This window comes from Camelus dromedarius, chromosome 10 (genome assembly GCF_036321535.1).
Source record: "Camelus dromedarius isolate mCamDro1 chromosome 10, mCamDro1.pat, whole genome shotgun sequence".
Lineage (NCBI taxonomy): Eukaryota > Metazoa > Chordata > Mammalia > Artiodactyla > Camelidae > Camelus > Camelus dromedarius.
In genome coordinates this window covers 14,055,632-15,209,064 of record NC_087445.1, presented here as the reverse complement: position 1 = coordinate 15,209,064, position 1,153,433 = coordinate 14,055,632, and the positions used below count along the sequence as shown (strand labels likewise).

General features: G+C 39.4%; 11 protein-coding genes, 3 long non-coding RNA genes and 2 pseudogenes across 39 annotated transcripts; 7 read left to right on the top strand and 9 right to left on the bottom strand.

Annotated features, from left to right (window-relative positions):
- The first annotated feature begins 94,698 nt into the window (after nucleotides 1–94,698).
- On the top strand, nucleotides 94,699–95,077 carry LOC135322327 (cyclin-dependent kinases regulatory subunit 2-like; annotated as a pseudogene).
- A 135,763-nt stretch (nucleotides 95,078–230,840) lies between these two features.
- CAAP1 (caspase activity and apoptosis inhibitor 1) lies at nucleotides 230,841–275,169 on the bottom strand. The gene is made up of 6 exons (XM_010985506.3): nucleotides 274,765–275,169; nucleotides 270,630–270,830; nucleotides 269,709–269,793; nucleotides 268,800–268,875; nucleotides 250,104–250,177; nucleotides 230,841–232,084 (listed from the first exon to the last, which is right to left on the bottom strand). The coding sequence occupies exons 1-6, from the start codon at nucleotides 275,065–275,067 to the stop codon at nucleotides 231,738–231,740; spliced, it is 1,086 nt and encodes a 361-aa protein (XP_010983808.2). The 5' UTR covers nucleotides 275,068–275,169; the 3' UTR covers nucleotides 230,841–231,737.
- A 9,154-nt stretch (nucleotides 275,170–284,323) lies between these two features.
- Nucleotides 284,324–317,637, bottom strand: PLAA (phospholipase A2 activating protein). Its single transcript, XM_010985503.3, has 14 exons — nucleotides 317,099–317,637; nucleotides 311,934–312,127; nucleotides 304,730–304,830; nucleotides 304,524–304,644; nucleotides 302,741–302,908; nucleotides 302,139–302,274; nucleotides 299,833–300,002; nucleotides 296,214–296,371; nucleotides 295,311–295,530; nucleotides 293,389–293,460; nucleotides 290,512–290,580; nucleotides 287,811–287,912; nucleotides 286,092–286,256; nucleotides 284,324–285,059 (listed from the first exon to the last, which is right to left on the bottom strand). Exons 1-14 carry the CDS (start codon nucleotides 317,452–317,454, stop codon nucleotides 284,494–284,496), a joined length of 2,598 nt encoding a protein of 865 aa, XP_010983805.3. The 5' UTR covers nucleotides 317,455–317,637; the 3' UTR covers nucleotides 284,324–284,493.
- Nucleotides 317,638–319,590: 1,953 nt separating this feature from the next.
- Nucleotides 319,591–386,476, top strand: IFT74 (intraflagellar transport 74). Of its 5 annotated transcripts, none has more exons than XM_031449591.2 (20): nucleotides 319,591–319,675; nucleotides 324,640–324,778; nucleotides 327,964–328,096; nucleotides 329,749–329,797; nucleotides 331,261–331,359; nucleotides 331,521–331,581; nucleotides 333,490–333,549; nucleotides 334,733–334,794; nucleotides 350,107–350,245; nucleotides 351,637–351,699; nucleotides 355,129–355,272; nucleotides 356,596–356,636; nucleotides 358,880–358,959; nucleotides 371,502–371,546; nucleotides 372,908–373,005; nucleotides 373,506–373,632; nucleotides 379,590–379,753; nucleotides 380,288–380,413; nucleotides 383,920–383,980; nucleotides 385,280–386,476. In XM_031449591.2, exons 2-20 carry the CDS (start codon nucleotides 324,659–324,661, stop codon nucleotides 385,396–385,398), a joined length of 1,791 nt encoding a protein of 596 aa, XP_031305451.1. In that variant the 5' UTR covers nucleotides 319,591–319,675; nucleotides 324,640–324,658; the 3' UTR covers nucleotides 385,399–386,476. The 5 variants fall into 5 exon arrangements, with proteins under 5 accessions (XP_031305451.1, XP_031305448.1, XP_031305449.1 ...); XM_031449588.2 differs by having other exon boundaries at nucleotides 371,502–371,555; XM_031449589.2 differs by having other exon boundaries at nucleotides 319,593–319,699; nucleotides 371,502–371,555.
- LOC135322254 (uncharacterized) lies at nucleotides 327,753–336,808 on the bottom strand. The gene is made up of 2 exons (XR_010382622.1): nucleotides 336,718–336,808; nucleotides 327,753–328,051 (listed from the first exon to the last, which is right to left on the bottom strand). It is a non-coding gene; the product is annotated as an uncharacterized LOC135322254 (long non-coding RNA).
- LRRC19 (leucine rich repeat containing 19) lies at nucleotides 337,239–348,153 on the bottom strand. The gene is made up of 5 exons (XM_010985501.3): nucleotides 348,065–348,153; nucleotides 342,946–343,035; nucleotides 341,245–341,758; nucleotides 340,090–340,278; nucleotides 337,239–339,393 (listed from the first exon to the last, which is right to left on the bottom strand). Exons 1-5 carry the CDS (start codon nucleotides 348,146–348,148, stop codon nucleotides 339,065–339,067), a joined length of 1,206 nt encoding a protein of 401 aa, XP_010983803.2. The 5' UTR covers nucleotides 348,149–348,153; the 3' UTR covers nucleotides 337,239–339,064.
- A 22,139-nt stretch (nucleotides 386,477–408,615) lies between the features above and the next one.
- TEK (TEK receptor tyrosine kinase) lies at nucleotides 408,616–499,365 on the top strand. Of its 2 annotated transcripts, none has more exons than XM_031449587.2 (23): nucleotides 408,616–409,464; nucleotides 445,217–445,528; nucleotides 451,913–452,023; nucleotides 453,031–453,183; nucleotides 456,377–456,508; nucleotides 456,976–457,116; nucleotides 459,908–460,036; nucleotides 462,783–462,934; nucleotides 464,166–464,310; nucleotides 469,070–469,231; nucleotides 471,025–471,159; nucleotides 474,933–475,220; nucleotides 480,210–480,509; nucleotides 482,677–482,831; nucleotides 484,333–484,543; nucleotides 486,749–486,859; nucleotides 488,871–489,061; nucleotides 489,599–489,712; nucleotides 494,018–494,088; nucleotides 494,984–495,024; nucleotides 495,825–495,921; nucleotides 497,433–497,532; nucleotides 498,369–499,365. In XM_031449587.2, exons 1-23 carry the CDS (start codon nucleotides 409,413–409,415, stop codon nucleotides 498,441–498,443), a joined length of 3,378 nt encoding a protein of 1,125 aa, XP_031305447.1. In that variant the 5' UTR covers nucleotides 408,616–409,412; the 3' UTR covers nucleotides 498,444–499,365. The 2 variants fall into 2 exon arrangements, with proteins under 2 accessions (XP_031305447.1, XP_010983802.1); XM_010985500.3 differs by having other exon boundaries at nucleotides 408,619–409,464; nucleotides 482,677–482,828.
- Nucleotides 475,445–511,110, bottom strand: LOC116152590 (RNA exonuclease 1 homolog). Of its 3 annotated transcripts, none has more exons than XM_064490152.1 (7): nucleotides 510,967–511,110; nucleotides 508,268–508,341; nucleotides 507,971–508,078; nucleotides 506,414–506,529; nucleotides 505,126–505,263; nucleotides 499,650–499,813; nucleotides 475,445–476,126 (listed from the first exon to the last, which is right to left on the bottom strand). In XM_064490152.1, the coding sequence occupies exons 1-6, from the start codon at nucleotides 511,106–511,108 to the stop codon at nucleotides 499,792–499,794; spliced, it is 600 nt and encodes a 199-aa protein (XP_064346222.1). In that variant the 5' UTR covers nucleotides 511,109–511,110; the 3' UTR covers nucleotides 475,445–476,126; nucleotides 499,650–499,791. The 3 variants fall into 3 exon arrangements, with proteins under 3 accessions (XP_064346222.1, XP_064346223.1, XP_031305460.1); XM_064490153.1 differs by lacking the exon at nucleotides 475,445–476,126 and adding an exon at nucleotides 502,793–502,911 and having other exon boundaries at nucleotides 499,662–499,813; XM_031449600.2 differs by lacking the exon at nucleotides 475,445–476,126 and having other exon boundaries at nucleotides 499,662–502,911.
- A 495-nt stretch (nucleotides 511,111–511,605) lies between these two features.
- LOC105093611 (uncharacterized) lies at nucleotides 511,606–528,750 on the bottom strand. Its single transcript, XM_010985492.3, has 8 exons — nucleotides 528,653–528,750; nucleotides 528,126–528,215; nucleotides 525,834–526,035; nucleotides 525,256–525,374; nucleotides 516,705–516,801; nucleotides 514,782–514,841; nucleotides 513,012–513,161; nucleotides 511,606–511,775 (listed from the first exon to the last, which is right to left on the bottom strand). Exons 1-8 carry the CDS (start codon nucleotides 528,698–528,700, stop codon nucleotides 511,606–511,608), a joined length of 936 nt encoding a protein of 311 aa, XP_010983794.2. The 5' UTR covers nucleotides 528,701–528,750.
- A 952-nt stretch (nucleotides 528,751–529,702) lies between these two features.
- Nucleotides 529,703–738,207, bottom strand: MOB3B (MOB kinase activator 3B). Of its 12 annotated transcripts, XR_010382618.1 has the most exons (10): nucleotides 674,795–674,933; nucleotides 592,353–592,555; nucleotides 546,214–546,681; nucleotides 542,790–542,876; nucleotides 540,763–540,822; nucleotides 539,312–539,362; nucleotides 538,015–538,071; nucleotides 535,140–535,293; nucleotides 533,421–534,683; nucleotides 529,703–529,817 (listed from the first exon to the last, which is right to left on the bottom strand). XR_010382618.1 is itself a non-coding variant. In XM_010985484.3 (9 exons), exons 1-9 carry the CDS (start codon nucleotides 674,800–674,802, stop codon nucleotides 534,401–534,403), a joined length of 1,371 nt encoding a protein of 456 aa, XP_010983786.2. In that variant the 5' UTR covers nucleotides 674,803–674,933; the 3' UTR covers nucleotides 531,468–534,400. The 12 variants fall into 12 exon arrangements, 8 of the variants coding, with proteins under 8 accessions (XP_010983786.2, XP_010983793.1, XP_064346221.1 ...); XR_010382619.1 differs by lacking the exons at nucleotides 592,353–592,555; nucleotides 674,795–674,933 and adding an exon at nucleotides 546,918–547,162; XM_010985484.3 differs by lacking the exon at nucleotides 529,703–529,817 and having other exon boundaries at nucleotides 531,468–534,683.
- Nucleotides 694,889–695,863, top strand: LOC105093610 (glyceraldehyde-3-phosphate dehydrogenase-like; annotated as a pseudogene).
- IFNK (interferon kappa) lies at nucleotides 730,020–730,718 on the top strand. Its single transcript, XM_010985507.3, has one exon. It carries the CDS (start codon nucleotides 730,020–730,022, stop codon nucleotides 730,716–730,718), a length of 699 nt encoding a protein of 232 aa, XP_010983809.2.
- Nucleotides 736,098–771,481, top strand: LOC116152591 (uncharacterized). Of its 2 annotated transcripts, none has more exons than XR_004136121.2 (3): nucleotides 736,098–736,207; nucleotides 737,802–737,975; nucleotides 771,236–771,481. It is a non-coding gene; the product is annotated as an uncharacterized LOC116152591 (long non-coding RNA). The 2 variants fall into 2 exon arrangements; XR_004136120.2 differs by lacking the exon at nucleotides 771,236–771,481 and adding an exon at nucleotides 742,168–743,119.
- Nucleotides 750,910–772,929, bottom strand: C9orf72 (C9orf72-SMCR8 complex subunit). Of its 6 annotated transcripts, XM_031449593.2 has the most exons (12): nucleotides 772,468–772,874; nucleotides 770,851–770,951; nucleotides 767,678–768,165; nucleotides 766,484–766,543; nucleotides 763,300–763,395; nucleotides 762,476–762,540; nucleotides 760,980–761,052; nucleotides 759,074–759,190; nucleotides 756,999–757,234; nucleotides 753,935–753,992; nucleotides 752,821–752,930; nucleotides 750,910–752,714 (listed from the first exon to the last, which is right to left on the bottom strand). In XM_031449593.2, exons 3-12 carry the CDS (start codon nucleotides 768,119–768,121, stop codon nucleotides 752,528–752,530), a joined length of 1,446 nt encoding a protein of 481 aa, XP_031305453.1. In that variant the 5' UTR covers nucleotides 768,122–768,165; nucleotides 770,851–770,951; nucleotides 772,468–772,874; the 3' UTR covers nucleotides 750,910–752,527. The 6 variants fall into 6 exon arrangements, with proteins under 6 accessions (XP_031305453.1, XP_031305454.1, XP_064346213.1 ...); XM_031449594.2 differs by lacking the exons at nucleotides 770,851–770,951; nucleotides 772,468–772,874 and adding an exon at nucleotides 772,904–772,929; XM_064490143.1 differs by lacking the exon at nucleotides 772,468–772,874 and having other exon boundaries at nucleotides 770,851–771,024.
- A 29-nt stretch (nucleotides 772,930–772,958) lies between these two features.
- On the top strand, nucleotides 772,959–893,798 carry LOC116152588 (uncharacterized). 2 transcript variants are annotated; one of them, XR_010382621.1, is made up of 9 exons: nucleotides 772,959–773,335; nucleotides 776,717–776,867; nucleotides 841,089–841,199; nucleotides 841,427–841,474; nucleotides 849,918–849,998; nucleotides 850,725–850,815; nucleotides 890,094–890,188; nucleotides 893,287–893,393; nucleotides 893,499–893,798. It is a non-coding gene; the product is annotated as an uncharacterized LOC116152588 (long non-coding RNA). The 2 variants fall into 2 exon arrangements; XR_004136115.2 differs by lacking the exons at nucleotides 772,959–773,335; nucleotides 776,717–776,867 and adding an exon at nucleotides 838,348–839,515 and having other exon boundaries at nucleotides 893,287–893,798.
- Nucleotides 893,799–1,066,429: 172,631 nt separating this feature from the next.
- LINGO2 (leucine rich repeat and Ig domain containing 2) lies at nucleotides 1,066,430–1,068,757 on the bottom strand. The gene has a single exon (XM_064490142.1). The coding sequence runs from the start codon at nucleotides 1,068,755–1,068,757 to the stop codon at nucleotides 1,066,937–1,066,939; it is 1,821 nt and encodes a 606-aa protein (XP_064346212.1). The 3' UTR covers nucleotides 1,066,430–1,066,936.
- Between the last annotated feature and the right edge of the window lie 84,676 nt (nucleotides 1,068,758–1,153,433).

The window sequence follows — 1,153,433 nt, the reverse complement described above, 5'->3', positions numbered from 1 at the left end:
TGGTTGGCCAGTCTAGGTAGAGGAGATTTTTGAAGGACAACCTGAAATAGGGGAGGGGTGGTTCCTCAAATGAGAAGCAGGTTGCTATTGCCGGGTGCAAGGGGACGGAAGGCAAGCAATGAACAGCAATCAGTTTCGATGCACTAGAATTCAGTTTGGGGTCCAAAATGTGAAAGTGATTTTCAGACACGCCAAAGTCCAGTCCCAAGTAGAACTTTGCACAAATGTTTCTGAGCAATGGAGGCTTCATAGGAATAAGTGTGTAATTCCCAAGACATCTTTGGCTCAGGTAAGAATGCTCATTTGGAGGTAAGACTTCTTGTAACAATTGCAAGTGCAGCCTCAGTAGTATTTTCTCACTTGCTGTAAATATTACCAAGTTGAAAGCAATAGCTATTAGAGGACTGGAAGCATCTTCTCCAGCTTATTCCTCATTAGTCATTCATTTGGTGTAATCCTCCAGGAAAACCATCTTGACAGTGAAGGAAGCAGCTGTCCAGCCAACAGCCTGAATCACAGGGATGGGAGGTGAAAAATCTGCAGGAGTTCCTGTGCTCGTCCACTTACTCCGCTGACCGAGCCCAATGGAGTCATTGAATTTATGTCTACAACCCCGGGCAGGGCCACACTGAAGTTATTATTTAGCAAGTTTAGTCTCTTTGCTCTAAGCTGCTCTGCACTGAGATTGGAATGGAAAGAAGAAGGAAATGAGAAAACATAATTCTGGTATTCAGACTTTTTGACAGTCTCAAAGTTCAGAATAGGTGCCCTTTATCATTTACTTCCATCACATACAAGCCTTTTCAGATTACTTTTGCTGCAGCTTTGGGAGGGAGAGAGAGAGCGCGCGAGCGAGCGAGAGCAGATCAACCCGCTCGCTAAGCAAGGTTGCTCATACATTTCCAATAAAATAGAGACCTTCACTCCTTGTCGCTGGGGTCGTCTTCTTCTCCACTTGGATACCCATGCTCTGAGAAATGCCTACTTCCTGTGCCATGTCCGTATGTGAATTGGAGCTAAAGGAATACAATCAGAACTGAGTATTCTGTGTTTCTCCAGCCAGCATGCTCTGTTAACGGCTTTTCCTATCATCATCCATTTTCAATTCTTCCTACACAAGTTCCTCTAAATACCGTTACTCTTTTAACTTTGAATTTTGGTTGATTCAGTCTCTCCTTCAGAAAACATTTATTTTTTACTTTCTTTGCATCTGATCCCTGCTGGGCATTGAGAATAAACAATATGTTATTTAATTCAACCACTGTGTGTATGCCAGGCACAGCTTCAACATCCCAGGGAGTCTCCCAGTCTGGTAGGAAAACTAGGCAAACCAGAAGATATTTATAAGAGAGAGAGAAAGTGATGCTATCCTGAGCACAGTGTGTTTGGGAAACACAGAACGGATACAAGATCTGAGCAGACACAGAGACAGCCACCGAGAGAGCTGCATTCCTTTAATTTTGGCTGAGCCAAATCCATGGTATGGCTTTTTCCAAGCAGAGTGGAACAGAATATTTTATACTGGGATACTCTAGAGGGGGAGCCAACTCTATTTCCGAAGAAATCTGATCAACTCAAACCACACGGTGTTCTCTTCCACCTCGTCTCCATCACCCACCTCATCCAGCAACACTAGTACTCGTGGAGGGGTTTGTTTCCACTCCTGGATCACCTTCCTGATGACAATGTACAGCAGAATACTCAGAAAAAAATCAAATCACTTGGGTTGTTTTCAGGAAATCAGTTGAAATAAAATAGGAAAGCTAACAAAATCTCATCGCATCTGTCCCTGAGAGTAGTATTCACGGCTTATTCTGTGAGAAACTCAACATGGAAAGTCTGTTCCCCCTGCTCTGAGTTTTCATGCCACATGATTCTGGTCCAGTGCAGCTGCTGAAGCAGAGGCTGGTGCAAGTGTCTATCTACCTGCTGTGAATTTCTGATGGTTTACTTTTCTCCTGAGGACTGAGTCTTCGCTGGATGGAACTCGATGTTACCTACTCTTATTCAATATCCATACAATTTGGGAGCCTCAAAGCCCCACTAGGGAACAAGGACCTGCAGATTTAATGGTTTATAACTATGGCACACCCCTTTGCTACCTGGGCAAACTCGGGCCAGTGAATGAAATTCTCTGAGATTATTTCCTCTTCTATAAAATGTAAATTGTAGTGAGTCGAATGTGGCCCCCCAAAATATATGCCCTCACCCTAACCTCCAGAATCTGTGAATATGAATTTATACAGCCAAAAGATGTGCCTAAGTTAAAGATCCCAAGAGGGGAAGCTAACCCTGGGTAATCTGGGTGGGCTCTACACATCACTACATGCATCCTTATAACAGAGGCAGACAGAGTTCAGGGGACAGACACACGGAGAAGACACATAGAAGAGGAGTCAATGCGACCACAGAGGCAGAGATTGGAGTGATGTGGCCACAAGCCAAGGAACTCCTGGATCGACCAGAAGCTAGAAGAGGCAAGGAATAGATTCTCTCCTACAGCCTTCAGAGGGAGTACGGCCCTGTTGACACCTTAATTTTAAGTGGCCAAAACTATGAGAGAATAAATTTTGTTATTTTAAGCCATCAGGTTTGTGGTCCTTTGTGACAGCAGTCACAGGAAATGAACACAAGGACAACAGCCCCCCTGCAGGGTCAGCATGAGGAGCAAAGACAGTGTAGGTGCAGAACTTGGAACAAAGTGATCACTCAGTATATAGTGACTATACTCTTCTTGTTATTCTTATTTTCTAATCAGGTGGTACATATTCAAGTGTCCATGTTTTAAATACCAACAGAATAGGCCTAATTTTTTTCATGCTTCCAAGAGCTGAATAATTAGAAAATGACCCAATTCACCTTTCCAACTTCATTTTCTGTAACATACCTTGCAGTCAGGATAACTACACATCTGGCCTGTCCAACATGTCTTGGTTTATGCCTGCTGTCCCACTGTAATTATAGACAGCTCCCCTGCCCCCTCAAAGGAGCCTGAGTTGGCCAAGCTACATACCAAGTATGCTGGAATAGTAATACTATCAATCGTTGCACGTGTATCATGAACCAGGAACCATTCTAAGCATTTCACTTGTACGTGTTCTTTTAATTCTGACAAAGTTCTATGGATAAAAACACTAGCTTTAACCACAGTGGGCCCGAGGACACATAGCAAGTGAGCAGTAGAGTGGATGTCATTTCCAGAAAGTCAGAATTTAGACCTGTTCTCATAACCGTTCTGCTCTTCTGCCACTTTATTTCTTGACAATGCTCCAAAAAGCATTTACTTTCACACCTCTTTGCATTGACTGATGGGTTCTCAGCAGCAGTGTTAAGCCACTGCTCTTATCCAATCAATTATGAGAAATCCCATACACTGTTTTATTACTAACGATAGCATAAGTGTTAGGTTTTCAAATTATTTTCTAAATAAATCAGAGCAGGTTCAAGATTAGCCCTTCAGGACCACAGCACTCACTTGCCTGAGAGCTGAGTAAGAGAAGAAACTTCTTTCAAAGGGGGAAGAGCTACCTGACAATGGACACACCCATAGTGACATGTATGGAAACACCACTGAATCAGGTTAAGTTTCAGTGGGTAAAAAAAAAAGAAAATGCTGAGAAGTTTCCACATTCTGTTCCCTTTATCTGAAACATCCTCGTCCACCAATTTCCTGTTAGATGTTGATTGTTTCCTCCAGTCTCAATTCATAAGACCATAAACACATCATCAAATGCCAGTGAAGAACAAATAGTTCCCTCTTCAGAATGTTCATTGTTGATAAATCATTTTTGCTGTGCATCATACCACCCTATGTTGTACAGTGATCTACAGGCTGGTCTGTCTCCCCAGCTTCTCTGCAGGACTCTGTGAGCAGGGACTGTATCTTTCTCTTTTCTGTACCCCAAACATCAACCACAGTTCTCTGCATGCAGAATAGGCTTCCAAGCTGTGAGTTCGTGGGTCACACTGTGTCTTGCTACACCATGCACATTTCTTGAGCCTACACTGCCATTCTATAAACATTCTGCCCACGAAATGAACAGTCAGCATTCACTTGGTGAGAAGTGAGAATGCACTGAATACCCACTCTGTTTCAGATCGGGAGCTAGAACCTAAGAATAAAATGGCGAACCTTACTGTCTCTTCCCACTGGACAGAGCGTCGTCTAGAAATTCCGAGAAGAGATGTTACCTATATTCAGTGTGCAGGTTTAGAAGGAAAATACCAAGAGGAAGAAAAGGAAAAGGTGACTCTGGATCAGTGATCCTCGAAGTGTGGTCTGAAAATCAGCAGCATCAGCAACACGAAGATCTTGTCAGGAATGTGGAACGTCAGACCTCACCGCAGACTTACTGAATCAGACTGCAGCTTAATCAGGCCCCCAGGTGTGTCATAAGCACTTTACAGCTTGACAGACACTGACAGAGACAGTGAGACGGTGTGTGAAAAGGCAAGAAAGAATGATTACATGTGCCTTTGGGGCAGACAGCATAAGTTGCTCAGTGTAGCTGGAAAGAAGAGCACAAATTCAGGAGTGGGGGAAAGTGAGGCTGGAAAGGGAGGGAGGGAGGATCCTGAGGGCACTATCTGCCCTCCTGGGAGTTTAAAGTTTATGGATGCTGTGAGGGTTCATGGAGGATTATATGTAGGAGAGCAGCGTAATCACATGTGTTGTGGAAAGATCACCTGGACAGCTAAGGGGACAGTGCTTTGAAGGGTGCAGTCTACATGTAAAGGTTAATTCAGGAGCTGTTTAAAAACTTAGATTAATACAACTGCAGTTGTAGGGGGCTGAGAAAAAGAAGAAAGCTTCAATGTATATTAAGAGAGCTGGGGGGTTATATTTATGTTCAATTATTCTTTAGCCTTAAACATTTTAATGCTACAGCCTTTATTGGGATTGTTACTATGATGAGGAACTGTACTTAATTCCAGGGTAACAAAAATAGAGAAGCCAAAACCTCAGCCTGGGAAGTTTACACTCTTAGAGGAGAAGGTAGACAGAGAAATCATTAGCAGACCATCTATTAGGTGTGAACAAACACTACTGAATCACAGAGGCAAGCAAGAATGACTAAATCCCAACTGAGCCAACAAGGGAAAGCTTCAGAGAGGAGGTTACATATGGGCAGCTGAATAAAACACAGTAAGAGAGAGGCAATATAATGTCATGGTTCAGAGCACACAGTCTAGAGTCAGACTGCTTAAGTTTGAATAAACCATCTACTCATACCCGCTTATGTTGAATAAACCATCTATACAGACCTGCCCTATATGACCTCATGCAATGTCCTTAATCTTTCTTTGTTTCATCTTTAGAATGGAGATGATAACAAAAGGTCCATCTCATACAGTTGTCTCAAGGACTAAACAAGACATGACAAGCTTAAAACACAGCACCCAGAATCTGGTAATAAACACTCAGAAAAAAAAAGCTACCTTTTATTACTACAATATATGAGCTGAATATGAATGATAAGAGGGCGTTTTCCAGAGAGAGAAAAGCTGAAAATAATTTCTGGCAGTGGAAAGTGTCTGTGCACAGGCAGGGTGACATAAAAAAGAGGACAATGACACTGGGAATTGATAAAGTGGATAGAAGGTGGCCAGGGAAAGATGCTGGAGCAGTAAGTTTGAGCGGTAAATTTGAGGAATAGAGCAAAAAAACCTGAAATGACATTCTCAGAAGCTTCCATTTTATCTTGAGAATGAGTGTGGATACAGAAAAGTACTGTGATGATGTTAATGTGTTAGGAAGCCTTAAAGCTAGAATAAAATGAGAAGGGTCTGGAAACAGAGTGAACTCATAAGAGTGTGCTCCAGGAAACTTGACAACAGATGATGGTCAAAATAATAGTGTTAGTGACAGAGAAGAGTATGGCCAGATTCAAGGCACATCTCTGAAGAGAACCCCTAGGCTTCAGTGAGCAGTTAGGTACCAGGATGACTGAGTTTCCTGTGCAGGGAGACAAAAATGATGACGATGCAGAACTTCATCCTGTGTCTTAGCTTCAGGGGTGGCTACAAGTAAACAGAAAACCAAAAATAGCAGAAATGAGTGACAAAGCAGTTTGTTTCTCTCACAAGAACAGTCCAGAGCCAGCCAACTGAGGATTGAAATGATGCCCAACGGCGTCAGGGACCCAGGCTTCTTTTATCTTGTGGATCCAATGCAAAGACTATCTTCTCAAGGTCACCTCATGATTCAAGTAGCTGCACCAGCTCCAGCTTCAACCATCATTTCCTTCATTCCAGCCATCAGGAAAAAAGAAATGGATGAAGAAGGAGAGTGCTTTCAATGGCAGTCATTTAAAGGGGGAGCAAGGGAGGATCTCAGAAGCTGTCATGTGACCCTTTCACTTACATCATATTAGAAAGAATAAGCAAGGGAGGCAAGAAGGTGAATATTAGTGGGGGTACGTACCAGTTGATAGTTAGAGATTCCATCACTGTGTTATGTTGGAAGGATATGGTAGATCCTGGGAAATAAGAAGTAATCTCTGCCATAAGCAAATAGGAGATGGGGCAGGAAAGCAAGTTGAACTGAGGGGGAAAAAAATGAGCTGAAGGCAGCTCTGGGGACATTTAATGGGAAGCACACAGGAGGCAGCTGGAGGCATGTCTCTACAGATTAGGAGAAAGGTGTGAAGACATAGATAAGAAGCCTGCATTTCCTCCCTCCTGCTTCTGGTAGTCATGAAATAAATAAACCTCTGAGGCCCTGAAAGTGGTCTATTTATTCCACCCATGGAGAAATTTGTCAGCATGACAATAAACCCACAGCAGAAATGATTACATTATGATTGTCAAAAACACAGAGTAATTCACAGGGTTTACAGGTAAGAGCCTTCTCCCAGGACTGCTCAATAGCTCTGCTACGGATGCCTATGGGCTGGTCATATTGTTCCCCTGTCGGATTTTGGAGCTGACATTTGCTTCGCGATTGTGAGGCTATGAACATTTGAAATCCCTTACAGCAACTTCTTTAAAACAAACTTCATATCCCAGTGCGTATGCTCTGCCAGGAATAACAGTTGTTTTCATGACTCTAAAATTATAGAATTTCTTCTGAGAGACAGAATTCCTGGATTTCATGGTACCTGGAAAGTAGGGGCCCTGCCTCCAAGGGTGACACCCTTAGAACAAAGGTCAATATTGTCCTCGAGTTAACTTTATATTCCTGAGGGACTCCTCATGTATTTCTGTGAATAACTCGTATGGTGACAGGTCTGAAAATAAAGTGCACGTGGGGCACCCTGAGGACTCTTGAGAAGAGGAAAGCTTAGCAGGATAATAAGTTTCAAATATCAGGAACATAGGCAAGAAACACACTTGTCTATAAAATGGGACTGAAAGGAAGAAGTTACAAGGAATCAGACTGAGCCAAAGGTAGGCAACCTAACACTTGAAAATAACCCATCCTCTAGTTATCTGAGAAAAAAATTCTCTAGTAAAATAAGAAAATAGGAAGGCATGCCTGATGTAGTAAAGAGTATACAGCATCAACCCACACCCTATTTAACAATAAAACATGGAAGGCATTTCCATTCGAGTTACACATTAAGCCATGATGCTTAATGTTGACACTGTTGTCTGACATCATTCCCTAAATTCTAGAGATTTAAAGCCAGCAATAAAAAAATAAGATGTATAATCACTAGAAATGAGGTGACACAAAAAAGTCATGACTTGCAGGTAATATAATTTTTACCCAGAAATCCCAAGCAAATCAACTAAAAAGCCATTTAAATGAATAACAGTTTAGGAAGATAGCCAAGTCTAAAAAATGTAGAAAATCAATAGCCTGCCTATATATCAGCAGCAATGAATTAGGATACATAGCAGGAAGTGATCCCACCTGTAATGAACTGACAAATACCAATTTCTTGTGATATACCTAGTAATTTGTTGTTCTAAGTGCAAGGGCACGTAAGCAGAGTGAGCAGAACCCATCCGATTCCCCGAGCTCTCGTTATCCCAACGAGCACCATGCTTGCCGGGTTGAGCTCCAGGAGAGAGCTCCCGGCTCCACATCACTTCATTTACTTCTGTGGAGGAGGAGGGGCATAGGGAAATACCAAGTGACTTTGCAATGATGTGAAACAAATGTGTTTTGAAAAAGAGCCTTATTATAAAAGGCAAAGAACTGAGGCATCCTGAGTTCAGCCTGGAGATCTTGAAAATCAGCACTGTTTATTTCAGCCAGAGATACTGCTGTACTGTTGAGTCAGCACAGACCTGTTGCTAGCTCAGGGCAGAGCCACACCAGGCAGGGGAATGAGACTGCCTCCAACGCCACACAGGGGCCAGAACTTTTGTCCCTCCTCAAAGGTAAACTGCAATTCCCCTCTTAAAGAGAAGAATAAAATTTTATGTGAGGTATTACAGAATATTTCAAGAAATAGATTTATTCTATTTACTCATTCATTCACTGAAAAATGTGTTTTGAGAGTCTGCACTGATGCTCATTGTCACAAGTGCCAGGTATACAATGGAGAACATTCATGGAGCTTGTGGTCTAGTGGACAAGATAGTAAACAAGTAAACGAATAAATAAATTTATCATTAAAATTTACAATAAACATTGGAAATCAAATGAATAGAGGGAAGTGCTAAAGAATAACCCAGAGGATGGGACAGAGAGGTAGGCAATTTCAGTCAGGCTGGTCAGGCAAAGACAGGAAGAGAAGACAAAACTGATGGTGGGACTGGACATACGAGAAAGAGATGATCATCCGAAGAGCTGAGAAACAGTATTTCCAGAAGAAGAGATAACATGAGCGAGGCCCCGGGTCTGAAAAGAGCTAGAAGTGTTTGTTCCCAGAACAGAAACAAGGCTTGTGTTATCAGAGAAAAGTTGGCAAGAAGAATAGCAGTGCAAGATGAAACTGGAGAAGTAAATGAGTGTGGCCTTGGAGAACACATTAAATAGCTTGGATTTTTTAAATTTTATTTTCTATTGAAATGTAGTTGCTTAAAATGTTAGTTTCAGGCATAGAGCAAAGTGATTCAGTTATACATATACATAGTTATCTATCTTCAGATTATTTTCCATTGTATGTTACTACAAGAGAAATTGAATATAGCCCCCTGTGCTATACAGGAGGTCTTTGTTGTTTATCTACTTTGTGAACAGTTTGCTTTTTATTTGAAGTGCAATGAGATGTCCATGATGGGTAATAGACAGAAGAGTTATATTACCAGGTTTATGGTTTTTTAAAAATTACTTTGATTACAGCAGGCACAATGGATCAGAGATCATTAAGGACAGTGTGATTAGAAAACAAGAGAAATATTATCATCATCTAAAATAAAGGGCTAGCAATGGAGATAGAGAGAAGAGGATAAATTCAAGTAACATACTGGATATAGAATCAAAAGGAATTCTTTGGGATTACACATACGTGCAAAGTGAAAGAAGAAAAGAAATCAAGGAAGGCTCCCAGGCTTCTAGCTTGAATAACACAGGTCTTGGTGAAGCAGCTAAGATTGGACAAGGAAGAATTTAGGGGAAAGAAGCTCAAGAGTTCAGTTTTGAACATGATAAATGTAAGGGGGCTCTGAGATATCTAAGAGGAGCTGTCAAGTAAGCAGTCAGCTAAAAGAGCCTGAACTCCAAGGAGAGGATTCAGCTAAAGATATAAATGGAGCTGTCGGCATATCACAGCATATTAAGCCAGGAAGAGAATGAAATTGCCCAGGACGCTGGTTCCAAATGAGTCACAATATTTGCCATACCTGTGTAGAGCACATACATCTATGTACTTTATTTATATAATACTTTTTCTTGAAATCAACTGAAATGTTCGCTTAATTACCCACTTTAATCTCTTTCAAAGCTGTGATATCTGTGAAATACCCTGTTTAATACGACAGTTATATTCCAGTTTAACATGGATCTAAAATCAATTCTGATTCCATCGGGAGAACGCATAATTCAGGAAATACTGACTGAAGAAGACGAAACGTTGAGAGGGAATAGAAGAGAAATAAAGGGGAAAAAAACCCCACAAAAAGTCTGCAAAGATTGAGCAGCCAGAGAGGAAGGAGGTAAACCAGAAGAGTGGGGTGTAATGTACTACCCAGAGGCCCCTTCAGGACTTAATCCTTCCACTGAGGAAATTGCCCTTGGCTGGAGAAAACTACCTTACCAGGGTCATACCCCCTCCTCAGGGGACAGCCACATCCCATGACAGCCACATCCCATGACAGCCACATCCAATGGTTGTCCAGAGGGTCTAAAGGCTATGCCCCTCACCACAATTGAGGACAACTCTAAAGCATCAGTCCAGCTTCAGAACTTCCCTGAGGTTGGCCAAAGTCTTCCTGGCCCCTGCAGCTCTGTCCCATTTCCTTCCCTTCTTCACAGGTAGTAATTCTAAGAGCACTCCTTACTCAACTTCCCGCATACTCATTTCTGTCTCAGAGTCAGCCTCCTGGGAAATCCATTCTTCATTGTGTGGTATCTCAGGAGGCAAGAGGGAAAAAAGAAAGATACCGGAAAGTCAAATAAGAAGTTATAACATAATTCTAGGTGGGAAGTTGCAGTAATTCAAAAGACACAAATGTGCACCAGACTAATTTGGATATTGTTTAGAAGAGAGAAAAAAAAAAAGATTTTAAAATCCAACAGGAAAAGTAAGAAAGGAAGAGACATTTTAAAATGTTTTGAAAAGGAAAAATAACAGATTTGTTTCTCTAGAAACTAGATTATTAGTATGCACTAAAGAGCTCCAACGTCACAGAGAATGGGGATGATAACAAAACAGGTTAAGATGAGTAAGTGGAAAGCTCAAAATGGATCCAAACTAATAGACATATAAATACTTAAGGATAAGTAACAGTTATTCAGGCAAAAGTGAGAAAGTTTTCCAGCAAAGGAATTTCTATTTTCAAGACCCCAGAAGTTTGAAAGAAAAAAACAATTCAACAAAGACATTTTTTATTTCCAGAGCGAAAACAAAGAAGGAGGGTGTGGCATGAGATAAGACAAAAGGGATGGGCATTTCAAGAGCCTACCGCACCACGTAAAAGATTTTGGATTTTATCCTAAAATCAATGGGAAACCATTTAACACTGTGCTATCCAACATGGTAGCCACTAACACCGTGTGCCTATCTTGTATTTCAAATGCTGTTTGTGTGAATTGAGGGATAAAGTACCAGTGTAAAGTACCCATTACATTTTTAAAAGTTTTCATATGACAAAGTATGTAAAATACTGCATTAATAATTTTTATGTTGATTATGTTTTGAAATAATATTTCACTATATTGGGTTAAATATATTCTTAAAATTAATTTCATCTATCTTTTCTTTTACTTTTTTAACATGGCTACTAAAAAATTTGAAAGTACATATACGGCTTACATATACAGATCATATTATATTTCTTTCGGACAGGGCTGACATGAGGGCTTCAAGCCAGGAAGGGAGATAATTAACTTTGCATTTTTAAAAGATCTCTCTGGCTTCAGTGTTTCTTCACCCAGTCTCCCATCCACATGTGCACGCTGAGTTCTTGACCTACACTTCCTCCTCCCCATCCTGTTATTATCCCTGTGCAACACCTCCTTCCATTTACATTATCCTCTTCATAATGTAAAAGGTCTTAACCTAATATGCCATTTGCAAAGAATTTCAGGTAGTGGTGTTGCTGTTTAATTACAGAATGTAAGATTATATCCCTTCAGGAAAGAAAGGCAAGTATGGGGAAGCACAGAAGACAGACATACAACATAGCATGTGATATCACCTCAAGTCACTGAGGGCTGCCTCCCTATCCAGAAGACCATCACTGCACAATCGTCTTCCCATGTTGGGCAGTACCTCCTCTGACCCCAAAGGGTAGCCATTCCCTAGAGGCTGCCTGACACCAAATCAGCTCTTTACTCATCAATATCCTGGTTCTCTTTTTCAGTAGTGCTCTGGGCTCCCAAGGAGCTACAAAAATGTCTTGAATTATTAGATCTGATGTGTGTCTGTGGAAAGGCCTCCCCTTCCTCCATTAGTAGGGTACCTCTAGCTGTTAAATTCAGGGGCTCAAGGGTAACTTGAACCTGACCTTTACCAGCTCTGGCCATAGCTTTTCATTGTAAATATAAGCTTTTGGGGATTTGGGGGGTGGGGAGTTGACAACTGCTAGCAGTGGTAGTGGAAGGTCTATGTTAACCTCAAGTCTTATGAACACAGGATAAGATTTGCTCTCTCCTAGACAACTGAGTGTTCAGTAAGCTTGAGCTTGGATAAGTCAATGCATAAGAAAACTCAGTAACTGAACCATAGAATGCATTTGATAACTATTGTTGAATCTGATCTGCACTGCCTTCAAGGGCTTATTGCTAATAGAGAGCTATGATCATTACTAATGGGCTAGCGGCTGGAGGGAAGACCACATAGCAAGGGATCTTCAAAGTCAGGCAAGAGACCAGGGCTGCTGTTTTCTAGTTGGGAGTGGCAAATTGAAAAGCCTACCAGAACCAGGCAGAAAATGTAAATGAATGAAGCAGGCCAACCCTGAGAATGGAAAGCATACCCCCAAATGTTTGTAAATGAGACCACTACAATTCAATCCCATCAGTCTTGTCAGTTGGTGAAGAAGCTGGATGTAGAGACTGGCTTTATGTGAAATTACTCACTTTATAAAAGTTAGCAAGAAATTCACTAAATACACATATGCACCAACACACACACACACACACACACACACACACACACACACAACTATGCAGAACCAATGAAATCACCTGTGGACTCCTTTCTGGAGTTAACCCATCTCTGCATACTGGGGGGCAGATGAGGTAGTGTGGCTTAGCTTTAGATCAGTGATTTCTAACTTGTGGTCTTTAAATTGTTGGCTGCTGTTGTGTTTATGTGTTACGTTTGTTGAAAAGAATTAACCATAAAAAATAAGTTAGCATCAGTTTGATCTTTGATATTAGAATTGAAAAGCCAAATCAAAGCTGTTAGCAAGAGCAAGAGGACTTCAAGCACAGAGGATGAGAAGCAGAGGAACAAAGATGATAGAAAAATGACTCATAATAAATAAGAGTGTACCAGACAGATAAAGAAATTAACCTGTAAACTGGTTTTGCTTCAAGTCACAAAGCCTGTTGGGGTTGGCATTTATTTTTATGTAAATGGTTATCTCTATTGAGATCAACATACTGGGGCTGGTTAATTTGCATATGACACAGACAAGACCAAAGTCTTACAAAAGAGAGTAACTTGCCACGTTGATAGCTCACCAGAAGGGCTCTTCTGATTGAACTCATGCGTATCCCTTCTAGGAAAGAGAGGAGAGAGTGGCCCCAGCCTTGCACACCAAGACCTCACTTCCTCTTGTCCAGCTAGACAGGCAGATGGCAGGGCAGGGGCAACACGGAAGCATTCTGAGGACTCCAGAGCAACACGAACAGAGTCCAAGACATCTGCTTTTGCTTTTCCTTTGTGCTTCACTTAACAATGATCCTTCTGGCCATGATTATTATTAGTCATTTAGTATTTTACTCTTACTGGCTATTAATCCCAACCTTTTTGCTGGATATTTAAAATAGGTTTTAACCAGCTTAACAAACTTGTAATTGCCATTAAGTTAACTGGTTGTGAATTTGAAGGTGACCAAGGCAGCATAAAAGGACCTACTCAGCAGGTGCCAGGATGTACCAGATGCTGAATACCTGGAGATCCAAAAAGAATGAGGGCACTCCCTTTTCTAGAAGAGCTTACATTTTCGGGCAGAGTGCCCATTTAAGCATGCCAACAGGGAGATTTTCATCTCCCACCTCTTCCTTCCCGCAGTGGTTCTGTCCCTCCAATCAGAACATTCCATGGCACTCAGCCTGGTGTGAGTTATATGTTTGTAAATTTCAAACCCTGAAACCTGAAGGATAGTTAATTCAGGCTGTGCCTCCCCACTGTGCCCCAGAAGGCTTAGATTCCACAAGGGTACCAAAAAATCCATATTTAAAATAAAAATCCCCTGAAGGGTTTCTTGTGATCTCTCTGGCTAGAGCATCCTGGTTCTTACCCCTCACTTTCACTCCCCATCCCCAAAGCCCTGACTATCTCTGCTGGTTATTGAACTACCAGCCTCAGGGCCTGAAAAATCATAACCATGGCCCTGACACAAAGCTCTGTTCACAAAGACTGTTCAAAGCCATGGAATACTCTGGCTCTTTCATAATTGTAATAGATATTGAAATGAAGCACATTCTATTCTCTCCACAGGGAGAGGTTTTTTTTTTCTTTTTTCCCCTTCAGTTCAAAGACTCCTCCTGGTACCCTGACAGCATAATAATTTGCTTTTCTTTCCTATTTATGCATGCTTGTGGACACAAACTCCTCTGTTTTCATCCTATTTCAATAAAAATTATTGACACCAACTTTACAATGAATGACTCTGATATAACTGATTGTTCTCTCGTTGAGTAATAATACTCATAAAAAGAAATGGAAGGGCATAAGAAGAATCAGAGAGTGGGCAGAAATTGGAATCGTAGAGGGAAACTGTTTAGCATTTATAACTTCCATAAACTTAACCTTGTATTTGTGTCAGCTACTTTATAGTTTTCCAATTTACTTTTTAATTGAGTCCTTTTTTTTCAGCCATGTTTGGAAGCTATAACTCTAAGTCGTCTTTCAAAACGGACCACTTTAGTTCAGTTCAATTGATTGTTCCTTGTATTTATTTTCTTGTGCCCAACATATATCACTTACCATTTGGCCAACTGCAAATGCAATTTACCATGCATCAAGCCACTTACACTGCAGATCTGCATTAGTTAATATTTTATTTGGAGTGATCTCTTCCGTGTTTGCTGTTAGCCCTGATCCCTGCCACTGACCATATTGCTTAAGTTATAAAGACAGAAGGAACGACTCAAGTGAACTGATTTACTTGCTGTGTACTCTAACCATGCGGTAAGAGGTTGTTGTTAAAGGCACATAAATGTGAGTTCATTGAACCAACTTTCGTTCCAGACTCTCCAAAAACTCTACAGAAATGTAAAAATGGCCCCTTCTGGCTCCCTTTTCAGTGTGGTTTCCTGGAATGACCCTGGAGTTGAAAACTCTAAATAACTCTGTTACTCACACATTCTGTGACTTGAGGCTCTGTTCTCTAGCTTTGCTTTCTCCCTATTTCCTGACCCTGGAATACCCAGAGAATGCTTCCCAAAGGGAAGTTTCACTGTCATTTTCCAGAAAGGTGAATCAAGAGAAACCGGTCAATCCACAAGGAGGAGGACTGAATGAGAAGCAGAAAGGGAGACATGTGGAGCCAAGAATAGGGGGTCTTTAAAATCCAGGAAAGAACTGTTTAAGAAATTTAGAGGTGGGAGCAGGTAAACAGGAGGTGGCTTAATTCAGACACACAGGTTCTTAGCTCTATTTAAAGAGAACAGACATCAGTTGATGCTGGGTGTAACATTTGCCATTCTCAGTGCATTCAGAAAACAGGATGAAAGTTAAATAGGAAGGTGTTTTCTTTCAGTGTGTAGCTGAGTGCTGAGGATACGGAGAAGAACACCGCAAACATGCTTCCTGCCCTCTCAGTGCTCACGGTCAGAGACATTTTAATGCAAAGCACTATGGAGATGGAAGATGTCACCATTGTTGTTAGTGTTGTTGAAGTGAGATCAGTCCTGATTCTTCCTGCTACAAAAGACTAGATTATTTTTGAGGTTTTTTAAATAAATGCTACTAAAATAGTTTTTGCCACTAGGAAGGCAGCATGTCACAGTTTTGAGGGATTTTATTCAAGCATTCATTCAGCTCCTAATTCTAATTTTAACCCACTCACTCAGAACATGTAACCATTCAATCAGTTTCTAATTCTTAATTTCTATACAAATTAAGGAAATATATTTAAAAGATATTTATCTGAAGACAGCTGATTTATGTTTATATTGGCAAAGTCCCATTTAGATGTATGCCTTCTCCCTATATGCCTATAGCACTTGCCACGTGTATCTACTATAGAGATTATCTGATTGTATTAATTATTTCTACTAGCTCCTTGAGGACAACATTATGTCTTAATTGTTTTTGTGTCACTGGCACCAAATGCAAGTATCAAGAACCTACCACATGACAAGCACTGTGGAAACCACTGGAGATACATAGACACAGAGATGAGTCTTTTCCATAGCTTATAATCAATCGGGACAGACATATCTGTAAACAAATAAATGCAATAATGTACTGTGGGTTGCATCATTTAGCATGCTGTAGGCTGCAAGTAACAGAAAAGTCAATGCAGACTGACTTAAAAAAAAAAAGATTTTCCTACCCTTTTCACCTTTACTTCCCCTTCCAGCTTCCCTTTCACTCTTACATTCCTTTCACTTCCCATGCTGACATCTGAAGAAGCCGGCTCATGAGAAGGTATGGCATGGAAGCGGCAGAGGGAAGAGATGACTGGAATGCTTTGAAATTGAGCAAATCAGTTAACTGATAGATCAAGTAAGTATATATATAGAGAGAGGACAATACGAGCCAGGTTTCTCACTGTCCAAGAAGGTACATAATAAGTATGGAAAAGAGGAGAGTAGAAAGAGCCTTGAAGTATTAGACTGGAGGTTTAAGCCTCAGTATGAACTTGTAGGGTTTTTAATATACATATTCTGATAAACATGGAAATGGCTGCTGATGTAGATGGTATTTGTATACATACATACATAGAAACATACATATATACATTTCCTAACTCTATCCTCTGAGAGTGTCTAGATGCAGGGGCACCCTAGTAGCAACAATCACACTGAACACCTAGACAGTGGTTTCTAAATTACATCCTCCACTAGGGGCTGGTCGTGGAGAAACATCAGGCAGATCCAAATAAGGGTCATACTATAAGAGAAAAGACCTATACTCATTAAGACTATTAACCACGTGGGAGACAGGAAAAGATTGAAGAACTGTTCCAAATTGAAGGAAACTGATGAGACATGACAACTAAACGAAAACATGTTCTTGGATAGGATCCTGAATCAGAAAAGAACAAGAAACATCCCTGGGACAGTTGATAGATACTAAAGTTTGATCTTAATAAGTGCCTCTGAGTTGCTATTTAAAGATTCAAAACTATGAGACAATTAACTCAACCGCTTTTAGCACTTGCAAAAGTCCAGTTACAGAGCTTTCATTTTTCCTCATTTTCTTGCCTTCATATGGATGAATAGACAATAAAGGATTTTTAACTAACACATCTGATTTCAAAAAGATTGTTCTGTGAACATTATCCAAAATCTTCAATGCTAAAGGCAATAAAATGAGGTCACATTTATATTAACACCCAAATTACGTGGCTCAGCAACTCCACCAGCTACGCTGCAACTCAAAGTATACACCCAGTATTACTTCTGAGTCTATGCTCTTCCTGCTCTGTTCTTCAACAGACCCCCAGGCTACAGTCTCTGGACATGCTCCACTGCAGCCCACAGGACCACACAGGAGGTTTGGGAAATTGTGTTGGTCTCCCTGTGTCACTCAAGCCCAAGTCTGGAAAAAATTCTCTCGATTCTCTCCAGCATCAATGAGACTCAGCTTGAATTTTTTTAGAAAATACTGGAAGTTTATGCATAAGAGAGGGAAATAACATGATACCTAGTAATGTATTCCTGCTAAGAGATGTGGCACTCTGAGAGCCCCTGGGCTCAATGGGTGTCTCCTAGGGTGTCACGCTGAGCAGCGACTAGTCTGATTCCAAAAGACAACTCCTTATCCTCACAGCTATGTGCTCCGTACATTCCTACATCCCAAAGTCCAGGTCCACCTGCTCTGAAGCCCAGAAAGAAACAAGACTTTCCCTCCCTCCAATCCTTGGCTTGATTTCTCAATTTTCCTTTTTTTTTTTTTTTTTTTTTTTTTGGTCGGGGGGAGGTAATTAAGTTTATTTATTTATTTATTCTTAGAGGAGGTACTGGGGATTGAACCCAGAACCTCATGCATGCTAAGTATGTGCTCTACCACTTGAGCTATACCCTCCTCCCCCTCCCTCCTTCTTTTTTTTTGTCAATTTTCTTTTCTGTCTCTGGATCAGTCTTTTCCAGAACAGTAGGACTTGCTACAACAAAACCCTGATTATAGTCTTAACCTATGGCCCCAACAGAATAGTCGCAAAATAAGATGCTCTGAAATCTTTGTAAATTCCAGGTAACTATATCTGAAATAATGTGCAGGACATTGTTATGGGCTAAATCATATCCCCCTGAATATTCATACACTGAAGTCCTAATGACCTAGTATCTCAGGATGTGGCTGCATTCTGGAGAAAGATCTTAAAAGAGGTAGTTAAGTTAAAATGAGTCATTAGAGTAGGTCATAATCCAGTATGACTGGTGTCCTTACAAGAGGAGAAAATTTGGATACAGAAACATGCAGAGGGAAGATGATGTGAGGGCACAGAAAGGAGACAGCCATCTACACGCCAAGAAGAGAGACCTGGAACAGATTCCTCCTTCAAGGCCTTCAGAAGGAACCAACCCTGCTGACACCTTGATGTTGGACTTGTAGCCTCTGGAACTGTGAGAAACTATAATTCTGCTGTTTAAGACACCCAGCCCATGGCGCTTTGTCACAGAAGCCCTAGCAGACTAATACAGACGTCAAGTTTGACTTGAGTCAAGCTAAGTCCAGTTTCTTTTTGGTCTTTCTGCCACTGGTAGGTAGAAGATAAAACTTGGAGTCTTAGCAGTTTCACTTTTTTTTGCCTATGACTACTAATAGAAAAAAAATGGAATTCTCTACAGAAACAGTTCACAGACACAGGACATTCTAAAAATAGTTCACAGACACAAAATAGTCTAAATGTAAAATTTATATATAGAAAAAAAATCATTTTCTTAACCTCCTTATCCACCTCCACCAAGAAAATAAAAGCCAGCAAAATCTCCAAGATAGACTGCTGGCTCAACCATAAATAGCCATTTATATTTTTAGACAAAATATTAAGCTTCTCAGTACAAAAAATCTACCTTGTGATTTTCAACAAGTACCTTTACAGATATGTAAAACAGAACACAGGAATGATATGCCCAAAAGAAGAATACCAATCTCCATCTCTTAACAAAGAAAAATAGTTTAAAATTATGCTGATATTAGACTCACCAGAAAAGAACTGAAGTTGACTCAGGGAACCCCCATTCACTGCATGGTGTGTGAGTTGTATCCAAATTACTGATGAATAAAGTCAGTGAAATGAGATCGAAGAGGAGGGTATTTATTTAATTTTCTGCTAAGAAAGTAGTAGTTGCCCATGATCAGAGCCCAGCTTTGCTGAGGACCAGTTTATTTCTCTCCACCCAAGTCCATCCTTTTCCCTTGTGTCTTCCCTCCTATCTCACTTTGCATCATGTCTGTTTACTCAGTCCCTCACATCTTTCCCACTTCTTTCCTTTAGCTTTCCTCACTGCCTGTTCCTTCCCTGCTGCTATATGGACCATAGACCTCTGACTGGACATGGAATGCTCTGTTCCATGGATTCAAAAAGGACAGAAAGGCCATCAACACTAGAGCAGTGGCACTCACAGTGTGGTAGGTGGACCAATGGTGGCATCCGAGGTCATTTTAACAGATTTTTAATTGAATTTTTAATGTTTTAAGTGAATTTTTAAATGTTAACAGATTTTTTTAATTGAAATGTACATTCGAAAAAAATAGACCTGGCACATCAAATCTTTAAATCCTGACAGAAATGAGCAGCTGGAGGAAGAATTTTGAGGCTTAAGAGAGTTTTACAGGTGACCTTGGAATCAAAACACATTAGATTTTATAAACCTAAGTGCTTTTCCTGACACATTTAACCACTGAAATAGCGCAGGTCTCCTTGCTATAAAGTCTCAGAGCACCGTGTACCTCTCCCTTAGCACTTAGCCCAGTTATAACCCATTCTTCGTATCACTGTTTGTCAAGTGGTCATCTTATTACTAGACTGTTTGCTCTGAAAACGGCCCCATGACTGCTTATTTACTACTGTCTCCTTAGCTCTCATCACACTCTCTGGTATATATTAGCATTCCTCAAGTGTTTGTAGAATAAATGCGTGAAGAAATAAATGAGTAAGTAAATTAGATGATATACCCATCACTTTCCTAAGAAGATTTCTGAGCAAAAGAAGGAAACCATAATCTAAGAATTTGGCCCATCAAAAAAGTGAGTGGGTTAAGTGCATAGTGCAGGGAAAAGAACAGTGGGCTCAGAGTTTCAAGACCAGTCTGAGTGTTAACTCCTCCAGGAACTAACAGGTTGAGTGACCTCCTTTTTATCTCCCAAGTCATTCCACCTCTAGTGACCTTGTTTCCTCGTGTGCAGAATGACTGTATATTCTCTAAGACATGTCCCTATTTGGGGGCTATGCAGTCAAGTCAAAATAGTTCCAAGAAGAGTTTCCTTAAGGCTGTGCCTTTCTCTTCCTCTTTCTGTGTATGTATGGTTCAATGACTATTATTTAGGATTAAGGCTTCAATCAAACAAGGCCATTACCAGTGGAGAAGATATCAAATATCTGGCTAACCCAAAAAGCACTTCAAGTCCTATGGGTTCTGCTGGTGGGAATATAAATGGAGCAGCCAATGTGGAAAACAGTCTGACCCTTCCTCAAAGAGTTAAACATAAAATTAATCAGCATACGACCCAGCAATTCCACTCGTAGGTATACACCCAAAAGAACAGAAAGCCAGTGTTCAAACAAGAACTTCTACATGAATGTTCATAGTAGCATTGTTCACAATTGCCAAATGAGTAAACCATCCAAATGGATAAAGAAAATATGGTTATATCCATACAATGGCATATTATTCAGTCACAAAAAGGGATAAAGTACTGAGACATGCTACAACATGGATGGATGAACCTCAAAAACATGCTCAATGAAAACAGCCACACACACAAGGTCAATGTTGTATACTTTCATCTACATAGAATATCCAGAGAAGCTAAATGCATTGAGACAGAAAGCAGATTAGTACGGACAGAATGAGGAGTGACTGCTTTACAGGGTACATGGCTCCCTGCTAGGATGATGAAAATGTTTAAATACTAGATAGAGGTGATGGTTGCATAACACTGTGAATGTATTAAATGTCACTCAGTTGCACACTTTAAGTGGTTAATTTTACATTAAATTAACTTTATCTCAATTGTTAAAATCCTATGCATTCTATTTTTTTTAAATAGACAGTAATGTTTTCAAAAACAGTCACTCAATATCGAACAAAAGCTTTTATAAATCTATGAAAATTGATGTCAAGAATCTTAGGCAGGAATGAACAATCTTCCACCCATGACTGTCACCTTCTGAGCTTTCAGATATGGCCCTTGATATGATTACAGCCACCAAAATCTAAAAATATTCAAGTCTACTAGTAATAATACCTATCATGTACTCATACACATGCATTTAGAAAACCCTTTCAGAGCTGAATAAATTCTGTCAATTCTCCTCCATTAATTACAAATGCTGTATTCTATGAACGTGGCTAATGTTGATTTAGGATGAAAAACTAAGTTCAGATGACCCAAGAAATCCATTACTTCATTCACAAACACAATACATAAATATTTCAAAACTCCATCTTGGGCCCATATTCCTCTATTTGGACACACAAGCGATCTGCATGCAGAGCTCTAAAAAAGTACATGCAGTTTTAAAAACTCCAAACTGAGAAAAACCATGCTTCTGATTATGAAAGGAGTTATGCTTAAAAATAGTAGTATACTATTTTTAAGAGATTTTCCCCATTCTCCTCCCCTTTGACATTGCCACACAACTCTCTTAGGACCAGAGCAGCCATAATTTCCACATGGCCAGAAACTACACTGGTGGGAAGAGAGAGGCATCCATGAACAGACTCACTACCAGCTTACCAAGCACATCCACCCATGCCCTTCAAAACTGGTATCAAAGACAAGCTTTATACTTTCCAGAAACTGAAGACAAATCCTCTTCTGAACTTGTTTTCTAAATGCTTGGTAAAATGGCTCATTGGATGGCTTGAGAATGTCTTTGGAAAGAGCATCAGTGTTTTGCCACAGGACATATAATGTCACAATGTGACACTTAAAGGATGAGTCATGGTATGTCCGTTAAAGAATCGCCACCTGTCTTATTCTCCATATGTTTCTTTTTTCTCTTCCCCTCTTGCTTTCCTTTTTTTCCCCCCTAACTACAAAGCAATGCAGGTTCACGTCTGAAAATGTGGAGAAAACAGAAAGATAGAAAAAAGAAAAATCACTCAGAGTCTCACAGTCCATATGAATCACCATTAACATTTTAATTGCTAATTTCTAATCTCTGTCTAATGATTTAGGAAAGTTTTGATATGCATCTTCCATTTTACTGTCTTTCTCTGCAATTGAGGTTAGTCTCCTTGTGTAATAAATCAGAAGTGTTTTCATTACCAGACATTGGAGTTTCTGTCAAATGCTCAATAAAATATTTTTGGAACAGTGCAGGCCCTTTAGAGAAAAACAGCCTTTATCTTATAATCATCACCTCTTTGCAAATCCCAGTGTATATGTCACCTCCACAGGGAACCCTTCCTAATTCTCCAGATCAGGTTAGGCCCCCACTTACGTGCTCTCATTTCATCATTTGCTTTTCCCTCATAGCATCCATCACAGTTAACCATAGGGCTCAGCATCAGCTATCTCCCCCTGCTAGAGCATAGGCACCCAGAAGGAAGTCTACAGGCCTGTCTTACTCTCTGCTATTCTCCAACAACTGAGTTTTATTATATAAAAGAGATTTAGCTAATAGTAATGGATGGATGGATGGATGGATGACTGAATGGATGAATGGATTAATTAATGAGCCAAGGAACAAACCTTCTCAGGGATGCAATCTGGGACCATGACTGATTGAAGATACAGAACTGGTGTGGTAGTGTAACTCCATGAATAAGAGCTGAGTTTTTACTAGGATGAGTTATACCTCTTTGAACCTCCTTCTCAGATACCAGGATGCTGAGGAAAGACCTCTGTTTAGTGTAGAGATCCTGCTCAGGGAACTTACCTGCTGTCATACGCGAGGTAACGGGACTTTCGCTTCTGAACAAGATGGGAGTCACAGGGACTGGATTTACCTTTCCACTTGAAACAACTACAAAAGAAAAAAAAAGAGACAAAGTTTGATTTTCAGACATTGGACAGGCAGCATAAGACAGTGATTCCTGAGATAAGGAAACAGGTACGGTGAGCCCTATGAGTGCCCCACCTTACTGCCTCCAGGGAGTGTTCAGGCTGCAGTACAGGAAGGGAGAATGCAGGAGGTATTGATCTCCCTGAGTTCATTTGTTTGCAGCCTCTGGAGTTCCCTGGTGAAATGAAAAACTGGCCCCTGCACATGGAGGGCAAGACAAAACCAAAGAAAGAGGCAGACTACTTCAGATTGGTAGATGGCAGTTTTAATAAGCAGAGGACCTCATATATGAGGCTTGTCCTGGTAGGCTGCAAGGCGAGTAGATCTCCTCACCAGCTCTCCAGAATCTTAACAGTTCACATAGAGGCCTTAAAGGGGTTCTGTCACTACACATTCTAGATGGTCTCAACAATATCAGTGCTCACTCAAGGTTGCGTCCTTGAAGTGGCTCCTAGATATGAACAGCGGATGAAACGTCCGTTCCAAGAACAAGGGAGGGGATGAGAGTCTCAGACTGCCCCGGTCCAGCTCACAGATTAACTGGCAGCCACGTCCTTTCAATGACCTCCTCCAACAGAGCTGAGGAGATGGAGCTTGTTGTCTTGGAAGGTCACAAAGCCCGTGTTCTCAGGGCAGAATACCGGAGAAGAGAGAACTACACACAGAGAGAACTCCAGAGACCCGCAAAGGGTCCCCCTCAAGTCTTCAACTGAGTCCATGCAAGTGAAGAAACCACTGGAGGCCATGGAAACAATCACCTAAAGAGATCAGAACAATCCAGAGGGCTCATGGAGAACGATTCCTGTTCTCGCAGGTCAAGGTGGAAAATCTTCATAATTCACGGCCATTGGTCAACTGTTCAGCAGGGCAGAGACTCAGTAGTGACAGAAAATAGCCCTAGTCTACAGGGTGCCCTGGCCCCACCATACCCAAAGGCTCAAACCATTTCCAAGTAACATAGCTGTGTACTATAACAAAGCTCAACCATATTTATAGCACAAAAACATCTAGCAGCCAACAAGGTAAAATTCACAGTAGCAAGTCCAATAAAAAATGATGAGGAATGTAAAGAAGCAGGAATACATGACCCGTAATGAGGAGAAAATAGCAACGGGAGAGACAGTATCTGAGGAAGGAAACAACGTGAAATTCTAAGAGCATCTAACACTATCATTAGAGAGAAAATATGGTATTAACACCAGAACAAGCATCCAGATTTGCAAACCATCTCCACCATTTTTCCTAGGTAAATCTGACTCAGAACCCTATTTTTATTACCACTGGTTCATCTTCTGTTTATTTAAGGTCTTATAAGGATTGAAAGAATTGAGATGTGTGTAGGTACAGAATGCTTAAATAAAGGCAACCACAGATTTTCTATTCTGGACAGCCAAGCCATCGGCACCTCGAAGGCCCCCCAAGAATGCAAAAACGAACTCCCACCACTCGAAAAGAAGAGACTGATACTTTGAAAAAGTTGCTACAGCCTGATTAGGATTTGCCTCCAGAGCTTCCATCCATCTGTCCTGAATTTTGGACTCTTTTTTCTTTGCTAGCAGTTTTCATAACATGATTCAAAGAGGATGGATTTTTCATCAATTAAGTGACATATCGCATTGCCCTAACATGTCATAAATTTCAAGGATTTTTCAATATCTTGTCATGATGAACCCAAATTTAGCAATATTATCAGACTGTGGCTCTACATATCAAGATACTTAATGTTTATGCCAATAACCGAAATTTATCGTTTCTTGAATTGAATGGACCCAGTGCCGTAGCTTCTTTCAGATTGTTTCAGCAGGGACTAAACTTCTTGAAGTCAATAAACCATTTCCTGTCTTCAAAAGAAACTCCACTGTTCTCTCTTAGGTTGCGTTCATGGCCAAACTATTGCCCCTCATTGCCTGCAACCTGCTATTTGGACAGGGAATATTATTTGGATTTTACCCACTACGCCCTAGTTGAGTCTCTGAAATGGTCCTAAGTGTGATAAAAGAATTATTAAACCTGTGAGACCAAAAAAGAACACAACAATAGAAATACTCTTTGGTTAAATGAAAGATGCCCACACAAAGATGCAGCGTCTATTAATGGACCACTCTTTTGGGAGGGACAGACAATCCAAGAATTTGGTCAAAAGAAGTCATGCCTTTGACACTTGGTTCCTATCCAGCCCAGCTGAAAAGTCATTACAGTTATAGGCAGTACCAGCCGAACAGGAGCTGCAGCGTAGTGCAGGTGGGGATGATGAAGGAAGACTGAAATCAAGGGCCACAGACTCACAGACATAGAAAACAAACTTACAGTTAACAGGGGGAAAGTAGGGGGAGATATATTGGGAGTTTGGGATTTGTAGATACTAACTACTATATATAAAATAGATCAACAGCAAGGTCCTACTGTATAACACAGGGAAATATATTCAATACCTTGTAATATCCTATAATGAAAAAGAATATGATAAGGAATATATATATGTATGTATATAACTGAATCACTATGCTGTGCACCAGAAATTAACATGACATTGTAAATTGACTATACTTCAATTAAAAAACAAATTTTTTCAAAAAGAAATCAAAGGGCGATCAGTGAAGGAATGAGTAAGCCAAAAGTATGAGGCATTTTGGGAAAGTTACTAATACACACTCAAAATTACAGCATCAGTGAGAGAATGAGGAGACACAACAAAGTGTCAGGCAGAGTTATCTTTTGTGAATTTCTCATGTTTCTGAAGACCAACACAGCCAACAGAGTCCATAAAGAGGACTGAGCACATAGCTTAGTGTACAGTCCTAGCAATGAGTTAGGGACTTTGAGTGAGAAAATGGTCTTGACCATCATTCTGACAACATGTGGGTTGAAAATACCTCATTAGGAAAGCCATAAAAATGATTGAGGATCATTTAAAAGGCAATTAAAGAACAAATATGGATTTTAGCAGAGGCAGGAGGAAGCCAGAAACAAATCCTAACATCTGATGAATCACAATGGGAGCAAAGAAACCCAAACTGATGCATGTGCATACACACAAACCCCCTACTAGGACAGAAAGTCCTCAAGTTGAAGACCGATTGGCTGCTAAAATTGGCTTTCCTTGTAGGATTTTCTAAAGTCTTATGTGGAAAGAAGGTAGCCAGAGTCAGAAGAGTTCTTCTTTGGAAGGTCCTATGTGCCAATATTGCTTATATCTCAAGAAATGATGAAGTTATATGATCCCTTCCTCTGATTTTAAGACACAAAATGAATAAAATTTAATGGAGACAGAAAAAGAAAAAATTAATGGAGACAGGAGAGAAAAGAAGTAGCAAGAGTAGGAAATGAGAGATGATTTCTCACATTGTATTATGTCTCTTTCACTAAACTGTAAGCTCCCAATGGTAGAGACTATGTGTGTTTTGCTAACCACTGAATACATAGTGCCTAGGACAATGCCCGTTCTACAACAGGTAGTTAATGAACATTTATTAAATAAGCAAGGGTGTAATGCTATATAGAACAACAGAAGGACATGATAAAAAACCTAGATCTTCATGGTAGAAATAATGTTGGCGTCAGAATTAGTTAGAACTTGTTTGCCTCTAAAAGAGAAATCCAGAAATATGGGTGGCTTAAACAAGACAGAATTTTATTTCTCATTCACATTGTTTTTAAAATTCTGGATATTGGCAACGTTAGAGGAGGTATCCTATTTCTACAAAGTGGTCAGGGACCACTCCACACTCTCCTCGGCTATCCATTATGTCTGGTCCTTCTCAAGGTCCAAGGTGTCTGTTAGAGCTCCTGTCATTACATCTTCATTCCAGGCAGAGGCAGAAGGATAGAAGAAAGGGAAGGGACAAAAAGGGCACATCCCTTTATTTGATACCCCAAAACAATACTGTTAATTACATGAATTAGTCATAACTTAGTCCCACTTAACTACAAAGGGAGGCTGAGAAATTTAGTCTTTTAGCTGGAAAGCCACGTTCCAGTTTCAAATCTGTAATCTTTTATGAAGGAAAAGAGGGATGATGGATATTGGGCATTTTCTGCCATAATTTGAGTATCAATTAAAATCTCCAGAATATAGGGAGAGAAAATAGAAATTATTTGGCCTTTAGACTCCTTTCCCTTTGTTCAATATTTTTTGGGAAGCAAGTTCCCTTGAAATACTTAAGAGCTACAAAAATAATTAACCAAAATGACAGACCTCTCAGCTAACAAAAGACGGAAGAAAAGGAATAAATTTTTTTCCCCTTTGTTCCATTTTTTTTCAAATAAATTCTGAGCAAGGACTGCTTGAGCTCAGGGAATCGGCCATCTTCATGCTTTTGCCCCCAGCGATCTGGGGATCTTTCAGCGGGTGGAAGTGAGAACTAGACCATTCTGTGCCCCTACCAGCCCTCACCCATCCTCATATCCCCTCCAAATGACTCCATTTGCCCATCAGTACTGCCTACAGCTCAAGATGCTTTTCCACTGCTTCAGAGAGAGAGAAAAAAAAGGTAATTCCAGCTCACAGTAAGGCGGGCATCTCTGAATGCCACATTTATTACTACTGACTAATAAAAGACCAAACCAATTATTGTGATAAAAACATGAACTAGAAATCATAACAACAGGCTCTAACTACCATGTGTTTGTTTGTTTATTCATTTTTCCACAGAGGATTCTAGCTGATGATATCAAACTAAGTATTTGTTAGAAAATAAAATCACTACAAAGGAAAACCATGGAGTTAATACGTTGAGTCTGAAAATTTTCATTAATATCTGAGGGCTACTTGAAATGGGAAGTCATGAGTCAAAGAGAACTGAAAGGATTTTTCAAAAAATAAAAAATGCTGGTCAGAGACACTGTCTTTGAATTCCCCTGCTGATGCCTGGTGACGGGGATAGGTGGGATAAGATTTTAAAGTAAAGTTCTTCAAACTACTCCTCCTTACCCTTAGCTTAGTTTTAAGGGGAAACAGCAATCTTAGGTAGTCAATCAAATTTTTTCCCTGCTATAAAGATTGTAAAATCATAAGAGGCTTATAAAGGTCTCTACTCAGATTAAAATGCAAAACCTGATACTCTACCTACCAGGGTGTTTGGGTAGAATGACGGGAACAATGAACTTCCTAATTTGAGATACATAAAGTCAGAGGGTCAGGATGGAAGACCACGGTCTTAAAGATTCAGTCTTGGTGGGTCTCTTCCAGGAACAATATTCAACGCACTTAGCAAGCAGTATTACACAGGCAACAGCCCATCAGAAGTTGCACTGGCTAGCACCCTACCTCAGGGACCTAGAAGCTCTCTGATAAACCATGCATTAACTCTGGGTTGTTTCTGGATTGTGAAGAGGATCACAGGACAGGGGAAAGGCTTGGGTCATTAGATATCTGCCAATTGAAATTTTAACAGTGTGTAAGGCTGTCCTGGGCCAAATCAGCTGGTTATCAGCCCCGGTTCCTCTCTTCCAGGCACTAATGAAGCCAGGCCAGCCAACATCATTATGCCCACATTGCTGCTCTCCAGTATCATCCAACTTCAGAGGGTTGCTTACTTCTTGTTACTTTGTAGAAATGGCCACCCAGTCCTGGAGAGAGTATTCAGGAAGACAGAAACCTTATCTGTCTTTAAATCATTAACCATAGTCACACTGGAAACATCAGGTGGGGAACAGGAGTTTCCATTTAGTGCTTGCCCCCCCTCATATTCTTACAGGACTAAGCAAATATATAGCAATAATATTTGAAAAGAAACTCAGAAAATTGAAATGTTTACTCTTAGTTTAGTCATGTCCTTTTCTGATTATACCTTGGTCTCCTCTGGATAGGTAAATTAGATTGGAATATGCCCCATGTCCTCAACCCGCACATTTAAATCAGTGTCACTTTAATTCTTACTTCTGAATGTGTGTGAATAAGATTATGAAATTATTAAGAGGGGAAAAACACAACAAAAAGACAGGCTTATTGGTGACATCAATCACAGTGACCAAGATTTAGTGGCTTGTTTAATTATTTTAAGAAGCAGATTCTTTTTAACAATACCCGTCTATATTTAATGTTTTTCAATACACAGTAATTACTTATCTTTTTTTGCCTGTAGATTTTCATTTTTAATAGAAGTCTTATTTGAAGATTTTGAAAGGACAACAGCTAAAGAAATTTAGTTTTACTTCCTATTTTCTAATTAATGGGTCTACCACTATGTCCCTGGCTTGTTCTTTCATTCCTCATGTCACCCCTTCTTCTTTGACTTAAATGTCCATTATCTGAATGTGTTTCACATCAATCATTTGTTTTTTATTAAGGTAAATTTCACATAACATAAAATTCACCATTTTAGCCATTAAACTGTACAATTCAGTGGCATTTAGTGTTCTCACAATGTAGTGTATCACTAGCTAATTCCAAAATATTCTGATCATCGCAAAAAGATATCTTATACCCACTAAGCAGTTGCTACCTATTTCCCTTCCCCTACTCCCAGGCCTTAGCAACCACTAATCTGCTTTCTGCCTCTATGGATTTGCCTGTTCTGGACATTTCATATAAATGGAATCATACAAGATGCAGCTTTTTTTGTGTCTGCCTTCTTTCACTTAGCATGTTTACAAGATAACATCCATATATCAGGAACCTTTTGTAGCTCAGTAATACTCCACCATATGGATGTACCACATTGGTTTACCCATTCATCGGTTGTTAGACATTTGTGTGGTTGCTACTTTTTGGATGTTATGAATAATGCTGTCATGAAAACTTAGGCAGAAATTTTTGTTTGGACACTTGTTTTCAATTCTCGTGGGTCTATACCTAGAAGTAAAATTACTAGGTCATACAGTTATTCTATATTTAATTCTCTGAGGAATCAGCAAACTATTTGCCACAACTGCTGCACTATTTTACATTCCCACCAGCAATGTGTAAGTGTTCCAATTTCTCAGCATCCTCACCAACATTTGTTATTTTCCCTTTTTGTTGTTATTATAGCTATCCTGGTAGGTGTAAACTGGTATCCTACTGTGGTTTTGATTTGCATTTCCTTAATAACTAATTATTTTAAGCACCTTTTCACGTGTTTATTGTTCATTACTATACCTTCTTTGGAGAAATGTCTAAGTCCTTTGCTCGTTTTTACATTGGGTTGTTTGCCTTTATGTGCTGGAGTTTTACCTTCCAATCATTTTAAGCCGAAATGTTTGACATTGGCTTTTTAAAACAATGACAAAGTTGCAAAACGAACTATACAAAATAAACGAAGCAAACCTAGACTACTTGCACTAAAACACATACACATGAACAGAGTCAATTCGAATTTAGATTTGAATTCTAACATTCCCAGTCATACAACAGAAAAATAAGTTATTTCCAGGAAAAATGATCTTTTTTCTTCAAATTAACAGAAAGGAAAAGAATTTATTCATGCATATATTTATTGATCATTTTGCTAGACATTAGGATCACTGAAAACATTCACGGTAACACTCTGAGTCTTTGTACTTTCCACCCTTTGGGGAAGACGCATTATTAAGGGGGTTTGTATATGAAAATTATGTAGAGTGTGAAGAAAAGCAATTGTGGAAAAACTTAATTCACTTTGCCCAGAGTTTAAAAGAATGTGGAATTTCCAGACAGCCTAGAGATAGATGACCTGTGTTTTATCTTCACTTGGAAAAGACACAATGTTAAAGACGAATAATCTCTCCCACATCACACACAAGGATATATCATCCAAACTCACTCATAAAATGCCTTTGAATTAATAGGTATTAATAAGGAGGCATGAAATGTGTATCGTTCCCTTGTATTCTCTAGAGAGAATTTGTAGAAAGTTGGAATATCAAGAAAATTTTAAACTCAGATGGAGAATGTGATTCCAACTCACTCTTTTTGGGTGAAAGTCTAAGGAAGAAAGCTATGAAACAAAGGATGTGTCTCAAAAGGTGAAGACGGTGTATTGTGATTCCCAATGCCTGATTTGTGGAAAATTGAGGCATTCAACTTCTGAAGGGTAAGGGTATGTGGGACCTGATAATTAAGAGGTGGAATGTAAGCATAAAATTAGTAGTATAGAGTATTGGTTTAGAACACGAGCTTTAAAATCAGTCAGACCTGGATCTGAGAATATTGCCTCACTTACTAAGTTGTTGATCTCAGCTTCAGGTCCATCCTGCTGACTCAGCTTTGTGATGCTCAGGCTGGGACTGGGTCAATCAGCTTCTTGCATTGCCCTATGCTCTCTGTGAAATTCCACCAGCAGGAGGCACTAGAGGAAGACTGTAAACCTGGAGGAGAAAAAAGCCACCTGTCTGTTCCTGTCTGTTTCCTTCTGGTTTCCTGGTACTGTCAGTACCACCCTAGCAACACCTGTGACCCTCAGAAGCAGTTCCAGTAGCAGAAGTTGTATTCAGTTGAATCCAGTTTGTGGCTTTTTAAACCTTGCAGACTGGTCCTATCAAATTCTCCCAGAGACATAAGGACTAGCCATCTGCCCTCTGTCCTCAAAGGTGTGGGTCCCAGCCCCAGAAACAGTCTCCTCCAAATTACTGAGTTTTAATAATTCCTATATTTTCCTTTATTACCCAATCCAAGAGCTGGTATCTGACTCCTGTAGGTGCTCCCTTCTGTGATAGCTTAGTGCTCTTTGCTTTCTCAGTCCTCTAATTCCCCCTAACAATTGTTTACATTCAATTCTCTCTGTTAAAATACCCGAAGTGACTTCTGGCTCCTAATTGACTCCTGACTTTTTGGTTCCCCAGCTGGTTATCTGCTGGTCCTATTTCTCTCCACTAGGACCAGGAGTTTTGAGTTGCTGCCAAGAAGCTGGTTTCCATCACTGGAAAGCCAGCAGCCAACATGGTGTTAGTATACTAAGAACTCTAATCTCATGCAATCTCCCAACTCTTGTGTGAATCACAGTGACTAAAATCTTCAGAAAAGCCATCTTCTGAAAAAAGAAAATTGAAAAGACACAGAGTAGATTAGTGTCATCCTGGGGTGGGGGTAGGAGCAGAGATTGACTGCCAACAGGCATACAAGGGATGTTTCAGGAGTAACAGATATGTTCTAACTTAAATAGCACATTGTCATTTAAGATTGTATGAATTATGAAGTTAGAAATCTTTAAGATTGTGATGATGGTTCTATAAATTTACTAAAAGTCATCAGATTATACATTTTAAATGGATGAATTTAGGATATGTTAAAGCTCAATAAAGCTGTTGAAAAAAATCAACCTCTTAAAACTAACATAAAGGATCCTTGTGATCAGGGCCTTCAGAGAGCGAGTGAGAGGGTCATTTAGGCCAGAATTCTCATTCACGACAGACCTCAAATTCAGACTTCCAGTGTTATCTTCAAATGAGACATGACACAGAGTCACAGAGAAATGTTGAGGAAAATTCAAAGATGTTCACCCCAACATTAATTATTAGAATATAGCCACAGCTTTTGTGTCCCTGGGCCTCTCCACATTCAAGCTGTTTGTCTTCAACAGCTAGTAAACACATACTAAATGATGATGACTTCTCTCTTTGGCATCTGAGCTTATCTCTAAGATGTTCCAAGGCCAAAGACAGGACGGAGGTTAGGAGAGTTAACACTGACTCAGCATCTTCTAGGGAATAGGCACCAAATTCTTGGCTTTACACCATAAATTATGCTCATTTTTATAATAATGATACACATGTGACAGGCCTTCCAACCCAACCACTTTATAGACAAGAAAACTGAAGCACTTAAAGGTGAAATTATGTGCGTAAGGTGACATACTCAATTAAGTAGGATAGTTAGATTTAAAATCCAGCTTTTTTGCAAATGAAATGACATTTCCTTGAAAACCTTGGTGCCTCTTTCAGTGAGGCACTTCTGAGGGCTAAGAGAGACTTTACAGGGTTGTGCCTTTGAATGAACAAGAATATCAGTTAAATCAACTTAAAGAGCACCTTGCTGTTTAGAGTGTACGGATTGTGAAGTTAGAAATCTTTAAGGTCTCAACTGGTAGGTGCCCGCACTGCATTTTACATAAATACTGCATATTTACAAGGTAGGTATTTTCTTTCTGGTTTCTTTAGGTTGTTTTTGATTCAAATGCCTGGCAACACTTTGCATTACGCTGTTTTATAGTGTTCCATGGGGACAAGTGGTGAACTCTGAGAAAATACATTTCTTTTGTTCCAAACCTGTGAAGGCAACATTGTACATTTTTATCTTTGGTAGTCCCTGTGGTTATGACTACATGTTTAAATTTGAAGTTCCCCTGGGGTTGCCCAAGCCAATACTATCAACTTCAAAGTTACATCTCAAGACAAAATGCATCTTCTCAATTGAGAATACCAAGAGAAAGCAGAAATAGTCTATTTTAACAACCCACACACAATTTTTAAAAAATTATTAAGGGAATTAATCAGAGCTTATTTTGCCTTTATTTATTTATTTTTTTTTTTGCACTGAAATGAACTTTGCCATTTTTAAAAGAGAAAAAAATCAACTAAAATAATTTGTTGACGGTTCAAGTCCAGCCATGACAGAATTTTAAACAGAAATCTGAATATAGGTCCCCCAGCCAAGTATTTTACAGATAACACAAATACTTTTTAACATTTTACCACAGAAAAATATTTATTTTTTTAAGATGGATAGCTCATAATTTGATCAAAAACTGGTGTTAAAATTAAATCCCCATCCTGTGGCAAGAGCATAAAGGCCCAATCTGCTTGGTGCTTTGGTTCTTGAAAAGGTCATTGTGACCAAAATTGCAAAGGCATACAAAGGTTCACATTATTCACCTCAGGTGAGGAGCATAATGGCGCAACTGTAGTTGTGAGGTTCAACCAAGGCTATTTCCACTAAAAAATAAATAACTTTTTAAAAATGAAACTACTGTCAAAGGTTACCTCAGAGAAGTTGGCTAAGGAGTTGAAGGGCTAGATAAGGAATTTTTACTTTTCATATTATATTATTCTGTGCTTAAAATTTAATGAAAGTGCTGAAACTTTTATTTTATCGTGGGCATGCACTGCTTCATTAATGAAAGAAGTAATTACTTTTAAAAAGCATTATTTCAAAAGAAGAAACCAAAAAAAAAAAAAAAAAAAAAAAGACTTTGGAAAACTCACATAATTTTTCAAGAAATTTTCCATTACAGATGGATAATGCAACCCCAGGAGACACATGCTCCCTGGGGTAAAAATTGCAATTATCAATAAAAACTAAAATAAGAAGCAGTTTTGATGCCTAGAAGAAAAAATACAGAGTATGTGGCCTGGGGCCTTTGAGTAAACTCGTGATACTCAAAGTATCCACCACCATAACATGAAGAGCCGGTGCCAGAATATAAATGAATACACAGCTTCCTTCTATGAGAAAATCTTGCTATAGAAAACAAGTAAATAAATCAATTAAGGAGCTAAAAAATGTACTTAATGGCTAGGAGGATTTATATTCTGATGCAAATTGGTCACAAACAGCTGGGCAACGAGAGACCTCACTTTGAGTAGCACTGGAGCCTACAAACACCAAAAAAAAAAAAGAAATGGAAGCAGAAAGGTTTAGCTTGTGAGTCACTCAGGGCTCAATGGAGGAAACAGAAATCACTCCATGTATATCAAGCAGAAAAGGATGTAATACAGAGAAGTCAGCGCACACAGAGATATTAGAAAGCTAGATATTAGAAAGCATCAAGTCAAGAAGGCACTACCTGGCCAAGCTATGGAACTTCCACCATAACTACAACCCAGAGATCAGGAGCTTATAATTACTGCCACCGCTACCACTGCTTCTTAACATTCTTAGAGCTGGTGACTAGACAAAGGAATGCTGAGTCTGGTCAGTGCGATAGCCTCTAAGCCTCTGTGAACTAGCTCACCCAAGGGAAATGGTCTCCCCTCTCTTCTGCCTCCCAAATATCATACTAGTGCATCTAAATGAAATAATCTATCTTGCAACCAGAATCCTAGCTTCAAAGGACGTCTGGCACTAACATTCACCCAGTCTTCCAGGTCAAAAATCTTAAGAAACATCCTGAATCCTCTCTCTCCTCTCCCCTTTTACCCCCTCTATCACATTACTAGGTCCAACGAATTTCATTTCCTAAAAACTTTCAAGTCAGTTTCCTCCCCTCCATTTCTACTTGCCCTTGTCTTGGTCTGAACCCTCAGTATCCATTCAAAAGTAATTTATTGTAATAATACTTCAACTACTATACCCAATTTCAACTCCTTATGAGTGGACATCTTTGGCTTGGGGTTGTTTATTGTTTTATATTTATCTTCTTTTTCTCCTATATAACATCACTTACCTCTGCTTTTGTTAGTAGCATCCCAATTTTGCTGAATGAATTTAAGATGCCAGTGTGTCTTCTTTCTAAAAATTCTTTTCAATCAGTAATCTATGTTGTGTGATGTATACAGCAAGTTCCCAATGGCTGGAATATCTGAGTAACCAAAACTGTCTATTGCTTAATTTTGGTGGTGAACAATGAAATTACAGGATGCCTAAAGGGTCAGGGAATTAGAAAACAATGAAAGATTTCATAATAAAAATTAAATCCATCTAACGAGAGGACCAATAATTCTTTGCTTTCTTCTTCCTGGTTACCAGTAATGATTTAACATCCTCGGGGCGCAACTGTGTAGCTCCTGTGGGTTTTGTTTTAAGCTGCCGGGGTTCCTTTGAGCAGTACGGCATCTGTTAGAACATCCAAGGTAGTGAAACCCACTCCATAAGCTTATGCTACACAAATTGGCGCTTTCATCTCTGGAACTCTCCCTGAAACACTTTTCTATCAAAGTAACAGTTACCTCAGATGTGTTGAAACCCACCTAAACATAACGTATTCACTTTAGTCTGTCACACTCTGCTTCCCCCACCTTATACACTGGAAAGAAGTCCTTTGGTTTGAAAGCTCTGCCGGTGTTTGAGAAAGTAAATCACTTTCAAGTTCAGGGTGAATATTTTCAAAAGGATTTCACAAAGGGTTTTAATGACAACACTGTCTCTCTTCCCCTACCCTCAGCTCAAACCTGATTCTGAACTCTTTAAATTCAACACCAAGCTTAGATTTTTAGACTGTATGAGCTGGAAAGAATTTTTGTTTCCATCTCGATCCCACCTTCTCACTTTCCAGCCAAAGAGACACAGAGACCAGGAAAGAGCACAGCATTTGTTCAACATCTCGATGTATTTGACATTCCTGAGATTATTTCCCTAAGAATCTCAGGGTTCTGAACAGCAGGGATTTCTGTAAACCACAAACTACAGCACCTGTCTCTCCTGATGCCCTGGCCTCTGGCTTTAACTCAAGTGCCACTCATGATCTCCCATAAAAGGCCAACCTTGGCCTCTTTTCCTTAAACCTGAAGAGCCTGCTTCAAACCTTTTTCAGAAGGAGGAGCCATTGGGAGTGGGGCTGGGGAATTTCTGCTGAGGCTGAGCAGTGAGCTACCACTCCTGGTGGCTTATATCCCTTATCAGAAAGAACAGCCCTGGTGTAAACAGATGTTGCCAAAGTCACTGGCTCAGAGAGGCAGCTGGTATCCACGTGAAATACTAGAGATGACTCTGGTTGCCTAATATAGCTAGGGCAGGAAGAGCGGGGAATGGGAGTGTGGTAGCTGCAGAATTTCCTCCTGCACAATCACAGAAATAAAACGACTAAGGTCTCCCCTTCCTTTTTGCAAGCCCACTGAAAACACAGTAACAGCAGTAACCACTTACCTATCCTAACCAGTTATCCTTTTGTGGTTTTGCTGTATATTTACATTTGTTAATCTGAGGGTGAGGTGGGGAAACAAAGATACAGTGTAATTTCCTCCAGGTATTTTATTCCTATAGAATACCCCATATTTTATAACCTCTCTGAAGCCCAGATTTGAATTTTTCCACTTTTTCCAGAACCATCATCCTTACTTTGTACCCTAAAGTATAAAGAATACACATGAAACAGCTGAGATTCCAATAGTTAGCCTTCTATTTCCAGCAAACAGGAAGTACAAGTGTTAATTTTCCAATTTTTTTAAAGTCATCAAAGAAGAAGACAAGCAAAGGGTAGATTCCAACTCCAAATAAAGAAGAATGCCTATACTATTATACCATGAAATGTGCAATGGGATATATCTGAAAGGGATGATAGCCCCATCACTGGAAGTGTTCAAGCAGGGACTGAAGAAACAGTTGATCAAGATTTTGTTAAAAAGGGTTCAAGCATCTGGCTGAGGGTTGGAAAGGAGGGTCTTTCAGGTGCCTTCTAACGTTGAACTCTTGAGGCCCAGTTGTGGATACATGCTGAAAGCAGTTCAGCATTGATTAGAGAGTGGGTTGCAAATGGGAATAAAGGAGCAAGCCCTCGCCGGAAGCTAGTGAGGTAGATTTCAAGGAGACACTGGTTCTACAAATCAAAACATCAAGGCAATAAGTCCTTGCTTTAGTCAATATTTATCTTTCGGGTTAACCGGCCTGGAAGTTGAACAAAAACAAGAATTAAGGGCTCTGGCCGTCTCCCCCATATACATAATCACTTCAGCAATGACAAGTTAGATTGGTGTCTGGCTGCATAAAAATTGACAGTTGGAGATGTTCCTTTTCAAAGGACATTCCAAAGGCAAAATGGACTAAAGAGCTTGTAAAAAGTCATTACTTTCTCTCTGAGAATTGAGTACAATTGCAGTTAAAGCAAACAATTGTTGTCATTGAGCTTGGCAGCAGCCAATGGAAAGAACCCATTTGCACGTGTGAATTGACTGCTTAATACTCTTGCAAAGGGTCATTGATCCTAGACCCCGTGAAGGATAACCAGGCTGACTACTTTTACTTCTTTTCCTTTTCCCATCACAAACCAATAGTTTGGGAGTCAACTGATGTCATCATTCTGAGAGGTAGAAACTCCAGGTTATCTGAAAAGGATCCCTCTCACTGCACAGCCTCCTCTTTCAGAGAAAGACCGAGGCAGACAAAAACTGGTTCAGAATCAAGTGGCAGAAGAAAAACCCATGATCCAGGAGAGGAGGTCACTTAACACAACAAGGACAAACAGTATCGGTGTGGGGCAGGAACAAGAATTACATATTTGTAAAGCAGGCTGGGGTGAGTATTTTATCAGTGACATTGTTTAGAATTGCCGATGCATGGTGATAATACAGAGCAAACCAACTTTCAGTTGGCTTTATTATAGTTTTTCCATTTTATAGAGATAAGGCATCGCTTCATGGCTGCACTTGGGTAGAACCTGCCTCCCACGACCCGTGGTAAGGCACCACCTGTGAGCATTCTCTAGTGTTTCTCCCTCATAGTCTCTCTCCAACACACCTTGTTTTGGAGAAATAGCCCATGTTTGCCTGCTGGTTCTCGTGGCCTCTCATTTTGCTAATTAGGATAACAAAAAGATTTGAAAAATGGAAGGAGCCAAAGTAAGCCAAGGAATTTTTTTTTAAATGAAAAAAAAAAAAAGATATTTAGAGGAACAGAAAAGGAATGGGTGAGCCAAAAAGATGCAATGGGTAAGACTACTCCTCTTCCACCCTACCCCCACCACCATAACCACCACAGTGGAATTAAGGATGCACCTAGGATTCAAGCGCCAAGAATCTCTTAGGCTGAGCTCAAGAAGGGATAGGAATTGGAAGTGAGAAAAGTTTGGAAGTAACAGCTCAGAAGCCATTAAGCTTCAACAAGACTGCGGAGACAGCAAAAGGGAGATTATCAAGGAACAACCTGGCTTCGTGTGATCAATGAAACTGAAGACAGATTATTTTTGGCACAGAATAGTAATGGTCAAAACACTATCTTTATTCGTCACCTCTAACCTGAGACTGAGCAATGAGCTAACACTTCCGGTGGCTTATATCCCTTATCAGACTCTGAAAACAGGAATCTTTCTAGCTTCACTGAGAGTCATTTCTACCCATATTTAATACAGGGAAAATCAGGCACAGAGCCTTAAATTATTTACTTGAGGTCACACAGCAAGTGTAGATTGCAGCAGAAAGTAAAGCACAGGCTTCACAAATCCCATTTCACTATCCCCTCCACCAAGCACCCTCTTCCTTTTCTTTCCCTCTTGATGTCAATTTTCAAAGCCAAACAACTCCAGCCCACATATCATAAAATGTCACATCTCCATGGTCTAACTCTCTCAGAAAGATCATGATTTTATGAACATCCCTGAAGTGAGGGTAAGAATCCATGGGTTCTCTTTCTATTGTCCTTAGAATAGGACCACAGGACAAGGAACTTACCAGGGAAATGTTGGGCATGACTTCTCTATTCCTAACTCTTTTCTTTTCTTGCCAAACTTCTCCAATCAACTCATTTGCAGCCTATTTTTTTCCTTTTGGCAAAATGGATGAAAATATACTACCTTGGGGGATGGGCCAATACACACTTCAGATGAATGAGTATTAGGTAAAATTGCGTAATGAGGATGTACAATGTGTGTGTGTACTGAGATACAAACATGTGGATTTACTTACATATAGACAGACACAGACACACACAGACACACACACACACACTGCCTTTACTATTTGTTTTTGCCTCAAAAACTGGAAAATTATCTCCTTTATGTTCTGCCCTGGATAGTGTTCATTCCTGCTCAAGCCAGTTTTGAATTGTTCTGGAAACAACCTAAGGAAATTCCAGGTGTTGAGAGCCTGATTGGAAGTGTGGGATTTCTTGTTATTTCCAGCCTCACAATCAGACCACCAGGGTACAAAGTCTGAAAGATGTGGGTCAAAGTGCTGCTTCTCTCAAATGTTCACCGCCTGCCTTGGCTGATATCTCTGCGTGTATTTCACTTCCCACTACCAGCACCGGGAGGCATTGTTCAAGGGAACTGACAACCTCCGGAGGCACGTTCCTCATGTCTAACCATTAGTGATGGTCTCATCAGAGTCTCTCTTCTCTGTTTTCTGTTTCTTGTTTCTGTAGGGAAAGAAATGATTTTTCTCTTTGTTTCTCTGCTCTCCATGTCCTCAAATCATATCTCTCTGTACTTGTGAGGGAAATACTGTATGTCTGAAAAATCCATTTCATTTTGACAAAGAGAAGAAATAATTCTAAACTCTCAATGTGACATAGGAGGAATATGTCACCTTCAAGTCCACATTTCTAAACATGGCAGATCCCCAGCTCTTGTTTATTTCTCCAGCCTTATCCAATGCTGATCCCGGGATGAAAGCCACACCAAATTCTCAAGAAGCACCCTCTTATTTCTCACCTCCAGGTCTCCCATCACCCAAACGTTTGAGCTATCTTGAATACCATTTCCCGCCTCATCTGCCTCCTATGATTCCTACTCATTCCTCAAGAGTTAGCTCAGTGGCCTCCTCTGTGAAGGCTTTCCCAAAACCACCAGTGGAGTATTTGTCATATGTTCTTTTTGTGTGTAGTCTCTCACTGATATCATGTTGAAATTTTATGTCCATTTTTCCTGACCATGTCATGTATTCCCAATTATATTTTGTCTTGTTTTTTTAACTCCGGCCCCTACTACAACTTACATAATAGGCTTTCACTAAATGGGGATGAATGAATGAATGAATATGAGTCTATCTTTCCTTTGGACCCAGGTGACATTTAAAAATTACTTCAGGACTTTCTGATGAGACCTAGAAGCCAAGCAACTTGGCGTCATCATTATTGAAGGCACGTAGGCTGTCTGACACCATGCAGAGAAAATTAAAATAACAAAAACAAAGATCTTATCCATTAGGAAATGTGTGTACTGCCAGCAGTCTGATATTAATCTTACTCACTCCTAATTTCTTCAGATCCCTCACATCAGAGAAGTTAAGATCTTCCTTTTCTTATCTCTGAATAAATTAAATTTCTGATTAGAGCCAATGGACGGTTTTACATAAAGGAAGGTTTTTAAAATGAGAAAATTCTTGTGGGAGTGATTTCAGAGCTGAGTCCTCATCTGCAACAGGACAGTATGTCACTGACCTTTAAATTCAATAAAGGATCTATAGCCCAGACTCTTATTGTTCTTCTCGGGGTGAAGGGGTGAGTGTTCTGGGAGTCTCGCCAAATGTCCCATCTCTGAAGTCCAGGACAAATAAAAAAAGAATGTGATATTCTATCACTTTACCCATTTGAATTTTTATTACACATTCAGAACTGATCTTTTTGGTTCCTGATGACCCAGAATCTTAACCACTACTTCCATACTTTTGTAGTTACCTCACTTGTAACGGATCAGGGAAGAGATAAAAGATTTAAAAGAGACAATAATTTTATTTCTGGGATAACCGTAATTTGAGGGTGAGCTATAGGTTTGACACATGAAGTATATAGGTCTTCTAGTTTTCGGGATAAAGGGAAACTTTCCAACTATGGAACAAGAAAAGACAAAAGAAACATATCTTCAGAAAAATGGGCTTCCTACGGCACTTTGCCTAACCCGGTTTCTTTCTGCCTCAGTTGTCAAGGGCTAGACAAAAAAAATCCCTCCCCGGGTCCTGAAGCTGAGGGGTTGTCAATATCCAGATATCAAAAACAGCTTGCCCATGGATCTGTCTGGAGTGTAGTCAGGTGTCTATGAAGCAGTGTAGCCAACATAGTCAGAAAGTCTTAAAAAGTATTTTGGTAAATGGCAACAAATCCTTCCTGGAACAGTACAGATCCAAACAAGCAAATTTACAAAACACCAGACATAGTGATCAGTGATGCCCTTAACCCAATATTCATGTAGCCAAACAACACAGGCTTCCATAGACAACTGAGAATTCTGAGCAAATGGTCAATGCAATAGTGCAATCTTATCGAAGAAGATACAGAAAGTAGCACAAGAACGAATACAAAGATTAGAAAGCCCTTCCTGGGCAATTTGGCCTTCTAAGAAAGATTGTTGACACTGATATGTAAGGCAATATAGGAATGTGGAATCACAAAGAGTTGAAAAAGAACGAACAGGAAAATAAAGAGCCACATCACTAAAACAGCAAAAGATAAAGCAGATAAATTTCACATTTAAAAATTCATTCTAAATTTGTAGGGAATCTAATGAGCCTTTATACACTACTAGAGACTATGGACCAAGATTTTACCAGATTCTAATAAGGAAAACCAGTGGTTTAAGAGTCATGCCTCTAGATAGGCCTAAGTAAACTATTTAGAAAATCTGTTGCGAGGTCATCCTTTGTGCCATCCTAGCTTTGTTCGGTTAATTCCTTTGTGTCTATAGTCCCAAGTTAAAGGGTTTTATTCAGTTGTGAACATAGGCACATTAAAAACGAATCCATCCAAATATATGTGAGACTGGTTTTGGTGCTTGGCAACAATAAAGGAAACAAGGTCTTTGGTTAGCAGTTACACTGGTAAATGTCTAACTTCTGAACCAAAACCAGGGTTTCTCAACCTCAGTGCTGTTGACATCTTGGACCAGATAACTCTCGCCTTGGAGGGCTTCCCTGTGCATTGCAGGATGTTTAGCAGCATCTCTGGCCAATAGTGTGCACACACACAGACTCAACCAAAAGTGTCTCAGGAAGATTAGGGGTAGAAAGTGGAGGAGGACAGGAGGTAAAGTTGTCCCTGATTGAGAAACACTTAGACTAAATCTAAACCTAAATAGACTATTGCCTAGCAAGTAACGGTGATAATTGCTGTGCCACAGGACGGTCATGGAGCATTTCAAGTTTAAATTCTTGGGCTTATTAATCTCTTCAGATCAAATTTCCAAAGGGGGTTTTGATTTTTGTAAATGTCACTACATATTTGCGTGCAGGCAGTTAATTAAAATCAATTTTAAACTATCAATGTTGGACTAAAATCCCCAAATTTCCTTGCCACAAAATGAAAGTATGTGTGGGCACAAGAGAAAGAAATGTATGACTTTCATTTCTTTGTTTCTTTTTGAAAAAAATACATGTGCACATTTGGGGAAAAAAACCATTTCTGTTCACTTTTTAGGGCACATTACAATCTACCCTTGTCACACTGACAAATGTTTCCTCCACTGTTAGAAATAATTCAAACTAACAAAGGGAGAGATGGGCCTGAGCTCTTACAAGCACTTGGAATCTATGTAAAGTTGGGTTTAATCACTTATTGATTCATATGGGTTCTCCACATTACTTTTCCAGAGCCATTTCAATAGGGAGAAAAAAAGAAAAATACTGAAGTTACTGTCCTAGTGGCAGAGTCATTTGCAGTGATCAAAGACCAGTCACATGGTTTTGATGAAAAATGGCTTGTAAAGGGGGATTCCTACAAGAACACTGAATACCAGTAGTCACCTTTTGACATTTAGAAGAAAAGAATTGTGATTACACTTTCCTGAATGGCCAAGTCTGTGGAGGAAGCAGCCATTCACACTCCCTCTGGGGTTTCTCTGACACTACCTCTTTTCCAGGAGTTTTTGAAGAACATCTGAGTCGAAATGATTTCCAAGTTTATTTCAGCATTGCTCTTCAAGACCTATGTGGACACACATGTGAAGCTGTCTGTACCTTCCATTACATGAGAAAGTAACATTGTTTTACGATGTTGAAGACTGGGACCTCCAAAAACCCTTTAATTTGAATATCCTCGTCTATCTGACCTCTGACATAGCCACACATCATGTACTGACCAACTAATAAACCCTAAATTCTTTATTCTACAACTTAAGGTTGATGGTGCCCCCAAGTATTTGGAAATGGCATTTGTAATTGGTCTCATTGACATTTGACTGCCTTCTTTCCCAACTGCCTTTTGACTTGTCCTGCCCCACTTACTCTCCTCATCTTATAAGACCCTCAGGGAAAACCTTGACCATATTCTAGTTGTAAAGTCCAACCTTTATACTGACCACAAATCTTTACCTTTCCTTTGTGAAAAATAAAAACTGAGGCATCTGCTATCAATGATGAAGTCTACAGAGGTATGTGATCTAGACTGATTCAAAATTCTAAATCTTAAATCACCCTATTTTCAAAATACTTTCTGGAAGATATTATTTTCCAAAGTTAGCAGCAATATCTCTCATCTCACGTGCTCTTTTATAACACTGTCACTTCCCCCACCAGGAGGTTGAGTCTATATCCTCTCTTCTTAAACATGGGCAGGGCTTTGTGACTGCCTCACCAACAGAGTATAATGAAAGAGACACTTTGAGACTTTCAAGGTATGTCATAAAAATCCCATGCCCTCCTGCCTTGTTCTCTTTGGGCACTCACTCTTGGGAACCCAGCCACCATGTTATGAAGAAGCCCAAAACAGTCTATGGAAAGGGTCATTTGGAAAGAAACTAAGGACTCTTGTCCACAGACCCAGTAGAGCTCCCAGCTGACTCCCAACACCAACTGGACAGAGAAGTGACTGAGCCATCTTGAAAGTAAATACTTCATTCCCCGAGTAAACCTACTAAACAGACACCATACAGAGAAAAGCCCAAGAAGAGGCAACTTAAGCTTTACTCAGATTGTAGATTTGTGAGCAAAATAAATGATTTAGTGGCTTTATGCCACTAAATTTTGGGATAGTTTGTTATGTGGCAGTAGATAACTGATATATATTTTATTAATTCAAGAATGAGCAAGTATGTTTTAAACATAATGAATTCTAGGAATTTATCCAGATAAAAATTTCAGACAAGTGCCGAGGTAAATATTTTAAAATGGTGTTTACTACAAGACTATTTACATTAAAGAAAAATGTTTAGTCTAAATGCCCAATAATTTGGACTGTTAAACTAATAAATGGCATATTTGTATAGCTGTGTGATACTGGGCCATTATTGGGAAAGACGGCATTTGAAGTATATTGAGATTTTTTTAAATGTTCAATAATGGCTGAACAGCAGGGTTTTTTGGTTTTTGTTTTGTTTTGTTTTATCAAAGTATTAAGTGACATACATTATATTAGTATCAGGTGTACAACATAATGATTCAACATTCGTATACAGTGCAAAATAATCACCACAATAAGTCTAGTCACCATACAGAGTTGCAAGTTTTTTCTTGTGATGAGAACTTTGAAGATTTACTTTCTTACAATTTTCAGATTTGCAGTACAATATTACTGACTACAGCCAATAGTCCTCATGGCATTTTTTTTTAATAATCGGAAGCTTGTGCCTCTTGATCCCCTTCACCTATTTTGCCTATCCCCCACCCCTCTCCCCTCTGGCAACCACCAATTTATTCTCTGTATCTCTGAGTTTTGTTTCGTTCGTTTATTTATTTCTTAGATTCCACATGTAAGTGAAATTATGTTCTTTGTCTCTCTCTGTCTGACTTAATTCACTTAGCATAATACCCACAAGGTCCGTTCATGTTGTCACAAATAGGGGCTCAGAAATGCAGTTCCCCTGGTCTTCAGAGCCAGGCACCAGAGCCTGGCTTTGCTCGGATTGTGGGAATGGCACAGAGGTGGGGGCATGCCCACCAATGTCAGCAGATTAAAAGGAAAGTGAAAAAATAGTGCCTGCTAGTGCAATGCTAGCCAGGTAAAGAGGGAATACAAAATGGTACTCACCAGTGCTTCTGTCCCCAGAGAGTCCCAACAGACTCCTGCCCCTCTGACAGATACTTTAAGATTAGCAAATGAGTCTCTTTCACACATGGTCTGGGTGATTTTCAAATTGCGGCTTTTGGTCTGGGTTCTGGAGCAAGTGAGTCTGTGTTTGAGCCCTTTAAGAGCGGAATCTCCATTCACTCCAGCCCAATGGCTCTCCTGGATATAAGCCCTGCTGGTTTTTAAATCCAGATGTTTGGCAGTTGGAGGCAGAGAGGGTCATCTCTCCAGAGCAGGTCCCAAGAGCTGGGGTTCCTGATGTGGGGCACAGAACCCTCACTCCTCAGGGAAATGCTCCCTATGTATTATCTCTCTCCCAATTGTGAGTTGCCATGCTGGGGGTTGGATTTTTAGCAAGACCAAGTCACAGCCATGACTATGCAGTCAGTGTGACTCTTTTATCCTTTGTTGTGGAGGAGCTGTTCAGCTAGTTTTTAGGTCTTTTTGAGAGCGAATTGATCCATATGCAGCTGTAGAGATGTGTCCATTGGAGGAGGTGAGTTGAGCATCTCCAGTGCCACCATCTTGAACTGCCTCCCCCAAAACAGATTTTAAAACAGTATGCAGCGGGGTGGTGCCAAAGCAGTGGAGTAGAGAAAATCACAGCTTGCCCTCTCCCACAAATACACCAAGAATTACATCTACAAACCCACTGAATCGCATAGAACACCTACCGAACTCTGGCAGAGTGTCTCTCACTTGGAAATACAGGATTCTCACAAAATACAGTAAGAGGAAAAAAAAAAAAAAGTAAAACTCCGTGCAGGACCAGTCCTGCAGGGAGGGAGTGGTATACGAATAATGGCACCCCATGCTGGGATAACCCCTTTTATTGACTTTAAAGTCGCCTAAGTAATTACCCGGCAGAGGATTTACAAATTTCACCAGGAAGCTTTGAGTACTCCAGTCTAGGAGTTTTATTCTTGCTCTACCACTTATCAATGTGTAATTACATGATAAATACTTCTTTAATTCTTTCCCTGTGTTATGGTTAATTTTATATGTTAACTTCACTGGGAAACTGGGTGCCTCGACATCTGGTCAGATATTATCTTGGGTGTGCCTGTGAGGATGTTTCTGAATGAGATTGGTATTTGAATCACTTGACAGAGTACAGTAGACTGCCCTCCCTAATGTGAGTGGGCCTCACCCTATCATGTGGAGATCTGAACAGAACAAAAAGGATGTATAAGAAGGAACTCCTCCTGCCTGCCTACTTGAGCTGGGACATTGATCTTTTCCTCCCTTCAGACCTAAACTTATACCATTGGTTCTCCTGGTTCTCAGGGCTTTGGACTTGATCTAGAACCATACCATAAGCTCTCCTGGGTCTCCAGAGTGCCTTGTCAACTACAGATGTTGGTACTGCTCAGCATCCATAATAATCATGTGAGCCAATTCATTCATCATATATGATGAAAAATATAGATATAGATATAGATATAGATATGTACACAAATATTTTTTTCTGGAGAACCCTAAAACAACCTGCTTCCTCAACTATAATACGAGTGCAATGCTTATCTGGTAAGGTTTCTGCAAATGAAATGCAATACGCTGGGTGTGGTACACAGTAGGCACACACTACAGGGCTTTCTCCCTAACTCCTAGTTTCCTGCAGTAGGCTTTGCTCACAGGTTCTCTTCTTTTTATTAGTAAACCAATACTCCAAGAGAAGTTTATGCTGAGTTCATTGGGTATGTATCACAGTTCACAGACTCAGGTGTATAATAAACATCACTTTATTGCCTTTATAGCAACTTGATTCAGACCGCAGGCAGACATACCACCAGACTGAAGGCATAATTTCAAGTCAATCTTGAGATTTCCTCTCCCAGGGGAGGAATCTAGGACACTTGGTGGTGCCCAGAAAACAGGAAAAGGTAACAACTCATCTCTAGTCACAGCTGATATTCACATTGGCCAAGCCATTCCTTGAGGTCCAGACACGTCTGCTTCTTGGCCATGCACACTTCCCTGGAATCTAGGTAGAGACTGGACTCCCTGATGCCCAGGGCTCTATCAGCCTAGTCACCCTCCCCACCCTGCACAGCATCCACACGCCTGAGGACTCCTCAGGTGCTGTCACTGGAGGGGCGTACTCATAGGAAACCGCTCATACCTATATCATATTTCACTTGCTTTGAGAAAATATAAAGTGTATAAACCCACAATTTTGCTAAATAAGGACTACAGAGGGAAAAAGCACATCAGACCATCTGAAAAAGGGAAGGAGGAGTCATTTCTATTATCATCCTGGGTTTCTGGTAAAACTAATTCTCGGAGTCAACCCCCAGCAAAAGCCTGGAGTGGAACAAAATTATGCTCATTTTTGAAGTTTTAAATAAATGAGTACTTTATCATCCTACTCTTCATAGAGCAATGCCACTGAAAATGTATTTCACAGTTTTGAACTGCTGCAGGAATAACCAATCATTTTCTTCTGTCCTTGCCTCAGCCCATCCAAGAGTAGGACAGAGGGACACACTGAGTTGAGATCCCTTTACCAACTCTTTGATAGGATACATAGTATGGAGGAAATGAATGAACAGTTGACTTACAGGTTAGCTATTTATCCTTCTCTATGGTGAAAAGAATCTGATTTTTGGAAATGGTAGACTGCCCAAAATCTTACTGTGTTGTTTCATTTTGTGTCATAGGTTTGAGCAAAAGCCAGGAGTAGTGGGGGGAATCTTAAGCACCTCAGCTAGGTTCACCCTCACAACAGACACTGCAAGGCAGGCCCACTAATAACCTTGGGAGATAATTTATCCTAAAGGAAGAGTCAAGAAACACAGGGACAATAAGCCAGAAACCTAAGTGAAAGGAAATTTTGAGGAAAGCCTCCATCACTGAAGTCATTATCTAAGCCAGCTTAGCCCCCATGGGCTCTGTCCTGTGTCTTGGCAGAGAAAGCTGCCAAAAGGTAGTATCAAGTAAAACAGCAACATCTGGCTAAGATGGCATGACAGCTTTACAGTGTAAGTCTCCCCTCCCCATCATGTTTTGCGCCAAACAAATAGCAATGGTAGGTGACATGTTCAAAAAGAAAATCTAAAACCTTTGTAGAGGAAGAAGTAAACTAGAACACAAAGCAGTTAAGTGAGGCTGAAGGTACAGACCTTCTAGGCTCCCGATCTGAGGGCTGACAGGAGTTAGAATAAAAGCCCGTCTCCTCCACTAGAAATCAGCAACTATGGTGGGACTTTCTTGTCGTGAAAAGAGACTAAAAAAGCTTCACTGAGCCACGCCTTGCTGAGTTAGGCTATGTTCTACATCACATCCCTGCATAACTAAAAAGGATAGGGGAAGTTGAGGCAAATACAGCCTCTAAGACATGGTCTGGGCCAACTCACCTCCCGGTTCAGTGACTGTGTGAAGAAAAGAGTTAATTTAACAAAGCAGGTCTGAGGCTGCCAACCTTAGAAGGGTCTGCTTGCAAGGCTGGCTCTTGACAGGCCTCTAAGAATCTGGCACTCAAATCATTCCCTAATTGATAAGGAAGGCTCACTGTACTGAGGCTGTTTGCACAAACCGTGTGCTTTACGGTTAACATCTGCTTTCCTTCTGGGACTCTGGAACTTCGGTACATTCTAAGCATAAGATACTTACATGATTAGCCCCTAGTAAAAGTCTAGAACTCTGATTCTCTAACAGGCTATCCTGGGGAGAAATACTGGATACATGTTCTACATTTTTTGCTGTGGTTAAAAAAAAAAAAAAACACATCTGCTTTATCTCCTCATGAGAGGAAAAGAGTATAAGGAAGTCTGTGCATAGGTTTCTCCAGAATCTACCTGTGTCTTTTTCCCTTGATGAGCCTGTCACCTATCCTTCCACTGTAACAGACCTTAGTCATGAGTCCAACTATGAGCTGAGTTTCACAATTGTTCCTAAAGAATCGCCAAATGTGTGTGGCCCTGAGGATCCCCAAAGCAGTGCTAACCAAGGCATTCCCTAGAACAAGTCCAACTCACTAAAACAGAGCTACACTATTATTTGGGAAAGAAAGAAGAGCAGGGGTGGATGAAATCCTGGTGCTGGGTGATTATGGAGTTACCCAGAGTACAAAAGAGCAGCTGAATCACTATCTGTTGCAAGAAAAAAAAGTTACATATGGATTTTGAAGATAGATGCAAGCCCAGGAGACTGCTCATTGGATCTCCAGGCTTCTTTTGGCCACGCTCAATGGAATGAAGAGAAGAGAGAAGTTAGTTGATGCCTGTGCTTTCTCTGCTCTCCACCAGATGGGAGGGAAAAGGGATCAAATATTCACCCAAGTGGGCTTCTTTGGGAATGGCTCAAAGACAATAAAAATGAGCTGGTTAGGGGCTCTCTCCTTCAGGCAAAAGAAAAAAAGGTGGAGAGATGGAGCGGCAAACACTTAAGCCTTTTCTGCAGCCCCCCTCCCAGCACTACAGCTGGGATCTCCCAATAGCTGTAATTTTAACCCTGTAAATGCTGGATTTCCTGCTGGGGCTTGGAGCAAAACTTACAATGAAAAAAAAATTAATGGCTTTCTATTTTGTGGCTATTTCATCTAGATATGATTAAAATTTATTTTAAAACTATCATATGCTTATAATTTCCATAAATACTAGACAGAGATCATCATGACCAGGGAAAGCTACAAAGAAAAAAATGTTAGCGGTACACAACTCCTTTGCTTTTCGTCATGCGGAGGAGAACTGAAATTGAAACTCTGAATACTGAAAAAAGCAAATCTCCATAACCAATGATTTCTGTTACAACTTTTGCTTTCTTGGTGCCTCTTTAATAAAGGGAGACAACATGAAATAGAGGTATTATGGAAATACACTTTTTTTTCAGTTTTAAAAAGCAGTTTTTAGATTGCTAACAAGCTCCTATTGCAATCAAATGCTTGACCCTTAAAGACTGATGATTTTTCCTGCTTAAGTGCTTATTTTAGAGTGGGTCAATTTGGACACCAGACAAGGTAAAAAGGCCTTCAGAAAGCCTTATTATTTGGATTTGAGAACAACTGTCTGGCTCTGCAGTGTCTTAGGTTTGCTGCTGCAGAAGAGAACTGGTTGTTGGCATTTCTGGAATCTTGAATTCAAGATCCTAACTGCCTAGATCTGACTTTAAGCCAAAATCTTACACTGTCGGCTATGGGCTGTTTTAAGCCTTAGTACTAGCTGTGCTGAACTGGTATCAGATGAGATTTCTCCACTCAATGAACAGGACTCAGACTACGGGACTGTTGCAGGTTTAGAATGCCCCTGAGAGGGGCTATCAACTGTAAAATCATTGTGGGTGCTGGCTTGCCTGCCTGAATTACATACAGAAAGGGATTCATTCTCTGATGGGTCCATCTGAAATTCAGCTGATCGGCTTCATACTGTTGATACAGAGACTAATCGCATTCATAACTTGTGGTTCCTGCCAAAAGCTAACAGCTGCAGGAGGCACATCACTTGAAGAAACCACCAAGCTTTCTAAGACAGATCTCTATGGTTAATGGGTTGTTTTAACTGGCTAAATCTAGGACTCCTGTAGGACATGACTGAAGTCAATAGTGCAGGTTGGTCCCTGCATCATGAAGTCCTAATAATAATAATTTGCAGTGACGATGCCTTGCATAAGGGTAAAGAGACTGGACTGTACAGAAAAGAGCTAATACAACAGGGCTGAGGTTGTAGGTTTCTCCCACCATTGGAAAGTAAAGCACTCCTGTGAAACTTTCTATAAGCCAAATGGTGTAAAGCAAAGAAGCAATTACCTTAGGGATACGTCTTGCTAACAGATGCACAAATCAGGACACAGCACAGATGCTCACAGACACATTTCAAAGCTATGGTAGCTTGATGCTGAGATGCTGAGATGCTGAGATGCTGAGTGTAGTTCCCGAGGAAGACGCTTGGTGGGGCCACTCTCACCACTCGGGGTGCACCCTGCCTCTCTAATGGCTCACTGCAAAACAAATGCCGGACACTGTTTTTGCTTTTGCCTTTTTTTTTTTTTTTTTTTTTTGGTAAAAGTGAAAGTCCTCTTCACATTTCTTTCAGTTAGTGAAAACAGGTACTGATGTAGGTCTTTCGTAAAAGCAAAGCGGGGTAAAGGAAACTTTCAAAAAGTGGGCAATACCTGTATCTTTTGAAGGGCCTGCTTGCAAGTTTGGCCCTGAGCTGGGATCTGGAAACTTGGCACTCAAAACAGTTCCCTTACTGGTAAGAGAGTCTCACTGTGCCTAGACCATTCATACAAACACTGAACCCCTACTTTTCTTCTGGGAGTGCCTATGTGACCAGCCCCCAATAAAAACCTTGAGTATAATACTGAGTTGAATAGTGGCCCCCCCAAATTCATGTCCAAGTCCTAATCCCTGGAATATGATTATTCGGGGGCAGGAAAGGGTCTTTGCAGATGGAATTAAGTATCTTGAGATGAGATTATGCTAGATTTCAGGCAAGCCTTAAATCCAATGGCAGGTGTTATTATAAGAGAAGGGCAGAGAGAGATTTGAAACAAAGAGACAGAGAGAAGGCCATGTGAAGATGGAGGCAGAGACTGGGGTGACATAACTACAAGCCAAGGAACATTAACGCTTGCTGGCAGCCATTAGAAGCTAGGAGAGAGGCATGGAGTGGCTTCTCAGAGCCGTCATAAGGAACCAACCCTGCCAACAACTTTATTTCACATTTCTGGCCTTCATAACTATGACAGAACACATTTCTGCTGTTCTAAGCCAGAACTAACTTGCTATGGCAGCCTTAGAAAACAAATACAGGCAGAGTCTCTAACGGGTTTTCCTGGACAGAAATATCACAACGTCTTCCTGCAATTTTTACTGTTAGACAAACGTCAGGTGTGCCTCTTCACAAGAGAGAGGGGGTATAAGGAAGTCTGTGCGTGCATTTCTCCTGACTCCTCCCAAGCCTGTCCCTTGCCAATCCTGCTATGTATCCTTTGGCTATAACAAACCTTAGCCCCGGGTACAACCATATGCTGAGTCCCATGAAACCTTCTGGCAAATCACTGAATGTGTGGGCGGGTCATGGGGACTCACAAAACAGGCCAGGTATGTAACATCCTCAGTATCTGAACAGAACACAAGTGCTGCCCAATTAACATATGGCCTAGTGGTGAGCAGGAGACCCCTAGGTACCCGGTGGGAGAAACCATAAAAATCTCCCTTCAGGGTGTAATTAATACGGAGAGAAAGAGAAAGCACTAACTCAAGGAGAACCAGCAAATTAAGTTCCAAAACACATGAGGAAAGTTCTGCTGAGAAAAAGTGCCTAGAAAATCAGCAATAATAGGCTCTTTTAATTCCCTCCCCTTCCATAACAAATGAGAATAATGGAGCAATTACAAAATAATTTTAAAGTAAGATGTTACATTCTGAAAATATAAAAGAATAAATCCATTAAGAAGAAGACATGATAAAACAAAAACAAGCACAAAGGAAATAAATGTAGACTATTGTTTTTAAATCAGAAATGCTAAGTAAAATATTAGAGCTACTGGAATTTCAAAATTCAGATGAAATAAAGATCAGAGACAATTAAAGAGAGAAAACTAGTGAATTGGAAGACAGTAGGCAAAGGAAATCAACTCAAATCCTGCATAGTAAAAGAAGATAATAAAAATTTAAATATTCACAAGAGAAGATGTAGAGTAGATTAAAAGGATCCAACATGAATTTACATCTGTTGAATGAGAGCTCAAGAAGAAAAAGACAGAGTGAATGGCAGAGAAACAATATTGAAAGATTAAAAATCTGAGAGCTGAGCAGATAAATCCACATTAACACATCTAGTGATGATACAAAGTATTAAGGATAAGTTAAGAAATCTGTAGACACCACTGGAGGAAAAAATGACCTACAAACTAATGACAATTGGACAGAAAGTAGACTTCTAATCAGTATCAACAGACAATCAATCAATAGCAAAAGACAATGGAGAAACAACTTCAACAAAGTAAGAGGAAATAACTAAGGAAATAACCAAGAATTCTCTATGCAGTCATACTAGTATTCAGAAAATTAGATATTTTTATATACACAAAAACTAAGGGAATTGATACAGTCTCTTGCTTGAAAACTACTAAAGGAATTACTTGTGGAAAAAGAGAGTCCACAGAGAAAATGGAAGACAAATGAAACATGGCACACACAGAAATTAGTAAAATATGTCAATAAAATTTGTTAATTTGACTACTAAAAATCATACATTCTGTGTTAAAGTGACACTAAAACTCTAGACAAAAACAAAGAAGAAGTAGGAATGAATTAATTGGTACAGAAAGTATGCTGGAGTTGTATTATTAAGGAGCAGAGAGTAACATCGAATGATCTCCTATTTTTATAGAAAAATTACATAGTTAAGTATGTGTGTTAAAAATTTCAGAAAAACATATCAATAGAATATATGTTATAGATAATTCAAATTTATGTTTAATACAAGTAAATGCATTATGTATTAAAAACATATAATGTATATATATAACTTAATGCATATGTGTAATATATTGTATTATGCATTAAATGCATATATGTATATACAATTTAATGCATACATAATAAAATCCCTAACTTCTAACCCAGCAAAGACAAAGAAAACCAAAATAATAATAATAAAAAAATATTATTAATCCAAACAAGGCAGAAAAGTAGAATAATCAATAAAAAAATTGACTTAAAAGACTACATATAAGAAGACAATAGAAACAACTCTAAATATATCAGCTACATCAAAAATAAATGAAAATAAATTAAACTCACCAGTTAAAAATGAGCTCCTTGGATAAGTTAGATGAGAAACAATAATAGACAAAATAGAATTTAAAGAGGGAAACCATTAATATGTATCAAGCAAGACATTACGTAACAAAAAATTTGTCAAGAAGATGTAAAATTATGAAAGAATGTGCCTAACAGTATATCCCTAAATATATACTACAATAGATGACAAAATTGTAAGAAGAAAATGGCAAATCAATCATATCAGGAGATTTTAATGTATCCACTATAGAAACTGAAATAATATGCACAACTGATATATCATATAAAACATTTTTAAAAGTATAATTAACAAGCTCATTCTAAGAGTGATACACAGAACTCTACACCCAATAATTAAACATAATAAATTCATTTCCAGCACACATGAAAATTCACTATGTACTAGTTCTTAAGGAAATTCTCAAGAAACGTTAAAGAAGAAAATGCTCAATAAGCATTAAAGAAGGAAATTCTCAATACACGTTAAAGGATGAAGATCTCACTGCATTCACTGACCACAGCACAATTTTTAAAGTTATTTCTTAAAATAATTGGTCTATGTTTGGAAATTTGAAATCATGCTTCTAAACAACTTACAGGTGAAGACTGTAATTTCCAAACATTTAAAATTAAATGATAATTAATGGGCTGTGTATCAAGACTTCCAATTATAATTGGGGTAAGTAGTACTTAAGAGTTAAATTTACAGTAAAATTAATTGTTCACAAAAGAAAAGATTAATATTCAATTAATTCAATGTTTAACAAGCTAGAAAAGGAACAACAGAATAAAGTCAAAGAAAGCATTCAGTGAAAATACTAATAAAATAGACAAGCTAATGGTAAGAGTGATCACCAAAAACAAAATAAAACAAAACAAAAAACCCAAAGGATACAGGTAGCATAAATCAGTAATATTGGGACCAAAGAGGAAACATAACTAAAGACAGAGTATAGGTTTTTAAAAGCACCCAATTAATACAGCAAGCTTTATAGCAATACATTCTCTAGAAAAAAAAATTTAAATTATAAAAAATAGCTCAAGAAGAGGCTGAAAAGCTGAAGAAAAAAATAGCATTGTAATGATTGAATCAAGAGTCAAAAATAACCTCTCCCCCAAAATAATAGGCTCAAAAGTTTTGCAGATAAATAAGACCAAATTTACATGTTACAGATTATCCCTATCCCATACAAGCTATTTTGGAAAAAAATGAAAGATTTTTAGTAAGTTTACTTATGAAAATAGATGCAAAAATCTTAAATACTAACAAATCAATGGTGTTACAGGTTGAACTGTGTCCCCACAAAAAGACATGTTTAAGTCCTAATCCCAATGTTTAAGAATGACCTTATTTGGAAATAAGGTTGTTTGTAAATGTAATTAGTTAAGATGAGGTCATACTGGAGTAGAGTGATTCCTTAATTCAGTACCACTGGTATCCTTATAAGAATGGGATGTGAAGACAGGAGGAGAAAATGCCATGTGACGATGGAGACAGAGATTGGAGTTACGTAGCTGCAAGCCAAGGAATGCCAAGGACTGCCAGCAACACCAGAAGCCAAGAGAAAGCCAGAAACAGAAGTCCCCTAGAGTCTTCCAAAAGACATGGCCCTGATGACACCTGGACTTCAGACTTCTAGCCTCCAAAACTGTTAAGACAATAAATTTCAATTGTTTAAATTTAACTTACTTTGTGACACTTCATTACTGCAACCCTGTGACACACACAAATTGCAAAGTAGGAAAAGACAGAATTTGATAACCCGGGTGATAGGAACAGAGAACTGATGCATATTACAGGATTTTCTGCACTTTTAATTTTGAGATAGTTCATCGTGTTAAAAAAAAAAAAAAAAGTCAGCCCTCTAGATACTACATGAGGATGAGAGCACAAGGTGGCAGTGTTTGGAGGGGCAGACTAAAGGATACTTTTCCTACTTGGGGAAACTACAGCTACTCAGACAGGAAACAGGATCCTGAGAGATGAGCCAGACCCACAATGTATAAAATGAGAGAAGCAGATGAGGGCCTGATTCAAAGGGATTCATGGCACAGGGACATGTATCTATTACCCATAGCTACCATATGCTGCAAACAGCCAACCACAAAATACAGTGGTGTAAAACAATTAGCATTTATTTAGCTCAAGAGTCTGGGGGTGAGGGGGGTGGTGACTGAGCAGTTTCGCTGTTATGGGCCAGACTTGGCTGATTTTTAGCTGGGGTCATCTAAGCCATCTGCATTCTAGGATTTTGAGTGAGTCTCCAAAATGGCCTCAGCTTTGATGAATTGGTTTTGTTCCATATGGTCTCTAGTCCTCCAGGAGACTAACTTGAATATGTTCTCATGGCAGAGGCAGAGGAGCAAGAGAAGAAACAAAAACACTCAAGTGTTCTGCAGTCCCCATTTTCCCTTGACCAAAGCAAGATACATGGGCCAACCCCAGAGGCAGAGTGGGGAGAGCCTACAACGTTCCAGGGCAAAGGCCAGGGAGGCCATTAAATGAGGTCAGCAATGTAATCAATCCACCATGACAGCTTCCATGATATTAACATCAGTCAACCAGAACAAGAAAGGAGAAAAACTGCGTAAGTGTGGGAAATTGAAAAGATCATAATTGTGATCACCCAGAGATACCCTCAGGAACTTCCTGGGTAAGTTTAGAGAAACGTAGAAACAAGATTATCACAGAATTTGGGGACTGAGTGAGAGATCAGCACAATCAGAGAAATACTCATCTTCATTGTTGCAACCCTATTTGAATCCTGTTCCAGTGACTCTGAAAACACTAGTGACACTTCTTCTATTGAGTCCTACAAAAACGAAGGCCCAGATATCTCCCTTTCCAGTGTTAGGTTATAGGATTTCCCAAGGCTACCCAGAAAAATGAAGCATCTGCAGCTATGACCACCATCAATGCTTCTAGGCTATGACTGATGCACAGTCAGAGAAAAAGTTTAAACACACTTATCTAGTGCTTTCACTTCTTCCCATTTTAGCCACTACTGTGACTCTTCTGCCAAGTGTCAAGAAAATTCAGCACACAGAGGAAGCCTGCTACAGGACACTTCTCAAGGAAAAGTCTGCTTGGCAATTCATTTTCAAAAAAATGACAAAGTCATATCAAACTTAGCGTGCCAGCAAGCCTTGTTTACAATCCCAAAAGGGGATATGGATGGCAATTATTATTTTAATTAATGGCAATATTTAGAAATAGCTCACCCTGTCTCCAAGAAATCCCTTTGGAAAAATCTGTCCATCCAAATGCCCCTCCTTTACAGGAAAAGAAATCTAGCTTCTCATTCTCAGACACATAAATTGACCTACTGGAATTCTGGTGAGAGATACATTCTAACTGAGAAGGAGCAACAGTAGCTGATTGATATAGAGGTAGAATAACCCAGAATAATTTTAGTTATAAAATTTCACGGGGAATCATAGAGATAGGAATCCTACATGAATTACCTACTGAAAACTATTTATTCAATGACCTGCATTTGGTATTTGATGAGAAAGGTGCATAGAAACAAAAACAATAGAAATCCACTTTTATGGATAACTTAGACTCCCATCTAAAGATTGACTAGCTTAGACCCCATTCTTGCTCCCTTTGTCCACACATATTCTAACTTTTGGAAGTGGCTGATTTACTCTGTACTGTATTTATTCTGTAGTATATGTATGGACTTCCTAGGAAAACAGATGGGATCAATCTTTATTTTTTAAGTTAGACTCTCTATTAAATGCATAAAATAAAACACGCTGATTTCCCTTCCTTGTGTCTCCATTTTATACTTCCATAAACAAAAACTGGCAAGAGTTAATGGCAACCAACAATATTTATTGAGCAACTAATGAGTTCTGCTCTTATTGACCAGTTGGGATTAATGTAACTAAAGTAGTAAATAAATCTCTACAATGCAGTTAATTTCTAGCCCCTCCGAGATAGCTCATCTCTGTCTCCTATAACATTATAGACTCTTGAGGACATGCATCCACTTTGACCCATCTAATGGAGTAAAAGTTCCACTTACTCATGCAGACTGACCTGCTTTGCAAACAAGATCCATAATAAAAGATATTTTTGGAGGATTAATCTACACAAGGCACACAAACCTCAAGCATACAGTTCAATTGATTTTTGCATGTGTGCACACATGTACAGAGCAAATTATATCAAGATATAAAAAATTTTCAGCATCTCAGAAGGCATACGCGCACCCACCCCTATTAATATTCCCCAAGAGTAAATACTATTCTGACCTCTATCATGATAGATTAGCTTTGCCTAATTTGAGGACTTTTACATATCATCCATGTCTCTACTTAACATAGTCAATCTTTCCTCTATCTTCTTGAGCATATGGAACATGGTTATTAAGAACTGTTTTCATTTTTTGTCTACTAATTCTATCATCTGCATCCATTCTGAATCAGTTTCAATTGACTAGTTTTTCTTCTCATTACAGGTTATATTTTCCTGCTTCTTTGCATGCCTGATAATTTTTCATTAGGTGCTGAATTTGACTTTATTGGGTGTGGGATATTTTTGCTTTCCTATAAATATTTTTGAGCTTTGTTCTGGGACATGGTTAAGTTACTTGGAAACAGTTTGATTATTTGGGGTTTTCCTGTTAAGCTTTATTAGATGGGACCAGAGCAGTGTTTAGTTCAGGGCTAGTTTTTTCAACTCTGAATTAGTACCCAACCCAATGCCTGGTGAATTATGAGATTTTATATTCTGGGTGGTGGTGACAGGAACCAGTCCCACTAGTCCTTTCGGATGGTTCTTTCCTAAGGCGCACTAATTAGTACTCAGCTAAAGACTCAAAAGGGACTCTCAGCAAGTCTATGGATTTCTTTCTCTGTCCAGCCCTCTCTTTCTCACAATCAGCCCAAGAGCTCTAGCTACCCTGATATTCCAGATTCTCAACTCCATCTGCTCTACAGAGAGACTGTGGGCTTCACCTGCCATGCCCCTCCCAGCACTGCAATCTAGAAGCTCTCCTGCAGAAGACTGGGCTTCATCTATTTTCTTTCCCCAGCTTTCCAAAAATCACTGTCCTTTGTTGCCTGCTGTTTAATGTCTTGAAAACCATTGTTCCATATGTCTTGACTGGATTTTAGTTGTTTTTGGAAGCAGAGTAAACCTAGTCCCTGTTACTCCATCATAGCCAGAAGTGGAAATCTTTATTTTGCCTATTATTGAACTTCATTTACATGCAGTCACGTTGCATCTTCTCTTTAGTGTCCAACTTCACTGACTCAACATTATGTCTGCTCCATCCATGTTGCTGCATATATCAGTATTTTCTTCGCTTTTTTACTTTCATTTTGCTCTTGAGTGTTTCTACCAATTATACTTAAAAAAATTTTTTTTATTGAAGTATAGTTGATTTACAATGTTGTGTTAAGTTTCTGGTGTATGGCATAGTGAACTACATTCAATGTCTTATAATAAGCTACCAATAATATTTTTAATTGGTATGGAAATTAGTAATTACTCCCTGAGCCTTTTCTAAGGATGATGTCACTCACAGCCTTGATGTTCAGAAATTATGGATTTGAACTCTAAGTTTGACATTTCATAACTATGTTCCCTTGAACATGTCACTTAACCTCCCTACAGTTGTTGGGCCAAAATTAATGATTTGGTTAAAGTGCTTTATCAATTATAAAGTGCTTTCAAATATAAAGTGATTTTAACATAAAGAATCAACATTTCCTAGTATTTTCTTTACAACAAAACAAGAATTTGGCATTCACCCAAATAACTGTAATTCTCATAGAAGGTTTCACTGAGTGGCAAGTATTTATAAGTACTTTCCAAATACACAGTAGTAGGAAATTCTTTAAGAAAGACAATGATCACATGTAGCGGCCCAGATATTATTACTCAGCTATCACATAGTTAAGAGACTTACTTCGTCCCACGAGATAAATCAGGGTAAAAAACAGTATGCTAGATTATGAATATCTTTTAAGCTCAGATGTATACTGAGTAGATACAAGCAGGTTGATTTTCAGTGATATAATTGGACTTCAAAGGGCACCAAAAGCAGAGTTTATGTATTTTCCTACTTGGATATACCTTTCACTGTACTAACGAGGTAAGAAATTCCATTTTTATAAGAGATGAGTGTGCTCTGATAATACAGTTATAATGACATTTAGCTCAGTAAAGATAAATACACAGAATCTATTCTGCAAATAGAAATGCAATTTTCCTCAATGCTTCGGGTTTTTCTTTTTTTCTTAATTTAAGTTCCTGAACATTAATTATTCCAATATCAAATAACATACTTTCATTAGTTTGAGGACAAACTACTACCACACCAAACAAGTATTTTGAGAGAATTTCACTTAATTCAATATATTCTGTAAAAACAAACATATAAGGTCTTAGTTTTTCTTGTCAGTGAGAACCCCTCAAAATTTTCAAACACTGCTCTTCTAAAAGAAATATATTGCACATCTACCACTGTCAGGTCTTCCAGCTGGTAACTGATGTGGATGAGCTATAGATTTTTTTTGAGCATGGTGGATAATTTGAGACAATGGAATTAGATGCCTTCTGCCACTTCCTAGGCTCCATGATGCTGGGAAAGTTACCCAACCTCTGAGTTTGTTTTCCATTTGTAACAGCAGTAGCCTTATCTACTAACAGTTAAAATTCTGCACATAAGGCTTTGGTACCATGCCTACCATGTAGAGCTCAGTGTTAGCTGTGCTTGTTATCATGAGTCAACTTGCTTGGCACCTCCATGGGTCCTCCTTTCAGAGTTGCTGCCCAACTCCTGTGGCCAAGAATGGGATCTCACTGATACCCAGGTAACTCCAGCTGCTCACCCATATGTCCAACACACACTGAAAGGCTACTCAGAATGACAGTCTTCCTTCCAACAAAATATTCCTGGTTCTGAAGTTTGCATATTGCTGTGTGGCTTCTTCTGCAACCTACTTGTCTTGGTTTGTTTAATTTCTTGAATGTTCTCACACTGTAGTGATTTAGGAAAGTAAATTCTGAAATCCAGCTGCCTGAGTTTGATCTACATCGACCACTTAATATCTGTGGGACTTCGGAAAGTTATCCGCTTAACCTTTCCAACCCTGTTGCCCCATCTGTAAAATGGGAATAATGTAAGTACCATGTTAGGTTACTATGAAGACTAAGATTTTGCAGATGGTAGAGGTTCAGCACCAAGATGGCACTTGGTAAGCACTCATTAAATATTATCTTTTATTAATAGTTAAGACTCTATGTTACAACCACAGACGAGATTGTTTCCAGGTGGTCTAACATCTGCTGATAACAGTCGAATCCCCTCCTCCAAGGTCATAGAAACAAAAATTCATTAACCAAGAAAAGGTGACTTGAAGAGTAAGTTGCTCTTTGTTATACCTCGCCACTCAAAACATCCTGGTCCTCTTGGTCCTATGAAGACAATCTTCTACTAATGACACCTTCTATTAGGTCAATATAGATACTATATTTACATATATAGATATACATATCTACGTGTATTCAAAGCTCTATATGGTGGTGGTGATGAGAAAATTGTAACATGTCAATTAGATGAACAGAGTCTGTCCTGGAATGGTGCCTGTACCTATAAAAGGTTAACTACCTCAAAACTAAAAATTCAACTGGAAACAATCTTAGAGCCAGTCTTCCTTTGTAAAGGTATAGAAAAAACTGAAAAACTCTTCCGAGCATCCAACTTTGAGGAAGTGTGCATTGGTTTGATGCCATTAACAACTGAAACCAACTTAGACAAATCCTAGTACCCCACTGTGAGCCTTCTCCTAAGATCCCATCCACAGGGGCTTCCTAGGCAGTTAGGAACTGCTTTGGTATTTTAAAATTCGCTTTATCAGGGGGTGATGAGGAACCTCCCTCCCCCACCCAATGTCCTCTGGTCCTGATGCTCAGTATCTCATTAATCTTTGTGCCTATCCCCTAGATCCATTATTCTCTTCCAGAATAATCAGATTAGCATCTTTGGTCTTAGTTTAAAAGACATTCAGAGTGCCCTGAAGGTTGACTGTGATGGCTCCTCCCCACCCACTGACCCTATGTGGTTCATGCTTTGGGGGAGCAGGATCACAGGTGTACCTTCCTGTACAAATTAGCTTTCTCCTTCCCTATTGCCCTTATTACTCCCTCTCTTCTTATCCAGATGGCCTTTTGGGTAAATGACAGAAAACTCATAGCCTACAGGGAAAGGTACAGTTCCCCGGTCTTAATTCTGACTCTGCCAGAGACCTCTCACTTGTCAAAGGCTCTCTGCATCACCCAGGTTGCCACCCACCGCACCTCTGCCTCCATTCAGGATCTCAGTGCACTTTGGGTTGGGTGTCAGCCATGGGTCTGAGTGAATTACCCTCTTTCCTTGCCGGTACCCTCTTACTACCTCCTCACTCTCTCTCTCATCCTATCATCAAAGTTCAATTTACAATCTTAAATTGAACCAAATTTCTGTTCTCTCCCTCTCAGCCATATTACTATACACCACATGAACTTAAGTGATATGTGTGTTTATGGTTCTCAAAGATTTTGAAACTTTCAATAAAAATCAGTTATTTGAATATTAGATTTTTAATTTGGGAGAGAAATTGGCACAGGAATGAGACAAAGGCAGGAATGCTTGCTTCTGTAAACCGAATTGTTGAAAGGACTATTTCCAAAAAGCTAACAATGGAAGATAGTCAATAAAGGCATTTCCAAGGACTTCCTGCATACAGATGAAAGGTGGGTATTGTCTCAGACTAAACAGGGGACAGGAGAAGATGGCATATGGGGAAAATTCACTTCTCAGTCACCTTAATTCCATGGTTTGTGAACCAAAGTTTGCCTGTTTAGGAAAGAAACCATTTTGTTTTGACCATTTTGCTCCAGCCACCCACATTTTCTATCTTCCACTCAATTCCCCTAAATGGCCAGAGACATACTTAGAACTCTCGGCAATTGAAAAGGACAACAACAACAACAAAACAAAAAACAAAACAAAACAAAAAAAGATTTACCACTTGGGAAAAGAATTTAGGAAAATATTCCAAAGTTATAAAAATATTCATGCCCTCTGACCAAGTAATCTAACCTTAGGAAATACAGTCCAATGAAAAAGCACTATATACAAAAACATTTAACATTTTTTTATTGATTAATAGTCATTTTACAACATTGTTTCAAATTCTGGTGTAGAGCACAATTTTTCAGTTATATATGAACATATATATATATTCATTGTCACATTTTTTTTTTTTTGCTATGAGCTACCACAAGATCTTGTTTATATTTCCCTGTGCTATACAGTATAATCTTGTTTATCTATTCTACATTTTAAAATCCCAGTCTGTCCCTCCTCACCCCCCACCCCCTTGGCAACCACAAGTTTTTATTCTATGTCTATGAGTTTGTTTGTTTTGTATTTTTGTTTTGTTTTGTTTTTAGATTCCTCATATGAGCGATTTCATATGGTATTTTTCTTTCTCTTTCTGGCTTACTTCACTTAGAATGACATTCTACAGGAACATCCATGTTGCTGCTAATGGCATTATGTTGTCGGTTTTTATGGCCGAATAGTATTCCATCGTATCAATATACCACATCTTCTTTACTCAGTCGTCTGTTGATGGAAATTTAAGCTGTTTCCATGTCTTGGCTATTGTAAATAGTTATGAACATTGGGGTGCAGGTATCACTTTGAAGTAGGGTTCCTTCTGGATATAAGCCCAGGAGCAGGATTCCTGGGTCATATGGTAAATCTGTTCCTAGTCTTTTGAGGAATCTCCATACTGTTTTCCACAATGGATTTCCTTGCTTCCCTCTCCCACTCTTAATGATTTAGATTTCTTTTATAATAATTTTGTGCTTATTCTTTTTGTAATTCATGGCACTTATCTCCTTTCCAGTTACGAGTTTCTCATTCTTGTAGCATCCTGCTTCTTTTCTATTTAGAGTAGACCTGTCAATATTTCTTTTAGCATGGGTTTAGTGTTGCTAAACTCTTAGTTTTTGCTTGTCTGTGAAGTTCTTTATCACTCCTTCTATTCTAAAGGAAAGCCTTGCTGGATAGCGTATCCTAGGCTGCATCTTTTTTTCATTCAGGACTTTGAATATATCTTGCCACTCCCTTCTGGCCTGTAGTGTCTGTGTAGAGAAATCAGCTGAGAGCCTTATGGGGGTTCCCTTGTAACTCACTCTTTGTTTTCTCTTGCTGCCTTTAGAATCATTTCTTTATCCTTGACTCTGGCCATCTTGATTATGTCTTGGTGTGGGTCTGTTTGGGTTCTTCCTGTTTGGGACCCTCTGAGCCTCCTGTACTTGGATATCTGATTCCTTCTTTAGGTTAGGGAAGTTTTCAGTCATGATTTCTTCAAATACCTTTTCAATCCCCTTTGTTCTTTCTTCCCCTTCTGGAACTCCTATTATGTGTAGATTGGCACACTTTATATTATCCCATAGGTCCCTAATATTGTTTTCGCTGTTTTTTATTTGTTTTTCTTTCAGCTGTTCTGATTGGATGCTTTCTGTTGTCCTGTCTTCTAGGTCACTTATTCGTTCTTCTGCATTATCTAGCCTGCTTTGTACAGCCTTTAGGTCAGCTCTCATCTCAGCAGATGAGTTTACTAATTCTACTTGGTTCTTCTTTATAGCTTCTGTTTCATTTTTGACATATTTTATATCTCTAAACACTATTTCTTTTAGTTCCTTCAGTACTTTGATCACTCCTTTTTTGAAATCTTGATCTAGTAGGCCATTGATGTCTATTTCCTTGATCGTGCTTTCAGGGGATTTCTCTTGATCTTTTAATTGGGAGTGGTTCCTCTGCTTCTTTATATTGCTCCTATCTCTCTGGTACTGTGGCTTAAGGAGTATCAGTTATCTAGTTCTCCTGGAGACGCTGTGCTCTTAATGATTTTATTGAGAAGTCTTTGTGTCTTCGCCCTGTTTCGCAAACTCAGCTTGCTGTTTCCAGAGGCCCTCTGTTGGCGCCCTCATCTGCGCTGCTCCCAGTGGCTATCAGCCAGCAGATCGCGTCCCCTCCCAAAACTGGGTCAGGTGCTGAGCTCTTATCCGGTGGGCAGGCGGGCCACTCCCCCTCCCAATGCCACAATCAGATGCTGCACTTGGGGGAGGCAGGTGGGTGGATTGTGCCCCCTCCCAGCACCGTGGTCAGGTGCTGCATTCCTGCCAGGAAAGCGGGGTGCCGCCCACCCTCTCCCAGGGCCGGTCGCTCCGCTGCTCTGTGTAGCTGCCCGCTCCGCCTTGGGTTGATGTTCTGAAGGCGGGCTCAGGGAAGACCGCGGAACAGCCCCACCTCTGCTCCGTGCCGTATCTTAGCTCCTTGTTTGTCTTGTCAGTGCGAGTTCTCTGAGGTGCCAGGGCAGAAAGATCCTATCTGCCTCCAGCTGTAAACAAGTCTCAGCCTTGCCTAGGACGTTGCGGAGCCCCTGTGTGCGGATTCAGGTCTCAGCCCCACCCCCACCCAGGCACTGGGCACAGGAGAATATGGCAGCTGTGGCTAAGCCCCGCCTCTATTCTAGCGAGAAGTGCCAGTAACGGCGGCGCAGGTCTGAGGAGACAAAGGCTATGGCGCCCCTCCCCCCAGGGCACACCAGCCCTGTTGCTTTGCTTTTTTTGCAATTTATGGGGGACCGAGGTTGTTCTGCTCCGTACACCCTCCCAGCCACGGCGCACAGCACCCTGCAGTCCCCCAGGGCTGCCTCAGTGCAGTCGCCCCAGTCCTCCACCTGGCTCAGGCCGCCTGCCCCGGCCCCAGCTGCCGGCTCGCGTCTTGGGCTGGGTATCGCGGGGACCCTTTGTGCCCGTTTAACTCTGTTCTGTCGGTCAAGGGGTGCTCGGGGCAGATCTGAGCCTCGGAGGTTCCCCCTCCATCCCGCTGGCCTCTCCGTTGGAGAGGGAAGACCCAGCGAACAAGCGCTAGTCCTCCTTTGCCGCTCCCTCCCCAAGGGATCAGTCCCACACTGTTTTGCTTTTTCTTCTTTCTTTTTTCCTACCAGATTTTTGGCGTCTTTGTCTTTCGAAGAGGGCAATGTTCTGTCGGAGTTCGGCAGGTGCTCTGGTTGGCTGAGTGGGTCCGTAGATGTGAGTTTTGGTGTATTTGTGGGAGAGGATGAGCTACAAGCATCCTTCTACTCATCCATCTTGTTTCTCTGTGTTTATTTAACATTTATAATAGCAAAATTAAAAAGATAAAAAAACAAAGAAACCAAAAAATGTATACTCTGAAATCAATAAAATATTATACAGCCATTGGAAATGTTGATTAAAACACAGTAACAATACAGAGAATGTTCAATGAATTAGTTTCAAACAACAAATTCGTATCCACACTCTAATTATAACTACAGAAAGATCGTATCTACATGTGATCAAGTATCAGAAAAAGTTATGGAAAATTAAATAGAAACCTTTTCATGAGTTATTTTGCCTTTCTGTTTGTTTGTTTGTTTGTTTGTTTGTTTTGTAATGTTAGAATAGAAAAAGTTTAACGTTGGGAGGATATGAAATCAATGTTCATTCATGAACCTGGTGACCTACTAGGGTTCCTGAATGGGGATAAGCCCATCCTGGGCAATCACTTGCACCTCTTCTCTGACAAAAAAAAAGCTGGGACAGCATTAAAAGTAGGAAAATGACAGATGGCTCTTTCCAAAAGAAAAGAAGCCACTGGTTTCTAAACGCAGTTATATAAGGAACAATGTTTAAAATGGGCCATTGTGAGAGCTCTTCTTTGTGGGGAGAAAGGGAATATTGGGGAATCAATGAAGAAAGGAATTTATACTTCTGAGTTTACTCTGGAGCTCCAGAGAAGGATAAACACTCTTGAGAAAGAGCCAGCCAGGGGCTGCTGAAGCCAGAGGGGTCCTCCTGAGGGCTGCTGCTTCCCGGTTCAGGGAGAGGGGCTTCTCCTCCCTGGTGATTTATGGGGTTCATCTCAATGTCAACCGAGTGTCTGACCACCAAGAACACACCAACCAAAGAGACCAGAGCACCTGGTCTTGGCAGATCATCCCAAGATGCACTTGGTCCGAAACATGACGAGACATTTACAGCAGCATCTGAATCATAAGGAGATCCAAGAAACCGTCCAATAGGGTGAAGGAAGGCATGGAAAAGCAGGGATAACTAGATTGAGTTTCCCCTCCAGAGAAAACAGAGAATCCACAATTCCAGACTCCGAAGAACATGAAAGAGAGCAAAAAAGCCACCAAGAGCTGTGCTGCCATTCACCTTCAGGAGGGGATCAAATTGAGGAAGCACAGAACTCACAAGCGACTCTGTCCTAGCCACCAAGCTCAGCTCCCTGATGCTGCCTTCATCGGCAGTCCCTGCCTGTGCATACACGGTATGAATGACTCTTAGCAGAAATAAGAGCTGCGGCTTAGATAAGCGCCAATCAGAAGTACAAAGGTGGCTAATTAGATACCAATCAATATCATTTCCTTGTATTTAAAGAAGACAGCCTGAGGCACAGAAAGGGAAATTGCTTCTTGAGGAAGGAAACCGCTTCTCATCAGCACTGACTGGCCAGGTCTGAGGAGCAAGCACGGCCCAACAGCTGTCTACCTCTGGCAGAGGACTAAACAGTGTGACAGATTCCAGCAGCCTCTGCTAGTGCTAATTAGATTTCCTGATTTCATTTTTTTTTTTTTTAATTTTGGGAGGAAACAGAAAAGGGTTCATTTCCGTATCCAAAGTTCCCAATAGAACAGGACTAGGGAGAGGTCTGTCCTCTCACAAGGAAACTGTTCATTGTAGCTCCTCAGTGCCTAGCAGCCTTCTAGGTCCTTGATGCTGGGCGGAAAGCTGAGAATGCAGTGGGTGGGCACTAGGGAGACCAAGGAGGCAGGGGACACAGGACAGCAGAGCTGGGCGAGGCAGTGATAATGAAGACCAAGTAAGCCACTGCCACCCAGTGATCAGGAATGGAGATAAAAGAAATCAAGTAGGCTCCAAATTCCAGGGAGACTCCAACTCCAGGGACAAACTTAAACCCTTCCCTCAGGGAAATGGAAAAGGTAGAGCAGGAGAAGCAGAGCTCTATTCACAGGATCCTTTCGAGAAGTCAGGGGACATCATCAGAATAGGAGGTGGGTCATTTCTCTCATCCAGCAACCCTGGACATACTATGGCAGAAGGGAAGTCACCAGAGTCGAGATCAGCATGGGAAATCCCAAATCGCCAACTACATGAAAAGCACTCAGTTTTTTTTTTTTAACAATAAAAAAAAAAGTTAAAAAAAACTTTTTTTTAATCAATCCTTAGGGATCTTCAGGAAATAAAGATAGTTGCAGCCAAGACTCAGCGGGGACTAGAATTCAGAACCAGGATAGAAAGGAGAAATGTCCTAGGCTTCAGAAAGTTTTGATTTTCCTCCTAGAAGTCCTGGGGCTCACCTTTCCTCTGTCTCTTGAGATGGGAACAAAACAAGTATCGCATTCACCCACAAATAAAGAGGAGGGAAAACTGGAACAGGTATGGAAGAGGCTGTGGTAATTGATTTCACATTGACGAGGCCGTGGGGATTATTACTACCTGACTTCCCATCATCAGTGTGCCCACCACAGATTTCTGGACCAATAATGAAGACTGAAAGCTAATAAACAAGGGACAACCACAGAAGCCCCCTCAATGACCTAATAATGTGCCAAAGAGATCCACGGCCAGGACCTCCAACTCGCTAATCCCCAGTGACAATGGTCCTCTTAACAGGACCTACAAGCCTCTGTTCTCTAAACTATAGCCCAGGCCTTCCAGAGCACACAACACAAGGAAAGGTGAGGCTTAATATGTCAGATACCAGTTTGGGATGTGTCAGGACAAAGTGTACCATAGGGTCAAGAGCATGGTGAAGACAAGTAGAACAGCTCCATCCAAGAGACCAGTTCCCGGGAGAGTCTTCAGGAAGTGTCGCTGCTATGTGGTTGAGCCAACAGATAGCAGCCTAAGCAGCGGGAACCCTGAGATGAAGGGTGGCTCTTACAAACCAGCCACTCCAGTCCCCACAACACCCCCACCAATATCCAACAGCCACACTAGTCATACAAGGATTGAAATATCTCCATTCAGACCACCCACTGCCATCACAAAAGGTGAAAAACCAAAGTATCCTGGAGAGAAGCAAACCTTCAATGAGGTCATCTTTCATAAGAACCACAGTCACCATGTCCATCCCCCTTGTTGTGGGCAAGAAACAAAGGCACCAAGAGCAAGAAACTCTCCCCATGGGCCCCCAGGCCCCTCGAAGGAGCAAGCAGGAGAGGTCCATCAGCAGGGGGCTTCACTGAGGTTCTTCCAATATCTGGGTCACCACCACCCACCTGCCTTAAGGGCTAGCTGACTCTCATCCTGGGTCTGGAATCCTAGAGACCCGTGATTTCCTCTATAATCATAAAGGATATATACAAGCCCAAGAGGAAACACTCCACAAATGGATCAGAGTGGCCTTCAGAGATTTGGTTTCTACCTCTGTTCCTGGAGAAGGTTGGGATGCAGTTCACAAATAGAAAGAGATGTCTGTACATAGGGATCCAGGTAAGATGCCTCCTCAGAGGCGTTTTCTTCCCAGATACGCCCTTTTATGACATCTTTGGTGTATGTCACAGTCTCTCTGGCACAGAGCTGAATGTTGAATAAATGAAATCCACACCAAGTTTGCTCTGATGTCGATGTCCCCGCAAGATGATACAAACTAGACCCTTGGAAAGAGGGTTCAGACGAGGGGTTGAGAGGACACAATTTGGAGCATTTTTTTTAAAGCATTTTAAAGCAGGACAGAATATAGGTCCAAAAGTAACTACAATCTAGGCTCAGGAGATTCTGGGCCCCAGGAAAACCACACAATTATTTAGAACCACTCACATACCCAAAAGGCTTTGAGGACCCTGAACAAATCCCTCTAATTTCTCTTCCTACCAGGCCCAGCTCCATACCACTGGCACATCTGAAGCTGGGTTAATAGCTCAGACAGTCCCTAAAGGGAAAAGAACCCACAGGTTCTGAGAAGAGAGGTCCAATAGGAATGCCTCTTGGGTTTCAGTCCCAGGAATGACTGTGCTTCTCCTTAATCACAGGTCTGTGGTAATAATCACACTTCCCTATTTGACATGGGATAACTTAATGCTTAGTGCTAAACACATGGTTCCCCTCTACTAAATATATCACCAGGTAGTGGTAATCATTCTACACAGTAGTGTCTCTTGGTTTCAGGTTACTATGAACTTTTTTCCCCCTCCAGCACAGGTTCTTCACCTATTTGTTTTTTATTTCACATATTCTATTATAGCTTCTCATCTCTGTGTGACACTTCAAATCCTTTTTGGAACAAGACAATGGTTTTTGTTTGTTTGTTTTAAGAAGTCATTAAGCCCAATGTGCAGTCTGCAAACACCTGGAAAAGAGTGATGGCCATACCCATCTTTGTTCTGGTGATTTAGGGCTCATTGTTAGCTCTGTATGAGAGCCTCCTGCTTCTGCTAGCAACCACTGACATAACCTGCCCTGTTTCCCTTACTGGATGCATCCCTGACTCTAAATCTCTTTCCAACTGCCACAGATTGGGCTTGAAGCCAGGTGGCCATGAAGACGTCAGGTCTGGGATGGACCTAGAAGAGTTCTGAAGGGTAGCTGAAGGGCAGTGACTGTAGAAGGACATGTGGAAGTTACCCAAGGGTGGAAAAAGATACTGTGCAAGGGAACAGAAGGCACAAAAGTTTGGAGCCACTGTGTGGTTAAGTGTGGGTCCAAAGTTCAGGGAAAGAGGAGTGTTGGAGACAAGAGATAAGAAATGACAGTTGTGTGGGAGTCACATCATTAAAGGCTTTGCTAAGGAATCTGGACTCTTATCCTGTAAGCAGTGGGGAGCCAGTGAAGGGTTTAAAGCAGGGGGATGCCTCAACCATATTTACATTTAGGAAAAGGACTTTGACGGGGTGTGAAAGATTGATCATTTTGAGTAGGGGTGGAATCAAAGTCATCTGGGCAACATTTAAGGAACACCTCAACTAAGGCAATGAGAGAGGGATGTTGAGTAAACTCCAGAGATGTCTGTGACATAGAACTGGCAAAGCTTGATAGCCACATTGAAGCAAAAAGCATCAATCTGATTCTAGGAGCAGACTCAGGTCGATGTATCAACAACTTACCAGATGGTGATATAACTCATAACAGGAGGTGGGTAATGTTGAGAAGAGGGTGAATGGAGCAAGATACTGAATGCAGATAGTTTAAGTGAGGTTCCCAAGGCACCTTCCATGGAGAATGATAATGGTTGGATAAATGGCTCTGATCACGGTTCTACAGAACAGTATGGTTATGCGCACTAACAATCTGGAGAAATACCGTTCAAGAGAGAGGACAAGGGCTTAGAAGGATGTACACATGGATGTTAACAGTGACTGATTCCATGTCAGTATTCTTGTTGCTCATCTGTATTTTCTGATCTCTCTTTCAAGATGTTTTACTCTCATAATTAAAAAAAACTTCTTTGAATTAAACAAAGAAAAGTCATATTCCAATCTAAAGAAACAGACTTGAAGATACTGAACACAAAGTATGTAGAAGCCATTATGGTTGCATCTAAAGCAACCCAGAGAGAGTGTGCAGGGTGAGATGAGAGCTGTGAATAGATCTGTGGGCAACCGGAGGGACTGAGCAGAAGTGAGGACCTAAGAGAATGCCTGGAAGCAAGTAGTGTCCCAGAAACCAATGTTCTTGAAAACATTGATGCTGTAGCTTCTAAGTTCTTAATTGCGGGACAACTTCTTATTCATATTTGAACTCTATGCCACTGGCACTCTTCACCTTCTAGCCAGAACCTACAGAGTAGTGGCTGAATAAATGCTTTAAAATAAATGTGATACTAATTCTCTCTTAGCTTCTATTATTTGGACTCCTATAGAATATGCTCTCTGGAACATTTTCTCTTCGAATATAATTAGAAAGGGTTTGCAGAGTTCATAAAAGTGGAAGGAAAGCTCCTCTCCCTTTAGGAGACTGGTTCTCCCTGGAAGAGACCATCTAATAAAGCTTAAGAAAAACTCTGTCTCATTGATTTGTAACTGTGGTGGCCAAGCACCAAGAGCAGCAATACTGAGACCCAAAGACAGAATTTAAGAGGCAAGTATCACTTCCAGCCCTATTAAAAATAACCCCACCCAAGTGGCCATAAACAGAGAAACGCCATGTGTCCAATCATCAAAACTGACAACCCCTCAGCTCCCTCCCCCTGAAATTGACCCCAGATGCAGCTGATTCCACAGGACAATAAAAATTTTATGCAGGTATGAAAATTATATAAATATCCCATTCACTTATGAGGCAGGCAGGAAGAGAACATTTTTTTTAAATGAAAAGGAAAGATTCCTGGGCTGGTTGGATTTATCTTTTCACTTATAAAACAGATTTATTGTTATGCTGATGCAATAAAGAATTTTTTTCCCAAAAATTAAAAACACAGCAGTGGAAGGAAAGTAACTGCACCTTGGTAAATCTAAACTCCTGGGAGGCAAGAGTAAATGGGAAGAGCATCTGAACTGTGTGATACACACAACGTAGTTAATTAAAGGACTAGAGAGAAGACGGAGAGAAGAAGTCAAAGAGCTTTCTTTCCTAATTCCAGGAAGTTATTTGTGTATAGATTCAGCAACATCTCAGAACATGAAAAGTGCTCTCCCTAGGAGCTTTTCCTGTTGGTAAAAGGCAAATCTCCCCTGCCCACCTGACCCAGAACACAGGAAATTCATTTTCTTCAGTTGGCGCCACAAAATCCTCAGGACCCACCAGCGGGGACATAGAATCCTACAGAAGCCCTGGTGAACCTCAGAATGGAATGAGCTTTGAGAATTTCCCCCTCATTTCATTCCTGTGGAGACTGTTTAACTTGTGTGGCAGGCAAAAAAATCATCCCACTTGGAGGTAGATCAACACCAACAAATTGTCCTAAGGTCAAGAACTCACCAGCTATGGGGACAAGTGGACCCTCATATGAGGAGACTTCGCAGAAGCCATTCATGTCACTGCCTACAGAGCTTCAGCAAGGTGGAGAGCCCCTAGAAAGATGATGCTATGAAATAAGTTAAGCTACAAGCCAGAAAGGGGTGGTTAAGATATCTTTGAGCCAGGGAGCTGGATCATGTTTTCTAAGAAAAGGGTGAAGAAGGGAGATCTTGGTGTTCATAGTGGGATGGATGGGGCCATATGGATGACTACTATCTTTCAGAAAGATTCCAACTGGGCCTGTGGATTTACCGAGTCTACAAAGCCTCCAGGACCTGCTCCTTGAGGGCTTCTCTTCCAACACTGAACATGTTAGGCACTTATGCCTGACACCACGGCCAGCACAGTTCTGTCAACTAAGCAGAAACTAAGGTGCTGCTGCTGCTGCTGCTGCTTCCTTAAAGTCAGTCACTACCAGGAGCCAACTGGGAAGTAAACAGGGATAGAGATAATCACCTAAGTCTAGTCCTTCATTTTTTGCAAAGGATAAAACCAAGACCCATTGATTGGAAGCCCTGAAAGTTGAAAGAGGGGAGTAGAGAGTCCAAGAAAATGGTTTCTCTTTGACAGTGAAAACTCTCTGGGAGATTCTAGCTGGTGGTGATAGGTGCCACTAAATCTCACTGGCAGTTCCATGTTTCCTGATCTAAATGTAGGTTTTTATAGGGGATAATTACAGAAAATAGATGGATATGAGGCACTGGCCTTAAGAGTTCACGAGATCAATATTCTCTTGACAGAAAAGACTTCACTGAAGACTCTGGTTCGTGAATAGATGCCTGGGAGGATCCCAGGGTAAGTGGTGTAAGTGAGGATGGGCAAGAGAAAGAATGAGGCTATGAGAGATGAGGAAGAACCCAAGGATACGGGACAGTAGCTATTAAGAACGAAGGGTTAGAAGGCCTGGAGGACTCCCAAGGAACAGTGAAAGCACCTGTATTAAAACAAATGATCTACAACTGATGGTTGGAGAAGGAAGATGAAGGGGATGGGGAACTGATCTTGGGGCCAGAATGAAGGATACTGCAGGGCTCCTGCTGAATCCTGGTCTGGCCTTAGCTGGGGTCAGGCAATGGTAATACCAGGCTTGCCAAGGAGAGGGTTCCAGGCTCCCAGGGCAGAGAATCTCATAGTCAAAGGCAAAAGACAGAGAATGCTCCATCTCCCCAGTGATCGCTGAAATTCTAAAGCAGAACGTGGATCACCAGTCCACAAGTGAAATAACCAAACATGCTATCCAGTGCATGAGGCACTCAAAAAATAAGCACAGCTTATGGGTGCATATACAAATCAAAGACTATTTCCTTTCTCAGAAGCTTGGAGAGGGGGAGAAGGTGCTTAGATTGTCTAGGTAGTCAGCACGGACCCAGAATCCAAAAATTCAGAAAAGAAGAAGAACTCAGATTTCTGACTGTTACTGCTTCTCAAGTTATGGCCTCTGCAAATCCTTTCTAGTTATATTCCAAGAGAAAAAGACCCAGCGGTACGTTATGGATCAGGTGAGGCCTAGCATATATCAAGTCACTTTGTGAGGAGACTACCACAGCTTTCCTTCCCTGAAAGAAGGGAGATTCCACCACAAACTTCCTTAAAACCAGTGAGCCCCACAAGGAAGAGAAAGACATCGAGGTAAGAGCACCTGTGGAAACACAGCTCTGACTCTGACAGGCTGCCTTAGACAGTGACTCCCTCCTGCACGCTTGGCTGCCACCCATGGTTTTCCAGGCTGACGGCACTTCTGGTGCCCACCTCAGTCCCTAGTCAGTGAGGGCTTTGCCTTCTCTGTAACCCACTCCATCAAGTGACAGATCAATGGACCTGAAAGAATGGACCCTTCAAGATCAAGACCAGGAGGGCAGGAGGCCAGTGCCGCGGCGTGACCGCTGTGAGTGCTGGTCCTCTATGTATGACCCTGCCCAGGGTAGCTGGGAAGTGGAGGCAATACTGCCAGAGGATGGAGACCTGACTTTCTAGCCTCCTACTCCAGTTGCCACAGAACAATAAGCTTCCCTCCATCAAATGTGCAGACCATCCATACTAAGATTGTAATGGCTCTGTAGTCAGGCCACAATACTTTAAAGTCAAAAGAAAATGAAAAATGTCTGGAGTCAAGATCCTGGAGTGTGCTCTTCTTTTCCAAGACCACAGACACCCCTCTCCATCCCCAGTGGAGAGAAAAGAGAAAGCTGCCATTTTTGAGAGCAACAGGAGAGGATTCCAGTGGCAAGACTGCACTAGAGATGCCCTCCACGTCCTAAGCACCTGGGAGAGAGGCAGTCTCTGAGAAGGAGGAGCCAGAAGGACCCCTCCTCAGCTGAGTCTCCCCACTCCCTGAGCGGGGTGAAGTCCAACAAGAGTCAAGGCTTGGCCGACAGAGTTCAACCCAAGGATCTCTGTGGAGTGCCTATTTCGGGATGGACCCTAGCGCCACGAGTATCCATCATGACTTTGGTCATATTCTGTGGAAGTGCAAATTGTGGACAGAATCATTGTAGACAATATGCTGAAATATCAAGTCCCTGGATTTGTTCAAGAGGCTTGCGTCTGGAGGAAGGGAGGAGAGGAGCAATGAAGAGAAGGTAGAAAACAAACAGAAGGGGAGAGCAGTTCTCCAGCAGCTACACAGGCTCCGCGGGGAGGCAGAGATGCCACCCCAGCTCAAACTAGACTGCAACCTCCTGACCTTTCCAGGGTTGTGTGACAGAGCCCTCAGCTAATGCTCCCAAGCCAAGAATGGAAAGAGGATCAAAGGACCCCTTCGGGATGAGGAAGTGAGATTCTGGGCTTCTCTTTATGTAAGGGAGAATTTCCTCTGGGACAGGAAACCAAATAGTAGTGAATGAATGAATGATAATGTTTCTTTCCCAAACTCAAGACATGACATGACTGAAAAAGAGTGGGGAAGCAGACCTCTGCACAAGAGTTAAGAAAAGGATGAGAGAATACCATTTCCGAGGAAGGACATCATCCCTTGCAGAAGGGCCCTTCTCAGCCAGCTCTTGGGATGGGCCAGACAAAATCCTTACAGCATCACGGAGTGCCAGGAGAAACGAGTAAGCCCAGTGCAGCCCTTTCTCAGGTAATACTCCTGCGTGTGTGGTCTCGAAAAACCCATCTATTTAATAGAGGCTCCTCTTTCTGTAGACACTGACCCAGATATGGACTTGAACGCAACAATAGAAACTGGCTCCCCAGAAGTGCCAGCCATGGCTATACACATTGCCATACAAATTTCTTAAATCCCTTTTCCCCCTTGATATCAAAACCAGACATTCCAATTACATCATCTATGAGAGGAGAAACTAGAAAGCATTGTCTAGCATTGACTCATATGAGAGTTTGGCCCTAATTGCAAATAAAATAACCAAGGAAGGAAGAATTAAGAGCCACTTCCTTAGCATGGGGGTCAAACTAGGACATAAATCCTACTCTCTTCTTAAAGATGAAACCTGACTTGGGTAGTTATTCATGTGCAATAACCTTTAGGATTTGAGAGGTCAAAAGCTTGAAGGACTAAAATAAAAAAAAAAAAAATCACCCCCATCCTTCTTTTATCAAATCCCATTTCTTCTAAGTATCTGTGACCTGACAGAGAGCAGGGGAGGTCCAGAGATTCAATGTTGAATACAAGGGCAGAATCAGGGTCCTGACGCATGCCCAGAATTGGCCTCTAAAGTTGAGTTGTCACCCATTTTAGAGATTTTGTTTCCAATCTTGGCCCTCAAGACTACTAAAGTGTCTCCTTCCCGAGGAGCTGCTGCAACCCCAGCCCCTAAACCAGGTTACAATCAAAGACACACTAAGAAATACCAGAGCCAAGCCCTTCTACTCCTCCATCTCTCTTTTGAGATAATCAACCACCTCTAAGATCCTGGGCTACAGTGCAATGGGGACAGGTGCAGGGGGACCAGCTAATACATGACATCCCTGAAGCACCTGTTCTGGAATCCTATTTAGCTCTACTCTGGAAGTTTAGACTTTGGTCACAGCCAAGCCCATAACTGAGGATTCCTTGAATGTCCATCTATAATGGGGCTCCATTTTCTCCTTTTTCCCTGAGAAACTGATAGTGGAGAAAGACTTATTTCCACCCTGGGAGGGAGCTACAAGGAAGTAGGTTCTAGTTCAATATGTGAGAAGAGAATTTCTCATGGCCAGAGCTGTTTTACAAAATATTGAACACTGAGCAAGAAGGTCACGGGAACGGACTCAAGCAAGATGGGTACCCACCATCTGGGACACCAGAAAATGATTTCTACTTTAGGCTTCTGGCTTCTACCTCCAAGATCTGAAATGCTAAACCCTTATGGGCGTGGACCACTTCTTACTTGTCAGCTCCTAGTCAAGTCCTTTAAGTGTTTTCATTAATTAGCTTGAGTGCATGTCCAGAGCACAGGCCACTGAAAGTTGCTTATTAAAGGGGCCAGTCATCTCATGCCTAAGCCTAGCCTGTGAACACAAGCAGCCTTCAGTGAAAAGGCTCCAGAAAGTTTCTGATTCTTGCCGCACTGGTAGGAAATAGATTCCCCCCACAAATCCAAAGTTTCTACCTTGGAAGACAAAAAAGAGGGCAAATCCATTCTAAGAGCACACTGGTACTGGAAAGAGAAGGAGCAAGGAGTCCAGGTGAGGGGGTCATTCATGTGGAATAATTATTCATCTCTGAAAAAGGACACTGATCCATTAACAGCCCTGTTGCTTCAGATTTCCAGTGAGCAGCACTCCTTGACACATGACAAGGCTGGTTATTCTTCTGTGAGAGATCAAGCTTCTGGGACAACTGGTCCTTGGTTAAAACATATTAGTATCTGAGCAGAGGATCTATGTCCCTTTCAAGAGAGCAGGATGTGATGGGGAAGAGAAAAGTTGGGGCGTAACATTAAGACCCACCTGAAAAGAGATTTCAGAGAAGCGAGCCTGAGGAAAAGGAAATCTGGGTGCTTAGGAGACATTTCTTCCCAATTTCCTTCCCGTGGATGACAATTAAAATGTCACACAATAAGCTTTTTTTGGTTTGTCACGTTTTTAACACATACATTGAAACAAAAATCACCAAAGAGCAAAAATAATGATTATCCTGAAAAAAGGGACGTCGAATCAAAGTATCTTTGCAATAAGTAAATATTTTGTTTATAAAATGCTATGATCAGCCCACAGGATCCCTTTTCACACACCTACAAGGGATCCTAATTCGCAAGCCGCCAGGTCAAACTCCTGTGACTCCAGTCCCACTTACTCCCACTGTCCCTTGCTCTCCTCAAGCCTCCCACGTCTCTTTGCCTGCATATCTTTATCTTGCTGCTGAAGCAAAATAAACTTCCTCCCTTCCTTTTCGTCGCAAGCCAAACTCTTTCTTGCATTAGATCCAACTGAGGTCTTTTCCTCTCCCCAGGCCAACTCAGATTATCCCATGTCAGCATTCAACCTCCCCTCCACTGATTTCCCCCAAGCACTTCACTGACACCACCAAATTCAGTATGCAGTTTAGAGAGCCTGACTTCTGCTCTTTCTGCAGTGCAAGGAGGCCAACCCACAGCAAGGATGCTTAAGGGGACTTAAGATAAGAATGGGTGTGTTCAGTCTTTTCTTCACCTGCTTATCTTGTGCTCTGAATCTGTTCAAATGCTCTGGCAGGTATTGAACTCACTGCTGCACTTCAACGTGGGCTATGGAAAAGATGACCCTCCCAGGGATGCGCTGAATGGGTGGTACCAGCTACCCCCTTCACCCACAGCAGAAATGTCAATGTCTGCCATAGCGTGTTCCATTTTAAACATGGCTAAATCACAGTGGCTCCCCCAGAATAACATCACCCCAAAAGGGGCACGTGAAACCCAAGTGAGGGAAGAATGTCCCTGGTAATACTCCATCTGGTCATGGAAATCAGCACGCTCAATACAAAGGCTGGCTTTTGGCACCACGTGTTCTTGGGAACTGCCCTTCCTTGACACAAGCTTGTGTCTGAAACTTTGTTTTATTTAATAAGCCATTCAGTGGGTGCTGGGGATGAGAAGAGTTGGGGAAATGCTTTATCACCCAGCATCCCTTAGACCACCGATTTCCAAAACTGTGCTGGGAAGACCAAGAACAAATTAGTCCACATTTAACTGTACTACATTATTGGTCTCCCTCAAACAACCAAAATAAACCATTCCAATTTCCTTCACAGAGAAAACCTGTTAAAATTTCTAACTCAGAATGTCAACCAAAGGACCATGCTGTCCAGCAGTCTGGGAGGTTATCTTTCACAGTGAAAGTCCTCAAAACAATGCCACTACATCTCTATCCAGCTTTTAAGCACGTCCCCAAACAGATCTACATTCTACCTTTGTTATATTGACAACTGTTTTGCTACTACTTTGCTATTTGCCCTTTTTTATCACATGGGGCAAAAGTCTTGGATGCTACAACTGCAGAGTTCTGAGCTCTGTAATTCTACTGTCCCCCAACCCCTACCCCAGCCCCTACCAATCCTGGACAACAGGTGTAGCTATTTTTCATCTGATCTAAATTTAACAACGTTTTGTTTGGATTTTTCACAATAAATAATTATAGAGTGCCCTCAAGCTCGTGCATCAAAGAAGTGACCTTATGTGTCTCTAGGTTTAACAGGGTGATTTCTGCTTGTAATAATCTCCCCAGCAGGAAAGCTGCACAGGTCCCCTGGGAGGTAAGTCAGCAACAGTGGACCAATTAACCTTCCTGGGCAGCACGATTGCCATTACCTCCAACAGAGCAACAGCGATTTTGCATCTCAGTGATTACCCTGAAAGCCTAAAGTAGAAGGTCTACTTTCAGAGGGCCTAGAAAGCAACTTTTTCATCAACCAGACTTTCCCCTTTGGAAACAAAAATGAACTCCACATTTGTGGTTATCTTGTGATGTAAATGACAAGAAATAAAGCACATACAGGAAATGTGCAACTTCGGATACCTTAAGTAGCTAGTCTTTTAATACAGAAAAGGGTAGGAATTCTCAATTCAGGACTCTGAATATAGCGAAGACAGCTAAAGAAGAGAAGGGACACATTCACGCCAACCCTCCCACACAGACGCACTGACCCTTCCAATGCACAAATTCACACAAACATGCACATGCTTTATCTGTATTTTGGCAGTACCAATGGTAATTATAAATTACCTCCTGGATTTACTCAAAATACACTCTTTTGTCCTAGACATAAGAGTGGATAAAATACAGAGCAATTAATACCATCTCTTCTGCAACTCTATTTAAAATGCACATTTTAAAAATTTAAAAAATTCACTAGGGAAAAGCAATCCCAAAAGGTCAGCTGCAAAGTAATATTCATGTAGCTACTATCTGACACAAATTTAAGGTTAGGGAGAGTATCCAAATTCTGAGTTAACAAAATCAATTCCTTTCCATCTGTAAATGAAGTATATAGTAAATATGAACAATGTCCACCCTATTACAGGATAGCAAGTTTTAAAAATTCTGTGCCAATTTTTTTTTTGTAGATGCGCAGCACGCCACTCTGCAGGTCTGTTCATCAGACACCATATTACATTAACTTTGAACATTCCTATTTTTCTACTGCTAACAAGTTTTACCAGTCATGATGGCCATCATTTTTATTCTGACCTTGAGTTCACTAGGAGACCAAGAATGAAGGCCAGAAAAATATCACGTGGGAAAGATGGACCATCTAAATAACATGATATATGAGTGTTTCTTCACATAACTGCAGGATATGCCTATCCACCCCATTTCCTTCTCCTTGTTCTATTTAGTGACATACTTTTCAGAAAGCACTAAAAAGGGAGACTAGACTTTCTCTCTCGCGTGCACGCACACACATGCACAAAGTATACACAACATGGGCCCCTACCCAAGGACATGTGACTGCCACAAAGAGGCATATAGTCCCATATACAACCTTCAACTTCTTCCAAATACTAAAATTCCTGCCCCAATTTAGAATCAGTCTTTGAGAAAACAATATTTCTTCATGACCCAGAGTCAAGAGTGAAGTCAGCTTGAAAAAAGGACAGAGAGGCTTATGAGTAAGGATCTGGTAGAGACTCTAAAAGGAATGCAGAGGGCCAACAGGAAATAAGCTCTGTCTCAGAAATAAGACTCAGTCCACAGCAGCAGGGAGGGCCTGATCAGAGGCCAGGGTGTTGGGGGCCAGATCAGCTATGGGAAGAAAACACAAATCAGGAACTCCCCCAACATCAGCCGAGAGGCAGAGATATAACCACAGGAGAGGCCCAGCAGTCCTTGTAGGTGAGGGGGCAGAGCACTGCATCATGGGAGACTGGCAACCTGGGCAAGTATGTGGCAGCAGTATCACCTGGCAGCAAAAGGTGGACACTCAGCTGGGAGGACTGAGGCCCAGGGTCAGGACTCCCATATCCCAGAGTGTGAGAAGATTCTCGCAGATGTTATGGTGATGTGGAACATGAGGGATGCACGAGGATAAGGGAAAAAGACAGTGACCTGTTATGACCTGTGGGTACAAGGCCTGGGTGATGGGAGGAGCACTACAAGCCACCAGCTGTGAGCAGTAGCTGACCTGAGGCTGAGCTATTTATTAATATTGAACTCCAACAAAGAGTACTTCTGGGCTTAATCCTCAAGGTGGAGGGTGCAATAAAGGGGGTACTAAAATAATGACTGCATAATTAACAGCCCTGTCCACTGAAAATGCCCAGAGCACAGGAATAATACACAGAATCCCTCCCACTCGCCCCCATACACCTCTTTAATCTTTATATGCAACAAGTATTTATTGAAGGCCTGCTGTGTACCAGCTACTATGCTGGTGCTGGCTGGTCATTCAGTCCTGAACAAGACTTAAACCCTATTCTCAAGGTGTTGACGGCCTCATGGGTGGGGTGGGAGGGTGACTTCTCTTTTCCTGCCATGTCTCTGATGTGGCCTTCATAATACCAGCCCCCCAGTACCATTCCCGCTGCTGGAGAGATGGGACTGTTTCAGCCTGAGGATGCTTTACAGAGGAGGAATGGACCCTGACCTCAGTTTCTCCCTTGGAATAATACCTTTGAGAGGTTAAGGAAGTGGCAACTAACCCAAAGCTAAGGCCAGCATCACCTAGTCTCTGTCATCACTGGGGCAGCTCATGTACTGTCAGGATAAGGCATGTCTTCCCTGGTCCCCCAGGCGGAAGCTGGGCACAGGCTGTCAAGGGTCCACTGGGGAAAAAAGTTGCTACATCAAGACCCACAAAAGACCTGCCAGGACTGGGTCAAGAGAGTAGCCTACATGATCATCATCCTGAGAAGGATGGCTTCAAAGAGGATGATTGAGAGGCAAGAACGGCTCAAATATGATAAGCTTTTAAAAAAGGCAAAGCCAGGTGGAGGCTACACCAAGATCTTGGCAGTTGGCTTCTCTCCCCATGTGGAAACTCCTTCATCCTAAAAGTTCTAAATCAACTGCGTTAAGGCCCCTTAGGAGAGGGCCCTTCTCACCTGCCTCCACTGTCAATATCTGAGTTGGAAAACTGCCATCCCTGGGCAAATTAGTGGCTTGTGTGATCAGCTGGGTCCTCCCAGAGGGAGACTGAGGTTTAGGGATACAAAATACACCTCACATATATTCTGCTCCCAAATTGGCTGTTGGAAACTCAGAGAAGGACAGACTAAATACCTGGAGTAAACTGCACAGCCTCTAGCTGGAATCCCCAAGCAAGGATGCCACAAAAGGGAGCATTTCGGTCAGGTAGGGGGCAGGGGGTGGAAACCAGCCACATTCGCCCTGATCCCCACAGACGTTCACAAAAGCAGAAATTCAAAATACTGTCCCAACTCACTAAAACTACTTATGTTCTGTGCACATATATGTGTAGTGTAACTTAAAAGGCAATATATTTGTTAGTGTTTCCTTGGTTCTTTATTCCAAAGTTTCAAAAGGCAAATATTAAACCAAAATAAGATGTTTCATAAATTTTTTTATTTACTAAAATGTAATTTTCTGTTCTTTGCAATTTTTTTTGATTTGCTTTGTTTTTACTAATATAAATGCTTTCTAGATTATCCTGTTTAATTTTATGACATTGACTTAACGGTTTATCATTATTTTCAGGTAATGGTTCTAAGTCTCTTGTTTTACTGTTTGTCATCAACCAGGTCCCTTTTTGGCCAAAACATGCTTTTGGTCACAAAGGAGTTTATTAGCCAGTTAAAAAAAAAAAGGAAGGTTCTCTTTGTAAATACATTCAAAATCCTCCCAATGTATTTGATGTTTCTGGTTTCCTAAACTTGATGAAAATGCTTCTGAAGGTTAAAGTTATCCTAAAAACTGAAGTCATGTTAAGATACAAATCCGGTTCCTGTGCTCGAAGACTTGACAGTGGAATTCTCTCATGCCCCAGGTTCAATTCAGAGTCTGAAGTGAAGGAATGCCACAGCCCGGTGAGCTTTTTCTATCGGCTCTCCCCATTCAGAAAGAGGGCTGTTCTCTGCAATACGTTTCCACTCAATCCATGAAATCATGGGGTTTCATTCCAGGACACTCATAAAACCAGTACTTTAAGGGAAGGTTGTTTCCAACAAGAAAAACTGCATGAAATTTCTTCACATTTCACAGCACTATTGGTTCATTTCTACCCCAGTGCCTTTGTTGTTGGCTTCCAAGATACAGAATGGCCTGCACCCTGGGGTCTTCTGTTGACCAAATCCTATTCAACTTCCAAGGCCTAGCTTCAGATCTACCTTCCCTCCCACCCCCAAATTCTCTTGGTTTTCATCAACCAGCTCTTCCCCTCTGGCCTCCACCCCCAAACATACTCAAATACATTTCTTGCAGCAGGGGCTGCCCATGACCCGGCATTCAGTGCAGAAAAGCTCCAGAAGTACAGCGAGACAGCTTGACTAAGAAGGCCTCAGAATCCTGACAACAGAGGTAGCACAGTGCAGCTGAGTTCACATGCTTTAGGGCAAAAGAAACCTGGTCAGGACCAAATCCCCACTCTGACACTTACTAGCTATGCAGCCCTCAGCAGATTCCTTTCCCTCCCAGAGCCTCAGTTTTCCACTCAAAAAACTTCATGGAGTTGTTGCCAGGCTACTATTGGTTTTGGTGACAGTACCTTTCCTAAACACTGGAGCTACAAAGATGAGTAAGATAAAACCCCAATCTTGCAAAATCTCTCATTATGAAGGTAAATTATTTGCCATAGCTTTAGACGCTTGGGAGGGGGGGAGTCAACTGGAAATAGTAGGGGAGCAGTTGGAGGGGAAGAAACTGGAGTCAGAAGCAATTCCAGAATTGGAGACATGTGCCAAAGCCTGGAAAAGAGTGACAGCAGCAGGAATGCAGACGGAGGAAGATTTGAGAGCTATTCCAAGTGGAATAAAATGATAGGCCTTGGTTCACTTGAAACTTATGAGGACAGAGGCAATTGATGAAGAATCTTGACTCAAAGTTTCTAGCCAAGGATCCAGGGACAGGCACTGACAGAAAGAGGGTAACCGGGAAAAAAAAAGAGCTGGTTTGGGAAGTGGGAGAGATCACCCTCCACAGAGACTGTACAGGTATGTGCCTCCCAGACAATAATGCCTATCTCAAAGTCCAACAGCTTCTTCTTTCACAACCCCATTGAGTCTCTTCCTCTTTCTACCCTGTCCCTCTCGCTTTTATCTGTAGAAAGTTCTGTGGCGAGTTGAACAATCAAGCAGGTTTGCCAGACCTAGGCAAGCAGTGTGCACCACTAATAAGAAACACACTCTCCCAGGCATCTTTTTTTTCTTTTTTTGGCCTACTTGACTTTTAAAGTTAAAGTGATCTTAGCCTAAGGTAGCCCGTGTTTCTCTTGACCATGCCTCCAAGATTACAAGTACCCAACTGTCCTCTGAAGCTGCCCAAGCAAAGCCAGGCAGCCTGGTCTGTTACAGTTGGAGGGTGGTGCTTCCACATTCTGAGCCAGTAACTGCCACTCAGGTCCCACTGGAATCTGCCTTCTGTGGAACTCCCAGCCTCCATCCCCGCCCCCAGGACACTGAACATGCTCACTGCAGATTAAGAAGATGATTTCTTAACTAGTCCCTAGCTTAACACAGATCAGACAAATTTAATGCATGCCTTTCCTTTGATCCAACAACTCTAGAAATTCATACCAAGGAAATAATCAGAAGTGTATATAAGAATACAGCTACAAAGATATCTACTGAAACATCCCTTTAGTTTGTAAAAAAAAAAAAAAAAATTTAAATAGCAAAAGTACAAGGACATTCTGAATGCAAAACAATAAGGGAGTATTTAAATAAACTGCCACATATCCACATAATGGAATATTATACAGACATTTAAAATGTTGTCAAGATATTCTAATAGCATAGGGAAATCTTTGAGATACATTTCAATAAGTGAAAAAAGATAACAGGACTATATATAATTTTGTTCTCAATTCTGTAACATCCATATACACATACAGGCACACATACATCACACACATACATACACCTACCCAAAGAAAAATAACCTTGGAAGAGATAATTATTGTTATCTCTAGGCGGAATGATCAAAGATGATTTTTATTTTCTTCTTTCTACGTTTCTATATTTTCCAATTATCTTTGAAATATTTTGTAATCAGGTCAAAAATTACCAAAATAAAGGGAAACAGCCATGAAACACTTGGAGGGAAGAAATCTATGGTGATGGCAAATATGCCATGGAATATTTATTCCTTCAGTACCTTGAGGGATATTTTTTCTTGCCTGAACCCTGTCTTTCCATCTCTTATCATAAAGTACCTGAGAACTCAGATTTTGGAGCTTTTCTTTAAGCCTCAGAGCTTCTCTCAATAAAACCTATACTCTTCCATGTCTAGGCAACGAATGACCACAAAAATAGGTATTTGGATGCAATCATTTTTCTTTCCTTTATCTCACCGAGTTAACCTTTGCCAAAAGTTAGTGACTGGATCTACTCATTTTCTTACTTCAGTTTAATTAGGGATTAAAAGGTAATACCCTGGAAATAAATTCTCTTCATATTGACCTAAATTAACTTGACTTTTGCAATCTGGCATATCCTCAACAATTATCTAAAAGGGAATATATATATATATATATATTCTACATACAAAAATATATTTTATATATAAAATATATTATATATATGTAAATATATAAAATATATCACATCACATGTAGAAAACTGTAGCCAATCCTATCATTTAAACATATCTCATTAACACCACTTGTAATAAATCCCCCAAAGTCTTTGGCTCATGGAAGCCACTTTTGTCTGTAGGAGATGAGAGTAGGGAAATGCTGTGTGGTTGGATGGAGCTTCCTTTCCAAGAACTATTTTTGCCTAGGGTCTTGATAGCAAGATCATATGTTGGCCAAGTCTTGCTGTTTCTTATTTAACATATCTACATACCACCATGTGCCTCTCTCCTCTGCAATACAGCTTACACACAGGAATAGAAATACTCTCTCTAAAACACTCCAGTGGGCACAGTCATCTCTTTCACGACTTACATTTGTATAGCAAGTCATGATTCACCAAAGTCTTTCACATGAAGGATCTTCTGTGATCTTCATAAGAACTCTAGAAGATAGAATTTCACAAATGAAGAAACTAAGTTCAGAGAGATTAAGTTATTTGTCCAGATACTTTCACTAGTAAAGGGTGGTTGTCAGATGAAAACTGGAGTTTTCTAATTTGTGATTCAGTGTTCTATCAGCAGCCGTGATAATACCATAATTTTGACTTGATAACTTGAGTTTAAAAATATTTTTCCCATTCATATGCATTTAGTTACTTCCACATCATCTGTCATTAGTGAGGTATGTGCATGTTGTGTATCACCATTTCAAATTTATTCTGATGAACAGCATCCCTGGGTGATAACAGCACACATAGAGGACACTGCCCAAGACAAGTCAGCATGCAGACATTCAGCCCACGAGAGCCCTCTGGGTAGGATGCACTTCATTCACCAGAACTGTCGGTAACCTTGACACTCCTGACTTTGTCCTCTGACCCTGTGCCTCCTCTCCCAGTCCTTGGCTCTTTTTCTCAATTCTGACTCTGGCATTTCCCTTACTGAGATAGGTGATATGACCTCTAGTAGCAATGACCTTACTGACTTGAAATACTGCTGTTTTTAGATTTGTATTAATCATTCCCCTCTCCACTCACTCACATACACACAAAGACATGCCCTAGACTACAAGTGCCCTGAGAAGAGATACTGTGTCCTACATCTTTCTCTATCACTCCCATTGCCATCAGGTGCCTCAATTTTTTTTCCACATTAAATTGATCAATATATTTCTAAATTAATTATTTGAGTGTCTACTAGAAAGTACAGCTATGTAATTACAGTTATATGTTTTATGACTCACTTTTCCCCCACCTGCCTCTACTCTCATTTCTCTTGTGCCACAAATCCTTTCATTCTTTTTAATAGCTTTCAACAAATGACATTCCATTTTATTTTATGGAACAGTCATCATGAGGTCTCTAAGTTGTTTCAACCTAAGACTCCAAGATTCGAATTAGTCTGGGAAAAGTTTGGCCAATGACTATTAATTTATCCTGTGTTTTCCATTTAACTTTTCTAGGCAGAATAGTCTCTAGTCTTTAAAAAAATGTATTCACTGCTAAATGAGGATAAGAATTTCATTTCCCTAGGTCAACTAGCCGAATTCAGTATTTTTTGTTGCTAGGCTCAATTATAAAAGAGAAAAATTGGATGAAACCCCAATTTTACTATATAACATAGTCACATGAGCCAGGTTAGAAAATATTGTTTACATTTCTTTCTAATCATGTTGTTAAGACTTTTAAAAGTAACTTGACAGTACTGAATTTCATTAATAGAACATATTGTCTAGATTATTTCTTTCTTGAAATATAGATGGATTGGGTAGCTAAGGCATCTTAGAATGTAAATATTACATTTAAAGTTGTGATATAGGACTAGGGAAATAGAATCCCTTTGACAGAGAGCCCCAATATTTAGACATCACCCTACAAGGTTGGTTGAGGACAACTTCAAGAGGGATAGCAAGCCCGTGTGCCTCCCCCTCAAACACACACACATAGACTCACACATTCATATTTAGGTAGAGTGAGATTCTTTCATAAAATATGGATAAGGCACTTACTGCAAATTTTTTAAAGTTTAGCCTATAATTTTCTTTAATTACCATCTCTAATACACAGTACTGCTGGGAAATTAAAACATAAAAGCCATACTTTTTTTTTGTCTTGTATTTATGGGGCAAGAAAAGGAAATGAACGATAAAAGATACACCAAGGAAAAGTTCCCTGTTTTAAAGACATTTTTTGTTTGTTTATTTGGGGGTGGGGGGAGGTAATTAGGCTTATTTATTTTTTTATTGGACGTAGTGGGGATTGAACCCAGGGCCTCATGCATGCTAGGCAGGCACTCTACCACTGAGCTATACCCTCCCCTCAATAAAGACATTATTTTAAATGTGCTTTTTTGTTTCTCGTGGGCCAGCCCTTCCCCTGAACACAGAACAAGCACAGCCCACACTCCTATGAGCGTTCCCTGACTTTCACCAGCAGTCCTCCATGGAGCTAGGCCTGCTTTGCCACTACCTTTCTTTTAAAATAGCTAATTCATTCAGGATACAGGCAGGAAATCATGTCATATCGAGACAATGAAGTTTATGATTTCTAAAAATAAAATGAAGTAACAACAACAATGTGTTGCCAATGGAAATAAGGGTTATTTGGAATATGAGTTCTCCAAAGTTCTTGCTAGACAGCTATGAACTCTGTAATTATATTCTGATTTTCACCAAGGAAAATTCATATTTCCCCCCGTGTTTCACTTATACTCTAAAATAGAAGTTTTGTATGGATGCAATAAATACTAAGTTATACAAATTAAAGGCATGATATGATTAACAGCACTTGAGAAATTATAAATGTATCCTAACCTTTTCCAAAAGCACTTATGTCTTCTCCCAAATCCCTGATACCAGGCCCTTCTCTGCCCAGTTCACTATTTTTTCCTTTTGCAGTCTCTGAAATCTATTATTTCTTGTCTATATATATTTTTATAATGCTTCAGTTATACATATACATACATATATTCATTTTCATATTTTTTCATAAATTACTAAAGATATTGAATATAGTTCCCTGTGCTATACAGTATAAACTTGTTCATCTATTTTATATATAGTAGTTAGTACCTGCAAATCTCAAACTCTCAATTTATCCCTTCCCACCCCCTTCCCCCCTAGTAACCGTAAGTTTGTTTTCTATGTCTGTGAGTCTGTTTCTGTTTCGTAAATAAGTTAATTTGTCTTTTTTTTTTTAGATCCCACATACAAGTGGTATCATATGGTATTTTTCTTTCTCTTTCTGGCTTATTTCACTTAGAATGACAATCTCCAGTTCCATCCATGTTGCTGCAAGTGGCATTATTTTATTATTTTTTATGGCTGAGTAGTACTCCACTGTATAAATATACCACAGCTTCTTTATCCAGTCATCTGTCAATGGACATGTAGGTTGTTTCCACGTCTTGACTACTGTAAATAGTGCTGCTATGAACAGAACCCTCCTACACTGTTGGTGAGAATCTAGTTTGGTGCAGCCATTATGGAAAACAGCATAGAGATTCCTCAAAAGACTGAAAATAGACTTACCATATGATCCAGCAATCCCACTCCTGGGCATATATCCAGAGAACCATAATTCAAAAATATATATCCCAGTTCACTTCTGCATCTTTACAACTGCAGCTCCCATTTCCTAAACATCTCTGGCTAGTTTTTCCTCCCAGCCTTATGACCTAATATCCCCCAACTGATACTATTTTTTGCCCCTGAGGAAATTAACCATGTTACACATGACCTCAAATTTTTACACCATCTTTGGGCCCTAAAGTTTTATCAGAATCTCCAAGTTACCTTATATTCCTTGCCCAGTGACAAGTTCTCCCTAGGTTCAATATTTTTTCTGATTCTGCAGAGGAACCTGCCTCCTTCCTCAGAATCCACTTGCCAGTGTTTGTTTTCACTTGTTGGTAATAGTGCCTTTTGCTCAGCATCGCTTGAAAGTTCCTTGAGAAGAGAATACACACAGATCCCAGACAAGGGCCTTTGTTTTTTCCACAGATGATGAAGTAGTACAAATGGTTCGAGAACCTGAAAGGTCTGGATTCAGATCACAGTTGTATAGCAAAGTGAATAGGCCTTCTGAACCTCAGTGTTCTCATCTACAGAATGGGGGTCCCAATAAGTATCCCATAGTGCTGCTCCGAGGATTCAATGAGATTACACCTGTAAAGACACCTTTATACTTCCTGGCATCCCCTAAATGTGCCCTCTTAACCCTTCTTTTGCCCTCATTAAGTTTTTAATTAAATATCATTATTTCTTCTGACTATAGACTTCACAAGTTAACTCACTCATGCTTCCTTTAACTCTTTGGAAATTCCTTGGAATGTACTGTTTTGAGTCTCCCAACTTCATCTCACTTATCCATTTCACGTAGACAATAAATCTGTTCTAATTGCTGGTTAAAACTCAAGATCTTGTTCACCCTTTGCGAAACAAACTACAAGAAATGGCAAAGAAACAAAATCATGGTTTCTGGGTTTTAAATACCCTCTTCTTTTTCTTCTTTCTCAAAATTTTGGTCAAGTGCAAACATTTCAAACTTGAATTCCAAGTGAGGCAATCAACATACACCAATACCAATTTGGCATGCCCTTGCACAATGTGATATTCAATATAAAAGTGGGTTTATAAGAAGTAAAGAATCAGAAATTGTAATAAAGGAGAGGAGGGGAGAAAATTCTAATGGAGTTCAGGACCAAAATTGAGCTGTCCAAATCTATTGTTTATATGTGGATTTAATTTCACCAGAATTGCTTGCTCAGCTTAACATAAATCCAAGGGGGAAAGCCACTTCCACATGAAGAAATATGAACTGGAATTCATAGATACAGCAAGAAAAAAAGTTCAGCTCTCATCTGTCTACATAAGCAAAATTATTTCACTAATGTTCTTTCTGATTCATGGTTTCTACTTTGTGGCAGTTTTAGATGGAGACCACAAAAACTAAAAGGTGTCTTTTGTAGCAGAAGAAAACAAGCAATCTGCTCTTCATATTAGGCTGAGGGATGGCAACTAAGTCACTGGTGTTTCCAAAGATGGGATACTGCTGGGTTTGCAAGTTTGTCCCCTGAACCCTGGCCCTCTTAGGTTGAGGTGGAACCAATATATTCAGAGATCTCTCCAAAGAAAGCAAGGGGTGTGCAGATTCTGTCTCATATAAGTGCTGTGTATCATTCTACTTTAGATCCTTGAGTTCTCAGCTCAGGGAAAACCAATGTTACCCAGTGAGGCAAGGCATTCAATAAGGATGTTGGATATTATCCTCACCCCGTCCTACCCTCCACCTATCTTCTTTTAGAGGTCAAACTAAAAGAAAGAAGGAAGGAAGGAAGGAATAAGGCAGGAAAGAAAGAAAGAAAAGAGAAGAGGACAGGAAAGGAAGGAAAGGTGGGGGGAGAAAATTTAATACACTTCTAATTCTGTGGTAATCTTCCTTGAGCTGACTGCATATTCTTAGACTATGAAAGGCTACCTCAGACTATGGACAGATTTTCCTAGATGTTAACACTCGGTCAAATTCCCAGTTAAAGGAATGAAGAGATTATCTCTTCCCGGGGCCGCTATTCCCTTAGAATGTTCTATTGAAATGTCCTTTGTTACTGTGAGCTATCACCTGCTTATGATTTGGGCTACCAGTTTGGGTTTTGCCCTATTGAGTTGTAGAGACGTGTGTTTCTTCCCCATCATAGCTCTTAAACGTCTTAAGGATTCCTCTTAGATTTATTTTGTTCTTTATCAAACAGGACTTCATTTCTTGTACCCAATTCATTCCAAAAACATCACAGTTCTCCACAACTACAAAAATGTGGCACTGATATCTTCAGTAGCAGCAAGGAAATCTATTTGTAGCAGATAGACAGCCGTAATCCTTCCTACTCTATAAATATTGGTTTCCAGTGCAGCTGAAATGTAGACTCATTTGTAGATGTCCAACAAGAAACAAATGCTAGAAATATCTTCCGAAAGAATCAACTTTCATGGAGTTAAGCTTGGCAGATCTCCAAAAAGAAAACTTCCTGTCCTTATTTGACATCTCCATCTCCAGAATCCAAAGCTATTCTCAAGGCTAGTAAGTCAGTAGGTTAGTAGTCATGAGCTGCACTTCTAAGTGGAGTCTACAAGGAATTCAGTGCAGTAAGAAGGTCTATCAGTGGGGAGCTTAAACCGCAGAGCAATACATTCAATGTAACTATTGTAAATTAATGGTTTCCCATCAAAAATGATAAATTTTATTGAACAGCATCATAGATTCTGAAGCCAGATGTGCAGTGTATTCCTGTGATAACAGAGATGAATGTTTTCTGCATCTATCATCCTGAATTTGGTTCTTTGTAAAATATTGAACAAATTTTCCCTTTGCTTTTGAGTTTATCAAGGCCAAAATATCTAATCCATTCTTTAGGTGAAGAAATAGGTTTTGAGTTATTATTTACTGAAATTTTTTTTCTTTATTACAACTGCCCAGGCTTTTCCTTTCGTGTTCCCTAAGTCAAGATAGTCTTTAGTTTTACCTAAACTATAAAGGATAAAATGGAGATTTCAGATACTGGCATGTAGCTTCTAAAAAAGCAAAGGGAGGGTTTGCTTCTTGAAAACAATTTGATGCTTTAATTTTCCCCAAAGTTCCCATCAGATGTCATCAAATTCAACATACTGCGCAGATGGGGAAGACTGACTACTGAAACAATTAACTATTGTGAGTCATTTCCTCAATCTGCTTTTGTTTTAGCCAATATGTCATGTGGTGACAGACACTGTTAAATTTCACAAGCTCTACTGTCTTCTTGGAAACAGCATAACACAAGCGACACAGCTCAGCTTGATAAATCTGCCAAACTACTGGTGGGGCTGCTTCTACTTTTCAACGCCAAAATCTAAAGACATGATGTGATACAGAATCTATTCGACAAGAAATGCACAAAGTCTATTTTATTCTCTCTGAGTACTCCCACTTGATAGCCTGCTGCCTCTCAGTCTCCTAATTCCTTTGAATGCAGGTTAAAATGAATAGGGTAAAATTTTCATTTATCCAGTCTCCACCATCTCAGGAAAATGCTACCATGGAGCCTGGGTTTTCCTGAAAGTTGCCACTTGCTTCAGCTTGGTCTGAAAGTTTACTCCTTTAGGTGACCTAGGTGACCACTTTCCACTTTAGATGACTTTCAGGTGATCAAAAGCCACCTGCCCTAACTGAATATTTTCTAATCTTGGATGGATGACTTTACTATCCCACATACATCATGTCATTTGCATGTCTAAGGAATAGGGGGTAAAAAAAAAAAACCATGGTGTTGTCCTATTACATTTTATTTCCATCAGGAAAAGAGATTCCTAGGCAGCTTCTCGTGTACAAGCTTCTAACTCACTACCATCCCTTTATCACTCCTGCATTTGTATGGCACAAGGGCACACCACCTTCTAAAAGTCAGTTCTGACTGTCTCTAGAGGGAAGAACAGCGAGTCCTCAGAAACTCAGTAAGCCAGAAGCCAGGCCAATGCCCAGTTCCTAAGGACAAAGACATATTAGGAGATCTGAGCCAGCTGCAGAAGCCAGCTCCAGGAAGATGAGGCATTATTCAAAAGGAGGGACCAGTCAACTAATATTTGATAAGAGAGCCAAGAATATGAAATGGGGAAGGACAGTCTCTTCAATAAATGGTGTTGGGAAAACTAGATAACCACATGCAGAAAAATGAAACCAGACCTCTCTCTTACACTACCCACAAAAATTAACTTAAAATGGATGAAAGACTTAAACATAGACCTGAAACAGTAAAACTCCTAGAAGAAAACTCCTTGACATTGGTCTTGGCAATTATTTCTTGAATACACCATGAGAGGTACAAGGAAAAAAAGTAAAAATCAATACATGGTACTACAACAAACTGAAGCCTTCTGCACAGCAAAGCCTAATCCGCAAAATAAAAAGGAACCTCCAAAATGGGAGAAATGTTTGCAAACCACCTATCTGACAAAGGGTTGATATCCAAAATATATATAAAGAACTCATACAACTCAATAACAAAAGAAACCAAACAATTCAGTTAAAAAACAGGCAGAAGAACTGAACAGAATTTTTTCCAAATTTTTCCAAAGACATCCAAAAGGCCCACAAGTACACAAAAAGATGTTCAACATCACTAATCATCAGAGAATTGCAAATCAAAACCACAGTGAGGTAAGACCTCACACCTATCAGAATGGTTATCATCAAAAAGATAAGAGATAGGGTCGCAGTCAAGTCACGTGTTGCCTTGGACAGATGTGGATGTGCGGACTCCTGCGCCCGCTTTTTTCCTTCTGACCTCTGGTCCCTCGCTGCCCCACTGCCAGCCTGCAGAGTGGCACATAAGCGGATCTACTACTTGGACAAGTACTTCAATGAGCACTAAGAGTACTGGCATGTCCTGTTACCCAAAGAACTTTCCAAACATGTACCCAAAACCTCTCTGATGTCCGAAGAGGGGTGGAGGAGACTTGGTATCCAACAGAGTTTAGGCTGGGTTTATCACGATTCATGAATCAGAACCATATGTTCTTCTCTTTAGATAACTTCTTCCAAAAGATCACAAAAAATGAAGTCTATCTGGGGAACGTTAGTTAAATCTTTCAAATTTAACGTATATATATGTGTATATAAGGTAGTACTCAGTGAATGCTTAAAAATGTACAAATTGTTCATTCACACCTGTGTGTGAGCTGTATTCTTCACAGCAACAGAGCTCAGTTAAATGCAGCTGCAAGTAGGTTACTGTACAGTGTTTACTGCATGGTTACTGTAAGATAACATTTCTTCTAGTCAGTTTTTCTCTTAATATAAGTGCCTGTTTAACTTTACCTGTTGTTTTTGTTAAGTAAAGTTTATAGCATTTTTTTAAAAAGATAAGAGATAACGAATGTTGACTAGGATGTAGAGAAAAGGGAATTCTTGTGCACTGTTGGTGGGAATGTAAATTGGTGCAGCCAGTATGGAGGTTCCTCAAAAAATTAAAAATACAACTACCATGTGATACAGCAATTCCACTTCTGGGTGTATATTAAAAGAAAATGAAAATAGGATATCAAAAAATATATGTACCCTTCCATGTTTACTGCAGCATTATTCACAATAGCCAAGATATGGAAACGACCTAAGTTCCTGTCAATGGATGAACAGACAAAGATGGAGTGTATATATACAACAGAGCATTCTTCAATCATTAGAAAGAAGAAATTCCTGCCATTTGTGACAACATGGATGGGCCCTGAGGGCATTATGCTAAGTGAGATAAGCCAGACAGTAAAAGGTAAATACTGTACATCATTTACATGTCGAATCTGAAAAAAGCTTACTCATAGAAACAGAGTGTGGAATGGTTGATACCAGGGATGGGGGATTGGGGAGGAGAAAAGGGGAGGTGTTAAGTCAAAGAGTACAAACTTGCAGTTAGAATATGAGTAAGTTCTGAGGATCTAACATGTGGCATTGTGAATATAGTTAATGATACTGTATTATATACTTGAAAGTTGTTAAGAGAGTCATCTTAAATGCTCTCACCACAAGAAAGAAATGGAATCATGGGACATGATGAAGAGACTAGCTAATGCTATGGTGCAACACATAAAGGCATCAAATCAACATGTTGCACACCCTAAACTCACACAATGTTATGTCAATCATATTTCAATAAAGCTGGAGAAAACAGACCAAAGGAGGAATCATTCTAAATTGTACAAAGGCAACAAATGACCGAAGATTAGACAGAACATAGCAGATGTTCTGCAGGTAGAAACCAGCAGTTGGGATTCTGGAAGTCATCAGAAAACTGTTCCACACTTGGCACACTGACTGGTCTCATTTTAAACTCATAACCATCAACCTCAAATGCACCCTTAATATTTCTGGCAGTCACATTACATTTCTCTAGTACATTCACTCTCCACTCTCACAGATGACTTTTCATACCTTACCTCTTTCAAAACCTCCAACACCTCCTTTCCCCTCCATTCTGACGACCTTGCTTCTTCCTCATTTAGAAAAACTTAAGCAATCAGAAGAAAATCTTTTTGGATTTCTACCACTGTGTCTCAGTACCTCCCAAAATCTGCAGGTTTTCCACCTGTGAAAATACTCTCTGTTCACCTGTCTAAAGCTAATCCCACCACCTGAGCACTTGATCTTTTGCCTTCTCAAGGATATAGATCCAGGAATTCACCTTTTGTCTTCTGTATCATCAAACTCCCCTCTCAAATGGGTCTTTTCCTTTTTCATAAAAAGGTCATCTTAATTCTCCCATCCTAAGGTAAATTTATCTATCTATCTATCTATCTATCTATCTATCTATCTATCTATCTACCTATTTATCTAATTAGACTAAAGAATCCTTAGAGATCACCCAAGCCAATGGTTCTCAAACCCAAGTCAACATTAGAATCCCCCCTGGGGAGGTATAATAAGAGTCCCAATGCCAGATCTCTTACTCCTCCAGAGATTCTGACTCAGAGATTGATTTATTTGGTCTGGGCTATGACGTGGGCATCAGTATTTTATGCATTTCATGTGATTCTAAGGTACCTCCAAAGTTGATAAGCACTAATTTGCCCTAGATTTATCATTAAACAAGGTAACAAAAGTCAAGAGAGGTGAAGCAGCTCACTCAAGCCCCAACACATCATCAGTGGTGGAGCCAAGACAAAAATCCAGCAAAGCTGATTCCCAGTCCAGTGCTCTTTCTATAACATCAGGCAATCTGTCATACACACAAAGATAATCTTTGGCAAAGAGCTATGAATGCCACTGTAAGTAATGAACTTGCTAATTGTTCACTGCCACAGGATGTTGGCCTTTCAGTCTTCAGTCACAATAGGAGAGCTTAAATCCAGGATGCTGAGAAGGTGGGTGTAATAGGGAAGAAACCCCTGCCCTGGTGCCCACGGCAGATGTTTCAAAAGTTTCGAGATGGTGAGGGACCCAGGGGAGGGTGCCAAGGAGCAGCATGAAGTGAGGTGTGATAAATGGAGCTGTCTTTTTCCCATTACAGGAACATAGCAAGTTTCAAGAAACAAATCAGAAACCCAGAATGATTAATTGCGTGGTCCACCATGAGTCCTATTGTGTTTGTCTATGAATCCCTTTGCTCTGCAGATCAGACACACCAGGTGCAGAGAAACACCTGGCTATGATGAACCCTCTGAATTTCCTAGTAACCCAGTCCAGAAAAGGTGAACAGTGGTTTTTGTTTACAGGTGAACAGTAGGAAGGGAATCAAAGCTGGTGAGAAAACTGATACGGTAGAATAAGAACAAAAGCATCCCTTTAACATGAAGCCAAGCTGCTGTCATATCTCTGGCTCTGTTTCCTCTTTTTCTAGACCTACTTGGCATCAATGAGGAACAAAATACTTTAAGGAAGTCGTAACTTCAAACTTCTGTATCCCACCCACTGATTCAGCTGACTTAGCAGTCACCTTTGCGTTCTCCATAGGGAAGTTTCAGCTAAGCATCAGCAGTGAAGAGCATAGCAGTGGGCTCATGGGTTCCTGGGTTGAAATCCCATTTTATTATCCATATGACACATTATCTAAAGTTTCTGTGCTTCTCCATCTGTCCTCCTATAAAATTAGGCTAATAATATCTACCTTGGAATTCTTATGATGATTACATGAGACGTGGATGTAAGATGCCTGAAGCAAGCAATAAATGGTAGCCATTGCTAAACAAGATGGCAAGGAAGACTTCTGCTATTTCTCTTTAACGTGTCACAACATTTGAACAACACTGTTGGCATACCAAATGATTGTGTCAATTATACATAGTTGTTGCCCCTTCGTTAAAGCTGATGAAGTTTACTATTGTTCAGTTAGCTAATGGTGTTGAACTGTAGAGGCATCATGGCTTGGTAGGAAACTCTAGATTCAAATAACCAGTCCTATTGTTTACTAACTTCAAATCTTGGCAAAGTTGTTTAATCTCTCTGTGCCTCATGTGTTTTTTAAAAAGTGGGAAGGAAAATACCTCATTTGCAAGGTTTCTGTGAAAATTAAATGAGGTAATGCAAATGCCTCATACATAACAGGTATCTATAATAAAGGATAATTGACAAGATAGCACTAATAAAATTTACAGTAATAAAACAGCTCTCCATTTTTAATGCTCTCTAATTGTTTCCACTAATTCTTAGCAGCATTTCTCCAAATTAGTTTGAATTTGTTGTTTTGTCATATTATTTTATTCCAAGTAAAACTAGATGACAAGCGACCATCTCCAAAAGGCTTTTGGGGAGGGTATTATCTAAAACAGATTAATGTAGATGCAACTCTTTTAAAAACATCCAGGGGAAAAAAATCTAAAACACCTCTTTCAGTCAATCTCAAACCGTTACACAGAGAGGAAGTAGTTTTTACATTTATCTTCTCTATGGGTAAACAATGGGGTTAGATTAACTGAAATCAAGGAGGAAAAAAAAGAACACAGATTTATGTAAAACAGAGTGTATCTATGACAAATGTCTCCAAGTATGTGGTAAGAAAATTGATACATTAAATATCTCTAGCCTGTCTGGTTTCTCAAAAGCCAAGGAAGTTAAATTAGGTTGATTTACATCCTGAAGTGGTCATTTGGATTATGTTGCCAATAATGGGACCTCAGTATCTTTAGAAGCAAAAGACTTGAAATACATAAAGATGTTTTTATGGTCTGCCCAGCTGATTTCTAATATACTCTAAATCTGATACTGCCTTAGGCTGGGTTCCCTGGAAGTCACTGAGACAGAGATTCACGTGAAATGGTTTATTAAGGGAATGTATCCAGGAAAAGAACTGGTAAGAGACAGATAAGCAGAGAAAGACAAGAAGGCTTTTCCTATGGAGGGTAGCCTGGGTCCTGCAGGAGACTCTGGCGGGTTAATTACACCTCAGAGTGGTCCCAGCTTGAAGGGAGCTAGAGCTCTCCTACTGCCATGCTTGTCGCCACTGGTCAGGGCCAACCACGGAGATGAGACATAACTTTCCAGATTCGTCTGCTCAAGAACAATTCACCAAGAAGAGTCACAAGTTCTGGCCCGTGCAAGTAAAAGCACAAGAACGCTAGGGAAAGGCATCCTGAAACAGGAAAAGGTAACTTTTCGTGGAACAAGAAGGGGATGAGAGAAAGAAACAGAAACAGCACCCCCTCTCAATTATTTCAAAACATTTTTGTTTATTATACCCCAGTTTTTCTATTATCATTGTTATGAACATAAAATATAAAAACAGTTGAGATATACATTATCCCCTGTAAGTATTGTATCAGTCCAACCTAGATCAGGTAAATCAAGCACGAGGACAAGCTAGGGTGCTCAGATCAAATTTTTTTTTATATTATACACACAGTTAACTCAACATGTGCACATAGATTGCTTAATACGAGGAAACTGCTATTATTTAGTTATGCTTGTGAGACAACAAAAATTCACAAAGTACAATAGCAATTTCTTATATTAATATCCTATACACACACTTTTAAGAACATCCAGTTTTTGTAAATCTTTTTGCCCACAGTTATCTTGTTTTGATCCAATTTATTAAAATGTAATTTCATGCCTGTTGAAACTAAATGTATTAAGACAGAGCTTGTATTTTTGTATGCCTTCTTAATTTCGTTTTTCTATTTATTCATTTCTATTTTGTTTGATGATATTGTCAGCCCACGACGGCCTGGAAATTTTAACAAACTTGGCCCAGCACCACAGCTAGTTTGAGAAGCATTGCTCTACCCCAGACTGCTTCCCTGATGCCTGAAGGAGCAAGTTCAGCCTCAGAAGCAGAAGCAGAGCCAGAAGGAAAAGGGGAGGAAGAGGCACGCCCACTTTCACACTAGAGATAACCCCCGTAAAAACAGCTCTGTCTGAAACACGGCAACACGTGATCTGAGACAGGACACGACGTCAGCTTCATAAATTAAGACCCCTGAGTCAAGATGGTATGTGTCCTACGACAATTTGAACAAGTTTTGCCTCCAGACTGAAAGTGGCAGCAAAGATTAAAAAGTAGGGGTGCCATCTTGTGGAGAGAGCCACCAATACCAGGGCTTCCCCTCTCCATCCCCCAAAGCCAGCCTTTCCCTCCTCAAGGCCTCCGAATATTGTCTGAGAACTCCAGCCTTCTTTCTTTCAAAAACAGGACTCAAGACTAAGAACGACGCCCCTGCCTGCCCCATTTTCCTTCCCAGGAGAGCTGCATGTGGTGAAATGGGCTTTCTCATAGGCCTCTGTAATCGTGGGACATAGAGATTCTACCTGCTTGTGGCTGGAGGGAGCCCTCTGTGGAGCGAAACCCTTTTCTTCCCTCCCCCAACCCAGCTGGGTTTTTTTCATCTTTCACCTGTCACAGAAAGCCGATGAAGCAGGTAGAAACCCAGGGGCCAGCCCAGGATTAGCTTCACTGTGGGCAACAAATAGATGGTGTGTGGGAAGGGCTGTTAAGTCAAGTGCTGCCACAAACAGTCCAGTTTTCAGGAAATGATGGTTGTGACGGATTTCAGAAGTCATCTGTCACCTGCTTTCAAGCAACACCACACAAAGTAGGCTAGACTTAAGAATGGCAATCCCATTTCAATGCTTTTTTTCCAACCATTCCCTGAGACTCAATTTAATATATAATAACCATCTCTATCTAGAAACCTGTCCTTATATGGAACAGATATGTGTCAACCTCTGCTTTCTGCATGCAGAGGACATGAAGAGAAAAATATATAAAAAGAGTGATCTCTTTTTCATTTTCTTTTTTCTGGATTTCTGACTTTTCTACATTTTAGTCATAATTTAAGACCATTTCTCGAATGTCTTTGTAAAACTTTGGTTTGTGAATGACAGAAATACAACTCAAATCCCCTGAGAATAAGAGGGAAAAGAAAAGGAAATGGGTTGACTCTCACAACTTGAATTCTAGATAGGCTTCAGGCATGGCTGGATCCAGGGGTTTAAACTATGCACTGGGTATCTGTCTTTCTTCCTCTTTCTCAGCCACACTTTCTTTAAATGGGCCTTTATTTTAAAGACAGGCTATCTCCATATGGTGGGACTTTAAAAACACAAAATAGTCTTCCATCGTCTCTCACACAGAGCAGTTTCAGGGAAAACTACCTTGGCCTCATTTGTGTTATATGTCAACCCCCCAGCACCAGAAAATATTGACACAACAGAACCATACAGGGTGAAGGAGGGGTAGTTCAGGAGGGAAAAGACCTATAATTTGGGGTAGGACACTGAACACTCTCTACTATGTGCCTGGATTAGTCTAAGAGAATCACCTCCTGTTCCTGCATTCTTGGCCCCAGTCTCTACATCCAGACACCAGGTTTGTCAATGCAAGGTCACACTGGCACCCGTGGTGACCCACGGATCTCCAGTCTGAGCAGCAACATGATAAACAAAGTAAGAAGACCTTGCCTAATTGTCTGGGAAAAAACAGGGATGAGATGAGCCAAAATAGCACATATAATGGGGTTACAGGGTATAATCCAAAGGAAAGCAGAGTCTCTGACTGTTTCTATCACACACTCCATGATTTATCTCATATACAGCAGAGATTTAAAAAACGAGTTTTCATATTTTATAGGGAAGAACATCTGTGTAATATAATAACAATGATAAAAAGATTCCAGAATAAATTTTCCTCTAGCCCTGAATCTGTTCTCATCTTACTGAATATCTTTAAACAAATAATTTTAGCCTTTCTGGTTTAAAAATATATGTATGAAAAAGGAAAAAGGAAAATAAGAAAAAGCCACGGGCAAAATTCTTTCTGTATCAGGATGTCAAAAGGGATTTTTGTTGTTGTTGTTCTTATACTGTAAATAAAGCCCAAGGCCGAGGACCCCAGAACTGTCAGACCATCAACCACCACCCACAATCACCACCCCACCCTCCTTACAGGGCAGCAGGGGGAGGAAAGCAAACCCAGTGGGGAGTATGGGCTAGGGTGAGTGGTTACTCCCTCGCCCAAGGCAGGGGAGGGAAGCACCGAGAAGTGTTTCCAAAGTTTGGGGGCAGCCCCATCCCACCCCCACTCTCTGTTCCTTCCCAAGGTACAGAGGAGCATCTCCTTAATTTCACACAGAGGAGCCCAGGGGCTGGGAAAGGGGCGCGGCAGGAATATTAGGTCCATCCTGGGTGGCACTGGGCCAAGTGTGTATAGCCCATTAACATAAAGAGCTGCTACTAAACTCACAGTTGTTTGCTGTCTTGCACTGGTGACTAGGCAAATTATCAGTGGAATAGTGATTCCCCATATTAAGCCATCTATATACATACTTGTGAATGTGCACCTGTCTGTATCTATTTAAAAAAAAATCCGAGAAGAGGTGTGAGAAGTGCATCCCAAAAGGACACTGACTGCCCTCCAGAGGGGCTCCCTGGTGACAGCAAAGTCTAGGGTAGAACTGGAAACCCCCTCAGAGAAACCCTTAAACCCAGATGGATCACCATGACAACAGAGGCCAATAGCATTAGATGGAACTGGATGGAACTACTGAAGCCAGAGTCCTCTCAGACCAGGAACCCTGCCATGGGCATACTCAGCAGTCACCTGAAGGGAGATCTACCTCCCCTGCCTTCTTCTCTGTCCCTGAGCAGATGAGCCAGCACCACAGAGCTGGGCCAGGCTTCCTCCTCCTTCCCAGGCAGCCAGGATCATGGGACAGCCCACTTGCTGAGAACAGAAGGAAACCAGCTAGAAACTGAGATCTTTGAAAGGGCTGGGAGCTGTGGCACAAGAACCAGAAGAGTTGGCGTGATGGAGGTGAGGGTGGCGCCTAGCGCAGCAGGGCTGGGCTGAAGCCCAGGTGAAGAAACTGGACCCTAACTTGAGTCAGAACACAGTAAAGAAATTTCTGAAGCAGTCCTCAGGGTGGGACTTGCAGTTTGGCATCTTTTTTAACCAGTGGCAATCCTCTGTAAGTAGAGAGGCAGTACAGAAGACTGGCCCCTGGCCTGGCATGCCAGAGGTTAATCTTGCCTAGCTGTGTGTTCTTGGGCAAGCTGCTCAATCTCTCTAAGCCTCAGGTTCCCCAACATAAAATGGATTCATATCTAACTCGGAGGACAAATGTGAGAATTAAGTAAGTCAAATACTTAGAACTATGACTGGCACCCAGGAAGACTGTATTAGTACCAACTATTATCATTATCTGATACCCAGAGTGGTTACTCTCATAACTGAAAGAATATGATGATTCTAGAATAGATTTAGTTCATGATGACAAACATCTCAAATAAACAGAATGCAGGCAGCTCTCTGCAGCAGAAGAAACTCAAATCACTAAAGACTGAAGTATTATTTTGCTATATTCCTACTATATTAAATACATAGTTTGGTCTGAAGTTTTCCCAGATAAATTACTGAAACTTTAGTTCAGTTTTGAAAAATATGTTTGAAATATTTCAAGATTGGATAAGACAGAAAATAACACTATCTGTATTATCTAGTGTCTTGTCCAAAAAAATAGGAATGTCTTTCTTCCAGCATTTAAGAAAATGAACAGAACTGAATCAAAAGGCCTATTATACCACTCTCCACACAACAGCCAGAATGATCCTTTAAAACATAAATTAGATCTTATCAACCCCATACACAGTGAAATCCAAACTCCCTCCTATGACCCCCCAGGCCTTACCATATCTTGACCAGACTCCCCTCCAGAATATTCTCACCCTCACCTTCTACCTTCCAATCACAGTGGCCTTATTCCTCAAACCTGCCAAGCTCTTTCCCTCCTCAGACCATTACACCTGAACAGTTTTCTCCATGGCCTACTTCTTCCCCTCATTCAGGACACTACTCAGAACCCACCTCCTTCAAGAGACTCCCAGGATCATCCTTTTAAATATAGCTCCCCCATTTCTCCCATCACTGCACCCCCTCATCTGACTTTACAGCACTTATCAACAACCCAGTCCTTTTGTTTTGCTCAATTCCTGTCCCAGAAGAATATAAACTCCCACTAGAGCAGAACTTGGTGGATCTTATCTACTGCTAAACAACCAGGGCCCAGAAAAATACCTGGCACATAGAAGGGAATACAGAAATCTGTATGGAAGGAGGGAAAGAAGGAATGATGAGGAACTCACTTTCTACCAAGACAGCCCATCCATTCCATCCCTCAACTGATAACTGCCTGCCTAAGTTTTCATGCATTGTATCCTACTACTCCTAGTTCTGGAACAAATTATGGAACACAGCCACCCTCATTTGACATGAGCAATATTTGTTGAATAAATACATGGATGGATGGATGGATGAATGGATGAATGGGTGGGTGGGTGGATAGATGGGTGGATTCTGGTCACAATCTGTGATATATCAGAATCCTCACACACTGTTAAGTCATTTTTGTTTAAGTAAATAAGTATTCAAAAACAAGTACAATTCTTTTCATTCTTTTGCTCTTCATCAGTCATCTCTTTATGTCATCATTTATCAGTTAAAAGACATATATTTCAGGTGATCACTGAAGATTTTCTTGGCTAGAAGTCTCCCATCAGTGTCAGTCTTTAGAAAGACACACCTGGATATTTTCTATGTATAGAGAACTATTCCCTTGATGCCCTCTCCCCACAAGTCTATAATATATTTCACTTGTATCCAGTGAGCTTTCTAATTTCATCTCCCAAGTAATAGAACTGCACATCGTCTGCACAATATCCAGTCATTGTCCTTGGCAGTTCCAGCAAACAGTCCTTACTTTGACCCCTTCCTCGTTGTCAGATCTGATCCTCTCCCCTCTCCCAAAGTGGCGCCCTCCCACTCCTCATACACAGCCCCCATCCTCTGGCCCTTCCCTTGCCTCAGCCGTCATTTTTCCTCGCATGTGCCAAGTCCTTATCTTCTTTCACAGGTCCCACCCCCTTCAGAGGTTGCATCAGCAACATTCAAAGTGAGCAGAGCACTGCAGCCCAACTCCATCCATCAAAAGCCTATCCGCACACCCCAGCTCTGTGTGATGATCTGCAGACACTTTGGTTTTTCAAGAAAAGGAACCATGTAGAGCATCTGAGGTGAGATGAAAGAAGAATGAAAAACAGTTGCAGACTCAGTCTTGAAGTCTAATCAGGAGAGGTAAGGAACTCCTGCCAGAGAGGATATGACATTGCCCAGTGACTTTCTAGATGGAGGACAAAGACACTGCTCAAGATTGACACTCTTTACCCAAGGGAGAGTCCGTAGGGCTCAGAAATCAGGGCTTTACTCAAACGGTGGCCCCTGCACTGTGCTCTCAGCACATCCAAACATACCCCTGTTATACACACACCCGCGGGGACACGCACACACGTGACTCTTGCTCCCTTTCTAGTCCCTCTAGCCATTAGCATAATATCTGGTTCATCATCGTAATGGCCAACATTTTTCATCTTTCAGACCCTGTGCTAAGCGTTTCACAAAAAAAAAAAAAAGATCTTATTTAACCTTTCCAACCACACACTTAATTATAGGATAATAGTAGATGTTAATAATAGAACTATTATTGTCTCCAACTTAACAGAAGAGGATTCTTTCAGATTTCTCTCTTATTTATTTCTCTTATTTGACCAGCATCTATACAGAAGCTGTTACTGACCACATTCTTTTTAACAAGGAAACTAAGGGACAATGAAATTAAATAATTGAATAATCAAGGCCACCGTCTGGTAAGTGTTGCAGGATGGATTCAAAACCAGGACTCTCTAACTCTGCACCCCTAGGTTCCTCTTTTATAAGCTGCCTGCTTCCCAAAAGTAGCCTGCCGTAAAAACACAAAACCATGCAATTTAATGATCAAAAATACATCTTAACGAAAAGAGAAGCAGATGTATACAGAAAGCTGGGATGAGTTAGCTGCTACCACTGAGTATTAATTTAACTGTGAGTTTCTTTCTACCAGCCAGCTAGAGCAAAAATCATCAATACTGGCCTGGTCCTCTGAGGGAACCAGCACACAAAAGCTTCATTAGAGGATGAAACTTCTGTGCCTGGCAGATTCAGTTTTTAGATACCACAGGATAAATGTGTGATGTCCTGTGCTGATGTATTAGGAGGGACATATTTACCTTAAGTACATGTAAAGTTGCCAGAAGGAATAAATATGTAGAATTTAGGGTTGAGTTACAAGAATTTGCCCTTATCACAGGATGCCTCTGTCCTGCAGCGCACAACAGGGGTGGAATAGTGGAGAGAGAAAGAGATCATAGGGGAGGGAAATGAAGGGAAAAGAATCAGCGTTTGCTAAGGCATCCTGCCACCTACTCCCATCCAGCCGGCAGCCCTGTGAATGGGGTGGTTAATAGTCACCATTTTACAGCTGAGAGTGCTAAAAGCCAAAAAAGAACTAGACGAATATGATTTGAGACTAATTTGTGGCCCCATTTCTTTAGAATGAAAAGATCGGTGTCTTGTCCGGCTCCTAGCCCTTGCTAGTGGTGTGACCTGGGGCAAGTCACCAAAGCTCTCGTGACACCTGACTCATCATCTGTCACCTAGTGAAAGGAGTCATCGGTTTGTGGGAGAGTGAAAATGGAATAATGGGTAGAAAACCTCTTTGAAAAAGAACAGAGAACTCCATAAATTTTAGCCTCATTACTTCCTGTTCATCGTTCAAGCTAAGCACAAAGACGTGTCTGCAGGAACACCCTCCCTAACCTTCCTGACAGGACTAGAGGCCCACAGTCTACCTTCTTCGCATGCCTTAGAGTCACAATTTTACACTTAGGTGCTCACAGGCTAGTATGCCTGCCTGTCTAGTCCATATCTCCATGAAGGTAAAACCCACTTGGTTTTGCCCAGTATTTATCCTAGCTCCAGAGCTGAGCCCCGCATCTGCTGCTCAGTAGGAATGAAATAAAGATGAGTGCATTAAATGTATCAGTATATTAGTATGAATACAAAAGTAGACACTCCCTATAATCATCAAGCATACAATTACAATTTACAACATTTAGAATGACCAAAAGAAAAATTAACATCCAATGTGTTTCCTAGAAGCCACACTTCTAGTCATTCTAACCATCCAGAACTTAGAAGTGAAAAAGAAGAGAAAAAAATGTCTTCTGTGTAGAAAATGACTGTCATAAAGCCCACACACTTGACTCCTGAGGAGAGGTGGCTCCACCCTCAAGCCATCATTCTGACAATCGGACATAAAATAAGGCAGGGGGTGACGGCGGCTGGGACACCTGACAGCTGGTGAAATGACAGCCAAGAGCTGCGGGAAGAGGCGGCGTGGAAAGCGCAGGCTGGCTCTCTAGCAAAGCAGTCCGGAGGCACAGCCCACCCGCCTCCACCCTCCCCTGGAGACACCCCATCACCATACAGGGCGATGGCTGATGTTCAGGGCAGGGCACTGAGTCTTCAATAAAGGGAAATAAGGTCTGAGACATTCAGCGTAGAAAGGGGCATGGTCAGAGCTCCCAGCAACATCTGTGTTTGCTGAAGTGAAAAGAAATACTGTTTCAGCTGCAAATAAACTTCCTGGAAATGAAAAATATGTATGTCATCTTATGACTGCTTTGCAGAACTGAGGTGTCAGTGAGTAGGTGCTTTTCCTCAGACATAGATTAGGACCAATTATTTGTGTTGAATACCTCCTCTCTCAGAAGTCTTTACACCTCCTACAAAGGTCGTACAAGTGATTCCCCAGAACAAACCTCAGAGCGTCACAATATTTTCTTACATAAGTGACCTAAGTAAGAGAGAATTCAGAGTTCATCTCTTCTTATCAGCTAGGAAAACACGGAGCCTAATGTCAACTCACAATGCAGTGGGTGAGGAGGAGAGGGTGTAGGATGGAAGGCAGAGAAGAGGGCGGGGTGATAAAGATGAAACTATGATCATTTGCAGATTAAAACAGAGAAAAGTTCTTAATTGGTGCAAGGCAAGAAAGGCTCAGTAAAAGCCAAGATAGAAGAGAGGTTTGCTCTCATGGTTAGGATTCAGGCATCCATTCATCTATTTTAGCTTACTAGTTATCTAACCTTAGGCAACTCACTCAACTACTCTGCACTTAGTTTCTACATCTGTAATAGGGGGAAATGACAGTATCCATCTTACAGGATAAAACAGCTCATACAGGTAAAGAAGCATAGCTGACAATAGGAAGAGCTATGTAAGTGCAAACTATTGTTACTGTTAGTATCATTATTATTGTTAATAGACACCTACTCTGTATTGTGTACCAAGCTAAGCATGGTAGCTAGGGCAAGGAAGAAGACATGATTAAAAAAACAAAACCAATAACTATAGCTTAGAAAAGGGAGAAAATAAACAGAAAATGGTGGTGAGCAATACACCTTAGCAAGAATAATGGGGAACGGTCTCTACGAGGAGTTAATGTTTAAGATGAGAAGTCAGTTACTCTAAAACCAGGAAGAAACTTGCCTCAGGCATAAGAAATGATAAGTGTTAAGATCTTAGAGCAGAAACGATGGAACAGGGCATGTTCCAAGAACTTTAAGGAGACCTAATGTGGCTGGAGCTGAATAAACCAAAGGGAGAATGAAGCCCAAAAAGGCTGGAAAGCAGGCGAAGGAGAATGGAATAATAGTCTGAAGCTAGAGACTTCTTCCCAATACAGATACACCCCAATTACGTCACATGCCCTTAGGAGCATACTGAGAGGATCAGCAAAGAGCTCTCTCAGTTTCTTTCTCCCCACCCCCAACCCCTGTATTTTACATATGTATGAATGTAACAGCAATACCTACAATACAGGACCACATCCAGGAGAAATTATTAATTTAACTTCTCTCTAAGTATCCTAAATAAATAAATAATGCACTTTGAAAGGTAAATAGCCACTTATGACCAATTACTTAATATATTAAATTCTGATATGGAGAAGAGGTTACGGAAAAGAACCAACATTAATCCAACTCCTTCTGTGCATCAAGCACTGTTCCGGACACTGAACAGCTCCGTTGAGTCCTTTCATTCTCACAGCAGCTATATGAGGGAACTATCTCCATTTCACAGGAAAAGATATTGAGCTTAATATCAGAGATGTTAAGTGACTTGTCCAAGGTGGCCCAGCAAATGGCAGGATTTAGATTTGAACCTAGAACTCTCAGGCTCCACCATTCATTACAGCCACAGCTCTCCACTCAAGATGAAGCACTTCTCATGACAGATTTCATTTAGTTCAGGCCCATTTCCCTTTGACATTTGACATTTTTGACCTTTCTTGTGACCGGGAGCATAGCAGCTAAGAGACAAGATATCGGCAGACCCTGTGGAGAAAGGTTGATGCTAAATTAATTTGCTGTAAATAATAAAAGACACCAGGAGGAAGATCCATATGAGCTACTCTACTCGGGACTTCTTTAAGGATAGTGTTACACTATGAAAAGAGAAGTTTAGAGCTCTCAAGCATCTCACAAATAGAAAACTAATTTGCCTTATCAATTTTTGTCCACTGTGCTTGATCCTTGGGATAATATGTGAGCCACTGTATTAGCCTCACTTATATTGTAGTCCTTTATCATATGGATGCAAGATACATTTCTTGCTGTCAAAACTAATCAAAGCATCTAAAGAAACCAAAGCAACCTTATTTACTTCCTCAGAGATCACAGCAAATGTCCTATTGGTACTTTTTTTTTTTTAATATATAAGGTGATTTTTTTTTTGGCTGCACATCAAGGGACTTAAATTAAGAACAATATATCTTCATTTTAAATGTTGGTTGATATCCCTTAAATGTTTGCTTTTTCAAAAAAAAAGAAATGACTTCCAGTCTAAAGCTGGCAATAATGGGCACTGTATTATTAACAATTTAAATCAAAGTTTAATGCTTTTGACATCACAAAGACACAGGTCTCACGTTATAATAACCTTTGGCAAATGAACAGTAAACTAAACATAAGCTTCCCAGACAGCTAATCCTGAAAGGTATAATACAGATGAGAGTAGTTAAATAGAGCAATTATTGATATATGCTCTCATTCCAATACAGGAGAGGGATAGAGGTTGTTCAATTTTAATGTCCCCAGAGGTTGACTTTGCTCATCACATTTATAAAATATTGAAAGACAAGAAATGGTACAGATGTGAATCTCACAGCTGGGTGTTTTTTTGTTGTTGTTGTTGTTGTTTTCATTTGTCCTTGAAAGCAGCTCCCATAAATCTTGGATGAAGCCAAATAAGGCTGATGATTTTGATCTTCAATTCATTCTTTTCTATCCTTCAAAAGGTAAATGATTCTAATGGAATTAGAGCTAAGCAGAACGGCTTTCTCCTGTGATCTGCATAGCCAATGATGCACAATACCGTCATTAGCAACGTGGAGCGGGTCCTGGTCCCCTCTCGCGGTTTGGTGGTGCCTTTGCACTCAGGCTTGAAGGCGTTTTTTTTGGAGTGAGAAAGACACTTCCACATTGAGCTCAGAAGCTTTCCATTTCCCCTCCCCTCCCCACTTCCTCTGACTCCCCGCTTCTGTGTCGTCTCAGCAGAAAGCCAAAGTGTGAACCGAATGCCTGAGAATCAAGCACAGAACTCAGCCACCAATTCCAGGGTTGGTATTTGAAAAAGTCTCAGCCAAAGATTTTTTTCATTCAGTCTGGCTCTGAAAAGAGCACTACCAACGTTGTCGGAGAAGGAGGATTTAAGGCAGTCTGTGGCTTCCCTTACAGAAAATACTGGGGCCTCTCCAAATGAAACATGTAAATCAAACACATCCTTTTCCATCCTACAGTCAAACAAGGTCATTTTCTTAAGTCTGACTCCGTCACACAGAAGACGGTGTATCCTGTCATTAGGGATAGCGATAAATGTATTTGCGTGGGTTTGCAACTCTGCTTCAGACTGTAAGGCAAACCCAGTTAAAACAACCACAGCAAGAATCATCTATCTTCATAAATTCAGCTGCAAAGAGAAATTCATCACGTTTACTGTCTTTAAGAAAGGAGCAAGTCTTGTAATAAAATGTTCTCTAGTCCATACTCTTTGTATTTATAGGGTCCATTTCTTTATGCCTTTCACAGGGCATGGCACATTCTAAACTACGGGCTATACCTTCATTAACATACCATAATAAATAAGTTATGTGTCTTGAAATGAACAACATGGTTGGAGAGGGTGAGGAAGGGGTGTCCCTTCCCTGGGACGTGACATCCTTAAAAAGCTTCAAGCATAAGAAATTGCAGAGCTGAGCATTTTGAACCAAAAAGAAAAAAAAAAAAAAAAAAAAAAAAAAAAGACAAAGGACCTTTGTGAAGAAAGACTCCGCCCTTTCCTCCTTCCTCACTCCCAAATCATAGAGAATTGTTATGGAACTGTTGACTCATTCAACAAACATTTATTAAGCACTACTACTTGCCAGGCATTGCTAAAGTAAGAATATAAACATAGTAAAATGGCTCAGGAACAGATTTTTTTTGTTTTACTTTGAAACATGATGCTATTGCATGCACATGCACTTATACACTCACATGATAAGAAACTGATCACTTCTCCAGGAGAAATGTCCCAGAATGGGCTTTTAGGCTCATCGTGGTCTTTTTCTCCCTCCCTCCCTGGGCCATAGAAAAGTGATAACCAATGTTATAAGCCCATCTAGGAGCCACAGAAGTTCAAGGGCTGGAAGAATGTCTCTGAGCCATAGTGGTCTTTGAGCACTTTTATGGCCCATTTGTCAGAAGCTTTGTGGGGTGTCCCTTAGCTTTGTCCTTTAAATTGTGTAATTCCATCAATTCCTGCCAGTGCCCTAGAAAATTTATATTACCTTCATTTTATTGCCTAGCTTTAAATGATTTTCTAGGAGGAGGATTTCTGAACTCAGCTTCTTCCATTTCTATTTTTTTTTTTTTTTTGGTGTCACAGATTTCAAATGGGGAAACAACTAACTCCTGGAAATTAGTGGCACAGATTAAGGACTCTGAAGTCCAACTGCCAGGGTTTGAACTCTGTCTCAATCTTTTATTAGTTTCAAGACCTTGGGAAACTTACTTAACCTATGCTGGCTCACTTTTTCACCTGTAAATTGCAGTTCCAATCCCTACCCCACAGTTATAATGAGGATTAAATGAGATAAAACTTGTAAAACACTTGGACAAATGTTTAGTACAAATAGCACACAATAAACTGCAATTACAGATTGGTAAATTTAAATTTAGTTTGCAATAGGAAAAAGGAGTTGGACTATTTGAAAACATTTAGAAAAGTAAATGACTACTAGGAACAATGAACGGATTAAGAATAAATTTGGCAAATCAATTTCATTTGACTGTATGACAGAGCTAGTAAATTGGAGGGTCCAAGGAACCTATGAATACCATGTTTCTAGAGTTCCCTAAGTGGTTTGCTGTGACTCCTGACAATTAGAGTAAGCATAATACTCTTCAGCCAAACCAGAGGACTTCTGAGAGCAAAAGGAGGTACTACTTAACTGGGCTAAATAGCAAGTGTAAGCCCAGTACCAGGACACTCCTGGGTAAATCTACTTATAACACCTTTGGATGAGAAGGCAATGAGCTTTGGTGGTTAGGCTGACTCGTGTCTAGTTAGACAATCATACCCCAAAGGAGATGATCTGTAAAATCCCCTAGGGCTCTGTCCTCCCAGCTATCTCCTTACCATTTTTATAAATGATCTGGATAAAGACAAAGACAGCATGTGAATCAAGTTTACAGATAGCATAGACTGGGACAGAAGAGCTAATATGAGAGATGTCAGACTCAGGTTTGAAATGATCTTTAAACTGGAACATTAAAGCAAAGCTAAATCAATCAGATTTTAAAGAAATAAATGCAAAGTCCTACTGTTAGATTCAGAACAATCAATTGCACAAATGGGATGCAGAAAAGGTTTGCAACCCTCTGTATGAATTTTTAAAAATGCCTAGAGGTTTTGGTTGACTACAAGCTTAATAGGAACACTTAAAAGGCTGCTGGGTTAGAATATATTTGCCCCTGCCTTTTTCCTGAGAGTTACTACAGAACTAATAAACTAAAAAATAATAATAATAGTAAGCAAAGCTTGTAAGTCATAATAATAATGTCAAGACCACTGTCAAGGTGGCCACTGAAGGGATTCCTGCATTGAGGAGACCAGACTACATGATCCCTAGGGTCTCTTCCTATATTAAATTCCTCTGAATTTTAGAACTAAGCGCTTCCCAAAAGGGAGAGCCTAGCTTCTATGGGTACTTAATTGAAAAAAAAATGGTTGGATAAAAAAGCAAGTAATTAATGAATGAACATAAATCTATAGTCTCCCATCTTTTGTAGAAGATATTTCTGCCATCACTATTAGACAAAAGGCTTTCTTCATAAAAAGAAAAATGTTACAGGGGACTTCTGCAGGCTTCTGCTTAAAATGTCCCCTGAACCTGATATAATTCAATCTAAGTGTTCTTCTCTATGGAATCAAAAGTTCAATTCTCTCACAAATTACAAACTAATGCAACTATTTCCCCTCTATCTACAATCGCTTTTACCAAGTGAAACAAATGTCTGGCGATAGGAAAGCTTATGTTTCTGTTGTATTGCTTTTCAAAATTTAAAGCACTGATGACCAAACACACACTTTCCTTGGAATATCGGGAAAGGGTCACACATACACTTCCCCAGTGAGTTAGTTATTGTAGTTGTAAAAACCAAACCCTCTGCAGCCTACAGTAACACTGATTTAAGGCCCAATTCTCTGAGCACACAATATAAATCCTTCCAGCCAAATGTCCACTGATCTGGAACTAGAATCCACAAGACAATCATCTTCAAAGAATCTTATAGAGCAACTAATGTAATGCAATAAATTTAAAAGACCAGCTTGCTTTTCCCTTCTTCTGCCACAGTGGAAAAAAAAAAAAAACAACTACGAAAAGACATGAACTGATAATATTGTAAAATGCAGTTGGATCAGCAATATATGTATTTTTTAAATTCCACCAATTTTGATATCTGAATTTCACTTTTTTTCCTTCTCCAGTCGTTTTTCAAGAGTGTTGTAAAATTACGCAAGTTGCTAAGACACCCATATCCATTGTTCTATGATGTACAGAACAAAATTGATATCTGATAATATCAACTATCTATCACAGTGCAATTTCTTGGGTTTAGCTACCATTAAATGTTTGTTCAGCTCTGCATATGCCTCACTGACAAATGATGGATTTGATTTCAGTTGCTTAATTTTAACTAAGCATCAATGCAGTCCTTTTTTTCTACCTAATCTTTCTTTCCTTCTTTCTTTTCTTTCTCTCTTACTTTTCTTTCTCTTTTTTAAAATTCTGGCCAAGAAGAAAGAGAAGTGCTTTAATCCTTCACTTACCTGTAAATAAAATGTTCAGTGATCTCAGGCAAACAATAAGTCATAAAGTAGACACAGTGATTCAGGCAGTAATCTATGGGCACATAGATCATCCTGCAATGGTACATTAATCATTACACTTAAAGACAGGGAAAGTGGCATGACATTTTTTCAATTGTGTCTGTTGCAACTCAGCAACATTCAAGTATTTTTAATCTGGATCATTTTTGCAAACAGAAAGGAATGCATTTTAATCTAGAAATGTCTTCATAAACCACACCCTGCACAAGATGAAAGCAGCATCAGAAAAGTAGAACTATTCCTGCATACAAAAATTTATTTTTTAATAGTTAAAAAACTGATAGGAATAATGTTCCTTTCCAAAAAGATTCAGTCCTAAAAATAAAAGTGCTCCAGACAAAAACCAAGGTCAGCTTTCTGCAAACAATATGATCTTGACCAAGTTGCTTAACCTCCCCAGCCCTCAACCTACTTATCTGTTAAATGTGAGTTACTGGGTCAACCCCCTAACATGCTAGTAAAGGGTTACTGTTTATGTATGCAAAGTCCCCAGTAATGTGCATGCCACATAATTGGCACTCAAAATTAGTCCCAATTACTGTTGTTTCACATGTTTTTATCTTAGACGCCTCTTGTGCTTTTGATATGCTGAGAGAGGGTTCTGATTCAGCAAAGGACACTATATACAAAGACAGCTGTAAAGCTCCTTCATACCTGGGAGGGTGACTCTAGGTAACAGCCTCTATCCCCTCTCACTAAAGTAGCCTTGTCTTTTAATAGTGGAATCTAAGACTGACTTTCAGCACCTGCTACCTGCTCCAATCTGACTGATATCTTAAAGTCATCCAGGAAATAAAAAGTTCCTCCTCTCCATGGAAAGTTTGGGAACTCTTGATCCACTCTATGCCAAACAGGTTGTTTGTTGCAAACATCATGATGTTGGGACTCATGCAGCTCTGGCATGTCAATAAATGAGCACTCTCTTTGTATGGTATGGAGAGGTCCTATAATCGTGTAGACACAGCCTAAGATAAACATTCTATTAAAGATAATGAGGTTCCTTTAAATAGTTGAAAAATACTGATTCATTGCTTTAATGTCACCTTAGAGTGTAATGTTATACTTTTTAAAGTTGGTGAGTTCAGAAACTATAGGGCTTCCCCACCACATTCTGGCTAGAATCCCAGCTTTTGGGACCATCCCCAACACTTCGGTAAAATCTGAAAACTTTTGTAGCTCCTAATTCTATGGAACCATATTTCTCTCTTCTAAGTCTCACTTGTAACTAGTATGAGCCACCCAAGACTGAAAACGGGCCAGTCACTGACTTGTTGAAGCACATGCCATGTCATTTTTAAGTTGAAAGTCTAGAAGGGGTGGAAAGCACAGCCATACCCAGGATTTGGAGGACTCTAGAGCTATAAGTACTTAGCCACTGACCAAGAAAAGGCCTTGCAGATACTGAGAAGAGTTACTATTGAGAGAAGTGAGAACTGCTGGGTAGGGCTAAAGTAAACAAATAAAAGCTTACAGTGTCAGGATAAAAATGTGGGTGATTCTAAACAGAGGATCCAATGGTGAGGTGAAACGAAGTGAAATAACGTATGCAACATGGTTAGCACAATGCCTGACGAAGAGTAACTACTAGGAGAGGGTAGAGCTCAGTGGGAGAGCACGTGCTTAGCATGCACGAAGTCTTGGTTCAACCCCCAGAAACTCCATTTAAAAAAATTAAAAACAAATAAATGAACCTAATTACCTCCCCCCAAAATAAGCAAATAAATATATATATAATTTACATATATATATATATATATATAATTTTTTAAAGAGTAAGTACTCAACACAAACAACAGTGGTGATGATCTGGTGATGATGATGATGATGACACTATGCCTAATAAACTCTGTGGATCCAAAGACCTCCAAGTATAAAAGCTATATTTTATTTATTTCTATGTGCCTAACACCTAGCTCAGTGGTTCAGAGATAGAAGATGCTCCATTATCATTTGTTGAGCTGAATGGACTAGAACTGAGCAAAGACTTGGCACTGATAAGGAATTAAGAAAAGGGAAAGGCCAGAAGATGGAAAAAAAGGAGCTCAGAGTTGAAATCAACATATGTAAAAAGAAACGGGTGAACATCAGGCCACCACTGAGGAATGTTCTAGAAAAACACTGCCCACCAGGTAACTAAGCATTCCCTCCGCTGAGCTCCCCTGTCCACAGTCACCTCAAATCAACATGAAATGTCACCATTTAAAAACATGGACCTCTTTGCATTTCAAAGTTTAAAACTGAATTTTCTCAAGTAGGATGAGTCTTAGTATCTAAATAGAAATTTTTAAAAGGAAAGAGGGATGGGCATTCAGGAATGTCCAACCAAGTTTGTCTCTCTAAGGATGGCAATGGTAACTGACAAGCAAGGGATCAGAGGGTGCCCTACCTTAATCAATTCTGAGTAACACTCACCATTATTAACAACAGTGACAGTCACTAATTGTCTTTAGGGTTGATTATGTCCCAAGCCCTGTGCATATCTCAGCAACCCAGTGAGGTAGATGTTATTTTATCCTCCTTTTAATGAGGAAACTGAAACTTACACAAGTTAAATAATTTCTCACACAGCAAGGAAGTAGAAGACTCACATTTAGACTCGAGTCTGCCTAATTTGAGACTGAGTCTCAGTCATTCCTATAAACCAGCTGTCTGTTATTACTCTGCAACCCCATGTGCTCCTGGATCTCCTTTACACTTTAATTTCTCCACTGGACCATAGGCATTGGATTTGACCACAAGCTTTTAATCTAGGACCATGGACTCCAGAAAGCAATTGCTTTAGAGCATCTGTGAATTCCCTAAAATCAAAAGTAAGATAGCATGAGTGTATTGACACACGCATTTTTCTGGGGAGAGGAAGGTTTACTGTGACAGCAATTCTTAAGGGAGTTTGTGCCCCTAAAACATGTTAAGAGTGACTGCATTAAACTATGCATTCAATATAGAAGGCTTATTCTCTATCATTCTCTTATGATTATGTCTCTCTGGAAACAGTAAGGTTAGACAAACACTAAGTAGGTATGGGTGATGAATCTGAATAAATTTAAGTATGTCACCCCTGTTTTTATATCTCTGAATTTCATAGTACAGGTGAGCATCAGAAAGAGAAAGAAAAAAATGATAAAAAAAACAATTTTTTTTTCAAAGAAAAACAGATTCTATTCAAGAAAAGCCAGCTTTGTTAGCTATTCTTAAAATACTGTGAATATTCTGAGAAAAAGAGGGAAATAGTTGCATTTGGTTATTTCAATGCCCATTCCCAGGTACACAAAGAACTGTTTAACTACCAGACAAAGATAAAGATAGGGAGCTCTCTGGTGCTGCACCAATATCTTGAATCCCATCTCTCAGCACAGAGCCATAAAAGATCCAGCTCACAATAGCTGGCATACAGAGCTGCAGACCCACCGCATAGACCCACTCAGGGTTTCTACTGATAACATAGAGTGTAGGCAGTAAAAAGCTGTGAAGACAGTAATGGCAACAATCCTCCAACAAACCTTTGACATCTGCTCTCTCCCCAGTAAGATTCAACTACCCCACCCAATTACCCAGCTCACTCTCTCCAAAGATTAGCAGGCATAGGTCACTGAAGACATTTTTTTTCTCCCTGGACTTTTTGTCATATAGATATAATAATTTCCACTGTACTTTCTTGCTAGTATTTTTCAACTTTCCATTTCCCTTTGGTAAAAAGGGTTTCTGCACACACTCACACACATATACACTAGCAATCACACACAAATAGACACAGACCCAAACACACATGCACCCACAACACAGCTGTATACCACATTTGTGACTAGGGAATACGTTCTGAGGCTTAAATCCAATCCAGCCTCCCAATGGTACCCTGTCTTTCACTTGCTTTAACACATTTGCCTCTGTAGAAAAATTATTTTCCTTTAATGGAATCAAGAGTTTTCTCTGGAGGCACATAGTCAACTATGTCTAGTCTTTTTTTTTTTTTTTTAAGGAAAAAAAAGGCTAGGCATAAGCATTTTAGTTCTTATTTTATTCGGGATCAAGAGGGTTTTTTTTTCCATTGAAAAAATAAAATAAAGTGATTTGGCCTTTCCAATCTTACAACAACCCTGAGGTCCTGAGTTCAACCTTCCTCCAAAAAGAAAAATGTCAGGGCTGAAATGCACCCAATTTCACCTCATTTTCTGTGCCTCACTCTTCAAGAAGATGGATTGAGATGGTTCACTTTGGAAAATGGGCACCACTTCCTTGAGAAAATAAGAAATGTAAGCCCACAGTTTAAGTAACTGCACCATTCCAAGGAAGGTTCTAGGCCCACTGCACAATTCTCATTTTATAGCTTACCAAAGCCAATTGTGTAATTACACAGAACGCTCTTTCTATTGGCAAGACCCATTGATCCTCAGGTGTACATTTCCTGGCATCCAATAAACTAGGACGATGAGCGAGCAGTGTTTCTGCTCCTGGAACAGCGAAGGGCTAATTAGTTGCATTTGCAGATTAATGACTTTCAACTAGAAAGGGCGAATGCAAAGGGATTAGCCACAAGCACAGTGACAGAATGCAAATAAAAGTATTTATAAGGGCAGGAGGAGGGGTGGGGGCCAGGAAGGGCCATCGATTGCTTTTACCCTCTGCACCGTGACACATTCCAATGAGGGAGGGCATGCTGCCAGCCCGACGGGCTTCCGCAAGGCTAAGGCATAAACAGAATCTGGTGATAGATAGAGTAAGGGAAGGGAGACAGGGAAAGGAATTCTCTGCAGAAAGAGCAACCGGGATCAAGAAATCTTTCCCTCTTCTCACCTGAGCCGGCCTCCACCTTCTCTCTGTCAGAGCAGCTTTCAATTTCAACTCGCTCTCCTTCTGCCCTGTCTCTCACCCTCACCTATATAAAAGCTGACTTGATAGCTTGCTAGGAAACTTCCTAGCAAGTATAAAAAATAACATGCTTAAATTCTGTTTCTCCCCATTTCCTGAAATAACATTATGCTTCTGAGTTTGTTTGTCTTATTATTTTTAATCCTATCTCCCACATGAGTCCAAAGGTACTATCTTACTCCTTTGACTTATTAGGTTAGTCAAAGCAAAGGTCTTTCCTCTATTCATAAAATAAAAAGGAAGTATGGGGCTGGGAGTTGTAGCAGGAGAGAGAAAACTAGTTTCCAGGTTTGGGATTTCACTGACTAAAAATATTTTAAATAAAATTAGGGAGACGAGCAGGATTTGAAATTTTTAAGAGCCCCAACTAACTCACTGAAAAAAAAAATTTATTTACCATAACAACTATCGTATGAAAGAAAGGGTGTTTTAAAATCATAAATAAGGAAAGACTATCTCAGAAAATGAGAGAAATCTTTATTTCAAATACATTCAGCTTGATGAAAAACATACTACCATCTCATTATATTTTCCATTTCTCCATATATTACTCGGATAAGTCTTCTGACTAGAGGGTAGAGCCCACTGGTGTCGAACTCTTGCTCAACTAGGAGCCAGGACACCACACTGGGAAGGTGAATGTCACTTCTTTGAGCCAAGTTTCCTGATCCAAACCCCATCTCCAGACAAGGTTATCACCTTCATAAATTTTCACTGCAGTCTGCACTTGTCTTGTATTTGCACCTATCAAAACTGTCATAAACATATTTTTTGGTGGGGGAGGTAAGTGGATTTATTTATTTATGTTTGGAGCAGGTACTGGGGATTGAACCCAGGACCTCTTGAATGCTAAGCATGCACTCTACCACTTAACTATACCCTCCCCCCTTAAATATTTTTATTTGCTGTTCATTCCCTCTTTGTCTGTCCACAGTCTCCAAGATCTACTTTTGTTTACTCAAAATAGGCAACAGTAGATTTTTTTTTTTTAAAAAAGTAAATGTGCTAAAAATCTTATTCTAGTTTCTACTGCACCATTTATAGCCAGCTAACCTTTGGTAAATCATTTAATCAAGTTGTTTCTTGCCTTGTCAAGCTGGTTTGGGGATCAAATCAGATGATGCAAGTGTAAGAGTTACGTTAAGTGAAAAAACTCTATATAGCTGTAATTTACTAAAAGGGACAATGGATAAGCAAGAGTTTTCTCTTTCTTAAGTTATATTTCTCCATCTAAACAATTCTGTTAAACTTATGGTTACCAGAAGGTAAAGGGGGTAGGAAGGGACATATCACAATAAAGGTATTAAATAAAAATTAAATTAAAAAATTTTAAAAAAAAGTTAATTGTCTTTTGTATGAGTCTTGTCAGTGAAATTTCTCCTTCCAATTAAAATATAACACCAGAGTAGACCTAAAATTTCTAGAAGAGAATAAAACACACACACACACACCCCCCCCACAAGACTGGACATAAGGCAACCAGTGGTTTCCAGTTCCTGCTCTTCCACCAAATAACCCTGGCACCCTCTTTGTTTCTCAATTTCCTGATCAATAAAATGGAGGACATAGATCAGCCCCAAAAGTCTAGTCCATAGGAATGGTTTCATCGGAATGATTCTATAGGAAATAAGCACCACTCAGCAAAGACGTTACTCCTCACCACTTAATAAACATTCCTGAGCATTTCCAATTCTCTAGGCATTTCTATACAATGTCATTCACCTTAAGTTATTCTAAAGGAGGTAATTCAACTGTATAAACTTTTATTAAAGGAGAATATTATCCCACTCTTCAAACTACATTTGATTGTCTTTCTCATGTGGATATCTTGAGTAATCTATCAAATCATTTTGCTTTGTTTTATAACATTTTTTCTGCATTGGTATTCTTCATAAAGTCTTTTTTTTTTTTTTCTAAACTGATGTTCTACACGAGAATAAAAAGTTGAAGCTCTTCAAATTCAATTCAACAAATGTTGACTGAGTGAGTAAAGAAAAATAGCACCAAACTGGTTAAATAGGCAAGTAAGATTTTCCTCAAAATTATTGCAATAAGACAGAGACATTGAATTCAACTCCTCTAAAAAAGGTGGAGGGATTTTTAGAGCTGAGGTGAGTTAATGGAAAAATGCTAGAAAACAAGTTTTGAGGAGTAGTCAATGTGATTAGGCCATCTGTGTTTGCTAATTGTCCTTATCAATGTTAGGCTCCTAGCCCCGCCCCCAACACACACACACACACACACACACACGCACACACACACACACACACACACACACACACAAACACACACTCACACACTGGGAGATAGGGACCCTATCTTTCTTGACTTCTTGATGATTACATTTCAAAGGGATGGTTCCTGGGTCCTTGAGAAAGGCATTCCTGGATTGTAGAAGATTTACATCTCAAAAGGGCAGAGAAAGAAATTACAATTCCAAGTTTTCTAAAGAAAATGCAAATCAGAACTACAATGAGGTATCACTTCACACCAGTCAGAATGGCCATCATTAAAATGTCCACAAACAATAAATGCTGGAGAGGATGTGGAGAAAAGGGAACCCACCTACATTGTTGGTGGGACTATAGTTTGGCGCAGTATGGAAAACAGTATGAAGATTCCTTAAAAAAACTAAAAATAGTTACCATTATGATTCAGCAATCCCACTCCTGGGCATATATCCAAAGGAAACTCTAATTCAAAAAGATATATTCACTCCAATATTCATATCAGCACTATTTAAAATAGCCAAGACAAGGAAGCAACCTAAATGTCCATCAACAGATGACTGGATAAAGAAGATGTGGTGTGTGTATATATAAATATAAATATATATAATGGAATACTATTCAGCCATAAAAAAAGAATGAATAATGCCATTTGCAGCAACATGGGTGGGCCTGGAGATTGTCATACTAAGTGAAGTAAGCCAGAAAGAGAAAGGAAATACCATATGATATCACTTATGTGTGGAATCTAAAAAGAGACAAAAATGAACATATTTACAAAACAGAAACAGACACAGACACAGAAAAACAAACTTTTGATTACCGGGGGGTAAGGGGGTAGGGAGGGATAAATAGGGAGTTTGAAATTTGCAGATACTAACTACTATATATAAAATAGATAACAAGGTCCTACTGTATAGCTCAGGAAATTGTAATCAATATCTTGTAGTAACCTATAATGGAAAAGAATATGAAAAGGAATATATATATATATAAACTGAATCACTATGCTGTACACCAGAAATTAATGCAACATTGTAAATCAACTATACTTCAATTTAAAAAAGTTATTACAATAAAAAAAGTAAGTGCTGTAAGAAAAGGGAGGACAGGGAGCTGCAATCAAGAAGAAGCTTGTCTAAAGTTTAGCCAAGCTGAGGGGAATGTTAAAGACTATCTTGGTCAGTGCTCTCAGGGCTAGATAAGATACTTTGTAAAACAGACATGGTCCACTGCCTACACAAGGCTTACAGACTTTTTTGTGGGGGAGTGGTGGGGAGTTCTTTACGACTCATACCTAAAACATTCATTAGAAAGATTTGAGTAACAACTATTCCAGTAAACTGTGTGCTCATTCATCCGCATGGTCCAAATTTCAAAAGTGTCTAGTGAATCAAATGGTTTCCTGCTTCAGTTGGCCAATGGTCTACCTCTGGGTCATTCATATCCCTGACCATACGGTCCTTATCATGATTGTCTTAAACTGATAGAGACTGGATCTCAGGCTTGAGTTTAATCAAGTTTTTTGTAGATAATGATATTTTCTATTCCTCCCCAAATACAGTTAAATCATTTATCTGTTTTGCAGTGATGTATCATAACTTCTCGGTCTTCTCCATCCTCCCCAAATCCCTCTGCACCTATTACTAACCTTCACCCTTTTGAAATGTTTGCCCACCAATATTCCATCAAATTTATGAGTAGCATACTGTTTTAAGTGTCAGCTTCCTCCCGTGTTTTTATTTCTGTCACTTGCAAATCCAGTTCATCCTGGTCTCAGAATTCCTTGAGTTGTCACCTCTGACCAATGCACTCTCAGCTGCACTTTAAATGCCCCACTATCTCCTTTTCATTACATGTAATCACATGGCAAATTTAAACGATGAGTCCAGAGAAAGAAGGCTCGTTAACTTTAATGGGTCACTTTTTATATTTGGGTGAAAGGCCTTAAACCCTTGTAAATTAGGCTGGGATTTATAAACCATGACAAACGTGATGACAAATACTGATTTCCTAGTAAATTCCTTCAACACACTGTGTCCCCATGCATGATGAATTGGTAGTGCTCCCTTTTGTTATTATTTACACAAATGACTTTGACACTGTCTCGAGACGTGGGCAAACCCATGACAGATCTCACAGATTAGGGCAGAGCCATATATTTTCTTTATTTGACTTCTACTAAAATCAGAAAAACAAAAACACAACAACAACAACAACAGAAACTGACTACAATGTATTTATACATGCAGGCACAGAGAATTAAAAACATCCTTTATAACCCGTTTAAAAAAAAAAAAGTAAAAGCAGATCAATTTGAGACGGATTCAGAGTTTCCCACATAACTGCTCAAATTACTGAGGCTGCGTGGTTCTATTTCACAAATTATACCTCTGTGGTAAGATTCCTCTTCAAGAGAACTATAGAGATCAATCAGCTACAGCCATAATACCCTTAATCCCGCTGTTAGACTTTTATAAATTTCTGCTACCAGTGAGTTATCGCTTGACAAGTGCTTAAATATTACACATTGTGAAGTTTAAATAAAGAAATTATTTACACAGGAATATAAAAAAGTATATTACCAATTATATAGTTCCCTGAACATTTAATCATGCAGCCAAGTGGAAAACCCTTCAGGAAATCTGTCCTCGCCCTTTTCCCATAATGAAGGGTGCCTCAAGAAATACTCATTTAATCTCTGCAGCCACACTGCAAGCACCTAATCTCACTCTGCAGTGCACTCTGCCACTTCTTGTCATCCAAACAAAACGCAGGCAAATGACGGAGATGTTGAGTTTATACAACCTTTAAATATTTACCGGTGAGTCTACTCTTAGTAATACATGCTGTAGTGTTAGACTCAATTTCATCCTCGAGTGGTTGGCAGACAATTTGGACAGGCTTACTGAGAAGTGGAGGATCTTTCCTTGCTTTGCCTTTGAGGAGAAGCCATTCCCTTATCTTAAGTGAATTAGTTTAAGAACCTTCCCCACTGGTCCAGCGTTATCAGCACATCAGTCAGGCCTGCTGAATGGACGGCCGACTTAACCCAGCCCTGTTGGCTAATGGGAGAGAAGTCTGACGAGGCTGCCCCTGTGGAATGAGGGTCCCCTCCGCCCCACCAGGCCCTGAAGGATGTGAATCCTAGTCACAGCAGAGTTCCCTCACTTCCCAAAGTGAAGTGGGTGCAATTTGCTGGAGAGAAAACCAACTCGATTAAAGGATCATTTTCTTTCACAATGGGGGTCTGAGCCGGTGTGAACAGGAGACATGCTTCTTAACTATGCCTGAGGCCACCTTTAAAAACAGAACCATTTCCAAGGTCAGGTGGGTCAGAGGCAGAGGGCTCTAACTGCAGGTGGTGGTGAAGCCTTCCCCACTGTGCTCCTTGTCTGGGATTTTACTGACAGTCAGAAGGAGTTTAAAAGTCCCCTTGAAATGTGATTTTCATTCTTAAAAAGTGAGGTAAATCTATATATTCTAACATGAAAAGATATCAAAAATGTAAAATTAAAGAAAAAGAAAATCCATTTATATTTTTGAGCTATATATATGTGTGCATATGTATATGTGTATATATTTCTATGTACATGAGTGTGTATATTTTGAAATACATTTATATGTACATGAGTGCATGTATATTTTTATATATTTATATGTACGCATAAATGTGTCTGTATTTTTATATAATTATATGTACATATGTGTATGTGTGATATATTTCTTACATATTTACATGTACATATGAGTATGTGTGTGTGTACTTGTCTATACAAAGAAAAACTCTGAATGGATTCACTTTCAACTATTATCAATGATTACCTTGAGGAATGGGATTCAGAAAATAAGAAAGAGAAAACCAGGAATTTGCTATGAATTTTTGCACCACTAGCATCTTTACAACAAGCATATATTGCCATTATCATTTTTAAGTGTCAATGAAGAAGTAATTTTCCCGTTTACTTAATTTGATATCACCCTGGTGAACTTAAGCATTAGGGCTCAATGTTAAACTGCAGATGGGAATGGCAGAAGCTAATCTCCTTTCCTGTTTAAAGCCAACAGATAATCTGACCAAAGGAGCCACAGAACAGATTGCAGACATTCACAGGAGGCTCCACGTGGGATTTCTGAGATCTCATTCTGAATCTGTCCCCGAATGTCCTGATATCATTACAAACCTAGCTCTGCATGCTTTACGGCTAATGAATTAAATGCATTTAGAGCTTGATCTTATCCCACTCTTTTCAAAGCATCTTTTCTCAAATTCATCCCATGCTTTACTTGGTATTAGCCTCTTTAGGGCTTGGCGAAAAATATTTAAACAGTATTTTGTTGGTGTTTTTAAGGTATTTATGAATAAGAAAAGCAGATTAAACCCCCTAGTCCCAATTCTGCTTCCAACACGCAACCCCTCCAGACATCAGGAAGACCTGCCTGGTGCTTTTCTGAAAGCAAAGGAAGGCCCATCATTCCGTAATTACTTTCTTGTGCAGATTGGCACAATATCAGAGCTAACACAACAGAGTACATGAAAGACCAGGTTATAACATCTCTGCTGCTGTAAATTGAAATAATAAACTTTGGCAAACACGAAGGACAGCAAATTCAATTTGACAGTCCTCTCAAAGCAGACTAAGAACAACAGAGGGAAGCTGACTAAATAGGATTAGAATCTATTTTATTTGATTATTACATCATTGGAGGAGGCAACATGTAATGTAATTCCCCCAAATTGTTAATTCAGTGTTCACAAAATAATGGTAGAAATCCAATTATCATTATGTTCTACATTCAAAACCACTGATTTTCAAGATGGAAGGGAATTGTCTAACTTCCTTTGGCTTCAAGAACTCTTTCTTTAAGCAAATAGTAGGGTAAAAGTCCAATGTGTAAAACAGAGAAAGGGAGCTTGCTCTCTCCCCTGGGAGAGTAAGGGCTGTAGCTGTGCCCAGGTGGACCACTTCCCAGCCCCTCTGGAGAAGCCTCTGGGGAATCCCCAGGTCTCTACTATGGAGCATCATTTGGAAAATGACCAATCTAGGCCATCACCTTCATTTAAAAGATGCAAGTGTTAACTCTTACGATTTCTAGCTAAATGTAAAGTTAGGGAAGGGGGAAGAGAGGGAAATCACATTCAGACAAAGATGCCTACTGGGAGATCAGCAGTAAGTACATCTTGGAAAGGGATTAAGTGATAATGGTTTACTTTGACCCTCTGCTACATGCCAGAAATAGTACTAAGCGCTTTATGAGCATGCATTAGCACATTTGATTTTTACAAAATCCCCATCAGAAGGGTTAAATGACCAATTTAGGGCTGCACAGCTAAGAAGTGGTAGAGCTAATTCAAACCCAGGCAACCTGGCTTACGCAGCAGTGTGCCTGCCACTATGCTCTTCTAACTGTGCTGTACACCTGCCTTGCCATCACCACTTAATTTTTTTTTTGCCCCACTGCTTCACCCATAAAATGGTAGAAGAAGCCAACGTTTTAGTTATTTTCCCACACTCTGTGGACATAACTATGTACATCTCCTACGGTAGCTAGTATCCTCATCAATACATCTGTAAAGACTGCCAAGGCTACAGTTGCCATTCTAATCAATCCAGCCAATAAAGACTACTTGTAGTAAGAAAAAGATCCTGAAATCTGAAGACATGACCAAATGAGACTGAAGTGCAGACACTCTAAAAGATAAAAATAAAAGCCATGGTGGGCTTGAAAACCAGAATATACACCTCCTAAGAACAGAAAAAAGAAAAAAAAGGTCAGATCAAGCTGGAGTATTTGGGCACAAAATCAGACCTGGATAAATATAGGATGGGAAAAGAGAACCAAGGACCAAGTCACAAATAATCCTGACAGGAGTCAGAGTAGACAAATTGAGTGTGAGTCAGTAGAGAAGTACTGCCATCAGGAAAGAAAGGAAAATGATCACAGAATGTCCTGGGAGGAGTCTGACTCCCAAGGACTCCAAAATAATCCTTCCAATGTTCCATTCATCAGCTTATACTTCAAATGTGTTCTGTGTCTAGTACTGGTCATTACATTTTTTAAATAACAGAGAGAAAATAGATAAAGGCCAAAAAGGTACAGCAGAGTTGACAAGAAAGAGGAAAAAAGTTCTTTGGAGGAAGATAAAAAGATATAGTATTATTTAACATTACATGAGATAATAAAGATAAAATTTAAAGGGGCACGAGGAGATCCCAACTGCATAAAGTACCCCTACAGGAGAATGCTGACCCCTTGCTTTCCATTTACACAAAAGAATTCATTCATTGGTTCACTGAACAAACATTTATCAAGTACCTATCATGTCCTGGGGATATGAATGTAGAAAGCACATCGAATTTGTGCCCTGAAAAGAATTCACAGACTAGTGGAGAGCTAGACATGTAAATAAATAATTATCATTTCAGTGTGATAGACAATCAAAGAGGCAAAGAATGCAGGGATACAAAAGAGGGAGTGGTAAAAAAAAAAAAAAAAAAGCAGTGTGGTTGGAGGCAGGGGTGGCAACTGAGCAGTCCTAAAGGAAGGGTAGGAGATTTTTCATAAATCCAAGAAAGGGAGGAATATTCCACACAGAGAGAATAGTATGTACAAAGGCACAAAAAAGGGAAACCGTCAGACACATACAGGGAATTGCCATTAGTGCACCAAAGCTGGAGATTGTAGTATAAGAGAAGAAAAGCAGGAAGGAGGTAAGCCAGAGGCATAGGCTGGGGCTAGATAACAGAGATGCATTTATGTCAGCTAATAAACTGGGTTTACATCTAGCTCGTTAGAATGTCCTGCTATGAAATCAAAATACTTTTGTATCAATTGGAATGGGGTCCCTGGTTGTCACCCTCCACTCCAGACATCATCTCTGCACTGGGACTTTCAGAGCTCCTCACAATGAAAGGATAATGACTGAGTCTGGGACCTGCAATCTGTTTTCCAGCTCTACACCAGTGTCCATTCTGATGCCACAGTGGTTGTTTAAAATGTTCAGTATCACCCCTGCTAACATTTGGGGAATTTTTCCATAGGTGAAGGGGAACCACTGAAGAGTTTCAAACAAAGATGTCACATGATCAGAATGACATAACATTTTTTTTTAAAGATCCTTGATTGTCAAAGTAATAAAAAAAGAAGGAAGGTTCTCTCCATGTAGATATCTAAGAAGACACACAGTGTTCTCTGTTCAGAGGTTGAAAATTTCAATGCTGCTCATCCCGTGTCTGCACAACCTTTGACTCCGAAGGGTTTTCACTTCATTTATAAGACGATTCCATTATCGAACACTGTGAAAACACTGTCTGGGTAAGTCTTCCTCCCACCTCTTTAAGGGAGATGAGAAGGGTGGCTGGGGGTGGCCTCTTTGAGTGACAATCTCTTATCTCATAAGCTACAGAGGCGTAGGCAGTTTTGTGTTCAAATTCTTTTCCCCCTGGTGTGGCAGCGGCCTCTCCTCCAAGGGCACTCCACACCGTTGCCTTCTCCTCACCAGAGACAGCAGTCAGGCTGAAGCAGGGGGCCGACTTAACATTTCCCGAGTCATGAAGGTGAGCAGGCAGGGGCTGCCGAGGGGGTGGAAAGAACTTAAAGGTCACCCAGCAAAACAGGTAACTGCAGGGGGATCAGAATCCACATTTTAGCCCCTGAATGTCATCACTTCAGCTGTATCTTTCCAAATGCACTATATACTTCACCGAAATTCAATCATTTCCAAATGATATTGTAAAAAAAAAAAAAAAAGTTAGAACTCAGCTTTTCCTTTTTAAAAAATTTACATTTCTTGGTCAGCCCCATAACCCTAGTCCTGAATTTTCTCCCGCTCATTTGTCTCATCTTTAAATGACCTGCTGATCTACTACTGTGCAAGCATTTCTCTCCTCATTTACTGAGGATACCACTTTCTTTTTTTCCTTCTTTTTTTTTTCTCCTAATGCTCATCTAATTAACAGTCAAGCAGCTTTTCATACAAAATCTCAAAGCTTTAACATTTTCCTTCTGATGAAAAGTTTAAAGAAAGAGCTGTTGAGTTTCAAAAATCCTTTTTTCCAAGAGTTTTATCTGTTCATTCATCACATCCTCCATCCTGAACTAAGTCAGTGTAAGCAGTGGCCTCTAAAACTGCCAGAGATGGGGAGACCTCTGCTCCCCAAGATGATCACTGGACGTTTCAGGAGCAGGGTCCTTTAAGGCCATGCCATGACCATATGAGCTTGTTCATGAGTAACACACTGGAACCATCTTCAGAAAAAGCCCTATTCATTTAATCTATTTTTTATTGTGCTATCCTCAAGAGTTATTAAAAAGCCATGTTTTCAAACTTTCATTAATTCATCCAACAATCATTTATTGAGTACCTACTAGATTCTGGGCCCTGAATTTGGTGCTGGAATATTACGGTGAGCAGAAGATGTGGTCCTTTACCTAATAGAGTTTACAGTCTATAACAGCAGTTCTTAACCTTGGTTGCATCCTGGAACCATCCAGGGAGTTTTGAAAATTCCCAGTGCACAACCAACCCCAGACCAATAAAAATCAAAATCTCCTGAGGTGAGGCCCATAGGTGAATATTTTTTAAAGATCCCCAAGTGACTCCAAAGTGTAACCAAGGTTGAGAACTAAACATACCAGTCAATTAATCATACGAATAGATGTAAAATTACAATATTAATAAAGGCTACAAAAATTAGTCACACTTTGAGAAGGCTTCAACACCACTCATGTATACATGTAATCAAGACTTGCTGAGTCCCTGCTGCTTGTCAGAAACTACAAAGGTAACATAACTATGGGCCATACCCTGAAGAAACATTGGCCATCCTAGTCATCCTTGGCGGGAAGGGGTCAGAACTGATCACTGAGCACTAACTAGGGGATTTCTGGTCATTCCCGTCTGCTCCAGCGAGTAAGCCAATGTGATCCACACCAGGCAAGCCCACTGACCATGGGGCACAAGTAAAACTGAGAGCCTCCCCTTGTAAATGCTGGGAGGATATCTGAGCAATGCCAGCTGGTTGAAATTCAGTGCTTAGAGGACCAACCAGAGTTCAGGGAAGTGGTACGATATAATCAGGACTGATAATAGATGTGCAGGAGGAGGAAACAGGGAACCTGATCTATTAGGTCGGTTAGCAGATTTAAAAAGGAAAATAAGTTCTGTAAGGCTCAAAGCAAGATTGTCTCAGATTTGCTAAGGGCTATGTGTAGAATCCTTGTATAATGAGCTGCTTTAAATAAACAAACAGCATTCTGGCTTTACAAAAGCTTCTAGATACTGGAAAGGTTATTCAAAAATAAGATAAGTGATGATTCAGCCCCAACACTGCTGCCCAGAAAGGCCTCTCAGATTTAAATGCCCTCTTGCTCCTACTTGTTTGAAGGGTTGTCTCTCAAGGAGATGCAATTTTTTTCTTGTTTCATTTTGTGATTCTTTATCACTGTATCAGAAAGAAATACACCTTAAAAAGCTTTAATTTTTTTGTTATATTGTACTTTTTTTTATCTTTAGTCTGTCTTTAAGTTGTAAACTTGACTTCTGACAGGTCACTACAGCAACCATCTAATAGTCACAAAGCAGGTAACATTCAATATTAAGGATCAATGATACGTGGATATATACTAATCTTTAATGAGAATTAATTTTTAAAAAATCCTTCACCATCCAATTTTTAATTTCACAATGATGGTACCGTATTTGTTTTTTTTTTTTTCAAACAGGCAGTCAAAAACACTTTAAGAAGCAAGTGGGATGAGAATTTGCTGCGCTTCCTAAGATCCCATGAAGAGAGTAGCTAAGACTATTTTTGATTCTAAAGGGGAAGAGAGCTTCATTTTTAATAAGTACAGAAGATTTGGATTTAATTTAAACAGAGCACAAAATCCACACTGTGAACTTACCAGCTCTGTTCTGATGCCACGTCATTTGTCTGTCCCATGAAAGATTAGACTCTAAGTCAGATTTTCTCAAGAAAGGCACAAAAATGGAACCCAGAAGCTTTGTGTGAACATAGTGCTAGGAAAGACTCACCACTCATACAAATCCTCTCTTAATATAAAGTTTAATGAATAAATGTGGAAACAGGGGAAAAAGAAAAATAAGATGATTCTGTAAGGTTAGTACCAATATTCATGCCATGGTATTTTATACTAAAGGTAGAATCTCTGACCCAGAGATTTCTAGGAATTAGCCAAGTCCACAAGGTGACATTTGGCAGTTTCCTTAGGCTGTTCAAGCCCTATTTGATCTACTAAAGAGCTCAAAGAACTCTCCTGCTATGTCACTGAAAATGTCTCTACCATCACGAGCTCAATGCTCAGTATTGCCATCTTAAAAAAACCCAACCCAATGATCTCCCTTATAACATGTATTCAGCTAGACCATGAGCCAAATTATATGTTCCAGAATAGGATTATATACATTTTATGTGGTGTGGTTAACATTTACCACAAGCACCAAGACAATTTCCCAATCCTTTATGTTATAATAGGGTTCTATCTAATGATTTTAAGGTTGTCATAAAGAGAATTTGTTCCTCAGGCCATCTTTTGTAAAGCAATATCTGACCAATGTATATGGAATTTTTTTAAAACACAAGACCTGGTTAGGATTTCACTAAGGACTGTATCTCCAAAGTATAAATAAACTATAATAAAGCAACTCATTTTAACAGGACAAACTAGAACTATTTAACTAAACATATAAATGTCAAACTGCAAAACTTAGTATATATAAAATTTTCCTCAATTTTTCCTTTTATTTTTTTCAGAGAACATGGTTTTTATAACTTAGCCATATGTGGCAGTGTCACCTAAACTTAAATCTAAAATTTTCCTTCCTTCGTACGTATCACAATTTCATTTAAATTACAAGATTAATATTTTTAAGATCATTTTCTCCCCAAAGGACAAGGAGCTCACTATGCAGCCCAAGTACCCACAATCCTTGAAAAACCAAGTCAATAAAACGAGGTCAGGTTAGTTTAGGATGTAATGCCTGCAAAAATAAACATGCCATTAGCTTTTTCTCTTCCCCAACTGTCTTAATATTTGGCTTACAAGAAAACAAACTAAAGCAAACAAAAAACTTTTAGTGTAGTTAATAAAGCAAATCACTATGTGGAAAATTCTGACTCCGTGATACTTTGATAAAGTCAGACTAAAATTAAAACAAAATAATGTGCATTAAGACAGAGTTTTCAATTTAATTAAATTAAAAATAAATAAAGACAGAGTTGGACTTTTATAAAAGATTGAAGTCAAATATGCCAAGTCTTTTTATCTAAATATTTATTTGAAAAGTCTTGAAACCAAAAGAACCGAAAGAATTTCAGTCAGCATTTCTCAGGCAGGAGACATACACATCACAGAAGCGATAACCCTCATCTCTAGGGATCACTGAGAATGCTCTCTTCCTCCAAGTAAATTCAACTTTACCAAACCCTAGGAGGGTCTTATACAGCAACAGCATCCTGCCCAAAAGCGATTTTTCACTGAGACAGCTACTTTAGAAAGACGCTATGACACTGACCATCAGGAAGGAAGTACTGAGTATACAGATGAGGAAGCATAAAACTTCCCTGCTTAAAGTCAAGGTCCTACCTAGATCTCCAAATGACTTAAGATAATAATCAACATTTGTTCCATACTCCGAGCACTCTCTTTTGAGAAACAGTAATGAAAGAAAGGAACATAAATGTGCTTAGAATTTTGCACAAAAAAGCAAGAGTGAACAAAGGGTCGAAAGAATAATTCATTTCTGCATACCAGGCATTTTGCCCAATACACTAGATATCTTACACTTGCCTCTCCAGGTTATGATTCACCCTTTTCCAACCTGTTTAGTTACCTGGGAGGCTAATCCACATGGACTGCATCTATGAGCTCCCTTGATTTCTGGTTTCCAGGGGAGGTGGATCAATGGAAGTTAAGGTCAGATGATCAGGGACAGCAGAGTGGACGTAGGAAGCTGGGAGAGAAGATGAAACAACAAGGTGAGTAAGGACCAAATTAGAAAGATGGAAAGAACTGAGAAAGATGGAGAGACCCCAAACCAGAAAGAGGAATTAAATATGATGCAGCGAGCCTAAGGGAGGCAATAAAGCAAAGGATGAGAAACTCACGAAGGAGGTTTAGCTCTCCTGGAGAGGCAAGACCTCAGCAGACAGAACAGCTTAGCCTGCATTGCACAAGGGGTGGTGCTCTGCATGTGGATCTGTGTGTCTGAATGCCAACTGATAGTCTCAAAAGGAGTTGGCTGAGGTGCCTTTGTTTTCAAAACAAGGTCTTGATCAGCCTCTGAGAGCTGCTTTAGACACAGCCTAAGAAGCCTTGTTATATATGGGCCATAGTTGAAGAGAAATGCTTCTCTTTCCCTATTTCCAGGTGCAAAGAGAGAGCCAGAATAAATGGTTCATGAACCCACTGCATTGCCACACTTCAAGTATTCCATTTCACTATAATCTATTTAGAGATGAAGGGATCAGCAGGTTATGTCCAGAAAAACTGTAATGTTTTTAGATGACTGGAGATATATATCTGTACTGTACTCCCTGATTTCTTCCATTCACCCCAAACCATTCTTATGATTCAAAAGCACTCACCAAATTTTACTTCAGAAGGAAAATGTCAAGTGCCAAAGACTATTACATATTCCCAACATACTCCCCCAAACTTGAATGGTAAGCAGTTGTGTTCCCCCGGATGTGCATATGAAGTCTAGGAAATAAGAACATAAAATAATGACAGGAAGAAAACAAACCAAAAGCTAAAATTATCAGTGGAACTGATTAGCATATGTATAAGAGACATTTGTACAGATGCGGGATGCTTTCTTTAGAATGTAAGTTCTCAGAGCAGTGATTCTTAATCAATTTCAGAGTTGTGACATCTTATCATCACTTATTTGCCTTTTGTGATCATCAGCAACCCCTCCCATAAACCCCTCCCATCATAAAGCGTATGATTAAATAAGAGGGGAAATTTTTATTCTCAAGCGTTTGCTTTTATTTTTACTCTCCTTGGGCATCACCCTAGAGGACCACACTAGTCGATACAGTTATCAGTGGTTAAGAATGCAGAGGCTTCTGCTCTTTGCCTCTTTTCTTTCCTATTGTGGATACTGTAAAACACCCACTGCCACAGCAATGAGTTTGGATAGAAGGGATTTCTTTTGCTGCAGAGAGAGCTGTTACTACAAAAAAGCTTCAAGGTCCAGTTAGGATTCAAAATCTGGATAGCACCTTCTGAAACAGATCTAAATGAGGAAGGGGTAGACACTGACATACTTCTTCTATGTACATTTGTATATGATTCTTTTTAGGCAAATGTTATGAATCCTGAAAATCAATCTCCCTGGAGGTTACTTCAATGATCCACTCACTGCAAACTCCATCATGCTAAGCTGTTTTCATGGATCTCATTGATTATTTATGTGAATGGGAAAGAAAAGCAGCCCTATATGGAACCTTGGTTTTGCAATTTATTTACAGTATGGCTTAATTCTTTCTGTGAGATTTGAGTAGAAGCTCTCTGTATGGACTGAAATTCAAGACAGAATGCAGAGTAATTCAGCTTCTCCAGAGAAGGCAGGTCATCTTAAATAGGTTTCTTAGAATCAAAGCTGGAAGAGACCTCTTCTGCTGCATAGGAATACGCGTCCATAAATATATAACTTGAGACTGCATACTACACTGTGTTCCTTCCAGTGAATTTTAAATGCTTATTAATCTTCATGACCCTTTTGCCAGGTGTGTAGCCACCAGATGTTAACTGCAGTTACCAAACAAAAGTGCAGACAGAAGAAATGTTAAGTCCTAGATCATAAAATGAGCCAAGATACCCATTGCCTGATGGTTTCTCTCCATGCTCTCCAGTGATTCTTTCTCTCAGGAGTAGACGGATAGGTCTCCAAAAGGATCCTGGCAAAACTTTATCAGGAAAGTGAAGTCTCCAAGGGTGGTATCAGCATATAACACTGATGAAACCAACCAACTGTGAGGTCTGCCTTGGAGCTGGAGAAGGAACACAAGAGGCTTGTCCACACAAACACCACCCCACAGATGGCTGTCCACATCACAGTCCGAAGACTGGGAAACACTTGTCTACGCATTAACCAAAACAAGGGATCTGTTTGGCCCATTTAGGGGGAGAAACTTACGGGGAGAAAAGGCCTTTGAATTGCCTGGTTGTTTGCACAGCTCAGGTCTGACTGTCTCGTCGAAATTGTTGACTTTGTAATTCCAAATAGATGAAGAGCCACTTTAGTTTTTATCTACAAAATTATATATGCAACCAACACTTCCGCTTCTCTCCTAGGGGAAAAAAAATCTTGAAATTCTTTAAAATTCAACTTTGCATTTCAGTCAGAGCAAAACGCAAAGACAGACAAAGCATTATGATATCGCTGCGGAGCAAATGTTTCAACTCCATTTGGAGGAAATGTCATCACTGCATATCATGTTTCCTGTGGAAGGCTACATCAGGGTCGTCAGAATGATGCCACTGAGACAAAGAGCAAAGAGAAGGGTGGACCACAAGATGGAGAAGGAGGCTCGAGGCAGATATAATGAAAAAGGGAATAACCTCGCAGCTAAACAGTTGACTTTTCAAAGGCAGCACAAGGGCAAAATGCTTTGTGTAAAGAGAAAATTAGTTTCCAAAGTGTATGCATTCTACAAAGAGCCAAGTTAATTATTCAAAGCAGAGGCCCATGAATTCCCACAATTTAGTCATTCTCTTCTGACACATTCAGGCCCAGCGAGCTGCTTCTTATCACTAAGACTTTGATAATTGGCTTAGACATATCAAATAAACTTTCTGGAGAATTCAGTCGTAAGCAGGTATGACATCCTAATAGGGGTTTTATTAGGTCTTTCTCTGTGCAGTAATGTATTAGCAATCACTGTGACACTCTCTGCTCTGGGGGGTTTTGGCCTTGCACATTTTTTACACTTGCTAGAAAATAAATTTATTCACGGTAGAGATCTAATCCAATATACTACTCTGTTTACCCTGGTTTCTAAAGGACCAGGCCTCTCAGCATTAATGAAAAGTGACATATACATCATAGAAGAAAATGCACTGTCTTCAGCCAGGCATAACTGAATAGCAAGAATCCCTTCTGATTCTACAAACTTGGGAATTCACTCCGTACAGCTTTGATGTCCCTTTCCCTGCTCACACTTTTGCCTCTTATCCCATTTAGGGGGGTAAAAAAAAAAAAAAACCCATAACCAATAGCATGTGTGGATTAAATTCCTCCTCTTTAGCAACAACTGGAATTAAAAAAATTTTTTCCCTGAGAAAATGTCTACTGGATATTATCTAATTTATTGCAGTTTGCTCCTTTGCGTTTAATATTGCTGATAACAACAACAAAAAAAATTGAAGTCTTACAACTGTATATTTACTACTGAGAGTGAAGTTATCATTTGGGTGGCGATCACTGTGGAATAAAAATGGAGCCTACCTACCAGCAAGGCCAAACAGGGCAATCTGAATGATAAAATCCAGTTATCTTTCTACCTTCTTTCATTCTCTTCATTTGTGTGAGAACATTCCTGATGCGAAGACACATAAAGCACCAGCAAAGTATTAGCAGTTTGGTCAGAATGAAAAACATGTTGAGATAATATTAATGTACTTTTATCCCATAACAAAGGAGCATCTAGAGAAACCATCTTTATGAAATCTCTTGTCATTTAATCATAGACATTTTACCACCAACTCCCCATTTTCCACACTAATGAGGACAAAGGTCATGTAGAATAATACACAGGAAATCTAAGTAACCGTTGGTTTTCTGTCTCCTTCCTTATCTAAACTCTTTTTGACCTGATACATGTTCGAGCTCAGAAACATTGGCAAGGTCTAGTATCCCCTCAAAATATCTCCTCTACCTGCTGGCTGATGCTCGAAATTTCCAAATTAAACTTTTAACATGATGCTTTGTTCAGTGTTAAAGTTCAATTATTTCTGTGAAACCTATTATGTTAAAGTTTGATCAGTTATTTATGTCTTCATGAAGACCATCCAGCCCTCTCTTCTCATTCCAAAATCCTAACTCAGTAGACCTGAAGTAGAACCCAAAGAGTTGTATTTTAAACAAGTTTTCTAGATAATTCTGATGTGCACTAAAGTTTGAGAGCCACTGTCTTGGTGTGAATGAGTCGAAAAGCTCTCATGAGAACAGGCATAGAGGCAAGGAAGCGAACAGCGTTTAACTGATGACTCGTTATGCATCAGGAACTCTTCTAGGCAATCAATACATGCTATTTCATTTCATCATCACCTCCTCTATGAAGAAGCTTTTATCATTACCATTCTATAGATGAGAAAACTTAATCTCAGAAAAATTTAATAACCAGCTGAAGGTTACCTGGCTAGGAAGGCTATCATTAGAACCCATTCCTCTAGTAACAGAAACAACGGTTATATAATATTCAAGGGCTTTCAGAGATGAAAGAAACGGTGATGATGCTATCTTACTGATTATATATTCTGAGCTAGGCAATGTATTAGGCATTTTCCATATACAGCCTAACTAGATTCTTACAATTACTCTTTGAGATAATTAATATTAATACCATTTTATATGTAAAGAAACAAAATCTTGAAGATGTTATGTAACTTGTCCAAGTACACACTCCTGTATTATATAAGTAGGGAAGTTAAAATTCAAAGCCAGACGCTGTGCTCATTCCCATAGACACTGTCATGACAGTCCTTAGAATCTAAGGGGTGAAGATGGTATCTTTGGTAGGCGAAATAATTGCCCTTCAGAGATGTACCTAATCTTCAGAACCTGTGAATATGTTAGGTTTTATGGCAAAGGAGAATTAAGATTGCAGGTGGAATTCACGTTGCTAATCAGTTGACCTTCAGACAGAAGATTATCCAGGCTCATCCAAGCGGGGCCAATGTATCACAAAGTGTGACAGGGAAGCAGAGAGAGAGAACCAGACAGATGGCAGCATGAGAAGAACTCATGTTGGCTTTGAAGACAGCCAGGAGCCAAGGAGTGCAGCCTCTGAAAGCTGTAAAAGACAAGGAAATCAGTTCCCCTAGAGCCTCCAGAAGGAATACAGCCCTACTGACACCCTGATTTTAGCTCAGTGAGACTCATTTCAGATTTCTGACTTCCAGAACTGTGAGATAATAAATCTGTGCCATTTCAAGACACTAAGTTTGTGGTAGTCTGTTATATCAGCAACCGGAAACCAATATAGAATCCCTCCAAGTCAGAGAGAGAATGGAGACTTGCTCCACAATGGTGTTAAGATTCAGCCTTGCCAAATTTAATTGAGTGCCTGATACACGTATCATGGTCATTGTTGGTGGCAGATGCCCTCGGTTACCCACTGAACAGCCATCTCTTTTCTTCTCTTCTGCTTTACAGAACCTCAGTTCAGGTTGGCTCTCAGGCAGCCAGGTGCTTCAGGAGACACAGCCACATCCAAGGCTCAGTGGATGCTTTGATTAATCTTAGCTAATTGTGTTAGTTCTAAATTTTCTCTTACCAGTAAGTGATTTGGAAGAGGAACTACAATACAATCCTGACAAGAGGAAAAGGGAAAGTCTGAAGAAAGGCTTCTGGAAAAGTTTTCCTGTTCTTCAAAAGGTCCATGAGGAAAGACTGAACTTTCTCTTTCTGGACTTTGGATGCTGTTCTGGGGGCCTGAAGGTGTTGTAGAAAGCTGGCACAGATTAGGAGACAAGCCTGACGACAAAACACACTATGAGCGGAAGAGTGGAAAAATGGAAAGTATGTGGGGCTTTGGATGATACCTTTAAGCCATCACATTAGCCAACTCTGAAATCTGCCTAATTCTAAACTTCTTTTTTATCAGATAATAAGCGGACCCTAATCCCCAATATAAAATTCTTTGGCAAACTCAACAGAAACCCTTTGGGTTGGGTACAGGGGACCAAAGGGAATCTCCAAAGTTGAATCCCACCTCTATCCTTCTACTTGGGAAAAAAAGAATTCAGTGGTGCCAGGTACACACAGGTAGGAAGGAAGAGGCGAGTATTGGGTAGACTGGGCTTCTGCCAGCAGGAGGTGGCCTCCTGAAGTCACACAGGAGATGAAAACAGAAGAGAGACACATCTACGTGATGATCTTTTAATGCAGAGAGACTCACTGGCCTAACCAGTGTCATAAAATCTGAACAGTAAAATTAGCAACTCCTCTTCCAAAGGAAGGGACAACCAATGCAGAGAGAGAGCTGGGAGAGGAGTAGAAGAAAAGTTTCTTCTCAGAAGACCTCCGTATCTAGTCTTTGACCATCTAAGGCTTTCCTTTTATAAGGTGCTTAATACTGTACCACTCTTAAAACTTAACGCGAGTTTCATTCATAACTGATTTTTATTTTCCCCTGTGTCTCGGTTCTTCTCTTATGAACTCTTATATTTATAAGCATTTATTTCCCATGGCTCTGCTAAAAAATGAAAAATCATAATCACAACTAAGTCCAGACAACATGCAGAATAATAATGCAGTTTAAATCCTTACTAGAGTGCTACTTCATTATACACAGATGGTGTCTATGGAGTGGTTAGCATACTCATGGGAAGAAACTGCAGGTCTCACTGATTTTTTGGCAAAACTTCACTTTGGGGGATTCAGTGAGAACTTTTTGTCCTCCACAAATGCAGGTACCCCAGAGGTCACCAGTGTGTGGTTTGATCTCTATCCTAAACCACAAAAGAGGTCAAGAAGATTGTATGCTCCGAGAGATATCCAGGCTCCTCCCTCAGGTCTCACCAGCCATGTCCGGCTCTTTTCTCAATGTCCACGAAAGCTCATTTTCTTATTTCTACTTTCTTTTCATCACAATTTTCTCACAGGTGAATGGCTAAAACAAATAGTCACCAATCTTCCTCAGTCTTCTTCTAACTTCCCTTCGTAGAGTTAGACCATATTCCTGAGGACTTCACTTTAACCAAATGCTTTTTCTTAACACATTCTATTGTAACCCATTAAACAACCTCCGTGTTCTCACCTCTGTGCTTTCCCACTCTGTTCTTTGTAATGCCTAGCATATTAGGAATAAAAACATCCTTGCAGATGATCCAAAATTTACTCATTTTCACCTGTGGAAATTTAGTCCCAGAATTACTGGAACCAGAGAACACAGTGTGCAGTAAGCCTTTGCTATGTAACAAACCACCCCAAAACTTAATGACTTAGTATTTTTTTTTATGATTTTGTGGGTTAGTGGGGCAGTTCATCTGCTGATTTTCACCTCGGTCAGTTCCTCATTCAGCTGCAGGTTCAGCTGAACTAGGCAGTGTAAGAGGACCTCCCTCACACGTGGAAGTTGGTAGTGTTGTAGGCAGGGGTGCCTTGGTCTTCTCCAGGGGCTCACCCTCCAGCAGACTTCCTTATATGGTGGAAGTCTCATCTTCTCAGGACAGTGGTCCATGAAGATGAAAAGTGGGAGCTATAAGCCTTCATGTGGCCTAGACTCTGGAACTCAAACATTATTACTCTCACTGCATTCTACTAGTTAAAGCAAGTAACAAAGCCAGCCCAGGTTCAAGGGTGTGCTGAAATAGATTCCAACTCTGGGTGAGTGGAGCAACAAAGTCATGTTGCAAAGTGGAATGCATTCCAGGATGAGAAGAATTACGGCCACTACACAATCTTTCACACAAGACAAGAGCTAGATCAGTTATCAAGTGGTACTTATACAGAATCCATGGAATCCTGGACAAGGCTTCCTTAGAATACTTCTGCCTAGGGACAGCATAGGATCCATGTAGATGAATATATCAAGAAGCAGCCAAGCAGATCATCACAAAGCTGATTTAATAAGAGAAAGTTTCAGTGCACTTTCAAAGGGCAAAACAACATGACACACTACTCCTGAGGGAAAGGCAGGGAGATGGTTATACAGACAGCTCTACCCATGTTGGCAGTAACTCAGGGCAGTGCCCATGTTCCTGAGTCTGGTCATCTGCTTTTTACACCACCAAATTCAACTGTCAGTACGCCAAGAGATGATGAGAATCCTGGAGCCTGAATCATGCTAATCAGACCCATGCAAATCAGACCATGCTAATCAAAGGAACAGTTCTTGTATAAAGAAGATTGCCCTAATTTGTAAAGATAAAGAGTCCATTAGAGGATTTGGCTGCTTGAGTTCCTACTGTAAAGCAACAAGAAGGTCCAACCTGTATCTAAAACATAACTTAGTAAGAATAGGCTCCTAGTCAAGGGAGTCATGTGGCAGAATGAAAAGATGATGGGCTGAGTTCACATTGTCCTTGTCAACTACTAGCTCTGAGGCCTTTGGCAACCTCTCTCTTTAGAAAAACGTTCTCTATTTCCATTCCTGTTTTTTCATCTGTAAAATAAGCATAATTGTGTTTACCTCACAGAGTTGCTGTAAGAACAAGAAAAAGTCCTAGTAGCACACAATAAATAGTAATTATTCAAAATAACTATGAAGTGCTTAACACTGTAGTAACACATTGTTAAATACATGCTTTGTTTTGGATAACACCAAGATCTAATTGCTGGGTCAGACAGTGAAGATGTTCTATCCCCTGAACTCACAGGACACTGTTAACATGTAAAGAAATCCAGATGAACATTTAAAGCTTTGCATGAGTGCCACCTCCTTTATCAAACCTCCCTGGACATCTCCTATGTTCCCATTCTTATATTACTATACAGTTGTTTGTAAGGGACTTGGAAGCAGAGAGAGAAATGCACTACAGGTACAAATCAGTCTCACAATTTTCCATGGCCTGGATGGAACGTATTTCACCGAGGGCTGAGAAACAATTCAGCTGATCTCCCGAGGATGAAGATGTCACTAATGAGATTTTATTGTATAAAGCTACAATGACAGCCTTAATAACAACCACATTGGAGGCAATTTGCCCATCTTAACACTAACATATTGCAATTAAAAGTTTAGATTAATTTCCCACCATGATTTCAGAGAAGGCAGATCGATGCTCTGTGGAATAGAATGGCAGTACAAAGCTAGAGTGAGGTGGGAAAATGCATGCTTTTCTTAAAAATAAAAAAATGTTTAAAATAATAGTATTTCAACTCTAGTTCCTTCATTTCCCCCATTTTCCCCAAATAATTAACTAGATAATGTATTATTCCTTCTTTTATTCTCTTTCAACAGTTCCTCTCACTCATAATCTTGATGAAATAACAGACCACGTCAATCATTTTGATGATCCCTTACTGCAGGAAAGAGTTACTTAGAGTGCTCAGTCTTTACAGAGTTACTACTATCTGAGTATTGCAAATTCTTTCTCTCTTTAGCAAATGAGGAAAAGGAACCTCTTGTGCTCCAAGCCTCTAGGGGTTGAGAGACTAAATCATGATCACGTGGCTGGTAGATTGTAGCCTCAGTACAAATTATCCAGGATGTCTAACTCGCAGTCTGATCTCTTCATTTAAATTAACATTTTCTAAGTCAAGAGTAAAATGGATAATTTCTATATTGTTTTCATTCCTCCTGTAGAGCAATCTTTATTTTGCTCCAATAAATCCAGAACTTTTGAAAGAATAAATCTACTTGGTTTTCCAACTAGAAGAGAAAAAGTTGAACTAAATTCTACATTGGCAGAGATCTATAGGAAACACACCATAATGATTAAGAGCATGGGTACCAGCAAGCAGCTGGGTCCAAATCCTGGCTAAGCCATATACTAGTGTGACTCCCTAAGCCTCACTTTTCTCATCGGTAAGATGTGAAAGTATTAGAACATACCATGAGATAATCATAAAAAGTGCCAGCTGCTTAGCCAATATTCAATAATAACTTTAAACCATAGTTATTAAATGTGTTCTCTGTATCTGATATTCTCAAATATATCAAATAAGAAAACATATTTCAATTGTTTAAGCAGCAAATCTGTTAAGCAGAGTTCATGCTGGTCTCTAGAGTCAAGAGTGATCTTACTGCTGGAACAGTAAGTCACCTGTTGCCAGGCACAGGGAATTAGGCTTACTTTAAACAATGGAAAAGGAAAATGTTCCTCTGTGCATTTTTGTTTAATTTCAAATATACAGTCAGAGAGGCAAAGAAAATCCTATCTATCCAAAAAAAATCACATATTATATCTAGTAGAAGGTCAGCCTTGTAGTTTCAGTCATTCAATGTTATATGCATATGCTAATTTATGAAGGTACATTCTGTTGATTAAAATAAAATGATTTTTCTTGGCAGTCAAGTGCAGGAAGACAAATACCAAATCTCAGTGGCTACACTTCCAGCTGTTTTGCAAACAGAGATAAAAGATAATCCCTGACTAAATAGCATCACTTTCAAGATAAAAATCAACTTCCAAGTGCACTGTATTGAATAGGGGAAGCCAGGTTTACTCTAAAAGTGTCCAATAATTGGGGTTGAATAATATTTATTAGAAGAACTTGTGCATCACGTTGAAATTGACAAGAGTGGTGCTTTTTGGCACAGCATGATGCTAATATTTGTAATTAAGGAAAAACTTACAGAGCATCTGCAATGCGAGTGCTTAGTTTGGCTAATCTCTTTGCAAGTAAATTTACTGGGCTTCATCATTTTCGGTATCCAACCAAAGACACACAAAAAAAATTTTAAATGTCACATGGCATCACCTCACTTCATAAACCTTTAGGATTTCATCACTTTTGGAATTATCAGTATCATTACTACCACTTTCCCCATCTGCATTAACACCCTCACCTCTATCACCAGCTCTGCTCCCAACTCACCATCTTCACCTCTACAACTTTCATTTCTATTTCCCCCACCACAAACACCATCAGTTCTACCAACAATGTTGCCAACTCTACCACCACCATTCATCATCCCCACATCTATCTCCACATTTCCTTTACCATCACGACCAGGTGTGCTATCCCCTCTCCATAATCTGCTCTAGTACACTTGCCATCACATCCAGCACTCTCATGGTCACTAATACTGTTCTTCACAGATGTCTAGTTTATCAAATGCCATAGACTCTCACAGTTTCCCCTTCCTCAAGCCAAACTGTCAAACCGGGACAAGTGGCAATACTCCAACTTAGTCATTTAGCAGTTAATCCATTTATATACATACGGATTGACCAAGCTCAATTTCTGCTGAACTACTCACATCTTAGGGTAGAGAAAAATGTGCAAATAAGCAGACCCTTTTTATTTTTATTTTTTTATATAGCCACTTTACCACTGCCATTTTGACATCATGGATTTTTCAACATGGCCACCATTTTTTTAAAACTCACCCACTCCTCATCCCATCCCTGACCATCACTTTACAACATATCCCTGACAGTGGGATTCAGCAAGAGTGTGTTACTCAGGTATAGGATAAAACTAAAGAGTTTACACATTTGCTAATAGTTTTAATAAAAGCAGAAAGTTTAGTGATAAAAACATACTTCAATCAAAGGAGCCACATCAAAATCACAATGTCAAGAAATCTTTGGGATCAGAAGGCTTATATTGAAATGCCACTATGAAAAACCTTCATTCACATGTAGACCATTGACAATAAAATGTATTAAACATTATGACACCAATAATGCATTTTCCTGAAAAATATGTTATCCAAATTATTTTTTTCTGATGACAAAGTACACAGACTCACATATAAAATGTTCTCATGTCCAACTCCAATTTGGTAATGTGAAAAAAAAATGATCAACTAATATTTCTCAGGTCAATCACCATCCTCATGCATTATATCCAAAAACACTATAACTTAAAGAATCAAAAATAACTCAAAAATGTTGCAGTGTAAAAAGTTATTATCTGATGAGAAGCAGATGGAAGATTTAGAAAATCTGGGGGAAAAAAATCTTTGGTTGATGCTAAAGAACAATTAGACTGGATATCCCCTGGCTTTCCCTAACCCCAGTCTAGTCTCTACCTTTTTTTTGTTCTGTGTCCCAGGAGGTTGAACTTTGCTGATTACATCATCTGGCTTTCTTGCCAACTGGCTTCTTGTTGGATCCAGCCAATCAGAGACTGCAGAAAGAGAAGCTGAGGTCTCTCTCTCTCTACTCCTCAACAGCATCAGTCTCTGTTCCTCTGTCCTCCTGTAATCGAGCAGGACTCTGTCAGGCCTTTCAGGGTCAGACCCCTCCCCCATATCCTCTGCGGTAGCTCCTCTCTAAGGCACCCAGATAATAGTATCTCATATATATTTCCTGAGCTTTTCAGATGCTTAAAAATTACCACCAAAGGGAAAAAATGAACTACTCAGTGATAGAGAATGTGTGACCCCAGACCTTCTGGTGCATAGGGGTTGGTGTTGACTGCCCTGTTACCTCCACATCAACCAGTCAGAGAACTGTGCACGAGGTAATCTCGTACCCTGCGGCCCACCCCTTCCCCTTAACTGGTTTTTAACTATGTTTTGCTGAAACCATTTGGGGAGTTCAGAGTTTTCTTGGGCATGACCCACTTCGTCCTCCTTGCTGGGCGCTGCCATAAACCTTTCTCTGCTCCAAACTCACGTTTCAGTTTGTTTGGGCACAAGTTGCGGTGGGCATACAAACTTGCCTTCACTAACACTCCCACTACCACGGCTCTAGTCCAGCAGCCTCTCCTTGTGGTTCTAGTTGTTACTAGACTACACAACAATTTCCTTCCTTTGTTCTTTTGGTCCTTTGGTAACAATTTCCCATTGTTGCTAGCGTCTAAGTTCCTCAACTGTACTAAACCTGCCTACACATCTGAAAGTAACCACTCCATCAGGGTTCCCAAATATGAGCTATCTGGGATGAATCCTATCTCCTGATAGCAGCCTGATTGAAACAGTAGTAAAGAGAAGACATGATCCTTACTTATGCAGCTCTTTTAAATATCTTGAAAAGAGGTCATCACCAAAAACCTGGTAGGTAGGTAAAACAGCTCAATAGTCTGCCGAAAACCAGCACTAAGGAAAAGAAACAGGCAAGAGGTTTTTTCCAAGATGTATCTATTTCTGCACTTTCAGCTCCATCCCCTGACCCTGAGAATACAGAAGACAAATAAAGGGAAACTTAACATTACATTCTGATTTGCTCACCTTAAGCTACAGGGTAGGAGGCAAAGATTCCCGGCAGGGTTCTATTGAGGTGGAGAAGAGTGTGTAATTAGAAAATCCTTCATCAAATCTCTTGAGCATCTAGTAATGGCACAGAAGGTACAAAAAAGCATAGGTAATATCAATAATCTTTTCCATTTTTATAGTACTAGAGTTTCCAAAATGCTTTTATATCCTTTATATTATTTGACTTGAATATTGTATAATTAGGAAGTCAACCCCTAAGAGTCTGAATGGAGAAGGCAAACGTAAGAGGATAAAGAGAGCACTGAAAAACAGCTATATTATAAAAAGTAAATAACATTTGGAGAGCAGGTATACAGGGCAATCTCATCTAATGCAATTGTTTGAATTCTTTTTTAAAAATTGACCATAAAGCAATTTTCTTTTAATCAAAATATATTTTTCCATTGACTTACATTACAAAATCAAAGATGTGTTCCCCACAGGAAATATTTTAGCTCTAAGTCTAAATAAAAATCACATTTAACAATGCAACAAACCCCCTTAGAGTCAGTTATCTAAAGTAAAATCTGTAGTTTTCCGACAAAACAATTATCACACTCAAAATAATTCAGAAAATGCAAATAAAGTCCCCAGAACAGTATTACCTTAAGGATAGATCCACAGAGAGGCAAGGTAACAAACAGAGGCTTCAATATAAGGCAGCCTGTGATATTGTGATTTATAATAAGAAATACATATATTTGCTCTCCCTCCCATTCCTGGCACAGAATTCTTAAAACCCTTGGAATTTGTTGGCGGAGGTCATCGAGAGGAAGTGACCTCCACTTGAACTGTGACCTGGACATAGGCAATTGGAGGCTCCTTACCCACTTCACCTGTCCTTGGAATGTACGTTCCACTCACCATTCCCATAGCTGGAGTCATTTTCACAGATGCAGCCTTGACAGAGCCCTGTGTTACTGAGACCATCTGCATAGCATATGTGACTGAACCCTGTTAAGGCCCCTATATGAACTTTTAAGATTCTGGCAGGCTGCCCCAAAAATCTACTCAGCTTGAAGCAGCTTGAGACAAGCCTCGTTTGTAAATTTCCTTGCTTATTTCAACCACCACCTATCCTTCTGAAGTGGCCTGCCTCTTTCCTCCATCTTTCCTTGTGTACCAACAATTCCCTAAGCGATAAGAGCAATAGAGGTGAAAAGGAGCCCTTTTTTGTTATTTGTAACAAGCCCCTTTCAAACACAACTGAGTTTACTGTAATGAGGTGACTCTCAGAAACCAAAGGGGGCTGGTTGCCAAGGGAACAGCCACATGAACTTTCAGCCCCACCCCTACACGCCCCCACCCTTCACCCCTGATGTGGGGCATAGTTTGAAGGACCCTCAAAAGGTGCCACTCAAACCTTTCCTCCACTGCTATTCCAGATTAATAGAGTAATCGTGAAAGTTTCAGATTCTTTTTCTTTTCCCAGTGGAAATATTAAAAGATATTGAGGGTAGTCATTGAAATACATGTACTCACACCCTCTCCAGTGTACTTATTTTCTAACTTCACATAAAATCATTAATCTATGTTCACTATACAAAGTGAAATGTAAAGAATAAATTCGAATGATAGCAAAATTACCTATCCCAGTGTTGTAAGTAAACCTTGAAAACCTAACAGATTTAAGGATGTTACAGAATGATGGAATCTACATTATTTGAGAAAGTAATACTTTAGGTATTATTAATAATATAATTTGAATTGTATAAATAATTAATTGCAATTAATCCCAGGATTAAATTGTCACCATTAAAACTAGCAAATGTTCTTACCTAAAAAAAAAAAAAAAAACTTTCCTACGCTGCTGACTGGCATTTCATTCCTGGTTAACATTCCTTTAAGTTAAATACTCCTTTCTCTCAGAGTCTTCTTTTAAATAGTAAACAGCCTTCAAAAGGTGAACTTGTTATCCCATAGAAGCCATATTCTCCAAACTGTCATCTTTGGGCCATCTACATTAGAATCACCAAGGATGCTTATTTAAAAATATACATTCTTATCCCGACCCTAGGCCTTCCAAGTCAGTATACCAGAGATTGGTCTAGGAGCCTGAATCCTAACCAGTTCCCAGAGGCATGTTAACACTTGAAAACCACTACTTGGCATGAATGAGGTTATCAAACCCTTTCCCTCAGCCAAAAACGGGAAGACTGCTATCCTATCCTCACTGGCCTATCCTGTGTCTGTTTTGTTCTCTGGGTGCACAAGAGAACTTCTTTCTTCTTTGAGATGATGAAGCCCTACAAGGATGCAATCACTTTATCCTCCAGCTGTAAGGGCTTTACAGTTTGCAAAGCATGTTTTCATTCACTCTCTTTTTTCATCTTCACAGCAGTCCTGTAAGGATTATTTTTATACTGATTTCCTATGCGAAAAAAAGAGATGGATTTTCAGAGAAATTAAGTATCTTTCTCAAGGTTACACAGAACTGAGATTCAAACCGTATCTTCCAAGGCTAATTCTCATGTTCTGAGTCTGGCTTGTAACACTTGAAAAGTTAAACAGCCCTTAAAAGGGGGTGGAGGGAGAAGGTAAATGAGACTTAGACTGAAATCTCAAATAATCAAGAGATGAGAGCACAGAACAGGATTAAAAAATTCTTATGTTGGACATTTACAATTCAAAGTAAATTGCCCTGACTCTCCATAGCACAGTCAGATTGTAATACCACAAAAACACTTGACTCTAATCAAAGGCCAACAGAACACTGGTTGTTCTCAGTCATTTGATTTCACACTAAGCTCTAAGGATCTTTTCTCAGTCTAATGTGGAATTCTGTATGTTCTGCTGTGGACAGAGCACAGTGAAACAGGCTATATTCTGGCTCAGAGAAATATAATCTTTTTAATCTAACTTTTATTAAGCAAAATTGTAAGCATGCACAGGTGTTACTGAGTCCAACCTTGTTCTGCTCACCACACAACAGGCCAATAAAACAGGAGATGAGGTGTTGGGGCAAGGAATAATGACCTTTATTTGGACAGCCAGCAGACCTGAGAAGATGGGGAACTAATGCTCTGGAGAGCCATCTTACCCAAGTCAGAATCCAGGCTCCTTTCATACTAAGAACGGGAGGGGATGTGGTTGGTTGTTGCAAGCTTCTTGGTGTCGGAATCCTTTGTTCTTGCAACTGTCTATGTAGGTCAGGTCATGGTGTCCCTGTAAACCTTCTGTAAACCTCCAACAAGACAAGTGATATTTTCTGTTCTGCAACTTTTTATCTTTATATGAATGGGAAAGTGTTATACCCTTAAAGGTCAGAGTTTTGAGAATAGGCTGTCCTGTACATTTCAGGCTATAGGTGACATTCTTTTACAAAAGGTACAGAACTAGCATGACTAAGCACAGGAAACAGAGCTTAAAGGAACAGATGTAATATGGAGTCAGATTTGTTCTTTCCTATTACACAGGCAGAGGAATTAGTACAATGATCCCACAAGTATCCATCATCTGGCTTTAATAATTATCAAGACTCTGCCATTTTTGAAAAGAAAGTAGTCTTAAAAAACACCCTTTTAAAATCATATCACAATATACAAATTCAGAATTCCCCACTGCAAATCTCAAAAGATTTCTGAAATAAAGAAGTGAATATGTATATTAACAAATAAATGGACACACACACAATACATACTTTTAAAGGGAATAAATTGTTTCCCTCGTGGGGATGCATACAAAATGCCTGCTTATGGCTCAAAAATGTGTGCGTTTTCACAATCTGTTTGATGGCAGGCACTAATGGTCAGAAAAAATAAAATTTAGTCCTTACAGTCTGTCCTGTCTTTAAGCAAAATGTGTGCCATTTACTTGGGAGCTATATAACAGATGTGGATTTAAAAAGAAGAGACCAGTTACAAAGCACCAGGGGAAAGCTGTGCAGATGTCCCTGTTTTGAATGTGTTACTATGCCGGTCCAATTTGTCTCAATACAAGTGATCTAGGACTTAAGGAAACAGCTCCAGATTATAGATCACCCACATCCTTTAAAGGCCTTACATTACAAAAAGAAAAAGCACTCTTAAACCTAGCCATTAAGGCACATAGAGTGGTGTCCTGGACACATTAAATCTGATAAATAAGATGGAAGGAGGTGAATGCTTGCGGGACCTCCATGTAAAGATATATAATACAAAGGCAGGTGTGGACAGCCCTTAGCCCTTTGTGGGAAGCCAATTTCTAAGATCTCCTTGTGGAAAAAAGCATTAGGTAAGTTCATCACATCAGAAGCCTGAAAAAGCTTCATTGTTATGAAGATGAAAAAGCATTCATTTTTGCTTTCCTAGAGGTGTAGCTTTCAATACATCCACTAACTAGCACACATTAAGTGACTGTTTTGTGCCAAGCACTCTACTAGATCCCTTATATATGAAGATCATCTCAATGTATATAACCCTTTGTGATAAGTGTTGCTAATGGATTTCAGAGATGAGGAAGCTGAGATTCGGGTACCAGTAACTTGACATACAAAGTGGCTGATTCAGGATCTGCATTTAGTTCTTTCCGGTTGCAAAGTTTTTTTCTCTCATAAACAGTAGGTGTCAGTGTCACTGATATAATCCTTTTTAGGACAATCTAGCAATATGTATCTCCTTGCTAAAGCAAGTCCTTTTCTAGAAATTAGATCTGTGGGAAAAACTGACAAAGTTCCAAAGCAGTATATACAAAGAGATCCGCTGCAGTGTTATTTACAATATAAAAAAAAAACTGGCAACCATCAAAGTGTCCACTGAGACTGAAAAAATTCATTTTGATAAATCCATATGCTGAAATAGTATATATGTTCCAAAAATTCAAAGTAAGGTATATATTGATATATAATCTCTACTTAATTTGAGGTGAAAAAAGCAAATTATAAAAGATCATTATAATAGAATTATGCATGTGTGTATGTGTGGGTGTATGTGTAGGTATTAGAAAAATATGCAGCAAATTTTTCAGTGGTTTCTGTCTCTTTGAATTATTTAAAATTTAGAACAACTAAAGTATCAGATAAAAGGGCTAAAATGTTCCCATTTGAAATACTAAATCCCTGCTTTTTTCCTCTCAGAAGTCAAACTCCTGGTACAGTCCAGCTCAGATTTTGACAGTGGCATCAAACGATATTTTGTGGGAAAGGAATGATTTGTCTTTATTCAGATGTTACCTAATTTACAAAGCCTTCTCTGACCACTGGAGGCAGAAATAGATGCTCCCTCTCTGGGCTCCCAGGACATCCTGGGAGCATACATTCCTCATTAAAACAGTTATCTCACTCTGTAAACATTTGGGTTGTAATATGTACATCTGTCCCCCTCATTTGTCTCTGAGACCCTCAAAAGCAGAAACCACATTTCTTTTATCTGGCACATGATATACATTTTGCATATGTTTGATGAATGAGTGAGGGAAGGAAAGAAGGAAGGAAGAGAACGAAGAGGGAGGGAGGGAGGAAAGGAGGATTGATGGATGACTTTTAACTTCAAACATCTGGTGATGTGTTCAAAGCCCACACTGCTAAACCATGGTAGCCCATTATGAATTAATTCATCAAAGCCTGAGCTGAAGGTGTTGTGTTGAAAGCCCTGGGTCATGAAGAGAACAAGGGTTGGGAGTTAGACAATGGACATAAGTCCTGGATTTCCCATTTAGAAGTTTTGTGAGAAAGTCTCTTCATCTCTGAATCTTAGATTCACCACGAATGAAATGGGGGAGATAATACTGACTTTTCAGATTTGCTGTGAGGACAAAATTAGATAAAATATGCATAATGCCAACACACAGTAGACAGTCAATAAATATTTGCTGTCATCACTCTTACACAGCCTAAGTGAAGAGTATTTGCACTAAGAGTGGCTCATGGGAGCACAAGAGTATAAAATTAAGGATAATTTTTCATATCCTTAATGATATTCACTTAAGATCCAGCACTGATCAGTTCCTGGAACAGTAATGTCCCCAAATCCTCCAAGTGGTCAGATGGATCTCCTAAGTAATCTGTCTTATGCGGCACTGACCACTTTGACTTGTGGGCAAGGAAGAATGTCACAGATGTAAAGTGTACCCCAACGCCGAAAGCTGAAGTCTTTGGTGACCTCTTGGTTTCATGTAATCAAAGAAATTTTCTGACTTACAAAAACAAACAAACAAACAAACAAAAAATGAAGATATTAGGGACTCAGATACATTGTTGGTGAGAGTATTTCTTGGGGGAGGGAGGAAGGCAAAAGGACAGTATCTATTAAGGTGTCAAATATGCATTACCCTTTGACTCAACAATTTTTCATCTAAGAACCATCCTATAAAACACCTGCAAAAATGTGTAATTCTCCATGAACAGTGTGAAACACCGTTTGCAGTAGTAGAAAACCAGCAACAACCCAAATCAGTAGGGATATGGCTAAATAAATTATGATACATCCCTCCAGTGGTATATACTGCTGCTGTTAAAATGAAATTGATCTATGTATACTTCCATGCTAAAAATGTGTCCGGTATATAAACAAGTGAAAAAAAAATCAAATTGCAGGGCAATATGAACCCAATTCTGTTTAAAAAATTGTAATTTTTGTATATACATAAGAAAAACCTAGAAAAATGTGTTCAAAACTATTCCGTCTTAGGGTAATGAGGGGACTTTTAACTTTCTACTATATACAATGCCTTATTGTTTATATATTACAAATGAACATGTATTACTCTGATAATTAAAACATAAAAATGTTACTTTTTAAATATAAGCTATTAATGGGAAGGAAGGTAAAATATGGGACAAAATATGACTTTGTTAAGGTCTTAAACTACCCTTCTTGATGATTCTAGCCCCCAGTGCCCTTTGACCATTAGCCAGAGAATTGGCTGTGCCCTATAACTATGTTAGCTAACCTGATAGGTCTGACTGATGGTAAACGGGACAAGAGACCATCCAGAGTGATATTTTTTTCTTTTTTTCAAAATGAACAAAAGCCTAATATACAACCTGGCTGTGAAATATGTAATTGGAAAAAGTATTGCCCCTTGGTTAAAGAAGTGACCTCCAATGGGCAATAATTTCTCTAGATTGAACATTTTGTTACAATTGTCCACAGAAACTTAAAGAGGTTATTTCCTTGATCTGCAGGGCATTCGCTTTCTCCTGTAAGCATCCCACAGTGTGATGTATATACCCTACATATAGAAGATTAATAGTATTTCTCTAGTGCTTTTCCCCTGAACTTCTCAATACAAGTGGTGTTTGTGGAAATGATTTGATCTGGATCACTTTTGAGCACCAGCACTGAAGCATCCCTAGCTGTTCTTCCTGCTTCCTTCCACTACTGCTGCATATTCTTTCTTTAAAAAAAAAAAATCACCCCTACTCACTTACAATCAAAAATGCAAATAAAAAGTACTTCCCACCTACCAGATTGGTAAAGATTTAAGATATGGACAAAATCCAGGGTTGATGAGGACACACTCAGGCATTCTTTCGGGGGTGTAAATTAGTACACTTTTTCCAGGAGATAGTTTGACCACGTGTATCAAAATGGGAAATGTGAATCTCTTTGACCCAGCTGTCTCACACAGAAGTGAAAAGATGTATATTTAGTGAAAAATGGGATATAACCTGTTCTATTGTTAGCAAAGAATAAATTTAAAAACTGGAATATTCAGACAATAGAACATTAATTCTGATACTACAGTAGATGAAGCAGTGTCCCCCCCAACCCCCAATTTATGTCTACCTGGAATCACAGAATGTGACCTTATTTGGAGATAGGGTATTTGCAGATGTAATTATAAGTCTCAAGATGAAATCATCTTGGGTTTAAGGTGGGTTCCAAATCAATGACTGATGTCCTTGTAGGAAAAAGAGAGGACACTTGAGAAACACACAGACACACACACAGGGAAGAAGGCCACGTGGGAACAGGGGCAGAGATTGGATTGATGCAGCTACAAAGCCAAGAATGCCAAAGACGGTCAGCAACCATGACAAGCTAGAAGAGTAGAACGAAACAGACTCTCCCTCAAAGCCTCCAGAAGGAATGAGCCTTGTCCACATCTTGATGTCAGATGTCTAGTCTCCTGAATATAAGAAAATAAATTTCTTTTATTTTAAGCCACTCTGTTTGTAGTAATTTGTTATGGCAGCCCTAGGAATCTAATGCAAATATGATGTCTGGGATTTGTTTTAAAATGGTCCAGTGATGGGGAGATTGGGGAAGAGTCAGAGAGAGGTATAGATAAGACAAAATTAGATACTGGGTACATGGGCATTATATCATATTCTAAATGCTTTTGTAAATATATGAAATTTTCCAGAATGAAAAGTTAAAAAGAAATACTATGTAGATTGACTTATTGAACTGGAAAGGTATCTGTTGGACATACTGTTGGATAGAATAAAATAAGTCAACAAACTTGCTGGTATCATATGATTTATCCTAAGGACAGATTCCCAGAAGGATGTTCATCAAAATGTTATTATGCCTAGTCATTTCTGGGTAGCATAATTTGAGTAGACTTATTCATGATTTTTGTATTGTTGGAACTTTTTCACAGTAAGCATGATTGATTTTTAAAAATTAAGCCATTTTCAACAACGACGACAACAACAATAACAATATCTCCTTCAAATTACACCATAACAAAATTTCCTTCTTTACCTTCAATGTGCCTGTGACAAGTCTGATATTTCCATTCCCATTTTAAAGAAGAGGGAGGGTCAGGGAGATAAACTCTCAACATCGCTAAGGATTTTGGAGGAGAATTTTTAAATTAAGCTCAGGGTTTGCCAAAAGGGAAACTGTCATCATTGTCAGCTGTTATCTTAGACATTTCCTTCTCACTATCAGCCAGAGACTTTAGGAAGTTTGATCTTCACGCAGACATCACCAGAGCCTGACCTGGGGGGAAGGACAGGAATAGCCCCAGACCAGTGTTCTCTCCCCATGTATCAGGAGGGCCATCCTTTACTACAGTGACATTCAAGTTATGTGATAGGAAGGAATAAAATTCAAGGGGAGAGTCTCATCCTTCTAACCTCCCCCTACTCCAGCCAAAATTTGGAATGCCGGGAAACATCCAGAGAGGATTTAAATTCTAATGGATAAAAAAAATCACTCCAACACAAGGAGCAAATACATAACACACTTGCTCCCTGCTCCCAGGTCTATGACAGCCATCACTAATCAATGGCATTCTTTCAGACTACAGACTGGATGACAATCCCTACAGACTTAGTTCACGAGATGAAACCTATTTGCCATGCTAGGTCCTATTCTGAAACAAAATCTGACCAAAGGCCAAAGCAGCAGCTTGTCAGCAAAACAGCAAAGTAAAAGTGAGTAAAGTCTTAGAAAAAGAATGATAACAGTCATACGTTTGATTTAGCATCTACTAAGCACCTACTACTTGCCAGCTCTGGTGATATAAAGGAAATTAAGAGAGTCCCTGTCCTCGAGGAGTTTATAGGAAGAGACAGCAAACTGCTACAGAGATTAGAAGGGCAGACTTCAGAAAGTCCAAAAAATAAGAGACCCAAGATTCTGTGGAGGGCTTCTCCGTGGCTAGGACTACACCCACCCAAAGTAAGACTCAGAGTTTAGATTTCCCAGGGGCTGCTCTAGTCAAGGCACAGGCTTTATTCTTTGCTAAAACCAGAAAATGCAAGAAATGCAGGGAATCTTTCATCACAAGAAAAATAAAATGTTTAACTATGTATGGATGTTAACTAGACTTACTGTGCTGATCATTTCACAACATATACAAACATCAAATCATTATGTTATACACTTAAAACTAATATAATGTTATGTATCAATTACATCTAAGTAAAAAAAAAAAAAACTTGCCCTTGAAAATAAAAAAAAATTTAAAAGAAAGGCAGGAAATCCAAAGGTGCTGACTCTCTACTGATTACAGAAATACTCAGTGCTGTCATTTGCTGAGCAAGAGTCAAGTACTTTTATATACAGACTCCACTCCTCACAACAACAAGGTCAGGCAGGTATTAGTATTCACATTTTACTCATGAGGAAAATAAAGTTCAGAGAGATGAAGTAACATGATCATGAAATAGCCTTTAAATGGTGGAAATAAGATTTAAACTTAGGTCTTTCTGAGTCCATGTGCTTTACACAATGACACACCATCTTTGAGAAGGGAAAAAATATGTCTGTGAGTTCGTGTAAACAGGTACACTCACATCTATCTGTCTATCTGTCTGTCTGTCTATGTATCTATCTGGTATATACACGGTCATGTACCCAGCAAAGACCAAACAAAATTCATACAGTTGCTGACGAAAACATCTGCACTTCATTTTTTTTTTTTCTACAGAAGTATAGTCAGTTTACAATGTTGTGTCAATTTCTGGTGTACTGCATAATGTTTCAGTCATACATATATTCCTTTTCATGATAGGTTACTACAAGATATTGAGTATAGTTCCTCGTGCTATACAGTAGGACCTTATTGTTTATCTGTTTTATGTATAATAGTTATTATCCACAAATCTCAAACTCCCAATTTATCCCTTCCCCCTCTGTTAACCATAAGTTTGTTTTCTATGTGACTCTGTCTCTGTTTTGTAAATAAGTTCATATGCATCTTTATTTTAGATTCCACATATAAGTGATACCATACAGTGTTTTTCTTTCTCTTTCTGGCTTACTTCACTTAGTGTGATGATCTCCAGGTCTATCCATGTTGCTGCAAATGGCATTATTTTATTCTTTTTCATGGCTGAGTAGTATTCATATATATTGATATACTATTGATATATATAGTATCAATGAATACTATTGATATATATATATATATATATCTCAATTTCTTTATCGAGTCATCTGTCGATGGACATTAAGGTTGTTTCCTAAATTATGGTAAATAGTGCTGCTATGAACACTGGGGTGCATGTATCTTTTCAAATTAGCGTTCTCTCCAGATTTTTGCCCAGGAGTGGGATTGCTGGATCATAGGGTAAGTCTATTTACAGTTTTTAAAGGAATCGACATACTGTTTTCCATAGTGGCTGCACTAAACTACCTTCGAACCAACAGTGTAGGAGGGTTTCCTTTTCTCTACGCCCTCTCCAGCGTTTGTCGTTTGGAGAACACCTGCACTTCTATGAATTACCAGAACTGAACAGCAATGGATCCCATTAACCCACTGACTACAGACAAATAAATTGGAAAAAGTAGCTTTTGATCACAGGAAATGCTCTCTTCAGCATTTGATTCAAGGGACTCAAATCAGGAAGTTTCCCACTGTACACTTTCTCCAGCGCTTGTATAGCCACCAAGAGCCTAATCCTATTATCTGAAGATGACAGAATCTAAGGAAAGAGAGCAGGCAGTGTATGAAATCATTTCAACAGAACAGCAGCAGGAATAGTTCCACCGCCTTGGTCTTGGTTCTGCCACTACTTTCTTCTAAGTTATTGTGGGGCTGAGGGACTAGAAGTCAAAGTTGGAAAGATAGAAAGGAAACAAAGAGAATGAAACAGAACAGGCAGAATTTGGAGGACAGTGAGATGTGGGGCAAAAGACTCACTTCATCAGTCCAAAGTTCTAGTAGAAAAAAAAAAATCTAAGGAAACTAGACCAGTTTGATTCAAAAGTCCTTGTGCAAAATAATAAAATCATTTAAAATCTTTACATCAAATAAGAGCTTTCTTCACATGATAAATGCCTCAGATTAATCACCCAAAATTAAAACACACAGTTCTTGTATTTAGTATTTTTGTATTGCCAACATGTTCCAGCATTCGAGTTGAAGCCAAAGATTAAACGTCCTTATATTTTTGTTGTGATTTTGCTGCCAAATGCAAATATCCAAGTGTAAGTAAGTCATTACTCTCCCGCTGTTGTGGTCTGATTAATTCTCACAATATTAGCCAGCAATTCATTTTATCCCTTGGCATCACAAGTCCAGTTGAAGGAGATAAGTGGCTGATAAAGGATCTCTGAGAACAGTTATAAATGATTCCCTTTAAAAGAATAACAAAGCAACCACCGGAGAAGTGCAGCTGAGTAAACCTCCATACATTGCACAAAGCTAATTTAGTTTAAAAAACTTTGGCAAATTATAGTCAATAATCTTCACTGTCACCCTGCTGCTCACAAAACTTTTGAGAAGAAACTTAATGCTGAAATGCAAATATTTAATTAGATTTTAATGGTGAGGTTTATTTTTCCTAAATCTGGTCATCGGTCTCAATTAAGTTCTCCATTTTTTACAGTTAACCAGGAATTGTCATCCCCATGGGCTTTGGGGAATGTTTTCTCTTTTCTAATTCCTGTTTAGCACTTGCTTTTTCACAAGTGTAGTTCTTGTGGAAAAGGATTTGTTCTCTCCTCTTTTGGAAAAGAGAAACAATGAGGAAAAAAAATAAACACATGTTCTGAGCATTACTTTTAAAGCAAATCATCCTTCTGTCCTAATAACTGAGACTCTTCAGTAGCTAAACAATTAATTATTTTCCTATGTTACTACACAGGGCAATTAATACGTCTTTTTATTTATTTAAGTCCCAATTAAAGCAGTTTTGTGTATACTTGGAAAATTTTAAAGCTATCTGTCATCCAAATGTATTCTGCAGTTTACAGTTTACATTAATTTGCAGATATTAGTGAAATGTGGCTGCTCACGCCCCTTTCAACAAAACCAGTATTAAAATCGGTCATAAAACTCTTCAGAACTGAGGTGTTTTCTGAAGGGGGGGGGGGGGCGGATACTGCAACTGCCTTCCTGAGTGTCTCTTCTTTGTTCTGATCATCAGAACAAAGACCCACCCTCCTCTGCTGGGCTTTGTGATGCTGAGGCTGGAACTCTGAACCGCCTTTCTCTCCTTTGCCAGCAGCTGTTAGACTACTCCACCAGGGGGCACTAAGGGAGACTGGAGGTCCAGAGGAGAAAGAAAGGCTTTGCTCTTCCTCTCAGCCTCGGTTTCCTCTGAGTGTCAGCCTAGCAGCATCTCTTTACCGGCACAGGTGGGTGATTCCAGTCTGCAGCTTTTGCAACATTGGCAAAAGCAGCCTCATCTCACACTCTGAGACACCAACGTCAGCAAGTGGTGCGCCTCCCTTGCAAAGAGTGGGGTTCCAGCCCTAGGGGCCCATTCTTCCAGCATCTTGGCTTGATAATTCCATCCTCTTTCCTTGCTTCCCCCATCCCCATGACTGGTCACTGCCTCCTGCAGTTGCTACCTCTATAATACCTTAATGTTCACTTTTTGCATTTTCAGTTCTTTGATATATCTTTCATACACTATTTAATAGTGAACTCCGCAACTTAGTTGGTGTGGTTTCAGTCTCCTGATTGGACCCTGACTGATATACTTTGTTTATTCTGAAATCAGATAGACCTGGGTTGAAATACCAGCCTTACCACTTACCAGCTGTGTGCTCATGGCAAATTACTTAAAATTTCTGTTTTCCTTTCTCCTTTATACAAAATAGGTACAATATCCTAGAATCGTCAAGATTAATGAGATAATCTATGTCAAATGACATAACACAATAAAGACTAAAAAAGTTGATTCCTTCTCCCTTCACCTTCTATAGATTCAAGTTCTCCCATTTACAACAGGTAAGAGTTATTGCTCTTTCTCTGCTGAGAATAAATTCATTCCTTACCCTTCCTGACAACGTATAGTGTGCCAACGGTAGTTCTAAAAGCACCCCCTTGTTAGCTCTTCCAAGATGCCTTAATTCCAGGTGCAATCATCACAATAACTCTGTCGATCCTGTCAGTATGTTTTTATGTTAACCATACTCTCTTCCAGTGCTTTCTGGCAGTCTGTCTTCTCTTTGGGTTATTTTGCCGACGCTTGTGACATTTTTCTTTAAGTCTTTCCCGCATCTCTTCTCTCTCCATATGGTTTCTGGAGCGGTCCTCCCCCCCCCCCCCCATCTCACCCTCCCACACAGCCTCACCCTCACAGCTTACGCCCCACGTCCACTCCCCTGCTCCCTGGAAATGTCACATATTGGTAAAATCATTCCACATCACTTCAGACATGTCTTTCATAAACATGATATTCCTCTTTGTCCATTCACTTTTCCTTTGCGAAGGCTTTAGAGCATGGCTCATAAAAGGCCCCTGATAAGTATTCACTGAGGGAAAAAATTAATAAAATCTCAGTTGATCCCAATCATCAATCTTGTATGTTCCATGTTTTCCCAATGCCTTGGCTTTTACCTTTTGGAAGCTGGTATTTCCTCACTCTGAGCCAGGAAGAATAAACTCGGGCTATATTTCCCCCTTTCTATCCTACTTTCTCCATTATAATACAAAAACAAAACTTCAAAGACACAAAGAGATATAAAGTATTCAAAGATCTAAGGCAGTGTCCTTATGTCTAATCCACTTTCACTCATAAAACACTCTACTTTCAATCTTTTACTGTGTGATCTATTGTTTGATAAGGTACATCTCTGCATGGACAAGCCATACTGGGTAACTGGTATCCAATTATAGCTTCAGCGGCTGTGTGCATGTATGTGTATAAAAAATATTTGATAAGTTGCACTCATTTCTTTTAAAAAGCCTATTTTTTACTTTTTTATATATACTTTATTACCACCAAGGTTGTAAAGCAGGCATACACTGTTACAAATGGATCTTCTGTCCATATGAATATATTTTTAATTGGTCAGTGTGACTGATCTCTTTGCCTTTGGTTAGGTCATATGGAACATGAAGTTTCACAGTTTAGTATTTCTATATTAATATTGCTACTGAACTGTTATGACATCCTAGATGTCATATGGTTCCTAGAGTTTCACTCTCAGTCTCTCTTCTTAAAATAGAATCCTCTTATCAGTTTACCATTTGTTTTTTTCCACAAAACTCTATTTTTAAACCTCTGGCAAGGACTTCCTGAGACAGTGAACGAACTAGGCGTTGATCTTAATTGTTTCAGGACTGGAATGAGACAATGGAAACCATCTGTGTGATGCTCCTTCTTCACCTCCATTTTCTAGGAGATGGAACCAAGGCTCAGAGACCTGGTGCGAGTGGGCCAGATTACAAAGCAGGGATGGTAGAATTGGGAAGAACTAGAGATTCCCTGAATCTCAAACCAGCATTCTTCCTCTTCTGTTTTATCTTGTGACTTCTTTAGAAACCCCTTGGCTTCTTTCAAATCTTGACTATCTGGAGGGAACCATTTCATTATTTCTAGTCTCTCTTCATTCCACTTTGATGCATAATTTTTCTATTCTTCTTTCTACTTCATGATGTATATGTAAGAGTTTGATTGTGTCCATAACACCTTCTCAGCAACACACTGCCCTCTTAAGTGAGAGGCAACCCAAGTGAGAGAAAGAAAACTAAGATGTGGAAAACATTAGCAAGCCTGGGACTTACAGTTTCAAGATGGCAGACTGAACATACTTTCCTTTATGAACCAAAAGAATAAATGTTTTAAAAATAAACATAGAATTAATCCATTTAGGATGCTTGAAAATAAGAGGGGAACATTCGATGGACCACAAAAGAATGCAGGAAATCCCTGAACTATATAAAGCTTCTGGGAAGCTACAGAGAAATTCTATATACCCAGGACAATATTTCATTCATTACTTCATGACTAAGCCACAGCACACTCCTTCATTCTATTTGACTTTTAGCTTGGAGCTAAAAGGAGTGAGAAAGGAAATATTATTTATGTATTATTTCATTTAATCCTCAATATAACTATAAATTTGGTGTTATTATCCCCACTTTGCAGATGAGCTAGTTGAGTTCCAAAGAAGTTACCTAACTAAGGCCTCATAGCTAATAAGTGACAGAATACAAATAAAATAGGAACATGGGTGTTTTCTGGTTCTAAAGCCTGAGCAATTTCCACTACACATCTCCCCACATAGTGGAAGGACAAACTTACTACACACGACCATATGACAGGCATGGGACCAGATACAAAATTATTCCTGACGCTGTACTCACTGTGCAGGCAGTTTTGTTTGCTGAAGGATTTTCAAGGGAGAAGTGGAGTAAGACAAAGAAGGCTGACCTCACTTACAGTAAGAAAACCCGAGGCAGGCAGAGGACATATCAGCTGCCTAGGGTCACAGAAGTCCCAAACGCCATTCAACAATGGAATTCATCCCACAGCCAGTTAATGGTCACCACCCAGTCTCTCCTCTAGTCCCAATTTGGACCCAGGTGCACATTTGTGAGATGATCAGAGGGTAGGATGGCAGGTGATGGCACCAGCGAATCTGTGGTCCTCCTCTCAAGAGCACATTGCCCCTAACATCCTGGCTGGTCTCAGACATAAGCTACATTTTATCCCCTTCAAGGCTTGTAACTATCACTGAGGGAACTAGGGCAAGTTCCCAGGAAAAGCAAATCAAGAGGTAGAAATGCCAGGCAGACTCCCACCCATGGAAAATTTCACACCTTCCATAGAGGTTGTCTGTATGTCCATCAGTCATTGGCTTAGAGCCCACAGATCTCACAGGTGGGTCTTCAAGAGTGCTGGGGAAATTTCAATTAGTGTTTTTTTTTTTTAATTGAAGGATAGCTGATGGACAATTTTATATTAGTTTCAGGCCTATAACAAAGTGATTTGGTATTTTTATAGATTTTAATGCATTTAAAGTTATTATAAAATATTGGGCTATATTTCCTGTGCTGTACTCAGAGATTCAAAGAACAATTTAGTGGTTACCAGTGGGGAGGGGGTGGGGAAGGAGATTAAGAGGTGCAAACTACTAGGTATAAAATAAATGACACGATCAGCAGTTTTTGATCTCTATTGTGATTCATCTCGTGAGCTTGACGTTCTACACCAGCAACAGATTCTTATTTTAAGGTGCTCTCCTCAAAGAAAGAGCTCACCAACATGGAAAAAAGAAGGAAGAAATGAACTACCTTTATTAAATGTCTACTGTCCTGGACCCAGTGTGATGTACCTTAACTATGTCATCTCATTTAATTTGCACAAAAACTCTATCAAGTAAGGTGAACGTCTATTTTGACAGTTGGTAAAACTAAAGATTTCACCTTCAGCTTCTCTGAAGAAAGATAAAGAAATCTGCTCAAGTTCACAAGATTAGTAAGACTGTGAAGCTAAGATCCAAACCCGGGTCTATTTGACAATGAAATCCAAGCTTTTCACATTAAATCACCTTCTATAAAACAGAAAAAAAACTGTGAAAGCTTTTCATACAACAGCCTGGCTTCTTCATTCTTATTCTTTTGCTAACTTCCGCCTAGAAATAATTTGATAGAAAGTATCATTTTGCCTTTTTTGGGAAAGGCTGTCTAAACACAGAAAATATTGCACCATTACCTAGTAAATTGTTTTTTTACATCCCATAGTTTATTATCTGTGGATACTTTCAAGGCCTGATGTTTGAGTCATTATGCTTATGGGATTTAATTTTTAACGATGCAAAAATTATGCACAATGTACCATCATTCCTCTCCCCAACCCAGAATCTGATAGCTAATAATTGCTCCTTACTTAGTGCGCTAACACTCCGTGATATTAATTAGAATGCAACTGGAATCAGAAAAGTGACTCTCTGAAAATGGCCTTTATGGCTTTTGAGCTCATTTTCTTCCAATAACTTCAAGATTAAAGTTGTTGGATACACGCATCAACAGTTTTTTCCCTGACAGACTCTTCTACAAATGAGATATAAGGTCTGGAAAAGCTAGTTGATTACCTTTCCACTTCATGCAAATGCAAAGAACCCTGAAGTTGTACCAGATTAATACCAGTTAGGTTTGTTTGGTAAGAAACCCGTAAATGAAAACATTTTTAATATTGAATAATTGGTACAATAACAATGAATAAAGATGTGTTTTAATATTGAAGACTATTTGCCCTATAACAAATTGCTCTCCCATCACCCAGTCACAGGCTGCCCTTCTCTCCCATTTAACCATGGACAAACATGACAAAAGAGCCACTCAGACCACAAGAGAGGCTTGCCTTGGGTCACAGGCTAAAAGGCCCCACTCCAGAATCTTCTCTAGCTACAACTCTCCCCATTGGATGAGAAGTCTATATGACCAAGAAGACATGCCCATCCAATACCAATACCTTCTTTCTTCTAGACTAACTCTGGGTTCCAGAGACCCTGGAATACCCTGCCCAAATTTTCTCCAATTTGCACAGCCCTAGTCCCAAGGGAATAGAGAGAGAGGGTAACTGTTTGTGGAGCCTGTGGATGGACCTTGGACATATAGCCTGGGATGTGTTCATGAGTGCTTCTGGGGCCTCTTACAAAGCAGGAATACACAAGAGTGGGAGAGAAGGGGGGTGGGCTGCAGTTCAGGAACTGGGTCTGCAATTACTGTACATGTTCCAGGGTGGATCTCCAGGGAGTCCAGGAAATTTAAATGTGAACCTGGTCTTCCATGTCACTATAAAGGCACAGTTATAAAATAGGACGATAGAACATATTTAATAGTTTGCTGGCTTGATTTAAAATTTTAAATATTTAGATACATGGTATCTAGGCCTCTGTTTGTACTCGTATCCTGAGCCTCACAAATATTTGGGAAATCCTGCCAGACCAGAGAGAGGGATAAAAATAGAGGGGAAAATTTATTCCTTTATAGCTCATCAACAGTTTTTCTGTTCATAAATCTTTAAAGAAATAACTGGCATTCCTTAAATGTCTCCATCAAATGAATGATTTCCAAAAGGTGAAAACGGTTTCCTTTGCTGACAATATTTCAATATTTGCTTAGAGCAAGTAAACATTAACTCACCCCACATCTACCACCCAGAGTCTGGTGAGAGGGGCTTGGTGAAGCACACAAAAGCTCCAGAGTTCCTTTGATAGCCCGCCATTCTATGGTGTTCCATTCCAGGACCATGGTGCACTGGTCTTGCCAGAAACTGCTTCTGAGACAAACAGCTATGGTAACCACATTGCCTCTGTGGCATTGAAGCCCAGGTGAAAATAGAAGTGAAACTACAGCTCTTAAATCACGTTTCCAACGTTCATTTCCAAGGGTGCATTTTTGAGTAATTTTAAGAAGCAGTTTGAGGATGGTGAAGCCCACAAATTTTCACATCAGATTTAGAGTTGAACTTTGCTCTGAGTCATTAGAAACTTACTCATGTACACCAACCTTTCCAAACTCCAGATTCTTCACCTGTAAAATAACACAGCCTGGCTCATCACACTGTCATACGGGTCAAATGGGAAGATGGGTAATATGCCTATTGGAATCTCTGGCACAAGTAAGTACACAGTTAACAGCTGGTTCTCACTTTCTCCTTTTTTCTCTTCTGAGGCTGAGTCTTTGATTCTTACTTGGAGAATCTCTCTATCTTTGGCAAACAAATTGACTTTAATTCTTCAATCTGCAACTCATATCTGGTGCCTGAATATTTCTGTCCTCCAGCCTTTTGTGGATTGCATCACTTTTTTCTGATTCCCTCTCTGTGATGCATATCCACCCTCCCACAAACAGTGAGCAAAGCCAGAGGGGAAGAATAAAGAATGGGATAAAGGGTCGCTCATCCTTCATCACCGCCATGTTCAAATTGCCATCAAGAGTTCCTGATGACCCTTCAGATCAACACTTGTGTCCTTCCTCCCTCCCCGAATTTGGTACATGCTTGCAAATTCACATATGACAGGAGATCTATAAATTGTATTCTTCCGATAACCAAGATCATTTGCATAACAATTACAGCTACTCAGAGACATCTGAGTCTGCAACATGCACCATTTGCTGATCCCCACAATGGAGAATCACTTTTGCAGCTGATGGAAAGGGGAAGATGGGGGAGTTGGTCATTTACCATAATGACTTTTTCATGATAAGCAGCCAGCATTTGTGATTATCTCCAAAGGCAGTGAATAGATTCAAAGTCTTACATTATTGGGCTTTAATTAGGAGTCCAGTTTGCATTCATTTTAAATGTTAATCACCGTACAGTGAGACTGTGAACTCAGGTCGCCCACAACCTACTCTCTCCAGAAAGAACATATCCTCTTTTCCTTTTTGTTGAGCTGTAAAGTACCATGGGGCACACAAGATCTGATTTCTCAAAAGAAAATGGTGAAGGACAAGCAGAATTCAGAATGATGACTCAGAATCCTGGGATTTGCAAATCTTATTACTCTTGGCTGAATTCTTATAACACTCCTCCCTCCTCCCCAAAATGTGGAACGATATGTACTGCCTATAAATTTCATTGATCTTGAAGATGGTTTGGGAAGCTCTGAACATAACTCAAGGCACAGAAGCAAATGCAGAAGCAGAGTTGAATATTTGGGGACTAAATTAGTCTCAACTAGATTTGAACAGGTCACCTGAATAGAGAAATCCAAACCTGGTCCATGACACAATTTCATTTCCCTGCAAAATGAGACCAAGGACTAAGGCAACAATTCTATTTCCTCAGATAAAATTGTCCATTATTTTACAATTATGTTTGTCTTATTTTTCTGGCATTAAAATGTCCTTTCTTTTATAACGTTAGTTCTTAGGTAATCATGGGTTGTCTGTTTGGTTTTAAATAAGTCCTTCCTTGGTAACATTTAAAAGTTGGTGGGTCTCTTAAAGTTAGGAAAAACACAAATCTCTGGTAGATGGGTGAAATTCTCAAATCTGGGGAATGCCGAGGCAAGAAACCATGCTGTACAGATCTGCAAAAGACCAACACCCTGGCTTTGACTCTGCTGTTTTGTAATCTTTCTCTTCTGTCCAAGACAATGTTTAAAAGTCAATATTTCTCCATTTCCTGTCTCTCCTTTTAATGAGAATCCCCGGACAAACACTTGAAAACAAAAATGTACGCAAGGTGCTTGAGACAGAAATTATTACCTCAAAGTGCTTTAATCATGCTGTTGAAAACCACTTCCTCCAGTAGCCTAATCACATAAATCATAGTAAAAGGTTAAAGACGAAGTTCAATTGTGCCAAATTGCCTGCAATGGTTTCTCAGAAATGGATGACTGTCTATTAAAAGGTGAAATCATTCTGCCCCGTGCTGGTAGACTTAGATGGTCTCTGGGTTGTAACATCACATCCCCCATAGAGATCATGTACACAATGTTTGGAGGACTGCTGGTTTCACTTCTTGTCAACATTTGACTCAAACCTAGACATTGGGCAGAACTTCCATGAAGTTCAGGACTTCCACACGGTCAGCACCAGAGTGGCAGCAGCCAGGTTTTATAAGAGGATAATGGTGGTAACAGTCTAATTCCATGCCTTCTGCCTTGATAAATTCTTAAATATCCATATAAAGCAGTATTATTCCATCATTAGTCAGGATTCCCAGACACTAAGTATTGTGGATAGAATAATTCCTCAGAAACATGATTTATTTATTGAATAAATGTAGTTAGTTATGGAATGTGTTGCAACGATTCTTAAAGAACTTCAGAAGGATGGTGAAACAGAAAGAGTCCTGGATTTGGGAATCAGATGACCAAGTGCCTATTTTTCCCTCTGGTGCCAGCTTAGAGTTGCCTAATTCCCCTGAGCGTCACTTTCTTCATCAATAAAAGGATCTGGCCTGAAAAGACCCTTTTATCTATGTTTATTAAACATCTATTTTGCGTCAAGTATTGTGCCCAGTGCATCACAAATGTTATCTCCTTTAATCCCTACAGTAACTCTATGAGATGAATACTGTTATTAGTCCCACTCTGTCCAAGGTCCTTTACATGTTATCACTCCATTCTTCCCCAACAAAATATACTTAAGCTGCTTTGAGTAAGCACAACTGCTCTTTCCCCAAAGCTCATCTACAGACTCTGTGCGTGAAACAGTTCTGGTTTCCTGGTTTTACTTCTATTTTGTTTCTCTTTGGTTAACTGATTGGATTCACTTCCAGTGGCATTTCAATTTGCACCTCAGCTCCTTACAATCATAAGAGGAAAATTAGCAGCATTTATTAAGCACCAATTCAATGGCATATGCTTTCCAAATATTTTCTGTTATCCTAAACAACAACCCGTTGCCCCATTCTACAGGTAAGGTTTTGGTCTCAGGGATGACTTCCTATTAAATAAATTGCCCAAGACCACACAGGTAGGCTCTCTCTCTCTTGATCGGTCTAGCTTTCTTTCCCACTAAGTCCTACAGCCAGTGACACAGCTCTCTGAGCAAGCACATTAACTTCTACACCCTTTCCTTCTCTACAAGGATCACTCATTTCAGGGAAAGAAAACGTAAATTAGTTTACGCGAATATTCAAATCAAAGCTGTTTGGATTTGATCAGAAAGCTCACGTTTAGAAAAGAAAGAAAGCTAGTGTTTTCTCACTCTGTTCCTTAAATTGTATATGACCAATGATCTGCTGTTTAGCAAATCGAAGACCCCTCAGGGCAGTTGCTATTCTGTGAACAGCAAAGTTAAGTTATGATCATATGTTTTAAATATCTTCTCATTTAACCTGAGTTGAAAAACGAGAATTGTGTGTACAAAAATTTTCAGTTCATGACTGATGCATCACACTTCTGTGATTTTAAACAATGACCTCTTTTATTCTCTGTGGCTTTGAGCAAAGAGCTTCTTCATCTATGTTACACTTCAAATGGTACCCCAAATTCCAGCTAATTTATTACATTTTTATTACAAATCAAGACACAGAGTGTAAACTATATAAATCAATACATCTATTAGCTGTATAATTCAACCTGAGTATGTTCCACATAGCTTAGTTTCACACTTGCCCCTGATCCTACTACCAGAGTTTTCTTACCTATTTTGCATCACTATTCCTTATATATCCTACAGTCTCCTCTGTGATAAAATATCCACCAATTCTTTAGGCTCTGAGTATCCTTTCCATATCAGAATTTGACTTGTTTTCCTAAGGCACGTTTTATTGTCCCAGTTTTGGAGAGGAAGCTCAAAAAGCAGAGATTCTTTAATTGTCTCCAAGTTCTCTCACTGAACAGGCAATGAATATTCAAACCATATGATCTAGCAATCCTACTTCTGGGTATATATCCAAAGGAAATGAAAACAGGATATCAAAAGGTATCTGCACTCCCACATTCACTGCAGCATTATTCACAATAGCCAAGATATAGGAACAACCTAAATGTCCATCAACAGACTACTGGATAAAAAAGATGTGGTATATGTATGCAATGGACTATTATTCAGCCATGAGAAAGAAAGAAGGAAATCCTGCCGTTTGAGATAACATGGATGGAACTTGAGGGCATTTTGCTAGGTGAAATCAGCCAGATAGAGAAAGGCAACTACTGCATGGTATCACTTAAATGCAGAATCTAAATAAAAAGTCAAAAAGGTCAAACTCATGGAAACAGAGTAGAAAAGTGGTTGCCAGGGGCTGGGGAGTGGGGGAAACAGGAGGAGGTGGATAAGAGTGTACGAACTCTCAGCTATAAGATGAATAAGATATGTATAACTTAATCACTTTGCTGTACATGTGAAACTAACATTGTAAATCAACTACACTTCAACAAAAAAAAGATGTATTAAAAAAAGATGAATAAGATCTGAGTAGCTAACGTATAACATGGTGACTATAGTTAATAACACTGTATTGTATAACTGGAATTTGCTGAAGGTAAACTTAAATATTCTCACATACACACACAAAAAAGATAAATACCTGAGGTGATGAATGTGTTAGTTAAGTAATGGGAAGAATTCTTCTACAATGTCTATGTATATCATATCACATGATGTACACTTTAAATATCTTATCATTTTATTTGTTAATTATACCTCAAGGAGCCTGATAAACTACCTGCTTTATGTGAACCACCACATTAGGAATTGTAAATGATATTAAGATGTTAAAAAAAAAACAAAAAACGCTGCATGTGAAGGGCTTAAAATATTCCAAACAATTCCACCAGGTGCTCTGGTTTCTAGATGACCTATGGTTCTACAGAGTGGAAATTAACCACATTATTCTAAGAAGGGATTCTTCATTTACATAAAAATTCACTGCACATTTCCTAATGTACAACAGGACATTTAAAATATGAAGATGTAGAAAAAAGTTTGGAAAGGACCATTCAAATCAAACTGCATCAAAATGAAAATAAAGATACTTTCACCCTTAAAAAAAAATATGAGTTGATGTACACACAAATTTTGGGAGAACATATTCATCACTTTCACAATATTGGAAATAATCTGGTAGTGTTTTTCTGTTTTCCAACAGTAAGGGTTATTTTTTTGTTGCATAAATTCTTGAATGTTCTTTGTTTTTAGGCAAAAAGTGGCTTTGAAAGTAGGCAATTTATCTATTGTGAGCTTTTTGCTAACTAGTATCAAGAGTGATAACCACTTCTCCTTTTCCCAAAGCCTCTCTCCTTTTAATATGCTTTTTAAGTATATATTAAAAAATGCATTTGTTTTATAGACTATCAATTTAATGTGACCATTTCCATATAAGCTAAAAAACTACAAAACTGTTATCATAATCAATATGATATCAAGAAACAAAACTGAGATCTAATTACACTTTGCTGTAGTCATATATCCCCTTAATAACATTCACAAGTTACCAGTTACATAATTAAATGCCAGAGGTGTTATCAAAGATACATTTTAAGGTCTAATTAACTGATAATAATTATGGTTCAATGCTAAGTCTACATGATAATTAGTCAGACATTAGCAGAGAAAGTCTGCTAATCTGAAGATTATGAAGCTACTTCTCACCTGTTGCAGCATGGATAGAGTTGTGCCTGCAAAGAAATGGCCTCTGGTTCTCAGGTTGGACTCAGAAAGAAAAGATGTCGTTTTATAGGCAGCTAGAACAAAATATTATTCACTGCTCCTGGACTCTTCCTTTTTAAATTTTTTAAATTCTTAATTGTGGTAAAATACATAGAACATAAAATTGACCATCTTTATTTGTAACTGTATAGTTCAGTAGTGTTAAGTATATTCACATTATCAAATCAAGGAAAACTCTGCAGGGTAAATACAGTGATACAGCAACGTGCTTAAGGTTTGGGAACTTTTGTTTCTCCTGGAAACAAAAAAGCCCTATTAAGTACAATGTGATTTACCATTCTGCCCCCTTTTGTGAGAATTAGTGAGCACTCTTCAAATTCTATTTTCCATCTGCAAAGAAAACATCAAGGATTTCATAGAGGCTCCGTGGGTAGGAGGGTTGACGGAGTTTTATGCAATTACAGAGTGGGAAGAGACCTTGAAAGCTTCAAGTTCTGTCATCCCTCAAACCTAGCTGGTCATTCGAATTTGACACAACATTGTAAAATGACTATAACTCGATAAAAAAAATGTTAAAAAAAATACCTAGCTGGTCATCAAATCACCCTGAGTAGTTATTAAAAATATAGATTCTGAGGCCAGCTCCCAGAAGGATTCTGATTCAGTAGGTAAATGTGGGGTAGGCAGTTGTCCAACTACAACTGGACTCTAGATTCCTCCAACTATGACCCCTTTTACAGCTGGCTTCCACCTAATGCCAGGCTACAGCCACACCTTAAAGAGTAATTTTCTGAGCAATTCCACTTCCGGGTGTATACCCCAAAGAAGTGAAACCACTCACTCAAACAGGTATTTATACACCCACATTCAGTGCAGCATTACTCACAATAGCCAGAAGGTGTCCATCAACATCAACTCAAGCATCTTATCAACAGAAAACAAAACGTGGTAACTAAGTACAATGGAGGAAGTTCTGACACTTGTTATAATATGGATGAACCTTAAGGACATTATGCAAAGTGAAATAAGCCAGTCACAGAGAAACAAATATTGTATAGTTACACATATAAGGTCTCTAGATAGTCAAACTCATAGGAACAGAGAGTGGGACGGTGACGGTAGTTGCCAGAGACTGGGAGGAGGGGGAGTGGGTATGGGGTTTCACTTTGGGAAAATGAAAATGTTCTGGAGATGGACAGTGGTGATAGCTGCTCAACAATATGAACGTACTTAATGATACTAAACAGGACAATTAAAAAATATAGTTAAGATGGTAAATTTTATGTCCTACATATTATACCACAAAAAACTAAAAATAAAAATAGGGTGGTAGAAAACAAGTTTTCCGGCTGGGGGAAGGGAGAGATTTATGTTGAGCATTGGCCATAAACCAGTTTCTCTTCTAAGCACTGGGGAGATGACTCCTTTTCTCGGAGAACCCATGTACCTTCTGGGGAGAAGAGCCAGACTGTGCCACTAAATCCCACCTACAGTGGAAAAACTACTTTTTAAATTTTTTAAATTCTCACTCTGACAGCAGCCTGTGGAGTGAGAAAAGGGAGCAATCACCTCCAGGGAAGGCTCGTGGTGGGCACAGTGAGGGGCCATTGAAGGATTATCAGGAAAGTAACCTGGACGCTGAGTCTCCTCCACAGCTCTGGCTCCGCGCTTACTGCTTCCAACAGGAGGCGCTTTCAGAACCAACATTGCCTGCTCCTCCACTCCAGCTGCTGCCCCATCTCCTGTTTGCAGGTCCTTTGTCTCTTGTCCCAGTTTGAACTTCATGAACACCAAGTGACTGACATTTTACAGACGGCTGAGAAACTCTTCCTCAGCCAGCAGTTGGATTTTTAAGTAAAGTCATTTCTTATACCTAACATTCTGCAGGTATTTTTGTTTTGCTTTGCTTTTTTAGATGATCATCCACAGATCTACTGTAGAAAAATGTTAAAGTAGATAATAAAAAAAAGAAAAGAAAAAGAAAGATCACCTATAATCTCACCACCTACCTCTGGAAGTACTAATGTCACATGCGCGCACGTGCACACACACATACACACACACACACACACACACATACACACACACACACACGTTTTGTATGAATGGAGTAACACTCTGCATTATCATTTTTAATCTGCTTTCCCCACTTCACTCTGTTTTCTCTTGGGTGATGACTCCTCTAGATGTTTGTGGTCGGGAAGAACACTGAAATCAGACTCCAACATACGCCATCCCCCATGCAGACATGCAGTTCTCAAGCTCACGTTTTCTAAAGGGAAAGGTCCCTAAAGGGTAAAGCAGGGTGTGCTGATATAAGGGCCCAGGAGCATGAGATGGAGGACAACGCAAGAAAAAGCAGCTTCCTGCAGCTCTTGTCTTCCCAAGCCCACTGCCCGCCCCCCTACGCCATCCCTCCAAACACAACACCCTGAAACCGCAGCCCTTCGGACTACACCTGCCCTGCTGGGAATCAGGCATTGTGCCATCCCAGCAATGGGCTGGAGAATAGGTAGTCAGTGTTGATTTCCGTGGACAAATAGGAGTATCAAGTGTGGGTGTTGGAAACAGGACTCCGAGGTAAGAATTTATCCTTCAGCCCTCAAATCAAGACAGACATCATCAGAATTCTAGCCGAGGGACAAATTCACTCTGACCCAAGAGGAACAGCTGTCAAGTCTTGGGGAAAAAAATGCTTCCATGGAGAGAGGAGGTTGGCAGGGAGGCCAAGGAGCTCTCTGGCGGGTTCCCCTCTCATTCTGCAGAATCCATCTTCCAGCCAAAAGAAGCTTGCGCGGCCCAGCCAGCGCCTGGTTAAGCAGCCATTAGAATGCAGAGCCGCACTCGCGGGCTCTCCAGATACATAAAGAGTCCATCACATTTGGGCTGCAGCCCTGGCTCATTATTTGCTATGAAAGTTTATGCTGCCACAAAATTAAATGAGAAAAGCACATTAGGAAGGGTTTGAAACCTACTTAACTCATGCCTGACAACAGCAAAAGACCACAGTGTAGCTGTCAGCTTAGTGATTCTCCTTCCCAGCTGAAGTCACAGCTAGTCCTTCTGGGAAGTTCCCTACAAATGAGCCTCTCACACAGCTGAGGGATGCCCCCTGGGGCCTGGGATGCCCCCATGGAGTAAGCCAGCCCTGTCTGTAGCCAGGCACTCATGCAGGACCTGCTGGAGGCCTCTGCTCCAGCTGCTACTTGGCAGAAGTCTCAGGCCGATTTCTACAGGCTTCAATGGGTCATTTTAAATAGGGTCGACAAATAGCATATGATATGCCTTGGATGGGGAATCAAAAAAAAAAATGCTACAAATGAACGTATTTACAAAACAGAAACAGATTCAGAGACATAGAAAATAAACTTACGGTTATCAAAGGGGAAAGGGCAGGGGAGGGATCAATTAAGAGCTTGGGATTAACAGATACACACTACTATATATAAAACAGATAAACAACATGGTCCTACTGTATAGCACAGGGAACTATGTTCAATATCATGTAGTAACTTACAATGAAAAAGTATATATATACTTCATATATATAAAAATTAAAGTATATATACATAAAAGTATATATATTATGCTTCAATAATGAAAAATACATATATAGATATATACAACTGAATCACTATGCTGTATATCAGAAACTAACACAACACTGTGAATCCAATATACTTCAATTTAAAAAAAAAAAGGTCTGAAAATTCTCATTCAGCCACAGATTAGGATTTTCAATAAGAACTTTTCTTTTACTGAATCTTGGGTCAGTAAACTATGGCCCCAATGTCAAACCTAACACCCTACCTGGTTTTTAAAACAAAGTTTAATTGGAAGACAGCCACATTCTCATTTACATGTTCTTTGGGGTTACTTTTACTTTCACCCTGCTGGGCAGAGTTGCAAAGTTACAAGAGTTTGTAGGGCCAATAAATTCAAAAATATTCACTAATCTGCCCCTTGGCAGAAAAAGTTTGTCAACTCCTCTGCTAAACCATCATATGTATCAACTTTTATTTATTATTGTTATTTAATATTCTCTAGCATATTTTATCTCATTTTTAAATTTTTACTTATTTATTTAGTTTTGGTTTTTGGATGTTCTTTTTTGGGAGGGGAGGTAATTAGTTTTATTTATTTATATTAATTTGTTTTTTAAAGGAGGTACTGGGGATTGGACCCAGGACGTTGTGCATGCTAAGGACGTGCTCTACCACTGAGCTATACCCTCCCTTCATTTGGTGTATTTTAGAAAAGACATGAAAACAGTGGTGATTCAGGGATGGAGGGATTATAGAGAGTTTTGTTTACTTCTTCTTACATATGTGTTTTTTCTCCAAATGTTATGTGCTCTTTGTAATCTATAGGAAAAAAAACATTTTTAAGAAAAAGGTGAATGGATATCTCTGCCATAGAAAGAAGAATCTATGGGACAAGTCACAATTGTACATATGATGCTAAAACCAGACTGAATTTTCTATTTTCTTCCATGGAGGAAGGTGAATTTCTTACGATCCAAAATACAGGTTGTATGTGAGGCCAGGTCATCCAAGAAGCAGTACCTAAGACACAGAGGAACTTTTTAGGGGAAATGCCTGTGAGAGAAAATGGGGAGGAGCTGGGGGAGGCTGTGTTACGCTGGGCTCACCCCAAGTGAAAGAGAAAGAGAAGGAAGGAAGATTGGGTGGCATTTCTAAGGAGTTCTTGATCAAAAGCCATCCATCAGTGGAGTCCTGCCTCTCCCAGGGGTGGGTGTGCTTTATACCCTTGCCCTGTTCTGTCACTGACTGGCAGCAGCCTGTAGGAAACGTGGCCTCGTGGAAATGCAGGAGTGGATTTCGAGGCCAGCATCAGGGGCCTTGAGCAGTTACATTCCTTAGAGTCAGGGATCAGAGAGTGCATCATCATCACCGAAGAGGAAACCATAACGAATACACATACAAGAGTGTGCGACTCTATGAGGTCAATCATTTTAAAACCCCAAATCAGCATACAAATGAGATTCCAAAGAGACAATGCCTTTTTGAAATCAGAATGGACCACAGAGCTCACTAACTCAAAGTATTCATAGATAATAAGGTATTTCCAATTGCCCACCCTTTAGAAAATGGCCAATGTCCTATTTCTCAACAGAGTATATTTTATATTCTGAGCATCATTTAATTGAGAATTTGAGACTTTCTGACATTGGTTAAATCCATGGGGCCAGAGAAAAAGAGTTTGAGAGTAAAAACTGAGCCTCAAATGTTGGGATCAATCTTTGGGCCTGGGTCAAGATTCATCAATGGTAAGATTTTTCAGGCAGAAGTCAAGTGGAAAACCCCTACTTTATTTCTCAGAGGATATAAAATATCAGACCAAGTCTGGATTTTAGAGCTATCTAGTCTAAACTTTCAATTTACCAGATAAAGTCACTGAAGCTGATGAAGTAATAAAGTAGCATTTATTAAGCAACTACTATATGAAACACTACGACCAGCAGGGTCATGAGTGTGCAGGTGTTTTGAGAAGTTAGGTCTAGCAGCACAACAAAGGCTGGTTTGGAGGCAGAGACATCATTTAAAAGGTTACTATAACCATCCCAGCAATGGCAGGAACAGGAATGAGGGGAGACACGTCTCCTGGTCAAATAAGAAAGTGCAGAACCTAGGAATTAGAGAAACTAGTAAAGACAGACAAAGAGGTTTCCAGACTGAAGGAGTCAGAGGAAGGTGAGGCTTTCATCAAGAGAGTCAGTAAGGACAGAGTAGGTGAGGACAGAAGATGGAGCAAGAACAGACGCTGCTGAGCAACACTGGACTCGATCGGTTTGAGAGGCTGCTGGAACCTCCCCGAGGACCCATCAGGTGAGGGAGTGAAGATTAAAGTCTGAATCTCATTAGCAGGGACTGGGCTGGACCTGATACACACTCAGAAGTCATCAGGAAAGGTCTGGAAAGGAATTTGGAGGGGACAGTGTTTGGAGAGGGAATGGAGACAAAGGAGCCAGCAGAGCACAGTGGAGGAAGGGCAAGAAAAGAACCAGGAGAGGCTGGTGCTGAGGAAGCCAGAGGAGGGGAGAGCCTCCAGACGCCATGGCACTCGTGTTCCCGAAGACGACATCGAAGAGATCCTGGAGGCTGTCCCGAAATCAAGCCAGAAGAGTAACAGTCCTATTGCAGAGCCGGACGCCAACAGACAGTGAGGAAGTGGAGTCCAGCCAGGAAGGGACGGAGAGGGGGAATTAGTGGAACAATCATTTGAGAGATGAGGTTATAACTGGCCAACCTTGAGCTTTTCTCAAGTGATTCTGCTTTTGTCACGTGCTCAGATCCTTGGGTCTCATTTCCTTATTTCTGTATTCACTCTCATTCCTGACATTTAAGTTTACCTAATCTGGTCTCCAGGTAAGTGCACCCCATAGAATTCAGCTGCATTAAGGATTAAATAGGATTTTTGTGGGCAAGTCTCAGCACAAGTATTTGTAATAACCGGCTATAAAGGAAGCTAAACTATTCAGGATGTGGTCTGTCTCTGCCTCTGTTTGCAGAGGCTTAATTTATGTCTTTTCTGAGCCTGTGCCTTAGAGAAGGAAAGGGACAAGCATAATCATATTTTGGATCTGTCTCCTTGTCTCTCTGTCTCTGTCTGCCTGTCTCTCTCTCTTTTACACACACACGGAGTATATGTTAAAGGAAGTTACATGAGTTTTTCTGACTCTGGGATCATTATTATAAGTAGTAAAACTCCGGTGTTCAAAACATTTTTGTGTTGGCTCTATAGCAAATCTTAACTGTAAAGATGTTAAGCAGTAACCATTATATTACAAATAAAACTTACACCTGTCTCTGTCTAAACTGCTAGAGTTATTATTGTTGTTGTTATAGGAAAAGGAAAAAGCCACCCTATAGGTATAATCCTTCACGAAAGAAAAATATCATGCTGCCAACTCATTATTCCAGGTTGTTATTATGTTAGATGGTAGCTTCTAGGTGTATGGCACACACCTATAATGATCACATTAAGGCAGAACCTCATTAATAATAGATGAGATCTGAGTATATCCATTCCTGATGTTAGTTTAATAACCTGTGGCATTTTGCAACAAAAAATAATAATTTGAACCTTTTTCCTTTTATAAAAAACAGTCATTCTTGGCATATCTTGATGCCAAGCTGGAGAAAATAGGCTGCCTTTGAATCAAGGCGTAGTCCCTGGTATGTATCTTTCTGGTACCTTTTACCAGAAAGAATTGACATTTCAAAGAATAATAAGAATAATTTTAGACTGAATTTCTGGCCTTTAAGAGATTTGGGGAGAAAGGACTTGATCGCTTCGCATTGTTGTACGTCAGGATTTTGGTTTTTTAATAGCACACATCAGCTTCTGCATTTCCACCAAACCCAAATGCCTTGTATTCCCTGCCAGTGCACTTGGTCCGCTACAATTACAATCAGTCAGAATTGAACAGATAGACTGGTAGATTATGCTGGACTATTCGGCTATATCTGATGTAATTACAAGGGTCCTTACATGGGGAGAAGGTGATATGATAGTAGCAGAGACTGGAGAGATGTGTTTTGAATGTGAAGGGAAGAACCACAAGGCAAGGAATATGGGCAGCTACCAGAAATGGAAAAAGGCAAAGAAACAGATTTTACCTTCACAGTCCCCAATCGAACCAGCCCTGCCAATACCTTGATTTTAGCCCCATAAGATTCACTGCAGATTTCTGATCTCCAAAACCATGAGAATAAATTTGTGTTAAACTACTAAATTTGCAGTAATTTGTTACAGCAGCATTTGGAAACTAATACACCCCACATCTGTTTTCCTTTCAAAAGAGGAAGAGAAAAGGGTAGATTGTATGGAGCAAAGGAAAAGGAAATTCAATCGATACTATTATAACTCATGTGATCTTGAATAAAAAAGGTGTGCTTTTATAAATCATAATTTTCCTATTGAAATACAAAGCTTGCTTATAGTAGAAAGTTGAAAGTGCAGAACAAAGAAAGAGGAAAAATAAACAGCCATTTTTGACATTCTTTCTTTCTTCTTCCAGTCTCTTTTCTATGTGTATTTCATACACTTGAGTTTTTACTATCAGAGTGTTGGAAATAACCAGGGAAGAGAGATATTTGTTGCCCATCAGGTAGATAAGGAATTGGAGGACCAGAAAGGTTAAGGTCATTTTGCCCAGTCACACTGCTCAGGAAGGACAGAGCCTGGATTCCAACCTAGATCTCTCTTAACAACAAACCTCTTTTAACCACAGCATACTGTAAAGTTAGGAGATGGGAATAAAACTATGGGGGAGGATCCATCAATTTTGATAGAGGCTTTAAGATTCCCCTTTTACTCAAGTAAGTCCCCAAGGTTCCTGGATGCTTCGGAACAAGGTGTCGATGAGCCTCCCAGCAGAGCCATCTTCCTTTTTCCTAAGCAGACTCTCCATCTAATAGGCCAGTGAGGCCAGAGAGACATTAGACAGATGTAACTGATATTGAGATAAGATACATGAATGAAAATCTCCTTTCCTACCAGCTGCCAAACTGCTCCATCCATAGAGATGGCTTTTTTGTTTCATTTTTTTTGCACCTTGGAGTCCTCCAGATAAAAGCTTTCAAATCCATACATTCTGTTCATTGTGCTACCAATATTATGCTACTATTTTGTTCCACTTAAATGTATTTGCTTTGTGTTTTCAAAAAAAACTTAGAAAGGAAGAAAAGCAGAGATGGAGAGAAACAGGGAGGGAAGGAGAGAGAGAGAGAAAGTTTGTGAAGTCCTACACAACAAGAAATATTAACGTTTTCTCACAGTTTTGCACTTTGGATTCATCCATAGGCTCTTTTTTTATTATTATTCATTACACATTTCTATTTGTGTCGAGCAACTGGGAATTGCTTGCATTTAACAGTTTAATGCCTCGTGCAGTCAGTGATGTAGAGAAATTAATGTAAATGAAAATAAATTGGGTATTATGCCCAGTAGGAAAGTACCCCAGCCTGTATCCCTCATCTAATTCACTGCATCAGCCAGTGTAATTTCCTCTTCGTAAGGTGCAAAATACAGCCTCCGCTAATGGTCAATTTGAAGGATGTTCCATAAACAGGGAGAGTATCCGCATCTCCGGAGGTACCTGGGAGGCTGGTGTCCTCTATGTGGGTTCTGGTTGGGACATTCATCCTGAAGGCAATTTGGAGTGAGAGACAATAGGCAATAATGCTAAATCATTCAAGAGACATCAGAGGGCTCTCCTCTGCGCCTGGGTGGTGGAGCTGGGTTGTAGCCAAGGCTGTTCTATCTACTCAGACTGCAATTCTCCCTCCTTCAAGGTCATCCTCTCTAGTAAAAGGGACAGGGGAATGGGGTTGGAACTGAGATGAAAGCTCTGACCCCTTTTACATAGCACGTCTACAGCCACTGCGCTGCTCACACCTCTCTCTTTATGCCACGCCCCTGTTCCCCAGACTCGGGGCCTGACTGCTCCAGGTAATTTGACTGCATGGTTGTAACATGTGAGGATCCGCTGTGCTTATGTTAGGACCCAGACTCCAAGATGCTGCTGATGCTGCTGATGATGATAAAGACAATGACGATATGATGCAACGACAGACACCAGCCTTGATTTATCACTTACCTGGCACCAGGCACTATTTTAAAAGCCAACTCTATAATATATTTTCCTTATTTAACTTTTTTGATCAACCCTATGATGTAGGCACTGTTACCATCCCCATTCTCTACATGAAGAAACGGAGACGCAGAGTACAAATAACTTACGTGAGACAGCAGCCGCTCATCAGTGCAGGAGCTGGGATTTGAACCCTGGCCATCTGCCTCCAGAGTCTTTGGCCAGGATCTTTTCTGCCTCTTCTCCATTTATATTTACTGATTCTCACAGCAACCCTAGAACAGATAACATCATCTCTGTTTTATAGATGAGGAAACTTGGCCTTACTCAAGCTCACTCAGCTTCTCACAATTATTTATTATTCCATAGGGCACTGCTTGGCAAACACTTTTCTTCTGCTAAAGTCTTCCTAGAAGGGAAAATTTACTGGAAGCTTGAGGCCAAACAAAACTTTTCAGATTAGAATGAGAAGAGGGCCATTCTTCAGACCCCTATTTGCAGCAGGACAAGATCTTTTTGCTCTTTTCATAGGACTTGGCAGAATTTCCAATTATTTTACATTATCTGATCCTTATTCATTGTCTGTCCACATAACTTGCCTGTAAGTTCTCTGAGGACAGGAACTTGGTCTATCTCAGTCACCACTGTATGTCTAGCACCTGGCAACACTCCAGGCACACAGCAAGCATTCAGGAAATAGTTACTGAAATGTACACATTGAGTAATATTTTCCTCTCAATCCCAAGATGCGGCAAATCAAGACAAAACAGAACTTCCAACAACTGGAGAGTGAAGGAAAATGTTAAATGAGGTTTTCTATTCACTGAGGTTTTAGTCCATTTCTATTGCTGTAAATCACTGTGCAGGGCATTGCTGCTGCTGTGCGGGGAGCATGGTGACTGGGAGGCCACAGGCACAGGCTCCAGGAACGCAGGAACGGGAAGAGAAGATGAGCCCAGCAAGCATCTTGGAAGGCCAGCAACTACACTTACACATAAAGAGGTTGTTTTCTTCTTTTAATTTGAAAAGTGTACCCAGACCATACCTAGTAAATTTCCAAGAGAAACTGAAGTAGAATTTACTGAAACATTTCAGTGTCTCAAATGTTTCTATCAAGAAGGTCTACTAAAAATATTAAAGAGACCATGAAAGTAGTATCAATAAATCTGGCTAGACCAAATAAGTACATAAAGTATTCACCACTAAAATTAAAAGAGCTTTAGGAAACTATTTTTAGCAAGTATGACAGATAACTAAGAGTCACCCAAATTAACAGGAAAAATTCTCAGATTTAGTAGACAATTCTGCAACAGGATTAAATACAGTTCTCCAAATAATTCCAGTGGAACAAATTCTCCATTAAATGGTTAGTAAATATAAAGCTATTCAATGTTACTGGACAGCAAAAGAACTGTGACTTAAAACAACAGGCAATGTCATTTTTTTAAAGTTAAGTTTATTGAAGGATAATTTATATACAGTACAGTTCATCCTTTTCAAGTGTATAGTTCAGAGTTTTGACAAATATACACAGTCATGAAACCTCCATCAAAATCAAGATATAGAACACTTCCATCACCCCCAAAAAGTTCCCTTGGACCCCTTTCCTGTCGGTCCCTCTCCTCATCCCCAGACTCGGTTCCAGTTTTTTCCCTGTAAGTTTTCCTTTTTCCAGAATATCATATAAACAGAATCATAAAGTTAAGTAGCCTTCTGAGCCTGGCTCAATATTCTTTTTAGTCTATCAAATTACCAAAAGATGTAAAAAGTAATAATAATGCTTGTGCGTGTGCTCAGACACAGCTAGTATATGTATAAACCAGTATTAGTCCTCTTGGGTATGAACTGGTGATATGTACCAAGAACCTAAAAATGATATGCTTTGACCACTAATTCAATTTCTAGAAATTCCTATACCAACAGTTATTATTAAAGATGTACAAAAAAAAAAAAACCCTTATATATGCCCAAAATGTTCATTACAGTGTTATTTATCATGGTAAAAAAATTATAAACACCCTAAATATTCAATATAAGGGGAATGAATAAGTACCTTTATATAATAAACATATTCATCTATACACTAATTAGAATTAAGTTTACTAAAAGTTTTTGACGATGTGAAAAATACTTATATTAGAATAACATGAAAAAGCAACATCAGTGTTGATATATTTTGGTATTAGAGTAAAAACGAATAGAGAAAAGTCTGGAAGGAAAATTATTATCTCTGAATGATAAATGACTGTGAAAAGTGTATGTTCTTATGTCTGATCCTAATTTTCTTCAATGCACTTCTATTATTTTATAATTAGACAAATACCTCATAAAAGATTATATAGCTCTGCTTTCTATCTGGCCTGAATCACTTTTGCTCTACTCTAAACTCTTAGGAAAATTCAGATCAAATGACCAATCACTCATGCCTTTAACCAAGATTTACCAAGCACCTACTAAGCCTCAAGCACTCACCAGGTGCTAAGACTACAAAGAAGAACTAGACTCTGCCTGTATCTCAAAGGGATATTAGATCAATATGTAAACATGCAATATTGGTTACTTTAAATAATTTACTTTTCATCTTTACTTTATGCTAGATACTAACAGTTTTTCATATATTATCTCATTTTTTCATCTGCAAAATGGAGATAATACTAGTGTGGTTATGAACAGTCACCTTTAACCCACATAGCCAGTTCCTGACATAAAGGTAAGTCAACAGATATTTGTTCTACTCTAAAAGATGTTATATCAGAGGCTAAAACTAAATAAGCTAAGAAATAAATATTTTGGCACCCCAGAAAGGACAGCAGTCCCAAGTGGGTGTCCTGCCCCTGGCACACTGGCCCCTGGCGGGTGGCAGCTCTTGGATCCTGTCCAGCAGCCGCCTGAGCACCTCTGCCTCAGGGACAACCCCGAGTGTTTGCCACTAACCAGGCACTGCTGGCCCATGGCACTTTCAGTTCTGTGATGAAGGAAACAAGAGGCAGACAAAAAACATGGGGTGCACAATTCTACATAGAAAGAGAGATCAGAGACACTTGTGCTTTGCTTGACAGATGACCAGGTATTCCAGGCCGAGGGGCCAGCGTGCAGCCTCATCTCTTTGAAGATGACTTTTCCAGCACTTCTATAAGGAAACTGTCCCCTCTGTGATCTATACGCAGGAGTCTCTTAAAAGCAATGCTACATATGTTCATGAAACTGCCTCCAGCGTCATGACATCCCCTGACAAATGTCGAGATTCATCTTATAACTTGATTCTATAGAAAAGAAAAAGGAGAGAGAGAGAGCTCCATCCCATGCATTGGAAATGGCTCTTTTGTCTGCCTCTCTACACAGAGTAGGACCTTCACAGAAACTCACCAGAAAGCACACCAGCTCCTGGGTAAATGGAAACATCACCTAAACCTTTGGAGGCAGCAAAACAGCAATAGCACTTCTGACAACAAAGAGGAGTTGCTTTCTATGGTCCCCTCTTTACTCCTCCCTTGTCCTTTGTGCTACCTCCTGAGAGCCCTTCTAATGCCAGGGCAACATATAAATTCTAGACATCTTAGTGATCTTCTGGAAGAGGAAAAAAAGGGAAGAAAATTTTGTTTCATATCAAACTGTCCTTGTCTTTCTTCACAAACATTAGTCGTTAGCTGCACAGCGTGACCGGTTATATCACTGGCTTTAGCAACAGAAACTGCATGCACAAGTTCAGTGAAGACAGACAGCAAACATCCAGGTTAGTCAGTAACCATACTGAAGACAGCGCTGAAGAGAAACTCCGCGTCAAGGGAAGAGGAGGATGAGGCACCACACATATCCACATCATTCAGTTAGAAATGAGGTCCACGTCACTGCTTTTGGCAGGCGATGAAACAGTTCCTTCCCTTTCAATATACATATTCACTCTAGATAACCTTCAAGGTTTCTGAACTTTCCTTCAAGAATCCCAGTTATTTCAGCAATAATTCCTAAACACCACTGCTTCTGCTCACACTTTGACCCCAATTTAAGGAAACACTCCCGTTTAATTTAGAATCTAACTCCCATTCATCTTTGCATTTTTCTAATGAGCACAACTCACAAGAGGTTGACTTACAAATGAAGACAGAAAGTCACAACAGACTGACAAAGCCAGGGACATCCCTGGAAATGACTGAGCTCAGCAGAAGCTCTGACATTCCCGCTACAGTCCTTTCCTCTTCCTGATGACAGCGTGGGAAGTAGGAAATGTCATACGTGCTGGGAAACATTAGTCACAAGAGAGGCTGTGAAACAGCTGTTCTTAGAGACGTTAAGCGTATAAAGGAGGCCCATCCACCTTGCATTGCTTTGATGCTTTCCTGTTGTAACTGAAGGACTGACTCTCAGAGTTCACTCACTGCTACGATTTTGCAGAAGGAAAATTGAGTGACTGTAAAGAAGTTTTCCTAAGTAACCAATTAGACAATATGTCACTTTAATGTGATGGGATTATTCAATCCTAGAGACAATTGTCCATGTACGGTAGGAAGCCTATAAGGTGAGAAAAGGAAAAGAAAAAAATAAATAAAAGCAGCTTCCACTCCTGAACCTCCTTTCCCCAATACCTAGGACCACTGAACCTTCTGGATGAATACGTCCCATTTCATTTCAACTCAGCCAACCTACCCTGGCCCTGAGCAGAATCCATAAATCTACCTATAATTTATTAAAGACTCTCATGGCACTCTGTTCCACCAGTTCACACAGCATGCTCTGTGGAAAAAATGGTCCCATCACTGGAAATGAGAAAATACAAGTCAAGGCCCAAAAGGTTTAGAGTGAGTACATTTAAATGTTTCTAGACTGGAATTCCAAATACATCTTGTCTTGACGCTGATGAGGCAAATAGCTCTGCATTTAGCTACAACTGATGGAATATCTGTCCATGGACATTTCCCAAAGGATGGCTGAACATAATCTCATCCACAACTTTCCCTGCCTTCAAGGAGTCCTCAAATTCTAGAGCAAAATTGCAAATAATAAACACTCAGATTTCTGGTATAAGGGCAATCTTTTGTTAGCATCTTCTTTTTGCATTTTGAGTCCTGTTAGAAAGAAATGTTTCATAAGGACACCATGTGGAAACAATCCTACCATTAATGTATTATTTCTATTTTTACCCAGGGCCAGCAGAGAAAGAGAAATGAAGCACGGATTTCTTTAAGGGGAGTAGGAAGGGGGGAAACACTGAGAAGACACAAGTACACTACAAGAAAGGTCTCACCGAGGGATCTGGATAAGTCAGAAGAGCTGGTAAACAAGGAAAAGCCTGAGCCTTCAATGAACTTGGTGTCCCAGCCCTCTCAGGGCTGCCAGTGACAGAATGAGGGGAGCCTCTCAGATTCAGAGTCAACGCACGACGTACTTACGAGGTGTTGTGCTAGATGATATCACTTCCATGATGGCTCCTTCTGCTGGCCAGAGAATGCAACAGCACCTGAGGTAGGATGTTACCAGGACTGTGAGGCCAAGCGTAAGAGACCAAGTGGCCAACAGCGCACCTAATGCTGCTATGTTTAGAGCAATCAGTGATGTCCAAAAGAATTCCCAGTGGCTACCGACATTTAAAGTGATGAAACAAAAGCTCAAGATCAAGGAGAGCCTTCAAAGAAGGCTGTGTGTGGTCCCTAAGGTCTTCTCCCAAGATGCTTCCACAGTGTGTAAAACCAGAATACCAATTTATTTCTTCACAATGAGAAATTAGTATCAAAGGGAATATTTGAATTCCATTTAACCATTGTTTTCTGACTCTGTTCACAGACCTTTATGGATAAGCCATTAGAATGTACTTAAAAACAACAGAAAATCTAGTCCAAATTGGATTAAACAATAAACAGAATTTATTCACTCATATGAACTAAAAGGTCTATGGTAGGAAGTACTTCAGGCAAGGCTTGATCCAGGAGCTTAAGACTATCTCCAAGAATTAAATTTGTTTCCATATATTGGCTCTATTTTCCATCAAATTGGCACTCTCCTAGGACTACTACTTTTCATGGCTGGAAAATGGCTGTCAGCAATAGTAAGAAGATACACATTTCTCTATTCAACTTTAGTAAAAAAGGAATAGCTTCTTTCTGCCCAACCATCAGATAAAGGTTCTAAACCTCACTTTAATTGGATTAAATTAGACAAATACCTGTCCATGAACTAATAATCACTGTAGCCAGAGGATTGGTATAGGCCTAGGTTAGTTTTCATCCCTGAATCAGTCACTGTGACAAAAAATATGGATTTGTGAAAACTAGTTTATGACCAATCTCTGAAGTTAAGGGATGGCCCATCTACAATAAAATCTATATGGAGTAAACAGGGTAGGATAAATGCTTGGGAGGCAGTGACATGATTCTACCGTAAGAAGACACAGAGGGTTGCTTTGTAAACATGAGATCAGAAATAAAAATGTTTAACAGCATTAAAAAACATAGCAGCTTTCATCTAACTCTGTAGGAATTCCCTTGCCAAGGGTTCTAGGAAGTGACTGGCTTAACTCCTATCAATGTACCTCAAGAATAAATGGGAAAAAAGACAAATACTGTGTGATTCCACTTATGTGAGGTACCTGGAGTCAGTCAAATTCACAGAGACAGAAAGTGGGATGGTGGTTGCCAGGGGCTATGAGTCAGTGGGTAATGATATGGAGTTATTGTTTAATGGGTATAGAGTTTCAGTTTTGCAAGATGAAAAGAGTTGTGGTGATGGATGATAGTGAGGGTTACACAACAACAGTAGGAATGAACTCAATACCACTGAATTACACCCCTGAAAATAGCAAAGATGGTTAAGTTTTATATTATGTGTATTATACCACAATTTTTTAAAAAAAGGAATGAATGGGCTAATTTGATGAGTTATGGGCATACCTTACAGGTCCTGGAGTTGAATTTAGGTGTCTCCACTCTGAAGTGTTATGTGCTTGTTTTTAAAGTCAAATTATGGGGAGGGGGTGAACGTATTATTTTTCTGATGCAAAAGGTATAAGGGCAAAGGCCATAATGGCACATTAAGAAGAAATTATCAACATTTGGGCTCAAGGAGCAGAAAAGAGGCAGAGCCCTAAGCTCCCACCGTCATATGGCTTAAGCTGAGTACATCCTGCCTACGCTGCCACAGCTGGAGACCATTTCAGCTGTGGTCCAGGAGAGAGCCTCTCCAGTGCCCAGGACCTCACAGATTCATAGCTGGGAGGTGACAGAGGTCACCCGACCCTGCCACTCTAAAAACGAGGCACAGCCTTGCCAAGGTGAAAACACATTCTTCTCCCTGTGCACATCTCCTAGGAAGTTGGCGTATCAATGCCGGTGCCAACCAGTAGAACTTTCCACTCTCTCTGCCAGGCCAGCTCATCCCTGGACACCTGAGAGGAAGCTGCTGGAGTCATCCACAGAGAAACTGGCTTGTCTCTCCTCAAACTCTTACACCCAAGCGCTTGAAGGAAGCTTCACTCTGGTCCCCAAGTACTGACTGAAAACATTGACTGTATTTCAGAGAAAAGCCAGAGGAAAACACCTCTTTGGTAGCTAAAGTAGCATGTCCAGGGGGACTGGAAAAAGCTTGTGGAGCTGGAGCCGTTGAGGATGAAGGAAGTATACTGAGTGTGCACGCCTGATAAGGTTTATAAGCCACATGAAACTGCAGCTGGGCTTTGGTTATCTTAGCATGAGCAACGGTGCTCCACAGAGCTCTTTAGTACATTTACTTTGATTCTTTTACGCCATGTGATCCCTGCATATCTGATAATTGAACTCTAAAAGCTCTATGCAGACACTCAGCTGATGTGGCCTAAACATAGATATGCCCTCCAAAGAATGTCTAACGCTGACAACTAAACGATAAATATTTCACTGACTTCTTAATAATTCTTATAAAATCAATGCCATCATCTGTTGGTGGATTAGCAAGTCCTAAATGAAGAAGCAAGTCCCCAGAGGGATGCAAGACATCAGGCAGTGATGAGTTAGTGTTTCATGCAGACCTTGTAGTGAGTGAGAAGCTCAACACACCTATTCTTAGTGTGATTTTGCACATTATTATTTGTGACGTGGTAACAGTGTTTTGAGAATTTGTTACCTGCAGGACATTGTGGTAACCTATACACACAAGCTCCTCTAACCCTTCAAACACTGTAAGGTCAGTACCATTCCCAGTTTACAGATGAAGAAATCAAAGCTCAAAGTGTTCAGTAACTTGTCCAGGATCACACAGCTTAAAAATAGCAGATCTGAACTCACAGCGAAAAAAATGTGACAATGAATATATGCATGTTCATGTATAACTGAAAAATCGTGCTCTACACTGGAATTTGACACAACATTGTAAAATGACTATAACTCAATAAAAAAAGTTTAAAAAAATAGCAAATCTGTGGCTCAAACTCAGATCTATCTGAGCCAAACAACTCACATTCTTTTGTTGTTGTTTTTGCTGTTTTTTTTTTATCAAAGTATAATTGAATTACAATGTTGTGTTCACTTCTGGTGTTCAGCATAGTAATTCAGTTATTCATATATATATTTATACACTTTTTCATATTCTTTTTCATTATAGGTTATTACAAGCTATTGAATATGGCTCCTTGTGCAATAAGTAGGTCCCTGTTGTTTATCTATTTTATATATAGTAGTGTGTATATGTTAATCCCAAACTCTTAATTTATCCCTCCTCCCTTCTTTCCCCTTTGATAACCATAAGTTTGTTTTCCACGTCTGTGAGTTGTTTCTGTTTTGTAAATAAGTTCATTTGTGTCCTTTTTTAGATTCCACATATAAGTGATGTCATATATTTGTCTTTCTATGCCTGAATTACTTCACTTAGTATGATAATCTCTAGGTCCATCCATGTTACTGCAAATAGCATTATTTTATTATTTTTTAATGGATGAGTATTATTCCATTGTATAAATACACCACAGCTTCTTTACCCAGTCATTTGTCAATGGACATGTAGGTTGTTTCCATGTCCTGGCTACTGTAAATAGTGCTGCTCTGAACACTGGGATGCATGTGTATTTTTGAATTAAGGTTCCCTCTGGATATATGCCCATGAGTGGGATTGTTGGATCATATGGTAAGTCTATTTTTAGTTCCCTGAGGAATCTCCATACTGTGTTCCATAATGGCTGCACCAAACTACATTCCCACCAGCAGTGTAGGAGGGTTCCTTTCTCTCCACACCCTCTCCAGCATTCATCGTTTGTGGACTTTTTAATGATGGCCATTCTGACCAGTGTGAGGTGATACCTCATTATAGTTTTGATTTGCATTTCTCTGATAATTAGCAATATTGAGCATTTTTTTCATGTGCCTGTTGGTCATCTGTAAAAGTTAAATATACACCTACAGTATGATCCAACCTTTCGACTCCTAGGTTTTTACCCAAGCGAAATGAAAACGTGGGTCTAGATAAAGATTTGTGCTCGAATTTTCTATAGAAGCTTTATTGGTAATAGTCCCAAACTAGAAGCAACCCAAACGTCCATAAACAAGTAAATGGATAAACAAATTGTGGCACATCCATATAACAGAACATTATCAAAAAGGAATGAAGGACTTACAAATGCTACAACATGGACAAATCTCAAGATAATTACGCTGAGTGAAAGAAACCAGACAAGAAAGAGTACATACTGTATGATCACATTTATATACAGTTCTACAAAATGCAAATTAATCTATAGTGCAAGAAGGAAATCAGTCATTGCCTCAGGACAAGGGGTTTGGAGGGGTAGGAGGGACAGAATTCAAAGGGGCACAAGGAAACTTTCCGGAATGACAAATATATTCATTATTCAGTTTCCTGGATGCAGAGAGATAAAATGTATCAATTTGTATACTCTAAATATGTGCAGTTTATTAGTTCCCAACATCTCCCCTGTCCTGGGAATTGCCCCTGATACAAAGCAGGAGCCCCCAGCTGTCATGCCTGTACCATGTGACCCTGCCTTCCTGGCCAGAGTCAGTCCATCTGATGGCAGGTCACTGAAGATAAAAAATATGGATGTTAGTATTCTAGAAAAAAGGACCATAATTTTCTGCTTCTGGGGTCCCTGATTTTGCCTGGCTCCAGCCTATCCAAAGAGTGGTTGCTTTAACTCTTAGATTTCATGACCTGAGTGTCCTATCAATAAATTCCTTTTATCTGAACTAGCCAGAGTTGCTGTCTGTTGTCTGTCTCCCTGGGGAAGATGTGAAATTGGTATTTAACTAACTGCACTGATACTTCTTATGCTTTCTATCACAAATGGCCACACCCTTATTTTAAAAAATAGGGTGTTCAACCAGCTCTGTGAGTCATTCATCCATCCTCTCATTTAACAAGTTTTTAACCGATGGCACACTATATGCCAGGCACCGTACCAGACATTTTCACATCTCGGTCAAGTTATATGACTATGTAACAATTTCACTTTCACAGTTGAGAAAGCTCAGATTCAGAGGGGCTCAGTAATTGCTTAAAGTTGGAGTCCCTAATAGGTATTGTTGGATCCTACTTGCTAGGATTTGAGCCCAGTCCTGATAAGCTTCAGAAGCCACACTTTCTCTATTACCTATGCTCTGTTCCCTGGTAGTAGGAAGCCCCAACATGAACAGTGAGCTCCCAGTGTCTAGCCAAGCCACTGCGCTGGAAGCTTTGGAAGCTGGGGTCCCCAAGATGTTTCCTGGATATGCTCATGGCCAGCAACTGTCAGCTGAGGAGTTTGCCCCTACAAGACTTAGTGTCCTGGGAACAGATGAATTATCTATTCTCAAAGGCAGGGACAATCAGAGGATCTTTTTTCCTGATGGTGATGTCTGTTAGCTAATAATGAAACTGACTCCACAGTGACAAATGAGCAGCAAAGTCCTAAAAATAAAAATGATCAACCACCAAGCACAGGAAATGCCCAACCAATGCCACCCTTGGCCACAAATCAAAAGATAATGGGGCTGAAATAGTCTTCCTGAGAAATCACTGGAATTCTGACCACTGATAAAAAGCTGAGGGTTGAAGTGGCATTTCTGCATATGGTTACCAGAAACACCCCTAATAATTTCAGTTGCACAGGCTCCGGCTAAAGCCAGAGACCTCAAGGTACTTTCTTTCCCTCAGGAAAGTAAGTCTACCAGAGCAGGGGGAGATTTTCATGTTCAATTTTAGACATTTCAGTATAGTTTAAATGTGTTACTCCTGAATTTAAAAATAAAATAAAAGGAGAAATTCCATAGATCTTCACTTTATATATTCTTCCTTGTGATCAGCCTGCAGAAATATGAAAACTGCCCAGAGCTCATGCACACTGAAAATCATCCCCAAGTCATTTGTAAGAGGAAAGATCGAACCAAGCATTCAGTCATCTGGTAATGATACAATGCTACATGTCAATCTTATTCAATTAAAACATGTTTAAATAATTTGGTAATGTTAATTTAAACTATATCCATGTGATAAAAATTATGTACACATTAAACATTTTTCAAGTACTAATTAATAACATAGTGTAATATTTATGATTTGTTAAAGGATAAAAATAGGGTACAAAAATAAGTATGCCGTCTGACCCTGAAATGTATGTGGTATGTGTTTACACATGTGCCAGGAAGAGAATATACCAAAATATTAAGAGCAGTGATATCTGAGTACTGGTAAAATGCTTTCCCTCTTACTTTTATATCTTATCCATTATTAAAATACATATATGCTAAATGTAATGTTGTATCTCTGCAGATTGGATCCTGGAACAGAAAAAAAGGGTATTAATGGAAAAACTTGTGAAATCTGAATAAAGTCTGTTGCTTGGTTAGGAGTAAGGAACCAACGGTAGTATTCTTGTTTGATCATTGTTCCATTGGTTACATAAGATGCTAACACAGCAGGCACTCAGGAAGAACTTTTGTACAAATAAATAAATTGTAAGATTGTTTTATTAAGGAAAAAAAGCATTCTCTAATTTAAAAAAAAAGTTTAAAAAGCACTGCTTTAAATGATTATGACCATAAACCCAAAAGATATCCTACCAATATCAGGTTGCACATGGTTTTCAAATAACCTTTACGGCTAAATAGTTAAACAGACTCTTGTGTTCAGAATTTGGAACATGTAGCAGTTGCTAAGACTTTATAATCGTGGTTTTCCGCCTCCCTCTGTCTGCATATGCCCACAGCTGATGCTCTGTGGTTCCCTGAGTCCTGGCTGGTCCTGCACCTCTTTCTTCCTCACTCAAGAAACCATATTGGGAGTGACTGAGTGTTGAGTACGAGGCTATTGGAAGGATTACCTTGAATCTGTTCTAATTATATTGAAAGCAAAAGATCAACCAATTATAAATTTGGGACTTTTTTTAAAATAATGAATTCCCTGCGCATCTCACAACAAATAGAGACACATTGGTGTGTCGTGAGGTGATTTTTGAATTGGTGTTTTAGAAATTAGTCCTGAACCACTGGGGAGATCTCTATTGCCCATATAACTTTGGGGGAAAAAGAAAATGCATGAGTTGAGAATGCAAAATAGTAAACCCTGTAGGAGAGGAACTCATGGAAGTCATAACTGTTGTAAAGGGTATACTGTTACTTGTAAGGTATTGCCTCCAAAAGCCTGCCTCGATGATGAACATAAAATATATGTTTGCAAATGAATGCGAATATCTGACATCTTTGCCTAAAAATGCATTTCGTACAGTTCAAACTCTAATTAACTTGTTAATATCTTCTGTCATTCATCTAAAATGGAAAATGAGCCATAAGAGCTTGAAAAAAATGAGAAAAGTAACACAACAGATTTTTTTGATACAACAGATTTTGTTTTGGTGTCCCTTTTGGTGCCTTTCTCAGGACAAGTCAACCAAGTAAGGAAGCTGATGGTCTTGGCTGCACATCCTCAGCCCAGCACAGGTCTAAGTGCTCTCTGGGGAAGGCAGCAGAAGCCAGGGTAGCTCTGGCCCTAAGAAGTTACAATCCAGATGGAAGAGCAAGATGCATCTAGAAAATAAGTCAATACATGCTAAAGTATGCAGCCCTCACAAGTAAAGAAAAATGGCTTTTCTACCATTTCTTTTACTACTGTGGCTTGTCAGATATGTATTTTTAAGAACTTTTTATTTTGAAAAATAATTTTATCTTTATAGTGAGTTGCATCGGTAGTAGAGAGAGTTCCCATAGACCCTTATCCTCAGCTTCCCCTAATGTTAACATCTTATGTAACCATGTAACAGTGATCAAACTAGAATACTGCCATTGGTACCTTACTCTTAACCAAGCAACACGCTTTATTCAGATTCCACAAGTTTTTCCATTAACACCCTTTTTTCTGTTCCAGGATCCAACCTGCTGAGATACAACATTACATTTAGCATATATGTATTTTAATAATGGATAAGATACAAAAGTAAGAGGGAAATAAAAACAGATTAAAAAAAAACCAGTTTCTTCTGTATAGGAGAGGGAACTATATTCAATATCTTGTAATAAACGTTAATGAAAAAGAATATGAAAACGAATGTATGTATATGTATGACTGGTACATTACGCTGTACACCAGTAATTGACACATTGTAACTAATTGTACTTCAATAAAAAAAAAAAGGTGGTGGAAATGAAGGGGCTTTGAGAAATATGCAAATGTTAATATTCTGCAAGAGATCAGAGAGATCCAATATTTACCTATGCAGAACTTATTTTTATATTCTTCTGCCCTCCTTACCGAGATCTGAATGTTTCTGATCTGTTGCGGAGACATGGAGGCACTCAGAACTGTCGAGCAGATTTCACTAAATCCTGGAGATGTCTGGAATAAAAGTGAAAGTTCACATCATCAGGATTATATCATTTATTTCTTAGAAGACAGCCATCACCTATATATCTACAGACGGAGCCTAAGGCAGCACTTTCTGCAGTATATTTCTGAGATCCCATCCCCCAACTAAAGGAATATTGCAAAGACTGTGATAACTTGCCATGTCCCACTTATTATCCACCATTAACATAAATCAAGGTTTCATGTTTGTAATTTATGTTTCAGCACTTAGAGAATACCTTGCTAGTTATTTTAAATAGATAAATCAAATCAAAATTTTGTTAATAAAATATTAGAAATGTCATCAGACTTCTGATTTATTTAAAGATGTCTAACATTCTTGAGCTCCATTTATTTCAAGTTTTAGGAAGAAAAATGGTTAGCTGGATCATCCTGCTCTTATTTTTATTCCTTCATTTAGGAGATTACATCTCAGCTCCAAAACCATTTTTAATAATAAGATGTGCAATTTTTAAGTGTTGATATTTTTAAAAGAATAAACATGATTAAGATTAATTCATGCCACCCCAGATAACTCAAATAATGGATTAGTCTGCATAGCACATTTGATTTATGTCTGATAGTTAAGCTTTTTTAAATTTTAGCTTCATCCATATGTACAGAAATTTTACTCCTTTGTTTGCTTAAAAGCCAGAACTACTTATGCAACAGAAGGAAATGAATGTAGACTGAACACTGCTAGGTAGTACATACCAATTACCCAGCTTACAAATGCTATACATTCAAAGGGAACTGACTAGGTTAAAGCAAACTAACATTATAAAACAAAAAGCAAACGGTGTCCATGAATTGCAGAAAGGACCTTTTCAAACATACAGTGTCAGGAGAGAAAAATTAAATAATGAAATAAATGAGGGAAGCAGAAAACTTTTGGAGGTCATGGGTAAGTTTAAGGCACAGACTGTAGTGATGGTTTCATGGGTATATAAGCATCCCCAAACTCATCAAGTTGTAGACATTAAATATGTACAGCTTTTTGTATGTCAATCATACCTCAATAAAGCTATTTGAAAAACAAACAAACAAAAGAATTAAATAAATGGAAGACACTGAAAGGAAAAGACAAAATCCAGATAAGCACACAGAGGAGCAATGCAAGGGAGACTTTCCTTTTCTAGCAAAGAGTTAGTTCCATACCAGGTCTCAAGTCAGAAACTGATTCTTCATTGTAGGGGCTGCCTTATTTATATTTTCCATTGGAGAATCTGAGGGACAAAAGGTTTGTCACTGCCCTTGGATATAATTACCAGCAATCCTCATTTACTACTTGAATCACTTTTGTCCCCTCTGCATTGGTGAACATACATATTTTACATGCTGATGGACACTCAAGCACAACAACATAATGGAGTTCACTGTTCTTACAACTTCAGAATGGTCCTCAAAAGAATTCACAGTCTGACGGCATACTGAAGGAACATAACATATTGATTTTTTTTAGTATTCGCCAAATAACAATAAATAACAACATTGAACATCAAAGTAACATTTATTGTAGAAATGAGAAATAATTCACGATAGAGAAGTTTAAAAAATGCAAAAGGAAATGAGAAGTTCTTACAGTCACTCCTCTTCAGTGTTGACAGAACAAAGGGCTGTGATTGAGGGGGAAAACTTAACCAGGCTCAGCAACTGAGAAGCCGGGTGACCCAGAAAAGCTCAGGAGCTTCAGTTTCACTTTGTGCAAGGAAGGAGTATGAAACAGTATGACTTCTTAGGTCCTCTTCTAGCTGAAAAGTTCCATGACTGATCTAAGAGCCATGATCTGCTGCCTTTCCATCGTGTACAGAATCTTACACATTAGTTTCTGACTTTTAAGTACGTTCACTGACAAAATATTGGCTAATCTAATAAAACACTACAGTTTCCAGCTTAGGTCCTGCTACCCCTGAGAAATACTGGACAATAATACTGAAAGAGATCTTGAAAATTAGTTATTTGTATGAACTTCAGCCTGAAGCAACATACTCCTTTCAATTTCATTTCTATTCCTTACATGACTTGTTCACAAGCAAAAGAAGCCAGACACTGTTCTCTCCTCTCATTTATGGTACTCAGTACTCTGTTGCACACACGTTACTCCTTGTACTCACACTATGCCTTGCACACCCATCACCTACTTGCTACACACATATTACAGAATTATCAAAAGAGTAATCAGAATCATATGGTCAAAGACCAAATGATGCAAATAGTGAAGTTTGCCACAGTGGTAATTTAAAACCCTCTAAATACCATAAAGTTTAAATAAGAGAGAGAATTGCCTACTATGCCCAAAGAAGCATACCTGGAGACAATGAAGACAAAATAGTAGAGTAACAAGGATTCTCGGTAATACCTAATACCCACTAAAGCCATTTCTTAAGAAAAATAAAGAGGAAAAATGGTTAACACTTAAGCTTAAACTAGGAAAAATCAAGTTGCCAAAATTAATTTCAAACAGAGATTTATAGGATGAGACAACCTAATATTGAGTCTTTTTTTTTTCTATTTTCAGATTCACAGTTTTTGTGAGGTTCCTCTCTTCCAATGAGGTTGCCAATACCACACAATGGTAATGAATAAAACAAATGAGCAATCAGAAGCTGGAAGGATGAGGAAAGTCTCTGTATTCCTACCGCTCAAAGTTAAAATCCAATTTTGCCATTCCATAGCCTGTCCGATAAGTTAGAGAAAATTCAGACACTTGATTTAGTCCCAAAAGAAAAGTCATCCTGTTAAATAAAGTGCTTCATAGACATCCTCTCTGTGACGCTATTGTCATGAGCCCTTTCCATCCTGGTTCCCGTGAACACCACAGTGTAAATGCCTCTGGCACATAAGTGAAAAAAAATGCAATAGCACCACAATCTAGTATTCCCAGATACAGGGATGGAAGAGAAGGCTGCGGTGGGAACTTAATTCTTTTTAGGAAAAAACTTTTTTCGGGGGAGGAGGTAATTAGATTTTCTTTTTTAATGGAGGTACTGGGGATTGAAACCAGAACCTCACGCATGCTAGGCACTCACTCTACCACCAAGCTATACTCTTCCACCAGGGAACTTAGGTCTTGCCAAGTAATGTTGGGCTCTACCTGCATAATGTGAGTGTGTAGAGAGTGAAGATGTAGCAGTTCAGAATGGTCAGGCAAACCAGGATATAGAAGATCTGACTTTGCCTAAAGACTTGTAAGGAAAGCCATGTACACCCTGCACTTTCCTAGAACCAGAGAGAATTGAAACCAGAGAGAAAGGAGAATTGCTCTGCCTCTCCCAATTCTTGGGCATTCTGCGGGTCTCATATCCTGAACATTCCTTTGCTCTGCTGGTGGGACTTTAGGTATCATACGGCCCTGAAGGGTGTGTACGGTTTGGAGTGAATAAAATTTTAATGATGTAACAACCAATTGCAATTTGTAGATGATATTTGGATCCTAATTTGCACAAACCAAATATGAAAAGTCATCTGTGATAATCAGGGAAATTTAAACTAAACTGAGTATTACACTGCATCAGGGAAAAGTTTCAATCAGTTACAAGTCTATCCTAAAGTATTTAAAGGTGAAACGACAAGAGATTTGAAATTTTCTTTAATGGTCTCAAGAAAAAAATGGAGGAGTAGATTAAACAAGATGGGCAAAATGCTGATTGTTGTTGAAGCTAAGTGACAGGTAAATCCAGGTCCCTTCTCATCTCTTGTGAATATTTCAAAATTTTCACAATAAAAAAAGGTTTTAAAGGCCAATATATTACCATTAATGTAAAAAAAGTACGTAAGTATTATTATAACACAACTTATTGAAGCACAAAATGGAAATAATCTAGATGTTCTATGTAAGGAAAATAAATTTAATCTATGACAAACCAATCTGATGAAAATTAGGCAGCCATTAAAATGACAGTACAGAGAAGAGAAACAAAGAAAATGGTTATGGAATTATTATTTTCGGAATAAGGACTATAGCCACATTACAATCATAGCTTTGTAAAATATGTGAGTATAAACAAAGAGTAGACGAGTATATAAGAAAATAAAAAAGGAAGTTGATATGTCATAAAGTGGTGAAATGTTATTTTTTTTGGTGATACTGTTCCTGAAACAAATAAAAAGCTGACGTTAACAAAACAGTAAAAAATTTATATGGACTACATATGCTGAAATGGAGCATGATGTAGTGGAAATAGCACTGGTTTTGGAGTTGAACAATTTGGACAATTTATTTAAGTGATCTGAGAATCTGTTTCCTCATCTCTAAAATAAATACAAAATATCTGCCCTTTAGGGATGCTACAAGGATTAGAGATGTAAATAAGTATCTACCACCATATCTGGCATGTAGTAAACATTCTGTAAGCAATATTTACTACTATTGTCGTATGAAAGGTGGGAGAGTTCTGGGGGGAAAAAAAACAGAAAAAAGGGAGATGAGCTATGGTGACATGGTCACAGCTTTTTATGGCAGTATGGCTTTTACACACACATACAAAATGAAGATACAGCAAAATGCAAGGAGGTTTTAAAATCTTATCTGGGCCAGCTGAAGGTAAGGACTGGCTGGAGAGGGGCCAAGGCTAGGGGTGGGGGGCTGGTGTCATGAGGCAAAGGCAGGCAGTGGAGAGGTGAATCGGATCACCATACAGGAGGAATATAACCCTATGTATAATCCTATAGGAGCCACGTAACATCACACTATGTTCAAACTACCCTGCAGCTTCAAGGCAAAACTACAGCTCTAGAGGAAGGAGAAGGAAAGGAGGAAACAGAGAAAAAGTACCTAGAGGACCCCAGATTTGAACAAGGAACAAGACATGGTTAAATGCCTTTCTATGGGGCTTGCCAGATGGGGCGTCTTGGCAGTATCACACAATCCCCAGCTGGGATTATTAAGATAGATGATAGCATTTTAGGGCTTGAATGACCTGGAATTCTTGTAAAATTATCTCATCCTGTCTCTCCATTCTACAAGATGAGAAAATTAGATCCAGAAAAGGGAAGGCTCCAGGGATGATGGCAAGATTCTATGGCAAAGCTCTGCCCAGGACTTTGGCTTCTGAACCCTGAGACCAGTGTCCCTGACGTATCTCACTATGCCATCCTCCAGGGTGGTTCATCCCATAACCTCACCAAGCCAATTATTTTTTGCCCATATTTAACACATGTAGCTTTTCATGTCTTAAACAAACAGTAAAATACAAGCACTTATTCTTTTCATTAATATCTAGCACGTCAAAAGCTCCCTGGTAACTTCCAATTATTTTGTCTCATGAAACCAGAAAACTGACTGAATGTTTCCCATGCCATAGCTTATCAGTCATGTAATTCTTCTCCTAGGAGCCAGTTCCTTGGAATTCTTCTCAACACAGCTCTTTAGGGAGCTCCGAATAATTAGTCAAAGTAGATACATGAAGTAAGTAAGAAGTCTTTGCCATTCTTAATCCAGAAATTCTAAACCCAAGTGTTGAAACAGTCTTGGCACCCAAAGTGACTCAGCATAGTGTAGATATAAGTTAATACGTGCATTCTCTTCGATTTATGTTTTCAGATCTACTGGAGAACAGGAAGTAAGAGATAGCAGCGGTAGAAGCTTGGGGCTATAGAAAACAAGGGAGATATCATGGGGTAGGGAGGAACCAGGGGTGGCTGAGGACCTGTTAGTGATCAGAGTAAGTAGCCAACATGTGTTAAAGAGGTGCTGATGGAGCCACTGTTCCAACATTTACTATGTATCGGGCTTGTAAAAATGAATGGTCCAAACTCTGTCACCAAAGAGCTGACAATCCAGTGAAGACAAGCATGCCTGCCCGTAAGCACAATACTGCAGGTGCAAGTTATAATGTTCACTGTGCTGTGGAAATAAAGAAAATGCAGCTCATTAGACCTCAGAAGGGAAAGAAGGAAAAAAATGTCACTGACAGGTGATGCTGGAGCAGACCCTGAGGATGAAGAGCTGGTTAACAGGCAGGAACAAGAAGGTGGCTGCTTCCACGACGTGCCTAGCACAATAGTTTGGGGAAAGGTGATAAAGACTGAAGCTCTAAAAATGACCAGAAAATACAGCAAGCGTACATAGCAGTGGGCTTTGGGTGGGGCTCATGATGAGAAAAATCAGTCAGGCAAGCCGGCAGCAGAGTCGAGACCAAAGTCAAAACTAACCTCTTTTAAGTTGTAAGGAAATACAAAAAAGAAGGAGAAGAGAAGAAACATATTTCTTGTCTCTGAGCTCCAACTACAATCAGGTGATTAAAAATGAGTCATTGTCAGCTGACGTATAAGAAGATTCCAAGAGCAGAATTAATTCTGGGCTTGTACAGATTCCAGCAGCTGCCACCAAACCTACATCTGGGGGTGTTGGTCCTGCAGCACGCATACAAATTCTAACTTCTTGGCAAAAATCCCTTTGTGCTCTTTTTTCTGGAATCATGCCTCTTTTCTTTTGGATCCCCGACTTCTTGCTTTAGAGATAAGTTATGGTATTTAGCTTAGAAATTTCAACTGAAAAATATTTGGTCTCTGGGGTGTGATCTCTCCGGACCTGTATAACTTTCAAGAAATGATCCTTCAGAGCCACCCAAGGATGAGGCGCTGATGGACAGCCCTCGAAAGGCAGACCCTCCCTCTCTAAAGAACGATGTCCCTGGGCATCAAATTGCATGGACATATGATTACAAGAGGGAACTACTGGTGCATCCTCAAATCCATAGACTCCTCCAAGGAAGATTTGATGAGAGCTGCAGAATATACTGTGTGCCAAGAAAGGTGAAGAGAAGGTTCTTAAGGAAATGGGTCTCTTAGAGGCAAAAAAGAGGAGGAGCAACACTGCTACGTACCTTCTTTGTGCTGGGCCCCACCCTGGGTACTTTATTCAGGTTATTTAATGGTTTTCTTTCCTTCTTTCATTCAGATTTATTCTTTCAAGTATCTCTCAGTAGTTTATACACAGTATACCATTTCTACTAAGGATGAATTTGGAGATGATTAGAACAAGGAGACTGCCGGTGCTAAAATCAGAGAAAACCTCTTTACTCAAACTCCCATGTATATACATATATATATATCTTTGTAAGAGTGCCCACTATGTTTCAGATGACAGAGCATTTAAGGATACACACTGACAGGAACATTAGTGTTTCTTAAAATACATTGTGGGCATAAAGAGTGCTAAGTACTCTGTGGGTTTTGCCTTCTACTGGCACATCCTTCTGTTCAGAATCAGTACATTTTCTGAAACTGGTGCTGATTTAAGAATAAACCCAGGAAGAAGTTAAGAAGGCTTTCGGAGGACTTAGCTCTCTCACATGGCAGATGCTCTCGAGACGGTCTGGCAGCCCTGACCACTGATTTACATTCTTCTCTGCAGCATGCTTGCCTGGACCTATTAGACTATTAAAATATTAATAGGGTCTTGGTACCTGTCATTATTAATTTTAGAGAGTAACAAGGACATGTGGAGCCACAGTATTGATAGATTTGTAGAATATGTTAATCATAGCACTCATTACTCAGCTAAGTGACCGGTTTTTTTCGGATGGTTCTTCTCCACTAGTCATTTTTGATATTTAACAATTTGTCACTTCCAACGATGCACACTTGTTCCTTAGAAATCTATTTATATATGTATTCTGTAATGGCTTTAGAGCAACAATTTATTACACAACTGTTATGCCCCATCACATAATGAAAAAATCTTCTGACAAATACCTGGAGAATTTAGCTAAGAAATGAGTAGATGATGAAACATGGCATAAAAATAATATGCTACTGCTTTTGAAATGAGCAAGCTGAAGCAAAAAGCTAGACGAATTCCTAAGAACCGGCATGCATGAAGATCTAATCTCCCCTAAACCCAGAAGCTTGAAATGGACCAAGGTGAGATTTGGGGTGTGCCTTTAACAAAGACAAATTCAGATATTTCTCTTTGTCAGAGTAAACAACTCAAATATAACTGAAAACAGAACTAAGAAGTTATTTTTTTTACTACCTAAAATGCAGATTCTCTCTTCAGATGATTCTTACCCTTCTCGGTGGGTGAACATCATCACACTGATGTCTCCCCAAACTCTTTATTCTTCCCAATCTATTGCCACTATCACTTCTAAAAGATCAACATTTTACCTGCCCCAAAAAAGGGATGGTGGTAGCAAAATGTTTAAGCCACAGTCTTAAATCAGAAAGGCTTTTGCTTCATGCCCAATTCCAGACAGCACAGCCCATCCCTAAATACTCAGGATGGATCACTGTTCACGCTGTACTTCACGTAACTGGGTTACTGCTTCATTATTGCAGTAGCCTAGCTCTCCGGGAAGAGGGCTCTGATGAAAGGACGAGGAGTGCAGAGAACCAGAGAAGAATTGGTCTGTTGGCATTGTCACCATCACTATTTACAAAATACCCCTTAACGTGGCTTCAAGCAGAAACTGAAATGTTTCCAATTTGGAGGCTGAAATAGCCTCCACTGGGCTTTACCTAAGGTGGTCTCTATCACAAATCAGGTAGTGATACGTCTCCTTTTGGACATGGCCATGGCTCTTCATGGCCTAGACTCATAAAATGACAACTTAAAGTAATAATAGCCTGCTTTGCCTGTCCTCTTGAGCCATAGCTAAAATGCAAAAAAACAAACAAACAAAAACCCCACAAATTCAACCAACCCAAACAAAACAAACAAATCCTTGAGGGAAGATTTTCCATTTCCAATTCTGTATAGTTCATGTTTCAACTGACAACCCAGATCTCTTCTGATGACCTTGAAGAAGCTCACAGTTCTTCAACTGTAAAATGTAAGTCTCAGCCCACCTCCCCAAAGCATTGAATAATGAATTCAGTGAAGGAAAACATTATGTCAAATGGGATGCTCTAGAAATAGGGTGTTATAATCAACCCGTGACTCTCCACAAACTCCTTCCTACTTTTGACTCCTTGTCAATAGACATCTTCTGAAAATTAGTTCCCTTTCCATCCTTGGTACTCAGAAAATAACTGAAAACTGCTGGGTGAGTGAAGCTTCCCAGTGGGTTTATTTATCATTCTGAAATCAGTGATCAGTCCAGGGCGGACAGTATGATAGAAAATACAAGAGAATGTTGACATTATAAACATCCTGAAACTTGTGGCTTTTCTACTTCATTTCTAACACATTTCATTCCATTTCTCTTGTGATCTCTCTCCCTAAGAGTTGAAAGTGGGTGTGGCAGAGTTGGGTGAGTATGGGTGTGGGTGTGTGTGAGAAGAAAGGATAAATAATATGGCCATTGAAGTTTACAGTTAATTGATATTTGTTCCATCATGGACTGAACTGTTAATATTCTTCATTCCAGGCTTATTGGTCACACAGTGGCTCTGTCTGTCTCAGCCAGTTACTTTGCCACAATAATACAACTGGATGATGCTATGAACTGAACTGTATTCCCCTAGATTCACATGGTGAAGCTCTAGCCCCCAAGGTGCTGGTACTTGGAGATGGGGCCTTTAGGAGGTAAACAGGTTTAAATGAAGTCATGAGGGTGGGGCCCTCATGAAGGGAGTAGTGTCATTACAAGAAGAGACACCAGAGAGCTCTTTCTCTCCCCTGTAGGTGCACAAACACAAGGTCAAGTGAGCACACATGGAGATGGTTACAGCCTCAAGCCAGGAAGGGAGACCTCACCTCACCAGAACCCAACCACGATCTCAGAGTTCTAGCCTCCAAAACTATAAGATAATTAATTTCTGTTGTTTAAGCCACCCAGTCTGTGGTATTTTGTTATCACAGCCCCAGCTGATTAAACCAGGAGAAAGGAAAGAGACATTTTGGGAAGAGTGATTTCCATAAAAAGGAAGTTGTTCTAAATGCAACGGACAGTTATTTCATCTCCTTTGTACTCATATTTATGAAAGTTTCATTTAAATAGACACCCCTTGGCCAGTGCCCAGGGCTATCATCCTTAGAACAGCAAACAAAAGCGTAAGAATGGAGGAATAAGAAGGTGAATACAGCCCTTCTCAGAAGATGGAGCAGTTGATGCCACAGTCCATTTGCTGTCCTTAAGACATTCACGTCTTGGTCCAACTGCAGCAGCTAGGTGCAAAGCCACTACCTGATCCCTCCACAAAGGAGTTGAGGTCCTTTCACAGGAGGGGCAAACACCAGGGCAGACTGTGGGCTAAATAGCCCGTTGGCTCCTGCCCGACCCCAATCCTGCCTTTCACTCCCCACTGCCTCCATGGTTCCCAGTAGCTGAAGTGACAATGGAAGACATCACTGGCCTCCATCAAAGAGTAACTTAAAAAGGAAAAGAAAACTGTTCAATTCCACTATACAAACCAGGCTTGTTCAGTTCTGACTTTTGCAAATCTGAAGCTTTCTATTTGACCCCTTATGGCTCTGTTACATCAGGGCTCATCCAAGGCCAAGGTAGACAGAGAGGTTTACCAGCTGCCAAGGGTCAAAAGTGAAGAATCTCTCAGAGACAAATCAGTTTCTGATAAACTAAGTTTTCTCTCGCTTCAAAAAAAAAAAAAGAATAAAATGTCAACACCGCGCAAGCAAGTACAGAGATAGAAATAAAAGCTCTGCCTATCACCGCAAGCTTTATTTATTTTTTTTAATAAAACTGACTTGGATCAATTTGAGATAACTGCTGGGAGATGCCATGTTTTATTTTAGATACGTCACTGGTTTTTGTTTCTGATCTGGGCTCAGAAAGGAACATTGCTAGTGTTTTTCCTGTGGCACAATGCAGTTCTAGAAGAGTTAAAATAAAAAACCTACCTCCCTACCTGCTTAATCTGCCAGAAAACACAGGAGAGGAGCAATCAGCTCTGGGAAGAGTGCTCTGAATGAGGTATGCCTGGCTGCTTTAGGCCATGCTGTTTGTCAGTCTTTCAAAATTCAAGTCATTACCAGATGCTGATCTACTATAATATTGTGATATTTTATCTGATTACACTTACCTGATTGTGCCTTATCTGCTATTTGCCTTCCCATTCTTCCATGTATATTAAATGCAGGTGCTTTTATTATTCTGAGAGCTAGAAAGTGTTGACTGCTCTGAATATAAATGGGGATATTATATCATTAACTCGCTCCGAAAGCGGGGCCATTCACTGTGTAAATCACAGGCAAGGTACCTAGTGGAGACACAATAAACCATAATGTCTTGAGAAAGAAAGCAACGAGGAATGGATAAGGAGATAAAAATTTAAGGCATTGTTAAAGAAGGGTAATCTTCAAAATCCTATTTGGTTCTTTCAAACTAGCGTTTGTTGATAATACAAACTTTATATTAGAAACTTTTTAAAGTTCATTTAAAAAAAATCTTTGGGGAGAGGCATCATAACATAGAATGTTATTACTAACAGAACTGCATAAAAACACGATCCCTAACCTTCAATCGTTTGCCTAGGTTAGAAGAACCTTTTGGAAGTACCAGTCTCATCTTTCAGAGACATCTACTCTGCTTTGGCAAATATAGTGTTACCCTACCTGGGTGTCTGGCTTAAACAAGGTGAACAAATGACTAAATGCTTTAAGCATTTCCAGACGTTTAAAAGTGAGTAGTTGAGAATCTGGTTGCAAATTTTAAAGGAAGTAATATAGCACGAACTAAGGCAGAACCGTGACAATGGGTGACTTGCCCAACAGTCTGGGGTTATACGCCCTGCTTAGTTTCCACTCTGTTGGCCTCACGAAAAGTTAATCCACAGCTATTTAAGTGGAAAGTTTCAGAAAATCCATTTTCAGAGCAAATGTTATGTGAGAGTTTAAATGAGCCACTGCCCTCTGTCAGACAGAACATCACAGGTCCGGTTCATTTATCAGAGTCAGATTCCTCTAACACGTAAGAGCTGTGAGTCAGGCCTTGTAAAGGAACACAAGTGACACTTTGCCTGAAACAGGCTGGCCAGAGTCATCATCTGACTCTCAGATTTGAACGTGTGAGACAGGAAGACAAGTGGTGCGGATGCCTGGGGACACAAGATGTGAGCTTCTCTGTCCTGCGTCATTAGGGAGGATGTGGTTTCTACTGCCACTTTTCTCCCAAATTCCGCGTGGACTGACCAAAGCACAGAGTGTCTCTCCGGGGCTCACCAATCCTCATAAATGCACAGAACAGTCCATTTTCTTTTAACTAAACAAATATATAGTTAAAGCACCTCTTTTCAGTAAAGATTGCTCTTTAATCAGAGAACCCTTTACTCTTCTTAAGTTATGTGCTTGAAAACAAAGCATGAGTACGGAAGGTAGTCTGATCTTTTCAATAGTTCCATATCTACAGCTATTTTCTCCAGAAAGACACTATCATAGATTTCTCGTAATGTGATGTTGGGGCTCAGAGCAGGTCACCCCAAAATATGTCACAGCGGCACATTGATTATTTTGAACTGAAGTTGCTTAAGAAGCAGCAGACGCAAGAAGGAAACTGATGTTCCTCTCTGTCTCCCTGAAAAGCAGGAAACAAATCTCTCCTGTGAAAGGTGCACTCCCTGCATCTAGAGGTAGGACAGCCTTATCACCCGAGGCAGGGAATCAGAGCCGAGAAGCTTCTCTAAACAAAACTTGTTACTTCTGAAACTTACTACCCCAAGCCCAAACTCTGTTTAGATTCTTCAGTAATTAAGCACCCAAAAGCTAAGTTTCTTTGTCCTGTCAAATCCTCATAAATCCACTGTTTCGTTGTCTAAAAGGTACAAAAGCTGCCTGCTTTGGCCACTTCTTAGGTTTCATCTCTATGAGACCCTTATGAACATGAATTAATATTTGTTTCTCCTGTTAATGTGTCGTGTCCATTTTTTCACTAGTCCAGCCACAAGAACTCAAGTGAGACAGAGGGGGAACATTCCTCCTCCCTGATAATGAATAAAAATCATTTATTTGCTCATGAATAAAAGTACTTTAACTGAGTATTATTTTCCATAGTTTAAAATACTTATTCTCAAAAATTTGTGAAGATTAATTAAAAGGTAAAATAAATAGCTTACACATAAAAGCTAAAACTGTAAGGTTTTTACAAGAGAGTATAAGAGAATATTTCATGACTCATGGGTAACCAAGATTTCTTAGTTCACAGAAAGCATTAACCATAAAAGAAAAAAGAATCAGACTTCATCAAAATTAAAAACTTTTCCTCATCAAAAGACAACATTAAGAAAATGAATAGGCAGTGCACAGACTTGGAGGAAACATTGGCAAAACATTATCTGACAAAGGACTGTCATCCAGGATACACGAAGAACTGTGGCTCTTCAACAACAGAAAGACAAACAACCAATTAATAATGGGCAAACAGATGACTGGATAAAGAAGATGTGGTATATACATACAATAGAATATTACTCAGCTGTAAGAAAGTATGAAATAATGTCATTCCCAGCAGCATTGATGGAGCTGGAGATTGTCACACTAAGTGAAGTAAGCCAGAAAGAGAAAGAAAAATACCATATGATATCACTTATATGTGAAATCTAAAAAAAAAATGACACAAATGAACTTATCTACAAGACAGAAACAGACTCACAGATATGGTTACCAGGGGAGGAAAAGGGGGGATGGTAGGGTAAATTGGGAGTTCAGGATTTGCAGATACTAACTACTATGTACAAAACAGATAAACAACAAGGTCCTACTGTATAGCACAGGGAACAATATTAAATACCTTGTAATGGCCTGTAATGAAAAAGAGTATGAGAAGGAATATATATATATATACACACACACACACATACACATACACACAACTGAATCACTATGCTGTACACCAGGAATTAACAACATTGTAAACCGAGTATACTTCAATTCTTAAAAATGAGCAAAAGATTTGAAGAATCAAAAATATATACTTGAATGGCCAATAAGCATAGGAAAAAAGTGCTCAAAGTCACTTATTACCAAAAAAACACAAATTAAAACCTCAAGGAGACACGACTGCACACCCACCAGAGTGGCTGCAGTTAAAGAGACTGACACTAGCAATCAATGGAAGCAGTGCCAGAGCACGTGGGGCAATGCTGTCCATGGCGGGGTAAGATGACACAACCACACCGAGAAAAGACCAGGCAGTTTTGTCTGCAATGAAATACACAAGTGCCCTATGATCAGCAGTTCCACACAGTATAAATGAAGATATGTTCATGAAAAAGACTTGTGATGTTTATTGCAGTTTATTCATATTGCCCAGAACTACAAACAGTCATAGTATCCTTCAATAGAAAAACAGACAGACAAATGGTGGTAAGCAATGAAACCAGCAACACAAAAGAACAAATTACCAACACAGGAAAGAACATAGATCAATCTCACAAATATGCTGAGTGAGGAAGTCTTACACAAAAGAGTATATATTGTATGATTTCATTTACATGATGACAGAATATGCAAAACTAATCTAGAGTAGAAAAAATTCAGAACAGGGGTTGCCTCTGGGGTTTGGGAGGATTCATTAGGAAAGGGAATGGGAGAACTTTCTGTTTCCTATAGCTTGATAGCTTATATGTGTATACGTTTGTCAAAATTCAGCAGACGTGCTCTGAAGATGGTGCATTTCAGGGTAAATTTCACATCAAAGGAAAAATGTAAACAAATATTAAACTCTAATATTAATGATCTGCATCTGAAATATTCAGAGGAAGTATACTGATGTCTTCAATTGACTTTGAAGTACATCGCAAATAAGATAGTTTAATGAATTGAGAGCTATGTAGTAAGGCAAGTACAGTAAAACGTTAATAAATGTTAAGTGCTGGGTAGGTGGGTATCCACTGTAAAATTCTTATAATGTTGCTACTTGTTTGAAAATTTTCATAATGAAATGTTAGAAAACATGAAAAAATAAATATAAAGTTCAATATACATGGTCATAAACCTCCTGTTTGATCATTTACTATGTTTCAAATTATAATTACAGCAAAGGTTTATTTGCTCAGGTCTTAAAAACACATAAACAAGCTTAACCTTATTAAGCTCCATAAAGCAGGGAGTTTTGCCTGTTTAACTGATTAGAAGTACCTAGTATGGTGTCTGGCATATAGTAGGTACCAAATAAATATTTGTAGCATGAACTTTATCACATATAATTCTTATTCAGACTACTTCATGTCTTTCAGAAAGTAAGATGTGGCAAAAGCAATTCAAATGTCTTCTGCAGCCCAGCTCACGATCAAAAATATTCCTAAACTGAGTATAGATGATTCCAACATTGGTTAATATTAGTTGCCTAACTAAATTGATTTTTAAATGATGATGGGAGACAATAAAGTAGAAAGAATTTCAAGAGTTCATGTAGTTCATTGATCTAAAATTTAGTTTGGTATCAGAATTATCTGAGAGTTTTATAAAAATTATAGTTTTCTAGGCTACACTTTGGAGATTGGGATTTAATACTTAAGTAGTTTTTTAAAAAGTTCCCACATAATTTCAAAGCATATCTAGTTCCAGTAATCAATGATCTTGTTCATTTCTTTTCAACTACTTCAAACCTATCTTTCAAAAAGATGGCCAGGGAAATAACTTTTATTTAGCTGCTACTTCATATGAGGTACTGTTCATGTTACCCCATTTAGATCGCACAACAACCCCTCAAGGTGAGGACTATTAACTCCACTTTACAGTTGGGCAATCTACATGAGGTAAGTACCTTTGCACTCACTATGGCTAACCGTAGAGGACCCAAGATCAGAAGCCAGACATGTCTACAAAGCACAAAGCTTTTCAAAAAAGATAAGGGGAAAAGTTCCTGGAAAAGTTAAAGTTTCTCATTTGACATTTAGAGGCAGGAGTAACTGCAATATCACGCAGGAAGTTCTTAATTTATTACTTAAATGCTGGTATAATCTCAGCCTCTGTCTTATTCCAGTATCAATGGGAAAGAACAGCTGATGTGACTCTTTGTATAGAGCTTCCAGAAAAGCTGGGGGTGAGGGTGGAGGGGGAAAGAGAGATTGAGAATGAGAGAGACTTCTAGGTCTTTATTCTTCAGCTCTTTCTATACCTGGATTGCTCTACTTCAGATCCTCAGAGCTCTCTAAGTAAATGCCCCAAATTAAATATTGCTTTTTCCTCTCACTCACACACACACACAAATAATAGTCTTTAGCTCCTGATTGTGAAAACACATCTTAGGAAAACTCATCTGCCTAGCTGCTAGAATAAAGAATTCTTGGTCAAGGTCAACAGTAAACTGTACTTCCTTCCTGAATGGCTGAAGTGAGACTTGAGCTTTAGTTCTCTTACGCTTTTTCAGGTTTGGAGACAATCTAATTACAGGCAATACAGCTTCACACACAGACACAGACACAGACACACAGACACAGACACAGACACACATATTTTTATTAGGATGCTCATGTTCCCATACTGTATTGCACATTGTAAGTCAGAGTCTTAGGGACAATTGCGATCAGAAATCAGGAGCTCGGAGTAAAACCACACCCTTTGTTATATGGTTTCACAACAGGTGTGGAAGTCCCGAGGGCTCCATGTCTCAGGGCTCTCCTCCCTGCAGGGCGCTCAAGCCATCCTGCCGTTTATCCCTTTCAGAAGAGCCTTGTCTCAGCCATGCACACTCTATTGTCAAAAAGATCAAGCCTTCCTGTGTCCAGTTACTTTTTAGTTCCCAACTTTCCTCTTTTATCCTAAATATCTCCGTCTAAGGAAGCACCACTGCATACATAACAACTTCACATGATACATTAAAGACACAGAAACCCTAATCTGCTAATAACAGCCCATGATTCTTTCATTAGCAAGTAGGATAAATGCCTAAGTAACAAAAAGAGATGTTTCTTCAAACTTCCTGAGCTTCAGATTCTTCAACTATAAAATAAGGAAGTAGATTCCATGATCTCTATGACCCCTTCCAGTTATGTAACATTTTGATATTAGAACAAAACAGGATTGGTTGGTTCTGAGAGGGTTCTTGTTCACCTGGTCCTTAGAAAGGGTGATACCAAGTGAAAATCAAGATGGACTTTCATACACCAGAAATTGACACATTGTAACTGACTGTACTTTAATATAAATAAATAAAGAAATACAGAAATAAAAAAAAAAAAGATGCACTTTCAATAAATACTAGCCTAAACCGGGCAGAAGTTTAGGCCAGAGAGATTGCACAAAACTCAGGATGTGTCTATACATAATAGGTACTCAAACCATTTTTTAAATTAATAATCATTAACACTTTTGACCACTTATAATATGCCAGGCACTGAACTAGGAAATTTACTTGTATCAAGTTATTTAAACGAATAACTTTTTGAGATAAATACTGTTATTCCCATCTCATGGATGAGGACACTGAGGCATGTGGAAATTTGAGGCCAAAGGTCCCAAAGGTGGCAGAGCCAGGATTAGAAACCAAGCAGTCTGACATCAGAGCAGAATTAGTATTTGGTGATATTCTGAGAAAACTACCCAGTACCTCAGGGTCTTTCTGGAAGATATTTTAATGACCTAACAAGAAGTGGCAAACTGCACCTTCCCTGCACCTCTGGCAGACATCACTAATAGATCATGGCCCATGGGTGGGTTCTCAGAATCCTGTTTAATATAGTGCTCAGGGCAGGTCTTACTGTCACTTACAGCTGGCATGTGAGAAATCCACTATCCTTCACATAAAATAGACAAATGACTAAAAACGGGGTGTGTATATAGCTACCAATTCCCTGCCCTTTCTTTACTTCCCAATTAAACGAGAATACCCACTTGCAACTCTCTCAGGGACCATCTACAATTAGTGATGTCTGCGCACCTAGAAAACGTACAATGGCTCTACCATTGATAAATGATGCTCTTACCCACTGTGAGCAGCTACTCAAGTAGAGAGAGATGACTTCCCTGACTTCACAGAGGGCATCAGTGGCATGCAGGGACAAACAGGGGCCAAATGGTCACTGGCCCATGAGCGCCATGATTTCCCAGAGTGGTAATCCAGTGATCAGACAAAACCGTCTGTCACCATCGAGGCATTTTATTTGTTTGTTTATCTTCTTGACTCAAAGCTCCAACCTACATTTTAATCTATTCAGAGCCCCAGAGCCAGGAAAACGTTTGTATGGTGTGTGAAAGAATCTCTGGTTCCAGAATTAACTTTGGCTGTCTACAATTTGAGGACGTTAAGAAGAGTCTCTATTCTAAAATCACATCGTTTTGTGGTGTCCAAAATTACAGTTATCAGCCATCCATAGTGGAAAATCACAGCACGAAGGAAAGAGCCTAGCTTTGGCATCAGACTAATGAATCTTGGCTCTGCTATTTTCCTGTTACTGTGGGCACTGCATCTAAGAAATGGGGAGAATAACCACTTCCCACTGTTTCCATGAGGGAAGACAATGTATATAAAGTACTTGGCACAGTGCCCAAAACACAGGTAACTTATTATCATTATTATTACCATTACTCTTATGTTGGCATTACCATTTCCCTGGGTTTTCTCTTAAAGTGTCACTGCTTTTGGTATAGGTAATATATATTTTTAAGCTTCCACTATCTTTGTTTGATGGGGCTTTCTTCCCTCTTGGGGGCTGAGGCAGCACTGATAGCACAAATTCCTTCAGCAGGAAGGACCTTTCAAAAGACGCAATGGGTTGTCAGAAAGGCATGTGGCTCATTTCACAACTCTAAGACCATCCATTCCAAATTAGGTAACATTCGCCATACAGTAGTTTTGTCCCCTGAAACAAAAATCTTAAAAACAAAACAAAACAAACAAACAAACAAAAAACCTCAGTTTGTCCAAATGTAAAAAGGCAGTAAAAAGCAGTGCAATGGGACAAACACCATATGAAGACTATTAAAAATGTGACATAATTTTTTCAACTCTGTTTTCAAATTTCTAACCACCCTGCCTGCCCACACCTGCCAAAAGCCTGAGATAACAGTTGATGGCACCTTAGAGACCATTTCCAGGCATCCCCTGCCTCCTCCTTCCTCATCTGCAGACATGCGTAAAGGATTGCTGGGTTCATATCCCACTTGAAAGTCCAAATCATAGTCACTTGCTTTTACATCATTTCTTTGTTCACTTATAGAGCCAGAGAACGTTGCCAGGTTCCAAATGGGGAATCAAGGGCTATTAGGCAACATACCTCTCAAACAACTAAAAGTTTATAGTCCCTGCGGCATAGTTACGAGAGAAACGTGGCAAGGGCAGGAAACGTCTTTGATTACCAAGGTTATACTTTTACAAAAGGTGACTGACATATACATATGTCTCAAAGACAATGTATCACCCAGCCTCTTAAATAAGCCAAAAATAAACCCACGGTCACACGAATATTTTACTTGCAGGTTTTCACAGATCACTGATGAAATCTATACATTCTCAGCTCATAACATCAGGGTCAAATTCAACTCACTCAATGGTGATAGCAAATTCCATGACAGCAAGTTAAAAAGTAGAGTTTCTAGAAGCAGCACAGGGGTGTCTCATACCGAAACTACAATGTACCGCCACACACCAACGCTCACGTGCTGACCTGTTCATCTCTGTTAGTCTGTAAAACTTTCTTGATCTCCAGAGATTCACTGAAATCCAAGGGTCTGCATTAGAAAACCCATAGAACATTCTTAACAGTCAAAAGAAGTTGAGTAGCTATTTGCTTATAGACCAACTCATCCATCTAGAGATTGACCTCCGCCAAACTCTCCGTGATTCTGTTACTCTGTTATTTATGAGGACTGTGGCATCATGTTTCAGAAACTGCCAACCGGTCAGCACTGATGGGTATGTATTTTTCTGGCTCACTCATGAGCAAAACACATATATAATAAATTCTTGGGAACTTCATCTCTTTCAGTGAGAGTCAAAATAACTGCTGACTCAATGATTTGCCACAAAATCTATTCCTGGATAAAAAGGGAGGCCTGCTTTCTACAGAAAATAAGTATTTCGATACTTCAGCACTTCCAGCAAAAACAGAGAAGTACCAAAGAGAAGCCAAATAAGAAACTAGGTTCCATGACTGAGAAATTGTCTCTAAATATTTTTATACCATTTAAAAATTTGTTACCAATGGAAAGATAGCAACAAATCAATTGCCCACATGTCCAGCTGATGAAAAAAATTATTTCTAACTTATTTTACTTCAATGGTTGCAGATAGGAGTTATTAACCATCTGCCTTTGTATTATTTAAATAATATACAACATTATTTTATAACCAGAAAAGTTATTCAGAGAATTGTACATTAATTCCCCAATAATTCTTCTTTGCCACTTGAATAAGGGCCTAAAGTTACCATCATTTCAACTCTTTTTTAAAAATTCATTACTTAGAATACTAAGAAAAACAGATAATAATACAGTTACTTCACTTCAAATGAAGAGAGCCTTCAAGAGATTACTTTTGAAATTTGTTATCAGTATCATTTACCTCCTTTTATAGTTAAGAGAGAAAAATGACAATCTAGATCGAAACTCACACTGTTAAAGGAAATGAAGGTACCACATATAACTACCAGTTGACAGTTCCACCAAACAATACCCTTACATAGGCAAACATCCTCTTGCACAACAACACAGGGATAAACAAATTTACATTTTACTTCTCTACTTCTACAAAGCACAGAAATGAGCGTGCCTCCAGAATCAGACAGTGTGTCATATAAAATAAATAGAAAGCCAGTTCTTTGCTACATAGGGCAAGGGAATAGAGGAAATCAGGGATAGAGAGGGGAAATCAGGGGTAAAGAGAGGTGGAGAGATAAGACTTAAAAACTCCCAAAAAGAGTATGATAAACCTAGATTTATTAAGATTAGAGAAACACCCTAAAGAGCCGAAGTCAGAATAAACCAGCCAAAGACAGGCTCTGATGTGCCCTCTAGACCAGAAACAAGAGCAACGCAGAAAGAACTCTGGAGATGCGCAGGGTGCCACCTCAGGTATTCAGCTGAAACTGAACGGGGAATACAGGTGAGGAAACTACCAAGGCTAGGGGAAGAACCACCACAAGCACAGGAGCTAAACAGTGTCCACCACCCACGAGAAGCCAGGAGCAGTGCCGGTTCACAGCCTGGAAAACCTCCTGACTCACAGGGCATTAGGTTACATACACAGAGGGCTTTTCTGACACAGACCCAGAAGAAGCATGTTTCAGTTGGGCCTAACACATTTCAAAAGCAAGAATGAAAAGGATCAAACTGTTTACAGGTAACTTATAACTACCTCAGTAAAAAAGGCTCAAGACTTTTTATATGAATAAAAATATCTAGCACCCAACCAAGTAAAATTCATATTGTTGGGCATTTAGTCCAAAACTGCCAGGCCTGAGAATGCTGGGTCTGTTTTCCCCTTTCCTGGCTCCTCTCTGCCCCCAAAGTGTGGTGTTTCTAACTATCTGTTTGTCACAGAAGCTGTTCCCTGCCAGCTTCCATACTGATACATTGTACAATATTCTCCCCACTCTTCTTTCTTCGTCAGAACAGCCAGTCAGAGGAGGAGGAGGATGTATTTGGCATCCCAAGGAGAAGTTCCCTGGGCCTGACTGGACACCCCCCCCCCTCCACGGACAGAACAGGAGCCAGGGCTAGGGGTCTGCTTCCCTGGGTGCTCTACAGTTTATTAAAAAAAAAAAAAAAAAAACTACTTAGGCCTATATAGATGCTAGAAAATGTGACCCAATATTAGGGGAAAAATTCATCAGTTGAGACTGAGAACTGACACAGAATAAGCAGACAAGGACTTTTAAAAAGTTATTATAAATATTTTCTGTATGTTCAAAATGTTAAGCAAAGTTATGAAAACATAAAAAGATGCAAATAAAACCTCTCATATTGAAAATTACAATGTAAAATATGAGGAAGGTATTAGACAGTATTACAGCATAAAAGACTGGTGAATTTGAAAGATGGAGAAAAAAGAGAATTTTAAAAAATGAACACAGCATCAGTGAACTATGATAAAAAGCTTAAAGGACACTGTATGCGTGAAATTGGAGTCCCCAAAAGAAGAAGACGGAAATAAAAATTATTTGAACAATAATGGCTGAAAATTTTCCAGATTTGATAAAAAATTAATAAGCTCACAAATCCAAGAATACCAATAAACCCCAAGCACAAGAAACATGAAGAAAACTACACAAAGCCACATTGTAATCAAATTGCTCAACACTAGTAATAAAGGAAATTGTAAAAGCTGTCAGAGAAAGACATATTATATACAGAGGAATAATGATGGTAGGAGATATCTCATTGGAAACAAGCAAATGAGAGCACAATGAAGCAACATCTTTAAAATACTAAAAGAAAGACAATGACAGGTATTGGTAAGGAAATTAGAACCCAGATACACTGCTGGTAGGAAAAGACAAATGGAACAGTTATTTAGAAAAAAAGTCTGTGAGTTCCTCAAAAAGTTAAACATAGAGTTACTATATCACCCAGTAATTCCATTCCTAGGTATATATCCAAGAGAAATGAAAAAAAGTATCCCCTTAAAAATTTGTACATGAATGTTCACAGCAGCACTATTCAAAATAGCCAAAAAGTGGAAGTAACCCAACAGTCAGCCAACTAATGAATGGATAAACAAAATGTGAAATACTAATACAATGGAAAATTATTTGGCCATAAAAAGGAAAGAAGTAGTGACATATGCTACAAAAAATGGATGGACCTTGAAAACAAAGAAGCCAGATACAAAAAGCCACCTGTCGTAAGATTCCATTTAGATGAAATGTCCAGAATAGGTAAATCCTACACAGAATGTATATTAGCGTTTGCCAGTGGCTGGGGAATGACTGCTAATAGGCATGAAGTTTCTTTGCGGGGTGATGAAAATATTCTGAAATTAGGTAGTGTTGATAGATGCATAGCACTGTAAAAATTTCTGAACTGTGCACTTTAAAAAGGGTAAACTTTATGGCATGTGAATTATATATCAACAAGCTGTCAAAATAAAAGAAATGACAGAAATATATTCTGGAAGATACCTAAAAGGTGAGAGACAGTGTTACAAATGATGGACTAGATACAAATACTGTGCATAAAAAATAAACTGTAAAGAAATTTTTAAAAATGTGTAAGAGGCAGAGATCGTAATACTGGGCAAAAAATTAAGATCTAACCATATGCTGCCTATGAGAACCGCAACTTAAATATAAAGACCCAAATCGATTAAAAGGTAAGATAAGATACACTATACTAACACTATTCAAAAGAAAGAAGTCATTACAACATTAACAGAAAAAAAGGTTTCAGAGCAAAGAACATTACCAGGGATAATAATGTTATTCCATAGAATACAAAGAGATCAATTTTTAAAGAGGATATAATAATCCTAAATATTTATGCACCTAATAACAGAGCTTCAAAATATTTGATGCAAAAATGACAGTATTACAAAGAGAAGAAGGCAAATCCACAATTATTGTTAGGGACTATACTATTCCTCTGTAATGGGCAGAATTCTAATAACACCCCCAAAATTCCCATCCCCTTGCTACACACACCCTGCATAACCCCTAGCCAAGACCTGTAAATATGATGACATTTCACTCCTATGACTAGGTGATATGGCAAAAGTGAAGGGATTTTGCAGATATAATTAAGGTTACTTATTTATTAGTTGACTTTGAGTTAATTTTAAGAGAGAATTATCTTGGGTGGGTCTGACCTAATAAGGTGGGCCTCTTAAAGTAGGGTCTGGAGATTAGAGATGGAAGAAGTCAGAGACTCTGTCCTATTGGCTATGAAAAAAAAACCAAACAAACCCAAAACAGGCTACTGTGAGTTCCACAGCTGCACATAAGTCAATTTGGTCAACAACCACGTGAGTCTGGAAGAGGCCACCAAATCTCAGGTGACACCCCAGCCCTAGCTAACATCTTCACTGCAGTCTTCTGAGACCCTGAGCAGAGGACCCCGCTAAGCCATGCCCAGATTCCTGATAAATGGAAACCATGAGATAATAAATACGTGCTGCCTTAAGCCCAATTTGTGGTAATTTGTAAGTGCAGCAACAGAAAACTAATTTGCCCTTTCTCAGTAAGTAAAGAAATATATACAGAAATAAGTAAGAATATAGAAGATTTGAACAACACTATTAACCAACCTGATCTAACCAATATTTATGTAACACCCCACCAGACAACAGCAGAATATGCATTCTTCTTAAGGGTGCAAGGAATACTCACCAACACAGACCTATTTTAGGCCATACTACAAATCTCAATAAAAAAGGATCCAAGTCATATAAAATATGTCTTATGACCACAATAGAATTACATTAAAAATCAGTAGAAATTAAAAATCGTTAGAAAATCCCTGATATTAGGAAACTAAATAACACATTTCTAAATAACTCGAGTCAAATTAAAAATTAAGAGGGAACGTTCCTATCAGGATATCGCAAATCACCACAAAGACTGAGCAATTATACCATCACAAAGTTTTAGATAAATGAACAACCAAATGTAGATTTAATTATTGCATTTAAATATTTTAAAATGCAACTACTAGAAAAGACAGTGAGCTTCTATTGCAGGTACAGAAACAGGACTGTTATTCTATCAAATATTTTTGCTCTACGCTGACAAAAAGAAGCTGTCTCTTAGCCTGATGGCAATGAAAGACAGAAGATGAATCATTGCTTGTGGAAACCAATTTATTTAGTCACTTCAGACTGCTGTTATTTATTACTTGTCAGCACATGCTGTTACTTCAATTAAATACAAAAATCTTAAATTCTCTTTTCTTCCCCACCCCCATCTTTAAAAAAAAAAAGACAAATTTAAAACACTAAAAGAACATTTTAAATTGATTGTGTTTCTATCATTTTACTTAGGTATTGTTTATTAAACATCCTGCAACCAAGGAACGACTTTTTCATTGCTTTGAGTAGTTAAATTTAAATGTTTACAGGGACTGGATATGGAAACATAATTTGGAAGCTCTCCTTTCAGGATAATGCAACACAAAAATTTAAAACAAGGCACTCAAAGAAAGTGCTCATTGCAACACTGCACTGAATTGTGAGGAAGCTGGAAATGGAAAACCCAGAGCTGATAAAAAGTTTGATTTCTTGACTTGATTTCTTAACTTTCAGATGTTATAATATTCATACTCATTACATACAAAGTATATGATATTTCACTTTTAACCATTCTATAGGGTTCTCCTCATTTAACTGCAATGAACCATTTTTAAAAATCTCGTTCATATTAAGTACTAGACATATGGGGCCCATGTTGCCATGGAAAAAAATGATATTTGGAGAATCTGTCAAGAGAGTAATATTAAGCAATGTATGTTAAGTAAGTGCGCTGCCTAACCCTGCCAAGCATAAAAGCCTGTTATTCCTAATTATGTTCCTCATTGAATTTATGCCTTTAAAGTGTCAAACACAGCCTACTAGTTCTGGGGCTAATTTCAGCTTTCAGTGTGATAAACATGTCTTATGCTTCAAATGACATTATGTGGCCATCTACCAAGAAGTATACAAGTCCATTTTCTTGATCCTGTTGTTTCAGTGAACAGAAATTATGTATATTCCAACAAATTTAAAGAGCTTGGCTGCAACTACAGATCAAAGCAAATATAAGTGAATATAGCATGGTCTTTTCAAATAGTTGCCTAAAAATGATGTCTCATTTATTCAGTAAATCAAGAAAAGAAGCTATGTATATAGCTCTCTTACAGCAAAAGATCTTATTTTACACATTTTTACAAAACTTTACTTTGCAAACAATTCCCCATGAACTCTATATCTTACAAACTCAGATTCATCATTAGAAACATCAATTATCACATTGTAGTATGATCCTTAGAGCAAACAAAACCTCCTGAGTGTTAAACTATTTGCGCCTGCACTCAGTAGTCTCCGAGGACCACAGAACCATAGCTCTTTGACATCTTTCATTGCGAGCTGTCATTTCTCCCCACTATTTGTGCTTCCGCAGCACATTTCCCAGCACTATTCCTCCTACTCTGTTCTCTGAGCTTGAAGAATCAACAGCCATAATCAACACACAAGTCTACAATACGGACACTTAGTAATTTCTTGATTATACGTATTAGATCTTAATATCTTAAGGATATCAACACCATGGATTTCATTTGTGCCAGTGCTTTTTTTCCCCTCCAGATTATTTGCCTTTTATCTTTTTGTTCCTCATACAGATGGTTCCCAACTTACGATGGTTCAACTTACGATTTTTCAACTTTACGATAGTGTGAAGGCAATAAATGTCTTCAGTAGAAACTGTACTTTGAATTTTGACCTTTTGCTGGGCTAGTAATATGCAGTCTGATACTCTCTCATAATGCTGGGAAGAGGTGGGAACTGCAGCGCCCAGTCAGCCACAATCACAAGGGTGAACGACCATTCTGTATCCAGACAACCATACTGTTTTCACTCTCGGTATAGTATTCAGTAAATTACATAAGATAATCGACACTCGGTTATAAAATAGGCTTTGTGTGAAATGATTTTGCCCAACTGTAGGCTTATGTAAGTGTTCTGAGCATATTTAAGGTAAGCTAGGCTAAGCTCTGATGTTCAGGAGGTTAGATGTTTTAAATGCATTTTCAGCTTACAGTATTTTCAATTTATAACAGGTTTATCAGAACACAACCCCGCCATAAGTCAAGGAAGCTCTGTACTCTTGACAACACTGGGTATCTTGCATGTGTGTACTGCTAATTTATCAAGAGACTGATTTTAAATATTGGACAAGGCAAAATAGCCAATAGATCAAGTCTAGACAGTGAGACTCCTTTTTATACTCTCTCTTTTGTCCAATTTATCTGCAATAAAGCTCTAATGCTGCAAATGAGAAATTAGGAAACAAAGTTTTTAAAAAAAAATCCCACGTCTCTGAACTCAAAAATCACCTAGTGTTAATATCCTTTTGAGTATTTAAAGCTGTAGGAGGAGTTAGGAGGAAGAGAATTCATCTTTAACTGATATATGCACTGAAATTATTGGGGAGAATGGAGGAAGGAAGTGGCATAACCAAAACTTTAATCTTTTCTTGTAATGGTAAAACACTAATTCAAAAGTGAAGTTTTTTGGAAATCATATACAAAAAATAGACATTCAATTTGTTGGTATTTGGAACCTGATCTTTAATATAAAACAAAAATTATGATTGTCTATGATTATAAAATTCTCAGTTATCTACTTTAAAGAAAAACCGCTTTCTAAACATAAAGTTTTTTGACTTTTTTTTAATGCATAGGTGGAGAATACAACAAAAAGTTTTTTAAAAAGTCTCAAATAATAATCAGTTAAGGAAGAAAACGCAAAGCAGGAAAATGACAAAAGAGTGAAGGAAAGAGTTAATAGTGAGGTGAAACAAAAAAAGGGAGAAAAGGAGACAAAAAAGATTTACTAAAAATGTTAGTCAGCTACGGCTGGTTCAAAACAGACATAGCAACCAAGCTAATGTGGAGAGTTGCCTGCCCCAGTGTTCTATCCATTTGTTAGTTCTATAAGGTCTAAATATAAAGTTCATTTTTACTACCAGTCAAAACTCTTATTTATTCAAGGCACAGAAAGGCAAATAAACCCTCCTCCCTTTTAATCTTAGCTCATATAATAAAGGTGTTTATTCTAAAGCAAAAACAAACAAACAAACAAAAAACTTTCTGATACTATATAGCTAATAAAAGCAAGTAATTGCTAACTAATTCACAATAAAATGTGCTTAAGATTGACAACTTATGTTTAAATACTTTGAGGGAAAGCTACAATTGAAAAGTTTCTGAATCCCAAATCAATGTACCTAACATAGGTTCACCTTTGGGACTCAAAAAATAACTACCAATGAAAGTCCTACCCTCCACTATCTGGCTTTTTTTTAAAAAAATCAATTAACATTAATTAACATACATGTGGAAGTATGAAAACCAAGTTCTTAGAACTGTCACATTTTGATGTACACGTGTTCCATAACTGGGAAGGATTTATTACATTTACTCAACACAGAAAACAACAGGTATTTATATAAGATAGATTTCTACCATAGGTTAAAATTCACTTTAAGTTCTGACAAAAGAGTGTATACATTAGGTGGGAAAAGATGGTATCTTAAGGTATATTTAAAAGAGAATAGTCAATTGTATGAACATATGTTTTTTTAGGCGAGAGAGAGATAATATTCTCATCCTCTGGTTTCATAACCATACAGTATTCACAGTTATAGTCTTTGGTTCTTTCTCATGTGACTACAGCAGCAGTTTGATTAACTACTGTGCAGCAAAAATCTTTTTGCAGCCTTCAGAATGCATAAAGATTTCATTTATGCATTTACATGTTAATAGCAAGAACTATAAAACATGAAACCTGATCCAAAAATGCAGTATTTTAACCTTTAAGTTTGGCTGTAAGATAAACATAATAAACCTTTTTCCCTCCTTTTACATATTGCAGGTTTGATGTACACATAAACATGAAGATGTATGTAACTATGAATAAGCCAGAGGCATAATCAGATTTTAAATTGATTATCTCAGTGTTTTGATATAGTCTCTCCTCCCATGTTTACTAGTAGAAAAATCCCACAAATAAGCTTTTCCACAGATATTTAATACCAAAACAATTGTTTTTATAGCTATCAACAACATCAAGCTATCTTTTTCACTGAAAGAGAAAAAAGCTTTACATAATAATGGTACAGATACTTTCTGAATCTCTTTTCAGGCAGAGAGTTTTTTCGGGGTTTTTTTGTGACTATGTTATAATAAATCGATAAACATGACATACAATAATGTCAATTTTTTCATTAATAAGGTGGCTTTAAATATTACACTAAAGACAGAATCTTATTTAAAAACCTACACCAAATGTATTTAGAGGGGAAAAAATCAGTTACCAAATCTTGTAATTCTCTTTTGGACTCTGAGAAAACATGTTCTAGGTAGAAAAGATAAACGAAAAACAGAAAAGTAATCAATTAATAAAACTTATTGAAAGGAAAAAAAAATTTATCTAATTTATCTTTTAAAAGTGACACAGCGTGGGGGAGGGTAGAGTTCAGTGGTAGGGTGCATGCTTAGCATGCACGAGGTCCTGGGTTCAACCCCCAGGACCTCCATTAAACAAAATAAAATTTAAAAATAAACCTAATTATCTACCCCCACAATAAAATAAAATAAAATAAAATAAAATAAAATAAAATAAAATAAAAGTGACACAGTGAATTCACTTCTCTTCAAAAAAATTTTTTAATTAAAATATTTATTCTCTGAATCTATGTCATATCTTTTTATTTTTATATAAATGACTTTTATAAAAAGAGTAAAAAATACTTTCAACTGACAGTAACTATTACAAGAATACACCTAATAAACCTAATTCCTTGGCTATCAAGGAGCAGTGCTAACTTGGTTTACATTCAAGCTATCAACTGCTTCTACCAAATAAAATAACAAACAAGCTTTGGTTTTAAAATCAAAAAAAAATTTTTTTAAACTTAAGAAAGACTTGTCAATATTAAAAAAATTAATTTTACTTTAAAATAATTCAGTAAGATATGTTATATATATATCAGCTTGCCTTGATCTAAAATAAAATACATTTTTATTTGTATACAATAAAGACTGAATACACATTTTAAAATAGAAACATAGGAGTATTCCAGGAAGACAATGGTAGCAAAAGCAAGAGTTTTTGAATCTCTGCAGAAAACCAGGGAGAGCAATGGGAAGAAAAAACAAAAACCATGGACAACTTTTAAAACAGGACTAAGTACTGGTATGCCACTACCTCAAAATATAAGCAGATAGAACAAACCACCACCAAGTCATAAGACCTTCTTCGTAACATCAGCATTTCTGTAGGAGAAAGCAAAGGGAAGCCAACTGAGCATTTAGCAGATCTGATAATAGATGCCCCAAAGAAGTAGAAATTTGCTAGGTGAGGCGATTTGAGACAGCAACTGAAGCTGGGAGGGGTTCGGCCTCTCATAACAGCAGGTGAATGCAAGGGTCATGATGTCTCAAAGGAGCTGGGCCAGTCCAGCCCCTAAGTACTAGACAATGGAAGTTAAGGTAGAAAAGCTAATCTGAAACAGATTCCTTTCAAAAGTTCCGAAAAATGAGCTTCAGTAAAAACGAGAAAGAAAAATATCAAATCCTATGCATTATTGTTATAAATAAAAAAGAGAGAGAGAGAACAAGAAATGGAGTAACATCCCTCCAGACAATAAAAGTACACCAGAAAGACAGACTCGCAGATTATATCAAAATACTACCTTGTATTTTAAAATGAGATTAGTCATTAAGAAAATGACACAACCTATAAAATAAAAATATGAATGACGTTAGATATGAGGTGACAAAATTCAGAGAATTAGAAATGAAAGAAAAAAATCATTCCAGAAATGAAAATGAAACTAGAAGGGACATAGGAACGAATAAACACAACAGAAAATGCCTTCAGAGAAATAGTGAAAAGAGAAAAATTTTAAACTCAAAACAAGGATAACAAATTATACCGCCCCCAAAAAACAAGGAGAAAACAGATTCACAAGAAAGTGACATATATTAAAAACAGGAAAAGACAACGTGGCAAATACAGGAAATCCAAAAGAAAGCCAAAGTAAAGGCAAAAGAACAAATACTACAATAATAATTCAAGTAAATGTTTGTAAACTTAAAAAGAGTGTAAAATTACATAATGAAAGAGCACACAGCGTATCTGGAAATACTAACACAATAACTAACACCAACTCGTATTCTAGTAAAAATTACTGGAGTGAAAGAAGGAAGAAAGACACAAGGTCACTGTTACAAGCCAGTCTCAGGAATCACTGACTCTAGTCTGTCCTCATCCCTGTCTACTCTTTCTCTCACTCCTTTCCACTTGTAATCAATTAGTCTAAACTTGGATCGAACAAAAACAAAAAAACAAAAACCTTTAGTACTGACAAAAACAAAAATGGCTAGTTAAAAACTGAAGTAACAGCTCCTTAAAAGGACACTAAACAACACATGCGCCACTGCTTTCTCATGAAAGTCCATTGAAATGACAAGAAAATTTTGGAAGCTGAAGCACACAAAAAAAATGAGTAAAAGTGACTTAGCAGATGAATTAGGTTGCAACCTAAAGGCCTGGAGGAAACAAAAGAAGCAATTTGATTCCAAATACAAATCCAAGCAATGCTCGGGGATGAAGACCCCAGGTTCCTCCAAAGACAGTGCAGAGGGGGAAACGTGATGTCTGGTCTCACAAACAGGCCACCATTCATTCCCTAACTCCACAGAAGACTCTGACAAAGGTGAAGCACGAGACAAACTCAGGCACACCAAGCCGAGCTAAGGCCGGGTGAGCCTACTGAAGCGCGAGATGAAGTAAAAAGCCTTCAGAGTGACCTGTGGACGTCCTCAGCCAGACCAAAAGAAAAGCGAATTCTACCAATTAATGAGCCTCAAACATAAACAGAGCTTCGTCAGTTTTTTAGTGTCTTTTACTTAAGAAAACAGCTAAACGTCACCACAGATTCAAGGAAATTTGAGAAAACACCAGGTAGAGAATAAAACAAATGAGGGAAAAAAATGAAAATGAAGGTACTAGAAGGCACAAAGCAGAAGAAAACTCAAAAAAAACCCCACTAAAATTAACATCCTCAGAGAGATAAAATGTTATATCCACGAAACGGTCGCGCACAAGGCCAAGGCAAGGGCTCAGCAAGGCCCGACAGATTCAGCCATAAAAGAAAAAACAATGAGCTTTTTTTTAGATTCAGGCAGCTTATTACTTACATACACGGTGGGAAAACAGTAGTCAAAGGTGCCAAGTCCTCATTGCCCTTGTGTAGGGTGACACTAAAGGAAAAGGAACGACACGCAACAGGACGGACGGGACACCCTGCTGCTGAGACGCTGACGCCCGGCTGACGCAAAAATTCTACAGCCCGCAGCTGCGCAGTCGGGCAAGACAGTCTCGTGTCTCCACGGAATCGGACGCAGACGAGAAAACAGCCTCAAGACAGCCTTCTGCAAAATTGGGAGCTTCCCTCAAAATAAAAACGGCAGATGAGAAAATATTCTTGTGACAGCCCCTCACAGGACTGTCTGGCTGCATTCCTGGGATCACGGGGCACCGCACCAAGCAGGCCAGCAGGACCTATCGGCATATGTGCAGGGAAGCCAGGACACCACGGTGGGGCCAACCCCTCTCCCCTACACAACATACTGCTGTTTTGAAAAGGAAGTGTACAGAAAATTTAAAAAACCCTTTGGATATTAAAAATATGATAAGAGAAAGAAATTAATCATGGAAGAAAAAAGAAAAAGATGGAAAAGTGTAAAATAAGCAATTTAAAAATCAAGCCTAAAATATCAACATGTTAACAAAAGGAGTTCTAGAAATAGAGATTAGAAAAAATTAAGAGGGAAGGAACTTATCCAAGAACTAATATAAAAAAACTTCCCAGAACTGAATGACATGAATTTCCCTATTAGAGTCTGTCAGTGATTAACCCAGGGATGAAAAACAGATCCATCCTGTAACACATCATCAAGAAGCTTCAGAATACTGGGAATAAAGATAAGACGCTAACAGCTTCCAAAGAGAAAGAAACAGGACACACTTAAATATCAAGAATCAAAATGACAAATGACTTCTCAACCACTTCAGCAGAAGTTGGAAGGCACTGGTACAATGTTGTAAAATTCAAGAAAATGATTTCCAGTCTGGGTGTCAACACTCACATTATGTTTCAGTGGAGTGTATGGATAGAACTAAGCCATGCTGAGTCACATCAATGAATCAAAACAATTCATCGCTCATGTATTCTTTCACAGGAGGCTGTTGAAAGAGATATACCACCAAAATGAGGGAATAAACTAAAGGAGAAAGACAGGATTCAGGAAATGCGATATCTAGCACAAGAGGTGATGAGTAACCAATCCAGATTAGCCCTGGACAGTGAGCTCCAGGAGGAATGTCCTAAAAGTGGGGGGAAAAAAGATTATATAATGTGTTTGAACCTGAGAAGAGAGTTACACTTCTGGAGGGCAGTTACAGTATAATTTAATGGATACTACAGAGAACACTGAGCAAATGAAATTATTATAGGTCATTATAAATTAATTCCAAAAAGCTTAAAACAAAAATTGGAATTAAAAAAGGAAATAAAATTACAGATACCACACAGCCCAGTTGTGAGTAGTATTTCCATAGTCAAAATAATATAAATATTGAATTGAATGCTAACTTAACCAAAAACTGTGATGTAACTGCACTGTATTGGATGAAAGAAGCTACATGTTTAGGGAAGCGGGAGAAGAAATAAGGCTTAATCTTCATATTCCAAAATAGATCAGTAGATAAAATCTGAGGCTGAAATATCAAGAAATAGCAAAAAATCATGTTACTTAGAAATACAAGATAAATTTTTAAAATGACTAAATGTTTTGAAAGAGCTCACCACTCAGTAGCAAAAGCTGGTGTGAAAAGAATAGGGAAGGAGAGTACTGTTTTTCATAATTATAAGCCTTGGAAAAAGTTTTTTGACTTAAAACTACGTATTGTTTTGAAATAAATAAAGCAATAAATTAAAGATAACAACCTAAGTTTATAGGCCAAAATGAGTAATTCTAAACAGAATACTTACCAAATGATCCTGACAATAAAGACTAATAGGTAAAAGAAAAAAGCCCCAAACTGGATTACTGTTCATATCTAGCAACCTGACAGGACAAAGCAAGATTAGATTGTTTCATTTTGAATAGGAGGAAGGGAAGAGGAAGAGGAAAGGAAGAGGTAAGAAATGCTAAGAGTTCCCTACGTTTTCCAAATTTTATGGAAAACTGGAATCACAGAATGTTACAGCAGAAAGAAATCTTATATATTGATTAATGATTCATTTCCCCCATTTCATAATTACTTGTTCCAAAGTTTCATAGCTGCTTTGGGCAGAATCAGAATCCTCTGTTCTTTAACTCCCACACTCTTTTCATTTTATCACTATGCATTTTAAAATAATAATTAAATATCAAGGAAATTGAGTTCCTATTGATATATTCATTAGCACTTTTTGTTTTAAAAGGGAGTCAACTTGAATATAAAAAAAGCATAATCTTTTATTTTTAAACAATTAAACAGATACAATAAAGGAAAACTATCTATAACCAAACTCTTTTCCTACTTTTTATGAAATAGAACTGAGAATTTTCACTTTTAAGCTACTATCTCTCTTTTACTTACGTTGTGGGTTCACTCCTACTTTATCTACCTTGAAAATGATATTGAAAAATGCATATTTTATTACAGTTTGTATTACTGTTCAAATGATTCAGAACACCTTTATTCGGATAGCTAGTCATACCCTAGGATCTAATGATTTGCTGAAAGAAGGTTTTGGCAATGAGATTTACAAGGAAAAGATATAGTGCCCAATAGTTTTAAGGAACTGATGGTGTTCAACAGAAGGATTTGGGAGGCTTAGGTGATTTTTCATAATTAGAATGTTACAGTGGTGACTAGTGATAGGTTTTAGGCTGAACTTGAGTGTGTGGATTAGTAGGAATATCAAAAAGTGGACCAAGGCCTAATGCAGAGGACCCGCTATTATCAGCTACCACCTATCATTCAAGATTTGGGTCAAGTTTCTAGTCAAATATCAGAATTACTTGACACTGGATGGAAAATTAGGCTGTCATTTTTCCCCCTCTTAATTAGTATTAAACATTGCCTAAAATTTTGCTTTACCTTGGCAAAAGGAATTAGGCATAAAACAAAGCAGCGCTTATATCTTTATTAGTCTATTCCATGCTAAAATCTATACTATAGCATCCCTGAGTCTAAGATTCTGAACAAAACTAAACACCTTAAAGGTAGTCAATAAATCCCTGTAAGCTGATGATTTAAATGACAGTATCAGATCAATGTATAGTATTTTCTTATTACTTAGGCATTTCTAAAATAACCTTATTCCTATTCTCTAAAGCCATTCATTTTCAAAAAGCTCTCGTGTCTTTCAATGTCATGGAAAAAGAAAGAAATCAACAGAGAGAAAAAGTTGATTTTCCAAGGTAGGAATCTAAGTAGCCTCTAATTTGTTCAGCTCATTCTACCTCATATACACCCACTCTAGTCAAACGTCCTCCACACCACTCTGCACACTGAATAGGGCACACACATACAATGCTTCATGAAGGTGGTGACTTTAATCAGCTGCAAAGGACTCATCAGACTCTTTTCTCCTCCTATGTTTCATCACACAAATGTCATCTACTGCATTTTATAATTAGTAAGCAGCAGTGAGGTTTATTCCACATTACTTTGTTATTATTTTAACTTTTTGTTTCAGTTGAAATAGAAAAATGATTTTTTCATTGTGAAGCAGTAAATAGAATTATTTAAATCATATCCACGTTTATCAGCCTAAGAGAAGCATTTCAAATGATGCAGTCCTCTGTGCTTCATGAGAAAGATTCAGTGAGGAAAAAAAAAAAACCAGGATTACTGAAAAGCATCTTCAGGAACAACAAAAAATTGAATTTGTAACTGCAACCCCAGTGTTTCATGAAAACTATCTATTTCCATAAGAAACTCTTTAAAATTTACATTTAATTAAGCCAGCTAATAAAACACAACCCTTGTTTTGTGTATAAAGAAAATCCTCATACAATATTAACAGAGCATGGCTTATAAATAAAATATACTATATTTGTTAGCAAATATAAAAACAACAGTTCCAGATTTATATTTTAGCAAAAAAAAATTAATTTATTTTAAGTTAAGCATCTCGACCTAAATTTATTTTGGTATCAAACAACTACAATTAGTGATAGGGCAAAAAGCATCCGTAATTGTGGCAGGATGTTATGTACAAAAACTATACAAAATTAGATTAATTATAACATCAACTTACCAAAGCTTCCTGAATTAATTTTTTGGAAATGTATCAAAAGTCTTCAGATCCAGAATGATAGTCTTTATTTTTTAATTCATGGAATTATAGCACATCAGATTGTTAAGCAAAAACATCAGAAGAAAGCCAGTACGATAAAATAGTCTCCTTTTTCTAATAGCTTGGAATGTAAATGAAAATGTGTTCCCTTTTTATTGAAGGAAGAAAACTGAACTAAGTGTCCAATAATATCAAATACCTGTTAGAATGGCTTGTCTGCTGGAATTAAATAAAGTTGGGCAATTACTTCTACATTGTTAAAAACTGCCTTAAATTAAGTCTTTTTTTCCTTTTCCTTCTATAAAAAAAAAAAGCTTTTCTCAGCCATTTTGGATCTCTTAGCTTTATAACAAAACATGTTACTCAATTTTTTACTAGTAAATCCATACCCAAACCCAAAGAAGGCATCTCCAAGACAGTACATATTTTAAAAGTGCATATAAGCATAACTAAATGTCTCAAATTGTTAACAAACCTAGGAGCAATAATTTAATACTCTATTGCAAAATATAGGTAGCCTAAGAGCAACATGCTTGGTCAGTCCTTCTTAAACTTTTAGGTTTGATGTCAAAACATTTCAAAATAAGAAAAAAAAAACACCATGACTCTTTGCTAATGGCTTTTCAGATATTAAATTTGCAGATACAGCTAAATACTCCTCTAACAAAGTCTCCAGGTTATCCAATGATATCTGCTATGAATTCATAAAATAATAACATATATATATAATACAAAAGTAACAACACTAATAAGAATATATGTATTTTAGGCCTAAGATGAGTTTATCTAATAAGGGTTACATGAGAAATATCACGTAAGACCCAAAATAAACTTGAAATACAAAATTATATGATGTGGCTTTGCTCAAATACACCTAACATTCAGATTCAAGTTACATAACTAGGCTGGCTTTTTTATATCACCAGCTTTCATTAGGGCTTTAATAGCTCTTGCCCTCATCTCAAGTTCTAGCAGCTCCAGCTGCTGTGCAGAAGGCTGAACATCTTCTGGTGGAGGAACAGTCAGGGTGGCTGCTTTGGGTTCCTTTGGGCTAGACTCTGCCAGTCCCAGGATCTCATTCACACTTTTCTCAATGTCTTTCTCCAGGTCATCGATCTGGCCAGCTTCACTTTGGGCTGTATTTTCTGGGACCTCAGGAGCAGCTGCTTCTTCGTTGCACGGGCCTTCTATGTCGCTGTCATAAGCATCTGCATTTATACTGAGTACATCACTATCTTCCCCTTTGCCTGTAACAAACAAACAAACAAACAAACAAAAGGAAAGAACCATGTAACCTAGATGCCCTGGCCAAAATGTCTTTTCTATTTATGATGAAAGGACTGCTTTGACCCCACCTCCCACCATGGAGTCCCAAATACATTCCAAATCCCCATCCCACCCTCTTCTTCCCTGACTCCTCTCCCTTTTTTACTTTTTTAAACATTGTCATTTATTGACTACTTTGTGTCAAGTGGCAGATATTTTCATACTTTATTCATTTATATTAATGGAGGTACTGGGAACCGAACCCAGGACCTCATGCATGCAAAGCACACGCTCTACCACCCTACCAACTCCTCAGCTTTGAAAACAGATCTAATATAAAATTTGATGTATTTTTCATTCCAATTTAGTAGAACATGGAAGCACTGGGAAATGTATACCATCATATGGATGTTCATGATCAATTTTCCTAATTAAAATGTCATAACACTTTAGACATAATGAAGCTTTTACATTACAAAATGTTGACACTCTTTGGAAAGAGTATTGCTTACTACTGAAGAATTACAATTCCATTCTAGAAGGAGTTTAAAATATATATAAACTACAAAAAAAGAAAGATGTCACTGGCAAACTGACACTATGTGCACTGTAATTACCCCAAAGCTTTTCATATGCTTTTTCAAACACTTTGTTCTGAATCAATAAATTAAAGGAGTGTGCCTAAGGCCATTTTCTAAGATAAAATAACTTTTCATCAAGAGGATTTTGATTAATAAAGTTAGTACACCACAATTTTTTAAAAATGCATTTGTTATAAAACTTCCATAACTGATGATAAGGACTTGAATATAAACACAGATTGCAGCTCTCAACCACCTTGGCCTTGGACCATTACTAAAGTCCATGAGTCATTACAACTTTGAGTTGTTCTCTTATGCCTCCAACTTATTCATCTTTTAAATCCCTAACATGTTTTTCTAAAAGAAAGTAATGATCCCCCAAATGTTAGCTTTGTTAGTTTTCTTATAGTACAGAAATCTTATTTATAAAACATAGATTGGCAGAAAATTCTGACAGTAGAATGTATTAACAATTCTTCTCCACGGATTTTAAAATGATTTACTGACCTTGACTTATTTGCCTACATCCTAAGTATTCAAAAACTACTCCCTATTCCAAAATTAAAGTGGAAAATGAATCAATAAATTATGTGTCCACAAATAGAACTTGTAAAAAAAAAAAGTTCCAATCTTATTTATTTAATGCAAAGAATATTTTAGCTATATCCTCTCAACAAATATTTCCAAATAGCTACAGAAAAATGAATATAGCCTTCCATGTAAAGAAATAATGCTTTATATAAATATACTAATTTGAGACAAAACAAGTTTAAGAAAAGAGGTGGTAAGTTGTTCATTGTCTCAAAAAGTTGATTTTCATGCCCAGCAGTCACTGCAAATTCTAAATCTGCAGTCACTGATTCTGAGTGAAAATAGGCAATCTGTTTAAAAGGTTTTAAAACAGAAGTTTTTGGGGAAATGTGATTTGTTTTCTCAGACTAGAAGTTGTTGCCTGCTAATGAATGAGGAGCAGAAGAATATAAAGAATCCGTGGGTGGGGAGAGAGGGAGAGTCTCAAAGTTGGCATACCTAAATTCTAATCCTTACTCTGCTATTAAGCACGTGATTCTGGGCAAATCTCTTGCCTTCTCAGAGTTTCTCTCCCATAAAAATTAAGGCAAATTGTCCTAAGATATCCCTAAAGTCAGTCCTTACACAGTAAGTTAAGTCTATATAAAAAGATATAAAATGGCAATACTTTAAACTATTTTCCTTTTTCCTCTGGTCTGTATACGTTCATTATTTCTCTTTTCTTCTGTTTTCCTGCTATCTTCCGTGGTAACCAACTTAATTCATACCCTAGTCAAACCCCGCACCAAAGTACCAAAAATTTTTTTAAATAACATACCAATCCATCTAGGTTCAGTATCTAGACAGTAAAATGAATCAATCACTATCTAAATTAATCACTGACACAGATGAATAAATGGAACAATTTATCAGAGAAATATTTGTTTATATTATTTAATGAGGCATAGTTATGAACATAGGATAAAACCATAAAGGGAAAACATTCTGGCAACTAAACAGGACACCCAACATTCTTTAAGTATTTTATTGACGAGGAGAAAAATTACAACTACAAAAGACCAGTCACTTTTAAAGTAATATATTTTCACCATTTAAAAAAGGGAGTGTACTACATAATAGGAAAAGCTAAAGTGCAATACCTTATTTTTATTATCATTTAAAACCTCAATGCCTGAGAGCTGCAGAAACTCCCTAAGCTAGACACAGGAAAACATTTTGTTTCAGGCTTGCTTTTTGTTAAAATAAAAGTTTTAATTACCCAATGAAAGTAAACAAAGAATTATTTATCAAACATTTTGAGTAATAAGAATTAAAAAGAACTTTTAAGTTATGCTAGCATATTTAAATCTTCATAGGGCCTGTAATATCCCACTTGCTAATAACTCAAGTTATCAGTAAAGTTTTAATGCTTAAAATGAAAGCATATCTAATGTTATGAGTGACTGCATGCTTGTGAAACTTCATGATAGTGAGTTGTTAAATTAAATCAAAAGACAAACCCTAGAACATTAAATAATTAAGTATCTGTCTGAATTTCTGCTAAATATGGCACACTGAGCACACACATCTACTTCTCTTCTCTGCCAAGAACACACTGAAGTGATGAGAGATACTTAAAAACAACAGCATAAAAACTGTAAATTAAATGAGGATGAAACTAACAAGCATCAGCCCTTCCTTAGTAAAACACAATATGGAGAATCCACAAAGGAAAATAATCAACAAATAAATCTAAATAAAAATGTAAGACTTCTGAGAAAGAAAATACATTATAAATAAAATTATAAGACAGGGCAAACCTACAAGAAAATATTAGCAAAATACATTTTTTAAAAGGACAAATATGAGAATATATACAATCTCTAGGTATCATTAGAAATAACTAAAAACATGGACAAAGGACAGAAACAGGTTAAGCATTTCACAAGATATGAAATACAAAGGATCAATAAAAATGTAAGAAATGCTCAACATAATTTCTAATCAGAGAAATGCAAATTAAAACATTAAGATACTACTTTTTACTCATTAGTAAAAAATAGGAATTTTAGACATCTGGGAAAAAAAAATAAATTGGCAAGATGCCAAGATACATCGTTAAGTCAAAAAAGTAAGCCAAAGAGTAATAATCATACTTAGATTAAAAATAACATAAGTAAATTATTAATAGTGGCTTACTTCTGGGGAAGGAAATAAAAGTAGAAGGCAAGAGAAGAAAATGAGTTTTTCAATTTTGTTCTGTGAACAAAATATGTATTTCTTCAACCATTTCCAAGGCTATAATCTTGTAAAAAGTTTAAAAAGAAAAAAAAATTGTAATACTAGATAACAAGAAAGGGTATCATTCAAAAAGAAATTTTGCTGGATTTTTATGAAATGTAAGTAGGCAGGATGAAACTAACAGAAAAATAAAAGCAAAGGAAAACCACAGCCAAAGACACCACAGATAAGCGTAATTCTTTCTGAGAGAGTCTTGGAAGCAACGAAGAGTTGGCTTTGGAACAAATAACAAGATAATTAAATTAAATTCATTCAGAATAGTTGAGCCAGTTGTACCCTTGCTTCTTTCCCTTCCCTTCCGTGCCACATGCCCAAACACTCTACTAGGACGTCTACCGCATCCACTTACATTAAAGAGATCTGGTAGAGAACCGTATCTAAACAGCTATTGAAGAAACCCAAACCAGCTACCAGAAAAATTACAATCAATGAAGGACCAAGATGAACAAAGGAAGAAATAAAGAAAATTTAGGAATCCAAAGACAATCTACCAGAGGAGAATGGTTGGGGAATCTACTTAGTATCCTTAGAGAGTTTGAAATGGACATTAGCCATAAAACAAGTACATGGTGCAATGAAAAAGGACCAAAAAGCACAAAATGTTAGAGTTTAAAATTACAGTTATCAAAAGTAAACATTCAATGGTTGCTGGAAGATAGTGTTTACAGAAAGCTTCTCAAAACATAGAAAAGAAATAAAAATATATTTAAAATATGTAATAAAAGTTAAGAGATGAGGATGAATAACTCACAAGTCCAACAACCTAATGTAATTAATTCAACAAATATTATTTGGCACCTAGTATGTACAAAATACTGTTTTAAACACTGAAGAAACAGCAGTGAACAACAACAACAAAGTCCCTGCCTTACCAGTAAGTCACAGAAGAGACATTATAAATAAATATCAGGTGCTATGGAAAAAAAAAAAAAGCTGGATAAGAAGATAGTAGCAGAATGCTGTCACAAAGAATGATCATTGTGATCTGATACCGTCTAACAGTTGAGCAGAGACTTGAATAAGGCGACAAGACAAGTTAGAAGACAAGAAGAGAGCCCGTGGAGAGGGAAAATAAAGGAAGAAGAGAAGAAAAGTGATCTGAGATGAAAAAAGTCTTTACACTGAAAGGGTTTGTCAAGAGCATCACACCTAAGAAACACCCTGTCAGATACCAGAACTCAAGGGGAAAAAAATCTTAAAAATTCCCAGAGGGAGAAAAAATAATTTCCAGGAAAGGATAGCCTCAAGGAATCAAGAGTATTCTTATCAGCCATTATGGACAATATACCCTAATGGCTACTAACATGATCACAAAAGAGGAGTAATGACATACTGTGTGCCTCAAGGACACAACATTGCTTCTAAATATTCTTGACAAAAAACTGAACATGAATCTGATCAAGCCTCCATTTCTAACTACAATCAGCAAATTCAAACAGAAACTCTTGACAACCGTGTTTCTTCAAGCAGTAAACTACAAAGGGAGAGAGGGAGAGAAGGGAGAGCATACAGATTAAAAAGAGACTTAGTATCAACCAATTGCAATGTAGGGATCTTATTTGGATCCCAATTCTTACAAATACAGTTTAAAAAATACTGTAAGGCAACCAGAGAAATTTGAACGTTGGGTATCTCAGGGTTAAAAATATGTATCACTGTTTTGTAACCCCTAATGAAATAATGGAAGTAGACAATACTAAATAGCTACTAAAGCCACTTAGGTGCAAGGCTGACAACCCCTGAACCAACAGATAAATCTTAATATCACAGTACCACCAATGAATACAACCAGGTTAAGTAAGAACACTTTCTGAATATTACCTGATGATTTAAGAAATGTTACTTCTTAAGGTATTATAGTTATGTTTAAAAACCAAGTTCTTATCTTTAAGAGATATATTGATACAGAAATATTTACAAAGAAAGGGACTGAAAACAGATGTAGGATTTGCTTTAAAATAATCTAACAGTGGGAAGCAGGTAGAGGTATAGGTGAAAAAAGATTAGACACAGGTAGATAATGGTTGAAGATGTAGCTGAGTAGATGGGAGTTAATGTTTCTATTTTCTTTCCTATTTTTGTTTGAAAATTTCCAAAATAAAGTTTTTTTAAAGTTGACTTTCATTTAGAAACATGAAACATCTTTGAAAACAGTTTAAAATATCTATGTCCTGGAGGAGAAAATGAGAAAATCAAAATCCAAGATTTCTACCAAACAATCATACAGCTGGTTATTAAAAAGGTTAAACTATTTTACTTTGTTTTCTCTTTTAATTAGTTTTTCTCATCTGATTTTAAGCTATTCACGTTCAGTGGTTATGCTATTTAGAACAACACATTTTACCACCCTTCCCTCTAGAATCTTAACTCTCCAAGGCCTCCAGTATTACCCATCTGCTGAAATCTCACTATTAACGAAACCTATGATATATTGGATAGCAATGCCATGTCTCCATCGATTTCTTTTCTTAGGCTGCAGAAAATTTTGGTTTTACAAAAGTTTAAGTTATAAAGGACACACTTTTAATATATTCTAACTGAAGAAAGTCAGCTTGATAACTTTTAACAGTTTTAGTGAGTTCCAGCCTTTTCAAGAAACCGACACTTTATTTTCTGAAAAAGAAACAATTATTCTTTAACATATAAGAACAATTTTTTCTGTAGCTTTCAATCTTTCTCTCAGTAAAACTAATAGAACTTGGGTTTTTTTTTTTTAATGTAGTATTTTAAACTACTTATTTAAATTTAAGTGCATCATGTTAACCATCATATTCAAAATTTAATCATGGCATTAACCATTCATTACTCATAAAGAAGAAAATGCAAATAATTTAACATAGAAAAAGTGTCTAGAATTCTACTACCAAACCTCTTGAACTATCCACTGAAATTCTGGATAACTGAGTGTTACTAGCCTGGAGATCTAACTTTTAAGAACCACAAATTCAGACATTACTCCAAGAATCAATAAATATTCACTCAGTATCTATTACATACACCAAGGTGATGCTGTAAAGGCCACAGAAGAAGTAAGCCTTACAAAATGCCACAGGTAGGGTAGGCCAAATATATGTGGCAAGATTTAAGACATAAGTTTTGCCTTTCTTCATGGTGCTTGTCTATGCTTAAAATATGAACATCATACTTTAAAGTGCTAAACTGTGCAATATAAAATATAACAGAATTTCAGAATATATACAGCGATAGAGAAAAGTCAAGGAGATCTTTACAGACGTGTTACATAAAGTAGGTCTTAGACTCCAACAGGTGATATTGACAGGAGAGGAAACTCCCAAGTGTGAGGGACAGAATGGACAATGGCAAAGTGCTAGATCTAAACGCAGGACAACATGTGAGCCTAACAGAATAAAATACACACATAAAATATATAAAAGGGTAGTATCCAAAATTGTCACCTCTGAAGAGATTGCCATCCTAGGACAAACAGTGCAGTAGGGACCTCCTGCCAGCCTTTTACAGTCAATCAGGTTAAGTGAATATTTTGGGGTCATACAGGGGCACAATAAAAGGTTAACACAAGAGAGATTCCTGACTATAATCCTTCCTCCAGTAATCTCAAAGTAAACAGGAAGAAAATATTTTAAAGTGTCATTTATCATTTCTCCTACCAACTGGGTCAAAGAGAACAAATGTTTGATATCAAAATCTAAGAATAAATATAAACACACACAAAGGGGGTGGGGAGAAAGGAAGACAGAATAGCTGTTTTAGTACTCATATTTATAAGCACCAGAGTTTAGAATCAGGCAACTATTCTCCCAAAAGATCTGTTGGAACTTACTCATTTAACAGGGCATCACACCCAAATATTCTCTGCTAGTAACACTTCAGTGCTCCACAATCTGCCTATCCAAGGAAGATGTGTCCAAACTCATCTACTTCACAAACTGCTGTATTTCCTGTGGCATTGCTTAGCCTGCTTAAATATAAACAGGAGCCTAAAAAAGATATACTAAAGACTTGATTCTAGTTTTAGATAATGTAAAGCAATCCTTTATATACTAATGTAGTAAGCACCTAGTCATTAGCACTATGCCAAAAAAGTGGTAGTTATGTTTCATAAAGCCTAGAAATCCTACCCTAAAACTAAAAACATTTTCATTAAAGAAGTAGGAACGGTAATGAAAACTGTCAGCTTCACCCTAATTCTTTCCATAAAAGAAAGTATGCAAAATGGAAGTAGTGGGAGCCTTTGGAAAAAATAACTGTCACCTTAGACTGAATAGTATTAAAAGTGGAAAACACAGTAAGAAGTGTCCTGTATGTTTCCAAAATGGTTGGAGAAAAGATATGAATAATCTCATGGAGAGGACAGTTCAAGAGGGCAGAAGGATGCTCAAAAATAAAACCCTATCCAGGTGGGGAGGCTATAGGTCAAGTGGTAGAGTGTGTGCTTAGCATGCACAAGGTCCTGGGTTCAATCCCCAGAATCGCCATTAACAAATAAATAAATAACCCTAGTTACCTCCCATGCCAAAAAGAAAACAAATAAATAAATGATAACGCATTTTTTAAAAAACCCTGTCCAAACATTAATTATCAAAATGAGGAAATAATCCAAAGAAATATAAGCTACTCACTATGATAAACATATATTTTACAAAGGGCACATAATGAATGATTAATATAAAAGACTGGTATGAATCTATACAAGTAATACAAACAAAGCTGAAGGCTAAGTGAAACAAACAGACAAACAAAAATAACTCAGTTTTGTTAAGACTAGAAAGAAAAAACAAGCTTGGAAGCAACTCTCTCTTTGGGGTAGGTGGTAGAATGTTAAAGGGTAAATGTAAGTAATACTGTATTTCACTTCTTTTTAAGAACAATGTACATACTGGACAGGGTAGAAGAGAATAAAAGAATTCTTTCAGTCATCTATTCATCCATTTACTCATTCAAAATAGTATGAGTACACACTACAGACAAGCATTGAAAACTTAAAGGCTCCTAAGACATAATCCTTTGCCTTACAGTACCTAAATTTAGGTAATCATACATGTTTCTTGAATTTAAAACAATTATTAATTATTGGTCAGTGTCATAAAAGAAGTAAATAAGCAGGCAACAGTGGTATAAATGAGGTGATAATCAATTCTATAGTAAGGGCTGTGAGAGAAAAGGTGAGGCGAGCATAAGTAGGTTAGGGACATCTTCACCAATTTGATCTTAAAGAGATGTTTGATTTTTTTTAACATTTTTTATTGAGTTATAGTCTTTTTACAATGTTGTGTCAAATTCCAGTGCAGAGCACGATTTTTCAGTTATACACGAACATACACATATTCATTGTCACATTTTTTTTTCGCTGTGAGCTACCACAAGATCTTGTATATATTTCCCTGTGCTATACAGTATAATCTTGTTTATCTATTCTGCATATGCCTGTCAGCATCAACAAATTTTGAACTCACAGTCAGTCCCTTCCCACCCCCCACCCCCTTGGAAACCTATGCAGAATAGATAAACAAGATTATACTGTATACAGAAAGAAAGAAAAAAACATAGCTAAACAGAAACAGACTCACAGACATAGAAGAGATGTTTAATCTTAAAGAGCAAGTAGTTTGACCTAAATAAGAGTATCCCACTGGTGGGAATAAGTATAAATCTCAGATTTGAACAAATTGCAAGACAGGTATTACAACTTGTAGTCACAACTGATAGATTTCCATACATATTCTGACATATGCTGTGAACTAGATACATGATACAGCAACATAGCTCTGGTTTTCAAAAAAAGGTGACTTATATAAGACTACAGTATAGTAAAGCCTGACATCAATTCCTAGTAAGACTCTAGGTTTATTAGGAGGTTTATGAGCTCTGAAAAAAGTAGTGTTAATTAGTTTAGACAGATCAGGTAGCATTTGATCAGGGATCTAAATGATGTGTGAAGACCCTTATGGTTATCTTGGGGAAGAGCACGCAGGCAGGAGGAACAGCAAAAGCAAAGTGCTTAGAGTGGAGAGGAAAGCAAAGATGAAGGACAGGAGTAAGCAAGGGGGAAATTGACAGGTAACATCACATGGTACCACATCACACCATGTTATCACATGGTACTAGCCATAGGAAGGAAGGACTTCAGATTTTGCTCTGAGATAGGAAGCTACTGGAAGGCTTTGATAAGAACAGTGACATGATCATTCTTATAGGTTAAAATAATTGCTCAGACTGCTGTGTGCAAAAAAAGACTATAGAATAGCACAGACAGAAATACAGGGATCACAATGCTCTAAGAATCAACACCAGAATAATATGGCTAAAAAGAGGTTTGAAGTGGTTGGATTCTGAGTATTTTGAAAGTAGAGCTGGCAAGTTTTGTTGACAGACAAGAAAAGACGCAAGAATAAGTCCAAGATTCTTGGTCTGGATCTTTGGAAGAATGTAATTGCTATTTATGAAGATGGAGAAGATTGTAGAAGCATGATTTCAGGTTTGTTTATTGTTTGTTTGTTGCTTTGGAGGGGGGATCATGGAAGGATCTAGAATGTATTCTAGGACATATTAATTTCTAAGATGCTTATTCAACATCTAATAAGTAAGCTGGATATTACAAATGTTGGAAAGAGGTCTGAACTGCAGAAATAAATCTGCAGTTGCCAGCCTTGAAACTATATAAGATCACTACCAGGAATGTAGCAAAGAGAAAAAGTACAGAGAATAAGTCCTGGGACACTCACTCTTTAGAAGTCAAGTAGAGGAGAGCATAATGCAAAGGAGACTGGGAATAAAGACCAGTGTCAGGGAAGGGGGGACAGTCAATGGTGCCAAACATGGCTGGTAGGTCAAGGTGAGGACTCAGCAATGACCAGAGAAATAGCTGCTGGCAGGAGTACACTAGAGAGGGGGCACTGATAAAGGAAACAACTACAGGTACCAAAAGGGAATATGATCACTATACAAATAGAGGGGCTGGTCCCAGCAACACAGAGAGTTTGGCCATTTTAATAGGAAGGAAGGGGACTGTATAAGTTCAGGTACAAATAGATAGGAAAAATTAATTTACACATCTGTTTTCCTTTATTGTTCCTGGTTATTTTCAAGCCAGGACACATTTTATTTATCTCTCTATCCCCAGTGCCTAACACAAAACAATTATTTTGTTGGAAGAAAGGACCAGCTTCAAAATTTGAAGAGACATCATTTAGAAGAGGTATTATATTCATTTTCTATAATCCAAAGAACACAGAAGGACCATATGGGCAGAAGTTACATAAAGGCAGAGTATGATTCAATATAGAGACACTTTCATAAATTAGAGACAGCCAGGATGATATTTAGGTGATGAAGCAGAAATCATTAACAACAATAAAAATGGTATAAATAATTATAAGAGTTGATATTTATTGAAAAGCACTTACTATGTACTAAGCCCATCTCTAAAGCACTTTACGTACATTAATCCATTTAATCTTTATGCCACCATAATTCAATAGTCACTCATTATCTCTTTTATAAATGAGGAAACTGAGGGACGACAGTTTAAGTAACTTGACGCAGTTCATACAACTAAAGTGGCAGAACCAAAATTCAAACCCAAGTATATTTTGAAAAATCTATGCATTGAAACCTTCTATTACTGCCTCCCAGATCTTAACAGAATCAGAACAATCACAAAACCTTCACAAATTAGAATGTCGGTTCAGGTTGAACATATCTTCTTCTTGTGTGTCTCTTTTACCCAACTAAGTAAATATAACACGTAGGAGACAAAGACCTAAAAAGTGCTTCTTAAATGTGAATAAATATTAAGAGAATAAAAAGACAAGCCACAGACTCGGAGAAAATATTTGCAAAACATATCTGATAAAGGACTGGTATACAAAAAATATAAAGAACTCTTAAAACTCAATAATTAGAAAACAGCCAAATTTTAAAATGGGCAAAAGATCTGAAAAGACAAATTAACCAAAGAAGAGATACAGATGGCAAAGAAACATATGAAAAGATGCTCAACATCACATGCCATTAGGATATTGCAAAGTAAAACTAGTACCAATTAGAATGGCCAAAATCCAAAACACTGACAGCACCAAATACTAGCAAGGAAGTAGGACAACAGGAACTCTGATTCATCACTGGTGGGAATGGAAAATGGTACAGGGCTGTTTCTTACAAAATTTAACTTGGTATTTACCCAGAATTGAAAACTTGTGTCCACACAAAAATCTGCATACAAATGATTATAGCAGCTTTGGTCATGACTGCCAAAACTTGGAAGCAACCAAGATGTCCTTCAATAGGTGAATGGATAAGCAAACAACAGTACATTCAGGCAATGGAAGATTATTCAGCAATAAAAGAAATGAGTTATCAAACCATAAAAAGACATAAAGGACCTCAAATGCATATTGCTAAGTGAAAGAAGTCAATCTGAGAAGACTATATACTTTACGTTTCTAGCTATATGACATTCCAGAAAAGACAAAACTACAGAGACAGTAAAAATATCAGTGGTTGCCAGGAGTTTAGGGGAGAGACAGAGGAAGAAAGGGATAAATAGGTAAAACTATACTGTATGATATTGTCACGGTGGATACATGCTATCACAGTTGTCAAAACCCACAGCACACACAGCACAAAGAATCAACCCTCATGTACACTATGGACTTCAGTTAGTAATAATGTATTAATATTGGCTCATCAATTGTAACATATTTACCACACTAATGCAAGATGATCATATGGGAAACTGGGAGAAGAGGTGGTACATGTGAGACTACAGTAACTCTGAACTTCCTTTCCATTTAATTTTTCTGTAATTTAATTTTCTATAATTTTCTCTAATTTAAAGCTGTTCAAAAAATTAAAGTATTTGTTTTTAAAAATGAAAATAAAGCTTGTAAACTATAAGCTTGATATGTATCAACTATTTGATATAGCAACCAAAAATGATAATTAAATCACAGACTACAGTGTGGGGTATATAAAAAGTTCAGGAACTTGTTACAAAATCTGATTTCAAGCCTAGTATTTACTATTTTTCCTTTTGCAGGAGAATTTCTATATATGAAGGAACTTTTCCTACCAGAACTGGATGAGAACATAATGACCAAAAAGCACAAAGGATCCAAAGGAAATCCACACATCTGAGGAAGGTCTGGAGTATGTAACCTCCAGAGTAGCTGCCCTAAGACTATGTCTAGGATCCTACGAAATGCATCACAAGATAGAATGTTTAAAATGAGTATAATTTAAGGAAATGTGGAAACAAACATTTCTCTCAAAATACCACATCAAATTCTTCATAACTTCTTGACAAAACACACACAGAGCACAATGCAAACAAAAATACTGTCAGTTTACTTTTTTCCCCCCTTAATCCAGAAAAGTCTCATATTTAAATGTAACAGAGGGGCCTTCAAAAGGTACAGAAACAGTATGGGCTGATTTGCCATATAAAATGTAATTTTCACCCTTTCTTCCAACTACTACTCATAGAAAGACACAAATTAAAAAGCAGAGAGGATCATATTTGGTGTCATTGCTGGTAATAACTTGTGAAAAAGCTCAAAGGAATGAGAAAAGCAATATAAATTCTTAAGTCACACTATGGTTATACCAGTCTCTTTTTACTTTACAACTGCTGAACTGGACATCATTTCCCCAGAACAAGTTTTCTAAAATCCTTTAATAAAGAAGTTAACTAGTGTTGAGAAGCTGTATTCTGGGAGTACTTATTTGTTAGAGCCAAAGAGATAATCAAGGGCTAGGAAGAAAGAAATCAGACTCAAACTTCGAAAACAGATCAGCAGTACTTGTGCTTCTCTGCTTCCAGCTCCGGAACAGCCTTGTAACACTGTCCTTTCAAACTCCTCACAGCCCTCAACACTCAAGCCTGCAACTGAGGTCTTCAAAGGAAGGGGCCGTACAATTCATCTGCCAATCCAGAGATTTCTTCCTGGAAAACTCTTGGCCTAAAAATGCTTCTTAATTAACTGATGATCTTCACTGTCTTTTCTTTAACAGAGCAATAAAAGTCTCTGATGACATCTTTTCTCAGTATCTTTTTAAATTTCTGTAACTTGTATTTATTCTTTCATGGTTGTGAAGTTCTTTTCAGCAAAACTCAACCCCTTTGTACCTGCAAATTCATTTCTTCATCGTCTTATTCTAGTCCCTGTATGTGCCTACTTTTGCTTCTCCTAGTGCAATACCACCTCAGAACAACAGTAACGACAAAATCAACAAGAACAAAAATTAGTTGGATTTTTTTCTTTATCCTTCACCTTAAGGATTTAAACAGCCTCGTCCAGTTTTATGTTTAACAGCTTTGCTAAATGATAGAAAAATCTCATATCATATTTAATATTTTTAGAAGTAATAAATGAATACATTAAGGTCACCATCAATTCTTTATTAATAGTCTAAAAGAGTGGTCTCTCAACTTCATCATTTACATAAACCTACCAGTGAAAACATTTAAGTACCTGTCCCACCATATTTTTATTTACTTATAAATTAATACATACAATTATAATAAATTAATATGCACCACTACAATTATACACATCTGATCAGAAATTTTAAAAGAGAGAGATTTAAACATATGCTTATATGTACTGATTTACTTTGGAAGTTCTAGTATTTTCTTCCTGAACTCTCAGGAAGTGTGTATGAACACAATTTGGTGACCAGTGGTCTGAAAGGCTGAAAGAAGCCGATAGAAGACAACTAGGTGAAACTTTTATCACAGAGTTTAACCACTGAAAACAATTTTACCCTATTAAAGCCCATCTTCAACTTCTTGAAGTTCTTATCAAGATAATTCTTAAAGCTATCTATCATTTAAACTGTTGACTTAGAAGGACATAATTGCATGAGGCCACTACATTAAAAAGTGGCAAGATTTGAGCCTAACCACAGCAAAAGTCTGTGTGCATATTTTGTGTGTGTTTGCATCGTCTGTCTCTAATAAAAAAGAATTTTCACAGGAATAAACTAATGTAAAAGATTCAGAGTCAGATGCAGTCAATGTCTCATTCATTGTGATCATTTTATATACCATATGGTTACATTATTTACTTTTATGACTGTATTCAAGTGAATGCATGTCAAGGAACTATCATACAGCTTAAAAGACTAAAAACCTAGCATCTTTTCCTCCAACAGAATTTTTTAAAATTTTGAGATAGAAAAAATTGTGTATTTCATTCTGCTTCCATTAAACAATTTAAGAAAACAGTTATTAAGAGCACTCTTCCCAAGTGCAGACACTGCACTAGGTACTGGCCTTTACAAAATCTGACAGAAAGGAACTTCAGGATCAAAGCCAAACATCCATTCAAACACGGCTTGAATCTGCTCTACAACTGCACCACCAAGTGGCCATTTATGTAACTAGTGTTCAAATACCTTCAGCAATAGGGACATAATCTCAGATGGCAGCCTAACGCATTTTCTGATACATCTGATTTTTTGAAATAAATAAATGGAACTAAAATCATTTAATGATAACCTTATATACTGGACCTTCTTTTACTCTCAGAGGCAATATAGAACCAGGCTAAGCAGTCTTCCACTTGACAGCCCTTTAAATATTTTAAAGTGACCACTACAAATCTCAACTCTTCAATCTAACTACACAGTTTTAACTTGGTTATTTCTCATGGGTAGTTAAGAAAATTTCCCATAACAACTTCCAAGATTGAATGCAAAAATAAGAGCTTAATTCTTGAAGTTATAAAGGAGAATAATCTGCAAAATTACACATATCCTCAGTTGTAAACTTTAAAGTAACAATTTAAGTATAGGCCACTGTTTTAATATTACTGAACATCATAAATGTATTTATTTATACATAAATATATAGGGAGAGAATTCATTAACATTAGTAAAGATTTGTTTGATATTTTAAGAATATTTTCTATGTACTAAATACCTTTGGCAAAGTTTTCTTTTTTTTTTAATTGTAGCACAAATGACCAATTTAGAAAATTTATAACCATTCTTATACAACTGCCCTCCTGCTAAAAATGAGTAACTTAGGACACTAATCCTGAGAAGAGTTTCTATTTTATTACAGTACCAACCAATCAACTAGTAGATTATATTTACATTTAAATAATGTTCAAACAGTGAAGGTAGAAGTTAGTGCACAATCTGATACTCATCTTCAGCACAGCCAGTTTCATAAATAAATTCCTAATAAGAAAAATAATACCAATACTAGACAAAGAAATGCCAATTTCAATTTACCTAATTCAAAGTTAATATTTCTCAATATTGAGTACTTTATAAGCTGAAAAAAACTGAAAATATAATTTAAATAACCTGCCAATATCACATAGCATTCATAGAGCATAAAATAAGATTTATTTTATTCTGAAAGAACAAAGAGAAAATTCAATGCTGCTTTATATTTTGGTCTACTGAACAAAGAGTTACATGAGTACTAAATAGGCTTCAGTGAATTTTCTTAAATGATCAAGCCATTAAATAAAATGACAATGCATTCACAAAGAGAATTATATTTTTATTGAGCTAACTGAGCAAAAAAAGCTAGCTATGCAAGAAAAGCTAGAGATAATATTAAATCAATTTTGAAAGTTTTGCGTATTAAAAAAAGACAATATTAGTTCATTTAGAAAAATGGCAATAATCTTTACTGAGCCTACTAGGATTTCTGTTTCCTGGGGTACCTCAGCTTCTTGGGTAACTCCAAGCAAGTTACTTCCATCTGGTTCAGATTTCAGCTATATTATTATTTATCTCCATGATGTTCCACACAATTGAATCTTTTAAATAACTTACATTTATTCCATTATGCAACATAATTTTATATTTCAACCATTTTTACTGGCATTTTTCTAAAAGGTCTTACTTATTCCCCTGCTTTCTAAAAACAGTTAAAACTTAATTTAACCACTTTCTACAGATTTAGTCACAGCATGAACTGTACTGCACAACGGTACCTCTGTGCTTGGATCTCTCGTTTTCTCACTCTGCTTGTTGTCACTGATGACAGTGTGTACCTAATGTTTATGATGCCTAGGTGAGGACCTCCGAGTATCTATAAGGCTCCTAAGCATAAAAACCCTGGGTTTTGTGGTATCTGGCTACTCTGAGTTCTTTTCCTCTCCTTCTCTGCCTCTAATGCTAATTTTCAAATGACTGAAGTTACCACTAAAAAAAAACACACACACACACACACACACACACAGCAAAATAGGCTGTTGGCACCAGGAAGGGAGTAATGAAAAGCTCCAGGTACCTGAACATGAGAGCAGAAAAACACCTTCCCTTAGAGGGCAGCATTCTTTTCTGAAGAGCCTCCACTCCTTTTTCCCTGGGAAATGGAATCACCCTGCCCATTCTAGACTTTTCTATCCTTTATATGGCATTCCTTTCTCCACGGATAATCTAATAGCATACTCTCCCACACTGCCTGCTTATTAAATGCAAAGAAGAGAAACAAAGGCAGAAACAACAATAGTGCTGTTAAATTATATGATGGTGTGCAAGAGTTACATGACTATGACTATATTACATGGAAACAATACGTGCTTAGCATGTATTTATACATGAAAAATTAATGTGAATGAAATTATGAAGCTGAGTTTATGTCTGCAGAGGTGCTCATAGAAGTAATACAAAGATATAACTTTGGTTATTTAAGAAGTTAACACAACAGGACTTCTGAAAAGCCCTGGAATTCTCAAAAATCATCAGAAATATTTATAAATGCAGAGCACATAGGTTAGAATTACAGAAAACCTAGATATTTTTTCTCTCCACATACAGATTGAAGGAATCACAAAATTAAATTTTTTTCACTTTGCTTATTAAACATTAGTAATACAGGCCACAGCTTAAAAAAAATAAATTCTGCCTAAATGATGACCTGTTTCTCTACAAAATAAGTCCCTATGACTCAAGTTTCACAGAAACTATTCTAAGCCATCAAAGATTAGTTGCTTACATGAAAGCAACATAACCCTCTTGGCTGCAACAGATTCTCACTGCTCTGAAGTAATTTTATCAGGAAAAAGGGAAAATGTGAGGTAGCCTTTGAGTAACTAACAAAATTTTCTTTATATTCAATTTTCCCTACTAGGCATGAGAAAAAAAGACATCTAAAAGATTAGTCCATTGATCTACCTGGCTTGAATAAATAACAAATTATCACTTTATGTCTGCTAACTAGTAATATTACTGATTTATAGAAAGCAATATATAAGGAAGAAAGTAAACAAGAACAAAATATCTCTGCAAACAAAAAGAGAGAAAAAAGTTATCTTATAAAACCTATTTTTTCCACATTCAACTCAAGCTATCCGTTTAACATAGCTACAATATCTTGCAGCTGAGAAAATATAATAGATCATTGAATTATAACTATTCAAGATGACACTTTCTGGTGACATCTGTAACTACATATCACCAAGGCAGAACCACTACACTGGTTAAAGGAGTCATGAAATAAAAACTGTATTCCTTCTCTTTTGATCTTGCACCAAATAAACTATTCTGCTCCCCTATGTGTAAAATGGGGGCAGGCTGGAAGACTGAAAATTTATTACTGTTAAAATGCTTATAATTTTTAGGTAAATGTTACAGAAAAAGTTAAGTACTTGATTCATACCTTGTTTTAATTCCAAACCTTCAGGTTGCTTGTTCTCTCTCAGGGATGAAGTAGAATCTATACAGACGTCTTGTCTGAGGAGCAAAAATAAATAAAAACAAATTTTTAAACTATATTCAATCAAATAATATTTACTGCTGAGGTTCCTAGAACTAAGTTATACACTCGAGAAGACACACAGAATTCTTCTTAGCCCCCAGGGTACCATTCAGTGCACTCTGGAAACTCAGAAACATGGATACAAGTGTCAGAAGCAGCAGCTATAAACTACTACTGATTTAAGTAGTATACTTCTTTGTAAAATCAAGGGGCAAACCTGGTAATTTTTTCTCCCTTCCAATACTCTGCAGGGTAGCTGACGGGAGAAATAATAACTCACAGAAGAATCCAGCAGTTTCTCAAGTTCAACTATTAAATTTAATGGACACTTTGGCATTCAAATTATTTTATATTCATTTAACTTCATACCTCAAATGCTTTGAGGGCCACAGTATGTGGGAAATACATATTTCATTTGTAATATACATATGTAATCAAAGTAAATGGATTAAGTATAAGATTATGCCATAAAAAATACTTTGATTCACTAGGTTCTATAAAAAAGCTGCAAACTAAACTAATTCTCCTTTTTAGAAGGCATTATACAATCTTAATATTGATGTTACAAATACTTTTCAGCAAATGTCAAAAAATTAACTGTAAAGATTCAAAATGACTATTTTCTATAAAATAAGTATCGATTGCCTTCTGAGAATTTTTATACACACCCTAAGACTAATACACTAGAAATATTTCAGAAATTTTCCTATTCACAAAACTTTTTTTATCCACTTAATAAGAAACCTATCAAATAACCAAAGGATAAAAATTTGTAATCATTTTTGAGAAGTTTACAATTTTCTTTGCAGTCAAAATATTTGGCATTTACAAGTTTGTTTTGTAATAAAACTTTACTATTACAAGTACAAACTCAGAGACTATGAAAATATTTGAATTTATTATTGTGACATCTTAGAGATTTATAATTGAGGTATCTCCATTTTTTACATTCTTTCTGTCTAATATCACCTACTCAGATTTTATTCTTTTACCAAAATGACTCACAGGTCTGAAGGAGGATATCAACAACACTCCTTGGCAATCTAGGGACAGATTAAACATCAATACTACATTAAAAGCTTTACAAAGAGTAAAATTAAAATACACTACCATGAGCCTAACATCAAATTAGATTTACCTACTGGGAACATTAATGTTTGTTCTTACACATCCTTGAACAGCACTTATTTCTTCTTCTAAACACATACATCTAAATGACTTGAACAAAGACATAATGCAACATCACCATTAAAAGGACAGTGGGAATATCTAATACCTTGGATACAACATCATTTATGCACTATTATAGCTGAGAATGTATAACCTATATCGTTAGGAATCATCAGACAAACCCAAAGTGGAAATGAGTAATGTTCTATTAAAAGCGGTGAGGAGAGTTAAACGTCAATGTTATAAAAGACAAATAAAGACTGTGGAAATATTCTAGGTTAAAGGCGGGGAAAGAGTCAAGACAATTAAATGTTATGACTGACTTGAAACTGCTGAACTGGATGGGGGAAAAACATAATAAAGGATATTACTGAGTCAAATGACAAACACAAATACTGACGGCAGATTGGATAAAAGTATTTTATCAATGTTAAAATTACTAAAGCTGAATTTACTGAAGTTAACAATGTATTGTGGTTAAGTGAAAAAGAGTATCACATTCTTAGGAAAAGTCCAATGTTGTGTCTAGACACATAGTGTCATGATGCATGTAACTTAGCTTCAAATGTTTCAGAAGAAAAGACACATGTAATAAGAGAGCATATGCAAATAGGATAAAATATTAATAATAGGTAATTCCAGGTAAAGGGTGTATGTGTTTCTTATATCATTGTTATCTCTGAAATATTTTAATAATTCTGAAATTATTTCCAAATAAGTTTTAATAATAATGTAGTGAAATGTATATTATGCATTAGTTTCTTTGTGAAAGCTCCTTGAATCCCCTTCAAATAAAACTGGAGCCCTCTATAAAGATTATCTGCTGTTACAAACAATTTCTTTTATTGCCCAAAGTAAACTTTTATAGTGTTCTGTTTTCTCTTGAGTTTGATCAGGCTGTTGAAGAAAGTCACCAAAAAGAATTTCAGACAGTAGATGTAGTATACCACCTTGTGGCTGAAAAGTGAAAAGCTAGATGCTTTTACATTAGCATCATCCAAAGCCGAAAAAAATTCCAGAAAATAGTTTGGAATTTTAATTTTTCTAAGACATACATTTGCAACTAAAATTATTATATATATTCAGAGTTCTCTAATACAATTTAAAGCTTTTCACTAAAAAGCATGAAAAGCAAGATAGAAACAAAAAAGAAAGTATATTAAAGTACAAGAAAACTAAGTGTACATGTCTTATTCTTATTTTTAGATCTATGAAAATAAAAAATGTCTATTCCCAAGTGATAAAACATACTAAGTGTCAGAGTTAGGAAAACTAAAGCAATTGCATCTTATATTTAATTTGAATATAATATTTAAACATTTCTATCAAACACTTTAAAACTATATAAGAATTTTATAACAATTAGAGACAAGGTGAAAAGGGAAAAGGAGGGAAGGAACACAATACTAAATCTGGTTTGGGTTAAGAATCCTGAAATGCTTATTGTGCTCTTTTCCATTAAAAAAAAAAAAAAGCCTGTTTTCTCCCCCCAATTCTCTTCTACCATCTGCAATGCTCCTTATATAGCTTAATGTACAATATTGAATTATAAGAGAGCCCTTTTATCTATCCTTGGGATTTAAGTTCTCATACCAACACTAGTCTAACTTTCTTTTATCCCAAAAACAGTTTCACCCTTGATCTTTTCTTGTAATTCCAAATTTGTAAAATCAGAGTAATACACTGGGGGCTGATCTGTAGGATTTAATCAAGAACAACCACACATGTGAATTACTAAGGTTTAAAATATATTTCTAAACAGAAAAAAAAAATTCATTTCTTGTCCAAAGAAAAATACTGGGAAGATACCTTCACAGAAGGATAAAGAAAGAAAACCAAACCAGAAGGACTCTTCCCATTCAGCAAAAGTTGGTTAACAAAGAATCAGGCAAACTGGCTTAACAATAGGTATAACCCTTGATTCTCTCCACTGTCCTGGGAGTAAAGCTAGATACTGAATGAAGCCAGCCTATCATTCTATGAGCTCTCTACTATTAGAAGTTAGAGACAGGCAAGGAACCTAGAGTAGCCAAAACAATTTTGAAAAAGAATACCAAAGTTAAAGGATGCACACTATCACATTTCAAGACTATTAAGCTATAGTGATCAAGACAGGAAAGATATCAGAGAAAGGATAAACATCTAGATTAGTAAAACAGAAGAGAATCCAGAAATAGACCCAACATATGTATGATCAATAATCTAAAACAACATAAATGTATATTACAGTTCTGTATGTCAAAAATCTGGGATGGGTCTCACAGGACAAAAATCAGTGTCTGCAGGCTGCATTCCTTTCTGTAGGCTCTAGGAGAGAATTCATTTCCTGTTCATTTGGGTTGTTGGCATAAATCAGTTCCTTGAGGTTGTAGGACCAAAATCCCTTGTTTCCTTGTTGGCTGTAAACGGAGGATCATTTCCAGCTTCTAGTCAAGGTCTTCTCATGTCAGTTCTCTCTGATCTACTGTCTTCCTCTTCTACTTTTAAGAATACAATGTGATTAAATTGGGATAACCTGGATAATCCAGGATAACCTCCCTATCTCAAAGTCCTTAACCTTAACCAAATCTGCAAAATCTCTTTTGTCATACAAAGTAACACATTCTAAGGTTCTGGAGATTAGATTGTAAACATCTTTCCAGGGTCACTTTTCTGCATACAGGATCATCCCAACTGGAAAATGAATAAACAAACTATGGTATACCCACACAATGGAATACTGACTACACAGCAAGAAAAAGGAAGAAACTACTGATATACACAGCAACATAAATGAATCTCAAATGCATTATGGTAAGTTAAAGAAGCCAGACTCAAAAGAGAATATACTGTATTTTTCTACCTATACAACATTCGGGAAAAACAAAGTCTCTTCTTTGTTCTATCCCAATATTCCTGTTTACAAGCCTTTCCCTATTGAAAAAGTTGTATGAGATCACCTTGTAAGTGCTTTATTTAAAGGTGCACAAATTGGACATGCTAGCATTCTACTACTTTGAATGTGGAGTCATATCTAAGCATTAGGTCACAGTACTATCAATGATTACTAATAATTTCTGTGAAGGTTTTCTGAAAAACGTATCCTGTTATTTCTGATAAGCTTACCCTATCATGTAGATAGTCTACCTCAGTATTACAGCCTAATAGCAATTTATGAAGGACACAAGAACATTAAGTGGGGTACAGATAACCTATGTATTACCGTTGACCAGACTGCAAGCACACAGTCAACCTCTTTGTAATACAAAAATATGTCTAAAAGAATTGAGCTTATAGAGTAATTGCAGTATAACAAATTGATCTCATTTATGAGAAAAATTTTTCATGCCTTAAAATATGTATACAGTATTTTCTCTTAATTTAAACTATTTTTGTAACAAATGAAAAAGTTTGACATTTGTAAACAATAAACTGTTTTTTAAAAAGCAGTAACAGTAAAGAATAATAATTACAAATCATAATGAATTATTTTGCTTTCTTTAGGCTTTTACAACAGGAAAAGGGGGAGGGAATCCACAATACTCATCAGTGTAAAGTGGAATTTTAAGAATAGTTACTGTTACAGATTCAGAGTAAAAATTCTAAAACAAATATAGCAATATTTTTTGGCTTACCATGTGATAGGTACTATTTCAAGCATTTTACAATCTTTCTCTCATTTAATCATCATCACAACCCTATTTGTAGGCACTGATATTACACGTATTCTCCAAAAAAAGGAAACTGAGGCCCAGAGAGGTTAACTTGCCAAAGGTCAGAGAGACAGTAAGCTGTGGAGTTCTGCTGTCAAAAATGCAGTTTAACTCTAGAACCTTCACTGTTTACATTTATGCAGACTTTCTCCTTATAGAAACAGTTGTCCAAGAGGTGATATGGGTGGGGAGGGGAGAGGTATAAATTGGTTTAAACCCTGTAAAAGTCAATTATGGCAATATCTGTTAAAATTTCAAATGCCCAAACATCTCATCCAACAATTAACTTTTGGGTATTTACACTACATATAATCAGAGAAGAAAAGGATTACTTATATAGAGAGATATTCTTATCATACATAGTAACAAAAGATAGTAAACATTTAAATGTCCACCAATGGACTGTTTTGCCACAGCCAACAATGGAATAGTATACACGTATATATATATAGGAAGCCTTATATGCACTGGCTAGAACAAAATCCAAGAAAAGACATACTATTATATGGAAACAGTTAGATGAAAAAAACGTACCAAACAGTTTGCACAGTATGCTACCATCTGTGTGAGAAGAAAAAATACACATACACTTACACATTTGTAAATGTATAGAATATCTCTGGGAGGATACACAAGAAACTGATTTACTGTAGTTGCCTACAGAAAGGGACTCAGAATGGGGAACAGAAAAAAGAGTAGGACTTATTTTCACTATATACTTTAAAAAAATTGCTATTGCGTGCATGTATTTACCATTCAAATAAAAAGCTGCTAAATAACAGACACCAGATACATGGCTACATGGAAAAATGTCCTTATTTTCTGGAAATTCAGACAAATATGTAGAATCAGTTCACTTTATAATACTTAAAAAGAACAGATGAAGCAATTATGGAAAGTTGTAATAATTGTTAGATCTAGGCAATAGTTATGTGGGCGTTTCATTACACTACCCTCTCTACTTTTCTATATTCTTGACATTTTATACAATAAAAAGTAAAAATGAAAACAACCTGATACAGTGAAATTCCTTTTTTCTAACTCAAGTCAGGTGGTAGCATTTAAAGGAAGAAAAAAAATTACAGGGAATCTTTTAAAAGTTACATATATTATTTAATTATTTTAGGTTATCACAAAACAAATGTATCTTCATTCACCAGATCTTTGGATATGAGGCCTTATCTTTGATTTGAATATACGGAAAAGAGCTCAGGTTCATCCTACTCACATAAGCCGCTGTCTATATTTCTACTTATGGATTATTTAAAATGCAAAAATCTGACTGCAGAAAAAATAACCCTTTATATTTATACAAAGGAGTGCACTAGTGCACTTCTCCCACCATTTGAAGTTTTTGCTTACTAAGTCATTTGTGTTTGTTCCCAATGTGGTTATCATAGTTTTATTATTTAGCTAAATATAGAAACAGATGAAATTACAATGAGGTATCACCTCACACCAGTCAGAATGGCCATCATTAAAAAGTCCACAAATGATGAATGCTGGAGAGGGTGTGGAGAAAAGGGAACCCTCCTACACTGTTGGAGGGAATGCAGTTTGGTGAGGCCATTATGGAAAACAGTATGGAGATTCTTCAAAAGACTAAAAATAGACTTAACCATATGACCCAGCAATCCCACTCCCGGGCATATAACCAGAAGGAATTCTAATTCAAAAAGACACCTGCACCCCAATGTTCATAACAGCACTATTTACAATAGCCAACTCATGCAAACAACCTAAATGTCCATCAACAGATGACTGGATAAAGAAGAGGTGGTATATTTATACAATGGAATACTATTCAGCCATAAAAATGGCAACATAACGCCATTTGCAGCAACATGGATGTCCCTGGAGAATGTCAGTCTAAGTGTAGTAAGCCAGAAAGAGAAATAAAAATATCATATGATATCACTCATATGTGCAATATTAAAAAAAAAAAAAAGAAGGCAAATGAACTTAAATATAAAGCAGTAACAGACTCACAGATATAGAATACAAACTTGTGGTTGCCAAGGGATAGACTGGGAGTTTGAGATTTGTAGATACTGACAGGTATATATAGAACAGATAAACAAGTTTATACTGTGTAGCACAGGGAAATATATTCAAGATCTTGTAGGAGCTCACAGTGAAAAATAGGAAAATGAATATATGTATATTCATATATGACTGAAAAATTGTGCTCTACACTAGAAATTGGCACATTGTAAACTGACTATAACTCAATTAAAAAACAACAACAACAAAAAAAGAACAGTCATTAAGTTTATTATGCTGAACATTAGTGAATTTATCTTTCAAGTGAAATGGAAAAGGCAATTAATACAAAGAATCAGGTAAGTGATAAAGAAAAACTTAGAATTTTTTTAAAGTGACAAGGGAAGAGCAGAGAAAAGGAAAGCTACTTGCTTACATCTAATCGAGTGCTTGAGCAGCAGGATGATGCAGTTAAATGACTGATGGGAAAACGACAATATGGGAGGGAACATAGTGGGTGACAGTTATTCAAGGATTCACTATACACTGAAATTTTCCACAGCATAGTTCAATAAATAAATAACTGGTATGAAATGACCCTATATACTCCAGAGGTTATGTGAGTTGGATGAATCACAGGTCAATTTCTGAAGGTATTATTCCTAATATGCCTACTTGGGTCTTGGGTCTGCTTGAGGCCTATTTTTGTACCCACTGATAAAAATGCTTACTGAATTATGTACTGTAGATTTCTGCTGCCCATTAATTCAATGCTCCAGAGCACTTGAAATTTTATTCAAACACTTTACTCCATTGAAGTTTAATAATAGCAATTTATGAAGGACTCTTTTATTCACAACAAATTTAGTTTTATTGACACTGAAAGTTTAGCATTTGGCTGAGCACTATTGCCTGTTTGAAAGTTACTTACACATACATACTCAAGAAATACATGTTACTTGAACTGAAACAAATCAAACTCTTAGTTCTCTAATGACAGCTGAGCTGAACCTACAAGACAACTGTAATTCATCAAAAAGGACATGGAAGCTTTTCCCTTACTAAAAACAAAAGGAAAACTAACGCAGCTACTAACCTCTCTCTTTTTACTCAACTAACAAACAGCATCAGAGTTCTACCACACATCACTGCCAGGATTCAGCAACAGAAGAGTGGTCACACACACAATTCTAGTTGTTGTTCCACTTATATGTATTACCTACAATCTCTAAGGCCTGTTTAGGAGTATCTTATTTTTTAAAATTAATCATCCAAAAGTGGAATTTGATAACAACTAATTCAGAACATGGCCCATCCTCTGCTAAGGAGCAGTGACTAGGAACAATAGTTCCAGAATACTCCCATAGGACCTACTGTGCAGTATACCTTAGTCTGTGAATCTGAATTTTGAAATTTCTTTGTCTTCCAGAACTGGGATATTATTATTTCAACATTGCTTATTATCCGTAGAGAAATAGAGCTTCATTTCCACTGACATTTCCCTCAGTATCATTCACTAAAAGCACATTAATTTAAAATTCATAAAGATATTTATTAGAGCAATTCTAAAACACTGCTAAGATTTCCCCTAAAGTGTTTGTAGTTTTAGTCTTTATATATAAAAACCTCAATCCTGATTATTTTAACTTGCACTATTCAAGACTTAAATTTCATTACAAACATATTCTTTAGAGCATAATCAACTCACACTATAGGCCAAGCTAATATCTGTTCTCATTTCTTAGTGCTACTTTAGCTACAATAAAGCTTCTTTTTAGGCACATCTCCAACCAAAGACAGCGCTCTAATTCCAAGCCTCCATATTACCTTATTTACTTAAAATTGTTGTTCTTATTAACTTATAATCTGTAACAGCTGCAAATCTTTTCACAATACTAATAGTTTTTAAACACTATAATATTATAGATGTTAAAGTTTTCAGACTACCTCAATACAAATTTGCTCATTTACTTACCTAAGGTGAACTAAGGTGATAATCCCATTCTTCACCTTTTTAAAAAGGTATTTAGAAACTGGATATTCTATCTTTATAGTCCCTACATCTTATTCCTATTAAAATTGTCATAAATTAACACTCACTACTTTCAAGTTTCAAAGTAGTACACTGTCAAATTTTTCTTATAACTACTACTTTCTTGTTATTTTTGGTATTAAAAAAGAACTACTGTAACATAAATAAGAGTAAGTAATCAAAATTTTAAAAAGCAGTAGAGATCAAAAGAGTTTGGGGGAAACAAAATATATCTGAAAGCTGACCTTAGAAGATAAATAAACTTGAACACAAAGCTGGCAATGTGAGAAGACCATATAAAACTGAAGAGATAATTTTAGAATTTTTTTTACTTGTGCATAAACGTTTGTGTGTACTTCTGTATCTTAAAACCTTTCGTGGTTTATAAGAAAAGTGATTTACATAGGGCATATAAAATACAATATACATACACAAACCTCATAATGAAAGTTGTCACTTCACAGTTTCTTCGACAATTCTAAGATGATATTAATGTTAAGTTCTTTCCCATAAACGCTATAATAAAAGTGTGTAAGTTGCCCATTAAAAGAAATATCAATATTTCCATGTGTTTTTAACAACACAGATTGCTTTATCTAGACTTCTTTGAATTATTTTTGTTCATCAAAATTGGGATAAATAAGTAAAGGTACATGTCTCAGTTGATAAGACACTGACAAACTGATATAACTGGTTCCTAAGCCAACCTTTGGCCTTTATGTATTTTCCTTTGAATAAGTTTCATTTTATAGACACTTTGTACATTCAACATACAGGCAAATGAAGTACTAAATAGCACAGTGAAATACATATGGGCCACACGAAAAGAGTGTGACCTTATTTTCAAACAACTCAGAAATCTAACTTTTGGTGTACTATCACTTGGTTTTTAAGTGTTGGAAACCACTTGAAAAATTTTTTTAATGTTTAAATTGAGCAAAACATCTCTATGACTATAGACAACAATCTATAACTTTGGCTGATGTCTAGGTTTTAATCAAGTACCTTGCATTAGTTTTCTATTGCCACTGTAACAAATTACCACAGATTTAATGGCTTAAAGCAACATGAATTTATCCTCTTACAGTTCTGGAGGTCAGAAATCCTAAATGAGTCTTAGGACACCAGAGTCAGGATGTAGGTAGTGCTGCATTTCTTCTGGAGATTCCAGGGAAGAATCCATTTCCCTGTCTTTTCTAGCTTCTAAAAGGCTGCCTGTGTCCCTTAGCTTGGGGCTCCATTCTCTAATCTTCAAAGTACATTACTCCAACCTCTGCTTCCACCTCCCATCTCTTTTGGCTGCCTTTGACCTTCTTACCTCCCTCTTATAGAGACCATTGTGCTCACAAGATCCTGAATGGATAATCCAGGATAAACATCTCTCAGAATCATTAATTTAATCATACCTTTGCTATGTAAAATGACATATTCATAGGTGTGGAGATTAGAATGTAGACATCTCTGTGGGAGTATTATTATTCTGTCTACCATAAATGTGTTGTAGGTTTTTTTGTTTTGTTTTGTTTGGTTTGGTAGATTCTTGAGATGTTTTACATAGGTGGCTATGTGCTATGATCTGCATGTTTGTATCCCCCCACGAAGTTCATATACTGATATGCTAACCCTCAAAGGTGATGGTACTAGTAGGAGGGGTCCTTGGGAGATAATTATGTCATGAGACTGAAACTCTCATAAATGGGATCTGTGCTCTTCTGAAAGATTTTCCACAGATCTCAAAGCCCCTCCCACCAGGTGAGAATACAAGGAGTCTGCAATCCACAAGAGAGCCCTCAGCAAACACATGCTGGCACCCTGATCTCAGATTTCCAGCCTTCAGAACTAGGAAATACATTTCTGTTGTTTATAAATAGTCTGTAGTATTTTGTTATGGCAGCCTGGCACATTAAGACATTACGTCTTCTGCAAATAGATATTCCTTTATTTCTTTTCCCTGCCTTACTCTGTCAGGACTTCCAGTGCATTGTTGAAAAAAATCGGAGTGGTGAGAGTGGATATTCTCTCTTGTTCCTATCTGAGAAAACATACAGTCTTTCACAATTAAGTATGCCATTATCCATATGCTTTTGTTTTTAAAAGTTTATTTTATTGTTTTGTTTTGTTTTTTCCATTTCTTGAGTTAGATGCTTAGTTTACTATCTTTAATTATTTGGGGATTAATAATATATATTTAAGACTAAAATTTTCTTCTGAGTACTACTTTGGCCATATTCCACAAAACTGGTGATGTATTTATTAGTTTATAGAGAGTTTGTAATTCCTCTTTGACCTAAAAGCTATTGAGTTTTAAAATACGTATGTTGTTAAGTTTCCCAGCCTCTTTTTGTCATTTTAGGCTTCTGGCCTAAAATTAGGATAATTTCTGAACTTTTTCTTTGAGGATTTTACTGACATTTTATGACCAAAATTATTATCAATTTTTGCAAATATTCCACAGCAGGTATGTTTTCTGTTTTCAGAGAACAGAGTATAATCTAAATCAATTAGATCACTTAGGTCTTCAGTATCCTTATTTTTCCTTTTCCTTCAGTAGATGTATCATGAGGGATGAAAGAGAAGAAACTGAGTTATAGATTCTCATGCATTTCTTTCTGTTTTGCATCATGATTCTTGCAATTTTTGCCTTATAAAAGATACACAGATGCAGTATATCTAAGGCATATATTACTAACAATTAGTTCATCTTTCTGGATTTCACATTTTATTATTATAAACTGCCCTTAATTGTCTCACGTAAATCTTTTTACCCTGAATTCAATCTTGACTAATATTAGAATTGTTATACCTCGCTTCCAAGTATTTCTAGATTTTTTTATTTGGTTATGAACTGTTTTAACATTCAAACTTAAAAAAAATTTTTTCACACAAATATATCTTTTTTTCTCTTATGGTTTCTGGGTTTTTAGTTCTATTGAAGAACTCCCCCCACCCACCACCACCACTGATTAGTATTCTATTCTTTCAGATCATGATTTTTTTTGTCTTTTAGTAAGATTTTATAATTTTCTTTATAAGTTTCTTATTAAATGTATTTGAAAACATTACCATAGTTTTTATAGCTATTATGAAGAGAATTTTTGAATATTCCCTGTGATGATTAATTTTATGTGTCACCTTGACTGGGCTAAGGAATGCTGATAACTGGAAAAACATTATTTCTGTGTGCATTTATAAGGGTATTCCTGAAAGAGATTAGCATTTGAATTGGTGAAGTGAGTAAAGCATATGACCTCCCAGTGTGAGTAGGCATCATTCAGTCCTCTAAAGGCTAGAACAAAAAGCTAGAAGAAGGAAGAATTAGTTCTCTCTGCTTGAGCTGAGATATTCATTTCTCTTTTTGCCCTGGGACATGGACACTCCTGGTCCTCAGGCCTTTGGAGTCATATTCAGACTTACACCATCAGGCCCCTGATTCTCTGGCCTTCAGACTCAGACTGTATTATGCCACCACCAGTGGCTTTCCTGGTTCTCTAGCTTACATACAGCTGATCAGCAGACTATGGGACTTCTTGGCATCCATAACCATATGAGCCAACTTCCATAATCTACTTTTATATATCTATACATACCCTATAGGTTCTGTTTCTCTGAAAAACCCTAATACATTCCCTTTATAAATGTTTCTGCTATAAGAAAGAAAAGCTGTTGATTTTTAATGCTTATCTTACATATAGTCCCTCTTAAAATTCTAGTCTTCTGTTAAAAAACTAGACTCTCTCAGTGTTCTAGGTTTGTAATCTTATAAACTGGAAAGAAAGATACTTTTATTTTTTCCTTTCCAAAGTTTATCATACCAGTTAATTACATCCCACCACCCATCTTCTTTTTTTTTTTTTTAGTCTAATCGCATTTGCTAGAACCTCCAAGAAATGTTGAAAATTAATGGTCCTGATTCCTCATTTTAATTCACCAAGTGGGTAGTTAAGTTTGTCAAATGGTCATTATCATATCTGAGTAGTTTTCTACTATATTTTTTTTACCTACAGATTATATTAGACATGACTGCTGAATATTATCAAAGGACTTTTTAGCATCTACTTATCTGATCATGTAATTTTTCTACTTTAATTTGTTGGTATGAATTATGCTAACTGACTTTCTAATTAAGTCTCCTGTAAATTCCTGGAGTAAATCCTACTTGGTCAGTAGTCTAATTATTCACTTGATACACTGCTGGATTCCATATATTAATGTTGTACTTATATTTTTTACATCCAAATTCACAAGTTAGAAGGCCTGCAATCCCCCATACACTTCTTTGGTGCTATTTATGAAATTTGGAATATTTAAAGCAATGCAGAAATCATAAAGTAAACTGAAGAGCTTTTCATCTTTTTCCAGGGCTTGGACTAATTTAAATAACACATGTATAATCTGTTTGAAAATAATAACAGATGGCATTACTGAATGTTTTATTAGCTATAAACACATTCATGTACTGACTTATGTTAAGTAATGATTCAGTTGTGCGTTCACCTTGTCTTGGTGCTTTTTCAACAGATCTCTATTCGCCTTACTAATTTCTTCTTTGTCAAACTCTTCAAGTTTTCCACTTTGTGTAGAAGTTAATCTGGTTAATTTGCATTTTGATAGGAAACCATCCATTTGCTAGTTTCAAATTTGTGTATACAAGGCTGCATGTCGATTCTCATTATCCTTTTAAACTCAGACATACCTTTGATTCTGTCTCCTCCTTCTTTGCTAATCTCAGTTGGAACTGCTCTCCACTTGCTTCCTTAATCAGACCCAAGAAGAGTTCACCTTATTTTCTTGTCTTTACAAAAATCAAGTTTATAAATGTATTTATCCTTTTTTGTTTGCTTGCTTTCTATTTCTTTAGTTTTAACGTTTACCATTGTTGTTTCATTTTCCTAAGTTTCTTCTGGTTTATTTTATTTTTTTTTTAATTCTTTCAAGATGTGAACTAAATTCCTGGGCTAGTCAGGAATCTTTTAGTTCTCATATCTAAATCTTCTCTTTAAATTCAGCTTTGTAATACTAACAATTGAGTGGAACACATGAATTCTAACTGGATCCTAGATCAGACTTTATTAATCAGATAAATTCCTTATAAAATTTTTTTGGTACTTGGGGAAATTTTATATGGGCAATATATTACTCGAACTACTGTTTATTTTCTGAAGAGTGACGATGGTATCATGGCTATGTAGGAGACTCTCATTTTTACAAAGGGAAAACTGAACTGTTTAAGCAAGAAATGTTATGACACCCGCAAATTCTTTTTAAATGTAGTTTATGAGCTGAACTGCCACCCCACAAAAAATTCATATATGAAGCCCTAACCCCAGTACCTGAGAATGTATCTGTTTTGGAAATAGGGACTTTAAAGAGCTAACTAAGTTAAAATGAGGCCATTATTATGGTAGGCCTAATCCAATCTGACTGCTGTCTTTTTAAAAAGAGATTAGGACGCAGGAAGAGACACCAGGGGGACGCACACACAGAGAGACACAAGTGATAAGGCAGCAAGAGGGTGGCCATCTGCAAGCCAAGGGGAGAGGCCTCAGAGAAAACAACCCGGCCAGTACCTTGATCTTGGACTTTCAGCCTCCAGAGCCATGAGAAAATAAATTTCTGTTGTTTAAGCTAGCCAATCTGTGGTACTTTGCCACGAAAGCCCTAGCAAACTAACACAAATGGTTCTGGGGGGAAAAGAATAAATATAAGGAGAGAGACAGAGGGCAAAAATGGCAAAATGTTAATGTTGCTTATCTAGCCAGAGGGCATCTGGATGTTCATTATCATTCTTTCAACTTTTATGTAACTTTGAAGTTTTCCAAAATAAAACATTTGAGGAGAAAAATTACACACACACACACGTTTGTATTTGTGTGCTAGGGCTGCCGTAACAAAACACCAAAGACTGGCTGGCTTAAACAACAGCAATGTACTTCTCACAGTTCTAGAAGCCAGAAGTTGAAGATCAAGGTGTCTGCAGGTTTCAATTTCTCCTGAAGCCTCTCCTTGGCTTGCAGGTGGCTGCCTTCTGACTATGTCCTCACATAGTTTTTTTCTGTGTGTCCCTATCCCTGGTATCTCTCAGTGTACTCAGATCTCTTCTTATAAGGATACCAATCTGACTGGATTAACTTAATCACCTCTTTAAAAATCACCTTGTCTCCAAATGAGAATACATCCTGAGATGCTAGGAGTTAGAGACTTCCGCATATGAATTTTGTAGGGACACAATACAGCCCATAACATGATAATCCTTTCTCATTATCCTTGCCCTTACAGTCTTAAGGCCAAATCAAAAATTTTAATTCTATCATTTCTTTACTACTTTTCCAGCTATTTGTTTCTCTTTCTAGAATTTCTAGTACGTTCAGGACAGGTGTAAAACTGCCTTCTGCCTTATGTACCCATGAGCTATACATAAGGATTTACACTTTTTGTGTGTGGTTTTTCTCTATTGTTTATTCAATTTGATTTCTTAGGACCATGACTTAGCCCCCGTATAACTGATCTCTTTATCAGTTTGTCTTCTACAGGAATTCAGATTTTTTTTTTAATTCCTCCAACTATATTTGGGCTCTAATTGTATTTCTTTGAGAGTTTTTGTGACTTTGCTAAAGTCTTCTTTCCTATAGTCTATTAATTCCGTGTTCCACAGAAGCTTCCTGTTCAACTTATTCAGCTTTGTTTTCCTCTCTCAAATTACTGAATTCCTTTCATTGTTCCTTGCCGACTCATAACTGTTCCCCCAGCATCCAGACAGGTCAAACTACTGGCATCTATTACAGAGTAAAAAACCAGCAGGTAATAGAAAACATGGAAATTTTCAGCACCAAGTACCAAACATGTTAACAAACTTAACCCTTTGTTGAAGCACCCAAAGGAGGTTTTTGAGTCTGCCCAACAGTTCAGTTCTCCTGTATACAGATTAACAGGACTGAATTGCCCCTCTAAGCACAAAGTGAATAGGAAGGTGTCATATATTTCAATAAGATACAAAGGATTCTGCTAGCTGAGCTCTCTTAAGCAGCCACCTAAGGCTTAGACAAAAGGCAAATCACTGGCTTTATCATGTGCCTCAGATTTTGCTCAATGCCCCAAAGAAAATGAACTTCCCTATCTCCACAATCTCCTGGGTATCTACAGAACACTGCAAACCTCAGACCCCCTTCCTTGGCTCCACCAGTCTTCACACTTAGCTTATTCTATTGCTCCAAAGAAGACTTACGGGAAGGAAGAGTCAGGAACATGGGTTAAAGCCAACACTTTCCTACATTCATAGTTTCACACTGCACTGTATCTCCCCATTCATAACTAAGATTATTAATAACAAAATATTTTTAAAAAATAACAACTAGTCAAATTAGCTTGTTTAAGCCCAATAATCCTATTGAAGCAAGGATTTACCTACATTTTAGGGAAAGTTAAGTGTTTCAAACCCAGGTACATTTGCATGAATGCTACAGTCTCTTCATAACTAACACTGCCTCCTACTTTCATATTCATTTGTGTGGCCTCAGGCACACAAATCTTTTGGGACCTTATTTTTCCATCTGTGAAATGGTGATGCTAATACCACCTGCCTCACAAGGCTGTTATATAAACCTAATGAGTGAATGAAGGCATACAAAGTTTACAAAGATTAGAACAGTGGCATACAATGTTCAGTAAGTGTTAGCTTTAGTATTATTATTTATTTGGCATCTGGTAGCTTAGAAATATAAATTTTTAAGCCTATATTCTCACATAATTCAAAAGAATCTCAAGGATCTGGCACTTATCAGGTCCACATATGGCTATTATGACAATTTTTAGTAATATGTCTGATTATTCAACCTGCTCACTGCAGCATCGAAAAGCTAACATGACCTGTCTTATGGTCACATTGTAAAAGTGGGTTCTTCACAACAGTCATTTTGAATCTAATCACATTTCTTTATTAGAAAAGTTCAGAAGTCAAATATTGTATTTTGTTGTAATTTTTTTTAAAGAATTAAATTTCTAAACTAATTGGCTATTTATTAAATGGCTTCTAACAGTAGAGAAGGTAGCACTAGTTCAGGTGTGAAAGATAAAGGACTTAACCGTGACAACAACTCAAAAACTGGGAAAATTAAACATACCTGAACAAAGGCAAAACAAATACAATCAAGCAAAAGTCTAATCCGGGATTCTCTATGAAAAGTACCATCAAGAAGCAAAATGATCTAGATCATTTAAGAAAGTACTAAAAGATGACAAACCTTATAAATGTTTAACTAACTAAACTATTTTCAGCACTACTTTTTTTTTTTTGCACCTAATGATGAAACACTTTATTTTGTAACAAGGTATCTGGAAAATGAAGCTGCATTTGGGGCACATTAAGAGACGAGGAATGATCCATATTCAGTGAGTACAAAACTCAATTACAGAATTATTCCTTAGTATTACCAATTAAGTAATGCTTAATAGAAACATGATTTGCCACACTAGAAGGTTAGGAGTGAAACACAACAGAATTTAAACAGACAGATACAAATGTAGCACTTATCTGTATTAAGAAAAAAAGTTGGAAAAATCAAATACTGAGGAAGAGCTCTGGCTTTAAGTACATTTCACCTGAAATCCAACCAGAAAGCCAGTCCATTATTTTTTTTTAGCAATTCATTGTATGAAAAAAAAAAATAATGAATGCTATACGAATTCAGTGACAAAGATTAGTATACTACATAAACATTTAAAGTTTAGTATTTTGAAGCAAAGCCAATAGTAAGACTTTAGAAATGTGTACACTTTCTATTTCATAGTTATGTATAAATCACCCTGTGACATTCTTGGGCAAGATGTACATGATGACCAAAAATCTACTGATTATGAGGCAGGCAAGCAATGTGAGTTTTTCAAGTAGACTATTTGATGCTCTCCACAACTTATGAAATGAGATTGTTCTTTTTCAGCAATTCTTACCCAATAGCATTCTATTAGAAAGGAAAAAATACTCAAGATTTCAGGTTAAATATGTGCTACCCATTTATGCTACTGCTGCTGGTTATCTGTTTTTATTTGTGCTATTGCATATAGCCAAACTTTGCAAAGAGATATACAAGTCAGTCTTTGGCAACTACCAAAAAATAGTTGTTTTGTCAAAAAATCATCAATAATTTGGTAAAATCAGTGGGTAAAAGTTTGATAAGCTGCAGCAGAGCAGAATAACCTACAAAAAAAAATTAACATGTTGCTTTTGATCAGTCAGCATTCCAGAACATTACATACATTTTTATCACCACAATAATCAAATTAAATGCACCTATAAAAAAGGAATCACCTTACTATCTCATCTGTGAAATGAGGCTATTAGCCCCAAAGATTAACAGATATGCAGAAGAATTCAGTGAGATAAGTATTCAAAGCTAATAATATAACGTTTGGTAGAATAAGTACTTAATAAATAGTTGACATCACCAGTAGTACATATATTCAAATTCCAAAAGAGAGATGTGATCCTGCCTCAGGTCGGCATCCCTGCTGTTCAGGAGGTTTAAGAAAATCATCTTAATCTTGAAAGCAATTAATTCTATCCTCACATATGCCAAGAGGACCAATCATTACAAATGAACACATCAATCCAATATTGAATAATTTTATATACATAGAACACAGAAAAACAATCACATTCTTGAGATAAGAAATCACCAAAGGAATAACAAAAAAACTTTGAAATGAAAATGGAAGTTTTTAACTTACTGACTAACTAGGTCAGACCCCATCTTAGAGCCATCATCAGCCTCTTCTTCCATATCAGAGTCCATACCATTGTCACCTTATGAATGACATAAATGACATTAAAAAATTAAAAGCATGTTTATAAAATGTCAGAATGATTTCATCATTATACAAAATATGTCATCTATAAAAGTGATGCAAATTAAAGAACTTGACAGTTGTTGAAGGATGACATTTTTAATTGCTTATATTTAAAATGATTTATACATGTATACATCTATTATCAACAATTACAGATTCCATCAAGCCATTTTACATATAAAAAACACATTATCTCTGGAAATTAAGTCTCCATTTTTTTTGTTCCTTCTCTTGTGATGCTAATGCTAAAATCTTTGTAAAGTTAAAAAAAAAATGCTTAAAAAAGCCAAAATTTATAGGGAATGTATCACAAAGAAGAGTCATATTTCAGGCAGACAGATAAGGTTAGCAATCTGCAAGAAATTTTTCTAACTGTGCATCTGAGTCATAGTACAGGAAAAACAGTACACAACAGGTAATTAAAAGCAGTAAGAATCTAAAGCAGAAAATAAAAAATTATTTTAAGAGATGTCTTTGCCTTCTCAATAATTAACTGTTTACAGAATTTTGGGAAAACATTTCTTACTTCATTTGCTTACTGTGCACAAACTTATGTTCTTACCTATACAGTTGATTTGGAAATACCATACACACATCAAAAAGTCAATTCTTGAGATGCTATTCTGATATGTAAACTATATTTCTGTACAAACAGAAGTAAAAATACTCAGTGATTACCCAATAATGAAGTTAAACAGTCAGGTAAGAAAAAGAATACCTCAGGATTTATGCTAAATATAGTATTAAAGTAATAATAAGTTAACAGAAGGTAGAAATGTGCATTCTTACCCTCAAGAATCTTCAAGATTTTTTTTTCAGACAGGAGCTCTAACTGTTCCTGGCACAGTTTTTTAATTTCTTCTATTGAACAGTTCTAAAGAAAATGACATTTTAAAAAATGCATTTGTGTAATACTGTACCAACATAAACTAGAAAACAGCAATCATTAAGAAAAAAAGTCTACTCAGCAAAATCTTACAGTAAAACAAATTAAAAGCCACATAAATCTTTCATCCCATGAGGGATGAACTCTGAATAACTGCCAGTCACCATGCAAGCCTTATAATTTATAGAGAGTTGATGGAAATATATAAAATCATGTTTATTATGGAAGAAAGAACTAAAGAGTAAGTCAGGTGCCCAGATAGTCTCAATAGCAATCTATTTATATTACATAATTCCTCTAAAGGCTTAAATGTTCAAGACCTGGCTCCATACAGCTTAGATAGATATAATGTTGGGTTTAACTTGTCCAAGCCTTATTTTCTGTAAAAGTAGAATACCACATATTTCTCTCGATAATTTTCAGAAACAAATATATGAAAACATTTATGAATTTAATGAAATACAAGCTGTTACCAACTATCATTGTTACTGTTACACAGCAGTATGTTATTTCTTAAAAGCATCAGAAAGAATCATTATACTTCTAATTTAGTTACTTAAATTGCCTATCTTTAATAGAATTATTTCCAGCAGGTCAAAAAACTCCTTATCTAAATACAATAAATTGCCCCATTTCTTCGTGGCAAATTTTGAAATATACAAGGCCTTTTATAGTTCTCCAAAATTCCTTTTTTATATCTTTTTGGAGTAGCTTGTTTTAGTTGAAAACACCCAGTTATAATTTCCATTAAGTAAAACGACTGTTACAAAAAAGGTTTTTGTATATTTCTGTATATATGTATAGTTTGATAATGCATGAAATACCTTTAACACATCAGGAAGCATCTTCTGTAACTTCTTCTCTCCTATGATACAGAAACACTGCTGAAGCATTTCTTTTTTGTCTGATATATAGAAACTGACTGGTTTTAATGCTACAGTCAGGTCCAATCCACCTTCTTCAAGGTCACTGTGCTCCGCCAAGAATAATTCCTTTTCCAGAGTTGGCAAAAGATACTTGGTTTCCTAAAAGAGATAAAGAACCATAAAATAATAGAAATACATGTATAATGTCATACATTTTCATTTAATAAATTCTTCTGCACTAAACATTTCCAAATACCTTGTTTGCACAGATTATTTACTTAAAACCATAGGAAAAAATATTTAATTGCTCAGTATTCTTTGATCTCACTCTCCACACTGTAACTCAGTAAGTTGATCTAAAAGGAAGAGATAATACCTTAGGACACACAAATGAAACTATACCCAATATCTGACTGTATCAAAATACAACCTGTTTTGTACACTGTTACCAGAATGGATTTTATAAAATGTACATACACTCATCCTCCCCATTTATAGTCTTCATGACTTCCCTCTGTTCTTACAATGATACAGCCTATCTGGCCTTTCAGGCTCAGTCTGTTCCAGACACAAGGACTTTTTTTGAATTACTCAAACATAACGTGTTTTCCCTTCATCTCATACAGGCAGGGCTTCTGTACACATTGTTCTGTCTAGAAGAGCCTTTCCTCCCCACGTCCCCTACCACACTATATTCCCAAGATGAACAAACTCAGAAGTCAATTTAAAGGTCATTTCCTCAAGAACATCTTCCCTAACTATACAGGTTAGGTAGGTTTCCTTTTTACATTTTCTAATGCAATTGTTTAAAAAGTAGTTTTAAAACAGGCCAGTTTTAAAGACTACTATGATAATTAGACTGAAAAAATAAAGAAGATTAGATCTTGTTTTAATGGTTCACAAAGTAACTTAAGTGTTAGCAAGGATGTGGAGAAACTGGAAATCCCATACACTGCTAGTAGGATATAAAATGTTGCAGCTGTTTTGTTTTGGAAAAGTTTGGTATTTCCTTATAAAGTTACCATATGCTCTAGTAATTCCATTCCTAGATGTATATCCAAAAGAAATGTAACCATACTGTCTGCACAAAAACTTGTACACAAATGTTCACAGCAGCATTATTCATAATAAATGTCTATCAAGTGATAAATGAAAAAATCAAATGTGATGTTAGCCATACAATGAATATTATTCAGCTATAAAAAGGAATGAAGTACTGATAGGTTTAACAACATGCAGAGACTCTGAAAAAAGATTATGCTAAGCGAAAGAAGCCAGTCATAAAAGATCATGTATGATATGATTCCATTCATATAAAATGCCCATAACACAGAAATCTTTAAGTCTATAGAAATACAAACTGAATTAGTGATTGCCTAGGGATGGAATGGGGTGCGGGGTATTAGGAATGACAGCTCAAAGTTACACAGAGGGTTTCCTTAGGGGATGATGAAAATGTTTTAAAATTGACTAAGCAATAGTTGCACCACTCTGTGAATATACTCAAATCTGTGAACTGTGTACTTTAAATGGCTGAACTGCACAGTATGTGAATTATATCTCTATAAAACTGTTAACAACAATAGGGAATGCGATACAAAACAGACAAAATGTCATTGTCGAAATTCTAGGTGTTATCTACATGCCTAATACGTAATAATTCCTTTTTTTCCTTCATAATTATACTTACTTCTCATTAGAAGTAGGGTTTAGTTCTGTATGCAAATGTCTACAAAATACTTAGCATTGCTGGTATCCCATCATAATGAAGAGTACTGAAGATATCAAAACAATTTAAGATAGGAATGGTGATATCCAAAATGAATCTAGAAGAGGTGGAAAAACTGAATAGATCTATAAATAGCAAAGAATTTGAAAAAGAAAAAAAGGGGGTGTTGAGTTAAGAGGGGAAAAAAAAACTACCTCTAATAAAACCCACCAACCCCAGACAGCTGTATGGACCAATGGTCAGATTCTGACAAACCTCTGAGAAAAAGATACAAACTACTCTGGAAACACAGAAACAATGCAAAGCTTTCCAACTCAATCCATGAGGATAGCATAATCTTGATACCAAAATCAGACAGGATAACTACAAAAATAAAAACTAAAAGCTGATTTAACTTAAGAACATAGACACAAAAGTAAAAATACTGAATTTCAGCCGAGTGCAACAACCAAATCAACAAGTCAAATAGGACTGATCCCAAGACTGCAAGGACAGTTAAATACAAGTTAATTTATCAATAACATTACATTATCAGATGAAAGCAGGAAAATTGCACGATCATCTCAACAGAATGCCATAAAAGCATCTGATAAAACTCTACAATCCTCAGCAAATTAGGAATTAAAGAAAATTTCCTTAAGTTGATCAAAGGTATCTTTCAGAATCTATGGCAAGTATACATATTGGTGGAAAACTAGCTATCTTCCCTCAATAGAAGAATGCCTACCATCAATGTCTGTGTTCAACACTACACTAAAAGTCTTAGGTAACACAAAAGAGCAAAAAAATAAGAAATATTAGGGCAGAAAAAGGGACCAAACTCACTCTTAGCACAAATTTTTCTCAGTGAATTTTAAATTACTAATTAATAATATGGCTAGATATAAGAAATTACATAAAAATAAATGGCCTTCTTTATTCCATAACTCCCAGCTTAAGAGTTGCAATGTTAAAACATATTAGAAGAAAATACAGAATAGTTTTATAATCTTGGAACAGGAAAGGTTTTTCTAAGAAACACAAAATTCTGAAGGCAAAGGAAAAGAATACTTGACCACAAAGAAACCAAAGTTTCAATATACCATATAGACAAAAGATAGGCAACATTTACACTATATGTTACACAAAAGATTAGAAGCAGGACTCTATGAGAGATTCAGAACTTATCAGCAAAAAGTTGAAAACCACCAAAAGGAAAAATAGGCAGAGCATATATATATTCAATTTACATAAGGACTCAAATGGCAAATAAAAATATTAAAATGTTCAATTTCACTATTAATTGGGAAAAGATACATGAAAATATTAATTTCACCCATTAAGCTAACAAATTTTTTTAATGTATAGTGAAAATTTGCAGAAATGGGTATTTTTATATACTGTTTAGACTACAAATCAGTAAAGGCTCTTTGAGAAAGCGTTTGGTGGTTCCCACCAAATCTTTTAAAATGCATACTTTGACCTAGCAATTTCACTTGAGAGTCTAACCTAATGTAATTCTTGCACAAGATACATGTAGGGTGCCCATTTTCAGATTATTTCTGTAATAGCAAGAAAACCGGAAAAAAAAACTATTGATCAATAAAGTTAAAATGGAATATCTTGCAGTCACTTAAAAATAAGGTACCGCATACAGAAAGACCCGCATCCGAACAATCCAGTGGTATTATATAATTCAATGAGGGGGAATATCACAATACAACTTTTGTGTAGGAACTTCAGCACACATACCTGACAAGAATTAGTGAAAAGGCTGGATACCAAACTATTAACTGGGAGGCTTAAAGAGAGACTCCACGTTTTTCCCTTCATTTCTAGGTTGTACATATTTCAAGTATGTATTATGCATTTGTTTTATTATTCATCATAAAAAAACTTTTTTTAAAAAAATGGCAATATCTTGGGAGGTCGATGGAGCATAAAGAACATGGCTTTTATAATGAGATACTGGTTTCAAATGTAGGCGTTATTAACAAACTGTGACTGTGGTTAAACTTCCTGAACCTCCTTAACCTCTGAGCCTCAATTTTCTCATCTCCTAATGTGGATGAAGAGAGAAATAAAGCGTGGTTTGCAAGGGAACTGAAGGCTAGCTCCTGACAGACTTTTCAGGGAGACTCAGTGGAAGGAGTGGAAGGGGACAAAAGCAATATGAATTAGATGATCAGCAAATGCAGACACTTTCAAGTTCAAGACGTGGGTGTACAGAGTTCACCCGGATTTAAAGCACGGGCCGCTAAAGATCCTGTAGGATCGCAGCGCTAACAGAGCCGGCTCCGCATCCCGCGGCCACATTCTGCTCCTAGCTCGCCTTCTTCGAAAACACAGCAGCTTTGAGAAGCGGCGAAAACGGCGCGCACGCACCTGCAGCAAAGAGCCCGAGACACTGGAAGATGAGTCAGTGCTCCTCCGCTTCCGGCGCTCGCTGCGCTCCACGCCGCTCCCACCGCCCGCGACACTTCCACTGAAGCTGGTGTTCCCACAGCAAGTGACGCTCCCGCAGCCGCTGGCGCTCCCGCAGCCGCTGGCGCTCCCGCAGCCGCTGGTACTTCCACTGCCGCTGCTAGCGACGGCAGGGGCCAGGTCCGGCGCCGCGAGCAGCGCCGCCGCCGCCTCCTGACCGCTTCGTTTGCGCCGCTTCTCCCGGGAAGACTTCTTCCCCGTCATGATCCCTCCGCTGCAACCATTCGGGGAAAGCCCGCCGCCTCTAGATCCACCGAAAATCCGCTGCAGCAGCGGGCTCTGGCGTCGCAGCTTTGACGTCACTTCCGACCGCGTTGTTGACGCCAGGAGGCGGTTCTGGGGGGCGGGGCCGGAGCCAGCCTATCACTTTGCTCCTGCGAGCCGGGGAGGTCCCCGTGAGTGTGCTGGAGGGTGAGCAGCTTGGCTGGTTTTTGTTGTTTGTTTTCATACGTTTGCAAAGGGCAGAAAGTGGAGCGTTACAACATGTCCTTTGCCTTAGTGATATTGCTTTTCAATCTTTGTCAATATACAATACGCAGTAAGGTAAAAATGTAGTTTTTTATTCTCCAATTTCATTTGTCCTTCACTAACAGTAAAGAAAATTTAGGGAAAATCTCATTATCATCATCACCTGAATATTTTTTATCAGTGTCTTTAGGAAATTGTGCAGGAATAGGGTCTTGTGCTTCTTGTTTTTCCCTATTAACACTAATTCCTAGGCATTTCTTTTTACTTCTAAAGGCACTTGGCGCTAGTATTATGGTTATTTTCTTTAATATTCAGATACTGGCATTTAGGTTGTTGACAGTTTGTCACATCCCAGAATAATGCCGCTGTAAATAACTTAAGGAAAAAAATTACATTATTTTGGACCCAAAATAAAGAAATTGAACAAAGGATATTAGCATCTTATTTTTTTTCCTGTTTAATCGAATTCCTTTGAAAAAGGCTGAGACAACTTAAAATGTCACTCATAAACTGAAATCTTTTTTAAAAATTGTTCTAATTATGTGATAATATTAGAGTTTTAACTTCGATTCTTGAATTACAGTGTTGAACACTTTTCTGCTGATTGAAACACTTTATTTCTTCATCATCAAGTGGTCTGATATTAAGTTTAGCCATTTATCTACTGAAATAAATACAGCAACCTTCTAAATGTAAATTACTTATGTTAGGGAAAGGAATAGGAAAAAAATATTATTGGCATATCAGTGTTCCTAACTTTTCTCTCTTCTTTCTTTGCTCAGAAATTGCCTTTTCATGCTAGTTCTTAGTTTTGAAGTTTGAAGAAGAAAACAAAGAGTTTAGGTATTACAGAGATCCCAGACCATTTTTAGAAAGGATTTGAGGCAAGAAATGCAGAAGAAAAGGAGCAATGTGTGAGGGCAGCAATGGAAAAGAATAGAAGAGAATTTAGGGAGTATTTCTGGGGATTATGTATTTCCTGCACAGAGTGCATGAGGAACAAGGAAAGAGTGAATGAGTTTTGAAAACAGATTGTGGGTCATAGTTTATAAATGTTAGATTTTGTGGGCTGTTCTGCTAGGATTTTAGATCTAAATACAGATCAGTTTTTAAAGTCAGGGATCAAGAACACATAAAAAACTGTCACTATTTGGCTAGGGTGGCATCAGCTGGGACCTTTAGCCACAGGAAGAAAAGGGAAGGGCTGGGCAACACTAGCTGGGTGATAGTAATTTTGTAACTTTCATGGAGGTGATATAAAGCAATTCGAAAAAGAAGCCTCCCTTTGACCACATTCCCTGCCTGTCTGTCACTCAACAACTGTTTAATTAAAGTGGCCTGAAGCAAATATGGCTGCAGGGGTAATCTGAGCCCTGGGAAAACAGCTGTCTCCACTCCCCATCCCTTCTAAGGTAAATGCTGGGGCCAGGCCCACTGTGCTCTCAGGAGTTCAGTATTGGCCTCATTAAGTATTATGCCTGAAAGGAAAAGGAGTATTATGTTCACAGACATAATAAATACATAAAGCAATAACATATAACCTTACTATGACCTTAATTATGTCCCTCCATATTTTATATACAGAAACCCTAACTAATCCAATGTAACTATTTGGAGATAGGGTGTTTAAGGAGGTAATTAAGGTTAAATGAGGTTGTGAGGACAAGGAAAGGGCTTTGACTCGGTGTGAATACATCAGAGACATCAGAAGGTTGGCTTAGAGTCAGTGAGATGCCATTGTCTATTTAGGTTGAACCATGTGAAATTGCCTTTTTTGTAGGTCAAAACTGTTGACAGTTTGATATGGATCAACCAAACATTGTAGAGCCTAAGAAGCCCAACACTAAATACTGTTATGGACTTAAAGCTCTGCAAAAAAATGCAAAACTGCTTTTCTGCCCTAGAACAAATATGTGGGAGGGTGGACAGAGATTGGGATTTATAAACCATTTTCATACCTACTCTTCAGCAGCCCAGTGAGCGTTAATCACAATGATTGCCTAGAGACAGAGTGCATTAATGCTGGGGCCAATCAGTACTTCTCTGGAATTTTATAAAGAGACACTAGGAGAGAAATTTGCTCTTTGGCCTTAAATGATGAGCTGTAAGTAAATTACCTAATAGCTGCTAGTTGTCATGTTCTCTGTCCTAGGAAGGATGCTAAGAAAGACCAATAAGAAATGCTTTCTGAAACAAGACACAGAAAATCCTAATGGTGTCATTTTTCATGAGTGAGCCAATAATTTTTTAAATTAAGCTGATCCTTACCTTCTATTATTTGCAACCTATAGTCCTAATTAATACAACATACAATATGTCAGATCTTCTGTGACCTGAACAGTACTTTATTCTGCTGCCCCATATCTTTTCTAGAAATGCACCCTCCAAACCTGTTAAAAAAAACTCGACCTCCACTGATCTTAACCACATCTAAGTTTTCATTTTAAGCATCACTTCTTACTTAAAACCTTTCAAATCACTTCCATTCTAAACCCTGCTAAAATCAGCCACCTTTTTTTTATACCTGCTGTTCTCACTATAGAGCAACCAAAACTCTTTACTACAGGCCCTTGCTCAGTATCTTCTTCAAAATACTGTTAGTTCTCATAAACAGAGGTCATATATTACATATCTTTGTAGTCTCAACAAATAATACAGTATCTGAAACATGCTAGAGACTCAGTGCTTGTTAAACTCTGAACTGGGAAGCTGGGGATCCACACAGAGCTTCTTTCTGTGTCACCACTGTGGTAAATTGCATTAATGGCTCCAGGTCTTTCCTTCTCCTTGTATTCACACCCTTTGCTGTATAATTTGGTAGTGGCCTTCTGGCACAGAGTAGAGACATAGTTCCCTGCCATTGGAGTCAGCCATATGACTTACTTAAGCCAAGGGGATGTAAGCAGATGTGCAGCAAGCAGAGTCTCAAAAAAAGCTCGGGCTGGTAGGATAGTTCACTCTTGTGCTTCCACTATCACCATGAAAATTATATACTCAGACTAGCCCATTGGTCCCCAGAGAAAAATGAGACAAATAGGGCTGAGCTGCCCCAGCTAAGCTATCTAGTCAAGCCCAGGCTACAGCAGAGTCATGAATGAACCTAGCCAGGATCAGCCAAGCCCCAAGCTTGTAATTGCTGAGCTAAATAAATGCTATTGTTTTTGTTACTGTTTTTTTGTGCTGTACTGTTGTAGTTATGGTTAACTAATATGCACGCTTTCTAAACTCCCTTTCCTTGTATTTCTATGCTGGTTATGAGAAGGGTCTTCAAAGCTGGTTTGATATCAAATGAGTCACTATTCAGTGCCATAACTTGGAATTGGTAGATCTGATTCTTACGTTCCAATGGTAATGCCTTTATATTTCATGGTGAGATTCTGTGGCATTATAAAGAAATGTAAGGATATTTGTGTTTAGAATTTCAACCAAACAATTCTATTAAAAAAAAAATCATCAGGACAACCCCCCACCCCCAAATAGGCATTTTTTTCCCCCTGTAGCAATAAAATCTAATACTTTTCCTTTTGAATGTTCTTTGTCTTCAGCAGTCACTTTTATTGTAAAGAAAATGCAAACCTTGCTTTTCTTTGAAAGGAATGTTCGATAAGTACTTATTATGTGGCACATACTTTGCTGGGCTTTTACACAAATATCTTATTATTCTGTTTTATGATTTTATGAAATACCAATGTACAGATGATTGAACTGGGACTGTGGTTAAGCAACTTGTCTTAATTCATTAATAAGTGGTGGAAATGTCATTGAAATATATGATTTTTTAACTCCAAATCCAATACTCTTTTAGTATATTACATTGCATTTCTGGTTGCTTTTACTATTGAAATTTTAAGTGATGTTGAAATAAGCAAACATTTCTTGAAAGTATTGGTTCCTTTGAGGACACGAGAATGAAAGAAATGTAGTTTGAGGGCTTGTTTCAGGCCACCTTCTATGTATCAAACTTACATGCCACTAGCAGCCACCATAGTTGGTATTATGACAAAGTGGCTACACAAATTGAGATTTTCCTCTAAATTGATGTCCAGGTTTCCCAACGTAATTTATTAAATATAATTCCATTTGTTTTGTTGCTACTGACTTATCAAATAAAGATTTATTGGCCTCTTTCAGTTTCTTCACCTATAAAAGTAAGGTTATGAGCAATGCTTGCCCCATAGGGATAATGAGGATTAAACAGAACTAGCATAAAGTAATTGCTTAATGCATGCTGTCTAATTTACTTAAATTTGTTCTTTGCAATGCTGCTCAACTGGTTGGTTTTAAATCCAGTTGCAAACCATTGTGTAAACATTGCTAGATTATATGCCTTAAATGTAGAGTGATGGTCTCTCTCTCATATCTAATGAAAATATCATTGCCATTTGGATATTATACTTTTCTGATTTATTACAGTGTGTCCAGGAACTCCAAGGTCAAGTTTTAAGTCCTAGCACCTCGTCTTAGGCCTAGGATCAGTATCAACCTACCTTCTTTACAGAAGGATGTTGGTTAGCTTTCTCCTCTAAAGCTGCCATTACCCACCTTATTCTGAAGGCTGTTTTCCTTCTTGACAGGCAACAGAGTGGCTCATTTGTTGCCCTCAAAATAAAGATGGTGCCTTTTTCAGTATCCCTGGAAAGCAAGTATCCTAATTTTAAATATTAAATAAATAAAACCTGTTAACCACTTTGGGAAGCAGACAGAAAGGTAGAAAAATAAAATGTTAAGAAAAGGAAAATTTTAAAAATGTTCCCTTATCTTTCTTGAGATGGTAACTAGAATTGCACTTTTTACTCTCCTAATCTTCTTTAGTTAAGACAGGGGAACATCTTTCAGAAAGCTCAGATATTATGCAACCAAGTAAAACAACCAAACCAAAACAAACAAAAAACTAGTACTCATCACCTATTCTTGCTGCAATAGTTTAATCTCAGCGTAACCAAGCTTTTGGATTTGGTTTATAGGAAATAGATGTGGCAGTCACATTCTAAGAGGGCCACCAAAGATCCTTCTTCCTGGTATTCACAGCCTTCTGTAATCCACTCTCCTTGAGTAACTTAACTTCCAACCAATAGAGTATCTTGGTGTAAATTATAAAGATCCTTACGTTGGTCCTGCTGCTAGCCAACTTGCTCCCTTGCTAACTTTGATGAAGCAATTTGCTATGTCAGGGAGCCCCACAAGGAAGAAACAAAAAAAATGATGGCAGCCTCTGGCCAACAGCCAGATAGGAACTGAGGTCCTTAATGCAACTATCAAAAAGAACTGACTATTATGTAAGCGAGCTTGAAAATGCATCCTTTCCCAGTCCAGCCTTCAAATCAGACCCCGGTCTTGGCAGTCACCTTGATTGCTGCCTCATAGTAAACAAAGAAGCAAAGGAACCAGCTAAGCTGTGGCAAGATTACTCACTTACAGAAAATTTGAGATAATCAACGTGTTATCTTAAGCCACTAGGTATTGGGGTAATTTATTGAACAACAATAGATAACTAATACAGTATGGTTATAAGCATATGTTCTACAAATATAAAATGGGGGTATTTCACATTCTGGACTGGCCAACACACTTCAGAGTCAATGATATTAAAAAAAAAAAAAAGATGAAGGAACTGTTCCCGATTAAGAGACCAAAGAGGCATGTAAATAAATAACTAAATACAATACATGAACTTTGATTATTTAGATCCTTTAGAACAAGAGTTTTTTTTTAATGTTTTTATTCTTAGAAAATGCATAATTAAGTATTTAGTTGATAAGAGTGATATTTGTAACTTATTTTTAAATAATGTCAAAAGAAAGTATTAACTATCGGGATAAAGCAAATATGGCAAAATGTTAACAATTGCAGAACCCAGTTGGCAAGTCCATGAGTGTTCACTGTACTTTCAATTTTTCTGTCTCTATGAACATTTTCATTAAAATATTGAAAGGAAACATGAAAAAGTGATGTTAAATGGGAGAGTCTTCAAAATTGTATTTATAATCACAACCACACTGTGTGCTGTAAGACTGAATGTGCCCCCTCAAAATTCAGATATTGAAACCTAATCCCCTGTGTGATAGTATTTGGAGGTGGAGGTCACAAGAGTGGAACCCTCATGAATGAGGAGTCCCTAGTGAGCTCCCTGCTCCCTTCTGCATGTAAGGACACATGGAGAAGATAGCATCTAAGGACCAGGAAGTGGGTGCTCAGAAAACACCAAATATGCCAGTGCCTTCATTTTGTACTTCCCAGCCTCTAGAACTGTGAGAAATAAATGTTGTTTAAGCCACCCAATCTATGGTATTTCTGTTTTAGCAGCCAGACTGAGACACAGTGTATAATTTTCTATAGGAAAGTGCATTAAAAATTAGAAGAATTATAAATTATTTTCTAAAAGGATTTAATAACATCTCCTAATCTCAGGTGGGTAAGGTATATCTTAAGACCTCTAGGAAGGATGATAATGTCACAAATGATCCTCTATACATTTGATTATTTCTTCACAAAATAACCATAAGATACACAGTGATAACTGCTAAGGAAGCTATAACCCAGTCTTATCCCCAGAAATATCTTTGTGAAAGAGTTTGTCTCTAGTTATGCTTCTTCCATCATTTAAGCAGATTATGAGGTAGATTAAAAATTTTATTGCATTGCTACTTAGTTATAAATTCAGCTAGTTGTGGGAAAAAATCACAATAACATGCTCATTTAAAAAAATGTAATGCCAGAGGGAATATAATAGTTATGAAATAGAGACAATGATAACTTAGCTCTTTCGCTGGCAATTGTTTCTAATGCAATATGAAGGACATTAATTCTAAGACTTAGCACTGAAGGTGATTTGGCAATATGTATCAAGTTTAAAAAATGAGCATTCACTTGACCCACCAATTCCAAGTATAACATGTAGCCTAAGAACTAGTAAGACACTTGTGAGATACACTATAGCACTGCTTGATAGCTGAAAATTGGAAACAATGTCAGATAATAGGAAATGGGTGCATCCAAATAATGTAAATTATATTTATTAAGGTGGAAATATGTATACTGTATGTCAAGTTTAAAATCAGTTTACTGAACGATGTGTATCAATCTTTTTTTAAACATGTTTACATACCAATTGATACAGCACAAGATGTCTCTGGGTAGTGGAATTACAGGCAATTTTTAGTTAATGTATGTGTTTTATTCAATGAATTTGTATTTTTATATTAAGAATAAGGTATTGAGGGAATCATGGAAAAAAGTAACTAAAGAAGAAAAAAATATTTAAAATAATTAAATCACCACCTAACACTTTCAAGTGGGAATTTTGTTCCTTTTTTGCTAAACTATATTTTGTTAATTTTTCTTCAGTAAACATGAGATAACAGTATAATAAGTGGTTATAAAAAGGCTTGTACAGTAATAAGAAGCAAAGTGTTTACCATTTGCCACTCCTTACATTTTGGAGAGTAAACTCTTATTGTTAACCAAGCCTCTACATCCTACCATTATTCAAAGGTAACTAGTATTTCAAAATATTGCAGATAAATTGCACTTACACTTGCACCCTAAACATGACAGGTTTACAAGAAAGCAGTGTATTTGTAATGGAACTAGGCTGGCTTGGGTTATACTCAGTATACACTCAGGTTATATAACTTTGTCATTTAACTTTGACTTAGCCGCCTAAATACCAATTCAACAAAAAGTAAAGCATGGGTAACTAATGGAACCAGCAAACAGAATATTTAAAGTCTGGGTACACACTAGAAAATTGCAATTTAATACTTAGCAAAATATACATCCCGTTGATTTATATTTTATCCATTCTCTTTTGATATTCCAAAAGTTATTCCTTGGATTAATCTAGACAACTGAAACCATTTCCTCCCTTATTGGGGAAGAATTGTTCTTCTTAGACTGCAATTTGGCAGTAAGCCAGGAAATTCATAGTTCTATATACCATAAATGTTGGGTACACTGCTCACTAATTTAGGCTAAGTACTTGTGAAAAGATCTCACCAACTTTTCAGAATAAGAATAGTTACACTTATGTAATTGAAGTTCTCTTAGAGACAATAAAATATGTAATTAATGGGATGGTTCAATCTTTGTGTTAGTTGCTAGGATGTTCATAGACAAATTCGTGACTTCCCTCCTCCCCGCCCCCCAGGAGGTATAGACTCTTCCTTTTTTCCATCATGATTCATCCCACTATCTTTACTTCTGCAAAGAGATAACTTTGCCTTACATTTAAGAGGATTTGGGAGGTAAATATCAAAGTGTTAATTAGCACAGTACCTGGACCATGTTAGGGGCTTAAAAACAGTAATTTCCCGTATCAGTCTCTGGACTTGCAAATGACAGTTTGATGTATTCTTGCTCCAACAATTGCTGGATAATATTCAACACATTCCAAATTCTCTCTGATATAATGGAAATGATCAAAAATAAACAATCAAATATGAAACTAGAATGAACAATGAGTTACTCAAATAGTGAAGAGCAAAAGAAACTAGATCATAAGCCTGTAGTCAATTCGAGCTTCATCTGTCTGAACTGATACACAATCTAATACAGCTCAGTAATTTGTTTTTATTACTTCATCTAAAAATGAGCCATCGAACAAACTTTCTATTTACAAAGGACTTAAGTGAAGACATTATTTTATATCTTTTCAATATATGGAATAATTTATAACAAACTTAATTTAAAAAATTCTAAAGTAGTTGTCCTAAAACAAGACCTTAAAATGAATCAGTGCTGTCAACAGAATCCAACAATGAAAATGAGTAGAGCAGAAACTAAATAAAAGACAATGACCAACAATTAACAGTTTGAGGTATATACGTAGTAAAAAAAAAAAAAGATTACATAAATAAAAGCCCTTGTCTTCTCCCAGGTGGCCAAGGTAATTACACCACTGTGATGGTTTTGTTGTTGCTGATCATAACTCATTAATGCTAAACTCTTAAACTCGTAAAAACCTACTGTTACACAGGAAAAATCTCACACTTCATCAGTGCAAAAATTTTATTTCTCCTTTGTTTCCCCTTCTTCCCCACTTTACAAGTTCTGAAATTTTACTTAATCCACAGCATTCGTTTTTATCATCTGTAATCAGTCATGTAAAATGTGAGGGAAAAACAACCCACTATCAATTTAAAATCTCAGTCCCCTATCTCACTGTTATAGCAAATTTAGGATAAGTCTACAGCACTCACTTACTTTAGCTGGTTCTGATACCGAGGCATACTTTTTTATTTGAGAATCAACACCTAAAGACTTGGCTAATTGTACAGCATTTGAATCATCACTGATAAGTGTCCCAAGAGCCACAAGAAGTCTAAAAGTGGCTTCTAGGTCTTGTACAACTTCCAAGACTGTGCTAATTACTGACAAACATTGAGCTTTCCCTTCAATGTTGTGGTCTTTATGAAAACAAACAGAATAGTTCAGGGTCAGTGTAGCCAGAGCAATGTGAATGTTCTTATTGCTCCCTGATTTCAGTTCTATTGCATAGGACATGAGTGATTCCCTCTGGGACAGCATGAGCTTTTGTCCTGCCTGGCCAGCAAAACAATTGCAAAAAGTCCTGAGAGCAAGCAGCTGGTTTGCTGGCTTTCCTTTAGGGTTCAGAAGACTGATAAGATGGCTGCTGAACTGAGTCCCTTCTTTCTCATTGCAGAAGTTCTCATTCACACTGGGATGTTTAATTGACAACCGAAGAATGTCAAGTGCAGGAAAGACAATATCTATTAAAAAGAACAATTCATTAATGTTAAAAAATTTAAAATGTTAAAAATCATATGTCTGCTTTACAAAATGCGTCTATTTCTGAAACATCTGTTAACTGATTTTTTCTCTTTATAGAGATTGGATTTATTACTACAAGATAGATAGATAGATAGATACTTTAAAAATACAGTATCTCTCCTGGGTTATTAAAATACAGTGAGTATTCAATAAATCCTTATGGAAAGAATAGGATTGGAACCTTGCTTTTAAAAAATCCTAAAACAAGACCAAAGAGGGAAAGTTCTTTACAGAAGAATTCCAGTTGACAAATGCTAATAAGATGCTTACATGGGTTGGTGGAGAGCTTTATATTTAAGGAGTTGGGTAGACACCATCTGAATAAATGCACTAAACAATCTTAGCATCAATAAAAGTGAAGACAGCAGAAATTATAGGCCCTATGATATAAAGGTAGTATGTAGCAACATTTATAAAGGATATTCATCTGAAAAAAACTATTGAACCAGATTTTAATTATGTCTAGCAGGAAAAACAGAGATACAAGAACACATTATGTGATCAGCCAAATCCAAAATATGGGACATTTTGTAGGAAAAATGTTTAATTCCAATAAATCAATTATGTGAAAAAATAATAGGGAAGAGGCCACTTTTGGAATAAAGAAGAATTAAGTAAATTAACTAGATCAAAGAAAAAATACTTATAGCAAATGTTTGTAGCCTATGGTTAACAGGTCACAAAGAGTTTCTTGGATGGCTTGCAGGGGATCCACAAATGCTCTGAAACAGCATACAGAATGGTCCATGTATGGGGATCATTACAGTACCTTCAGATTCTCATAAGGTATGTAACCAAAGCAAGACTATGAATTACAGTGCTACAATGGATCCTTTCGTGAAGTTTTTCACGATGCCAATTTCAACTACCCATGTTAACTTTTATTTAATCTAGAAACACCAGTAGTATGGATAGAAATAAAAAGATATACTCTCTGTTTTCTAGTTACATTTTAAAGAATGTTTCTGTACCTTCAGGCCAGTTAACAGCTTTCCACAAAATCTGAAGTTGCTGGGCTGTGGGTTTTTCTGAAGAATTATTACATATTAGAGATAGTATCTTTTCAAGAAGTACCAAGTCATCCTCAGTTAACTTCTTCTCTTCAGAGGCAGTTCCATTAAGTTCCTTCAGTTTACCTACAACCCAAATCCAAACCTTCAATATTCTCTGACTGTAATTAGCCAGATATAACACATCAATGCCAATACTTTCAATAAGAGTACGCTACTACACACCACAGGGAGGTAAGACTTCACAGCAATTATCGAAGACCATAAAATAAGAATAGGCCTGTGAGTATTTTTAAGCTGAGCACAATATAGAAAAAAAGGTTACTGTGATGATTTTTATTTTACCTATTATCTTCTAAGATCTTCTAAAGCTTTCTGCTTTGAATAAGTTTTGAGTATATCATATTTGTTATCATTTTGAATGGTTTTCAAAGCAGTATTATATATCATATATACCCAAGTACAAGTCAATCTCCTACTTTCTCAGTGAGAAAATTTGTAACTTTTAGCCAACTTATGTCAACTTCTACAACTGCCAGTAAAAAATAGTCAAAAAGTTAAATGTGTATTTATAATATTTAATTTATTGACTTCATCTGCACATTTGACATCAAATTATTTTTAAAACATAATTAATAGAAACACTGCCTTTCCACCATATTCACATTTTATGAAACAATTTCTTTCAAACTCTTCACAAGCATCTTCACTATCAGCATCCTTGTCAACATTAATGCTACTGTGAGTCATCTAACACTATTTCCTCAAAAAATCTTTATCTCGAGGAATAAAAAAGCCCAAATTCCCATCACAAAAGGTTTAAGATAAACTATCCAACAAGTGTACAAATTTTTATCAGTAATAACTGGAAACTGAGACCTATTTCACTATTCTTTGGCATTAACAATTGCTTAACACTAACAATTATTAAAGCAAAGTTTATTTAAAGAATGCAAAAGTGAGAGTCCTTTTATATTTGTACAAGAGTTTAAAAATGTCAGGTTGTCTTAAAAGTGCATACATTTCTTTACTGTTCAAAATAAAGCAATTAAGAAAACACCTATGAGGGATTTTTATAAAGATAGTATGAAGGATAATGACCAATCCCCCTGCCCCCAAACAAAAAACACCACCACCCCTGCCTCATATTCAGGTATGTATGTTATCTTATCTTAATTAACTCACACCATAATCTTGGGGCAGAGCTAGTAATACTCTTAGTCAAAAACAAACAAACAAAAAACAAACAAAAATACCTAGTCATTTTGTTGTGAGAAAAAAAATTTAACAGAAAAAGGAATCAAAACCAACTGAGCAGTTTCACTTCTACAGATAAGATCTTTATTTTTTTAAGTGCTTTACTAGTTGTTTTCATTATTTTTCCCCCTGAAAACAGTAAGAACTTGGAGGATTGGATTTATATATTTCTCCAGTAGTTTTCTCCTCATTAAAGTCATCATAAAGCCTTTACCTTACATTTGTATAAGGTTTGTTATAAAGTATTAGGTCTATTATCAGATTGTGTATTTTTAGTTGACTCCAGTCATGTGATAGCAAAATACAAGTCTCTACTTTGCAATCACCCAGTTCCCAGCACATGCTTAGGGAAGAAATAGCCTTGAGAGCATTTTAAAGAGTCTGTAGATATGTGAGGAAACTATCAGATTACAATACACTTACCTAATATTTGTGTAGGGTTTGCTTGGTCAAAAGTGACAGCCTCTTTTTTAGGAAAATAAATATTCACTGTCCTAGATGCAGCTGATTGGTAGGCGCTGCTCCCTATTTACAGAACAGAAGATGAAAATCATACGGAGTGGTCAAAACTGAGATTTCTCTAACTGACCCTTGTTTTCAAAATTCTTGAGATATATAACTATTCAGTGCATGCAATAAAATTACAAGCAACTTCAGAAAAGAAGGAAAGGAAAATAAATCTGTAAGATTGTTTATATTTGTTGATATAATAAATTTTAGCTTTTGGAATGGGAGCATAAGTGTAAAACAAAGCCTTTCCATTTCATATTTTCTGTATCTCTCATATTTTTAGATTCAATCTAAATTAAAAGTTTTGAAAAGATCAAAGAATACAAAACAATTGTGAAACTTTCCATTCCCTTCTTTGTAGGCATAATGATCTCTCTTGTCTCATTCCAAATGATGTAATAGGCATTGTCATTTCCTACATCTTTTTTGTAAGTTACCCCCAACCAAGCTGTAAGTTCCTGAAAGTCCTGATCTATTATATTATATGTATTTACTTCTTAAGTCCCTGAGGTAGTTACTGACACTTAATATCTCATCAACAAAAACTGCCACAAGATGAAAATTCAGCAATATGAAGTGAGCAAACCTACTTCAAACCATAATCTAAATCTAATTTATGTCTTACTTTCATTTCAAATCTTAATTTATACAACATTTTTGTTCTGATGTAAAATTAAGGTATTTTGCAAAAAAATGAGTAAAACATTTTAATCTTCTGAGTATATTAGAAATAGAAAGGGGAAGGTAGATAAATGAGAAAAGTATACAAAATTAATTCTAATTGCTTACAAAGCATAACATATTTATTGACCTGGTCAAAGACACTGCCTGCCCTCCTGGTCAATAGTCTACTTATGGTAAGAAGATTGCAAACTGAGTATCATCCAAACAATTAAGTATACTGAAAAGTTCTCTGAAGGAAAAGTATAGGATGCATTGAGGCTTATGACAGAGTAGAGGATCTAGCAAGCGGCACATATGAGTGTCCAAGAAAATTCCACTGAGTTCATTTAACAAATACTATATTGCAAAATTAAATAAAAAAGAAAAAGGAGGAAAAAAACCTAAACAATAACTTGTGGTCTAAATAACAAATCAAAAGGTGCAAATATTCATATTCCAAAAGAGAACACCATGTACCGAACTCCTGAGGTAGAAAACAGCATACCATGCTCAAGACACTGACGCAGGCCAGTTCAACAGGAATAAGGCAGAGAGGAATGTGATACAAGAGAAAATGGTCAGTGGGAAGCTGTGAAAGGGTTTAATCAAAAGAGGGGCATAAACAGAGTTAGACTGTAAAAAAGATTGCTGGCTGCAGTATGGACCACTGAGAGACCAACTGGAGGCTGTTATTTCATTAGTCTAGGTGAGAAATGATAGTAGCTTAGATAAGGTATACAAAGGTCCAGTACACACACCAAAGTGTTACTTTAATTTCTGAGAAACGGGAGGAAGCACTGTTAAAGATTCTTCTGTAATACCACAGGTACAGCCAACATTACTAAGCATTTATTCTGTATAAAATAATTTACATATATTTTGTAATTTTAAACTCTTAACTCTAAGAAGTAGATATTTCAACTTTACAAATGGGTAAAAGAGGCCCAGAAACAGAATGACATGCTCAAGGCCAAACACATAAAAAGTAGCAGAACAGAGGTTTGAATCTCAGCATTCTCACTCCAGAGTCCTTGATCTTCTTTTGGGGGGCAGGCAGAGTCCTTGATCTTAATTACTATGTTATACTTCACTACTGTCAGCCAATGTTACTTTCACAATAAAAAAAAAAAAAATAGCTTACAAAATTAGGTACCAAGTTAGTTCTTAAGTAAAATGGTAGGTTTATGAATATTTATTTCATTATGCTCAATAACCTATATGTCACACATATTCTCTTGTATAAAATAATAAGTAGGGAAATATATATGCCAAGAAATCTGTCAAGCTTGCAAGAGGTGAACCACAAACTTAGTTTTGTATTTTACTGGCAGCCAATACACAGGAAAATGCATGCCTGCACATAGTCAACAATAATCAACAAGTAAGATGTGTATCTGAGTCAGGCTAGATACTAAGAATAAAAAAATTAGTTGCTCAGGAGAAAGCCAAAGAGTCCAGGTAGGTCTAAATCATAAAAGTAAATTCTCTTCTGAGTCCTCTTAAAGAGAACAATGTATGAGGTAGTGAACAAATTCTAGACACATTAAGTAAGAGTGAAGGGGAAGAGATTGGAATAAACTCAGATTTTGTAAGGATAGTGAGGAAACCAGCCTTCTTAACACACTAGAATAGCAGTTTTCAATCGTGGCTGCATGTGAAAAAATTAAAACACTGCCAATGCTAAGGCCCCAACCCAGAGCAACATTAGAGCAAGTAAGCATCACTGGAGATGAGGCTGAAGGACTTTTAAGCTCCCCAGATAATTCTAACGTGCGGCAATGACACAATTCTAAGAACGCTCTAAAAGCCAGGTCAAGAAGTTTGGTCTTGATCTACTGTATAAAAAGTTTTCCAGCAAGAAAAAGATGCCAATTTCCTTAATCTTTCATTATATAGAAGTTTAATGAATTAAAAAAAAAAAAAGAAAGAAAAGGAAATGAAAAGTGCGTACCTGTAAATGGATCAACTCCTGCCATGGTAGTTCCCATACCTGCAGACCCTGGCACATACCGACCACCACCTGAAATGCAATAATATTCCTAGTAAGCACAAGGAAACAGTAACTTATAAAGTTCAAACTGCTTTGAATGACATCTTAGTCAAAGGGCTGTAAATTTAATACAGAAAAATGCCTACGACAATGCCTGGCATGTAGTTAGATCCCAGTAAAATGTTAGCCAGAAAAGTAATTCTTAGGCAATAAAATATCAACATTACATGCCTAATACACTATAATTATAGAAGTTTAATGAATTACACAAGTTTTAATAGATTGGAGAGAGAAAAAGTCAAAGGCTTCCATAATGAAGTGTGAACACTATTCTAGTGAAATATTACCTGGCACATAAGACTAACAGACAAGAACCTAGGTAAGAGTTAGAGGTGCTATGATAAAGCCCAGACTCATATTTGAGAATATCTGTAGCTGCTTTATGGAAAATGGAAAGAAAGAAACAGGAAAAACAAGTGCAGAGAATTAGCAGGATTTAGAGATGTTCAGAGTCCTGGATCAGCCTTTGTGGGAAGAAAAGAGATGAACTATTGTTCTAGCTCCTCTGAGTTTACTATCCAAGAGTTGGTGTAACCAGTGTAACACATATAGAAAAAGCAAATGAAACTAAAAAAACAAAACTGTAGATGTAAACAGTATTCATTAAAATAATAGAGAACACAGAATAAGTGCATTTGCTGAGTTTTTAACTATATGCTGCCTAGCATGCTAAGCCTCTTATATGCATGGATTCATTTAAATATTAATTAGATACCATCATTATTCTCAATATTTTACAAGATGAAAGCTGAATCATTTGCCCAAGGCATTATAAGGCAGAATGTAGTCCTATACTGTTCTAAATGTGGTTCTCTGACCACCTGAACAGTAGTCACTGGCTCAATACAGATTCCTAGGGGTACCCGTAAGAGCCCAGTGGTTCTCCAAATTAGCTTCACTTTGGAAACCAATAGGGAGCTTTTAAAACTACCTAAACATCAGATCCGCAGCCAAAACCATTTAATCAGAATCCCTGGGTAAGGGATCAGGCTATGAGCATTTTTAACACCCCCACTACTCCAGTGTATCAGAATCTCTGTGGGTGGGACCTTGCAGTAAGTAATGAAAACACGTATCCTAGATGATTCTAATTGGCATTAAAAGTTTGAGAACCACATAAACAATGAAAAGAATAAAGAATTAAGATTGACCTTAAGTTGTAAGCAAGATGGGGAAACTTTCTGGGCCCACTGCTGTTGGTAAAATTGGAGGAACACAACCAACAGTAATAATAGCTAACACATTGAGGGCTTAAATGTGGTCTAGGCATTTTGCTAAACACTTCACACGTACTATACTATTTAATCTTTATGATATGTCGATGTGGCAGATGTTGTTATCTATCCTTTATAATAGTCTGGTTCAGTTAACCTAGTAATTCCAAAGTGCTCTTGGCATTTTAGTATGCTATCTTGCATATCTCCGAAATCAGTATATCTTCTGAGTTAACGACACTGTGCAACAGTGACACATGCTCCAGTTACGATGGCCCCAGGAGTTCTCTTCCTTTTGTTGGCACTGTTTGAAGCTTGGAATATTCTTTCTGTCCAAAAAAAAAAAAAAGCTGCTAATGAGATTCAGGAACTCTGCTGTTCTAAGTTTCAGGGCATCACTGTGCCTGAATATGCTGATAGAGAAAGTTATCATCTTATCTGCTCTTCAGATCTTTACTACCTTTTCAATGTCACCAAAGACTTCCTTAATGGCCATCATGCTATCACAACAGTTAGCTTGATAGTTGGTTTCTGTAGTATACTGTTATCAATGCACAGGGTACAGCTATTTGCATTTGGGCCACCAAGGCATTCTCAGGAGAGGAGAAGGGAAGCTCACTGAGAGCAATTCACAACTTCATGATACTGAACCAAGGTTGTGTATTGGTCCAATCTATGGTTTAGACAGGACTGTAAGGTGTCACTTTTAGAGCTCACAGTACTAAGTCTGCAAGGCCAACAGATACTATAAATACTATAAATCTCTTTCCAAATTTGGAATATTGTCCAGGATCTCTGGCTGAAGATCCAACAAAATACATCAAATGCTATTCTGCAAACAGAGATTTCTTCAGCTGCATTAAAGTCCAATTTTTTTCTCCAGTAGTGTTGATGCTGGGGCATGCATACCTTGGTAAATAAAGTCACTCTGAAGAGACACATCAATACTTCCAGGACTTCATGAAGGCCATTAATAACTTAGATTAGGAAGACTAATCCTGGGTAGCTGAGTGGACTGTCTCCTTCCATGCTAAAGGCAAATTATGCCTGGGCAAACTTCTTGACTGCACTGCTTCATCCAATACCAGGGACTCACATGGCTCCTTCTCTGCTCGTGATCAGTAGCATCTCGCCAGTGACAGCACTCATGCTGTGTCTTGGTTGGTGGAGTCCCCTATTATCTAATTTCACAGATAAAAAAAATAGGCTCAGACAGGTTAAGTAACTTGCCAATTTCTCATAGCAAGTAAGCAGTAGAGCCAGATTTGGAACCAAGGTCTGTCTGACTCTAAAATCTATGCTCTTAATGACTCTGCTCTCCTTGCAGGAAGGCTGACTGGAGAAAATGATGAGTTTTAATAATATGTTATATAAAGGTCATGAGGAAAGCTATGAAAGCACTTGAGAAAAAAGAAAAAATTAGAAGTAAAGAAGATCCATCAAAACTGGAAATACAGATAAGGGAATTATCAGTTATTGGATCATATCTTCAAAATGTAAAGCCATATAATGCACAGCGTTATACATTTAGTGAAGAAAGACACTGATCAAAACTGCTTCCCACCTGTAAAAGGATCTGCTGCAGGCAGTGTATTAGAAGATCCCGAGGAAGAGCCTGGAACATACCGACCACCACCTGTGCAAGCAAACAAAGGAAAATCTGAAGTAGCAAAAATTTGGAATTTCATAAATAGCACAATGCTTACAACAGAAGAATTTACATGTGGAGAAAAAGAGAAGAGCAAGGCTGTCACGTGATTGAGAGGAGGTATAGTCAGAAACTTTCAGTTGGAATGACTAGTGAGAAACTAAAATTTCAGTGATTCTTCAAGTTTTGTTTTTGTTAACTCAAATACTTTATTATATCTTAGCTCCTGCACTTAAATATTAAAATAACTAGGAATTCAAAGGTAAAAACAGAAATTGCAGTTGCTCTCTGACCTAAGTAATATACACAGGCACTCAGTTCCCGTTCCTATACAAATTCACTAGGATTCCTGCTGTTGCTGTTGCTGTTGCTATCAAAACCATAGGCATCAAATGTTAATCTTTTACAGAACCCCTGGGTTCATAAATTCATGTGCCAAACAGTGCATTCAGTGTTGAGATCCAGCAGGGAACAAGATTGCTTGTATCCACTGAAGCTTACAACCTACTGGAAAAGAAAATTACAAAGGGGATGAGTGCTACAAGGGAAACAGATTTCCATTTATACGTCTACAAACATGTGGTATGTGTGAGAATGTTTTGTTACCTCTAGGAAAATAATCAGAGGCATCTACGAAAAGATATATCTAAGGATGCTGAAAAAGTTAAGACTTTCAGAAGAGTAAAAAAAGCCAAATCATTGTTAATTTCCAGACAGAGCCAGCTGCTTTAATCTGTCCTCCATCCCACAAAATAGCTTACACAATACTGCAATCATGTGTTCACTCATTTGTACTGTAGTCTGATATTCCAACCAATAGAAATATCCAGGTTATAAACACCTTTTTTTTTAAAATTCTGTTGAGAGGGTTCCATCATTTATAGTTCAGTAGTGAGCCAGTCTGATAATTCTGTTTAAGTCAACATGCAGGTAGGATTAACTATTACATAAACAGGCAATGGAATTTTGAACTAGAAGGAGAGGAGATAATTTAGGAGCATGAAGCATCTGTGAGGTAAGAAGGGGAAAAAACAAAAAACAAAAAAAACCTGAGACAGGAAGAGGATATGAGATCCTTGTAAAACAAGGAAGAGCGCTAGCACATTAAAAATAGAGTCAGAAATGAGAAGAGACACATTAACAATAAAGTGCCAATACCAAAATTTTATTTAGAGATGTCCCTATTTCTAAGAAAAGAGGGAGCATTTTATCACCTCCTGTTCCATGGCCTCAGTTCCCACGACCCAGAACTCAGGTTAATACTTCTAGAATTATAATCCATTTCCAAGAGTCCAGGACTCAGACTAATACCACTGGGAATATATGTGGACTGGCATGAAAATCTAATCCCATTTATAACATTTTAGACACTGTATACTATGTTATAAACAACTGGGTTAAAATGAACATGGGGAGTACAAATCACAAGTAAACTAAAACTATCCACAGTTCAGTCCTGGATTTGATGCACAACTAACCAACTTAGCCTCATGGAAAAACAAAACTTCTATTTACTAAATTTCACCAAAATATATATTTTTAAAAGGAGCAACATGAAAGAACTTACAAGTTTCTTATCATTTTAAATGACCAAATTTCTCAATTTTACTTAGTTTACAGTGGCTGTATTTTTGAAAGAGAAAAATTTATAATTGTTTCTATAAATACAAATTACTATATAACTTGAGGCTTAAAAAGATAAATCTGAAGCAAAAAACTGCTGTTAATCTTGGTTTTTATTTAAACAGCTAATCATAACATATGCTTAAACATGTCAAAAAAAAAAATTAACCAACGCTGATGGAAGTACATAAAATTTAATACAAACACTAACTTACCTGTAAACGGATCTGAAAAACTGGTGTTTCCAAGTCCCAACATTTGACCTTTTGTGTTATCAATAATAAATTTAGCCACCTGATCCAAAAACATAGGATTCAAATCATTCTTCTGCAAGAAGTTATATGCAGCTAACCAGGGATCATCACTGACGTTATATGGCAATTTATATGATGGTCCACCTTCATTGACATCAATTGAGAAAACATAATCAAATTCCTTTAATAGGAGTATAAAAAGGAAATAAATGATTACTATCTGTTCATATGTGTTAATGACACATACAGCACAAATTTAGTTTAATAATCAGAGTACTAAACTTTCTCCAAAGCTTAGTGTTAAAATCTTCCCTTTGGCACATAATAATGAATAGCAACCATCTGCACGTGCTGCAAGAACAGCAGTTCACTGGGGGTGAAGGTGGGGGATAGACTATGGCTAGATACTAATTCTAAGGTCAAAGGACGGTTTCCAATTGGTTGATCTCAAGGGCAAAAGTATTAGCTGTCACATGCCCCCCTCATGAAAACATGCTGGCATTATAAGCATGGCCCCACAGGGTACCTCATGCCCTGTCAAATTAAATACAGCAAAGCATGAAGCATTAGATGAAGGGTGGCACAGAGGCTTCTAATCCAAAATGGCTGGGAACAGCTTATGTATGTAACTACCAAAGACAAATAATGGCTCATCTATCACAAACACAGCTCTCCCTACATGCAAAGACATTTTTAAAAAAATCTGTTTCAAGACTGAGAGAGAATCTCCCCAGAGAAATGTAATTTTAAATGTCAAAACACCAAAGAAAATTTTATTAGTGTGGGGAAAGGGAAATAAAAAAACCTTTTTAATTTGCCTAATGCTTTAAGATGATAGTAATTAGAAAGTAGAAGTCAACATACTTTCCCTTCATATAAAACTTTCCCAGATGTTTGTTGATTAGCACCAGATGAGCCAACAACATCACCAATTTTTATCCACCTCCCTTCACCAACACTCCACTGATAGGCTTCGACTTTCTCCCCGTCTCTGATTAGACGAGTCTGTCCTTCTCTAGTACCTTAAAATAAAAATTGTAAGAATCAAAGGGAGAATGGCAGAATAAGATCTGAAATATTTAGACAAATTTTAACATTAAAATCTATACGTAAGAGAATATGTATTTTGGTTTAATAAAATTTTACTAAAATGTAAATCTTTAAAATGTAAATCTCCTGGAAAATGACCAAAAAGAAAATAACGGTTAAAAGGAAACTTTATTAAATAAAGGATGGTTAAAAAATTGTAATTCTACTATAAAGTAGCTGGCTGCTCAACACCAAATTTTATTTATGAATATCTTCTGACAGTACTCTGATTTCCGTAATGACTCTCCATTCTTCTGGCTGCTTAGGCCAAAAAGTATAGAAGAGTAATTCTTCTCTCAACTCTAACCCTTCAACAAATTCTGTCAGCTCTACCTTTAAAACACAGCTAGAACCCTACCTCTTTTCACTCTCTCCACTGCTACCTGTTGGTGCAAACCACCATTATTTCTCAGCTGGACTGAATCAGTGGCCCTGGAGCCCCCGAGAATCTAAAGTCAACTCAGCAACTACCAAAATTCTTTGGAAGGTTTAAGGAAATTCTAACATTCCCCTGCCGGAGACCTTTCAATGACTTCCCATCTCACTCTCAGGTACAGTGTAGATCCTAGAGTGGGGTACTGGGCCAAACAGAATCTGCCCCCACCATCCTCTCCAATCGCATCTCCCACTGTCCCTCCCCTCATTCCATCACTTCACTTGGACCACAGAGTCTTTATGCTGACTGTTTACTCTGCCTGTGACACTCTCCACACAGATGTTGGCCAGACTTGCTCCCTTGACTCTTTAAGGACTTTACTTGAAAGTCATGTTCTCAGCAAGGCCCTCAGTGGCAGAGACAACTAGCTATCCTTTGGAGATTCATGCTCCTATTCCAATGGGTGGAGCTCTGTAGCTGTCTAGTCAAAGACTACATTATTCAGCCCCCTTACATTTTACAGTCCCTAGATTATACACTAAGTAATGGTCAGTGGAATCTGGGTGGGTGTGATATATGCCACTTCTAGTTCTAGTCTGTCATCCTCTACCCTCTCCTCTTATGCTGTCTTGGTGACTGACTGCCTATACCCAACGGATCCTGGTAGCACATGTTGAAGATGGTGGTTTCCATCAGCCTGGGTCCCTGAATGACCATGAGGAGGACCAACATGCTCCAGCATACGCTGCCACCAATTGTAATTTAAATGTGCAACAAACAAAACTTCTTTTCTGTTAGCCACAGGGATTTTAAGGCTTATCTGTTACAGCAACTCATGCTATCTGAAGTATTACACATTTCCTGACCACTGAATTTGAAATTTTAAAACAGCCCTAACCTATGCTTTAATTTTCCCATAGTACTTATCATTATCTGACATACTTGCATATTTACTTACTTACTTTTTAATTATCTGTCTCCTCCTATAGAACATGAATTTGTGAGAATAGAGATTTCTGTCCCTTTTGTTATATGCTGTATTCCTCAGAGCTCAGAACAATCCCTGGCATGCAGTAGACACTTACTGCAATAATTCAGTATTTAGTAAATGTATATATATATAGTGATGAAAGGCTACATTTTTGCAAAGTAAGAATATTAAAAACATGATATAATGCAGGAACACTCATACTTTTCATTTCAAGATCTGTTTATAGTCATAAAAGTTATTCAGAAGCCCAAAGAGCTTCTTTTATGTGTTTTATCAGTTCAGTTAGTGAATTTGAAATTAAAAATGAGAAGAGTAAAAAATGCATTTACTTTATGGAAAATAATAATAGACCCATTACTTATTGAATAAATAATATTTTAATGAAAATATCTGTGTAATTTTAGAAATTTCGTAAGAAGACTGGCATTGTTTTACATTTTTGTAAATCTCTTTACTGCCTCTCTCAACAGAAGACAGCTGATTATCATACCTGCCCTGCATTTAATCTGTTGTTTGGTTGAAGTATATAAAGAAAATTCAGTGTCACACAAATAATATAGTTTAAACAGAGAGGATTAGCTTAATAGCCTTTTCAGAAAAATGTTGATATTTTACAAGTAGTAGATCCTTAAGGGTTATGAATTTAGAATCTGAAACCATATCAATGAATTTTTCACACTCTGTTACGCTAAAAGCCATTGCCCTACCTTATACTTTGAGCAGATCTTTTACCCTCTTAAGATTCTGTGACACCATGAACTGGTCATTTGGAAAATAACTGATTCACTGAGCTATGCATATCTTCCAAATGTTTATACATTTCATTATTCAATATCAAAAAACTGCATTTGTTAATATTGCCACTGATGTCACTGGAATAGTTGTTTAAGTACTGGGACGCTATCAAGCTCCTGGTAGCAGATACAAGTTCTCCAAAATCTCAGTTTGTACTTCGAAGTTTGAATTTTATTGGCAGCAAATACCATCAGTTGTTTTCCTTAGAGTGACAAGCTCACTTTGTTCATTTTCAAAAAAAAAGTCTGCCAAATATCTAAGGCTGAATAACCATAGTTGTTCCTTGAAATAAAAATGGCATCCCATGGAAAAAGGGACTCAAAGGACTGCACAAGTACTTATCTTTGAGACACCATAGTACTTCAGTACACTTTAAGTGTACTTTACGTTTTCTCACCCAGGAAATTAAAAAGACAGGTACTAAGGAGCCAAAATGTAAGAAAAATAATTTTTAATGCTTCATCAAGGACATTCTTAAGGATAGATGGTATTTTTTTTAAACTACAACTGCATGCCAGTGAAGAATACAATGACTACCAGAACAGCGTGGTGCCACTGCCTTGATTTGTGTACTAAGGAGCCAGCAGTTTTACCCGTCCTTGCTTTTTTTAATGATAAATGCAAACGTTAACACAGTGTAAAACTCAAATAACATCTTAGTATTGTAAAATTAGTTTTGACCATATGGACATCCTGAAAGGATCTCAGAATTCCCAGGGGTCTATGGACCGAGTTCTGAGAACCACTGATATGATGGATCATGGATATATTCACACAAGGTTTCATTTGAGACAACTACTGTCCTCTAATTTTCAACCCAAATGATGCCCAACCCATTCAGCAGACATTGCTTTATTTAAACTCATTTTTATTTTTAGTATGTATGACCTCTCTCAGAGAATCCAATCAACCAAAAAGTATTAAATAAGTAACTTCTAAATACCTACTATACTTGAGCTAAGTATTTAGAGATTTATTTAACAAACAAAAAAAGAAGATTTCTGTTTATGGGGAGCTTGGCTCAAACTCTTTAAAACTGTGAGACAGAGGCAAGAGGAACAAGGTTTCTCATTATGAATACGTGTAATAGGAAAAGTCCTCAAAAATCAGTACCTGGCAATGAGAATTACACTGAATGACTTAGCAAAACAATCTTTTTTTCTCTTGACTAATTATTACAAAAGGCAAACGTGGTAGCATTTTTTTACTACTAGATACACTGCAATATTTACCAGGTTCATTCAGATGTTCCCTCCCAGGAAGCTGCTCAGCATTAATGTCCCCTAAATCACCAGTTTTGGAATCAATGGTTGCCTGAGAGAGTTCTCTTTCAAAAGATTTGATTTCCTCAGCACTTGCTGTTCGATCCTCTGATTCTGTAAACACTCTAATAATACCATCGCTGTAATGAAACACAAACTGATATTAAGTCATTGCCACAGTATATTATTAATATTATCACACTTGAATGATCCCAAGCAAAAATAATCTGTATTTGTGAATATGAAAATATAGCTATATATTTACTGCTGAGTATATAACTATGCTGATTTCAGCACATACTACCCTCTGTTACTTTCTAAAGCAATGAAAAAGGTAGGAAAAAGACTAAGGAAAAAGTTATTGGCAAAGAACAGAGAAATATACATTTAACACAATTTTTAATTCCAAATTCAATATTTACCATGATAAAACCCTACAGATACTTTTAAAGTCAGTATTACACAGGTATTATGGTATAAAGAAGGGCAGTGAACTGTTTAACTTATGAAGGGCTCAAATACCCAACGTAAGGCTTGGGAAATAGCAGATACTCAATATACCTTCATCAGAAAAACATGGAGCCTGTCTCAACTATGTCATTAACTAGCAATGTAACCCCATTCAAGGAAAAAAACAGCTTCAACCTTAGATTAGATGGCAGTCCCAACCTCTGGTCTCAGAAAAATGACTTCATCTCCTTAATTTATGTTTTCCAAATTTTGGGGTAGGGGAGTCAGGTTAGCTACTTTCAACTCTACTAATCCTACTCAACTCAGAAAATTTTGTATCTTACTTAACCTTCCACTAGCAGCAATTTCAGCCCTTTAATTCATTTAGTTTTCTTCGACTTTAAATAAGCTTAGGGAGGAAATAACTAAACTGACAAATCAATCCCGGCCCAGCCAAGAAGTAAAACACAAAGTCCACATTATTCGACCCTGTGTCCCTTCTTGCTGCTGCCGTCTTTTCCCTCTTGCCTCTGTGCCAGAGCAGTCTATAATACTTTCCTTCACCCATTTCTTCTAACAACTCTTTGCCTGTTTCCTCTCATCTACCTTTTTCTATCACTTTCTATGAAAGCATGATGTCAAAAAAGTCACTAATAACATCTTCCAAAGCACATCCAAAAGCTTTCCTAACTTTTCATTCCTCGGCCCCTCACGTACTTACTGACAGTGATCACAATCTCCCTCTAAGATCTCCTTTTCCATCTCTGAATTTCAACACCTGGATTGCTTTTTCTGTTTGGCCTACTGGCTTCTCTTCCTCTATCCACAGTATATCACAAGTTCAGTCTTTAGTTTTCTATTCCTCCCCCTCTCTGTTTTCGCCCTCAGAGAAAGATGTTCTATTGCTTGACTCCGGCAGTTCTGTGCAAATCTTCAGTCTCAGTTGTTACACTAGGCTCCAGTCCAACTGCCCACAATCCACTGGCATGAGTGTGGCTTATCACCAGTCGCACCCCAGGAGGAAGTCATCACCTTCTGCACCAAACCAAATCTCGCACTTCTCCATTTTTGGTAACGTGGACTTCCAATTAATGTGGACTTGAAGCTTTATCCTTTTCCTTCATCCCCTTTCTGATCGTGTTTCCTCTGCAGAATCTCATTTTTCAGTCTCTCATCCCATGAGGCCAGTATTTCACAACTTTACACCCTACTACTGCAACTGTTCACTAATTTGCTTTCCCACCCATTGTCACCACCAAATGTATATCTAACCTATACATTTTATAATTGATAAGTTCTGCTTTAATCACATAACTTCCTGCTCAAGAGCTACAACCCTTTAACTCTAAGCACTGAATCTCAAAAATGCCTGGCTTTCCAGGTTCTCCATCCTTGAGCCCCACCATCTCACCACTATTATCCACTATTCCCCACACTGGTCCTCTACCCTTTTCCTTCATCTCCCACACACATCACTCTCGTTCCTGTACCTTTACTTGTGCTTATACTTCTACGTTCGACAGAAATCCTCATTGCTCTTTTTATTCATTATCTTTCAAAATTCAATTCAAATCTCTTCCTCTCCAGAAAGTTTTCCCATCTCTTGAATTCAGTGTTTCGACTGCACAACTTGCAGTACATTACTATTGTAATATATTGTGTATCATCTGTGTAAAAGCTGCTGTACCTACTACTACTCTGTTAAGTAAGAGAAATGTGCCTGTGGTCTCCCGAATTCACCTGAAATTCCTTGTGGCTTATCTCTGTTCACTCTAACACCTACCAAAGCCTAGAGACACATTATAGACTGACTAGAATATAAATACCTCGCACCAACCACAATGTCACCATTGTCTAGCACACAGCAGCACCATATTGACTGAGCTGGAAGTGGGATTGTTTGAGCACATTCCCCGTGTTTCCAGATTCTCAGAGATCTGTCTTCTGCTGTTGTCACAAAATCTAAAATTAATGAATATAGGAAAAGTTAGTTGGAATAAAAAAATTAATTATATTTAAACATACCACCTTTATAAATAGGCATACCAATTTTGTAAACCTAAGTATTTATAAATTACAGTTTTAAATTTTATATATTTGTCACTTATGCCATATACAACTTCAAAAATCATGTCTTTATATACTTCACATTTTATGAATTATACTTTATACCAATAAATTATACAAAGTCTGTCCTCAGATACCCAAGAACTCTTTACAACACAACCATCAAATCTGAATCAACATTAAGATGATCAAACAGTATTCTCCTTTAGGAAAATGATACTTATGAAATAAAGTCACTAAGTTACTCAAATTATAGTTAGTAAATTGATTTAAATCATCAGCCCTCTACCTTCCACCTCAAGAATGAAATGAAACAATGCTCAATACAAAATTTTAAATATTTAGTGTAAGATAATCTTACCTTTACAATTTGGAAAGACAGATATGCTATAAATATAATTTGTGTGACCATAAAATACTTCAAGACACTCGCCAGTGATTTGCCACCTTCTAATACTAGCATCATTTGCACAGGAGAGAAATTCTGTTTCACTCAAAATTGCCAAGCCTCTTACACAGTCCTCATGCCCTGTATTAAAAACAAAAACAAAAACATATATATATATATGTCAATAAAAATGGATAATTTGGTTGATGGTGCTGTGTTTTACTGACATTATAAAACATACCAGTGAATATTAAAAACTGATTTCCAAATTAGGATTAATATTTACAAAGCACTGAGAAAAGTAGAAAAATTAAGATTATAAAAAGATTTCAATTATTTAAGAGTTTAAAATTTTCACCACAGAAAAGTATACTTTTTTAAAATATGGAATAGGTTGAGAGAGATTAATTCACTTAAAACCACACAACTAGTGGCTGAGCTAAACAGGAATTCAAGTTTCCTGCCTCTTAATCCTACCTCTTCTGATTCAAATAGTAACCTCTCCTACCCCTTTGATTCAACCAAAACATAAAGTCAAACGCTGCTGCTTTATCAAGAGAAGTATCTCACAATTCATATAAATGCAGGCATTAAAATGATAGAATAAAAACTAATGATTTTTGTTTCTTTAAAAAAAGGCAAGAATTTACAGAATACACTTATTGCATTATGTTCTTAATTGTTTAACTGGAGATGTGTATGTGTATATATATATATATTCCACTTATCAAATATGTACATATATGTTTCCATTCATCAAAGGGTACTAAATGTTTTCAAAAACTTGATAGAATTAAATTTCCTTCGATATTAGTTGAGAAGCTGTAGAAGATGTCACTACAATTTTTTTTTTAAAGGACCAAACATTATCAAAAGCTTGTGATCTAGTAAAGCAGATCAGCAGTCAAAACCTTTCCCATGCTCAGTATTTACCGATTTGGATTAGCTATCACGGAGTGATAAAAACTTGACACATACGTTATATGTATGGAAGCAGAGAGAGATATTTAGTTATAACTCATAAATTTTCCATCTACAGATAGTTTTATCTTTACAAAAAGACTTGCAATATTATCCAGGGTGTTGATCAACTTTTAAGGAGTAAATAAAAGCAAGGAAAAACAAGAAAACAAACAAATCACACCAAAAATGTAAGTGCCCCACAAATAAAACATCAATACTAATACTAGCTAGCAGATACCTCAGTGTAGGACACATTTAATAATTTTAGTATGTTTAATAATATATTAAGTAATATTTAATAGGTGAGGTTTTAAAAGACTACCCACCTGAAACCACAACATACACAAAGCCTAAAATTTGTTATTATTAAACAATGTACTTCAATTTTAATAAAAGCACTAATGACGGTTTCCTCCACATCTGAAGACAACACTACTGATCCACCCTCAATAAGACTTACACTTGAAGTTTCAGGCTGAACTTGCTTAAATGACAACCAAAACGTAATTGAGCACTGAAAGTTATATACATAAAAAACACAGCAGCACATACACACATTATAGTCTATCAAGTAGCTATTTATTGGTCTACCTCTAGTTGTTTTATGAGAGGTCTCCTTATAGCTTTTTAAAAAGTATTCAATATTAACTGTCAGAAAGTTCACATTCACTCAAATTAAAGAGCTCAAATATACTGATGTTTTCCACTTTAAACCTTCTAAACTTCGGAGAAAAAAATCATCTGAGCAAACATGAAGGAATAAGATTAAAAAAGTTGTCTACTCTGATATTACCAGAAAAAGTCCTCTCACATCTTCCAGCCTTCCACAGTTTAATAGTCTTGTCTGCTGATCCAGTTAACATTAAGCCTTGTTCAGGTAAGATCTTTACTGCCCACACTGCAGCTGTATGACCCTGTGAGTAAAATGTATGAAGTTAAGTTGCCACAGAATCATCACATTTAATGATTTTCTAGAATATTCACACAGAACTACTCTACCTGTAAGGTCATCATGCATTTGTCATTCAGCCAGACTTTAGCAGTAGTGTCCCATGAGCCACTAAGTAATGTCCCAAATTTTCCAGATGAAAGACTACACACTAAAGGGAAAAAAAGGCATTAAATTAATGCATTTTCATAGAGAAATATGCTGAACCGTGTTAGTTATTAAAACATTGCAATTTTAAAAACACTTTATGAAGTGACGGTATTAGCTAATTAAGGCTAAACTCAGTGGAAATAGAGAAGAGTGCAGAGGTCAAGAGCAAGCACAACTCTGGTGCCAGACTGCCTGGGTTCAAGTCCCAGCTACACCACTTATAAGCTGTCCGACCACAGGGATATTATTTAACATCACATTCCTTGTCTGCAAAATGAGGGCACAGGATTAAGTGGGTTGCACAATTTCTTCCAGTTCTAAGAAACTACATTGGAAGGTTATGCAAATAATTTTGAAATGCTGGTTATATACATATTTAGGTCACCTTAGTTAAAATGACAAGAAAACTGGAACTAAGCTAATGTTTAACAGTAATGGAATAGTTAATTAAATATCGTATTATTTTGATGTAAAACTATACACGCTAAAAATTATAAATATGAAAAATTATCTAAAAACATGGAAACAAAAAAGACAGAGTTCTGATTAAAAATGGAAGATTGTTCACAGTAATGCTATAAATGGCATTAATCTACAAGGACAAAGAAAACAGAAAACAACTGACTTCGCAAAATGGAGAAGGTTACAAGTCAAATACCCACAGAAAGAGATTAGACGCAGAGTAACTGGCCCCACAAAACTATGAGACTTAGTATCCAGCCACTCAGTTCCATGGAGGATGAGGCTAATCAAAAGATCTGAAAAATGAGAACAGTGATTCAAAGTCTATGCACAACACAATGAAACACTAGACCTCTTTTCTGCCTACAATGTCAGGAAAATACATCCTCGTCTACTGCAGGAAGGAGACTGGAGGCTTATTCTCTGGAGGAACTCAAGCAGAATTTCCAGATTCAGGCCACCAGGCATAATAAAGGGCTGGAATAAGCAGCCTTAAGAAATACAAGGGGAATAAGTGAATAGTCTCCATCCTGAAATGTGGTACCTATAGCTCCCGGCTCCCACAATACCAGCAGCCAGGCATCTATCCCACCCTACCTCGGTAAGAGGCAGGAGAATTCCTTTCCAGGGGACTGAATAATGGTAAAGAACTCCAGATGTAGACATTTGAGAGGGTTTCCCATTTAAAAGTCAGACTATCATATCTAATGAAGCCCGCCAATCACCAAGCTCTATTTACACAAGCTAAAAAATTTTCAATCAATTTCTGTGTATCTTGTTCTTAAATATGAGCAGCTAATCTAATACCAAGAATCATTTAATAAAAATCTCAACGATGAAAGAGAAAAAACAAAAAACAAAAATGAAGGATTCATAAGAAATCCAATTTCAGGAAGCAGGAAAAAAAATCTTCAATATAAAATTATTTGTAAACAGATATTATATAAAAAAGGACTAATGAGAAAACAAGAAAATTAAGGTTAAAAACAGAAGACCCAAACCAAAATAATAAAATTATAGTAATAGGGGGAAAAAAGACTCCTGAGAATTAGACCCAAAAGGCAAAGACATGAAAAACAGGAAGGTTAAGAAAGTTAGAAATTTTTCAAAATGTTTGACATCTAACTAGTAGGGATTCTGGAAAGAGATAACTGGGGAGGTGGGGTGGGAGATGGGGCAGAGAACACAGAAATAGTACAAAAAAGATTCTAAAAAGTGAAGAACATGATATCCAGACCGAATGAACCCACAAAAGTATCTAATGAAAGGTACTTTGAGAAACAGAGACAGAGACGCATTGTGAAATTTTATCACTTCCCATTAGAAATACAGAAGATCCCAAAAGTTTGGGAGGGGACCAGAAGAGTGTCCCATAGGAAACATGGGAAATCAAAACAGCATCAAACTTCTAAGTTAACACCATATGCTGAAAGACAACAGAGCAATGCCTTCAAAACTCTGAGGTTAAACTGTTTTAACACAGGATTCTAAATCTAGCCAAATTAATAATCAAAGATAACACTAAAATAAGGCCATTTTCTAACATGCAAATAAAAACTATATTTAACCGCCATGTCACAGCTTTCTTAGGAAGCTGCAATAGCTGCATAATACTAAAACGAAAGAGTAAGTTAAGAACGACAAAAATATGGGATCTAGGAAATAGGAAAATCCAGGGATGGCATTCGTCCAGAAGTACCAATACAACAGCAGGCTAGAAGGTTGCATGAGGGAAGTTTCCAGAAAACACATGGAACATATACATATTTTAATGTGTGTGGTAGCCATTAGTGATATTCATCAAATATTTTCTACTCTTCACCTTCTAAGCAAATGGTAAAACTGAATTTCCCCAGTTCCTTTGGCTTTAGGCATGCCACATGACTTATTGTGGCACTGAAAAATGAGCAGAAATAATGTTACTTCCAGGTGGAAGCTTTAAGGACAGGTGCACAATTAAGCCATGTTCCCTCCCCACTGCTCCAATGTCTGTGAAAGCACACACTGTCATTAAGCTTCTGTCATTGGGATCCCTAAGTGATCATCACAAGCAGAGCGCCCTGTTGCACAGGATCTGTAAGAAGCAAACCAAACTTTCTGTGTTAAGCCACTGTGATTCTGGAGTTGTCTGTTACCACAATATCACCTAGCCTACTTGACTGATTCAGAAATCAGTAGCAAAAGTGAGGCACTGCTGAAGCAAAAAAAAAAAAAAAAGCTGAAAATATATATGGCATTGGCTTAGCATGTAGGTAATGAGGAGGCTGTCTGTCATCACAGAAGACTGGGATCCTTATTACATAGTAAGGAGTATTTGGTAAAGCTGTTACCAGCAGTAACTCAGGACCTGATAAACTTGTAGTCTAATGAAAGAGGTTGGAAAATGGGACTTCATTGAGAGGTATCACTTACTATTGGCTTCATCTGGCTAGGTATAAAAGAATGAAGTAAGATCAAGAAGAACTGGCTGGTACCCAAGTAGGAATGAAAAGTCCAGAAACTTAGGGACTTGTAGGGATGGAATAGCCCCTTCAGCACCAAAGGACAACCAAAACCCAGCCATGCAACAGGAACAAATGGCCATCCATTGTGCACAATGCCAAAACTTCCAGATGGATTTAAACTATTTTCAAAGCAAAGAAAATTAAGATTGTTGCCATGAAAATCAGTATTTTCAATTGGGAAAATAGCTCAGGGAAAAGAACCTAGGAATTCAGCTTTCCAACTGAAGTCTGACAGACTCGAGGTTTTAGTAGTTAAATTTGGAGAGGCAAGTAGGTAAAGGAGGAGGACAGGAAGAAATACAGCAAATCTGCACTGCAGTTGACTGCTGACAGAGATCTGACTGGAAATCAAATAGGTTAAGAAACATAACAAGTTTTTAAGAGAGTTATACTGCCAAAAACTAAAAAAGTCTTTGCTGTTCAAGACTTAAAATGAACTTGTACACTCAACTCCCATATTCCCATAGGCAGAAAGCAAGTTGAGAAAGGTGTTTAGTCCCCAAGGAGGGCATACACTTCAATGTGACCAAGAAGAATAACGGAAAAGCAAGAGATTCCCAGAGGGCTAAAGGAGAGCCATGAAGAACAGATTGGGGAACCCCTTTTGGAAACCAGAGGAAACTGATCACAAAAATCAACCAGTCTCAGAGCAGGGGGAGTCCCTGAAACAGCCACCCATCTGGATTTCAGATGACTATAGGTTAGAAACTGCTGTCTTTCATTGCTCCCTTTTCTGAACAAGACTGCTTACTCTGTCTTATTACCCTTAATGTTTCATAATTGTATACTGAGTGAATGATTGACAGATAACTCATGTTTTTAGCCCACAGATCTCCGAATTTTAGCAGAACTGTATCTGGACCTGATGTAGAAACACCTGAGCATCACTTCCCTGATGTTTAGAGTACTATGTATCACCCAGAGATTCTTAATTTTGAACTCAATGCTGTAACTGGAGGGGACTTTTGGCCTGTCTGACATTGAGAGAGGACTGGGTATATGATAAGCCTAATTTATAAAGGGCTTTAAAAGTGGCCAATAATGCCCACATTCTATGGGCAAGAGCTTTTAATATAGTTCTCAGGAAAAAAATGCAAAGGCCCCTTCCATATATGAAAAGATGCCCCCCTCCATAATGAGATGCAAACTGCCCCATACTAAAATATCACTTTCACTTATCATTTTGGCAACAATCTAAAAATCTGAAAACATACTTTGATAAGGGAAATAGGGACTCATATACTGCTGCTGGAAATGCAAAAAAAGTAACAACACCTAATGAGGGGATTTGGCAATAACTAACAAAATTACATATGCATTTACCCTTCGATCCAGAAATGGATATCATACCTAAGTTACACTCACAAAAGAACAAAATGACATATGCATAAAGCCATTTATTAAAGCACTATCTGTGCTACAAAAAGACTGGATGTCCATCAATAGGGGACTGGCTGAATAAGCTAGAATAACTATAGTACAGCTACACAAAGAATTACAAAGCCACTGTAAAAATGAGTGAAGTTTTCTTTACATGGCAACAAAGTACTCTCCCGGACAAGATTATCAAGCAAAAATAGCAAGGGCAGAAAATGGCATGTAGTACATTACCTTCTATGTAAGAAAGGGGCAATATAAATATACATACATATTTGCTAATATTTTTTTTGAGAAAGAACAGTTAATAAAAAATTAGTTATTTAAAAGGAAAGGATGGTACAAGAAAGCAATACTGACAGAATCTGTACCATGTTGAATAGTTTTTCTTTTGAAATTTTATGTTTTATATAATTACAAAGCAAAATTAAGTTAAAAAAAAATCCTGGTGCGCACCATTATAGCTCAAATTGAGGTTTCTAAATACCATTTCCTACTAAAAGAAAGACATAATGCTTCTTGGCAAAATAGCTGACTTCAAGTCTAGAACAAGAAATGCATGATGTGAACCTAGAAACTTCTGCAGTACCAAAAGCAAGGAAGACTACGGAAGGTCTTATGAAGGCCACAGGAGCCAATTTAAAGAGGTTTCCAATGACCAAATATGGGACAATTTGAGATTCAAAAAAAAGAGATGTTAGGGAATCAATACATTCTGAAACCCAGTAAAAGAGGAGGGCAAGGGGGCAAAGCAAGCATTTCTCCTGTGTCCTCTGTATTAGGGTCTCACATGGTGGAAAGTTCTTCACAGAAAAAAATGCTGCCTATTAAATGCAGAAATAATGGTAGAGTTAGAGTATAATCATTTTGCAAATTTTAATGAAATACTCGATCTATGCAATGATCATCAATAGATGCTAAAGATTGTCAATATAAAAGGCCGATGGGTATTTTACAATAATAGATGAACCTTAACATCACAAAAAGAAATAGTATGTGCTTCCTGTTGTGCCACAGCAGAACGTACACAATGCCTACAGTGTTCTCACCAAAAACTTGAATCTGAATCTGATCAAGCTTCTAGATCTAACTGATGGGTTCCAGGAAGAGGGGACTGAGGGACATGATAGAGGAAATGAGTTCAGATTACAGGAAATTCTACAGGTAAAATAGGCTGGCTTCAAATAGAGAGGGAGTAAAAAAGGAAAGAAACCAACAGACTGAAAGACACGTGGACCTTGTTTGGGTCACAATTCAAACAAACTGTAAAAAAACATTTCTGAGACAATAGGCTAAATTTGAACATTCACAGGGTATCTGGTAGTAAGACATTAGGTTTTACTTTGTTTTGTTTGAAGTGTGATAATGATATTATTTTAAAAAAGAGAGAACCCTCATCATTTTGAGGGGTCAGCAAACTATGGCCTATGGGCCACTTGTTTTTGTACAGTGTACAAACTGAGAATGGTTTTTATATTTTTAAGTGGTTGAGAGAAAAAACATGTGAAAACTATATGACATTCTAATTTCAGTGTCCACAAATAAAGGTGTAGTGAAACAGACATGCTCGCTCATTTATTTATCATCAAGGCTGTTTTTGCACACAACAGCAGAGCTGAGCAGCTGTGAAAGTGACCATATGGCCTGCAAAGCCTAAAATATTTACTATCAGGCCCTTTACAGAAAAAGCTTGCCAAACCCTATTTTAGAACTACAAACTGAGGTATTTATAAATGAAATACTGTACTGGAAATTTCCTTTAAAATAATGTTGTGAAAGAGGGGAAAAGATGAAACAAGACAGTCTATGTGTGGATAATCCTTGAAGATATATAAATACACCAGTGAAAGAGATCACTACATTATTCTCTCCTATATGTTTTATTTATTTTTTTATTATTACCTTTTAATTGGAGGCACTAGGGATTGAACCCAGGACCTTCTACATACCAAGCATGCACTCTACCACTGAGCTATACCCATTCTTCTATATATTTTATATATAACTTATTATAAAATACTGTATCTCTACTTTCATATATATATATGAAGACTTCCTTCATAAAGTTTTAAAAAACTGTATCACTCTGCATTTAATATTTCCCACATGTACATATAAAACATTTTACAAACTCCTTAGAGGAATTAAATTTAGAGTGTTTGTGAGCCATACTATTTGTTTACAGATGTCCCAAACAATTCCAGATACATTTAAAAAAGTAGTACACATACTGTATTGATTAAAGATATCATCTTATAACAAAGAGCCCTTAAGCAAAACACAAATCAAGAAATATCAGAGAATCAGAAATATACACAAGTCACAGAAAACACTATCCAAAAGTATTAAATGATACCAAAGCCTTAAACACATTCCTTCTGGGTCTTCAATTTGCTGCACACAGACATAACAGCCAAAAGATAAAGAAACACTTCTCAGTTTTCCTGAGTAAATGAATTTCTTGCAAAAAAACCCCTGAAAAACCAAAATTACAAAGAGCATAAAAGAATAGTCTACTTTTTATTTTTTTATAACTGAGCACTTAACTTTTTACATAAATAAGCATGTCAGTCTTTACCGATGACAGTAAGTCTGTAACAGAGAATTTACAAAACAATGATGCACCAAAAGGTTTTCACTAACAAGCCATAGCTACAGGTGAAACAAACATAATAAAAACTAGGGAAAATGAGTATGAGAAGTTTATCTTCAAAAGGATAAAACTTATTCAAAAAGAAAAATACCAAAGCGTTATACTCACCAGTATTTTTGTGACCTTTTAGTACATAAAGTGGCGCTGGACTCTCCAGAGAGAAAATGCAAATATTGTGGTCATTCCCTCCAGTGGCAATTAGTCCATGAGGGTATATGTCACTTGAAGGTATAATGCACACACAAGAGACAAAATTGGAGTGTCCACTCATACAGTGCATTTCTGTAAAGCCCCTGTTAGGACTGGAAAGACACGGTAATTAATTAGATATATATTTGTCCTCTGACTTAGCCTAGGACATAAGTTGTCAAAGTACTCATTTTCTTTTAGTGTCTAGGCTGAACATCAGAGTACATACTATTTTATGAATCTACCATTTTAAATTAAATATTTAATTATGTTAAATATCTAATTTATATTAGCTACTACAGAGGTTTACATCAGATTAGGAGAAGCTTAATTAGTGTTTCACTGCAAATTAACAGAAAGAACAAGGAAGGAAAGGGAGGGAAACAAATATCCTAAGTGGCTTTTTCTCATCCTCCATCTTCATTTCTACTTACTAGTGATTGTAAAGAATTCTATTCCTGACTCAAGCTAAATAAAGGAGTTTGCAGTCTAGTCGAAGGAGATAAGACAAGTGCATGTAAAGACAGAAGACTCCTGAATAAAGACTGCACACATACTCATCTATAGTCATGCCCTCCCAAACACCACTATAACAATATATGGTGGGCTTTTATAAAATGTGCTTTTAAAAATCATTTTATCGATAAGCCTAAAGAAATTTAAAATATAGGGCATGTTTTAAAATTTATATTGTATAAACCACTAAATCTACCTGTAAGTGTCCCTTCGCTCTTTCCAGTATAGATGTCTGTGTATCTTCTATAGTGGTCTGTGAAGCTCCTAATTTCAGAAATCTAGATCAAGTTCTTCTTTCTATCTTCCCAACTTCCTAGCACAATGTACTATGTGGTAATCATTAAATATTTCTTGAATCAGTGAAAAAATATTTAAAGCATCAGAGAAAAAAAAAAAAAAAGCAGCTAGACACCCTAGCCAGACAACTGCCCCTCCTGCAGCCAGCCAGTCTAAAGCTCTTTCTTTAGAAAAGGTGAAAGTCTTTGACTCGGGCAGGGGGCACAAGGCATAATTAAGCCTCAGAGTATGAGGAATATGTACATTCATAATGGAGCCCAAGACCACCAAAGACAAAACTTCAAGTCCAGGCAGTCATCCTCTAGGAAACAGATCATCCCCAATGAAATGGTCCAGCCAAATAACCCTACATACAGTGAAGCTCACAGCCAGCAAGCTCCACCCATACACACAGATCTTTCCCAGTTTTTTGGTTCTTCACCCTTAATACTAAGCACAGAATAAAAATTACCAGACATTTAGGGAAATATAGTGACCAAAACAAATAGGGAGTGAAGAAACAGACCACTAAAGAGAAAATAAACTAAAGAAAAAAAAATCATTACCATCCTTAGAGATATTAGATACTTCAACCATGAAACAAAAACATAATTTCACAAAAAGTCAAGGCAATTTCTGAGAAACTATAGCTGACAGAAAGAAAGAAATACAGAGAGAGAAACAAAAAAGAAATTTAGAAACAAGTTCAATATATGAAATGTTTCAGAATAGACAAAGAAAATACAGAGGAAGAAACCAAAGAATTAAAAAAAAGTCCCAGAACTATAGATATGAGTTTTCACACTAAAAGGGCCCACTAATAGCCTTGAACAATGAATGAGAAAAAAATCATAGGTCAAGAATCAGAATGGCTTCAGACTTTTAAACCATAACACTAGAGGCTAGAATAAAATGGAGGAATGGCTTCAAAATTCTGAAGAAAAATTATTTGGAAATTACAATACCATAAACATTTGAATTATTATTCAAGTAGCAAGGCAGACTAAAATCATTTTCCAACTTGCAAGGTCTTAATACATTTATTATCACTGCACTGTATTTCAGGAAGCTCCTGGAAGATGTGCTCCAATAAGGTGTCAAGGAAGAAAATCAAGAAGGAGAAAGTTAAAGATGTTGATAACAGAAATCCAACACAAGAGGTCCAAAAGAAAGGATTCTTGAAATGACAGAGAAGGGAGATCCCAGGATTAGTTGTGTATCAGAGGCTGACAGACCAGGTCAGAAAGTTTCATTGTCAGGAAGATAAAACTGTAAAATAACCAAAGTGTCTAGAGGTCTTGAGAGGAGATCTAGAGAACTATTAAACAACATAAAGTTGAATTAGTGATAAATACATAGGAAATTAAGTAAATGAAAACCAAAAACAAGACAATTATTAGCTACAGGGAGATCATAAAACCATCGAGGAAAAGTTACCATGGTTTATTCCACAGCTCAGGTGTAGACAGACTCTGTACAGCCACAAAATACTAATTTAGTCTGAATTAAATTGAACTATATTAGAAGGCTCAGGGCACAGAAAAGATGCTTATGTGATGGGGCTGGTAGAGGGGAGAAAACAGTTAAATTTTCATATTCTATAAGAACTAATAGAAAACGCTAAAATAGAAAACGAAATTTTAAATGAAAAAGAGCAGTACAGTAGTTTATACACAGATATGGAAGCAAAATTCAAGAATAAGCAGTTAAGAGATGAAAATTTCACCTCCAAGAAAGGGAAATAGTGGGTTGGAGGGTAGAAAGGGACCAGCTCTGATTTCTTAACAAACTCCACACAACTATTTGACTACAGGCCCAAAGTGCCAAGTGTCTATATGAGGGAGAAGCCACTTCAGCCTTGGCATGGTCACGGAAGACTTGATGCACAATGTTAAACATGAAGTTCTGTCTTTCAAATATGGGGAGTTTTCCAAAGGCAAAGCAATTGTTGGTGACAGACTTGGGAAACCCAATTTACTGCGAGGAAGGCTTCTAGAGGCCTGAAGCAGTCTGCAACAATGACATGTTGACTGATTCGGTTTAATGTACAACCAAAAAATAACGTCTCCATTCTGAAGGGCCTTCAGAAGGCCGAGAGACTTTCTGGGTTTTCAATGCGCTCTTGTGAAAGATGACGTATCTGGTTTTGTCCACCCAAGAATAGAACTATTTTGCTTCTTTGAAGCTAAATTAAATTCCCCCATCATTCCCTGTCTATCCTTACATTACCCAGATCCAGAAACCTATCAACAATGGACAGGAGAAAACAAAAATGTTTACTACTTGGCTCCAAACATTTTATAGCACTTCATTAGCTTTATTAATATACCATGAAATAAATAGAAATTGTCAGGATGTGAGCCTTGAGGACACTTTTTATAGTGCTAAAGGTACTACTGAGACACCAGTTAGAATGTCAAAGAATGGCTCTGAGATGCTCTAGCCAAAGCGGTTGGAAATGAGAGGTAAAACAGCCTTACCTCACCAATCACCCACTATCAAGCACTGTGCCTAGTACAATGCAGGCTCTCAATCTCTAGTGTTAGTTGAATACCACAGGAATTTTGAAAAACAAAATCAACAAACAGTATGAGTTAAATGAAAAGAACCAATTTTGAAAGACAATCATTTCAGCTCAAAGTTCCTCAAGTTCCCATGATCGCAGATTTAAGCTCTTGTCAACTGAGCACAGTCCTACAAAACCTGTAATAGTTTAGGGATTTAACTATTAAAACAGGCATCCTTTTGCTGCTCCTTACTGCAATGTTTGTATCCTACTGGGCATGCGCTTCTAGTGAACTCAATTTTAAATGCAGAAGCTTAATCAGAAATTTGGATTCCAAGAAGTCATGTATCAGTGTTACCAAGTGGTTTCGAATATCACAGAATCCTAAGAGTTAGAAGAGAACTTTAGAGGTCATCTTATCCAACATAGGAGTTTACTCTACAGTATCCCTAGTTTAGTCTGTCATTGTCTTGGCTGTACTACTTGCTGCAAAAGCCTCTAAACAGAAGCTAGCAGAAACTTCTCAATAAATAAATCATGCTGCTCTTTGAAGGCTTCCACCTACTAACTCCTTTCCTCAGCCCTCTCCCCACTACATGATCTGGCTCCTGCCCTCACCTTACAGCTCATTCCTTCCTGCACACAAGGTCTTTCCTCTTTCTCAATCTAGGGCCTCTGTGTTTGTTCCTCCTCCTGCCTACAGTGCTCTTCCAATTCAACCCTCATTCCTTGCTCCCTTGACCAGCTCCATCTCGGTGTCATCTTAAAAACAACAACAACAACAAAAAAAAACCCTTCCTCAGAGAGGCTTCCTTCTTTAACATCTCTCCACACAACTCTACATCTGTATTTGTTTTCTTTATAGCACACATGCTAATGTATAATTATCTGATTTTTCCATCCATCTTCCCTCCCAGGCTGTAGATAACATCTACAAACACAGGGAACTTGTCTGTCCTCTTATTCTTCTTAAGGGTCACAAACAAATAGGAGGCACTCAATAAACAGTTATCTTTGGAATTTATGTATGGTCACTCAAACTCTGAGTGAAACCTCTGATGGGAGACTTACCACGTAAAATAACTCACCTCAATTATTCTCTATCTGACCTGAATCTGTCTTCCAGGTCTTAAGTTTCCTGTTACAGCCAGCCCAATGAGGGCTGAACTCTTGAACATAATTTGGACTGGAACCTAACTTTCTGTTTCCTATTTTTTTTTTTAAGTCTCTGAAAATCTTCTGATGGCATTGGACTTTCTCTCCTCAAGAACACAGTACATCCCTACACAGCCATGAAACATTTGAGGGGTTTCGTTTCCTCCACCCAAGCCCATTACATACCCCAGACTAAAAAACTTACACTTGGACAACGTGGAGAGGAGCCAATGCAACTTTCTGCAATGCAATTTTTGATAATTAAGGTTCTCAAAAACTAAATTTGTGGGAAGATTATACAGCAAATTCTAGGGGAAGAACAGGAGTTACTTAAACTTCATCCCAGATGCTTGCACTGCACACTGCCTCATTTGGGAGGGTGCACCTGGCATCAAAAATTTTTCAAATCGAAAAGAAATATGGGAACTCATCGCCCCACAACTGAAGCCACAATATGTAAGAGGTTCGCCCAAGGTCATCGACTCGTTAGCCGACGGGAGGGAAGGCCGGGAAAAGGGAGAAGGCAGGATAGGGCAGGGAAGGGTCTAGGGCAGGGAAGGGTCATTCTCTTCCGAAGCCCGTTAGGAAACTTACAGCACAGCCGGGTGACAGCGGGACTCCCAACACTCACCTGTCCGGGACCCAGAGGCGGGTGGTACGGTCTCGGGACACGGACACAAAGGCCCCCGGTGGGTAGAAGCAGCTTACCAGGCCCCGCACGTCCAGCTCGTGGCCCGGGAGCGAGCAGCTCAGCCGGTACCTGGTGGCGCCACTCGCCATGGCCCTGGTCTTCCGGGGCCCAGGACCCGGGCACTGCGCAAGATCTGTCCGCAGAGAACGCTGGGCGTACGGCGGGAGAGGGCCTGTAGGTGAGGGGCGCCGGGACCGGAAGATCCGGAGGGCCGGTGCGGAAGGGCGGCGGGGAAGGGGCGAGACAAGCGGGCCGAGTGACACAGCAACCCTGACATGCACACCGGAATTTATCATCGGCCTCAGCCCGCCATGACGCAGAGCGTGTGCGTCCAGACTGCTGAGGCCGACGCGGAGCGAAGGCTCGCTTCTCTCCTGTGCACTGGACCGCTGGTCAAGGAAGAGATGTCTGCCCCTCTGCCTGGACGCACGAATACGGTTCTTTCGGAGCCCGAGTCCTCTCCGAGCCCTAGCTGAGCTGTTTATCGTGATACCGGAAGTGGGCCAGGACTACAAATCCCACAATGCCACGCGCCAGTAGGCGTGAGCCGAGGGGCGCCGAATCCGGGTATTTTAAATCTGGGTCCGCGGGGCAGCGCGGGCGGCTGTGGTAGGGAAAGGTTGCGTCGCGTGTTCTGTTGGAGCGGCCCTACCCAGATTTCCCCAGACCTTCTCGTATAGTCTCCTGAGATTTTTTTTTTTTAAACAAGCTAAACGTTGTTTTTTATTTAAAACGAGAGAGCTTGGGGCCAAAATGGAAACAATCGCTTGAATTCTATGAACACTAAACTGAATTCTTGGTACTTAAAAAATAATAATATTGTATTTGTTAACGCAGAGATTTCTCTCAAATTGTCACTACTCAATACAAATGGTAAATGCTGGGTCCCCCATCCCGTGTGTCTAAAGACACTGAGGGAGAAATCGGTGTTAGCGTCTCTGTGAGACAATGTATGGAATAATTGGACAGTTAAGAGGTTGTAGGAGAGGAAATATCTTTTTCCCCCTACTCCTCTAGCTTTTCTGCTGGAGCTCTCTAGCAAAAGATTAACAAGATAAAGACACGTTTTTAAAATGTTTATCTCATATACAAGGGAGAAATTCATAGAGCCATAAATCAAAGAGGTGGCCAGAGCTTGGGGTTATATAGTGACTTAACAACGGAACAATACGTTTTAACACAAGTGCGAAAGGAAAACGACTTTTTAAGTCTTCAGAGGCAGCAAATTACGGGCAGGCAAACTATATGAAACTTAACAGTACATAAAGGCTAGCCAGTAAACTTTTTCCGTAGAGTACTCTGGCGCAATCTCTAAGCTGATTAAACAGGTCTAAAGTCTCTAGTGATTAACTCTTGTCCATCCTGGTTAAGAGGCAAGGCAGGACGCTTTTGAATTGTTTCAAGTGTCCTGCTTTTAGGCAAATAGGTGAACGGTAGAGAGTTTTGTTTTATCTTCTTTTCAATTGCCTTTAGCTCAAAATAATCCTTATAACAAAGTGACAAATTTTGAGGTGGTAAACTTTACCACCCTTCACTGCAGCTACCAAAAGGGTAACAAATAATCACTGCAGATATGTTGGGCTCAAATAGAATAATTACAAAATAATGTTTTACAGACTTTGAGAACTCAGCCATATGAGATAGTATTTCATTTTGTATCTCTGATTTTCAACTACTTGAAGGCAGGCATACAAGAGAATAAATTTGGACATAAATAATGTATGCAAAAGGGAAATAATGTGAGAATGTTCAAAGTCCAATATGTATGTCATGATTCAAGCTATATAGGAAGAGTGGAAGAAAATAAACTTCAAGTTACTTTCATTAGGGAGGTTGGATTTGAGATGAAGTAGCTCTGATATATAATTTTAAACACTTGATTTTAAAATAATTCTAAGACCATTTTCCAGTTAATTCGGCCTTCCTCACAAACCTGAATCACAACTCTGAAAGGAAGCCTAAAGATATAAAGCTTTCAATGAAATGAGGAACACATAGTACCAGAATCGCATCAGTATTGCTTAATTTTGTATCGTGTATTTGTGCACTCCTAACAGAAAGGAAAAGTACTATTAATTGTAAGTAAAAAAGGCCGTATAATGCTTCCTATCACGGAAAAACCTCAAATAATTCGTATTAAAAAAAATCTGACGCATTTCACGTGAGGTTACACAGCTACAATAAAACTCGGTAGGAGTGAATTCAGGTCAATCAAACAATCGTAGAGGTTATTCTGATTATAAAGAAAAACCAAGGTTTTCAAAGAAAATGTTCTTCCATAACCAATTCTGTTTTCCCCTTCTTCTAGAAGATAACTGAAGTAGTAAGGAAAAAGTTAGTCCTCAAATCTCGCGAGATCATTTTACTCTCGCGACGCTGAGCTGAGGCCCACGATAGGCTAGTCAGGAGGCGGGACCTCACGCCGCCCCACCCCCGTTGCCGGGATACGCAACGGCGCTGGAGGTTAGGCCCTGAAAGCCGGGGAAAGCTGCGTGAGATCGGAGCATCGCGAGTGAGGTGACCCCTTCGCCGGCCTGACTGGTGGGCTCTGCTGTATTGGAGGCCACGGAAAGAAGTTTGAGTGCCCCTGAGCGGCGTGACTCCCTCCGCGCCCCTCAGCTGCGCGATCTCCCACCTTCCGCGCCCCTCGGCGGCGCGACCTCCCTCCCCCGCGCCCCTCCGGGGCGTGATGTCCCACATTTCGCGCGCCTCAGCCGCGCGACCTCCCTCCTCCGCGCCCCTCAGCAGCACGATATCCCACCTTCCGCTCCCCTCAGCGATGTGGACTCCCTCCTTCCGCGCCCCTCAGCGGCGCCATCTCCCACCTTCCGCGCTCCTCAGCGGTGCGGCCTCCATCCTTCCCCGCCCCTCAGCGGCACGATCTCCCACCTTCCGCGCGCCTCAGCCGCGCGACCTCCCTCCTTCCCTGCCCCTCAGCGCCGGCAGTGAGAAATCCCGGGTTCCAGTTCTCCCTCCTTGCCTCCTCTACCGTCTGTCTTACCCTGGAGATGCTGATGCGCTCCAAATAAAATAAATCCACCTCTTAGTGGTTCTCGGCCCGTCGCCGGGCCACAAGTCCCAATTCTAGTCCCGAAAATGTGGGGCGACACTCCTCAAGCAGTTCCCTGAGGAGACCTGCCAAGGAGAGACCAGAAGAAGGGATTCGAATGTCTCAAACAGAAAATTCATTGCAGGCTGAGGGATTTTACTCAAAATAATAGATTTCTGTCTGTTAGTCGTAGCGGAAGGGACTTAGCAACTTTCCACTAATTGATAAATGTTAAAATAGCTGGTTTAGGGGAGATCAGAATAGTAATAATTAGGAGTTACGTGCTTTATATAAAGTATCTGTAACCGTCACAAGAGCTCCGCAAGATAGAGCTCAGTGCCACACTTGTGTTTTACAGATGAGGAAACATCCAGAGGGATAACATGGCTGATAACTGTCACAGCTACGTTTGTATCCTCAATCTTTATAGAACCTCTCTGGTGGTATGAATAACCCCAGAGATTTTGTGAATATTTGAGTAACTATCTCCGGAGTTAGTGGCATATTTGTTAGTAGGGCTGCTCCCTTTTATTTTACCCCGTGGGACCGATCTAATGCTAACTAAGCTTTTTCTACGATAGTAAAGCAGTGGCAAAAAGAAACCAGGTGGAATCTGTATACTACGTCGTTTTCTTAATGTTTCTTAATGTTCTCAGGAAAGCTACAGTAAGTGATTAATTATGCTGGAAACAATGGTTTATTGTTTAGCTTTCTTTGGGAGAAACTGGTTTGATAATAGACCTTGTTTGCCTTTCAAAAAGTCATTTCATGAAACTTCCCTTTCCATTTGAAATAGTAATAGTAATAATTCTATTACTTTGAAGAGTTCAAAGCACCAAATAGATGGAATTACGGAGCTAGTTGGATGGGAAGGTTGTAAGTTTGGTGTAAACATATTCAATATAAAGTGATAATGGGATATCTGAATAGAAATTCCCAGTATAGTTGAAAATTCAGAATTTGTGTCCAGTTTAAGGAACAGAACTGGAGACATTGATTTATGGGCCATCAGCCTAGTTAGAGTCATAAGAAAAAGGATGAAATGTTTTATGGCAATAAGGGAAACAGTCCAAGGACTGATCATGAATGATGCTAAGGAAAGCCAGAGAAGCACTGGGCATGGGCTATCGAAACTGAGAAACCATTTTAGTCAGGATATGATTTGTTTCTTTTTTAATAATTTAGTAGATTTTTGTAACTGGCAGTGCCTTCATGAGGGAGGAAATTCACAAGGTACAAAAGAGAACAAAAAGTTTTTACCTGGCACTGAGATAGATGCTGGGGATATAAAGATGAATAAGATTCTCCTTTCCCCTCAAAGGAGAGAAATAACTTTAGCAGATCATTTCAATTGGTGTGATAAATCCTGGGATGAAGGTATGTACATATGCATCATAGCATATAGGGCAGCTCTGTAAACTCAAGTTGAAGAAGATGAAAGTGGTTAAGGACTGGTTGTAGAAGGAATCCTAAAGATAACAGGCAAGATGTGTGTTCCGCGAGGGGATCAGTTAGGAGGCCAGTATAATAATCCACTTGAGTCCATGAGGGCCCTGAACAGTACTATAGGAGGGAAAGATACATGTTAAGTATTTAGAAATAAAATTGGTGGGACTATGTGATTTGCAGTGGAAAATTAAGGAGAGGGAGAAATCGACAAAGTTTCTGATTTGGTAGAAGATGGTACCAAGAGGAGGAGCAAGTTTCAGGGAGATGACAGTGAGTTTACATTTACATTTATTTATTTTGAAATATTGGTGGTATATCAAAGTGGAAATGTCAAGTAATTATTTGGATATAAACACCTCCCTCAGACTGAGTGTGAGAGGTCAGGGTTGGAGATAAGGTGTTACGAGTCATCAGCTTGTTAAAACCCTGAGTGTAGATGAGATGGCACAATGAGAACTTAAGGAGGAAAAAGAAAAATAGACTGTGGATGAAATCTTGAGAAATGCTGCTAGTAAGGGCAGATAGAATAAGATGAAGAAGACTGAAAAAGGAGAAACAGAAGAGGGGGAGTGTCATGGAGATGGTTTCATGTAAGAGTGAACACTAGTAACAGAGATGACATTTACATCCTTAGCTGCATTGGCAGGAGCCTTTTGAATGGATTAGTAGGAATCCAGGAGATAGTGGAAATGGAAAAAGTAGAAAATAATGGATATGAGCTATACTTTAGAGTTTGGCTGCATAGAAAAAGGATATATGGAATATATATATATATTCTTTTTATATGCATGATCAAGAAATTAGGGTTTTTAAAAAATTACTCATTTTATTAATTTGGGGGGGGAGTAATTAGGTTTATTTATTTATTTACTTTCAGAGGAGGTAATGGGGATTGAACCCAGGACCTTGTACATTCTAAGCATGAACTATACCCTCCCCACTAAGAAATTAGGTTTTACGTTTAGGTTCAAGGATCAAGCAATTAGTTTTTAAGGTTAAGAAAGAATGGAACATGTTAACAAACAGAGAGGAGAAAGTTTAAAGACATGTAAGAGCTGGATAATACCACAAGGAAATTGGGGTAGGGATGGGGGAGAAGGACGTAGGCAAGGATAGGAAAGCTAATGTCCCAGAGGAGTTGGGATCAAGAGGATAAATTAGAGACTGATCTTGAATGAGAGAAGAGATGGCTATTGAGATTGGAGGAGGGTGGGTACAGGTTAAATTTGTGTACTTCAAATGTAGTGGATTTCATGTCTTAGTTTTCTCAGAAAATTGAGTCATCTGCAGAGAGTGGCAGGAACCAGAGTTTAGGTGGGTAAGTGGGTAAGAGCTGGAATCATCAAGGACAGAGTAGCTTATCAAGAATAAATAAATTAATTTTTGAGATGAGGGTCCACCTAAGTTTGGTGACTCTGACCTTGCAGTTCTTCAGTCTGCACAGTTGTGGAATTTTCATCAGCAATGTTCAGCAGTTCAGGATGGATGTAGAAAAAGATTTCTGATTGTGCCAGATGGGTTGAAAAAGAGTTTGAGGATGCAGATTAGTTGTTAGTGCTCATGAGACAGTAGTTTTGTGTTGAGAAGGAAAAGAGTCCTTGAAACTGACCTCGGCAAGTTCATTAATAGTTTTTAGGGTGTGGGTTCCAATGGACATTTCAGTGTTCATTTTGAATTCCCAGCAGAAAATGGCATGGCTGACCATTCCTGCCTTCTCTTGAATGTGTCAGAGATGACACACATTCTCCTGGTTTTTCTGTTTGTCTTCTGTGTCTTCATTTTCAATTTCTTGTACTAGTTACCCCTCTTCTGTGCAATCTGTATGTATTGACATTACTCAGCCCAGAATCTTGGGCCCTCTTTTTCTCTCTTCTCATTCTCTCTCTAGTTCAGTATCTTTAAAACTCTTTTGAACGTGACAATACATTATAGACCAGTACACCTAGATGTGTAAATTTATATAAATATAACTGAAACAAAAATTGAGTGACACAATACCCTTCCTATTTGCAGTGAGCTTTCTTCTGTTTTTATTTCATATATAAAGCATATTGCTTATAACCTGCTAAATTGTTTTCATAAGCCATAATAGGTTATGACCCATAATTTTTAAAATGTTATTTTAAATTATCAGCTAAAACTTTAAATAATATTATATTCTGATGAATAAAAGGGGGCTTTAATCTGGGAGAGAATGAGTGAATAAAGGAAGTGGCTTAAGGGGAAGTGCAGTGAGAACAAAGGTGAGAAAAGTGTAGGAGAGATTAAGGCCAGAGAATAAAGTATTTCAATTAATATTTTTGAGATAAAGCAATTCTAGATGATGAAAAGCCCCAGATCTGGCCACGGCTATGAATGATGGAAATGGAGTTGAAATGACTACTGAAATTTAGGTCAGGCAACTGTGAATCTAGAATGTTGCATATTGAATCCAGTACCCATATGTTGGTGATACTGGAATAGAGAGACTGTGAACATGATATAAAGGACTCCAGCAAACATGGGGGAGAGATTAGGAGGTCCCTAGATAAAAGCAACCAGGAAAGATCCAAAGCAGTATAGTTGATTATTTGTACCTCAAGGGAAAGGAATCCTGTATTTTTTAAAAGATTTGAAAGAAGAATGTTTTGAGAGTGACATTGGGGAGCAAGGAAAGTGCTGTTTCTCTCCAGCAGAGAAAACTACTACAGTACGGGATGAGAGCCCAGGAGAGAGATAACTAGAGGGGCTTGCATTTTGATAAGATAATAGGGAAATGAGGAAGGCATGTTGTCATAAATGATTTCATGGTTCTAAATGGAGCATTAATGTCAAATTTGAACGAAATTAAAACAGGCTTAACTTTACGTAGTGGTACCTGGAATGGCAATTTACAAGAAAAGTCACTGTGGATTAAATGTTTAGAGGAAGGGTATGTGGTTCACTACTATCTTGCTATTGAACATATCAAAGGAGAATTGAAATATAACTTGTTTCCAAACAGTGGTTAAAGTGAGCAAACAATGGCCAGTAATCACAAACCTTCAGGAGCTCGCCCTGTTTCACGAGGTGGGATTGGGTTGACAGGAAGGCCTCCTTCTGGAATTAGACCCCCATCAGGAAATATTCGAATGGCAACTGGAGTAAGTTTAAACTGATTATTGAATTATTGTGCATATATCCTGGTAGAAGTTGGAAAGCCTGTCTATAATGAGAGATTCTTCTTTGTTTTTCTGTATTCTGTATGCATAATATTATATAAGTGTGTTTTTGGAAAACATCTAGAAATATAAATTTGGGAGAATGTTTGAAAGACACTGTTAAGAAAAGATGCCTGCCCATGCTGATATTCAAATTTATTCTAAAGCTATAATAATTTAAGTGGTGTAGTGTATTGGTGCCAGAATCAAGTAAAATGGAATAGACCAGAAATGGAATCAGACATGTAAGAATTTAATTAATGATTAAGGTGGCATTTCAAATTAGTTGCAAAAGCATGGAGTGTTCAATAGTGCATTCAAATAATGTTAAAACATTTGTTTTAAAAAAGTAAATCCCTCTCTCACACAAAATTCTAGATATTTTAGAAATTTTAAATTTAAAGAATGAAACTATAAATGTATTAGAGAAAAATATAAGCAAGTATTTTGTATAAACTTGGTGTGGTCTAGGCCTTTGTAAACATGACAGGAAACATCAAGTACTGAAAAGGAAAGTATTTTTATATTTATATATTTGAGTTTATAAAAATTGCATACACATTTAAAAAGTTCAAAGAAAAATAACACCCTGGTAAAAAATATCTATAGCATGCATATCATACAAAGAGTTCATAATCTTAATTAAAATGAGAAAGGATAGTTTACTCATATGTGAGGGTTCTTTCTTTATTAAGACTATAAACCCTATGTCCAATCAGAATTCCTTGAGATTTCTTTTGGGGTATGGAAAGGAATATCATTACAAAACTATTCAAAAATTCACCTAGAACAATACAAAAGCATAAATAAGAAAAGTACAATATTCTAATGTAAAAATATACTATAAATAATAAGTAAAACAATGTTCTGGTTGCCTCAGCAGCCTAGAAACAAACTAGTAAATGTTAAGAGCTTAATGCAAGATAAATTAGTGAATCAGTAAGAGGAATATACCACATTAGAAAAAATTGGTAGATTTTATAAATTGATAGTGCTAAGCAGAAAAATATCCTGTAAGGATATTTATTTCATTCTTATTGTAATTATAGAAGTGAAAATTTGAAAATAACCTAAATGACCTTACAACCCAGTAAATCTTAAATAAATTATGTTATGTCTATCCTTGATAGATAGTCATTAAAAATTATTTTCAAAAAATATTTGAGTAAATAATTTATCTTTATAGTACAATGTTAAATGTGAAAAGCAGTATGGTATCAATTTAACATAAAGATGTACATTTATATGTACATAGAAATGAATACACCAAAATCCTCATAATATTTTCTCTGATGATCAGAACAGATGGATTTGCCTACCTCGTAAGGTACAGATGAGGTACTCAAGCTCAAACAGTAGACTAATTACAGACTAGAGATAGTACTAGGTCCTGTGTTTAATTCATAAGGACAGCAATTTTTGGAGGGAATAGTTTTAAGTTAAGTTTTCTTAAAGTTCTCAGATTTTTCTAGAGTTTTAGGTAGTATTATCAACATCATCATCAACTTATACTGAAGTTGATTTTTCTAAAGTTTTTATATATGTATGTTACTGAGCTAGGGTATCTTATTGTTATTCTAGTAAGAATTTATACTTAATTAAATATTTATAAAAGGAATCTGAAATTTATTGGCCACCTACTCTGCTGGGTGCTTTAACTATTTAATGTTTGCAGTTTTTAAAATAATAATACTTGTTTGAAAACATACAAAGAAAAAAATGTCAGAGTTCCCTCCTTCTACCCCAGGTATAACCATTGTCTAAGATGTGACTACATCTTCTAGACTTTTTTCTGTCCGTTTATAAACACTAACACATACATATGTAATGGTATAGTTTTAGTATTTTTCAAATTGAAGATAATGCTATTCATATAGATTCTTACCTATCTTATCCTTTTTTTTCAATAATGTAAAAATATTTCTGTGTGAATACATAAACATATACTTCATTCTTTTTAATTTGTGCAGTTTTAATTTGTACCTCTCTATACTTTGATTTGATAAATGTTTTTTAAAAAGTAGCATAGTTATTTAAGTAGTCATAAGCATAATGCTTGCATGGAGCCAAAGAGGAAATTATTCAGAAGGTTTACACAAGGAGAGATTCAGGGTAACCCTGATCATTTCACTTACATTTATAGTTGACAGTATTCCTGTATACAAGGTATTCTCTGGAATGTGTTAGTGTTGCTGGCCCCCATACTTAAATTAATTACCAAGTTCTTCTCAGAGTCATTTAAGAACTATGTTAGCTGATAGGATTAGAGACTACCAGCTAACAGAATTAAAAACAATCAAAATCAGTGAGAATGGTTGTGTATCTAACCCCTATCTAAAATTTCTGCTACATATTTAAATCTACCTCTTTACTGTTTGGTTGACAGTGGGGAAAGGAAGATGAACAAAAGAAAGATATCTTGGAACAGTTTTAGGTTATCTTTTATACCTTCCCATGCCTGTACATACTATATGAACAGACAAGAAGGGAGTTTTTTGACCTTTCCTCAGGGTATATAATATTATATTGGATTTTGCAGACCTAAAGTAGAGAATCATGTAGAGTGATAATATGAATGCTTGCTGAATGGTGTAAACTCTTTAGTAGTTATATGGCTATCTTGTGATGTAATTATATCTTTTTTTTTTCAAAATGAAAATTTCTTTTTTTTTTATTTTAATGGTAATATATACTTAATATAATAATGTTGAAAATATGAAATTATATAAAGTACAAAATAAAAGTGAACTATAATATATAGGGGTAAACATTGTTACTATTTTTTTATGTGATCCTCTAGACTTTACTTTACAAAAACAGAATTATAACCATTTCCTATGGTTAAATAAGGACAAATTTGTGGACATTTGACTCCTTTCCAGTTTGGGGATATTATAAATAATGTCTACACATAGAATTTAAAATTTTAAAGAAGTGTATTACCCAATATTCACATAATTTTAAATGTTAATTTTGTTAAATAAAATTTCAGACATTCAAAAGTGTAAGGAAAATTTTACAAATTATATAGAATCTTTATCTTTAAAAATATCCTCTTTGCAGTTTTGACAATTTTAGAGGCACTGTTTTTCTAGTTTAATAAAACTGTAATTTTGTTTGTCATTTAGATGCCACCTGGAACAGCAAGACCAGGTTCTCGTGGTGGTCCCATAGGAACAGGAGTTCTGTCTTCTCAAATCAAAGTTGCCGATCGTCCTGTAACACAGCAAGGTTTGAGTGGAATGAAAACTGGGATGAAAGGTACCTATTTTAAGAAGATGAATATATTTTGTATAAGAATTATTACAGTACCATATTATTAAGTCAGAATTTTAGAGTGAAAGAGGCTGTTTTACTCAATTCTTATTCCTTAATTCACAAAATTGTTGTAAGGGTTAAAATAAGAGAATGAATGTGAAAGTTCATTGTGAACTAGGGAGTTATATACATATGTGAGCTATTTTAATCTTCATTTTCCTGAACATGAAACTTTGCTATAACTTGAAGAAGTGTGAAATAATTTGAAGAAAAGCTCAGGAATGAAAATTAGGTTTCTATTACTTCCTAGAAATATTCTGAATTTTTTTTTTTTGTTTCCATGTCAAAATGACACTAGTAAGGTATTTTTATATTTATGAGAAGCGAGTCAAGAGGTGTTACTTTTGGTAATAATTAATACTCCATTTTAATGCTTTAAGTAAGGAAGTGAGCCTGACACGTAGATTATACTGCATCTCTCATTATGCCTCTCTGTATGTGTTTAGAAAGGGATAATAATAACTCTGTATGTTATGATTCAAGAAGTTGGCCTATAACATACAAATAAATCAATGCATGATGAATGAACTATTTTATAATGAATTTGTAGTTTTCTGTATTTGTGCAAATGACTTATCAGGGATAAAGATACTCTAAGGGTACAAAATTAATTAGAAGATGTTTATAAAGTTTATATGTTTAATATTACTTATTTAAAAACATTAAGTATAGAAACATACTGTAATTCTATAGAGAATTCACCAAATTTTATTACTGTATTACTGTGTTAATTTCTCCTTCAAAATAAAACCAGTATTATTTAAGATAGACATTGTCTAGCAATATATTTCAAGGCCTTATGTGAGAGAGTTCTGATTGTTACCACCACGCACCACTGCTGTGATTTTTGTTCTTGCCTGGTCCAGTGCATTTCCCATCCTAGTAAGACATTCTCTCCCTCTTCTCAGCATAGACCTCAGTCAGTCCTCTCTAGCGTTTTCTCTCATGCCTTGCAGGGCATTGCACCTCTTCAAAGTTTGGTACACAACCTAGAAATATTTTTTTGGTTCTACTGAAATGTAAGATCATGTTTCTAAAAAAGTTTCTGAAAAAAATTATGAAAAATCAAAATCTCCTGCATACATTGAGAAATTCATAGTCTAAATCTGCACTGTCCATTATGACAGCCAACAGCTACATGTAGCTATGTAAATTTAAATTAATTAAAGTTGGGTAAAATAAAAATTCACTTCCCAGTAGCACCAGCCACTTTTCAAGTGTTCAGTATTCTGTGGCTACTTTACTGGACAGTGCTGATATAGGTTATTTCCATTGTTGAAGGAAATTCTCTTGGCCTGCCCTGTTCTAGACTCCCTTAGGCCCAGTTTCTATTCATTCGACCTGATCCGCGGAGTCCACTGTCTTAACAGCCCCACCCCTAGTCCCGTCTTTGTAGTCTTAATTCAAGCTTCCATTGTGTCATGATACTAAGATACTAGTTCTCTTTTCCATTTAAGCTTCTTGATTTTCAGATTTACTGAGGCATTTTTGAGGACTATGAGAGAATTGTATAGTGTAATTTTGGTTGTCTTTTGGATTTGCTATTTTGATACCATTTTCAAAATGAACACTAATACTTAAAAAAATTTTTTTAGGTCCCCAGAGGCAAATTTTAGACAAATCTTATTATCTTGGGCTTCTTCGGTATGTTACTTTTTTTCCTATGCATGATCATGAAGTTTTAACTATGGTACTTTTTAAGATAATTAGGTATCTATTTATTTTTAAGAATTATTTTGTATTCTAACATAGTTCTTGGTTAATTTGGCTATAAATAGATGTCATCACCAAATAGATGAGATAATACAGTTAGGCTGACATTTTAAATCTTATGTATTTGAATGTATATGAGCTATATATTTCAAGTTCACTATTTTTCATCTAAAGATAAGGATAATCTTTTATACTTCTTTCACTAATTATTCCAAAATATATTATTCATATATCTATTAAGAAAGGGAAAAATATATATACTTATTTATAATATATTAATTAGTACAGAGTTTCACATAATGTATATTTGGTCAGTTGCTGTAAGTATGGCCTAATTTTAAGTAATTCATAAGCTTTGTCATTTATCTCTAAGTATGCAGGTCTAAATTAAGAACTTTTTTCTCTTTCTCTACTTAACTTTTTCTCTGCTCAGATGTCCTACTATCCTATCTCCATTTTCCATTTTACTTCATTTTTTGTTGGCTCGTCATCTATATCTTCTTTCTCTCTTACTTGCATTCTATTTAATGCATTCTTCTGTCATGTCCTGAAGGCTCTGTTTTCTTTATTGGTCCTTCTTAACTCTTGTTGCTCAACTACCTGAAACATTTTGATTCTTAGACTCCTAGAAGGCAATAGGAGGATAGGTTTTCCCCATCTTTCCTCAAAACTAACATCAATAGGAAAGATAGGGAGGCCATCAGTTGGATAGCATCTTTTGCTATCCAGCCACTTTTTAATCAAAAAAAGGAAAGGAAATAAGCTATTTCTCATTACTGAATTACCTCTTTTCTCTAGGATTTGTCCTTCTGTATTAAAAAGTTTTACCTATTTGTGTAATTGACTCTAGAGTAGTAGTTCTCAACTGACAGTGATTTTTGCCACCCAAGGAACATTTGGCAACTTTTAGACAAATTTTTGGTTGTCATAACTGGGATTGGGAGGATGTGCTGCTGGCATCCAGACCAGGGATGCTGTTAAATATCCTGCAGTGCACAGGATACTCCCCCACCCCCCTCCAAAGGATTATTTATTCAAAGACCTAAAATGTCAATAGTGCTGCTTTTGAGAAACCCTGTCCTAGAGGATAGCAAGAGCTGTTAGTGTGACAATTAGGCGTCTACTTCTGTCTGAGGATTGTACCAATTTGACCAGATTTTCATTCTGATACTGTTCCATCTTTTTTAATGGTTTGAAAACCTGTATCAGTTTATCACTGGGATATAACTCCTTCTTAATCAAATGAGTCACTTAAATTGTTTTTCTTTTTTTGGTGAAATTTCACAAAATCATTTATATCATTGTTGCACATTTATGAAAAGTTTATTTTGTTTGACTAGAAAGACTCTTCCAGAGTGGAAGTATTGCTGACTTTTTAATTTCTTTTCACTTAGAAGTAAAATAAGTGAGCTTACAACAGAAATTAATAAACTTCAGAAAGAAATAGAAATGTACAATCAAGAGAATTCAGTATATTTGTCATATGAAAAGAGGTGAGTAATTTTGCAGTTACAACATGCAAGATTTTTTTATTAGTAACATTTAATGTAATATGTTTCAGGAGTTTAATACTAAATTTATAGTTATACATAATATTCATAACATTCATCTGCCTATTTATGTATTTGTGAATGTATTTATTTTATGTTTACAGAGCTGAAACTTTAGCTGTTGAAATCAAAGAGTTTCAAGGACAACTAGCAGACTACAACATGGTATTTGGTCTTTTCTGAGAGAATTTCCTTTGAATATTTTCATTGCTTTTTGCCACTTTAAAAAAAGTTATTTTAAATACCAAATAATACATGCATACATGCTTATTGAGAAAGATTTAAACCATGGAAAGTGTAGAGATTAAAATATCCTTTTGCATTCTCCCTCATTTCCCTTCCCAGGAATAATTTGTCTTAACAGACTGACATGCATTCTTCCAGTCTTTTTAAAAAAAAAATTTACTTAAAACTACAGAAACACACACCCTTTTTTCCCTAACAATATTAAAACAGTAATTTTTAAAATAGATAAAATTTGTTGGGAACTAGCAATGTCACTGGTTTAAAAATTTTATTTTTCTATGGAGTCTTATCATAAAATTTTAAATATTGAATTACTTAATATGTAGAATACCTTCATCTGATGTTTCATTCAAAATACTGTTTTTGCCTTTTGTCAAAATGAAGTAAGTATCTAACATAAAAATAGTTCCACCAAGGATGCTTCCTAATGTGAACTTCCAGAAGAAATAATCCCCTTGGCAGTGTTGATTACTGCCTCAATCTTTGGGGGGATCTTGACCCCATGAAAATGTCTATTGTCAGAATTTTCTTCCTTCCAACTCTGTAGGTGCTTTACTTGCTGAAAACTTTGGACTTACTGAAAACTGTTATCTCACTTCTCCTATTAAAAAGTAGTGTTGCACAAAATAAGAAACATGCTACCATAATGGTTAGGTAAATTATGATATACCTACTTGATATTGTTATATTGTACTCATAAACAATATTTTTCTGATTATAGTATAATTCTCTCAATATTTGTTGGACTATGTAATCCGTAATATTCTGTGCAGTTTTTTTAGTAAATAATATCTGTTCTAAATATGGGGAAAATAGTTTTTTATAAAATATTAAACACTAGATGAAAGTATATAAAAGGAATTTCTAGTTGTACTACAATGCATTAGGTAAGTTACTTAATATAAAAATATTAGTAAGTGTAAAATATGCTATTTGTAGGTTTAAAAAGCTAACATCTGATACAGAGAAAGCACTTAGTTAGCCAGGTATTTAACATATAGTAAGACCTCAATAAATATAGATCTTAGTAGCACTTATTATTTATAACACAAGTGAAAATGTGATGTGTACTAATATATATTACATTAATAAAGCTTAGTCTTTTAGAATCAGCTATATTCAAATAGTTTTCTTTTGGTAGCCTCCCTATTCAACTTCTGTGTCCACAACTTGCTAAATTTCTGTATCTACAAAATGTGGACAATAATGTCTACTTCATAGAGTAATTGTGAAAATTAAGTGAAATAATACATATAACAGGCTCAGAATAGTGTTTGGCACAAGGTAAATAGGTAAATATGTTAACTGTCATTGCTTAACTTTTTGAAGTAGGCTTACTAGTGTTCTGTTTGTGCCTTACCCTGTTGATGTTTTTAAAATTTAAAAAATTTTTTTAATTTGTAGAAGACCAAAAAAATCATTTTACATTTTCATTCATGTAAATTTGTAAATGTGTTAACGCTCCTCCCCTCTGAACAAAAAATAGAGTGAGAGATCTTCTCCCAAATTTTGTCTCCTTTGGGTCTTTCTTCTTTAAGCTCAGACATCTTTTCAGAGCAGGCAAAGCTCTTTGAGATATGATCTGCAGGAAGAATAGTTCATTACTGCTTACTTTTCAACGCTGAAAATGTAGTTTACTGATTGCCCTAATGCATAGTATATGCTTACTTAGGTAACTCAGTATTTGTTTTTGTCTTAGAAGATAAGATACTTGAAAGTATTAATACTTAAATGACTACTCATTATTTGTAAGGTTGAACACCTATGCTATTGATTATAGAGTAAATTTATGAAGACTAATAGAATTTTTTTTACTTTTGTTTTTAGTTGGTGGATAAACTTAATACTAATACTGAAATGGAAGAAGTAGTGAATGATTACAACATGGTAAGAAACTTATAAGTATAAGCAATAGATCTACATAGCCTCCAAAACAAAGCACTTACATCTAGAAATAATTTGATAAAACCTTATGGACCTTAGAGATAGGTATTACTCTGATCCTAAATACTACTGATATAATTGAGTTCCCTTAGTTACTCTTCTAAAATTCTTTTCTGTTGGTTGGCCCTTCCAAGCGCATGCTTTATTGTCTTTCTAGAAGGCTGTGTTTGAACTGGTCTCTCATAAAGCATTAATTAGGGAGTCCCTTCTACATATCCTTATATATAAATTAGTTTGCAGTACTTCTAGTCAAATATTTGTGCAAATGGAACTAAGTACTTAATGGAGAGTTTTATTAGAAAGGGTGAAAATGAATAGTTATGATGCCAGACATAACTGGTAAATGAGAATTGACATTCAGTGTTCTTCAATTATTTGATAGAAAACAATAAAATGATAGTAGCTAGTTTATTATTTATTATAAATATTGGAAAGAAAATAACATAACTTATACACCTTCTAATTTATACAATCAAAGACTATTCTGTGAAAGTATAGGATTTATAAAATGACTCTTTTTCTAAATTGGGGTTCTAAGAGCATGATCATTTAGTGATATTATTCTTAGCTTTAGAACACAGGAGAATTCCCACTTTACAAACTATATTTTTAATGCCAAATGTAAAGAGTAAAAACTGTGTTTTTTCAGTTATTTGAGATAGGTCCAAATTCTAGGCTGAATATGTACAGGTAAAGTCACCTAGGAGTACTCAGGTAAAATCCTGAATGATTTAAGAATAAAACTTGTGTTGGGCCTAAGTTTAACGTATTACTAATCAGCTATTGAATACCCAATAAATTCTTGAAATTCTGTTTACATAAATTAAGTTTATATTAGATTACTTGACAGATCACCATACAATGAATATTTTTGGTGTGAAATTACAATGCCTTTGAAAAAGACTTTTTTTAAATTTGTGGCTTGTTAAATGAAACAATACTGTATTTTTTTAAAACTTTGCAGGTGACGTTAGGATTATTATAATAATCTCTAATCAGTTCATAACCAGAATAACCAGAATAACCTTTAGAGAAATAGCTTAATGGTAATTAAAAAAAAATTTTATCCCCTCTTCCCTCAATGGTAATTTTTTATCAATAACTTTTCTGTTAACTTTTTATTCAGCTTAAAGCTCAAAATGATCGAGAAACACAAAGTATGGATGTTATATTTACTGAAAGACAAGCGTGAGTACAATCCATTTAGAAATCAAACAGATTTATATGTGACCTGTATAAGGTAGTTTAACTTCTGAGTCATTTATTTCTTTACAAATTTTGTTGTTTTTCCCTGTTGCATTTTTTTTACTTAAAAAAGTTGAATATTTGCAATATAGATTTTATTATTTATGAATCTATTATCTTCATTCCGATAAATAAAATTTCTGTGTGTAGGAGTTTAAAATCTAAAATAGATAAGAACATCTTCATCTCTACCATTTGTAATTTTAACCTGAGCTTTTTAACTAATTCAGATTATAAGATTTAAGCCCCAGTCTAATGAAAGATACCTTATTAGTGGGGTATTTACATTACTTCATTACTTGATTATTAATTAATAAATAATTGATACATTAGTAATCCTTATTGTAGATGTAGATTATATGTGCATCTTTATATATAACCTGGTTAGAGACCAAATACCAAGTAACTTTGACTTTGGTAATAAGGTAAATGTGGCAGTGACAGTAATGTCTACAAAGATAATAAGTGGATGTAATGTAGTTATTAGTCCATTTGGGCTGCTATAAACAAAATATCATAGACTGAGTAACTTATACAACAGGAATTTATTGCTCACAATCCTGGAGTCTGGGAAGTCCAAGATCAAGGCACCAGTATAGTCTTGTTATGGTGATGGCCCTCTTACTGGTTCGTACCCAGCAAATTCTTGCTATATCATCACATGGTGGAAGGCGCTAGAGAACTCTGTGGGATCTCTTTTATAAGGGCACTAATCCCATTCATGAGGACTTTACCCTCATGACCTAAATCACTTCCCAACCTGCTAATACCATTACCTTTGGCAGTTAGGATTTCAACATACGAATTTTGAAGGGACCCAAATATTGAGACAAAAGCAGTAGTTAACATACTTATTCTTAATTGACTTTTTGACCTTAGTTATTGTCTAAGGTAGTGCAAACATAGAAGATGAGCTATTTTGTACATGCACATACCACACACATTTTGTCCCATAAACTTATCAATATTAGTATCCTTGACAGCAAGGGTAATAACCAAAATTATGAAAATTCTGTAACACCAAATATACTGTCATGTTACCTCTGCATGTACAGTAAATATTTGATGAAGAATAGGTTGTTAAAATATAAGGACAAAGTATTTGAAAGATAAATGTAATTTTCTGTTGTTTAAAAAACAAAGGAATCTCTTTTCCCCCATCTGTCTTTTGATGCTGCTATAAAGTGCTATCTTAAAAATTACGAATATACTGGAAGTCTCTTCCCTTTTACAAAGAAAATTCCATATTCCAATTTTAGACACTCACTTGAAAACTTCCTCTTTGTTGTTGTTGTTGCTCTGGTTTTAAACCATTTAGCAAATATTTATCATTTGCTACATATAAAATACTCTCCTAGGTACCTAAACAATAAGAAATAATAAGCTATAACCCATTGAGGACATTATATAGTTTAGAACATTTAGGTCCTCATTTATTTCATAATTTATCTACAAAGTTATATAATACCCAGATTAGGTTTATAAGTATTACATGTATATGTTTTCTAGATATTTTATCCCAAAAGATAACTCCCAGATTATAAGTTTAAGTATGTCATAGGTTTTTCTGTCTATTTCGTTCATTTGGTTAAGGAAGAAAGTTCTTAAAATATGGTACTTTGTCCTGAAATATCAGGAGTCTTGAAACTTAATATCTGTAGTTTGTAACTAAGGCTGAGTGAAATAGTTTCTCCTGACTCTCTTAAGAGGAAATTTAAATTAAAACTAAGTTATTTTTATGAACTTTACTTGTATATACAGTAGGAGGATAGATTTATTTTGTGTGTTAATCAGATGGCCAACATCTCAAAAACACAAGGATCTATCTTGACTCTATATGTTCAGAAGAAGCAGGAAATGCCATACCTTGAAAAAGCGGGGGTAAAAAACTTCTGTTTTCCTTCTCTTCTCTTTCAGTACCACCATTTGCTGTGGTATGACCATCTGGTTTATTATGAAACACCTATTTTAAGTAAATCGATTATAGTATATAGCCTCAATATGTTACTGTGACAATACTTAGACACCAGGCTTTAATTCAGTTTCACGTGCCAGCTTGAACTAATGAGTCTCTTCTAACTTGAATGTCTACACTAGTTTGGTTTTAGCCAAAATCAGTTATCCTTTAAAAAAAAATGTAATTATAATTTTAAAACCCATTTATTTTTGTGTAGTCAGATATTTATTGAATACCTAATATTTAAATATAAGAGGCTTTTGAATATAAGAGATTAGATGTAGTCTTTACCCATTCATAATTATATTTTATCTTACCAAATATCTCAAATATTAATATTTGCCTCTTAAAGTAGGAAATGATATTTTGGTAAAATGATAGGTTATTTAGAAAAACATGCTTTGTGTTTTTATAATTATCTCACTCATAATTGAGATTTAAAACTGTAAAGTATAATTTATTTATCAGAAATATTACACATAAAACATTTATATCCTTTATTGAAAACATATGTTCCTATACATACGAGCAAATACACATCTTAAATGAGTCAATTCTATTTCACAGAGTATATTGTCCTAAACAGTTTTTATTTTCCTCAGTAAACATTTGAACTGAATTTACTATTGATATAACCTTAAAAATGACTATTGTTAGAATATAACATACATCTACATTATTTTTAGTCTCTCTTTTCTAAGAAACTACTAGGTACATACACGTTTTAAAAACTTTATGTTATAGAGGAACTTGAACATACACAAAAATAAACTAGTGTATTATACTCCTGTGTACCCATCTCCCGGCTTCATCAGCTTATATGCAACCCTGTTCTATCCACACTGCTAGCCACTGTTCCCTTCCCTGTATTACAATGAAGAAAATACAAAATATTATATTATTCATTCCATAAATATATTTCAGTATTTTAGAAATATTCTTTTCTCTAAAAGGTATAGATAAATACACTTAATTTCCCCACATATGGGAGGTAAAAATAATAGATTTTGTTACAGTTCTTAATGCCACTGTTTGCATTAAGTTGTTAAAATTATGATTGTAGCCAATGATTATAAGGAATTGGCAAATAATTCACTTTAGATTCTTCTATAATAGGCTCAAGGCCAGTGTTCTTTGGACCATTATTGTGCTATGAGCTACTTGTAGGCATATGTCAAAGAAAAGGTTTTGTTTTTAAGAAAGTTTGGAAAATTCTTAAAACTTTGTTCTTGAAGATCAGAGAGTGGTTTAACTTAATAAAGTCTTGGTTAAGTCCTATAGTAAAGAAGCTTGTTTCACTTTGTTTAAATCCAGTATTTCCTACAGTGATTCTGTATTAGTTTGACCATGTTCCTTTTTCCCCCATCCTGTAAATACTTCTAAATGTCTCTCTGGAAATTAATGTTCTAGAAAGTTTGGGAAACATTGCTTTATCTACAGCATCCCAAAGAACTGACCATGGACCAACTGAGGATTCCTCAGCCCTAACACAAACTCATTTGAATAAAAATCTCCCAAAGAGAGGCAGAAATAAGTGTTTTTTTAAAACAAGATTCATAGATAATTCCCACTTTGGAAGCCACCATATTATTCAATTGTGTTGACCATGCATTATGATGACAGTCTTTCTTTGTATCCAGAATCAATGGTAACTTATTAGAGATTGTGCCTGGACATTGTGCCTGTGTTTTAACTTGCTACTAACTTTTCAGAAATTTGTTGTGCCAATTCAAGAAGCATTTAAAAAAATTTAAAAAGCATTTTCCAATTCCATGTATTCATTCTATGAGCATAAAATCAATCTTAGTGTATTGTCAGTTTATACTACCTCTGTTCTTCCCTTTGACTCATGATAGAAATCCAAAATCTTTTTTCTTTATTGATACCAAGCAGTAAAACTTTAATATAATTTAATATGTATTACATCAAATATCTGGCTAATATGAGAATCAGCTCATTTTAATTAATGAACAATTTACTTTAGGCCTTTCCTACTATTATGTATGGTGTCCTGAGTACTACTGAGAATAGTAATGCTAGTATTTTTAACTGCTAGCTACTAAGGAGTGGCAGTTGCTATATTTGGGCCTACTTGTACAATGCCAGTGAGAAGAGCATAATTTTATAATATTTATATGTGTTGCAATTAATATGAAAGTCTTCTAGCTATAGTTCTCAGTATGTCACATATCAAAATCTCCTTGCCTAAACTGTGAGTGAGCTGGTAACAATTTTTAAAGAATCAAACTTTGAAAATTAATTTTCTTCATGTAATTCTTGAGTATCTATATATTTGTCTTCAATAAACCCATCATCATCTATCACAAATGAATGTGGTTGTTCAAATATTACTGTAGTTTCTTCAGGATTTGTATCTGGTATCTGTGAAGGAGAACTTGGATTTCCGGTAAAACCATTTTCATAGGTTTCTGCTTCATGCTCTTCCAGGCGATGATGATTGTAACTTAGCAGAATGTTATACCATACTGGACATTTGATAGCAATAAAAATGAGGAGTGAAGTCATCAGTACGGTAACTACAACACCAACAAGCAAAGCCCAGCTTTTTCCAAGAGATTCATGTTCTTAAATGGAATACCGGGAAAGAGAGGGGGGAGAATTTTGTTAAATTGACAAAAAAAAAAAAAATCATCATTGCATGTCCTAATAACTCCCCGATACTGGTATTAGAAATAAATGTACTTAATAATTTTCTTTAAGCAAAAGTTACTAAAACTGCAATAAATAAAGATATTTCATAGTGTAGTGAAAGAATACCCTTTTTCAAAATAACTACCTGTCTTAGCAGGTATTGTTTATGCATTCACCTAGGAACTACTGATTTATACCTGTTAAGAATTGTAACTTGGGAGAGGGTACAGCTCAAGTGGTAGAGTGCATGCTTAGCAAGCAGGAGATCCTGGATTCAATCCCCAGTACCTCCTCTAAAAATAAATAAATTAAGGAGACCTAATTACCTTCCTTCCCCTACCAAAAAAAAAAAAAAAAAGAATAAAATAAAAATAAATAAATGAAAAGAATTGTGACTTGATGAGTTAATATCAAAGCTCAGAGAAGTTAACTAATTTGCATAATGGCATTTGACTGATATCTAGCAGAGCCTCGTTTAGAAATCCAATATTTTGTAAATCTTTTGTTGAGCAGAGGAATTGATCTTTTACATTGTTTCTAGAAATTTAAAATGCAAAAAAATGAGAACTATCTTAATTTATTTAGTATACTATCCTCAGCAATATTTATATTGAAAACCAGTACATTACCTGAATTTCTTGTGATGTTGTTGAAAGAGCTATGAAGTGTTGAATTGCTAATGGACTGAAAATGATTATAAAGATCTTTAGTTATAAGCGAAGGAAATTTTGAGTAGCATTCAGCCTTGTAAGGTACTGTTTTGATATTGTAGTGCTTCAGGATATCTGGATAGTTACACATGGTGATGTTTTCATTTTCTGGTAAAATAGAAAGAATAAGATTTATTATGGAAAATAAGATTATTAAAGTTAATAAATATTATGGTTAACAGCATTTTATAATTTTTCACCTAAAATTTCTTGACATATCTACCTGTCATCATTGAAGATGAAACTGTTATATTTGCCTAGCAACATGACAAGGGAAAGATGCCCATTTTTGTTTATTAAGTTATTTTATAAATATAGTTTAAGTGCAGTCTGTGCTTATTGTTTAGTTTGTCTGTGCTAGTAAAGATGTTATGAGTAAGATTGTGGTGAACATCTGGAATGTGGTGTGCAGTTTAGAAAGTAGGGTACCTGTTTTCACCTACTCTCTGACAGGATATGCTGAGAAAAGGAAGTACTTTTTTTTTTAAATAACATTTTTTTTATTGAGTATAGTCATTTTACAATGTTTCAAATTCCAGTGTAGAGCACAATTTTTCAGTTATACATGAACGTATATATATTCATTGTCACATTTTTTTTTTTGCTGTGAGCTACCATAAGATCTTGCATATATTTCCCTGTGCTATACAGTATAATCTTGTTTATCTATTCTACATTTTTAAATCCCAGTCTGTCCCTTCCCACCCTCCCTCCCCCTTGGCAACCACAAGTTTGTATTCTATGTCTATGAGTCTGTTTCCGTTTTGTATTTATGTTTTGTTTGAAAAGGAAGTACTTTTAAAAATTAGTCTTATGTACTGAAACTGCAAACTTAGTATATAAAGTAACAGTATAATCTCACATATATAAAACATTTAAATTTTTTTTCCTTTTTTTTCCTGGAGAGGCCAAGGTACAACATCTATTCAATAATTGCTTTCCAGTGTTTTTTTCCTGTTTCCCTTAAGCATCAGTAGTTTCCTTAAGACACGAAATGAGAGACTTTTCTGGGATAGAACAACCAAAAATCAGTCACATTTTGGTTTTGACTAATTTAAATTAATGATTGCTTACCTAGTGTCACATTCGATGTGTTCAACCAGTTTTGCAAACTCAGTAGACTACAAGAGCAGTTCCATGGGTTTTCATATAAAGTTATGAATTCCAGATGAGACAGTAGTGGTACATCAAAATAGCTTATCAAATTGCCTTGCAGACTAAGTAGTATCAGGTTTTTTAGAGGCACAAATATATCAGGATTCAGTTGTAATATTTTGTTTTGGCAGAGATATAGCTGTTTTAGCTTATTTAAGCCCATAAAAGCACCCTGTTGAATTATGTGGATGGAGTTTCTACAAATATTTAAAATTTCTAGATTGGAGAGTTTCCCAAAACTATTATTATGTAAGATGATGACATTGTTCTCAATCAAATAGAGCTCAGTGAGTAAAAAATAAGTCTGTAGAACTGTTGTGTCTGTAACATTCAGAGTAATTTTGTTATAACTGAGATCAAGTATAGTAACATCTTTATTGATATTTGCTGGAATCAAAGCATAATTCTTTGCAGTGAAATTACATTTGACTTCCTAAAAAAAAGAAAATTAGAAATGCATTAATAAGGAAATATATTAACAGAATTTCCCAAAATTTTTTTTTTCTTTTTCTTTTTTTGGGGGGTAAAGGGGGTGGTAATTAAGTTTATTTATTTATTTTTAGAGGAGGTACTGGAGATTGAACCCAGGACCTCTTTGATGCTAAGCATGCACTCTACTGCTTTAGCTATACCCTCCCCCCTCAAATTTTTATATCCAGGCAATTAGACATTGGAAGGAAATACTTTTAGAAAAAAAATCTACTATTTAATCTTGTGGTGATAGTATATGGAAAAGGTAAAGCAAATACTTTTTTTACTGGGATTCAATGCTGATATATAAGGGAATTCTGATATATATAATTAAGCAAGGAGATACCAGTTTGCCATACAAGTATCTTCCAACTGTTATTGCATGATCATTATAGAAAGAAAGAATATTGGTATATTTCCATTTATATATGTGGAAATAAGTGGTAAATAATACTGTTAACTTATTTAGTATTTCAGTTTGCAAGATTGACATTTATAATGAGGATTTTATGTAAAAATATGTAATTTTTAAAAATCGGTAGAGCTAGCATTACTACACCTAGGACTATTAAATAATTAAGAAATAATATTCAATATACAATTCTATAGCGTTAACAGCTCAAAACTTGATGTTTTAAAAGAAAATATTAATCTTGTAACAGAAATTGAGCCATGTATTGAATTTGAAGAGCCAGGTAACAGGAAGAAGTACTTTCATTATATGGCTATAGATCCAAAAAAAAAATTCTTGTTTTGACTGTTTTTGCATTTGAAATATCCCCCAATAGTAATAATAATGTAACAATAATAATTTCCCTCATAAATTTATGTTTTTTTAAAAAGTTTCCTGCATTTTAAAGTGTAGTTTTTGTGTCTTGTAACTAATCTCTGATTTTATAGTGAAATTTTACAGATTTTTCCTTTTATCAACATTTAAAGAACTCAGTTTAAAAGAAAAAAAGAAAACTGCTTTTGTCAAATTAGAGTCTGGTTCAGAGATCACATGTTTTGAATATACACAGCTAACCAAAGAGTTCATTTTGATAGTTTGAATTTTTTTTCCTTTTTTATTGCCTTGGAATATTGTACTAAATTTACAAAAAGTGTACCTTTGAAAATATTTTCACTAGCTTGTTTGTAAAAACTTACTGTTTTAGAAGTCTGGCTTTTGTCTGATAATAATAGGATGAAGAGCGGCCAAAACAAGATCGTGATGCTTGTGGTTTTCATATCACAAACCTGATAGAAAAGAGTATTTATATCTCATTAGGAGACTAGAACTTCAGAGATTTTTGAGGACATTTTGATTTCCTTTTCCCATTAAATCTATTTCTTAAAATATACAAAATGTGAAAGAAGTAAATATCCCTTCACCCTTCCTGCACTCTAAAAAAACTGGAAAGCTCCTGTAGACAATGAAAAACAGTATTTTTCAGGGTGTCTCATTAGTTCCTAGATCTATTGAAAGGAACTTTAAAACAGTTGAAGTTTTAAAATATTTAAATATGTGCACAAAAGAAAATCCAGAAGACTGTATATTTATGTATGTATACTTATTTATATTTATCTTGCTGCTTCTTCATTTTTCAATTTTAGGCATCATCTATTGATATTATCCTTTGACTTAATACTTTGGGTGTTGAGAGTCCTCATCTTTCTTTCAGACACTCCCTACCTTCATCACCAACATATGAAATATATACTTACTGTCTTTTCACTCTCCAAACATAGTCACTTGTAATTTTAGATGAATATTCAGTGTTTATACTATTGGGAATATATAAAGCTATCAATGACTGAGCCATGTAGCAGGATTATTACAATGTTGATGCACACTTTTTTTCTCTAATTAATTGTAATTTTTTACGTGCTTCAGGTTTTTTTTTATGAATTTATAACTCTCCCTAGCAAATCTCTCAATAGTTTATACATATTAGATATTTTAATGTTTCATTTGCTTGAAGAAGTCTCTCTCAGAGCCTGCTGCCGTGCTCTGATCTAGATGAGCTGATCCGTAACCCTTTACCTAGCTGTTGACTTCCACTCTCCTTCCCCCTCATCATAGAGATCCTCATTTGCTCTTGTTACTGGATTCCTATTTTCTAGAATGCCTTGCCTTGGATTACTGCCTTTTTCTGCAGAGCTTTCTGCAGTAACTTCCTGAGAAGGGTCATAGGAGGGAATTTTTTTACACCTTGAAAGAGATTTTGGCTAGAAATAGAATTCCTAAGTAGAAAATAATTTTTCCTCAAAATGTTGATAACATTGTCCCATTATCTTTGGACACCTAGTATAGTTGTCCCTGGGATCTACAGAGTATCGGTTCCAGGAGCTCCCACAGATACCAAATCTGTGGATTGCTCAAGTCCCTTATATAAAATGATGTAATATAATGAATACAGTGGGCCCTTCATATCCATAGGTTTCACATTTGTGGACTCAACCAACCATGATTGTATTACTGTTAAGAACTGTGATGCTATGCCATTCTTATTCTTTATCGTTTTATGTAACTTGCCCCTTCTTAATCCCCAAAGCTTTTTTTTTAAATATAGTTGCTGTACAATATTATCTAAGTTACAGGTGTTATAGTGATTCACAGTTTTTAAAGGTTATAACCCATTTATAGTTGTTATAAAATATTGGCTGTACTCCCTGTGTTGTACAATATAGGCTTTAAATCGATATTCTGAAATTTTAGGATCCTTTGTGAGTCTGTTTTCATGCTTGAAACTGGGTACTTGGTGGGCACTTAAAATCTGAAAACAATGAGAATTTTTTTTGAATTATTTTATTGATGGTATTGATAATTTTCTTCCTCATTAAAAAAAAATCTCACTTCTCTCTCTAGAACCCTTTAATTAGGTGTTGCATCTCCTGGAATGATTATCTAGTTTTTATTTTTACTCTTTTACATTTCATCTCTGTGTATTTTTGCTCTGCTTTCTGGGAGGTATCCTCAACTTTATCTTCAATCTCATCAATTAAAAGCTTTTTTTTTCCTGTAATCTTTTTAATTCTAAGAGCTCTTCGTTCTCTGAAAATTTCTTTTTAATGTACTGTGGTATGAATGTATTCTCTTTTCTTGTTTTTTCTTGCTGTATCTTTTGTTGTTTTCTTTTTCCTTGAATAGCTTTTGTGTCCTTAGGTTGTACGTTTCCAATTTATTTTGATCAGTGTCTTTTATATTGGAGATTTTATTTTGAACTTTATATATCTTAATATTTGGTTTAGGACTTAAATATAAGAGTGTGAGACAAAAATGCTGATTGGAAACTGTGCATTGGTGTGGGTCTTATTAACTTTAGATCTTACTATAGAGTGAACTTCATGGACTGTTTTCTTGGGGAATCCCTAAGTGTTATCTTTAGTTTGTTTCTCGGGCTGGTTGGATTCCCCAAAGTGACTTCTAATCTACTGCCTGAAAAGATGAGGCCAAGTGGCCAGCATTCTGAGAGCTAAGTTGTGAAAAAAGTGAGTTTATCACAATAATTAGTATATAAGCTTTAACTTAACTCTCTCTGCTTTTGGCATAACATCCCTGCAGTCATTTGTGTCTAGTGCCCAGATTTCATCTGTTTAATTCTTCCCAGGCTGGGGTAGGGTTGGGGAGAGCCTCATTCTTCTGCTTATGCAGAAGAGGAATTTTACCTGACTGAGCAGAGGCAGCAAGAAAGACTTTCAACTTTATTTTAGCCCTTCCTTCTCTACATCCAGAATATGTGGTGCTGCCAATTTCTGAGCCATTTAAGGGATTCTGCAGTGTATATCAGGTGGCTTCTCAGCTTTTCCCACTGCTAGCTTGGCAAAATTGTGCTTTCTCAGTTTCCACTTAACTATTAGCTTTCTAGTTTCTAGATTTTATTGCTATTGCCCCCTCTTCCATTCTCTTAGTCTTTTATCAGTTTATATACTTCATATTACCTTTTATTTTCATTTTAGTAGGTTTTTGGGCAGGAGTCAAAGTTAGTGGGTCCATTCAGTGTGCCATGTTTAACTGAAACTACCATTTGAGTAAATTCTTCTTGCTAAATCCTTATTTAGTCATTTTATTCATGACCTTGATGTTTCTTGTTTTTATCTCTTTTCTTTAAGTCAGCTTTAGAAACTGCTGCAAACAAATCATCTACTTGAAAGGATATAGATATATCCTGTTAACATCCTTAGTAATTTCCTAAAATTTAGCCTTTTTGAGCCTTTTTACAGCATTTGTTGCAATTGGTTGCTTATGATTTTTAAGGAAAATTTATTCCATCAGAGCAAGAAGTAGAAAACTACTCAGTGAGCAAGATTCATTTCAAGTTACTGAAGTCTGTTGCTGCATTAGCAATAAAGAATTTATTGTTATGTCAATACTGTTCTATTCTAGTTAACTTCCTCATTGCCTTCAACTTGATCTTAATGATCTGTTTATGTTTATTCCCTTTCCATGGCTAAAGCAAAATTTTAAGAAAAAGCCACTATTCTCCTAGATTTTACAATTTGGATATAAATCATAGTAGATTCCTTTTTAGAGTCAGAAATGAATTCAAGCTATAACTTATTCTAGACCATTGCCCACAAAAGGGGGATCACCATAGCATATATAAAAGGTGGTTTACCTGTGTTGACAGATCTCTGGGAATAAGTGTACAGCCTCCTCACTGGTTTGTTTCAGTATTTCTCAATGGTGTACTAATGTCTCTGGTAGGATGCTCATGTAGGTAAGGTAATGATAAAAGATAAGTGCCATTTTTTTCGGAAATAAATAGTTCAGGGATGATTAAAGAAAGCAAATAGGCTACAAAGAAAATCAAGTGAACTGAAGAATTGATGTGGAATAGAAGCAGATGGAGAAGGTAATAGAGGTCAGATAGGACTCTGACTTTGTGGAAATGGAGACAGAATTGTCTTGTATTATCTTTATCATCCACTTAATACTAATAATTGTTTTCTACAATATGCTAAAGTGAATAAAATCATAAAAGTTAGAAAAGGAATCTTTTTTTTTCTATTTGATAAATTTTAGAGTTAGAAAATGTATGTACTCAAAGAGTTTAAGGTAGATTCTCTACAAGGAAGCAGTCAACAAATCTAAAGCATTATTAGGTCTAAAGCTGTGAAAGGTGTTGACTAAGCTGCACGGTCCATATTTGTATGTCTTTTGGGAGGGGAAAGATTGAAAGACAGGATGGATGTTAACCATCAAAACACTAAAGACAAATTCTTAAGCAGAAACATTTGCTAGCATTATTGGCAATCTTGAAGGCATCAGTTTGGCAGAATAACTAGCTGGTAGATTATATAGAAATTGTCCTTGAGTCAATTTACCATATTTAAAAAGCAGATTTAAAAGGAAAGTTATTATTGCCTGTTTCTCCCTTTGGAATTTTTGTCTAAATTTGAAATTTATTTTGAGAAAGTATTTGGGTTTGACTTAAGTATTAAAAAGTAGAGGACAAATGGAATATCAGTTTTTTTAAAAAACTATTTTACAAAGTTAAGTGCCCTTTTACATAGCCTCTAATGTACATTACAAAAAATTTACACAAAAGGAAATGGTAGATATTGAAAAAGAAACAGTGTTCTTTTCAATATAGTTTCAAGTACAAGTTTCTGAGGAGTTTTTAATCATTTATTTTATATGACTATTACATACCATGAAATAAAATGATGTAGCAATTATTTTGGTTTTGTTAAATAAAATATATATATAATATAGTTTTGCCATTAAATATTTTAGATATTTATGCCAGAATTCGGTGTATTTGGAGTTAGGTATTAATAATTCACAATTAACGTCTCTCTTATAATTTTATAGAATTTTTTTTTTTTTACAAATTTAAAAACTTTTATAGTGGAAAGTTTCAAGAAAAAAACCTCTAAGTGGAGAATGGTCGTCTCCCAATTTCAACAGTTCTCACTGATGGCCAGTCTTTTTTCATCTTACAAATCTGTTTTTAAGTTAGTGTCACTTTAAAATGCTCTGTAATTAATGTACTTCAAAATAAAAAGATCTGATAAATTTAATTGGCTAGATGAAACCTTTTTTTTTTTTCCAAAAGAAAAATAATTACTTTCTATCACATTGTCACTTTATGTGAGAAAGATTTTTTGACTATGTCCTGAGTTTTTATTTCTAAGGTAGATCTCATGAAAATACAATCATATTTTCTGCTCTTTCATCACTTATTAAAGACAAAGATTTTTGTATAGACCTAACAAGCTTAAATATGATATTAAAAAGTTCAACAACCACCACCAAGCCTATACATTTATAAGATCTTACCTTTACTTTTTTCTTTTCTCTGAGACTGGTGTGTGAGGAATCTGCTCTTTCTTCTACACCATTAAAAAAAAAAAAGTATGTCATATGACTGCATTTCACTCTGTTTTAACCTTTGTACCCAATGAACAGGTGATAAAAAAAAAAAACAAACTAGACTTCCTTAGCAAAAGATTGACTAGAAGAATAATTTCTTAAAGTTATCTTTGACTTTTTTTTAGTGTAACAAGTAAAGTGGTTTGCTTAACCTTTGTGTTTCTTAATTACTCTTGAAAAATTTAAATATTAACAAATTTACTTTGTGAGTTAAAGTATATAATATTGAGAGTGCATACTTTGAAAGATATATTGCTAACCTGATTTAAATGTTTGTCCTAAAGGTATATTTAGAAACATCCAAGTTGGAAAGATAACCACCAAGTTTTGTATCCCACTGAGTTTCAACTTTTTGTTTACTCATTTTTATGACACCACCATTGGTGTTTTATTGCCAAGTTATAACAGAAGCAGACTGTTTAAAGCATCAAAAGACCCGACCCTTAGCCATTATATAGCGTTCAAAAAATCAGTGACTTTCCTTGTACTGTAACTTCCCCTCTGTAAAATGGAATACTTAACAACATTAGTTCCCATCTACCTATAGTAGATATATCAGGCTAACATGATTTAAGATTCATTGTTGGTAAATAATCATGGAGTTCAGAATGAGTTAGTTCTAAAAGATTAACTCCTCTGGGTTTGAGTATCCTTAATCTGTGAAACAAAGAGATGGAAATAGATCATTTTTTCTGCTTGAAATTTCTATGAGCCCATATACCCATGTACATTGTAACAGCAGCAAACATTTTTTATGCTATAAGTAATTGAAGTTCAACGTGAAGACATCACTTCCTGTTCAAAAATAAACAAAATAAATGGAAATTCCAGGTTGTCTATTTCATTATGTTCATCTTTTATTTGGTTATAATGAGATGTTGTCTGTAGGAAAATTTCTGAGTTTAGATGATTTTATTCTGGTAGTAGGGTACAAGTGTGTAAAGAGTGTGGGGGATATGTAGATCTATGAGGCTTAACTAGTGGTTGTGAAAACTAAAAGTTGATATCTATATTTGAAAGAGATTGAATAAAATAATCATTTTGAAACTCTAAGTAGAAACTTAGGATATTGAGACTGAAAATTTATCTTCAAGCAAGCTTTTTATATGTGTCTTGAAGTATTTACATGATAATTACCATCTTACCTCTAATTTTTTCAGAATTTTTTTTTACCCTATTGATAATTGATCTTGCATAGGTAATAAGTGGCACATCACTGGTATTTCTTGTGATTATATGATGAAGATGGTTATTGTTTGTCACTAATTTTACTAGTACTACCTATGTGATTGTACTTGTAGTGTTTGTTATATTTTTAATGAAATGAACTTACTATTTTGCAGTGCTAAAGTATTGTTGATAATTTGTGAAATACCAGTTTTAATTAAAGCAGTAGATAAAAGGGAATTTAAGCAAAACATATTATTAATCTAAAGCTATGAATTTTTTTATTCATAGGAATAGATCTCTATTCCCCAATTCAATCAGAGCTGTCTTACTCTAGATGATTTATGTGGTAAATTTCTGTACAAGATTTCATTTAGTCAAAGAATTCTATAGCTAAAAGATGCTTGAAAACCACTCTTTCAAAATTTAACTGTCTTATTTGTCTTGAGGGTATTAATAACATAGTGTGAATACATCATATATATAAGGCTTTAAAGATTTTCCATGATAATCTTTGTGTTTTCTTATGAAAAAGTAAAGTAGAGAATAAGGAAATAGAAGGATTTGGGGATTGAGGAGAGAAAGATATAAAATAAGTCTGTGTTGATGGGACCACATTTTGTTCAGGGCAAGTAGAATTTTTGTGTACGTCTATAAGGACTTTCAGATCATGAACTATGGTTGAATAACTTTTAACTATCCCATTTAATTGAGACTGAGTAAAGTTAATTGATTTTTCCCCTCAATATAGTAAGAGGAATTTTGCATACTTTTGATTTCAGGAAGGAAAAACAAATTAGAAGTGTAGAAGAAGAAATTGAACAGGAAAAACAAGCAGCAGAGGGCATTATAAAAAATATGTCTCCTGAAAAACAAGTCAAGTACATAGAAATGAAAACCACAAATGAGAAATTGTTGCAGGTAACACTCATTACTACTCTGGGCCAGACATATACCAGTCTTACTACTACAAATATGGTCTGAAGGCAGCATTGGCATCTCGGGAGAACTTGGCTAGACCTACTGATCAGAGTCTTCATTTTAACAAGGTCCCCAGATGATTCATATGGACATTTAAATTTGGGAAGCACTGATCTAGAAAACTTCATTTTCTTATGCTGTGTGATGACCTAGCTTTTACTATACTATTCATTTCTATGCATCGTTCATTTTTGCAGGTGATAAAGATACATGAAACTTTTTTTTTAATGAACTTTTAATGAAAACATTAAAAGGCCTATACATTAGAGCCATATTGATATTTACTTTTTCCTTTTCTTCCTGCCTAATAAACAGCAAGTCTTTTACTTGCTATGTCCTTAGTTTGAACACCCATTGTTCCCTAATTATGGCGTTTAAATTAGCAATTTGGGTGCCCACTGAGGGGTTACTGAGAATCCTCCCAACATTCAGTCATGGTGGTGACTCAGTTTTGCAAGGTGGTACCCTTTCATGCTGAGATGTCTCTTAACCAGTTAACAGAGAATTAGTCCCCATAAATGCCAATAATGAATGTAGTTCTAGCTTCTCAGATAATCCTTCATTGACAATTTAATATAACTTTTTTATTTTAAGCAGGATTTATAAGATATAATAAAACATTGAAGAAAGAGTATTATAGAAAGGCCAAAATACTATCAAAATATAGCTAATATTGCACCGGGGTTTTTGAATGGGTACAGTTGGCCCTTGAACACCTCATGTGTTAGGCATACCTACCCTTGTATAGTCTTTGTATGGTTTATAGTTGGCCCACAGTATCGGTGGTTCCACATTCGTGGATTCAACCAACTACAGATCTAGTAGTATATAGTACGTACTTCATGAAGAAAATCCTCATGTCAGTGGACCCAGGCAGTTCAAACTCAACTGTAAACAGTTCAAGGGTTTATCCCTAAGAGTGAAGCATGTAAACTGCTATAGGTCTTGGCCTTAAAAGAAATTAGGCAAAAGTTATGAAAAAATGGTTAAAAAATCAAAAATAAAAATTGTAACTAAACAGTGACATCATTAATTTGAAGTCTTTTGATAGTTTGTATTCTCAGAACACAGTGATGTTTTATTGTGGAAAGGTGTGGCTCCCTTTGACAAGCTCAAAGTATTTTTCACGGTAGATCATGCCAGAGTTTTTAGGAATAATTAAATAAATTGGCAAAAATAGAAATAATGAATTAATAAATTCTAGTTAAATCATAAGGTATGGGTTGAAAATGTCTACAGAATTTATTTTGTCACACCCATGTTTGAAATGTTAAACAAACAAATTATTCTTAAAGTAAATTGCATATGTATTTGCTTTTTTTCCTTCTTAGGAATTAGATACACTTCAACAACAACTAGATTCATTGAATATGAAAAAAGAGAGTTTGGAATCTGTAAGTATAAAATCAAAAGTTCTCATATTAGTCAGCTACAAAAGATAATTCAGCTAAATTTATTAATAGAACTCATTCAGGTAACATGTGTATTTAGCAATTTACTAACAAGAGTGTAATAATTTTTTTTCCCATTCAGGGCCACAAATATCCTAGTTTAGAAAGAAAGTAGATTTAATTATTGACTTCCAACCCCGTACAAAAGGAATCATCTGCCCTACAGAGGCTTACAAAATCTAGTGGTAATTAAAAGGCATATGAACAAGAGACTAAAAACAAATGAAGAGGGGGAAGTCAGTTCATTACTTTAAAGCTGTAAAAGCTTGTATTTGTTTTAATATTTATTTACTTAAAGGGTTTTTAATTCACAAAATAAAACATGTTTGTTATAAAAAAAATTGAGTAAGATGAAAGTAAGAATGTCTCTTTTCTGTCTTTCCAGACCGAACTACTCTTACATTTATTGAATGCTTACTATGTGTGCTTTTTTGAGCTCTTTACATATGTCACTAGCGTTGTCATTTTGTCTTCACAACAATCTTGTAATACTTTCTTGGTTTTACTTGTTGTGGTAAACCTAAAATGGGATTTACACTTGATATACTGTCTGCAGCTTTTTTTTGTTTTGTTTTGTTTTAACCTAACATTCTCTCTTGAATGTCTATTTCACATCACCTCTTAAAATATCTCCCTCATTATTTGAAATTACTGCATTGTATTATATTGTATAACTGTATAAAGTACAGCCTTGTAGATGACTAGGTTGTTTATAGTTTTTTGGGATTACAAAACAGTGCTCTAGTGAAAAACATACATTTTATGAAGTTATTATGAGTATATCTTAAGATAAATTTCTTGCATTGGGTCAAAAGGTACATACTTCTAAAACATTGTGACATTGCGAAATTGTCTTCCAAAAAAAATTGTTCTATTTTGTACTCCTAAACTCAATGTATGAGAGTGCCTATTTCCCCCTGTACTCATTAACAGCATGCATTATACACCTTTTCCATTTTTGCTAGTTCAACAGTTAAAAAAAATGCTATCTTGTTTCAATTTTCTTTTTTTTTTTTATGCAAGAAGTTGAGTACCTCTCTACGTATTTGTTGGTCAGTGTATTTCTTTTCCTGCAAACTATCTTCTTATGTAGTTTATGCTTATGTTATGTAGCAACTCAGATACTGTCTGTACATCAGATCTTACCTTCCTTTCTTGATCTCCTATGTATTCAGGTAGATATCATGATGATAGAATTAGTAACAATTGTAAAATGACAAGATTGCTGTCATCTAGCTTGCAGAAGAAATAAACATAAGTATTTTGTAATCATTCTTTTGGAAATGCTGTTGAAAAAATAGTTTACTTAAAAATATTAAGGTGATTTTCTATATCCAATTGTCTACATGTGTATACACATAATTTTTATTTTCTTTGATCTCTGGTAATAAAAATATGATTCAAGGAATAAAGACTACATTCAGTATTAATACAACCAACTTTCAGAATTCCTTACTATCTTTTTGGGGGGTGTATAGGTGAGTGTCAGCTCTTATTTCTTTGGCAGATTTAGTTTCCACGGAAAGAGGTGTAAGACATAACCTTGGATTTAGTGTTTGTATCAATGTCACTCTTCTTTGGCATCAGTATATATATGCCTAAAATTAGATGAACTTAAAAAACAATACAGTATTCTCAAATTAAGAAACTGTAAATTCTGTTTAACTTTAGCTAGATTCCTTTGTGGGTTTGTTTTTTCTTTTTTGGTTGGAGGAAGCACTTGCTCTTAAAGAAAACATGTCAAATATCAAACAATATTTATTGAATATCTGCTTTATGCTTACTACTTTGCTGAATATTGCTTATTTAGTTCACAAGGATGTGAAAAAAATCAGGTGAAGGATCCACATGAGCTTGAGTCTTCAGGAACTGTTGTTATCAAGATGCAATTTGAATATGTCTGTAGGTGGTTAAGCAAAGGGGAAGGTGAAGGTACTATGAAAAGGAATGCCTCAAAATAGCTGCGTTTTTTTCTATCAGTATTTTATTATCATGGTTTTTCACCTGATGGTAATCCATTACATTAGCTGTGTATGAGACCCTTTGCCTATGGACTTTCAAACATTTCCTCTTTGTTTACTTTCTCCTTCTCTTTTGCTTGAAACAAAGAGGTCTTCCCTCTTAAAAATCTTGTTTATGCTGTGGGCCTGGTTTCAGATATCATCATTAACTTTCATTTTTGTTAACTTAGAAAAATTGTTTAGATCTTAGATCTTCAGTTTTCTCATCTGTAAAACAGAGACGATAGTACTATCTTGTAGAGTTGGTTTGAGTGATTGAGATAGTGTATTAAGAATATGGAATACAGTGCCTGGCATAGAACAGGTGCTCAATAAATTAACAGCCTCAAATGTCATTTCCATCGTCATTGTCATCATCATTACCACCACCACCACCAAAATCCATAGCTCTTTTAAAAGGTTATCTTTTAAAATTATCGCATCCCTTATTTTCTCTTTGTGAACAGTCGAACAGTAGTGAATATGTGTTAACTATACTTCTCATGTCTGTTAGTTTTCTAGTGCTGCTGTAATAAAGTATCACAAACTGGGTGTTATAAAGCCACAGAAATTTTCTTATAGTTCTGGGAACTAAAAGTCTAAAATCAAGATGTCAGCAGAGACTTGCTCCCTCTGAGACACTAGGTAGAATCTCTTCTAACTTCTGGTGGTGACTGTCAATCCTTGGCATTCATTCCTTGACTTGTAGCTGCATCACTCTATTCTCTGTATATGTCATCAAATGGCCTTCTCTGTGTGTCTTGGTTTTATCTCTTCTCTTCTTATAAAGACAGCAGTTAAACTGGATTAAGGTGCACCTTAATGACCTCATCTTAATTTGATTAAATCTGCACAGACCCCATTTCCGCATTAGGTCACATTCACAGGTACTAGAGATTAGGACTTCAATATATGTTTTTTGAGGGGATATAGTTCAACCCATAACACTGTAGGAAAGCATATATATGATCTGTTTAGGAGAAAATATCTTGCCTTTAGAGATTAGTTCTTTCAGCTTTTAATCGGATTTTGTGGTTAAAGTTGTACATCCATTGTGACATTTTCCTTATTATCTTCCCATCAGTAGAGCTGTCATTATCTTTGTTCAGGTCTTGTATTTAGAAAATAAAATAAACTAAAGCTACCGTCTTCTTGTGAATCTTAGACTGAAAATAGCTTATGAAAGTATATAGGGATTTATTTTTATTCTTCCAGTTTAAAGAAGTGCTTTCTAGCATTATTGAGTACTATAGATACTTGATAACTCTATTTAAAGATGCTGATAGTTTAAATTTTTCCTTAGTCTTATAAACTGAAATCTATTTGAATAATTTTTGATAAAATACTAAAATTAATGTTTTATTCTCTTCAGGAAATAGCACACTCTCAGGTAAAACAGGAGGCTGTATTGCTTCATGAAAAACTTTATGAGTTGGAGTCCCATAGAGATCAACTGATTGCAGAAGACAAAAGCATGGGATCTCCAATGGAAGAGAGAGAGAGATTACTTAAGCAGGTAGGAAAAATAGACGAAGGTATTTTAATGTCAGGATTTGGTAAATGTATCAGTTTGTTTTATTTAAGGTATATGAATCAAACAGAAAGCCAGTAAGCTATTGTCTTAAAAAATAATGAAAAATGAGCTCCACCTAAATTAGTATGAACTGCTCGACCAGGAAAATCTAAGTAAAAATCATTTCTTACATAAACTGTTTTTAGACTTAAATCCTAAATTTATATGGTCTTCATACATATTTTGGCCATTTTTTCATGTTTTGGATCCTTATAGGGAAAACTTGAAACTCTTCTTATTGGTCAGTAAATAATTATGTAATCTTATTGAAGATCTGTTCATTCCATTATTTGTTTTGAGCCTTGTGTTTAGAAAATGAAGTGCCCTAAGGCTGATGACTTTGTGTGGCTATTTCTGTCAGTGCTTCCATAAAGTGAATGGAATTAAAATGTCCTGTGAAGTCACAATATGTCACCAAGTTGTGTCACATGTATTTAGTAACTTTCCTACTACCCCAAGGCTGGCTTTAACTTAGCCTATTGTTTATCCTGAGACACCCTAAATGTAGGATTCTTAGAAGCCTACATATTTGGGAACAGTTTCAGTCAGGAACCTACAAATAGAATTCCTTTGTGGTATTAGATTTAATCATGGGCATACAAGAACATAAGAGATCAACCCAGGAGCTATTTAAGTATTAGAATCGTTCTAGAAAGGTATTAAAATCTGGAATCTCTGAAGTTCCTTGGAAAGAGATATTGAAGGCAGGGGAAGAGACAGCAATCCTGGGATAGTATTGACAGATAAAATACAGAATGACTGATTACATTACTGATTAATTTCAGATAAGCAGTGAATAACCTTTTAGAATAAATATGTATGTAAGGATGATAATAAGTATATTCCAAATGTTGCATGGTATATACCTACCCCAAAAGTAATTCATTATTTTTCTGAAAATCAAATGTAACAGGGATTGCTAAATCTGGCAACCCTACTTTGTGTGTGGGTTGGTGGTGGGTAGCAGGGGTGGGGAGACAGGCTCAGAAATCCTAGATATACTGATCTAGGCCTAAAGATGTGTTATCCTCATGGTGCCATGTAGACAGGTATGGATATATCATTCAATACTCTTCCTTTGAAGAAGAAAGAAAAATCTGTGACTAGTTCCCTCATGATGTTTCTTTTAACTTCAAAGTTTGAATTTTAAGAAATAAGTGTAAAGAAAGAAAATAGTTTTGACATTTTAGTACAACATACCTTAGAGGAAGATAGCTTACCAATGAGTGATTCTTTAAATACTATTTTCTCTTTATGCCTTTATAGGTTAAAGAAGATAATCAGGAAATAGCCAGCATGGAGCGACAGTAAGTATATTTACACTAGGACATTTTACATTCATTTCCCATCTTTTAAATTACATTGAAAATATATAAGAAATGCTTATTGTTACAGCCTTTTTTTCCTATGGTTCACATTGGCAGTATTGATGCAGCTTTCAGTTTTATTTACAGCTTTAACTAGTTCTTTGAATGTTAAGAGCCATTATATAGTATCATTGCTTTTTAAAAACAGCTTTATTACAATACATAACATACAATTCATATATTTAAAGGTTTCAATTCAGAGGTTTTTAATATATACACAGAGTTGTGCAACCACCACCTCAATCAATTTTAGAACAGTTCAGTCACTCCAATAAGAACCCATATCTCTTAACCGTCACCCCTCTCATCTCTCATTCCCAGCCCAAGGTGGTGGTAACCACTCTACTTTATGTATTTTATGTCTCTATAGATTGGCCTATTCTGGACATTTCTTTCTTTCTTTCTTTCTTTCTTTCTTTCTTTCTTTCTTTCTTTCTTTCTTTCTTTCTTTCTTTCTTTCTTTCTTTCTTTCTTTCTTTTTTTTAGTATATATATTTTTTATTGAAGTATAGTCAGTCGACAATGTTGTGTAAATTTTTTTTCTTTCGTGGATATTTCATATAAGTGAAAGCATACAATATGTGGTCCTATGAGGCTGGATTCTTTCACTTAGCATAATGTTTTCAAGATTCATATATTTGTAGCATTTATCAGTAGTTCATTTCTTTTTATTGCCAATTAATATCCCATCATGTAGATATACCATATTATCCATTCATTAATTGATGGACATTTGGATTGTTTTCATTATGGTTGTGATGGATCATGCTGGTATGAACATTTGTGTACAGATTTTTGTGTGGGCATATATTTTCACTTAGGTATTTATCTACAAGTGGAATTGCTGGTTTCTATAGTAACCCTACATTTAACTGTTTGAGGAAATGCCAGAGTATTTTCCAAAGCAGCTGCACCATTTTACATTTTCACCAGCAGTGTATAAGTCTTCCAGTTTCTCCATGTCCTCATCAATATTTATTACCTGTTGTTTCTGATTAAACCATCATAGTGGGTGTGAAGTGGTATCTCATTATTGTCTTGATTTGCATCTCCCTGATGACTAATGAATGATGTTGAACCTCTTTTCCTGTACTTATTGATTATATGTATACATTCTTTGGGAAAATGTCTGGTTACATTCTTTGCCCATTTTTAAATTGGATTATTTATTGTTTTATTACTGAATTATAAGGGTTCTATGTATATTCAGAATACAAGTCTCTTCTCAGATAAATGATTTGTAAAATTTTTCTTCCATTCTGTGGATTGTCTTTTCACTTTCTTTTTGATGTTCTTTGAAGCACAAAAGTTTTAAATTTTGATGATGTCTAGTTTATTTTTTTCTTTTGTTGCTTGTACTTTTGATGTCATATCTAAGAAACTAATGACTAATTCAAGGTCATGAAGATTTATGCTTACTTTTTGTTATTTAAGTGTTTTATAGTTTAATTCTTATGCTTAGAGCTATGATCCATTTTTTTAACTTTTGTATGTGGTATGAGGTAGGAGTCCAGTTTTATTCTTTTGCTTGTGCATGTCCAGTTGTCTCAGCACCATTTGCTGAAATATTCTTTCAACAAATACTCTTTCAACAAATATTTTTAATATTCTTTCTCTGTTTAATTGTTTTGATACCTTTGTCAAAAATCAATTGTATATAAATACAGGGTCTTATTTCTAGACTCACAGTTCTATTCCATTACTATATATATATTCCAGCACCATACTGATTACTATGGCTTTATAATAAGTACAACTGCTTTTGTTAAATTTTTAACCCACATAATCTTCTGTTAATGGTAAATTTTACTCTTATTTTCTAAGACTAATTTACCAACTTAGTTCAATTTGTATAAACCTACAAAAATAAGATTGCTAAAGATTTTTTACTTTCTTAATATCACAAGCCAAGCTCAAAATAAGGCTGGGGAAGGGTCTACTTTTGAAATCAGGAAACCTAATATTCTCAAAATATACTTATACTCAAAATATGAATCATGAGAAAAATTTAGAAGAGATTTTTCTCTCAAGTTTATACTATTGTTCCCAGAATAAGATATATCGTTTCTTGATATTGTTTATGCAGATTAGAAAAGATTTAAGATTTCCTCACATCATCATTAAATGTTTTTACTGAACATCTAAATTATCTGTCATAAATTAATTTAATAATATTTCAACAGGTTAACAGATATAAAAGAAAAAATAAATCAATTTAATGAAGAAATTAGACAACTTGACATGGATTTAGAAGAACACCAAGGTAATTATTTTGATATTTTTATAATGTATAGTAGCATTTATTTGGTATACCTCAGGGGCTGTTTACCTCTTTGTGATATCACTAAGTCTTTGTGATATCACTAGGTTTAACTACTAAAATACTAAACTGCTATAATACTAAACATGAGAATTAATATTGAGTTATTTAAGCCAACTAGAAACTTGATATAACTTAAAATGGATATATGATGAATTTATTTCATTTTACAAAGAAAACTTTTTTTAATGAAGTAAAATATTTTAAAGTTGCTCACATATTTCTAAATTATGCTTCAAAATGGTCAACTATGAACTGGAGTAACTGATAGAGTTGCAGGGGAGTGAGGAGCAAGTCACAAATATCACAAACAATGCAGAAAGAATTTATTCCTAGAGAGTCCAGTGATGAAGTGGCAAATACTGATTGTTCTGATTCTCTCTCAGCTTTCCCTAGCAGTGGGATTTGAAGAGCCCAGGCGGGGATCAGAGCATTTGGGGAAGCCTGGGGTACAAACGAGTGGAAATGCTGTGGTGGGGATTTGGGAGCTATAGTGTGTGTGTGGTTGGGGGAAGAGTTTGGGCATTACAGTTTCCTAACTGTTTTCTCTCTAATAGGGGAGAGAAAGGTAGGTTCCTATGGTACTTTAATCACATATTAACTGCAGACCAGTTAATATGCTCCTGGATTATCAAGAGTTGAGTTAAGTATGATATTGTCAATATATAATTATTATGGCTAAAGAAACATTCGTAGCAGGGAAAAGGGGTGTTCTTTTCCTAAACTAATCTTTTACTTCAGTTTTAATGCAGTGTATTAGTTTTATTTGTACTTTTTCTTCATTTTTGAATAATAGCATTAGCTACTATTAATTGATTACTTATCTGGACTGGGCACTTTGTGATCTTTGCAGGAACCCTTTGAAGCCTGTAACCTCATTTTTACTTGTTGAAGCTCAGAGAAGTTACTCAAATTCCCACAGCTAGTAAGGGGTAAAGTCTAGTTATAAACCAAATTGTCTTTGGCCCCAAAGTCTTAGTTCTATTGCACAAGCCTAATCTTGGCTTTCTTATAGAAAATGCTACATTTGTGAAATAAAAATATTCTTGTGAAATGCTTACAGTTTTATTTACATGTGGCTATATGTAAATAAGACATCTAAAGGTAGACAAACTTTCAGTCCCAGTTATTATCTGGGCTTTTGTTTTCTCATCTTCAAAATGAATAAAATGGTTCTACTTCACTAAGATTTATGAATGTTAAATGGTATATATGGCAAGGTAGATTCACAATAAATTGCTAAGACTAAGTTCATGTTATTTTCTTTATTAAATTATTTTTTTTATTTTAATTTATGTAGATCTGTATTATAGATTTTCTTTATTAATAAATTATTCTGATACATCTGATAATATTCTTGATTTCAGATGCTTTATGGATACATTCTAAATAATCTCTTTCTAAACTTAAATTTCTAGCAAGATTATATTTATTTTTTCAGTAAAATAACTCATTTTGGGGTAACAGTTTCTTACTTTATTATTAATTACTAATTTTAAGAAAATAGAATGCTTTGAATTGTGGCTTCCATTTTCCTGTTTTCTAACATTCTTTGTCCTATTTTGATTAATATAGAAAGAGACAATTGGTAATGTAGTACTGTAATAGTAGCAAAAGTGTTTATATATGTACATATAAAATATATGTGATATATGAATATTATGTATTTATATGTTCATATATATATATATATCACTGTGTTAATTTTTTGTTCTTCTGCTACACTGTGATCATCCTGGATTATTGGTTCAACAGCATAGAGGGTTTGTTAAAAGGTTACTTGTTAGAAGGTTACTTGTTAGTTCAGGACCTCATTATTTCTTGCCTGAACTATTGCAGTAGCCTCCTAACTGGTCTCCTCACCTCCAGTCTTGCTCCCTCTCAGATTCAGCCACCACAGTGTTGCCAGAGTAACTTGTATGGAATGTGACCTTGTGTCATTCTCCTACTTAATAGTGCTTTCCCATGACCTGCCAAATAAAGTTCAAGAATCTTTGTATGGCATTATAGTCCCTCCATAATCTGTGTTTCATAAGCCTCCTCTGCTCCCCTCATCATCTCTATTCTTACATTAATACTTGTGATACCTCACTCCTCACCCCTTACATCAATCTGTTTCATGCACAGTTCTTCGCTCCTGTTAGTTGTTCCCTTATATTGAATGTTCTTTTCCCTGTTATTTACCTTACTAACTTCTCATCTTCTAAGATCTAGCTCAGGTGTCCTTTCATATCCAACATAATAACCCTGACTTCCCTCCCTGACCTATTTATGGGCTGGGCTAAGTGAGTGATCCCATCTGTTATCAGAACACACTGCATAACTGTATCACTGCATTGGCCACATTACGCTACCACTGTCTACTTAGATATTTGTCTTTCCCTTAGAGTATAACATCCTCAAGGACTAGGACTGTGTCTTACTCACTTTGGTAACCTCTTTCATCAACATGGGTTCCTGGGAAAATAAACATTCAACAAATGTTTGAGAAATGAACTAAATAGTCAGATTTGTAGAATGAACTAAAAGTGGGAGTTAAACTCTAGTCACTTCTTTGGGCCCTCTAGTTCTTAGGTTATACAAATGCACTCCTATCCAGAGAGAGCTTAATTGGTTAGCAACAGTTTTATTACTTTCTTGGGGATTCCTACCTTAGATTTATGATTTTCAATAAAGAGGTAGATTCTTGTCTGTATCTGCATTCTCAGCTATCCCTTGACTCAAGATTGTGGATAATCTGCTCCTTAAGATGTGGAGGATAATCAAGTTACTTTGACTTTCTGGTCCATACTCTGCCCTCAGCTTTATTCCCTCTGGCCTATTTTATTAATTTCTTCCATTTATGGCACCTGTGTATAATCCAGTTAGGCTACCTTTTGCTTTGTAGGGGTTCTAGTTAAGACAGCATATAAACCATAAATGATGTTTGTACATGTCTGTCTTTGTTAGTACTTGTTCCAACCTTGCAGTTTAAATAAACTTTTTAGAAATTTGCACAGTTCATTTTAAATTTAAAGATGTCCTTAGATAATGGTTTAGGTACAGTTATGTTTTCTGCTAGGTATTAATGGTGGCCCTGTAAACCAACAAGTTCCTCAAGTGCATCATATTTATGCATTTTTTAAGTCCTTAAAGTTATAATTTGCTAAAGGTTACATTGTCTCAAAGTTAACTAAATAAAATCAGCTAACAATTATTTGACTATTCTGCAAAAATCTTTATTATTCCCAGATGCTGAGTTATCAGTTTCTTTGCCAATCTGGGTAAAGCAGAAAAAATCCTCATAATACACTTAGACTTTTGACCAATTCTAGATAGGCAGCTTTGCTCTCAAATCTTTATTTAGCCTTTGTAAATAATTGTTTAAAATAATCTCATAAAAGAAAATTTTCATTCTAATAAGATACTACTTTTTTTAAACTGCTGGGGGAATTAATTTTGTTATGTTAAATATTTGCTAAATTTCACCCATACGGTGTTTTTGCTTTATTGATGGATCAGATAATTTTGTTATATGGGTTCTAAAAATATTTAGGTTTAAGTAAGTGTACTGTCCTATATATTAGCAGAGAAGGAATTGTTATTATTTTTACTAACTAGAAGCAATGAGAAATATTCCTATTGAAAGTTGATGTATGGTTAGAATTTGGCTACAAACTCTATCATTATTAAAGCAGAGCGTCGTTGGCAAATGCTGTGCTACTTTTCAGAAAAGCCTTATTTCTCCTGAAATTCATCCTTATTTCTCCTTTCTTAGCTGAAGTGCCAACCATTAAATATCTACTTAATTGTTCCTTTTTAAGATGCTCCTTCGGAATGAGAAAGAGAAAGTCATGGAAAAAGCGTTGTTGCTCTGGGTAAAGAAGGCAACAAAAAATAGATAATAGTAGCCTATATTCTCATTCAATATAGGATATCATTTTTAATGAAGATCCTTTTACTTCAAGATTTACCTCTAACGTATAGCTGAGTAATTGGTTTTTGAAAAAACAATTGTTGACTAAGAAAATATTTATTCTAACCACAAATTAATACTTGAGGATTTGTATGTTTCACATTGAAGTTCCCTCAAAATAGTGTTTCTTGGTTCACTTAAGTCAAAACAGGCTCCTACGTTACTCTTCACTGTCTTACATGAAATTCTGAAAAGACAGTGTTACTATTTTAAGACATGACAAAACCTTTCATGGTGTAGGAACACAAAATTAGTAATCTATGCAGAATTCCTGAGGTTTTTGAAATTGGGTTAACTCTTACTTTACCGATCATGGCTTAGGTTTAGGCTTTCTGAAGTCTGCTAAATTAGTTATCACTTGTCCGTCTGCTTCCAGCTTCCAAAACTTTATTGCTATTGTTTTCTCTCCTATTTTCCTCATTTCTGGGAGTTTGACCTTTAAAAATTCTTTTTACTATAATTTTAGTGGAGTTTCAGGTTGGGGGCAGTTCGAATTAGATATGCATGTTTAACCTGCCATCTTTATCAAAAAATTACCAGGTATAGACTTACCTACCCAGAATTTCTAAAGAGTTCTAATCACCTTGAATATACTTTATTTTATGGGTTTGTTGGGGGTATGTCTGTGTGTATGTGTGTGTGTGTGTGCATGCGTGCACACGTGTTGCCTCAAATGACCATTCTCGTATGTTTTCATTAACTGTGCAATTAGCCTCAGCATCTAGGACGTTATACCTTTTTGCTTTTTAAAAATTTTCCTTACACTAGTTAAAGTTATTTTGAAGACTCCAATTAATTTATTGTTAAAAGTTGTGTACTTTTTGTAGATAAATCCGGTATGTACTTAATGTGAAAAATTCAAGCGATACAAAAATGTATGGAGTAAAAACTCATCTCCTTTCTCCTCATACTTATCCCATTCTTCAGAGGTTATCATTGTTTACAGTTTGGTATTTATAACCTTTTAGACTTTTTTCTATAATAGCTTATATATACTTATTAATTGATTGATACTATATAGTTCTTCTGAGCTTGAGTCTTTTCGTTTAACTATATATAATAAACATTCTTCCATATGAGGATCTATACTTCATTCTAAGAAGTATAGCATAGTGATCAATGTCAGGGCTCTAAAGCCACACTAAGAATGGTGCCTGGCACGTATTTAAGTACTTACAACACTTTAACTATAGTCATGTTGATATTGTTGTTAAATAGTATTAGCTATATCCATATTGACAGTAGATTGTTTCTAATTTTTCATTATCAAGAACAATGCTGCAGTAAATAACCTTGATAAATACATGTGTGTTAATTGTATATTTCTATAGGCTAAATTTCTAGAAGTGAAATTTTTAATAGAGTGTTCTTATATATACAATTCTGATTATTTTTGAAAATTTATTTCCAGAAAACGTTGTACCATTTTATACAACCAGCAGCAGTATGTGAAAGTGCTTTCTCACCAGTGCTAGTTACCAAAAATTTCTTAGTTTTTGTCAGTCAAGATAATACACTTCTCTGACATGTCACTATTCTCAAAGGCCTGAATTTGTCATACTACCATGATCCACAAGATGGGGCTAATTTTCTAGACATCTGCATACTCAAACTGGGCTTGAGTAACGCAGTTAACAAAGTACAGTCACGTATCTCCCCAGAAAATATTTTGGGGCATTATTACTCACTACAAATTATCCTTCAATTTTAGAGTATGGCATCTTCCTAAAGATTGATTAGAATATAAAACCAACTGTCATGTAATTATTAATAGAATGTATTACAGACATTGAAATAACAGCTACAATGTCATAACTATATATCATAATTGAGGTATATGCAAAATGCTACAGGATCATTGGGTTACTGTCTTAAATTGAATGAATTCATTGCAATTTACTCCTTAATTTATATGCTGCTTTCAAGAATAGTAAAAACATAAAATATAACACTTTGGTTTCTCTGTAGGATACTTCTTCCTACTCAGAGTTTCAAGGCCTGAGTTAGAAGCTTTTATTCTTTATGACAGGTTAAATAGAATTTATAAAGACAGAATAGTTTTGTTTTAGAGCACAGGTTCTGCAACCCAAATGCCAGGATTCAGATCTGGCCTGTGCTATTCTACTGGCTAACCTTAGACATGCTTCTTCATCTTTCTGTAGCTTACTTTCCTCATCTTTAAAGGGGAGATAATAACAGTACCTATCTTCCTCTTAGGGTTGCTGTGAGGATTAGATGAATGGAGCGTGTGTGTGTGTGTGACTCAGAGTAGCATGCTATTTAAAAATTGCACATAAGGAGGGGAGGGTACAGCTCAGTAGTAGTGCGTGTGCTTAGCATGCACAAGGTCTTGGGTTCCATCCCAAGTACCTCCATTAAATAAATTAATTAATTAGTAAGCCTAATTACCTCCCCTCCTAAATAAATATAAATAAATAAATAAACAAACAAACAAATAAATAAAAACTGCATGTAGATGTTAGTTGTTGGCTGTTACTAATGATATTAATTTATAAACTGAAATTTGAATAAGTTTCATGGAGATTTTCCTAAAACATTTGAAAGTACTTCCTCATCAGTATTTTCCCTAGGATGTACATGATAATGTAGTCAGTTTCATAGTGGTTTATCTTTTGGTATCTGAGATTTCAAATGGCATGTATATGTTGCTATTCTGTACTTTCTGAATATATATTTTATGGAGAAAAATGAATCACCGTTTATTGTTTAATTTGGAGATTGGTTAAACTATTTTTTATATATTTCACTAGGATGGTGGTATTATCTTCAGACCGGGTGCATCAAAACCATCTGAAACTTGTTAGAAATAAAACTTCTTGGACTCTACCCTAGACCTATTGAACATAAAACCTTGGGAACAGGTCTTAGCAATTTGTGTTTTGACATACTCTCCTGATGATTCTGATGCATGCTAAAGTTTGATAACTACTGCTTTAGGAAATAATTAAGAACTTACATTGTGTTTAATACATGCCAAAGATTACTCCTTATACCATCTGATTTTGTTGATTATAACTCTGTTGAAACAAACTTCTTCATAGTTCTTTTTCTTTTCTTTAGAAACGGTGAGGCTTTAAGCAATATTTTAACTTTTACATATTTAGAGAATTTTTATTGTACATTTTAAATGCCTCTAGTATGTAGACTTAGAATTATCAGAACTTGTTTGAATAACTGTAAAGAAATTTTCCTGCCAAAATTTAAAACATTTTGTAGAGAATGTATGTTCAATAAATTGGATGAAGCTTGAAGCTAAAAGTTAGTTTAAAACATTAAAGTTACACATATTCATTTTAACATACCAGTTTAATACTATTTGATGTACTAGTTTTTTACTTACTGCTATAGTGATATGCAAAATGTAGGTGAGAGAGAGACTGAGTGTAAGAGGATGGACTTTAATAGGAGTTTGAAACTAATTAAAATTGAAGTAGGAGTCGGGGAGGAGAAAGTGCCATAGGTTACTAAAATATGTGAAAATGTTATAGGAGGTTTGGATAGCAGCTCAGTGTGAATTCATGTGATAAAATCACAACAGCTGGAATCCTAGACTGCATTACCAAAACATGAATATAGAGACTATGGGAAGTGATAGTCTGCTTGGAATCCTAAGTTTCTTGGCATCATACTTTAAAAGGAATAAAGAAAAACTGGAACTCAATGAGAGTGAAATGAACAGAATGGTAAAGAGACTGAAACCATGCCACAGAAGGAACACTTGAAGGAACCAGGAGATTGAGCTTGACTCAGAAGGACCCCAAGTGCTAGAAAAGAAAGAATCTGGATGTGCGCAAGTCCTTCAAGGTTTATTCTTGTTCCACCTCTCTAATTTGATTTGCTTTCTGCTGCCCTTTCACCTCTAAAGTCAGTAGGCCTGCTGAATTGGGAGCCTTGAGGCCAGGAGAGTCACTAGCACATACCTTGTATACTGATCAGGAGAGAAGATTGGGATAGTTGCCTTTCTGAAAAATGGTGATCAGATCTTCTCCAGGGTTCAGAACTGCTTCTCAGAGTAGAAAAATCGCGATTGGTCTGTAAGCCCTGATTCAAGAGAACATTTTATGATAGAGAGGCAGAAGAGTCAGATGACCTTATTGACAGTGAGGACAAAGGTGATTGTGGTGGTGCTCAGCCCTTTAGTGCTGCAAAAAGAGCGTATCTCCCTTACTTCACTGGCTGGCTATAGCAGAGAATATCAAAAAGCAATGGTGTCCTTTCTATACTATCCCAAATCTTTTGTAACAACAATCCATACTCATTTCTTCTTTCCTCCCTGTGAGGGGAAAAAAGGCCTAAATTTATAGTGGAAAAGTTGGGATACTTGTCTTATTAGAGTATAAGTTTCTTGAAGAAAAATACCTTATTTATCTCTAGAATTTCTACATTACCTATTAAAGTGCCTTGCTGATATGATACCTTCTATGTAAAAACATCCTGAACTCTTCACCCATCTAGTTACCATAGTACTTTATATATAACTCAGTTTCAGTACTTATGTTGCATTGTAACTTTTGCTTTTGTGCACCTAATAGACTAGAAGCCCTTCTGGGATATAGTGGTAACTGCCTTGTTTATTTTGATATCCCTAGCACCTATTATAGTATCCGGCATATAGTCATCAGTAAATTTGGAAGAAATAAGTTATGTAGAACTATGATCATATCAGACACTCAGAGCTTGAGGATAGCTCTAAAGTTACACTTATTTGACAAGTGTGTCCTTTCCCCTTTCTTTTGGTCTCCTCATTTTTAATTTTTCTACATTAGGCCCTTTTGCTGGCCTGCTTTGCACCTTCAGTGTGATAGCTGATTAGCTTCTCCCATCTATGATCTTGTGCTCTCCTATGATAGTAAATCTAAGGATAGAATTGGTAACAAGCCCTATATTTTACCCTACTTTAGGACTGCCCACATCTGTGCATTGCGTCTCATGGGAGGCTCAGATATGAATCCACCAACTGAGAAATCACAATATAGAGGAGTTCACTAGGGCCCTGATCTCTTTTCTTTTTAAGAACAGTGGTATGGGAGGAGGTTTTGTAAAGCTTGAGAATCTGCCAAGATATATAGGAGCTCTGTCCTATCTAATCCAGCTGACCAGCTGTGTAGCTGGAGACATTGACCAGACACATCTTCCAGCTCAATCTAATGGCAACTGAGAACATGAATTTGAGGGGAGCAGGAGGGATGAATCTCCCAGGTTTCTGACTTGGATAAGTGTATGGTGAAGTGCTTTCAAACATAAGAGGGAATACAGAGGGGTGCAGACTTTGAGGGAGAAGAGTTTAATTATGGATATACTGCATATTAGGATGTCCTGAAACATATCCACATGAATATATCTAGTAAGCAATTGCATTAAACAATCTGAAAATTAGGAAAAAGATCAAATTTGAGAGTTCTTAAAGAATGAGTGGGGTTACCTTGAATGTAATGTAGCATTAGAAGTCAAGTAAACAGAATCCAGAATTTAAATGAAGCAAGAGAAAGCCAAGAAAGCCATGAAGAAGCCAAGAAGACAGAGAAGAAATGATCTGAGAGTAAGAAAAACCAGAAAAACTCCACCCCCCAAACAACAAACAATGTAAGGAAAAAAAATTGAAAGAAGGAAGGATGTATCAATAGTGTCAAATATTGCAGAGTAAGATAACTGGAAACTGCCCCTTGGATTTGATAATCTTACTGCGAACAATTTCATCGGAATGGCAGGAGGAGAAACCTCATTGCAGTGTCTTGGGGTCTAATAGCAAGATGGGGAACTGCAAACAGCCTATGTAGGGAATTCTCTTAAGTTTAAAAGAGGAAAGATAAGATGGTAATTAAATTCCTGTAAAGCCTAGGATACAAACCTTACTCTTAATCCCTTAATGTCTGACCAGTCTCCCAATAGTGTAACTTCTCAGCCAGTCATTACAAGAAACTAGGATTTTCCTTGAAACCTAGGCCATGGCGGGTTCAGCAGATACTAGTTTTTCTGCTACTTCACATATGTTATATAACATTTATAGGCACATCACTCTTCTATGAGGGTATTCCAGATCATGTATGCTATAAGCTCATATTCTTTAACTTTGTTTCCCACCCAAAAAATTAACTGCCATAAGGTAAGTGAATAGTAGTAACATCATTATAGAACTAATCATAGTTTATCTATATTGTGTTTTTTTAAAACTTAGTTATATACAAACTTTGTTATTAGTAAAAAATTATCTCTCCCCTCACCCTTGCAGCTAATCACACTACATCAGTATGCTCTGAGACCATTGTTGATCGTTTGAACTGAGTAATAGTCCAGTAAAGTTTTTAATGGATCCAAAGCCTTAGTCAGAGTGAACCATATGTTTCCCATTGGTTCTGAATGTCCCTGGCTGGGATTTCATGACCTCTGGGTTTTACTGTCCTTATTTTACAGTAGCTTTCAGCTTTTTACTACCAGTAATGTTGAGGGGGCTTTGACAAGATTTTCTCTGTATCAGGGCTGTCGTCAATGAGCTTGGGAAAAATATTTTCAGACCAGAAAGCAAAAAAGCTGTCTGCTGACCTAGGTCTCTGACTTTGCCATCACCGTTTTTTACTTGTAATTCACTTCCCACCCATGCAAGTATACAAGTGGAAGCCCATGCTTCCATGTAATTAGGGGTTCTATCTTCCTCTACTCCCTAACTTTACTGCTGCTGAGGCCAATATTTGGAAAAACCATATACCCTATAGAAGGATATATAGAACACAGGCTGACCATTGGGTTTTAGACTCTGGACTCTAACTGACAGTTCCCCCATTTTCTTTGAACTCTTCTTCCTAAAGTTTTTCTAGATGCCAGCTTCTTATCTGGAACCCCTTTAGGAGCCTATTATTCTTTCCATCTTTGCTGGGTATCATCTTAGTAAGCTTTTCTAGTTTCTCTAGAATGCTAAGAACTAACTGACTTGATTGAAGAAACTACAGATTGGAGCAAGCACAAATTTATTCTGCTTTCTCTACCAGGGTCCCTGGGAGCACAGGACTGCAGCCATCTCACTAGTCCAGGGAAACAGCCTTGTGCCTCCAAGACTCAATTTTTGTTACGCTGAAAATCATGTTGTTCTAAGATAATCATGATCCACCTCTACTACTGGTCCCTTTATGCAGCTGAAGTGTCAGATTTCATCCATTTATATGGGCCTTTGATTTTTTTATTTTAATTATGTCTTTCACATATATTAAATACATGTCTATAACTGCTGTAAGCAACTTCTTCCTCAACATGCTTTTCTTTTCAGTAGATAATACAACCATGTCCTCAATTGCTCAAGCCAGAAACCCTGGGAATCATACTTGACTTCTCCCTCACTAACCCTTACCAAAATCCATAGACTCTGGCTCTTAAATGCCTCAAACAAAAATCCTCTACCTTACATCCTAGTTGCCACCAAGCAATCTTCATCTTTCACCTGGATTACTGTGACACCCTCCTAACTAGTCTTATTGCCTCTAATCTGACTTCTCTTTTATTATCCTGATCAGAAATATTTTTCAGAAATGCACATTGATCATTTTATTCCTCTGCTTAAAATTCTTCAGTAATTTTACCATTGTCCTTAGGAGAAAGTCCAGACTTTCATAACATGTGGCTTATAAAGTTTTTGATAACCTGCCTCATCTTTGTGCTGCTTTTTTTTTTTTTTTAAGTAGAGTCAGTTTACAGTGTGTCGATTTCTGGTGTAAAAGTCAACTGTGATTTTTCTTTCATGTCAGTAAAGCTTTTTTTTTAATGGTAGTACTGGGGATTGAGCCCAGGACCTCATGCGTGCTAAGCACGCAGTCTACCACTGAGCTATCCCCTCCCATTTTGTGCCATTTTTTCACTTCACATTCTCTGCCTGAACCATAATACTCTTTCAGTTTCTTGTGCTATCACATTCATCCTCACTTTCAAATTCCTGTACTTATAATGCTTTGATTTTGAACTTCTATATTTTGACTAGGTAACTCCTATTCATTCATCCTTTATAATGTAGCTTAAATATTGCTTCTTTAGAGAAAAATTTCCTGATACCTCAAACTAGATTAATTGTCCTTGTTGTGTACTGCTATAGCAGGCTTTACTTTCATATGATAGCTCTTAGTAAGTGTTGTTAAATATCTAGACTTTGAGCTCTTTGAGGGAAGTAACCCTGCTATCTTACTGACTATTGTAGCCATTCAGAGATGAAATGAACTTTCCTGGGAGTTCATGTTTCCCGTCACCAGTTCGTGTGTGTATTGAATAGCTGCAAGTTGGAAGTGAAATAGAGAACCATTGGAAAACCTTTCAGTCCTTTTCAGTCAGAGGATTGTTCTTTCTAAATAGTCAAACATTCATATATAGGTGTTTTAAAAGACTACATAATTCAGTGTGAAAGAATCCCACCTAATTGAAAATATTGAATATTCAATGACTAATGGCATATAGAGAACCTACGAGAGATGTTTCATTTTAAGCACTGTTTCTAGAGTTTTTGAAATTAATGTTTTTTTTTTATTGCTTATAGGTGAAATGAATCAGAAGTACAAGGAGCTGAAAAAAAGGGAGGAAAGTATGGACAGTAAGCAATAATCTTATAGATACGAAAATTTTATATTCTCAGGTAGCTGTTCACTTATACTAAATCAGAGATCTCGTTCTGGGAAAATGTAATGACTAATAATAGAAGTGTGGAAGTGTGGACATTCAGAGTATTTGCCTTTAAGTATTACCAAATACCTCGCATAGTTTAGGGATGAGCAGAGAATTCTACAAAGATTTTGTACATGTGTGTGTATGACTTTTTATTCAGGGGTACACTCTAAAGCTAATATTTACACTCATAGTCTATAGAGCATCTGTAGAACACTCATTGATTGAATGTTGACTTTTCTCTTTTATCTGCTTCACTATGTTCACCTTCAATATCTTTCACCTTTTTTTAGGTTTTCATAATACTTGTCTCATTATTTATTAGCCTCACCTCTGATTTTGTTACTTGGCTCTATCACTAACTGGAACTTTAGTAGTCTTCTGTTACAGCTTCTCACTTACTTTTTTAAAAATCTGAACTTGACTTTGTAAATAGATCTTCACTTAAATTTATGTTGTACATTATAAAGTTTTTCAATATTGACTATATTAACTATTACTGGCTTCCTTTTCTAATTATCATGTTTCTAGAATCTGCCATTTTTATATGTCTAATGTCAGTTGTTACCTTCATACATGTTATAAAGCAGTCATTGCCATCTCTGATTTAATGATATTCCAAGATTTCTTTAAAATATCAGCAAGTACCAAAAATTATCTCAAACTTAATTTGTTATTTTATGCTGATAATAAAATTATTTTAAGTTAACTTTTGGAAGATCCATAGAAATACTGTAAGAATGTAAATAAGAGCAAATTATGTCCTAATTCTATATTAGACAAGAAAAAGGATGATTTCTTACAATGTTTATTTATAATCTGAATAAATTACTAAACTTATTGAGATTAATTCAGCAGCATAAGTAAAATACCCATTTTCAGATAAAAAAGGTAATTAGTAATATTTTCAGAAGTAAAGCTAGTGGCTAATTATAGATGTTAATAATTGTACATGTATCAAGGAGATCCTAGTGTAAAAACATAGGACTTATTCTGATCTCTCAGATCTCTTTTTAATCAACTTTTTGTTTTGAGCCTGAATTTATAAATTTTTGATTTATTTGTATTAAGGTCATAAGAGTTAAACTTTGAAAGTTTGAAAGTATATAGAAATGCTCTTATTGAGTAATTTAATTACCCTTGGGTTAATAAAAAAATTAAACAGTGAAAGTTTAAAATTTGCTTTGAATTTCTAAAAAGTGCTCTTCAGACCAACAAATCAGTTTATATAGTGATTAACTACATCAACAGTAGCTTCTCATCATATTTTTCAATTGGCAGATTTTATTGAGACTTTTGAGGAAACTAAGAATCAGGAAGTGGAAAGGAAGGCACAGATAGAAGCCAACATTGTTGCACTTTTGGAGCACAGTAGTAGAGTAAGTACCGTGTGCCTATCTTGGTGTCTTCTTTACTTTCACTGTGATTATCTTTCTAAATACAACTCAGAAATTGCAATGGTTCACTATTATGTAAGAGAACAGAGTACCTAATGAATATCTTGATTCAGCAAAAAATGTTTATTGGGCATCTACTAATGTGTGGTACCATAGGAAGAAAAATGCACGGTCTCTTCAATATTCTAAGTGTTTTAAGAATCCAGTCAGTTCCTAGACTAGTACAGTTGCATTTTTTTTCTACAGTCAAGTAAAACAAAGGTAAAAGAAACAATTCTTAATTTTAAATTAGCCTCTCCTTATTGAGAAAACCTGACTTTGAATCTCACAGTATTCTTCTATAAAACGTATATGATAAGTGATCTATTTCAAAAAAAGAATACCCATTCTAAACATCCAGTCCTTTAGCAGCATTCTCAAGAGTTTTATTGGAAACTTAAATGAGTACAATTTTTTTCATTTTTATTTCTCTGCAAATACAGAATATAAATCGAATGAAACAGATATCCTCTATCACCAATCAAGAGCTGAAGATGATGCAGGATGATCTCAATTTTAAATCTACTGAAATGCAGAAATCACAAAGTACAGCTAGGAATCTGACTTCAGGTGAGAAGACACCTAGATTTTAATGTCCTTTTCTTTCTGTAATAAAAACTGAAAATTTTAAGTCTGATGTTACTCTCTTTGATTTTTTTTGAAAGACTGAGAATATAATTTACGATTGCCTATTGCTGCAATCATTTATAGGCTTAGAATTTTTTTCATATCAACTTAATACTAATTCATTGGGATATTCTCATTCATTTAACATTTATTGAATATTGCTCTATGCCTTTGCTATGACTTGGGTATACAGAGATTTTAAAAAATCCAATCTGTTTCCTCAGGAAACTTTCAATCTGGTGGAGTGACAGATAAACAATTGAAATATAATGAAACAGTACTATGATAGAAGCATAAGGCAGAATGGAAGTGCATAGGGCTCATGTCCTCCTTGGTCTTTGGATAGTTAGGAGAGGTGTAGAGGTGGTAATGATTTATTATAATTAGTTTCAGCCATTATGACTAACGTGAGACTAGAGCAGCACTGTCCAAAAGAAGTGAGAAGTGTAATGCCAGCCACATACATAAATTAAATTTCTTAGTAGCCACATTAAAAAAGTGAAAAGAGGCAACTGAATTTCGATAATTATTTTATTTAAGCCAGTGTATTCAAAATATTATCATTTCAACATGTATTCAGTATAAAAATGATCAATGAGATTTTACAGTTACAGCCCATCATTTTGGACTAGACACATTCAAGTGCTTAAAAGCCATATGTGGCTAGTGGCTGCCATTTGGATACTGCAGGTAGGGATTAAGAACAAATACACATGATTGAGTTTAAAGAGCCTAGTATAAAGTCAAGTGAAAATTTGTACGGTATCTTTGGTTTTTCAAGCGGCAGATTCTAACTATGATGGTGTGTGGTGACTTTGAATTAGCTATTTTTTTATCTACTTGAAATTATTCTGGCAGTTTATGAGGTCATGGGGAAGGAAGGCAATATTTGCTAACTTAAAAACGTTGAAAGATTCCTAAAATGGAAGATTTTCCACAGTATTTCTTTATCTGGAATCCTCAAATCTAAAAAGCTCTTGGCAGCAAAACCGGGCCTGACCTGAACTGACATTAGGCTATTTATAGTCTTTAATTATCCTACCTAATGTAACTGTTCATACTTTTTGCTGCAGAAATGTATTCATTTACTTGATATCAGGATGCTGTCTCAGACCTTTTTGTGAGAGTTATATAATAATCAATATAAGCACTATGTTAATTTCCTAACAATCCAAAGAGTTCTGCAATCTAATACACAACTGCCTAGGAGTTTTATAAATGCATTCTGAACACTGTTAATATGCAGTTGAATTTAGATTGATGATATAGGTGGGAAAATGTCATTCTATACATTTAAATATGTTTTATCTGCCCAGATTTGTTTAGAGTTTGTTTGCCGTAGTTTTATTTGTATATCTGAATTATATGCCAAGCAACTAGAGGAAGTACATTTTAAATTTGATCTATACCTATTATTGGTTTGACTATGAGTATTTTTTAAGTTGTGATAAAAAAAACACATAAAATTTACCATCCTAACTATCTGTAAGTGTGCAGTATAATAGTGTTATCTGCACGTTGTTATGTAGCAGATCTCTAGAACATTTTCATCTTGCAAAATTGAAATTCATACCCATTGAACAACTTCCCATTTCCTCCTCCTCCTCAGCTACTGCTAACCACATTCTGTTTCTGTAAATCTGACTACTTTAAATACCTCATATAAGTGGGATCATGCAATATTTGTCTTTTAGTGACTTTATTAGTTCACTTATCATAACGTCCTCAAAGTTCATCTGTGTTGTAACATGTGACAGGATTTTCTATTTTTTTTAAGGTTGGATAATGTCCCATAGTGTGTACATACCCCATTTTCTTTATTCATTCATTCCTTACTGAACATTTGGGTTGTTTTTACCTCTAGGCTTTTGTTAATCATGCTGCAGTTAACGTAAGTGTGCAATATCTCTTCTAGATCCACTTTCAATTATTTTGCATATATACAACCACGATTATTTTTATATCTTTATTTTCTTTTTTCTGTAAGCTGAAGAATTTTATGTTTAATTATTCCATCTAGAAAACTTCTGTTCTGTGTTTTAGACCGTATTTTTAAGTTTTTTATTTATCTAAAGTCAATATTAATTCAACGTTTTTTTTTTTTGTCTCCTTTAAACTATCTTTGCATAATGGATATCAAGAAACATACATTTTTTAAAGGGTAAATATCAATACCAGGAAATGAATTCAATAATCAGGACTTTATTTTCATTTCGTAGTTCTATACTTCATGTTTACATTTCTTTTTAAAAACTGGTCATTTATATTTTCTCCAGAGATGTAGAATTGGAAAAGAATGAGAACTGGTTTTAATGGAGATAAAAATCCAGTTTATTATTATGATAAGGATTTTACTGAAAATTTCCCTTATTAAGATTTGAATTGACCCCTACAATTAATTTCATTTACTCAGTTATTTTTAAGTGTTGATTTAAACCAAGCGTAATAAATTATTTTTCCTCTCTTTCTTTAACATCATCCTTCTTAAGAAACTTCTTGTATCTGGAAATCACCATAAGAGGTTTATAATATTCTTACTTATCTTTCAGAGGTAATGAATTTTACATTCCCCTTTTGTGAATTGCCTCCCTTTTGGTTCTTGAAGTTATAATTGGAACTCACTTAATTTTCTTAGTATACTCTATGTTTCTTAGTGAGGCAGTATGACTCCCAAGAGTGCAATATTGCTTCTTGGGTGAAGGATAAAAAAAATCTCAGACATTAACTGTAATAGTTTGCGGCCCTCCAAAGAGTCACTGTATATAAGCAGATATACATCTGCTATATAAAATAATTCAGTGGGAGGGAGGTGATTGGGAAAAAAATCATCTACAAAAGGCTCCTTAGGACAATAATGAAAAAATTGATTAAAAACACTGATAAACTGCATGAGTAAAGAGGCAAGGAACCTGTCAGCAATAGTTTTTATTTATATTTTTGGAAAGGAAACTCCAGGGAATAAACAAATGCGCTGATGGCAAAATATTTCAGGAACATTTCCCCAGGTCAAAGTGGTTCCTTCTGAGATTTTGCTACTATGTACACACCGCTTGGTAAACTTTGCAACTTCATAGCATATCAGAAGGAACTAGTCTGCATCCTCTTCCTGTCTCTTCTCTTGGAGAAGTTTTTAGCGTTTCATGGGGACCTGCTGTTAAAGGAAGATAAACTTTACCCTATACCAACCAACCATTTTCTCCCCTTCTCTAGGAAAAGCAGTATATGTAGTTTTTTGTTTTTGTTTTAGATTTAGATTTTATTCTTTTAGAACAATTTCAGGTTCACAATAGAACTAAGCAGGAAATAGAGTTCACAGCCCATAAATATATACTCCCCTACCCTCAACATCCCTAATCAGTGTGGCATATTTGGTACAATCGATGAACCAACATGGACACATTATTATCAACCAAAGTCTATAGTTTACCACCCACTCTGAGCTTTGGATTCTAGTCATACTGAACTTCTGTTATTTGCTCAAAGGAACCATGCTTTCTTACCTCTAAACTTTGCACATGTTGATTATCTTCTCTGGAACACTCACTTTTCCCTTTGGTTGGTTGATTTCTAATCCTTAAAGCGTCAGTTAAAAGGCATATCTTTAGAGAACTCTTTTGACCAGTACCACATGCTCCATGATACCTTGCATTACTCTTTTCATAGTAGTTATCCAGTTTAATGTAATGCTTTTTAAATTTCCTAGTTTAACCTCTAGAATAAAACTCCTTAAGTGAAAACAATGTCTCTGTTGATTTCTATTATATCCTCAGCACCTGGCACATAGTAGGTGCTCAATACTTTGGAAAGCAAGAATGAGACACACATACACACATGTGTGTGCACATGCACACACGTATAGTCCATCCTCATTATTCATGGATTCTGTATTTGTAAATTTGCTTTCTCACTAAAATTAATTTGTAACCCCAAATCCGTATTTGCAAAACTTTCATGATCATTTATGGACACATGCAGGTGAAAATTTTGAATTAAAATTTGAAAAATTTAAATGCTGAGTTCCCAGCAATGGCTGAATAAGGCAACACTGTGCCTTCTTGCTTTAGTTCTCATGCTATAAACAAGTATCCTTTTTGTGGTATATTATTTAATGCCATTTTTTCCTACATTTTTGTGCTCTTTGTTGCTATTTAAAATGACCCCCAAGTATAGTGCTGAAACGTTGACTAGTGTTCCTAAGTTCAAGGCTGTGATGTGCCTTACGGAGAAAGTATGTCTGTTAGGTAAGTTTTGTTCAGGCATAAGTTGGCCTTAAGTCTAATGTTAAGGAATTAATAATATATATTAAATAAGATATATTTAGTGAAAAACACACATAAAAGATTATATATATGAAAATATTGTGACCAGAGGCTCACAGGAACCTAATCTTGTATTTCCTCTAGAAGTAGTAGTTCAGTGTTTGCTGACTCAGTGTTTACAATAACTTTACAGACTATAATTCCCACAAATAATGAGAACTAACTGTATATATAATTATAAGTTTTACTCAAACATATATAATGTTTCATAACTTCCTTTTTCCCCATATAACTGTGTGTATATGTCATACCCCTATTAAAAATAATATGTCTTAAAAGATTTTGCACAGTTTTAAAGGATACCATCAACAAAACAAAAAGACAACCTACAGAATGGGAGAAAATATTTACAAATGGTGCAACTGACAAGGGACTAATTTCCAAAATATACAAACAGCTCATATACCTTAATATCAAAAAACCAAGCAACCTAATAAAAAAATGGGCAGAAGAACTAGATAGACATCTCTCCAAAGAAGACATATAGATGGCCAACAAGCACATGGAAAGATGCTCAACATCATTAATTGTTAATAGAAATGCAAATCAAAACTACAGTGAGATATTACCTCACACCAGCCAGAATGGCCATCATTAAAAAGTCTTTAAATGATAAATGCTGGAGAGGGTGTGGAGAAAAAGGAACTCTCCTACACTGTTGGTGGGAATGTAAATTGGTGTAGCCACTATGGAGAACAGGATGAAAGTTCCTTAAAAAATTAAAAATAGACTTACATATGATCCAGCAGTCCCACTCCTGGGCACAAGGAAAAGTATAATTCAAAAAAACACATGCACACCAGTGTTCACAGCAGCACTATTTACAATAGCCAAGACATGAAACAACCCAAATGTCCATCAACAGATGACTGGATAAAGATGTGAAATGGAATACTACTAAGCCATTAAAAAGAATAAAATAATACCATTTGCAGCAACATGGATGGACCTAGAGATGGTCATTCTAAGTGAAGTAAGCCAAAAAGAGAAAGAAAAATGGCATACGATATCACTTATATGTGAAATCTTTTTTAAAAAGGACACAAATGAACTTATCTATAAAACAGAGACAAACTTACAGACGTAGAGAACATGGTTACCAGTGGGTAAAGGGGATGGGAAGGGATAAATTGGAAATTCAAAAGTTGCACCTCTTGGAGAGTGATGGAAATGTGAGCTATCTTGATTGTGGTAGAAGTTTCATTGGTATACACATCTATCAAAATTCATCAGATTGTACATTTGAAATATAGTGCTTAAAAAAATAAAGGTGTTTAAAAATAATAGGTCTTTGCTCATAATATATGTTATGTTATTAAGTAAGAAAAAAGAACTATGTATGTTCTTATATGTTTGTGTGAACATGGAAACAAATATGACTAAAACACATCAGGTTATGTTGGTTACCTGGGTGATGAATAATTTATTTTAAGTCATCTTTGTATTGTCTCACTGGTTACAGTGAATATATGTTTCTTGTGTATATACTCTTGTAGAACATGATTTTTAATCATTGCATTTCCTTTTGTGAAAGGAATAAAGTTTTAACTAATTATGCCCTTGACTTTTCCTGCATTTCAGATAGTCAGCGTCTACAGTTGGATCTACAGAAAATGGAGCTTCTGGAAAGTAAAATGACTGAGGAACAACATTCTCTAAAAAGCAAAATTAAGCAAATGACAACTGATCTGGAGACATATAATGATTTGTCAACTTTAAAATCATCAGCTGAAGAAAAGAAAAAGGTATATGACAACAGAGTCTTACAAAATTTTGATTCAAATAGTTTTTTCTTGATTAAATTTCATAATATGTGTAAGTTTATAAAATTTATTATTTTCAGTTGATTATTTGATATATAAGCTAAGAAAAAATAAAGACACTTACATATATTGTAGGAATTTAGAGTGATATCAGTTTCAAACAAAAGACAAAAATTGAAAAGCAAGGGATAGGGTACTTAAACAAATATATACTTGGTTAAATGAAATTTGATTATGATATTTCCCTACTTAAGACTTGTCAGTGGCTTTTTATTGCCGTTTACATTAATGTAAATTTGGTGGAGTCTGAACACATATGGCAGCCCTAGTGAGTTATAATTAATACTAATTTAGCTTATTATAGTTAATAGGACATTTTTACAAACAAGTTTTAATTATAGCCATAGTAGAATTTTATCAGAATATCATTTAAATTATTTAAGTCAAATATGATTTATATTGATTTACTAGATATTTGCTAAAGCCTGTTATTTACTTCTGTTTGGATCTATCTAGAAATTGCATCAGGAGAGAACAGTATTATCAACCCGTAGAAATACCTTTAAAAAAATAATGGAGAAACTAAACGTGCAATGTGAGACACTGAAAACACAGTTGCAAGAAAATGAGACACATTCTCAGGTAAAAATTTTAAAAAGACTGAAATTCATTTCTATTTTTAGGCTATCTGTCCTGTTCTCTTACTGTGTATTTTTACCCCAAAGCAATCAATTTTTTTATTTTCACCTCACCTGCTTTATTTACCTTCCAGATTTTCTGGCTTTGAAGATAGCTAGATTCTTTATAATCTCCATTCAGAAAGAAATTTCCTGCTTTCCTGCCTTCTATAAACCTATATGAAGGCCAACTCTATGCTAGGCACTGTTCTGGGCACAGCCATTATGGTAACTAACAGCTTTTAAAAATTTCAAAAGTAAAGTGTTTTTAATGCAGAAACTTTGTTAACACATGAATGCTACAAATAATGAAAATGAGCCATAATGACTAATATCCCACCACCCAGAAGGAATAATTCTGTCTATTTGTAGATAGATATTTCTAGTCTATATGTATATGTTGTATGTACACTCACTTTATACATATATGTAAGTACACATTTATTTTTGTATGATAGAAATTGTATCATATTATTTGGAGACTTTGTACCTATTATTTGGAGACTTGCTTTCATCACTAACTATATGTCGTAAGTACTTCCCCTTGTCAGTAGATTTTTTTAATGTTGTGTATAACATTTGACTATATGACTATGGCATAATTTACTGAACCAATTCCAAATTGTTGGACATTTAGGTTATTTCTCATTTTAAAACTGTTCAAATGATTCTATAAAGAGCAATCCTATTCTTGAACTTCTTTATTTATATCTCTGATTATTTACACAGGATACACAGACAAGCCTCCTTTTTGTATCCCTCTCCTGCTGATAATGACCTCAACCAGGTATCAGGTCTAGATTGAGACCTCTTTCTGAGGGCAGAGACGATGCCTCTCTCACTCGCTTTCTCCCCAGCACTATGCTAGTCATTGGCACATAATAGGTGTTCAATAAGTATTTGTTGGAGGATTAAATGAAGCATGTATGTCATACAAAATCAGTACTTATGATCTGGTAAAAATTGGTTATTTTCACATCTGATTAGTCTATGTTAGCAATTTGCAACTATGATTTATTAATGCTAAATGCAATAGAATTTTTTCTTCCTTTTCTTTATATAGTAATACGATCATGATAGACAACCATCATTAACATTTTGGTATAATATCGTTGTAAACTTTTTTTCCTTTGCAGTTATACACCCTTATTAATGATACTGCTTTTACAGATGAAATCATTGTATGCATGCAGTCTTTAAGCATTTATTTTCTTACTTAAACGTTTTCAACCTCTTTTTTTGGTGATATTTTTATGATATCAGCTATTTCATTGTGTGGATGTACCATTTGACAAAAAGATATACCTGATACTCTTCTTGAAAGAGATGGACTTGCATCAGAGTTTGCCACAACTACTAAGCTTAGAAGTCACTAATTTACATAATTCAAATTTATTACTCAGTTACTCTGTCTCTACTTCATAATATACAAGCCTAGGTATAGACTTGCAAGTAGCAATATTATCCTAGTCTGTTTAGAGTAGGGTGGATGCTGGAGAAGACACCTAAGAAAAAGTTTATGAGACCATTGTTTTATGGTTTGTAGGAAAAAATTGATATTTCTTATGGAATATTGGTCCTCCTCTTCCACTGAGTAAATGATTTAAAGAGAAAAACATTTGACTAACACAATTTCTTAGAGCCAGTCAATAGCAACCTTGTTTATACCCACAATAAATGCTAATCATATTCTTAACCCAATATACAGGAATTATAGCATAAGCCATAATTTACAATGCTTCTCTGTATTATGTGTTGCCTTTTATGATCCCAAATGATCAGAATCAAATCCTGGTCTCTCTATCTTTTGCAGTTATTTTCTCAAAGACTGGCTTTTGAAATTTATAAATAATTTTCCATAATAGACTTTTTCAAGTGGTCATTTATTTGAAATCATTTAAACATATTTATATTAGAACAAATTGTATAAATTCCTTGAAGAAAACATAGGGGAAAAGCTTCTTGACATCAGTCTTGGCAACAATTTTTTTATTATAACACCAAAAGCACAAGCAACAGAGGCAAAAATAATTAAGTGAGTCCACATCAAATTAAAAGGTTTCCACACAGCAAATGAAACAATCAAAATGTACAGGCAACTTGCAAGTGGGGAGAAAATATTTGCAAATCATATATCTCATAAGGGGTTAATATCCAAAATATATAAAGAACTCATAACAGACTTTTAATATAAGTTGTAGAAAAAAAAACCGATTTGTGCTTCATGACATCCTTGGAGGTTTAAAGGCAAGTCACTAAAATAGATACATAATATAGAAGGAATTTGACCATCTGACATAGTGTTGCTTTTATAGCATTATGCATGTAGCACTTAAGAGGTCTGCTGCATTATAAGAAGGCCACTTCTTTGTATGAAACAAAGAGGAAAAGTTTGGTACTTGACTTTGCGAAAGGTTATTAGAGATTTATTGTCAAAAAGTGCTGACTGCTTCCTTAAGTCCATCTTAACTTCAAGGTTCTATCTAGGGAAGCTAGATCTGATTTAGTAGCATTAACTCAGCACATACAGTTCACATAATTAATTAGTTAGGATTCATCCTAATATCTAGATTTATCTCTTTAGAGGAAACAATGGGATGGATGCTACATTAAGACTGAACTTAACACCCTGAAAATATTTTAACATGAGAGTAGACAGAAATATTATTAATGCTGCTTCAATTATCAGATTTTTTACATGGTTATTACTTCTTGGAAATGTCCAGGGAGAACATTATTTTAATGTTTCATTTTTCAGGCTGTCTTTTGCTTAGGAAAAAAAACTATGTGCATCTTAAAAAAGAAAGACCATAACCCAGAGTTACAAGGTTAATTAAATCAGAAAAACAATTTAATTCTATAACAGTAAAATTGTCTTCGGAGGAAGCAACCATCAATATAATATCCACATTAGCTTCCTGTTGATGCAGAAATTATTGTAACAGTGCCAGCTTTTTACCAGCCCTCTTACAATCTTCACACTGCAGCTCTGCTCTTATCACAGCTTGTGGAATGAGGCAGGAAATTTAGCCCTGGAAATAAGGAAGTTTCTCCTATATAGCTGAACCTTTTATAGTGTTAGAATATACAGTACATTTGTAGCATTAGACCTTCAGATTTCAAGGAGAGATTCCCATCATGTTGCATTCTTCTTTTTAAGTGCTTTTAAGAAGGGGAAAATCATAAGTTATCTTTCAGTTGGCATCTTCATTGGTATAATAAACGTTTAAAACATTTTCCAATCAAAGTAAATGAAGTAAACCTGTTGTCGAATTTAACATTGTATTTATTATTGTATTTATTGTTGTTTAATCTTTTCTAAATTTCTTTTTTGTCTATCATGGCTTTGTCTCAATAAAATGCAAGGAGTTGAAAAGATTTTAAATTGAGGGATTTTTCCCTTATCCTCTTGAAGGTGTATATAGTTTTTGAATATAGGCACTGGTTAACATTTTTCTTTTCTGTTGTTAGCTTACAAATCTGGAGAGGAAGTGGCAACACCATGAGCAAAATAATTTTGTGATGAAAGAATGTATCCTTTAAAAAACTGCACATGAACTCGACTGATTTTTTTTCTTGGAATTTCTTTAAAGACAAATAAAATTCAATTCAATATCAGATACCTAAAATGTACAAAATACTGGGTAAACTATGTGGGAAATAAATAAGACTTAGTTTCCATTCTACAGTAGGGTGTGTGTGTGTGTGTGTGTGTGTGTGTGTGTGTGTGTAACAGAGTAACTAATAGAAAGCAGACTGTATGAAGCTGTAGTGTGGCATAGTGACTAAGTGCACAGGTTTTTCAGTCAGGAGATCTAATTTTAAATGTCGACTCTACTACTTATAGGTTATAGACTTTGGACAATTTACTTAATTTTTTAAACCTCAATTTTATTATCTCAAATAAAGTTAATGTTTTTTTCTCATAGAGTTGCTGGGTAAATTATATATAACCATATATATGTATATGTATGTACATATGAGTGTACATGTAGTTATTTGTTGTTATTTATAAGGCTGTACCTTGGATATCTGGGCAGCAAAAGGAGAGAGTAAACCAAGAAGTGTCATGAAAAATTTGACTTTCAAGCACATCTGTATTTCAGCCAATTCAGCTTCATCTACCAATTGATAGTAGTACTATGTCCCCATCTTATTTCTGTCAAGATAGTACCTATGTTCCATTTTCTTGCTTATCTTTCTGTGTGATCATAGGAGGAAGCAGCTGCTGAGAACACACATGGAGTTGTAAGAAACATTTCCCCAAAAGTTGTTTCCTAGTCCCTTCTTTGACCCATTCAAGAATATCTCTGCTTGGAGAGCTAGATACTGACTCGTGTAGTTTCTCCTCTAGGACACTGCTGAACATCAGCTCAGGGCAGCATGGACCCCAGCGTACCTTCAGATGAGATGTGTTCCTGGCTCTATTCCCGGTAGTTGTGCAACTTATTTTAAAACCAGAAGACTCCTATTCACAGTAAAGTCCAGAACTCTGGTTTTGTGTGCCATAAAATATGTGACTTTGAGACATAGTTCTTCTGAAGATTGAATTGTTCTCTGACCAGATTTAGATTGAGATGAATAACATTAATTATAAAAAAAAAATTTTATGCTGTAGACAAACGTCTTTGAAACAAATTTTGTGTGGCCTTTTAAGTTTCAGTTGATGCTTAATTTTAACAATTTTTTAAAAAATATTCTAATTGTGCTTTTTCTGTGCCATCTTCAGTTTTCAATAAGAAAAATACTAGTACAGTTTGGCTCCTTTCTGAGTCACAAAATTAGATTAATATTTGTAGTGACAGTGTTGTCCCTTAACCCATTTAATTAGTCATAGCAACCAAGAGTCAAGAGAGTGATTACCAGCTAATTATGAAGAATGTGACCAAGCAGATTGCAGAGTACAATAAAACCATTGTGGATGCTCTACATAGCATGAGCAGAAACTGAGTGTGAACCAACTGCAAGTCTCTACAGAAACATCTTCCTGCTATTAAACTTTGTACAAGCTGACAAAAAAAAAAAAAATTTAGCTTACCCTTGAAGAGTTTTACCTAAAATTTTTGAATGCTATACTTTTTGTGACCTCTTTGAAGAGTGATATTTTACATAGTATGATAGTTCAATAAATAGTTCACATATAGAAGAGTATTATCTCCTTTTATATTGGTATTTGTTTTGTGTCTTGTGTTTTAAATGGCTCAAAGAACCAGAAGATAGACAAACTAAAAATGGCCATTGTTGTTCATTTAGTTGGTATAATCCATCTATGGCAGCAAATGAAATCATTTTTTCATGTGTCAACTCTAGGAGGCATGCATCGAGCGTGATTCTGATTTAGCACTTACATCAAACTTGCCAGGTTTTTGCTTCTAGAAAAAGATCGTAGGAATAGAAGGGAGATGTTTAGTTTTGAGCTTTACTTCTCACCTAGGTATATTGAATGTGTTTCAAGGCATATAAAGTCACAGATAAATATACAACACATTTTTCATGTATCAGTTATTTCTAAAGATTTGGAATGAAAACCTTTCAATTTTGTGTTTTTAAAATACTTCCTCATATGTATATGCTAGGAAAAACATGAAGTTTAAGAGAAATGCTGCACTTAGGGTGGGCTCTTTGGACTATGTCTGCTGCTGTTCATTTCCACCCTGGAGTATGCATTCACTCTTTTGTACTGTAAGACTTCAGTAGATTAATTTATAAGCTATTGCCACAACATCTGAAAGGAAAAGGTAGAAGAGGTAGAATTTTGTCACATGAATCTGGGAGACATTTGGTAACTAAAGGTGTATCCTCTCTTTTGGGCAAGTATGAGTCAGCTTGGCCAGCATAAAATATTCTTTAAAGCCATCCTTGTTTTGCTTCTATCTCATCATGTTCATCAAGTTATTCTACTGCTCAGTATTCCTGAAACACAAGCATATTAGTTTCTTTTTAAAAAGGCTTTATTGAGATACAAATAAGTACGATAAAAGTACCCATGCTTGTTGCTTTATTAAAATAAATATTTATCTCTGAATTATCCAACTTTAGTTCTGTGTGAGTTTAGTCGAGGGGTGAGCATTGAGTTTGATTAACTCTGGAGGATCCTGGGTAGTAATACATTCATTAAGGTGGCATTCATAAAATGTGTTCCTCAGATCTGTTCCTCGGGTTATTAATAGGTATCATATCATCAAAAGATTCATGGTCAAAGAAATTTGAGAAACATTTGAAACGCAGGTAAATTGTTTTCTTTCTTCCTGACTGCTCAGAACCCTTAATATGCTAATGTGCAATAAGTTCAAGAAGAGTATATACTATTAATGATAGAGTTTTTTCCTTAGTATTGGGACTGTGGGTCTTTCAGTCTTCCTCAGACTTTCTGATACTTTCTCAAAATTATATGTGATGTACGTATAATACTTAAAAATGCAGTAAAAATTCAAATAAAGTCCTATATACAGTTAGTACTTTAACTTATAGAAAGGCTATATGATAGTTAAGACAGCTCCATAAACGTTGAACTAGAAATGAACCAATGTTTACCCAGAAAGAAGATAGGAAGAAATTTGCCTATCCATTAAATAAATGTCTTTGCATTATAACAATGTGAAGTTTGACAGAAAAAAAAATTGAAAATTTCTTTTAAAATACAAGGTGTCCAACTTCTGTTCTAAATTACGTGTATATGATATTCGGGGAACATAATTGAGCAGAATTTCTTTAAACTAGAACATGTGTTATCGGAGGGAAATTCTTACTAATTCCTCTTCCTTCCTTTCAGAGATTTTCAACAAATCCAACATGAATATTCTTTCTGCTAGGATAGACCTGGAGGCTACTATCTGCATGAACCGGCTCTTCCTCAGTCAGTTATATTGCTCAGTGAGTTCCATTCCTGTGAAAATAACACCTTGTAAGTCATATGGAAAGAAGCTGCAGACTGAACAAACATGCTGAGTAGTTTTACTAACGAAGAACAACATGGGAAAGTTAGCAAGTCTTTGTTTTTTCCATCCTTATCTTTATCAATAAATAAACAAGAGTTCTTGATACTTTTCCACTAACTGGAAAGTCCCTGATTTGAACTGTATTCTGGCTTCACATTAAAGTATAAAATTCAGGCAGGGTAAGAAATAGAGCATGGAGTAATGCTGTTCACACTATAGATAAAAACCATTTAATAGAAACGCCAGGGGTTTTTGTGGTCCCCCTGCCCAATTTCTCTGCAGTTCTTTCCTTTAGCTGAATGATTCCAGCATAAACAACCTTGAGAAATTAGAATGTTTAGACTTAAAGTAAGAAGAAATCAAGATACTACTAGAAAATTGTGTTAACCTATTTTAAAATTAATGTTGTATCTTTCATTTTCATGTAGCTTTTTAAATAAAAGCAGATGTGTCTTTAAATTGCAGATTCACAGTTTGAGAACTGAGATTGAACATCTTTAAAAAGACAATTTTTAATACAAAGGTAGAAAATTTAGGAAAGACAGATAAACAAAATGAGGTAAGTAAATTCCTTGTGATCACATAAGTCTTTAGATGTGCATCTGTATATCTTATCACACATACCTGTTTTTTAATGTATTTATGTATTTTAATAAAATTAAGATCAAACTGTTCTTAAAGTTACTTTGCTATTTATAGTTTTGCAAACATTTGTTCATGTCATTATATATTCCATACAACATGTTAATTTGTTGCATGTTATTCTACTATAGGAAGACTTCGTGAAAACAAACCTTGTGTTATTGACGTTTGTGAGGTGGAGCTAAGTATGAGCTTTGAATTAGGTAACTGAATTTGAATCACAGCTCCACTACTAACTTGTCATATGACCTTGGGAAGTTACTTAGTTTCTGAATTTCAGTTTCTGTAATTTCTATAAAATGAAATAATATTGCTTAAACTCATGGGATTGGGTCAAAGAGTATGTGGAGTCCACTGGTTTTGACTCAAATGGCTCACAGAAAGGTGGCATGATTACTAGTGTGCAAGGGTGCTTCTTTTCCTGCATTCTCACCATCTCTAACATCCAGGTGGACAGTGCACTACCTCATTTGTTTTAGTTTTTTAAAGTAAACCAAACTGCCTCCTTTACAACTAGAAACTTTCTTGTGTTTTAATTAAGAAAATATAGTGTTTTCATACTAAAAAATTAAACAAATGTGATTTCTTAAATCTCTATTTTAAAACAATATTCATTATAACTTTTTAATAACAAAAGCTTAAAACTTATTGCTTATTTTTTAGAAGATAATAGATTACACTTTGCTGCTTCAGTATCTTCTCTCATAACATTGTAGTGAATTGCTGCTCTAAAACCTGACTGTATAACCTTAAGAGGCGCAGGAATAACCTGTATGGAAATAACCTAGTTGGTAATCAAAGCTGTTCTGTTTGGTCATTTTATCCTTCTCCAAGTCAGAGTGATTACACGTAAGGAGAAACTGTGTCATAGTAGGGAAAATAACACCCACTAGAGTCCAGTGTAGAAGAGAGTTTGGAGAAAGCATGAGTCAGAATTCAAGTGGTCTCCTACCTAAAAGAGGCTTAGACACACTTGATAAGCCTTTCACAAGAGAAATATAAAAACTAAAATGAGATTTTCAAAATTAACTTCTGTTTTATTTCAAAATCTTTTAATAAAAGTATTCTTACCTTGATAACACCATGGAAGAAAAGCAAACTTAATCAGTAAGAATTGTATTTGACATAGGGTCAAGAAAGAACTACTACTAGCCAAACTGAAATACTATCTCATTTCTGTGTTGTCACTTTTAACAGATAAACTCACCCTATTAGAGGGAGTCCAGACTGACATGAAGATGAAAATATTTGATACAGTCCATACACTCAACCTGAATTTTTTTAATCAACGTAAACTGCAGTTCATTTTAAAAAGCCTTTCTCAATCTTTAATTAGCTTCTTGTTAAAATGAATTTTCCCTTAGTTTACTGGAGTCGAGGAGAGCAGCCTTAGAGGTTAACCACCACCACCCCATCCCCCCCAGCCAAGGACAAAGCGGGGACCTTGGGTCTCAGGATTAGGGGAAATGGTTAAGAAGGAGAGGAAGAGAAAATTACTTTTCCAGCTTCTCTAACTTCCCATGTAGCCTACAGAGAAAGGCAAGCATCCCTTGGGAGGAAATAAAAGTGCCAAACAGTAGATGGATGGATGAAGCCTAAATTCCTGCAGTGTACCAGAGCTCTTGCCTTTATAATGCCACATAAACTCTGTCTCTTGCTTATGGTGGTTATCAGAGGGCTAAGTAGATATTTACTACCAAGTGGCCCTACCCTCCTGGGGCCTGTGGCCTTGTTCCTTGGCTCAGTTCCTTTTCCTACCAGAAGCAGTCAAAGTCAGAGAAGGGGGTCTGATGAAGCTGTGAAAATCCAATAGCCTTGTTTCCTTTTTCTGTGGTACACTTGAGATAGTCAGTTAGACCATAAAAGATATCCATAAGAGACCCTACGAGACAGCTAATTGAAAGAAGCAAGCTGCTTCTTACAAAACAACTCACCACTGTGTTATCTCTAAGGTGCCCCCATCAGCACCAAAAAAACAATAAAAGGCCTCCATAAAATACATATTTAAAGTTTCTGTGATCCAGTATCTTTTTACTGAGGCCAGATTTTTCTATAACTTAAGTAACTGAAAATATCAGCAGGTTTGTGAATTGTGCTTACATTTAGTAACTTCAGTATTCAGAATTATTTTGCAGCCTATATTCTATGGTATAAATATTTTATGTGATGCCATTATCAATAATTTATTCATGTATCCATGTACCTAAATAGTAAACTTTAATTGCCTGAGTTGAAAAGCTTTGAATTATAGAGTTTTTCTAAGAAAGCCTTTAAACTGAGACCTTCTTCGGAAAAAAAAATCAGTACAGGGGAGACTTTTTCTACTTTCTCCTCAAATGCCCCAACTTCCCTCATCAAAAAATAGTATATCAAAAAGTCTATATCAATGCACACTACTGTATATAAAATAGATAAACAACCAGGACCTACTGTACTCAATAGCTATAGGGAACTGTATTCAATACCTTGTATTAACCTATAATGGAAAAGAATCTGAAAAAAGAACAGATATATAGCTATGTATGGATAACTGAATCACTTTGCTGTATACTTGAAACATTGTAAATCAACTATACTTCAATTTTTTTAAGAAGTTTATTTGACTAAGTGTACTTTTTATCTAAAATAATATTTACATTGGGAACTAATAGAAGTTCAGATGAAGTTACAGACAGTTCTCAATAGGGATTTATTTTAACAACATGATTTTTTGACACATAACAAATTATCAAATATTGTTATTTAACATTGTATAAAATAGGCTGGATCACGTAAATAGACTTACATTGCAACTTGCTATCTCTTGAGCTCTGCATGAAGCTCTCCCTGCCCCCTTCACAGCCATACTCTGGCTCCCCAGGCTTTCCTCTCAAACAGATCTCTGGCACTAGTATCAGTAGAGGAAGGAGTGAGGATGAAGGCAAGTGGGTTAAACAATGGGGAAGGGAAGAAGACAGAGTAGGCAAAGTCCCTTGTGACCTTAAAATAACGAGCCATGTTTTCCTGTGTGTCTGGTGAACTGTCTCTAAAGACAATTGCAAAAAAGAAGCTATAAAAATGTCTGGAATAAAGGCAACATCCTTGGGCTAAGAGCCTGCCCTACCAGTTTGCTACTTTGAAGCTCAATACACATCTGAATGTAACTGAAAAGCAGATTTTAGTACATCTGGAAGGTGAGGAATGGGAGTAAGGTGAAGATTAGTCTATTAAAAATCATGGTTTATAACTCATATTATAATCTTTTGAAATATTTGGTAAAAGAAGTAGTGTTTCCCCTGCTCCCAGCTATTATAAAAATAATCAGTAGAGATTCGGGGGGTGGGTAGGCTTATTAGCTGAGATAGAAGTAAATCTCCAGTTTTGTTTATTCAGGATGAAACTCTGCTGTGTGCTGCTAAATTTTTCAAAAATTTCCAATTTTTTTTTTACTCTGAAGCAACAACATAGTGAATGAGCAAAGAGTGAAACTTCAATGCAAGTGAGATTTATACATGGCTGTGGTACACAGAATAAAGATGTTCACATCCTAATCCCCAGAACCTGTAAATATGTTACCTTACATGGCAAAGGAGACATTGTGTGATTAAGGATTGAGATGGGAAGATTATTCTGGATTATCTGGGCAGACCCAGTGAAATCACAAACATTCCTTTAAAAGGGATGCAAGAAGGTCAAAACCAGAGAGATAAAACATGAGAATTAGAAGCAAATGTTGCAATGATGTACTTTGAAGACTGAGGAAGGAGCTATGAGCCAAGAAACTCAGGCAACCTCTAGAAGCTGGGAAAGAATCTCCCCAGAGCCTCCAGAAGGATTGTAGCCTAAGACATCTCAGACTTCTGACTTGCAGAATTGTAAGATAATTAATTTGTGTTACTTTAGGAGACTGAGTTTGTGATAATTTATTACAGCAGACATATATGTAATATATGCCACAACCCCCTGCAATTGTTTTTTCACCAGTTATAGTTTCCATCCTCATACTTATTTATCATAATTTCATTGCCAACAACAGAAACTACTAATGGTATGAAGTCCATTATATGAGGAAAGCAAAACATATCTGTACATATAGAGGCAACCATACCAGCAAGTAAGGTTCCTTACCCAGGACTGTGTCTCACACTGGCTCCAGAATCTCTGTATGAGAGGGCCTTAAGAATTGTAACTTCATTGTAAGTGTGGCTAGGAGACTTGTCTTAAAGCTCTGTTTGACAAACAAGCACACTATTTGGAGAACAGTGGTATAGATTAGGGAGTGGAATTCAAAAGTTTCCTCTAAGCTACTTTTTGGTACTGCCACTACAAGACTGGTAACTAGAGAGTTGAAGAAGATCTAGTCACTGTCATGGGCAACTTGGGAGAAGGTCTGATCCAAATGAAGGGAAGGCTGAGCTCAAGAGAATCAAAAAGCGTGGTTAACTAGACATGTGGCAGTTGTCAACCAAGCTCTTTAATGTGCTGCCTTTGCATTACTTGGGAGTAGAGCACCTCTCAACTAAATGTGGAAGTATAATTTTCTTTCCTTTATGCCTGAAGTAATTAACTAGTAACTGTCTCAAGTGACTCTTAAGTGATAATGTAATGGAACTGCACTGGTAATTTCATAGTATCCATGTTTTTGCCCAACAAAATCAAACTCCAAGCAGGAAGTCTATACATGCAAAAACAGATTTAAAATTAAGAAACATCCTTCATTCCTTTCTTTGCCTTACCTCTTCTATTCACCAGCATCTTCTAAAACTTTACCTCCAAAATACCACCCAATTAGTCTATTTCTTTTCATTTCTTTTATTATAGTCCCAGTTTAAGCCACCATCATGTTTTGTTTGGACCTTAACCGATCTCTTGCCTCTCTACAATCCATTCTGTAGGAGCAGCAATGGTAATACTTTTGATTTTATTGAAAAAAATTTAAAATTCAGTAAATATAAATAATTTTACAACAAATGCCCAGAATTTGCAAGTTGTTAGTATTTTGCCATTACAGATATAAATGCATTACAGGTATGACAGAAATAGATATTACAGGTATGGTGATGTCTTCTTTGTTTCTTCAGTCCCATAGCCCAGAACTAATCACCACCTTAAATTTTGTGTTTATCCTTCAGTGCTGTGTATATACTTTTACTCCATATATGTTTATAGACAAAATATAGAATTGTTTTCTATGCTAAAAAATGTACATAAATGGTATCATTCTGCATCTTTATTTTTTCAACTGAACATTACTTTGTGGAAAGCTGTCCATGTTGATTCTTACAAATCTAGTTTATTCATTTCAATTGCTGTGTATTGTATTCCACTGTAGGAATAAACCATTACCTATTGTTTTCAATTTTGCTACTTATTGATGTTTAGGTTGCTTTATATTTTTCTCTATTACAATGCCCCAGTGAACATTCTGGTATGTGACTTTCTGTGCGCATCCTTAAGACTTTCATTAGTTGGGTATAGAGTTGCTAGATCATTGGGTCTGCACATTTTCAATGAGTTCTTTCCAAAGTGGTTGTAATGATTCACAGTCCCACCAGTCAGCTTGTGAACTTGGTATGTTCAAACGTTAAGGGTTTTCAAATTGTTGTCTTAATGGGATTTCCATGATGACTAGTGAGGCCAAGTATCTTTTCACATAATGATGAGACACTAATTTTTCTTCTTTTGTGAATTACCTGTTCATATCTGTTGCCTATTACTGTTCTGGATCCTAATCATTTATTGCATATATAATTTATAGATAGACAGATAAACAAAGAAATACAGAAACCTTCTCCCAGTCTATGCCTTATCTTTTCACTCTATATAAGATGTTATTTGTCTTTCAAAATTTTTAATTCAACTAATATTTTAAAAACACAAATTAGATCACAACCCTCCCCTACTTAAAACCTCCAGTGATCTCCCACTACTAAACATTTAGCCTTGAACCACAAACCTGTTCTTCATGATCTTGGGAAAGCCTTTCTGATCACCCAATCTAACTACCCACCCACTCACCCCCAACACTCTATTTATATCATCTTGTTTTATTCTCTTCACAGCATTTATACTTTTATCTCTTTATGGTATGTCCGGAAGTGCTTGATTAATGTCTGCCCCCCTCCCCCAGTACAACTAGAATTTGAGTTCCATGGGTTTGTCTTTTTTACTGTGATACCCAACAGTGTCTTGAACAATACAAGTAGGCACTTAAGTTTTTATTAACCAAATGAAACAATGACCTTACTGTAATTCTGTATAGTTTGTAGTATATTTTGCTATATAATAAAATGTGGACCCATTCATTCTCAATAATGTCTAGGATAATACTTTGTATATGGTAGGTTCTCAGCAGATGTTTTTTGATAAATGAGTGATTATTTTTGTCATTGTCATAAAATTCTGAATTAAGAAACTTATGCTTGGTGTTAGTAAAAAAAAAATATATGTTGCATAGTTAACAGAACTAGGTAAGTGGCACTCATAGAATTTTTCTTGATGAGGTTTCCTTCTTCCTAGATATACTGCATATCAAAGAAGTCCCAGAATCAGACTTACATCATCAACTAAGAAGATTGGGATATCACTACAGCAGCCTTTCCAGGAGAAGAAGGGGTTACAATACAGAGGAAATCTGGTTTCAGAACAATGGCATACACATATACAATACTGGGTAAGAGCATGGGTTCTAGAGTCAGACAAATCTAGGTTTTAATCCTGGGTCTGTCACTTGTTAGCTGGGTAACCCAGGACCACCTACCTTCTCTAATTCTTAGTTTTAGCAACTTCAAAATGAGGGAAACAATGTCTCCCTCATAGCATGTAGATGAAATGAACTAATATAGTAGAGCATCTGCACAGTGCCTGCCACCAAAGTGTTCAATACATAGTAACAGTTAATATTATTAAATGGAAGTTATTACATATTCCCAGATGTTATATAGTGGAAATATAGAGATTTTAACTTTTCATGGCATTTTAAGACTAGAATATGATTGTAATATACTAAGGAGTACTTTTTCACTGTAAGAACAAATTGCTTTATTTAGGTGATTTATTTCCTATCTTGACTTCTAGTTTTCCGTTGATGAATTATTATAGATTTGTGCAAGTTTTAAGTATTATTGATTAAGCCTTTTATTTTAGATAGTTCATTACTTTATTGATACATTCATATAAATATATATAACATTTTAGATAATGCATAATGTGACCATATACATATTTTTGTAGTGAATTTTTTAAAAAAATCTCTCTCTCCCTCAACTTGAACCTTTATACCCCATTCCCATGGCAGCCCATGTTAATAGCCTAATATGTATCCATCAATTTTTCTCTTGATTTATGTAATCATATTATTGCAGAATATGCATATTCTATGCAGACCTATTCGTAATATACTTATATACCTATGCAAATACAGGGTTTTTTATCATTAATTTTAAAAGTGGGACCATATTCTTAAGCATGTTGCTTTTCTCACCCAGCAATACCCAGAGGAAGTACCTCCAATTCAGTTGGGTATGTGAATTCATATTTTAATGGCAACATAATATTCCATGATTTAGATGTAACATGTTCTATTCAGCAATCCCCCAACTGCTGAGCATTCATTTTGTTTCCATTTTTGGCACTACAGATTATGCTACAATAAACATCTTTATATGTCTTAATCTACTCATGTGTTTATTCCTTTGGGATAGATTCCCAGGAGTAGAATTGCTAGGTTGGAGGACATGTGCATTTTTAATTTTAATAGATACTGATAAATCTTTTCTACCATCAGCAGGAAATGAAAAACATTCTATGTCACTTTTACAGAAAGTGGCACTTGTACATAATAGTTTTGTAGCAATAAATGTGACATCTTTAAAAAAAAGAACAATAAACTTCTGGTAAGGAAGTTTCAAACAAAAGGTGCATTCCATTGGGATATGTCCTCCTTTTTAATTACTGTAATTGGGAAGTAGAGTTCAGTAGGAGGTGGGGGCAGGGAGCAGGAGACTTGAGGAAGAAAGGATACTGAAATAGAAATTTTTCCAAGTTTACTTTCATCAATAGGTGACTTTCCCCTCTATAAGTGTGCTGTCCTAAAACAGGATGTCTGAGCATCCTGGCAATACACAATCATGTGGCTGTTACACACTTTTTCTTGTAAGTTCATTGGCTTTGTATTCTTTCTGCTAAATGCTTTTTTGGTGTGCAGCATGCTGATATATACCACTTAAACATTTTTCACTAATTTCCTGTGGCAAGAAGATAGTCTATCTTGCGAAAGTACAGATGATGCTATCAAGTCCTTCAGCAAGTACAAAGTTAATTGCTCATTTCTTCAGTGCATCTTTGTAAGGAGCAGAATAAAATACCATTATTTACAAGTTGGAATGAAAAAAATCTTGATAAATTTATCAAACCATTCCTATTAATAGGAAGAGCACTAATAGAGGCCAGTTAGCATTTTAAAAATTTCTACTGTAATAATTTCCATGAGGAAATGAGTTCTGTTCATAGTAGATATATAATAACTAAGAAAGATTTAAGTACTTAATTTGCACATTTACTTTAAAAATATGATAGAAAGATGAAAATTGGCTAAAAAGGAAACCAGACAAAATGGTAAAAACTTAAACCGTAAGACCTCTTTCCTGCAGATCAACAGGAAAAGAACCTGAATAATTCATGGCCACGTGAGCTAATGACAAAAGACAACATGAAGATGAAATTGGAAACAAAGCAGATACGAAAGTTTAAATTATCTCAAGAATAAGTCAGACTCTCCTACAAATATATTTCATTAAAGATGAAGAAACTTTTTCAACATAATTTTGTCAAAGTATTCTTACTAGCTTGCTTTCTCAATACATTGAGAAACAGGTGATAAGAAAACTACCTTAATATCACTTTCATTTTCTTGCTCCTTGCATTACAATTATTGTACTTAAGAGCATTGGGAAATATTTATATATATTTGACTGAGAAATTTGTCAACTTTTTAAGGGACTAAACAGACTTGATTTTATAGTTTTTAAAAAATGTAACATTAACTCAAATTAAGTGAGTGATATGTTCATGAAAAGGGAGAAAGATTCTTACTCTTCCTGCAAAAAGTCAGGGGCAGGATATATAATATTCTTCTGCAGTAACATTGAGATTGTCTTTCTTCATCAGCTCCAGGTTTGGATAAGCTCTAGGCCTGTTCTTCATCAGGTTTCTACTGAACTGAGAAGGGAGTGAAGGTACAGACCAGGCATATCTCCCAGAGTGGGAGTGACTAAGAAGTACCGTATCTCTTCTTTTAAGTCTAAATCTTCAAAGAGGGTAATGATTAGAGGGTAATTTAAACTATCGAGCTAAGGAAATGCACACACCTAATACCTAACTGTCAAAAGGTTGATTCACAACTTGGTTGTATAACTGGAGGAGAAAAAGAACCTTTGGGATTAGAATAAACAAACATATATAGAAACAGTTGTAGAAGATCATCCAAAACTCCAAGTGGTTCTTCCCATAATTTGGAGAATTTTTTAAGAAAGTTGTTTTGGTCATCCAAAGCTTCTCTAGTAGCAAATCAAATTCAACATAAGTCAAACAATTATCTTCCTAACCTGCTCCTCTGTTTTTGACTCCTTCTCTTTATGACAGAGCGTATTAACTGTGTTCTATTTTTATTTTGTATTATGTTATTCTATCCATATTTTTAGAGAAATCAGAACAGGAAAACCCCACTGAATTAATTCTAATAAGTTTTATGTAATATAACCTCTTCAGACTTCAGTTCCTTTTTTGTAAATGAGAAATTAAGCTGTGTATGTAGAAAGAATATACAACTCAGAAATCAGAGACATCTATTCATACCCCAACTCAGCCACTTACCATGTGTGTTGTCCTGGAAAACTTTAGCAACTTATCTGCATCAAAGTCTTGTTTTTACATTTTTTGACCTAATGATTTATCAGATGATGTTTCTATACTTGTTGTTATAGTGAAGAAAACTAAGTATTAGCTTTAAGAAAGCCATAAAATGAGCAGATATAAAATCAGTATATATAATTGATGTACAATACTATATAAGTTACAGATATACAATATAGTGATTCATCATTTTTAAAGGTTATACTCCATTTATAATTATATTTATTGTAAAATATTGGCTATATTCCCTTTGTTGTACGATATATACTTGTATTTATTTTATACGTGGTATTTTGTACCTCTTAATTCTCTACGCCTATACCTATACTGCTCCTCACTGCCCCTTCCATCTCCCCCTGGTAACTCCTAGTTTGTTCTCTATATCTAGGAGTCTGCTTCTTTTTGTTATATTCATTACTTTGTTGTATTCTTTAGATTCCACATATAAGTGATATCATACAGTATTTGTCTTTCTCTGACTTACTTCACTTAGCATAATGCCCTCCATGTTGTTGCAAATGGCAAAATATCATTTTTTATGGTTGAGTAGTATTCCATTATATATATATATACACACCACATTATATATGTATATAGAGAGACACCATATTATATATATATATATATATATATTTCTGATATCAATATTAGTCCTTTTAAAAATTTTGCCATTTCCTTCTTCCTTAGTAGTCTCTGTTTCTGCAAAATTGCTTTTCTCCTGGCCTTTTTGTAGGACTTTCTGCAAATATTTGGTTGTCTTGGCTGTCTGCCTAAAAGTTGGGTACCAAAAACCTAACTGGAAGCTCAGCATGAGTTCAGTTTGTTGAGCCTCTCTGCAGCAAAACTAGTGGAGTGGTTTTGTTGGAGGTGCCCTACTAACTGACAAATCTGTTGGAGAAATCAGTATCTTCACACTAGGGCTGGTCAGATTTCCCAGAGATCTGCTGAACTCTTGTGTGGAGAATAAGCTTTTGCTGACTTTCCGTGAAGACTAAGGGTGAAGAAAGCCCAAGGTTTAAGTTCAGTTCAGAACTTTAGCTGTTCTATAACAGTATGGTCCAGGGAACCTCTTTTTTATACCTCCTCCAGTGAAAACGACCTCCCCCACACCCCTGCCCCCGTGTTCTATATGGTGGAAAAGATATGGTTGCTCCACTGTGTGGCAAGCAAGAAGAAATGCCTTGAGGATCTGTTGTGTGGGGGTTTTTTTCTTTTCTTTTTTTTTTTTTGGAGCAGCTTTATTGAGGTATTTATGTACTGTACAATTCACCTATTTAAAGTATATAATTCAGTGGTTTTTTATTACATTCACAGAGTTGAGCAACCATCACCACATCAATTTTAGAACATTTTCATCACCTCATAAAGAAGCCCTGAGTCCTTAGCAGTCAGCCGCCCCACCGCACCACCCCTCAACCCCAGACCTAGGTAGCCACTAACCTACTTTATATTTCTATGGATCTGCCTTACCTGAACATTTCATATAAATGGACTCATACAATATGTGGTCTTTTGTGGCTGAATTCTTTCATTTAGCATAATGTTTTCAAGGTCTATTCATGTTGTAGCCTATATCAGTACTTCTTTTTTTTTTTTGCCAAAAATATTCCATTGTATAGATATATTATATTTTGTTTATTCATTTTTCAGTTGATGGTTTGGGGTTGTTTCTAATGTGCAGCTAACTCTGACCTAACAGTTTTGAAGCTTCTGAAATGTTGTGGTTTCTGCATTCTCTTCCAGTTTTTTGTCTAGTCGGCTTTATATCCTTAAGCAATTCACTTACTTTATTTTAATGATATTGAGAGGAAGAAGTAGTTGATGCGTATGATTAATTCACCACCTGTAAATTGGAAGTTTATTTTCAGTTCCATTTGCCTGTTGAAGTTCTTGGGAGAATAGCGTTTAACAAATGTTCATTGTTTCTAAAAAGAGGCTATCAAGGCATAAGCCACACTTGAGTAAAACATTACATTTGGGAATAAATGAAAACAGAGTATACTTGAACTTTTTACAATGGTTCTTTTCTCTTTTGATCACTTCAAAATTATAAGCACATTACTTATATTGTTTCATCTTTTAAATTAATCACTGAGGTACAGTATTTCAAGCTTCATGCAAATGATGACTATTAACTTCCTTTTTAAAGCTTTAACAATATTAATAGTAATATTTGTTTTGTGTATACTTTATCCCAGGTACTGTGCCAAGCATTGTATATTTTCTTATATAATCTTTATAAAAACCTTGGCACATGAGCACTTTCAAACTGCTATCCCAGAAGCTGAGGGTTAAATATCTAGTGTAACATACTGGGAAATGATCCAGGCCTTTATACTTGCTTTTCTGATCCTGGGGCCTGTTCTCTTAACAATATGCTATGCTGTCCTGGGGGAGAACCTCACTTGTTCAACGTATAGACAATCTAGGTTGATTAAATCTGCTGTAGCATGAATTATGCATAGGTCTGTAGGTATTATTAATATGCATCAACTTTTAAATTAAACATATATACATGACTAAATACGTTTTTGGTTAAATAAGTTTTTCCTGCTTAACAGATTTTCTGTCCTTTAAGCCAGGTTAAAGTACAATTATCAATTAACATTATTAACTTACTGTGATGCTGGAATGCCAGTTTCAGAAATCATTTCAAATATGGGCTTTCCACTGTCAAGACATTTACAGCACATTAACTACTATATATAAAAATAGATAAAATTATTCTGCATAGCACAGGGAACTATATTCAGTATCTTATAATAAACTTCAATGAAAAAGCATATGAGAATGAATATGTGTGTGTGTGTGTGTGTATATATATATATATACACATGTGTACATATATATATATGTGTGTGTGTGTGTGTGTGTGGCTGGGACATTATGCTGTACACCAGAAATTGACACATTATAACTGACTATACTTCAATTTAAAAAAAAAGAAGAAATTTACAGCACAGACTGCAGGTCTCTGGCTTAAAGAGTATTTTGCCAAATGCAGGAGAAAAAAATACGTCCTTCCTTAAAAAAAAAATTAGTTTCTATTTTGAGTTGTTTTGTTAAATTCCTCATTACAATTTTTGTTTGTTTCTGTATCTGACAAGGACTATGATTTCTATCTCAGGGGGTGGGTGTGGCTAAAGAGCTGATACACAATCTAACATTCTTTCTAGGTTTATTTTATTTATCTTTCTCTTTCTCCAACTCTTTTCCATTTCACTGAAGTGATTAACAAAAAGAGCCTTCAAGACAAAGGGAAAACTTATTACAAAGTCCCCAAGGGGGAAATGGCTTATGGGGCTATGAGTTTAGAATGTTCCAGGAACATTGAGGAGGCCATTGTGCCTAAGTGCATAGGGCAAGGGGAGGGCGGCTCCAGATAAAGCTGGAGAGGTTGGCAGGATGGCTCCCATAGGGCACTGCAGGCCACGCCAAGTGTCCATAATACAGACTTGATGAGTAGCCACGAGTCACAGAGGGCACAGGCTTTCCATGGGGCCAATGCCAATGCAAGAGAGTACCTCATGACCCCACTATTTTACCCCCAAAGAAACAAGGGAGAGATTTGGGCCTGAGTGTCTAGCAGTTTTATAGGCAGTTTTAGAAGTCAAAGAATTATTGTTTAGTTATTTTACAGTGAGAAGCCTCTATTCCTGACTGGCCTGATGAGGGTAGCTTCAGTTTCAGTTATGGATACATATATGTGGACATTACTCAAATCTTACATGCACAAAATAGCCTCTTCAGAGACCTTTTCCTAGACATTTAATCCATCAAGTCCTAACAGCACTGAATATAACTAACCCCTGCTTATTTGGTTTTCTAAGGTATCAAAGTTATCCAAACCAAAATATCTCCTAACTAGGATTTAAAGGCTCTGTATTTCATGTTTCAACTCTATACACCATTGTAAAAATAGCTGTAGGAGTTACACGTGACATGATTCCTGTTCTCAGGGAGCCCATAGTCTAGTATGAGAGAAAGATGGGTAGACAGTTTTCTGCAATGAAGCATGATAGATTTATTTCCATGTAGAGGCCTGATTCAGCTTTTTCTACAGTTGTCACAGGTAGTTGTTGATGTTTTTGAACTGGTGAAAACGATAGAGGTTGTATTTGTTGATGATGATGATGATAATAGCTAACATCATTTTCAGGCATTATGCTAGATGCTTTACACAAATTACGCTTTTATTTCCAAAGAGAGGCCCCTCACCTCCCCCAATTTAGCAGATGAGGAAACTAAACATCAGAGAACTAAATTAGCCCAAGGTGAAATAGCTAGTGAGTGGGGTCCATGGGATTCCCAGATTAGCAATTCTGAAACCTCATGCTTCTGGCTTTTCTACAAACCAACTCCTTAAAGACTGGTTTCTGTAATGTATATGTGGACTGAATCAGACAACTTTACCACCAACACTCTAAGGACATTTGCACTGGTTTTGTTTTGAATAGTCAAATTGTTCTCTAAAATGTGGGCCCTTATGTATTCATTTACCAAAACTTCATTGAGTATCTGTGAGTGAAGCACTGTGCTAAATATTGGAGGTACAAAGTTGACTAAGACCTGGTCCTTACCTCTGAAGAACTTGTAGCCTAGAAGGGGAACAAGAAATTGTAATGCAGAGCAGCAGATATTCCATTAGAGTCCCTGCAAAAAGTTCTCTTCCTGCCTCTTGGAGTCATGTCTTTCACACTCCTCTACTCACTCTTCTACCTCCTTATGGTCCAGGCTGCTCTGCAGGCCAGCTGGCTGAGCTCATTAATCCCCATGGCAACATTCAGATCCCTCTGATGTGTTTCATACCGGTGTATCCACTGCAAACTAAGCATCTCTCCAGACTTGGTGTTCCCGTACCCAATCCACAATCGTGTACCTATAATAGAATTTTACATTGAATTTTTTGTACTTCCCCACGAAAAAGCTTCATGTCCTGTGGTCCCTTCACAGTGGGTACTACCCTATCCATATTGTTATACAAAGTAGCAACCTTGGACTTATCCTACTCTCCTCCCTCTGTGTCATCCCCAAACCGTCATTAAAATTAATATTTCTATTACTTTAACACTTGTCATTCTCTCCACCTCTGATGTGATTACAGCCTTAGTTCAGACTTACGATCTTTAAATACCACATTGCAATATTCATCTATCATGAGTTTTCCTGGCTCTAATTTCTACAAATATAACGTGTATTACTCTCAGAGTGATCATGACAATTTAATCATGACACACCTTGATTTAAAACCTTCTGTTTCCCATTGTTATACACCTTAGTAGGGTATACCAAACCTGGACCCAGTTTGCTTAATGCACCTTGCCTCAAGCTAAGCCCTTTCTCACCTTCATTTCAGCCTCACTCAGTCACTTATATTGCCCCTAACATGGTGTGCTATTTCATACCTTCAGGTTTTGGCTCACAATCCATTTGTCAGAAAGGCCTGTCCTGCCTATTTCCTTGTCATTGTCATGGTTCAGCTGGTAAACACCTCAGTTTTCAGTGCCTAGCTCAAGATTTCCTTCTTCTTTGGGCCCCTTTTAGGGTAGGGTTATGAATAAATCAAGTAATTGTGAAGAATAGAGATTAAGTCTGCTATGACAAATTTCTAAAATTACCACAATATCAAAGTGGACTTCAGAACAAGAAATATTATCAGAGATAAAGATAGATATTAATTAAAGAAAAGTGAGTCAATTTACAAAGGCACATAACAATCCTAAAGATGAATGAACCTAACAAATAACCTTCAAAATACATGAAGAAAAATTGATAGAATTGAAAGCCTAAATCCAAATCCATAATTTTAGTTAGAATCTTTAACACTCTGCTTTTCAGAAACTGATATAACCGGTAGAAAAATAAAATCAGTAGGGATAGAGGACCTAAACAACACTATGAACCAACTGGACCTGACTGGAATTTTTGGAATGCTTCAGCCACCAAGATCAGAATACATACATATTCTTTTCAAGTGCACATGGAACACTCACTATATACTCCATATTCTGGGCCATAAAATAAACCTAAACAAATTTAAAAGAACTGAGCCCCTGCCTGAGGGGCTTACAGTCTACTTGGAAAGATGCCACGTGTGCCAAGGAAATATCAGGAAAAGAAAAAAGTCATGAAAATTGGTGTGTCATGGCCTAAAGGATACCAAAGCAAAGACTATTACAGCTTTCATTGCCAGTACCACCCTTTGGTATTTAACCACCCAATGCCTAATTTTGTGATTTAACTTTTCCTGTTTTGATGCATCATCATGATGCTGGGATTGTGTGATTATGAGTTTCAAAAGCAGACCTCATCTTCTTTATCTGTGTTTCTTCCTACAACAATGAGCACAGTGCTTGCCATTTAGATGCTAAAAAAAAAAAAAAGGGTTGAGAGTAAATGGGGTTCAGAGAGGGTCAGGTATTTTCCATAGCCATCCGCTCTGCTCCAGAGTGGGTGTTGCCACTTTAACAGTGGTGCCCTGGCTGAAGACCAAGACTTGATTGTCAACGACCCTTCCTTTTCTGCTAGCCACTGTTAGGTACAGCGGCTTCGCAAAAAAGTTCATGAAAGTCCTTGAGAAGCCAGATGGGATGGCTGTGGAGCTTCAGTACCCACAGCCCTGCAAAAGACAGGATGCCAGGGCTACACTGCAGGAAGTTGACACTCCACTCACCTGGGGGCTGAGGTTCACCTGGATTCTGTTTCTTATTTGCCAGTCAGTGTTTTAAGGTACATCCTACTGCCCTGGGTCAACTGTCTCAAGGATTTCCCTTGAATCATCTTCATTTGTACATATATATTCATTATTTTATTAAATGTTGAAATTATACCAAATTATAAAGAAAATTAAAATGATCAGTTTTCCACTAACCCAGAAATAGTAACTTAACATTTTGTTGTGTATATATGGGGGGAAGGGTATGTGTGTATGTGTATAAATTTCATGCTGTTCAAAGTGTTTTTCTTCCAATTAGCAATATACCATAAACATCCTCACATCTTTCCACATCAGTATACTTCACCACAACATTTTGACATTTGTCTAATATTTCACTGTGCACCATGATTTATATTAAAAATCCATTTTTGTTGGCTGTTTAGATTGTTTCCAGGTTTTGATTATCAACAATACTTCTATAATGCCCTCACACATAAATTTGGAGGTACATCTTTGATTTGGGCTTGGGTTATATCATAAAAGTGGATTTTCTGGGCCAAAGATATGTATCTAAGGTTTTTGCTACCTATTTGTTATAGTGACCTCTGGACATATGACACCAGCTTATAGGAACGTTGTATAAGTTATTTTCCAATCCTTTTCACATTTTTACTTTATCCATTGATATTTTTGTTAATCCATCTCAAAGACTTTAATGTCTTTTATAGATGTTTTTTCATATGTTAAGTGCAAAAAGCAGGGAAGAGAAAATGAATCATCAGCCAAGTGCTTGTTTCTTTGCTTATTTTGTTTGCTTGCATATTGGTTTGGTTTTCTTCTTGTCCTGCTCTAAGTGTGTCTGGAAAAAACAAATTAAACTGAGTAAATTGACTAATGAGGAAACCCCTTTCACTTCCTTGGAGCATGGCAGTGGGGGACCACAGACCCCGGTATTAGTTATTACTATTTTGGAAGCACAGTGATAAATGTCTGCATTTCATCAGTGTCATCAAACTTTTTCATTACCTGTCAAAGTTTCACTTGAAATACACTTCTCAGGTCTGGTTATACCCTGTTGATGTTTATGATGTTTGCTACATTTCTCTTTATCTACTTTTCTGCTAATTGTGGCCTAAAGGTAAACTATGAGAAAACAAAAGAGCCATACATTAAAGTTGCAAAAATTGGAGGCCAAGAGACCAGGATTCTAACACTCCCTGTGCTACCCACAGCTGAGCAATTCCTAAGCCTGTGTGAGACCTCATTTCTTCATTGCAAGTAGCCCTATATACCAATGCAGGGGTGATGGTGGTGGTGTTAGATGAGGAAGAAACCCATATAAAGCCTTTATTAAATACATACTTATGCCAGATACTATGTATATATTATCTTGTGAACTAGGCATTATTTTCTTCCATTTTAAGGTTGAGGAATCTGAGGTTCAGAGATGTGAATTAAATTGCCTAGGTCATACAGAGAGTGAATTACAGCTATAACAAGTAATCTAGGTTTGCCTGACTCCAAAGCCCTTTCAAGGTATAAGGATATAGGTGATGATGGGCATCTTTTCATTTATTAGTTGATCAAGTATTTATTTAAGACCTACTATGTGCCAGACACTGTGCTCAGGTCTGGGAATTCAATGGTGAATAAAATAGATGTGTTTCCTGCCTCATGAAAATCTTAGTCAACTGGGGGAAAGAGACATTTAAAAAGACAAAGGCACAAATATATGATCACCAATTTTGATTACTACTGTGAAGCAAAAGGATAGGGTGTTGGGAAGGAAAAACAGAGGAGACGTGATTTGGATTGGATCAATCAGGGAAGACATTTCTGAGACTGAGACCCAGAAGATAACTAGGAGTTAATCAGACAAAGATGGGAAGAGCATTTCAATGTTTCCAGGTGGGTGGAGCTGCTGAGAATAGAGAGCTGATCCAGCTGGTCCCCAATAAGGCTCTTCAGTGATGGAGATGCCCTGATGATGGCCACAGTCAGCTTTCTAGAAAAGGGTTGTGGCCATGTCCAAGTGTGTGGTATTTCCTTAATACGTTATGTATTGGGGGAAAGTCCTATCCAGACTTGGAATTGACCTCTCCCTTCCCTTGGAAATCCTGGCATGCCATCCAGTTTTGCAATTTCCCAACCTGTTGCCAGTCAGCTCTGCTGATCTATTGGCTCCACACTTCGTGGTGAAGCTCATATTGTTGTTTCTTGATTGGTTCTCCATATTCTAAGATTCACAGGGCAAAAGGCTGGAGCAGAGCATGCCTGGGTACTTTTGTCCCCAAGTTATCTTCATTTTATACCTGTAACTTTCATGCTAAGGGTTCTGATATCCCAGAGCAAAGTTGCTTAGCCTTTTGACTAGGTGTACAATTATAGGCTCAGGATATCCAGCAGTATTTGTTAAATGGAATCAGTACTCTGGATAATGGTGGAAAGGACTAAGTGGAATAAACTTTCTGGATCCTGGAAGGTGAAGTTAAACTACATAACTCCTTTAAATAATGAAGAAATATATTAAACTGAGCAACGTTTCTCAATTACAGAGAGAAGAATGAAACTGAATGACCTATTCCAGATAACGGGGGATGAAGAGCATGACTCATGACTCTGGGTATGGGAGGATCATTGTGGATGACAGGGAAGGAGGAAGCCGGACTGCTTTTCTGGATAACAGAGGCAGACAGCCCAGGAAAGGAAGCAAGGTAGTAACACCTTCAGCCCACAAGAACCAGCAAACAGGAGGCAGCATGAGCAATGACTTCCTTGTGTGCCCATCAAGCTGTACCTGGGGAGGAAGGTGCCCTGGATATTGTTTCCAAGGCTCTTTATTGTTGGTCCTTATGGCCTGGGGCCAGTGGACCTCACAGAATCTCAGACATCACTAAGAGCACTTTTGTGCCCCTCTCAGGCTTTCACAGTGACAGAGATACAAAGCTAGCATCTTCTTTGAACCACCTTGAAGAAAGGACCTAGGAATCAACTTGGGGATGCTGAGAGAGGGACAATTTAGTCATTTAGGCTGTGAGGTGTTACATTTAGAGGGGAAATTAGTCACATCCAGTCTGAATCCTTCACTTTACTGTTGAGGAAACCGAGGCCTAGACATAGGAAGTGAGTGGCCCAAGTCCTCACAGGCAGATCATGGCAGAACTATAAACACAGAATTCTCGACTCCTAGACTGGTTCTTTATGATGCCAAAATTGAAGCCATCTCCTAGGAATAATGAATGGGTTTCCGGCAGAAGCTTTGGGGACTGACATCAGAGAAAGAATGGAAAGACCAAAGGAAATGAATATGTTAACAATTAACAAAAGCCTTCTATGAGTTAGATACAGTGTCAGATGTTTTTACGTATTTTTCAACCTCATTTAATCCTCTCAAAAATCTCCTTGATGGAGATATTATTGCCATTTTACAACTGCTGAAACTGAGGCTTAAAGTGTAAGTAATTTGTCTCATGCCGCTCGTGAATTTGAATCTAGGTCTGTTTGAAAATACACCCTGAGCTTTTCTACGCCGGTGGACTGGAAGCCTCAGTTGATTATCAAGATCATCACCAAAGTGGTAAAACCTGGGACAGCAATTAGGCAAGACTAGCAGCATCTGCCTTTCCCTGTGGTGAGCAGGAAAAGAAGCAAACAACTCCTTCCTCGGGCATGAAGGCAGCATGATGACTTGAAAGTTGGCTCTGTATTCTAAAGTCATAATTCGTATTTTGGTGAAATTATCATCTGGATAAGTTTCGGGTCTCTGATCTCACTACAGGTATGGTTTCCCCAGAGGCTGTTTTCCTTTTGGCCTAGGTACCCTCTCTACTCTTAGGAATCATTTTTATCTCACTCTAATCACTTATAGTATTTGGGTTTTACACAGGCTAGTTTTAAAATTTTGGATATAATTTGCTTTAAAAAATATCTTGGCCAGTAACCAGGAAATCCCTTTTAGTATGACTAAAACCCTTCTGTGCCAAGTTCTTTAAGAAATCAGACCGTCTTCAGCTAAATTGTTAATAAAAAATTAACTCTATAGCCAGTAGCATGGATCTCTTTGGGCTCTTGGCCAACAAATAAGCCATCTGTGTGAATAAAAACAGGCTAACAGTTTTGGACTCTGGTCTCTGTGGCCACATTGAGCACTGACCTCACTGGTAATTACCCAAATGAATTGTTCTGGAGGTTGTGTTCTCTCATCACGAAAACTCCTTTTCCCAATGCAAACCATGTGGGTTAAAACAAGAAAACAGAAGCCAAAACTCCTCCCCATACCCAAAAGCCCCTTCTGTCAGGATTCTCATTTAAACCTGGGAGAGCTGTGAGAGGGCTGAGAACGGCTGGCCATCAGCGCATACCATACAGAGGCGGAGGGCTTGTTTTTCTCAGTTTCCCGCCTAGGAGAGGATACCCCTATTGTTTCTGAAAGTGCTGACCAGGACCCACACTTCCAACAAAAATTCCTCTACCCCTGCCACAGCAGCAAAAGCAGCAGCAGCAGAAGCAACGGTAATAGATAAGTGTTTTGATGAATTGCAAGATGGACAGGGCTCACAGTTCCCCCAGCCCTGCTGATACCAAATGCCTTTAAGATACAGCCTTTCCCATCCTAATCTACAAAGGAAACAGGAAAAAGGAACTTAAAACTCCCTGTGCTCAGACAGAAATTAGACTGTTACAGCCGGCTTCTGTGCTGTTCCTTCTTGCCTCTGACTTGTAAACAAGACCTAGTAGAACATGCGAATGGAAAGTCACAAACCTCTGGGTGTTTGAAAGGCTCCTTGGGACCTCATGCACATCTGCAGAAACTGGATGGAGAGATTTGGGGAAGCATGGACTCTTTAGCTGGCTTAGTTCTCTATGGAGTCAGCCTGCTCCTTTCAGGTAAGGTTTGGCTTTATTATTTTATTTTATTACTTTTTTTTTTTTTAACAGTTAGTGATTCTGGGGTCTCTCACCAGCACTTAGTGCTGGTTAACAAGGGGCATCTGCGGCACAGGCACTGTGTCTCTGACTCTCCATTTAATGTCTATAACGATTGACGTGGAAAGTCCTTGTGGTGTGAGCTGATTTTTCTAGTTTCTCTTCTGGATTATTGCCCCATGTGTTACCACAGACTCGGTGAGGACTGATTAGGTCACGTTAGTTGAAGAGACACGCTAACTGTGGTGCATTATTTTACTGTTCCTCATTCTGGATAGTTTTCTTATTTGGTAAAAAAGCAAAACCTGGCTTTACCTAATTCAAAGAAAATCTTCAGTGATTGAAAAAAAAATCAAATTTATGCTGAGAATTTTGGGGACCCAGTTGAGGCATTGTACAATCGTCATTTTAAATGAGAACAAAAATTCTTCTCTATGAAGATTTTATATTTGCATCCTATTTTAATCAAAGTAGTCAAATGCTCCGATTTTTGTTTTTTTTTTTAGAGTTGGGGTCAGGGAGATTAGGGCTATATAGTTTTTGTTTTATTTTTAAAAGTGTTTAGTGTACAGTAATTCATAACGTCTTTATTGGCCCAATAAAATGAAAGTTGAGGCAGTTACTCAGATCACTGGGCACAGAAGAGTATCAATATCGGTTGTGGGTTTAAGCAATGGTTGGCCCGAACGTGTTTAGATTTAGTGTGTCTGGCTCAGACTCTGGATGGCGGCATGCCTCATAGTTCATTCACCCTATGGGATGCCTGTGAAAGTGGTGTCAAAATACGAAATATAAATCACAACTAGAATGGCCATCGATCTATCCTCTTCAGTCTGAAAGCACTCTAATTATTATAGTGAAAATAGAATTGATATAGGAAATGAATTTGGGGAAATTTACTGAACTTAGCAGTGTGGGAATTTGATCCAAGTATACATAAGCATCTGGTATATTTTATATTTTTATGTGTTTGAAATATTATTAAATATTTTTAAAATTAATCCAGTAAAGTAACAGAATTGCATGTAAAATTTGTTTATAGCTCTTCAGTTTGTTTTCTACAATCAATTACATTGAGGATTTAATAATATTTTCAAGACTAAGAATGTGTAATGCAAATTGCTGAAAGTGAAAGATTATCTGAGATAGTTTCAGTACTTATGTAGAAATTGTTTATGTTAACATAGAAATAATGCTGGTCCTCTGATAATATGCGTCTTTAAATCAAATAATTATCATAATTCAATTTTTGGTTTGTTTTTTTTCTGTGTTACATATTTACCAGTGGCATGAAATCTGGAACTGGTTCTACACCAGGGATTATAGTAATGCAAAGCCCAGGGGTCTACAGTTGCTCTGAAATACTTTTCAGGTTAAATAATACACACACACGCACACAAACTGTTTTAACTCATTTTTTTTTTCTGCAAAGTGACTTATGTTATGGCACTTTGCCATATAGGCTTAAAAACACTGTCATAAAATCAAACCAAAAAATTATGTGGCACAATAGTTACTCTGTGTCTACACCTTAGTTACCTGAAAGTACAGCACTAAGTTCAGCAGGGAGAAGGCTGAGGAGAGGAGTTTCTTGCTCTTGTTGAAAAGGAAGGGTAACACCAGCAAGGCTGGTTTCTGGAGTGGGTCTGTTGTGCTAAATCCTAACTTATATTTCCCATCTCAGCCTCCATGAACATAAATACCAAAGGCTTGATAGTTGCAATAACAAGGATCCAGCACGATTATGTCTACAGGCATAGGATCCCATTCTTCAAATCTGACTGCCCTGGTAGACTACAGTAATGGAGCAAGGGGCTCATGGTTTATGGATTTATCTCCCTAGTCCAGTGGGTTTTACTGACTCCTTTTTTTCTGAACAAATAGAACTGAAAAAGGTCACATTGCTTCAGTGAAGGTGGCTCTGGGTGGCAGATGCTGACCCATGAGAGGGTTGGAGGAGGTATGTAGTTTTTAGGAGGTTTCCCTTAAAATCCTTCTAGATTCTGGTTCATTCCCCTCCCAATTGAGAATCATGGCCAATATCAGCTTACAAGCAAGTTCTAAAAATGATACTAGATTTTCCCTACTCTCCCATTCCTCAGCAAACCAAACTGCTCTCTCTAAAGATTTGTACCTACAGAAAAACAAAATAAAACAAATCGCTCTTTGTGCTTTATCATACTATGTTCTTTGTGATCAACACTGATCCAGTGCAAAGTCTCTAGTAGCATGCCTTCATGCCTCTTTCCTGTCTTATTTGACATTTTAAGTAACAACCTGGATTCAGAGATACTGGTTATCTTGTTTTAAGTAGCAGAGAAAATTGAGTTGTAAAGAAAGTGGTCCAGATGGAACCTACTGAATTAGTGCTGGCCTTGGAAGGCTAGCATCAAGTCTGAGTAATCAAGGGTAGAAGTCTAGAAGCTGGGTTCAGAGACACACCTGGGAATTATTCCCAGAGGGAGGAGTTTTGCTTCCTTCACAGATGCTCCCTCTTAAGCATTGTCTTTATTGGGAGGTCTCAGCTTTTCCTTTTCAGCTCTACCCTGGAAGAGCTTCCTGTAAGAGTCTAGTTCTTCTAAGACATTCCTCCAAGAGGGAAGGAATCTTTCAAGTTGGTCTCAGAAGACCATGTTGTATCCTCTGGGGGTTTCAGATGGGTGGGCTTCAAAGTTTTCTGACATCAGTTTATCTCCTATGGCTTTATTCCTAGAAAGATATGTGTGTGATTGTGTCACCAGCTTATTCCTTGTAGATGGCTTTTTGTTTGGAGCACAGAATCAGGATTCAGATAGATTTATCTATGCTAGAAGAGTGGACCAAACCCAAGAGATACCACTTCAAAATAGATAAATGTCAAGTTCTGTGTTTGGGTTTAATAAATAAATTATGTATGTTCCAGGTGAGAGAGACCTGGTTTATTGAAAGTTCTAGTGAATGACATCCAAGTTTTGGTAATACACAAAATTCATAGGAGCCAACACATGCTTTCCTTGCTAAAAAGGTAATACATAAGTTGTAATAGTTTGCATTAGTAAAAATAGAAGGTCCAAATTAGAGATGGTAATCAATCTACTACTACTCAGAGTATACCCATTAAACACTGAAAATACTAAGAAATTTGACAGCAAACATAGTAGACAAACAGGAATGTAAGTGCTTTAGAAACCTTGTCATACGGTAACTTGGAGTCAGGAGAGAAGAGATAAAGGAGCAGCATTTTTATGGGTTTCCACATAGAAGAAACCATAGATTGACATTGTATTTTGCCAAGTCTAGGATCCAGGCATGGAGGGAGTTGCGCAAAAGAGTTTGGCTTTACTGATGGAAGCCTTCTAAACCCTGGATCACCATGCCCATAAGGAGTGAGCTCCCACACTAGGGAGGGTTGAGGTGTAGGTTGCATGATCAGCAATCTTTAGGAATGTGAAAAGAGGATCCTTTTCATTATCTATGACTCCTTACTGATCACTTAGGTAGATAGGGTTCTGAAAAAGCATCAAGATCTTTGCCCAGTGAAATCAAACTGGATGTGTTTCCTGAATGTGGACCTAGATATGGTTGCTTTACACAGAATTGTAATTCGGCCAACATGCTTTATGAGAAGAAGAAGCACATGTCCTTGTGCTATGATGATTCTCTTTTGAAGCCACTGCTCTGTGAGGCTGATGTGAAGCTCATCAAGGCTGCAGGAGAAGGAGTTAAGACTATGGATTGTGAAGTCACCTAAGGTTAACCTCAAATTGGATGACCATGGGCAAGTTGATTCCTCTAGAGCATGGTTTTCTCACTTTTTATATTTGAAAGTACCTTTTTCCCAGAGTTGCTATAAGCATCAAGTATGATAATGCAAGTAAAGTACTTTGCCAGTAAGAACTCTCTTAGTAAATGAAGCTGGTGGAATCAAAAGAGAAGTGTTGCTATGAGGACCCCTGTGCTAGTTCAAGACCAATCTAATCTTTTCCAGGTGTAGGGGAGTCACTACTCATAGAGGCAATCTCTTTCTAAAAGACCTCAACACAATCCAGTTCCCCAGATTTTGTGCTGGTCACTCCCAACTTGACCAGCCGAAACACTTGGCCTGCTGTCTGGTGCTGTCCCTCACCCACCCCTGCTCATGGCTCTTCTACTTCATCCAGCCCATCGCCACAATCTATGCCTGCTTTCCACTTGGCTCTTGTTCAAGCTGTTCCATCCATTTAGAAATGACATTCTCCATGGTCACTCTGGAAACAGAATTCAACTCAGTTTACCTCGGCCCCCTCTTCCTCATGATGTTCTTTCCCTTAATTTTGAATTCCCTTCCCACACAGGCTGTGTCTTTGAGCTTTGGGCACATAGATTTAGCCCAGTTAACCTCTAAAAATCTTTGACGACAGTTATTATTTCCTTTTTATTCTCCATAGTGTGTGTATTTAATGTTCAGTAATCTTTATTAAATGGTGTTTAATATGCCATAGTAAGAAACTTTTGGTATGTCACAGCAGACCTGAAAGAAAGAGGGAGAAGGATTGTTGTAGAAAGGGTTTTTAAACATTGAAATAATAATACAGTAAACAACAACAACAACAGAAATAATCAATTTCATATACATTGCAAGTGGTATTCATTCATATCTTAAGTTGGCTTATGTTAAATATTTGCTGTAAATAAGATCAAAAGGAAAAATCCCTTTCTTGCCTTAGGTGTGAAACAAAAAGATATACTTATGAAAGTGGGTTTAACCAGATCTTTATAATTACCTTATATAAGGTATTGTACAGTTATTGAACATTACTTTAAAGATATGCATAGTTTTTATTCAGTAGACATTTATTGAGTTATTGCTTGCCTATAATTCCTTCATTCATTTGTTTACTCAACTATCATTTCAGTCAGTGAAGACATATTAAAGACTTACTTTGCACCAAGTACTGTACTAGATACCAGGAATTCAAAAAAGGATGAATTATTTTTCTCGCTTTGCTAAACTCACATTTTAGTAGGAAAGATGAATATAGGCAGATTAAATTATATAATAGGGATATCTACAAAATCTAGCTTTTTAAGAACTATAAAAATTTTTATTGGCTCCAGTAATACAAAATGCAACTTTAAAATCCAGATTAAACGTAAATGTTTAGATGTCTAAAAACAAATAATGTCAACTTTATTACTTGCTAAATTTAGTATACATTGTAACATTTGAAAATAATCTGTAGGTTAGATTTTCCTCACTTTGCAAAACCTAAGTAGTAATAAATATTGCCAAAAAGTATGGCTAATGTAGTTATGAGTTACCCATGGCCGAATGATTTTAAAATGAAGAAAATGAAAAGGAAAGAAAGAACTTCCCATCTGAGGGAGTAGAGGGTGTGAAACAGCAGGGCAAGCTTGAGGAAGCTGAGTAAGGCTGGAACGTAGGGAGGAGGTGGTGAATTAGGGTTGGGTTCAGGTCAGGAAGGGCCTTATAGCCATTTTAAGTCATTTGTACCTCTTTCTGTACATGTGGAAATTTAGTAGGGTGTTTGTTCTGTCATATCTGATTCATGTCTTGGAAAATTGACTCTGTTAATAGTGTGGAGCCGGGATTGACGTGGCAGAGACTGTAGGCCTGGACCAGTCTGCCTTCCTAACAGTCCAGGCAGGAAGGCTTGGGTGAAGAGGGGGATGGAGAGTGTTTAGAAGGTGAAACTGTCGGTCTTGGTCTTTGGTCATGTATTGGAGGTTGTGATAAAGGCAAGTGATAAGCATTGCTCCAGGCTTCTGCTTTGGGAAATGGTGGTGTCATTCACTGTGCTGGGAAACATGGCAGAAGGAACTGATTGGTGATGGGCTGGGATGAAGTAGATAATTATTTAGTACATGATAATTTTGAGTTTCCATGTAAAAGGGATATTTAGCAAAATTTGGCTCCCTGAGTTTGAAGCTCAGAAGAGGAGGATTGGGCAAGGGATTGAGACATAGAAATCTTTGTTTATGGTAAGTAAAGCCACGGACGTGGATATGTACCAAGATTGAAGTGATGGGAAGAGAAAGAGGAGATAGCCAGGATTCTGGAAAGAAATAGTCGGGGGTTGGTAGGAGAAGAAACCCAGTCACATTCCTTTCCGGGGATTTCAGAGAATTGTTGTGATGGCTAAGGAAGGAGAGAGGTTCAAGAAGGGGGCGGTGAAATGCGGGCAGCAGAGTGACAGCCTGTGGGCCTGGCCTGCGGGCACCGGACTGCAGGTGTGTTGTTTCACAGAGAGCCAGCTGTACTGATAGCATTACTGAACCAGAACTGGAAGGGATGTTAGAAGATCAGCTGGCATCACTCCCAGCCTTCAGGAAAGGGAATGTCTAATGTTGCCTCCCTTATTTCTGGAATTTTAAACTGATAACCCAATTCCCACCACTCTAGCCAGACTATTCCTTAACTCGCATCACACATGCAGAATGTTTTTTGGATCCAGCGGTGCCTGCTCTCCTCTGCATCCCTCACCCACTGCCTCCTTTTGTCCCTTCGGGAATCTGACCATCCTTCTCCCTGTGTTCCTTCCCAGAGGCTGCGGGGGCAGGTGTGGAGACATGGATCTGCCGGATGGGCAGAGTCCTGACTCTTTTCAGCACAGCTGTTGATGAGAGACAGTGCCTTCCCACTGCCTTGCACTGCGTGTCTAACATGGTACACACGTAACAAAGAGAGGGAGAAAACCTAATGGTGAGCCGAAGGAGCCCACCAGACAACTGGCTGGAGGCATCGTGGGTGGCTGCTGTTGGCTCTCTACTTGTCACAGCCCCTTGCCCGGGACTTGACCAGTGAGGTGTGTGTGGCGGTCCCACCCATCTCAGCAGATCTGTCAGCTTTCCCGCTTTTGTTAGTGGGTGATATCATGCTTCCTGGGGGGAGCGCTGGAAGACAATGCTCGGCCACTTTCCTCCAGATACAATAGGCGGAGTCAGGAAGGCAGTATTGACATTGCTGGGGCCGGGGAGGCACTCACTGCTCTGCGGCCGTCAGATGGTGAACCAACTTAACCTTGGCACACAGGGGCTGGGTTGTGCAAGGCGTCTGGCTCCGGAGCCAAAGGGGACTCCACCCTGGGGACAGGAGTGCTTTAGACATCTGGGAGACTGGGATGGGCTTTGAATTCCGATCCCCGTGTCAAAAACAACCACAAAGTTCTATTCGTATCAGGAATAACAAAAATGACCACCACAGACTGAATGCCTCAATGGGCCAAGTGTTTAATATGATTCTTAATATCTCATAAGAATCCTGCACAATTGGTATTATTATTTTTTAGTAGATGGTGCAGCTGAAGCTCACAAAGTTTAAGTGACTTGACTAAGGTTAAGGTGTAGTGGAAATTCATTATTTTGGACTGCCTAACATTCCTATTTTTCGACAGCTGACTTGCTTTCCCTCCATTGATGGGACTGCCAATCATTGATCAGAGTGTACTGTCCATCTGACAATAGCAGCTGGTTCAGATGGAGGGTGCATGACCCAGCAGGGCTAGGTAGACTCTTCTCTGGGAATTTACGAGCAAGATGTTCTCTTTCCTCAGTAGGGACACTACACCTGGAGCCACCAGCTTCCCTGGGCATTTGATGGAAGCTAGTCTTTGGCAGGAGAGAATGAGGACAGTAACAGAGAGAACAGAGCCCAGACAGGTACTCAGAAATTATTTGAGCCCTGGGTCCAGTGGTTTTAGATCAGAGACCCAGCCCTGCCCTTTCCAGTTATGGAAGCCAGTTGCCTTTATTTGCTTGTGTTATTGAGTTGTTCTCTGTCTCTTGAAGATGAATAGTCCTGAGTGACCACACATGATCTCAGTAGGAATGATGGATACAAGAATTAAACTGGGAATGAGTGGAACCCAAATCCTGGGCTCTTTTAAACACTTTCCTGTTCTGCCTCCAGCTAGTGTTTCATGGTTACTTCAGACTGGTTCCCAGAAAATGAGGCTGATCACAGTACTTATTCATGTAGTTTGGGGAGAAGATTTCAAAAGATACCACTAAAAAATACTTTGTATCATATGGGTACACATTGAGCACTCAATAAAAATCCAATATTCTTGGTTGCTTACTTATAAACAAAACTGGAGGCACTTATATCACTTTCTACCAGTCTTTTCAAAGCACATCTCCACCTATGAGGGCAGGAACTCATACTCTGTGTCAGCTGCAGCTCCCTGACTTCCCTTGCTGCAACTTAACATTGGTACCCTAAGCCTGTCTTTGTCTTAGGGACAAGGAGAGAAAAATTTAGAGCTGTATGTTCTTGGGATTTTGCTAAAAATCTGGAATATCAGGTGGGGGATTTCCTTCCCATGGCCCTACGAGCTGGCAAGATGGTACTCCCTAGTTTTCTCCTGCCAGCACCCAGTTGCCTCTTTTCTCAGGTCTTGACCAAATAGAGGCTCTAGGATGCTTTGCCCTAAATTGTTCCCACCTCATTTATCCCAAACCTATTAACTCCTAGTTCTTGAAAATTTACGGTGGAATTGTCAGTTCTAAGTGCAGTGTGCCTCACTTTAGACCAAGCTCATTACTAGATTTTTGGACCCCCTCCTGGAGGAGTGCACGTGTGTGGGTATGTGTGTGACAATAGCCCTGCCCCTATTTCGCCACCGCCTTTCCTTTCATTCCTCCTCCTCTTAGTCTCAGTTCCTGTTTGTGTCTAACACCTCTTGAATCTGGAAAGCACTTTCTAATTTTGGGGGGTTGATTTAAATACCCGCCTGTTTTACTTTTTATTGCTACCCCTTCAGGATCAAAGAGCAGGGGGTTGGTGGTAGATGGTTGCTGGTCAGCAGCATTTCAGGAGCCAGTCTTTGTCTACCTCACCAGGCTCCTATGATTCTCAGTCCCTCAGGCTCTGTTGCAGGTGTATAACAGTCATTCTAGGATCTTTGTGGTTTCCAAACCTACACTTTCAGGCCTTTGAGTATGCAGAGCCTCTGCCCTGAATGCCCTCTTCAGTTTCTCTTCTTCACCTGTCTGACTTATTCATGCTTTGAGGTTTATTTTAGGTGTCATTTCTTCTAAGAAGTCTTCCCAAAACTTCTTGCATGGATTAGGGCCCTTCCTTAGCCTGGATCCAAAAATGTGGCCTGAAGCAAAGGCATACGTGCAGGTAGATTATGTGGGAAGTGATCCCGGGAGCAAGAGTGAGGGGAATGGAAGCATACCAGCATGTGTTATCACACTGGCCATTGCTACAAATGCCTAGTGCTCCAGATCTTCTGAGGAGCCTTCTAAAATGAGACTCAGAACTATTCACCTGCAAAGGAAAAGGAAAGGCATTCATCCATTGCTCTCCTCTGCTCTGTTCAAGGGTCATATAGATGTAAGAAGCTAATAAGTTACTGCTGGTGTCCTATGCTGTTGTGCCAGAGAAAGTCCCAGGGGAGGAAAGGAGATACCCTCCCGTGGGCTCTGGGTGAGCTACTTTGAGATTATACCTGTTCAAAGCTGGTGGAGGCCTGCTCAGAGGTGGCTGCAGAAGCAGCTGGAGCAAGAGCTGGGATGGGGAAGATTTGCTTTGGTGCCCAAGAGGCACTGGTTACAGACACCCCTGTATTTGCCTTTGCCATAGTACTTAGAATATTAAATTACACTTTACAGTTTACTTGATGGTTTGTCCACTAGGCTATGGACTGTGTTTGGCATTTCAGGACTCTCAGCACCAGCCATAGTATACTGGTTGGCAGAGAAATGCTTTAGTAAATGGTTTTGCATTAGATTAAATGTTCTGACCTAGTGCTTCCCTGAGTGTGTTACAAATACTACTGCTGGCCCGAAAGATGATTTTATATGGTGCTTGGAAAAATATTCTTAATGTTGATATTTATTTGTTTGTATAGATATGTGTATAGGTATTGTATCAATCGTATAATTTCATGACTATTTTGGCATGATATGAAACTAAGGAAAAAAGATGAGTTAATTTAAAGAGAATGGCTAATAGAATAACTGTATAGGTCTTATGGTGACTGAGCAAGAATCATGCAAATGATGTATACATTAATACAGATTGAGAGACACTGTTCTAACAGATTGAGCGAATCAGTCCTTTTTAGAACTCTGTATGTGTGTGTTCAAATAACAAATAGAAAAGGGAGGAGGGTATAGTTTACTGGTAGAGTGTGTGTTTAGCATGCACAAGGTCCTGGGTTCAATCCCCAGTAACTCCATTAAAATAAATAAATAAACCTAGTTACCTCCCCTCCCCAATAAATAAATAAAAATACTTTAAAAAAAAAAAGAAGGATCATAATAGCACCTACCTCTGGGGGTTTTTTGGGGGTGGGATTAAATGAATTTGTTCATGTACACCATTTAGAACAATACTTAAGCTTAGAAAACATAAGGTAAATATTAAGATTGTTACTAATTTTATCCACCCCCCCAATCACCATTCATGTGTGATAAAGGGTTTTGGGGCTCTGTGCCACCAGAGTGGCTATGGAAGAGATAGGGTTGACTTGATAAAATTGTCTCAGCATCTGCCATTCTCCATCGGTAGAAAGGGCTCAAAGGAGTGACCTTCTGAAGATCCCCCCAGATCACTCATTTACAAACTCTTTTCTTTCTCTCATACATGCTTTTAAGGCCCCCAGCAGTGTGGGCTTGCTTTGTGCTGCCTGGTTCTCCAGTCCCCTTCCCACTGTGTCACTCACACCCAGAGTCAGCAGTGCTTTCCACACAAACCATCTGCCAAGAGGTGTGGATCTGGAGCCAGAAGCACACAACAGCTGCAGAAGCTAAGCCATATTCCACGGCCTCTAGTTATCTCACAACAGTCCTGGACACAGCCCTGACCAGTGAGTGACTCTAGATTACATAAACTGTCAGCAGAATGTGATTCCAATGTGAGTAATATGTGAATTCTGCCAGCTGCTTCTGAAATCAAACAAAAAACTGTGTTGTTGCCAGCCGGGGAAAAAAAATTGCTATTGATTGCATCACTGTCTTCCCATTTTGGCTGGGGATAGCCAGTGACTCCGGCTAACTTCTGCTAGAGGCCCTTCTTCTCCCCTTGAGGTCACTTTCTGATGGAACTCATGACTTGGAACCCCCACCAAGACCACCTTTCACCTTAACCAGGTAGTGTTATGAGCACAGACTCTGGTCACATATGAATCTGGGCTGGAGCCCCATTCAACAATATGATAGCTGTGTGACCTTGGGCAAGTCATTTCACCTTCCTATAGATTGGAGATACTAATGTTACCCACACTAAAGAGTTGTGAGGATTACATGATATAAGTAGGTCAAATGCTTAGCAAATTTCAGTTCATAAAAAATGCTCAATAAATACTAGCTTTCATTATTTCCGCTGTCTCCCTGTGCTACTAGCTATTGCTCCTAAGAGCATCCTGTCTCCAGGAAGCTGTATAAGTGTTACTCTGTTCCATTCCATCCCATCTCAACATATCTCATTCTTCCCTAGCCCATTCTATTCTGTAAATATTTTTTTGAGCCCCTACTCTGCTCAGCACTGGGTCAGCAGATACAAAGATGAATAAGATAGAATCCATGCTGCTGTGGAAGTTGCTGCTGGAGTGTGAGCTGCAGATAAACATATAGTAGATTCTTGTCACTCATAGTAATTATATTCTATAAACCACCCACATTGGGTTAGAATTCTACAAGTCTTAACATTTTGGTCAACTAACCAATACATAACCCTGTTTTGTGTGTGTTTTTGTTTTAAAGACAAATCATTTCATACATATGGCAGATTCATTCACATGGAACTCGTAGCCAACAGTCCTCAAACTCTAGCCTGAACCAAGCTTATCTAGCACATACTTTTTTCTAAGGCACATCATAGTTTTCTTGGCCTTAGGAACACTAGACAGCATTTCAACACTATGCGTGGAGGCCATTTTAAATGGTGAAATTGCCAACAGAAAGCACAAAAACGTGGAAAAGTGGCGCCTAATAAACTGTAGAAAGGACACTGGTTTACAGTATGAGCTGGGTAGAGCGATGCCTTTTTTCATCTCCGTTGGGAACAGATGCATCTGAGGACACAGGGTTTCCCTGCTTTGCACATTAATTCAAATGACTGAGAAGGCACCATGAGTATCAGTTTTGAGGTTACAAATAAACTGTAGGTAAATTCACAGATATAGAATCAACCAGTAATGAGGATAGACTGTTCATACAAATGACTAAACAACTCAGACTGCAATTAAGTGTCCGCAAAAGTACAGGGCCAGCACAGGAGAGAGTAATGGATTCAGTCTGGGACATTCAGAATCCTGTAACTAGAATAGACTTTCAAATGCTGAAGAGTGTTCCTGGCAGCAGGCAGTAGAGATGGAAGCATGGCAGGGTAAAAGCCTGTGGCTCGGTGCAACCAGATTGGGGCTTATGGGTGGAGGGATTTCTGCCTCTCTACTGTACTCTGGAGCTCAGATTTGACTGGATGGCCTTAAGTAGGCCCCTTCTCACCCACATCCATTTTGTTACCCCAAAGGGGAAAGGAAAAGACCTCAGTTCTTATCTTACCCAAAAAATAAGGATTCATATGGGAGATGAAAGCATTGTGTAGTGAAGGATTTTAAAGATTTTGTTAGCAAAGGGAAAGTACACCTCCAAGAATGGGAGGAAGGCTGATCCAAGGGTGGATAGCAATGGTCTTTGTCTCTTCTCTTATACCCTAGTTTAGAAGTAGTCTCTTGACTGATTGACAGCTCTTGCCTCTGGAGTGCTTAGTCATGCTCGTCCCCTTTTGTGCCAGTCCTTACCCATGATGCACACAGAAAAACCCATGGGGGACATAAACCACAATGCTAATTATATTACAGTAAGCATTGGGTCATGTCCAGTTAGGTCCTAGTCACTACCATGCAGTCATGGCCGTTGGGTTCTAACCGGTTTCTTGCTGGCACTCAGAGGAAGTAAAGCCCCTTTATGCTGAAGGTGGGCATACCACCATCTTCTGGAACATCCTCCCTCTCCTCCACCTATCTGCCCAGTGCCCCCGCTTGTCTACCTTCCTAACAATTTAGAAGCAAGACTCAACACTCTGTAATGTCAGCAAGTAACAGTTTTTGGTGGGTCAAAGGAGAAGGTGACTTGTGTTGTATAGCGTGCAAAACTTAGTAAATTCATGAGTGGATGTCTCTCTGTTCCTCTGGCTTAATTCCTCTCCAGCTCCCAGCCACCTCCTTTCTCCTTCCTGCCTCCCACTGCCTCTACTATTCCAGGTAATTCTTTCTCTACCACTCACATTCACCACTCTGCAAAACAAAAGCCAGCTAGGTATCCAGCCCCCTCTCCTCTGGAATCCTAGCAGGGGCACAGTGTTGTTACTCAAGCAAGGCTCTCGGGAGTTTTCACTCCACTCTCCATTCCCCACTTCAAGGGGCCAAATATTCACCTGGTAAAATGTGTCCTCTGTATTTTGGCATAAGCAATAAAGAAGTACAAGTTCCTAGATGAGTTACCACTCCCTAGTCTCTGCCTTTGCTGGTTATTCCTGACAGAATAAGTATTTTCTCATCTTGGGCACGTGATCCATGGTTTCCACAGCTTTTAAAGAGCCTAGTCCAGGCCCTAGCCACACTACATATTCAATAAACTAATAGATTTCCACTAATCTGATGATTTTGGGAAAAGATACATTTTTGTAATATTTTCCTCCACAAAACTGAGAGGTAATTTTAATTATTGTAGTTTTCTTCCATATTTCACAGCAAGGTTATGTAATTTTCGTCACATTTTTTTCCTAGTAATTCTCATCAAAAATCTTCCAAAATACTGTTTTCTTAACTTAGCAAAATAATTATGAATTTTATCTTAAATAAGGAGTGGGAGGAACAGTTGAGAAAATCCTGGGAAAAAAGAGTAATGTCTTGGGAATAGCTTTACTAGATGTTAAGGCAGAGTATAATACTGTAATAACAGTGGGTTATAGTCTAAGAGAATGGACACACAAATCAACAGACTAAAAAGGCCAGTACCAGACCTAAGTTTATACAAAATTTTAATATCCTATAAAAGACACAGATCAGTGAGGAAAGGAATAATAGTTCTGGGAAAATTAGTTTTCTGTTTGGAAAAAAATAATTGTTTAAAGAAACCCATCCGTTACCATACACCAAAGTAAATTCCAAATGGATTAAAAAGTAAATGTAAAAAACCAAGCCATTAAAAGACAATGGAAGTGAATATTTATTGACTTTTCTTATGGAAAAGGCCTTTTTCAGTTTAAAAACAATGGAAGAAACCACAAAAATAAAAATCAATATATTTAGCTACATAAATATCTTAACTGGTAATCCAACAATAAGCAAAGTTAAAAGGCGAAGAACAAAAGAATAATACATGCAACAAATATGGCATATAAGTGATAAAAGCTTTTTCATAAAAGAAGCTCATTGAAATTGACAGGAAAATATCAAAACATCAATAGAAAAAAGAGAGGAACAAATAATTCACAAAAGGAGAAAATACAGATGACTAATAAGCATGAGAAAAAGTTTACCCTCCTAATTAAAATTAAATCAAAATAAGATACTAGTTTGCTATATCAAGCCAGCAAAGATTGAAAGACAAGTGAGAATACTTAATAATACTTGGTGGGGGTTGATGAAATGTTCACTCTCATGCACTGTAGCTTTTTAGATAGAAACTTGACAACGTAAAGCAAAATGTTAATAATAAGATCTAAAATACTATGGTAAGATTAAGTAAAAATTCGGGATATGAAATTGTATTTGGTTTTTACCCTAGGAAAAATTTATATATGTTGGTTTCCGCAGTTTCTCTCTATGTATGTTCTGAGAAAAAAAGAAAGGGTATGTTAACAAATGTTAATAAGAGTGAAAATGTTCCTTTCTAACCATTTCTTCCTTCTTACTGTATTTGGATAGGCCTGATTGGTGTTTAAAAAAGGATTTCATCATGAGTTTTTTTAAATTTATATTCTGAATATTATAAAAGGACCATTAAATGCTTTATTTTTGTGATTTTAGAGATGCTCTTGGGTGGCGATTTTTATTCTTAAATTATAATCACCCAACAGGATAAAAATAAATATAAAAGGACTCTTTTATCAGAACTGCTGTCTATTTTGAGTGCATAAAATATTTATGACTGTAAAGATATTAATTAATGCCATGTTATTACAGAAAAGAGATTTCAAGAAACAATCTCTTCCTTGGACATTTTTATTGGGACATGCAGATGGCTTATTGAAATAAGACCAAGAAAGACAATGAGAAATATTTCTTTCTCATTATCCCATTGATTTTTAAAGATTGGGAATAAAAACTACTGTACAGATTAAAACTCTGGGTAGTTATTTCAAATTATGGCATTTGCTTTAGCTTCCTTAAAATGTATATTTTTCTGATTGCAAAAATAATTTGTGTTCATGTAGAAATATTTGGATACACAGAAAAAACATTAAAAAAAATTCAGCCTCCAGAGTTAACTAGACACGCTTCTTAACGATATAAGATATATACTCTCTCTGTCTCTTTTTCTCTGTGTGTGTGCGTATATATATGTATATATATTTGTGTATGTATATATGCAGAGAGATAGACACAGATTTGGTTGTTTGGCTTAAATACCTATTAATTATTGTCTTTAAACATAAACCCATTTGTGTAAACTCCCTTTTGTCATGGGAACTGAAAGAGAAAAATAAAGGTTTCAACCACAGGATCATTGACCATTATCCAGAAGGGACCTTGTGGAAAGTGAAGTCACGTTGCTAATCCAGGTCTTCTGATGCTGCCATATTATAATCAAATAATGCCTGAAACAAATTCTGTCCTCTTATACCTAGACTTCCTCACATCACTTAGACTTAACCCTGAGGGATAGAGTGAGGATTCAGGGACATGTGAGGGATGAGGGTAAGTATTAGAAATGAGGTTGGAATGTCACATACACACCCTTTGCTAGTATAGAAAAGCTCTTATTTGTTAGTAAAGAAAAGAGTCATGGCTTGTTTTGGGGGTCATGAAATAGCTGGGAATGGCCAAGAATGCCTGATGTCAAAGAGCATCTTTCAACATGACATGACTTCTGGCTAGGTATCTTTAGTTCTACCATCACCATCTTCCTCATCAACCTTAGGAACCACAGTCAACTGAGCTTGAGTAAGGTGAGGGCTGCAGCCCACCGCTGCCCTCCACAGTCTTCCACCATGGCTTCCTTTGTTATTTTAGTGACCATGTGACATGTCCAAACCTGAGAGCCTGTGTTATCAGCCTATTGCTACTCTTTAGTATTTGTACCCAAACTAATGACCTCAATATGCCTGATTTTCTACAAATCTCCCACTAAACCGTAGGCTGGTGACTTTCATACTTGTGTTATAGAGCACTGGGAGTTCCGAGGAAGTGCTTGTGTGGCTGGTGAGGGTGCAGACTATGACTGTTGGTCTCTGGGCTCTATGCCTCTACTTACCCCCAACTTCTACCAGAGTAACTCTGCTTTATTTAGTTAACATATTATCTTCTACATAATATCACATTTGGTAAAAGAATGTCTTTGCTTAAATAAAAGTACGTTAGGGAATTACTGGCATGAGTTGTAGGATTTGCTCTGGCAAAGACAGCCCAGAGCTGGAGTGGTAGACGAGTATCCTGTATGAGGAATTATAGGCTAAGCCAACAGTGGTTCCAAGCACAAGTTTTGAAACTGAAGTATGAGCTGTGGAAAGCGGATTTGTTTCTTCTATTTGCAATAGACTGGAAATCAGATAATCATGCCTGTATGTAAAGGCTGGTAAGAAGTTTGAGAGACTCTTCTAGGAGTAAAGAGGATGCATTTCAAGTCGTGAGCTTTCTAACACTGAGTTTTGCCAGTGTAACGGTGAAGATTGTTTGCTACAGAGCAGAGTTATGGGTGGATGAATTGCATTGATATTAATATTATGTACACTTGAATTAGAGAGTTAACATCATCTCGTTTACTCTGTGAGATTTACTGCCTAAAAACCTCGAGTTCTACAGATCCTTGGGGAAACCGTTGACTGTGTACAACTATTTCCTCCTAAGTTGACCTTTGAGCATTGCTTTCTTTCAAATATTAAAATTCTGAAATTAGCCGAACAGACCTCAACAATCAAGTTTTAATTTCAAGCACACTCAAAAGAGCCAACATTCTGGCTTCCTTAGAATACATTCTACATTATATTCTACATTATACAGTCTAAGAACCAAAGTCAACTTAACCTAGATTTTAACTCTTCTAGGAGCCAAAATTAGCCATTCACATTTTAAAATTCTGATTCCAGGGATTTTGGACTTCAGTTTATAGAGCACATGGTAAATCTTGGTTTCTGGCAGTGACTTTAGACCACAAATGTGTGTCATTCTTAGATGGAGTCAGATTTCATCATTATAGAAACCACAAATTAAAATTTTACAGCCCCTACTAGAAGTCAAGTCCATTTGAAGAGCTAACAAATTAAGAGAACGGAAGCTTTAGCAATGTAGCCCAGAATGCCAGGATTTGGAAGGAATGCAGTTCCCAGTTTCCAGAAACAAATTATACTTATTTCTTGCCCATGTTTGTGTTGCTTCTCTAGTGTGTTACTACATGGGGAAAAAGGACAAAAAAGATACGAAATACATTTTTTAAAGGATCCTTGTCCTACTCCATTATTGTGGTAGTATTCATTAGCTCACTCTTTGGACCTCATTTCCTCTGGATAGAAAATGATACTAAAAATGTTAGCTTTTCCCTGTGATCAGCTCTACATGCAGTATCACGCCTCAGGAAGATCTAGTTGTGACTACTTTGCAGGGGAGCAAACCCCATTTTCTCTTCACTGGTCTCACAGCTTTAGAGAACCATAAATTGTCATGATTATCATCATCGTTTATTGACGGTTCCACGTGTTGCCCCATACATCATTCATAACATTTACAAAAGATTTTTTCATGGTGTGTAGATCTATACATTTATCCATCCTCAGTGAAATGCTTAGAGGTACATATTATCACCTCCATTTTACAGATGACCAATCTGAGCCACGGAAGGCTACAGAACTTATATGTGATCCTGTACTATGTAAGTAGTATGTGACAGATCTGGGATTCATACCCAGCGTGGCTTGATTCCCTCACCTCTGACCACACAGTGCATCGCTCTGCTGCTCAGCCAAGCTAAGCTTCCTGGTGCTCCACTGCAGCGTGGTCTGTTCTGAGATAAATAGAGCCCAGTGCAGGGTACCTGGAGGCATGGGAGCTGGTTTTGACACCTCACTATGATGAAAGATCCTACTTATAAATCCAAGGCTTAATGTGTAGCACACAAGGCACTTGCTTTCCTTTCAAAGAATTCATTTTTTTTTAACGTTTATCTTTTAATTCTCTGTGTACAATACCACCAGCCAGAGATAGCCGCTGTTAACATTTTCTAGATAAGATTGAATTTGATATCTCTCCCTGGGGAATTCAAATGCCCTCCTCCAGATTTCCCCTGTGAATTCCCAGTGCACTTACATTCCCATGATGACCTCCTACACTGAGCTCTGGCTTCAGTTTTGATTTATTTTAACATGTGCACTCCCTTGCTCACTTTTGCCCATGTGGTCTCTGTTGAACTTGGTGTCAGCCTTGACATGGAGCTCAGCCTTTCACTTCAATTAAAAATAAAAAGGGCAACAGTTTTTCTGCATGCAGACAGTCACGTAGGTATAGACAGACACAAGCACAAACAGAGGCACTCAGACAGATAATGCATTTGTGAGTATAATGCACTTAACTCTTGACTTGAGATAAAGATGGGGTTTGTACTGTGGCAAACAATTCCACCACGAGTGCTAGACATGCCTATTTGTTAAAGTCCTTCAGCTGCCAGTCGTATTGCTTGGCCTTTCTTCTCTTTTCTTTTGTGTTACCCATCGGGTTTATGTTAAGTTTATTTATTTATTTATTTATTTATTTATTTATTTATTTATTTATTTATTTACTGAAGTATAATCAGTTACAGTATGTCAATTTCTGGTATACAGCATAATGTCCCAGTCATATATATATATTCATTTTCATATTCTTTTTCATTAAAGTTTATTGCAATATATTGAATGTAGTTCCCTGTGCTATTCAGAAGAAATTTGTTTTTATCTATTTTTTATATAGTAGCCAAAATTTGCCAGTTTTGAACTCCCAATAAATTTATGCATTAATATAGGAAGGCTTATCATCTTTCCAACATTCCTGCTTTTCCACTGAAGGATACAGAACATCTCTCCATGTCTTTAAATCTTTTTTATCTTTTGGTAAAATTTCATAGATGTTTTCATCTAGGTCCTACACATTTCTTGTTGGGCTATTAAGTAATATATTAATACAGTTATGATATACTAAATCATTGTTGCCTTCGAGGGATAAACCCACAGTACCTATAGAAGATGATTCATTTAATAAACTACTGGGCTGATTTGCTAACATTTCATTTGTGATTTTTTTGCTTTTTCACAAGTGAGATAAGGAGTAGTTTTCTTTTTTTAGCTATTTATTTTATGTTAGGTAACACGATTACATTAGCTTAAAAGAATTGGTAGCTTTCTATTTTAAAAAAAATTTTTTTATATTACATAAAATTATCAGCAAAACCAGCTGGCTCTGTAAATTTTTGATGAGATAATTCAGGCTGTATACTTTTTGAGTTTAATTGTAGGAATTTCTTTTTCCTAATCATTTTAAATATATTGTCAAATTTATTAGCTGGCAATTATACATGGGATTTTCTTATGCTTTAAAGCATCTTTTCCACAAGAGCTAGTTTACCTCTTGTTTTACTCTCAGTTTTAGTTTCTAAACAGATTTCAGAGCCTCACTATTACAAATTTTACTCGTACCAAGTACCAGCTCTTGGAATTCTCATTTTTCTGTTTTTAAGTTTATTAATATCATTATTTAGCTTTATTTTTTTCTTTCTCCCTGACTTTGTCTTACTAGTTCTTTTACAAGTATTTCCTGAGTAGAGTTCTTGTTTTTTTTAATGTACATTCATTATCAAGAAAAGTATTTAAACCTATAAATTTGTCTCCCAAAGTAGTTTCAGACTCATTGTAGCACTTTTGAAAGTATGATTGTCATCTTTTATTTTCTATAAATCATGTCTTTTTGGTTATAATTTTTTTGAGAATTCATGATTGTTTAGAACACTGTTTTATGATTTTTCAGGGTTTTTTGTTGTTGTTGTTGTTTAGTGATAAGTTGTCCCTTGATTTATTGCGTGTGGCATGGGGTTGTTTTGTTGCAATTTGGGATTATTGCACAGGCAATTTCTCTTTGTTCGATTTACTTGTGTGTGTGTGTGTGTGTGTGTGTGTGTGTGTGTGTGTGTGTGTCTGTGTGTGTGTCTAGGACAGCATGAGTTACATCACAGCTGATATTCCACTGTGTTGCACTGGTTCATCTGTTCTGACGGTTAGAAGAGTGGAGTAATTCTGTGCTATTTGGTAAATAACTGCTACTTGAGTCTCCCAAGTTCCCCTTGACCTGATATATTGGCTACCTAGGTCCCTCCCTCAGAACCTCTAGACCTCCCAATAATTCAGCAAGTAAAGGGTTAATGTCTGGCCTATTGGGGTCTTTCAGAACATTTTCTGGTGCTCAGATCAGTGTTGATTTTAATTTCATTGGCCCAGGTTACTAAATATTTTTACTATCACCTCTGAGCCATGCCTAGCTTATCTAAGTTGGCAAGTTCTACTCCACATGATTGGTCTAAAAGACCTACAAATATAAAATAGTGCAGGTGATTTCATTTGCCCTTCCACTTGGTATACGAAGTTTGGTCCCTGTTCATGGCTTCTTGTGCTCCAGCTATGACCTCTGTGTTTGGAGATAAATACTTTTTGTGCCGCCTGGTTCTTGAACATCAGCCAACTGCTTTATCCGGTTCTCATCCAAAGCAACAGTGATCTGTTCCAGTGCTGGAGGAAAACCTAGCAGTTACATTTGTGGGTAGTTCATATACATTGTTCCTTCTGCCAAGGATGCCCTTGGCTGGGAAAGGAAAACCTGTAGAGAGTGTGGGGCTAAAGGAACAATAGCACTAAAATTTTGCCGTAGTTCAAGTGAGAGAGAGATTGAGGGTGTGAAAAGGAGTTGAATGTGAGAGATGGTACAGAACTAGAATGGGCAGAAAGTGGTAACTGAATATAAACAGGGAGAGAGAGTTTCTGACGGTAACTCAGTTTTCAAGCATCTGTGATTGGAAAGGTGGAGGCTTGAGAGATAATGAGAGAGGAAAGGTGAAAAAAGGAGACGATACTGAGTTCATTTGAGACATGTCACATTTGAGATGCCTACCTAAGTACCAGGAGGTCTTTTCATAAAATGTGTTGATAGCTAGGAAGAGGTTGAAACAAGAGACCTAGATTTGGAACAATTGATAACTGAAGTCTTGGGAGTTGTGAAAACAGGAATGGAGTCTTCCATAGAACTGGTCAGGCTGTAATCTCTGGGCTAAAGCCATGGCACTTGCTGAGTTTTGGCAAGGAGGGTGAATGGGAAACTAGATCCAACAGAAAAGTGCTATTTTAGATTCATAGTCTTAAGACTCGGAGCACATGCATTTCTACTGGGATGATCAAGGAACTGGGGCAAATGCAGTAAGTACGAAGAAGCTACTGGGCCAAGTTCTTTGTCAGGAACAAGGAAGGCATCACTTCTAATGCTGTTCCGGATGTTTTACAGTTAAGAGCTCATTTAGTCATCATTGTTGCTTATTTTGTCTAAGTCGGTTTCCTCATCTGTGCCATGAGATATAAATGACTAATTCATATGGTCATTGTGAGAATTAAGTAAAACACTGCACTTAAAGTATCTGAAAGGTGTTAGGTACTTAATAAGGTACAGCTCCTATATTACTACTAATAATTTTAAGAATTGTTCATGTGTAATTGACACAGTGTTACTGAAAAACAGAACTAGCAAAAACTTGATAGTGGTGATTTGCAAACTGTGCTCCTTAAAGAAATAGCAGCTCTAGGGAGGTGCCCAAGGGACAGCTTGAAGGTTGAGGGATTGGGTACAAAGCTGGACTCCTGTCTCCCTGTCCAGCCACAGGAAGCATGGTTTTATCTGTTTTAGTTCTCAGATATCGGCCCAAAATTTCATTTACATAAAGGGGACAACTGAAAAATGAGTGATGTTTGAAATGAGTGCAGACCTGAAGGTACAGGGGAAGGAGTCATTCTTGAACCCAGAGTGAAGAGTGGCAAGAGAAGACTTCCACCAGAGCTGTGGCTTCTGTAGATGGCTCAGTGAGGAGGGAGCTGGAGAAATAAACATGCTGACCACCCACGGTCCACCCTCCTGTCTCCTTCTGGAGTCCCTATTAGCTGAACCCGGTAGGACACAGGTAGACTCCATGGCCCCTGAGCTGGGTTCAGGGGTCTGGCGAGTAGCTGGAGAAGGGCACACCTTGTCAAAAGGAAGAGGAGAAGCAAAGCATGGCCTGGATTTAGAAAGTGAGGCTCTTACCCAATGACGTTTACGTTTGTGTACTGAATTTGGTTTGAAAATGGACCCAGCCCACATCCAGAGTAGCTGACTCAATCATTTAATTAAATTGCCTCTTGGCTTTCATGTTTTTGGACTGCTTTCCCTCAAGTGACTGCACAGACAGGCCCTGTCTCCTTGCTGCCAGAACAGTCTACGTAGATCTTGGATTGTCTTCTTGAGAAGATAAAGAAGGAGCCGTTTTCCTAAGCCATTAGTGATAAACGCCCAGGCAGCTGCTGTATGTAGGACTGTGGCCTGTCATGCTGCCATGCCTACTAGATACCGCCTCTGTGCAGTGGTCAGACGCAGCCCCTGCCCTGCAGCTTTTGGGAGGCTCCCCAGGCAAGCCTTGGAGGCTAAGCAAGAGTTAGCCAGTTGAACGTGGGAATAAAAGCAGCACTGGAGGAGGGCTCTGGGAATATAGGTAAGGAGTAAGGCTTGTGCAGATTCCAAGGATGATTCCTTCAGAAGAGCTCCCAACATGTTTGGGGTGATGTCATTGCCACTGGAATAAATGGTGGGACCTGTCAGGGGCCCAAGGAGATGATACTAGAGTTTTTCAAGAACCCTCTCTTAATGAAGACACATCTGTTAGCCCCTCCTGAGACATTCAGGCCTGCAGTTTGATGGGGGAAAACTGACATAAAGTTGAGTTGAAATTCCACCTGGCAAATGTATCTGTAGTTGGGAAGTATACAGGATTTTTTTCTTTTTTGATGGAGAGGAAGGAATATGACCAGACAAGCTGCTTCCCAAATAGGAGACTTCAAATCACAGAAATAATTCACGTAAGGCCCAGGGGACAATAGATACCAGAATTGTAATAAAGGACATCCTAAATTAAATAAGAGGCTGAAGGGTCCCTGAGCCCTCTGTCACTCCTGAACTAAGATCGTGACCCCTTCAGAAGGCAGCACTATGTCCTGCTTGAGAGTAAAGAAAAGCAAAGGATAGGAACTGCACTTTTCATAGGTTTTACACAGACTCACTTTGAAAGACAATGAAGACAATGTAAGAAAGGGTTCTGTGTTCAGGGAGGCCTTTGGGTTAGGTCACTGGTCTTCCCAAGGGTCACCTGGTAAAGCCCATGGAGCAACAGCATGTGTCCATCTCTGAGGAGCCCCCTGATGTCCCAAGGCTGCCGCCACACCACTGAGCTGGTTGTGAAACTGCTTTTCAAGAATCACTTGCATGTGCAGAGAAGCGGTTTCCTGTGAAGGTCAGTCCTGTAAGAAAGGGGCCAAGAATCAAAGGACTTTTGAAGGAAACACAAGGAATCTTCCTTAGCTCCTGATCAGCCTGTTTCCTGCTCATGTGGGTTTGAAGTGTGAGGGAGGTGGTCACACAGCAGGGCACAAAGCCATCAGCCGTTCTTCCTTCTGTAGGGGTCTTAGCTCCAATATGACTTCAAATTTTTAAAAAAAGAAAATAAAATCCTTCCTCTAGGGCTGACACAGACCATAGTTTCGCACAGATTCACTTGATCAAATAGGCTTCATGCCATTACTAACAGCCCTTGATGCAAAAGTCAATGACTGAGGTGTTATTCTCCCCTTTCACAGATGCAGGGAATGAGACAGAACTTCAAGGCCAAAGCTCTTGACTCCTCCACTACCTTGTTGATAGTGCCAGGCAATGAGTAATTCTCAAAATGGTCCCCTGGGCTTAAAATGAAGTACTTTCAATTACTATTGAATTCTTCCAATTCAACTTAAACATATTAAAAATGTGCAGTCTGTCCAACACAGTGCTAGGTGCTGGGAGCTGAAAGTGAACAAAACAGAGTGCTTTTCTTCAGGGAGCTCACTGTCTAAGAAGGGAAATGGACATGTCAGTAATTAATTAGAACACTATCATTAGACTGATTCGTTGTGTGTGCTTTTCTAAGAGAGAAAATTATTTTAAAATTACAAAAGAAGGGGGAGGATAGAGCTCAGTGGTAGAGAGCATGCTTAGCATGCACAAGTTCCTGGGTTCAATCCCTAGTACCTCTTCTAAAAATAAATAAATTGATAAATAAATAAACCTAATTACCCCCCCCAAAGAAATACAATACTATATATGTAAAGCAGTAAATGCACATCTGCCTTCTTCCTGACCCTACTCCTGACCCCTCCATCTGGCAATGTCATCAGCCAGAAGTACCACCATTATCAGGCTGGTGTATGACTTCCAGGCTTTTCTCAATAATTGGCAAAAATGAGATCAAACAGACTGTTCTGCATCTTGTTTTCTTCACTTAATATATCAAGGATATAATTCCATGCAAACTTATAATATTCAGTTAAAATTATGAATCATTACTTATTTAGACTTGCTCCTATTCATGAACTTGGTCTGGTTTCCAGTCGGGGCTATAGGCTGCAGTGAATATCCTTGCCATGCCCTTGCATATTTTTATTGGTCATTAGGAAAGATACATTTATATTATAATTTTTAAAAATTTAAATTAATATATAGTTAATTTTTGGTGTGCATATAGCTCGATGGGTTTTAATGCATGTATAGATTCAAGCAACTGCTGCCACATTAGACTACAGAACAGTTCCATCACCCCTCACCCCAAATCTTTTTTGTGCCGCCCCTTTGTAATCATCTCTCCCACTCCTAACCCCTGGCAACCACTCATCTGCTCTTCATCTTTATGGGCTTACCTTTTCCAGAATGTTACATAAATGCAGTCATACAGTATGCAGACTTTTTATATTGATTTCTTGTACTCAGCATAATGCTGTGTTGTGGCAAGTATTAATAGTGTATTCCTTCTTATTACTGAGTAGTATTTCATTGTCTGGATGTACTACAGCTTGTTTATGCATTTGTCTATTGAAGGACATTTGGATTTTCTCCAGTTTGGGGTAATTATGAATAAATGGAGCTGTTATAAACATTCACTGTATGAAAATAAATTTTTCATTTCTGTGGGGTCAATAGCAAGAAGTGGGATTGCTGGGTGGTGTGGTAAATGTATGTTTAACTTCATAGAAAATTCTTAAACTATTTTCCACAGTGACTGGACCGTCCATTTTACATTACCACCAGCAATAATTGAGTTACGGTGGCTACACATGCTAGCTAGCACTTGGTATTATCACTGTTTTTGTTTGTTTTGGTTTTGGTTTTTTGAGCCATCCTAACAGACACGTAGTGGTATCTCATGTGGTTTTAATTAGCATTTCCCTAGTGGATAATGATATTGAACATCTTTCTTGCCATTAATATATCTTCTTTGGTGAAGTGTCTCAAATCTTTTGCCCATGAAAAAAATTGAACTGTTTGTTTTCTTACTGTTGAGTTTTGAGAGTTTTTTAGAAATATATTCTGGATGTAAGTTGTTTGTCAGATAAGTTATTTGTGAATATTTTTCCCAGTCTTTAGTTTATATTTTGATTTTAACAGTGTATTTCATAGAATAAAGCTTGAAATTTTGATGAAATTCAGTTTATCAATTTTTTCTTTATGAATCACACTTTTGGTGTCATAGCTAACAACCCACTGCCTAATCCCAACATCATGAAGATTTTTCTCGCATATCCCCAGAGTTCTCTAATTTGTCATTTTACGCAGTCCATTTTCATTTAATTTTTGTATAAGATAGAAGGTTTTAGTTTAGGGCTTATCTTTTTTTTTTTTTTTGACTATGGATGTTCAGTTATTCTAACACTATTTGTTGAAAAGACTAAACTTTGTTCACTGAATTGTTTAAAGATACATTTTTGATGTGAAATGTATAATATGAGTATAGTTTAATTGTTAATAGAGTTTTGAAGCCAATCTGCCTAAATTTGAATCTCAGTTCTACTGCTGATTACCTGTGTAACCTTGACTAAGTGTTTAACCCCTTTTCGTCTTAGTCTCCTTTTTCTGTAAAGTGAAGATAATCATTGTACCTATTCCATAAAATCCTATGAGGATTAAGTAAGTTATTTCATGTTACACAGATGGAATAGTGCCTGACATATCATAAGTGATGAATTAGGGTTAGCTTTTATGTAACTTTACAATTGTAGATATTTGTAAACATGTCTGAATGTATTTCCAAGGAAATGCAAAGTATTGTGACTGTTTTTTTCAATGTACTACAGTTGGCTATTGGTGTATCTTCCTCCAAATTGCCACTGATTCATTGATTTATAGAATTTATTTATATATTACACATTTAGCTCTTTGTAAGTTTCACATGTAACAATATTTTCCCTATTTGGTCATATAACTTCATTTATGTAATCTGTTACCATGTAAAAGTTTTTAGTGTTTTCTATAGTGAAATCTGTCAGTGTTTTCCTTTATGGATTTGGGTATGTTTATGCCTTTGGATGACCAAACTGTAAGCTTGTAGAAGGCAGAAACCATATTTTCTTCTTTTCTTCACCCACAGAAGGCAGCATAGGGCCCAGCTCATAGTACTTATCAAGTAAATGCTTGTTGAATGAATTCATTCACTGAAGGCCAGCCTGACTTATTCATTTATTTAGCCTTTTATTCATTCATCAGTGCTTATTGAATACTTATTATATGCCAGGCACCATGCTAATTGTTAGACACAGTGGTGGACAAAGGGCAAAATAGACTTATCTCATGGTGCTTAGAGTAAAGAATCATGGCCAGTAATGGATTTTGTGTGTGTGTGTGTGTGTGGTGGATCTTGCTTTATTGAAGCTTTGGAAGCAAAATTAGGGTAAGAAGGAGAGCTAATCATCACCTGTCTCAAATCTGTTTTGTAACTACTCTCATCTACCAAAAAGAATAATAGATGTTAATATCAGTGAGACATGGGTTCAGATTCTATCTTTCTACTTTTGTGTCCCTGGGTGTTATTTCTGAAGACCCTTGGGTGAGTTTCTTTTTAAACCTATGAAATGGAATGTAAATACCTTCCTTCAAGACTTCAAGTGCACGTGTGTAAAGCAGCTGACATGTACCTATGATGTAGTATATAAAAGACAATGTTAGCTGTCTTCCCTAATGGTACAATCTGAAGCCTGCTGAGACTGCTAGCCATCTTCCTTTGTCAGTCTTCTCTTAGAAACTATCATGATCCTAAACTTCTTCCATTACAGACTCATTTGTTTGGTTTGCTCTCTGTTGGTTCTCAGTGGGTGGTCACTTGAAGCTATTGTTTTTTGTGCAAGCAACTCAGCCAATTTGCCTTCTCCACTGGGGTGGAGAACTTGGCTCTTAGGAGTGAAAGAGTTTTGTTGAATTCTGTCTAGGACAATAGAGATACTGAGGTGTGGGAGTGAGTACGCACATCTGTGCAAATCTTTTGGCAGCATAAGGGGAGAGGGGAACTTGGCAGGTGATTGAAGCAGGAGGAAAGCCCAGAAAGAGAAGGTGGCCTGGCTCCAAAGATGGATTCCTCTCACTCCAGATTAATTTCCTGGCAATGGAGGAATACGGTTCAATTAGAGAGGATCTGTCTCTGGGGGTGAAATGATAGGGAAGCTTGGGCATTCTAATGACAGGAAAGGCGGCATCATAAGGCTTGGGGGAGTTTGTGAGGTGGGCTAACCTTATTTCGGGAATCCCTACTCTCTTTGTTGTTTACTGTTCCCAGACTCTCCACTACCTCTCCTCAGTGTCTTTCCTCACTTAGCCCAGTTTCCACCAAGCTCCAGGATTCTTCAGGTACCAGACTGCATAAACATCCCAAATTCCCTCACTTTAAAGGTGTGTCCATTTACACTGCTACCCTAGGGTGACAGAAAGGACCAGGAGAGAAATCCACACTTAAGGGCTGGCTTTGTCATTAGCCTTCATGTGACCACCGACGAGTTCTTTTTCTATGGGCCTTAGTTTGCGCTTTATAAAGTGTGAGGCTTGCACCAGACCATCTCTAAAGTCTTTTCCAATTTAAACAGGATGCCATGCCTTCTCCAGCCCCACCTTACAGAATGGAGTTTGCATGTGAGTGTAGATGTGTATTGGGTGTTGAGTGAAGTCTCACTGTGCGGATGCTCTGTCTAGTCCCTGAAAACAAATACTTGCCTGCTAACTGACTGATGCTAATCATGATGTTCTAACTAGAACATGTGCTTGTTTATCCTGGATGGAAATTTTCTTGTGTTCGTAGAGGTGAGAGATGCCATTTCCTCCAGCAGGCAGATGAAGGTCCTCTTTGAGAGAGGCAGGGTTGGGAAACGGGCATGCCCTTTGGGCAAATGCACTTGGCACAGCTCCTGAGTGAGAACAGTTTGTTGTTAGAGACACAGCCTAGATATATCAAGGATGTCCTTGTCTAACTCCACACTCCCAACTATGCAGTTAAAAAGTTAGCAACTTCCTTGAGTTATTTCCAGCCTTGTGCATTTTGGTATCTTCTCGCTAATTGCCCGGTATCTTCTTGGAAGGAAACTTGAGGACGAAGTTATTGCTCAGAGACTTACTACATACATAAAAGGATTGCAGAGAACAACAACAACAAAAAAGATTAAAGTGTTGGAAGCATGCCTGGGAACTGAATTTCTTCAGGGCACACAAGAAGGCAGAGAAGATGCTAAAAATACTTTAACATAGGGTTGACACATAAGCATAGCACTAGTTAGTTCTTAGAATTCAATAAAAAGAAAATGTCAACTTAGGATAAATTTAAGAAAGGAAATTCTGGAAGTGAGTCTTATTAAACACTTATTCATTCTTCAAAACCCTGCTCAGCAGTTACCCTTTTGGGAAAGATTTTTCTATCTTCTCATATCCCCTTCGCTCTGCCCCAGTAATTCCAACTCTCCTTCAGACCACATGTCGCTTCCTCAGGGAGCCTTAACAGATTCAGAAACCCTTCCACCACACCAGCCAAGTTTGAGTAAATTCACTCGTACTCTATCTCAGAGTACGTTGTAATTTTCATAGTACCTCTCATGGCTCCAATGTTATATTTATTTATGTGATTGGTTTTCCATGTCTGTCTTCCACATCTGCCTGTAAATTACACAAGGGTTGAGAATCAGATCTGTTTTATTCATTGTTGTGTCTCCAGGGTCAAGTGCAGTACCTTAGCACTTGGGAGGTGCTTAATAAATTTGTTTAGTAAATGGATGAATAGACATAAATAAGAGTGTTTTTGTTTTTAAATGAAAAGAATTTTCCTTTTCTGGACACCATAAAAAGTAACTAAACTAAAAATCTAAAAAATTCCACCAAGTAATCCTGGATAATTTGGAGGGTTATCTTTGCTCCTTTGGCTTGTTTCCAGGGCCTTGGTTTCAGAAATGCTTTCGGCCAAGACATTTTCAGTTCACTGCCAAACATCTGATTTCAAAAATACTTTTGGCCAAGGTGGTGTTCGTTGCCATTTAAAATATTTAGAACTTTAAGATATCTGCTGCTGCTCCGAAGGTGAGACAACCAAGAACACTTGAGAAAAATTTTAAACATGGCCAATACCAAACTTCCAGGAAATCATACAGACAGTTGTTTGGAAGACGTATACTTTATTCCAAACATATGTTAGTGAAAATCCACCCAGGACCGCCATTCTGAGGTAGTAAGAGCACAAGGGAATAGTCTCACTGTATAATAATTTAACATGCTTTTTCCTCTTAGCTGGCAGTTTCTTCAAAGAGCAGGGAGTTGGGTTAATCAGAACTTGAGTTTGTGTTGGGGGAGGGGGACAGTAGGTTAACTGGAGTAAGCACGTTGTGATGCAGGGGATATATTCATTGATATTCATATTTAACTTTTCTTTATCTGTAAAAATGAAATTGTCTAAAGTGATGACCTTTGAGCTTTTATATGTTTTATTTAAGCAACTTTTTTAAAAATGAAAATGTATATATCAAAAAAGAAGATGAATGTTGAGCTGCTCAGTGAAAGTGTATATATGTGTCAGGTTGTCTGGAATCCACTCTGTTGATTTCACCTCCACCACTCTCTGAAAATTCTGGAATACCTTTTTTTAGAAAATGAGAACTAACAACTCCTTGAAATACAGTTCGAAAAATACAGCTTGTCTCTCATTTCTAGTTCAATTTAGTTCTACTACATTGATGTTGATTTTGGTCCACAATCCTTTCTATGACTATTTTTAAAGGAAGATTATTTCCATGTCTTAGATAATGGGTCATTATTCAAAGTGTCATCCTAAATTAGAAATAGATCCCAGAAAAGAATCAGGGTTATCTTGCGGACAGCTTTGTTGTTCTCAAGGTTTACAAAATGAGGAACTGTAGAAGCCACGACTGGGAGACTTGTAAGGGACTGGGATGGCCCTTACTGCCTGACCACAAGTTTTAGATGATTGGCTGTCTTCTGAGCTTCTCATTAGGGGCTTTTCCAGCTAGGACCTTGAACAGAATCAGAAGTCCTCACAGTTTTTTGGGTTTTTTCGGTGTGTGTTTTTTCTGTGACTGAACCCCAGGTCTCTCATGACTACGTGACTCCATTTTATTTTCAGTCAATCAGTCACACCTAGTCCATTTTCTGTGCTCTTGCTGACGGGGTTTCTCTTATTTTTACTTTTCTTTAAGGGACATTATTTTAATTTTACAAAAACAGTACTGAATACAAGAAGATCTAAATGCACAAACAAGATTTAAACAGCATTTTGAGTTCACCAGGATGGGATTTAGTGAGAAGAAGTTACTGTGAAAGATGAGATGCTGTTCACTATAGCACACAAAAAATAAAATGGTTACTGGAGGAAAGAGAGGGTGGGAAGGGATAAGTTTGAGAGTTTGATATTTGCAAATATTAACCACTATATATAAAAATAGATAAAAAAAGAAAAGAGAAGAAAATGAGTGAAACAACATTGTAGGATATTGTTATGTTTCAAGTGTGACAAGCAATCATTTGTTAACTTGGTGGATGTCGTGCTATGATGGCAAATATTTCCTTACAGACAAGACACACTTTTATGCAAGTATTGAAAAGTGTTCCTGAGATCTTTGCTGAGGAAAAAATAATATCAATCCCCAAAACATGTAAGAGGTATGAAATTCCATATGCACCTTCCTTATAGCAAACTCTTAGCCTTGATGTAAATTGAACTAATTAATGAATTTGATCAGAGACCTTCAGGCTATAGTGGTGGTGAACCGACTCAAAACCAGTCTCCAACAAGACTTGGAGAGGGGTTTTGTAATGTAAGAAAAGGTGTTGGCACCGGACTGACATCTGTGTGAGCCCAGGTAGGCTCTGCCTCTTGGTAATGACTCTTAGGAAAATGTCTCTAATAACAGATTCCTGGGTGGTGCCAGTCATGCAGTGGCAGTTGTACCTTTCATGGTGTGGGCAGCAGAATGCTTTCAAGAAGCCACAGGTTACAATCATAGCCATCACAGTGGGGCCTCTGCTTCTCTCTTCTCTTTGAAAGGCAAGTTTGGCCACTCTCCTCGTCCCTTTTAAATTTTATTTTAATCAATATTTTTTTCAGCATTATGGAATGATATCACATATCCTATCAGTAGTCCAAAGTTGAGAGGAGGGAGAAAATGTTTTGTTTGGATATAATCCAAAAAGATTTGGAGTGAGTGTAGGAACAAATGATGAAAGTAATATATATTTCCATGGCTCTTGATTCTCTTTGAAATGCACTTTTTTAAGAAAAGAGCAGTAACATTTACTTTTTGCATTTAATTTTTATGTTTAGGTCAGATTGTTCAAAAGCCAGTATACTCACATATACAGTAAAATGTCTTTCTCCTGTCATTGTCCCCCAACTACCTCATCCTCTCTTAATGGGTAACTCTAGTTCTCAGTTTCAAGTATCACTTTCCAGAAATATACAAACAAATATAAATATGGATTATTGTTTTAGAAAAACTAAGCTGATGATTTTTAAGATCCATCCCAGGAACCTGGTAGGTACTTCATCTCATATCCAAAGCTCATATACAAAATCCTTCTGATACGTTACTGTAAATGGCAGTACAAAGGACAGGGAACTCATGGGCCAAAGAGGACTTCCTTAACTGACATGCTGAATAAGGCTAGCAAAGTGTAGTCGAATCCAGACTCTGAGAGTATACCATTTCCCTTTCTGTCCCTGAAAGTAAAGGGAGGAAGCTGGGAGGAACAAAAGGAAAAAGAAACTAGATCCATACCTAGAAATAATTTACAGATGAAGTGTGATGGTCTTTTCAAATCAACTGCTTTTTGTATTATTTCCTAAAGTCATTAAGGTAAACCACAGCCAGTGCCAGTGCGGTTCAGTGAGTTCAGAGCAGATCTCTTGGTTTTGGCAAATCACTCAGCTGGCCCTAGAATGGGGCTGGATCACACTGAAGCTGAAAGAATTACAGTGTTTCCTTCCTCACGATGACTCTGTCTGGGAACATGCCTGGAATGAGTGAGTGTGGGAGATGAGGTGGCGTTCCCTTTGAGTCAGGACTGGATGTGTATGTGGAAGGGGAGCTGTGCTCTGGTGTTATTTTTGAAGGCTGTAATTTCATCTCCTCTTGTGATATTTTTCTTATCCTAACCTCTGTTCCTTCTCTTGAAATCTTAAAGTTAAACCAGTGCTTGAGGGTCAGGCATGGAAACCCATTGTAGTCGAGATTTTCCCCCTCAATGCCACACATTAAGTTAACATTACAAGAAAACTTGCAACACCAACTCCTACTTACATGAAGACTTGACTTTGAAATTCTTCCTAGTTTTTTTTTCTAATTTTTAAAAACAATTTTTTAATAAATAATTAGGTTTTTATTTATTTATCTTTAATGGAGGTACTGGGGATTGAACCCAGGACTTTGTGCATGCAGGCACACACTCTACCACTGAACTATACCCTCCCCAATTCTTCCTAGTTAATCAGATAAAAATGTAGCTCCTGGTAGGATCATCCTCAAAACATCACTGTGTACATCAAACATTGGCAAATGCCATTGGAAACAAATTGTATGAGGACTTCATGGCAGGCATAGTGCTTGGCCTAAGTAGGCCTAGTAAATGAATACCAGTCAGCTTCAAATGCTCAACAACCATTGATCACCTTTCTATGGCATTTTGTAAAAACTATAACACTTGCTTTCCCCTGCATAAACTCAGTAATTATCAAAACAGTTTTTAAAATATGGGCAAGGAGGTCAATTTAGACTCAGAAGAACACTTTCATTTTTAACCTCATTGTTCTAGAAGTGGGAGCCAAGTGATTTGGTGATACTGAATCAGGCAGATCTGGGATAAAATTTGTCCATCCGTCTGTCCATCTATCCAACAACTGTTTATGAAATCCTCTATATGTTGAGACTAGGCCAGATATTCCTGTATAAATCAGTGTGAATAAAAAAGCTTCAGTTCTTATCCTAATTGAATTTATCATCTAGGAGAAGAGAGAGCAAATAAAATAATCAGACTGTGGTAATCTTTATAAAGGAAACAAATAGGAGGCTGAATTAGAGGGTCATGGGATGAAAGTGTGTAGATACTGCAGATAAGGTAGGTAGAGAAGCCCTTAATGAGAAAGGCATTTAAACTGAGACCCAAAGGATAAGAGAAGTTAGCCATGTGATGAGTGGAAGAGAGCATTCCAGGCACAGGGATCAAGGAGGTAGGAAGGCATGATGTATCTAAGGAAGTGAAAGACCAGTGAGAATTTGAATTCCAGCTCTCACTTCAATAGCTATGGAAGACAGAATAAGCTACTCAATCTTCTGAGCTTTCATTTGTTTATATTTCAAAATGAGATATTTGAAGCAACATGGATGGACCTAGAGATTATCATACTGAGTGAAATAAGTCAGACAGAGAAAGATAAATATCATATGGTATCACTTATATGTGGAATCTAAAAAAAATTATACAAATTTTATTTACAAACCAAAAACAGACTCATGGACATAGAAATCAAACTATGGTTACCAAATGGGAAAGGGTGGGGAGGGATAAATTAGGAGTTGGAGATTAACAGGCAGTATTACTGTGTACAAAATGAACAATAAGAACCTACTGTATAGCACTGGGAACTATATTCAATTTCTTGTAATAACATATAATGGAAAAGAATCTGAAAAGAAAATATATATATATATACCTGTATATGCATAGCTGAATCACTTTGCTGCATGCCTGAAACTAACATTGTATATCAACTACATTTCAATAAAAAATTACAAACTAAATAAATTAAAATGAGATAATGGCACCTACCTCATAGGGTTATTGGGAGAATTTAATGATTATTAAATGAGATAACATATAGCCTGCACGAATAACTTTGTATCTACACAAAGGTCTCCAGGAGTTACTCATCACCAATGTGCTTGATCTGTCTAGTCTCCTGATCATTTTACATCGACTTGGGAATCAGCCATCACTGGAGCCAGAAAACATCCTCCAGTCTTGATATTTCCACATTCACTGAGGGGAGAGAATAGGAACAGATGCCATTTGCTCATCTTAGAAACTTTGGAAATGAGGAGAAGAAAGGGAAAGAGAGGGAGAGAGGAAAAGTGAGATGAGAGGGTTTCCTTTTCATAAATGTACTTTATCACTTATGGACTCAACCTTTAAGTTCAGGTAGGATTCTGTTTTTACATTTGGGAAGATTTGAGGTTTGGGGCTAGGTGTTCAGAAAACAGAATAAGGAGAAATTAAATAATGGTACCCCGTGTGTTGCAGACACCATGCTTGGCAGGTTGTGTACTTAATTTCATTTAATCTTTACAGGAGTCCTATAGGACAGATCTTTCAGCCTCATTTTAAAGATAAAGCTCAGAGGGAAATGCAGATCCCACTCAGTCCCTCTCTTGTGGAATTTACTACAAAATCAGGCAATACTTTAATAATGATGAAAGTCTGCAAAGTTAGTATATGGTATATGTAGTTGATACATTTCTTTATTATTGGGGTAGAACCACGTTATCATTGATTGATAATGATAAATAATAATGATAATTATTAATTATAATTTATAATAATGATACTGATGCCATTATCATGAGTTTACTTCAAATCAGCAAACATCTGCAGAATATCTAACTATTTCTCAGGCACTATAGTGGGTAATGATACCTAGTGCACGCCCTGTTTTGGGAATGGAGCATAACTGACAGTCCATTACAGCTATGGTGTACAGTGGGGCAGGAGTGGTTAGCAGGGTCCAGATGATAAAGAGTCTTGATGATGGTAAAGAGTTTGAGACCATGTCCTATGGAAGATAGGCACATGGTCAGAGTAGCATTTCAGAAAGGCTGCTCACACAGTTATTTTTAAACAAGGCTTTGTAAACACCAGCTTGTCCTGTGGGGCCATGTCAGTAACCTTCCTTATACATTATGCTTCCTTTTTACTTTTAGGAATGGTGGATGGTGCCATGGACCTGATCTTGATCAATTCCCTACCTCTCGTGTCTGACGCTGAGACATCCCTCACCTGCATTGCCTCTGGATGGCGCCCCCACGAGCCCATCACCATAGGAAGGGACTTTGAAGCCTTAATGAACCAGCACCAGGATCCACTGGAAGTTACTCAAGATGTGACCAGAGAATGGGCTAAAAAAGTTGTTTGGAAGAGAGAAAAGGCTAGTAAAATCAATGGTGCTTATTTCTGTGAAGGGCGAGTTCGAGGAGAGGCAGTAAGGATACGGACCATGAAGATGCGCCAACAAGGTAACAAGCCCCTTAGTTATGGGCAGACAAGGTCCATGGAGACACACACATGCCTCCTGTTTAGGCAGCTGCTCACTCAAGCTGAGCATGAGCTGCTTGAGGGTGGAGCTTGAAGACCTGGTCTGGCTCTTTCCAAGCATCTCTGTCTCTAGTCCACAGAGCATTAGAGATAAGAGATCATCCAGTCCAACTCCCTCACATACATCACTTTCACTAGACATTGTGTTCAGTTTATGAGATGAAATGAAACTTATCACATGTTCTCCTAAGGGCTCCATGGCCCTAATGGAGATGTGAACAGGTTACGTGTATACAGTATGACTCAGAGCAGCGAAGACAACTGTCCACTGCCAAATTGTGGGCTATTTTGAGCCTTCTCAATTGATTTTTTTTTTATTCTTTCCTTGTTTTCTTTGTCCTTCAGTATTCTTAGCAGAAGTTAATATATTCAGAGGAAAAATACAGTAGAAATTAAAAATTAAAAAGGGAAACATCTACCAATAACTCAGTTTGATTAGTTGCTCAGTGTATTAGTTGTCTCTTGATGTGATAATGCTTTGTAACATACAACCAAAACCACAGTGGCCTGCAACAATAAGCATTCATAGCTTGTGAGTCTGGGTCATCTGGGTTGATGAGGTGGCTCTGCTGATCTTGCCTGGGCTCTCTTGCATGTGTGAATATTGGTTGGCTGTAGACCTCTCAGGCTGGCATTGGGCCCACTTGGCTCTGTTCCATGTGACTGTTATCTGTTGGCAGGCTAACCTGGGTATGTTCTCCTGGAGATGGCATGGGTGCAAGAGAGCAAGTGGAAACACACAAGACTTCTTGAAACCTAGCTTCAGTACCATATATTCTCACCTCTGCCTCATTTTTACTGCCCAAAGCAGGTCAAGCAGCTGAGCCTAAAGTCAGAATAGGAGGATACTATACAATTCAATGGCAAACCATTCTTGGAGGGAGATCATGATTTAATTTTAGCACTTGTGTACCCAGGCCCAGCTCACAGAACACCAGAACTTTGAAGGAGGATGTTGAGAGCCTTCTGCAAAGGAGGAGTATTACTGCTTGCCACTGCCTCACAAAACAATGATGTGATGGAAACTTTCTCCCAAAGTAGAAGTGAGTCCCAAGCTAAGTCTTTAGGCCAGTCCACCAAACTCATGGTGGCTGGAGGAGGTGTCATTATAAACATTATGACTCTGTTCTGCCCCAAGGCTTCTAGATTTGGACAGGCAGGCAGACGTCTGGTGTTCTTGGTGCTGTCTGCTGGGAGGAAGTTACAGATTCCAGCAGAAATGACCTCTCCTTGTTCTTTCCAGAATGGTCTGGCCCCTCACCCCTTAGCCCCTTTCTCTGGGTTGGTCACACATAAAATGAAGTAGTCCTTGCCAAATTAATGTCATCATAACCACATGGAGCTGTGGATGGAGAATGTGTCACTTCATGAGATAATGACACTGTGAGCTCTTTAGAAATTGATTTTTAATTGTAAAACTGATCTGGATAAATAATAAACCTCTGCCCATTTCTGATTGTCAGCTTTTTATATAGGAACTGTAGTTTTTAAATTAGTAATTGTCAAAGTTAATCATGCTTATAAAGTCGGTCTTCTTAAAATGCAGACTCAGATTCAGTAGGTCCTTGGGGAGAGTCCTGAGACTCTAACAAGGCTTCAGCTGATAAAGTGCCGCTGAGCCAAGGACCACACTTTGAGTAACAGTGGTTTAGAGTCAGCCCCTAGTTGAGGTCCACCGGAAATATTTCTTTGAATTTGATAATGGAGGTAATTAAAAGATTTGAAGGCAGCAGTCTCATTTGAAGGTCAAAGTGATAAAAACCATTATTCATGGCAAATGAAGGAAAAGGTTTTCTTAGCAAAACTGTAATATTCACCTTTAAATGACACCAGGCAAGTGGGAAAAGTGCACAACAGAAATTCCCAGGAACGCAGCTCTCCAGTGAGGGAAGAGAGGTGAAACAAAGGGATGTGCGGTGTGCCAAAGCTATCATGGCTGAAAAGTCAGCTCTATTATTTTTCACATGTGTCGTTTGGGATCTGACTTCTATAAAGAATTATGTCCATCTACTGACATGTCCACATTCTGAACAAAGATGATCTGAGGTTTGTGCCCTAGTAGTCTCACAGGAATGAAACGTGAAGTCCCCTTTCTGGGCTGTTCGGGGATTATCCTTGACAATGTATAAAAAAGAATCTGAAGAGCATACTAAACCAGAACGCTGGGAGTCAAAAATCAGCTGTAATGATGCCTCCAAAGTGAGGGTCCAGACCAGCATAGGTAAAGGTTGGTTTAAATTCAGTCAAGTGAGGCTAAGGCAGGCTTGGATAGTGAGAAACAGTGGAGAAAAGATGGCTTTTAGTCTCTTATTCTCCTGAATTTTCATTCTTTCTCCACCACTTAGCAGCTCTGTGCCCTTAGGCAAGTTATTCAACTTCTATTGGTCTCATTTTTCATCATCTGTGAAATGGGTAAAATAATACCTTCAAAAGTGTCCTAAGTTTTAAATTAGAATAAGATGGTATATTTAAGAAGCCAGCTCTCATCTTTGTATTTAAAATAAGATTTGATTTACACAGTAGATACGTTCCTGAAAGGTCGTGTGAGACCTCGCGGAGTAAGTTACATAATGATAACAATAGCCATTTGTAAATGGTGGGAATGGGGTTTGATGCCAAGTCATCCAGCTTCAGAGCCTGTATTCATTGTACTACTTTTTGTGTATTTCTCTCACTTAATGTTAACCACCCTCCCCACTTCTGAGCACTTGCTTTTTTTTTTTTCTCTTTTTTTGTTTAAAAAATTTTTTTTGAAGTGTAGTTGATTTACAATGTTAGTTTCAGGTGTCTAGCAAAGTCTGAGCACTTATTTTATAAAGTACAGTGATGCTAATTGAAACCCTGAAAAGCAACCTAGGGCACAGAGTAGAGATTAGGGAGTGGAAGTCAGCCAGACATGGGTATGAGCCTCGTTCTGCCACCAAATGGCGTGACCCAGGGCAAGTTTCTTAAATCAGTTTGCTCATTTGAAAAAATAAATGAGGATAGAGATTTTACCACATACATCTGAGAATAAATGAAATCACCAACATTATCTGGTTCCCAGTAAATGTTCAATCATTATCATTATTTAGTGCCCCAAGTAAGCAGTAATTCAGTGGGACAATTAATTATCCTACTCAATTGTGGAAAATTTTAATATCTCATCTATTCATATAATTGTGGAGGCTTAGACAAAATAGAAAAATAGATAGTACTTTCTCTCCTATATTTTAATAGGAACATCATCTCAGGCTGTTGAACTGATTCTCATTCTTTCGTTGATCATCCAAAGGCTGAAATATGGTGCAAGGGAAGTGCTATCCTTTGTGGTGAGTCAAGAGAACCTCCAACACTATGTCTTCATGACACTATTAATTCCCTAGTAAGACATCATAGGAGCTCAGAAGGGCCTGCCTAGGGACACGGCAGGATAGGATAAACATCAGTATATTGCAGCTTGCTGCTGACTCGTGCATCTGGGGAGGAAGTGGAAAATCCATTTGAAATGTGCCAAAACACGGCTTAAATTGGCTCGCAGACTCTAAATGGCCGAAAGGTTTTTTTTTAATCAATGGCATCATCCAAAAAGTCAAAAGCAGTTAGTTTGAACCTCACTATAGATTCCATGTGGGGGTAGGGAGGTGTAAAAGAAGTTTGAAAGATTTTCACATCCAAAGATGTGTTTCAGAGTGTCCCATCAGAGGAAATAAAGGTTATTTTTCTTCCTATTTTCATTTGAGAAATAGCTTTACTTTAAGAACATCCAGTTTCCCAAACATGATTTGTGAAGTTGACAAAGAGAAGCCATTTGTATCAAAATAACTCAAACGAGCATGTTAAAAGTATAAAGGAAATAGGAAAATTTGAAATCACATTCATGCATTTATTCTTTCATTCCACATTTGCAACTTTATATACATTGCTATGTAATTTAGTCTTTACCAAATGCATATCTGGTGAAGACTATTATGACCTCTTACTTATAGATAAGTCTTATAACTATTATAACTTAGACACATTCATATACCTAGTTCCTCGTGTTGGACCTGGGATGAACTCAGGCCTAATCCCAGGGGCCAGGTCCTAACCACAACCCTGTGCTGCCTTTCAAAACCATCGTGAACCTACCTTCCTGGAACACTCAGCCTAGTAGGGGGAGATGCACTATGAGTGGGGCTCTGATGGGGAAGTGCAGGGTATATGGAGGACAGAAGGGGGCACTTAATCTGGACTCCAGGATCATGTGAGGCCCCTGGAGAAATTGACATCTAAAAGGAGACTGATGAATGGGTAGGACTTGGTGAGACACAGGGGAAAGGAAGGAGCAGAAGAAAAGGGAGAAAGCTCATGACTTGGATGTGAGTGATCACATGATCTCTTGGAGGCACTGAGTATGGCTCAGAATGCCTGGAAGCGAGAACTAAGGATGTGGATCTGGAGTCTGATGAGTCTGGAGAGCTGATGTCTGGAACAAGTGTAGAGGTCTGGAGTTTTGTCTCAGCTTCCACTCTTACTCACTGTTAGGGCTTGGGGAAGGGATTCAGTCACCCTTAACTCTTTCTCCCACTTTGATAGACTGTGGATATCTTGTCTTCACAGGGCTGTTATAAAATTATACAAAATAATAATGGACATAAGATGATGTTATTACTCTCTTGATCCTTATTTATCATTAAATAAAGGAGATGACTGAAATTTAGCTCAATTATTCTTCATCCATGAGAAACATCTTTGTTTATAACCTTTAATACCTCGATTTTCTTCTCCATCTCTTAAGGAATGAGTGAGTTGTGTTTTTAATTTGGGTCTGTGAATGAATTAGCCAATCTAAGTGACCTTGAGCAAGTCATCTTCTAATCTAGGCCTTAAGCAATCTCATTTGTAGAATAAGGTGGTAAATAGCCTATGAAATGCCTCTGGAGCCAAGCTGCTTTCTTCAAATCCTGGCTCTCCCTTGAACTTGCCGTATAATCTTGACCAGTTTATTTAACTTCTCTGTACCTTGATTTCCTCATTTGTAAAATTAGGATAATTGTACTACCTATCTCATAGAAATATTGAGAAAATTAAATGTGTCAAGTGCTGAGAACAATACCTGGTCCACAGGTGCTTATTGTTTTCATGATCCAGTTAAGTCACATGACCTCAATCTCTGTGTACTATGTACAAGCCACACTCCATCAGGAAGCCCAAGGTGCAGTGCTGGCTTGTGGACACTTTTCATTAGTCCTTAGTAGGTAACAATCAACCCAGAGACATAAATCAGTGCAGGAGGTGGCAAGCTGGGCAGCAGTGGAACTCTGATGTGACTGTATTCTGACCCAAGAAAATAGGGAGTTTAAAAGGCAGAGTCTGAATTAATAAGGAGCCACAGTGTGGGGAAAAAGAAAAGCCACATTGGAGTTAAGCCTAGTGGGGAATCTGGGTTCCTTTTCAGAATACAATGCCGAGTGAGAAGTCCCATGGTCAGCTGAACAGTCTTCACACAAAGGAGCAGAAAATATAAACAAACCACATAGAGAGGAACAACAGCATAAAATGGTCAGGAAAAGTTCTCACAGGAGCCCAGGAGTATGTCACAGAGGGCAAGAGCTGTCATCGAGATTGCTGAATGAAGTACCTGGTCAGTGTGAGAGGGAGCCTAGGGAAGTGCCCCCCTCCAGTCCCCTACCTGCCTTCCCTGCATGGTTGGGTTGGGCCACTTTCATACCGTTGAGAAGGCTGCCACTCATGGCCACGCTGCGCGTGTCAGCACAGCGGTGTGGCCTTTGTTTATGTTTGGGAAGGATACTAACCTCTTCTAAGCCCCCAGGGGTTTGGCAGACATCATTTAATGTCCCTAACAACTGTTTATGGTTGTTACTTTTACTTCTAAGTTACAGATAAGGAAGCTGAGATGGTCAGAAGTGAAGTAACTCACTCCAAGGGGTTCAGTAAGTGGCAGAGGGTGGCGTTAAGCCCAGGGCTGTCTTATCCCAGAGCTCACAGTGCTCTTTGATCTACACCATTCTCCCTCTGGGTCTGCTGGGGCCACCTGGGACCACGTGGGTCTACGTGGGGCCACATCACCACCTGCACTACAGCATCTATGTGGGAGTCTTGCAGGGCACCACATGTGGGCAGCAGGTGCTGAGGAGAACAAGCGGATGTATCTAAAGCCTGGATCCTTCTGAGCATGGTGCAGAGGCATCTTCTGCCCTCACAGGATAGCTCTCTAAGCCATTGTGCCAGGCAGGCCTCCTCTTCTGATTCAAAGTTCAGTTGTTTGTGGAAAAAATGTGTGACCTCGTTTTCTCATTTGTTTTTTCTCTCTCTTTGGAAAGCCTCCTTCCTTCCAGCGACTTTAACTATGACTGTGGACAGGGGAGACAATGTGAACATATCTTTCAGAAAGGTATTGATTAAAGAAGAAGATGCAGTGATTTACAAAAATGGTGAGTATGTGCTTTGTTTCACTCCAGCCCTGTAGTGTGAGACATTAGATAGCACAAAATATATTGGGTCATTATCTTATTGCAGTCGCGAGGGCAGATGTTTGAAATGAAGCTGCTGTGATACAAGCTAATCAGATTCTGTGATGGAAGCTGTCTTAGGCAATGTGTTTGGATACTTAAGTAAATTAAAGTGGAGATTTATATACTGTATCACATGTGAATATACCTACATTGTACATTTATGAGTGTACAGTATGAATTATGAGTGTGCAATAGAACCACATCATGATGTGATAGGTGGGGTCTCAGTGCTGCCATGTAAAATGTGAGGCTGTTTGTTTGCAAGGAAATGACCAGAGTGAGAATGGAAAGCCAGCTGGAGGGTGGGCAGAAGGGTATAGCTCAGTGCTTAGCGTGCACAAAGTTATGGATTCAATCCCTAGTACCTCCATTAAAAAGTAAATAAATAAACCTAATTACTACTCCCCCCCAAAAACAAAGTAAAAAAGAAGACCGATTGGTGGTAGTTGTAGGGGGCCAACTGTGCAATCCAAATCTGTCTAGGTCCAACTACAGTTTGGCTCCACATGGTGGCAGTTGCCTGGTCCAGCTGATATACTGATGGGGACATTTCTAAGTCCTGTGGGTGGATAATACTTACAGATTAGTGATTCTAGATAACTCTTAATTGATTAGTTGACAGGGTTACCTGACATTTCCCCCAGCTTTGCGTGTTCATGTCTCCCTGCAGAAGTTAAGGATTTTACCATCTTCATGTGTCTGGTGGTAGATCCCATAGACTAACCTATGTGCTCTAACACTGTACTTTTCTCAACTTTTGGGAGAGCATTGAATAGCTCAGCCTTTTCATTCTTTTCCCACATCCAATATGCTAGAGCATATTTTCTAGATCAGCTCCGGGAAAGCTGACCAAGTGGAGGGACCAGACAAGGAAGGGAGGGGTGTTTTGAGTGTGACTGATTGTTCTCCACTCCTCTCCCTTGCAGGTTCCTTCATCCATTCAGTGCCCCGGCACGAAGTACCTGATATCTTAGAAGTGCATCTGCCTCATGCTCAGCCCCAGGATGCTGGAGTGTACTCGGCCAGGTACATAGGAGGAAACCTCTTCACCTCGGCCTTCACCAGGCTGATAGTCCGGAGTAAGTGATTGAGAGGCCACCATCTGGGGTGGCTTAGTTGTTAGGATTTTTATTGCAAGTAACAAAACTGACTCTAGCTACTTAAGCAAAAATCAGGGATTAGTTGGAATTATGCTAAGGACTTAAAAAAAACTGATGGAGTTGCTGACAAGGAAGTTCTAGAAGAGACAGACTCAGGGAAGACCTGGGGCTCAGCGCTGGGGAGGGAAGTTGGACTTTCTCTCTAGGATGCTACCATTATCCAAACTTAGCTTCAACGAAGTTTCTTTTACTCCTAAATGTTGAACTCTCAGGATAGAGAATCAGATTGGCCTACATATGTCAGATGTCTGCTCACCTAGACCAATGAACTGTAGACAAGGGTGGAGCCTCATAGCATAGTGTAAACACTAGGACCACACACGTGAATATCAGCAGTGTCCCCGCACAAAATGGCAATCACTGTGAGCTGAACAGTTCCTGAAAAGTGTCTGCTACGGGGGGAGTTGGGACTTCTGGGTTGGCCTAATATCTAATTAAACTTTAAGTCTCCTATAAATCCCACACTTTACAGATCATTTAACTCTCAGATGTGATTTCTGTTTCCATGTCTGAAAAATGCAACAGTTAGAACTAATGAAAACTTTTTCCCCCCATTAGAACTATTAAAGTGGAGAGTAACTGTTGCCAGTAGTTCTTACAAAAAATTGATCTACAGAAAGCAAAAAAAAAAAAAAAAAAAAAAAAATTGCCCTGGACTTTTCCCAGTTATACCAGGTATTCATGATATTAAATGAGTATCAGGCCTTCAGGTCTAAGTACTTGCGATGCTCTGTCATTCCTCTAATGATTAGTATCCCTAACTCATGAAGAGTACTTACTTTGCTTTGCATTATATTCATTCATTCATTCATTCATTCAACAAATCTATATTGATTACACGTCTCTGCCTGGCATTGTGTTGGTGTTGAGAATACAAGAAATTAAGATGAATCACTGCCCCTTGGGTAATTCCTAAGCAGAGCAGGTACATAAGTAAATAGATAAACAGACATTGCAGTATGACAATAGAAGTATGAAAAGTGTGGTTCATCTAGTTTGGGCAGGTGAAATCCCTTTCATTGCTCTTCACTCATGGAGAGTCTGAATGGTAAGGACACAGTTTGCATTCATTTCATTAAGATGGTCTCTCCAGTATGATATAGCACCATGGACCAAGGGTACTCAGAGTCTGGGGTAAACTGGCAGATTTTCAAGCAATATCAGACACATTAGATGTTGATATATGGTAAAAGGTTTAAAGCTTCTTTTTTTAATGTCAGAAAAACCAAAAACCACATGACTTAGCATAGACTAGAATTTAAGATTCCTTTGAACTTTTAAGATAAAGCAAAAGATTTCAGACACATTTTGATCTCCCACTTGTCTTCTTTTCAATTGCTAGAAGCACATTTATTCTCCTTTGCTCTTGTTTCAATAAAACTGTTTGAGAAGCAGTGCTACTATCTAAAATTATTCTAAGAACGCTTGAGTTGGGCCACAACCATCCCATTTAAAAGTATTTTTCCCCAATTTGACCTCTTTGATGTTTAGTAAGAAATGAAGAACCACTGAAGGCATTTGTCCATTTCTCCCAATGATCTCTCTAGGAAGAACTGTTCCCCAGGAAGAGTCAGTGCTTGCAGACTGTGTATTAAAAATCGAACTTGTTTTATTTATAGGATTTCTTTTCAGCATAAATTCTCTCCATGACAAGAGATTTCTCAAAAGCATTAGCTTTATACGATTTCTCCCTGTTTGCCATGGATTTAATAGTTTCCTAAAATACAAAATCATAAGGCTTTTGAAGAAAATAACAGAAGCCTGACTGTATACTTGTTCCTTATCTTTGAACTCTTTTCCTGGCTTCTGCATCCCTGAGAGATCACCCAATTATTTCCTTGAGCTTAATCCTTTCCTCCTTCCCAAGATTAGGAGTGAAGTTGGGGCAGGGCTACAATAGGTACAGGGCTAGAGACATGGTCTGATGTAACAGGAAGCCCACTTTCTTCATCATTGTCTACCATCATTAGTTTTCAACATGTGAGGATCATCTGTGGTCTGGCTCTCAAGAAATCACTAATTGTGCAGAAGTATTTTTCCCTTCGTGCAAATATTAACTTTGAGGCATTTTGTAGCTTTATCTGTTAAGTAGATGCCTGTAAGACTGGGTCTGTGTTGACAGTCTTCCTGATTTAGAGAAAATACTGATAACCAGGAGTTCTTGCCAAGAATATTATAAGCTGTCGGCACAGGTCCAAGCTTACCACCGTGAGACTGATATTCAGGGACAAAGACATTAGTTCCTTTCAGAAGAAAAATTAAACTAAATTCCTGACCACAAAAGATCACTCCACCCCACTCCCCCTGAGTTTTCCTTATATCAGAAGATACGCTTGGACCGAATTAACAATCTAAAAATCACCAAGTGCTGGAGAGATGGAACCAAGAAATATGAATCTAGAAGCATTTTACCATTGTTGTACTTTAGGTTTTGTGTATCTTGTTTCCCTTATTACATGTTTTGTACCTGAAAAATAGGTGGGTGCTTCTAGGTCCTGCTTCCCCTTTAGCTGTATCCCCTCTCCACATACTTGAGACTGGCCGTTCTCAAACTCTGGTGTGGCTCAGCATTACCGGAAACAATTGCAAAGCATAGATTGTTGGGCTACCTCCAGAGTTTCTCATTCAGTAGGTCATGGATGGGAGTCTGGGATTTACACTTCTAACAGATTCAGGTAATGGAAAAGATACTGGTCAGGGGTCACACTTTGAAGACCATTACTCTAGTCTAACTGTACCTCTGGCTCCCCAGACGTGCCATGCTTTCTTCCTGACCTTGCCTTTGCCTAGAACACTCTCACCAGCCCTACCTTCTTTGTCACGTAGCTGGTCCTGCAGATTCAGCTCACCTACCACCTCCTCTGGAAAGCCTTCCTTTATGCCCTCTCCCAACCCTTAGATGGAATTAGGTATTTCTGTCTTTGTCTCTGTCATTATTTTCCATCACTTGTCTGCTTCCCACATTGGACTCTTAGCCTTTAGAGAGCAGAGATGGTGTTTTATTGATCTTCATTCACCAATGTCCACTCAGATGACTAACATGTATCAGGTGCTCAATACAGCTTTGTTGAATGAATATGCTTTACTCACCATAGTCTCCTCTTAACAAAAGGATGTGAAGCTCAAAAGTGGGGACCTGAATGTAACCGTGTCTGCACTGCTTGTATGAACAATGGTATCTGCCATGAAGATACAGGAGAATGCATCTGCCCTCCTGGGTTTATGGGAAGAACGTGTGAGAAGGGTAAGTCAAGAATACTTGATGAGTAACTTGTGGATTTAAAAAGCCATCATTGCTGGATTAGAATTTTAGATCTGGACACTGTTGGGAATGGAAGCTGACTGATCTCTGTGAGGCCATATTGTACCTTTGTGTGAATTCAAAAAAGGTACCCTTTCTCCTTATTGTCAACCACTGGAGAGTTGTAATAATTGTACAGATCTGTGGCATCTATGATGTGAATGTTACTCGCTAGGTTTGTGCAGTACCCAACCTGCACGACTAGGGGTTGTAGCTCCAATGTCCTTTCCATGAGGCAGTTTCGTTTTTTGTAAAATGGGCCATAAGGGTATGTTCACCCTGCCTATGCCACAGCAGAGATTTGATTATCTTCTGTGTTCAGTGGTCTAGGAGAGACCCTTTAAAAGAAGAATCATGCGTTTCAAGAGGTTGCATATTAGACTCTGAATTATCTTTTTCTCACCTCAAAGCTTGTGAACTGCACACATTTGGCAGAACTTGTAAAGAAAGGTGTAGTGGACCAGAAGGATGCAAGTCCTACGTGTTCTGTCTCCCAGACCCGTATGGGTGTTCCTGTGCCACAGGCTGGACGGGTCTGCAGTGCGATGAAGGTATGTACCTGTCACACTCCTGAAGAGAAGAGGTTCTAGCAGCTATACCTTGGAGATCTGACTTACTGAAATCATAGTGTAAGACATACCTGGACTATTCAGTCAACAGTCCATTGCTAAGCAGAGGGTCTTGAATCACAGATCTTTTCATCCAAAGTTAATTAAGCTTTCATAGTAAGATTCTGGACCTCATGGAAAGTGCTTCTCATACAAATCAACTGGGGATCTTATTAAAATGCAGATTCTGATTTAATAGGTCTGGACTGGAACCTGAGGGTCTACATTTCAGGCTCCCAGGTGGTGCTGATGATGTTGGTTTTCAGACCACACTTGAAGTTGGAAAGCCATAGAAGATTTGTTTTTTGGTTTTTTGTTTTGTTTTGTTTTGTTTTCAGTGCATCCAAAATATTGGTCCTTTTAGGTCAGATCCAGAAGGATCTGGGATTTGAAAATTGAGGAAGTTAAGATCCTACCTTCCATGGACCTTTCTCAAGCTGTACTAACTTCACCTACTCAAAGATTCCTTCTGCCTTTTCTAAAATACACTTTCCCATTTGATGAGGCTCAGAGGTATATGTTTCCCATTTACTTTCTAGTATGCATTTCACATTGACTATTACACAGTAGCTTAACATGAATCTGTGGCCAAATATGCTAGACCTTCCCTAACGAATGTTACCGTGGTGAATTAGCCAGAGCGCAAAAGCGTTTCAGTATTTACCTCACAAAGCCAACTTTTTCCATATCTGGCACTGTTGGAAGTTGTTGTGAAGTCCCTAGCAACTTAATAACAATGCTCTAGGGCAGAGAAGTTCATTAGAAATAAAAACAAGCCACATGTGTAATTTAAAATTTTCTAGTAGCCACCCTAAAAAAGTAAAAGAAGCAGGTGAAATAATTTTAATATTTCAGTTAACCAAACATATCAAAAATATTATCATTTCAACATGTAATCAATAGAAAAAAAGCATTAATGAGAAGTTTTACATTCCTTTTGTTGTACTAAGCTGTGAAATCTCAGTTTGGACTAACTACATTTTAAGTGCTCAGTAGCCATCCATGGCTAGCAGCTACCATACTGGAAAGCTTAGCTCTAGGAGCTTGGAGTAAGAGGGCAAAGAGGAGAGTTACACAAAAGTAAGCTTCAGCTACCTGTAAAACCTCCCTCAGTTCGTCTAAATGCTATATCTGCGTCCGTGGAACATTAAAGGAACCATAGCAGTGAATGAATCCCACGTGGTCTCAAAAATGTACACCTTAAAGTAAAAGGTGCTTCCAAGTAGGTGCAGATCCACTTCCTCTTTAGAGAAAGAATATGTTAAAAATCATATGTAAATTTAAAAAACATGTGCAAATGCGAACACTTTGCCAGGGCCCAGAAGGGATGCATGCACGTGAGGAGTCTAGAACATAAGCTTCATCACCTTCCTAGTGAATATAGACCCAGGCTTATAAGAGTACACTTTTTAACTCTTCCCAGCGCATGCCTGGCTCAAGAAATCACTAAAATTTTATGAACTGAAATATTTTAGTATTCTCCCAGACTCCTTCCTTGGACCTCCAATTACATGTGTATTAGACCCTTTGATATTGTCCCTTAGGTCCCTGAGGTGCTAATAATTTTTTTCTAACTTTTTCCCTATCTAAGTTCTTTAAACTGGGTATCTAGTGATCTATCTTTAAGTTAATTGACTCTTCTACCATTTTCTTTCTGTTGCTAAGTCAATAAGTGATATCTTTATTTCAAATATTGTGTTAATCAGTTCTAGAATGTCTTTTTGGTTATTTTTTATAGTTTATATTTCTCTGCTGAGATTTCTCATTGTTTCATTTGTTGTGAGCATATTTTCCTTTACTTCACTGAGCATAATTCTTATAGTTGCAATTTCCAATATCTGGGTCGAGGTTGGTCTCTGTTGATTTTCTTTTCTCTTGAGAATGGGTCAGAATTCTCCATTTCTTTTATGTTGATTGTATTTTGAACATTGTGGATATTACATTGAGGAGACTCTGGAGTATGATATATTCCTTTGAGGAATGTTGGCTTTGTTTTGTTATATTCTATGAGGCAATCAACTTGGTGTGACTCAAACTGCAAACTCTGACTCTTAGGCATCAACTCAAACTCAGTTCATTCCTTTTATCCTTAGCTGGGCTGCTTTGAGTCTGCACTTAACATGTGTAGTTCAGAGGCCAGCCAAAGATTTAGGACTGTCTCTTTCTTGTTTTCCCTTTCTAGATTTTCCCTCTCACTTTCCAGTGGCTGTAGTTGCCCTGACTCTGTCCTCCAGTTCTTCAGGGTCAGGTTTCCTTTGGAGTTTTAGCTTCCCCACATAGCGTCAACTGTACTCAACCATTAGACTAAAAGCTGAAAAATAGAAAGCACACTGTTTACCCTTTTCCAAATTTCAGTTCTTCTCGGTACCTGCCTGGTCAGTCCCCATCTCTCTTAAGTGTTTTCAGGTAGTTGTTTTTAAAATAGAGTTGTTATTTCTGAGAAGAGTGGCCTGATAGGAGCTTATTTAGCTCTCCTGGAAGCAGAATTCCCCAACCCTTTAATTTCCAGGTAATTCAGATAAATAATGCAGATAAACCATACACTACCTTATATGAATCAACAAGGTTGATAGCTCGAAGAGGAAAATAAACGTAGCCACCTATAGCCTGAGTTTTCATCCTTCCCCTATATTTTTTTTTTTATATCTTGTAGCCATTTTCAGGGACCTTAATGACCTCAATGTCTTTAAGCCTTCCCCTATATTAACACTGGTTTTTGTTGCTTTTGTTACAGCATGCCAGCCTGGTTATTATGGGCCAGACTGTAAGCTTAGGTGCAGGTGCACCAATGGGGAGATGTGTGATCGGTTCCAAGGATGCCTCTGCTCTTCAGGACGCCAAGGAGTCCAGTGTGAGAAAGAAGGTAAAGCAAGGTAACACTGTAGTCAGGACCATGTTCAGCATGTCTGAACCAAGTTTTTCTGCCATAATTCTTGCCGCAATAGCCCAAGATTCTCAAATTCCTTCTCCTTCCATCCGGAGGTAGGGAAGAATGTATCCCAAGTTCTAAAGGACAGCTTTCTGATTCTTTTCTGTGGGCTCTCCCACTGGCCTTTCCACTAGGAATTAATCTGTGCTCTTTGTAGCACAGTAAGTGGTAACTGGCCAGCTGAGAGCTCTGTCTGCCTCTTCTGCTCCCTTCTCTAGGACCAGCCTTTTCCCTGGATATGCACAACAGGGAAAGAATTACATTGAAAAGAAAGATGCAGAGAAAGAAAAAGAAAAAATGTTCTCAAAATTAAATCTTAAATAATTCCAGTTCAGAATTAGCATAGAGCAGAGGTCAGCAAATCTGACGAACAAATCAAATCTGGCCTCCTATCTTTTTTAAAAAACAGTTTTAATGAGAGAGAATTTTTATACCATGAAGTTTATCCCTTTAAAATACACAATTCAATGCTTTACAGAGTTGTGCAACCATCACCATAATCTAATTTTAGAATATTTTCATTTTACCAAAAGAAATTATGTGCCTATTAGTAGTAACTCCCATTCTCCCCTCCTCCCAGACTATTAATTTACTTTCTGTCTGTACAGATTTATTTAGTCTTGTCCTTTCCTATTCTATAAATGGGATCATATAATATGTAGTCTTTCGTGGCTGGCTGTTTTCACTTACCGTATTGTTTTGGAGGTTATCTTTTTTGTAGCACCTATCAGTACTATATCTCATTCCTTTTTATTGCCCCACCATCTGTTGTTATAAAAAAATGTATTGGAACACAGCCATGCCCATTTGTTTACAATATGTTGTGTGGCTGCTTTTACACTATAACAACAGGGTTGAGTAGTTACCACAGAGAACACATGGCTTGCAAAACTGAAAATACATAATATCTAGTCTTTAAAGAAATTTGGCTAATCCCTGCCCCCAAATATACTTTTTTTAAATGAAAAGCAGCATATTTTCATGTACTTTCAAAATTAAAAATAATAAACATACATTAATTTTTCAATCAATCAAGGATAAATTGCATACAATCAGTGGTATCTACTCTGAAATCTATATGCAGAGTGGTAAGACATTGAGTTTTTCTCTGTGACTTTGAAAAACTGAAACAAATATGGGGGAGCAGGGGAAATAACCAACATTTGTTTTGTCAAAGACTTGAGTTTGTCAGCTTTCACTTTCTCTTCCTCCCCAGTGTTTGGGCTTTGATTCAGGGTGGGAATCTGGGAGGGTCTAGGAAGGGAAAGAAACATTGTGGGGCTAACAGAAGTTGGATTCAAACTGGGCAGCTAACAAGCTTAAGGATTTGAATTTTCTATTTCACTTCTTCCTTTCTGTTCTAAGGCTGATGTTGCAAAAGATGTGAGGATCTCAGACTTAGACCCTGACCACCTCCCCAACCCTGGGCTTTCAGGGAACAGCCCCTATTCCCTAACACGCTCTCCCACCCTCCACCTGTACATCCACCTCCACCTCCACTCAACTGCAGAAAATTCAAGGGGACAGTGAAGGAAAGACTTGGTTTGAAAGTATCAAAGCAACTTCGAAGAATTATTTGAGCTGATGAATTTGGCAAATTTTCTAATCGTGGTCTCTCCAAGTCTGCAGATATATCCAGGAATTACCTCTGTGGTTATTAGACCTTTTTCCTTCCTGTCTCTTACACTTTACCTGTTTCACCCCAGGCCTGAGAAATAGGATATCAATATAAAATACCAATGTTGAGGTGTTTACGTCGACCCCACCTCCCACCACTGATATGGAACTGCACATAAGTGACTGCCGTTCTTTGCTGGAAGGGACTAAGCCACTTTTCCAGTATGTTTCACTGAAATGTTTTAAGGGCATCTCCATCTCCTACATTCTTTACTAAATGTTGGACTGTTTTCAGTCATGCCTTACATTTAGTTATAAATGGTCCAAAATTCTCTTAAGACCCTACAGTTCAGAATAAAATGGTTGTATTTCAGGATTATTCATTCTCCACTATAAATGTATCAGGCAAGGAATCCTGATAACTTTGTTAATACTCGAGACATTTTTTTTTTCTTTCCATATTGGCAGCAATGTTTTTGACTTGGTTGTTGACTAGAGATTGATTTAGGGAGTTTTATTCCTTTTTACTTCTTGGATATAAGTGTGAATATTATTCATTGTCTGCCACTTGCAGACTTCCCAATCAGTGAGACATCTCATATAACAGAACTGATGATGACACTGTTTTTCAGGGGGCTTACAGGGTGGAAGAAGAACTAGTCTCTAGTTTCGGTTTTTGCTTTTGTTTTTGTAAAAATTTTCACAAGAAGCAAGAGAGGGACTGAACGGTAGAGCCTGCAGGGATGTGGTAGTGATGGTCATTTCCATACTGAGATTGTACTTCCTAGGTCCACTGAGAAAATACACCATTTTGGTGAAGAGTGTGGATTCTGGATTTTTAAAGATCTGAGCATGAATCTGGACTCTGAGCTTCAGCCTCCAAATCTGCAAAATGTGAACCACAACAGCACCCACCCCACAAGTTTATGATGGGATGATAAAGCAATATAATATTTGCCAAGCTTTTCCCCAGTGTATGACTTGCTAAATGGTAGTTACTTTTATTATTTCTGTTTCTGCTGTGTTAAGGATTAGATTTCACAGTGTTGCTTCCTTCATTTAGGCTTGCCAAGGATGACCCCAAAGATAGAGGATTTGCCAGATCACATAGAAGTAAACAGTGGTAAATTTAACCCCATCTGCAAAGCATCTGGCTGGCCGCTACCTGCTAATGAAGAAATGACCCTGGTGAAGCCGGATGGAACAGTGCTCCATGTAAGAGTTATTCTTAATCTGCCCTCCTGACATCCCAGATGCTCTCAGTGTAGCAATCACCCTGCCACAGGCTGGATTCCATTCAGGCCTTGCATCCTCCTAAGCTAGGGTGTTAGCTTTGTCAAAAAGAAGAGTGTTCAGCATAATCCATTTGACTTTAGATAGACCTGATCCCACATCTCCAACTCATAAACCATGATCCACAGAATCCCTTAGGTCTGAATGCCTACCTTGGATCTCTCGCCCCTGCACTTTGTCCTCATTGCTGATGCTTACCATGGGTTAGGGTGCTATCACAGCACTCTTCTTTGATGGAAAGGACTAAGCTACTTTTCCAATATATTTCCCTCCTCTCTCCCAACAATCCCAAATGCAGCAGAAATAGCAACCACCTCAAATTTCTGTGTCACAAGTGATCCTCAGGAAATTGATGTATTTTCTGATCTAAAGATTTTTAAATAGTTGTCTTGTTTTTCTCTCAAAGATGATTGAAAATCCACTTGACCAGAAGGTAGATCCAAGTGACCTCTTGGGGGCAGGATATCTCAAATGTTCATATATCAGATGTTCCTGATTCTATTCAAACAATCCGTTAGGTAGTAGAAGCCAACTCACAGCTTCCAAAATCTTGTTGGCCTTTCCATGAGTTAGTGGAAGTAACAGCTACCATCCAGTGAGGGCTGACCATCTGTGCACAACTTACTTAACCTTCCCCGTCCCCTTTTTGCAGAAGTAGAAACTGGCTGGGTAAAGTTAAGTAACAACGGAATTAGACAAAAGTAGCAGAGCTGGGATGTGAACTCAGGTCCAGGAGTCTTCAGAGCCCTGGCTTTTTCCAAGATCCCATACGCAGCAGTCCCTCAAACACTTTATGAAGCCATTCTGTTTTGTCACCCAGCCATTGCTGGTTTCAGACAAGAAAGGAACAAATGTTACCAGAAGCAGTTGAGAAGGAATTAGACTTTATGCTCGTAAGTGTTTACCCCACACTTCCAAACACACAAATACAACAGCAGGATCTGCAAGGGCGTCAATCCAACATAAACTCTCAGGGCTACTACAATAGCCTTGGAAGTAAGCCAGTGCTTATACAAGAATTGCACTGAGCTTCTTAATCTCTCCTAGAAAACTTCTTATTTAACAAAGAGATGGGGTCAGTGTTATGGACCTTTGTGTTTATACCTCTCTAGAAGCTTTTTTTTTTTTTTTTTTTTGTATTTGACCCTTCTAGCCAGAAGACTTTAATCACACGGGTCATCTCTCGGTGGCCACCTTCACTATCCACCGGATCCTGCCCCCTGACTCAGGAGTCTGGGTCTGCAGTGTGAACACAGTGGCTGGGATGGTGGAAAAGCCTTTCAACATTTCTGTTAAAGGTAGGCTCCATTTTCCAGGGGAAGAGCTGTATCCTTGATGGCGCTTTGTTTATGTACATAATCGCTGGGTGCTGCTCCTGGGTAGAAATGCTATCTGACCACTAAAATGCCTTTTGGATATTCTCCAGGATACTAAGCCTTAAAAAAAAATTATGTGCATTAACATGGAAAGGAGGGATAAAGTATATACCTTTGCAGTCACATACCACTGGGTTTGATTTTTATCCCTAACAGCTAGTAACCTTGGGTGTGGCCCTGAGCAAATGAATTTAGCCTCTCTGAACCTTTCCTTATTTGTAAATAAAGCTTAGTTTATCTACCACTCAAGGTTATTGTGAAAACTTGTTAAATATTGGAATTGTATCTGGCACAACATGTCTGGTAGTGATTGTATCTCATGAAGAGTTTAACTTCATCGTTGTGGCTTTCTTTTCCCAGTAGAGAATAATTTGGAGAATCTCTATTTTGAGGACAACTCATTTAATATGAAGCCCCGGCTCTGCTATACAATGAACATGAATGATTTAATCCCATATTCAGAGTTCTGAGTATTCTTCCTGTTATGAATTAGTATTTCAAAATTCAAAAGTAACCTAAGTGGACGTGTGTACCCTTTGAGGCTTAGGGGGAAGAAATAAAGTGGAGGTGAATCCAAGTTAGCTTGGTTGGTGCACAGAGATACAATAAGGAATTTTAAATTTGGAAGTTCTTTTAATCCATTTAGACAAAAACACCTAAAAACTCTGTGGTATATATTCTAGAAAGGCACTGGGCTATGTGCTCCACATACTTTGTCGATCTTATTTAATTTTTATAAGGACCATGGGCAATAGGTATTGTTATCTCTGCTTTATCAGTCAGGAAACAGATTCAGAAGGTTTAGGTAACTCATCTAAGGTAGCACATCTGATGAACAGCAAATCTTAGTTTTGAACCTGGTCTCTTAACTCCAAAATCTGCATCATCTTTTCTGGATCATTTTGTTTTCTGAGTCTCATGTGTTACAGATAAGGCAGCAAGATAACTGAGGCTGATTTGAGTTTAGCTATTTCATTACTTGATTGGGAATCTTTGGGTGATCCCAGAGATAAATTCTATACCTGAACTGAATGTGAACACCCAGCACATAATCTTCTTTTAAAAGGCCAATAACAATAGTAGCGTAAGTAACAGCCTTATAGATTTGAATTCTCTGCTCTGAGAACCCATAGAAATCACTTTAGAATCTGTAATATTTTTTGGATTACTGGAAAAGCCCAGATCTACTTTATTCAGTAGAAAATTAACATGATCAGAATAATTTCTCACATCATGCATATTCTTGGAAGAAAGGAAATGATATGCAGACAAGACAAATTATGTTATTTTTAAGCTTCTTGGAATGTTTGTTGCCCATGGAAAATATGTAGTAATAAGTAAAAAACAAATCCTGTTGCTAAGATTCAGGAGAGTCACGGATTCTAATTTTTATTTTTTAAATGAAAGGCACAGCATGAATCACCAGCATAGAAGCATCTCTAGTTCTAAGTTGCTGGTGCCTCTCCACTGTCAAATTGACTGATATCCATAAAACGGAAGTAGCCATCAAATAAATTAAGCAGTGTCTTTAATCATAGCATTAAAAAAAATAGATATAGATATCCTTTGGTACCTGCGAGTTGTTGTTTCTAGGACCCCCTTGGATACCAAAATCTGTGTATCAAGTGCCTTATAGAAAATGGCATAGTACTTGTGTACAACCCATGTACATCTTCCTATAGACTTTAAATCAACTCTAGATTAATTATACACTGGTCCCCTCTTATCTATGGTTTCACTTTCCATTGGTTTCAGTTACCCACGGTCAACTGCGTCCCAAAAATATTACATGGAAAATTCCAGAAGTAAACAATTCACAAATTTTAAATTGTGTGCTGTTCTGAGTAGCCTGATGAAGTCTCACGCTATTTACTCCATCTTGCTAGGGTTGCTAGGGACATGAATCCTCTCTTTGCCCAGTGTATCCAGTTACTTAGTAGCTGTCTTGGTTATCATATCCCCTATCATGAAATCATAGTGCTTACCCTCAAGTAACCTTTATGTTACTTAATAATGGCCCCAAAGGACAACAGGAGTGAGGCTGGCAATTCAGTTATTCTGTTATGGTGCCAATTTACAAGTTAACTTTATCATAGATATGTATGTATAGGGAAAAACACAGTACCTATAAGATTTGGTACTGTCTGCAGTTTGAGGCATTCACTGGGGTCTTGGAATATATCCCTTGCAGATAAGGAGAGACTATTTTAACACCTAATACAATGTAAATACTATGTATACAGTTGTAAATACAATGTAAATTCTACGTAAATAGTTGCTGGCACGTGGCAAATTCAAGTATTGCTTTTTAGAACTTACTGGAATTTTTGTTTCCTGAAGATTTTCCATCTGCCCTTGGTTGAACCTGCAGATGCAGATCCTGCACACAGAAGCCTGACTGTACTAGACTTTATTACCAGAGTACAAATTGGTACAACCACTTTGGAAAACTAGCAATATATACTAAAGCTAAGCATACACCTACCCTGTGATATAGTAATTCTACACCTAGGTTTTACACTCAGAAGAAATGAGTATGTATGTTTAAAAAGAATAAAAATTTTCAGTAATGTTCAAAGCAGTTTTATTTCTAATAGCCCAAATAGCCATCAACATTAAAAAGGACTTTAAAAATTGTGTTATATTCATATGTAATGGTTTGGGAGGTCTGCTGTAGCAAAGTACCATAGACTGGGTGGCTTAAACAACAGAAATTTATTTTCTTGGCATTCTGGAGGCTAGATGATCAAAGTAATCTCATCTTGGTCTGAGATCAAGGTGTTGGCAGAGTTAGATTCTTCTGAGGCCTTGCTCCTTGGCTGTAGATTGCCATCTTCTCCCTGTATCTTCATGTGGTCTTCCCTCTGTGTGTGTATATCCCAATTTAATCTTCTTATAAGAACAACAGTCATATTGGATTAGGAATGACTGTAGACCTGATTATAACTAAATTACCTCTTTAAAGACCCTCCCTCCAAATACTATTATTGTTTACAGAGTGCAAGAGAGAAAGGAACGAGCCAAAAGAGAAAAATGATATTGAACGAGGTAGGAAGCATCTAACATGGCCCTTAATGGCCGCTGCCTTCTGGAATTCATGCCTTGTGTAATCCCTTCCCTGTGAGTGTGGGCTGGACCCAGCAACTCTCCTCTAACACAGCAAAAGTGATGGGCAGGGCTGGCTTCATGGGCATGTGACCTGACCACACAGGGTCCAGCACTTGGTTTAAGGTTCTGTTGTCATGATACAACTTGAAATTTTATCTTTGAACTTTTTAGTGAAGTCCAGTGACACAATGGAGTGTGCATAAGCTGAAGAGATAGAATCAACCTGTGTGTCTGCCTCCTTTTGTGGCCACCTCATTCCCATAAGTGTTCTCGATGCCCCATGAGCACAGGAATCCGGGAGACCCGTGGTTCATGGGAGTTCATTAAGACTCAAAGCAAGTACCGGACTACTTTGACAGTTGAGTTAATGGGGGCCCTGAGAGTCTGACAAGATGTCCTTTCCTTTCAAATCAGAACTTGCTTAATATCATGGACATACTGTAAATTTGTTTACATATTGTGGCCCTTAGGAAGGCCATAGACATTGAAATGTCTAAGATTTTTTTCATTCTCCAAGAACCAATTTTCACCTCATTGGGAGTGGTATTTCAGTCCCCTTGAGCATACATGGTCTTTTAGTTGGGGAGATGATTCTGGATTATCCAGGTGGACCCACTCTAATCTCATGAGTCTTTAAAAGCTCTAGTCAGAAAGAGATATCACAATGAAAGAAGAAGGATTAGAGAGAAGTGACTTTGTTGTTTTTGAAGATGGAGGAAGGGGCCATGAGTCAAGGAATGCAGGTGTTTTTTAGAATCTGGAAAGAAGGAAACAGGTTCTCCCCTAGAGCCTCCGGAAGTGAACACAGCTCTGTTAACACATTGATCTTTGTCCAATGAAACCCATATCTGACTTCTGATCTCCAGAGCTATCAGATAATAAATTTATGTTACTCTAAGCAGAGAAATAGACAAAGTCTGGTGGCCTAGTGGGAAGCCTGATATTAAATAATCACACAAAGTCAAGAAGAATAATACATTCTGAAAATTGCAGTGAAGGAAACAGTTCAGTGAAAGTGCGTGACGCGAGCCTAACCAAGATTCTGGGATAGCCCCTGTGAGGCAGTCACATCAGAGCTGAGTTAAATGATGAGTAAGAGTCAGCTGCAGAATAGTGGGAGGTCCAGAGCATGCCTTGCAGGAGAACAGCATCTACAAAAAACCCGAGACAGAAAGCAGCTTGATGCATTGTTAGTTGAGTGAACTGAAAGATCACTGGGACTGAAGGGTATTGGGCGAAGAGAAGAGGAGGTGGAAGAGGAGGCAGGGGCTCTGTCGTGTATTCCTAGCAGGTCATGGTATGAATTTTGTATTTTATTCTAAATGTAATGGGAACTTATTGAAAGGTCTTGAGCAGAGTTCTCATGTTATAAGAAAGCACTTTGTGGATAATGGGTTGAAGAGGCAAGAGCAAAGCCAGGGGATCACAGAGCATGTAACTGCATTGACTCTGAGCAGGGAACTCAAAGAGGGCTTTGTTGGAAATGTGAAGACACTCATCCTCTACCCCATCTAAGAACAACTGTAAACCCCCAAAGTGTGAGGACTGATCTGATTCTTGACATTTTATTTAGTTCTTCCAAAGCCCTTGAATGCCCCCAATGTGATCGACACTGGACATAACTTTGCTGTCATCAACATCAGCTCTGAGCCTTACTTTGGGGATGGGCCAATCAAATCCAAGAAGCTTCTCTACAAACCTGTTAATCATTACGAAGCTTGGCGACATATTCAAGGTAAGGTTTGGAAAGGAAAGGCCCCAGCTGGAGGAGATATGGCAGGAAAATAAATTTTCCCCAAATATAGAACTCCTCTCTCCTGTCCTCAGCCCTCTCTATTGGGGCTGTAGCAGGATTCCATTTCAGAGAATTCAGGAGAGTGCAGGTGTCCTCTGAGTTCCGGGGCTACATTTCTGAAAGTCATGGTGTACTGTGGGACACAAAACCAGCCTATGTCAGGAGTTACTATTACATCAATATTTTCCTCTGGATTGCCAGTCCCATTGTTACTCTATCTTGCTTGGTCATGGTGAAAGGTACATGTTTATGCCATGAATGTGGTAACAGGAAAGGTCCAGGGTCTGCTAGAAAGAAAGGCTGTGACTTCATCTGCTTACATCTGAGGGGTGATTGCTACTGCTGTATTGAGTTGTTTATTCTTTTTCTCACTTGAGTCTTGTCCTGCCTGCAGGCTCCTAACTCAGAGATTTTGAGAAGAATTTGGACCTGAAAGTTTGGGCTGTGGCAGACTGAACTGGGTTAGGGGGAAGAGGGGATCTGGGTGAAGAGATTGATGTGCCCCTCCCCTAACTTTTCGAAAGAAAAAACCCAAATGTGATAAAATGTCAAAAGTTCATGAAAGCACTTAAATTTATTTGTTAGTTAAATTTATTTTGAGACACAAATTGCAATTCTCTTTGTTGTGTGATGATATAAAATCATGAAAAAAAAAAAAAGAAGCTGAGCATGATCAATCAGTTGACCATCCTGTTTTAATCTTTAATCACACCATCTTGTAGCGAGACCAGCCACTGTCACACTTGTAGGGAGCATGCATCCCTCTACCAATACTTCAGTCTCACTATGCCTGTGATTTCCTAAAAAAGGGCCCTCAACCCATGAGATGTAGTTTATCAAGGAAGGTACAAAAAAAGAAGAAAAGGAGTGTTTGGGGTTTAATAACACTAGCTGACCTGGGTACATTGAATAAAGGCATGGTATTGTAAATGAGCTCTTCACATTCTATTGAAGACTCAGCCAAAATTCAGAATCCCAGGCTGGTTTGCTGGACAGCTGTTTCCAACATCAGTGGCTAGGTCTTATTTAAAAGAAGCTTTTTTTTTTCTTACTGTGGTAATAATTCATTATCTCTGTGGACACCCACCAAATGGTCTTCTAAGAACTCTTAAACAACAGTCTAATATTTTTTCTTACCAACTGGAAATTTACCAGATGGTAAGGCAAAAATCTGCCTTTGTAATATCCATGGAGAAACAGAACCTGGCAAAAGCAGATAGCTAAGGGGAAAAGAAGCCTATGCCATTAGTTTATGGGATGTATTTTCTAGTGCTTCAGAACCCTTCATTTATTATGACATGACCGTTACAGATTTGTTGTCTGGTCATTGTAAGCAAGCCCTCAAAGAGTCTCTTCTCTTGATTGCACTCACTGTATGTACTTGAAAACATTAGAAGTTAAATTTTTTTGTATTATTCTAATTGAGTTTTTTCCTGTAAATCTGATTGGTATTCCATATAGTTGAAGATCTGTTTGGTTTTACTCTGCAAATAAAAAGACAAAAACACTAGAGTAGAAATGTATAAGGGGCACAGACTTACTTATATTAAAAAGCCTTATTTTTCTTAGATTAGGAACACTGAGGCCCTGATGATGGAATTGCATCTCTGTTTCACTCAGACACTGTATTTTAAAAAAACAGACATTAGTTTACATCACAATGACAACATTCCTGTTCAAAGAATGTACAAGATTTCCAACTTAAAAGTTTCCCGGACTTTCCCTCTTCTCAGTGACAAATGAGATTGTGACCCTCAACTATTTGGAACCTCGCACAGAATACGAGCTCTGCGTGCAGCTGGTCCGGCGTGGAGAGGGCGGGGAAGGGCATCCCGGACCTGTGAGGCGGTTCACGACAGCTTCTATCGGTCAGTTGAAGCCAACGGGCATTTATTCAGGAGCTGGGTGGGTGGGGGAGGAAGGGGAAAGAGGAAGGAAGACCAGGAAGGGTGGTGGTGGGTGAGTGGGTGGGTGGGGATGGTGGTGGAAGGAGTTTGCTTTTGAATGGGTGGGAAAGTGACAGGAAGGCTAGCAACTTGGAGCCAAACCGGCCCTTTATTTGGGCTGCACTCCTGGCCTGTCTCCCTGGGGAAGAGGGTCTGCAGCAATCACGGGACAGAGAAGGAAGCAGATGAGCCTTCAGGAAGGCAGAGACCTCCCTCAGGAGTCGGGATTTACTTAGTAGCAACTGTACTCAGTCTTGGCTCCTGAGTTTTACCACCACTTTCCTGTTTGCATCTTAAGGGCCCAGGCCAGGCTCTGGCCACACCACATACTTCAGATATCCCAGTGTATTTATTTTTAAAAAGTAACTTCTAATTTTTCAAAGTAAATCACGCACTTAATGAAGGCATCAAATAGAATGAAAGGCTTTCCCTAACGAGCAGCCGTCCTCTGCTCTATCTCGCCACCTCCCCATCCTGTTTCCTATAGGCAGCCCCTTTTACCTCCTTGAGCCATATGGTCTGCACCTCCATGTTTCTAAATCGGTGGTTCTCAAACATGAGTGTCCATCCGAATCACCTGTACAGCTTATTAAAATGAATTTCTGGGCCCCGCCCCCAGAGTTTCAGATTCAGTAGGCTTGGGGTAGGGGTGGGGTTCAGGAATCTGCACTTCTAATGAGTTCCCAAGTGATGCTTGACGCTGCTGGTCTACACATTTTAAGGAATATATGTAGCAGGATTTCTTGACTGATGAGTGTTAGTATCTATGGGTCTTCTATTGTGTTAGCTGAGGAGCACTTGAATTTGGGAAATTTCCTTGATTCTAACCCGGGCTCCAACTTTCTGCTGTCCAGGTCTCCTCCTCTGAAACATTCCAGTGATCCCTTGTAAAGTTCTCTTTAGTGGTCTAGTGTTTCCTGTGTATAATCATTCTGTTACTATCTCCTGGTCAGCACTTACTAGTTTCAAATTCACATTTATTTCATTGTAAAAAATATCAACTTCCTCATTTGATAGATTGAAAAGTAGAGTCCATCGAATACATCACCATCCTCGATCTTCAAACTTAATATCCTTGTTTCTCCAATTATTACTTCTACCTGGGAACCCAAAGGCACCATGTCCTTATCCCAGTTGATGGGTTTTCCTGCTTTTAGTCTGTTTGTTTACTAAAGGCAGAAGTATATGGAATGATTTAGTGAGAAACTAAAAAGACCATCCAGCTCTCCTGCAGGGGTTGTGCATCCCTAACAGAGACACTCCCTTCCGTGCTCCCCACGTAGTGTTCATCTGATCAGCAGCATCCTTAAAGAACCAAATAAAACTCAGGAGCTACTCTGATGCTTTTAGAAGCATTGCACAAGTCAGAAATGGCTTCCTGAGAACAGACCAGGCAGAAAATACAAAAAATAACACTAGCAACGACTTTTGAGTTAGAGGATAAAGGAATCTCCATGACTGTGATCCAAGGGGCTCCTGATGTGTTGTCAGGTTGCTGCTAAAAGGCAAATGATAGTTAATTCTCTCTTAGGCCAGTGCTGCTGAATCAAAAGGGGAAGGCCATAATCTGACTCAGATGGAAAGTATTTATGGAACAGAACATAAAACACTCACAGGCTCACACCGTGCTGTCTTCAACCCTCAGAATGTGTTCCAGCCAGGATGTATTTAGAGGCCTCTTGGCATATTTCAAAGTAGTTCTCAGGGGTGGGTGGGAAGGGGATTCTTGAAGGTTCATCTTTTCCCATCATTTGAATTTTGCTGATGTTTGTGTAATTCATTTGACAGCTGCACTATTTCTGAGTGTGTTGATTGAGTGGTAGAGGCCAGGAGCGGAGGGGAGGGAATACACTCTGAACCCATGGCAGAAAGAGGGCAGTTAGGGAGGGGTGAAGGGTAAGTCGTGTTCCCAAAGGGAAGGAAAAAGGAAGATGACCATTAATGGGTTTCTTCCTCTGTACCAGGCTTAGAAGGTTTACGTATATGCTCAAGACCATCAGCCCTCTGTACTGCTTTACTGTTGTAAGCCCACCTACCCATTCCAGGTGGCTTATTTGGGAACTTAAACTTCAGAGAAGAGCAAAGGAGGTGACATCACCTCTCTCCATTTGCGAAGGTTATGGAGAAAAGACCAATAAAACCTTGAGCATAATGCCAGGCTGGTGGCAGGACCTGACTACTGGTTCTCCCTAGTCTAAGGGTGGTCAGAACTGGCCGGTGAGAGTCCCTCTCCCGGTGGCTGGAAACAGACCCTTCTTCTCAACTCTAACCAAGTTTCTCAGCCTTTTTATTTTTATTTTTTAATTATCACCTCCTAACAAGCTTTTGTCCTGATGTCTTTTCTGCCATGAATTGTAATATCACAGATCTGTTTATATACTGTGGCTCCTTTCTAAACCACTGTAGTATCTAAAATTTTCTCATACTCCAAGAATCAATTTTTGCCCCTTTAGAGGCAATAATTTCCCCACTGAGGATGTGTGAGTAGGGGATCCCTATTCTATATTTTGAAAATACTTTATATCTGGAATTTAAAAATAAATCAGTGTATCAATTGATTGAAATTTGATTATTTCAATTAATCAATTAATTGAAAACATACAGATTCCTCCACTGTCCACTGGCACAAGATAAGATATCTTGGAAGGAAGGAAGGAAGGGAGGGAGGAAGGGAAAAAATGTTGAGAGCCCCAACCCCTTCCAAGCATTTTCACCTCCATTATCTCATTTCTCCTGAGTCTGAAAGATGAGTATTTTCATTTCATGTTACACGTGAGCTCGGAGAGATTATGAATTTTCTCAAGGTCACAAAACTAAAGGGGCAGGCTCCTGTCTCTGATTTCAAAGCCGTCATGTTTCCATTCAGTTACCTCTATGGTAGCCCAGATTCTTATGGGTAATTACGGCCAGACATCATGTGGTCAGAGCCAAACCTTGATGTGACCAGAGCAATGGTAGGCCTAGCCCTGCCATCACAGTGTTATGATGTTTGGAATTGTCCTTGCTAAGGGGAAGTAACTCTGAAATTGCTTTAAGATGCGTTACTCAAAATGGGAACAGAAACACTGAACACTCACTTACAACCCCACAACCTTTGCAAAGTGTGTTTTCATTTTTATCAGTTTCCTTCCTCTTTCACCAATTGTGGATATAATTTTTACCAAGTTGTAGTTATTTTTCTCATGTCGTGTAAATTTTGGAGGGGCTTCTGTACTTTTCCCAATTATCTTTTAATCCCTTGGATGGCTAGATCATAATTTATCAAAGCATTTCCCTATTTTGAGCATTTAGGTTTCTTATGATTATTTGTTATTATAAATAATGTTGTAATGAACATCTTCATGCACCTACTTTTTCTCTTTCTTTGTTATTTCTTCAGGATAAATCCCTGATAGTCAGATTATATGGCCAAGGTATATGGTCATTTCTAGGGCTCTTGAAAAACATTTGTAAATTGTCCTTCATAGGAGTTGTATTCCTATATTACAATTACTCAGACTACATGTGAGAATATTTTAAAGCTTTGCTATTTTGGTAGGAAAAAAAATATTACATGGCTGCTAGCATCTGTTTCTTTGATAGCTTATGAAGTCAAATATTACTCTAAAAGCAAAGTTTATTCTATAAAGCTGTCCTTTGGGGTTGTTGTTAACTACACCCTATATAAAAATAATCATCTTTCTGATTTCTCCTAGGTCTTCCTCCTCCAAGAGGTCTCAGTCTCCTCCCAAAAAGTCAGACCACTCTAAATTTGACCTGGCAACCAATATTTCCAAGCTCAGAAGATGACTTTTATGTTGAAGTCGAGAGGAGGTCTGTGCAAATGAATAGTGATCAGCAGAATATTAAAGTGCCAGGCAACTTGACTTCAGTGCTGCTTAACAACTTACACCCCCGGGAGCAGTACATAGTCCGAGCCAGAGTCAACACCAAGGCCCAGGGGGAGTGGAGTGAAGATCTCATCGCATGGACCCTTAGTGATAGTAAGTAACTCATGCTGCCCCAGCCTTGCCTGAATGACACTTGGCTACTGACATTTGAACTTAGCTCCCATCACTTCGAGGCTGATTTTCAGACATCATAAAAGGTACTTAGTTGTGAATGGAAGCCAATTATCACCCCCCACCAACACATCAAATCATTTTAGTGACCTGCAGTACGTATGGAATTTCCATATATTTGGATTTGCAATAATTCAGGACATAAATTTGTGGTAAAATTTACTTTTCCTTTCTACAGAATTACTTATTACATATATTAAGAATATGAGTAAAGTTGTCTAGGGCTGTTGACAGGACAGTTGAATCTGTTGTTGAATCTGTTACAGGACAGTTTTCAGGATTGTTGTGTATCTATATGCACACAGATAATGATTAATTATAGATAGGTCTTTCCTAATCTTAAAAGCCAAAGAACCTTGCTTGAAAAATCTTCATAACAGACAATTCTTGGAGTTACAATACATATTTGAGTTTAGTAAAACCACTTTCTTTCAAAATAGTCTTCATTTCAGGATTTTCTCAATTTCATATTGGTCTTTAAAATTAGTTGAAATATCTTCAGTTTCTCTGTAATACCAAAAGCTTTTCCATCACGAACTAGAGAGTTGTGTTTTGATTCATGGCATTAAAACGTCTGTGCATTTTGGAGTCCTTGGAAAGATGAGATATTTTGAAGTCACACCAACTGTCACTGATGCTAGGATCCTGTGGTCTCCTGTCAAGTCTCAAAGTCTGAGTTTCTCTTCTGAAGCTGAGTCTCCACTTCCCCAGTAACAGGTGTGCAGACTGGCTTAGTGTTTCTCCAGCCGTTCCCTTCTTGTATCAATAACACGCGGAAGTCTCAACTGTTCCGTCAGTGTTTAGGGATGTCTTCATCATCTGCTAATTCTGGGAAATTTAAAAGTTATAGAACAGTGCCAATAGTACTACAGCAAACACCAACATTTCTACCACCCAGAATTAACAACTGTTAACATTTTATCATATTTGCTTTCAGCTACTTCGTGGAAGTAATTCCACAATAAAGATGCAACAAAATCCCATTGGACTCTCATCCCTACTCTAATTCTTTCCCCCCTCCCCAGAGACAACCAAAATTATGAGTTTGTTACGTATCTTTCCATTCAGTGTTGTAAAATTTTAATGTATTATATACATCCATAAGTGTCGGTATGCATACATATTCTTCATCTTGCTTTTTGAATAAAAATGATTTCTATCTGTACCTATTAATTTGCTTAAATCTGACATATTCCTTATTAACTTCCATATAGTACTGTGTGCTATGACAATTTCATCTTACTTATCCATTCCCTTTTAGGTTAACATTTAGATTGTTTCCTTCTTTCTGTTTTTCCTGTTGCAAAAATGCAGTGACTGTCCTTATACATATTTACACCTGCATAGGTGTGAGAGCTTTTCCAGGGAACTTGTCTGCAAGTGGAATTGATGAGCTCTCTTCCTCTAAAGTGGCTATGCAATGCGCACTATGTTCAGGAGTATATGAGAGTACCACTTCCTCTATAGCCATCTTTGTATCTATGTCCTTTCCCTACATCTATCTAAATATCATTTGATATTGTAAAATCTTTTTTATTTTTGTCACTCTCAAAGGTAAAGGGTATCTAACTAGTGATTTCAACTTCCATATCCTTGATAATCAGCAAGGTCGAGCATCTTTTTCTTGGGTATTTTATTGGACATTTGGATTTCCTCTTTTTTGTTATATTTGTTGATACACTTTGCCCATTTGCTATTGGTTATCTTTTCTTAACAGATTTATTAAAAATGCTTATATAATTTAGATACTAATCTTCCTATATACATTACAAATGTATTCTCTTAATTTCTTTATTTTCACCTTGGTGGTGGTATCTGTTACCCAAAGAAACTTTGCATTTTGATATAATCAAACCTGTCAATATTTGCCTTTCTGGTTTGTATTTTTTGTGTTTTGAAATTACTCCCTACCTCAAGGTCATGAACATATTCTCTGTATTTTTCCAGTAGCTCTAGTGTTTTGTTTTGCATATTAGGTCTTTCAGATATAGGGTTGCTATTTTGGGGTGTGGTGTAAGTATTTTAATCTTTTTAGTTGTAACCTTACTTAATCATATATGGCAAGCTGATGGACCCAATGCCATACATGGAATAGTCCCTCTAGTGACTTGTGGTGCTTTCTGCATCATAGGCCAAATTCTCATTTTGGTTTTGTGTCTATTTCTGGACACTCTGTTCTCTTTTACTGATGTTTGGGTTTTTGGGGATATATATTGTTCCTGTACTAATCCAATCTATTTAAATTTCTATAGATTTATGAAATGTTTTGATAACTATAGAGTGAATCCCTATTTTCTTTTTCAAAGTTGTCTTGGATGTTTATTCACTATTTTATGTAAAATTTGCCCTCATTAGCAATACACATGATCAAAATCACATCATCAGTATCATCTGTATGATTAAATGAAAACTAGCTAGTTGTCACTGCAAGTGAACTTGCCTTGGGAGGTTGTATGAAATTTAATGGGGGTGGGGAGCTGTTATGCTGCTGGCGATGGTAGAGGTGTTGATTGGCAGGGTAGGAGCTCGTCCCTACAGAATCAGGAAATCAGGGTAAGAAGTATGTGGATAAGAACAATTCAGTTTTAACTGAGACAGTTGTTAATATGCTGTGTTGCCAGTGGCTCATCTTCCATATAGGTTCTTCAGAAGTACGATTAATGCTTCTCGGTATACAGTTTATACTGGTGCCCAGCCTAGCAGTTCCATCTGGACCAAGTGTAAGGAGTGGAACCGATCATATTTGGTCTATGGCACCTAAAGGATGTAAAAAATGATATATGTGTATAATGTTCTCTTGCACATGTATATGTGGAGTATCTCATTGGACACAATTACTTTGAGGAGAGAACAGTAGGCATTTGCATCACATTTAACAGATAAGAAACTTAAGGCACAGAGGAGGGTAAGTGACTTGACCAAAGTTATATAGCCATTAAGTCATGGGGTAGGACCCTAATTCACATTTTTGTTTGTTTTTGCCAAACCATGCTACCCATTTGTCTCTTTGGATGAGCAACCAACTGCTTCAAGACAAGACTGGTTCCTGGCAAAGCTCCTTTAGCAACCATATCCCACTTCTAAATTGTTCACTATTTAAGTTAGCATTTCATAAACTGTTTAAAAACCTAATTTAGAGTCACCCAGGGAAGCTGCTAAAATGTAGATGACTAGGCTTAGACTCAGTAAATCTAAATAAAAGTCCACTGAGCTAGCTTAAAGGGTGACTTCTTTCAGGTACTGAATAGATAAATTGGTACAAGCAAATTTCTAATTTTTAGTTGACACCAGGATTATATTCATTATTCTTCTAGCAGGTGTCTGCGAGGTGCTGCTTCTTTTTGTGACAGGCTTAGAATACTACTAGTTTATGAAGTTGAATTTTTTTGGAGGCACAACTATACAGACACTAAATATGTGTTCATAGTAATCTGAAAATGTAAAGATTCTTAATACCCTGTAATCCTTGTAGGAAGGAAGGTTATTTTATATTTTTGTAAAAATATGCAAAAAGTTTGGTACTAGAAACAAAGGAAGTTAAGACATACTGTAGATTAATTGTGATTTTTGATAATTTACTACTCATTAGACCTAGAAAATACCAATCAGATTTGAAAGGTTCGAAATCCAGTACCTTGACAGAAACGTTATGCTGTACACCAGAAATTGACAGATTGTATCAGACTATACTGCAATTTAAGAAACCAAATAAACAAATGAAAACAAAATCCAATACCCAAGTCCCATAAATTGCCACAGTCACCTAAGGAACATGATATGGGGAATCAGGGTCATGGAAAGAGGAACTTTAGAATGAAGAAGAATCTCTGAGAATTTAGAATACAAAGAGTATACCTTAAGATACTTCTCAAAGGTCCTAATTTGTTTATAAACAGTAGCTTTCATCTGGAAAAACAGTGGTAGAAAGAGTAGAATGGTCTGGATCTACTACTTGCTTACTGGGTCCAGTAAAAGCCCTTCCATTTTTGAAGTTACCATGTTCGCATCTCTAAAATTTGAATATAAAAATCTCAGCACAGTTTACCTATCTGCCTGTGTGGTTCTAGGGGTCAGAGAGAGCCTTCATATGGAAGCATCTTGTAAACAGCCTGGCAAATATAAGGTACAGTTAACACCAAGAGCAAGACCTTGGATTCATCTCTTCAAATAGTTTTAGGCTTTATAGAGTCACAAACTTCCCTTCTAGCCTGTGTCCATTATCTGGAAGGAGTTGAGAGTTCAGTGATGATTCTGTACACGTCATCTTTGTATCTGGAAAACCTCAAGGCATTGCTCTCTCATCCTGCCCATGCCCCTGAGTGGAAAGTGATCTTTCTTTCCCCTAAGTCCCTATAGAACTCTGTCTCCTAAGCGCTTAACATATCTTGTTAATAAGTGCGTAACAAGGATAGGCTCTATGGGCCAGTGGCTAAGACTACAGATGATGGTGTTAGACTAACAGAATCCTATTTCTTCTACTTAATAGCTGTGTGACCTTGGGCAAGTCACTTAATCTCTCTGGACCTCAATACTTAGGGTAAGATTGTTATGAGTTGTTGAGGTACTATATGGAAGGGCCTGTATAAATGTTAGCTCTCCTAATCATTCTGTTCTCAGCGTCAAAAACAGTGTAATAGCAGTTTGTGGAGTAACAGAATCTCCGAGGCCTTTAATTAGTCTAAGGATGGCAAATGTGTGATAAGTGTGCTGCTGTTTTCCCATCTGTGGCCATTTGTCAAGTCTGCATTGAGTCCACCACCAGTGGATTGGCGTCATCCTCTGAGATAACACTTACAAGTTATTCATGGTTTATGAGCTGACATTAACTCTTTCTCTCTCAAAAGCATAATAATCCAAGAGATGGTAATATTTCTTAATTAAAATCGTGTTTGTTTGTTTTTCAATTTCTAGTTCTCCCTCCTCAACCAGAAAACATCAAGATTTCCAACATCACAGACTCCTCAGCTGTGATCTCTTGGACGATCTTGGATGGCTATTCTATTTCTTCTATTATCATCCGTTACAAGGTTCAGGGCAAGAATGAAGACCAGCACATTGATGTGAAGATCAAGAACACTACCATCACCCAGTACCAGCTCAAGGGCCTGGAGCCTGAAACAGTGTACCAGGTGGACATCTTTGCAGAGAACAACATCGGGTCCAGCAATCCAACCTTTTCTCATGAACTGATGACTCTTTCTGAATCTCAAGGTTGGTAGAGTGGACAGGTATTTACATAGGATTATTTCTGGGGAGTATCAGAAAAGCCCCACTGTCTTAAGATGTTTACCCCGTGTTTGTATCGTGTGACGTGATGGGCTTGTCTTAATAAGCTTCACCACCTCTACATAGCTCCTTAAAATGAAAATGCCCCTTGGAAGGATATCCTGTCGATCCATTTTCTTATCATTTAACCTTAGGTGAAATTAGCCTACCCAGCCAGTAACTGAAGCTCTGAGGAATATGAATTTGGTTCCATGGAGAACGAAGACCTTGGAACTAGCTTAGTGGAGGCAAGCCCATAGGAGGCTCCAAGGACCACACTCCATTCTTTCTTAAAATTAACTCGTCCTTTAGCTTGGATGACACTATGCTATTCTGAGTTTTCTCTTATTTTTCAGATCCAGGTTATGACGTCTCCTCATCCACCACTAACCCCCACCCCAAAGAGAATAAGCTCTTTTAGACAGAGATCCCTCAGAGGGCTAAGCACACCAGGCCCGGTGTTGGTGATGTTTTTAAATGGAAACATAGTTGATATATAATATTATGTTAGTTTCAGGTATACTACACAGTGATTTGACATTTGCATCTATGATGCAGTGATTGCCACATATATAATATATTTGCATATACTACAGAATGATTACCTCTAGTAATCATCTATCTCCATACAAAGTTACTACAATATTATTGACCATATTCCTTATGTTGTACATTATATCCCTGTGGATTATTTATTTCATATTTGGAGGGCTGGACCTCATAATCCCCTCTAGTATTTGATTGATAAAAACTGTTGAACATAATTAGTGGACAAGGGCCCCAGGGATGGGCAGGGCTGCAGCTCCTGGAGAGCCTTCCCTGTGAAGGGTCTGTCTGAAATGGCACCTCCTAGTCCTCTGTGCTGCACAACTCGTGCAAGGGATTGGAGACGGAGGGACGTTAGAGGGAAATGATGACTCTTGCAGATTTATAATGTAGATCAGAGTATTTTTACAGAAAATCTTGTAGCACTAAAAATATCTTGATTTTCTTGAGGGCTACCTAGGGCTTAAAAAAAAATCAAATAAGCTCTGTTTTCAGTGTTGATTCTTTGGAACATTTTTGAAATGTCCAAGGAATAATGAGTCTGCCCACTACAGAGAATTGTAGTTTTCAGATGACAGTCTTCATAAATGCATCATTCCTATAGTTACTTGTGTTTTAGTAAAATACATACAGGCCCTAAATCCAAGCCATAAATAAAATATAAAGAGAACACTTAAAAAGCAAGACATAACAAAACTAAAAAACCATCACCATCCCATTTCAGACATCTCTTTAAGCATGCACGAACAGAGATAGAAGGAAAGATAGTTCATCACAAAAGAATACTCTGTGTGCTGTTTTTCATAAAAAATACATTTAATTTTACTTTAATTTAAATAAGGGGAAGAAGTGGAAGGGTTACACCATAATCTTTAATAATTTTTTTTTTGACCTGAGCCCTAAATTTAATGGTTTTTCTCTTCTCTCTCTTCCTTCCTTCCTTCCTTCCTTCCCCCACTGGTATCCTCAGGTTCTCTCCATCAGCTCTTTAAAACAAGAAAAAATGAAAACAAGGGGGTGGCTGGGATATAACTCAGCGGTAGAGCACATGCTTAGCATGCATGAAGTCCTGGGTTCAATCCCCAGTACCTCCATTAAAAAAAAAAGGAAAGAAATCAAAACAAAATATCTTGCCGACTCTATGCTCTTAGCATCATGGAACTTTAAAGCTTTTCTCGGTGGGGAAATTGTGCAAGGAGGTTTAATCACTTTCCCAAAGTCATAGATCTAGTTGGTCATTCTCACTATTACTCAGTAATCTTCATCTGCTCGGGCCTCTACTTGGAAGTGAAAGTTGAACAAAGGACAACAACTAGTGATTAGCATGTTGCCATTTAGACAACTCTTTTGCACTTTTTCTTTTTTAACTTATAACAGCCCTGTGGGTCAGACTCACCTCCACTGAGCTCTAGAAAATCAGTAAGTAGGACAAGGTCACCTAGCAATTAGATGGCAGGGCTCAGGCTGCCATTTCATTCCCATTACACTGCGGCTTCTCCTGCAGGCGGTCTTGGCCTGTCTCTCTACCTCAGCTAACCCGCTGCTTCTCCTGTGTTCTCCCGCGCAGCTCCTGCAGACCTCGGAGGCGGGAAGATGCTGCTTATCGCCATCCTTGGCTCAGCGGGAATGACCTGCCTGACGGTGCTGTTGGCCTTTCTGATTATGCTGCAGTTGAAGAGGGCAAACATCCAAAGGAGAATGGCCCAAGCCTTCCAAAACGTGGTAGCATCTCATCTTCCTGGTAGCTTATAATAAGTGCGAGGCCAAGTATAGGTAGAACCTTCATTTTAAAGATGGGGCCTAGAAAATTTACTTATAAAGCAAATATTTCCCTTAGGCAAGTTCCATCTTTTCTTTGTTATGAAATGGAAGAGAAATAGCATGAGTGTATAATTTCTTGTCCAAATCGCAACGATTCTGAGAGTGAAAAGGTTATGTGCGAAACCGAGCCTAAAGCAGGACTATTGCTCCATCAGAAAGAGAATACAGCCATCCTAGTGACAAATCACCAGTGAGAGTAATCTTGAAATACAAAGTACCGAACATTTTTGGTAATGAAGGACATGAAGGTAACCAGACCTCAGAGTGATAGGTAATGAAGATTTGCACCAGAGTTTTTTCCGTGTTTTCCTATTACCAGTCCCCATTTTGTACTTCCAATATCTCTTTCAATTGTATTATTTTTCATGTATATGTGAATTACATATACATGTGTACCCCCATTCCTGTGTACCCCTCAGTGTGCTGTCATAGTTCATGGTACTTGGCACTGCGTCTTTCTTTCACCTAGGAATTTTGACCAGTAAGAAGGTTTACAAAATCAGACTTTACCTAGAGGCATCCCATTTGACTCCTTTGATGTTCTACAGCCTGAACATTTCTCTAGTCTGCAATTTCAAGCTCTGTAAAATTAATCTGTACTGTGTATTGATTCTGCATGTAAGGCCCTGAGTACAATTACATATTCCACATGAGGTCTACCTTCATGTGTGCAAGTCCCTGAGATCCCCTTCAGTAGAGAACAAGGGAGGCTCTGTAATCCGACTCCTCACCAGAGCTGGCTCAACTCAGGCTGCCACTGGAGAGTAAGGACCAGCAAGGGGGTTGAGAGGGCTGGAGTTCCTTGTGGTACTGGTGCTTTGTCACAGTGCCATCAGCAGCCACTTACACTCAAGAGAAAAGGAGACACTTTGTTGGGCTCTGCTCTAAGCATCAGTCATCCGGTAGCCAGGGTCTGCTCCAGAGTGGGCTTGAGAGATTCTGAGCTTTAGAATAAGCAGGAGAGAGTAAGAGCCAAGAATAGACCAAGATGTTGCTAGGAAAGCTCTCACAGAAGCATGTCCTGTGACTGCCCCAGATAGTTCTCGGAATTCTTTTCCAAACTAGAACTGAATACCTGCTCATTCTACAGCAGAGAAGAAACTCAAGTCTGATTAACTCAGGGATGTCGTGGCATACATGCTGTTACTCTCCCCTCCCTCACCCTCTGCAGACATAACTAATGGATTGCGGCATGTTTTCCCACTGAGGCCCAGACCTGTGCCAATGCAGCTCCACAGGCAGCCACTTTATCCGAGTGGGCCTGTTAGATGAACCCTATCTCCATCTTCATTCTAGAATTGGATAGACTATTTCTTTTTTCACCTGGTGTAACTACAAACCAGGAGGTATTATGTCTCTTAAAATGATGAAAAATCCTGACATGAAACCATTATTTTTCTAGAGGGAAGAACCAGCTGTGCAGTTCAACTCAGGAACTCTGGCCCTGAACAGGAAGGCCAAAAACAACCCAGATCCCACCATTTATCCAGTGCTTGACTGGAATGACATCAAGTTTCAAGATGTGATCGGGGAGGGTAATTTTGGCCAGGTCCTTAAGGCTCGCATCAAGAAGGATGGGTTACGGATGGACGCTGCCATCAAGAGAATGAAAGGTCAGTGCTTGGCCGGATCGAGTCAGCATTTCCCTGGGTGGGGGGCTAGCTTGACTTCCTGTTGAATCTTTCCTCTAAGGTCTTAAATTCTTTAAACAAAACATTGGCGTGGTGTCAGACATAGCTGTTATGTGCAACTAAAGCTGATGTTTCCTTTGAGGGCAGCCGTCCGGGGTCAGGATGCACACATGAAGGCATGAGCTATTTAAACACCACTGTCTTGATTCCTTGGGATGTGAGAATACAGATTCTCTGTCCTACACTGCTAACTTTGAAGGAAGCATTATCTTAGTGCAGTGATTCTCAAAACTTAACCATGCATCAGAATGGCTGGAAGGCTTGTTAAAAAACAGACTCTTGGACCCCACACCATGGTTCCTGATTCAGTGAGTCTGGTATGTTGCATTTCTAATTAGTTCCCAAGTGATGCTGATGCTGAGGGTTTGGAGACCACACTCAGCAAACCAGTTTCTTCATGGGCTGTCTGCATCACAATTCCTGGAGACATTGTTAGAGAGGCATCTACTTGGGCTTCTCCCACCCATGGTTCTTCTCCCAACCATGGCTCTACCATATTCACATTTCTGGGGTGGCGCATGGAAATCTGCTCTTAAACATTCTCAGCAATTCTTCTGTTCACTCAAGTTTGAAAACCGCTGGTCTAAGGTCACAAGAACTAGATCTTTTCCAGTTGTGTTCAAGACTGCCTGGTGTCTACCCAATTAGTAAGATCTTCTGAGAAAGCAAGATGCCGAGGTCTCTGGCCATGCTAGTTGTCCTCCCTTCTGGGTGAAACAGCAGTTTGGAAAAGACGTGACTGTGAAGCTGCACTGTTGCTTTCACAGCACACAGGCTTGGAAAGTGGCGTGTTAGAGGCAGAAGTGTAATCACTGCTGTTATTGGGCAGCTCCGTAGTGAGGATCGTCTAAAGTTGCTGATAGGTTTTCCTTCTTTTTGACTTCAGTGTTGAGCCCATGATGGAAATGAACACTCAGTCTTATTAAATCTTTGCTGCTTTCTGCATTGCTAGAAAACACTATGTCAGGAAACAAACAAAACAAAATAAATGCAATATTTTTATCCCTAGAAATAGTAATGTTTCAAAAAACACACACACACACTTTGCTTAGCATCCAGACACCCTTTTTCATTTTGCTACGTTAGAGACTCTTGGGGAACAGTCAGGATAGTGGGAGGAGAGGGTTTAGAACTTTGTACCATCAGTTTTCTTGGGAATTGAGCTGATTGTCTATCTCAGGCCTATGTGAAGAGTTAAAATAACTTAACAGGGCACCAAGGCAGAAAAGTTCTGCAGGGAGAGTTGATGCATGCAAAGGGGCATTATTGATCTAAAGGGACAACCTCATTGTAACCTCACTATAAAGTACTTCACCTTTAAAAAATGCTCCCAAGGCAGTGGCCCTCAGGTTCCTGCAGTAAGAACCGGGTACTCGATTTGGAACTGCCTACTAGTCACCTAGTTATGCATCAACCAAACAGCCTTCTCTTCAGCCTGGTTGGTGGTTCTCCCTCTGATCAAAGTGCTAGTGGAGACACAGGATGAAAAGAACAGAAACAAATGCAGCTCAGTTTCCTGACTACCAAGCACCTGCTATAAAAAGGTCATGGGGATTTGGGGTTTTTTTTAGCAGGATTAGTTTATGAAAAAAAAGCAAGTTAAAATTATTATAATAAAGCAAAGTGTGTCCATTACTGGTGATTTTCACTAAAACTTTGGTTTTATGCCTCAGCATGTTTGTCTCTGGAGGGTTGAGTTAGCTGGGAGAGCCAGAGTCTAAGAGTGTGGGAGCAGCTCCTTCTCGAACAGATCATTTCCCTGGGTATTTGAGAGCCTCAGCAGGAAGACTTCAGAGCAGCAGTTCTCAACCAGGGGTGATTTGGCCTCTGGGGGTGGCATTTGGCACTGAATGGATACATTTTTGGTTGGGCTACTGGTATCTAGTTCCTCAGCTCAGAAATGCTGCTAAATGTCCTATTATGCACAGGAGAGCCCCTAGCAACAAAAATATCGGCCTACATTCTGACAGCCAAGCACTCACATCAGAGCAATCTCTTTGATTTCTATACAGTTTTCCAGACCTTATGGTGACTGAGTGTACCTGAAGGTTCTGGGGAGCAAGAGGGGACGGTTGTTTCTGAAGAGGCATAACAGAAAGGGATCACGACTCTTGACTTTCTTCCCAGAATATGCTTCCAAAGACGACCACAGGGACTTTGCGGGGGAACTGGAGGTTCTTTGTAAACTTGGACACCACCCAAACATCATCAATCTCTTGGGAGCGTGTGAACATCGTGGTAAGATGCTCTTTTCCTGTCTTTCCTGCCAGATTTTTTTTAAACAGGCACATTCCATATTGAAATTAGGAAAGATAATAATCTAAGAATGTTATCCAGTTTTTAAAGTTGTAGTTTTAATCTGAATGTCTGGTCCCATTAATATGGGATGTTTGGCAACTTTTTGGAGGTAGGTCCCAAGGCTGAATCATTTGGCCTCTGAGGTGGTTCAGCCATCACTGCCCAAAGATATCCCAGCTCCTGCATGCTCCCATCGTTGCTAATCCAGAGGTTTTCTCAGCTACCACTAGGGGGACTCGGCACCAGCAAGAGGGAAGTACATTGGTAGTTCTTAGTCACCTACCTTTTCATTTTCCCTCCAAACCCAAGTAACTGATATTCTGAATATTAGATCTGTGAGTGCCAATAATCTACTGTAATGTGAAACCACTGATGATGCTTAGGTTAAAATAACAATAATAAATTTATATCTAATAGTACCTCGTTTTTATCCAAAACAGTGCCCTATAGAAATACCTTGAAGCTTTACAACTACCCTATGTCACATATACTCTTAAAGTTCAACTTATATTATTAATGCAAATACACGTATTGAGTACTTTCTGTTGTAATGTGTGTGATAAACTGTGAATGAGTGGGTAACAAAAAAAAATCTCTGGGCTTACCTCTGCATGCTACCTGGGTTTGCAGTTCTAAATCTATGCTTTATCTTAATTTCTCATGGAAAAGTTTGCTCCAACAAAAAAGCTCCACACAGTAATTATTTACAAACTTGACAACCTCTTGTTGACTTTGTAGCACAAACACCAACAATGGGAAAGAGACTACTTCCTTTTCCTCAATTTATTAAACTAAAAATACTGGTACTTCAAACAATATATCATTCTGTGATCCAATAAGGGTGTAATTCTGAAAGCCAGATCATGTCTCATAGGTTAAATACTGAAGTAATGACATTTATTTTTGAGCTATTTCCTGAGAACAGTAATCAGCATGAGACAGCAAGCAGTAAATGAAAGTTTAAAAAAAAATCCAGCAACAACAGGAAAATATATATCTTTAAAAATTTTGCTCAATCATCACATTATTGGTTGGCTCTTAAAGTTCATAATTCAGTAAAGAAGGAGAAAGCACATTCATACCAGAATTGAAGTATACCTTTCCTTATAATACAACAGGATTCAGTGCTAGATTTTTTTTTAAAGAGAATTTCATTTTCTTAGAATATCTCTGAAATTTAAATTTATTCAACATTTTAAAAAAAGTATACCAAATAATTCACCTTTAAAAGACAGTAAAACCACTTTACTTTTCATTGGCTCTAAAGGTCAGTATTTTTATCAAAGCAGATTACATTTTATTGAAAAAGAAAAGAAAGCCATTTGGAATAAAAATCAGGCAATGGATCATAATTTCTTCTATGAACTAGTCGCTTTATTTTTTTCGTAAAAGGTTGAGTTTCCTGGTTTCTGTAAGAGAAATGCAATCTCTGACACTAAACGCTGCTGACCAACGACCTAACCAACCATATGGTGACTTGAGCACGGATTTTAGGGAGGAGCAGAAGGCAGGAGAGAGAGAAAGTTAGCTGCTGTGGGCCCTTCTGCTATATATGTTTCATCATTGTCTTTTGATTTTTTAAAAAAATACCAAGAAAAGCTAGATGCAGACTGGAATAAAGATGATGTGGACTAGCTTTTTGATTTCCTCTGGAAGCAGATGCTTTGATTTCATCCTACTCTTGTTATGGCGTAGGTGAATGCGCTCGGGAAGTTCTCGATGTTAGTCCACATTTGGTAGGAGTGCAGGCATGGTGCCCTTTAAGTATTGCAGGAGGATGTCAAGTGTCTTCCTCCTGTCCCCAGCATTACCAAGGCTGGTTGCACTAGATGTGTTACTTTTAGATAAGACGGAGTTTTATGAGCAATTCTTGAGGACCATAGAACGTTTCAGAAATTTCCCAGTAGTCTAGGGCAACTGAAAAGGTGGTGCCCTCTCCCTTGCCCCACAGGCTACCTGTACCTGGCCATCGAGTATGCCCCGCACGGAAACCTCCTGGACTTCCTGCGCAAGAGCCGAGTGCTGGAGACTGACCCAGCGTTCGCCATCGCCAACAGCACCGCCTCCACGCTGTCCTCCCAGCAGCTTCTCCATTTCGCAGCAGATGTGGCCCGGGGTATGGACTACTTGAGCCAAAAACAGGTTTGTTCTGAGGACCTTACCTTGGACATCTTTCCTCGGGAATTCTCTCTAGAATGAGAGTTTAGATAACTGGGTACTTTCTTTTTTTTTTTTTCAGTCAACCTCTCTTCCTTCATTCCTTCTTACAATCTCCCCAACTTTAATCTCTTTGTTAATGTTCCATCTATGTATAGTGAAGTTAATGCCCAACACTGACCATACATTTATCTAGTGGATTTCATTCTTTGTATTTGGTGAGGTGCCTTCGCCGATCTGAGCTTCAGTTGGCTCCAAATAATGCAAAACCACAAAGGCCTTTTGTGGCAACTGGAAGATTTCATGACCTGGTTTTTCTTACTGAAATGCTCCTCCAAAGACATGTGGGTCATTTGGCAGAATCCACTAACTGAACTGGATTCTGGTGACTTTTAAAACCCCTTTTCATATCCTTTCTTCTCTTTTCCCCAAAGTTCTTGCCTCTAGGCTTTGTGCTAACAAAATGAGGTGAAAAAGCAAATACAATGCTAAAAATACATAATGTGTTTTTAAAAATTTCAGTTTATTCACAGGGATCTGGCTGCCAGGAACATTTTAGTTGGTGAAAACTATGTAGCCAAAATAGCCGATTTTGGATTGTCCCGGGGTCAAGAAGTATATGTGAAAAAGACAATGGTAAGTTCAGAACAGATGCTGATAAGATCCCTTCCAGGGCACCCCTCCCTCCACCATGTTGCTTCTCTTAGATTTCCATCATTCTGTGATGCCTGAGGCATCTTACCATTTCCCTGGGTAGGTATCAGGGACCCGGCAAACATCCTTTCTAAATTTTGATTCCTAAAATGACTGGAGGGCCCATGTTTACCAATGAAGAAGGTTCTGTCATGTGGCCAAACAATTGAACGTGAAGACCTAGTGCTGCAGGGACTCGGGTCTGCATCCAGCCCAGACCCCTGGGTGTCTCACTCAGAAACCTCTCCCATGCACAGCTAACAAAGGGGCGGGGGGAGACATACTTTTCAAAAAATCAAGGATATCAGTGAATGAGGTTCCAAAATCAGAAGGATGCTCTAGAGAAAAACTCGTAACTTCTAAAGGCAGAAGATTTTGTAAAATTTCTGCCTTCGGCGAAGGTTCTCTGTTCACTCTTCAAGCCCCAACCCAGTCCACTTTTGCCTGATGCTGCCAAGTCTTCCAAGCAGTAATATTTTGTCTCTAAGTACAAGATCCTGTGAGAACCTCAGCACAGTGTTAGAAGAAGAGAGAAGCTGGACTCATTTTGCTATTGTTGTCCACCCTGGAATCATACAGTCCTGGAAATGCTACATCCCCAGACCTTCGTGCTGTGCTGACAACATGCCACCACCCTGTGCTTTCCCTGAGCAGGTGGGCAAGGCAGGGCCTCGAGGTGGCACACCCTGTAGTCTTGGCACCTGTTGCAGAGGTCCACTCCACTGGCCTTAGCTAGACGGGATAAACACTACCTGGGCTCAACTTTCCTGGGGTGCCTCCAGTTCTCCTAAGATATGAAGGGTCCTGTTACTTTTATGGGGACCAAATTGCCTCCTAGCAAGGCTCAGTTTTCTGGATTTATCCTCAAACTCAGGTTGCCTCTCCCTTCAATATATTTATTTACTGACAAGATAACACAGAAACAAAATTCAAGAATGTTTTGAAAAGGAAATGACCCACAGTTTACTCGCTTGACACTACTTAGTTATTTTTTACTTACTACCTTCCGTAAGCATACACACTGTTACATAGTTATAATCACAGTGAACTTAACCATTTTGGTACTTTCCACTCCCTTTTTTGATAGGGGTTTGAAGTGGGTCTCCTTTGGTTCTTAGAGACCACCGTGCTGCCTGGACTTGGATACTTACAATCGTAACACTCTTGGAAGCCCATAGGTGCCTCTGAGGGCTGCTTTCTAGGCCATACATTTTTTTCCCATAAGCTTTTAAGATTTTCCCTGCTCATAGAAGACTTCTCTGGGAAGGAGCTGGGCTGGTCTTAAAGAAGCAGGACCCACTGCTCAACCATCTACTCCAGCTCTCCCCACTCCTCCTGGGCTACCAGGAATCTCTTATCTCCATCACAAAATCCCTCTCCTTCCTTCACTCTGATGTTTGGGGGATGTGGTGCCCCAGATGAGGGGGAGGAGAAATTAACACAGCTTAGCCCCATGATCCACACATTTTATTTGGATGCTTTTCTTGGTTCCCCAAGGCTAAGTTTGGATTGTTTGGCATTTCTTAAAGGGCAGGGATTTCTGTATCTTGGGGAGCTTAGGAAGAATGCTTAGAGGGGCAGAGCACTGGTTGGGGCTCAAGTCTACCTCCCTGTGGAAGGTTAAAGTGTTCAGTGGCAGCATGGGTTCTGGGGAGGAAAGGAACAGGGTGAGGGCAGGGGAAGAAAAGAAGGAATGGGAGAGAAGCAAGCTCCCTGCAAGATGGGTGCAGTGTGGCAAGACACCACCAGAGGGCAGAGTGGCTACCCTCTGTGGCCTATTTAAATCAGAGATTTTCATCTCTCATGGTGCCTCAGAATCATCTGGAGAACTTTAAAAAAAAAATACAAATGCTGCTTAGATAATCTAATTCAATTATTCTTGGGAGGGGCTCCTGTAGCAGGTTTTTTTGTTTGTTTTTCAAGTCCCCCAGGCGATTCTAACTCAATGTGTTGCAAACAAATGTACTTACGCGATTTGGGGTTTTTAGCAACATCCAGTCGTGTATCCATGGCTTATTACTACAATGTTTCAACTACAATGTTGTGCTAGGTTTTGGGATAATACAATTCAGACACAGTCTTCTCCTGCAAAGAGCTCACAGACACATAATGAACAGTTGTAAGGGTCAAAAAGGGCTGAGAGTGAAGAAAGTACAGGCGCCATGGGAACGCACAGGAAGCACACTGAACATACAGGAAATGTTAAGTGGATATTGGAGATGTGAGAATGCAGTGGATGAGCTGGTAGATGCTGTATGTATAAAAAATGAGAGGCAAAAGGCAGCATGGAACCTTTGGGGATTAAGTAATTCAATACAGTTGGAGTGTGATGCAGAAAAGAGGGAGAGTAAAAATTCAAGGTTGGAGGAGGAGGTGGAGATAAGGTCTTCGAGAGCTTTGGATGCCAGCTAAGCATTTGGGGACTCAGGTAAGGATTTGGGATCTTGTGGACAATACGGCTATTAAAGAATTTTAAGGAAAGGAGCTATATGGTTGGGTTTGCCATTTAGACTGACTGTTCTGATGGTAGCGAGTGAACAGGTGATTAGGGAGGGAAACTAAGAGGCAGGAGATCGGGGAGAAGTGGTTAACATTAGGCGGGAGGTGATGGTGGCCTGAGCCAAGTTGATAGCGATAGGGACAGACACAAGTGGGTAGAGCCACTAGAGGTCAAATAAGAAAACAATGAAAAAGTGCACATAGAAATCAGGAATTAGGAGGTGTGAGGTCAGAAGCCAGTGGGATGGAAGTAAATGAGAGCAAAGCCAAAACAGAAAATGTAGAAACTCTTTCCATTCGTTAGCCATGAAGGAGAAGAGAGAATAATGGGTGGGACATGGGGGTGCGGTGGAGAGAGAGAGAAGGGGGCGGGGCATGGACGTCGAGGAGAACAGTGAAGGTGGAGGTGTGAGGAAGGATGCTTTTATGCTTGAACCTTCAAGTACAGGACAACCATTTAGGATTTATGGTCAGAAAGAGCTTCAAAATACTGCCAATTAGCAAAGAATTGGGAGAAAATTGCATGTTCGGGAATACTCCTTGGGACATGGGCCAGGGCTGGTCTCATGGAAGGTGGTCTGGGATTGTCTGCTCTGGTTTTGAGGGGGACTGAGAAAGGTCCTCTCAATACTCCTGATTTTGCCTCCACCCACTGGCTAATGTTAAGAGTCTGGACAGATCCCTGGGAGGGAGGGGTCCCTCTCTCAGTCGGGTTCATATATTCCTGGGGTGGGTTGGAGAGGAAGGGAGCCCAAATTCGAACAGAATTTGAGGAAACTAAGACTAGAACTCAGAAGTCAAACTTCACATTGTCCACTCCACGTCTAATTTTTCCCAGCCTAGACTCAATAAGCCAAGAAATGCAGACTCCCTGGAGGGAGTCAGGTACTGGCACCCAGAGGGTGGGTCAGGGGCTCTCCTCGTCTCCAAATCCAGTGTAAGTGGCATAGGGTAGAGGCATTAACTCCTCTACTCATATAGCTGCACCCTCTTCCCTCTGGCCTGAAATGCTCTTTTCTCCCCTATCCTTCAGAGGGCACTCACCCATCTTAGAGAACCCAGTTCCTATGTCCCCTGCTCCGGGAAATCTGCCACCAACTCCTCCAGCCACACTTGGTCTCCTCACACCAACTTAGCCTTTTCCACACTCCAGTTTAATTTTCAGTTTCTCTGCCTGTCTCTCCTTTCAAACCTCTGAGTGCCTCTGAGAGCCACAAAGTGAATAAATGAACTATTACCGAATGGACACCCACAATGACACACACACGTGAACACATATCATTATTTTTCTTTTTTTATTGCAGTATAGTTGATTTACCAGTTGTGTTAGTTTCTGGTGTACAACAAAGTGATTCAGTTACACATATAAATGTTCTTTTTCACATTCTTTATCATTATAGGTTATTGCAAGATATTGAATATAGTTCCCTGTGCTATACAGTAGGACCTTATTGTTTATCTATTTTATATGTAGTAATGTGTGTCTGCAAATCCCAAATTCCTAATTTATCCCTCCTCCAGCGCAGTATTATTTTTCTTTATATTAAACTGTTGTAGGGACCCCTTGAGGTGAGTGGGACTTACACTATTTGTAGATCTTTGAATTTGAAAGCACACTTGTGGGTAGGACACGCACAAATGCCATCCCTTCTGTGCGTGGACCCTCCTGTGGACTGGACGTGGGCCAGCTGCGAGCCTTGGGAGGGGGCCCTGTCCCACCTAAGAGACATCTCACTTTGTTCTCTCCAGGGAAGGCTCCCCGTGCGCTGGATGGCGATCGAGTCACTAAATTACAGCGTGTACACAACCAACAGTGACGTGTAAGTAAGCCTCTCATGGCTGAGGGATTTTTTTTTTTCTCAGAAAAATAGACATTGGACCGAGGTTTTAAAGAGAAGCAGGAATATTATATCCCTCTGCAGAGCTAAGCTAATCCACAAGCCCAGGAGAGACTGCAGGTGGTGACCCCTTCATCCCCAGGGGAGCAAGGTGGGTACTGGCCCTCCCGTGGCTCCACTTCCAGACTGACCTCAGCACACAGGACCTCAGTCACAGAAGGTGGCCCCGAACAGCTGCTGGGGGTCACAGGTGGCAGGGACAGAAGGCAGACCAGACAGTGGGGACCATCTCTGCTTGCAGCCTGGGTGACAAGTCTCAGGTTGGCAGTGGAATGAGGGGTTGGGATGGAGAGGAAAATCTGAGGCCCAGAGAGCTGAGGTGACTCTTCCAGGGGGGTTTGCTTCTACCTGACGGTGGGAGGGAGGGGTCTGGGGACTACAGTGTCGTCTCGGTGTGCCTTTATATATTGTCTCACGTCGTCTCTGCATAACTTTGAGGCAGATGTTGGTGTCCTAACTTTTGGAAGAATACACTACGAGGCCTCAAGAGTTTCAGTAACTTGTCCCAGGTCACTCGAGTATCAGAGGGCAGAGGTGGGATATGACTCAGATCTATCCAGCTTAGAATCTCATCATAGTCCCACCTCGCAATCTCTCCCTCAAGTGATGGGGGGCTCTGGGGAGCTAACGCTGTTTCCCTGTCGTAATCCTTCTGTTGGCCAAAGAGGAGATAAACACATGCTGTGTGCAGGGCCCTATTCTGGGAAGCAGACATTTAACTTTTCCTTTTCTGACAAAGGGTCCGTCACCCTGGCTTTTGGGGCAGAAAACTGACCAACATGTTTGCTGAGGACTGATTTCTTTTGTCCTTCTGCAGGTGGTCCTATGGAGTGTTACTTTGGGAGATTGTTAGCTTAGGTGAGTATCCATGGTTACCTGCCAGGTAAGACTCCAGGCAAAGGGAATGGGTCCTCCCGGGCTCCTTCACTGTGTCCTTCCACGGGCAGCATTTGTGCACAGTGCCACCAGATGCCACTGGGAAAAAGAACCTTACAGGTTTCTATGTATGAGTGTGTTTATTTCCATGGTTCTCTTTCTGAAAGCCCAGTGTCTAATGTCATACTTAATATTAATAACCTGGTGGCCATGAACTTTATTAGAAGTAGTCTCTGCTCGTGCACTGATGGCAAAGTCATCACACGTTTACTTCTACAACTTGAAAATGGTAAATTATGCTGCTATGAAAAGTCACATTTTCAAAGGTCTTTTATGTAATCGCATATGAAAGTATGCATGTCACAAACCATTTCATGTACACTATAATCTGTTTTATAAATATTACACATTTAAAAAAATTGGAAGGACTGCACAGAAGGGTAAAAAAAGTTTTTCTTTTTGCTATTTCCCGTTTAACATGTATTGCTTTTATAATAAAAATTGGGACAGTGACTGCAACAAATAAAATAGGAATTGCATAACATAAAGACTTCCAATTAGGGAAAAGAGGCGTCCCATTGGTGCAGCAAACCTGCCGTGTGTAGACAGCCTTGGGAAGAGGAAGTAAGGGGCCTCGGGTGCATCTCTGCACTGAAGGAGCGGCCGCACTGCAGTGCGGTCTGTAGCCTAAGTCCAGCTTCAACGTGCGGTGGGTGCCCATCACCCCTTGACACTCCCCATCTTTCTCCCAGTCTTAGGGTGCACTGTTTTCTGTCTTCCAGGTGGCACCCCTTACTGTGGGATGACGTGTGCGGAACTCTATGAGAAGCTGCCCCAGGGCTACAGACTGGAGAAGCCCCTGAACTGTGACGACGAGGTGTAAGTCGGGCCTCACTGAGGGCCATTTTAGCTTAACCTTCCCTGCCAGTTTCTCAGACTGACTCTAATGGAGGAGTTATCTGATACATACACATAGATGTTTACCTGCATGTACACACACACACACACACGGAGATCCTAGATAGCCAGAAACAAGGGGGTTCTTGAAACTAAGACTGTTGTGCAATGGACACAGGATGAGAGCTTTCCAGGAGAAATCCAGGAGGAATTTAAGGTAAGATTCTTGGTTGACCCTTACAGTTGAAATGAGACAGGGCAACAAATGCAGGAAAGATCTGCATAAATTCATGAAGTTATCCCTGAATAAATGTATGAAGCTTTAAGACTAACTCTGGGGATAGAGATTTCAGAGCTGGTACATTGAGGAAGATATAGAATTTTCTTTATAAAATCTTGCTCCTGGAAGGATTTTTTTCCAGGAGTAAGAATTATTCGGAGGGAAAAACTGGTTAACCTCAGTGAGATGGCCATTCCCAGAACTAGCTGATGTACATGCTGCCTACCTGGCAGGATTTAAAGAGTATGAGGCTCTAGGCTGAGCGGATGATTCATAGTCCAAACCGAGCCACTTCTAAGAGTGAAAATGAATGCTATTATATTCCTGGTACAAGATTATAGACCTAGACTATCCTGGGAAAAGCTGGATGTACTTTGAACCATCACTGGACCAAGTTCCTATAATTCCACCTTTTGAGATTCCTTCCCTCAGGAGTGATATTTTCAGCCATTATGAAACTTCTCAGTACAAACTGTTCTAGAATCTCTAACACCCCAGGCCAAGGCTTGAGGGCCTTCTGTGCACAAGAGGTTCCCCCGAGGCATTTGTTCAGCATGTGACATCTTGAGCCCCCCTCCCAGACATGATGCTGCTGTAGGTCTAGGGTGGATCCCAGGAAACCCATCTTACTAATGTAAGTAGTTCTGGCCCCAGCTGTCTCAGACCAGTGCTTCCTAGACTATGCTCAGGGAACGTGCAAGATGTCAGTAAGTGACATGAGGGGAAAGGTCCGGGGCCAGTTATGTTTGGGAAGCTTCCATGTTAAATCTGGTTTAAAAGGTTTTTTGTTTGTTTTTAATGGAATGACTTCTGAAGATTTTTATTGTACCAGTCCCTAAGCGGGAGATGCATTAGGTACAATTTGCAAACTTGAGTATGGAACCATTCTTTTTAAATGAAACACTTAAATTTTGAGAGGTGGGGTAGTCTGAGGGCTATGCTGTCCTAGACCCAAAACTCACTTCCTTTCAGATGATCAGAAGAGCCGAGACCACGATCCTGTGGGAATGGTACCCACCATAGGTGCTGGAGCTACTGGGAGAAGGGGACTTGGATGGGGAGGTGGAGGCCTCACAGAAACTTCCTCGGTGCAGTGGTCTTGTCTTCTGCTGGCTGAGTGTTATGACTGTGCGCTGGGTGACTCTCTCCACCCAGCTGTGCCCAGGAGTGAAGCACAGTCATAACTTAACCCTTTCACTCTTTGTTTACAAAGGTATGACCTCATGAGACAGTGCTGGCGGGAGAAGCCTTATGAAAGGCCTTCATTTGCCCAGATATTGGTGTCCTTAAACAGGATGTTAGAAGAACGGAAGGTGAGTACAGAGTTCAAAGCAAAGGTTCTTTCTTTGGAATTCCTCATGTGCCCATTGTGGTTAATATGATAATTGATAAAAGTCAACACATTCTTCTGGGCACCACCCTAGGTTTTATAAGGACATAAAAGATGTGGCCCCCGACTTTAAGGAATCTACAATTTGGTAGTAGGTAAGATTTCTGTATAAGATACAGTCACACATTAGAAAAACATACAGAACTGCTTATTTGAGCTAGAAGGAATCTTAAATCTTGGCAGTCATACACCCTGACCTCTCAGTTTTATAGATGAAGAAACAGACTCAGGGGTGAAGGTGACTTGCCCTGGGACAAACAGCAGGTAAACAGCAGAGCATGGTCTCCAGGTTACTATGGGGAGGGTCAGAAATTCTGCAAAAATTTCTAGTTGGCTATAGAGATCTGAGGTTCAAAAGATAAATCTAGGTTAGGGAAATAGATTTTGGAAGTCATCACACCTGAGCAATGTGGGTGAGATCACACAAGAGGCGGCAGCAGGTGTGAAGCTGAGAAACAGTCAGGGGCGGGGCTTCGAGGACGTGGCGTATGTCAGGAGGGAACAGTGAGAGAATGAGAAAGAGAAGCCAGGAGACAGGAAAGTGAGAGGAAGCAATCTTACTTGTAGAAGTCCAGGAATGCTTTTCAGGAAGAAAGCTGTCAAATACAATGCAGGGATTGAGGACAGAAATATATCCCCCAAGTATCTGTAGTTGAGTTGAAACACGCCAAGGAAATGGGAGTAGGACTGTAACTACCCCCAGCGGAGGCAGGACCAAGGCAAGGCAGCCTGTTTCTCTGAACCACTCTTGTCTTCTAGACCTACGTGAATACCACGCTTTATGAGAAGTTTACCTACGCAGGAATCGACTGTTCTGCTGAAGAAGCAGCCTAGGACAGACCATCTGTACATTCTGTTTCTCCTTCACCAGCATGAGACCCTTGATGTCTTGATACCAAGTAAGCAAGCCTCCGTCAAGAGGTAGCAGAGAATATGGATGTGTGTATATATTGCCATCTGTCTGGGACTTTCAGCTTAAGAGCCCTATGTGTCAATCTTTAGTACACTCTGACTCTGGTAGGACTGTATATATAGGACTGTTTTGAGTAAGAATGTGCCAGAATCAGAATCCCTGTTTGTGGTTTCATATACAATAATATATTTTTCTAAAAATGTAGACTTTCCAGGTGTGAGTACAGATAGTGTAGTGCGTAACTCCTTATTGTCCTAGACAGTTCTGATATTTACCTGTGTACTGAATGCTGTAAGATGTTGTGCTGTGTAGAAGAAAATAGTGTTAATAAACCTGACCCTGACAGCAGGTGAGAAAAGCATGGGAAATGTGTGAGTTCTAACAGGACATGGATTTAAGCCACTTAAATGTCCACCAAAGTGAATTTCTTTTCTATCTCTAAATTTTCTCCCTCACTTTCCTGCGGTAATTTGACAACTTTATCTTGTTTCCAGAGCTCACAAGTCAGTCTAGAATGCGAACACTGAAAAACAGACTTAAATCTCACTTCCTAGAAGCCTAAGAACTTTTACAGAAGTATAAATATGTTTGATAAATTCATAGGATTTAGGTTTAGTTTCTCTGATAACATGGATTTGTTTATTGAGAAATTAAAATAGGAAGCTTGGAGTTGTATTTGGGAGACATGTGGTATTTCGCATATCAAATTAACATCTCTACCTGTATTGCACATTGTAAAAAGTCTTAGTTTTGACCCGTTGTGAGTTTACCATTTATATTGATTGTAGGCACATGGTGCACTGAGATCATATATAGTAAGTCAATAAATGTCTTGCCTACCCACTTTCTGTCTGGGAATGCGTCTCATAGGTATTGCCAAGTTTTTTAAAATTAAAGAAAAACACTTTAAATTATCATCCTCTAACTTGTCAGTAATATGTAGTGAGAGTAGTCGATAGATATATTCCACCAGACGTAGCTCAAGCTCACAAGATTAGAAGTGTCTTTCGGAAGTGTTCTACTGTCTAATCTGTTTTCTTGCACCCTGGGTAATGTTCCAATGTGAACTGAGGGCTTAGAACTGGAATCCCTTTAAATTGTGTTGCAATGTTAATGTTTCAACATACCACAGCCAGTGCCATGCTTCCGCCATCTGCTCGACTTTATGCATCAGAAACGGACCAGGAAACTGTCTTTGTCCCAGATGCTCTTTGTTCACAACATACTCATTGGAGACACAGCAAAACCAGGACTGCTGCCACCATTTCCTTAATCATCAACTAAGTAGACACTAGAATGAAGAGACACCGAAAATAGGTCCATATATGTATGTAACAGTTCCTTTTTGCTTTTTACCCAAATGTTGTGGAAATACTCCTGACAATTCTTGGTTTGCATGTACATGGAACCAAACAAGAACAGGATGATCTGAAAATGCAAATGTCTTCAAATTCTGCATGTGGCTTTGGAATGCACAATAACGGCTGCTTTTTATATAACAGCTTGACTTTCTTGACTCTAAGATAAATTTACATCATTACGAATTTACTTCACGTCAAGGATAAGACAGATGACTAAGGAAGTACTTGAAGCAAGAACAAGGTATTCAGTGATACTTAAGATTTACTTGTAAATTTAAAATGCCAAGGCAGCCAAGCCGAGGTGAGCTGACTGAGGGCACATCCTCACCATCCACTGTCAGACGGCCACAGATTCACTCCTGGCACAGGGGCCATACGATTGGTTAATCTTAGTATTCAAGAATCATACTTATTCAAAGGTAAGCAGTCAAACTGAATCAAGTCATGTCATCTCCACAGGCCAGTTTTCACATTATCAAAAAGCAATTAAGAAAGAAAGAACTGCTTACAAGAATGACAACCCCAGCACTGGGTATGGAGATACGAATTTAGTGTTAAGATCTCTAGGACACTTCCTTAAAAAAAAAAAAAAATTGGTGAGTTGTTGATGTGAATCAGCATCAAGTAACAGCACAGCAGCCAGAATAAAGACACGTTATGCAACAGCCAAATAACCACAACTTTTATGTTAACAGAGCACACTGGAAAGTGTACAGTCACTTCCACATATTTTGTGAGGAAAACCTCTACTTCTATGTCTAACGGAAACTGTTACAATCTTGTTAGGTAATGTTTTTAACTCCAAGCAGTATAATGGTTCTAGGTATTCAGAGAAAAAGAAATTGAAGTAACCTGAGAAACAACCTTTGTGAAAGTCATGGACCCATGACTTCAACTTTAAAGCACCTTCCACAGTCATCGGCCCACTGCCCACAAAGATGAGTCAAATTCCAAACAGCCTAATGCCTTCCCGCCTCTACCTACCAGTCACAACTTTGAAAATCACTGGGGAAACTGAACCTTTAAAATGTAATAAATAAACCTCAACAGTGCTTTTCCTTCTCCTCTTCTCTTTGAAAGTGTCAAGAAACCTTATGTTATTGTAGAGCAAACTCTACTGCCAGCAGTGGAGGCCGAGAACTCACTGAAGCCATGCAGCAGCTTAAGATATTCTCGATAACTACCCTCCCTACACAGAAACGATATTCTCAAGCAAGTGGTTACTTCTTTCCTTTCAGGTCATCTTTCACCTTCCAGAGGACCAGTTCCATGCAGGTGGCTGCATTTTCACTTGAACTGTGACCTCCAAACAGTATAGAATATAAACTAACATGTTAGACACAGACAAGTCTATCTGCGATGTTACCCACGGGTGGTCTCAAAATGAAGTCTTGAGTTTTAACAAAATCAGCACCGGCCACTTAAGATATTATTTCACACCTAGAACAACCCCTCTGGGTTGCTTTAGAAAGGTTTCACATAAATCTAGAGGCACAAACATCTCCCTTTCCCTATGTAGCCGGTCCTCAGTCACATGGTCACTACGTTGCTATGATTGGGCAGAACATCAGTACCTTCTCCAGGTGCCTCTTTTCCAGGGAGATACCACACAATGTGACAGATCTGACAAGAAGCCAGAAATAAAGGATGCTAGAGAACGCAGTACACCTCGCTAGACAAAGGGAGCCTTAGATACAAGATTACATGCTTTTAAAAAGTAGATGGCATTTACCCAAGATATCAAGCCTACTGTTCTGGTGAAAATAATAAATGATGCCCAAGATTAAGAAAAGTCATACAGTCCGCACTTCTAAAATGGTATGTAACATTCTGTGTTTCTCTCTTTGTGTTATTCTGAGAGAACTGGGGTATTCTATCACTTTTAGAAGATTTTGTTTCACACTGGGTATTTTTTGTTGTTCGGTGAAATATTTTTACGTCCCTGGTTCAAGATTGGTTTCAAGAGAACACGTTACAAATTTTACAATAGAATTTTGTGGGAATTTAAGATATGAATATTTTGACCACAGCAGATAAAGTCAATTAAAGATCCTTTGCAAGATGATGTTGGTTAGTGTGTAACAGAGACTGAAACGAGAGAGACCTAAGGTAAAATATGTATTTTGCACAGTAAATGACGTGATCAGAGAAGCATCTGTAGAAACAGTAGAATCATAACATAATTTTAACATGCTCAAAATTAACTTTCTTTTCTATCTTGTGCAAAAGAGGGGCCGGTATGGGTAAGCATGAATGTAAAGAGTAAGTAACCTCCAGTCCAAGCCAGACACGTATCTCGTGCATCCGGCAACGTCACTAACAGGGTAGTTGGTGGCTGGACTTGTTGTACTGGAGTAACTTGTTTAATGTTGGGTATTTTTCATCAAAAAAACCAAAAAGAGGAAAAGTCCTGGGAGGAAGATACATTAATCTGGTACAGAGCAAGCACATGCATAATGAATCTATTCATTTGAACTGTACATTTTCTAATGCAACCTACACTATTTACCCTGGGTAAGATGACTTGGACTCATTTGATTTTACAATCTCATTAGGTTTCATGAAAATCACATATGCGAAGAGGCACACAGCAAAATTTCTAGTGAAATTAGATCTCCACACCGACCGAAGTTTGATGCATGAATTTAAAGGCCAGGCAACTTGCTGAACAATGATGTCACCATTCTCAGCTTCACTGCTGTTTTGATGCCTGTGGAACATCTCAGACTATACCAGGCAGTGGACAGGAAATGGTTTTTACTTAGTCAGATGCTTTAGGATTCGCTACCTTGGGAGAGAACCCCCAGGGAAGCATTTCAAACAGTGGACCTTCACCATGAGCCTCCCGATTTATGCACTCAAGTCAGACTTAGGATCCTGCTGTCTGTCAGGAACGAGCAGGCACTTACTGTCCTCCTGAATGACTGGGCAGGGAGTCAGCCACCAGGCTCCTCAGGGATCTTTTGTGAGGCAAGCCTAGCCGATGAGGAAACGTAACTGTCGTGTCTGCAACTGATGTATGAATTAACTGTCAAATGAAAGAGAAAAATGCTTTAGAAGCTCTTGGCACAGAATAAGGATACCGACGGCCGCGACAGTAACTGGAGCAGCAGTAACTCTGCTGCACAAGCAAGTAACACGAGCAGTCACGACAGGCCAGTCACTGAGCACTTCACCTGGATTCTCTCACCACAACTCGCAGGGCAACCTAATGAGGTAGGTATTTTATTGGCCATTTTTATAGCCAAAGAAGCTGAGGTTTTGAGACGTTAAGAAAGTTGGCTAAGCTGAGTTAGTACAGTAGAAAGAAATCAAATTTAAGCAGGCTGACTTCCAGGTCCACTTTCCTACCCAAAGAGCACCACCAGGGGGCAGCGTGAGTTCAGAGAGGTTCCAAAAATTACGGGGGTGAGGGGTGCAGTGGGCAGTGAAGGGTGAGCCAGGTTCCTCCCACCCTGTGACTCAGTGAAGGGGGACACACCTCAGTCCAGCGCAAGTCCCATTTCAGTGGTTTGTCTGTCTCTGGGGAGGGAGCGTGGACGAGGATTAGTCCCATCTAGATCCAAATGCCCTGTGCTTACACATGGAAGAAGGTGAGTCCATTTCCACTGAGGTTTAGCAAAGCAAGAAACACAACAGGGTGGATATGGGGGCGAGGCCTCCCATAACCGAGAGCCTGGGCTGTCAGGTCCCAGTTTGGATTCCTTGTTAGAAGAGCTGTATTTTGAAAAAGCACCGCAGAAGATTCGCCTCAGGACAAGAGTCATTTAAAGACTGAGGAGAAGAGAGGGATTGGAAATTTAATGTCCAGCACCGACTACGCCATGTCCATTAACACTTTACATTCTCACTTAATGAGTCAGCCAGCTCCTAGGCACTGGCTTCTGAGTGTTAAGCAAATAAAATAGTGATGATAGAAATAGAAAAATAGAAAAATCTATGAAAATCTGGACAGACTGATCACAAGGAATAAAGGAATGCGACGATTTGAAGTTTTCTGCTCAGGGAACCAGGTGAAATAGAATGGATCCTATAGGAAAGTCATGGAGGGAGACTGAGTTTGAGGGGTGATGTCTCAGAGGCTGAGGACCTTGTGAAGACCTTTCTTCCAGAAAACTTAGTTCCCCGACTCTCTTCTCCCACACCTGCATGGGGTCTGGGTGGAAGCACATTCTAGTTTTATCTGTCACACACAGAGACAACAGTGCTGTTTGAAACAAATATCTACACTATGAATACCAGCTTAACACAGAAAGAGGCGGACATTCACTTATAAAAATTAAATGGCCTTACTTGTATCCTTGCACTAAAGAGGAACTAGCCCTTCCCTGCAGGAAGGTAAGTCCTATCCTGGAGGCAGCTCAAACATTTAGTAAGGTCCCCAGAGTTCTAGAGCTGTGCCATGCAATGTGGTAGCCACCAACCACAGAGGGCTATTTAAATTTAAGTTAACAAAATTAAAAAATCATTTTCTCAGTCACATTAGACACACTTTAAATGCCCAACAGCCACATATGGCTAGTGTCTACCATACTGGATAGTGAAAATATAGAATGGAGTGTTCTGTTGCAAAGCACTGTTCTAGAACAGGGGTGGCCACCAAACTCTTCAAATGCCAAATTGTAACATTTTAGGCTTGCAGGCCAAACTGTCTGTTATAACCCAACAATGCCATTGTAGTGGGAAAGCAGTTATAGAAAATACATACATCAGTGGGTATGGTGGCTCTGATCCAATGAAAATATTTGCAAAAACAGGTGGCTGACATGGGCCAGTGTGTGCTGACTCCTGTTCTAGAACATGGAGCCAAGAACAGATCACTTTAACCTGGTGCCTATAAAGCGGGAGATGTTCAAGTCTCATGCCAAGACAAATAAACATGCCATTTGGTCTGAGCCATTTGACTTAATGTGAGGAAGTATCTCCAAGTACATGACTAAAATAGCCTAGTAGATAAACTTAGTCTTTCCCATCTGAATATTAAAGACAACGATCAAAAACAATGTCAAAATAAAGATTTTGGTTTTATCACAACTGATGATGGACTTTCTGATGTTGACTAGCCAAATTTTAGCTATCTCACACAGCTTCTGGTTTACAACAGGCAAAGTCATCAGCACAGACAGTGATTCTTGTCTCCTTTCTCTTGTCTCAAAGGGCCAATCAAGCATCAGTGACACACAGTGATAATGAGCACCGTATTAACATACAGAATTCTGTAATAGTATAAGCCTCTCTTTACCTTAAGAATGTAGAGACTATGCTCGAAGCTGTGTCCGATTCAGTGCCAGCGCTGAACAGGTTCAATAAGAAGGCCTGCATGTCGAGGACTGAGGTTTCAGTGTTCTGTAAGTCATCTTCAACAACCACGCCAGAAAACCTACCCCAATAAGACATAATGCACATAAGAATGCAGCTCAGTAGATTTTATCAGCTGTAGCTGGAACACATTACTGACTCAATGTGACAAACATTTGCTGAACAGAACACAGATCTTAATGTATGACTGTCAACTACCCCTTTACTAGGTTATAATGATATAACCTAGTAAAATTTATAATTTGGATCAATAAGGTAAGGCTGGGGGTGTGGAGACATTATGACAAGTTCACGAAGTTCCTTCTCGAACTATCATCTCTGCATAATCCGAGTTTTATCAATTACAATTTAGTTAAGTAGTTAAAAACATTTAGTAACATTTTCTGGTAACAGCAACTTTTAATGAGTTTTTATGTATACGACCCATTTTTATGAACTATGAGGGAACTTAGGTTAAAAATGCTTGTTAGCAGAATTCACTATAATTATTCTCAAAATTTATCATTACAAGTTTTAATTCATTTGACCACCTTGATTTATTGTTTTCCAAAATTATGGACATACACATATATATTGTATATAATATATAAATATTATAATACTAGAAACTATATACTATAATATATACAATACATATATGTGTGTATCAACTTATTTGTTTATATAAGTATATGTAAGTCATTTAAGTACCTTTGGATATTAAAGAAAACTGAAAACATTTTCATTCTAGAATTAGATAAGTGCCTTCTATTTTATATTTAAATAAATATATAAATATATTATGTTATATGGCCTATATGCCTTTAGGAAACCCAATTTAATTGATTGATGATATTATTGAGTGTTTCAGATGAGCTTTTTAAAAATTAAAGGCACATCTATACCATCAAAAGTTATCACTGAATTTGGATCAGAAGCATGTCATACTTTTTAATAAGATAGAATTTGCACTGAACCAGTTTTCTGCACGCCGTATCATAGCTATGTATACCCAGCGACATGTCCACTGGATTACAGAAATTTTTATCTAGCCAGTGTCTGCATAATTTTAGTGAGGTACTCGACAGAATATGAATATTTTTGAATAAATGAATTACAGAAACTAGTGTAACTCATGCTCTTGACTCCAATAAAAGTACCTAGGCTAAAACTCAAACTACAAGTTGAATGTTCTGCAGTCTCAAAAGCAGATCCCTTTGTATAACGCATACCTAGTGTTATAGTTAATGACTTCCTCATCTGGTTTCACAAAGGTGTCATAGACCACCTGGAGGCTGGGGTCAACCACTGTCACTCGAGTAAGTTCCAAACCTTTGGCTGTATAGCACTATAAAGACAGGTATCAAATTTATATATCATAGCAAACATTTGCTTTTAACATCTTGGACATCTTAAAGGAGTATTTCTATCTAGAATATATAATTTAATCCTATCATTCAGTTTTGCTAACAGAAGCCAGTCAGTGGAACTGACAGTCATGTAAAAGATGTTCCAAGCTTCAATTTCTCCTTAATGTTACTACTATTTCTGCTAATAAAATAATTTCATTTTCTTGGTGTTGGCTTTACAATTGTTTCCATTAGAGACCTGTGCTATCCAACAGAACCTTCTGTCAGGATGAAATGTTCTATTTCTATCCTGTCTAATATGGTACCACTAGCCACATGTGGCTATTGAGTATTTGAAATATGGCTAGTATGAATGAGGAACTGAATTTTAAACTTAATTTTATTTTTACTGAGGTATCACTGATTTAGAGCATGTAAGCTTCATGTGTACAACATTGTATTTTGACTTCTACATACACTATAGCATGCTTCATCACCAAAAATTTAGTTTCCATCCATCACCGTACAGTTGACCTCTGTTACCCATTTTGCCCTCCAGTAACCACCACTCTGTTCTCTATCACCGTGTTTGTTTGCTAGTAGATACCATATGCTGTTATAAACCTTGCTGAATGAAAAAAACGCATACTATAGTTACATAAACATGGCTCCATAGACGACAAAACGGCAATGATACCTGATTTCTAAGCCAGAGGCAGCTTTCACTGTTTGCAAGTAAAGATCTAAACTTGAAGACTGAGCACTTCCCTTCTATATTTATAATAATTAAACTCCACAAATCTGGTTTCCAAATACACCAGAGAATATTTAATGTTTTGTCAAAGATGACTGTTCACATGATGTGTGACATATACAGAGCACTTTTCCACATATTAGTGTATCTGATTCTTATCACGACTGTGGAGTTATTATCAACCCTGTAATTTACAGCTTAGAGCATCCAGGAGACTTGCCTGGTAAGCACTGGAGCTTCCCAGGTCTCATGACTCCCAAGTTCTGTTTTTCCCCTACAATCAATTAGTATTGATTCTCACATGAAAGATAACCCCCTACGAATACTTCACTGTCTCTATAAACAATAGCTTTTAAAAACTTATTAAAGCTTTTATGCTGATTTGGGGGATAACAGTAGTATTCATAACATTTTCCACCCATATAACGTCAGCAATTTGATGAGCAGGATAACCACTGGTTATATATAAAGAAAAATTAATAGGTAATAAAAAGAGGACCAGTGGACCAATTCCTGGCTCCATCACTAAACGTAAGAACTCCATCAGTCACTTAACTCTTTTCACCTTCAGGTGCTTCATCTGAAAATGTGTGAACGACACTGCAGAGCTATGCGTGATTGAGAGAGAAAGTCTGGGGATGTTCCCTACACATGTATAAATAAGGTAAAATATACAGCCAACGTACCACCTCGCAATTCACAGCAAATACGCTGTGATTCCCATCAGAGGGTGGAAACTTAACAAAAGTCTTCACAAAGCCCTCTAGGTTTTCTCTTTGGTCACGAACATGAAGCTGAAACAAATATCGTCAAATAAGTTACTGTATGTTTTTGCAAGAGCAATTAAGCTCATAAAAATTTCATCAACTGAAAATTAAGTGTATTAATTATATCAAGTGCTTATTGATCCCCAAGCCAAGTTCTGTGCTGGACGCAACAACTCTGGCTCTGAAACAAGCAGCATTCTGGGTGACCAGCCTTACCTTGGCGACCTGACACCCGGGTAACCCAAGGACACCTTCGCAACAGCTGTACCGTGCTTCTAAGCCACCACGGACTGCAAACCACACAGAAAATTAAAAATCACAAGCAAGCTTGACAAGACAGAGTAACTGACTCCCAGAGCATCATACCCTCAAAGACCTTTAAGGCTGTACCATGCAAGTGATCTGATGTAAAGTCAAAAACAGCATAGCTGCTGTTCTAGATATTTCATAACAAACAGGAAAAACCCGACTCCCAGAAGCAGAGTTCTCAGAGCTTACACTCCGAAGGTGACTTTTAATTGCCAATGTCCTTAATGCCTTTCTCCCTTACCTCCCTGATCATTTGTCCTGGTCCCTCAGCTCCCCTCCTGGTGTCACTTCTTCATCCTGCTTTAACTCTACCTCAACCATTGTCTCAAAAGCTTCTCCTGCTCCCAGACCTGGTCTCTGTGCTGGAGCCTCTGGATGACTGGCTCCAACCACCACCTTCTCCCTTCCTGGATCTGAGTTGTTGATCTGACACAAGACACATCACAGAGTTCCGTCTACCGAGACCACAGCATAGATGTGGTCTCCAACCTTGGCTGGACCTCCAAAATCCCGACACCCTCCTCTTCCACTTCCTTGGCCAGACGCTTTGCACATCTTCATGGCAGTCATCCCATGCCTTCTCCCCCCACCCCCATCTTTTTTTTCAATCTCACTTGCACCTGCCATCTCATCTGCACCTCATCCGTCCCAAGCCCTTCTTCCCTCTGGCCCCAGGTGACCTTCTCCCAACCGTTCCCTATAAATCCCTCTGCCTATAGGGGTTTCTGCACCAGTTTTTCTAGAAAATGTGGTCAGATTAATCTTCCTCAAGCACATTTTCATTATATCACTTTCCTCAAATGCTTCACTTGTGGTTACTAACCAAGTACAAATTTCTCAGGCTGGCGCTGAAGGGTCCCACTTAACCAACCTTCTAGTAACTCATCCTCCCTCAACATCTCGTATCTTACCTTCTCCTGTGATGAAAAAGGGTGGCAGAGAACCAGTATTATCAGAGCATCTGCTATAAGCCAGGAATTGGACACATCAGCTCACTAAATTGCCACACAAAGCTCATTCTATGAATGTGGAAACAAAAGCTCAGACAGCTTAAGAAACTTGTTCAAGGTCTCAGAGAAAGGAACTGGTGAGACAGCCCAGAATCTCAGGTCTGCTGGCTCCAAAGTCACGTTCTGTTCGTCATGCTGTGTGGTCTACCTACTCCACACCGGGGTCAGTCTGCTACTCTCATTCTTCTTCAGTGTCTTTCTCTTTTTCTTCTCTTTTCAAATTCACACCCCTCCCTCCCTCTACAACGAAGCCCTCCATGCTTTAAACACTCAGGTAAAACCTGTCTGATTTGCTTTACTGCATTATTTGTTCATGAATTTATCCTGTAATTTCATTGTATCCACTGTTCCTCTCAGTTCCTCTGCCCTGCTTTATTATCTTCATAGCATTTATTACAGTATCGTTCTATTGATGTCTGTATCTACATACCTAATTCATGTGCTCCCCGACCTAATCCAACAGACATTGACAGCATTTATGTGTTAGGTACCCTGCTAAGGGCTGGGCAGACAGCAGGGAGCAAAAAAGATGGACAGTCCCTCCAAAAGCTCACCGTCTTTTGGAGATGACAGATAAATGACTACATCATTACAAAGGCAGTGATGGGGCACTGCGGTGGAAGAGGGAGGACATATTTTACAGAGTGTAGTTGGGAAAGAACCCTGCAGGGGTCACATTTAAGCACAGACCTCAAGGATGAGAAAGAACAGCCATGTGAAAAGGAGAGGGGACAGGAGGGAAGAAGACTCCAGAAAGGTGGCCAGTGTGGTATGAAGGTAACTACAGTAAGGGGTACAAGATAGGGGGGCAGAGCCCAGATTTGGCAGGATTGACAAAGCAGGGGAGTGATGTAAACAAAACTGATTTAAAAATTATTCTTAGGTGAGAAACAGACAGGGGAGGGGCACAGGCAGAGAGAGGAAAGGAGGCAGCGGGGAGCGAGCCACGGAGGGCGCTGCAGTAGGTCAGGGCAGAGACGAGGGTGGTGCGGCCCCGGTGGGGGCAAGACAGGTGGGGAAGACCAGGTTCTGGAGACATTCTTGAAGTAGAACAAATGGGACAAGTACCTGCTGAGCTGAAAGGGGCACCAAAGGGAGATGACGATGATGATGACGCCGCCCAGGTTTTCTGGTTTGAGTAGCAAAAAAAACAAAAAACACCATGTGCGTGACCGCAGGGAATGTACTGTGCTGGAGAAACCCCGGGGGCTGGCGGGGCAAGGACTCGAGCATTTCTCTTCACTCACACGAGGCGGGGGGTGGTGGGGATGGGGCAAGGAACGGAAGCTGTCAGCAAACAAATTATTGTAATACTGGCCTGCGGAAAGCAGCTGTGATCAGGAGGTACCTGACTGACTTGCGGTCACAAAAAGGCAGAAGGGTTGTCACAACCAGACAGGTCTGGGGCCAGCGAGCTCCAAAGTTAACAAGTGATGGTCCCAGCCAAGTAGGTATTTGTAACTCACCGCTGAATCGACAGTTTCTCTTTACTGAACTGTATTTAACAAATACACTGAACTGAGTAATTTATTCCACTTTTCTCTCAATTTGGCACTGGCTGGTCACATAAATGAAACCGAACCACCAAATACTTGCCTTTATGACTGAACGCTTGGCCAGAGTGGTAGTGATGCTCTTCCACCCCGCTGTGCTTGCCCGCAGGAGTCACGCCATAGATTTTCCTACATCGACAGTAGATCTTCTTAGAAGCTAAAACAAAACAAGAAGAATTATTCATGAACAGATGGGAGGTGGCGGGACAAGGACCAGAATGCAGGGACTTGCCTTTGCTGTCTCAATCCTGTCGTGAGCACATACCCAGTGTGATCACAAAGGAACAGCATTTTTCAAAGGAGTCCTTGCAGGTGAGTTGCTTCTGGCATCAGGGCTGCATTCTCCTGCCTGCCTCCAGAGTCAGCCCAGGGCCAGGCAACTGTGGTTTAAGCACCACAATCTGACTGTCGCTAACTTGATTAGTCAATGACTCCAGTACATGCCATCTCCTGAATTAGGACCATTGCTTCCTTTTAGCCATAAAGTGATCTGTTTATTAAGTCATTGAGAGGCTATCTGGGCTTTTCACTAGACCCATTTATGAATATTTGTTTTTTTAATTAATAACCCTCAGGCTGGGTCTGATAATGATGAAAGCAACTCTTATCTGAGTATCTGTTATGAGATCGGGAGGCAGGCACCATGCCAAGCACTTCATAGGCACTATTTTAACTGAGTCTCCTAACAACCTGATAGGGCAACCACCATTATCTCATTGTTTGAAATGAGGAAACAAAATGTGAGGCTGGAAGCGTTAAATGACTCATCCAGCATCCAAACCAGACTTCTCTGACTTTCTCCTTCAGAGCCCGTGTTCTTGACTGCTAAATTTTCCACCTTCCAATGAGAGGCTGTAAAAAGAAAAAAAAACAAAAGAGGGGTAAAACGAATGGTAAAAATAATCCTGAGAGAGAAGTTCTAAAGATGCAAAAGATGAAGATAAGCATCTTCTCGTCACTGAAAAGTATTTTCGTAACTGTATTTCAAACTGATGGACCTGAGATTTGACACAGTTGTGATGTTAAATATTCTCTTTTTGGGGGGAAGTGGGGATAATATCTTAACTATGCCCAGCATGTGGAGAAAATGCAAAATAAAAAGACTAATTCTAAGTCTTTGCGTAAGAATCCCTAATGAAAGGGTATGGAGTATAGAGAACAGGGCACTGCCTATGTATGTAACGGTGGTAAGAGCAGGAGCACACAAGTCACACTCCTTGGGTTCAAATCCCGGTTCTACCACTTATTTTCTGAGTGACCTTTGATAAATTATTTGACCTCTCTGAGCTTTAGTTTCCTCATTTGTGTAAATAGAGGTGTAACAGAAGAACCAACCCGACTTCATATTCGATCTGTTCCTTTAGCTCTAACCCTGTGCTCTGCTTCCAGGGCTTAGTCATGCTGGTTCTGCACCTTTTGTAAAATAATGTTGCCTCTAGCCTGAAATACACAGGATAGCCCATTCTCAAGGCTCTAACTTTAAGGGTATAACACTTTTCCACTCATATAGAGATTTAAAAAAAAAAGTTGCAGAACAGAGAATAACATTTGCCTGGTTGGAGGCTTACAGGAACATCGTGACCTGACCTACATGGACAGCTGCCAGAACAAAGGATTCTGACACCAAGAAGTTTGCAACAATCAACCACACCTCCCACCACCGCCCTTTTAAAAGGAGCCTGAATTCTGACTTGGGGAAGAAGGCTCGCTGGGGCATTATTCTGCCATCTTCTCAGTCAGCTGGCTCTCCAAATAAAGTCGGTATTCTTTGCCCCAACACCTCTTCTCCCGATTTACTGGCCCATCATGTAGAAAGGAGAACGAGTTTGGACTTCGTGACAGACGCAGTTAACAGTACTTACCTGCTAAGAAGAGTTAATAAAATGGATTATGTAAATAAAGCACTCAAGATACTGGGAATAAAATGAAAGGGAAACCAAATGAAATGCAGCAATGCTTTTACCTGCAGTATAATTAATTACACTGGCCACAAATCTTGTTTCCATTAAAAAAATATCACAACACTGGGCCCTCTAGGGTTCCAGTCTTAGTGTGTAGAAAGGATAATTTTTGGTCCCATATACTTACCATCATTTACAAGAGTTCCTGTCATGCCTGGGTTTAAAAGAACACTTCCTGGTTTGTCAGGGTTGGGTTGGGGGTAGTTATTTTCATGTAACTGTTCTTCCGTTAGAAGGTAGTCTTTAAGATGTCTGTAGAGAATAATTCCTGTGAGCACTGAAAAAGAAAGAAGAAAGAAGAAAAAGAAAAAGCTGTTCAATAAAATTTAAATCACATTTTTTTTCTTTTTTAAGTAGTGGTAAGGTTTAGAGTCTACCAGCCCTTTTAGATACAAAATGCTAGGATTCTGATTAACATTAAGTAAGGCCATAGCCTAAAAGAATCCAAGGCTTCATATCCTTCAACAGCAATAAAGACAAATCAATATTATTCCCTGGACCACTCAATGTCCTACGCTTTGGGTGAGAGAACGTAAAGTCAGAATTATATCAGTAATGGCTGGTGTATATTAAGCATGCCAGAAACTTTACATTGATCCAGAAAGGCAAGCAGACTGACCTCATTTTAACAGATGAGGAAAAGGAGGCTCAGAAAAGTAAGGATACATAACCAAAGTCACACAGCACAAGTGACACACAAACCCAGGCCTTCTGGGGTCCCTAATCCTGCTTAACAATTCTTATTACTCACTCAGACAAGAATAGTACAAATGCTTCCAAGCAGGAAACAATGGGAACAGGATGACTCTCACAAGGGCAAAATAGCTCAAGTTCAAGAATCGCTTTCCAACGTCAGTAACCCAGTCCCAGACACCCTCACTCTAATGAACTCTCAAGAAAGCTTCTCTAATTTATGATGAAAAACTCTAGCAGGGTTTGCCAGACACTCCTTGACAAACCCTTTTGTAAGAGGAAAAATTCTTTCTAATGAGAAGTATGAGGAGACTCTAAAAGCATCTCCATTGTTTCAACTCTTTGTGTATGTGGGTTCCTTTTTCTTTTAAACATTTTTTTATTGAGTTAGTCATTTTACAATGTTGTGTCAAATTCCAGCGTAGAGCACAATTTTTCAGTTACACATGAACATATATTCACTGTCACATTTTTTTTCGCTGTGAGCTACACGAGATCTTGTCTATATTTCCCTGTGCTATACAGTATAACCTTATCTATTCTACATTTTGAAATCCCAGTCTGTCCCTTCCCACCCTCAACTCTTATATATGAGGCTTTTTTTTTTTTAAACGAGAGAAGCACAACCATCTGGTTTTATTCAAAATACAACCAAATTCAAGTAACTCCTTTTCTTTTCCATCTTTTTTGTTGTCAGTTCAGACTTTGAAGCTGTTTCAAGATCCACTAAACCAGAATCTGCATTTTGAACAAGGTTTCTAGGTGATCCCAATGCACATAAAGTCTAGAAGTTTGAGCAGCACTCCTCTTGCTGACTAGATTTATGTTAACTACCAAAAATAAAAGTTGAGAATTCAACCCAAATATTGCTTATATAAAAGTCCATTTTCTCATCTCCAACTTTGACTAGTTTTTAAAAAGGACATCACATTTGCACAGTATACAGCTTTGCCTTCACAAACACAATCGTTTAATAGCTGTGTTCTACCAAATTTACTTCCCCTTTGAGGTTACAATCACAAGGGCCTCGGGTGGGGGAGGGAGCAGCTCAGCAGTGGAGCGCATGCTCAGCAAGCACGGGGCCCTGGGTTCAATCCACAGCACCTCCATTAAGAAAGAAAGAAACCTAATTACCTCCCCTAAAAAAGAAAAAAACAAAAACAAGAAAACAAAGAAGGGCCTGTCATGATTACAGGACACTCACCATTTTCCTTTTCATTCGTTTTCAATCCAGTTGTCTTGTCGTCACTGCTTCCAGACACGTCTAAAACATACAAGAGTTTTTCTGGGATGATGAATTATTTTTGTTTACTACATAAAAACATAAAAGACATACAAAGGTCTAAAGCATAGTAAAATATTTATTTTTATTTTAAAACTACCACCCAACCTGTGAGGCCAACCATATTCATAACCAATTCCACGCTGGGAAAAAGTTAAATCTACTGAACTACTAAAAAAAGGTCAGGATCTTGTATTTGCTAAAACTAATACGTTCTGACTGGATAGCACGTGCCTCAACTTGAGTCACTGAGCTTTATATCATCGTTTACCACAACTAACAGTTTGCAAATCACTTCTGTTTTCATATGTACTTAGACTTCATGTTCTATTTCTTTGTGTTATATTTAATATGTGAAAGAGGGGAAAGCTAGAAAACCATGAAAATACTAATCTAAGAGATCTCGTATATTCTAATACATGTATTTCAGTCTACTTAACGCGTTGCATGTACACAAATGCCATAAAGAATCACAGGTGGACAGTTTTTATGTTCTTGAGAATGGAACAGCCTCTCAAAGCAAGACACAAAACCCAGAAACAAAAAAGAAAAGACTGATTACATTTTGAAAATAACTTCTGTATTATTAAAAAAAAAACTTTATAAATAAGGTTGAAGCACAAGTGACAAATGGAAGAAAATGTCTGCAGCATATTAAAAGGGGATATGGAAAAGCCTATCCCAAATGAAAAGCCAATTAACAAGGGAGGCAGACAAGGAATTTAAAAAGAAGGGGAAAAAAATCTTCAACAAAAAATACTAAAATCCCTAAAGCAGGATAAATGATGAAGTTTAGCAAGATGTGAAGAAAAGCACTTACGCTCCGATGTTATCAGTGGGGCGTGTAAGTGAGCAAACCCTTTCTGGGGCAGTTAACAATATTTACCAGTTTTAAATATGCAGACCCCTTCTGCTAGCTTCTCTGTGCACAGCAATGTGCGCTGAAGGTACATAAGCTCGGGTCTGAGGAAGTGCGACACGAGCTCACACATGTTTATCACAGAATTTACACTTGAGAAAACTGAGCAATCTGCATACTCAGGCATGTTTCGTTCATCTGCAGTACAGGTTCCACACAACGGAGTATCTATAGTATAGGTTTTGTACAACAGAGTAGCCTGTGATCACTTAAAAGTATGACACAGATCTAGATACGAACCTAGATTCCAGATTAACTGACTGAAGACCTTATTAAGGGAAAAAAGTTAGACACACCGTATATAAAACGACTGTACTCATTTTATACATCTCTGTACCACGTAAGGGTCTATATAAGAGATGTGGAAGAGAGTTGTCTTTGACTTTTTTTAAAATGTTTTTCTGTATTATTTGAATTCATGCCAGGTGTTCTCAATGGGGGTGGTACTGCCCTTAGAAGCAAAACTGGCTCTTTAGGAATGAGAAAATCTTCAATATTACAATGGTACCTGGCTCTCCATAACTCAGCCTTACCTGACAAAATATTACCCCTCAGTACTTAATTTTACTGCGGTGAGGGAAGTGAAAAACAGTCTCTAAAAAGATATCTTAGGGGGGCAATTTTTTTTTTAAGTTGAGAAATACTATTCCACACGCAGGCAAGTTACTTTTACAATCAGAAATCAAATTTAAATGCATCAGTGATAACCTCTCTCCATGAAGTTACCTTTATCCGTCCAATTTCAAGTCTCATTTGTTATTTTCAACCAAAAAATGCCACCTGCACGTTCTAATCAAGAGATTATTTAAAACACACATTTCATTAACCATCTAAAAATGACCCTGCTGATGAAGAAAACACATTCGGTGTCAGGAATTAATCACAAGGTTTTTCTCTTATCATTTGATTAATTGAAAAGAAATTACCTTGGTCTCTCAGCTTCTTAAGAGTATTAATTGCTATGTTCATATACATATTCTGACTGCCACAGAGTTCATAAATGGCCTTTTCTTCTATTTTAGCCTAGATCATAAAGTGAATAATTATTCATTTTAATTAAATTCATTTAATTAAATGAAAATATTAAATCCAAAGTCTATGAACAATAAATGTGACTTGCAACCTAATGGATAAATACGGTAAAATATTTATCTAACTCAAGGGATGGGGGCAATGGTGCCACAAATAAAAAGCAATCTATTTTATATTTTGTGTTTATGCTTTCTGAGAAGGAAAGAAAAAAAAAAAAGGAAAATGAATCCCAGGAATCTAACCCAAGAACCAGACACTTCTTTACAAACTAGACCACTGTTGTTTGTGGAAAGTGCAGGATGCAAAGCCTCCACCAATCCTCCAACGTCATGAACTCATGGATTCTCAAGGCAAGGCCCTAGCGTTATCAGAGGCACACACTACTGTTCTCGTTTAAAAGGTGAGGAAACTAAGGCCCAAACTGACTAAATAATTTGCTTAAGATCACACAGCAAAGGAAAGACACGATCCTCTTCTCATTATCTTTCTTCTATAAGTTACTTTCCTAAACCTATTGAGTGATTCCTATTTTTATACCAAAACTCATTAAGATAGGTCAGTAAAAAGGGATAACATGAGAGAACTAAGTAAAGAGTAATCAATTGTGCATTATATTAACAATTTATTGTGCATCTAGTGCGTACAAGTTTGGCATAGGCTCGTTAAATGTTTTCACATTTAATCTTCACTGTGATTCTGGGAGGATGGGTGACATCACCAACAGTTTGTATGAGGGAACGAAGGCTCAAGTCAGGATCCTGCTTACTGCTGCAGAGCCGGTGACTGGTTCCAGGGGCGCCTGAGGGCCTAACCCAAGGCTCCTCTCACTACGCTAGACCACCCGAGAGAGAGCGCCCCAGGGGCGTGGCACAGAGCACATAAGCCAGGACAGAGATGCTGAAAAAGACACAGCTGGAAGAAAAAGTGTAACATTTCTCTGTAAGAGTCTCCTTTTTTGTTTGCTTTTGCTTTGCCATTATTCTTTAATTAACACAGAATCCTAAGGAGACAGACTTCCAGAATGGCAGGACAAGAACCTTCTCAACTGTCCCACAAGAATAATAAAAAAACAAAACAAAACTGGCAAAACAACTAAAACCAACCATTTCAAAACTCTGAAAATTAGTCAAAGCCATTGAACAAACTGAAAATTGTCTAAGAGAAACTAGTGAACCTCAGTAAAATGGCAGGGTCTGTACCATTTTAGATTGAAGCTATTCCCATCCCCCTTTCTGCCCAGCTTAGTGGCACAATGGCCATTAAAAAAAAAAAAAAACCTGGCAGCTGATAGCCAAGAGAAAGAACAGACCTCTTTAAGAGTTACATTAAGAGCATCATCCCCCAAGCGCAGTCAATATTTTGCCCAAACAAGCAGCTCCCTGGGAAATCTCTCTTCCTAGGGTGCAGTGGGCATTTGATTTGACTCAGAGCTCAGCTCATGAGAGAAAAAAATACCCGTCCCCAGAGCACTATCAAAACAGCGCCTGGGTGGCATCACAGCGGCCACCGAGGGCTGTGATCTCAGCTGGTAAACAAGAGCCGGCCAGGAATTTAAAAGGAAATCTTGGGGAGCTATATGATCATAACCAACTCTGAAAAGCTCTAACATTCTTGGGGGATAAAAGGTGGCCCAAGAAGGATCTGGGAGAAGAGAAGACCCCTAGTGGCTGACCTTGAAATCCTCACAAACAGGAAGCAAAAGCTAAGGCTGTCTTACAAACTGCAACCAGTTTGAAGGCGTGCCTTCTCACATAGATCCCCTTGTGGGAAGGGAGGGAAAGGGTGGAAGACACATGGACAAGACATTTAAGAAACTTTTCTAACCAGCCACTGGCTGACCACTAAATTATACTGACACAGGGTGAATCCTATGAAGTCAGCGCCATAAAATAGAAAATAAAAGCAAGGATTAAAAATAAAAAACAAAACGCCACCAGAGAATTTAGTGGCCATATACAGGAAGCAACAGAGTCCACAGAATTAGTTCAGGAAAGTCAGTCAAGAGGTAAGTAGCAACAAGAAAAACAACAAAAACCTATCAACAAAACAGCACATATCTGACACTAGAGTTATGACAACATATTATCTAACTGTACAGTTTAACAAAAAGTCATAAGACATGTAAAGAAACAGGGAAGTATACCACACACAGGAAAAACGGCAGCCAAGAAAAAGTATTCCTGAGAAAGCCCAGATTTGGGACTTCATAGAAACAGACTTTTTTTTTTTTAATCCAGTGCCTTACAAAGGCCTCTTAGTCCCTTTATTCTGCATTGCTGTTGGATTATATCAATTATTTATTCCTTTGGTGATGGAGAGAAGAATGGTGATATACTCATCACAGAAGTACAAGGGGAAAAAAACCCAGTAAACACAAAATGAAGGAATTTCTGACGATTCAAATGGAAGAGAATTCACTGTTTTCTCAATGTAACACCAAGAAAGAGAACAAAATAGATGAGCCTGGCTCAATGAGATGTGGATCTATTCAGCAGAAAAGCATAGACACAGACTTTAAATCAGCTATTGTCAATATGTTTAAAAAATTAATGGAAAGTTGTCTAAAGAATAAAGAAAAGCATCAAAATGATGTTACATCAAATAGATAATATCAATAAGGATAAATTATAAAAACAGAAAAAAATTTAGAAGTTCTGGAGTTAAGAAGTACAGAAGTTGCATGAACAATTTACTGTAGGGCTCATCCACAGATACGAGCTAGCAGAAGTAAGAAGAAATGATAGTGAACTTGAAGATAGAGTAATAGTGGTTATTCAGTGTGTGAGAAGAAGAAAGGACAAAGAAAAATGAACAGAGCCTCGGACACTTGTGGGACACCATTAAACATACCAGCATATGCATAATGTGAGTTCCACAGGAAAAGAAGGAAGAGAAAGGAACAGAAAAAATATTGCAGAAATAATTGCCAAAACCTCCCACATACTATGTAAACCATTGATCCACACATCCAAGAAGCTCAACAAACCCCAAGGGGAGTTGATTCACAGAGAGCCACACCTAGACATGTCATAGTCAAACTGATGAAAGACAAAGACAGAATCTTGAAAGGAGTCACAGAAAAATGATGTAACAGACAAAGGATCCTTAAAAAGGTGAAAAGTCGATTCTTCATCAGAAACCATGGAAACAGTAGAAAGACATCCCAAAGTTTTGTAAGAAAAAGACTGTTAACCAAGAATTTTATATCCAGCTAACCTCTTCTTTAAAATGAAGGAGAAATTAAGACATCCCCAGATAAACACTGAGGGAATTTGTCACTAGTTTATCTATCCTGCAAGAAATGCTAAAGGGATTCCCTTCAGTCTGAAAAGGATACTAGATGGTTATTTGAATCCACATGAAGAAATAAAGAATACTGGTAAATGTCACTTCTTAAGGAAATATACAAGAGAATAATTTTTTTGTTTATAATCCATTTCTTCTCCTATTTTAAGAGACAATAGCATAAAACAAGAATTATAAAACTGAATTATGGGTTTATAATATATAAAGATGTAATTTATGTGATAGTAATGGTATAAAAGAGGGCACAGAAAGGGAGGTACACTGGAGCAAATTTTTTTTGTATACTATTGAAATTAAGGTTGTTTTAGAAGGAACCCTACTTCAGGATGACACCTGCACCCCAATGTTCATAGCAGCACTATTTACAATAGCCAAGACATGGAAACAGCCTAAATGTTCATCAACAGGTGGCTGGATAAAGAAGATGTGGTATATTTATACAGTAGAATACTACTCAGCCATAAAAACCGACAACATAACGCCATTTGCAGCAACATGGATGCTCCTGGAGAATGTCATTCTAAGTGAAGGCAGTCAGAAAGAGAAAGAAAAATACCATATGAGATCGCTCATATGTGGAATCTAAAAAACAAACAAAAACAAAGCGTAAATACAGGACAGAAATAGACTCACAGACAGAGAATACAGACTTGTGGTTGCCAGGGGGGCGGAGGGTGGGAAGGGATAGACTGGGATTTCAAAATTGTAGAATAGATAAACAAGATTATACTGTATAGGACAGGGAAATATACACAAAACGTTATGGTAGCTCACAGAGAAAAAAATGTGACAATGAGTGTGTATATGTCCATGTATGACTGAAAAATTGTGCTGAACACTGGAATTTGACACAACATTGTAAAATGATTATAAATCAATAAAAAATGTTAAAAAAAAGAAATTAAGGTTGTTTTAATTTGAACTAGATTCTTATAAATTAAAATGGTAACTGTAATTCCAGGGCAAATAGTAAGAAAAGTATTCAAAAAATACTGTCAGAAGAATGACATGGGCACTTAAGTGATGTACCAGAAAATATTTAACACAAAAGAAAGCAGTGATTGCAGAGGAAATACAAAGACACAAGATGTAAAGATCACATAGCAAAATGGATAATGTAAATCCTATTTTATTAGTTATTGCTCACTGCATTAAATGTAAATGAATTTAACACTCCATTTACATTTGGAAGAATACAGAAAAATATGATCTAACTGTAGGCTGTCCTCAAGACACACATGGAATTCAAGGATCAAATCGGATGAAAGTAAAAGGAAGAAAACAGACACTGTACAAGCACTCAGTAAAAGACAGCTGGAGCGGCTACACTAATATCAGACAGAACTGTATTTTTTTATTTTTTTTAAAAATTTATTGGAGGTTCTGGGGAATTGAACCCACAACCTCATGCATGCTAAGCATACACTCTACCACTGAGCTATACCCTCCCCCACAAAACCATCTTTAAAACAAAAGGTGTTACTAGAGACAAAGACAGACATTTTATAATGATGAGAGGGTCAATCCATCGGGAAGACTTAATGATTATAAACAAATACGCATCTTGTATCAGAGCACCAAAATACACAAAGCAAAAAACCGACAGAACTGGGGAAACAGCACTTCAATCGGAAACTTCAATAGCATACTGTCAGTAATGGATACAAGTCAGGAGATCAAAAAGAAAATGGAATACTTCAAACTAGGAAGCAGCTATACCTGATACCCATCCATGAACATGCCACACAGTGAGAGCAGAACACATACACTTCTCAAGTACACATGGAATGTTTTCTAGAACAGATCCTATGTTAAGTCATAAAACAATCTCAATAAATTTAAAAGGACTGAAGTCACAAAAAAAGTATGTTCTCTGACCACAAAAGTATTAAATTAGCAATCAGTAACAGGATATTTGGGAAGTGCACGATTACGAGGAAATTAAATTACACATTGCTAAATAACAGGTCAAAGAAATAAAAGGTATACTAAAAATTCTTTGAGATTAATTAAAATGAAACCACAACATAACAGAACTTGAAGGATGCACCTAAAGCAGTGCTTAGAGTAACATTAGTATTGTAAACGGCTATATTAAAAAGATCTCAAGTCAGTAATTTTAACGTCCACCTTAAGAAACTAAACTTTTAATAGGAAACTAAACCCAAAGAAAGCAAAAGGAATAAAATAATAAATACAAGAATGGAAATAAGTGAAATAGAACATTAAAAAATAGAGATCATCAACCAAACTGAAAGTTGATTCTTGGAAAAGATCAACCAGATTGACAAAACTTTACCTAGGCTGACCAAGAAAAAAGAGAGGACTCAAATTATTAAAATCAATAATGAGAGAAGACATCACAGAACTTACAGAAATAAAAAGAATTATAAAGGAACACTATCATCAACCAAATACCAATAAATTAGGAAATTTAGATGAAACTGATAAAGGACATGTACAAAAAACCCACCGAAGAAAAACTGAAAGCTTTCCCCCCAAAGTGAGCAACAAAATAAACATGCTCCCTCATCTCACTTCTACTCCATCTTGTATTGGAAGTTTGTGCCTAGAGAAATCAGGCAGGAAGATGAAATAAAAGGTACTCAGATTGGAAAGGAAGAAGCAAAACTACCTCTACTCACAGATGGTATCATGTTGTATAAAGAAAATCCCAAGGAACTGGCTAAAAATTATTAGAACTAGTAAACAAATTTAGCAAGTTTGCAAGATACAAGGTCAAAAATCAACTGTATTTTTTACACACTTGTAATAAATAATTTGAAAATAAAATTATAAAACACTTTCACTTATAAGAAACAAAGTAAATTAGTGGTTTCCTAGGGCTGGGAGGTAAGGAGGAGTGTGGGAGTGACTGACAAAGGATACAGGGCATGCTGGGGGTGATGGCAATGTTAGCTTCTATCTCAAACACTTCTAGCAACTGGCAGCTCACTGTTTTGTGAATCTGCTGTTTTATGGACAGCGTATCAGTTACAAAGGTCTTTTTCATATTGGCCTGACATCTGCCTCTGCTGCATCCACCCACAGTCTTTTTTTTTTTTTCCCCACAGTCTTTTTTTAATAACTCTCAGAGCATCTGAATTAGCCTCAATCAGAGGAAAGGCAGCACAAAGCCCGAATCTAGTGCTCAGACATGTGTTTGTCTAACCGTGTTGTAAACAGAGATTTTAAAATAAAAATTATTGAAAGATTGGAAATTCAAGTCCAAAATGTATGAATTTCTAAACTCCAATAATCAGATGGAGCTGAGAAGTATCCGCCCCTCCTTCAGATGGGACTTGCTCTGTCTAGTACCCCACAGCCCTCCCCACTCCACACCACATTGTGAAGATACGCATGGGGTGGGAGCTCGAGCTGTTGCCACTGATTCCAAACGTTTCAGTTTGGAAAACAGGTTTTGAGTAGACACTGCAAACACAGGTGCTGCCAAGAGACCAGGCCTGGCTTACAAATGAGCATAGTGGGCCATGTATGCAGTACGGAGTGGTGGAGGCCACGGCTCACTAGACAGTATACAAAGGGGGGAGACACTGATCAGATTGATATACACTGGCCTTGGTATGAAATCATGAGACTGACAATTGCATCACTAAGAGTAACCGAAGTACGACCAAAAACGTCATCTAACAAGGAGGGAAAAACCAGTCCCAGAGCCTGGTTTCAAAAGAGCAGTAGAGAGAAATTGAATAAAGCTGTTTGCTAATTGTGCCCCATGAGTGTTGTATTCAATGTAATACTAAATGTGTGTGTGTGTGTTTTCAGATAAATTACATGCTTCAGTACTGACCCTGTTAAGAGCCTCAGCCTCTGTCTCAAACTCTCAAACACTTCTCAAAGAAGATTGACACAGCGTTGTCTCACTTCACCAGGGACTCTGCACGAGGACTCAGGGGCTCCCAAAGCCTGCATCCTATGAGCCACCTTGTATTTCAACATCTTGTTAAATATAAAATTATCAAAATTAGAGAAAAGAACACATGAGCCTTCTAATTAACATTCTACTGTGTGCATGAAAGCAGTCAAACTATCTTTGGTAAATTTTATATCAAAATTAATTTCAAGTTTCTAATTCATTAGAAGTAGGATACATGAGATACATAATGATCTACACACATAAGGGACAAAGGTCGCCTATATGTCCACGATTATGGCTGAGCTGATGGCTCATCTCATCACACTACTATTTCCACATCCAGGTTCTTAGAGCTGGGATGTGGTCCTCTGATCCGTGTACAGGAAGGTTAGTAGTTTACCATTCTTTGTTTGTGTTCTTTCTTTTGTTGTTTGGAGGTACTGGGGAGTGAACCCAGGACCTTGTGCATGCTAAGCACACACCCTACCACTCAGCTATCCCCACCCCATGGTAGTTTACCGTTCTTAAAACAAATATATGTCCCAATGCCTTTCAGTTACCATTTCATCAAGAAAAACGCTTAGACTTAAATTTATGATGGATCTGTGCATATTCACTATTATAACGACCCCAGCAAGAAACAAGTTTAGATTCCTTTTGAAGGACTTAAAAAGACTGAGAATTCTAGGATGAGTTCATCTACCTCACTTTTTAGGGAGGGAGGAAGCCTTAAAACTGACATGCAGTTTTCTGTTAAAGTATACTTGATTAAAAAAAATCAGTGACACAAGTGGAGAAAAATGACACAGAGGTGAGGTGGTACTGCTGTGTGATGCACAGGCCGTATTTTCTAAAGGTCTGTCCGTCTGTCTCATACACTTACACATATACACCCTCACCAGATGTGGCTTGAAAGGCATATTCCAATGTAACATTTCCCTCTGAAAGAATTTGAGGAGGCTTAGGTTAATCACAGCACAGATTTTTTTTAGGTCTGAAAAAAATGCCTAATATTTCCAAGGACAGGAGACACAAAGTAACTGAAAGTGACACACAAGCACAAGTCCCAGGATAAAATGAAAACAACTACATCTAACAGTGGCCAGACAGGTTGAAATTTCTCTGCAATAGGTCTGGCATTTATCTGAATTAGGCATCTCTGGAGAGAAGAATACAGCCAATCTCCAAGAGGCGCAACATGTATGCAGAATATGATGACTATTAGAAATAAAATCCTGGTTCTCAGACTTAGTTTGTCATACCTTTACAGGAAAAGCAGCAACACTCTTCACAGGAATGTGGGATCTGTTTGGCTTTGCAGTTGGATTTTCCTTTAAAAGAACTACATCCACGTGAAGGCTGTTTGATGCACGTGAACTTTCTAAGAAGTTTCAATGAACAAGAGAAGAAGGAAAAGGTAAATGTGAATGTCAGTAGCCTCATATGATTTGAATTTATTTCAATCAATTAAAATTTCACAACACTTCGTTTACAGGCTTGATATGTATATTTTTTCTCCTTGAAGAAAACAAAACGCAAACACAAAAGGATCCCAATAACCAACTCCAGGACATCCAAGAAAAACAAATTTAAATAATTTATAAAGAAATTTGCTCCATGTAAGAATGTATGCAAAATACTTACCATTTATTGTCTAGCATATAGAGATAACCATAATATAAATGATTTAAATACCAGGCTAATCATATCCTTTCATGTAAAGCTTTACCTGATTGACTAAACTATAACCAGGACTAAATGGACTTCATAGAAAAAATTTTTTAAAATAAGGTAAAATCACATTTATTAAATAAGTGACTAAAAAAAGATTTTCTCATACCCTCTGAGGCTTTCCTTTGGGTCTGAGAGGCTGGACACGCATTTTTCTTCTGTTCTGAAGTGACAGCCACAAAAGCCTGCCCGCCCTTAACAGCAGCCTTCATCTGCACGGCCTGCTGCTGGGCCTGGAGGAGTCCGGCGTGACTGATTAGTGGTGGGACTGGTCCCCTGTGTGGGCTAATGGTCTCTTTATTGATTAGAGCCTACAAAGCATCAACACAAAATAATGAAAAATCATTTAAAAACTGATCCGATTGATAATTCTACTTCCCTTTTTCACAAAGGCTCTTTGGAACTGACTACACTTATAATACTACATGTGACCCCAAAACATATATACTTGGAGTATTCCCAGAAATAAACTGAAATAATAAAACTGAACAACTATGGAAGCATATAATTTTACAAAATTTTCTTGAAATAAGGGAAGAAGTTCAAACTCCTATGAGAAATGACACTTTTGATGCAAGTAAAAGTGTTACTAAGACATATCCTAGTAAAGTTACTGGAATTCCAAGTTAAGGAAAGACTCCTGGAGGTAAGCAGGCAGAAGTGCCAGGCTACCCACACAGGGAGAAACAGCGGGCTGGCACCAGACTTCTCCAAGGCAACGTTTGTTACAAGAGAACGGAACATATAAAAGTTTAGCTTCACTAGTAACCAAAGAAATGCAACATAAAACAAGGAAATAAAACTTCACTCAGATTTACAGGTTTAAAAAATTGTCATACCCATTTTTTGTAAGGGTTAGTGGGAAGGGAACCCTGAAACACCGTGGGACTGTCAGCTGTCACAACCCTTCTAGAAGGCAAGATGGCAACATACTTTTAAAATCTTAAGAATCTATCTTCTTTTGTCCAGTTACTTCCATCTGTGAGAATTTATTTTAAGGAAAAAAAATTGCTGATGAAACCAACAATTATTTAAATCTAAGAATCTGGGGCGGTAGCGGGGAGTTATATAGCACAATAAAATAAAATCGCTAGATAACACAGCATTTGCAATTAAAGGGAAACCAAGTTAGCCTCCAAAAAAAAACGTCCTTCACAAGAAAGAGAAGGAGAGAGAAACTAGTTTAGTGAACATAACATGTGACTCTGGGATAGGCAGGCTTCAATTATCTTCTCCATTTCAGATACAAAAAATGAAACTCAGAGAAATTAATTTGCCCAAGGGCATTCCACTATTCCGTGAAGAACCGGAATTTAGGCTCTCATTTGGGAATTGAAAGCATAAACTCTTTATGTCACACAGAAGACTCTGATGTCAGTGTGCACCAAGTACAAACAACACAGAGACTAGAGTAGAGGAATAAAGTTTGTGTTAACCAGCACTTGTTAACACAATAGTTAAAAGAATACTCTTTGCTGTAGTGTTTGTTCAGCTTCTCTTCATGTGATAAAAGAACTTCAGTATTTATGGTTATCAATTTACAAGTGGTTCAAATTACTTTGAAAAACTACAGTCAATTCTCCTTATTCACGGTAGTGAAGTTGTACAGAGTCCTGTAAACAATGAATTAGCGAATACTGAACCATGGCTCCTAGGTGCAGGTGAGTATCTGGCTGCAACGGTTTCATTGACCAGTCTAACCTTGCTTTACGTGTGTTTCCGTTTAAAGCTACTTCATTGAGTATATACGGCTGATTCATTAACACTGAATTTGTGGCCAACAGCACTGTAAAACTCCTGCCTGAGCGATGCTGTTTACCACACATATTTTCTCTGTAAGGCACATCTCAGCCTTCCTGCTCCAAGGAACACAGACAGCACTGTACTCTGGGACCATCAACAACAAAACACACAAAAATGCAGAAAACATGTCACTAAACAGACTAGACAAGGACACTGGTTAACAATACAAGAGCTGAGCATGAAGGCAGTGCTGCCTTACTCAGCTTGGCAGGGGAAGTGCACGTTCAAGCAATTCAAATTGTTTTTGCCACCGTGCATGTACACAGAGGACCACAAAAGCGTAAGTCTTGATTTTAAAGTTACAAATTAATTTTACTCTATAGGCAAATTCACAATATACAATCTTCAAAAAATGAGGACATATTAATTTATGGTTAAAAGATTACACAATAACACTATACCCGCTTTTAATGAAAAGTTTGTTAGATAATGCCGGGTGGGGAAATGGATCTGGAAAATGCTGACAAGTAGGCAATCAATTTGCTACCTGCCCACTTGTGCCCCCTAGTGGATAATGAGATAACAAGTACTAGAATAAAGCTCGGAATGACAAGGTATGTCATTTATAAAGTGCTGAGAGAGAAACAGAATGACTCACATCAAACTTGGCAGCGTGTACAATCCTCTTTTTCAGTCGAGAAATGTTTTGGTAATACAACATATCTAATTCCACTTGCTTTCCTGAAGCCTAGTGGGGAAAAGATAAGAATTATCCAGTTTCAACCTAGTAAAAGCAAATTTATCATGTTTCCTAAGGAGCCACAGGAATCCAAGCTACAAAACACTGGGCAACTTATTGAGAAATAATTCACAAGAAATAATTTAATTTGGGTAACTTGACATGATAGAATCCCGTAAAAGATTCTTCTGATTTGGGAAATCAACTCTAAGTTACTATACGTAACACCATGGCCTCTGGAAACTGCCAAGCCTGCAAGATATTATGGCTGGCCAATTATCAAAGTTTTTGCCTTGACCTTCTAATACATTATTGATCATAAGAATTAGAAATATATATTACAGATATCATACATATTCTATAAAGTTCAGAATATAGAAAAGATGTATTTAAGGGAAATTCCTTTAGATTGAGGAAAAGAAGGATTAAAAACAAAACTGACAAACCTGCTTAAGCAGTCTCTCCCTTACAAACTTTGCTATTTGTGAACTCATGGAAAATTCGAAGACATTTCTTCATAGTGTCATCAGAATTGGAGGCAGTGTCATCTTCACTATGCTCCCTATCAAAATCAAATTTAGCTAGTTTGCCATCTTCAAAAGTAGTGACGTCTTGACTATGGTCTTGTGTTCTCAGAACTCTGTCTTTCCTGCGGTCATCAGAATGAGAGAACTGGTGTTGGCTTGGTTAATGTTGCCATTCAGTTTCTTCCTTTTGAGTATCATAAATTGTTTTTACATGTCTTCTGCTCTTTGGATAACTTTCATTATGGCTTTCTCTCTGTATTTCTTTGTCACTGAGAGGTCCACAAGACACACTTTCTTCTGAAATACAGACATAGTTTTTCTCACCACCAAAGCTTCCTGTCTTGGAACTGCGTTTTTTAATACCGCACAAGTTTACATGATTTTTAACATCTAGTGAGGTTTTCATAACCAATTTTGGTGGTTCTAATTTGTTACTGTCATGTCTTTTTGTGGTTAGTTGGGTTTTATTTTTTCCTCTTCTATGTCACTAATTTGAAGATTTTGCTCCTCCGGGGGCACTACCTGTGTCCTTTCATCCATATTCTGGTATTTAAAGCCTCTACACGGTTTAGATTTCTTAGAAGTAGGACTGCTTGGAGGTACATCTATGACAAGGTCATCTTCATCAGAAGAATTAAAATAAATCTTCAAGATTATTGGTGAAACATAAGGTCTTTGGCTTTCCAGGGACTTGTGGCCATTTCCACCCACAGATTTTTTCAAATGGCAGAAGTGTTGTGTGTCAGTCTCACCCTGCCTTGCTTGAGATGCCCCAAGCAGCTCTGTGGAGTAATTGAGCAAGGGGTCATATTCAAGGTCAGTTGCTGGACATCTGTGGTCCATCACATACTTTCTAGGCTGACTCTCTTGGTTCTTCGATAGTTCACTCCACCTTTCTCTGGGGAGCAGGGTATTTTCAGGAAAATCTTGTCTCACATTTGTGTCACTCAAGGAGGCCACAGGGTTTTGTGACAGCTCTCTGAGGGCTAAAGTAACTTGGAGAGCCTCTTCTGCTTTTCTTCAACCTCAGCCTTAACAGATTCGATTTCTTTGTTGATTCTTTCCAATTCTTCCATAGTTGTGCCTAAGGTTGTTAATGGAAGATGAGTTTATCTTTTAACATCATTTAGATGAAATGTAGACTCCAGAATATCCTGGACAAGGAGTTTCCTATCACAAGGATGTTAACTTTTCCAAACCTAGCCTTAAACACAAGGGACTGTGGTCAGTTCTTGGAAGGAGTATGAGAAGTCAAGAACTGTCACTGATTCACTCTTTCAAATGTCTAGCTCATTCCCATGACTGACTCAAGTACACCCGTGCCTTCTTATTACTAGAGTGACTATACCTCTGTGGGACAGGCCAGGTTTATACATATTTATTAAACTACATCAAATGTGACTCAATTTGGATATCCATTATGCACCTTATTTATTTAGCAACCAGTGACAATTTGGTAACAGTTCAGATAGCTGAAAGCCACTTTCACAGAACTGTATGTGGTCATACACCACCCTCCCAACACGTCTCCTCTGTCATAAGAAAAAGTCATGTAAAGCACCAGTCTTTCCTTAATGTAATGATTCTCAGCATTCTCATTAAGGTCCTTGTTGTTGTACAGAATGCCTCAAACACAAAATTAAGCAAAACACACCCTTCCACCAACAACCATTTAAAAAATCACCAAACAAAACTCCAGAGCAGCTGCAGCCACTCCCGAGGAAACCCAGGAGAGTCCCGGGAAAGGTTTGCGGTAATGGCTATTCACAACACCTGGCAGCTCCTTCCTGACTTTTTACTAAGGAAATCACAAACCCTTCCCTCTTTCCAAGATGCACTTCCCTATGTCAGTTATGAGATAATTTACACACTTCTCCCTTCTCCCAAACAAGAGATTTCAGACATGAGATGTGGTCCAAACTATGCTTTCTAAAACTCTTTAATTTATTCTAGATAAGCTACATGTTTTAATAACACACATGCTTCCTCTTTACACAATGAGCTTCCCTCCTGGCTCAAGAACCTTCAATTTACCATTTTCTATTAAGAAATTAACTCTACTGAAACCCCAAACAACGTGTGTGACAACGGTGCATGGCACAACTGGATCTAATTTCTCTTTAAATAAACTTGGAAAGGGAAGTAAAGTCTTGGAAAGGGAAGTAAAGTCTGGATAAACTGCTAGAACTGCATTTTGGCATAAGATGGGTTTAATTTGGTTGCCGTGACTCAGGAACGGCTGTTCAAGCAGTGCTTTGGGGTGCTACTGAATAAAAGATACTGTCCCTCCATGTCACAAGTTTAAAATAATTTTTTTTGCAACATTAGAAGCTAGATATGAAGGGCAAATTTTGAAGTTTGAGACACACAATCTTCGCTCTGACTAGAGGTGTTAGAAAAAAGCTCCTTCTGATTTGTACATACTCCTTGCCCCACCTGGGGTCCCACCCCGCCCACCGCCTTTCACCACAGCACAGGAAACTCCTCAGAATAATTCCACGCTGGAGACGGGTAACAGGGAGTGAGGATAAAACCACATAGAGCACCTTACAAACAGCAAACCTGTGCAGGCCTCTCCGAGGTCCGGTGCTCCCGGGTGCTGGCTGGCTGGCGTGCAGGCGTGCGGGCGTGCGGGCGTGCGTGCGCCGGGGCTTACGTACCAGCCCGCTGCGTGCTCCTCGCCCCGCCTCCCTGGTCACGTGACCGTGGCCCCGCCCCCCCCCCCGCAGCGCCCCGCCCTCCACCTGGAGCAGGGCAGCGTGCTGAGCTTTGGGTTCCTGCCCTTGAGATGGCCCACACCTGTGAACCATGTTCCACTACATCACTGGGACGCCACTCTCCCCGGTTTCAGGAATTGTGTGACCACCCCAAAGTCTCTCCAGAAACGCCCCCAAACTGTACCACCATAGCACCCTCACTGTTTGGTATTATCTCGAACCATACACGGGAGGGACGAAGTACAAGGGACTAAGGACTAGCACTTAAGGCTCCTGATCCTGGGTGTGCGATGCTGGGAAGGTTTACTACCAGGGACTCTAACAACTTGATTTCTTGTATGAAGGCAAGTGCTTTTCTCTTGCCCAAAACAGCCACTCTATAGGAATTGCCCTTACGTAGCTAAGGTGGGGGTAAAATAGCCCTTTTTGAGGGCTGGGGAAGAGGCAGATTATGGGCATCGGAGAAAGGAAACGAAAGGGTGTTTGGAACCGGGGAGAGACTGGTTAAAAAGGAACTGGTTTTATTATGTTCTTTCAGAGGAAATAGATCAGCCGTCCAGACAATCTGTTTAGGAAATCCAGGCTGAGCGATGGCATGGAGGGTCAGCAGGGAACAAATGATGAGACACTCCCCCTCCCAACACACATACACACCAGCCTTAGCTGTATGACTGTCTCCTCACTTTTAGACTAGGGTAGGGGGAGAAGAAAGTGGACATCGGTAAGGACTACATGACATTCTTCAATACCTTGAGTGCAGTTTACAATGGTATTTACAACAGCACCTGCAAATTATGCCAAATGGGGATGAGAAACCAATTTTTGAAAATGCAGTTAATGTCATCTCTTTTGACCATTTTAGCCATAGTAACGCTATATTGATTGGCTTTCTCACTCTACAGCACTTTACTACTGAAGACAAGTTACAGGATTCAAAAGTAACTCTTACACCTTTTTCTAATCAAGAAACTTCGAGGTCCCTCTAAAGGGTGGGTGGAGGAAAAAAGAAGGAACTTGGTAGCCAACCCCTCCCCAAGCCCACCTAACATGTTTCCCACGAGCCCTTTCTCACCCATGGATTCAACATGGCTCCTCTGCACCTGGGGCACCTCCAAGCGGCTGCGACCACCTGCCTCACTCAGTTCCCACCGCATTTCCCGGTGCCTGAACTGGCAGTACAAACGCGGACACTGACCCCCGGGGCTGTCAAAAGGGCGTGTGCAAAATGGCAAAAATAACCCGCGGAAGGGAGCATGGGCTCCTGCTCAAGGCCACCCCCTCTGGGTCCCAAGCTGTGCACAAGAACCATCAGCAGGACCAGGTCAAGGGGAACGCCCAGCCGGGATACCGCACCTCCAGCCAGCGTACTGCCTTATATAGTCCGTCGCTACTCAAGGGCGGCGCTCTGTAGCTTTCCAACCAATGGGGAGGCTGGGGCTGGCGTCGGGGCAGAGAATGAGGAGGGAATGACGCTGAGAACGGATGGTAGGGCCGTGGCTGGTGAGTGTAAAACGTATGTCTGTCCTCCGTGGGGAAGAAGGTTCACAGAGACCTATGCTACAGGCAGGGAAAACAGTTTCTCAAGAGCGGAAAGAACCCTAGGTTAAGGAACTGCTTGCCTTCTGGATGTCTACTTTGCGCCTCCGCAACATATCTCAAATTTTGTCAGGTGGGCTTGGGAAGGAGTTGGCTACCAACTGTTCCTACTTTTTTCCTCCACCCACTCTTGAGAGGGACTACGAAGTTTCTTGATTGTAAAAAGGTGTTAAGAGTTACTTTTGAACCCTGTAACTTGTCACCAGTAGTAAAGTACCGCAGAGTGAGAAAGTCACGACTTGAACCTTCATGGATTTTGGAGAGAATCTCAGTTTTGAAGCACATCTTAGCTTTGCCCCTCTGTAGCAGGCGATCTTAAGCATGGCATCTGACTTAACCAAGTTTTCATTTCTTGAACTGTAAAATAAACTTACCTTTCATAGAATAGTAGAATTCAACGTGATACAATATGCCCAAATGCCTAGCAGAAAGTAGGTGAGAATTTTGGAGGACAACGAAACCTGCCCTAAGTTCTTCCTCTCCACAAATCTACAAAGGACCTGATGCATGTCCCTAAAATCCTTCCAGTTGAAACTGATTCCTAAAAGGGAAACAGTATCCCTATTCCATTGGTCTTCTTTGTAAACTAAAATACTCCTAGGGTAGATAGCCTCATAAATCACTAAGTAACTTGAATCAGTCTTTGAGATGCTTTGCTTTTCTTCCAGTAGAGCATGCTGAGCCTGGGTGCTTGGGGGAGGAGAGAAGGAAGGGTCCTTCAGCTCTGAAAGACTCAGGGTCCGTGAATCCCACTCTAGGAAATTACATCTTGGGATCCTTTCTTCCTTTCTCTTCTTCTGGAACACCATGTTATCTCAAATGGTTATGGATACTTTAGAAATGGGGAATTTTTTTTATATATAATTCCTATTGTTTGTCCTCTGAGAGCAGCCCTGATGACTCTGAAACAATTCAGGAATGCTAGGAGTCTCTGGTACCAGTTTCTTCCCTTGATATGGCACAACTGTTTCGCCAGTAGAACATGAACAGGTGTGTTCTTTTTGCTTTGATGGTGGGGAGGGGTGTTGTTAGTGGTGATTACCCTGAAAGTCCTAAAAATGCCCCAGGTAAGGTAAATATCTAACTTCTTATCTTAAAATGAACCAGACTAGAGTGAATACTTTCCATAAGTCACTTTCCAGGATCATTTTCACCTGGTGCACAGTTTTTCCATACTTTAAATTATTTCCCTGTATTTTTTCCATGAAATAATATTTATAGCTGAGGGAATTTTATTGAATATATCCTCCTTCTAAGCCACCAGAAAATTTGAAGGTCTCAGCAGAGTTTCCAAATCATAACACTCACGTCACAAAGATAATTTTTTTATCACAAAAAAAAAAAGTCAAGTTGTCTATTCATCAGTGGGTTCCTCGCTGGGTTCCTCACTCTGAATTACGTCTGAGTCCTCATTCATTCCTGTATCATCTGAGCCCGTGGAAATCATGTCTGTGGTCCTAGATTTTGACCTTGCGTCTGATTTCCTTAATTCTGAAGAAGTGGTGCCCCAAAACGTGCTGCTTTCTGCACTTTTAGAAAAAGATGTGTCTGATACGCCTTCTGAGGGATGAAAGTAAGACAGAGTTGCCAGCTCTGGGTTGACAGAGTATTCACCACTCTCACATGATTTTTTATATCTGAAAAAGAAAACACACATCAAGAATCGTGTGTACAATTGCAGCTCAACTTAGAAAAGTATCTCAAAGCTATATATGAATTCTATCCAACGTATTGGTTACTATATAAATGAATGAAAAATGTTAGACCCTACACAGATGTGCTATTTAAAACAGAGTTCATAGCCCTTTTGTTTCAAGGCTTTAAAAAGGACCACAGATCTAGTCTATATATACTTTCCAATTGACTAAGGTTGTTTTATTTTTAGACGACTATTTAAATTATTGGGAAAAAGTTCAAGTAAGATATTCCCTGCGAGACAGCCCCATGCTCCTTTTCAAATAGGGAAAATGGAGCCAAACGGGATACCTTATAGATAAATTTGGGAGTCACGTTTCCCTAGCAATCTACTAGAGAGGAGAGGCGGGGTTTCAAGTCCTGGATGTTATAAAGACTCCAGAGGTCTGTAGACTTACTTCAGTGTCTTCATTTTGTACAGCATGGCACTACAGATTGCCAAGAGGATGACAAAAAGGAACAGGGTCATCAATGAGATGCCCAGCATTAATTTTAACTTGATGTCCTGTAGTTTGGCCAGGTTGTCTTCATTGGCAGCGGTCACATCAGAGCCTGAGAGGAAGAAAGAAAATGCAATGGAAAAGAGGAACTGTGTTCAGCATGTTTTCCTGGAGAAATAAGGATCTTGGAGCAACTGAAGCAAAGCCTTTAGCATTTGGAGTCTTCACTGCCCCCCCCCCATCCCTCCTGCCACGTAGGGGAGAAGGCTCTGGGCCACTCCCTATGGCCACATACTCAATTTTTGTACTTTTCACCTTCACAGCAGCCTTGGAGGAGCTGTCCTTCCCTCTGTTATCCAGGATCACAGAAGTTTATGGATCTGCCCATGGCGCATAGCTAGGAAGTGGCAAAGTCTGGGATCCCACCCAGGTGACCAGATGTTAACATGTATATGTACCAGACTTTCTCCCTGAATAATAAAAACGAGTTCAAGACTCTGAAGAGGTTACTATTAAAATTGTCATGAATTCACATATAAGGGGTTAGTCCTTCGGGAGAGACAGATGCAGCTCTGCTGTTGACACATGCATTGATTTCTCTTTTACACTAAAAAGATGATGTACTACCTGCTTTCTCCAGGAGGCTTAAGAACTGAACTGGCCATTTTATTACTGTGCTCAAACTAGTGTACTTGATATTAAAGAAGTGGAACTTAGTTAACTTTCTGAAATAAGTTATATAGTAAAAATCATGTCTGGATCCACAGATCTCAGAAGTCTTTTTACTAAATCTGTTAATGAAAATATATCTTTACTGCCAAATTTTACATCTTCCTGAATCTAATCCTAATCTATCTGGCTTAACAGACTTTTATTTAATAGTGACTTTAAATGACCATGTTGATATTTCTCCCCTTTGCCCCCTCTTCCTGCCCGAAAGTTCCAAGAGCTTTCATTATTTTCGAGGAAATGATGTTCTGGTAATAAACAAAGACAAGTTCCCATGTCTATCTTCTCTGACATATAAAAAAAAAAAAACCTGTAATTGTCAATGTGTGATCCTAAACCAAGTGGAATGAAATGTGTGCAGGAGTCAATGACCGATATCTTGACTTTGAGGCACATTATTTGGGGAATAATCAAATTATGTTAAAATGGGCTGTGCTCCCAAATTGCCTGGCTACTCCTTAGAAGGGTTTTTGTAAAAAGGTATGCTTGTAGTACATTTTGTTTATCGAAATGATAGTCAAAACTAGAGAAGGATTTGAAATCCCTAACCAGTAGAAATTATAGAAAAACTAATTACAAGTTGAGACAGGTTTTTTCCTCCCAGCCTCAGTTTCCTCATCTGTAAAATGGAGATACTACCAACTTTCATAGAGTCGCTGTGAGGGCTGACATAAAGATGTGCAGTATGTGCTCAAAACATATTAGAAAGTGAGTCATGCTCAGCTTAATTACCTGAAAAGACAAAATATTTCTAAAGCATTTATCATTCCTGCATATCACTTTTCTAAATAAAGAAGACTGACTCCTTTTTACTGAAGCACTGGAAGGCAAGTGGCTATAATTGTCAAATAATACAGAACAGAACTGAGGTGACAGGTGACAGGCCTTCAATGTATTACCAGATGCTGTTTCTTTTTCAGTGTATTTTTGTAGCATGGATGTTTGGGGAAAATTAATATGTTGCCTTGTCAAATCAATCCATAATGAAAACTACATTCAGCAGCAGGAATTCCCTCATTCATTGCTGGTGGGAATGCAGAATGGTAGTCACTGTGGAAGACGTTTCGGTATTTCCTTACAAATCTAAACATATTCTTACCATATGATTCAGCAATCACGATCCTTGGTGTTTACCCAAATGCACTGAAAACTTATGTCCACACAAAAACCTACACGTGAATGTTTATAGCAGCTTTATTCATTATTCCCACAATTTGGAAACAATTGAGATGTCTTTCAATAGGGGAATAGATAAACACACTGGTACATCCATACAATGGGATATTATCCAGTGATGAAAAGAAGTGACCTATCAAGCCAAAAAGAAGTGGAGGAACTGTAAATGCATATTGCTAAGCAAAAGAAGCCAGTCTGAAAAGGCTACATACGGTATGTTTCCAACTATATCACATTCTGGAAAAGGCAAAACAGTACAGACAGTGATAAGATCAGTCATTGCCAAGGGCTGGGGAAGGAAGGGATGGGGAAGGAGAACACGGGATTTTTAGGGCAGCGAAGCTACTCTGAATGACTGTAATGATAGACACAAGACAGTATGCATTTGTCAAAACCCATAGACTAGTACAGCACAAAGAGTGGGCCTGAACATAAATGATGAGGTTTAGTTAATAATAATGTATCAATACTGGCTCACAAATTGTTTAAAAAAAAATTGCACCGTACCAGTGGAAGACGTTAATAATACAGGAAACTGAGCAGAGGGAATATATGAGAATTCTCTGTAATTTCTACTCAGTTTTTCTGTAAGCCTAAAGCTGCTCTAAAAACAAGCCTACCAATTAAAAAAAAAACTGTATTCTATATATCGTTCACTTGCCTACTCCTCCACTTGGTTTACTGTTTCAGGAACAGAAGTTACAAAACGGGAGGATGGAAACAGTCATCTGCGATATGGTCACTGACGAACACTTGTCAGGAACCATAACTTTCCTAAAACAGCAAACGTGCTCTCTGGTGTGAAGCCAGCCACCAAGCTACCCTCTCACACATATCATGCCTTACTGGGGAAACAGCATCACCATGCAGATACTAAAATGTGTCCACATATTTATGTATCCATTTAATTGAAGTATTTTGTTCTTACTTGGAATTGGGTGCAAAAATGCATCTCGGTTGTCCTCGAAGGTGGTTGCATTTATAGCTGTTAAAACAATAAATTAATGTTATGGTAAACAAAATTCACTTACTAAAATTATTGTGTGTGTGTTTATGTATGTGTATACTATATATCGTTTATTCTCATTGTTCATGATAGTGGTGTTCTGCAAAGTCATGTGAGCACTGAATTAGTGAATACTGAACCATCAGCATCCCTGAGGGAAATACATAGGTTCCTGTGAGCCTCTGGTCACATTTTCATCAACCAATCAGTATATAACCTTGATTTATATGTGTTTCTGTTTAGAGACACTTTATTATACATTGCTGATTCATTAACATTGAGCTCACGGTGTGAGCATTGTAACTCACACCTGTGTGAAGCTTATATAATACACATATTTTCCTCCCATCACAGCCTTCTTGTGTGTTGGAACAGTAAAGCATTGTAATACTATATTTGGGGGCCATTTAAAATAGCAAAATCACCAACAGAAAGCACAATAATGCAAAACACCTAGCACTAAACAGACCACAAAAAAGACACTTATTTACAGCATGAGAGTGGAAAAAAGAAGGTCTTTGTTCTATCTCAGCTGGGAACAAGAGCATCAAGCAGTTAAAATTTTTTTGCTACTCTGTGCACGTGCACAAATGACCACGAATGTTCTGCAAGTATTGATTTGAAGGGTTCCAAATAAATTTTAGATGCAGGTAAATTCACAAATACAGAATCTACAAATGAGGATCCATTGAATATGGTATATATTTCACATTTATAACGCATGCATATGTGTGTGTGTGATAAATGAAATACATTCATACATATATGCTTCTACAGATAATATGCACATTACATTTATACATGCATGCTTGTACATTTATGATATATATATATTACTTTAATGCATGCATATATTTTGATGTACACTTTGCATTCATTCATGTATCTCCGTGTGATTCTGATCATACTGCTCCAAATACAAAGAGAGATTATACTGGGCAGGAGCCTTATTTAAAATTTTTAATCATAAATAAATTAAATGACTAGACTGTAACATTTGTAGGAGGATATAACTTTTGGGGGGAGAATCAGAAAATGTGTGACACTCGATCAACTTTCTGGGTTTGTTTTGCATTCGTTAATTACATGTGATGATGGCAGCAAAAGGTTGATTTACTAATTCTTAGTATCAGAGCTATTTACACTGATCTTGGCTTTCTTACAGAAGACTTCAAAAAATCAAAACATTTTCACAGCTACCTAACTACTATGAGTTTACCTTTAGCTAACATTGTCCAAAATGCAGGCTCATTTGGACCCTGGGTTGGTTCTGTTTAAAAAACAAAATAGAACACGATAACAAAATAAGGTAATTTGGCTTTAGTAAAATTTTGATAGAACATTCATTCATTCATTTGTTAATTTAGTCATTCAACAGTTATATCTTGAGCTCCTACGATGTGCCAGACTCTGTGGTTGGCAATGAAGCTATAGAAATGAATGAGATACAGGCTGTACGCTCAAGGAACACAATCTCAGTTTTGGAGGCAGACAAGATTGACTGTTAATTATGCTGCAGGGTAATGAGGGCTTAAAAGCAACACACAGGTGGTATGCACAAAGGGATCTAATTCAACTTGCAAAAATTGGAAACACGCAGAGGGAGCTGAAGCTCCAGTGTAGGCTAGGCTCAGAGGACTAGAAACTGTTTGCCAGGAAAACTAAGTGACAGAGAGGTCATTCCATTGTGAACACTCAGGAGTCCTGAGCAGGTTCCGTAAGCTCTGAGAGCTTCAGGTAGTCTGGAATGAAGAATGTGGGTGGGGAATGTGACCAGAGATGAGACTGGCAAGTTCCTCCACGGTCACCTTATTTCAGACTTGAATGTCTGGTTAGGAATTTAGAACATGACCCCAGACCTAGTAGTAAATTACTAAAGATATTTAAGAAGGGGTATACCAGGATGATCAGATGTCTATTTTTAATTATATCAAAAAAGTGAATCAGGTTTTTTAAAGTAGTGATAAAGATGCAAACTACTTCTAAGTAAACATTAGAAACATACTTGGGTTGCATGAACTGGAGAACACAGGGTATCTTACAATGACAGGTCCATTATCTTCAATTAGACTGCTCATCATTCAAGATCTTAGAGGAAAGCCATCCTGGGTTTTTATTTTTTCACAGATATTTTATAAGGAACAATATTCTTGTCAGGAAAATCAAAGATTTCGATTTTGCAAACTATCACTCTGAACTCTCCCCCACTAGTAATTTGAGGAAACACTAATAATCGACTCTAAGCAGAGTCAAGTTTATTTCTCAAGCACGTAACTGTTATGTTATTATTTTAAAATTATATTAAAATGTATTAAATATATTTATATAAATGTATATTTACATATATACATTTATTTAATATAAATATATATTTAATATAAATATAAAATGTAATACATTTTACTAAAATAAAGTTGCATTTTAAAAGAGCTCACTTCCTAACCCTTTTCAGGTAAATCTGAAAATTGACTCTTAGATTTGCACCACTTAAAAGGTTTTAGGGTAACTTTAAATTGTAGTAGTATAAATTCTTTAAGCATACGATTACTTTATGAAGTACTCAGAGTAGTGGAACTGAAAATTTTTAAGTCATATAATGATATGCTCCAGGTCTGACTACAGGGTTGTAACTTTAATACTGTGTTATATTTTTTTCAATATGTTCTTTACTTTCTTCATTTTCGACACGTTCAGGAGGTGGCAACGTTGTTGTTTCATTGACGAGTTTATCTAGGAAAAGGGATAATGGATTATCAGCATATCAAAATATTGACTCAACTTCTGTGACTAGGCATATTTTTAAGCTAAAAAAAAAATAGAACAAAGGAAGGCAGAGAGGAAAAAAAAACAAAAAAACAAAAACAAAGAGAAAGAGGTTGACATCTTCCAGAGATGCCTTAATGGAGGGGAAAGAAGAAGGCATTGAAGAAGAAAGCTTGTGTGATAATGGGTTGCCTGAGGCGGGCTTAATATGCTTATCATTCACAAAAGAGATAGGGAAACCTGGAGCCTGGAGCCTGGAGCCACAGGCTTCTTCTGGATATAAGAGAGATCTATTGGATGAGGTACACTGGTTTCACATGGTTCCTGGCATCGGCCTCGAAGTGATACCATCAACTCAGGACAACGTGATTGCTTGTCAGCGTAATGACATGAAAGATGGAGGTAACACCCCTGTCCTTGTAAACTGGAAGGACATGCATGTTAACTACTCAAAACAGAATTTTGGACATAAAGATTTGGGGCTACAAATCAAGGATTTTCGGGCCTGATTTGGTATGTATCTCAGTCTGCCATGTGTCCATCTGGAGGTATGTCAGTAAGAGTGTATTTTGGAACAATGGTGATTGGAGGACCATTTTCCTCTGCATGAGGCTGGCTATTTCAGTTAACTTTGCTTAATCCAGGAGTCAGTAAAGTTCTATATGAAGTACAGGCAATCCCGCTACAGGAAGATTTCTACCGAGCCTACAAACAGCACTATTACGGGTACTTTGTAGGCAAGAAAGGATGGAAAAAGACTCCATTACCAGAGCCGATGCTGATTCAGGCAGGGCTGGAACAACTGGTGAGTAATCCTTAAACTCTGCTATGCAACCCTCACACTGGATTTTGGAGAAAAATGTCTAGATTGCCTCACTACTACCTTGCCTTCACAGTTTTAGGGGATAAAAGAATTGTTAATCAAAACTATTCTGGAGATTTCCATTTCCTTGGGGGGCTTGATCCTCTAGAATGTCCCCACCATGCCAACATGTCTCCCTCTGTTACAGCCCCAATTAAAATGGCAAAAATTTTATCCCAATCCGACTTTGACAATCCTCTGGGGACCTGAATTGTGGGAAGAGAAGTTAGGGTTTTGGAGTCTCTTCCATGGGTCCTGCGGTTGTCAATAATCCACTTCCTAAGAGAATCTGAGGTGCATGATCTGTTCAAGGGCTGGCTCTGTGTGTCTTGTCCTAAACAACTCAAGATGTCTGCTGTGTACAAGCAAAATGTCCCTGAGTGATTTGTCTAACTAACGTACGCCCTTGAAATGTCCCTATCTCATTTATGTCCTAAGGTTTGGAATTGCTCAAAGTATTCCATTACTGTCAAGTAGCTTTATTAATCAACAGGCATTGCTGAGTGTGGCTTTTCCCAATATTGAATATTGTCATAGCCGGAAACATGTTCTCTCGCCTATTTACTTTCATCCTCTCTTCCTTGTCTTCTGTTTTATGCTATTTTTTTCATATATACGAAGTGTTGACACTTCAGGGTGAAAATGTGGTATAGGTACTTCAGAGACTTTTAATGGCCTCCAAAGTCACATGCTGGCAACAGTTTTATCTATCAATAGTTACACTTGGAAAAGGCAAAGAGGAAATAAGAACATTTGAAGCTGAAAGTATAAAGCAGAAAGAAGCAAAAATGTGGGTTTAAGAAAAATCATTTTCTAGAGTCCTAAATTTAGTTATTTTATTTTTCTTTTCCACACAAACCAAAAATATGAGGCTAGGAAATGTAAGACCCTCCTTGCACTCTGATTCCATCAGTGCCATGGCTGTGACGGAGTCTCCTTATTTTAGGAACTAGGGCCCCCTGACGACATTAGCGCCACTAAGACCTTTTTCCTACCCAATACTCTCAAGTGCTGCTTTGAAATCTTCCTTTAAGGGTTTTTCATATTTGCAATGGTGCCTTTCAGTACTCACAGTTTTTCAGAGAAAACTTCAGGTCAGTTGTTGCTCTCACGGATATCTCGGACTGTGTGCCATTTGAATTTTGTGTGGTGAACACGTCTGAAAACAGAAGATCAAAGCTTTTCAGCAGCTAGCTAAATCACTTCTCGTTCCTTTACATTTTTCCTCACCTGATTTTCTTTTTCTTAAAACATACGCACTAATTTCAAGAACAGAGTAATAAAATATTTGAGACATTCTTCATCTACAAAACAACGAGTGGGGCAAGGGTCAAAAATAAATTTCATGGGGCAAAAAGCCAAACTAATATCCTTACGCTAAATGACTCTTTCTGAAAAGAAATTAAAGAAATTACTGAGAAAAAAGTAAGTGCATAGTAGGTGCCAAAGTAAATTTGTAAATGTGTCATATTACCACTGTTTGTATTGACAATGTCAAATTTTAGCTAAGTAAGGGGCATTTATTTGCCCTTGAACCTTGAGACTATGGAATATAGTTCAGCTTAATAGTATATACTTTTAATAACAATCAAGATCTCCCATATACACTCACATTTACATAGGCACATAAAGAATCCTGCTCTGAAGAGCTGTCAGAGGTTGGTGTAATTCAGAACTAATGAACATATCCACCCAACGAGAGCCAAGGTAAACTGGATCAAGAGGCCAGACTGAACATACATATATACATGTCTCCTCTTTCCAAAATCTTATCAAATGACAGATAATTTTATACACATGAATGTATATGTGTTTAGTACCTATGTAAGTGTTCATTCCTCCCAACACACACACACACAAACAGTGCCATAAATGTATCATAATTTTGAAGAATTTCTGAGCTAGATCCATGAAGAAATAAAAAAAATTACAGCCCAATATTCATGTTATGAGTTATAAAAGTACAAAAATTAAAATACTGTGGTATTTTTGCAGGGAAAGACAGATCAAAGAAATGATAAAAAAGGTAGCAACTGACCCAATTTCAAATGGATTTTTGATTATATTAAATGTTAGTTTCATATCAGTAGAGAATTAATGTTAGACAATTAGCAATCCTCCTTGAAAATTGTAAAGTTTTAGTGGGGAGGGTAATAGCTCAGTGGTAGAGCACATGCTTAGCATGTATGAGGCCCTGGGTTCAATCTCCAGTACCTTCATTTAAAAAAAATTAGAAAAAAAAGAAAAATATAAATTTTATGCCTATTTTATGCCATATGCAAAAATAATTGGATTTAAGATCTAAGAGTGAAAAATAAAAATGTGAAATTATTAAAAAAATTGGAAAATAATATCTTGGATTGGATAAGGCCTAGCTAAACAAGATACAAAATGAAGAAATTATAAAGGAATTAATCAAGAATTGAACTTATAAAATTTAAATTTTTCTCTGTGATTAGGATACCTAAACAGGTTTAAAGATAAGCAACATCCTGGGAGAAAATACTTGTTACTTCTACCATAAGAAAAGATTAATATACTAATATAAAAAGAGACCCTACAAATAAATGTAAATACAACCTAACAGAAAAATGGGCCAAAAATATGAACAGGCAAATCACAGAAGTAGAAAGAAAAATGTCCAATAAGTGAAGAGAAAAATTGTCACCTTCACAAGTATTCAGAATGCAAATTTAAAAAGTAATGAAAAGCTCTCATTTATTTACAAAATATGATTATTTATAAAATATTCATTGTGGGTGATACTGGGGAGCATTCTTGGGGGATGTGAATTGGTAAATACATTTTGGAGGGCAATTTGGTGGTATCTTTCAATATTTTAAAAGATTTACCCTTGATTCAGAAATTTTAGTATTTGGTATCTATCCAAAGAGAGATACACCCAATTGTATATAAGAATGTACAAGGAAAAAACTGTACATAATCTAATTCCTTAATAAGATAGTGGATATATTATGGAATATCATTTTATGGAATACTATGCAGCCAATTAAAAATAATGAGGTAGGTGTGAAAAGAGATTCAGAGTTGTTAAAAAAGAAAAGCAAGTCATAAAACAATTCTTTACTATGGTCCCATTTATGTTTTGTGTGTGTGTGTAAGAAATATTTTTTTTCTTTAATCAAAGAAATCATTAGGCTCTTCATTTATTTATCCTCTGGTTAATTCAAAATAGAGATACATTCTGAAAAGGAAATGACTGCATCATTTTGCACACAGTAGAGGCAGCCTGTGGTGGATAGATTAGACACCACTCCTGACTGCTTCTTTGTAGCTATGAAACCTGGCAATTGACCTCTCTGAGCCTCAGGGATTTTTTTTTTTTCAACTACAAAATAGGATAGTGATTCACCAAAAAAAAAAAAATATATAAATACAACTTATGCATTACAGTTTTCAAAGTACTTGAGTATATGTATGTAGATATATGTAGATATAAGTATATCTTCATTGTATTTCTATTTTTTCTTTGATTAATGTTAATAAAGATTCCAGAATAGTTAGATTTAATCTTAATTTTCATTTTTAACAAGAGTTTCTTATGAACCTTCACAATGTAGAATAGTGGACCTTATAAAGACATGGAAAGAAAGCCCATACAACAAATGCTGAATAAACTGAAGTTTAGTGGACCTTCCAAACATCTCAAAGTCATCTTGTTATGGGTTGAACTTTGTTTGCCTAAAAAGATATGCTCAAGTTCTAACTCTCAGTACCTCAGAATGTGACCTAACTTGGAAAAAGAGTCATTGAAGATTTAGTTAAGATGAAGTCACATGGGAGCAGGTGGGCTCCCAATCCAATATGGTGTCCTTACTGCGAAGAGGGAAATTTGGACACTGACACACAGGAAAAATTTGTGAAGACAGAGGCAGAGATTGGTGTTCTGCTGCTACAAGCCAAGGATGCCTGGGGCTACCAGAAGCTGGAAGAGGCAAGGGAATACCCTCCCCTCGAGGCTTTGGAGAGAGCATGGCATGGCCAAAACTTTCATTTTGGATTGGTGGCTCAGTGAGAACTATGAAAGAATAAATTTCTTTTGCTTTGAATCTCCCAGTTTGTGGTTCTTCATTTCAAGAAACCCTAGGAAACTGACACACACCTCCAAATTAATTTTGGTGAACTCACCAGAGAATTAGGTCAATTGTTACTAATGTGAATAAATAACCATACTGCTATGATAAACCCTATGCTAATTGTAGACAATTACCTATTGTCTGCAACTATTATACACTTACATACAACTGTATGTAGACAATTACAGACAATTACAACAAGAATCTTGTTCTGCTTCCCAACATCTCATAAAAAAAAGTTGCAGGAAATAAGAATTTCATCTTATACAGTGGAATATCTATAAGGTAACTTAAAATTTAAGTAGGAAATAAAATGATTATAGGTGTTTTAGAAACAATTAAATCAAACCAGTATAATCAGCTTTTGTATATGTATTACTATTAACTTTAAAAGCTTACATTGTTTTATATCTTTATAATAATTGCCAGTTTTCTCATTAGCAGGAGTATTCTCATTATTTTCTCCTTCTTGATGGGGCTGCTCAGGCACAGGGTGTTCAGGCACAGTGTGCTCAGGCAGAGGCTGCTCAGGCACAGGGTGTTCAGGTAGAGTGTGCTCAGGCGCAGGGGGTTCAGGCGCAGTGTGCTCAGGCACAGGCTGCGCAGGCACAGGGTGTTCAGGTGCAGTGTGCTCAGGCGCAGTGTGCCCAGGCACAGCGGCTTCAGGCACAGCATGCTCAGGCACAGGGGGTTCAGACACCAGCTGCTCAGGCACAGGGGGTTCAGACACCAGCTGCTCAGGCACAGGGGGTTCAGACACCAGCTGCTCAGGCACAGGGGGTTCAGACACCAGCTGCTCAGGCACAGGGGGTTCAGACACCAGCTGCTCAGGCACCAACTGCCCAGCCATGGGTGTCACATCAGGCCCTGAAAAAAAGGATGACCATAGATTAGAAGTATGTTGATTTCTTGGCTACTTTCTTTTTCTAACTGCACTTTTTTCACAAAGGTTTTGAGGCAGAGATTTAAAATCTAAGTTATACCATACTTGCAACAATCAACTTTCTATCATCCTATAGGAAATTCCCACCGGCTGGTTTTCTAGGATAAGGGGTCACCTTTCTTATCTGCTATTTCGGTGAAAGTTCTAAATGCTTACTCACCTTCATCAGGAGGATTCATAAGACCAAACTCTGGGGAAAAAACCCCAGATAAAAAAATAAACAATATAAAATTCATTGGGAAAATGATATGATTTATCCAGTGATCAACTGCGTCTCAAGAGTTTCCCTTCTGTTGCCCAGCACGTCCTAGAACCAGCTAGGACATTATGACGTCACTGCCAAATGAAGCTCAGAATGCCGGCGAGAAGCTTCCAAAAACTTTGTGACTCAGTCTGCTGTCTTCATCTTTGGTCCTGTAATGGTTTTTATTTTTAAAAATAAACCATTATAAGATTTTCTTTGAAAATTAAGAGGTATGTTTTCAGGAAATACTGTAAACGATTGGTCCCTAGATTTTAAAGAGCCATTAATATTGTTGGCTTATTATCAGAAAATGAGAACAGACCTTTCTGGTTTTTGAAGCATTTGTGATACTGTATGTTCTTTCACATAGCTGCAATCCAAGTATCTGTTAAAAACTAACCAGATACCCAGATTCAATCCAAATGCCCTGAAAATTCTGGTTCATGAGTTATCTTAACAATAATTCTTTGAGGGGAAGTCTTTTGAAATATCTTTTTGAGGGGGGTTGAAGACCTATATTCTTCATAAAGTATAAAGTATCTGCTTTACTAAGAACATTTTTATCAATAAAACCCATCTTTTACCTCACATGCAGCTTAAGGAAATTATATAATATTTAGTAAGAAGAAGATTTAGACCCAGATAACATTTTCCATATATTTCTCATGTAATAACTCATAATAAGTAATAAAGGCAAGAAATCAAATGGACAATATTCCTAATATTGCTCTTCATGTTAGTGAAGGGTCACCTAACTTTGCTTCCCTCAGTTTTGATTACTGATGGATAGCCTTTCAGCTCTGGGGAATATTCATAATTAAAATGACACAAGCATCAGGGCTGTAAAGTCTAATGCCTTAAAAGAATTTTGTAAAGTAAGATGTGCCTTCGGTGAAGTCTCATAGAGGCCACGAAAGGGGAATACATAATACAACACGACGTAAAACTTCCTTAAAATCTTCTGTATCCAATTTCTTTCCAGCACTCCCTATAGTGTCTCCTAAAATAACTGTCTTCTTTGTCATTTACAAACTCCATCCAATCAACCTTCTTCCACAGTTTAATTTTCTTCCCCTTCCATCTTCCCTCCCACCCCTCAATTCATATCTATTTTTTTTGCAAGTAGTTCCATGTCATTATTATTCAGATTAATTTATCCCTCCCCACTCTAAGATTATTTTTACAAATAAACCTTTTCGTCTCAGTTCTTTTATGATTTTTTTTAACATTTAAATCTACAGTCTAAAGCATAGATCGGCAAATATTCTGTAAAGACCAAATTGTAAATACTTAGGTCTTTTATTAAACCTTGTACCAGAGATGACATTCAATGCAATGAGGTAAGGAAACAAAATAGAAAATGTAAGGATTGGAAAGGAAGAAACAAAACTACCATTATTCGCAGATGCCATGATGGTCTACTCAGAAAATTTAAGTCTCCTAAGTACTAGAACTAATATGAAAATTTAGCCCAGGCCTTAAGGGATGACAGCTTTACCCCTGTCTCCTAGAATACTAGCTTTGAAGCCCCGAGTGCCATGTAAGATGTACCTTACTGGAGACATTCCATGGAGAGGACCTGAGACCACAGAGAGAGAGAAAAATACCCAGCCGAGCCAGGTCTTCTGGCCCTCCCTCCCTGCAAAGCACCAGGCACGTGAGTGACACCATCTTGGCTGCATCCATCAGCCCAGCCTCCAGCTGCACCTCATCAAGCGGCTGCCACCACATGGGGCAGAAGACTAACCCAGCTGAGCCTTGCTTGAACTCCTGACCCACAAAATCACGAGACACGATACAATAGGTGTTGTGTTAAATCAGTAAGTTTTAATGTATTTCGTTGTGCAGCGATAAATAGCAATAAATAAAATTGGAATCTTAAATTCAACAAGATCACTCTCTGAACACAACCTTGCCTCCTGGCAGCTCTCTAATTCGGGTCCTCCTGCCACCTTGTTCTCCTGCCCAACAGGAATCTCTGATCTCCCGTCCTCTCCATTTATTCGGCATCTTCTCCTCTTTTTACTTCACTATCTGGATCCCCTCGCCCCTCAGAACCCTTCCCTGGCGGCCCTCCCCGACCAGCATGAACTCAGAGGCAGGCTTTTCACAGGTTAGAAAAAAGGGCCCCCAGCCCTTGCACTCATCCTCAGGATTTTGGATCCTATGAGTATCATTCTGATTAGGGATTCAATATCTAGTTTCATGGATAGAGCAAATAATTCTTCCTCTAGAAACGTTTAGACAGAAACCCACACCCAGGCGCTGGCTAGCATGCAAACTATCTTTATTGCTGCCTGCCTCCCACCTGAGACGACCCAGCAGAGGGAGCGGGGAGGCTCCTGAGCCAAAGAGGAGACTTGATGGTTCTAGTTCTCTAGTCCTCGAGGCAGGGTTGGACTAGTTAGTGGGAGAGAAGGGAGGGTGGGGAAACCAATAATCTTGAGGGCCTCAAGGAAAGGGAGTCCTTTCTCACCTGCAAGGGAAGTCACAGCCGCTCTAGCTCCAGGTCACGCGCAGGCAGAGGGAGCAGCTAGGGTGTGGTGTGTGCTTGTCCCCTGGGCTGTCCTGGAAAGCGGGCCCACTGCCCACCCTCTTGCAGGTGGTCAGGCAAGCGAGATCACATGGAGAGGGACCAGGCATTGCAAGTTATGCTGCCCGAGCAATCCAGTGCCTCTACGCATTCAGGGCACCGCAGGAAAAACCACCACCAAACTCACAAAAACAGCTCGGGGCTCCTCACACACCTGCACCAAGACCCGGATGCGTCAGCCAGCATGCAGCTGCAGGTGCAGACTCTGACTACTTTAGGGCAACCTGACGGATGGGCTTTTATTCTGAGATCTACGCTTTCTAGTCTTTGGGTTGTTAAAATACCTTTTCTCTTGTGAAATAAGAGTGATGAGAGCATCCATAAATAAACAATAGAGTTGTTGTTTAATTTTAAACTTTCTTGCCTATGAAATCCAAAATCCTGAGGATGAGTGCAAGGGCTGGGGGCCCTTTTTTCTAACCTGTGAAAAGCCTGCCTCTGGGTTCATGCTGGTTGGGGAGGGCCGCCAGGGAAGGGTTCTGAGGGGTGAGGGGAAGGGGGTACCACCAGGTCTGGGGTTTAGAAAGCGCAATCTGGCTTCAGTTGGTGAAGAGTGGAAGGGGGAGTAGAGACGGGGAGAGCCATTGCCTCGCTGTTGTTGAGGCAGGAGAGTCTGCGGAAATGGAGAGGCTGTGTGTGCAGATGGAGGAAGGGAGGGGCCTCTGTGGCCCTGAGGCTAATTTTCTAACATGGGTTTGGGCGAATCTTTCTCCCAAATTGCTGGCTCTTATCTGCCCTTTTGTATTTCCATTATCTCATTAAAATAAGTCTGCCCCTCAGGACCATCTTTCTAAGGATGGTAGAGAAAAGGGTGCAGTTTCTTTTCCACTTTATCTGAATACAAGTTTTTTCCTTCTGCTGCTAGCCAGACCACGCAGTCCGATTCGACAAGCTTTCCATTGGGAATGGCTGCTTCCTCCACTGTCTCCCCGGACCAGCTGTATCTGAACTCTCCTGGTTATCAGCCATCTCCTTCGTGTCCACAGAGCCCCCTCATCTGGCCCTGATGCAAAACACATCTTAGTAGTTATCAGACATGATTCGTATCAGGATGGGTGTTAAAGAATTGCATGTAAATGGGGGAAATTATTCTTCTCCAATGATTTTGAACCTTGGGATGAAAAAAGCAAAGACAGATGAGGGCGCCCAGCACAAAGCAAAGGAGCTGAGGCCTCCATTCTCCTGCCCATGAAATATGCATAATAGCAGTATTGCAAGTAGGTTACTATGTTGACTACAGGCCTACGAGAGCGTCAGCCAGAGCCGGGAGGCACATTTCTGCTGACTCAGACCGCATTTCCCCACCTCTTTCCAGTCTTGTGTATTCCCACTGCCAAATTTGAGGAGAAAACACTTTTCTCATTCTCGGTATAGACTCGTCATCTTTGAAGACTAAGTCCGGTCAGGTAGGAAACTGTTTGGGAGACGACTGGAAGGTGGGAACCCCCTTCGAATCAGAGAGGAAATGGTACCCCTGGCTGCTCCTACCAGCCTGGCAGAGACCGGGTTTCCCAGCCAGGCTTTCCTCCCCAGGCAGGGGTCTGGTGAGCGATGTCTGCCGCAGGGGTGTGAAGCCCACTTGTTTCCTCCCTCTGACCCATCGGCTTGATGACCTTAACTTTCAGTGGCATGTTCACTGGACTTCCTTTCTCGTCTGTACAGGAGGCATTCAGTCCAACCATGTCACCCCATTATTCCTTCCCCAGCTTCCTTTGGGCTTTTCAGGGGCAACTCCTTTTGTTATCCTTGTGGTGAAAGCTTGGTCACCAGGGTAGCAAGGGAACAAGGTCAAAGGAGGAATAGCTTTTTAATAGACAAAGTGTGTATGTCAGAGGGATGCAACCCAGTGGTTAAGAGCAGGGGCTCTGGAGACAGACTGCCTGGGTTCAGATCCCACCACCCCAGCTACCCAGCTGCATGATCTCGAATCTTATGCTGCCACCTCAGTTTCCTCATCTGTAAAATGGGAATAATAACAATAGGCTCTGCCTCACAAGACTGTGTTGAACATTAATTCAGATAATCAAAGTGAAATGCTTGGCACGATGCCTAGCACGGTATGAGAGCAAAGGACTGTCCCCGTGTGAGCTCATCCCTGCTCCCCAGCCTGCAACCGGTGCTCGGTCACAACCTCTGCCACAGATTATGGATGTTTGCTGTCACCAATATTTCCCTCAGGGAACAGCTGTGAGAATGGGATGGGAGAATACGTGTCAAGTACCAAACATAGTGCTTGGCACTGTGAATAAAAAATACTGCCAGCCATATCAGTGAGCAAAGGATGCTGCGGACATCAAGTCAACAGCCACTACCCCCAACAGTGAGCAGAGGGAACTCAGGATGCAGACAAGCAGGCAGCCTGGCCTCTGCAGCCACCCTCAACGATGCTCCCTGAGAAAACTCAGGATGGGAAAGAGCAGGATACTGGCCCTAGCTGGCTAAGGTGCACATGAAAGGAATGATTTCAATGAGCCCAGGCTTTTGCACCATCCCAAACATAGAAAAGCACTAAATTCCTTTACTTGAGATATCTGGTTTCTTTAATTAACAGTAATCTTTCAATGTTTTGACAACCTGGCCTTTGTTGCAAAAACTCCTACATATCCTGGCTCCTCCCTTGCATCTTTGGAGCAGTCGCTTAGAGCCTTCCAGGCTCGAGTCCTCAGAAAGTCTACAGAGTAAAACATAACTCTCAACTTCCAGGCTGTGCATAACTTTCCAGTCGACAGCACAGAATAGGTTCTCAGTAAATTAATTTGTAGCCCGTCTTTCCCCTAAAACACCTTCCTAAGTCCCCTGAAAGCACCTGGCACACCCACCTGCTCTGTTCCTAGTCCTTTCCAGTACAGTAACTCAGGACTCCATGAGCACCAGAGGATGTTCAGGTGAAAATTGCCTTGTTCATTTTCCCTTTCTCTTGGCAGTGGGTGATGGGCTAGGGTACCTTCTTTCATGTTTCTCTATCCAAGTCGCAGGGAAGTCCTTTGCAGTCACTTATGAGAAATAATGCAAATTCCAATTAAATACCCTGAGCGCAAGGGCGGCACCAACTTTTCTTTCTGAATGCTAACAGAAGACCTGGCAATAACTAGCTTACATCTCTTGGGGACTTTCTGAACTTGTAGTTCCTTTATTTCTTTTATTCCAAATCCATATGTTCACGGGGTTTTGCTTAATCCACTGCCCAGATGATGCCCTGTCAGTACTTAATATCAGAGCGACACTGTGTGTTATCCATGCAACCTCAGGAAGCTCATGCTAAGGCTGGAAATGTGTTAAAAAAAAAATTCTTCCCAGGAGCATGAAACAGGCCTTGCCTTTTGAATGAACTTTCTTTAACTTCCATGGTTCAATAGTTGCTGAAGTTAAAGATTTACTATTAAAAAAAATCCTCCCTCTCCCTGCTCCTGTCTTGAGAAAGGCTGCCTCCTTCTTTGTTCCGTCGCTGAATCATTTCGTGGACAATTACATGGAGGCCTAGGAATGGGAGGGTACAAGTTATTCATCTCACCCACAGTATGTTTGTTTCATCCAGCCTGAAAACACAGGCCAGCGTTCCCTCGTGACATATTACAGATCTCCCGGTGGAACCAGGACCTGGAGAACTGTACCTCTGCCATGACTCCTGGTGCCCTTAAAGGGCGCTGCACAGGTCAGGTATGCAACGTGTTTCCTTTTCATTTCTAAATTAGCTCGTGGAATATATGCATAAATAAATCTCCTAGCCACACATTGCTCTAGCCTCTCAGTTGCATATTTCTTTTTTTGTTATTATTATTGAACTTTTTTTTAAATTGAAGTATAGTTGGTTTACAATGTTAATTTCTGGTGTACAGCATAGTGATTCAGTTGAAAAAAAAAATATATATATATATATATTCCTTTTCATATTTTTTTATTACGGGTTACTATAAGATATTGAATAGTTCCATGTGCTATACAGTGGAAACTTGTTGTTTATCTATTTTATATATAGTAATTAGTATCTGCAAATCTCAGACTCCCAATTTACCCCTTCCCACTTCCTTTCTCCCCTGGTAACCATAAGTTTGTTTTCTATGTCAATGAGTCTGTTTCTGTTTTGTAAGTAAGTTCATTTGTGTCATTTTTTGTAGATTCCACATATGAGTGATATCATATGGTATTTTTCTTTCTCTTTCTGGCTTCCTTCATTTAGTATGATGATCTCCAGTTTCATCCATGTTGCTGCAAATGGCATTATTTTATTCTTTTTTATGGTTGAGTAGTATTCCATTGTGTATATATAGCACATCAGCTGCATATTTCTAATTGTTCATGTTACCACAAATTCTACACTATGAAGAGTCAATACATTCATTTTTTTCATGGAGAAGAAAAACTAGCAAAAATTAAATGTGATCGTTCTGCTCGATCCTTGTTGTCAAAGCTAATCAGCTTTGGGTGTTTCTGTTTATTAACTCTTAAAAGTCTGTTTTTTCCTAACAATGAGTGAATTGCATTTTTTTCCAACCATTCCACAGCAGGAAGCAAGACCTAGAAGTTTCTTATGTACCATTTTAATTAATCATAGAAGCAATCTGCTTCCACCCTGGGTGGTTCCTCCTGGCCTTGCACATTGTCCCTATCTCCTGCCCGCTCAGGGACCCATCCTGGCCTCTGGTCTTGGCCTCACACCACTCAACACTCAGTGGACAAGCCATTTTGGCCTTCCGGGTGTCCACACTAGATCCCTTGTCCCACTTAATCTCTGACTAAGGGTCCACTGTGTATTTGTGAATGAACTTCTATGAATAGAAATATTTGATGATCTCAGATGCACCAGTCACAGAAGCACTACTGTAATTGCACGACCAGGACAGCGACTGAAGGCTGACTTGCTACATGACATGGACCCGGTATCTATAGGGAGGGAGACATCTGAGAAGAGCCCTGTGCCTAGTGGGTGGAGGTGACTCCTGTGTTTATAGAGTGTGGGCGCTGGAGCACACCTGTGTGATATCACTTTCTTGCTTGTGACCTCAGGCAAGTTACTTGGGTAACTTTGACTTTAAAATGGGGATAAACAGATAACCCACCTCATGGGTTAGATGAGATTATCCATTTAAAACCCTTAACAAGTACTTAGTCTACAGTTCGCACTCAAATGTGTACTTTGGGTGTTAGTATCATCAAATTATCATTATCATTGTTACATACTGCTTTTAATTAACTTCTCTCTGATAGCAAGCACCTATCCACCATGTGAATTCATTCACTCCTTTGTTTATTCATCAAAGGTCTATTGGGCATCGACTCTGTGCCAGATACTCTTTTCTAGGTGCTAGTACACGGCAATAAACAAAATAGAGACTCCTGATGGCGTGGAATTTCTATTCCAGTTGCAGGGAGACAGACAACACACAGTGAACCTAGTAAATAAATTATACAATATAGATGCTATGGGGAAAAAGTGGGCAAGAAATGTACGTGAGTGCAGCATCCCAGCATAAGAGGGCAATGGGGACAATCAGCCATGTGTCTGGGAGGCAACAGGGAGTGGTGAGGACAGTGGTAACTTAGAGAGAGAACCCCATCTAAATCGGTCAGCCACTTCTCAGCCAATTCCTGCCACATGAAAACAAAAACCTAGTGTTGCCAGATTTTTTGATTCTGCAAGAGAAGCCAGAAATTTGATTTTTAAGCGTCAAATTTCCCAGTTATGCTGGTAGCTAGTTAAAAACAACAACAACGATTCACAGAACATGCCTACGGGACAAATTCCGTCCATAGTCTGCCTCTCTGTCACGTCTTGGTGTACATTTCAGACTGCGGAGCTGAGGGGCAGAGGAACACTTTATATTTGTGACTGGGCTCCAGAAGTTCACTCCTCCTCACTCCCTGTGTCTAGAAGTCACTTCATCACAAATGGCTTTTGTCAGACATAGCACTCAATTATTGCCATTGGGAACAGGAGTGGTTATTGGAGTCATTTACAGTTATTCCACAGTGACTGTAAATGTATAAATCGTACATAAGAATTTATAATTTCTGCTTTTCCAAATATGTTCATATATTTTCATCTTACATGATTGTCCAAAAATAACTATAAGTTACATAGGAACACATCTATAAGCCCAGTTGCAGTTCAGATATCTGAGGCACAGAACAGTTAAATACACTATCCAAGGTCATACAAAAAAGGTAGTGGCAAACCTGAGACTAAACCTTAGATTTATTTACTCCGATTGATGAGCTTTTTTCTAAAATCTAGACTTATTATACTTACATGCCAAATCATTATCTAATGTAATACTGAATCCTACTCCTGGAGAGAGATGTGCGTGATTAACCTGTTGAGAAGCTAAACATGATGTATGACCCCCTCTTGGGAGAATCTGTAATAGAATAAAGACACTTCTGCTAAAATACAAATATGTGTATGTGTTCTAAAATAAATTTTGTATTAGTTTTTTTTTTGGTTTTTTTTTTTTTTTTTTTTTTTTGGTTTTTTGTTTTTTTTTTTTTTTTTAGAATTAACCTTTCTTTTCGTTTACCAGTTCCAGGATCATGGCAAGATAAAGAATATATTTGTTAAAGAAATATACCAAACACACAAAAAAGACAGACTAGATGATGGTTATGTGTCTTTTATTTGTGACATTTGAGTTCCTAAGCTCACACAGAACTGATTTCATAAATATCCTTTAGTCTTATCTTACATTTCTAATTGTTTTTCATTGTTAGCCTGTTTTTGTAACCAAACCCTTTATTCAATCACACACAAAACTAAAATTATGCTAAATCTTTTTTCTGATGCAATTAGAAAAGACACTGAAAAACTCTGAAATTAGAACACTAAAAGCTAGTAAAACAGCTTACCTGTCAGATTAGAAATGGACTCTTCCCTCTAAAAGTTACAAAAATCCTTATTTATTCATTGAAAACTTCTTCCCCAGAATTAATAACTGCCAGAGGGAAATAGCCTACTATAAAAGTTTTTTTGTGGATATATTTTTTAAAGCAGGAAAAAAAACCCCATTATTTCCAAAACACGCTTTGTTTGGCTAATTCTAGGAGAGAATCGCCTATTTCCTCGAGAACCAAAATGATCAAAGCACAAAAGACAACGGTATTATCCAAGTGACACATCAGACTCCTTTTAGTAATTTTGCCTTTGTACACATTTCTTGAAAACATGGCTGTACTGTTTCTATGATACTTCTTTTTCTCACAGTGTGATACCCACGGGATGTGGAAGTGATGAAAGGTTAGAGACCATAGGAAGGGATGTGCTTCCATCAATGACCTGAATGCTGAATTGGTATAATCACCACAAAAAGACGACAGGAACCCTATCCAAGTCCCCTAATGCTTTGCCAATTGACGAGGTGATTAAGACAAAATAACACAGTGTAATCTTAGGAAGAATGCTAAAGGTAGGAAGGAAGCTCAAGAAGATAAACCTAAACCAAAATGGCAGAAGAGAATATAGAGGAGGATTTACTGTGGGCAAATATAACAAAAAAGGAAATTTATAAATGTATAAAATCACGTCAGCAGTTGATAAGGACACAATACAGTTTGGATAAAGCATGCAGTCGTTTCTTATACGTTCACTGCTGGTTGCAGCCATAATGCACAGTGCCATGGAGAGCCTTGGGAAGGTTTCAGGTTGAAGTATAGAAATGTTCACAGTGGGGCAACAAGACTTCCAAGAGAATTCTGCCAGTGGGAGATGACAGGGAAAGAAGACTGAAGGACAGTTGGTAACAGTCTTCAAATATTTAATGTGCAAATAAAGCTATCATTTCGTATGTTCTTACTCATCCTATATCATCTCTGGATCTTTGTTAACTTGGGACACTAGACAAGGTGAGCTGAAAATCAAAGATAGCTTGGCTCAAGTTGAATGAAAGGATTTCCGATGTAAACTGGTCTGTGGGTTGTACAAGAGGATGAAGTGGAATTTCTGTGCCTGAAAATCTTTGAGAGGAGAATCAGTTTTTCATCTGGAATGTTAACGATACAGGTTGGGAGGGTAGAGGGAATGGATTAAGAAATCTCTCAAAGCTGTCTCCATTTATCCTGGCCCTCAGAAATGAGAAAACACCCCAGGAAGAAAAAATCAACAATCTCAATCTCAGAAGCAGAAACTGACTCTAGATGAGTATTCCTCAACCTTTTTTTTCTTTTCATTATCACCCTCCTAAAGAGCCGAATCATCCCCCTATCCCCACGAAATTGTAATACTACACACATACTTTGTATCTGCATATATACTATGGTCCCTGGGAGGGCCCTGACCCAGTGTAATAGCTGAGATTCCTCCCACCCCCAACCAAATCAACTTCTGTGCCCTTGGGCAATCACCTTCAATGCAAATACGTGCTGTCTAAAATAAACCATTGGTCTGGGGAGTTCCGGTCAAGATGGCGGAGTGGTAGGATCACGAGCTTGCCTCTCCTTGCAACTACAACGAAACCACAACTGAATGCTAAACAACCATCAAAAAAAGACTGGAACCTAGCAAAAAAGATCTTCTGCAACTGGAAACATAAAGAGAGAACCACAGCAGGACGGTAGGAGGGGCATGCTCGCGATACAACTGGGACCCATACCCACTGGGTGGGCCCCATACCCCCCAGGTGGGTGACCCACAAGCTGAAGAATACTTAAGTCGCAGAGGCTCTCCCACAGGAGTGAGAGCTCTGAGCCCCACATCAGGCTCCCCAGCCCAGGTTCTGGCATTGGGAAGAGAAGGAGACCCCAGGACATCTGGTTTTGAAGGCCAGAGCAGCTTGGCTCTGGGAGCCTCACAGGACTGGGGGAAACAGAGGCTCCATTTGCTTGGGAAGCGTACACAGAAACATGTGCATCAGGTCCAAGGGCAGAGGCAATGATTTCATTGGAACCTGGGCCATATCTGCCTGCTGGATTTGGAGGGTCTCCTGGGGACGTGAGGGATGGCTGTGGCTCACCCAGGGGACATAAAAGCTGGTGGTGGACATTCCGGGAGTGTTAATCTACATGAGCTTTCCTGGAGGCTGACATCTTGATTGGATCATTAGCACAAAGACCTAGCCCCAGCCAACAGCCTGTAGGGAAGTCTCAGGCCAAACAACATACAGGGTGGGAACACAGCCACACCCATCATCAGACTCCCTAAGCCACAAAGGCCTCTAGACACAGCCCTCCTCACCAGAGGTCCAGGACCAAGCTTCACGCAGCAGTGGGCAGGCACCTGCCCCTCCTGCCTGGAAACCTGCATAAACCTCTAGTCCAGCCTCATCCACCAGGGGCAGATACTAGAAATAAGAAAACAATAATCCCAAAGCCTGTGGAAGGAGTCCACAACACATAGAAAGATAGATGACGTGAGGCGGCAAAGGAATATCTCCCAGGCCAAGGCACGAGATAAAATCCCAAGAGAAGAAATAAGTGATGAGGAGATAGGTAATTTATCTGAGAAAGAGTTTAAAGTAATGATGGCCAAAATGTTCAGAGAACTCAAGAGGAGTATAGATGCACAGAGTGAAGTTTTTTTAGTAAAATAAGCCATCAGTCTGAATGGGAGGTCACTGAGGATGTAGAAAAAAAAAGATATATATTTTGGCTCTGGCTATAGGGGCCACACAAATTCTCATTAGCCAGCAGACTCGCGTGTTAGCTGCAGAGGTAAACTTCTTGCTTCCCCTTCCCTCTGTTAAATGGGAAGAGATGGATTTTTTGTCATTGCTATGTCATCTAACTGCAAAGGCTGTAATCTTTGGGAAACCCTGGAGCTCTTTGAGAATATTAAGAAAGGAAAGCACATATATGAGCACTGGGGCCAGGTTAACCTAGCCTCTGTATCTCCGCACTCCAACCCTTTTTAAAAAGATAAGGTGACAGCAAATCAATATTAGAACCATTTCTGCATAGAACCTGTTAAAATGCTGTGTGTTCATTAAATGTGAAGTTAAAGATTCCAAAAAAAAAAAAAAAGGAAACACATATACACAGTCGCACACTCTATAAAATGTATGCATACTGAATTTCAGAGCTTTCTAATGAATCATGGAACTTTGTAATGACTGGATCAGGCAGATAATGCCTGAACCCACTGATCAAGCTTAGTATCTATCATAAAAAGGAACTACTGGGCATTGCATGCTTCTGGATGTGATGCAAAAGGAAAGAAACAACATCACTTATGTAGTATTCTTAATAAAAACGTTTAACCTGAATCTAATAATGGGGAAACAATCAGAAAAAAATTCCTGATTGTGGGCACATTCTACAAACAAACCGGCGTGAACTCTTTCGTAGTGTCAGTGTCATGAAAGACCCCCATACATGTGCACGCAGACACAGAGACCACACACACATATGCACGCCACACACACACACGCCACACACATACATTAGAGAAGAAGGCTCACCCACTAAACAGAATGACAACTAAGGGTATACGGATGTTCATTATAATCTTTCCTTTTTGAAGTTTCCACTTTGACATTTCTCAAAATTAAAAAGAAAAATTCATGCATACATGTATTATTCAACAACAAAAAAAGTGAAACAGTGGGAAATGAGGGAGAACCAGCCAGGTTAGGAGGGAGGAACAACGTGTCAATCTCAGACCCAGACAGCAGGAGATGCCCTGAGGGGCTGCCAGGAGCCCAGATCTCCACTGGCTAGGAGATGTCCTTAGGATGTAGTTAGGCCAAAGAGATTAAAAAAAAAAAAAAATTGCCTCTGATGATTTTCTTTAGAATTTGCCAAACAAAGTTCCGCAGGAAGAAGAACACTCTGTAATTAAAAAATAAGAGGTTTGCCAGCACTCATGCTGGGAGGACTGACTAGTGCAGTGAACAATATATTCAGGAGGAAATTGTTCCAAGAAGTTCCAAAAATACCTGGATTTTTTAACTGAATGGAAATTTCATAGGCACAAACAGTTAATAGCAAATAACCTTAAAAAGAATTCATCACCAAAGTTTTCAGAGTCCACCATCCTACTTAATTAGGCATTACTAAAAGGCAGGAACCTCGTCCACTTTTTAATGCAAAACTCTGACAGTTTCCCACGGTGCAAAGCTTCAGAGTTCCTCCTAGGGCCTGGGCTCCAAGCTGCCACTTCTCGGTCCCACTGACCAACACTCCACGTGGCACGCACTGCATACAGCAGAGGTCGGGAAGAGGGGATCCTGTGTCTCTGTTCTCGGCATCCTTAGGACAGAAAGATATTCTTTCAGCCAAAAATGAAGTAGCAAAAAATCTTTGCCTATCTTATCCTCTCAAAGATACTAAGGAAGCAAACAAACAAACAAAAAAGGCATATTGGTCGTTGATCAGAGCACAATGAGGTGGAGAGAGGTAGCAGCAGCGTTTGGATTCCGGGAGACAACTTGGACGGGATACGGAGTGCGGGTTGGTTTGCTGGGTAAGGTCAACGCAGAACACCACCGTGCCCAGACAGCCAGCCCTTCCTCCGTTTGGACAAAGAAAGATTTCATGCCTTCCTAGGCTCTCCTGGCAGCCACAAATGGCTGTAACACGTGACGTGTAATAAAACGACACAGGAGCTGTTTAGTTATTCTTTAATCAGGATCACATTAAGATGCACTAACACAATCTTATCTACACCCCTCCACCAACTGCTATTTTGTCCAATTCAAACCATCGCGGGAAGTGTCATTACCCCCTCGTCCCAGGCTCTCAGGATCACCACAGTTTTGCGAATGAATCAGAGAAGGCCACATTTCTTCAGCTAAAAGTCACTTAGCTTTCAAAAGGCAGGGTGTAGCACAGAATGATGCTGTCTGCTGGGACAGGGACACGGGGGAGGATGGAAGAAGGAAGATGGCTCCAGCTCCACTGTTACCTTGGCAACCGTGGCACAAGCATCATCCAGGCAGAAAGTAGCTCTGTGTCATAACATCATAAGGCAGAGGAAGGGAGTGAGTGGAGGAAGAGAAGGAAAACTTCGGCTGGATCTAGAAGCTCAGAGGGCTGGCTGGGAAGATTACCAGGCAATGGGTCAGGCATCTGGGCTGCACGCACCAATTACCCATCGTACTTTTGGTTTTTTGGTTTTTGGTTTTTTCCATTGAAATTTCAGTATTGTGTAGAGACAGCCACCACACCCTTTAATTAAGAACAAATGCTGGATTAATCTGACTCAGGACTTCTGCAGATCACTCTTGGTCATTTATAACTTCTTTTATTGCTCTCTTCTGGGAAACAGGGAAAACTGTCTTGAACGGAAGCAACAAGGAATGGTGTGGTTATCAAAAAACACATTCTGTTCAGGGTGAACTGGTAACTCGTTAGCCTTTGACTACGGACCAGTCTCTTCCCTGCAGGGAAAGTGTAGTGCAGACCTTGTTCGGGGCAGAGACAAGCCATCCGCTGGGAAAACTGCCTATGGGAGAAATTGCACTGATGCTGCCGGGCGGGCCGCGGGCCTCTGAGCAAGACCACAGCATCAGGACCGGAGCCTGCAGGGACCGGACAGGAAGGCTCATTAGAGAAAAGCTGGCTGTGCACCCAGAGTTCCAAAATTCACTGGGGACTAAGAAAACACGTGACAGAAAAGGCGGCTGGCCGACAAGACAGGTAAGTGGAAAAGTACAATTAGGTATCTCAGTCTCAAAACCTGAATTCCAGTAAAGCTTAGGCATTAGGTCACAGGCAGAACTGCGACACACACTTAAGTGCAGAGGCTTCCTTCCTCCGGGAGGATCCGATCGGAGACAGAAGGAAGGGGGCTGTCCCCCTCCCAGCCAGGTCCACAGGTCGTGGCTAGCAGCACTCAGAGGGTTAAGAGCACATGAAGTGAGTGGGAACATCTCTTGGGAGTCACCGCTGGTCTCCAGCTCGCCTGCTCCTGGAAGTCGGTGCATCTTTTCAGCCAGGGAAGTCTCCCTCCTGCCCGCCCAGGACTCCAGGAGGAAACAGCTTTCCTCTTTCTTCCGAAGGGTAAGATGGGGCGTTAGTGACACATCCTGCTCGTCATCTCTTTCTGGAAAGCAGGGGGAGAAGGATGGTTAGGAGTAACTATAAGCAAAGCAATGACTTGTTGAAGGATTCTGAAAATACCCTGGCAACCTCTGGAGCCTTTAAACAAGAGACTGCAAGCATGGCCCATGAATAAGGCTCAGCATACAGATGTGTTCCGTCTGGTCTGCAGTTTGTGTTTTTGTTTTTGTTTGTTTTTTGTTTTTTAAGCAAAGCACTGTTTAAAAAACTTAGCTAACTGACAAAAATCCAGGTTGCTCTCTTTTTCTGAAAAATTGCAAGATCTGGAGCCAGTGGGCAGCTGGAGTTGAGAAAGGTTGTCCTCTTCAGATGGAGAAGACACTTTCCAGTTTGCCCCAGTCCTCACCATGCCCAGCTGTCTTCCCAGCGGGAGCCAAGTATCACTTACTGATTGACATGATCATTGGATTTAAGCTGTTGTTTTTCTTAGAGTAGAGCAGAATTTCTCTTACTTAAGTTTCAATCAAAGATGGAAGAATGAAGGACAATTTCAGTGGGTACAAGTCAAGAAAAGTGGGAGGGACGACATTTCTTAAAGGAAATAGAGAATATCCCATTTGTGTCTGATAGGCAACCGCAACCAGCTGGCCTTTCACCATCTACACCATCGGCCTGGCTCTTGTGGGCATTCATAGATTGCAAATGCGCCATCTGTTCTCTTTCTCTGGGCCTCTGTACAGGCGAGACCCTTGCCCGTGGCTCATTGCCGTTCATTCTCTCAACTTAAGCAAGAGGACTTGGACCTGCCTGAGAGGTCTTCCTACACTCCCGCCCCGCCCACTGTGGATCAGCCACTCCCTCCACCTGTGCCCACCTGGAGTCTTGCACACCAGGAGCCGGTGTGCACGTCCTTGTGTGTGCATGGACTCTGGGCATGTCTTTTGGCCCTACTGCACTGCGAGCTCCTAAGTAGCAGGAAAAAGAAACCCTAAGTCACAGCGCGGGGTCCATTTTGCGTCCCCCACCCTTAGCACGGTGCCTAGCACAAAGCAGCAGCTCCTCTTTCATCCCCAAAATGGCCTGGGCCGCAGGCTGGGAAGGAGCCCTACACCACGCGGGAGGACACGTTTCATGTCGTTTTAATTAGACGAATGAGCTGCTTCTGAGTTCCATCTGCTACAGAGCTAACACCAGCTGCTATGCCTCCTGCGCGCTGACCCTGGGTCACCCCCCAGCCCCCCATAAAATAGGAAACGTCTGAGTCAGAGGAGCTTGCCAACAGAGTGCCAGGTGCTCAAAGGCTCTATGAGAAAACTACATCGATATGTTGGTTAAAGAAATAACCATCTATGGAGGGGAGGGTAGAGCTCAGTGGTTGAGTGCATGCTTAGCATGTGCAAGGTCCTGGGTTCAATCCTCAGTGCCTCTGTTAAAAAAACAAAGCAAACAAAGAAAACCCCAGAAATAACCAACTCTACAGAGCAGAATCTGGGCTTGTACCAGGTACCAGGTGCCTCGGATATGCTGCTCTCAAGGGGCTGCAGTCCATTAGGGAGACAGAGATGTAGATTACACACTAGAATACGATGATGTCAATGCAAATATTTAGAGCAGGGCAAGTCCTAAGGCCCAGTAGAACCAAACCCACTCACATTCAGATCCCACTCTGCCCTCACTACCTCCCTGTGCGGCCTCCCTGAGCTTTCGGGTCTTCTCCAAAGGGGTTCCTACCTAGGGATGCCTTCCGGAACCTCCAAAGCTGGGCGTCATCTCCTCTTCCACCCTCCCGTGGCACCCATCTTCACAACTGGAATCGTCTGTTATCTGCTTCACTCCCACCTCCTGGATTCATCCCTTGTAAGATCCCGTAGGATCCATGGAGAAGGGGGCTGTGTCTGATGTCTGCTGCTGTGTTCCCAGTGCCTGGCAAGGGACGACTGATAAATGTTTGTCTAGTCAAGCGATGAACGGGTCCCCAGTGTCCTCATCTGTGAAATGGACCAGTGATGCCTGCTTGAGGTGACTGGGAAGGTTGGAAGTATTGAGAGATACAGAGACCCAATTCATTCATTCTTGACTCTTCGGAAGCACAAACATGGCAGCAGCCACTGGGCGCTGGGAGGAAAGAGACTTGAGAGGACTTCTCTGAGAAGGTGCCCACTGAGATGGACTCCACAACTTAGAGGAGGGGGGTCTGATGAGTGAGGGTGGAGGAATGGGGACAGGGAGGAGGGGCTGCAGCTGGAGGGGTGCACGGCTGAGGAGGAGCCCACTGGGAGTCTGGTGCTGCTGTGGCGGGAGCAGAGGGGCCAGGGCAGGATGGGGACGGCGGCGGGGCGGGGGGAGACTGGTAAATGGTTCAAACACGGACAGGTAAATGTTTCACAATGGTTCACATAAGGATCCAGGGCCCTCGTGTCGGGGTGGAAACATGAAGACAATCTTAAAAGGAATCTGCTGTTCCTCTGTTAAGCATCCAAAGGTTCTTGTGTTTTTGGTTAACTTTTGGTGACTGAGACAGGAAAAATAAGGTGGGAATGCAAAGTGTGTGTGTGTGTGTGTGTGTGTGTGTGTGTGTTTGGGAAACAAAGAGTGAAGGTGAGATCACGGGATGAACACAATTTTGGCTTCCTAACTAATTCTGAAACTTGCAATGGGTCAGAATTACACAAAGAAAGGAACTAGCACTTGTTAAACTAGCACTAAGTTAACTATGAGGTGCAGGAGCTTTGGGTGGTTATATCATTGCCTCTGTAAAACTCTGAGGGAAGAACTGTGATCTCTGTTTGACAGAAGAGGAATCCGGGCCTCAGAGCAGAAGTGATGTGCTCCAGGTGAACCAGCAGGTGCCTGCGTCAGCCTCAGAGTCTTAACGATAACAGCTGCTTCCATCAAACAAAGGTCTGCTGTCCCTCAGTCCCCGTGTCCCTCATGTCTCTACATATATTACTTCATGTAACCCTTAGCCTGACCCTGTGAAGTCAGATTTGTCGTCCTCATTGGACTGATGAGGAAACAGGCCAGAGACAGAGAATAACTTATCAAAGTCACACAGAAAGTGGAAGAAGTATACACAGTACTATGTATAAACTAGATAAGCAACAAGGACCTCCTGTACAGCACAGGGAATATGTTCAATATCTTGTGACAACCTATAATCAGGGGAATCTGAAAATGAATATATATATATACACATAACTGAATTACCTTGTTGTGCACCTGAAACTAATGAAACTCATACAACATTGTAAATGAACTACAATTAAAAAAAAAAGAAAGTGGCAGAGTGAGATTTAAACTCAGGTTTTTCTGAGTGCAAAGTCCAGCTCTTTCCACTACACATGACCATGATTTAAAGCCTTTGAGACAGTCTTATGAATATGCATTTGGATGATACTGACTTATATTAATTAACATATATTAATTATAGACGGTTGCAATCATTCCTGAATTTTAAAAATGTAAGAGATATTTTTCCTTTACCCAGACTGATGCCACTTTGAATTACAAGTGCAATGGGTAAACACTAAAACAATTATGCCACTAAAAGACTATGAATACTAGAAGTATGGAAGAGGTTTTTTGTTGTTTTTAAAGAAAGCGAAAGAGGGAAAGTTTGAGAATATTTGAACAAAGCCACTGAGTTAGTCTGTGAAAAGCCAGGACCAGTGCTTTCCTCACCACGCTGTGAAGTCTCAAATGCAAGAGAAAAACTGTTTAGGGGAGGCCTCTTAACATTCTTACAGGGAAAGAAGGGTTGAAATACATCCAAAACTTGAGGAAGTTGGATCCGCCCCTCAAAAGCCTACAGGCCTTCACAGCTGTATTCTAGCAATTTCCCACCGGGTGGCGCCAATGAGCCAGTTTAAAAAATACCCGATTCTGAGGGAAAGACCTAAACCAAAAAAACCAGCCAATATTGGGTTCTACAGCTTTCCTCATCATCAGAGGCCCAAACACATTCCTTCCCAGCACGGGGAGTGGCCTAAATAACTCCTACCCAGGTTGCTCTTCAGGGATAAATTTGCCATGGCAGTAGTTTCCGAACCCACCGTGTTAAGGCCACTGAAGAACTCTAACAGGTGTTTAAGAAGATTCTGCAGAAGTGAGGCACATTTTCTGAGAAATGTTCACAAAGCATTTGGTTTGTATATGAAGATTTTTCAAGCACTTGGAGTTTTAAAAATCCATCCTTAAGAGTAAAGCCAGGCTTTGGTTGTGCTCACTCAGTGCCACTGCTTTAATGTAAGCCAGTAACTGACTCTGTCAAGTCCCTGGTTCCCGACTGTCAGCAGTACAAATTCCACGCTCTGCGGCCTGGCAAACAAAGCCGCTCCTAACTGGGCACACCCACCCTGCTGCTCACCTCCTGGTGAACCCTGGCCCACTCACCACACCTGCCAGGCACACGAGACTCCTCCAGACTCCAGCATCCATGGTCTATCAAGGTATCTAGTAGCTTCTCACGGGCTGTTTCTTCCACCTGGGAAATGCTTTCTGCCCTTCTATGCCCGGCAAATTGTGACATCCTTCAAGATCTAACTGTCAGTTCCCAGAAAGGGTTAATGAGCTCCCTCTTGGGTTCCCCCAGCACTCGGCACACACTCACACACATGGCTTCCTGCCAGCACTGGGATTCAGCCTTTCATTTTGCCTGAATCTGAGCAGACCCTTAAACCTATGTTGTCTATTAATGAATGATGAGGGATATTTTGGTCAAGTCATGTAAGAGTGTGTATGGTTTGGTCCAATTATTTTGGGAAAAAATATAAAGTATGGGTCCAGCATGATGATTTTACCTCTAGGTAAATAAAATAATATGCTTTCTATTTCTGATATCTCCCTCTTACACATTTTCCGGACTTTTAGATATTTTTAATACACATGTAATTTTTCCTAAAGAACATAAACGCCAGCCATTTAAAAGATCCAAAGAGAAGTAGACCAAATCTTCAAACTGAAATCATATCCAGTTTTAGAAATGAAGTTAAAAAAAGAGTTTTGCCTAGTCTTTCTGGAGAATGGTGGTGGTGGATGAATTCGACATATCTTTTGTGTAAGAAACTCAGCCACTTCTGATCTAAACACTTTCAAACTAGAGATTTTTGCTAGCCTTTGCAGGAAGTTTTTCCTTATACGCACTGAACAAACTTGCACGGACTCTAAGAGTCAGATCTTACTCTTACCTCTCGATATAGTCATTTTCAGAAATGGCCACGGAGGGCAGGGAAGTCTGAATGACTTATTCCAGGTCACACAAATAATTTCTGACCTGGCCAAGACTATAAAGAAATCAACTGACTCTGAGCTTAGTACACCAGACCAACACACATTTTACTAATTTAATTTTGACATGGAATAGAGAAAAAAAATGTTATGTCTACCAGGCGTCAGTCATCATGTGCACATAACAATTTTAATAAGTGAACTATAAAAATTATAAAACAAGCTCCAAAAAGCAGTGACAGAATCAGAGAATCACAGACTACTGTTAAAGCTGGGAGGACAATTGGCTATGACCCAGTTCAACACCTTCATTTCAGAGATGGGAGGGAGTGGGCGACTCACCTAAGGTGGCATCGCTGATAAATGGCAGAGCTAGGACTCCTGGCCTGTGGACGCTCTACACTTGATGTTGATTTGAGAAAGGCAACTTGTGGAAACAAGGATTTCTTAGAGTTGCCTCAGTGTGCTTCAGGCAAAATCCCTCTTGCCTTAATTAGCTCTCCTTAACCTAAACCTGAAACTTACATGGCTCTCCACAGCTGTCAAACAAAGTCCCAACTCTAGCAGCCAATGCTTTTTTCTTGATCTGAACGCCTCAACCACTCAGCTTCACACCCTGTCACTCCCCAACTCTCTTTCTCTCCTGTTGAACCCATAGCAATTCCCATATATATGCTTTCTTTTGCTCCTCTCTTCTCAAAACACCTTTCTCCCAGCACCTTCAAGGTTCCCATCAGGGTCACTTCCTCAGGGACGCCTTCTCCTACTCTCCCCATCTTGGCCCTAAGAAGTCTTCTTTTCTGGTTTCCCGTGGTGCCCACAGACCCTCTCGTGTTCTCTGATTGTTTAGTTCTTTCCTGGTGCCAGCACGAGGTTGCTCCTGAAGAGATGACCCATATCTGGTTTCTCTTTGGACCCCAGTGCACAAAACCTGGCTTCTACCAGGTGCTTTAAAATGATTTGTTCCCTAGTCTAAAATCCAATGAAGAAGGATAATTCTTAGGTGTTAAGAGACTCAGTAAAATGAGAGGTGGAGGGAAGGATGCACTGAGTACCTGATATGGCAGACATATATTTATTTGCATATTGCTTTCTTAAAACTCTGCGAAGTAGGCATTGCTTTTTCTAATTTACAGATGAGGAAATGGAGGCTCAGAGAACAGACATCACTTGGCCAAGTTCACATCGCTAGCAAGTGGAAGAATAAGGACTTGAACCCAGCTTTGAGGGACTCAAAAACAAAAACAGGTCAACAAACAAAACATACTATTTCCATTACTCCACTGGGGGGAAGAAGAAAAGGGGTGAGGCTCTTTATTTTTCTAGTGTTTTAACTTATCTGTTAGGAATAGGAGTGCTACAGCAACAGCGTGTGAAAGCCTATTTCTTGTTTTTAATTCGTCAGCTTTCTGCTAATTCTGAGATACAAGAAGAAGAAAATGGGAGGAAGAAATACTGGAAATAAAGCAAGGATTGAGGAAGAACAGGACACAAAGAGATGAAAGGACTGTGGGTGTAGAATGAACACTGTGCGGAAAGCTTTGTGAACATGACCTTTGTGTAAGTGGGCCCCTCCCCTCATCAGCCACCATGAAAACCCCAATGGCTTCAAACATGGTGGGTTGAAGTACACAACAAAACGTTAGATTTGGCCCTAAGAGGGAAGTAAATTGTATCTCAGCTAACAGAGCAGAGGTATACACACACACACTTCCCTTCTCCAATAACGGAGCCTCAACAACACACTCTAAAGGCACTATGTTAATTAAGGTGATGGTTGCTGAAAAGAGGAAAGTAAAAATCCGCGGGTCCAACGGAAGAGGCCGTCCGGGGGTGGGGCTCCTTTTCACAAGTGCTTCCTTGTGACCAATCAGCAGCACAGCCCTGCCCCGCCCAGTTCCGGGCCCGCCCCCCAGTTCCGGGCCCGCCCCCCCAGTGCCAGACCCCAAGCTGGACTTGGCTACATCTCACCTCTCGTCAGCCCCCAGCCTCCTCTCAGATAAAGACAGATTTGGGCAGGTGGGTTTGAACTGCAGCATGAAATACAAGGGACAGCATTTCTGGCTGGGCTGGGGGACAGGGCGTGAATAACAGGGAAATCCTGTAACTGAGAAGACTTCCATTCCCGATGGCAGGGTTAGGCTCCCCCGGGGCTGTGGCCAGGTCAGAAAGATGACTTCCTGCAGTGCCTTTTATCCTACAAATTCCATTTCTTAAAGACTCTAAAACCTCCCAGTTGTATCCATATTATCCATTTGTTTCTTCTGCTCTTGGCTATTTTCCCCTCCCCTAAAAAGTAGGTGGACTGAAAATTTTAACCATCTCGAAAATTCCATTTCTCTCATGGGTCTTCACCCCCCACCCCTCACCCCATCCCAACTGTGCTGTTGTGTGTGCTAAGATTTCACCAGAACCACCCCTAGTCCACTTCCCCCTCAGGGTCCTCAGCTCTGGCCAAAACCCATTTCCCTCCGGCCATGTTTCTACCCCGGAGGTCAAGCAAGTGTTTTCCTTATCTCGAGACCTAACTCAAGAGAAGCAAAAGCAAAGTCCCTTTGGAACCAGCAGTTTTCCTGGAGGAGCGCGGAGGCTGAGAACTAAAAGAAATGTGAGCCGGCATCAGCAAGGATGCTGTGATGGTCAGCTGACCGCGCAGGGCAACATGGATGGACTGGAACCAGGGCTCAGCGAGGATTCTCCAGTATCCTGACACTGTGAGAAGCAGGGCCACGGTGCTGTCAAAAGAACTTCAGGAATGAGGGGAGGTAGTTTCAAAGGAGGAAGTGGTATTGTGCTAGGCATTTGATTATGAGGACCAAAATCGGCTGTCGGCTGTCGAGGTCTCCAAATCATCCAGTTTGGAGGACTCAGAATGGCTCGTGATACCCCATGGCCTTGGGATTCCAATGTGGAGCCAAGGTTAAAGGTCTACACTCTCTAATCCGTGCTGGTATCATAACCAGCACCGGCTGGAAAGGTGCTTCTGAAGATTCAAAAAAGTGTAAAAGCAAAACTCCATCTCCTACCAGATCAAGTCCTAGCAAGTTCAAGGGACCGCAGGGTTTCAGGACCTGCCGCCCGCCTCTCTCCAGACTTGCACACATCTTGCTTCTGTTTGTTTCTGCACCGAGAACTCAGTTTCCTCAACCTGCTGAGAACACACCCATTCATCCTTTCACACCCTGCTTCTGTGTCTGTGAGGGTTACAAGACATCCAGAAAGAAGCCAGAGCGTTCGGGGAAAGGGACCAGGACTCCAGGGGTGAGGAAGGAGAGAAAGGGCGTCTCCCTTGGCACTGATGGGCAGTGTTTCTCTTCAAGGGGGAGCCCAGAAAAATAAAATATCAGGCTGCTTGCTGCAGGGAAGTCCCTGGAACAAGAGCGAAGAGAAGAAAAGAAAAACAAACGAGCAAACCCCAAACATCCCCAGCCACTCTCCCCATCCCCCCGCCCCATTCCCTGTGGCAAAAGTGGTCTTCAGAAGGTGGAATCAAGGGGGTGGGGGTGGGGGGAAGTTCCGGCTGCCTGGGGCGCAGGATGGCCCTGCATCTCACGACCCCAGCCACGCAGCTGAGGCCACCTCTCCCCAGCAGAGGGGTTCCTCCTTTCACTTTTGAGAAACCATAAAGCTGCATGTATCAGAGTAACAGTGACCTTTATCCCAGGGCCTTGGCGATTCCAGGGGAAGGGCACCTCCCACTCCAGGTAACTTCATGGGTGGGGCCTCGGGGCAGGATTTTTTAAGGCTCCCTCCTTCCGCCCACAGGGCAGGGCCGAACCAGTGAGCATGAGTCAGCCTCCACCCACAGCAGCACCCCTTGGTATGTTCCATAGGAGTGCGAGCCCAGTTGTCTCCTTGGGTGAACTGGACCACTCAGAGCTGGTCCCTGAGACCTGCAGAAGGTTGGGAGCACTGCGACCTGGCCCTGCAGACTCTCTGTTGCCCCTTCCCCTGCTCAGCACACCTCTTCTGGCCCTCAGGGCCTTCGAAGTCCTGAGGATGCTGCCCCTGCCCAGTGGTCCTGTGGGTGGGGCGTCTGGGCAGGAAGCTTCTGTTCCGCAGGGCCAGGGAAGGAAGAGCAGGTGCCTTGGGTGAGAACCAAGCATGGGGCTGGCACATTAGGAAAAAAAAAAAAAACTATTTCTCTTAAAGTAGTGGTGTCTCTTTAACAGGAATTGGAGAAAGAACTCCAGTGGGGGGACTGACACTTACCACCTTAAATGATTTTTGGAACAAGGCTTTATCCATATAGATAAGTAGTGCTAGGTCATAAAGGTCACAAAGGATGGAGGGAGCAGAATGGCGCAGTGCTGTCTGAGCCTTAATATATCAACAAAAGTGCACTGTGTTGCTAACAGAGTTGTGTCTGCACTTCCTGCCCATCTGTGTATCAAGCACTGTGCTCAATGATGAACGCTCATCACTTCATTCATTACTGATTACAGCCGTCTTACAGGGTGAGCATATTAACATCATTTTACAGGTCACAGAACTGGGGTTAAGGACCTTGGTCAAAGTCATGTAGTTATTAGGGTAGCCAAGGTTGAAACTTGAAAACTTGTCTCCCTAACCAGACCCCTGCAGCCCAAGGCCTCGTGCAGAGCAGATCTCTGCATGTGCTTTCGGCTGAATCCTTGAGCTGGTGGCAGTACAAAGTCAGCCCTGAGAGTGGGGTGGGCGGGGGAGGGGGACACGGGCGTGACCAGTGGAGCCACCCAGGGGAAGTCCACAGCTGACTTTCCTTGCTAGCATCTCAAGTCTGGAGTCTGTAAGGCAGGCAGGGCAGCCAGAATACAAACATTTAAAAACAATTCTGCCAACTTTAAGTATACACTGGATCCAACCATCACACAGGAATTCAAAGTGTTCTTTCTGCATTCTTTTAGGAATGTGGGTGGCAAATAAGCCAAAAGAAATAAAAATAGAAACACGGCAGGCCAGACCTCCCAGCACAGGAAAGAACATTATTTATTTGATTAATTCTGTTCCTAAACAGCAGCCCGTATCACTGCCACGGAGGGCAGTCTTCATGGTGTATGTGCACGTGTGTGTGAATGTGTGCAAGTACATGCATGCCAAGTACATATACACGTATGCATGGATAGATAAACACACAGACCTCCCACCCACAGAGAATATTTATTCATACTCATCTGAGAGTCAAACTGCTCTTCTTTCCCCCAACCCTGCAAACATTAAAAATGTCACTTTATGTAAACACATTCAGTCTTTTGATTTACACTGGTTCTTGCACAGGCAGAGCTGCACATTTTTGAAGTGCTCTCCTTTAACCCCAGGAGATGGGTTGTGGACCACAGTGTGCCACCTCACGAAAGCCACAGCATGAATCGAAACGTTTCATCATCACTACATTTCTCAAGAGCTCCTCACCAGACCCCACAGGGTTTTAACGTCCTGACTTGCTCTGCAGCTCTATCGACAGTGCCCCCACCTTGCCCCCCATCTTCTTGCTGGCACACTGTTAGCTCCTGACTGTCACAGTGCGTGGATCCAGCCTGATGTCTGCTCACAGCGATGCTCCCTATAACCCAATGAAGCACAGTACCGTCCTCTCTGGTGGTCCTCTGCAACTCCCTGCACCTTCCCATCTCTGCCCACGTCCTCCACAGCCTGGCCTGGGGTCTACCTCCCTGCCTCCCACACTCTGCATTTGTTGGCACAGCCAGACTGGTTTCTGGTAGATGCTCCTTAAGCCCACTGTTTGGGGATGAGCCAAGGGTGACGATGCATCCATGGCCTCAGAGGGACGGAACAGATTTCAGCGTGGCCCAGGGCCCACCTGTCAGCTTGCCCAGCTCTTTGAGGGCAAATAAGGAATTCTCCCCCATTTGCTTCTCTTCCTTGGCCCTTCCATGGTGGGTAGGGTTGGGGAGGAAAAGGCCCACGGTGAGAAAGCCCTTCCAGTCTGGGTTAGGCTGCAGGCAAAGACTCTGATTTATCTCCAGAGAAGCTTAATGCGTCCAGCTCTGGATGACATTAAAAAAAAAACCCTGAAGCAGCATGATGCGTCATTGTGGGTGTGCCCTGGACTTCAAGAACCTGGGCTCCCGGAGGAAGAATTCACCTACCCCCCGGGGAAAACAAAGGATTCCATAGAAGCAGATCAATCTAGCTGACTTTACCACAGGACGGAACCTACCATCCCTTAATAAGAACCCCATTGTATGTTTAATGAAAACATACGGAGATTTTTCTTCCTCAGCCAGCCTGTAATTTAGGAAGTTTGTAGTTTCTGAGCAATCTCATTCCTTTGATAGGAAGTATTATGTTGATGGGGTAAATAGACACGAAACAGATTGAATTTTCGTTTAATGAAATAAGACCGGGGGAGGGCATAGCTCAAGTGGTAGACTGCACGCTTAGCATGCACGACGTCCTGGGTTCAATCTCCAGTACCTCCTCCAAGAATAAATAAATAAATAAGCCTAATTACCTCCTCCCCTCAAAAAACAAAAACAAAAACAAATCTAAAAAAAAAAAAAAAAGAGAGAGAAAGAAAAAGAAAAAGAAAGAAGACCTATTGCTAGGAGTTACTACTGCCAACTGAAATGTGTTCTCCAGCTCCCGGAGAGAGAAATTTAGCCTCCTCAGAGCCTTTGGAGCTGATCCGCGTTTTGTGCCCTACTTTGTAACTGACTTTCATCCCTAGGGGGTGGTCATTGGGCTTCCCCTCTGGAGAAACTGAAACTTGGAGACGTTAGCGACTTGCCCAAGGTTACATGGTTAGCACTGCGCAGAGCGAGGATTTGAACCAGGCCCTTCATTTGCATCTTGTCCACGGGCCTTGGAATCCTGTTTTCCCTCTACTTCAGAGACCTGGAAACTAGCTCTCAGCCCAAGTCCAGTCCATACCTGTCTGGTACAGCCCATAAACTCAGAATGATTTTTACATTTTGAAGCAGTTGGAATAATTAAAAGAATACTATATCCCTATGTGTGAACATTGTATGACATTTAAATTTCAACTCCATAAATAAAGGTGAAATTGGAACCCAGTCACACCCTGTGTTTATGCCTTGTTTAGGGCCACTTTCCTAGGTCAACGGTGAAGGTGAGTAATTGTGACAGAGACCATTTATAGCCCACAAACCCAAATGTTCAATATCTGGACCTTTTCAAAAAAAGTCTGCTAGCACTGCTCTGTACCCTACAGGTACTTCGAGCAGTGGGACTCCCTGGATTTAAAGCCCATGTGGTTATAAATGGGTCCTCCAGCTGCCTTTCCAAAATCGACCTGGCCATAAAAAGTCCAATATCTTCCCTATCTTGGGAGACGGGTGATGCTACATTAGAAAGAAAACACATGTGAAATAAGAATAGAGTAACCTTTGCACGTGCTTGCCTCTCTGATAACTAAAGTCTGACGGCTTTCATATGGGAAGAGGCAAGGCCCTTTTTCCTTATTCTCAGATTCCCAATTAATGAACTACGAAGACAACATGAACTTTACATAAAGGGAATGTGCTTTATAGGACTAAAGCCATGTTCACTTGTTAGGGCTCTGTGATATTTTATTATGAAGCTGCGATTTTAGGCTTTTGAGCAATAGCGGTCATTATGTGCTATTGTCACAGTGTGTACTGATCTCAGTAGAAGAGGGACATCATCCCATGTACTGAGAGGTGGTGGCAGCACTGCTTCAGGTGAAGGGAAATGAAAGCAGATGTCTTCTTCCTTTGCAGACTGTGTGTTCCCTTTTCTGGCCTCAACTGCACATCCTAGAGACCTGGCTTATATGTGAAAAAAATAAAATAAAACCCAAATTAAAAACTGTACGTATCCAGATGAAGCGGTCTGGATGGTGGTGATGGTTGCACAACAACACGGGTGGACGTAATTCCAGTGAACTGTACACTTAAACATAGTTAAGGTGGTAAACTTTCTATCATGTGTATTTTACCATGATTTAAAATAAAACTAAACAAATGACAAAAAAAGACCCCAGAGGTATCAGTTTTGGAAAATGCAATTTCAAAAACTTCAAGGAAGAAGATTTTTATATATAATTCCATTAACAAAATGAAGAACAAAAAATCCCTGGGGGAAGGGGTTTTGAAAGAGTTGACGCTCTATGAGGAAAAAATGGTCATTAGTGTGTGTTTGCTTGTGTGCTTGGGAACTTGTGCATGTGTGCACTGGTGCGTGGGTGTGCTTTTAAGAAAACATTTCTGTCTAATTAAATTCCCTCTGTTATTGCTTTCAATATCCAAAATAAAAATGTTTACATGAGTTTTTGTATGTAGAATAATCTCCATCTACTAATGCAAAATACCAAGCACCCTTGCACCAGCACCAGAAACCAAGTAAAGAGCAACTATGTCTGGGAACCTCTTAAACTGTAACATCTGTCATCAGTGATACCAAAGGAAAAAATCACACCCAGTGAATACCTAGTAAAATTCCTCTGTATGTACAAAGGCTATTGTAACCGCCAGGGAGAGAGTGAGCTCCAAAAAAGAGCAAACCACAATAGAAACCTTATAATAAAAACGGAATTTAGGTATGAGCAGAGTGCCAACCTTAATAAAAAGTCTTCCTCTTCAATCATGAGGCCATAAAACGAAAACCAGCCTATGTTAGATGTGGGCAAATGTTGTGCTTGACTCCTGTCCACTTGCCAATGTTTTTCAAAGATTAGTAAGATAAAATCCCTTGAGTGTGTGCTGTAAGTACTGTGGGACTTTCTGCCCATCCCCGAGCAGAGCAGGGGTTTCTAAGGCTCTACTGTCTGGAGCAAGTACATACACTAACAACAGTGCTTACGGCCCGGGCCTGGCAGCGACGGGGTCGACAGTCTAAATGCCAACAGGCGACGACATTGGTCATGTCAAGTGAAGCCAGTGACAAAGGAACAGATGTGCTCAGTGTCCTTAGAGCCTGCAGCAACGCAGTCACCGCAGACCGGCGACGGTCATGGAGCTTGGAGCAGCTTGGTGGGATGCGGACATCCACCCCATCAAATGGTCTTGTCGGCTCAGACAAACCCTGTACTCCCCCCCCAAAACACACACATTCACCAATGCTTCACTTCCTACATTTGGATGTGCTGGGCTTTCAAGATAAGGGAGAACTCTAGCTCTCCGTAAGGCAAGGTGCCGAGCTGAACGATGGCCCCTAGGCAAACCGTACTCCTACAAAGAGTGCGTTAGGCCCGGCGACTTAAAAATAAATAAAATACAAGAACTGTTCTAATCAGTCGCCACTGTATAAAATCCTGTGTGTTTACTGAAAATGGTGGCGTTCCAATTTGTTCTAATTTGGAAACCCTGGCTCTCTGCTTCCCCACAGGAACCATCAGCTGATGTTGCACATTGGCTGCTCCCACTGCTGGTTTTTTGCCACTGCCTGCTTGCTAACTCATGTTTGTCACCTGCCTGGCCTCTGTGAGCTTTGGGTTTGGGTCTTCTTTTTTTGGAGGGGGGTGTGATAATTAGGTTTGTTTGTTTGTTTATTTCATGGAGGTACTGAGGATTGAACCCAGGACCTCGTGCATGCTAAGCACATGTTCTACCACTGGGCTATACCCTCCCTGACTTGAGTCTTCTGAGCTACAGACATTAAACATCCTGAGGCAAGGGGCGTGTCTCTCTGGCTGACCCAGCACCCGGCACCAGCCAGGTCATCTCATTGGAGTCATTCAGCAATGCATGAACTGATGTGATGTGACCGTGGCCTCACGGTCGGATGCTGTTGAGAGAGGGATAGAACCTTGCGAATCGTGCAGATGCTGCAGGTCATCAGAACCCATGGGAGTTAGTGAGTCCCCGAGCTGCAATCCACCTCAGATGGATTTCCTCAGCAGAGGCTGTGTCTGACTGCAAATGTTCAACTCCGGTGTGGACAAGTCACGTCACCTCCCTGTCCGACTTTCCTCCTCTCTCAAGTGGAGATAAAGACAGTGTTTATCTCACAGAACTGTGTGCAGATTCAATGAACATATTCCTTACAGCACTTGGTCCATAGCTTTACTCAAAATAGTTCCCTTTTATTATATCCTCAGAGGCTGAACATACCAAATTTAAAAGGTGTGTATTATCACAGGCCATGTACAGCTTTCTTCTATGCTGAAACACTTTTGTAAGACACAGACAAAAATTGCTACCATAAATCAGCTTTAAAATAATTATATGATTAGAAATGAATGAGGGGGAGTGTGTAGCTCAGTGGTAGAGTGCATGCTAAGCACGCACAAGGTCCTGGGTTCAATCCCCCGTATTTCCATTAAAAATATATTTATATATACTTATATATTTAATATAATTTTAATAGATATTTATATATTTTACATATTTACATATTCATATACTTATATATCTTTATATATTTAATATATTTATGTATTTTATATATTTATACATTTTTAATATATATTTATATACATTATATGTATTTATATACATAAACCTAATTACCTCCCCCCCAAATTATAAATAAATCAAGTAAAAGGAAACACAGTGACAGTCTATGTCATTCTGGATCCATAATGAGCCAGAACTGGAAGGAAATCTAAGCCATCCCCAATCCAGTGGGTTTACAAATTATTTTAGCAGCAGAACTCATTTGGGTTTACAAATTATTTTAGCAGCAGAACTCATTTCTTCTAAATGCAGTCTTACATCAAAGCCATTAATGACAGAAAGATGGCAGCTCTAGTTGAAGAGGAGGGGAGGTCCAGGATTGGGCCCTGGTTTCTTCCCCCAGCATTTTCACAAGACCTGCTGCTAAGGACCACTGATCTGGACGGAACCCTCTCATTCTAGCAGTGGGAAAATTAAGACCATTCATATCTCTATGCAGAAAAGGGTTCATGTCAAGGACCAGGGCTGGCCTAGGACCAAGCCACTTGCCTGGAGCACAGGAGCCCAGAAGCACTGAGGTTTGTGTGATGGGGCTCTGACACGGGTGAGGGGCCATGCTGGAGAGGGGCCGTCTAGGGGGATGGGCTTCTAGAGTAGGGGGATGACTGCTGCCAGGGTGACAAAAACACCATTATGATCTAGACAGGGAACTGGGTGTAGGGTTGATTGTGGGGGAAAGGAGGGAGTGGAGAGAAGCAAGCATGTGTTACACAAACCAAAGTAGTAGGGCTAGACACCGTCTAAAAAATCAAGATGAAGGAGCCACTTTTCAGTCCAGGCATCTTGTTGAACTCCAGTTCTGTCCAGAAATTTGGAAACATACAATATTAGTTTCAAAGTGTGACACCTGGACTACTTGCATCAGAATTACCTGGGAGCTTGTTAGAAATACAAATTCGTAAGCCCCACCCATCCCAGAATCAAAGAATCAGAATTCCAGTAGCAGAACCCATGCATTTATATCTACCACAAGCTCCCAGATGTTCTTGTGCTGAAAAAAACTGGAGACACACCAAACTCCAGTCACTGGCGCTCACCCACGCTGTCACACAACAGCCATCTGGAGAGCTCTGCTTGGCTTGGGCCCTACCCTTGGAGACTGTGATTTACCAGGTCTGGGGTGGGGCTGGAGAACTGAGACACTTTCGGAAATCTCCCCAGGTGTTGTACAGCAGAATGGTTTACAACCATTCATAACTGATTGCCAGAGGGGAGGGAGAGCCTCCTATCTCTGGGACATGAATTACTTCTGTTATCACAATCAACTGAAAATGCAGAGATAAGTTGCTACTTTTCCTTTCAGTTTGTCTCAACCACCCATGCAGCAAGAAGACAAAAGTTTTCAGAGAAGGCCTGTGAAAACACTGCTCCTGTGAATAATGAAATTGTTTGCAAAATATGTTGGATGCCTTTACCAAGCATATTTTAAAGACAAAGTTTATGGAGGTGTGTTTGGTTTTTAAGAAAATGCTTCTATTTAAATACACAGTTTGAAGAGTTTTCATAAATACATGCTCCCAGGTAACCACCACAATAAAGATAGGGAACATTTCTTGATACAAATAAATGTATAAAACAGAAAGAATCATAGACACAGAAAACACACTTACGGTTACCAAAGGGGAAAGGGGTGGGGAAGGCATAGATTAGGAGTTTGGGATAAGCAGATACAAACTACTGTATATAAAATAGATAAACAATAAGGTCCTACTATATAGCATAGGGAACTTCATTCAGTATCTATAATGAAAAAGAATGTGTATAATTGAATCACTATGCTGTACACCAGAAACTAACACAACACTGTAAATCAACTATACTTCAGGGCAAAAAACTAAATAATAAAAAAAAGATATGGAATATTTCTATCACCTCTGAGAAGGTTCCCTCTTTACTCCTCTGCAGTCAATCCCTGACCGCCCCCCCCCCCCCCTTGGCCCAGGCAACCACTGAACAGCTTTCTGATACTGTGGAGTGGTTTAGGCTGTTCTAGAATTTGATATAAGTGGGATGAAACAGTATGTATGTTCTATGTCTGGTTTCTTTTACTCAGCACAACATTTTTAAGAGTTATCCACAACATGAATGATCAGTGAATTATATGATTCATTGTTTCTTCCCTGTTTCAAAAGTAAGTGAGCCAGGGTTTCAATGTTCTACTTCTGGAGAAAGAGCAGGTTTCTGGAATGAACCGAAAGGGAAGTGAGAAAGTAAAGACCATTGGCTAGATGGCCCTCTTCAAGGAGCTTGGCCAGGAGGGTGTGGAGGAAGTGACCACGCTGAGGTCATGGGCATTTTCACAGAGGCAGGTGATTTCCAGAGGAAGAACATGTTGGGGAGACTGCGGATCTGAGCAGTCTGGGATGTGGGATGTGGGAAATGAGAGAAGAAACGGAACTCAATGCAAGGGCCCAAGACCAGCACCACCAGTTAAAAAAATGTTGGTCCCTATGGCTGTTTAAAAATATGTCCAAAGATTCTTAGCTATCCTTCTTTTCTGAAGAGAGAGAGAGCTTAATTCCCCTCCCCTTCAATGTGGGCTGGACAAATGGAAAATGGTGGAAGGGGTGGTTTGTCACTTGTGACACTAGTCCTTAAAGATACTATGGCTTCTCTGGTGGTTGCTTCTTTTGGAGTTGGGGAGCTCTGGGAGCAGTGGGCAGGGACCCAACACAGTAGAGAGTGGAGGAGCATTGTCTCTGAGGAAGGAGAAATTCAGCCGAGACTTGTAGGATGAGCAGGACCAGGAGACATGGAGGCCAAGGGCTTTGCAGGTACTTATGTCCTGGAGGTGAGAGGACATGGCCCATTCAGGGAACTTCAGGAAATTCCCTTTTGGAGTAGTTGGCATCTTTCTTTCTTCATCCAGATCTACCTGTATGCCTTTATTTTAAATGACTGGTTCAGTTACACTCAGATTCACAACATAGTAGGACTATGCACTAACATCATGAAACTCAGACTGATTAGTACTATGTTCTAGTACTACATTATGGTCTAACTGCCGCTGTTGGTGGCTTAGCTGACTGACCCTTATCTGTAAAATTATTTCATAGTAAGAGGTATCCCTAAGACCACACGGTGATCAAGCACGTCCCTAGGATAAGGATGCCTATAACCTTATCCTCACGCTTTTATTGTGCTGACACTGGTGAGTGGTGAGAGAAGATATATTGCTAGATTTCAATAAGTAAAACCTTCCTGCACTCAAATTCCAAGCTATTACTCATTTGACAAATAATCTACCCTTATCTGCCGGGAAATTTGAACTAGTCTAGACCACACACAGCGGAGCAAATCTGGCAGGCTTATAAGTGGGCATCAAGCCACACGGACTATTCACACTTGATACAGATGCTCAGGAAGATGAATTCATCCCAGCTGTGATTGACATTCTGCAGCAGTTTCCAAAAATGCAGACACAGGAACACGTAATTACGATGTGTTATTTACGAGCACTCCTGAGGAACTGAGCAGCTCCCTGAGATGGAGATTCCAACAGGAGACCTAGGGAGAAACACTGAGCAGATGGTTTTGAGTTTCATCTGCTCTTCTTCTGCAAACTGGGAGAGAAGTGGTCTCACAAAGAGAAGTGGACCATGATAGAGGCCCAAAGAGCGAAATGGCAATGCCTCATTGAGGCAGTGTGGGGACAACTGTGAGCACATCTGTCAGCCAGGCATGGTGGGACAGGGTATTAATAGAATATTGTAGGAAGTAAGTCTTGAGGCTAGAACCTCTAAGTCAGCAGTGTCTGACAGAACACTTCAAGATGATGGAAATGTTCACTCGACACAATATCTACCAGACACATGTGGCTTTTAAGCACGTGAAATGTGGCTAATAAGATTAAGAAACTCATTTTTATATATAATGGAATCCTACTCAGCCATAAAAAAGAATGAAATAATGCCATTTGTAGCAACACGGATGGACCCAGAGATTATCATACTAAGTGAAGTAAGTCAGACAGAGATAGATAAATATCATATATCACTTTTATGTGGAATCTAAAAAAATGACATAAATGAACTTATTTACACAACAGAAACAGACTAACAGACATAGAAAACAAACTTATGGTTACCAGGGGGGAAAGGGGTGGGGAGGGATTAACTGGGAGTCTGGGATTAGCAGATAACAAACTACAATGTACTGAATATATAAACAACAAAGTCTTACTATATAGCACAGGGACCTATATTCAATAACTGTATAAGTATAACTGAACTGCTATCCTGTACATCAGAAACTAGCACAACATTGAAAATCAACAATACTTCAATTTTTAAAAAAGAAACTAAATTTAAATGGCCACAAGTGGCCAGAGGCTGCTGTGTTGGACAGGGCAGCTCTAATTAAGTTGGGTTGAAGGGCATGGTGCTTTAAAACCATGAGTTCTTCAAGAATGGAGATGTATCTTATTTGGCACTCTGGTGCTCACCACAGTGACTGACATATAGTAAATTTTCAATAAATGCTTATTTACAGACCCTCAGCAGCCAGAAGAGGGCTGGCTTTAGAGTGCAGAAGGTAGATAGTATAAGACTGTGTAGTTAGTATTTCCCAGAGGAATTTCAAAGCCTTAGACCCACAAAATGCTCTGGAGAGAGAGAATTCCCTGATCAAATATATCTGTATGTTCTGTATCTTGCTTGGAGAATTAGCAAGCATGTTAGGATATTAAAGAAACCAGAGTAGCTTGATTAACTCACTGTTTCCCACAGTTATTTGGCCACGGAACCCCCTTCTCACATAATACCTTTGACATCCCTTAAAACTAGTAGATTCTGGGAAAAATACTTTGGGGGATGCTGAAATAATGACAGGGTAGGAAGGAAACTTCCAACGAATTCTTTGAAAGTAGGGACCCTGATTTCTAGCACATGGTCAGCAGGTAACAAATATTTATTGAATGGTCTAGAAATCACTTTCTTCCAATCAAAATCAGAAGCAGTCCATAAACCATTCCCACTCAGCAAAGGTAAAGAAAGAAGGCAGAGTGTGACTGGGAAGTTCAGGCTTTCTTAGTCTGCCATATTGGGTGTATCTGCTGAACTGGAAGATAATCTGACATGTAAGAATTAGACAGAGGTATGTAATAGCAAATTGGAGCAGAAATAATGACTTATTGAAATATACTAATAGTTTAAGATTCTGTAATTTAAAATTTAAATCAAGTAGCTAAACAATATTAACCTCTATACAAAAGAATGACCAATCCAGAGATACAGGGTGATGTAAACGAGGACAAAGCCTGGGTCCCTGGGGCCAGGAGAAGAGAATGGTCCTCTCTGAGAAGAAAAATGATGAAATAAGAACCTGAGACCAGGACAGAAACAACTTTCTTAGTCACTTCTGGTCTTGAGTTTTGCTAATACCTTAGTAAGAAGGGACTGGAGTTAACTCTAGACCCACACCATAGTTTCAGCTAAAAATTATTTGCAGTTATTATACGTACACTTACACTCAAGTTTAATAAACTGTACATAGACCATTCCATGGTATCGATAAATCTCTTGTCAACAAATCACCTTTATTCTCTTTTGAAACTTGAAGTTAGAACAAACAGAAATCTCTTCAGATCTAGTTAAGTAGAGGAATCTGGAGGGGATGAACTCCAACCAAAACCTTCAGTCGGGATCACAGCGCCCTCTGCAGCGAGGTGCCTGGACAAACCCGTCCCTAAGGTGCTGCATGTCTCACATGTGGGTGACCCATGGAATTCATGAGCTTCAGATCTGCCCACTTAAAACAGGGGCTGCAAAATGAAAAAGCTGTACCTATTTTAAAGACAACATCACCTCTGTGTTTACAAAGTTGCTTAACTCCCAGCTCCAGGAAGGACCACCCCACATCCAGGGAAAGTGTAATTGTTTAGCCCATGTGATTGTGCCCAGCCCCTTCCAACTACATTCACAAAGGGGTCTGGACCACTGCTGGCCTGCTACCCTCAGCATCTCTTTCACACAGCTCTAAGAAAGGGAACCAAGGACATGGCCAGAAGTGGGAGAGAGCACCCTCAGAGCCCTTGATCCTGGGCACACAACAGGCTGCCTGTCACATGCAGTTTTGGTCTCTGTTAGTAAAGCCTTTTAAAGCATGTTTGCCTTTTCTGATTACTATAAAAGTGATGCACGTTTGTGATAGAAAAGCCCAAATAGGCACATATAAAAAAGAAGCATCACCCATAATTCCACCAAGAGAGAATCACTCGACACTCTTTGTTGTATTTCCTTTCTCATCTGTCATTAGACGATCCTATTAGACACACTAACAGACAGACATATGATTAGAGTGATTTTCCAATACGGTTTTGAATCTTGTTTTTAATACTTAATATTATGTGCTGTGATTTTCCCACGGACATTGTCTCCAACTCTGGTTATATTTTAGGCCCTGAAATACAGAAGATCGCATCTCACCCCTGACCCAACTTAAAAAACATACAAACAACAAACAAACAAACAAAAAACCCCAAACCAACCAGCTAACCATCTACCGTCCTGTAAAACCAGAAGCCAAGGCTCACCGGACATCAGCAAAAGATGAATAAACAGGACCGATGTGGCTGTTTTCGCCCCAGTCCCACTGACCCAGCACAATGCAGTTCATTGAAAATCATCCACATTTCTTTGCTATTTTTCAAACTGACACTTTAGAATATGTCTGCCAACGTTCTTAAAAAGGTCCCTGGCAGCCTCTCCCCCTCAGCTCCGGGCCTTTGGGTTGCCCTGAACAACCACCACCAGCTGATGCTGTGCTGGACACACACACACCAGCTAAAATGACAAAGTTCCATGAATGCAACCTCCAGCTAGTCTCTGTGCCAGATCTACCTGCTCTGCTGGCATGGTGGGCTTCAGCTCATGAAGGCCTCGCTAAGCAAAAAGAAAAGGTCACCTTGGACCCAAGACAACAAGGCTGGCAACACACCAGGTCAAAGATTACAGACTCCGTCGAGCTGGGGGGACTCTTCCATGATCTCACGCACGCACGGAAGGCTGAGGCCCGGATACCGTAGACGCCGTGCTCAGGGTCAGATGACGAATGTGGTAACGTGAGAGTGGAAGCAGCAATGTCAAGGCCAAACCGCCAGGTTCACAGGCTGCAGCTCTTTCTTCTCCAAAGCCTGTGTCCGTGTTTGAACTAGTTGGCAGGAAGTCAAGGAACCCGCCTGACAAGAAGCAGCCCAGAGGCCTTTGCATAGCTGATGTTTCAAAAGAAAAGGTCCTTTCAAAAGCTCCACAATGGCTCTTCACTGCCGGCTATTTTGGGGGAGCAGCTCTGGCTCATGGAAGAGGCTGTTTCTTTTCACTGTCCTGACCTGGTCTTACCATTACAGGCCAATCTTGGCTGCTGCTCTCACTCAGGCGTCTCCAAGGGAGGTGCAGGCATGACCTGGCCACCTCTTAGGGGAATGCAAAGTAATCATATGCTTGAGCTTAGATGGGTCGTGCTGGGTCTTTATGAGATAAGGCTTTCCAAATCTTTGGTCTTCAAACTGTTTTTCTTCCACCTGGCCCTAAAGTACCCATTTTTAAAGCAGTGGTTTTGGTGCTGAAGCCTGAAATCATTTGGTGCGTGAACTTCAATCATTAGCCAAGAAGCGCTGACTCCAAAGTTGGGGAGGAGGGGAGGCTCCAGTGTGACAAGTTGGCAGTAACGAGAGTAATGAGGGACAGAGGGGAACGCGGTCTGCAAAGTGAGACGTGGCCTCCCACATGTGTTTGAAGTGAACGTAACAAGTGTGGAGAAGAGATGAAATAACCTATGTAAGGAGTTTAATGGAACACCTGGAACTCAAGAAATGGAGCTATTGTTTATTTCTTGAAAATGCTTGTGTGCCCTGCACATGGTACAAACTCAATGATCAGGAGTCCTCCAGTGATGTGGGAAGGCTGAGGAGTGAGGAAGAGCAGAGCTGTTACTTTTTTTTCCCGTGATGCCCTCCCATGAGAGGAGTTTCACTTCCTTCTCATCTTCCCAGTCTTCTCTCTTCCTCACGCCATGCAGCAGTCGTGTGTGTGTGGTTGGGGCCAGGGTGGAGGCAGGGAGGGAAAAACCAGAATCTAGAGACACAGCAGAAAGAAGAACACTGTGGCCCAAAGTTTGTTCCAGTGGCCAGAATCTCCGTAAGATGAGTCCGAGTGACAACAAAAGAAAAGCAATTCCAGCAGCCAGACACAGTTCAGTTGGGTGGGCTGCACAAAGCAGAACCAGTTTCTTCCCTGGATGACTTCTTAAGACCTTTAGTCCGTGATTGTACCTCATGAGTCTTCAAGGGTGGAGATGATGAAGTATTCTGTAAACTCATCTGACCAGGAAGAGAAGTCTGTTTTCACTGATCATTATTCAGGACCAAACTTCTGAGGAATATTCCTGGCCAATACTGACCCTTAGATTTTTTCTTTGCTTCGCTTTCCCACCTCACTGAGCTAACCCCCGATCCTAGAGAAGCAGACGAGAGGATGTGCTGACACTAGTAATTCTCAAATGTGAGAGTCACTGTCATCTAGAGTGTTGCCCCCTTGGTACAGCCTGGGAACCAGTAGCATGAACATTGCGTAGGAGCAAAATGAATCAGGCTGTAGTTCAGGTGCAGCAAACCAGAATCTGCATCTTGGCACCACGGTCAGCTGATTCACATGCACATTTAAGTTGGAGATGCAGACTGAGGATGCTTGGTACTGGGCACTAACCTCGGTGATTCTGATTTGGTGTATCTGTGGTGAGGCCCGGGTGTCAGCTCCAGGAGATTCTGGTACAGCCGGCGTGTGGACCCCTACTTAGAAGCATTGACTTGATGAAAGAGCACCTATAGCCCAAGTGCCCTGCAGTCTGGGAGCGGAACAGCCGTGAGAACACTGGGTTTCCCGGCAGCACCTCTGCAAGGTGGGTGCCATCTAATCACTTGCATTGTTAGAAGTAAGGAAATGGACCCCTGGAGAGAAAGCTGACAGTGCTGAACCAAGGTCACACAGGGGTCAGCAGATGCACTGCGGGGAACAAGCGCCCCCTGTCTTTCCTCCTCGCCTCGCCAACCTCTCTCCTCCTCCTCACTCATCAGCTCTTTATTGGCCCGCTACTGCACGGCTAACAGCCTTCTCTGAGTCTGCTTTTGTTTTTAGTGAAAGGCCAACAAAACAGTGCTGGCTATTTGTGCTTTCTAATGATAATCCTGATTAGCTCCATGCTGTCAGCTGACTCCCAGCCTGACAGGGCCAACAGCAGCCTGCTTATTCAATTAAGGCCTGGGCCATTTTGCAATTACCAGCACCATTTGGCCACTTTTCCGCCCACTGTGAACTTGCTTGAGTTCAAGTCACCCTCAGCTGTTGCATTTACATGAGAAATGGATCATTTGTCACGTCTGTGTTGGGTGGTGCTCCAGCCTCCCCCTCCTGGTTGGAGACCAAGTGAAATCCTGACTTTCCCTGGGTTCCTAGGCTGCGGCTGATCAGCAGTTCCCAAAGGGAGCCTTAAGGCAAGCCCTGTGGACAGACGAATGTGCTGGCCTTCCTCACTGGGCCAGCCAGGGTGATCTCTTCCCAGCTTCTAAATTCCAAATGCTATTCCCACTCAGAGGCCTGATAGGGTGACCAACTGTCCCAGTTTGCTAGGGACCGAGAATTTTCCCAGGTCTTGGGATTTTTTGTGCTAAATCAGAGAGTCTTGGTCACTGTACGCCCAGCATACTGGGACACGGACAGGGTGAGAACATTCGACATCACCTCAGGTGAGGTAGTTGCAATCTGGACCAGAGAACTGCGTGGACGTTGGGGTCCCATCTTCCTCTGTCAGGCCTGAGACTGAGGATGCATCCTTTCACTGCTCTGGACTTTATTTTGCCTTTAGTCTCTACTGTTAATCCGACAGGATGAAGCTTTACTTTCAGCAGTGGATAAGTAAGCGGAGGTACGCAGGCATGTTCTGAGATGAGGTGGGACCGAGGGAGGAATAGCTGGTGTGTGATCCCTTTGAATGAAAGTGCATCAGCCTCAAAGTAGTCTTCCCAACTCAACACATTCAGCATTATTTATATACTTATATACATTGGCAATGCAAGCGTGTGTCCTGTGTACTTCCAGCCCTCAAAGATTTGACCATCCTGTGGGAGACACTGATTCAAATACAGTGAATTAAATCTGCTACAAGATGCCAAAAACCATGGGAGCTATGGAAGAGAGAATCAGGGTACCTCTGCCTACTACATGCCAACTACTGCACATTCATCATCTCATTTAACAGCTAACATTTCTTAAGCACTTATCGTGTGACTAATCCATTTAGTTTTTACAATTCTATTACTAGACCTCTTCAACAAATGAATAAAGTGAGGCTTTGAAAAACCAACACTCTTGCTCAAGATTCCACGTCAGTGAATGAAGGGTCCAGGGTTTGAACCCAGAGAGTCTTGTCTTAAAGTCTTAAGCACTGTCTGAGACTGAGTCTCCTACCCTTGTTGGGTGCTGGACCCCCAACACAGCCAGCATGCTGGGCACTCACCCAACATCAACATCAGACAAAAGCAACATGGCGGGCTCTGGGAGCAGAGCGGTGTGGCTGTGCATGGTGGACGCATGGTGGGGAGAAACCTGAGGCAGGGTCTCTGCATTCTTCATTGTGGAAGCCCAAAGCATGACATCAGGAATGTCCCACTGGAGGTGTAGGAACTCTGGGAATGCTGATGTTCTAAAGGAAACTGGCTGAACAAATGCTGCTCTTCTGGCCCTGAGCTGCATTAGATTCTAAAGAATGTACAACTAGGAAGGGGTCAATTAGGAGTTTGGGATTAACAGATACACACTACTGTATATAAAATAGATAAACAACAATGACCTACTGTGTAGCACAGGGAACTATATTCAATATCTTGTAATAACCTATAATGGAAAAGAATCTGAAAAAGAATATGTATGTATACGTATAACTGAATCACTCTGCTGTACACCTGAAACAAATACAACATTGTAAATCAACTATACTTCAATTTAAAAAAATGAAGAAAAAAAAGAATGTACAACTAGAATGGGAAGTCAAATGCCTGACTTCATCATCTTTTGAGGGTCAAAGATGAGTGACAGTCATTGTTTTATATTTCTTAAACTGCATTCGTCAAGTCTCAAAAGTTTATCTTTCTTAAACAATCAGAACACCTGAGCAACTTGCTTTGCATCTATCGGGTATGTGACATATGCAAATCAAAAAAAGTGTGTTGATTTGATATAACGTGACTGATTTTAATATGTGCATTGCAACAGTAGGCTTAGAAGTTAGGTATTCCAGCTTCATCAAGTACTGAACGTGCTCATTTCAGTAATAACAATCCACAAGTGCGGTATTCTCAGTGGGCACTGAACTGGGCTAAGATTCCAGAGCCTGATGCTATACAATGATTGTCTTCAGAAACATTCTCAATATCTTTTTGTGTTATTTTATAGGTTTTGGTTTGTGTGAAATGAATACATAATTTCAGACAATTAAGCTTTAAAAGCATTTGTTATTAATACATAAAACCATTAAAATGAATCTCCCTGTAATTAAACAAAACACAAGGTAGGAAGGATACTGTTTCAAGCAAAATGTAAAGAACTATAAGCTTCTGGGAAGAAAACTGATAACTTTCGTGCTCACTTCCACTATAATAACTCCTACTAATCTGATCATCATTTTTCCCCATGCCCCCCAAGTGGCTCTTATCTAGAATACTGGGTCGTTCCTGAACTTTCTGTGACTCAGACTTTGAGTCAGCTCCTAGCACAGCCAGAAGTTAGAATCCTTGAGGGCCTTCTTCAGTTGTAGAAAATACAGTTGACCTTTGAACAACAAGGGGGTAAGGGACCCTGCACCTCCATGTAGTCAAAAGTCCAAGTATAATTTATAGTCTGGTTCCTCCGTACTATGGGTCCACATCCACAGATTCAACTGACCTCGGATGGTGGAGTAATGTAATAATTACTACAGGAAAAAAACAACCTACGTATAAGTGGACCTGTGCAGTTCAAACTCGTGTTGTTCAAGGGTCCACTGTAAACTGAGGGTGTTGTGGTGGCAAAGAAAGGCTTTCTCCACTTGTTATGTGACAAAGCTTTGTCCTACGATGGCCTTCATGCACTCTACCACTTGAGCTATACCCTCCTCCACCAACTTTATCAGTTCTTTCCAGGCTTTTAACTCCCTTGTGCTGTTTGCACAACTTTTTCTTCACGGGGTGGTCATTTACCACAACAGCCTGGATACAAGAAAAACAAGCAAAAAACTCAAGCATGATGTGTTTTAGTGTCTTTCCACACTACTTGTCCAACTGAATTCAGAGACAACTTAGTTCCTGCCGAGAGTTTTCTAGGAAGTGGTTGTGAAAGAAAATGAAGAAATGAACACTTTAGCCAATGACATATCGCAATTGTACCCAGTGAGTCTTGCTTTGCTCCAGAACTCTTGAGCGATGCACAGAAAAAATACATTTGCCATGTATTCTCATAGCACAGTAACAGATTTGAAACTGAGAAACTCTAAAGGTGACACATAAAATTCACCAACATCTTGTTTGCCAGATGCTATACTGTATTAAACATGTCTTTTAATTTTCATATTTTGACTCTTTAATATCTGGGGCCTTGCTGAACATGGACTGAATGCCCCTCCCGGGGCTAACCAATTTCTAGAGATAGTCAACAACTCATCCTTGAGCTGTTTACTCACCAACCAATATAAACCAACCAATCCAGAGCCCACTCCCCAAACCACCTTCTCTATGGCCTCTCACACTTAGGGCTAACAGTCCTTTGCCCTAATTACCGCAAGGCCAGGTACCAGACAGCTAGGGACAGCCGCTGTGCCCCAGAGCCTGCTGAAATTACTCAAATTCGTCCATTTTTAGCCTTCTTACCCTGCCTCGCCCATCCCTTCCTGGGGAAACCACAATAAAGGCTCTTGCCCGTGTGTCCCTGCTCCCTCTGTCTCCTGTGTAGTCTGTGTCCTTCCCTGTGCGGCCCCAGTGGCATGGTGTGCCCTCATCTCTTGGGGTCTGTGGGTAACACAAATCATCTTTTCAGTGGAAGTCATCTCCTGATCTGGTCTTATCACACACTAATATAATAATAATAATAATAATAATAATAATAATAGTAATAATAAACAAAAACAAAAATAAACCTATACTTAAAAACAGATACATAAAGAGAAAGGAAGACAGGCTAGCAAGAGACCCGTCTGGCCCCTGCACTTGGGCCCTTGTTCAAATGAACTTGGATAAAATTTAGTTGCTCTGTCAGTTATATTTAGCAAAACTGCCACTTTAAACTGTTTCAAGAAAAAAAAGCGTAATTTGACTATAAAGCACTGTATTCTACTTGATAAGACAGTACTCAATAGAGCTGGCGAGAGAGAGCGGTGATCTGTATTATGATACCACGTGTTACAAAAGATGATGGTGCTTTTAAGGGCCCTTGACTTCTAAAGCACAGATTGAGTCCTATTGTAAAGACAGCTTGTGAAGAAAATTAAAGGACTCCCCATTCACCTAAACAATAATAGTAAAGTTTTTTAAATCAAATGTTCTGGATTCTCATATATCCCATTAAAACTGCATGGCAGATAATAACTGTAAATGGAGTATAGCCTTTAAAAATTGCGAATCACTATATTGTACACCTGTGACTTATATAATATTATACATCAACTATGCTTCTATTAAAAAAATAAAAGGGGAAAAACCTGCATTGCAGGAGATTCACTGTGAGACACAAAGTCCCCACGACACTGGATTCTCATCTTGGGCTCACTTCTGTCTCTATCTCTGGAGTAAAAGCCACTCAAAGGCAGTTTGACTTGACTTTGTATGTCTAGCAACTGCCACCCAGTCGGTGCGAAATATTTATTTAGTGACTGAAGAAATGTTTCTGATCCTCTTTGGATAACAGTGTACATAAGAGATGACGTGAGCACTCACAAGTCGCCCCTTTAAGGGATTAAGTAAATAGGTGACTGCTTTTGGAGCTGAGAATGAAAGCTACTCCCTCTGGTCCAAACCACGATAATCCGAGAGAGAAAGGTAAGAACTCTGTTTGATGGTCGTGGACATCCTGGCATCCCCTGACCTTTACCTGACCTCTAAATCCTGTCCACTCCTGCAGTCCTCGGGCTAGCAGCTGGGCAAGAGTTTGCATGGGCATGGCAGTGTTCTGTGACAAGTGGCCGAGCTCCCAGGGTGACGGTGACACTTACCAAGGGCTCCAGCTCCTTGCGGTCTATGAGGTTCATCTCCGTGACGAAGTAATAGAAGTGTTTGTAGCAGGTGTTGACATGGGCCTCCGCGCCCATCACGATGACCCGGTCGAAGTGGTGGATGTAGACGTGGACGAAGACCCGGAAGAGGCGGCACAGAATCTTCTTGCAGATCTGCAGGAAGTTCTTGGGGAAGGGAACACCTAGAGAGGGGGAAAAGGGAACAGAGCCATGATGGGGAAGCTATGGCAGACCCCGGAGCACGTGTGAGGCTGCAGAACAGCCCTGGAGCCAGGCTTCCAGGCCAACGTGCAGAGGCCTGGCTCTATGGGGTCAGCCACATCAGACGCTGTCTGAAAAAATGGCTATAATGGTGTTAAACTCAGTTACCAACAACCAGGAAGAGACCAAAAAAATCAGAGAACAGGGCCAGGTTTGTTTTTTTGGTTATAGCTTCTTTTGTGTGTGCAAAAAAAGTGTAGAAATATTTATTTTTACCTAGAAACACACACTCTCCCTTCTTGCTTTTTAATTTTTCCCACTTTGTAGAGCACATGAAGGTTCATATTCCTCTTATTGCTAATGTAAGAAAACCGGTAGAGGGAGTGATGCTCTAGGGAGACTGGCACTTCCTGACACAGGGTAATGGGGAATGGTGGGGACTGGAGCAAATTAGAAAGCCCTCTCTCATCAAAGGAAGCAGTCCCTGCACACCTCCCACCAATGGTGGCCATAATGGGACAGAGGCCTGGGACGGTTGGATCTTCTGGTTTTCAAGATGATTCAGATGATTCTGGAGTTCTATGTGAACCACCTGGATTTCTACTTTTCAAATGTTAGCAATTAACCTGAAGTTAAAAAAAAAAATACCGCAGGTCAAAACAAAACATTTCCTAGGTTAATTCAGCCTGCAGACCACCAGTTGGCAAATTCTGATCTAAGCTTTTTCTGAGAGGCACCTGCTTCTGAGGAGGGTGAATGCAACAAAACTTCACAGAAACTTCGGGAACTTACCACTCCATCTCCTTGAGGAAGGTAAGAATTGGGGGTTGTTATTCATAACACAGCCTGGGTGAGGGGTCAGAGGGATCACCCAGGTCTCCTGTCTGATGACCACTACTCCCAGCTTGGTCTGAGCAACAAACAGAATCTCAAGCCACTTTCTTTCTCCCTCTCAAACACTGCTTAAGCTCTTGCTGGTTACATGGTCCTTAAGTAGGGATGTTGTAATGGATTCTGAAGTGAAACAGACTTTGAGTTCCTTTTCTGCTCCCTTTCCAGCTGTACCACCATGGGCAAGTTATTTTACCCCTCTGAGCTTCAGTTTTTCTGTATGTACAATACCGATAAAAATGCCAGTTACTGTGAGGATTAGAAGTGGTACCTGTGCGACTTTGGGGTTTTTTCTTTTTTGGTCATTTAAAGTGGGGTCATTTATTATCCTTTCTTTGCACAGCCAGGAGGGTGTCAACAGGACTACAATCCTCCTACAGTGCCTGGAACAGAGTCAGAGCTTGCTAAATGGGAAGGACCCCTCTTCTTTCTGCTTCGTAAGGTCTGGAGCATCAAACTGTTGTTAGAAGAGGAGTAATTACCCTTATTAAGAAAAGGTAGACGTGACCACCAGTCTTTCATCAGAATTGCAGGGCTGTGCTCAGGGCGTGTCTCTGGTCCCCAGGAAGCCTGCAGTTTTGCTGTCTGTGCCTCCCCAGGGTCCCAGTGGCAGCTGTCTGGTGAGAGACTGTAATGGGATCACCTGGGATCCCCAGAGCAGGACGAGAGAGACAGAACACAGCTGGCAGTTGGCAGAGGCAAATCTGCCTCCCTGGGGCCCGGCACTGATACTGGCTTTTCTTCCAAAACAAAGTGGCAATGTATCAAATGAAGCCAGGGAGAGACTCGGGCACAGCTTGGCAGCTGACTGTCTAGGCAACAGATGCTGGGTTTGGAGGTGGGGTGAGGTAGAGCTGGGAGAAGGTGGACAACCCCTCACAGAGCTGATGGGCGGTTTTCTCTGCTGACAGTGAGGGGCAGTGAAAACCACTGCTGCCAGGCTGGCAGAGGGTCTGGAGTTTCTATAGAAGCCTGAGATCCAGAGGTGATGGAATTTCCCATTATCCATATCTAAGTGTGCTCCCATCAGAAGGGGAGTCCTGTGACAACCACATGGTGACATCAGGGGTTGACATTCTTTACCTTCGCCAGCTATCTGTGACGTGGGTTGTAAGAGTCCTATACCCCAGATGAATAACAAACACCAGGGCTCTGAAGCTTGGATTAACTTGCTCTAGGCCACTTGGGTAACCAGTGGCAGGGCTGGGATTTGGACCAAGTCAGCCTAATTTTAAAATCCAACAGATCTGGTTATGTTTAGAGTGTGACTCTCTCTCTCTGCCAAGAATAAAGGTACAGCTGAATTGCTGAATGCAACAAGGAAATCTAAAGGTTACTCTTTGGTGGTGCAGAAATATATTTTAAAAAGAGGAAAGGGGTGAGGAAAGAAGGGTGAAAAAGTTCACACCCTCGGGAATCACAGATCCGAGGTGTTGAGAGGTCAGTTAATACTCTGTGGCTTCAAGGAGAGATGTGTTTTCTCTGCCAGTGCCTTAGACCATGGATCTGGGACTAAGAGTCAAAGTTAGAATTTACTGAACACTCACCAAGTTGTAGGGACTGGGTTAGCTGATTGAGTCCTCAAAATAACCCTTGAAGACAGGTACTGTTGTTGTTTCCATCTCACAAATGAGGACACAGACTCAAAAAATTAAGTAGCTGCCCCAGGTCATGCAGCTGGCAAATAGTGGAGGGGTTTGGACCCAGGATTGTCTAACTGCAAAGCCTATGAGTATGCAGCATCCTGAACTCTGGAGATGCTGCTCTGGGGCTCTGTACACACCTCCCAGCCCCTCCTTCCTGGGTGGACTGAATCCCTCAGGTGCACTTACCTTTCAAGTCACCAGCCGCTAGGGGAGAGGCGATTGGTGGGGGGAGTGGGGGGTGGTTCAGCTGTGCCAGTTCATCTGCTTGACCTTTTAAGCCAGCCCCCAAACCCTACACAGACTGAAGGTAAGGCAAGACCTGGGACACACCAAGGGTGTTCATGGCACTTGTAGGGTCCCTCTAGAGTGTCCCCAAGCTGCATTGCCCAACCCACCCCCAAATCCCTTTGTCTGATCAGCTCTGAGCTCTCAGCTCTGGCCTCCATTCCACACCTGGTCTCTGGCCTTGCCTTTGGCCTTGCACTTGGTTTGCTGTTGCCTCTCCCTTTGGGCTATGGCTGGGAATGATCTTTAGAATAGCTGAGAGGAGCTGATTTTAGAGTCAAGAAGGCCTAGTTTAAAATCCTGGCCGGATAACTTCCTAACTGTATGGGCAAGTTACTTCATTATAAAATAGATACAAGCATTTCCTTTATAGTGTTCCCTTCATAGTGTCTGTAATGTGGCTGGCATCTAGTGAGGACCTTGAGATAAAGTTCTCTTTTTGTTATTTCCCACCTGAATTCCTTGCATAGGTAAGACCCCAGGCTCATATCTCTTGGCTCTGGCTACTAAGTTGGCCCTGACTCTGCCACCATTCCCTCCCTTACATGTAATTCATTCTTCAAAAGTGAACACTGCAAATGGCTCAAGTCTCAGCTCATGCTCAGCGTGCAGCATAGTCACCCCAGGCCAACCCAAAAAGCTGAGAAGTCCTAGGCTGGACTCATAAGGAGCCTAAGAACCCCAGTGGGTTCTCTGCTAAGCCAGAGATAAAATCCCAGCTCACAGAGTGTGAGGTTAAGAATAAGAAAGCTACATAGGGAATGTAATTTGGTGTAGCGACTATGGAAAACAGTAAGCAGATTCCTTGGAAAACTAAAAATAGAGTTAGCACATGATCCAGCAATCCCACTCCTGGGAAAATATCCAGAGAAAATTCCAATTTGAAAAGATCCATGCACCCCAATGTTCATAGCAGCACTATTTACAATAGCCAAGACATGGAAGCAACATAAATGTCCATCAACAGATAACTGGATAAAGAAGTTATACAATGGAATACCATTCAGCCATAAAAAAGAATGAAACAATGCCATTTGCAGCAACATGGATGGATCTAGAAATTACCATATTAAGTGAAGTAAGACAGAGGAAGACAAATACTATATGATATTACTTTTATGTGGAATCTAAAAAAAAATGACTCAAATGAACTTATGTACACAACAGAAACAGATTCACAGACAGAAAATAAACTTATGGTTATCAAAGGGGAAAGGGGCCGGGGAGGGATAAATTAGGAGTTTGGGAATGGCAGATACTGACTACTATACATAAAATAGATAAACAACAAGGTCTTACTGTATAGCACAGGGAACTATATTCAATATCTTGTAATAACCTATAATGAAAAAGAATATGAAAAGGAATACATATATATATGTATATCTATATAACTGAATCACTGTGTTGCACACCAGAAACTAACACAACATTGTAAATCAACTATAATTCAATTAAAAAAAGAAAGTTACAAGGCATTTGGAAAATTCATTCAATATTATTGTCGGTGCAGGGGCTCATTCTACAGTCTTTATAGTAGCTTAGCCCTTTTCTCCCTTTCTCTTCTGCCTTCCAGGCGTTCAGATTTGTGTGTGTGTGTGTGTGTGTGTGTGTGTGTGTGTGTGTGTGTGTGAAAGTGTCTATCTGTGCATGTGTGTGCATGTTTCAAATAAACCTTCAGGAGGTGGGAGGTGGAAGAGATCACCCCTCTGCAGGTAGAGACCTGGATGTCCAGCCGTGCCCCGGGCCTCAGGCCAGCAGGAAAGGGTAAGACACCGCCCTGCTGAGCCACTCTTTTTTTCTCACAGGCTCTGGAGGGACCATGAACATTGATTTTACCTGAGGGGTTTTCGTCTTCATCACACTGCTAAGAATTATCTAGTCTCTATGAAATACCCACAGAAAAGTGAGCTCTGAGTGAGGCCGGATGTGTGTATGCGTGATGTCATTTAGTCCCAGTGAAACTCTGAGCAGTGATATTATTTCAGCTTTGGAAAAAAAAATAAATAACTGTGGCTTAGCTCAGTTAAAGTGTTTGCCTGGCCCCACGGCTAAAGGGAGGTGGAGGAGAGATCTGGTTCAGAAACTCAGGCTCTTTCTTCTTCTGCTACTACAGTTCCACGGCGCAGGGAACCTCTCTGCTCAGGTGACCATTTTTTGACCTGCACTTAGCTCAGTACCTGGCTTGTAGAAGGAGCTTGAAAAATGCTTGTTTGCTTGGTTTTTGGTTTTTGTCTTATAATTTCGGATTTCTTTTCTTTTTTTTTTTCTTTGAGGGGGGATGCAATTAGGTTTATTTATTTTTATTTATTTATTTTTTTAATGGCGGTACTGGGGATTGAACCCAGGACCTCACGCATGCTAAGCACGCATTCTACCACTGAGCTATACCCACCCCCACCTCGCCCCCTGTCTCCTTGTTTTAAATGAATACAGGCTAGCAGTAGGAAGAATGAAAGGCTAATGAACCACCTCAAATGGACACTGGACTTGTTATAACGGCCACCAGAACCTGAAGCCATCCGAGGAGGGGTCTGGGCAGAGGGCAGCCTGTGTGGTTCGTGGGGCACCACTGACCCCAACTCAGGACTGTACCCAACCCCCTCCTTTTGTCCCTTCTGCATCTCCGGAACACATAAGATACTGGGGACCCTCTACTTTAGTATTTCCCAAGGTCTTTTTTTTTTTTTTTTATTTGAAGTAGAGTCGATTTATAATATTGTGTTAGTTTCAGGTACACAACAACAGGATTCACTTATAGTCATATTTTTTTTCAAATTCTTTTCCATCATAGGTTATTACAAGATATTGAGTATAGTTCCCTGTGCTATACAGTAAATCCTTGTTATTTATCTATTTTACATACAGTGTATTTGTTAATCCCATACTCCTAATTTATCTCTCCTCCTGCCCCCAAGGGCTGTTTAAAAAATGACTAATCTTGGGAGATTCTTGGCTAAAAAAAGAGGATCACGAGGTCAAATATATTTGTACAAATACTGCTTTCATAAAGGTTTGTGATATACCTAAGCATAGTAAAGGATCTGAGAATTCCTGTAGCCGAAAGTCCTTTTCCCTATAATAGCTATTGGTTTAAAACAGAGTCTGTAACCGACTTCCCAGGGTTCATTCCTGGCCGTACTACCTACTAACAATGTATGCGTAAGCAAGTGGCTTAGTCTCTCTAAGCCTCAGTTTCCCCATCTCAAAAGAAACAAAGATGTTAATGTTATTTTAGCTCAGTGGGTTTTGTGAGATTAAATACACACACTTAAAAGGCTTTTCTAATGCTTTGCAGATAGTAAGCACTCTCGTGAACTGTTAATTTTAGTATCCCATGAACTGAACATTCTTTGTAACACACTTTGGAATTAAATTCCTCCTGCATATTTACATTCAGAAGGGTAGTCTTGGTATTAATCCATCAATTCTGAACTTGTAAAGAACTTAGAGTGGTAAGTTCTCAATTAAGCCCTGGGTGATACTCGGCTTTGCATTATTTTCTACAAGTTTCTCATATTTAAGTCTTATATTACTGTAAGTTCCCTGAACAAAGGCACTGTTTTATACTTTGAGTCTATCTTTAAAAGCACCTGGCACAGGGCTAGGTAGGGAATACTCATCAATCAAAATTGAATCATAAAAGAACAGTGATCTTATTTAGTCAAGATGTAAATCCATCATCTCCTATTTGGTGGAAGAAAAAAGCCTACAGCAGAAATGATAGCTTTTTGCCAGAGTCTTGATACGATCCTGGCATGGAGGCTACACAATGCTCTTCTAGAGAGCTCTGAGATGATGAGTAGTTTGATCTAGCCAAGTGTGTGGGACAAAAGGATCTGGAACTCTTCTCTTTTTAGCCATTAAAACCTCCCTTTGGGGGAGGGTCTAGCTGAAGTGGCAGAGTGCATGCTTAGCATGTACGAGGTCCTGGGTACAAACCCAATACCTCCCCTAAAAATAAACAAACAAACCTAATTATCTCTCTTCCCCGCTAAAAAACAACAACAAAAACAAAACCTCCCTTCTTTACCTTTCTATATAGTTTTTTGGGTAGTGACAGTTAATTTTCAGTCACTGTACTCAATTAGAAAGTTAATGCCAGACAATATTAACCAGCAATCTTAACTGAAGCAGACTATGTATCTGAAGGGTTTGGAGTTAGTTAAACTTTGACTAGTTTTATAATAACCCAGACAAGCCTTTCACCAATAATCTCAGACAGGTATGAGGTTGATGCCACAGAAAACAGCCTTTGATCAGAAAGTCTCTAGATGATTTGCAAGCACGAATTCATCTTAGAGCCTCCCTCTCCTCTTTCCCACTCTAAGCCCCATCCCCTGACTCTCAGATTCAACCTTGGGAAATTTCAGGCTCCAGAAAGTTGGCTCAAAATGAGGGTATGTGTTCAGATGAGTTCCACAAAGAGGTGATAGGTATCTCGGTGTCTGAGGATGGACCCGGATGGCCTGGGGTCAGGTGGTGTGGCTTGGTCTCTGCGAATGGAGTTAGTGAGCCTAAAACCAGGGCCAGGCTAAGCTCAGATTCTAGAAAGTGCCCAGGCTAGATGCTGGGCAGAGGTGAGAATCCCAAACCAATCACACACATGTGGTTCCGGCAGGAATTTGCTCAACAATTAGACTCAAAGCAAGACTAGAGTTTGCTGAATGATCTGGCCAAGGAGGATGCCAGGCAGAGAGCTGAGGTGAAGGCAGAGGGTGAGGTGAGCCTGCAGGGCTTGGAGTCCCTCTTAAAGCCCTGGCCAGACAGCCTCAGAGCTCCGCTGCTGGTGAGGGCCTGGTACTCAACCGGGAAGCAGCATCTGACAGCTCTGCAGAGTTTATGAATGTGTCTAACCACAAACTTTCTGATCTCCAAGCCACATTCAGCGCGAGAGCTAAATCGAGCATGAAATATAACAATTTCTCTGGGGCTCCACGCGGATTTGCCTTTCATCTCTGACTCAGTAAATCTCCTTTCTCCCAAACAAAATTTAATAAAAATTCCAGTAATTTCTGAGCTTCAATCCATTTTCTTTCTTCCTCATTCCCTTCCCTCCCTTCCCTTCCTCGAAGCCCTCAAATGCCCCATTCAATCCTTCCTTTTCAGACATCTTCCGGAAAAAAAAGACAAAGACGTTGTCGAAATAAATGGCTTGTGTTTTTTCTTTTACCCTGTTATGGAGGCTGGGGAAGGAGAGTCCCTTGAGAATGCAGAGATGCTACGACAGGACCACAGATCGGAGATGGAGGTCCCAAAGTCAAATAAGACCCAGGCAGCAGTTTCCCAGGTAGCTGCTGCCCATCCCTGTTTTCATCGTTTTTCTCTCTTTTCATCTGAAGAGAAAGCCAGATGCTTGGGCCTGAGGCTCTGGTCTGTGACGGCGCTGGGCTGAACCTGGGCTGTGGAAGTACCGAAAGTCAGGGCTCCAGGCTGTCTCCAGGGACACCAGAGAACTGGCCCCCTGAGTATCCTAGGTTCCACAAGCAGCTGGCCAGTGTTCCACCCCGTTGTTCCCTCAGTTAGCACCTCTTCCTTCTTTGGAGCTCAGCTGAAAGCCTCCCTCATCCCCAGACACAGGAGCCCTGGTATCTGCTATCTGCTCTGGAAACCTGCCTGAGTACAGGTCCCAGACAGTAATTCCACACTTATCTGTGTGGGTCCTGACTCAGGTCTGCTCCTGCTCCAGACTCTACATGCCCCAAGGGCAGGGAGAACCTCCCTGCTCCTCCCAGACGGATGTCTAGTGCCCAGCGCCGAGAGCCTCGAGTGGGTATGCTATGTGATAAATCCTTGCTGGTGTGTAATCAATCCATGAGAGTCCAGCTCTTTCGCCATCTGCTTACACCAAAATCAGGCGCGGACACTGACTGGCTCGGGGTTTAGAGCTAGTTTGCGATGAAAGGGGGTCTGAGTTCAAGTCTGTCTGATTCTGGAGCCTATGCCTGGTCCACTCTGCCGGGAAGCAGGATGAGATTCTGATGGCTCGTTTCATCTCATTCCAGTCCAATTGGCAAAATCTGTTAAAAGATGAAGGTGGAAAAGGGCATACTGGCTTTCACTTCCCCAAACGCAGGTGTCACCCGTGGCTGAGGACACTGGTTAAGTGTCTGGCTGGCATCAATCACTGGTTTCAGATTCCAGCTGTGGAACGTCCCTGCAACTTGCCCTTGAGCGAGTTTGCTAACTTTTAATGGCTCAGTTTCCTTATCTGAGGAATGAGGATAAGAATACCTAGGACTTGGTGAGATTGTGAGGATTAGACACGAAGCACAAGGCCAGCCAGTGGCAGAGGCAATTCAGCAAAAGGTCGCTGATGTTTCTACTGCTCTAAAGATGGCTCTTCTGCATCCAAGTCCAGGGTGGAGGGAGGGCAAATGAAACAGCACAGGGGGAGCTGCCTTTTCTCCAAAGGACAAACTCTTCTTGGGAAGTGGATTTGGACCCCAGCTGATATATAGAAACATCACGTGAACTGTTGGAGGGGCTTCCACATGGCAAAAAATGAAACCTCATAACTTGGCCAATCCTTTGGGGAACCCGATGGCATGTCACTAACAATAGCCAGAAATGCCCATATGGCTCCTTCAAACTGTCACTCATGTCCAAGAGCATTTGCACTGTCCTTTTTGTCTTTGGAGGTCAGTAACACGACTGCACGTGTGAAAATCCCTCTACAAGCCTTAAAAACCACTCATTCTCAAATCTCATGAATAAAAACAACATCCCACACACGTGGGAAAAGAAAACAGGCCTCTCCTGGCAATGTGGCTGAGAACATACCATTTCCAAAATACTTGCAAAACAAAACACAATTGGATCACAAGGCCAAAAAAAAAAAAAAAAAAAAAAAAAAAGGAAAAAGAAAGAAAGAAAGAAAGAAAAAGGAAAGAAAGAGAAAAAGAAACCCTAACAACACAGATCTGGTTCTTAAAAATATACATCCTCCTCCTAACAGTTTACTCTCCTGCCCACTCCATCCACAATCTCCTGCCTCCTACAAAACGTATATTTGTTTATCTGGAGAAGCCTCATGCTCTTGCTGATGAAAACTCAGCTTCAGAAGACTGAGCGCTTTAAGCAGATGTTTTGTGTTATCTCAGTGCGTTCTTCAAGAAAGTGTCTGTACATCATGCCAAGGAAAACAATCCCGTGTAGCAAGACTTTGTTCTTCTGTCTGAAAAAAAAAAAAAAAAAAAAAAAGTCCCCAAACAAGCTGACAGCTGCAGATGGTTAGAAATAAACGGACTACTCCTCTCTTCCTCAGCCCCCTCTGCCTGGCCCCAGCCACCCCCAACTTCCCACCCCCATACCCTCTGATCTATTATCACAGTGGTTGGACCAAAAGAGAGGAAAGTAGGCCAGCATGTAATGATATGTTCTAAACAGATTGTTAATTCTTTCAGACATGCCATTTGTGGGGCAGAGGGAGTGCTGTTTCAGCCACCCAAAGAAGCCTGCCTGTCACCTGCCCTCTCCCTCCCCAATGCCACTTCTCTGCTGCTGGAGACCATTCCTTATCTGCACCCCCATCTCCAGGACAGCTGGCTGCCTTGACCCTGCTGTCACCACATGGAGGTGGAAGTAGATGAAGATGGACCCAAGGAAGACATTCATTTCCTATGACTATGACTTGGCAATAAAAGCCATTAAAAACGAACTCCAGCTAGTTCAGACCTGCCGAGTTTGCTGAAAAGCCAACGGCCCCAATGAGATAAAGTGAGCTGAGAACATGATATTAATGAGCCTCATTAGAACTGGAAAGCAAGGCAGAAACGCCAGTACTTTGATCCTGAGCCCCAGTCAGAATTTGCAGATGACTCAGCCTCCTTGCCATGGATGATCTATTTTGAGTATTTTTACAAATACAACTTTTCTTTATTCACCAGCAGAATCTTTCTTCCATTATGTGTAGGGCAATAATTACCAAGTCTTGTCTGAGATGTGGTATATATACATATACACGACGGAATTATTTCTCAGTCATAAAAAAGAATGAAATAATGCCATTTGCAGCAACATGGATGGACCTAGAGATTACCAGACTAAGTGAAGTAAGTCAGACAGAGAAAGATAAATATTATATGATGTCACTTACATGTGGAATCTAAAAAATAATACAAATGAATTTATTTAAAAAACAGAAATAGACATACTGACATAGAAAACAAACTTATGGCTATGAAAGGGGAAAGAGAGGGTGGAGAGATAAATTAGGAATTTGGGATTAACAGATACACACTACCATATGTAAAATAAACAAGGATTTTACTGTATAGCACAGGGAACTACATTCAATACGCTGGAATAACCTAAAATGGAAAAGAATCTGAAGCTGTACACCTGAAACTAACACAATACTGTAAATCGATAGTTTAATTTAATAAAATACAAAAAATACCATACACACACACACACACACAATACCAAGTCTTGTCTGAATAGTTCTAATCTCTAAACTTCTCTCCAGCCCCACTGCCACTTCCCCAGCTCCAGCCACCTTCACCTCCTGCCTGGTTTGCTATAGCTCTTCCTTAGTGGAGTTTCCTTCCTCTACTCTTGGGTTTCTTCAGTCTCCACTGAGCATGTGGAGGATCTTCCTGAAATGCAACTCTAACCACAATGTCTTTTTTTTCTGCATAAAACATTAAAGCAGCTTCTTATTACTTCAAGATAAAATCAGAGGTACCAACTGGGAGGGCAAGACCCTGCCTGGTTTCATCCACGTGCAAATCTCCGTTATGACCTCTGGATCCTCCCAACTTGCATACAACACTCCAGCTCTTCAGAGCTAAGATCCACTCATTCACTCATGGCTGAGTATTGCCACACTGGAGAGCTGGCAGCTGGAAACCCTCTTCCTCAGACTCCCCTTTTAGTCTGGCTAACTCCCACTTGTTATTCGAGCCTCAAATCAGTTATCACTTCTTCCAGCATGTCCTTGCCCACCTCACCCCTGTCTAGTCAGGCACATCATAATAACCTGTACTTCTCCCATGATAACACTTACAACACTGTCTTGTAATTGTCCTTTTTTTGTCTCCCATTGGAATGAAAAAATTTTGTAATGTCAAGGAATGTCACTTTGTTGTTCACAGTTATACCCTTGGCACTAAATGCAACCAGAATACAGTGGTTGTCAATAAGTATTTGTTGAATGAATAAGTGAATCAATGACCATTTAATAATGTGGGGATGGTGAAGAGCTTTGCCTGCTTGAGTTCCCCTTCCTTTTCTATCCCCAGGCAGTGGCCCTTGAATCACAGACTGAAAATCATTGTTCTTTGGAAAGATTTCCCAGAGAACTGCTATAGGCCCCTGTTTAACCTGGTCATGTCCAAGTCCAGAAGCCTGCAGTGAAAATGAACACACATTTATCTTTCCACACCTGGCAGATCTCAGGTGCATCTTTCTATTAGGTTTTCACTCTTACTGGGAAAGAAGCACCTCCTCAAAGTGCCTATTTTCATCTAAATAGAAATGTGTCAGACAGGTAGTTTTCCAGAGTTATTAAAGATGGAAATAAGCCAGGATTGACTGACAAACAAATGATCCTGAGATACATGATTGGGGGAGAGAGGGGTGAGGGTGAAGTAGCAAAAGTAATCCATCCTCTTGAGAAAGTGAGGGGTGGATCCAGAAAGAACAAAGATTGGAACCCAACTTGAGGGGTGCTCTGCAGAGCCCAAAGGGAACAGTGAGCAGGAAAGAATTAATCTGAGGCATGAATATAATTCTGTCTTGATCTTCTCCACACAGAAAGGGTCTAAGAAAGGAAAATTTGCCAAGGAAGTACAGGGAAGACCCTGCATGCAAAGACCCACCATGCATGAGGCTGAGGAGGATGTAAGTGGAGGCAGATGACTCTTTCCACCTGTGCTGGAAGGGTTAGGCAGGGACAGAGCACAAAATGCAAGTCATTTCACTGGCATGTAAGATCCAATGAAGGTAAGTTGGTGGGGTAGGGATGAAACCAGAAATATAGCTCTAAAATCTGATCACTGGGTCAAAGTAGAGCTAAATTTACTGACTAAACTATGTATCTATAAATTACGTATATGAATATGGTCGGAACCAGGAATCACATATTCAAATACTTTCAAGGGTCAGAAAGGAACATAAAAATGTAGACTGGCTGCAATACAATAGGGAGTGGTGTGAACTGTGACAACATGGGGAGTGCTTCCTGCAGGAAAGAAAAATTGCCTCTCAGCTTTAGCTCTTTGTATTGCGCAGGAATATGGGTCCAGGATTGCCAGAACTTCTGGTCTTTCAAGAGAATCCAGTAGTCTAGATTCTAATGTGAAATCTCTTCACAGTTAAATGTTAGTAGTTCAAAAACATTGAAAAAAATATTTTAAAGACATTTTATTTATCAATGTAATTTATTTTACATAGTTACCTCAGCCTGGAAAAGTTGACTCTCTATAAGATGATAGCTTAATTTTTAAAAACTACATTTAAAAAAGTTAAATTTTTTTTAAATTAAAAAAATACTTTGGTAGCAATGAGCACATGCAACATTCAGGTGTGGAATACCATTCTTCAATAAAGGGGATTAGGCACAAATGACAAATGCTGGAGAGGCTGTGGAGAAAAAGAACCCTCCTTCACTGCTGGTGGGAATGCAGTTTGGTGCAGCCACTGTGGAAAACAGTATGGAGAGTCCTCAAAAGACTAGGAATAGACTTACCATATGACCCAGGAATCCTGCTCCTGAGCATATATCCAGAAGGAACCCTACTTCAGGATGACACCTGCACCCCAATGTTCACAGCAGCATTATTTACAATAGCCAAGACATGTTAACAGCCTAAATGTCCATCAACAGATGACTGGATAAAGAAGATGTGGTATATTTATACAATGGAATACTACTCAGCCATAAAAACTGACAACATAACGCCATTTGCAGCAACATGGATGCTCCTGGAGAATGTCATTCTAAGTAAAGTAAGACAGAAAGAGAAAGAAAAATACCATATGAGACCACTCATATGTGGAATCTGAAAAAAACAAACAAACAAATCATAAATACAAAACAGAAATAGACTCACAGACATACAATATAAACTTGTGGTTGCCAAGGGGGTGGGGGGTGGGAAGAGATAGACTGGGATTTCAAAATAGTAGAATAGATAAACAAGATTATATTGTATAGCACAGGGAAATATATACAAGATCTTATGGTACCTCACAGAGAAAAAATGTGACAATGAATATATACATGTTCATGTATAACTGAAAAATTGTGCTCTACATTGGAATTTGACACAACATTGTAAAATGATTATAAATCAATTAAAAATAAATAAATAAATAAATAAATAAATAAATAATAATTTTCTAAAAAAAAAATAATAAAGGGGATTAGGGCTTCTTGGAGAAATAGATAATTCTAGGCCTGGGGCAGGAGATATAAGAGACCGTGGGGAACAGAAAGAAAGGGAGTCCTCAATGAAAAAACAACAATGGGGGTGTGTCCAAAGGGCACTGGAGCCAATCTGAAAGAGCCCCTTAATGGCTAAAGCTAGAATTTGGGCAAACAATTAGTGAAGTAGTGTTAGATTACAACCCAAGGTATGAAATAAGTACCCACGAATCCAGACTGATATAAATAAATGATTGCTTAAATAAATGGGGAAAAGGACAAAACCCCTATACAGCAGAATTTCAAATAATTTATGTAGATACTTTCCCCTGAAGGAGGTGGAGTGCCCTTCCCTAGCCTTGCCTGTGGGGTAGGCTGGTTACTTACTTCCAAAGGGTGCAGTAAGGAAAGGGAGGTGAAAAGGATAACTTGGAAATGGAGAAATCTGCAGATACTACGCCGGCCAGGTAACCAAGGTTAACATCATCATTTACTTCTGAAGAAAGTGAATTTTAAAGATTCTAAAAGTAAATATGGAAAAGCTTCGTGAGACTATTTTACAACATTTGCAATTACAAGTTTCAATTACATTGGCTCCTAAGAGAAGCTTACATTTCCTGAGAACTTACTTGATGGCCCCAGATATTAACATATATTAATATCATTTATTATCCAAAACAAACAAGCCTACAAACTCAGGAGTTGTTCCCCCCACTTCGCAGATGAGAAAATGGGAATCACCTATATGCCCAAGTGACAAGGTACCAGGTGATGGGGCTGGAATGTCAACCCAGATCCATCCCACTCCAAAGCATACCTTTCTCAAATAATACACCCTCTAGCTCTGTAATTCCTTTAAAATTATTTTTTAAAATTAACCTTATCTTCAGGAAAGTACCCTCAGTAGCTTTTAAAAATGCTCAACTGATTGTAAAATGATTATAAATCAATAAAAAAAGTTAAAATAAAATGCTCAACTGAAATAAATTATTGTGAGGCCATCAGCCAATTTTAAGGCATTCAGTAAAATGTGACTTTTGAGGAAAACAGTCTGAAAGTTTACGATATTTGTCCTTAGGAATTTGGTGGAGGTGGGTGGGAAGGGGAAGCAGACGACTAAAGCCATTGCCGCTCTAGGACTGGAGATTCTGAAGCAGAGTGAGAAATTGACGGCCGCGGGGCACGTTCACCAGCAGGCATGTTTTCTTTGGACTACGTAGTGTTTTAGTGTTTTTGAAATGCTGCCAACATTTAGAAATTGGGAACTATAAAAGAAAGATCAAGGATTCTGGCTGCTCTTGGGAAAACTCAAAAGAAATGGCACAAGTGGACTGAAATTCTCATGTGGCAAGAGCTAAGTGATGTCTGCTCCCTGCAAACAGGAGATGCTGTCCTTCCCTGGGCAGCCCCACTCATTTCATTCATTTATTCTGCCAGCTGAGACAGTTTAAAGAAAATGTTGTGTTTCTTTGTGTGGAAGCCCTGTTTTGTTTTGCTTTGTTTTGTGAGGCCGGGTAAGGCTTGGTTACATAGAAAATATCTATTGGCTATATTGGAAAATCATTACCCTAGGAACACCATCCCTGAGTACCTCACACTTCCAGATTTCATCTTCCGTCCAGGCCTCTCTGAGCACTGCAATGGGACGGTCCTCTTTCTAAAGTGCTCCATCTGACACAAAAGTGCGGAAGGCACCATTTGCTTGTTTTCCGAAGGCAACCCCAGGGGCACATGCATAGACTCGTGGGGGTGGTGGAGGCAAATGGGTTTGGTGTTTTGCAACCCTACATCTTGTCTTTGTTAACTTTCCTAGGTGGTCCTCATGTTACATAGGGTTGACTTTCTTACTGCCTGCGGACACTGCTAAACTCTCTTTGGCGGGGCGCGTTGGGTCTATTATACATTAACCGGTACTGTGATGCTTTGGTGATGTCACACAGAAGCACGGTCAGCCGGCTGTCACTGGAGGAAAGAGCAAAAGCCCCACCTGCACCCCCTCATGCATCCTGAGAGGCCCTTAGGGCCCCCCACTATCTACCCCTGTGACTACCTTGCAGAGCAAGTGTCTTCTTGCCAGCACCACCTCTCCTTGGTCCCTAGGGAGGTTCTCACATGTCCAAGGCCCCAAGGCACTGCCACTCTTTGGGACAGTAATTAGCAACTCCTAAACATTTTCTAGTTCTCTGAAAAAAACTTCTAACTTATAAACCTATGATTTGTATTTCAGACAGGTATTTGGGAATACATATTTATAAAAGTAGGTGACTGACTAACTTCTTTTACTCTGATCATAAAAGTAATGTTGTTTAAAAAATCAGAAAATGCTGTCAAGTAAAAATATCATTATCATCCATAATCCCACCAAGAAATCACCACTGGTAATATTTTGGTGTGTTTTTTCTTTGCATATATAGAGTATATAGTTGCTAAAAGCAAAATTAGAATCAAACTATGCATTGTTTGTTTTCTCCTCTTTGCATTTTAACATAATATCACAAGTATTAAATACTTTTTGAACAATGAATTGTCATATACCCATGACACAGATTTAACAATCACCAAAACAAAATAATGTCTGAGTGACCCTTCCTTGAGCATATCTTTGGCATTTGGTCTCAGACAATTTTCCTTGGTTGGATTCTTGGGAGTAGATTTAACCCCATAGTTCACACTAATGGTTCATGCACATTTTGCACTTGATTCTGTAGTAGATTTGTTTCATAGAGAAAATTAACATGTTCCCAAATGTTGAAATAAAATTAATGGGCTCTATGTATCCTGCAGTGTTGGCATTCCCTGGTACGCCACTGAGGTCCCTGGCAGTGTGAATGCCTCCGTGGGAGAAGGACCGACACAGGATGAAGAACTAAAGCTGTAAACAGCAATTAGCAGTCTTCCTTTGAGTACAGCACTGGTTCCCAACTCTGACTGCACATTAGAATTATCTGGAGAGCATATTAAAAAAAAAAAAAGAATGATCATATCTCACATTAGAGCATTTCAATCTGAAATTCTCCAGATGATTCTAATGTGCAACCCTGGTCAAGAAACACTGGCCTAGAGCGGTGATTCTTAATTTGTGGTCCCTGGACCAGAAGCACCAGCCACTTCTGGGAACTTGTTAAAAATGCAAATCCCCAGGCCCCAACTTCAAGACATTAAATCTGAATCTTTGGGACTAGGGCTCAGCCACCTGTGTTTTAAGATGCTCTCCAGATAATCCTGATCCCTGCTGAAGTTTAAAGACCGCTGGCCTAGAATATTCCTGTGTGAGTATTCCTGGCTCAGGGATGCACAGTCTACTTAACCAAACAGGGAGGCTTGTTGAAGATTCACTGAATCTGGTTTCAGACAGACTGGAGTCTAAGTCTCTTACCTGCCACTTGCTAGACACATGATCTTGGGCAAGTGAATTCGCCTCTCTGAGGCTCAGCTCACAATGTAGGAAGTGGGGATGGTATTAATAGTACTGACCTCACTGGACTGCTGTGAGGATTAAATTAAAAAAAAAAAAGAAAGAAAGGTATTTTCCAACGTAGGTAAAGCTTGATGAATGTTTGCTATTATCTGTACCCATCAGAGAAACCATGAGAGTGGTCAGCAGGTCAGGAAGGAAGCTTTGGAAGTGGAGAAAGCCAGCTGACCTGGAGGTTGAACTTCCCAAACAGGTGTTTGTTCCCTGACTCGACTCTAGTATAGACTTGGATTTAGGTTACACCTGCTGTTGGCATCAACGAATGAGTCTCCCAGGATGAGACCATAAATCCTTCTCCCAGGAGCTGTCCTCAGATTGCCGAAGTGCTGAAAATGTATGGCTGGAGACACAGGCTGGGTCATCTGGATCTGAAAACTGCAGGGGTGGGAGGAGGGGCAGCAGGAGGGGGACCCCATGAACACCTAGAAAAACGTTCTCTAACGGGAGCCATGAGAGGCACCTGGAGGGCTTGTTAAAACACAGATTACTGGGCTGCACCCCAGTGTGGGTTTGGGGGCGGGGTCCGAGGTACTCCCAATGTTTCGTACTTCTAATAAGTTTCCAGGCGATGGTCACGAAATCACTCAGACCACACTTTCTAGGCTAAACTGAAACTTTATGGAGCTGAAAGGCAACACTGAACTGTGCCCTATAAAAGTGTAAGAAAGCAAGAAATATTCTCTAAGACTTCCACATTTCCTCTGTAAAGTTCAAACTCCCCCTGATGTGCTATTTAGATTTGCCTCAGAACAGGACTGGTCAACTTTACAGATGTGCTGATGGCCACGTTTTCATTTGGTTCCGAGGTCCCTCACAGGGGACTGGACAGGGGGACTGATGGGCAGCCACAGCCTTTGGTTGCCTCATACAAGCAGAGGCGGGGTGAGAAATCAATCATTCAGTCGTACCTCCTCCTCCCAAGAAGCCAATACGTATCAATCACTTAGTCTATATTAAGTGTTTGTATACACGTGCCATCTAGTCCTCCCTGCAATCCGGTGAGGCAGGTATGACTTGCACCCCAATTTTACAGATGAAGGAACTGAAGCTCAAGAGAGGTTACATTTTCTGAAGACATACAGTAATAAGGATCTTCAGAGCTCAGATTTCAAAACCTTTGCTTTTCTCTTTCTAACCCACACACTGGGGAGAAGAGTCCTTGCTTCTAGACTAGGAAGACCAGGTGCGTGGCTGGGAACGAACCAGGCATTGTTGGTATCAGGACACCGTGCATCTGAGCTGGAGCGGGGCTGAGGTCATGGGGATGGACTGAGCATCTGGGCGTAGGTAAAGGGGTACAGCCCAAATTCCAGTAAGCTCTGGTCTCAGCATCTGGAAAACTGAACAGGAAGGAGAGCTGGTCCTGACCTGAACTGTTTCCTGCTCACTACCCCAGAGGATGTGGCTCGGGTGATGACACAGCCAGGGTTTAGTTCTAGAAGCATCAGAACCACAGGTCAGCTCAGCTGAATGACTGGGGGTGAGGGCTGGGGACTGGGTGTGCCAGTGTCTGTTTCCCACTCGCCCTGCTCACTCTCTGGTTTTCTGGTCCACTCTTCTAGCCCCTGCCAACCCTGTTTCACTCCCTGACCCAGAACCACACCTGGGGAACCATGGGCCCTTGTGGGTATTATCTGACTAGGGAGGGGCAGAGCCTGGTCACCTGGCTAAAGTAACACGGGAAACTAAGGTCGGGAGGTTAGGAGAAGACTGGAAAGATCAGGTTCAAATACTGTCATTTGGAAGATGAAAGGGAGAGGAAAATAGCACACCACTGGCCCAGAGCCCCAAAGCTAACAAGTGCTGGTGTGGAACTCAAGCCCATTCCTTTCTGACTTCTAGCCAGAGGCAGTCCTCTCCTTCTTTAGGGCAGTGGGAGGACACACTGTTGTACTGACGGAGGTGTCCAAAAGTGGGATTCACTGTCTCTGGTGGTAGTGAGTTGCCCATGCCGGGAGGTGTTCAGGTAGAGGTCGCTTGCTAGTGTTGTTAGTGAGGAGGTCCAGGCGAGAGAAGGTGGTTTCCACCACAGGTAGCATATGACCATCACCCGCGTTTGTTAACAGGGCAGATTCCCAGTCTCCCTTCTGAATCCCTAGGTCTCGGGGGCAGCTTGGGAATAGCTAATTTTTAAAAGCACCTTTGGGTATTCTAAAGCAGCTTTTGGGACTCACTGGGGTCTCTTTTAACTCTGAGAGCCTATGACCATAGCGATTATAGTATAAGAGAGGGCTGGCTGTGTGGTGTCAGTGTCGGTGCTGCCGTGAACAGCGACAACAGTACCAACTGTTGAGTGTTTACTTTGGTCCAGGGCTGGTGCATTACCTCACGAAGTCCTCACAACTACCCCACGAGTCGTGCCTACTTCACAGGGGAGGAAGATTAAGTTTCCTGCCCAAGGTCACATCACAAGGAGGTGAAGGAGTTGGGCTGCGAGCCCAGGCAGGCTGGCATTAGGTCTTTACTCCTGAACAGAGGAGGAGAAGGCACCAAATGTGACCTGATCCAAAGCCATCCAGTCCAAGGCAGGTTCTGTATAAAACCCACCAGCAGCTAATCCTCCAAATCACAAAAACTCCACAGCACAGAAAGCACCAAGAGAGTGAAACAGACTCTCAGTCCTTGAAAGCACTATAAGAATTCCAAATGTTGCAAAGCTCTCAAGGTATATACAGTCTAGACGTTTCTTTGGTCTAAATGTATCATATTCGATTTTTAAAATTTAAACTTTTCAACACAGTGTAAGTGCCCCCAGGTCATTCCCACTGCCATTTCCTTCATTCAAAAACAAACCAAAACAAAACTTGCTCGTTAAAAAGGGTTTTAGTTGGTGGTGGAATGTTCAAACAAAATGGCATTAAGTATGTTGACACATGGTTAAAACATTAACCCCAGTGAAACTCCTGATGTGCTAATTCAACAGAGCCTGTCCACCCCTTTCTGGGAAAGGCTGGGACACCCGCTGTACCTTGTCCAAACCCTCACCAGCTACAAGGTCTGGAGGCCAGCTTTAGCACTGAGACTTTCTCAACCAAATATGTTCTATTTCCTTCCTCTGGGTCATCTCAGCCTTAGGAGAGCCCAGAGCAGAAAGGCGATTAAACTCACAGGTTATGTGAGTTAAAGGTGGTTAAAACACACAAGAGAGAGTTGCAACAGCCTGTGTGGGTTCAACCAGTCAGAGATAACTGGGACTTTTTTGCTCTGCCTAAGAAGCTCAATTTAACCTGAGGGTGAGATGAGGCAGCACCAATGTCACTTTTTAGACCCAGAGATTACCTGGGAAAGCCAAGCCACAACCTCTCATCAGGCTCATGACCGATCAGGGTGACCTTTGGAGAAGCTCGATTAACCTCTGTAGGTTGCAGGCTCCTCCCATACACGAGGTGTGGCTGAGATCAGTGTGTCCCAATCCCTCACTGCTAAACTAGCGAGAGGAACAAGGGATCTCTTCCATCTCTCCACTGATGTCACGTTCAAGTTCATGTAGATTTCACTCAACAAAACTGGGTGATAGCTAAGGTCCTTCCAGACCTAACAGTCTGTGCTTCTGAGACTCTATTTCCCACAGAAATAGATGGCTGTCTCCTCTTAGGGTTCCCTCCCCAACCCAGGTTGACCCAAGGACTGGCTAAAGGGTGTGCACCTCTTCCCTGGAGTCCCGGGGCTACCAGTCTATCCCTGCCAAACAACTGAGAAGCTGCCTCACTTTCTGCACTTCCTGGGATCAGACGTGACGCTCAGTGTCCCTGGAATTCTGCCAAGTGCCTATGCCAACAAAGCCAGACGCGACAGCTGGGGTCTGGGTGGAATGGCCACTTCAGGCAGCACACCCCAGCTGGCCCCTCATGGCACTGCCTGATTTGTGATGGAATTAAAGACTTCTTCCTTTCAGCTACTGCCCCAGAATCTTCCAAGTCCATAAGAAGGTAATGTGAAATTGGTGAGAGCTGGCTGGGCATAACCTCATAGGAGTGGGTGTTTTCTAGTCTGAAGCCTCGGGATAAGAAAGCCCTGGGTTCATAATTCTGATGCCCCTCATTCCTGCTCCATGACCTTGAACACATTTTTTTTTTAATCTTCCTGAACCTCAGCTTTTTCAGAGGTCGAATGGGCAATGACACAGTTTGGTACAGTATCTAGCACTGTAAATATTATTTGCTATTTTTGCTGCCACTTTGTACCAGGTCAATGCCTAGGTTCCCTTAAAATGTAATGAGTAATAAAATAAGCCAAAAAAGTTAGGGGGATACCCATTGCTTAAGATATCAAATCAATTCTCTCTACTAGGGTTTCTCATAAAGTCCCGGGCTCCCCATAACACGCTGCGCAGATACTAATGTTCCCAGCTGTTCCCAGCGCCTGATTCACTCTTTGCACCCAGAAGCTGGAAAGCACGTATATTGTTCAGAAGATCAACACCAACCACCCCCCACCTTCAAGTCTCCCACCCTCACTCCCGTGACTGAGGGTGGAGACAGCCACCTAATAAATCAAGGCCCACGAGGAGTTCCTTCAAGCTGATTCACACAAATAGCTCCTTGGCTCCTACCCGGGCTGAGAAAAGACAAGACCAAAAATTCCCTAAAGCTTTCCCTCCCAGAACACAATAAAAACTTAACAAATGTGAACTTCTGGTGATCTGTGGTTCTCCAGTGTGCCGTGAGAGGGCAGGGATACTCAAGGGCCACTGTAATGTCATTCACCACAGAGCAGAGCTGGCAGAAACAGGGTGCTTCCTGCAGTTCCCCAGGGAGGCGACATGACCAGGGACCCCATTCCCCACCAATCCTATTCAAAGCCCCACAGCGATATCAGGAACTTCCAGGGCTTACGTGCTGTGTGCGTGTGGCCTTTATGTGTTAAACATACAAACCATTAAACAAGTAAAACTTTACTAAGCAAGAAGATAAGAGTTAACAGTTGAACAGACAGAACAGATGTGGAAGGAGAAGAAAATGTTCATGTGGTTACAGCTACCACGTGCCGGGCACTAATCTGGTTCTTTACAGAAAAGGCAGGAAGGTGCAACAGTAAGAGTGTGGATCTGGGACCCAGCCTGCTTGCAATCACATCCTATCACATGTTCACCAGGACCAGTTACATCACCTGTCAGTGCCTTGGAGGTGAAACCAACCTCATCCACAGGACTTTCTGAGGAGGAAACAAATTCACGCATGCTGGCGCTCTCACTACAGAGCCTGGTGCATAAGCCTTCTCGTTTCATCTCTCCATCTCGTTTTGATCTTTCTGAGATGGGTAGGGTCCCAGTTTTTCCGCTGGAGAAACCGGGACACAAAATGTATCTAGGGGTCACATGGGCAGCAAGCGGAGTTTTGGGAATTCAAACTCAGGCTCCAACAACGAAGGTCACATGTGAAGGGGCGAGACTGCTGTCAAAGGCGTGGGCAGAACCGGCCGTGGGGGCTCCAGAGTCAAGTACAGAAGAGTGAGCAGGTCATTTACACACGGGCGTGTATGTAGAAGGATACCTAACTAAGGAAGCAGATTATTTCCCTTTTTAATCATGACAGGGCACCTCTGGAAACCTAGGAAGCCAGTACCTTTAAAGAGTATCAGGGAAATAGATACATATATACATTTCTCACTCAGGTGCTGACAGACTGAATTCTTTTTTTTTTTTGTTTTTTTGGAGGGGGGAGGTAATTAAGTTTATTTACTTATTTATTTATTTTAATTTTAACAGAGGCACTAGGGATTGAACCCAGGACTGCGTGCATGCAAAGCATGCACTCTACCACTGAGCTATACCCTTGCCCCAAGACTGCACTCTTGATTGGTTATTTATACTGTACATTACCCAAAACATAGTGGGCACCTAGTAAATGGTTGTGATTACCCATACTTGTTACCATATGCCAGCCTGAGTTTAAATTTACATATATTGTCCTGCATTCCCCACAGTTTGTTCTCATATGGTTAGATATTCCTTAAAAAAATAAGTTAAAGGATATCAAAGTTAAATACAATGCTGTCTACTTTCTCCTTTTCCATGAAACTTTCTGGTGTATATAAGCACCTGAGAAAGAAACCTGCTTATTTTTAATACAGTGTTTCCTAAAGCTACTTGGCCACAGAACCCTTTTCTGTAAAACAGAAGCTTTGAGGAATATTGAAATGCCTCATTAAATTTTATGTCCTTGCAAGCAAGGGATAATTATTCCCAATTTTCAGGGAAGAAAATTTCAGAAACTCATCCAGTGGGTGGTAAAGCCACCAAAAGAAGCCCAAGTCTTTGCCTCTAAAATAAGAACACTCACATTTCTAAAACACTGCACTATAAAGGCCCCATCCCAGGCATTATGTCTTCTGCTTCTCATTTTTTAAGTTTATAGGTAAACCTAAAAGTTAGAAATAAGGAACTTGGCCAAAACCACAGAGCTGGTTCAGAGTTGAAAAGGGGACTACGCCTTAAGTTCACTGACTTCTAAAAATCTGTAAACACAGAAACACGCTACCATCATTTGTCATGAATGGTGAGCACACACCTGCCCGAGCTAGGACTCGGAACAGCAGCTGACCTCTGTGGGCATTCAGAGTTAGTTCCAGGAATGGAACTGGGGAGATCCTGTTTTTTCAGAGCTCAACAGCTCAAATGATCTCAGTCCATTCATCTTGGAAACTAGCTGCTCACACTTCACTGGACTGATGACAAAAAATCTGGTCATCTGGCAAGTAAAATCACTCTCATTAAAATGACTGGTCTGCAGCCACGTATTCTTCCATAGGAAACAACAGCGGAAGTGGAGCGGACGTGCTTTGGGGCTGGAACTCGCCCACAGCAGCGCTCTATCCATCAACACCTCCCTCCAGCATTTCCCTGGCACATCTGAGTGCTGGACAGAAGCATCCCCCAGGCCTGCCAAGCCCCACCTAGCACAGCGCCCCACACTCTTCTGCCAGTAAGTAGCATCAAAACACATGAGTCCTTCTGGCCACACGGCGCAGCCTGTACCAGGGAAGGGGCGCTTGGGTGAAGGAGAGAAGCCGAGTCTGGTCCTCAGCCAGCAGCCCCCAGCCTCCAGCCCCTCTGCCAGACAATGTTTCACGAGATACGAAGGTTGATCAAGAGGCAGTGGGATGAGCATCTGTAGATCACTCAGGGATGGAGACAGGCATCCCACCCTAGAAATTAGCATCAAACCAAGATGGTTTAATTACTGTTGCACAGACCTGCCACGGGGCAGGACAGCAAGAGAGGGAGGGGAAGAAAAGGGAGAGTCTATAGAATACATTTCCCTGAAGGTGTTTTCCAGCTGAATTTCCTCCATGGGGTTTACCACACTCCCCTGAATTCTTATACTCACATAACATTTTTCAAAGCAAAGCAAGTCATACAAAAACACAGTGACAATTCCCCTCCCCCCCCCAATTCATGTTAACTCAATAAAAAATGTATTCATCACTTCCAGAGTGTCAGGAGCTGTTCCGGGCACCGTGAGACAGTGACAATATAGTGACAATCAGATAAAGAAGGTAGGATGGGGTATTAACTAATATATGTAAAATAGATAAACAACAAGGTCTTAGCACAGGGAACTCTATTCAATAGCTTATAATAGCCTATAATGAAAAAGAATATGAAAAGGAATACATACATAAATGTATAACTGAATCACTATGCTGTACACCAGAAATTAACACAACGGTTGTATACCAACTATACTTCAATTAAAAAAAAAAAGGGCAGGATGGGGACTGATGGTGATTTTGAAACTGTATTCTGCAGGTGTTATAAAGGTGTCTAAGGGGCCAAGACGGGGAGTGTGGTGGTGAGATGCTGAGAGGCGAGAGGCATGGGTCTCTCCTGCTCACCTGCCCTCTCCCTCACTCCCCATCTCCCCACCAAATTACGCAGCTCTACTTTGATCTGTTTTCTGTGTTTCTCTGCAGGGAGAGCTGCTGGGAGACAATTTCCTGATGTTTATAAACTCTTGGGAATACGTGAAGGTCCTTCCTGCAGGACGGGTCCAGAAACCCGGCTCTTACTACGCCTGCAAAGACAGATGCCAATACTGACTGCCCTAATGGGTTCTGACAGAGGAAACACACTTACAGTAATTGTTTGCTGAGAGCTCTGCATGAGCTCAAGCATGAGCTGGCCAGGCCTGGCACAGCCTCAGGCACCTACTTGCTCCCTTTGACAGTTTGCCGTGGCAGCCATTGGGATAAGCCCCGGAGCACCCTGAGGTATGGATGCTTCTGGTGCCAACTGTTAAGGTCAAGGGTGCCTCCGAGCCCAAAAGGTTTTCAGTTGCAAGCTCCGGACGTCTAACTGCTGTACAGACCTAAGTGCTGTACAGACAGGAGCAAGAAGCACAGGGACAGGCTGCGTTTCCTTAGGTACGTGATGGTCACACGCAGGAGGCAGCACATCGGGTACCCAAGAATGTGTGCAAGTTTAAATCTTGGCCCCCTGCTGCCTCCCTTGTGACTTGGGGCAGGCGACTTCTCTCTCTCTCTCTCTCTCTCTTTTTTTTTTTTTTTTGTGGGGAGGTAATTAGGTTTCTTTCTTTATTTTAACAGAAGTACTGGGGCTTGAATCCAGGACCTCGTGCATGCTAAGCACATGCTCTACCACACAGCTAAACCCTCCCCCAACCCCGACTTCTCTCTTTAAACCTGTATTTTCTCAACCATAAATCAGGGCAGGGGCAGGATTGTTCCTCTCTCATGGGATCAAGGGGTTAAATTATCCATGTAAAGTGATCACATAGTAGCTAAGTACCAGATACATCTGAGCCATTTCCAGTATCATCATCATTACTATTGACACATCTGAGAGGAACAGCTCAACAAAGCCCAAGGAAATGTCCCATCACAGCCATAACCCATCTGATCGCCTGAATCTGGAATCAAGGCTTGTCAAAATGAAAACGAAAGCAAATTGAAGCAACTGCTGTGTGGATGACGATTCTCTTATCTTCTCATGAACAGCATGAGCATCCATCCATCTGTCCCCAACCCCCATAGGATGAATTAATGCAAGAAACTTCTCTGGAGAAATTCACTAGCTGGAAGCTCTTTGGGAAGGAATTTCAGAATCTATCAATGTAGCACAAACGGGGGTCAGGTGTAACCCTGTACCAACTGTCATCACATTCTTGATGGCCCTTAAAGGCCATCTCCCAAGGTCCACTGATATTTTATTAGCTACAGGAATTGCATTTCAGAACATGTTTTGAAGGGGAATGTCAAGAGCTTATCTTTCCAGGGGCCAAAGCAGCAGTCAAAGAATCAGCTCATGTCTCATGTTACATCCTTCATCTAAGCACATTTCCCTCTGCAATTGATGTGCTCCTGGAGGAGTTTCGGGGAAAGAGCATAAGCATTCATCCCTACTAAATCAGCACACCTGTAATTTCACAGCTGCCTGCAGTTGCCACAGTGATGGAAATGTTTGTGTTGGCTTCTCCATGCAATTTGGAAATAGCAGCAAAATGGGGTGGAGTTGCTTCTGGGTCCCAAAAATAAAGTCACAAGCCTATGAAAATGAATCTCTGTGACTTAATGAAATCTGTGGCCAAAAAGTGTGCTTGCTAAGAAAACTGAAGTTAGATGCCTCCTTTAAACAGAATGAAAGGGGGGTAAACGAATGAAAAAATGAATGACTTAGTTTACTTAAGATATTTATCATTGGTGGAAATTATAATTTCTAAAATACTGTACACTACAGAAATTTTCTCCTGAAGAGACTTTATCAGTTTAAAAGTATAATTAATAATAAAGATGAAAGCTGGTACATTTTAGCAGGCAGGTCATCTTATACCCACCTGCCCCCAGATTCTTTCCCATCAGATACCCTCCCCACTTCCTTCGGAAAAACTGTTAAGTTATGAAGATGGACTTGGGTGAGGGTTAGATTTCCTGGGTCTGAACCCAACTGTTACTATCTGTGTGATCTTGGCTAAGTTTCTCCACCTCAGTTTCCTCATCTATAAAATGCAGGTGATAATAATACTACCAAAGTCACGGTGTCGCTGTGAGGATTAAGTGAGTTAACAATTTTGAAACATTTAGATCCATGAATATGGCATAGTTCTATACATATATGTTAGCAGCTCCTATTACTGTTATCTTTATCATTATCATAATTTTCATCAGATTCTCCCTACAGGCTGCTCGAAAGTTCCCCACATCAGCAACATTACAGGAACACTGAAAGGCCAGAGATGTCCTCTCCAGAAGATCATTATAGCATCTCCCTAACCAATGACCTGTATTAACATTTCAGATTGATTGAGAGCCACCCTGAAAGACAGGGAGTTCTGAGAGGCTGGGATAGAAAAGAGGTATATTAAATGGATTGAATACAGTTTGTCTTGTGGCTAGGGGTATCAGAAAGGGGTTAATGCACTGAAAGAGGGTCCTCTTAGGACAGTGCTTCTCAGCTGGGGGTGATTTTGCACCAGGGACATTTGGCAATGTCTGGAGGCATTTTCGGTTGTCACAATTGGGTGGGAAGGCCAGAGATGCTGCTAAACACTTTACAGTGCTCAGGACAGTGCCCCCCCGACCTGCCCCAGCAAAAAAGTATCCAACCCAAATGTCAGTAGTGCCCTGTGTTAGGGTAAAAAGCACCTTGACCCCACAGAAGCTTCCACTTTGGTTGGATATTGTGTTAACCTCCAGCTACCCAAGAGCTTATCTAGTTTCCCAAGGCATCTGACCTACTTTAAAATGATTTACAGGGGATGCTACCCTATTGTGTGGGAGCACTTCTGGTTCCCGGAGACAGAAGACCAAGGAGCTGGCTAGGCCCCCAAGCACCCAGGTAGTTTTCCTTTTAACACTGGCTAGGAGGCTGCTGCCTTCAATATTTTCAGTTCAAGCATCGTAGCATCTGCACATGCTAGGGTCTGAGCTTTCAGAGATGGTTCTTCAAATGTAACGGGTCAAAAGTATGTCCAATTCATTCTTTTCCTCTCCTTCCCAAACATGCTCCTGCCCCAATCTTCCCCATCTCAGTAAACACCTTGACCACCTTCCCTGTTTCTCCAGCCAGAAGTCCAGGCCACGTCCTCCCCTTCTATTTCCCTCGCCCATCACACTCCATCTTCAGGCAGACCCCATCACTGCCACCTCCTATCTGCATCTTGAAAGCTTCCTCTGCTCTTTGCCACTGCCACTGCCCTTGCCTGACCATGGGAGATAACTTCCTAAATGGCTGCCCCATTTTCATTCTCGACAGTTTTAACTAATTCTCTACACAATGGTCTGAGTCATCATTCAAAAAATAATAATTAAAGGTTATGACTCTTCACATCCTTTGATAGCTTACCACTAATGCTTCAAATAAAATTCAAACCCCTTTGCCATGCCAGACCCTATATGTGAGGTTCTCAAAGAGTGGTCCCCAGACCAGCAGGATCGGCGTCACCCAAAACTTGTACAGAAATGCAAGTTCCCAGACCCCACCCCGGACCTACTGCATTAGGAACTCTGGGAGTGGGGCCCAGCAATCTGGGTTTTAACAAGCTCTCCGGGCGACTGGGATGGATGCTGGAGTTTGAGAATCACCGCTTTATGTGATCCACTCCTGCCTATCTCTCCCACCTCATCTGGTTCACTTTCCTCCTTTCCAATGACACTTTGGTCAAAAGGACTTCTTTTCAACTCCTTGACCATGCTAAGGTCTTTTCTACTTCAGGTCCTTACATAGCCTGCTCTTGCTCCCTGGAACACATTTCCCATCTCTCTTCTCATACCTCCTTCTCCAGTAGTTATTCTGATCGCTCTTCCTAATGTAGATTTGTTTACACCTTTAATTCTCTGCAGCCACAATCTGATGGTTTTCTGCACAGCACTCCCTATCACTAGCTGTTTCCTATCTTTATTTTCTGTTATTTGTTTTTAATCTAGCTCATCCACTGGTCTGTAACCCCACAAGGCCAGGGCCATGTCTGTTTTGCTAATGTATATTCAATGGGTACTACAGTGCTTGGTATATAGTAGATGGTCAACATGTTAAGGGCTTGAATGCATTATCAGCCTTAAAGTCCTTTCAGTAGAGGATAGGAAGAGAAAATATGGGGCATCTGTCCTCACTCCACCATTTGAATGAGGCGGACATAGGTATTTGATCTCCAGTCTTCCCCCTTACACCTGGACATGGCCTCAGAATTTTTTATGACACTTCCCTCCAAGCATCTACTAAAAAAAAAAAAAATCAAAGTTGTTACTTGCCATAGAAGTGGAAGAGACAAGTACACCCATTCTCTAAATAATATCTGAATAATTCAATTCCTAGTATTATTTATGCACATTGTGTTAACATTTCACAAGCATTATCTAATTTAACAGTCATATGAACACTGTGTAGAAGACACGATAATTATTACCACTTCTTGATAAAAAAAACTGAGTTGTAACATAATGCCATGCACTCAAGTTCCCACGGTAAGTGGCAAAGAGGGGCTCTAAATCCAGGATGGTCTGATTGTGGTACCTGAACTCACTGCTGAGTCTTTCACTACAATGAGCATTAACATATGGTGTACAGGGCGTGACAGATAATACAGGGCTAAGAGCAAGCAGAGCACGCCGGCTAAGGGAGGACTGCCGGAGGGTGTCCAGGAGGAGTTCTGAGGCATCAGTGAGTCAAAGGCGTGGAAAAAGAAGAAGCTGGGAAGTGAAAACAGGGACCCTTTACCCACACCTACTCCTTCCTAAAAGAGGTCTCGGCTGGGGAGAGGAGAGCTGCGGTAAAATGCACTCAGTTCACAGGATGACACTGAGCATGTTTTATCGGAGCTGCTGCTGCGGGCTGCTCCCATCTCAGCCAGTTCTTAAACGATAATCTATTTTGAATATTGACAGGATATCTGACCTCTGGAATGTTTAAATTTGTACATGAATGCTGCTATGTGGTGGGCAGGACTTATAAAATTTCTCCTGGGGAAGGTGCAGGGCTTTTTAAGTTACACTGTAAGTTACACTTGTGCCCCAGCTAAGTTGATCCCTCTCTCCTGGGTCAGTAATCCCTCCATGTCATGAGCTAGGTTATTGTTGGAAGTATGCTGTTCATATGAAAAATGGGATGGCAACAAAACATTTGGAAGCCATCAATTATGAAAGTATTTTAATAAAAGTAAGTTTACACTGAATATACTCTCTGAGTGTGATCCAAAAAAAAAAAAAAAGTTTCTCAGTTGGTTTGCACTGAAGGGAAATCTGCATGGAGGTGGAATTTACAGCAGAGCCTCCACTTCCATGGAAACTGACTGATGTCACACACAGGATGGAGACTTTCCCAACGGGCCCAGGATTCAGCTTGGAGGTATCATATGTTTAGTTAAGTATAAAAGTGATCTCAGATTTAGGAAATGAGTCTTTTTTTTTTAAACATTAATTTTGCTTAAATTGATTTTGGAAGGAAGTGCTTGAAGCAAATCAGATGGTTCTTCTCCAATATTTTAATCGGAAATGGATGTAGAAATCTCATATAATTCACAAAATTGAGGTTGACATGATGCCATTTCTCTATGGAAAGAACAAAGAGCTCTCAGTGCAGGGAAGAGACACTTTCATATGATCCAGTCCCTTTATGTGAGAGTTCCTGAAAGTATTATTCCCAGATGAGCAGAATCAGCGTCCCCTCAAAGGCTGCTAAAAACTCAACTTTGGGTCCCCACACCCCACCCCCAGTACTACTGAATCAACCTCTGAGGGCAGGGCTTTGGAATCTGAAATTTTAATGTTTCCCAAATAATTCTTAATTGAAACCGTTTTGGGTAGAATCTGAACAAAGAAACAAGGAAAACAGTCCTTTATCATACCTGGGAGCAGGTAATTCTTGAACATCACTATAGCTTGATGAGAAATAGAGGCCATTATCACATATTAGGCTCACAGACTATGAGGAGTATCACAGGGTGGACACAGGGGTGTTTAAAGCATGTGCAGGATTTAAGAGAAGCAAAACGTTGTAATTAAACTTCTGGGTTTCAAAATCCAGCGAAATTTTAAAAATTGGGCAATGTGGGGTTCAACATAAATTGTCTCCTTTATTTTCTCAATAAGGGCAATTTAAAAAGCCTTGCCAACTCTATAATTTCATAAGAGAAAAGGCATTTTAACACCCAAAAAGAAATAAGCAGGAAAGACATCATCTCAGAATAAAGGACAGTCTTTGACATAGAATAAATTTAGGAATAAGTACGAGGCATTTGATATGATGTCCTTGTTTTCCTCATTCTCGTTTTGTCACAGGGATCGCGGGCTACGGCACTGACACCTGGGAAGCTCTCAGGTAGTGGAGAGACCAGGGTTCAAAAGACAAATATCAACTGTAAGCTCTGCTCCTCGCTAGCTGTGTGATCTGGGTGTCACTCGATTTGTCTTTGCTTATCTATAAAACACAGACAATCACCACTGTGACCATTAACAACCTGACATGGTCAGCTGTCACATGGAAGGGACTCGAAGCTGTCCTCCTCTGGTCCTTCTTACTTCCTTCTTACTGCTGTGCAGATCACCAAGAATCTTGTATGAGTGAGGTAAAAAAACTTTAGATAAAGACTCACTTTTTAAATAAAAAGGAGGGAGAAGGCCGGCTTCACTAATTATTCTCCGCCCCCCCCACCCCTTTTTATCTCTTGTTTTTGATTCTGAGGGAGCTTCACATTAGACAGCTCCTTGGGAACTGACTGTTACCGACTATCTCAAATAGCAGTTCTCTGCCTAGGTTGTCACAAAACACAAGGGGTACGAGTAGATCCCTGCCAAGCATCTTTAAAATATCTTTTTGCTTTTTCTACTATGCCTATTTATGAGTAAATTATTTCCCCAAAGCAAATATAGGCTACACGACAATTTGTAAAGCATTCAGAGATATGTGTGTGTGTGTGTGTGTGAAAGAGAGAGAGAGAGAGAGAAGTAGGTGGATCAAAATGATGGATTTAAGTGGAAGGAGACACACAGATAAATACTGTTGCAACAACTCATACATAACCCTTCAAAGAATTTAATAAAATAATTTCATAGCTAACACTTTTTGAGGGCTTATGTGTCCAGCACTGTGCTAAGGACTTGACCTGCATTGTCCCATTTTATTACTAACAATAATCTGCCAATTATTATAATGTTTAAAATTAACGTACAGTCAGCTACAATGTGTCAATTTCCAGTATACAGCACAATGTCCTAGTCATGCATATATGTGCATATATTCGTTTTCATATTCCTTTTTATTAAAGGTTATCATAAGAACACTCCGATTATGATCCCCACTTTCTCTATGAGGAAACCACACCTTAAGTGGTCACGTGCCCTCGATCACTCGGCCAGCTGGTCAATGGCAGAGGAATAATAGGATTCTAGGTCTGTGGAAATCCAGAGCCTAAACTCCATGCTGATCTGCTAAACCACCCCTCTCAGTAAGAGAAAAAGGAGAACAGAGAGCTTAACATGTATAAATTTGAAAGGAGGGTGGTTTTCTTGTCTTTTCTTCCACTTAAAAGGCAGTTGACCAACTTTGGCTTACGTTTCACCTCCATGAAGATAGAAAACAAAAGCTTTCTGGAATTGCCCATTCCTCAATCCCCAGAGCAATGAAATTTCTGTTCAATGTGCTGGCGGCTCTCGCTTTGAGGCTCTCTCAGAATAAGTTGCTCATTGTATTTCCTACAGGGATGACCTCCCTTTCTTAAGAAGTCATCACTTGTGCCCTGCTGAACTGGACGGAGATGGGTAGCCAAATATCCTGCCTGAAGCCTCCGCCAAGGCAACACTGGTGCAGGGCAGTGTTGGAAGTGGCTCTAATCGGTCACGTTACGCAGCTTTGCTAAGACTCGCTTTATTAGCTACCTCCAAGAGCTAATAAAACATGTCAGGAAGTCTCTGTAAGCTGTGAAAACATTACCAAAGGTCACTGCCGACACTCCGGACTTCAATGACTTTTGAAAGGAAAAGAAAACAGAGTCAGAGTCCTCGAGTTCCAGAAGACAGAGAAGTGGTCCCACATGTACTGTTAAAGGCTGGCAACGCCACACTGTACCAGCCATTGAATAAACCCTGCCCAGAAGGTGTCTCAAAGAAAAGGGTCAAAAGCCATGAAAAGGCAGTGGGGACGATGACAAGGAAGAAAAACGACACCCCAGCCTCAATCTCAGATGAGGAGACTAACAGTCACACTGACATATTTCTGGCACCTACACTAGATCTTTTCTACATAATGGTAGAGGTGGCAGACAAGTGATTAACTTTAGATGAATCCTAGCATATGAAGCATTTTTCTTAATAAATGGCTTTTTTCAATTATAAAAATAAACATATTTTTAAATTAAAAAAATTAAAAAGGAGAAATAATCACATTACCTTAAAAGTTTCATGTTTTATGTTTTGGGAGCTATGTTCTGACATTTGGGGTGACCAAGAGGCAGTGGTTTTCCTAGATTGGAAATATTAGTCATCTTTGAGAATTCCATTTACTGCTGATAAACGGATCCGGGCCCCGAAAAGACAATAATATTTTTATCCTGGCTTAGGAAATTTTAGACTTGAAATCTGAACTTCGTTTGGAGGAAAAAGGTCATCCGTGGAGTCAGTAAGTCAGGATGTCGCCTTGTAGAATCTCAGCACAAGAGACGGTGGATCCATGGTCCACCCTGGAGTGAGAGGCAGGTTCGGTCCTGCTCTGGAGCGGTGGCCAACCTGCCCTCGTGCACAGACTGTACATGGCTGTCCTTAATAATCTATCGCAGGCTTCCCTAGGGAGTGAACGTGAGTCAACTTCCTAAATTGTTGCAACACTCAGTGAACAAAGGGCGGAGCTGATCCTTCCCTTTTGTCTTACTCTGTTTTCTTTCTCCTCTTTTATTTCTAAGACAGGCAACACAGACCAGTAATGGGAACCCGGACCTTGTGGCCAAACTGAGCAGAGCTGAGTCCTGCTCTGCTCTGCTCTGCCTGCTAGGACTAGCCTCAAAGAGCACTTGCAGGATTAAATGAAACATGCTTTCAAAGCTCTCAGCAAAAAGCTCGACACCCAGTGGGTGCCAACCTCTCATTCAATAAATGAGAGATTCACTACCCTGCACTGCTAGACTGGGAACTCTTTGAGGACAGGGGTCGCGTCTCCTATTTCAGACCTCAAGCACCCAAGGTGAGGTGGGGGTGGGGGGCAGGGGGAAGGAGATCTAAGTGGGCTCAAGAATAAGTTAATTTGGCTTATTTTACTTTCACTTCCTGGTACATTCTCCCTGTTCTTTTTTTTCTTCTCCAAAATAGTAAACCACGTTTCCTCCTGATTCAAACAGATGTTATCATTGACAACTGGTTGAAGCTGTCCAATTCTCTTACTTTTTCACTTGTTCTAGAAATATTTATTTTTCTTGTATTATTTTTGGGAACCAGCATTCCTTTCCTGCTTCCTCTTTTCATGGCTCCCCCACCCCCTGGGACAACTGTTCTTCCCTCAGTTATTGGGGTTCTGATGCGTTTGTCAACCTGTTACCCTCCTCCCCATCTCTACTCACCCAATTGATAAACACACAGAATCACCATTTGACACTAAAATTATCTGTTTTCTAATAAATCCTTTTTCCTACTCAGGCTCATCAGAGTCAGTTTCTGTTGCTTGTAACTAAAGGGCCCTAACTGATTAGCTATCTGGTTTTTCTTTTCTTTCTATTCAAGTTTCCTTTCTACTTCATGGATGGTCTTCCCTATGTCTCCTTGACCATCTACCACCAAGTTTAATCTCCTTCCTCACCCAACGTGGCAGAATTTAATCCATTCTGTGACAAGGATGACATCACCCCTCTGCTAATAAGTTCAGCTTTCCTCTTAACTAGCACAGTGGCTCCATGAAATTCAGCTACCTTGGGGCAACCTGACTTTTTGCTGTGCCAGATGTTACTGTTAGCATCCTAAGTGCCCTAAGACTTAACTATCATCATCTTAAAACGGTAATGCATGAGGAGAAGTGCATCTGCTCTAACTCTATCCATTTCATAGTGGGGAAAAATAAGGAGAGACTTTCAATGACTCGTGCAAGGCCAAACTGCCAGTCAGAGGACAGATTAGAATGCAGACCTGACACCTGGTAAGGTGCAGTCCTCATCTTATTGGGCAACTTACATAAGGACCCAATCCAAACAAATTTTCTTTGTGAAATATAAAAGGCCTTTGTTATAGGACAATAACATCTACAAGACAGCCTAGGTAAAGACATCTAAGAATTATTTAGATAAAAGGAAGTTAGGGAAGAAAGGAATGCAGATGAAGGGAGAGAGATGTTAAGGAAAAATGCATGATATTATTTCTTCTATAGGGAGGTGCAGAATCCTTTAAAACTGAATCATTCCAAGTCATTTGTCAATCAACGCATATTGAACTTTTATGTGCAGTGAGCTATTTTAAATTTGAGGGTTCCCCACACACATGAAAATAAGCATTGGATAACTGACCCAAAGCAATGAACCGATAAAAGAGTTCTTTATTTTAAACTCATATATAAAAATATTTAATTTTCTTTTATCCCCAAGGAACAAAAAAAGATCATGGTCTCTTCAAACTCCCCAAATGATCAAGTGAAGGAAATGCGAAGGGATATACACAGGCTTTAGAAATGCTTTGCATAATACATGCATAGTTCTCCAAATTTTTGTTAGATAACACTATGGAAACATCATTATTCCCAAGTATGGACACCGAGGGCACGTGGCAATGATATGTATCTTTAAATTTCTCTGATCTAAAAATCTGCTTTATTGCAGATATTTTCTAGACAGGGGTGTCAGCCATCATAGCATCTAGTGTATTAATTAGTTCAAAAATGAATGCAATGAGATCTGCACACTTGACTTTAACCACAATGTCTGTATAAGGCAGTTGCAACTGACCAAAGGTAGAGCAGATACAGCTTTCTGGATTTTGGGGTTACAGGATCTAACTCAGAGAAATTTTTACATTCAGGGCTTTGAGAGATAGTGGTTAACTGTTAAACACATAAACCAGGGCTGTCAGATATATGGCCTACATGTCACCACACTCCCCACCGTACTTCCAAAGCAGACATCACCAGCTGACCACAGTGCTCATTTCCACTGAGACTAAAGAGTCCCAGACTCTTCTCAACACAGTACAACAAACAGCTCTAACCAAGAGGTAAACACAAGGAAACCCACTAACCATTTCTCTATTAAATGACCCTGGTACTCACACCTGCTTATTCAATAGCTGGAATTTCCACAGTTCTGTTATTTAGTTAAGTTCATTAATCATGAACTTATTAAATTTATAATGAAGAACCACAATTACCAGTTACAAATGGTTCTACAAATGTGCAGAATGCCTGGGCCATTCATTTCCTCTGTTTCTCAAGAACATACAGCTGGGCCCTGAGGCTCCCCAGACACTTCAGTGACCTCCCCTAGCATTTTCCATAGCATCTCACCCAACCCTACTTCACTCTACAACTGAAGTAAACATATCATCAGATAAGAGAGAGTAACCTTTTTTCTCATTTTCCAGCTCAGAAATGGATTTCTTTTTCTCTGTTCAAGACCTATTCCCTGATCTCCTCAATTCCATATCTTCCCAAAGTGGAAATAAAACCTATATGGCAGTTCTAGGATGAGACAGTATGACTGCAAGTCTTATAGAAATACCCTCCCCCCGCACCTCCAAAAATGGGTAAATATTGATTTATTAACAATCTCATTTAATTCAAAGCTTTTCTTCCATTGAACCACAGTATATTTAGAGCTAAGATATACATTAGAAAACAATAACCCAATAAATGAAAATCAGTAGGGTCTCCACTGATTATTATGTAAAGCAATATATTACAAGGGAATAAACCAATAATGCCTCAATATTTTGAAGTTTTCACTAATTCTGAGTGATTACCTCCTCTCCTTGCTCTAATAAGTGTAAGTCTGTGATATTTGACTATATCTCTTTCCTTATTAAAATACATTTTTTAAAAAGTTCCTAGAATCCACAGATGAAGAAGAAAATAGTAATAATGATAATAACAATAATAATAAAAGCTGCCTCCTGAGAACTGCTTTTATGACCAGATAATTTGTAATTTATAATTTACGGTAATTTGTTATGTGCAGGTAAGGGATTCCAGAATACTTGACAGTTCATCAGAGTAACTTGTTCTAGCTGAAATGTTTTCCCAGCAAGCGTACTTTATACCAGTTTCTCAAACTCGGCACCATTCACATTTGGGGCTGGTTAACTGTAGTGAGAGGCTGTCCTGTGGGTTGTGTAGGCGGTTTAGCAGAATCTACCCACTAAATGCAAGGAGCAGCCTTCCAGATGTGACAACCAGAAAATGTCTCCAGACCTTGCCAACTGCCCGCTGGGATGCAGAATCACTCCGAGTTCTCCCAGTTGAGAACTCCTGCTTTAAGCTATTCATCAATTGCTTACTAGCCTCTCCCTTTCTTTTTTTCTTTTGATAGATGGTTCAAAGATAAATTTTATGGCATCCCTCTCTATTCAAAAGGACTATCTGGGGAAAAAAAAGAAGCACTATTTGAGTACAAATCAAAGCAATTTTACATTTAATCACACAGCATCCCTGGGAGGAGCGCATGTGTTATTCTCAATTCATTGCTGAGAAACAGAATCCAAAGTCATACAGTGAGACAAGGATGTGAGGTGTCTCCTGAAATATATCCCCTTCTCATCCCACTCCCAATCTGGGCAGAGAGATCCTTCCTTCCTTGGGGAGGTAAAATTTGCACTGGAGGATTTCATAGCTCAGAGGAAGAACTAACCAATAGCAACCAAGTCCTAGGTAATTTGAGGCAAGTTATCTAAGGTCTTAGAGCCTCAGTTTTCCTATTCAGAAAAACGAAGATAGTAATTCCTACTTCTCGAGGCTGTTGCACAGAATTGAAAAAATTGTGTACATACAGCATTTAGCAGAGTCTACTGTATAGCGGGTCTGCATAACAAAAGCTAGGTCTTTCATTCCCTCTTCATGGGGAATCTCAAACCAGGGTCACCACATGGTCTAATTTGGAAGCCACGGTGGAGACCAGAAGAACTGGGCGTAAGAGCAAGAGTACACAGGCCACCCTCCATGGATGTGGATGAATAGGGAGCTCAACATGCCTGAGAGGCAGAAGACCTCTTCGAAGCAGAAGTACTCACTGGGTAATACCGCCACGTCTTTCTACAAAAAAATAATTCCATGTCACTAGATACTCTGGTGACTTTTTAAAGTCATGTATGATCTGAACTAAGGGAAAGAGACATCTGTGATTGTGGTGGCAAATTACTCAAAAGGTACATAAAACTTCTCTTATTTTCACCCCTCACCATCCCATCCCTTGATGCTAATAGGTTGAACCATATGGAAATCACTGATATTCGACTTTTTTTTTCCTCTGGAAAATGGTTCTTTCTTAGGGATCAGTCTAAATTTGTGGGAGGCAGGAAATAGACTCTTTCAAATGTTTAAAATATTAGGTTCTCAAGTGGAGGGTCAAAGAACTCATTCTTAGGTAAGTTTGGAAAATTCTGAGGAAGCCAAGCCCACATGCACTGTACAACTATTGTGGGTGAAAATACAATTCTTCCTCGTCTTTCCTTCATAAACCCAAGAGGATAACTAGCAGAGATTCCAAAAGACCCTCCAGCAAAAGAGGCAGGTGCTTGATCACACATCCCAGCAGGGCTCTGAATTAATTAGAGGTAGAAGGGAGAACTCGTCTGAACCTGCTAACAGGCTATTACATAAAGGAGATGGCATGTGGATGCCGCACTAGGGCAGGAAAAGGGAGGGAGTCACACGGCACAAAAGGGCAGACAGAAATGCAGTTCAGGCCACTCTGAATTTGGGGTTAGTGAGCAGCCCATCCCTCAGCTCACTCCACCTGGTTGCCTGCTAAGGAGCAGAAAATGCTGGGAAGCAGGAGGTTGAGCTCCAGGGAGCTGGCTGAGAGAGGAAGTCACTGGATGGCTGTTCTAGAGTATTTCATATGCCAATGGTACCCTGACTGATGTGGCCTGGCGACCCTTCTATTAGTACAAATCTTGAAAGCTGTCTTGTACACCTCTCTGAACCCTCCCACCCTTCTGGACAGAGTGATAAAAACTCAAATCTGTATGTTCCATCCTAATCCCTTTCCGAAGCCTCAGACTCCCTTATCTGACTGCCCTCAGGTCTTCTCCACCTTAATCTCTTACTAGGATCTCAGATGTAATCATATCCTCCTAAATGAAATCATATCCTCCTGCCCACTCCTGGTCCTGTGTCATCTATTTCGATCAGTGCTATCACTGTTGACTTCACCTCTAAAGAGGGAAACTTTCTAATTGAGCTCTAGGTTCTGTTTCATTCTCTCCACACATTTAAATAATTTGGCCCCTGAAGCGTGTCTTGGGCCCAGACACTGCCTTGGATCCCAAAGCCACTGCCTTGGACCAGTTGCTTATTTCTCAACTGGACAACCCCAGCTGCCCCATGCCCACCCTCCCCATGCTTCATCTTCCATTACACCAGCCTCTCCTCTGCCTTGTCTGGAGTCCTCAACCCCAAAACTAACCTTCAGAGCTTTACACAGGTTGGACATTATCCACAACACTTTTCCTTGGCTTTTAACTAAATGAGAGTAATTCATATAAATGACTTCCTTTGTCTTTGGTAGAGAATAATGAAGCATACTAATAATTATTCATTACATTGTTAACTATATACGCAGACATTCAAAATCTGGCCCCAACTTAACCTCATTCCTGCCGCTCACCCAAAACTTTCACTGCCCCAACTGTACTGACGTCTCCTGGTTCCCTGAATCCAGCAGGCCATTTTACAACTCCCTGTCTTTGCACATTCTGTTCCCTCAGCCCAGAGTTCCTGCCTCCCTGCCTTCTTCCTTCCCAAACTGCCAGGCAAATAGTTACTTTTCAAGGCTAAGCTCAAAAATCACCCTCTAGCTGAAACCTCCTAAATCCTCAGGTGAAATTAGTCATTCCCTTTTCAGAGGAACGTTTTTATGTCTCTGCTATAGTAGCCCCCATATTTTATGGTGATGTTTGCTGATCTCTCTACAGTGTAGTGAATACCTCAAGAACGGGTGTGTTGCTCATCCTTTTGTTTTAGTTTTATTTATTTATTTATTTTAGTGGAGGTACTGAGGCTTGAACCCAGGATCTCATGCATGCTAAGCATGGGCTCTACCACTGAGCTATACCATCCCCACTCTATTACCCATCTTCATCTACCCAGGATCTAACAAGGAGCCTGAGTCTCAGAAAGTCCACATAATGGTGGGTGAAAGGGATGGCCAGTGGCCTGAGAGTAGTGTTACATTAAACGTATAAAAACAATTACTTAAAGGGGGTAGCTTTTATTATATGCTTTTTATTCCCTCTTTCAATGTTTAAGGATAGAATAACAAGAAATATCCAGCTTAGCTTTCTTAGTGAGGCAGAAATATCTGAGACCTAGACGTAGGACTTCCTGGGGTTACTCTGCTCCCTCTAGCTATGGTAAAAATTATTTTACCTGCATTGAGAACTTGTGTCTTCTGTCTGTCCGTTATAAGGAACAGAAACCTATTCAGGCTCCTGAAGTAAGGAAGGGACTTACTGTGTTACAGCATGGCGCCCACGAGCAGGTGGTGAAGCACAGTGCTGGAACTGGGCCAGGGAACTCAAGGGTGGGGACTGGGTGCTCTTTTTCTCTCACGGGCCATGTGGTCTCACTTCTCTGCCTCACTCGAGTCCCCAAAGTCGTTTTCCTTTTAGTCTCCTCCTGTGAGACTTGAGTCTCTCTTCATTTGATGCAGACATGAGCCTCAAATGGCAGCCTCAGCCTGGCCGCAACTTTTCAACTCAAGGGCTGTGACTAACGCCTTCCTTCTGAGACTTGGTGCTATTAAATTAATTAAACAAGGAGGCCATTAGACTGAGGTGGCTTTAAAGCCTTGGTAGCCTATGTAAGCAAACAAAAACCTAATCCTGCAGTGCCTTCAGGTTAAGAAATCAAAACCTAAGGACAACCAATCACAAACAGCCAAAGCAGGTTTCCCAAATAAGGCAACAACTCCCATTGCAGCCAATCAAATAAGTACCTTGCCTTGCTTCTGCCTTTTCTTTCCCCAGGATCCTGTTGGTGGAATGCTTTTAACCATGTTCAGTTTTGCACTACCTGATTGGAATTGATTTTTGGTCAAATAAACTCTTACAATTTTTAGTATACCTCAGTTTATCTTTTAACAAGTGTAAGGTTGTGGGAGGAGGGTATAACTCAGTGGTAGAGCGTGTGCTCAGCATGCATGAGGTCCTGGGTTCAATCCCCAGTACCTTCATTAAAATAAATAAATAGATGAACCTAACTGCTTGCCCCTCCCCTCCAAAATTCCTAAACTCAAAAATAAATTGATGACAAATTGTATACATGATAGAGGTAAATTTTTTTAATTAAAAAGAAACAAAAACAGTACAAGGTCATGAGGGAGGGACTCTAGTTGGCCCAGCTCTCCTTCTGGGTTGGCTGCACACAAGTCACAAGGCACTGGCCAACTTATTGGTGGGCCTGGCTCAGGTCAGGTGTGCACCCTGGTCCATGGAGGGATGGGACTCACATGGACAGCTGCCCTCTCATCTGAGGCTGTGAGAAGGGATGGATGATCTGAAAAGGGCCAAAGGCATGATAGCCACCCCCAAAGGAATATATCCCCTGCTCCAAAACTTGCCCTACACCTTTCTGCCTCATGCCTCTGCTAGCCTCCTGCTCTGTGAGCATCAACAGTGCCAGACCTACACATCTAGATGCCAAAAAGTTAAATCCTCTTAATACAGTAATGAGGAATTAAAACCATTAAAGGAACATCAAAGCAAGGAGAGCAAAAGAAAAACATACCAGTGAGCCCAAAGTTAAAAACACATGGTGAACTTAGCAACCTGTCTCGTGTTTGACAGCAGATTCTGAAACATGGCTACCACAATGATTCACGGGGCTAAACTTTATTTCATCCATTATTCCATGTAACAGGTGGGCATTGTGCTCTACTGCTCCCCTCCAATGGCCTGGCACACAATATGCAGATATTTCTGTACCATAGAGAACACAGCACAAAAGCTAGAGTCAAACAGACTGAGTTCTGCCACTTAGTATTTGTGACCAAGAGAAAATCATCTCACTGCTTTATGTCAGGATCCCCATCTATAAAATGGATATGATAAAACCTACTTTGCAGGGTTCTGATGAATGTTAATGTCGACACTGATAAAGCACATCTTCCTATGCCTGGTATATAAGGAACAATCAATAAATAGTATTGTGCTGAATCATATAAAATTGACATTTTAATAGACCAAACCGATACTATATGCTTCCCCTATTAGAGGACGTACCCCTTTTCATTATTATAGTGTACTGGTATGTTTCCACCATTAAACTATGAGCTCTCTGAGACCGTAGGCTCTGCCTATCTTGCTTCTCATATAAGCACTTGCTAGACAATCGGTATTTCATCTGGTTTTTTTTTTTTTTTTTGAATGAATGAATGAATACTGATAATGACAGTGAAGATGATGCTGCTGAAGATAACTCTTCTGAACTGCCTCTATCTGGGACAATACAATTTTTTATTCCATTGCTTGGCACACAGCAGGGACACAATAAATGTCTATTAAAGGAATGAACAAGTGAGCAAGCAAATGAATTTCAATTCTATATAGAGAAAGTCTAAAGAGAGTATCAATCAATTAAAACTGCTATAGAGGGCTGGTTGCTGCCATCACAAAACATCAAGTGGCTTGCCTTCATTTTTGCCTTTCCAGCAAGCTCTCTGCCGCTGCATGGACACCATCAGCATTCACTTGGCCCTGTGGGCCTCCCAGGCGATGAATGAGAGAGTCAAAGTGCTGAACTGCAGCCTGAAAAGCCAGGAAAGTTTCGGATTGTTGCGTGCAGCTTCCAGAAGCCTGCTGGCTTTAGTCTGCCCAGAGGCAGCCAACAGCTTGCAATTGCATGATAAGCTTTTGGATGGAGACTCCCGAAGGCACTCTGGGTGGCTTATGCTACTTAATGCAGTTTTTGTCTAAAGAACCGGCTTAGTTGATTCCCTGCATCTCTCATCAAACGTTCAGTCTCCTCTAGAGGAAAACAGATTAGAAAGGAGAAGAGTCTCAGGGGGTAAAAAAAAACAGTCTGGTATCTGGCCCTAGTGACAACCAGGAAAGCAGGAAAGAGCCTGGATTGATCAAGAAGACAAGGTCAAAAAAAAAAAAAAAAAAAAAAAAAAGAAGAAGAAGAAGAAAAGAAAAGAAAGCCAGCTACTGTGAAAAAAGGATGACTTCATCTAGCCATTCACATGCCTTTAAAATTTCAAGTAATGACCAGTTTATGTCTCTGGATTTTAAAATGAAGTCACTTTTAGAAGAGGGGAACGTTCTTCCTGGTTTTGACGACAAATAAAGGAGGAACAAAGTATGAAAGGTAGAATGTAGTTCTATTTAGAAAAAAATCAGTCACTTTCAATTATTTAACCTTCAGGAAACCACAACCACACAAGCACAGGGGGAAGGGAAGAAGGAAAGAATGGCCCAGGTCCACAAAGACAAAAACACCAACGTTATCTGGAAGGTTCTCCAGCACGCTTACTGCCTGGCCCCACACTCGGTGTCATCTGGCAGGTCTGGGAAGAATGAAGTGCCCGGTGTTTCACCATCTGAGTTTAGAAAAAAGCCTAGAGCAGAACATGAGGGAACCACTCCCAGACGTTGCCATTTCTCACCATTTGGGGGCTGCTCTTTTCAGCTCCACTACTATTTACAGAAGCATTACCACAGGATTATACCTATGGGTTTTGTTTGGTTAGAAAGAGGGTCTGAGTCATCCATCAAAGGAAAAGGAAACAACTCCCCTGGAGGAGGTGTGCAGTGACTCTTTCACACTCCCTGTTCACGGGGATGCAGGGTCCGCATGGATGGAGGCCAAAGCACGAGCCCCAGACCCGGCGTGGGGAGATCTGAGTTCCTGGTGGGCAGGAGGGCCAGTGCTCTGCCCAGCCTTTCCCTTTTCTGGGAGAAGTGCTGGAGGTGGGGGAGGCAAGGAAGACCTGTGCTCCCACTGGGCCAGCACTCCCACCCGGGCAGACTTCCTCAGCCCCGGGAAGACTGGTCACTTTCACGTCTCCCGCAGAGCGTGAAACTGCAAGTGCCCAGATGCTGCGTGGGTTGTGGGCTGACTTGGCAATGGCAGAGCGGGGAAAGGCCTCAGGTTCTGACTCTGGCAAGACACTGCGATGCTCGGGATGCTTATCTGCTCCCAGTATTCTTCCTCTCAACTTCTTCTCTTGTCTTCCCTCTCATTTTTGGCCCTGCTCCTGAAGATAGAGCTCCACGTGCTTTGACCACCTGTCACACCTACCAAGGGCTCTGGGCCCCAAGCCCTGGTCCTGCCTGCCCCAGCTGGACCCTCGCTGAGTCCTTACCGTCCTCTCCATCTCTAGAGGCTGTTTCTGGGCACTGAGCTGAGTGCCTGGAACGCCCGCCAACAGCTCACCAGTGCCGCACGGCGCCGGGGTGATCTCTGGCCAGGGTTTACGTGGCAGGCTTGAGTCTGAGCCTCTGAAAGAATGTGGACAGAGTAAGGACGGAGTTGACCTTCTACCCCATGAAAGCTGTACAAATTAATATATAGGTGACTCAGCCGCTGGAACGACACCTGCACCACCTCTGAATCATTCCGGCAGGCTCTGTCAAGCTGATGACAGACAAACCAGCTTTTCTCTCCTTTAGTCTACTTCCTCCTGGGCCCGGGACATTAGAATTCCATTACCATTTGGTTACCTGAAGCTACATTTCCCAATGTGCTATTAGGCATCTTGTAAGAATGTAGTAGTTGTAGCTACAAGACTCACCATCAATCACTGGTCATTAATCCCCACTGAGTGCTCCTCCTGCTATAACCTCGCTGTGCCTGTTCTGGCTTAAGGTCTTGCTCGATGGGCCCATTAAGAGTATGCCTCCCGGTTCTTTTCCCTCTGTCTGGCCCCCCAGCATCGTGGCCAGGGGGCTCATTTGCTCTGGGGATCTCTGGGCTCAATGGATTTTACAGTACTTCCCCTTCCTTCCTGCTACAAAGCTCTGCCTTAGCACCAAAGCTGCCCAGATACCTGAACTCATGGTACCCTAACTGCCTCTCAAAACTCATCACCTTGCTGCAGACAGGGCCCAGTGCTGGCCTGTGTAAGAAGCCCCTCGCTTAGACATAACTAGCACGTTACTATCATTTACAGAGTGCATACTAGTTGCTAGGCAGCGGGCAAGTGGTTTGTAGGCATTGCTGCATTTAATCCTCACCTAACCCTGGCAAGGGGCACTATTTTTCTTTCCATATTACAGTTGAGGAAACAGAGGCATAGGTTACTAACTTCAGTCAGGTCACATAGCTAGTAAGTGATGGAGCTAGAATTCATCCACTCAGCAGATAATATTGAGCTCTTATTGTGTGTCAGTCACTGTTTCAGGGATTGGAGATACATTAGTAAACAAAACAGCCTAAAATTCCTCTCCTTGTGGAACTGATTTCCTGCTGGGGTTTAAGCTCAAAGCTGTTTGACCCCAGAGCTGGAGTCAAACAAGGGTTAAATTACACAACACTAGTTCAGAGGTGGTTACAACCACACAGAAAGATTTGCTTTAAAAGGTTTGCTCATAACCACAATGAGATAACACTTCACACCCATTAGGATGGCTATTATCAAAAAAGTGGGAAATAACAACTCTTGGGGAGGGTATAGGGAAAGGGAAATTGAAACTCTTGTGCACCTCTGGTAGAAATGTAAAATGATGTAGCCGCTGTGGAAAAGAGTTTGGTAGTTCCTCAAGAAGTTAGACGGAATTATCACATGGTCCAGAAACTCCACTTCTAGCATTATTTGCAGTAGCCCAAAGGTGGAAATAACCCAAATGTCCATCAACAGATGAATGGATAAATAAAACCAAAACAGAATGGATAACAAAATGTGCAATAGAATATTATTCAGCCTAAAAAAAGGAATGAAATTCTGATACATGCTACAACATGAAAGAAACTTGAAAACATTATGCTAAGTGAAATATGCCAGATGCAAAAATATATATATAATGTCACTGGTATGAGGTACCTAGAATTGGACCATCCACTTAGATGGATTCTCCTTTGAAAGGCTCACTTTGAAGAGTTAGCTTTATCCATTTGCAGGGCCAGCTGACAGGAGTCTACAGCCACCTAACTAGGTGACAACATTCCTATCCTCTGCCTCCTGCTCGCTCCCCATGCTTTGACCCTGGCAGGGTCCAAAAGAGCAGTCAGAGAAGAGGGAAATCATGGAACAGAAGTGGAATCCTCTCACATTTCTATTATTTCCCTCCCCTGAGGCAAATGGCCCAACGGTAAATCATAGCACAGCAGAGAGGTGGGGGCCAAGGTAGGGGGAGGAATCTGATCTTTGAATGCTACTGTTATCTTTCATGGGACTCATTCTCATTACTTCACTGGGATTTTTTCCATGTGATCTAAACTGAGATAAGATTATTATCAGCTGTGACTGACTGAAAGCACCATGGTCAGTAAGAATTTTATGTGGAACAATGGGAGGACCACCACACTGAATACATTTTTTAAAGGGACGGGAGGAGACAAAGAATAAAGTCACACTTGGGCTGCAACCCTGGTTATATCCACTAATGAACCAGTTATGTACGTGGCCTGATTGGTTTTAAAAGCTTACTCTTGGCTATTCTGAAGAGCCTGGATTAGGGAGGGGGCAAGGGTAAACTGGAGAGACTTAAAACTGGACGGCACTGTAGTACTCCAGTTGAGAGATGATGACAGAAATGGCAATGAAAAGAAATGAAGAAATCCGACACACATCAGAAAGTACAAGAGTAGGACCTGAGGACCGACTGAAAGTGGGGGCAAAGGAGGAGGTGTCACGGATTTGTCTAGGTTTCTGAGCAACTGGGTAGAAGATCTCAGCACAACTGTGAGCTGGAGAACCCTGCAAGAGAGGCAGGTTTGGCACGGGGAGGAGAGGGGTCTCCTAATGAATCCAAACTTTAGCAAGTTGCTGAGGCTATTTTTAAAGAGTCTTCCAGAGATCTTTGGTTTCCTTGAGGTGTCTCAATGAACAGAAAGCGAACGCTGGAATCCAAGATGTATTTAAAAAACTGACATATGTGTTGGCTGGAGTCAAGCTTTCCTTTAACTTGGGAGCAACAAAGTATCCTATGACATCTCTGCACCACACCCCCCTCTAGAAATCTGGAGAGAGTTCTGATGGAGAAAGACATATGATCTCTCTCGCTGCGGCTTCCCAAGGGAAGGCCTTGCTTTTCAAAACATCAAATGTTGGCCTACTCTTGGCAACAGATGCCAACTTCTACAGGTACCATTTAATGGCTTCAGAGGACCTCAGAACATGACTGGGAATAACCATCATCCCTGGCAACAGGCAGCGAAACTGTACATTCATTTCCCAGTGTTTGGAGCAGAAACATCTGTCTAAAGCCATGAGGTCTTGGTGGATGCAGGCAGCTGCGAACCCGCGGGGCTTATTCATCTTAACACCAGATTGTTACAGATGTTTGCAGCTGCTGAGAGCCCAGTCCGAAACCAATTCATCCAGGGCTGGGCAGGGGGATGACCCTGATGATTCCCCACATGAGGCAAGACCCACCTCCTGCCTCAGCAAAGCTAACATGGGGATTAAGTTGAAACGTCAGTCTTGACCCAAGGGCAGTTTTTCTTGGCTCCTGCTACTGAGGTTAGACTCCCTATGGCCTTGGATTTGGTGATAAAGAACCGGTTACACATGGAGTAATTTTCAAAGTGCTGCCTCACTACTTAAATCAGCAACATAAACATGAGATGCCTCGGTCAGTTTTTTTTTTCCTCCTCAATAAGTCAAATGCATGCGGGCCGTCCAAGCAGCTGTTTGTAAAAACTGCTGTTCAGATCCTCAAAATTCTTAACTAAAATGAGGAAGAAAATCTGGGAGAAAGCTTGGCTGAACAGTCCTCTAAGTATGGTTTTATAGCCCTTTAGAATGAAGCAATTTTTATAAGACTAGTTCTATGTGTGTGCAAAATCTGTAAAGGTAAAACACCAATTTTTTCTCAAACACAGGCTAAAAGGGAAATTTTACCATTTGCTTTCAGAAAAATTATTAAAAGTTGTGATTTCATAAACATCAATTTCCTTGGTTTGAGAATTGTGCTAAGGTTAAGTAATGTGTTAACATTAGGAGAAGCTGAGTGAATAGCCTCTGGAAGCTCTATGTGCTATTTTTGCAACTTGTCTGTAATTCTAAAATTATTTCAAAATAGAAAAAAAAATTTTTAAATTAGAACTTGGTTCTGTGGTCTCTGAATTTTCCCATCTATGACTCCTTTCTTTGAAAGCATTCTTTCCTACTAATAAAAAATATATACATTTCTGGGTAGGGTATAGCTCAAGTGGTAGAGTGTATGGTTAACATGCACAAGGTCCTGGGTTCAATCCCCAGTACCTCCTCCAAAAATAAATAAATAAACCTAATTAACACCCCCACCAAAGTAAAGATAAAAAATATATACATACCCAATCAGCTTTGGATGGGATCATGAAAAAAATAAGTGAGGTGGTACTTAGATTTTATGGCAGTTTAAAGTTTGCAAAAATTGACCCAACATGCTAGCAAAGCACCATCAGCTAACTGTGTAAGAAAGAGCCTCATTTTTCACTTTCAAATGGAAAAGCTCCTGGCTGATTCAAATGGATTTGGCTTTAGATCTGAAAACCACTGCATCCTCTGGGGATGACCAAACAGATGTGTGTCTGCTTCACTGAAGTGCTGCCTTGCTGAGAAAAACATAGTTTCATCACATCTGGTTTCAAACAGCAAGATGAGTGGATTCTATCACTGGTATAGATTTTAATCTAAGGTTTTTTGCACTTATTTGGCTAACTCATGCAGATATAAGATTAGATTTACTTTTCATATGCTGTCACCTCTGAGTTTATCTATATTTAAACCTTGTTGATATTTGGACTTGCAATGTTTTTATCATATAATTATATGACAAAAGTGTACTTTAGGTTAACACACTATTCTGAACGATAAAACTATTATGCAGCAAATACAAGATTATTGGATTCTAAATAATTAAATATAATAAATTACACTCACAGAAAAATAATCAAGAATTTCTATTAAGCATTAAGATTTCCCTTTATGATCCTGAAGGACCTCAAGACTTTATTCTAGGATGCTTAGAGATCAGTTAATAAGTGAAATCCAGTAAGTGGCATATCAAGGCAAAAAGCTTTCCTTGGATTTGAATATGAGCAAATTTATTGAAATGGCAATAGAGGCACTTCAGAGAACATTTGGTCTAATCCTCATGTTTGGGGATTTTAGGAAGTTTAAAATGACTGGTGCTTAAAATTTGAGGTTGGGGGTGGGGTGCTAGACTCCTCTGATAATCTGATAAAGCTTTAGCTAGTCCACCTAGAAAATGCATTCTTAAATACTTTAGATATAATTTGGAGGGTTTTGTGGAAGCCCTGGAGTCGTTTTTTTCTTTATCTTTGCAAAACAAAAACAAAAGGCAAGCACCACCATAAATCTATAAGTGTATTTATGACTGAATAGGCAAGGGAAAATGAAAGAAAGATATACACTAAATTGTTATCTTTAGTTCCATCTGGAGTTTGGAATTGGGGTGAGTTGGAGAGTGAAAGACACTTCATTTTAGTGAGATTTAGACACTTGGTATTGCTTAAATTATGAGTGCCTGGATTTTACTTTTGAAACACAAAAGCTTTAAATGAAGGAGGCAAGCAGGGAGGGAGGTGGGGGGTGGAGAGAGGAAGGAGAGGGAGTGGGGGGGGGAGAGAGAGAGAAGCCCTTTTTGAAATGAAATGATAAAGTTAGCTTTGAGTGACCTGATTGCAGCTCCCCTGCTCATAGCCTCCTACCCCAGGCTCCAGGAATCAACTCCTTTCCCTGGGATTTCAGAGAACACCCTCTCAGCCTCTAAACACCTGCTCAGAATTCCCAGGGGAGAAGAAAGGAGCCAGCAGTAGGGAGATGGTGAAGGGAGCCCATGTTTCCTGAGCTCCTGCAGGTACTTTACGTATATGATCTCCCGTGATCCTTACACAGACTCTGGACGAGAAAACAGGAAGGTCAACAGCATCCATCACTGACCCAGAGTTTAACAATAATCATCGCTTCTGTACTGGGAGGCCTTCACCACACACGAGGGGTAACCTGCACCCGCCATCCTCTCACAGGGTCTAGATGTCTCACCTCCATCTTACAGGTGAGGAGTTGAGCTCAAAGTCAGAGCTGGCTGAGAGTTGCAGAAAAAATGCAAATCTTTCTGCTCACACCCACTACTCCTCAAAACATGCTGCTCCCCACACAGCAGCCAGAGTGGTTTTTCTTAAAAATCCAGGGAGACTACTTCACCTCTCCGCTTTAAAGCCTTCATCAGCTCCCCATGGCCCGCAGAATAAAATTGGAAAACCCTACTGAAGTCTTACCTAATTTGATTTCCTCCACCTCTCCCCATTTCCTCACTCTAGCCACACCTTCTTGCTGTTCTGGAACATTCCAAGCATAGTCCCACCTTGGGACCTTCCCTCGGCCTAAAGGGTGCTTTCCCCAGGAGTTCAAGGACTCTGTCCCTCACGCTATTCAGATGTCACTCCAATATGCCTTTCTCGGAGTGGCCCTTCCTCTGTATAAAGCAGCACCCTGTACCTCTCTAGTTACTTTCCTCATAGCACTTCTCACCACTCAACATACTATACATGTGATCACGTCTGCCTCCCTCTTCCACTCAGACATAAGCTCACTGAGAGCAAGAACTTGGTCTTTATTATTCTCCACCATGTCCCTGAGACAGGCAGGGACCTGGGACCCTTTACTGTCTGAGACAGATGTCTCCTCCAGCAACAAAATACAAAGAAACCATAAGGGATTAAAAATAACTGCCCATATGTGCAGCTGCAGCAAATTATGAACAATAAGATACAAAAAGCCAAAATCCAACTGCCACTTCTGAGGTGCGGGGAGCAAAAGCTGAGGACTGCACGTGATCGCTGCACACAGCACCACCAAGGGGGTGGACTGATCACCTACCCACCACTCCTGCCCGAACTGCCCCCACAGATCTGCCCCCACCCTCACCCCCACTTAAGGAACCAGCTTGCCCCTCCTCGGGGAACAAGCAAGGGACCTGTCACTTGTTTTTGCTCCCTTGTGCTACAGCACAAGTCCTAATAAAGCCTTGCCTGAATTCCTCGTCTGGCCACTTATCAATTTCTATTGGTTAAAGAGTCCAAAACTCCAGGTCAGTATCATCCCCAGTAAAAATCAGTGCCTGGAACCTGACAGGGGCTCAACCAATATTTGCTGAGTGAATAAATGAATAAATGCATAAATAAGTGAATGAATGCATAAATAAGCGACACCTCTCTTCAGGGCAGTAAGTTACCAATGGAAAATGGTGAGAACCAAAGAGTCAATTCAGCTTACGAACCTAGGACCGATCCAGCTTTTCAAACAGACAGCTGGCTGAGCAATTCACACTTGGCTTTCATTTCCCAATATTTCCTGAGTTCATGCATTTAATCTTCTCTGCATAAAATAAATCAAGTGCCCACCATTTCACGCATAAATTAAACTCAGTCCAACTCTATCACTTACTTTCAGAGGAGACTTTTACAATAGAGGTATTTGGTGAATGCGAGATATACCAAACACCTACCTTAGTGTCATTTCTCTAATTCTACTGATATAGCCTGACCTAGGTTAAAATTAGGCATCCTGAGAAGTTAAAGATACTGTGGAACATAACCAAGGCATCATATTTAATCAAGACAGCTGAAGACAGATTTTATCTTTCTGTTTTCATGCTTTTACAATACGTAGTTTTATATTTTGCCAAAAATTTCTGGAAGAAAGATGCATTTCTTAAGCTTTTTGTATGACAATTCCTTGTGAGATCAGCCTCTAATGAATATTAATGGCTTTGAAAAGATTGTATCTGAAGAGATAATCCTAGGACTCGTTGAAGCATGTATACCACTAATTCCACTTTGCCCGTAAAATGCAGTTACAAAAATAATTTGTCAAGAAACACTGTATGTGATTTTTAAAAAATTGTTAAAGGTACTTATAACATTTTAAAAGATGTGCCTTGAAAATTAGTTTTCTATGTCTTGAATCTCGACAGAAAAAAAGATGGGGATATATAGCGTTGGGTGTTGACAGGGTCGAGAAAACAGTGCTGTTCAATTCCCATCTGCAAAGAAGCAGTATAAATCATTCTAATAACACTAAATAAGCATGAAATCTGAAAATACTACAGAGTTGAGGTTTTGCTTGTATTCTGCATAGAGAAACAGAAAGAACACTCTATAGGGAGTCAGGATGCCTGGATGCCCTTCAATCTAACAAATATTACCAGTGCTGATCAAATGTCAGTACTGACCTTGCCTGTGACTTGGGGTCAGTCATTTCACTACTTTGGGCTTCAGTTTCCTTAGCTGTAAATTGGGCAAAAATCTTGCCCTACTGATTTTACATCATACTTATAATGATCAGGGGTGAAAAATGAACTGCTCAGCATTACAAATCTTCTGGTTGTTGTTATTATTACTGCAAGTAAATACAATTTCACCCTTTCTGTAGCTATCTTTGGCTCTCACACATAAGATAGTAAGGGCAACAACTTCTTATCTAAGATTTAACTCATTTCTTGTCCCAAGAAAGCAGCAATCGGTCTGACTGTTGGTCTAAGAACTCTCATCTCTACTTATGCCCTGATCTTTGGAGAATGTATGAAGTATTTAGTATGCAGTATTTAAAGAGAAAAGACAATAAAGTTGAATTTACACAGACATAAAAAACAAACTTACGGCTACCAGGGGAGAAAGGAAAGGAGGGAGGGATAAATTAGGAGTTCGAGATTTGCAGACACCAACTACTATATATAAAATAGATAAACAACAAGTTCATACTATATTCAGGGAACTATATTCAATATATTGTGAAAAATGAAAAAGAACATGAAAATGAATATATGTATGTATATATATGACTGAAATATGCTATATACCAGAAATTGACACAACATTGTAAACTGACTATACTTCAATTAAAAAAATAATAAAGTTGGATTTATTATTACCTGATTTCTGTTAATCTTTTTAGAAAGCATCATGCTTGGGTCCTAATTCATTACATGTGTCAATGTCTTGTTCAACATCTGTCTTCAACACGAGACTAGATCAAACACAGTGCCTTCACATGGTAGACACAAGATACACAAAATAAATATTTGTTTATGAATGAATAAGAATGTAACTCAGATTTTGTGCTTATAAAAGGAAGGTATCAAATAACCATCTGGAACTTACTACATGCCAGGTACTTTCTAAGTACTTTCACATATATTAACTTGTTTAATCCTTATAACAACTACATGAAGTAGGTGCCAGGATGCCCAGTTTACAGGTGGAGAATTGAGGACACAGAGAGGTTAGGAAACTTTCTAAAGGCTGATTAGCTAGTAAGTGGTAGGAGGAATAGGATGTGAATCTAGGAGGCTGGTGCCAGAGTCTGTACTCTTTAATCACTGCACTGATACAGGGTGAATGTCTGTGTACACTGTCTGTGTGAGTGTGTGTGTGTGTCTGAAAGCTCCAGCTGCCTGACAGCGGATCATCACTCATTGATTTAGCCTTTTGACATCCCTGATGCCTATGTATGAATGATCCTGTGAGATAAGAGAAGGAAAATGGGAAAAGAACTTTTAGAGAGGTTTTTGTCGCTTACTGAAGATGCTCAGACTAAAGACAATGCACTTAGAAGGAAAATGATTAGGCTGATTTAGAGGTTCATCCCCAACAGTCATGACCAAGTGAAGCCAGGTCCCAGGGTCTGCTGGCCAGGGAGAGAGAGCTAATGTGGGCTGAGCTTAAACTGAAGGTCCAAAAAAAAAAAAAAAAAAGAATACTGAGCAACATGTTAAGTCCCAAGGGAGTCCTCTGAAATTGCTTTTTGCCATCCTTCACCCATTTGGCTTCATTTCTCATATATCCTTATACGAATCGAGCCCCACAACTCTAGGTAAGATTCCTGCCATTGGCAAACCCAGAGCAGAACCACTAGGGACTGGTCACAGACTGCTTTGGGATCCAGAACTGCAGTTCTGAAGCCTGGGAGCATAGCAGAGCCTTGACAAGACCCTACAAAAGGCAAATTCTGGTGAAGGGCTTAGTAGGAAGGTGCAATTTGTGTTGGCCACCAAGCAAGGCATGTATCAAACTGGAAAGCCAATCTCTGAATTGATGTATACATATTAAATTCCTACGACTCACCACGGATTGGGCCTCCAGGGATAACATGACAGCCACCCATGTTTGTGCCCACAAGAACCAGAACTCTAGAGAGAGCTCCTAGGCCTCCCAGACCTGCTTCCAGCCCCTTCTCAAGACAGCTGCATTTCTGCCCTGAGGTTATGCTTATAAGCCTTGAAATGGACTTCTCCCCCACCACCTCCAATGCATTGTGTGTTGGCTTAAACTACTTCAGGTTAGGGGTTTTTTGTTGCTGTTGCTGTTGTTGTTACCAAAAACATCCTATTCAAAGTCACTGGGAAAGATTTGGTTCTAGAATTCAAGATTTTTCAGAATTTAGAACAGTAACACGGTATATATAACGTCTATTACACAACACCCCCGGGAGGCCCAAGGACAGCATCTTGGAATCAAACACATTAACATCTTTGCAATGAAGGGTAAGAATGTTCTAAAGCTACATAAATAAAGAATATCAATAGTCTCATGCCAGATGAAAACACTTGTGGTTTTCAGAACTTTTCTGGATTCCAGAATGGCTGATAATGGATTGTAACTTACACTTATAACCTGAAGTCCAATACAGTGGGCTTTACAGACCTGGAAGCGGCCAGGGTGAGGTGAAAGATGGGGTTCACTGTGCCCAACATAAAGCCTGCAGGCTTTTTCATCAGCCCTCTCCTCACTTCATTTCTCTTTCTTTAGCATCCTCTCCCTAAGGTATTCACAAATGTAACGTATTTCAGGCATACATCTTACCATCTGTTCATCAGTCAAACTGCAGAAAGCTTAGACTGTGGGACTAGAAAAGGCATCAAATAAGTAAGGAAGACTGACTGGAAACTGACTTGTCCATTAGACAGCAGAGCGCTGATGCACCCAGCAGAGGGAAGAGGGTCTCTTCTTCTTTCAGAACATTTTTCAAAAGTCTGAAATTTACTCAGTGCTTACTGTAGCAAAGGACCGTGTTTAGCCTTTAAATATAAAGTCTCATGTCATCCTCACAGTAAATTTTAGGGAGTAGGTGCTACTATTGCCCCCATTTATCTATGAGCACACAGTGACTCAGTAAAGTTAAGTAACTTGCCTGTAAGTAGCAGGAATGGGATTCTAACCAAAAACGTGTGGACACCAGAGCCCACACTCATAATCTGTTTAATACCGTGTCAATAAAATCATCTACACTGGGTGGTACCCAAACCCCATTTTCTCAGTTACCAGCATCACTTAGGAAGGAAAGAAGGGCCACATGTTTTGTGGTTGTTGTTTCTGTTTTGTTTCCATTCTTGCTTGGCAGGAACAGGACAGGAAGGTGTGTGTTGACAGGTGGGGAGAGAGGTCTTAGGGAGGAATACTGTTTTCTAAGCCCTCATCGATGAATATTGACAAAGCCAGTGCACACAGAGATCTAGGCAGGTTGTTGTGAAGCAAATCTCTCATTTGGGCACATAATTCCACTCCTGCGGGGATTTAGGAAGCTGACTTGAGAACATCAATGTCATTGCTGGTCACGGAGCTCTAGTTCATGTCGAGGCAGCAGCAGCTGCTTTTTCAAAAGAAATCCAGGCTCATCTGAATTCTGATCTCAGAATAATACATGACACTTCCAGCTCCCAATTCAGGATCAAGGGAAAAGCAAGCTGCTCCGGGTTCCTCAAGACTCATTTCCCAGCCTGCACACTATTTCCTTTTCCGCTGCCTCTTACACCTAGGAGGGAGGCCTGGCTTCAATCAAAGTCGTCTCCCCTCCCCCAAGAGTGCTTTGGAAGCAAGCTCTCCGAGTTCATTACAAGCACAGAGATGTGGAGGGGAATGGAATGGGCAGGGACACTTGATTTTTCTTGCAGAATCCCATGCTTGTGTAGGCAAGATGGAATTTGCAAGCATACACTGGATTATCCAGGGTGCCAATTTCAGCAGAGGGCATCCAAGTTCGCCACAAGCAAGGGCAGAGTGAGTGCTACATGCTCCCCTCAAAGCAGATCCGGGCATTTCAGGGCAGGGAGCACAGAAAGCCTCCAGGCTTGACCTCTTGCCCATTTGTGGTGTTCAAGGAACTTTGGTATAGCCCTGAGACATGACTGCTTCCATTTTTTCCCTCTACCAAGGCTAAGTCTCCTCAGTACAACCCACAGTTTATGTTGTAAACAAGGAGAAATTTCAGTAACTGATAAGGTACCAAGGTGCCAGCATCCCCAAAGAGCACCTGGTTATCTCCCAGGTAAAAGGAAATGCCGGTAAGAGCAAATTACCATCACCTGCCAGACAATTCCCAGGTGGCCGCCGTCAAACATTCCTTCAGGGTGACCAGTTTGAAGAGAGATGTCTGCACAGACAACCACGATCTTTTCATAGCCAGCTGCCTCTCTGCCCCAGTTACTCGAATGGTACCTTAGCGTCAGTCTAGTGGTCATGTCTCTGTCATAATCAGCTGTTGTAAAAGTCATTTCTAAGACCTCAGATTTGAGCTGAATTTAATTCATTTGTTGGCTCCCATTCCTCTGTCCTCAAGTTCAAATGCAGAAAAGGAATGTGCTGAACAATAAAGGTCTGTTCCTATTTTTTGCCTTGTCTTTGATCTAGCTGGGAATCCATATTCCAGTTTTGGGTGGGAAACAAATGCCGCTGGAATTGCAATCTACCTGTCCCAACGGATTTCCAGTCATGCCTTTCAGGAGCACTCACAGAGGCTGCCCACCCGCTCCTCTGCCGCTTTGGTTCAGTGTCTGCGCCCTCCCCGCACCAGGTCAGGTTCTCCAGTGGGCCCTCTAACCCAGCCCACCCTGCCTCCTGGGTTGGTTATCAGACCTGTGGGCCTGGTCGCCTAGCGTTAGCCCAGCCCACCATTTCTGGCTCCACTGAGTTGGTCCCCAATCCACCTCCATCTCCAGCTTGGTCGAGTTTAGCAGCTCCCTGCCACACTTGAGGTAAAACCCAACCTCTACTAGCAGCCACTGCAAACTTAACGTTTGGTCTCCCTGCTTCTTCAGGGTTATCCATGCATTAGTAGCTATTTATTGCGGGGTTGTCATGGAGTAGGCACTGTGAAAGGGAACGTGGTAGTGAAAAAACAATGTCCTTGTGATCAAGGAGCTCACAATCCAGTAGGTCTGTGCCTCTCACACTGTGATGTGCCTGTTAGCCCCGTACGAGCCCCCTGGGGAGACTGGGAACATGAAGATTCTGTTCTAGCAATCTGCTGCGGGATGGGGTCTGAGATTCTGCATTTTGAACAATTTCCCACGTGGTCTCAAAGTAAGTTATGCTTGGAAGATCAGGTAACAGGAAAGTGAATGGGCAAACAGAGGGAGTACCCACATAGACACCTCTAACTTTGGTCAATGATTTTGCAGCTGAGACCCAGAGGATGAGTAGGAGTTGGTCAGAAAGAGATGGGTTTGGTCTGTGTGGGGAAATGAGAGGTGGCAAAGGCAAAATATAAAAATATATATATTTATATATAAAAATATATATAAAAATATATATATAAAATATATATATATTAAAAATATATATTTATATAAATGTTCCATTTCCATTCACTGCAGTCCCAAAGCCTGAACAGAAGGAAGTGTTTCAAGATAATTTATTGATATGACTTATTGCCAGGGGAGATAGCAACCTACCAAAGGCGATGGCTTCAGGAGGTCTACAATGACTGGCTCCTAGCTCTGCCAGATGCTTTGTGCCCCAAGACTGGCACACATGCAGCCCACTCAAGGTCACCCTGCGGGCTGGGACAATAGGCATCTCAGTGGTAACCAGTGTAGATAAAGGACCGGCTAGGCTGATGTTGGCACTGAGTCAAATCCTGGAAGCTTGGCCACACTCTAAGGAAGGAAAGAAAGCCTCAGGAATGTCTGAGGCTGGATCTCCCACCACCTGGTGGAACAGGGACTGTACTCGGATGTCAGGGAAATTGAGGGAAATAAACAAACCTTCCATTCACACTCAAGTTTGTGTTCTTGATTCTTACACACTTTGGAAGTTTCAGAAATTCAAAATGGTTTCATCTGTAGGTGACCCCATAAACCTTTAGGAGACACTCTGGCTTTAGGTTCATGCTATAAATGCCAGGGCACAAAGGGAAAGGTCAGAGTAACATTTTGAGTGCTTCTCATCAGCCTTAGGAACACCCTTGTTCCACTCACTCCAACCAACAGGTCTAGTTGAGTTTATGACTTCAGAATAATGTTCTATTCCTTTTTTTTTTTTCCTTAATGGAGATACTGGGGATTGAACCCAGGACCTCACATATGCTAAGCATGTACTCTACCACTGAGCAATATTCTTCCCCTCCCAGAATAATGTGCTAAAATGAGCCACCTGGAAAGCCCAGTTTGATACAGCAGTCAACAGACCAATGACCTGCATGGCTCCACAAGGAGATGTGTGATTTTTGGAAACAGTCCCATAGGAGGAGGTGGTATGTGCAGAATGACCAGTAGGACCCTGCCGTAGACATCAGCTGAATCCTGGTCTCTTAAGTCACAGGAAAGGAAAATAAGAGGGGAAACACTCTTTTTTAATATTCTAGTCCCACTCAGAGCAATTCGGAATGGGAAACAGTTAACAGAAAAATCTAACTTAAAACAATTAAAATAAACAGAAAAGATCCTCTTGGGAGCCAGAACATGATTCATCTCCTCGGTTTGCTGTAACAGTTTGTTCGTGGCAGGAGGAGGAAGAAGACACTGGGCTGGGTACTCTCAGCATCCTCATCTTCAGCCAGGCACACCTTCTCAGAGGAGATGGCGAAGGCCGGAGGATGTGCTGAGACCAGGAGACCACGAGGGGCTGGATCTGAACCCCAGCCTCTTCCTTTCTCCTCAAGCAACCCCTCTTGGTCTGTGACTTTTCTTGACTTTCAATAACAAGGAGAAAAGCAGGCTTCGAGGGAAATTATAGGTGACAAATGTTTACAGAGCATTTCCAACTATGTTTCTTGAAGCTTCAAGGTTCTACTTCATGAGTGAGGGAAGTTACTTGACCTTGGAAGAGCTGGGGGTGGGACTCTGAGCTTTTTGTCTACCACTACAGCCAATGCAGATCCAATCTTACTCATTTTATTTGTGGTTCTATGTTCTTTTTGTTTGTTGGTGGGTTTGAAAAACATAAAAAGGCTCGAAATCAGTAAAACGGTGTGTCTGAATCAATAACATCACAACATGTTTTTCATAGTTAAAACAACAGAAGGTGGTTCAAGTGAAGATGAAAGCAGAATCTGTCCAGGTGGAATTCAAAGATGGAAAATTCCTACAGGAGGTCATCATGAAATATAAAAACTCATTGGGCCAGTTATTTTGCTTATTAAGTGAGCGGTTTTGTGGTAGCTGTTTTTAAGTATTGACTGTGAAAAGCAGGCACAGTGATTCCTGGTTCTTACCACGATCATGTTAACCTCCTGAACCCTCCCCTTCAGAACATTAACCACATGAATTCTGCTCTACAGTTTGTTAAGCTGCCATCCTGCCTCCCAGGAAAAAAAAATCCCAGTCAAGGATCAGATTTCACCTGAGACTCTTAAGCCCCAAGAATTCGGCCACTGCGAATTCACAGCTATTCCTTAAACAGGTTCCTCCACTTGTAAATGATTGGGATTTTGTGCACAGCTAGAAAAACTGACTTCTGTGAGGAGGGGAAAATTTAACATTTTTTTTTAAAGGGAGACATTTTCATTTTTTTAAATGATTTTTTTCCAGCCTGGAAAGGACACTCTCCATATTCCCAAAGGGGGAGATGCTGGATCACTCAACAGTTAAAAAATAAACAAACAAATCCCATGAATCACATCCAAAGAATCAAAAGTTAAACAAACAACATGATTTTCCTCACTTCATTCGAGACGTGTGGTTTTATTTTAGTCGTTAAATCTTACCCTGGATCTCCTTCTAAGGATCTAAGGGATTTAATAACTATATTTGAAGGAGGATCCCAGAAAGAAAATGGAGTCAGAGAAGGGGGACAGATTAATCTTCCTGGCGGCCCCTTCCTCTAGCTTCACAGAATTCAGAGGAAGTCCAATCCCATAAAGAGGAAAGCCCGAAGCACTTTCTAGAAAGACAAGAGATCCTTGGGAAGGAGATCTTGACCTCAAGTGGCAACAGGAGCCAACAACTGCATGGAGAACAACCCAGAAGACTGACAGCCACACAACTCCCCAGTCTCCACTCCCCACTCTCATCTTCTTTCCCATCTTTTCCTTTTAAAGTTGTGGGGTCTGAGGAGGTGACTGGGGAAGTGTGAAGCTGGGAACATGGTGATTTTGAAATGCAAAACTCTTGAGGCGGCCCTGGAGGAAGAGAAAGAACATTCTTTTCCAAATGACACCAAGCAGCCTCAAGTCAATTTATTTGCTCAGAAAAGGTCAGTCAAGTCCTGCTTTTCCCATTAAAAACTGTACACAACTGATCAACATGAGGGATAAACATAGCTCCATGGACCAAGAGACCCAAAACATGCAAAAAATTCTCCCAAACTCTCTAGGGTACCAGGCTGACATGTCCCACACACGGAATAGATGAGCTGAGTTTCTGGGCATCACAGTGCAGGGCAGTTTAAAGACGAGCTAAATAAACTTTTTAGGGCTGGAACAAATGAGCATTGGCCTGGCAAAAAAAGGTAACGTTAGGAATGGTCCAACATCCATTAGGTAATGTGTTTCACAAAAGCGAAAGACATCAGGCGATCAGCTGCCATTTTCAGAAAAATAACCCTGGGATTTGCACAGAGAAGGGAGAAATTAATTAAAGGGAGGAAGGCAGCCTATTAGTAAAATGGTCACAGAAGAGAACAGTGGTACCAGGGTTTTACTCCCAGTCATTTCTGTAAAACTTATTTTGCTCAGCCAGCCAGATAGGAGTGCTCCTTCTTTTGCAAATCCATACGATTTCTTTCTTTCTGTGAACTGAATTTCTTCCCCTATGTCATAGAGACAGTAATCATTCCATCACAGGAGTACTGCCTCGTGATGTATGAGAGTAATCTGTACACCAAACAGTTCTATTTAGTATGGTCACATTGGTAAAGCTTTTATTTTTTTCATCCTTTCTCACTCTGAGATGGTAAGCTCAAGGACAGGGAGCACTTTCTGCAGTTCTTCTGTGCTCTGCGATGCCTCACCTGGGCCCGGCCCATGGGAGGCATTCAGTGCCTCTCTTGAATTGAACTGACTCCCAGCCGGGGTTGCACCCCTGATCCTTGTCCTGCCCTCAGAGCAGGTACTGTCTTTGGCAATCCTTTTCCATAATAGAATGTTAGCACTTAAAAGGACCCTTGAAATCCTCTAGCTCCATCCTTTTCTATCCAATGACATTGAGAGAAATGCAGAGTTCTCAACTTTTAAATAAAGGTGGAATTCAATTCTAAGGCATGCAATAATGAAACAGTGTCCCGGGAGGATAATCTTCCTCTGCCTTCTCGATTCCATACCCTTTTGTGCAGGAACAGGGGGTCTCTCCAAGTAAGGCCTCAAGGATGAAGTGAGGGAGGAAGAGGAAAAAGAAGGCTAGTTCCCAAACTTTGCCCAAAACACAAAAATATTTCCCAATTACACCAAATACTTAATTCATCTGGGAGATAAAGAATGATCTAGGGAACAGGACCAGGGACATCTTCTCTTCTCTAAGAATACCATCTTTCCTTTAAGAGAAATCAACACTTTTCTTTCCTTTCAAGAATTTTTTTTCTGGCAGGAGGATATAGCTCAGTGGTAGAGCACGGGCTTAGCATGCACGAGGTCCTGGGTTCAATCCCCAGTACCTCCATTAAAAATAAATAAACACATAAATAGAATGAATAAATAAATAAATAAATAAATAAATAAATAAATAAATAAATAAATAAATAAACAAATAAATAAATAAATAAACCTAATGACCTCCCCCCAACCAAAAAAGAGAGAATTTTTTTCTAAATCGGGTTTGCTGGTTTTCAACAGGACTTCTCCCAAATTTTAATCAGAAATGGCTTCAGTCCCTCTCTCCCTTCTTTTCTAGCTCTAAATGCATTTTCCAGCCGTCTGTCCCATGCTATCACTGTGACCTTCACCCATCTCGAGCACCAAGATGATCTTAAACTGAGAGGCAGCCACACATCTAGCCATATAGCAGGGAAATCACTCTCAGATGTTCACTGAAAATGGGGGTGCAAAACTCAATGACTGTCACAGAAATCAGAGACGCAAACAGTCTCAGAAAAACCAATATCAAAACTGTAACTTGAAAAGGATACATACACCCCAGTGTTCATAGCAGCACTATATACAATAGCCAAGACATGGAAGCAACCTAAATGCCCATTGACAAATGACTGGATAAAGAAGCTACAGTATATATACACAGTATATATACTACTCAGTCATAAAAAAGAATGAGATAATGCTGTTTGCAGCAATATGGATGGACCTGGAGATCATCATTCTAAGTGACGTAAATTAGAGAAAGACAAATACAACGGTATCTCTTATATGTGGAATCTATATTTAAAAAAAAAAAAGACAAAAAAAAGAGACACAAATGAACTTATTTACAAACCAGAAATAGGCTCACAGACATAGAAAACAAATTTAGGATTACCAAAGGGGAAGGGCTCAGGGGGAGGGATTAGGAGTTTGGGATTTGCAGATACAAACTACTATTCAGATAAACAACAAGGACCTACTGTATAGCATAGGGAACTATGTTCAAAATCTTGTAATAACTTATAATGGAAAAGAATCTGAAAAAGAATATATATATAAAAAACTGAATCACCATGCTATACACCTGAAACTAACACAACATTGTAAATCAAACATACTTCAATAAAAAAAACCTCTTCAAAAGCATTAAAAAAAAAAAAGAAAGAAAAACCAATTTCATGCCTTCTGCCTTAAAAAAGAGAAGTATTTCTCTCACTTCATCATACAGCCAAGTCTACCAAAACCGAGCTTCCAAAGCACCATCTCCACCCTTCCAGTTAATCAACTCTGAAAAAATTCCTGGAACCAGAAAAGCTAAGGGAGGCCATGCTATGAATTGTCAAGGCCTTTAGAATTCCTGTGATTTATAGGGGAGAATGAAGCGGTTCCGTGCATGTCAAGGGTGCAGGGGATTCTTAATTTATGGTTCAGAAGTTGCAGGCTATCCTATGGCAGTAAACCTGCTAAGCTACTGAATCACTGCCAAGGGTGACCTCTAATGGAGCCTGCAGAGGTCAAGCAGCCCTTTCTCTGCGAGTCCAAGATTTCTCGGCTTACCCAAGGCGATTTCCATTGAACAAAAGAGAAAACTACTTGAATGCACATATGCGAATGCAGGCAACTGGGTGGAAAGAAACAATGGCAGGAACTGTAGTCCAGCCTCATGAGGGATGAAAATGGAACTGGAAGGTCATGGACGCTAACAGTCAGCCACCCTCTCTGAAGATGCGCAGTGGCTTCTCCCTCTGCAGACTGATCGTGAAACAAAAAGTCATTATTCTAAGGCAAGCCAAGGAAAATTTAAACACAAAAATTCTTCTCTGCCCTTTGGCATCCTCTCTCCCCTCTAGTGTGCATCGTGTATCTGCATGATGCATCAACCAAACCTCCCCATCAGCAGAAATACCTGCTCAACCATAAAGAATAACATTCTCCTAGCACCACAAGATAACTCCAGAGGAGATAACCTTCCTTCTTACTCTTGTAAGGGGCCATGATGACCCATGACCTATTACTCGCTTTGGACTCACAGATCTGGATTGTGTAAACTCTCTATGTCATTTAATGTGCAGCCCTCTGTTTCAAAAAACTATGTAACTGCTCTGACCTCTAACAGGCAGAACAGTTCTCACAGCTCTCTGAGAGGTTGTTCCTGGGTTATAACCCCTAGTGTGGCTTGAATAAAATTTTCTATTTCTTTCTTAGACCGACTGATTTTTTTTTCATCAACACTGACATTCTCTGCTTTGGGAACTTGGAATCAGAGGAGCTGGTTGGGCTCTGCTAGGCACTGATCAGAATGTCTTTGGGAGGAATGCTGCCTTAGCAGTGTTTTTGCCTGCTTGTCCCTTCTGTGCTTAACTCACTTAAGCTTTCAACACCCTATTCTTTGCAGCCTTCTCTTCCCTCTGCTCCTGTAACATCACTCTCTCCTGGTTTTCCTCCTAACTCTGACTTCTCCTCCAACTCCTTTATCAACAAACCCCTACTCTGCCCCACCATTGGGTGTGGTGTCCCTGAGGGCTCTGTCTTAGACCTTTGCTCTTTATATTTTGAACACCTCCACTAAGTGATCTCAGCCACACCTATAGCTTCATTGCCCTTTACGTGGTTCACTTCTTTCCTGAGTCCTAGACCTGTAAATCCATTTGCTTAGTTCATATTCCTATTTGGATGTCTCAGAGGCACCTCAAAATCAACTCATCCAAACTTCGAGCCCTCAAAACTCCTCCTCCAAGATTCTCAGTCTCATTAGATACCTCTACTTAGTTGCTTAAGCCAGAAACCCAGGAGTTAACTTTATTGCTCCTGTTTCCTGCTTTACCCCCTACATATTCCATCACCTGCTCTCCCTCCTAAACCCTTCTAATCCACATAATTCTCTCCACAGTTGAGTTTAAGCTCTCCCCATCTCTTACCTGGATCACTGCAGTGAGCTCCCAGCCGGTCTCTCTGCATCCGTCCTTGTCCCTCCCTGGTCTGTGGCCAGAGCACTACTTTGAAAATTCAAGTCTTATCATGTCACTCAACTGTCTTCAGAGGCTTCCAAAGACAGGAGAATGAAGTCCAGAGTTCTTCTCAGGACCTCCATGTTCTCCTGCGTGACCTCCAAGGCCCTGCTGCCTCTGTGAACTCATCACGTGTCACTCCCACCTCACTCACTGGGCAGCCCTCACCTCTGTCTTCCTTTCACTCTTCAGAGATGCCCCGCTTTTCTCAGCCTCAGAGCCTGGGCACGTGTTGCTCTCTCCTTCTGCCTCCTCCCTCCTTGGCCCTTCCCACCTGGCTGACCCCCACTCAGACTTCTGCTCACACCTTAAACATGCCTTCTGAGCTCCCCTGTTAGAGACTCTGTGTGTGTTTGAGAGTATCTGTGTGTGTTTGTATTTTGTATATTTGGCATGCTGCATTTTCCTCTGCCAAACTTTTCACACTTTAATGATCAATTTCACCTGTTCATTCATCAGCTTACACAGAGCGCCTGCTTGTGCTGGGCACCGCCGTAGGCACTGGGGGTGCAGTATCGAAAGGGAGAGATTCCTGCACCCAGGGAGCTTCCCTCCTTTGTAGTATTTCCCTCCACTGTTTTGATTTTCAGTTCCTGGAGGAGTAGGTCAGGCTTGTTTTGCTGACTGCTGTGTTTAGCACCCTAGCACATTGTCTGGCAAGTGTGAAATATTCAGTAAATATTTGCTGACTGTCTGATTGGCCTCCTGAAGTTACTACTGTACTGGGCACAGAGTAAGTAAATGCAGGTTGACTTACACAAGCACCTCAGGCAATCATGCCCATAGAAAAAGGTAACATTTCAGATTTATCATGATGGTTTCCATTGCATCACTTGAGTTTTAGTAAGGAATTATTGATTCTCTTATTCCTGTTAACAAATACAAATGAATAAATGAGCAAGACAAATGATTTCAGAATGAAAATACTATTATGGCAATTGAGCAGGATGGTCAAATAGAGATACACCAAAGGGATCTATGTCATGTTATATCGAATGGATAGAAAAGTGTTTTCCAAGAAAGGGAAATTTGAGGGAAGACCTGAAAAACAGGAAGATGCCAGGTATGCAAAAACCCAGGGCGGAGAGTTCCAGACACAGGAACAGAAAGTGCAAAGGCTTGGAAGTGAGAGAAGGAGGAAGAACTAGTTGGGTGGGGCTGTCTGAGAAGCACAGTGAAGGCTAGGATGGCTAGGATGGGCTGGGGAAATGGCGCAAGAGGAAATGGCTAGGGGCCTGCAGGGGGCAGCAGACCAAGACAGGGATTTAGGGCTTCTTTTTTCTGGTTGCAGTGGGGAGATACTGGGTTTTTGTAAGCAGAGAATAAACATGATCTGACTCATGGTTTCTAAGAGAATGACTATCTGCTAAGTGAATGGGCTAAAGAGTTGTGGCCTTCTTGGCATTAAGACCTCTTAGAAGACCAAAGACTACAGGAAAAAGTAAAATTGCCTTGATGTTAAAAAATCTGACTTCATTTGGGGCCATTACATAATTACAAATTTAGTCCTTTTTGGTGAGTTAAGTTTCAAGTCTTCACCAACAGCAAGGAGACAAGTCTCCCAATTTACTGGGCATTAGCCAGTTAAGGGGCCATGACTCTTACCAAATTTGTTTAATTATTTATATGAGATCTATCCATTTATAGCTCACTGATGAACATGATCCACCTGCTGGACACTTAAAAAAAAAGTAGACTCATTTCTGATGCACATCTCCCTTCAACCGCTCTGAATACTTAACATTGTCACCAGAGCCCTTCCTTTTGAAATTCACCGATGCATCTCACATTTGACAAGCTCATTATTTATGAGCAATGAGTTATGCCACAGAAGTGACAGTCATCCTTAGGGACATAGCTGCCTGTCTTCTATCTGGAACTGCTTATCTCCAAGGAAAGAAGAAGACTTCTGTTTTCTTATTATGTCATTTAAAAAAACGTATTGAGATATTTTCAGCCTGCAGCCTTCTTAAAGCATGGGACAACGACTTTGCCAAGTCCTGCTGGAAACAAAAACACATCTAGATGCTGTGGAAGAACAGAAGCCACATTGATATTTCTTAAATTAAGGAGCTGGCTTACTGGACCAGATGAATAGGGGCCTCTTGATATGCCAGATGCACTTTCGCTTTTCTTATTCAGTTGCAAGACCATTAAGACACAGTGACGCAAGCTAGTGTACCTTTTAGAAGCCACATTCACAGGCAGCAGTAACTGTATAAATAGCCAAGAGCACTGAGAACTTTTTTAAAGTAGGGGCTGCACCAACTCTTAGTCCCTCAGCCTTTTGCCACCGCTTCAGCTCGAGCAAAGGAGCAGAGCATTAACTTAGAAAGAGCCTAAGCAGTCAATTCAGGGCCTTGGCAGCTAGAAGGAAACTTGATTCAGAGCTCCGTTCCTGCCAGAGTCTGGGAGCCCTTGCCTGCTCCTTGCTGAAAGAGCTGTGCCCGGCCCAAGGCTGTGACTGGTGGCAGAACTTTGGCTGCAGAGCTGGTGGGAGAAGGCCCTCTTCACCCCTTTCAGTGGCAGGAGGTTGAGGACGCCTGATAGACCCATGGAGATGAGGCAGGTGCCTGGGGCAAACTCAGGAGGAAGCAACCCAGGGAGCCCTGGCAGATGGCAGGGGCAAGAGGATGGGGGACAGGTGGGAGAACGAGGCACTGGCCAATGGTCAACATGGAAAGGGCTGGCATCAAGCAGTGAGGACCCTGGCATTGGCCTGGACCCTGGCAGTATGACCTAATATGGCACAACTGGGCAGACAAGGTGGGACACCAGTTTACAGTGAATGGGGTACCAGGTAGAGCCATTGGCAAGAATCCACTTCCTGGTCTTGGAATTTGGAGTAGGGAGTTGGCCCAGTAAATAATACCAGGAGAGTCCATCTTGCCACCAAAACCTAAGAAGCAGGTCAGAGCCTCTGGTGGGCCTGAGCCTATGGATAGGGTTAAATGCTCCAGCCGCAGGAACAGAGCACCCTGAAGGGTGTGGAGAAGCCCCCTCGAGGGGCAGGCACAAGGAACAGGCAGACCACCCCCTAATACAGTACTTGGAATAGGTAGACACTTAGTAAATAATTGCTAAATTATAACCCTGAACTTAGTTCTGAAATGTAGCGTTTTCAAGAAACATATCCTTCCGGATCTATTTATTGGGTCATTTAAAGGTTCACTGGGATAACATCCCCTTTTCAAACTGTCCTGGAAAAGGTGACACCATGTTATCTGAAAAACTTGAGCCCCACGTTTAGTCGTATTTCTCGCGAGCTGACAGTGCCCCGTGGACTTTCCCCAAAGGCCAGCTGCTGGACAGCACTGCGGGGAGGGGGCAGGTGAAATGTACACCTGTGGCACCTGAAATAACATGGAGCCCAGTCATCCCTGTGAGTCCTCACAGACTGATAAGGGCAGCCACATTCCACAGCTATTTAAAGAGTCAACATGTTTTGGGCTAAAAAAATTTCATGGGCCCCAAAGTGTCAACTGTCTGAGGGGTGATCGAGAAGCCATGGCTGAAAAGTCCACCTCTGCAGGAAGTACAGAAATCTGCTTCTCACCCTGCCTGTCAAGGGCCCAGGGACCCCAGAGTCTTAATTCCTGGAAGCCTCCATCACTTACTGGTACTTGCAGCTTCTCATACGGGAGAAAAACGTAGCAGTGACTCGGCAGAAATACAGTATTGAGAATATTATTAGTAAGCACACTCGCTGATGTTTATCGAGCATTTTCTAGATGCCAAGCCCCACGGACTATCTTATTAAGTCCTCATAGCAATCAGATAACCTAGGTCACCAGGTGTTACAGCAGAGAAATAGGGTTAACAGGCCAAGGAGTGAAAAGGCAAGGCTGACAGAGTCAGAGGGACTTTGCACACTGGACTGAAAGGTAAAACCCAAAGACTCAATTACATTGGTCTGCTCATTTCTTCAATGTGAAACCACAGAGCACAACAGGTAGCTAACTGACATACCCTCATATTTTTTTTTTTTACCCTCATATTTTTTTGATCATTTTTTCCTCTTTTTCTTCCTAACTAGTGAAGTTTTTACGTTTAAAAGACACACACACAGTCACATAAAATCAGTCCTTTCTATACCCATGAAAAATATTGAACCATCTCATTTGTCTCACCTTATTAAGCAGGGTTCGTGCCAGTGGCATGAGTCTCCCTAGTTTCAGCAAAGTATGAGTCAGTTCCACGTATTCAAGGCGCAGTGAAAAAGGAACAAAGACATGACTTGAAATATTTTATTTCATCCCAGCAGGATTTCTCTGCAAAGGTCTCATGCTTTGGTGTCACAGAGAAGCCAAATTCTCGCTTCTTCAAATTATCCTTTCGTTTTTCTCCTCTCTCAGTCAGTATGAATATATTTCTATCTTTGTGTTTATGAAAAGACATGCATGCATGTGCCTGAAATGTGCATCTCTCACAGGTCCCTGATGTAGCGAAAAAACACAAAGGAGTCAGAAAGACTTGACATAAGTCTTTACAAGCTGTGTGACCTGGGCCTCCCTGGGACTGAGTTTCCTCATTTGGAGAAGAGGCAAAAAACACCTTTCTTAAATGGTTGTAAAGCACCTAATCTACTGTAGACACTCAGTAAATAGTAGACATCATTATTATATCAACTGCATAAAATCAAAGCAAGATATGACATCATCTGCTCAGAAAGGCAGGTGTGAGGTTTGCCTTTGACATCAGCAATAGAAACATATTTCATTTCGCCTAAGATGCTTTATAAACCCCATTCAAAAACTGGTCTGTCCAACAGAGGGTAACGCGTATCTGCCCATTTGGGGGGATGAAGCAATGTGGCCATTGTCCATCTAAAGCTGACTGATAGTCATCTCCATCACAGTGTCCCTTGTCAGGGGGTTCAGTTAATGTTGAATTATTATCTATGCTGATGAAAAGAGCAAATACTGTCTAAACATTCATTCAATTTCTTTTCCATAACAGCTACCTTACAATATGTACATTCTGTAAGAATATGTATCTATTGATGGTAAGAAGAAACTTACAGCCTCTCTCACTCATATAGAAAGCCATCTTTAACCTGAACACAGCTGCATAAAATCTGCAAGGTGAGTAACTGGTGGTGGTCTACCATTTTGACACATAATAATTATAACACAGCAATTCCTTTCAAATTTTAAAATACTTCCTATGTGCACATCAAGTACCATCAGTGAAGTCTAATCTTCTCAGAACTAGCTTATTATGCAAGTGTGAACACAGTGATAAGGAAACCAGAGGATGCATTTTTTTCAGAGACAAATTAGTATCTTTCTTTGGGGGTTCCTATGAAAGCCCATGACTGCACGACTCTGCTCTGAACACTAAGGCGAAAAGCTAGTAGTGCTGGGTAAATACCATGAAGTAGGTGTCCTACTGATGAATGGGCCATGAGAACAACCTTTTCTAACTGGTTTATACTAACACGATGTCACCATTGCCACCATTTATCAGAAGGGACACTGCAAAACCCTCAATGCAATCTTAATTTGGGTTCATTCAACCAAAATCATCAGGTACCTACTAGGTGCAAAGGACTGGCCTCTTTATTCCTTTATCTACAGTAGTGGTTCTCAAAGGATTGCAGTTACACAAAGTCCTCCCCTTTCCAACTATGTATCTGTGTGAAGCTGGAGTTGAACTATAGACTGAATGAAATACAGAAGCAGATAAGAGAGTCCAGTTGTTTCATATTAAACCAGACACTAAAGAGATTTGCAAAAAGTAAAACAATGCCACTCTTCTTACTTATTTTTTGTTTTGGGAAATACAGTCATTTTTCAATAAAGTGTTATGTACGCTAATATACGATGAGTTCATTATTTTTTTCAATGAATTGATACATATTTTAAAAGCTCCCTAGTTTTAATTTCTAATATAACTAATGATAGGTGTAACTCACATTAAACAAAAGATCTTTGGGATTTTCAATAATTTAAGAGGATGAAGGAGTTTTAAGACCAAAACAATCTGAGATCACTATTCTACACCTATCTTGTTTAAATCGTATAGCATCTCAATTCCCTTTTCCACCTTGGTCTTTGCAGAACTCATCACTACCTAAAATTATATCGTACGTTTATTTGTTATGTATCTGTTTTCTCCATATGCCAGACAGTTGCCTATTCACTCTCAGACCCATTCCCTACATACGTTTCCCAGGCTCCTTTACCCTAGACTGGAGGAAGCCCTGGCAGGAGACTGGAGGAGGGGAGCAGGCACCCAGGCATTTCTCCCATGCACTCTCCTTGGTCTCCAGGAGCACTGCATCTTCTCTGTGGTTCCAGTTCCTGCGGAAACAGCCTCTCCTCCATGCTCCCTACTCCCACTGAGCAGCCCCAGTCCCCGGTGCCAGTAATCCCCTCTCCTCGCCTTGGCTTGCTCTGTCCAGCCCTAGGGAGGAGTAGCTCTTGTTACTATCCAGTTGTTCACCATCCCAGTTTGACGTTTCAGCTCTCCCCACAGTTTCCAGGAGGAGACTTATGTCTGTTTCTTCATTTGAAAATCAGGATGTGAGGAGGGCATAGCTCAGTGGTAGAGCACATGCTTAGCATGCATGAGGTCCTGGGCTCAATCCCTAGTACCTCCATTTTTTAAAAAACTTAGAAAATAGAGATAAAGAGAATGGTCAACTGGGGCTGCTGTGAGGATTAGAAAAAAATACACATAAAGGATCTAGCACACCGCTGGGCCCTGAATAGGTAATAAATGTGAATTAATATTATTATGACTGTACTTTAAACTTTGAAATTACTGCCTCACAGGAAAAATGGAATCTATTGATTTCAGCAAGGTATTCAAATCTTGATTATTAACTGGTATTCTAATGGATGTGAAAAATTACTCTTTTTCCAAGATAACTACTGTAATTATGACATGATCAATAGCCTTTCTCAATTTTTATTCCAGTCAGAAAAGAAATGTAATACAGCTGTAGTACAGCAAATACTGCAGAAGAAATTCTCCTAGGTAACTAAGCCTTACAAACTGCAATAAATCAGCAGTCTTCTCTTTTTATATCACCATGAAAGGGAAATAAAGGGAAAATGTATTCAGCACTTAATTCTCTACCAGGAACTCACTAAGAGCATTGTGTACATTATGACACTTAATTCTCATAACCTTACAAAGTGGGTCTAATTATCATTACTCCCACTTTCCAGATGAGGAGATAGGCTCAGAGAGGGTCAGGGCTTGCCAAGTTCACAAAGCTCATGAGAGAAAGAGAGCTGAATGTGGACTGATGACGAGCTTTACCTCTACACTATTTTTGGAAAACAAAATAGCGCCATCAGAATACATTCCATGGTTATGACAGTCACTGTTCACAGAATGTTTCCTAGGGGCCTTGGTATATATCATTAACATATTTGCTCACATTTCTTTTCAAAGACGCAGAGAGATGCCCTCAGCTGTAGGCTTTTTCTTTCCCAACTTTGGGATGGTGACATATGAATGGTTCACCTGAGGGTTGAAACAGGTAAATCTCCAATATTCAACAATTTTCTTCCCTCTGTTCCTGGAGGTCACAACAGAATTCCCTGGCTGGGCCAGGCAACCGAGTGATGTTGAAGGAAGTCATCACAAGTACTTATTGGTGGTCCCCAGATGTTGAGGTCCCATGGTGCTACCACATCAGGCATTAGGGCTCCTTCACTCTGGTTGGACCAGAAGCCAGGAAGGAGCCGACCAACACTGGCAGAATCCCAGAGGATGTGACACAGGCGGGACATAAGAGCATGAATGCTTGCCTATCGGACGGAGCTGCTTTCTTAACGCATACCTGCTCTCCAGTCCTGGGATCCTGGGTCAGGCGATGCAGAAACACTGAAAACCTACTGCTCCATCTGAAGACTGTCTTCTTTCCCTGAGAGAGAAGTAACAACTCCACTTTGTCTCCAGGAAGACAAACATTTTAACTCCCAAAGGCAAGCTCTTAGGCTCAATGAGACACATCACTAAGGAGGTATTCACACAATAAAAGGATTCTTTTCTAAGCTTTCTTTAAATACTAAATTCTCTCTGAGAAATGAAAATATTAGCTAAGTGACAAAGGACTGAACTGCCTCACAATTTTCAGGAATTTTCTGTTCTGTAATATGAATGATGTAGCATCAGTCAATCAATTTACACTTGCACAGTAGTAATTAGTTCCCCATGTGTCTACTGAACGCAGAGTGTTCTGCTGGGTGCTGCTTCTTGTAGCAGAAACAAGAAGGTGGAATTGGTTTTGTGCAGACCTCATATGCTATTCATGTGAAACATCTCAAGTTCCTTGGGGACCCACCTGGTTCTGGCTGTCAAAGCCAAGCAAAACATCCCATGAATGTTAGCCTTTTCTTCCAACAGTTCCATAAGATATAGTAAAAGATAAGAGCACATGGATGGTCAATTCCACTGTCAAACGCTTGATAGAAATATGGATTGTTTAGAGGGGAGGGTATAGCTCAGTGGTTAGCATGCATGAATCCCTGGGTCAGTCCCCAGTACCTCCATTAAAAACAAAATATGGATTTTCATTCTACCTTCTTTAATTTCTTACCTTAATTCACCTGACATTTCTAATTCATCACACTGATACCACGTGATATTGAGGGAACTAACATTTAAAGCAGACCTAAGTCTCTGTCTTGCTAACTGTTTGCAATGCAGCTTATTATTTGATCATCTCAACAATCCTATGTAGTAGATACTTTTATATGCATTTTATAGATGAGGATACAGGCTCAGGGAGTGAAAATCTGCTAGCAGAAGTTGCTTACTGGGATTTGAACTCAGGTCTGACAGAGACTAATGCTTCTGTACCTGTTTACCACCCCCCTCCCACCTTCCCAAACTGGTACACCATCCCAGAGCATCCATTTTACCAGAATACTTAAGAGAAAGACATGATTATGTGAAGGAGAACATGGATAGAATCATAATTTAGAATATAAATTTAGCATGAGTCTTTTTTAAGACGAAACACCAGTAAGTTCTTATATGCAGAATTTAACAGATAATTCATGCCCTGAAACTTACAAAGGTCCTTTAAAGGAAACGCTGGTGAGTCATTCGTCACACATGGAGATCTGGAGCAGGACCAAAATATGGCCTCCCTTCAAAATGACACTTTAAGGATACTTTCTCTATCTAGAGGGGAGACAGAGGCTGGTGGGGAGGGCAGAGAGAGAAGGCCTCTGGTGTCAGGGCCCTGCTGATACACCCTGCACAGATAAACAAAAACCTGTGCTCTTTAGAAGTCAGCTGGCACGCCAGATAATCCAGGCTCCTGGGGATCTCATCCTCACTTCAAGTGGCTTATACAACTGTTTCTTCCAACTCCATCTCTGTTCTGGGCAAGAGTCCTGGTTAACTTGTTTTTCTCCATCCCATTGTATTTCCAGAAACATTTCCACATCCCTTCAAGCTTGGTGCTGGGCTGGCCTGCCTCTCCACGTAGCACTGATCTTGGATGACTAAGGAAGGGTGCCATGTCTACAACCACCAACTGAGTCAAAGCAGCACTTGCCCCTCCCCCACCCCCCATCACGGCCTTTGTTTTTCATCTGTTTTCCACTGAGTATCATATATCCCAGTTCCCTTCCGGCTGATGCTGAGATGTAACAACTTATCACTTGAGATACGGCCCATTAAAATTACATAGCACAAGTAATGGAGAACTCAGTGCAGATGGGGACTGCAGGTAATTAGCCTTAACTTACGGGGCCGTCTCCAGGCCCTCTGGGCTCCCTGTCTCCACTCCTTTTCCCCACTGCGTTTTAGCACACTGGAGGCCCTCCTCATTTTCCAGAGGTATATCTTGGGATTTGTTGAGTGGGGGTGGTTATTTCCCATTGTTATCATCAACTCAGCCACCAAGTCACGCAGTATTGGGTTAACAAGGTGGGAGCAGGGAATGGTGACCATCCACAAAAAACCATCAGTTCGCCAGCAGCCAGTGGGGGTGAGGAAGAGTGGATTTGGCTGTCTCTGTATGTTTTCCACAAACAGACAACTGAATAAATTAGGGTAGCATCAGAAGCTAAAGAAGGCAAGTTCTTACAAGGAGCAGAACTTTAAGCATTCCCATCTGTGAGCACCCTGTCTGTTTTTACATCCTTCCCTGTGAATGCTAGGTTTGTCTTAGGACATTTCCTAGAGAGGATTTAGCCTTTGATGCAACAGGTAGGGGTAAATCAAAGTGATGCTGATTCTGGGGTATGAACATCAGAGACACGAGATCCTGGAGCAGCTGAGAGCATGGGTTGTAGAGTTGAGCTACTCTGGGTCTGAATCCTAGTTCTGCCTGTGTGACCCTGGGCAAGTTACTTAATCTTTTTCATCTGTGAAACTGACTACCTGCCTTATGGGGTTGTTTTACAGATTAAGCAACATAATGCAGGAAAAGCATTGAGAGCAATATGTGTTCAGAAAATTGCAGCTCTATGACCATGCCTTCCCACCAAGTACATTCTTAGGTCACCAAACAGTTTATCAGATCCCAAAGGCAAAACATGTTTCCAGAACCTTGGAAAAGGCTATGCCAGGTCACAAGGCTATCTTGGAGACTCTATTCCTGGCACTGAGAACACTTTTCCCATTCTCTTGAGAGAGACAATCCAGGGAACCTCACCCAACACTGACTTTAATGAATGGCTTGTCCCAGATGTGACTGGGAGGCTGTCTCCCTACTTTCCCAGTGAATCCATTCCCAGCCTCTGACACCGGACACGGGCAGGTTTAGTACTCAGTCGTCTGGAAACCAAGTGAGAAGATCCTCCCCCGTAGCGCTATCCCTAAAGAGTTGAGTGCTCATCCCTGACCCCAGGAGTTGGGCTAGCTCCTAAAGAAACACTGAAATTTCCCAAAGTCTTTGAGAGTATGACCCTATCACAGAGCAATTCAGCAATGAGGAATGCTAATTTCAAAAACTCATGTGGAGGCTCTTACAATGCATTTTGCTTTTTTCTGGGGCTACCGTTCAGAAATCATCTAGTGGGCTCCAAGAGTTTTGGTTGATCGTTAGGTCGAAATGTCTGCAGAGAGAGAGGCAGCTCACACACATTTGTTTTTGAGCACCTCTTACAGGGGCGTATGGCTCTGGGCTGGGTGTTTTTATTCACACTGTCTTGTTTAAACCTCACAACAGCCCTATGAGATCAGAATCTTTACACAGAGAAACGTAAGCTCAGAGGTTATGTGTTAAGCAGTCACACAGCATCTTGTAACAGCAGAGCTAGTGTCTGTCTACAAAGCCCAGCACTCATTCTACCACTGTAAATATATTCTATTGACATGCATGCTGTCTTACCAGTGTTATACAGATTTATATCTCACACACACACACACACACACACACACAAAACACGAGGGAGACAACAGAAAATGAAAAGTTAAAATTTAAGTGCTAATTATACATTCAGTTCTCTGACATCCCATCTGAAAAGCTCATCCCTATGGACATTTTTATAGTTTTATGTTTCCTGCCACAATATTTTGAGAGGATGAAACTCAGCTGCAGTCTCATGAGCAAGGTTGCCAAAGGGATGCAGCTATTTCCACAATGCACTTGACCACGGAACAAAGTACTCATTTTAGAACAATGTGCAGAGCAATTTGGAGCAACTAGACATTCTGGACATTATGAAAACTGCCGAAGGACAGGAACTCTGTCTGCTTTGCTCTTTCTTGGTGGCTACAATAGGACCTGCTTCTGAGCAGATGCTCGACAAACATTTATTGAATGACAGGATGGCAGAAGCAGGTAGTCACGGGCATGCAAAACATTTTCATGAGGCCAAGTCATCCTCTGCTCAGTCTTGGAACACGGGAACAGTCACACTGCCTGGACACACTCCTCAGGCATTTTAGGGGTAATTTTTTTTATTAAACAGGGGCAAACCAAAACCAAACAAAATAAAACCAAAACAAAACAACAGGAAATGATTCTTTCTTTAAACTTTATAGCAAAAATCAGGTTTTCTGAAATTGTCTCCATCCTAGACAACCTCCTAAAACCTTGACTGAGAAGCCTTTCACCCTGTGAAGGAAAATCTGCAAAACCATCCATGCTATCAATTGTAGGGGGTGACAAGGGCACAGATTTTTGGCCAGACATTTTTGAGCTCAAATTCTGACTTCGAAATGACTTATTAGCTGTACAACCCTGGGAAAGCCCCTTGGCCTGTTTAAACATCAGCTTCCTCACTGGGAAAATGGCATCTTTAATCCATTCAGTTATTGCAAGACTTAAGACAGATTAACAGTGGCAAGTATAGTGCCTGGCACTTAGCAGACTCGACACATGTGAGTTTCCAGCCTGGCTTCTCTCCCTTCCTTCCCCTGCTGTTTCCTCCCTTGACACCCATTTATTCTAAAACCATAGAGGTAGGTGAGATCATGTCATTCTTTTTCCAATGTTCTTATTCCTCCTGTTCAAAGGCTTGAAAAACATGAGTTGGAGGAGTGCTAAGTTTTCTACTCCTTTTTTTTTTTCTGAGTGTCAGACCTAAGATTTAAATCCTATTATATAAGAGAAAAACAGAGAAGCTGGGGGCTAGAACATACAAATTATTGTAATTAGACAAGCAATAAATTTTTTTTAAAAGGCTGTGGTTTTCTATTTTTCCATCGAGGTTAAAAGCAGTTTAAGAGATACAAGTGAAGAAGAGGTGGACCTTGCTTCTGAAGTTACTGCTGTCTTAGGAGCTTTCACAGGGACATCTGTTGGCTTTTTAACAAAGGAAACCGGTGAGGATCAAGGGTGAGTGGAGAAGACTCGGGTTCACAAGGGAGCCACATCTGTTTGGTATTCTCCCAACTGAGAAAGCTTGACTTCTAAAATAGCACTGGTCTCCTAGCTAAACAAGAATCTAGAAACAGATGAAAGCTTTTCTTTCCTCTGTGTTTCGATGGTAGAGATCAACAGCTGTTTATATCCTTTAATACCTAACCAAGGGGGAAGCCTTCACATCTGTCAGTATTTTCCGGTTCTATTTCCTTGGATCACAGTGGGGAGGAGGTGAAGTCTGAACCCCTCCCAATTCCCAGGCAAGAAGACAGAAATCTGCCCAGGATTCAAAGCCGTCATGCTAAGCAGAACGCGCCAATTTCTCATCTACCCAGGGTCTGTTCTTGGCGGAGAATTCCTCTTTCACTTTATCCTGACAGACATCTTGATCATTTCCATGATAATGACTCATGGCAGCACCAAGATCAAAAAGAAGGAATGTAGGCTGGAATCAGGGGGAGGAAGAAGAGGAGGAAATGAATTCTCACAGAGACAGTGGCTCCTAAAAGACAAGTTCCTGCAAAGACAGCAAAATGTTGTCTGAGGGCACATAGCAGAGGAGAGCAGGGCATTTACAAATGAAGACCCTCAGGGTGATGGTGGATGGCCGTGGTTTTTAATGACACCTAACATTTTAACCTTGGAAAAGTTAAAGAGAAAATTAAACCCTACAGAAGCAAGGGGCAGGGAATCCCCAGCAATGGTGACAAAGGGACTCAGAGACGTTACTTTAACTTCACTTTGATCACCAGCAACACACACATGCTGGAACTTTATAAAGATTAGTTTTCCATCCATCCTTCCATCCATCCATCCATCCATCCATCCATCCATCCAACAACTTACAAGGCACCAGGACTAGACTTAGTGCTGGGATATTCAAATGAAGAAGATATGGTCGATGACTTTAAGGGGCTTACATTCTAACAGGTGACAGTCTTCACAGAGGAGATGGTGAAAAGGATGCATGAGAATTCACCAAATGAAGAAGGCAGGTGATTCCAAGGAGAGAATGACATGGATTAAACCAGAGAGGTAAGAAATAAACAGTTGCTCGGGGAATGAAAAGCATTCCTGGTGGTTATAATAAACAGAGGAGTGGTAGGTGCTTATTAAAAGTATAGGTTCTTCTTTTTAAAATGACACAAATAAACTTACTTACAAAACAGAAACAGACTCACAGACACAGAAAACAAACTTACGGTTACAAGGGGAGAAAGGGGAGGGTAGAGGGATAAACTGGGAGTTTGGGACTTGCAGATACTAACTACTATGTATAAAATAGATAAACAACAAGGTCTTACTATATAGCACAGGGAACTATATTCAATATGTTGCAATAGCCTATAATGAAAGAGAATATGAAAAGTAATATATATAGATAGATGTATACCTGAATCACTATGCTGTATACCAGAAATCAACACATTGTAAACCAGCTCTACTTCAAAAAAAAAAAAAAGTACAGATTCTCAGGTCTCACCTAAGAGATTCACATTTAGCTATTAAGGGGGAAGACCAAGGAGTCTGCATTTTGAAAAGAAAGCCAAAGTAATTCTGATACAAGCAAAATTTTGACAGCTCTAATTTATATAGATTAACATTTCATGAAAGATGCTAACTGTGTTCCATTAAAATAAAAAAAGTACCAGGTTCAAATTAGGATACACCACATACTAAAGTATTCCTTTCTTGGAGATTTCTAATGCACATTAGCATATTTAAAGTCCTGCAGTAAAATTAATTTCACTCAGCATTCCCCAAAATTATTTTTCCATGGGAGAAAAAGAAAATCACAGTGTACCTATTAAAAGCCCTCAGAACACTGGTGTACTGTGGAGCACAGATTAGGAAGAGCTGAACAGAGGATTCTGATCAGGTGAGCATTCCCCCAAGCATGCTGAATGGCTAAGGAAACTCACCTAGAAAAAGAAAGCAAAGTCAATTACTCTGGGGGATATGGCGGCATCCACCGATTTCCTCCAAGCAAAGTCTAAAACCTCCTATGATGTTCTATTTTCCAAGCAGACCGCCAGACGGGGTGTCACTCTCAAGTAACACACCAGGCTCTGTGATGTTATTTCTGGTCAGCAACTCTATGTGGTAACCAGAGAGTTGCTGCCAGAGACAGCAGAAGTGCCCAGAGTTCAAAGCATCGAGGAGCAGAAACAGAAGGGGAGGGACAAGAAGGAGGGATCCTTGCCCACATTTATTTATCTTTATTGCTATCATATGTTCTGCAAAGAGCATTGGCAGTTGCTTCTGATGTTTTGAGAAAAGAAAAATCCCTCCCAGCTCCAAAAGATGCCTCCGACTGTCAATGAAAAGGCAAAAAGACACGAACCTAGGAAATCCCCATTCCTCCGAGGTGCCAATTATACAGCCGGGGGAGTCTGGGAAACCTGCCTTCTTCCCCCTATGCTAGTGAGCCCACCAAGAGGGGCTGCACTCCCACACACCCGACCTCCTTCCCTAACAAGGGACAGCAGAGAGAAAGTGCGTACAGGAACAGGACAAGTCAAGGCAACCCGAGAATTCTGAGCAAACTGGTTTGTGTGCTGACTATTCCAAGATGTACATACTGCCCTAATCAATGGATATACTTTGTTTCATGGTATACACTTAATTACTTCCATACACTGCACCTCAACTTTCCATATACCACGTGGGGATACACCACCCCCATCTAGAGGTGATTTCAATGATGTGTTTCAAATGCTTTTTTATTTTAACTTTTTGCATGTTTTTATTTATTTTTATTTTTTTAAATTAAAGTAGAATTGATTTACAATGTTGTGTTAATTTCTGGTGTACAACATATGAAAACAAATGCTTTTTTTAAATAAATACCCTAATCACCTCTAAGCTTTTAAATAGTATTTTCCAACGGCACAAGTATTTTTCCAATCATTTTACAAATATTTCCTGAGTGCCTCAAAGGTTCCAGGGCACCGTGCTTGGAACTGGTGGTACAACAGGAGAAGCAGGAGAGTGCTCCACTTTACTGAACCTACGGCCCCCACACCTGAATTCTAAATTCAACCTGTCAGGTGTGGAAAATCCAGTGATCAGCAGCATTAAAAAATAGAAAGAGATAAGAAAGATTTAGCCCTTCCCCTCGAAGAGTTTCATGGCTATGAGCACAAAGCAAACAAAAGCATTTGTGTTTCAAGGGTCCTGGTTGGTCTAGAAGTTATCCAAGGGGCCAGAGTTAGTAGTACAGAATGGAATTATTACCTATGATCAGGAGACAGAAGAAAAGAATGCCAGGGTCCTTTATTTCCCCCAAACCAACCCTCTGTTCACACAATTCCCGAACAAATCCAGGGATTCCCACACTGGGATTTCTTATCCTGAGAGATATGTACCAACAACTGCATAAGAGTTAATGTAACAAACTAGCCAATTGGCACCAAACTAAAAATTTTACCAGGATAACTGGGTAGGTTTGAAGTCTAGTCCTTAAGAAGCCAATAAGATCAAATTTAACATTTCGTCAAGACAGTGATCCCCACTACAAAATAAATGTAAGTGGCTCAAAGATGATTTTTTTTTCCAATAAGGTCCTCAGATATGGAAAAAGAAATTGCAGGTACGTGAGTGATAGAAGTTAGGGAAACACTGATGTGGGTGTTGACTGTTATTCAAAGGCAGTCCTAGGAGAAGGCTCTGTAAACGTTCCAAGGTTGGGTGGGGATGTGACAAAATAACCAGGAAGCAGGTCACGGACTTACCTACACATGTTGGAAATATGTCCTCGTTGTTGATCTGGACCTCGATCCAATCCATGAGAAGGTTCATGTACTGGGGAGCTGGCAAGGCAGTCGGCTTCTTGTACTTGAGGTCATCCTGCCACCGATACTCATATTTGGGGCCCCCTGACATCACAGGGCAGGTCCGCTCGGTGCAGAACTCACAGATGGTCCCGTAGATGAGGTTGATCCGATTGAAGAAGTCCACCACGTGCACCGCCACCCAGTCGTTCTGGTCCTCCCCGCTGGGCAGCTGCACAGCTGCCTTCAGGTCCACGCCCGAGTTGAGGGATGCTTGAGCCCGTTTGTGGAGCTCGAACCTCTGTGTGCCAGGTTCAAATTTCCTCTTAGGCCGGAAAGTCTTGTCTTTGTTGAACACCTGCTTCAAGGCAATGGACATGGTCTTCTCCCTCTCTTCCTTCCCTTTGCAGGAAGCAAAAAGGCAACTGGGACCCTTCAGGGAGAGATCACAACCCAACAGGGTTTTCCACTGCCAGCCCTCTGGACCCAGTCTTGCGGTCTGCAGCTTTCAAAATCTTTTAGATGGCCCCTTCCACCTTCCTCTTGAATGATTTCCACGGGAATCTCATGTTTCTTTCTATAGACAGGAGAGAAAAGGGTCTCATTAGTGTGTCCCATTTGCATTTAAGTAATGACAGGGCTTAGTCCTGATTTCCATCTTGCTTCTGGCTGTGTCCACTTCCATCCAGGTATAAGGACGTGAAAGCTAAGCCAAAGCCCTGAGAATCTTTATGAGTGGTCAAATCATATAACCAAACAACCAAAGGAGAAAAGGTATCACATCCTTTTTCTTTCTGGCCTTGGTGAAATCTCTGGCAACTCTTCCCTGTGTAATCAGAGTCTCTCCAAGGTGTTAAGGTTGAGCGTGTTAGTCAGTGACACATCCCCTGGTGCTCCTTTTTGGAGCATCTGCCCCACCCACCCCCACAGTCCCTATTGAGTAAGCATGAGGCCACTACCCCTATCCTCCTGGACACAACTGATTGGAGCAGGGATGACTATCGCACCAAGCTGGCTGCTAAGAATACCTCTCCTGGAAATCTGGAGTCAGGATCCAGCCTTTGTTAGGCATTATCCCTGAGAAGTGGTGGAAACTGGGTCTGTCTGCACCCTGTTTGGACCATGTGGAGTACAGCTGAGAAAGCTGGTCTGCAGAGAAGGGAGGCAGGAGAGGTGGAGAAGTACAGAAGGAAGAGGAGGAAGAAGTGAAGGAGGAGGAGAGGGAAGAAGAAGCCATGGACAGACACAGAAATAGAGACAAGAGCACAAGTGGCCACAGGGAGAGGAAGACAAGAGAAAAAGAGAAAGACGGTGAGGAGAGAGTAGCTTCTTTTGTTCTTGATAGTCTTCTAGGAACTGGTTCCGATTGCTCTTGAAGCCTAGCTGTGTTTCCAGCCCTTGGGATGCATACATTTTTCTTGACTTAGTCAAGTAAATATCGTGTTTTACTTCAGCTAAACTGAGTGTGTTGTTTCCTTCTAAGAACCCCTAACTATGACAGCAATTTGTCACCCTACAACATGCCATCCTTTACTATCACATCCTAGATAGCACTTCGAGGCAGAGCTGCCCAACGAAACTTTCTGTGATAATGCAAATGTTCTATATCTTTGTTGTCCAACATGGTGCCCATCAGCCACACATGGCTACTGGGCACTTAAAAGCTGGCAAGTGTGACTAAGGAACTGAATTTTTCATTTTATTTAATTTTAATTAATTTAATTAAATAATTAACTGATTTAACTAAATAAATAATAATTCAACGCAGCTAATGGCTACCATATTGGACAGTGCAGCTTTGAAGTCTTCAACACTTTCTTCTCCATCACCTCATTTGACCCTTCCAAAATTCAGGTAGGGTTGTTAGTAGACTGATAGTAGGTACAGCAGATTTGTAGTAGGTATCATTATCCCTGTGTCTCCAAGATATGAAATTACTTGCTGAACCACTGGCTAGGAGGGGGCATGATTAGGACTGAAATCTAATTTCTTGGCCTCTAGCAAATGCTCTTTCCACGAAGCCTTGCATTCTAAAAAGTGATGCCCTTCAACCTGTCTTTCCTGCTGGTTCATGAGGCCCCGTTACCGATAGCTGCCAACTACATATTCTGCCAAGACCACAAGTATAGATTGGTCAGAGGTGGAGACTGTGTCCTGTGGCCTGGAAACAGACAGGAGATGACTGAACCACTCATAGGTCAAGCCCTAGAAAATGAGCCAGCAGCTATGGCCAGATTTAGGAGATCCCATCTGGCATCTGTTAAAATGGACTTGAAGCACGATCCCACTGCTCTGCTCTTCCCCACCTTCCCTACCTAGGAGGGATTCTGCTGTGCCACACTCAAACACGGCTTGGTGATGCAGTCAATCTTAAGTTATTCAGGCAAAAAACACAAACACAAACCAAACCATCTCAGACATGCCCATCCCCTCTCACAGACCCTGCTCTTTGCTCAGAACTGCTGATCATTCAGCCCAAGGCCTCTTCCGGCCACTCCCTGCAGCCTCAGTCTGCTCACTTCCTCCCTCTTAAGCCCGCCCTCTTCCTCTTAGGTTTTCACTGTCAAGGCCATATGTTGGTGGGGTGTTTTTTTTTTTTTCTTCATCACTTGGCCATGAACGTGCACACCCCCCACACAGAGACCTATGTGGGAAAGCAGGTCACGTGACACCCTGCCTTTGGCTGTCTGTGGAATCACACTCCCAGGGACTTTGGAATATCACTAGGAAGGTTGTCACCATACAAACTCTGCAAACTCTAGGGAAAGAAAGGGGCCATCTCGCCTTCAGAAGAATACCTTCCCAAAGGCTTAGCCTGCCTGAAAAGAGACTTAAAAAACCGAAAGGGCTTAAAAGGGCATTTCCAAAGCAAAAATATCAGTTAGAGGTTGGGAAGGTACAGAAAGAAGGATGAGGATTTTTTTTTTCTTGTAAAATAGACAATAGTCTCTCTGTATGGCAAAGGCTTAATTGCTGACAGTAAAGCAGCCACAACCCAACAGCCGCCCCCTCAAGTCTCCAGTAAATAAGACTCGCTGTTCTGTTATTCTGATAACGAGGGCACCATCAGTTCCCACAGCCCTCAGAGCAATCTTCTTTCATCGTCTTACGTGACCCTCAGTATCACTAGTTCTGCTGTTTCCCCATGGCCTGGAGTGCCTGGATGCATGGACACCAATGTAGAAACCTTCCCTGTACCAGTGCCAGGCTCTCATGGACACTTTCAACAAGTCCCTCTGGCACCCTGATGAGAGTGTGTGAATGAGACAGAATAATTACAGCAAATCCTCCTCACAAAGCCCTTCAGTGGCTGCAACTCATCAATATTTAAATAAATATTAAAACCTTGTTTGATCTAATTAAAAAGATACATGCACCCCAATGTTCATAGCAGCACTATTTACAATAGCCCAGACCTGGAAACAACCTAAATGTCCATTGATAGATGACTAGATAAAGAAGCTGTGGTATATTTATACAACGGAATACTACTCAGCCATAAAAAATAATCAAATAGTTCCATTTGCAGCAACATGGATGGGCCTGGAGAGCATCATTCTAAGTGAAGTAAGCCAGAAAGAGAAAAATACCATACGATATCACTCATATGTGGAATCTAAAAAAAGAAAAAAGAAGACACTAATGAACTTATCTATAAAACAGAAATAGACTCAATAGACATAGTAAACAATCTTACGGTTACCAGGGGGAAAGAGTGTGGGAAGCGATAAATTGCGAGTTCAAGATTTGCGAATATTAACTAGCATACACAAAACAGATAAACAACAAGTTTCTTCTGTACACCAGAAATAAATGATGCATTGCAAACTGACTATACTTCAATAAAACAACGACAAACCTCGTCTGAAGTTTAGGAATTGTTCTTCCAGAGATACTTAGATAACAAATTTCAAGATACCAGTCTCTTGAACTGCATGAGCAATTATTCAAAACTTTAACCAACTTTAAAGTCACTTACTTTTTGCCCCAGTATAACAGGCTTACTTCAGGGAAATATCATCTTTGGAGGATTATTTTTCAACCAAGTCCCCTAATGTGCTGTTCTTGGCTACCACATATTAAATTCTACTATGCCCCAGATTTTTACATATATTATTAACATTTTAATCCTCACTACAACCTTGCAGAATGTATGTTTTTATGGCCATTTTATATAAAAAGAAATTGAGGCTCAATCGTATGAAATGATTTTGCAGAAATCACAAGATTGGTCAATGGCAAGGCTAAATTTTGAATCCAGACCTCCCTGGCACTGAAATATATATGATTTTTTTCCTCACTAAAGTTGTTTTAAAATCTTTGAACATCTTTATGTTTTCAAAGCCCCTTCACATATAGATATCAAAGCTCCTCATGACCAGACTATAAAGAAACTGGAACAGGTGGTATTATCTCCATTTCACAGATGGAGAAAGAGAAACTCTGATCTGTTAGTGCTGTTCCAAACGCATTCACCATTCTGACATGATCAGACGTGAGGATGTTTCTGTGGTCAAACTTTTTTGTCTAGAATAAAGTTTGGAGAGCAAGGATAGGTTGGCCCCTGGTTTAAAGAATGGCACTCCGGATGAAGAATAACAAATTCTTCATGCCATTGAATGACTGAACACAGGGGCATCTGACCGTGTCTTCATCTGAGCGTTAGATGCTATACTGCATCAGGTACACAAAAGTGTATTGAAATGAAAGGACAACAAGAAATCCATCTAACCTTATTTCAACCCAGAGCCCCATCAAGACTCTTGTCCATAATTTGCACTGTAGGCTTATTAAATAGTTAGAGCAGTGCTTCTCAAAAGTTAACATGAGATCTTGTTAAAAGGTAGGTTCTGGTCCAGGAGGTCTGGGGTGGTGCCTGAAGGTCCACATTTCTAAAAAGTTCCCAGGTGATGCCAAGTCTATTGGTCCATGGATGACACTTCAAGTGTCAAGGCCTGCTCTAACAAAGAGAGCTTGTTAGAAATGCAGACTCTCGGTCCTCTCCCAAGACCTAGTAGATCCAAGCCTGAATTTTAGCAAAATCTCAGAAGTACGTGCTTTGAAGAGGACTGGGCTGGAAGGCTGCCTGACTAGCTGGGAAAGAGGATGACTAAATAAACTTCCACTTGTTGTTTTGTCAACAGTTTACTTCAGAAAACTTGTTTTCAGTTGACTGTGTGTGTGTGTGTGTGTGTGTCTGAGAAAAAGATTAAGGAGCGACTTGGTGTTTTAAATACAATTGCCTTGACAGATGGTGACAATGACCAGGTCATTTGATCTGAATTGATCTTGATAGCACAGCCCCGGGAACCGGGAGGCTCCCAGTGACTACCTTCTCATAAATGTCAGATGGACTGGAGCTGCTGCTACAGCTGCTACAGCCTCATGCAGAAAAGCTTCTTATGCTAAATAAAATGTGACACTAGCAACAACACAGCCCACAGTCTCTGTCTTTGCCAGTCTCCAGAAGAAAAAAAAAAAAAAAAAAAGAATAAGTCACTAGTTTTGCCCCCTGGCTAAAAACTAAACAAATTCTATGTTATGAATAACACCCACTCCAAGGCTGGTTTTTAATGAATGTTTGAAGCCAATTGCTCTTTCAACCAATAAACATTTACTAAAGGCTTTTCATGTGCCAGACACGGGGCTGGGCACCACAGACACAGAGCTTATTAAAACTTGGGCTCCGCCTTTGAAGAGTCCATTTTGCTGTCTAGTTTTGAGGTCAGTTTATCGGCCTTTGCTTTATAAGCTACAAAGTGAAATGCACCAATGTGGAGAATGATGGGATCCCTTTACCATATTACTTGGGTTAAGAATGAAAAGGACAATGAAGAGAAAAATAGAAGTTCAAATAAACAGCATTAAATTGACAGGCGCTCCATGTGTTCTCCATATTTTCTGCTAAATAGATCAATTATAGCAATAAAACATGTGCGCTATAAAAATATGCAGAGAGAATTCAGCTGGGCTGCAAGGGAATGTTGACGAGGTAACTAAGCAACACTGGCAAGGAAAGTTCTTATTTTTCTTTTCCTATTGATGTCTTCTCATTTATTAGTTGAAAAATCAAAGAGGCCTCGCCAAGGACAGGGAAGAAACGAAACTGCTCTCCCATTCACTCTCAGGATCAGTCTTCTCTAGCTGTGACCACCCTTAGAGATGCTGGTGGGACAGAAGGGCAGGCAGGACAGAAAGGAGAGAGACCAAAGTGATATTAGTTGTGGGAAGGAAGCTCAGCATCTCGGGGGGGATGAAGGACTCCCGGCAGGGCCAGCTGTTGGGGCCGTTCATTATAGGAAGGCTGTAAGGAAAATGGGGGCCCCAGAAGGACCCCACCTGAGGGAGTTTCCATGCCACCTTCATTGCTGGGGCCCCAGAAGCTAGGGTGGTGCCTGGAACAGAGCCGACTTCACTGAATATTTGCTGAATGAACAAATAAACCGCAGTGAACAAAGAATACTTTACATCAAAGTGAAACCACAAAAGCGAAACCAAATTGGATCTCCTATCTTTCATTATTTGAGGACTCTACCCCAACCTGTAAGTTCACTGCCAACTCACTGAGGTCAGATATTTCCAGCTGCTGAGCTGTTCTGAAGCATCCCCTCCTGAAAGGTAAAGACACCTGTCCAACTTCTCTCTCAAATGGGCTGTCCCTTTCCCATTGCAATCTAAAACTCTAGCTCTTCAGAAATGAAAAATGACTTGTCTGATTTCTTATCTTCCCACTACATTTTTATCTTTGTGGCTGGAATAGTCCGTGGAACTCTCCTCTCACACCCCGAATATTGACTAAAAGTAGATCAGGATTTTATTTTAGAGGAGTGTGTATTTGTGTGGGTGAATAAATTCAACATCACGTGACCTTCCCAGAAGCCAATAAAAGGATGTATCTAAGGAAGCAATTCTATCACCCTTTATGTACTGTTTTACTCCTGTCTACTCACTAGATGCTATCTTCACTCACAAGACAATCCCCAAAGTGAAGACATTCCTACCTGAGAAGCAGCCTTGATATGTAAATATTTTTTTGCTCCAATGGATCTACCTCTCCAACTTTGAGCTGCCCTTTTGTTGTATTTATACTAGTTGGAAGAAACACTGCTGCCTCATTTTAATCTTCAAAGGCATGTATGATTTCAGAGCTCTAAAATGCTGAAGTTATTTCTGAACACAGATGAAGTCAGTACAAACAGGTGCAGCCCTACAGAAGTCTGTCACATGACCATCACTCCGCATCACTTTCTAGCTCTTCAATGTCCATTCAGGTTGCATTCTCACTGTTTCATTTGCATATTTATTTAGTCACCAGTGCAGAGCATTAAAAACATTGCATGCAAGCTGGTACCCTGTAGTGGCAGCAACATCAGTGACTAATGAATCCACAGGTATTTACAGCAGAGACCCGTAAGGAGTCTCCATTTCACAGACTCAGAAACATCGCCATTTAGAAGAGGACACGGTGGTGAGAAACAGTGAAAAGAGTGGAAGGACAAGGAAGGGTGGGAGTTATTTGGTGTGGTTTCATTTACCACATACTCCTGTTCTGCTGAAGAAAAGACAGACTTTAAAAAAAAAATGTTTTCTTAAAGAGAATAAAGTTCCTTAAATAAAGGCCTTCCTGAGGCCAGTAGAGACTGGCCTGGATTCCCCTTAACGAGGAAGGTGGCAAATCTTTGGTCCAACCTTGGATAGGGTAGACCCAATCTTACCATAGTTTTCAAAATAAATAGTGAAAGTAAAATTACTGTAAGGTAAATGCTCAGTGGACTCATTTAATATTTATGAAAGGCATCCTAATTACTTTAATAATTTTTAAAGGAAAAAATCTTCTCCAAGTTAGTAACCACTTGCTCTATCATTTCTAGACCTTTGGCCTAGCTAGCAAATATTTTTGTGGTTAAAAAAAAAAGACATGATTTGAGAACACAATACCTAAGGCCGGTAGGGGTCAGGAAATGGAGGAGGGGCAGGGAACTAGCAGTAGAGCTAACATAACAGCTGAAATAAAAAATTAAGGCTGGTAAAAAAAAAAAAACACGTATTTTTACTTTTTAAAGCACAGGTGTATACCAGCTGGTGTGATGTCACTCAGAAACTCCATCAGATACTGGGATAAAGGTCATTGTCAATTACCATTTCCTTCTTTCTCTTTGAGATAGGATATGCCAATTCTTTCTTGGAAAAGCCTTGCTTTAAAAGGAAAAATGTTCAAATTCAAGGAAGTTGGTTTCTGTAACTATCAACATACTTATTTACTCTTAGCCACTCTAAGTGAATTTGAGTCTCAGGGTCTGGAAAATTTTTACCCCTGGCACTAGGGAAATTTATATCTGACCAGTCATCTGGAACCACTGCAAGAAATCTTTGAAGGGCAGGAGAGAGCACAAAATGGGCTAGAAGACTGGAAATTGGAAAATACAGCTCCAATTTTCAAAAAGGTACTATTTTAAGTTTGGGGGGGTGGGGATGGTTAAAATTGATACTGATCGCAAGCAAAATTTAGAGGCAAAGATAGCCCAGTAGCTAAGAACACAGAATCTATAGGGTTGCTGTGGGAATTACAGAGGGTGTATATGTGAAATGTTTGGAACATGGCAGGCACTGAGTAATGAGGCCACTGCTACCATCATCATCAGGCTTTGAATTATATTAGGACTCAAGTTTTATTAGAGTCAACCCTTAAGAGAGCAAACAGCCACTTAGGAACTCAACCTAATTACATAACAGTAACAATAACTCACATTAATTTTGCTATTTATTTTAATAACAAATTGCGAATTAGGTGTTATTATCGTCCCATTTTATACCTAGGGAAACTTGAGACACAGTGAGACTAAAACTTGTCCCAGGTCACAGAACCAGCAAGTAGCCAAGCTGTCTCCAAAACTCTTAACCCTAATGAAGACTGCCTCTTTAGACAGTTAGTTCACAAAAAACACCACAGGAACTTCCAGGGCATATCCAGGGGGTTAGGAAAGGCAATGGAGAAACACAGACCTACAACAGTGTACGAAGTCATGTACCACCCCCAAGGACATGTATTTCTTGAAACTTCGTGGCCTGAAATTAGAAGACCTGGATTCAGGTCCTGACTATGATGCTACTTGGCTATGTCTTTGGATGAGACATCCTGTATGAGCCTCAGTTTTGCCTTCTTTAAAGATAATGGCACTGACCTCACAAGGTTATTGTGAGAATTAAAAGAGATATTGCCTGTGAAGCACTTCGTCAATGGAAAACCATTATATAGTTATCAACAAGGTGACAAAGGGAACTACAATTTTTGCCAAAACACCAAGAAATGATATAAGTAATGGAAAATGATTCAGTTTGATACAAATGTGTGTTCCTGAGTAAGAGACAGGGCGAGGGGTAGGAGTGACAGAGGGAGCCCTGCAGAGGAGGAAAGAAAGAAATTAAAACACTTCCTTCTTGCTTCATTTGGATGGACTTTAAATTTTCAGGCAAAAGGAAGTAATAACAATCTAAGTGATCTGATAATGAGTCAGTATTCCTCAACATTTATAACCCACTTAGCTTAATACTGTGAGGGAGTTCCAGGATTTTTGCATGTAATAAAATCTAGTGCAATAATATTTCATTAAGTTTTATATACCAGGGAACATTATAAGCTCCACGCCCTCCCACCGATCTCTCAAACGTGTTTTTTTGTTTTGTTGTTGTTATTGTTGCGGGGAGGTAATTAGTTTATTTATTTATTTATTTAATGGAGGTACTAGGGATTGAACCCAAGACCTTGTGCATGCTAGGCATGCACTCTACCTCTGAGCTATACCCTCCCCTCCTCAAATGGTTTTTTTGAATGCAGCATAAACGTTTCTCATTTAAATTTTTTAAATGCACACCATTTAGCATACCACGGTAGGTTATAACTCAGCTATGATCCCTGTGTCCTGATAACAGAATAACTCTCTAAACTGATTAGAAAGTTATTCGGGTTTTCAAACACAGTGATCCTGCTGGAGGATTTAGGCTGCATCCCCAGAAACTCTCAAGAGAGAAGAGACAACCAGAGAGTGTTTCGATTTGCCTTGGTGGAGCACATGGACAGAGAGGATAACGCCGAGATAAAATGGAGACAAATAATTAATGATGCTATCCTCTCTTCACCACTGAGCATGTCCACAACAAATAAGAAAGACACTTGGAATAGAATTAAATCAAACAATTAACTGTGAACGATGTGGCCACCTGGAGGAGGGGAGTGAGTCCTACCTATAAAGTGAAAGATGTGGGCTTGAGTCCAGACTTTGCCCCTTACCTAGTTACCTTCCTAGGCTAAAAGGTATGCCTTTGTGCTTCAATTTCTTCGGTTAAATGAGGGTACTAATACTAATACTACAGCGTGTTTGGGGGTGAGTGTGATAATGTAAAGATAGGCAAATGTCAAGTGTTAGATTTATTAATCCGGATTTCTCATATTATCAGGTTTCAGGTGGCTTCATCATCAACAGGGGTCCCAGCCATAACCTGGACTGCTCTTTGACGTCTTCCCCGCAAGGCCTGACCCTCAAAATGCATAAAATGGTGGAAGGTTTGGAGGAGAGCTTCATTTCCCCATTCCTGGTTTTCATCAGGAAAAATTTTCCCTAAGGACACAACAGGCCTTTCTCTGTCCTTTTACTAACATTACCCCAGAGGGGAGTGGAGGGACTATTTCATGTAACTGGTACATTTGAGAAAGAATCAACTGCACATGTTCAGCTGGCTCAGCTTTTCCCTTCCGAGAGGTGCCTGCCCTCAGGGACTGTGATGTTTGCTGCTCCCCTAACTTTTTGAATGGAGGAAGCTGGCTCTTTGCAGCACTGCCTGCGAAAAGGAGTGGGGCAGGTGGTAAATCTAGGATTCAGATTTAGCAAACAAATTCAGCTAACAGACCCAAAGCTACATCCTCCAGTCTGGATTCTAGAAGCAATAAAGCTGATCTGTTTCTGTTCTGTGGTTTCAACTTCTGCAGAAGTCATGCAGAGAGGAATGGTATTACTTGCTTTGGGGGGCCCTCCTCGAGATCCCAATGTGAGGTTGTGTACACAGGCTTGCAGATGCCAAGGCAGCCGTTTTGTAGTAAGGCTTCACTGTGGGACATCAATGCAAGGACAGCCCTGTTTAAGACATAACTCACTGATCTGCAGAAGGTTGGTGTCTGCAGACCAGGCATGCAGAGTCTCCTCAAGAGATGACTGAGACAAGAGAGTCCACCCCACCACAGGGAGCATCTCTCCCAGTAACTGTCCGGCCCCAGGCACAGAGAGTGAGGATGCTTAGATAAGAGCAACATTCATCTGGGAGGTGTTTCTAAACATTCCACAATAGTCACTGAGCACTGGGCTTGACAGTCCCTTGCTATAGGTGGGTACTGTCCAGGAACATGCTATCACCAGCCTCCTCCATGGGGAATCTAAACACCTCCACCCAGATGGGACCTCTCCCTTGCCCGGCCTTATTGCCTCAAGCTTCTCTCTGGGTTAACTTCAATCTCTGGGAAAGTAAAGGGAATGACGTAGAGAAGGAAGGAAGAGAGAAAGAAGGGATGCTAACCATCTCTGTCCCAGGACGTCTGCATCTCATTCCTCGCCATCCCCACCCCCTACACTCATGCAGTAACCTCACACCATACTGCATTTCTGTGCTTACACATCTGGCCCTTCCATTAGTCTGTGAGGGCTGTGATCACCCCAGACTTCATCACAACTCTAGGACCCAAGGCAGACCAGGAACAAATAGGAACTTAGTAAGTTGTGTGGTTGAACTGTGGGTCTAAGTTATTTTGCTAATCAAATGCTGTACAAACAGTTCTTTTTCCAGCTGAGAGGGCCATGCTCCGGGAATCCTGATGAGCCAATGAGCGACAAAAGAAACCTGCTCGGAAAGCAGAGATACTTCACGCACAGATCAATAGCAGCCACTCGCCCGTGCGGTTCCCCAGGCCAATCTAAACAGCGCTCACATTCTCATTTTTCCAGCATCCACTGAAAAATCTGCTCCTTTGGAAACACGCCTGGCCTTAAAAGAATGTTTCAAAACTCATGGTAGATCTTTGAAACCATCTCTGCATGGTGCTCTACCTGTGTGCTTAGTTTAAAAAATAAGTTAAAAATATATAACTCAAAGGGAAAAATAATAGGGAAGAGAGGAAGGCAATCAGCTTGGGGAATTTTTTTTCTGATGTAAGAAGAAATGTATCATATCACTTCCTTTAGTGCCAACTCTATGTCTGTGACTCTGGTGCCATTCCCCAAGTTTATGTCGCAGCCACATCCAATCCCTTCACAGAGGGATGTGACCGCAGGCATCCTGGCCCCTAACCTATCACCCTTAGTCATCCTGCTCAATACCTTAAACTTATTCTCCTCCAGCCATGATCCTGCCACCTGCACCATGTATGCTGGGGAGGCCTGAGAGGGAGATCACTGCAGGTGGGGTTTCACAGCAGGAAGAAGCCTCAAAAATCACTTCATTCTGTTCAGCCTCTTAATGTATTAAGTACCAAGGTAGAAACAAACACACTTAACGCCCAGAAAGGTGAGACCCTCACTTAGGACAGATTGGAGCTGAAACAAAGCCTCAAGCTCAATGCCAGTGTTCTTTTCAGTAACCCATGACTCTCTTAAAAGTTTGAGAAAACCTGACACCTAGCTGCCCTTCAAAACTGCCCCCAACTTCACTATAACTCACTCTCTCAATACTTCAACACAAACCATATATATACATATATACATATACACATACATGTATATATATCCTTTTATGTATATATAGTATATATATGTACATATACAGTTTTTAAAATTTTCCTGTTGGTTTTTAAGCCTTTTTTTTAAAGCAACATAGACTTTTTTCCCCAACAAAGTATTATACAGGACCCAATTATACAAAAATAGATACAAATTCTCTCTTCTGTGGTTGAAACAGGGAGAAGGGCCCTCCCTCTTAGCCTGCCCCTCCCACAGTCCCCGAATCCCCTCTGAGGACATCCAGGTGTGGCTCTATCAGTGAGACAACTCACCCGATCCCTCATGCCCACTGCACTTGTCAGGGACTCAGTTTCTGCCCCAGCCCTTTCCTTGGCTTGCCCACCTGCCATCAGCCTTCAGGCTTCAAGGTCTGGACGTCTGCTGCCACCTCTAAGCAGCTGCTTCTGAATGCGCTGTTAGAAATGACTCTTGTCTCTCCTTTGCTCCAGAAGCTTTGGATTTGTAACTGTTCCTCTGGACCCAAACAGCCTGAAGCATTCATTATTCTCCTGTCTCCCCCTCACCTTCCAGCTCACCCATAATGAGGGCCCACTCACCCATCTGGCAGCCCCTGCGGGTCCACCAAGGCAGGCATCAGACTCAAGCTGCCACTCGGGGGAAGGCTCGGTCTACCCCTTCGCCTCCTCTCCTGACCCTTCCCTGATCTGGCTTTGTTTCTGCTCATCATTTTTTTTCATTTATTATTGAAGTATAGTTGCTGTACAATATTATAAGCTGTACAATAGAGTGATTCACAACTTTTAAAGGTTATACTCCATTTATATTTATTATAAAATATTGGCTACATTTCAGTGTTGTACAGTATCTCCTGGTAGCTTATTTTATACCTAATAGTTTGTTCCTCTTGCTCCCCTACCCCTATGTTGCCCCGCCTCCCTAACTAGGCTCATTTTGAGCCCTTGCTTCTCAAATGGTCTTGGGTTTGACCAGCTCTTCTTGCGTTCTCCACTCTCCCCTGCATTGCCTCTCATTTGTTCTTTTCCATTTTTCCCCTCAGGGGCCCTGGGGACACTGGAAGAGGTGGGTGACTGCTCAAGAAGAAAATATGACCCCTGCTCACCCAGAGCCATCTGTCCACTGACTGACTATTGAGTTCTCCCTGGACCTCCTGCATGCCCTCAGAAACAACAGGAAGACCGAGATTCCATGGGTGCTTGTTTAAAGTGCAGACCTTCAGGTTGCACCTCTCATTTTATATGTCTCAACTCTGATGCCTTCCAACGTTTAAGAACTCGCTGAGCTGGGAGTTTCACATGAGGCCTGGCATATCCCAAGGTCCATGGGTCAACAGCCATTTACTGAGGAGAATGGGCACAACAGAAATGTGGTCATTTGAAGAGCTGAATTTCCAGCAGTAAGAATGTCAGAATAACAGAAAAAGTCCTTAAAGGAAAGGGGGACTAACTTAAATCACACTGAGCATGGAGAATGCGGCCCTCCCCCTGACTGGTCCCCCAGCTACATCACCCATGGCGAGCCTGGCTGGATTAACCACCTGCTTTGTCCAGTGTCTGCCGGCCCTTGTCCTGTATCTGCTGGCCCCTGTAGGTATCTCACAGACTGGTGCCTCAGTACGTGAGTCTGAGATCAGACAGCTGGGTTTGACTCCCAAGTCTATCATTTTCAGAGCCGTTGGTTCCTGAGCTTATTATATAACACTGCTAAACTTTAGTTTCATAATATAATGATCCACGTCTTAGTGTTGCTGAGCGTTAAATGACATTATCTGAATAAAGCATCTGACACAGCATCAGGCACAAAGTCAGTCTGTCATAAGCATCAGCTTTTCATTGTCATTAACATAATGCTTTCTTGACCTCATATGTGTGTCCCCACTGCCGGACAGGCTTTCCACTTTTCCTCCCTTACAAACCCACTCTTAGGGGGAGGGTATAGCTCAGCGGTAGAGCGTATGCCTGGTATACACAAGGTCCTGGATTCAATCCCTCGTACTTCCATTAAAACAAACACCTAATTACCTGCCCCCCCCCAAAAAAAACCCCAAAATCTTAACAGACTCTTGCTAAATTACACCTCAAAGGATTGTGGCGGTGATGGAATAAGACAGTAGGTGAAAAGAGGTTAGCAGTGGGTCTGGTGCGCAGCAGGCACTCAGTAATGATCAGTGATTATTAAAAAGTCTGACCCACCTTTACCAGTCCTGCGGGGAACAGCAGGAACTTTCTCTCATCAGGTCTGATGCTCTGACACCTCCCTCCGGCCACTAGGCAGAAGAGCCTTTCAGGAGGGCAGGAGCCCAGTTTAGGTGGCTTCTCCAGGGACCACATGGAGAAGCCGGCGAGAAAGCCTGTGTTGATTGGACATTTATGTCTATTATTTTATGACAGGAATTTGAGCTCTCTCAGGGCAGTGCCAGAAAAACTCATCTGAGTCCAGGGCTGCTTAATACCAAATAGCTTAATTCTGATTTTCTTATGTAACCACAATATGTATGTAGACTTGCCAACAATGTTAAAAAACAGAAGACTCCCCCCCCCAAAAAAAAAAATCAAAGAAAAAAATCTTCTGGTAGTTTCTAAACCAACTTGCATGGAAACAGTTAACCCCATAAAAGTGTGATGGGTGTAAATTTTTACATTCATTTAGAAGAGTGGTTTCTGTTTTTCCTGTTTTATTCTTTGGGTAGGTTTATTTATTTTTCCCACACTATTCTTTAATGACAAATGAGGGTGACACCACTCTTCTTAAAAACAATGAAATCTGCAGGGAGGGAAAAAAGAACCCTTACAAGCCTCCGTAGGCGTGGGGAACTTTTGCCTGGAGAAGTGTGCAGATCAAGCAAACGGATGGAAAACAACAGCCTTGAGCCAAACGCTCGCGGTGAGGACTCGCTTTATTTCTGGTCCGAGCACAGAGGCCAGGAAGCTACATCCACCAATGTTTTTCACTTAAGATTCTACATCCATCAATCTATCTTGTTGAGAAAGTCTCCTTTAGAGATTTCCTCTATTTGTTTAAAGAAAGAAGAGGAAAAACAGAAACAGAGCCACCACTCCTAGGAAAACGGCACTTGCCTATCAACCAGCAAGAGATCAAATCAGGTGTTTGATACTATCACCTTGAACTACATTTTATTTTCTTCAAACTGCATTTTATTCTTAAAAAAAAAAAAAGGCAAAAGCAACTCCCTGAGTTTAGGCAGTGTTTGCTTTTATATAAGGGCTAAATGACTTACGTTCTTTTTGGAAGAAAGGTAATGTAGGAATCTATAAAAACTCCAATAGGCATACCACAAACATTTCTCATACCAATTTTAGTCAATTAAAAAAAAATCAAAGGCTTAATATAGTTGAAGACTGAAAAATAGAGTTCCACAAAGAGAAGACTGTCACATTAAAAAAAGGAAACACATCTGAGAGGCACTTCAGCACAGCTTAAATGCAGATCCTTACATAACTGATCAAGATATAAACCATTCGCAAATATTTCTATTTTAAATCGCAAGATGGTTGGCCCCAGACCCTAGAAACTGGGCGTGATTGCACAATGAGCTGGGCCTCATTTCCTCTCCCCCTTAATTTGCCCTCACCCAGCGTAGTTTCTAGAGAAAGACAAAACCTGACAGAGCAGGGCAGGATGTCTAAGGAGGCCTGATTTATTTCAGTCTTGAAAAGCCACTCCCCTTGGATTCTCATTTCTGCAGGGAGTGCAATCCACACGACCGGGCTCGCTATGCTGAATCCAGTACACGTTTTTCTCATCTGGCCGAGTGAACTTGAGAAATGTGAGCACCACCTGCGCAGGCGTCTGCGGGAGGATCCCGGGGGAGTGGGGAGGGCTGGGGTGGGGGGGGGCGGGTTTGCGCTGGGACGCTGAGCAGTGTTAAGTAAGTGTTGCCTCGGGCTCCCGGGCTCCTGGGACTGCCTGGACAGGAAAGAGGCGGGGCCTTGGCCCTTCAGATGTCTAGTAAGAGAAGCTTTCCAAGCTGGCATCACAAGCAAGAAGTGGAGCTCCTGCCCTGGGAGCTAGGTCCCTAAACTGATCTACATCCAAAGAGGGCCTCCTGGCTTGTGGGCACCATGTAGCAACCTGAAAGTAGAAAGTCGAGACAGAGCATGGGGAATTCCAGACCTTTCTCCACCCAAAGGGCTAGCCCCAAACAGGGAAAGTCAATGATGGACCCCGTCAACATGTTCCCTCAACACTGTCAGAGGCGGTGTGTTCTCCCCAGCTCCGCACCCCTGCCCACCTTGCTCATGCGAGGATGGGGGAGGAAGACCCCTCGGTGTGCATTTGGGAAGCTGCCAAGGCAGTCTAAGCTTTCAGCTGGACCACCTGACCTGAGAGCAGCCACACACACTTGGAAAACATTATTTCATCTTTATGATGGTCTTGGTTTAGGATGTACTTAATTTTATAAAGCCCCCTGAAATTGTGTGGGAAGGAGATAAAGCAGTTCTCATGATATCAGCATGAGATTTCCTCCAACCATATCCAGGTAAACATAAGAGGGTCCTTTTAACTAAAAGGGCTTTCTGACTAATGAAGAAATAAATGTACACCTCATCATTCCATGGCCTACCAGAAACTCCTGAGGACTGAGGATTTAGAAGGAATGATTCAAGTGGAGTTTCCCTAGTCTTCATCAGCCAAACCTACTCCTCCCCACAGTCTTACTTTTTCATCTGTCTCAGCAAGGCTGGCTGAAAAAACCTCACTCAAGCCAGCAGACAAGTGAAGGCAATGGCATTTGTGAATGGCTCACTCCGGGGTCAGCGTACCCGAGACTAGTTGCCCTGATGACGGGGCTGGCAATGTGCCTGCTGGTTGGAACCTTCTTATTGTTTCTGTCACAAGACCCACAGCTATTTCCTGATCTGGGAAATTTTGGAGGGGCAAGAAAAGGGAAGACAGGAAGGGAAGAGATACTCCTGATAAAATTGGGCAATGGCTCTTGTAAGATATACAACCTGTTCCTCCCAGGCAACAGCAAATAATCCCATCAAAATGAACTATGAAATCTGGAGTAAAGCATTTGAAAAAAAATCTGTGGTGATATACTTGGAATTTTAAACAATGCGTACATTTTCCCTCAGTAAACCCACCTTTAACAATCTATCAAAAGACAAGTTTAGAGGGCTACTGGGGTAGGCAGACTTCTAAGATGGCCCCCAATGGCCTCAACATCCTGGTATCCATGGCTCTTGAATAATCCTCTCTGCCTGCTTGAGGGCTGGACCTAGTGACTTCCTTCCAGTGAATAGAACAGCAAAAGGGATGGGGAATGCCTCTGAGATTCGGTTTTAAACGATTGTGACTTCTGTCTTGTTTGCAAATTCTTTCAGCCTCTCTTGCCTGTTCACTTTGATGAAGCCAGCTGCCATGCTATGAACTCTCCTTCAGAGAGGACCACAAGGCAAGGAACTGAGGGTGGCTTTCAGTCAACAGCCAGTGAGAATGAAGGCCCTCAGGCCAGCAGTCCATCAGGAACTGAATCCTGCCTGCCACCACTGAGTTAGCTCAGAAACAGATCTTTCCCCAGTCCATCCTTGAGATGACTAGCTCAAGCCTTAACCTTGATTACAGCCTTGAGAGAGTTCCTGAACTAGAAAATTCCATTCATCTGTGCTCTGATTCCTGACCCAGAGATACTGGGAGATAATACATGTTGTCGTTTTCAAGCCTCTAAATTATGGGGTATTTTGTTACACAGCAAGATATAATACAGCTTTTAAGCATCATTGTTTACAATCACACCCAAAAAAGGGAAATGATCCAAAAGTCCATTCTGAGAGAGCTAGTTCAGTCAAGAATGACATCTAACTATACAAGAAATGTTGGGCAGCCCTCAAGATATAATGAGGTCAGTACATCTGTATTGAAATGGAAAGAAGTCTACGAAAATGAAAAAGCAAGTTGCTGAGCAATTTGGGACTTCTAAAACCCGGCAGAGATCTAGATTTCCATCCCTGTAATCTCCAGACAAACTCCTCACCCAGTATTCCCATCTCAGAAAATAACAACTGTAGTTATCTAGTTGCTTTAGGCAAACAAACAGAAACCAAAAAAGAGAGAGAAAGAGAAAGGAGAGATCATTCTTGACTCTCTAACTGCTCATCTAATCCATCATTAATTATACAGTTTATCTTCAAATTGCTACCACATCCCACACTTCTCACCGCCTCCACAGTGACTCCTCCCATCCAAGCCACCATCCTCTTTCTTGGGCAGCTGCAGTGGACCTGACTTGTTGCCCTGCTTCTACTTCTGCACTTCTACAGTCTATATCCAGGCAATAGCCAGAGTGGTACTTAGAAAATATGAATGACATCAAGCCACTCCCTTCTCTAAGCCCTATAAAGGCTTCCCATCACAGTCAGAATAAAAACCAGAGTTGCTAGGTTGGTTCACAAAGCCATGATCTACAGATCTGACCCCTGGATATTTCTCCTTCCTTTGCAATTCTCCCTCTCACTTATCTGCTTTATCCGCATTGGCCTCCTTAACGTTTCTACGTCAAACTGATATTGTATATCTAACCAAATTTCTGCTCAAAAATGAGGGGTGAAATAAAGACATGTCCATATATAAAGAAAAGAATATCCAATTCACAGAGGCTCCCCGCCAAAATATTAAACAGTAATAATATATTTCAGTATAAAGTAAACTAAGAAAAAAGTAAGATAAACAGTGATAAGTAAAGAAGATAATAAACATGATAGTAAATTTATAAACACCACTACTGTTCTTAAAAAATGTTTAGACTAATAGTGGGGAGGAGTTATATACAACTTGGAACTAAAATATTAAATAGCAATAATATTAAAGTACAATTACCTGAAAGCATTTTAAGGTCCTTGTGTTGTTTGGTAGAAGAATAGCAATTTTGAACAATTTTTAAAAGTTTTTAAAGCTAAGCATGCCTATTATAATTTTAGGGGAAATGAGGGTGGGGATGGGGCAAAAGAAATGTAATGTATCACTTCCAAAGTAAAAGAGGGGACAAAAAGGGAAAAAAGAATACTCAAATGCAACATGTACAGATAAGCAAAATCAGAAAGATATGCCACAGGCAGATCCTCATTAAAGGAAATTTAAAGACTGTAGTTCAAGCCAAGGAAATTGATCACAGATGTAAGACATATAAAGGACACAGAAGAAGGAATCAAGAGGATACAAGAGGATATAAGATCTCAAGCTACAAGAAAGAATTAAGAGCACAGAAAGTGGTAACTATAAAGATAAATCAGGCTCTCTGCTCCTCCCTGTTCAACAGCCAGCCAGAACTCTCCTCAGTGCCAGCAGCGTCTCTGAGACACGATGGTGAAGGTCGGAGTGAATGGATTTGGCCATATCGGGTGCCTGGTCACCACAGCTGTTTTTCACTCTGGCTAAGTGGACACTGTTGCCATCAACGACCCCTTCATTGACCTCAACTACATGGTCTACATGTTCCAGTATGATTCCACCCATGGCAAGTTCCATGGCACTGTCAAGCTGAGAACTGAAAGCTTGTCATCAATCGAAAGTCCATCACCATCTTCCAGGAGCAAGATCCTGCCAACATCAAATGGGGCAACTTGAAGGGCAGAGCCAAGAGGGTCATCATCTCTGCCCCTTCTGCTGATACCTCCATGTTTGTGATGTGTGTGAACCATGAGAAGTATGACAAGTCCCTCAAGATTGACCACCAACTTGGTGCCTCTTGCACCACCAACTGCTTGGCCCCCTGGCCAAGGTCATCCATGACCACTTTGGCATTGTGGAGGAACTCATGACCACAGTCCACACCATCACTGCTACCCAGAAGACTGTGGACAGCTCCTCTGGGAAGCTGTGGCGTGATGGCTGAGAGGATTCCCAGAACATCATCCCTGCTACTACCAGTGCTGCCAAAGCTATGGGCAAGGTCATCCCAGAGCTGAATGGGAAGCTTACTGGCATGGCCTTCCGTATTCCCACCCTCAGCTTGTCTATTGTGGATCTAACCTGCCACCTGGAGAAACCTGCCAAATATGACGACATCAAGAAGGTGGTGAAGCAGGCATTGGAGGGCCCCCTCAAGGGCATCCTGGGCTACACTGAGGACCAGGTTGTCTCCTGAGACTTAAATAGTGACACTCATTCTTCCACCTTCAATGCTGGGGCTGGCATTGCCCTCAATGACCACTTTGTCAAGCTCATTTCCTGGTATGGCAGTGAATTTGGCTACAGCAACAGGGTGGTGGACCTCATGGTCCACATGGCCTCCAAGGAGTAAGAGCCCCTGTACCACCAGCCCAAGCAAGAGCACGAGATGAAGAGAGAGGCCCTTAGCTGCTGGGGAGTCCTGGTCCCAAATTGATCCCCCAACACATTGAGAATCTCCCGACCTCCACACAGTTTCCATCCCAGACCCCCTGAAGAAGGGGAGGGGCTTAGGGAGCCCTGCCTTGTCATGTACCATCAATAAAGTACACTCTACCCAAAACAAACAAACAAACAAAAAAAGGTAAATCAACACGAGCATTGACTCTACAAAAGAATAAAGCAAGCAATACCTTGTGAGATTTTAAAAAGAAAAAAATACATAGATTTAAAATATACAGAAAGACCTGCGTAAGAGTTGGGAGGACATAAGCGGGAAAGGTGTTGTTCAGAAAAAATTAAAGATATCCATCACTTTAGAATTTGGCAAGTTAAAGATACAAGCTATAATTACTAGGTTAACCACGAAAAGAATAAAAACAGACAGTATAATTTTCAGAGTGGTACAGAAGAAAAAGTGGAGTGAGGCAACAAACTCAGTCAACCCCAAAGAAGAAAGGAGAGAAGAAACAGAAACCGTGGGGAAAACAGAAAGCACAAAAGACTCTGGCAGATGTGAATTAAAATATATCAGTAATGATAACAAATGTAAATCCACTGAATGTTCCAGTTTAAAAACGGTAACAAATTTCAACACCTCCTGGATTAGACAAAGTCACATGAATGAGTAAACAGCAGGTATGGGAAAGCAACAGCTGAAATGAAATGGTAGCTGTTATCTCCTGAGGGCCGGGGAGACAACAGAGCATAGTGGGGCCTAGGGTAAACGGGTGAGAGAATATCAGTCTAAAGAAGGCAGTTCTCACGCCATGTGGGAATACAGCCCAGTGCCCTGCATGTCGACTTTCAAATAAAGCTGGAAATTCTGAGTTTTAAGGGAAATCTGATTCTTCTAAAGTTTAATTAATTAATTAATTAATTTAGGTGGGGGGGTAATTAGGTTTATTTAGTATTTATTTATTCTTAGAGGAGGTACTGAGGATTGAACCCATGACTTCACGCATGCTAAGCATGCACTCTACCACTTGAGCTATACCCTCCCCCAGAAATCTGATTCTTAAACAGAGGCGACTACTTTTTTTAAAAAAGGCTAACATTGAAAAAAAAAAAAGAATATCCTATCAACGCTGTGGATGGAAGAAAAGGAGATAAAATGAAACAAGCAAGCAAACAAGCAAAAAGCATGATACATAAAATGCAGAAACAAAAACATAAAACAAAGGAAAACAAGAACAGCCTCAGGAAGCCCTTGCAGCACAAATGGAAGTCACAGCTTCTACTAAACTACTGAACACCCACTGTGATCCACACCCTGTAATTTCCACTCTGTTCAACCTTATCATTTGGCTAAAGAGACCTAACATTAAAGGATGGGAAAAACACTGAATAATCCAAACATAAAGTACCCAGAGCACTAGAGGTCCCTCAAAACTCCAAATAACGTCTGCATCTTTGTTCCATCATTTCTGCTTACACCAAGTCTCCTCTGGGGCTTCCTGGGTACCTGGGCTTATCTACCTGTTAAAAATAGTGGCATTAAACGATGCCTGAAAGGATGGAGCAGAGGAAGCAGAGAAGGGAAAAAAGAATCAAGGATGTTCACCTTATGTCACTCTCAGCTTGTTATTTAAGCCAGTTCCTGCAATGTCAGTTCTTCCTCGTGGCATGTGAGGTAAGGTCCCAAATGTTCAGTGTGGCTTCCAAGGCCTTTCATACCCGGCTCATTGCAGCCGCTGCCTCCGCACCTCTGCCCAGGCTGCTGCCCCTGCCAGGATGCCTCCAGTCTCCCCCTCCACACTTCAAACCAAATAAATCCATTCCCAAGTGAAGCGTTCTCTAAAGGATGCTTAAGGCAGGGTAGGAATAGCTCAAGGTGGAGGGCATGCTTAGCATGCACAAGGTCCTAGGTTCAATCCCCAGTACCTCCTTTCAAAAGGTTGCTTGAGGTGTCTGATGAAATCTCTAGATGAGGAATGTACTTCATGGCTATTTTTAAACTTATGGTTACCAGGGAGGAAAGGGGATGGGGAGAGATAAATTGGCAGTTCAGGATTTGCAGACACTAACTACTATATGTAAAATAGATGAATAACAAGGTCTTACTGTATAGCACAGGGAACTATGTTCAATACTTTGTAATAACCTATAATGAAAAGAATCTGGAAAACAATATATATATATAACTGGATCCCTTCACTGTACACCTGAAACTAACACAGTGTAAATCACTGATACAAATATCAATTAAAAAAAGAGAATTCTAAAGAGAAAAACATCCAAATTAACAAATGTTTAAGGAAATATCTATAAATATGATGCTTACTTCTTAATTTTTAAATCTAATACTCAAAGATATTTTATTCTATAGGGTAGATTACATTGTCCCACTTTTTAAAACCATGTGAATGCATAACTCCTGAGGAATCAGAGCAGTCATAAATTGAATGAGTTACTTACAGTCAGTTTCAAAAGCCAAATTATAAGAACTCTTTCATTTCCTGCAGCAGAAATGACATTCAACATGGGGTGTAGGCGCACGTTGACATGTTCGGCATGTGTGTGGGCAGAAGAGGACCCAGGACCTCAAAAAGTCATAGAGATCTGATACAGCTGGATGGGTAAGGGAGAGCTGGTGGGACACCAGGCAGCACAGGGGGCTTGGCAGAGGGCTGGTCGTGGCTGAGGTGGTCCCTTCTCTGCCCCTCACCTCTCATGAAATCATTCATAAAACTACAGACCCAGGAAAATGCTGATTTCCACTGGATTTCTTGTAGACATGGCAAAAAGGATAAATCTTGGAGTCCAGCTTGGATTCTGAGTAGAAGTGAGGAGGTTGCATGATTCAGCAGCAGGGACAGAGAAATAAAAGGGGGGCCAGAGCAGAGGTGAGGGGCCGTGCTGAACTCACAGTGCCAGAAACTGGGGTTCAGACCAAATTCTCCCTCTTTGTGGGGTAGGAGTGTCCCAAGGAGACATGTTACCTGCATTCCATAATGGATGCTCTTCTGAAAAAGCATAATCTGTCAAGAGTGTCTGGAGCTAGGGACAGGTTGAAAATAGAAGTGACTGGGCATCTTTCATAAGGGCTTCCCTTCAGAGATTCGAGTTAATAAAGAGAGAAGGGGGAGCGGCAAGTCAGGTGCCTTCACAGAAGCCCTGGATCCAGCTGGGTCTCCCAGGGTTTCCTCGGCAGCCTACTGCCCCCCAGGTCGGGGCTGAAGAGGCAGTCTCCATGCTTCCAGCTATAATGGACTAATATTAAAACCAAAATGGAACAAAACAAAAAACCCGGGTGGAGCAGGAAACCATAGGAAGTGCACGTTTCTCCCTGTGCAAAGCTGATGGGTGGGAAGCAGAAAAGAGAGAGCAGACTATAGCCCATTATTTTTACTTTGAATAAAAAGCATAAAGGACTTGAAAAATATTTGCTGTGAGCCTCCAACTTTGGAGTCACTCTAACTCATCCACATTAAAGAGCCTCCATCAAGGCTCCATGGGCAGCAGTCCCAGGGGGCATCCCTTTGGTTTGGTCCAGGGATTTTTCCTGCTGCATTTCAGGCCTGCCCATCCGCCAAGCCCTGCCTCTGCCCTGTGGGCTCGATGCCTGCACAAACCGACCCCCTGCCCCCACCATACATTTCCTCTCTCCCTCTTTCAGAACGAGAGGTCCCATGCATCCTGGGGCTTTGTCTGCAGGCACTTACATGCAGGCATTGGGCTCACCCAGGTACTGGCCAGTAAACTCCATCTGCACAGCCAGGTCCGGGTACACACCTTGGAAAGGCTAGCCTGGGACTCTGAGACATACAGTGACAGTGACCACACATCTCAGTTAGTAAAAACTTGTCTTAGCCTTTAACTCTAACAGCACATGAACCACCATGGAAAATTGACCTCGCCACTGTTTTTGAGCAGACCACTCACCCAAGCTCTAGACCAGCATTTTTCATTGCCAGGGGGACAATTTCAGTGGAATGTCTCATTAGCATCCTATCCACATACTGACAAAATGTTAGTAACAATAAGGATCACAGCCACTACTTCTATATATCACTTATTCTATACCATTAACTATTGCTAACCACAGATACAAACTCACTGAGCTGTTAGTCAAGCCTCTTTACAATAAGACGGTCCAAAAATCTACATTTAATTTGTCCACCCACTATTTCTTGAGCACCTGCTAGGTCAGCTGTGGTGAACAAAGCAGACATTATTCTTATTTTAATGGAGCTTATAGTCTGGTGATGGAAAAGCCATTAAACACACACACATGTACAAAATACAATTACAAACTGTGAAAATGATAAAAAATGAAACAACTTTTTAAAAACTAAAAAAATACAATTACAAATTGTGCTGTGTGCTAAGAATGAGAAGAGCACGTGCTACAAGAGAGGATGGTGGGGTGAGGGCTAGAAGTGGTTTCAAAGTCAATGGTCCACTAAGCATGATGGAGGCAATGAATGGAAATAATGTCCTGTATCTTGGGCAATCACGTCCTGATTGAATATAAGCATAATTGGATTAAGCATCATTAATGCCAGTCCCGTGGCATCCAAGCCACAGGGTTTCATGTTCGATTATAACTTTCACCTGGCATTGATGGCCCTGCAGTCTGACTACAACCTAATTTTACAGCTTTGTGCCACTTCTGCAGTTCTAAAGGCGAGGAGTGGAAAGCCGTCCAGGCTAGTGGAAGGGGAGAGTGGTAAGAACATAATGGCAACGAGGAGAACGTAGGCCTTGGCTGTTGAAATTGGAATGAGAGCCAAGGTAGCTTAAGAGTCCTCAGTGTGGGAAACAATTCTCCATGATGTGTCTGCCAGTCTGATTAACTAGACTATCTTTTCCAGAATGTTTCCCTCAGCATACAGCCAGGAAGCTAGAGACAGTGTCCCCCTCCAGGTCAGAGGGCACATTTGTTTTCTGATCAGCAGAGTAAAGACAGGGCACATCGCCAGGCCAGAAAGATCTGCCTACCGCCAGGGTAATAAAGATAATGGCACTGTCTCTGGAGGGGAGGATGGGTAGGTCCCCCTTAAAAAATGGGGGTTTCCCAAGCTCATTGTTGCTCAGCTGTGGAACAGACCCCTGTGTTCACAAGCACTCACCCACATCCACATCACCCCCATGGGACTTGAGGGGCAAAGGGGAACTGATGTGAACAGGAAGTTCTCACTGCCTGCTGGACCATGAGTCATGTACTACCTAGATGCTCGCAACCTAGAAGCTTCCTACTCTGGGCTGCTTCTGAAGGACTGCTTGGTCACTTGAGTCTTAGGAACATGAGTTTGAAGATCTCCAGTCTTGTGTCCTCTATTAAAATGACTCAACTGTCATGGGAGGGTATAGCTCAGTGGCAGGGTGCGTGTTTAGCATGCACTAGGTCCTGGGTTCAATACTCAGTACCTCCCTTACAATAAATAAACAAACAAACAAACAAATAAATAATCTAATTACTTGCCACTGCCAAAAAAAATTTTAAAAAGAAAAGACTCAACTATTTCCATAAGTTCTCCATACATCTTTCTCACCGTGGTTCAATGTATCTTTTCTCTGCATTGTATCATGGTTTCTGGCAAATCACAGTTTCTGCTTTCTCATAACTTGGTTTGCTCGTGGCCTCTTGGGCGTATCCTTTCAGCTTTCACTGCTATCTGATAATCTTCATTTCCAACATCAAATTTCTGAGAGAATTAACCGACTGAGCCAACCTGTCTCTGACAGGACAGAGACTTTCAAGCCAGGCCAGCCCACAAGTCTGTCAATACGCAGACTGGCTTCCCGTGAGTCAGGTGATGATTATTTATCCACCGGCTCTCAGCCTCACACCTGCCTTCCTAGGCGCAGCTCTGTATCATCCCTGGGGACTGGAAGTCTGCAAATGATTTTCCCAAGCTCCCTTACCAACTGGTTTGCTATTATGTTGTTAAACATGGGAGGTGGAGGAGGGAGAGCATCAGGTAGAACAAAGACAAGATCTTCCTGAATTTAGCTCTTACAGGGTGGCAGCTGCTGTAGCAGCAGCAAGAGTGGGATGATTCAGAACGCTAACCATACCACCAAACTCAGCTCAACATTCAGCCCAGCAGATATGGTACCGTGCAAACATAATTTTTTACACAGAGATTCAAGATTGGCGTCACATCTACAGAGGGTTCATGATGCACCCACAGAGTGGCGCTGACTTAATCACACGGGGTGCTCCTTTGCACACCCAGCAGAACTACATGACCTCGTGGTCGATGTAGCCGGGCAAGCGGGGTTTACGTGATGTACATTTCCAGGCTGCCTGAGCCCACTTATCCCGTGCCAGGGGTGGGAGAAGGACCAGCACAGGGTTACAACCATCACAGGGCAGGAGCTCACAATTGTTCCTACTTATTCTGGAAAAACTGGTAACTTGCACAGACTGAAAGGGCGAGCTGTGATGTTTCAAATGTCTGGTGGCGATTTTAGATAAAAATCTGATTCCCATCCTCATTTTGGAAAATTTAGATTTTGCTGCCAGGGTTTCTTTCCAGCAACTTTGGGCTTGTTTTTCCATTTTTCTCTGCTGTTTCATACTCACACATATCTTTTTGCCCAAGCACAGCCTTTTGTCAACAGTGTTTCCTTGGATTCCTCCCGGTCTGTCCTCTTTCACTCATGTTTTCTTCCACTGTCACTTAAGCTTTCTCAGCTACGCACAGAAAACCAACAGAAGCCTTTTGTAGGGGGAGATTCCCTCCCTCCCAGGCAGTTCTGAAAGCAGCAGGTGCCTCTGCACAGGCTTGGGTTGGACCTTAGGCCTACATCCAACAGCTGCGAATCCTGGGCTCTCACATTTTTTTAAAAGCAGTAAAATGGACTTAAGTCAAAACAAAGTATGCTGGGGGTTAATTCTCTTATGTTGAACTCAAGCCACTCTTGCCTCGAAGTTTTCCAAAAACACTAAGCTCATTTCTCTCACCATGGGAAAGAAGAAAGACTATGTTGCTGAACAGATCACAGCTTATGTTGGGGGAGGCGAGGCATGGATTTCCCTAATCAGCAGATAAATGCAAACTGTGTGGGTGGGTGGGATGGGGGTTGGAGGGCTGCTTGCAGGGTGCCAAAGCACAAATTTCCCTAGCTGGGGATAGGCCCTGGAAAGGGAACCACACCACACCAGATAAGGAAAGAATCTATTTCCTTTTTGTCCACGAAGGCATTAAGGCTCAATGTCATAACGAGTAGTTTCCACCTGTAAAAGAATACACAAACTAAATTCTCTATACTATCAATACAGATGTATCTCTAAAACAATCACAAAGTTTAAAAAAACTATAACATTTGCTTTAGTTGTTGATGGACTCCATGTATACAGTAAAAGTAAAAAAAAAAAAAATTTCAGGAGATCAATGCTTATCAAATGCAAGAGAGAGGAGAGGAGTGATAAAGAATGGGATTACAGCTTTAGATGTATCTCTAATGTTTTATGTCTTTAATAAGAAGATCTAACTGTATAGCACAGGGAAAGATATTCAGTATCTTATAGTAGCTTATGGTGAAAAAGAGTATGAAAATGAATATATGTATGTTCATGTATGACTGAAGAATTGTGCTGTACACCAGAAATTGACACATTTTAAACTGACTATACCTCAATTAAAAAAAGAGAGATCTAAGCTTTTGCAGCAAACTATTTACTTCCGTGGGTCTAGGCAGTGTGTATTTAGGTGTGTACCATACCATTGTCTGTATTTGTTTGTTTGAAATATTTCATGATATAAATAATTAAAACACGAGAAACTGGGAGTAGACAGTGGGATTCTGCAAATCACACTCCTCCCTTTAAGCCCTGAAAGATGAGATTTAAAGAGAAAGTTATGAAATAATGTTTATTGAAATGAATTAGACAACAAAAGACAGAAACAAACACATAACTATTTCAAAAATGATTTAGGAGTGGTTTCACCCATCCTCTGCATAGAGTATACAGACTGATCTTTCTAAAGCCCAAATCTGATCAAAGCCCCCAAGCTCAGGGTCCTCAAGGGCTCTCTCTTGCCTTTGTAACATAGTTAAATCATGTCACCACAGCCTAGAGGACCTCTTCTGATCTGGACCTAGCTCACCCTTCCCTGAACTCAGTGCCACCAAACCCACTCCTCTGAACTCAACACCCCAGTCAGAATACCCTTCTCAGGTGCCCCCAGAGAGCCATTCTGCCTCCTAAGCCTTTGAGCACACGGCATCCTGTCTGTCTTGAGCACCATCCTCCTTTGGCGCTCCCTGACCCCTGCCCTTGGCTCCCTCCTATTCACCCTTCGGATCTGAGATTAGACCCACTTCAGGGAAGCTACTCCTCCTCAAATCTGAGTTAGTTACCCTCCTTCTGTGCTTCCTATACCATAACTCTTATCACAGTGGAAGCCAACTACTTGGCTGTCTCCTTCCCCACTAGAGAGAGAGAGAGAGCGCGCTCCACATCAGCAGGGTTTGTATTTTGCTGTTCTCTGTATGCCTCACACACAGCGTGATGCCTGGCACCCAGGAATCATCGGTAAACACTTGTGGATGAGTGGGAGAGGGTATGAGTGAGGGGATGAATTGGTCTAGCAATGGGGCGAATCAGCTCTCCTAGTCATTTCTAGCCCAACGCCAAGGGGCCTAATCATCAGTTAATTTTCTGACAAACATAAATAACTTAGTGAAAATCTTTCAACCTGTTTTTCAATTTCTTAAAATCACCACTTTTTAGTTAAGTAATCAAATCTCATAGGCCAGATTAAAAACGACCACAGGATTATTCAAAGCAAAGGTTATACAAAGCCAGTAGAGACTGGGGCAGAGAAGAACACTTTACAAATTTATTGTAACATTAAACACCCAGTGATTATTCTATTGATTCTTTAAGGTGATGTAACAAGACATCAGGACCAATAAATAGTACAGCTAAAGCTCAAAAGAGGGAAAGTGCCTCTTCTGCCCACCATTATGAAACAGCAATGCTGCCAAACTTACCCCACAGACATAACTCCCTTCTGTGCTGTACACACAAAGGACCACTTGGCTAGGCCTCTGCAGACCTGGGTCCTCTTACTAAGATCTCTGTCCAACAGAGAATTGCATGGCATTGCCTTCACACCAGCTGGTCCAATCTCCCTACTGCAGAAGAGGAAACTGAGGCCCACGCCTTCAGTGAACAAACAGGTAAAGAATACCTACTATGTGTTGGGGAAGTTAAAGACCCTGGAGAGACAAGATGAATGAGAGACACAGTCCATGCCCTGAAGGTGCTCATGGTTTAGCAAGGGAGATTTAAACGCACACACGCACACAATCACAATGACGTAGTAACAGTATTATCTCAAGTGTGTGCAGAATTATGAGTTTGCTCAAAGAGGAAGAAGCAATTAAGAGTATTTAAGGGAGGGACTCAAGGAAAGTTTCCCATAGGAGATGAGATTTGAACTTGGCCATTTAAAGATGAACAGGAGTTTGGTGGGAGACAAGACAGCATATTTGGGGCAGAAGGAAAAGCGTACATACAAAGACATAGAATGTGAAAGCACTTGATCTGCTGTGGAAGAAGCCAACATGACTTGTAAGGTAAGGGGTGAGAGAGACGATCTACGGACTGCACGACTGCACTGAAGTTTCATAGTGAAATAGCTCCAAGGTCCACCTCCCTGGGTTTCCTGACTCTCATTCCAGGGCTCTTTTCGTTGTACCTTGATGCCTTTATTTCCAATAAACATAGCCATGTGAAACTAGAATCATTAAAAAAAAATTTTTTTAATGGAGGTACTGGGGATTGAACCCAGGACCTCGCATATGCTAGGTCTACCACTGAGGTCTACATGCTCTACCACTGAGCTACACCTCCACCCCCAGAATCATTTTTAATCAATGGCATCAGGTGCTGTGGGTACAAGGGGAAACTCAAGGGTACGCCAGATGGAAGCACAGAAAGTGAAATAGAAAATGTATTCTAACAACAATGCCAACAACCAGAAGCAAAAGATTACTTATCAAAGCCCCAGACAACACATCAAATAGCCTTTTTTTTTTTTTAATTTAGAAAATAAAGAATACCTGGGCAGAGGAAGATGATAATAATCACAACAACTATTCTTTGTAGTTTACACTTTTAAAATCCTCCTTTCCATACATTATTTTATGTCAAGAATAAGATCATTATATAGTCTGGACAAAATTAATACGTGGGCCATAACTAAAAAGAACAAGATACGTTATTTATAACTGTTCATTTGAGGTTGTCACTGCTGTCAAAATATAAAACAGATGCCTTCACGCTGAGCGATTTGGTACCAACACCAGGTAAACAGGAAGGTTAGAAAAATAGAAAATAGAAGTATATTTATGCTGTTTATTAAGGAAGAGAATGTTTTCCTCTCCAATGATGGAGGGCTTTGAAATTATGCAAGAGAAAACAGCAGTAGGCACAGAAAAAATGAGTGCAGCATCCTTTTAGAACATTTTAGGCTCCACAATAATGTTGCCAGAATAAGGCATATTTTCTTTCCAAAATTAACCACTGTCTATCAAGCTGCTTAGTTTTGGAGAGTGGGGAAAGACAGCTATCTCAGGATCAACTATTCCTTTTCTATATGCCAGGTGAGAAAGGTAATTCCTTAAAATCAGTGTAGGCATTTTTATATTTTGTAAGTACCTTTTATTTAGCATCACCACCTTTCTAGGCATATCTCCTTAACTCCATTCTGAGACACCGAAACTGAAGATAGGCTTCTCATCCCTCCTCCCCCGCCACACCACTCAAATTGAGAATGCTTGTAATGAAGAAAAGAGAATTTTGCAAGTAAGATTTGAGGGTAGAGGAAGGGATGTCCATGACCTACAAAAGGCAAATTGCAGAATATTTTTTGTAAAACCGAAAACTCTGTATTTGCACATATCTGTTTGTGTATGTTTGCATAAGTTAGGAGAAAGCTGTGGCACAATTCAAGCCAGTCCATGGAGGAAATGGGAGGAAGGAAGTGGGAAAGAAAATTATGGGAGGGATTGCTAACTTTTTCTTCTTGTGTCCGCATAATGTTCACACTTGTTACAATGGTCATAAAATGTCACACTTTTCCTTTAATTGAACAGAAAAAAACTGGAAAGAAAAATAAATCCCATGAATTTTAAAAAATCTTCTAAAAGTTGATTCACTAAGCATTGCCTGAGTAAAATATATCCTATAGCAACCTAGAGATTATCATATTAAGTGAAGTCAGACAAAAACAAATATCATATGATATCACTTATATGTGGAATCTAAAAATAAAGATACAAATTGTATTTACAAATCAGAAATAGACTCATGGGCATGAAAACAAACTATGGTCACAAAAGGAGAAAGGTGGGGAGGGATAAATTAGGAGTTTGGGATTAACAGGTACACACTACTATATATAGAACAGATAAACAAGGACCTACTGTATAGCATGGGGAACTACATTCGATTTCTTGGAATAAGCTATAATGGGAAAGAATCTGAAAATATATGTATATGTATGTATACATATAACTGAATTGCTTTGCTGTTCACCTGAAATAAGATTATAAATCAACTACACTTCAATAAAAAATAAAATTTAAAAAATATACAGCCCATAGCAAAGAAACAGTCTCTTAAGGCCCAGGTATCTGACAGGTAATCTGCCAGCCAAATGCCACCCAAATGATCCCCAAGAGGGAGTCCAACTGAAGACTGTCAGAGAAATTTATCTACTATCTAGCACTGTAAATAAGGCAGATCAATGGGATTCAACCACTGACCAAAACTGCATTTGGGAACTGGCAGCCGCTAGGCAGCATGCTAGCAAGTTTAGAGCCATTATTAATTGTATTTAGAGCAGAAGATAATTGACTCCAGATTTAGACTGTTTGGGTTAAGTGTACCAAATTTCTATTAAGAAACTGAATGGACAGATTTAAAAAACTAAGTGTAAAGCAAGCTTTCAGGGAGGTGTGACCAGCACTGGGGAGTCTCGGTGATGACTGCAGGGGAGAGCCAGGCTTTGGAACCAAGCAGTCTTGAGTTTGCATTCTGGCTCAGCTATTACTTGCTGCGTGGCTTTGGACGCGGCATCCCTTAACCTCTGCGAGCTTCTGTTTTCTAATGTGCAAAATGGGGATAAGTATTGCTTTTTTGCTGGTTGTAGAGAGAAATGAGAAAGATCATCGTATATTTAAGTCACTCAGCAGTCACACTGGCAAGCCATAGACACACAAGAAAGGGAGCTAGTATTACTAAATCATTCCGACATTCACTGATCAATAGTGAGCTCTCGCTGCTCAGTCCTTAAGAGCATACATTTGTTATGGTACCCCTTCCCCAGTCACAGCTTAAGTCATGTGACAAAATTTGGATCCTGGATATCTCGTTAAAAAAGAAAATATTATTCAATAGGTCTGGATGGGGTCTGAGATGCTGCATTTCTAACAAACTGTGAGTGATGTGAATGCTGCTGGTCTGGGTGCCACCATCGGAGCAGCAAGGCTCTAGGGTAAAGCAGTTATAAATGAAAATGAAATAAAGAAAGCTGAAGGAGATGGGCTAGACTTTGAGGCAGGGTTACCTGCTCCGTACACATTGAGCACACTTCCACTGTAGCACTTAACACACTATTGGAATCCTCCTGTCTGCTCTGTAGGCTGTGAGCACCCATGCTTAGGGCCCGAGTGTCTGCTGCACTCAATTCAGACACTCAATTCAGCTACGAGTCAATAAGCGAATGGATCCATGAATGTCATGAATGAATGAAATTCAAGGAAATTGCTGTTGGTTAATGTATAAAAGTCTAAATGGGCTTGAACTTCATACTTCTTAATTGCTGGGCTAACTTCACATATTATCAATGTTGTTGGGATTAAGTACTTTATCTAGCTTGATAATCAGGCAAAAGAACCATCAGTACTATATACAAAATAGATGAACAAGGACCTACTGTATAGCACAGGGAACTGTATTCAATTTCTTGTAATAACACATAATGAAAAATAATCTGAAAAGAAAAAATACGTATGAATGTATATGTATAACTGAATCACTTTGCTATACACCTGAAACTAATATTATAAATTAAATACACTTTAATTAAAAACAATTTTTTTAAAGAACCATCAGGAAAGATTAATCCTAGACAGGAACTCTAGAAATATAAAGTTTAAAGAGTTCCCTTTACTGTAAAAAAGAAAGACCCAGAACTCCCTTCTCTTAAGGGAGGTCTCCTGTCCTCTGGGGACAGTAAATACAATTTTCGGTACCTCAATAAGACAACATCTCTTACAAAACAACCATGCTCGCCATATATTATTATAATGAGCACAGATTCTCTTTTAAGGATGCAATAGTGTTATACTTCTACTACTCCAGGTTTTTGATCTTCTATGTAATTAAGGATCACAAAAACCCTGCATTGCTTTTATGACATAATACAACAAGTTTTCCAGCTGGGGCGTCACATCAGCATCAGCTTGTACAATCAAGTCATGTGGTTTTTACATGGTTTATCTCACTGCGTGGACAACTGGAGATTGGATTTGCCAAGGAAACTCCAGTAGCAAAATCAGGTTTTATTGCTAGGAGTTAGAAACCTCATTAAGCCAGAAGGACCACTGAAAATTTAAGTTTCTTTAGACAAAACTAGGAAACATGTCCAAATTTGATGTATTTATATAACATGATTTTTTTTTTTTTAAATAAGAGCCTCAAGTTCTAATTCAGTTGGTCAGTTCAGGCCTGTCTTCTTATGATTCTCTTATTGTAAATTGGGGTACTATTCCTATAGTCAGTACACATCTACTTTGAAACCTCTTCAGATAGGTTTAAAATGTTAATCCTACAGCTTAATGTTTAAAAATTTGGATGTGGTTAGTCGTGATTCATCTTCTCGAAAGAATATTAGGATTCCAACAAACATGGTGCATTACATTTATAATAGGGAAAAATACATTTAGGCTTTTTTTTTTTTAAGGCTCTGATTTAATCAACTCGCCCTAGGTAGTCAGACACGTTAGTTTTTGTTAGTAACGGAATCCACCTATTCACAACTGAATCCTTCTCCTGGGGAGCCTACAGCACACACTCTCCCTAAGGTTCTGGAGAACTTTTAAATCATTCTTTAATTAATGCTTTCAGCACCCCTGTGACCTCATTATGCTGTTGTTATTAAGCATCTTATTTTCTTGGTCCCAAGAGTTCTCAAATCAAATACACATTCCCCAGAAGACATTTATGTTTTCTTACAGAAGAGTTGGTTTCCCATGCACAATATAAAACAAATGTTAATTAGGATGGTGGTTAAGATGGCCCAGACTTTTCCCAAACATTTTCATATTTGGCAGCCTTTCACTTTCCTCTTCCTATAAGCCAAGAAGCCTAAGTGGTTAGTCTTTTTCATGGGGTAAAAATATCTAGGTAAAAGCAAAGAATATTCAGCATGGCTTTCCCAAAAGATATCCTTAGATAAGCTCCCTTTATAGGGCTCTCACAAAATGCCATTAGGAGGTTCAATTCCTACAACCTCTCTGGAGGTCACCATAAAGCCCATCTATATCCTTTGATTCACAAGTCGTTTCTGGGAGTTTTTCCAAATTAAAAAATCATAGATGTGCAGAAAATTTGGATGTGAAAGCTTACAAATGTCTGTATCACACCACTGTTTATCATTTTTTTGAAAGGAATTAAACTATTTCTTTTTTAATTGAAGTGTAGTTGATTTATAATATTACATTAGTTTCAGGCATACAACATAATAATGCAATATTTCTTACAGAGTATACTCCATTTAAATTTACTACAAAATATTGGCTATATTCCCTGTGCTGTACAATATATCCTTGTTGCTTATGTATTTTTTATTGAAGTTCAGTTTACAATGTTATGTCAATTTCTGCTGTACAGCATAACAGTTTAGTCATACATATACATACATATATTCGTTTTCATATTCCTTTTCACTATAGGTTACTGTAAGATATTGAATACAGCTCCCTGTGCTATACAGTATAAACTTGCTGTTTATTTTGTATACAGTAGTTAGTATTTGCACATCTTGAACTCCCAATTTATCCCTTCCCTTTAAATGTTTATAATTAAATTTGGAAAAATCTATCTTTCCAAAAATAGGTCAATCATATGATATCCAGACAACATAATTCTATAAACACTTTTTAAAAGCTTTAATACATTTAAAGATATGAAAATATTTATGATTTGGTATTGCACATAACAAGTAGATAATGAAATAGCATGTCTAGAATTATCTCAATTTCCTAAAAAACATACATATGTATTTGACTGAAAAGAAATAAACTCAAAAGTTAACAAAAGGGAGGAGGGTATAGCTCAAGTGGTAGAGCACATGCTTAGCATGCATGAGGTCCTGGGTTCAATCACCAGTACCTCCATTAAAAACAAACAAATAAATAAATAAACCTAATTACCTCCCTCCACCAAAAAAACAGAATTAAAAAAAAGATTTTTTTTAAAGTTAACAATAATTGGACGATAGGGTAGGATGATTTCAAATTTCTTTGTATTTTTACGAATTTTTGTAGTTTTTCATTTACACCAAATGTGCATTGCTTTTGTAATTAGAATATGAAATGTTTTCCTCATTTTGTTCTCTTATCAGCATGACTATAGCCTTCGTACAGATGGAACAAATTAATCACTAGATTAGTTGGAAATAGATGGAAATAAATAAAAATCAGTGAACATAAAGTTGATGTGCTCTATATAGATTTGGCATTAACTTCTTATATTTAAATAAATTCCTCCCAGTGGATTCTCTACCAACTAGCTCCAGTTTCTAATAGCTGATCTTTTTCCTGAAGCAGTTCAATGATTCTAAGTAAATCGAAATGACAATCCCAGACAGACAAGGAAATAAAATGTGCAGAGGAAGCTGGCTTTGGCGGTATGCAGAGGGGTGGAAACCATGAAAATGAATGGATGGAGCTCTCCGGCAAAAGGATAATGGGAGAGGGAAATGCTATTCAGATAACAGCTGCCAGCTCCCCCTCCCGACTGTCACTCCCCAGCTGCCCACCCCTTCCCCCAGCCTTGATTCCCAGCCCACAGGAACGCTGTGGCGCTTGTAGCCTCCGTGATGTTCTCACACCCCAAAAGCACAGAACATAAAAGGCCACTGTGTTGAAAGGTTGGGCCTCATAGAGTAACAACAGTGCTAAAAGTGCTTAAGAATACCTTGCTACTTTTCATATCAATCACAGCATTTACCAAGCTGCTCCCCAACCTACTGGGAGGCACCAGGACGAGCCCTGTGTTTAATTAGCTTTGGGAATCTTATGAGCTGTGCCAGACCATTAATTAGAGGCGTTGTTGGAATAAGCCTGTGATGTGTGTGTTGGGGAGGGGAGGGCTGGTTAGGTCACGGTCTTGGTAAACCATTTGCAAACACACCTCTGGACAAACTTAAGAGAAAGTAGAAAAAAGTTAGGAGAATTCACTTCATACCAAAAACAAGTTTAAGGCAGCAGTACCCTAAGTTTTTGTTCAGGTACCCTATCTCTTTGAATACAAATCCACTTAATAATGCTTAAATTATTTATTCTCAATGCCAGAATTTTCTCATCTAGGCCAACAAAGAAAACTGATTTGTAGGATCAGGGTCTCATATGCAAATGCTTTTAGCCATCAGATAGATAAAGGACAAATAGTGCGGGGACACCCGCACCATTTAAAGGGGGCAGTTATTACTCAGCACTAGCAGCAGCTGTTAATGTGGGGATAAAGACTCAGAATTGTTGGATTTGCCAAGAGTAACTGGAAATCAAACATTTTATGTGAAATCTGTGTATTTCTACAGGTTGACAACTAAAAAGAAAAATCGGTGCTTTCTAGGAGCAAACAAAAACATCTCTGAGGACCAAAATAGACCTGTGGACTGCCAGTTTGCAACCTCTGATTCAAAAGAACTAGATCTTAACATAGGATTTTTAAAGTGCATGTTACTAAATTTATCCGTCTATGCATAAATGACCATCCAATGATCAGACTAGAAAAGAATCATGAATTTAAATTCTAAACTGCATGACCCATTGACCCTAATCAAGTTCCTAAATGCCTTCGGGGGTTGTTTTCCTCCTTTTATTAAAATAGGAATAATGTTTTATGGTTTTACAATTTAAGTGTTTTACCAAGAACTTACAAGAACAAATGCATTTATTTTCACACCTCAGAGTTACGAATGACTTACGTCTTTCAGGTAGTAAAGAGAAATGGAGGAAAAAAGAAAAGTCACATAGAAGTCAGGGGATGAGACTAGAACCCAAGAGTCCTGTCTCATGATTCAGCAGTCAATTAAGAACAAGAACCTTCTGGGGGGAGGGCATAGATTAGCAGTAGAGTGCCTGCTTAACATGCATGAGGTCCTGGGTTCAATCCCCAGTACCTCCACTAATTACCCGCCCCCCCCAAAATTTAAAAAAAAAATTTTTTTAAATGTAAAAGAAAAGTGCATTTTTGTTTAAAAAAGAAGAATCTTCTCGAAAGGGATGAGTAAACCCTCTAAGTTTACAAAGCCTATTAACCTTCCAAGTCATCATGTCAACAAATTACTATTCTAATAGTCCCGGCAAGACAAACTCACGTCCTCGCTTAAAACACATGGAAAGGAAATGTGTCAGGTTAAGACATCCTTATCTCACTTTAATAACTGGAATATTAACCACACCTAATCCAAAGTACATATTAAGATGAGTAACTCAAACACTGTCCAGTGTAATCAACATTCTTAGGTTCCCAGGGAAGACACTTTAACATTTACAAATTTGCTTTCCACTCATGGCACTTCTCGTTAAAAAGGCGACGTCCAGTCTGTGAGGAAAATGAGTCATATCAGGCCACTATCCCACCTTCTGAGGGACAAGTTGAAGCAGGAAACCATTGTGTGTGTGTGTGTGTGTGTGTGTGTGTGTGTGTACGCAGGAAAACCATGTATTCTAACACTGAAGGATCTCAACTTGGGAGCATCATTTTTTTCTAAATATTGTTTGCAATTTTCAGAACCATCTTATATTGGATAGTATAATAATTTTGCCATTTTTATGCTGAAATGATTCATAACTTACAGTTATCACTAAAAGTTTATTTTTTCATTTAAAATCAAGCTTTTAAGACAGCCTCCAGGGGAAGGGTATAGCTCAGCAGCAGAGTACATGTCTAGCATGCACAAGGTCCTGAGTTCAATCCCCACTACCTCCGTTTAATAATAAATAAGTAAGTCTAATTACCTCCCTTCAGTTAGATTTCTGTTTATCTGCACCTAGCTTAACTTAATCTTGTTCTTAAGTGCTCTGGCATACTTCATCTGACCTCAGGACTATGGTAAACTTCCAAACAATGATGGAAAAAAAAATCACCATTGAAGTGAGGACCAGAAAGCAGAAATGCAGAACAGAGGTGCAGATTCACTTTAATTGAGTCTGATTCACCTTCTATAGTTTCTTCCTTTCTGTGTCTCATATTCCCTGAACTGGGAACAGAACCGTGACTTTTTACCTATGCGGTATCTAGCGATGAATGCCAACTTCCTTTGCAAAGCTTTCTTAACATGCAATCCAAATCACAGAAAGCACAAACAGGTGTCTTCCAAACACATAAGAAGAGCCCTCATTTAAAATGCCAATTACAGCCAAAGGACCTTAAAAAAGGGGCTGTTTATGAGATGATGAGCAAAGCAGTGTGGCTCCAGCAAGAGAAAGTGTCAGAGAATTGATTTTTTTTAAGGCAGCCTTTCGTATTTTGCTTGACAAAAAGAGATGTTTCTAGACAAAAGGAAATTGTAAAATTGCAGTTTGGGTTTTATCTTTAGTCCCCGAGGCTCTTTCAGGAAAAGCACACCCTCAACCAGAAGGACAAAGACTGGAATCTATTCCCTATTTGTGAAGCTCTACTTTCATACTTCACTGCCCGCCATCAGGTCAAATGTGGTTATGAGAGAATTCTCCACTTCAAACCCCAAACAACCTCTGTATCAGCAGGTCCAGCCACACAGGACCTAGGACTCTCTTGGTGGAGTCCCTGATCTGACTCCTACACAAGATCAAAACCAAAGAATATTTACACTTTTCCATCCCATCATCTCCTCCCCATTCAAGAATATGCTCATTCAGTGATTTAATTGTTCTTCACTTTTTCCCTATAGTTGAAGGACTAGACAATTACATCTCTAAGTTATCATCCTACATTCAGCATTTTTCCCTCTGAATAACTCAAAAACTACAGAGAATCCCACTGGATTAAAGGTAAGCATTGAATATCATTTAAAAACAAAAACAAAACTAACAAACAAAAAATACCCTTCAGCCAACCGAGGATTGTTGGTAGAAACTCTAGTCCAGAGATGGGCAGAGACACACCTTCCCAGGTGCACAGCCAGGGCAGCCATCAGCCAATCAGAGAGGGGCTCTTTCAGAAGCTTCCCTAACTCAGCACCTCCAGGCCACCACTCCCGATGGGTCAGACTTGGTTCTCCAGATGAAAATCCTTTGTTTTGTCAGGTGGCCTCCAAACCCTCAGTCCACCAGGATGCAAAAACTAAATTCTGATTACAGGCAGGAACATCTTCCGTTCTTCCTAAGGAGAACATCACAAGGAAGTAGGCACAAATCCTTTTATGAAAACCTAGTATTTAAGCCTATGCATTAAGATCAGCAACTCTCAAACACGCTGTCAGCCCTCTGTGACAAAGTCCTCCACAGATATAATGTTCCACTGGAATTTGGGCATTCGATTTGATAATTTTCTAACATTATCTTCTTTTTATGACCTATTTAGATCAGTGTTTCACGAAGTAAATTCCCCTAAACACTGGCTCCTCGGAATATTATTAAGTGTGATTTTTTTTTTAAGTATGTGGTCAAATAAATTTGTTATATCATGGGTTATACAAGTTTAACAGGTGTCTTGCTGTAGGATTTTAGAGGCTTTTAATATGCTAATGTATACTGTGAGTCTACATTGAACATATATAGTTTTCTAAATTTCTTGAACCACAACAAGCTCCTTTCATAGAACTTCTTGCAAAATTAGTGTTTGATGCAACCAACTCTGGGAAAACTGATTTGCGTACTGTCTGCACTTGAAGATGCTGTGGTGAAATTGCTCTATCCCCTCTTCTAACTGCAGGATGCTCTGGTCCTACACACAGCCTGTCTCTGCATCAGGGTTCTCCAAATTGACCTGAATTAGGAGCCAAGCTCACTCGGCATAGCCCCGGGATGCTCCCCACAGTCTGTGCCATGCGGAGACCTTGGCAGGCCTCCTCTCTCGCCCCTTCTCATGGGGACAGCAGTGCTTTTTCCTCCCTCTGCCACAGAAGCCAGAAATGAACTCCAGCCACGCCCTGGAATTGTATCTGCCTGGTCCCCTGCATCCAGTCAAACTGTGACAGCTCATAACTAGCTTCCAGCATCTAAACTGACAGCATGGAGAGGAATAGGGTCTTGCCCTCTACAGGCAGAAAAAGGGACCCGAGTGTATTCAGCTTATTTTGGGGAGTGATGGATATGTTAGCTATCTTGACTGTGGTAGTGGTTTCATTGGTATATACATCTAACAAAATTCATCAAAGTGTACATCTGAATTATATGTAATTTTCTGTACAGGAACCATACCACAATAAGGGTGTTAAAAAATAAAAAAGGAATTAAAAAAAAAGAAAAAGAAAAGTAATATACCCAAGGTTACAGAGATAAGTTGTAGGGCGAGGACTGGAACCCAGACCATTTCACTCCAATATCTGATATTACCCATTGTGTTATAATCACTTTTTTAACAATTGTGATGAAAAACACATAACATTAAGTTTACCATCTTAACGATTTAAAAAAAAAAAGTCCTTTCTCAAAAACGACTTTGTGAGGTTAAGGCTATGATGTTATAAGGTGACCAATTCTCTTTTTTTTTTTAAAAAAGAAAGAAAATTTGATATACTCAAGACACTTATCTTCACTTAAATATAGCTTAACAGAAAATCAGGCAGACCTGAATTTTAAGTAACCTTTGTCAATTATGTAATTTTTTGCAACCTTGAGTCCTCAAAACTGTAAAATGGGATCTTGTGGGATTCTTTTGATATTAAGGTGAAACAATGAATGCAAACTTAGTAATTCTATACTTGAGACATGGTTAATGCCCAGTGTAGTATTAGCTGTGGATGGTACTGAAGGACTGTCTTCTACGTGTTGGTACTTACAGGAAATAAGTTCCGTGGGTCCTGTTTTTTAAAGAAAGCAAATGACATTACCTTTCTACCAAAATAGATTTCTTGTAAGGAAAGCATGCTTTTTAAAAAGACACTAAATTAATCACTTCTCTTCTTATTTGTAGAGCCTTGGGGAAAAAAGTTGAAAATCTTTTATTTCAACAGTACCTCTTCTGCTGCTCTTTAAATAAGCTCGCTAGAAAGTTGCCAGTGGCTGACAATGCCAATTCTCTTCAAGTACATTTCTAAAAAAATTTTATTGGGTATCATCGACAATGTGTCCCATCATGCCAGCCCAATCCCAAGCCAACTAATACCAGCGCCAACACATTCTGATTGTGAGACTTTCTCCAAATGAATCAGAAGCATGGCAGAGATGGGCAAGCTGTTCATCAAAGTAGTCCCACTACTTCCTGGGCACATGGCCGGACTAAATAACCCTGGCATCCCTTGCACTCAGCTGTGACTATGTGACTAAATTCCTGCCAATGGGATGTGACTGGAAGTGATGTGTGCCCCTCCGAGCCTAACCCACACAATGCTCCCACGCACATCCCTCCAGCTCTTGCCATTTTGCTCCAGCTCGATAAAGATAAGCCCTGAAACCTTGGAAGCCACATGGCAGATGGCAGAGCCACAAGATGGAAAGTGTTTATGTCCGTGATCACTGTTTGGAAGAAGGTCAACCACAGCTTAAGCACCTCCTTCCCAAATTTTACATGAGAGAGATATACTTCTATCATGCATGAGCCACTCTACATTTTTAGATGTGTTTTTTACAGTAGCTTTGGAGCATCTGTAAGCCCTTGGATTCTTGCAAAATTATGAAATACTGAGAAATTATATGTAAAATAATGACTCTAATCTTTGTGTGCCAAATCAGGCACTAGTTCATAAAATAACGAAATAATCTAGAACTAAGATAACACTGTAACCCAGCTTCTACTTCAGGTAAACCATCAGAGGTGCCAAAAGTTTAAAAATGTTGTTGCAAACATTGAAATACAAAACACTCATTCCATTTTAAAAATTCTTCTGTGACACAAGAAAAGTCCGCCACTGCTTAACTTTAGTGACAAGAACCTCTTGACTCGGCCCATCAAACACCTGTGTTTCGTGGGAGTATAGTTAGTTTGTGTCAGAGTGTTGGCATGGACTGACATGTCTGACAATTAGACATTTCTGAGACTTTTTAGAGAACCAAATTGGAGAGAACTGGAGTTGTTATCTACAGGTTTTCATCTATATTGAGTAAATAACAGATTAGAATCTCTTCACTAACTTCAGAATTGTCGTATTATAGTGATTATATTCCATTATGATTTGACTACAGACAATTTAAACTGATCCTGAAACACACTATTTTACTTAAAACTGTTAAAGTGTACAGGGATATGCATTTGTTATGTATCAAGAGGACACTCTCAGAAACTTAAGCCTCCAGCTAACCCTGGGAAATTCAAGCTTTGATCCCAACCCAAGTCCAATTAAGTACATTATTCATTTTGTTGTCCAAAGTATAAGGGACCTAACCCAGTTTAAGGCCATCTAGTTAAAGATATAATGCCAAATGAGATGACTTACTGGTTATCTAAAAAATATAGTGTTAATTCAGTCAAGACCTTATAATCCAATGGATTAGCAACGTTGTTTCTGCAAAACTGCCTTTGGTGATCACAGATGTGAGCCTGGACCCAAATGCATCATAAGCAACTTAGTAAAAACATCTCTTGAATCGTCTTATTCTCTCTATTGCCACTGCTTCTACCTTTATCTAGGCCACCACTACTCTCACCTGGCCTACTGAAGTATCTGCTCTCCACCGGGCCTCCCTGCTTCCATTCTTGCCCCTTCTCCAAACTGCTCCCTGCAATGAGTCCCTACAGTGTTCTCTTTAAAGCACAGGTCATATCACACCACTCTCCTGCTTAGCATTCTTTCATGTCTTCACTAGTGTGAGAATAAAACTGGGATTCCATCATGGCTGCCATGCCCTACACACCCCCAACGTATCCTGGGACCAACCTCCCCATTCCCTTCGCTCCAGCACAACCAATCTCCATTGTGTCCCTTGAATATCCCAAGCTCTTTTCCATCAGAGCTTTTGAACATACTTTTCTCATTACCTGATATGCTCTCCCTCCAGCTCTTTACATGGCTGATTTTTCTTCATCCCTGAAGTCTTAATTCAGCCATTACCCTCACAATTACCCTCTTGCCCTCTTTATTTCCTTCATAACACTTAGAACATCCTAAAATTTTATTCTTTATTGTCTGAAAATATGGACACTCTAATAGGATCTGAATCTCTTCACCTCTTTTTCTGTTTTACTACCTTGTTTCAGGCATCATTTCATCAGAGATGAATGGATGGATGGATGGATGAGATTATAGGCAGCAGATAATCTCAGCATTCTTTGTCCTATGGACCATCCATAAGAAACTGTATTATCACATTTGGCAACGAATGTTATTGCACTGTCTCAGTGGGAATGGTTATAGGACAATGCCAATTTCTGCTCTCATAACTGCATCTCTCCTGGAAATTTATTAAGAAGTTTTAGCTCTGAGGCCATCCATAGATGAGTTCTATTCTCAAGTAAAAAATGCTTGAGTTTGCAAAATTAATAGTCCCACGAGGATGTCTTAAATATTTAACTATCTATAGTATTTGGGGACATAAGGCTATCTTTGCTTTGAATTTTAAGCTATCCAACTTATGAAGAAGCTCCTTCAGGAGACAAAAAAGCCCCCTTAATCTAGGGTAAAACCACAGGCTGCTTCCTCAGGTTCCCATATCTAAGACTATAACCCTTAGAGGAAGACAGCAACTCCAGCCTACGACTGTGGAAGTCCAGCACACACTTCACTTTTTATTGATGGCACTGGGTCAATCCATCAAAATAGCTTGTTTTCCCAGCTCTGACTAAATGGAGGAGAGTCATGCCTACAGACAGTTTTCCCCAAAGTTCCTCTGTACATGTGATAGGAAATGCAGGATTGGATCTGGGCAGGGGCTCTGGAAATGTCTGGGCAGTCTCTCCACACTGGACACCCTGAGAACGCCAATGCATGTGACTACATTTTTCCCCTCTTTGAGCCATGATGAAGAAATGCTCTCCCAATCCCAGAACTGATGAACACCTTTCTGTAACTCAACACAAGGAAATTCAGCAAGCCCCTGCAGAAAGCCTACCAAGGAAATGCACATCAGCCACGTGACATCTGCCTACACAGAGGGAGGTTACAAGAGTCAGCCCTGCAATGCATGCGGTGGTGATGCCGGGATGGTTACTCCTGCAAGGAAGTTTCTGAGGTCTTTGCTCAGGAAATCCCACAGCACTCTCTTCTTGAAGGCCCGCAGGAGAAATTCTGCCCAGGACTCTGTACCAAGAAAAGCTTTGCTTCTACTGAGGATTTATCTTTGTTGCTAGTTTGTTTTATCTTTTGGATACCGTGATTACTTTAACAGGTCATATTTCCTCTTTGCTTCTAGAAAGCCCAGGGACAGATCTGCAACCCTCCACCATAATGACCCTGGACATCATAATAAGCATGCTTATGTTCAAACTGTACCCCTGAGTTCATCTTGTTTTCTCTCAACTCTGATTTCTTTAACCATTTTTATTTTCTTGTATTGTATATATTTTAGAAGCTCCTTCAAATCCTTTAGGGAATGAAATAGGCTTTTAATGTGTAGCTACCCACAGTGGATTTTACACCAAACCTTTTCAACCCTAGATCTTGTAAAAATACAGTGTGGCCTCAGACAGACCTGGGTTTGAATCTTAATTCTCTGGATTTCTAGCTATGTGAGCTTGGGCAAGTCTTCCTCAAGCTTTCATTTCCTTTTCTTTAAATTAAGGATAATGACATCTACATCATATAGTGGCTATGAGAATTAAAGATAACTTATATAAAGAGTCGGTACTTAGTAACTGCTAAATAAATAGTATCTTTTATTATTATTAATAACTATGTAGATTGTCACCAAAGAATACCTAAAGGCTATGTCTAGAAGACAGAGGGACACACAAAAACATGGAGAATGTCACGTGACTATGGAGGCAGAGACTGGAGTGATGCATCTACAAGACAAGGAACACGGAGGATTTCCAAAATAACCAGAAGCTAGGAGAGGCAAGGAAAGAGTCTTTCCCAGAAGGTTTAGAGGGAACATGGTCCTGATGACACTATGCTTTTGGACTTCTAGACTCCAGAACCATAAGAGAAAAAATTCCTGCTGTTTGAAGCCATGTTGTTCGTTGTTTGTGGAAATTTATTACAGCAGTCCAAGGAAACTAATACATTCCCCAAATCCCATAGCCCCAAATGGTAAAAGTGAAATAACCAAGCCAACGTCAATCCAGGTGACATCTGCCAAGAACTGAGTTCACGGGAGACATATGCTAGAAAAGCACAAAGGAGGAAAGAAAGGAGAGGCTTTGACATTAGACTTAAAGGAATTAATTCCCCTCTCTGAGCTTCAAGTATCTTATCTACAAAATGGCGTCAGGCCTAGATTAATGATGGTTAGTGGGGAATGGTTGCTTTAGAGTGCTGTGTTGAGAAGGATTGTGAAGCATTATCTAGGCAAACAGGTAGATAAAGGGTCAGAAAACTCCTCATTCTCCTCATGTGACCTCTGTGACCATACTCTTCAGTTTTCTCCTCCACTGCCCATCTTTAAATGCAGGAGATTCCTAGGTTCTGAAACTGGCTCACACTTCTTTTTGTACTCAACATATTCTCTTTAGATGGACAACCCACTGATTCTCAGGGTCTTAATTATCACCCACAGCTTCTACTGACACTTTCAAATCCCTCTCTCCCACCTGGATCAGTCTCCAGCCCTCATCTATCCAACTGCCAAATGGACAGCTCCACTTGGCTATCCCATAGACATCTCAGAGCAACTCATCTATAACAGAATTCACCATTGTTCCCCTAAGCCTGCTCCTTCTCATACATGCTACCTCTTGGTGGCAACACCATATACCTAGCTAGAAAATGGGGCTTCTACCAGGTCTATTTCCTTTTTCTCCCCCTCCCACTACAAATCAATCACCAAGATCTGCCAGTCTTACCTCCCAGTTAACTCCCTTCTTCTCCACACCAACCATCACTGTCCTAACTCAAACTCCCACCAGCTCTTGCCTTTCAAGACTCAGCTCAGATATCACTGCCTCTAGGAATCTCTGCAAGGACAGGGGATACATATGCCTTTCCTACTCTTGTCCTCCTGGAATTTAGCATTGTCTTTATGCTCTAGGCAACAGATGATGATGATGATGATGATGATGACGACAACGACGACGACGACGACAGTGATGATGATGATCATAACGATCATCACTGACCACCTACTATGTACCAGGCACTGTTATTAGCAATTTACATCTCCACGACCACCTTTTGGGGTAGTTACTCTTATTATCCCTATTTATAGATGAAGTACAGAAAGTTTAAGTGACTTGTGCAAAGTTACACAGTTCTACCAAGAGGCAGTTATTGACCTGGTCTGAAATTCAATTTAAATTAAAACATACTCATAAAATAGTGAAACACACACCTAATTGTTCAATGAATATTTAGTGAGCACATGCTATGTCCTAAGCACTGGAGATGCGATGGAAAACAAAGAAAATAGGTAAATGAATCCATAAATAAATTAATTTCAGACAGGGAGGAAGTCTCTCAGGAAACCTATTCCAGGTTTCTCTAAGGCAATCACTCTAGTCCTGAACTGACCTATGAATCTGGGAAACCTACTAGCCTTTATGTGCAAAATTTTAAGTAACTTTGTAGAAATATTAGGGGTGTCAAACTCAGGGTTTCCTCCTTTGCTAACGCCTTCCTCACAAAGCTGAAAAGCCCTTATGAAGTACCAGAAAGAGCTTGAGTCATGACATCCTCGCCTGGCCTTGAAGCAGAGTCAGCCTCCAAAATCCCCTTGCTTTTGGCTGCAGGTGGGCTGCCCCTCTCAATGGAGGCAGAGCAAAGGAAGTTCTGTACTTGCACTGAAAGATACATTGATGGCCTTGAGGTCAGAGGACCTGGGTCTCAGCCTGACTTAACCCCCAAGTTGCACTGTGACCTTGCATAAGACACTTCACCTCTCTGACTCCAACAGTCTATCTCTAAGCGTACTTCCAACCCTATAGCCTATGATTTAGAGTCTGCACTTCACAGGCTACTTAGGGTCAGGAGTGTTGTTGGAAACAAAGAGCCCCCACCCAAGTCCCCATGGCTCTAGATTATTCCTGACACCACCCTCAAACCCAGGCATTGCTCACATTAAAAAAAAAAAAAAAAAAAACCTAAAATTTGGGGCATGTGAATCTTCTAAGAAAAGCCCACTTAAATTTTTGCATAATAATGCTTTTCTTTGTTCTTCATAATTGTCAGGAAACCTTATGACCACATGCAAACTGACAGTAATTAAAAGAAGACACTGTCCCCATTTCTGTCTGTTATAATATTTACCCAAGACAAGAGGACATCTCTGTCCATCACTCGCTCCACTCCTGTGGTTTTTCCAGACTACAGGCATACTCGGATGTGGTCTGGGAAGAAACCCACATCTATTCGGGGGTAAAGGAGAAAGTTATTCTGGTAGGTGACCTCTCTCATCTGAATGTTTGCCACCATCTCAGAAGTGAAAGCCCCATTAGGGTTCAGACAGACCAAGAGAAACAACAGTGGAACAAAGATTTAGATGGGAGCTGTTCTGTTAATCCCCAAACTGAGACTAGGTTTTACTGATGGTACATATTTATTTACTTAAATCCTTATTCCACCATTTTAAATGTCTTTTTCTCAGGGATCATTTTCTAAAAGCTCAAATTATTCCTGTGGAGGAAGTGACTATGTCTATTATCTGAAGCTGGGCTCTAAAAGAGAACCAGGGGTAAGTTTGCAAGAACCTCTATAATGGTGATATGACAAAATGACACTTACCGGGAGCACCTAACACAAAGAAGTGGCAACATTCAGGGAGAAGGGGGAAGGGATGATTTTGGAATCTCTTAGCAGTTTTGTCAGCACAAGTTAATACCAAAAAAAAAAAAAAAAAAAAAATCACATGGCAGACACTGAATGTCTTTACTTAAGAGACGCGATGCATACAAAATTGAATGACACATTTCTTGCCTGCTTGAGGGAAAGATGTATGAGTCAACCAAACCACCCAGAACTCAGTAATAGCAGCACAGTAGAGGTATGACAGTGCTCAGGACCCGACCAGCCTCAGGGAATCCCAAAGAGAAGATGATGGAAGTCGGTGGAGGGGGACACTGAATGAATGCCTGAGCTGCCATCTCTCTTTCTGTGAACTCCTCCAGTTTCCCCAACACCTGACTTTGTCCTCCCCATATCTCTACAGCAGAACAAAACCACTGAATCACTTCCCTGTCACTGAGACATGGCTTCATTATCTTCTTTTGGCAGTCATCCAGAAATAATTACTGAGCACCTATGACACGCAGGGTACTATGAAATGCACCCCAGATCTGTCTGGTCCAGGTCCACTGTGACATTTAGCCTGGGTTCCATATTCTTGAAGGGTTTATAATACAGATTTTAAAAATTACGTCCAAGTGATGTCACATATACACTCACAGGGATACACTTAAGCTTCAACTTCAAAACTTATCACAATTTTTATAATCCTGTTTTGTCAATTAAAAAAAATGTACCAGTCTCCCTACTCCCACGCCACATATCACCCCTGGAAGTGGCCCAGGTGTCTCTCCATATCTTTGGGTCCTGCAGGTGTTCAAGAACAAGCAGCTAACAAGCCAGCAGTTACACCTGTGCTGACAGACCTTAGCGTTTCATGGGGAGACAGATCTCGAATAAGGACATACCAAACTGGTAACTGTAGCTACCGCAGGGGAGCAGAGAGGCATGACGTGAGGCAGAGCTGGCAAGCAAAGCTTTCACTTTACCTGAAGTGTTTAAATTGTTATAATATGAACATATCCACGTATGACTTGTCACTTAAATCACTACATCGGGTACATCATTAGGAGAAGAACAGCCAAGGAAGGGACCAGAGGACCAGGGGAGAGGCAGACCCCAAGGCAGGAGGCAGTGGGAATGAATGAAATGACAAGCTGTTGGAGCTTCAGGGTTGGTCTGGGCTAACAGAGCTGCACACGACTTTGTGGTGACCGTGGTCCACATGCCATAGGGAAAGCACTCCCAGGCGTGGACACAAGGCTTCCCACCTCTGAGCTCCCTCCTGGGCTCCATCACCTTCTGAGCCCGCAAATGGAATGGCTTACTTCCATGTCCTGAGTAACATGGATGAGCCACATGTGACTCTCACCCTGGTTCAAAATCTGCTTTTTCACAGAGAGCCATGAATCTTACCACCAGATGCCAAATGCCCGTGAGCTGAATCACAGCTATGTCGTCTAGACTGAAATGTCTCATCTCCATTTTGTAAAAAAAAATGGGTCTTGCCCATGACTGTCAGCCTCGTAATCCACCTTGACTTCACACCGTTCCACCAACAGCAGGGCAGCCCCTGCTCACCAGCTTTCCCTCTGAGGAAAGCCCAACCACAGAGTAATCATCTAGAGAAACAAGAGCAGGTATCAGGGGACAGTGTTAGCACGTGAACACACAGCTCACAGTAACGGACTGGGCAGTTGTGACAGACAAATTCTGGAATAAAGACATTTCCTTACACTGCCATTCTTTTCAATTTTCTGATTGTACTTTGAGATAGAGTTGGATGGCATGGCTTTTACAGAACAGAGGCATGGCCGATGACTGATCACCCAATAATGCTTCTGACCAGAGCAATTATGTGTGAGAGAATACGTGTGTGTGTATGTACTATTTTGTTTTGGTACAGCAGGTGCCCCCTTCAAAGTGTGCAGAGTTATTAGGGAGGTGTGCACACAGAAATGCAATCGAATGTATGTCTGCACGAGGTGGACAGCTAGCAGAAGAAAAGCTTCCCATACAGGACTCCATGTCTAAGTTGTGCTCTAACAGCACAGTGGGTAGGGTTGCCAGATAAAATATGGGACACCCAGTTAAATTTGAATATTAGATAAATAATGAATGATTTTTTTCATATAGGTACATCCCAAATATTGCATGGGTGTTCCATATTTTTATCTGCTAAATGAAGCAATTCTAATGGTGGAAGAGGGGAAGACATGCATGTCAATCATCTGTCCTTTTTTGTCATGAATACTGTCAACATTATCATCAATTAATATTTACAGCCCATGAGGAATGAGGTGAATGCTATAGGGAAGACCTATGAATTATTCCTGCCACCTACAATACTCAGAACGAACATGACTGTTCCTCCAATCGTGGATGCCTTGAGATCATACCTCATCTCTCCTTGAAGACCTAGCCCCATGATCGGCATGCAGTAGATGCTAAAAACACAGTCTTGAATAAATGAGGGTGTAATATGGAATGACAATAAAGGAAATTTGGGGTGAGGAGGGTAAAATGATAAAATGTTCATAGCAGAAAATACAGGGACCTTCAAGATGACTGACAACAGCCAGATCTCCAGCCACCTCCATCACCCATGGACAGAACCTTTTAACAAAGAAGTTCAATTGAACCATCTCTTAGCTTGTTTATTATGACTGAACTATCTCAAATAAGTGTGAGGTATGCTAAGCACCATGGGTGGCTAGGGAGAATACAAAACTGGGAGATCAACACTTTCAGCAATTATTTATTTTAAAAAGCCAAAATTAAGGAGGACAAAGCATTGCCCAAAAGAGGACCAAGCAGTTCTGACTGGGACAATTCAAAAAGCCTCAGGTATAAGGAGTTGTTTGAGGTACGTAAGATGGCCTGCCCCTCAGAAGAGCTTTGCATTTTACAGACTCTGTGTGTCTGTGCGTGTGTATAAACCTACACATATTTTTTTAATGAAAAGTTGCAATTATAGTACATTGAACTCCCATATTCTCTGTATTATTCTTATCAACTGAATTAGAACTAAATCTTGGGGAAATTTCACATCTCCTTTTAAAGTACCCTAGAACAGAAATGTTTAAGTAAATAAAGAAGTATTGATCCTACTGTAGATGTATAATATTCCTTCTTTTATTTAATGTACTTCATTTGAAAACAGTTTGATTTATTAAGTAAGAAACACTTACTGCCTATAGAAAACTTTAAAAATTGAGGTAAGTAAAAATACAAAAATAAAAATCATCCATTATTTTTCCAGTTAGACTTTTATAGCATATAGCTCAATATTTATAGCATATATACTTCTGGGTTTTTTTCTGTACATGTATGCATATGTTTATATTTAACAAATATGGTATCAGACTCTATATATTATCACATAAGCTTGTTTTTAAGCTACTAAGTGTATCTATCCGAGTAACCAAATATATTCCCATAACATAACTATTTTTGGGGGGAGAGGTAATTAGGTTTTTCTATGCTTTTATTTATTTATTTATTTTAATGGAGGTACTGGGGATTGAACCCAGGACCCCTTGCACATGCTGTACTACTGAGCTATATCCTCCCCCTAGCAACACAATTTTTAATGCTTGCACAGAAGTTTTCTACTGATGATTTCCTTAACCAAGTACTTAGTGCTGAACATTTAAACTGTTTTCAGCTTTTAACTGAGATGAACTTCCTGACAGCTAAGTCTTTAAAGACATCCATCATTATTTCTCAGGGATAAAATCCTAGCAGTAGCACTGCTCAGTCAAAAGATCATGTACATTTTTAAGGTTATTGATACGTATCACTATCCTTCTCCTCAGGAAGGTTGTGTCAATTCATAAAAGGGCCCATTTTCCTAATTATTTTCCTAACTTAGTCATCCCACAAAATATCTCTGTGAATTCAGAATTCATACAGAGAGAGCATATAGAGTAACATAGGTAGTAAGTTTTCTTTTATAGGGAACCAGTCTGAAAAGCCAGGATTTTAAGAAGTCTCACTTGTCTACAATTAGACTTTGGTGCAGCCAACTGATTTAGACAAGAACATTTCAAGCCAAATTTCCAAAGTCAACCATGTTTGTGGAACTGTGGTTGTTCATCATTCCAAAATGACTTTATTGAAAATTAATGCATATATTTTTTAAGGTGATAATTAAGCTAGCCTTGTTTAATAACACCCCATTTCACATTCCTGGAGAAAGAAATGCTTTTTCTTTGGCCATAACCAGAAGACAGTTATTTGGTCAAACAGAGTGAAAACCATCAATGATGGATAGCCATCACCACCACAGTAATATTGGGCCAGGTGTGAATTAGCTTGGCTAGAATGGCTGATCATATACCTCCTCAGTAGAAAACAAACAGGAACCAATAAGGCCCTACTGTATATATACAATGAAATATTACTCAGCCATGAAAAAATGAAGTAATGCCACTTGCAGCATCAATGGACCTAGAGATTATCATATTGAGTGAAGTAAGTCAGAGAAAGACAAATATCATATGATATCACTTACATGTGGAATCCAAAAAAAGAATTCTATTTACAAACCAAAACAGACTCATGGACATAGAAAACAGACTATAGTTACCTAAAGAAAAGGGGCAGGGAGAGATAAGGGATTGGGGATTAACAGGCACATATTACTGCATATAAAATAGATAAACAATAAGAACCTACTGTGTAGTACAGGAAACTATATTCAATTTTTTGTAATAACATATAATGGAAAATAATCTGAAAAGAAAAATATATATGTACGTTTGTGTGTGTGTGTGTATATATATATAACTGAATCACTTTGCTGTACACCTGAAAGTAACACTGTAAATCAACTACACTTCAATTAAAAAAAATTTTCAAAGGCCCTACTGTATAGCACAGGGAACTATATTCAGTACCTTGTAATGGCCTATAATGAAAAAGAATATGAAAAAGAATACATATTTGTATAAATGAATCACTGTGCTGTATACTAGAAATTAACACAACATTTTAAACCAACTATACTTCAATTTAAAAAACAGGAAAAAAAATCTTTTAAAAAAAAAAAAAAAGCCATGCACAGAACCTCCAAGCAAGAAGGAAAGATAGCCAAGCAAAAGTTTTAAAATACTGCCTAAGCCATATCTAAGTTTGTTTTTTTTTAATGCATGATACTACAAAAGAGAGGTCAGTGAGGCAGAAAAATATTCCCCCACATACAACCCTCTGGAGGACTTCTAAAGAGAACAGAGGCAAACAAAATGCTTGGCGGGGATGCTAAATGCTGGTTCAGGTTTAACTAACGGAAAGGCTAGTCGGAGCGTTTCAACATTTTCTAAATGGCAGCAGAAAACTAAGCTGCCTGGCCTTCTATGTAATAAGTGCTGTGCTCAATGACCAACTCTGTTTTTCCTCTTTTTGGAGACCCCAAAAATCAAATAAAAAGAGAAAATTTCCAAATATAGGAGTTTGATTTTAACAAGATTGGAAAAAATCTAAGCTATGTTATGTTCTAGTGGCCTTGCAATCAAATAATCATAGTCATTTGGCCAATGTTTATGATTAACTCAATGAGAGAAGATGTTTGGTGATAGGGCCAGGTGCAAAAAAATATTTTCTTGGAAGATCTCTCTCTCTCTTATGTAATAGCGTTGCATGAGTGAGCAAGTGTATAGAGTCACAGCTTTCAGTTCTTTCTGTAAGAGTCTGCATCAGTCTTGTTCTGACGATTCTGTGGTACTGGGATGGATCATCCAGGCATCTAAGATAATGCAATGGTAATGGTTTGCTCACTTTTCTCAAAAACAAAAAACAAGATAACATTTCCAAAGCCAGCGTAGTCACCTGAAGTCAAAAAAGCCTCAGAGGCAAAGGAAAGGGGCCGAACTCCTGAGAACCATGAAATGATGAATGAGAAAACTCCTCCCCACTAAGGATCCTCAGGTGTATAAAAGGCACATGGAAGAATACGCAAGACCTAAAACATCAATGTCAACCTTGAGTCTTGTGGATTTTTCAGCTCGGGACAGGGGAAAAAAAATGCCTGATGTGACTCGAAAGTGTCTGTGGCCAGCGTGCCTCGTGGGTCTGTTCTTCACTGGCATCTTCTCTCTGGACTGTACCCTGCTGAATGTTTACCAGAGGAGAGTCATCTGGCAAAACCTGAGACTCCTGAGCAGGATGAGCAACTCATTTCCTACAGAATGTCTAAGCGAAAGCAAAGCTTTTGAGTTGCCCCTAGAGATCCTATCTGATGCCCAGCCTCTGAAGAGGGATATCAAGGAAGCCTTCTATGAAATGGCCATCCAGGCCTTCAACATCTTCATTCAAGACACCTTCCAATCCACTTGGGAAGAGAAACACCTGAGACAACTTCAGATCGGACTCGATGAGCAGCTACGGTACCTGGAACAATGCTTGGAAGAAGAGGAGGAGGAAAATGAAGACATGAAAGAGATGGAAGAGGAGGAGAGGAAACACTCCAGAGATACGGTCTCCCAGCTGAGTAACCTCGAACTGAGGAGATATTTCAACAGGATAGACAAGTTCCTGAAAGATAAGAAATACAGTCACTGTGCCTGGGAGATCGTCCGAGCGGAACTCAAAAGATGTTTCTACTTCTTTTATAAATTCACAGCACTACTCAGCAGGAAATAAGGTATATTCTTAGAATTAAAATTCCATTTCTCTCCAAAAATCTCCTTTTCCTTCTCTTCTGCCTTCATCTTCTTTTAAAGGATTGTTGTGGCTTTCCTAGAAGCCTCCCCTCGGTTGTATTGGTGGTAGTTTATGTAATGCTCACTGTTTCTAAAGTTTGACCTTACAACATCATCCCCATTCACCTGTCTTAAGAAAGCTGATGCCAACCATCCCCTGGGTGACCAAGCATCTTGTTAGGAAATCCTGAAGACACTATAAAAGGACTGAGACTCCCTCTCCATCTTCTACTCTCTGTTCCTCTTTCCTTTAGCTATTTTGTACTCGCTTTGCTCCGTCACCTTTGAAAGCCACCAAGCCGATGGCTAGAGGATATGGATCAGAGAATATTGCAAAATGTAATACCTCAAAGACTTAACCCTCTTGGTGCCAAGGTTATTAATTCTAGGAAAGTTCACATTAAAAGGGCTTATACAAGCTCCCATAGAGTTAAAATCCTTCCTGTCTCCCTACCCTCGGAAAAAGCAGCAAAAAAAAAAAAAAAAAAAAAAGGAAAGAAAGAAAGAAAAGAAATTTCTGGTCCATATGCTTCTCAACTTGTTTTGTTTAAATTACACTAAGTTTGTAGGTTGGCATTGTATTATTTTAAGAGAGTGAAGATCCACGGTAATATTGGAGGGTTGAGTTAGATGACCAGTAAGCTTTTGTTCAAACTTTGAGAGCCTATGATTCTAATGCAGGGAGCACAGTTCATTCCTAACGCATATTAAATTTTGACATCTAAAGGCATGGAAAATGCCACAGAAAAAGGTAGTAAATGCCTTGCATTATTTTTTGTTTATTTTGTGCCTGAAATGAAACACCTACAGTCAGACATCGGATTTTCCCAGAGGGCCACTTTGTTTGTTAAATTAACTAGTCATCCTAATAACACATGACATTTTAAAATATTTCACCTTTTTGAAAGTTATTCTGTTCCTAGATCACCCAGATTATTTACTTAAATTTTCTGCTATGGTCTTGCATCTGTATTCATTCATCTTCTAGCTGAAATTAATTTTCTCTTCCTCTCTCTCTTCTCTACCCCATTTCAGAATCATCTACCTTCAAGCAAGAATTACCAAAGAGATTGTGGCCATTCGAATGCATCAAAGAGGATGAAATGTACCTGGCTGGGCCCTTGTAAGGCCTCCCCTGCTATGGCTTTAACAGCATGCTGCTGAACTGTTTAGATTCAAGATTCATCCAAGTACAGGGCTCAAACGGTGTGGTCAAAAAGAGAAAGTCTTGTGATAAAACTGAGGCAAATTCAGTCCAAACGTTAGAAGAAATGCTTAAAAAAACAAGAACTAGTGGTTATCGGGGGAGGATCATACAATAAAAAGAGTTAGTATAATTCACTTAGTAAAAAGAACTCATCCATAGTTGTTCTAAATTTTTAAAGGAGCATTACAAGTTACAAAGGAGCTGGGGCATGCAAGCTACTAAGTAGAAAGTATACACTTGATATTCTCCATGAATTTCTCTAATAATGCCTTCGTGTGGTCTCCCTAATAACTCTACTGGGACCATGTCAGTAGTTACTTTAGTCATTAATGGTTGCAGTCTTGCCAAATGTTTGCAGTGCAAGAGGGAAGAGAATTGGCACTTCAAGTCAATAAAGATTGTCTGATTGTACCAGCAGGCGCAGAAGTCAGAACGGGATGCTTTTATTAAAGGCACCACTGGTCAGAAAAAGAGCACGCTCACTGAAAAATAGGTAAGGACACAAATTGGCATAAGCACAAAGAAAAAGCAAAAGACAATATGAAAAATGTTTAATCTCATTTACGATTAAAAAAAATCAAAAGAAGATAATGATACTCTCCCTCCCATCAGTCTGGCAAAGATTTTTTTAAAAAGAGAGAGAGCAATAATATAAAGTATTAATGGGGTGGAGAATATAGAGGAAAATACCCCTTTGTGTATTGATGGGGAGAGGGTAAACTGGCACACGATTCCTACGGGACAATATGCCAATCTTAAATATCCCAAAAAAGTGTATTAACTCCTTAGACCTAACTATCCTATCTCCAGAAATTTATTCCAGGGAAATAATTGAGTAAGTGTGCTCGATGGGGCCTTATTTGTAATATTCCTCCTCCTTTTGTTTTAATTTTCACCTCTGTATTTTCTACTTTTTCTACAATGGTGGGGAGGGGTTATTTTTAATTCTAAAATTGAAGAAACTGTGCAATCTTATCTTTCACTGCAATTACCCTGTTTTCCTTACTGGGATAGGCTGGGACAGGCAGTGCCCTTTCACTTTGTTAATGATGCCTTTGGACACCTCTTGAGCAACCTGGGTCCTTCCTGCTTTTCTCCTGCTGCTGCTGGAGATTTAAAGGAATCCTTCCTTGGGGAATCATTTTCATAATAAAATGTTTGTAAAGTGCCTTCTGGTGCTTCAACGATTTTGCCTTTTTTCTTTTGTTGGTCCCACTGGTAATACCCAAAAATCACTGCACAAAGTGATCTATGTGTCCACATTCCTGTGCTTGTGTCCTTCGTTCTTCTTTATTAAGTGGAAGCACAAAAGTTCTAAGTCCACTAAAGGGGAACTCCTGGAACTCTGCAAAGGCAAATGCAGTTTCCAATTAAAAAGCTTGAGTGGGTACATCAGTCACAGTGTTCAGATGGAAGCTTCCTTTCTCCCCTCTCTGGCGGCAAGGATCAAAAGGTGGAGGATTGAAAAAAAAAAGAGAGAGAGAGAGAGTACAGTTGAGTCTCCTTGGAAGAGGGACTGATGGGGAGTCAGTCAGAAAGAAAAAGTTGATACTAGTATATGTTAAGATTATGGCAGGTATAGATTCCAACAGGTGCACAGACACCGTCTCCTCTCACAGGCAAAGGGACTCTCCGGGCACCATTTGGCGACCCTACTTTCTCAGAGTGGCTACTATGCTTTTGCCCTAGGTTTTTTTGTTTGTTTGTTTGTTTTAGGTATAGTTGGTTTACAATACTATATTAGTTTCAGGTGTAAGCCCTAGCTCTTTGATAATCCACAGTCACTAAGAATAAGCACCATGTGTAAGTATTCAACTTAATAGGAGAGGCAGAGAAATAGGGCCACCTATCACCTCCCAGGCGCACGCACAGGCCAACTCAGAGCCTGTCCCCAGACACTGATTCGCAGGGACTTGGAAACGTGAACACAGCCCTGGCGGCGTCTGAGCTGTGTTCAAGTCTGCTTTTTCTAAATGCTGGGAGGCGACCTGGGACTCAAACTTGGAGTCCGACTCTAGGTTCACTCAGGAGGGAGCCACCTCACCCCTATTTCTAGGCAAAGTCTTGAGGCTTCTTAGGTCACTTCCGCCTCCATTCCCTTTAAGGCGACTTGCCTGCCCTTCAGCCCTTGGGAACTCGCAGACCTCAGAGCTGTCTGCCTACCAGACTTGCCCTGATCCCGTCCCACTGCCAGGCAGCGGCCCAGCCACACGCCTTTAGGCAGAGAGAGGTGGAATCCACTGGAACTCACCAAAGGACACCCCCAGATTGGGGCGGAACCTCGCTTCCACTCCCTCGAAAGCGGCGCCCCTCTGGATCTGCGCTCTTTGCGGCGCAGTTGGGATAAGATCTGAGAAATGTGCCCTGAGCCACAGGCAGCCGAGGAGGCGGAGACGGAACAACTTTCCCTCCGCCCAGTAACCGCAAGGCTCGGGTGGGGCGGCCCCGCTGGGGTTGGGATCCTCTCCTTCCCCAGCCGGGATCCCGGGCGCGAGCTGGCCGGGTGGCTGGCTTAGGGGGCGGGGGAGGAGGACGAGAGGGGCTTCTTTCTCTCTCAATCCCCGCCAGATGTTAGAAAGGCAAACAATAGGGACAACGCGGAGAAACAAAAGGCCATTCGCCACGATCTCAATCGGCTCTGTCGCGTGGTCCCGGCGGGGAGGACGTCAGGGAGGGGTCAGGAAGGGGGGGTGAGGGGGGATCTTGAGGAGTTTGGGGGTCTCTGGTACTTACTTGCCAGGCGCCGAGGGTCGGCCTTTTACCCTTCGAGAGGGGTCCAAAGGCAGGGAGGAGGAATCAAAGGAAAGTTGAAGGGTTTCCGCCTCCTTCCTCAGTGCAGGGTGAAGGAGGGGCTAGGATTCCAGATGTTTGACAGTTGTTGGCCCAAGGGTTTAGCAGGATTTTACACACCCTCTCCCTCCGCGAAGCATCAACAGCCCCGGGGCGACTGGCCGAAGAAGCGAAGTTCCCCTTCGCAGCCCCAAGCCGAGCCTCCTCCTTCAATATTAAGACGCCGTAAACGTTGTCCCCCTGCCCAGGCGCACTTCTGTAAAAGTTTGTCTTCCCGCCACCCACAGCCCAGCACGCACCCTGCAGTCATATGCGATTCAGGATGGGTTCGGAGACAGACTTGTACCCCGAAAGAAGATCGATTTTTATTGATAGATCTTTTAAAATCAAGGCCCGGGAACCCAGGGTCGGGACTGGACTCTTCTTGTTCCTGCCCGGGTAGGGCGCGGAAGGAGCCGGCCAGAAGCCAAGACGCGGGCAGGGGGCTGACGCAGATTCCAGCCCCGGAAGCCTGAGGAGAGCGGGCGGGGAAACAGGGTCCGCGGCCTCCCGCCCCCCTGTTGCACCCGCCCCCAGGTGCGCCCCGCACCTCTTAGCCGCCTGGGCGCGACCCGGCGTGAGTGGCTGCGGGCTGCGCCACCTCCCCTCGCTTGGAGCGGCTTCTCACTCACCGTGGGGTTTTACCTTCAGCCCCGGGGCCCTGTCGGCTCCCCTCGCTGGGGCAGCTGTAGGCGGCGCGGGAGGAAGAGGGTGAGCTCGGGACAGGAGGGGCGACGCTCGCGGATCCAACGAGGGGCTCCCGGGCCAGCGCGCGCGGTCTGAGGGAGCGCGCGGGCGAGCGAACTCGGGGCTCCGGCTGCAGCCGCCGCGGCTCCTCAGCAGCCCCCACAGGCACCCGGCGCGCGGCTCTCGTGAGGGGACACGAGCGGAGGCCCCCCTGGCGGCCGCCCGCGGAATGGCAGCTCCGTCTGGGAGAGAGGTCCGGTCACCTTTAGGTCATCTTCCATCCAGAAAGTGGTGGGGAATGGACAGTCTTAGCGGGGCCCTCAGCCCTGCGGAAAAAACGTTAACCCTCCGGCCATGGCGGCGAGGAAGATACCAGATCAGAAAGGGTGCGTTCTAGGTCCACCATGGCCACATCCCTGGCACCTAGAGAGGGGGAAATCGCTTACCTTCTTCAATATTTTCCAACTTGTTGAAAATCATCTGGACTGCCTGACAGAGGAGAGCATTAATCACTGAGAAAGACTCCGAAATTCTAGCAGATTTACTAGAACAAGCTGGGAGTAATGGAATGAGCATGGACTTTGAAGCTCAGCCCACACACAGCCTGCCACTTTCTATTTGTGTAATCTTGGTCTATGACCTTTAAACCTCAGTATTCTCTACGAATTGGAGAGAGCAGTATCTACTTTGCAGCGTGTTTGTAAACGGTAAGCATAGAAAGTATTCTTAGTTCAGAGTAGGAGTCATTAAATATAAGCTTCCTGAGGAAAAGAATGAGTTTTCCACATTTTTATTCCCTATCTGATAGCATCTTAATGCAAATTGATTGAGAAGTAACAAATGACTAGATATTGCATTTTATAATTCTTACACACTTTGGACATGGGGGAAAGATATAGTTCAGTGATAGAGCATGTGCTTAGTATGCACAAGGTCCTGGGTTCAATCCACAGTACCTCCATTAAAAATAATAAGGTTAAATAAATTAATAGGAAGTATGGAAATATATTAAGTAGAAATTAGAATACACAGAGAAAACAACCCTCCCCAGAAGTGGTTTTGCAACTACTTAAGTGAGAACCTCTAAGACCACATACATCTTTTGCAATATCGAGTCAAATCTGATATGGCAAGAAATATTTAATAAATCGTCATGGTCTAATGATATCAACCCTGGATTAAATGATTCCATTTAATTCCATCACTTGAGCAATACAAAGATATTGAAGATTGTGAATACAAGACTCAAACATGAGAAGAAAGAATGATCAGATACCAAAACCCAGCCACTAAGCAATGTTTCTCTTCATCGTTCAGTAATACAATCTCATTTCCAAACTGCCTCAAACCCCATTCCTTTTGTCCTTTTTGCCTCTTGGCAATCAGACAGTTCTTCATCATCCAGAATAATTAGAATGGAAGTGTCTCTTAATTACTCCAGTTTACCTTTTAATAGTCCTTCTTTCTCACTCACTAATCCCTAATTGGGAAGAGGCTGTTGCCTGCCCAAGAATTCTCATCACATGATCCTTTCTGTTCTGTCAAGAAGAGAGGAAAAATAAGATTCCCTGTCTCAGAACCCAGAGCGGAACATTGAGATCCCTCTTCTGCCCCCAGAGATAGGGTTCAAGCTCCAGGGTGCAGATGAGCAGGGCATACTCAGGGCAAAGAAGGCATGGGATTCTAATGAACGAGCATTGATGGAACTGTCTCCATCTCTCTCCTTGGGTGTCAGCTTTGCCTGTAGGGAGAAAAGAACTTTCATCCCACTTCCATCTTCTTAGTGGCTCAGGCCTCTTTTCTAAGGGCACTAATTCCATTGACAAAGGCTCTGCCCTTGTGACCTCATTACCTCCCAAAAGCCCCTTGGGGGTTATAATTCAACATATGAATATTGGGGGGACACAAACATTCAATTTATAGCATCTTGGGCTACACCTCTTCAATCCAGCTGTTATCAGAGCCCTGTGTTGTACAGCAAACTGCCCCCTTCATGATTTGAACTAGATACTATTTTCCACTGGCTACTCTACCTTATGTGCACGTCTCTTTGCTCATTTGGAAAAGCAATCTGAAGGGAAAGAAGGCAGGGGAGGAGGGGGGAGGAGTCAGATGACAAAAGTTCACCCACACCGAACAGATCCTCCCCCTCAAACTTGCTGGCACTGTGGTCATCTCCATCTCAGCGAAGGGTCTCTCCAATCTTTCAGTTGCTTAAGGCCACTATGAATCATCTTTGACTTTTTTCCTTGTCTAGTCCACTTCTAATCTATTAGCAAATCTTGTTGGTTTTGTCTTTAGGAGATATCCAGAAGCCGACCTCTTTCCACTGCCTCCACTGTTACCACCCTGGTCCAGCCACAAACACCTGGAGCCTGGATGACTGCAATGGCCTCGTACCTGGTTCCTCTGCTTCCCTCCTGCCCTGCTTATGTTCTACTCTCAATACAGCCACCTGTGTAATTTCATTAGAAGGTATGTTGCATTTTGTCCCTCTGCTACTCCAAATCCTCCTGGGGCTTCCTGTCTTACTCAGAGTAAAACCAGCACAAATAAGCACTCCTTCATCTCTGACTTGGTCTCCCAGTACCTTCCCCATCACAAATCCCGCTCCATCCACGTTGCCCTGGTTGATTCCCACAAATGCCAGGTGAGCGCCTACCTCTGTACTTGCTGTGCCTTGTGCCAGGAACACTCTTTACTCGGACACTTCACGGCTTACTGCCTCACTTCCTGCAGCTCTGGCTCAAAAGTCACCAGAGAGCTCCCCTTTCAACTCTATTTGAAATTAGTCAACGCCCACCTCTCCACACGCCCTGCTCCAATTTTCCCCGTAGCACTTATTGCCATGTGATATATGACAGATAAACTTCCTAGGTTAGTGTAATATGTCTACTGCCTGTATTAGTTTTCTGTGGTTGCTGTAGCAAATCACCACAAACTCAGTGGCTTTAAATAATATAAATTTCTTATCTTACAGTTCTGGAGGTTAAAAGTCCAACACAGGTCTCAGTGGGCTAAAATCAAGGTGTGAGCAGGGCTGCATTCCTTTCTTAAATCTATAGGGGAGAATCAGTTTCTTGTTTTTACTAGCTTCTCAAGGCCACCCTCATTTGTTGGCGTGTATCCCCCACTCCCTGTTGAGAACCAGTAAGGGCAGGTGGAATCTTTCCCATTTCACATCTCTCTGGTCTTTCTGCTTTCCTCTTGTACTGACGAGGGAATTACATTGAACCCATCCAGATAATCCAGGATTATCATCCTATGTTAAAGTCAGCAGATTAGCAACGTTAACTCCATCTGCAACCTGATTCCCCTTTGTAGTGTAACATATTCACAGGTTAGAGAGATAAGGATGTGAACATCTGTGGGAGCAATTATTCTGTTAACATACGGCCTTACTCTTTCCACTAGAATATAAACTCCATGAGACAAGGATTTTCATCTGTTTGGTTTATTGCTCTATCTCTAGATTAGCTCAATAAATGTATAGAAAGTGTATAGATCCTTGCCGTGGACTGAATTGTTGTCCCACCCCCAACCCTCAAATTCATATGTTGAAACCCAAACCTTCAATGTGATAGTATTTGAAGATATAGCCTTTGGGAACCAACTAGTGTTCGAGGAGGTGATGAGGATGGACCCCCCATAATGAGATTAATGGCTTTATATGACACAAAAAGAAAAGAGAGAGACTGCTGTCTCTCTGCCATGTGAGGACACAGTGAGGAGGGAACCATCTGCAAGACAAGAAGAGATTCTGCACCAGGAACCCAACTGGCTGGCACTGTAATCTTTGACTGCTCAGCCTCCGGTGGTGAGAAGTAAATGTCTACTATTTAAGCCATTCAGTCCATGGTGTTTTGTTATAACAGCCTGAACAGACTAACACAGCACTCAAGAAATATATATTGAAATAATTAATGGAAAGACCTCACTGTAGGCATTGCAAATATTTAATATCTAGTAAGCACCTACAATATGCCATGTCTGTGCTAAGCACTTTACATGGGATATCTCATTTGATTCTCATAAGATCCCTATGTGGTAGGTACAGGTGAGGAAATTGTGGATTAGAAAGTTGAAGTAACTTGCGCAAGGTCACGCAGCAGTTACATCGCCTAGGCAGGTTTTAGACTGGGCAGTGTGACTGAAGCCCACAGCTGTACCCCTCACAGCCACTGCCACTATCACATGGCAAAGGGAAAGCCTGGATCTTGCCCTCAAGATGCTTACAATCTATTAAAATGACAAGAGAAACAGAAATAGCAATGACACAAAGAAGTCTATGGTGGGTAGTATAGAAAAGGCCAATACTTTTTGTGGAGCATAGAGATAGGATAGATTAATTGCGGATGGAGCTGATTGCAGGAAGCTTCAGGGAGGATGTGGCGTTTGGGCTAGACTTAAGATGGTGGACGTTGCTGGAGTTAGATTGAAAGATTGTTCAGGTAGAGGGAACCACAGGAGTAAAGATACAGGAAGGGAGAGAAATGCAAGATGTGTTCTGGAAGCCAAGATTAATGTAGTTGTATGGGGACTAGGCATGCAGTTAGACGATAATGGCTGGGATCCCAAAAACTCACCTAAAGATCGAAGGAATTTAATGATTTTTGTTAACAATGATTAATGGAGAAGAATTACCTAAAGGAGCTTCCAAAGTCATGTCTGAAGCTGTAACTTAAAAGGCAACAAGTAGAAAAGAAAAATGAACTTCTTGTTGAGTAAGATGCTTTCAGAGACTACTAACTCTATTTGCCGCCTTATAAAAGGGCAATCATGGACCCCTAATTCTGGGTCCAGGGCACAGCCTCCAATATCTAAGACTCAGAAGGTTCTAAAAGAGGGCAGAAATGGGTAATGAGAGCAACTGGCCATTCCTGACCTTTGGACAAGCAGGATTTTTTTTTTTTTTTTACCATTTCCATTTCACAGCTAAAGTAACGAAGGCTGGAAGGATTAAGTGATTACACAACTAGCAAAACTGGGAGGTTGACTCTGGGTCTCACAACCATCAGGGTTCTGTGTGTCCTAACACGTGAGTGGAAAAGGCCACAAGGGTGTGCTTGTCGCAGATGAAGTTGTCAGTTTTTAGGATGTTTCAAATAATCCTCTCCTGGTTACTAAGGGTAAGTCTGAGGAATTTGGATGCAGCTACTCATGAATCTTATTTCCAAGCTCTTCTAGGGAAAAGAGAGAAACCGGGTTCATCTGAAGGATGAATCAGAGAGACAAGGTGGCATGGTAATTAAAAGAATGGACTTCAGAGTCTGAAAGATCCATATTAGCTGTGTCTAATCTCTCTGAGTCAGCTACTTCGTTTTATAAAATGGGGTAAATAACATAGGTAATTGTATGGACTCAGTGAAAAATTGCGTGTAACATGCTCAGCATAGTGCCTGTCACTGTAAGTATTGACAGGTAAGTGCTCAAGAAACCACCTCTTTTTCTCTCCAGCACGTAGTTCTCTAACCACCCTCACTAGTCCCTCCCCCATGAGGCTAAGAGATCCCAGCACCCAGTGTGTGTTACATTCCACATGGAATCCAGAAAACTCGCTGTCCCTTGGGAGGACATCTCCTGGAATTGGGAACAAAAAGAGAACATTTCTGGTTAGTTTAACATAGAATGAATGACATTCACATTCCTTGGCCAAGTCAGGGCAAATCATTTTTCATCATTTTCAGTTCACGCTTTCTACATTTCCTGTAAAGTCTTCAATGGTGTATGAGAAAAGTCCCAGAAAGATTCTGTTGCCAAACCACTTCATTACAGCTTCCTCTGAGAGGGTACTAAAAGAGCAAAGGGATATCGGAAGGGTGTCACCATAGCAACGTCACAACAGACAGATTGCAATAGAGTGAAAATGGAGAAAGCGTGTTTTGCCTAGTTGTTGTTGAACATAGACCCACAACCATGTTGCTCTGGAGAGCGGTGCTCAGAGTTCAAGGGCTACTTCAGTTAGATTTGGTGAGAGGTGAAATTTGGCGAAAATTCAATCCATTTGAAAAATAAACAAGATTTTCCTTTTTACCTCATAATGAAGGCAAGACACAAAAGTAAGTGTATCACTCACCCTGTCCTACTTCAGCCCCCAGCTGTTTTAGCTACTCAGGACTCTATTTGATATAATGCCCCATATTAATTTCCTCCTCAGAAGCTACATCACCATTTGGAAAGCCCCTTGGGTTGAATAATTATTGAATTTCTAAATGGCCTCTGGCCAGCCTCAAATGTGATAGTTTTATGTCTAATCATATGAAAGAGACTTGCCTTGGGCATCGAACAGCCCTGATGATGCTTATCTGAGGAGAAACATCTCTCTGAAATGTTTTTTGGGAAAGTTTCATATTAAATTTTCTCCGAGTCTTATCACCTAATGCTCAGCAGAGTCTCTGTTGGGTAATTTCCTTCCTTCCTTCTTTTATTTATTCTCTCCTTCTTCTCTCCCATTATCCCTTTCTCTTCCTTCCTCCATTCTTTATTTCCCTTCCTTCGTTTGTTACTTTGTTCCAAAGAGGATTTATGACAGCTAGGTGATATCAAGATTTCCACTCAACGTCCCAGAAGAACAAACCTCCTTTTTAAAAATAAAATTGAATGACACTTTCATTCCCTTTCCTTGGCTTTTTTGCTTTCCTGGGTTCTTTTTTGTTTGTCTCAGCAGATGCTCAACCAGATTTTTCATTTGAAGTGTGCCTCATTGCTGCTCAAACTGGAGGCAGAGTCAGCACCAGAAACTCCAAGCAAAGCACAAGCGGAGAGCTGGAAGGACTTTAGAGTCAATTTGCCTTAGTGTCTAGTCGGGCTCCAGGGCATTTACAGGAGATGGAAGGCAGGGAATTCACCTTTATTGAGTGCCTGTTAGGTGCTAGGACCCGTGCTGGGTATTTTCACCTTTATTAGTTCATTTTATCCTCACAATGACCTTGGGCAGTAGGTATGATTCATCATATTGGCCTTTTCTCCTTCTTTCAGTCAGCTTGCTTTCTCACTCCTGCTTCTTGGAATCACCTCCCAAATAAACTAACTGCCCTCGAGTCCTTGTCTCGGACTCTGATTTGGGGGGAATCCAAACCAAAATACTTGGGTTTTTGGTAGAATGGAAATGAGGGCCATCTTGTGTGCTGATTAGTGAGAGAGATGGTTATTGCTGTGAGATCTGTAAGAAAATAGACTAAACCAGAGAGAGACCCTGAAGCAGAGTAAACAATCCCAAGGAAGGAGCTCTGTTAAGAAAATTTCCCTTAAGTAGAGCTTTCTTTGAGAAAATCTATGCAAAGTGTTTCATTCAGTATGCCTGGAAGAAAAGACATCAAAACATTAACTGTTTTTCTCTTCTGAATTAACCTTCAGTTGAAGTTCCCCTGATCTGACTCACTTCTCTTTCTGGATCAGTCTTGACTGCCCCCTGGGGAATCTCAATTTCTGTCACTGAAATAATGACGTTTTCTTCCCCTGCTCCTCGCACCCCTTAGAAGACACTCAGCTGTCATTGTCTACCTGGAAAGTAACACAGCATGTTAGTTAAAATAAGTTGTGGGCAAGAGTCAGCTCGAGTTCTAGTCAGCTGGGTGACTTGGTCTAGCAGTCAGGCTTTGCTGCAGGAACAAACCTCCAAATTCAGCAGCTTAAAACTGTAAGGTCAAGTCTCACTCCTGCAACATGCTCGTGTTGGTTTGGTTGGGGTGGGAGAGGGGCCTCTGCTCCTGTAGCCCCAGCTGCAGGGCCAAGGCTGTGAGCAGCAACTTTCCAGAATGTTAATTGTTGCTGTGGAAAAGTGCAAAGGAGGCAAAGCTCATACTGGTTCTCTAACCTTCCATCTGAAAATGGCACCTGTCTCTTGCTTAAATTTCATTGATGAGTTGGGTGATCATACCTGAGTCCCACCGAAAGGGGAAGTAGTATCCAACTTCTAGGTGAGAAACGAGAGAAAAAAAGCAGAATGTTTGTGAAAAATGTCTATTACCTTTGGACAGTCATTTAACCTAAGTTTCAGTGTCCTCGTGGTGTACCACAGGGGCCTTCACTTGACGAGGTTGTGGGAGGGTTAAATGAGAAATTGCTCAGAGAGCACCTGGAACGTAGCCGTTATTCAATATGTGTTGCTAATTGGACCAGGATCCTTTGTATAACTGAAATATAATACTAAGGTTTACTGCAGATAATAAGTTCTTCAGTACTTTTCCGTGCATTGCATTTTCTAGTCTTTAAAAATGATTCCTATGCTTTTTCTCCGAATGTCTCCAAATTCTGGCCATTCTAAGATGTGGATTCTAGCACAGTGCTCCCAGCATAAAAAGGACCTCACTAAGAAATGAGAAAGTGGGGGTGGGTATAGCTCAGTGGTAGAGCACATGCTTAACATGCATGAGGTCCTGGGTTCAATCTCTAGTACCTCCATTAAAAAAATAAATATAAATAAAAGCAGTTAATTTAAAAAAAAATGAGAAAGTACTTTTTTGGAAAGAGCTCTATTCAAATATAAAATGATGATCACTGTATTTATTATTTATAGCAAGTATTGTTCTAATAGAGATTACACTCTACATAAGTTCTTTAGAACAGTATGGGCCTCATTAGAGAGAACATATTATCATTATGCTCTGAAAACTCAGGCTGGGTGTGAAGTTGCTATAATAGTGTGGGTTTCTTTGGCCCAGTATGTTATTACAGTTTCAATGGAACCATTATCCTGTCAACAGAACACATGGTAAAACCTGCAGGGGGTTCCTCTGACTTCATGAGAGTTAGTAGACTCTGGCTTTCCCTAGGGAAGGCAAGGGCCTGGTAGGGTCTGAGCAAGGGCCTGAGGCACAGATTACAGCCCTCCCACCCCCATCCCTCATCATCCTAGCTTTCTGTTTGGAAAGCCAGCATTTTGAATGTCTAGTCATGAGACTTTCTCATTTTCCTGGGGTTGAGTCCCACCCCTCCACTCCTCATTTTGTTTTCACATGATGGCCATTGACTCCTAGTTTTATAAGGTAGTCTTTATTCTGGCAGAATTTGGGCCAGGGACTCTTTCTATTTAGCAAACAGCTCAGCTCACGTGGACCCTGGGGTTGTTGACATTTTCAGGACCTGCTATTGCGAAACCCTAAAGTTTATTTCACGTAGCTGAGTGGCTTTTGCCAGAATGAATTCATTTGCTCAAGTTATTTTTCAAATGTGGTTTTTCTTAGGTTATTAGAGAAGCTCTGGTCTCTTGTTTGTGTGGGTCTGGGCCAGAACAAAATACCAAGTCTATTGATGGTAGGCACAGAAAATGTCCAGCCAAAGCAGATCAAAGGAGGTTCTCAGCTTTGAGCAGAAGAGCCTCTCCTCCCTGAACGCTGAGTTAAAACACTGAGTGGTGCTGGTTCCAGGGGCTGAAATCTTGATGCTTCTAGGACCAAGGGGATCCTGCAAATGAGTCTCAAACTGCTCCTAGAGATGTGCGGAGGGGGCTTTCAAGTGGACATTCACCCAGGAGAAACACCAGCTGCAGCCAACTGGAGCCACAGTCCAGGTGCAGGGAGACTCCTTGGGGCACAAAACCTCTACCTTCATCCAGGTCCAGTGGACTGATTCATTAAACTACCTTGCAAACATTTTATCTCACACCTGGTTTTTAAATAGAACTCTTTAGGACATATATTCTTACCTTTGTGGGGAATCAGAAACCCCTTTAAGAATTTAATGAAGGCTGTGGCCCCCACCACTCAGGGAAATGTACACACAGGACAGCTTTTGCTTACAATGTCAGTGGCATCGTTGGGATAACATCCAAGAACTGCCAAGGGCACCCATAAGTCAATCCCCTTGCTTCAGAATTTGGGGAAACTTTAAACCTAAGGTTAATGGTATGTGGATAATATCCATTCTTTCAGAATTTACTGAGTTCCTGTTTGATGGTAGGCACTAGGTTGGAAGCTGAGGATACAGTGATACATAAGACAGGGACCCAGCCTTGTGGGTGAAGCTCACAGTCTAATGGAGACAAACCAACAACCCACAATAATGATGTTAATGTTACTGAATACAAGTTCGTGTGCCCAAAGCAGTGGGGTCAAACAAAGTGAAAAGTTGGAGTTTGGAGCACAGGAAGGTTGACTGCAGGTTCAAGCAAGGAGAACGGGCTGCTCATGCTCAAAAAACCTGAACTCCTGATGGTTTGGGGGGAGAGGGTTTTATAGGCACAACTTGGGGTGAGGGCTGCAGGGTGTGTGACTTTCTTCTGACTGATTGGTGGTGAGGTGTCAGGGCGGTGTTCAGGAATCCTGTGCTCAGCCTGAAGTTGCCATCTTCCACCTGGGTGGGGGCCTTAGTGCCGCAGAACTCAAAGGTTTTATTATGTATATCACTAGAGGAGGAACCAGGATCCCGCTTTAATCGCTGCACTATCATTTCTTGATTGTTCCTCCTTTGTTTCTGCATTCTCTTACTTTCCTCATTAGCAGCTGTTTGAATCTGCTCTATCTGAATTCAGGAAGGTCTAGGAGGCTGAAGCCTTTTTCTGGCAAAGGAGAAATGGGGGACACTAATGGCTTTTTTGCTCAGAAGGACCCCACAAGGTCCTGCTCAGTTTCAAAATTAGGAGTTAAGTGCTAGGCTAGGACTATAAGCATAGAAACCTACAAGAGTCCTGAATAGAGGGTAATTAACTCAACATTTATTCCATAAACATATTATGTACCAGGCAATTAAGGTATAAACTAGTGCACAGACACAGTCCTTGCCTCCAGAAGCTTAAAGTCCAGGTGCTCTAGATGGAAAGTTGAGGGGGAAGCCTGGTGGGACATGACACCAACCACAGGGGAATCCTGACTTACATCCAGGAGAAGGAGTGGGTATTCCAGGCAGCGAGAGCAGCATGTGGATAGGCCAGTGATGAGAGCAAGGTGGGTTGGGGAACCACAGACAGTTCATCAGGGCCTTGCAGAAGGGGATGAGTGGTGAAAGGAAAGCATGGAGGGGTTTGCTAGGGTCAGATCCCGAAGGCCCTTGTACTTCGCCAAGGATTGCAGGCTTTCTATTGTGTCAGAGGTTGTCGCTGAGGGATTTTTTTTTTTTTTTTTTTTTTGTCACTGAGGGATTTTTAAAGCAAGTGAGTGAGATCAAAGAGGAGATGATATTGGAAAGCTCAGTCTGCCCTCTATGGGGAAAATGGATGTGGGGAGGGGTGCGGAAAGGAGGATGGCTGGTGGGTGAGAGGACCAGAAGGGAGGAGTCTGTTGAGTTCATGTGGATGAGAAAGGATGAGGTCCTATTAACGGCAGTGGAGCTGGAGCAGAGATTTGAAATACAGGGTGAAGCCTCCAGATAGGACGTCTCATGCCCTTAGAATGACCTTCTTCTGGGGCAATGCTCTCTGCTCTGAGAAATGAGGTAGAGATGGGTTCACATGAATAAAATAATCTTGCTACTGAGGTGCTATCACCTAGAATCACGGCTGTAGAATTGGTGTGGTTTAATAATCAGACATGGGAAGTCTATAGTCAGTTGCTTAATGATGCTGATAATGACGATGATACCGACAACAGCCATGACTTAAATTTTATTGTTTGCTTACTCTGTGCCGGTTACCCTTCCAAGCGTTCTGCAGGGATTAACCCAATTATTTTTTTTCAAACAACCCTATGGTGTAGGTTCTATTCTTTCCCCCATGGAATAGATGAGGATATTGAGGCAGCACAGAGAGGTTCAATACCTTGTCCAAGGTCACACAGCCAAGAAGTGGAAAAACAGGGATTTGAGCCTTTGAAGTCTGATTCTAGGACTCACACTGCTATCAACTCCCCTCTCCGCCTACAATGGCAAATAGGTCTTTCCCCATAAAATTCAGTATGAGCATTAAAATGGAGTTTTTCAGTTTGTTCTGAACATTCTAATCACAGTAATAAGGTTTCCACGCCACTCACATCCTCCAGACACATAGTAGGAGAGGTGCGTGAAGCAAAATGCTGGGTGTGAGTGTTTTTGCAGATTTGGGTTCCAAAGAACAGAAAAGCAGAAAAACAAACAATGGTGTTTTTAAACAATGAATGTTGTTTCCCTTCAGCCCTAAGGGAGTTTTAAAACTTGACAAATCCATTCAGCTTTCAAAGCATTCCACGTTCCCCACCCACAAGCATGTGCCAGAAGGTGCCAGTTTGAGCCAACTCTGAGCTCAGGAATGATTTTCTAAATACTGGATCAGATTTCTTAAATGTCCAGCTCCACAAATGGATACTTAACTATTGCCCTAATGGGTCTGATGAAAACTGCTTAGCAATTTATCAAGCTATTAATTTAAAAAGAACATTTCAGCCAGAGATGAGATTGTAAGGAATAAATGGAGAAATGCGATTATGAGGAATAAATGGAGAAGCAGAAAATGACAGGGTCTTACTACTTTAAAAAGAATAAAAATCACTGCCTAAAGATCTTTTGAACTTTTAGAGCTAGGTTGTACATAAGCTCAATTTTAATGAAGAGCTTTCTGGAGGCAAAAATTAGTTTCTGCTGACATAAAGAAGGCAATTTCCTTATTTTGCAGGAACTAATTTTTTTCTTGGAGAGGACAAAGAAAATAATTTTTAATAAACTCATTATATTCATTCAACTAAGTTTTTTGGCAGCACGCCCTGTGCCAGGCACCATGCTAGACACAGAGATACAATAATGAAAAAGACATGTATTTGTTCTCTAGCCTGAGACAGAGAAGCAAAGAAACAGTGTAATAGATTCAGCAAAAGAAGAAATTCCTAGGAAGTGAGAAAGTGAGAAGTGATGTTAGAGGGATGAAAAGAAACTGTTACAGAGATTTTGGATTTAATTTTGTGAGTGATGCAGAGCTATCTAACAGAAGTGATCATCAGATTTAATTTAAGAAGGATTATGCTGTTATCAATGTGAAGAATGGGTTATAGTGGGGAGACATCAAAGGCAGGATGAGTTCCACTCTTTGTAAAATCATTCCACAATATTCAGATACCTCCCTTTCTGTTCTCCAATCCATTACCTCTTGTTCTTCAGACACATAATTTAGAAATTACCTAATATTTTAAAAGCTGCTATTGAGTTTACAACTATTTGAGGTTTTCCCAGATACCTGTTATTAGTTTCTAGTTTATTTATCTAGTTATTCTAGTTTATTGTCATGGTCAAGAGAACATACTTTGTATGACTTGAATCCTTTAGTGTTATGGAGACTTGTATGGCTCAGAATATGGTCTATCTTGGTACCTGCTCCGTGTGCTCTTGAAAAGGATGTGTAATCTACCGTTGTTGGATACGGCTGTGGTCTCTAAATGTCACTTACATCAAGTTGGTTGATAGTCTTCCTCAAGTTTTCTATATCCTTACTGATTTATATATAGATTTTTTTTTCCTGGAAAATCGTTCATTAAAATCGAGCCTATGAACCATCTAGCTTTAAAATTTGTGTCTTCTTGTTCTATTAAACACTGAAAGAGGTCTTCAAGTCTCCAACTATAATTGTAGATTTGTCTATTTTTCCTTACAGTTTTAGCTTCAAGTATTTTGAAGCTGTTATTAGGTGAACCAGCATTTAGAATTTTTATGTCCTCTTGCTTAATTGGCCCATTTAACATTATGAAATAATCTTTACCTCTAGGTAATATTCTTTACTCTAAAATCTATTTTGTCTGATGTTAACATAGCTACTCCTTTCTTTTGATTAGTGTTAGTATGGTGTATCTTTTTCTTTTTTACTTTTAATCTGTTTGTCCTTTATCTTTAAGATGTGTTTGTTGTTGGTAGCATATAGTTGGATCTTGTTTACTTTAATCCAATCTGACAATTTCTGCCTTTTAATTGGGGTGTTTAGATTATTTCTATTTAAATCTCTTTGAAAGATAATTGACTATTTAAGCAAAAATAATAAAATGTGGAGGTTTTAATATATGTAGAAGTAAAATGTGAGGCCATAACAGCAGAAAGGCAAGAAGAGAGAAACAGAAGTTTATCACTGTAAGGTTCTTAAACTATACGTCAAGTAGTATATCATGTGAATGTAGATGGATAAGTTAAAGATGTATTTACACTAACCCTAAAGCAACCACTGAAATAAAAACAAAGAGTTACAACTAATAAGCTGACAAAAGAGATAAAAGTGGAATCATAAAAAATACTCAATCCCAAAGAAAGCAGAAAAAGAATAAAAATGAACAATGAACAAATAGAAAACAAATAGCAAAACAATAGATTTAACCTAAGCATACCAATAATAACATTAAATGTCAATGTTCTAATGTTCTACCCTGATTAAAAGGTAGTGATTGTCAGATTGGATAAAAAAGCAGTTATGAAACACTGGTCAGGTACTATGCTAAGTACCTTATACAGTCTCATTAAATCTTCTTATCTTCATGACCGCATTTCAAATATTTCAAAAGTGAGCCTCCAAGAGGTTAAGTAACTTCTTCAAGTAGCACAGCAGGGACTCACACTTGGGCACTGGAGTGTGTCCCTCTAATTCAGCAACACTGAGTACCTGCTACATGGAGGGACTGTACCAGGTGCTGTGCCACATGACAGCTCCTGTAACTTTGGGATGAAATTCAGCTTAACAAGCTGAGTGATCATGGATCTTTGTACTTCCTTAAGCTTTAGTTTCCTCATTTGTAAAATGGAAATAAAAATACATGCCTCATACTGATGATGAGAGATTCAGAAAGTCCAGTGGGTAGTGTGTGTTAAGTAGGGGTAGTTAACAATTTTTGGTACTTTGTTTATACCCTGAAGATCACAGGAAAAATATCAATTTGTGCAATTCCATGTCAAAAGCAAAACAGTATTAGAGAAGAGAAACATTCACTGTCTTCCTGTTTGACCTGAAGCATTACAGAAACAGACCATAGGAGTAACTGCTCATCTTTATTTCCTAGCATTATATGAAGTTTGGGTTTTTTCTTTGAGAAACTTATCAATGCAATGAATCAGTTTTTTTCTATGGAAATCTTTCAACTCAACTGTCATATTTATGAATTAGTTTTTTTCCCCCCACTGGAATAAAAATACCAACCTTATTTGTTTTCCAGATTAAAAGGTTTAGATTCCTTGCACTTTCATTTTGGACACCTCTACTGGGGACCTGGAAGGAGTAACTTCAGCTTAGGTTGTATTAATATTATTATAGCAGTAATTTAAATAAAATAATTTACTGAAGCATTATCTTTCATCTGAAATATTAACATATAAACAAAAAAATCAACATGCAATTCTGGGAGTTAAGTAGACAGCCTTTTAAAAAAATATGTGTAAGATTCCAGCATCATAGAGAACTTTTAAATATTTTTTTTTCAAAAGAGAAAATCAATTTAAAAAATCATTTAGATCCAACATGACGGTCAGCTGAGCAGGAAGCCAATCAGTCTTTCAATATCATAGCACCGCTTTTCTGAATAAGTAAGTGAAAGACACAAAATTTCAAAGATATTTTATTCAAAATTCTCCATCTAGGAGAAGATATATAACAATGTGCACACATGCTTTTAATAACTTATTTCCCTATACAACTTGCATCCTATATAACAGTACAATAAATGAGCAAAACAAAATAATTAGCACTTAAATAATCCATCATGTAAATAGCATTGAAGAAGGGGTACAAGGTGCAATCTGTAATTTTCATGACTGAGCCACAGAGCATCCATCATCTAGTTGAGTATGTGTCTAAAAATTGGGACACCTTTCTAATTAGTGATGTTAAAGGCTATCAGGACCTATGTTGGTTTTCGTTAAATCTAGTGAGCCTGGGCAGATGGGCTCCATCACTTTTATCCCTTTCTTATAAATATTTTTCCCTTTTATGTTGCTTTTACAGTTTTAAATAAAAATATTTTTTATGCTCGTGTGTACTATTATGTCAACACTCTTCTAGCACAGAATTATGTTAATTGGTTATTTTATAGCTAGCAAGATGGTCCAAACACATTAAGAAAAGAAATTGACCACTTAGTTCTGCCAAAGTAGCACCTAGAAAAACAGCACATCAATAAACTTTCTCCTGCTAGTCCTCACATGATGCAGGCAAAGAGACATGGCAACAACTTCAAAAATATGGGCAGAAGTTTAAGGAAGAAGATACTATTCTTGTTCCTGAAAAAAAAAAAAAAATCTAACTAGTCAGTATTTCTCTATTGCATTTAAAAATCTCGGAGTTATACTGATTGCTAAATCAGAGTAAGATTATACAAGAGGAAAACAAGATAAAAATGACTGACAAGTGAAACCTGCACTTCTTCCAAGCAATTCTATTTTCCAAGGGAAAAAAAAAGGCACAGGAGGTACTCATTTCAATTTGGCTCAAAAATAATGGAAATTAATTTAAAAAGTTGGCAATAACTACTGAAACATAACATCCAATTTTCTAAATATTCTTTGACAGAGCTCAACACACAAAGAAAAACTCTGACTGTGGTTCACCATCATCAAGACTCTATCCTGTCTGACATTTCTACACTGACTGAATCCGAAAGACTGTCTGCAAAGTAGGATCTAATCATTAATTTCAATAAAACATCTACTTGATAAACATTTTCTTTCTAAAACTTAACCTATGTCCAAGCCAACTTCCTTTTGTGGAACTGAAATGATTCTGATGCTCTAATTTTCAGCTGATTGTGAAAGTATTATAGTAATCCCACATACCAAGAAACACCAAGAGATGGAAAGTCAAATAGTATTACCTCTGTGAAAGCTAACACAGATTTTACTTAGATACATGTAAACCGTGAATCCTAAGTTTCAAAAAAACAGTAGTTGTGGTCAAGTTTATACCCTACATCATTAACAGATAGCAATAATATTTATTATAATTGTAAACATAAGCCTGTATCCCAAGAGAGCACATCCAAGAAAAGGTGCACCTGCTGTAACAATGCACCTGACATCCCCTTACAGACTCTTGGTGACAACTGTAGTGTAACTAACCAACTGCCAGTGCCGAGTAGGACTCTAGGGATTTATGTTTCCCAACACCACTGAGCTACTGTAGCAGCAATGATGATGTGACAAAATGCGCTGAACAAGTTACACATTTAAAAAGTCATCAGGACATCTCGTTCCTGTACACTAGTATAGAAGGGTCTTCCAAAGATAAACGAGTGGAGGCCTGGTTTGATTTTCTCAGCTAGAGCCATTATTATGTTCAGGTCGCCCTCTGCTGTTAAATCAAGGTCTATCTTCAGGTTCCGCAGCGATTTAAAGGGCTTTTTCCCCTTCTGCCTACACATAATAATAAAAAAGAAATTGTGATACAGAAAATGTCCAAAGGGAACAAAACCAAAAACAATGTAGGGGGGTTTTTCTCCCGTTGAGGAGTCTGACTTACGTATCATCTTCTATGTATTTTATTAGCGTCAAGGCTTTTCTGTGAAGGACGAGCAGAAACTGTGCAAGGAAAGTACTCCTGAGAGATAAACCAGGTTTCAAATGGAAGACCTGCAGGAAGATGAAACGTTTAAACAAATAACCTGCTCCTGTTGTACTTGGACAGTGTGTTTCTGTCTGAGTGTTGACAGCGCCTGGCAGATATCCACGTTAGAGCAGTGACCCTCGATCCTTTCCACAGACGCGCCCTGACAGACCAGGTCTGGGAGCAATCTGATAGTTCTATTTTAAGAATGGACTCAAATTTTCATTCTACCTTCGACTAGGTCCATATTTATTTTATTATTAAAAATCCCGATATAAGTTACCTCCAGTTGGGATACTTGACTTCTTTCTGCCCACATCTTCAAATAAAATTAGAGCTCCCAGAAGCTGAGCCAGGCTTAGACTCTGGTTTTGAGATATTCATAGTTTTCTATGTTGGGGGGTGGGGTACATGTGGAATGGTCAGACGATTTTATTTCTGCTTGGGGAGCACTGAATTACATGATTACCAATTATTCTTGACCTTTGCAATGTCACAGACCACACAGACCTTGATCCCAAACTTCTAGTTAATCTAAAGATCTTATTTCAAAGCTACACTGTTTCCTGGCCTGATCCCCAGAGTGGTATTATAAGAAAACTCTGTTATACGAAGAAATAAGACCCATATAATCTATAATTTTCTTCAAAAATCTATAGATCTTTTTAAAGGAATGAGACAATAAGGATGCTATCATTTAAATAAAATTTAAAGACATGTTTGGAACAATTAAGGCAAAAAAAATTTGTACACATACCCCTCTTTACCAAAAGAAAACACTCTTGGGTTATAAGTTAGTGCTTAAAATGAAAACATTTGAACTGGGGGATGCTGCATCTTCAATTGTTAATGTACAGGCTACTCCTCTGTATAATTCAGAAGAAAAATAATTTTGACACTTTAGAAAGACCAGAGACATTACAAAAGGACTTAATGTGAAATTCTATATATAGTACAGGCATTGTGGGATATATTAAAAAAGAAAACACATCGTATCATTCACTCTGACAATCTCAGGTTTAATATTTACCTGATCCAGGAAGGCTTTTACTAGAGTATCTCTGTGTAAGACATCTTGAAAAATATTCCTATGAAGAAAACAGGCCAGATGTTGAAATGGCTATACAATGCTACTTTCCAGTCTCTCACGCCAGCCGATACAGTAAATTCTTACAAATGGGATTATAAACATATTTGTAAGAATTAGATGTGTGTATTTGGATATAAAATATGTATTACATTTTAACTCAAGGATACATTGGTCTCTTATAAGAGTTCGTCAGGCTACAATGTAATTTGTCTCTTAAATAGTATAAGCAGTTCCAGGAAGGGTCTGTATGTAAATACCAATGTATATTAGTGCCCTGACCTTATAAAAAACTATTGAGAGCCTTAGGCTATTAATAAATACAATTATCAATTCCTGGCATCTCAAAAACGTAAAACAACAACAACAAAAATAAACACACACTATTACCACCAAAAACCAAAACAATATAAAAGATTAACTTCATGTACTAATGACTTCTAATAAGCAGTTTAGGAAGAAAAAAGGTAAAAAGGAGGAATGCTAAGAAACACTCAAGTGAGATTAAGGAACACACCCAGATGGTTATCTGTAACATCTTGCCCACTGGGTTTGCGTCCACAAGCCCATCATCTGGCAAGTAACATGAATCAGCTACCCAAGAAAATGTTGGCTAAATTGGCAATGATCAGAATAAGAAGTTAAGCTGTAATTCACATTTGAGATAATGTGCATCTACCACACAACCTAGGATATAGTAGGTGCTTAAAAAAAAAAAAAAAAAAGGTTCCCTTCCCAGGTCCCGACCCCCTTTGACCTTTTCTCTTTTTCCTCTCCTCTCCTCGCCTTCTACTTCCCTAAGGAATTACTAGGATCCTAGATTATACTCAAGTCAGAGGGGTAATGTAACATTTAGGAAGGTAAGCAATTTTTAACTGAAAAGAAAGACTGAAAATAGTAGGGATCATCATACAACTGGCAGGAGTGTCAGGGAAAGAGGTGTGTGTGCGGAGGTCAATAGGAAGTACCTAAAATTTCCTAGTTTTAAGAGATGGGTGTACCCTACTACATAAGAAGGAAACCCAGAGTGGGAAAAACCCAGCATTTTATGATTACTGGCTATCCAACTGGTGGCCAGTATGGGCACTGACAGCACCTATTCTCTGACTTTGGAGAGAGAATTCAACTATTTAAGTCTAGTGTTCTGAATATACCTGTTTCATAAATTGATTGTCTTGGTCATAAGCGAATTAGACAAAGCAAAGTGTCAAAAAAGAATATTTCTAGCAGCGGAATTTTCATATTTTGGCAGTTAGGGAAATTATTTTTAGAAGTTAAAATTTAAAATATCTTAAAAATAAGCAATACTATTTAAAAAAACAAAACTAAAATTTGTCTATAAAACATAAAAGTTAATAATACACAATCTAGTGGTTGAAAATATTTTGGGACAATTTCTGTTTAGAAAATTTACTTAGAGCTGGAAACAAACTTTAAAAATTCATGGCATTTTTTTTGTTATGATCAGCAAAGCAAGAAAAGCTGGCTAATCACAGTCAAATTAGTGAAGCAAACAGAACTGGCTGAGATGAGTAAGAAGCGATAAAAGTATACATGTATCTCCTCTAAAAAATACAAGATGGTTGTAGACCCATTCTAAAGTTCACTAAATTCCCCTCAAAAGAGCTCTCCAGCAACCAATCAAAAAATTGAAAAAAAAAAACCAAAAAACAAAAAACACAATACTTTAGGAAAGAAGAAAATGTTTAAAAGCTCATACTAATTTTCACAATTTTGACACATTTACCAAAATTACCTATGTGTGAAAACTTAGTGACCTGGAATTGTTATTTTGACCAATTTGTTTTCTAAGCCAATCCCCCTAAAACTTTGTAAGGAACCACCAAGAACACTGGGGAGCTGGGAAAAGCTGGGTCTTAGTGAAGCCATCTTTCTTGCATCCAGAGCCACTGAGGCCGGGGATGCCTTGGACATGGTGTTCCTCTGCTGTGCTTTTGGACAGCACCTTCTGTCTGACTACTGATGCTTCATATGTCTGTTGCCTCAGCTCAAAAGTCTTCTTAAAGACACAGGACAGGGTTGCTTGCTCCAGTTTTACTGCTGCTTTATACACTCAAACCTGGATTATACTAGTTAACACTTCTTGAGAATACCCTATATACCAGGCACTTTAAACTGATGAAAAAGAACCATAATAGTTTACTACAATTCTTTTTCTGATTTCAGACCATCTTTTGAGTGTTTTATAATTCAGAGTTATCAAAAATGTTTTTTCTAATTGGGTCCCCATTCAACATTTTATTATCATTAGTTTTTATCTTGTGAATTTACTAATCAGACTTTATGGTAAGAAATGAGTAACAATAAAATGCAAATATAATAGAAAGCTCTATTAATATATTTTGACAGTTTTGCTGTATTTTATATTTCTACATCAAGGAAAAAATAACTCAGAATTATTTCTTTGGTTTAGTTAATAAGCCTTTTAATAATTCTTATATACTAATCTAAAAGCCAAGTGAGGAGCTGGGGCTGGGGCTGTCTGGTTGGCCACTATTAACCTCAGTACCTAGTACTGTGCCTAGGGGCTCAATATACATTTGTTAAATAAATACTTAAATACTTATTTTTAAGGACTATCCTAACCTATCTTATGGGAAACACAATTATATTAAGAAAAGGAAACAGGAAAAAAATGCTTGATTAACCAACTATTTCTTCAAACATAATTCTCCTAGTAATATTTCTTTCCTTTTAAACATTGCCTTGTTTCGTTTGTACTCATAAAAGATACAATTTCATAGATAAACAAGCCCTGTTATATAGCACAGGGAACTATACTCAGTTTCTTATATCGGCATATAATGGAAAAGAACCTGAAAAGAAAAAATATATATGTATGTATATGTATGACTGAATGGCTTTGCTGTATGCCTGAAACTAACACTGTAAATCAACTACACGTCAATAAAAAATAAAATTAAAAAACAGATACAATTTCATAATATTGCTTAATGAGAATATCAAAAGATAGGGCACAACATACAAATCGGGAGTGAAGCTCTCGTCTGTGTAGATGACGGTGTCCTGAGCCACATCTTCTTCTGATGTGGCTCTCCAGAATGCTGCCAGCTCAGACCTCATGTATCTACGCTGATTATAAATATGCTCGTGACAGGGTGGCATCTGCTTGACGGTGTTGACGTCCACATCTATGTGTGTGGTGGGGTAGGGAGCGTACATGACTTGCCGGAAGGGCAGCACAAAGCTTCCAGTGGAATCCTGTCACAATGGAAAGAAAATGTACTGTCTTATATGCCAACAGATAGGAAGGAGTTTCTTCTAATTAAAAAAACTGGCTTGGATTTAGCAAATCGAGTTCTAGAAATTTATCCTAGGAAATCAATCATGATTGTGTGCCAAACTGGAGTGACGTTTGCCCTACAGCACTGGTTTAAACAGTAGAACACCAGCAACAGCTTAAGCATCCAGAAAGATAAGTGATTAAGTAAATAAAAATGGTTTCTTAATTAGCTGCTAAAAATTAAGCTGCCAATGTTTATGTGTTGATATTGAAAGATGTTCACAATATATTATGAAAAAAGGAGGTTAAAACATGCAGAGTATAATCCAACTTTTTTTGGGGGGGGGGGTGGAGGGGAGAGTAAGATATGAAAAAATACCAACATAAGAAAAGAGGACCAGAATGATACATGCCAAATATTAACAGGGGTTATTCACTGGATTATGAGATTACAAGTGACTTTTTATGTTCTTCTTGATTATTCATATGTTCTGCTAAATCTCAATGAATATGTATTTTTATAATAAGTAAGAAAACGTACTTCTTTCCAGGTAGAGTCAGGTGGGTAGCGAATGGTCATATAACAAGGACGTCCTGTGTGTGAGGCACGTGGTATGTGCAGTGAACAACAGACAGAGGCTATTTTCAATTTTTCACTTGTACTACTGCGATAATCATATTTATAAGTAAATCTTTTGCCATACATAATTACTTCCTTAGGATGGATTCCCAGAAGTAGAAATAGTAGGTTAAATCTTGAAACAGTTTTAAGACTTTTGACATATAATGTCAAAATATTTTTTGGAAGGCTATACAATGTATACTTGTATGGAAAACTCTTAACAGATATTTTTTCATTTTAGTTTCAAGTTTTCTGCTATGCATTTGGTTTAGGTCCCTTTTACGGATAAAATTATACAATTAAATGAGGCAGTATTGGGGAAATAAAAGTACTAAGTAGCTTATTATGCCTTTGATAGGAGAAGTTCTGGGTTTCAGATTTGCACAACTTAAATCAGCAATGAGTTTCCCTTAAGCCATTTCTGTATTTAAATACTAGTATTCTGAGCTCATAGCATACACATTATTGAAAATGCAAAAGCTGAATATCATTTTTATCTGCAACAATTTTTTATACCTTTTCTTTCATTTTGCTATGCCTACATCCTCAAGAAAGCATTCACTATGAATCACATAACCATTTGGAAACCTACTTCTTCACAGTTTTGACTATAATTGAAACATTCGTAATAGATTCAATGAAGTGAATAACTATTCCCTATAATTATTGAAAATAGTTGCTGATTGATATTTATCTATTTAGCTCCTTGAAAAGCAGATCCAAGCAAATAAAGGAAAAATATAACATAATTTTTTCACTATATATATAGGCATCTTCAAATCCTATATACTTTTTAAGACAGGAAGCAGCTCAAAATTTTATTTTCAATAAATGAATACAGTACATAAACATAAAATGGTAACACAAAACTTCAAATCTGTTTAATTAAAAAAAGAAATGTCCCCTTATTGCACAACCTGATTCAAGCACATATTGAGAAACTAATCCTGAGGCCAGACAGACAGCTACTAGAAACCAAAGAGAAACACAAAGAAAGCTATTCCATGATGTTTCACTGATACTAACTACAAATTCATTAGACATAGACTCCATGCTCAGACCTGTGTAAAGGAAATCTGACCCTTGGCATATAAACATGAGATGCATTAAATGCTAATATTCAAAATACATTTATAAAAAGCCTCAAAAATGATTTTAAAAAATTGGTTTCACTGGTGATAACTGGAAACTATACCTTTAGTAGGCCTTGTACAAACAGCCCTGACTCGTATTTAAATGATGATTCTGCTTCACATAACCTGGAGCATTTTCTCTCTGCTGGAGTCAGAAAAAGGCATAATGTTCTTACAATCTGTAAATGAAAATATTTTAGCATTAAAATATGAAGTAAAAAAGCCACTGGTCTGCTTATGAAAGATACCTGAATAGAAATTTCAATTGTTCTTGTCAAAATCTATTCTGAGAAATAAGTATTCCTTAGTCATTTGGAATAGTCTATGGGATATAAACAGCTATTGCTTAAAATAGGCATTCTGTGGTCAAATAAGTTTGGGAAATGCTAATAAATGTACTGTATAGTATCTCAAAACCTTTACCATTTGAATACATATTGTGACTCTCCAGGTACTGATACAATATACAGACTTCCTCAAGTTTATTTGTCCATGGTACCCTTATTCCATATCTTAGTCTTATATTGGGAAAGAACAACATAATCTAATGATTGATTGCATCTCCATCCAGCAGCAAGTATGTTTCAAATAAGCAAATAATTTGGACAAGAAAACTAAAAGCAATTAAATTAGGCAGAATTATGGCTGCTGTTTAATAGCTCTGCATGTGAAATCCCATTATGATGACTATCAAAGAAAGGCCAAATTTTTCAATAGAACGAGAATCAATTCTATCAAATTTAATTTAAAATAAGTAAGCAATTGGTTGGGGTTTAGAAACCTATGATTCTAACAGGATTTGATCACAGCTCCATTAGGAAAAATAAAAAGCCATCTATCTAGCCTGGAATTCAGACTACATTCAGGCTTTTCATATTAAAGCAGTGTTTCAAACTAGTGATGGCAACCTTTTTCTCAAATTACAAAGATACAAGAGAGCTATTGAGCCAGAAGAGGAAGTAGGATGAGAAAAATGTTTTAAAACACAGAGCCCCAACCACGGAGACTTTCTTCCTCCCCGAGAAGCAACTAGAAAGTCCCCGTGGAACCAGAATGCTTTGGAGGACACAAATTGAAAGCTGCCTTCTTGGGATAATAGAAACAATAATAAATCACTAGGTGTAATGTAGTAATAGAGGTAACCTAATCTCTCATAAGTGGCTGTAAGAGAGATAATTTTGGTAAATCAAAGGTTATGGAAGTATACAGGGTAGCTTATTACAGAAAAAAATACAAATATATTTGTGAAGTAAATGATCATTCCTAACACACTTCCTGTGTAAAACTTAACAACAAAAATTAGGTTTGCTTAAATTGATAGATACGTGCCCTTATCTCTAATTAATGGTCAGTGAAGAAAAGTACATAATCTCTTAGTTTATTACCTAATGCTTGGAAAGGTAGCTGTTTATTATCCTTATTAACTCATGTAGCACTAAAGGAAATGGTCAGAAATGCCACTGACCGGTTAGTAGCAATAGGCCCCTGAAAGGAATAGATTTAGGAAGGAAAGCAAGAGAATGAAATCAAGATGAATGATCAGATACCATTTCTCTGGAATTAGTACCAGAGGCTATCTTCATATTTATTAAAGATAACATCAGGAAATAGAAGACAAATGTTGTTTTAAAAATCTGATTTTAAAATATTCTCAAAATTATTTATATAATACTAATAATGATATATATGAATTATCAAAATGAAACTGATGAATGACTTCCTATTCAAACAGTTTACTTTACACCAATTTTTGCCACAGGATGTCACAGTAATTTAGTCAGACTATATTGCCTTCTTGTATTAGTAGATCATCTTGACTGCAGCCTAACCTTTGGTTTTTTTTTGGAAAAGATGTATTTTTTTAATTAAAATATAGTTGACTTACCAACTTAACCTTTAAATTACAATCCGTGATATGTTAGCAGTATTAAAAAGCCAGATCATTTGCTGGGTTATAAAATAAATTACCTTATTTACTTTCTCTGCACTGCTCCCTACTACAACAGAACAGCCACAGGTCTGCAAGTGTGAGCTGATGGCACTGTAAATTGAAGAAAAAAAGATTAAAAACATTGGCTGTAAAACAATTTCACAAACTAAACTAAACTAAACTAAAGACAAGTGAGCTTGAATAGTTTTACGTGATGAACACCAAAGCTATGATTATAATGTCATCTTTTATCTCCATAGTACATTGCATTTTCTACCACATGGCCTTCACAGATTCTACCTGAACCATAATACAATGCAGTTAGCACAACATCACCATTTTGTAGTGGAAGAAACTGAGGTGTAGAGAGGTTAAGTGATTTATTTAAAGTCATATGTGGGGGGAGGGTATAGCTCAAGTGGTAGAGCACATGCTTAGCATGCCTGAGGTCCTGAGTTCAATCCCCAGTACTTCCTCTAAGAATAAATAAAGAAGTAAACCTAATTACTTCCCCCACCAAAAACCAAAAATCTTAAAGTCAAATGGGATTAAAAATAGCATTATGAATGGCTGACACCAACAGAATCAGGACTAAAGACCTTCTGATTTAAGCCATGTAAGACTTTGAGACTAAATACACTCACGTCTCTGAGATTCCATCATGAACCTAAAGGAGAAGACTGTAGACATAAAAGCAAGTATTTTTTCCTTTCACTCTTTATTTTTTAAAATAAAATTTTATGATAATCTGTAATTGTAAAGAAACCCTAAAGTAGAAAATGAGATTATATACATAGAGCATTTCATTAAGGGACTGACACACAGGAACTAAATAAATATTGGCCATTATTACTATTATTATCATTTTTCTAGAAGAAATATATATAGAAAATGCTAGCTATCAGCCATTTATCATGTGCTTATATGTGCCATGCACTGTTCGAAGTGCTTACTATGATTTATCTCACTCTATGCTTATAATAATCCTATGAAGGAGGTATTATCATTATTCCCTTTGTCCAGGTAAGGAAACGGAGGCACAGGGATTTCAGGTAGCTTGCCCAGGGTTACATAGCAGTCATCCAGGAAGTCTGGCTTTAGAGCTCACATTCTTAAATACTAAAATCTACTGTAACATGGAAAGGATCAGTACAGATATGAATAATTTTCCTTTCTAGGCCTAAATAAGTCCATCCAGAATGCAACTTAATTTGGAACGGTTCTTAGTTTCAGCTTTAATGAGAAGAAAAACAAGAAATCAGAACCAAAAAAGGGACCAAAAATTCTTGTCTGGGTGCTACGGAAACTCAGCTTCTTTAAAAATTAAAAAGACTAACTTTAAATATATTACAGACATGGACTAAGTGAAGAAGTAACATAAAGCGAAGCAACAGTTCAAATATGCAATGCTGACCCTAGAATAACCTAGGGAGGCATTCTATTACTGTTTTCTTCCTCACAAATCTTCTCATAGGTGAGCATAAGATTTGGATCTCCTTCATCCAGCTTTTATGAAAAGAAACAAAATTCTTACTTGAGAAGAAAGCCTTCGTGACAGCTATCACCAATGTCATCATCATTAAGAACGGTATCAGCTATCTAAAATGCACCAAAAAGAAAGAAAAATTTATTCTGACTATAATATAGTGCTGAAATAACACTTTAAATACACAAGTTTTCTGGAGTCCAGGTTCAGTATAACACACTGCCCTCATTTCTGACCATTCTGAATCCCCATAAAACAATCTGTGTGCACTACTATAAACTTTCAGAACAGATGATGTGAAAGCTGGTTGGACAAGTTAAGCAATCACTTTTTACAAGCGCAGCTTCCTCTTCTGAGCTGTCACAATCAGGGGACAAACCTTAATGACCAAGTCAGGAAACAACAAAAAGAGCTGCCTCAAGATTTCTCTACACATGCATAGTGTGTAATTCCTAATGTCCTCAACCAATGAATGAGCAAGGAAACCAGGAAAGTGAAGATAAGTAAATTCCGTTAGCAGCCACTGATTTGTACACTGCTTTGTTACAGAAAGTACTGCGTTAAATACTGATTGATTCTGTAAGGTCTGAAATGCTCCCACTTCCAGGAAATACAAAAGTGGGGAAATTGGCTAAATACATTTAATTTTATCACATTACTATTACTGATCAAAAAAGCCTCTGTTTGGCCATAACATTCAGGATTTTAAGTGTTTCTATGAAAGTGGCTAATAATTCATATGAATAGTATGTATGACAAAAAAAGTATATTACTAAAATTAGAACATTACTAATACACATTATAGTAATAGAATTCAAGGGAATTGAGAAAGGGTGCCCTGCTCCTACTTAATATTACAAGCAAGAACTTACATCTATTTCTTCAGGAACACTGTGTGATTTCATAGATGAAAGTAGCTCCATCACAGGAATTACTTCTCCAGTAAGCATTGGAATAATACTCTGACCCTGCACAAAAAAGTAAAATGAGGTGAAGAAAATCACACAGTAGAGGATAAACTGGGCAATAAAAAATTAAAAACTGAAAGCAAATAATAATACCCTTTGATAGAAATGCTTGATAACTTGTTCAAACATAGCCCCAAACAAGTCTACTACTCCCAAACATTTGTTTCTAAAGGATCTACATGCTAATTAAAACTCATTTTTATTCTTCCAGGAACAATTTTCTTTGGTCAGAATGGAGTCATTGGTTTATCATCTACATGCAATAATTAAGTCACCATGCCAAATTTAGAAAGGCTCTCCTTTGAAATTTTATTTGACGTAGAAGAACTCCTGTTAATCAAAGGTCACTGATGCATTTTATATTTAAAAATGAGGAAAGCCAAGCATAGAAAGACTGCAATCCTTAGCAAATAACTCAGTAGTAAAGCTTGGATCAATCTCTACATTTATCTAAGGGATAATCTACCCAAATGCAAATCAAAGTCATCACATATATTGTCAACAATCAATAAAATAGACAAGTTTCCTTTAGGGTTCTTTCAAGAGAACACTACTACTTACTACATCTCAAAACTGTAATTTGGAAATCCGTAGTTTCCAGAATGACACTGAAAACTCACTAGAGAGCATCACACATGTAAAGTGTCTCAAATATGGGTGCTCCTTCAATTTATTCACTGCCACCACCACTCCTCCAAAATGTTGTGCCCATCCTGAATATGCAAACTTTTAGAGAGGCAGATGAAATCGTCATATGCCTATCAACTTTTAGCGAAACATGATTTTTTTTTACAATTTTTATTCATTTATTATTTTTTATTTTATGTTTTATTTTGGGGAGTATTAGGTTTTTATTAATTATTTTTCAATGGAGGTACTGGGGATTGAACCCAGGACCTTTGCATTCTAGGTACGCACTCTCCTACTGAGCTATATCCTCCCCCTAAACATGTTTTTAAAATCACATGTTATTTAAGATCAGTCTAATAATAGTCTTTTTTCCCCCCACTCACATTTTACGAAATGATTTTATTCAAACTCTTTACGTGTATCCTCGGTCATTGCTATGGTCAGCCCTTTTTTTGAGTGACCTAACTCTGTTTTCAGAACCCCTGATTAGGTAAGCTGCTTCAGAATTTAAATGTGATGCTGTCTCTGGAAATTTTATCCTAAGTCATAGGCCCCCGTGCATGACACAGGAAGTTTCACTATTTTTAAAAAATTCATCCTGTAGTCACTTGCAAACATAAAACCATTCATTGTTTCTGCTTTTTAAAGTAATTTTTAAATGTTTGTTTACAATTGCAACAATCAACACATGCAATTCAAGAAGATTAATGACTGAAGCTGTGTTAAGTTTGCTTTCTTGTAAAATGATTTTTATCAGATGATAGCTATATATAAGCATCCAAAACTAGCACTGATTAAAAGTTGTTTCAGACTAATGTGTCGTCTCCAAACTATTTATTCACAATAAAGTCATTGCAAGCATGTGATGTGAGATTTGCAAGAACTCAATTAGCAGGCAACTCCTTTTTAGAAAGGATAGTTATGGGAAAATACCTTCCCTTGGGTTTAGACATACATAGTATGTCATACGCTGCGTCTCAGACATTTATCACCATACAAGTGGATATCCTCATTGAGGCTTAACAACAACAAGAAAAAAATCCCACAAGGCTGAACACAGAAGAGGCTCTAAAAGAAAATTCCTTCTGTTTTTTCCTCCTTGGACGTCTCCAACTTGAACTTCTCAGCAGGAGAATGTTTCTCCTTTAAAGACCTCCAGTTTGTCCAAGTATACTTTCCTCCTGACTAAAAAGGTAGGATAACATTTTCAGAAAGAGCCCTTCATTAAAAGAGAAAAAAAACTTAAATGTTAGGTGGTAAACTTTATAAGTATAGGTTTCTAGTTTGAAAAAAAAAATCCCTGCAAAAGTAGAATTTTCCTGGGTCCTAGATTTTCTTATCTTGAGATAACTCTACTGATTACTCCGTAACTAGCAGTTATGTCAAGAGGTTAGTGAAAGTCACCCTGTTCCTTGGCACCCTGCTTACTGACCAGCAAGTGAAAGCCTGGCTTCTCTGAGTAAAGGCAAACATTTCCCCCAAATTGCCTCCTTTTGATTTTTGTAAAAGTTATTTACAAAAGCACAAACATAACAGTATTATAAAGAAGGTTGTGTGATAGGGTTTTGTAGTTTCCTTGTTTATGTTCCTCTATTTTGACAACATTTTAGAATAAGTCATTGTTTAAAGTACCATTTGTCTCAGGCATGCTAAGGAGAACCAGGGAAAAGGCTTGTTTAGATTGGAGTTTCAACAGAGGAGCAATGAGGGTGGCCAGAGGCCATGAGAGTAACAGCAAAGAACTCGCTTTCTCCACTGGGGATTCCCCTTCGGAATTTCCCTGCTCTAGGTTGAAATGCTTTGCAGTTAATTTCCATAAGGGAAACCATACTCTTGCAATGATGCTTCTCAAAATCTAGTGCCTGCTCCCCAAGGATGTTCCAAGACATGGGAAAAAAAGCATACTTTTATCTGGAGATTTGATGGGTGAGGAATATCACCTGCAAATTGTAATATTAAACCAAATAGATAAATCACAGAATAAAATGTAAATTGCATGAGTTTTAAAGATACAGCATGAGACTTCAAAGAAATATTATGCTTAGAGCTGTGCCTGCACCCCCAGATACTTTAGGGTACTCACTCTCCTCCTGTTACAACTACTTCTGTGGAAATGTTTGAGAAGCAATACCTTAAAGAAAATCTCATTTAGAGTTTTTAATTTTTACTGTGAACAAGTTATCCAAAACTTAGTCTATGCAAACAGAAAAAAAAGTAGCAAAATATTAATTCATAGATGCAATTACCAAAATCCTTTATTTATTTAAGTCTTTTAGGTCTAAGATATGGAAATTTTCATCCAGTTTATTCCATGTATCTCATAAAGGCTCTGTTCGTGTTCAGGCTCACTCTGTCAAACAAATATGTCTTCAAGGCCTTAACAGGAGCAGTCCTTAGCTTTATAGAGACATAGGCCATGGGTTTGGTGGTGTCTGATAATATGCAATCTGCACCTTACCTGATCTTCCATTCTCTCTGTGCCTTCTAAGACTATCTTCTGGAAATTTTCTTGCCTTTCCTGAGCAAGAGAAAATTCATTAAAGTTAAAAAAAACTACCACATTTTGGTACTTGTTTCTTTTTCACCACACAGTTAAATGGCAGGCATCTTCTTGGGTAATTTACTTCATGGGAAAAATACTTTCCACTTAAGGGTAGGAAAAAAAAGGTGGGGGAGGATTAACCCAACAAATCCATGCTCTCATAGACAATATTAAATAAAATAAAAACGCCCTTTTCGTCCACAGTTAAAACAGATAATTTGGCAGAAAACAGTCAATGTAACATCTGCATAGTTTCACAAAGGAAACTAATGATTGGCACTTTCCAAATTACATAAGATCAAAAGCAATCTAGGGAATCTGGCTTCCAGATTTCAAATGATTTTCATGAACATGTGAGAGATAAGGAGACAAGCTTTCAAACAAGGCAGAAAAACTCTTCTTTTAAAAGATACTATTTTTCCTTACTATCTGGTAAAAGCCTTATAAAATTAATAATGCTTTAATGGACTTCCATTTTAGTATCAAACTGCAAAGCAGAAAGGAAAATTAAATTTGTTCTTCTCTTCTGCCAAAATTACAATATGTGGAAATATAAATATTACTATATATTAAACTACAGGATTTAGGGGATAACAATAATTTCCTTAGCTCAATCTGCAAAATTAAAAGGAATTATCTCCCCAAAACCATTTGGTCCAATTTCTTCATTTTACCAATTTGGGAACTTGGCAAAGAAGTTAAAGGGACCAAAGGCTATATGGTCAAAGGCTTACCCAACAATTGTTCTGAACTGCTTAGACCCACACACAGTGTTAAGGGAAAGACACGGTCATGCAATGCAGAAAGAAAAAGCTTTGAGAGTCAAAGTTTCCCAAGACAAATCCACACTCTAAGACTTACTATGTTTCTTACTTTCTCTAAGTTTTAGCTTTCTATTTGCAATGTGGAGCTGTCATTGCCTAGCTTCCAGGGTTATTACAAAGACCACAGATATCAGACTAGATCTATCTGTACCTGATAGAGTAGAAGCAAATAATAGCTACTATTTGAGTTAATTGCACATAATTTTAAAAAATTAAATATAAATGCATCGGAAGATAAATTTTCAGGGGCAAGGTGAGCATGCTCAATAAGCTCAAAACCACTCACCTTGTGCATCCATATCCTGCCTTTCCGGATGATGTGTGTTAATCTGTCCACACACACTCTGTGAAGTGGGAGGTAGAAGCTAAGTTCTGTCTGTGGAAGTATAATGGATAGTCCGTATGTGCTCCTATCCCCGTTCCAGTTTCCATCGAAGATTAACGAAACGATAATTACTCCTTTTTCAGACAAGACAAAAAACTTTACGTCTATAGCCCCGCTCTCCGCATTTCGAAGGATCTCTCCATTTAGGGTATGGTTGGCAAGAAATGTTATTTCTCCATCGCTGAGGAGTAACTGTTCTGTCTTCGGGGCCCAAATGTGCCTTACTCTAGGGCCAAGAATATTGTCCCAGTAAGCGAAGGTTGCTGCTAATAAAGGTGATTCACCACTTAAAGCAATCTCTGTCTTGGCAACAGCTGGAGATGGTGGTGGACAGAGAGTCGACATCACTGCATCCCAATTGTCACATTATCCAAAAGCTCCAAGGATATCTAAACAATGACATACACAACCAATGATTAGGCTCAGCAATTTAAAAAGTCATCCATCAAAAATTCAAAAGCTTTAGGCATATACGGTTTCCTTCTCTTCGGTCAAAAAGATTTGGAAGTATGTCTCCTACCAGGAAATAGACATTAAACTAGCATGGCAGGTGCACAGTAAGTGTTTGCTGATATGATGAGAAATCTTACAATACATAGTAACTTGTCACTGATATTCAGGGCACAAACTTGGAACTCCAAAATAATGATGATCTTAAAAAAAGCCTCTGAACATTAATATGAAATATTATATACTAAAACTCATACAATAGAGCCTCACTGTTTCTAAATATCCAGTCTATATGCAATTCTCATATGATTGGGTTTTTTGGTTCCTAAACCATAGGAACTAAAGAGAAGCAAATTTGGAACGGGGAGGGCTCAGCTAGAGACCATGGCACTTGCTGTGAGCTGAATGGTGTCCTCCACAAAATATATGTTCAAGTCCTAACCCCCTATATCTGTGAATGTGACCTTATTTGGAAATAGGTATAATCAAGGTAAGATGGGGTCATACTGGTTTAGGGTGGGTCCTAATCCAATGACTGAAATCGTCATAAAGAGAGAAAGATTTGGAGACAAAAAGATACAGGGAAAACAGGGCCATGTGAAGAGCAGGGCAGAAATTGAAGTGATGCAGCTATAAGCCAAGGAATGTGAAGGGCTGCTAGCAACTATCAGAAGCAAAGAAGAGCAAGGAAGGATTGTTCCACAGAGCCATTAGAGGAGCACGTCCCTGCTGTCATCGTGTTTCAGACTTCCGACTTCCAGAAATGAGAGGGAAAACAGTTTTGTTGTTTTGCATCACCCAGTTTGTGGTACTTTGTTATGGCAGTTCACACTTGACAGTAGAAAACCTTAAAAGCCACTAAGAGGAGGGAAAAAAAAGAAAGACAAAAGATTGCAAGAACACAACAATCTAGAACCATAACAGAAAATGAGCAAAAAGTCCTCCATGCACTCAATTAATCTTAACACACTCTTTGGGCATCAGGGTACTAAAGCCCAATACTGGTGTTAAAACCATGGAGAAATACATTTAATATACTATTCAAGAAAGCAGTGGAGCATTTAGTCATTACAAAGAGAGTTCTATTCTAAAGGGCTAAAGTAAAAAAGTTTTAGCTATTTAAAACATGTAGAGAACTAAACGATTGAATGGGCCCTTTCAACCTTTCAACTGAATGGGCCCTTTCAACCTTTCAATCAGCTGAGAAAACAGAGAAGAGTGAATTGCCCAAGGTCACTGAGCCAGGCTAGAATCCAAGTCTCTTGTATATCTTAACCCACCCCAGTGTATCATTCTGAAAGTGTATATTCAATGTGATATTAATGTAAAATGAATTTAAAAAATGATAAATGGGTAAATGGATAGATAAAGCAAGTATAGTAAAATAGTAATAACAATTTTTCAACTTTATGTTTGAAATTTTTCATAATAAAATTTGGGTAAAAAAAAGAAAAAAATGTAAAATGAATCATTCTTGCCTAACATTAAAATTGAATACTTGCATCCAAATACCAAAAATGAAAAAAAAAAAAGCCAATTTCAGTTAAGCAAGTCTAAAATTGTGGAATCTATTCATCATAATGGTAAAGGGTAGCAGTTCATAGATGAACCATGATATACCTATCTTTGCCTGTATGATTGCTTTGGGAGATAACATTTGACCTATAACTAATTTCATGTCAAAGTCAATCCTTTTATGTAAAGAATTCCAACTACGTCTTGCAAGAGAGTTCAGAGACTAATGAAAAGCAGAAAAAATACTCTAATTTTAGAGTACTGCATAGCACTTTTATCATAATGTCAAGAATAGGTACACAGTGCTTGGCAAAATGCTTTGTCCTAAGTATGTACAGAAATGGTTTAACACAAAAGACAGTTTTTATGTGTGTATTTTTAATTTCAGAAATTCATTTAGAGAATATCCACTTTTTTTAATGTGTTATATCAATTTAATAGACTTAAGAGACTACACGGGGTATAAACTGTATAGCTTGATTTAAATAATCCACTGTTACGGATACAATTTAAACAGTCAATTTACAATGACAGAGTATAGAACTATAATTTGAACTGAAATTGTAATGATGCTCTTATCATTAACAACAGCAAACTGGAGGCGAAGGAGATGAATGAAATAAACATGGAGCCATACAATTATATTGTAAACTATTCTTCTTTTGTTCTTCCTTTTTAGATAAAAAAAGGTGAATAACCATAAAGGCAATATTGTAACTCAAACATTTCATCATTACATTGAAAATAAAAAACATCCTTAACCAGTATTGAGCCCTGGAGCAAAATCTGGTTAGATTATGGGAAAACTTTTTACCTGATTGTGAAAATCCAATTATTATAGACCACTAAATACATTCAATCTCACTGCTTGTATCATTAGAAAGAAAATAAGGGACAAGGATTATGTTGAACTTTTTAGCTTTAAATCTTGCCAAAAGAAATAACCTGAGAAATGAAACATCACAGAGCAGTATAGTTAGGAAAGTAGTAAAAATGAGTTTACCAACACTTCAAGTCATCATCTATGGTAAAGAAAAACCATACATACAAACATGGCTCAAAAAAATCAGTTCAAGACCAAGAGTCTTTTATCTACATTTCTTATTTACATGCAGTGCTGGCTACACCAGAGGGTTATCAAACAAAAGCCGTAAGAGTCTTTGAGGGAAGCCAGGATCCAAATTGGGTGACATAGTGGCTTGCCACACTCCTGTAAACAAAGAACAGGGTTCATGAGGATGTACCCAATACACTTTCTGAAAATAATCCAACATATGCAGACATAAAGATTATATTAATTATCATCTATTAAAACTATTAGCACAGAAGTAGGTTTGAAGTTTTGCTTTTTCTTAAACCTTTTCTAAAAATCAGCCATGTCTTCTCTGATTGATATTTAGAAAGCTGGTTGGTCCACTGCTGTTGTAAATCAGAATTCAACCATCAAAAGGCCCACACTTCTTGTAATCATGTTTTCTGTTTCTTTTCTCCCAGCCTAAGAGAAGCAGAATCTGAAACCAGCCCACCTTCCAAAACAACAGCTGCCCAGACCAACTTTATTGACAGTGAAGTGCCTGTAACATCAGACAGTTTGCAACACTTTCCAAGACTCAGAGGTAAAGTTGATGATCTCACTATCAGACCATCTCTCACAGCTGCAGTTTCTCAGGTAATAGGCAGGCTGACCTACTGCTCCTTAGAACTGAATTAAAATAGAGCCTAAGGGCGGGCTTAAAAGAGAGGCGTCTCTGGCTTTTTAGTTCTTTGTCTGAAAGCAAAATCTGGACTGCTAACAGAGCCAAATAAAGAGACTATTTCATCAACTTTATAAGGGAAAAAAAGATTCCAAATTTTAGCCCCTATGTAATTGTTTCCTGGAGCAGGTTAGTGCTGGCTAAGTGCACGATCGCAATGTGGTTTATCATTTCTCCCGTTTTTGTCTCATGTATAAAGAGTACCGTCATCATGAGGTAGTTTCCAGCTGATTCTGGACTTTCCTAGACTGCTATAACACCATCATATTTCGAGTATTGACTCCATATTATTAATTTCCCATATACTATATTCTTGCTTCTGTGATGTTTCCATCATGTTAAAAGTTTTCCGAAGTCTGAGAAAGATGGTATATAGCAGTATTTTCCAGTTTCTCTGTACAAATTAAATTGCCACATGTATTGTGTCTTCTTGCTTCGCATCACATGAGAGATGAGAAAAGTTTAAATCGAAAATTATCCATGGGCCACAACCAGACTGTTTTTATTAGAGCCTAACAATCTCCATTGTTTCTGAAAGGGCCATCTCTCTCTGCGGCAAGTGCATGACCTCCCTGTCTCCTGAATAGACAAGCCTGGTAGAGTCCCCCGGGGCCGAAAGGGCCATCTCTCTCTGCGGCAAGTACATGAACTCCCTCTCTTCTGAATAGAGAAGCCTGGTGGAGTTCCTCGGGGCCAGTCTGACCCTGTGTGGATACCGCAGACGCGTAATCAGTGCACTTCTTTCTGCGACCGATATCATCAATCAAGACTGATGCCCAAGTCATACTAGTCACTTCCTTTAAGTAAGTCTGTGTAACCTCGGAGAAGTGAAGTAAGCAGGTCGTGCCAAACAGTATGGGAGCAAAACCCAGTACAGAACTGCCGCCCAAATTTACAAGACATCAGCAATCCTTAGAAACTTCAAACTCCGCAGGCGTGTAATATTACCCCACCCCGCCCTACACTCTTTACCGCGTCTCGGACTCCGACTCGGTCCGGAGCAGCCGCGCGCCGCCCGCCCCCTGGCTTTCCCCCGGCCAGGCCTCTCGGTGCCCGAGGCTCCTCGCCCTCGAGCCCACAGCACAGGGGCTCTGACGGGTCCCTCAGGGTCTCAAGGCGGGTCCCCGGGAAGAAGCCGGCTCGGGGACTGCGGGCGCGAAAGCGGGAAAGGGGCCCGATCCCCAATCCCCTGTGTCTGCACCGCGCTGCCGGGGAGCAGGGGGCCCGGATGCAGGCAACTTCACTAGTCGCCGGGCTGAAACACCCGATGTCGGCTGTTGGTCAGAGAAGAGAGGGGCAAAGAGAGGACCAGCCGAGCTTAGCCCAGGGGAGAGCTTCCACCGCCGCCCCAGCGCGGTCCCGACACTCCGACCCCAAACAGCCGCCTACACCGGGGCTTCTCACTCACCCACTCGCCGCCGCCTGCGCCGCTGCCGCCGCCACCGCCGCCGCGCCGCCGGGGGCACACGGACCGCAACCGCAGCCCCGCCCCCGCGGCTCTAGCCACGCCCCCGGGCCCGGCCCCAGCGAGCGCCACCGCCCCCGAACCCACTTCTCGCCGCGGTCATTTCCTTCGTCGTGCGCTTCTTCTGGTTAAATTTTATCCTGTGTCTCCTCTTTCACCCTCAGCAAATAGTGTGAGAGCACGGAGAGAGGAGAAAGGGCGGGAAAAACAAAACCACACAGCACCTCAACACACACCCACTGCTGTCTCCAGGATCCGCCCCCGTAGAAAGGAGCCTGGGGGTAGTAGGGATGGCTGACGCATCAAGCGCCATCTTTCACGAGGGCGGAACTAGTCACTGTTGCAGCACCGCCATTTCTTCGTGGGATACCGTAGGTACGTGTTGACGTTTTCGAATTGAGGTTACGTAAATACGCGTGGCTTGTGCAAGGGGGGCGGGGCCGAGTTGCTCAATGGCGCGCTCCGGAATCTTGTCAGCGGAAAGTTGTTGACCGAGATGGTACGGTTCTTAACGGGGCAGGCTGCTGGGCCCGGAGAAAGCAAAGCAGAATTGGTGGTTGTGAATGGTTTTGTTTGTGCTTGGCAGGTAGTGGGCGCCCAACAAATACTTGACGAATGAATGGATTTTTTTTTTCCTTCTGACAAAATTTAGTACACTGTAACTTCAGCCCAAGTATGGTGAGGTAATTTCCTTTCCCACTGTACGTAGTCACAACAGTTTTGTCTTCTTTACGTGTAATCATTTTCCCGAGCATGATTTTCACACCTTTAAACATCCTGTTTGATAGTTTCACAATGTGGGTGAGTTGGGTTTTTTAACCTTTGAAAATGTACTTTATTGTTCTACGACGTGCTGTAAAGTTTTTTAAACCTGGAGTTAAATCAGGCTTTTGGTCTACAAGTGTGTATATTCAGCTTATTTGCTACAGATAAATGGCACTTAACATTTTTCATCTTTAAAAATCATATAGCACATCTTTATCATTCACAGAGGAAGAAATACACAAAATGACTCCAACTTATACCCTCTGCAGAAATAGACCCCTTACCTATTCTCTATGCTTATGTCATAATGCCAAAAAAGCTATCATTTATCTAGTTCCTACTGTGTCTTTGGTACTGTGCTTCTCAGCCTACATGAAGAATTATGCTTAATCTTCATGAGACAGGCTGAGACCTGGGACCCTTTACCACAGTGCTTACACCTGGACAAATGAGTCTCTTCCAGCAACAGAATACAAAGAAACTAAAAATAACTGCACGCATATGCAGTAGGGGCGAATTATGAACAATAAAATACAAAAGGGACAAAAACCAACTGTTACTTCTGAGGTGCCTGGAGCAAAAGAAGGGTACATGGGCGTGATCCCTGCATCCACAAGGGTTTGAGTCAACAACCTAAGCCACCCCTCCAGCCCTGTCAGTCGATCTGCCCTCAACCTCAGATCTGCCCTCAACCTCACCCCGTTTAAGGAACCAGCCTGCCCTCCTCAGGGAGCGAGCAAGGGAACCTGTTACTTGTTTTTGTTCCCTCATGTTGCAGCATGAGTCACAATAAAACCTTGCCTGGAATTTCTCCACTGGCCTCTTACCAATTTCTATTGATTAAAGGGTCCAAGGACCCAAGTTGGTAATGTTAAGGTATGTAAGATACAGATATTGTCATCCGTGTTCTACAGAGGATATGACTGGGTTTCGGAGAGATTAAATTATTTTCCCAAGACCACCTAGGTAGCTTGTTCAGACTAGTTTTTTGCAACTCCAGAGCCCACTGAGTCCTGAGAACACCAGGCTGGTACTGACTTGATGACAGCCTTTCTCAGATAACACCTATCGGGGATAATACTAATACCTCCAGTTCAGAGTAAAATCGGGACCCAGATTAAGTGCCCAAGAGAAGAACACAGAGCCAAGAACAGTTTTTCCGGCTTCAAAATTCTGCCTTAGAGACAAACTAATTTCCCATGTCCCAACAAGTTTCTAGTTGTATGCAATATCAATCCTCGAACAACTATGCTTCCTAAGAGAGAAATAATCAAACACTAAGGCCTGAATTCTGCATAACCATGAGAAATAAGATGCACAATGGAAGTGGCTCTGTATGCATGATGCTAGTGAATGTGAATTCTGGCTCCTCCATCTAACTGAACAATTATTTAGGCATTGTGTAGCAGTAGCATGTATGTCTTTCAATGGATCAAAGCAAAAAAACCCAGTCGGAGGGGAAAAGTAGTTATGACTTAGAACTGTAGTTTATAATATTTGCACGCTCAAAGGTGTAAAATAGGAAAACAAACATTCTAGCACCCATCCCTTGTTCAGGGAACCAAGGAGAAAATGATGTTGAGTATGTAGTATTGTGATCCATATTAGCAGCACTAACGGATGGCTTGGGAGGGCTTTAACCCTTAACCCCTCCAAATTCTGTTAATCAGCCTAAATAAACCACCCAAATAAGCATACCAGCTAAGTGAAAATAGAATTTGCTATTGAAATATATCTTCAGGAAAGACTCCTAGTGCCTCATTTTCAACCAGAATACTGCTCCTAAAGCCTTGTTTAGAAATGTTTGTGCTAATCACCAATCCACATATAATTAATGAACACTTATACAAAAAGGCTTTGTGACTAGAGGAGCAGTGAAGCATATGGTTAAGAGCTTGGCTCTGGTAGAGCTGGTGTAAATATTGTCTCTGCCTTTGATTAATTATGAGACTTTGGGCAATACTTCTCTGTGTCTCAGTTTTCTCAGCTGCAAAATGGCAAGCGGAATAATTTCTCAAAGTGTTGTTGTGAGGCTCACCCAAGATCAAGCAAGCTAAGAATTTAGAACAGCACATTAAAAAATGGGGGCTCTAATGTTCATAGCAGCACTATTTACAAAAACCAAGACTTGGAAACAACCAAATTTCCATCGACAGATGACTGGGTAAAGAAGTTGTGGTATATTTATGCAATGGAATACTACTCAGCCATAAAAAAGAATAAAACAATGCCATTTGCAGCCACATGGATGGACCTGGAGATTGTCATTCTAAGTGAAATAAGCCAGAAAGAGAAAGGAAAATGCCATATGATATTGCTTGTATATGGAATCTAAATAAAAATAGGACACAAATGAACTACTTATTATTTATAACTTAGATGACTGATTTCTTGACTATGTGTAAGGACATTTGACTATCCTTTGTGATTGGATTACTGCATTCTGTTGATTCTTATTTTGTGGTCGGCTTTATTCCTTTGATACCTATGTAAGTTTAAAAAGCTAAAGCTCTAAACTGTTTTTAGAAACAATGAACTGTACATATATGTAACGTTTTTTTTTAATGGAGGTACTGGGGATTGAACCCAGGAACTTGTGCATGCTAGGCATGAGCCCTACCACTGAGATGAGCCCTACCACTGAGCTATACCCTCCCCCATATATATAAATTTTAAAATGGTTTTATCTCTCAAAAAAAAAAAAACTGACAACATTGTAAACTGACTATACTTCAATTAAAAAAAAGTAATAGTGATATTTCCTCCCCCCCCCACAAAAAAAGAAATGAGGACTCTAATCTCAATTTTAGTAGCTATGCAGGGCTAACAGGAATAATAAAAACAAATGACTTATAAACCTCTTAAACTATGTACATATTTATAATTCCAATAAATATAATATGAGAGCCCAGGGAAACTTCTTGCTGCATCACAAATGTTAGTTATGGTCGGGAAGCCTTTCCCCATCCTCTCTTTATTATTGTATTTCAGAAATGTATTACATGCTGCTTCAGAGCTGGAGCTGAGGATTTATTGATTACCTCCCATTTACCAAGATTACAGCAAATTAGATTTAACTGTGATTGGCACGTGAACAATCTGATGTTGGACATGGATGAAGAATATTGCTGAATAAACTACAGTGAGTTGCATTTCTTTTAAGTAATGAGATTTTATATGGTTGCCTTAATCATTGCAGACGTATCAATATGCAGTTTATGGTGCATTGCCTTTTGGTTGGAATAAGAATGAGCCAACACCCTGCTGAGGTACTTCCAGTTGGAATCTTGGTTCCTGGATATGTCAAGTTAGTCCTGTGAGCTAGTGTGATAGAAATGGTTTAGAAAGCTCTAGTGGGTCCATGTTTGGAGCTAACAGTCTGTTGTTCTAATGATGCTCAGTGTAGGCAGTGCCCCTGCAAGAGAACATTAGGATCCAATATATATTTCTTTTTGGTCCTCCTGGGATGCATCATTCTATAAGCAAGTCAGTAAGCCTCTCAATGGGAGGGATTACATTGTCCACCAGATATTAACCTCTATTCCTTCCATGTTGGTGATCTGCAAGCAACAGCTGTGAGTGATCTAAGGCCCCAGATAAAAGAGTCCCCAGGGGGAAGAAATTCCTAGCTCACTGCAGCTTCATGTGACACACAACAAGAAAGAGAAGGAGGAAGAGAGGCCTACCATTTTCTTAAATCTTAGACAAGATCATTAGCTAATTGCATATAGAAGACAGATTAATGAAATTTTATCTTGATAAGTTTGTCATAATTGGATGGAATTTAGGTGCAGTCAGCAGTGCACAGTGATGGTTTGGTCCTGTCCTACTGTTTGCCAGAGTCACAGTGGACCAGGAACAGATGAGTGAGTGACAGCACTCTCAATGGCAATGACTCCCTCCTAGCCATACCTTTCCCAGACCCACCTCACAGTATGCCCCGGGGCATATGGTTACCCCTCTACTTGCAACTCTCAGCATTTTTTTGCATTTATAATTGTACTTTATTGTACTTACTAGGATGTTGCTTTGCAAGTAGGTTCTTCAGTTATTTCATGTGTGACTTCTGCCCCCCGACTTCGTCCCAGGCTATTTGAGACTCAAGGCAGAGTGCTTGCAATTTTATCTTCTGATGCCTTGGTTTTCAGTACATATCAGATGATGGACAAATGCCATGTGGCTGCTTGAAACTTCACTCCAACTATTATTATCCTTAGATCAGGCTCCTGTGGTGAAAGTGCTCCTTTTGAAAATAGCTTTTGTCTTTATTCAAGAGTCAAGATTGCCCTGTTTAAGGATCAGGGTCACTCGGATTTAAAGTGGATTGGGAGCTGTGAAGGAGCCCCTCTCCTTTTTTTCGTCAGTGTCATCTTTCCCACTTCCCTTCTCCACACTATTTCCTTAACCATAAATTCATGATGTTAGGAAACAATGCTGTCACATACTTACTTTTGCTTTTGTTACTTTTGCTTTTGGTGTCAGATTCATAAAAATCATTGCCAAGACCTCTGTCAAGGAGCTTACTACCTGTGTTCCCTTGTAGGAATTTTAAGGTTTCAGTTCTTATGTTCAAGTCATTAATCCATTTTGAATTAGTTTTTGTATATAATATAAGATAGTGGTCAAGTTTCATTCTTTTGCATGTGCCTCTCCAGTTTTCCCAGGAGCATTTATTGGAGATACTATTCTTTCCCATTGCGTATTCTTGGCTCCTTTGGTGTAAGTTAAATGACCATATATGCACAGGTTTATTTCTGGGCTCTCTGTTCTATTTCACTGATCTGTGTATCTGTTTTAATGTCAATACCATACTGTTTTAATGAACTATAGGTTTGTAATAGTTTGAAATCAGAGAGCATGATGCCCCCAGCTTTGCTCTTCTTTCTTCAGATTGCTTTGATGATTCAGGGTTGTTTTTGTTTGTGTGTGGTTCCATACAAACTAACACCTTTGTATGCTAACAACTAGATGTGAGCTCTTTCTGCTTTATCAACATAAGGCTGACATAAGTTTATCTCCTCCCTGGACTATGCTTCCTGAGGACAGGGAGCTTCTCTGATTCACCTTTGTCTGCCCCTTACCTCTAAGCACAGTGCCTTGCATATGTTAGATTCTCAAGAAATGGTGAATGCAGTTTAACTTAAGAAAATTCCCTACAACTCAATAACAAAAAAACCCCAAACAACCCAATCCAAAAATGGGCGAAAGACCTAAACATACATTTCTCCAATGAAGACATACAAATGACCAATAGGCACATGAAAAAATACTCAGTATTGCCAATTATCAGAGAAATGCAAATGAAAACAACAATGAGGTATCACTTCACATTGGTCAGAATGACCGTCATTATAAAGTCCACAACGATAAATGCTGGAGAGGGTGTGGAGAAAAGGGAACCCTTCTACACTGCTCGTGGGAATGTAGTTTGGTGCAGCCATTATAGAAAACTGTATGAAGATTCCTTAAAAAACTAAAAATAGACTTATCATATGATCCAGCAATCCCACTCCTGGGCATATATCTGGAGGAAACTCTAATTTGAAAAGCTACATGCACCCTAATGTTTATAGCAGCACTATTTACAATAGCCAAGACATGGAAACAACCTAAATGTCCATTGACAGATGATTGGATAAAGAAGATGTGGTATATATATAATGGAATACTACTCAACCATAAAAAGAATGAAATAAAGCCATTTGCAGTGACATGGATGACCTGGAGATCATCATTCTAAGTGAAGTAAGCAAGAAAGAGGAAGAAAAATACCATATGATATCACTCATATGTGGAATCTTGAAAAAAAAAAAGACACAAATGAACTTAGCTGCAAAACAGAAACAGAGTCACAGACACAGAAAATAAACTTATGGTCACTGGGGGGAAAGCAAGGGGTGGGAGTTTGGGATTTGCAGATACTACGATACATAAAATAGATAAGCAACAAGGTCCTACTGTATAGCACAGGGAACTATATTCAGTACCTTGTAATAGCCTATAATTAAAAAGAATATGAAAAGGAATATTTATATATGTATGACTGAATCACTATGCTGGACACCAGAAATTGACGCAACATTGTAAACCAACTATATGTCAATAAAAATTTTTTTTAAAAAGGGAATTTTTATCCGAAACAAGAATAAATTAAGCAGATTCCTTTAATCAGTGTGTAGATTTGACTTTGAAAAATTTTACTAAGCTCCAAATATGGTACATGGTCAGGTGATGTTAGTAAGGAAAAGCTTAACTTGAGTGTTGTTGCGTTTTTAGGTGACACAAACAAGCCATTTAAGCATCAAGATTTTTAGATAGAGTAAACATTTCACACATTGCTAAATGAAAAGGATAAGAGATTCAGACACATTATTTTTAACTGGCAATTCTACCCATGGCATTAATCATCAACTTGAAATTCAATTATGAAAGATAAGAAAGTATTGCTTTTGTAGGAGTAATGGAATTTGATGAGTTGTTATCTTGAAGGTTAATTAGGACTCTTTGTGAGAGCAAGCAACTGAGTCACAAGCATTAAGTCTGGTTTCAAAAACGTAAAAAGGACTAAATTGTGATGTTACTGTTTTTCATCTTAAAAAATGTAGATATTCATCTTTTTACTAGGTTGCTTGGGAAATTACAGAATGTCTTTTTTTTTTGCCTTAATTAAGATTTTGCAATTTTTCATATCAATTATAAACATATAGACATGCATGAATCATTTAGTATAGAACAATAAACTAGATGGATACATGAGAGGTAAGTTACTACTCTGAAATCAGAGTATTAGGTCTTTCCAAATTGATTTTCCTGCTCAGAAATGACTCATTATTTGCTTGCCCATATTCCATGTGCAGGGATATAAAAGAGAAATAGTGCTGGAAGTCTGCTCATGGCATCTCAAGACTATCACCTGCTTTTACCAAATGGCGCTTTAAGAAAAGAACGAAGATGCTGCGTGGAAAATGACACAGGGATCTAGCTCTAAAGCACTTTTTCTGCTAATGAACAATACATTGTAAGTCAGGAGATGTGCCTATTACTTTTCTGAATACAGGGGGAGAAAAGAAAGAAAAACAAGTGGCACCTTTGATGAATAGCAAATACCTAACACCCTTGTCGTTTTCCTGCACCAAGATCCAGTTATCTCCCACATTTCCTAACAGTTTTTACAAACGGCTTGTGTATTCAAGGAGAATTAAAAGAAAAAATCCAAATGAAGGGGAAAAGAACAAAGTAATGCTGCAGCTCAGCTGATTTTAACTGTTTAAATAATGTCATTGTGAGAAAAAAACATCATAAAAAGTGCACTTCACATTCGTACTTGGTCTAGGGCAGCTTGTACACTGTCCAGCTCGGTCTGCCAAGTACTTGTTAAAACTAATTATGATGCTGCAGCTTTCAGTCTCTAAGTAGAACTCACAGAAAATGTACTTGGAGTGGAGAAATGCAAATTGGGTTATGAGGTAATTTTATACTCTAGGGACAAAGGTGTTTTTTTTTTTTTTTTTTCCCATTTCACATTACTTCATGTTGGAAAGGTTCATTATTATTTATAAAGCAGAACAAGCCCCAAAGCCAATCCATTTCCAACCTCACTGTCACTTTCTGCATTCCAAACACCACTAAATTCCCAAATGGGCAGGCTAATTCTTTCCTTACAGAGCCATAAAACTTGCTTGGGGTATTACTAACTTAGGTGACAGCACTTTATTCAAAATAATTCTTCTTCTCCAGGAAAAGCATTCAAACACCTTATTTCTGTGTGACCATAACTCTGGTGAAAGATAAGTATGCTTGTCTCTTATTTATCACTACTGAATTTTATTTCTTTGAGCACCTGGGTCCTACAGCAATGGGGGCTAATCAGATACTTCAGAGTGCATGCTTAGAAGACAATTAGTATTCCACTTATCATTTTACATGTTTAAGTAAGATGCATTCCTAAAAGGGTTATTTTTCAAGTAAATTTGGTCAACCAGATGCTTAAATGGTCCATTTAATAAAGTATGCAGTAATATCGTATTTTGCAATTTATCTAAACATTGTTCCCTAATTCATTCTTTTAAATGCAGAAGTGCTAAAGCCTTGTTTAGAACCAAACAACAACAAAAACAACAAAAACATTCATTCTCCTTCCCCGACCCTCCCCTACCCCTGCATCCCAACTCCAAACTAACGTAAACCCAAGTGATTCTTCTGGAGTGACGAGTTTAACTCACATGAGATGAATTTGTCTTGCCTGCAAATATGCGGCTAGCATTCAGACCAGTGGGTTGAAAATACAAGATTTTCCATCTCAGCTTAAGAGCTTGCTGACAGTCAGAGTTGCATCAAAATGACAGTGGCAGGGAGGTACAAAGTCAAAGACTTATAAGCGGTTCATCCCAGGGACACAAGGATGGTCCAACATACACAAATCAAGCAATGTGATACACCACATCAAACAGAGAAAGGACAAAAATCACATGATTTATAAGCCATGAGTTCCCTTCCTCTCCCACCCACCATCAGTCTTTTCAGAACACTGTGGGAGCACACTGATGTTCATAAATACTCATTGTAGCTGGTTTGGAAGTGTTACTATCATACTGAACACAGGGCTTTCTACATAGCAGGTAATCAACAGATATATCTTAAGCTTAATTTTATGAACAGATAACATTCACATTATTAAAAAAATGATATTAAAATGAATGCATTTGAGAAGTTTAGCTCCCATCCTAATCCTCATCCACTCTACTCCCCCTACCCTTTGTAGGAAACCACTTTCTTCTGTACAGTTTTTGTGTCTACCTAGTAACTCTTTATGTAAATACAAACAAATATAAATATGTATTCATATCACCATCTTTTTTTCTTAGATAAAAAATCTCGTACTCCATGGCCAGTTTTGTATTTTTTTCACTCAACCATCTGTCTTCCTTCTATGTCAGTGCCTAGAGGGCTTCCTTGTTATTTTTCAGGGCTGCAGACTATTCCATTCTGTGGCTGAACCATAGTTATAAAACTAGTCCTTTTTAAGTGGACATGTGCGTTGCTTCCAGGCTATTGCTGTTACAAACAATTCTGTCATGAATAATCTGTAATAAATATAGATTATTTTCTAAGTGTGCAGGTATATTTTTAAGGTAAATCCCCAGAATAGGATGGCTAGCATAAATGTATTTATAATTTTAAAAGCTACACCCAAATTTCCCTCCATAAATGTATCATTTCCGCTGCCCTGGTAGTGCATGAGGAGTCTATATTTCTTCACAAATTTGCTAACCACTTGTGTAATCAATCTTTTGAATGTTTGCAAATTTGACAGGTGGGAAATTATAACTTAGTGTGGTATTGTTTTTGCATTCCTTTTACTGTGACTACAATTGAAATTTTTCATATTTCATTTGTATTTCCTTTATTTGTTGTTTTATATTTTGCCCATTTTTTTCTATTAGTTTGTTGGACTGTGTTTTTTTTTTAAATTTCCAGCATATTATAGAAATTAGCTAGTTAATCTTCCAGTATTTTGTTTGTCTTTTGAGTTTGCCACAGTGTTCTCTTTTAGTGTTTTTATGTAATTGAATTGGTTGATCTTTTTTAAATTTTATAACATCTGAGTTATGAGTCATAGTTGGAAAGGCCTTCCCTTCTCTGAGGTTACAAAATTTTTCCATATTTCTTATAGTTCTTTTATGTTTCATTTTAAATCTTTGATCCATTTGGAGTTTATCCAGGTGTATAATGTAAAGCAGGGATGCAAATTCATCATTTTTTCCAAGAAAGTCACTCAGTAGTAATCCCTAAATTTGGATTGATTATAAGCAGCTGTGACCATATTAATAGCCAAACCAGTATGTTGATTGGGTTAATTCAGAGAAACAACTGATCAAATCAGCAAAAATCGGAAACCAACCAACCAACAAACACAAAACCAACAAAAACCAGATCAACAGATTCTTTATGTTGGGGGAGGGTGTAGCTCGGTGGTAGAGTGTGTGCTTAGCATGCACGAGGTACTGGGTTTAATCCCTAGTACCTTCATTTAAAAATAAATAAATAAATAAATAAACCTAGTTATCTTCCCTACTCCCCCTCAAAAAAAATCCCAAATAGCACTGATCAAAAAAAAAAAATCCTTAACCTCTATTTGATCTTCACAAAATGGTTTAACTAGAGTTCTGTTAAACCTTGTTTGTAACAATGAGATGCCTGACCCTGTGTTAGGTGCTTCATATGTGTTAACCCATCCAATTCCATATATGGTGGGTTTTGTTAACCTCCTCGTGTCCATGAGGAACTGAGCCTCAGAGAAGTAAAGTGATTTGCTCAGGAAAATTCACTTATGTAGAAAAGTAAAGAGCAAAAGCATTTAAGCTTGTCACATATTTTTGGGCTTTCTGCTCTATTTTTAGGTCAGATTACTTGAATATGATGCCTTCATTAAAACTGAAGATCTAGTCTATACAAAAGTGAAATAATTTTTCTGTCATTAGAAGTGGGTGATCCAAGTTACATTGACTAAAGGGGGACTATAAAAAGTAAAATCATGTTCATACTGACCAGATAGGTTGCTTTATTACACTTGACGTGCAAAGATGTATGAAAGGAACTATATGAAAATTCTCATTACATACACTATAGCTTTCAGAAATTCCAGTTCAAAGAATGGTGTTTATTGGAATTTTCTTGTAGAGTTTCTTGACATAAAAAGGACCCCAGTCCTCAGCTTTGTGTCTTAGTGTTTTGATTCTTTCTTTGATGGTTGAATTGTTTATGTATTTCCATAATCCATAAAGCTGTATTTTAGCATAAGCCTAAAATAAAACTGCATATTTTCAGAATTATCTGTCTCTGGGGCACACCCATTAGGCTGTGGTAGTCCAGGAATTGGGACACCTGTGGCCGTGAACGCACAAGCAGGAGGGCCTTGGGGCTGGGTATCGAATCTGCGGTAAGACATCTATGACTGTGTTGCTCAGGCCAAGAGGTGACAGCATAACTGGAGGAGAACTAAGGTCTTAGCCAGGCTGACTAGGGGGGCATCCAGTGAGAAGGGAAGTAGGACTCTGAATAAGGTGCCTCACCAAGAAGCAGGCAGGTTATTTCATATGTTTTATCAAGGTAAATCTGAGAATAGCATGCTTCTGCAGGGTCTAGTCTATAAATGTGGACACAGTCACTTATGCTTGAAGTTGCTGTGGAATAGTATGCCTTTAAATTAATTTAAATTAATAGCCTTCCTTTGCAATTTGCTTTTTCCCATCCCAACATATGTTTTTGAGAATGTCAGGATAATACATATTCTTTGGGGGTAAAGAGAAGGAAAATGAAAATAGAAAAATAATGCATGTACCCACATTGGGAGAGGGAGTTGTGAGGAAAACAGAGGGTGGGAGTAGGTGGTTGTATTAGTCTCTGTACTTTTCTGTATATTTGAAATATTTGATATCTTTTTAAATTTTTATTTTTAATTGCAGTAAAATACACATAAAATTTACAATCTTAGCCATTTTTAGGTGTACAGTTCAGTATTGTTAAGTATAGTCACATTGTTGTGCAAACAATTTACAGAGCTTTTTCATTTTGCAAAACTGAAACTCTGAACCTATTAAACCACAAGTCCCCATTACCCTCCTTCCCAGCTCCAGGCAACCAACATTCTACTTTCTATTTCTGTTAATTTTTTTCTTCCAGTGTTACTGAGCTATAATTAACATATAGCCCTGTGTGAGTTAAGGTATAGAGCATAATGATCTGACTTACATACATCATGAAATGATTATCACAATAAGTTTAATGAACATCCATCATCTCATATAGATACAAAATTAAATAGAAAAAATTTTTTTTGTGGTAAGAACTCTTAGAGGGGGGAGGGTGTAGCTCAGTGGTAGAGCGCATGCTTAGCATGCATGAGGTCCTGGGTTCAATCCTCAGTACCACCATTAAAAAAATAATAATTAAAATAAATAAACCTAATTACCTCCCCCAAAATAAAAAATAAAAAAATTTAATTGTGAAAAAACAAAAAATAATAAATTAAAAAAACTCTTAGGATCTACTCTCCTAACTGTGTTTGTGTATATATATATATATACACACATAGTGGTGTTAATTACATTTATCATTTTGTACATTGCATTCATAGTAATTATTTATCTTATTACTGGAAGTTTGTAGTACCTTTTGACTGCCTTCATCCAATTCTTCCTCCTCCAACGCACCTCTGATAACCATAAATCTGATCTCTTTTTCTATGAGTTTGTATGTTTGTTTGTTTGTTTTTGAAGTATAATTGACCTACAACAATATGTTAGTTACTGTTACACAATAGTGATTTTTTTCTATACATTTCAAACTGATAACCACAATAAGTTTGGTTATGATATGTTACCACAAAGATATTAGTTATTGACTATATTCTCTACACCATACATTTTACACTTGTGACTCACTTATTTTATTTTATTTATTTATTTTAATGGAGGTACTGGAAATTGAACCCAGGACCTTGTGCATGCTAAGCACACATTCTACCACTGATCTATACCCTCTCTCCTGTGACTCATTTATTTTGCAACTTAAAGCTTGTACCTCTTAATCTCCCTCACCCATTTCTTTCCTTCCCATGAATCCTCTCTTTTCTGGTAACCACCTGTTGGTTCTCTGTATCTCTAACGATATTTCTGTTTTGTTATGTTTGTTTATTTGTTTTGTTTTTTAGATTCCACATATAATGGATATTATACAGTGTTTATCTTTCTCTGTCTGACTTATTTCACTTAGCATAATACCCTCTGGGTCTATCCATGTTGTTGCAAATGGCAAGATTTCATTCTTTTTTATGGTTAAGTAATATTCCATGGTATATGTGTACCACATCTTCCTTATCACTTATCTATTGATAGGCACTTAGGTTGCTTCCATATCTTGGCTATTGTAACTACTGCTGCAATGAACACAGGAATGCATATATCTTTTCTAATTAGTATTTTTGTTTTCTTGATATAAATTGTAGGAGTGGCATTGCTGGATCATATGGTAGTTTCATTTTAAAATTTTTGAGGAATCTCCATACTGGTTTTCATAGTGGCTGTGCAAATTTACATCCTCACCAACAGTGCAGGGGGGTTCCTTTTTCTCCAGATCCTTGCCAACACTTGTTATTTTTAGTCTTTTTGATAATAGCCTGTCTAACAGGTGTGAGATGATATCCCATTGTAGTTTTGATTTGCATTTCCCTGATAATTAGTGATGTTGAACATCTTTTCATGTGCCCTTTGGCCATCTGTATGTTTTCTTTGGGGAAAAAAGTCTATTCAGATCCTCTGCCCATTTTTAAATCAAGTTCTTTGTGGGTTTTTTTAAACATTTTTTATTGATTTATAATCATTTTACAATGTTGTGTCAAATTCCAGTGTTCAGCACAATTTTTCAGTCATACATGGACATATACACACTTGGTTTTTTTTTTTTTGATGTTAAGTTGTATGACTTCTTTGTATATTTTGTATATTAACCTCTTATCAGATATATTGTTTGCAAATATCTTCTTCCATTCAGTAAGTGGCAATTTTCATTTCATTGATAGTTTCCTTTGCTGTCCAAAAGCTTTTTAGTTTGATGTGGTCCCATTAGTTTATCTTTGCTTTTGTTTTTCTTACCTGAGGAGACATTTCCAAAAAAATAACTATGACTGATGTCAAAGAGAGTACTTCCTGTGTTTTCATCGAGAAGTTTTATGGTTTCAGATCTTTAACTTAAATTTTTGATCCATTTGAATTTTATTTTTGTGCATGGTATGAGAGAGTAGTCCAGACTGATTCTTTTGCATGTAGCTGTCCAATTTTCCCAACATCATTTATTGAAGAGGCTGTCTTCTCATTGTATATACTTGCCTATTTTGTCATAGATTAATTGCCTATGTGAGTGTGGGTTGTTTCAATTAATTTGATTATTCTAGATACCTCCTGTAAATGGACTCATACAGTATTTGTCTTTTTATAACTGGCTTATTTCACTTAGCATAATGAGCTCAAGGTTCGTGCATGTTGTTGGATGTGTCAGAATTGCCTTTCTTTTCAAGGCTGAGTAATATTACATTGTGTGTATAAACCACATTTTGTATAGCCATTCATCCATCGATGGACCCTTTGGTTGCTTACACCTTTTAGTTATTATGAAAATGCTGTTATGAGTATAAGTGTACTAAATATCTCTTCGAGAACCTGTTTTCAATACCCAAATGTCTAATTGCTGGACCGTTTAGTAATTCTGTTTTCAGTTTTTCTGAGGAACTACCATACTGTTTTCCACAGTGGCTGCATCATTTTACATTCCCACAGGTAGAGCACAAGGGTTTCAAATTCTCCACATCTTCACCAACACTTGTTATTTTCTGTTCTGTTTTGTTTGAATAGTAGCCATCCTGATGGGTGTGAGGTGATATCTCATTGTGGTTTTGGTTTGACTTCCCTGATGTCAAACCAAAGATCATGTATCTTTTTGGAAAAGACTCTATGTGTGGACTAGGATAAGGGAGGTGTGTGGGACTCAGTGTTGAGGAAGGGGTGAAAGAGACATGGGCCCAGTCAGGCAGGGAGAGGGGAGAGAATGGCTGAACCATTCCATGTACCCAGCAGTTGCCGAGGTTCCTATGAGTGATCAGAACAGCGTGAGCTGAGTGAGCAAAGAAATAGGGCAGAGACTGGAGGTGTTGCCTGAGATAAGTGAGAAAGGATGGGGCAGAAACAGAAAAGACAAAGGGAGCACTATAGTTCCTGGTCCGTAGTTATATTTTCAGTGAAAATCAGTTCAAGGATGTTACTTGGTAACTGCCGGTAACAATTAGGCTCCTTTCATAAGTTGCAACCGGTTATCATCTATTCTGGGGTGCTTGGAGCTATCAGACTTGTATGATGATTAGTTTAATGAAATAGAGGGTGAAAGAGTGTGTACTTACACCCTGTCATGGGTCTGTGCATGGGGAAGCTGAGCCAATGGCTTGTCCCTGGTACACTCTCTGTCTCCTTGTGTTCTCTGAAGACATACACTTCCACTTGTCACTCAGAGACAAAATCAATACCTAGAACTTACCAAAAAATGAGTATTTTTCAATCCGGAAGGAATTGCCTGCTTCTTGGTGGGCAATGTCTTTAAGGGTTTAGGAGCTGTATTAGTTTTCTGGTGCTGCTATAACAAGTTACCACAAACTGGATGGCTTAAAATAATAGAAATGTATTCTCTCCCAGTTCTGGGGGCTGAAAGCCCAAAATCAAGGTGTTGGTGGCGCCATGCTCCCTCTGGAGTCTCCAGGGGAGAGTCCTATCATCCGTTCCAGCTTCTGGTGGCTTTTTGCATCCCTTGGCTTCCTTGGCTTGTGGGCACATCACTCCACTCCCATACAATCCTTTTCCTTTTCTGTCTTTTTAAAGGACCTTTGTCGTTGAATCTAAGGCTCACCTGAGTAATCCAAGATGACCTCATCTCAAAATCCTTAACTTAATTACATCTGCAAAGACCGTTTTCCCAAATAAAGTAACTCCTAGGGATTTTGACATGGACGTACCTTTTGTGGGTGAGGGGGGCATTATTTGACAAGAGTACAGAGCCTTTTGGAGGAATAATAGCCCTTACCCACTGACATATATTTGCTCACTCTGGGAGTGGGAAGAGATATTGGGGCCTGTCTGCCCTTGTTTGACTCTTTAACAGACACCACCCAGAGTCAGTGGTGGAGCAGGCAAATTTGGTGCATGAGACAGTTTAACATCCCCACACGTGTTGACAGATGCTAGAATTTCAAACAAATATTTTCAGTGCTCCCATTTTGACTGGTACCCAGGGACCTAAATCGTCTTCTGCTCCATCCGTTTCTCATCACCGCTGCCCAAAGCCCTCCCCACTTGCTGAATCCTCTCTGTTCTGTTTTGGGGGCAGGAAGAGGGTCATATTTATTGAGCCTTTCCTGGTCCTCAGTGACCTGAGTAACCTGAGACAGAAAATCCAGCATCCATATGCCTATGCTATCCTGATAGAACCTGTTGACTGAAGAAAGTCCCTTCCAGTTATGGGTGTCTTCGAACATTGCAATGCCAGGACCAGTTATGGGTGTTAGGACAGCAAGTCTCCAATTTTACAGAAACAATTTCACATCAATAGAAACATCATTATACAACACAAGATCAATATTTCTGATTTTCATGCTTAGTGATATTCTTTGAGAATGATCAGAAATTGTCACTTACATAGAGCTGTGTTCCATTCTGATAATGCTAGAGAACAGATAACGACTTGGGAGAATATCAAGATTAATGTTTCTAGCGTCAACATTTACCCCCTCATCAGTGTAATATTAAAGCCACTAGTACAGTTTACTCGAAGGGAGAATCAATCCTCCACACTGCCCTTTTTTTTTTTTTTGATCAACAAATAATATATTCTAAGAAGTCCTATGCCTGTTGCATTTATTTTGTAAACTTTTTAAATGGGGGAATATAGCACATCTTCAGAAGAATGCACAGTTCACAGGTGCACAGCTCGGTGAATTATCACAAAGTAAACACACCTGTGTAATCACCATCCGGGTCAAGAAAAAAGAGTATCACCAGCCTCCCTCACCCCAAGAGGGACCTTTCAGCCCGTTTTCTGTCACTCACCTCCTCCCTCCACCTTCTCACTAAAAGTAGCCACTATGTTGACTGCTAACAGGATTAGTTTCGCCTGCTTTAGAATTTTATGTGGCATATATTCTTGAAGTCTTTTTAAATCAAAGCATCTGGAAACCATTCCTTTTGTGACATCCCATCTCGGAGATAGAATAATTGTTTCTTTGTTGGCGACTCTGTCGGGAGGATGAATAGCTAACCCCATAAATAATTATCATAAAAACGCATTTGTAATTTACATGAGAAGTCAGCATGAAGAATAACACCACGACCCTGTGATCTAACACATGAACACAAATGGAATTATTAAAAATAAAGATAAATGAGTGCTGGAATTTTCAATTTGTGAATTACCTGGTTCTCCTTGCTCTAGACTTTCTCTCTGGTTAGTAATGTGACGCTAACCTTAGGGCCATAGTAACTTTCTTTTGATCATTTAAAAAATTTTTTTCTTTCTACCAACTTGGTTTCTTGTTCAAATGCATTTTCCCTAACAAAATATTTCAGTATTTAATAGTTTAAAAAAGAAACGACTTCAAAGCCAGTAATATCTAGAGAGGCTTATATTTGGTGACATACTTCTAAAATTATGATTGACCCTAATTCCCGTGAACCATGTGAGCATTGTATTTACTCAAGTCCAAGGGAAGATCAAGTGTGATACGCAAAGAGGAAGGAAAAAGAGGGGGAGGGTATAGCTCAGAGATAGAGTGCGTGCCTAACAAGCATGAGGTCCTGGGTTCAATCCCCAGTACCCACATTAAAAAAAAAATCATCTAATAATTACCAACCCCTCCAAAAGTGTACAGAGTATGTCAATTATAACTCAATTTAAGAAACTGGAAGGAAAAAAAAAAGAATGATTTAAAAAAAAGAAAAAAGAAAGACTACATTGAATGTACCAGTCAAGGTAGAAGGTATCATCCAGTTTCAGAAATGTTGAAATGCATGTGTTTGGGTGGGGAAAGTGCATCTTGGAATTCAGGAATCATGTTAATGCCATTTGTTGATGATACTGAGAGACGATGTTGGCCAGAAGTGGTTTGATGTTGGTAGTGTTTCCTCTAAAGATAAAAAAGAGGGGAAAAAAATCAGGAAATCACTCTGGAAATTTATATTGCTGTCCATCAGCTGCCACTGGGGGTAGGAAGGAGTTAGCCTTTAGCGGTAAAGGGGACATTTTGCATCATGTCATTTCAGGAGTTCTACAGAAACTCTACTTGCTCTCCAACACTTGTCTTATTATCTACCCTTCCTGCCATCTTAAGAAGCCCCCGCCTTTTGAGTCCGTCTTTGAGGACTGTTTGTATAAGATGTCTGGAAAGGGAAACTGGCTCCCAGGTTTCTCCCCTAGCTTTCTCGTAGTTCATTTGCACGACTTAATTGTATATGTTAGCTAATTGTCACTATTAAAAGCACAGATCCTGACCTTGAGGGAATAAAGTGTAGGATAGATACCTCTTAATTTCCTGACTGCAATCTCAGTGTACGGAGAATAGAAAGCTCCCTCCAAGGCCTGTGAGCACTTGATTAACACAGAGGGAGTTTCCCAAGAGTGTAGAAGAGGAAGTCCAACAGGCCAAGTAAGCTATTTCCCTAGCATGTACGTCTTAGTGTGAGCACTACCTCTTTTGTGTGAGCTTTAAGGAATGGTCAGTATAGATCATTTATTTTAAGCTTTTTCACTTTGACTTACCAGTAAAAGGATGTCTTTAATCATGTCATTTGCCATACCCTTGTAAATATCTGAGCTATTTCTTTCTTAATATTTATCTTTGACATGTAAGTTGTTTTCAAGGAAGATTTTATTTTGTTATCACTTACTTATAAGTGATTTTACTATCACTTCTCATAAGTAAAAGATACATATTAAATAAACGCATATCTTTAAAACCATCTCCCATTTTGGGAGATGGCTTAGAAGAGTGAATTTGGGATTTGGAATCAGAGGACCTGTGTTCTCATCTCAGCTCTTCTACTTAACGAATTCTCTGGTTTGGGAAAAATCACTTAACTTCTCTGAGTCCCAGTCTCCTCAACAACAACAACAAAAACAGGTAGGAGAAATGATACTAATGCCCACTGCAAAGGGTTATAATGGGGATTAGGAATGACACGTAATACCTGGCACATTGTAAGTGTCAGGGGTTGACAACCTTTTTTATAATTATGTCCTATTAGTCTATGAACTTGTTCATGTTTGCTTTCCTCTGAAGCTTTGCCTTCTTCCTTTCTTCCTTTCCTTTTCCTTCTTTCCTTTCTTTCTCTCCTTTTTCTCTTTCTTTCTCTCTTCCTTCCCTCTTTCTCTCTTTTCTCTTTCTTTCCTTCCCTCTTTCTCTCTTTTCTCTTTCTTTCTTTCCCTCTTTCTCTCCTTCTTTCTTTCTCTCTCTTTCTCTCCTTCTTTCTCTCTCTTTCTCTCTTTCTTTCTTTCTTTCTTTCTTTCTTTCTTTCTTTCTTTCTCTCTCTTTCTCTCCTTCTTTCTTTCTTTCTCTCTCCCTTTCTCTCTCTCTTCCTTCCTTCCTTTCTTTCTTTCTTTCTTTCTTTCTTTCTTTCTTTCTTTCTTTCTTTCTTTCTTTCTTTCTTTCTTTCTTTCTTTCTTTCTTTCTTTCTTTCTTTCTTTCTTTCTTTCTTTCTCTCTCACTCATTGGATAAATCAAACTACAAAGGAAAACGGGTCTTATCTTTTACTTTAAAGCTTCAAGTCAGGTATGGCAAATGGAGTTCACCTCAAGTGCAAACGCCCATTCATGGGTAGTGGTGCCTGGATCACTTTATCTAGGAGGGTTGTGATAAAAGTGTCAGGGCTGAGTAGCACCAGCTGTCTGCCCCAAGCGTGGGAGGAAAGAAGGCTGGTCCTGCATATTTGACCACACTTAACTCCTGCCTCCTCTCTAGCAAGCCCTCACTGCTTGCCAGAATTTGCATCTTGCAAAGTACCGCCAGTGCAGCCTGGACCTCTTCCTTCCTCCTACATTTCAAAAACTAACATTGATTTAAAGAAAAATATTAAGAAAGTAATATTTCAGATATTAATGAGGGGATGGCAAATGGTATGATTAGAGGTTCCCTAATTTACTTCCGCTTCAAGTAAATCATACTCATTAAGTCTATTACCCATCCTAAAACAGTCTCCTAGAACGAAGTCTCCGTAGCAACCTGCTGAATGCTTATTGACGGTGAGCAGTGCTACCAGGAGTGACATAGTGGAAACTCATGGGACATAAAAAACTACTTAGCACATCTCCCTTTTTTTTCTGGCTCATACTCTGAAATGAACCAGTAAACAAATCATTAAAACAAGAGCAAAATTATTCTTCTGGGGCTTAAAGGCTATGTCCTAGTAGGAAAAGACCACTGCAGAGAGAAACTTGACAAAGAATACTTAGAAGAACTTAACTTTTAAATGACATTTTGATACCAACAGATTCTAAAAGCTGACATCAATGTCTCTAATATTTATCCATTACTGTTTAATACGATAGGTTAAGTGTTGCTTCGGGGAGATTGGATTGTTCCCTTCCAAGAAATGAAGAAGATGCTCGTTATTTCTCTTATTACTTCTCTTTTAGAATTTACATTCCTCTTATTGTCCACAAACTGCTCCTTAGTAATTTTTATTATCAACAAAGCCATAACCTGATTGGCTTCTCCTGAAATAGAGGTTATTGTGAAGTCACTCAGGATACAGACAGGGTCTTGATGGGATCAATTAAAATGAGTGGCAGCCCAGGGAAAGGTGCTTTGTGGAGCGTTATGTGTGACAAAGATGAGTTTAGAAATAATTGCTTATTTTATGACTGCATTTCACAATCTTGGTCACCCAGATATTTGTGATAATCACATTCCAAGCCAACAAAAAGGGCAAGATAAAGGGAGACAAACTGGCAAATATTATAATTTAAAAGGAGTTGATGTTTATTGACGAGCACTTCATCATTTCAAGGGGCTTTCAAGAAAAGGCATCTTCTTTTATAGACAATGAAAGGGGAGAGTTAATTCAGATGGCGTCATCTGAAAGCTTTTCCACACCTCGTACTTACTTTACTTTCCATTCTCTTATTCCGCTCCCTGTTAGAAACCACAGTACCTCTGTGCGATTGCATTTAGAAATGACAAACACCACCCCCTGCAACTTTGACTAGAGGCCAAGATTAATTAGATGTGTGAGAATGTACTGTTATTTTTTATTGAATTGAGGGACTGAGCTGTATATTTTTGTGGTATAATTTGGGAGTCTGAATTTAATGATTATGTAAGAATCATCTAACATGATGAGAGGTTTAAGTGACTATTAGAGTTTTCTTCCTTATCTGTAGCTTTCATCCATAATCTTCCTTGCTTAAACTCTTTTGAGGGGTTGCCTTATTTCTGAGGAACCTCAGACCTTTGCCTGGCTTTATGTAGTTCCCCGTACTATACATTAGGACCTTGTTGTTTATTTTATATATAACAGTTTATATCTGCTAATCCTAAACTCCTGATTTATACTTCCCCCTTTTCCTCTTTGGTGACCATAAGTTTGTTTTCCATGTCTGTGAATCTCTTTCTGTTTTGTACATAAGTTTATTTGTATCATTATTTTTAAAATTCCACATATAAGTGATATCATATGATATTTGTCTTTGTCTGACGTACTTCACTTAGTATGATAATCTCTTTAGGTCCTTCCATGTTGCTGCAAATGGCATTATTTCATTTTTATGACTGAGTAGTATTCCATTGTGTGTGTATATGTGTGTGTGTGTACATCACATCTTCTTTATCCAGTCATCTGTCAGTGAACATTTATGTTCTTCCCAACATTTTCTCCGGGTATATGCCCAGGAGTGGAATTGCTAGATCATATGGTAAGTCTATTTTTAGTTTTTTAAGAAATCACCATACTGTTTTTCATAGTAGCTGCATCAAATTACATTCCCACCAGCAGGGTAGGAGGGTTCCCTTTTCTCCACACCCTCTCCAGCATTTATTGTTTGTGGACTTTTTAATGAAGGCCATTCTGATTGGTGTGCGATGATGCCTCACTGTAGTGTTGATTTGCATTTCTCTGATAATTAGCGATATTGAGCATCTTTTCATGTACCTTGGGAGACTGACTAAGGATAACATTGCTATGATTTATGTCAAAGAATGTTTTGCCTATGTTCTATACTAGGAGATTTATGGGCAGAAGACCTAAATAGACATTTCTCCAAAGAAGACATACAGATGGCCAATAGACACATGAAAAAGTAAAACTTCCACTACAAAGTCCTCATGCTTAAAATTTCCCTCCTCTTCCCAGTACATAATGATTCAATTACCAAATTACCTCTATTTTGTTAGATTTGAACCTTTGGAGGTATGTCATCTTGGGTTATAAGAAATAGATGTGCATTATTTGCAGTTCTATTGCACTAGAGAGCAGCATTTTCACAGAATACTCATTCCGACAACTCAGGCAAAATAGGATTTATAGCTGAAATCAATGGCGTAATTGCCTCCATTGTTCTTTTTCACTTTCCTAGCAGAGACTGGCCAAGGACTCACAAGAGTCTCCTGGTCACGAGACCCCACCGTGACAAAGAGGCTCCCCAGTTTAGTTACGTAATAACAAAGACACAGTATTACAAGCTGAAACCAACTCACTGGGATGGAACTAGCTTGTAAAATTGCAGGAAGGGAGGTTTATGGGGAAGGGAAGGAAACCCTAGAAAGTGTAGGGACAGATGGGGGGACCTGAAGTAAAGGACCAGATGAGGAGGGTTCCAGACTCTCTCAGGGGTGCTCAAATGAGGGGAAGCAGGAGGAGACTGCACACCTTACCTCTTCCACAATTTTATGGACAATGTACTGATGTGCCCTTTCATCGATTTAATTCAAAGCAAAGATCTCAAAGACAGAATGCTGGGATTATAACTCTAGAATTGTGCCAATAAACAATAAGTCAAAGTCCATGATTTTTCTCATCACATAAAATTGTCATATTCAAGTTACAAATGTTATCTCCATACCGTCTAATGGTTAACATATCTTTATTAAGAATCTGTTAGTAGGTTCCTGAGTGATCCATTTATTTAATTCTAAAGTCTTATTTCTGTTTCTTATTGGTAATAGCAATCTTAGTTCCCATACGATAGCAAATATATCTGTTGCTAAACAGAATTGCTTAGCTTGACTTAATTTTACATTTTAAAACTTTCCACATTTCCAACCTTTGTACCTTCATGTGTTAGTTGTATTTTGACAATAAGGTCTTTTTTTTTTTTTAAATTGAAGTACAGTCAGTTTACAATGGTGTGTCAATTTCTGGTGTACAGCATAATAGTTCAGGCATACATATACATACATATATTCCTTTTCATATTGAATAGCATCCCTGTGCTATACAGTATAAACTTGTTGTTTATTTTATATATGTTAGTTAGTATCTGCAAATCTCAAACTCCCAATTTATCCCTTCCCACCCCCTTCCTCCCTGGTAACCATAAGTTTGTTTTCTATGTCTGTGAGTCTGTTTCTGTTTTGTAAACAAGTTTGTTTGTCTCTTTCTTTTTTAAGATTCCACATATAAGTGATATTATATGGTATTTTTATTTCTCTTTCTGGCTTACTTCACTTAGAATGACATTTTCCAAGTCCATCCATGTTGCTTCCAATGGCATTATTTTATGATTTTTTATGGCCAAGTAGTATTCCATTGTATAAATATACCATAGCTTCTTTATCCAGTCATCCTCGATGGACATTTAGGTTGTTTCTATGTCTTGACCATTGTAAATAGTGCTGCTATGAACATTGGGGTACATGTACCTTTTTGAATTAAGGTTCCCTTTGGATATATGCCAGGCGTGGGTTTGCTAGATTATATGGTAAGTCTATTTTTAGTCTTTTGAGGAATCTCCATGCTGTTTTCCATAATAGCTGCACCAAACTACATTCCCACAGTAGTGTAGGAGGGTTCCCTTTTCTCCACACCCTCTCCAGCATTTATCATTTGTGGACTTTTGAATAATGGCCATTCTGATTGGTGTGAGATGATACCTCATTGTAGTTTCTATTTGCATTTCTCTGATAATTAGTGATATTGAGCATTTTTTTCATGTGCCTTTGGCCATTTGTATGTTTTCATTGGAGAATTGCTTGTTTAGATCTTCTGCCCATTTTTCGATTGGGTTGTTTGTTTTTTGTTATTAAATTGTATGAGCTGTTTATATATTCTGGAAACTAAACCTTTGTCAGTTGCATCATAATTTTAAGTCTCTTAAAGTCAATATTAGAAACTTAAGACTTGTATTTTGTATGTCTAATTTTTAAATTTTATTTTCTAGTAATTTCTTTTTCTTGCATTTTACAAAAATACTGGCCTTCAATGGATCCTTTGTCATAGATAACTTGAGAAACACTTATTTTATTCCTTAGTGTATAGAGGTGATAAGTAATTTTTCCCCCAAAACATAGATTTTGATAAGGGACGGAAAAAAGGAAACATAGAACTCTGGACAGCAGAGGGAATAAAGGAGAGAGAATACTTGTTTCAATGAAAAACATGGCTGTCCTCATTATTTCACTGGAGGCGAAATCCTGAATCTGTTAACCAGTCTACCATTCTGCAAGCTTTTATCAAATGTACAATGTAGTCTATATTTAAGGCATGGTCCTTGGTGCCTTGTTTTCCTCTTGCTAAAGCTCTAGTTCAGTGGTTCCCAAACTTGGCTGCTGTACATCAGAATCACAGGTACATGAAGCTTTATAAAAAGTATAGTTTCCTGGGCTCCATCTGAAAACCCACTGAATCAACATCCCAGTGGGTGGCATCTCTGAAGTTGTATTTTCAGAAGGTTTTGGATGATTTTGATGCTTGGTTAGGGATGGGTAGTATTTTAGCCCTTGTTCACCCCTTGAAATGAAGTAAAGTGGAATTAACAATCATTGGACTGTCAGAATGTAACAAACTCAATAAGCATTTATTCAGCACTTTATTCTTCCATATGACAAATACAAAGATGCTGTACTAGCCAGGGTAATTAGTGCTGGATGCTGTGACCAGAACACTGACATCTCAGTGGCTCAGTATGACAGAACTTTACTTTCTGCTCTATGACATTCAATGCAGATGTTCCTGGTTAGGCTGTTCCCCAGGGAAATTGGATCTTCCTAAGTATCCAGGAAGGAAAGGAAATGTTTTGGCTAATATATAGTATTGTCTCTGTCACAGAAGTGTTAAGTGTATTCTTTTTCAATATTTTAAGCCACTTTATTTCCTCCAAGATAGTAGGAAATAAGACCAGTGAAGACATAGTTTAAGCAGATATAAGCTTATTTCAGTAGTTTCTATGAAAGGACCTATAAAGGGTGCTCTGCTCTTAATTTGCCATTCAAAAGGGTAAATGGTAAGAGGTCATTTGATTTTGTATTACAAATTATATCATCAGTACCTCTAATAACAGACGTGTATTGTCCACCTTCTATGGAGTCTCCAAATGCTGCTGTGGCCATTCTAATTCTAGATATTTTGAGGTCAAATATCTCTTTTGATCTGCCTCATACTGTCTTTGATAGAGAAAGATGCCTTAATATACAAAAGGACAAGCAGTGTTACTAAAGAAATCAGGGAGTCCAAGTCTCTAAAATCAAATCTCATTACACCAGGTGAAAATAAAATCCCCAAACTTGAACTCATGGATTTTGCAGTGTCTTTGGGAGCTGAGTCATCATACTTGAAATAATAAGTGTATAGTATTGTATATGATAAACAGCTAGCGTGGAACCTGGAAGAGTTTACAATCCCAGGAGAGCATAGAGAAGACTTGCAGGATCTTTGAACATTTTATTGACTTTATTATGCCTGGTGACAATGCAGGAGCAAGCTAGCTCTTATCTTACATCTGAACAAGAGTAACTTATGCAAAGCCTTTCCAGATGATACCACACATTATCTTCCCCCATATCCTCAAACTTCTATCCTTTCTCATTACCATTACATTCCATCTCCTATAATAAGGAGGGAAGTTTGGCTGGGAGAGGGTAGGAATCTTTATTTTTATGTTATATTCCATAATAAACAGTACTGCTAGTACTGTATTCATTTGGACTTAAATATCTTCAACTATTCTAGTTTCCCAGGTGCCCCATATTTTAAGATTAACATTGAACTTTGAGGCCCTAAGGACCAAAAAATAGGAAGAAGGGAGAGGCCAGGACTAGAGTGTTTTGCCTTCTAGTTTGATGCCCTTGAACTGAGTGTAAATATTAGTTTTCTGTAATGCTTCTGTAATACTAATTTTCCTCAGATGTCTGTAATATTAATTCTCACGAATACGTTCTCATTTTGATCCTTAATTATTCCTGTGAGTTGTTATTTACCTTTGGACCAGAAATCTGGCTTCTAGCTGCATCCTCCTGAAGGCTTCTTTCTTGAGCCCATCTGCTTCCAGCCACTAAGAAGTCTGGTAGGTTAGCCCCTCCCTGGGCCATCATCTCCTTGACAAATCTTGACTGCTAACTGATTCCTTCTTTGAGCAGATACCGGGCATTTGGGTGTTTCAATATGTTCTTTCAGTAAACTTTTTCTTCGTAAATACTTTTATCCAATTCCAGATAATCCTGATTTTTCACTGGTATTTCCAGCATTGTGCTGGAATTGTGCTGGTGTTGTGCTTCTTCCATCAATTAATCAAGGCTAGTCTTTGATACCTGCATGCATGAGGACACTGGAAGGATGATTGACCTTTTAGATGTCATAATGATAGGCTTCCTGTGAAGTCACTTTTCTAGTGTGTGGTGGTGTCTAAAGAGCTGGCACACATGATCCAGTCTTGTCCAATACAAAGGAACTTTAAACTCAGTGAAATTAGGCGAATTCAACAGCCACTTAACTACTTAAAAATAGGATCTATAAAGGTTCGATGAAGTTATAACCACCAAGTGGTCTCTAACTCCAAATGGAAACATTTAATTGGGTTAAGAAGATTGGCCACTGAAAACTGCTTTTTCTTATTAGGATTATGTGCTGAGTAATAATTACCCTTTCAAGCAATTACCTGTTAAAGTAATTACACTCCTGAGATGTAGTCCCAGGAAATGTAACTTACTGAACAAAAGTTCCATGCACAGCATTGAGCCATTATTCAAAATGGCAACAATTTTTAAATGACCCCATGTCTGATAAGAGATGAATGGTTAAATAATTGATGATGCACTCAAATGATTGATTATAATATATTGTTAGAAATGATAATTGATGACTTTATAGCAACTTGAAATCAAGTCTATGATATCATGTGAAATTAAAACACCAGAATACCAAGATGTGGGTTTTCCCACCTGTAAAACAGAGATTCACCAGGAAAGGGAGGAGCCATGGGAAGCAATCAGAGAATGTTGAGATAAAGCATAAAATCTGTCATTTCTGTGAAGCTTGAAATATGGACAAATGAAAGGCAAGAGAGGCCGGAAGTTGCAGTGGGATCCATTCATCCACATTAATGCACTAGCATTGTTGTAGGTCCCATGAGGAAAGAAAGAAAGAGATGGTTTTAAAGTTGTTCCTCCATGGTTGCTTATCTATACAAGGTCATGATTTGGTTGAGAGCTCTTTGTAAACCTGGGAGCATTTTAGTTATTAATGCATTCAGTTGGTATTTGAAATTCCTCAACAAGAAGCAATTTATCTTTTCAAATGATAGCCTTTTCTAGAATGCACATGCTGCACCTACAGTTACCAAATATTTGAATTTTGACAGTTTTTAGGACTGCTTTCTGCCCTTGAATTGAGTTTTGGTTAAAATAGTCTGAATCTATCTTCTTTAATAGCAAAGCAGAGGATAAGCGTACACCAAGGACTCATTATTTTGCCACTAAACAAGTGGCAAAAATAATATTTATTAAGCTCCTGGGAGCATGTGTTCAGAACAAAACAGGTTACTCACAAGATGTCGTGGTTTTGTAAAAAGCCTACCTTGACTTTGGAGTGGCCTGGCAAGGTTGTAGCACAGAATCAGAAGGCCAAATGGGGCTTGAGAAATCATATTTTCCATTACTTGCTTTCATGCAGAACCTCAGCTAACCTATCCTGGAAAAATAAGACCCTAGTTTTTAATGACATCCAGGGAGGCATATCATAATCATATTGAGGGATGGCTTTGTGAACAGACAATAAATATGTCTGCATATTGGTGTTACTGCATTTGAAAAAACATTGCTCAGCTATTGAAAAAAATCCCGAGGATTAAAAATGCCCTGTGTCAGGCACTGGCTCTGGGGTGGCAGTTTGTTTTTTCAGAATTTCTGTGGTCTTATGTGCAGGGAAGCAAAACAGACTCATACCACAAATTGTGCACACCGATAACACACACAGATGCTTATGACTTTTATTAATAAAAGTGACAAAACCACAACCGTTTCTATACAGGACTCCATAGTTAACTGCAGTTTTTTTTCATCATCAAATAATGTGTACAGGACAGTTGTAACATCTTAGAAAACCTAGTAATCTCACTCATCTGCTTACTTAATAAATATCTATTGAAACTCCTTTATGGGCAAAGTACTGTCTTAGGTACTTGAAAGCTTCTCTACCACCAAAAAAGATCCTGCCCTCCAACGTACTTGGGGTTGGAAAGGAGACACAAATAACACAAGCCAAGGAAATGTATAATCAAGGACTGAAAGGAAAAGCATCCATTGCAACTGAGGCTGTTAGGGACCTTGAGCCTGTCCTGAAAGGTCACATGTTTTCCTGGTAAGTACATTCATTATCTCAATAAGTATTTATTCAACGACCATGTGCTAGGCACTGTGTTAGCAATGAGTATATAATGACGAAGACAGATCTGATCCAATTTGCTTCATACTTAACAGTGCGATGGAGGAGTTAGGTCTGAAACAAGTAGTCACCATGGACTACCAAAACAAAATTATCTGAGGAATGCTCAGCTGATTCTGAGACTGAGAATTTCCCTTGTTGTTGCCAGTAGGGTGGGGACCGAATCAGCTGTTCTCCCTAAGGCTGGCAAGGCAGTAGGGCTTTTGTGAAATAAATTTTAGTTTAATGATACTTTACAAAGACCTCATAAGCACTAGATTCCTACCAAAAGTTACTGTTTAGGTGGTGCTACTGCAGGAAAAAAGGAGGGGAAAAAGCCCTTCAAAGTTCACCTTTGTTATTACTGTACTTTGATCACTTTATCATTAGAACCTATCCTTTGTTTGACATTGTGGCTGATTAGATAAGTAGGTCTGGAAAACGTTCAATAATTCTCATTGCTCTAGTATATTATGCTTGCATTATTGGCCTCTCCCCGTGAACAATAAGACGTGAAAGTCTATGTCATTATCTATAGTGTCTCATTTAGTCCCATTATCCGCAGCATCTCATCCTTACAGTAGCACCACTTCATACTCCTGGATGCTGATTTATAGACGCCCTGCAATGAAATTGTATTTAAAAATAATGATCAAAGCCAGGAGCATTACACTTCAATGCCTAACCTCTCAGAATACTCAAGGCTCTTCCCTTTCAAGATGCTTCATTAGTGTGTATTTATTATTCCCAATTACACTGCCCGCAGTGTTTAGGTATTAGTTTTTGATCCAAGTAATTTGCCGCTCAAGGTTAACTCATAAAGGAATTTGAAACTATCCCCCATGTAAACTTAAATAGTTAATTCTGGATCATCTCTATTTCTGGGTGATGAGATAGCATAAGTTAAATCCAGAGAGAGTACACACATGTAACCCTGAATCAGTGATTCTCAAAGTCTCCTTCAGTCTCCTGGAAACTGTTTTCAAGCCCGATGTTGTGCCTTAGTCTGATGAAAGTGGAGCTGCTTTGATTAAAACCAGATTGGAAGCTGGAACCTCCTACTTCTCTAGGCCACAAGGAACCTCCAAGGAGCCTCAAGGCTTCTCAGGGTTCTGAAGCCTATACCACAGAGCAGTGATCCTCAAAGCATGTGATTCATGAGTGCTTGTGGGCATATGCTTCTTCCTGACGGGCTGCAAGGTGATCATTTTCATAAGAAAATAATGCAGATTTCTGTAGATTTTTATCTTCCCTGTATGTCACTAAAAGCTACTTAATCATGATCTATCCCCGTGTTATTATAGGCACAAAAATTTGGTACCGTGTACCATCTTCATTATTTTTGTTTTTTTCTTATTAAATTAAATTATTTTTTTAAATAACTGATTTTTTTTTTCCTAATGGAAAGTGGAAGCCCAAATTGTAGGTGGGTCTTAGGCCTTTTTGTTTACATTAATGTGCCACAAGGGAAAAAAGTTTAAAAATCTTTCCCCAAAAAACATACTCAATTTCTTCCCTGTCCAGTCTTGGCAACAAGCAGACAAATAAGCATGTTTTCATTCCAGTACATTTTATTTCCTCTGGCCACCTGATGGAAGTGTGAAAAGCCAAAATGTGGATAGCTGGAGGGAAAAGTGGAAATAGCAGAGAAGGCCTCTATTAATGGAAGTAGTGATATGTGAAAGAGCTTCTAGACGCAGAGAACACAGATACTGTGCAGCAGTTTATTGCTCTTTGTGTTGTGCAAATTCAGAATCAGCAGGATGTCCCTGCCCAGTTCCTGTCTATCTGCCAGCCTCTGCAGTCCTACCCTTTGCAGAAGGTTGGACTTACCTACCCTAAGCCTCCTGGACCCCCAGACACAGATTCAGCCCTACCCTCATCTCAAGAAGCCATCCTGAATATAGCCAGGAGGGACAGGAGTGACGGCCTCATACTCTGAAGTCTACATCCCATTACTCTTCAAATTCTTATCCCATTTTGCCACTTATCTGCAAAGTGGAGCTTCTCTGTGCCTAGTGACACAAGGCCTCCAGAACCCTGCTACTCCAAGTATGGTTCAGGGACCAGTAGTGTCAGCATCAGCTGGGATCTTGTTGGAAAATGTAGACTCTTTAAGCCCCACTTCAGACCCATTGAATCAAAATTTGCATTTTGACAAGATTCCCAGGTGACTCCTGTACACATTAATGTTTGAGAAGCACTGGTATAGAATGCATTTCCCTCTCTTTCCACACTAGTGGTAGCTCCCTGTAGCCTTAAGCCCCTCCCTGGGGTACACACCTCCCTGGTGGTGGCTGCCAGTCCACGTGCTGTCTGTTCCCAGTACTGCCAACTCCCAGATTCGCCATCATTGTTTTGGGCTCATCTCTTTCAGTACTTTGCCATTTTGTCTCAGATAGTGTTTTCCCTGGTTTACCTTCAGTTATCTGCCTTGCTGACTTTCAGGTGCTGTTTATATATCCAGCTGCAAATCTCTCTACCTGGAATGCTGCATCCACCCAGTGCCTGCCCACTGCTCCTGAATATGTTAACCAACTCATACTCTTACCCAAGACACATCCATAAGCCAGTTATTAACCTGGAGAATTCCTTTAAAATGATTTTTAAAAAAAATTCTCCAGTGATTAATTATCACGTAAAAAGGACTAAACAAAGTTTCAGAGTTTTTTTTTTTTTTTTTAATGTGTTTCTCAGGGAGCTATTGGGAAAGCAAATTAAATATATGTGTATGTAGAACCTGGCTTTAAGGATATTAAAGTAACTTCGGTATGATTAAGATGTACATAATTAAAGAGTAAAGCAACATAAAGATAACAATGAAGATATCCATAGGATGAAAAATAACAGAAACAAAGACAAGCGTTGGTCTGGGAAAAAGTATTTGCCATGTATATAAAAGACAAATTATTAATAGCCTGAATAAATAAAGAGCTCATATAAATAAAAAGGAAAAGATTACAGCCCCAGAGCAGAAAACCAGAGATATGAACAGGCAATTCACAGAAGAAAAGCCAATGAGACATAAAACAAAAGAATGAATATTTAACCTCACTAGTAATTGGGAAAATGCAAATTAAAACAATGTGCTATCTTCTGTTCCTCAGATTGGCATTAATTAAAAGTATTGATTATGGAAGGGAGAGATCAAGATGGCAGAGTAAGAGGATGCTGAATTCACCTTCCCTAAAGAACACATCAAAAATACATCTACATGTGGAGCAGTTCTCACTGAAAACAAAGTAGAAACTGGCAGAAAGACTCGTATGCAACGAAGGCTGTAAAGAAGGATCCACACAGAGTTGAGTAGGAAGAGAAGACAAGTGATCAGGTCAGGACCTGCACCCCCTAGGAAGGGACGCAGAAATGGAGGGCAGTTACATGGGCTCTGAGATCCTCCCTGGGGTGTGAGTGGCTTGAACCACATATTGGGCATCCCAGTCATGGGGTCTAAAACCAGGAAGATGAGTCTCTTTAGCTGATCTGAAAACCGGTATGACTAACAGGAGGGCTGTGAGAAACCTAGATTCTACTCATGAAGAGTGTGCACATGCTTGCCTACTCTTGAAACGAGTTGAAAGAAGCAGATTGAAACTGCCTGGGACTCCAGCTTACCATCCTATCATGTGCCCTGGCCACTCTTGCCCTGAGGAGCAACTCCCTACTAGGGTGAAGGCTGCTGTTTTCAAGGAAAGTATATATTTATAGGGAACAAAGCCAGCTCAGACCCAGCATGGCATCTGAATGGGGCAAGAGTGGCCATTACTGTCATTCATGGAGGTGTCAGATTGGGAGCAGTCTGGAGCTCTGACTGGTGTGCTGGGACCACCTCAGCACATGCCCTGACTGATATCAAGTGCCCACTCTGTCTTCTCTAACTCCAGCACTGCTCCCCTCTGTTGCGAAGGTGCCAATGCTGGGAGAGGAGAGAGTACATGCTTATAGGGAATGGAACCAGCTCAGACTGACCCTCAGAGCTTCTGCTTGAGCACCTTGAGACATACTCCTGCCCCTGATAGGGTGGTGTTGGCCACAAGACAGAGGAGAGCCTCTGCTCAACCTGGCTCTGGCTCTAGCCCCTCCATCTCCAGTCCCACCTCCCACCAGGGTGATAGCTACCAGCACACCCTGGAGAAGATGTAAGTCATGCTCATGTCAGATCCAGGTCTCTCACCAAAGCTGCTGGGCACATGCAGACAGTATAGGGATGCCCCTACAAAAGAACATCCCTTCAAGACTGGGATTGGTAACTGTTTCACCTAATTTCACAGAGACAGAGAAAGTTCAGTAAAATAAGACAGGAATTAGTTTCAAATGAGAGAATAAGAAAAAAACTTAAAAAAAACAACTAATGAAACAGAGATAAATAATTTACCAGATAAAGAGTTTAAAGCACTAGTAAGAGTGCTCACTGAACTAGGGAAAAGAATAGATGAATACAGTGAAAGTTTTAACAAGGAATTAGAAAATATAAAAAACACCCAAACAGAAATGAAGAATTCAATAGCTGAAATAATTTTAAAAAACACATACACTGGAAAAAAGCACATGCTGGAAGGAATGAATAGCATACTAAATGATACAGAAGAAAGCATAAGTAATCTGTAAGGTAGAATAATGGAAATCACACAATCAGATGTGCAAAAAGAAAAAGAAATTTTAAAAATGGAAGCAATTTAAGGGATCTCTGGAATAGCATTAAGTGCACCAACATTTGCGTTATAGGGATCCCAGAAGTTGGAGAGAGAGAGAAATGGGGATCAAAAATGTACTTGAGGAAATTATGGCTGAAAACTTCCCAAACTTGAAGAAAGAAATATATCCAGGTACAAGAAGCACAGAGGGTCCCAAACAAAATGAACTCAAACAAACCCACACCAAGGCATATCATAGATAAAATGGCAAATGTTAAAGAGAGAATTCTAATGGCAGCAAGAGGAAAACAAAAGAGTCATATACAAGGGAATCCCTGTAAGACTATCAGTGATTTCTCTGCAGAGACTTTACAGGCCAGAGGGGAGTGGCATGATGTGTTCAAAGTATGAAAAGGATAAAACTTGCAACCTAGAATATTCTACCCAGCAAGATTATCATTCAGAATAGAAGGAGAGAAAAGAACTTCTCAGACAAGCAAAAACTGAGAGTTTAGTAATACTAAACTTACCCTAAAAGAAAGGTTAAATAAAACAGAAATAAAAACAATAAAAAACATCAATGAAACCAAGAGCTGGATTTTTGAAAAGATAAGCAAAATTGATAAACTTTTAGCCAGGCTCACTAAGAAGAAAAGAGAGAGGACTCAAATAAACAAAATAAGAAATTAAAGAGGAGAAATAACATACATACATCTTAGTGCATCTTTGTGCAATATTTATGAGGTTTTTTTTTTTTCAGTATAGGTTCTAAGATGTGAAATTGCAAAGAGGTCAAAGGGTTTTAATATTTTTACTTTGATAAGTACAGTTATAATCCAATAATTATAATTTAATAAAAATAATAAAGGACTATAATAGTTTACATTTACATCAACAGTGTAAGAGCCTCTTTGTTTTACTGCTTCCTCATCCTTACTGGTGATAATACTTTTTTATTGAAGTATAGTTGATTTATAATATGTTAGTTTCAGGTATACAACATAGTGATTCAGTAGTCAATTTTTTTATTCAATATTTTTCTAATTATGAAAAATTAGAATAAACCTAAATGCCTGTCAGTAGGGGAATGAGTAAATGAATTATGACCCATCCACATTTTGGATTACTCTGCAACTTTTATAAAGAATGAATTATATGTATATATATATAAAGGGAAAGATATATTAGAGGTTATAGACAAGTTCTTCCCTAGGCCTCATTTTATGTATTTATGTTTTTCTCCAAGACATGTAATTTGATTGAATGCAAGTCATAGAACAATATTTATAAGGAAATTCAATTTATGTTAAAAATTACACATGTCTGTCTGTCTATCTGTTAGTCTATTTATCTATCTACTCATGCATGCATATAGGTAAAAACATTGAAAAAGAGTCAGAACATTTATCACATTAAAATGATGAATCATTTTCTTGAGAAGATAGGAATTAGATAGGGTTAGGATAAAGGGAGACTTTCATAATTTATTCTATTATCTTTGTACTATTTAAATCTTTACAGTCGGAATATATATATTTGTATAATAAGGAAAGCAGTAATGAGAGAAAAATACCTACACTAGACAGCTGATAATAAGGGTCATGGTTATGATATTATCAAGATAATAATTTTCCATTGGAGAGATCCAAGAGGATATATACAAGTTCCTCCTTGAGCCACATTTTCCTTATCTGAAATTTCCTCAGGGTGGAGAGATGGTGGGGAGGTTAATATACATTTTTTTCTAAGATTTTTCCAACTCAAAATTCCCTATCACTAAAACTGCTTCCAAAGTGTTTTCCAAAGTGGTTGCCATTTTGCATTTCCACCAGCACTGTATGAGAATTTCAATTGCCCTTCAAGTTCAGTTGCCCTTCAAGTGCCCTTGTCAGCACTTGGTAGGGTCAGGGTTTTTTCTTTTTTTTCCCCTTGTTCTTCTTAATTTTAGCCTTTTTGATATGTGTATAGTGGTATTAAATATGCATTTTCCCAATGCCTGATGATGGTGAGCATATTTTTTCTGTGTTTATTTACCATCTGAAATGGATCAGAGACCTAAAATAAAAACCTAAAAGTTATAAAATGTCTAGAAGAAAATATAAGAACTAATCTTTTTGATTAGTTTGCTTAGCCTTGAGCTAAGAAAAGATTTCTTGGGACAAAAAACTGACAAAACCATGAAAGAAAAAAATTGTTAAATTGTAATTCATAAAAGTTACCCACTGCTTTGTGAAAGACACTATCAAGAAAATGAAAAGATAAGCCACAGACTGAGAAAAAATATTTGCAAAATGCTTATCTGATATAGGCTTTGTATTCAGAATATATTAAGAGCTTTTACAACTCAAAAAAAAAAAAAAAAAAAAGAGAAAACAACCAAATAGAAAATGATCTACAGATCTGAATAGGCACTTCTTTCGCTGCTTTTAATGTTAACTGAAATGGACGATAAACTATCCTTCTCTGGGCATTGATTGAGTCAATAGTTGGCAATTAGAGTTTCAGTGCAGCTGTAGTTATTTTTGCTATAATGTCCTTTTATGATTCTTATCTAGAATTTGTAATAAAAAGCAATTTGTGAGAGTGGCTCATTTTTCACTATAAATAAATAATTAACAGAACTCATAAACTTTTATATTTTAAAGTATAACTAACTAGGCATGTCCTATACAAAATGTGAGCTAGCTTTGTCATTCAGCCCTTGACAAGAAATTAGCCAACAGTCTGTGGACAGGGATGATTAGATAATACACTTAGCTCTTTGCTCAGCTTTCTACTTCTCCATTATAAAGTAGGAAATTTATAATATAAGCCCATCATTTCTCCCTTTGTTTTGGAATAAGGGGTGGCACAGTCTAAAACAAAATGGTATTACTGTTTATTGGTCAGCACCTACATGGAATCAGGGAGAATGTCCCGGGGGGAACTTTTGGTGGGTGTTATTCTTAACCAACACAGAACCCATAGAGTAGCATCGCTTTGGATGTGGATTCTCCGGTCTCTTCAGTTTGTTCCTGGCTCTGAGGGACCCCATACCCTGTGGTATTAGGAGCAGAATTATCCCCGAGACCCAATTTCTTGCATCCTCTCTCTTTTTCTCTCCCCACCAGCTCCTTTTTAAACTATTTGCTCCCTCTCGGTTTTATCTTCCTTTGAGTCTAGTTCTGATGAGGCCCAGGGCCTGTGGGTGGAGGAGAGGAGGGGAAGGGGCTGCCTCTGTGGTCTGGTCTCAAGGTGAAGCCGACCTGCTCCTAATTCTTTCAGATTCTCAGCAAGACCACATATGGAGACTCCCTTTAGTCTCATTGTTTGGATTGATAATTAGCCCTCATTTAGTTAAGAATGTTGTTACTGAAGTTAAGTTTGTGTGCCTGCTACACCATGAGATCAAACAAACTGGACACTGGAGTTTGTAGCAGAGAAGGGTTTATTGCAGGGCGGAGCAAGGAGGATGAGGTGGTTCATGCCCAAGAAAACTCTGAACTCCCTGAAGGGTTCATCAAAGCATATTTAAAGTCCAGGTGAGAAGGGGTATCGCAGGGTGCGTAATCAGCTTGTGCACAATTCTCTGATTGGTTGATGTTGAGATAGCAGTGTTGTCAACACTATTAACCAGTAGGCTCCGGGTCTGGGGGCCACGTGCTCTCGATCATCAGGTAGTTATTTTTTTCCCTTTGGTGGTGGTTTTTTGCTTCTGAAAAACTCAGGAAATATTCATGAGATACCGTTATCTGGGTCCTTCCGAGAGGAGCTATGGCAGAGGATTTGAGGGAAGGGTCTGTCCTGGGAAGGCCCCACATGGTCCTGCTTGGTTACAACGCAAAGTTGTTGGAATTTTGTCAGACCTTTTCATGTGCTGAATTTAATGTGAATAATTCTCTGGCTTATTTTTATTGTTTTGATCAGTAATTAAATCTCCATTATATAAAAAATTTGTAATGCCCTGTTCATAAGTTTTCAGTTGTGTCATACTCAGCAGATGTCCGTTCACTCCCATTGTTTTCAGTTTTTAAAAATTTCAGCAGGCTGTCTCTTTGAAGATTTTCAGTTTTTTTGCCTCTTCATGTTTTCTTTTCTTTTTGAGCTTCATGTTTATGTATTCTATTGTCATTATAATCTTGTATTCATTCTCAATGTTTGTGGTAGGTAGAATAATTACTGCCTAAAGATCTCCAGGTCTAAACCATGGACTGTTTTTCATGGCAAAAGGGACTTTGCATATGTGATTAAGATTAAGGATCTTCAGATGGGGAGAGTAGCCCATATTATCCAGTCTGAGTGGAGTCTAATCGTGCGGCTCCTTAAAAGCGGAGAACCTTTCCCAGCTGAGGTCAGAGAAAGATGAGGCCACAGAATAAGGCTCAGAGAGATGTGATGTGAGGAATCAACCTGCTATAGCTGGCTTTAAAGATGGAGGAAGGATGCCGCAAACCATGGCATAAAGGCAGCCTTTAGAAGTTGGAAAAGGTAAGAAACCAATTCTCCCCTTGAGCCTCCAGAAAGGAATTCAGTCCTTGAATTGATCCATGTTGGATCTCCCACCTACGACATGATAAGAAGATACATTCATATTGTTTTAAGGCACTGAGCCATGGTGATTTATTAAAGTAGCAATAGACAACTAATGCTGAAGGACCTGTGAACAAAAAATACTGCAAGCCATATCAGTAAACAAAGAATGCTGAAGCCATTAAGTCATCAGTGGCTGCCTCCCCCCCCCCCCCCCCAGTGAAGACAAACCTGCAGCCACCTGCAGTGGTGCACTCTGAGGGGACTCAGAATAAGAAAGGACAGGATATTGGCCCTAGATAGCTAGATGCTTGTCAGAGGAATGAATTCAATGAGCCAAAATGTTTGCTTCCTCCCACACATAGAAAAGCACTAAATTCTTTAACTTGAGATGTCTGGTTTTCTTTAGTTAACAAGTAATCTTTTAATATTCCAACTACCTGGTCTTTGTCCTAAAACTCCTATATATCCTAGCTCTCCCCTGCCTCTTCAGAATGATCTGAGAGGCTGTCATCCTGGGCTTGAATCCTCAAAATTATCTACTGAATAAAATAACTCAACTTTTAGGTTGTACATTTATTTCAGTCAACAGACCCAACACCCAAACACAGTTACATTTAAAGTGTACAAAATTTAGAAACATTTTCATCTAAAATTTAAATTTAAATAAATGTAAAATTTTAAAAATTTTCAATTTCAAAAACCTGTCTAGCAATATTTACTAAATATTTGATTGTACTATCAAAATTTGACAACATAATTAGAAAACATACAAATTATAATATAAAAATTTTCAATAAAATTATTGTTTTGAATTCTTTGAGTTTAACTTTGATAAATTTAATAAAATTAAGTGTTTCCATGATGATAAAAGTGTTTGCACTTCTCATGTTCAGTGTTCACCCAATTGCCAATACTCAAATCCCACGACATTTAAGCTGACATATACATACATTTAAAGCTAATATGAAATGTTCAGTATTGCAAAATATTCTTAAACAACCATGTTTAATTTTCAAAAACTGATCTAATTCATAAGCACTTCTGGAATTATGAATTGGAACATGAAAAGAAGCCAAAAAATAGACACATGACACTCCTGGGAAACTGCATTTCATTATGCAGAAATCTATTGGAGAGGAAGGATTTGACAGGTTAATTCATTTGTCTTTTCCATACCTAAGCTCTTCTGCCACTCAAACACTCCCCACCTACATCAGCGTTTGTGTCTGATTTCAGCAATGGGGCAACCCCCCAAATTCACAGAATTCAAATGCATTTGCCTATGGTTTTAATGTCATAGAACAAGATATGTGGAGCAGCATCTCTCTGGGGCCTGAATGGTGTGAGTTGTGAATGCAGATTTTGTGGTTGTGGGTGTGGGTTGTGCTGCGCCTGTACTGAGCATTGGATCCCAAGTGATGTAGGCACAGGTGTGTTCTTTGATGAATTTATTTAACTTGTAAAGGTCGTAGAGGAGGGGTGCCTCTTGCTGGGCTTCAGGGCATCATTGGAATATGTAATGTACCACCAGGTCTTTTTGACCATGAAGAGTAATCTCCAGCTCATTTGTTGCTTGTAAATATAACTGGTGTCCAGATTCTTGCCCTGTCCCAGAAAGAATTCAGAGACAAGACACAGAGGTTAAGAAAGTAGAGCGAGGATTTATTGAAGAATAGATAGTACACTTTCAAGGGGAGAGCAGGCAGGCTCAGGTGAGCGGCTGCCCCAAGTTTCTTTGGCAAGTTGCTTACATAGAGTGAAAATGAATGGGAGGAATATTCATTGGGGTTGGCGGGGGAGAGTCTGGGGTCATAGTCCCTATTTTTCATCCCAACTCCACCTTCATGAAGGGAGGAGAGATTTTTGTCCTTATTTAGTCTGAATTAGAAATGTCATGGCATCAGTGCATGATGGGTACTTCTAATCTGCAAGGCTAATTTTATTGAAATGAGGGCATAATGAGCAAAAGATTACATTAGGACACTTGAAGTTGCTGCCTTTTCCTACCTTTCTTTGTTGGCCTCCAGGTCGCTCATGACCTCAAAAGTGTGGCCACTATCAGCCCAGAGGTTCTTGTTTTCTTTCTCTGCCCAGGGCCCCCTGGTGCTTACATGACGTATAGTTTCCTGTATTTGGCCTGTGCCCCTCCTTCCTGCCCAATTCCTGCCATTTAGCCTGTGCCTCCCTTTCTCTACTCATATCTAGCTAACTGCCTGCTTTAACACATTGTGCTAAAAGAGTGTTTTCTTCAGGGTTGAGTTTTCTTACAAATGGTCCCCATTTAATTACCTTAAGTGCCAGGTTCCAGAATGAGTGAGAGGAGGCATTTAAGAAAGCCTATTTCTTCATACCAGTGAATATCACTCACTTTATTGATAATCTCCAGTATTTCATTACTTGGGCTTTGCTCTGTTGGCTCCCAATTCTTATGGTTGAGTTTTCTTTCCCCCTGACTTTCATAATACACGAATTCTTTTCTCTGATCTCTCTCCTGCCATACTCTCTCCAGTGGCTGCACATCAGGAATTTGGAGTGGTCTGTGGCATATCCCTGCTCTTCTAGATTTCCCCAAGACTTCTTCCCCTCACTCCGTGTTACACCTCAATGCATTTACTTCCTTATTCTCTTGTACTTACATTTATTGCTCTGAGAAGCAAGAAAGTCCCAAGAAGATCCTTAAAATCTAAGTTTTCATTCAAGAGTTCTTTCCCAGTGGTGGAATTAAAGTGGGTGCTGTAGGTTTCTACAGCAGAAGAGATAGTGTCATCCATACGCAGGAGCCCACCTGAAAGCTTTGGTGTAAATCACCAAGCAGGGCTAATCACCAACCCTGCTCCTTGAAAAATAGTCAGCATATTACCAGCATATTACCAATCACTCATTATTAAGTCATATGTTATTATCTAGCATTTATGTCAGCAGGACTTAGTGACTTTATAACAATAAAATATGAGGACTGTTCAAGTATTGTAGGACAGATAGCACTGTGGCCGCAGCTCAGCCTTTAGTAAGCATCACTGATGTTAAAGGCCCTTTTGGTACCACCTGTCTCTGCACTCAGTTTGAATACTCTGGCCACACATCCCCTTTGTGCAGTAAGAGGGATGTTTGGTGCCTTGTGGAACTTTCCTAGGAAGATCAGTCTTACTAAGCAAAGAAAAGCCTTTCTCTAGACTACCTCTGGGCTGTCTGTCTCAGAAGAGCTAGCAGAAGCAAAGGCTTGCCTGCCTTGGAACTCCAGAGCAGGACAGTGGCTGACCTGTAACTCTTTCCTGCCCACTCCACGTAGCACTTAGGGAGGGCGGGCATGATACTGTCTTCAAATATTTAAGAGCATGACAAAGGTGCTCCTACTAACCACTAATTTTCCCAAGCAGTAACTGTCAATCTCATGGGACAAACATAATAGCAGGCTTTTAAAAAGTGAAAAAGGAACTAGTGAACGAACACTTCCTCATTTTTAATGACAAAAAAAAAGTTAAAAAAATCAGGAGTCCTGCAATTTCTTAATTCTTTTTTTCTGTTCCCTTTCCTGTCTTGCAACCCTATTAGTATAACCAAAGCATAAAATTCTAGGACTGCTAAAAAAAAATGCAGTAAAACACATTAAACTGGGGTAAATGGATGGGACCTGCCACGCCTAGTCACCTTGGCTCTTCAACAGCTGAGGCCATTCCATCCACATCTGTGAACTCAGCCTGGAGCCCTGCTCCAGGTTTTAAGAGTGATCTTTTTATTTTTCATCTTTTTTATTATTATCCTAATTGTTTATTTTATTTTAATTGAAATGTAGTTGATTTACAATGTTGTATTAGTTTCTGGTGTGTAGCATAGTGATTCAGTTATATACATATATATTCTTTTTCATTATAGATTATTACAAGCTGTTGAATATAGTTCCTTGTGTTATATGGAAGGCCCTTGTTGTTTATCTATTTTATATATAGTAGTTTGTACCTGCTAAATCCAAATTCCTAATTTATCCCTCCCCCTCCTGTTCCCCTTTGGTAAACGTAAGTTTGTTTTCTATGTCTGTGAGTCTGTTTGTAAATAAGTTCATTTGTGCCATGTTTTTAGATTCCATATATAAGTGACATCATATGATATTTGTCTTTTTCTGTCTGACTTACTTCACTCAGTATGATAATCTCTAGGTCTATCCATGTTGCTGCAAATGGTATCATTTCTTTCTTTTTTATGGCTGAGTAGTATATATATATAAAACCACATCTTCTTTATCTGTTCATCTGTTGGTGGATATTTAGGTTGCTTCCATGTCTTGCTATTGTAAACAGAGCTGCTGTGTGCATTGGGGTGTATGTATCTTTTCACATTAGGGTTTTCTCTGGATATATGTCCAGGAGTAGGATTTCTGAATCGTATGGTAAGAGAGTGATCCTTTTGAATATAATATTTGTCTTCTTTTTTTTCTTTTAAAGTCTAGTCCAGTGGTTCTCAGCCCTAGCTGCATATGAAAAACAAATAAAAAGCTTTTACAAAATACTGGTTCCTAAGCTCCACCCAGACCAATTAAGTCAGACTCTTCTGTGGATGGGGCCAGGGAATCAGTGTTTTAAAAAGACTCCTAGGTTCTTCTAATGCTCCACTAAGGTTAAATACCTCTTCTATTCTAGTGGCTCTCAACTATGGGTAATTCTTGCCCTCCAGGGGATAGTTGGCAATGTCTGGAGACATTTTTGGTTGTCACGTCTGGGAGGGTGCTACTGGCATCTAGTGAGTAGAGGCCAGGACTGCTGCTAAATATTCTATAATGCATAGGACAGTCCTCCACAACAGTGATCTGGCCAAAAATGTGAAAAATGCCAAGGTTTAGAAACTCTGAACTGTCACTTAAGATAGGAGAGATAGACCTGCTACAAAACACATCAGTGTCAACTGGCTGGCTTTCTTTAGGATAGACAAAGGTGTTTAATGGGCTCCTGTAATTTAAGGGGTATGGTTCTGCCTATTTTGTGTGGTCCTGGAGTTTCTGCGCACGTAGTCATTTATTTTTCTGAGACAGGAACCTCAGCCATGAGCACTGTGACGCTTGTGGGCTAAAGCATGCAACTAGTGAGTAAACGTAGCTGACAACTCAGCATCTGAATATTGACATTTCTGTGTTCATTCACTCAGGCAGCATTTTAGTCCTTGGGAGTCAGAGATTAACAGGCCTTGACCTCAGAGAGGAGACTGGTAACAAACAAGTCAACAAGTAAATAATTTAGTCTCAGTTAGTCATAAGAAAAGAAGAAAAATAAAGTGGGATAGGGGATAATTGTACATTATGATGGGAAGGAGGGCACATTTTTAATATGATGGTCAAAGAAGAGTTCTCCAAAGGAGTGGCATTTGATAAAAACCAGATTGATGGGAAGGAGTAAGCCAAGTTGCTGCCTGGGGGAAGCCTAAACAGAGGGAACAGAAAAGGCAAAAACTTGAGCTCAAGAAGCAGCAAGAAAGCTGTTAAGGACTGAAGGGGAGTGTTGAAGGAGAGTGGTAAGAGGCGAGTAAGAGCAGTGAGCAGGGGCCCCGTCATGAGGAGCTGGTAGTCCATGGAGAGGAGTGCCATGGGCAGCCATTGGGGATTTTGAGCAGGGCCTTGACAGCATCTGAATTAAATTTTGAAACATCATTTTGACTACTGTGTAGAGAACTGATTAGAGGGAGGCAGAGTTGTAGAGCAAGAGTGGACAGCAAGAACAGTTATGAGTCTGTTGAAACAGAACAGGCAAAAGATGTTGGTTTTTGACCCGAGTAACTGGGAAAATAGAAATGTCATTTATTGAGATGGAGAACACTAGGTAGGAGCAGTTTTTTTAATTTGTTTTTGAAATATTTTTGTAACAATCTTGAATTTACAAAATGGTTGTGAATATAAGTAACTTTTCCCCCAAATCATTTGTTAAATTGTCGACCTGATGCCCATCACCCTTGAATACTTTAGTATTCAAAGTATTTAGTGGTTTAAAGTATTATTCTTCGAAGTATTTATACTCAAAGTATTTGTTTACTATTAGTATTTCTCTTAACAAGCATAGTCTCCTAAATAACTGTGAAACATTCATCAAAATTAGGAAAATAACACTGATATACCATCTAATTCTCAAACTATGTTCAAGTTTTTCTGAGTGTCCCAAAGGACCCGGTTCCAAATCATGCATTACATTTGGTTGCTATATTTCTTTTCTCTCCTTTAACCTGGAAGAGTGTCTCAGTATTTCATTGACTTTAATTACTGTTTTAGTTTTCATAAAAAAATTACCACACATGTAGCCGCTTTAAGCAACACACATTTATTACTTCAGTTTCTGGAGGATCATGAGTCCAGTCAGGGCTTAACTTCAGGGTTTCACCAGGCTGCAACTGACATGTCTGCCAGTGCTGTGGTCTCAGAGGCTTGACTGGAGGAAGATCTGCTTCATAGCTCCCTCAGATTGTTGGAAGAACTTATTTCCTTCCTGCTGCAGGACAAAGGCTTCCATTTATTGCTGGAGGCCACCCTTGGCTCCTGCAGTTCCTTGTCATGTGAGTTTCTTCAATATGACCACTTCATGAAAGCCTACTGCTTCAGAGACGGTGAGGCCGAGTCTCTCTAGCACCGTGGCTAGCTAGATGGATTCCTATACATATTGTAATGTAATCATGGAAGTGACAGCCCATCACCTTTGCCATAACCTATTGGTCCTGCCCAAACTCAAGGGATAGGATTACACAAAAGCATGAACACCAGAAAGCAGGGATTATTGGTGTTCACTTTAGGGTCTGTCTATCATAATGACCTTGACGCTTTTGAAGATTATGGAATCTCCCTCAGTTTGGGTTTGTGTAGAATGTTCCTCAGTTTTGGTTTGTTGGATATTTTCTTATGATTATAATCAAGTTAAGAATCTTCTCCCAGAATATTGCTGATATTACTTTGAAGTGTTATCATTGCATTGTATCTGGTGGTTCATGATTTCAATTTACCCCTTTATTGATGTTCACTTTGATCATTTGAATGAAATGATACCTACTAGGGCTTTTCCGCTGTATAATTACTCTTCCTTTTTGAAATTAATAAATGTTTTGTGGAGAGTTACTTTAAAACTATTTAACTATCCCATTCCTCAACACATTTATAATCACCCATTCTTCATTGCATTTATTATCAATCGATTGATTTATTCAGTATGGACTAAATGGTCTCTGATGTAATTCATTGGGTTATAATCCTTTACTGTAATTATTTATTTTGATGCTCAAATCCCAGATTTAGCCTTTGGAAGTCCCTTCAAAATGGCTTCTGTGTCCTTTTGACACACCTCTCCCATTCTCTGAATGCTTCCTAACTTTTTGGAGCACTGAGTTACTCTGGCTCGTGTACTTTCCTTGCCCCAGTGCTGGAATCACTCATTACTCCAAGGAGCTCTGGGCCAACAGAGAAATGTATTTAGAAGACAAGGTGGAAACTAGTTGTTCTCATTGATACTGGGCTGATGCTGCTCTGAGGTCCTCTCAGTGGTCAGAGCTAGGGGACAGTTGTCTGTCTATCTGTCCTCACATTTAGATCTCTATTTCCATATCTATATTAAAAATCATGAGTTTGCACCTATACCTCCAATTTTATTCCAATACACATTTATTCTAGTTTTTTTCCTTTACATATTTGCAACTCCTTTCTTCAACAGTAAGAAACCTGGATCCCACTACCCTTTCATACTGTTTGATCAGTGATCCTATATGTGACTCATCTCCTGTCATTGCTGCAGTATCAGGAAGATACCCTTCTTACCTAATACAGGCTCTGACATCCCTAGCTGGGCTATCATTACTGCCCAAAACTCCTCCTCTCAAATTAGAGGCACCCTCATTACCTTTGCCATGCTTCAACAATCCAATTTGAGCCACTCTACTGTGCTAATCTGCCTCCCTTTGCTTGGGCTCTGACACTTCAAATCAGGTGTTTGTTTTAATCAAGCTTTTATTCCTATTAATTGTTGCAACTCTCTAACACAAAGTGACAGATTTGGAGTTTTTTGGTTTTTTTTTTTTTGGTGTTTCATGAAAACAGCCACTAGTTTTATTATAACACCCCTTGATGATTAAGGATCTGCTATATTTGTTTGTTGATTAGTGGTGTAAATAAAATGAGTGCAACAAGAGAGATCAGCTAGGCAACTATTTCATGACTTGAACGAGCTGTGAATTTCATCACTCAGATTTGCTTCTTGCTATCATGATGCTAATCATTCTTGAAAATATCTAGAGAAGAGAACAAAACTTAAAGAAGACAGAGTCCTTTTCTTATAGCAATTACCTTTCAGAAGGAAAGGGTGCAATAACCAATACACTGACATAAAGTTTTGAATTGAAATTTTTGTTTGTGAAATGATAATACCTTTTCCTAGAAAACAGGGAATCTCTTTAATAAAGTTAGTACTTGGGGATTTTTAAGTCTCCAGAAGTGTAAGGACTGTGAGACTTGAGGGTGATGAATCCCGCAGAACTCCCTGTGAGTTGTAAAGCCAATTTCTTCAAGAGACACTGCAGCTGAATGAGAAGATACTTTTTTACCAAATAGCCCAAGGGGAAAATACATTTGAGATTCAAGGTGTATCTTTTGTTGAAAAGTGCAAAAGAAAGCAAAAAAATAATTAAGAAACAAGGCAAATTTTATTGTCAGCCATTTTGTGATTCTGCTAATCTTTTTTAGCCAAGTTTCAACGGCAGAAATGTAAGGGGAGCAAACTCTGCATTTGATTAGATTACAAAGCCAGGTGCACATTTAAGATGGTTTTGGAAAGGTGTTTTCAGTTTTTACCAGATCATTTTTTCCAGTCTTCTCTCAATATTTCTAACTTGCACAAAGTATACTTTTGAAATCAGAATCCTCTGACCTTCTAATCAAAAACAAACAGACAAAATTAGTTCCGGAGCCAGAAGGACATTTGGGTGCTAGTTCCGGGATGCATCTGGTGTTGTACCCGTCATACGCCTCCTGCAACATGGGCGCAAGGTACTAGATCAGCCAGAGCTGAAGACATGGAACTAATTAGACCAGCAGTTCTCAAATTCCAGGTGTCAGCATCACCTGGGAATTTAGAAATGCAAATCCTCTAGCTTCACCTCCAACCTACAGAATCATGATCTCCAGGGGTGGGGGCCAGAAGTCACATTTTGTCAAGTTTGAGAACAACTGGGTTAGAATAAGCTAATGTTGACAAATGTTGAATTCAATCATTTGTCTTTTTCTTCTTTTCTCCCTCATTTGCTCTTCAGAACGTGAATGGTTTCTGTAGCTCTTGACACCACGGGGGCCACTAAGTTTTGAAAACATAACTTTTTCTTATCTATTCAAAAAAAATTCTTTTTACACTCTCTTCTCACATGACCCGTATACTGCTTAATATAAGAACTGATGTGTAGCCATGACTCAGAAGATACTAGTTCTTTTCTTGTGCTGCAGATGCTTGCCTGCTATTCATTAACTAAGAGAGATGGCGCTAAGGTACCGGTATCCCTAAATCATCTAAAGGTAAATTCACTGAGTAAATGGAAAATTATTCTTTACGCAGATGGTACTCTTCAACTTAATATTCCAAATAAGATCATTCTAAGGGCAAAGCAAATTAAATATAACTTCTTCTCTTATCTTCCTAAACAAACCAGCATATCTTTATATCAATAGTGATTTAAAAATTAGGATTAAACATAGATCTCATTCTTTTCCTTGAAATTTCTTTATTTTCCCCTTAGAGGCAAAAATGAAATACTATTGGCCTCATCGTTTAAAAAATGTCTTTCACTTCTTTTATGAAAAGTACCCATGTGGTGGCTGTGGATATCTAGAGGTGTTCCTTTTGGTCCCCATTGTTTTAGGTCTGCCTCCTTTGATAACCTCCATTTCAGCTAGATGTCAGTAATACTGATTTGGCAGCATTCTATTTGCTAAGGAAGGACCTCCAGGCTACATGAGAATACCTACATTTTGCCTACCAGCAAATATAAATTGTACCAGCATTTATCTCAGACTGCGTAGCAGTGGTCCCAGTACCAGATCTGTGCAAAAATCATCTCATGATCTTGTTTAAAAACTCAGAACCTATTCCCCTCTCCAGATGATTGAGTGAATGTTTGAGGAGTGAGATTCAGAAGAAGAGTACGTATTGTCAAGCATTCTTGGCAGGTCTTGTGGGGACCACACACTGAGAAAAACAGCCTGGCTCTCTCCCTTTATTCTGAGCCCATGTATATTAGTGCTGGTATTACAGGGCTTGCTGTTGGTGCAGAAACCCTCATCCCTACCACTGGACATCACCCCACGTGGTGGTGGATGGAGGAATTAGTAGGATCATGTGAATGGATGGTGCTTGTCCAGGACCGGTTCCTTGAATTGGTTTTGAAACACCATAAAAGAAGGAGATAATGTCCAGAGCTCACTTCATGAGCCTCTGAGCACAATAAACCCCACAGAGCTGAGTGACAAGGGTACCACAGACAAGGAAGAAAGCTTCCTCTTCTGCTTTCTGGCTGTCTTTAATTGGGAACTTAGGGAGTATCCAGAGACATTGTCCTTTGTGTGCTGTTCTCAGGATGGTTAATGCAGGTGGTGAGGATTTTCTAGCTAACTCTGGAAACATGAAATGGGTGGTAGGGACTGGATCAGGAAAAGGAGAGTCTGGGCTGTGAGTGAGACGATCTTAATTTGGAGTTAATTTGATGGGCTTCTTTGGAGAATCTCAGAAATAATAATGGGACACCTTGAGGGGAAGGCTAAGTTCTTCCAATTAGCCTAGCTAGGTTTATTAAGGCAGAAGATATTTGGACCTTGTATTTCATGAACACAGGCATGTGTTTTTTAATTTATTTTAGGGGAGGTCATTGTATTGGATGAGCATCACTCACTGAATTGGACATTATTAGATGATCACTTAGGACAATTAAAAACTTTCAGGTACTATATAAAACATGGACAGTATAATTTTCTCTGCAGGAGCCTTTATTATACCTGAGGAGGTGCGTTAGGGACTGACCTTCCAATCCCTGGCCTGCAGAGGAATTCAGCCATCCAGCAGCCAGCAGTGTCCTGGCTTCAGGTGGTCCACAGGAGTTCTTTATACCCACTACCAAAATTCAGTAATTATACAATGTGCCTAAAGCATTTTATTAACATTGTAGATTAATTGAGACAATTACCTTGGGGTAACGGAAAATAACATACTCACAAAAACCAGAGGAAAATTCTTGTGCTATATAAGAGATCATGAGAAGGACAGAAACTTTGCATCGAAATAGAAAAGTCCCAAGGCTTTTGACTTTGGAAGAATGTAGCTTATTTGGTACAGAGAAGAGCTTCTTTCACTAGAGCTGCTGGATCATTTTTGTCCTAGTGGGTTTATTAATATATGAGGTGGCATGGATGGGTGGGGTTGGACATCCTTAGATGTCTGTTCCCTTCAGGTGCTAATCATACTAATTTATTAGAGTCATTGAGCTATTATGGTTTCTTGGAGGTTTCCTGGAGGCCAGGAAGAGATTCCTGCGATGGAATATGGGATTGCTTCCACCATTATGTACGTTGGTGATTTATATCAGGTAGAGATAATGTGCTGATGTGGCCCCAGGGGCATTCTTTTACTTTTTGAAAATGACTCGGCTTTCAAGTAGAGATAAATACACTTAGCACCCAGAGAAGCTAAAGCATGAACAATAAAATGTATTCTAAAGTATATGTATACCCACAAAATACTTAATAATGTAAATTAGAGAAGAAAAATAACTAGTGAGTTATGCCTTTTTTTCTCTCTTGAAAATCTCTCAAACTTTTATCCTTCTTGCTTTGGAACCATATAAAAATGAGCAACCTTTTATTTTATAAAGATGAATACAGTAAATGTTTTTCTAATCCAACCAACTATGACATATGATTATAGTAAATTACTAGATTCCATTAAATGATGACTAAGTGAATTTAGGTAGCTGCATGAAGAATCTATGTTAAATAATGTTAAATAAAAAATTGTTTGAATATTTATGTAAATAATAATTTCACATAAGGCCAATTACGGCTCTATAATGGTAGATTGGGAGGGGCCTAGCTTTCTGGTAAACTTTTTGTTTTAAAATCAACATTATTAAGTATAATTAATATGCAATGACATGCATCAATTAAAAAAGCGTTCAGTTCAATGACCTTTTCAGTGCCCTTACACACCTGCATGTCTACCATCTGAATCAAGACCTTCCCGTTATCCCAAGAAGCTACCTCATGTCTCTTTGTAGTCAGCTCTCCCCACCACCCCTGTTTCTGTACTATATACTGGTTGTGCTTTTCCTTTTCCTTTTCCTAGAATTTCATATAGGTTGAATCGTACAGTATGTTTTCTTTTGTGTCTGGTTTGTTTCTTTCACCATAATATTACTGATACTCATTTGTTGTTGCATAAATCAGAACTTCATTCCTTCTCACTGCTTGAGTATTATCCATTGTGTGGATATGCCACATTTTGTTTTAGTGTTCTGTTCCTGATAGACATTTGGGTTGTTTTCAGTTTTTGGCTATTATGAATAAAGCTTCCACAAACATTCTTGTACAAGTCTTTGTATGGACATATGTTTTTATTTCTTTTCAATAAATACATGGAAGTGGCACTGCTGGGTAAAAATTTTTCTTTAAAATTTCTTTGTATTTGTTTTTATTTATTTTGCTTGTGTCTTTTGTGATTTCGTCTCTTATTCTCAAATAAATAGCTCCTTATTTGTAATACAACCATTTGATCAAAGTTCTTCTGATAGAAAGGAGCTATTGCCTAATTTTCTTTTTATGCTGGTTGAATTTTAACTTGTTAGACTCGGGAAGTAGTCCAGATCCACTGCAGTTTCTTTTGTAGTGTTGTGTATGTTTCTGGCAACTGACAACTTATCTTAGTTTATAAGGGGAAAAAAATTAATCTCGCTGGTAAAATTTAGGAGGATAAGAATTGGAGAGAGAGGGACAGTTAAATGTCAGGATCTTCAGCATACGAGTTGGGTGGAGAGACACGGCCTGGCAAAAGAGTAACATGAACACAGAGGAAGGAGATTTAAATCTCCTGAATAAATACCAAAGTGTACATGCTGAGCACAGGGCCAACTTCAGAATCATCCTTCTTCAAGAACTTCCATCTTTTAAAATACATGTCACTTTACGTTGGGTTCTTCAGAAATTCTCAGAGATGAAAACTTTTAGTATATAATAATTTCTTATGAAAAGAAGGCAGACATAGGGTTTTTGTTTGTTTTTTAAAAGCACATTAGGATAGGTTTTGGGTTAAAGAATCTTTCCCTATCAGGATGCTAGTTGATCTACTGCTGTATCTTGAAAGCATCTTTTAACATGATGTTCTCATCAGCATTTGTTTGCTTGAAGGGCACAGACAGTTATTCAAATCAGTTCAAGTGAAAAAGAAGTAAATGAAAAGATATGAAAGAGCAGGAAATATGGCCAAATTTCATGGGCACTGGACCAGAGTTGGAAAGCCAGTGGGAACTCAGGAGTTCTATCTCTGACTCTGTCATTGTCTGACTCTCACTCTGTCTTTATTTCTCCTTCACTGCATCTCTATAATATAGTTTGTTCTTTCGACTCTGTCAATCCCTGCAGGTCTCCTTCATTCTCATCCTTACTGGATGGCTTAACCTGCTGACCCAGAGCCTCTGTTCCTTATTAATGTGGCTTTCCTTGATACCAACTCTGGTTGCAACTCTACATGGCCTTTGCACTTTTCCTGACAACAATATGTGGATAAGTGTTTAAATTCAAGAAAGAGAGAGAATCCAATTGGTAACAGATAGGCCAGTAGGTTGACAGGCATAGAGAAAGCTATCCCTTTTTCCAATACTGTGGCTAGTCTAGAGGCAGAGTTACAGAGTTCTAATTTGGCCACCTAGCCCTCCCCCTTTAAATAGTGATCAGGAGTAGGGGAGCCTAAGGGAAACTTGGGCATGACAGGCACAATCAAATGACATGTCCACTATGAATGGACTTCTGCTTTGTGGAAGTGGTAGAAAACCTGTCCTATTAGGCAGCAATCATCTAATGCTTCTCTGGAATCCAGTAGATGGACAGGCAGGCAGGCCAGTACACCAGCACTATCAAATTAGGCGATTAGTCATACTTCAGACTTCTTAGTCATTCTGAAAGAACATTCTCTCCTCAAGTATAATTAAAATTGACTAGATTGCCAATAGCCTGCTAACTGATTTGTCTTAAGACAACTACTGTTAATGCATGTTGGATGAAACACAAAGAGTAAGCAAAGAAGTGAGTCAATTTGAGGGACAGTGTCTCATAATCTGCAATAGTATTGAAGAAAATATCTGAATATGACTAGGTCTGCTGAGCTGCCATCACCCCATCCAATATTTTAGGATCCAAGCCATGAACCTGAAGTCAGTATATTGACTAGTATAACGTGTCATGATATTTGGATTTAATGGACGCCAACTATCAGCTTTGAGTTACTTTGTCTTTAACTCATCAAGGTGTAAATGGGCTTCAGGTAATTTTTAATCTATATGTAAATTAGCTATTTCTGTAACAGCCGTAGTATGAATTTGAGTATGTGCAGAAAAGGATTGGATGCAAGCAATATTTTGAAAATAATGTCAAGAAAGAGGCTGTACAAGTGATACATGATGTTCAATGAATTTGAATATAGGTTATATTAAGGTACTTCCAATGAAATTATTGTCACTGAAAATTTTCTGGGGCTGATAATGCAGGAAGTAAGATACACAACAGAAAATGAAAAAAAGATTTTATTGTAGGTTTTTAAACTATGCTAAAGGTCACATGGTTTTCCATTAAAAAGCTTCCATTTGGCAGATTTTATATAAAATTTGATTATATTTTTACTGAATTCATTTTTTCCTCAGTGAAGTGACTTAAATTCAACATGATTAAAACTTTTTTGTCTTTTGATACAAAAATGACATGCTTTATCCACTATTTAAATATAAGTTTATTAGCAAATATGCTGTCTTATATCTGTTGCGTGTCATGCTAAAAATCATGAAAACCCTATTTTGTCCTAATTTTGATCAGAATGAAAGCTGCATTAATATTTCATCTCCTAAATCTTCTAATCAGTTATTTCTTTTATAAGGAACAATGTTGCACAGGGGAATGTTCTGAAGGACATTAATAAAAGTTACAGATGTTCAAAATTCATTCCAAAGTTCAGTAAGTGTTAGTTTTCAACAGCAATTGTCAATCACAAGCAACAGAGTAGAAAGCATGGGAAGTACAGAATGGATTATTATGGCTACTATTTTCTATTCTCTAATAATTTAGTTAAATGGAAGGTGGAATATTATGTTGGGGGTGGTGTCTGTACCAAAATTAAGTAATAATTTCAAAATAAAACGTAGACCATACAACCTGAGCTTTTTTTAGTTATTAATTCAGTATGCTTTGCATTTATTTCCAGAGGGGAATAAATACACTTGTTAATGATTTGAATCATTGTCGTTAGAATTGATCTAGATCTAAAATACAAATCATTGTCGTTAAGATCGATGTTAAATACCCTTAGGATTAAAGAACTTCTGTATTTATCAAGTTCCTATTTTGATTGTCCAGAGGTGTTAAATACACTTTTTCTTTACATATCAACTCAAAGAATTTTTAAAATTCTGACTTTATTTGTATTTGTATAACCCCCTGGAGTTTAACTACTGTGCTGTATGGTTCTCACTGTGAAGTGACTCTCATGCAATTGTATTCTTGCTGGGAAATGATTTTATCGCATAAGAAAATGAATGTTCAGAGACCAGTGAGCTGTGTCTGCTGATGGACTATAATTTGCAGACGGTGATGTCAAAGCAGATTTAAGATTGGTGACAACAGTTGGTGATTGCAGTGCTCTCCAATTCTGTGATGGCAATGAACCATGCTGTGCACAATCTCATTCCACGTTTTGCACACGAAGATTCAGTTTACATAGTCATATATGGAATGCTTTCATGGACACAGGAAGTATTCACAGGGATTATTGTGTTGGTATTTCAAGTTTCATTACAGTACTGATGGCACTGAAATGTATTCTTCATTGTCCAGAAGGAACAGTTGTATCCCATTCTATCAAAGAACTGAGAAAGGGGATGTTCATAACTGCCTATATTAAAGGCTGTTTACTCTTGGGCACAAAGAAAACGACAGTTGTTATTATTACTAAACCTACTATTGGTGTTTTTTTGAGGACTTCACCTTAAAAATAAGATGTGTTTTCTGTTGTACACTATTAAGTACTCTGGTTTTCACAGCTTGAAATAGTTTGGTGCCAACCAAGTTGATCTGGTCACCTTCTGAAGAAAGAGGCATTTCTGGATAGGGTTATTTTCACATTCAAAATCTGGAGGGTAGACTGGTGGTTTTGACAGCCACATCCTTGTACAGAGCATTTGTGCCTAGGGTTCCCCAAGAAACAGTGGTGCTGATGGTAGGCAGAATTTTGGTCTCCAAGAGCTCTGCCCTCTCCTCTGATGCCATGCTGTGATTATGTTATGTTAAATGGCAGAAGGGATTTTGCAGATGGAGTTAAGGTTAGGATCTTAATAGAAAAGTTATCCTTGATTATCCAGATGGGCTCAAACTCATCACATGAGCCTAGAAAAGCAGAAAACTATCTGGAGAGCTTGCTGGAGTCAGAAAGGGAGATGACAGAAGAGCAAAGACACATTTAAAGCATGATACGGGCCCTACTGCCCTCCAGCTGGGGGAGGCTACTTGGAAAGCATGAGAAAAGATGTGGGCAGCTGTTGGGAGCAAAAGCTGCCCCCTTTCCTCATGTCTCCAGGATGACAGCAAAGAAAGAGGACCCTCAGTCCTGCAACTGCAAGGACCTGAATTCAGCTAACAACCTGCTTGGGCTTAGGAGCAGATTCTTCTCCAGCAGCTTGAGTAAGGAATGCAGCCTGGCCAACACATTGATTTTGGTGTTGTGAGACCCTTAAGAGAGGATCCAGCCCAGTCCACCTAGACTTTTGACCTTTAGAAATGGTAGGATAATACATTTGCATTGTTTTAAGCCATTACGTTTAAGATAAATTGCATCAATAGGAAACTAATACAGTGTCTGTCCCTGAGAGATCCCCAGGTATAGGTCTGGTATTTCCACTGGTCAGATTCTGTTTACTTCCCTGGTGATATATTCCTCACCATTTAAATTCAATTCTCTTAACTCCTGGTCCATCCTATGACTTCCTGTATCATCCTGTAACTCGTTACAACATCCATTAGCATCTTGTAACTTCTAAAATACATACACAATTCTTATAACCCCCAGAATAGCCTGTAACTTGTATGATATATACAAAATACATCTACAAAGTTGGGAAGCATGGCTGGGGAAATCACTTACCTGATCCAAGGAATCTGTATCTCTGGAAAATGACTTAATTATATCAAAATCTATTTTTAAAACATGCTGTCTCCTTCTCACCTTCATACTTTCTGATGACAGCCTCTTTCCCTCTAAGCAGTTGATTTTCAGTAGTATGCAATTCAGATTTAGAAAACTGAAATTTATCATATGAGAACATAATGTTAGGCTACTTCAAGGTTGTCATTAAGAAACTCCAGCACTACTTTCTCAACAGAGAATTGCCTCTCCTTGGTCCACTTTAGCTCGGAGAGCAAATTAACTCATTTGTTTACTCAGAAATTTGCTTCTGGAGTTAGATGGGAAGAACATGAGTTTACAGCTGAGTTAACTACAGCTATGAGAGCCCTTTCCATTAATTGCTGGCTGTTGTAGGAAGTGTGTTATGGCCATTATTTCTGTTTCCTTTGCCAATTTTTGAAAACACCCGGAGGTTTAATAAGTGAATGTGCCTTTGCATTCTGAAATAAATAAGCAGGACAACCAATTAAGGCCACATGCATATGAATCAAAATTATTTCCCACATTTGTGCTTGCAGGGAAAAAAAAAAAAGATCTAGAGGGCATTTGTAAAATTTCTTGCAAAATGGGTAGTGTTGGAATGTTCACTGGAATTAGGAATAGCTACTCATTTCCTTGCCTTCGGAGTCAAAGAGCTGGGTTCGAATCCCAGTTCTGGCTATGTGTGGTTGAGTGAGTTATTTAGATTCTTTAATCTTCAGCTTTCTCATTGTTGCCATGATGATGATGACATAGATCTTGAATCTTTAAAATACTTGGGGCACAGGAAGAGGGGAAGATAATAGTTCAGTGGTAGAGCATGTGCTTAGCATGCATGAAGTCCTGGGTTCAATCCTCAGTACCTTCATTAAAACAAATTAGTTACTTGGTACAGTTCTTCCAAATGATCATCAGTCTTGGTGCTTTCACCAGATGACTTGAAGTCCTTTGTTTTAACAGTTCTCCATAAACAGCGTATTCTATGTAAAACTTTAAGCAAATAGAAATCTCAGATCATTTCTCCCCCTGGGCAAGGTTAAACGTTTCCTGTACTCTCAAAAAGAGTAAGAAGACAAAATGAAATGGGCAAGAATGAAGGGACACAGGAAAGGAAATGGCCATGATGAGGGAGAATGTATATGGAAACCATCCTATATAAGCTCTTGGAACAATTAATATTTAAATGTCACTGACATTTGTCCCCTAGAGCCAAATTATTTTGAAAAGTCTTTAAATATGTTTTTCAAATGTTTTGTTTTTCAGGTACTATCTATGATGTGTTAATATATCTTTCAAATCAAATGTCCGAATTGAATCTGAAGTTATTTCTTGAGCATCTGAGAATAGAAACTGAACTTCTATGTGCTGTGTTTATGATGGTAGTAGGGCATGTCAAGACAGGTCTGAACATAAAGGAAATTATTATTTTACATTTTCTGAGGATCCCAGAGAGAGTTATCTTCCTAAATAAAGTACTAATATTTTTCCTTTGATAGAAACTTAAATTGCAAAAAATTTCCATTTGTTAAAAACCTACCTTCTATTTCTGCTTAGCTATCAGTCCTGCCAGCAACAATGTGGAAATTTGTTCTTTATCTTAGTAGAGGACATTATACTGATCATCTCACTTAAAAGAAGAATTTCCTTGTCTTCTAAACAGTAGTTTATCAGAAAAAGTGAATTCTTTTCTCTTTAAAACTATACTTCAATAAAAAATAATAAATAAAAAATAACTTCAAATGTGACTCTCACGTGAGTTTTTTGTAGCTGGCAGAGAAGATATGTTAAACTGTTTGCACAAATAAAAGGCATTCTTTTATATGAGGTGGAAAAACTTTCCATCTCAAAAGTATTGTCCTTAAAGTCAAAAATCATAAAACCCCAGAATTCACCCCAAATCCCATATCTCGCTCACCCCAAACACTCAGCATCATTAAATTCTATGTCTTCTTTCCTCTTACCATCAATTCAGTCTTTTAATCTTTTTTGGTCTCTCCAACCCCATACCTTCCATTTCCTCTTGCATAGACCTTGCAGGTCTTTTAACTGGTTTCCCTGTTTTCAGCATCACTCCCTACCCCCAACTCCTGCCACCATACCGATTCACCTCTACAGTTCTGCAGATGTGATCTCTCTGAAATGAATCCAATCAGGTTGCTCCTCTATTTAAAAACATACTGATTTCTATTGCTTACAGAATGGAGTCCAAACTTCTTGCTTTGCTATGTTAGTGGCTCATGATCTGGCCTTTGGCCATTTCTGTTTTTTTAACCTGACCCTCAAGCCCCTGACTCGCACCCCAGCTTGCTATTTTTATCATCTGTCAGGCTGTTTAATTCTCTGTATCTTTGCTCAGTCTTGTTTTCATTATCCTCCTACACTCCGATTTTCCTTATGAACCTTCATCTTCTTGACTGAGCTCAGGGCTAACTCTCTGACTCTCCCTACCCTGTGCACGTAGACCTGAATTTTCCCCCCTTTTAAGTCTGCTCCATGTTCTGTAGAGACCCCTGGACATAGCGCATGTCGTATTTTTTGGCACTTGTTCACATGGCCATTTCCCAGTTCCAGGCTTAATCTAACTGAAATGAAGACTGTATCTTGTCTAGCAAGTAGTAATGTGCTTGGCATCTAGCATGCACTTAAGACATATTTGTAGAAAGGAGGAAGGAATGGAAATATCTGGGATGGAGCTGTATTCTTGAAGGTATAATAATTCTGAGACGACATGTACCCTCTCTGAGCTTAATTTTACTCACCTGGAAAATGACAGTAATATTGTCGACCCTCTCAATGAACTTAAAATAAGACCTTTCAGACATGACCTGTTAGCTTCAGCCTTAGACACTGTCCTTCCTCTACTTTCCTCTGTGACCTCATTCCAGGCCTCTACCCTCCCCCCTACCCCGTACCCTGCCTCCTTTCCAATTTTCCAGAGGAATTTGTCTTCTGAGAGTTTCCAGAATGTGCCAAGCTCTTTGCCCACCCCTCCCAGCCCCTGGCACACACCACATTTGCACTAGCTGATTTCTCTGAGTGGGAGGTAACCCCCCCACCCCCAGCCTCTGCTGGGCTACTTGTTCTCATCAAACATGGCCTCCTCAGAGGGTTCTTGACGAACCCCCTCTCTAAGGTAGATCCCTCTGTGTGTGTCTGCTTGTATTTTTGCTTTATAGTATTCTTGTCCCACCCCGCCTTTATACAGTACTCTGTACTTATTTTGTGTATTTGTTTGCTGTTTTGGGGCTTTTTCCTCACTGAGTAATGTCAACTCTAGGTAGGTGGCAAAGATCACATGGGTGCTGTTCGCCGTTTCTCTCCTATGGCCTTTCACAGAGCAAGTTCTGCAGAAGTACTGATGGATGAACTTCTCTCCAAGAGTGGTTTTAAAGATCAGATACAGTATGTGCATGAAGTTTATAAACCAAAAGCACTAAACAACTACAAAGCGTAGCTATTATCACAGCTGAAACAGGCATAGAGGGACCTAGGAAAACATTTGCCAAGTTCCATTCTCCCAGGAAATGAATGTGCAGCATGACAACAAGTAATTACTCATTTTCCAAGCATGGACTCCCAGTCTGGGTGACCAGTCCAGCAAGAGAGGGTTCCTCCAGGCCAAGGGTAGGAATTATTTCTTAACACATTTTCTGCCATAAGCCATTAGAATTCTGATGATAAGGAAGGGGATACTAGTATTTTTTTTTAAGGTATTCAAATATGTCTCAAATTTTAATAAGATCCTCTATACATATGTTTATTTGCTACTGAAAATTGAAATAGCACATCAAAACTTTTATTACAATTCAAATTTTTAAAAAACCACAGAATTTACTTAATACACCCTGTTCTGATTGTGCTCTGGCCTGACTACCCAATGTTTTCTTTACATTCCTTTCACAAAAATGATTGCTTCAAATGTGTAATACTAGGTTTCATCTTCCTGACTTCCAGCTTCTAAAACCGGCAGTATTTGAGACCTATTAGTGCTTCTTTTGGTCAAATGAAAAAGTGAAACTAAACTCTATTGAAGATATTCAAATGCAAACTACATGGATTCCTTATAAGTTACTTGTATCGAGGTGGAAAAGATATGCAAGGGAAAAGACATAGAACTTATAGGTTATCAAAATACTGGTACACGGTCTGTCCTAGTGTAGAGTAGCTTCACCAACCTGCTGCATAATGATCCTAAAATTACTAGCAAGAAAAGACAGTACAAGAATAAGGTTTATGGCTAAACTGCCTCCGTACCATAGTTATTCTCCATGCTAGCATCCTCAGAGAGCTCTCTATGACACAGGCAGTAGTGACAGCTACATCTAAGTCTTTCCATTCTTGATTCAGTCTCATCTTCCTTCTGCTGTGGTTCTCTTTGAAGCAGAGGAAGTTGGTTGAGGTAGTGGTATTAAATAATTCCCATCATCCTTTCCACCTTTTCTCTCCAAGCAGTTAATAATGTCCTCACTCCTCTCCTCCCATAAGGTATGCCTCTACTAAACCCTTGTAAATTCTCTTCTCTGTCCTGTCCACCCTGTTGGGGTGGGTATTCTGTAGAAGGGAAGGGAATTTAATACGAGGGTCGAGAGTCAGGTTACTAAGGTTCTTTAGTAATACTTCTGATGTAGGTTGAGAGGCAGTTGAATCTTCTGGGAATTTTCTTCACTGGGCATCTGAGAAGACTCCAGGGCCCAGGTTGGGTTAAGCTTCTTGATGAGTCCATTGGAAGTCTAGCCACAGCTTGAAGCTCTTCCTCAATCTTTGGATTTCAGTGGAAGGTGATGCCCAAGATGCTCAAAATGTACAAAGTAGCCTGGAAGAACTGTCTAGCCAAGAAAAAGCGAGAAAAATCTAAACTCTGACAACCATGGTCAGAGAAACAAATAAACAGAATGCTAATATTTTCAAGGGAGGAGGCAGGTGGTTTGAGCTCTGGGACTCAGGGGCCAGCCAGAGGAAGTATTTTCCCATATACAGCTCTTCCTCTGCTTGCTCTATTTTCAGTGTGAAAAGACTTCTCCATCTGGGCAGCTAATTAAAATAGGATATATATGAGTTAGGCAGGTAAAACACACCAGTGTAGGATTGATAAATAGATGACCAGAAGAAGAGAGAAGGAACACAATTTTCTCCATTGTTTTCCCAGCAACATACCTTTCCTGTCCCTCATTTCCCCTCTCTGCACCCCAGTTTTCTACTCTGTAGAATGGGGATAATATTTACTTAATGGAGTTGTTGTGAGAGATGAGTCAAGACATATAAGGAGTTTGGAACAGTGCCTTGCATGTAGTAAGCTCTTAAATGCTATTTTTATTGTCAACAGCCCATCATTTTTTATAAACATGGATCAGGTTCACAGGTCCTAATTTTTCCCATTGAGGAAGGGCAGGAAGAGTAAGGTAGATCATCAGGATGTCACCTAAATGCCAAACACAGAATATGACCAGGACTCAGACTTTTTAGAGTGCTCCTGTTTATCAGATCAAACCCATCTTTCCCTAATGCTTCAGAATCAGAAGCAGGAAGATAATATAGCTTTAGATTATTTTCTCTAAGACACAGAGGGCTCTGATGATAATTAGCCCACTACTTTCTATGACATGGAAGTAGTTTAATAAATCATAATATTTTTTCTGTGTAGATTGTGTTGATCAGATTACAGTTATTTTTAATTTTTAATTTTAGACCTCTGAAAAGTTACAAAAATGGTACACAGTTTTCTTGTATACTCTTCACCCAGCTTCCCCTAAGGTTAACATCTTGCATAATCATAGTAAAATAATCAAAACTAAGAAATCAACATTGGCACAAGGCTGCTAACTAAGATACAGACTTTATTTTGACTTGACCAGTTTTTCCACTGAGGCCTTTACCCGCTTCAGGATACAATCCAAGGTCCCACTTTGCATTTACTTGTCATGTCTCCCCAGTCCCCACCAATCTGCAGCTGTTTTCTGCCTTTCCCTGTCCTTGATGACCTTGATACTTTTAAGAAATACTTGTCCGCTGTGATTTTGAAGACTTTCCCCCAGTTTTTTTATCTGATGTTTTCCTGCTACTAGGTTGAGGTTATGCGTTATTGAGAAGAAAGAATGATCATCCCTTCTCAGTGCAAGACAGCAGGACATGATGTCACTTTGTCTTACTACTGATGGTATGAACTTTGATTACTTGGTTAAAGTGACGGCTCCCACGTGTTTCTACTGTTATCTTCACCTGTACAATCAATCAATATCTTGGGGAGAGACATTTGAGACTATACAAATGACTTGTTTGTCCTCAAACTTTCATCTGCTAGTTTTAGCATTCATCTGTGGATCTTGCCTGCAACAATTTGTGGTGTTTTAACAGTGATTTTCTATTCCCCCATTTTTTCCTCACGTTTATGAATTGGAATTCATCTGAAGAAAGCTCCCTCTCTTCTTCTCCATCAACTTATTTATACAATTATGTATTTATATCAGTATAGACACATGTATATTTAACTTGCTTTATTCTGTGCATTTAATACAAGGCCTTGTTTTCTTGCTCAGATTATTTCATTGTTGGCCGTTGTGAGCTCTTTCAGGTTGACTCCTGTATCCTTTCTGCATCACCCCATCCATTTTGAGCACTTCTTTACTTTTTAGTATTATAAGATGCTCCAGACTCATCTGGTATTTTCCCAGCCTCAGCCCTGGACTCAGCCACTTCCCCAAAGAAACCTTCTGGTTCCTTTCACCAGAGAATGAGTTTTAGGAACTAAAATGTGGGTAATGAGTATGCTCACCGATACTAACTAGGGTGTCATTGTTCTTCTGTCTTTCCTTATTTGTAACTTCTTTTCTGAGCATAAGAAACTTGGTCCTTAATATCTACAGTGTATTGTTTTGTTAACTCCAGTAAAAGATAAAGTGGTTTCAGAATTGATAGCCCATATCTCTGAGAAACAAACTTGCTGACTAGAGTACAGTATTAGTTCACAATTTTTTAAAATTTTATAATACCTTTTGTGTTAAGTCGTATTCACTATCTGAATGGTGATCATAGTTAGGATTTTTTGGCTTCTGTTTTCCTTTTCAAGGGAAGAAAACCTTTGCAAAAAGCATTCCCGTACACAAACTGAAGGGTGCTTCACCTTCTTCATTCTGTTTTCCAAAAACTTCAAAAATAATCCTTATCTGGTAAGTTTGTGTGGAAGTAAAGATTGGAAATATTGTATTTGATGAATAGTTTATTGTGTATATAAACACACGTTACTGTTTTGGAAAGTATGCAGTTCTAATGGAAAAGGTGAGGTTGTCATATAATTTCTTTAATTTATTTTTTTAGTCAGGAATAATAACACCCTTTCCAGAATGAGAAGATACAAACGTGCCCCAGGGAGGCATGACAACTGCACTCAAGATTCAGGTGTCCAGACAGACAGGCTAGGTAGGTAACAGCTCTTACAGAGCGAAGGCAGTCCCCATTTGTGGGTGCCAGGCACGCGTGTCCATGCACATGGGCATATGTGCAGGCACATACATGGGCACACATGTCGTCCAGGTCAATAGCTTCTTTTTCACATCAGTATCCTCAGCTATTTAATGCAAGAAATGTGTTCTTGAAATTTGTTCTCTGTTTTAAACATCAAAGCATTTTGAGGAAGGAACCTTGTGAATGTGTGTATGTATTTACCCAAAATATTATGGAATTCTCTTTTGCAAGTGTGTTCAAAAACAACTTACAATTTACTTAAGATAAGAAGGCACTTTTACTTTTATTCATGTCTTATATGTTGATACTAAATGATATTATCCATCTTGCTCCCTCACTTTATCATCCTTGGCTCTTAATAACTTTTGGCTATTTCATATATGCTTCTAAAGATAAAAAAAATTCCCTCCCTTACAAAATCAACTTTTGAAGATGTTAACAGTGTGTTCCAAGGATGATAGTAATTCCAGAGAGAACTCCTCCTGCCCCAGACTGCCTCTCCTAACCAAGATCTGAAGCAATTGCAACTTTGTTAAAATAGCTAGTCACCAAAAGCTCATCCTTTGTCCCAGGATACACATTCAGCAATGTTTTGTTTTGCTTAGAGTCATGCCTTGAACATAGAGGAAACCTCAAAGTGGTGCAAAGTACTTAAGATCCTGGACCACATTTTTGTGAGTTGATTAAGGATCCTGTATTCTTGCTCAGTTTCACATTTAGAGAAATAGGATTTCCAAAAGGACAAAGGCATATGCCTCTAACAGCAAACCAGTGACATGCCATTGTTCATTACCCGTGAGTCTGCTGCTGCTCCTCTGCTTCCATCTCCTGTCTAACCCTCAAAAACTTGATGGCAAAAGGTTGTGGTTTGGTGGGGTGCATCCTAGGTTGAAATCAGAAGACATGTTGAGGGATCCGGGTGTCGATCAGATGAGGAAGTGCCTTTGAAAGCACTTGGACAGTACCTGGCACCAAACTGGCCCTCAGATGTTGATTTGAATCTGAAACTTAGAAGTTAAAGCTAAAAGTCAAGCCTTACTATATTTTATATACACAGTTTAATAATGGGATAAAAATACATGCTATAAGAGGTCAGGCTTTTAATAACCCAGTATGTGAATCTCTATTCTTAATTTTTAAAAACATAAAAAAGATGAAATAATCTAGCCTATAATGATCCTGCCAGGTCATGAGGTATAAGCAGGTAATTTTAGAATGTTCTACAACTGTGCTTTAAGCCATAAATTGCATTAAGTTGGAGCAGTAATTTTTCAAGTCTCCTAGGGCAGGATTAATTTTCTCAAGATAGGAATGTTTAATTCATCATGCAAAAATTTGTGTATAGCTTAGACCTCTTCTCCATGCCCCCAAATTTCTTTACACCCATCCTCCCATGCTCATCCCCAGCATACGTGCAGTGCGCACGTGTGTGCACATTCATACATGCACACGCCCACCCACACACTCCAGTACGTGCAAATTAAAGCTAAGAAGGCGTAACTGGTCACCTTTTGCCTTGTAATTTGGATTTTAAAAAAACCCCTCTCTCCTCTGTTTCTCTTCTTTTGAGAAAACTAGGAGAAAAATATTAGCATCCTCACATTTATTGGCCTCATGCATTCCCTTTCTTCCTGTGCCCGTAAGCCTTGTCGTCTTGCCAAGGTTTTCTAATATCGGCATGTCAAATGCAGTTTACAAGCCCCCAGGGGCTGGATTCACACTGGCCTCTTAGCTTTTTACAGAACCTTACACAACCTTGTCACTAGCTTGATGTTAAAGCACATAATGCTAGCATCCTCAGTAAGACCTTTGTGCTGAAAACCGAGGAAATGCGACCACAGTAAACATGATGAGAATAAAATCAGGCACTGCTGTAATTGTTAGGTCATAGGCAGGTAAGCACAATTATTTCTGTACTGAACAAAAACAGATGGGGAGTAGTGGGCTGTCCCATGAGAGGGCGAGGTGCATGAGGGCTGGGGATGCTCAGTCTGCAAGCCCACACGTGTCCAACGCCCACATGCTGCCCCCTATATGTTTTCCCCCTGCATGTTATTCTTTCTCTTTGTTTTTTTAAAAAACAGTCCTAAATTGCTTAGCTTTTTTTTTTTTTTTTTAGCTATTCACACTTTTTTTCCCTGTGCTTGCAGGCAAGGACAGTAAATTAAGCATATCTAAGGATTTAATGCTCAAAATCACCTTGGATAATTGGCTTAAGGGCTGGAAGTAGGCTTTTCTCTCCATCCTCTACTCCTAATGCTATTTCCCCTCTGAGGGTACATCTGTCAATAATTGATGGAGCTTTCTTGGGCAAATGAGCTGTTGCTGGGACATTATAAATCATATTTGGAATCAAGTTTATTTTCAAGCTGCTTTAAAAGTCTCGATGTGGTGCTAACTGAACAGAAAATGCTAAATGTTTGACGGAGTAGCACAAGCCCTGAAGGACTAAAGGTGTGAGCTGGACTTAGGAAAACAAATGGAGTTTATACTCTCTGAGAAAACAAGAACACACCTGTTTTTTCAAAAGAGTAAGTAGGTCTGGCAAGAACCTTCCAGAAGGAAACTGCTTGAGTACCTACTGGGTGCTGTGCACTGTGACCTGTGATTCCCTCGCGGTGCCTGAGTTAAGCCTCACAACTCACTCAACTGGCAGGGATTATGGTCTCTCTTCTACAGATGAGGAAACCGAGGCTCAGAAAGGTTGAAAACCTTCCCAGTGCACGCGGTGGGCAAGTGGCAGGCTTGAAATTGGAATCAATCGAACTGTGACATCCCGTCTCTTCTCGCTCTACCAGAAGTCAGACAGGCTCTGTGACAGGGTCTTCAGTCAGTGACATCGCGATATTTGTTGTGTGTTTGGTGTTGAGACTGAGACCATTGGCCCCATCGCCGAACCTCACAGCTCTCTTGGCTCTGCTCCAACCAATGCAGTTCCACTTTTATCTGTTTTATACAGAGAGCTTTGGCATGAAATTTTGATAAAAAGATTCTGCTGCTAAATGTTTGAAGACCACAGCTGCACAAGAGGAGTGAAAGTCTTTCTTATGAAATACAGATATTAGTGTGTGTAAGAATATGTCTGATATGTAAAAAATTGGGAACTATTTTACTCCTTTCTCTGCTTCAAAGGACACACCCAAAGAACATTCTCTACTGGCCCTACTCTAAGTGACCTGCAGGGAGCGGGCTGACTGCAGCCTCAGAGTCCCAGGTTTTCAGTTTTGCTCAGACAGGAATCCACTATGTGCTGTTATTTTCCTTTCCTCAGTTTTCACATCTGATACTACTATGCTCTACCAACCTCAGAATCATATAGTGACGATCAGAGGAGACCAAAGGTAAGTACTTTGAAAAAGAAAGAACATGGCTAAGATATAAGGTATTGTTACTACTACATTTTTTTTTTAAAATAATTGATCTGAATATTTTAGTTAAGCTTTCAAAGGCAAACAGGAGAGTTGAGGGTATTTTAGAATGGGACAGATGGGGACCATAGGAAGCATAAAATCATTTTAAAAATCTCATTCAGAACAATTATTTTAGAGATAATGGTTTATTACATTCATAATATCTGCCCTTGAGTTTTAGTTATTCACAATATTGGCTGCTGCTAATATTCGAACTTTCTAGTGAAAAGGTACCGGATGAATCACTCTGCCTTTTTTCTCTTTCCTAGTGGTCAGGGCATGTGTACACTAGATTTGGAAGGATGAAATGGCTCATTTGAGACCAGAATGACCATCTGACTCAAGCTGATCATGATAAAAAGGAGTTGCTTCTTGAATGTCTCTTTGTTGATCATTATTTCTTCTTTGCCTTCCCTTCCTCCTAGTCTTCTTCCCTCCTTTCCAGTATTTATTAGACACCACCTATATGCAATATGAATAGAATATAGTCTCTGCTCAAAAGATGCTCAGTCCAGCACCTAAATCAATACACACCTGAACGTGATCAGTGTACATGGGTCTGCCTTCCCCTTACGTGACACCACTGCAAACACCACGGAGCCCAGAGCACAAGATGTCCTATGTGCCTGGGGAGGTTGGTCAAGGTTTCTTGGAACGTGTTTAGCTACCCACAGAATGGGTGTTTTCATCCCCACTCTTTTTCACTTCTTTGTTTCTAATTTCTTCATTTCAACGCACATGAAACCTACTTACTCTCTTGGGCCTTGTCAGTCCACAAGGACACTCCTCTGCTGAAATCCTAAGAACTTTATTTCATGCTCCCTTGGTTATCCTGGATACATCTGTTGTTTGACCTCACAGAGACCTCAGATCTGTAGACACTTATCTCCCCGAGTCTTCTTCCCTTTGTTCCTCCGTCCTTCTCCTGCTCTCCTCCATCTCCCCTCCCTCCCTTGGAGAAATTAGGGACAAGAAAGTTAGCTTGGTTATTCTCCCTGGGGAGAATGGGTGGAGATAGTTGAGAAGAAAACCAAATTGATAACAGGTAGTTTAATATTTCAGTCTTTTTTTTTTCACTCTTCACTGAATCTTCTTTAGATTTTCTGTAACATCCTCAAATTTGATTTTCAATTATGTTGGCCCAGAGAAGAAGCAAATTGTTTCTAAGCAGTACTTATGGGGAAAGCACTTCTTCTTAGAGACAAGATTGCAATTGATAGTGCTAGTCTGGGTTGTGCAATTCATGTCACTGGGCACAACCAGACCTGTTTCTTAGGGAGTCTGTGTTTTGGAGGCATTCTGTGTCTCTGACATTTTAGGACAGTAGCTCCAACAAGCACTTCATTTTTTGCAGCAGAGGCCAGATCTACAGCACACTTCAGTATAAGGGTTTGTTTGCTATGAATTAAAATGAGAATTCAATTACAGAGAGAGAGTGAAATGCAAGTTGCAGGAACCTGCTCTCTCCTGCCAAGTACCTAATCGTGTCCACTTTTTCCTGCAGGGCAGTTTTTCTTCCTTGAATCCAGGTGGCGGGCCCCTGCTGTCACGGCAGGTCTGGGTCAGGAGGAACAAGTCCTCAGGTCTCCAAGCGGACTGCTGGCATTCTGTAGAGGTATACAAAGCACACAGCCTTGGGGGCCGTTCTGCCCTGCTTCAAATCCCAGTTCTATCACTTAATGCCTTTTGAGCTTGGACAAGTAACTAATCTCTGTAAATCTCTTTTTAATTTATAAAATGGACAAATAATGATCTTTGTCCCAGAGTCACTGTGAAGATTAAATGAGATCATGCTAGCTCTAGGTAACCCATGGTAATGATAATATCTGACATTTATTGTAGGTATCAAAGTTCCTACAGAAATCAGCCATGACAGGACTCTAAATGAAGGTAAGCCTTTCCTGATTCACCTGCAGTTAGGTGTTTGTCCAGGTAAATTTATATATCTCCTTTGTGTGTTTGTTTTTCTTAGAATATTATTAGATAATCATACTAGCTGACATTGAGTCAGACACTGAGATGACTGTTTTAACTTTAGTAGCTCATTTACTCCTCCTCAGAATTCTGCAAGGTGGCTCAAAGTATCCCCATAGCAAAGAGGAGACTAGTAAGGCTCAAAAACGTTAGGTAATTTGTCTGAAGATTCACGCTTCGGTCTGTCTGCCATGCAAGCCCATATTCACCTGCCACACCATGGTCTTTGATTGGCCACTTATTATCACCAGGCAGCTTGTCTTTTCTGAAATCACCTGCCACTTCCACACTAGACTTTGAGGTGCCCCTTTTCTATCCTCTTGGGCACTCACTCAAAATTCTGGCTTTTCTTCTATTCACTCCTGTGTCTTCTGCATATTCAGGGACCCATATCCTTGGGACTGTTCTGCCCATAGGAAGTGTCCTTTGCTGATCTAAACCTATTCTTTCTCTAAGGTTAGGCTCAGAACTAAGACATATATTCTCTAAGAAAGAGCTACCTGGTGGTTAAGATGCAATATTCTACCTAGTGCCACGTTGGTCTCCCCTTTTATGAATTCTTATTTGTGCATTATAAACAGTATGACATTATATAGCACTTAGTCATTTTTTAAAAACTGAAATAGTAATCGTCATCATCACACTTACTGAACACTTGCTTGGTTCTAAATTCTTTTTTTTTTTTTTTTGGTTTTATTTTTTATTGAAGTGTAGTTGATTTACAGTGTTAGTTTCAGATGTACAGCAAAGTTATTCAGTTATACATATATATATATATACACACATATATATATGTACACACACACATATATATTTTCACATTCTTTTCCATTATATGGTATTACAAGAAACTGAATATAGTTCCCTGTGCTATACAATAGGTCCTTGTTGTTTATTTTATATGTAGTAGTGTGTATATATTAATCGCAAACTCCTAATTTATCCCTCCTCTCCTTCCCCTTTTGTAACCATAGTTTGTTTTATATGTCTGTGAATCTATTTCTGGTTTGTGAATAAAATTTTTATCTTTTTTTTTAGAGGCCACATATAAGTGATATCATATGATTTTTGTCTTTCTCTGTCTGACTTTCTTCACTTAATATGATAATCTCTGGGTCCATCCATGTTGCTGCAAATGGCATTATTTCATTCTTCTTTATGGCTGAGTAACAGTCCATCACATATATATATATTGGTTATAAATTCTTTATAAGCATTATTGCACTTTATCTCCTGAGGACCCTACTAGTTAGGTTCATCTATTATAGTCTTCATTTTACAGGGGAAGAAGTTGGGATTTAGAGGTTAAGTGACATGTTTAAAACTACAAAGATGATGGCCCCAGAATTCAAATATTCTCACTCTGTAGCCCAATCTCTTATTCACTATATTTGCCATCCACTTTAGTTCTGTGTTCCCAAATGCAATGTGAGGTGGTCCCTAGAGTTAATCCCAAGGTACCCAGCACTTAATGAAGGGATTTTCACTGATTGGTTTGTCAGTGGATGTTTCGAGCACCTATATTGTGCTTGGCATTGAGGGTGACCCAAAGGCCAACTCTAACCCTTTCCTGACTATCTTAATAGGAGCATATCAAACCACTCAGTCCGCAGGAAGTGCTTTGAAGTCCCTCTGGCCTGTAGAATGAGGGACCAGGATATAATGACTTGTAATCAGAGACAGGGAACAAATCAATGTATGGGTGTGCAATACCCTGACTTCATGGTGTTAAGTTTCTACCACTCCATTCTGGCCATCAGTTGGATCCATTGATCACATTTACCTCCACAACTTTTGGGAGAAAACTTTTCAGTTTCTTCCTTGTCCAATGAGAAATGCATGCAGCTGTTTTCTTAAAAAGCTAAAGTTGTGCATGAATGAGGAGATCATTGACAAGGAGAATAAAGAGACAAGGGAAATTGCAGTCAAGGTAACGGGGTTTTCCACATGTAAAATCAACACAACCACAGCAGTTGCTCTAGTGTTTATGTCATGGGCTCAGCTCCAGACACCTTTCATGTGTTTAGCTTACATAATCCTCACAACAATCCTGCAGGGTAGGAATAGTTTTTTTCAGATTATTACAGATTTATAAAAAGTCTCAGAGAGATTATAAAGAATGTGTCCAAGTGCCCTCAAGGCCAAGAGTCATCACTTTGTTGGCCTGACACCAGTGGCCAAGTTCTAACCACTCTCCTCTACTGTCTCTGGGAGGCTGGCGAAGATGGTGGGTAACTTCTCCTTATGGGTCTTGATGGGGAGGGGACAGGAAGAGATGGGACCTACTTGACATTCATTTGTACTCCAAGTACCATGAAGGCACTGTATGTATCTGAAACACCTTAAGCATGGTTTCTTCATTTTACAGATGAAGAAACTGGACTTCAGAGGGTAAGTGATTTTCTTAATGCCACTCTGTTGGCAAGTGTGGAACTCAGCTTTGGATCAGCCTGTGTTCTTTCTGCCACCTTGGGCGGTTTAAATAAGAGACTCTTGTTCCATAAGATGTCTGTGATCCACGGTGACAACTGAATTCTACAAATGCTGGTTTCCTTTTTCTACAGCTTATGTCTTGGAACCCCATTTTGATAGGCTTAATTAAAAAAGAATATTTGCTGCAAAAAAAAAAGGACAATGAAAATTTGACTGAAAATGTTGAACATAAGGTCACTCACTACATGAAGGTTGAAAGGTGGTGCTTTTCAGTGTTTTGTGTCCTGTCCTTTATGGCAAAGTGAGAAAGCCACTCTCTCCTCCTGAGATTTACTTTCTACAATGGAAGAGCTGAATGAGATGGTCTCAGTGTTCTTTACAACCATAGAATTCTGTGATGTTTTTAAAGCCAAACTGCTTAGAGTTTGAACTCTGGAAAGGCCCTTGAGAAGATCTGTTCCATCTCTCAATCCCTCCACACCTTTGCACACCAAACACAGGCCCTCACATTTCTTGGATTTTTACCACAGTCTCTTAGTTTGTCTTTAGATTTCCAGTCTTGCCCCAGCACCCAAAACAAGTATCCTATATGAAACATTCTTGTACTAGTACAAGGCTAAATAACCCACTGAAAAAAATGTTGAACTGTTATAAAATGACTTACTCGGATAATGACCTCTCATGGGGAGATAGAGAACTATCACGGGTCTGGGCCACCAGCTTTCACCTCAAACATTTTAGTAATGATATGTCTATATCTAAATCACAGATATGACCAGGTCACTTTCCTGCTTAACATCCCTCAAAGGCTGGGTCCATGGGATCACATCAAAGTTCTTTTCTCCCTCCCCTCTTTGTCTTGCCCTTCGTGCCCAGCACTCCTTGGACACACCGTGCTGTTTCTCACCTCTGTGCCTGTGCCCTCTGCCTAGTGTGCCTGGACACCTGGCTAGTTGCTCTTCATGCACTGTGTCTCTACTCTAGGGCCACCTCCATTAGCCACTTTCCTCGGGCTAGATGGGTACCCCGCCTTGTTCTCCAGGCAGTACTGTTGCCTCTGTTTACATTGCAGTTTCCTATTTTATCTGTTTCTCCCTCCAAATGGGAACCTGTTACCAGAACAAGGTCTGTGTCTTTCTCATCTTTGTATTCTCGGTACCTTGCATGGTCTCTGGCACACAGTAGATACTTAATAAATGTTTGCTGAATGAGAGGACAAGTTGATGACCCCCTTAACGATAAAGAAATATCAGCTTCTAATTGCTAAGACCTTCTTTTTTATAGTCACCTGAAGTTTCTTTCTGTCTTGGCCCAAATTTTGACCCTTGGAATTATTCAGAACAATTCCCTTTCTTCTTCCATCACAGTAGAACCTTACAAGTATTTAAATTCAGTTAAATCTGCTCACTGGGCTAAATCTCCTCAGTTCTTCCACCTAAGCTAAATATGATGAATTTTCCTGCCAGTCTTCCTGGGCCTAGACTGCACGTTCCCTCACCATCCTGCCTTGCCTCCCTTGCTTGTGTTCCAGCTGTCCCTCTTAGCCTGAGAAGCCCAGATCAGAACTCACGGTTCTGAGAATTATTTCAAGTGGCAACTGGTCCCAGAGGCACAATCCCCTCTTCTGCCTTGTCTACTGAAATTAAAAATTCCTGAGAAGTTGCATAAGGCAATAACTGACTTTATTAATATAAGACATATAATAAAATATACATGTAAAATACATGTATTACTATACAAAATATACTACAATTTTTTTCAGTGTAATAAAAATATAGCAAAAATACCCCAAAGCTCCTGGTGCTTTATCTCATTAATCTCTGGCAATAACACTGGAGGGGGTAGGTCCTATGGTAGTTACCCACCCTTGACAGACGAGGAAACTCAAGAGTGGAGACAGGTTCATATAACTTGTTGAAAGGCATAATAAGAAAGTGAAAGGTAGAGATGCAATTGGATCACGGACTGACTTTAGACTTGTTTAGAGCAAGTCCCATGTTCTAAAGCACCGGCTATATACTGATGCCCCACGGGCCGTCTGTGACCTTCCTGAGACTAAGTGCAAGATGTGCTTATTTCTAAGGTGAAGGTATTTAATTATCATGCTCCCAAAGGAGTCCTCAACCCCAAAGAAGTTAAGAATCATTGTGTTAAAGGTAGACTGACATTGAATTTGTAGCCAATTCGAACACCAAATTCATTTTCGTATACTGTATACCACCCTTACACATCGTCCCTTAACTCGTGTAAAGCGATTTCCTGGGTCTCCCTTTAGCGTGGTATACTTATGTCCACTGAATTTCCTCTTAGTCCCATCTGTTGCAAGGCCATTTCTTTTCATTATCGCACCTGTGTCATCATATTTGCTATTTTGAAAAATAATCTGATGAGATTTCTCTCTTGATCTTTATCTAAATCACTTCTGAAAATGAGGGCTGACCCAGGGGAGGGTAATGGCTCTGAAAATAGTTTGCCAAGCCTGTGCCTCCTTTGCATTTATTTTTCTCTTCAGGTTTCTCCTCGGGAATGAAAAAATGTTAATGTCTAGATAATATGTTGTTCTCAACCAGTGGCAGCCTTGCTACGTCTCTGATCGTAGATTGCCGAGAGGCCACTGGCCATGCTTTGTACATGAGGCTTTGTCTCACATCGTGGCATTAGGCTCAGCATTTTTAGTATCTGAGCATTCCACGGGCCCTTCCATCAAAAGCCTTCTAGTTAATCAGGAGTTGTTTTCTTCTTGTAACTCTTCTGAAACGTATCCCGTCTCCCTGCTACTCCCCTAGTCACTCCTGAGAAACCAGGTTCCTGTCTAGTATCAGGTCACAGAAATGACATTGGCCCCAATATTTTCCCCCTCAAGGTTGCAGGTTGTTTTAAAGGAAAACCCAGCTCTGATAATAAGTGTGGGGCAGATTCAGATCTTCCTGTTTACTTACCAATGAATTTGCAGTGCTGGCTGCATCTAGAGACAGTAAAAGATCCCTTCAAGATTATACATATTTTCAATTCTGGAAAAGAAATTATCACTGACTTTAGAGTTTTCTGCAAGTTTTAAACTGATTTCTTATCTCCTTTGTGATTGATAATAATCTGCATCTTTTCTTTCTTTCTTTCTTTCTTTCTTTCTTTCTTTCTTTCTTTCTTTCTTTCTTTCTTTCTTTCTTTCTTTCTTTCTTTCTTTTTTTTTTAGTGGAGGTACTGGGGATTGAACCTAGCATGCGCATTACCACTGAGCTATATCCCTTCCCTCAATGATTGACATCTTTGCACTATTTTTAATCTTTTAGGTCTCCTATACTTTGTCATCTCTGATTTTTCTCCTTGTTAACAAGTGTTATTTGATTCCATAGTCATGATTTTTGGCTTGTATCTTACCTTGTTTTTCAAAGCGATCTTCTCTCATCAAAGGCTGATTGAATCTGTTTCCCCCATTGAATCTCCCCCCTCCCACACCTTCTCTAATAGCATTTTGAACCCACTCGCCAATGCAGTTTCATGTGAATCATGTTATGTTTTTGTCATTACTTAGAAAACATTTGTGTTAGCTTCTGATTCCCTTTCACATGTAACAGCCTTCAGCGCCAACCTCAACTTCACAAGCCAGGAAGTGTGTAGCACCTCCATGGCAACCACCAATTTGCTCATCCTTTTCCAAGTTGGATGACACTTGGGTCTTTGGCCTTTATTCTAGAGTATTATAGGGAAGATGTTTTAAATGTTACTACCTCAAAACTTATTTTTCAAAAGTTTTAGTTATACAGTAGGATAAAGAACGAGACTTGGTCTGAGTCTCAGCTGGACCATGCACTAGTTTTGTTACTCAGGGCACCTCACTTTACTCCTCAGTGTCCCCCCATTTCAAATGGGGTAGTGATGCCCACCTTGTACTGCACAGGGACTATGGTCAGGAAAGATGGAGATGAACAGTGTGAGACACTGTAGAATAGAAGGTACTATGTAGGCAGGCAAAGTAGTGCTAGGAATTACTGGATGTACTCTGGTCATTCTCAGTTATGCTGAATACATCTTTTAATTCCTGTGATGAAATTATTTTGAATTCCAGTTTCTGCTCATAGGTCCCAGTGCCATATCCAATTTCCTTTTCTCAGTCTCTCTCCCTGAGGACTTAGGAGCTGGTCCCTACTCATTTGGCATTTTGCTAGTAATCAAGCCCATTTTGCTAGTAACCAATCAGTCCTGCCCAGGCATTTTCAGGGGACAGAATCCTAGATGTGGTAAATAGCATGACTTGGATTCTTCCTGTCTCCTTACATCTATTCTTTGTCCTGACTCCAGGTTTAGTCTTGGGACTTGCTTTGGCCTGTGGGATGTTAGCAGATGTGAGGGAAGCAGAGCCTTGAAAACTACGTTAATGGTGGGGCTCACTCTCTCATTCTTGGGCCTTTGTGAATGTCATGTGAATATGCCCAGGTTAGACTTCTGTCGTAGGATGAGGAAGAGAGAAATGTGGACTAGAGTGGAATGTTCAGTCACCAGCTGAGGCCAACTTATGTCACCCAACAACCAGCTGACCCCAGATAGTAAACAACCCCTTCCAAGATCAGTAGAGCCACGGAGCTGATGCTTCAATGGCCCCCAAGAATGTGAGCACAAACATTTATTGTTGTATGGCCCTGAAGTTTTGTGGTGGTTTGTTGCACATTTTAATTGTAGCAATAGAAAATGGATACAGTAGATGTCATAACCATCTGACTTTAAAACCTGGCTTGAAGAACACTAGTCTCAGAAAAAGGAACCCTCCTACACCATTGGTGGGAATGTAACTTGGTGCAGCCACTATGGAAAACAGTATGGAGATTCCTTAAAATACTAAAAACAGATTTACCATATGATCCAGCAATCCCACTTCTGTGCATATACCTGGAGAAAACTCTAATGTGAAAAGATACATGCACCACATTGTTCATACATAGCAGCACTATTTACAGTAGTCAAGACATGGAAGCAACCTAAATGTCCATTGACAGATGGCTAGATGAAGAAGTGGTGTATATATATATATATATATATATAGTACATACATATATATGTACAACTGTGTGTGTATATATATATAGTATATATACATATGCATATATATAAAAGTATAAGTTATATGTGTGTATATGTCTAATAGAATACTACTCAGCCATAAAAAAGAATAAAATAATACCATTTGCGGCAACATGGATGGGTCTTGAGATGATCACACTAAGTGAAGTAAGTTAGACAGAGAAAGACAAATATATGATATCACTTATATGTAGAATCTTAAAAAATGATACAAATGAACTTATTTATGAAATAAAAATAGACTCACAGACATGGAAAACAAACTTAGGGCTACCAAAGGGAAAGAGTCAGGGAGGGATAAATTAGGAGTTTGGGATTAGCAGATACACATTACTATATATATAATAGATAATCAACAAGGTCCTGCTGTATAGGAAACTGCATTCAATATCTTGTAATAACCTATAATGAAAAAGTACATATTTACATATATATAATTGAATCACTATGTTGTATACTAGAAACTAACACAACATTGTAAATTGACTAAAGTTTAATTTAAAAAAAGAAAAATAAAGAAAATTAGTCTCAGAGCTTATGATCCTGGAGAGTACCATGAAGGTTCAAAAATAATAGATGTCTACGGAGGTAATGACTAAAATGCCATTAAATATATTTTTAAATGCACAGATTCTTTATCATGAAAAGCCTCCTCTGGTGGGTAACCCATCTCTTAAATCACCTTCAGTAGTTAAGGTGCAATGACCGTAGCATTGTGATTTGCTGAAGCAGAGCCTCGTACAACTGTTATGCTATTCAGAATGCATCACTTTTGAAAGTTTTGTACGAAGCATCTTAGTCTGAAATTGAATGTTTTTTTTCATTGCATTTTTCCTATTTTCATTTTCAGCAACTGCCAGCAAAATGCTTGTTGACCCCTTTACAGATTATCATAGCATTGCTCTAGTTCCATTCTCTGATCTGTGTATTGGTAAGTTAAACATAATTGATTTATCTGTCCAGCCCTTGTAGGCCCACTCAACATGGTCTACAAAAGAGGAGAGGAGTACATGGTCATTGGGTGGAAAGACAATATGTGAAGTATTCGTTGCTATTCACCTACCTCTACTGACTTTTAATCCCATGACCCTGCCCCATCTCATTATGTCAGAAAGCAGAGGAAGCTGACATTCCACACAGAGCAGACCATCACAGAGTACATAGAACAGACAGTGGGGATTGTCAAGAGGACCAAGAAACAGATGTTAAATTCCTGACTTTTAAAGTTAAAAGTCTCAAAATCATCTTTCCATATTTTTCCTTGATCTCTCTTTTGTCCCCACTCCCTCACTAGATAAAGATGCTCCCAACTGACGAGAGGAAGAAGGTTGGAAATAAATAAAGAGAGATAGACACTAATTTTAGGGCTGAGCCCCAATTTTGACCCAAGTCCCACTTACTGAGCCAAGTAATGGGCCTAGAGACCATAGGGCCCCCAGATGAGTGTAAGAGTAGAGGGAACCAGGACTGCAGAAGACATTGCTACAGTGCACTAATGTCTGAGCCCCACTCTTCTTCTGGGCATACAGGGCATATTCCCCCTTTCCCTTAAAGATAGGATGACCTTGTGATATGCTTTGGCTAATACATTGTTACTGGGAGTGCCATGGGTCATATCTGTGTTGCAGCATCTAATTGGTGGTGCTCAACTTTGTAGCCTGCTTCTTCCCTGACTGGTCTGGAAGGCTGAGCCAACATGTGGAAGACAGACTTCATAGAGAGTATTCTGGACTTGGAATGGATTTTATGTGAGTAAGGAATGAAATTTTGTTGATCTTTGGAGGGTGTTATTACTATACCATAACCTGCCGTATCCTGAGTAGGGTAAGTGTTCTGTTTCCCATCTGGATGGCTGGGAGAGAAATCACAAAGATTCTCACGCCATTCAGCGTGGGGGCAGTGAAGTATAGAAGACTGCATGGGGTGTCAGAGGTAGAGAGGGCTTGATGACAGGTCCTAATTGTCCCATTGCTCTGGGGAGATGTAGGGCAGCAACTGAATCTTCCTCATGTCTGGAATAAAGATGTGTGCCTTAGCAGAGAGAAAAATCTGGGTATCCAACGTCTCAAGGTCTTGACAAGGAGGTGTAACGGAGGGGTGGCATGGGCCATGCAGTCTGAGACCAAAAGCCTATTTGGAGGGTGGCAACATGAAGAGCCATGTACTATGAGTGTATATATCAATGGATGTCAACTCTGCATAACCATGGAGACACTGTCTCATAGATATTACATTACTGTGTCAACACTTGAGTTCCAATCAACCCCAGAGAGAAAAGAGAAAAGAGGAAATCCATAATTTGATTGGGTATAATACAGATAGAGCTAAGAAATTCCTGAAGTGGTTGAGCTTACTTAGAAGTGACCAGATTCACTTTTCTATCAGGAAGCCTGAAGGGCTTGTGATAGACATGATTTAAGTTATAAAAAAAAAGCTGTAATATTTGCAGACCTGAGCCTGTGGCTATGAAAACCAGGTACACCTCATATTTTTGTGAGAGGGCCAAACTTAACAAAATTTTCAAAGCATGGGATTGAATGATTTTATAGAAAAACACAAAGACATGCTATTTTACAGCTTGGTTGTGGTTGTTGATAAGGAATTGTTGTATTCCCTTACCTAATTAGAACCCTGTGGGGCCTCTTGAGAACCTGGACATCAGATGCTGGGCTGTACCTATCCAGCTGCTCCTATGTGGTCAGCCTCTGTGCCTCAGGCACTTAGACCCTGGCTTACTGTGGTGAATGGGTCTCTGGCCAGGTGTTGGCTTCCTCACAGATGAAATCTGATAAAAGATCAGTTTACTTTGCCAAATGTTCAGGCTGCCCAAAGCCTGTTGGGATTCAGTGGCCCGTAACACTGGGTACTAACGTTGGGTGTATCAGATTCTTTTGTTGGTTAGTACTTCCTTGTTGATGTAAAGACCTTCCAAAAGAAAGTTTAAAAAACCTACACAGGAGATTGAGATACCCACAAAGGTACAGAACAATGCTACCATTCATATCATGCTACCCATCTGAAAGCACTCATAGGAAAAAGAAAATTAAGTTGCAAATGCTCTAAAGTTAACTTGTTAAGATAATCTTTCAAAAGCCAAGAATGTGGCAAAAAAGAAAAATAGCATGCCTGGAGTGATGTAAAAAAAATCTCAGAAGGGGTTGAAATATGAGCACTGTTTTGTAAACGTATTATTATAGGACCTTCAGTAAACCTACTTAAAAACTACATGAGGACCCTTTATGTACATAGATGAGAAAACTGAGATGCAGAGGATATTTTCTTCAGGATTATGTAACCAGTAGAACTGGTTACAGAAATAATAGAGCTGTTTTTTGTTTTGTTTTGAACCATCAAACCTTGGCTCTTTCTGTTATTGGATGGAAGGGAAAAAAAGATAACCTCAGTTCCTCGTCACCCCAAAAAAGAATTTTTAACAAGAGACAGAAAGTGTGATATATACAGAAGATTTTATTGGTAAAGTAAAAGTGTTGTAAAATACAGTACACTGCCGAGAATTCAGGGTGGGCCAACCTAAGAGAAGAAAAACGGTGCCACTCCTTTGTTTCTCCTGACAATTTACTGTCTTTCTGTATAGACTCCAGATCATCATGTTTGGTAGCTTGGAGACCATCCTCATTCTCATGGGTGCTCCTGAGAGGTGAGATTGCTTTAGGTAGACTGGTGCTAATATTACCAAACTTTTCATTCACTTTTTCTTGGATGGACTGTGGTGTGGGGAAGCAGTTTTGGATGCTGAATTCGAGAAACAAAATCCCCATTTAGGTTTGCTTAAGCCAGCGTTTCTCGGCCTTGGCTGTGGTTAGATTCACCTGAGAAGCTTTTAAACCCTACTGATACCTGGGAAGCACTTCAGTCCAGTTAAATTATAATCCCTGCAGGTAGAGCCTGGGCGACTCTAATGTGTGAGAACCACTGGCTTAAGTGAACATTTTAACACACTGAAAATCAGATTCTATGAAGGACCAAAAATGGCAAAATATGCTTCTTTCTTATGAGTGAGTTGTATTCCATTAAATATATATATGCTGCATCTTCATTGTCTATTCAACTATTGATGTGCCCTTAGGATGCTTCCGTATCTTGGCAATTATAAATAATGTTGCTGTTAATAGCAGGGTGTATGTATCTTTTTGAGTTGATTCTTATTTTGTGGTTGGCTTTATTCCTTTGATAACTATGTAAGTTTAAAAAGCTAAAGCTCTAAACATTCTTAAAACAATGAACAGTACGTATATGTAAATTTTAAAATATATGTGCAGTAAAAATTAAAAAAAAAAAACAAATGAGCTATTAAGCCATGAAAGACATGGAAGAAACTTAAAAGACATATTACTAAATGAAAGAAGCCAATCTGAAAAGGCTACAAAGTGTGCAATTCCAACCAAATGACATTCTGGAAAAGGCACAGCTACAGAAACAATAAAAAGATCGTGGTTTCCAGGGATTTGGGGAGAGAGAGGAAGGGAGGAATGAATAGATGGAACACAAGGGATTTTTAGGGCAATGAAATTATTCTGTATGATACTATAGTGGTGGCTACATGTCGTTATGCATTTGTCAAAACCCATAGAATATACAACATCAAGAGTGAACCCTAATGTAAACTATGGACTTTGGTTGATAATAATGTGACCATGTTGGTTCATCAGTTGTACCAAATATGCCACACTGATGAGGAACGTTGAGGGTAGGGGATTATATATTTGGGGATGGGGAGGGCTACGTGCGAACTCTGTATTTTCTGCTCAATTCTGCTGTGAACCTGAAACTGCTCTAAAAAATTGTCTATTAAAAAAAAAAAGAAAATCAGATTCTAGCAGGATAAAGCAATTAGCACAGGTGCTAAGTCAACCTGCTAAGCAACCTGTGATATCAAAACAAGTAATCATCTGTAGGAGGTAAAGAAAAGAACTCTAATCAGTCATTAGGAAGGACCACTGGGATCCATACCTTGGGATGTTATTCCGGAACTTGAGAAATGAATGAGCTCTCAGTTTCAGTATTGGCATTGAAATCTCTTATTAGTTCAGATTTTAAAAATGAGAAGAGGGAAGATAAATGAGGAAGCTCTGTGGGGACTGATGCTTTGGAATTTTCCCATGCTTTCATATCAGTGAAGCACAGTATTTGATGAGGAATGACATGTCTGCATATTAATGGAATTGTGATCAGTGCTGGGTATGCACTGAAGCCCATTCTTGCCTAAGAGTAATTTACATTCTATCAGGAAAGACTGGACATGTGTCAGGAGTCACCTTAAGGTAATGTGACAGAAATCTCTAAATACATTGAAAGCCTAACTCCTCATTTAAAGTCTTATCTTGTGGTTTAAAGGGTGTTACAGTTAATCACAGAAGGATATCTGAAATGTTCAATGAGTGTTACACACCTCAAATCGTATCATATGATTGTGAAAAAAAAATTAGCCATCATCACCTGTTTCCCTTATCTGCGCTTCCATTGAATACCAATTTATGTCAGTTTTACCTTTGTTTGAAATTGTATGGTCTAGATGAGTTACATTATGTTAGTTTCAGGTGTACCATTTAGTGATTTGACATTTTTATAGGCTGTGGCCCATTTAAAGTTATAAGATATTGGTTATTTACCCTTTCAGTAAGACTCAGTTCATCCTCTTCTCCTTGTCTTCAGTGTCTTCAGTTTAGACATTTCTTTCCTGGACCACAGGCAGAGACTTGTACCTGCTTCTAGAGTTTTTGAATTCTAGTCACTCTCAGGCTAGAGAAGCCATGAGAGGGCTCCTACTGTCTGCAGGAGAAGGTTTAGGAATCCAAAGTGTGGCATGCAGCCTTACAGCTCCAAGATGATTCTCAGACTAGCTGCATTCGCCTCATTGGGCAGCTTGTTAGAAATGCAGAATCTCCAAGGTTCCACTTCATACTTCTTGAACCAGAACCTGCATCTGAACAAGATCCCAAGATTATTGGTACTTACAATAAAATTTGGGAAGCACTTGTGTATCAGAGGTTTTGCGATCTGGCTTCAGCCTACTTCTCTTCCTTTCTCCTTCTGGCCATTGTGTGTTCCTGAAATACCAAACAGGCCTCATGGGGACCATCCTTCTCAACACTGTCCTCTTGGCAGATACCAGCTGTGCTATAAAGATCTCTCTCTGGAGCAATTTCCTTTGTTCCCTGTCTCTTTCTAGACAATCATTCCAGCCCTCCTCTGATGACGCTCATTGCATATGGAAAACTCTAGTGTTGAAATTTCTTCTTTACCTGTTGCTTTCACCCACCGGACTGTAAGTGCCTGAAAGGCAGGGGTTATGTGTTTTTCATCTCAGTGTCTTGGTTTGTAGTACCGAGCAGGGCGCCAGGCACTCAGTTAGTATTTCAGATTTCTTGCTCAGAGTTTAGTCTGATCAAAGCCTTTACCTGCAGATATAATTCTGCTTCCGATTCTGGGATGGTTATGTCTGAAGAAGATGATGTTAAGCTATCCCAGTCCTCGTAAGTTGAAGTTTAGTATAAATTTTCTTCAGTAAAAACCAGTGGGTATCCATATTTTTCCTGTGTGATAACTTTCCTCTCTATCCCCAAAGCCTTCATTTTGGCCCAGCCTTCTGAGTTGGGCTCTGAGGTTGTACCTTAGTTTTATAACTTGTCTTTGTAGCATAGCTCCAACATCAACGGGAGAGTGGGGAATGGCTGGTCAAGTGTCATCTGTCCTCACAGCCCTCAGGGCTGGCAGCCCTCTGCTCTTTCCTTGCTACCCTTAGACCCTGGAGTCTTTTCCCAGGCTGCTTTTAGTTTCATCTGCCTAGCCGTTCTCCCTCCTGCTTTTTCTAAGATACGCTGCCTGTTGTGTGAATTTTCTTACGTTTTACTTCCTCCATGAACTATCCAAGTTTCCCTAAGGATAGGGTTGCCAGGCTTAGAAAGTTAAATTTGAACTTCAGATAAACAAGGAGTAATTGTTAAATAGAAATACATTCCAGATTTTGCAGGGGATACATTGATATTAAAAAAATGATTTGTCATTTATCTGAAATTCAAATATAACTGAGCATCTGGTATTTTATCTGCAACTCTTCTGTTACCAAACCAAACCTGAGTCCACTCGCTCCCACGCAGTGAAAGCCAATTTACCAACACTGGGTCGTGGTGAAGGAAAGCGCAGCATTTGTTGTAGGGCACCATACAAGGAGTCAGGGACAGCTAGCGCTGAAAAACTTTGAACTCCTCAGTAGGATTCAGGAAGGCCTTTGTAAAGGCCAGGTGAGGACGGGGAGTCCCAGGGCATGTGATCAGCTTGTGCACAACTCTCTGATTGGTTGATGGTGATAAAAGGGCAGAATCACAGGGGTTAACCTTATCAATTCTTAGGCACTAGTAGGTCTGGAGGCTACGTGCTCTTCTTCTCTTTGGTGTCAGTTTTAGCATTTGTAAAACAACTCAGAAAATGCATAACAGATCTGATTATCTAGGTACCTCAGAGAGGAGCTACAGCAGAGGATGTAGGGGAGGAGTCTGTCCTGGGATGGCCCCACAGTTACACTTCGAAGGGCTGTCTTTGAAAACCTCACACTCCATTATCTTCCTCAAAGAGCAGAAGTAAAACTGTTAACAATTTGAAAGAGAAAGGGAAAAAAATCCAGGGGGAAACCGTCACATGTTAAGATTTCATACTATTATCCAGTTGAAATAACTATGTTGAGTGTGTATAAACCACTCAGTTGCAGGCAAAAGAGAAATCTTTGGTGGTATAGAGAAACTTTGGAAATCTCTGGTAGGTAATTTGCATTTTCAGTGACGCTGGTGTCAGTAAAGTTGGTAGGCAGCAGAGAGCAGCAGCGAGGGATGCACGAAGGATGCACAGCATGGACTCCACCCCTTGCATCTCTAATCCCAACCCCGCCGCTAACTGTGTAACCTGGGGCAGGTCACTTTATCTGGGCTTCAGTTTTCCTCATGTGTAAATAGAGATAATAGTATTATCTACAGAAAAGGGATTTTTATGAGGATTAAATGAGTGAATCTATTTTCTCTGGCAGGTGGTAAGTAGTCAGTAAAAGGTTATCTGCCAGTACTACTCCTACTACTAAATGGTTATCTCTAGTCAAGGTGCTGAGCATGTTTCCTGAAAGTCAAGAAGCACATTTCTTTTCGAATACCAGTACATTTGAGAATGGTATGGTTGGAGCGGGACTTCAGACACACGGGGTATGAAGTCTGCGCCAGGTAATTCAGATAAAATGTCTCTGGTCCTCCCCAGCCCAGCTGACGACCACTGACTTCAGGCGTTGCATGAAACAAAGTCATGCAGAATGTCTTATACTCCCGAGATCCAAGTGAATAGGACTCCTTTTTCACATGTATCCAGAGTCTTTATCAAAATGAAATGTTTTTAAGTGGCTTTTGCCTTTTAAGAAGTAGACTGAGAACAGGGTGGAGGAAATAGAGGAAATGAGGCTCTGTGGTTATGTTAACTGTGTTTTCCAAATAAAAGAAAGACATAGATTCATTGACAAAGGAGAAATTGATCAATTTTAAATGCATGCTTAAATGTATTCATTTGAGCAAATTTTATAATTATTAAATACCTTTAATGTACATTTAAATATATAAGTAATTCTTAATAGTTACAGAATAAAAGGCAGTGAATATAAATAAAATAGGGGGAAAAAACCCCCAAAGATTAGATAGAGATAAGCACTGTAAATGTTTTGTTGTAGACATGTAATGTTTTAAATAACTAGGATATCTGTGTAGTGCAAATACATATATTTAAAACCAGTAAGCTATGTTATTTGTTAACTTGAATTTGTCACTGAACTTGGTCTTGTAAACATAAGTTACTTTTTATACATAAGTGATATTAATGCAAAAGACTGCAATAGTCTGACAGTCGGAAGAATTCTGAACAGCTTGGCTATTACACAGGTGAATTTGATCATCATGTTCCAATAATTTGCCCAATATTTTAGCAAGTAACAAAGCCACTGAAAGTTTCATAAGACAATATGCCAAATGGTCATGATTTTGTAACACTAAGATAATAAAAGCAGTTATCATTACTTAATGTTTCTGTTAAATGTTAGTACCCTAAATCATTCATTTATTCAGTTATTCAATCAGTCAAGTATCGTTGAGGACATTAGAAGCACTAGGTCTACAGTGGTTACTCAAATGGACACAGTGCACGCCCTCCTAGGGCTTAAAATCTAATTTGTTGATAGACAATAAACATATGTATAAATAAATTAGTATGTAATTGAAAATTATGATAAGAAAAATAATGTATTTTGATAACAGATAATGTAGTCTAGAGATCAGTGATTAGGGCAAGCTTAGACAGTACAGAGTTAAGAAGTGTTGCACTTGTTGCTCAATATTCTAACTCTCTTCAGAAACCAGTGAGGAATTTTTATGATATCCATTTTACAGATGGAGAATATGAGACTCAGAGAGGTCACATAAACATACCAAGTCATGCTACCATAAAATCTAATTGGGTTGTGGAAGAACATTTTGAAGTGTACATTTTTGTTTTTACTGTTTACTAACTAGGGCTATTCCTGTTAATTGGGGTTTGTCTAATGCCAGTGTAGCCTGAAGTGATCCCTAGAGATTGAAGTCACCAGATGTCCATAATTAGCAGTGACAGGCTCCATTCAATCTTCCTTTCCTATCTTTTATTTATTTAGGACACAACTCTGAAATGCATTGTAATAAGAGTGATATTAAGTATTAGAATATTTGGAGCAGTGGCTACATGAATGCATTTTTGCATCTTTCACAAATGAAAATTTGGGCAACTGAGATTTTGGGAAGAATGGAAGAGCATAATTCAAGGTCATCGGTGCTGTCAAGCACCTGGGTTATGGTGATTACTATAGAGGGCAGACTCCCATGCTTGGACAATTAGTGGTGCAGCAGACAGAATCAAGATCCTGTAGGAAGAAATAACAACTCCCCCCTAAACAGGAATCTACCTGAGATAGACACTTAAATGGGTGCTCACATCCCAGAGGTTTAGAAGCTGGCCTCAGAGCACCTGTGATCAGGACTAGACTCTTCCTCAGAAAACTGTCCTGTGTCTGCTTTAACACAGAAGTTTGAATGGGTGATGGGGTCCCAGTGTTGTGCTCTGTATCACAGCATGATCATAGTGTAATTTCCCAAATGGGTAGTTTCGATTTTCCCACCATGATTATAAACAAAATGAAAATCCTATCAGTAGAGTCTAATAGAATAGTATATCTTGTTGAATCAAGAGGAAACAGAATAATTAGCTGTAAAGGACTATTGGCTGTAAACCATCTAAAAGTTGGAGGATATTCTTCCATCTGGTGATGTCTTGGAAATGGTGGCTGTGGATGACAGCAGAAGACTTTGTCCTCCTCCTTTCTTGTGTAGTTAGGGAGATTGAGAAGGAGCCACTGATGCTCACTTTGGCCAGAAGACCTACCCCTATGGAAAACTCCCCTCCATAGTCGAGTGCCATCTTGAGGAATGTCGTAACTATTTATAAGCCATCAGCCTCACTGCATTGGCTTGTAGGCAACAGAAACATCTTCATGTTAACTCTGAAATGGTTAGCTAAATCCTTATGGGTTGAAGTGGGGTGGGGTGGGCATGTTTTAGATAGCCTCTAAACCTTATTAGTCAAGGGCAGGGCCCCATGGGATTTTTTACTAGAACTGGTCTTGAGAGCTAAGACCGCTTATTGATGCAGCGTGTAAGGCAATTTAAGATGAGACAGTAAAATTCACTGTGTCACAGTAGAGAAGTTCTATGTTAAAAAAAAAAAAAAGTAGCAAATTCCATGTTGGGTCACCTTTAAGTAGATATTATGAAACTTTAAATACAAGTTACTTTTCTTCTTAGTGGGAGGCTGCTGAAGATGGCTAAGGTGACTCCCATTTATAAGGAACTGGTGTAAAAGATCCTGCCAGCTATTGTTCCTGGTAATCAGTTCCTTCTCTCCCTTCGGGAAATTACTTTCAAGGTAGTGCATAAACAGGTTCACAGTTATTTTATAGCTTGCTGTTTAATAGTGCCTCCCCAGTCTGAATTTTGCTCAAGATATTTTACCTTACCAATGGGCTTAATTTATTGCTTCCATTAGACACGGATACCAAGTTAGAGAAAGCTTTGAAGTCGATGTTTTGTTTTACTGCACTAAGACGATCCTCTAGGTTTTTCAGCTCACGTCTGTTACCTTGCATTGGGCCAGAGCCAAGTCTGTATTTTCCTTGAGAAGGAATAAAGTATGATTCAATTCTAATACCTAGCCTAGTACTGGGTATATAGTAGACCCCCCATGAACATTTGTTTATTGACAGTTTATTTTAAAATGTATTGGTTGCTTACTTTGAGCAGACGCCATGTCTTATACATAAAGTCGGTATGATCAGATCTCCATCCTTCTATAGCTGAATGAAGGACTCTACTCAAGGTCATTATTATCTGTAGAGGAAACATCTGCACAGATAATGGTAGAACTAAGTGGAATAAGGTGAATGCTTGATGGCTAAAAACAAAATTTAGGTCAAACATTCAGGAGGGAAAGATGAATTCTGTCTTAAAGTAATAATGATACACTTCATAATTATCTCTGTGTCCCTGTAAAGTAAGTTATCAACTTCTGAGTGTCAATGACATCTGTCACCTTACCGTGACACTGAGCCTAAAGGAAGCATTTAATATTGGAGCTATCCATGTTTTCCATAGAATCATTAATAACAATTGCTTTAGGATGGAAAGACAATTATTTCTTAAAGAAATTTCAAAAATGATCATATTTTAACGACAAAAACATAAACTTCATTTTTTTTTTTAAATGAAGTTTACATTTGGAAGAGAAGCCTTGTAGGGAATGGATCCCCTTCAAGATCGCACCAAGGAGGTGGGAGGAGATCTGTTTACTTAGCGTTAGACATTTTGTCATAGATTATGGAGAAAAGCTTTACCATTTAGCAATCATGCTGCGCTTGTGCTTCCATTTGATGTGTGGTTAGAATACCAAAGTGTTTTCCGAGAGTGTTCTGAAACAGTTCTAGTCTTGACGGGTTCAAGGTTGTATACACTTCAACCTTGGATCCATGGCTTGTTGGTGGCAAGTTAAGGAGGACATACAGAACTGACTGCTTGTGAAGGCACCACGTTATTGGGGTGCAGAGACAGCTCAATCATCTATGGCTGGCTAGTGTGAACTGCAGAGAAGGTAGCGATGAACGAACTTCTCCAACTAAAGTATCCACTAGCATTAGAAACCCTTGGGGATGAAAGTCTGCCTCAGTTTAGCCAGTAACACTTTCCAAGGGTTAAAAAGATGCCATGTGTTGGGGTGTCATATCGGCTCCTTCCTGGATATGGCTGACTCTGCATTAGGATAACACAAACACTATAGCGCCTAAATTCTGTTTTCTAATATGGCCTTCAGAAGAGCATCCTAGCAGTTGAAACTTCTCATTAATAAGCTCAACCTGTAACACATAGTAGATTTATAATATAGGTTATTTGTATTATTATTACTATTATAAGGATGATGACGTGAGGTCAGGCTAAGTTCTTATAGAAATGGTATAGTTATAAAACCTTCCCTTTGTGCTTTTAGATCTAAATGAACCCATTTATATTACATGGCACAAAAGTCTAGAATCTTAGCTCATTTCTTGCCAGAACAGATTGAGCATTCCTTCTTTGAGCAAAACGACCTTTATTTTGGGTTGCTCTGAGACACACTTATCTATGGGAGTCTTAATCTTGTTGATCCCAACAAGGCTGAACTCAGTGCTCAGCTTGTACTAGGACTCCCATACTTGTGTGTTAAAGGAATTAAATAAATTCCTGGTTTCTTTCTTCCTGTCTTCATAGTAGCAGCGTGTTGCGTTCCTCCCTCGAGGCTGTGTCTGAGGAAGTGGCCTGACTGTGGCAGAAGTGACTGTCATGTCTCTATTAGGTGCCCTTCCTCTTGGGGAAGTCAGCCTTCACATTTTGCTTCCCCTCCTCACTCTGTGTCCCTGACCCTTCTCTTCACATTAGATTCTGTTCATTGCATGGTCTTCAGCTACGATGCTCTGGTGTGTGTCTGTGGTTCAAACACCTGCCCCCACTTCTTTCCCTGGAGGGAACTTTGGAGGAAATGTCGGCCCAATTTCATTTCTGAAGCAACTGGCATCTCAAATCCTGCCTTAAGTCACCTTAACCCAATTTAAAGCGTTCTGGTCCTCATAGCTTTATAGAGCAGCAGCATATGTCTTGCCTAGCCATCAAATGTAATAAGAGCAGACAGTCTTGTCTCTCCAATGGTTCCTGTGGAATCATCCTGCATCCGTGTGTCATCTAACACAGAGCCTTTTGTCAGCTTAGGAAAGTGAAATTCATGAGTTTAAAAATAGAGGACATCCTCCGTGGAGTTGCAGCCTCACCAGAATTACACCTGCTGCAAAAAGGGACTCCACAGAGACTGCCTAGCTGGCTGGAGCAACACGGGACATGTGGTTGACTCACTGTGAGGTGATGTCTGAGACCGCTGGTCCATCTGGCACTGACACCGAAGTTTTGACTACCTATTAGCCACGTTTCCTGGGCTGAACACTGCCCTTTGGCTGAACTCTCTAAACACTGTGTTTGCTGCTACTGCTTTAGACTTGAGTGTCCTATCAGCACTTTTTGTTGTTATTGTATTGGCCTCCTTTGGTTCAGATGCCACAGTGCTGTCCCAATAAGCTAAAAATTAAAGAAGAATAAGCAAAGTAAATAAATAAATAAACCAGGCTGGAGATCATTATGTATAGCCTAATTATCAGTAGGTTAAAAAAAAAGACATTCTGTCTTAGAATGTTATATCACCTCTAGCCAGCATATAGCTGCCTCTGAATTAGGGTAAAGCAAAAACACTGGCTCCTAAATTCTGTTTTCTATTATATCCTCCAGAAGAACCTACCAGCAGTTAAAACTTCTCATTAATAAGATCATCTTGTAACACAATGGAGTTGTAAGTTAGGCTTGTTTGAATAACAGTAACAATGATGAGGATACGGACACTTACCTTATAAGTGTTATAAGGTTATAAGCTAAGCAGCTGATGTGTCACTCCTCCTTCAATACTCTGAAGAGGCCTATAAGGAGGGAATTATTAGCCCCATTTTACAGATGACAAAACTGACACTTAGAGAAGTGACTTCCTTGTGGTCACTCAGCTAGTAAATGCAGAAAGCGAGTGATCTAATTGCAGGCTTTTTATGTATCTGTTTTATAAGGGAAGCAGAGTAGCTCTAAATGACATGGAATAAATAATTTAGTACAGAGATTAGATCTTTCTCGATTATAGGAGTTAGTGAAGTCTAAGGAAGGCCATCGCCTCTGCATCTCTAGTGTTGGGCTTGAAGTCACTGGTACTAAGTAAAGAGAATTTGTTATAAGGATATAGAAGTATTTTATGGAACTTTGGGCCAAAAAGCAGCAGTTGTCAAGTCATCAGGAACTGAGATGCTGGTTCAGTCTGTCTCTCTCTGCCTTTCCTCTCTCAGCACAGACTTTTGTCTTTCTTCTCTCTGAGCATCCATTGCATCTTTTCTTTCCCAAGGTTGACTGTGTTTTTCTCTTTTGTACATATGATAGAAGATGGACATTTCTATAGCTACCAAATATATAGATCGTATATCAAGTGATAAACAGAGAACAACTTGGGGCTTGAATCCTCATACAGATCCTGGGATGTGGAATCTCAGTGACCTAACTTGGATCAATGGTCTAATCAAATGTGACTTGGGAGGAGTACAGTGAAGACAAGGAGGGTCATGGGTGGGCAGCCTTCTCCAAAAGTACGTTACAACCAAGATTGTTCTGGTGCTGTGTAAAGAATGAATTGCAGGCGGTGATAATGGAAATGAGGAGAGCAGTGAGGACTCTCTTGTACCTGCTCATTTCTGTAATTTGGGTCAGTGTAATAGTACTGGAGGTGGAGAGAGGAGGTCAGATTTGGGATATTTCTGAAAGCTGACAGGCTTTGCTACTGGTTTCTGTAGCAGAATCTCCTGAAACTGATCAGGCAAGGAGGCTGAGATTTTACTTTTTAAGCCAATGTATTTATTTCCAAGTGGATGTGAAAACTACCTTGGAAGGGTTACAATCTATCTGGATTTTCATTTCAGGTAATTGTAGAATTGCTATAGAGATATAACCCGACTTCTGCCTCCTGAGTTCATGAAAAGAAAATGGAAGATCAGAGATATTAAGAGGTTACAAAATCTCTTTTAAGTTTAGTTATATTTTAAATCATAACCCCTCATCCAAATTGCATAGATCTTTTGGAATGTGCTTAAAAAAGAAACAGTGATCAGAAGTCCACTTGACAGATTGGGTTAATCTTCAGTTTTTCAAGTGAATTGGGATTAGAGTGAATTATTCTCACTTTAAGTTAGAATAACTACTCTCCCTACCAAAAAGAACATGCATTTAAGTTGACAATCTCTTGGTTCTGATTCTGCAGATGTCTTTAGTTTGAACATACGGTGATTGTACCTACCACCTGTGCGGAAAGTTTTGCAAACACTGGAGATTTGAGACCCAATGTCAGCTCCAAGTTTCATATTTATTGGCTTCAGTAATTCTTACCTTATAACCTTCTCTCAACCTTTAGATACCTTGAGATTATTATATTTGTCTGAGTGTTAGTAAAAAAGTCATTACACTGTGGTGGAGCACAGTATTTAAGCAACTGTGATGGCTTGTTTCAATTCTAGAATATTATACTTTTCTTTGTCATCTTGGGGCTTTCTAAGCCACTAACTCCTCTCTTTAATATATTGTAATAAATATGTTTTTTGTTATTTTCATTTTTATAATTTCATCATCATATGTGAGTTTAAAGTCGTTTACAAAAGGAAAAAGTAAAAGCTTCTCTTAGGCTCTAACACATTTAACTTTTAGTACTGAAATACTTTTATGCTGTTCTTATTTTATTGCACCTATTAATATTTATGTATAGTTAAATTCCTTTATAATATTTTCTAAGAGGCCAAGCTTTAATATTATAGGCAGAACAATGTGAAATATATAATACAGTGGATGTTGAGGCAATTTACAATCGTTAGCCTGCAGGTAAGATGCTTCTTAGCATAATACATTGGAAAATATATATATCTCATCTTATCTACAGTCTAGAAATGGCCACTGTGGCCAAGCAGGTTTGGAAAAAAATGGTAACAAGCTTTATAGGGCAGGGTAGAATAGAATGAACAGAATAATCAAGGGCTAAAATGGAATACATTGACTTGAAGTTTTGGTCAGATGTGAAAATTTTTTATATCTGATCAAAGGGGTACATGTAGATACATTTCTATTAGTTAATTTTTTTGGTTCCTGTTTCATAAATGTTAAACATGAGGCACAGATAATATTAAGCAGCTTGTCCAAAATCATTTAGCATTGAACCACTAAAGGAACTGATGTAAAGAACAAAGTATTACATCCTAATCCTTAGCTATGCCATTACCTGTTTGTCCCACTGTAGACATATGATTTATATGAAGTTGGTACATACTGGGTACTCAGTAAACACTTGGTGGTTCATGGAAACACCAAGTCTCGGTTTTCTCATCTCTAAAATTGGAACAATATCTACTCATATAATGGAGAAAATTTATGATTTACCTGAAAATACTTGAAAAAGTTTAACGAGAAGGCAAAGAAGAGTCATTGAGGGATTTAGAATTTTCATTCTAGATCTCACTTGCCATATTATTTTCAAACAGAATGCAAAGCAATAGGAGATGTGTCAGGGGAGGGTATAGGACAGTGATAGAGTACATACTTAGCATGCATGGGGTCCTGGGTTCAATCCCCAGTACCTCCATTAAATAAACAAACAAACAAACCTAATTGCCTACCTCCCTCCTCAAAAAAAAAAAAAAAACAACAACAAAAAAACGAAAAAGAGGAGATGTGTCTACCTGTGGTCAGTCAGTATGTGGTTGTAAAAGGAGAATATTGAAAGCATCGTAACAATTATAGAAGAGAAGAGAGACCACGAGAAAAAGTCACCTCTGGGGAGAACAGAGAGTGACATGAGCTAAGGGTGACAAAGGGCACTGCTCTCTTTCTGCTGTGAGAGGCAGATGATAATGTTTCCCCTCTGCTTTGGAGTTCCTGGAGCTCTGCTTCTTTTTCTGCTTTTAAACTGCACTTTTTTCTAAAGTGAGTCATCATGTCATCCCATTGAGGCTGTGGGGTGACTGGTCGGTTAGTGTGCTGCCTTTATATCTCACTGCCGGCATATGGTCTCTGGGGAATAACCCCTTTATTATTTGCACAGCTGTTGAGTCATATTACGTTGAAACATTACATGCACAATTATGTTCAATTATATAAAATGAATCTATTTTACCTAATGCTTATTCTCTAGGGTTTGTGCATCTTTAGTTACAGGAAGTTTAGCACAGACTAGCAGATGGTACAACACAATGTTTGGAAGCTAATAAATTTAAATGTCACAGCATGCTACATTTTTCAACATATATATCTATGTATCTCAGTCACATGCCTCAGCTCGCTTTTGAAGTAGAAGAACAACTGTACTGAACGTCGTGCATTTATATCCTCCTGCGGTGTGATGATGTGGCTTTGGGGTTGGTGGGCAAGTGACGTCAAGCCGTAACATTTCCTCCTTTGTACTTTGGCTTGTCCCTCTTCCCCAAGGACACCACCTGTCAGAGGCACTTCTGTGACATAGCTCTCTGCCTGTTCTCTAATAAGCTTTTCCAGTTCCTCATTTTTGCCAGGTAATCAAGACACTGCCGTCACCTCCCTCCCTCACCGCTGTTTCCCTGCCTAGTCTGGACTGGCTCTGGGTTGCTTTTCTTGCAATGATTCTAGCAAGCCCTTAAGTCGTGCCCTAGTAGCACTGCATTTTTACTCTACATCTTGTCTCTTTTGAAATTGTTTTGTTCTGCTGGCTCAGGTGTTGGTTGAGGGAGGCAATGTTTGTATTCGACATGCAGATGATGGGGCAGGTATAGATGGTCCTCTCTCACCAAGGATGTAGATTGGCCCTTCCCTCCTGCCTCCTGCCATGAGTGGAAGTATTTTTCACTTCTAGGCTGCCTGTCTGGGAACTTGGCATTTTCCTCCCTTTAAGGGCACGTATTCTGAAACTGGCTAATGGGACTGCTAACCAACATTTCAGAAACAGAGACCTGATTGAAATAAGAAGGCATTTATTTGGGGTTTAGTAGGACTGCAGCCTAAGAGACACAGATTCAAGAAGCACTGGAATTGTGTTCCACTGCACTACAAAATGGGGGAGGCTAACAAAGGTGAAAAACTACAAGGTTACAGTTAGTTACATGAATTGTTTATTAAGAATTATATTTGGAGCTGGCAAGAAATAAGGGTGCTTGTTAACTAAGGATTGGTTGGGGTCTGAAATGGTTGCATAGTTCCAAGGGGAGACCTTGAGACCATAAGGTTGCAGCCGACGGGCATTGTTCTGAATACAATGGTGGTGGTGTTTTTGGGTCTAGCATGGTTCAGAGAAAGTTCAGGTTCTCAGTGGTACAGGGATGTGTCTGGGATCAGACTCTCAATGGCCGCCTGACTCCATTTGTGTGTGCCTGAACTGTAGTTACTCCATTATAATGTCAATTTTCTATAGGACTCAGACTTCATTTCTTTGAGACTAAGGGTTCACTTTCTACTTGGATCTGACTACATGGGCTGCAAACTTTCCAAGCTTGTATTGCCTTTGAAGTGCCCAGAGAAGCCCAGAGAAGCTCGGGTTTGCACTATGGGCAGTAATGACAGGCTTGGACCCAGGCTGTGCTAGGTGGTCTGCCCACCTTGAAAGTCTATCTCCATCACTTGTTCTGATTTAAGGATTAGAAACCAACTGAGTTTCAATGGCAGCCCAGGGGAGGGTGGTGATGGGAAAGACAATGGAGTGATTAGGAACCCAGACCATGGGGACAGAGGTCTGTGTTTGAGATCTCATTCTGTCACATGTTGCTTTTCTAACCTTAGTCAAGTTTTTCCTCTTTCTGAGCCTCCGCTTCCTCATTTGTAAAATGGGGATAATAAATTTTACCTCGGAGAAATGTAGTGGAAATCAAATGAGATCAATCATTTAAAGCAATTATCCTGGTGCCTGACAGCAGGGTAAACACAAAATAAATAGTGGCTATTATTACAGTGGAGTGAAACTAATTGGAAATCCAAATTTATTTATTTCCTGAATGAACATATTGAGCCGATAATAATAGCTAACATTTACTGAGCATGTTTGTGGCCCTTAGTCTTCTGGTGCTTATATTTTTCTGTGGAGCTTATGGTCTAGAATTTCTGCAGCTACCTCACGAGGTCAGCAGACTTCTGGTATCCGAATCCAGCTGTGTGGGAGGGGGAGAAACCCTGGGTCCAAGTTCAAATGTGGCTCTTCCACTTACTTTTGCATGGCTTTAACAACTCACTTATGCTTTCCATTTTGGTTTCCTTATTTGCTGATGGTGAAAATAACTCTTTACTCTTAATGAAATAATTCACCTGAAATGCTTGATCCATGGTAGGGAGTAATACTGCTTCCTCTGCTCCCCCAACCCTTCCTTCTTTCCTCCCTCACTTCCTTTTCTCCACTAAACTTCCAAATTTCTGAAATTCCACAAATAAAGCTGCAGGTTTCTAGATTTGAAGTGGAAATTCTGTAGACTTTCAATTAAAGAGATCAATGTCTGTCTGTTACATCGGGGGAACGACCTTCATGCTCAAAGAGGGCAGAGATTTGACTTTGATGTCCTGTCTTTGTCCAGTGAGTGGTGATTGTGAGCTGAGTGTTAGAGGAGAGTAGAAAAGGCTTAACTGGGAATTGCTGTCTTTTATAAGTCTATGTCTGCACCTTCTTTTTTTTGTTCCCAAGTCCTAGCATGTGAATTTCTGTGTGTTTTGTCCACATTCTAGTCAAATCCTACTAAAGAAGACAAGATAATATTTAACATGGATGGATTGAAAAGAAAAACTAAAGGGACAGATCCTAGTTTTTTCCTTTTTAAAAATAAACCTGGGTAGCTGTAGTCCATAGGTTTAAGGTTAGGCATTGTGTTGTCAATGATGTGGAATCAGCTGGAAGCCTGCTTTGACTTTTGCCTCAACCTGAGTACTGGTTGAGCACTGGCTTGTGCCAAACCTCTTCTTCTATACCATCAAGCTTTTGATTTCGTGAGTGTCCATCAGCTAGGATTGGATGGTAGAATATTTGTAGAGAATCTCAGTTCAGGTGACCTTGATGCTTTCAGTTAATTCTCCTGGGCTGTCTAGTTTCTGGGACTTTTGGCTTCTGGCAAGGATCACTAGCTTAAGAGTTGCCTCAGCTGCATGAACTCACATTTATTAAACAGAAACCTAATCTTCAAACTTAACCAATTTTGTTGAAGGAAGGCAACTTCTTTCTTTTTTTTGGCTGGGGGCTTGGGGAGATATCCATCTTGTTTATTTGCTTTATTCTTTTATTGAGAGTTTGAATAATACTTTCAGGCTTCTCGTCTGTAGCCTTTGGAAAAGGCTCATTCTTTCCCCCTAAGTGTTAAAACTATGAAATAAAAATAATGGTGAGGAGGCACTTGGAGTTGAAGAAGATTGGTTACATTTTAGGACATCAGGGGCCCAGTAGGGTGATGGTTGGGGGGTGGTTGTCAGGGCATCTGGAAAGAGAGAAGCTGAGTCTGGATGAAGAAAGAGAGGAATCTGCTAATATTAGCAGAAACTAAGCAGTATTAGCATGAAAAAATCAGGACATAAAGACCCAGACTTAGAAAAGACTGTCCTCAGAGTGCTGGTCAGAGTTGTCCAGCCTGTTGCAGGAGCAAATGGGTGTTATCTTCCTGATGTTTGATGGTGGAGGGAGGGTGTAGGAATGACTTACGAAGTGTGATGTTGGAAGGATGTTATCTGGCCTCGGTAGGGAGAGGAAGGAAACTGAAGGAAACTTATTGAAACTGCCTTCTTGGTATGGGGCTTGGGTATGAATCTTCAGTTACTTTTTTTGAGAAATGGTTTTATTACCTGTTTTAAGAGTTCATACTCAGATATTGTCCCAGCTCTGTGCTTATAAACTGCAGTGGCAGGGGATAAAAATGTTGCCTGATTGGAAAGGGATAGGACAAAATATTTTAAGAGCCATGAAAGGTTTATGCTTTGATATGGGGATTTCCCTCCTGGAAATTGCTCTTAAAGAAATAATCCGATAAAGGGACAAAGCTTTATGCACCATGATATTCATTGCAGCATTGTCTGTCTTGGAGAAAAATCTGAAAATTGCCTGAAAGTCCAACATTAAGAAAGCATGAAGTAAGTTAAGCTCATCAAATCAATGGACTGTTCTGTAACCATTAGGAGTTATAATTGAAGACTGCCTCAATAGTGGAAAAACTGTCTGTAACATAAAATGAAAGAAAACCTACAAATACTGTGCGTGTCAAAGCTCTATCCAGCTGGGTAGCACTTATTTTCATGTGTAGGCAAGGATTAGAAAAATGAAAATAGAAACTGTGTGAGGGTGATGGGAATGTAGATGATTTTATTTTTTTTTTTAATCTTTTTAGTGCTCTTTACTATAGTGTCTGTGCAGCTAGAAAAAAAGTTTTTTTGGCAATGCCATGGAGGAAGTAGGGATTGGATACATGAATGAAAGCTTTTAGTGATTCTTATTCCTTGATAAAGGCAACCTAATTGAGATTTCATTTACTTTGTTTAGTTAACTCCTGGCTCTTTTCTTTTGCAAGAGGTTGGGTCGATTATTGGGGGAGTTCCAGATCGTTAAAAACAAAATCTCTTGAAAAGCCAGGAAGATATTTCTGGTTAAAGACAATTGCAGCAGAAAGACACTGAATGTGGGTCAAGGGGTAATTTTCCAAAGGAAAAAGTTGTTGGAGATGCTGATGAAAAATACCAGGTCTGCTGGAGGACAGCTTTCTCTGGGGACAGTATCATAGATAAAGTTGGAGGGTTTGACCTTGAGTGTCCTTGAAAATGCACTGAGCCTGGGTATCCCTGACTTGATGTAAATGGAGACTCTTGTAGAGATTTTGCAAATCCTACTTATCCCAGTTATGGAGGTCATGGTCAGGTATACCTCTGAGCTAGACAATGACACCAGCTCAACAAGACTGGGACTTAAGGAACCTGTCTAAGAAAGGCTGGTTCCCAGTCCAACTAGGAAATGTCCAAAGTGGAAGCAACTGGAAGGACAAGAGGTGAGGGAAGCTGCCCTGGGGGTCAGCACTGGTTGACCCCTGTTTAGGAAGAGGGGTGTGGTGAGAACCCAGGCCCCTGAGTGTGGGGAGGAGGGAAGCATGGCAGGTGGGCATGGTGGTGGGGGCTGTTGTAATTACCATATTTTCATGGGGACTGTTGTAATTACTGTATTTTCTGGCGGCACAGAATATGCTCTTAGGGCCTTATGTCTGCAATCTGCTCCTCCAGGGACCTCTGAATCAGAGGTCTTTACCTATACACAGCCTGCACATGTGTACGTTCACAGTCATTTAAATGGATTCCTTCCCCTGTGTGTGCCCATGAGGGGAACAAAGAGGAAGCATGATTAGAGATCATTTAGTTTAATACCTTCACTTTTTAAAAGAAACTGAAGTTTAGGAAAAGAAAAAAATAAAAGCCCATTTTCTTAATGTCTTGGGTCTCAGGCAAGCCGGTCCCCAATGCCTTGACCACTGGCTGCTTGCTTCTGCTGGGCTTTGGTGTCAGCCTGGCAGCCACCGACAGGGACTGGCATCTCCAGTTGTGTTTTCTGATGAAAAATATGGCCTAGGGAAGACTGGCAGAGGTCTAATGTACTGGGATGTGATCTGACCAGGGTCTTGGACAGAATGAGATGGCGAAGATGTGTATTATCCCAGGATGAAGCACAGTGGAGGCGTGACAGACAGCTGAATGATCTAGGGAGGAGGTGTAGGGAGGAACTGAGAGCCTGCTGAGTTGGGGCGAGTGTGCATGGAGTCAAGGCTGTTATGGGAGTGTGAATGCTGAAGTACTGATGGCTCAGGTTCAGGGAAAATGGAAGAGATCATAATAAGCAAGCACCCCTGCCTCATCGTGCAGCAAGACTGTGGTCCAGGCAGTCTGGTTTGTAATCTTGAAACTCTCCCTCTTCATCTGAGTTCCTAGGGCCTGGGATCCCCTGGGGACCCTAGGTGACATATACTGGTTTTCAAAGTAGGAAGCATTTCAGAAATAGGATCTGGTCTCCTTTGTCTGTTTAAAGGCAACCATTTCTTCTTTTTCCTTTTGTTCTCTTTCTTTCGTCTTCCTTCTTGTTTTATTCTTAGCCTCACACTCACATTTGCTCTTCTGATAGAGATGATCACAGATGGGGCCAAGATCAACTGTAGGCAGGAGGCCAGTGTGAATGCAGGGGAGGGGAGAGGACCTTCTACAGGAAGTGAGGAGCTGGGAAACAGGGACCATGTGCGGCTGGAGTTCCATATCCTGGGTTAGGCCACTGAGCCACATCATGGAAACGGGAGTAGTGGACCTAATGAGAGTCCCCGAAGCCTGGGCTTTTTCAGTTAGGGCAGGGCTGCTTTGGCTGTTGGCACAGTCAAGGGGCCGCCTCTGGGAGGCCAACTGTGACAGCAGGAGAGAGAGCAGCGTGTGCTCAGGAAATGAGAGCAGCTCCTGGAACTCTGCACAAAGGCTCTCGTGTGACTTGAGAAAACACTCGTACCTTGTCTGGGAGTGGTCGTGGACTCCGTGGCATCAGCCCCCCAAGTGGGATGAGTGATGGGATCGGGATCCCTGAGACCGAGGCATAGGAGAGCTTAGCAGAAAGCTGGGTGGGAAATACAATGGCCTGGCCTGAAGCAGACAGAAAGGGAGGAGAGGCAGGCGGTGGAGTGGGAGGGAGGCTCAGGGTTTGTTCCAGGGTGAAGGAAGGGGAAACTTGGACATCACTCTCCCTGGGGATGAAAATTTCCTTCAAAATAATTTATGCTTGAGAAACAAAAGAGTGTGGAATAAATAAATGTTATTCGTCTTTCCCAAACTAAAGTTCAAGGTGAGTCAGAAAAGAGATGAGGAAGGAAAGCAGAAGTAACCAGGAGGAAGGGCTGTCACTTCCTAACAAAACTTGTATCTTTGGTGACAAAACTCTTGTGGGAGTATGACCACCTCAGTAGGGTCTCAGGCCCAGGCTGTGGCACAAATGACCTTTCCTTAACAGACCAGGTGAGGTCTAAGATTGGGGCACAGCTAAGATTTAATGACGGCGAGGGGGAAACCAAAAGGAAGTCAGTAAATGGTGATGTATCATTAGAAAGTCTGGATGACAAGGTTTAGTTGCCTGCCAGGGACACAGAATCGATCACCTCAACTCCAAGATGTCCAAATTTGACAGAAGGAGGCCCAGAGGGAAAAAGAGGCCAGTCCTTCTGAAGACAACCATGAGCTCTCTTCTGGTTCCCACCTCTTCCCCAGTGATTGACGTGCAGAAGATCAATTTTTTATTGGGGTGATGAGATAAATGATTGATAAATAGATACAGGACCTGCAGGAGTTCCTTATGTTTCTTGGTCCTTTTGCATCTTGTCCCAAATTGAGGGGAGCCAAAGTCTCAGGGAATGGGTTACTTTAAGACACAGGGAATATTTAACTGTGATTTTTCCCCCCAGCATCTCAGTGACTGCCACCAATTTTAGGAAACAATTTCTAGCATCCCTTCTGGTGTTTGACTAGCAGAGGCTTGTGGGCTAGAGATAAGTCCCTAAAGGTGAGAACTGCGAGTTCGTCTGGTACGGTGGGATAGGCTTTGATGCATCCTCCTCTATGAATAGGACACGTGGAGACCTTGGGGATTTGGATCAGCAGGTGGAACACTGACAGTTGGTCCTGCTATGCTGTGTCATATCTGAACCCCACTCCTTGTGAATGCAGCTGGGACCCCGGTGTAGACAGAGATGGTCTCTAACTTGCAGAGAGGCAGACCCACTCCTGCCAGGAACTGAGCTCTCCCAAGGATATGAATCTAACACACTGAGGGGATGATGTTTATTTTCCCTTCCCACCAGCAGGGGAACAGGGAGAACAGCTTTAAATCCAGATGGCTAGGACTCTGCTGGGAAGAAGAGACCGATGGCAAACCATAAAAAGTAATTAGAGCTTTTTTTTTTTACCAGTCCAGTCTGGCCTGTGGACACTTGTGTACTGCAAGCAGCAGTAATAGCTCCCAATAATTGTTCTCTTAATTAGTGCCATGCTTTTTACATGTAGTATTGCACGTCATTTCACAATAACCTGATAATGAAGGCATTATTATCCCAATTTCACACATGATGAGTCAGACCTAGAAAAGTTCTATAAGTTGTTCAAGGTCACATGTGTAGTGTTACTGAGTCCAAACTAGTTCTGCTCGCTGCACGACAGGCCAATAAATCGGGCAGGAGAGGAGGCATTGGGGCAAGAGACAGCGACTTTTTCAGAAAGCCGAGAAGATGGCAGACTAATGTCCTGGAGAACCTTCTTGCCCAAGTCAGAATTCAGGCTCCTTTTGTGAACTAAAAAGGGGAGGGGGTGTGCTTGTTGCAAACTTCTTGGTGTTGGAATCCTTTGTTCTTGGAGCTGTCCACCTAGGTCAGATCATGGTGACCCTGTAAACCTCCAACAAGACAAATGTTAATTTCTGTTCTTCAACTGTTTATCTTTATATGAATGGGAAAGTGTTAAAACCCTTAAAGGTCAGAGCCTTGAGAATAGGCTGTCCTGTATATTTCAGGCTATAGGTGACATTCTTTTATAAAAGGTACAGAACGTGCCCAGGGAAACAGAGCCCAGGGTTAAATCCTAAGGAACAGATCTAATGTGGAGTCAGATTTGTTCTTTTTCACTACAGTAGTAACTGACAAAGTTGTTGTTAGAACCCAGTCAGTATGATTCCAGAGCTCTTATGATCTGCCCCAGCGCACAGCTCTGACTCTCTCCATGAGAACTGACTATAACACAGAAGTATGTTTCTTACAGCTCAGCCCTACATATATACTCCATATGCCAAGCATCTGCATAAAGCAACTCCTTATCCTTGGTCTTCTGTTTCACTGTTTTCTTTGCCGTTTTTCTCTTTGCTTCCAATATTAAGGTTTTATATTTTGAAAAAATGATGCAGATCAAAAGTCTTTATATAAAAGAATTTCTTTATTGCCTTTCAAAAATTTCCTTGTTAGGGCACCACCTTAGTTACTTCTGCAATGGTTTCTCTTCATATGAAATTATTATGTCAATTATATCAATATGGCATGTGCTAAAATAAATTTCTCGGAGAGTTGTTAATCTTTTCTGTGACTAAATACCAATAATAAGTTAAAAATTTGAAGTTAAAATTTTTTTTGCTATTAGGTCACATCACAGCCTATCCCATTGGTACCAGAGGGTTTCTCATTTCTCACCTTTAGGCACTTATTCCTAGTCCACAAGCCTCTGCTAGTCAGTCAAATATAAAAAAAAATTTTTTTCTGGTTTTAAAATAATTTATCTCATAGATCTGTTTTAGTTTCATGTCTCAGAGCATACATTATTTAACCAAGAGGTGCTGGACAGAGATTGTAAAAAGGAAGGAAACATTTAGGATAAGAAACCGCCTCGGTTCCATTAGAATTTGATCCTTCCTTGTGAAGTGTTGCTAGGATAAATTTCCAAAGTATTTCTATCATACTTGGTAGCAGCTCAGGGACAGCAGAAGCCCCTCTGTGCATTGAGATGATCGTGTACCTATTTCCGGAGCATCGTCTGCAGACCCGGTCACCACACTTTCCAGGGGACCCTGAGACCTTGGAGCACTTCCCCAGCACTGCACCTGGGATGAGAAAGAGCCTGGAAATAGTTCTTAGTTAGGAGTGAGTAAATCAACTAGCAGGCATTGATGCTGCCTGTGAGAACAGTCAAGGAGGAATCCTGCAAATATTTGAAGGACTTTCCTTGGAGAACAGGGGTTTGTCTCTAGACAGTCTACCATCGTGCGGGCAGATTTTGCTTCACTGTGGGAACATCACGTGGAAGAACTGGAGTCGTGCCTGCGGGAGATGAGCTGCCTCTATTCCAACGCCCATCAGGCAGACGGGAAAGGTGATTTCTGTTATTGGGAAGAATTTGGGCGGATGGGCCCTCCTAATATTGAAATTCTAATCTCCAAAAAGTGTTGAAGCAAGATCTGTTTTACGCCCCATCTAGCTAGGTGCTTTGCCAGATTTGTTGCTGAAATGATGGACGGGGCTGGCCCCCGGGGTGCTCTGCAGGGGCCTAGAGTGTGAGAATAGAACGTGTTCTCCTCCGCCTCTCCCCACCGCCTGTGATCTCGCTCCTAGCAGACCAGGCTGGGACTCTCTTGCTCAGCTCAGCCCTGCAGGCCTGCAGGGCAGAGGTATCCTTAGGCATTCATGCTGACTGTGAGGAGAAGATCAAAGCAGAAGGGCCAGGAGCATCTTGCAGCTCTGCTGAGATGCAGTTTCCCTCTCGGAGGCAGGGTCCTGCCCAGGCGCGGAAGGGAGAAGCACAGCCTCTGATTGACCCAGCTGGACCAGCCTGGAAGGAAGAAGTACGTGCAAAGCCACGTGCGTGATAAGGAGTGATGGAGGCTGCAGGTGGGGTCAGGACTTGTTGTCTTGGGGTAATGTCTGAGGTTTTGGAAAGCTCTTTACAGGAGTCATCCTCTCCTAGCTTCCCTGGGGACTGAGGTAGGTTATGAAGAAGAGAAATGAGGAAAAGGTGAGAAGATCCTGTACCCTGAAATGGGGGGTTCCATGGGGGAGGGAACAGGCTGCGGGATTACAGGAACAATCAAGATTTGAGGACGCATTTTTCTCTCTCGCATTATTGCCTCAGCGAGAGGAAGGAGATAGATGGCAACACTGCAACTTGAAAAGGGTCCCGTAGGACTGACTAAGAAGGTAGAATTTAAGAAATACTTCATGCCTCAGGATTTTCTCTGAAATTTCAGCCCCATACACTGCCCCTGGGAGATTTTGACCAACCTTCGAGAGCATCTCCTGAGGTATTCTCAAGAGCTCGGTACCCAAAGAGCATATTCAACTGTCTTTGCAGACAGCTCTCTCTCTACTCCTGCGTCTCCTCCCTGGAGCCTCTCTGAACATCTGCCAGAGGGCCCTTCCCCAAGGAGCACCCGCCAACCACCAGCATGGCCTCGTACTGCCCGCCAAAGCACGTCTCAAAGCTTTACCCTGCCAGAAATGTTAATTTCCTTGGAAAGTAAAAATGCCTTATAACAAATGTTTTTTCTAACTTTTTTTTTTTTTTTGCACATAGTAGAGTCACAATTTTGATTTGCATGGCTATGAAAACTCTACATATGATGGAAAGCAGGATTATGTATTTCACCAAACATTTTAAGTCGTTGGAATTGTGGTTTCCAAATGCATTCACACTAAGCCTATTACTTCCGGCTAAGGAACAGCTAATGCTTCCCGTGGCGTCCAGCCTTAAACCTTAGCTGCTCAGGTTGGCGGAAACCTCCCATGTGCCTCTGACTCTCACCTGGGTTGGCGCTCTCCTTCATGCTGCGCTTGTCCATTCCGGTTGGCTTTTTCCTTTATCAGCAATGTCATCTCTTCCTTTTCTTTTGCTGTTTAAATCATCCTCATATCTCTCATTCTCCCTGAGGTCCCTTCCCGTCTGAGAAGCCTGTCTTGAGCTCTTATTGTCCCTGTCCCTTTCCTCCTCTTTCATCCTGGAGCACTTACAGTTTTTACCACCCAATTCAGCTCGACTTTTCTTTCTTTCTGGTACGTGTTGAAAATCCTCGTCTCAATGGAGCAACCTAGACCTGGGCTTAATACACACATGATGTTTTCCTCAAGCAGAGGGAAATCATGTAGTCTAACTCCTGTCCACCCTCAGCCCCTTTATCCATGCAGATGTGGGAGGGGAGGGATTTATGTGATTGGCAAGTTTGGGCAGAATAAACCAAATACAAGTAGCCCAGCTCTCCCTACGCTAAAATCCCTCCTCTCCTGGGGAAGCTTGGCTGCAGAGAATTTTAATTCTCCACTCTTCCTCTGGGAGAAAGTCTTCTCTACTTCTGCTGGGAGGTGTGCGCACATCTGCCTAATTCTGTGTTTCGCTTTTCAGCCTCTGTGGCTTTCTCACTAAGCTACATCCTTCAATTTGACCTTTAGCAATAATGAAAGGGGTATTTTGAGTCTCAATCTGCAATTCTTTGTTTTATTTTTCAATTTGTTTAATGCTTAAATGAGGGAAAGGGGTGATACTATTTATTAGAGACCCTAAAACAGTGAAGTGATGGCCTGGGCATAGGTGAGTTGAGGCAGGAGGCTTCCATCCCCCAGGTGCATGGCCGCGCTCCTCTGTGGCTCCCCCATCTCACTGCATTTTGAACAGGCTGAACCTCAGGATGAGACCCCCCTCTAACATGGACCCTCCACTCCCAGATGAGGTCATCTGGTAAATAGAGCTTTTGGGTATAATTTGTTTGGATGCTTAAATATTCAGGCCAAAAGAGGCATTTTGGTTTTGGCGCTGTGTACATTTAGCCCTTCCTTCTGTTAAAAAGTGGTCCAGAGGTTCAGTGGCTTGGAGAGGCTGCTCTGGAAAACTCGGATGGGCCCAGATCGGTGGGAGATGCTGGCCTTATAGTTCACCATGGTTGAAGACCCCAAAGTCCAGCCCATCTTAACGCTAGACCCCTGCGGTCAATTCCAAATTAGAAGCAGAGTGATCAGGATCAGGCTTCACATAATTAAAGGTAAAATTTTAGAGTAAATGTTCTCTCAGTCAACAGCCCTCACTGCTTGTTTTTGTTTGTTTGTCTGTTTGTTTTTTTCTGTCCCTAGTGTGTAGAGTTATGAAGTTCCAAGGGAAGTCCAAGAGCCCTATATCAGAGTTGAGGTATTGCTATTAGGTCTAAAATGGGTATGGGGTTAGAGTCTGGTAACAGAGCAACAACAACCCTCTGAAAAGTCTTAAGTTGTTCTTAGGGGATTTAGATATCCAACAGATCAAAGAGCAACAATGACCACATGGAGAATGGTTAAAGGTCATGCCCTCCTGTATTTCGGGCAGAGTAATAGATTGCATGACCACAGGCTGGCAGATGACTGAGAAAACCTGGTACCTAGGTTTTGGGAGACTTTCTAGCAGACAGGTGGGTCTATAATTTAGACTCTCAAGCACAGCTCTTTTAAGAGATTGTGTGGACAGACTCTAGTTAAGTCCTTCCCATGGAATGGTGCCCAAGAAGTGAAGTAAGTGTTTGACTTTCAGGACAAGCTTTGCACTTGGTATCTCCACATGTCCCCTGGGCTGCAGTTCTGTGTCCCCAGCCCCAGGCAGAGGTGCTAGAGTGACTGACTCATCCCACTTTGCCTGGAGTTTCCCCAGTTTTAGCCCTTACACCAGCATAAGCCTACTACTTCTGGCTAAGGAACGGCTAACGCTGGTACCAAGATTTTGGGAGACTTCCTAGCAGACAGATGGGTCTGTAATTTAGAGTTTCCAGCACAGTTCTTGAAACCTCTCAGTCCTGGATAAGCCAAGATGATTGGTCACTCTGCGGTGTGACATGAATGAGTGGTCATACAATGTTTATTGAGTGGATGAGGGTGTATGAGTAAGGGCCAAGACACCAGTGCAAGTATCCTATAGAGGGAAAAGCACATGCTTTAGGCTGAGATGGACCTGGGTTAGAATTACCACCCCCACTCAGTCACTGTGTGACCTTCAATGACAGGTCATGTAGATCTGAGATAGTGCTTTAATATCAGGTGCTCAATAAATGGTAGCTGTTGTATGACTTGAGACATAAAAGTAATCATTGCAAGAAGGTTGTGATCAGACGCTCCTGATTCTGAAAGTGATACACAGAGACGTAAATAGAGACCTCATTGCGGTCTTGACATTCATGACCTGAATCTTTCTAGGTGATGTAGATTTGGAGGTATCACTGTATTGGTCTTCACGCCACTGGGAAGACATTTAGGACAGGAGGAAAGACAGCAGGATTCCCTCTACGCTTCCAAAAGCTGGTCCTTCATGAGTGCCCATTTCTTGGGGACTCGTGGCGGCTGATGGTGAGCTCCCACTTGGTGTGGTGTGGATGGAAGTTTAGCAGCCTATGCTGTGGGGGACATAGTTGCCTAGGCTCGAAGAATATTGGAAACTGGGGAGGTCTTAGAGTTTATCTGGTTCAACAACTTCATTTGATGTGTGAGTTAACTGGGTGGGACCGAGAGAGGTAAAGTGACCTGTCCAGTGTCATACACTGAATTAGTGGAGAACCAGGACCAGAATCAAGGTCTCCTGGGAGCTGCCAAGCAGCTTCCCCACCAATATGTATTGCCTACTCTTGCACCATGGCCATGCCTTCCTTCATCTTCACAGCACTCTATTGGACTGAAATTGAGCATTGTATTAGTTTTCTACTTTTGTGTAACAAGTTACCACAAACTTAGTGGCTGAAAATGACCTATATTTCTTATCTTATGGTTTTTGTGGGTCAGTATCTCGGCATGATTTAGCTAGATCCTGTGCTCAGGGTCTCCCAAGGCTGCAATGGAGATATAGGATGGGCTATGCTCTTTTCTGGAGCTCGGGGTCCTCTTTCAGGTTCATATGCTTGTCTGAAGCTTAGTTTCTTGTAGTTGTGGGATTCGGTTCTGTTTCCTTGCTGCTTGTCAGCCAGCAGCTGCTTTCTGCAATCAGAAGCCACTCAGAGTTCCTTGCCATGTGACTTGCTCACAATGTGGTAGCTTACTTCTTCAAGACCAGAAGATTCTCTCCCTTCAGAAAGGGCCCTGTACCTCTTTTCTAAGGACTTGCATCTGATTAAGTCAGGCCCACCCAAGATAACCTTCCTTTTGATTAATTCATAGTCAACTGATTTGGGACCTTAATTACATCTGCAGTATCTCTTCAACTTTGCCAAATAATACAACAGGAGTGATATGTCATCCTATTCATGGTCCATAAGGGTGTCCTGCCCCAACTCAAGGAGAAGGGCTTATACAAAGTGTGTATACCAAGGGACAGGGACCATGGAGGCTGTCTTAGAGTTCTGCCTACTATAGGGGTTTTAGATCAAGGAAGACCTCTCATGATGGATGATATCTGAGCTGATCATTGGAGGATGACATAGAGATTTCTAGTTTCCCCACTAAGTTGCAAGTTACTTAAGGACACATTATTCATGCTTCTTTTATTTAAATCTCTGATGCTTAGTGCAGTGTCTGGTACATCATTAGGTACTGAGCTTCTGTTGTAGAATTAAATATATATACATGAAGACCAGCATGAGCAACTCTTAGAGATTTGATAGAGCATTTTGCATTCTAGGAACTACCACAGGTTCAGGCTCAGGAGAAAGCAAGAGAGAAATTATAAAGCTTCTGTGGCAATTTAGCCCTCATTATTGCTCATGGGTTAAGAGACTCAAAATTTCAGATCTAGTTACTGCTGCCCATAATATCACTTTCTGAAGCAACCTGGATGCAGCCTTCCCTGCAGTCCTTTGATGGAGGACCCCAAGGTTTCTATTGCTGACCAGTTGACCATTTTCTGCGTGGTCACTGGGTTTTCTTGGCTCTCAGATGCCTCTGTGTCCACTGATGTCCCAAGACATGTGGATTATTACCCCAAGAATCAAGTGATACAGTTTTTATCATTTCCAGAGTCCTTGCAGGAGAACTAGGATTACAGTTACTATTCTTTAAGCTTAAAATGAGCTTCAATCAAGAGGAGGAAGGAAAACCGCTTAAGTCAGACCCCCACAGCTAAAGGTAAAAAATTCCTTGAGTCTTTGAAAACTTTAGTTTGAAAACATTTCTGGTGTTCAGCTCAGCTAATGGGCAGGGAGCTTTGTTACAGAATGCAGTGACAGTTCTGGAAAATAGCGACCTCTCTGGCTTGCTGACACTGGAAATACAGATATAGGAGGGGAAACAGTTTTGTGAGAAGCTACCTTATTTGGGAAAAGCCTTGGTTTAAATAAAATAAAAAAGGACCCTGAGCTCTGTAAGAGAAATGAATAGAAATAGATATTCCTTGGCAAACCTACCTAGTGGGTGTATGTGGCCAGGATCGGGGGCTACATTGCGCTGTTTTTCTTTTTTTCCTTTTCTATATAGGGTTGAAAATATCTAATTCTGATGGATACTTAGTTGAATTGTTTCTCCACTTTCCATTTTTTCAGTGTCCTTTATTCCAAATTACCTCTTTTTTTTTGTCATTTTTCCAGTAAATATTTGTATAAAAATGGAATTATAAATGTTGTACTTCATTAAAACTAGCAACAAAAATACCCTCCCACACACACACACACACACACACTCCCCACACCACCACCAGCATCACCATCATTTGGGAAACTTCCCAAGTGTGTCTTTGTTCTGTGTGAGTGTGTGTATGTATATATATATTTAATGGACAGAATATCAGTTATTTCTGGACTTTTATTGGCAGAACCCATCCCCTAATAGGGTTCACTCTGACACCCCAAAGGATTACAAAATTTTTCTAGACCTAAGATTATGTCCACTCAGCCTAAGAAACAGCCTCTTGAGATATCCTGTTTCCATACCTTTGTTTAGAAGCTGATGTTTATTCCAGTTTGAGCTAAAGGACTTGGGGAAACTGTATTTCCCTTCAAATGTCTGGGGCTCAGAGTCTCTGGAAGACCAGGATTTCGTCATATAATGTTCTGAAACTTGAATGTGTAAAGGAATCCCATGAATTGCTTGTTGCAAATGGAATGACGAGATCTCTCTGGTCCACAAGAATCCATATTTTTAATAAGCATCCCAAAGATTCTGATTCAGGGGTGTCCATGTTGAGAGAAATATGACTGGAACATAATTTAGGGGTGCAGGGCCTTTTTTAAGGAAAAAAGAGAAAAGTTCAGGAAGGGTACTTGTAGATAAATAAATAAGCATTAGGTTCATTGTGTTCCAAATAGCCCTGTGTGGTACTTCTCATTCCCGATAGACCCCGAGACCCTGGACACCATGTTAACACATATCCTCATGGTGAGGGAGGTGCACAAAGAACTTGCCAAAGCCAAATCAGAGGACTCTGATGTTGAATTTTCAGATGAAAGTGGATGTGGAGTTCCTATTTTCATATATGTTGTTATGCACCAAACTATGACTGCAACCAGCTTTGGAAAACGATCTGTAAGTCCAAATCCTCTTGACTTGATTATAAGGTAGTGGCAAACAGATAACTCATGAACCACAGTGTGGACGTACAAATGAAAATCAAAGGAAAGAATATGGATGGAGAAATATTGTTCTTTAGCAGTGGTCTAGTTCTTAGACATCTTCAGAATGACTAACCAATCCTTCTCAGTGGTACATAATCTAATTTTGTTTGGGAATAACAAATTGTGGAATATTTTTTAGGAAAACTGTTGTATAAAAACTCTAGCATAGTAACCTTAGAAATTAGCGGGGTCTCTTTGATGCACATGATTATTGAATCAGTTGTGGCATCGCTGTTGCCCATGCTGCGGTTTTTAGAGACATGTTATTTTTCCCCCTAACTCCGAAAGCAAACACTCTGAATTTGTACTCTCAGAGGCCTTCCTAATGCTCAGCAAGCTCTCAGCCTTGACTGTGATAATGCTTGGCCTTCTTCATTTCCATCTCTGCTGTGCTTTTCACTTACCTTCCTTTTTTGTAGGTCAAAGAGAGCTGATGCTGGGGTTCCAGAAAGGTCCGTTTACTTAAAGAACAAGGCACTTCCTTCTAGCATTCTGAATACTTACTTTCTTTAGGCTAGGGCAGGAACAAGGGCACCAAGTGATGTTTTTAGCTTCTGCTAAGGTGCCTTTTTTTTTTTTTTTTTTTTTTTTTGGTGGAAGATCCAAAGCATGCCTAGGGCTCTAAATTTAAAGATTTCTTCCTTTGCCTTCCTGCAGTTTTGATCAGATTGTCCGTGTCCCCTCAACAAGTACTCTAGAAATCCATGGACTATTTTCCTGTGAAGTGAAATGAAAATCTCCTAAGCCCCTCCATGACATTTGCTGACAACCTTTTTGAGAAGGAGAAAAGGAATTAATTCTTTAAAGAAGCTAGATGTGTTCTGGAGTGTACTGACTTCCCCTCCCTCCCCTGGAGGGCATTCTCCCAGCCCTACCCTCGACTTCATTGACTCAGAAGGAAGCTTTCTAAACCCATAGTTCTGGCTCCAGCTTTCCTTCTCAACTTCCATCTGACTGCTGGCTGCTTCCACTGGCCCCACATGGCTTCGCTGGGGACCTCAGCAATAATAAAACACACTAATCATCTCCCTCCGCTACTCGCCCTTCCTTCTCTGCTTCCAGGCTGGGAAATATAAAGTTATATTCATTCCTCATTCTTCCCTCCTTCTACAGAGTGTCACTCCCAAGGTTGTGTTTTCCTTCATAACATCTTTGATATGTACCTCTTTTTTTTTTTTTTTTTCCGGTTGCACATCCTAACTCAAGCTCTCACTATCTCACATCTGAAATATTGCAAGAGGCCCTTAGACCCTTAATGTCAATTCCTCCTTGTTAATGACTCATCTGACACAGGTGCATACATCCACGTTGGACACGGGAAGAGACGTGGATGTTACCTTGTTCCTGGGAAAAGAATCTCTCCTGAGATTTTGATAGATTAAAAAAAAACAACTCTGGGTTCCCAGTTCTATACATTGGGCTCACCTACTTACTATATATGATAGAGTAAGTATTTCTTCATTTTGCAAAGCTTTCCCTCAGCTTCAGTCAGTTTAGCTCTCAGAGGATGTTAGTGTACAAGCCTCCCTGGTCCACACCTTGCTGCTGAGTGCAAGCCTGCCCATCGTGGTCTCTGTCCTCAACCAGAGCCATCAGACCTCCAGGTGGGAGAGAGGAGTGAGGTGGCACGGTCTTCAAAAACTCTAGGAAGGCTTGTGAAGGCAGGGGGTCAAACAGCAGTCAACCCCTGCACACTGGAGCATGACTGCACATAAAACTGGAAAAAATCATATAATCTCAGCCATGTGTAACTCAGACGTTAGCTGGGATTCCTGTAAGTTTTGAGATCTGAATTAAATTGCCCCATGATGAAGACTGGAAGTCTTAAGCCCTCCTCTGAGTTTCTGCTACACCTCAAATGGTATCCTGTCTTCCTGACCTCAGTCCTCTGTGTTCTGGCTTCATTGAGTCCTGCCTGTGTCCTATTCTATATGGGAACCTCATCCCCTTGTCCAGTTTCAAACTCAAGCAATTGCCACGGAGTTGATTAGACTTTGAGGGAAGGTTTTGGTTGGTCTCGGTGTATGATGTAGCTTTCTGTCCTCCCACTGGGTCCCTCTCTTCTCCCTGTCTGTCTTTTTCTGCCCTTACCTACCTCCTGAACTGCCCTCAGAGGCTCCACGTTCTTCCTTCTATTTTACATTCCCCTTCCTCCTCTAAGCCTTGGCGCCAGCTAACCCTTAGTTCTTAGTTGGAGTAGGGAGAGGTGGGGGCTTACTTCTGCCCAAGCACTTAGCTAAGTTTTATTTCTATCTCAAGTCTCTCATTTCCTTGACATGAATTGTCATGTTAGCTGTTAAGATGAAAACATTTCCTCCATGTTGAAACATTTGCTCCATGTTGAGATGCATGATAATGATATATATCATATGAATATGTATATATGTATATGTTCAGAATACAAATACCTAGATGTGGAAAATCCCAAATAGAAAAATAGAACACACTCTCCCCCCGCCTTCCCAACACACATGGAAAGGAAATACACCAAAATGTTAACACGGTGGGATTACGGGTGGTTTTATGTTTGTCTTCATCCTTTATTGTGTGGGATTTTAACATTTTTACATGTATTAATTTGTAATATAAAAAGCTATAAGAGATACCTAAGATGTAACAGAGAAGGTGCAGTGAAGTATCCAAAAGCCAGCCTGCTGTCATGGAGAGTGCACGGCCTCAGGAGACAGGGGAGGGGAAACCTGGTTCTGGTCTAATCACTGTGACTTGGGGATCGTTTCTCCTCTCTGAGCTGCTGGGGACAGAGACCTGACCATTGTATTTGACAGCTGACGGTCCTGGTGATTTTCAAAGCACTGTTTCAGTATAGTGATGGGAACAATTCTGATTTCCAAGTGGGTTTATATATAGTCTGCAAGGAATCATTGACTTATAGTCTTGGAGAGCAGTAAGTCCCTTCAAATCCTTGAGAAGTGGAAAATCTTTTTCTTGATTTTTTCTGGACATGAAAATCATACAGTGTGGTCCCCTGAGTGAGAGGTAGGTGGGGCCAAACGGCCTCGTTGTGGGTTTTGGAATGCATTGTCATTTTTTCCTCTGGGGAAGGCACATTATAACTTCCCTTTGCTGTAGCTGATATTTAATGTTTTTCTTTTTTTCCTGTTATTGTTGAAGGTGATATTATTTATTATCTGGGATCAGGTCCATAGAGTTGTTTCTGCAAAATTAGACAAGGCTTTTGAAACATGCTTCAGCCCTCCTCTGGTGACTCCTCTTGCCACCAGGGGGACCTATTGTCAAGATAGCTGGCCAGGAATAACGGCATCTTTGTGCTGTTGAGAACACAAGGTGTGAATCCAGACAGATATGGACTGTATTCCTGGAGTACCACTTGCTAGCTCACTCCCTTGGGCAAGGGCTTCATCTCCAGAGCCTCAGTTTCCTCATCTGTAAATGGAGGTGACGAGGCCTACCTCATTGTTTAGTTGGTGGGATGAAATGGGACAGCATATGTACCTGAAGGCACCCTGCATCCATAAATGCCAGTGCTTTATCCCTGTGGAACAGAGCTCTTCCAAACATGCCCTTGGGGTTAGATTCGTGACCTTGGCCCCCCAAGCAACATCAGCCAACTGGTCCAGTTGATCACTAAGCCATCCATTGAATCACATGCATTTCCTATTTTGAGGCATTTTTTTTCATGATATTTTATTTATTAGGCAGCTTATCTGCAACTTAAGGTAAAGCAGACTTTCCTGAATTGGGTAAAAACCACTTATAGCACTGTTGTTTTCCCACTCTGATGCAGAAGAGAAGCTGACCATATGCCACGGTGTCAACTATGCAAATAGGCCCCTGATCAGCCAACATGACACACATCAGGTTGTACAGGAACATCCACAGGGGATGTTGGAGAAGATGCCATCAGGAGAAGCATTTCGTGTATTTCCAATTTTGACTTTTCCTTTGCCCCCTGTATCACAAAATTTAGGCCCTAAAGATAAAGTATCTTGTTATGCAGGGGGCTAAAAAAAAGGGTGTTAAAGATATCCCAGATTTTGACCTTCATGTAGGTGACAGAGTCCCAAAGTGAGCAGGCTTCATTCTCTGATGCAAAAGCAGAGACCCAGAGACAACACGGCTGCAAAATATGAGCTGGAGAACCCAGCAGGTGGCGCTGCCGCTCCACGTGTCTCTTCAGAGGCCCCCAAAATGGCTTGGAGAAGAAAGTTCCGTTTCAAACGACCAAGTGTTTTAATGATACCCATGCAAGCGTCTGCTAAGAAGAGTAGCCCCTTATCGTGTCAGTCAGAAGTAAGCTCCTCTGGAAGGGGCTCAGCTCATTTGACCTTGGAAACCAAAGGTTTAGCTCCACCAAAGAGAACGGAAATCAGAGGCAGATTTGCAAAGAACAGAGCTTTTGATTCCCCCATAGAGAAATAAGGTTAGTGGTCTGGAGACAGCAAGCAAAAAACAGCACAACTAAAGATATTAGCCTTGGAGCACCTTGGGGCTAATGTGGTTGATAAGAACCACAAAATCCGACTACATGCTAATTTGGTTGGTTAAGTTATTACATCCTTGAGAGAATATTTTTTTTTTCTTCTGGACTGGATGAAGAATTCCCCTGAGCAACAGAGGTTTTTGTATCAGGAGATTAAGTAGCATAGAAAATTACAGCCCTGCATTTGTGCTCTTTGAGTTAAGGCAGTGTCAGCATTCCTATTTTAATTCGTTATTTTCAAGTGTGTGAGTTTGCCTGGGACATACAGATTCAGCCCGGGTAACACCTCAGTGCAGGACACGTGTGGTGTGGGCGTGTGGTGTGGGCATGGCTCACACAGACCAGCAGAGTCACTGCAGGGGAGATGGGTTATTGGAGTTGACTCACTCTCACTCTTCAACAAAAAATCACCAGAGAAGTAAGTTAAAGGTCCACTGCAGAAATCTGTAATGAGTTAGAAAAAATTGTGGCAAGGAGATTTGTAGTGCAAAGATGTAGTACTCGTGCGTGACAACAGAACTGAAGAAACACACTCTTATTAGCTTTTAATGATTACTTGGGCCAATGGTCTGTGAACTGAGTTAGATTTCCATGAGACTGGAATGGCTCTAGAGGGTGTCTGGGTAATAAATACAATTTTAAAAATTGAATAGCACACTGCCATGAGCATTGATTTGGAAGGCCAGTTGGCTGGATTATGTGATAACATAGCCAAAATGTCTAATTATATATGTGTATGTATGTTGCATGTCATATTCTCGGTGTGTGCTCATGGCAATCTTAAGAGAGGGAAGGGTATAAACACTTGCAGAGGTTTTATTCTGGTCCAGATTCTATTCCATATGTTAGCTTATTTACTCCCACGATGACGCCTATAATAATCTTTGTGAAAATAGGATTTATTATTCCCATTTTAGAGATGAGAAAAATGAGGCTTCTCAAGGTGAAGCAACTTTCCTTGGGTATTCAGTTGGTGGGTGCCTGGAATTTAATCAGGATTATCTGGTCTGAGGCCCCATGATCTTTCCTTAGAAGATATTTCATTCCCTTTCAATTTAGATTTGTTTTTGACAAGGTGGCTTAATCTCAATTTCCTCACCTACAGCAGAAGGGTCATGTTCTCAGCCTCTCAGGGTGGTTGTGAAAATGACTTAGCCCAGTGTCTAACACACAGAAACCACTCCACCTATGTTCCCCATCACTGCTACTGTTACATTTGAGAGAAACAGAAACAAGGCCTTGGTAAACAGTGTGCTTTGATTGCAACTAGACCCTTCAGCTTTTAAGGGAATTGTGCCACAGAAGTGTTCGTTCCCTCAATTTTCTCAGATTCATGAGGTGCAAGAATAGAGTGCAGACATCGATTTTCCAGCCAATAAGTAGACAAAGACCAAGCAAGGAAAACAGGCATGGAAAATTGCATGTCGATACGCAGAGAAACAAGGTGCAGGCAGTAATTGAGTGGAACCGGAAGATGTCATGTGTGTGATTATTGGTTGCCCTCTGGGTGCCAGTACTTCCCTGGTCTTCATGGTCTTTGAATGGACCAGAAGGGATCATGGAGCTAGGACACCTTCATCTCAAATCAGTAGGGTCCATTCTTAAATGGACGATTATACGCATGTGATGAAGTGGTTTCAGAGAAACAAAGATGCTACCAAGCCTTTTGTTGGAAGTCAGCGTATGTAACGGTGGTCCAGCCTTCCACAGGGCCCACCTGTCTCTCGTGTGGGTCATGATGGCAGGAGGTCCTTCAGGCTCTGTACTGTAGAGGCCACAAGGTACCTTGGGCACAGAGTCTCCAACTGGGGGGATTCTTTGTCCCCAAAGCATCTTTGTCGGGAAGGAGGAAGCATTTGGTGGGGAAAGGGGGGAAATAGAACCAGAGATGAGGAGAGAGAAAAGGGCAGGGTAGGAATATGGATGAGGGAGGAGAGAACTGTGTGCTCCAAACTGGAGACAGAGAAAGAAAATTACTCAGAGAAGAACCTGCCTAGGTCTTATGTGTTGGGCCAGTCATGAATGAGGATTTCCTGCACGGTGATTTCAAACACGCACATACTACGTGTGCACACACACAGCCCGTGAGTTCTAGCAAGAGAGAGCTTTGAGAAAGAACTATATGGCCAGACAATGTGCTTCTGCCTTCATTCGGCAAAGAACACTACCACAATGCGTATTTCACTTTTCCATATCAGGCGTGAGGAAACTGACGCTCACCCTTAGGTCACATAGTGAGTTAGAGGTAGAGCAAAGGTTTCAGCCGGCCCCTAAACTTCTGCTCTTTCTAACTAGCTCAATGACAGGTGCCACTTCCATTGTGCTGTGTGGAGTTGATGGCCGCACCTTTCTCTGAGGCTGGCTATGCGAATACAAATGGACAAGATCACGTATGTATATAAAGCTCCTGGGACGGGGACTTATACCTGATAGGTGCTCAAGAAATGTTAGCTTATCCTCACTTCCTCATTAAGCAGTCAGAACACATGTAGCCCAGTGCCTCCCAGTCAGTCACCAAGATGGGCTTGTTTCAAACTCTTGTACTTGGGGAGAAAATGGTTTTTTGTTTTTTGTTTTTTAATAGGAGAAAAACTTTAATTTGACAAAATAGCCTCCAAGAGACCTGGGAGGTTGCTAAGAATCAAGTTCTCAGTTTCATTATATATAAAAACAATACAAGCTGCTGGATGAAGCAGGGTAATCTATTACAGGTGACTGTCAGGAGTTGTGTTTACTGGGAGGCAATCTAGCAGGAGAGCAATATTGAAACACAGTGTGAACTGCGTGCTGCTTAATGGCTCCGGCCCTCTGGATGCAGGCAGATGCGTGGGATGTGGGCTTCTTTCACCACATTATTCCACCTCCCGAGGGATTTCAGTTCATCTCCAGAGCTCATCTACATACCACACAGGTTGTCGCTGGTAGAGAGTGTCTCAAAGCGGACCACGGTAAGATTTGGAATAAGGAATCAGCTCCTGTTGAATGCAAAGGAAACAGCGAAGTCAAATAGAGAACTATGCAAATTAACACCATCTGGTTAATAAGGCCACTGTTGACAGAGTTTAAAATTGCTTCCGCAATTAGAGAGCCCGAGGAAATCTGTATGTTCAGGTCTGAATGAGGACACAGCAAATAGTGATGAGACTCTGTTTCTCTAAAATAAGAGAAGGGGGGGCTTTACATCACACGGTTAAAGGGGAGGGAGTGGTGTGAGATAACCTGACCCAAGAGGATGCCCCTTTCGGCATCGCTGGCCGCAACCTGTTTGTGGAGTCGCCAGGTGACACCACTGCAATCCCCTCGGATTCATCCAAGCCCTGGCACATTCCCATATATATATATATATATATATATATATTTTTTTTTTTTTTTCCCCAGGGCTCTATGCCTTCCACTGAATAAACACTTGTTGTTCTGTGGTCCCTGCAGCTGCATTTTACAGAGTAGAAAATCGAGGCACAGAAAAATCAAGAGTCACAGCCAGTGAGTGGGAGAGTCTGCATGAGATGTGCTTCGCTGCTCCGCCTCCAGGGAAGGTGCTCACAGGCTCTAAATTTTGGAACCGGGCTTAGTGGCACCCTTTGTTCTGTACCCACTAGTGACTCCTGCAGGGTGGCCAGGACGACCTGGGTAGTATCTCATCACAGACGTGGCTGGGGCTGGCCGACCTTCCTCTCGCCTCACTCCTGACAGTGTGTCTTAATAAAGAGTTTAAGCGGACTTCCTGCACTTTTGGAAATGAAATGAGCCTTAAATCAGCAACTTCACAAGGAAGCGGAACTCCCCACACTACTGAAGCCCAGCCTGGACTGTCCTTCCTTGGCTCCCTTGTGAGGTTGGCAGGCTGGGCTTCTTTGGAGTCATCCTCCCCAGGCCTCCCCAGTGAGCATGTCACCTGCGGCGATTTAGCATCCTCCTTCCTTAGCATCTTGGCCGTTTGTGACATGTCTTCGGGGGGTGGGGTTGGGGGTTCACATTCCTGGAAACTTTTTGAAACCAGCTGTTCCCTCCTCTCTCTGTGAGAAGTGGAAGACACTGCAATTCCTTTCCTCTGTGCAATGCCTCTTTATCCATCTTTTCTGTCTTACTCCTCTGTGCCTCACATCAGGACCTCTTAATTGGGATTCACCCAGGAGCTTCAGAGGGTCCACAGACCCTCAGGAATTGCATGCGAATTTCTGTGTGTGCGTGTCCATGTATTAGGTGCATGTTTCTGAAAAGAGGGTCTATGGCTTTAATTAGAGTCTCCCAGAGGTCTCATATCCCACCAGAAAGTTATGGCTTGCAGGGCTCTGTGAATTTCCCTTGCATGAGCAGGTGGTTGCTGGTATACATTGGGTTGTTTCCTAATATTTTGTCTCCATTGTATATTCCGTATTATATTTGAATTTTAGATTTCTATAACACAGTGGAATAAGGATGCCTGTTTGTTACTGCCTTATTAATTTTGGGCTCCAAAAATGTGGACGAGTCTTGTGGAGACTAACTATGTTTTTATTATTTTCTTGAAGTTGAGATTGCATATTGGTTACCCATGGGTCAACTCTGACCTGCAAACAGTGTTTTTTTTTAGATGATTATTATTTTTCTTAATTGGAATCAACAGTCAGAAATTGGGGAACTTATACATTAAAATTAAGACTGTTGGCTTTTCTTAGACATTTGGAAGACCTACCAATCCAGGGTTCATACTCCTACACAAAAACAAACTGCAGAGCTGAAGTTTGTGCTCCAGCCAGCCAGCCAGCCTCTCCCTCCGCCTGCTCTCTCCCCGATTCCAAGATCACCCAAGCCTTATTTATTATTGCAGTGTATTTTTTTTCTTAGAGTAGAGAAAGACTTCTCTGTACCTACAGCCATCTCATTCATTTCCATGCCTCTTCCTATAGGCATTTAAATGTAGGATCCCTGTTTTAAAGTATAATGATGAGAATATGAGAATAATGGGAAGAGAGTGAGTTGCTATGGGAAAAGCTTGGTGTCCAGCCCAGACCTCCCTTTCCAGGTGGTCCCCAGCCCCTAGCTGCCCTCAGTGTTGGCTGCTAACAGGTCCCAGACCCCCTTCTCACTTCCGCCACCTTGCTGGGAAAGTTACTGCCCTTCCAGACCCACGTCCCTCCAGACACCCCCCCCCACCCCACAGCCCTTGGCTCTTAGCCAGTGCCTGGTTAACCCAGGATACAAAAGGTAAGAGGAACTTTGCTGGGCAGTTTTTGTTCCCAAGTTCCCGTGGGGCGAGGCTGGTATGAGGCTGGTCTTGGCTCAGCTGCTCTCCTGCCTCGTCTTGCTTCCCTACCCCTAAAAGCAGTCTCCAGCAGTGACTTGTGGGAGCCTGAGGCTTCTCCAGGAAGTCCAACCACATAAGTCCAACCTATCTGTGAAGAGGCCCCCTCTAGAAGCAATTGTGAGCCTGTGATGGTTTTGTGATGAGAGGAGGGCCAGAACTGAAACCAAATATTCTCAAATCCTTGCATTCCTTCTTTAACAGAATAACTCCTATTCCAGGGATGGCAAATACATGTCACTTCTCATCCCACCACTAGATGAGCGTTCCCTGCATAGAGTACCATGTTGGAAATGATTACGAGGTGACAGGTAGAGTGAAGGGGACAGGATGCTATGAGCAAAGGTAAGTTCTGTTGGAGCTCAGGATGGGAAGGGATGGCATGCACGATCTCTCTGTCCCTCTCATTTCTTCAGGGCTCAGCTTGGGTGTCCTTCTTTCAGCAAGCCTCCTCTGACCATGAGTTGAGAATAGATGCCCTTTCTCTGAGCTTCTACAGCAACTTGTGATGATGATACTGTCACATTTCCCAAATTGCATTTTTAATCGTTATTGAGATATAATGGACATACATACTTGTACAACCTGGTAAGTTTTGGCATATGAATAATCTGTAAAACCAACTCCACAATTACGTTAGTCAACATATCCATCTCTTCCAAAAGTTTCCTTATGCTCCGTGGTAATCTCTCCTGCCAGTCCCTCCCTGCCCCTCGCCCACCCCTGGCCTCCCCAAGTGGCCACTGTTCTGCTTTCAGTCACTGTTGACTAGTTGGAATTTTTGAGAGTTTTATATAAATAGAATCATTCCCCATGGATTATTATGTTTAAAATTTGGCTTATTTCACTCAGCATAATTTTTTTGAGATTTGTCAATGTCTTGTATATTCATGGTTTGTTAACTTTTATTGCTGAGTAATATTCCATTGTATGGACATGCCACAATTTGTTTATCCATTCACCTGTTAATGGACATTTGTACTGTTTCTATTTTATTACAAATAAAGCTGCTGTGAACATTCACGTACAAGTTAAAAGAATGGTAAGACAAGCCATGGATGTGAAGAAAATAATTGCAAAGCATATATCTGAAAAAAAGACTTTTATCCAGAATATATAAAGAACCCTTAAAACTCAGTAATAGGGAAATAAATCAATAAGGAAATGGGAAAAAAGATTTGAACAGACACTTCACAAAATAAGATATGGAGATGACAAAGAAGCACATGGGAAAAGCACATGAAAAGATACTCAGCATCGTTGGTCACTGGAGAAAATTTAAATCAAAACAAGGTATCATGGCACAGATATTAGAAAACAGTTTGGATGTTTCTTAAAATGTTAAACAGACATCTACCATATGATTCAGCTATTTCACTCTTAGATATTTACTCAGACTGAGTTTTGATTTCAGATTATTTGGATATTTCTTTTACTAGAGGGTAAATGTAAACACCTAAAGATTAGGAACACTGTTTTTTAAAATCTTATCTTTGTATTTAATGTTTATTCCTAGAATCAAGTATCCTATCTGGAAGCTGGAGCTGTTCAGTAGATGTAATCGTATGAAGTTCTGTGTAATCCTCTGATTGAAAGGTGGGTGGTGGAAAGTAGTGCAGACTTTGAGTGTCACCGGAGGGAGGATTATCATTTTCAAAAACAGGTGAGAACGTAGAATGGCGGCCTTCAGGCTCTGCCACGATTTCCTTTGCATTTCAAGCAAGAGATTTTTCTAGGGTCCCCTCCAGGTTGGCTACTCCCCACTGCCCATCCGGACACTTTCCACATCACAGTGAACCCCTGTAGGCTCCTTACCTCCCTGCTGACACTTATCTACCTAGTTTCTTAGCTATTAATGTGTATGAAACTATAAGTTATTTAAGAGTAGAATTCAGTTCTGGTTTTTCTGTACCCCACAGCTTCTCATTTAGCAATCTGTACATATTTTGCTCAACTAAATGTGGTGATTGGATGAATTTTACACAGCTTGATGTCCCAAGCACGATCTTTTCCTCTCAGGAAAAATGGGAGCTATGAACGAAGTAGACAATTATACTGTTCTCATTCAATTTATTTAAGTATTGGTGCTATCTCTAAGTCTGGACTCCGAAAGCTTTAAAGCAAAATCGAAAAGCTATTTTTCCCAGTATAAATGTTATGTGTGCACATTATAGAACAGGTAGAAAGTACGGAAAATGAAGTGTTGGTGGAAAAGTAAAGGTGGTACACACGCTTTTGGAAGACAGTTTGATAATCTACCAACATTTTTAATTTACATCATCATTTATCTGGTATCTCTATTTCTGGAAAATTATCCTAACCTTCCAGGCTTTCTCCCATGAACCCTTTATTTGTGATGGGACATGATTTTGTATCCATCTTTTCTCATTCAACACAAGATTATTATAAAATAATCATTTCCTTGTGTTGTTTTAAAGTTTTTTACATAACATTCTTTTAAAAAATTACATAACATACTTTAAAAAAATTCAACAGTTTATTAAAATATACTATGTACTAGGAACTTTTCCATCTGCTGAAGATAGAAAAATCCCAATTCTTATAGAACCTATAGAATATAGATTGCATTCTAGTGGGAGCAGCATACACACAAACAAGTAAATATATATAGTAAATTTACATTACATTCTCTTTCTTTTTTTAAATTGAGGTATAGTCAGTTTACAATGTTGTGTCAGTATCTGGTGTACAGCATAATGTTTCAGTCATACATGAACGTATGTATACTCGTTTTTTTTTCTTTTTTAATTGAAGTATAGTCCGTTTACAATGTTGTGTCACTTTCTGGTGTACAGCACAATGCTTCAGCCATACATGAATATACATATATTCGTTTTCATATTCTTTTTCATTATAGGTTACTACAAGATAGTGAATATAGTTCCCTGTGCTATGCAATATAAACTTATTGTTTATCTATTTTATATACATAACATTCTTAATGTCTGCGTGACTGTCTGTCATGAGATGGTACCGCCGTTCTCCTATTACTAGTCATTTGGTTTCTTTGCTGCGAAGGGAGTAGCTTATAAATATTGCATAACAGATTATCTTTTGAATAAAACTTTTTCCATATATCAGATTATTTCCTTATTTATGCATATTGTTTAATTGTTCTTTAGAAAGATTTCCAAAAGGGGTGTGCTATTAATTGTACCCCTAGAAATAAGTATCTTTAAGTAAATTTAATTGCTTTCAGAAATTCGCTCGATTCTGAGTCAAGTACTTGATTGTAAGGAAGGATAGGCTAGAATTGATGGTTATTTATTCAGTCCCCGACACCAGCTAAAGAGCATCTTCCTGCTACATGCATTTTATTTTCACTATTTGCCTATTAAATAAAGCAGAAGTTTAAATATAGCAGAAGACTAATGATTCTTTGCCACAGTTGATGCTCCACAGAAGTTACAAGCACTGATGAAGGATCAAAAGCATCTTGCAGTCCTGTGCTCTAATTTTTGCATCAAAGCTTTCATTTGGCACTCAGACATCCTTAATGATACGAAAGTATGACAAGCGGTATCCTGGTCTATTTATTTTCTCTGGTTTATACTTCCTCATTGCTTGCAAATAGCTACCAGAGCTCCTGAAAAGCGGAATTGAAGGGATTTAACGAACATCTTGCAGATAAACAAAACCACCAAATTTCTAGTCTAAGATTTGCCTTTGTCCAAGTTACATGGCTTTTCTGATCTGTGGTGAGAGAAGTACAGCTCTAATAGGGGCGGATGAGATGGCAATCATCAATATGGCTTGGGCTTTGAACTGTGAATAGAAAAAAAAGGAGTAGTAAGAAATGTAATAGGAGAAAGTAAATGTTAAGCTTTCATCTTTTCTTTTGAGTGTACTGTTGGTTCTTACCTTTGTGAAGGGATTCATATTTTCTTTGTTTTCCCTGGAGGTATTTATTTATATCTTTATATTTCTATGCATGTACATATGTATCTCTGTGTCTACTTATAAACAACAGTGCTAGTTATCAATCGTTGTCTCCCTGCTCCAAATCTGCTGCTGTTTGTGATTTGTGATCAGGGGTGGACACTGTAACGACCTATGAGAGCTGGTGCAATGTTAGGTTTTGTCAATAGAGGGGGCTCAAGAGACAATGCAACCATTGCCAAAAAAGAGGCTTTTCCTGGATGTTTTTTTCTTCTTCCTTCAGCTGTCCCAGCTGCTAGGGGTAGTTGGGTGGCCCAGTGGCTTTTAATGTCCAGTGAGACTCTCCATCATCTCAGTAGAAGTCTTCCTGCAAGCCAAGCACAATCTCTTGGTGCTCCAGTGGGCAGATTCCAGTAAACCAGCTTCACCTCCTGGCACCCAGTGAACTTCACAACACCCCAGTGCATGAGCACCTGCAGATCAGCTCCGGCCCACAACACCCAGTCAAGTTTTCTGCCGTTCAGCAGGTTGCAGTTGGACTCACAAGGTCCAGGTCTCAACCTCAAGAGTGATCAGTGCTCTTCCAAGTTTTTAGTTTCTTTCTTGGATACTCTCTTTCACCTAGGGGTGTAATTGCCCCCCAACATCTGCTGGGAATCCTCTTTAGCCCATTTAATAGTTAATCGCTTTTCACTCATTAAAAATTTTTTATATATATATTTTTTCCTGTTCAAATTTCAGGTGTGCTTTCTTATTCCTGACTGGATCCTGATGATTCACTAACAAATAGTTACTGAGCTCCCATTATGTACCAGACACCATGCTGGGTACCGGAGATGCAGCGGAAAATGAGGAAGACAAGATTCTGGTCCTTGATGCCTCTCCAGTTTCCATAATGAACAAGTAAGGTGTTAGACGTGGCCGGGAAATCTGTTTTAGGATGAGAGTCAAGCGGGAGGGTCAAAAACATTCTCCTGAAGGACGTGACACTTCAACCCCAACTAAAGATGGTAGACAGTGGCCAGGTGAAGAGGTAGGGGAAGAGTGTTCCAGCAAAGGAACATGATGCTTATCCAGCATCAGAACTGAATGGAGGTTGGAAGACTGGCCACTTGAAAAGTGCTGCTGAGGGACTAGGAAGAGGGAGTGAGATGGAAGCAAAGGTCAGATCTCTGAGCGCACTGACAACCACGTTAGGGATTTTGAACTTGACCAGTAGCCCTGAGGATTGTTGAATCATAGAGTGGTGGTTCTCCACCTGGGCTGCGCGTTTGAAACATATAGGGTACTTAAAACCTGGGTGGACCCCAGGCCAATTAAATCAGTGCCTCCAGGAGGAAACAGGAGGTATCAGTAGGTTTTTAAGTTTCCCCGGTGATTCCAATGTACAGGTAAGGCTGAGAGCCACTGATCTCAGAAAAATAATGTATGCCATGATGAGGATTCAATTACCAGTTTAAGGACAAAGCCCACTTATTAGTTGGTGAATGTTTTCCAGCCCAAAGATTAAAGTAATCTATAATGCTGCTTCATTATGTCAAAGTCATTTAGAATTCCAAAAGCACCGACTTGGCATTGTTGCCAAAAAGGAAGTGGTTACAGGTGGCAAATATTTTTGATGTAAATTTCCTCAAATACTCAAGTCAAGGATGCTGTCACTGGGGAATTGGGTAAATATTTAAAATTAAAGTTAATGCAACATGGAGCTTGCTAGTGAATTTTGCTTTAGTTTCAAAAAAGGACTTCAGATAGTTAAACAAATATTTGCTCTGTGAGTAAAGGAATGAATGAATGCTCCCTTTGTAATTTGATTCTAATTAAACAAAAAGAAAAGGAGCCTATCTGCCACCTCTTAACTTGACTGAAATTAATTAAACATTAATTTCTCATTGGAGATTGACCTCAAGATAAACCAGCCCTTCGAGCTGCGTTTGACTAATTTATGAAAATCTCTATTTAGCATATGGGTGAGGATTACCACTACCTTTGACTTCATTTTTTCTGGCACTAAAAACTAAAGTCAGTTTCAAAAGAATCTTAAGCACTTTGGCTGCACAGCTGCTCGAATTGCTTTCTAACCTGCTGCGCTGACCTCCAAACCACACTGTTTACCTTACTTCGGAGACTGAATCCGATGCACCACCTCTGGAGACGATGCAGGTTAAAGAAAAGAAAATCATTAGGTTTTGCATTATAGAAGCATTACAGGAAATGAGGACTGAAATCATAATATAGCCGCAGTAGATCAGCTAATCTCATTCAGATGGACGTGGTTCTCGTATGCCGATCATGTGCAGTGACAAAGGCACATATGGACGGCTGTCGAGAGAGAATAAATGAATCGATCATCAGGTGTAGTCTTGTCAACCTATGACATGCTGGAAACATGAAAATTAATGGTATTAAAATTCCCATTCAATACTATATCCCCTTCTGTGGTACTTGTTATCTAGTCCACGTCTTCCGGCCCTCTGTTTCAGAAGCTGCTGCGTTTTTCTCTAGCACTTGGTTGCGTGCTTGCAAATCTCCATGAGTGTAAAACCTCTTGAGATTACAAAACCAAATTCATCGTAGGATACTTTTCTTTTACTCATGTGCCTGGTGGGGAACTAGGCTTAGAGTTGGGATCTGCAATGAGTGCTTTTTTTTTTTTAAAATAATGACAAAATATACAATACACTCATTTAGCAATTCGTTCTCACAAAATACTTCTGATGATTTTTGAGGGCTGCTTCTATCAGTAATCAACCTTAGGTTACAAATGGTAAACAGGTGTGAGTGTGTGTGTTTTTATCAATGTATAGTTGATTTACAATGTTGTGTTAGTTTCTGGTGTACAGCATAGTGATTCAGTTATATACATATATATTCCTTTTTATATTCTTTTTCATATAGGTTATTATAAGATACTGAATACAGTTCCCTGTGCTATACAGTAGAACGTCGTTTATCTATTTTATATGTACTTGTTAGTATCTGCAAATCCCAAACTCCTAATTTATCCCTCCCTTCCTCGTTTGGTAATCATGTTTGTTTTCTACGTCTGTGAGTCTGTTTCTGAAGTGCTTTTTGAATTACATGGATAGCGGCTTGGGTTGCTAGGTCGTTACATAAAGAAAACATGTGACTATACCCATGATATTATAAAATATTACAATATGCTGTAAAATAGAAGACCACATCATTCCCTGGGGTTTCGCTGTGTCTTGTTTCATGCTCACTCAGCTTCCTCATACATATTCTATAGCTAAATTACTGTGATATAGGAAGCTGTGTTTAACGGTATCTGAATTAGAAAAAAGAAGTAGCTGTCAAATATGGCCCAAGCACAATGCATGCTATTTGAGTGCTTTGTGAAATAAGACTCAAGAACACCTCTAACTGAGACAAAAATGTAATTGGAGAACGGTATCTTAATGACTGAAGGAATGAGGAAATCTCTCAATTGTTCAAATTGGTCTCAATAAGGCCCTCACAGAATTCCACTGAGAATTATGACTCTTTTGGGGGCAGCGGGGAGTTATTTATGTATTTATTTAATGGAGGTACTGGGGCTTGAAACCAGGACCTCATGCATGCTAATCATGCACTCTACCACTGAGCTATAGCCTCCCCCAAGAATTGTGACTGTTTACGTGTTATTGTCTATACTAACTTCCATTCCACTTCTAGAAATACAATGCTAGGTTCTTCATCAACCATCCCACCACTTACGTCTGATATTAACAGTCCCACTGGAGAAAGCGCTCGAGGAAAGAGAACTGGGAGAGGTAGGTTCTAGCTTTGGCTGAGCCACTGAATAACTGTGTGGCCTTGGGAAATTTACTGGCATTTTGGGGGAGGAAATAGAGGTGGAGGAGATTCTAGAAGTCATGGATTCTGACTCAGCTAACACAAAGCCGGCTCTGCTGCAAAACCTCTTGTGGATTCAGCCTCAGTGTAGGTCCTTTTCCCTTAAAGAAAGAGAGAGCTCGTCATTTATGATATAGCCTATTCTTTTGCTGGACAGCTCCAAAGACTTGAAAGACTTTAATTACATTGAGCTAAAATCTATTGCTATGTAACGTCCATCTATTGGTGCTAGTTCTTTGGAAGATGGGGTTTGGCACATAGAAAACACATATAGATGTTTGTCATTATTATCATCATAACTGTCATTATAATCTTGTATTACATTATCATCCTTGAAAAAAATCATCTTTGAAAAGCTAATGCAGCAGTAGAAAGAACCAGTGTTTGGAGTTAGAAGACTTCAGTATGATTTCCACCTTAACTAATTAATTTGCATTATTTCTGAGCCTGAATTTTCTTATTTCCAACATGAGGAGACTTTCTACCTCATAAGAACATTCTTTATATAACACTACGATTGACATTTTTCTTTCTTTTCGTATTTTGGTTCTGTTACCATTTTTGTGGTGACAATCTTCTTATTCTTTACAAGCCCCTCCCTCAATTTAAAGAACTATAAGGTGAATTCTGAGGTGGCAGCCCCTGCAGCCCATGCCTCTACTGAGCCTGTGTCCCTTTCTGTTAGCATTTATTACACCGTGTTGATGTTTATTTCTACGACTGTCTGATGGTGAACTCAATGAGAGAAGACTTTACATCACTGCTCTTTGCATCAAACTGAACGAGTTTACCTATGAGGAGGATTATTGTGAAGACCGAATGTTATTTTGAAAATGAAAGGAATTTTGAAAAGATGCTGTGTCGTGTGAAATTAAGGCTGAATTGTTGCTTTTGGTTCCCCATTAAAAAAGAAGAACTCTCTTAGCAGCTAAAAAAAACATGATGAAGTAGTGAAGAGGAGAAGCATGTTATTTTCACTGATCTAAGATGGCTCCATAAACTTTTGTGTTTCCGAACCTAATTGGTGGTCGACGTCAGACAACACACAAGATTTCACTGGTTCTTCTTTTCAATCTTACAGACCATTTCTAAAGGACCAGGGTGTTTCCCCTAAAACTGTGTAATTCTAGAATTTTTTTCTCCTTCAATTTCTTTACAGACAAGATTACAAATCTCTTCTAAGACTCTATAAAAGTGATCGTTTTTTGGCTATCAAAGCAAGAACTTTTACTTGTTGATATTCATAATATAAATTTCTTCAGCCTAAGGAACCATTTCACTTTTTTTCCCTTTGTTTCAATACTAGTATCATCCTGGACAAGCATCAGACCATTTTCCTGTAAAGGGTCAGATAGTAACTATTTTTTAGGTTTTATGGGCCCTGAGGTCTCTGTTGTACCTACTCTCCTCTGTCATTGCAGTGCAAAAGCAACTCTAGACATCTGTAAATGACTGGTCACGAAGGTCTTTCAATCACACTTCATTTACAAAAGCAGGTAACCTGCCAGATCTGGCTTTTCAGGCAGGAGGTTGCTGACCCCTGATTCAGTATGCGGCTACTTAAAGTGTGCTCTGCAGACCGACCCAGTGTCAGCCTCACCTGGGTGGGAGCTTAGTAGAGATGCAGAATCTCAGGCTTCACCCGGACCTGCTGAATCAGGATCTGCATTTCGACAAGATTTCCAGGTGATTCACATGCATGTGTAAGTTTGAGAACCCTGGCTGGAGAGGAATAACACAAAGGAGACATCTGGGAGCATATCGTAGCATGCTTCCTGGGTTGAGCTGCTGCTTAGAATGTAAGCTGTGAGCCTTTTTCAGTTTCTCCTTTCTTTGCCAGTTTTCTCCCCCGGTACATCCTCACCCACTAACCGCATGGTCTGCTGCGGCTGTCAGCCTGCCTTCGCAACCGAGCAGCTGCTCATTCCCCAGGTTCTGCGTCCTCCAGGGAGGGCGCTGGGAACTTGTCAGATGGAAAGGGTTTTGCTGGCTGGAAGTGCTGCTCACTGTATGACTGTGACTCGGATATTTACACAGCACCCCTGCCCGCCCCCTGCCCCCTTTTCTGTACCCACCTCTCCTTTCAAGCATCGATATAAATGGAAGAGGAAGCTCGAAGTGAGGTGGTTTCTCTTCCATACTGTGATGCTGAAGAGCCTGTGCTAATGATGAGCACTTCTCAGTAAAATCATAATGGCAACCGCAAAGAAAAAAAACTTCCAAAAATGCCGGGGAACAGAGCAATTGAGCTGTTCCAGCATTTTCTTAAATGGAACCCAAGGGCCTTAATTATGATGTATGTGTCTTCAGGTAAGACTTTCAAGCAATTTGGAAGAGGCAATTATGCAATTTTCCTGCTGTTCTCCCCTCCCCCTTCTCTTTTATCCTTCTTTATCAATATAGACACTTACCAGAATGAAGGGGCCCACACGTGACTTTGCATCGATTCAGGTGGGTGCAGGTTGATGATTCAGCCTAGGAATTGAGTTAACACTCTCCCTCCCTGAGAGTAGCCCGCGAGGCTGCCTTAGTGTTTCTGGAGTGGAAGGTGCATTCTGCTGGCTCCTGCCCTCACCAAGTGGTTGCCCATCCCCCACTTAAACACACCCAGGGATAGACAACGTGTCTACCTGGAGCCTAGTAGTCCTTGCATTGTAGGTCCTCAGTCTGTGTTTACTGAAGGCATGCCCTTTCTTCCAGGGCAGTGCTTGACACTAGGTGAGGGACATCTTACTGAAATCTCTTTTCCTGTGACTTCCACCTATTCATCTTTCTACTATCTTGTGAAACCCTAGCATTAGTTGTTTGGGATTAACAGATACACACTACTATATATAAAATAGATAAACAACAAGGCCCTATTGTATAGTACAGGAAACTAGATTCAATTTCTTGTAATAACATATAATGGAAGAGAATCTGAAAAAAAAATGTATGTATCTGTATAAATGAATCACTTTGCTCTGTACCTGGAACTCACATTGTAAATTAACTATGGTACCTGCCATTGTACATTTGTTTTCCCATTTAATCTTCATCATGAGTAGTTGCTATGATTATCCTTATTTTACAGAGAAGGAATCTGAGGCTTTAAGAGGGTAACTTGTCTGACGTCTTACAATTAGAAACTAGAGGAACTGAGATTTGAATCCAGACAGTGTCACTGGAAAGGGAGTGAATGCTCTTAACCACTAATAGTACCACAGGGCTCATGATAGAAATTTAGGGCATATAAGGTTCTCCAATGACTAGCATTTCCGGAAACTTGCAAGTAGTCATGGCTACTTGGGGCCTCTGCACAGGCAGCTATTGTGCACGGGTCATCAGGAAAGACATTGAAAGCTGATGCTGACGTCCTATTAGTCCTAGTGAAGTGCAGCAATGCAAAAATCCCTGCGGGTGTCAGGGGCCCCATTACAATCAGAAGCGTGGCTCCGGTAAACACATAAATAGTGGTGGTCCCCCACAGAGTTAGCCAGTAAAGTCCCAGTAATCACCTTTCACTTTCTCCTTGATAAGTCGTCTCCAGGCGTCTCACCAAAGCTTCTAGTTAAGGCCCAGGATTGCTGGCCATGCTCCTTGGTGTAAGCAGTGCATTAATGGTGTGAAAAATCGCAGCTCACAAGCCCTTCCTTGAGCAACTGTGGTGACAAACAGGCTGCTTTTGCTGCCATGGGGGCGGGTCTCCTGGCAGATTGTACAATTCCTGAGACCTGGAGTGGCCCAGTTCACGTTGAAGGCATGGAAATTGACATTCTGGTCAGATTTCTGTGGTTGTAAGCCTGAATATTTGCCTGGAGCCCTGCTGTTTCAGGCAGTTACTGAGGCCAGTAGAGCTGGGAAAGAGAGGTGACTGAACAGCATTTCAGCTGCTCTGCAAAATCAAATCTGAAAGAGGTGAAAAACAGCATGCCATTTTTTCTCTTCCTCTGATTAATCATGACAACAAATCTTTCTTCATGGGTGGACGCCACAAAAGTTGCCCTTCTGGAGGGTGGCATGAGAGATGTGAAATCATTTTATGAAGTTCATGTGTTACACAAGTGCACAATGGATACTGTTGTGGTGAAGACTGCATTGGCTTTGGGTAGAAAGGCAGGGTCTAGGCAAATAAGAAGAGTAGAGAACACAGTGTGTTGGAGAGACCAGAATAAATGTACATGTAAGTGGACAGCAGGTTCATTAGAGGCGAGGAAGTTACTCGGGTGGCTTAAATCCAGTTCAAACCAGGCTGTGATAACTTGCAGCGTCCACCTCTCCTGGGGAGACATACCTGGCACTGAAACAGGGCATTTGTTTCAGTCTCGTGACCTCCTGCAGACAATGCCTAACTTACCTAATTTCCCCACACTTCCATGCCTGGCCATCCACCCTTCTATTGATACCTTTTCATTCAGATCCATTCAATTACTCAGCAGATATTTACTGAACTCCTCCCGTGTACCAGAAACTGGTCTACACACTGGTGCACAGATAAATAAGATGGGACACTGCCCCTGATATCCGGCAGGATGAGAGACAAACACATGCAGGTGAGAGGCGTTGGGGGTCCTGTGGACTTACCTGCAGTGCATAGTCGGGGAAAGAAGGGAGACGGGGTCACTCCTCCCTGAGAGGGAGTGAGGTGGAGGCAGGTTAGGAAATTCTTCAAGCAAGTCCTGTTTTGGTCTAGAGGTGGTCACAGCTCTACAAGGAACAAGGCATATTCCTGATCTTATCCACTGTATCCAATCCGGAAAGCAATCTTGTTTTCCTTATTACCAGACCACTACTGGATACCTGTCTTGTGCCAGGCACTGTGCTGGGAAGTATGGATTTGGGAACTTACAGTCTAGTCTGGTGGCAGACATCTAATTAATTATCTCTACAGAAAAGAAGTACATGTCAGAAAAAAAATCAGGTGGCCCACACATGTTGGTGCCTTATAATATATCTGGAATTTTTTCCTCAGGCCCCCAGCCTCTCCTTTCATTTCATGGGACTACCTGGGACCCTGCTTTCATGGCTGGGCAGAGTTGTTACTTGCTATGCAAGTCATTACTGACCCCCTGGAAGGATGGCACTTCTTGGGGGGTGGGGCCACGTGACTCATCTTGGCCAATGAAAAAGGAGAGGAGTGATGTGTGCTGTATAGGTGGACTATACAGAATACCAATGCCAGGCCCTCAGAGCTCGCTTTGTTCCTGTGGCTGTGCCTTTACTACCATTGGAGGTGACTTCTGTTCTATTACCTGGGACTCTGGGTCCCCATGATTAGCAGGGGCCCCTGGTAAACTGCAGTGGACATCTAGGGTTAGCAAGAAATAAATTTTTGTTTTAATTCCCTGAGATCGTGGGTTGTTATTTGCTGCAGCATAACCCGGGGTGCCTGGTGATACACTTTTATGGGAAGGCCGCCACATGCCGCTCGATAGACTAGGCCTCTCATCCATACGTGTGCTTTGCTCCCTGCACATACTCTTCCGTTTAAAAAAAAATCACACTTTATTACATGTTTAACTGGTTAGACTATAAAAGGGGAGGGACCGTACTTGTGTTGTTTGTTACCATATCCCTAGGGCCTAGCACAGTATTTATAGAAAAAAATACGTGTTGAAAAAAATGAATGAATGAACTAGGAATTGTTGCATGGAATTATACATCTTCCTTTTTTTTCCTTTATTATTTTTTCATTGAAGTGTAGACAGTTACAGTGTATCTATTTCTGATGTACAGTATAATGTTTCAGTCATACATATACATACATTAATTCATTTTCATATTCTTTTTCATTATAGGTTACTACAAGATATTGAATATAGCCCCCTGTGCTATATAGTAGGACCTTGTTTGTTGTTTATCTATTTTGTATATACTAGTTAATATTCACAAATGTCAAACTCCTTATTTATCCCTTTTCACCCCCTTTCCCCTCTCCGGTAATTAGATTGTTTACCATATCTGCGAGTCTGTTTCTGTTTTGTCGATAAGTTCATCAGTGTCTTTTTTTTTTTCTTTTTTAGGAATCATACATTTTTGAAGAGACTCAACTCTTCCTATAAATACTAAACAGCTTAAAATCCTGGAAGCCTGTCAGTGACTTCAAAGCATTTCTTTCCTCCATCCCTGACCCCCCAAACTGCTGTCTCTTGGTTTTAAACAAGCTGAAGGTCAAATTATCCTAATTCTAATAGGACAAATTCTAGTTCCCAAAGGAATCATTTTTATGTGACCTGTAGATTGGGAACAACAGTTTTCCCTTCCCTGAACCAGAATTTGTTCTGTTGCTTCCACCTACGTTGGAGGAAGTCATGTCCCTGCAGGATGTTGCCCTCAGGCCTCCACATAGACCCTGAGCCTCTGATGTGGACAGCAAACCACAGACTCTGGACCAACACACCTCTCTTGAAAACATCTTTGATGAAGCAGCTCCCCTCCTTGCACAAACAAGACAATTAACTTAAGCAGGTAAAATTGTGTCTTGGGAAGATAATGAGGTTGACTTCCCTGCCTGCCTAATTTTGCCTGTGTGTGTCTGGTATCTTGTCTTGGACCTCATCCAGCTCACCCCAGGGAAAGCATAGCTGGTAGACTCCATGGTGCTTTAATGAAGCACCTGCCTGTGTTAAGAAAACATCAAAGTTGCTCCAGCTTCAAAACAAGTTACATTCTGGCAGCTGCAATTTTGGGGGCAGTAGGGGGAACTCTGTTCACCCCTCTGGTAGGTGAACTAGTGACAAGAGCACAAGAACCACTGCTTTTGCTTGTCACATGTATCCCTGAGCCCCGAGTCAGCCCACCTCTTTTATACATGACCCCTTCATTTAGTCTAGGACAGGTAGAAGTGAGCCAGGAGGTCCTTCCCCACTGGCTCCTGGTCAAGAGGCCTGTGTTCCTCGAGGAGACTAGACAGGCTGGGATGTGATGCAGCAAATGCCAAGTAGCCCCTGCCACTCCCTGCCACCCACCTCTCCCCTGCTCCTCTGCAGGCCTCCAGTTGACTTGACAGTCTATTTTGCTTTAGGTATAAACTTATTTCCAGCTCTTCCTTTGAAGCCTGCTGAGCACTTATGCACAGAGGCACTGGCTGCGTGGCTGAAGCAATGGCCCGTGCTCACTGCCACCTCTTTGGTTACGCTTGCTTCCAGTACATTCATCTTGTTGCTAGTTTTTGTTTCCCTGACAATTTGTGATTGCCGGGGTTCTGCCACTGGATGACCACTCATCTTGATTTTCCAGTGACAAGGACAGTTTCCTTTGGACAATTAAGGGCAAACAAATATAAATAGCATGATTTATAGACCAAAGTGCCAAGAAGGGAAAAACCAAACTCTGTAACCTCTGTAATGTGAGTCTAGAGATACAGACACAAAGTCAGGAAATGCAGAAGGTAAGTTGTCTGTTTCAATGCTGTTTGCCTCCAACTTGGAAGGATAATTGTATGTTATATTAAAGAACGTAGAATAAAACCATATCAGTGTGACAGCAAGTCCGTGTGGGCACATATGCAGTGGGTGGGCCCAGCTGGTGAAAGCATGATGCTGGTGAAAGATGTCAGTTCAAGCCCTATGTAGACTTGTGTGTCTCCGGAAAACCTCTGGGCAGAGACAGAGTAAGTTCACACATTATAGAAATGACCTTTCTGGGTAGGGAAGTAGTTGTCAGAAAGTGAGGTAATTGTGACTGCCCAAAGCAGTCTTTTGCAAAACTATGGCAGGGGTGAGGTATTTTAGACCAGGTAAATGTTTTCATTAAATTGATTAAAAGGTGGCTTTTAAGTCTTCTCTTGTCATGGTGGTCTTTACATTCTATTACTCTGAATCTATAGTCTTTTTAAACTGAACTTTCAGCTCAGAGCTGTTACCATGCCTAACTCTAGAGGGAGCCCTGAGAATCATTTGATTAAATAAACTTTTTAATCTGTTTTCTCCAAAGGTCCTATGCAACTGAAAATTTTGCTGGGCCATTGTGCGCAAAGGAAAAAGAAAAAGGCAGGGGAAGTAGATATTTCATGGAATGTAGGTCAAGCCAACAGGTAGTAAGTACACTGCCATCCAGAAAGATTTTCTTATATTTAGCATCAGGTATCACCAACTTCATACAAATGGTAGCCTTCCATGGCATTTCAGGCCACTAGCTAATCTCTTAGTTGGATTGTGATGCTTGGTAATGAAATATATTGTTAAACCAGAGCATCTTCTATGTTTTGACTTCAGAGTAACTCATATTCTCCAGAAACCCAGAGCCAGCTCAAAGTAGGTTTCTTTAATAATCATTAAGGTCATCTGACCTATGTCACACCGAAGTCGGGATATCGATGACGAGCCATCCTGCTGAGAAATTAATCTTCAATCAACATATGAATATATGTGTCCTCCAGAAGTCACCATTGATATTGCATGGTTTCTTTTATTGTAGAACTGAGGAGCATGTTACATGTCAAGATGAAATCAATGTGAAATTGATGGGCTGAGAGGGATTTGGTCTTAAGGGCTTTGCAATGGTATAACAATCAAGTTATTCTTTCCCATGAGTTACTGAACTATTTTATTTGTAGTAGCAAATTCTCCACATGTAATTCTTTGTGTGCTTCCAACATAATTCTTTTTTTCAAGTGCTCTAAACTTCATCATTATATTTATTAATGTTTTTATCATAACATGGATATATGTTCATTTTATAAAGTTGATAAAATAAAAATAAGAAAGATTAAAAATTATTAATAATCCTACCACTATAACATTTTAGACTATTTCCTACTAGTCTAGGCTTTCAAAAACACAAAATTGAGTTTAATTTTGTGTCTGTAATTTTGTTTCTGCTTTTTTCCTAACAACTATTATAATAGGCATTAATCATATCGTTGAAACTACCCTTAATACCCATAATTTTGGGGGGGGTAATCAGGTTTGTTTGTTTGTTTGTTTATTTATATTTAATGGAGGTACTGGGGATTGAACCCATGACCTCATGCATGCACTCTACCATTGAGCTAAACATGCGCTCTACCATTGAGCTATACCCTCCCCCAATACCCATAATTTTTAATGACTGCTTAACCATTCCCTTTTTATTGGGTATTTTGTTTGGTTTCAATTCTTCATATTTATGAAAGGTTCCATAACTCATAGAATTGTATTGACGATACAATAATTAGTATATTAGATGTAAAAATTATGTATATGTGTGTATGTATTTTTTCCTTCAGATTTATTCTCAGAAGTGGAATTGGAATTACTGGATCAATGTTTCTTTTTAATTTTCTCTTCTTATTGATTCAGGCCCTAAAAGATTTGCTGGATGCTTGAAAAAGACATGCTTTCTTGGTCTGAGATTCCTGGAAACAAATCAAAGCATGTTCTCTTCATTTCAGTGACGACGATTTCATCCCTTTCTGCTTTCGACTGTTGGAGATGCTTTCATTCTCCCCACCCCTCTGCCCCCCAAAACACAGAAATGCACACTGTTCAGTCATGGAAAATGGAAAGTTTCTGCTTATCTTGTCCTGACTGAGAAAGAAATCTCCTGGCAATTTTGAGCAACACGGTTGAAGGTAAAGGAGTTCTAAGTGATTTTAAGGTGCTTCTTTTTTCTTTTTCCTCAGGCGTGTGACACACATTTGCTACTGAAATCAGTGAGCACAAATGCCTGTGGAGTTAGAGACACATGCTGGTCCCTCATGGGTCAGAGGAAAGCGTGCTGGATTTGAAATCGGAATCTCTGGCTCAGGCCCTGTGCTTGGCCACCTTTGTGTCTATTTTACACCATATGAAACACTCTATTTGAAATCCATGGTCTCATTCAATCCTTATGGTGAGCTCACAGTCATCACTCCCATTATACGGCTGGGAAAGACGAGGGTGAACAGAGACACACGGCTGCCAAGTGATAGACTCGAAGAAGGTCAGAATTCTGCCCAAACATGTATCTTTCCCATTGTCCCCAGCTGTTCTTATTCCCCACATTTTACTGAATGAACATTTAAGCTCTCTGAATCTTTCTCTGTCCCTTTTAAGTTGTAGATAATTTTGTAGACCCCCTCAGGGTTTTTGTGTCAGTCAGGTGAGATCATTTAAGTTGAGTGTGCTATTTAAAGTGGAATGTAAGTGTTAGGGATTATGAGTATGCTAGTGAAACAGGGTGGCTAATACAATGTTTACTTACATGGCTCATATGGACTCCTGAAAACTTTGAGATTTCATTTTTTACTTTCTGTTTTATAAATCTTCATTTTATCTGCTTTCCTTTTTAAAATTTTCCTCTAATCAATCCCAAGGAAATGAGATGCAAAAACATTCAATAATTAAATGTTAAGGGATTAGATTTAAGCAAAGCAAGAAATTTGAGTTCTTTTAACACCTTTTCTACATTGTCACTATTGACATTTTTGGGTGGGATAATTCTTTCTGGTGGGGCCCTAACCTGCATATTGTAGGATGTTTATCAGCATTCCTGGCCCCTGCCCCTAGATGCCAGTGACACTCACTCCCAATTGTGACCATGAGAAAATATTTCCAGATACTGGCGAGTGGAGTGGGAGTGGGAGCAAATTTATTCTCTTTGGAGAATTACTGCTTTAACAGAATGCCTGTCTCATGAGATGCAAATTTTATTCGCTAGGATCTTGGTTTGAATGTTTTTATTCCTTAATATGTCAAAAGTATAATGGAGGAGCATTAATTCTGCAAAGAAAACTATCTCTAGTGTTTGTTGCCTTGGTCTGTTCAATTTTTACCACGTTATTACTGGATGAACATCATTGTTGTCCTGACTGCCCAAACAATTTTCACTGATGGCCAATACCAACATCTGAACACAAGATGATAAAAAATAAGAAATAGAGAAAAATAAATATCCCCACAATTATAATGAGAAGCTTGTTCTGGGGATAACAGTTCCTGTAAAATTTCCCATTTTTATTACAATGTTGGTCTCAAGAATGGATTCGTGTTGTGCCATTTTCAGTTCTCGTTACCATCATTGTCATAAGAGAGAATGAGCCAAATTGCAATGCGAGGGATGGTCTGTCACTTGCAATAGCTTCGGCGCTCTGCTCTGACCTTCTGTTATTCCAGGGCCACGAGGAGGCACCGTCGCTGACCAGAGAAGATGAAGCACTCTGGGGAGATCAATGGCCACTGGGGCCTGAATGGCTGTACAGTTTAGCACTGGGGATTCTATTTAGCAGTCTAAATTGCAGTTGGTCCATCTGACAAAGAGTAACATGGCACACAGGTATGTGACATCACTCGGCTTAGCAGAAGGGAATCTTCATCAAACGAAAGAGACTAGGAGGAGATCTGGTATTTCTGAACACTTACTACGCTCCACCGGGCTAAGACCTTTATATATGTTTGTTCACATAATCTTCACACCAAACATATGATGTAAGTATTAGTACCACCAGTGTTTTACTCTAGGAAGTTAAGTAACTAATCTAAGATCAGACAGAGCTTGGAGATCGTGGCTTGAAAGTCTCTAGTTTTACTAATCTGAGCACCTCCAGCCAAATATATCAACAAATGACCTAATAACCTAATAACAGATTGTATTATTATGTTCTAAACTTGATTCAGATGTTTTCAAGATAATACATTATTTTAAAAGTGGCTTATTAATTACGGAGTGCAAGGAGGAAGCCCCATCACCACTTCCAGACTAGTCAGTGAGCAAAGGAAGATATCGTGGGGTATCACGATAGAAATTTAGAACTTCTCTTCCTCCTAAGGTGTTAGGGTCTGTTTGCTTTTCAAAGAACTCTAGGTCTTTGTTGTGTTGCCACGTAAGTCAGTGTTGCTCTTTGTTCTTCCTAAAGTGAGATTTACTTATTTTTAATTACTCTATTCGACTAACATTTATAAAGCTTTGCTACGTGAAGGGAACTGAGCTAGGTGCTAGGAATGGGTATAAGACACAACCCCTTCCCCTAAGGTGGCTCTCAGACTTACAGTGGGTTTAAGAAATGCTTATTAATCTCTATAAAACATAAAAGATAATCGAAAGTGATTAAGAAATGTTCAAATGAAAGAAATGGCATAGTTGAGAGAAGGGACGTATGCTTTTTGACATGGCCATCACAGTACAGACTTTGAAATGACCAGCAGAGCAGCTCTTGGCCTGAGAAGAGCTGATGCGTAAAATTAACAGTAGGTCAAGGTGAAGGTCGCTGATGAGTATCTGTTGATGACTCATCTCACTTTTCCAACCCCCACCCTGAGCAACAGGTGCCTTCTTTCTCTAGCCTTCGTGGGCTTCCTCACTGCCTGCCAACTAGCAGGAGCATTTCCGCTTGGGCATGTGCTGTGTTTCCTCCTGTGGTGGGCTGGCCATGCCTCTCTGTTTATCGAAATCAAATCCTCATCTCTCGAGTGAAATTATTCTTAACTTCTTCGCTAACCACACACCTTTTCCTTTGGATCTGTTCTCTTCTCCCGTTTCTGCTGAAGGGATTGTCTTGGGTTGCCCTATGAACCGTGGGATCCTCTCCCTGCCAGGTGATTGAACCAGAGGCTTATACTTGGCCAAAGGGAAACTCACCGAGCCAAGCAGATTCTGTCTCTCAGTGGCCTGACTTCAGTGACACAGGGCCTTTCCAGTGATAGTAGAAATGGGTCTGGTCTGAGTCATGTTGGGCCAAGCAGAGGAGTACAGTTGAGCAACAGAAGAAGAAAAGCTAAGAGAAACAGAGAGAGTTCATGCAGCCTCTGAGAAAACAACTCAAATTATTGAGTTTTCAGGTGTGCTTTTAGCTCACAGGAGGCTCAGTTGTTCTTATTGTCCTGCTTTAGATGCCAACAGATTTATAACCTATCACCAAGTTTCTCTTCTGACTCTAGTTAATTAGAATGGGTTCATCCTTCCAACCCAATGGGCTTCGACCAAAACATCTGGCTCCACTGATCTTCCCATTCTCTGATCTTCCCGTTCCCTGACTCTGTGCTATTCACTTTCTAAATCCATCAGGTGCTACTTAGCGCTCTCTTTTGGCTGCTTCCCCAGTAGGTGCCCATTTCCCCCAACAGACTGTAAGCTCTTTAAGTGTAGATGCAATCTGTCATACCTGGGAGGCAGCGTAACCTACTGGCTTAGGGCACAGACTCTGGAGATAGACTTCCTGGGTTCAGATACCAGCATTTCCACTGCATCAGCCCGGATAGGCTGGAGTGTGCTCCATTAACCTCAAATGTGCAGAGGCTGAACACAGCAAAGGTGTGTTTTTTGCTCATGCTAAATGTCCCACTCAGATTGGCAGGAGGCCTGTAATTATCAGAGTCATTCAGGCTGATGGAGGCTCCATCCCAATACCTACTCAGTGATAATCGAGCCAGGGCAAAGAGAGTGTGGTGGATCACACACTTGCTCTGAGAGATTCTGCTAAGTGCATGTCTGTCATGAGCCTTCAAGGAGAACAGAAATACTTCTGAACAGCTCTTAAGTCTTCCATAATTTCTTGCTAGCAGTGTAAGTAGAGGCACATTGCTTAACCTCTTTGTGCCTCAGTTTCCTTTTCTTCATGCATGACCAGGACATGATGCTGTACACCAGAAATTGGAACATTGCAACTGACTATGATTCAATTAAAAAAAAACTTAAAAAATAAGTAAAATGAAGATAATAATAGTACCAACCTATCGAGAGAATTAATTGTGATGATAATTGTAAATTGCCTAACACAGTGTCCGGCTCGTTGTTAATACCATGTGAGTGTTAGCTGGTGCTTCTTGTAAATACTTAGAGTTACTTGCCTGATTCTTTTTGTTCACATTTCTGGCTGGGAATCAGAACTCCCTGAAGATACTATAGTCAGCATGCTTCAGGGATGACATCTTGATAGTGTTACTTACGGATCCTCTTTCATCTTTTACTCATGTAGGGACAGAAATTTCAACTTGTGTTTGTTGGTGCTCTTCTCTTGCCTTGTAGCTTAGCTTTCTTCTGAAAAATCAACTGTACTGCAAAGGCTAGGCCATCACTTTTCCACTGCAGGACCTCCCGCCTTCTGTGTAAAATGGCATTCTAAAATAACTGCTGATAATTTAAAAGAAAGACATATACACCTATTAGCTATTCATGGTGTCCATAGTCACCTCGAGAAAATGAACTTCACCACAGGGACCATGTTAAATATCTTCTGAGGTTTGGTTTAGGAATTTTTATTCTCATTTTCTGGGTAGACTCCCCTGAATAATGTAACATCCTTAGCACTGCTGGGAAGGAGTTCTCTACTGCCTTGAATTGCTGTGCTCAACCTTGCTTCAGGGGAAGCAGAGGGCTACCAGTTGCAGAGACCTGACATTACTTTCAGAGTTTCTATTAGAAAATCTTCTACTCAAACTGAGCACTGGTCAGGAAAAAGGGAAAAAACTTTTTAGAAAAGCTGTCTAGAATAATAAAAAAAAAAATGGCTCTATTCTCATAGAGCAGAGATGTGGTTTGGCATCACCAAGGGAGTGGATAAGATTCAGTGTAACCAAAAAAATACAGCTTCCAGTCTTATCGTGTGATCAAAAGCAAAAGTATTCTTTTGAATAGTTAGTTGCTCAGATATTTGCTTTAACACACCCACCAGGGGCCCTCCGTGGTTTTCCTTTTCTCTCCAGGAAGGATGGTAAATAGCACTTTGATCCCTCAGGAGAGTGTCTGTTTATGTGGAGACTCCAGCTCTGGCTCTCTAAACACACACAGCCTCCTTCTGTTCTCTTTAGGGCTCTGCCAAGCCCATGAGGAGCAGGCAATGCGTCCGGTGGCTGGTGCCCCCACTCCCCGCCTGGAATTAAACCTCTACCTGATTCAGCCAGTGCTTCTCTGTATTGTGCTTCTCATCCCTCTGGCACGTGGCCCCTCCTCTTGGTTCATTTTCTTTTCAGCCAGCTTTTGTCACCTTTCCTCTCCTGCTATTTCTCTCTCTCTCTCTTTTTTTAAATTGAAGTATAGTCAGTTTACAATGTTGTGTCAGTTTCTGGTGTACATCATAATGTTTCAGTCATACATGTATATACATATATTCGTTTTCATATTCTTTTCATTGTAGGTTACTACAAGTTATTGAATAGAGTTCCCAGTGCTATATAGTAGAAACTTGTTGTTTATCTATTTTTATATATGGTAATTAGTATCTGCAAATCTCCTCCAACCCCCTCCAACCCCCTTTACCTCCTCCTACACTATCGGTGGGAATGTAGTTTGGTGCAGCCATTATGGAAAATAGTATGGAGATTCCTCAAAAATTGAAAAATAGACTTACTGTATGATCCAGCAATCCTACTCCTGGGCATATACCTGGAGGGAACTCTAATTCAAAAAGTTACATGCACCCCAATGTTCAAGCACCACAATTTACAATAGCCAAGACATGGAAACAACCTACATGCCCATCGACAGAGGACTGAATAAATAAGTTGTGGTATATTTATACAGTGGAATATTATTTTGCCATTTCTCTTGATCTCTACTGGTCGTACTTGGAGCTCATATTTTGCTTGAGTGTCATTCAGCTCAGCAGGCTGGTATTATTTTGTTCCATTTCTTGATGGAGGAAAATAAGATAAGACTAAACCAGAAGGTGTGGGTGTCTCAGAGTAGCTTCTCCCAAGTCCTATCATACTACGGTGGAACTGGGCTGGAAGTCAGGACTGACGAGTGGGCTGGTCCCCACTGGCTGACGTTTGACAGTGTGCCAGCTGTGGTGCTACCTGTTACCATATGGCATTTTAATTAACATAACAACCCAATGAATTGCTTATCCTTATTATGCCCACTTTACAGATGTGGAAAAGAAAACTTGGAGAAGCCAAGAGACTTGCCAAGGTTATACAGAGAGGACCCCAGAAGGACTGATTCCAAAGCCTATGATAAACTCAATGTTTGTGTCCCTCACAAAATTCTTATGTTGAAACCTGATCTCCATTGTGAAGGTGTTAGGAGGTGGGGCCTTTGGGAGATGCTTAGGTTGTGAAGGTGGAGCCCTCATGAATGGGATTAGTGCCCTTAGAAGAGAGACCTGGGAACGCGCCCTTGCCCCTTTCAACACGAGGACACATTGAAAAGACGACCATATATGAACCAGGAATCAGGCTCTCATCAGACACTGCGTGTCCAGGCACCTAGATCTTGGACTTCCCAGCCTCCAGAACTGTAAGAAATAACTTTCTATTGTTTACAGGATACTCAGTTTATGGCATTTTGTTTTATCAACTGAAACACCCTAAGACAGAGCCCAAGCCCTAAACCGTTATGTGAGACGTTAACCTCTTTGGAACTCAGTATCTTCCTACGTAAAATAATTCACTTGGTCTGGGGTTTCTCAGCCTCAGCACTGTTGATATTTTGGGCCAAATAATTCTTTGTTGTTGGGTTTGTCTTGTACTTTGTTAGGATGCTTCACAGCATTCTTGGCTTGTACCTACCAGAGGCCAACAATTCCTCCCCCTTGCCCAGTTGTGACAAGGAAAAATGTCCTGCTGTGGGGCGGGGTACAGAATTACCCCTGACTGAGAACTATGGGCCTAAATAATTTCCATGGTACTGTCTAGAATTAACAGTCTGCCATTCAACATGTGCCTCTCTGGTTTCCTCTCTCAGTTCTTCTCCTCTTACTTTTCTATTCCTTCTCTTTGCTTAGTTCACCCTTCTGTACATTAGGGTTAATGAAACTGCCCACCTTCACATACAGCTGTTTTGAAGATGAAATGAAGTACTGATACCAAATCCTAAGGATGGTCTTTGGCACATATTAAGTGCTCAGAACAACCATCTGTCTTGTTAAAACCCCTGTCCCTGCAAGCAGATTAACCATACCCCCATCTCCTCTGAGACAAGCTGTGCCCAGCTCACTAGGAGAGGAGAGAAGAAAGGAACCAACCACTCTGGAGACCCTGAAGGAAGCCCTCCTCTCTCCTCTTGGCCAGCGGCCCATTTGTAATATTGCAGGCTAGAGGCTCTCGTGGTTTGGGGGAAATGAGGACAGACTTTAAGTGTAGTCAATTAATTGCTGCAAATCACTTTCCTTTCAGTCAGATTTAGGTAATGGCATATTGCAAATGGCAAACCCTGCTATTTGTCATCTTCACGAAAAAAAACCCTCAGTGGCTTTCCCTCTGTAAATTCTGAAGAGAGGCTGATAGGTTTCCCTCATTTAAATATAGCATAGATGCGTTTTTAAGAAGCCATTCCAACTGAAGGGAGTGGAATTGACAGACCTGGACCTTGAATGCTCCTCTGATATACCGATGCTCTGTGGAGCTTGGCAAGGCCGTTTTTCAGCCCTCCCTGGAGCATTTTCTGTTTCCTTCCTCGGTTCTATTTTAGACTCTTACTTTACATACTACCTGCAACCAAGGCAGTGAGAAAACTAAGAGTATTTTTCTTCTGCAAAGTTTTAAGATCCTTCTCCCTTCCCAACCCCATACCAAGACCCACTCAATGTCCCCCATTTGCCTAAAACATGTTTGCAGCTTTGCCATCTACTCGTCTCCCATACTCCGACCTTTGGGTCAACTGTCTTTGTCGCCAAAGTCTTTTTGGTGAATGAAGCCTTGTAAGTGGTTGGGCGGGGCTAGAAATCTCCGCTTTGAGGTCATAGTTTCACTTGCTTGTTTACCTTTGGAGGCATTGTCTTGGTCTTCAGGAAACAGCGCCAATCACCTTCCACCTCTCTTGTGACATCTTGCCATCTTTTATCCTTTCCAGTTTCTGTTTTGTGCTTTTTGCTAGCCTCTTTCTTTCCTTCTCACTTTCCTGTGAACTTCAGTCACCACCCACAAGAAGAGGTAAGAAAAAAGTCCATTTCCCACTGTCTTCTTGTCCAGAGAGAACTCATAGACAAAGGTATGCGTAATCTCCCAAAGATTTACTCCATAGATGCTCATTGGATCTTGTCATGGAATTAAAATTGAGTATTGGAGGGTATAGCAGATGCTGGGTTAAATGTTAGTAATTTTAAAGAAATTAAAGCATTTCTCAAACTTTTGAACATACTAATATGAATTGTGAATTTATAAGAAGAAGGTAACAAATACAAGTTTCTCAAACTTGTTTGATTGCATATCCCCATATCCCTCTTTTTTTTTTTTTTTTTTTTTTTTTAGAACGGAGCATCTCATAGATGTCTGTGCAACACATTTTGGGAAAGGCTGTTCTAGGCTATTTCCCTTGTGATATTCCAAATGCTCCTTGGAGTTCTATATTTTTCATGTTTTAAAACTAAATCGCCTTGTTTTGGAATCAAACAGTGGACCTCCTGATGGCTAAAAAGAACATGAATTTACAAAAGGAGAGAAAGCATAGCCTAGGTAGCATTCTTTCTTTGAAATTATCAAAACACACAATGCTTTGTGTTACTGATGTAATAAAAGAAGTGAACTCAATTGGATTACACCCATGGAAAACATTTTACTTCCTTAATCATGACTTTTAAAAGGCAAGAGCACTGCTGACCTGCCCACCTCTAACTCTGTCTCGTGTATACCCCATAGCCTTCCAGTCACTTTCAGTTAGAAAGTGAAGTCATTCCCCCCAAAAATATTAAATGGAAAATTCCAGAAATAAACAATTCGTAAGTTTTAAGTTACCTGACATTCTGAGAGGTATGATGAAATCTCCCTCAATCCCAGTCCGTCCTGCCCAGGACACAAATCATCCCTTTGTCCAGTGTATCCTCCTGTTAGTCACGTAGTAGCTGCTCAGTTCTTGGTATTAGATGGACTGTTGTGATACAGCAGTGCTTATGTGCTTATGTTCCAGAAATCCTCATCTTACATAATAGTGGCCCCAAAATGCAAGAGTAGTTGACCCAGGAGGGAGGGGGGCAGGGCACAACCATTGAAGGAATGACACAGCAATTGAGGAAAGGACAAACTGGTTAGAAACAAGATGATGGAAGATTCAACTTCCAGTAGACCTTGAGCCTCATGACACACCCACAGGCACCATGACAGTTCCCAGGCTGACGATAAAAGGCCAAAAAGTGGGCGGGTTCAATTCTTGGAAATCCCTGTCTGTTACCCAACATAGTTGGAATAATCCTCCCACTTTTTAGCATATGAAATTACCCAGGGCATAAAAACTAACCACCCCCACATCTCACCGCAGCTCTCCTTCCTGAGTGAGATAGACCACATTTTGCCTATGAAATCTCTACCTCCTAGGACTGTGTCTCTTGTCCTCTGTGACGGTCTTCACTCTGTCTATGGAATGTACCTCCCTGAATAAATCTACTTTCACTTTACTATGGCTCGCTCTTGAATTCTTTCCTGCATGAGACGAGTACCTATTTTCCAGCAATGTAATAATGCTGGCAATTCAGATACTCTCTTACTGTGCCTAATTCATAAATTAAAATTTACCATAGGTATGTATGTATAGGAAAAAACAGCATATGTGCGGCTTGGTACCATTCACAGTTTCAAGCATCCCTTGGGGGTCTTGGAACATATCACCTGTGGAGAAGGGGGGACTACTGTAGTGTCATTTAGGGTAATTAAAACTATATATATATATATATAGTGTCTGATTCAGACCAGTGTAAACCACAAGTTCAACCTCACATCCAATTCAACCTTCTCACCTCTCTCCAACAGACTTGAGTAGTGGCTTTGGGACTTGTAATGGGGCAAATGACATGATTATTCTCCCTTACTATCCCCTGTTCTTTTATTTCTGTTGCATATCCTTCTGAATCTTGTAGGAGGTTTGGAGGTAGGAGAAAGAAGCTAAAGGAAAAAGGACAAAGGTCTTTGGCTTTGTCCTTGATGCTACTTGCATATTTCTTGTAACTATATTTTTCCATGATGGGTGTCTAAATGCTGGCTTTTTGGTCTGGGACATTGATGGATTATTTGGAGGCTGACTGAACCACCATACTGCACCCAGTAAGAGCAATGCACTTTCCGGCTAATCTCCTGTATCTACTCCCACTGCTGGTGGTGAATTCAAGGTCTTGTACTGCTTGGCCAGGGTCCTTACAAGGTGGTCCATTTATCTTCCAGGATATCCACTTGATTCTCAAGAAATTCATGCATCCTTGCTGGGCAGTCCGTCTTTGCCATCACAGACTGCTCCAGCCAGACTCCTACCTTTAGAATTCTCCAGATAAGAGGCAGATCCAGGGTTTATGATTGTGTGCATGAAATTTCAATAGACACATATCAGACTCTCCTGAGAATTAATTTATTGCCCTTCACTCAGGTGAGCGCATTGGTTTAGTTCTACAAGGGTCTGCAGCTCAGCAAACATTCACACAAGGCTATCGCTCACTCTATGGATACTTTTTTGGACCCTTCTCTATTCATTTTTGAGGGGGAGGCTCTTTCTGTCCTCCCCAAATAAAGGAGGGGGGAAATCATTGCACTTTTCACCTTAGAAAAATCTATCAATTCTCTTCTATCACCTTTTGGAATTTCTAATTTTCCCTTATTAAGGTGATTAGGTAGTGATAGGGATTAATAATCACTGGGGTAGTTCTATGATTCTTATCAGGGATAGAATGAGCATTCTTCTTAGTATTATCATCTATTGAATTGCAGAAGATAACAGGAAAAGATTGATTTAAGGTCATGTAACACATAGAAATCAGTTCCTCAATGCCAATATTCTTCATAATGTTTTTCTTTTGTTGGTATTAAATAATTTCTAAAACAATTTCTATTGTCTGAAAATCTTTTGTTACTAGAGTTAATACGATGTGAATACCTACCTGATTTATATGCTATTTTCTTGTGCTCTGTTCCCAGGAGTGGCTCACCTGTGTAAAAGGGCATTAACAACTTCCCAGCTCTTGCAAGTTTATGGCTAAAGCCCAGAGTAAATGACTGCTAAGTGTTTAGAAGTGAGTTTATTAAACTTTTGAGTAATACCACAGTGCATACGCAGAGGAGTTAGAACAGGAAGCACTTAGTAGATTTTATATTTAATTTCATTAAATGAAGTGGCCTAATTAGACAATTCTAGCTAATCATTTTAAATTTTAGCTACCTAGAGCTGTAGCCTCTTACCAATTCTGTGATCTGGGTGGGCTGGTTTCCCATCCATTTATTGTTTCTCTCGCTTATTACCTGGTCTTTTTTGGAGGTAAGAGGGGGAGAGGAAATTAGGTTTATTTAGAGGAGGTACTAGGGGTTGAACCCAGGACTGTCATGCATGCTAAGGACGCGCTCTACCACTTAAGCTACACCCTCCCCTCTCTTCTGTTTTCCCGTGGTGGTGTTTGCTTAGTCTCAAGTCTCCAATAGTCTCCTTTCCTGCTGGGTTCTCCAGCAGTAAGTCACTCCCTTACTGCCTCTCCCCCCCATCCCCAGCTGTCTCTATGGGCCACATCAAATTGATGATTTTAACAGATTTGATTAGTATTTAGCTGGGGCCAGGGACCTTGGTTAACTTCTCAAATGTGTTTACAAGGTAAAGATACATTTTGTTCCTAATTTTCCTTTCACTAAGCGGAAGAATTAAAAGGGTATAGAAGTTTGAGATTTTTAAACAGCCTCTATATTGCAGGCGCTCAAGGCCTGGCCGGTTCACGGATTTGGGCAGACCGACGAAGACTGCTAGCAGAGCCGCAAGTGTCGCTAACATGCCCTTGTTGCGGAGCTCGAGCGCACGGGCTTCGAGGGCGGCAGGGGAAAGTCCCGGCCGCCCTATATACCAAGGCAAACCAAGCCGCCAGCTAGCCCACTATGGCCTATGGGCTAACCACTGCGCTTGCGCAGCGCAAGCCATTACGTAACAACCAGGGGTCCTGCGCATGCGGGATAATACTGCTGAGTCACTCGGCGCCCGACCTCCGGTGAGGGATCCTGCTGTCTCCGTTTCGCTACAGCCTCCATCCCAGAAAAGGGCCGAAGCCAGTCAAATACGTAAAACGAGAAGGAACCCGAAGCCCACAGCTCTGTTTCTCATGAGTTGGGGGCGAACACCGTCTTGCCTTCACTCAGGCTGGCCTGTCTACTGGGGAGGAAGCAGAAACACCTGTGAGGCAGGAACCCCTGAAGTGGACAACGCAAGATGCTGCTTTTGTGAAGGCACCTATTTTCAAGCGTTCCAGGATCCCGGAGGTATGTTGTCATTTTTGAAACATTCGCAACACACGTCGGTAAGAAAGAGACCCTTTGTTAGTTTTATTTAAGGAGGAAAATTGAGATGCAGCTAGGAGAAGCAGGAAGCACCCAGTCCGCAAGCTACCAGGGAGAATTTCTGTTACATGGCATCTTGTGAACGTGTTTGCTTGAGGAAAGACACAGTACTGCTCAAAGCAAGGCAGGATGTGAATGATTTTTTAAGAAACAAGTGTTGGCCCAGATTTTGACTGGAGATGGTGCCCCATGAACCTTGGTATTCAGAAAGTATTCTGAATAAGTGGGGAGGGCTCTGGCCGAAAGCTTGATACAGTCAGCCGTAAGTACAGGTTGCTGACTTTCTTGCTATCTTGTAACATTCCTAGCTTGACATACAAGGAGGAAAATAATGTACTCAGTGGTAGGAAAGCTTTTCCATCCTCCTGACTGCAATACCACCGAGAACTGATTTCAGGAAAACCCAGGGTTCCATTATTCCTGGAAAACCAGTTCATCCCTGATCATAACCTATCTGAAATTCAGGAGGCCTCAGAGCTCTGTGAGTTCCTAGCAAAATCCGGCACATTTTACCTCTGCTCCGTAGCCTCCTCGCCTCTCGCCAGGTGTTACTAGTTGATGTCCTTCTGGAAGCAGATGCCAAGACAGAGTTCCAGGTGAAAGAGGTTTATTCTGGTAAATGCCCATCAAAGGTAAAAGGGAAGGAGGCAGGCGAGGAATGCCTCAGACAACTGTGAAAAAAGAAGAGGAAGGAGAATTGGTATGAAGAGTCAGACTGTAGGATGGCCTTAAGACGGTGTGTGTGTGTTCGTTCTCTGTAGAGCGGGCTTAAGATGGTCTTTTGTTTATTTTTTGTTGGGGGGAGATAATTAGGTTTATTTGTATGTTTGTAATGGAGGTACTGGGCATTGAATCCAGGACCTCGTGCACCCTAAGTTCGCACTCTACTATTGGGCTACACCCTCCCCCACTCAAGATGATCTTGATGAGGCCCACGTGGAGGCCCAGAGAGAGAGAGGAGTCCTGCATTTAGCAGGAACGGCTTGTCTCTAGGACTGACCCCTTGCTGGTTCTTGGCTGGGAGTAGCCCAAGAAGAGCCTGGCCTTGGAAACAATGCAATTAGTCACTCATGTGAGGCAGCTGGCTGCTGTGAGCTAACCTAGGTTTTCCTGAGAAGAAAAGTCTGAGCAGTGCACCCCATGCTGCTAATCCACACCACCACTCACCACTTCCCCAGCTGTAAGACAAGTCTGCAGAAGAGCCCTTCTACCAGACTTAATCCTGTTATGCTTTGTATTCCTGTTTACCTCATGCAATCAAAGGCTCAGGACATCTATTTTTTTTTTAACTGAGGTATAGTACAATTGAAGTACGATATTATATAAGTTTCAGGTGCACAACATAGTGATTCACAATTTTTAAAGGTTATATTCAATTTATAGTTATTATAAAATATTGGCTATATTCCCTATGTTGTACAATATCTCCTTTGTAGCTTGTTTATTTTATACATAGTAGTTTGTACCTCTTAATCCCCTGCCCCTGTTGTGTCCCTTCCCCCTTTCCTCTCCCTGCTGGTAACCACTAGTTCTCCATCTATGAGTGTTTCTTTTTTGTTATATTCACTAGTTTTATTTTTTAGATTCCCCATATAAGTGATATCATACACTATTTGTCTTTCTCTGGCTGAGTGATTTCACCAAGCATAATACCCTCCAAGTCCATCTGTATTGTTGCAAATGGCAAATTTTCTTTTTTTGTGGCTGAGTAGTATTCCATTTTGTGTGTGTACACGTATACCGTATCTTCTGTTGTCCAAACGTAACTCACGGCATTCTGTCTCCTCATGAGACTCTGTCTTGCACCACTCCCTGTCCGCCCAGACCCTTCCACCTGCTCTCTTGACTTCTCAGAGTGTCGTGAGCAAAACCGCCCACATCTTCAACTCTCCTAAGAATATTCTCTTCCTCTTGTTCCAGCTGAGCTTGGTTCACCCCAGAGACCACTTCCTTCTCAAGTGGTGGTTATTTTTCATCTCCTATAAATACATTCTGGGTATGAGGAGAGTGGAGTGGACTTGCTGCTTACTTGTTACTACTTTTCTAAATACGTTTTCTCAGTATAGCATCTCCTTTCAAGGACCCATCAGACTTTATACTTCCTACTCATCTTCCTTGTTAGCATCGTCTCTCAACCTCTTGGTCACTCTCCTTATTCATAGAGGATTTAGTGCTATCTTCCTCTTCTGCTGCTACTTCTGTTAATACTTTTGGGCACTGTGTCACCCAGGTGTCCGATCTATCCAGTACTCTGATCAGCTGGATCAATTGCTGTGTTGTTGGTTAAAGCCAGCCTCTCTACTTAGCACTGGGTCCTTCCCACATCTATACATGGAAATTACCCTTACAAGTATCTCTTCTTTTCCACATTCAAAATGTGCCCATTACCATTGGGTTATTCCTATCATTTGGTATATTTCTCATCTTAATGGCATAAGAAATAATATTAAAATAAATACTTTTCATTCTGAAAGCTCCTGTCTTGACTTAGACTTCCTCTAGTTATTGCTCCACTTCTCTGCTCCACTTTAAAACAAAATGCTGCATTTACATCTTTATGTCGTCACTTCTCTGGGTCTTTGTGGCCATTTCAATCAGGCTTTCAGCCCCTCTGCTTCATTAATTACTAATACTGATTTTCCCAAGGTTACCAAGGATCTCCATGTTTCTGGTACAATGATGACTTCTGTCTCCTTGCTGAAACAGATAGTTCTTGCTGAGCTTCTTTGAAAAATATGATGTGGTTTACTATCCCCTTATCTTTGCAATATTTCCATAACTTCAGTTATGAATCACTGGAGATGATATTCTCCAATCATATTCATTGGCTCTCCTGCTCAGTCACATTAGCTGGTTCTCCTTCATTCTCTCCTCTACCCCCAGCTTTATTGAGATATAATGGACAAATAACATTGTGTAAGTTTAAGATGTACAATGTAATGATATATGTATATATTGCAAAATGGCTACTGCAGTAAGGTTAATTAATGTATCACCTCACAGTTACCATTTTTTTGTGTGTGTGTGTGGTTAGTATAAGATCTACTTTCTTAGTAAATGTCAAGTATATAATACAGCATTGTTAACTATAGTCACAATGCTGTATATTAGACTCCAAAAACTTATTCATCTTATAAATGAAGGTTGTTATTTTTTGACCAGCTTCTCCCTATTTCTTCCACCCCTAAGTCCCTGGCAATCACCAGTTGTTTCTATGAATTTAACTTTTTTAGATTCCACTTAGAAGTGAGATGCAGTATTTGTACTTTCTCTGACTGATCTCATTTAGCCTCAAGATTCATTCATATTATTGCAAATGACAGGATTTTCCTCTTGTTCATAGCTGAATAATATTCCATTGTATATACAGTCAGCCCTCTATATCTGTGGGTTCCACATCCAAAAATTCAGCCAATACAGATCTAAATATTTTAAAAATATTCCAGAAAGTTCCAAAAAGCAGAACTTGAATTTGTCAGCAACTATTTACATAGCATTTAACAGTGCATTTACAACTATCTACATAGCATTTACATTGTACTAGGTATTATATGTAATCTAGAAATTCTTTAAAGTATAAAGGAGGATGTGTGTAGGCTATATGCAAATAGTATACTATTTTATATAAGGGACTTGAGCATTCTCAGATTTTGGTATTTGTAGGGGTCCTGGAACCAGTCTCCACCAGATAATGAAGGGCAACTGTATATCCTTCATTTTTTGATCTTTGAGTGTTAGCATGGCTTGGGGTTCAGTTCTTGGCCCTCATGTTTCTCTGTTGACACTGACCCTCCAGCTGATCTCATTTAGACTCTCCACTGACCACCGCACTCTTACATACAACTGCCTGATGGCAACCTCACCAAATGCATCTGAAAGTTACTATAGCCAAACAGCATCTTTAGAAGCATCTTATGCTTCCACCATAACATGTGTTCATGTGTACACACACACATACACCTCATGCATCCTTTCTTCATTTAGGAAATGGCACCTTATTCCTTCAGTTGCCCAGGCCAAGAGCCAAGGGGGATGTTTAATTCCTCTCTTTCCTTCACAGATCACGTTGTTATGCTTTGTCAGTAAATCCTGTTAAATCTAGCTTTGAATTACACCCTGAATCTGCCCTCTTCTAGTCATCACTGCTAGCATCCTCTTAATGGCCAGCATCATCTCTCTCCTAGACTATTGAAGTAATTTCCTCAGTGGTCTTCCCTTTCTCACTTTTCCCCTCAATACTGATTTTTCTCTACATCATAGTCAGTGATTTTGTAGAAATCAGATCACTTTGTGCCCCTATGGGGATCACCATAATCACTCCAGATAAGTATTTCAATTTAGTTGAAAGACAAAAATATTAAATTTAATAAAAACTTACATTGACCTCTTCATCATTTCTTTCATTTTTAAAAATTTTTTAAACACGAGGAAAAGCAACATCTATTGTTCTTAGTGTCTGACACTCTTCCCCATAGCAAGAAAAGTCTCTTCATAGGTAAGTAAGCAAGTGCCGTTTTAAGTTGCCAGGGAAACAGGGCTCTCAAGCTAGAGAAGGAAAGTCTTAGGGTCACCCAGGTTTGGAGCAACGTCTTGGGTCACCACTTCTGCTCTGGGTCCAGAGTTTTCCATCCTTCTGGTTGTTCCCTTGGCCTCCCTGTGTGTCACCTCTGGCTCCACGCCAGGGTTGAGGGAGGTTCCCAAAGTTAATCTCCAGCTGGGATGTGATTCCACTGGCTGCTTTCCATATGTCAGCCCATCTGCACATGCTGTCTCTGAAGCCTTCAGATCTTCCCACTGCCACACCCACTCAACTTTCACTTTGCCTTTCAGACCCCTGGCAAGAAATGTGTCCTTCTCCAAGTCTAATATGATTCTCCCAAGCAGAGTTTGTTGCTGGATCGTTTGTGTCTCACTGTCCACGGTTTTCACCTCTTCATGGCATCTGCTTCACTACTTTGTCAGTTCTTTTTATCCACTAGTTTTCTTCTATTGGACTATTAGCTCTTTATATCCTCTGAGTCTAACATGGTGCCTGGCACATAGTAGGATACAGTGTGTGTGTGAAGAATGATTAAGTAAACAATTTGGCGTATAAAATGTTTACCTCTATTGTTGGAAGAATATAATCAGTCAGCAGGACACTGAATATTTTCCTAGAAAAAAGAACAAAAACAGTCCATTTAGGACCAGCACTAAGAATGCCAAAGGTTGCTCTCTCTTCATTAATGGAATCAGTTAGAAGGCTGCATAAGGAAAAAGTATCCATGATGTCTAATCAAATGGAATGTAACCAGGTCTACCCAATGAGAAAATCCAAAAGTTAGTCATATATACTTCAGTTATAAAATACAACCATAACTTTTCCAGCCTTTGAAAACAAATGATATGAATCTGTTTGGTAACTTCTAAAAGACACTTTCTTATATTCTGTGGCTCCATTAATAACTTCTGTCTTGGTTTGGGGTAAAAATAAATGAAAAACCAAAACCCATATGTTCAAAACAACCTTTCATTTCAAAATCATTGCTAAACTATAGACTCATTTTCTATTTTTTTTTTTAAAAACAGTGTCTGCTGTGTGTAGTAAATAGTGTTTTAATCTTTGCTGTAGAAGTGTGAGCAGTGTGCACACTAAGGGGTAAATCTGTAGGAATAGACTTTTAAATTCAATTCAGCACTTTTATCAAGAATGGAAAAGCTTAAAAATTAAGCCAGCAGGCATCCAAAGCCTGAGAGAACACTACTGGATGCATTCTTAATTAGAGCCAATAAAGTGTGTTTTTAGGGAAAGCTTTCCCACAGAAAGCTCAATGGCAAAAACTCAGAAGACACAAACAAATTAAATTCTCTATATTAACTGCTTGGCACATTGCTTCTCAAGGAGTTATTTAGCCCGAGATGATAGTTGACAAAATTTCACTTTCAAACTCCAAAGAACCCCCAGATAAGGTATCAACTACTTGCATATTTTCCCCAGATACAACACAATCCATACTAATTTCAAGTCTTCCTAGGACACTGGCAGAAAAGAGAATGCTGGAGTATGTTGTGTGCATGGATGAAGCCTCAAGAATCTTGGAGTTTGTTTCCACTACCAGTTTTTTTCTTCCTTTTTTTTTTTTTTTTTTTTAACTCAGTAGCCATGTTTATGTTATAACTTTGAATATTTGTAGATACATGATATGACACCTGTGCAGATACACAGGTAGTGTTCATAGGAGGTGGAGCTTCTGGGAGGTGCTGAGTACTGTATTTCAAATATGGTATAAGTAGCATTTTTGGCCTTTTAAAAAGATATACTAGTGGCGTACACAGGTTGGTAAATAGTTATCAGAAGATTAAATCAATCTGAGCATTTTTCCCCCCTCAGCTGTGCACTGGAAATCCTTTCAACTCATAAAATGTAAATCTACCTAATGATTTAAATGTAAAATCTTAGACCACTGTGTGATAATTCAGAATATTTTAGAATTTTTTTTTTTTTTTAGAATATTTTAGAGTATTTTGAGTGTAAAAGGTATTAAGTAGATTGAACTGATATCCACTAGACTGTGAGTTTTGGAGGACATGTGCTTTATCTCATCCACCAATTGATTCATTCATTTATTCATCCTACAAGTGATTGAAAAAAAAATCTTACTGAATTCTCAACACCTTGTGCAGGGTCTCACACAGAATAGATACTCTCCTGTCTTGTTGAATATATGAATGAACAATTACTAGTCACTCATCAAGGCTTATTTCTCTCTAAAAAGGCTTCCTTTGTAAGGAAGTATATTAAGGAAATTATTTTAATATGCTTCTGCTCCTCACATGGTACTTTCCAGCTCAGTGACACTAAATAAATACTTGGGGAAAAACTCAAAATTATAACAAATATGGAATATTTGGAGAGGAGAAAGCTCAGCTTCAACTGCATGGAGGTCTTCAAATATTTAAAATTCTACTGCATGTGGGAGAAAGGTGAGATTTATTTTATATTGTTGGAAGGGTTTTGATGAGGACCAATGAGTGAAAAGCTCCAGGGAGATTTCAGTTTATGATCAAAGGATGTCCTAAACTGCTTTGGGATACTGGAATTTCTGTTTACTCGAAGTACCTAACAGCAGGATAAACCTGTTGAACAAGCTGAGGAGAGCATTTCAGCCCCACGTGGGTGTTTGAAGTGGATGACTGGTAAGATCTCTTCTAACACTGGAATTCTCTGGCTGAATGAATGAAGAATAGTGTGATTTCCCAACTGAGACTCCACTTGGGTAAAAAGCACCAGATGCTTTAAAATTATGTCTTCCCTCAGACTTACTGGAAAACAATTTTCTATCTTCCTAAAGACCCAGGTAACTGTAAACCAGGGAGAAACAGTACTTGAAAAAGGCATAATCTTCCTTTATTTCTTCCAGTAGTTTAAGAAAACATTTTAAGTCTGTCATGCTTTTAGCTAGCTCCATATGAAGTTTTAGTTGCTACTGTCCCAAGAAGTTTTTTGATTGTGTGGGGGGATGAGGAGTAGGGATGGTCTTAGGGTTTCCCTAAGAGTCCCTCTTAATTCTTTAAGGGGGAAAATTGGTAGAAATCAGTTCATGTTGGTCTTTCTGGTTCTGTAAATGTGTAGTCATATGAGGCTAAGAGCTGGTGCTTTATTTCCTTGACGAAAGAGTTTTCCAGATATGTCTCTTTCGGCTTATGTATATTAAATGGGCAATAAAGAAAAATAATTAGCTTCTACATGAATAGAGAACTTAATCTTTTCAGCATATCAATCTAATTATGTTTTGAAGAACTTTGCATGAGTTTGGGGTTAATTATTAACCAGCAGTGTAGGTCAACTCTTACTGTTTAAACTACTATTAGTTTACAAATGATTATAAGCAAAAAATGTTTTTTTCCTCTGAAAGGCAATGCTAAAGAGAAAATAACACTATTATTTATAAAATTCTGTTTAAGCTCAATTTCTACGTTAAATTGCCACTGAAGAATTTAAATTGACTGCATTTATGTTTATTGCACAGCATAAAGCATGTAAACAGAATAATACCATGTACTTCAATGTAAGTACCTACTAATGTAGTAAGTACCTGAAGAAATGCCTCATTATTTTTTATGAACTCATAATGGCACATGGGGTATTTCATTATTTTATTGCTTAAATAATCAGTTATTCTCTTTCTCTTAAAATGGAAAAAAGGGACATTGATGCAATTTCAGTGGAGACCATTCAAAATTCTAGCTAAATTATTGATATAATGAACCCAATGAATAAAGTATTCTAAAATTAGAGCTAAGGGAGCCAAGAAAAAGCAAATAAAAAAGACTCTCCTGGAATGCATCTAAAAGGTGAAAAATTAAAATTCACGCTTCTCAATGGGATAGGCAGGAAAAAGAACTGCGTGAAGTCCTGTGGTTCTGAGTAACTGTTACATTACAGGTAGTTTCAATAAATAACTGAACACACTTGATAAAATTTTAGTAATCAAAAATGCATCTAAACAACAGGAAATTTATTGATAGAAATCTCGTGTCTCATTTTTCATTAGATTATACATTTATTAATTTTTTAAAAAGTCATATTTTTTGTCTTTATAATAATGAATTAAAGATACGGTGAAAAAAGTCCACAAGAGATTTCTGTTTATAGCTAGGGTGAAGTAACTCATTGAAGATCATGGCTGCCACTGAGAACAATGAATAATGCTGAATTAAAAAAAAAATCTGTTTAAAGACATAAGAGAGTTGTTAAAGCAAGCAAGTCAGTAGAAGCTAAGATTGGGGGAAAAGGGGAACTGCAGAGAGGTGAGCTGAACTTCTTCAGTGCCTTTATCCTGTGGGTATTTCCTGATTGTGGGCGCAGGCCAAGAGGCTGTGAGAATTGATGGTTTTCCTAGGCACGGGGGCTGTGTTGGAGAAGGTAACCGACAGAGCTTTGGGAGGTCTTAAGGGGCTGGAGAGACTTAACTGGAGATTTTGGGGGCCAAAATGCCAATGAGAAGGGAGGTATGGAGAACAGAACATGATTTCCCTTTCGAGATACTCGTTGAATTCTGAAGCTGCAACAGACAGGAGGCCATAAAATCAAGCAAAGGTCTCTGAAAAACAAGCCAGGGTATTCCATCAGCCTCAGGGTGCTGATGTGGATAGATTCAGGACCTGCCAGGTGCACCAGTCTCAAGTATGAAACCCTGGAGGCTTACACCTAGGAGCAGAGGTGAACTAGAGGTAAATGGAAATTTACTAGGTTGTTGCCCAGTTCTGATGCAGTTCAGGCTCAGAGGACAGGGTGACCCTTTTCTGAAGGAAAATAAATGGAGACTATACACACACACACACACACACACACACACACTTTGCTGATAATACCTGACATTCAATAAAATATAACTAGACATGCTAAGATACAAGGCCATAACTCAAAATGTAAGATTAAAAAGCCCCAAGTGATTCAGATATTAAAGTTAGCAGAATAAGGGCTTTAAAATAACTAACTAACATGCCCCTAAAATAGGGAAATATAAGCAAAATACATGAGACATGGAGGATCTCACTAAAGTATTGAAATATACAAAAAAGAATTAAATAAAAATTTTAGAACTGAGAAATACAGTAACTTAAAAAGTCAATAATAGATGGCTTAAACAAAACATTGTACACCAGAGAAGACAGGAATTGTGAAGGTAGAGCAGTGGAAACCAAACTGAGGCTTGGGAAGAAAAAAGGAGGTGGAAAATACAGGGAAGAAGTATAAGAGATATGTTGTTCTAGTGAAAAAATTTACAGACATAAAATAGAAATCCCAGAAGGAGAAGATAAAAATAATGGGGCAGGAGAATGTTTGAAGAATCAAAGAACATAGTAAGGAAGGAGAATTACAGCCTAATTTCTCTCTCAAACTTAAGCTGCAGAGTTATGATTTGTATTCTTTTCTGTATATGTGTTACCCTTAAAAATTTTTTAAAGGCCAAATACATGTCTTATTATAGCAAAATTGGATATTTTATTCTATTGATGTGTACACCACCAATGATACTGAAATTCTTGCCATGCTAGCATTTAATTGAAGAACTAAAAGAGAATGGCAGAGGTTCTTAGTTTTTTATTTTCTGCCTAAAAAATTGTTTAACTTTTTATAATATAAAAAGTATTTGGTAGAAAATGAAAAACTAAGATCCTATTATATATGTGCATTTATATTTTTCAAACAAAATAGAATCAAATTATACATAATATTGTGTAATTTATATATTTTGAGTTAAAATGTATAATGGATATCTAGTCATGTAATTACTTCATATTTATTAATAGATACATAATATTCCATAACTTACTTTTTAATAATTTGGGTTGAAAATATTTTTCCAAAAAGTATTTCTTCTAATGAAAAAAATTGCTGTTCCCTCAAGGGACATGATCCATCTTACTAGATCTTTTTATTTCCTCATAAATGTAATTTGGGGGTAGTTTTTCCTTAATGGCAATAGCACACTTAGTTTTTCAATTCATTCAAGTGTATTTATGGTTTCCTTCTATATACCAGGCACTGTGCTAGGTAATAAGAATAAGAGTAAACAGAACAAACCTACTGGCTGCCCCCAGGGAATGTAGTGTCAAATAGGAGCACATTCATCGGGCGTGATGCTCCAGTGATGTATTGCAAGATCTAGTGGAAGGGGAGGGTGATGTCAGGAAAGTGTTCCCTGAAAACTCAAGAGTATGAGCAAATCTTTCCAAGTGAATAGGGATGGGGAAAACTCTGTGTATGTGAGGAGAGATGAATAGTTTCACAAAGGCTATTTTACATAATCTCAAAGCCTTAGACAGTAAAACTGCAAAAGGAAGCTTTTTCCCCCTAGAAATTTAAGGTCCCGGTGTACATCTCTTGTGCTTCCATAGAAAGTTTATTGACTATAGAAACTGGTAAATGGCTTGTATGTAATATGGATATAAGCTTCATTCAGATGAACATACTCATTTTTTTCAAAGAATTTTGGAACATTCATGGATCAGAAGTCATAAGAACATGACATCCTAAATCAAAACTTTATTTAAAAAAAACCCCAACAAATAGTAAAGAAAAGGAATAAAAAAGAAAAAAAAATTATTTAAAAGTCTGATTTAAGCCTGTTGTGAATATACAATTTCCAAATATCCTGTTATTTAAGTGCAAAATTTTTCTATGAGAAAAGTGAAAGTGAGAATCAGTACTTAGGAATAAAGGGTGGTGCTCTACATCCTATATACTTGGGCATTGTTTGGATGGTTGTGGCACCTGACTGGGATCACAGTGTGAGTGTACTGTCACTGAGGCGAGACTGTACCAGCTCACTCAGATCTGGCAAAGAGCCACAGTAAAGCACAATGCAGCCAAGATTCACAAGACCTAGGATAATGGTGTTACAGCACTAGTCACATACCTAGACAATCTCAAGCATGTTCTTGTGTGTCCCCCCCACCCTGAGGAAAAACTTGAGTAGTGAAATTCTTGCATCTGAAGTGCCTTCAATTAGAGATTGGAGAGACACTGGCATTGTTAAGCTGAAGGTTCAAACAAGCATGCAGAATGCTGCTCCTGGAAGTGCTGAACAGTTCAATCAGAAAGTGATCACAATACTGTAAATGCTTCATCAATTCCTGTTTCTTGAAGTACAGGGAATGAGAAAGAGCAATATGGGGAGGAAGAGAGTGCAGAAATAGAATGAACTGCTAAGTAACAAGAGAATTTGTATATGAGACCTCGAAGATGCATTCTTTGAACATTTATTTATCTCCCAAAGCCAATAGGGCTTAAAGAAGTCGATGTGTGTTTGATGGTGTGTTTGGTACTTTCTATAAATTAGGTAGTGGAGATCTCTACAGTAAGTCAGTACTGCAATTGTTGTCACTAATTTTTTTTAAAGCTAACTAGCTTGGTTATGCTTTGTTTTAGTTTTCAGTCTATTATATGGTAAATTATATTAATGATATTTCACATGTTAAACCAACCTTTCACTCCTGGGATAAATCCCACTTGGTCGTGATATCTTGCCCTTTTTATATGTTGCCAGATTTCATTTGCTAATATTTTATTGACTATTTTAAATCTATTTTCATGAGGGATATCGGTCTGTAGTTTTCTTGTAACTATGCTGTCAATGTAATACCGATCTCATAAACTAACTGGGAAGTGTTCTGTCCTCTTTTATTTTCCAGAAGAGTTTATATGAAATTGATACTATTTCTTCTTCCTTTTTTATTGCGGAATAGGCGAATTTATTGGGCTCAGACCAGGAGCCATGGGCCTTGAGGACCTCTGTGTCTTTGTCAATTTTCTTCGTGTTTTTTTCAGTCTGTTTCTGTAGGCTCATGAGCTGTTTATTATTCCTGAGCTGTTAATTCTTCCAAATATTTTCCAGGTATCTTTCCATTATTGATTTCCATTATTGATAATTTAGTTCCATTGTAGTCAGAGAAACTATTTGTAAGATTGCAATTCTCTTAAATATGCTAAGATTTGTTGTAGGACCAGAATATAGTCTATTTTGGTGAATGTTTCATGTGGACTTGAAAATAATGTATATTTTGCTGTTGTTGGTAGTGTTCTATAAGTGTCAATTACATCAGATTAGTTATTATTATTATTATCTTGGCCTTCTCCTTCCTGTTCACCTCCAGGGTGGCTGTAACTACCTGGGATTTCCAGCCAGTCTTCTGAGCTAGGATCCCTAGGTAGGCAGACTGACGGGGGGGGAGGTGGGGAAGAAATGAAGCTGTAAGGAAATGAAGCCAGAGTGCCTAGTGGAGGGCTGCTGACAACTTGTCCTAGAGGATCCCAGGAATTTTGTAATCCAAATTTTCTCAGCAAACCTAAGCTCAAAAGACACAGCCAACCCCTGTAAGGGTTCCCTCCTTCTCCTGGCATATTATTTCTTCTTTAATTGACCTACTTTATTAGTGAAACCATTTGACTTGGAGTTTTTTGTGTTGCAGTTTTAAAGTATGCATTCAATTTCTTAAATATATACACATTTGGATTAACTATTTTTTTCTTGAGTGAACTTCAGTAGTTTATATCTTTCAAGGAATTTGCCCATTTCATCTAAATTGTTAAATTGATGCACCTAAGTATTTATTTGTAATATTTTCTTATCCTTTTAACATCTAAAGGGGGTCTTCGTGATATCTTCTCTATTATTCCTAATATCAGTAATTTGTGTCTTTATTTCTGGCTAGAGGTCTGTCAATTTTATTAATTTTTTTTTCAAAGCCAGCTTTTGGTTTTATTGATATAGTTTTCCCTTTCCAATCTCATTGATTTCTACTCTGTTATTTACTTTTGCCTACTTGCTCTGGGTTTAATTTGTTGCAGTTTTTTTAGTTTCTTAAGGAGAAATCTTAAATAATTGGTTTGAAATCTTTACTAATGGAAGTATTTAATATTACAAACTTCACTTGAAGCACTATTTTAACTGCATCCCACAGATTTTGATGTTTTATTTTACTTTTCATTCAATTAAAAAGATTATCTAATTTCCTTCGTAATTTTCTTTTTGTTAGGAGGTGGTTGTATAATTTTCAAATATTTGGGGATTTTCCAGATGTCTTTCTGTTATTGATTCCTAGTTTAATTCCATTGTAGTCAGAGAAACTATTTATAAGATTTCAGTTCTCTCAAATATGTTAAGGTTTGTTTTAGGACCCGAATATATTCTGTTTTGGTAACAGTTTCATGTGGACTTGAAAATAATGTATATTCTGCTATTGTGGACAGTATTCTATAAATGTCAGTATTAGTTGGTAATGGTGTTCAGGTCTTCTATATCCTTACTGATTTTCTGTTGGCTTACTCTATTGACTGCGGAGAAAGGAGTGCTGAAGTTAGCAAATAAAATGTGGATTTCTCTCTCTTCTGTCAGTTTTTTGCTTCATGTATTTTGAAGCTCTACTGATAGGTGCAGAGATATTTAGGACTGTTATGTCTTCTTGGAGAATTGACCCTTTTATCATTTGTAATGTACCTCTTTATCCCTGGGAATGTTTCTCATTCAAGAGAATGTTGATTGTTTTTGTGACTGCAGTAGTTTTTAGCAGGTTATCAACCTGTTTATTTTTTCAAGTCACAGGTTTTCTTTCACTTTCTTTGGGTGGTGTTACCAGTCTCAGTTCTTTGCTGTGTTGCTTTGGGTCTGTCCTGCAGGTGTGCCTCTCAGGTGTTCTATGATTTGAGTTGTGGTTGAAATCTTAGCTCCATTTTTAAAAAAATTTTTTAATTTATATATTTTTAATTGAAGTGTAGTTAGTTACAAAGTGTCAATTTCTGGTGTACAGCACAATGTCTCAGTCATGAATATATATACATATATTTGTTTTCATATTCTTTTTCATTAAAGGTTATTATAAGATACTGAATATAGTTCCCTATGCTATACAGAAGAAACCTTAAAAAAATCTATTTTTATATATAGTGGCTAACATTTGCAAATCTCAAACTCCCAAGTTTATCCCTTCCCACCCTCTTTCCCCCAGTAACCGTAAGGTGGTTTTCTATGTCTGTGAGTCTGTTTCTGTTTAGTAAATGAGTTCATTAGTGTCCTCTTTTTTTCTTTTTTTCTTTAGATTCCACATAAGAGTGATATCATATGGTATTTTTCTTTTTCTTTCTGGCTTACTTCACTTAGAATAATGATCTCTAGGTCCATCCATGTGGCTACAAATGGCATTATTTTGTCTTTTTTATGGCAGAGTAGTATTCCATTATATGAATATATCACAACTTCTTTATCCAGTCATCTGTCGATGGACGTTTAGGTTGCTTCTGTGTCTTGGCTATTGTATATAGTGCTACTGTGAAAACTGGGTTGCATGGATCTTTTTGAATTAGAGTTCCCTCTGGATATATGCCCAGGAGTGGTATTGTTGGATGATATGGTAAGTCTATTTTTTGTTTTTTGAGGAATCTCTGTACTGTTTTCCATAATGGCTGCACCAAACTACATTCCCACCAACAGTGTAGGAGGGTTCCCTTTTCTCCACACCCTCTCCAGCATTTATTGTTTGTCGACTTTTTTAACGATGGCCATTCTGACTGGTGTGAGGTAACACCTCACTGTAATCTTGATTTGCATTTCTCTGATAATTAGCAATTTGTTAGCTCCATTCTTGAAGCCTTACCTCTACTGCTTGGGTCTTGATATACCCAAGAACCTTGATTTATCTTCAGAATAAATAATCCCCTACCTTATCTGTCTCCTCTCTCAAATTCCCCCTATATTCTCCAGCCTACCAAACCCTTTACCCCATTCCTCTGGCCACAAATTGGATGTTTCTATTGAGGTTTTAGTTGCCTGAATTACTGCTCAGCGGCCATGTAGTTGGCTTGTCTAAGTTCTGACTTTCCTCCACAATCTGCCATCTTTTATTTATTTTTCCCAGTCCTCAGGTAGCTATTTTCTATATTTTGTTAACTAGTTTTACTTGTAATGAGAGGATACTATAAGCTGTAGTGGAATTTTTCCTACAATGCTGGAAGAGAGTCTCTACTCCCTTTTGACAAGTATCTGAGGCAGGCTGAACATACTTATTGTTCTGAGATCATCAAGAAAATGGTGAAGCCTTCCTGACTTGGGGAGGATCGAGAAAAATAATGGTCAGAGGGACTCTGGAAAGCTAGAGGGGCAAGGGAATACAATTCAGGCAGAGCTTTGCCAGTCACTGCTTTTCCTTCCTCCCTCCTGCCACCTGCTCCAAAGAAATTTACTGATTTCTGCCTGTTAAACTATTTGGGGAAACTCGGAGTCCCATATGTTCACAAAGGATGTAAATCTATTCTTCTAAAAAGTCTGTTGCCCAAATTTGAAATTGTTCATTCAATTGGTGTATTGCCCCTGTAGGACTACTTTTTCTTTCTTAGAGTGGGAATTGATTTTTCTTCTCTTATTTTGTCATGTGAGAGTACTAAGTATATTACAACTGCAAAATTTTCACACATTATTTAAAAACCTGTTCACAATGTGAGAAGGTCTTGCATAGGCTTGTCTCTACCAATGTGTAAAAACCTCCAGCTGCCTCTGAAATTGTGAAGACAAGCTCTGTTCCTTATTAAGTGTACAGATTAATGTCTGAGGAAAGCACACTCTTTCTACAGACATTTTCCAAAATTTGAAGTTTTCTGGATTTAAAGTGACATCACCCTAACCTCTGAGTTTATGCATGCAAATTATTAGATCTTTCCTACCCATAATTATAATAGTTGCTTGCAAAAAATACATCCAGGCACTTGAAATTAGCCAAGAATTAGTTGAAATTTTTGATTTATATTAATTAATGCTTTTTGAATAAGCAAATCTAAATAGTTATGTTCAAAACATTTATTTGCACAAATCCTGCATACATCAAAATTAGGATGACAATTTAAAGGCTGGTTTTGGAATTGAAACATTAACTGATCTATACTTTCATATTTACCTTTGGCATGTTTGAGTTTGTGTTCTATTTGGTACCCCCTCCCCCCTGCTTCCTTTGATTCTCAGCTTTCAAAAAGTAGGCTATTCAAACCTTTTTAAAATTTCTGTCAGTGAAATAAATAGAAATGTTCAAAAGGAAAATTCAAAAGTAAGGTATGATGGCATTTCCCTAGTGTAGTTCATTAAACGGGCTTGTGCAAACATGGTACAGACTGGAATCCACAGAAAGAAGCATTAGAAGCTGCTTGGGTCTCCTGTCCTCTCAAAATAGTCTGTCTGGGCACAGCTGGCCACATCCTGGGGACAGGATCTAGGAGGGGACCCTGTCCCCCTTGCCGTACGTTTTTATGGAGCAAGTGTGAGAGCTGCCTTGCCACTGGAGATTAGATTGAGATAGACTGCCCAGGCGTTTGGACTTCAGTGCCAGCTGCTATGGGAATTATTTGAGGCCTTGGGGGAAGGTGAGGTCATATGCAATCTTTTCTTCTAGGGGAAAGGCAGCCCCAGGCCCTGCTGGGCTGATTATCAGGCAACCCAGAGAGAGCTCTCAAGGGCTTTATACATTCCTGCTTATCTGTCCATGTCTATTTTTAGTAGACTTTTAATTTTTTGATAATTCTACATTTACAGAAAAGTTTCAAAGATAAGTTCTTTACACTCAGTGTTTGTGACACCCTAACATTTATATGTGGAAACCTAATCCCCAATGTGATGGTATTTGGAAGCAGGGCCTCTGGGAGGGGATTAGGTGAATGGGGTTAGTGCCCTTGTAAAAGAGCTCCCTCTCCCCTTCCACCAAGGGAGGACGCAGTGGACAAATGACCACCTAGTAGTCAGGAAGCAGACCCTCACCAGACAGTGAATCTCCTGGCACCTTGATCTTAGACTTCCAGCCTCCAGAACTGTGAGAAATAAATGTCTGTTGTTTAGGACATGCAGTCTGTGGTATTTTTGTTATGGCAGCCTGAACAGGCTGAGACTGTTGTGTAGAGAATTCCTATGCGTTATTCGCTCAGTTTTCCCTAATAGTAACCTGACTATGGTACATTTGTCAAAACTAAGAAATTAATTACTATTGACAGAACTTCAGACTTTGTTCAGACTTTGTCATTTTCTCCACTAATGTCTTGGTTCTGTTCCAGGATCCAGTCCAGGATACCATATTGCCTATATTTTATATCCCTTTTTTTAGATGGAAGGATTAATATTATGACTTTCTAGCACTGACCATTTTCTGATAATAATCCTCTGGATACAGTCATAAGTAAAATTGTACGTAAAATCAAACTGATTGGATAATTCAGTTAGGAATGCTGTGTTGATGCATCTCTTTAAAAGTTTATCCACTCCAGTGCCAGGTTTTGATCAGAATGATTGGCGGTCAGGCACTTAACTTTGTTCAATCCATCGTACTTATTAGCAAAGTGCCTTGGACACCAGAGACAAGCAGAACACGTTACAAAGTTAATAAAGATGAGTGTAAGTTGCTGAAGCTTACTTATCCTGACCCAGCCTATTGTTTCAGTATATCATCAGGACCACTGTTTTTAGAATTCCCATGGTGTCCTGCTGAATCTTTAGTTTCACAACAGTATAAATTCTTACAGAAAAGTGGAAAATATGCCTTCCATGTTTAAAAAGTGTTCTTTTAAAAGCAAAACCAATAAGTAAAATTGTCACTTGACCCATTATTCATATATACTATAGATTTTGCTGGACATTATCATTCACTAATTCTACTTCCTCCTCCTCCTGTTTTTATTTTTATTTTTTAAGAACTAATTGATTCAGTGAGATTTCGAGAAGTTCAATATTCAAGGTTTACTTGGCCTGTCCACTTAAACGGATGAGGTTTGGTTAGAGATTTCCACAGAATCAAGTTACAGATGTGAAGAGATGATAAATGAGCTAAGCTAGGATGATTGAAAGTAGTCCTGGAATTTCTCTTTCTGATAATTAGGTATGTATATTTATAAATGGTGCTACTGACACTGCCCAAAGACACACACATGTACACAGCCTCTCAAAATCAACTGATCTGTCAACACATTTTGAAGGAAGTGCCTATGATAAGAGTAAAACAAAGCAATAAATCCATTAGAAAATATGTTTGACCAAAAACAGACTCACAGACATAGAAAACAAACTATGATTACCAAAGGGAACAGGGCACGGAGGGATAAATTAGGGGTTGGGGATTAACAGACACATGTTACTATATATAAAATAGATAAACAACAAGATCCTACTGTATAGCATAGGGAACTATATTCAATTTCTTGTAATAACATGATGGAAAAGAACCTGAAAAGAAAGTATATTCGCATATGTATATTATATATAACTGAATTGCTTTGCTCTACACCTTAAACTAACATTGTAAATACACTACATTTCAATAAAACTTTTTTTTAAAAGAAGGAAAAAAAATGCATTTGAATGGAGAAGCCACTAGCCCCAGACAGCTATTTAAATTTAAATGTATTCAAATGAAATAAAATTAGAAATTCACTTCCTCGGTTGCGTTATCCACATTTCAGGTGCTCAAGACTCACATGCGGCTGGTAGCCACTGTGTTGGACAGCAGGAACGTTTCCATTATCACAGAACATTCTACTGGCCAGGGCTGCATTTCAAGCAACCTTGTGTACCGTTTGAGGATTAAACTTAAATAATTCTGAAATTAAATAGAGCTGGTTCAGTGGGTTAAGTTTAAAAGTTTTACTTTAATTCTGCTTAGGTTCAGTCTGAGCAAGTAGCCCTAATGAATGTGAACACTTTTAACCAGTATTTTTTTTTTAACATTTTTTATTGATTTATAATCATTTTACAATGTTGTGTCAAATTCCAGTGTTCACAATTTTTCAGTTATTCATGGACATATACACACTCATTGTCACATTTTTTTCTCTGTGAGTTATCATAACATTTTGTGTATATTTCCCTGTGCTATACAGTGTAGTCTATTCTACAATTTTGAAATCCCAGTCTGTCCCTTCCCACCCTCCACCCCCCGGTAACCACAAGTCTGTATTCTCTGTCTGTGAGTCTATTTCTGTCCTGTATTTACGCTTTGTTTTTGTTTGTTTGTTTGTTTTTGTTTTTGTTTTTTAGATTCCACATATGAGCGATCTCATATGGTATTTTTCTTTCTCTTTCTGGCTTACTTCACTTAGAATGACATTCTCCAGGAGCATCCATGTTGCTGCAAATGGCATTATGTTGTCGGTTTTTATGGCTGAGTAGTATTCCATTGTATAAATATACCACATCTTCCTTATCCAGTCACCTGTTGATGGACATTTAGGCTGTTTCCATGTTTTGGCTATTGTAAATAGTGCTGCTATGAACATTGGGGTGCAGGTGTCATCCTGAAGTAGATTTCCTTCTGGATACAAGCCCAGGAGTGGGATTCCTGGGTCATATGGTAAGTCTATTCCTAGTCTTTTGAGGAATCTCCACACTGTTTTCCATAGTGGCTGCACCAAACTGCATTCCCACCAGCAGTGTAGGAGGGTTCCCCTTTCTCCACAACCTCTCCAGCATTTGTCATTTGTGGATTTTTGAATGATGGCCATTCTGACTGGTGTGAGGTGATACCTCATTGTAGTTTTGATTTGCATTTCTCTGATAATTAGTGATATTGAGCATTTTTTTATGTGCTTTTTGATCATTTGTATGTCTTCCTTGGAGAATTGCTTGTTTAGGTCTTCTGCCCATTTTTGGATTGGGTTGTTTATTTTTTTCTTATTGAGTCGTATGAGCTGCTTATATATTCTGGAGATCGAGCCTTTGTCGGTTTCACTTGCAAAAATTTTCTCCCATTCCGTAGGTTTTCTTCTTGTTTTACTTCTGGTTTCCTTTGCTGTGCAGAAGCTTGTAAGTTTCATTAGGTCCCATTTGTTTATTCTTGCTTTTATTTCTTCTAGGAGAAAATTTTTGAGATGTATGTCAGATAATGTTTTGCCTATGTTTTCCTCTAGGAGGTTTATTGTATCTTGTCTTATGTTTAAGTCTTTAATCCATTTTGAGTTGATTTTTGTATATGGTGTAAGGGAGTGTTCTAGCTTCATTGTTTTACATGCTGCTGTCCAGTTTTCCCAACACCATTTGCTGAAGAGACTGTCTTTATTCCAATGTATATTCTTGCCTCCTTTGTTGAAGATGAGTTGACCAAAAGTTTGTGGGTTCATTTCTGGGCTCTCTATTCTGTTCCATTGGTCTATATGTCTGTTTTGGTACCAATACCGTGCTGTCTTGATGACTGTAGCTCTATAGTATTGTCTGAAGTCTGGGAGAGTTATTCCTCCAGCCTCTTTCTCTTCAGTAATGCTTTGGCAATTCTAGGTCTTTGATGGTTCCATATGAATTTTATTATGATTTTTTCTAGTTCTGTGAAATATGTCCTGGGTAATTGGATAGGGATTGCATTAAATATGTAGATTGCCTTGGGCAGTGTGACCATTTTAACAATATTGATTCTTCCAATCCAAGAGCATGGAATTTCTTTCCATTTTTTAACGTCTTCTTTAATTTCCATCATCAATGGTTTATAGTTTTCTGTGTATAATTCTTTCACCTCCTTGGTTAGATTTATTCCCAGATATTTTATTACTTTGGGTGCTATTTTAAAGGGGATTGTTTCTTTACTTTCTTCTTCTGTTGATTTATCGTTAGTGTAAAGAAATGCAACTGATTTTTGAACGTTAATTTTGTAACCTGCTACCTTGCTGAATTCTTCAATCAGCTCTAGTAGCTTTTGTGTGGACCTTTTAGGGTTTTCTATATATAGTAACATGTCATCAGCATATAATGACACTTTTCTAACCAGTATTTTCAACTGGAGTTTTTCCATTTGCAAGGCAGATGGACAGATTTCCAGTATAAGGTCTAATAGTCCACCGATAAATTTCCAACTCTGTGCTCTAGTCTAGTCAAATAACATTGCCTTCTCAGGGTTTATTCTAGTTACGTGCTGGGTTTCAGTAATAGTTACAGCTCTACATAGTGGTTCTGTTTCTAATTCACAGAGATTATTTTTTAAGCCCAGCTCTTTCTTTCATACTTTACTTTTCATATTTTACTACCATTGATATGTGTTTGGAAAGGTGTGGTAGTGGGTACAAACATACATGAAAGCATCAATTTACTGTACCATTTGTGTAGAAAAGAATTAACATAGCATGCCTAAGATTATTATCTTTAGAAAGGCCTGCCTGTAGGGTCGCCTTTGGTTGGGAACTTGGCTGTCATGGCATTCCTGGTAGTCAACATATAACTGATCAGTTTGGTCCATTGTGCTTAGATTGTCAGATACGATTTATAAATACTTGTGTTCCATCTGGAAGTCTGGAATTTTACTTTGTGCTAGGCAGAGAGCGCCTATGTGACAAACCCCCAGTAAAAAAACCCTGGGCACAGAGGCTCTAATGGGCTTCCTTGGGCAGAAGCATGATGACACAGACTACATTTCTGCTCCTGGGGGAAGACTGTGCTCTACATTACTCCTCATGGGAGGGAGACAGCACCAGAAAGCCTGTATGTGGATTCCTGCATACCTTCCCCTTACGACCCAGCTGTTATCCTGACTTTGCTGTAGTAAATCTTAGCTTGGAGTACAGCTGTACCTGAGTCCCATGAATCCTTCCAGTGAGTCTGCAAACATGGGATAGTCTTGGGACCTCCTGACACACCATCTTTAACAGAATTTCTGTTTTTATTTTTTAGAGAAATGATAAAAAGGCTTTTGTCGGGGGCTACCAAGAAGTCCCAGTGCTCAAACTGAAACACTGAAATTCCATCTCAGCTGAAAATGTTGTTCTGAGGAGGCTAGAGAAAATTAAATAATTTTTGAAATATGTATCAAGATACTCAGCCCATAGTAGGAATTTTTTTTCCAAAAATATATTTTTATTGAAGTACAGTCAGTTTACAATGTTGTGTCAATATCTGGTGTACAGCACAATGCTTTAGTCATATAGGAGCGTACATATATTTGTTTTCATATTCTTTTTCACCATAAGTTACTACAAGGTATTGAATATAGTTCCCTGCACTACACAGTATAAACTTGTTGTTTATCTATTTTATATATATTAGTATCTGCAAATCTCGAACTCCCAGTTTATCCTTTCCCACCCCCTTCTCCCTGGTAACCATAAGTTTGTTTTCTATGTCTGTGAGTCTGTTCTACTTTGTAAATAAGTTCGTTTGTCTTTTTTTTTTTTTAGATTCCACATATGAATGATATCATATGGCATTTTTCTTTCTCTTTCTGGCTTACTTCACTTAGAATGAAGATCTGAGGTTTATGTATTTATTTATTTTAATGGTAATACTGGGGATTGAACCCAGGACCTTGTGCATGCTAAGCACACAGTCTACCACTGAGCTAGTCCCTTCCCCCTTAAAATATTTTCCTTTTTTATTATTATTTTAAATTTTTTGGGGGGAAGGGCAGGAGATAATTAGGTTTATGTATTTTTTTTTGGTTTATGTATTTATTTTTTTAATGGAGGCACTGGGGATTGAACCCAGGACTTCGTGCATGTTATGCATGTGCTCTACCATTGAGCTATACCTTCCCCCCACCATAGTAAGAATTTAAATATCATTATTTGTATTCTTTCTCTTTTCCTCCCACTCCCCGGGCACATAAGAATGCAGTGTTTTTCAGTGGGTGGACATTATGACACATGAATCTTGCCTGTTTTCCTGCTGCTATTTTCTTTGCTAGAAAGCATACAATCTATTTAAAAGTTAGATCGTTAACCAGGTTTGGTCTTTTGGCATCTGGTGGTTCAGGCAGTTTCAGTTTTTCACGCCAGTTTTTTTCATCACATGTTCCTACCAATTGAATCTAATTTGGTCTTTCTAAAAGGAGAAATTGGAAACACAGAGAGCAATCATTTTATGATTTCAAAGCCAGCAGGGTCAAGCAGGAGAGCTCATAATTGAAATCTAAAATATGTGTGTGCTTTTCTTCTTTGCAAGAGAAAGAGAAGAAGTGAGGGCATGACCCGAAACACTAGCACTTTGGTCGGTGGAGAACTGTAGACACTGAAGCAATTATGGAGCTTAGATATCAGGTCTGGAATGTGTGGAAAGGCACATTGGCACTTACCAGGGAAAGAGGTCCATTCAAAAAATTTCCTTTTCTAACACTGGGCCCAGTGATTTTTAAGTTTTGGGCTACTTATTTTATCCTGAAATGCATAGAGTAAACAGTTCATAGTGATCAAAAGATAAGTGATAAGGTTAAAGACAGACAAAGTGATGCTCAGTTCTCAGAAAGGGAAAATCTGGCCCCTAAATGTACAGTTACCACTGGCCCATTTCCAGTTCTGTCTCTTCTCACTTTCTCAGACCTGCCTCTTTTTTTGAACTTGGACCATACCTTCAGTAGTGTCCCACTGAATACTGATAGCTCAGTGTAACTATCCTTAGGCATCTCAAATTTACTGTATGGAAAAACAAATTTAATTCAGAAATGTCAACCTTTAGAGAATACTTACTATGCATTACTTGTTCTACCAAGGCCATCTACCTACATGATCTTATTTGATTTAGTTCCATATCTGAGACATTGTACCCTGTAGGGGCACAAGTCTTGGCAGTAAATATCTATGGGTTGAGAGAAGGCTCCGTTAAGCATCTGGGGATGTCCCATCAGTGGTCCACTGCCACTGTAGAGTTTGCACGGATTGAAATGGTGACTGTTGGCCATCTTCCACCTTTGTAAAGCTGTCGCACATAGGAAATGAAAGGCCTTCATCTCTGTCCCTCTCCCATCCCTGGACAAATTGTTAAGTACCTTGCAGTCAGCAGGAAAATCGCTCAATCTAGCTCTCCCTTTCCAGCGTGGCTTCTTTGATGAATGACGCAATTATAAAAGGGTCAGAAATACTCAAATTCAGTGTTGCAGATTCCCAGCCCAGCAAACACCCGGAGGCTATTTCTCAAGTCAGAGGCTGTTTGTTTGATGCTTTTTGCTCCTTATCTATTTCTCCTGCTGCTGTTTCTTCTGGCTTCTGCCTTACCTGTTGATCACACATTGACCTTCCTGATGCCAGACACTTCTAAGCTCTGTAGCTAACTTCAGATGTTATTATCCCTCCTCTGACTGCAGAGTTGCCGAATATTCTGCTTCAAAAAACGTTGGCCGGGAATACATCTGGTTATCTACCATTTGCTCACACATGCAGCTTGTAGCCCATCCATTCTCTCTCACTGTAGACCTTTATTTTCACACAGTATAATCCACTGGCTCAGGGAAAAGAAGGGTGTAGATGCAGGTGCAGGAGAATTAAAAAAAAAAAAATAGAAAAAGGTGGTGACACAATTTGATGTAGCCCTGAGAGCAGTTACCATGAAATTAAAATTGTAGATCTATAGAAACTGTAGAATTTTTATAGACCATGAGTGTCACGGGATTCCAATAGACAACCCTGCAGTCATCTTTGATATAGCTGAGGTTAGACAGAGCTAGGAGGAGTGGCACAGAATAACACTTGTCAGGCATCTACCGTGGCTCCGTTGTTTCTTCGACTGTACCTGCAGATGCATAGTGGGTGAAGGTGGTTATTCAGTCTGAGCCTGTCACCTGAAACATCTATGAAAATAAGTGTCTATGAGTAGAAAAAGATGATACTCTAGATTAGGGGACCAGTTTTTTTTTTTTTTAACAAGTGCTATTTAAGCAATTATAAATCAGTGGAATCTTTTTTTCCTCAAATCAAATAGTAATAATTATAAAACATACCTCTGGGCACATTCTGGACATCCTCAAAATAAAGACAGCACTGGAACCTAATTTCTGTCCTCTCTTCTTGGAGGGCACTGAAATGATACCCTAGAACCCTGGGACTTCGTGGAATGTCAGGGGACTGTATGGTTTGGTGGAGAGAGAACAACTTTTGAGTCAGGTGGGCTGGGAGTTTGAGTCCCATCGCTGCCAGTGCTACCTCTTGATCTCAGCAATTTATTTAATTTCCCTGGACATGTGTTTTCTCAACTTCAGAAAAATGACAAATAATGTGTATTTCAAGAGACAGTTGTAAGGACTGAATGTGGAATGTGTAGGTGTGGCACACAGTAGGTATTTAATAGATGTTAGTTTTCTTTCCCCCTTCCTTCAATTAAAGTCCCCCCTACAAGTTAAAATAAAAAGGAGGAGCTTTTGTTAAAATATGGAGGATGGTATTTGAGATGAGAATTTGAGCACTGCCTTGGGTCTTCCACGTATGAAGATTGGTTAGAATAAGGTTAGAGAGCTGGACTACAGAAGGTAAGAATAGAGCTGGTCCAATTCAGTGAGGGGTGGGAAGAGAAAGGTTGGAGACAGGGAGAGAGAGCTAATGGGGGGCAGTGGAAGTTAAATCCGGTGAGTGTCTCCTATTAGGAGGTGTGGAGGACAGTGAAATGTGTTGGGTTAAAAAGAAACATCATAGATTGATTTCCAGGGGAGGGGATCCTGATTAGGTTGTAAAGTTGTAGATTTCCAAGATAAATTTCACTTGTTGGGGTTGGATGTTGAGGGGATAGACCAGCTGTATCACAGATTGACAGAACTTATCAACTGGAAGGGAATTTATCCTTCTTCTCGTCCACCTCTGTTGGTTTATAGATGAGGAAATGAGGTTCAGAGAGGTTAAGTGGCTAACTCAGAGTCTTGCAGTAAGTTAGTAACAGAATTACTGGCCTAGTATATTACCTCTGTAATATATTGCTTACTTCTCTAGACTTTCCTCTAATTTCCGGGTCAGATTCCCTTAGCAACCAGTTATAATGTTCATGATCCAGAGTACAATTCTCAAATAAGAAATTCTGTTTTACATATATCTCAATCTCAGCCATTAAACATACTTTCTGGTCTTTTCTGAAAGCTACTTTGCCTACAATAAACCTGAGTGCCTTAGCTGAATTAGTGGTATGTGAAGTGCAATGACCCCTTACACATGAGGAGCAAATACAAATAGGTAAAAAGGAGGTGATAAAGAGTAGAATCAGATTTCAAACCCCTCTGCCAAAGAGGAGTCACAGCATTCTGGTCAGGAATAGGAACATTAAAATACCTCCCCAAGTTTAGATGTAATACAGTTACAATCAAGGAATGTGTTCTGGCTAACTCTGAAAAAGCACAGAGGCTGGTTAATGACACCATGAAGAGTTTTAGAAGATAGTTGAAATTTTTGTCAAATGAAATAAAAATACTTTGGTGTAAAATCCAGAGATTTAAAAATCATGCCTGTTGCAGTTAGAGAAAGCAAACAGTAAGGCAGTCCCTCGAGGGACTAGAGGTTGATGGCACATTGACGTGATCACCACCTTCCAGGGGAGATTATAGACCTCTGGGGAATCCACTCAATAGTAAAATTCAAAAGCAACTAGAGCACAAACTAATTTATTGTTGCTTTATTAATTTTTAGTAAAAAAAAAAAATTGTCACAAGGACAAGAAAATTTAAGCTTGTATGGTGCATGCATATTCTCCATGTGGGTAGTCTATAGTCCATGCCTAGAAGCCAAATAATAAGTAAAAAGTGGCTTGGAGAGTGTACAATGAAAGTTATTTGGATAATCTTCATGGCTAGTGTCATCAAGCCATAATTATCTGATGAATCCATCTCCCTCCTATTGGAATAGTCTCCATGCTGAGCTGGTATCTGTTTTCATAGGTAAGGAGCCCTTTTTCTTGGATGGTGCTGGAAACACAGTACTATATATTTATATCTACATCTGTATACATAAATTCAATAGTAAGATCGATATTATTCTTGTGAATGCCCAAAAAGCAGAACATCTCCTTTATGATTGATATATTCTTTTTTTATTTATTGATTTGATAAGTATTCATGAATACCTATAATTTGTCAGGTATTGTGTTGATGCTGAACATAAGAGGGAGCAAGACAGAGCCCTACAGAGATTAATGTCTAGAGATTGAAGATACACAACTAAAGAAGCTATGACCACAGAGTATAAGCGATGCAGGAAGGGAAGTATAGGGTGCTGTGGAAGTGAATAAGAGGGGCACCTAACCCAGTCCAAAGATCCAAAGATTGGGGAAATCTTCCTGTAAGAAGTGGTATCTTACTTGGGGCTTGGAGGTTGATTATCAGTTAGCTAGATGGGGGCCAGAGTATGACTTAGGCAGGGGCCAGCATGAACAAAGATGTAGAATTAAAGAGAATACACTTAAAAGAAAGGAAAACTCTGGAGGGAGGGTATAGCTCAAAGTGGTAAAGCACATGCTTAGCATGCATGAAGTCCTGGGTTCAGTCCCTAGTACCTCCATCAAAAAACTAAATAAATAAACCTAATTACTTCCCCCTGCAAAAAAAAAAAAAAAAGAAAAAAAAGAAAAATTTAGTAAGGTATTCTTTCTTGACAAGTATGCGAAAGTTTTTTTTTTTTTTTTTTTTTAGAAAATAATACATTGTTGGTGAGTGTATGGATACATACTCAAATACTGCTGATAGGAGTGTAAATTGATAAGAATCTTTTAGAAGGTACATTGTAAGTATACCTTCTATATATTTTGCCAAATGTTTAAAGATATGTATACATTTTATACTGTTACTTTAGATATTTTTTCTAGAGAAATAATTATAGGTGTATAAAAAGATAAAATATTCTAGGTCTTGGCCTTATAAAGAGAACAATTGGAAACAAATGGTTAAATGAATTATATATACTGAAAAACATTTTGTATGGCTAATAAAAATTTTGTCAAAACATAGAATTTTCTAGGTCTGGGGTTAGCAAACTATAGCCAAACTATGGCAGTGGTCAACCACTTTTTTTTTTTTTTTAACTTTTTATTTTGAAATAACTGTGGATTCACAGGAAGTTGCAAAGATAGGACAGAAAGGCCCTATGTATCCTTCACCTAATTTCCTCCACTGGTTACATCTTACATAACGGTTGTACAATATCAAACCAGGGAATTGACCTTAGTACAATGTGTGTGTGGATTTCTATAATTATACCCACAATCAAGATAAGGAAGTATTTCATCATCACAAAGATCTCTCTCATGCTATCCTCTGATAGTCATACCTACCCCTTCTCCCTTACTATTTCTAGACTTTGGCAACCACTAATCTGTTTTCCATCTCTGTAATGTTGTTATTTTGGGAATGTTATGTAAGTGAAATCATACAATATATTACCTTTTGGAATTGGATTTTTTCCCCCACTCTGCATCATCTCCTTGAAATGCATTTAAATTATCAGTGTATCAGTAGTTGATTTCTTTTCAGTGCTGAGTAATACTCCATGGTATGGATATATCGGATCTTGTTTAACCATTTACCTATCAAAGAGGATTCAACGGTGTTTCCTGTTTTTGGCTGTTACAAATAAAACTGCTTCAACCATTTGTGAATAGGTTTTGGTGTAGACACGGGTCCTCATTTCTCTGCGATAAATGCCTAGAAATGTGATTGCTGGGTTGGATAGTAAGTGTACGTTTAGCATTTTAAGTAATTGCTGACTGGCTATATCACTTGACGATCCCCAATGTTACAAACAATGCATAAGAGATCTAATTGCTCTGCATCCTTGCCAGCATTGGGTATTGTCATTGTTTTTTATTTTAGCTGTTCTGATTAGTCTGTAATAATATCTAATCATGCAAGTTCTTTGTTAGATACATGGTTTGTACTACCACAGTCTTGATTTCTGCAGCTATAAAATACATCTTAAAGTTGGACGGAGTGATTCCTCCCACTGTAGTCTTCTCTGTAAATTGTTTTAGCTTCTCTAGTTCCTTTTCCTTTTCATATAAGTTTTAGAATAATTTTGTCCATAGTTGCAGAAAAATTTGCTGGCAATATGATAGGAGTTATGTTAAACCTGTACATCAATTTAGGGAGAAGGGAGATCTTTATTGAGTCTTTTAATCCATGGACGCAATATGTCTGCTACCTGTTTTTGTAAGTAAAGTTTTATTGGAACACAGTCATGCCCATTCATTTTACATATTGCCCATGGTTGCTTTCTTACTATAAAAGTAGAGTTGAATAGTTGCGACAAAGACTGTAGGGTGCTGAAAGCCTAAAATATATACTCTCTGACCCTTTCCAAAAAATTTGTCAACCTTTGGATCAGATCAATATTTATGCTATATTGTTAAGTGAAAAAAGTATCTTACAAAATAGTATAAATGATATTGTGCTATTTTAATATCAAATATAAACTTAAATCACACTCATGTATCTACACATAAAGTGACTGAAAGGCTATAAAACAAAATTTTCACTTTGGTTCTTTCAGGACAGTAGTATCACAGTGATTAATTTGTGTGTGTGTGTGTGTGTGTAGTTTTCTGCACCTTCTACTCTCTATTCCAGCTAACTGAAAAAAATGTATCAGGTTAAGGAAGGATTCTATTTTCAAATCTCTCACCAGTCTTGTAAGACTTGTTCCTTTCAGGTAAAAAGAGACTTTTACATTATAGCAGATATGACAATCAATAGTTTGTGTTTGGGATAGTAAATAATGCTTTTCCAATATGCCTTTTCACAACACAGATGAATTCTTGCAGGTTCATAATTCAAGCATACTCTTAGTCAATAAGCACAGATAAGAAAATGCTGTAATACTGAATCTTAATCCTTGGTGTTGATTCTTCATAATAGCAATTTAGTGCCCCACTCTCGAGGTTTATTTACCAGCAACTCCATGCAAATGCCACATGCTTAAGCCTGAACACCAAGATAAGCAAATTGGTTTCCGCTGGATGGCCATCTCAAATGACAGAGATTGGCAAAATGAACACTTGCACGTTTATTGCTCTAACCCCAGTTAATGATTACTGACAGGCTTTTTGCAGTTTTGATGGTGCATCAACATAGATCCAGACAGACTGAATAGCAAGTCACGCCATGAGAGTAACCTGCCATTTGAGAAGCTGAGCGTATGGCATAAAACACAATGATTACAGCTATGCTTTCATCTGGAAAGGGCTCTCATAGGGTCATGAAACAGCAAAGAGGTGTTTGGAACAGACATAGGTCCCTGACAGGTTAATAACCCACTTCACAGTTACAGTGCACCTCAGATGACTCCATTCTGTTCCTGGAGTGATTATTTCTTAAACCTTAATCTTGATTGTTAACCCTACTGTAAAGCCACTCTGAATGCTCGTGCAAATGGTATGAATTAAGCAAAATTAACATGATTTTAACAATACTCAGAATTACACATTAATGTTAACTCCTAACCGCTGAAGAAAGTTGCTGTGGGGAAAAAGGTATACACAGTTTTAAAAGGCCCCGATCCTGCTCAGAAACAAAGGCACAGATTTCCTCAGATGAAGACATGTGTATTACATAAAGGCTGCAGATGCTTGGAACAGCTTGTCATCCCTCTGCATTCAGGTGATGCCCACACAGCACTAAGAACAGCAGAGATCCAGCAATTTTCTAATTAAACATGGTCAATATTGACAACCAAATGGCATCATTCTGGCTCTGGAGTAGATTTCTGGGCCATAATTATCCTATTTGTCTGTCTACATTGCGTACATTAACTGGGTAAACTGGCTGATCAAATCTCCACTTCTGTAAGACCAGGCTGGAGGAGAGAGGTTCAGGGATTTGCTCAGCAGTAGAGAATGAATAAAAAGTGTTCATTTGTTCATCCTTTTTTTTTCTTAAACAAATAAAGGTTGGCAGTCACTTCTGCTGTACTTGGTATGTGGTGATTACAATAATGAATAAGGCATGGATCTTTCTCCACAAGAAGGTTAGGAATTAGGCTAAAAACAAGATGTCTAATCATGAAAGTGAGCTCTAAGGCAAAGATGTCATGAGAAATGTATGGATGCATTTAGTACTGTAGGAATTCATAGAATGAAGACCTCACTTCTGTGTCAGGGGAATCTGAAAGAGCTTTCTGGAGGAAGTTGTCTTGAGCAGGGATTTGAAGGCAAGATGTAGAGTGAGACATAAGCCACAGAAAGGGATGCAGATCAATTAACTAGAGTAAGATTAAGAGACTGCAGAAATAACTCTTAAGGATTCACAGATGTTTTGGGGGAACTCAAAGGCAGACATGCAGCCAGACCTCAGGAGGGAATTGGAACCAAGGTTGGAAAGCACCCAGGAACCCAGGGAAGTCTCCTACATTTTTTTTTTTCTCTCTGCAGACTTGCTTGCTCTGCTTCTTCATTCACACTGTGGACTGTGGCTACTACCCCCAACTCTTAATTGAAGAGTCTTCTTGCCTTACATTATGTCAGTTTCATAGCTTCTGGGGGAAGATTTAGATGTCCCTGGATAAGGAGAGGTGACCTGCATGATAGTCAGACATTCCCTAATGGGTATCTGCTCTAATGTGTATGGGGAATTGCAGAACAGTACAACTGAAATACACATTTGGAAGGGCAGTTAGGGAAAGATACAAAGACTTTGGAGCATCATTGAGAAGTGTAGTGATATGAAATAAACTATACCCTGGACAAATCAGTTTGACAGCACTGAGTATGATAAAATGATGTAATCAATTTCTTTTTGTCTTACTTTTGTATTCATTGATCTTACTTTTGTAAACCACTTTTTAACTTCTTTTGGAAACAAGATGCAAGATAATACAGTAATTATCAGTATTTTAAAAAGAGTACAGATGATAGGTCAAAAAAATTTGACTTAGAATTTGTGTTGTCTGCTAATTTGTTCTGTGATCACTGCATGTCCCCAAACCACTCAGGGTTCAAATTTTCTAGTTTAAAAAAATGTGAGGATTCAGTTAGAAGAAAAATGGCTCTTGTGTACCTCTCATCCCACCTGTCCTGTCTAGACAGTGTTCAAATTCTTGGTTCTTTCCCTCTGATGTTGGACTGGGCCTCAGAATCTTTCTCCATTTCCAGGCGACTCAGAAACACCAATCCCTTGAAGGTGTCATTTGCCATCCTTTGACTACAGTTATAAATTGTTAAGTTTTCATAACATCAAAGAATGAAGATGGAAATTTTTGTCCAATCTCCTTATTTACAGAAAGAGTAAGTGATTAGAATAACATCACACAGTCTAGAAAGCTATATCCTGAGACCAGAGTCTTTAATAATTTTAAGGAAACAATTGTCTTTGCTCTAATAATCCTTCTATGTGTTCATTGAGTTTTGGTTTGGAATTGTTCTTATAAATACATGTAAAGGGACTTCCTTAATTTTTTTTGAATTTTATATTTTTTAACAAACTGATGGGACATAATGACTTGAATTTACATTTTCTGGGTAATGTAACCTGACTGTCAGTGGACCACCACTGACATTTTGGAGTTTAGCAGTTAGGCGAAAGAATTACCTTAGTATTGTGAAGTTAAAACTTTAATCTGCTTATGAATAAATGAATGTTTTCTATTTTGATGGCATCTCAAACCAAAGAGAGACATAACCCTTAGTGAGTATTACCTGGCCCGCTTAGCAAGTCTGAGGACTGTACCTATGTTCTGTTATTCTTGTATTATTTTCCTCTTTTGGCCCGTGTGCTCTGATTTCTCAACGGCTGGGGAAGTATGGCATCAGAATCCTAGGGCTGCAAGGTTTTCTAAGAGGTCACCTGATCTGGTCCTTGGAGTCCAGGGAGATGAACATAGTCAACCAACAGAAAACTTCTAAACTTACTCCGAACGAACTCAAAAGACGCATACCAGGTCAGGATTTTATACCCTTCGGTGCAGATTTTGTCTTAGTTTATAATCCCCCTTTAGGTGGCACTCTTTGCATTGTGCTGCAATTCTTTGTTCTCCAGTTTATCTCCTCTAGGATGTGCTTGAGGACAGGAATGCATTTCTATCATCTCTTAGAGCACCCAGCATGTGGGTAGGGGCTTGATAAGTGCCCACCATTCCATATGTGGTGCATTTGAATTCTATTTTGTTATAAAGCACAGTGGAAGTCTCTGTTCTTCTGTTTTGCCCCTTCAGAGGGGCCCACATCCCTAGGTCCCCAGCACAGGGATGAAAACAAAGTGACCAGTCAGGAAAGATTTACAGAACAAACTTATGAATAAAAGATGATTTCTTTCACACACCTCTTGAAAGTCTACTCACACATTTATTCTTGTGCTATCCTTTATTTTCCCAGCTTGATGTATTTCAGACATTCCCCCACCCCAAATGTAAACCTATTCATGCCCTGTGAAACTTCAAAATATTTGTCAACTAGAAGATATAATAGGCAAAGAATCCCATTGCTTCTCATGCTGGGGCCTTTCCTTACATTGCCAGTTAAATTTAACAGGCTATCTTGAGAATCTGTGTGTGCAAGGCTCAGGGGAGGGGGCAGTTATTTAAGGATTTATCAGCAGAGGAATGACTTGACCAAATACCTACACTCTTGTCACCCCTTCAGTATGACCGATCCTTGCTCACTGCTTGACAGTCAGCCTGTTTCCTGCCATGTCTGGACTTCGTCACCTGCTGTTCCTCTCCTTAGGCAGTGAAGCATCCTGTTGGCTATATATAGACAGACATCCTGGGACTGAATTCTGATCACTACTATCTAGTTGTGTGACCTTGGACAAGCCACTTAATCTCTCTGAGTCTCAGTTTCATCTGTAAAATGGGCATAATTATACTTTAAGGAGGTATTGGGAGGAGGAGATGAAGTAATGCATGTAAAGAGCTTACCATGGTGCCTGACACACAGTGAACGCCTGTTTTCATTATTCGTGTAAACACGTTCTCACTCTGTTTCCTCACACCCAACCCTATCTCCAAGGCCTAGCTCAAAGTTTGCTGCGTCTATGAAGGTTTCTCTGATGCCAGCCGAACTGATATTTCCCTTGGCAAGTATCTCACCCTGCCTCACAGTTACTTCCACGTTGCTGGGAACCATGCTATTCTCCAGTGGCCTGTGGTACACAGTGTAGCACTTGAGTATAAACATGTTCAGTAACATCCTACCTTGTTCATCATGTAATTCTTCCCTGCATTTGTCTGCTCCTCAGACAACATCTAAGCAACATGTGAGCCAGAATGGTGTAAGGCAAAACACAGGATCTTAAAAAATATGACTGAAGGGGCATCACCATGTCTTAGCTTCCCCTCTTCTCTCTCTCTCCCTCTCTCTCCAATTTTCTTCTCTTGTTAACTCCTGCTTCCAGTTAGCTTTCTGATTTAAATGAGTGCCCCCCCTTTATTTTAAAAGGCGGCCACAGTCCATTTCTGGGCAGAGAATGACAGTCACTGGTTTGTGAAGGTTTTCTGTGCCAAGTTGACCCATCTCCTTGGTCAAAATGCTCTGTATTTTGCACAGCTGTATGGAATTAGCATTTCTATATTGGCCACATCAGATCTGCTTGGGGAATAGCCAAGTCTGGGGTCTTTATTCTTTCATTCAGACAGTTATAGGAAAATTGCCTCAAAGACTTGTCAGCCAATGGTGGGCTATGCAGGACTGAGAGCTGCTTGCTCTGTGTTAGTGGAGATCTCATCTCCTGCATCACCCAGGGTTTCCCGGCCCTCAACGCAGGGCATCCCACCTGCCTGGGAAAGGAACTACACACGCAAATTCCAGATAGTGGTCGCCTTTGGGGTGGGCCGTTGGGAGAGAGAAGGGGAATGGGAAGGGAAAGGGAAAGGAGGACTTTCAAAAACAATGCTAACATTCTCTCTTTAACTTGTTAGTGGTTCCTTGGATGTCGGTTGTACTTTTTTTGTTTTAAATACTCCACAATGTAACAATTTTGTATATACTTAATATATAATTTTTTTTTACTATAGAAAAACTGGGGATTTTAAACCTATTGAATATCATCTATTCCCTTGCCATCTTATTCCTGCATTCAAAATGTGGCATCTTCCCAGAATTCTAAAACTTGATATGGAAAGGTAATCTTGTGACGCGATGCCCACCTAGTCAGCTTAGTTTTCAAACTGCCAATTCCTAGGATTCTATTGGGGGTGCCTCAGGCATCTAAAGGGGCAAAGGCAAGTCAGCTGGTGGAGTCCAGGCTCATCACCCCTTTCAGCCCCATTTGATCCTGTTTTGCATGTTAAGATTCTGGGTGAGAAATGGTTAAAGAGCCAGGAGGGAGGTCAGAATAGCTACTTTCTAACTTTCGACAGATAGCAAATGAAATTAGGCTGTTTACGGCTTCAAAGGAAAATGAGGATCAGTGGGTAAAAGTTCTTGGGAGACAGGATTGAGTTGTTGCAACTAGGGTGAGACTACATGGCCAGTTTGCTTGTGGCAACTCAAGTTCACGCCTGAATGCCTGCTGTCCCAGGGGGGTCATGGATAGCATCCTTTCTCACTGTCTAAGTATCAGTTTGGATGATAAATAATAAGGTCACTTTACTTACAAGGAATATTTTCCTAACAGCTATGTCCAAGATTACAAAGGGCTAGTTTTTGAAGCTGAAGCAAGAAGTGAAATAAGTGAAGAGGGCCAATTAGGGGCCTTCCTTGATCATTTGTTTTCAAACTTTTTTTTTAATTGAAGTATAGTTGATTTGCAGTGTTTTGTTAGTTTCTTGTATACTGCATAAGAGTGATTCAGTTATACACACACATACACACATGTATATTCTCTTTCATTACAGGTTATCGCAAGCTATTGAATATGGTTCTCTGTGTATACAGTGAGACCTTGTTGTTTATCTATTTTATATATAGTAGTGTGTATCCCAAACTTCTAATTTATCTTTCTCCTGCTCCCCCTTTGGTAACCATAAGTTTGTTTTCTGTGTCTGTGAGTCTGTTTTGTAAATAAGTTTATTTGTGTCATTTTTTTTAGATTCCACATATAAATATCATATGATACTTGTCTTTCTCTGTCTTAATTCACTTAGTATGATAATCTCTAGGTCCATCCATGTTGCTGCAAGTGGCATTATTTCATTCTTTTTTGTGGCTGAGTAGTATTCCATCACACCCACACCAGACTTTTTTAAGCAGAATTTTTTGGTTCTTTAACCATTTCTCCTGAGGCATAGTTTGCAGATTCCTCACACCTTGATCTCTGCTCTTGACATGTTTCCATTTTTCTTTTCCTGGAGTCTCCATAAATAATGAGATTTCAAATGTGGTCTACTTAGGGTGAATTGAAAAGGCTTTCGAATTTACAGAATAGTTGTATTATAAGGAAATAAGACCATCAAGCTCATCCCAATAGGAACATGAATATGGTGCATGCAGGTTGGGCACTTGCATAAGAATCACCAGGGAAATTTGCTTTGTGTATGTATTTCTAGGCCTGTCCTCAGAGATTCTTATTAGGTTGTTCTGGGATGAAACCCGGGAAGCTGAATTTAAACAGTATCTCCAGTATTCTGTTTCTTGGCTGTTGGGAATCCCCAGGGAGCTCGCTTGTTCCCCAGTTGTGGGCCATGACTCCCTAGAGTGCATAGAATTTATTTTTGAGGGGGAGATATTTAGGTTTATTTATTTAGTAATTTTTTAGTGGAAGTACTGGGGATTGAATGCAGGACCTTGTGCATGCTAAGTATGCCCTCTACCACTGAGCTATACCCTTTCCCCCATATCATTATTTTCAGTTTTCTAAATATTGCCTTTTTTCTTGTCAAATAAGTATCACTTTTCTCTCTCCTATTTAATATTTATTGAATCTGTAAGTGCTATTGTGATTAATAAAATACTTGTTTAAAAGTCATCCAGTTCATTATAGCTATTTGTCTTTGTTTTTTCTTAACAAACAAGTACCACTGAAAATGCAAACTTTATCATGTGTATGTCTGATAACTTGCTTTAGTTTATAATTAATTGTGTTCTTATACTCTAAAAGGATGAAAACTTAATCTAATTCATTTAACTTTACAGATAAAGCCAAATAAACCCAATGCCACAAACCTAGGTCATGGCCAGTGATGACCTGATAAATGTCTAATAAGCAGCAGTCTGTGGAAGATTGGGGACAGAAGTGGTGGGGTAGGGGGAGGGAGTAAGGAAAGCCCTGATTTGTCAAGTTTATCAGTTTCTGTAGTCTAAGTGTTTTTACCATGGCTACCAACCTGGCTTTATTCCATATAGAACTGGGAAAAGATGCGCTTGATTGGCCCTTGTTGAGCTGGTGTGAGCTGGCTCCGGCCGACCCCTGGGCTAACAGAAAATCTAGTTCTCATGATGCCTACTTTAGTGTTCTCTTCACTACAAAGCTAGCATGTTAAGAAGTGCTAGTAGCACATTGTTTAGGGAATCAGGGGCTGTTATTTTGTATTCGAACTCCAGAGTAGCACCAATGTAAAATCCTCCATCTCTGAGTTCCTGCAGGTATTCCTCTTGCCTCCTGACCTTATAGTTGCCAATATTGGCTCCAGAACATTTCCACAGGCTTTGCTTTCCTCCTTAGCCTAGTTCTTTTGTTACAATCTAGAATCTTCAGGGTGGCCCCTCACTGGGACTCCACTTTGGTGTCAGCCCACTTAACTATACTTCCAGGTTTTATCAGTTTCTCAGTGATCACATGGTCTTTGACAAGCCTCATTATCATAAACTTAATTTTTATCAGCTATCTCTAATTCATTGCTTTCCAAAATGGTTTCCAAAAAAAAAAAAAAAAAAGCAGTCCTTATAGATGTTCAGTGAACAAAAGGGTTTCACGTGAAATGTAAATGGGAAATGTGGCATCCCACTGTGCTGTATCTGCTCCCCTTCTCCCCACCATGTTGGAGAATCACAGTCCGTATTCACAAATTGATGCTGAGCGGTCTTGCAGAGAGAAATTTACTAACTTTGGTCTGATTTAGCTTTTCCAAAACTTACTCAAGCATGGATCCTGTCATCACTGATCCTCATTTAAATCCTGTGGAATGTGTTTAATGAAATACTGAACTCATAGTTCACTGTAGTGTCTACCATAACAGCATTTCTAAATCCATATTCCATCTTGGATTACTGTCTGAAAGATGGCCCCCTGATTTGCAGATTGAAAAAGATTGATGTGTTCTGATTTCAATGATTGCCCCAGCTCTTCAGGTTTCAGTGGCTAGTCCTGGCTTCCACGGTCCCTCCTCCTCTTCCCTTGGATGTCTTACCCTGCATAAGAGAAAGGTCTTTAATAAAAGAAACCATTTTTATATGGAAGAACTAGCAGACAATATTTGTTTTCTTTACTCGTACATACTTGACTAGCCTGGGTAGCTGTGAGTGAGGGTAAGGGAGTGTGGGTAGAAGGAGGTAGGATGATAAGGGACCTTGAGAGTCAGGCAGAGGAATTTGAATGTGAAGACGTTCAGACACAAAATGGAACAGCTGTCCTTTTCTGTTCTTGAGCAGCTGCTCCCAGGAAACGAAGTAGTGCCTTTATTGAATCAGCTCATTTATAATGCATTTGTGTCTTTTCTTTAGATAATAGTATGGGTTTAAATCTGAGCAACACCTAATGTGACCCAGTTGGGCATTTGTGAACCTCTTACTGCTATTACATTCTCGCATTGGTAACTCTTGATTTCTTGACCTTTTCTCAAGTGGCGCCCGGTACTTGATTCACTGCAACTGTGCGCGCTGGTACTCAGCCTCAACTCCTGTGGCAACAGGCATGAATTTCCTCATTGAATGCAGTGATATCCTTGGAGAATCAAACGTCCGTAAAAGGAACAATAAGGTTACTGGCATTTTTTCTTCATGAGTGCCCCAGGGAATTATATTCTTGCTTTGAATTTCTCTCTCATAAGGCTTCTTGTCTTTGGGGAATATTTCTTCTGCAATTGGTTAAATCTGTATCTGCAGGGAATAAAAATACTTTGCCACCCACGATTGCTCTGAAGTCCCAAGAGCCAATGAGCGAAATGTGGAAACCTTTTAATGCTGCCACTTCCAGTGCCTCAGTTATACCCTTATCTACCTTGAAGAAACGCTTCCTGACATGGATACCCTATAGCCTGCGTCCTCCACCAGCCTGGCCGTTCGAAGATTGCCAAACATTTCACCTGCATCCCACTCACTGCTAGCCTTCGTATTCTAATATCCACAACTTCTCCAGTCAAATGTCATTTTTTTTTTCTGTGTTTACCCACCTTTGCAATATAGCTGGGTCACAGTGTACTCCTCTGTTTATGGTACTTGCTGGGAATTTGCTCTGCCACTCTTATATGATAGCACATTTCATAAGATAACTGATTCTTTACAGGAAGCCACTTAATTTGGAGAGTAAATGTTGAAACCATCTTAATCTTTTTGTTCCCTTGTGACTGAGCTGTTTCTAGGAACTCCCCATGGAACTTAGGGGGAGACCATAGTTGGAGTTTTAAAATGATTATATTACAAACTATTGAGTCCGGTCCTCTCCAGTGACTAGCTGATCACACAGGTGTACTCAGTACACTGAGCATATAGATGTTTTGAGTCAGTTTTAATCATTCCCACGTTTTCTCTGCCTTCTTATCCCTGGTCCTTCGTTGCAGCTGGCCCTCCCACCCACAGTGCATCTTCAGGCACCATGATGGCTCCCTCGAATGTCTATTCCTGGTAAGAGCACAAGGTCCTCTTTCATTTATACTGTGCCTTCAGCTTCTCGTTCGTCTGTCCAGTACTTTGATCTCTGATGTAGTCGTATGATGCTTGCTGTTTCTTTTGGGTTCTGGTTTTTGACCCTTTGGATTCTCCTCTGGCTTACGAACTGTTTTCTGTCGTAAGTTCTTTGCTGGGCATATTGACTGACTCATATAGCCTTGAGCTCTGTGGAAGCCTCCTAGCCGGGCTGGGCTCCTTAACCTAGGGAGGAGGGAGTTTTGAAATTCAAAGTCCTTAGTCCTTCACCCGTTGTAGCCAAGGACAGTGGGTGAGGCTTTCAAGATACTTTGGTAGTGGTGTCATGGCTGATGGCACTCATGACTCAGCTGGTGGAGATGAGGTTGGAGCTACTGGGGCTCATTTGCACACAATCTGGGATGAAACCTCCACCCTCCTCACCCCCTTACTGCTCTTGATTTTGCTGCCAAAGAAGCCCAAATAGGTGTCTTACAAACTACCAGGCATCTATTTATAAATTAACTTTTTTGGTGTAAACTCAGGGTTTTGGGTCCTGTGAACACTGCAGCTCGTCGCTGTCTTCTGTTTGTTGAGGGTAGGGGGCTGAGCAACACATGATTCTGTTACAGTAGCCTGGGAGTATCCCTTTATGGTCTTGTACCGAGTTCTAGCCTGCCTGAGGATTGACACTGTTGCTGGGCTCACGTGGAACTGAGGTGGGCAGGGCACTTACCTAGCCGAAAAGGTAGAAGACTGGTTTTCCTTTTGTGATCCTTTATGTCCTTTAGTTTAACTGTTTGGCTTAGCGTCTTTAATTCTTCGTTTTCGGATAGGCCATCTGCTGTCATTCTGTATTCTTTTTGGTTTGAAGGATATTTATAGGTCCCTTTGTGACTGGATTGTAAATAATCACCTGTTTGCCACATGGAGATGTATGTAAGCTTGGAGCTCAATTTTGATGTATGGATGCTGGGCAATGGGGAGGACATGTTTGACTTTAAGTGATTGCCTTGGTGCTGAGGTAGCTGAAGCACTTGGGTCCATCTGGAAGCATTTAAATTGCTAATTGGCAGAAGCTGTACATCACATGATAAAGAACCCAGGAGAAGCTATGAACATAAGAGAGGACCTTCATTAAAAAACATCAAATACTCCTCTGACTTCTTTGATAGGTCCTTTAAATTACAGGGTAATGAGAGAAGTGAGAAGAAGCTACATTGGGAGGGGATCACAAAAGACATTTTAACTAAAGTTTTTGTTTGTTGAAATAATTCTAGATTTATGTGCAGTTGTAAGAAATAATGTAGTGATCCCTTGTATACTGTTTCCCAATGGTAATATTTTGAAAAATTACAGTGTAATATCACAACCAAGATAATCATATTGATACATCCACTGATCTTATTTAGGTTTCTCCAGTTTGACTTGTCATTTGTGTGTTTGTTGTCTCTGTGTGTACTAAATTCTGTGCAGTTTTACCACCTGTGTAGGCTTGTGTATCCACCTCCACAGCCAAGATAGTGAACAGTTCCAACACTGTCTTTCCTTGCCCTTTTCGTGGTCACACTGACTACCTCCTATCTCCATCCCATACCTCCTCCAGTCTCAAACTTTTGACAACTACTAATCTGTCTTCCGTTTCTAAATTTTGTCACTTCAAAAACTTCTTATCTTACAGATGGAATAAAAAATGTGTGTAACCTTTTGGAATTGGCTATTTTTTTTTTTTTTTGCTGCTTAATTCTCTGGGGATTCATCCAAGTTTTTGTGTGTATCAGTAGTTCATTCCTTTTTATCGCTGAGTAATATTCCATGTTATATATGTTCTACAATTTATTTAATCATTCATCCCTTGAAAGATGTCTGGGATGACTCCCATTTTTGGCTATTACAAATACAGCTGCTACAAACATTCATGTGCAGGCTTTTGGTATAAAAATAAGTTTTCATTTCTCTAGGACAAATGCTCAGGAGTGCCTTTGCTGGGTCATAGTGAAGTTGCATATTTAGTTTTTAATAAACTGCCAGACATTTTTTTTTCTAGAATGTCTACCATTTTACATTACCACTGCATTCCTGCTGGCATTTGAGTGTTGTCACTATTTTTTATTGTAGCCATTTTGACAGATGTGTGTTGAGACCTCATTGGGATTTTGGTTTGCATTTAAATAACAGCTAATAATGTTGAACATCTTTTCATGTGCTTGTTTGTCTTTTGCATATCTTCTTCAGTGAAATATCTCATGTCTTTTGCACATTTTTAAATTGTACTGTTTTTGTTGAGTTTTGAGGGTTCTTTATGTACTTTGGATGCTAGTTTTTGGTCATGTATGTGGTTTGCAAATATTTTCTCCAAGTCTGTAAGTTGTCATTTCATGCTGTACCTATAGGCTTTCACAGAACAAAAAAAGCTTTCCATTTTGATGTGGTTCAATCTATCAGTTTTTCTTTATAGATCATAATCTTAGTGTCAAGTCTAAGAATTCTTTGCATAGCCCTAGATCGCAATGATTTTCCATTTACTTGTTTCATAGTTTTATAATGTATAGTTAAGTCTTAGACCCATTTTGAGTTAATTTTTATATAAGGCATAAATTTTTATATAAGGTGTAAAGTTTGGGTGAAATTGATTTATAAATTTTTTTTTTTGCCAGTGGCTATCCAATTGCTCTGGAACTATCTGCTGAAAAAAGTGATTCAGTGTCTAAAAAAAAAGCCTTGATTATATTAGTGTCAGGAAAATGTAACCCTTACAGTCTGGGTTTTTTTTTTTATGAACATAATTTAAAGACAGAATTTATTCTCTAATGGCTTACTCAGGCAAACTGCACATAAAAGAAAATAGTGCAGTTTGTGTAACATTGCAAATGTAAGGACTCCAAATGCTAGGTACAGAAGTAGTGTGGCATCCTGAAAGTCAAATGGAATTGGTGTTTATACAACTAGTAATGATTTTTATTTGCTGAGTACAGACTGATTTACAATGAAAGTTTTGCTAACCTTGGTAATAAGCTCACGACCATTGACACGACTGCTCACATCTATGTAGTTTTATTTTACAATTGAAGGAATTCCTGTTACCAAAGAACTTTAACTTGTATGAATAATAAAATGAAAGAAAATGCACTGAAGGACTTAGAGTGAAAAATTGAAGCTTTTCCTAACCCATCCAAACTACAATAAAAAATAGCCTTCTTGCAGAATTCTGTGCTGCTCTGTACGCTCTTACTCAGCATGAGGTCTTTTTAATGGTCTGGAAGATGTTGTAAAAGAAGGTTCTGATTTACTCTAGAACTCACTGGAGGACATTACTTGTAAGAGTTTCCAAGTGACTTGAAGCTCAGGCCAGGGGTGGCCCAGTAACCATTCACTGTAGAACATTACGCTCCCATCAAAAGATTGAGTAGAATGAGATGAATCCCTGGTTCTAATTCCAGAAGGCCAGAAAGGCCTCAAAGTCCATTGCATGATCAATAGCACAGGGAAACAGATCTCTAACTTCTGGGCCTGTGGGGAACAGATCACCTTCCAAGTGACAGGTGTCACCCTCTGTGTCTCAGAGGGGACTGAACAGCTGAACAGCATGGTGTCAGCAACCAGTCAATAGAATAAGACATTCTTTCCAGGACGCTGCTTATGCTCTAGGTTCTCTAGGATGTCAGCAGACGAGTTCGTCCTAGCTTAAGTTAGCCCTGCTCCTCTGCTACCTCCTTTTCAAAGGCCTTTCCTCTCACTTAGCGGTCACAATAAAGGTTGGCAGGAGTGTATTTTTCAACTCTAATGTTAAAAGCTTTCTGTAGCAGTCAAACAAAACACATACCACTACTGGCCAGAAGTCAAGGAATACCTTTTCTTGGAAAGGTCTTCACTTAATTGCCCTTCGGACAACTGCATTTCAGCTACAAGTACCAAGGGAGCAGGGAGCTACATGGGAAACAGTACTAGACTGCAGCTCACAGGTCGGGGATCTAGTCTAGTCCTCATTGGCTGGGGACCTTAGGGGAGGCCTCTGATCTCTTTGTATTTCAATTTCTCTTTCCTCAAAATGGCAATAGGACTTGTCTTACCTACTTTACAGTGCCATTGTGAAGCTCAAGTTAGGTAATAAATGTGACAGTTCTTTGAAAACGTCACAGTTCTCCAGATGGGGAATAGCCCTGCCTTATACAGCAGAAGGCTTCTCTGACTGCTTGAGTCCTGACTGCTGCCTGCCTCCTCCCCACCCTCCCACTGCAGCTGTGTCTTAAAAATAATAACAACAATAACAAAAACTGAAAAACTAATTTTGAGAGAATATAGGTAAAGAGCTGAACACAGTGTCTGCTGTCTATGTGTTCAATAAATTCTATCTGTTAAAATTATTTGGTCCCATCTCCTTAGACCTTACCACCCTCTGGATGACAAAGCTCAGTCATGGGCTGTGACAAAGATAGTAGACTGCCTCCTGGATAACTGTGCTCCCTTGTGTAGCACACAGGTCTCCCTGGGAAGTGTTGTCCATCACTGACCACATTGCCAAACCGTTTGCAGTTAGGCATGGGCATGTTGCTAGGGTTTAGCCAAAGGAATGTGAGGGAAAGTGATGTATGCTACTTAACTGGCTCCCAGAGCTCCTGTAATGCTCTTTGCTCTTGTCCCCTTCTGGCTGTCTGGGATGGTGGTGAGTCCCAAGGAGACTCTAGAAGGAATGTATAGGAATAAAACAGCATTTGTCAGCCTCCTTGACATGCCTAAATGTCTGCATAAATTAGGACTGCTCTGCCTGTCTGTTTATCTGCCCACGAAGACTTATTTGAGCAAGGAATACACTTCTATTGGATTTGCTTAATTGCATATTTTTATTTATATATTTTAGACAGCAGTCATCCTATTCTGAGGAAGTCATGGTTTACTTTCTCATTTTCCACATGAACATGCTGGGAACATGTTTAGCGACTGAAGACATATGACATGTTGTACTTTTCTCCTGTTTTTCCCTTAACTTGTGAAAATCAAATTACACAGAGCAGTAGTGTCTAAGACTCTCTGGTTCAAATAAATCAATCATAATAACTTTTTAAAATGTAGTCTTTTAAGGCTACATTTTTCTAGTGTTGACTTAAGTAAAATGAGTGTGACCCACAGATACCAGCCACATCAATTTTTAAGAAATCTTTGATATGACATTTTCTCTCCATAAGGAGTTTTATCCAATCGAATTGACTTAATATGGCCCACATTTGGGGCAGTCACAGAAACTGTAAACTACTCTGTCTTTATTTTCTGTTCCCCCTTGGGTTTGTCAAACACATTATGACTGCTGGCCCTTTAGATACATTAGAAAGCTTTATTTGAACAAACAAAACCCTATGGCTGGAAAATGCTAAATATCTCATGGGCATTTGAGTGGTTGTCACCCCAGCCCCTAAAGCCTAAGGGTTCTAGGCTTAGCTCCAGCTTAACCTTCAGCAGATCAGTCCTGGACCAGTGAAAATAGACCTAAGACTGTTCATTCAACTGAAAACAGAACTGATAGTACCCACCTTCTGTGTGGAATACATGGCATAATACATACAGATTGCAGAGGCGCTTAAAATTCACCCAGTAAAAATCAGCTATTTTGTTCATAAGCACTTTTTGTTAATAACTGCACCCAAAACAATTTAAAACATTTCTGCCTCTTTGTTAAAAGGAAACAATTCTGCTGTAAGCACAGTTATACCGCCAGCCAGCCATCAAACAAGGCCATTAGGAGACTGGTATCTGGATGATGGCCAGTGGTATATATAATTGTGTGTGCATGTGCGTATTGTGTGTGTGCAAGAGAAAGAGAAACAACGAAAATGCACATGGAAGGCAATGGGACAACACCTCTAAAGTATTGGGGGAAAAACTTTCAATCCAGAATGCAATACCCAAATGAGTTTTTACCTTTAAAAATTTTTTCCATTTATAACTCTCATTTCTCTGTGTAGATCCAAAGATCTTTGGTCTGTTATCATATTCCTGTTGCCTGAAGAATTTAACATTTCTTCAGTCCAGGTCTTCTGAAAATGAATTCTCTCAGTGTTATGCTTGTCTGAAAGTCTGTATTTTGGTTTAATTATTGCCCAGTGTACTTACACCAAGCACTCTTCCCTCTGCACTACAGCAGGGGTGAAAATTTCTCCAAGGCACATCATCATAGATTTTACTTACATCTCCTATTTCTTGTCCCCTTGAATGTCAGTCCCATGAGAGCAGGAGTGTTTCAGCATTTAGTGCAACACCCCATCTCAGCCACCCTTTCCTCTGCAGCCACCATCTTGACCACCTCCTCCTTGGTGGCAGCCACATCCTGCCCTCCAACAGCCCCTTGGCTGTCCCTACCTTTACTTCCAGGGTCTTTACTGTCTGTCACTGCCACCACACCTATGGCAACCTTGTTGGTAGAAGGTTTGTGTCAAGTCTTCACTATCATATCTGCCAGGGCGACAGCAGAGCAGCCACTGGTGAGAGGAGCCAACTATATATGGTGGTGAAGGTGGAACAGGAGGAGGTGATGGGGTGGGAACAGGACATAGGTGGCCTAGGGCAGGACCACATCAGGGATGGGCAAGATGAAAAAGCTAAGTGATCTAAGGATACCTAGGACTCTCTGGAAACAGAAAATGCCCTTCAGAAGGAGGAAATGGAGCTGAGGAAGATGGCAGGGATGTTTGGAGAGGTGGGTATGAAGACAGGCAGGAGGAAATATGTGTGTGTGTATATGTACGTATGTGTTTAAATTTAATAGAATTCACAGTAGGCTGATTGGATGGAAAAAAGACTTTTAAAATATTGGAGGAGCTATTTACAAGGCAAAGGAAAGAGCCCCTAGCCTAATAAAGGGGATATCAGAGAAACTAAGTTGTAGTCTTGGAATTGCCTGCCAATTATGAGGGCCGTGTAACCTTTCTAAATTCTCATTAAATTATCTGAAAGATGGAAAAACATTTCCTATATAAGTATATTCAATTTCTTGTAATGAGCCATAAAGGAAAAGAAACTGAGAATATATACACGTATGTATAACTGAATCACTTTGCTATATACCTGGAACTAACATTGTTAATCGACTACACTTCAATAAAAAATAAGAATTAAAAATAAATCTTGTTAAATCATCTGAAAGATGAAAAACATTGCCTACCATGATGGTTTATTTTGTGTGGCAACTTGACTGGGCCATGGGATGTCCAAATATCTGGCTGAACATCATTTCTGGGGATGTCTGTGAGGGTCTTTCTGAGAGAGATTAGCATTTAAATTGGTGAACTGAGTGAAACAGATGACCCTCCCCAGTGTGGGTGGGTATCACCCAATCTGTTGAGGGCCCAAATGGAACAGAAAGGTGGAGAAAGGTTGGGCTCTCTCCACTTGATGCTTTAGCTGAGACTGGGACTTCTGCCCTGGGACAGGGACTCACATTGTCAACATTCCTGGTTCTCAAGACTTCAGGCTTGGACTGGAATTAAACCATGGGCCTGCCAGCTCTCTGCCTTTTTTTTTTCAATTGAAGTATAGTCAGTTACAATGTGTCAGTTTCTGGTGTATAGCACAATATCCCCGTCATGCATATACATACATACATTCGTTTTCATATTCTTTTTCGTTAAAGGTTTTTACAAGATATTGAATATAGTTCCGTGTGCTATACAGAAGAAAGTTTAAAAAAATCTGTTTTTATACATAGTGTCTAATATCTCAAACTCCCAGATTTATCCCTTCCCATCTCCTTTCCCCCGGTAACCATAAGATTGTTTACTATGTCTGGGAATTTCTTTGTTTTGTAGTTAAATTCATTAGTGTCCTCTTTTTTTATTTCTTTCTTTTTTTTTTTTTTTAGAGTCCACGTACGAGTGATATCACATGGTATCTTTCTTTCTCTTTCTGGCTTACTTCACTTAGAATGACAATCTCCAGGTCCATCCATGTTGCTGCAAATGACATTTCATTCTTTTTTATGGCGGAGTAGTATTCCATTGTATAAATATACCACAACTTCTTTATCCAGTCATCTGTCAGTGGATATTTAGGTTGCTTCCATGTCTTGGCTATTGTAAATAGTGCTACTATGAATATTGGGGTGCATGTGTCTTTTCAAATTAGAGTTCCCTCTGGATATATGTCCAGGAGTAGGATCACTGGATCATATAGTAAGTCTGTTTTTAGTCTTTTGAGGACTCTCCATACTGTTTTCCGTAATGGCTGCATCAAACTGCATTCCCACCAACAGTGTAGGAGGGTTCCCTTTTCTCCATACCCTCTCCAGCATTTATTGTTTGTGGACTTCTGAATGATGGCCATTCTGACTGGTGTGAGGTGATAGTTCATTGTAATTTTGATTTGGATTTCTCTGATAATTAGTGATATTGAGCATTTATTTGTGGGCTTGTTGGCTATTTGTATGTCTTCGCTGGAGAATTGTTTGTTTAGGTCTTCTGCCCATTTTTGAATTGGGTTGTTTGTTTGTTATTAAGTTGTATAAGCTATTTATATCTTCTGGAAATTAAACCTTTGTCAGTCACATCATTTGCAATAGCTCTCTGTCTTTGAACTACGTCATCACCTTTCTTGGGTCTCCAGCTAGCCAAGGGCAGGTTGTGGGACTTCTCAGCTTCCATTATCCAATTCCTTATATATCTATTCCTTATATATGTAAGCTCTGTTTCTTCTCTGGAGAACCCTGACTAGTACACCTACCTTACATGACACTTAGGTGATGTATACAATGCTCTAGTTCTGTCCCTAGATCATGGGAGCCATATGGTAAATACTATTATTATTAACCACATATATTTAAATCACAAAGACTTCTGTCAAAATAGGGTTCACTTGCCTTTCTAATTTAAATAAATAGGCCTGTATATTCATGACCTCCATGGCTTTTTTGGTTTATCTCCTCTTTGTGAACTCCATGATTTAATTCCCTGGATTTTGAGTCTAAGCTCTGATTTGCATGCCATCCAGACATAGATAAATGCATGTACAGAAAAGGCTTGAGTAGTCTTCAGTAGATTCTAATTATTCATCTTGGTGATTTTGTTTCATGAAAAATTTCTCAAAGAATTGAACATCATCATCATTTGTCTAAATCAAGTAAACTCAGAATGTTTAGTAGGCTCTTTGCCAGGGTAAATAAAACTACTCTACTGTTCCAGAAATAACAGAAAGAATAGCTTTGCCCCTATTAAGTCACCTTCCTGTTACAGATTTTTCCCTGCACATTCAGCTTTTACATTTTACCAAACTTGTATTTCAGAAGGATCTGAGCATGTCTCATCTCCCACCTGCATCCCCCAGGGGCTTCCCACTATCAGGTGGCTTGGTCTGACAATCCTGCCACAACCTTTCTAGCCTCATCTCGTACAGTGCCCCTCAGAGACCTTATGTTCTAGAGAAACTGAGACATACTTTATTCCATGTCCCATGATTTCCCAGTGGGAATGTTTAAATTCTACCCATGCTTGAAGGCTCAGATAAAATCGCACTTCTTCCTTGAAGCTTTTTCTAATTCTCGTTCACCAAATCCAGATTATCACAGCACTTTATTTTACCTGTCTTATACCATATTGTGCCTGCCTGCCTGTTTACCTGCCTGCTTGCCTGCCCCGTCCCTCCCTCCCATCCCTCCATCCCTCCCTTCCTCCCTTCATCACTGTACACACCTGCTGTGTGTCACAAGCTGGGCTACATTCTGAGCATTCAGCAAGGAATGAAGCAGGAAAGATCACCATTCTTGTGGATGTGACAGTCAGCTTGGGGGAAGGATAGACACTCATCAACCAAAAAGTAAATTTATAATTACAAAATGAGCTGAGTGCTGTCAAGGAAAGTACAGTGGACCATGAGCTAACATAACAGTGGACTGCATTTAGAATTTGAAGCAGGGAAAGAAATTTTGATCAGGGAGGTGGTGCAGACCTAGTATAACTAACACACATGAAGGTGCTAACAAAGGACGCCAATAGACGTGATATATTCAGGTGTCCTAGCCCCCAACCTACAGCTAAACAGTTGGGTTTTCCTAGAGAATTTACAAAAAACTGACATTATTTTGTTTGCTGCTCATCCACTGGCCCAAGAACAGAACACCTTGATGAGCCTCTCTCTCAGCGAATTATCAATTTATCAAAACCTGTTTTCAAACTGTCTGTGGCTTTCCATTCTCCCTCTCTTCTTTCTCTTATGAATCCTGATTTTGTTTTTGCTACATGAAATAAGAGTGAATAATTACTAAGTTATTATTGGTTTCCTCTGCATAGAATTAAATGACATTTCTAGTAAGTATCTACTTGTCAGCTATTTTTCTGGCAGAACTTAACATTTACTGAACTTTGATTAAGTACTAGGCATTGTGCTAAGAATTTTATGTATATTTTATTTAACTTTCACAATGAAGCTCTAAGATCAATTATTATTTGTTTATCATAAAGATGGAAACTAAATCGCAGACAGGTAAAGCAGGAGAGGACCAATATTTGAATGTTTTATTGGACTCCAAAACCTGTGCTTTTTAAAAATTTTTTTTAACATTTAAAAATTATTTATTTATTTATTACTGTATTATTAGTTTATTTTGGCAAGGGGGGAGGTAATTAGGTTTATTTATTTTTTAGAGGAGGTACTGGGGATTGAACCCAGAACCTCGTGCATGGTAAGCATGTGCTCAACCACTTGAGCTATACCCTCCCCCCTTGAAACCTGTGCTTTTAACCACAATGCCATACCATTCCCAACTGTACAAGTTTCCTGAAGGGAAGGAAAATAGGTCATCCATAGTGAGTCCTGATGCGTGAGATGGAAAATCAGGTAGGATAAACACACCTGATACCATTATAGTTTAGAAATACAGGGCCTTATGATGATTCTCTGCAAACCTGACTCACAATTTTAAGCACCCAAATCAATCCAAGTTCAGATACCAGTTTTCCATTATAACTAAAATAAGTCCTGCTCACAAGCAATAACTCTAAGATTTTTCAAGAGAACTGTTAGATGACATTGTAAATACATTTTTCCTTGTTTTCTCACAGCACAGTTTTACCAGATAGATTTTAAAATATTTTAAAAATCTGTACAAATATCTGCCTGTCTGCCTTCTTTTTTCCTCTTTCCTTCAATCTTTCAGTCCTGTTTTTTGTTCTTTTCCTGCTTCCTTTCTTGTCCCCTCCTCCTTTCATTTTTTCTCTTCTCCATCTACTCATCTTCTTTTCTCATTTAACACGTAAATTATGGAGTGGCAAAGTAGTTGAAACTGCCAGAAATTCTGAGCATCCTTGCCTCCCACAAGAATGGTTCTCCATGTATTATCATTCCTATTGCTGAGTTCAGAAACTGGCATTTGAGTAGCTTAGTTGAACAGTTTAGCATCTCTTGTTGAGGGTGATGTGTAACTTTATTTGGAATGGAGTTTTGTTTTCTAAAAAAAATGCAAAGGTATGGCTTGTTCCCCACTAGAGAGAATTTCGAAAGCCTTCAGAAAGCATTCCACCACAAATGAAAAATGAGGCCAGATGATAAATGGGTGGACCTTGAAACCTTAAACACTGAGATGCTCATCTGAGCCCAAACGATACTTCAGTAGAATAACCTGATTAACTTCCAAGGTTTGACACTTCCTGTTTCCAGTCAAGCCAGAATTTTCTAAGGAATAGACTCTTTGCTGTCATGTTGGTGCTGGGCATCAAAAACTGAAAATGGTACAGACTGAAAGTAATTTAAAAATTTTTGTAACATATACTTGTGGGTATGTATTCAGATGTACATATGCAGGATTGAACTTAGACGTCATGGCATCATGATGGCATCATAAGCAGCCTAATAATGACCTGACATCTGTTTAAAGCAGTGTTCTTTAAATAGCTGTCCCACCTGTGGTTACTAGTATTAGAGAGCATCTGATTTCCTATTCATAAAATCTCTTCCTGTGTTTACGTTTGGAATAAGAAATTTGTTATGTGCATTGGGTAAATTATTTTAAAACTTTTTGTAACTAGTTCCTTCCATGGCTTTTAGTCATTCATGCTTTAATAATGTTTCTTAGTTGCGTTCAATAAGGAAAGAAGTAACTTACATGAATATGGCTACAGGTTTACTCAAAATACTAAGTTTAAAAGTATTTTTTTTGTGGTTTTGTGTTGGCTAAACATTTCCAATTTTACTATAATTTTAGTTTTTTATCTAGTTTTCCACTATTGTTTAAACTGGAAATGTTCTTGGAATACACTTAAATTCTAATTTTTTAATTTAAGTATAGTTTATAGTGTGTCAATTTCTGGTGTAAAAAATTTTAAATTTAGATAAAGAAATAACGTATTTCAGTATAGTATGCTCTATATCATGATTTTTTTCTGTATTTCAGATTTTTCTTTGATTTTTGTTTGACTTTCAGCTGACTGCTCTCTGGGCTGGTGGCTTGGCTCCGTGTGCATTAAATTGGAGATTTTTACACCTGTAAATTTACAGCCAGCAACGAATACCTTCTTCAGATCTGGGAGTTTTTCTGTGAATTTTAATTCATTTGAGCTGGTTTTGCTGAGAGCTGAGAGAAATTTTCACATTTTTCCCTCTCAAATGGCAGAGAGGTTTTTAGGCCTGTGAATTTATAGAAAGAAAGTTAAAGCCTGCAGGATCTACAGAGATGGTCTGATCAGGCTCTTTTGTGTTTCAGAAAAAAAAAGACAATCAAGCTGAGACAGGTGGAGTGAGACCTCCCCAACCTCCTGAAAGAAGTCCCCTGTTCTCAGTGCAGGAGGTTGGTGGTTGTGCTGGGGTCCTTGTGGGTTTCTCTCATTTTCATGCTTCTGTGGCATGAAAGGAGTTTTTGAAGCATCAGGACCGGTCTGAATGTCTCTGTACTTTGTCTTAATTCTGATGGAGGACACACCTTGCAGTCTTGGAGTGGGATGTGGGAGGAGATAGAAATTAGACAGAGTTACCAAGAATTAGTTAAATGTAGTTGTAAAAATGAAGGCGACATAGAATACCATGAGTGTGTATATAAGAAAAGAGGGGTTCCCCCGGGTCGGGTTGGTTGGGGAAAGCCTCCAAGAGGAAAGCACATTTAAGCTGAAGCCCAAAGGATGATTAGAAATTGTCCAACCAAGGGGGACAATTTCATTAATACCATGATCACGAGAAGTATCCATTTGTGCTTAGAACACAGAGTTTGAGATCTTGGGCTCTGAGGCTGACTGCCTGAGTGAAATCTTCACTTTTAGCAAGTTGTCTCTGTCTGTGGGCAAGACACTGAGGTTGTCTGTTCCTCACCAGTCTTGTCTGTAAAATTAGCATAATAACACTATTGGGGGTAATAAACTGTTATACTCTCTTGAAAATCAAGATGAGGCTTGAATGAAATAATGTATTAAAGTATTTTAATACAGTGCCCAACACTCAATATGACAACAAATGCTGGCCGTTATTAAGTGAGAACTTTGCAGATTACGAAACACATGGGCCTAGTATGTCATTTGATCACCAATGCTTCCCTCTAGTACTCAGTCCTCAGGGCATAGTACCTTTGTTAATGGTTCTAGGATTCTTTTTGGAGAAAATAACTTAAGCGCTGTAGACCCCTGGTAGGGGCCAGGAGTATCCCAGAGGGAGGACAAAGGTAAAGCCTGGATCTTAGGGTCCAGAAAAATAGTCGAGAATCCCCCTCTCTAGACTGGAGGTTTGTCAATACTTAAAATGCAAGGAGTATCTCAGAAAGAAAGGAAACACACATTTAAGAGACTAGGTTACATTAAGGATTTTGACAACATGACATTTATGGTTTAAATGCCCCTCAGGAATCATGGCCTCAAACTGTTCAGTAATGATGTAAGATGGGTGAACAAACAACTTAAGTGTTACTCTAAAATAATCTCAGCAGGAGCACAGTGTTGTAAACAGTCATCTCTGCATCTCTGTTCTGTGAAGTAGCTGTTCATTGTCGTCCATTTATTCCTTTACAGCCGAGAGTCTTTGAATAAGTTGCTTAGCATCTTCTAATGATTTTTGAAAGATTTTTGAGGGAAATCCAACATAAGATGGTATGGGCTGTTACTGTAAAGGATTTGATCTCTACTGTAAAGAGCATCGTTTCTACTGCACACACTTAACCTCTTTATATCCGGAGTTGTGGCTCGTCCAAGGGAAGGAATGGTGACATTCATGGTCTCAATTCTGCAGCATCTAATATTATTGGTAGATTATTTTACTGTTTATAAAATATATGACCCATTTTATCACATTGGATTCTTAAAACAGCCTTGCCCGATTTTTACTTGGTGAAACTGAGACCCAGAGATGTTAGGCAAATTAAGATAGTTGGTTAGTGACAGAGCCTGGACTGGAACCCAAATTTTGGGTCTCCAGTAGAGTGCTCTTGTCACTAAACTGATTTTTGCCTTGTTCCCAAAATGTGTATATCAAGACAAAAGTGAGCATTTTAGAGTTGTAAGATTATTAGACCACAGAAGACTGTCTTTCACAAGTGTGTCATAGAGGATGCCAGTCAAGGTAGATTGAGTCCCAAGGAAGTATTAGGACTTCAGAGGCCACTGCTGAGCAAGCGAGACACGGTTGCAGCAGCCGTTGTGTGACCAACTGATGCGGCGGGAGGGAGCTCTTGTGGGACCAGAGTTAGACTTGGCCACCTGGCTCTGCTGCATCTTCCACACCAGGGAAGTCCCCAGAGGCCAGGAGGCAAATGTCCTCCTAAGGTCTTTGGGGGTTTCCTTCCCTATTTGAGAAAGGCAACTTCCAACCATTTCCCACTTAAGGCAGCCACCGACAAGTTGCTAATGATTCCCTTAGGGTCCCTCACTTCAGGCACTTAAAGAATTGTTTCACTAGAATTTGAATCAGGGCACTTTTAAAAAAAGAAAATCCAGCCTGCTTTTTACCACCCTCCTTTGGGATTAAGTTAAGGAAACTAAAGCCATTATCTGCTTGTGGCTTTGCTGAATCAATGACTTTTACTCACTATAAACCCACAGGAAGTAGTTCTTTTTCATGAAAAGATAGCATAGGCATTTTTTCAGCCTCGACTTTTGAAGAATACACTGAAGGCACTCTCATGCTGATAATTAGAGCTGACATCAAGGCAGTGTAAATACACGAGTCGTGGTGGAGTGGAGCTTTTCCTTTTCTGACACATTAAGAGATAGGTGCAGAATCTGTTAAAAGTGAAATAAAAAAAAAGAGTGAAGTTAAGAAGGGATTAGTAACATCAGGCAGTCATAAGAATGCTGTGTTTTTCTTTGAATGTTGCTGTAAATTGTACCTTCCCTTCAATTGTTTCAAACACCTTTTGTTCAAAGTATATACGAATTAAATAATCTTGATCTTTTGGGGCAAACACAGTGGACTGCACCTGTGGCTTAGACTCGGCAGTCACAACCAGGCAAAGCTATCATATTTTCTTAAATCTAAGACTCCATTGTTTCTGCGATGCATCATAGTACGTTAATGTAATACAAGGAGAGAAAAAAATGCAAACACTTGGCCACATCAGCTCTTCTAACTTTGACTTGTGTCTTGTCTTCTTGATGGTGTTGGTAATTTCTCCTGCCTTTATTTCTTGGCACTTGAGAGGCGCATGTCTTTTGCTCACGTACCAATAACAAAATAACACAGCTTTACCTCCATCTTGTTGTAGCCTCATCTAAAAAACATATTCTTTGCCTTGCAAGAAAATGGGGAGTTTTGATCATGACTTTGACAATAAGTATTTGCTTCACAAATAATAGCATGCAGTTCATATGCAGTGGCTCATTTCAACAAAATGACTGCTTCAGCAGTGAACAACAGTATTGTCTTTTTGAAGACTGACAAATTAGGCCATTGGCTCTGTCTTCACTGCCATTGGCCCACAATGATGATAAGACACATCCCAAATTTGGAAAAATTAAAATGTGAAAAAAATACGACATAGAATCGATGAACTATGAGAGTTAATCAGCCTAAACAGCCAAGAGATGAGAAGACCATTCAGCTACGGGAATTTCAGTTCCAGTGGCAAAGAACTGAAGCAGTAAGCTAGTAAACAAGAAGGCCTTAATGTCCCTCTCAGCTGAATTAAACTTTGGACAGGCTTCTTCATGACTGTAGGCTCCAGTCTCTTTTTCCATAGTGCATGTGCTGTGGAAAAGTTGCAGTTACAAACTCTGTCTGCCCCTTTGAGATGTAAATTTTCTACAATTCAGAAATGTCTTCTCAAGGCCCATCCTTTTGAAGTGCAGTCGTTGAAGGAGATAGCACCCCTCTCTCTCTGTCTCTGGGAGGGTAGGAGCCTAAATTCTGTAGGTGCCAGTTAGCAAACATAGATGGCCTAACCACACTGACTAACCTCCCTGCGAAGTCCTCCGGGTATATTTTCATCACTTCACCCCAGTTCTTAAAAATCACCTGCCTTTTGTCTCAGCAGACTTGAGTTTCTTCTGACTCCTCTACTGCAAGTAGTCTTCATTAAAGCCTGCCTTGCCTGTTTAGCTAGTCCAGTGCAGTTTTTCTTTTACCCTAGTAATCTGGTTCTAAAGAAACGGTCACCATTAAAATAATCCCTAGAAAGTCACAATTCCAAGTAGAACCTGCCTTTTACATGCACATTCTTTGTTCTCCCACGTAGTTTGTATAGCTTGGACGTTTTGTGAGAGTAAAATCCCTGCAATATATTTTCCCCTGTAGTAGTCCCCTGTTGTAAATGATGAGATGCAAGTGTGTTGAGAATTATAATTCATAGAACTGTTCATTTTTATTGCTTTTAACCATATGAGTTTAGGAGTAAAAGGAAATTTTCTCTAATCCAAAGATCTAATTTTTCAGGCTAATATTCTGTGGCCCAGAAATACTGCTTTTCTCAGGATTCCATAGCTAGTTAATGGTCAGTCAAGGACAACCCAGTGTTGTTTCCACTAGACCAAGGATACCCCACATTGAGTTGTGCATTGGACACCTTGGGAGTTTGAAAAAATGCTGTTGTATTTTTTTAAAAAATCATGATCAGTTGATTCAGAATCTCTGGTATTGAGCCTCAGCATTTGTGGGGTAAAAAGCTCACTAGGTTTATTTTTAAACTCATCTAAAATGTAGCCAGGTCTGAGAACCACCAGAAGAATATGCTTTCTCCCTCTATAGCGAGAAACATCTGTTAGTTTATGACCTGCACAGAGAAGTAGGCGGCTAAATTTTAAATGCTTTTTAGTATTCGTGCACTTAGAAATTCTCACTGTTGAAGCACTTGGTGTTTCTTAGTTATTTCTTCCATTGCTTTCTTGCCCTAGAAGTGTGTAAAAGTTGCACGTGGTACTGGTTATGGTAGCTCAGTGAACCTGGGAAGGTGGCCTTTGTGCCAAAGCAAATAGTCCTTGGTGTATCTTTGAAGCTGGCCTATATGCAGATGGGGCTGTTGGGTACAGAGGGAAAGAGTTTTCGATGAATATTTCTATATTGTTAGAAATCTGCTAGACTGCTGGCTCACAAATCAGTACAGGTGATAGGATTTTTTTTTGCAGGTGAGATATGCTTCTTGAGAATGAGCTCCTAGCAAGAAAGGAATTGTATAAATTCAAATGATTATTTTTATTATGCAAATAAATGAGCCTAATACAATAATAATTGTAATTAAAAAGAAAGCCAGGTCCCTACACTCTAGAGAGCAACATCTCTGTAAGGAAGTCTAACAAAGCCTTTTATAACTATTATTATATGCTTTAACTGCAAGGTTTTGAGTAAGAACCAAACTTTAAAGTAGGTTTTTTTTTTAATCCGTTAGACATAAATTAAACCAAACCAGGAGACTGAAGTGTCTCCTCCCTCTTCCTCCTACACCACTGTGGGCCTAACTTTAATTTGCTGATGTTTGCAGTATTTGTACAAGCGTTGCTATCTTCTCGAGCAAAAGCAACGCTACTGTGATTATTCGGGGAAAGGATTAGAAACTATATATTTAACGTTTTTTCCTTTTATGAGCAACTTAAATTGGCAGGAAAAACACAATTAAGCAATTTCAAAGGTGTAATTTTATGGAGATTTAAACACTACATCTTTAAACACTTAAAAAAAAGACAATTGTAATTAAGTTTTCCTATTATTTATAGTTCTAATCTTTGGGAGACAGTGGTGAAGAAAGTTGCCAAGAAGAAGATTTTTTACAAAGCACAGTTTGAAAATTCCCATCCTAAAATGTTGAAACAGAAAAGGGTGACGACAGTGAGATTTCAGATGTGCAGAAGAGCAGAGATGGCCTCTTGGCGTCACTCTTGAGATCGTTAACTGAGGGAGCCCTGCAGACTCCATCTTAACTGCTGATGGAAAAATGTCTCACCTGCAAATTAGATCTTCTACAATAGATACTGTAGAGGGAACAGGAAATTACCAGATGTCTTTAACCCTTCCATTTTCACACCCCATCTTTCTAACCTTCCAATACAAGGTTTCATTTTATAGTTATTTCTGACAGCATCAAGATCTGCTTCCATTATCCAGAGTTTGAAGAACTCCTAGTTTTTGGGTCAGTTCCATTGCCCAGATTTGCTGCAAAATTTTTTACTGCAATGAAAAGCTGATGCCATATTTTTTTCCAGAAGTTGCCTCTCTTCAGAAGTCTGCCTTCAGTGATGTCAGGTTGGAGCTTGAAATCTGCCACAGTGAGATTGTTCCCATTAGGAAAACTGCAAAGGCTGCTGTTAATCAGGGACTTTTTGGAGAGCTGGTTGTTAAGTCTTTGCAGGCACACCCCTGTCTCGAGCAAAGTCAGTAGTCAGCTTCCTTATCTCTACAGTGGCCTTTCAGACGCTTGAAAGTTTCTCACTCCGTCCCTCAGAAATCTAGGCCACACATGATGGGAATGTTCCTGGTAGGGTCTCTAGCTAGGTCTAAGTCTGAGCAAGGGCTATGTGTCCTATCTGTGTGTATCTTCCTCCAGAATACAGTGCTTGTCTTATTAACCTGTTTCAGGAATTTAACAAAATGATGCCAGCAAAATGCTCAGCCGTGTGCATAGTAAAACCTCGGGTACCATCAGCTATTATTCTCTTCAGTGTAAGGGTTTATGGTACCAGGACAGCCTTTGCTTATTCTCCTCTCCTAGCTAAGAAGGGTGAGAAAAATATACCCTAAAATGGTTTTTTTCCCCCAAATTGTTTCTTTTTAAATTTGTACAGTTCTGATTAGACACCAGGGCTAGGTATGTATTTATTTCCAACTTTAAATTGAATACAACATCCTGTTAGGACACTTGATGGATTGTTACAATGGGGACCTCAAGGTCTGCCTTCCTTTTCTCTTACAGAGAGAGCTCCAGCATATTTGAAAACGTTTGTTTTAGCCATAATCTCTCATAATGGCAGTCTAATCTCTGGTCTGAAGAGGGACTAAGGAGTCATTGGTAATTTCCTCTGTTCTCCTTGGTCTATTTTTGTCTCTCATCCTACAGCCCACTTGGCCCTCTGTCCACAGTCACCTGCCTTTCCTCACTTCAAGTCTGTAAGATTCATGACACTCTAAACGCCAAAAGAGGACCCCGGCTGTGGTTGGTGACATGCTAAGATGGCCCTCAAGTTTCCCTCCTTCTGGTGTATATGTCCTGTACAGTCCTCTCCTTCTGAGTGTGGGTGGCTGAATATGATGGAATAGCACTCCTGTGATAGGGTTATGTGACAGGGCACGTTGACTTCAAGAAACGGAGATTCCCTTTGGGAATGTGTCCTAATCAGGTGAATCCTTAAAAGGGTCTACACTCTTCCTGAACTCTGAGGCTTGAAGCATGAGATAGATTCTGTGGGAGGGAGACTGTCTTCCTCCACATTCAGAGCCAGCAACAGACAATTTTCAAGGGACCAAGAGTAGCCTGTATGAGCTGAGAGCAACCTCCAGAAAACAGGACCTCAGGCAGACAGCTTCAAGGAAATGAGTTCTGTCGACCACCTGGATGAGCTTAGAGGTGGATTTTTCCTAGCACTTCTAACAGAGAACTCAACCCACCTCACATCTTGAGGGGAAGACTCGGCTAAAGAACCCTCTTAGCCGGGATGGACTTCTGACTCACAGTGTGATAAAAGGTGGCTATTGTATCAAGCTGCTAAATTGGTGGTAATTTGTTATGTAACAGTAGAAAACTGACATACAACTCTCACGTGATCTCATAATCTTCAGTCTGATCCCCGTATTACCCAGTTCTCCCATCAGCTGTGGGTGCTTTCTTTCCAATTGTTCTGACTTCTCCAATGTTCCCTTTTGAAATGGGTGTAGAATGACTGCATTTCTGTCTAACTCTGGTTCAGCAATCATTGTGTGCCTAGGTATAGTACATACGCTGAAATGATCTGAGATATTCCAAAATGCTGTAAATAAACTAGGAAAGAAACAGAATTCGGAAGAGGCACCTCATAAGTTGCGTCAACGTGAAAAATGTCAAGATAGGAATAATTGAATAAAAAAGGCTCTGGCTAAAAATTCGACCGATCTCTCTACCATGGCATTCTCTGTACTGCCAAGTGATGACTTTCATTTTGGTCGAGTCTGTAAGCTTGAGGGTGAGAGACTGTGCTCTGTGTGTTGCTGAACTCTGAGTCTAGTACTTGGCGTATTATAGGTGCTCCATAAGCATCCTCCTACATTTACCTGAAACAGAAGCATTTGCTAATGACAGGATTTACAGCTTGCTGAGATTAACTCAAGTTTTTCTCCAAACTTGAAAAACAACAAAGAACTATCTGTGCAGAAAGATGTGAAGAGTTGAGGAAAGTGCCCAAGAGTAAATGCTTTCTCGGAATCAGAAAGCAATTTGTAGGAAGCAGGAAGTGTCGGCAAGCTTTTTCTGGGTGGGAGATGAAGAATAGAACACGAATGAAAATGAGACACCTTAGAATTTGCCGTAGAACAAATAGGACGAGAAGTGATAACGCTGATAGTTCAGAGCTGCTCTCATAGCATCTTTTCTCTAGTTGGGGAGGGGCACTGTGTCTCCTTTGAGAGAGAAGAGGTTATATGCACAGGCATAGCCAGGGGGATTTGTCCAGGGTAAAGTAGCAAACTAATATTAAGAGAGAAAAATCCACTCACAGGAGAAAGATAAACAGAACAAAGAGAAACAGGCTCAAGTGCTTCAGGCAAGTCTAGGCTCTCCTACAGGGAACCCAGCCAGTGCTTTGCTGACTGGGACTGCTAGTTTCTCAGAGCACAGTCTGGAGAACATTAGAAGGCAGCTGGCAATTGTGGAATACTGACAACTAAAAGCAAAACTGATGTTGTTATCTGCACTGTATATACTCCATGCACGTGTGTAATACCAGTAAGTTTCACCATTCCTGAGATGAGGAAACTGAGGCTCAGAAGGGAGATGACCTGCTGAGTTGATAATGGACAGGGAGGACTGGAACTTAGTTCAGAATTTGAGGTCAGTCTCTGTGCTCTTTCAGAACATCACATTGGCTCTCCAAGGAGGAACAGAGAATAGGAAAATATTTATGTATTTTGAAATGAACACCCAGACTCCTCAGGGCTGCTTTGAGAATAAGATGGAAGAGTTATGTTCTTGGGAAAGTCGTTTAATTTCTCTTTAAAAAATCCAATAATCCATTCAACTCTGACCATCTTTGCCTGCCTGACTCTAGCAATTTATGGGCACCTAAAATGGATTAAGTGCCAGGCCTGAGACATTATAGGAAATAGAGAAAAACTGAGACTCTCTGTTCTTGCATATCAGTTATTTCAGACATTTATTAAAAGTCTTCTTTGTGCCAGGAAGATACTCAGAAATATTCTGCTAGATTCTAGGACATTTCCTTTCATCAACCAATTATGCACGGGTTTTTGTTGAAATTTGGCTCATAAATCCCCATCTTCTCTGATGTCAATCCTACATCAGTGGTGTTCCTACAGGCAAATCAGAAGATGTTGTTTATTTTATAAATTTCTTTTTAAAAGCCAGAAATGGGTTAATGTTGAAATGTCACATTTAACTTGAAAGTAAAGATTTTGTTTTTCTATAGCTGTTGGTAATAAACCACTGACTACCACTTTTAGTTACAGAAAAGATTAGTCAATTTAGAATATTTTTTTTCTTTTATATTGTATTTTAGAAAATGAAAAATGCATAATCCATCTTTGAGGTCTGTCATTGAAAAGAAACAAACTTTGCCAGGTAATTAACAGTGGTAGCCTTGTGGTCCAAAGTTAGGATTACTCACCCTCTCATTACAAAATATTGCATTGCTTCTGTCGTTAGAGATGATATAGTCTGCAGATCCATCCAACGAGGTAGACATGAAGGGTAAATCAAGCCGGTAAGCCACAGTGGACAGATGTGTAAGGGTGTCACTCATTGTCGTCCCCCCTCCCTCTGGCAGAACTTCCAGGATAGTTGGCTTGCTGTAAGTGATAAGTATTTTTCTACAGTAAAGACAAAAGAAGTCATAAATAGAAGTTTAATATTTTTCTCTCCTTAGCTGATAGATAACTTCTATCATCTTAGACGAGCACAATCATCACTGCCTCCCTGCCTTTGTCCTCCCTCCTCCCAGGTGATTGCAGCTCAGCTTGGAGAGCATCACTTAAATAATACCTGCTGACTGCAGAAAGACTTAATAACATATGTATGTGTAAGGAAGAAATTAACAGAACTCATAATCTACCACCTCAGAACAAAAGCACTTGACATAACTGGAATTTCTGTGCTCATAGTGGTTAGTTGGTACGTGTGTGTGCAGCCTTTAATATTTTTATTTTCATGTTTCAACACTTAACATTTTTTTTCATTTTTATGGACTTGTTAATATAATGAGAAAAAATTTTAATATAATTTATATTTACATTTTACTAAATCTACATTTTATCTAGCCATTTTACTAATATCTTATTCTAGTCTTTTTTTTTTTTTAACTGAACTTTAAATTTTCCTGGCATACATACAGGAATCAGCAAAAATTTTTTCAATATTTAAACCAAATGATTCATTTTCTAGTCAGAATTTTCTAGAGTCTCTAAGATAAATCTGAATAAAGTAAATATATTTAGCAATTGTAGTATGATTATATTACAAAACAGTCTATGATTATCCATTGGATTTGACTCTATGTACTGGTAGGCTCATGGCTGCCACTGATTCCTCTGTTTTTTCATCCTCCCTTATCTTGATGAAATCCATCTGTTCAGCAGATAATTTTTAATCTGCATGAACTGGATCCAGTTCCTGGCCCAGTCTAGCTTTGTCCTGGTTATAATTTTTGCGTGGTCATTGCATTTCCCCTACCAATGGCAGTAATAGGGAAAGTATTGTTGTTTTGCCCAGATCGTCTCGTCTTTTTAATTACGTAGTCCAACAACATGGAATCTGGTATCTGTCAAGTGTCAGTAGTCGGAAAATCTGGCTATCTCTTCATGCTAGGATTCTTGTATGTCTGTCATGATGATTCTAGTATTGCCTGACATGTGAGACACCTACATCTTTGCTACTGAACTGATACTTGGACCATTGACTAGTGATTTCAGTAATGGGGTTGAGAAGTTGCTGTGTTACTTCCTACGCCACTGACCACGTGCTTTTCCATCATTGATACAGTTCTGGTCTGTAATGTCTGTGTGGACCCTGGAAGTCTAGATAGGGTCTCCCAGCTGTGATACCACTGTTTACATATGGAAGCCAATGAAATTTACAAAAGGCAGAATAGAGTACTGAACATACAGTGTCTGTAGTTGCTTTTTTTAAATAATTTTTTTATTGAGGTATAGTCTTTACAGTTGTCAGTTTCTGGTGTACAGTGCAGTTCTTTAGTCATACATGAATACGTATATTCATTTTCATACTCTTTTTCACTGTAGTTTAGTTGCTTTTGATAAAAGTGTGAAACTAAAGCTACCAGTTTTCTCTGTCTATGAATATAATAAGAAAGCAAAACCCAGCTTTTTTCATTAAAAAAGATTTGTTCAATAGTCTTCATATTTATAGTGCATTTTGTATGTATGTGCAGATCTCTGTCTCTGTTTCTTTCTATTTTTTGCATGCCTGCGCTCTCTCTGTCTCCCAGTACCTTTAGGAAATTAGTCACAATAATCTGTCATTTTTGTGCGCTTCAGGGATTTCTTATTGAGATGTATCTACTGTTTAAAGAGAAGTATATACAAAGATGGAAAAAGTTAAAGAATCAAACTAGTTTTTATGTGGCTTGGAGAACAGAGAGATCTAAATTCCTAGAGAGTTTTACCATTTTTTAACAATGCTTGTATAAAAAAAATGGGATAAATTAGGAGTATGAGATTAACAGATACAAACTACTATACATAAAATAGATAAGCAACAGGGATTTACTGCAAGCACAGGGAACTGTATTTTTTAAAAAAGAAATGAAAATGTGTTAAAAAGAAAATGAAGATTGAATGGAAATTATTATTTCTGGTTTATCCTGAGTTTCATGTCCCTTCATTAAGACCTAAAGAATCTGAAATGTTCTGAGTGCATGACTTTCTGATCTCTCTTGAATGTAATACAGCAATTTTATAGAAATTCACAAATGAGTTAAATCAGATGTGAGGAAAACCTCACATCTAGAACAAAGAGTGAAAAACCTTTGGGTTAAGTTCCTATCTAAATGTGAAATCTAACTGAACAAATGTTAGAGAAGACAGCATCTATGAAATGTGAACTCCTTACATTGGAGTTAAGAAATTCTGTTCCTAGACTTTTACTAAGATACCCATCCAAGAATCAGCACTAGGGGAAATGACTACTGCAGAGAATATCTACCTCCAAATTTCCCTACCTTGACCAAGACATTGATAAAATTCCTTTACTCTGTGAGTTTGCATAGTTTTCTGAGCAAATAGGTTGAAAAACATTTTTCTTTTATTGGAGGGTATTAATAAATCACATGATAAAGTCTCTTAAATTTACAAGAGTTCCTATTTGGATTGGCTTATAGAGTGTACAGTACTTATATAGTACTTCTATATACCCAGGATAAGAGAACACAAGAATTTCTAGATAACAAAGGAATTTCATTTCTATGCTTCAGATGTCCTAGCTTTTTGAGAAAGCTGCAGATTCTTGTTGACGCTATAACTTAGGGGGAGAAAAACTTAGCTGCAAGTTAAATTAATGAGTGTTGTTACATTATAGTAAGTAATACCCAGCTTATAAAAAAACATTGGGAGAGTTCTAATATTAAGACTAATTGAAGAATTGTCTTCTTCTTGGTTTTATTTCAGAGTGGAAAAATGAATATTCTTTACCATGTAAGACTTGAGGCCATTTATCATACTTTTTCTGCTTTTTCTTCCAAATTAATTTAAATTCTTCAGATTCCCTAACTGTACCATTTCAATGGTGGACAACAATATTTTCAACTCCTGGATGGACATCTGGCCTCAGATTTCTCTTGTAAGGGTCTTACAGCCATGTATACAACCACATTCCAATTTATAGTCAGTACAGGAATATAACAACAATAGTTAACTGCTTTTATTAGTATCTTACAGAGCCTTAAAGCAATTCAGAGGAAAAGGGGAAAAAATGGATATGGGATTAATGATGCAAGCTATGGTCCAATTATTCCTCATGAAGCTACTCAGAGATCATTAGAAGATCTGTATCGTTGATCAATTTGTTTATCCTTTACCATAGTCATACTCAAGGCCAGAGAGGAGTGGATAGCAACTGTTTATGATGAGTGCATTTGTGTACCTTCAAAATGCAGCTCTCAGGGCTTGTGTGTATGTACATCTAGATCTGTGTGTTCAGATGACCCTCCTGTGCTTGCCACATCAAACCATCACCTAGACTTGATATGGTCATCTTGCCTTCCCATGTGTTCAAAGGCAACCCTCCCTCTCCAATTTACTGACTTATTTAGAGGCTGACAGTAGTTTACCAGGATGCCTCTGAAATACTAGATAATCACCAGTTTGCTTAAGGATTTCTATCTTATTTCAAAGTTTCCAAACTAGAATGTCTGAGCCACAATTTAAGAAGACTAAGGCCTAGATAGCAAAGGAATTGGCTCAAGTGTTGGGGACCTAACGAATTAGCAACAATAGTCCTGAATAATAGATTTTCTCTTAGCTGTTTACTGGCCAATCACAGCAAAGCAAGCACGATGTCTAAAACACTGTATTCTGCCTGGGTAAATACTTGAGGGAAAGATAAAACCATCATGAACTTGGAGGAAAGGCCACTTGATTCTTTAACATTAACTATAGTCATCCTTGGAACTTACTCCCTTAGATAGGTCTAGGCTGAAAAGGAAACTACATACAACCCCGGTTTCAAGTTTTCTGTTGAATTTTTGGTTGCCTTTATACTTTGACTTCTTCTTCTTCTGTCTGATATATAGTTGTTTAAATGTTACTCTGCAGCCAGTATCCTAAGCAGATACTCAGTTAATTATATAGAATCAAAAAGAGGGTCAAGGTCTCCATGCTCAACTCATTTTCATCTGGGAGCTGAAATGGACTTAAAAGGGGACTGAGAAATTAGAAGGAAATGATGTGGAGCTGACTTAACTAAACTGCCAGGGAGAGGTCACCTGCAGCCCTAAGTCAGAGACTGATGCATCACACTCCTGAAACAGCAGAAGTTCTTAGAAACCCCTGAAATAAAGAAAATTGCCTCCCTCAGCGACTCTATCTACTGACAAAGGGCAAACTCTCTTCTTTGGCAGATTTCAGCCATAATTAGTTGTGTGAAAGGCCTGCCTTCCGCAGATCTTCTGCAGTGTTTGCTTTTAAAGCATGGCCTTTGCCTTTGTTCAATGTGATAATCTGTATGTGTTTGGTCTCCCTCATAAATGAGTTAATTGTACCTGTACTTGAACTCAGGGGTGGGCATATCTAGGGTCAGATAGTACATATTTTAAGCTTTACAGTTTGTATGACTTCTGTTGCAACCACTCATCTCTACTGCTGTTGGCAGAATGGTCATAGATGATACGAAAATGAGTAAATATGGATGTTTTCTAATAAAACTTTATGGATATATTTAGATCAGTATAAACTCAGACTTCTATATCTTGGGGTATAATGAGATTTTATAATTTTCTTTTTCTTCTTTCCAGTTTTATTGAGATATAACTGACATACAACACTGTATAAGTTTAAGGTGTACGGCATAATGATTTGACCTACATATATTGTGAAATGATGACCACAGTAAGTTCAGTGAACATCCATCATCTCCTATAGATTAAAAAAAAAAATGTTCTCTTTTTCCTGTGATGAGAACTCTTAGGATCTGCTCTATTAACAACTTTCAAATACATCATACAGCAGTAGTAACTGTAGTCATCATGTGTACATCTCATCCCTAGCACTTTTTAAATCTTTTAGTTACTTATAACTTGTGCTTATACTTAAACCTTTTGACCACCTTTATCCAATTCTTCTTTCTTCCAACCTCTGCCGCTGGTAATCATCAATTTGACCTCTTTTTCTGTACGTTTGTTTTTTTTTGCTTTTTGTCTGTTTGTTTTTAAGGTAACACTATTAGTGAGATCATACAGTGTTTGTCTTGTCTAACCTACTTCACTTAGCATAATGCCCTCCGGGTCCAACCATGTTGTTGTAAATGGCAGGATTTCCTTCTTTTTTATGGCTGAATGATATTTCATTTATTTATTCCAACTTCTTGATTCATTCACCCATCAGTGAACATTTAGGTTGTTTCCATGCCTTGTCTATTGTAAATCAAGCTGCAGTGAACATGGGGATGCAGATACCTCTTTGACATAGTGTTTTAATTTCCTTCATATATTTTCCCAGAATTAGAATTGCTTGATCATATGACAGTTCTGTTTTTTTTTTTTTTTAATGAATTACAGTTGATTTACAGTGTTGTGTTAGTTTCTGGTATACAGCATAGTGATTCAGTTATACACATATATATATAGTCTTTTTCATTATGGGTTAGTATAAGATAATATAATTTCTTGTGCTTACAATAGGACCTTGTTTATTTTACATATAGTAGTTAATATCTGCAAATCCCAAACTCCTAATTTATCCCCTCCCTTTCCCCCTTGGTAACTGTAAGTTTGTTTTCTATGTTTGTGAGTCTGTTTCTGTTTTATAAATAACTTCATTGTTTTAGATTCCACATTTAAGTGATATCACATGGTATTTTAAGTGTTTAGTTTGATTTACTTCACTTAGTGTGACAATCTGTAGGTCCATCCATGTTGCTGCAAATGACATTATTTCATTTTTTATGGCTGAGTAGTATTCCATTGTGTGTGTGTGTGTGTGTGTGTGTGTGTGTGTGTGTGTGTGTGTGTGTGTATGTATGTCACATCTTTGTCATCCAATCATTTGCCAAAGGACATTTAGTTTGCTTCCATGCATTCCATTTAGTTTGCTTTCCATGTATTGTAAAAGTGTTGCTACGAACGTTGGGGTGCATGTATTTCCAGATATATGCTCAGAAGTGGGATTGCTGGGTTATACTGTAAGTTTTTAAAGGTATCTCCATACTGTTTCCTACAGTGGCTGCATCAAATTACATTTCCACTAACAGTGTAGGAGGGTTTCCTTTTCTCCACACCCTCTCCAGCGTTTAGCATTTGTGAACTTTTTAATGATGGCTATTCTGACTGGTGTGAGGTGATACCTCATTGTAGTTTTGATTTGCATTTCTCTGATAATTAGTGATTAACTAGTGATATTGAGCATCCTTTTCTGTGCTTATTGGCAGTCTGTCTTCATTGGAGAAATATCTTTTTAGGTCTTCTGCCCAATTTTTGATTGAATTTTGTTTTTTTTTGTTGTTTGTTGTTGTTATTGAGTTGTATGAGCTGTTCTTATATTCTGGAAATTAAGCCCTTATCAGTCACATCATTTGCAAATATTTTCTCCATGTCTGTAGGTTGTCTTTCCATTTTGTTTATGGTTTCCTTTGCTGTGCAAAAGCTTGTAAGCTTGATTAGGTTCCATTTGTTTATTTCTATTTTTAATTTCTGAGAAACTTTCATGTTTTCCATAGTGGCTGCACCAATTTACATTCCCACCAACAATTCACAGGGTTTTCTTTTCTTCACATCCTCATAAGTATTTATCCCTTGTTTTTTGATGATAGTCATTCTGACAAGCCTGAGGAGATAATCTTGTGGTTTTAATTTGCATTTCCCTTACAATAAGTTATTTCTAGCAACTTTTCATGTTCCTGTTGGCCATTTGTATATCATCTTTGAAAAATTTCTCTTCACATCCTCTGCCTATTTTTTAATTGGATGGTGATAATGATGTTGATTATTTTGCTATTGAGTTATATGAATCCTTGTATATTTTGGATATTAATCTCTTATCAGATGAATGATTTGTGGGGTGTTTTTTTTCCCTGTTCTCTATGTTGTCTTTTCATTTTGTTGATTGACTGTTTTGCTTTGCAGAAACTTTTTAGTTTGATGTAGCCCCACTTGTTTCTTTTTGATTCTGTTGCTTGGGCTTTAGGTGTCATATCCAAAAGAATCCTATGTCAAGGAACTTTTCCCTAAGTTTTCTTCTAGGTGTTTTATGGTTTTCATTTTTATATTTAAATCTTTATTCCATTTCCAGTTAGTTTTTGTGGATGTTGTAAGGTAAGGTTCTGGTTTCATTCTTTTTATGTGAATATCCAATTTTCCCAGCACTGTTTATTGAAGAGACTGTCTTTTCTCCATTGAATATTCTTACTGACTACCTTGTCAAATATTAATTGACCATATATATGACTGCATGGGTTTATTTTTGGGCTTTTGATTCTGTTCCATTGGTCTGTATATCTATTTTTATGCCAGTACTAAGCTGTTTTTGATTACTATTGTTTTATAATTTAGTACAAAATAATGAAGTGTGATGCCTCCCACTTTGTTCTTTCTCACAATTGCTTTGTCTATTAGAGGTCTTTCGTGGTCCCATATGAATTTTAGGATTTTTTTTTTCTGCTTCTGTAAAAAATGCTTTTGGAATTTTAATAGGGATTGCATTGACTCTGTAGATAGCTTTGGGTAGTATGGGCCTCTTAACAATAGTAATTCTTCCAATTTATGAGCACAGGATACTTTTCCATTTGTTTGTGTCTTCTTTAATTTCTTTCATCAATGCTTTATAGTTTTCAGTGTAAGAGATCTTTCACAACTCCTTGGTTAAATATAATCTAATCCTAAATATTTTACTTTTTTTGATGCTATTTTAAGTAGGATCATTTTCTTCATGTCTTTTTTAGATAATTTGTCGTTCATGTATAGGAATACTACTGATTTTTGTATGTTAATTTTATATCCTGCAGCTTTACTGAATTTTTAAATTAGATTGAACAGTTTTTTATGGAGTCCTTAGGATTTTTTGTATATAAAATTATATCATCTGCAAAAAGAGACAATTTTACTGTTTCCATTCCAATTCTGATCTTAGAGGAAAAGCTTTCAACTGTGCATCATTGAGTATGAGGTTAGCTGTGGGCTTGTCATATATGACCTTCATTATGTTGAGGTACATTCCTTCTGTAACTCTTTAACTTGTTAAAGAGTTTTTATCATGAATGAATGTTGAATTTTGTCAAGTGTTTTTTCTGTGTATTATTGAGATGATCATAGTATTTCTTTCTTTCATTGTATTAATGTAATGTATCACATTTATTGATTTGCATATGTTGAACCATCCTCACATCCCAGGGGTAAAAAATACCCCACTTAGTCCTGGTAAGTGATATTTTTAAAGTACTGCTGAATTCTGTTTGCTGGTAATTTATTGAGAATTTTTGCATCTATATTCATCAGGGCTGTTGCCCTGAATTTTTCCTTTCTTGTGGTGTCCTTTTCTGGCTTTGGTATTTGAGTAATTCTGTATACATAAAATGAATTGGGAGTATTTCCTTTTTGATTTTTTAAAAAGAATTTGAAAAAGATTGGCATTAATTCTTCTTAAATGTCTGGTAAAATTCACCAGTGAAACCATCTAGTCCTGAGATTTTTCTCACTGGGAGAGCTTTGATTACTGACTCAGTCTCTTTACTAATAATTGGCCTGCTCATACTTCTAGTTTTTGCTGATTGATTCTTGGTACGTTGTATGTTTCTAAGAAGTTTTACATTTCTTTTAAATTGACGTAGTTGTTCATAGTAGCCTCTCATGATCCTTTATATTTCTGTGGTATGTGTTGTAATCTCTGCTTTTTAATTAATATTTTTGTTGATTTGTATAGTCTCTCTTTTTCTCTTTTAGTCTAGCTAAAGTTTTGTCAATTTTGCTTATATTTCCAAAGAATAAGCTGTTTGGTTAATCTTTTCTAGTTTTTTTTTTTTTAATTTCTGTTTCATTTATTTCTGCTGTAATCTTGATACTACTAAATTTGGGCTCAGTTTATTCTTTTTCTAGTTCCTCAAGACATAGGGTTAGGTTGGTTGTTTGAGATCTTTTTAGTTTCTTAACATAGGCATTTATTGCCATGAACTCCCTTTTTAGAACTGCTTTTGCTGTATACGTTTGGGTATGTTGTGTTTCCATTTTCATTTATCTCATATACTTTCTAAATTCCCCTTTAAGTTTTAATTTGATCCGTTGATTGTTTAGGAGAGTGTTGTTTAATTTCCATGTGTTCATGAGTTTTCTAGTTTTCCTATGCTATTGATTTCTAGTTCCATCCCATTGTGGTCAGAGAAGATACTTTGATTTCAGTCATTTGAATTTTCTGAGACTTATTTTGTGGCCTAACATGGTCTATCCAATGTTAGGATAATGTTACATATACATCCAAGAAGAATATGTACTCTGTATTGTCAGATGAATTGTTCAGATGTTCTTTTAGGTCCATTTAGTCTATAGTGTTGTTCAAATCTGCTGTTTCTTTATTGATTCTTTGGACAACCTGTTTATTGTTTAGCATGGGATAATAACATCCCCAAACAATATTGTATCACTGTTTATTTCTCCTTTTACCTCTGTGAACTTTTGCTTTATTTATTTATGTGCTCTGATGTTGGGTGCATAAATGTTTACAATGATACCTTCTTGATGGATTGACCCCTTTATCATTATGTAACAAACTTCTTCATCTCTTCTTACAATTTTTTGAGTCTATTTTGTCTTTATAAGAATAGCTACCTCTGCTTTTTTTTGGGTGGCAATTTAATTGAAATATCTTTTTCTACCCTTAACTGTCAATCTGTGTGTTTCTTTTAAAGCTAAAGTGTGTCTCCTGTGGGCTATGAATTAGCTCCCCTGCCTGGGTAGACTGGGAGGGCCACTCCAAGCAGCCTCCTGGGTGTTACTGTTCAGGGTTTCTGGGTGAGAGGAACCAGGAGCTACGCTCAGCAGTAGGTGGGATTATAAATTGTCTCCCCTGTCTAAGTGGAGCAGGGGAGGTGGAAGCCTGAAAAGGCTGTTTGTTTGCAGTCTTGACTCTAACCAGCCTGCTCCCCAAGTTCCCTGGCTGAATGGTGCCACGGGGCTTTGCTCTTCAGTTGATCAGCTCTGCCCACTGTACTCTGTGCTGGAGCTTTGCTGGCTCAGCAGCTTTCAGGTGTCCTGCCTAATCCCTCTTGTCAGGTGGGGCCAGGAGCTACACTTCGCGGGGAGCAATGCTATGACTCAACTCCCCTTTTTGGGTGGGGGCAGATCAGAGCTTCTTCAGTTGAGGGCTTGAATCAGGCAGACCTGTGTCCTGTGAGTTCTCTGTCAGACTGAACTATCACCCTGGCTCTGCAGTTGAACAAAGCTGCTGATTGGGACTACTGCTTGGACGTTACAGGTGGGAAATTGATCTGCCAAGATCTAAGTCCTGGTTGTTGTTAAGTCCCTTCCCCTTTCTCTGTCTCAATCAGATTCCCAGTGATCAAGTCCTGCAGATTCCACAGAGACCATTTGGGAGGGGCACAAAAAGAGTAGGGAATCCCTACTCTTAAGTGCTGGGGGAACTGGATGTTCACTGGGCCTTCTTTTCCTGCTGGAAGAACCACAGGCTTAAGGAAGAACTCTTGGATTGGTATCACGTTGACTCGGGGGAGGGGGATGTGGTCCTCCTGCAGCCACTCCTCTCACCCTTCTTTCTCAGTCTGTCTTAGCCTCTGTTGTGCAGGGAGTGTGCTTCAGCCTCACCCCTGTGTTCTAGGATTTTCTCAGTGGTGTCTTATCCACGAATAGCTATTAGTTCTTGTAATGGGGAGAGAAGACAGGAATGACCTATGTTGCCATCTTGGTGACATCACTGTGTATAGATACTGAAATTTGGTTTTCATATAGTGTCTGTTGTGAAATATTATTTTTGATTTACTTTTAACCATTGATAAATGTAAAAAGTTCTTAGCTTGTGGACTGTACAAACAGGCAGAGGCTGTAATTGGCCCATGGGCTGTAATTTGCCAAGCCACACTCCAACTGAGTATTTCTGAGTTGTTTTTTGGCAGAGTGTGACATGTAGAAAAATATAGGGAGAAAGAGGAACTTAAGGGGAAAATCTCCAAAGTAAGCTGATTGTGTGAAAAGAGAGATTGCCTGCTGGGAAATGTTAACCCTGAGGATATTCTTGGTAAAAAACAAGAAATGGCAAGGAAATGAACTGCAAGATGGGTTAGATATTTTTCTCATTTCTCCTTTTACTCTTTTTTTTATTTGATGGATTTCAAGCTTCACAATGGAAACTGCTATCGCCTGCTTTTTTCGTAAGTAGACTGCAAAAGGAGTTAGAAATACCATTTTGAAGTCATCCAACTCCTCAGGAATACATGCACTGTAACATGTTTATGTCTTCCTGATGGGCTTTTCACCTCCCATGTGAACAGTGAATTGGATTTTTGTGTCAAAGAAGCAGAGCAGCATTAGCTTTTCTAAAAAAAAAAAAAAAAAAAAAAAATCGGGACAAACAGTGCCAATGTCTAGCAAGTGATTTGTTCAGAGAGTCAGAGAGCTTATAGAAAGAGAAAGAAATAAATGAACATTGTTGTATAAGCTACCATGGACTGAATACTATGCTAATATGTGTCAAATGCTTAGTATAGTGTTTGGCACAGAGCCAGCAGTAAATATAATTTATCAGTTGTAACTATCACATAGTATCTTCTTTGATCTTAACAAAACAACTACATGCTTGAAGTACTATTATGTCTGTCTTGAACTTAGAGAAAATAAGGCTTGTGAGAGTAAGTAATTTTTCTTGTGTTGCAGAATTAGTAAGTGGTAGCACTGGGTATGCAGTAGGCTCTCAATAAATATTTGCGTAATTTTGTCTTTATTGTGGTGAGGACACTTGACGTGAGATCTGTCGTCTTAACAAATTTTAAAGTGTACAATACAGCATCGTCACCTATGGGCACAGTATTCTACAGCAGATCTGTAGAATTTAATCATCTCGGATAACGGGAACTTTATAGCCTTTAAATAGCAACTCTCAAAGAGGGAGTTGCTAAATTTGTCAATGAGTTGAATCTACTGGCTTTGAAATCAATTCTGTCTGATTTGAAGTTTGTTTGCTTCTACCTGGTACAGGGTGTAATCTAGCCAGGTGACAATTTTAATGCTGCAGTAGCTCCTTGATGTGCTGCTGGGGTCATACCTGATGAATCCAGGAAAAGAAATTCATTAGCAGCTAAGGGAGAGTGAACTTCTTGACCCAGAATAGATGTACTGTTAAGGGATTAGTCGCGCCGTGCATAGAGTTATGATTAGCTAAATAATTGGTGACACTTAACACAGGGCTTTTGCTAAGAGCGGAAAAAAATAACACTATTTGTTGTTCATATAATTAGATTTTTCACCTCAAGTGAAAAAGTGAATTGAGCACAAGATCCAGCAGACCTGAAGTGGCTGCTTAAAGGTGATGTGGGTCTTTAATTACAGGACTCATCAGATGTAGGACTTCAGACTCACTGGGCGGTGCTGATTTGAATTAAAAACTGTTAAAACCTCCGAGACAGCATATGACTGGTCGGCTCTGCAACCATTCTGGCCACCAGGAAATGAGAACCATTTATACTGGCACTTCATGAGGATGTGCAATCAAATCCTACTTGAGGTGCCTTGAAATAATTCCAGTGCTCTGCCCTGGAAGCTTGGGTCAGTCGTACTCCAGGGCTGCCTGTCCTTCCCCTGTTGCTCTCTAGCTTGGCAACCCCTGAACCTTTGCAGGCAGAGATTTGCTAATGTATCAGCTCCAAGGCACACATTTCATGTTTCCTGTGCCCTCTCATTTCCTGCCTCTCAAGACACTGCCTCTCGAAGGATCCATTTCAGTGTTGTTAATAATTACCCCACTACTGAGACAGGGACTGGGAGATGGACTTCAATGAGACTAGCCTCTCATTTTCCAAAATAGGATCTTCTATTGCCTTGCCTGAGTGTTCTGAAAAATCATAGATTTCCTGGGCTATACGACATTCTGGTCCAAACTAGGAGGAGTGAAAGATTAGGAAAGAGGACAGCTTGTATTTGGGGAATGAGGTAAGAGAAAGGAGGAGTCTTTGGTGTTTCTTTAAAAAATAACTTTAATAACGACTAATTATGGGCCCAGTTTCCAGTAGCTTCCCAGTAAAAATGTATTTTCTGATAGAGCAATTTAATTCCAACAAATGACCTTTTGAAATATCTCCTCCCTAAGCAGAAACTGAAGGGTAGATTATTTTTGTCAACATAACATTGTCAACATGTCGACATAAAATTTGGCATTCCCAAATTTTTATCTTTTTAATTGTTTTAAAAAAATTCAGATAGAATCCCTTTGCTTTCTGTATTTTCTGATATCTCTTCATTTTAATGTATCTTTTGAAATTTATACTCTATTTTAGTGTGAGCAGCCTAAAGGGGGCATGTGTAAACTGTATGCTGAAAAACAGTAAATCCCTCAGACTAAAAGAAGATCTGAAGATTCAAAATTTATACAAAAAGCCCTTCTTCGGTTCTGATTTAGTGTTACCTTTTTGTGGTCAGCTCTGACTGGTTGTTGAATTGTGGCTTTTATTTAATAGCCAACGGGTACTCCACTCCTGGGCCTACACGACCCTAAGTTGCACTTTAAGCACTCGTTTGGAGGCCTGAACATCAAGTCTGGCCTGGCAGGGTCATTATAGGTTTCTACAAGAAACCTATAATGATCAGAGAAAAGCCTTCATGGAAGTGCCTGAATCATGGGCTTGAGAGGTCTTGAGGACATTTGTAGAGAAGACTAGGCAGCAGAGAGGCTGGCATAAGGCCCTCTCCTTAGAGCTCTGAGAGGTCCCCTGGGCTGAGACTGCTTTAGGAAGTGCCCCTAAGGGGGGAAGAAGTTACTATGAATAATAATGATGTAGCTGTTTTATCTTTAAATTGTCATATGTCTGGGGCCCCAGGAGAAGGCGGTTTCTTAGGAGAGATTGGCTGTATTATGAAAGAGCAGATCTTAGGAGGATAAGAACAGGCTTTCTCCCTCTTTAGATTTTGATACCCTGTTTTTTCCTTGATTGCACTTGCATCCATTCTGTCAGCCTTTACTTTTGTTTTGGTGTTCCCAATAGGGTGAGTGTTCTTCAGGGTTTGCTTGAAGAGGTATACTTTTATCATTGTTGTCCTGTTGTAATTATGAATAGCACCCCATTTCCCTTTCAAATGTGTTTCAATTTGAAAAAGACACAAATGAACTTATTTACAAAACAGAAAGAGACTCAAAGACATAGAAGACAAAACTTATGGTTGCCAGGGGGTAAGTGAGTGGGAAGGGATACATTGGGAGTTTGAGATTTGCAGATACTACTATATATAAGATAGATAAACAACAAGTTTTTTCTCTATAGCACAGGGAACTGTATTCAGTTATCTTGTAGAAACCTATAATGAAAAAGAATATGAAAACAAATATATGTATGTGTATGTATGACAAACATTTTGCTGTACACCAGAAATTGACACAGCATTGTAAACTGACTATACTTCAATAAAACAAAAATTTGGATAAAAAATCTGTATGCACTGAGGAGGTGAAGTGATTAGTCTATAGGCGTATCTCTCCACAGGAAGAGACATAGAGATAGAAGGTAGAGTGCACGTATATCGTGGCACTGCTTGAGACCAGTATGCTGTTCAGAGGACTGTGGGATGAGGCAGGAGGAAGCCAATACAGAGCGTTGGTTTATAGACCCACGTCAAAGCAGGCAGGCAAGAGTCCACCCCCAGGGGGACTGAGGCAGAGGGAGAGGTCTCTGCTGGCAGATGAGCCAGGGAGGGCTGATTGAGGAGCTCCCTTCCTCCTGCAGAGTTTTCCTGTTGGTTATTGACTTTCACGCCATTGCAGTGAGACAAAATAACCAAAAAGTCGCATGCTTTGACAAGTTGCTGAGGTTTAAGAGATCTTGCAGAGTTTCCATAGTGCTTAGCCTTGCCTCTGTTTTCTGCAGCTGGATACCTGGATGTTCTGTTGAGCTTCTGCTCCCATCTTTTTTTCTGAGGGTAAATTCACAAGATTCTACCCTTTCCTGGGCACACTGCTTCCTTCAGCCTGATGATAGACCCCCCTCATACAGTGACCTGAAAAGACAGTCCTGAATTGTTGATGTGGATGTTGGTCCTGTTAGATTCCTCTTGCATCAGATGTAGCAAGTCAAATGCCAGTGAGGCTTGTGTAGTTCTTCATGGCTTCGAATTTTAATTGTAAAGGATAATGAATTACACTATGACCTGGATCTGTGAGAAATGTCAAAGACCTTAAGGAAACTGGAAGGTCCTAAATCACCTGCTCAACAAGGAAGATTTGGGAAAAGCAGACTTCAAGAATTGAGTATACCTAGGCTGATCTGGATTCTTATACGTTCATTTATTCTTTTACTCAGGAATTCAACAAATATTTATTGAACCCTTATGGTGTCATTCACTGTGCTGGATCTTGAGGACATAGACTTGAACCTGTATACAGTTCTTGACCTTAAATAGCTTATAGTCAAGAGAGTGGAGCAGAAAAGAAATCCAAGGCTTATTGGGTGGTGTGATGTGTCCAGACAAGGATATGTATAGAAAACTGTGGAAACAGAAGAGGGACATCTTGATCAGTTTTGAAAAATCAGAGGATGCTTTGGAAGATGGCTGCATTTTGACATAAAACCAGCAGTCAATGAGGTGGAGGTCTGGTGAGAAATGGTGCTGGGGTTGGGGATAGGAAGAGGAGTCACGCTTTTGTGACTCCAACAGGTCATTTGGAATGTGCCTGCACAGGAGCGCTGGCCTTTTAGCAGTGCTCTTTCCGTGAAACAAAATTCTGTAGTTACGCTGCATGGATATTATAATTTATTATTTAAATTTAAACAAGGGAGGAGGAGGGGTTGCTTTTGGTGCCACAAACAAATCATACTTAGCACCTGCTGGCGCACCCCAGCCTCCACCAACTCTCCTCACCAGACACCTCAACCTGGTAGGATTTGGGAGTATTGAGGGCTAGAGGTGCAATCTCGAGCAGTCAGCACTGACAGCATCACTCCCATCTCCCCTTCAGTCCTTCTTACTCAGGACTTTTCCAGGGCTTTAGACAGGGAGAGAAGCTGGCCTCTCTAAAGTCTGCGTTCAGTGTGAAAGTGTAGCCCAGTGGCTTAAAGCCTCTGACTCAAATGTAATTTCATTTATCAAGGGAGACAGAAAATGTATATCAAAACATACCCTAGGAGAATGGTTTTTTTCCCATTATATTCATTAAAGGCTCTAATTAAAACCATACCACATTTAGTTGCCAAGTAGCTTGTTTTATAAACCTGACGATGGACACATGTCAAAATCAAGCTTCTGGAATGTTGTTATGAGCTTCTAGTTGTGATCCTTAAACTCTGAAAAAGAGACTCCACAATGCTACTCTGGTCTGGTGTGCTGTTAAAGCTTGTTTCCTGTGAATGTTGTCCTGTTCTTAAGACAAATTCATACAAGGGATGAAGAGTCCATCTGGATTATAGTTACATTCACTCAGAAACTTGATTAAGGCAGAGGTTTTCTAAGACTCAGGATGAACTCAAATTTTTAGGTATTCAGGGGAGATAGGCGATATCAAGGGATGAAAATCAATGGAATAACAAATATGTATTACTGTATAAAATAAACAACAAGGACCTACTGTAGAGCACAGGGAACTATATTCATTTTTTCCCCTTTATTTTAATTGAAGTATAGTCAGTTACAATGTGTCAATTTCTGGTGTACAGCTCAGTGTCCCAGTCATGCATATACATAACATATATTGGCTACCTGTTGTTTTAGTTTCCTCCCATCCCCCCCCCCCCAATTTGTGGTGATGTTTCTGGCTGCTTCAAGGTTGGGTAGGGAGAGGGTGTGACAGAGAGGGTCAGACACACCTTTCACTGAGCTGGCACAGTTTGTTACTTTTCTGTTAAATGCCCTTTGTCATTGTAGACATGTTTTTTTTAGAGCATAACTTGGTGGATTTTTTTTGGAAGCCTCTGGACCTAAAAAATGGACAGTTTCCTGATGTGCTTTATGCATTCTGTAGCTGACATCTTTTAACCCCTCTTGAATTCCTACACCAGTTCCATAACCCACATATGGAAGTGGATTCACTCAGAGGCTAAGGCTACTTCAGCCTTAGAGCACCCCATTTGCAAGGCTCTGACCAAGGCCCTGGGAGGGATCCTAGCATTGTGAAATGTGTAAGACTGGGCTATTTTGATACAAGCAGTTAAGACTGAAGTATGTTCACTCTAATTTGCCCTCTGAAATACTTCCCTTCCTCGCTAGTGAACTTTGAGGGCTTATGGGAACTTTGGGGAGCTGACTAACGGGAGGTTGATTTGGAATTCATTTAGTTAGGATTTCGTGCGCTATATTTGTGTGGTTCAAAAGTCACAAGATTTTGTGAGCCATCCAGTATGCACTGGCTTCTAGAAATACTCTGGTCACTCACTGTCATAGAAGGGTGCGGGGACGGAAGTCTTATTGACATTAAGTGTTCTGTGGCACCTAGCCTCTGAAATTCATGGGTGATAGAGAAGAAACAAGATTTGAAACATATGAGGCTCAGAGCTAGTGGGTGAAAAATTCTTCCAAATACTACAGATAGGAAAGCAGCTAGTCACAGAATTTCCCAAGTTTGACAGCAATCCTAAAAATCTACATGGCATCACTAAAGAAAGATTTAAAGCAGAAAGAAACTTTCTAAACTATCAACAATTAAAAGAAAATTAATTCAACTTTATTCGAGGAAAGACTAAATGATCTTTAATCCTCTCTTTTATTATTGTCATAGGGAAGAGGGTTCAAATATTTGCAGCCAAAATTTTTAGGGGAGGGGTGTCAGAAAATTGATGAAAATACTCTTTTCTGGATTTATGGTATTCGAGGCATTTGTCAGCTTTTAAAAATTGATATTCTATTATTTAGTTTTTTTCTTCCAAATAAATGTTTACTTTAGTGGCCAGTTTTGTATATGTAAAAGTAGACACCCCCCTACTTTCCCAATTTTATACTTCAGGTCCCATGCAACCTAGAATCACCCCTGATGGCTTCATCTTTCAAGTAGGTATCCTCTTGAGCAGTAAACTTCCCAGATTGCTCAGACTCAGTGATTTTTCCATGTTGCTTGAGCCACAGGAAAAACTTGCATCCCTGTCTTGCCAAACTCAGGAAGGGTGACTTGCTTCAAAGAACTTACTCTTGCTCAGCTGTGACAGGCAGGCCCCTGAGTGTCTGTGCTCAGCTCATCAGCCTCTAGCCCCGGCCGGTGAGCAAACAGGGTGCCCTCTGGCAAGGACTCGCCTCTCCCCCACCCCCTGCCCGACACACAGCATTGCTTTTGATGGTGTTTCACTTTCCACAGGGCAGATGAGAATGGGGGATGGGAAATGCTTGAGACTCATCCTTCTAGGTCAAGAACTAAACCACTTGAAATAAATCTGCCCCAATTATTCTCAGTGGTTCTCTTGCCTTCTTGGATGTGCGTGTTGGGCAAAGGTACCATAATGGGTTTGACTCTCTTTTACAGGCAAGTCCTATAGGGTGTCTGGCACCTCTTGAGAGGGAACAGAGGATACTTGTTATCCATTATCCACAGCTGCAGTTTCGTGGGAGGCAAATAGTGGTTAACTACTTGTGTCCAAATAGGTAGTCCTTCCTTTGACCAAAGGCTTTATAATTTTTCCAGTAATCAGACCAGGAATCAAACAGAGGAATTCCAGGCAGATGATTCAAGCCACATAAAGATAAGAAGAACAGAAAGAAAGCAGGCTGCATCTCGGGGTGCCGGGGGTGTCCAGGCAGCTGCAGCAGAGGGTATATGAGGGGAGGTGCGAAGAGATGATGTTGGTAAGGGCCATGTTGTGACCTTTTGTAGGATATTTCCGTGTTTCCCCAAAGGATCCATCATGAAATCTGAGGCAGTTCTTTAACCTTCAGTAATTTTTGGCATTCATTTTCCTTCTTTTATGGTTCCTTTGTCTTCCTTATACCCTGAAGTCTAATTTTGTACCTCCACAAAAATTTCAGAAATCTGCTTTCATCTCTTTGGGTAATTGATTGCCAGAACGTATTTCTTTGCCTTTCGAATCACTTCCTCTCCTATTTGTCACAGCCTCTGACCACTTCTTTTTATTTTATTTATTTTTTTAACTTTTAATACTCATTTTACAATGTTGTGTCAAATTCCAGTGTAGAGCACAATTTTTCGGTTACACATGAACATGCATATACTCATTGTCACATATTTTTTTTTCACTGTGAGCTACCATAAGATCTTGTATATATTTCTTTGTGCTATACAGTATAATCTTGTTTATCTATTCTACATTTTGAAATCCCAGTCTGTCCCTTCCCACCCTCCCTCCCCCTTGGCAACCACAAGTTTATATTCTATGTCTGTGAGTCTGTTTCTGTTTTGTATTTATGTTTTTTTTTTTTTTAAGATTCCACATATGAGCGATCTCATATGGTATTTTTCTTTCTCTTTCTGGCTTACTTCACTTAGAATGACATTCTCTGGGAACATCCATGTAGCTGCAAATGGCATTATGTTATCGGTTTTTATGGGTGCATAGTATTCCATTGTATAAATATACCACCTCTTCTTTATCCAGTCATCTGTTGATGGACATTTAGGCTGTTTCCATGTCTTGGCTATTGTAAATAATGCTGCTATGAACATTGGGGTGCAGGTGTCTTTTTGAAGTAGGGTTCCTTCTGGATATATGCCCAGGAGAGGGATTCCTGGGTCATAGTGTAAGTCTATTCCTAGTCTTTTGAGAAATCTCCATACTGTTTTCCACAGTGGCTGCACCAAACTGCATTCCCACCAGCAGTGTAGGAGGATTCTCTTTCCTCCACAGCCTCTCCAGCATTTGTCATTTGTGGATTTTTGAATGATGGCCATTCTGACTGGTGTGAGATTATCACCTCATTGTAGTTTTGATTTGCATTTCTCTGATAATTAGTGATATTGAGCATTTTTTCATGTGCCTGTTGATCATTTGTACGTCTTCCTTGGAGAATTGCTTGTTTAGGTCTTCTGCCCATTTTTGGATTGGGTTGTTTGTTTTTTTCTTACTAAGTCGTATGAGCTGCTTATATATTCCAGAGATCAAGCCTTTGTTGGTTTCATTTGCAAAAATTTTCTCCCATTCCATAGGTTGTCGTTTTGTTGTATTCGTGGTTTCCTTTGCTGTGTAGAAGCTTGTAAGCTTCATTAGGTCCCATTTGTTTATTCTTGCTTTTATTTCTATTGCTTGGGTAGACTGTTCTAGGAGAACATTTTTGAGATGTATGTCAGATAATGTTTTCTCAATATTTTCTTCTAGGAGGTTTATTGTATCTTGTCTTATGTTTAAGTCTTTGATCCATTTGGAGTTGATTTTTGTGTATGGTGTAAGGGAGTGTTCTAGCTTCACTGATTTACATGCTGCTGTCCAGTTTTCCCAACACCATTTGCTGAAGAGACTGTCTTTATTCCACTGTATATTCTTGCCTCCTTTGTCAAAGAGTAGTTGACCAAAAGTTTGTGGGTTCATTTCTGGGCTCTGTATTCTGTTTCATTGGTCTATATGTCTGTTTTTGTACCAATACCATACTGCCTTGATGGCTGTATCTCTATAGTATTGTCTGAAGTCTGGGAGAGTTATTCCTCCAGCCTTTCTTTTTCTTCAGTAATACTTTGGCAATTCTAGATCTTTTGTGGTTCCATATAAATTTTATTATGATTTGTTCTAATTCTGACTTCTTTTTATTTTGTTTTTTATTTTTATTGAAGTATAGTTTATTTCCAGTGTTGTGTTAGTTTCTGGTATACAGCAGAGTGATTCAGGTGTGTATGTGTGTGTATATATATGTATATATGTATTCTTTTTCATCATAGTTTATTACAAGTTGTTGAAAATAGTTCCCTGTGCTATACAGTAGGACCTTATTGTTGATCTCTTCTGTATATAGTAGTTTATATCTACTAATCCCAAATTCCCAATTTATCCCCAGCCCCCTTTCCCCTTTGGTAACCATAAATTTGTTTTCTGTGTCTGTTCCTGTTTTGTAAATAAGTTCATTTGTGTCATGTTTTTAGAGTCCACACATAAGTGGTATCATATGATATTTGTCTTTCTCTGTTTGACTTACTTCACTTAGTATAATAATCTCTAGGTCCATTCATGTTGCGGCAAATGGCATTATTTTATTCATTTTTTTATGGCCGAGTAATATTCCATTGTATAATATACCACATATTCTTTATCTAGTCACCTATTGATGGTCACTTAGGTTGCTTCCCTGTCTTGGCTAGATTTTGACCACTTGTAACATCAAACCTCTTTCTCTCTGTGAAAAGATTCAGTGGCACAGAACTTAAGAGGCCCTTTATGATCTTTTAAGAAAATACTAAGTTCTGGAATGAGGAAACTGGAATTAGAATGATTAATTTTTTAATTGTACTAGGTTAAGAGTGTTACTCTTTGTGCCTCAGTTTACATCTCTTTTGGTTAAAGTTCAGAACAATATCAATATAGGTGTTTGAAGGCTGAGAGATGGTGGGGAAAGACATGTGAACTTGTGTTCTTTTCTAAATGCTTTACTGGACCTTATCTCATTGGATTTTCACAACAGTCATGGGAAATACAATTCCAACTGCTACATAAAAGAAAAGTAGGTCAAGTGAATTGGCTAAAGCCACTCAGCTACTTAGGGATCAAGTCAGGACCATGATTCTAACCTCCTAATTGACTTTTGTATGTGGTGTTCTTTCCCTGGAAAGGCCCTGGACACGGAATCAGAAGAGAGCAGAGCCAATGGAGATAGTGGAGAAAGTGATACGAGGACAGAGTTGGGCTGTTGACTGGCTTGCCTCCTTCTCCAGGAGGACCATGGGTAGCTTGGGGCTACACGTGTCACCTTTGGCCCAGAAGAAGCTGTTTGGAGAAGTAACAGAATGGATCACTCTCCAGAAATCCTTTTCTAAATGAGACAGTGGAGATGTCCCCTAAACAGACTAGAGGAATGCAATTCTGCAGCAATTTGTGGGAGCCTTTCAGAAAGCTTGGTGTCCTGGGGAGTGTCACATTTACAATGCTTTTTTGTCTTTAGGTGAATTCTCTTCTTTGTTTGGTATGCTTTTAATATTGTAATAGTGTAAGACGGATTTTTCTTAGTCATTAGGCAGGATAGAATGCCCAGTACCGTATGTTGTTAAGGGGACAGCCAGTATGAGATGTTTGCCTTGGCTTCTCTTTTCCTACCTGTATGTTGAGGCAAGTGAGCCACAGCCAACAGGATACAACATGGTCTAACTAGGCTATTTTTGGCAACTGACATTTTAGGGTATAGTACAACATAAATGGAGGTTTTATTCTGATAACTTAATATTTTAATCACTCTTCAGGTATTGATTTCTTAGCACATCTATCTAGATAACAGTCTCAGAGACCAGAGAGAATTTGCACCTCACTCAGAGATTATGTGACTGTCTCTCCACTTCTATTTTACAGTTTTTAGATTGCATCTCATACGAGCAAATTTAACAAATTTTTTTGTTCCTTTACTTATAAATTTCTGAAATCAAAAGCTTTATAGAACTTCACTTTAGCTATTATGCAAAAAGAATCATTTATTTTACATACTACATGAGAACAAAAACTGTTACAGTGCATTTTCAATATTTTTGATTTTTTTAATGGAAAATAAACATATCACCAATTTTGTATCATTTTAGTAATTTGGGTTGGCATATAATATAGTATCTTGGCTGAAGTACAACAACAAATGTCTACAAATCTTTGAGTTACTCATTTGTGCAATGAAAGCAAATATGCACATACAGATGTCTAAGAGCAGGGAAAGGCTCTAGGACATTTATCCAAAGGAATGCTAACTAATTGGAATGGAGATTTGAAAGGAAGGGGCTTTGATCTCTTGACTGTCGAATAGTAAGATAAAACTAATTCATTTCAAACAGATTTGATTTAATATAACAAATAATTTTGAGCACCTACCATCAAAAATGTCTTTATTTGAGCACTAGTCCAGGTGACTCAGTAATGCATGAAATAAGAAATCTGTGGATAAAGTTATGTATAAACTGGGTCCTTAATGATACAGAACTTTGAGCATCTGAATTTTATTCCAAAGGCAGTGCAAAGCCACTGAAAGCATGTGAACAGGGCATAATAGGAATATTAATTCAGAAGCAGAGCATAGGGTAAATCAGAGGGTAGATAGGAGGTAGAGACATTAATAGTGTATTAATATTTCAGGTTAATAGTCCAATAGCGTAGACCTTTAGGGAACCAAATCTAAAAAGCAGAACAAAGACAGAGCTCTGTCAATTGAAAGGGATGGTTGGGAAACACAAGAGGCACTGACAAGTGCAGTTTCTAGAATGTAGCAACTGATTGGTAGCAAATAGAGACATTAAAGATAATTCCAAGTTTTCAAGTACATGTAACCAGGAATATACTGATCGCGTTATAAAAATTAGAATGTCAACTGATGGATGAATGGGTAAAGAAAATGTAGTATATATGTAATGGAATATTATTCAGTCAAAAAGAAGGAATCTTGCCATTTGAAACATGAGTGGACCTTGAGGGCATTAGACTAAGTGGATAAGTCAGGGAAAGACAAATTCTATATGATCTCACTTATATGTAGAATCTTAAAAAAAAAAACAAAAACAAACAACAAAACAAAAAACTGGGCTCATAGATGCAGAGAACATATTGTTGGTTGCCAGAGGCAGGGGATGGATGAAATGGGTGAAGGAGGTCAAAAAATACAAACTTCCAGTTATAAAGTAAGTAAGTTCTAGAGATGTAACATACAGCATGGTGGCTGTAGTTAATAATATTGTATATTCAAAAGTTACTAAGAGAGTGGATCTTAAAAATTCTCATCTTGAAAAAAATAATTGTGATGTTAACTAGGCTTATTGTGATAATTTTGCAATATGTACTAATACCTAATCATCATGTTGTACACCTGAAACTAATGCAATGTTGTATGTCAAATATATCTCAAATAAGAAAATTGAGGTCAAAGGAGGAAGCATTTGGGGAATATGGCAAGTCATGAGGATACTTAGGTAGAGTTCCCTAATAGGTGGGGAAAGTGTTATTTGTCTGGGATTTGGTGAAAAAGATGGTATATTAGGGTATATATTTGGGAGTGTTTGGAGACGTTGCATTGATGGTGTGGTGAAAAGAGCACTGGACTTGAGAGCTAGGATTAAGTTTATAAACTTGGCTACTTTCTATCTTTGAGCCCCTGGGCAGGTGACTACACCTGTCTGAGTCTCCCAGTTTCCTTCCTTGTAAAATAAAGAACAATGGGTTGTTGGAAGTATTAAAGGAGAGGCTATGTACCTTTTGTAAACTTCTAGACAAACATAAGGTATAATTATATGGAGAGAGCTGATGGTCAATGTATGAGAGGGTGGCTAATGAGGTTGCTAAGGAGTGAGTGCAAGGAGACGGGAAAAGACTGTTGGGGAGTGTCCTCACCAATGGGGCCTGGGAAAGGGTCACTGGCAGAAGAACTGAGAGAGATTGGCCAAAGATGCAGAATCACCTTAGTGTCATCCAAGTCAAGAGAGTTTCAAGAGTAAGTAGGCAGTTGATGTTGCCAAATGGTATCAAAGATGGCTTGAAGGATCCTATTGAAAGAAACCTATCAAATATGATCCTGGAATGGTCACCAGGGACCCTTGGAAAATCAGTTTCAATGAAGGTGTGACAGAAATCAGAAAGATAAATGAATGGGGGGTGAGATGGCTCTCTGACGATCTACTTTTGCCATTCAGCATTAGCATAGTTCCTCAGGCAGACAGGGAGACCAAGATGCCCCTACTTCTGGCTCTCTAAACTTCTGTCCTGATACCCTCAGTAGTCAGATAAGAGGTAGAGGAGAGACAGTGGGAGGAGGAACAAAACCAAAACTTTGTAACTGCTCTCCCTGCAGATGAGTATGTGATGCCATTTGTTTTGCCTTCACTGTTGTATCTGTGAAGTGTTCCATGAGTGTTCCATTCACGTCTCCATGTACATAACCATACCAAGAGCCAAGGATAGAGGGCAGTGAACCAGTCACTTGTTTCGTTCTGGTTCTTCACTGAGCTCTGCTGCTGTGTTCTGTATGGCAGTAGGTCTTCATATTCTGCCAATTAGTTCTTATTAAACTCTGTGTCCTAATAGCCTTTATCCTTGTCCTTTATGCCTTAGTCAAATTGGAATACCTTTCAGTCTGTGTGTGCGTGGTAGTGGTGGTGCTGTGGTTGTGTAAAGCCCTATGGGATGACCTACTCTATTTCCTTAGAATACTTCTGATTCCTCTCCTGGAGTGATTTCCTTCTATTAAAATTCAGTCCTTGGTGAACTCAAAAGCAAGAAGTCACCTTCTTCTTCCTTGGCAAAAGTGTACACTGAAAAAGGAAAATAAATTCTAGTTTTTCAGATTTCCATAAATGAAAAATTTTAAAAATTTGCTGCTTAGAGTGTGATATTTAACAGTACTTGTAACAAATAAAGTTTAAGAAGTCTATGTTCCCCTTGTGGTCTGTTCATGTTTTATGAAGAATTTGGGATCTGTATTTCTGGAACCATAAGAAGCTGAAATTTGCCTTCATGTGTGAAGAAACTTAAATATCTGTTGAATTTGTCTTTTTCTCCTTATTATGGATAAATCCCAAAGAGGAAATTAGCATGGTAGAATATCCTGCCTTTAGAATCTCTTTATTATCATAAGTCAAAATCGTAACAATGCTTAACATTCTACATCTATTAATCATCATTACTCTGGCTTGTCTTTTATTGAGACAACTTTAAAAATGTCCCTTTTGCAGCACAAGTCACATGCGAATGAACTGGGTAATTTGCATATGGCAGGGAAGGCCTGCCTAGTCGCATACATTATTACTAATTGATTTTATTGGTTCTTAGCCCAGATAGATGTTGACAGGCTAAAGAGATCAGATGGACCTACTTAAAGGTCGTCTATGATAATACATTGTCTATGCTCAGGAAGTTGTTACCTTCGCAGTTAGATGAATTTGTGGCACAGATCAAAACCAGAGTGTCTTGCAAAGCCTGTGAGAAGTGACCTCTAAGGGGTTACATTCCAGATCTGTCTTGAACCAGCCATGTATGTCTGTGTGTGACCTTGGGCAAACCACTCCACCTCCACTGGCCTCACTCAGTTTCTTCAACTGTGAAATGAAGATATGACTACATCATTTCTAAGGGCCCTTCTAAGCCTCTGATTCTCTATGTAAGTTTTCTTTCTAGCTGAAAAGATCAAGTCTTGAAGGACTGTCTTAACACTCAGCAAAAGAATGTGTGACGTGAGGCAGGCCTGTCTCTCCGAAAGAATCCACTGTGTGAGACTGAGGCCCTGTCATCTTGACACACGCATTTGAGCCGGCTCCCTGGTGCTCTTGTAGCCCTGGGCGTCCTTGCACAGGGAGCGCCTACAGGCTGCAGCACTCTTATCTCCCGACCTTGTGAACACCTCCTGCATTTGTAATCTTTTTTTTTTTTTTTTTTTTTTTTTTAAGCACTGGCTCTCACTAAATGACTTAAGTCACCTCAAGTGGCTCTGAACCATATGCTTCCCTATACATCCTGAGATTCCTCAGGTGGCCCCATTCGGATGGCTTCAATTCATGCATACCTGCTAATTGATCGACTGTTTTCTTCATACTCTTTCTTGTGTCCAAAGAACACTGAAACAAGACGATCCTGATTCCATTCATACAAATGGTCTCTTTGCCATCTCATCTCAATTTTCCCTTGTTTATGGGTTTCCTCAGCCTTCCAGGCTCCCTCGTCTTCCATTTGTAACCCTCAGGAGACAGATACACTCATCACTCTTAAAGGTCCATCTGGGTTCCTTTGCGCTTGGATCTGGTGTTGTCCTGGAGGTACACCAGAGCCTAGGTCCTCCAGCACACTTATTTCTGATGCAAGTAACCCACTCTCTTACAGCATTTTGGGTTCTGTTACAGTTGAAAGTAGGATGAAACAGGATCAGGTAAAGCAAGGGATTCCTAAATCCCCTTTCCAGATGCCCTGACTACACATTTTGGTGTCTTAGTGGTTAACACCCATTAATTTCTGTACTCATTCAGACCAGTGTTTCCCTGTCTGCAAGGGAAGCCACTTCCTTTTCCTGTGCTCTCTGCTGTGCCTCCAGCCCCATTCTGGCCACAGATCCCTCAGAAGCAATCCCCAGTAAGTCCTCTAAGTGCTGGAAACATCATGGCAGATTTTACTTTCTAAGTCATCTTAAGATGAGGGAACTCTGTTGTATAGTTGCACTCTTGCATTTTTCTCTACTGGCTGGTATTCACCTCTTCTCTAAGTTCATGAGCTGTCTTTCCAGCTGTTGATTTAGAAAGAATAAAAAAGATGTGAAGGCATAGAGATTTAGAGTGGAAAACTAGAGTTTAAAGTTTCAGAGGTGAAACAGTTATGGGTAATATCAAAAAGTGAAATGTCTGTTGGTGGCATGAGGTTGTCAGTGGTTTTGTGAGACCAGCATTTTGGGGGGACCATCCAGAGGCTCTTGTGTATTACTTAAGATGATGATGAAACTTAAGGTGAGTTGGATAGGAATAGTGTGGACCAGCTGCCAATGACCTCTGATCAATAGTAAGTATTTTCAGGGTATGGGAGTCAATTTTTATTTTTATTTTAAAATTTATTTTATTGTTTAAAACCACTTTATCAAGGTATGGTTAATGTAAAAAGCCTTAATGTGTACAACTTGATGAGTTTGAGGATACATGTATAACCTGTGAAACCATCATCACCAAAGCTGTAAACATATCCATCACCTCACAAAGTTCCTCTTACATTATTATTATTATTATTATTATTATTATTATTATTATTATTATTATTATTATTATTATTATTATTTTTATTATTTTTTTATTATTATTATTGTGTGTGTATGTGTGTATGTTCGTGTGTTATGGTAAAAACACTGAACATAATATCTACCCTCCCAGCCCATTTTAAGTATATAACATAATATTGTTAGCTATAGGTGCTGTGCAGTATCATGGATCTCCAGAACTTAATTTTCTTGCATAACTGAAACTTTTTACCCTTTCTCTATCATCTCTCCATTTTTGCCTCCCCTCAGCCTCTGGAAATCACCATTCTACTCTCTGCTTCTATGAGTTCAACTATTTAAGATTCCACATACAAGTGACATTATACAGTATTTGACTTTCTGTGTCCGGCTTATTTCATTTAGCATAATGCCCTCCACGTCCAGCTGTATTGTTGCAAATAGAAGGATGCCCTTCCCTTTACAACCTGAACAGAATTCCACTGTATGCAATACCATATTTTTTTAATCGAGGTATAGTTGATGTACAGTATTATAAAATTTCAGGTGTACAACATAGTGTCACAATTTTTAAAGATTATGTTCCATTTATAGTTATTATAAAATATTGGCTGTATTCCCTGGGTTGTACCATATATCCTTGTAGCTTATTTATTTTGTACATAGTAGTTTGTCTCTCAATCCCTTACCCGTATCTTTCCCTGCCACTCTTCCCTCTCCCCAGTGGTAACCACTAGTTTGTTCTCTGTATCTGTGATTCTGTTTCTTTTATGTTATATTCACTGGTTAGTTTTATCTTTCAGCTTCCACATGTAAGTGATACCATGCACTTTGTCTTTCTCTATCTGGTTTACTTCATTTAGCATGATACCCTCCAAATCCATCTATAAATGATAAATTATTTAGCACTGATTTCAAATCTATATATAATGCAATTCAAACGTGAGTATTCTTCAGTTTATATTTTTCATTTAACACATTTCTGAAATTGATTCATGCTCAGTACGTATCACTCTAGTTCGTTCTTTTGTTCTGCTCTATAATATTCCACTGTACAAATACTTGGTATCCATTTTCTTATTGATAAACATTTGGGGTATTTACAGCTTTTCCATTGTTATTCCAGTAGTATTGTTATGGACTTTCTTGAACATGTTTCTTCACATGTTCAAGCTTCTCTTGTGTGGAGTTCTTCAGTTTTTATTTTTTATCCTGCTCTTCACCTCAGCTCTCCTCTGCCGTTCTCTTCTGTTCTCATTTTATAGTGAGGTAAGCTCTAGGCTAACCTCATCTTCAAGAGAAGGGTCAGTCTATCAGCAACTCTTGACCATTAACTCTTCCATATACATTTTGTAGTAAGCTTGTCAACTTCCATGGAGGTCCTTGTGAAGATTTGGATTCGAATTGAGTTGTATCTATAGATTAACTAGTGGACAATTGATATTCATTCATACCCTTTAGAAATTTGCCTATTTTAGTAGTTTTCTTTTTAAAAATCAATTGTGGATTTTATTGATCACCTTAATTATTCATTTCATTAATTTCTGTTCTTCACATTAATTTTTATTTCTTTTCTAGCATAAGCATTTAAGGCTTAAACCCACCATTTAAGCTTTTGGTCCCTCTCAGTGATACAGCCACATGATCTTCTTACCCGAGTCTTATATTCACATTCCAACAGCCAGGCTGTTCCTACAAAGAAATGTGCTTGAGTGTTTTCCTTACTTAAATGTGTGTGTCACACAGTACTTTGCCCACTTTTTGTCTTCCTCTTATCTCCCAGCTTTCATTTTGAGTAAGAAATATTTGGCAATTACTTATAAGCTAGCTTATCTGAAATACGTATTTTAACACTTTAAAACAGTGCCAAAATTCTTTTAAAAATAATTGATGTGTCCTTCAACATCAAAGTGCATTTTTATTAAAAAGAATAACATAGCAACCAAAACTGTCAACTTATCTCAGAAGCAGTGTATGTATGCACAGAAGAGTCTCAAATATGTGGAGGAAGAATGTGCTTTTGAAAATTCACCATCTCTCAAGCACTCTGCTTTGTATTAACTAATGGTGAGTTACCTCCTTTTGAGGCTAGAGTTGTTCACATCTGAACGTGATGTGAACACGTTCACATCTGTCACCATGGGGATAAACAGAGAGCTCCTCTCCATCTTCTTTATGACAGATTATCAGGAAACTGATCAGGTACTTGGCGAAACAACATCTCTTGGTGCTCAGATACATTTTCTGAACAGGCTGCTCCTAATTCATTTCAAGTGGTTCAAAATTCTGTATTAGTTTGACTGTCAAAATGAAAAAAAAATTAGTGTGCAGGTTGAACATTAAAGACATTGAGAATGAATTTAGTGGTTTTTTTTTTTAAAAAAATGCATTTTTCACTTTTTTGGTGTGTGAAAGATGAGTTGTTATAAATAAATGCTGAAAAAGCCTTGCCTGACCAGTTTGTGCCCACATCTGTGTCCTGAGTTCACTCGGCTAGATGGCCTGAGTCAAGGGTCTGCCCCCAGCACATTCCATGCCGGCTCATCTTGCCGGGATCCTCCGTGCCCTGGCTGAGGGGCTGTTGTTCTGCTGCCTCTGTTTGTTTGGAGGGAGCAGGCCTGGGCCCCGCTTGTCTGCAGCACTCCCTCCCCTAACACTTTCCCCAGTCAGCTTAGAGCACAGGGAGTCAGTGAGGCCCGGGGGAACTCAGGGTCTGCTCTAAATACTTGTCCTGAGCCTCGAAATAAAACTTCTCTAGACACCAAGACAATATGAACATCCCTATCCACAGAAGAAGATACATTTTTAGAAGAAATAAAAGGGTTTTGTGGGTTTTTTTTGAAATTTTGGGAATGTGACTATTTCATTTAGACAATTTCTATTATTAAACTGTATTACTCTAGTCAAAAACATGTTCCTAGATGTCCTAACAGGAAACTCAACAAATGCTACCTAATTCTTGGTTCATCTGAGTGGATAGAATGAGTGGGACAATGCTTCTGGTTGGTCATTTCTCCTTTCTGATTTATTGTCCAGAATCAGGCACTGGGAGGGCCCTGAAGAAATGGAGGCTAATTCTTTCTTCCCCAATAGGCAGCTATGTGGTAGAGGAGGCTGCATTTTTGTTACGTATCTGGAAATAATGGGGCTAAAGATCTTCTGTGGCCTGAGTTTAATCTGTAAATTTGTAGAGTGTGCTGACTCCCCAGGAGGCCAGCCAACGCCATGAAGTTCCAGATGAGCATTTAGCTAAAACACTGCTTCAAATAAGTGAACTCTGATATTTGCTGCTCTGTTCAGTAGGAGTACAGAATTCTCATACAGTTTTTGACATTGTAACCCAGGTATAGACATATTATTGCAACCACTTGCTCAAGACTTAAGAACAAGATAGCTTCAGGAAAAAGGAGTCTCAAGTTTTAAGAGTTTTCGAGAGCCAAGTGGATCTCTGACCTGGGAGCACAATCAAAAGAAGTATGTCCAGGAACTTAGAGGTGTACACTGGAATCCTTCTCTGGGACAGAAGTGATGATGGCTTGGGTGTAGCTTTCTCTGTGAAGGAAGGAGGGGATAGGGAGAATCTGGAACTTGTGATCAACCTCGTGGTGGAGTCTGGAAGAGATGGAGGAGGGAGAGGAATTTTTAGTTTCTTGCTTGGTTTCCAAATGTACCTGTATACCTCAGGACCTACAGGTGATCTTGCCCTTTGAGCACCTCTCTTTTGAAGACACCTAAACCTATTCAGAACTTGCAGCTGTAAATCTTCTTATGGCCATGTATTTATCTTTTGACGCCTCCCATATTTGATTCACTGCCTGTAATCACAAGGGGAGTAAGCAGTGGGATGAAAGATGATATTGTAGTTAGGTACCTTACCAGTCTTCTAGTTTGTTAAAGGTAGTACAGAGGCTTAGAGAGCTGAAGCCCTAAGGACCAGCAAATAATGTGTTTATTGCAAGTCTTTTATTTTCCTATTATGACTGTTCTGATGAGGAGCTGATGTGAAGCAAAACAAGCCATGTATCTCAGCAAAGCATCTTTTATACTTACTTTAAAAGCCTCCAGAAGGACATGGAAATCTAAAATGTACTTCCTATTATAAATGATCTAAACAGGGTGGGAGGGTAGAAATCAGACAATGGTGTTATCCACCATTCTTGACATACTCAAGACGTGGAGCTCTTGTGGGGTGTTCCTGATGGGATTGTGTGAAGGGCCAGCTCTGGCCCAGACGCTGGCATTTCTCTTGTGAGTCTGAAGGTGATGGAGCAAATATTTCTTCACAAGTTTTGGACAGCTGGGGAGTATGATATTAATTGTATGGTATTTAGAAATCTACATAGTTAAGACATTCTTCAAATCTATGTAGAATTGCCAGGAGTTTTCTTAGGAATCAGGCAGAGCTTTGTGAGGGGGTGACCTCTGTTTTCTTGCTACACAATACTTTCCTGCCCTTGGATTGTTAATTCTTTAGAGAATGTTAGAGATTCTTACCTCAACCTGAATAGAGTAGGAGAAACATCTGTATTTAAATTTCAGTCTTTTCTCCTGTCTCAGCATGATAGCAATCTTTGTCTGGTGATCAGCACAAGGAACTTGTGTAAACATCCCCTGGTCCCTAAATCCAACAACTGCAATAAGTAAATTGGGACCCAACTGGGACCTTCTCTCCTTGCCCAGGCATTGAAGTGGGATAGGGATTTGCGTTGATATTGAGCTATCTTCCTACAAGCAAAGTCTTCCCTGGGCCTTTTTGTGATGTGATTGGGGATTTCAGTGGATTTGACTAGGGGATTCCTGAGGTCATCAGCCAGGGAGTCCATCTCTCTATAGTTCTTTCATAGCTCTTAAGGCCCAGAGGACAGTTGGGTGCCGAGAAATCTAGAGGCATGTGTGGTTACTCTTACAGAGATGAGCCGAGAAACTCAGAGTTCCTAACTAGTGTTTGGCACTGATGGGAAGACCTTGGATCCCACAGGCTTAGAGTTCATTAGCATCTCAGATAAATGCATATGTACATTGGCATCTTCCTGAGTCAAATCATATTCTTCAGAGTTGGCAGCAAAAGAAGAATTTCCATAAAAAAGAGACTTAGTGAAGGCTCTCTTACCAGACTTTGTTTCTTTTCTCTAGGATGTTTCTTGAGAATTTCTATTGCCACCGTTTTGAACATGATGGCGTAGATGTATGGTATTGCTTCCCTTTGTATTTTCTTGTCTAAGAGGGAATCTGTCCCCCCATTAACATGCCAAAGTTGTGATATTTACATTATTTATGTAAGACTTACCTGAAAGTTGGGGAGCAAGAAAATAGAAATAAATGGAGAATAACATGCACCCATAGTTTATAAGAGATGACTGGCTTCTATGAGCATTGACAGGTAACCTGAATTTCAGGAGAGGTGGAGGCAATGGAGGAAAAACGCCCTCACCTCCTTCCCAGATGATTGATGACGGTCTCCAGGGGCGACCGTGCCTACCCACAGGATTAGAAAATCACACATTGATCCGTAATTCATATTTACTAATATGAAGTCACTAAGTTTCAGAGCTCTGTGGCAACTCCCTGTGTTATTTTGGTTTATTTTTAGTTTATTGAAATATAGTTGACTTATATTAGTTTCAGGTGTACAACATACTGATAGGATATTTTTTATAGATTATATACCATCCAAAATTATTGTAAAGCGTTAACTGTATTTCCTGGGCTATGCGGTATATCCTTATGACTTACTTATTTTATGACTTGTAGCTTGTACCTATTAATCTTCTTCACCTATTTCATTCATTCCCCCCACTACTCTCCTCTCTGGGAACCACCAGTTTCTTCTCTGTATTTATGAGTCTGTTTCTGTTTTGTTATGTTTATTCGTTTGTTTTTTAGATTCCACATATAAGTGAAAACATACAGTATTTGTCTTTCTATGTCTGACTCACTTCACTAACTATAATACTCTCCACCCGTGTTACTTTGGTGAAAGGGCCATCTGGAAAATAAAGATACCATTATTGTGAAATAGAGACCACAGTATTATGGAATTAGTATTTTGTTTCTTCTGAGCCTTATCTGGGCACAAACTTTGAGAAGGTACATGTTAGCAATAAATGGGTTATCCCAATGCAAAAAAAAAAAAGTATTTCCAGGATATAGGTTTGTTTCTTTTCCTAGCAATAGAAAAACAGAGTGGAAGAAAGGAAACAATACTTGGCAAATCATGGCAAGAAAAGATCTTGCCCAGATAGTCTGCGTTGACATCTGTGTTTTTTCCCCAATGGGGTACCTTCTAGGAGAAAATAATGTATCAGTGGAGCTACTGTCATCTATTGTACTGTCTTCTGTGTTTGTAACAATACTTTTGAGTGTTGGACACCCAATTTCACTGTGGACATTTAAAAAATTGGTGCATATCTAAAGAAAAAAAGACAACTATAGTGAAGAGACTAGAATTCATATCAGGTGAGAAAAATCTTTGGGAGTATTAAGAGTATTTAAGTCAGAGAAGTGAAGACTGGAGCTCATTATGCAAATCATATAAGCATTTCCCAGTGAAAGATGAATTTGTTCTGTATGAGTCCAGAGGGTATGCTCTCTACCCTTGCCTTCATGGTAAGGTTTAAACAATTAATAGATAGGCCGGCACAAAAGAAACCTCAATACGTTTGCAGCTTACCTGTAAACATACATATTTAAATCTAAGCGTACAGACTTTTCCTTTTTCATATACCCGTTCATTAATTCATTGATTAAGAAATAAGTAGTAAATAGGTGATTTGTTGACAAGAGATGATTCTTGAGTGTCAGCAGTATTCCAGCTCAGGAGTGATCACAGCAGCCATGGTCTCTCTTCTGTCCCCTTTTAAAAAATTTGGGGTATCTTATAAATATCACCTCTAATATCACCTTTTTTGTGATCCTGCTAATTTCTTTTAGCCATCCCTTTTGCCATCATATACACATTCATTAAAGCATACTTCACATCGCGTTGTGATTAATTTTCATAGTTATTCAAGAGTCTTTTAAGGTTACTTTAGGTTTGCAGTCTTAGTTCCTGGCACGTATCAGGTGCTTAATAATGTTTTATTAGTGAAAGAATGGAATTACAAACCCAGCTTTCATGTCCACAAGTAATAGTGGAATTACTTAAGGGTTAATGCTTAAGTCAAAGAGAAGGTTTAAGTCTTCCTTTTCTCCATGCCTTTTACAAACAATGTAGGTTGTTCCAGTGTCTGTATTGCCTGTATCAGAGAGTGAAGGATGATCATGGAGGGAGCAAACCAAGATCCTACTTCATATGCTATTATAATTAAATGTTTATCAGTTCTTACCTACTTACACTTTCATTTGCCAATAGGTTAAATAGTAATTGTTTTCCATGCCATGTCTTATGTAACTTAATTCTCATAGCAACCTATAATTTGGCACATTATTAAGATGTTGAGCTAACTTCTCAGAAGTTTATTTGTCTCAAATTGTATTCTTGAAGTGGTTGCTAGAGTAGAAAATTATGATGTATCACTGAACTGGTATATCTAAGTAGACCACTTTAACTGAGGTCATTAAATCTTTTAAAGGGGGCCATCATGTAATTCTTTACTACCTCATGGCTATTAAACTTTGGTGGGAGAGAAATAATGATCACTGTTGACCTGTTTAGACTTTATTTAGGTTAACGGAAACAATTATGTTTATCTCAGAGGATGTCAGTTATTCAAATTTGATCAAATGCTCCTCTTACTATTTAAAATGATGGCTGTTCTTTGGGGTTTCCTGAAAGATGTAATATTCTCAGTTTCAGGCTTTCATGTTGATTTCCAAGTCTGGCATTGAAGTCACTCAAAATAATCCTGTCTGTAAATGAGAGTTAGTCTAGCTCTTTGATTTCTTGATCAGCATCTATACCAGGGTCGTAATTTTTTTGGAGATGCATCTTTCAGTGGGACGGTTAGGACTTTTTTGTCTCCCATTAGTTCATGTAGTCATGCTATTGCTAAGTGAAGTAAGGATCAACATGCATTCTATTCCTGTGTTTCATTTTTATGGATGTCTGAGAAATATTATTTATTGAAAAGTGGGAATGGAAGGAGTATTGTGACAGAACTGTCACTCATTTTAAAATCCTTTGAGATCTGTGACAAAAATCATAATAATTAATCATGAAAAATACTTCTTATGGACAGCTGTCAACTGGTAAGTTCTTCGATCAGTCTAGTTGAAAGCAAAGAATTGGAAACTCCTTGACTTGTAAAAGGATATTTTAAAAAAAATCCAGTCATTAGTCATTGATTTTCTCAGCACTAGTGCCAATATTGAAATCATCCACTTGTTTGTCAGCTTAAGTTTCTTTCTTTCTTGATTGTTGTGAGATATACATGAACTATGCATCTATCATAGTAATGATAAGAATTTCTCAATAAATGGTAGCTGTTCCATGATGAGCTTGGGCCTGATGTAGGTAGGCAGTCTTAATTAAGGATGAATGGGGCACGCATTGGGATGTTCAAGAACAAAGACTAAATAAAAAAGAGATAGACCCCTATCAAGATTTTGGTATATTTTACACTTTAATATAGAATTTCATTCTCTCTTTGGGGAGGAGATAGGCAAAATCGAGATTGGAGTCTAAAACATGAACTTAGGTTAAGAGAAAACTCTTAATTTCCAGCAGGGACAAAATATAGAAAAGAAAAATGAGCCAGAAACTCAGTTTTAAGGGTGGGACCCACATAGCAACATAACGTGAAAGTTTAAGAGTGGATGTGGATGGCTGTGCTAAGCTCGGTTTCATCCTCTCCCTACATCCATGCACACATGTGTAAACACACGATTAGCCTAGAGAAGGGAAGGCAAATGAGTATCATCTTGGGTTCTAATTCCTGTATGTTGGGAGGGAACTTCCAGAATGATGGGAAGGGTTTTAAGGCCAGATACCCGTTTATTTAATCTAAACATTGTGGTGAGTGGGGTTAGTTAGCATTCAGATTTCTTTGTCATGCCAGGTCTGTAGCAGTAAAGTTAATTCTATTGATGGTGATCAGCTTCTTAATGAACTCTTTGTTTTGCTGAGAATTGGCTTCAAAGTTAATAAAGTATCCAAAACTGGGTGGCTTAAAGAATAGAAATTTGTTTTGAGGGCTAAAACTCCAAAATCAAGGCATTCGTAGGGTTGGATCCTTCAGAGGGCTGTGACGGAGAATCTGTTCCACAACTCTGTCCTAGTGTCTGAGCCTCAGACACCCCTTGGCTTGTAGATGGTGTTCTCTGTGTTCCTCTGTACACGTCTCCCTCTGGGTATGAATCTCCCTTTTTCATTAGGACACAGTGGATTAGGGCCCACTCTAATGACCTCATCTTAACTTGATCATCTCTATAAAAACCCTTTTTCTAAATAAGGTCATATTCATCCCTTTTTCTAAATAAGGTCATATTCATGGGTCTTGGGAGATAGGACTTCAGCATCTTTTTGAGTGCTGTAATTCAACTCATCACGCTGATGTATCTTTCAGTAAGAAATAGGCAAGTGTTAGAGCCTTAAAAACATCCAAGCATTTCCCTAGTAAGTGGGAGAACACTGATTAGGAATTAGAAGCTTTTGTTGAAGTCCTACATTTGTCACTTACTGACTGTTAACACCCTAGGAAATAAATCAGTCTTATTCTCAGTTTTCTTACCTCTAAAGTTGGAGTAAAACATCACAGTTTTGTTAAAAGCATTATAATAAATGAATATAATAGGTTATAGTGATTGTAAACTGTGATACAGATATCATATGTAATTACAGCTTTTATTAATGCATTATTTTGTGCCCTCTTATTCCTAGATTATTCCAAGCACTAAGTAAAAACAACTAGAAATTCTAAAATAGCTAAAAGACAATATAAGCTGGGGCCATTTTCTATATAATTAGTTCTTGAATTAGCAATGAATGTCATTATAAGCATTAACATAGTTTACTAAGTGTTGATCATAAACATAATTTAAATACATTGCGTGTTTCACAGTTTCATGTATGGAATGATTTTCGCTGTTAGTATATGGAATATTGAGAGCCAAACAACTTTTAAAATATTTGCATTTCTTGCATTAAAGAATACACACACGCACACGCACATGCACATTACCTGTGTCAAAACAATGTGTGTCTAAGACTGTGCAGGGCCAAACTGGGCTCTGACTGCTAAGAATTAAACTTCTCTGGTTGGCTAAATGAATTTCCTTAGCCTTTTATTCTGCATGCTTGCTGAAGGTTCTGAGGGCTGAGATTGCTATTATGACCACGGCAGACATTGAAAAATGACTTCAGAGAAACAGCCACTGCTAGGGAGAGACAAATAGCTTCCCAGGAGACGGAGATTCACGCAAGAGGTCATTAGCCTGTATTCAACTGCTTGAAATTCAAATATGTGTAGACAGTTTTGTATTTGGTAGGATCAGTACAGAAAATACCTTCTAATATCTCCTGTTTTTTCCTTCCTCTCCTCCTCCCTCCCCCTGATTCTCATACAACTTCTTCTCTGCTCTAGGCACCAGACAGAATCTAAGAAAATGAGCTCTGCTCAGTGCTTAGTCTCTGTACATGTAACTTTATCAGCATTGTCTCTGTCCTTTAAATAACTAATAGCACAAAATGTAAATAGGTTAAACTTCCTAATCAAAAGACAAAGATTGATAAAATGGATAAAATTATGTGGCCCAAGTATATGCTGTCTGTACGAGACTCACTTTAGATTCAGAGACACAAACAGGTTGAAAGTGAGAGGATGAAAAAATATATTTCAGACAAATATTAACCAGAAGAAACAGGGATGGGTATAATAATCAGACAAAGTAGACTTTAAATCAAAGGCCTATTAAATCAGAAGGTTGCAAGGGACAAAGAAAGACACTACATATAAATAAAAGTTTCGGTACAGCAAGAAAATACAACAATTATAAACATTTACATACTTAATAAGAGACTATCAAAACATATGAAGCAAAAATGGACAGAATTAAAGAGAGAAATAGACAGTTCTATACTAATAGTTGGAAATTTCAATACCCCACCTTGAACAAAGGATAAAACAACCAGAAGTAAGGGATTAGAGGTCTTGAACAACACAATAAACCTCTTAGATATAACTTGTGGGAAAACTGCTGAACCCAACAACAGCAAAATACATACCCTTCTCAGGTGTACATGGGCATTAGCCAGGAAAGACTATATGTTAGACCACAAATTAAGGCTCAGTAGATTTTCTTTTATTTTTAAAAACATTTTCCTCAATAGGTTTTGAAAGGTAGATATAATGCAAAGCATCTTCTCTGACTAAAACAGGATAAAGTTAGCTATCAATAATGCAAGAAAAACTGGGGAAGTCCCAAGTTTGTAGAAATTAAACAACATACTCTTAACAGCCAATAGATCAAAGAAAAAAATTACAAGAGAAATCAGGAAATATCTTGAGACAAATGAAAGCACAAGTATACCAAAATTTATGAGACACATTGAAAACAGTGCTAAGGGGGAAATTTATAGCTATAAATCCTTGCCTTAAAAAGGAAGAAAGATTTCAAATCAACAACCCGACTTCACAACTTAAAGAAACAGAAAAACAACAAACTAAACCCAATGGTAGAAGAAAGAAGGAAATAATAAAATTTATAAAAGATACAAATGAAGAATAGAAAAACAGTAGAGAAAAGCAATAAAAAAGGTGGATCTTCAAAAATATCAATAAAATTGGTAAACTTCTAGCTACATGGACTAATAAGAAAAGAAGCCTCAAATTACTGAAATCAGAAATAAAAGTAAAGGCCAGCAGTTGGGTCTGTGCCAGTTGCATGGGCCTCTGACCTTTCTCCAGTCAGCCAAGCCTGACTGCCTGTACGGAGTCACATGCAGAAGTTCAGGCTGCCTCTGCTTGTGCTGCTCCTGCGCAGTGTGGCCCTCCTGCACAGCCCAAGCCTTCTGCCCTTAGTCCTTAACACTTGGCCTGTTAAGAACACAATTGAAGCAGCGTGGAGGACATTAACATCTGGAAGTTATGTCTTGGGTACAGTTGAGAGTGACTGTGCTGTGTGTGAGAGAGCAGTGTGATGGCACTGCAGATTGTGGAGGAAGGTGAATTTTGAAAATTCTTAAGATGGGACATACTGCTACTGTTCCATCTACTTACGGTATAAAATTGCAAATACTTGGTCAACTAGGAGATTGCCAATCTCTGGAGTGGGGGGCCTATGTTGATGATGCTATGGGGCCAGCCTTAGTCACTTCGGATAGTGATATATTCGTGTGCTTTCTACTAAGCTACCAAGTAGCAGAATGTATGAGACGAGGAGAAGACCCACATGGCTTGCTAACAAGTGATACCCAGAATTCAGAAGTATTTGCCGAAGTTCTTAGTGGAGCTGTTGTATGTTCCAGTGTAACTGGGAGCCGTGATGCTGCTTACACTAAACTTCCAACATTTATTCAGTTTAGTTTCGTTATTGATAATTCTCTAAAATACTTGCCAAGTGAAGAAAAAATACACTGCATCTAATCCACCTTTCTGTCAACATTTGTATTTAAAGAAGAAAGAAAAAAAAAGTCTAAAATGGTTACTCACTATCATCTTACAGTGTGCCTCAAATATTCTAAAATCTTTGTATAAAATAAGGACAAAAATAAAATACTGAGGTTTAAAAAAGAAGTGAAAGCAGGGACATTATTACTGATTATATAAAATAAAAAAGGATTATAAGAGGATACTATAAACAATTGTATGCCAGAAATTGCATAATCCAGATGAAATGGATTCCTAGAAACACAAAACCTACTAAGACTGAAGAAATAGAATACCTGAAAAGACCTATAGCTAGTCAGAAGATTAAGTCAGTAATCAAAAATCACCCAACAAGGACAAGCTGTGGGCTTAATGGTTTCACTGGTAAATTCTACCAAATGCTAAAAAAACCCCACAAAACCAAAAAACTAACATCAATCTTTATCAAACTTTTCCAAAAGATTTATGAGTAGAGAATACTCTTAACTCATTCTTTTTGAATCAGTATTGCCCTGATCCAAAGCCAGACAAAAACACTTTAAGAAAACTATAGGTCAATATCCTTTATGAACATTAATGTAAAAATCTTTAATGGAATACTAACAAGCCAAATTCAGCAGTGTATTAAGAGGATTATGTATCATGACTAATGGGATTTATTCCTGGAATTCGACAGTGGTTTAAATATGAAGAATAATCAATATAACGTTAACAGAATGAAGAAAAAAAATCTCAATTGATGTAGAAAAAGCATTTTCCAAAATTCAATACCCTTTTATGATAATAACATTCAACAAACTAAGAATAGAAGGAAGTTACCTCCATATAGTATAACAATATATGAAAAATCCATGGGGAGCATTTTGTTTAATGGTGAAAGACGAAGGCTTTCCTCTAAAACCAGGAACAAGGCAAGGATGACCAGTTTTTCTTCTTCTATTCAACCTATTAGTGGAAGGTCTAGCCAGAGAAATTAGGCAAGAAAAAAAAAAAGGCATCCAAATTGGAAAGGAAGAAATAAAATTACCTCTGTTTGCAAATGATAAAGTCTTAACATTTAGAAAACCCTAAATATTGCAGGAAAAAAACATGTTAGAGCTAATAAACTTAGCAAAGTAACAGGATACAAAATCAACATGTAAAAATCAATCGTATTTCTACATGCTAACAATTAACAATGTGAAAAGAAAATTAAGGAAATAATTACATTTACAGTAGCATCAAAAAGAATAAAACAATTAGGAATTAACTTAACCAAGGAGGTTAAAGACTTACATGATGAAAACTACAACACATTGCTGAAAGAAATTAGACAAGACATAAATAAATGAAAGACATCACATGTCCATGGATTGGAAGACAACCTTACTAAGATGTCAGTGTTACTCAAAGAGATCTACAGAGTCAGTGCAATTTCTGTCAAAATCCCAACGATTTTTTTTTTCTCAGAAACGGGGAAAAAAAAACATTCTAAAATTTATATGGAATCTTGAGGGACTGTGAATAGCCAAAAACAATCCTGAAAAAGATGAACGAAGTTGGAGTACTCCAATTTCCTGATTTCAAAAGCTACCATAAAGCTACAGTAATCAAAACAATGAGGTACTGGCATAAAGATGGATATATAGACCAACAGAACAGAACAGAAAGCCCAGAAATAAATTCTAACAAAAACGGTCAAATAATTTCTGACAAGTGTGCCAAGACTATTTCACGGGGAAAAGACAATTTTCAACAATTTGCTCTGAGGAAACTGGATATTTACTTGCAAAAGAATGAAGTTGGATCCTTACCTAATACCATATAAAAATTAATTCAAAATGGGTCAAAGAGCTAAGCATAAGAGTTCAAACTGTAAAATGCTTAGAAGAAAACATGGGGCAAAAGCTTCAGAACATTGGACTTGATAATGATTAATTTTTCCTTTTTTTCTTGTTAAAGTATAGTTGATTTACATTATTGTGTTAATTTGTGTACAGCATAGTGATTCAGTTATGCCTTATAGATATATACTTTCTACAATGATTTCTTGTATATGACAGCAAAGGCACAGACAAAAAAGAAAAAATACACAAATTGAACTTCCTGAAAAATGAAAAAATTTGTGCATCAAAAGACAATCTATAAACGGAGTAAAAAGGCAACTTATAAAATGGAGTAAGTATTTGCAGATCCTTTATGTGATAAAGGATTAATATCCAGAATATACAAAGAATTCCTAAAACTCAACAACAACAAAGACAAGCTCTGAGGATGATGATACTCAGCACCTAAAATACATGCTAATTAGAATAGCTGGACCCTCAGGGAGCCGTTTGTAAAGTAGGCAGACACTTTTCCAGGGGAAAAGCTGGGAGGTGGGTGTTTTGTGCCCTCAGCACTAAGCCTTGGAGGGATAGCTTTAGCAAGTGCTTATGAACCTGTCAACAACAGCTTCTTTGTTTGCCCTGGTCATGCTGGATTTGTGGAATGTAAGCTCCAATGGCTTTCAGAACTAGGTGATTTGGGGCCCTGTCCTTTGGGTGGCAGTGTTAAAAGTTAGGGCATTAGATGTTTGGTCCACACCCTTCATTGCTCAGGGAAAAACTGGGAGTTAGAATTTTGTATGGCACAGTGTTGGGGTGGGGTTTATTGTGAGAGTGTGTCTCAGCCTTTCCTACCAGTTTTGATACGAGTATTTTCTGAGTCACTCGATGTGTAGGAGTCACTCAGCTAGTTTCTGAATTCCTCCCAGAGAGAACTGCTTCGTGTGTGGTTGTATATTTGGTGCATCCATGGGAAGAGGGAAATGCGGAGCCTCCTATGTCACCGTCTTTGCCTGGAGTCCCTGCTAGGTTGTATGTGAAACACTGAAGTTAATAGCGCCTTTGAACTTAACACGATGCCACCCAATAAGAAGGAATCTGCAGGCAAGGAATATACAGAAGTGACCTTTGATCATAAAGGAAGGTGATTATGGAGACTGAGAAGTCCTATGATTTGCCACCTGCAATGTGGAGACCCGGGGAAGCTGGTGGTGTAATTTAGTCTGAGTGTGAGTCTGAAGGCAAAGAATCAGGGAGTCAATGGTTTAAATCCCCTTTCAAGAGCCAGGGAAGATGAAATGAGATATCCCAAGTCAAATAGGGAGTCAGGTAGCAAAAAGGCCATTATATCATTTTATATTTATCATTTATCTCTCTGCAAAGTGTAGTGGGCTGTACAATTATTTTTTCAATTATTTTTCATAATAGTTGCTATAAAGTTGGCCAAAGAAGAGCAACTTCACTTCACAGAAAAAACATCCTGTCAGCAGCCCTAAAATTGTTACCACTCAAATCATTGTGCCAAGAGCTAAATATTGTTACAGTAAAAGTATCTGGGCAAGGAGGGAGTAGCTAATAGGGACGTTTTCCTGTATTCCCAGAATGGCATAAATGTGGACAGGTTTTTAAAGCTGCATCAACTAATATGCATATACTGATCAAAACCATTTCTGCCCAGAATCATGATAGTAGCACGTACACTATCAGTCCAGTGATTGGGTGTCTGCGGGTCTGAGGGAAGCAACGTGCGTCATCTTCACAGCAAAATCCTTCAAGTGAGAAATACGATCAACTAGTTACCATAATAAATTCCTACAGTGCTTTAAACATATTTTACACTGAATAAATTAATTGTATAATTTGTACAGCAAGAAGGGAAGCAATGACACACTTTGTGTGTGCCTAGGAAAGGGTGCCCATTCACATAGGAGTATGTGTTATTTAAGATCATCAGGTAGGGGAGATTATTAACCTTCTCTAATCTCATGCAGAAGGATATTGGCTAGTTCAGGAATTCAGATGCATTTGCTTCATATTACCCAAAGGAGTTTCTTTTTGCTGAAGATTTTGGAAAGATAGCAAAATAATGTGGAAGGAATAGAACACACAGAATGAACTGAATAGCACATATTAAACCGTTAATAAATATTTTATAATGTGTAATTGCATGATCTACCATTTACTTCCAGTTCCTTCTTACCAGCATTCAAGTGACTCTATTTTTATGCAAATGACAGTATAGTTATTGCTTTGATCCTAGTTTTCATAGCTTTTATTCCATTACAGTCTAATTTTGTGGTAATCATCAGTGTTCTCACAGAGTATATCCAGCTTTCCATCTTCAAGACACATGATAGAATTGTATGGTTTGACTTCTTGAGGTTGATAAGGACCACATGACTTTGGTGGGGATGATATGGCCAATTCTGACGAAGGAGTTTTAAGCAGAAGTGATACATGCCACTTCCAGGAGGAGTTTTTAATTACCTGTTAGGAACCGTACAAAGTGTTCTTTTCCCTTTGGGGTGGCTGTTGGATTGGCAGTACTCACGATGGTGACTTCTCCATTAGACTGTATCCCTCAGTGTTGGAAGAGTCCCCCTGCAGACCCACAATGAATATGTAGTGTAAGAAATAAATACTTGTTTTTCAAGCCAGTAAGAGTTGGGAGATTGTAGCTGTGGCATGATCTAGCCTTTCCTGACTAGTATCCATGCAGTGTTATTTTTCACCCTGCTAGACACAATTTCTTATCAGATAGGTTACATGTATGTACTAATTATGAAGTATTCTCAGTCTCTGCTGCTCTTGTTTCAAGTCCAGCTTTTAAAGTACAGAAACCTGCTCAGACAGCAACCTATAAAGTGGATTTGCTGCTCAAGGATTTTCAGTGGTATTACTTACCATTGCACAAAGGTACACAGAAACACAAAATGCTAGTTGTATAAGTGAGACCATGTATGGCCCTCAAAAATAATGGCCTCTTCAAAATCTCGTAGCTTTGATTTTGTATGTTATATGGGCCTTGATGATATGCAGGTGATAAATGGAAGATACTTGGATTGGGTGTTTTCTGGGAGAGACTCTCATTTCTGGGAAAACCTTTTTATCTACTGTTACACTCTCTCATATGAATAAGTGAACCTTGGCTATAGCCACTGGTTGTGGCTGTTTTGTAACAGCAAAATAGTGAATTACTTAACGTACATAACATAGTATGAACAATATCAAAAGGAATTTCAAGACCATCCAGTAATCGTGGCCTCTCTGAAATCTAACACTTACCTCTTACCAAGCTGTCTTGCCAGTTATTTAAACATCTCCAAAGCACTGAAAAAAATCATCACATGCATCAGTGGCATGTGTAAAGGTGACGTTATTAAGGACCTAGATACCTCTGTTGGGAGGAGGGTCTTGCATTCTACAGAGCTGATGCTTGTTTCAAATATGACCTCGGGTGCAGTGAAGACTTCAAGGAGTTATAGATAGTCCCTTTTCTTATATTTACTGTGACTAAGACTAGTAAGGGGAAGGAGAAAAGGCAAATGCTGCCTGCATATAATTTCATGGAATAATTTCTAATTAAACAAAAAGCTTTTGGAAACTTCATTAATGTAACCATTGAGAGTGAAATATAAACACTGTATTAGGGTTCTCCAAAGAAATAGAGCCAACGGGGTGTATAGAGATAGAGATTATAAATGTAAGACATGTTTTATGGGAATTGGCTCATTGATTATGGAGGGTGAGATATGCCATGATCTGGCCCTGCCATTTACAAGCTGAAGAACCAGGAAAGTTGATGGTATAATTCAGTCCAAGTTCAAAAGCCTAAGGACCAGGGTTACTGATGCTGTAACTTCCAGCCTGAGGCTGAAGGCCTGCGAGGGTGGAGGGTACATGATAGCTGCTGGTGTTAAGTCCCAGCGTCCAAGGGCCTGAAAACCTCACAGGAGCTCCAGCATTCTAGCTAAAGAAGAAGAATTTCCCCCTCCTCTGCCTTTTTGTTTGTTTCAAGTCCTTGGTGGATTGAATGATGCCTGTCCATACTGGGAGGGGAGGCTCTTCTTTATTTGGTCTCCAGATTCAAGTTGATGCTGAAAATTAATCATCATAAACACCATCCTTTAAAATAATCATGAAATCCATATCTCTGGGGCTGCTGTTTTTCCTTCTCTTGGTATCCATATTAGTTGATCTTCCATTGTCTTCTACAACCCAGAGATTATACCTTTAGCTGCTTTCCATCTCAGTTAACTCCTCTCATCATGCTTTTCCTACAAGAATTTGGTTCACATGCCTCCCAGCCAGAATACAATGAGTTTTCCTAAAATTGTTAAGAATTATGGCTCTCATTCCTGCAGTATTTCTAGGTTTTACCCAATCCATTTGCGAATGAGAGATTTTATATACTAGTATCTTTAACTTTATTTCTGGTTGTTTACCATAATGATGTGAGATATTCTTTAGGCAAACAAGTGACCTTTAGTAGTGACCCCCTTTCTCTAGAGGGAGATCTATGGGAAAAAAATTTTATAAATTCCACCAAACTATTGCTCTTTTTGTAATCATAAAATATACAACTATCCCATTTTGGGGACAGTGTTTTATTTATGTAATTATTTTGCCTGGAATAATTTATTATATAAAGAGATTAAAGTTAATTTGGGTTAATAATGAGGTTGAAATTTTTGTCTCTCCATTATTTTTGAGTATTTAAAAACTAGGAGGATTCTACAATGATGAATTCTTAGATTATTAGAGTGAAGGGGAACTTTGATATCTTCTAGTCCATTTCCTAAATGTAGTTGATACCTGTTTTTTGCTTACCAATATATGTTTGCCTTTTCTCTTCTAATAGCACCTGGACTTCTTTTGAATTGTATTTGTTGAGCATGTGACTCAGATTCAAGCCAAAGTGACTGTCTCATCTTGGTCATGGTTGTCGGTTGAGGAGTTGATGGGAGTTCAAGTGGGGTGAAGTAAAGCTTATGAATACCAGCTCCAGGACTTTTGCTGAAACTATTCGGAAGCATAGTCTCTCGTTTCACTATTGTTATGCACCAGATAGAATATAAGCCTGAAGTTTCCAAAGACCATTTTTGTCTCCCCTTGAGAAGACCCTCCCTCTGAGAATGAAGGTCACAGAAAGGACACTGAGTGAGGGGGTGAAGAGAGACAGTTCACTCCTTAAGCACATAGAATCAGCCTTTTCTGAGGTCACCTACCTAGAAATTTTGATTATGAGGATAATAAATTGAATTTCTAAAATTTAAAGCATTTGGAAATGAGTTTCTGTCACTTGCTGGCACAGTAGGCCCAATTTATATAATTTATACACAAAGAAGCGACAACCCAGAAAATTAGTATGACTTCAGGTCCACAACCCTGGGCCAGTATCTAAACCTGAATCCTGCCGATCCAGAGCTCTTTCCATTTCACACCCTTCCTCCTTAGAAGGGGACTGTTCCAGCCTCAGTTTGGGGAGCTGACAATTTTCCATCTTGCTCTGTTCATTTTGCATCCCTGACTCTTATCAGACTCCTCGTGTCACACACAGAATGAAATTCCCAGTCGTTCATACTTCTGACACAGAAGGCAATAGACTGACAGATTCAGAAGGAATAAAAAGATGTCTTTTTTATTTTCCTGGATGTTTGTCTTGTCAGAAATAAATAAGGCTGGGCTTTGATAGGATGCCTTGTAAATAATTCTTCCGTGGAATATACAGAACACTCACTTTGCCAAGTCTATGGCAGCGATTATAAATCGAGAGGGTGTGCTTTCTCCTACTGAAATGAATTCTAAAAATCCAATATTTAATCTTTCTTCTAGTATGAACTTCGAAAATTCCCCCTTAGAAACTCCAAAGCAAGGGAATTGTGTGTGACTTATTTTGATGAGAATCTAAACACTTTATTGAAGGATCTAATTCTAAATTTAAAAAAAGAAAAAGGTATAATCCTCTAGGTAGAAGGCATATGAAGCATAATTCAGCCACATCCTTAGCTTCCCTGCATGGCTGGATAATTGTGTAAGTATTTAGTAGTTTCAGTCTGTCATCAGGCCAGCTCAAGAAAAGAAAATTAAGTCTGTGATACTTGAAAAATTGATCTTGAAGACAGCGATTTTTAAAAATTTTTAAAATTTTTATGGGAGGCCACTGGTCTATCATTTAAGTGGCCACCCAGTTCTTTTTCCGGGGTGGGGGGTTAGGTTTATTTATTTATTTTTTTGGACCTCATGCATGCTACCATGTGCTCTACTACAGAGCTATACCCTCGCCCCCTGCCCTGGAGATAAGTTTTGCTGAGCATTCTTGTTGCTGCATTTCTGTTCTGTCAGAATACTTGGTAGGGGGTACTCGTAATATTAAAGTGAATTTGTCTTTTATTTTTCTGGTATACAGAGTTTGCTCAGCCAACAGCGAAAACAAATGCCGTGTGGCATTTCCTGCTGTCTTTCTGCCTTTATGGTGTCATAATCTTCAAGGTGGCATCAAGATGACACCGGTGTGAAAGGCGTTAGTTGCCTGTGAATTCAGCAAAAGTGCCCCAAAGGCCTCCTCCCCCAAATCAAACAACTAAAATGAAACAAACATACAAAACAAAAATTCTGATTTTAATTAAGAATTTCTATTTCCCATCCCATGAGGGGGTTGATGAAAGGCAAGAAATGAGTTTCATTATAAGAATTTTTCTTACACATGTGTGAATAAAGCTTCTGTTGTTTATTTCAAATGCCCTTTAAATTCTGTTAGAGAATGATACTTGGCTTACTCCCAGTCACTATTTTTAAAAACAGAACCGAGGCTGTTCTATTTTGATAGAATTTGTTTTTTATAGGAGTGGTCTCTCTCCTTCTGAACTAATACATAAATCCTGCCTTCTACATTTGACGTGGCACTTGAGAGCTGGCAGTTGGCCGGTAAGAGTTAACTGGGGAAGGAGGAAGTAATCTGTCATGCAGCGTACCTGCCACACTGCAGGCAGATGTGATAGTTTGTTGAACCCAGGGCTACAGTTTAGGAGATCAAAAAGTCCATTGATTCCACAGATGAAACTCAGTCCTTAAATGCGGTTTCTTAACATGTGTCCTGTTCATGCATTCTTACCATCTTCCGAGTAACATTTGGAACAAGAGTATAGTAGCTTTAAGATTGACCTAGGTCCCATTTGAACTATTCAGAGTGAGGGAGAAAAGAGTGATTCCATCAACTTTAGAGTCTGGGGAGTCATGGAAACAAGTGTCCCTGGGTTAGAGTCACTGCTTTCTCTGAGCTCTCCCAGTAGGAGGAGTAGAATTAGGAGTATTTTACATTCATTGAACCCAGTTACTTGGTGTTAGGGATTAAGGGTTGTCGAAGTTGTGTGTGTGTGTGTGTGTGAGAGAGAGAGAGAGAGAATGAATTTGTGTTTTATGATATGCAGTGAAGGAATTTTTAGGGGGATACCACCAAGCCTCTTAAAATACAGCTTCAAAGATACTGTTTAATGAACAGTACCCAACCAGCCCGAAATCTTGTGAACAACTTTCTTTCTCTAGGAAGTTCATGCTGGTTCTCGAAAACATGAAAACACTCTAAGAAGATAACTGATACTCCTAATTGAAGAGGTAGGAAAGTGATGTTGTGGAAAGGTTGGAGAACTTCTTTGTCACCGATGGCCTTGGTTGATAAGTGGTATTAGAAATTCACTCCTTTCAGAGATGATAGGCAGCAAATAAAATCCAAAGAACTATCTTTTATAATTTGGCTCTTTTGACCCTAAAACACAACACCAAACCTCAAATAGGACAAATGGAAGGAAATATTTAATAAGTCTTGGAGGGGAATAATACAGATCGATTTTGCAAGACCTGACAATGACAAGCAGGCTTGCTCATTGTGACACATCATTTTCCCAGGAAAATGTTGATTTGAAAGATGCTTTGGAGAGCACAGGAGGGAAAGTCTGTGACTTACAGTGAAATCAGTTGATCATTCAGGCTCTAAGGGTTTAATGAGATCTTTAGAATGTGTTTCTTTGCTCTGGGCACAGTGTTGCTGAAAATTATCTTCAGCTGTTTGCTGATAGATGCAGGTCTTTGTTATTTCTGGGTAGCTGGCATCATGGCAAACTGGGAAACTGAATTGCTCTAGTAATTTAACATTTTGGCCAACAGTTAGACACCTGCTTTCTCCCAACATTAGGATCATCTCTCTGTGCATCTCTCTGACACCCTTTCTTCTATCCTTTTTTCCCTGTAAGTTTTCTCCTGGGATGTCCACTAAAGAACAAGGACTTTGAAAGGATAAAGTTTGCTTAACTTGACAAGAAGGACACCTGGTAAAAGTGTAGACTCTGTATTTTGTAGATGTTTCAGAGTCCAGTTTTAGACCAAGGGAAAGGGGTAGATCAAGAAGAGCTGCTCAGCAGTGGAACAAACTGTCCTAGAGGACTGGGAGCTCTCCTCTTGCTGGAAGTTCAAACAGACTAAGTGAGGCATAGCTGTTGACAACATGGATTTTGGAGACATACTGTCCTGGTTAAAAACCCTGGCTTCACCCCATGACAGCTGTGAGACTTGGGCAAGTTGTTCACCTCAGGAAATGCAATTCTCATTTGCAAAACAGGGATAGTAATCCTTGTCTCACCATGTAATTGTGAGTATTAAGATACAGTGTAAATAAAGATCCTTCCAAAGTGGCACATAGTAGGAACTATGTGTAATTGTTAGGACCACCTACTACAAATGTTGTAGGGAGAGTCTGGTCTAAGCAGCTTAATATGTTTCAGTCCACTGTAATGTTTTGCTGTTCTTTTAGGGAGGAATTATCTTTCTGGTAGTTACTTTCATCCTGTGTCAAGAATGTACCCTACGAACCCCTGGTAGTGCTGTGTCATTTCTTGGCTGATCAGGATTTTTGTTGTTGTTAGGAGTTAGAGGCAGAAAGTGGCAAGAACTGAAATAAGAATGTGTTTTATTTTTCTAACATTTTGGAGTATTATACCCACCACACCACTTCTGCCATTAATATTTTATTAAACTCACTTCATCGTATATCCATCCATCCATCTACCAATTTTTGATTCATTCTCATGTAAGTTACAGATATTAGTACATATTATCCCTAAATATTTCAGTATAAACATGGTTTAATTTTTTACCAGGCTTTTATTTAGACAAAATTTACATACCATGAAATGTACAGATCGTAACTACTATTTTATGACTTTAGACAAATGCATGCATCTGTATAGCCAAACCACAGTCCAGATACAGAACATCGCCGTCACCCAGAAAGTCCCCTCATGCCCTTCCTAGTCATAAGTTTATCCCCAGAGGCAATCCCTGTCTTGACGTTGTGTTCATCATAGTTTAGTTTTGCCTGTTCTAGAATGTTATGTCAAAGTCTAGGGTATGTTCTCTTTTGTAATAAAATTCTTCCATTCAAAATAATATTTTTGAAATGTATACTTTGTTTTATTGCATAGTATTTCATGTGTATGAATATACCACAGTGTTACATAAAAATGTATTCTCCTGTTGGTAAACATCAGAGCTGTTTCTAGTTTTTAGCTAGTATGAGTATATCTATGAAATTTCCGCTACATGATTTTTTGTGGACATACACTTTCATATCCCTTTGGTGAATGCTTATGATTTTTAAGATTTACAATTGTTGGACTTCCTTTTCAACAATTGAAGTATTTATCTTTTAGTTTCAGCTATTCTGGTGGATGTGCATTAGTATCTCAGTGTGGTTTTAATATGCATTTCTATGAAGAATGATTATATTGAGCACTTTTTAAAGTGCTTATTACTCATTTTATATCTTCTCCAAAGTGTCTGTTCAAGACTTTGCCCATTTTTGAATTGGGTTTTTTGTCTTTCATTATTGAGTGAAATTATTCATGCATCTTCAGTACGAATCCTTGTCAGATGTATGCTTTGTGAATTTTTTTCCCCACTTTGTTGCTTGCCTATTTATTTACTTAATAGTCTCTTTAGAGTTTCTCATTTTGATGAAATCTAATACATCATTTCCCCCTTTTATGATGATTGTCTTCTGTGTACTAGTGAAGAAACAATTCCTACCTTCAAGTAGGAGTCCTATTTTCTTAGAAGCTTTCAAGTTTTTGCATTTACATTTAGATGTATAATGCATCTCAAAGTTTTGCATGTAGTGTGAAGTGGGAGTCAAAGTTTATTCTGTATGAATATCTAGTTGTTTTAGCTTCATTTGTTGTGAAGACTTTGATTTCTTCATGGATTTCTTTGGTGCCTTTTAAAAAAAAATTCAAATGGTTGTATAAAGGTGGGCATACTTCTAGACTCTGTGTAGTTCCATTGACTTTTTTTGTCAGTCCTTATGCCGATACCATACTGTCCTATAACTTTATAGTAAGTTGGCATCAGGCAGTATTTGTCTTCCAAGTTTATTCTTCTTTTCAAGGTTGCTTTTGCTCTCCTATGCCATTTGCATTTTCATATAATTTTTTAATTGGCTTGTTAATTTCTACCACAAGCCTCGTGGAATTATGATTGGGGTTGTATTGATTGTATAATCATTTTGTTGAGAATTGATGTCTGAGCAGTGTTGACTGTCCTAACCCCTTAATGTGCTGTATCTTCACTTGTTTAGGTCTTCTTTTTAGGTCTTTTGGTCCCTTTGAGCAGAATTTTGCAGTCTTTATTGCAAAAGTCTTACAGGTCTTTTGTTAAATTTATTCCTTAGTTTTTATGTTATATTTTTGATGGTATTATAAATGAAATTTTTCTTTTAATTTTCCAGTTGATACCACTAGTATACAAAAAATATAATTGACTTTAAATGTTTGACCTAACATCCTTCAGCCTTTTAAAATGTAGTTATTAATTCTAATAGTTACTTTATAGATTCCTTAGAATTTTTCACATAAGCAGTCATGCAATCTGTGAATAGAGAGAGCTGACCTCTTCTTTTATGGTCTTTATTTCTTATTGCCTTACTGCTCTACTAGCACATCCAGTAAAATGTTGAGTAAACATCAGAAGTGTATATCCTTGCCTTGTTCCACGTTTCAAGAAGGAGATCTTAAATATTTTACCTTTTAATATGATTTTAGCTCCTGGTTTTTCAGAGATGCCCTTCATGAAATTTGGGGAGTTCTCTTCTATGTCTAATAGTTGAGATGCTTTATTATGAAGTGGATTTTAAATTTTGTCAAATGTTTTCCCTATATCTTTTGATAATTTTTTTTCCTTAATTTTTTTCCTTAATTTCTTAATGTAGTGAATTCCAATGATCGATCTTTGATTGGTAAAACTACCAAGAGTCTCTGGGGCAAATCCTTTTTCATATGGTAATGATGCAGTATCTTTTTAATATATTTCTAGGGTTGATTTTAACATTTTATTAAACATTTTTGTGCACATAAATACAAGATAATATTTTCTTATTTAAAAACACCTTTAAAATAATTGAATGGGTAAACAAAAATAAAAAATGTGTCATGAGGTTTATGATACATGTAGAAGTCAAATATACGAGAATAGTTCAAATAATGAAGTGTAGATGAAGTTACAGTCTAGTAGCAGTCATACATTTCACGTGATATTATAATATTATTTGAAATTGAGATATATTAAATATATGTATTGTAAAGCATAGCATAAATACTGAAGCATACAGTAAGAAAGTTTGGCCAATAGGAGAGAAGCAGAATTATGCTCAACCCAAAAGAAAACAGTAAAATAGAAAAAAGGGAACCAAAGAAACAGAAGGGAGAAATAGAAAACAAATAACAAGATAGTTGATTTAAACCCAATGATACTGATAATTATATTAAACATACACAGTCAAAACATTCCAATTAAAAGATGGAGGTTGTTATACTGGGTACAAAAGACCCAACTTTTGTATTCCACAGAAATCTGCTCTACCCCCATGATACTATATTATAATTTTTACTTTAAGAGGCATACTGATTTTTAAAGAAAATAGGAGGAAAAATTAATTTCTTTTGATTGAAAGTTTCTAAATTTAATGAAATCTAATCTGTAATTTTCTTTTATGATTATTGTGTTCTGTTAAACAAACATGTGCCTGTCTCCAAGAGTCACACGTTATTAGAGCAGAAGCTACATTTTCTGATTACAAGACCAGTGATAGGTCACTGTATCATGGTGCAGTTCTGCGTATGGGAGTGCTGAGTTCATTGTCAAGTACCACACAAATGAATATAATGTAGTTTAGGGATTCCCTGGAACACAGACATTTCAGGAGGTACCTTCCAGTCAGTGGCCACCAGGAGGTTAGGAATTGTGCCCTCAATAGCTGGACATTCCTGCCATGGGAGATTTCCAGTCCAGGTGTCTGGCTTATGAGTGCCTGCAGCCATTTTTGCCTGCCAGCGGAGAGTTTCCAGTGGCAGGTGCTAAAAGATGACCATTTGGCTTTCTCTTTATTCCAGCCCTGTTCCTCACGGTCTGTACCATTTTATCAAACAAATGGTAAAACATTGTATGTGCATGAATATGTAAAGTACAAACTTGAGTTAGTGTGTCCTCCTCCAACAGAGGAGTGAATGTTAGCTGGGCCTGGAAATGGGAGTCTGCAGGTGGGACCAGGAAAGGGTAAATGGAAAAATGCCTTCAGTTGGCTTTAGAGTGGGCTAGGAGTGTCAGTGTCTGGTTTTCTAAATCAAAACTTAACAGAGAAATGAGTTTCAACTTTTCCCCCTAATTGAGCAGCATTCACCTTTTTTAAAAATGAGATTTCATACAGGACACTATTAAATAGATTAAAATCTCACTTTTTCTGTACAGGCAGTTAAATGGCTTAAAGGTCTACTCTTGACCCTCCGTGGAAGCCTTGAACACAGTCTAAGTGGACAGCAATAATGTTTATTGTCAAGGTTGAGAAAGAAATCCAGTTAAATCTACACAGTGTTATGCTCATTTACCTGGATGAACCACTATAAAATGAGCACTATGTTTCTAGAAACAATTGATAAATTTACCTACATGAAAGTTTAAAATTGTGTAAGGGCAAAAAAATAAGTTAGAAGAGAATGGCAATCTAGGAAAACAGATTTTTAACACCTACGACAAATGACTAACTCTCTTAGTTCATTTAAGCGCTCACATAAACAGTTAATACAAAGATGGGCAACCTTAAAAATACAGTAGGAAAGCGTATAAAAGGTAGTTTATAGGAAAAAAAACCCCCACAAGTACTAAAAAAACCCAAAATGTGAAATGAAGCTCAACTTCATAATTAAGAAAGTGTGTATCAAAACCACGTGGTAATCATTTCCTTTTTTCCCATCAGATGGGGAAAAAAAAAAAGTTCAGTGGTGTCTAGATCTAGTAGCCACAGGGTGGGTAATGGGAATCCTAATATTTTGTTGCTGAGAGAAAATGGGTGCAACCTTTCTAGAGGGAAATGTAACAATATTTATGTTGATAAAAAGGACCTAGAAGTCCCTTTGCTAGGAGTTTACTCAATCAATAGGCTTTCAAAAAATTTACCGAGACATATCTTTTGGGAGAGAGTGGGTCTCCCTTGTTCTGTACCTCTCGTGCTGTCTCCCGTGTTGGAGGGACTTCATCAGCACGAGACGATGGCCTTTCTTTGCTCCCTCGTTCACTCTTCCCAAGAGGAGGTGGAGTGATATATCTGATGTGAGCTTGGAGTAACAGACATGTGCACCTCTGCCCCACCCTCTCTCCCTTCTTTTGGAAGCTGCCTGCCTGTCTTCAGGGAGCACATGTTCATTTGCCCCTCGATGCTGTGGTTTTGGGGGGGGGGTGGAGTGTATGTGGGGTGGGGTAGGGAAATCTCACATTCTGCGCTGAATTATTAGGAAGCTGTGTTGCAGACAGTTTTAAGCCACATTCTTCAATATTTGTAGTAATGAAGGCAGTATTTTGGTCTCTGAATGCCTTCTTTCTTGCCTCTCTCTTACTTGGTTGAGAATGAGGGTGGGACAGAAAGGATAAGCCTTGAGAACTACGAAAGGAATGGAATTTCAGGGACAAAAGGAACCATAAAGGTTTTGACCTTGGTGGATTGATGTGACATTATTTTGGGTAATGGGCTGCCTTTGTAGAATCCTATCCTGTTTTTTAACTGCTGCAGTTAGAATCCGTACATTTTAAGACTCAATTTCACGTGGTATTTTAACTTCAGCAAGATGAACCAGCTTGTGGCACTTTTCTGTACTAGCTAATGGTTTTATATGCACCACACCGGCCTAATGTAAACGCTCAAGGGCGTTAGAGAAGACACAGGCCTCAGCAAACACACGTACCCCTAGACCCACGGTCGTCCAGAGAGCTGGTTTTGCATGAAAGCGATCATCTTTGCAATAAACCTTGACTCTCTTACAGTCAACATAAACTGAGCACCTACTTGGATACTACTGAGCTTGAAGGATCTGTAGGATTAGAATACAGTGGCCTTGGTTGCTAAGCAAGTAACGAATTCACACGCACCAGAAACGCTAGTTCCTTCAGTTCCTGAGGTGGAAGTAGAAACAGAGCGTAATCTCCAGCACCCCTCATCTTCTCCTCTGATGAGGGCGCTCCTCCTTCTCCCATTAGCTACGCCGAGGCCTTGGCAGAGCAGGTGAGGACAAGATGGCACCTCCGTAATTCCTGTCAGTGCCCTCGCCCTGTGTGTGTGACCGCCCTGCCTGAGCGGCCCTCGTGTCCCCCTCTGCCCGTGCAGAGCTCTCATGTTCTTCACGGCCCCCGTGATGTCCTGCCTCTTCCTTGAACCCATTCTTGATTGTTTACATGTCTTTCTTTTATGAAGTTAGAACTTCTTATCAAATAGCCTTTATTGTTCATAAATGTTTCTAATGCGTTTTGCTTTAATTTATTATAGACCAAAACGCCATGAGGGCAGGATTTTATTTGTACCTCCTGTCCTTTCTCTCCTTCTGCCAATAAATGTGTGTCCCGTACCTCTAAAAGCACTCTGTGATTAGGGGGTAGTTTATAATTTACCAGATTATATATTATATATATTATAATGTAATAGTTTTACAGATTAAAAATCAATGATATTTTATTAATATTTGAAAAGTTAAAGGAAAATTTTAACTTCACCAACCATCACCAAGAACCATTTTTATTTTGGTTACTGTTGTTACCTACCTTTCTTTCTTCTCTGATCTCAATGTAGATCTGCTTTGCATGGAGCATTCTGCACTGTGCTTCCCCCCCACCATAGCATCATGAATATGTCCTTGCAGCTCTATAATCTTCAAAATTATCATTCTTGTTGGTTGCATCATTTCTTGTTGTTTCTTGTTGATAGACCATAATTACCATGCCACGCCCTCTTGTTGGGCATGAAGTGTATTTAAAGTTTCTTGCCACAAGGTAGAGTTAACATTGTCAAATGTGTAGCTTTTTGGTTTCGTTGTATTTTGAAGATAAATTCCCAGGATGTTGTGTAATTCATAATAGATGTCGGTAATTGAATGCCATTGACTTTGTCCCTGAACATTTTGGAGTAACTTTAGGCGATGAGTCACAATAAAAGTTCCTCATTGTTTTTTGTTTTTTGCTTTTTTGGTTAGCAAGGTCTACAGAGAATATTTGTGCTTATGAAGGAGTTTTCTCTGCAATTTCAGTGTCCAACTTCTTGAGGAAATGTGTAGGCACTGAAGTCAAATTTGGCCACAATATAGACTTTTCCCTTTGAAACTTCGGAACACCAAATACAACAGCCATGAAACCACCCACATTTGGTTTGCAAGGATGAAACTTTCATGCAGACTCCCTGCAGGATTCTGTAACCCAAATGGCATTGTCTCCAGACAAATGGCAATTGTAGCAGTGTGTCCAGGGAAATATATATTGGTTCCTTTCAGGGCTTCATCTGTAGTTTAGATTTTGCTCTCTATAAAAAATGCAGGAAAATTTGTTGAAATTTATTGTGGGCTTACCAGCCTACCCTCCCGTACAGGAATAATCACAAACTATAAAACATGCAAGGATTGAAACAGAGTGTAAGACACTTGATGGTTGTGATTTAAGAGACAGGAGATGTAATTATGCACTGCTGAGTTCTTGTCCTTGCTTATGCAAGGACACAGTCAGTAGAAAGTTTCCGTACCCTAGGCAGGGCAAAGTCTTGGTATAACTTGGAGAGATCTCCAAAATTGAGACTGAAAACCCACCTTTTCTGAGGTAGGACTTTGTGGACTGCCATAAATAGATTTGCGTTTATTCTAGATGTGTTGTTGAATTAATTAATAAGTGGATAAGTACTAAAAGTGTCCATCTCCATAGTCTTATGCAGAGGTAATGCGGATTCTCTGTTCTTTGTATCCAGGACCTCTGGGTCATGTCTCTTTCCCACTTTGCTCTGTCATGAATCCACCTCAGTATTCTCAACTTACGGACTAAATGGAAGAGAGAACCACCACCAACGTAAGTAGTAGAAGTAGTGAGGGAAAGGAAGTGGGAAGAGAAGCAAGCGAGGGTCCACAAGGAGATGCATCATCTTGATTCTACAGTGAGTCATGAAGCCACCACTGTTCCTTACTATTGACTATTTTTGTTTCCCATTATTCACCCTTCCATGGTCCCGTTTTCTCTATCTGGTATCTCAGATAGTCACAGTTCCTTGCCAGATATGATAACCTAAATATTGATTTCTGAGAAGACAAAGTTTGTGGTGGTCCAAGCTCTGTGTAGTTGGAGAGTCTGCCCTTACGCGTGAAACACAGGAGGGTTTTATGGTAGACTCTGGGTTACTGTCAGTGTTAGTCACCTTGGCCAACCTCATGAGCTCCTTTTTTTTTTTTCTGCATAAGATACATGATTCCCAAATGTCCATCCTGAAATGCGGCTTTCATTTAATGGAAGTATTATCCTTGTTCAAGTAGAAATGTCCTTTGCACAGGTGTTAAGCGCATGGGTCAGCAGAGTGCTGAGTACGGGAGCAGAGGCAGGCATATTGAGTGTGGACCATGAAATTTACCATCAAGAAGTACCATCCACGTTTCCACTGTTTGGTTCTCAGATGTGTTATTTTGGTTGTGGGTGAAAAGTCATGATAGATTGGCCATTGGTTCAGGCATATACATAGGTTATAAGACATGACTCTGGGTTCATAAGATATTTTCTCCCAGTTGGGACTATATTGATTTTCAATGACCTATTTTAATATTTTTGGATGATGAAGACAATCATAAGACCTCTGGCTTCACATGGGGTTTAAGATGGAGAGCCTGGTTGCTTAGAGGGCTTCTTTAAAGAATGTACAATTAAATTGAGAGATAAATCAAGAGAAGACATTTGCTAGATGGATAAAGGGAGGAAGGGGCAGAAGTGTTCCAGGCAGAGGGAACAGAATATGCAAAGAGCTTGTGGTGGGAGAAAGAAGCGTGTGTCTGAGAAACCTAAAAGTGAATAATGGTATAGTAAAGCCCAGAGATTGAACGAAAGAGAAGTGTGAAATGAGGATTTAGATAACGGGCAGGGGCCAGAGCATATAGAGGCTTATAGGCCACGTTAAGTATCTTTGGTATTATCTTAAGAAGAGTAGAAAGCTGTAAAGTGTTCTAAGGGTGTGTGTGCACATGTCCTGTGAAGGGAAAAGTTTTGACATAATCAGATTTGCTGTATAAAACTTGCACTCCAGCTAAAGTGTGGAAGCATGGAGAACACATTGCAAAGGTGCCAAAAAGAGTAGAGCCTAATGGAGGGGGTGGGGGGCAACAATAGTAGGAAAAAATATAGTGGGAGATCCGTGGCAGTGAAGACTGGGATGAGTATATGGAATTCAAGAGATTTTCAGAATATGATTGAAGACATAGACACAGTTACCCACGGAGGGAGTATAGAGTGAGGACTGACAGACACAGTTTGAGACTTGAGGAACTTAAAAATCTAATTGTGGAGTAGAGGAGGATAAACCTGTCTAGGAGGCTGATGAGGTGATCGCAGGGAAGAAACCAGGAGAGGCTCTGCCATGGGAGCCACGCGAGGAAAGCCTTTTGGGTGATGGGTGTGGCTGACCGCGTAAAGTGCTGGTGAGAGGTAGAGTAGAGGAGCGCTGAGAAGCGTCCCTCGGGTTTAGTGTCCCAGAGGCATTGGGGATCCTTAGTGTGGGCCATTTTGGTGGCTGCATGCAGGTGGAAGAGAGGGGAAAGTGAGGAAATCCAAAGGGATAGCAGCACACTGTTTCAGGAATTCCGTGCGGGAGAGGGTTGCTGGGGAGGAACGTGGGTTAGCGGGTAATGGTGTTGTTTTAATAGGAGACTTCTGTGAGAGAGGACACCCAATAGTGTAAATTTACTGATATGAAAAAGGGGATTTAAATCAGGAGGGGGCTAGACACTTCCTCTGTTGTGATAAGAAGGAAGTGGGTGCAGGTGTGGGGGTACTAGGAATTTGATAGCAGGAAACCAAGGAGCACCCATTTGATGGCTTTTAATTTCTGTGAAGTAGAAGTTAACTGCTGAGAGTGAAGAGCAATGGAGGAAAGGTGGGAGATTTGAGAGGAGTTTTGAAGCTGCTATTTTCAGGACAGTGGAAGAAACAGATGATCATAAAAGGCACAAAAAAAAGGACCAGAGCAGGACGGCTGGGCAGTGTTGGTGATGATGAATTTAAATGTCTGAAGGGGTAGGCTGAGGGGAGATTATGGAAGACTGAAAGCTAAATTCAGATGGACTCACCTAGGCTAGTGATTCTCAGACGGTGTCTAGCAGGACTTCTGTTAAATACCTAAGATGTGAATAGATACATTTCTTAAAAACACAAATAGCATGGGGTGGGGAGGGGGGAGCCTGAGGAATTCTGCCTCCCGTCTCCCTCGCTTACTCGTCACGTCCTTCACTGCACTGTGTGTCTGTGAGAAGTCGTGAGATGAGTAAAACTTGCTGAACTTCGTTTGAACCAACTCTCCCCAAGAGAGGTCTTCGAGACCTGGCCTGTGCCTGACAACCTCGCCGCAGACAGTCTCCTCGCCCGCTCCTCCCTCTCCCTTCTCCTGGACTATTTACATTTCTTTAAAATGCCCCACCCCTTCTTTTTTCAAGTCCTTTGCACAGGCTGTTCCCTTAGCCTGGAACATCGTTTTTCCCCAGCCACTTTTCATAGGGCTGTCTCGGGGTAGAAATCACTTGCGCTGGAAATCCTTCCTGGAATCGCCCAAGCTTTGTGTCCATTGTCTCTGTCTGTCTGCTCTCCTCCTCTGAGGTCCCAGCACCCTAACTCCCTGTTGGCTGTAGTCTCTCCCACTGGACTATAAGCAAATTGAAGCGAGGAAATCTGCCTTCTTTAGCGTTGTTTCCCCGTCACCTAGCATAGGGCCTTTCGTAGTACATACTCTGTAAGTGGCTGGGGAGCCAGTGATAAATGGTCCTTCCTTCCACCTTGTGCAGGGGAGGAGGGGTCTTGTGCACGATTGTGAGAGACGCTGCGTCAGGTGGATCTGGCCCTGGGTGGGCACTTACCCCGCAGGTGGGTGCTGGGCTGGAGCCGTATTCTTCTGTGGTTGATTTCTGTCCTTGTTACTCTGCACAGTTACATGCACGTGTGCACCTATCATGCATCCCTGAACGTAGACATATGTCTGTACCCACACGTGGGCACAAGTGTGCATTCTTCCTTTCCTCAGCTTTTCCCTTTGTCCCCTCCGTCTGCCCCACATTCCTTGTGGAGTGATAGTAGTTTTCACACTCCTAGTACTCACCTTGATCTCTTTCCCTCCCCGTATAATGTTTTTCACAGTCATTCCTCTGGGCCTCATGCCCTTTCAGTTTGTCTTTTATTTCTTCTGCTTCTTTCCTAGGCTGCTTAAAGTGCCTCCCAACAGACTTTCAATAGGAATACGGAGGCCCGCGTTGGCGGTGCAGATGTTAAACAATGGCAGTGTTCAGTGCTTTTTTCCCCCTTTACTACAGGGACTAGACGCATACAGTGTTTCACTGCTCATTCTTTGTAATATTACTGCATAGGCAAAATGTTAATCAATTACAGCAGCAGAACTAATTAAAAGGCATGCATTATACATCTTGTGGACACATACTTCATTAGCATGAATTCTCAGCATTACACATTCATGTCAGAGGGAATTAAAAGGAAAAATTAAAAAAATAAAAAGACATACACAGAGAACCAAGCACTTTGGTTTTCTTAAGACTTGCACTGAATGTATGTCCTTGTGGCTTCAGAAGTCTTTTTAATTGTTTTGTGTGTGATTTTAAAAGAAAAACACTATATCCCATTTATATATATTTTAAAAAAATCCAAGGATCCTTAAAATGATAAAGTTAATCCCGTTTTTTACTCTCTGAAAAACTTAAATGATACTCAGTGAATAGGTTTCTAGAAACAGAAACAAACGTTTTATTTAGCTCTTGCAGAATATTTCCCAATAGACATTTGATTATAAGTAGATCAATAACTAGACTCTCATATTGGTAGTGGGGTTGCTTTCAGCTCAGTTCTTTTCCCAGAGCCCAGCTTGGTCAGTAGCAAGACAGGCCAAGAGTCATGGGGAAAGGGCAGCTCAGAATTGCCATATAGTCCTTCCCAGTTGTTTGATGTCTTCCTTAGGAGAATTTGTGGATTCAGGTTTTTCGTGACAATTTGGGCTTAACAAGACTGGACCATGTATTGTCTGTGCTGGCAGTTCTCTTGTGCATAGGTAGTTCTCATAGCTCGCTCTATAGACACCTTTGCATGGAAACCAACCTCACAGACAGGAGGAAGTGCTTGCTGGGGTTGACCAGGTATCCTTTAGTCACTGAGCCAGTAGTGTGATGGCTGGATTCTGCTTTTAACTGTGAGTATTCGTATCACTTTTTAGTTTCTTGCCTTCTTCAGAAACAGGATTCAAGAGCTGCAAATGCTGAGTTGATTATACTATTATAAAAGCTTTTCAATTCATCTCTCTTCATTTACTCTTGGCCCATAGTCTATTCTCCACTCAACAGTCCAAGTGCAATTTAGAAAATGTGAATCGGATCACATTGCACCCTTGTGTGCCACTCTCAAATGCTTCCCATCATTTTGGAGAAAATTCAAAGTCTTCCCAGTGGCCTACGAGGCCCCCTTGATTTGGCCCCTTCGCCAGTCTCATTTCTTATTACTGTCTGTCTTTTCCACTTTGCTCTGATAACACTGGCATTCCTGTTCTTTGGATGTGTCAAACTCACTTTCTCCTCAGGACCTTTGCACGTGCTCTTCCTTTTTTCTGACAGTCTTATCCCAGATCTAAGTATAGCTTTATCATTCAGTTCATCCAGCTGTCTCCTCAGAAGAGACTTCTCTAACTACCTCCCGTAGAACACCAGGTAGCACTTACAGCTACCTGATATTATGCTGTATGTTTATTTGAAATGCCTTCTCTTCATCAAAATGCAAGCTTCTTGTAGTTAGAGGTTTTATCATCTGACTGCTCAGTGTTTTCATAGCACAGTCTGAAAGAGTACCTGGTAAGTAGTATTCCCTATGTATTTATTGAATAAATGAGCAAATGAATCTTCTTGGGTGTAGTTGAGTGAATACTGGTATTTGGATTTGACCAGTTAACAAACTCAAAAGGACCTGTTAGGCACATGGCCCTTAATGTGAGAGCTTGAGAGGAAATGACATAAGACAGTGAAAAATGCTGTAAAGCTGGTATTATGGTAGGACAATAATGTGGGGTCAGATAGGGTCTAAGTGTACTTTAAGTAGAAGGACGGAGTGACAATGTTGTAGGTGCTTTCATCAAAACCTACAATAGTTAATGAGTATTTAGGGAAAAGAGCCCTTGTCTACCTGACTGCTCAGATTGTAAATTGGCCCCCCTCTCTGGTATCTCAAGAAGTTGCATTAATTTTTGACTCAGCAGTTCCACTATGGGTAATTTAGCTTACAAAAGAAATTAGATCATGAGTGGAAATTTCGCTCCAAAGACATCTGGTGCACAATCATTTATAACAAGAAAACAAACAAACAAAGAAACAAACAAACAAAAAACAAAGGAAACCACCTAAATTTCCAACAATATGGCATAGGTTAGATAAGTTACAGTACAGTTAGACAGTGGAATTCTTTGTAACCACTTAAAATGGAAAAATATTCACAATAAAATGACAAGTGAAAAAAGTTGATGAAACAAGACATGCCCATTAAAATATATATACATATAGTAAAGTTGGTTTTTGCTTCTGTTGAGTGAACCACCTCAGTGTTACCGGTGGTTACCTGTTCATTTAGAGTTACTGGAAATTTTAAGTTTTCTGTTTCCTATCTGTCTTTTAATGATTCTTTAATGAACGTTTATTATTTGCATATTTAATACACAAATAACACACCAACAATACACCAATTTACTAATACACCAGTCAACCCCACAAAGAGTGACTAATTTGTGAAAGAAATTAATGCATAGAGTTTGTCTATGAATATGCTTCTTCATGATGAGACCTGTCTTTTAGGTTATGCACCTATTTAAGTGACACACATGTATTGAGCACCTGCTGTATACCATACTCTGTACTAGGCTAACCCTCTGCCACGGGGATGTTGACTTCATACAGCCCTTCCCCACCATAGTCAGCGTTTCCCTGGGACAGAGGAGAGGCTCTTTCACGTCCCCCTCTATCTCCTTTTCTTTGAAGATACTTCTAAATGTAAAGCGTTGGTGCTAGCCCAATCCCAAGGCTTTTCATTTTGGACCATCTGCTCTACTGAGATAATTTTTTTGCCCCAGAGAGCTGCTCCCTGATAGTAAACTGGAACTGGCCCGCACAGTTACTGTCTGGGGTTGCCTCCCGACCGTGTCCGTGGGCTCTGTGCCCAGCCCAGCTTCCCAAGACAGAGCTGGTAGACCTACCTTGTTTCCTGCCCTGCAAGCTTGACAGAGGCAGGAATAAAAGGCACCCTGCTGACTGGCCTCCACGCAGAGCAGTAGCTAAAGGATGGCAGTGGCTTGATACCTCCTTTTCTAGGTGTCCTGTTCAAAGTGGAATCCCCAGCGTATTAGCTGACACAGAGTAGGCACTCAGTGAATACGTCAGTGCAGTGAATGATTTACAAGGAGGCCAGTTATCCACTCGTTTCTCATCTTGCTGAAAGCACCCTTAGAGGGGTTCCTTTCTCCAGGTTTCTCCAGATCCCCACCCAGGGACATGTGAAAAGGTAAGGCATTTGGGACGAGTCCTGTGTGTAATAACTCTTGACAAATGAAGGCCCGCTGTGACAGAATGCCCAAGATGAGAAGGCACATAAATAATCCATGTTGCCTCATAAAGATTGCAAGGGCACCCACGGACAGTCGGCTTTGTCCCTGCTTAACATGCAGGCGTTTAATTGGAAACTTCAATAATAAATTAAGCTTTCTGTGTTGGAATCGCTCTCTGTCATCCTGCTTGTCTGTCCCTGAATGAGATGAATTTCCGTGGCGTGCTTAGATTACTTTGTTCGACACCAGCAGGCAACTGCTGTTAATGATTCTTGACTCTCCTGGTTGCTGGAGGGGAGTTTCATCTTTCTGGTGGGGGCTAGGGGTGGCGGTCGTTGGGCTGCTTGGGCCAGAACTGCCACACGGTGTCCATCTGCACACCTGCATCATTAACCTCTAGGAAGAGGGAGCAGTCTCTCCCTCTCTCCTTCCCCCGTTAGCAGAATTGTCCAGCCTTACTTAATACCCAGTGTTCCCAAGTTAGGCAAATACACCTCTTTGTTTCACATATCCCAAGATTTACCTCCTTTCTATAAAAACAGAAACAAAACTGAAGTTCTGCAGAACAGAGATGGTTTCTTATAAAAAGTGGATGGTGTTTCCTCTACCTATGGGTGGCCCAATCTAGTTTCACCTTCTGTTTTCCTTCAAGTCCAGAAAAATCCCGTTCTCATCAAGAGAAATACATCAGGGGGTTAAAAAAAAAAAACTTAGACTATGCTGTTGTGTTTGGGTTATATAACCAATTTCCCAAACTAACTAATAAAAGGAGGCTTAATTAACATGAAGGCAGGAGATTTTTGAAGGAGGTGAGGAGCCGCAAGCTTCCTCCCTGTGGTGGCTGTGAACACAATTACAAGATGATAACTTCAGAGGAAGACAAATGCCCCTCTGCCCTTTAAAACAGTCAATAAGCTTTTATAGGCAGGCACCAAAGAGTGCACTGTACTCTCATTTAGTTTTTAATTAATACCAAATTACAATGGTGTTTTCAGAGCATCCTCAGTTACAGCCCCATTAGGAGTAAGAGCTTCACCGGATGGATGCTAATGCTGAAGAGCCCCGGGGGAATGAGTGTGAGAAACAGGCTGCTGCAGGGGCAGGAGGGCACTAGAGAGAAAAAAACCCTCACCTGAACAGCACGTGGAGCACAAGGGTAGTCAGAGGCCTCCTCGTGAAAGGATTGCAAGGTCTTGCTCTACTTAGGAGAGCTTCAGAGTTGAGGGGAGGCATGGTGGAGAGGAAGGAGGTGGAGTCTGAGATTAGGTAACATTGGGTAGAAATTCTATAAAGTGAGAAAACTAGTGGTTACCAGTGGGGAGGAAGCAGGGGAGGAGGGTGGGCAGGTTTTTGGGATTAAGGGACACAAACTATGAGGTGTAAAATAAATAAGCAACGAGCAATTGCACAGCACAGGGAAATACAGCCTTATTTTGTCACAACTGTAAATGGAGTATAAGCTATAAAAGTATTGAAGCACTGTGTTGTACACCTGAAACTAATAAAATATTGTAAATCAGTTATACTTCAGCTTAAAAAAAGAGAGTGCCCACCCAGCTTTCAGGTTTCTGGGAAGATCAGTGAGCTTGTTTTTATCAAGTTCCAGGTACATGGTAGGTGCCCAGCAAATGGTAGCCATCATTGCCTCTATTTTGTGTCTATAAATTTCAAAAAGGATCATGTAGTCTGGGCTGAGTAAGAGTAGTTTTTTCAGAAGAGTGTGAACTTTGAAGGATACGGTTCTCACCATGATTACTGCAGACCCTGTTCTGATGTCCTGAATGACACAGGGCAGTCAGGTTATGTCTCCTTTCAGGACTGCCCTTGTTGGCACATCACAGGAGGCCCTGGAGTGTTTAATGGAGGAAGGAATCATACTGGTGGCAGCAACACATTTAAAATTTCTATTTTAAAACCTAGTTTATTATTTTAAGAAGACTGAAAAGAATTGTTCATAATAATAGCTGTGATTGCCTTTGAAAGATGGAAGTATAAAGGACTTTTTTCCCAACCTCTCTGTATTTTCTACATTTACTACAATGAGCCAGCATATATTACTCTTACAATTAGAAAAACTAAAACGACCACTTGTTAATTACTTCAGTATTCTATGTCTTGTTCTGGACATTTGAAAGAGTAACATTTGAGGAGCTTAGCTGACTAATGGTCAGATGTCCACTAATAGGACTTGAGGGGTTGAGAAATTCGAATTCCAGCCTCAGAAATCAGTACAGCTCCAGTTGGCCAGGACCCTCCACTCCTTTAAAGTTTATGAAAGGCAGTGACAGAGTGTTTCATATGAGGGAATCTAGCCTAGTTAATACACCTCTCATCTTAGAAAAATAAGACTTGTTTTACATAAGGGTTCTCTTAGTCCCTAACCCTCCCCTGATTTCTGGAACATTTTGTTCCAGGGTGGGACAGAGTCTTCTGATCTAGCCTCTGACACAGAATTTTGGTTCTCTGGGAACCTCAGCGAACACAGGGAAATAGGACGAACACTGGCTTATCCCACTGAGCCTAGCGCCCTGTTTCTGCACTGTCGGCAAACCTGGTAGGCATAGCTCCAGAGGAGACTGCGGGGGCATCTTGAGCAAGTTTTAATGTAAGCAGTTATCTTCTTCAAACAGACAGTTTGGGTCTCTCCATCTTATTCACCAGGACTCTTTAGGTCAAGCAAATGGTCTTAGCAAATGCTGGGGTGCTTGTTTAGACAAGAACATCTGATTGACACTTCTGTACCAAAGTAACTATGAGGAAAAAGCTAACAGCCCATCCCTTAGCTCGCAGGGGTGAGCCGGTCTGTACACTGACCGTGGTACCGCGACCTGGAACGTGAGTCAGGTTTGGATCATGAGGAGAATCCTGTCATACCTTTCTCTGTAGTAGGTGGGGGGAAGGGCGCAATCAAAAGAGAACTTGCAGTGCTGGAGAGAAGCATCAGATGAGGGGTGAGTATTCCAGAAAGGAGTAAGTTAACTAATGGTACTGAGTAAGAGAAAGAAGTTTAAGGGGTTAAGATTTTTGAGAGATTATAACATAACTCTGGGGAAGCGTTGTGAGAAAGCAGAAGACACAGCTCTTTAAGGACTTGGGTGAAATAGAATGAAAAGTCACATGGAACTGCAGAAAATTAATGACAGCGAGGCCGGAGTCTTGAAGAGTCAAGGGGTAGAAAAGTGAAAACAAGGCGACGCATCTCTGCTAGTTGCTGAAATCCTTTTTCATTCCATCTGTATTAGTTTATATTGACTTCTCTAACTTGTCTTGCTCATACTGTTACCAAACCAGGTTCACTTGCCTGACGGGCAGCAAGACAAAACCCTGAGACTCCAAGATTTGCAGCAGAGAAAGGGTTTATTCACAGGGCAGCCAAGCGAGGAGACGGGAGAACAAGTCTGATTAAGTTCCCTGACGGCCAGGGGCTTGGGATGTTTACAGATAAGAAGCAGGGTGTTCTTAGATGTGGAGAAAGCTGATTGGAGGTAGGGAAAAGGTGAGGACTGGGGTGTTCTGTGCAGGCGTATCTGAGTTGCATGCGTCTTCATGGGATGTATGTTTAAAAATGGAGGTGCTTAGCATAGTCCGAGGGTCGAGGGTTCGGCCCTCTGATGTCAAAAGGTCATTCATCGGATACCTGCATAGGCCGTTTTAGGGTCACTGGTCCCAACCTGTCTTAGCCAGCTGGAGCTTGAACTCGACATGGCTGACTTGAAGTTTCTGGAAAACAGCTCAAACATCTTGTTTGGGTTCCATAAAGGTTGCAGGGTATACAGTTTACAACTAAATAATGAAAGTGAGTTTGCTCAGGTAGGCTATGAAGCGGGCAGGTTTTTAGCAAGCTGTAAGAGTAGCTCAAGAATTCTGTTAGTCGTCAGTTTCTCTTAAGCGTATGGGGACATACACCACCTCTTGTGTTCATGGTAAACGAAGGTGATGGAACACTTGATTAATGTACCAGAACCAACTGCTATGAACTGAACGATGTCCGCCCTAATTAGTATGTTGAAGCCTTAACCCCCAGTGTGATTGTATTTGGACATAGAGCTTCTAGAAAAAAATTAAAGTTAAATATGATGATAAGAGTGGGTCCTAATCTGATAGGATTTGTGGGCCTTACAAAGAGAGAGGGAGGAAGAGGTACTCTCGCCTTGTGTATGTACCAAGGGAAGGCCCTGGGAGGACACAGTGAGAAGGGAGGTGTCTGGACCCCAAGGAGAGAGCTCTCACCAGAGGCTGACCCTGCTGGCACCTTGATCTTGGACTTCCCAGCCTCCAAAACTGTGAGAAATAAATTTCTATTGTTTAAGCCTTCCAGCCTATGGGATTTTGTTTTGGAAGTCCAAGCTAAGATACCAACTATGTTTCTGTTTTATTTTGGTCAAATTTCTCTCAATTACTATGGCAGAATCTTGGCCCCAGAAATTTTTTTAAAAGTCAAGCTTAATTCATTTCATTTCTTTAAGTTTCCTAACTGACAGGAATAATTTCTCATGGTCATTTCCCATCACTTACAGTGACAATTTTTTTGCTGTGAAGAAAAGAGGTCATGTTACTGTATACCTTGGAAGGCCTATTTCTTCATTCCCATCTGTTTTATGTGATTCCATGGTCATCCTTGAATGCAGATACCTCAGAATGGGTTCTTCCTATTTTTTCAATTTTAAATCTTGAACAGTTTTATTTTTCTGTTTTCCAAGTATGTATAGTAATTCAGCTATACCCATGAATACAGGAGAAGGCTGAACTTCTGTTATGATTAAAATGATTAATAAAACAACACTATTATTGAAACATTAAAAGGATGAGGGGAAGAATAAATGGACAGTCACAAACCAAATAAGATTTTTTTAGTAAAGTATTTTATTTTTGTGTCTCAACAGATGAAATTCATAACCTTGTTTTCTGATAAGACAATTCAAACATACAAATCAATTACAACAATGTGCTTATCAGCTCCCCCCTCCCACCCCTGTTTCTTAAAGCAACTGACAAATTTGAAGGACAACACGACAATAGGGCTTAGCTAAACAATATGGCAATTAAAATTGGTCCTCTAAGAAAATAATTACAATAGTTATTGAAAAAAATGTGTCCTTTGAGCAAAACAGACTGCATGAAAAGCAGCATCATGAAACGAGGCGGATTACAGCTCCCCTTCCCACAAAAGGGAAAGGGGATGTATGTAAAAACAATGGTACAGAAAGCTGGGGAGTCAGACTGAAAACAACAGAAAACCCTAGCCAATAAATGTCTCCAATGAAATGCCTCCCCTTGAAGATACCCATTCAGACTCTTGTTTCACATTGAAATAACTACTCCACCCCCAGCATCTGGAAGTGAATCATTTTATTATCCTTTGTTAAAATTAGCTTAAGAAGTTTTCCTAGCTAACATCTCTCAAAGAGAGGGGAATTTGTGATGAATCTTACAGAGGTTATATTAAAGATAAACCCAGCCAATTAATGGTCAATGCTGTTTTAGTTCTGGTTGTAAAGGGAGCAAACCTGGGACTCCCAGGTGGGAGAGGGGTTGCTTCTCAGTGACTTCGTGCAGCCACTCTACATCCTGCAGCACCTTTGTGGTAGGTGCCCAGTTCTACACCCCACTCCCTCACGCTTTCACGGTAAGCCTCACAGCAGCCTGTGAGGAGGACAGTGTTACAGCCACTTTGAGAGCTTGGGGTGCGGAGATGTTAAATCTCTTACCCATTAGAACTTACTCCAGATCCCTGTCTTTTTAGTGCTTGACTACACTGACTCCCTGAGAGTGGATCATTAAAGCAGGAAGGTCCTTAAAGCCAGATACTGGTACCTGGCCAGTTGGGCACTAAGGCCCATCTCTAAACTACATGATATGAATGATGGAATGAGAGACAGGTTGGGATCGACATGGAAGCTAAAGAAGCTAATGGGGAGAAATGCAGGATTAAAGATTGGAAGTACAGTTTGATAACAGTTCTGTTTATTGATGTGATGTTAAGTTTCTATGATAATGGATGCTCAGTGGATGTTACGTGATTAAATGGATGAATGAATGAAAGGAGATTGTGCTTAGATATGTGGAAAATTAAATTTTAGAGATATTTTACAACAAGAACTGGACAAATCTGATTTTCAACTTCTCATCAGGAATGAGAAGGGAGGAGTTAAGGAGGTTCCTGAATTTTCTGTTGGCGTGTATTTGAGCTAATATTGGCAGCATTTAAAAGGCTACAGATACACAGACATTTAAATAATTTTAGTCTAGAATCTGTGTACTTATTGGTTTCAAGTCCAGACTATGAAGATCAATATTAGAGGCATTGCCACATACAGAAACTATCCATTTTCTTTCAAAACGAAATTCTCTTTTATTTTCTCATTGCCATGTATTTGATCAGCTTGTGCTCTCCAGTTCTTACCAAATGCTATTTTGAAAATACATTGAACTAAAATAATGAACTACACTTCTCTTGATTCACCAGCCAGGGAACACTTTTCAGTTATTTTCCATTTCTGTGAATCCAGTTTTTCACTCCACAAGACTCAGAACAGAAACCAGCTACCATGTATTGAAACCAGCCCTGCATTAATACCAGAAATTTTTTTTTTTTTTATTGCAATGCCATAGAAGGCTCTTGAGAGCGCTGAAGTAGAGGCAACTGGATTTTCCAGGTGTTGCTAAAATAGAAGAGCTTATGTAAATCAGGATGGTGGAGCTGGCTTGGTAATCTCTCTGCATTCACATTTGTTCTGTGCTCAGGAAATTAATTCCCCATAGGATGTTTGAACTGATACGCAGTGAGGCTTAAAGGAACTCTGCACACCGCGGTATGGATTTGTGTGTGTATGTGTGTTTAAAAAAGTGTTTACCTAACTTTCATGAGTGCACTGAATGTATATAACAGAGATAACCTCTTAGTCTTCTGTACGTTCAGCTAATAACCCATGACTAAAGGAACAGTGGTAAACTGCCTCTGTGCCATGGTTCTAGCATCCTTGATTTCTTGTGCCAAGAATAATATGACTAGTGATGCTGTGTTAGAAAAGGTGCATATAAATGGTACCACTATCTTGAGGATCTGGTAAATAGATTTATCTCCCACTGTGACAATGAACAAAATTATTCAACATATTCAATATACATCTAACTTTTGCAATGATATATAAGATTCAGGGCTTTCAAGTAAAGAGGTAATCTGTGTAGTAGTATGTTTGTTTTTCACAGAGACTTTCCTTGCGTTTTCATCTTTCAGACCCTTTCTTCTTAGTGATTGAGTTCTGTTCTCATTTTTCCCTTACTAGAGGCAAACAGAATAAGGGGAATCCTCAGATAAGCCACGTATTTTCCATCTGCCTTTCTCCTTCTCTTTCTCCAGATAGTTCTTAGTAATATGCATGCATACGTGTGTGTGTGTGTGTGTGTGCGTGTGTGTGTACCTGGCATTAAACTGCATGTACTATTTAGGGAGATTTATTTTTATGTTCTGAGATTCTGATTTGCCCAGTTCAGAGTATTCTGGAATGAAACAATGCCTGTATAGCTTTAACAAGAGATTTCTTTCTCAATCCAAATTTTTTATAGAAGGTCATAATTTTTGTATTTAGTTGTCTGTAAGAGTTGAAAGGCACCAGAGTGACAGGCCCTAGAAGCCAGCGTTTGCAGATTTTCCACCCATCAGTGGCGGAATTCCTAGGTGAATTTCCCCTCAGGAACCCCCTTAAGATTTCTCAGTTTCCTCCTTAACTTGGCCTTTTTTCTCATCATTCTTCACGTCCTGGGTTTTAGGTCTGACAATGAGGTAATTATGAAAAGAATATTGGGTTCTGTAATACACTTATGGGCCTTAAAAAAGAAGTATATAGGAACTTATAACTTTTATTTCAATTATATCAAATGACACAGAAACATTAACCAGCAGTTTGCTGGAATGGTATCCTCATGACCAAGGAAAACGAAACCAACAATCACTTCCACCCCCGCTCAGGAACTCAAACCTCTGACAGGCTTCTAAATTTATGAAGCAACACATGGCCAGAGTGTCTTTCTAAGTACAGAGCCAGAAGCCAGGCTGCTGAGTGAAAAGTATATTTAGCTCGCATTTTAAAATTTGACGTCGTTATCTTCTTTCTTCTCATTGTATACAAAGAAGTCCCAAAGTCCTGGGACTAGCTTCTCCCTGATCAGTGAGCTTGCTGGACAACTTAACTTGTGATGTGTTAGTTGGCTGAGATGTCGCCCAACATATTCAAAACTACGTGCGTGGAAAATCTTTCTGTTTCGGTCCTGCTAGGTTAGTGGTGTGAGATGACAGCCTGCTGCCTGAGATGTAACTGTAGGTCACACAGCTTTGGCAATACCAGAAAATCTTCCTCGAGAAGGCAGTCCCTTCCCGGTGGCAAGCTCTTCATTTTGCAGGTAAAGGGTAGCGAAGGGGCCTTCTGTGACTTCCTTGCCAGCAGCCCCAGAGCTGCCTGGAGGTGAGTCTTGGGCTTTCTTGTCATTTATCCATTTGGTCTCCAGGTACCATTCCGGTCAGTTTTCTGCTTCCTCCTCCACTTACTCCCTCCTCACCGGAAGGCACGAAACGAGAGCTCTGGGGGCGAAGATGATACCACAGGATGTCAGCCACCTGAGCACATGTCCCTGAAGCCCATTCCCTTGAGCACCAAAGGTAAGGAGAGAGCACCTTTGCTCTCAGAAGGAAGATCGCACAAGTGCCGTGATTACATTTTCAGTTCTTTTCCTCTTTAATATGAAACAATCTTCTCTTTCCCTTTTTACCAACTTGCCTGAAGACGAGAGAAAAGATTTTTCTCTTTTTAATTTTTCGTGCCTTCCTATCCTACGTGACGCCTCGCATCACTGGGAGTTGGCTGAGGGAAAGCTGACCCAGAGAGGATGACTAGATGACGGTGTTGTACGGCTGGAGGGCTTGCTGGGCGCTGTGGTTTTTGCTCAGGTGTATTTCATTCTGGAAGTCACGGCCATGACTTATGTAACCCTGTCAAAGGGGTGAGATAATTTTGCAAGTGATACAGGATTCATCTTCAGTAAAGCAGACTGTCTTTCTAGTGTGGTTGATACTACCTAGATTTGATATCCAGCAGCTTAAATCGTGGCCCCTTGTTCATTTTGTGTGCGAAGAACTTGGAAGCCTGGCCTCTGATTCCTCCCTGAGTGGTTTCCACTCACCCCAGCATCAGAATCCAATCCCGCTGGGCCTTCTGCTTCTCTGACTGGAATTACTTGTAGACTGTTTGATCTAATAACAATGTTAAAAGATACTTAAGTAATGTCATGTCCCCGGTAAGGCTCATGTAACCTACCTCTCTCAGTGAGGAAATCTTTTCTGATAGATGACTCCAGTTGTCTTTTATTACATTTCATTTCTTAATAATACCTGGATGGATTTAACTGAGATGTCAGATGCGTAAGCCCTTTATATCAGTAAAGAAAACATGTGTTCTTAACTTATTTTACATGTTAATAAAATAAGTTAACTTGTTTTTACGTTAAAAATAAAACATGCCCACAGCAGCAAATCAACAATAATCGTCAGTGAGACACAAACGCAATCAAGACACTTCTGTCATTTAACACTAATTTTTTTTGAGAACAAAAACAAGCTATTAGGCATTAAAAAAATCTTTCATAGGTTGTTGTTTAGTAGCTTCCAATCATGGGATGTTTCCAGAGTAAGAAATTTGATAGAAGACATTAAAGAAAAACTCAGACACACATTCTGGTTTTTTTTTCCTCCTCAAGCTTACCAACTTTTTAAACAGTTAATTTTAAACACTTAAAAAATCAAATCACCCTCCCCCTCATATTTATATATGTATATATAAACAATAACTTTTAAATTCATTATTTGGGGCCATTCATACCATCTGGAAAAGGTTAAAACATAAGGAAACAGCTGACGTGTATGAAAGCAGCACGTGTGTGTGTGCGCGTGTGGTGCACCTGATTTTATAACTGGGGAGGGAAAAAGCATGTTTTCTTCCAAACAGCCTCTAAAAAAAGTTTATTAGTAACTGAATCCCTCTCTTTTGCCATTACATAAATGAGTATATGACTCAGTGCGTTGCTGGACGCCAAGATTGAAATGTTTCTGCCCAGTCTGAATCACTCTCCCGCTTAATCATTGTTGGTTAATTGCATGGTATTGCAGACTGTATTGATTGCATCAAAGTGGCAACTAAAAATATTAAAGCAATTTAGAATAGGAGGTGTGCAACGAAATGAAGAAACTTAACATGGCAGCCGAATTTCTGTTTTTCTTTTTTTTTTTTTTGTCCTTGTAGAATAGGCACAAAATCTCTAACCCATTTGCAGGATGGAAAACTATTTTTTGAACTTTATTGGAATTAATACAGTTAACCAATTTAGGAGAATGTAAATTTGTATTTTTGTTATCTTCTAATGGCTGTTTTGCATATTAAAGGTAGAGCCTTCCTTAAAATATGCAGTACTCTCTTGATTATGCCAGCTCTTTGCTCATTCGGCTAAGGCTATAAATAAAGCTTCTATTTCAGGCTGGCATTATATCAACCCACCTGCTTCTAGGAGAGAGAGAGAGAAGAAATCAGAATCACTCAACCTGTAGATTGCTGTCAGCTTGTGATTATGTGAATGGTAAGTCTTTTAAAATGTTATGTGAGATAGGCTGGAGGGTTTTTTTTTTTTTTTTTTAAGCAATTTCCAGTTTAACAATTACCCAAGAATTTGGGAGTACCAATGAAAGGAGACTTTTCCCTGGGGAGAGCATTCATTGATGAGGTGTGACAGCAGCTGGGAGGTGAGGTGGTAAGGCAGAGCTGGAGAATGAGGGATCATTTCAATTGTGGTATCAGGAAAGGAGGCAGCAGTTGGAGGGAGTGGGTACCAAAGCTTCCCTCTGGCTGTGAGCTCTCTCAGGGGGAGTCAGTAGTCCCTGCTCTTTGCTCCTTCCCATTCAGAATGTTCTCCAGGGACATGGGGGAGGGGGAGGAGGCATTAAAGACCTTGGCCAACGGGAGGAAGGCAGTCTGGGGAGCATGCAGGCCTGTCTTGATCACAGTCCCATATTTAGAAAGAGGAACATCAGCTTCAGTTCAGGCCTGTTTTAGAAAAATAAACCTTTTCAAACTTCTTAATTATGTCCTTTTTTTTTTTCCTTAATGCTGCAAATATTTTATCCTAGTTTGTGGAAAAGTTCACAAGATAAGCAGTTTCCATTCTCTGATTTTTTTTTTTTTTTTTGAGAAAATAGGTAGCTACATTTACTGCTACCAAAACAAGAAAACCCACTTCAGATTGGAAAACCTGTCATTCCTTGTTGTTTGAGAACTTCATTTCCTTGGCTAAATCTTGCAAGTCTAGGCCTCTGGCCCCTAAACACAGTTCAGTAACTTAGCTCAATGTTGTGGCACGTCAGCTCTCATTCTGCTCTTGTCAGCTGAGGCTGGGGAGCTGTCCTTTCCCTGGCCCTCCTCTTGCTGGAGTGAGAGTGAGAAGGTCTCTTGGGAATGGCTTTGGAAGGACTTAGGGGAAGTGAAATGGAGCTTCCAGTCAAGTGTTGGCCAAAGTACCAGGAAGTACTCTCCTACCTAACATGCAGATCTAGAATCAACAAAGATAACAGTTCCCTCCTCAAGGCTTTCCACACACCAAGGCAGGAGCAACTCCAAAACTCCTCAGTCAGAAAATATCAAGGATTTTAGTAGAAAGGATGGCACTCTTCAGAGCCAGTGGTGCAAAGTCCATGGGAATCCCCAGGCCCCTGAAGTACCAGTCTAATGGGGAATGTTTCTAGAACTTGAATCCCAGGACTAAAGAGGATAAATCTTTACCTAACTTTGGAGTAGAATGAATGGCTTTGGCTCCAAATGTTTTGTGACAAGGTTCACATTACCACAAAATCCATTTGGAATAGATCTTGTGAGCTATAGAAAGGTGACCAGGACATAGGGAATGGGGATAAAGAAGACACTGATGGAAGTTAAAGACTAGTTAAAGAACGATAAAAATGAGTAATGAGGGAAATAGTATTAAAATGGATTCAAGTGTTTCCTTCCAAACTTTCCTTATATTCTTGCTGTCTTTTTGTCAGCTTAGCCTTCTAAGTTGAAAACGATGTATTTTTCTCTTTCCTAGAAATCCTCAAGACACTCTCTGTGGTGTTGAACAGCTCCCGTGCACAGTCCCTAAAGTGAAAAAAAATGTCTTGACTTAGAGATAAATGGAGACCATGGAAGGGTAAGTGATTTACATGTGGCTCGCCTCAATTTTTCTTCCCCAAGATTACATCCTCTCTTTCACACTTTATAATGTATAAATATATTTCTTCCTGCTTGAGTCATGAAAAATGACAAAAGTCAGGCTTTAATTCAGGTTGAGTTTTTAATAACCCCTTTTTAAAAGTCATAGAAGGTTGTAACTTCTGGGCTTCTCTTGAGAACTGAAGAGAACAGAATTTTTGACAAAACAATGGGAGGAAAGAATCCACCTTAAACACTGTAGAGCAAACCCTAAATGCCTTGATAGTACTGGGGAGTTGTTGGTGGGAAGCTTAATTTCTGAGAAACGTGAGCAAAACCAGAGTTGTGACTAATGTCCTTTGGAAATAGGAAGTACAAGTCTTGGCAATTCTTGGTTTATATTTTCATGTGAATATTTGAAAAGCTCATATTATAAATGCAATGAAAATGAAAAGAGGTTTAAAAAAGTTAAGTAACATGAGAACTGGGAAAAGTGGAAACCCCTTGCCAGAAACACACGAGGCCAAATCACTGGGTGAATTACCATCCTGTAATTACAGGTATTTCAGGCACTTGGGGGGCGTAGGTAGGTTCTCTCAGACCATTAGGGCTCCAGTCAGGGGAGTTTTCTCCTAGGAATGTAATGCCTAAAGAGTCTTAAGAACTTCTCTGAAAAAAATGCCTGATACTCACGGAGAACTGGCCGACCCAGAATGAAATGCTGAGTCAGACAACTCTATTTCTTCTTAGGATAGTTTGAAACAAATACTCTGGGAAGATGGTGACCCAGAGATGATTTCTAAGGGGAAAATCTGGCCCAGGTGCTGATTTGAACTATTACTCTCTACGATGGTCTAGTGTGATGTAACAGACATAGGCAGAAGCCTTAAGGGGAACTCCCTTTGGGAAATTCCATACTAGGCCCCTAAAGGCATAGTCAGGGGACCCAAGACCGAGCTTTGCAGCTCTAAAAAGGAACCAGGATCTGACAGACAGTGGGGATGTATCAGATTTAGTGGCTGTTCAGTTACCTATAAATCTGTTACTAGGATGTTTCAGGCAGAACATCAGAGATTCTCCTATAAATCTCTGGCCAAAACATTTTTTTTTTTTAATGATCAGATCACTCATTTAGGTGGCATATTTGTTTAAATCTGTTGGAGCCCAATTCAAATAGTAGTTTCACTCTTTTTGGAAACACTGGGATTAGGGATTCTTCAGAAGACTACTACTGCTTTAGTCCCATGTTGACCAAACTGGGTTCTGTGGAACTCAGGTTTTTCCAAGATGTTCAACAGTTCCATCCTGAAAAGAAGGGCTGCATACTCAAGTAAGTTAGAGAAACCCCAAGGCAGACAGAATTAAACAGGATTCTTGTTTATAGGTCTTTTCAGAGGACTTACTAGACTCAGACAAGTTTTGAACCTCCAACAGGTGGCTGCAGAACGCAGCATTTCCCTACCTTACAAGTCTAGGGGGCTATATGGGGGGAAGAATGCTTATTAGTATCTTAAATAACTATTCCAGGGCTCAGAGTACGGAAACCCCTGAGAGACTGCAATCTCTTTTCTTCTGGTGGAATAATAACTAAATCTTTTCATGGATGGGTTAAATTTAATCCAATTCCATTTGACTAAGCTTTTGGTCAACTCTTATTTTGACAGAAGATAGTGGTTAGAATCACACAGCCCTTTTATTAACTGCCAAATGCTTTCTCTCTATTTTCTTGTTGGACAATTAGTTAAGTACTTGCTCCATACAGAGTACTTTTCATTAACTGTTGGAAGACTCTCCTTTAACTGTTGTTCATTTTTAAATTTGAAAGACCCCATTCCATTTGCACACAAGTTGGAATTGTGATAAAATTCACAGCAGATCTTGTTTTGTACTGTTAGATATGAGTAAGGTACTTGCCACAAGAGGGAAATGAATTTCTAAACGTTCTATAATCATCAGGAAAGTCAAATGAAAAATGACTCAAGCAGGCAATTCTTCGATCTTTCTGTCTCATTTCCCACCCTTTATTAAGGGATAAAGGGGTTTAACCATGCTGCTATCCAGTTGGCAAAACAATGTCTGGAGTCAGTTTATTTTTTTGGAGGGGGGTCAATTTAATTTTATTGAAGTTACTCAAAATTGCAAACCCTCCAAAAAGGCAGCTTTTTGAAAGTCACACTTCTGATCTGTTATGTCAAGAAACAAACCCCGGAGACCTGGTACTCCAGCTTACATGCTGTCCAGAAGGGTGCTCTTTTTCAGGGCCCTCCCAAATTGTGAAAAGTGTAGAAATTCCCTATCTGTTCTATGCTGATTAAATATATCACATTTCATGAACACACTCTATATTCAGTACTTCCTCAGATCATATGAATAGAGTTGACCCTTGAACAACATAAGTTTGAACTGTGCCGGTCCACTTACACACAAATTTTTTTTCCATAGTAAATACTACAAGTACTAGACGATCTGAGGCTGGTTGAATCCACAGATGTGGAATCGTGGATACAAAGGGCCAATTATAAGTTACACGAAATTTTCCACATGCAGAGGGTCATCATCTGTGACCCCCACGTTCAAGGGTCAACTGCATATGCTTTGAAAACCATTCACTCAACCTTTAGCCAAATGGAATTATGTCTCATTTGAACCAGATCACTGGAGTTAATGGCACAATACCATTTTTTTTTAAAACTGTTATGTTTTGAGTAACAATCATTAATACAAACTGATTGGACAAATAGCCTTCCTTCAGAGGGGTAAAAGTGTCAGCACAGTGTAACATATTTTACGGGTAAATCTTAGTTTTTCCTCAGTAGAGAAAAAAAAAATCAGTAAGTGCTTTTTAATCCAAGTTGTTTTTTGCCACTTCTTTAAAAACAAGACAGGTTCTTCTGGTCTACACAAGATCAACGTCTGCTTGGTAAGGAAGCAGGGAGAAACCCTGAAGTTGCCCATTTACAGTAATACTGTGTGTACAGTATTTGAATAGATAACATCAGAGTTGCAGTAGCTAGATGTTTCCGTAGACTGGCAGCAATCCAACCTCCAGTGATCACATTTTAAACAGATCCTCAGTTGCACTGACATCATGTCATGCATGGGTCACCCCGGTCTGGGTTGGCATCTGAGAACTCCTCCTTATCCAGAGAGCTTTTGAACATCTGAATTCTTGATCTTAGCTATGAGCTGAATATTACCCTATGAATATATATAACAATCATATAATCTCTTCCATTTTCTATTAACTCATTAGATGAAAGTAAAATCAAGTTGTAGATAAGTGGATCATTTTCATTATTAACACCTACCTTGCATTTTACAGGTACAACTAGTGGCATACCCCCTTCTGGAGAAACCAAGGGCTTTGTTACAGTAAACTGGTCCAGTGTGATACCACAGGTATAAAAAATATTCCATTCTGTATCAAAACTAGGCACATGCCTTTATTTATAGTAACAGAAATGAACAGAGTTGAGCATTTTTGCCTGGGGTCCTATTTCTCGGCATCCTGCATCAGACAGACCACCGTTCAGCATGTCTCCGCCAAATACTCCAGGGATCTAGTCTCAGGGATACCTCTGTGTGGAAGAAGGTGAAATCACACGTGGATCTGTAGTGGTGAGTAACCAAAGCACAACCACTCATTCATATTGCTTTAAAACATATACAGCATATATGTTTCAAAAAAAAAAAAAAGAGTAAAGAATATGTTGATTTCTTTGTGGTGTTGAACCAACGCTAGGGTGTGATGCAAGGCTTTAACAAATGAGACGCAGGGATACAAATTTTTCTGTAGAGTATGTTTTAGACAAAGATGTCTTTTTAATATGTAAATCCTACATTGTAGGTTGTTCCTTTTTATTTACTCTTTTGTTTTTGCAGTGGTAGAAAATGTTGAATAACTGTCCGTGAGCATGAGCCAAAGGTTCAGGTCCATTACTGAGATCCCCAGAATGCCAGTATTTGCAATGCAAACAATTAGTAGCCCACTGTGAAGGGCTCTCACACGTGCCTGCCTGCCTATAGGTGGACAGTCTCCATCAGAGGTCTTCCTGCTCCTGTGGACCCTGCTTTGACACAGGGGCAGCTGCACTCAGCTGCCTTTTAACCTAGGGCTTTACTGTGCCAGGCCGTCTGACCAGTTACCCACAGTGACACAGACACAGTGGCGGGAGTGGTCGACCCTCAGATCATTTTCATGTTGAACCTCCTAGGTCCAGCCACCTCCCCTTCCACAACAGCACCATTGTTTTTTCGGGGCACATACTCAAGGTCAATGCTGTTTTTGTGTTTGCCTTTCCCTCGGCTCCACACAAAAAGGAGGAGAAAACAAAATAAAACCACTCCCAGGAATGTGAAACAGCCCATGGCTGTAGACACCAGTATTGTTTTCAGGTCCAGAGAAAAAGTATTGGCATTAGTGCCATTGGAAATGGTGTCATTGGAGTCGGTCATGTACATAGGGGTCCTGTTCGCATAGAGGAAGCGGTCTGAAGTGAATCCTTTCACAGTTAAGGAGGCTGTGAAGGTGTCGTTCCCAGCAGCGTTGCTAGCGATGCAAACATACATCCCACTGTCCTGATCCTGGGCAAAGCGGATTTCCAAGGTGCCATCGCCCAGCACTGTGGCTCTTCCATTGGACTTGGTGGTGATGAAACGCCTTCGAGGTGTCACCCAGGAAATCACAGGCTGGGGGTCTCCATCAGCACTGCATTCTAGCTGGACCGTCTGCCCTTCATCCACTAGCAGATGCTGTAACTTCTTTTCACGGATTTTGGGTTTTTTGCAGGTAAAGTAGAAAGAAAGGGCAGTGCTATGGAAATCCTTGAATGACCTCTCACGGATGGTGTCTGGGCCGGCACACATGGGCTGCTGGCCCCCGAACTGCAGGGTGGGGTGCCGCTGCAGAATCCAGAGGAGGCGGCAGTCACAGGCCAGTGGGTTGTTGTTGATGCTCAGGACCTCCAAAGCCCTAGGGGAGGAGAAGACCGTCTCCTCCAAAGTTTCCAGTAGGTTCTGAGACACGTTGAGCACACGAAGGAAGCGGAGCCCTTGGAAAGAGTGCGGCTCGATGGTGCGGAGCTGGGCCCCCACTATGTGGAGCTCCTGAAGGCGGACCAGGTCAGAGAACATGCCGGCTTCGATGGTGCTGATGGGGTTGTAGGAGAGGTTAAGGTGGGTCAGATAGACCAGGTGTTTAAAGGCGAGGAAGGGGACAGTGGACAGGTTGGTGTTGGTGATGGAGAGGGACGTGAGGTTGAGACCGTAGAGGCTGTTGGCAGGCATCATATCCAGTAAAGGCCAGTAGTCAATCTCGAGGTGTTTCAGGTGAAACAGTCTTTTAAAGGCATACACAGGCATATTGTTGATGTTGAGATGCTTCAGATGCAGGCTGATGAGGCTGCGGAGATGGGAGAGGGCTTCTGTCGGTACTGCCGTCAGGTTGCATTTCTCCAGGGTGAGCTGCTCCAAGCTAAGCAGCCCGCTGAAGGCCCTGTGTGATATATAAACCAAGTCGTTGTCCCCTACTTCCAGAGACTTCAGGTTATGCAGATCCTGGAACATGTAGTCCAGTAAAATGACAATCTTGTTCTCACTGATGTCCAGCTTGGTGAGGTTGGAAAGGCCCGTGAAGACCCCCAAAGGGACCAACTTGAGGCGATTGCCTTTCAGGCGGAGGGAACGCAGGTTGAAGAGGTTGTTAAATGCTCCTGGCTCCACGTTGGCGATGATGTTGTCACTCAGGTCGATCTCCTCCAGCAGAGGATATGAGATGAATTCTTCAGGGTTGACACTTTTCAGCCTGTTCTTGCTGAGGTCCAAGATTTTGGTCTCGATGGGAATGCCCTCTGGGATGGCGATCAGCCTCCTTCGGTGGCAGCTGACGGATTTGTTCTGGGCGGAGCACTCGCAGCGAGCAGGGCAGCCAGTGGTGGGTCCCATGAAGAGTAACACCACAGCCAGACCCAGGAACGGCTGCCAACATGGTACGGCCCTGTGAAGCATGACTCCACCTCTTAGTCTACACCTTTGTCACGGGCCTGCAGGACAGGGCCAAAGAACGGAGGAAGAGACACTGGGTTAGGATATAGATAGCTAAGGAGACGGGCGTAAGTAAGACAGTGAATACGCCGAAAACGACCCTGGAGCTGGAACGACACAGAGCTGAGCACTAAAGCTGAGAGCTGCCATCACTAGCTGCGTGATCTTGGGTAAGTTATTTCACCTCTCTGCACTTCAGTTTTCTTGGCTGTAAAATGGAAGTAAGGGGGATACTAATTGTAGCTGCTCAGAGTTAAGACAATTTCAACATTTGACAGCCATAAAGAGACTGTTACAGTGTCTGGCACAGGCTGTGAAGCAAAACAGTACATTTCACAAAAGGCTCAATTTTGAACTCAGAGGACAGAAACAGGGTCCACGGCTAGGAAGATACCTCTCCAGGTGTGAATCAGGGTACGTACGCGTCTCTCATGTTTGATGTCATCCTCTGTTCAACATGAGTGTTGTTCAGCATTGTTCTGTTAGGTTCCAAGTATGAAACAAAGTTACATTCAGTGCAAGAGGTTGAGACTTTTTATCTTCATATAGAAATTTTCTATTAAAAAGCCCCTTTCAGTTACAAGGTTTGCCCCTTTCAGAAGTCAGTAAATTTTGATTTATGAAGGTTTTTTCTTTTTTGAGGTAAACAAAGATCCTCAGAATCTCCCTGTGCTCTGTTTATTGTAGGGACGAGGCAGAGTCAAGGCATCCTAGTGGCTGTGATGAGAAAAATGCTTTATGATTTGGCTTTAAATACAGAAGAGTGGGAAGAGTCATCATTTTAAGAAAAAAATGTTTTTAAATTAAAAATGAACTATATTCGAATTCAAACCTATATTACCTGTTAGCCTGAAATTGAACAGGTATCAAGTGAGATTGGAAATGAGTATGTTTTAAACGTATATAGTTAAGCAGACACTGAATTTACTGCTCAGATGAATATCAAGAGGTGTGTTACGGGGCTGTGCTTCTCAACCTAAGATCCCGAGGGGTAAACCTCATCCAAGAACATCATATTTTACTCAAAGGTAAGTTGTTTAAAACAATATTTTGAGCTAAAAAGTTATCTGATAAAACTCCGGCATTTGCTCCTGAATTGTAAGTGTGTAATTCTCCAGTCACAGTTTACATGTATGTCTATGTCTGCATACCTTTATCTACAGCTAAACAAATCATTCATTAAAAAATAATTAGGAATAAATTTAATGGTGAATCAATAACAAAAAAAAAGCTTTGTTTCTACATTTCGAGGCCAAAGATTCACAAAGTGCTAGCTAAATCAGTTACAGGGGAGCATGAGCGTTGTAATTATTGGAAAAGCTGTGGCAAAACTGTCATTGTAGATCAAACTAAAGTCTGTCTTGAAAATCAACGGAAATGAAACTGAAAAATCATTAGAACAAAGAGAACAAGTAAATCAACATATCACAAAATGAGAGTAATTTTCATGTCTATAAATCACTTGGAAAATATTACTGTATCAAATGATTCCAGGCATAGCATCTCTGAAAAAAATATAAAATTCCTTAGAATAAACTAAACAAGAAATACACAGAATATTACAACCATTCAGCCCTACTGAGGAAATAAAACTTACTTAAAAGAGGAATAATATATATTTTAATAGAGAGATTCATTACTATAAAGATATGAATTCTTTCTCAATAATACATTTCAAAGAATTTTTTTGGATTTGAAAAATTAATTCTAAAGTTCATTGGAAAGAATATAAATATGAGAATAATCAGAACCATTAAAAATAGTAATGAAAACAGGCTTACCCTAGAAAATGTTTAAATAAAAGTTGCAAAACTGTAGTAATAAAATGGCTTGATACTGACTTAAAAATATACAGCCAGTGAAACAGAAAGAGTAAGGAATTATATCTAAATATATCTGAGAAGTCAGTAGATGTGCTGGGTGATATTTTAATTCAGTGAGAAAAAATATAAATGGCCAGATATTTAGTGGAAAAAGTTGCATCTCAACTTAACTTGTTCCAGTAAATTCCAGATGAAGGATTAAAATGCAAGAATAATGTATCAAAATAAAATTCATTAATTTTATAATAGAATTGAAAAGCGTTTTCTATGAATAAAGCTAGCAACCATAAAAGGACAGAATACTCTTGAATTGTATGTTAAAGTAGTTAACAAGCAAATGAACAACACACACACATACAGAAGCAATTGCTAAAATGGAGAATATATTTTAGACTTACAGTAGAGAAGGGATCAAACACAGTACTAAGTAAAGAGTTCTTATTAATTAATAAGGAAAAGAGTGAGTGTCAATAGAAAATTAGGCAATGAATGTGTAATAAAGACTAAAAACGGCTAATGTATGAAAAACTGACCAACTTGACTAGTAAACAAAAAATTGTCAATCTGATAGGTAAAAGTGATCTACCCCTGTTGTTCAAAGTTCAATAATCAATTTTACCCAGAATTAACAAGAGTAGACGGAACTGATAAAAGAAAAATAAACTGTGGTATAACCTTCAGGAGGTTGAGGTACAACAAGGAGATTAATTGATAAATTTCAGTATGTCTAAGTTCAATATGTTTACCCCTTTGAACTATTATTTTATTAAAAAAAAAAAAAGACTTTACTGAGGTATGACTGGCATACCAAACGCTGTTCATACTGAATGTGTACAATTTGAGTTTGGAGCTAAGTAATAAATCTCTGAAACCACCACCACAGTCAACGCCATAAACATGTCCCACCTCAAACAGGGTAGATCTTATGAACCTTTTATTTTTTTCCTAGAAATGTATTATAGGGGAATAACTTAAATAATGTACATATATGTTGGGTACAGGCTTGTCTATAATTTAGAAAAACTGAAAATATGTAATAGCAGAAACTGATTTCTATCCGGTAGCCAATAACACGTAAGACTTAGATCTATACTTCTTAACATGGAAAGATGAAATAGATGTCTACTCCTGTGTGTGTGTGTGTGTATAAACATACATATAGATGAATATAGATACATATGTAGGCAAGGACAGAACTGGGAGGATATAATGAAAATGTTGGCAATAATAACTGAGATTGTGGGATTAGAGGTGATTTCCATTTTCTTATAACTTTACATGAACTCTTTTTTCTACGATGTTACTTTTATAATTAGAAAAATAAAATTATTTTGATTTTTGGAATTGTTTTGACATCTAAAGTTAAGGATATACTTTACAATGAAGGATCAAACTTGCATTGACATTTCTAAAGGTTATTTGAATTTTCATAAAAATCTTAGTATTAACTTGCTGATCTCTCACAGTCTGCTGGGATATTGATAAGAATTGTGTTGAATCTACAGGTTTTTGTGGAGAACTGATACATTGTAACAATACTCAGTTTTCCAGTCCATGAATGTGGGACTCTTCATTTACTCGGGTCGTCTTCAATTTCCTTCAGCAAATGTTTCTTCCTTTCTAACTTTTATGCCTTTATTTTTGCGCCTTTCTGCATCGGCTAAGTACCTCGTCTACAGTGTTAAGTAGAAGTGCTGAGGAGCTGTCTCTCCTACTTTGTTCCCAGTCTTAAGAAGGATTAGGTAAGTCTTACCTTTTCTCAGTGTTCTGCCAGCGGAGGAGATGTGTGTTAAAGTCTCCAGCTATGAATGTGAAGTTGCCTGTATCTCCCTTAAGTTCTGTAGTTTTTTGTTTCACATATTTTGAAACGCAGATATTAAGCAAATGTTCAATTTCTGATTTGTTGACTTTTTATCATCAGAGTCCCATCTGTGTTTCTGGTAATGTGTCGTTAAGTCATTTTGAATGATTAATATGGTCTCTCTAGCTTTTCAAGCTTAATGTTTTCATGGTATATATTTTTCTATTCTTTTACTTTCAGCATGTTTGTGTCTTCGTAGTTACAGAGCATGTCCTGTAGACAGCATGTGGTTAGTCCTCACTTTTAAATCATTCTGCAAATCTCTTCAGTTTCTGCCTCTTGTTAGATTGCTTAGTCCATTTAAATAGCACAGCGTTACTGCTCCGATTGTGTATGAGAACGCCCCTTTGCTGTTTGTTGTCTCTTGTCTACTTGTCTCTTGAATTTTTTTCCCTCTCATTCTCCTTCCTTCTGTTTTAAACAACTGGTTTTTAGTATTGCACTTGAGTTCTTCTGACTTTATTTACTCTTTTATTTGTTGCTGTATGGATTACAGCATACATCTTTATCAGTTTACTTATCCTTTTCCTCACATTGCTTCAGGCAAAATACTGAGTAGCCTAGACAGAGTAACAGTCTATTTGCACTTACAACCCCCCACCCCATCTTTGGGGGAGGGAGGCGGAGTGAAGTCTAGACAAAAAGAACAGTGTGTGCGGAGGCCTGGCAACCATGGAGAACACTCTGTGATTGGGGAATTAAAGTATGTAGTTCAGAATGGTTGGAGCAAAAACAGAAGAGAAATGGAGAGACAAGAGGCTGAGAGGTAATTAGGGGAGTGATTTACAAGGGGCTTGTGAACTATGATAAGCTGTTTGCACTTTATCCTGAGGGCAACGGCAAGCCATTAAAGTGTTTTATGCTAAAGAGTGATAGGAACAGATTTACATTTCAGGAAGATGAATCTGACTGCGGTATGAAAAATAGATTTGCAGGTGGGGAAAACTGGAAGTGGGAAACTGAGGAGGTGTTGCATTAACTCAGGCCAGGACAGAAGTGGTCTCGAGCTGGGTCAGAGGTGGCGGCTTGGAAGCTGGGCAGATTTGAGAGGTGTTTGAAGGCAGAGCTTTTTGTCAACTGGTTGGGACCTGGTGTCACTCACTCAGATGGCAGCGAGCTTACGAGCAGTAACAGGTTGAGGAATTCCTGGTTCCCTCACATGTGTCCATCACTAACCAGGACTTCTGGGCTCCCTGGGCAGACTGATGATTTTCTACTCCTTGAAAATAATATTTTTCAAATACTTTTAAAAATATTTCTTTGATAGGACAGGGAAAATGGATTTTCTATTAACAGTTACATGATTTTCTGTTCAAGAGAAAGTTTTATTACACACACTGGACTTTTTAGTTTATGATAAATCAGTTTTTTAAAAATATAAATTCCACTGCTGAGTATTCTCTTTCAGAGTTTACCCAACTTACGTATCACTAGTTAGAGGAGGAGATAACTCGCATCTTGTTTCTGATTTATCTCAGTACTAGTTTACCCCTTAGTCAAGCTCTACATCTGCCGTGGAAATGATGGTGTCTACTTCAGTCATGGCTCCAACTGACCCAGAAAGGAGCTCAGCTGATGCGGAGAGGGTGGGTGACGCTTTCCCTTAGACACTGGTGAAGCGAGGGACCATCACAAAGGAGGACGGTAAGTACTCACCAAGCAGGCAGCAAATGCCCCCCTGACCTAGAGCACCCCTCCCGTTCTTCTGCTGCCTTCCAGGTAAGTAGAAGCAGGTAATCTGGGGCCATATCTCATCACAGTTGTCTGTTGGAGTTTGGAAACTGCAGGGAGGTTCTGCTTTATTCTTAGCACAAATAGTTCTTAGTCTGACTCCATTTAGCTTTCACTGTGAGCAGAAGTCTGACAGTCAGAGCTTTCTCAGAATGTCTGACTGCGACAAAAGTTTGGCAAGATGAACTTCGTTTCATTAAGAATAAAGCAGGAAAGAAAATCTGCAGGAAGCCGACTGGGGCCCTGCCCTTAATTCCGATCAAAGGGACTCTCAAGCACAATGATTAACACCCTTTTAAACCTGGTGTGAGCAGGTGTGTATTTTTATACTTGGGCTGTTTTGTGTGCTGGGTGTGTTTTCACCTCATCCTCTTAATGTGTGAAACACCAAATCATCAGGGGCTGAAGGAAGCCATGGAAAAATAGAAACAGCACTTGGACGCGAATACCTGGCACAAATTCTGAGTTTGACATCCGTTAGCTTCGGGACATGGGTAAGCTGATGCCATCTATGATTCTCATTACCTTCACGGTTAATTTGTGATAATGAAGCAGAGGAAAGGTGCTGTGTGTAAGGTGATGAGCTCATCAACAGCTGCCATTCTTCTATATATATATATTTTAATGGGATAATGGCGTGGTTTGTTGAAACAGGATCTGTCAGGACAGAAAGCATTCCAAAGACATGGATTTCCTCTGAGGACAGATGCAGAAGATACTGGAGAAGAAAGTCCTCAAAAGGATGACAGTGATAAAGAGAAAAGGGGAGTTTCAAGCAGCCATCATTTAAAACACAAGAAAAGAAAGAGATGATGGTGTTTGTATGCTGTTTAAAAAGAAAGCATAGAAGGGAAACAGCTGCTTTGATGGATGGCAAGGTAATGATAAATTGCTTAGCCTGGGAATTCTGTAATGAATTTAGTTCTCTGGCAACTGAACAAGGGCACAAAACAATAAATGGGTAGCACAGAAATATCTTTAAACCTTCACATTAGCTAATGATAGGTTTACTGGAAATAAATAAATAAACCTGTTTCCCAGATGGACAGAGGTGGGTGATGAGGGGAGGTAAGGTAGGGAAGAAAAGTAAAGGATTTAATACAAGTGTCCAAAATACGTCTCAGGTTATAACCTCAAGGAATCTAAAACTGTTAATTCACGAGTACTGCTCTGTGCCCAAATCAGATAGTGAAGAGCTGTGAAAGTGGTATAAAACATTTGAAAACCAAGAGAAACCAATCTTGGGTTACCCGAAGTTCTCTGAAGGACCCGAGTGAACTAGAGATGGAACCCCGAAGTCCCCAGTCCGGCAGGAGACAATGGATTTGAACTGTTTGCAAAATTTATCCTCCTACATGATCGCCAATTACCCTCCAAACTTTTGTATTTTTACCTTTTTCTCTCTATTCATTTTTTCATAAGGAGGAAATGGAAACAACCAGCATGAAAGTCCAGTTTGGAAGGCATCTGATGTGTATCTTTTAAACAAAAATTACAGGTAATGATAAAATTCCTCAGTGGCTTACGCAGGCATGTAAAGAGCTATCCGATACAGTAGCTAGCTCACAATTAACCATATGCAGGTGACCCATTCTGTAAATAGCTAAAGAGAGCATCTTGATCTCTGTTTACTTGGATAGTATCATGTGACTGGAAGTCTGCGTAGATAATGTGAGATTCTATCTGAAAATTTGCTGTTAATATGATTTAATGCAATGAGATTTATATAAAATGATCCTACAACTAGCAAACTAAACAAGTAGGACTTGAGGGATGCAGTCAGATAGTACCTTAACTTTATCCCTCTGTTTTCCCTTTATCTAATTTATTCAAGAGAGAGGAGGTAAGGAAAGTTATTACTTAACTTGCACTGTCATAGATAATGTTCTCTGGGACTGGTAGATTTTATTATATTATTTATTTATTTAATTGAAGTATAGTTGATTTACAATGTTATATATTTCTAGTGAACACCATATTAATTCAGTTATACATATTCTTTTTCTTATAGGTTATTACAAGATAATGAACGTAGTTCCCTGTGCTATATACAGTAAGACCTTGTTTATCTAATTTGTGCATAGTAGTTTGCATCTGCTAATCCCAAACTACTACTCATCTATCCCTTCCCCACTTCCCCTTTGGTAACCGTAAGTTTTCTACATCTGTGAGTCTCTTTCTGTTTTATAATTTAGATTCCATATATAAGTGGTATCATGTGGCATTTGTCTTTCTCTGTGTGACTTAGTGTGATAATCTCTAGGTCCATCCATGTTACTGCAAATGGCATTATTTCATTCTTTTTTATGGCTGAGTAGTCGTTCATCAGTTCATCATACACATACACACAGCCCACAACTTTATCCACTCCTCTGCCGATGGACATTTAGGTCGTTTTTATGTCTTGCCTATAGTAAACAGTGCGGCTATGAACATTGGGCTACATGTATCTTTTTGAATTAAGAGTTTCCTTTGGATATATATCCAGATATATGGTAGATTTTAAAGCTGATTCTTTTTATTTGGCAATTCACAGGGCTCTTTGGGAGCCACAATAAAGGGATATCACTGGTAATTCCCTTGATGGGTATGAGGAATCTCCATTGCAGTTTGTTAAGTAGTTATTCCACAGTCCCTGAGAATATTCGCCTCCAGCTACTACCTGCCGAGGCCACCCCATGCCCCTCCCAGGTGGTATTATTGTAAAGGACCTAACACAGCTTCCACATCGGCTGTCCCGCGCACGGTGCCCTCATTTGGGGAAAACTCATTTGCCCAGAAACCCCCCCTCCCCAAGCAATGCAGAAAAATCCTAATAGAGCAGCACATTCCTTTACTGGGCCAGAGCGGTTATCTAGCCTAACAGTCCTTGTCCAGATTTCCCAGGAAGAAGTCAGAGAGGAGTTGTGATGTGCTGTTAGTTACAGTGGGAGACTCTGAAGGGTTCCACAGAGCACTTACCTCTTGACCCGAGGAGAAGTGGGAAGCTCCCTTCTTGCTGGGTGAGTCACTTACCTGAGGCTGTGCAGCCCTGGTCTGTAAGGGAGCCGGTGTTTCCGGGCAGGAGCTTTTACTTCAAAGGCAGAGCTCTTACCTTTTACTCTGTACTTCCATCCCTTCTCATATGTTGTCCCTAAACAACAATTCTTCTCCGATAGCAACTCTTGTTTTTTGTTGTGGTGTAAGAAAGTACAGAGAGTTCCCCTTTTCCCCCCACAGTTAATCTTATTGTTAACATCTTGCATTAGCAACTCTTATTTTTTAAAAAATTTTTTAAATAGCAATGCTTCCTTTTAAAAACAGACGAAAACATCAAATTCCCTCCTCTTCCCTCTCGGCTATGCTTTGGTATCTTTTTCATGGTTCTGAAACGACTTTCCACTGGACTGGATCTACTTCAAAACATGAGTTCATTTTGTATTCAAGTGACTAGTAAACAATTAGCAAAGCTTGTCCTAAGTCATTAATTAATAGTTTCTGTTTAATCTTTCCTGAAACCCGAGAGCCCTCTGTTCTTGTGTTTATTTTCATCTCTTTGAAATGCAAATGATCTGCTCTTCTATAATTCTCAATAGTTCTGAGTTTCCTTTTGGCCGATGTAGAAATACTTTGACACACAGAATGGGCCTGATCTTCTAAACCTTTTTAGAGATGAAAGTGATTTTGGTCTAGCTTTGAGATATGTCTCTTTGAAATTAATATTATTAAATGAGAGGTAGCTGGGTTAAGACGCCTGATGGCCTCACAAACATACCATGCAGCGCTCCAAATCTCTAAGGCAGTGGAAGGTAATGGCTGAGAGCATAGATGGACAACAGTAGAAATGTGTTTTGATCTTAGCACTTTATTTTCAGTTTTCTTACCTCTAGAATGGGCATAATAGTAACTAATCTCCTGGGTTATTGTGAGAATGTATATGAAGTCACAACTCCGTATGTGGTAACTTAGAGAAAGAGAAATAATACAGATTCTCTCTCCTAGACGTCGAACATCCCATTTGCAGGGAGCACGTAAAACCTGTCCTGACTCAACAGTCACCTTCAGGGAGAGGCGGTCTGGAGGTGCTGGGTTCGCCCGTTAGGATGGATACTCATGTCTTTTAAAGATCTCATATTACACATGAGAAAACTGAGGTAACCACAACTTTGGGCAAAAATGCCTATTAATAAGTTACTTAAACTCCTCTGACGATAGAGTTAGGAAAAGCTGTAAGATATGTGCCTTACTTTGGAGCAAAAAAAAAAGGCTGGCTGCCTTTCTGTGGTAATTACTCAGTTCTCAAGGTCCACCAGGTTAGCCTCTAAAGCGTGTGAGCACCGAGGGCCACTTCCCTTTCACAGGATTATGACAGTTTACGTGGGAAAATAAAGTCAAATGGAGAAGTGTGGTAAGTAGTTTCCCCTTCAGATTCTTGCATCTTGTCCATCGTCCTATGAAAATCTGGACCCTTTGTGGAGGGTCCTGAGTGTGAAGGGGAATTCCTCCAGAGATTACCTGGTTTTAATTAGTTGGTGCTGAAGGCATCTAGACATTTTAGCTTCTTTCTTGTTGAAAGCTGTTCAGACAAGATAGCTGTCTTAAATCCCATCTGGAACACTCTGGAAATGAACAAATATCAGTCTCTTCCAGCTTTTGTAACAGATAAACCCTAATCTCAGGGGCTTAAACCAGTAGCTTATTAGTTCTTCTTCAAGAAAACACTGGGGGACCTGTGCCTATAAATTTGGTGGCTCCACACTCTTCTAGATCTTTGAACCCCTTTCCATTCCATGTGGAGACAGAGGATTGTGGGTGAGAGGTTTTCATGAACCAGACCTGACAGTAACGCTCACAATTTGTGCTCATATTTCATTAGTCAGAACTCAGCCACGTGGGCCCATGAGAGGCTGGGAAATGAGGTTCAGCTACGTGCCTATGAGGAAAGAAAGGTAGGTTTGGTAAGTAGGTGGCCATTCTCTGCCTAAATAAATATAAATGGACATAAAGCATCAGTGTAGTCTGCATGGATATATTTGAGCTTCTATTGTTATATTTATAAGAAAAGATTTATGCATCTGGAAAATAAAATATCACTGAAGCTATTTTACATTCAGCTTTTTTTTTTTTTTTTTTAACATACTGGAGAAACAAACACAATCATATCTTGCCACACTAAGGTCACTTTTGGTGCTTACTGATACAACCATCTTTGCCAGATAGAGAACAGCATCTCAAATTCCTGTCTATGTGCCTCTTCTTAACTTATATTAAATCATTGTTAGATTCCTGGGTGATAAGAATTTTATTGTTTTTATAGCTACTTTGTAGATGAGAAAATGAAGCTTTAAAAAAAAGTTATGCAGCAAAGAAGTGAAGGAAGAACATGTAATTTTTATATCCCAGGACAGTCTCAATGGATCTTTGCCTCTAACTTTAGTAGATATTTGGGGACTTTCCCTTATTCTTTAGCATCTGATGGCTGCCAAGTAACTGCTTTAATTTTCTCCAGAAAAGAATGGGAAACTATCAAAAAGAAAGTATATTCAATTCAACTCAATAAACACATACTAAGTACCTTCTATGTTCAAGGCAGAGCTAGGGACAGAGAGTTGAGCAAATGTAATTTCTGTTCTCAGTTAATTGTCTAGTAGGGAGACTGTTTAGTAGACAAATTAATGATATTATAATGTCATTTTCCCAAATCAGGATCAAATTATAACTTTAAACATCAAAGATGCATTTTATTACATTATTTAATATGTTGAAATATTACATTAAACAGTGTCCAGTCAAGGAGAAATAATTACACTATCTGTGATTCCTCTCCTTAAATTGACAGTTACGTAGGAATAAAAATCAGTTATAGGAGATACTTAATAACTTGGAAGGTTTTTACATGAAAAGATGTTAAGTGAAGAAAAGTAAGATATAAATTTGTGTCTTTATTGTGAGTATAATTAAGGGAAAATTGTAAAGAATACAGTAAACTGTTAAGTGTTATACTAAATACCTGCTACTTGTAGCAGCCATCTGACATTTTTTTGCTGTTTGTTTAAAAAATGCTTTCAACATTCATTATATTATTTTTGAAAACATAAACAGCATAAAAAAGCTCTCTGAAATCCGATCACAGGAAGTCTGTGTGGTGGATAACGGACATACAGACATGACTGCTGTACCTTTTACTTAATCGGCCACATCATAAAGTTAGGGCAGAAGGTAGGTCCCCTTGTTGGCTACTATTTCTGTTTTCCCTGTCAGTATTAGAGTCTCTGTAACTAACCGTGCCCTGTGTGTGTACACGTCATAGCTTCTCTACTAGAATCCTTGCTGCTTTGCGCTGGCTTATTGGACTAGCAGTTTTCAACCACAGTGCCTGCAAATCACAAATGTGGAGCACGTCAGTGGGAAGGAAAGGGCTCAAGTCACAGATACTAGAAAGGGGGCCACACGTAAACCTCAGCCTCTGGGATCTGTGCAGTAGCTCTGTTCATATTTGAATTTGCCTCTTTGTCTCCTGAAGGAAGAAAGGTGAGGACAGTGCACTCGTGCTCCACACAGTGTCGCACAAAGCGTGTGGTGACCCTTATTGACCTTTCCAGATGCCAGGCCTTTGTTACCAAGGCATGACTTCTGCTGAATCTGTGTTACCATTTTTTACTTGCTATTTTAAAATCATTTTTAGAACCTAAATACCTTAGAAGTAAAAATTTACTGGCCCATTTTACATGAAAAACCACAATAGAAAGTAATTTAAAAAACAAAAAAACCAGTAGAAACAATCATGTTACTTTTTTGCTAAAGTTTCTTATCTTCAGGGCTCTGAGCCAGAGACCTGATCTCCATTTGGGACAACGGTCAGGGTTAGAGAGGTGTTAAAACTGAGTCTTCCTCCTTTTTGTAATTAGAGGATTGACAGTCAGCTTAAAAGGGGGTAACTGTATCCTCATATATTCAGGGTTATGAAACATTTTGTACCTCCTAAAATCAGTATTGCATTGGAATGCACCCCACACTTAGGGAAGTACGTTAAAGATGTAGTTAATGTATTAATATGTACAGCAATGAGCTTTTCACTTCTGATACTTCATTTGTCAGAATTCTGTAGGTGCAACGAAACAGAAAGGATCGCTTTATAGAGGCAGATACTTGACAGATGCTGGAAGGAGACTGCACACAAGCCCTCTGCCTACACGTGCAGCCCTCTGCCAGGCCCATCTCCTTCCTCCTACGCTCTCTCCTCTCCCTGCAGCGTGGGGCATTTCTTTTCCTCTTACTGCTAGACATCACTTACTAGTGATAGAGTATTCATAAATATTCTGTCTTTCAATTGAGCTATTTCTAATGAGGGAACAGAAAAATCGTATCTTAATTTCTGGGTTTATTTCTTTCAGTTGAAAATATATACACAGGGCTGATAACTTTGATTTTTTATATATACATGGATACATGTGTGTGAGATCAAGTAGGTATCTGTGTGTGTCCTTGAAGATTATGATTTATATATTATGTACATATACACATACACAATGAGGGGGGCTTACATATAGTTGCCAGTTTACTTGGATTTGGTAAACATTTCTGGAATCATAAGGATTCACATCTTATGTTTACCTTCATGTAATATACATGCTAATTATCCTCATTTGGGTGAATTGTCTAGAAAGAAAACCAGTAATGGCTCAGCAGACTGAGATTTTTATGACTAAAAACGAAGGTGAAAATCAGATAAAGTATGAAAGAGCCCAGAGAGTGTCAAACAGCATGAAGACAGAATTCTAGCAATTGCAGATTTGTTTCCTGGAAAACCATGTCATTGGAGGTTTTAACCCAGCCAATTCAGGGGTATGATTCCTAGGTTATGTTTATGTGAACCTTTCTTTGAATATTTAAAACCAGGTGAAATCTTAATGTGGTTTTCAGGTAAGACCACCATGATTGAAGCTACACAAGTTAGTACCCAGTCATGTGCAGTCAGGGAAAAGACAATCTTAACAAATTTTTGCTACAAATTATTTATAGGTCTTAAGTATCTTCCCATATCTCAAAATAATGACAATGAAACAGTTACTACATGCTTGCTTTATATGCATTATATTATTCAGTTCTCAAAACAACCTCCCCAAGACAGGACCTGTTCCTGCTACCATCCTCTCTCTGTAAGGACACCGAGTCTCTAAATTTACGAGTCTCTAAATTTACACGGTCATGCGGCAGAGTAGTAGTGCACGGAGTATTTAAACCGAATACTGTGTCTCTCAAGTCCTAGTCACTCTGGTAAAAACCGGGTGGGGGTGGGGGGTGGTGTTATTCCCTCTCCTGAGCAGAATATGCAGTTGAGCCTTGCGGAGGACTGAGCTGCCAGGTCACGGCCATTCATGCAGCAAGTGGCAGGGCTGGGGGGCAGGACCCAGCTCTGTCATTGACTCGATAGTTCAGCTGAACATCCTCTGCCCATCTCTGCTGAAATACAGACCTGCCCTAGCAGGGAAACAACTGCTGTATCTCAACATATTTTACAAAGTACACAAGTGGCATGTATTTTATAACTGCTTTTATCTTTACTGAGGCCTCATCGTGTTGTATTAATTAATATTGCAGGTTCTCAGCATGACGCAGCCCAGGGTGGGAAGGAGGTACCTTGTGTCTGCTGTGGTGATCTACGTTTTCTACAGGTAAAGCGGCCAGAAAGTATACCATCCAAACTGGGACACTCCTGGGGTGGGGGGGCACCATTCATAACGATGCTGGGCGACAGGTGGAAAACACACACCGTCCCAGTCAGAGCGGAGTCTCTGGCTCCTGTCCTGGGAGCGTGGACGTTTCCCAGTCCTGGGCTGGGATTAGAGGTTCTAACTATATGCTCCTGACTGCTGAGCTCACAACCACGTGCTTTCCACCTAAACATGAAGAAAAATGCATGTCTTTGACCTTCATTGGTCAATCTCGTTTTAGGAAAAATTGTCTAAGATCCAGTAAGCAGTGTGTGTGGTTAGAAGTGAGCAAATGCTCCTGCCTTTTGAGGGCTGTGCTATCTTTACGACCAGGGGACTGTAACAGTGAGGAGTTACCCTAAGTAAACAACATTGACGCTTGTGTTCCGTTTTTGCTGTGGGAAGAGTGATGCTTACGAATTCTATGAAATCCTGAGGAAATACTGCCTTTGCCTCTCAGTCCTTGCTCCGAACGCCAGTGTATGAAATGCTACATGGTGGACTGTGCTGTTTCCTACCAGCAATGGGATAATGGGAAGCCGAGTTCATGCTCAGAGACTTGGCAATTGCCAACCAGTTATCAAGGAATCAGACGTAATGGAAGCACAGACACCTCATGAAAACAGGTAACCTGGAAAGGGACTAGGAAGTTTGGGACGATTGTTTCTGGCTCCAGTGACTGAAATCTTGCAGCTGGTGAGAAGTAGGTTAATCGTGTAAACTCAGGGAGGCTCGGTTTCATAATGTCAAGGGTAATATCGCTACCTTTCTATCAGTTGAGATTTTTAAATGAGGTAAGTACATAAAGGAGTTGGTAGACAGGAAGCCCTTAGCAAATCTTGGTTCTCTTCTTTTTCACTTAAAATAGCAAAGCTACACCCCAAGTTCTTCAGCAAAACCAGATAAGTGTGTTTTTCACATCAGTCACATAAAAAGTCTCTTTCTTCTCTCTTCCTTTCCTCCTTTTTTCCTTGTGTCCTTTTTCTTATTCCACCTTCCTCTTTTCTACTCTTTTCAAAGACTTAAGGTGGCCAAAGTATTATAAAATGTTAACATCCTGCACACAAAATATAATTTGACAGAATTAGAAACTTCACCTTTTAAAAATTAATCACCATTGTCACAACAATTAGTCATCTGATTAAGCATAAGTCAGGTTTGTTAGGAAGACCTTTGGGGAAGGATTGCGGTGACCACACCTAAAGTAACTCTTTAAAGAACGTGCAAAGGGAGAACAACAGTTCTCTCTGGAGGATAAAATTCTCTATAGCAAACTGATGCGTGGATATTAACTTTAGATAAAATGCTCTTCAAAGTTAGATTCCTTAAAGTGAAATAAAAGTGTTAGAATATGTACATATTTAAGTCCTTTACTGTCCTTAGATGGGAATGTCTGTGTTAGTATTCAGGTTTGTTTTTGTTTTTCTCTTTGACCCTCTCTGCATGGCTTTCCCTAGTATGTCCTGGAATGGAACCACAGTCACCCAATGATTGACTTATAAAAAGGGACTGAAGGTATGTAGGCACAATGAGGAATCAAGCTCCTTTGTCTTGGTTGAGGAGATGGTGAGGGCATCTAAGGATTTTTTATATGAATTTAATTTTCTAGTACTTTTTAGCATCAGCAGCTGGGTTCCGGTAATTGAACTCTGATTACTGCATAAAGATGTGAAAAATAGATGTTAATTAGATAAAATTGTCTGAAGGGAACAGCAACATTTGAGAAACCTGAGACCCAAGGAAGACTCTCTGCAAGTTTGTTTTAACAGGGAAAGCTTCCTTTCCTCGCCCCAATCCTCCTTTCTCCATCCTCTCCAGAGTCCTCCTACGAATCCTCTAACCCCCTGTCTGCCATGGGCCCGGCCATGCGCCACAGTACAGGGGCTCTTGGGATTGGATGCAGCTCACCGCCACCACCAACCCGAGGTCTCTGAACAATGAGACCAATGTAAAGAATATAGAAAGGTTTTACTGTTTTTCATGCAAGTAGAAATGTGGGGCTGTTCCAGATGAGAGAGTTGACTTTGTACTCTCTGGACCAGTGAGGGTGAAGGTCCCAGGCTGCTCTGAGCTGCAGCCCCCAGCGACACCCCCACCTGGGTCCCTCTCCCCTCGTCCTGGGATTGAGGACAACAGCTCTTACTGAAGACCTTTTATTTCTCTGCACTCTTTTCTTAGGAGTCATCACAGGTCTTTGGAGAGAGCTTTTGGGTGGGTTTTGAGTGCTGGGGGCAGCGTAGTGCTGTGTAGTTTTGTTGACAGACAGGAAGGGGTGGAAACGTAAAGCGGAGTTAGTTTCCTGCTAAGTTAGCAAAAGCCCACAGGTCCTGTTACTTACTGGGATGCTGTGAAAGTCCTTGACAAACCTGCCACACACGGCCAGTCGCTGTGACTGTGTGTGTTGTCATGTGGCATTGTGCACTTTTATTCCAGAGTTATCAGAGCACTAACAGTTCCGAGGGGAGAAGCACTGTTCTTCCTGTTCACTGAATAGAATTTTCCGCATTCAGTAGTTGGGTTTTACAAACAGGGTAGGTAATTAAAAATCATTAGACGCATTTTATTTACTCAGAAGTTGAGACTGCAGCTCTCACTAAAGTGAGTAAAGAGAAAGTTAATTTCTTGCTTTTTACTTTAGTATTCAGACATTTGCCCTCTTGAGCTTTTTTCCCTCATCAACCTCACTAGGGAATTCCAAGCCTCTTCAATGCTAGAAAATCCCCAAATGCTACTTGATTTTAGAAATCATTTGCGACAGTAGTCAAAGATGGGAGATTTAGAAGCGCTGTGCTAATTTATTTAGCAAACCTACCCCAGACCCTCCACATGCTTCATTTTGTTGCCAGAGAAGTTCTTAAAAATCCAGACTTCAGATTTGCATTCTAGGACTGTCAGAACAAGGACCTGGGGGCACTTGGTCCTCATCCTGTGTTTAGCTTTGGGGACTTTGCTGTGAAGTATCTAAATAATTATTTCTGTGGTCAGAGGCATGAGAGGGAAGTTCTGGGTGTCTAATCCACATTTGTAGTTACTGGCAAGAATTCAGTGATTCAAGTTAAGAAGTCAATACTGTGGTTAACGTTGTATTTAATGTGCCAGTCTTAGCAATGTACTATTTAAAGTCTCTCTCTTTTTCAAAGTGCCTGTTAGGCAAAATGTATTTATTTGGTTTGGGATACCTGATCTACTGGAAGAGTGGTGTGCTGGTAAATGTTTAATGACCAGTTTTCCAAAGGGGAAGAAAAAAACCATTCTCTGGCCTTTGCTGATTTCTGTAATAAATACTTCCACCCAACCCCATATCTGTCTGACATTGTATTATCAGCACATTTATAAATTCTGTGAAAATTAACAGTTGACTCTTGCAAAGCTCGCATACTATAGATCCAACAGACGTAGTAACTGAATCCTATTGCTTTGAATTAAATAGCTTCATATATATTAACTAGGGCAGTATTTTATGTATCGTATATAGTGTTGTGCGTGAACTTTATGATCAAATGTAACATCCGCTCGTATTGTAAAAAATTTGTTACTGAGTACAAAATACTGGTATGCCTCATTTTACAAAACTGATTTTTTCAGAAGAGCTGCAAGTGAACTGAAAACTTCTCAAATTCTTTACCTAAGAAACTAACAAAATAATTTTATTTGCCTGTCTTAAAATAAAAATTTCCTCACTTACAAATGTACATATTTCGGGAGCTGTATAGTGGACTTAATCACATGGCGCTGATATTTGAAAGGGCCTGTTAAGCTTCATCTTAAGAACTGAAAGGCAGCGCAGGCTAATATTAGGCCTGTGGGTTCTTGAGTCAGACTGGTTCTACTACCTACCTGCTAAAATGAATGAAGTTGGAAAGTTACTTGTCTGCCTCAATTTTCCTTCTGTAAAATGGGATAACAGTATCTGTCTACTAGAATTGTCCCAGGCTCTGACAGGTTTAATACAGGTAAAGTGCTTATAACAGTGCCTGTTACCTGTGCTGACCACATGCTACTGGTTTTATGGCCACTGATGATGTATTTTGGGAAGACAAATGACCAGAGCTAGGAGTGTAGAACTGAATAAATGTTGCCTTAGATGAGCTGTTCCCGAGGTAGGCAGCGCAGCAATCCTTGTTTTAACACACCCTGCAGGTAAGTTGGCTACACACTCAAGTTTGTGAATCACTGGTTGAGCTTACCACCAGGAGTTCCTTGAATTTGCATTCTTTCCAGAGGAATTGACTGATCATCTGAGAGAGCTTGTTTAAAATGATCCATATTTGTGCATAATATGAGAAAATACTTAAATATGTCTTTGCCTGTATAAATAGCTTTGGAAGAATGCAAAGATGATAATGGTTACTTCCGGGGGAGGGAACTGGGTAGGTGGGAAGCCAAGGTGGGAGAGGAGAATCTTACTATATCTACTCTTGTCCCTCTTGAGTTCTGAATATAAAACTTAAATATTAAAAATAAACATATATAACAAATATTATAAATTATATACACTGTGTTTAAAATACAGATCTGTGGGTTTTACCTCAAGTATATTAAATCAAAATCTAGCCTAGAACCTGCCCAGAGTATCTATGCCGTTGCCTTGGTTATAATAAAGGCCCAAAGGCAGATACATATCCACTGCTGATTCCCATAGTGTAAGTACTCTCACCGTGGCCAGCTTGCAGCTGTGCTGGTGGTTTGATGGTGGGGGAATGCTCTCTACAGGAAAAAAGGGACGTCTCTGTACGTGGAGAGGTGGAAGGCGTTATTAATGCCTGTATCACTTGGGAAGCCTTCGTGTCGGGTAGGATATTATTGGGACTCTGAGGTAGGAGAGTTGGGTTCTATCTGACCCTGCCACTCACTGGGTAAGAGTCTCATCTTTTCCATCTCTCAGTTTCCTTATCTATCAAATGGGGACATTAATAACTGTCCTTCTTAATCACTGGGTCAAGTGGGATTAGATTCAATAGCATTTCTAAAGCGAGATGTAAATGTAAAAGGTAATTCCATCGGGCTTTGATGGACTGATTGCACATTCATGACATTTTAGTAGCATTTCAGATTGAGTTGGGACAGAAATCTCTTCTATGTCAAGAGGGAGGTAAGTTTCTAAATAATTTTAAAATTGTACAAAACTATGTCTAAAAATCTACTTCTACCAGTAAGAAAATGCAGAGGCGATTAATTGCCTGTCTTTAATCCCATTCAGGCTGGACAAAGTATGTGGATTTCACAGTATCTCTAATACTGTTGAGTTTATTATTCCAACAGGACTGGACACAGTTGACTAAAATTGATCTACAGTGCCCTTGCCAACAGAAAAGGCTTTATCTGAATTGTTATTAATTAGCTGCCCACACAGGCTGTAAAATTGCCACATGTGACCCTGCCCAAACAGAAGAGGGAAGTGAATGGGAGTGATGACTTGAGAAATGAAACAGAACGCTCCCGGAAGGGGCTTCCCTGCCTGGCACATGGCCTGCCTCACGGCGCTTTGGTTGCGGCAGGTGAAGCTGGCCTCCGAGTTTGAGTATCACGTGGAGAGCTGCAGCCTCCCCACTGAGGGCGCTGCCTGGTGTCAGCCTTGTGGGAAGGAGAGTGGACTCATTCTCACAAGATGTTCAGTTCTTCTCCAGTTGTGAACCAGAGTCCCTTCTTTGCGACAGAACTGTTACATCATGACTAAAATTACCCCTTCATACTTAGGCACATCCAGAGTTTTTGTTCCCATAGAATAATTTTTGAGACCAAATGATCTAAATTTATAAAACCCTTAAAAAAATAATAGCTGTCATCTATTATATAGACACCGTGCTGGGTTCCCTGTATCATCTCGCTCATTCCTCAACTCTGTGAAGGAGGTACGGCTGTCATCCCTGTTTGGCAGATGAAACGATTGGTTCTCAGAGCCCTTAGAATGTACTTGATGTCCCAGGCTCAAAGCAGGTCTGGTTTTGTCATCTGTACTTTTATCCCCCACACAGTATGGCCCCCAATTTCTAAAAAAAGACTATTTGAACATCTTATTGTCACTTTTTTTTTTTTTTTAAGATTTAAGTTGTAGGAAGTAGATTCATTAAGTTGTAGGAAGGTGCAAACCTAAATGTTGTAGCCTTTATACAGTTCTCAAGAGAATAGATGCCAGGCCAGGAGGCAGCCTAGCTGGAAAGGAATTCTTTGTGTGACAGGAATACACTATATCCTGGACCACTCCCATGATATTTTGCAGAACTTTCAGTCTGTTTTTTGATCGAAGTTTGGTTTCGAGCACGGAAATCTGTGAGAAATCCCACGAGAAGATTCCATGAAGGCAGCAACAAAGACTCCTGTTTCAATTGACTTTTTATGTAAATGGAAAAAAATGAATTGGAAGCACACACCTGAAAATTTGTGAGGCTCTCTCTCAATAATTAAGCAATATTCAGAGAAACAGACTCTAGGAATCATGCTAACATCTGGACTTTGTCTATCTGTTTTCTCTCTCAAAAAAGCAGATGACCAGAAGCGAGAAGTATGGCTCACAGTCACACCATAGACACAAAGGTGGGAGGCGTCACTCCTAACGGTAAGTATGTACTGAGGGTTAAACCTCCCAGACAACCGGGGAAGCGTCACCTGCTGGGAACATTCGTGCCCTTGCCGTGACTAATTCATTACTTCAGGAGATAGAGAACTCGAAGGGTGCCCGATGGTTTTTTCTGTGGCTTCTCCTTAGCTCCTCAGTAGAAAATTGACTTGATTTTGCCCTTCCCCAGGGTACCATGACTCACCGACTACCAGTATAAACACAAACTCTTCAGGAGCATCTATTACCAACCATAATATTCAAGGGAGAGTCTTGACATAGCCCCGGAAGACATTTTGTTAGAAATAAAAAAAGCAGTGTGAGTGTGATAAACAGCAGCACTGTCACTGTATACTTTTAAAATATTTACTACTGTGTTACTGAAATATTTAAAGTGATTATCTGAACTACTCCCTGTCACATGGGAGCCTGAACATGTCACCATCCAACACAACTCTGACAGTCTCACCTCGACACCATGCTTTCCAGAAAACAATTCATGCCAAAGAGTGACTGGAACAGGTTTTCATAGGAAAGAAATAGATCTCCAATTAAAAAGTGCTGAGAGTCAGCATTAAGAGATGCGGCAAGCTGTTTGCCCCAGATCCCGGCTCCGCAAATAAGCCCCAGTGGGCGTCGGTGAAAAAGCGTCACCTTTGGTTCAGTCAAGTGTGTGCGTGACTGCTGTTAGCGCCCTCTTCCTGGTCCGTGTCTCCGGAAAGGACATGTAATCAAAGAGCCTTTCTGACCTGGCCACCCTGTATGTGTTCTTTGTCTCTTGCACCCTTTGCTTCTAGACAGGATCTAAGAGCACTTCATCTCCAGATTCAGCTTTGACATTGATTCTGTCCTGAATTCTAAAACCTTTTCAGGCTCCTTTAGCCCATAAATGAGCCATCTTTAGCTGAACTGTAGTTCAATGCAACAGGTACTTTGGAGGGACATTGGGGATGTGGCTGAAGACGGACCGAGTAGGTCCTGTCGGCTAGATTTTATTTATAACAGAGTCTCTCCTGGGCTGATTTCCTGTTTTTAATATCAAGTCTAGCAAAGAGGCTTAAGACACCAATGAATAGTTCCCTAAAACTCTCCTCACACATTTTGCTAAAACTAATGCTTCCGAGTTGACAAGTGGTTGATTCCTTTGGGCAGTACTGCTGAGAACGTGCCACGTGCCACACATTGTGCTAAGCGCTTTACACAACATCTAACAGGCAAGGGGAACATACCTTCCATTTTACAGAGGAACCCAAGGCTTAGAGAGGTCACTTGCCCCGGGCCAAGCGGCTGCGGAGTGGTGGACCTGGAACCTCAACGTTGGTCAGTCCAGTTCAAAACGCCACGCACTTAACTGCTGAACCAGAGACAGGAAATACACCTCACACTGTGTGACACCTCTAAGCCGTGGGAATGGCTGCCTGCTGAAGCGCGGGGCTGAGAAGGCCTCCCAGGCTGTGCCTGTGGGCTCACGGGGAAAGGGGGTCTGATCCGTTAGCGCAAGGTTACCGGCAGCCTTTGTGCCAGGATTTGCCGTCCTCACTTCCATTTTACTGTCCCCCAAGTCACTAATCTTTATGTCCTGTTTCAGTTCTGATGAGTCTAATGTGTGGGAAGGAAACGCAATGAAGTGGGAAGACTTAGGGTGCTCCTGGGTCACCCTTTCCCTCGGTGACCCTGGGGTAGTCACTTAGTCTGTTTTTCATAACCTGAAGGAATTAATTGGATGGTCTTTAGCATTAAAAGGTTTATGTGTAAATATGTGTCTTAAAATTATTGTGCCAACGAAGTAGTTTTAGAATTATCCTGTGAATTTTGTTTTATGTCATTTCATGTTCCCTTTCTACCAGTCATCTGCCAAAACGGAGAAGGAAAAGAGAGGAAGAGAGGCCCGACAAACCGGCCCTGCCTGCTCCTCTGGCGCACCTCTGGAGTGCCACATCGCTGTGGGGGGACGTTCCGCCGTGATCCTTGGATATTAAGGGCAATAAGAAAATGAAAGGGACCCCGTCATAACAGGCAGAAAACTTCTGTTACCACATATCAAAGGACAAAGGTTCACAAAGGATAAACTAAAACCAATTCTTTCTCAGAATTAAGCCAGCCGAACCCTTCATAGAAGTGAGAACCGACTGAAAACCAGTGTCGTATTACGTCCATAAAAGTGTGGTTCCTGAGAGGAAGAACCTCACGAGGGAGTTACCCTCTCTCACTCATTAGAGAAGCTGGATTCCAGCTGCATCCAGTGTTGCCGTGTGACGGGGACAGGCCCTGAGGAGGTACGTAGTGCCTATTTCCAGCCCTACCTATTGAGAGTGCTTTAGCTTCTGTTTCACTTGGTGGCAAAAATTTTGTTTTGATAACTAAGAGACAAAGATGCAAAGGAAGGACTGCTGTTTAGTCAGGAGGAACAAAAGAAGGTATAGTAATAAAGCCAGCATGCAGCAGAGGTGGAGAAAGGCCCAGCTCTGGTTTTACTGTCCTCAGACTTGCAGAATGCCCAGGACCTTTCTGTGCCATTCATTCCTTCACTTCCCTGGCAATGAATTAGCAAAAAAAATCCTTAATTAATAATTCATTTTGCAGGTTAGGTCTCAGGCACTCAGATTTCCAGAAAGACACAGCAAGACAGAGCCATTGGCGGCGCATCACCCGGGCATCTGGGCATCCAGGACCGCACTGTTACGATTTTCGTTTCTAAGTCCACAGGACAGTGCACTGCCATCGCCCCCAAAGCGAACATCTTGCATGCTTTGCCCACATGAACATGATGGTCAGCATGCCTCTCGCCATCTTTATGAATCAGCAGATGCTGGCCCTGGCGGTTCTCCAGCCCTCCTTGTGCCATCAGGCCTAACAGCCCCCTTGGCTAGTTGGTGCGCTGTTCATCTCTGGTCCTGAGTGAAAGGGCTGTGCCCGGGCCCTGCTGTGCAGTTGCTTTGGTCTCAGGGGTAAGAGGCTGGCCTACAGGGGTGGGCAAGGATTCTCCCCTGGCTCCCACACAGGTCAGCTGAGGGGAGGCTCACGCAGCTCGGGGGTGAGAAGACAGTAGGAGCCGTGCTCCTTGAGTGGTGCTGCTTCCTGATGGGGGACCCTGTGTTCATGTTTAGCCTCTAATGTGACATAATGAATTATGAACTAAAGGTTATTGGAAGATGTGTGCCCTCTGCAGAACACAAGTGTAATGTATGAAAGCAAACCACAGGTCCATTTAGGAGAGTGGATCAATATGTATATTGCTCTTTAATGAAAGGAAATAACCCTGATAGATCTTCCTTGGGATTGCTGACGAGTATGTATTTGTAGTCAGCACATGAGGTGTTTCGTTGATCTCAGTCAAATTAAAATTTTATTAACAAGTAACACACTTGTCTGTATTTTGCCAGAAATTCTTTCTCTCTCTAAGCCAGTACAACTGCTGCCTTCTGTTTCTCTCTCCTAACTGACTTATAAGTACCTTATATGGACCTTCATTTTCCTATGTACTATCTCATTTAATCCTCCTGACAGTATTGTAAATTGCTACTTTAATCTCCATTTACAGACAAAGATACTGAAGCAGAGAAGTCATTTGTCCTCTGTCACATACCTAATAAAAAGCAAACCATGGACTCAGACAGACCTGGTTTGCTCTGACCCTGAAATTCATGTGATTCTGCAAGTCCATACGGCCTCCCAGAGGCAGAGTGAGGGTGGTTTAACAGCATGGTCAGTTGTGAGTGAAGATGATGAGAAAGAGAAATGATGAGGCTGACAAAGAAATGCACCCAGCCAGACAGCAAGGGGCTGTCTTCACCCGCCCAGGAGGGCCCTGGGGCTGCTGCTCCTGCCCGGCTCAGAGAGCAGAGCTTCCGTCCTTCTAGGTTTGTGGAGGGCAGCAGGGCAGATGAGGCACCTTAAAATTAAGTGAAAGCATTTAGCACGTGTGACCCTAACCTTTGGAGACTCAGTTTTGGTCCCTGAGTTTTTAGTGGCTCTACAGCAAATCCTCAGCAGTATTTGAACAGTATTTCTACTCCCTGACTGTGTGGATTGAGTCTCCTCACTTTGTTCAAAGGCTGGTTTTAGAAGTGCAGGCACCACAAGCCATGTTAGACAGTGTGAGGTTTAATCAATAAAATTGATTAGGAAACAACTCGAAGCCACGCCGCCTACTTCCATGCTTGATACACTGGGCAGCCACTTAGCTCTCGCCTTGTGTTTGATCTACAGACTCCGTGAAACCTGTACCTTTCCTTTCCTGCATGAAATTTTAAATTGCAGCCTGCATTACGTTCTGTGGGCTGCAGGGTTACATGGCAGTCAGCTCCCGCGGACTCAGGGTGTTGCCTGAGAAACGCCTTAGTGAAGGTTACAGGAGAGGTGAGAGTCTGGTCTCTGAATTCCTCTTCTACACAGTGGGACCCTGTTCCCGCATGGATGGTCTGATGCAGACTCACCATCTTCTCATAAATACACTACTCCATCATTCATAATGAGGCTGCCGCCTGGAATCAGCTCTTTTGTATAAAGGAAAGGGAATGCACTTCAGGAAGCTAATGTGAGAGATTTCCAGAAACATGATAAACAGTTCTGTCTAGTGGAAACACGCACAGGCATGCAAATGAACACACACACACACACACACACACACTCACTCTCTCTCCCTCTCTCTCTTTGTTTCCTAACATGCTGGTTGTAGTCTAAGAAAATTACATGCATTAAATCAGTTCCCCTAAAAAACCAATGTGGCAGGTAGGCTCTATTTTCTTACCATTTTGACAGTGGTAAACTGAGGCAGAGAAAGCTTAAATTACTTGCCTTATTTAGCTCATATAGCTAACAAGTAGCAAAACTGGGACGCTGATGCTGACCAATCTGGGTAAGGACAGCATACCCTTAATTATTCTACTGTCCTGGCTCAAAATTTGTTCTGAGAGCAGAGAACCTAGGTGTGACTCTCAGAGCCCATTGGGTGATACTGAACAAGCCACTTACACGATGCTCAGCCTCAGGTTCCCATTTGTAAACTGGTTCACAACAAGACCGATCCCTCATGATAGTTGAGAGGAGGTAATTAATCAGGTAATAAGCATGTCTGGCAAACTGTAGGGTGCTATATAATGTCATCCACCAGTTGTGGATGCAACACACAATGTACAGCGTCTTTCCTGCTTTGTTTTCCTCTGTTGCCCCGACTCTGTCCCTCAACGCACCAGACATGTAAAAATGCCTAACACTTAAAAAAATTACGTCTGTAACACTATTTGCAGCAACATGGATGGACCTAGAGATTATCATACTAAGTGAACTAAGTCAGACAGAGAAGGACAAATACCGTATGATATCGCTGATATGTGGAATCTAAAAAAAGATACAAATAAACTTTACAAAACAGACTCACAAAGAGGAAACAAACTTACGATTACCGGGGTGGGAAGGGATAAATTGGTAATTTGGGATTAGCAGATACAAACTATTATATATAAAATAGATAAACAAGGATCTACTGTATAGCACAGGGAACTCTATTAAGTTGTAATAACCTATAATGAAAAAGAATGTATGTATGTGTATAGCTGAATCACTGCTGTACACCAGAAACTAACACAATACTATAAATTAACTATACCTCAATAAAAAATTTTCTAATTAAATACATCCAAGCAGTTCTTGAAGTTATCTACCTAAATCATGATGCTAACAGTAAGTGGATAAATACATAATTTTACATTTTAGAGAAAATGGGGAAATAATTTCAGAGCAACAGGAGAAAAATTTGCCATCTAGTTCCAAAAACCATGCAACTTGGAGGCTCTGAAGAGCTAAATGTTAACTCAAAAAATATTAGTTAATAATGGAAATATTATCATCAAAAGAATGAAATGGGTCAGGACTGGTATTTGATACCGTACATGCATAGACTAGAAGTGCTTGTGAATCATCTGAAGAGTGTGGGACCTTAAAAGAAAAGAGGCGCAGGGAGGAAGGGAGATGCCAAGTGGGCCAGGCCAGAGGACACTGGCTCTGGATTCAGAGAGCCCAGGTACAGGTCCTGCGTCCATCCAAGGCACTGAGTGCTTAACACGTACGTACCAGGGATAAAAAAAAGCACATAAAGACATGGTTCCTGCCTTCCTGGAGCTTTCCTGCTCACCCCTGACCTGTGTGACCTTAAGTCAGTCTTTCCCTCTTCTTAAGAAAAGCCTTGGTTTCCTTATCAATAAGAGGAAGCAAGTGAATAAAGAGGTAAAGTCACCTTTTCAAGTTCATACAACTTACTGGGGCACAAGGATTGGACTGCAACTTCAGACTCCCAATTCAGTGCTTCCCCGGACGAGATCTCATTATTCCTTTGTAATTTGCAGCACTATTTGTTGCATTTACTTCAGGTTGGATACAATACGCCAAAATAAATAATTTTTTTACATTCTTCAGGGTTTACATTTTATTGCTGTATCACTTTTTCCCCCTAAGATTAAAAATTACTGCTCTTTGAAAGAAGCAGTTAAAAAAGCTAAGCCACAGATGGGATTTTTTTTTTTTTTTTTGCAAATATGTAGCTGACAAAAGGCTTTTATCCAGTTTATAATGAACTGATTAATTTTTGAGTTTTCCTGGGTTTTTGTTTATCCACTAGAGATTTCTGGCAAGGATTGTATCAGAGCCTGCGTTTCTCTTCCCGTCCAAGATGTAGTCTTGGACAGCTCCTGGGCTGGACAGTGGAGAAATGATACAGGAGTGGGCAGGGAAGAGAGCAACAAGGAAGAAGCAAAAACAGGCTGTAGGAGTTTTCCCTGGTTTGAGAAGCAGAGCTGTACGTCCAGGGCAGTGGATTAGGAAGAACCTAAAAAGGATTTTAAAATTTATTGCTGGGAGATTTCCTGTCCCCTTCATAATATTGAGTAATGCTAGTTTGAGTTATTTTAAAATTATTCTTGGTTGCTGGGACTGTGTTCATTGAAGGACAGCAGTGCTCTGAAATTGATCTACGAAGGTCACAGGTTTATGAGCCTTAAAACAGCCACTGCCGTCATCTGATCAGGAGTGGAAGGCTGCGCGTGGACCTTCCCGATGCATCTCGAATGTGAGACCCAGCCGGGCTGTAACAGGTGAGCGATGAGCTGTAGCACCGAGGGAAATGGTGTCAGAAAATGGAATCTAGTCTCCTGAACATTTGTCTTGTTAAGTACAAACATCTACTTCAAAATCTCCTTCAAAGCTCTGTTAGAAGGGAAGCACACCAATTCATTACCATGCCACCTGGTGGCTGAAACTAACAGTAGGTCTGAGCGTTAGGCACTGGATTAAGGTCTGGGAGGAGCATAGAAGGAGCACTGTTGATTTTACACACAGTCGTTTGTACCTCTTAATCCCCGACCCCTATCACGCCCCTCCTTTCCCCGCTGGTAACCACTAGTTTGTTCTCTGTATGACCTACAACAATACATTGTGCAACACTGGGAATATAGCCACTAATTTATAGTAACTATAAATGGAGTATAAAAATTTTAAATTGGGATTCAATATGTTGTACACCTGTAACATGTAATATTGCACATCAATTATACCTCAGTCTAAAAAAAGAGTAGTGTTCTTTTCTGGGATAAAGAGATGGAAATCCACTTTAGGACACTGACAAAATCAGCATCATGGTTAATCTACTTTCTCTGTTACCAGCTCTGAAGCAGACGTCATACCTAGCTCTAGCCCTAAAAGTTGACGTTGGAGAAGCAGAGTGTGGTGAGGAGACTGGTGCTTACTGAGACCTACTAGTTTATATCCATACTCTTGTTACTTTTGAAAAATCCTTACCACACCCTATGTGGTGATATTAAAAGTATTTCCATTTTACCAATGGGGAAAGACCTAGAGTTTTAATGGTAAGGTCAGGTTGTAATTATCACAGTAGATTTTGGGGAGGAGAAGAGAATGGGGGTATTTATAAGATATAAGCTTTATAAACAATGGTGTTTGGGGGGGAAAGGCTAAACTAAAGCAAGCATTTCTGTTTAAAATAGAAATTAGGCACATGTGTCTCTTGATCCTCTGAATTATTTTAGTTTGACAGTGTAGGTGAGATATAAATACATGGAAATGAGACAACAGAACTGCTATATGACATTCTTTTCAAATGAGAAAAGAGGGTGTGTCTATCAGTAGATTTTCATCCCCCAAGTTGGGTGTCATAGCACGTCAGCTATGTGCGTCCTGTATACACAACGTGTGTTTTTTTCTCCCACCTCTTTTTGGTTCTGAATCTGCTTTGATGTGAAAGTGTGGTAATTTTCATTAGTTACAATAGAATTTCAGAATTTACAGTTACGCAGGATGAGTGAGTTCCAGAGATGTGCTGCACAAGATCGTGCCCACAGTCGACAATACGTTACTATGTACTTAAAATATGTTAAGAGGGTAGAGCTCATGTTACGTGTTTCTAACCACAAAACAAGTAAATCAAGAACAAAAGGACAGAAGACAGCTTTTGCAGGTGATGGAAATGTTCACTACCTGGGTTGTGGTGAGAGTAACCCAAGTGTACACGTCCTAGATCACCAAACTGTATAGGCTAATTGTGTGAATAGCTCAGTAAAGCTGGGTAAATGAATGAATGAATAAATAAATGCTATTTCCTCTTTAAAAGCTTTAGCAGGTTCACAGCAAGGCATCAGGCGTACGATTCACACTATGTATGTAACACAGAAAATTAGGGTACCCCTAGTTTTCCCCTCTTGTTCTCATACATAGCCAAGCCACTACAGCTGGATTCTGGAAGTCCTTGACTTGAATCCTGGCCTGGACGGTTAGTGGTGCATCTTTCAGAACATTAAAGATACCAACTTCCTGAGTTTTCATTTCCTCAACTGTAAATTGAGAATGACGATACTTAACTCTCAGGAGCATTATTGGTATTAATTCACGAAACATGAGACAAAGTTGAGCACAATGTAAGGCACGTGGTAGGTGGTAAATATGGTTCTCAATTAGTGTTTATTATTATTGTTACTATCATTTCACATGATTTTTATTATCTTATCTCCATTGGCTGAGAGGAAGTAGTCTGAATATGCAAAATACCCCTGCAATTTTCTAGCACCTCCCTGCATATTCCAGTAAACGGGGTGGAAGAAAGGTAGACAATGTACCAAGTGCAGGCAGACTAGTGAGTTAAAATCGCCATGGAGAGAGAGAGGCACATGATAAAAGGAACTGAACATGTTCGCTTGTCATCCTGACTGTCATTGAGACTGAGCTTGAGAAGCTTCTTCCCACTGGAAAACTTTCACAGCCATATTTAGAACAGAGGAGGTATGATTTTATTCTCAGGAATTCCTCTTAGAAAGGGACTTGTATTTGAGGGGAAGGGATTTTGCTAGGTGAGATACTGAGGTACCTGATTTGGCAGAGTGATTATGTACAAGCCTTGGAGTAGAACTGGCTTCTGGAGACAGAAGAAACAGAAAGGGGACAGAGGGACAAGACAGTAGAAGATAGCCTGCTGCCTGGTGTGACATTTCCTAGTGACAGTCTCCCTCCCATGCACACACTGAAGTACATCCTCAAAAAAACAAAACAAAACAAAACAAAAAACGCACCAACAACCAAGAAGTGATTGCCTGGGACAAAGGGGAAGAATACTTTTGAAGTTAGCATCTAACACTCATGGGGCAGGTGGAGAGGCAGTAGGAAGCCAGCCATTTGTAGCCACTGAAGGAGTGAGTTTAATACTCAGACTACCTATTGGCTGTTTAGGCACATCTGAACCAGAGTGTCTAGGAGTGAGGGCTTCCCGGTTGCATTCATTTCAACAATATTTACCAGGGGCCTGTAATAGGCAGAAAGGGGGAGGTCCTCTGTACCTCCAGAATGGTGAGAAAAAAAGGGGGTGCAGCCCTGACTTGGGGGGGGGGGAGAGGTGGGAGGCGCGAGCAGACCACGGCTGGGGCAGCCAGGAGACCTTCCTCCTTGAGCGCTTTCTCCCCAAAGGCTCTAAAACCATTCTCTAGATGACACAGAACCATATATTCTAAAAGCATCATTTTAAAGGCAGTATGACATGATGATTTTTAAGACTATGGCAAAAGGAGCTAACAGATGGGATGGTGAGATGTGGACAAAGACAGAACGTGTGCGCAGTGTTCTCCCCCCGTCCAAGGGCATGACGGGCATGAACAGGCCTCCCTGCAGGTCTCGGCTCAGACTCACGAAGACCTGCTCTCGGAGCTGTTTTCCACAGGGCCTGGGTGGCAAGTGTGCTCATTCCCACCTTTTCACTCCATCTCACTTATGATCAACTTGTTTTGTGAACCTGGGATCATTAACTTTTCTACATCTTCGTCTCCTGTTCAATAAAATAGAGTCCAAAACCCCACCTGAAAGCATATTTATGAGGATAAAATGAGATGATTTTTACAATGAGCCAAATTTCTGTCATATCAGACCTCCTTCTTCACAAGTAGTTTCTAGTTTTGTATCTGAATGATCAACATTTTCAAGGTGGTGGAGTATGTCTAGCCAGGGAACAGTTTCTTGTAAAACTAACTGGTTTACGTACGGATAAGATTTTCAATGCCAGCTTTCTAAGTACCATGCCCTGAATGGCTGAGGTAATACGTTTAGATTGCTGTTACAGTAAATAAGATATTTGCTTTGAAATTACTTACTTCGAATGCCAAGAAAAATCATTTGGGAGAAGCCGGCTTGTATGTGTAGCAACCCCCTGGCTTTACACATAAATGATGCTATCTGTTGCTCAGACCCTTGCCTTGGAAAAATTCCCTAAAATCATGTGGAGCTTTAAAGTTCCACTTAGGGACCAAGGTGCCCAGCTTGATTTATGATTCTTTGAATATTAACTGCAAACCGTCCTCCAAAAAACCCCAGCTGACCTCCCTGGACACCTGTTTTTCCCTCCTCCCATCTCTGTAAGTGTTACCACTGAGCATCCAATTGCTTGAGGCAAAAATCAAGAGCTGTCCTTTATTCCTCTCTCACACATGCCCTCAGCCAGTTCCTCAGCAACAGGACTGATTACTCTTTCTTCAAAAAATAAAAATTGCAACACTGTTTCTCACTATTCCCACCACTGCCACCCGCATTTGCGCCATAATGACCTCTTGTCTGGATGACTGCAGCAGCCTCTCCATCTCCTTCCTCTTTGCTCACCCACTGGCCCTTGTAATCTGCACCCAGTGTCCAATCACCCTCCCCACATTTTTCACCCTCACTGTTGCCAAGTACATGTAACAAACATTTTTTTTTTTTTTTGGCCAGGTTTACAAGGCTTACGTTGTCATTTTTTCAGCCATCTTCCTCTATTCCTCCTTCTATAGCTACACTAACTCTATTGATGTTTTTGAAACTTGCCAGATCTTTCCCACTTGGAGACTCTCTTCCTTCTGCCTGGAAAGCTCTTTCCTGGATCTTTGCCTGACTTGCTCCTTCACTAAGCTCAGGACTCCCATCAAGGCTCCATTGATCATCCTGTCATCCTTTCCTCTCACCCTGATTTGTTGTTATTTAAAGCCTCTCTTACTCCCTGGAACTGTATTATGTGGTCATTTGTTCATTTTTGATTGCCTAGTTTTCCAATGGAATGTAAGCTCCATTCAGGTGTGGACCTTATCATTTCTAGTGCCTCATCCTCAAAGTATACAGTGTGTTTTCAGTAAGTACTTACTAAATAAACGACAGGCTGAGAGCGTGTGTGCACGCGTGCGTGCAGGAACTATATAGAAGACGCTATACTATGAATGGAAGGTTCTGGCAGGTACTGGGGGATCAAATGCTTTGGGCATAAATGAGGCCATCTCAGAGGCCAGCAGCATCACCATTTATGTGACAACTGCATCATCATCTGTGCAAAAACCAAAGATCCACAAGCAGAACAAAAGGAAACAGGTAGCTGTGGGTCAAACGCTGTACTTCACTCTTTCGCATACATTGTCTCATGTAGTTCTCACCCCAACAAGGCTGGTGTGTCTTGCACTCAGGCCAGATGAGGAAAGAAAGACCTCTAGAAATGCTAAAATCACTTGACCAAAGTCATACATAGGAACGTGGTAGAGCCAGGATTTGAACTCAAGTTTTATGACTTCAAATCAACTATTTTCCCTGTATTGCTTCTTTTTCCTTTCATTGAAGTACAGTGGACTCACAATATTATATTTTCAGTACAACATAGTGATTCAATATCATTGTACGTTATATACTATATAAAGTCACTATGACATTACTGACTATATTCTCCTGTGGCTTCTGTGTTGCTCCCAATGCTAGGAAAGCTCATTAAGAGCTAAGAGGAGAGGAGAGAGGAGAGAGGAAGACTGAAAAGGAGTCCCCCAGCTTTAGAGACGTCAGTCAAGCCCCATTTCTACATAAAGCCAGCCCTACTGCTCCAGCGTGTGTTAAGCAGTCATTCCTTTGAACTGTCAGTAACTTTCGTTTAGCAAATAGCACGTGCTTCCTTCCACTTTTACTGATCACATACACTGTTAGTAGGATGAATCTTAAGAAACTGCAAATATCCTACCATTCTTGGCTTACAAACATAGCAATTCAACAGTTAAAACTCAAACCTGTCTGACGGAGTCCGTGTGCGTAACCACTCTGATGGACTGTATCATCTCCAACGAAGAGGCATCAGGTGCTTTGCTCCCTGTACGAGTCAGACAGTTGGGGTGTCATGGAAATAAACATCAGGCACTAACTCTGCTACCTGGCATCCGTTCTTCTCACTGTGCCTTAAATCAGAGAACTGATTTTGCTCTGCTGAAAAAGCCAAGGAGTTCAGGGCCATTGGTATAAAAAGCCACTTTCAAAGAAGCAAGCATCCTTTTCAGCCTACTTCCAACTACATTCATTTGAGTAGGTCAGGACCATCACAGGTAAACCTCACACGACACAAAGCAGCCATCGATGCATCAGAAATCAAGGGGAAAGGATACCAACCCTAATGATTCCTTTAAGCTCTGTTCGTTTCACAAAGTACTTACTGTCAGGTACTCACACCACTCCCTGAACAGTTTGGTTAAGCAAAACAAACCAGTGGAAGACTTTCTCTGCACTGAGTTGTCAATGGACTCTACCGCTTGGTCTAAGGAGCTATGAGAAAAGATAATTTTTCCCCTCTTGGACAATTCACTTGTGGATTTGATCTTTTTTTCTTTCTTTTTTTTTTAACCTCAGAACAAGAAAATGGATTGGGTAACGTTGCAGGTTACCCCAGACGCCTTCAAGATTCGTGCTCAGATGATAGATCAAAACAGATACAGTTCAGAGCTTTAGTTGCCATCTTCTTCACCGGCCACCAGAGTGAGTGATGCTCTCTCAAGGCTGGGCAGGCGCCGGGTGTCGAACCTTTCTTATTTTTAGAACATCGGAGCTGGTTGCCCAGGGAAAGGATGCAGACATGAAGCGAGGAGCAGAGGACGCCAAGGACGACTGTGAACACATAGGGACACGACTAAAGTACTGATGCAAACACAGTGACAATGTGACTTCACACTTCACAGACACTGACACTAGCTGTCTCTCCCACCTCACAGCACTCCTACGGACAGTAGGGCATTTCTGAAGGCAGAAATTGAGGAAGACTATTTTCTTCAAGTCAAAGCAAGTCCTGACAGGTATTTGTAGTATTCTGTGGGGAGTGGGCCGTCGTATTAAAGTATTCTGTGTTTCCGTGCCTGCCATGAGCAGCTGAGCTGTCTTCCATTTCAATACTGTGTCTTTGTTCCCCATTTTCTTTTACCTGCCTCTCAAGCTCCGCCAGATTCCAGTCGTTATCCAAGCTACACACTCATTTTCACTGCTTCCTCCAGCTAAACCCATGTCCTGAATATGGGAAATTTCCACCCTGGGGATTCAGACTGAGCTCTATGACTTTCCTGCTTCTTCCAAGTTACTTGCAAAGGTGGAGATGATGTGTCGACTGTGGCCCCAAACAACGCACCATCATTTTGATGAAATTTGACTGGACACAGCCTTCCAATCTTTTGCCCTAGCCTGTTACTGACAACGCTCTCCCTTTTACACACTGCCTCAGATCCGTACATTTTCTAAACATTTGAGTACTGATCCCAAGAGGGGCTATATATAGGTGGAAAACAAACAAGAAAGCATTTAAATCTCAGCCATAGAAACAGGCTACATAAATTATGACATATTGGCTCAAAGTAACGTACACACTGTCATGAACATACTCGACAATTATTTATTGAATCTCTGTGCCATACCCTGTGCAGACTGCTAGAGCAGAGGCAAAAGAAATTGTCTCTTGGTGGAAATAGACTAGTAAACAGGGAAAAGAGGCAAAAATAAAAAGGTATACAACATGGGAAATGTTACAGTAGAGGTAAGAATAGCATGCTTCAGAAGAATAGAGGAGGAAGCCATCAGTGCAGCCAGAAAACTGGTTATTAGAGAAGCTTGTAGGAGCAACTAGAAGAGAGTTTAAGGATACAATGTAAAGCGAAAAAGAAAAAATAAAGTTGGATTAATAGTACGGACCCATTGTAAGTGCATATAGATGAACATTAGAAGGCGATGAGGGAAGATGAAGTCAATTGGTTAAAGTGGTAAATTTCTGGTTGGCTTTTGTTTTTCTTTAAGCTGTGTTATCAGTGGAAATTGGGCGAGGCAGTGTTACCTGAGTAAGTGGAGCCTTGTGTGAAGCATCACTTTCTAAAGTGGATCTTGTCTAAATAAGACGTGGCACAAAAGCAAACGGACAGACTTTGTGGAAGAGGCACGTGAAGGCGACGTGTGGATCCATCTGAGCGTCACTGAAAAGGCCACCTGTGGGAACTGTGGGAACTATTTTCTCCTTATATTAACTGGAGTGTGTTGTCATTAGACAGGAAGTCAACCATAGCATCAATAATTTTCTGTATAAGAGGCATTAATTGCTTGGCCATGGTTAATGCAAACGATTTACTGACTGATGTGCTAAATTTACAGATGATGCTAACATCTGTCCAGTTTTCTGGCTGTAAGGTTAACATTTGAAATGCAGCTTTATTGAGGGTCTATTCAATACCATACATTATATTTGGTGATTTATTCCTTTTTCAGTATTAACTTTGACTTCTTCCTGTTCAAATACGATTTAGCATTCAAAGTCCCTATCAAGCTGTACTCCCATGAAATCTTTTCTGTTGCTAACAAATCCTAAATGGATGCTCTTTTTCTTTTTCTTAATTTCTCTCTTTTTCTTAATATCTAAATATTTAGTGCGTTAGTCTTCACTACTAAATTATAAATTCCTTAAAGGGAGATAATTTTATCTTTTACCATTTACCCCTAGTACCTAGCTTAGGGCTAAAACCATATAAATAGCTTAATTTTTTTTAAAGGTTGATTTTTACTTTCACAACACACACGTACATATCTATTATTTTCAGCGTTAGCAGACACAGGTTTCAAAGAACCTCTTCAACAGGAATATGTCAAATTGAACGTTTTATCCACCAAAGAGGAATTTAATATTCACATACACACATTCAGCAAGACTCCTTGCAAGTCCATCAGCTACTTCTGACACATAATGGTTCTTGCTGGTTTTATACGAAATTTAATCAACGCCCAGGACAACTTGCTCCAACATCTGTAATAGGGTGAGCCACACAGGCTACTCAAGGTCAGGACTAATTACCAGCATTTGCATCCACCTGACAGATGTGAGAGACTTAAGACATGCCTTTGCTCGTTAATTGAGGGTCAAACTGTTCTCTGCGGAATTCAGTGCAACTCCAGCTCAAGTACGATGGCATTCATTTTGAGGTAAAAATTCCCAGGTCATTAGGCACTTGGAGATGTGATACTTTCTAGAGGAAGAGAGAACTGGGGTCCAGATGAGCTCCAAACTGTCACTGCGCCTAAAAGCTGCATGACCTTGGGCAGCGCCCTTCCCCTCCCGGAGCCTTAGACTCCTGCCTGTAACGTAAAGTTCATCTACTGATGGATCGCTGAGTGTGCTTCGGCTCAATGATTTGCTATTATTTAACTGAATACTTAGACCTGACTTTTATTGTGCACTTTCTATGTGCCAGGCAATATGCTTTTATGGGTTTGCACTGTGGACCAGGTTGAAATTGGGTTTAACCACAGTGAAGATACATTTGCTAAAATATATCTGTCTGAAAGCTACTGATAAGCCAGCAGTATGTTCTCTAAGATCTAATGGTTCTATTTGCAGCAACATGGACGGACCTAGAGATCATCATACTAAGTGAAGTAAGCCAGAAAGAGAAAGAAAAATGCCATATGTTATCACTTATATGTAAAATCTAAAAAAAAAAAAAAAAAAAAAGACACAAATGAACTTATTTACAAAGCAGGTATAGACCCACAGACAAAGAATACAAACTTATGGTTACCGGGGGGGAAGGGGGTAGGCCAGGATAAATTAGGAGTTTGAGATTTGCAGATACTAACTACCATATATAAAATGGATAAGCAGTAAGGTCCTACTGTGTAGCACAGGGAACTATATTCAATACCTTGTAATGGACTATAGCAAAAAAGAATATGAGTAGGAACATATATATACACACACATATATATATTACTGAATCACTATGCTGTACGCCAGAAGTTAAGACAACATTGTAAACTGACCATACGTCAATTAAAAAAAAAAACTAATGGGTTCTAAAACAAGTTGGGTACTACTTTAATGCAGTCATTTTCCAGACAGTAAACAAGTCATTTATTCCTAAATTGTGTTTCATGGAGCAGCTGATAACCCCTTTCAAAGTGTAGGTGTGTAGGTTAAGGTATTTTTTCTAAGTGGATTTCAAGAAATGAGTTTCCACGAGCCTTTTCTCTGAAGCAGACATCAGTCTATGATTTAGTTGCTATTTTAAAAATGATAATGTGCTAGTTTTCTATAATACACTTTATTTGATATCCACTGTGGCAGCCTGTCTCCAAGATGACAGCCACCAATACCTTTTCTCCCTGTACATACTTGCCTTGAAAGGGATGATCTGTTTCTCCTCCCACCTGAATCTGGGCTGGTCTGTAACTACTTCAATCAGCAGAGCACAGAGAAAGGGGTACCGTGTGACTTCTGAGGCTAGGACACACACAGCTTTTTAACTTGTACTTGAGCCTTTTGGAATGCCCACTTTGGGGAGACCAGATGGAACGTGAGAAGCCCAACTGCACTTAGATGGCCATGCTGTGGGGAAGCCCCAGCCGGCCTTGTGAAGAAGCTTCACACAGAGATGCTGGACCAGGCCTCAGCTGTTCCCGCCATTCCAGGCCAAGCACCACTGCCCGAGTCTTTAGATGACTCCAGTCTCATCCAGCATCTGACCGCAGGTGTACAAGGGGGACCCAAGCAAGTACTGCCCAGCTGAGGCCTGTTACTACTAGTGCCTGAGAGAGAAGAATAAATTATTATTTTGGGATTAAAAGATACAAGCTACTATATATAAAATACATAAACAAGGACCTACTGTATAGCACAGGGAACTATGTTCAATTTCTTGTAATAACATAAAACGGGAAAGTATCTGCAAAGAAAAATATACATGTATATGTATAACTGAATCGCTTTGCTCTATACCTGAAACTAACGTTATAAATCAATTATACTTCAATAAAAAATAAAATAAATAAAAATGATTACTTTAAGCCACTACATTTTGGGGTGGTTTGTTATGTCACACTAGATAAACAGAAAATAAACACTAACCCCAGAAGACCCCAGTAGATAGAAATTGCTTCCTCATGTGCCTTAAGTCCCTCAGATTCTATTAGAGGGTACAGATTAGAGAATTTGCTTAGAGTTTCCTCTTATTTGCGCTGGTTAACGTACCGGCAGAATAGAGAATTCAGGAACACTTAGGACTGCAGAATCAAGAGTCACAAAGTCCACAGAGATCAAACTCAAATAGACCTAGAGGAAGAAAAACACCCTGCCTTGGACCTCAGGTTCAGACCAGTGTAACTGGCTGAAAATTAAACAAATAAAACAAAAAACCAAGACAGAGAAATTAAAATGGCTTCGAAGGCCATAAGCAGAAAGCATAAACCATGTGAGCGATCATGGAGGAGTGCCTGGATGAAAGGCTGGAGGACGAGAGACAGCGGTCATGCTTCATGTGCAGGTGACCATCTGTCAGATGACTGACAGTCTGACTTCACAAACCCCTTCAACTTAATCACAGTGTCTGACTGACAGTGTACAGACGTATGTCTGTGTGCTCGCACACACAGGTGCATGAATTCCTGCGTGTGGGTGAGAGAGACCCGATGTGACTGATGTTCACTGGGCTTCCTGCCCCAGAGGCAACAGATCTTTGGGTGGGTGGCTTGTTTCCTCTGGTGTCTCTTGGGCAGGCTGCCACCCAGGTTTCTGGGATGCCCTGCTGGAAGCCTTCCTCTGAAATATTAGAGAAATCGGTATAGAATAACTAATGGATTCCCCTAAGTTCAGTCAGAGAGGCTGTCCTAAGGAATGTCACAGCTTCAGAGATGGGAGGTGGGGGAGATGCTGACTTTGAGGACTTGGGAACTCTCCAGCACATGGTATTTAACATGGATATAATGGAAATTGTCCACAAACAGAGGGCAGAATGGATTTTAAATGACCAAATTCTCCTCTCAATATCAGAGCCTCTGTTGGTGATGTCAAATAATTGTTGTTACAGTACTTGAAATGAGCTTTCGAGGGGATCGGATTGTTTTCTAAAACCTCTTTCTCAGCTATGTAACAATCATGGGATATTGATTTTAGATACCTAGCAGGATAAGCTCAATGAAAAGACCAGGCGCGAGTGAAAGAAAGTCTGAACACCCCCCTTCACTGAGGAGGCGCTGTGCGGGGGAGGTGGGAGCAGTGCTCACGTTACAGAACGGCAGTATTCCAGAACCAACGTGTACGTCGTTTTTTACTAACTTGCAATAGGTTTCTAACTGAAACGACGTTATAAAAGACGGTTAGCTTTATTGGGCAACCTTCGGTAAACAGACTCTGCGTATCATGGAACCAAGTAGTGGCAATAATAGGCCTAATAGAAAGAGGAAAAAAAGAGGAAGAAAAAGAGAAGGAAGGTTGGGTGTTAGCTTCCTTTTGGCTCCGTCATTATAAATTCCAAAAATCTGAGTCAATGGCGTTTGACTGAATTCTTTAATATATATATTGTGGAAAATCCATTCTTGAGAGATGGGACATTTGGATAGTTCTGGGCTTATCAAACGGATAACTTGACTTGCAAGCATACAGCTCTGCCTTCTTGACGCCCTATTCAATCAGACAAGCATTTACTGAGCACCATCTCAAAGCCTAGTGCTGTGCTAAGTGACATACAGCAATAGTTGTGACATTTGTGGACTTCATAGACTTGCAGAATTTTAAAAAGTGGTGCAACTATCATAAAGGTGACGAGTCTTTATTGCCAAGAAAGCACATATAAAAGAAAACAATTGCTACCTATTTTCATAATTACTCTTCACTAAAGCCTGAGAGAAACTACCCAGACTCAGCTGGAAGTCACTGAATTCTGCAGAACCTACAATTCCTATAAAATTTATTCCCACCTGCCCAGTCTCCTTCTCCTTATGTGTCAGCTTAATTCTTATTTGATCAATGACTGAAGCTGAAATTCCTTTCAAGACAATTCCAGATTACTTCCATAAAATATTTCAGATTGTCACAGAGAAATTCAATCTTTCTCAACTCTAAACATCATTTGTTTAGGATCCATCATCAATGTATTTTTACACAATTTGAAAGGAAGTTTCTTAATCTACTATGAGAGATTTTCAAAATTTCTTAAAAAAAAAAAAAAACAAAAAACCCATAGAATCTTTTCTTCAACTGAAATCTGATTAAGGAAGACCCATCTCTAAACTAGATCAAAGCGGGCTGTTCTGATGGAAGCAGTCTGCTGGGTTCCCCTTTCTGCCTTCACCACGCCCCAGCAGCCCCCAAGCCACCTCCACACGACTCTCAGGGCTGCATAGAGCAGCCTTGAACAGCTACCAATCTAACAGAGCCACAGGCTCGTAGAATTCCTAGGTCAGAAGATACCTTAGAGGTGATCACAATTGACGCCACAGTACTGCAGGAGGAAATCACGGAGCTCAGCCGGTTTACCCCTCTCAATCCACAGAGAAGAAAACTAAGCCCAGAAAGGCAGCCAAATCCACCTTCCCCGCCCAGGGTCACATGCATTGCTGCTGAGTGGCAGACATGTGGCTGAAAATTAGGACTTCTCTGAGCCAGTCGAATGTTTTTCTTACCTTATTTGCAACTCTTTTGGAGGCATTATGAACAGGGAAAATGGCAGAAGCATTTGGAAAGGAATTCTTCAAAGCAGAGACAGTATCTAGCAGAGAAGAGGAAGTACGAGACAGGCAGAGAAAAAGAGCAGGTAAGTGGATGCTCTCTGTTACTGGTTTCTCTTAGTCGAAACCGAATCATTATCTACAAGAAGCTTCCAGTCCAGTTAGGGAAAAAAATAAAAAAGAGCAAAAGAAAAAGTGTTTATGACTTCTGTGATAATCTAAGAAGACCAACTCCAAGTGATGATAAGAAGCTACAGAAATCTTCATAATTAATAAACTGGATGCTACACGGGTATCTGAGGAAAACCTGCTACCCCATAATCACAGTAATTAAAAATGAAAGTTAGGCCATCATCTGACAGTAAAGTCTACAAAAGCTTGGCTATTTCCCTCTAGTAAAACTTTCATACCCTTTGGGAGGGGGCACTTCTTGCTTTGCAAGATACAGAGCTGAATTGAGGCATAGCTCACACATCAATTAGACTGAACATTACAACATGAGCGCTACCGACATGAACAAGCCATGAATGTACATAAATGAGTCCTGGGAGCATGTGGTGTAGCCAGCTTGATGTTCCACTATTGTTTTTGTCCACCTTGAACTCACAGTCACTGCTCAATATATATAAATTCTCTTTCCTTTCCTTTCTCTGTTCCTTTTTTCCTTTCATATTTCAACTTATTTTAACATATGAGAAATAGACGTATGTGTGTGTTTAGAATCACTAACTAGACAGAAACTCATGGCTTTTTTTTCAAATCTTTAATAGCAATTTGGATTCAAATTTCTACTCACATATAGGAAAATGGCATACCCATGCCTCTAAAATTCATCTGTTGGCAAGGAGTCCTCAATTAGAAAACACTCCAAGTGAAAAAGCAGGAACAGACTTCCTAGTTGTGCCAATTCGTTTATGTGTCTCCTGTTAAAAACCACGTAAAAACATTAAAGGAAATTTTTGAAAGAGAAAAAAATTCATTCTCATCTTTGTATTGTAACTCTCTCCATTTGTCCATGTTTCCATTCAATGTGTGTTTATATGCTTATGACATTTTTAAAATAGTTGAAATCATGATGTGTCATGCAATTTTGCTTTCTATTTTGGTTATTTTGCATATTATAGGCATTTGTCATGCTGCTACGGAGTCTCTGTGAGGGTAAACAAAGCCAGGGTCCACATGGAGAGATGTAAGTACATGGAAACTTGGCTGGAACCAAGTTTGTCTCTTTTGAACATCATTACATCAAAACATTGCGGAAATGCGAATGCAGTTGGTTTCGAAGTCATTTTTAAAATTACCCATCTGATAAAAGGGTGAATTTGAACCGACTGAATGGATAATTTAATTCAACGGTAACATGTTTTCTTTTTAAGGACAATGAAATAACGGAATTAGCCTTCAGTGTGAGAAATACAGTTTGTATGACGTTCGTCTTGGAACTTTGGAATCTCTAGGTTTTTATTAACCTAGCTTTTTGATACAGTGCATTTTTTTTAAGATGAAGTATTAATCTAATCCGGTTTAATAGGAATTAATCACTTCCTATGATTGGTTCTTGAATCCTTTGTTTTTTAAAGACACTTTAATTGAAAATAGCAGACAGAATTAAAGTGTATTATTTAAATTTAGTGTGTTGGTGAATAGACAACTGACAATTAGTTCCTTAAAGGTAAGGATTTTTGCCTGATTCATTTTTCTTGTCTTCCCAGCTCACAGCACATTGTTATACGAATAGTATGTGATTCATAAAAGTTCAATGAACTAAATTGATCTTAGCTTTAAAATAGTCAGTTACCCGGGGACATATCATTCCGATAAATCCAAGCCCGTTTGTAACCTCAGTTCTGACACTAGATGAGTCATCCAGGGCGTTTACCACTCAGTGTTGCTGGTGGAATATATACACTGGAATCTGAAGAGCCATTACGTTGAGTCCTTTTGCCATTTCAGTCCCAGATTAAATCAATTAACTGATTTGACTCCGGGAGGATTCAGACCACGTGGCATTTTATATATTCATTTTGCTTAAATTCACTTTGAGTTTGTGCATATTCATTTACCATGTAAAGAGTGTATATGTTACACAATACTCAAGTCAGAAAAGAATTCCAAATTAAACCGGCGCCCTGCCGCGCTCTCTCAGAGGACGGCTCGCTCGTCACGCCTGTCTCAGCCTGTAGTCGCGCGTCCGTGTGGTTCTCTGGTTACGGCGTCTCCCTCAGAGCCTGTAGTGACCGTAAGAGCAGGGCATCTGCTTCTGCATTATTTTATCCCTAGAGTTTGGCACAGTCTCCGGTCCACGGCGCACATTCAAAAAAGGCAGCTGAACGAATTACTGAAATCCAAGGGCAAACAGAACTTGAGCTGAGTTTTGAGGACAGGTGAAAGAACTGATCTAGGAGCAGGGTGAGAAAAGGACACCCAGGAGGCGGACGGCTTGAAATGCGGGTGTGGGTCGGGGCAGGAAGACTGAGGAAGATCCCGGAAGAATTACTCTTAATACAGCAGGGGCCCCTGTGTCTTAGCAGCAGGCGTGTACATAACAGGAGTTCCTTCGAGAAACGGGATTGCGTTTTTCTCTGACATGATTTCGAAAACCATCAGAAGCTCAGTGGCCCTGAACAGGCACGGACACGGGAGGCTTGCTTCATCGGACACACGCAGCCAGGCTGCCTCTGCTGTGCGAGAGGAGGAAACGTCCGCCTGCACCAAGTGGGCCATGTTGCTGTAAGTGGCTGGTTGCTGTTTCCCGCCGCTGGAAAAAGGACCGTCTTCCCCACAGCGCATGACTCTCACCTGCATAGACCTTTTACCGCCCGCAGGGTCTGATCAGCTGAGATCACACAAACTCAGGGGTCCTCAGTCAGACGTTTTCTACTCTCCTACCGTGTTCTGTGTCCACTGTGGACATTTCAGAAGTTTGGAATGTGTGTAACCATTTTAATCTTAGGTAATTTGATTACCATACTTCTTATCCTGGTCTGGTGAGGGAGTAAATAATTATTTACTAACTCCCCTGAGATGACATCGGAACAAAGTGAAGATTCCGCAGTTTTCCTCACGTCTCATTTTTCCTCTTCTCCCTCGCTTTTTCTTGACAGTTCTGTTTCCCATCCTCCATCTTCCCCTAAGTTTATATTTATTTCTCCACACATTCCCTGGACATTGGGTGTCCAACGTCCCAAACTGATGTACTTACTTTGTATGTGGAAAGTTTAATATTTACTTCTTCCCTAAGTTTTATTCAGGGAATGTGGCGGTCCCACTGGGCTACAGGCCTGTAGGCCGGTATATTTTGAGTGCGTTGTGTTTTGGGTGATTTCTGTGTGAGATTCCTCTCAGTTGCTGGGGGAAGTAAAATGGCAGTGAGTTTGGATATATCTTGGCTGTATTTTCAATACATCATCCTTTATTTTGATCGTAGCTTTGACTGAAATGCATTCTGCAAATCCCCACCTCTCCAGGGCAACCAAGTGAAAGCAGAAGAAAAAGTTTCCTGAGAAAGCATCCAAAATGCATAGATGGCCTTAGCATTTTGAGATAGTCAACCTGGCCCAGGATTCCTTCTTTGTCTGATTTCTATTAAAGCTATTAAGAATGGATTCAGTGGACTGCACTTCCTGTCTATCTTCCTAGAGATGTGAACCCTGGGGCATCAGAATCATATGAATAGGCCTGTATGTACTGATAAGCAATTATCACTGGGGTAAGAAGAATGGTAAAGTCTAGGACTATCGCAGGGCAAAGACATTAAGATTTATTTCCAGTGTTATCAGGAGAGCTTTGCTAGCCATGCAAAGCTCCTTCTGGGAGAAAAAAGAAAGAGAAAAGCATAAGGGTAGATTATATTCCTTGCAAACATTTATCAATCAAAACAAGAAACTCTGAATGCAAAATTGAAACACAATCACAAAGTCAATTTTAAAAGTGGGGAAAATCCACCGAAAACATGGGTCTTCTGAAGATTAAAAGGGAGAGATCCTTACCTAGGAGTTAAAAAAAAATCCTTACCAGAGATTAAAACAGAGAGGGGCTATGAGAGGGAGGAACTGTGAAGAGACTGCTTTTATAAATGATCTGGGGCTGAAATAATTTATATGGCTTATATTCTGCCATTGAGTGCAAGATGGAAAATTTATAAAACTGTATAAAATGCCTTGCATTAGATCAGAACTATAAAAAATGGAACACAAGCTCAACTCCAGGGACTCAGTGAGGTTTTTTTAAATCAGGTTGTCCATGAAATGCAATTTTAATCATAAACTTGTATACAAATTCCAATTAACATATTAAACTACAGTATCTTTTGCCCCAGTCAGTCTACAATGATTTCTCAAGGAAAGATGAAAACTCTATTAGGGAACACTCCCTACTATATGTTCTTTCTTAAAGGCATCCTGTCTGAAATGAGAATTTCAAGTCATCAGCCAGTTCAGGAGCTAACTAGCAGATTAAGGAAAGCTAAAGTGCTTTATCACAGTCAACCTCCATGGTTCACTGTCTCAAATGCCTTCCACTGAAACGCAACAGCAGGGTCCAACAGATATTTTTGACTGAACAAACTTTGATCTGATGATCCACATGTACTGAGTTAGTCTCATTCATTTCATTCCTTCACTCATTCATTCATGCACTAATTATTTACTGGACACCTGCTATGCGTTAGGCACTGGAAAAAGTGCTAGGGATGCTAAAGTGAGTAAACAGATAACACACCTGCCCTCTGGTGACTTGTCATATTGCAAACCTGAATTTCACTAGTCTGCTAGTTTGCAGTTAAATTCTTTTTCAAAGCTGGGAACTCCTTTTTCCAAACAAAATCACTCATAAAGCATAGAATAACAGACTCTTATAGACAGAAAGGATCTTAGATAGATAGAAAAACAGCTCAGGAGCAGGTCATGTAGCTCAACTCCTTAACCTAAAAAAGATGTGAAATCTAGAGTCCCAGGTCTTATAGTCTGCATCACGACGACCCTAAAAGCGGGGAAATGATGACACGCACGATGACAATGGAAACCTAAGAAAACGCTCCACAGAAGAATTGAAAATAACTGCACTGGTAGGAGAGGTAGGCAGGAGAGGCAAAAAGACAGAGCCATGCTGACAAGAGCAAAGAAACTGTCCAGGACCAAAGAGAGGCCGCAGACTCCTACTCCAGAAATGAGTAGCCAACCTGACTGCAAAGATGTTCTTTTCATTGTTACCTCTCGAAAACAACAACAACAACAACAACAACAACAACAACAACAACAACAACAAAAAACCCTAAACAAAACCCCACTCATCTTTATTTCTGGAGGCACTACTGAGAGGGAAAAATCAAGTGTCCCTCGTGGACCCTCTCTCAGTCACTATGTGCCCTTATGACTAGGACAAAATGTTGGGAAAAAAAATAGAAAGGAACTGATTTCTACCTATTTTACAGCTAACTTCCAACAAATTAACTCATACCTATTAAAAATCTGTACAACTAAAACTACCATTTCCTAAATGTAAAAATCATCACATTTTGTTTCCATAACAACCCTCTGATGGCTGGACAGACAATGACACCAATTTCTATTCTACTGGTGAGAGCAACCCTTGAATCAAGAGTCAAAAGATTGCAAGATTATAGACCAGGTTTTCTGGCTCCTGGTTTGGTCTTCCTTCTGTTGTATCACAGAGCCACTCACCAACAGCGCAGCAGGTGGGCTCTTTGTCTGTGACAACATTCATGCAGCATCTTCCGAGGAGCCCGAGCAGTGAGGATGCTCAGTGCATGTTTACTGAATAGCAATTTCTATCTGGCAGACAGGGCCTTTTATTACATATTTTAACCCTGCTCCCAGTTTTTAGTATTTGTCAGCAAAATTACCCCACCCCACTTTCAAGAGAGGCCTCCGAAGCTGGGTAGGTTTTCTGTGAAAAGGGACAAAGTAGGGAGAAACTTCAAGATTATTCTGAGTTGCAAACTGATGGAAAATAGTAAAATTTCACCTAATTTCCTTATGGTACTTCTCAGCATTCTGGCGTTTATCCACCCTGTAACCATAACTTGTCTGCTCTTACAAAATACACACCTATCTCTCTTATACATATAATATATACAAATAATGCATATAATATACAACGTGACCTATGCAAATATAATAAGGAAGGCACAGTCTACCCCTCCCAAATCACAGTAAACCTATCAAAGTTAAGTATAATTTCTACTCTTACTCCTTCTATTCAAATTGTACTGGAGTTTCTCTACCCAGGGCAATTAGGCAAGAAAAAGAAATAAAAGGCATACAGATTGCAAAAGAAGAAGTAAACTTCTTTGTTGGTGATATGATCCTGCATGCAGAAAATCCACTAAAAACTATTAGAACTAATAAATGAGTTCAGCAAGGATTCAGGGTACACAATCAGTATAAATATATAAGTAGCAGTTGTATATATATGCATTAGCAATGAAAATCTAGAAATGAATTTAGAAGAACAATTCCATTTACAAAATCATCAAGGAGAATATAATACTTGAGATTACATGTAACAAAAGAAATGCAAACTGTAAAACATTGTGGAAAGAAATTACAGAAGACCTAAATAAATAGAAAGACAGGCCATCTTCATGGACTGGAAGATTTAATATTGTTAAGATGGAAGTACTTTCCAAAGCGAATTACAGATTCAGTGCAACCTTTATCAAAATCCCAATTGCCTGCTTTGCGTAAGTGGAAAAGCTGATCTTAAAATTCATATGGAGTTACGAGAAGCACAAGTAGCCAAAATAAAGTTAGAAGACTTTCACTTTCCAATTTCAAAACTTACTGCAAAGTAACAGCAATCAAAAACATTGTGGTACTAATGTAAGGATAGACATATAGGCCAATAGAATAGAATCGAGAGTCCAAAACTAAATTCTTATATTTATAGCCATCCATTTTTGATAAGGTGCCAAGACAGTTCAAAGGGGAAATAGTTTTTTCAACAAACAATTCTGGCACAACCAGATATCCATATGCAAAAGAATGAAGTTGGACCCCTACTTCACAGTATATGCAAAAGTTAACTCAAATGGATCATAGGCCTAAGTTTAAGTGCTAAAACCGTAAAACTCTCAGAAGAAAACTTAGGAGTAAATCTTAACTATCTTGGGTTAAGTAAAGCCTTCTTAGATACAACACTAAAAAAGTACAAGTGATGCAAATAAAAGATAAACTCCTCCATAAAAATGAAAACCTTTCGTGCCACAAGTAACACCATGAAGAAAGTGAATAGGCAACCCAAGGAATGGGTACAATCATTTGTAAATCACACATATCTAATTAGGGATTATAATCTAGACTACACAGAGAACTCTCATAACTCATTAATAAAAGATAAATAACCCAATTAAAAAATGGGCAAATAATTTGAATAGACACTCTACAAAGAAGATGTAAATAAATGTAAATAATGACCATTAAGTATATGAAAAGATGCTCAATATCTTTAGCCACCAAGAAAGGCAAATCAAAGCCACAATGAAATACCATTTTCACACCCTATAGGATGGCTTTAATAAAACAGGACAGACAATAAAAGTTGGCCATGATGTGTAGACATTGGAACCCTCACACATGGTTGGCTGAAATATAAAACAGTGTGGATTCTTTGGAAAACAGTTTAGCAGTTCCTCAAAGAGTTACGGTGGTTACACAGATTTACCATATGAGCTAGAAATTCCATTCCTAGGTATATACTCAAGAGAAAGACAATATACAGCCACACAAAAGCCTGTATGTGAATATTCAAAGTACTGTTATTCATATTAGCCAAAAAGCAGAAACTACCCAAATGCCCATCAACTGATGAATGAATAAATAAAATGTGATACAGCTATACAAAAGATTATTTTTTTGGCAGTAAAAAGAGATAAAGTAATGATACATGTTACAACAGGGATAAACCTTGCAAACGTTATGCCAAGTGAAAGAAATTGGTCACAAAAGATCACATATTGCATGACTGCATTTATATAAAATGTCTACCAGTGGCACAAAGTAGATTTGTGGCTGAAAGGGGCCGAGGCATTGGGGCGGGGGAAGCTGAGTGAAGATCAGGGATATTAAAACAGTCACCTGGTCTGGGGATTGGCGCTGTGAATAGGGAAAGGTACAAGAGAATAAGGAGTAAAGGCAAAAGCAAGGAACCAGGTCAAATCAATTTTCAGATCAGCAATAAGGAGCAAAGGCTGGATTTTTGTGTCATTAAAAAAAAAAAAAAAAAAAAAAAAAGCTGCTAGCACCAGAATTCTTCTGAAGGAGGGAAGCACATTTGTTTAGGAAAATTCTCTTACAGGTCCTTTGTGGGTAGAAGATGAGGCCCTAAAGGCGTGAATATTTGGAGGAAAGGAATTAAGTACTGTTCTACACTGGAGAGGAGCAGGGATTCTGGAAAATGGGAGGTGAGGGATCTAAGAAAAAGAGTAAGAATCCCTGACTTGGGACCATGGGTGTATAATTGAAAAGCATTTAACAACAGGAAGAAGACTGCATTTTTGTGATGTAAATCCTCCTTTAGTCCCCCCAAACCTCACCTTAACACTTGCTGTACACACACATGCCTAGCGATTTAGCAGTACAAGGTCAGATAGATGGGTTGAGGTTATATAGGCCATTTCTCCATTCTTTTGCATTAGAAGTGATGGAATCTTTCCTCAAAAAACTAAAAACAGACTTACCATATGACCCAACAATCCCACTCCTGGGCATATATCTAGAGAGAACCTTAATTCAAAAAGACACTTGCACCCCAATGTTCATAGCAGCACTATTTACAATAGCCAAGACACAGAAACAGCCTAAATGTCCATCAACAGATGACTGGATAAAGAAGATGTGGTATATTTATACAATGGAATACTACTCAGTCATAAAAAAGAATAAAATAATGCCATCTGCAGCAACATGGATGGACCTGGAGAATGTCATTCTAAGTGAAATAAGCCAGAAATAGAAAGAAAAATGCCATATGATATCACTTATATGTGGAATCAGAAAAAAAAAAGACAAATGAACTTATTTACAAAACAGAAATTGACTCACAGACACAGAAAACAAACTTACGGTTACCAGGGTGGAATGGGGGTGGGGATGGATAAATTGGGAGATCTAGATTTGCAGATCCTGACTAATATACATAAAATAGATAAACAACAAGTTTATACTGTATAGCACAAGGAACTATATTCAATATCTTGCAGTAACCCATGGTGAAAAAGAATACGAAAATGCATATATGCATGTTCCTATGTGACTGAAGTACTGTGCTGTACACCAGAAACTGACACATTGTAAACTGACTATAGTTTGATAAAAAATATATATATATATATTTAATAATAATAAAAAAAGAAGTGATGGGATCTTATTCCACATATCTGTGGCTTAGAAGCTTCATGACCACAGGGATTGCTGAGGTCTGTGCAACGTCGTCTTGCTGGAGAGCTGAAGTTCTCTCCCTGCAGTCATGAACTATGAGGAAGCCTCAGGCAAGCATTTCTGATGCTATTCCCAGCAAGAGAAGTGGCCTATGCGGGGGATGCCACCTGTGGTGGACAGCCAAAAAGATGGACTGAGCAGGAACTTGGATCCCAGGAAGCTTGTGTGCACCGACACTGCCCTGCACACATGGGGGAATGTGGGTCTCACCTGGCAACCCCATGCCTTTTAAGGACAGTCACACTGTCACTCAAGATTAGAGGATCATGAAATATATTTCTTCTCCTAGGGCCCAGTGGACCTTGGTAATTACTTTCATTTGAAAAATGAAATATCAATACAACCTCACCGTCCCTATTCCCCATGTAAGTTGAGTCAGAACTTCACTAAAAGGCAATTGGACTCCTATCATCACTGTGCAAAATAAAGCACCTTTCTTTCTCTGTCTTTTGGGTAGTGGTGGGGGCAAAAGTGGCGTGGTAAGGCAGTTCTGAGATGTACGTGTGAGAGTTCACCTAAGTGTGAGTTCACTCATGGAGAGGGTATGAGGGTGGGTAAGAGTGGATCTCATGTTGATTTTATGCCCTTCCTACTTCTGAGAGGTTGCAGAGTTTAAAAAATGCTGGCTTACTGTGCATTTTAGGTCTGACCAAAAAGGTTGTAGGTTTCTCATAGCTTACTGTTCAAGGGTTAAAGAAAAAAAATAATGGAGGTCTGTTAATCAAAATTGGGTTTTCTAGTTTCTAGCCTTCTCTAACTGCTTTTATCAAGGTTCATTCAAGGGCAATGAATGGAGTGTGATGCTCATTGTATAATCGTACATGACTTGCTCAGCCTGCTCCTTTGTTCATGAAAGAATCCGTCCAAGGCAACAGCCCCTCCTTGCTGTCACCCAATTAATCTCTTGCCAACCCCTCTAGACTGCCTGTCTAAGCTGCTTTCCTCCGCAGGTCATTCTTCAACAACCAGTCAGAGTTATTTTAGTTCCCCATTTTCCCAAGGTCATCTTTTGCAAATGGTGGCCACTTTCCTGGGTAACACCCAGTAGGATCCTCAAGAAGTCTGCTTTCTTTTCTTGTCATTTATAATGTGTTCTTAGAGTGGTGACAGATAAGACACTGGACTTACAGTTTTCCCTATTTCTGCCTTCCATCTCTGATCCTCCTCCTTTTTTTTTTTTTTTTTTTTTTTTTGACTTTTCACTTTATTCTTCCTTTCCTCCTGCCCCAAACTGGAGTCAGGAGAAGGCTCCCCACATTCCCAACGACTGGAGTTTATAAGTGGTGTGAGAAAGCACTGAGGCAAAGCTAATCTGCTCGTCCGTTATAGTCAGGAAAATCTCATTTTTAAACCTTCCTATAGCCTCATCACTCAGGAATCAACCCATCAACCAATCAGTCAATTCATCAATCATTCCAATGTCCTGTAAACAGTTAGCTTGACCCTTTTATCGATATTTTAAAATCAGTACTTTTATCAGTATTTTCAACAACTATCAAATACCCCTGATCAGAAGAATGTGAAAAGATGGGGAGACGGTGAGCAGAGGCTGTCAGCAGCTCTACGATGAGTTTCTTAATGTCCACATCAGTGTTCCATTTTGAAGGCTGTGCCTTGGTTCTAGCTTGTGAACAGGAAGTCGAGGCTTCCCACAAAGAAGGGATTTAGGATTCTTCTTTTTGGTAGTTTTCACCTTGGAGTTGGAGATCAGTAAGTGCAAGATCATTTACTACCTTCATCCTCTTAGCACTAAAAGTTGGTCCATCATAGGGTTTTAACTAGTCTTCTGATTGTCAGATGTAAGGATATTTCTAGCTAAAGAATGGGGAATTCGTTGCCCTTATTTTCAATTCTTTTATTCAGTTCCTAGAAAGCAGTAAAACTAGTCACATGGCTCATGTGAAGAGGTACCTGCTCTGGTATTTCTGCAGTAAAGGTCTTCATGCCTTGACTTTGACATCTCACAAGCTCACCTGTCAATCATCTTTCCTGGTATGTACAGCTTTCTTACTGCCACTGTGTAGGATGTGGTTATCACCCAGAAATTAGAGCAAGTTAATCTGCAGGCTTTATTAAATTATTCTTAAAACATATGAACACAGTCAGTGTTCTTGAGCATTCGGAAAATTAAATTATTCTTTAGAATGAGCCTACTGAGCTAGAAGAAAATAATGAACACTCACCAAAGAGGGAAAAAGTGACAAGAATTCCAGTGACTAATGGTTTTAAATTATAATTGCATAATAGTCTCTTGATACAAGTGCTACTTAGTGTTTTGATAATTCCTGCCACTGATCCATTAGGCCTGTTCATACATGTACAGGCATCCAGAGTGGAGCACTGAAGAATTTCAGAATATTATCTAACTGCACTCAAGTGCCTTGAATTAGATCAACTGAATGGTACTCCTGTCTTACTATTAGCAAATGCTGGGAGAATGAGAAATGATTAACTGCTTCTGACTAATATTCTACTGAATAGTTTATGCAGGAATGGAAAAGAAGTAGAATTTAACAAAGGTAACATTTAGTTTAAGGTAATATTTTGTTTTTTAAGTTCCTCATGATTATGAATAATACTGCTACAAACATTCATGTGGTAGTCTTTATGTAAACGTGAGTTTTCATTTCTCTAGAATAAATTCCTAGAAGTTGGATTGTTGGATCCTGTGGTCATTATATGTGCTGAGAAGGTCTGACTTCTAAGAATTCCTGTGAGATAATCCTGTGATGCTGGGTATGAGAATCTAGGTGTTTGTTGTATGTGTTCATACTCACAGTTATGTGTGGACTTAAAGTTCACAATTTTTTAAATGGAGAATTATTTAAAATTTTAATTATAAAGATGCACAGAAGAAGCCCATAGTGAGAAAATAATATATTGAAAATTTTAAACTAAATCAGAATTTTTTTTTTTTTTTTACCACCAGGTCCATAAATAGCAAATCACTGATGAAAGAAATCTGAGGTCTGATGTTTAAATAAGGAGAGCGGACCACTGTCTTTCCTCTATCTCTGAAATTCTAAGTGTTGAAGATTGTTTGGCAAATTTATGTCAGTAAATATTACCTGTGATGTTGGTGGTTTTCAAAGCCCATATTAAATTAGAAAAACAGGTCTTAGAAACAGAGATCACTTGATGAGAGAGTAGAGATATCAAAGAGAGTAGTTCTGCTTTTAATAAACAAAGTAAGTCAGAATATGCCTTTCAAGAACTAGCAAGAATCACAGAACTGGGGCTGTCTTTGTCTCTTTTCTACTCTCAGGAGGAGCCATCACTCAGATAATGACCCCAACTTGCCTGAGACTCATGCCAGGATGAGAGGCAGCAGGTGAAAAAATTTTGAGCCCTTAGTTTTCATTCATTGATTTGTCCACTTAACAAATATGTATTCGACACAATGATGCACCACGAACTGTGAATGTTTGAAATTCAACAGTGAGTGAATTGACTGTGACTTTACAAAGGAAGAGGAGAAATCATCACACAAATATTTAAATAGAAACTGTGGTAACCATTTTCAAGAAAAAGTAAAAGGAGCCCCCCAAAAGATACATCAGGTAAATTTTAGCGGAATGTATCTTTTCTCAAGTTCAAAGAAGGCTTCCTTGGGGAAGTCACATTTGAACTTGATTTTGTGATCAAAGACCCACATTTACTTATTGCAATTTCCTTTTTCCTCGGCATTCTGGATAATATCTCTGATTAATAATCTCTGGGTATTTGCTTTAGGTTCCAAAGGAGACCTAAAATTACATTAGAGCTTGGAGGCAGAGCCAATGGTAGAGGCTTAGGTGGCACTACGGGCAGAGGCCTGGCATCACCCACAAGGTTTCTGGCGAAGTTCCCACCACCGCGCAGTATCGACACCAGCCTATCTGAGGTACAGCTTGAGTTGCACACACTCATGCCCTAGGCTACTCTGACGTTCTGAAAGAAGGGTTTGATTCTTAGATGTGTCCCCTGGGAACAGGAAACAGAACATGATCTGTATCTGACAAACAGGACGCTTCCAGTCAGAGGCAGAAGCTCTTATATTGAGAAATACAAGGTTCTGACTTAAACCTAGGAAATTGTTTTACCCATTGGCAATGGATTAGCAAACAAAAGCGCACTATGGCTGGGGGGTAAAGAACTACAGAAGGAAACAAAGGAAAGATGGGACCTTGATCTGGTCCAACATGTTGCTCTCTTTGGTGAAACACAAAACTCACCTATGAAACAAACTGAAGACAAGGACAAAGCATATCAGAAGTGATAGATCATATAATCAGACGTACTCAATCTGAGGGCAAAGAAATATCAAAAGACAAAGTGGTCAGATACATACAAATTTAACAGGGTTTATCTTGAAGTGGTGGAGTTATAGGACAGATTCCTAATTTACTCTTTTTGTTTGTCTGTACTCTCTAAATTTTCTTCCATACACTATTTTCTCTAAAAATACAAAAACAATAAAAGTTTTGTAAACAATTCTTTTATTATGGACTCAGGTCTTCAACTTCATTCATTATTTCTGTGCCCTGTGTCCAGCCCCCTAACAAGCCCATCCAAGGCATTCTTCATTTTTTTTTCAATTGATTTATATAGCATTTTCTTTTGATTCTTTCCCAGAGTTTCCATTTCTCTGATTATATGACTTAGTTTTGCAGGTTTTCTACATTTTCCATTAGTGCCTTTAGCATATTTAGTTTAAATTTCCTGTCTAATCCCCAAATCTAGATCATATCTGAATCTGATTCTGATGTGTGCTTTGTTTCTTTAAGATTGTTTTTCCCACAGTTTTAGCATGCTTTGTAACTTTTTTTTGAAAGACAGACATGATTTATCAGGTAATAGGAACTGAGGTAAAAATTAAACAACACGTTAAAAGTTTATTTATCTGGTTAGAGGTTGGATGATTTTTAGTGTTTACTGTATTTGTAGATACCAGAGGCTTCAAAAATTCCTCTAGTATCCTTGTTTTTGCCTCGTCCTTAAAGAGAATGTATACCTTGCAGGTTTTTTTTTTTTTAAGCTATAATCACTGTAATTATTCTGGAATGCTGTTAGTGTAGTGGTAGAGTAGAGAGAGGGGAAATGTTCTATCATCTTATGAATCTCACTCTTTTAGTGAGATTTATTGGCCATGACCTTCGTATGTATTTCTTAGCTTTCCTGCCTATCAGGTGAAAGAAGCAAGCCAGAGGGTACCAGAGTCAGAGAAATGCCCCTTTTCCCCTGGAGGGATGAGGCTCTGGTACAGTCTTCTTCTCCCAAGTACTGACATTTGTTAGAGAGGCTTATTTCGCGATGGCTACTCTTCCCTGCGAGAGCCGAGAGGAAATCTTCCTTGGCTCTTCACTATGAGAACTTGGTAAGGTTTCTGGAGGTAAAACCCACAAAAGTATAGAGGTGTACTTAAGACTGTGACCCCCCTCCTCCAGAATGTCTCACTCTTTAGCTAGTCTACACTATGGCTCTAGATCATCATCAGAATTATCACTTAAATTTTCCTACAAGTTTACGTCTTTAGAAGCTTCTGTCCAGGTAAGCAAGTATCAGCAGGGACTCTTTGGATTCACCTGTGTTAAGGACTGAATATCTGTGTCCCTCTAAAATTTATATGGAAACTAACCCTCAAGGCTCGGCGTCCTTCATTCTCTGATGGGTCCATGAAAAGTCGCTGATTTTGCTTGTTGATCTTTTTCTACTTACAAAAACAGAAGTGACCACTGCCAAGCTCTTTAAATGTTGGAATGGAAACCAGAAGTGGCCCCTTTTTATAATTATGTATCTATCTAGTAATACCTTTAAGCAAAACTATAGAATTTTAAATAATGAAGTGTTTTAAGGGCTGCTGCCTACAGTTGTGACATCTGCGCTCTACACAAGGGGACCCAACCTAGGAGGGGAGAGGGGATGGCATTTAACTTGTACAAAGGTGCCCTGTGGGCTAAAAGCTTTGCAGGCTGGAATGAGGGCGATCCAAGCCTGAACTCATCAATTACAGTCATCCTACGAAGCCATCCAGTGGCTCTTCCCAGCTTACTGTGTGGGCACATTCAGACCTACCCTTAGAATTTCTCCACCCTGATGAGGACTTGATGGAATGGGACTGCCAGCACAAAGTCCTTTCAGATCCTTCACTAATTTCCAGCCCTACTCTCTCGGAAGGCAAGAGCTTCCCCTGACAATTCCTTCACCTTTCTCGTGTCTCCTGCTGCCTCTTGCCTGTCTGGAGCCTGGTTGATGAACTAACATTTGAAATCAACAAGTGTGTCCCATCTTCCACAGTCACAGCCCCTTAATGGACTCCCTCATTGTTCTGGGGAGCCAAGTGGTGAATGTAAATCTGAGTGGAGGAGAGAAGGCTTGCACAAGGCAGCCAGCTTCCCCAGTGTGGAGCCAAAGGCTGCATGTAAGAGGGGGATTTGAACCGCATTTTCCCAGCCCTAATCATTAACTCAGGCCCTTTCAGCGAGAGGGGAGGGGTGGGTGGTGCAGAACCCGGTAAGGATGCTGGCGCTGCACCAGCAGTGGGCAGCCCCCTCTGTCCCACTGCCTTGCGCTAGGGCAAGATCATTGTTTATCATGGCTGAAAGGCAGCAATCGTTTCACATAATGTGAAGATTTTTTTCACTCAATTTATTCTCGTGCTTTGGGCTGATGAGAATAATGACGACGTGTTGATTACTGGTCTCTTGACAGATGATGCTCAGAAATGCAGGTCACCACTCATTTCTACTCCTTTTCCCCTCAAACATCCTGAGGTTCTGATTTGGAATCTCATTCAGTCACCACTTTGACATCCCACGGCTTCTGATGCCGAGAAGACCGAGACAAAGTATTTCTTTTCGGGCCCCCCAATTCCTGCAGTCTGCCCTATGGGATAATTTATGCTGATTTGTTTTAAAGAGACAGGCATACATAATTCATGTCCTGTGCATTGTGGCTTTTGGCCACTGAAAATACTATCTTTCTTTCTGGCAGAGCTTGCAGGAACTAGCTACAGCAAACATTTCATACCTCAGTGGACACTCTTCTCAGCTAATACGAGCCTGACTTAAATGGAGACTCGATCATGAGAGGCACTGTGTATTTAATGATGAATTCAGCTGAGCATTTTTTCCCTTCCGAATCACAAAATGAGTTTATTATCAGTATCAGTAGTTGGTTTTTCTCCAAAGGAGTAAAGCTGTGAGTGGGCATGAAAGAGAAATTAAATTGAAACTCTTGGTGGTTTCATGGTTGGAGGCCAGTTTAAAACTCGAACTTAATAGCTGCTTTGGGACTAGCCAGGAGCATCTGAGGGTCAGAAAGCACACAGGTTGGGAGGGAAGCACCAAGGCGAGGTTCCTCACCCAGAAGGCAGAGGGCGGGACGAACTAGATTCCTGTGGGTGTCGGGGGCACCACTAAGGATGGCTGAATGTATACCTGTGAAGATGACGGTGTCATTAAGTATTATCTACACAAGTAGAACCCAAGTGGTCTTTTAAAAGTGCAAATCTCTTCAAGCTGCTCCTCTCCTCCAAACACTTCAGTGGCTTTTCCGTATCACAAGGCTTCACCCCCAGCCCAGCCTGGCTGCGCGATCTGGTCTTAGGCTGCATCCTCAGCATCCTCCCTCCCGTCATCCTTCCTAAGTGTGCTCCAGCTGCAGACGTCCTTTGACTTGTTCACAACTGCCTGCTTTCTACCAGAAAAGCTCTTGCACTCAGTGCAACATTCACCCTAAGTGCCACTTCCTCAGGAAACACTTTCTATTTATTCTGGCAAGTTTTAAGTCCTCCTGTTCACTGTGCCTGTGCACATTTTTGCTCCTGTAATTGTGCTATTATTTGCCTTTTTTGATGTTTTGTGTCTTTCCACTAGATGGTAGTAAGCTCCTTAAGGGCACCTGGACTCTGATTCACAGGTATAGCCTCCTAGGCTATAATCTGCCCTCTATAAATAGTTGCTACATGAAGGAATGAATCAGGGCAGTGTTTTCCAGGTTTGGGGGCATCAGGATGACCTTGTCAGATGGTGAAAGCAGACTGCTGGGCCTCTAGCTGTTCTGATTCATGGGGGTGGCACCCAAGAACCTGCATTTCTAGTGAGTTCCCAGGTGGTGCTGGAATGACACTTTGAGAACCACACAGTATTGGGAAGCCCTTCCACAACGATATTCTTACCAGCAGGACACTAATTCAGAAGTGTGCATTCTGCCGCCATCTCTGCAACTAGCCACCTGAATATCCTTAGGAAATCCCTTATATTTTCTTCCTACTCAGTCAATAAATCCTTTGGCTTCTTCTTTTGTGGTATCCCCTCTACCTCTCTGTTCCTTCCTTTCTACTCTGCTTCTAGATGGGGGCATTAAAACCTTCCATTTGAACAATTATAACCACAACCTCATCATTTCCTTGGCCCCCACTGTCTGTCCCTTGAATCCCTCATTTATTTTATTGTCAGTTTTAAGTGCTTCAGACACTAGTATGATCATGCCCTACCCTTCTCTCAAATCTTGCTGGAAATATCATCATTCAAAGCTTTTCACAACCTGGACCTCCTGCCCACCTACCGCAAGCCAACATGAGACTCCCTATAGCTTACTACACTTACCTAATTGCCCATCCTTCCTGACAGGCTATCAGCTGCATAGGGGCGAGCACCATGCTAGTCTTGTCTGATATGAACTTGACCTATAGTGGTTGCCCCATAAAACATTACTGAACAGAAAAGTCACCAAATGCTACATTTCCCTCCTGCACAATAACAATAATCCTAGAAAGCACTCAGCTGGGGTCACTCTAAGCCAGATATCCTCTGATCACTTCCTACACATCAATTTATTTAATCCTTACAATAAGCATTCCCATTTCACAGATAAAGTTGAGGCACAGAGAAGTAATGTGCCCAACTTCTTACAAGTGGTGATAAGGATTCAAATCCAGGGGTTTGGTTGCAGAAGTTCATGATCTTACCTGCCATGCTATACTGACAGAGGAGTAGCCCAAATGACGCCTAAAATTAGAGAGAATACCAAGAATATGTCCGTGCTAGTTTACTGACTACATATAATCACAAAAAATAATTTATTACGTGCAGGGAACTAAGACAGATACTGGGGAATCAAGAATGAATGAGATTGAGGGGAGGTTATAGCTCAGTAGTGGAGTGCATGCCTAGCATGCATGAGGTCCTGGGTTCAATCCCTAGTACCTGCATCAAAAATAAACTTAATTACTTCCCCCCCCAAAACAAATAAAAAACACCAAAATAAACAAATGAAAGAAAATATTTTTTAAACAAGGAATGAATGGGATACAGTGAAAGAGGTGGGAGGCAGCTGGTATTACAGATGGAGTCAGACCACCCATGTTCCAACACTTTCTGAGCTACAGGACCTTGGGGGAGTTACTCAACCTTTCTGTGTCTGTTATCTTTCAAGTGGAGAAAGTCAATTCTATTTCACGAAGTTTCTGCCAGGGTTACATGCAAAGAGTGTACATAAAACCCTTAGCATCATCACAAACACATCATGCCTCTTAAGTAGGTGAGAGCTACCATCTTGTCCCTGCCCTTGAGGCATTTTCTATAGTCAGAAGACAGGAATTCGTAGTGGTCCTCGTGGACTGAGAAATTAGCTGCTATAAATAGTGGCTTCAACATAGCCCAGACAGAACACCATTTATGTCCAGCCTGGGTCACAAAAGGGTGGAAAACATCCTACTAGCGAGGGAATCAAACTTAAGTCATAAAACTATTCACAAATGAAGTTTTTAAAAAATCATTCTACTTGTTTAATAGTTATTTATCGAGAACCTAGGTGTTAGAAACTGTGCTAAGTACCAAGAATTCAGGAAAAAAAAAAAAAAGAAACTAGTGTTTATCTTTTTCTCTGCAAACCCTTTCCATCACCCATCTATAGTTCATCTTCTGGTACTGATCCCCTTGACCACGGTGTTAAGAATGATTCTTTTGCTGAGTTCTGGCTCAGATGGAAAATACACCAAAAAACTTACATTTGAATGAAACTACAAGGCTTGGGTGGAGGGATTCTTAACACAGCCTTTCAACAACTAGGCAGGTGCAACACAGTCGTGTAAACTCTAGACGTCATCTATTCTCAACTCTGCCGTCTCAGCTTCCCAAGCCTGCCGTATCAACAGAGTTATATCGCAATGTGTTAATAGGATATTACGGACATTTAAAATATAAAAGGTAGAAGAAGTTGGGTCACTACACATATTTACTCAGATACAAAAGTATATACATAACACCCACAGAAGACTGTATCCTCCACAGAGCATCAGTAAAAGTAACAGCTGTATGTGAACATTTATATGCATGTGTGTGATACAGACACACAGACTCAGCACATATTTGCAATAATCCAAAAGTTACCTCTTCTGCGCCTATGGGATCAATTTCATCTTGGTGCAGCAGGCCCAAGGCAACCGTCAAACACTGCACAGACAAGTGCTTATTAGATGCTTACTAGGAAGGCTCACAAAAGCTTTCAGAAATAGGACTGGCAGGCTTAGATGAGAGCGAGTATATAAAAGGCCTTCTATGTAGAGAAACTCCACCATTGTTTCTTTCTCCCTATGAAATTTGTTTAATTCTTATTTCGCCTCATGATTTTAAAATGTCTAAAAAGTAAGTCTCCCTTAAGACTCAAAGGGTAAAACAAAATTTTAATCTAGAATAGTGATGTTTCCAGTTTTATAGTGGTGTATTACTATCACTAGGCAATTGTAAACATGCAAGGTCAGCCCCACCAAATAAATCATCATTTCTTGAGGTTGGGATCCAGGAATCTGAATTTGAACAAGCATCCCAGCAGTTCTGCTGCCTTTGATCCGTGGCCAACACACTGAGAATCACTCAGGTGTAAATTAAAAACAGGCAGCGCATTCCTCAGAGCTATTCAAAAGACAGAGAGGAGAAAGAAGATGCAAGATTTGTTGCTCTGTTTGGCAGAAGAGGTGGTTAAGCCACTTTGAAATTAAGAGGCAGGTGGAGAAATTTAGCACTCAGAGTGCCAGAACCAGGTGGAACCAGGAAGGAACCATGTTTCTGGTATGAAGAACAGCCAAAAAGATGATGAGGGAGATGGTGTTAAGAAATAGAAGTGACCTGAGGTAGGCAGGATAGAAGATAAATTTTAAAAGCATCTTCAAAGTTTAACTCAATAAAAAAAAAAAGTAAAAAGAAAAGCATCTTCAAAGTTTATACTAATTAGGAAAGAGGTAGTGGATTATTTGAATTTTTGTTTCTTTTAAAACTTCTCTGGATGGTTATTTTCCTACTTAATATAAAAACACTTTTTTCCTGTTGTCTAAATAAGCCTCCTTTCCCCCCACACATACACATACTCCCATACGAATGCCTATATAGGTTTTGCATCAATTTCATCACTGGCTAATGGGAATTGTTAGCTATTTCTGAGATTAAAGACACACTTCATGGGGGTGCTGTGAAGATTAAATACAATAAGGTGTGGGGAGATTTCAGAACAGTTCCTGGAAAGCAGACCTTATTCAAAAATCGTATTTATGATTAATTATTAATGTGCAATTATATGGCTTAGAGGACATTTTCTGTTGGTTGAATCAGGTTGTAAGCCAGAGAACAGAGCTTAAAGGCACAATAGTTCCACAGTCCCTCGAGGAGCAACAAGGTTCCTATTGAAGGAAAGTATAAATTTCCAGTGATGAGCATAAGAAAATGAGCTTGGAATCCCAGAAATCAGAGAGGATGATGCCAGACCACAGATCAGAAGACAAGGAAATGTACAATCTCTAAGGAGAAGGTATTCTGACCTCTAAAATCTTCTTTATACTTCAGGCCACAACTGGCTGTCACTGAAGTTGCCAGTAAGGCCAACAGTTACGGGGAAGGAGTAATAGTGATACGTGTGAACTTGGCCATGAATGAATCATGTTCAGCACCAGCCGGGATATGAGAAGACACTTTCCTTGGGTGAGGCCATTCCTGCAATTCTGAGATAGGAAGTGCATATTTACTTTTAATTTTCTTTGTTTCAAATCATGTGGAATTTTAATTAATAGATACAGTCGATACTTACATATTGACTAGTAAGCAGAACACCCTAAATTAATAGACTCACTGTTATTTAAGGAATTAATTTAGCAAATGCCTTACAAAACTCCCGAGAAATACAAAAAGTTTACAATGGCACCCACTATAGAAAAACAAAAGGGCCCAGAGAAACTCCCCTCATTTATGAGCTAAATACCTGGCAATCACAAATAAATAAAATGGCTTGCAAATGCAAAATAAGAAAGCACTGCGTAGCCAGTGTGCATCGAGTATCTAATAGCAGACATCGAGCGGGCAGGGTCCCGGGATCACAGCCACCCTGCAGTCACTTCAGTTCGAGGGAACAGGTCACTCACAAATTTTTCTCTGAAGCTAATTAGTATTAATTGAGACATCATTCTAACATGTTCTGACTCTACCATACATTATAAACAAGAGACCAGAACGTAGTTTGAGAAGGTGGTGCTGGTAAGAGCAGAAAGTGACAGGGACGAGTCCATTACCGATGGAGGAATGGAAAATCTGTAAAAGGCAGACATGGATTCAAAATAACAGTGTGAAGTTGTTTAGTTCTATTTCCAAAACATTATAACATCACATCTTTCTTTCACAAATGTGGAAACAAATAAAAATAATGGACCATAGCGTTACTTTGTTTGCAAACTAGTCATGCTTCCTTCTCACCTGCAGACACTCGGATTTACATCTTGAGGTGCAGGTAGGGCCTCAGGTAAGGGTTGGTAATGATGCCCCTCAATTCATAGGTTAATCACTTACACAGGCTGCTAATAAAGGCCTGCGATGTGCCAGGCACTCTTCTAGCAGCTGGGGAGACTGCAGTGAACAGAAGAGAAAAATCCCTGCCCTCACTGGGTTTACATTCTGGTATGTGTCTGGGTAATCAAAATAATTAAGACATGTAGACAGTTTGTCAGTGATAAGTACCATGGAAAAAATCAAGTGGTGAAGGAAGAAAGAGAGTGCCTGGTTGGGAGGCAGGCAATTTTAAATGGGAGGCTGACGAGGGCCTCCTGTGCAATGACGTTTGAGCAAAGACTTGATGGGGAGTGAGGCAGCAGCTATGGTGGTATCTGGAGGAAGAGCACTCCTGGCAAGAGAAACAGCAGATGGAAAGGCCCCAATCTGGAGGCATGCCTGCCTGGCCTGTTTGAAAAGCAGCAGGAGGCAGTGAGGACAAGAGAGAGAGCAGGTGGTGGGCGGAGACAGGTCAGCGAGATGAGCCAAATTGTGAATGTCCCTGTAGGGTTTGTGACTTGGCGTTAGAGGCAAAACCATCACAGGGTGTCTTATAACTTTAAAGGATCCCAAAGAGATGTGAAGGAGGCAAGGGCAGAAATAGAGAGCTTTAGAAGGCTACTGGAGTAATTTCTGACGATGGATGATGTGGCTGGTGTCGGCATGTGGAGGCGAAGGTGGAGGCGAAGGTAAGAAGCGGTTGGATTCCAGGTACATAAGGAGGCAGACCTGACAGGCAGCAGGAGAAGAAAGGACCCAAGACTGATGTCCAGGCTTTTGGCCCGAACAACAAAAAGACAGAAATCATTAACATATGCTGTTCAACAGCGTGTGCAAGTCTATGTCCTCTGCTGAGAAAGATTCCAATTCAGAATGGATATCATAAAACTAAGCTTGGTGCTTTAAAGGCTGTAGATTCAGATGGCTGGAAAACTCTGTCCCAGGATCCTTCAGACTCCAAAGATGCCGACGAGAAGAGACACTGCTGTCTTTCAAAATCAGGCCTTACTCTGTTAAAAGCTACTGGGTCTTTCTACTTCTTATTACATTGTAATACCAATAACGGAAATTAAAATTCAATTTCTTAATGTGTGATAATACAGACACTTATATGGCAGTTTACAAACCTATTTGTTCTACACAGTATAGATGAATCTGTAATCACGTTATTCAGAGGAAATTAGGTATCAGGTGATTCCTTAATCCTCTCTCCCCACCCAGAGCTGGCCACGTGGTCTTAAACATTCATGAATAGAACACTTGTGACCTCCTGAGAAGAATCAACAAAATTAAACTTACAAGGACCTTTTCTAAACAGGAATCAGATCTTACCGACCTCTGACTGCCAGTGCCTAACACAGTGCCTGGTGTGTAGGATGCACTTAATACATGTTTCTTGGTGAAATACTTAATCTGAGTTTTTGGGTAGGAGGGCCAGTTTTCTATCTGAATCAATGAAAAATCTGAATTAAGCTACTTTGTTTTCTTACGATAGAGATGCTGTTCCGTATATTCAGGAGTGGTGAACTCGATAAAGTTGTTCCTAGTAGAGGTCCTCAGGGAGCAGACTTCAACGAAAAGATAAGAATGATTTATAATTAGTCTATCAATCATTTGCCTGTGAATGCATGCCTGGAAGCAATTTATTCTCCTAACTAGCTTAAACAATCCATTGGAAGTGTGTTTACCTAACTCATTTGCTTAGCAAACTTCGTTACCTCTAGCGGGTACAATGCTCAAATTTAGCCTACCCTCCTGTCCTGATACAGAGAATCTCTGAATCCTGTGTTTACTTGTACATCTTTGGCAAGCTGCTAAACTTCCCAGGGCCGTAGTATGCTTGAAACAGAGGAGGGGAAGAGAGAGAGAGGTGTTTTTTTCATTTTGTTTTTTTTGAGAACAAGGATTTAAACCATACAATCATTTCCATACTTTAGTGATTCTGATGTTCGATTCTTATAATAATAATTAATGGAGTCTAGTTTAATGAAACTTTATAGTGTTGGGTCAAACTCTCCCCATATTTAAGTTTCTTCTTGGCTAATAAATGGGTCTTTAAAATGGAAAAATAATTTTCTAGAGACTAAGACCATACAGAGGATGTGATTTCTCTGATATATTCAAAGTAACAGTGGTGGGCTTGTGTTAGGATTTGGGGACACCCACTAAATAAAATGGGCCCATCCCACCATGTTTTGCTTTGTTTTGCTTTGCATGAATTGGGAAGTCTGTCCGTGCTCCTGCCCACTTCAGTAGAAGTAGATGGATTCTGATACAGTCAGTGCGCTTTCCTTGGAACCTGGGGTCTGCCGTGTGCTTGTGGTGTACTCAGAGACTCAGTCTTCTCATCTCTGACACCGGGGACAATGAGCTATCTGCTACACAGCGCTCTTGTTGGGGTGGATTCATTGAGGTGCTTATGACCTGCCCTGTGGCTGTCAGCTATGATTACTGTTTCTTTAGGGTGCTTGGGTCCACCTGGAAGAAACCTGCTGGCTCCCTTTCAGTTCTGTATTGCAGCAAACAGTCCAAAACACACACCCATCTATCAAATGAAAAATTATTACCGGGCGATATTAGCGACTCTATTCCTCAGCGATTGGGCAAAACTACACTTCACCATAAACCTCAGAATCCTACTGAAAGTACCTGCAGTCTGGTGTGTTATTGTAGCAGCCAACAGCGTGGAGGGCAGGCAATATCTATTAAAACTTGTTTGGAGATTAGGACTCGGAGAACAGCTGGGTACCTCTGTTACCGGCAGGCTGCTGACTCAAAAGGATGGGGAGGAAAAAAAGCCTCACTGGGATGGAGAGAGGAGAGAAAAACGGCTGAGCTGAGGGTGAAAAAATAAAAAGCCAGATTTGGCTTTTGAAAACAGATTGCTCTGCTGTCCTGTCATGAAGGAGGTGTACAGGCATTCACAATCCCAGGGCCCAATCCAATTCTTTGAAAAAAAAAAAAAAAAAAAACAAAAACCCAAAAAACAACATAATATAAACTCAGGGCCAGGTGCAGGTGGGTTTCTCTTGGTGCTCCGCCCGAAGAGGCATTGGTTGTTCTATTTGTATTATGAAAGTGCACACACGGCCCTCGCTCTCCCTGCCTGGCCCCACAGGAATGCTGACCAGAGAAAGGCTCATGCAGCCGGGAAGCAGATGGCGATGCCGCCCCTGTCAATAATTAAATATTATTTACTTAACTCAGTGCTCCCGCCTCCTGATCCCAGGCATTCAACTCCTTGTGGATTCAGTTCTAACTCAGAGTCAGGTAACAGAAATGGCCTCCAACTCTCAGGGCTTCTAGGCACTCACATTGGGTTCAGAAAGTACAGGCATTCACAGAATGAGTTTTCCAGCCTCTTTTACAGATGTAAACACTGAGACCCAGACAGGTCAAGCAGCCCACACAAGGTCACAGGACCACGTGGTGACCAACCTGGAACCTGGAAAGAGAGCCTGTAACCCTCTACCGAACACACACCAACATAGGCAGGTCCTGCCAGAAGCACCCTCTGGGTTCCTATGATGTAACAATAAATACCATACCATCCAAAAGTCCTACTTTGGTTTGTCTCAGCCATTCAGTCAGTGGTCCCAGTGACATCAGGGGAAAAGGGCAGCAAACAGGATACAATTTTAAAATGAGACCTTCCATCAAGCTTCACCTTCTCTTGCATGAGAAAGCGATTTGAGGCTGAACGTTTTAGGAAAGAGCATCCTTGGTAGCCTCATCCTTTCTCTGATTATTTGTCCAAATGGAATTTCTGCAACTCTGAACTGAGATGAGTGATGTGCCAGAAAACTAGACAACGTGGCATAAACAGAAGCCAGTACGCCTGCAGCTGGTAATACAAAGCCTGTACGCTTTTGCATTCGCTTCCATAGTCCCTTTAGGTATTTACGTGGCCTCAGTTGTGTACAGGAGGAAAGGTATGTCTTCACTCCTTTGCGCATGTCCACTGAGCCCAGTGCTACACTTAACAGGTGTTCATGGATTCTTTAAAAAAAAAAAAATGCTCCCTGAATTTCTAATGTGTTTTTAGGACTACATTGACTAGATTCTTGTAATTGAAAGAATCTCAGTGATGATGGAAAATTGGGGATGGGGCAAGAAGGAATCGTGCCCTCTCCAAATGGGGGAGCTTTGGAGACATGGTGGCATTTCTAGGAGGGAGGGTCTTGTATTATGAGGCATCCAAGGCTCCTGCCCACCTGCACTGGCTCCCTGGTCCACATACTTCTGTGAGTGGTAACGGGAGGCATAACAGGAGGGGTGTAAGTTGTCAAGTTATAATTTAAAATGCCTCATAGGAAGTAAATACATCAGGATATCAATTATACAGCTTCATCGTGGACTGATTTTTTTCTCCTAGTTTGTAATATTTTGAGAATGGATTTACTCTCATATTGGCAAAATCCTAAGAATGACATGAAAATTTTTTGAAGTGTTTCCATTCCACCAAGGATTAATCCCCTTCTTAATGAGCTCTTGTTCTCTGTACAATAAATAAAGTGCTGAGAAATAACTAGGATCATCTGCTAAATTTATTAGGGAGAGGGCAGAAGACTTTGCTGAGTTCAGTTGGTTGGAACTCAGTGTGACTTTGGCCTGAGTCATGTGTTTAGCCTCCTTGAAGGATGTTTGTTTAGCACACCAGGATTTCACACCCCTCCCACCCTCCCCCTCATCACCACTCTGTCCAGCCCTTTCCTCTGGGCCCCTGTGGATTCTATTTTTGTAAACAGCACTTTCAATATCTGTTTCTCTCAAAAGGGGCGCTCATCTTTATGAACTTCTAGGAGACGTCTTAGTGAGGCTTTCTTTGCCCTGGAGGTCTTGGACGCTCCCCCCCCCCCACCCGCCTCCCGTGAGCTAGGAGGCTCTGCCGAGATGAATCAGCTCCGCTCCCCTCCTTGCTGCTCTACCTGAGGCCCAGGAGGCGTCTGTTCCCTGGGACCAGGGCTGGTCAGGGCGTTCCGCTGCCTGCACACCAGCTGCTCCTCCGCTCCCCGGTGCGCACCTGCCAACAACGCGGCTCCTCTGCCAGTTGTTGAATAGGGAGAGGGGCAGCTGTGAAGGGGAGAAGGAGGCTGGCTTTTCATTTTCTCTCCTTTGGAAATTCTGCGTTGGGAGCCTGTGCCTACTTAGAATGTTTCCCCCAGCAGCTCAACCCATTTAGTTCTCTTGCTGGGGAGCATTTTCTGTCAATTTTCCAAAACGTATATATTCCAGGCAGTTTGCTGGAGGTTTTGCATAGATCCTCATTAAGAAAGCTCAGCCTGGCTTTTCTCTGTATTCCAGAAGTGTAGAATTTTAGCACCATGAACTCCAGCACCCTTCTATGTGGCATTTGAAGGACTGGGCTTCACAAATCAGCCTAGTGTCTCTTGGCTGTAGAACAAACTGAAAATTCATCCTCTACTGGCTGGGAGAACAAAGATTCATCTGTGGGAACAAGTTCTCAGGGATGATAGCCGGTGACCTGTCATTTTTCTCTCAGGAGTTCAAAAACACTATTTAGGCTAATAATTGCTATCTTCTCTCCTTCAGAGACTCATTTTTTTTCTCTCCTCTTCCCTGCTCCAGCTCCAGTCTTTAGAAGCAGATCCAAACTACCATTTCAGGTGGATCAGGTAGGAATTGCTAATAAGTGTCAGTTACAGATGGACAGTGTGAGGTGACCATGGCTCGCTGTGGGCACTGGGCAGGTAAAGTCTATCACCAGAGTCCCACCCCATCCCTCAGCTATGGCAAACCACAGACCTAACAACATCGATGCAACTCCAGTGCCTGTTTGGATAGTCAAGTATTTTCTAAAGAAGCTCAAATTATATGTTAAGCTTGCAGTACCTGCACTCCAGAAAACTCAACCCTCAAGGTCTTTGGGTACCACGGTCTGAACATGCTTTTATTCTCCTAGTGCTTGTCGGCACACCGCTACTCAGCTGATACGTGCTCTTTCTCTGTTTTACGATTTATGCTTCAGAGAGATCTGTATAGGCAAAGTGGATAAAGCCATACATTTTCTAATAGGACGTATTTTAAATGACATTACTTTGAACTCAGAACCTGTGTTCTCACTGTGGATATCAATGTGTTTCTCAAAACAATTCAATAAATAATTTCAAGGGCAGTGTTTCATTTATGAAGGCCTTTCACTGTTAACAAGACTCCCTCAGATAATTATAAGAGCATTTCTGGTATGTTGCAGTATATAATAGAATCCAGCGTTAGTAACTGAACTACTATAGCGGAATTTCTGCTAAATTCACCATAATTAGATAATTAGCTACACATGCTCTAATCCATTATCTATTTGCATAATTAATAAATGTTATCCAGGTCTGTCTTCAGTTGAAGCATTTACTTTAAATAGCTTACTGACATTCCTCTTGCTAACTGCATGCATTTCAGGGGCAACATTATTATTAAAATTCTAAGACTATATTAAGACATTAAAATCGAAGTGAAATCAATCTTTTGAACATAATAGAGCTGACATCACAGTAGGGGTACGTATACGGAAAACATATTGTTATTCGTTAAGAGTTAGAAATGTCTGTATGAGTGTCAAAGCTTATCATTATTAGCTTTTATACATCCTCTTGCTTTGAATTCCTTATTATTTAAATGAAGAAATGAAAACAGCAGAAACTCCCTGATAGATGTATATACAATGCTAATTTAATACTGACTTATCAGGTATTTGATCTGATGGGGTCATTTAATAGCTAACCTTCAATTTTGAAAATTGATTACTGTTGGAACAATGCCAAAGATAGTGACTATAGCTTATTTAGTGAAGTGCTTTGAGACTTGGGAAACTGCTCTGCTGAATGTCAGGAAAGAGTTAAAGAATTCAAATGAGCCCCAAAGGGGTTTTCTACTGGTGAGGCAGCAATTATAAGAGAAGCCAAAACATCACACATTAAACAGGACTATTTTGTTTTGTAGGCAAAAAGGGAAACTTTTGAAAGAGGAAACAAAGACCATGCAGAAATGAAATGCTGTTCTTAGGCCGACAATCTTCTTACCAGCAATGAACTAATTAGTTATTCCTTTTTACCAAAAGCAAAAGGATACAGGAATGCCCCAGATCATGGGAAAGAAGGGGAGGTATTAGAACAGGATGGACCCATGTGACATCCAGGGTAGAAGTAGCTTTAGCTGGGTAGCCAGATTCTTTACTGGGGCTCCTGGTTAGCCAAACCATGGTTGCCAGAAGATCAGAAAGACGGAAGTTATCAATTTAGTTCTTGTAGACCTACGGCTGAGCGTACTACTCTGTCTAGAGGACAGAGTTTGTAACTGATGAAGGCAATAATCTTTTGACGAAAAATGGTTTTCATTAGGAAAGTGTCCAAAGAAAAAGTGCTGCTTTGGGAAAGCTATGAAGAAACACAAGTGAAGGGAGAATACGTTAGCCCAAAGGCTGCTGTGATAAACACAATCAAGATAACTCCTAAGTACTTAATTCGATGGAGGAAAGTTGTTCTCTTCCAGCACAGTACTGAAATAGCATGAATGGAAAACTGCAAACAGACACGTGTATAAGATGAAAGACAAGTCAGGGGACAGGCTCTTTAGCAACTTTGTTCCAAAGAATTCAGAAGAAGGGTGAGAAGCCAGAATATTCCTGGAAATAGGAGAGGACAATTAGCTTAGCTTGGACACGAAGTTCTAAAGAAAACTTGGACCCAAAAGTTAGAAAAGTATCAATCTCTGCAAAGGAGAAATTGGTGTTTAAATGAGAAATCATTGCAAACAGTTATATCAGGGGCCTCTGCACACATCTTGATAAATGTCTGTGTGTATTTTGTCCATGTCACTGTTCTGCTTATTCTAGAAGAATAATGAATTCCTATTTCCAAGGTGCCAAATACAAACACTCCATTCGTTCAAATGGTGCTCATGGAAGAAAACGCTGACTATGGGTAGAAGCAAGTAACTGCCCAGTCATAACTGCTGTCTGTGCAGGGAACAGAAGCAACTCTGACTTGGGGCCTTTGTTACATAAACACTAGATATGCAACAAACAGCAATCTTCTCTGACTTAGATCTATGTTCTTAACACGGCTGGCCGGTCTTCGTGGCTTCTGCCCATTGCTCTAGCACCATCTCTTCCCATGTGACTCAATCATCATAGTCCAGAAAGACTAAACTTCTTGCTATGTCATAATTCTGTACTGCATTGCCTTTGCCTGGAATAGATTTCTTCCGCTCGTTTGCCTGGTGGGTGCCTATTCACCCTTCGACAACTCAGCTAATCTTTCCTCTCCTTTAGGACAATCTTAATTAGTTCTTATTTTGCATGAATTTTGTAACTTGTAGGCTATTTTAAAAATTCTGGCACTTTCCCGCTACATTTTGTTTATGTTTACTCCTTCCATAGTCTGTCAACCCTCTGGGGGCAACACCTGTGTCTTCTGCATCTTTGCACCATGATTGCTGGCATAATGGCATAACTGCCGTGGCCGGGGCTCAGCGAATCCCTACTGAGTGAGTGGACGGATATATCAAAGCCCTGGAACTCAAATCTGTATCACCAAATATGATCGCCTTCAATTCTACCAACTTTTCATATGACATCTGCAGAACAACTTCTTAAATTACCTTCCTGTGGGGGGGCAGCTACTATGTCAGGTGCCACCTCCCCTGAGTTCTGTCCATGAATTGACTCATTTACAGCCTCACCACAACCCCTGGAGGTTAGCATTGTCAATATTCTTCTTTCAGGGGAGGAAACTGAGGCATAACTTGGTCAAGTAGCTGTCCCAAGATCACACAGACAACAGCAGCTGGACTTGGACTGAACCATGAGGACGAGTTTCCGAGCTGAGCCCTTAAGCACCAGGCAGCATGACCTTAGGAACAAGAGGATTCGTGAGTGCAGGCTTTCCTCGGCTACTTTTAGAAAATGACCCTGCGATTTGATTTTCTGGGATGATAAGACGCATTTTAGCCTAAGCAACCCAATATGTATAATGAATTTAACTTGAGACCATGCCAGGACAGACATTTATCATGGTTCATTTAAGTAACTGTTCATTGAGTGGCTGGGGCAAAGGAAACCACTGTGAGACCAGAAAGGGTCTCTCATGAGAAAAAGAGAGGGATGTGGCAAACCAAGAATCTGAAGTACTGGGAACATATATTATAGAAAATTGTAGAGATGTGTACATGATCACATTCATAAATTTTAAAGCACAGCTTATAAAATTATAATAGACGTAGTAGTCCAGAGCAGTGTTGAAATCACAGAAAAACATTCCCACAAACAATATATATACTTTCAAAAAACACAGGCTTTTTACTTGTATTTTTCAAACACGATGCAGGATAGTCTCAAACCACAGCAATCCATGAAAATTCCTATTTGTTTTCTGTATTCACTTTTCTTAGACACCATGGTTACTTGCTTCCTAGTATTTTTCTTTAAATCTCTTCTGAATGAACCTTTTGATTTTTCTTTTCCTGTACTATGATTCTCCATGACTCTGTACCATGAAATCCCCCCCAAAAAGAGCGTGGCATCAAGAGAAGGCAAGGCAGGGGAGAAGTTTAGGGCAAAGCCAGAACCCTTTTAATAGCAATGGGAAGAGGATTTCGATACATGAATGACTATTCCTCCCCTTCTCAGAATCCGAAAAGTAGTAGAGGCTGCCTGTCCGCAGGGCCCGGCCAACCGGGCATTCATAAAGTCTAACTGTCCATACATGTTCCTCAGTGGAATAAGGCTGTGCCCTTCGTTTTGAGAAATTAGGCTAACGACAACAAAAAAGATCAATAGATTTGACTATGTCATTAAAAAAGTTTTTAAAGCTCTTCATAAAAAATTTAAATGTAAAGAGAACCTCAGATTTTTATTTGGGCAAAATGCAAGAAAAACAACTTACTGCATACACATTCTAACTTACAACGGAGGTACCATGAAAGGTGGGGTCAGGGAGGGGAAGTAATGGAACGTTTCCCAGGGGAAGTGTCTCCTAGGCTATCTTGAAGCATAAGAGATGTGCGTATGTATGTATGTGCATGTGTGTAGGGGGGTTAACAGTATGAGTAGGACACAATAAAAGGGGTCTGTTCCGATTGCCCTGAGTACATTTAAGTCTTTAGGGCCCTGAGTGTAAACAGCCCCACCTCTGGATGCTATTCAGAGGAGGAGGGGATGAGAATTTTTGTGAGTTCCTGGCATATTCTCTCTGAGTAAGTGAGGGCTAGTTCAGTCATGGTAAGTTTCAATTCCTGATGTCATCTAGTCAGACACAACAATTTAGTCCTTCAATAGTCTCCTAATTCAAATTTGGTTCCTTAATAGACACAAATGCCAGTGCCCCTCTTAGCTGGTCCTGGGGCCCATTTCTGCTCTTTTCTCTCAGGAAGTGCTCCTCTCTGACCCACTCACTGCCTCGTGCCTTCTGCTGAAACATCAGCTCCACGGGGTTGCAGACTGGCTCCTCTCTACACATTTGCCACACTCCCTGAAAATGGAAACTTTCTTAGAACATATGCCAAGCCTGAGCCCCTGAGCTAATCAGCACACGATAAAGTGAGCTATTTTATTTTGGTCCTGGGAGATTTTTCAAAACCAATTTGCTACATTCCTTGCATTTACAGTGTAAATCAAATGCTGAATTATTATCACTCCCTTCCTTACAAACTTTAAATTTTGCCTTCTTTCCTGTTACTTTTTGTTGATGCTTGCAAAACAGATTGATTCATTAAAAGTTAGTTGTGGTCTTTTCAATTCCTCTCTTAAGAATTTATGAGATTGCAGCAAAAGCAAACTACTAATAATTTGCCTTGAATAATATGGCATGAGGTTTGACTGGGAAGACTTTGCTACTGAAAATGAACCCAGATTTCAAAAACTGCTGAATTGGAAGTTTCCTAGCAATAGCCCAGGGTAACTTTCTTTCCAACTTTAACTGGTTGTTTAAAGACTGCTTGAAATCTTTTTCTTTTCTTTTCTTTTCTTTTCCCTTTTGGCAGGCATCTCACTACCTCACAAGACAGTTCACTCTGAATTGTTACGACACTTTTTCTTTGTACCTTTAATGAAAAAAATTCCTTCTTCTTGATAGGTTCATGGCAGTTTCTTTCTCTATGTTGACAAAGTGGTTTATTATGCAGCTGTTTATAATAATTCTGTTGTTCTAATATTTATTTAATGCTGCCTGCCTCCGATATTGCTGCTGCTGGCTACCGCCCAGTGAGTGCCCACAGTTCAATAGCGGGTTTGCCTATAGTGTCTCTAAACCTTAAGCAATATTCCTAGGGAAATTAATGAATTAATTCATGAATTTATGTTTTGTTTTTCAGGGGGGAGGTAATTAGGTTTATCATTTATTTATTTATTTATTTATTTTATTAATGGAGGTACTGGGGATTGAATCCAGGACCTCGTGCATGCTAAGCATGTGCTCTACCTCTAAGGAATATCACCTCCCCCCACCAAGAAAGTTTGATTAATCCCACTTTACCGGTGTGAAAACCAAAGGTCAGAGAATAGATGTGACTTTTCCCCAAATGCACGGAATAATTAGCAGAACCAGAACTTTGAGCACAGGGATGCCTAGCTCCAAAATTCATGTCCCCCCCCCCCCCCACGAAATACATGCTGCTGTTTTCTTGTTGTGCTGCCACGACGTATCAGCGCTGAGCTGGGTGCTGTAGCAATAAAGGGCTGTCTGCAGTGCACGGTCTGTCGTTGAGAAGTTATCAGTTTGGCAGGAAAGACAGTCACACACTGACAGTGTCTGTGGCAGGAAGGCTTCATCAAGCTAAGAATCTCACTCTCTCACTAGGTGAACTCACGCCACAGCACTGCTGGTATCATTTCCTCCGCAGCACCCAAAGCCTAAGACAGTGACACACCACAAAGTTACCATCATGGACAGCTGACAAAATGTCCTCTCATAAGGTATCCAAGACCCGCTGTGTGTGAATTTAACATCTATCTCTTCGTCCTGCACCTCACTGACTGTTTTCTTGGAGTCTGGAGGTAGAGGAGGCCAACATAGGCTCATACCAATGCAGCCAGAATTCTGGACTTGAGTCTAGATCAACAGCCCTCTGTGAGTTCACAAGGGCTGGTGGAGGACAGTGGGATGAAGAGAACGGGCTGTTGTCTTAATTGTTCAAATTGTCCTGAATAACTGAACTGAGCTGCCTGGAACCGCTCCTTGTCTATGTGCTCTGTGTGTGAAACCTAATCTGAACTGTCCTTCCTTGAGTGAAAGTAATACTTACATCCACAGGAAACTCTAACTTGAAAAGATACATGAACTCCAATGTTCAAAGCAGCACTATTTACAATAGCCAAGTCATGGAAAGAACCTAAAGGCCCATCAACAGACGACTGAATCATGGATTCCAATACTACTCAGCCATAAAAAAGAATAAAATAATGGCATTTGCAGCAACATGGATGGCCCTGGAGATCATCATTCTAAGTGAAGTAAGCCAGAATGAAAAATATCACTTATATATGGAATTTTAAGAAAAATGATACAAATGAACTTATTCACAAAACAGAAACAGACCTACAGACATAGAAAACAAACTTTTAGTCACCAGAGGGGAAAGGAGAGTGTGGAGGGATAAAGTGGTAGTTTGGGATTTCCAGATACTAACTACTATACATAAAATAGATAAGCAACAAGGTCCTACTGTATAGCACAGGCAACTATATTCAATACCTTGCAATGGCCTATAATGAAAGAGAAGATGAAACACTATTCTGTACACCAGAATTTAACATTGTAAATCAACTAGACTTCAATTAAAAAAAATGCTAGTTGTGTAAGTTGTGCCAGGTGTCTGTGTGTGCACATATGCAGTGTGTATGAGTGTTTGTGTCAGAGAGCAAGAAAAACTGGCTGAAAGGTCACAAAGAAGATTTTAAAAATCCAACCATAGTGAGCATTCCTATTTGAAAAAATCTCAGTTTTGATTTACTAAGACTTACAGTCCAACAACCAGGAAGAGAGGATCACAGAAGAAAAAAAGATAATTTAGACTCGACCTAATCAAATTACTTTATATTTGGTGGTAGTGATTTGGGCCCAGAGTATTTAGACATTTGCTCAAGGCCACAAATAGTGAAGGGTTATAATTTATGTACTTCTTCTCCACGGCACTTCCACCTACAACATACAAGTTTACAGTTATAATTACTACAATTTGGAAATGTTTACAACTCCCTAATGCCTGGAGTAAGGGACTAAGGGTCGTCTACACAGGCGACAACCACAAGTAAAAAGAACGTTTTGGAACATCCTTCCCAAACCGCAAACTCTTTTAGCACCATCTCCTCTGCAGTAACAGACTCAGCTAAGTGCAGTAGAAAGGAAACAGGTGTTACGTCTGGACAGAGCTGGTTCAGGACTTCCTAGCTGTCTGATTTTGGGTAAGCTAGTGAACTTCCTGAAGTTTTGTTTCCTCATCTGCAAAGCAGGGGAAAGAAAAGTTCTCTCTCTACATGCTTCTGAAGGTTTAATTAGGGAAACTATGTGAATTACTAAGCTTAGCACTGGTACAAGTGTTAGAACCTGCCTGGGACTGGTAGAAATGGTGTATGCAAAGGAGCCAGGATCTGCGTATTTCATACTTCCTTTTCTACCATTTGATTTCAATTCAAAACTGTTGCATTTCTTGACAATGGCTGTTCTTCAAAGAATGAGACTAGAAAATTCACTCGTTCATAGCTGTTAATCTCCACCACAGTCACCACCTACAGCTGGCCCCTTTTGCTCTACTCAGCAGAAATCATTGTGCCCCTTGTTGAACTGTCAAATGCTGTGAGTGTTGAGGCCAATGATAGACTTTTGGGAGAAAAAGATATGAGAAAGTCACGGTATACCCTAGGAGTTTGATGATGAGATATCTTTTTAATGACATGTGAATCTTCTAAATTTCTTTGAATTTTGTAGACATGTTATGACAAAGTGACAGGACCAAAGGCCACCGTCTTTTACCCTTGAATCCTGGCATGAGTTTATTCAGGGTATGAAAGGAAGCTATAAAATTCAAGGTATTCTTTTCCTACACATTAAATTTCATTGTGTTCTATATAGAAAAATTCACATCTTTAATCTATTTTCAGTATTTTGTCTCCATTTCAGAATCCCACCAGAATCTTAAGATGACAATGAACTTGCTTCATTCATAAATGCAGTGAACAATATCTTACATTCTTTAATGCCCCTTGCTGTCTTCCCCACATATGTTATCTTTGCCTCTCTTCCCCTTCCATTTAACAAATATTAAGAATTATATGAATGACAATCAGGAGTAATATTGAGAAGGGAAGAGCGATGAATGAAATGTCTCCTCTCATGTCAGTGGAGCTAGAATTGCCAAGTACCTCCCTCAGTAGCATGAGGAGCTTGGCGAGGGGTGAGGAGAGGAAACAGTGTAAACATTTCTCCAGAAAGCAAGTACACTTCGGGGGTCTAATGCAATGTGACTTTAGTACATTTCATAGATCGAATACAAACTGTGCCCAGATAGCACGCATGCTCAAATTGGGGCCCCCTGCCTGGCCAAGCCCCTGGTGTTAATGAGATGCTCTGCAGGACATCCTGGCTTCACCAACCAGACGAGATGTCAGTGTGTGCCCCCCAGGCACTTGAAGCTGGCACTTATTTTCAAATTTCCTTTCCGCCTGGCAGGGGAAACACTTTCTCAGACACATGATAAAACTGCAGCGTGAAGCAGGATAACGAGGCTCTGGCCAGGGCTATCTCAGAGGACCACTGTGCTCACCAGCTGCACTGACTGTCTACCCTCCACACACACACACCCCCACTCAAGAGCACTGACGACCTCTCTTTACTCCACACTGAAGAAGACTTTTCATCTGTTAAGGCTCATCCAAGAGGAATTTGTCAAGTGATATATGGTATATAAAAGGAATATGGTTGAGGGTTGGGGATTGAGGGATTGGAGACTACAACCAAAATCTTGCAGATGCGTATTTGCCTAACCATAGCAGAAAAAGAACTCTTCCTTGCTCAAAACTCAGAAAGCCTAGGGAATCCTATTCCATTTTTAAAAGTTTCTTTATGAAAATTTCAAACATACACACAAAAAAAATGAGATAACGAACCTCCACTACTCATCACCCAGCTTCAACAATGATCAAATTATGGCCAATTTAGTTCCCTCTACCCTACCCACCTGCACCCCTGTCTAGACTGAAGCAATCTTGACATTACTTCATCCGTAATAATTCAGTATTTATCTCTAAGAACTCTTCAAAAGCCAATGATAACTACAAAATAAATCATATGTTCTTATTATCATAACCATTTAGCCAATGTTACTATTTCCTCAATTGATTATTTTTGTTGTTGTCACTTTGTGTTTGGATCAAGAGTTACATGAGGTCATTGCATTGCAACTGGTTGTTGATAATTCTTTTAGTTTTCCTTTTATCTATAAATTTTCCCTCATTTGGTTTGAAGTAGCCTTTGAATTCTAAATTCCTGATCCTCATACTAGGATTTGTATATATGCCTTTAAGACAACTTGTGACAACTTAAATGTCTAAATATGGAAGAATGGTTAAATAAATAGTGGTGTATGCGCGTGGGGTTAACCCTTGTGCGCTATGGAATTGCAAGAAAGCCCTCTCTGTGAAATCTAGGGCAAGTTATTTTTGAGCCTCAAGGTATCTATTTGTATAATGAGAACAAAGGATAAGTAAATTACATATATCTCCCATCACAGTGCTCACTACGTAACACCAGAGCATACAGAGGTGTTTTGGTTACCATTTTCATATGTAATACTTAGAAATTTTAAATGGACGTATTTTATTTCCCACTAATATCATATTGTTAGGTTGCAGCTGAGCAATGAGGTTGTTGCTTCAGGGAAGGAGAGAATGAGTACTGCCTCAGGCACAATGGCATCACGGGGCAGCCTGAAGTCTCATAACAGACTTTCATAAGAACACTGACAATCTGGAAGCCAGGTATGTGGAGTGACAGCAAGGGTTTTAAATTTAAAAGATGCTTTTTCTTTATATCAAGAGTTTGGCTTTATTTTGATTTGGTTTCATTTTTTAAAAAATGTACAGAAAACACAAAATAGTATGGTATAGCTGCTCTAACCAGACAGGAAGAGGAAAGATCCATTCTCTCCATGCTGATACAGGAGAGTCCAAACAAGAAGGCAGCAGAATTAGGGGAAGAGGGTGGGGAGCTCACGAGTCTTGACTTCTTCTCTGATGCAGATGTTTTAAGGGAGAGGGTACTTTTCCACAGGTTGAAAAGAAAGCTGAAAGCACAGATCTGTTACCTTTTCTCCACTTGAAAGAATGTCACCTTCAACTTAGGACCACATTCCAAGTAATGTAGAAGAGATGGTGTAAAACTGGTTGATAAAGATGGCTAGACAGGTGACCATAAAGCAGTTCTTCTGAGTCCCTCTGAATATTGCCTGTGCACTCCCTTCTGGGGGCCCCACTGTCTCACTAGGCTCAGGAGAGAGCATGTGGGGATTCTGAGAAGGCTAGTGAATCAGAAGTCAGGCATTGGAGTAGATGAAAAGACGGAGACCTCTTTCGTCCCCACCATGATCTCATATAAGCCACCGACTTGCCTACTCCACCTCACTCCCTGCAAAAAACCCTAACCAGATGCCATCTTGTAAAGAAGCAGAGAGAGGGATAGAAATCTTAAACACTGAGCATTTATCTGCAATAAATTTAATCATCCAAGAGATTATTTAACCCAACCCTGAAAGAGAGGGCTGAAATTACTAATTTACAGTCAGACTGTTTAGTTGGAAAACACTAAGCTATCATTAATTGTCAAGTTTTCCAATTACCTATTAGGTTGATGAGAACGATCAAATTAGCTCCAGAAATTTTAAAAGCTGTAGTCTCTTTGCACATTTTAGTGTATCAAGTAATCTGATTCCCTAATACTCAATAAGGGAAAAAAAAGCAGAATTCGAAATTTATGCAAAGTATGATTATAATCATGTAAAACAAAGCTTTAGAAATGGGAGGAAAGATCGAGAGTCATTACAAATGTAATCTGTACAAATATAAATTGCACAAATCACAAAATATAAATAGCTGTTGTGTTTGGTTTGTGCAGCCCAGGGTTCCAGTCTTCTGTTTTATTTAATCTTAATACTTTGATTTTGCACAAACAACATATTTTCAAACCTAGAGAATTTACTACATCAAGTACATTAATATAATAAACAATGAGTACTAACGTTTCACAGGGATTGCACTAAGCACCATGGAAAACACAAAGATAGATGAGATATGGCCCTAATGCCAAAGGAACTCACAGCATGGTGGGAGAAATGGAAGGGTAAGTGGTAAGGAGAAATCAACATCTACTGTGTCCTAGCTATAAGAAATCTTTTCCCATCTACTCCAAACCACCTCTGGAGTAGTTCAGGTCAGTTTGATGATAAAAATCAAAGAGTAAAACTATGATGACAATTTGCATTTACACATCTGTCCTTTGAAAGAAAATATAGACATATAGTGAGGAGAGGCCATGACTTCTCTAGCAGAAACAGCCTGGTGTGTATATATGCAGACCCCTGACCATTTATTGAGATACTTGACGTTCAGCTGGAACACCGTCTCACAGTTTACATCATAAAGCCATCTATTGGGTGAAAGCCACTTCACAATGAGGTCCCTTTGTTACCTCAACAATTAACTTCCCTTAGATGTAGTACACAATTAATACCATATTGTCTGACATAAAAGTGTACTGCATGACAAACAGTAGGAAGAGTTACAGTTTTGAGCTTTAAGAGACCTTAGACTTTACGTAGGTCAGTAATTCTCAAATTTCAGCATGCGTCAGGGATCACCTGGATGGTGGTTGAAAGAGACTGCTGCCTCATCTCAGTTTCTGGTTTAGTAGTTTGGGATGGGGTTCTCTAATCTGTATTTCTAACAACTGTGGTTTCTGGCTGATGCTACTGTTCTTGGATTTGCACTTTAAAAGACACTAATCTACATCAATTTCTTTTGCAATTAAGGAATCACTTTTTTTGGAACCTTTGGTCTCTGCTCAAATAGTTCCAAGCATGAGACACTTACTAACTTGCAAGGAAGCCAGTTTCCCTGTTGGACAGACTAAGTCTTTAAGAATTCACTGGAGTCAAAATCTGTCTCCTTGAAATCTTTGTTCACTACATGTCTATTCCCTTCTGCTCTACACAGATCTTCGGATGACTTCTTTTAATCAAGTTGACAAGTTTCCATCCTTCAACCACTTATTCTGCATAATTCCTCTTTATCTACCATGTTATCACTCCCTGATGAAACTTGCAGTTATAAAGGCCACTCTCAAAACAGGCGGCTGAGAACACAGCATTCTAGATACTGATCTGCCGGTATCACCCCCTTCCATAAACTGACATCATCTCTCCATTAACGAAGAACTGGGTTTCGTTGCTTTGTTTAATGCAATCGTGCCACTTTCTTAGTTGATACTGTATAGAAGATCTGAACTCTTTTTTCACATTCTGAAGACAGTGATCTTTCTCTTCTTTACCATTTGAAATACTGGCTCTAGCACAGGAATTTTGCTTAATTCTGGCTAAATGTCACCTTAGTAGCTTATAATTCCAGTTTACTAAGTATAAGATGGCTGATTAAAAGCATGGCCTTGGAGCCAGACCATCCTGGGTGAAAATCATTGCTCTACCATTTAATAGCCATGTGGCCCTGGACAAATTAGGTGACTAGTGTAAACCTCAGCTTCCACATCGGCACTGTGGTGACAACAGCAGCTGCCTTACAGAGATCTTTCATGAGATTATACAAAAAACACTGAACAGAAATATCTGATAGTAAATGCCAGTCATCATCATTTTATTAAAAGCAATCGGAAACACTAAGGTTTATACTGTACAAGAGCAGAAGTCTTTTATAGAAACCTACAAACCCTTTTTGGAAGTTAAAAAAATAAAATAAAATAAACAGGTATATTCTTTAACCTCAGACTGGAAATTATAAATCTATTTGTTCATCCCAAGGAGATTTACAGCAAAATTTCAATCAAAATGGCAATGTGATTTTTAAAAATGCAACAAAATTTGCATGAAAAATGTGAGAAAAGACAAAGCCATAATAGACAATCTGAAAAGGAGAAAAGAAAAGAAAATCTAGCCGTATCAAACATTAAATTTATACCAAGGTATTAGAACTTAAAACTGTGTGGTACTGGCATAAATACAGAAAGACATATGAATAGGAAAAAGTGTAAAAATTAGAAATAAACCCAAAACATAATGTGGAAAGCTGTCAGTTTTCCCAAGTAGAGGAGCAAAGAAGGGTTATTTATTAAGTTATATTAAGATAAAAAATACATAAATAAAATATAATATATAAAATACAATTTAGAAAACTAAATGTTAGAGCTATGCCTTACATAATTCAAGAATCCACAAAGGAAACTCAGACAGACCTACTGCCACACTGAGTACACAAAAAATGAAAGCCTCTGTGAGTGAAAATGATGTAAATTAAATTTTTCCATATAACATCAACTGATGGAGAAAAAAATTGTATTGAAAATGTCAGGCAAATTAACATTTGTAATATATGAAGAGTTCATTCACGTTCCGAAGGAAAACCTCAAGGACCTAAAAATCGAGTGAGCCATGACATGAATACAAAAATTATATAGAAAAATATCAGTAATAAAGAAACACAGGGGAAAAGACCACCTTTGATGGAGCCCGGAGATACCTTTAATGACCTACTAAAGTAGCCAATAAATGTAAAAAATGGTACCCATTGCTGGTGAATGTTTAAGGAACCTGTTATTTTCATTTATGTATAATGATCATTTAAACTGATTTATCCTTTTTGGAAGGCAATATATTAAGACTAATAAAGATGTATATACTCTGATCCAAATTTTAGGCTTCAGAATTCCTCCTTCTGACATAGTTCAGCAGAAACAAAAACGTATGCACAAAATCGCTTTCTGATTCCAAAAGACTGAAAAAAGCATAAATATTCAAGATTAGAGGGATAGATTTAATAAAATCAGCTCTGCAAGATACTGTGTAGTAATTAAGATGACAATTACATAGAATATGTAGACATGTTTAAGACACTACAATCAATGAAAATAGCAACACGCATGCATTTTTCTTTTTGCATTTTACATGCACACAGGATGTATTCTATCCTGAGTGTAACAAAGTAAATGCAGTGTATGCACAATGCAAAACGGGCTAACAGTATTAGAGGAGATATATATTAATTTTAAATCATCATTTAAGCATTATTCTTGAAAAGTTTTATATTCTGTTTCCTGTATAAATTAAAGATCATATTGAATTCTGGTTCTGTCACACAACTTAGTTATCTCTTTTGAGATAACTGAAAATTTGTGTCTGGAAATTTGCTAAGTGTACACAAAGTCTTTATACAAGTCAGCAGTGTGTAACATGGCAGCATCAAGAGCTCTGTGGTCGATCAACATCCAGCAGTGTTTACTGAGTTGTTACTTTGACCCTCCACTGGATATATAAGAAAGACACAGCATGGTCTCAGCCCTGGTGGTCTAGTGGAAATACAGACATATAAAGTGATCACTAAATTATAATGTACGTAGAGCACTAGAGTTACACCAGGATATTTTAAAAGTACTAAGGTGGTATCAAACAACACAAGAGGTAATAAAAGATACTAGCTCAGAGTTTGATTAGTAGAGTTAGCGAGGCAAGAAGGATTAAGTGGCTGGGGGAAAGGTTACACGCAGAGAGTAGGCATGAAGGCAAGAAATAGTACAGTGAGTGGAGACAACCTTGGGGGTGGAAATGGCAAGAACTTCAGGATCATGTTTAATTCCTGCTTCTGTCACGTATTAGCTGAGAATGCAAATCATCTCCTCATCTACAAAATGCCAGTAACTCCACCTACTTCACAAACTGACGTAAGGGTTAGATGAGATCATGGATGTAAAGGAGGCACTATCACACCTGACACGTGGCCGGCCCTCAGCAAAGGAGGGCGACTAATGCTATTTCAAGGTCTCAGTGCTACTGGAACAAGAGGTACAAGGCAGGATGAGATAGCAGGTAGGAGACAATCAGATCACGGAGGGCTTCTTTATTAGGCTAAAAAGCCTGGACCTCTTACCGAAAGTCACTGATGTCTCTGAAGGATTTTCATCAGGAAAGCAACATAGCCAGGTTTGCTTTTTAAATGGGTCGCCCTGAAAACTGGCTAGAAGCTGGATTTGAGGGCTGAGACTAGCAGTAAGAAGGTCAGTTTGTGGGCTGCTCTAATCCTTCTGGAGAGGATGCTGAAGGCCTAACACTGAAATGAAAATGAAGGAATATTCAAGCAGGTGTAACAGAGAGGGCTTTGTGATTGCCTAGACGTGGGAGAAAAAGGAGACAAAAGTGAGATGTCAAGCAGAACTAGCTTCCTGGGGG

Coding starts and splice junctions, on each gene's coding strand:
- CAAP1 (XM_010985506.3), bottom strand. CDS start 275,067: ATGACGGGGAAGAAGTCTTCCCGGGAGAAGCGGCGCAAACGAAGCGGT. Junction 270,831..274,764: donor TCTCGGGCTCTTTGCTGCAG/GTGCGTGCGCGC, acceptor TATCTCTTTTAG/GAAACCAAGTATCTTTTGCC. Junction 232,085..250,103: donor AGGTTTGGAATTAAAACAAG/GTATGAATCAAG, acceptor TGTTTGTTACAG/GCAAAGGGGAAGATAGTGAT.
- PLAA (XM_010985503.3), bottom strand. CDS start 317,454: ATGATAAATTCCGGTGTGCATGTCAGGGTTGCTGTGTCACTCGGCCCG. Junction 304,645..304,729: donor AATGCATGATGACCTTACAG/GTAGAGTAGTTC, acceptor TTTTACTCACAG/GGTCATACAGCTGCAGTGTG. Junction 290,581..293,388: donor TGCAGCAGATCCTTTTACAG/GTGGGAAGCAGT, acceptor ATTGCATTTCAG/GTGGTGGTCGGTATGTGCCA.
- IFT74 (XM_031449588.2), top strand. CDS start 324,659: ATGGCCAGTAATCACAAACCTTCAGGAGCTCGCCCTGTTTCACGAGGT. Junction 324,779..327,963: donor ATATTCGAATGGCAACTGGA/GTAAGTTTAAAC, acceptor TTTGTCATTTAG/ATGCCACCTGGAACAGCAAG. Junction 333,550..334,732: donor TAGTGAATGATTACAACATG/GTAAGAAACTTA, acceptor CTTTTTATTCAG/CTTAAAGCTCAAAATGATCG.
- LRRC19 (XM_010985501.3), bottom strand. CDS start 348,148: ATGACATACTTTTTTTTTTTTAATGGTGTAGAAGAAAGAGCAGATTCC. Junction 343,036..348,064: donor GAGAAAAGAAAAAAGTAAAG/GTAAGATCTTAT, acceptor CTTTTCTATCAG/GTTTGTGATATGAAAACCAC. Junction 339,394..340,089: donor CAACATCACAAGAAATTCAG/GTAATGTACTGG, acceptor ATTCCATTTAAG/AACATGAATCTCTTGGAAAA.
- TEK (XM_031449587.2), top strand. CDS start 409,413: ATGGACTCTTTAGCTGGCTTAGTTCTCTATGGAGTCAGCCTGCTCCTT. Junction 453,184..456,376: donor CACCAGGCTGATAGTCCGGA/GTAAGTGATTGA, acceptor TCTTAACAAAAG/GATGTGAAGCTCAAAAGTGG. Junction 471,160..474,932: donor GTTCACGACAGCTTCTATCG/GTCAGTTGAAGC, acceptor GATTTCTCCTAG/GTCTTCCTCCTCCAAGAGGT.
- LOC116152590 (XM_064490152.1), bottom strand. CDS start 511,108: ATGAATAATTCTTCTTGTTTTGTTTTAGCTTCTAAGAAGATCTACTGT. Junction 508,079..508,267: donor CCGGGTGTCAGGTCGCCAAG/GTAAGGCTGGTC, acceptor TATTTGTTTCAG/CTTCATGTTCGTGACCAAAG. Junction 499,814..505,125: donor ATAGTCTCTACATTCTTAAG/GTAAAGAGAGGC, acceptor TCTTCATTCTAG/TGTCTACTTAGTTGATGATT.
- LOC105093611 (XM_010985492.3), bottom strand. CDS start 528,700: ATGAGTTCACAAATAGCAAAGTTTGTAAGGGAGAGACTGCTTAAGCAG. Junction 528,216..528,652: donor GGGAGAGACTGCTTAAGCAG/GTTTGTCAGTTT, acceptor TTTCCCCACTAG/GCTTCAGGAAAGCAAGTGGA. Junction 526,036..528,125: donor TACACGCTGCCAAGTTTGAT/GTGAGTCATTCT, acceptor GATGCTTTGTAG/GCTCTAATCAATAAAGAGAC.
- MOB3B (XM_010985484.3), bottom strand. Junction 540,823..542,789: donor GAAGTTTTCTCTGAAAAACT/GTGAGTACTGAA, acceptor CCCTTTTCCTAG/ATAAACTCGTCAATGAAACA. Junction 534,684..535,139: donor TACAAAATGAAGACACTGAA/GTAAGTCTACAG, acceptor TTTCTTTTTCAG/ATATAAAAAATCATGTGAGA.
- IFNK (XM_010985507.3), top strand. CDS start 730,020: ATGGAAGAATACGCAAGACCTAAAACATCAATGTCAACCTTGAGTCTT.
- C9orf72 (XM_031449594.2), bottom strand. CDS start 768,121: ATGTCGACTCTCTGTCCACCACCATCTCCAGCTGTTGCCAAGACAGAG. Junction 766,544..767,677: donor GCAGGATATGGATGCACAAG/GTGAGTGGTTTT, acceptor TCTCTTGCTCAG/GAAAGGCAAGAAAATTTCCA. Junction 763,396..766,483: donor CAGAGAGAATGGAAGATCAG/GTAAGGTGCAGA, acceptor TTTTTTGTGCAG/GGTCAGAGTATTATTCCAAT.
- LINGO2 (XM_064490142.1), bottom strand. CDS start 1,068,757: ATGCTTCACAGGGCCGTACCATGTTGGCAGCCGTTCCTGGGTCTGGCT.